Source organism: Gavia stellata, chromosome 5 (assembly GCF_030936135.1).
Source record: "Gavia stellata isolate bGavSte3 chromosome 5, bGavSte3.hap2, whole genome shotgun sequence".
Taxonomy (NCBI): Eukaryota; Metazoa; Chordata; class Aves; order Gaviiformes; family Gaviidae; genus Gavia; species Gavia stellata.
In genome coordinates, this window is record NC_082598.1 from 41388680 (window position 1) to 42542112 (window position 1153433).

The 1153433-nt window shown below is 37.8% G+C and overlaps 5 protein-coding genes across 6 annotated transcripts; 2 read left to right on the top strand and 3 right to left on the bottom strand.

The window, feature by feature from the left end:
• Positions 1-11360: 11360 nt before the first annotated feature.
• Positions 11361-13709, top strand: SCRG1 (stimulator of chondrogenesis 1). The gene is made up of 2 exons (XM_009819855.1): positions 11361-11596; positions 13655-13709. The coding sequence occupies exons 1-2, from the start codon at positions 11361-11363 to the stop codon at positions 13707-13709; spliced, it is 291 nt and encodes a 96-aa protein (XP_009818157.1).
• Positions 13710-17200: 3491 nt separating this feature from the next.
• SAP30 (Sin3A associated protein 30) lies at positions 17201-24211 on the bottom strand. The gene is made up of 4 exons (XM_059817985.1): positions 23900-24211; positions 22309-22431; positions 19577-19675; positions 17201-17540 (listed from the first exon to the last, which is right to left on the bottom strand). The coding sequence occupies exons 1-4, from the start codon at positions 24209-24211 to the stop codon at positions 17418-17420; spliced, it is 657 nt and encodes a 218-aa protein (XP_059673968.1). The 3' UTR covers positions 17201-17417.
• Positions 24212-38361: 14150 nt separating this feature from the next.
• Positions 38362-40548, top strand: HMGB2 (high mobility group box 2). The gene is made up of 5 exons (XM_059817805.1): positions 38362-38384; positions 38878-39048; positions 39195-39340; positions 39423-39597; positions 40087-40548. The coding sequence occupies exons 2-5, from the start codon at positions 38899-38901 to the stop codon at positions 40237-40239; spliced, it is 624 nt and encodes a 207-aa protein (XP_059673788.1). The 5' UTR covers positions 38362-38384; positions 38878-38898; the 3' UTR covers positions 40240-40548.
• An 8738-nt stretch (positions 40549-49286) lies between these two features.
• GALNT7 (polypeptide N-acetylgalactosaminyltransferase 7) lies at positions 49287-123044 on the bottom strand. 2 transcript variants are annotated; one of them, XM_059817650.1, is made up of 12 exons: positions 122919-123044; positions 89883-90340; positions 72815-72981; positions 66773-66903; positions 66432-66511; positions 64012-64194; positions 60792-60909; positions 58750-58872; positions 56464-56682; positions 54177-54275; positions 52724-52852; positions 49287-49984 (listed from the first exon to the last, which is right to left on the bottom strand). In XM_059817650.1, exons 1-12 carry the CDS (start codon positions 123042-123044, stop codon positions 49847-49849), a joined length of 1971 nt encoding a protein of 656 aa, XP_059673633.1. In that variant the 3' UTR covers positions 49287-49846. The 2 variants fall into 2 exon arrangements, with proteins under 2 accessions (XP_059673633.1, XP_059673632.1); XM_059817649.1 differs by lacking the exon at positions 64012-64194 and adding an exon at positions 64363-64545.
• Positions 123045-156058: 33014 nt separating this feature from the next.
• GALNTL6 (polypeptide N-acetylgalactosaminyltransferase like 6) lies at positions 156059-632265 on the bottom strand. Its single transcript, XM_059818036.1, has 12 exons — positions 632128-632265; positions 461676-461784; positions 435436-435574; positions 420011-420177; positions 242093-242278; positions 236271-236454; positions 200231-200348; positions 189984-190091; positions 178086-178307; positions 169675-169791; positions 162262-162411; positions 156059-156226 (listed from the first exon to the last, which is right to left on the bottom strand). The coding sequence occupies exons 1-12, from the start codon at positions 632263-632265 to the stop codon at positions 156059-156061; spliced, it is 1806 nt and encodes a 601-aa protein (XP_059674019.1).
• Between the last annotated feature and the right edge of the window lie 521168 nt (positions 632266-1153433).

Genomic DNA, 1153433 nt, shown 5'->3' on the forward strand with positions numbered 1-1153433 from the left:
GCTAACCATTTTGTATCATCCCTAAAGCTGGTAACATTTGCTATCAGCAGCTATAGGACTCATAAAGACCTGGTACAGATAGCAGCAGTACTGCTCAGGAGCTACAACCCTTTACAGATACAAAACCTTTGTAAATTAATTTGAAGTTACCAAAGGACCATGTAATAGATGTTGAAAGTAACAGTTCCTTTGATGAGAGAGTCTGGACGGACAACTTCGCAAAAATGGGATGAGTACATAAGAACTGTAACCATCACTCTACGTTAGTTATTAGAAAAGCAAATCCTTTCCCTCCCAATAAATATCTAAAATTACCTCATTATTATCTATCCATGAATGAAGAGGTTCTGGTGAGATTTAAAGGCAAAAGTCCTTTCAGCTTTTATATGCCTAAAACTATTTCTGGCAGGTAAAGCAAGAGGAACACCACCACTGTGAGAGGAACTGTGACGAAGTGGATAAGGGTGATTCAGCTTCTATTGCAAGTACTTCAGTTTCCAGAAAGCTTTTGGCAAAAATCCCTCATCAGAGGCTCTTAAGGAAACTAAATTGTCTATTCGTACTTGAAGTTCAGAAACAAATGGTAGCATACACAGTCACTTGCCATGATGCAGGGAGGTTGATGTTCTTGCAGGGCATCTGGGCTGTGACCTGACAAAGAGTGATGTGGACCAATAAGGAGTCTGCAAACAAAAGATTTGCTTTGTCAAACCACAATTACATGAGCTCATTCAAGATGGTGTGCTCAGTACAGGTGACTACAGTTCTGGAGCCTATGCTGAACTGCTAACTGACTTCCATTTGAGCATGGGGCTGAAATCACAGAGTAGCTGAGGTTGGAAGGCACCTCTGGAGACCACCTAGTCCAACTCCCCTGCTCAAGCAGGGCCAGCTATAGCAGGTTGCCCAGGACTGTATTCAACTGGGGGTTTAATATCTCTGAGGAGATCTCCACAGCCTCTGTGAGCACTGTGACCCTCCTCACAGGTAAAAAAAGTTCTTTAGATTTTGAAATGGAATCTCCTGTGTTCCAGCTGGTGCCCATTGCCTCTTGTCCTGCCACTGGGCACCACTGAGTAGAGTCTGGCTCCATCTTTACCCAATCCCCACCAGGTAGTTTTAGATAGATAGACAGATAGACAGAGAGATGAGATCTCCTCTGGTCTTCCCTTCTCCAGGCTGAAGAGTCCCAGCTCTCCCAGACTCTCTTCGTACAGTAGATGTTCCAGTCCCTTAATCACTTTTGTGTCCCTTCACTGGACTCACTCCAGTTTGTCCACATCTCTTTCATCCTAGGTCACACAGACCTGTATCCAGCACTCCAGGTATGCCTCACCAGTGAAGAGCAGAGGGGAAGAATCACCTCCCTCAACTTGCTCGCAACACTCCTCCTAACACAGGCCAGGATACTGTTGGCCTTCTTTGCTGCAAGTGTCCATTGCTGGCTCATGTTCAACTTGGTGCCCACCAGGACCCTCCGGTCCTACTCTCCAAAGCTGCATTCCAACCAGCTGGTCCCCAGCCTATCCTAGTGCGTGGGGTCATTCTTCCCCAGGTGCAGGACTTTGCATTTGCTTTTGCTGAACATCATGGTGTTCCTGACAGCCTATTTCTCCAGGCCCTTTGAGTGGCAGCCTAACCATTAGGTGCACTGTCTCCTTCCTCTGCTCCTATTTCTTTTGCAAGCTTCCTGACATTGCCACCACTTCCCCACTCAATTGTGGGTTGCCATCTCCCTCCCCTGTTGTTCCTTGTTTAAAGCTCTCCTTACCAGGTTGGCCAGCCTGTTGGCAAAGATGCTTTTGCCCCACGCCGTCACACTTGATACTTTCCAGGTCTCTGCTGGCTGTATTGTTGGTGACCACATGGATGAGCAGCAGGGGTAATAGTCTGAGGGCTGGACAAGCCTTTACAGTCTCTCTGCAACACCCCAGATCTGAGCCCCCAGCAAGCACCCTTTTGTAGGGTCAGAGTTACCCTGTAATAGGCAAAAGGCAGCGGTGTGGTCAAAGACTTCAAAAGTCACTGCAGCATCTGTAATGTTTTTAGTGGTGATGATTAAGGAAAACCAAGTCAGACCTTATAATTAACATAAGTTTGGGGTTTTTGTTTTGCTTTTTCATTTTTTTCCTTTAACTACAGAGAAATTAGCATAGGTGAGAGAGGCAAAGGTATCTCTTGGTTTTCCATCGGACCCCTGGCACCAACCAACTCCAGCAGCTGCAGAATGCTCCACACCCTCAAGGCCTGGCACCTTTAAGTATCAACAACTAATTCCTAGCAAAGCATTACAAAAACCCCAAACAAAAACCCATAATGTTCTGAATCAAAAAAGAATCAGACCAGGCATGGACTTCCAGGTATCAGTATCTGTGACGGCTGGTAACTGGGAATAGTTTCCCAGTTTAGAGTAATACTTCCATAACACATTCAGATTCTTTTCCTAGTCTAAGACACCAGACTTTATACATACACACATAAAACATTAACTCATTTGGCCTGTCTGGAATTGATAGTTCATAGCATCAGCAGGTTCTGAATATATGGCGTCCTCTCTGCCTTAATAGAAAAGCAGCAACAGCCTGAGCATGCCAATAGACCATTGATCTGAGGAAATACACTAAAAGATGCCTTTGATTAGACCAGTGCTTTGTGTCGCATATTTTAACCAAGCACAGACTGCAGCCTGCAGAAAAAGTTGAGAAAACTAACAGCAAAACCAGGAAGCCAAAAATCAGAGAGAGAGGAAGCAGAGGGGCTCTGGGACTCCACAGAGAACAGCCTCTGGAAGTAAAGTGGCACCCAGCAATAAAGGCAAGAGACAGAAGAAGTGTTGCAAGAACGACTGTGCCCCCTGATTTCTTCAGAACAATGAACAGTGCTCCAGGAAACTCAGAAAACTCAGGCCAATGCAGGTACAAGGTATAAAGCAAATTACCAGATGCAGGAGTTGCAAAGGCAATTGCGGAGTATCTAAGAGTGCAGACGTTTTCTCAAATCTATCCTCAACAGAACAAAGGGCACAAAATTAAAGTTACATGAAGTAAAAAGCACAAACTTTTGACTGACATTATAGATGTTGAGTGATTGAAAGGGTGACATCAGGGGTGAAATGCGAGTTATATTTGGTTTACACATGTGAATATTTGCAAAATGAGCATATAAGCTTTTTACCTTTGCTTAAAAATCCATTGTGCTGAAGATAGACTCCAAGGCACCCTACCTACTGTAAGCCTGTAACAAACGATGACAGCAGTTAATGTCTTAGCTGTACTGGCACTGTCATTACTACTTTATGCATCCCTACAATACTTCCATTCCTTTACAATCTTCAAGTATAGGTTTTGGATTGCATCATCCGCCAAAATCAGGTTTTCAGGTTCCTTATAGTTCTTCTCATACAAACTCTATGTATTAATGAGCTAGCTGACTCATAGGCTAAGTGGTATCTTTTAAGAAGATTTAATGTGAGTGGAGAAACATCGCTATTTCTCACTGTCAGCCTGCAAAGAGCTGAATGTTGGTATCAAGGATACAATAAGATGCAAATTGATTTTTGTTTACAGAAAAAAAGCTAAACCTTTTTGTTAAACCTGTGTGGCTCACGTTAAAAATGCAAAGCACATTTAGAATGCTGAGTACTTAAAAAAAAATAAAAATCAAAAAGTAAGATTATTTTTCCAGGGCACGTTACACAAATGTAGTCTAGACTAATGCTGTATGTCAGAGGCAGCCACGCTTTTGCAGCTGAATTTCAGTGCTGCCTTTTTTTTCTTATTTCTCACCCTACCAGGGGCCATTCTCCTTTGAAAACTACTTCTCTCCTATTGCTGCTGCTACCTTGTCACTACCCCCTCCTGCCTCCATCTGCCACTGCCTCCTCATGGGCCATCACTTCTTGCTGGCTCCAACAGCTCCAGCCTGAGGATAAAAAAACGCCAAAGCAGCTCTACTTTGCATCTTACCTCTAATATTGCCATACCTCTTCAGCCAGGAACAGGGATACATATACATCGAAAACGGGGACTCTAAATATAAGGAATTGAACGTGATTCATGATTACCGTCTCTACGCAGATGAAGGAGGGTGAAAAAGCAAGATTTCCTTACGGTTCTCCTGCAGCTCCCAGATGCCACGGTGGAGAACAAAAAGCCTCTGCAATTTTCCGTACCCCTCTGTAACGGCTGGCACCCCGCCAGCCTGCACCAGACAGCGGCTGCCGAGCCCGCTGGGGACACGGTGCTGGAGCAAAAAGGCAGGAGGAAACCGAAAATTAAGAAAGGGCCACCAGGGCTGGAGACAGGGAGAGAGGGTCAGCAGAGAAACAGACATCCAGGGCAACGGGTTAGGGCCGAAGTGGAGAAAGGGGAAAGGAGGCAAGATCTGGAAGCACTGCTTTGCACTTTGCTTTCTCCCATTGCAGGCTCCCCTGCCCTTCAATGCATTTTCCTATAAACTACCTCACTTTTCACACCTCAGAGAGTTGCTCCTACAGCAGCCTTCTCCTACCTCCTCTTGGGTTGCATTTCCCTACTGAAATTCCCTAATACTTTTGCTTCCTCCAAATCCCAATTTGCTTCCCAGTCTCTACTCTGAAGCAGCATCATAAGGGAGAAAATTTCCTTCTGTTCTTGAATGTGTTCAGTGACTGAAAACATCACACATGGAGCCATGAAGGGAGAGGGAAAAAAAAATCACCAGCAAAACACCAGCTTTGTTAGAACTGTCTTTTCTCAATATGCAGCAGGACATTTCCTGAAGGACACTAGCCCTCACACACTTCACTTTATAAACAAAACTATCAGTTCAGTGGACTGGTGTCCAAACAGGGCTCTCAAAATGTGTTTTGGAAACACAGATACTCCCTGGAAAACACAAGAGAACTTAAATGGCAGCAAGGGAATAATCCTAATACACTTTTATTACATCTTCTGACAAAACCCTCAAATTACTCATACCAAAATTTATTTGCAATGAACTAAAAAGGCACCCAAATTCCGAGTATCAGCACAATATGGTCCCATTCCCTCCTTCGAGTTTTATCCCTGCTTAGAGCCACTTCCCTGCTGATTTCCAGCAGCACTGGGCTCACAACCTCCTCCCGCGCAGGGCACTGCCCTGGAACGCTGCGTATTCCCAGAGGCATTAGGATAATCTCATTTAAGGCACGGACGGCCGTGGCCAGGATCCGCACCAGAAAAGAATTTCTGTAGAAAAGCAGAGCCAGCACCAGGCGTTTTGTCACCCTGAAAAGGCAAGGATGTCCTGTTCTGACAGCAGCTGCCCGCAGCTACCTCCTCCCTCCCCTTTTAAGTTGCCCTGTCCATAACAGGAGTGGCAAAAACCGTCCTGCCTGACATTTCCAATCTAAATTAGAGGTAGAGGTACAACCATGCATCCTGCTCTCAGCTGTCCCGGCTGCCCATCGCCAGCAGAGAGGGGGAATACCCTGCTGCATGGGCCCATCATGAGTACGTAGGCTCAGTTTCAGGAGGTTTGCTTCTAAGCACCTGTGCCCTTATCTACTCTCCTTGCTGAGGCAGCAGAAGATGGGGCATGCGCCTCTTTCAGGCACCCGAGTTTACTTCTGGTATCTTGGCCTGAATGATAAATCAAACTGAACAAGCACCAAGACATCAAATTGTAAATTGAGGCAGCTGAGCAGAGGCACCTTTTTGTACTTCTAACAAACCTCTGTGCTAGAAGCAGCCCAATAGATAAACGCTCACAAAGCAACAACAGAATCAAAACAACACAGACTAGAGAGTGTAAAGATTACAGCTCAACAGCTACGGTGCAATCATACTTCTCTATCCACATCACAAAACAGATCGAGAATGGCCATAATAGAATGAGGACACACACTTTATCCCCAAGACTATTTTCTCATTAATACATACTACTTCAATTCCATTTAAGAACCTCATTATGTGTTTTTATGATACCAGATCCTTCGATTAGCTATATTAGTCTAAAACAACTTCCTCTGAAATACCGTTCAATGTAATGCTTTACCTCTCGATTAAATCTTTGGTCAGTAAGGAACGCAATGCATGGCATCATTGAGTATGCTGCATTAGCAGTCTGGTTAAAGTAATTACAGGTTTTTTATTATTTCAGTTTCAAAAAACTGAAAGAATCCCCAAGTCAGGAATTAAAGTATTGCATGAGATTGCTGGCAAGGTCTGTTCTTCCCGCCCAATGCAAAATAAGGCATCTGTCATGCAACAACGTTCTTCTGCCTGTGCAATCCCGGTAGTCCACTCCTTCCCGCTCCCCCCAGCCTGCTCGTGCTCCACAGCAAGACACAGTTATTCCACGGGGTGTTTCCTCTTCCCCCATTCTGGATGTTAAGCTTTGCTCTCTGAGGAAACACCTTCTCATCCGATCCTGGATGAACTAACCGTTTCCTGCTGGAAAGGATAGGTTCATTTTTTCCCCCCCAGTCTAGGTTGGCAGTGACTGAAAGAGGTAGTGCTCGAAGCCCATCCTCCGGCCCCTCGCTGGAGAAGAGAGCGTGTCAGTCACAGGCAGAAGTCAGGACAAACAAAGGGCTGTTTGTACAGCATCTCCCGTCAGCCCTCCCTCTTCTCATCCCCGCTAGCTCTCGCTTTCTCTGAGTACATCTGAAAAGATACAGCTGCCAAGAAAGTGAAAGGGAGTGAAGCAGAAGAGAAAGGTATGTCTTGCTCCTGAAATTATCCTCATGCACTTGTTCTGCTGATGCTAGTTACAGAGTACAGAATTAGAAATATATATGGGAACATGCAGGAGAAGATTTGGGAGAGGCAGATACATTGTAGGCAAGAGATGCTATTCAAGACAGATGCATGGATATGATCCAGCTAAAGAGAATTCTTTCACTATCTTGCTCTTTTTCGAAGTTGGATGCTACATATTAACATCTGAAGTCATTAAACATACTGTATTGCCTTCCAGAGCTCAATAATATTGCAAAATCGGAGGACGTGTGTTCACAAAGAATTGCTGTCTTTAAGAAAACTAAATAGGTTTTAATGAGAACTCAATTTCTGGAAAGAATCATGGTATTGATGGTAATTACAAAGCAGTAATTCACTGAATTCATCCTCAGTGGACTAGCTGCTGTCCTCACAATGCACCAACTGTTCAAGCAAAATAGATTGAAGGAATTTTTTTTTAATGGAAAAAACTTCTTCATAATAATATCAGTTATGCAGCTCTTGTGTAATGATTTCTTAGGAATGCACTAATAAACCTATTATGCACTAACACACCTAAATGTTAAATGCCTAGCTCAGCATTTTACAGGTGATCCTGAAATGGAAACTTGACAAAGAAATAAACAATAAAAGACATTTTATTTTGAATAGATATTTTTAGCTCTTGAACTCAGTGCATATTAAGAAGCAAATATATACTAAATTTGCTTCACTTCAAGTGCGACTTACTCACGCAGCACATGCCACTGGACAGACTGGAAAAGATCATATACCAAAAGTGTACCAATTCATGTATTCCTTGTTTTCAACATTAGGCAACTGGACATGCAGCCTGCTTAATAACTTTGAAGGGTATATTTAATGGTTGATAGACCAAATTGTAAATATTTAATGTTTTCCCAAACATGAAGGATCTCTACAGGTGCTGAAATACACATTTTGTGCTGTTTCTCCGTTTTCCCTATTTCTATCCCCTATGTCTAACACCTGAGCTCCTACTAATATCATGTGACCTTTAAAGGGCATCACTTCTCATGAAAGATTGCCCTGTTTTTCTCGGCCAAGAAGGCTGAAACTTGTTTTTTTTCTCTTTGGTCTTTTCTGACCACCTCGGCATCTAGCAGATCCAAAGAGCATATGGTGCCAAATTGCCTGGCAGGATAATTCAAAAACCCTCAGCGGAACGAGCAGGGATAGCACTGATTCCTGACTCACCGTGTTTATTGCCAAGCTAACCATTTTCCTTCACACAAAACTCCAAATTATTTCAAAGCACTTGTTATCCCAGCTGCACTTGGTCTCAAACTTCACTTACACCATGTCAAAGTAACCAAAGTAATTCATTGAAAAGAACTTAGGCAAAAGCAAGGAGTTTGTTTTAAAGATTTTCAGCTGGCTTTACTCCTGCTAGAATCTGAAATTATATAATCTCGATAGAGCAACCTGGTCAGGCTTAGCATGATTGGCATTGCTACCTTTTCAGAAGGTTTTATAAAATAAAGAAATGTAAGAGGGTGCTTGCTAGCAATGAGTCTTTGAGTCACCTTAGTGATTGGATTCGTTCATCACATTTCCCTGATTTGTTTGATGAGAAAAGACTGTTTCTGTGGTATGCAAAAGCAGATAAGGTCTTTGACATGCATTTTGAAATAAATATGCACATACTAGGCTCTGTTCTTTACCTAGGCAATCAGTAACATACTATCATCTGCGCAACCATATGCAGAAAAAGAAGTTGCAGCAGTTTGTCAGAAAAAAACTACTGCATCTGAAAGGTCTGCCGAGTTTATCAGCATCAGTCCTATGCAGGGAGCTGATGACACACTTCAGGTCCTTGGCAGTCTTTCATCTGCAAATAGGGACCATTCTCTCACAGGGAAGGAATAACCTTTTGAAGAAAGGTCTTTTGACCAGAAGTTTCCTTTTGGTTATGATTGGCAAAAAAACAGAGGAAACATTTAAGCAGAAATAAAATTATAATAAAATAAATGGTTTTTTCTGAATAATAACAATGCTGAGCATTGGTAAGATGTGTAACTGACCTGTTAGTGAAGCTGTCTATCCGTAGCTCACCAGCATATTGATTTTGCTAATACTGATTTTGGCAGTTGCCCATACAAACCCTCTCAATGACGCACTACAGCAATAGTCTGCTATATTCCAAGGCAAGTACTGAGTTACCTTAAATTGTAGGTTGCGATTTTTGAATACATAAATTTGACAGTCTATAGAAAATCTGCCCATTTTCAGGACAGAATGAGTTCCTATTAATTTTGAGCAGACAGGCAGCTGGCAACAGATTCAAATGAGCATTACAGCTGAACTCCAGGTAGGGAAAGAATAAAAAAAAATGTACACAAGAGCAAGATATGATGAATGCCTCATCCTCAGGGGAAGAACTCAGAGAATAATCCAATCACAGGAAACAAAGGCATAAACCCCCTGCTTCCTAAATTTCTCTTTCATAGAAATTTTCTTCCATTAAATATTTAGATAATTAAACTCAATTATTTGAACAGAAGAATGTGAAATTGTACTCCTTGACATTGGCATTTATCAAGGTATAGTATAAACAAACTTGTTCTCTTTGAGCGTTAGACTTCTCTTAGCAGAACCCTCACAACTGCAGTGTTTATACTCCTACAAAATAAAACCATTATTATAATAATACAGATTCTTTACTCAAGTCTAAAAAACAACATCAGGCAAAGTTAGAACAATGTTTACTTTATTTGAGAAGTAGTTTTGAGGTCTAAAACTAATAAAGACAGTATGTTATTCAATACTGCACTCTAAGGTAATTAAAAAATAGATCCCCAAGGCTCCATTACTAGTAGTTTATAGGAGTCTCCTTCTCAAAAGTTCACATACAAGTTCATGGAAACTAAAAGGAATCATTCAATGAATTTTGCTTCTATGACAGAAGTTCAAAAATACACAAGAGCTTATTTTCCCCTCTCACTTCAGTCATGTTCTTTAATATACTGGCTGCTTTTTAATACTTTATTTGGCCACTGGGGTTCAAAAAACAAGTTTGCACAAAATCTTATGGAAAAATATAATTGAAGACCATTGAAGTGTCATATTTTACCTCTAATATGAATCCAGATTCCCAGATTTTCTTAGCTAGAGTCTCTGGCATGTCATTCACTGGCTGCAGAAATGGAAGATCAGCAAGATAGCTATGGTGGTGATGTAACTATCCGGGAAAAATTACCACAAAATACAGTAATTTTAAACATTTAATAGCTTATTGTTTGTATTTCCAAGGGTGACCTCAGGAGTTTTACAAAATAACCCAAGTGGTACTATTTATTGTCTTAGTGACTTCCAGCTGGCATGCCTTATTTTTTTTCTTATCTAGTGAATAGCTCTGCCATCTTAACTTGGCATTTGACAGTCTTTGATCAGACGTTGCTTTATTCCTGGTTATTTTTGGGTTAGTCTAGAGCCCTCTATTCTGCAGCCCTGCAAGAAAGACTAGAACCAGGCCGTAATGTTGTAGTGTCCGGGGATCGACTCCGAAGTGCCAACAGGGTGAAGGGCAGCAAAGTCTTCCCTGAGGCTAAGAGGTCCAGTGAGGAGCACTCAGGGAGAGCTCGCCGGGCAGAGCTGACCACTGCTTTAGGTTAGTTTGCAGAGCAGAATTCCTATTTAAAATCAGTAAGGTATCAGACACCTTTCATTCAAACATGAGGAAAGGTAAGAAACCCATTCTCTCTCCTCATACCAATAAAGTCTAGGTTGAAGCATTGTTCAAAATGCTTATTTAAAAGCGAATGCAAGTTCAAGGGTTTTATCCAAAGCTTTGTGGCATGGTCACTCTCTGTGCAAAGCAGCACAGAACAGCAGAGCCAGTGTTAAAGAAGCTCACGCAGACGATGGAAAGCCTAGTCACCAACAGCTGAGTTTTGCAAGGGATAATTTATCCTGTCTCTTAAAAAGCAGCATCAATTAAACCATAATGACCTCCTGTAGCAAGACTCAGCTAAGCAGTTTGCAGTACTAAAAAAAAAATTAAAAAAGAAAAAATTCTCAGCAATGCTGTATCATACCAGAGCCTGCAGCGCAGGAATCGCAGAGAGCGCCGTCCAGGACAGCTCTGCAGAGAACTTCAGCCTCCTTTGCTGTTTAATGCTTCCGTTTCTCGAGCAGTCCATGACGGAGGATTCAATCAGCAGACAGTTTTTCCACAACTTTGATGGGGAAAGATACTATTAATTTTATGTGAGTGACTCATGTTTCGACAGGCAAAATGGCCAGGAAGGCAAGGGAACACACCCAGACATTTTCCCCGGTTTGGTAGCAATCAATACATTCACTTACACCACCGAGAGAACACGGCCAGCTCAAAGCAATTTTCTCAAGGTGAGAGGCCAAAGAAACAACAAAATTGCCAGCAACAGAAGCCTCAATTCACGATGAAAGGATTCCCAAGGCTGCACAGAAAGTAATGAATATCAATTCTGCTGCAATATTATCTACCTCCTGGGAGAAAACACTCTCCAGCACAGAGGCTCAAACCTCCAAAAGTTCACAGGAAAGAAAAGAAAAATGCAAGCCAGAAAGCAAACTGGGGAAAGAGATCTGTTCAACAGCTATACCTGTGTCACGTACCTCATTTCTCTTTAGCACCCTGCTGCAGGAAGCTCCGCAAAAATGAAGATGGTCTCGGCGCTGCTTGTGCTGAGCACCCTCCTGGGTACTCCCGCGGCGCCTCACCCGCGTCCCTCTTGTTACAAGAGGGCCCTCAAAGACCACAACTGTCACAACATCCCTGAAGGCATGGAGAACCTTCGACAAATCGCTGATGGTCTGCAAGATCACTTTTGGGAAGGGAAGGGCTGCGAGGTGATCTGTTACTGCAACTTGAATGAATTGCTCTGCTGTCCAAAGTAAGACCACGCTCATCTCACACACACACAGGCACAGTTCTGTATGACCACCCATTCTATTTCCATCATTTTACAGTTTCCACTGGAGGAATAAGCTATCATTTTAAAGAAATGCATCACTTCAGATGGTTTGAAAGCGTAGCGAGATATAGCCAATTACCTGATATGCTGCCAGTTTTCAGTTTTTGTTTTTCAGGGGCTCACCTAGGACTTGCTTAGCATATTTTGTAAACCTACATGTCCTATTATAGGGGACTTTAGCATTTAAATCACCCAGCTTTTGACTCTTCTGTTTGATCTAAACTAAGTATGAGAACTACATCAAATCCTTATTCACAGCACTTTGCAATGAAGATGTTTTCAGGACCATAAACAAAACCATTAGATTTCTGTCCCAGGGTAAAGAAGCGTATTGCTATTCTAAGGCATACGCACATACGTCAGTTGAATAAATGATTCTGTAAAGACAGCTGTTTAAAGTAGGAAAGCACACAGGGGGAACAGAGGTTCACAAATGCCTGCAAGGGAGCAAAAAGATTTAGCCCAAGAACATCAACACTTCTCTGGCTTGCTGGCACTGCTGACGAAGCTGAAGGGTGAAGTTCTCACTGACCGTGGGGTTTTTGTTGTTTTACAGCAGGAATGCACATCCCAACAAAATTAACATTGAGTTAATAAACACTGCCAGCCCATACTGGTTCGAAGTAATAAAATGGAGTACGGTGTCCAGTTCTGGCCTCCCCGGTTCAAGGACAGGGAGCTGCTGGGGAGGGTACAGCAAAGGGCTACAAAGATGATTAGGGGACTGGAACATCTTTCTTATGAGGAAAGGCTGAGGGACTTGGGTCTTTTTAGCCTGGAGAAGACTGAGGGGGAATCTTATGAATGCTTATAAATCCTGAAGGGGTGGGTGCCAGGAGGATGGGGCCAGTCTTTTTTCAGTGGTGCCCAGTGACAGGACGAGAGGTAACGGGCACAAACTGGATCATAGGAAGTTCCATCTAAAGATGAGGAGGAACTTTACTTTGAGGGTGGCAGAGCACTGGAACAAGCTGCCCAGAGAGGTCGTGGAGTCTCCTCTGGAGGTATTCAAAATTTGCCTTTCCTGTGCAATCTGCTCTCGGTGAACCTGCTCTGGTGGGGGGTTGGACTAGATGATCTCCAGAGGTCCCTTCCAACACCTATCATTCTGTGATTCTGTATTAAGAGGTATTACCTCATTCAGCTTTCCAGCAGTATCTTTTCTTCAGGAAATTTAGATTAAAAATATCAACACCTCAAAACTTATCAATACTTCAGGGCCACTAAAATGTCATTTTTGCTTGCCTATATAATGCCATCACTTTTTATATGTGCTCCTCTTAGCACCCAAGTTTCTCAAGTCCCCTAAAATCTGATAAAAGGCAACTTTTCAGCACTCCGTAGGGGACTAGATTTGAACCAAGTGGGAATGACTTCTAAAGCTAGAAACCTCACATTCAAACTGAGAGCAGGGTTTAAGTAAGTTTTTCATACTTCACTCTCTCTAAAACCAGATATGGTGTCCTCACCCTGAAGCACACTTTGGGTTTCCAGCTTCAACCTCTGAGCTTTAAGCAGCCTAAGAAAGCCTCTTACTTTGATATAAATATGTAAGGAGGCCTTCCTTCAACCATCCTGAAGTACTGAAGACCTACTTTGCAGGTCTGCTTTCAGGACAAATTGCACTAAACAGTATGCGTGCACATGTGGAAACTCTTTTTTTATTTTTCTAAAATTATGCATTTGGTAAGTTTACTTTCTCAAAGCTAAAACACCAGGGTGGAGTCCTGCCACTCTGGTCAGGCAATAAAAGTTTTGCCATCGCTTCCAAACCAGGCCAGCAGAGGTAGAAATACAGTATCTTCATACAGATCTGCAGTTGTATTTGCATTGCTGGAAGGGCATCCCACAAACACACTAATTCCACATATACCCTACCAAAAGCTAACCCCCCCCCCCCAACTGGAAATGAATGTCATGTTAAAGCTCTGATAAAGCAATAATCTAATTATTTAAATATCTGGTAATATCTTTCAGGGATATTTTCTTTGGACCACAGATATCTTTTGTGATTCCCTGCAACAGTCAGTGATGGACATCAAGTCTGCTGGTGAAGACAACAGACATTATTGTACAATCATGTAATAATGCTTTCAAGGGGGAAAAAACAAAACCACCACCAACAAAAAAAAACTTCCTAACCACAAGACAGGGACTCTTTTTACACTAGAAAAACTTCCTTTCTATACCTTCTTGGAATCTCAGATGTGTAAGAAATTCTCCTGTCAGATGTGGTAGCTGCCTTAATTTCCATAATGGTGTAAAAGACTGTATAAGCTCTTAATGCATCCTAATATGCATCCCCCAGCAAAAAGCCTAACTCATGTTACTCAGCACACATTCTCAACTAGTTTTGATGAAGAAACTCCAAGCTTAAGCCTTCATGTGGTTAAGAACGTGAGTCTCGTAGCAACCTACCGCAAGCACAGCTTTCTATTGCTTTACTGCCGCCACACAGTTAATGTTTTAAGCTGAAGCTACTCAGTACCTGGCATTTCTGCAGACAGCCTCCCACATTATATTTAGGCATCTTAAACAAAATACATGCACATACAAAAGGCAAACTTTCATCATTCATATTTGACAATTCCACTGGGAAAAAAAAATGTCAAAACTCACATTATTAGCACTAAAGCACACTTAGGTCTTAATTATTTCTAACCAGTCACCTGCATTAACTATGGAATCTGTAAAACCTTGAATGGTTTAATCTTAACATTGAACTTTTAAAATACTAGAACAATTACAATAGAGTATATCTATTCAGAAAGACATCTGAAGAGGATCAGACTGATGCAAGGTCTGTTAAGGCAACATAAAAATCCACACTCAAGCAGCTTTTTTAATCAAGCCTTGTTTGAAATACATTTATATAAATACAGAATTAAATTAAAATGCTGGATTTTTATTTTTAGGCTAGACTTGTAGGGAAATACCTAGGGAAATGAAGACAAACAGGTATCTCAAAATATTAGAAGTAGCCATCTTAATTTTTAAGAGGTATTGTGATCTAGGCTGTAGATACACAGCCACCTTTCAACACATGCCAATGCTGATTACAGTGCAAGAGAAAAACAGCCAATATTTTATGTCCCTTTGTAAGTTTAAGGAAAGCCACCTGAACGAGCCAGGCTCACAGGCAGTAAGCCTGGCTTATTGCCTTACATATAAAAACTCTTTAGCTATCAAGTCAGTCACATGGAGGGCATGTAGTACTGAAATAGGTATTTCAGGTTTTCCACTTAAAGTGTACTGTTCATCTAATAACCTTAAAATATTACACCATGAAAACTGCCACCCCCGGTTTACCACTTACTTCACATGCAGTATGAAGTACCACAATGACTGTTTTTCTTCCTCTGTTAGTAAACGAGGGTTGGCTAGTGGGGGAGGGGGGGTGATTATACATAGCTAATAATAAATGTTTCAAGTAAATCTGTGTGTACTATTTTTGCCAAGTAACTTTTAGGCTACTGACTGTTAAACAAACAGTTTGTGTCACCAGGCTTTTTAAGCCTGGTTTGTGTAATTATTCCTGAGTCATTTGGGCTTCCTACCAAATCATCAATTAAGGGGAAAAAACAACCCATAAATCTGGCAACCCACAGTCAAAATATCCAAAGTCAATGCTCTGCTAAGAAAACATACGGTATCTGCTCTTGTGCAGAGTCCTCTATAAGCTTCTAGCAGTAATAAGGGCACGTAACTTGTTGTTTGTGCCATCCAGTTTCTACATAAATCATGTTGCATATGCCTGGTATTCACAGCTTTCCAAAGCAGCAGTAGCAAAAAATTTAAGGCAGATACAAATCTGGGTAGTAAATTTAGTAGGTGGTTTTTAGTTACTTTCCTTCCACCACTCCTGGCTAAGGAAAATCCATAATCCACTGGAGAAAAGTTTTGCACCTTTCCACATGCAGCAGGAGAGGGTCACTTAGGCTACTACTTAAAGACTGACTTCCCATAGAAACTTGCTTTTGTTTCTCTCCCCACCTTCCTTCCCTCCCAAAGCTTCTTCTAGAGGTCCTGCCAGGCCTAGGTGAAAACATTCCACCCTGCCACGCACTCTGAGAACAAGCCTTTCTCCTTCAGATGTCCTATCCATGGCCAGGCTCCCTGGCTGTTTCTCCAACTAGCGCTTTGAAGATGACAAGCTCAATTTGTGCAAAGGATATTTAGCAAACAACTTCATAGTCACTATAGTGAAACGGGCACTAAAACATCTCTTCAAAGGAATACCAATTTTAGCTGCCACTAGCTAGGTATCACTAACCATCTTGAACTTAGGCCAACACTACAGAACTTTATTGTGGAAATACGTAAGACACTGCAAGTGAAAGAAATCAGGCCACTGAGAGCTACTGGGAAGCCAGCCAGTTTGAGGTTAGGGTTTATCATCATTCAGCTCCATGCAAGTGTCATGGGTCAAAAAGGCAAAATGGAGCATCTTAGTTGCACTGATGCCAGCAAAGTAGTAGTTTTCAAAAACCTCACAAGATTAACATCGAGCAGATTAGACCATAGAAATACTGCTTTCTCATTTTTCCCAAATTAAGAAGCCACTTTTAAACATCTGATAAGGTTAAGAGTTGCAACAAATACTAACTGAACAAGTTCAAACAGAGAAGGACACAGCTTCAAGATGAGACCTCTTCCCCCTCCACTTTTTCTTCAACCTATGTGCACAGCTTAAAGCAGAAAGAAATCATATTCCATATACCACACATTTAGACTGGCACAATAATTAAAATGACAATACAAGAAGTCATTTATAGTATCATCTTCAACATCAGACTTTACTAAGATACTCAATCAAAAGCAAAAGTTTTGCTGGACATTTTTCTCGTATGTTACTGTAAGTTTTGGTTTTGTTTTTTTTTTTTCCCCTTAAACAGGCCTGAGCAAATGCATGCAATGAAAAAGAAACAGTAGGCCTATTAGAAGGTATCATATTGACCCAGCACAGACTCTGTCTTCCATTCTCCAATTAAGTTCTTAGCCACATTGTATGTAGATGAATGGAAAAAGTCAGCAGCTAAAGGATTTCTTACTGAGTGGAAGGATTTCTCAGCGTAGTAAGCTGCAGCAGTCTTTTCATCCGTACTTATAGCTTTGAAATTCAAGAGCTGCATTTTTTTCCATTTGAACATAGGAGTAGGAATACCTCAGTGCTTGGAAGCACATATCCAAGCAATGACAAGATGAAAAAACAAATCAGAAAAGCCCCAATCAATTCTTGTTTCCAAAGGGGAAAAAGAAAACATTATTCAGCCATTTCTACCCAACTAACAACTGGAACTGTCATTTAAAGCCTTTTACCTTAGGAAAAAGAACCTATTGTCAAGTTTGCTACAGTTTGTTTTTTTTTTTTTTAAGGCATTGCATCATGAGAACTTGAAATACATTCATAAATACATCCTTAGCACACTTTAATTGAAAAATATTTTAATATTATTACATAATTAGTCAAAGCTTAACTATTAGGTACAAGTAACTCACTAAATAAGTTACAGACACACCCACTTGAGCAACAATATCAGCAATATTTATTTAAAATACTTTTGCTGAGGAAATTTGTTTCATAAGAGACGGTTTTCAAACAAATCAGCAAGGTTATGAAAAATAAAACAGAGACAAACTCTCTGGGGAGGAAAAAAGTTACAAAGAAAGCTTTTGCATATCAACAAAAACCCTCAGTCTTTTGATTTGCGGCCTGAGTCTCAGTCCCAACCTTTTCCATCTAATGAACCCCACTATCCATCTTTAGATCTGGTTTGTTCTTTTCATTCTTCACCGAATAGATGAAATATGTTAAGGTGTCCTTTTCGTTCACAGGAATTGTCCTAAAATGGCAGCCAATTATCTATAAAGGAAGAACACAAGGAAATTAAATAACCACTCTTATATGCAGAAATTGAAGATTCAGATTTAAATTAACTACATTAAACAAAGTTTAAAAGCTTGATCAAGCAGCTAAAAAAAAAGAAAGCCTACCTCTTTCAAAAGTCTTTAATAGTCATACAAAAGGTAGACAGAAACCATTTTATTGAGAAATATGAAGCAAAGATAGCAGATCGTACCCTAATTTCCTGAGTAAAAAGGCTAGAAAATTTTCAAGGAAAAAAGGAGTTCTCAAAACAAGCATGGGATTACATCTGTGTAGTTAAAGCTTGACTATAAAGCACGTAATGACTATAGAGTATCAACAGAGCGACAGCACAGAAATGAGACACTCATTACTCAGGGTGGGGTGTGTGTGTATCTGTATCAAGTCACATATAGAAACATCTAAGACAATACAAGAATCTTCAAGAATTATAATTGAACATTCAATTCAGCTCTTCAAAACGGAGCTATCAGTGATGAAAATTCACCATGCTGTAAATACTAAAATACGACAATCTCTAAACAGTTCTCGAGTCACTTTTGTCATTCCGGAAGTCTCTTCCTACGTCAAAATGAACACCAACTTTAAAAGAAAGCACTCAAAATATTAAACCTGCCCAAGCCTATCTCTGGCTTTTTGCCAAATACTTTGGTAAATTAAAATTAGCAAGAGGAAGTGAGAAAAATGGGACTGTTCACTTAACTACCACAGGGTGTAAGTATAAATGTTTAGCCTAATTAGCAAGTTAGAAAGCTTTCCAAACCCCACCCCCAAAAAATCCACAGAGAAACAGTTTGACAGAGTCCTTTAAAGTGGACTTCGAAGTAACAGCCAGAGGAGTGTCTATTGCACATCAGGGCAGGTTACAAGGAATCACATGCACTGTAAATGAAGTTGTGCAGCTGTGGCTCACAAATACCTGCAGGTCAAACAAAGCACATGACAGAAGCTTTGCCTATTCACATCAAGCAGCATAAGAAGCGTAAGCTAGTGCAAATGTCTCATGAGATGTACCTAAAGCAGACCCTTAGAAATGCTAGTTTTGCAGAACAAAAACTGCTTGCAGTCCTGCTAATTCAAGAGCTAGCTGTACCTCAGCTCACATATAAGAAAACAGAAGACTGATTTTAATTTCTTACTCATAGTAACAGCAGGACTATTCTTTTATAGCTCAGCCTTGAGATCTCCCCCACATTTAAGAACCTTGCCTTTAATCCACACAGATTAAGGGAGAGACCAGCAAAATGTCTGAACCAAAGTACAACCGGAGTGTATCACTGCACAAAGGTAAAAACAATAGCTGTATCTCCCTGTTAAGAGAAGATCACCAGTTCTCCCACGTATTTACATCAACATGCTGTAACTGCATCTTTGCAGTGCAGAAGAATTCCTTTAAAATTACAGTCACATGCAGCAAAGATGCTCGCATACAGCTGTACTCGCACACAGCTTCAGCACTTTTAGAAATACTGGTAAGAAAAAAATCTAAATTCATAAAGTTCCATTTTTCTGGTGACAGATCTCAGTGGTTTTAATTAACAGAATTAATTATCAATAGAAGCCTGTTTTTCATGCTTCCATACTTTACATATACAGAAATGCGTATATTTGCAGTAACTAGCTTTTTAAAGCAAAGTCTGAACCTTGCTGCAACTCCACTGCTACCTCTCAGTTTCTAGTTCTTTTCAGCAGACTGATGTGCAGACTATAGATCTGTGATTCTATGATATTCAGGGACACGCGGATCATCTTAGTTCCAACTCAACATTATGTATTTTTAAGCAGTACACACTCCTTTCGGAAGTTAAGAGTTCCTCCTCTGGAAAGAACTTTTACATTTGATTTACTTGGCTCAGGAGCTGTGGCCAATGAAGGAAGCTAGATAAGCAGTTCCCTTTTGTTCTCCTAAAATCCAGATTACATATGCTTTTTATGCAAGGATCACATTGTATAGAAAGCCACATGCCAGAGCAAGATGTATTTTCTATTATGGAACAAACACTCATACGTACTTCAACGAGCTGTGCTTTGTTAAGTCCCGGTCTGGTCTGTAGCTTGAAGTGTCTTTTGTACCTTCGAAGTGTGTTTACTTGTAACTGATATAAATCAACCTAGAAGAAAAGGGGGAGGGGGAGGGGAGGAAAACAATCTAATATAACTGAGAAGGATTCAGTCATTAATAGTTCACCTCTCAAAAATATTTTTGAATCTCACAGATACACAAGCATAGACCATCAGCTCAGCAGATCTCATTTCAACAAACTCCACTCCACACCTTCCAGCAGAAAGGGAAACAGCCCAGCTCAGTTTAAGAGCATTTTATTGTTAGCGAGCACGGCTCTGTCTCCCTTTAGCAGTGGACGATACTGTACTATAATCAGTTCTGGGTTTTTCTTCTTTTGTTTGTTCCCCAGTTCGAGCATGGTAACACAAAGCCAGTAACAACTTTCATATAACATCTGTTAAGATGCTGATTCAAAGGAGGCCCGTATTATTGTGATTTCAGCTATTAAATTTTACACAAGTTGCATGCAAGATATAGCACATCTGCACCGTGAGATAGCGCATACTAGAACCAGGAAAAAGTCTAGAGCGCAAAGTCTTTTTGGCTTGAGGTGAGAGAAGAAAACAGCTGCTCTTGCTCTCCAAACATATCCCTGCTACATAAGCACAATGCAGGAGTTATGTGCACAGGCATAGTTGTCCAAAACTATTTTTCAGTGCGAGCTGACAGTTGAGAGAATTGCACAAGGTCCTCTTAGGGATATAAATACACAACCTTAACCCAGTACTCCCTCAGTTTTGAATCCCATGAACCCTGATCAACAGTCACTTCTCCCAGCAACAGCTTACCCTCCCACCCTTCTTGACAATGTAAGAGAGCTTAATCAGATGACTGAGTGGGAAAGCAAGCTGAGAAAGCAGGCCGAATGAGAAATTCTGCTAGATCAGTTGCAATTACAGTAGTATTCTCCAAACTCACTGCATTAAAGATTGGTTAAGGAATTCACTTCCACTTTAAATTCATTTAGCGGCCTCAACTACAGAATATTTAAACAACAGCTGTCCCGCTGCATACTTGATAACCTGGCCAAACTTGATGTGATGCCACCTTGCGCAATAGAGGATGGGTATCCTTTAGTATTCTGAACTTTACATGGCACAAATTCCACTTCCCAAGTCACAGTGGAGAACCCACACCCTAGAGCATCAAGCAGAGGAGTAGCAGCAGGTTTCCACCAAGTCCCAGAAGCTAACAGTACTGCAGAAGCCTCTTCCCCTCCTGTAGGAATCACTTCTAACGGGTAATAATGGTTATGACTGAGATGGAAACAGGAGGGCCTTACAAGTCTTCAGAGGAAGGATTTTTTTTCTCTCAGTAAACTGGACAGCAATTGAAAATAAAGAAGGTCAAGCGCCAACAGGCATCTAAGGCATACAGTAATCACATGGGATGAACATGCTGCCATTGTCCAAACCGCCAGCTGAAACTCCTCAAAAATACTTCCCAGGCAGGTTTTTTTCCTGCAGTAGTACCATCATAAAAAAGCTTGCTTTCTTGTTCTAGAGTTATCCATCGGTTGTGACATGTTTTATAATCCTTGCATGAGAAAACAAAACAGGCTTGCAGGAGAGCTGTGATGACCACTGTGCCAGAACACTACCTGCAGTCACACAGAACATAAGCTGTAGACAGAACTTTCAAAGATGCAGTCCCACATATTTAACAGACAAACAACACAGCCCAGCATCAAACTACTCCCAATCCCCTAAAATCCTCTTAGCCAGAGCCTTCAGACTGGAGCCACGTGCCATTAGGCAAGGATTCTTGCACACAGTTTCATCACTTATGCTGCTGATATCTGCAGATGCTGACCATAAGGATGCCATTAAATTAACACTTCTGGAGCAATTTCTGAAGAATGCTTTAAAAAAACCCTCTTAAAAGGGATCAGGTAGGCAGGACAGCCTCTGCTCAAAATTAACACACTGAAGAGCACCTGCTAAACCAGGCTGTAGCAGAAATAATACAGAGCACATGGAGGAAAAAGAGCCTTAAGTGCAGTCTCTCCCACTATACTATGAAAAAGGCTTGAAAGTTGCAGTTCACTTCTATAATGGGTGAGGTTTCACTTGTCTGCAGTAGAGAAAACAGGTCGGAAAAGCACCATCCTTCTCCACTCCTTTCTTGCACAGCTCCCCAAACATCTCTTCCCTGAACAAGGGGTAAAACCAAATAGCTACCATCAAACTTTCCTAGTTAGACTAAGGCAATGGAATAACTGCAAGAGGCATCTGCGACCCATTTAGCACAGAAGAAAAGGATCGGAGGGATGGGGCAGTGAAGTGTTTATATCCCAAGCCCTATGTGCAATTCCCTTCAAGTTGTCGACTCCTGCAGAAGACAGTTTGCTGACATGTAGCAAAGCACCATTCTGGAGAGGAAGCACTAAGAAGGAGAAAATTTAAAATAGCAATTTTCTGAGAGAACTAGCAGACACTTAAAAATAATCTAGAGAATGTTTTTCGTTCTACTCTGCACCATTAATACAGAAAATACACCATAAGACTCAGTTAACTTCTGTTATATTAAGAACTGAGTGAATCAGGAACCTTCCCTTTCCTGCATGCCCCCCCCCCAAAAAAGGACAGCTGCAAGGGTGAAAGAGTGGTATCTGTGCAGATTCGGTAGTCACCAAGAACAAGCTTAACACAACAATTAAAATCCCAACTATTTAGCTACCTCTGGAGTGTCGATGTCTTGCACTGGTGAGTCACCATCATCATCGCTGCCTTTCCTCTTTCTTCTGTTTCTCACACTCTGAATTAAGTTTTTGTGGAAGTCACAAATATACAGATGTCTTGCCTAAAAGAGTAATACTGCATCTTTCAATCAAACCCACGTAAGTATCTCCCAGACTTATGACATAAACGCACACACAGAGACAACCCTCCGGCAAGCACAGTCACATTAACTGAATTGAGGAAGCTTTCCTAGCGGATTCTTCTAAATAAAGAACGCGTTACGCTACAGATCACTGCCACCGGCTTGGCCCAGAGGACACCGAAGTGCTGCAATCGACTGATTGAGTAGTAACAGGCTGCAGAGACACAGGAGTGCAACCCTCCCTCCGGCCACTCATCGCAACTCGGGGATGGGGAAGCAAACAAACAAAACCCAAGCTTTTAGTTGTTCTTTGGAGGGCAAAAAGCCGGCTCTTGTTCCCACAGGCTCTCATTGCCCCTCTATATCCCCCTCCCCCTTTGTTTTACTTCTACTACCTAGGCGAGGTCAAGCAACACATGTTTTTTTTCCCCTTTCTTTCTTTTTTAAAAGTTTCCCTTCGTACGGGTCCGCACGCTTTGGGAGAACTCTTCGCCGCGCACCAACCCCGATTTTCAGAGCTGCGTGCTTTAATGGCAACGAAAGCACGGAGCTGCGTTTAGGGACCGCGCCTGCAGGGCGAGGAACCCCCGGGCCGGGGAAAGGGGACGTGGGGGGCCCCTCGGGCACACGAAGCGCCGGCCGAGGCGCTGAGCAGTCGCGCCGGCTGCCGCGCATTTTAGGCTGCTTTGCCCCCCGCGCCGGGAAAACCTCCCGCGGCACCGGCCGAGGGGAAGCACCCCTCCGAAACGCCCGGGCGGCCCCTTCCGCAAAAAGGCGCCCGAAGGCGGCCCGGCAGCCGGCCCTCCGCCGGGGGGGTCCGCTCCCCCTGCCCGGCTGCGCCGAGCCGCGCTGCGCGGCGCCTGATGGCTGCCGAGCGGAAGATCCAGTGGCAAGGGGAGACGTGCAACATCGCAACGCGAGGCGGAGCAGCCGAGCGCTGCCCTCGCCAGGAACAGGCACGAACTGGCGCGCCAGGAGCCATGCAGGCTCCGCTCCGGGGAGGAGGAGCGCTTCCCGGCCGCGCTTCTTCCCCCTCCCGCTACCGGGGGGACACGCAGCCGGTGCCCGCGGCTCCTGAGGGGTGGGAGGGGACCCCAGAAGCAGGCAGGAGGGGCGGGCGCTTGCCCCCGCTCCCTCCCGCAGAGGGAGAGCACTTTCAGGCCGCGCCGCTGCAGCGCCAGCCAAACTCCACCGCGCGACGGAAAAAGGGGGGGAAAGGGGAAACACCACCTCCCGCCGCCAGAAAGAGACCCCTAAACTTCACTAAAAGCCCCCAAGCCAGCCAAGCCATTGGAGCAACCGGCCCGCGCGGAGCGGGGCTGGGGCCGGACGCGCCGCCGCTGCCCGGGCACGCACCGCCGGGACCCGCCGGCCGCTTTTGTCTGCCCGCCCCGCCGGCGGCGGGGGGGCGGCGGTCCCGTGTCTGTCCTCCGCTCCCCGCACTTACGCTCTTGTCCAGCTCGATCTTCACCTTCTTCTGCGAGATGCTCTTCTGGATCCGCTTGCTGAAGCTGGCGTTGCCGGCGGCGCGGCCGCACCGCTCCCCCTCCTCCCGCAGGCAGCACAGCTGCCCGGCCCCGGGGCCGCCCGCACCCCCGGCGCCCGCCGAGCCCGCGGCGGCGGCCGGAGCGAGCCCCGGCGGCGCTGGCGGCGGCGGCACCTCCACGGCGGAGCCCGCATTGCTCACCACCGCGGCGGTGGCGGCGGCGGCGGGGTCCGCCCCGCGCTGGGTCACCTCCTCGGAGGCAAAGCCGTTCATGCCCGGCGCCACCTCCGCAGCCGGCGGGAAGTCCCGGGGAGGGCGGCGGGATCCCGCCCCGCACCAAACTTCCCCGGCGAGACGCCGCGGCCCGGCGGGGCGCTCCCCCGCTCCCTGCCTGCCTCCCCTCAGCGGCGGCACCGGGACGCAAGCCCGCCCTCAAGGGCGGCCAGCCCGCAACGCCGCGGGAAGGACTCTCTCCGCCGGCTGCTGCTGCTCGAGCCCCGCGGCTACCGGAGCGGCGGCGGCGCCCCGCGGGTCGCCCCACTTCCTCCTTCCCCCCCTGTCATGTGGAGACTCTTCAGCTGTTTCCTATGCAACAACAGCAACCTGCCCGCCGCCCCGCCCCGCCCCGCCGCGCATGCCGGCTCCCCCGCCGCGGGGCGCCACGGGAAATGCAGTTCTCGCCCCCGCCGCGCCCTCCGCGGCCGGCGCGGCGGGAGAACTACAGCTCCCGAGGTGCCGCGCGGCGGCGGGAGCGCGGGAGGGGGGCTCGGCGTGCCGCTTTGCGGCGCTGAGGCCGGCGATGCCGTCCCGCGGTGGCGGCGGCGGGAGCCGCTACTCTTGTCCGCTGCGGCGGCGGGGAAGGGCCGCCCTGCGCTGCGCTCCCTTTCCCCCGCCGCCAGGAGGCCGGGCGCGCCGTGCGGGAGCGGCGGCAGCGGCTCAGCCCACTTTTAAAAGGCCCCGTTCGCCCTCCCCCCGCTCCCCGCTTCCCCCCCGTGGCTCCTCCCCGGCGGCGCGGCAGTTGGGATTTGAAAGGCGGCCGTGCGGCGGCGGCCGAGCCCGGCCCTGCCCTGCCGCGGCGGAGGCGGGAAGGCGAGAAACGCGCGGCGCAGAAGGGGGAGGCCGGGCGGCCCCTGAGGGGAGCGCGGGGCGGGCGGCGTCTCCCTCGGGGGCAGAGATCGCCGCTGCCGCTCGCACGGCCAAGCGCGTCAGCGTGCTTCAGCCAAAAAAGGCTCAGGCGCCCGCGCCTGCCCTTCCCCGTCCTCCGGCTGCGCCGCTCGCTCCGGCGGAGGCTGGAGCCGTGGCTTTTTCTGGCCGTGAAGTTTCGGTCTAAGCCCCACGTCTCGGGCGGATTTTCTACGAGTTTTTTTTCCTCCTCCTGCCTTCCGTCTCGGCCTCGTCCCTCCCTGCCTCGCCGCCTCCTTCCTCTTCCCCTCTCTTCCGTCAGCCGTGGCTGGAGCGCGGGTCCCGCCGGTCGGAGCGAGCGAGGGCGGTCTCTGTCCCCGGCGCTCCCGCCCCGCAGGCGGGAGGGAGCCCCCTGCGAGCCGCGGCCCGGCCGCCGCCGTGTCTCTCTGGACCCAGAACACCCGAAGCTCGGTCCTTTGTCCTTTTAAAACACGTGTAACTGGGCGGCAGTCCTGCCTTCCTTTAGTGAAGATCTCCGAAGACAAAGACGACTTGCAGTGCGAGTTTCCAGTTTTGTCATTTAAAAGGACTTGTTGTTAATAAAGGCCACTCTAACAACAAAAAAGACTGAGAATGCTGTATTATTTTCGCTAGTGATGAACCAAGACCTCGCTGTACATGCAACTAGCTAAAATAGATACTGTGAAAATACTTGATAAAAGCAAGTATTTTTAGTTTTGAGACTTTGCAAAACTATGCAGGAGATGCGTTGGCATTAAACCATTTAACAATTGAGCTGTTGACAGCAGACCGGCAGAAGCAGCAAGCTTTGACCTACTATTTTTTTTTCAAGTGCATTCAAAGCGAACGCAATGAAGGGTGAGGTTTTGCTTTCCTTTTGAACTGCTGCAAATAGTCCTTTAAATCTGAGAAACGGCATCCGAGCTGACCGTACTCAAAGCGTAATGATTTAATCACTAAAATATTTGACTGTATCGCTTGCCGTGCGTTTCCAGCTTGCAGAAGGAGGAGAGGAGTAGTGGGGAGGCCGGTGAATGATTCGAGGAGACACAGATCCTGCGTAAGCCAAAGTTCTGCGTGAGCCGGGGAACGCGATTATAGTGCAGTTTTGGTTTGCACTGCAGATGGCTCCTTAATCTGATTGCATAACCTGGTATTAGAGAATAGGGATAGCTCCCACTTCACGCTCCCCACAGTCGCAACTGAATGAAGGATACAGTAACTGAAGCTAAGCTGAACATAAAGTCACAGACAGCAGTTACCTAGAAGGCACGTTTCAGTGATTAGAGAGGGGAATTGGATAAGCCTCAGAAAAAATACCAAACCCCGTTTTGTTATCAGCTGAGCTGAAGACTATGTGGAGTGCCCAGGTTTAATTCCACGCTCTGCTGCTGTTTAATCTCAGGCAACAGATGTTTAACCCACTTTTTGAGTTTCTTGTGATTTCACATTTTCAAAAAAAAAAAAGTAATAATGTTACAATAAAAAAAAAAACCCAAACAGTAACAATGATAACAGGCCTTTAAAGAAGAACATAGGAAACACGAGCTGCGAAAAGTGGGACAAGGGTGAGTTCCAGGAATTCTTCAGTGGAAATCTGGGTCATGAATAGCAATTTCTAGACTCTTAGGCTATGTTTTTTGAGGTCCCTTTTATTTCTTCAGATGGATTTGACCTTACTGTAAGCATAAAATATGTCAATCTGGGTCTGGCTGCTGTGATTTGGTACGGTGGAAAGATCACTTGTGCATCTCAAATATGTTTCTGATCCTCTTTGTACAGTTTGTAAGCAGTTAAAAGCCTGATTATGTTACCCAGCCATGCTTGCCAATATGTTAATTTATAAGCGGAATTTCAAGTAGAGTAGTATCATAGTTTCATGATTAGATCACGATAAGACAATAGTGGGACTGAGAAAGATAGTTCTGCTTCTGCCGTAAGCTGCTCATTTTCACACCTGTGCCCTGTCCTTCTTTGTGCCTGCAAAAGCATTTGCCGTTGGCTGCACGGCAGACTGGATTGGGTTACAACTAGACCAGCAACAAGAAAATCAGTTAAGTTTAACCCTGCTCTGCTTTACCGCTCAGCTGCGTGATGTCCCAGCACACAGGAAGGTCCAGCGTAAGGGCAGGACTGTGTGACTGGTGGTGCAGGGGGATGACCACCTTGTTTTGTATGAACACCTGCTTGCAGTAACAAAGAAATCATGTCAGTTTTAATCTTGCATCATATGTGGGATCAAAAAACACAGAGCTGCAGCTAGGCGGGCTTAGCAGGCAGTATGAAGCTTGCTACAGGATGGATTTGCAAACTTTCACGAAGCTTGGGCCCCATGAAATAAAAAAATCACTCATCGTAGAGTATGTAATCTAAAATTATGATTTTATAACATAAGCCCTAGTAGTGGTTAGTAGAAGTGTTCAGATATAACTAAAGCACATATAGGGAGAGGTTTTAAGTAACCATAAAAACACGCAGTATTGCAACAATATACTGATGAAAGTAAAACTTCAAAAATTAAATCAGTTCAAAGGAAACGGCAGCTCCAATCCAGCAACTCTGTACATGAGACTTCACTAGCACTTGCTGGCCATGCACACAAGCAGAGCTGAATCGTACGGAAGGCAGCCGTAATCTACATCCCTCATGGGTGCCAAACAACACCGCGTGGACGACGTGTAAGTGGCATGCAGAAGGAGCAGGAGCTACAGCATCTTGAAAAGTGTGCCTGAATTCGCAGCTCCAGGCTCTGAAGTCAGTGGGACTCGGTGGCCCCTCCTGGCACTGAGGTGGGCCAGGCAGGTGCAGGTGGGAGCCGAGCAGCTTGTGCCTCTCCGAGATGCCATATGCCCCAGCTCCTGCTAGCTTTTGACTGATGTGTTTTGCAATTTGAGAGAGAAGAGTGATAATCGGACGCATCAGCTTGGATATACTGCAAGCACACTGCAAACGTATTATTAGTAATTAATCTTGGAAAGGAAATGTGGCTTGTAACCGTGTATACATCTTCACATGGTAAGGTTCCACTGGGGATGACTATTCCCTTCCCCAATGGGTACCATTCATCTGAAGTCTAAGTGTGCATTAGTACGCTTGTGTGCAGCACCTGAAATTATTGTTAGCAAATGGAATAATAAGGAAAACTATTGGTATACTATTTTTCACAGGAAACACACATTTTCTTTGGTTTGGATTGTAACTATTTCAATGACAAATAGATTCCTTTAAAACGCGTTAAAAATTCCGCAAATTCCACCACATGCCCCAGTGGTTTTGATAAAGAGCAACTGGCTGTGATAAAGAACAGTGACCAAATCTCTCCTTCCTTATCTTAAACAAGTCCCATTCTTTTTATTGTGCTCTGATTTTCAAATCTCTGATTTTCCCTTCCCACTCCAGCACCAACTAACCGTGCTACTGCCTGTTGCTCTGCCTCCGATTTATTGTCCAAATATGTTAAAGCATAGAGCCCAAAGCACAAGACTATTGGGAGTTACCTACAAACTGTATTTTTTTTTACTTCTTTATATGTTTTACACTAGGGTAGTTAAAATGTAACTTCGGATAGTTAACTGTATGACAAAACTTAATCTCTATTAGCACATATACAGCTTATTGTATATGATTCAAATAATATGGTAAGAGAAAAAAATCATACCTTTAACCAAAATAGTGATATTGGTGGAAAACAGGTATTTCCAGGTCTCCGAGTAATGCAGCTGAAGCCAATGTTCCTTTTTTAAGCGTTCTGCCTTGTACAATGGAAACTAAGGGTCTATGAAAGAGTTTATGTAACACAGGCTTTTATTAAAAGTTTTAAAGCAGTAAACAGGGTCCAAAAATAATGTATTTTAAGAATAATCTAGGTGTTACAGGATTAAAACTGATAAGCCAGTGTACTGTAAAAGCTTTAAATATTTGTAATATGTGCCCCTTAACGGCTTGTGCCAATTCACTTTCGCAATAAGCCATTAGTTACAGGAGGCATCAAAGGACCTTCTGTTAGAAGGCTTCGTTCTTACGTGCAAAAATACAGAAACGGTGGTACAGAAACTTTAGATGTTCTTTGTTGAATGTACGTGACAAATTGTTTGTTGGGGGACTTAAACAATGACGTATGACACCTACTTTTGGTTCATAAAGCAACAGCAAATGCGGCACGAAGGAGATACCTCAAACACCGCAACTGCACAGAAGCAAACAGAGAAGCCAAGCTCCAGCTGTGCACTGGGTTTCACTGGTACCCACTAGCTTTCAACACCCCCTCCTCCTCACAAGCCCCTGTTCAGCAAAGTTGGAAGTGCACATCCATCTGCTTGCTTCAGGGTCACTGATTCACCGATCATTTGTCTGTCCAGGTTGCCTGGAGTAATATTATGTTTCACATTATATTAGATCTCGCAGTCAGAAAGAGACCCAACAAAATCATCATTAGGGCTTTTCTGAAATGTAATGCAACTATCTGGAACATACAGTGAGAAAGTATCACCCCCAGAGGTTTTGTTTAGTAATGCAATACAAATTTAGCGATGACTAATAGGCAGATAGTTGTAGAATATTGCTTAAGAGTTACTTTTTAATCCCTTGAAAAGAAATAAAAAGCTTGCTCAGCTTTTTTTTTGTTAGTAAGAGAAACCCTGTCATATCTTTTCAGCAAATTTTGCTTGTCTCAAATGCACTCTTGATACCACAAAAAGCACTGTATGCTCTTTGCTGTAGTCTTACATTTTGTGAACCACTGTTTTCTGCTTATAGAAATTCAGATTTGACACCGTCTTTAATCACTTGCTTTTTGCTTTGAATAACACATATTACACTATCTTTGCAGGTTTGTCAGAGGATTCTAGAAACTACAGTGCTCCTTTACACCATCACGTCCTCTTCTGATACGGATTCATTTTACAGAAAGGAAAACAGGAAACTTCTGCAGCCCTGAAGCCTCTTCCAGCGCCCTTATCTTTGCAGTACCGTTAAAAGCACCTCTAGGTCTGACTTCGCTCTTGTTGAAGTTAACAGCAAGTTTTAAGTGCCCCTTGGGAGCAGGTGAACACCTTCCCCACCCAAGTACAGAATGCATCGTTTAGAAGGTCTTTAGAAGGTATGTGGATTCTGCCAGCACAACCAAAATAGAGTCCAATACTAATATAGGTATTGTTATAAAAATAAAATGAGTAAAATTACATGTGGGTTTGGGGTTTAACTGTTTTCCTGACTTCCCACAGAGCTCATTCTGGGTAAAAGATACAGGCTTATACTCCAACAAACTCAAGTATAAGGATAGTTTTGAACTGTACTTGGTTTTTGCTGATGTTACTTGACAATAATCCCTTAACTGAGAAATATTATGGGAAAAGGAGCAGATAAAATGTTGTGCAAATTTTTTCACAAATGATGGCCACCAGGCAGAATTTCCTACGTTTGGATAGTAGCTACTGCTATCATTCACTCAATATACAGCAGCTGATCAAAAGCATTGCTTCTTCATTAGATATGGCCATTCATCCTTAATGGTCCTCAAATCTCAACTCCCTTACTTGAAAGATAACGTTAGAGTCTCAGCTTTCATACTGATAAAGCCTCTAGCCTTTACAGTCACAAAGGTAAGTTTGAAATCCGGTCAAGGATGTATCCTAAAGCATAGAACACAAAAAGAGGCGCCCACCCTCCAGTTTCAACATTATGGCTTTTAAACAGCTATAGGTTTAGAAGGTTTTTTTATGCAAGTGTTCAGTTGTTAATATTTATTAACATTATAAACACCACAGATGAGACCCGATTCTATTATTACAGCTATCCACAGGCACTAAACCTGTGGATAAACTTAACCTCTCTCCAGAAGTGACTGCTGGAGTAGGATTTTATATGATTTTACATGAACTTGTAAACTATTTCAGAATTAGGAAAATAATAATACAGATCTTTTACCTCTTACACAACTATAACTTCTTTGATTATCTGTGTTTCTAGTTATATCATGAAAGTCTGTTCCAAAATGAATTACATCTTTACAAAGTAAATTTTTGACTGCTGGAAAAGGAGAATGGGAGTTTTATGCTTTTAATATTTGTACATATTACAATAATTTAACAACATATAAATGCTAATTGTTAGTATAAAATGTAGTGACATAAAAATTGCACAGCATGATCAAGCCTATGAACTGGAGTGTATTCATCAAGATGGTTTCTCTCTTAAAGGTTTACGTTGAAGTTGAGGGTTTATAGGTTTTAAGGATTCTTTTTTTCAGCTTTTAAAAACTGGAAAAGACATGCTTTGGGCTGCACTTTAGTTTCTCGTTAGCTTTGACTAAGCCAGCCTTTCTTTGACACAGAACAACTTCACTTGAGCTTTCCTTGCTTATTTCTTCAAATGCACGACTGTGCTGCTCCCAATTTCTTTTTCATTTGTAGTAGGCGTTTGTGCCTGCCAGTGCTTGGGGAGAGCTTAACTTCACAGATGGTCACAGTGAATTATGAGGATTAATCACAGGCCCAAGGGTTTATTATTGAACTTCCTTAAGATTTTTTTTTTTCCCCCACAAGAGTTGGGGCGGTGGAGTAGAAGCATTAGCTTTTGACTGGTATTATAGACAGACACATTTTCTAGTAGCGTAAGACCTCTGAAACAACCTTCCTTGTTACTGTACAACACTTAACAGTATAGAGTAGGGTATACAATGGGATCCTCTAGAGGAACTATACTTTTATTTCATCAGTTGCTGGAAAATCCCACAGGATCCATGACTAAAAATGAGACTGAAGAATCAACAATTTCAAATTTCCTGAGCATTTTCTTTCTAGTCTCAGATTACCTGTGTATCCTATGATCATTTCTGTGACACATATGAAAGCACTACTTGCCAGAAATAAGAGGAGAAATTAATTATTTTACTATGACAACGTCTACATTGGCAACAGCACAGGATGTACTCCACCTGACCAAAACTTGAGACCCATTTAAGTTTAATGAGACCCATTGAAATTCATTGAAGTTTTTTCGCTACTTGGACCCAAGGCTGATGTGTTTACGAGTACCACAGTGCTTACAAGGAACCAGGCCGTTATCAGCCAAACCCGATTCTCTCTTCTGGCTCTGGGAGACAGGAGGCTACGATTCCTCCTTCCTCTTGCGGCCTGTGGCACACAGCCTTGTCAACTTACCCTATTCTTTCTCTTTCCTAAAAGATTTTAGAGCTGCAATTACATAGGAAACAGCTTCTACTGCCAAGTTCAGCTTGTTTTTAAATTTCTAGCCCTCATGACCACCAAAGAAGAAGGTACCTCAGAAATGGACAAGGTACAAACAACGTTCTGGTTTGTTCTGCAGCCGTTTCAACATTTGTAAGTCACCATGGGTTGACACGTACTTAATTTTGGCAGTGGTGAGCACCAGCGGCTAGCCTGACACAGGCGCTTGGAATGTTTGGGGGATGGACTGTGATTACAGCCTCTTCGGACCTGCTTGCTAGATGTCACACCTCCAGGGCCAGACACAGTCCCACCTTTTGTCTTACTACTTAGAAGAAAAAAAAAATCCTGGACCTACGTTCTCCAATTCCCAAATGACACAACATTTTTATTAGTAATTACATTTTCTTTCTTAAGAGTAAGTCATGTATACCTTTTGGGCAAAGTACCAATGTTTACCAAGGCTGGAAGTGTTTGAGGGGATGGGGACAGAAGGGTAGAAACTTTTTTTTACCCATTTAAACCGATTTCATAGTGTAAATTACAGCTATCCACATTTTAAAGCCCCTCTAAACTGCCTGTGAAACTATCTAATGGATGAACAAAGGCAAATTACTGCTTTCTTCTCATACCTGTAAAAAGGGATTAACGATATAGCAAAATATAAAGGAGGTCTATTAAGATCTCCAAGGAAAAAGTGTTACATGAGTACTGCTTTGAATGTAAATAAGAAAGTAAATGAAAGTGAGGCCTAGGGATAGAGAAGTAAAAAAAAAAAGCATGTTAACCCAATGCAAGTGGCAAAAAGTTCTTGCCAAATTAAGGCTCAAAAAGTTCAGTTAACAATTACTGTGACCAGGAACAGCTGGCGTTCCTAATATTATCTGCATTAGTACCACGAGAGATTTGTTGTATTTATTTCCTATCATATGACTGCTGCAGTTCAGACTCTGCTCCGCAGCTGTCCCGGGTAGTGCCTAATGTAGGCTGCCTTTGTTTTAGGTATTTGGTACACAGCACAAAGTCAAAACAAGTTCCTGAGCCTTCAGACTAAACCAGCCCGGTGTAACACCGCTGCTGTTTGCCTATGAGCTGCTTAACTGGTTATGCAGGCTTTACAATAGCACATATAATAAAACTGTAATGTTTAAAGGGTAAATATATTTCATTTTTATAAAATACACGTTATTTTCATGTTATACAACAACAGAAAAAATGGGAAAAGTTCTAACATATTATCTTAAATGCAAGTCTTTAAGATACTGACCAAAATACCAGTTTTGCAAACTTTTGGGCAGCTGCAGTTACCTATGTTTTTATCAAAGGACAAGGAAAGTAGCTACTTATAACTGGAACACTACAGTAAAATAAGTTTTGTGTTGAATTTAGGTAAGCAGTAGCCTGGGTAGTTCTGGTTTTTGCTTTTTGTCCTAAAGCTCCTACCATATATCTAGTATGAGACGCTCGCATGAAATAGGCCAAAATCCAAAGTTTTTGTCTGTAGACTTTGTAACTCACATTAAAAAGGGGTTTTTAAAGCAGTGTCCTATTTAAATGCTTTTTGTGTCTTGGATTTTAATCTTTTTCTCTAACAAAAATTGCTGATTAAAGCTAAATTTGCTTTTTTTTTCAACATCTTGCATTACTATTAGTGAAGTTAGTTGACATTAAAACCAAGAGCAGCTATAACTCGCTTTCATCATTCATCCAGTAAACACTGACTTCTCAGGTCCATAAGAGAGACCCTTTCAGCAGTAATCAATCAAGAACGATCACTTTCCAGAGTAGAATTTTATTGCCATTAAGGCTACGTTAAGGCATACTCTATACAGGAATTTGGGTAATAGCAGAGTCTCTGGGGAGAAACAGTAGAGCTTCTTCATCCAACTGACTGAATTAAAACTGACAGTGTCACCATATAATACACTTACACCAGAATGAAAGTTTGGGCAGAGTTAAGGTCATGCGACTATAGTTCGCAATTTCCTTGGCTGAACGGTATCTGTTGCAACCGATCCGCTGATGGAAACGTTAATGCAAATAAAAGGTCTTTTTACTTTCTTCCCTTGCTTTGTCCGCACTAACACCAGTACCCTGAAAAGCTGTAGAAGCTGCCCACAGAAGCCAAGAGAGACAGTATGATGTAAAGTACTATCACTCCAATCACACATTTTTGTTGTCTGTGACATACTTTTCTTCAACTCCATGTCTCAGCTCTGCAGCCTGGTCTCATCCGCCTGGTCTTTTCCTTCTATCCAGTGTTTCTAGTCACTGCATTGCTTATCTCTCCTCACACCCAGTTCACTGAAGATGAAGTGAACAATAGCGCCCAAAACTGTAATTGTGGAGCAGATTAGAAACTCAAAAGGGCTCAAAGCCAGGGAGCTATAAAACTTAACAGTCATTTAATGAGCTGAATTATTCAAGCAGAAGTAAGCTTCAAGTCCTGGAGTTTATGCTTCTTCCCCACAACTGTCATCCACATGTGGTTAATAAATTAACCACGCGGACGGACCGAAGTCAATACTGCATAGATCACTGCTTTAGAATAGAGTAACAGTGACTGAATCTCTTGAGACAGAATTTGCGGTTTTGTCTGAAAAGGAACAGTGTGGTGTAATGAAAAAACGGTGACAGCTTATTGTGGAACCAGGCGCAGAGAGAAGCGCTTTTCCAGGCGCGGGGGTGCTGGGAGAAGGCATGGCTTTGGGACTGACAAGTTTCTCACATCGGCATTCTTGCGTGGAGCTTTCAGCATCGGCGCTGCTGTGGAAAGCTTCCAGTATCATGTTCAAGCGTGGAAAATTTTCAATACTGCCTTCCTTGTTGGAGGACAGACAGATGTTGAAGGGTACAACTGTTTGGTTTCTTGTGCTGCCCTATGTTGCATGACATAACCCTCTATGTATACATTTAATTGTACAAAAGCCTTCTTTTTCAGAGAAGAGAATCGAGAAGACTATCTTTAAAAGAACAAAGGACCTAATTTCTTTCTTAAAACATTTGATTAAATCATTTGAAAGGCAGGTCTCATTTTTTCCCATAGCAGTAATTACACTTTCTCACCCTACCTGCTTTTCCACAATTATTTTCTTCATAATCTTAGAGCAGATATGAAAACAGATGCAACAGAGGAAGCCTCACTGCAATTATATCCCATAATTTCCAAAGACTGTTCCAAAGTTTTTTTTTTCCTATGAACTTGATATAGTAATGTTAAAAGGAAGAATAAAAATATGTTAATAATAAACTTATATAAAGCTGCCTTTTGTTTTTGTTCAAGAACTGACAGAGGATGGAATTGGAAGGTAAAATGAGAAAAATTCTTCTCGCCTTTCAACTGTTAAAAATAATTTCTGGTGCCTGTAGCCATCCTTCAGTGACAAACTCCCAGAGGTCATGACTTGCTATTTTAGAAGCACTGACATTGAGAAGACTCTGTTTCCTGAAGACTGGTGGACTACTTCCTTGTTTTCAACTGCATCGGTGAGGATTGAGAAGTAAAACTGATTTTGATGGAGTTAACCTACATATGCATATATACATATATAAAATATATGGCTGTAAACAATGCAGAAAGTAATATGAATTTGTTTTTGTTTGAATGATGTGATATGGAAAGCCCTAGGTAAGTCTGGTGGACAAAGACTGGTTTTACACCAGAGATACCAATGGCTGTACTATGATTCATTCAGTACATGCTAGTATTATAAGGTTCTACCATCTGTTACAAAACTACTTTATTAACTAGAAAACGCTCCACAAGAAACTGTCATATACAGGTGGTTCACCACAAAGTAAGTAACCCATCTGGCAGCTTAATTCACCAAACAAAATACTGCTTTCCAACTAATAGATGAAGTAAAAGCATTTTTGAAGCCTGATGAAAACAACTCCTTGCAAAGCAGCTAGGCCTTCACACAATTCAGTACACAGAAATGAGAACATGAATTTGCTACTGAGATGAAGTAGAATGGTATATAGTAATAAATACTGGAACACAGAATATCCCCTGTGTAAATGTTTATTTTAGAAGATAAGTGTAAGCTTTGTTTGTAGGTTAAACACTATCAAAAGGAATAGCCACAGAAGTTAGCCAATATAAGAATTTGGATAACTGGCTTCTGACAGGCTTTAACACCTGCAAAAGGAATACACATCTCTGCATTACTCTGTTAATTTACCTCCCAAATAACCTCTCTTCAAAGAAGATTTTGACTAACTTTTTTCGGTTTCCATTATGTCTTTTAGGGCTACAGTTTGAGCAAACACATAGAGCTTAAAATGAAATAGGGATGAAGGAGGCATTTACTACTGTATTAGTAAACTGTTCTGCATGAACACATCCTTGTTGGAAGGAAAAAAAAAAAGTGCTTGGAGGACTGGGCCTGGTAAGTGCTTCTTATTCAATGCTTACACTGAGCAGATCTGGAATGGGGCAGACTCTGGAGATCAAGACATTGGTCAATCTCACACCTGCAACTAGTCAATACCCTCAGATAGCTTAGGGCTTCTTGCTGCTGTCTTTTAAAGTTTATTTTTATTACCATTGAGCTCAGTTAATACGATTAAAACTCTACTGAAGGCATGGCATCTTCAGTAAGCAAAGTTAGAGTCTGCTTTTCAGCGCTGCTAGAACTACACCTGAAAAAGCAAGTGTGTTGGAAACTCCTTAGGTTAGCAAGATTTATCTAAACTGATGCTAGCTAGAGAATTGGATTAAAATAACCAGACAGCAGAGAACCAAAATCAGCAGAAGCTGTATCGTGTAGACTAGGGCCAAATCGCAATAGAAGAGACTAAATGGCTGTACAGAAACTTCCGTTTTATCCCCAATCCGAAAGGGCCAGATTCACCACCGGCGGTTCCCTTGAAAGCATGAACTGCAAACCACCGGCGTTACATCTTCCGCCGAGTTCTGCTTCCAGGCTTACTGCTGCGGCTTTCCCTTCACAGGGAGAGCAAAACACGAAGCGAGGCGACACTTTCCCTTCCCAGCCGGCCTGAGCGGAGGCAGCAGCCGTTCCCCCCGGGGACGCCGGCCCCTCTCCCCCCAGGGGTTGCTGCAAGCCGGGCCCAGCGCCTCGGCGGCACCCCGCACCCTGCTCCCGCGGTTTGACCCGGCGCACCCCAGGCCCCGCGGGGAGGGAGCCGGGGGCGGGCGTCGCCCCGGCCGTTACCCCGCGGCGGGTCAGGGCGAGGGCAGGGCCGTCGCGCCGCCCGGCCCCGCAGCCCCCCCAGGAGCGGGCCTCGCTCGGGCGGCGAAACCGAAGTTAAAGCCCAGCGTTACAGCTGGCGGCTGCTGTCCGCCAGGCTCGGGGAGCCGCGGGCCCGCCGCGCCCGACCGGGAGGGAGGGAGGGAGGGCCGCGCTCACCGCCGCGGCCCGCCCCCGGCTGCCCCCCCCCGGACAGGAAGAAGGTAGCGCCCAGGGCGCCGGCTCCCCCCTCCGAGGAGGCCCCACACACTCCGGCAGCCGGGCCGCAGCGGGGCAGCTGCCCCCGGCCGGGCCTTCCGCGGCCGCCGGCAGGAGCTCGTCCCGAGCTGCGGCACCACGCGCTCCCCGGAACCCCGCCCGTCCCCTTCCGCGGCTCCTCTTGTTTTGCCCGCCCCACCATCCTCCTCCCTCCCTTTGTATTTTTAAACCACGCTACAGCATCCCGCTCCGCCCAATCAAAACGCGCACACTCCCCGGCGGCCAATGGCGGGGGTCCCCGCGGTTTTTTAAACCGTCCCTCTCATCCAATCACCGCCCAGCGCTTTTGGTTCCGCCCCCTCCACTATCCTCACCCCAACCGGTTCCAACGAGTATGAGCGCTTAACGACCCCCTCGCGCTCGACCTAGCCGAGGAGCTGCTCGGCCACTGACGTCGGAGCCGCAGCCAGCGAATCCCCGGCGGCCCCGGCCCTGGCGGGCGGGGCCGCAGGCAGTTTGAACTGGCGCGGCGGCCAATCCGCTGCGGCGGGGGGCGGGCCCCCGGGCGCCGCGGGTCAAGTTGCTGTGGCGGGTAGGGCTGTGGAAAACAAGAGGCTGTAAGTGCGCCGCCGGGAAACCATTTAGCAGCAGCAGCGGAGGGAGCAGAGCCCCGCGCCGCCGCCGCCCGCTCCACCCAGCCAGGCAAGGCCCCGCGCACCCCCCGCCGGCGGAGGCCGCAGGGCAGCGGGAGAGCGCGAGGGAGAGCGGGAAGGAGGGGGCGCCGCCGGCAGTCCTGGGCGCGGAGGGAGCGCGGGGCTGCCGGGGCGGGCGGGCGGGCGGCGCGCCCGGGGCTGAAGGGGGGGTTCCCGCCGGGCGGTGGGGCCGGCCGCGCGGGCAGGGCGGCGGCGGCCCCGCCGGGGAGGGCCGGGGCGCGGGCGGCGGCGCCGTGCGGGCCGCCCGCCGCGGGGAGCGGGTGGAGGTGCCTGGCGGCGGCGGGAGGTGCCGCGGGGCGGGCGGGCGGGCGAGGGGCTGCGGCGGGGGAGGGGCCGGCGGCCGCGGGGGGCGTGTTCGGGCGGGAAGGCGCCGGCGGGCGAGAGGCGGGAGAGGCCTGAGGCGCGGCCCCGCCCGGCCGTGGCTCGGCTCCGCGCCGCGGCCCCGCCCTCACGCCTCCTCTCCCCCCCCACCCCCCCGGCAGGGACCCGCCGCCGACCTCGCCATGGGCAAAGGCGACCCCAACAAGCCGCGGGGCAAGATGTCCTCGTACGCCTACTTCGTGCAGACCTGCCGCGAGGAGCACAAGAAGAAGCACCCGGACTCGTCCGTCAACTTCGCCGAGTTCTCGCGGAAGTGCTCGGAGCGGTGGAAGGTGAGCGGGGCCGGGCCGGGCCGTGCTGAGCTGCTGCGGGCTGCTGGGAAAAGATCCCTGCTAGCAGCTGCTGCTCAGACGTTAGTGGGTCACCGGGCGCTTTATCTGATCCAGGCTCTTCTCCTTTCCCCTCCGTGTGTTCGCAGACAATGTCTAGCAAGGAAAAAGGAAAGTTTGAAGAAATGGCTAAAGGAGACAAAGCTCGTTACGACAGGGAGATGAAAAACTATGTTCCTCCCAAAGGCGAGAAGAAGGGAAAGAAAAAGGACCCCAACGCTCCTAAAAGACCACCGTAAGTGTTTCTACGACCAAAAAAAAAAAAAAAGTATTAGGTCAGTCTGACACTTCATTTTAATTGGTGTTTCTCATTTTAGATCTGCGTTCTTCCTTTTCTGTTCTGAACACCGTCCAAAAATCAAAAATGATCATCCTGGCTTGTCTATTGGAGATACAGCAAAGAAATTAGGTGAAATGTGGTCTGAACAGTCGGCCAAAGATAAACAGCCATATGAACAGAAGGCTGCAAAACTAAAGGAGAAATATGAAAAGGTACAGTGAAAGTGATAAAATAATGGTTAAAGTTGTAGAGGTCACTGTAAATGTGCGTGGCTTTTGTTTTGCACCTAAAAGTATATATGGCACATAATTCTAAATGTTTACGTCAACCTTTGTCAGGCTCCAGAATGCATAGAAAGGTGTGGCCTGGGAGGTATCTGGAACCCTTACGGTGAACCTGGATGCCGTTTTTACATGTCTAGAGATTTTAACCAATTAGATGCTTTACTTCCAGAAAACAGGTCAGCTGCTTGGAAAAATACACAGTCATACTCCACAGCACTGCAGTCATGAAATTCTTAAAACTGGATCACGCATTCTCTTGCCAAAAGGTGTAAGCATGAAAGAAGGTCCCAAAGTTGAAAGCCCGCTTTTCCGCACACACTGTGTTTGATTTGCACAGTATAGTATTAAGTTACTAAAGCAGTACAAATTTGTCTTCAGAGTTACATTGCCAGGAGCTAAACGGCATTTTTCTTGCAGGATATTGCAGCATACCGTGCCAAGAGCAAGAGTGATGCAGGAAAAAAGGGCCCAGGTAGGCCTGCAGGATCTAAGAAGAAAGCAGAACCAGAAGAGGAGGAGGAGGAGGAGGAAGATGATGAAGAGGAGGAAGAAGATGAGGATGAGGAATAAACAAATGTCCTGCTGTAAAGATTTATGCTCAAAATCCAATATTTTGCTAAGAATGTGAACTCAAGTGCAGCTCATTGTTAGCTTCAGTATAAAAATCTGTACAGAATTGTGTATAGGTAATGTGGTTCTTTGTAGGGAGACCTCTATTTTTAATGTAAGTAGTAGCGGAGGGCTGCTACAGTTCGGTTTAAAAAAAAAAGGAGAAAAAGTTGTGGAATGTTTCTGCATATTTAATGGTTTTGTTGAAATTCAGTGACTTGATAGCCAGGTGTTTCTTTATAGCTAAGTAAAACAAAGGAGGTAGCTTAATAGCTGATCTTATATTTTGTAGTATATTGCATTGTATTACTTTTTTAACAATTTTGTAATAAAATGTTGTACATGATTATTGTTGTATTTTTAATATTTCTGAGAGGCTGGGTACTCCCAGAATGCTGAAGCCCTGCGCAGCATAGTGCTTTGCATTGTTCTTGGGCTATTGCTGTTCCTGCAAAACTGGCAAGTCTTGAAGTGTTGACTCCTGGAGTTTATACTGGATTTTAAACTTTTTTTTTTGCTCTTTAACCACAATTCTTTTTCTTTCCCACATATACTACCCTTAGTGGTAATTGATGTTTTCCTTATGCAAGCATTTTCTTATGTCACCACCTGAGAGAAAAAAATATCTCTAATTATAAGTACCAAAGTTGCTGATACTCCTGGATTGTTTTTTTCCCCTCCAAACTACTGAAGCAGAGGTCTTAAAGTTTTGTCTTGGTATGTTAGCTGATAAGGAGTGAGTCTTAGGAGCTTCCCCTCCCAGAGCTCAGGGTCACCAGCCTTTTCTGCTGTCCGTATCAGGATAGGAAAGTTGGCTATAACGCAGATGTGGTTAGAGGTATGTCTTCCCAGATGTTCTCTACTCCTTCTCTCTCCCCCTGGCCCCAGTATTAGTGGCTTGTCATAAAATACACAGCTTGCAGAACAGCATGAAAAATGTTGGAATGTTACCTCCATACACGCCAATAGATTCCTGCAGGAAAGAGGCAGCATTTGTAAAGAACATGTGCTCCTGACACGTTCCTGTTTGTGGTGGAAACAGTATCGCCAGTTACACTATTTCTTGGTTTTCAGTTTTTTACTCAACCTTTAGTATATTTAAAAGTCTAGATACCTAACGATATTTGCACGTGGGGAATTGGAGATCCCACAGCTAAACTAATAGCTTGTTCAATTTGTTGAGATAAATACTGGGCAATAGCTTTTATCAGTCTCAGAAAGCCTATCACTGAAAAGCATTTACTGTCTAAAATACTAAGTACTATAAAGGGCAGGCTCCCAGCTCTTCCTTTGTTTTTAAAGTGTCTCCCTATTGTCCATCAACTTCTGAAATAAATTTGCATACAGTCATTGTACATGTGTAAGATACAAAGTGATTTCAACACTGTAATGGTGGCAAATGTCACTGCAGTAGGTCAAAGATAATGTAGCACTTTCTGAAATGAGTCTTGACAAAACCACTTTGTGTATTCCTGAAAGTACAGAAATAAGGTAGTAAGAAATTGCCTTTACAGTAAGCAAGCGATTCAAACATTTTTATATTGAAGTAGGTGCTAAGCTTTGAAGGTCTTAGAAACCCAGTTGTTTTTCCCTCCCTATCCTGCCCCTGAGATACTTAAAGTAGCATCAGAAGGAGTAGCTGCTGTTGTACGTTGGACCTGCCAGAGGTACTCAACACAGGCAGGATCAATAGCTCCATTTTGCAAGCTCAGATTTCGGGAAACCACAGGCATAAACTGGAAGCGAGAGGCAGTTGTTCTTTGTGCAGTACATCCAGTGCTCAAGAACATTTTCTCCTGTAGAGAGTTTGCAATCCTAGAGCACCTTTATCCTTAACTCAAAAATTCTTCCAGCTAGAGGCAATTCCCTGACCTAGCGTGTAGCTGAGATGACAGTGGTCTCATTTTCAGCATATTCTGTTCAGATTTCCTTGCAGAAACTCACCATCGCCTCCTCTCAGTTCTCAGACTCCCTGAACAGAACTGTGATGCTTCGGAAGTCTTTCTGATTAGATTTAAATAATGTTTTGCAGTGGAGCAGTAGCATCAGAGTAAATTGACTAGTTTGATTATTTGAAATGCTTTTTACTTCTGCTCAAGTGCTTTTAAATTGAAACGAAATATAACCCTTCAGGTGTCCTAGAAAGCTGTATGGGTTACAGAATTTTAAATACTGTGTCAGAATAAGAGCATATCTTGAGGTAATTCAGAAGAAAGGAGCTCTTCTAATATTTTCCTCAGTGAGGTAAAATGACTTTTGGGTTCAATTCTGTTTAGCATTAATTGGCTAGTTTAGCTTCAACACAACTTCAACACAACTTCAGCACAAATCAGTGCAGAACTGCCTCATGTGGCCACTGTTGTCCCATGTCCTAACAATGCTCTATGAAAAGCCACCTGTGAGTTACTTTCATTTATGATCTCATTTACAAATATATCCTGACTGCTGGAGCTCTTCATTGCCAAAACAGTCTATTGCACCGCTCTACCAGCCTGATCCACGTCATTACACAGATTGTTTTGTGTGCATGCCACGTTAGCATGAGCTGCAGCAAGCCACGGCAAAGCTCTGCATCAAGCTGATCTATCAACTAAGAATGATGTCATGACTAAAGGTAATTAGTAATTTTTTAAGATAATATTTTGTCTTTTTGATAAGAAGGATGTTGAATATAGATTAAAGGCAAATGGAAAAGAGCATCTGTAAATTAACTACTTTCAAATGAAGCTTTAAAAAATACAGTATGTCAGGTCAGGGCGTTCAGATAGGACTTGTAAGTGATCAAAGTGCAACAGGAATGTTCAGAAAAGGCAAGGCCATAGAAGAAAAGCTAAATTAGTTTTTCACATCCATGTTCAATATGGATAATCTTATGAAATTACTCACTGGAAAGTTTTCACTGGAGGTGAACTGGGAGCTGTGTCTGAAATCAAAACTAAAAGGGACGCCCGAAATGGTTGCAGGCATCAGTGAGACTGCTCACCTTGCGTTAGAGGTCCAGCAAAAAGGCATACCACCCAGTAAAGCAGACAAAAAGAGCACCAAAAATAAGACTCAGGTGGATAAAGAGCTGGTATGGGAGAATAACAAACGTAGGAAAGCAGTCTTTGAACAGTCGAAGTTGTTTCTAAACCAGAAGAAACCTGCACCCTGACAGGCCAGACACAGCAACGAGTGGCAGGGAAAAATAGCATCAGAGCAACGCGAGAAAACACACGGATTAATAACAACTTTCAAACACTTCAGAATCAGGAGCCCTGCCAAGCAGTCCTAGGGGCTATGGAAGGTCAAGATACAGTAGCAATGCCTAGAGAAGATTTCAGGAAAAGAAAGCTTCTCTTTTTTTAACCTTGTAGCGGAGCTTCAGGAAGTTTTCATGACAGAACTTCTTAATGGGGGAGGCATGGCGGAGCATCTGTCTCAAATCCAAGTGTAAAAGGTTTTGAAACAAAATGACAGGACAGATGGTATTCATACAAGAGTTCTAAGGAAATTCAAGGATGAAATGGCTGAACTATGAACCGTACTTTCTATTTTTTCCCTTAAAACTGCCTTAGTGCTAGAGCAATGGAAGGTCACAAATATGACACTAATTTTTAGAAAGCATTCTGTGGAGATACAGGGCACTTCAGACCAGTAATGTCCGTATGGCAAGTTGGTAGGAGCCATAGTACAGCCGAGAGTTGCTGGACAAATGGCTAAATAGGACTTGTGATTTCACAAGAGGAAATCCTGTTCCACAGACCTGTAAATATTCTTCAAAGAAATCCGTGAACGTGAAGGTAAAGGAGATCAGGTAGTTCTGGTCTACTTGAGTTTGGTCTGGTCTACTTCTCATAAAAGAAGTAAGGCGTCATTAAAGGCCTTGCATGAATAAACAGCTGGTTAACAATACAGGAACAAAACAGGAATTAGTCATCAGTTTCACCAGTGGAGGAAAATCACCTATGACATCCCGCAGGTTATTTTTGGAGATGGGGTTAATGGCTAGTGAAGACTGTTTAATATACATGCGTGACTTGGAAAAAAAGCGGTGAATGGTGCTGCAACAAAGACGAGAGCTAACAGCGAAGAACTGCAAAGCCAGCCTGCAGCTTGAAGTGACAGGGTAATAAAACCAGCAGGTGAAATACAGAGTTAATACAAAGTGTGTTAAATGTTAATACGTGCTGCCCCAACACACGTGAAGGGGAAAAAGGAGGCCTAACGTTTATGACGTGGGTAATGAGGGTGGACAATAAACTGCATTACATCAGTCTGGAGGAGATGCTGGAGCTGTAACAGATAATTCTGTGAAGACGTAATAGACGTTTGCTAGAAAAGCAAACTGCATGTCAGGCATTATTAGGTAAAGAGTTAAGAACAAAACAGGTATTTAGTATTTCCTTACTGTCTTCCTAAAGGAATATAAAGTTTCCTTTTTCTTAGATTGACTTAGAACAAAGCCTATTTACAAAGTTGGTCTTGTTTTTCCCAGGCAAAACCTATGGTCAGAAGAACTGTAAATATGCCTCTTCTGGGTTTTTGGTTTTTTTTGTGCGCGTGTTCTCAAAAGGAAAACCTTGATCAGAACAGCTACAGGCCTGGGAACTGACTGCAGGTTATACAGGCTTGAGAACTCAAATAACACAAAAGAAATTGCAAATGGGTGTGGAGAGAAAATCAGAAAAAAAAGGAATAGGAGTTTCATCTTTGATTACCTAATGATCTATTGAACTGTTTTCGTAACTGAATCGCAGGCATCTTGTATATAATGTTGGTACATAATCTAGTACTTACTGCTCAGTGATGGATTATTTACTGTGGTGGTGACTGGCACTGATCCTGCTTCACTTGCCTTACCATCCTTAGCATATATTTATTTTTCTGTTTCTCATTTTGGCTTGTATTTCTTTCCACATCTTGAAATACATAAGTGTTTTGCCAGCAACCCCTGCATTTCCGAAATTGCTGGGCCTCTCGTATGAGCTGTATCACAGCCCTGTCTGCTCTTCCATGATTCCTTTTGAATCCAGTGTCAAGAATACCGTAACGGAGCCCAGATGTCGAGCTCGCTGCTGCATTCTCCAGTGCACACAGCCCTTGAGGGATGCATAACTCTGCTAACTGTAGGATGTGCACAAGACCTACCCAGTCAAAAAGCTGACTGCCTACACAAATTTCTCTTCATCAGTGCAATTAAGTAATTGTCACAGGCCAGCCCCAATTAGTCAGTGAACCTGTACATTGCTCTGACTATCCTGATACCCTGAGATCAACTATCCCCCCTAGCCTCAGTGTTGGAGAGGCTCTTGATGGTCCAGTACTGAATATGGAGTCGACCACCAGAAAAATCTTTAGCCAGCAAATGCAGTGCTCTGCCTGTGAGTTGTATGGCTATTCCCAATGTTTCCTGGTCCAAACATCTATTGGTAAAGTTTGTATACATAAATCAGTTCTTCAGCAGAGCTGAAGGGATGATGTTTGTGTGGACACATCCTTCTAAAAGGCCCTTTGAAAAATGTGCTGTGATGTTATTATTGTCAGTGCTGCTGCCCTGAAGCCAGCTCCTGGCTAGCTGGACTCAGCACTGACCTAGCATTAACTACTCCTTTGGGAATTAAGACCTTTAACAAGCCTTTGTAATTCTCCTATATTGCACTGATTTGTCTCAGCGGAGGAGTGAACTGCAGGGCGAGTGTGCCTCTTCTGAAACTTTTTGCATGATCAGATGTGATGGATGACCAAAGTCTGCCTAGATTCCAACAGCAGTTGGATGCATTCTGGACTATTAAATAGAAAATACCACCTCTAGCTCAGAAAGTGCTTTGAGGTGTGTATTGCCAGAAATAGGGACAGTGTGAGACAAGTATCCTCGTCCCGTCCTTTCACTCTGCCCTGCGCTCTTTGACCACGTTGATCCTAGACCACTGAGGGAGACAGGCTACTGTGCTAGCTGGACCTTTGGTCTGATCTTGCATGTACTTTTTAAGTTCTTATGTTAAGCTCAGTTCTTATCCTAAGTCAAATATTTTTCAACTTTGCCCATCAGAGACAAAGGGTCCTGATATTTCAGGAGCGTGGACTCCATTCCTCTCATAGTCATCGCACAGAAGACAATGGGATACCATAACAGGCAAAAAAAAAAGGCAGGAGGAGTGGTTCCTGTCTCCAGCTGGGAATGGCCCAGTTCAACATTACTTTATCCCCAACAGCTTTAATATCAGTAGTAACCAGACCGCACTCTGCTACAGGGTTACAGAATTGTTTTCCTCAGCGACACCCCACACTATCTTACCTTCACTCCCAGACGGCAGGACAGACAGCTTTCCCTTCTGTGGCCAGGTTGATTGGCTCTGTCTTTAGAGGTTCCTTGGCATCTTCAGGACAGGTAGGACTTCAGGGCATTCCTCAGCGCAATTCAAAGAGCAGTATGACCAGAAGCACTTCCAGACCTTGGTGTGCTTTTTCTCCCGGTCAGCTCTTCCCAAATCTCCCTTCATTATGAACCCAGAAGAATCCTGCAGAAGGCCTCTACTTTCATCCAGTTCTACTTTCATTCATTGTTTCTGCTGCCTGAGAAATAAAAATATGAAAATTGCAATTGTAGCTGCCTGTTGGGCAACCGTGATGGCCTTGAGGACTCTGGCAAGAGGGTGTAGCCACCCTGCAGGCTCAGGCTAGCAAGGCAGCCATGGCCAGGTAGGGCTGGCAGTCTCCTGAGCATACCACAGGATGACACGGTCCTTCCCCAGTGGGATGAGACCCATAGCTGTGTGGAAATGAAGGCACCAGTCTTCACGGCTCTGGCCGTAGCTGTTACCTGTAAGGACTAATGCCGTACCTCTGTGGCTGGCCTAACTCAGAGGACATGCGCCCAACACAGAGAAGCTCCAGAGGACTTCATACTCAAAGATCCACCACTGTTTAATGTCAGGGCTTGTTCAAAGATACTGGCCTACACTATTTTCCTGGGGAAATACTTCCACAAATTTCAAGGGAAAAGGCTGTATTTTGATTCCAATTTCCACTCCAGTGCCTTCAAGTGATTCAGAAAGCCTATTCCAAGCAGGACTTTTTCATCTTCATTTGAAGACTGTGCTTTAACAACTGTCTGGGCGTGCTGCTTTCTTGACTGAAACACACTGCCACCAGCAGCCCTCAAGAGTCAAAACACTACCAGCTAGTCCTGACCTTTGGTTCTACTTTAGAAATCTTTCTCAAGTTCATTTTCTGCTAGTGTATAAAATCTACCTAATTAGACCAGGGCAGGTGATACAAATATCCAAATGTGTCCACGTGGCAACTCTCAGTGGGAATTCCATTTTTCGCTTCACTGGAAAAAAATCTGAGTCCCCACAGATATGACAAAAGGTACCTAGATAAAAAATAAACCACTTTCAATATTTCTAAGTTTGTAACATTGAAGTTGTCCAGATTTACAGATATGGGATTTCTATAGATAATAATCCATTTTTACTCTGTAAAAGTATAGTAAACCCAAAAATTCAAATATTTTATTTACTTCAGCTAAAAAACAAGCAACCCATAAGTAAGATATACACAGGTTTCCCAGATTTATCCCTAATAAATTTTTTAAAGATTTATACAATTTCTACAGAAACATACAGTGTATCAAAATCTGCATAAATCAAATTTATAAAATATGTAGAAATGCATAGTGATATTATCATCAACTTACAAAGCAAGAATATGGGAATTATTTTTTTCCAAGCCTTCTATAGTAGGAAAAGGTCATTACAGCAACAGCTTCTTACGATCTCATGTTTTGTAAGGTTTCAGTCTCACATACAGATTCATATTCACATACAGCATCAGCTTTCAATGAATTGCACAAAATACCCATTTAAAATGCACAACCCGCACAATTTATGTGCCACCGTTCTTTCTCTTATGCATAGTCGTATGATTAAATTAATCTACCCAACACACAAAAATGGAGTCAGTTTTCATACACATGAGGAACAAGTACCAGCACACACCCTTATTTTCCTTTTTTTCCAGTTTCTCCCTTCTTTATTTTCTATTTTTCATAGCTCTGAAAGGACAGATAAGTTTAAGGAAACTAGGAAAGATCCCAAACTAATAGATCAGTGCAGACAGCCCTATAAAGATCAAACTCTGTCACCAAATATGATACATAACCCTTGTTAACATCAATGGAAGCTACATGCAATGCTATTCTAGATTTCAGGGAAGTATTTAGTCGTATTTAATAGTGTGACATGTCATAGGCATAACTCTTATGAAATCAGTACACTGATGTCAACATTTAACAGTCACAAAATCTGGAATAAGGAAGTGAGGATAAGTAATTTCTCCTCCACCTCTCTGTTCGTTCAGAGTAAATATTCATACTCCTAGCAGAGTTCGCATAAACTCCTTTCCAGAACATGTTTAGAAACAACTTCTTCACATTCCATTCTGTACACTATAGCACCAAGTGGTTGTATTTTGTGTTTGTAATCCCTCAGGGAAAGTTTCCAATGACAAAAATAAGAAGAAAATTAGTATAATAAATGCAGTTTTGGGATTTCCATTTCTCTTTTCAAATCTAAATCTGGCATCCGAACTAGTTGACAGATGTCCTTATAAAGAATTACGCAGATGTGTTAAGGAGCTGGATATTTTTTCCTAATTAAAAGTTTTAGTCCACTTCTAAGTGGTTTCCATTTAAAATAACAATATAAATGAAAAATTGGATACTTTCTAAGTTTTACATAATTGTGCAGCTTTATTTCTTTTTTTTTTTAAATTATTTTTGTGTAAGGCATGGTTTAAACAAGCAAGTTAGTGCTTATAAATTCTTAACTGGAATCACGAGGGTGCTTACTTCCATCAAAATGTACCATGTTAGTGCTAAACTCGACACTAAGCTCGTCCTTGCACCGTACACAGCATCCAGTCGAAGTAGAGCAGCCAAACTGTCAATACAAATTTGTCTTCAGTAACGCAATAATTACACGGGGTGGTACAGTTGGTCCCTACCCCTGGTGACAGCTCAGACAAATCCATTGTATAATCTCCAGCAAATGCTTTTCTTGTGAAAGAGAGAAATGAAAGAGGCACTAAATATGTTGAAATTCACCTTCCAAAAAAGCAGCATGACTGTGAGAGAAGGCCACCCTGGCTAATAACCTGTGGCAGTGCTTAGTAAGATGTAAAATTAAATAAAAATATACAACAGGTTGATAATCACCAAGTTCTAGGAAAATCTGGTTACTCCAACCTTTTCAAGTGTGTGTAAAAAAACTGCCTTCAGACCCCTGAGTGTAATCCCAAAGAAGACGACAATGCTTTTAACTATGTTCCTACGAAACATAGCTAACAGCACATTGATTTACCAACATCTTAAAACAAAAAGATGTAAACATCTACAGAGTTTAAGGTAAAGCAGTTTTGTAAACATTAACTGCGGATGATAATGTTATTGTAATAATCACAGTTCATCTACGTCCTTCTTCCAAGCCAGGAGGCTCGCAGCTGTACAAAGTTAATAATTGCAGCAGTGTTCAGGCTATTTTCAGTCCTGTACAAATTAATGTGTCAGTAGGTAGGTTTTGTCTGTCTACACACTAAGGATGTTGTTCATTTCCCATTTTTGCGTTGCTTTACTGGAGTCACACTCTGAAATGAAAACTTGATGGAGGACTTCGGAGCGATCCAAGCACTTCCCTGACGGAATGTGAGTAAATCTGTGCAGATTCTGGAAAACAAAATCATCAGGAACATGTGTTGTTTTCTGAGTTTTTTTAACATTTTCTTCACAACTGTAATATAGCTATTTACAAAAGCAGGCTTCCGGGTCCCAGGACGGATCAGTTCTATACTCATTTTACTATTTGTTAAACCTAGATTTTCACAGCCTTCATATTATGAAATGTTTGCTATGTGTAGGCCCACTTGAAACGCCTTGCATTTCTCTTAGGCAACAAACTGCTAAGAAAATGAGCAAAACTGTGTCTAAAATGCTTCCAGCCTTTTCATCCACACTGTAACCAAAACAAAAGATTATCTCACGAGGACAGCTAACTCACTGGGCAGACGCGAACTGACTTCACTGGGCAGATCCTCCTTCGGTTAGCCCTCACATAAAGCAACTGCCCAACACCAATGTTAACCACACTGGGGGAAAAAAAAAGCAGTAACTTTGCTCCCCGTCTGACTGGTAGAAGGAACAGAAGAAGGTATGAGAGCAAGTCTGGCTTCCAGAGCAAGAGGAGGCTGCCTACGTAAGTGCAGACCTATTGCGCCTAGCACATTCAGGCTGGGACTCGCACGTTTGGCTCCTTCCGCACCCCCCGGGCTGCCATGCCTGAGTCTCACGCATTCGCCCAGCGGCCTGTGGCTTCTCTCCTGCTTGCTGACCCTGCGTGCCAGATGCAGCCCTGGCTCGCTGACCGGCTGCATCTTGCGTGGAGAGCAAGGGAGCAGAAGCAAACCTGCGGCACTGCGGCCGGGCCGGGGCTCCGCAGCTGTGTCCTGTGGACCCAGCACCCATGGGAAGACATGCCCTCCCCGGTATGGGCACCCTCTCCATCACCCCGTCGCTCCGACATGCATGTGCCTGTCCAAATGTTGGTTCAGCTTGACACCTGCTCCTGCTGTGTGGCCAGATATGGGCGTCCTCTACTTGGAGAGGTGAACAGATGCCTGAACAAAAGCAATAAGGAGACCACCGCCAGCCCTGTTCTGGATGTTTGCTTATGGGCACCGAAGCTCTGCTACTGCTCAATGCTCAAGCAGCACAGATGTTACTCTCACCAAACTGGCACACAAATGTTCATCCCAGAAACAACTAACCGACCAACCAGATAAAATCTCCTGGCAGCTTTCACTTACACGAGGCCACAATGTTTTTCAGCAGTTCATAAGCATTTCGTTCCTTATACACTCCTCATTAGAAGAAATGGTCATACCCTTTGTACTGCACAGCAGAGTGTGCCAAATTTCTTCTATCTGCTCAGCTATACACCCTTGGTGGTCCTTTTGCTCTCACCCCCCTTTTTTTTCTTCTTCTGGAAGCCAGTCAGTGTTTTGTTCTACAGCCCAGACCATGCCTACTGGGCTTCCTTATAACTTCTGGTAATAAGCAAACAATTACACAACTTGGTACCACTGTGGAGGAAATGGATCTTCGTGCACAAAAGAAATGCTTAGAGAAGAGCCAAGTCACATGCTGGGACACACTAGAATGGCTGGAGAGTTAACAAGTGCTATATATTATTCCAATATTAAAGCAGAAGTCAGCAGGCACTGGAACACCCCTTATTATTTTTAAATTTCAGGTTTAAAGAATTTTGTCTGTCTATGGCACAAGAAAGCTGGGTGGAAATGGCATTATGGTGCTTGATATTTCCTATCTCTATGCAAATATCAGAAAAAGTGGGGTGGCTTAAAGGACAATAAACAGATTTTGCTGCACTCAACAGTGCATACATCTTTCAGACAAACACAACCCAGATAACCAGCTAATGAATTAATAAATATGCAATATACTAGATAGACTGAAGAAAAATTGACACAGAAGAGTTCCTTAGACACAGAACCTAGTCATGCGTGGCTATATCCAAGGATAACATCACCCTTAGACTACTCAGTCTCATTTTTTAGAAGACAAACAGAAATAAAACCTTAGATGTTTCTTAAAATAACACTTTCAAAACTAGAATTAATAGAGGACTTACAGATGTAGTGACTAAATAGACTGTAGCAGTCCTCACATGTATATCAGCCAACATTCCAAGTCTTTATTAAAAATTCATAGATTTTGCAATAGCATTATAATGGCGCCACACCCACAATTCACCACAGAGCATGATTATTAGAGAATGGCTAATGAACATGAAAAAGAAATACCGAAGAAGGCAAAGACAACAGAAAGAGGCAAAGAGTAACACTATGTTTACCTATTCCTATGTAGGCTTAAAAAGATCTTCTGTCCTTAAACAGAGCAACACTTCCATTTAGACCTCTCAAAATTAGATCTAATATTGACCCTAGCTGCTAAATGCACCTCACCATTTAAGTAATCTTCTCACAGCATCCATTCGATAAAGAAACTTTCTTGATAGAAAGCATACAAGCAGAGAGGGTGATGGCACAAAAAAGCTTTTAGAAACTCTGTCACTAGTAGTGGACATCCTCTTTGCTTCCTCTGAGACAAGCGCTAACTCCCAACACACCTGTGGCAGCACATGTAGCCTTATGAGATTTTCCTTAAAGATTTTGCTACAGAAGACAGCAACTAGAACCACTAGCAAAAGCATCTTTCCCTAGAGGAAGTTTTCCTGGCAAGCATGGATTTCTGAGAATGTGCAATTACTTGGTTCAGTTAACCTTGTCGTAGATCTTTATTTTCAGATACACATAAAGTAATAAAAAAAGGTGCAAAAAACCAGGATGCAAATTATAAATTCTTTTCTGCTATGTATCTGTTGCATACCTTGAAGTATTGCCAATCCTTGTATTCATTCTGATTACAGTGTGTAATCATAATTTTGGATCCATCCGGTCCTTTAGTTAAGCACTGATCATACTGCATGAGTTGATTAGCTTCATTGATTCGGAAGAGCTAACAGAAAAAAAAAAAAAAAAAAAAAGCCATGTTTTTAACAGTTGACTCAAAATAATGAGTATTTTAGAAACACTGAAAATACCAACAAAATTGCACCATTCAAAATATTCTCTGGTGTTAATACACCTATCTTTCAGGAGGGCTCTTTATTTTACATGATGTAACACACTTCTACTACCATGACACTCAATTTTCCAGATAGCCTTCTGAATCCTACAGGAAGGTTAAGAAACTTACACAGCAAATAGGGATCCCTACTTGTGAGACTTCTGAAAGTGTTTGATTAAAACCCTTTGTATGATTTGATGGCCAAACAATCCACTATCTTTCTAAAAGTCTAGTAGCAATTTCTTGATCCTGGACAGTGATTTCACATGAAGACAGTAGAACTTTGGCCTTTTACCCATGGAGGAAATCAAACTAAAGCATGCAGATACAAAAAGATTATACTAGCTACTTCTTATGAAATAATTGTTACAGGGTTTTGAGGGGTAACATATACAGAAAAAGTTTAGGGAACTTCTTCATTAAATATCGAAATAAAAGAGGCATTTCCCTGGGCTACTAAGAGCTAACCCAAATATGATTTTTAAAAGCATCATCCTGCACATGATTTCATGACTGCAGTGACAAAACTTGCCTTCTTCAAGTCTATGTCAGCATAAATAAGGACTTTAAATGCTGAAAAGTTTTCCAACCGAAAAAGGGAGATGTAAATACATTAACAGCATATTTGTGTGGTAGCGTGGGTAGGTTTGTGAAGATACAGGTCAAACACGATAGCAACGTGGCCTGCAACCATCTATTAGCAATTATGTTCTGCCAATTAATTTGTAAATGAAGCATAGACAAATTTGTATTCCATTTCTTGTCTCCTGTGGTGGAAGATGAGTTACTGCACGAAGTGTTTTATACTTCCATTAGAGGAAAAAAACTTTGTGAAATAATTGAGGTGGTAGCTTCCTGAAAGATTAATTATTAAGTGAAGATAAATGATGAATCAGCAGCAATGCTAAGAGCTGCAGTTGTTCTAATGCAGTGATACGGTTGCTTCGAAACACTGTTCTTGCTTCCTCATGTACCTGCTTCACTGAAGAATTTGAATTCAATTCAATTTGCCTTCAATTTTGTACCGTTTGTGTTTGAAATGACATTTTCAGATTCCCATATTTTAGCAATGTCAGTATGCTTATGGAAAATCCCTAACTCCCATTTTTGTAGCTGGCACCTAAGTGACTTTACATACAGGCTTAACAGAAAACTGGCCTGTTATAATCCACTGCAAGCAATTCTCCTTCAGACTTGCCTCCAAGCTCCTTACCTGATTTCCTCCCATTCTGTGGCATGGCCCAAGCTCAACGAAGCCACCATTAGTGTGCCCCATGCTATCGATGCAGTAAGCCGTTTCAAAGCCTCTAATCTGGAAAAGAGGTTTTGCTCTCGAAGTTAGTCTCAAGGAAAAAATAAGCGTGAAGGAGTTCAGAAAATTCCCACTCATCTTTCAAACCAGAAACAGGTATCTGCCAGAGAGGTATGAGACAAACCTGCTATGAAATTTAAATACTGATGTTAACCATTCTGGGAGATGGAGCTTCAAGCTGCCCATGCTAATTTGCAGGTTCTTACGTGAGTTAGAATACACTGATAAAGCTAGAGTTGCAAAGCTCAGTTCCAAATTAATGACACAGGAATGTAGGACTTTCAACTATTTTAATTTATTCAATCTCCTATCAAAGCATGTTCTGTCTCCCAGGTCTTCATAAATAAAGCAGGAGCTCAACTAAGTTGCTCTCACCTTGCGGATGAGAGAAATGTGATGCAGAGGAGTTAAGCACAGCTGTTATCAAACACAGCCAGGCACAGCCCACTGACCCGGCTGCTCAGAAGTACCTTCTGCAGCAGCAATTATATGTTAAAAAAGAAATAAAATTGATGAGGGGCAGGCACAGGAATAAAGAAAAAAAAGTCCTGTCAGAAAGCATATCTGAACTGCTGATTATTCCAGTCCCTTCTCAGAAGGGCCAGCAAACAGCTTTACAAAGACTTTATGACACAAATAACACTCTTCCCAGACTTACTTTTTTGGCAGAGCCTCTTTCTTCTTCGTGACAGTAGAAGAGAGTCTGGAGGACTAAGCTTAGACCTGACTTCCCGAGAGCGTTAGGGAAGATGAACCCCACACTTTCATTCCCGACAGTTTGGAAATGCAATTAGTGCGGCGTTACAAATATGTGGGGAAAAAAATTTCTCAGATGTAGGATAACTGGCAGCCAGTGAAGAAGAGTTGAAGAGAACTTCAGAGAAGTCTCTGAACTTCCGACTTTCCTGTTATTTCACCACAGCCGTTCGCTTTTATCAGGGATGATTTCCCGCAAGGTGGCCATTATTATTTTATTCTCTTCAGATACTTTCACTCACCCCAATGAATAGTAATATATAACATGTGTTCCTAAGCCTTTATGTGGATTCAAAAGGAGGTCTAAGGCTAATGTAGTAATTGATGCTTTGTGCTAGCTTTTAGGTAAGAAATAAAGGTGACATTGTTCACCTGGTCCCTCAGATACAAGACTATTTGTATCCCCTTCCACCATGCACATGCTCTAGATCACTAATTCTTCAGAGAAGTTAGAGATGACACATTCTTAGCCATTGGAAAGAGCATAGATCTGTACTTTCTAATGCTCTTTTGAAGTTACAGAAACGGGTCCATCACATCTTGGGAAAGAAGGTTGTTAAATTTGGTGGGACACAGGATTCCTCCCCTGCTAGTGAGACAGTTTTCTGATTTTGCCTCCATGATCTACAAAAATAAGATTGATAGGAGAGACAAGGCAAGGCTGGAACCAGCTGAAAAAGGCAAAAAACCACCCAAACAAAAGAAACCCCAACTCATTTGAAAGCAGGCAGGAGACCTGCAGTAAGAGCTCCTCAAGCTGTGGGCTAAAAGCCAGAATGAAACAGGCAGGGCTCAGCAAAGTGTCCTCCACCTGCCCGGCAACATGCAGTGTCAACCACAGGAAAATGCCAGATTTGTAACCACATCCTTAATTTAGCACAGTCTTACTCTTACACATTAATGCTGGAGATGACTGTTACAGAATCATATCAATTTATTACATGCAGATAAGGGGGCTGTACTGAGGCTGTAACTGTATATCACAGGCTAGCAAATGTAGGCAGTATGTACTCCACCTGGATTTCATGATCTAACCTCTAGGCCTTCGCAGAAAAAGATTTTCAGCTACTAATCTTTGCCAATACTCCTATGCATACAGGATTCGCACTTTTTTCTTTTAAAGAAAACCTAAATTGCAATTATGGAAAAAAAAAAAAAGCTTTAGACATAACTGAAGACAGGGCTAGAGATAAAATAAACCTTCAAGGAACTATGCAGCTAATTAAAAAAAAAGTCACACCTCTTAAAGTATATATATTTTTTCCCTAGGGTTATATCTCTATAGCTCTCTCGCTAGTATCATATACCTTAGTATAGCAGTAATCAAAGAGCCTGTTCTCAGATTGATGTCAAGTAATAATCGCTTCCTTTTGAATTCCCAATTTAAAAAAAAAAGCTCCTAAAATAAATACAGGTTATGTGCTGTACTTACCTCTCCCCAGTCCACATTTTTAGGTGGTAGTGGATAATATGAAGTTATATCATATGCTATTTCTTCCATAAACCACTTAAAACTTTTGCAGTTGTGATCTTCACGGAATTTTTTCAGCTCAGATATATCTCCGTAGGGTAATGCTTTTGTCTCCGGCCGACTGGCATAAAAATAATCTTTGTATTCGTCCCACCACACTTCTACAACTCTGACATAGTTCTGTGAAGAACAAGGACATTGCTGCTACCTCAAAGCACACACAACAGGTCAGATGTAACTGCGTGTTAATTCCAGAAATTTAAGGATTTCTCCTCTTAAAAAGTGACAGCATGAAATTATTATATAGCACTAGTAATTTGCCACCTTCAGCAGATTATACAAGACACATGTATTATTTTCAAATGACAGTTTAGGACTGAAGCCAGCAAAATAAACGGGCTTACTTAATGAGTGTACAAAGTATTTTTCCAAGTTTAGAGAATGTTTACTTGAAAATACAGACTCTTCAGTTATAGGTGCAATAAAGTGTTGCGATCATTTGCTGTGTACCAGAACTGCAATTCAGAGTTTGTATTAATCTTCTGCAGTTTTAATACAGAGAATGATATGCGTTAGCCCACTAAGGGTGAAAAAATTAAGTCTTAAACGGGTCAGCTATGACACACCAAGGAGATTTTCTTTAGTAAAGTAGTTTATTGTTGCTTGGAGAAGGGGAAAAAATGAATAGCTCGCCTGGTTAACAAGCCTCTCCCTCACATCTTTCTTCTCAGTCTCTTTGAGGGCTCTTATCTCCGTATTACCTAGACATGTTCTAGATGCACACCTTACTTTGTACAATTCTTCTAGCATTAGTGACCCGGTGTTAAAACGGTCTTAACAGATCTGACTAAAGGCACAAATTATTGAGAGTTTTATTTTAATCCACACCCAACATAAATTGAACAAAGCTATAAAAAAGCACAAATACTATAGGGATAGGAGGGTGCCCAGAGAGGGAGAAAGCTATTCCTGCATCCTGCCTTGTACAGAGAAGCAACTTAATATTTAAGAACACTCAGCAGTGTTTTGTTGTATTCAGTAAGCAGACGAGCAGACTCATGTAAGGCGTTTAGATATGCAGTAAATATTTTTGAACAGCTTTTCAGAAGAGTGAAATGGTTTTTGTAATTTCAGACAAGGCAAACAAGCGTCTTGCCTGCACTGAGCAATGAAGCTATCATTTGCTATCCTGTCTCCCATTGCTCTGTCTCTGCTCCCAGCTATGCCCACTTCCCCTAACCCTCCCTTGTCCTAGTGCTTGTTTGATCAAAATGTTGATCAATTCACACTACTAATAGAGGACTTTTTTTTTTTTTTGGGTGCCAGGTTAGTTTTCTACCATTAAGCAAGGCTGGGACTCCCTTTTCAACAGATCCAACTGCTAGCTTGGCCCAAGCCATACTCTGTAACCCTACCAGTAGTCATCGTCACAGGTAATGTCTAGGAAGATGGCTCTGGGATTGGAATTTACAAAGAACTGGGTCTTTGGGAACGGGATTTACCAATGCCAAAACACTGCATAAGAAGAAGCTTAAACCAGGCAATAGGAAACCTTAACAGGAGAGTTGTCTCTCTTCCTGCTGGTAGGTGGGAACTTATATGAAACAGTTTTTCTTGATTCAAGTTATCTCTTCAGATACAGACAGCTGGCTCACTCTTTTCTTGAGATAATGCTTACTTTTAATATCATGGCTCGAGCAACACTTCTGAACCTGCAAGGTGCCTGAGGAGTTACCAACCTTTATGATGAAGTGCAGAACACACCATTTTCCCAGGTGTCATTCACTGCTTCTTAACAAATGCAGCCACAATGGCCTGAGAGATGCTAGATTACAGCACTCACTAACTCAGCCTAGGACCACACCCTATCAAGCCAAAGGAGGATTTCAAACCCATGATCATCAGTCTCCAGGAGTGTGCTGTAGTTACTAGAGTTGTTCATACTTCAGGTGGGCACAGCACAGCAAAGGCTTGGGGTGCCGAGAGTAAGTAACAGGAAACGTGATTTGAACCTCAAAGATGGGGAGGGGTGGAGCAAGAAGATGGGTTCCAGGAACCTCTACTCTTAGTAACAGTGGGATTGGCACAAAGATTTCCTTCCCATAGGGATGACCATCTTAGCTTTAGACACTAAACAGCTTTGGATGAAGCGCTCTCTAAATTGCTATTGACAATTTAAATAGAGTTATCTAAAACTGTTGTTATCTAAATTCAAAAACCATCTTCAAGGTTGCAGCAAAACAGTACCTTTAATGTAGGAGAAGACCCAACATACACAGGGGGTGGATTTCCTTGCCAACCCTGGAGACGATAGATGTGTCCAACACGAGAACAGGGAACAAACAACAGTTTTCCCCCACACTGCCAGATCTACAAGTTAAATCAAAGGTGGAGATATTAATATATATATACACAGCAATTTAAGACGGACAAACAGATAATAAATTATGGAAGAAATGTCAACTACTTTTCTTACTATACCAAATGTGCGATATATTTAAATATTTTTGCTTCAGAGGTAAGCATAAATATAATAGGTCTCTGAAATGAAAGGCTGTATTGAGTACATCTTCAACTCAGCCATGAAATTACTCAACTAAATTACTTTTTAAAAAAAGCTTTTAAAAAAGTTTGCCATCTCACTCCATTGCTATTTTAAAACAAAAGTAATGAATGAGTGCACAAAATCTGGAACTGAGTAATTTTTATTATGACAGAATTATTAATATTTTGATTTTATTAAAGCAATTTCACATACCATCACTAAGATGGGTTTTGGTTAGTTGCCCATCACATTTAAGTTTTTCTTAATAAAGACTAGTAGGAGATAAGGATGTCTTTGGTAACCCATTGTTCCAAGTACAAACAGATTTTTCTTGAACTATAGTAGCTGAAAATAAAAAATGGGTGAAACATATTACCATTCTGAAATCCCTTCCCTCCCACATGTCCTTGGATAATCCATTTATGGGGAAAAGAAAACATACCCAAATCTGAATTTAGCTGCTCATAGTTTTGACAAGTTTGAAATGTAGCATCAAATCCAAGTTCAAGCTAACTTTGGGGATGTTCCAGATCAGTCAAATTCCAGATTAAAAATATAACAGTATTAGGAAAGATAGGCAGAATAGTTTATTTCCTTCATTGCATCATCATATTAATTCTCTTAGGTTTCATCAAAAAACCCTATTAGATATGCAAGGCCATTATATTTGCTATTTAGGAGTCAGCATGCAAGACTGATAAATGTTACTACTTGGTTCTTCTGAAGATTGGTTGTGATCTGCATGAAACCAATTTGGAGATCTCTACATAATCAGCACTTCAATTACAAAACTACTGTACGTAATTTCAATCATGATTTAGCTCTAAGCAAGATGGAGAATTAGAAGGATAAAGACCTTGTATGTGTAACATCCTCAGTAACTCTGAGCAAGTGCACTCAGAGCTTTTCTCAAAATCATGAAGAGCAAGAGTAGCTAGGGGAGCTCTGAACGTTCTTTAGTAAAATTCAGCTACGATTTCACAGATCGCTGCTGAGGATATTAGATGTCTCCACTTTTGCTTGTTAACTGGGTCAGATTCCTGCTGTCTGCCACTTGTGTCATTATGAATACTGAAGATACAAGAAACTAATGATTATCATCGTACGTTTCCCGCTCACTGAAGAGCGTGCATATGCCTCGTAGTGAAAATAAAATCTTCTTCAGTGATTACGAATTATGCAGTTAGTGTTTCAATTATGAAGACTTCTCTTGTAAGGAAGTTCTTGAAATTTTGAAAAGTATATGAGATAATTTTTTACCCATAAAAATGGTAGGGAGGGGGAAACCAGGGCAGATTACTTTCTGTTGCATCGTTATAGCCTTACAGGCATCTATGCATAAACTGAGTGCTACTTATTCTCTATAATCACTTTCATTAGAAACAACATTTTTCTATACTCACCATGAGAGCACTCAGTTCCTCCCCCATCAAATTTGCCAGTTTGTTTTCAGATTAGATATTTAGGGGGTGTGTGCGATCCCAAACCACTAACAAAACCTAGATTACTCAGCACTCAGGTCTCAGCACTCGGCCACCTCTCTTGAACACTTCTGCCCCAAAGCCCACAAGGAAACACTGAGGACATACATCTCTGCCGCAACATGTCCTCACAACAAAACCTACTGGGCTTCATGAAGCAGAGGTGGTGCAAATCAGAGGCAAGTCTGTCTGAACTCCAAACAGAAGTATTTACAGAAAAAAGATCTAACTAAACTGAATTAGTTTTCAATTTTTGGTGTTACCTTGTAAGAAATTTCAAAATTTTCACCACCCCAAATTTGAAGCCCTGGATCATAGAGACCCAGTTCAAAGAAGAAATCGCGTTCAATGGCAAACAATCCACCAGCCATTGCAGGGGACCTGAAATAGGAAGACAGTGTAACTCCTTCTGCCAAAAGTATACGATAACACTTGGAGAAAGCATTAATTAAGGAAGCAATTAACTGTTAACATATAATAAAGATTAGATAAATGGCAATACACTGAAGAATCATAAAGCTTTGTCATCAGCTTCCAACACTTTTCTGAAGTGACATTTGTACAATTTCTATCGAAATCACAGTTTTTATTATGTTGTGGTTGGGTTTTTGTGTTTTGGGTTTTTTTACACTTAATTATACAAAATTTTGGTCGGAATTATCCTTCAGCCAGCCAGCATGCTTCTATTAAAATAAAAAAAGATAAGAATCAGTGTGACAAGACATTTCCCTCTTGAAAGTTGTTCAAGCTTTTGAGACAACAGATGAGACTGCATAGCAGACTTAGGTTTACATTCTGAGAAGCTGCCCCATTGAAACTTACTGTCTATTACACAAGTAACAGAGTTTTTCCAGCTAAATGATACCTTTCTATCTTCTCCCTCTGGCTCTTTTTCTACCACTGCCATATGAAACAGTTTTTATTATACTCAGTGAAATTTTTAAGAGGGCCTGGATCAAGTTGTACAAGGTTTCCATTTTGGTTTAGGTGTTGTTTTTTTTTTAAATGGCTTTGTAAATCCCTCCATGTATGCCAAGGTTCAATTAGCAAGTTTTAATGTGTCAAAAAGATGTTGTGGTTTGGATTAGAGCATTTTTGCAGAATGGCTCTAACTAAAATTCTTTGGTAGCTTGCTCACTCTGAAATAGAGAGTAGGATATGTTAAGCCATTTCCAGTGCACATACCAAGCATTTTTCACCTGAGGATCAATAATATATAAAAACCCTAATGGATACAAGCTGGAGTCCCTACTAAGTTGACAATTTAAAAAAAAAAAAAAAAAGGCTGGTAAGGAAAAAGTGAATTTTCCTGACTTCAGATGATGTGCAGCACTGAGAGGAGGAAGATCCAAGAGTCCAGATTACTCTGGTAAGCCAAGTAAAACACAAGTGAAATATTCCTTCATGACCGAATTACTGAGAGATGGGTCATTCCTAGCATTATTCAGTCTCTTCATTCCATTAGATTTTTAACTTAGCGGTGCTCCTTTTAACAGCAATGATTACGTATCTCCCTTCTGCACATATATGTCCGAAGGAGAACTGCTTAAGAAAAAGTAACCCATAGGGATAACATATACCCTCTCCGCATAGCAGGGGCAGGGCAACAACAAAAACAGAGCTGCTGGGTCTGTCAGCTGAGTTAAGTATAACGGTTATCAGTTTAGTTGCTTTCCAAATCACCTGATCACAAGCTGAGTTACTCCTAAATATCCCCTTCTACTTGTCTGCCTGCTGTATTTTCCTCCAATGCTGCTTTTGTATCACAGGGGCTCAAAGGGTAGGAAGCCAGCAAGCACAGCAGGGAGAAGCACACTGCATAGCACAGCCCTGTGGCTTTCCTGCATTTTTGGTTTTCCTCAGCACCATAAAGACTTGGCAAGTGTAGAGGCCTCAGATGCTGAAGTTTCAGTCTTGGCCTCCAACGTGCCGTCAACTGTGTTAAAGAACACAGTAAAATCTGCATAAGCTCAGTAGTTTATTTTATAGGATACGAAGAGGTAAGCATAATATTTCTGAAAGAAGGATTCAGTCCTGAGGCAATTCTCACATTACAAAAAGTTTGTTTCTGTGCTTTAAGCTGTTAAGGTTTTTTTTTGTTCGTTTGTTTTCTTTTTAAACTAGGCAATCCTGGCTACGGTTTCAGAAAGACTTTTACTTGGTCTTATTTGCCTTGGTATTGCTGCAACAAAATGCATACAGCCTGGAAATAAACAGATGCAGGGAATGTCTCTTTTTAGAAGCAGCATTGTAACTCTGAAAGTATTATTAAAAATAAAGTCATCTTTTAAACCATTCTGAGAACATGTGTTCTGTGTTTCTGGGAACAGTTTAAAGGATTTTAAGACCTGTTTGGATGGTAAACACAGAACACAACAGTGATGTTTGAAATAGTTTATCCCCCTCCAAGCGAATATTAAAGTTCCAATGTGGACAGCCTTGTCAGAAAATGGTATTATTTATACTGTATACAAAACAGATCAAAGCTTCATAACTTCCTTGCATGTGTTGCCATTTTAGCAGAGAACAATCATGAGTGAGGACAGGGAATTACCAACATCAGTTCTTACAATGTTTAAATCATATATACAAGCAAGAGAAGACATTAGATTCTGAAGATGTGAGGATTGCTTTCAAATGTAGTAACACTATTAGTTAAGTGTGAAGGGGAAAGCAATAAAAAACAGCAGAACCACAGTCTCCCAGTCTTGAAAAGCCATCCAGAAACCCTTGTTTCTAAGCTAGGGTTTCTACCCAGTTTCTGTTTGCTGGGAAGAAAACATATCCCCCTACAAAGTATAAGAAAAAAGTGGGACTTCTGTGAAAGTTATTGGAGTTTTCCCAGAAAATAAGGTGGTGTTTTCTTCTTTTTTTTTTTCATGTTATGTGTATTAAATTAAAATCCCCAGACATACTGAGACCTTAGACAATATCTAGCCAAGATTCTTAAACAGTATGCTTCTTTGTCAGATATGATCTATTATGAAGCAAGTGGGAGAAATATGACAAAAGGGATTTTTTGGATGCACATGCATAATCCATGAGCTGTATGCATGCATCAAGCCATGACAGCAGGCTACAGATTTTATGCATTACTGGCTATTATAAATGCTTCCAGCATGCTCATTATTTCAAATCAAATGGTTAAATAAGCACTGTTGTTTCCAACACTACTTTAAAAAAAATACCCTAGCTAAATAAAGTTTTCTCTGGAAACAAAGCCATACAATATTTTATTTTGCCAAACAAAACCCTGTCATTCTAATGTGCATCCTATTAACGACACAAGAGCAGGAATGGAGAGGCAACACAAGGTAACGAAGGTATTTTGAGCAAATAGTTGTGGCAAACAGGTCTGATTAAACAAAGCAGCTGGTGTGGTTAGAAATATGAAGATTTTCAGGCTAGAAGTACATGCAAAAGTTTTAGTGGATCAATATCGACTTCAGAAAAAAAGAAATGGGTAAGTGATTTAGTGATTACCGATACGGTTCAGTTTTTGTCTTTCTGCTTTCCTTCTCTCGCTTGGTCAAGGGAACCCTCTTCCATAGCATACTCCAATCCCACGCTCCTCTAGCAAACCCATCTTCGTCACCACCCCCTTGCGGCACAATCTTATAAGTGTTGCCATCTATGACATCTATAAGCGGCACAGTGCATGTGGTTCTGCAGGGTGGTGGATGGTGGCAGGGAAGATGCGGTTATGTGCAAGGACCCGCGTGGCACACGTGCACCGACCGTAGTTCATGGGAAAAGAGGGGGGAGGGAGGGAAAAACGAAAGGGTTTAGACAATTATTCATTACGATTCACAGTATGTAAACAGCTCTCTTTACCGATAAGGTTCAGTTTTATGTTTTCGTTTGGACTTTTCCTGGTGGCTTAACGGAATTCGTTTCCATAGCAAACTCCAGTCCCAGGCCCCTCTGGCAAAACCATCTTCATCCCCACCTTGTTGTGGCTCAATGGAATAATCATTCCCATCTATGTAATCTATTAGAGGTACAGTACATGTAGTTCTGAAACATTTATAGAAGGGAAAGAAAGAGCAAAATACAGTTTCAGAAAAGTAATCTGTCTAATCTGAAATGTACACCATTAATCATTACTCTCATAGAGCAGTTTATATGAAAAGTCACTTGTAAACATACTAAAAAATGAAGCCTCATTAGAAGAAAAGAAGGGATAGTCCTTTCTTTATGTTGTTTTAAGAGGTTCTGAAAGCAGAAAAGTTAGGTCTGAAATGCTAATACTTCAATTCATTTATCAATACTTTTTTCTTTATGTGTATTTTCTTGACATCGGTCTTCTAATAAAGCACTGCTGGAGGCAACAAGAGGAGCCTTTAGAGGGCTAGGGTTCTCACAGTATTATTATTTCCCATAATTTCTATTCATAGCAGATCTTAGCTGTCAGCAAGTATGATAAGCTCTTAGGTTTTACTAGTGTAAACATGGATTTTCACTATTCTGTCTTATTCAACTGCACTGCAAGTCCAACCTCTCAGGATAAAAAAACGTTACTGGTGCTCCTAGCAGCACTCTTCAGTAGAATTTTTCCTTTTTGATTTGCAATATGCTCCTTATTGTGATCTATCATATAGAATATTCACCAAGGAAAAGACATTATCGTGTTATTCTCCCCAGATTTTCCAAATGAGTTTCATGGTCACCAAACCTGAGGCGCTTCCATCTTTTTAAGTCAAATCCTATGAGATAGAAAAACAAGTGGTGGCGGGGAAGAAATGCTAACGCTGTGCTCTTCTTTAAGGCAGAAGTGGCAGTATGCTGCACCCAGAGGACCGGGGCTTGGAAGAAGGCTGCCAAGCACTGCCCTCGGGCACTGCGCGCCTCGGCACCCCTGGTCCTCCCATAATGCCTGCCTCTGCGGGTAGTGCTGGAGGATGCCTCTAAAGCTGCCAGTTCTCACCTGCCTTTCTCATGTAAAAGAGTAACACACACTCCATGGAAGCACACAAGCATTTACACCTTCTATCTAGTATCCTGGCCCAAATATAGTCTTGCAGCTGAGTTACAGCCTTTAAAACACACAAAAAAAACCTCTTCAAGAAAGTTCTGGTAGTACGACAGGTTAACAAATAGTTTTTATGATTAAGCAGTTATTTTACGGGATTAAAGAGTTTAAACAAGCACATGGTTTCCTAAACACACATACCCCCTGACCACACAAGCTAAGAGCGCGGTAGCACACAGCAGCAACAGCATTTCAACAGCTGGAAGAAATGAAGCCCCTGGGGATCTCCCTGTTCTGTCACCTCTCGCAGATCCCACGCACACAGCGCAGGCACTTCCACCACTGACTCCTAGTAAGCCTCTGGGCTTGCGGCAGTGAGAGGCTCAAGCCCTGGCCTTGGTTTGCTAGAAGCAACGCTCCTAAGTGCTTCAGAGGAAACAAATAAGATCATATTGCAAGACCAAAGATGAGAAAGTTACAAAACTCTTAAGATCACAGGGGCTTTAAATCCCTGTTAAATCAAAACACTTACTGCTACTTTTCCTCTACCCAAAATACTGTTTTCGTTTCGTTATTTTGTTTAATCAGGCTCCTTATTCAGCTAGAACAGAACATTTTTATAACAGTCCTTCAGATCGTTGCAGAAGACAAGAGCTGTCTTCTATTTAATCTATACTAAGCAAAATATGCAGTATGGCTACTGAAATAAACTAACCAGAGATTTACTTGCCTTACTATTTTCCTTCCTCCTTACATAGCTTTTATGCTGGGAAATAATACAATCATCATACAGCAACTATTGACATAATTTGATATAGATGTATTTGATACAGATATAAAACATATTGACTATAGTTTGAAAAGTGAAGATTGTTACTGTGACTTTTTCTTCCTAAGAGGCCAGATGCTGGAAATAAGGGGAGAACATTACCTGTCCTTAGATATAGGAGCTATAAGTGGCGCATACCAATTAATTCCCACCTCACAATGGGCATCAAGGTAAACCAAAACCTTCAAAAGAAAAAAAAAAAGTAATTTCTATCTCTGCAAACGAGATCACGGTGATTTAATTAAGCTTATTTACATTGAAATACTTTTGTATTATAAATAAAAAAATGAAGTTTAAATGAGTAAAATTAATTAATCTCTTTTTAAAACAATATCGATAATACAATACTATGTTTTTACACGTCTATTTGAACACAGAACCACCACCACCTCTCCCACCCAAAAAGAAAAAGAAGACAGACTTGTGTGTGAACTGGCTCCTACCTGTCCAAGTTTAGCCTTCTGGGCTCCAATGCTCCTAGCTTGGATTAAACCTTCTCTCCTCTCGTTTCGAAATACCTTTACAAGGCCGTTCCACTGCTTAATATACTCATCCAGCCTCTCTTTTAAGTGTGCTATCACACAATAAAGAAAAAAATTATTTTGATGAGGTTTAGTAATAAGCAGTTTTGTACTCTTAATACAACCCAAATCCAACTCTACTTAAAAATATCTACAGACATTTAGGATTAAGAGAATCTTTAATTCAACTGCTCGTACTAGCACTCACAAACACTAAACCTGAAGAGATCAAGACTTGCAGCTCTCTGACTTCATGGCACAGGCTTGTCTCTGGCACATCTGAAGAAAAAGCAGCTGAAGTGGTTGCCCACACCACAGGGCAGCTGGGTGGACAATTCCCAGTCACGTCAATATATCACATAGTGGCTTTCAGGTCTTCGCCTGTATTTCAACCAGGCAGAGAAGTTTCTACGCTTCAGCGCATAGTCTTTCCTCATCAGATAATGTCACACGTACTGTTGAAGGCACCACTTGTCAGTTAAACATTTCTCTTCACTCACTTTCTGCCTCACAAAACTTTCTGTCAGTCTATTAAATCTGGAAACCTGAGACAGAAACCCACCATACTCAAATTATTGCCCTCCCTCATCTTGACCTGCTCCCTCTTGGGGCTGGGGTGGTCCTACACTAATCTTTTAATGAAATTAACAATAAGAATAATTGGATGAGACAGAAAACCTTTAGCCACAGGGACCTGGTCAGTAAAGGGACGAGTAACCGCTTAAGAATCAAGATGGGCTATGCTTAAATGGTTACAGATTTGTATTTGCACATTGGTCTTTGCCAAGCTAATCTGGAAACCACATTCCTACCACACAGTTTGAAAAAAGGATCCTTGTGTTGCATAATATTTTTGCACAGATGATTCTGTTAAGAAAACTCACAAAAGCAGAAGGGCTGGCAGTCAGGCGCTCGCTGTTTGAGGCGACTCCGATTTAACTACTGGTGTTCATTTAAAATCTATTTTTGTACTGAAAGGCTCAAAACAATTGCCTACAGCTTCAGTTTCGCTCAGCAAGGAACCAAAATAAGCCACCTAAGCTACAGCTGAGGCATCCATGCGCTGTTTTGCACCAGCGCCGAGGGGCAGCTACATGCCATGCCTGTGCTGATCTAACAGCAGAGGGGACATGCAGAGGTGGAAGGAGAAGGACGGCCCTTTCAGCAGCAAGCAGCCATCTGGAGCTTGCTGCAACTTATGTTTCAGTATGTTTTATATTCTTGCCAAAAGTATTAAAAAAAAATCTAGTTTAAACAAAAGCTACATATAAATAATTGAAATGGAAATGGTGTTTTACGGAAGTGAAGTTTCCAAACTTGAAAATTCAGCAATTCTACCAAAGAACAGTCTTCTGAAACCACTATCTTTCATCCCTCCTCTTCACCTTTATAAAAGAATGTTTCCTCAACTAAAAGTTTTACGTATCCTCTTCTTCTTTCCCACACACATTTACAATTTCTTTTGTAAATCCTTGTGTGCTAGGAAAACTTCAAAGATACATAAATATCAAACTAGAGGAAGAACAATTTTATCACATATGCTGTATAGAATACATACCATGTAATATATATAGAATATATGATATGATAGCTGTGATGTAAGTTTTTATAGGATAAATTCAACAGAGTTAGGAGGTCATACTGAAGTGGTACTAAGAGAATCTTTATACCAAGCTATTATTTATTCTGCAGATTCCAAGTACATGTTACAGAAGGACTGTCAGGAATGTTTTAAAGATTTAAATCCTGAAGTTATTTCCAGCTCTCCCGCCTATGAAGCCAAATGTTTTAGTTATCAAATGTTCAACTATGTAAGGCTCACAGGGAGTTGTAAAATCCTGTCATATTGATGGTGTAAAGCTTTTCTACAGCACAAGTCTCAGGACTTTGCAGTCCATTATCTGAAACCGTGCCAGGGTAAGCAGCAAGTGCTATTTCCCACAGCAAACCTGAATTTTACACCCTTCCCATACTACAAAGACTGCATGACAGTAGTATGTAAAATCCTGATACTTTTACAGTTAGAAATACTATTTAGCCAGCATTAAATTTTGTTCACCTAGAACGTGTAGTATTTATGGTATCTGTCAACAGCCTTACAGCATTCTGTTTTTTGTTCAAAAAAGTGTATTTTACCCTTAAAAATATTGTAACACCAATCTGGTCTTCCCTTCTTTGGATTCTTCTCTCATGTCTCAGTGCACGATTAAAGCATGAATCAATGTTTTTTAAAAAAAAACATCTGATCTCCAAAGGATCTTAGGCATTGCAGATTATGGGGGGAAGGAGGAAAGCTGTTTTCTTTCCTCGACTCATGGATGTCAGTTTGAGAACTAGAAAAATGGTATCACAAGTCCTTCCTAAAGCAGCTGCCTCTGAGTCCCCTGTACTGTAATAATACTAACATGGGGCTCTCAGGTCTAACACAAGCACTGATTAATGCTTCAGTTTCCCCACTGCGAGCACCGTTAACGAGTTAATAAAAATACTGTTACCTGTCTATGCTCATTACTTCCCCTTTGGTTATCGTATGGCATGCTCCATCAGTGGGAAACATAGAGAGCGATAAAGTAAGTAAATGCAGAAGGTAGACAAAGCCTTTAAACGCTACTATGAACACTGGTATTTACCTTGCGCTCACCCTTTACAGGTGCATGGGCTACAAAAGGAAACTTCACCAGCTGAGATATTGACCTCTATGCTTCAGAAAGAAATAAAGCTGATACCTAAATACATAACAAGTAGTTGCTTAAGACCTATATAGACAACTGTAATTGTAGGGAGCTTCAGAAAATCTGGTGTTACGAATTCTCTCATTGCCCTTCCAGAACAGCTGTATCCTCCACACAGCTAGCACTCACAGCAAAATAAACTGTTTCTATCAAGAAACACAAGAAAAGCTGGGAACCCCCCCGCCATGTGCAGCAGTGTGGCCACACTGACACTGCAGTAGAAGCTGCTGCAACACTCTTGGACTCCAACATGCATTAATAAAGAAGTCTCAGTTGAAAATATCAGAACTAGCATCATTCAATTAGCTTGGCTTCATCTTCTTGTTACAGTTCCCTTTGTATTTTGACAAAGGAAAAAATGCCCAAGCAGAATTCAGCACATCTCTCTGTGCACTTCTCCACAGTCAAACCCCGCTGTTTGCAGAAGAGATTAAGAAAGGAAGGGAGAGTGTCGTTCAGCAAAAAGACTGCTCCCAACTGACTTTATACAAAGAATTATAATGAAAAGAACATTTTCCAAGCACTGCAACTGTTCCTCCCTGTAAGACATAACATATATAAGCATCTACGCAGCTGTAACTCCCTTCTGATGAAAGAGGATTTCTCGTAAAGAAGGACAGGCAGGGCTCTTTATAAGCCAGCATTTAGAAGTGTTTGCAACCACTACATTCCATTTTAATGTCCTACCACTGGAGAAGGCAGTGGCTAAGAAATAAGGACAGCCACACTGAGTGTGAGCAAACATCGATCCAGTCCAGCATCTGCGTCCCTCAACATTGGTCTCAAAGAGCATAAAACATTCTTTGCTGGGTGGAAAGGCAGATATAAAGCGTGCAGTCTGGGAGCAGGTGGGGAAGGAGAAAATCCTGTATCTGTGCTGTCAGCACTGCTTTTCTTCTGGCTGGAAGAGCAAAAAGCCACCAGCAGCTCTGCTATGATTAAGAGTGTTTGTGTTTTGCAGCTCTCCTAACAACTGGAGATCTCTTCAGGCGGCTTGGCACGCTCCACAGCCTGTACTAGTTTATGCTTCTCTCTGGGGAGAAAGAAGTGGAGCAAGATTCTACTCTCTCGGCCATTTTTCATCTAGAACGTAATTTGAATTACTGAAATTAAGTTAATTATGTTTACCAAGTAATAGCCTAAAGCAGTTTGAAGAATTATTATAGTGAAACAGTACAGTTGCAGCAAGGTGTTCAGAGCCATTCCAGTCCGTGCTTGTTTTCCAGTCACTCATACATGAGAAAATTGCATCTTGAGCTTGCTTTACTGAATCTTCTGATTCAAGAAAGTTATTTGGGAAAATGAAGTCTGGGAAATAAGGAAACAAGGGTCTGCTGGATGTCCAGGCTAGCTGTATCTGCTAACCATTTGTATATGAGCAGAGAGCATAAGTAAAGTTCCGTATTTCACAACAAATTTCTTGAAAAATACTGCCTTAACAGTCGTCATGTATTGGAAAACTGTAGTACAAGTTGTTATGCCAGACAAACTCATTCCATGAATTACATATACATAGCACAGAGTCAGCTACAACTCATGTGAAACCCAAGTACTGAGTCCAACCATTACTAAAAAATCAGGTAATTTTTCTAGAGACCATCAGTGCCATAGTTATTTTATACAGCTAACTCAGTCCTTGAATAGCTCTGAAGGAAAGCTGTGATCCCAGTGGAAAAGGAAAAAACACAGCACATGTCTGCTGACTGAATTATTAAAATGATATCCCTTAGGAGAGAAGATATTTTTGCTTTATAGCGTGTGTGTCTAAGCCAAATTCTCAAAAACTGTAAAAGGATACAGGAGACTACAACGTAGCATTCAGTATCTTTGTTAGACTAAGCCAGATGTAGTCAAGTTTACAAAACAAGTAACTTCTCTCCTGTAAAAACAAACAGAAAATGATACCTACCTACAGGTATGATGTAAAAATGAACATACAATAATTATTTTTAATAGTGATTTATACTCAAAAAAGACAACCCTGACTATGTGATGAGTTCAGTTTTAAAATTTATAGTGGTATACCTGCAGAAAACAACTCCTCCTGTGAGGCTGGAATTGGGAGAAGCCCAGATCACTTGATAAAACGGAGAGTTTCAGAACAGAGTCATCTGCTTTCCATGCCACTACCCAATTCAGCTATTATAAAAACAAAGAGGAGGGTAAAGCGAATGTATCCTATGCTGCTGACCAGTTCAAACTTGCCCGGGCTCCTAAAAGCCATCATCGTCATTGTCTGGAAGGGACTGTCATCCTGCACACTCGAAGTTATGTTTTTATTTTTGTGTCTACTTTTTTTCTCTGTCAACTTAAATTGAAGAACTATGCTGCAATAAAATCTTGCAGAACGTGCAGTTTTGGTGCACTGTTTTGAAATTTGTTTGAAGTTTTAAACCAGACTGATTTCCTCTACATAAATCATCTTATATCTCTAGCACACCACTTTCAGTTCTTCTGTGTATTCAGCCTCAATTTGCGTTAACACTGAAGATACCACCATTAAAGGAAAAAAGTCAGTGTATGTTTATATTTGTAAGAATCACACGTAAGTACATACATCATGACTATAAACCAAGACCACAATGTATATTACAAAGGAAGAGGAAAATCTCTGGACTTCTGAAAATATTGATATGCAGGACTCAAAGAAAGGCAGAAATTAAAATGCACTTAAATTCTTAAAAGCCCCTCCCCCTAGTAAGAAACAACAACCACCTCAACATGATGTTCAATAAAAAAGGATGTTAAAAATTAAAAAGACAGTGAAAATGAATCAGAATAATTCAATAGCCTTAGATACATTTTTATTATAGTATTAAAAAAAAAAAAGGAATCTGGATTCCTATATGGAATAAAGAAAGAGATTATTCCTAACAGGCTTAACTCAAACTCCTTCAATACTCTTAAAACTAATTGTTTTCACAAGGGCTAAGAGAGGTCCTAGTTATCCCACCTCTCTACTATATACAACTCCACAACTGTGGAAGAGCGCCCACCACAAATCCTGTATTTCAAACAGCTGAATACACATAAAGGATTGCCACCTTTATGAAACCAGTTCATCAGAAAAGACCTTTCCCTTCACTGAAAACTGAAAGGACTGTGAAGAAGCAACTTACTTTTCTTGCAAAGTCAACTCAATCTGTGGCAGGTAATAAATCAAAAGAAAACTATTTTTAAAACAAATGAAGTTTCCTTTTCTACAGGTAGTGTGTTAATATTCCAAGTATACCTTTGTTGCTAAAATCATCAATCAGCACAATTTCTGCCAAGTATTTCCTCGGTGTTCTCTTAATGACACTGTGGACTGTCCTCATGAGTGTGGACCATCCTTCATTATGGAAGACAATGACAACGCTGGAGGTGAGCAGGTTATCATCATAATGCCAGTATTTGCATCTGTGAAAAGATTTGATTTTATTAGTTTTCACATTATGATTTACAAAACTGCTTAACAACATCTTTGTGCAAATGAAATCTTCACTGATGGCTATCCTTCAGATTAAAGAGAAACAGGATATAAAAGGTAATACAGCTTAAGTGGTATGAGAGGTATGAGGCCCAACAGCAGCTTGCTTCCAGCCAGCAAGCCTTTTTAGCTCCTCAGAGACACAGGATGTAGTTGGTGAACGACTGCTGTCTCAACAGGTACATGCTTCTTCCTGCATAGGTGGATGGCATTGCACGGACCCCACTGAGAGACATCCCCACCACCACCACCACCATCACCTTGCTGCTTGCACGGCCAGTAGAACAACGGAAGAAAAGCCCCAAACTGTGGCTGCCAAGATGGGGGTCTTCAAACCATCAGATACCACGATTTAGGATGGACTGTACATTTGGCTCACCTACTTCATAACACACAGTATGACAGTGCTGTTTTTTTTCTAGGCCTCTTTAAATCAGATTTACCTAGCAGAAGGACTGTCTATGAAGTGTCTCTGTTGGCTTTATACAGTCCACATATAGAATCTGCATAATTAGCAGAATCTGCATAACTAACAAAGTTACAAACATTGTTGTGGCAAGGCAATTATAAGTCATTCATTTCCGCCCTTTCACAATAAAATAGATTTAAACATAGTAAGTAAACTTGCTGGAAGTACAGCAGCAGCATGTGAAACGCTCATGTCAGCTATTCTGCATAAAACTATCTCCATTTGCAAAAATTGTCAGAAAAGCATAGTTGCTCATGGGAAAAATGTAATCCCATGGCAGACAAGACGTGATCTTTACTGTTTATTATTCACGGTTAAACTTTGAGGTATAATAAATGTAGCTAGGAAAAAAAAAAAAAAGGTCACCCATTCAGGGTTCTAGCTTGGCATGCCAAGAGAAGCACTTACGTATCCATTTAAAATGTTTTGCATTTCAATTTCACTGTGGACCTGGACTCAGGTCATTTTTCCTGAGGTATTACAGATGATGTAGAAACAAGCAATATGAGTAATTCAGTCCAATATTTATTAATCACATTTATCAACAATGCATTTCATTTACAATTGTAATGTGCATTTCCCCAACTGCATCCCTAAATGACAGTGTTCAGAGTCTCCTTAATTACAACTAGTCCAGGTATTTCCTTACCTGGAAGTTTCCCCACCTGATTACTAGCCCCTTTTCCAACTATAATAATACAATTCCTATCTCCAAACTCAGAGACACAGTACTTTTGATGTCAATGTGCAAAAGACTTCCTTTTTTCATCTTTCAGCAAGTAAAGTCCCTACTAAAGAGAATCTGACTTTTCAAAGACAACTATCATGTATTAAGAATTATTCTTGACAAATGGAAACTTCGAAACTTATGGATGTACAGACTTCCATAGTTATATTTCTCTATATACGAGAAAAAGCTTAAATACACATAAACATTCCTGTATTTGAAAAGAAATTACCTTAATCATCAGAAATCACCAGAGTTTCTGAAACCAAATTAAGTTAAATGCAGAAAGAACTAACATAACAGGTCTACAGGTAGTTAAAGAACATTTCTTTGGCAAAGAAGGACGTATTTCACTTATTGTCAGGGAACAGCATCAGTATGTATTTCTCACCCACCAGAAAAAAAAAAAAAGAAATTGGTAGAAACATACTATTCATTTTGGTCCTGCGAGAAAAGAAAATCACAGAATCAAAACAGCCTACAACCAAGTCTGATCTAATAAGGCATTTCTTCTCTTAGTCAGGCATACTATACGCAACCTCTGAAACAGCACAACCTCTACAAATACGGTTTACTGACTAAAATCCTCCAGCTCAATTGTTTTTATGCCTGAAGTAGCAGCAGCTCATCATATTTATAAGCTACCAATATACTGACTGTTTAAAATGCACGGTTCAGGCCACTGATGCCTGCCTTCCACAGATCCCTCTTAAAAGATTTCAGCTGATTACAGATTGCCATACTTCCATTTGCAGCATAAGCATTTAAGCTGCCGACAACTTATTTAGCTATTTGCAGAGATAAAATGGATATGCTACCTAGGTGTGTTGAGTCAGCTGTGTAAAAGAAAGATTCTCCATCGTGTGTTTAATAACAAATTAATAACAGAACTGGTTGCTTTACACATATATTCACCTGGATTAATGTTGGTGATACAGTTATGTTAAAATGGAGGAAAACAGGATGTTATACGTTCAAAATCAGCATGCCAGCTGAACGCCACTCAAGAGCTCCATGTAAAAGTTAGTGGAAAATAATAGTACCTTTTGCCTCAAAGTATCTGATGCAGGTTGCACTGTGCTGCTGACCTGCGCCTTCAGAAGTTTAGCTGGGAAATTTTTTGCGCTCCAATTAAAAAGACAGACAGCCACGACATTTCAGACTTCCCTCAACAAAAGAAACAAAGCAAACACTGCAAAAAACACTAAAACTTTTGCTTGCTTATTTTGCCCGCTTCCTATAGTGTAGGTGAGTTGTTTTTAGGAACAAAATGGTGAAGAGCAAAAGAATGAAAGTAAGTAACTTAACGTAATTTAAAAAAGCCAAACCTATCAGAAAAGCCCAAATTGAACAACACATCTGTGAGCAATTTATAAGCATTTTTTGATCTGTATTTAAAACATTTTTAAAACATAAACCCAGAGGTCTAGACAGGCTTTTTGCTACATTTCCACCTTAATCTCCTCAAATCTGTCAGCACGTTTTACTTTTCAAACTTGAAAAATCATGTGTTGCTAAATGTGCCATTCGCAAGCCATAAAAGCACTACATTTATACCTCTACTAAGATCATACTTCTAGTTTTTTCCAGAGGCTTTATTTCACTTATTGGACAGCTCACAGACTGACTCATCAAGCCCATAAGCTCCAACAGACTGCAGTAACTTCTATGCACAATCTTGTCTCTCGTCTTGCATTGAGAATTAGAGGTTTGAAACACAGCAGTTGTTTTAGATATATGCAATTAATGCGTATTTTCATCTCTGAGGCAATTTTTCCGAGAAATTAAAACATTGCTCAATTATTTGAGCGACAGAAATCAGGAGCCTCCTTCACATCCTTCCTTCACATTCATTTCCTTCACATCCACAGGGAAGGAAGCGGGGAGAGCCTTTCTTCAGTGGAGCAGCACTGACATCCAGTGGTTGGCAAACCAAATACCAAGTAACCATAAACACACTTTCTTTCGGTTTGAAGCTGAATTTTACAGTACTCATTTCCCTGTAAATTTTAGGCACCAGAACAGCAAAAAGCCTGAAATTCCAGACTTATGCTTCAGTTTTGAAAGACAGGGTCAAGTAGATATGGGTGTCCATGCAAAAGCTATTGAAAACTGGCACGGGACACATTCAGAGTACAAAAGGGTCTGTGACAAAGAGGATTTAACTAAGTTTCAAACCCTAGCTTCATCCCCTGAGCGCTCTGTCCTGCCCACATATGGCAGCACGGTGCCCTTTCAGGTGCAGCCTGCACGCCGGCTGTGGCGATATGCTGTGAACCAAACCCACTCAGAAAATTTATTTTTAATAATTTAAGAGAGGACAATAATTTGTGAGAGGACGGCACATTGCAGCAGATATGCAGGAACGAGAGGGTAGCATCCTTAAGCTAGTCTTGCCTCTAGACACTTCACACCAGTGTCCCTGAGCCCTGTAAAGGGTACGGGGCAAGAAGGAGCAGGCGCGCCCAGAGCTGTGAAGAGCTGGCAACACCTTCCCTGGGCAGCGCTGCAGGGACGGGCAGCGCTGTTTGCTTCCTCCTCAGGGAACTCCTGGGTGAAAGGAAGCAACGCCTTCAGATCAGTCCATGAATAAAAACTTCTTGTTCCCCAATCAGCACTGGTATTGCTGAGCACAAACATGGCCTGACTCATCAATGGAGCGAGAAGAAACCTTTCAAAAGATACAGCAGTGATCTAATGGAGAAACAGAGTGAGTAACGTTTCTTCTATTAGCCTACATACCTAAGATGTGAATGAGTCCTACTCCCTCCCCACCCCTGGGAGGGAAGAGCACTGTCAGAGACCATGCCACACCAATGTCCCTGTCCCTCGATCACGAAGTTGTGCACCTGCTACAGCAGGAGAGGAGCCCTTTTACGGGGGACCCCTCTGCACAAGAAACCGGACATCTGGGCTGGAGCGCCCCTTGGCTTGAGGGAATTTCTGCACTTACAGGTTTGCACCCTATTCATCGTCTTGCTTTCGCTGAAGTTCCCCTGGCCCCACAGAAATGATGGCGGGTGCATGGTCCAAGGACTGGATGACCCTACAGCTTCCCTGTTAGCAACCACCACAGTTGCAGATGTAGGCTCAAATTTCCTCAGGCTAAAAAAAGCCCAGGCTAGAGGCTGCTTCTACTCCAGCCATCAGGCGAAAATCCAAGAAGGGAACAAGGAGAGCACTGTGACAGCAATTTAAGGGTGAGCCCCAATCAGATAGATACTTAGAGGGCAATTTGAGATCTTGAGCAGGCAGAAGTGCTTCTCATATCATCCTGAATTCCTACTCTCCCTAGCATATCGGCACCTAAGCTCCAGAGAAAAGGAAGAGATATTGTGGCTGCAACTGACTCTCCTTCCTAAGACTATCTATCTTCCTCAGGTCAACTATCTAACTAGCACCTGCACTTACCAAAGGCACATCAGTCCCCTCTCTGGATTTTAAGCACTGTACTTTTGCACTCAGACCAAAAGGCAGCAGCACAGATTTCTCTGAGACAGCAGGCAGCTGCCATCGCATTCCTGTAACCGCTCCAGCACCCAACTCCTAAGAAGCTTGAGTCAGTTGTTTCCAGCTGAGAGCCCTGAATCAGTACAAAGCTGAAGGTCTCAATTTAGCATTTATCCTGAAATTGTAACTGACATTAAAAAATGGAATCTCTCTTCTCCACTAGTATAAAACCGTTCACAATTTTAAATTGTATTTTAAGTTTTATGTTTGAAGTGGTATGAGATTCATAGTGATATCAATTATTATCTACTGAGAATTGCTTTTTAGTGCATGCAATTTCTCACTCTTTGAGGGACTCTAGCACTAGTAGAGCCTAAAAATAAGTTAGGAGCTCTGTTTTCATTTGCAGCTTCCTCTTCTAGTAAGCCCTGTTCTTATCTTGTAAGGACACAGTCGTTCAGCAGACAGCATGCTGTTTACATAGCTTAATACTGAATTCAGGGCTGCTTGTTATTTTAAGTAATCAATTTATTACGACTACTGCAGTAAACTGCATCTACCCCCTAAGAAGACAGATGAGAGTTTCTTTCACAAAACACCTTCAACAGTTCGCTCATCTATATGGTTGACACCACCAAGGTCCTGGCTGAGACCGGCTGCTTGATTGCCTGCAGGTCAGAGGGATTATTGCCTAAATCTAGGGTAGACAGAAGCAGATTACAGAACGAGGCATTTTGTTAAGATATGACTAGGTAAATCTAATGTTAATACCGTATTTGTTACCTACGAATCCTTACAGGATATTTTTTACGCATCATTAAAGTTAATACGAAATTAGTCAACTTACAAGACAGGGGTTCTAGAAGAGAAGACAACAGACAACCCAAGGACAGTTTGCTCAGCTGAGTATGTTTTTCCCTTCAGCAGACATCAGCAAAACCTCTACTACACACTACCAAACAGCTCAAACCTATGCTGAAACAGCATTTCGTATTTTTACAATAGCTACAAACTTTGTCTACTTCTACTCCTGAAGTAGCCTGCCAGACTATGTGACTGAATTTTGTCATTAGTGCCCCTGGAAGCACAAGCTACATCTCCTGTCATACCTCTGAAAGTGCCATGATCCAAATTCAGGGCAAGGTCCGTACAGAGACCTAACGTTAGGGCTAATAGGAAAACTAAAAGAGTGAACCTTGCATTTTTTAATTACGGGAATCTTGCCCATAGTATCACTTGCCCAGCACTGAAAAAGTTGAAGGAATAGACACAACAGAACAGGAACAGCTAGGCAGCTAAAATAAATTCCTTTCCCTGCGGAAGGGGAAGCTACCTTACAGAGAGATGGAGCCAAACCCCTCTTCTTTCCTGTTTTGAAGTGGTGTAGTATCTCCCCGCACGCACAGTGACACACCGTGCACTACCGCCAGGAGCAGATGGGACAAGCGGATCACAGGCAGCAGCGTAGGACACTGCTGTGGGTCAGCTCCACGAAAGCGGTTTGTTGCAGTGCACTCCCCTCGCCCCTCTGAAGTGGCTAGCTCTGCGTCCCTAGAAAACACTGGTAAGAAGTTACAAGTCACTGCGCGTGGCAATTCTCGTAATCTCTCCATTGAGGTGGGCACTAGTTTAGGAAGTTGTGGCTTGGTGCATTTGCCTGTATACAACTCAAAAGAATCCAGGCGGTGCATAATTTTGATTTATCCAACACTGTCAGGTTTTACTTAATATAATAAACAAAAGGCTAGAAAGAAGCTTGGGGCAGTGGGCTCAGTCCCAAGGAAATGCTTTATTTTCACCACGCCTTGCTCATCAGACATTAAACCTTGAAGTTCCTGTCCATGCTCAGGTGGACTGAATTACAATTTCTATCATGCAAGTTTATTTAAATGCTCTACCACAGTAAGTTATGGTTTACAGGAACAAGACAGAGCATAAGAAGTTCATTTAATTTTTTAGTTTCGCATTCAGGTTACAACTCATTTGACAGAAAGCTTCCTCCATTTGCCCCAACATTTCTGTGATGCAAGACAGCACCTGGAGGGTTACACAAGCAGCTTCAGGAAACCTCAGGCTTTTCTCTGCCCCCTCCTACAAAGTCAAGGTTTAAGGCAGAATTTAAATGTACTCCAGGTGCTGCGCTATACATTTTTGTTGAGTAAGGGGTCCTGTTCAGAGCTCAGTCTTCTCATTTCAGATGCACACATACAGGTAAGTAAATCCAACTACAGACCACACACCCGGTGCCTCTGTCAACTTCTTTCTACCCTTCAGGTTAACTATTCCTCTGTTGAAACTTAAAATTTGAGATACTAGCAGCCAACACTACAGAGACACAGGATCCATCTTCACTAGTTTTCACTATTGGGACCCGAAACATTAACAGAAAATACTTGTTTTTTGCTTTAAGGCCAATGCCTGGAATTCAGATCTTTCCTGACCACAAGGAGATGCTCTGACAATACATGGCTAATTACAATTTATATGCATTTTTTCCCCCAGGACTCTTGCTAGCAGCAAGGCAGCTGATAACCTGCAGTGGAAAGCCAGCCTTCCTCATTTAGTATGAGCACTATAATTCACCAGATTCTCAATCCCAGCTCTCACTGAGGCGCACAAAGATCTATGCATATGCTATAAAATTAGTTTTCTTGGTTACAGAACAGTTCCAGTGTACTATGTGGCATGTGAATAAAAGATTTTCCCAGGGTACCATATGAAATGAAACCAAGTCCCTAATGCTCCATTTCCAATGACACAGATACCAACAGCAATTACTGAAATATTTTTTCATATAACAGTATCAAATATGTAATTTGCAGAGTACTATAATTAAGGAACTAATCACACTCATGAAGAATGCAGGCTCCACTCCAGAGCTTTTCTATTCAATCTCCTTAACTATGACAAGATCGACTGGACAACCAACTACTTACTGTTTAGAGAACACATTAAATTCATGTTATTTGCCCAGAGTAAAAAGACCATCCATTTCTAGTGAGCAGCCAAGACTCATCTGCCTTATTTCATACCCTAAGTAACTGTTTATAACTAAAGATTTCAGTATTTTTTCAACTCAAGTCCAGCACCAAAAATTTTCTACAGTTTGATATTTTTAATAGCACTTGGACCAACCAAAGGGTCCAAGCTGTCACCATCAAACTATGATAGGAAAAATCTCTTTACTAACAGCTCTGCTTTACTAACACACAGCTCAGCATGTGTGTATTCTTAAAGGGAAGTCAGAAGTCTTTATTTTTGGCAAGAATTCTCTCCTCTGCTTGTACTAAAAATAATTAAAAAATAAAACAAATGCCCTTCAAAACTACATGTATGATTTTTAAAAACAAGCCAATTCTCCTTCCCTTTTGATTTGTTTTATAAAATGTCATGAGCTGCAAAAACAGTTGTCCAAAAATACATTTCTGTACACAAGGAGCATTGTACTCAAGCAAGGAAGAGTTACTTTTTCAGGTTTTTCAACAAAAGCTCATTGCCAGTTGTTCTGCTTGAAGTAAAAAGGTCACCCATGGCAACAGATCCAATTATTCAAGTACGAATTTGTATGGCCCAGGGGGCGTGCCCTGTAACAGCAATAACATCATTAAAAATGAAAAGTCAAACTGGATAATCCACAGAAGGAAAAAAACACTTAAAAGTATTTGTTTTGCCATGATCAGACTGACAGATGTGTGTGGGTGATGCAGCTGAAATTCTGGCTTATGCTAGTGAGCAGACAGCAGTTATCTATCGTCATATTGAAAAAAAAAATCCAGTAAGAGATTGATTTGTCTCATGCCATAAACATTCACAAAGAGTCATGATGCTTCCTCTCCCAGTCAAACTACTCAGGACAAAATTCCTGCAACATTTGCCAGAAGAAGCTGTCAAAAAAAAAAAAAAAATTAGCTTAAATGGAGTCATAAGACTAAAACCCTCTGGGTCAGTAAGAATAATTTGTAAGCAAGTCTTCCATGGGTTGGATAACAACAGCATATCAAGCCTGAGCAAAACATGTTGAGCACTGATCCTTACAGCCAACACAGTTAATTACCCTGGCATGAAATCTTATCAACAGTATGAACACCCCTGGCTTAAAGGCTCTACAGTAATGGAAGTTAGTTAATAGGACAGATAGGGAGTTTCACAGAGCATCACTTACAATATATTTTAAGAGAATGCTTCTTGACTTAAATTTCAACCCGAAGTGAAATAAGCATGACCCAAGCTCAGCAAAATATACCAATGGAAATGGCAGATGTGGAGTGTTCTACTGGGACAGTGAACTTCGTAAAGGAAAACCTGCATTGCTGCTTAGTGTTTTTGAGATAAAAGAAATGACAAAGAGACTACCGCAACTAATGCATTGTAGATACCTATCTTTTAGAAATACTGAATACAGATTCTTTGGAACAACTTGCAGTGCTTTGGTCTTGTATAACCAGGTGCAGCTCTTGAAATGAGCCGTACACCAGACAGCCTCTTCTCTGAGCTCCACGCTTGTAGTCATCAGCGCTTTTGTCCATCAGGCAGTTTTCTCCCCCTTTTTGACTCTTTCATAGAGAAACCATTATTTAAATGATTCCTAACATCTGCCATGAGAAGTTCATGATTTCAGGTGTTACAACTTTACCAAAAAGAGCCCAGGAATGGCTTCTTTGAGGACAACCTCCCCAAAACACAGGAACAGCCCATTCCCACGTGCACTAAGTCAAACAGGCATGGCAGAAAGCCCACCTGGCTCCATCAAGAACTCCCGATGGAGCTCCAATGCAAAAAGGAAGAACAGGGAAGGTAGATGCATAAAACTGTCTACCTAGGAGTACAGAAATATTGCCTGAGCACATGCAGACAGAATTAAAGGCAAAGCTCCAGTGGAGTTGAAATCCGTGAGATGGGAAAGGCAACGAGAAAGGCTTGTAGGCAAAAGGAAGACTAAAGAAAACACGGGTTTACTGCTGAGTGAGATGCAACTTAGTGTCAAAGGACACAGAAAAGACTGAGAAACTCAACACCTGATTTCCCTGTCTCTACTGGCAAGTTTGCTGTCACGTCTCCCAAGTCTCTGCGTCTAGTGGCAAAGTCTGCAGAAGTGAAGGAATATGCACCATTGAGGAAGGATAGCTTGGGGACCACTTCACTGGACACATCACAGCAAATGGGATAAACACAGCACAAGTCCATGGGACTGGATGGGCTGCACCGGAGGGCACTGAGGGAGCTTGTGCGGTCATTGTGAGGTCACGCTCTACCAAGGTCCTGGTGCTTGACAGTGGTTCCTGAGGACTGGCAAAGGCAAATGCTGTGCCGACCTTCAAGAAGGAGGATACAGGGAACTATGGCCAGCCAGCCTAATCTCAGCCCCTGGAAAAATGAGAGAGTATATGCTGCTGGAAGCCATTTCCAAGTGCACAAAGGAGAAGGTGATTGGGAATAGCCTATGTGGTTTTATCCATCATCCTGACCGTGAAAAAGCTTCCAACTCCAAATCAATACCTTCTCCCCCAACAAACCAGCTACTCCCAACAGCCACTAAGAATAAAAAGCATAAGGCTATATCCTGCAAGAATCCATTTAGGATAATGACCTAAAAAGCAAAATGGAGTTTGACCCTTCCTCATCAGGAGGTGGCCAACATACAATGACAACATTTAACAGTGGGATTTGTATTAATATTTTTTTAAACATACTGGGATTATTATACAACACTTTCTGCTTAGCTAGTCATGCAGCAGAACTAATGCCTTCCATGAGAACGTAAGAAAGAACATTTTTTATTGATTTGACATGACAATTAACCACAGATTTCATGCAATTGGACTTCTAAGAGTGATAATCACTTCACTTAGGTCTCTAAACCTATTGAGTTCAAGAACTGCTTTTGCAGCAGGTCTCTTCAGTTAGACTTTTACCACAGCTCCCAAATGCCACAGTGCCTTTGGCCAGCACCGTGCCTCCTTCGCCATTGCTATCTTTAGCTACACCATGGAAAGTAATAAAACAGACTGGAAGCAGCAAAACAGAGGCCTGGCCCAAGGACTCATTCAGCATCTCATACCCTCAGTCATGGGGCTGAGAGGACTTGGACAATTTATTTCTTTACTTTTTCCAGATGGAAAGAGGGGAAAAATAGCTGGATTTACCAAATTTCCAGGCAATGGCAAAAAAAAAAAAAAAAAAAAAAGCGCTTCGGTGCCTGGATGAGAAAATGGTGTAGAGCAGTGTGTTTTGAATTAATTAGTACCTGGTGAAATTTTTGGAATTGACTAACTTTATCCAAGAAGGACTACCTCCTAAAATAAACCAGAACCAGATTACTAGAATTTAAATGTGCCGGGGATCTTCTAGCACGAAGACAAGGGGAAGCCATCGATACAACCACGCAGAAGTACCGGCTGTTCAGGCAGGACTCAGTCAGCACCTGCAACATGTATGGAGGAACTGGGGCACCTGAGAGGACAGAAGACACTGGCAGGAGACTTCCACCGCCTCAGGGGACGCAGTAAATACAAACTGTGCTCCAGAGACTTCCGTTTTGGGCATCACTATTCAGTGTTTCCAGGGGGCAGCACATCAGAGAACCCACAAGAGAAGCAGCACAACGTGGAGCTCCAGCTGAAGACATACCTGTGTAGGAGCCATGCTTTAATTGCAGCCACAATGCACGGAAGTTCTAATGCCAGAAGAAAAGTGTCCTACTAACACCTCCTTTTGAAAAGGGGAACTATAAAGAACTGAGCAGACTTATTGAAAAGATAAACTAAGGGTAAAATGCTTTCAGGTAGCATGGAGCTTTTTCAAAGATACCATATTAGAAGCTGAGTGTGTTTATCATCAATCATAAAAAAAAGCTTAGACAGGAACTAGGAAAGCCAGCATGATTAAAAAAGATGCTGTTAGCAGTAAGACAGACATTATTTAAATGCACAGGGTGTGTCCAAACAAGGAAAACAGAAATGAGCACTAATTCAGACAAACTGAATGTAAATAATACGATAGAGTTTAAAAAAAAAGTTTGAGAAATAGCTTACCAAAGCATAAAAGCTGCTATTGAAATATTTTTTTCAAACAACACAAGTAGGATGCCGGCTATAGAGTCTGTTGGGCTGATAGATGATCAAAATGAAAAGAGACCACTTCAGAAGCAGGAAAGCTAAATTGAGTATTTCTGTTGAACTCTTAGCAGTGACCAGCACCAGATACCCAGGGAAGAGAACAAAAACAGGGCAAGCACGCAGCGATACTTCCCACTGTATGCTCCTATCTTCAGCTACCTAAAGCTTAGGGACTTTGTAATTCAGAGATAATACGTATCTGCATGATAGCTTCTACTGGATTTTTCTGCCATGAATAGCCTAATTGGTTTTTTTCATTTTTTTTTTTTTTAAATAAACACAGTATTTCCAGAAGAATGCAACATAAACTGACAAACTACTGTGGTGTGTAACTATTGCTGACACTAGCCTTGTTATCAAACAAATGGAGGAAAACATGACACCAATTTTTATAAAAGGGCCCTGGGGAGCCAAAGAATTGCAGACCACTAAGTCAGACTTTTGTACTGAAAAGAAGCTAGTAATAAAGAACAAAATTAGTAAACCATAGCCATAGCTTTTGTGGAAGAAAGCCATGCCGCAGAAACATATTATCATCTTTTAAAGGACCCATGTGGACATGAGTGAGTCTGTTAACATAGTAACTGAATTTCCAAAGCCTTTGACAAGTTTCTTTGGTTTCTTTATAAGCAAAGTTCTTCATCAAAGTATGGCAGGGTAAGATGGAAGATTTCTTAGATTAGTAACTGCTTAGGAAACTGGAATGAATAGACAGTTTTTGCACTCAAGGGAGTTTGTGACTGTAGTGGCGTTAAGTATCTGTTAAGTTGTCCACCTCTTCTTCCAGGTCATTATCGAATGATAATAAAAGTTCTTGGTAGTTGCAATCAAAATGACTATAAAAAGCTGCAGAAGAATTCAAGGACACTACCCAGGCAATGAGCTTGCAGGAGAGGTCATGGCAAGTGCAAATTAATGTATACAGAGCGTTAGACCACACTCAGTGAGTTTATTCGGTGAGAGACCCTAAACTTGGCATCACCAGTCAAAAAAAAATCTTGGAGTCTAACATGGATAACTCTGAGCATTTTAGCTCAGAGTTGATGAAAGGGCAAATAGAACAATAGGAATAGTAAGGAAGGAATACAAAACATTTACATAGTAGCTTGATGTAGATACCTCTGATATTCCTATATCACAGGGCAGCAGCGTACATGACAATATCTGGGAGGAGAGGTTAAAGAAACACCATGTTTTTCATCCTGGAAAAAGTCATTGACTCAAGATGTCATTAATTCCAAGAGTATAAATGCATTTAAAAGACAAGTCCATGCACAAAGAAAGATCTATGAAGCATGACAACCCTGCTGCAATTTTTGGCTCAAGTGTCCCAGCCCAGTGATTGCTTGGATGTTTTCTCCCAAGCATATGTTATTAGCCAGACCTAGAGACAAGACTTAAGAAAAATGATCTCTGGCCAGACTCAGTACAGCTTTATTTTTTAAATTTCATTTTATTTTAAAATACTCTGGACAAGTGGCTCATTATGCTGGAAAAACAACTCAGTTCTTGTTCTCCCTAGCAGCAATTCTCTTCAATTACGATTTTTTTTTTGGAAACGACACACCTTGTACCTGACAACATTCATTCTCAAACCTAGGTCCATTTTTTTATTTCCCTAGCATGGTGTGTTTACCTTGAATCCAAGATCATCCAGAAACTTTATCACTCTATTTTTACTTCAGCTCCACCTCTGTGCAGACTCCTGATCACACACACACACACACAAAAAAAATCCAGGGAGCAATCAAATTAATATCCTTCTTCCCTAAAGCTAACATTAGTTTTATCGCAGTTCTGCTAGGAAGCAGGGACAACATGTAAAATTCAATATAAATGACTGCTCTTAAAAGTAAAAGGCTGCCACCTATCAGGATAATAAAAAAAGATCCAAAAATGGTAAAAATCACCAAGTTTTAAGAAAAAGCTTTCTTCCAGTAACTGTACAGAGGTTTTGGACAGGGCCTGCTAAGCCTGCTGTACTACTCTGCAACTAGAAAGAAGGTGGAAAAAAGGTATTGCTCCACCTAAACCCAGCTTATGGTTCCCCTGGCCCTCCTGCAGAGTGCGGAAAAGATGCAGTGAAATGACACCATCTTTGAAATTTTGTACACTGACTTATACGTATCCCCCACAATCTTGATTTTGTTTAACCAAACCTATGACTTGCTGTATACCAACAGAAGTGCTTGGCTTCAGCCTTGAAACAGATCGGTTAAAATCCATGAGGCAAGAGTATGCAGTACTGGCAAAAGGGAAATACTCTGATGGACCTGACAAACAACTTCAACACGCCATCCAACGTTATTTCTCTCTACAGGGCACAGCAAGAGTTAAGGCTTTTTATGACAGCTGAGACTGCTCAGAATCACCAGCAAAGTTCCTACTGAATCAATAAAGGCAGCTGGCAAATCATCTTGGCAATGTGTCCAACTCCAAAGTCAAACCTAAACATAGCAGGATTGAATCCCCCTTTATTGGCATTTCTTCCCTCTTCCCCCTCCAGCACGGACAAGCCCTAAGGCTACGTGGCTTTTAAGTTGTGAGAGACAGTCCTTGCAGCACTATTTCACTCCCACTAGCACTGCCTGGGAAAGCATTTGTCATACTCCACTGAGCAAATCCGACTGCTTAAGGTGATGCTTAAAAATTTTGATGCTTAATGAAGGAGAAGGCTGAGGTGAAATCTACCTGGATTTGAATGTCTATGAATGAATAACCTGGTCTTCACCTGAAAGATCTTCCTCAATTAGCAATGCCAAGGTACCATTAACCAAAAAAAGGTCATTATACTGCACTTCAGCAGGATTAAACTGAATGTTGACCAGCCTTATCAACCAAAATGGCTTCTGGGCTTATTAAACAGATCACTAGGAGGAAAATAAATGGTGCATCCAACAGGCAATCCGCTACCTTTTGCTGCATTTCTTGCCGGTGTCGGAGGACGAGCAGAAAAGTGAGTATGTTGATACCTGAAAGCTACAGCAGTATCAGCCAATCTTACCTTCTTTCCCCTCTCTTCTGCCATTCCCAGGAGACACATGGAAGCTATAAACCTTTAACCTATTTATGGCAATTACAAGCATCCCAAGTATTCAGTACACAAAATATTTGATATAAAGTTGTCTGAAAGATGCCTTTTGTTCACATTGTTTTTTATGCTGTTTTGTTTGCTTACTTAGAATATTAAATAATAAAACCTAACTTTCATCTGAGCTGCTGGCTTTGACCTCCATGGAAGACTTATCTGCAAGTGTGCTTGGAGGAAGCTGTTTCTAAAATTCGTCTTTTCTGCTCTGATCAGTCACACGGCTGTCCCTCCTATTCCTCAAAGTATGAGGAATATTTAATTCTTTTTTCGGTATTTCTATTTATTACTCTCCTTCAGAACAGAAGTAAAGACAAACTCTGAGATTATGCCAAAAATACTTCAGGAAGCTATAGGTGTGGAACTACCTGGCAGATACCTATGCTTTCTGATGCCCTCCACTTTGGGGAAAACCAGAGGGGAGGGAGTACGTGAGCTCTGCTGCCAAAGATATGGTTACTAGCCTGGGCAGAGGCAGCTTGGTCCTACCTTCACATGACACGCTGCCATTTCTGCTTTGCTGTCCTTGCAGAGTGGAGAGCGAGGAGGTGAGCCTGCTTCCACCTCCTTCCACCCATCTCTATGGAAGGCAGGGCTAAAGCGAGCTCTGCTAACATTAACTCCTGGCATCAGCTCCCCTCTGCTCAGTTAATCACAGAACCTGACAAGGAGATGTTTTTTTCTCTGAGAGTTTCCTTAGTCCTGTTGCCTCCTACAAAAGGGGCCCCAGTGGCTGCAAATGCCTCAGCAGAAGAAGCAGCAGCGTCTAGGGAATAACCTCCTAAAAGAAAATGCCGACCTACGCAGGTTACCCAGATCGTTTCTGCCCCTTCAGATAAATATCTTTAGCAGAGGTCCAACTGCTGACTGCAGCAAAGAAAGAAAACTGAAGTGAACCCCAGGACAGCCAACGCTTCCTCGCCACTGGCAGCGGACAGGCACAGTCCTCTCCTCCGACTGCCAGCAAGTGGAAGCCTTTAGGGTCACCCAAGGAACAGGGCACAAAGGAAGGCAAACGCTGTACTCTGTGCACTTCATTCGCTTTCAGTGAGTACACCACCAGGTAGTAAATTCAAGCAGCCACACATGCAGAGCCATGAGTCAGACTGACAGCTGGTCAGTTCTCTCCTACCTCGCAAAATGGAAAAACACCCACTATGAAAGGCCACAACAGAGTCTCAGCAACCAGCCAGTGACCAACCAAACAGATCAAATGCCACAGCTGGAACATACAACCCAGAGGTTGGCACCCAATCCAGGGATAGGCATAGCTCCATTGCTAGGGGTGAGAGGGAAGTGAAAACAGGCAAGTACCTCATTTCATATTTAAATTCATAAACCCTTCCTGCCAAATGCAAAAAAACCCCACAAAAACCAACCAAGAAACCCTATCAATCAATCAATCAGTTTGCTCAGAGACTGTCCTTAGCTGATATTTAACAAGGAGAATTATATCAAATGCAGATTAGCCTGAGAGCAAATTTGGCTCCTGCATAAACCAAAGATCAGAAAAGACTGTGTAAACCTGTTAGTAATCATTGAGCAAATGTTAATAACTTCCCACAATTTCTCCACACCAAAGTAGACACCCTCCCAGCAAGTAAAAAATGTTTTTTCTAAGATTGCTTCCTTCTTTATGACAAATGTGGTGAGAATCTGTTACAAGACTACTCTTCCATCAGCTCCAAACCCCAAACACCAGTACAGCAGATCTATACTTCTGTTAATGCAGGTAATTAAGCAGAGTTGTTTAAAGGCAATCAATATAGATTAAGTGTTCATGAAAGGAATAATTGGAACAGCATTGAGAATAATATATGGAAACATTTTGTATAGTACAGCATTCTTGCCTGTCAGGACAAGAAGCCTTAAGCATTTGACCTAATTACTAATACTATTTTAAGCATTGATTAAGATACATGGAAAGAAAATAATTAAATCCTGTAAAAACAGAACTAAAAGAAAACAAAAAGTTTGCTTACTCTTCTTGACGCAAGTCATTAACGCTCCGATCTAGTGAGATCATATCACTTGCCACCATATTAAACCCAAACTCTTTAATGCTGGCTTGAATGGATTCTTTGTAATCCGGTCCTAAAACATATGGCTTCGCTTCCTCTCCAGGGCCACCAACAACTCCGTGAGGCTCAGGCTCTTTGGGTTCAAAATTACCAAGGACTCCGGGTCGTAAAACAGGATCGTGGTATACAAATGTCTGAGGCTTAAATGTGAGATACTGCCTCTGGATGATGTTTTGCTGTTTGTTATCACCACCACCATGATGGTTTAGTTCATTTTTGGCCTTATTTTTCCTTCGAATGGATTCCAAGTCTACTTCCACACCTTCAACATGAGGCCAAGGTACCACAGGCTTGAACTTCTCGTTTCCTAGTCCATGATCTCCTTTGTTTGGCATGGGTCTGTTGGCTTCCTTGTCATCCTATATATACACACAGAGAAACAGCAGGAGATCATATAAATTTATGACTCTCTATTTATTTAAGTCCAGTACCTTAATGCACTGCGAGCTGGTACTAAATATATGTTAAGCAAGAAGGGAGAAGTCTCTGTCAAGGGGCTGAATGAACACGTTTTACTGAAGCAGCTGGCTGCTGGAGAACATTACCAGCTGGTGCCAACACTTACCTTGGTGAGCAGGTCCCGGAAATGGAGTAATGCCCAAAGCATTCCCGAAGACCAAATGCCCACATAGGACACGTTAACATCAATACAGTTCAGGCTGCACACCAAACCAATGAGCCGGGAGGACCGACAGAGCATTCGAGGAAGGAGAGGGCGGTACGCAGGCAGACGACGCCACAATGTGGAGCACAGCGTCCTTGGGGCCACTCTTGGACAGGGTGTTTCTGAGGCTATGCGTACCGGTTGCTGAGAGCTCCACAGGGTCTCAGTGATTGCCAGATACGGCCTCAGCATGCTCACGGGCTGGGAAAGAGTGCCGTGACTAGGTGTAATCTGGCGTGCACATCAGCGGCAGCCTCCAGCCACATCTAATCCCTACCCTTCACCCCCCACCCCGACTTGCTCCCACCAAGTGTTACTCCCTCTGCTGCAACAGCAGCACTGTTTTTAGAGCCATGAGGTAAGCTGAAGGCACCAGGGACAGCAGGCAAAAATGAGATGCAGCCCTGATCTGATCTGCTGCAGGGCCATGCAGACCCGGGGAAGCAGTGCTGGCGCTGAAGCGAGCTGCCACGGACTGGCACTGGTATCTCCTGCACCCTTGTTTAAAACAACTTCACCATTTTACAGCATTCCCCCCTGCCCGCCTTCCCCGTCTCCCCCCGCCCCAAGAGATTTGAAGTTCTCACTGAGAAGAAAGGCTGGGATTTCGAAAACTGCTCGGCATTTTCAGTGATCAGCGAGGTTAGTGGGGTTAGAACAAGGGTGGGTAATTTTGGAAGAAACTAGACAGAAAGGCTCTGAAGTGTCTGAGCATGAAGTCTCCAGAGTACAACAGCCCCACCCATGAACGCTCCCCAAAACATGCAGTCACTGCTTTTTCCAATACCACTGTCCAAGAGGACAACAGGGAAACATTGCTGAAAGTTCAGATTTCCTGCTAAAATTATCAATTTGTAAACAGGACAGATGTTAGATTGCACTGAAATCTGCAGATAACACCACACACATTTTAGCAACGTCTCACCATCTATTCACAAACACACAATCAAACAGAAAATTGAGATCAAAAGGATGTCACCCATTCAAACCTGCTGAAGGCAGGGATAGCTTCACAGAACAGGTTTCTCAGAGGATCATCCAGTCACACCCCGAAAATCTCCAGTTTCTCTGGAAAACCTGTTCCAGTTGCTTGACCAGTCTCACAGTGAACGTATTTTTCCTCATACCTCAGTAGAAGTTTCTCAACTTTGCATCTTGTGGTGATTGCCTCTTGTCCTTTCAGTTTTCTTTCCTCAGAAGATTTTATTTCCATTTTCTGTGCAAATTCACTTTGGAGAGTGAAAAGATGCAATTAAATTCCCCACTGGACTTTTCTCCAGCCGCATCAAGCCGAGCTCCTCTACCCTTTCCATGACTGTGTCACATGCTGCAGCCCTCTAACCTCCTTAGCAGGTCCTTCCTAGGTCCTCTCCATTTATTAACATCTCTCCTGTGCTGGGCACAGGCTTGGTAATGCTATGTGTTGGGAAACAAACCACATCACTTTGCTTGGTGGCTAAGCTCTTCCTAGTGTAACCCACTACGCAGTTCACCTTTACTGCGGCAAGGGCACACTGCTGACTCATGTCACCACACAACACTTACTACTACATTACAGTATTTTCCTCACATATCATTCTGCATAATAAAACTTCAGAAATCAAGAAAAATCCAGTATAAAATATGTCTGGTTAACAGGATAACAATGGGAGTCAGACTAGCTCCAATTCAAAATAACAGAGTTTATTCAAGAAACTTTCTGACCTCTCTGCTTGTTCTAGTTTCAGCAGGGAAGGCATACAAAATGCAGAAGTGTTAGATCATTCTGTTCTTCCATTGCTGTTTTTTGAGGAACTCAAAAGCCAGCGTGAGAAAGGGAAGGATAAGGGCACTTGAAATGGCGCATTTTGCAAGGTAGAAGGCTGCCATGGATCTAAATAAAGCCGTGAGAGGACTTTTGAAGAGAGTATCATCTCACGCTTACCCTAGAAATCGAAAGGAAGGCTTTGCCACTCAACTGTCAGAACACTGCTGAGCACTCAGCTCTTACCAATTCACATCTAATTCCTGCTCCGAGTGCGGAGGCAGCTATAAAAGCCAACAAAATAGTAGGCATCATCAGGAAGGATGCTTAAAGAGAGCGTCATTTTGACTGGGTAAAATTTTGAGGCATTCACATCTTCAGTAATATTTAGTTCTGGGGTCTCTGCATCTCAAAAGGAGATAGAGAAAATACAGAGTAGGGCAACCAGAATGAAGGAGGAAGTGGACAGGTGCCTTAAGATGAAAGACCAGAAAGGCTGGCCTTTCATTTTAAGACTCCGCAGTTTGGAGATGTGATGGCTGAGGGGTATACAACTGAAGTTTAGAAACTCATGAAGGTGACGAAATTGATATGAGATCAACCAAAAAATGTTCTTTGCATGGTGATGTCCTGGAATATGCTGCACAGGAGGCTGTGGAGAGAGATGGTACCAACAGCCGACCAAGGGATGAGACAATGTGATGGATGACAGGTCCATAAGTGGACTGTAAAAGGACTGGGCAGGGAGGTACCTTCTAAAAACTCTTAATTTAACAGCTATGGATGCTGGAAGAGTCCAAAGGGAAGGGAGCATAGAAAGAAGCCAGGTTTACATGCATGTCCTGCTACCACTCACAGACACCATCCTGGATCACTAGTCTTAATCAGGCAGGAATTTCTTACGCCCCTGGTCTGTATGGAATTAAACATCCTCTCATTCCACTTCTACCACCTAGGAAACAGTTACGAGCTTCCACTTAGCCAGTTCTCTGACTGAAACATAACACTTCTCAAAAGGAATTTATTTTGCTGTCATCAGAAATATGACTTACCTTGTATTACATTTAGCCTCCTTACAACTGTTAGGCACAATGTGCATTACAATGCATTTATTTGCTGTTCCCTTCCAGACACTAAATATATTCCATTTTTGCAGGCCTTGGAAAATATTGGACAGAACACGAAAGAGATACACAAACACACAGACACAGTCATCCACCTCTTTCCTCCTATTTCTGTGTACCTAGGACAAATATAACGGAAGGCATTAGTTGTGGGTTAACCTCTGCAGGCAGCTCAGCACCACACAGCTGCTCTCTCCTCCCTCCCCACCCTGGTCACAAATCTAAAATGCAGGATCATACAGGATGCTATGAAGAAAATTAACTCTGTCTCAGAATTTTATGGGCATTTAAAAAACAAAACAAAACAGAACACTGTTAGTTTGTTTTTTAAGTGCATGGTGCAGTCCACAGCTACTGGAGTTTATTCATTTCTCCAGAGATAATTGAGACAAAGGTTTTCCAGATATTGTCTGGAAAAAAAGCAAAGCCAAACCACAATCACAGAACTATTTTGGTCATCACATAAGCCACAATGCCTTAGGAACTTCCAGTGCTTCTCTTTTATGCATGATGACTTCCCCCATTTTTTTAATTATTTAATGACATATCAAAAATATTTAAATAAATTTTTAATCAGTGTGCCTCAGTAATTAAAAATTTGGCTCAACTAAAAATGTAGCATCAAACTTCCAAGAGAGTCATACAGCAATGACAGTCAAACTGAAAGGCATGCATGTTAAAAAAAAAAACAACTAAAAAAATAAAACCACAACAACCTTTCTTAAGTGGAAAAACAAGACTGTCTTAAAATTATTTGAAAAACTTTGGAAGAGTCCAAATCAATGACAACAAGGTGAAGGGAGGGCTCGGAGGAAGTGAGCATGACATACATCTGAACACTGCACTTCTAGGTTTTCCAAAAATGGGGAAAGAGAAGCAAAAGTCTGCAAATTCTTTCACATCTGAAGACAAACAACAACAAAATCTCATTACATCTTTATAAAGGATACATAGTAAGCTGTTTCCATACAATAATACAGAAAAATGTTTACTCCACAGATCATTGGTTTTTTCCATAGGGCTAATCTTGGATTTCCTGCCAGCTTTTCCAGCTCTAGTTCAGTGCATGCTTCTTCATTTTTTAAATGTTCTTTTCACTCCTTAGGGGATTATGTATGAGCCACTGCAATGGGTGTTTCGGAAACAGTGAGATGATATAAATACAGTCAATCCCTGACTTGTGTAAAAAAGGGAAGTATTTGGTGTCCTTTTTTTTTGCAAATTAGGGTCTTCCTGTTTGCAAAAGAGATGAATGCAATTAAAGGTGTAAGGAACATAAATGTATCCTTTTGGAAACATGTTTCTATATTATATAAAGTAAAAGAAAAAACTGGGAGCGGCCTTCATAGGGCCGCAAGATTCATCAACTGGTAGGAGGGTTGCAGTTGTAGCTGGCAATAAAACTGAAAATGTCAAAGTTGCATAATCTGCTTCTCTTCAGTCAACCAGTTCAAGACTGGCTACTCCCTAAAACTCCCTATGAAATAATGTCTGAAGTACAAATTGATGTTCAAAAAGCAGATTTGCTTAATTTCTAAAATAGAAGATTACCATACTGAAAAAAGTTTGCTAATTCAAAGCAACATCTATAAAAGCAACTTGCTCATCTAGACAACAAACAGTGATACACAAAAAATGAAAAGGGGAATAATTAAGTAGAATCCATTCTCATTATCCAAGGACGCAAAAAGAAATTAAAAACCCTTACACTCTCAAAAGAATAGACATGTTCATACCCAGCTGCTTAAAGACAGATACCTAGTGTTGCAATATTCTGGTGTTCCTCATGAAAAGCTATAAAAACTGATACATTTTAATATTTTAATAACCTAGGAGGCCAATCCCTACATAGTTCTATTTTCTCCAATTCAGCTTTTACCTTTCTTAACCCCTGGCTGCATCTACACCAGTGCCCTTACCATGAAAGGCAAATACAATATATGTTCTTCTACCATAAGGAAGGGTTCAAGGACTTTTAGCTGAGGATGAATCAATAGTTTTCAGAGTTCCCCTGATGCCAAGTTCCTCTTCTGTGCAAAATAGAAGCATTTTGAATAGAGCCTCTGTCACAGATACTCTGACAGAGACCACGCAGCAATCAGTTTAAGTTTGGTACTTCAGCAAGGATTTCAATATATTTAAAGTATTTTGCGTTGTTTGCCTCAACTTAATGCAGCCACACTCCTAGTTTATGGGAGAAAAAAGGGCCACTAGAGAGAAATGATATAGAGGCTAGAATTTTCAATTATTTGAGTAAATAGACGGCAGTTGCTTTAATGTATTCAGTTACCTTGTTAAAAAGAAAAAAAAGGAAGGACTAGAAGCTGATTCACAGATTTCCTTATTGACTAGACTCATGCTGGGAAGATACCAAATTACTTAGTTCTGCAACTATTTTTGTGCCACATGATAGAAAAAGACTCCACAACACTCTTACAACTAAAAAATTGGAAGACTTTTCAGTATACAGGATCAAACACAGACAAAAGGAAAAATCAACACATATAACAATGTATTTGTGAATAGACTTCACTCTAGCTACCCACTAACTTTGGAATAAATAAAATAAACAATGATTCTTACAACACAGTGGGCTGACTGTCAAAGGGAACCCGTAACAGAATCACAGAATCATTAAGGCTGGAAGAGACCTGTAAGATCATCAAGTCCAACCACCAACCCAACACCACCATGCCCACTAAACCATGTCACACAATGCCACGTCCACACGCTCCCTGAACACCTCCAGTGATGGTGACTCCACCACCTCCCTGGGCAGCTTATTCCAGTGTCTCACCACTCTCTCAGTAAAGAAATTTTTCCTAATATCCAGTCTAAACCTCCCTTGGCACAACTTGAGGCCATTTCCTCTTGTCCTGTCACTCGTCACTTGGGAGAAGAGGCCAACACCCACCTCTCTGCAACCCCCTTTCAGGTAGTTGTTGAGAGCGATGAGGTCTCCCCTCAGCCTCCTTCTCTCCAGACTGAACAACCCCAGTTCCCTCAGCCGCTCCTCATCAGACTTGTGCTCCAGACCCCTCACCAGCTTCGTCGCCCTTCTCTGGACACGCTCCAGCACCTCAATGTCCTTCTTGTAGTGAGGGGCCCAAAACTGAACACAGGATTCGAGGTGCGGCCTCACCAGTGCCGAGTACAGGGGCACGATCCCTTCCCTACTCCTGCTGGCCACACTGTTTCTGATACAGGCCAGGATGCTGTTGGCCTTCCTGGCCACCTGGGCACACTGCTGGCTCATATTCAGCCGGGTGTCAATCAACACCCCCAGGTCCTTTTCTGCGGGGCAGCTTTCCAGCCACTCGTCCCCAAGCCTGTAGCGTTGCATGGGGTTGTTGTGACCCAAGTGTAGGACCCGGCACTTGGCCTTGTTGAACCTCATACAATTGGCCTCGGCCCATCGATCCAGCCTGTCCAGATCCCTCTGCAGAGCCTTCCGACCCTCGAGCAGATCAACACTCCCACCCAACTTGGTGTCATCTGCAAACTTGCTGAGGGAGCACTCGATCCCCTCATCCAGATCATCAATAAAGACATTAAACAAGACCGGCCCCAAAACTGAGCCCTGGGGGACTCCGCTTGTGACCGGCCGCCAACTGGATTTCACCCCATTCACCACAACTCTCTGGGCTCGGCCGTCCAGCCAGTTTTTAACCCAGCAAAGAGTGCACCTGTCTAAGCCACGAGTCGCCAGGGCAGTAACATTGCAAACCTTCTACTTTGCGGAATTCGAGATAAGGGTAGTAACTGGGAGAGACAACAGGTAAAACATGGATGGAACACAGCTAGAGAGTGAAGAGTGGAATGATGGTGGGGAACTTCTGTTGTGGTAATTGTGGTGAAGGGACAAGGGGTGGATTGTGTGTAAACTGTCCACTTTCCTTCGGTGGTGTGGTGATGTTATTTTGATTTTGGTGTGGGGAATTCTTCTTTGTTGAGGTAAGTGAAGTTTGTGAAGATTGTGTGATGAATGTGGATTTTAATGATAATTCTTAAGTATGTGATTCACAGAGGTGAGGGGTGGAATGCATTAGGTTTGCACAGCAAGGTTTTAGGGGGGCGGGGCTACAGGGGTGGCTTCTGTGAGAAGCTTCTAGAAGCTTCCCCTGGGTCCGACAGAGCCAATGCCAGCCAGCTCCAAGACAGCCCTGCCGCTGGCCAAGGCCGAGCCCATTAGTGACGGTGGTAGTGCCCCTGGGATAAAACAGTTAAGAAAGGGGAAAAAAACTGCGCAACGGCAGCCAGAGAAGAGAGGAGTGAGAATATGTGAGAGAAACAGCTCTGCAGACACCGAGGTCAGTGAAGAAGGAGGGGGAGGAGGTGCTCCAGGCACGGAGCAGAGATTCCCCTGCAGCCCCTGGTGAAGACCATGGTGAGGCAGGCTCTACCCCTGCAGCCCATGGAGGTCCACGGTGGAGCAGATATCCACCTGCAGCCCCTGGAGGACCCCACACCGGAGCAGGTGGATATGCCCACAGGAGGCTGTGACCCCGTGGGGGACCCACGCTGGAGCAGTCTGTTCCTGAAGGATTGCCCCCCGTGGAAAGGGCCCACACTGGAACAGTTTGTGAAGAACTGCAGCACGTGGGAAGGACTCATGTTGGAGAAGTTCGTGGAGGACTGTCTCCTGTGGGAGGGACCCCACGCTGGAGCAGGGGAAGAGTGTGAGGAGGAAGGAGCAGCAGAGACAACATGTGATGAACTGACCGCAACCCCCATTCCCCATCCCCCTGCGCCGCCCGGGGGGATTAGGTAGAGAAAATCGGGAGTGAAGTTGAGCCTGAGAAGAAGGGAGGGGTAGTGGGAAGGTGTTTTTAAGATTTAGTTTTTATTTCTCATTACCCTACTCTGATTTGATTGGTAATAAATTAAACTAATTTGCCCAAGTTGAGTCTCTTTTGCCCCTGACAGTAACTGGTGAGTGATCCCTGTCCCTATCTCGACCCATGAGCATTTTGTTATATTTTCTCTCCCCTGCCCAGCTGAGAAGGGGGTGTGATAGAGCAGATTGGTGGGCACCTGACGTCCAGCCAAGGTCAACCTGCCACACCTGGTAACTTCCTTATGAGCAATTAGAAGTTCTAGCTACTGCAGGACGAGCAGAGGCGAAAGCAAAACCAAAAGCAAACACAAATGGAAAAACACAGCTTCTCAAACAAGAATAAAGATCTATGGCACAACTGCCATCATTTCAGAAAATAAATAACTTAAAAGCCCTCTGTAATCACTACAATTTTTTGCACAAAAAGGTCTGTTTTAAGCTCCACATGCAGCACTGCCTTCAAGTCATATTTTGTAAAACCTTGCATCAAACAATTTCATCACATGGCAACTGCGCTGACTCAAATTAAGGCAGAAGTTGGACCAGGAGGATTCTTTTGTTGAATATGCGCAGTGGCATTCAAGACACCTGCTCGAAAGGGGCATTCACTGTTGCAGTATCTGTGCAAAACTGGCTCTCTTTTGCTTTGGCTTCTTCTCCCAGTGTATTTCAGAGGCACTCCAAAGGTGATGGAGTGCACACTTATGTGCTTAGTAGCCCCTACTACAGTGAGTGACTTTTAAAACTTGTGTAAACTTAGAACAGAGCATTTATGGGAACTGTAGAAACACAGACAGAAATACAATTTTACACTAAATGATAGCAAACTTCTGAAGTTTAGAAATATATGCTTATGAAAATAACAGATTGCTAAATCACTGTAATTGCATGCTCTGTGCAACCCAAGTGAAAAAAAACATACTGTTGATTGTATTCGTCACCAGTATTTCCAGGAAAATATAAAGTCCGTAAGTTATGTTCCTATGTTCATAGTTGCCCTCAATTTTGACAGATATACTGACAACATGAAAGTCCATTATGCAACCAATGCCATCTCTCCATAGTAGATTTTTGCCCCGTTAAATAGTCTAGGGGAAACAAAATGCACTTATACAAGACCTAAATTATACCTATTAGCGCTAAAACTGTGTTCGTTATGTTATACCAACCTGGAATAAGTTTTGATAGACAGAACTTACTTAACTATGGCTTTGTACCTCAAACACATTACTGTGATGGCATCTCCAAAGAGCAAGTAACAGACAATAACCCCATCGGTCTACTTTTTGGAGTGTTCTACACAAGATTTGGTCAGAAGCTGCTTGCGAGCCACAAAGAAAACTCCCCAAGAAGTTAAAAAAGAACTTGATGATATAAACAAGCAATCATTACATTATATGCATAATTTTTATATATATTCTATTCGTTAAAAAAAATTATCTAACTCTGAAGTGTAACTGAGGTGCAAGGGCCACAAGCAGCTTTGGAGAAATGTGTGTTCAGGAATAGTTTTTTTCTTTCAGTTCCCAAGGAGCTCCTTGAGAGGGAACTGTTTTGCGAGGGATAGATACTCGTAATAAAATTGCTAGTCAGCAGCACTGAGGAAAATCCTTTTTTCCACTCATTCCTTATGTTCTATCTGATAAGGCAGAACAGGACAATCACTAGTATTTGCACTTCTACAGTTACAGAAGTAACTGTAAGTTTTCAATAGATACCAGCAGACCACAGCCATTAATATTGACTCAGCCCATTGGGGGGGGGGGGGGGGGGCGGGAAGTAGCAGCACTATCTTTGAGCCCCAAAATTACCTGAGTTAGAGGAGGCAAAACAACTTAGAGGAGTAAGATCAACAAATCTCTTCTATCTTACGGTTGACATCCCCGAGATCTGAGAGCATTGCTTATGGAAAAGCAAGCAGCATGTTCAAAAATAAAAAGGGCACATAATAAAGGAGAGGAACTGTTTGTAAAAATGTGAATTTGGCAAAAGCTCGATGTTGAGCAAACCTTCGTTTGACAGAATTTAGCATTCAAGTTCTGAGCAACTTGCATTGATTTGTATCACTGATTCCAAAAAATGGTAAAACCAACTTCTTATTACCTAGTAATGAGTCTAAAAACTAATAGTATTCACTAACATCAGAGGTCATCTCTGCTAATGTTTGAGCCTGCAAGTGGAAGAAAGCCACTTGAGAAAGATAATGCTCAGTTTCTCAACTTTATTTTTTAAATGGCTGCAGTTGCTGTAAGAGCTCCCTGGGCAAAAAGACCAACTAGCTCTTCCTGTCTTCTTGGACTTTTGTGAAGATACTGTCTATTTTGTCACAGCAGAAGCATTCATCTAGGACAGCGACTTCAGGCTATTGCTTGCATACTGCCATGGTTTGCAGCCAACATCTCACAAGGTCATTGCATACAAAGTTGTACTAAGCTGTGGAAGCCCTCAGGTAACAAATCATATGGAGATAGCCTCCACCTCCTGTCCTTTCCTTTTTTCTTTGTGGCATATCTTAAATATAAGTAACTCTGATATTCAAATTTCTAATAATGCAAGAATACTTATTTTCAGTTGAAATAACATGATTGCCCAGCTATTTGCCTAGCAGAGAGGGAACACCATAAATCCTGAGTTTTACCTGTTTACCTGCAGAGTACCTCGTTTAAAGATATATATCCACATTTAGATAAGTCAGTATGATACCCATCTAAGCACCCCATTTAAATGAAATGGTTCTGTTGCAATATTAAATTTCCCTTACAAGTTAAAGATGTCTGAGCTAATGATGCTGCTGTCATCCTCTTTGGCCTTGCTGCGCACGTATCACTTAAATTCTTGCAGAGCAATGCAATCCTGCCACAAGTGCTGTTTCGGCTTGTACTGTTTTACCCCCTGCCCTTGCTCCTACACGCCCTTTTCCGATGTCCCTGCTCCCACACAACCTCCTGCTGTAGACCTTCGTGTTCCTCCTCCTGCAGGAGTCTAGATTTTCTATAAATGTAATGGTCACGCTCATATTCATCTGGTCCAGACTGAGTGACTTCCTTTACTTAGCAAGTTTCAGTCACCTTCATGAAGAGGAGAGGAGACCTGGCACCAAGTGCTTCATGCGAGACCCAGTCTGTTATCGGGGAATGCCACTGGCCACCCAAAACTTGCAAACTTCTCTCTGTCTCTCTCACCTTCAGTGAGATTTAAGACTACAAAAAGGACAGTGAAAGCATGGCTCATACCTGACCTATCTCACGTGGTGCTTCCTTAGGAGAGGTGCAGTACTTCTTGAATTCCTGTGCGACAGGCACTTTCACAATTAGACTCCTCTGTCTGACTGAAAGCAAGTAAAAATAAAGACACTGAACAAATTACTGACAAAACCAGCAGTCTTCTGTTGTCCTCATTTTCACTGGCGCTAAGTGTTTGAGGAATATTGAACCAGCTGTTAAACCTTCCAACTTGCTTTCCTTGTTGCCTGAGATTCAACTCATACTCAGCTTTTACAAGTCCCATCCCTCCATTCCTGGTACTGTCACAGTTTATTGTCCCATACTGCCCCTGGTCCCATCTGTAGTTCAACAGTCATGCTGCGTTAAAGAAGTCTTGCCAGAGATCCACTTCACTCAGAGCCTCCAGTTAAGAGATGCCTGAGAACTTTGTGGAGGTAACGACAAGCAATGCACCTCTCCTTGCGGCTCTGGAGAGCACCATGTAATCTGGGAGAGTAACTAAGGAGATCTAAAAAAGAAAGACTCAGATAAACACCCGAATAAACAGATATAGAAATCTCTGCTTAACTTTGTAACTTAAGAGTAATTTTAAAAGCAGGTGAAATAGCCTCTTACCGTTCAGAATACAATCATTTTCAAGTAACACAGGTACTCTTAAACTGAATTACAAATTAAATTACCCAAGGTCATGTTATAGTTTAGTCTCTCCCATGTTCCAGAAATGCAAAGATGTTGGCACTAGTAGCCCGTGCAATTAGAAAAAAAAATATTTGTAGCTGCTTGCTGCAAAATAGAAAAGTTGACAGGACCCTGGATAAGACCGAAGTATGATCCAGAGCCTCCTAGATCCTCTCCTTATAGACAGCACACCAAAGATGAAGGCCTTTAAACTCAGAACAGCAAGAATTGATTACAAGTTTATTACAAATAAAATAATCTACATTTCAAGTAGAAGAACGTAAGTAAAAAGCGATCAAGGGGGACAGAATATAAATAACAGTATAAAAGCAAGTATCTCCCTACACACCGCATCTTTTCAGGTGTATTTTGCTTCTAGACTATGTCCTTGTTAATTAAGTGGCTTTCTCTGTTGCAGCGAAGTACAATTTCTCTGGTCCCCAAGAAACCAGAGACCACACACACTTTCCTTGCCTGCCCAGAAAGCTTGCCTGCACTGATCCTGGCCTGCTCTTCTTAATGGAACATGACACAAATTGAAAAAAGACAAATACTGTACATCATACAAGGTAAGTCATTTTAGGTTAAGTACTTAAGGCTGGTCTAATCAACGACCAGCTCATCCAGAGACTGTGCTTCAACTCTAAGAGTCTGCCATCAACTGCTTTTCAAATGCCCACAAGCTTCCTTCTTTCTCTGCACAACACAAATGTCTATGTACTGCAGCCTATGTTGTCATTAGCATGTATTTAGCATGTATTTAGCATGGTATTTCAACTGCAAACTTCTGTAGAGCATCATCCACAGTAATTAATTCTCAAACAGAGATTGTAGTGACTCGGACATCCAAGCCAGCAAAGAAGCACCTGTTCAGTATGTTTACCCTTGAATGCACCATATGAGTTGCTATACCATAGCATAGATGACACTCCACAGGAATTAAAAAAAACAAATAAATAAATTTGTACAGTGGTTGACTCACTCCATGCTAAATTCAGCCACTTAAAATATTTTATTGCCATTTAGTTGTTCAGAATGCTGTTATGGTAACAGCCAAATCCCATGAAGAGGCCAAAGAGCAAGGAAAGCACCAAGCCCTGGGGCACAGTTATTCTAGCGCGGCAACAGGGAGAAAAACTGTCCCACGTAAGCAAAGCCCACCAGACACTGATCCCTGTCTTTCCAAAGCAAAGTCTAGTTTCTTGCCCAGTCTTGAAAGCAGAGACTCCAAGGACCCAATTACTTTCAGTTTTCCTTTTTTTCCTGAAGCAACTCTCCACCTGAAGTCTTAGGAGATGTCAAGTTGCATCTACTCACAGGAAGGACAATGCTTGTTGCCTAGAAAGTTAAACCTTGTTTCCTCTGAAGAAACTTAATGAAAGTAATTCTTTTTCAATTTCTCAACCTGGAGGCAATCCATGGGGTACCTTGCTGCACGAGAGGTTCAGCAAGGTTCATTTGCTTCCTTAAGCAAACATGTCAACTACTGGCAAATCAGCATAGTAGGTATCACAGGAGGAGCAAAGCAGTAGATGAAGTGATGCATTTCTAAACAGAAAGTGCAACAAACTGGCTTCTAGGGACACAGCCAAGCTCAGAAAAATGTTTAAGCAGATGAAGGCTGTGGGGAGTCTCCAAATGATCAGAACTCTGGCTGGTTTTAATCAATATGATCATAGCTCATTTCTGTAAACATTTGTATTTTGTTCAAATGCAACTTCTGTTCTTTTTATTTCCCTCAAATCTCCAGGTTTGTTTACAGTGTTTTGATTAAGATGGTGCCATTGCTTAACCTATTTTAGGGGGGCAGAAGGTGGAGGTGAAAATTTTTTCCAACTCTTTCTTCTAGACAGAAGCTGAATATCAGGAAATCCCTTTTGAAAAATTAATTGCAGAAACGGAAGGCAGAAATACAAGTTTTTTTCCCCTCTCTCCTCCAAGTGATTAGGAGTACCAGATTTGCACATAGCTATTGATGTCTTGTGAATTTGGTATATGTTGATCCATGTATTTTAACTATCTCTACAGTAGTATTCTACTACTGCCACACACGTGCACATGCTTTCAAGTGCTTGGCAAACAACTCCAATAGTGTTTGCAATCAAATGGGAGACAAAGATAGAAAACAGGCATGAGAATGAATTCTGTATTTCACTGCAATATTGCCATAATCCATAACACTATAATTTCTGTCACTAAGACCTTCCCTCTGGTACTTTCTCATCTCATTGCTGCACTCCGTGATCTTCAGATGCATTGCCTTGTCTTTTGTGCCTTGCAGCTGGTCTCGTCCAGTTCTACACCTACACTCAAGGCATTACTACAATTGCTAAGAACTTTCTTCCACAGCCCTTAACAGTCAGCCATAACAAGCCATCTCTTTCCCATCCCGAAAACCTCTTCTATCTTTTTTCCTGGGAAGTTGTGCCCTCCAAGGTGAAAGGCTCAAAACACAGCATCACTGAAGAGGTTCAGCACAAGTTTTGTTCTCGTCACTAAATTTCAACATTAAGTGAAGCTTGTGACCTTCCTAGTTGAGTCACTGCTCCTTCCACGTGCTGTCTCACTCCAGGAACATCCTTCAATTTATGCATATGTTTGAGCGACATCTTAAAAACAGAACTCATGTTTATTCATATGGACATCAGAGATTCTCAAGGACTTCTAAGATGTCCTCTGTCCAGCTTTATTTCCCTCCATAAAGGAGGGATTATTCTCCTTTTCCTGTGTAGTAGTGTTACACAGTGGACTGTGAGGGCTTTTCATTTTACTAAGACTAAGCCCCTTTTAGGAATGTTCTATGTAGACTGAAGAAAGAAATAGATGAAGCTGTTTCTTTTGGACTTAATAAAAATGTAGGTAATCCAATTTTAAGCTGTAAAGTTAAGAAAGTAAAAAGAAGCAGATGCTTTGAATTTAAAAATAAGAGACCAAAGAGTTACAATTTACAATCCATAGCTTTGCTACTGAAAATATCCAACTTCTGTTATTTCTCCCTCCAGAGAGAAAAAGCCTCAAAAAGAAACAAAAACTACTATCAATCCTCATGTTGTAAGCAGCTGAGGACAGCTTTTCTGGCCCTCCAGGCATCGGCTATGAACACTGCACTGGTTAAAGTCCACAGAGGAACGTCATCCTTATTTCTCAATCATCTGAGACAGATGGATATTTAAAAATCATGCATTTGTTTTATACAACTCAGCAAATAAATGACATTTGCAATACAATAAATCCATCACTGATGGACATGGTTGATCAAGGGATGCAGGTTTCTGTGCTGTATCTTGTCTGCCTCAATTTTTAAAGACACATACATCAATCTCATTTCATATTTCCTACTATTAAGAAGCAAACTGCATGATTAGATTTTCATTTATCTTAAAATATTGTTATCATCCTCACGCTTTAAAACAGCCTATTTCTGTCTCCTTTTTTTAAACTGCATTTCACAATTTGATCACCCTTACCGTTTTGAAAGCTTTCTCAAAGAAACAGCCAGCTGAAGCCAAAAGCTGCATTGTATGAAAACTATGCATACAGTCTAAAACCTGTTTCTGAATATTTCATATGAATTCCCAAAAGATTTCAGAAATTCAGAGTATTTATGTAATTACCTTGTGTACTGCTTGACTAGATAGGTGGGGGAAAATCACTTGTTATGATCAGTTCTGTTCTCTGTCTTATCTTTCCTTGACCCTTCATTCCTGTGTCCTTTCTACATAGGATATTAAAGAAAATCTGTGTGGTATTTGCCAATAAATTAGTTATATTCTACTGAATTGTTGAGGTAAGGTGAGTTATTATCTGTCCTACATAATTAAAAAAAAATATAAATCAACACAATACATGCATTTGAAGCATAAGAAGGAAAAAAGATATGCAACAATACTGAACTACTAAGAACCAATTTATTGCACAGATAAACCAATCTTGGTAAATTGACTACTCTTTCTGTGACAAATACAGCTAGTGACATTACTTGTTTTGCTGCAAAGTAAACACAATGAATATCAAAACCTATTTCATAGCTTTGCTTTAGAAGCCACATCATGTGTGAGCACAGCCAGGTTCTTTGCATCTTTTAGAGAGCCAGCAAGAATACTATAATATAATCCACAAACTTCTTCAAACGGACTCCACTGAACCTGTCTGCTCTCCACTATCCTTCCAGCCTTGCACTTAGCTCTGCCCTCTCCACGTAGTATCTTTTATTTCAACTATGGAAGTCGCCACGCTCATGCTGAGACCGCAAGACCTAGCAGAGAGGCAGAGACGCTGCACCTGGACTTCAAGAAATGGACTGCCTTGACATTTACTTTGTTAGTGCAGATGATCCATGGTGGTGCCAGCAATCCAAACCTGAAGCTAAGACCAAGACTAACATTCAGAACATTACTTTCAAAACCGATTTTGGGAAAGGACATCCTACTGCTTTCTCTTAACAAGGCACCAAGGGTCATCCTCCAGCCCTGAACATCTTCCAAAGGATCTGCCTACATCTGATCATGAAACGAGTTTTCACGTGACCCTTGTGTTTCCAGCTCAGGTACACTCTGGTCAGCATTTCTGGCTACGTGTCCGGAGAAGATGCAAATGAACATCATCCTCCCGTGTGCACCGATTCCTCTGCAATTGGACTGCGGCATTCTACCGTCTAAATTATTTGGTGTACAGCACACAGAAAGAAAGATGCACATGGATCCCTCTTGCTTGCAACAAATGGAAGTCAGTGTTCTCAGCACTGGGTCTAACGACAGGACACCCCCCACCATCCAAACAGCATAGCAAAAGCCATTTGTCTGAAGTACTGTAATCTTTTCAACAAATGTTCACTCCTCATAAACAGTTTTGTTATGAACTCAGAAGTCCTGGCAGTTCAGACTCCCCATGTAAATGACCCGAATGGAATTTTGGTTAAAAATGGATCTCAAAATGATGGCAAGCCTTTCCTCAGGTTATACTCGCCCAATAATGCTGTTCCCAGCTGGAGCGATTTCCACAAGCACTAAGCATGCATGCTCCTGGTAGGCTTTAAATGGAGCTGCTAACAACCACATTTATGAAAACTGTGCCCTTTGCTTACTGCGTCTAACACAGAAAAGATATTAGCAAAGCATATTCATGATCTATCCAGTTCATTAAACGGGTATAAAATTCACTGAATCAAGACCTTAATGCGCTAGCCTTGCACATCAACTTCTAACAAAGACAGTTTTGTTAATGCCTGTCAGAAAACTAATTTCAAAAGCCCTTTGCAGTCCCTGAGAAAGAGAGTCTGTTGTCTCTGACAGAGCAAAATCTGGCCAACAGCTGGAGGAGTCAGTAAGGCGGTTCACACTTATGTCTGGCTGGGGAGAGACAGTGCCTCCCAAGAGGAAGAACTGCAAAAAAAGAAAGATGTCAGTATTTCAATCTTCTATGTGAAAGAGAAGCTACACGCACGAGCCATCAAATACCAGAGAATGATGAACTGACAGATGTACCAGGACAGGACAGTAAACAATATAGGCTTGTATACTGTACATCAAAACAGAATCAGCAAAACAAACCCAAAAATCCACAAGGAAGATACTCTAATCAAAATATGAAAGAAATAAAATCCACTGTGTTTTGCTACCTTTCAATAACCTGCAAGACTATTATATTGAAAATGGTAAGGAAAAGCAATATAGAAGAGCCTTTTCTGTAAGATACAATGCATTCACATGGTTGTCAACCAAGCCAATGTTATTGCTGTCATTAATCAGTCACCTTTTGGGATGACATGCTTTCTTTTTTAAAAGTTCTCGCACAGAAGTGACAAAAGCACAACATAAAAGGTATATGCTCTGTTTAAAACTGTCATATGCAAGTTACCCACTAAACAGTTCCAGTAAACTAAAACAAACAAAAAATCCCCAGCACAAAAAAACAACCAGAAAAACCACTATTTTTTTTCTTAAATTACAATTAAACAATTCTAGAGTTTTAAGTCTTGTGGCAAACTAAAAGTATCAGGGACAGCAATGAAGAGGTGTCAGTGTGGTCTTTGGGGAAATTGATGGAAATACTCCACTGGATATAAAAAAAACTTGCACCATGAGAACAAGCAAGCAGTAGGACAAGTTAGGCAGAGTGGTTGTGCCATCTCCCTCCTTGAAGGTTTTCAAGGCCCAACTGGAAAAAGCCCTGAGCAGCCTGTCTGACCCCATAGTTGACCCTGCTTTGAATAGGAGGTTGGACTAGGGACCTCCTCAGGGCCTTTCCAGCTTGATTTATCCTATGATCCTATGCAAAAAATTTGGATAGCCTTTTTGACTTCATTAAAGCTGGAATTTTTCACTTTGCATTTGACTCAGTCCAATTAAAAAATATGAAAGCTTAAAAATAAGCTACTGTTCAGCTTTCCATTTTTAATAATTTCAACAGAACATGAAAAGCAGAAACTCTGCATCTCTAGCAAAGAGCAGCTGAAAGCCACAAGCAAGAAAAGTCACTTCAGGCATAATATTTTACCTGGAAACAGCATATTTTCCTTTTGTTTAGCATGGTATTTCCAGTTCAATAATTCTTGACAGTATGACACAAATGTGGATTTGTACACAAAGTCAGATTTATATAAAATGTGGCAAAAAAAATAATCACTTGCCTGCTCTTCCTACTGAGTAAAGGGACTCCAGACTGATTTCCCTGTTTTATTTAAAAAGCAAAGTTTGGAAGACTTCTGAATGTCAATACTATGATGCATCACATTGACATTTATCTTCCCAAGATTGCAGTTATACAGTAAAACCTGAAGATGGTATTTTTCATCTCTGCTGCAAGGTGAACTGTGGAATACCAGGAATACGAATACAAGATGCACCTAGCTCTCGCAGAACAAATTAATGAAAACGATATTTTTTTAGCTGCTGCAGACGAGCTGTCTTTACGTTTTGTGTTTTTTTGCCAATTTGTTGTGGATTTAAACCTCTGTCTGATAGGTGCCAGATGTTTGGTGATTTTTCAAGCTGCTGTTCCAAAGTAGGATAGATACATTTCTACAATCTGTTGCCTTCTTTGCTACACATTTTTGCCCTGCCTGTGTGCCAACACAAGCACCTTTACACCCGCACGCTGAACTGGATCAAGCTCTGCAGGCAAGCCAAACAAATTTGGCATCCGTAGGCAGGGTGAACACCAGTGCTGAGCTAGTTCCAAACAGGAGAGTGGTGGTGGTGGTGGAGAAAGGCTGCTGGAAGCAAGTGGTAGCTGAAAAACAGAGGAGAGTGCCCCAGTAGCAACACACAGAGAACACAGCTGCCTCCCCAGGCCATTTAAAACCATTACTTGTACACTGCAGATACAGGAGAGACAAAGGCCCCCCGCAGTCCTGCTCCCCTGGAGCGATTTCTAGCCATCCTCAGAGCCCTCCTGGGGACCTCTATGGGGCACCGGGGAGAAGAAGTACCTGCAGGCTGGCAGGAGAGCAGCTGCCTGGCTCAAGAGTTTATTTCTTTTGTATCTTTAAAACAAAACAACCCAACCAAACAAAAAACCCAACAAAACCAGCGCAAAGTGCCTCTCTCTAAACCTTTCTTCTGCCTTGGAGGAGACCCACTTGCTGAGGAAGTGGAGGCATAAAGGCAGCACACTTACATCCCTCCAGAAATTTAGAGCCAGACACCCTCAGTGCACTAAGAGCACCAGAAAAACAGGCAGGCTTGCCCAGTCGTGTGGTTTTCCGAGTCATCACACCCAGACCCCATCCCAGAAACGTTCCAAATGTTCCTATGGGGACATGTTACAGGGAAAGCCTGTAACAGTAAACAGACTTTATTTCGGGTGGTCTGGGCAATGGCTGCTGTTCCCCTTCCCAGGACACCCCGGGGTGCTCTTCCAGTGTTTCCCATGGTAAATGGTAACACAGGAGCGCTGTTATGCTCTAAACAAAATGGTATTTCTGTTAAATACTCTTAGCAGTGTGAACCTCCCTTTATTCTTCCAAACCAAAATAGAGCTACAAGTAAAGAGAGACTATTTTCCTCTTACTATGGATTAAAGAGATAGCTGCATGGTCTTAAATTCTGGGAGGGGAAGGAAGATGTGCACAACCAGCAGTTGCCCTGCACTAGGTGAAGGAGGGCACTTTTCCCTTTCCAGGAAAGCTCCAAGCCTCAATAGAGTTCTCATTAAAATATATATAAAAATGGTGACTTTTCACAGCATGATGATTTGAACATGTATTTCTAGATCTCCGTTACTACCCTTTCCTTAGAAAATCCACCCAAATGTCAGGCAGAGCTCCCTTCCACAGAAGTATTTTCCCCCTGTTGTATCCAATCATTTATGCCACTACAGCTACATAAGAAAGGGTATTAGGGAATGTGCCAGTCTAGTGCTGGCCACATTTCTGCAGTCTATGGACAAAATAAATCAAAATAAGTAAAGAAACCAAAACTTTAAATGCAAAAATGTATGTAGGGAAAGGAACATCGCAGAGGTTAACATGCATTGGGATAAAACCAGCACTGCTTACAAAACATTAGAGTTACCCTAACTGGTCTTTTTCACACAGTTTAAAGTTTCTTTGGGTCCTACAGCCAATACAGTATAAAAACAGTCAAGAAACATTAAGGTGTGACAAAATTAACAAATGCATGTGGGGGAGCAAATGGACTTCCTACAGGAAAGTTGTTGGGGTTTGGTGTTAGACTATAAATAGATCTCCTAAATACACACTGCCTCAGGGTTGCCATCTGTAAAGCCACAGTGACTTACAGAAAGTCAGCTACATACAACCACACACAGGTCTATTTAATGGGTTCAGCTATAAGACACTGATTCTGTAATGAAACCTTAACTTTCTCATCAGTAAAACTGGGCTTAAAAATAAATGCCCATGCTTTTTAGTAAATACGTAAAAAATATTTTGCTCTGGACTTCGGAAATCTCAGGTCTGAGAATGAAAAAAGGAAGATGATAAAATACAATTATTTCTGACACTCGAAAGCATTCTCACCAATGAACATTTTAAGGCATCAGAGTCAAGATTATTCAGTTAATCTATTAAAATACATTTTTAAATCATCGACCTAAAAAGTATAATGAATCCTGCTTGCAACATTATGCCTTTGGTAACATTAAGAAGTACATTATGGTTGTTAGATAAACCAAATTAATAGATAAAAGTTCTGTCTGTTTCTTAGAAATTAACAGCTGTGAACAGTTCCTAAAAATTAGGATTGCTGGGATTAAACTGCAAACTGTAGTTTGACAAGTTATCAGTACAGAATAAATTCTTTCAAATATTATGCAGGATAAAACCTGTTCAAGCTGCCTCTCCTTTGCAGCAACGCTAACTGGCCAAGTCTATCAGTGAAAACTTGGCTGCTTAAGGTTTAAGGCTGTAAAGACGTCTTTAATCATAGACATGAATTGTAGCGTTTAAAATGAAACTTTTTTTTTCCATAAAAACTTTAGCTTTTTATATCCTGTGACAAACCTGTTAGAAGATAGATTGCCCAAGCTATTACAGAGGATAAAGTCAAGAGAAGTAGTCTGATCACTTATCTTCCTCCCTTACTTCCAGATATCCGTATCATTTACTATCTTACTGCAATGCAAGAAAACTCGTAAGTTGTTGAACAGTGGGTCATGAGAATAAGCCTAATTAACTCTGCAAATTCCCACAAAGAATCAATAAGGAAAAAAAAATGACATGGGGAAAAAAAAGATATAAATTGAGGTATTCATCCTTCAGCTGAGGATGAGATTGGAATAAGAACCTGGAACAACAAAAGATCAATGCACCTCATTACACTAACATGGACTTGTGCTGGCTGCAGTCAACAATCATCATCAAGCCTCCTTCTAAGGATCCAATCATACTTTCATCACCTGATGCAAACATACAGGACTGTTTAAAAAAGTTAATTTTTAAAAGAAAAATATTGTTTCTATACATTAAGATCTGACAATCAGCATTCGCATGCCTTACTGTAAGCCCAGCAGCCTCTCTGTTCTCAGCTTAACAGCAAAAACATAACTAGGTACCTCTGATCACCTGCAGTCCCTGTGTGCATTTCACCACACATATATATTCAAGTCAGCTTGGCTTTAGAAATTATGCCCCCCTGGGAAATATTGCCAGAACAAACACCTCCCAAAGAGGAACGAGGCACCTCTCGCATCTCTCAACCACAAGATCTAGGCATATGGGAGTCAGCGAAAGGAGACGTAGGACAGATGAAGCGTGCTCAAGGACGGCAGATTTCAAAGAATTCTAATTATTTTTAAAGTAGGCCAACCCCCAGGACATATCTATTTCATCCAAAAAAATTAATCCAGCCTGCTCCCTGCCATCCTGTTTTCCCAAGGGCCCTCAGGCATACACAAAGATTAAAGGCATGAACTATCCTAGCAGTCTGCTCCCTTTTATCACAACAGCTTGACAACTCCCCTGTCATCACCAGCCTTAGTAGAAGATAATAACGGGAGCAAAACTTGGTAACTCCCTGAGAGGTGACTGACATGACTATTCATGGAAAAGGCAAGTCTGCTCTCTAATACAGCAACTCTGCATCCTACAGAGACGCCCCCACCTTTTGTTTCTCTATGTGAAATAACGGTGATGGTACCGACACTTTGGATTCCTGCTCACTGCTCCGGATGTGAGCACTCAAGGGTCTCATCATACACTGCCAAAGTTGGGCCAGAGTAACCGTTTGCTCCCGGTTTGACATTGAAGTCTTCTCCCAGTCTTGATTCCAGCGCCATGGATTGCTGCACTCCTTGAGGATGTTTTCTCTGCTGGTGACCCTGAAGGAGGGGCTCATGCTTGGACCTGCTCAAAGAGCTTCACGTCCTCACTGTCAACAAGTCAACACTTCTTGGCCTTCTTTAGCCCAACCTTTCTTTTACTGTTTACATAATTGAAAAATAAGCAAGTCTTCAAGACAAATATTTTAGATTGGTACTGGAAAACACAGAGGAACAGAAGACACAAGGAGTCTTCAACTCTTAGACACTGAGATCACACAAATGCATCCCAGAAACTGATCTGCAGTCTTACTTCAGACACCCAGGGCTGGAATACCTCCACAGAGAGTACTCAAGACCACTTTACACACTCAGTAAATCTCATGCCGTAGGAGTGTCTTACACTGAGTGAAATATCAGCATTTGGAGCTGAGGACCTCCAAAAAGCGATACAAGAGGCAGCAGGAGATTCCGCTCCCTCACCAGCAGGAGCTGAGGCACAAGAAACCCCCACACCATCCTTCTGGACTTGAGAGCTGTTGGCTAAGAACAGTCTGATCAGAGGCAGGTGATATGCTTGTAGACAGTCACTAAAAGGTCATATTCCATCAAAAGAAGCAAACAACAACAAAACCTCCCACCCTTTTCCACCTCTGCAGATTACCGACATTGTTTTTAAGCTAGTCAATAGTGAAGGTCTCAGTTCTGTGCAGGGGGAAGATATTTCATAGAGGGGAGGGAAATAAGGATGGAAAATGTGAAAGAGGTAAGAAAAACACAACATATTCTATAGTTGGTGTTTAAAGCTTCTCAGAGGCTTTGGAATGCTAGAATAACACTGTGGGAGATGGATTAGCAGAGCCAGAGCAGGTGAAGCAGTCTGAGGTGCATGATAAATGCACCATTGACACATGCATGGCTTATGAAAGACATATATTACCAGCCTTGAAGAGTTGCCTTCAAGGCCCCATTTAAGTGAGAGTGTAGCAAATCTTGTTTCAAGACTAAAGCATGCAGAGAACAATTTATTTTCTCTGAAGAACATGTTATCTCAATATTCTTCCTTGGTCTTCCTTCCTGAATAGGAAGAATAGAAAACTGATGACATTACTATCCCAGATACTTTTAAGAGGTGGCTTGTTTTTTTTTTTGTTTTGCTTCAAAATGTTATTACAGATGAGGCATTTCCTACAGCCAACTTAAAACGATAAATACCTCTTTCTTTGACATATCTAGAATTCTTATTAACTAGCTCAAAACAAAGACATTGCTTTAATAGCTCAAATCCATAAAGGCAGAGATTGAGGAATAAAACAGGGTGCTGCTCTTAAAAGAGAAATCTGTTACTACAGGTTAAAACCAAAGCAAGTTTTAATCCTCAAGTTGTGACAAAAATGTTCAAATATGAAAAAAATGTATTCAATTTCATTTAAAATCTTGTATTTTTTCTACACCACACTATTTAACATAATACTCTGCCTCATTTAAAAAAAAATCAACTGTATTCACTCAAGTCAGAACAGTTCTTGCTGAGCCATTTTCACTGCCAATTTTTTAAAAGACAACAGAATAAGAAACTTTGTGGGCTGAGCACCATCTGCTTATAATTTCATTAACAGTTATATTTTGAGACCTTCAACTGTAAAGAAAAAGTTTTCCAAATGTAAACCAGTATGCTGTTTTTACCTTACACCTTCCTACAGTTCCCTCCTGCTGCTCAGGGGTTTACTGCACATCAGTGCCGACTGCTGCTGTTTGCAACTGAGCGTTCCACAAGGAAATCAAAGGAAAATAAGTTGTAGCTTAGGAAAGCCAGAGCAATACTAAAAAACATTACTGGAGCCAGTGATTAGAATGATGGATTCAAGAAGACATGGCAAGACAGAAACTTAAAAGAAATACAGACCACCATAGAGCAGCAAACAATTAGTTTATTATAACAGCGAGGAAAAAAAAACAATTTGTTTTGCAAGTTGCAAGAAAGTATGCTTATGCATGGAGAAGCATGTTTAATTCCTGCTTAATACAATCCTTTTTTAAGCATCATCTCTTCAGTACAAAAAGTAGCCATTTTAGTAATAATGTATGTAGCCCGGTAAGAATAATATTTTTATTCCCACATGGGAAGCCAATGGATTTTCAGCAAATAGGAGTTCTGTGCTATCAAACGCATCCCTAGGAAGGCACCAACCTATTTCAAAGGCAGCTTGCACTAAGCAAAGAATTTGGTTTTTCAAATTTCAGACCTACCAATTCAAATGATATTCCAGTGAGTAAGCAAACATTTCAAAACTGTTTGGTCCCAAGCAGGGGAAACACAGTAAGGATGTTTATTTGAAAACCAAAGGTAGAATACACGTATTAGCCTTCTCCTCTATATCTCTTTACAATTATTAACAACAAAACACCTCTCTTCCACAAAAGCACATACTTTCCCAGTAAGCTCCTTCAAGGAGGAGGCTACAAAGAAGCTGATAAAACCCAATCTAGAAATCTGCTATAAAGCACAACCTTAACCTTTGGTTTAAGTTTACAGAAATCTACCAAGTTTATTTTTTTTCCCCTAAAACCTCTATTAGGTGAAAGGCCAGAATACCCCCAAATCCAAGCCTAAACAGTATCACAGGTTGCGAAGACATGCACGCTGCTGGCTGCTTATTGCTCCCCTTTGTTGGGCCATTCTGGCAACATCTTCCTTACTGAACACGTTACCGTGAAATTGCTATTAGTCATGGGGGGGGAACCTCACTCACCAGAACAGTGTCTCAATCTAGAGCACTGTGGGGCAGAGGTGGACTGCTAAAGGCAGGTTCAAGCAAGATAAATTCCCTTTAATTCACAAAAAGATAAAGAAAACTGATGGAGGAGGTAGCCTTTTAAGCAGCATGTTGCTATTTTTAAACTAATCGTTCACAGTAGACATTTGTTTTCCATACTTACGGAGGAAATCTAGTAATTAGATGTAACTGTTACCCGACTTGGAATCCTTCTCTCAGATTATATGGCCTAGTTTCTGCAAAAGCATCCCCCCCCCACCCCCACCCCCCCAAGGTAGAAGTCAAACCTATTAATGTAACAGCTTATCCTGCCCTATTTCCACTTGGCAGTCTCCCGTAATGCTGATTTAATATCTGACAAAAATAGGACAAAGATACTGTCATTTTTCATTAGGGACTGTCAGCTCAATACAAGCAATTTTAACTCTGCTGAGCATGGGTTAGGGAAGGTGCATGCTGCTCGGCCATGTGGCGAAAAACCCACATATATACTTCTGGATATGACCTGCCTTCTCTCAAGGCTGGCATCCTGATGACCCACTGGGCCTTTTCCAATAACTAAATTTACTAGCACCAGAATTGCTACTATTTCAGCTTTGCCATCATCTCTTAATTCACCACCTTTAAAATCGAGTTAACTATTACCTAGATTTTTATTTTAAAAAGGACTTTATGCTAGTTTTAGTGCCCCATTGTTTGGCCACTAAGCAGCACAAATTACCACTTCTGTTGTGGGTTTTCTTTTTTTTTTTTTTTAAACAAATGACAACCTACCCAACCCATTGTGTTGATCCTTCCTGATTTCTGTTGTCTTACTCACAGTTTCTCCATTAGGTCCTGCAACAGGGGAATAATTTTACCTGTACAGTTCCATAAATGGGCACAATTACTAAGTTTTTCTGCATAATCTCACCTAAGAGAGCAGAGCCACCTTTCATCCTATGCTGGGGATCCTGCCAAAGGCTCCCTGGTTCCTTCTCCTGCAATGTGATTCTTAAAAAGCAAACACCAGCCTTAACTTAAGATCTTTGATTTTTCAGGTGTTACCACAAATGGTAACACTTGGCACTAGAATAGGACAAAGGGAATCTTGTCACAGACATATAAAATGGTGCAAAACTGCTCTCCCTAGAGGAGTAGATATCTACATAATTAATAGGAGTTACTTACCTGACTTATTACGAGGGAACATAATGACAAAAGAGTTCAGGAAAGTTTTAATACAATCTATGTATGTATACATAAATTGTAGGAATTATGTAGGGTGGGTTTTTTCCCCCCATTTCTTCACATTATTCAGGAAACTGCTTTGTGGTCATTTATTCTGCAACATAACTGGAAGCATTTGTCAAAAGATTTCACTTTTAATATGACAGGGATTGGGGTTTTTACACTCTCCCAAGGGTGACAGATTTTTACAAGCTTTTTCAAAGCCAATTTAGATGAAAGCACACATTAAAAAAAATTAGCATTTAATATCTCAAAACATTTTCCCTATTACTGTTGCTAGCAACACTAAAGATTACTGTAATAAACAGAGGGGGAAAAGAAAGCGATGCTTACTTCCAACAGCAGCAATACTTTGGCTATAGCAAACTCACTGCTGCCCTGCGCACAGATTTCAAACAAAACTTGTTGAACGTGAAAAATTTGTCAAGGTGTTAATTTCTGCTGAGTGTCACACAAGAAGTAGTGACTTATTATGCCTCTGACTGTGGAAGGCAGCATGCCTGTGTCTAGCCCTGCACCTGTAGGGAGCTTTTCACACCCGGATGATGAATGATTGCATTGAGCTTTCAGATAATGCCAGAGTGGCAGAACTGATGTGGCGCTCCTTGTGTTAGGTCTCACCCAATTACAGAAAGGGAAACCAGTAAAACAAGTGACAGACGTATAGATAACTAGACAAAGCAACTGAAGAGAGAGAGATTATTTTGCTGTTTGATCCGCTGTTTACCACAATGCATCACGTTTTTACCAAACTCTGACAACTTGAATCCCTTCACTACTGAACACCACTCTCCCTGTTACATCAGATTTATCATCTTATTTCGATTCCTGCCTTTCCTCCAGTAATGACATCAAATTCTTGCATCTCGGTTTCTCTCCTAAGCACATTTGCCATTACTCCTTAAGGAAAAGTGGAGAATTTCCGCTGAGACTTCCACCGCAAAGAATCTAATTTAAACCACAATAACACTTCAAGTTCAGTCTGCAACTTGTCATTAAGTTCTCAGTGACAATCCAGCCAAGGCATAGAGGGTATTAGCGGTCCTTAAAGTGGGGAAGAAGGGGTGTCACCAGAAAGCTAAAAAAATTGTCCAGTCAGCTTTTGTTTCTTTTTTCCCCATAACTCCTCCGCCTCCACATCATAAATTCTCCACCTTCCCATGGCCACATGGGAACTGTAACGTTTAAACTTGGTGGTTGGCGAGGGCCCGCAGCCCTGGCTGCAAGCCCATCATCCGGTTTCCAGAACCAGAGGGACGGGCCAGAATCGCCACCTGCGCCAGTGCCCTTGGCAGAGCCTCCCTTCCCGATCCGAGGGCAACTGCTCCTCCTCGCTACGGCACGGCTGCCGTGACATCTGGCAGCAGGGACAGCTAACTGTCCTGGCAGGGGGATGAGGGTATAAATGTCTAAGGGTGGGAGACTGTGACCTCAAAAGCTCCTGTTAAGTTACAGAGCACCGCGAGCACAGCTGGTGTAGGAGATCTGCACGTTTTTAGGGGTGGTAGGAGGAAGGGGACAGTTGTCCAATTACCTATACACACAAAAAAGGCCCTGGGAACCCAGTCCAGAAAGTCTGAGAACTGTTGATAAACAAACACTCCCTACACAAAAGCCCGTTAAGAACATGTCACTTACAGACACAGAAAATTAAATACCTTCAATACGTGGCAAGGCAAGGCCAGGCCAGCCCATCGGTGGCTCAGGCGCGGTGGCTATGGGCTAGCTAAAGTTGGGAAATACCACAAGTATTGTAATGCTTCAAATCTGAAGCAACAGGTTCCCAGATATGAGGCCAGGCAGCCCGTGCCAAGATTTCGGTAAGTTCTCCTCGCTCCACACAAGAGGGCATAACAGGGAATTTATTTCGTGGGGTTTACAATCTCACCACCGTATTTCTGACTTGTGCAAGGTCAGCCACACGCTTTCAACACATTTTTTACTACCTTCCCAGGCTCCAGAAGGGGATAAGTAACACGCTGGACACTCTTTCTACCTTACTTTCCTGCACATGTACAAATGAATAGGGTCATTCCTCAGCTTCTTGGAGTGCTCCAGTGAAGATCAGAGGAAGTACGAGATCACCGATCATACTGCTACCACATAGGCTATGTGCATGCAAAGTTGTACTTCCAGCTTTGCCTCAGGTAGGCTAAACAGATCTTTAAGAAAAACCCCAAAAAACCACCAACCAAAACCACCAAACTCAACTACACACAACTTTTAAACCTTCTGAATACTAATTTGGTCACGTTACCACCTTGTAATTGGTCAAATTTGGAGAGTTAAAGTTGACCTATACTACATTTACTCCTCCAAATATGCTGTTTTCAACTCTTCAGTAATGAATCTTTCTTTACCGTTTCAGTCCATTGGTTCTGTCTGCTATACTACCCACTTCTTGATGTCACCAGCTTTTAAGGCTGTATCTCCGAGGCTGATCATTAGCGACACATCTCACTTGGGACCAATGAGTACTATAGTTGGGATCCCTACAGCAATCTTCTTACGATGAATAGCCTCACTCATTTTCTGCTAGCTCCAAAACCGTGATCCCTTGATCCAGAGGAGCAGAAGGTACCGGAAAACATCCAAAAGACCCCACAACATGCATATAATAATCAGATCAAAGATTCCACCTAATCTTTTCTCACAGCCATAAACAAGAATGTGCGTGTCCTTGCCTAAATCTTCAGTACCCTTGTAATCCTTGCTATCAGATAGCTTCCATTGGAAACTAAAAGCTCTTTAGGATAAGCATTATTTTACTCTGTTCGGATATTTCTGATAATGCAGATAAAGAAAGACTTAACCTCTCCCTCCGAATCCTGCAAGCAGTTTTTCCTTAAATGGTGTCTTGCAGAAACAAAGCTCCACAGTCAGGCTACCTGGAGAAGGGCTTTGTCTCTCCAACTTCTGAATACGTGTTCAGTGAACATACACATCTGTGGAAGGCTTCTATCAGAAAGAAAGGTCTTATCTCCAACTGCCTGTATTACTGTTATTACCTCTGTGTTCTCTCACTTCCTTCCTAAACAGCCATTTCTCCACTTTCACTTTTTGTCTGAAAAGTCTCTGTACATTAATCATCTTGCCTCTCCAAAAGATCCTCTGAAATCTTTTAAGATCAGCAGAAAAAACATAACACAGTATTTGAAGAGAGAACATTTTTTTAAAGGTACATAGTTATAACACTACTACAAGATCTTCAGTATTACTCTCTATCCCATTCTTTTCTGCTGCTGTAAGCAGGAAAAGATTTAAGGTTATAAACATAAAAAGAACAACACAACAGAACTTTTCATCTTTGCTCCTTTAAAGGCCTCGGTGTTATTAAAAAGTGCCCCAAGGTTACGGTGCAGAGAGGGAAAGGGTACTGCCTGAGGTTAGCTATAAAAAGTTAAATTCTATTTTAAGCTGGTACTGTCTGAGGAGGAATTTTACATTTGTTGGCTAGACCTTTCAGCACAAGCGAAGGGAAGAGGGTGTTGTACGGGAAGAAGAAGAATTATTCTGTTATCTTTAGCTTAACATACTTTCCGGCAGCTAACAACAGAGCAAACACAAGACGTGTATGACTGAACAAAGTACGCACCAGCGCATTTCAGAGAAGCGGTTATGATTAAACTCCTAGTTCCAACATGCCGAAACTGTACCAACACAGCCTGTTTCCAGGTGTAGCAGGCAGCACACCCTGAGACACAAGCCCACCCCACGGGGTCAGCGTTGTCTCGCCCAGCAGGATGCAGGATACGCAGGCCCTCGTCTCCGGATGTATTCCTGGGCTCTGCCAGCTCGCCAGAAATATGTCGGAGCACTGCTAGCAGCGAGCCCGCTCGCTATTGTTTAGTATTCCTCACCTGAGCAGCTTCTGAGGAGGAAAGCAGTCCAAACCGAAACATGAATTTAGTAATAACAATACTGTTTCCCACAAAATGATGAAGCAGCATGTGTTACCCACTCTCATATATACCACAATGGTAAGTAACCAGCTGATCTAGCTAATGAACTAGATACTCTGTTTAGATTTCACCTCTGACAGTGTTTACTTAATATAATTATATTTGTTCCCCACAAAGACTGAATTATTTCCTAGGGTGGCTGTCATGGATATTTCCTCCTCCAGTCAAGGCAGGGCTAATCAAGACAGAATGCTGCTTTATCGGGGGCTGGACTGTAAAAACTCTTCCGACTCCTTTATTGCCACGCACACCAGCTAGAAAAGATTTCCGAATGAGACCTCACATGCAAATGAAGATGGATACAAGGGTTCAGCTCAAAAGTCTCTGAGCAGGCTCGTGAGAAAGGACAGCGTGATTCATTACAGCACCTGAATAAATTGATACAGCATGCACACGGTAGGACTGCAGTATTTCAGTTGTCACCCCAGAATAATCGTCCGAACACAGTCACTGCCCTACACAGCAATGCAACCGTACCTCATTTTTTTTATAGGATGTCACTTTACAGGTCTGTTACCCTTGCCTAAGCTGGAAAAGTAATTTGACTGGTTTTGACACAAAATGTTTACTGCCTGACATTTTCTTGGGAGGTATGCAAATAAAATTCCTGAAGTTTCTTCTGTACACAGAAAAGCCCATGTTGTCTCTAGAACAGTTTACAGAAACTTCACTGCTTAATAAACTGCTATCTCCAAAAGAACCGCTATGGCCTATTATCTCAGCAGCAACTGCCAAGATCCAGCAAACTGTAACAGCTTCAGAAGACAGAGCATCGGCTGAAGGAGTCCAAAGTCATTTCCAGTTTTCAAAAGCAAGAATTCTGTCAGCTCACTTGCCTTCTACAATTACTCAAAGCAGCCCACTGGAGAGGACCAAGATCATCAGTGAACACATCATAACAGATCACTTTTTAAGATAATCCCTGTAAAATGTTATGACTTTACCAAGATTAAAATAATCCTGACTAATCTTACTTGAAGCAGATCCCCTTAAGTCCAGTTACGTTCCACGGCTCTAAAACACCTGGGGAAAATAGGAAAAGCACTTTGACTCCTTCTGAGACCCTGGCATCGGAGAGTCAGATTATTCTCACCTGATGCGACTAATACAAGGTCATGGCAAGGGTCACTCCCCAGATGCGTCTGCCTGACCTCCCGAAGCATTCATTCCTAGGGGTTTCAGCCGAAGCGCTGCCCATCCCGCGCCTCACGGGTTACCCCACGATTTTGGGGTGGGAGATCTGCACCACCTGCACAATCAATCCAACGCCTCCTGCCTTTCCGTGCCTTGTTCTTACATTACCTGATCTGCTGCTTCTCCTTGGCGAGACCTGCCGTTTGGTTAGTAAAACCTCGGGAAGCTGATCGGCGGCAGCGGGGTGAGCGGGAGAGGGGAACACCCGGACCCTTCGTTAAAGCTCTGGGGGAGACCTTTCCAGGGTACTTAGGCGGCTTACACCAGCGCCGTTATCTGAGGGATGAAGAAGCCCCAGAGGAGACTCGGACCTACGTGGTTTGGGTGCCCAGGGCATCGCCGGCGGGGAGGTCCCGGGGAAAGGCCCCGCCGGGGCACTGCCCGCACTACCCCGCCGGCGGCGAACACCGGCGGTGCGCTCCCGCCCCGGCGGGCGGAGGGGCTGCGGCGGCCCCGCGCCGGGTGGGGCGGGGCGGACCGGACACCCGCCGGGCCCGGCCGCCGGGGCCCAGCGGAGCGCGGCGCCCCCGGGCCCCGCCGCGGCCCGGGCAGCCCCACGGCAGCGGCGGGCCACGGCGCGGCGCCGCCCGGGCAGGGACGCCTTATCCGGGGGACGCCCGGGGACGGCCCCGCCGCTCCGCGCTCCCCTCTCGGGCCTGCAGGCGCCACAGGCCGCAGCCCGGGCAGCCGCCCCCCGCCCGCCCGCAGCCGCCGCCGGTCACCTCCCGGGCGGCGGCCCCGCCACCCGCTGCGTCCCGCCCGCCCCGCGCGGCCGCACACTCACCCGCGTCCGTCCCGGGGGAGCCTGGTCCTCGGCGCGGGGCGACAGCGAGGACCAGAGCAGCAGCAGCCCCAAGAAGCTGCCCGCCAGCAGCACGGCGCGCAGCAGGAAGCCCAGCTTCAGCCGCATCCTCCCTCCCTCCCGCCCGCCGCCGCCGCCGCCGCCGCGCACGCAGCGCCCGGCCCCGCGCACCGGAGGGCTTCCGCCCCCCGCCCGGCGCGGCGCGGCCCCGCCGCCGCCTCCTCTCCCCCTCCTCCCCCGGCCGCCGCTGCTCTCCGGCAGCCGCCCGCCTGTGGAGGCTTTCCTGCCGCCGCCGCTGCACGTACAAACTTTCTTTTTTTTTTTTTTTTTTTTTCTTTCTTTTCCCCCCTTTCTCTCTCCCCCCACCCCTTCTCCTCCTCCTTCCCCCCCCTCTCCCCGGTGGGCTCCCCCGCTGCGGGCTGCCGCGCCTGCCTCCCCGCCGGGCGCAGCGGCCGGGGTGATGCGGAGCAGGAAGTGGCCGCCGCGGGAGTCGCCGTTCCACGTGGCCGCCCCGCACCGGGGCGGGGGCGCCTCGCACCGGCCGCCGCTCCGGCCCCGGCCCCGGCCCCGCCGCCGGGCGTGTGCTCCCGCTGCACCTGCTCCAGCCCGGGCTGCGGCTGGGGTTAACCGCGCCTGCACCCCGCCTGGGCAGCGGGAAGGAATGGAAGAGCTCGAGTGGGTTTTTGGCTTTTCTCAGCTGGGTGGGCAACTCTGCTCGGGGCACCGACTTGTAAAAATTAAGGTGCAAACGTTTAACTCCAGTGATTGTCATAGGACTGGGGTAACACAGGCCCATTAATTACTGAGTGCAGCCTGGGCAGAGTAACACTGATGTGTGCTCAGGATAGCCTGCAAAGTCAACAGATTTTTCTTGAGGATAGCAGATTAAGTACCAGATTACAGCGATGTTATCAGCCCTTAGCTGGCGTGTATTTTGTTACTAATTTTCTGCACTAAAAGTTAGGCATCCTATTTCCTCCTTTGAAGGAGTCATGCACACAAACCTGATTATGTGAGCACTCCTCAAAGCGGAGTGATGCAAGAACAATACTTCCAATGTAATGCTTTTGCCCCTCCTGTGTATTCAGTACAATCCGCTTGCTTTGACATTTTTCAGTTTTATTTCTTGTGTGTACTGGGAGGATATCAGATCCAACGATCCTGAACATTAACTTTCAATGATAAGCACGGTAGAAATAAAACAGGATATTACACCCTGAACAGGATCACTTTGGAGGAAAAAAACCCCCACACCTAGGTGACCTTTGTAGTTGGCACACTTAGACACAGAAGTTTTTGTTTGTTCATATAACTTGTATAAGTGCTCTAGCACCATGTGATTCTTTTCCCCCATTCTGTAAGACTGTGGTGTGAGACGTAGACAAATGCGATGTGTGAAGCGTGGGCAACAGCTCTAATCCTTAGGAGTGTTTGCACAGCCCCATGACTTCCGCGGGTCCCCAGAGGTGTTTTCCCCAAAGCCCCCTCCCTGCTTGCGGTTGCAGTAACCACAGAAGCACAACACAAAGGTTTACGTGACTGTTTTCAGGTAGATAACAGCACCTGCACAGGGCTGGGAGGGATTGGGTTTTTTGGCTGGGAGAGGCATAGAGTTGTGCCCGGCTCTGAACAGATCCCTTGGCTCGCTGAGCCCAGTAGGAAAAGGCAGGTTGGGGCTACAAACTGTGAAGCTCTGTAGGCTGGCAAAGAGGTATGGAAATGTTCCCCCCCCAGCTCTCCCTTCACTGCTTTCCGGAGACCTTACTGCAGCAAAAGGTGCTCTTTCCTCCCGTCGTTTATTCTCCTTTTTTGGGATCCCTTTTTGCTGTTCCGGGCTGGTGCTCTGAGCACACTCGAGAAGAGTGAAAAGGAAAAATAAGGTGCCCTTGCCCTGTAGGGAGGGTACTGTGAAACTGGCCGCAGCCGTGTGATGTGATACCGCTCTGGTGCTGCTTGTCAAAGCTGTGAGCGACAGGGACAGAGCCCTCTGCGTGCGAGTCGATGCTGCGTGAATTCACATCGGTGAGGCTGCCCGCCAAAACCTTTTTTTTTTAAATGGGGGCTTGCGTTCTGCAGAAACCCACGGGTGACCGATGGTTACCACAGAGAGCTGCACACTTGAAGGGGACCAGGAGTTTTGTTGTCTTTTGTTGTTAGAAACAGGGAGGTGGTAGAGTCACCCTCCCTGGAGGTATTCAAGGAGCGTGTGGATGTGGCATTGTGGGATGTGGCTTGATGGGCATGGTGCTGTGTGGTGTTGGGTGGGTTGGTTTTTGGTGTGTTGTGGTTTGTTGTTGTTGTGTGGTATGGTGGTTTTTTTTTTTTTTTTTTTTTTTTGGTTGGACTTGATGATCTTACAGGTCTTTTCCAACCTTTGTGATTCTGTGATTCTGTGAAACCAGAGGTCTCGCTGTCGGTGAACTCCCCCGTCAGCTGTCCGAGGACAGGGGCTTCTGCACCGGGCATCTTAAACCCTGCCTTTTCCCGGGAGCGAGAAGTGGTTGATGCCCCCAGGGAGGCAGTGCGGGCCAGTGGACAGGGTGCTGATGCCAGCCGGCCCCTCGCTCCCGGAGCTGCCGTTGCGGGAGGTGGGAGAGGGCACCCTGTTTCTCTGTCACTGCTCCCCCTCCCTGCCCCGCTCCCTCCACAGCAGGCAGCGCCATCCACCTTTTTTTCTCACGCACAGGCCATGCAGCCTGACTCCAGAAGTATCAGGGTAATACTGACCTTGGCAGTAGGTTTTTTTCAGTTTTACCCTCATCAAGGATGAGTTGAACTTTCAAATTCTGCACTCACGCTTTCTCCTGTGTAGTAAAGCACCTAAAAATACCTGCAAAACATATTTTCACTCTTGTTGAATTCGTACTGGCTAAGACAGAAAATTCAAATTAAAGTTGGCTTTGGATTGTCTCCAGTAATATTCAAAACCACTTTTAAAAGTCTTTTACGACCTGGAGAGGGAGAGGGTTAAACATAAATTGTTGCCCCTCTCAGTTGCAAAATACTGTATTAACCATGATGCTTTTACTACCCAGCCAGCACTAAAACAAGACACAATCCTGACTGTTATTAGGGAGTTAATCAACCTCTGTTCGACTGATATTCTGTCATTCAAGCATTTCTAACAGACTGGCAACTGTCATAATGTTAGTATCTATATGTGGACGTGTCTACTGCTTGCTGCACGGAAATCGTATGTTCACTTCTCCATACGCCTCCAAATAAATATCCAATGGTGTTTAAGTCATTACAAAGCCTTGCTGCTCTTGAACCAGAGACCTACGATGACCTGGAGGTGAAGTATCCGATTACCAATCCCCTAAGCCATGCAGTTGCCTTATTGCTGGGGATTTGGGGGATGGTGTCTGGAGCAGGGTCACTAGTAAATATCAAAATCTCATGCAGTTGCTCGCGTTGGAGAAGCGTCAGGATCTGGATATAGCTCTTAACTCTTGTCCTGACTATTTGGCCACAATAAAGCACTCTGCTTGTTCATTAACACAATGTTTGAAAGGAAATTCCTATAGACTATCGAACCTATCAAGACAAAAGTCATGTAGTACGAAGTTCCATAATACAACAAGCTGCTGTAAAGGCTTCGCTGTACATAACCCTCCCCCATTTTGCTCATCTACGGGCTTTTTTCCGACAACACGTAGGTCAGCTTTGTAAAAGCTGCAAGTCAGAGACCAACTTCTCTTCCTGCTAAGTGCAGTGAGCCTAAAACACAAGCGGGTTTTTTTCATGTAAATAGGTTCTTTGAAATTAGCAATAGATTGTAGACTTCAAGCAATTTCACTTTCCTTGGAAGTTTCTAGAATTAACTACCAACACTTCATTTAGTGCAATATTTCACTACATGATATACTCTGGGCTTCATGTAATGGCAAACTTGGTCATGCTTTGATTAAAGAAGAAAGTGCTGGAAAATGCCAGCTGGCAGACAGTAACTTGCTTTCCTAAACTGAATATCCTCAACACGAGCAACACCTCTGCTCCAGTGGAAATGTCCAGCTCCATGCAATCCCTTTTCCCTTTCCTTCTGACCTTCCTTACTCCACTGTCAGCACCTGTCAGATTACTTGCATTTAAGTGGTCGTCTTTGAATGAAGCTTCTGCAGTTTTCCGTGTTGCTAGTTTGGCTCCAAGGCCAGCTGGCCATTGACACTTAGGAAAACTTCTGTAGTGTATTAGCACTATGGCAGATCTACTAGTTCTGCATATTGAAATCCTGGGGTGTCCAGGTGGAATCCAAGACGCTCCTTCCCACCTTTACATCTGAGAAGGTAGAAGCTGAAGGTGTGGCTGGAGAAGCCTGGCCAGATCTACCTTAACTTCTGTTAAACAGGCTCATCCTCCCTTCTGACACTGTCCCCAGCGCTGAGGGATTTGCAGAGACATTCTGGATTCATGAGGTGGTTGCTGCTTGGAATAATCCAGAAAGGCAGAGTTTGGCATACACGAAGATGAAGATAAACTATGCATTGAATATTTACAATCTATGTATATTTAACTTCAGAGTTGATAAAAAGGAACCAAAGTATGGGCTTTTAAGTTCTTCTTAATTTTTGTGGTTGTTTTAAATGTACTTTAATCAAGTAAGTGGCTCTCAGTAATACTTAATACATGCTTTTGCAAATTAGACTGAGCTGTGCTTCATCTTCATTGCTCTGTATTCATGATCTCTAGTCTTTAGTACCATTCTTCCTGCAATTCTCATTTATCCTTCTTTTTTTAAGCCCGAGGTTTAGCAATGCGTGTCCTACCGAAAATGATCCTTCAGTATTTCAGGATTTGAACGGATGCTTTTGGCAGAGTGCAGTTTGCCTCCTTAGCTTTTCCTGTCACTTTTATGAAGAACATGTTATGAAGTTCCTGTCATTCCATTTAGCCCCCATACTCCTGTCATGCCTACTTAGTCGGTTTTCCTCCCACACTATCACCTCTAGCTCCTCTTCTCTTTTCCCACACAACAACAGTAAGCGAGCTCGTTGTTTTGTACTGATTTGGATTCTACCTATGTCCTGAAGACTGGAGTGTAAAAAACCTGTGCATTATTTTTCAGCTGCACTTTCTGGTATTGAGTACCAATCAATGTTTATGTACGATGTTGTATTATTAATACTGCTTTTGTCTAAAGAAATTTAACTTCTTTTGGATTTGCAAGTCCTCAAAATATCCACACTGTGATGAGTGTTGACAATTCTTGACAGATTTAGATCTCGTTAAAGTAGTGGATGGGATGGTCTGCTACGTGGGTGTTTCATTTAAGTTTGAAGAGAATTGGAATGATTCTAAGCATGGTTTTGCCATTTTAAAAGTAAAAGCAAAATAATAGATATTTTAAATGGCTTTTTTTTAGGAACTCTCACCTGTATTTTGAGCCAGATGCAAGTCTAAGTAGTCATATATCTCAGGTCCGCAAAATATCCTTTTCCAAGGTTTTGGAGCACTTTGAACAGAAATTAACTTACATCATTTCCTGAGTCTAGGGAAGAGAAAATTGAAATAGGTTGCTGCAATTTCTGTTATGCTGAAAAAATGAATGGTGTAAACATGCACATTTCAGATGCTGATTTACTTTTAAAAAAAATATTTAAAATACAGTAAATTAGTCGAGTTAATTCGATGAAATTGTCAGCCTGAACAAGATCCACAGTGCATTTGAGGTACAGAATGGAACATTTTACAACTATAAATTAATTAGATTTTCATATTTCTGTGGACATGTACTACTTAGCGATAAACTGTTGATAGTCTGACAAATAACTGGTAACTTGGGTATTATCGATTCAGTATCATACCTGCTGTATCAGCTATAAATCTTCAATAAGTTTGACAGCTTTTTTTTCAGGATATATTCTGTTACGTTGTTCAAAATTAAACAAAACCTAGCCACTGAAGATACTAAACATTTATAAAGCATTGGATAAGTTCAATAAAGTCAACATGTCAAATCTGAACAAGAGAAAGCACGATGAAGCTGCGTAGGCAAGTAAAAAAAGACACTTGGAAGTTGTCACATCGAAAAGCATGGACATGCAACAGTTACTAGTCCCTAAAACAAGTTATCTGTTGTTGTTCCCTAGCTTAGGCACAGGGTAAGTGAGCGAAGTACTGTTTCAGAAAGTGGTGTCTGCCTCATTTTACATAAATACATAAAAGGTAAATTAATAATGACTGGAAAAGTCCAGTCCAGTAGATAGGTTTATGCATTAACATTGAAATAACAGAAACTGAATAACAACACAGAGATAAGTTAGACACTGGTTTTCAAACTGGGGTCCCTGGATGCATGGGGAATGGGGAAGGTGTCTGCAACAGAAAACGACAGCCCGACTATTGCCATTAGTTATTTAAAGTTTGCGATACAGAGACTCCATCACCAATTGATAACTGGAAGTTGAGAGTCTTATTAGCAATGAATCATAAAAGCATTGCTAGACAGCTCTGAGCTTTCTTATTTTTTTGCAGATTTCATGAACTGTATGTAAGTTTGATATTGCAAGTGGTTGAGACCCAACGCCAGGGTGCTGAGCAGCCTCTTTTCTTACCGAGCTGCTATTTGGAGAGAAATTCTTAAACAAGAGATTATTTCTATTATGTATCATCTGACACCAAGTTGTATTGATTAGTAATTCAATGAAATTATTCTGTTATGAAAGGCATGTTTTGTGGGAATTGCTTGTGGAATTGCAGGCAATAGCAGCTGTTGGATCATAACACTGCACGCATTTTTATTGCATGCTTTTTTACTGTATGCATTTTTACTGCACGCATTTTAGTCTTTTACTAAATATGATCATAATGAAATAGATTTCATAAGGGCTTTAGTACAATAGACAGATGCATCATTTTGTGGAAGTTTCTCCCTTTTCTCAGGTCCAAAGTTACATACAGATATCCTTACTCGATATGAATTACACAATTTCCAATTTGTACAGTTTTAGCTCAGGTATCGATATAGATACTTCTTTAAATTTTTTTAAGTGTTTTTTTTTAAGTGTTTTTGTTAAGTGTTTTTCATCCTTTGCCCAAAACTGAAAATTGAAGCAAAAAGACCCAAAAAACCCCCACTTCGGGAAAAAAGTTCCTAGACCTGTCAAAAAGACTTTGAAATAAAGGTGAAGAACTGTAATAAAGTCATCATCTTGGCAAGCTGAACTCCATTGCTTTTTAGTCACCTGTGACAAGTAATAGTGACAATGGCAGGATCTCATCCGTCTTCAAATACTGCGGGTTTCCAGATCTCTCAATTCAGTGCCATTCAACCCCCTTTTTCTAATGTATAACTGCAATGACTTAAAAACTAGTTGGCTGAGTATTCCAATTAAACCAAAAATTCTCTGAAATTCCTAGGTGCATGCAATTAGCAGGAAGCAGATCTCCAGATTGTACTTTTATTTTAATAGTGGCTTAACTAAATCTTTGTTCCAAGTAGTTCGATCAACTCAGGGACATCCTTTAGGTTTATAAGTTAGTTGGAGTTTACAGAGTAAGTGGGAAAAGATTAATTTAGAGTTTTGTCCTTAAAAAAAAAAAAATCAATTTATTTAACTGGTTGCAACTTGAAAAGCAAGCTTATAGCTCAGAAGACTATTCCAATTAACATTATTTCATATTAAACTGAAGGATCATTGATTTATTCTTATTCCCATTCCCTGACCTTTTGAGTAATGAAAGCTGCTCCTGTAAACCTTAGGCCAAAGTGAAGTTGATTCCATTCCTCATTTACTATCAGCAACTTTGACATATTGGAATATAACTGAAAATGAATACAGCATCTGTGTAATTAATAGTTTTTTTTCTTCCCCTGAAATGGTGCTTTGGGACAAAGTAGAATTGATAGGAAAACTTCATATTCTGTTAAAGCATGGTGATCCAGAGCAGGGCTTTTGTAGACTCTTGGCTAACTGCTTGAAAAACCTGGTTGACTTCTTATTAACCTACAAGATACAGGAAGCTGAAACAAGTTTTCCATACATTTTAGATTTAAATAGGCAGACTTATAATATGAATAAAAATTAATGTAATAATTTGCCTCTCCTTCAGGCTTATATCCAAACACTCTCTTCTAACTTGCCCTGCTAAGCCTTTGGTGTCAGGGTTGATTAACAGAGAGGAGGAGACAGAGGCACTGTTCCTCGCAACATTCAGGTCAGCTCTGATGCTCTCTGGCGTGTATCTAGGCCATGTCTAATTAATCCCAGAATATTCCATCACTGCTGGATTACCTCTATCAGCTTCTCCCACGGAAACCTGGCAGCAAAGATTTTTACCTTAGGTGAGGAATTTCCCTTTTCTAAAAGCAAATGGGCGGGTTCTTTTCATAGTCTGACTATGTAATGTTTATGCAACAATTTACAGAGCCCTTAGGATATAAAGTATTTAATAGGGGTGAATACCTTCACTTGAAATTAGTGGAATATTGCCACTGATTTAAATAGAGCCAAGATTTCACCTCCCATTGTTTTTAGGATAAAAGTTACCAGCTATGGCCTTCTCAACTCTAAATTTGATGCTGCTATTCAAAAGAATCACATACTTTTTTCTTTTTCTAAACCAAACATGTATACAAGGTGTTTAATCAAATTAAGACTAGCAAATAGAAGAGAGCTGCAAAATAAATAAGAACATCACCTAAAAGCCTACTGTAGCTCAGGAGAAGATAAGGGGCTGAGTTGTATTTGCGCACTTTTGTAGTCTACAGTCTTCCGAGGTCATTACCAGAGTTACATAAACAGTTTGCAAATACACTCGTCAGCTTGGGGAGGTGCTTAAATCAAGATGAGCTGCCACTGTGGAGCAGTGGATACACAACTGGTGACATATAAAAAATAATCCAGCACACTTACTGAACTAAGGATACACTGCTTTCATGTTCTGTATATCACAATAGTGATGCAAGGGATCACAGTACTAAAAAACCAAAGCATTAATTAGCAATGCTAAATTCATATGCAATTATGCCAGGTGCTGGGTGTCTCAGGAAGTACCAAGTTTGCGTCCTGAGGGCAAAGTATTGTGACTTTTAAAATCAATGCTCTATAAACATGCATTCGTCTAGTATGCACAAAGTCAGATGATTTTTTTTATACCTGATGATCAAGTACTAGAAGACAAGACAACTTATTACTTGCAGAACAAGAAATACCTGTTATTGGAGATCTATTAACACGCACTTAAAACATAGGCCAAGAACAGCACTGACATTTTTTCGGTGGGTGAGGTATGTTTTTTAACCCCACCCTCAGCTTTTCAAATTATGTCCTTACAATCTCCTTTATTTAAACATCAAAAGGATTTTCACTGCATTTGCTACAGCACTGTTGTCAAAACCCTCATTTAAATGCTTCTACTGATACCTTCAGAATTATGTAACATTACAAATGTAAATAAGATTTTCACATACTTGTTTTCCTTTCCTATGTGAGTTGATTACTAAAGCAGGACATGCTATTCATAAATGCCTGATACCAACACATTGAAAAATCCATGTTGAAAAACTTTTTTACTTTTTTAAATTTAATTTGAGAAATAGTCAAATCAGTATCAACCATGACTTTTGCCTCAATTAAGATTTACCTGCCCTTCAAATGTGCGGTCGTGGGTCAGCTGATACCTGCATTAACATGCCTCACAGGTACCTAGTGTGTTTGAGAAGTCTTCTTATGTTTTAGCTCACATTAGAAGCAGGAAAGCAGATTTTCTTACATCTAAGATGAATGCACCTGCAGCGAAGTACATCTGGATGTATCGCATTCCATAGCCAATGCTGTGAAAGTGAACCCACAATAAAATAGTGTCATTTTGGCAGGTAAAAATGCACACAAGCTGGTGATGCGATATTAATAATATTCCAAGTTAGTGAAAGCTGTCACAATTCCCACTGCTTTTCCACTGAGGTCCCCCTTCTGTGATACTGGGCTTCACCATAGGAGAGGGACTTTCATCTTTTCCATCGTGGCCCACATTTCTAGCTGTATCTCGGAGTCCTACAGGCACATGCGGCAACCATGTCCGCTAAGGCAGGCAGGCTCTGCCTGGATCTTGGTCATGCAGCTGAATTCAGAGCTGATGGATGAATTGGATTTGTATGAAAGTTTCTAACCTTAATGGGCTTCCTGATGCTATGCATTAAGTAAGGTACTGCAATAAGTTTGGTGGTGTGGGACAGAGTACAGTTACAGAGAGATTATAGCATATTTTAGGGATGTTACCTCTTCTTGTGCTTTGGTGCTTAGTTTAAACACTGCACAAACTGTGGTTTGGTGGTGGTGGGAGCAATACGAAGACACCAAAATGCTCTCGAAGCTTGTCATTCCCCATCATGTACAACACCCACTAGGCTACTAAATTTTCACCACTTTTTTCTGACCACCCTCTCAAATTCATCAGCCTCAAGTAGCTCAGCAGGTTGTAGACTGTTAGTGGAAGTTACAATTATTGGAGTTATCCATAGTCTTCATGATATCAGCCTGATGAGACAGAGATAGATGGGCACTGGAGAGAGGAGTTATTTCTGTGGATTATACAGGCTCTGAACTTTGAGTGTTATTGCCCTGTACACAGCAGAAAAACACAAAGTTGTTATTCAAAAAGTGTATTAGTCAAGTTACCTTAAAAATTCCCTACATTCAAGAAACTGGATTTTACACTGTTAGGCATAATTTGCCTTGTAATACCTACAGAAGTTAATTAAACAAGTAGTTATTGTTTTGCAATCCAGACAGAGATGCACTATTAACTTAGGCAGGAGTGATCAATAACATGCACTCTCTGAAAGAGTGAGTGCATATAGGACATGTAAAATTCATGCTATTGTCTTAAAAAGAGCTTTTATGTTTTTATGAGTGGCTACACAATTTGAATTGTTATTGAAAAATTAAAGTAGTTCATTGTATGCCTCGCAACGTGCTTCATCTGATAACTGTGTCCTCTCTGAGCATTCAAAGCTTTCACCAAATCCTTTCCTGCTGCTGCCCTTTTGTTAGTCTGTCATTGTTTCCTTGCCCTCAAAAAAAAAAAAAAAAAAAAAGTTTCATACAGTACAAGTTCCTCATAAGGCTCCAACCTTGATACCAGGATTTCCAGTTTCCTTGTCAATTATCTGGGTACAGTTAAATGATTCTCTCCATTCAATTATCCACAATAATCTCCATTATGAAGGCAAGTGGTTCACCCTGCCCCACAGTGCGTGGAGAGGACCAGCGATAGCATCAGCACCTACACTCACTACACAGACTAAGAAAAAGCCAGAGCTTTTTAAAGCTTCTTGTGCCATAACCTTCTCCCTGCTACTTGCAGGTGTGGGAGAAGCTTCTCACAGTGATCAAACAAGCCTCCAGCACTTCAGGGTAATACCAGTCTGCTGCTGCTGAATCCTGAGACCTGGTATAAAAGGCAAAGAATAGGCAGATCCATCTGTAAATGGCTATCATGGTTCAAGAGCTTCTGACGGGCAAGGTCCTCAACAAATACCTGCGCCCTGCCCAAGTTTATGACTTTGAGGTTCCTCACCTCCGCGCAACAGCACATGCCTTCATTACAACAGTCCTTGTATTAAATGTGCCGACACCTGGACTCTGAAGAAGTGGCAGAAATCAAGCTGACAAATTTTCACGTACTTGTCTGAACACACCCAACTTCCCACCAAGTATAAGCTCCAGGGTTCTGGGGATGATCATCCTGATGAGTTTTGTACTGAGGTAGAAAAGATGGTGCTTTTTTTTGTTTCTTTTGACATAATAAAGATCTGGTGTCCGTTGCTGTTTGTCCCAGATCTGCAGCACTGTCCTATCTGACTTTTTAAATAGATCGATCTGTCCAGAAATGCTTAGCAGATGCATCTGGTTTTCTTCGTTCTCCTGTGATGTCATGTTTCAAAACCAATACATTATTTTATATATCCTCCTGACAGTGTTTATTTTTATGACCATGAAACTCGCAGTGCTTGTCTATTCTTCCTCAACATTGACAATGCTCTGAACATGGTACTGGCTCACTGAAACAATGAAAATGAAATAAGAGCCACCTTAGAAATGAGTCTGCTTAACGTCAGGACAGAGATTCCCTTGCCTTCTGGTTTTGAAATTTCAGTATGCAAAGTGCAAAAAGATCCTAGGTGCTCTGCAGCACAGCAAGGGAGTACAAAGTTTCGGTACTGTTGTGCTGACCTGGTTCAGCTCTTTATTCATCTTTCTCTGCTGTCTTTTTGCTTTGTACACTGTCTGTCGTGTATCTTTGTGCCGTGTTTGCTCAGTGCCTAGCGCAGACTAGTCCAGTCTGCCTGCAGGATGGTGCACATACTTACAGTCTCTTAATCCTGGAAGAAGTTAAGACCTCAAGCACACCCCCATGCACATGCAACCTACTTACCTGGGAGTTTCAATACATTTTCCATAGATACAAAAGACCTGCAGGAATTTCACAAGGTGGATCTGTACTAATTAGAGTCAGTATCATTTGCATGCCAGAGCTTTTCTCATCACCTCTGACTGCACCCCACCCCAGTTTTAACATTCAAATCATCCTGCTTCTTTAAGGACACGTTTGAAAATGAGTTTCACACTCACAATCCATCTTTAAAACAGTAATAAATCCTGTGACAATTTTTGTTTTCAATAAACCAGCTTGTGTAGCAAGTCACAGCTTCCATCACTGTTAAGTTGCTTAATTCCCTAATGACCTGCAGCTGTTTGGTACCATTAACTGGGTATTTCATCTCTGAAAATATAAGTACCTTTTGTGCATCAAATACTATATACTACTTTTTCTGATTGTATTTTAATAAGCTTTCATCACTATTTTTACCCAGTAATTCTTAAGGTCCACAGGCCAGATGCTGAATATGTATAAATCATGCAGCTCCAAATACATCAAAGAAACTTTGTCCCAGGATTTGGCTCCTTCCTTCCAGTTTTACCAGACTTTTCTTCAGCTGATCTTGCAAATGCCTTAACCACATCCACTTCCTACTGTACCCCCTCAATCCCTTTCAATTACCTCCTTCTTAACATATAACCCCTCAGTAATTCTTTCCTTTTAAATCCTGTTAAATCCTATTTTTTTCTTCTTCATTTTTTTTTAAATTAGCTAATTGTTAGAAGCATTTGTAACTCTTTGAAATTGTACTTCTGAATGCATTGTGGTATGTTGACTTTAAGGGCTAAAGTTTCTAAGCAGCTTTCAGAATAATGAGATTTGCGTGCACGACTCCCTTGCGCTGCTTTAAAGATTTACCCTCTAGAGTTAAAAGATTTTTAAAAAATCAGTTTCTTTGTGCTGCTGGCTTGTAAACGCTATGCTCAGAGCATGCATCCTTTACAGCACAGTTACTCTTTTCTCTTCCAAGATACTTGCTGTGCTTGGAGAGCTTGTGAACATCTACCCTTAACATGCAACTGTATAACCTAAGGGTGTGTCATCCCTCGCAGCAGCTGGTAACGCTCTGCAGTTTTTGTCCAATTTGCCTCCAGTCTGCACTCAGCATTTGTATGCGTGAAATATTTGCACTAGGCATTCCTTTAACAGGCAACGCATTGTCTTTCTTTGCATGACCAACATTTCCACTGATAAGGGGCAGCAACTTGCAGATATCTTCTGTGAAGTAACTTGTAAATATCTTATGTAAAGTTCCAGTCCAATCCAAAATGGTAGGCTGACATTTTTTCAAGTTAGCAATGCCTAAAATGTTACTCTAAAATGCCTGTTTTTTGCAGGCTGGCTTGGTTGCCACAGTCGTTCCTGACATGTCATAGTCTGTTATACTTTGTATTATTATTTCACATCAAGTTGCATGACGAGTAAGCCTGCCTAGCATCTAATTGTTGCCTGCAGTATGCTTGCCCTGGTAGTTTGGGTTGGGTTTGCAGAGCCTAAGCTTGGATGCCTTTGTTCACTTTCCCACTGATGCTGTAGCACGGGGGTGCCAGCGTGCCACGAGCCTGGCTGGCTGCGTCGAACAGGGTGGGTCGGCTTCGTTGACTGCGCCGGTTGTGTTTGCATTGGCTGAGGTAGCCCCGGCACTCCTCCGTCCACGCCTGCTGCTGTGTGTGCTCTCCCCGGGTGCTGCGGGCTGGCCGTCAATCTGAACCCCAGGTCAGCACTCCCTGCTGCGAACCGGGGCGCAGTCGTGTACTGTTGCTTTTTTTGCCTCCTTCACCTGCCTCCCCCAGCACAACTAAACCGGCTCTCATCCTGCTATGTTCTTCAGAGCTAATCAAAGCATGTGCTGCATCCCAGAAAAGCATATTATTCTACTGCTTCCTCCATATATCATGAGTTCCAAGTTTTTGCCTCATTGGCAGCTTTTTGGTTAACTAGCTGATTCTGTTAATAATGAGCTATGTGAAACATAATTACAAATAACTGGAGAATAAGAATGCTATACAAGTCTCCTGAAAGGGAGGGAGGGAGGGAAAAAAACCCCCAGACTATCTATTACACATACAGGTTTTCACACATGGCTTGACTTGCCCTCCCCTTTCCTCAGGGATTATGGGATAGTAACTTTATGATGACCTTGTTATCATGAAGTTACACACATGCCTGATTCATCATTTGATAACCAAGATACTAAGGCTTGTGCTGGGCCTGTTCTTCACGCTGCCTGAAGCTGTGTAAGTGTATTGGCTTTTCCATAATTAAGACAGCAATACCCACTGATTGGATTTAACTGTTCCCCGAAGAAAGAAATATATTAAACTGTTAGATGCAGACTTCTTAAGGACCCTGGAAAATGTTAGGGTTACAAGAATAACGTGCATTACAGATAGACATGGAAAGCTGAACGACAGGTAGAAAGATAAAGCACAAAGAAAAGTTAAGATTGTTGAGTATTTCCACATGTAAAGGTGTTTAGAAGGCTTCATTCTTATCTGTGCTCTATTTCTTCCTTGTAACAACTATGCTTTTATAATTATTTTTTATATCTTTAACTTCTTGTAATACAATTTTAACACCAAGCATGTGCTGTAGGTATTTTAAAGTATTTTTGTTTTGAAGAAAAAGCTTCCTGCATTCAAAAATCACCTATGTGCTTGGCATGCTCTGGGAGTAGAGGAGGCTGCAGAACCGAGGATGCGGCTGAATCCTCAATACACATTCCCGTCCAGCGCTTGAGTTTATCCTCTTAAAATACAGAGGGTTGGGGGGGAGGTGGGTGGATGTCTTTCTTTGCTTCATTTTGCTGCCCAGTGAGGTTACTTGGCATAGCCTTTTTAGGCGAGGCGAAGGGAAGGAGACCGGAGTCAGGCTTTTGTTCCCTGGCTAGTGCAGCGTTTCAGGTCAGTGAGCCAGGCTGCGCTTGCTGCTCTGCATTCAGCCTCTTCCCTGTGTTAACCCCAGCAGTTTTAATTCACCTTTGGGGGGGAAATTGCTTTTCTTCTCAAAATAGTTATCATCAGACATTCAGTTATAGTTTATACAGGTTTAAGGAAGTGTTACACAAATGCTTTAAGCACGCGAGAGAACTCCTGCAATCATACACAGCCTTAAACATGACAGGGTGCATCAAAAATTGTAATTCGTTAAAAAGCTTTCCAAGCAGAGGATGATCCTGCCCAGACTTCGCAAATGGACCCAACAGTTCCCACAAATTCAGCCTGTCATAAGCAGTAGGACTAAGCTGCCTGACACCCCAGCCCTGGTACTGTAACCAGCACGCCCAAAAAGCAGCGTGTCGTGTTTTACATCCGCTCTGCCAAGCACTGGAGCAGGAGAGTGCAGAAAACAAGCCAAAAGGGAGGATGTTTTTCTCCTTTTGATGCCAGCTCTTGCAGCTCCAGGGCTTTTTCCATAGGTTCTCAGTCCTTGCAGCTTTATGAATAACTTCTAGCCATGACAACTAAAGAAAAACGCAATCTTCCCATCCTCGCTCCCCAAGCCCTATCACCCTCCACTTCCCCCAAAAACCCAATAAGAACTCAAATAGCCCTAAAGTCAATGCAAACACATTAAAAGTATACTTTATGAGGTAAACTGGTGAATTTTGGATGCTTGCCACTGGCAAACCATTTTGTCTTTCCAGCTTCAGAGTTGTGCCTCTTCCTCTTTCTTTAAGGATAGAGCTTCCCGGGCTTTCTAAAGGTCTCTGGTGACCTTTTCTGGACTCAGCTGGCTTTGCCAGCAGGGAGGACTTCTGTTGCTATGGCAGTGGGAGCCAGGGCCCCTGCTCCACTCAAAAGGTTTGGGGAATTTCTTCTGAGGCATCACTGCCACAAGTGAGACAGCAATTAGGTGAAGCCTTCAGGTGTTGTAGGGATATATATGCACGGCCTGGGTTACCTGACATGGCATCCTTTGCTGTAGATAGATAGCTATGTGGTTTATGGAGCAAATTACATTTTTGTGAATTTGGTAACTCAAAAGGTCTGTTTTGGGAGCTCTTCTGTACTTAACTTCACTGTGGCTGAGAGCATGTGTTTCAGCATGGTGGGTGGTGGCATACCCTGCAAGGGGAGTTACAGCAGCCTTCCCACCAGGGAGGTGGGGACCTCCTTCTGTGCCTGCTGTCTCCAGAGCAGACCCCACTCCTCCGGGGAGACCTGGCACCCACACTTGAGTATGTGAGCTGTCCCTTTGTTTCTCTGCCGGGCCAATGCAGTATCTTCTGGCCCTTCCAAAAGCAGCTGGTGTTAACATTTCCTTCCCTGTTAAGCACATCATGTTCCTCAGTTACAAAAGGCAGAAAGAAACCTTAATTATTTCAAACCGTCTAGAAAACACTACCTTTTAGGAAAGCTGCCTGTGCAGGCAACAAGGTCCTCCTTGCCTCAGCTGTTCAGACAAAATAACATTTTTTGTTTGCACAAACCAAACATTACTGTCACTTTTTTGTACGTGTGACACCAAACTATGCAACAGTTTCCTATTCTCATTCTCCACCAGCTCCATCTTGTTGGAGAGAAGCCAAGCCCCAATAAGTACTCTCCTTGTAAACTGTATTTCATTAAGAACTAGCAGACTCCTTGCCCCCAGAACGTGAGCAGCCGCAGATTCACAAACCGCCCAGTATTGCAGAGCCCAAGCACCTTTGCTGGGGTTTGACTTCGCTTATGGGAACGTCTCTATGCAAGTAAGCTCATATTTGGTCCTTGTAGACAGCTATTGCCATTACAATCAATAAAGCTTAGAGAGAGGCACGCAATACAGTTTTGAGACTAGATGCACTCTAACGATGGCAGTACAAAACTCCCTTGCGCCAATTCACTCTGCTCACGCGACACTGCGAGACCAAGGGACTGCGAGGGTCTGCCCGAGGGCTATGTATTAGCTGGGCTCTTCCCATCCTTTCTTACACCCTGGCACTTCCTCCCCTCCTTTGTCATTATCTCTACATGATCTTTGGAAAAATAGATGGTGTGTGGAGGTTTTTTCCTCCAGCTGATCAATGAGATCATGATTTGATTTTTTTTTTTTTTTTTGAGCCAGAGAGAAAGAGAAGGACTAAGATCCATTCTCAGTGAAAATGTTCTTGTTTGGTGAATAGTCTAAGAACACTAAACTAACAAAGGCAAAGAGGTTAGGTTTTCTACCTTGCTTAAAAGCAGAACACTTACAAGCTTATGTTAACCCTCTCCAGAAAAGCGAGTAAAGACTATGATGTATTTAATAAAAAAAAAAACTCAAAAACTTCACGAGAAGCTAAACACGCCTTACATGCCACATGCTATAAAATCTCAGATCTAAATTGCTACTGCTTTTGGAAGAATATAAATTCAAAGCTACAAGCCGGTCAAAATCTAATCTTTTTACTTAAAGAAAATTACTTAGCACACAAATGAAAACCTTAGTTAAAAACAAAAGCTGTAAGCTTTAAATGCATACACATACTAACAAAAAAAGTCTTAAACTGCTGTAAAATTGTCTGCAAATTGCTGCTTTTCTGAGTAAATATTTTGTGAGATTGTTATCTTTTAATCTGAAATGCAAACTGTTTTCTTTACTGATATAACACATGCTTTTTTAAAAAAATGAGCTGCAATATTTGCATATGCCAACCACTGGGCTTAGACACCAAGTAAAGAATATTGTGGCGGGTAAATAATAGAAAAAGATTTAGTCCACTGAGCTTCAAACATGCACTTTAAGAGGGAAATATTTTACTCTAGGTTTACTTTGATGGAAGCAGGGGAACTGAAAATATCATAGACCTTCTTGATGGCTAGACTGTCCTTCATTTCTTCACATGTGCATTGACAATTCTGTCCTGAGAATCACCACAGCTTCAGCCTTTTAAGAGTAAACTAGCTGAAGATTATCTCAGTAATGGGTCAGATGGAAGACTGATGCAATAGAAAGATTTTTTTGCATGGAACAAAAGTTCAGCAACATCCCCTATACCAAAGTGGCTAGTACAAAGGATATGAAATTTCTGGGTTTTGCTTTTCATTTACTGGAAGTTGGAATGTGGTAGCTCCTAAACCAACACATGCTCTTCTAGTACTTTGCATTTGTTAATGTAAAAGCTATGTCAGAAAGAGGGAAGAGGCAGGATGTTGTACTCAAAGCTTTTAACAAAGTACTAAACTTTCTTCTAACTAAACATCAAAAAAAAGTTACATGAGAAATGTTTGCTAACCTGCCACACAGCATCACATTTTGCTAGATATGCTGCCAGGTAATACATATAAAGCTACCTTTTTTCTATCCTGTATCTCGCCTAGGCCACGGCATGTTGCCTATCAGCCTAAGAGACTGCTGGTATTGCCTATACTGCAAAAAAGTGTCTTCTTCCTATCTTAGCAGAAAGGGCAATGAGCACAACAGTGACAAAAATAGCACTGGGCATGCTGACAGCCAGGTGGGATGGGAAACAATGCCATTCTGCCTTTGCTCAGCAAGGCACACATTGCACCATCATCCTTGCCAAGTGGCCAGCGTGCAGATACGGCAGGTTGTAATTTCTTGAGCTAGAGCCTTGAAAAGTGGGTTAGAGCTCCTAAAAGGTCAGGGCCACAGATCTTAGTTTTGTAGTACGCTGTTTAAAAGAAAGAAACTGAAACCAGCAAATGCAGCTTGCCGTGGATTTTTATAGTTCTATGTCCACAGTTATTCAAGCCCTGTGTGCCAGTTGGCTAGTGTCCCTTGTTGGTGACACATTCATAAGTTTTTTAGTAGCAAAAACCATCCGCGTTCTCAGTGGATCACATTGCAATTTTGTCTTCCCACCCAGCCCTATCTCCCCACCCCAGCTGCTATTTCAGAAACAATTAAATAGACAGTTCTTGCTCTCAGGTATAACCAACAACTGCGAATGACTTCATAAGCTCCTTATGGTACTGACACTTGGCTTGCCCACGTCAAATAGTTTAGTCACTGACCTGATCTTGGGTTGGCATGGGCTCCTTTCAGTTGTGTGTCCCAGTGCTTGGAGAGTCAGGGTCGTATCTTCTCAGAAGGCTGCAGATGCAGGTTTCTTGGCATGAAAATGGTGGAGCCACAGCTGGTCACTAATCAGGAGGTACAAACAGGACCCCTGAAGCAAAACAACTCGAAAAAACCTGAGAGTGAATCTGTGAAGACTTTATATACCCTTTGGTATGGTCTGTTGCTGTGTGGGATTGGTGAGGAGCTGGGAGATACGGGATTGTGCAGCTGACAGCAGTTCCTCCCTGACTAAAGGCCCCTGTGCTGGTGGTGCTGCTCGTGCCAGCATGGACCCTCCTGGGTCCACCTGAAGTGTGTGGGGTGGCCTAAGGAGGCGCGTTGGGGGGACGCCCACTGATGACTGGCTTCCTGCTCTCAATTTGGGTCCTGGGAAGCACTGAGGAGATGAGGATCACTACTGTAATCCGGATACAGTGTCCGTCTTCTAGTCTAGTTGAGGCAGCAGCTACCAAGCCAACCTCTTTGGCAATGGGCTGTGAGTTACTAGCTTGCAGGTACCACCACTGGGGTTAGTCTCCTGGCTGTGCTTTCTCAGCTCTTCTCGCTTGTCTGTCTGCCTGCCCGTTGGGAGTTACATTCCTTCTACCTACCTGTCAGTTTTACTTCCCCCTGCCAGAATGAAAGTTTACCCTGGGATTGCCTTAAATTAGAAGCTTATTAGTTCTAAATCAGGAGACACATGTAACTAAGGCAGTGACTAAGGTCACTTAAGAATCACTTAGGCAGATGAAAAGAAAACAAATCCTGATTTCCACCCCACCCCCCCCCCATCTCAAAAACAAAAAGACTCTAACTAGAGTAATCCAAACACAAACACCCCACCAGGCACCCTCTTCTGCTTCCTCTCCCCAAGGCCTCCAGCTGAAAAGGTCACTACAATTCCCCTTCAAAACCAAGGAGCAGACCCTGCTGTTAACCAGGGGTGCACAGATGTGTCTCTCTCCCACACAGCTGGAGCAGTTTGTTGACCAGAGCTCATGGCATTACCAGTTGTGCGAACAGGCGACACACCTCTGACTGGTGCAGGGAATTACCGGTCAGAGAAGCAGGGATGTAAGTGCTACCACTGAGCTAACAGGCAGCTGCTGCACGAGCTGGTGGTGTCACAGGCTTTTCGTGGTGGAAATTCAGGCCATAGCTGGCTGTGCTCTGCAAGCGCTTCCGAATGGCTGCTGCTAATGTGGAGCTGTATCCAAAGGCTGAGATCTTGTAGCTGCCATTGACCTCCTCTGTCGGAGCAGTCTCCCTCTTGCACAAGGAGCTGCCCAGCTGGGAGGATCATGGACTGCCCTCGCCCTTCCCCAGCCATGGGCATCACAGAGGAGGGAGGGAGGTGAGGAGATAGAAGCCAGGCTTGGATGCTGCTCTGCTTCCAGACTGGCAGGAATACGCGTGGCAATATCTCAGCCTCAAAGTAAAAGAAGAGTCAAAGCAGAAACCCACTCAGCCTCCTTGTCCCTTTTCCCATGCTGAAATGCCATGTTCTGAGTTGATAAACGCACACCAGTAACTGCTGCGTAACGCCTGCCCACTGCTTATCTCTGCAACAAGTCACACATTTCAGAATGAGCTGCAGTCCCTTCTCCTTTCTTTTCTCCCCTCTTCAGGTCTCATTACTCTCCTGATGTGTCCTTACCTGCAAAAGCTCTTTAAAACTTTTTCCTTGAAGGTTTGCACCTGATGTTATCAAAGGTAATTAGATAATTGATACACAATTCACATAAGGCTCTCTGGTTTCTTTATACCTTGTGCTTTCCCCAGGCTGTGAACTTTAAGTAATGCAAATGGGAGCATCCTCTGTTGTTTTACTGAGTTTAACTTTAGGCTATGTTAAAACTAATGCCTAATTGTTTTTTATGTATCCAAAGCACTTTATTGTTCTTTTAATAATAATTTTTCTTTGTTCTAATTGTTCCCTTGCCAAGGGTAGTGCCTGTAACATTAACAACTGCAGACTCATTAGGGATTTGATAAAGAGTTTTTGTTACTCATAAAATCCCCCTCGCTTGTATTTTGTTTTGTTGTTGTAATCACCATTTCAGTTTATCGTCATCCTGGAACGGTATTTACCAAGGTGTCCTCAGTGAAACTGCCTGTAAGGAATTAGTCCCAAACAGTTTAGGTGGAAAGTTTAGGTGGAAAATAAGTTTTTCTTTTTTTTGCAGCTGGGGATGCCTTCAGCTTGCATTTGACTACAGCATGCTTTTAAGCTCTCTAGACAAGGAACAGTCACTTATTTTCAGTGCATGCTTATAGTTTTCTTATTTTTGCTACTTTTGACATTCAGAGGTCTTCAGAAGCAATGTTCACTTTGACTATTCCCTCAGAAACCTGCCTGAAGAAATCAAAATCAGATTGTGTCCAGTTAAATCCTACCACAACTCTGTCATATGCAGTGGATGTCAGGGATGAATTTAACCAACTAATTTAGATTAGGAAGTTTTATGGTAGAGGTACAGCATTGAAGAACTGAAGTGTATGGGTATGCAGAAAATTCAGTTATAGGGCTTAAAGTAGAGAGATGCAAATAAAAAAAGAAAAATCAGTCCTTTAAAGATAAATAAAATAATACGTAATAAGCAACTCTTCTTTCCCTAGTCTTTGAAGATGATTGATTGACCCTTGCTGTTCCCCTATATGATTTCTAAATGTCTGCAGTGCAGGTAGATATCTTATCAGTTGTAGATAGAAGAAGAACCAGTGGTGCTGGGAATTTCTAGTGTGGGTTTCTTGGGGTTTTTTTTTTTGGGTGTGGAAGGGGAACAAACAAATCTCTACTTATGTGACTTTTTACTAGAATCAAGTCCTCACTGACTTTTCCTATGCTTCCTTACTTGTCACTTGAGGACTATTATGTATGTGTGACTGTTTTGTACTCACTTCTGTATTTGCTCTTATTTAAGTGGCCATTCGAGATACAATTTCTGATATTGCCAGAGCCAACAGTGCTCTTCATTGGAGAAGATGACTTTGGTTTCTCTTTCTGTGGATATTACACAGCTGGTGTGGCTGGGGGCTGTGGGAACAGCGAGCAGCTGTATGGCCCTGGGCTGCCCTGCAGCTGGTTGGGCTTGTCTGGTCCTTCACCCATTCGACATAGCAGGTTATTTTAGCAGCAGTAGATGTACAACAAATGCTGTAGCTTCTGAGAGGTATTTATTCATTGAGATCATGGTAATTTTTTTTTTTAAATTGTACTTCAGCAATCTTTTACTTTGTATTCCGTCATGTAATACATCCAAATATAAAATAGGACAGGTGTACAATTTTTATTCCATAGTTCAGCTTCTTAATTACAGTCTAGTAATTTACAGGCAGGTGCTTTCTGTAAATCCTTTAAGCATGTCTTGAAAACATTATTTTAATGCATCAGTAAGTTGGTCAAAGCTTCTACAGCTGTTGTTTAATAACATCTAAGCCAACTATCTCAGACTAGTCAGCACAGAAGTGTATGTTTTCATTTTACTTATTATAATAGTATATATTAGTAATTGTAGTCTATTGTATAATACTTCAAATGCACACACCTGAAAATATTTTCCCCATTTTTCAGAAAGCTATATTTCCTCGATTACAATAACCAAAGAATTTCACCTTGATTCCCAGAAAATTAGGCAACTCCGTCTTGTTGATTGAGCTCTACTAGCCGCCTATCAGCCCAGCTCATCACTGGCTGCCTTGCCTACTAGCACATTGGATAGGGATTACAAAAAGTTGTCTCCAGCTCTTCTTGGCCCTTTAAAAATAGTTTATAATAGTTGAATTGCCAGGGAATGTTTTGTCCTGAATATCGTTGAACAGCTAGTGAAGGCTGTAATTCCAGACTCTCAGAAAAGTGAGAGAAACAGATATTTTGCAGGATACCTGCAGGAAAGGGTGTTTATTCACAGAGGTGCCTGGAAAACACTCTGACCATCAGAAAGGCTAGTTGATAAATAGAAGCATCTCAGAGGCTCAGAAGGGACCACAAATTTCTATTTTGCCCCTTAATGCTTGGTAAACCATGCGTGCGTTTATGGGGGCTGGACTGCTGTGAAGCGTTAAATGATGTGCAATGGATCAAATCGTCTGAGGAGCTGGTCAATACTGAGCTACTTTGGCCAACAGAGTTTGAGGTGGAAAACTGTAGGCCAAGCCAGAGTCGGAAAGAATGTGCCCCTTGCAGAACAGCAACCATAGAGAAAGACTCCCCACCCCAAAGATCAGGTTTATATAGTCACAGTGCAGACTTGTATGGAAAACTGGCAGGAGAGCCCTGATGAAGCATCATTATCCTTCCAGGTGTAGATTACCATGCTATGTTTTGATGTAGAGCAGTAGCTGCAATTTGGAGGCTGATATGACAGGAATAAAGGCAAATAATAAACTTTAGGGGGGTTTATTTTTCTTCTATATGAAATCCCTCTTCCTTGGCTGACAATCCTTTTAACAGTGCATTTGTACAGCCTTCATGCTGGTACTCTGATTTCCTAGGAACTCGTTTAGTGAAAGGACAGGGTACAACTTCTATCCATTTGTTCTAGTTACAAATAAATTACTCTGGGGGTGTATAAAAACAAATAGGAAACAAATGAAAGGGTTCTCTGTTAATAGGAAAGAAAAGGTGATGTTTTGCTGCCAACCCTGCGAACACAGCTTTGATAATGAGAATCATGGGGACATCTTTTTATAGGTATTAACTTTGCTGACATATTGGGGAATAAACTGGAGCCCTGTACAGCTGAAAGAAAAAGCTGCTGCATGTTGGACAACCTCTCTCTTTTTGGGGTTTTGCAAAAAAAGCCCCTCTGACTCTCTGCAGCTTGACTAGAGGTTAACCTGTATCATGCATTCATCAGAGATTACACATCCTTTTCAAACTTGAAATAATGCTTTTGGTTAAAGTTGTTATAACCCCTTGGAGGCTTATACAAACCACATTTTAATATAATTCTAACTCAGTTTCTTGTATCTACGTTAGCACAATAAGGATAATCACAAGTTAAAACCTGCTTGCCAAGGTTAAGTTCAGCTGCTTCTAAACATTCATAAGATACTGAACAAGATGCTTCTGTTCTTACATATTCTGCTGCACTGAATTTTGAAGGTGGGTGAGAAAGTAGACCCAAATGCAGTTTCCTCCATCAAAGATATTTCTGTGCTATGAGCTATAACTCTTCCACGGACAAAATCTGTAGTAAGACTGACCCAAAAGGACAGAACATCTCCCTTCTCAGATGCCTCTCTCCTCCTCACCCCTCTGCTAGCACAAGCTGCAGCAAGTGAAGTACCCGAGGCGGAAGGGCTTGTGGCTCTGCCAAGTCAAGATCAAAGCAGTTTTAGTCACTCTTATCTTGAGGAAGGGATCTGCCACAGCAGAAACACCTCTTGGCACAAACCAGAAAGGAGGGAAGAAAGCGGACCAGTATTCTGGCAGAATCTTGCAGAGGGGGATCCAGCAGAAGGGAAGAAACACTAAAAAGGAAAAAGAATAAAGAAAATAACTGAAATGGATAAAAAGAGGTGAATGCTGCAAGGAGTCATGAAGGCAGAGCCACACTGTTCTTTTTTTAAAAGAGCTGTATGTGATGTCTGAAGAGAAACACGCGTTGTCTTGATCCACATGGGGAGTAGGCAGAGCTGCTTTGTACTGATCTGGGTTGACTTTTCCTGGAAAATTTAGCTAAACACTTTTCCTCTTTCAAAAAAGCCTGAGATGCAGATAAATATTAATCTGAAGTGAAACAGTGACCATAATGTTCTGCTTCTACACACTATCCACAAAGTATCCTCAGGAATACACAAACATACCTTTGGTGGAAAACTCTGCTCTGGCTTGGTGTCCAGCAAAGCTTTGCTCTATTTGTGCTGATGCATTTAATGATAAATACATTTCACATTATGCAGTTCTCTTTATTCTAAATTTAAGCCCCTTGCAGGAGGGGGTGGAACTGATTGCCTCTCAATCCCTGAATATTTGTGATGGAAATAAACACGCAAGCCCTGGTATGAAGAGGTATCCAAAATTATCAGTCGCTGAACTTTGTAGGTCATGCTTCGTTCATATCCAGAAATAAACCTGATTCCTGCTTCTTCCCTTTTACCACCTATTTCCTCCTTCCTTTCTCAATTAAAGTGCCCACTCCTAATCTCACCATTTGGCCTTTCACCTCCCCTCAAGCTCATGATTCCTGATCTTCTTAATCTAGGATCATTACCATCAATCACTCCTTTAGGCAAGTGAAACCTTTTTTGACAGAGGGATGCCAGAGACCTACAGATCTTTCAGGCTGATAATACTGTTTTAGTTCTGGTGCCAGTTGGGATTTTTGACTAAACTGTGCCTAGTGGTGTTTTGTGCCAATTAGATGCTCCAAGCTGATCAACAGAAATTTGCTTGGGCTGTGATTCCTTCCAGTTTGAGTCATTTACTGGGAGAGGTGAAGGATTAACTTAATTAAATCAACTAATACTTTGACAAAGCGTTAGGGATACTGCCAAGGTTAATGAGGGCTAAGGTTAATGAGGACCAAGTTTTCCTTTCCTATGTCTTAATGTCTTTTAGATAGTACCACTTACCAGACTGGCCTCATTGCAGTTCCCCTCACATCCCTTACACTGTCCATGATATCCATCTCAATGCCCTATTCATCTGCTTCTCTAAAATGGATCATTGTGACTTTTTCTACATCTTCTGCTGAGTACAAGCTTTCCTGCTGGACCACTTTGCAAGGCTCCTTCTCATCCATATATTCTGTGAAGCTGGGCATCTACCACAGTGGACACACAAAAGAAACAAACGTCTCTTTGTGTATAATTAACTTGCTTGACAGTGCTGTGGACATGACACCTTTAGGTAATCACAAATTCTTACTGTTTTAACCCATGTCCTCTTTGTTCCCCTATTGTCTGCATTGTTTTCATAAGGGCCATTGAAGCATCTACTGCACTACCAGGTCCTGTAAAAAAGACATAAATACTAAGCTAATGGGAACCTTGTAAATAGCTAAGACACTTAAGGCATACCAGACTGCAATGTTTGAATGCAGTTTTTTTGGGAACTGTTCCTAGAAAGTAATTTTTTTTTCCTCGGGCACCATGCTGTCCATCTACTGTGTCAAATGATAGCACACAATTTTCAAAAGTCCTGCCTCAGGAGTAGTACCGCTGATATTAATGATACAAGAATAGAAAGCCACCACACAAAGCAAATGTATTTTCTGGATGCTGCTGTAGCTCTGGAAATGTGATGCATCTTTCTGATCATCTCTAGCTAAACTTTCTCATTGTTTCTTTGTTTTTACACAGGTTTCTTAGACAGTTTTTAGAAGGTTGGGTTTTTTTCCCCTTTGTTTAGCTTTTCTTCAGTCCAGTGCATTTAAAATTATAACAAGGAAATATAACACATGGAAGACAGGGAGGTGATTTGAGACAGCCAGTATGGCTGCACCAAGGGCAAATCCTGCCTGACCAACCTAGTGGCCTTCTATGATGGAGTGACTATATCGGTGGACAAGGGAAGAGCTATGGGTGTCATCTATCTGGACTTCTGTAAAGCCTTTGACATGGTTGCTCACAACATCCTTCTCTCTAAATTGGAGAGATAGGGATTTGATGGGTGGACTGTTCGGTGGATGAGGAATTGGTTGGATGGTTGCATCCAGAGGGCAGTGGTTAATGACTCAATGTCCAGATGAGATGGGTGACAAGTGGTGTCCCCCAGGGGTCCGTATTGGGACCAGTACTGTTTAAAGTCTTCATTAGTGACATAGACAGTGAGATCGAGTGCACCCTCAGCAAGTTTCCAGATGACACCAAGATGAGTGGTGCGGTTGACATGCCTGAGGTACGTGATGCCATCCAGAGGGACCTGGACAAGCTTGAGAAGTAGGCCCACGTGAACCTCATGAGGTTCAACAAGGCCAAGTACAAGGTCCTGCACCTGGGTCAGGGCAACCCCCAGTATCAATGCAGGCTGGGGGATGAAGGGATTGAGAGCAGCCCTGTGGAGAAGGACTTGGGGGTACTGGTGGATGAAAAGCTGGACATGAGCCGGCAATGTGTGCTCGCAGCCCAGAAGGCCAACCGTATCCTGGGCTGCATCAAAAGAAGAGTGGCCAGCAGGTCGAGGGAGGTGATTCTGCTCCTCTGCTCTGCTCTGGTGAGACCCCACCTGGAGTACTGTGTTCAGCTCTGGGGTCCTCAGCACAGGAAAGACATGAACCTGTTGGAGTGGGTCCAGAGGAGGGCCACAAAGATGATCAGAGGGATGGAACACCTCTCCCATGAGGAAAGGCTGAGAGAGTTGGGGTTATTCAGTCTGGAGAAGAGAAGGCTCTGGGGAGACCTTATTGCAGCCTTTCAGTACTTAAAGGGGACCTATAAGAAAGATGAGGACAAGCATTTTAGCAGGGCCTGTTGCAATAGGACAAGGGATAAATGGTTTTAAACTAAAAGAGAGTAGATTTAGACTTGAAATAAGGAAGAAATTTTTTACAATGAGAGTGGTGAAAAACTGCAACAGGTTGCCCAGAGAGGTGGTAGATGCCCCATCCCTGGAAACATTCAAGGTCAGGCTGGATGGGGCTCTGAGCAACCCGATGTAGTTGAAGATGTTCCTGCTCACTACAGGGGGTGTTGGACTAGATGACCTTTCCAACCCAAACTATTCTATAATTCTATGAAATATGAGATTACAGGAGACCTCAGGACAGATTTATGGATTACACATGGTTAAAAAACCCCCTGTTAGCAAGTAACTATACAGATTCACTAAAATTTGATTTTTTCAAGAGTAAAAATCTTAAATAAAGAAAGCACTATGCACTAAAGATTTACTAAACTATATTACTTATTAGTCTAATTTTTTCCAGTCAGTGGATACTATTTTAGAACAAAAAGTTTAGCAAAATCTCTTGGTGCACTAGCCATAATAGCCAGGTATTTTTCCTTGGGGTTTTTGTTGCTAATTTTTTAAAGGCCTTTCAACACTTTCTTTCAGACAGGGCAAGATCCTCAGAATGTTATGTAAAAGCACTCTTGGACCCTTGTGCTCTTTCTAAGAGGGTATGTGGAACAGATTTGGAAGGGGGTTAAACAAATGAATTAATGAACTTTATAATATTAATACCAGCGATAAAAAAGCTACTTCTGATCAGCTGCTTTGTTTTCTAAGGGTTTTGAAATGGTTTCCCTAAGAACCTTGATGGATTAAAACCCCAAAATAAATCCATTATCATATTCTCTTTTTAATGTACATCTTGAGTTCTCTTGAAAAACGCTGGGCTAACAGTATTAAAGATTGATGCTCTTTAAACAGAAAATGGATACACCCCTGGTGCAGCCACATTGAAAGCCTTCCAATACTGCCTTCCTAAAATGCTCCACCCCAATCTGTCTTGTCGCACTCACTCAGGCCCTTGCAGGTTATCAGTAAAAATGCAAACGAATTCTGATTATGATGACTTTTTTTTTTAAACAAAGGTGACATTATAGAGGTGCAACCCATCAAATCAATTTGGTTAAGCTATTTATACATGTTTCTTCTGTGATCTTCTGTGGCATCCGATTTCACTGAGGTCATGGAGACATTGATGCCAGGTAAACTGCCAGTAATCAAAGGTTGTTAAGTGCTTGGCAGCTTCCTTTTAAGCTTAGTCTATTTTTATCATGAGGAAGACCTAGTTCAGCATCTACAGACCATTTATCTGTGAACTGGTAACACCCAGGAAGTATGCATTTTATCATAAAAATATCCATAATGTTGCAGAACCTTCTGTTCTAAAGCAATCTCATTTTTCCGAAATAAGAATGTGCCCAATGAAAAGTGAAGTCTTGTCATACCTCTGCAACAAGGCTGCTCTCCGACGTGTGAAATGCTTTGTTTCCCAGCCCCTCTCTCTCCTTTAAGCCCTCTCCCCCAAGGCTTCTGTTTAGTTTAGATTCTAGAATATACGCAGGGAAACACATGTGATTTTAGAGTTTTAGTTGCACTTGGTGTTTATTCCAGTTTTCCAGTTGCTCTATCCTGTAATAGTGGTTTGATGGCCACAAAAAGGAGTCCATCTTAAATGGAAAAAGTTTAGGGTAGGTGCTGATGAACTCTTAAGAGACAAAGATCTTCATTTCAGGCATGTTGATTAAAGCCCTCTCAGCCATAAAATAATTAATTGAAAAAACCTGAAGCAAGTCATCAGTTGGGGCAGATTAGTATAGCTCCACTGAAATGATGATCCCAGCAGTTAATGGTACCTGTGTCCTAGATTCAAAATATATTCAGAACTACCTGGTATTTTAAAAAAAAAAATTCTGTGAAGAAACTTCATAGTCTTTTGAAGAAATGCATATTAAAGCTAAATGCTCCTGGTGAAATATGAGAGGAAGGTCTGTCCACGCTATCAAGTTGTTCATATATTTGTTGCATGGAAAAGATATGATTGTAGGAAGACTGAAAGAAATTCTGAATGTTAAATTAGTCATGAAATACTGTTATCAGTGGAAAGCTTTGGAGAACACCCAAGCGAGAATTTAATTTAGAGGTAGAGATGATCGTTTATTATTAATAAAACTTTTTGTTGAAGGAGTCCTGTGCTTAGCAAGTCATAACCATTTTGCGAATCCATCATCCCAAAAGTTACAGGAGCGCAGCTCTGAAGCACTCTGTCCCTAGGGCCACCTTATACCCATAGTAGGAGGATTACAGTTGTTTGTGGTGAAGCTGCATGCTAGCTTTGTTTTTGTCTCAGTTTTTAAAAAAGAGAGATTTCCTTAAGCTGAAAACAGTGAGATAACGGTCTTCATCATCAGTCTAATGTGTCCTATCATTTTTTTCTGAGCAGTTATGGTTATACTAAATATTTGAAAGATCAGCCCATGAAGTGAAACCAAACCTCTCTCCTCCACCTACCTCTTTCCACTGGTCACATATACATATGTACGTATATATACACACACACGTGTGTGTGTGTGTGTGTGCATGTGTTTCTATGCCACGCTGTGGCAAGTTCTTACTAAACTTTCCTCAAGATATGGCCCTTCATTTAACCTTTATATTTCCATATTGATCAACAGTTGCTTGCTGTTGACCCACAACAAACTCCAATATATTTTTCTTATATTTTGCCTATAAAATCTGAAAACGTTACATAGATCATATTTTTTCCCCCCCAGAACATCTGAATATTAGTTTTGTGGATTGTTTTCTGACAAGGACTGCTAGAGCTTACAATTAGTGTCCAGCTACGAGTAAGTGAAAGGTTTCCTTTGGCAGTGCAAGATGCTGTGCAATATTACTCAACGGAGGATGCAAAAGGCATAGCAGTTCTTTGCCCCAACAGCAGCCTCGCTCCCATTAGACCTTTCAAAATCAGACCATTGAGATGCAGTCAGACACTGAATGATATAACCCTACCAATCCATGCATAATATAATTTGCTTAGCAGGTTTAGCAATTCTCCTTTCCCTCTCTATTTTGGGCATACAGTGTTGCTTCCAGGACTTTGACAGTTTAGGGCCGGTTACAATCAGCAGCTCGAGGACTGCATTTACATTTTAGGCAGCCATTTTCTTCTCTTTCCAAACCCTCTTTCCTCATGTTCAGGCTGCAAATAAATGATGCTGCGAGCACTGCACCTGGGAAGGCTGACAGTCTGCAGTGCCTGGTTCTGTGTACTGATAGCTAAACAAATCTGAAGTATCCTCATACAGTAACCTTACTGCTTTCGTTCCTGAGTGCACCGCATCTTCAAATTAAATTTAAACAATACCTAAACAAGCTTACTTATTTTAAAATCATAAAATGAGAAGTCTAACTCTACAGACACATTTCTTTCAGATTATTTGAAAGATCTCTTCACTAACTTGCGGCAATTGCTCAATGTATGGATGCATTTCACAATTTTCCAAGTGCATCCTGAATGCTACAGGATCTCATTCCCCTCCTAAAACGTTCCTATGACCTACAATTTTGGGCCTTAATCTACAACTACAAGGCGCTGCCATAAAAAAGCACACAGTTATTGGGACTAGAACCATCCTCTGGATGCAATCAATGCTCTTTGTGCATAAACACAGCTTAAGGAGCAATAAACAAAACACAGTCACCCTACTCCCTCAAAACAGGGTAGATTGCAGATCAGTATTTCAGTTAGTCAGCCACCTCTCCAGCAATCAGAATAAGCAATTTAATTACATATGATATTTTTGGAACCTGAAAGCACTGTTACAGCCACCTCTTAGAGGATGTGATCTATCTGCATTTATGGTGCTTTCATTTGTAAATTCATCTTTCAAGTAAAAGCAGGCCACGTACTTACTTGGTATAAATTTATACTTGCTCTTACCTTGAAAAATCCCAAACCTATCAATTAGGTTCCACACATCAGCATTAACTGATTTCTGCTGAGAAGAAACATAGCCCCCCCCAACAAGTTTTAGAGGCCTCTCATGCCAACAGCTTGAGGGGTCTGAGGGACACCATGGGCCATAATGATCACCGGTGTGACAGAAGCCTGTCTTACCCTGAATTGTACCCGTACCAAAATATCGTAGCATTTAACTTGTTTGCACTTATTGTTTCCTCTGTCATGAGATCTACAATACCATTCATTTCCTAACTCTGGAAAGTTCATGTGATTTCCATCATGTATTTCAAAAACTCCAAAACTGCCCAACTAGTTTCATGTCTATTTTTCTCTCCACTCCTATCCGCCAATGGCACTGCAACATCTCTGCAAGATCTTTTAAGCTGCATTGCAGGGAGTCAACATGCTTTTAGGTGATGGCAGTGTACCAACGTTAATTTGACAAACCTAGTTCAGCCATTATTTCCTACTCTCCTGATAGTTTTTTTTTTTTTCCCCAGCCTATTTTCAATTTAATCTATACTTTGGTAAGGATTCTACCTTTAGAAAAGATAGCAAATCCACAAGCCTTCCATCATGCTACAGCTGCTGCTGTTATATTAGTCACTGAAAAAAATCTCACTTTGTGTGACAATGGGATTTGAATCATAATTGCTAAATATATCATGTATAGAAATTTGATTGCTTTACTTTTTTTTCCTGAAGGGAGGAAATGTGAGGGCAAAACCTTACAGTTTATTTCATGCTTCACTACAGTGTAATTCTAGACCCTAAGATTTCTACCATTCCTATTTTGGTAATGAATGGAATGTAAAAGGGAGGTATTTAAAATTAATCGCAGCAGTTCTGAAGGTTAAACCTGCTTAACCCAACCTTTTATTAAGAGAATGTCAACAGAGCATATATCTTGTCTAGGGAGTGCTGGGACATCATTATTCTTCCACCAGCATGTTTAGTTCTAAAACCTGGGATTTCTTCAGGTTCCTGTAGCCATCATGCACACCATATACCCATCCCAAATCATAGCGTCTGTTCTGAGCTACTCACTACAGCAGGATTTGACCTGAGAAACTCTAGAGTTTTGTTTTACTTTATTAACTTGGAGTACTTTTAAACAGTTTTTAAACAATTTTTTCCCTCGACCAGCAAGGGAATTTTCAGCCTGAAGTTCTCAGCAGCATCCGGTGAGGCTTTTGGCCAAGTTCTTCAGATACTGTACATCCACAAGGACAGCCTGCTGGCTCTTGCTGTGGCATTTTCTTAATCCTCAGAACAGATTTCCTGGATCTAGGAAATTTAATTCCTGACTCCTTCGACCCAGATGCTGGCAAAAATGTAGTCTGCAGTCTGTATGTAATTGGGTGTGTTCTTTTTTTTTTTTTTTCCTTTCTAGGAACTGGCCTTGCTGTTAAATTTTTCTAAAACAGTCATATTAATATGTTCAAAAATCCACTGTTGAGTTTCAGATAAAGGATCGCATCTGTTCATGAAAATCTTCTTCTCGGCTGGGTTGCAATCTATGCAGCTGCTGCTTACCGGATGGAACAAAGTTTTGTCCTACAGAAATGAGAAAAAAAATAGAATTAAGTAGCAAATGCCAAATCATCGGAAGTGTTCTCATTTTACAGAACATGGATTAACACAGCCCTATCTGAAATGATTTTGTGGTTTCTGTGCGCTAACCTTGTGTAATAACCACAGCTATTATTAGGAAGCTGTAGAGAATGGAGTAGTTTTTTTGCTTGGGTTATTATCCTTCACAAAATTGGGGATTCAAGAAAGAATGAGGAGACATCTTCTGGTCTTTAACCAACAACCACATAATATAATGAAAAAATAGAATGTATTTTAATAATCTTTGCATGTCCTGTGCTTCCCTGGAAATGTCTCAACCTGAGAAGTGTGGTGGTTTGTTTTTGTTTTTTTTTTTTTTTTTTTGTTTGGATTTGTTTTTGACAGTTTCTACGTGCTTCTGGGCAGGAGGATCTGTAACAATCTGTCTGGAAAATGGATACTCTTAAACTTGAGGAAGATGTTAAAAAGGAGTTATTAATTGAAGTGGTGTGATGGACAGACAGACCCAGGACTGATGGGTTCTCACCCCTCGAAATGCAGACTTTGCCTATGGCCTCAGTAAGACCAGCCACTGAAATACATTCTTTCTCCTATTAAGAAGAAAATCCTAACACTGTTTTAGCTCCCTGGGGAGATGCTGGGATGATAAACATGAACTAAGTTATTTTAGAAAGGATAATTATGATGATTAGTTTTATTAATTTTTACCTCACAAAACTGGAGCGAATTGCAAATAACCTGTGAATCTTTGGTAAAGCAGAAACTACCCAGATGAACAACCGGTATTTGCGGGTTGGGTAGTTTCAACGTGCTTAGTTTACGTAGGCAAGTGTTAAGAGAAAGGCAGATGTGGGAGTGATTAGATGGTTTGAAAGTTTCCAGGGACTATGCATTTACTGTATCTGCTGAAATAAATTTCAGATTACTCTCTGTAAAATGCATCCAGGCTTTTCCCCTCTGTGCCAAACATGCCCTGCCAGTATTTTAATAGTAATCCAGAATGTGCCTGCTTGCCCAGTTTGTGAGAGAAAAAAAAACACGCTACTTGTCAAATTGCAATTGATTAAAAACTCACAGAAGTGCTCTGGGTGCTGAGCAACACTCATACAGAAACTTCTCTTTAACCAAAAATACCCCATGTTCAAAAAAGAAGTATGAAGACAAAAATAAATATAATGCGATAAACCAATAAGAAATAGGTTTTTCTGTTTTTTTTTTTTTTAAATTTAGGAAAGATGAAATTGGTTGATTTTGGGGGTTGTGAAACACTGGTAAAATACAAAGCCCTGTTTTATATTAACGTATGCAACGTATGCAACAAAGAGCAAAGTCAAAAACATCTCGTGCTCTGGCTGAGGGTGATGGTGTTACATCTGCCTTTCACAAACACTGGTTTTCACATCCAGCATCTGTCCTTCCCTCAAAACAGCTGGTAAACACACGGACACACAAGATTGTAATTCAGAGGGATGCCGTCAAAGCCAGCAAGAGTAGACCAAATGGGTAGAGGCCTTTCTGTCATGCTCCATTTTGCTCTATGAGGCAAGCAGGTAGGATACTTCATCTTGCAAGAAGGGGCTAACGGTACCGTGTACAAAGGGCTGTCGTGTCCTTACTAGGAGGTGGGCCTGCAAGAACTCCCAAGCACCCTACGGGGTGGTACAGGCACCTGTTTGCACCTTGCCAGCTCCTCCTGCCCTTCTGTGAGAGATTGATGGAGTGGTGCTGCCCAAAACCAGGACACAGTGACTGTGCCACAGCCACCCCAATCCCCACAGGTGGAGTGGCCTCAGAGGAAGGTGGCATCTGGTTTTTCTTGCGTCATTGCTGGGCACGAGGATCAGCCAAGCTATTAGGAAGCCAAAGCTGGGATACTAGAAGCTTTAATGGGATAGCTGGTACGGGAAGAAAGGAAACTGCTTCAGTACAAAAAGTGTGCTATGAAAAGCACTCCAGCCTTTCCAAAGAGAGCTGGCAGTCTTTCTTCTCACAGAAATATCCAGGGGATGCAATTTTTGAGTGAAGCATTGTTGGTGCTTTCTTTTAGAAAGGCTGGTTATTAGGAGAGAAGAGCGTCTTTTAAGAGTAGGGACACGGTTACCACTCCGGAAAAACTTTGGCTGACTTAGCCATATATAAAGTCCTATTAATTTATCATCTCAAGCTTACGCTGACCCAAGGTCAAAGCCTGCTGCTCTTATGGATTTCAATGGAAACAGACTCAGGACTTTAAGGGGTAAGAGTTGCGTGCATCCCCGAGAAGAACTTTCCAAGAGAAATCTATAAATTCCTCTTCACACCAATATTAAAAAGCCACAAGAGCTCTTGTGGAGACTTTTCTAACATCTGAAAACAGCAGAGCGATTTTTTTTTTTCTTCCTCATGAAGGCAAGTCTGAAGATTTGCAGACGGAGAAACTTCTCCATAAGATAATGGGCCTCGACATTTCAGGGGGCTGGTAACGAGACACAGAGCCTTTCATTTCTTCTAGGTCACTGCTATAACTATGGCCAAGGTCAATAGCAACTGGAAGTCATTATCAGCTCGTGGCTGCAGTAGTTTATCTGAAATTAGTTGGTGGCCCCAGCGCAATTTCAGCAGGACAGATGTCCATATGATAAAAGCCACTATCACAATGACATGTCTTCTGTTGTCTGAGGAAATAATCTATGTACCTACTGTGTGAAGAGTGAACTTACTCTTACAGATTGTCCCTGAAGCTGTCAGGAGAGTATGAGCAAACCATGCTGTTCTGGGCACAGTTTTTGATGTCGTCAGTCTAGCATCTATCATAATCACTAGGCTCAGGGTAGAATTATAGTATAATGAAATTGATTTTACACAATTGTTTCTTTTTAAAGACCTACTAAATCAAACCCCTCTTGGATACTTGTGTTCTACAAATAGCACTAATGGGAGTAGAGCACATAAATGGAATCATGCTTTATCAGAACCAATGTATTACCTGTCAACCCAGAATGATGCTACATTGAGAACCAGAGGCGTATTCCCTCACTGGGAGGAATGGAAATTTGTAGGCATTGTTGATCTTTGGCTCTGACATGCTTAGGGATCTCAAATAGAGTCAAAGAAATGGCTTTAGCTTGGGAAGCTACTATTCTCCCAAATCTCTAATAATTTCAGGTTATTTACATTTATCTATCTAATTTCTCACATTGCTCCCATAATTGATGGGAGTCCCATTATGGTGTCAGTAAATTTTTCCCAGTATTAAACTCACTTTCTTCTATTTCCAACCCATAGCAGTGTTTATGGTATTACTTGGATTCATTCTACTCCATTGCTGCTTACAGGGATTTCTTAAAGGTATACTTGGCTGTTTTATCATAGACCAATATTTTGGATTGGTCCTAAAAAACCTGATTACTTAATATCACAGACTTACTAGACTTTCAAGTAGTTGCTCAGATATAGTTTAACATGCAGCTGTATATGTGATTAGCAGTATGGGAATAAGAATAGTTTTTTGACACATGTTTATTAGTGGTAGTTTTGGTTTCATTCATCTGAAAAGAATCTAGTTTGCACACTCTGAGACTGCACTGCAATGAGAAACAAAGTGCAGGCAATGGGGATAAGCCAGAAATTTTTTCAGAAGAGTACTCCTTACCCAAAGTAAAATATTAACATATTCTGCTTGTCACTAAAATATTTAAGCTGTTTTTATTCGCCAGTATCTAAATACAGGTTGTTAGGGTTTCTATGGTATAAGAATATGGAATCTTAAAACAGTGCCTGGCTTCAAATTGTATTTGCAGCACTTCACAGCCCTAACTTCTTCTTACCAGTGGCTCGAGGATGCAAATGTTCATGAGAAGAGACTCATCCTTAAAAGAATAAAAACCTCTTGTTTTATAGTTTTATAGGAACAGTATGACAGCAAGGTAAAAAAAGCTTCACATTAAGCATCTTATAAGATACTGACAAACAAGGTCATTTTTCCTAAAACATGGGAATAATTATTGGCAGGATGCATATGTGACCATTAGGAAGCTACAGTGTCTGTAAGTGGTGCAGAGAACAGAACAGAGTTGCTGACCTGCTCTCTGTTTTTAAAAAGAAAGCACTTCTTGCTTAACCAGACTACTACCCTTATTTATTTAGGGTGCAATTTCAGTACTATACAGTCCTCTAGGTAAAGGGCTCTAGTACAGATGCAGTTAAAGCAATATAACACCCTTTTCTTGTACAGTTTTTTTTTTTTTGAGGGGGAAACACTACGAATCGTATTGCCAAGATGCTTGCAAAACTAGATAAGGATTCTATCATTAGGATTTTGGAGGTATAGCTGTACCACCAAAAATCTCTAATGTAAATCTGCCCTGTATCTAATGAAATAGAAAAACAATAAAAAACTACTTACTGTGTAGCCAAACTAAAACTAAGCCTAAATAAAACCATAATTCTATTATTCCAATGCAGTTTCTTAATTTGAAGGTTTATGCAAACTAATCAGCTTGCTGTCAGGTTGGTATTACAGTTAAGAATGTGTCAGTACTTCCATCATAACAAAATTTTGTGAGGTTTCTTGCTGAGATGGAAATACCTGCCTTGCACTGAGAATTTTTATATGAGCCCTGTCAGCCTTCTGGAAATGAAAAATGAAGCTGTGCAGAGGATTTAATAGAAATCACGCTGTGTATTTTTTTCAAATATAATTTTTTTTTAGTTAGCTGCTGTATTCTGTCCAAATCAAAGGTGATGAGCCTTATAGAGGGCAGCTCCAGACCTGCATTTTATCTCAGAACTGGCTACATTAGGCACCAATGAAGTGGTAAAGGTATGGAAGTTTCTTTCTTGCAGCTTGGGTAGGCAAAAAGGTAAATCGGAATGGTTTTGAAGCAAGAAGGCATTATTATAGCATTATAAAGCCAGATATGCTGCAATACAGCCATGACAATTTATGTCCTCTAAATATCTGGCCCATACCTTGTAACTTTGATACAGGTAATACCTCAGTTTCAAAGGGATTGCACTTCTGGAAAATCTTGTGGTGGATCTCCAATTGCAACATAAATAGGGTAAAAAGGCACAGGCTAGTAAGTAGGCACTCAGAAAAAGGGTCGGGGCAAAACTATTTTAAATGGTTCTGGATTAGTTTTCTAATATATATCATTTCAAACTAGAAAGCACTGTTGAGCCTTATCTGGCAAAGTTCTATTCCTGGCAGTGTGGCCTCAGCTTAAGCAAGGTGGTGAGCAAGGCACAGTGGTCACAGAAAAGTGAGAGGAATCCTCAGCACTTCAGAGACATGTACGTCCTTATCCTGCATGGAATAGAGAGTTAGTGAAATTTTTAATCGAGGCAACTTGCTGATTAATGATTTAAAAAACCTACCAACAACAACAACTCAGTAGCACTGCCAGGACTTTTTGCCCTAAATGGGTCTCTGACAGTTTCTAGCTTGACCTCCTGTTTCCAGTGATTTATAAAAATGGGCTGAAACTCAGCAGATCAAAGTAGTGTCTAAGCTGCTTATCTTTAATTTATAAACTCCTGCCTTCTTTGGGCTTACAGCAGTGCTTTTAACGTTGGGTTGGGGTTTTTTTTGAGGGAGATTTTTCTGCCACTTGTAATCTTTAAAGTGTAGTAAAATAATAATATTTAACTCATGAGCAGCATTTCTTGCTGCTGTCACATTGGATGAAAATATTTCCAACAGTGCCTCTGTTAAAATGACACAAGCATCTTGAAGCGCCAGATTGGTAAAACACCTTTTGGGGAACGGATCCAACACAGACACCCTCTGAGCTGAATCAGATCCATTTTCATTTAGATTTGACCTAAATAGCTGAACGCTCAAAAGGAACATACTTTAGAGAGATTACCACAAAATTAAGAACATACTTTAGAGAGATTACCACAAAATTAAATTGGAAGAAGACGAGGTGGATTTTAAAATAAAACTTCTCTGATGGGAAAACACAAGCCTGTGCTAAACTGAATATAGGCTCAAGACAGCCTGAACCTCTGAGATGCCCCAGACTGACTCCAACCTTCCTATAGCTCCAGTGCTGGTTTCCCTTCATCCCGTGACAGTCATACAGTGTGACAGGGCTACTGTGCGAAATGGCGTCGAAGCAGAACTTCCTGGTGTGAAGTGGCTCCCCGGGGCGGATGTCTTCTCTCCAACCAAAGGTGAAGAGCTAGAAAAACAATCAGGCAATATAATGATATATTACTAGTGAAAAACGTTTAAAACCACACACAAAGCTTGATGCATGTTTCCCTACTCCACACATCCCAGCTGCTGGTTAAACGAGATCCTGCCTGTGTGCAATTCAGTGATGCCAACTGCCTTAAAGTGCATCAGTGGTGATGAGGAGTATACCCCAGGAAGGCACAGTCCCTATGGCAGGGAAGAAAACAACCTCTGGCAACACAGTACTGTGGAGAGGAGGGGGGATACGCTGTATTCAAGCCTTTAGTTATCCCGGTTAAAGCAGCACTTCTATGCACTAGGACTACAGCTACCTAGGACTCGGAAAGCCTCTGCTAGTGATGTTCCTCTAGCTCTCATTTGGGTCTGAAGAAGCTACCCAGAGAGATTTTCCCATTACAACATCTTTCCCATGTTTAATGAACAGTTTCCTTCTGTTTATATGGAGTACTGTTAGCATATCCTCTCTTGACTGTCTTTTTTTCCCCAAAACAACATGTTAAATGATCATCTTTCCACTGTGACACCTGCAAGCTACAGGCAGCTTGTTAAAACCCTTTTTCTCACTGCCTGAGAGGAATCGTGGAGGCTCATACTTAATAGAGGAATCCTTCTCAATCAGACTCCAGCTGTCTGAAATGATGCTGTGACACTGCAGCTTTTCAATCATCAGATGAAGGTGACAGGTCTGACAGCACCAAATTTAAAGATGCAGAGTGCATTTTCTTTTTCCATGGACCAATACTTGCAGAAAACAGGTTGCAGGTTGTAAATTGCTACCGAGAAGCTCTGCTGAGAGCTGTGAGGTTTTTTTTTCCTTTTTTTTTTTTTTTTTTTTTTGTTGTCAGTGCTGTTCTTTGGCTTTCTGCATGCCTTTCCATTTTCCATAGTATAAACTGAAACATAACATTGAGAAAGTGAAGCTCTCTTTAAATGAGCTAACTTTGCTAGTGGAAACTGTTTAGCTGTGATGGTTCATGTGGAACTGCAGTCAGGCTTGTTATCTGGAGAAGCAGCTTCCCATACTGTGCTCAGCCTGCCTCCAGCACCGCAGCTACCTCATCTCAGGGTCGTTCTGGTCCTTATCTAGCACCCTGCTCCCTGCAGGGTGTACAATCCCTGATGGAACCAGTACCTACAATTCCAAACTGAAGCTCGGTGTCTTATGGGTCTGATCCTGAATACTTCTGTTGCATTTCCCAGATTTTAACTCTTTCATTATGATAGCTATCTTCTTTCCATGGTCTTCATAAAAGATACAGCTTTTAAAAATAGCCATCTTCAATGTACCATCCTCCAAATCCCACATTTGAGAGGTGTTACAGTTTCTTTCGGCCTTCAGGCACAAAATACAAGCATATATCCAAATATTTTCTTTTTTTTGCTTGTGTATCTCACTGTAAGCCCTTGTTCTCTCTGTTAGCTGCTGTCACTCCCTATTTACTTCTGTATTATAGATTTACTAGACAGCATTTTCTCAGCCTGCCCCTGTGTCCTGCTTATTTCTTCTTTCCCCCAGAGTGCATTTTACATTTATCTGCAGTAAAATGCAGTGCACAGCTTTAACTTCATTTTCAAAACAATGCCTGCTTTTTAAAAGGTTAAGTCTTTTTCAACTCTTCTTCATGTTTCTTGGAAGTAGCATCATGAACTCCCTACAAAGATAAACATATAATTTTTCAAGCAAAGTCAGAAGTAAGATTTGGTACAGAAAAAAGCTATGCTGCCGCTTCTTTAGAAAAAGAGAGCCTGAAATGATTTTCCTTTAAGGAAAAAAAACAACAAAAGCCATTTCCTTTCTCTTACCCTTTACCTTTCTACAGCTAAGTAATAAACCTAGAGCTCAAAGTGATGAATAACAAATATCTAGAGAAATGGTGTGGAACAGTGGTTCTGCGATATTCTTACTCTCATCACTATTACAAGAGAGACATCCTCTTGCAGGACCTTCCTCATCATTTCCAGTGGGTGGTTCTCCAAATTTCTCATTCTGTGCATGACTGGTGAGCTGAGGGGCCAATTCCTGCTGCTCTCTGAACCTCGGCCCAAGGACTACTACCCCACTGAATGCATCGGTATGCCTGAAAGAGCTCAAGCTAGCTTTTAAATCAGATCATACTGATCCAGGGTATCCCTTTGCCCTTTCCACTCCTCTGTGGTTTCTGAAGACTGCCAGGGCCGTGTCCTGTTTGAAAGTCAAGACATGGTAACAGAGAGGGGTTTTTTATTCCCTTCCGCTGAAAACCAGGATTTGTGTAATACTACCTTTCAATGTTTAGACTAGCACAGATTCTCTTTCCTCCTTCTTAGCCTCCTGTTTTGTAAAACAGTTTCATTTTTAAATCAACACGTCTTCTCCCGAGTGATACTATTATAAAATCAACCTTGTTAGGGGCAGGAACTCGGCTTTAGGACTAAGAGAGAGAACAGGAAAAAAATTGATCAGAAAAAAGGTTATACTTCTCTATACACCCAATTAATATTAAGATTTTGTAATTACAGACAAAATTTGAAGGCCTACAGTCCTTCCAGTCTCATCATTCTAAGCTATCCTCCATTATACAGCAAATTCTCTCTAGTTGACACTAGATCTGGCCAATATAAAAATTATCTCTCTGCTGCGTAATGTGGAACAATGCTACATGTTATTAGCTGAAGTCCTGAGTACATAATGCTTTGCTTTGCCACCACCTGTTCCTTTGACCTAAGCTGTTAGGAACCACCTGCGTCGGATTTTACAAGAAATGGACGAACCCTTTTGTACCCCTTTATTCATTCCTGTCTGCTTGTTGGTTTGAAACAAGGCTGCAGCTGAATTTCCAGAGACATTATTAACAAAGAGCAGGCTGGTTCTTCACCTGCAACCTGCAGAGCTGCTGGTCGCTGCTCCCAAGAAACCCTTGGGACCCTCTGTCCCAGCTCAGCAGATGCTCATTCTCCTCTCCACCTTCTCTCATACCACCGAGCCCGTAAAACACGGCCCTGTCCTCTGCATTTGCAACCGAGCAACCGCTCAGCCCTCATGCTTTAGCTTTTAGTGTGGCCTAGCCCTGTCATGCGGTAACTGGGGAAAATACAGCTTTCCAGCTTCATTCATAATTGGCACAGGGCCTGAAAAATGATTGTCTGATACAGCCATTGGTTAGGGACCATCTATAGGACAAAGGCCCTTTTGATACCATTAATGCTTTCCAGCCTGACAACGTTGTTCGATTACTCGCTGCCTGGCTGGGGTCCGTCAGCTGGCATTGTGCTTTGACTACGGCATTAGACTTGAGCAGACATGTGCCCCGCACAAAGATGAAAGGCCACGTTTCAGACGTGCGCTCTGACTTGAACTATACCTCCAAGCAGAGAAGAAAGAGCTGGGCAGGCTGCATGGATGCCTGCTGGGCCGTCTTAGAGGTGATGCCTGTCCACTTACTCCCTGGCCAGGCTGGGGGACTTGAGAGGGTGGATGCCTGTAATTTTCCTTTGCTGCTGGTTGATCAGCCCGGCAGAGAACCAGTTTCCCATGAAGCCAGAAGTTAGCTCTGGGAAGACAGAGGTGGAAGAACGCTGTGCCGTGCCATCCTCCTGCCCCTTTCTTTCCCCTTTGTTTTTTAATTCTGGGGAAGTTTCCAGAAATCACAGTGACACTCATCCTCGCTTCCCGCCCTTCTCCTGTTCACCAGAAAGCCTGCAAGTGCCCCATGAACCTTCTGTCTGCTGTCTGCCCGCCGGGGCTTGTGCAGCCCTGGGTTGGAAGGTCTCCTTCTTCTCCTGGGGGCTGCTATAGGGCTGCACCCCCCAGCACGGCTGCTGAGACTGTCAGCTTTTAATTCCTGCCCTGGTAATGTGACATGAATCAAATGGCACAAAGGATCATATCTCTATCTAGCAGCAGCACTGACACCTGCTGCACTGGTCACATTGAGCTACTACAGTTTGCCACTGAACTCTCTGTAAATTTATACCAGAAGTTACAAAAACAGCTTACTGTCAATCCATGCTATTTGAAATATGATAATGAAATGCTTGATATTTTCATTAATACTGCTAGTTCCTACTGGCATATGTAGAAATCATGTAGGCAACAAACTAAGAAGATACAAGCAATAAAGAGGAGCTCTCGGAGGGTTGGTCGGGTGTGCGGCAGTTCTTCCCAAACACTCTCTAACAAAGTTACTCTTCATAGCTTACTGTGTTGCAAGTAGAAGATCACATCCTTTCTTCTTGGATGTTTGAGTTGTTTGATTAGACTGGGGTCTTACACACACTAGAGGTAACATTCCTGACCAGGCAGCCTTTGGGATTGAGTAAGGAGAGAATGCTGAGAAATTTCCATCAAAATATACCAATCTAACCCACACTTTTTTGGGATTTTTTTCACTTCTATTGACTGTCATGAACATAGTGACAGATTTTGTTTCCCAGTTTGGAAGTTGAGATTTTGCTCTGCAGGTTTCTGGGGAGCTACAGGGCACGGAGGCGTTGGCTACGGCTGGAGTTGTGGAAGCCCAGGTGCTAACACAGTGCTCATGGTCCCTCCACTCTGAGCTGAGGGGAACTTCAGGAAAAAGGGGGAAAAGCATGCTCTCTGGTTTCTGAAAAAAATCCCCCAAGCCCTGCATCACCAAAATGTTTTGACCTTCTAAAATAAAATATTTTCAGAATTTCTTTTCTAGAGGAAAACTGGAAGTTCTTCTCTGGATGAATTATTTGGCACATTCTATCTTATTTCCTATGGGATACAAATCCTGAGTTTCAGCCACCTCTGCTACCTTTTCTGTAATTCTTTCCTTTCTTTCTCAGCTAGTATCTTTATAATCTGTACCTTGCACAAACTCACCCTTGAAATCTATCAGCCAGATGAATGTGTCTTGTAACGGGAGTCTGAAATACTTGAGTTAAATTAGTTTCCTTTTGTTCCTAAATAATCCAGAAACCAATAGCATATTACCACTAATAAATGATGCAAAGAAAAAGTTGCTGAGCAATACAGTAGTAGATGTTATGCCAGGTCCTTATCCGGCAAGGTAAAACACAAAATTATCTTCCTTCCAAAATGTCTGTTTTCTAGCTTTAGAAAATGAAGTTCCGTTCTAGGAGAAAGTGGAATTACATTTGTTTGTTTATTATAATAAATGCCATTATGTTTTCATATATATTCTTTATATCTAGAAAGAAATTATAATTTTATTTATTTATTACCCTAATTGTCTTCTAAAGATTCTCCAACATTTCTCGCATGATTTCTAGGATTTTGATTGACAGGTGGGTAAACGATCGGTAACTACGTTCCCGTCAGCGGGAGGAACGGCCTCCGAATGCAGTGCTGCCTCCTGGGAGAAAAAAAACCCCAGGAAAAACCCCAGCAAGCGAATGGAAGCAAAAGAAAGGGGATTGCTCCGCGGGCGAAGGGGCGCGCTGGCGGCCGCGCCGCCGCCGGCTCCCTCTGCGCTGCGCTTGTCCGCAGCTGCCCCCTGCCGCCCGGCTGCCGCCTCGCCCGCGCCCCGCAGCCGCCGGAGGAGCGCCGCCGCAGCCCCGGGAGGCCGCGGAACTGTTCCGCCAGCTGGGCGAAACGGCTTGGCTCGGGTCCCGGCAGGCCTTTCCCAAAGCAACCCCACCGCTCCGGCGGGGGCGGCCTTCCCTGGCGGTGTTTTCCACCCTGTCCCGCAGCGAGAAGGTACGCGGGGCTCCACAGCAGCCCGGCAGAAAGAGCTCGCGCTGTCCCTGGAGCGCACGTCCAGCACGGCCGGGCTGGAGTCTTCCCGGTTCTGGTTCTGCGACCTGAGGAGCTGGTCGGCTGAACTCCTTTCGTGCTAGCTTAACCCCGTTTATTTTAATGACGTCACTTTTCGTCACTAGTATAGAATGAGACCTTTACGTTGAGTCTGATCCCAAACGCCGCAATGCACTGGGGTAGACCGAAACACGGATTCCTCCCCGTCCTTCTCCCTTCGTGTCCCTTCCCCTTCCTCACAAGAACTTACTCCTTCAAAGGATATTTCAGGTCTCCCTTTTCTCTGCTTTCCCTGCTAATTTTTTTTCTTCTCTCACCTTTTTATCCAGTTTTCTTCCCTCCTTTCTCTCATCTTTGACAGTCTCAGGACTCCTTCCCTTCCTGAGGAGGGTTTGGAGCTCTTCAGGTTTGCAGATTTTAAAGCCGGAGAGCACTGTGATGGTCTAGCCTGGACCATACAACTTTCTTCAATTAATTTTTTGAATTACTGGATGTCTTTTGTAAACGAAACAGGATTATATTCATCTAGTCTTGGCATCCTATCACTGTGCTGTATCTTTGGTAGCTATGTGAAGAAGTCGTCTTTCACCAACTTTCTCTTTCCCATGTTGGCACTTACCTAAATAGCGATCATCCTTCAGCTTCTCCATTTCGTTCACTTGCACCTCTCCCCTTGCATTTCTCAGTATCCTTGGAGAATGATTTCTTGACCTCAGCACTTCAAATACCCCTCAGAACTCCTCTCTCCTGAGCTTTTAAGCTTTTACAAAGTGCCATGTGCGACTGCCAGGTCAATTTTTCTCCTCAGCATTAGGAATTTTTTCTAATCTGGGACCTTCCCCTGTGAAGGGTACATTCACTAAAATTGCTAATAAATGGTTAGGTTGTACTTTTCATCCAGATCCTCTTTGCTCACGGTGGCCAGACCCGTAGCCTGTGTGTCATGATCCCTTTCCTACGGCACTTGCAATGAGCACAAATCAGATCTCTTTTCCTCCATACTCCTGAGAGCTAATATTTTTCTACCTAACCAACCTAGATAAAAGCTTTTTTTGAGTCTTTATCATTCCTTGTCTTTCTGAAATGCTTTCTTTCCGGCTTTTATCCATTTATCTTGCTTATGCCTCATATTCTATTAAAACAGAACTGCTTATAGAGATGAAAGCATAAAAGCAGACAACTACTAGGGCTTTACAAGCCCAGGTGCTATATTTAAAATATTTTCAGGTAACTGAACCAAAATCAACATGTTTTCATGACACAGTGGGGGCACCAAAAAGCTCTTTGGGCATTGCAATTCCTTTTAGAAATGAAGACTAATACACTGACCAGGTAGCGGCTGGAATTTCTGAGGTTATGTTAAAGAGTACGTTGTAAAAGCCATCAAGGTCAGCAATCATTCACAAATTATTTCTACACCCTGCTTTGTCTTAGGAAAAGGAGGAGCCCTCAGAGAAACATTTAGAAACTGGAAAAGAGAAGTAACAATTCTACCCCACTTTGCTCTTTCCACTGATAAAATACCTGTTCGTGTGACCATGTCCGTTCTGAGCCATCCTTTACACAAATGTCTAGCCTCAGCTCAGTCCCCGTGGCTCCGTGTTTACTGTCCACACAGAGGTTGGCTGCCACGTTTCGAATCTGCAAAACCAACCAGCAACATTTCATGTTAAACCAGGCTGCACAATAGAGCTGCCAGCATCAGGGGGTGAGGAGTTTAGCTCTGAAGGGCTTGAGATTGACCATTAGTTACATAAAACTGGTAGGACTTACTTTTTACAGGGTAGAGAGGCACATCCTCAAATGAACTATTCTTTTTGGGAACAGCTTTACAAGCAGCAAAGTTTGAAATGTTCTGCTTAACAAATGAAAGGTAGGTCTGTATGAAATAGTTTAATGCAAAGAAACTAAGAGACAAAAGTCTGAGAAGTTCAAAGCTTGGTCTGACTGCTTCTTCCCTCCTACCAGAGCAAGAGAGGTCAACCCTATTAAGAGGAACTGATTTGCATACGAGTCTCTCACAGGCGATATTTCTTGAAAACTCAGGCACACCCTGTTCCGATGCTTGTTCTTTGACACAATAACAGCATTGTAGGTAAGGTCACACACTAGCACTCAAAGTGCATAAAATTAAAAAGCAGTTACCAAATGTGTACTGAAACTATGCTTATCCATGGAGGTTCCTTGTGCTGTCTGCATGCCTTCTGCAAACAATATGCAGTGTAACTTATTCTTAAAAGGAAAACCTCATTTTTGAGACTGAGGCAATGGAGTAATAACTAATCCGTGACTATCAGTCATACCAGTTACGTACCACTGCTGCCATGTATACTTTTTTGAAAGTCTGGATTGAAAAGGAGTGGGTTGCCCACTGCCACCGAAAAGAGGAAAATCCCAAATTTATTTTGCAAATACACGCACATTTCTCCTTGAATACCTTAGCTGGGCTATTTAAGAATCCTTTAGACACCTCCAGAATGAGGAGGCTTTCTTAAAAAACTTTCCCTGTTAATGAGATACACAGAAACTGAGTAATCAAAGGCCACGCACATGCATGGAGATGTGCACAAATTCTATATGTATAATATATAGAAAGCGGGTGTACATTTTGACATTCTGGCCACTACTTTGATCCTGATTCAACAAAAAGAAAAGCTAGATGCTGGATGGAGATACAGTTGAGTTGACATTTGTATTTTTCCATGGAAAATATTTTAGAAGTCACAGTTGTTGCCGTATTACATTAGATGAATGTAAACATTGCCGCTCTTAAATATTGCATACCTCACACACAGAACCAAAGGATGGAAGACTTTTCAGCATAGCACAAAACACTGCAAGAAGGGGCAATCCTCAGACTTGTAAAACACATGCAAGCGCTACTCTTTTTCTCATTCTGGAGGACTGTAATTGAGTCTATTCACCATGTTCTAATAAAGATTTAGACAGATGGGAAAGTGACAGGAACTGGAGAAAATTTTAAAAACATCACCTTCAGGAAAGGTTTTAGGAGCTGGATTTGCTTAGCCAAGAAAAGAGCAGATTGGGTGAATGATGAGAGCATCAGTTTGAGCGGTTGGCTCCAAGAACCTTTGAGCCTTCACTGGTGCTCAGAGGAGTATTCTTCTAGAACTTGGACAAACCCAGTTCTAGGGTATTTTTTTTCTTATTTTGGTAGAATAACAATTGCTATAGATGAGGCAAAACACTGGCATTTCATACGGACTACCAGATGCAGAAACACAGCATTGAGACCCCCAGTAGAGAGAGTCACGTTAACTGAAAAAAAGGATGAAAGGTAGTTAGGTTTCAACAACCCTGCCTTCATTTTTGTATCACCCAGCGAAAGAGACAGGAAAGAATAATGAAGGGAATAGATTTTAATTTCATATTTTTAAAGTTTCATGTGAAATACCTACTGCACGTATAATTTTTTTGAGAGTGTTCAATCATTTCGCAGTGCACTTAAATCTACATTGTATAAAGAAAGAATACTGGCCTAATACAAAATTAAATGATACATCAGTTCTGTTCTTAGAGCACGTGAGCTAATTAAAATGGAGCTGCTAACAACTGCCATTAATAATTGGGGTATATTTATGTGATTCAGAATTGTAAAATGACAGTGAATACACTCCACGTCCAATGACTGCTTATTGGATTAAAGGGCTTTCATAATTTTGTCTTGATGGCATCGTTCCATCCTGTTCTCAGTCATTTGGACTATGCGGTAAATGGGTTCTATGCATTTCTGGAAAAGGTTTGAGCTGAAGCTACGTTTAGTTCCTTTACTGCTGGAATCTGTCTCCCCCCGTTCTTTATTTCCTCTCCTCTTCCCTCTGTTCCTGAAAGGTTTCCTCGAGTTAGTTTTTCCTCTGTTTTTTTGCAGCTTACATGTTAGCTCATCTTTTTTTTTTGTTTTATCCTTCCTTTCAACTGCAGAGGGGTCATGGTTTGTTTTTCATTTTCTTTTTGTAATACAGGCATCTCATTCAAGTCTGTGCTTTTGTTCTCTGGTGTTTCTGTGTGGCCTTGGCAGTCGCTAGAAATTGAACCGAGCCATCGTGCTGCTGCCAGAACCGCAGGGAATGTTCTGCCGAGCACCAGCACCACACAGCCTGCAAATCCCCTAAGATGCTTTCATGGAAGAAGAAAGGAAAGCAGATGCACAGCAAGGAGGGGCTTTTTTCTCATTTATACATCAATATGCATTTGAACTGCCTTGTCTCCAGTCACTCACACAATGGATTTTGAATTTTTAGGTTATGAGTTACAACTAGAGAAGAAATAGCCAGTACCCTAATACACTCATTTCCAACATTTGTATTTGTGCAATTGTGGAGACTGGGGATGAAGAGGAGATGGATTTTATCACCGATGCAGGTAGGGCACTGAGTTCCTACCTACAAAGCTTATTTGCTCAACCTTAAATGCTATCATTTGTGCACACGGATACGTGTATGGGAAAAGCATGCTTTTGAGGAGTCTGCGTGGACTAACAAGGATGGTTAGAGGTGATCTTAAAGGCTTTTACACAAATTCCGAAAAAAAGCATGGGACGCTATATGTAAGTCATTATGCATATTTAATTCTTGAAATGCCATCCTACCACACATTGCAATGTAGACGCCAAGAAAAACTATGGGCCTTGTAGTCCTTATACAAAGCAGATGAGGTGTAAAAACACAGAGAACACAAACCCTAAGGGGTGTGTTTCCTCTCTCTTCTACGCTGGTGTCCAAGCAAGGACGTACAGGCTTCTGAGTGCTGCACCGACGCTTGGGAACAAAGACATGTCACCTAAGGGGGATTTCTGCTGGTGTAGCCTCTGACTTCTGTGCTTTAAATGAGGTAGCAAGCCATAAGGAGAAATCACTCACTGGGTAAGCCTAGGTATAGTAATCCTTGGGTTTTATGAAAAGCAGTTAACTTACGTTAAAACTACAGCTTGCTTTCTCTAAGTTAGCCAGCCCCTGTTAAAAAGACTTTTCCCAGAGTAGGCCAGGCCTTGAGAAAGAAGTAGCTTAGCTCACTGGCATTGCAATGGGGAAAGAGGAGTGTGATGTAAAATAGGAGCTGCAACACAGGAGGACAAAAGGCCTGAAAGCCTAGACCTTAGGTTTGAGGAAGGCACTCTTACCTCTTGACATTTAAGGCTGCTGATTTGATAGACAGGTATTCAATAAAAAAAAAAGGAAAAAAAAGAGATTTTTGGACACCTGTCAAAAAAGTTAAAAAAAACCACAACTAAAAAATAAATAAATCAGGGGTTCCCAAACAGCGTTTATATATTGCAGAATATATGGTCTCCCAGATAACTTGACCTCTGGTTAAATTAATGTTGGGAGTTTTGTAGAAAGCCAGCAGTTATATGATTTAATAAGCTCCCCATGGGAGAAGCAGATTAAGATGGTCTAGCACTACACTCTCAAAACCATAGTATTTGTCATTAGTATGCAAGCATGGAATGGAAACTGGAAAGCAATGGATGTGTTGATTACCACGATAATCTTCTTGTCAGAAAAGCAACAGTCTTCTGAGGAAAATGAAGGGTCACAGGCCATTGATACAACGTGCTAGCATTAATTTTGAGACTTTTGAACATTTTGGCAGGAGCTGTGTAATGGACACACTAGCATGCTCTATGTTAAATGGAGAAAAAACCAAGACAACCTCCCCTCACACCCCTACACTTTAAAGCAAAGCGAATTTCCCCCTTACTTTTAAGGGAATGTATTTTAGGCTGAAAAAGAAATTACAGAGGGAAATTAAAGCTTCCCAAGGTCCAGCGGTTATATTGATGAATTTTCTTTGATAATTCTAAAACTCTACAACTTTGTTCACAGGGAAATGGGTTCCTGCAAGATTTGCTGTTGAGACAGCGGGTGATGCACTGGCTCCAGCAGCCTTGCCCTGCTGCACTGGAGCCAGGCTGTCACCCAGGGTCACTTCAGCCTTCCTGGGGGCAGATGGGGGCAAATCAGATTTGATACCAGTGCTATGATCTTTGATTTACTTTTAAAAAGTCTTCCTTTTATGCAAATCCTGGGAGCTACCCTGCATGCTCATCACGGCACAAAACCATCTGCGGCAAAAGCAAAGAGTGGGAAAATGTAGCAATCTAAAGACAACTTTATGTTCAATATGGTCATCTGTTAGAACGATGAACGTGGAGATGGTGCTGGGACTATCCTTCCTTAGGGTGCCCCAAGAGAGCAACAAGAGAGGCACCTTGGTGCTATCAGTTTTTATAATACTTTCCATACATCTGATTTAATGCCTCAAATAAGAAAGTGGCTGGAGCTCTTAGAAGACATTAGCAATGTTCATTTATGTTGCTTTTTTTGTTTAAGCAGCACTTAAAGCCAGTTTTAGTGCACTACTTACATTCTCAGATAACCCTAGGGCCATTAATGTCTACAGATCAAATATGGAGAAATGAGCCACCTTTCCTGTCAACTGATACATAGTAATTTTAGAAGTATTTATCCTTTGTGTGAGCCATAAAAAGGGAAAGTCGAAGTTAAAAGAAGTCTAGCACTGCCAAAGACCTCACTGAAGAAAGAGGGGACTGCTATTCAGTGTGGCAGTGATCCTGATGAAAGAATTTGAACAGCCCAGTTGTGCAGCACTTGGTCTGTGCAGGGTGGGGAATAGCTGGTTATATTGCTTTTGTACAACAGATGTGTGACTCTTGGTGGGCTGAGATTGACTCATTAAGGGTATGAGGATGACATTTAAAAAAAGAAAGTAATCAAAAGAAGTTAGTGAGTTGTTAGGCTTTAATCCTTTTCCAAATGTGCTACTTGATTTAACTTCTTGGGTGACATTTTCATGTCAGTGCTGTAAAACAATTCTGTAAAATCCACAAGTTTGGGACTGAGAAAGGAGTATTTTCAGGTTCCACAGCTTAGCACTGCTACAGTGAATGAGACGCTGTGTATTAAACCACTGAATACCAAATTCATGTAGCAGCAAATGAAACCACGCTTAAATATTTTGCTTTTCACTGAGTAAAACAAATTATTTTTTTTCATATCACCTTGACTATAGGACTCATGAAGTCTAAAATAAATGACAATGGCTAACATTATACGATTGATATACTGTAAAATGTGTTTTCAAAGATATTGTTGGAAGCTGTGATATCTGCACAAATATATTCATGCTGGATCACAGCCTGTAGATTCATGAGTACTTCCTAAGAAAACATTTGGTGTCAAAATCTCACCTAATGCAGCTATTGTTTTAACTTCCTTCAACAGGATTTTGAATACACATTACAAATAAATTATTCTATCTTAGAAAGAGAATGGGATGGGTATTGATGTTTTTCAACTGTTAGAGTACTTTCTAATATATTCAGAAAGATAAAAGCACAACCTAATTGAAAACTTTCCTTTTTCCCATGGTGGGAGAGGGAACAGTACAGTTATCTCACCCAGACACAGAACTGACAGTCTCACTAAGCTTAATCTGTCTGGATTCGCTGTTACATTGCTTTACTGCACATATTTCAGATGTTACAAGGCAGAACAGACTATCAAGGGATCGTACACCCTGCCAGCTACAAAGGACAAAAGGCACAAACAAGCAGAAGAGATAAAGCCGTGACAAGTGTAGCGAAGAAGATTGTTTTTTGTTTTTCAAATTTCCTTCTTTTCCATCATGAACAGATTTTGTCAAGAAATGTAAGAGTCAGATTTTAAATAAATGTGCTTGCAAAAAAGAGGAGTTGTGCAGAGGCTGTTTATGAGATGTCTGCTTTCACACCACATGCTTTTCCTAGCTAGATATCAAAATACTGGAGCCAAAAATTGTCAGAGTACCTCATTGTTTATTCTTTCTCAGACTGGCACAGGCAAGCAGATGAAAAGTCTTTCCAAGTGGAAGCAGAGAGGGTACTAAATGACAGTCAGTCTTGGCACAGACTTTTGGTGTGTATAATCAGCAAGGTTTCTAGAGCTGCTTGATTCTTACAAAGCAATAACACACAGTCTGTTTTCCTCTTTCAGCTTCTAATTATGACAGCCATTGACCTTCAAGTTTGTTCAAGTTCCTTGGAAGTGCCAACAAATTAATTAAAACTTCACAGGAATGTGACAGTCTCAGGAAAAAATAGAATAGCAGGGTTGAAACTTCTCTTGCTATTTTAGAGAAAGTACATTTTAGAGGAAACAGAAAGCCTTTGGTCTTCACTTCTTTCCTAAGAACTCAGTAATTGCTTTTAAGGTACAGATTTGATACCAGTGCTATGATCTTTGATTTACTTTTAAAAAGTCTTCCTTTTATGCAAAGATTATATTAATATTGCTGTGAAAATAATGAATACCTGAATGACAATCTCTTCCACTTAGACCCTCTGATTGAATAAAGGATTGTTCAGCTTGCCAGAGGAATTACGCATCCCACGATCACAGTCCTCCAAGGACGCACATGTATACATGTGGAAGATGATGAAGGAAGATCACAGCAGCAGTCACAGCACCCCAGTGCAGCCTGACTTCTACTGATAAACTCGTTACCTCTTGGTATACATTAATCCCATAAAGCGTAGGCAGCAGTATCAAAGATATAAGTAACATTAACAACAAAGGAATTCATTATTGCCAAGAAGTAGCAAACAGTAAGATACATATAAATTGAATTTCCTTTGAACATCTGTAACTGGTAGCTTACTAAGAAGAAGTAAGGACTGCTACTACCACATAAAGTTATTTTTAAAATTTTGCAACAAGGTAGTTTGCTTTTTTAAAAAGAAATCCTGGAGAATAGTAGAGGCACCTATGTTTAGAGATCCCCTGCATGGTCCAGCCTTGGCCACTGGGGATATGCAGAGGTGTGAGGGGTCTTACCAAATGCTTTGGTCGAAGTTTCAACTCCATCCTTTGGTTTCAAATATAAAAGGTAATTGTTTGAGAGCCCCAAGAACATCTCCAGCAAAATCAGAGAAGGCCAGAGCTCACAGTACAGATATTCCTACAGTTTTTAAAAAAGTAGCACAATGCACTGAAAGAGCAAAGCTGCCTTTATAAATCTTAATGAATTGAGAGGAAAAAGCCCTCTGCATGCCACCTTTACATCGAGTGAATCTGCTGTAGTTCCTAGAGGTAAAAGGCCACTGCAATTTTTCAGCGCAGCTATGGAAGTAATTTCCCGTCCCTGCACTTTCTGTGTTTTCATTTCTTCTACACAAAACAAACTGTCAAAGCAAGGTGTGCTATGGCTATGCTCTTCAGAGAGGTCTGAATGCAGAACATCTTTGATCATGGGTGGAGAGTTTCAGCAGGCTGTTTGCTTGCCTCCTCCTCTAAAGTGATGCTCAGATATTGGCTTCTCTTTGGTGATCTCTCCCTCCCCTCATCCCCCAAAGGAAAAATTGCATTTGCCTGCTACTGGTACTCGGTCATGACAGCACCTACAGAACACAGATCTCAAGCGGAGCAAAAACAGCCTTTTTAAAAGAAAAGTATTCTCCAGGCTTTGCTTGTCACCCTTTTACGTGTGAGCAAAACAGAGCAAACCTAACTATCTACATACAATTGTCCTTGTAAGAACAGGAGGAGGTATATAAGTGGATATGCAAAAAAAAAAAGTGTTGACTGCAGACCTCCTTTTCACTAAGGTGATTCTCAGCATCTAAAATCATCTTGTGACATGCAATAATGAGTGCTACATACTCCTTTCCACATTCTTGTCCTCATTGTGCATGCATCTTATGGCCTGTACACACAAAATTGTAATGAATTATGAAAGGGATAGCAATAATTCTAAGATGACGGTTTCTCATTTTAATGGCTAGTCCAGGGATTGTTCCAATCACTGTAAACTCCCTTAATAACACTACTTATCATAGGAGCTAAATCTAGTTTCATAATTTTAATTTCCTGTAATGTAAAATGTTAGACTCATTTAAATTTGACCTAATTCCTCACCTCCCCCCAGGCAGCAGGTGGAGGCTCCACAGGAGGGTAATATTTGGGGACATCCCAAGCCACTGCAGCCATGAACCACTTGAAATCTTTACATTTAAGGTGCTTGCGAAGTTCCTTCTGGGCAGAGATATCACCAGTTGAGAGATGTCTGTACTCAGGCCGTCGCTGGTAAATGTACTCTGCAAACTCATCCATCCATGTCTCTGCCACGCGCTTCAGGTTCTGTGCAGCAGAAAAAAGCAGTCATTAATTTCTTCATGCTTTGAGTGAATGATATTTCTAACAGGCAGAATTAAACAAAAAAAATTCAGTAGTCCACACAACTTTTAAGCTTAGCTGGTCTAATTTCTCAGTCTTAAAACATGGAAAAATACTGTTAAACGTACGCTCTCTTCATTGCAGTGTTGAGCAAACGCTATACAGTATTATGTACTCTGTTTTCCTGCTGACTCTGTAAGATACAGTCTTCTGTCTGTTGAATATCTTATTTTCCTTCATATTCTTGATGCGTCTTCACATGGGTTTTTGATCAAAGATGGATGTTGAACAGAAATTTTCTTTCAGCTGCTCACATCGGTACCTATGTTTTATTCCTGTTAGTTCAGAACCTACTCATGTGCACGAGTGGTTCAAATTATTCCTTCTAATGTGTTTCACTTTGCATTTGAAAGGCATCTGAGTTTTCAACTGTCATCATACTGCTTAGTCACCTAGCAATTCCTACCTAAATTACAGGGTCAGGACTTACATGCACATGTATGGGGGCAAACAGTCATGAGCTTGCTCCACCCCATCCTACAGCTGGTCTTGCAATACCTTTGGACTGGGTGCTTCACTGTGTTGGCGTGCTAGTAAGTCTGTGCAAAAGCATAGCACATAACCCTGAAGCAGAGCTGACCTGAAGCAAAGCAGCTCATGGGATAGGTATGGCAACTTGTGGCTTTCTCCACTCATCCTATAGACATATCTAAGACTATTTCTGTTCCATGAAACCCAGTTATGGCTTATGTCCCACAAAGTTTAGTTCTGTTGGCATTTTACAGGAAACAGAATTACCTCTTTTGTTGCATAAGAATTTATTCAAGTTATAATTAATTAAATTAGCTGACTCAAATTATAAAATAATAAAAAAAAGACTTGTAAGGAAAAATCCTGAATAGGTGAGACTGAAGAGATATATTTTATTGTTATTTAGTGGCATGGAGTCTAAATAGACTAAGGACAAATTTTTCTGTATTTTTGTTTGGTTTTAAAATTCCTCCTGTGACCTAATCCACACAAATTTATATGCAGATGTCGTAGTGGAGTACAGGCTTAGTCTATTCTGCATTTCCACAGCTGCCCAATAACCTCTTATCCCACCAACAAAGCAACATCTCACTGGATGACATTGAGACACAAGGGTGTTCTTATTGCTTTGTTTGTAAAAACAAGATCATCAAGTTTTGTAATATTCTTTTTATAGAACACTAACTGCAAAATGCTGAGATTCACTCTGTAATAAGCTGGAGGACAATATACATCTGATTATCATCAACATAAGGTAATGTTTCTTCTCAGAACATTCTCTGCATCTAAGTAAGCCTGATACGTACTCTGATTTGCTTTCAAGATTCATTTGAAAATTCCTTTCCTGAATTTTATTAATCCACACAAACTAAATGTCTCTGAACTAATAAGGCTTATCTGAATACAAAGACAGCAAGATACAGAAAAAACAAAGTACTTTTAGCTGACACTGCAAGATAAGTTTCTATGTGCTTTCTCTCTGTGAAGCAAATACATTAAAACCTGCAGGGATAAAGCAAGTAAAATTACAGCAGTATAAGAAATCACAACACTTATATCCCTATTAAAAAATAGCCTGTGCCCCACGTAAGGTTGACTTTTGTTCTAATTTCATGAAAACCTAAATTACTTTACAAGAAATTAGAATTCAAGAATACAGGAATTGGGTAGGACAAAGAAAACCAGAACAAATTCAAGAACAACACCTAAATGACAATCCCACCTTTCTGGCAGAAAGTCTGTAACACAGAAATCTCCTGAAAAGTAAAAATACTGTGTGATGAGAGTTTCTAGATGAGGCCAAAACATGATTAAGCACATTAAACTAAGAAGCCAAAATCATGAAAATAGGTGTGATCTTTCTAGCATATTTTCCACTCATAAATGCTATACACCTCATTTACTATAATGCAAATGCAGTTTAAGACTATTCTAGAAAATATCATATTATTTCTTGTAATTGCTTTATCTGATAGTGCTATTTTCATATTTAAAAACCATACTGGAAAAAGAACCATACAGTAAAAGTACAGTATAAAAATTCTCTTACAAAAGAAACATTCAATGTAACTCCAGCAAAGACTTCCCCGTCAATATTAAAAGTAGTCTCTGCTGAAATCTGTTCTTTAATTATTTGGCTAAGTTAAAAGAACCGCATTCTACTTTAGATAATTGTAACTGAATAAAACAGGAGTTCAACAGAAATCTTGATATTATACCTGGTCACTACCTCAAAATTCTCATTCACCAGTCAAAAACTTTGTTTTCCAATGAGTCCTTTATCACGGTTCGGGGGTGGGGGTGTGGGGGTGGGTGTGTGGGGGGGTGTGTGTGTGGGTGTTTGTGTGTAAACCCACCAAAACATTACATTAAAAAAAAAAAGTCCAGTTCTTCCCACTATTCCCCAGGTATCAGGTAAGACACTTGAGAGAAATCTATTTAAAACTTTTTTCCCAATTCTTCCAAGACCATTCTCTCCATCATATGCTAAAAAACTTCCCAAATCTTGCCAGATCCTGTAATTAGCTTATATATTATCCTTAGCATGTTTATACATTGCTATCATAACCTGAACCCGTATGAGGCAGCCCTTTGAATTTCAATATGTTGCCTTTTAGGTTGATAGGTTGATTTGCTAGCTCTAAATCTCCAGACTGTTTATGAACATGACTGCAAGGAACTTTGTGTCCTGGAGTAGTGCATCCGAACACTTTAGTTTTAAAGAGGTTTGTTGACTTCAGTTAGCATGGGTTTCTTATTCTCACTGTGCAAGCTCAGTAATCACCACACTTCCTTTTAACATCAACATGTACAGACTGGTAGTAAAACTTCAAATTGCAGTTAATCCCCATACTTGAATGCAGTCAGGTAAAGCTGCGGTCCTGAAAGCTAGTCTGGTGCAACTTTGCACAATAAAGGCAAACATCATTCACATTCCTATTTAGAACATGCTAACTTAGCACGTTCCTGGAGCAAAAATACAGGCTGTCCAAGATGAGATGAGTGAGCTCTCGTAAGCTGAAGATGCCCCTTCTGTGGCTGTCTAACAGCATGAAAAGTTGCCCTATGTGAAGAACCTTCTAGGACCATAACTCTTCTCTGCAAATTATGTCACTGAGCTGCTGGTCTTTTACTCACCTTATCACAACAGAAAGGTAAAGGAGCACAACCAAAATGAGACTGCTCATCTCTGAACGCTTTAAGGCCTACCGATCAAGTGACTTACCGTAAGGTAAGGATGCGATTGCAAGTCCTTTATGAGTCTCCCAGAGCTGCCCTTCCCACAATCTGGGTGAACGTCTGACATGGTGGAGAAAGGAGGACGGTCACTTCCTCGCTGCCTGAGCCTTAGGCGATGCTAGACACAATCTGAGCATGCCAACGTATTAAGCCTCCCTAGTGGGAATGGTTATGAATAGGTACCAAATCTTGACACAGTCTAGCTGTAAAACAGGTGCTACGCAGTTTGGCTTTGTTAGGACTTTACCATGTGTGTGTATGCTGCCACAGAACTTCCAGGTCAAAGGAGTTTAAGAGCCTACCAGATTAGGTGGCATTTTGTGAATCTCTTATAGCATCATTTAAGCACTCCAGTCTCACAGTGAAGCTAAGCTACAAAGAATTTAGAACAAACAAAATAGGAGTTAGATTTGAATCTTTTTGATTTCTGTCTCTGTTACTCTTTGCATAATCTTCTAAACAAAGCTCCTTTAAATGCCAGTTTCTCAAATAGCATCAAATAGCTTTATCAAAAAGAAGAAACACTTTTGGGATATCTTTGTGGTAGATCACACTTGTTTGGATTCTTCTACTTCGATCTGAACACCTCATCTAAATGCATATGGAAAGGAAAAATGAAACAGGTTTCTACAGCTGAAAACTGCTGTGGCTTAGCTTGGTTGTCAAATTCATTGCAAGGTTACAGATGTCCAGATTGGTTATGCAGGTCTTTCAACAGAAAAAAAGGAAAAATAAAAATTAAATCGGAGCAATTAAATGAAGATCAATTCCATATTAATCAGTTACATGAATTGACACACAATGTAAGGAAGTCACAGGGTCTCTAGATGGACATCTGAGGAGTTTCTCAGGACCTATCCATGACAGACCAATGATAATTTGCTCTCTCTCTTGTCATTTTCAGCAAAAAAATTCTGTACGAAAATATAAATAAGGCCCAATGATACTTCAGTAGATTCGTATTTCTATATGTAAGGTTGTGACAGCTGTCACCAAGAAGCTATGAGATGCATACAAAAGTGATGGCAACCACAGTAAGACTGACTCATCAGCTGTCATCAGATGCCCATGTACGCATTCTTGATATAATTAAGTTTTGTGTCACTGTTACAATTTTACTGTCTGATAAATCCTTTACTGTCGGGCTTACATTTGCACAAGTTTTCTTTAAGTTTGTATGAACTCACAGATTTAAGACTGTGACTTTGTTTTGTGTTTTCACTCAGCAATAGTCTACAAGACAGTAAGTTACAATGTCACTGATACCTGGACTTCAATAAAAGAGTTTAAAACAACTTGACTGGAGAAAGACAAAGATAAATGAGGACTTTGTCCACTTGAAAAAAAGAAATTTTTCATGGACCTTTTTGTTCCTTTCACTTTCTTCAGTGATTGGGGAAGATACATCTCTCTGATCAAATGACTGTCCCTTTTTAAGTGTGTAAGTTCATCTGTCATTTTCAAGAGATGTGCTATTACTCAAATAAACCCAGTGAGAAGAAAGTAGATGCTGTCTGTGAGAATGGGAAAGTGGAGTGAGGCAGGGACAAGTCAAAGGACAGATTCATAAATATTCCCTCTAAGCAAGGTTTAACTAGATTGGTTAGCTAATACGAGAGGGGTAGTTCCACATTTCATAACTGTGGCTGGTGTGCTAGCTTGGAATGACAGCACTGATAAAAGAGCTACCTAGCTGTACGCTATTCTGCATTGTGAGCCTGCACAACTCCATCCTATAGTTGCATCTTTTCCAATTGACATTCTAGATGCAGCAGTTAAACTAATATAAAAATGTAATTTCTGTTTTCAGTTTCTCCAGATGTTTTAAAGCAGATTTTTGTTATCCAGTAGCACTAAAGCACCACAATGGTTTTATTATTTATGCAGGTTTCATTTCACCTGCATAACCTGTTTTTTCCGCTTTTGTGCCTATCTCACTGTTTGCATGAAACCAACCCTGACCCCAAGCCACAGACTACTTTTGTCAATATTAAACTACTACAGGAACATTTGGAACCTGTAATGAGTTCCTGTTGTCCTACATTTAATCTGAATGTTTTCCAGGAAGCTGGATATCACCAACTGGTGTAGTCTTATTTGTCATGGATAGTAATTTCTCTCATCAGCCAGGGCATCAAAAATCACTTTCAATTACACCAATCAAGTATGAATCAACACAGCATGTCTGAGGCCTGACTATTTCAGTTGTGAAATATAAGAGAGGATATGACTGTTTATTTGCTAAAAATAACACAACAGTCTCTGCAACAACTGACATACTCATCTCTTTTCCTTCCTAGTAGAATTCCAGTGGGGTTATTTTCACTCCACCTACATCATCTTCCTAATTTAAATGTTTTTTGTTGTTGGTTTTGTGAAGCACAGTGTTGTAGCTACTTCAAAATAGGTGCCCTGTTTACTTTTGGAAGCAGCTATATTTCATTTGGCTGGAAATAATACAACATACAGTTTACGTAAAATGCATTTAAAAAGCTCATAGGGATCCATCCAGCCAAGACAACTATACTTTATGTTCCTCTGGAATACGGGTAGCATAATGTCACAATAAATCATCACAGAGGAGGAGAACAAAGTATGACTGGAGGAGCTGATCCAACAAGTATGGATTAATATGACAGAGGCAGCAAGGTACAAAACTCTGAAGCACTCACAAGGGGAAAAACGATACCCTCAGTTTCATGCAAAGGTCCTTCCATCAGTGTAGGAACACAAACATTTCTCATTTCTGTGTATTTCTACAGTGAAAGCATGATAAAATATTTCCTGGACACTAATTACAGCTTTGTGATGTTCAGGTCTCAATATCTAAGCTGCCCACATCAGTTAAGTCTAAATGGGGGGTTTCATCCCTTTCCCCTTCTTGCCTAACTCCCTTCTAACTTAGGCAGTGCTAGTGTTTGTCAATCTTTCCTGCTCCTGGGTATCTTATTTTGGTCCTTTACACTAACTGTGTTTAAAACTTAACTGTGTTTCATTCCAGCAATGGTTTGTATTTGTGTAAAAAACCCCAACCAAATAAAGATGTCTGCAGGCATAAAAGAAATGCTTCTCCACAGAAGACAGTATGCTAACTAGGTGACAAAGCTGATGGTGTATATAAATAACTCTTGTGAGAGTTAGCACAGCTGGCAAAGAAGCACGAGACTATTTATTCTCAGCCTGTAGCTTGCAAATACCTAGAACTGAAATTCCACAGATGTCATCTGAAAACAGCCAGGATTTCATTCCCTCTATAAAGCTTTGCATGTCCACCACAAAAAAATTTAAGGTCTACACACTGGAAAAAAGTGAAAAAAGGCCAAAAAACCAGCCCACTGACTAAAGCCTACATCTCTGCTCAGTGGCTGACTTGAGGCCAGCCTGTGGGGCTTGGAGGGCAGGGCTGGGCACGGTCCCCCGTGAGATGCTGCTTGCCCCCAGCTCTGAGGCAGCAGGTCTCTGCAGGCTGGCTGTGGGAGCCGCAGAAAGCAGGGTGACAGTGTAACAACATCTCCACAAATTTGTTGATTACTGCCGTGCTCACTTGACAGACCCATACTCTGTGGGTACATGTAGACCGTAGCCCACCTCTGCAGCTAAGCCTGGAAGAGAGTTTGGGGATTTGATTCCAAATACATTTCTTTAGCCATGTAATTTGGGTTCCAATGCTAGTTTATTGAACAAATCCTGGAAAGCAGTTACCACCACTTTGATGTTGTTGTTGTTCAGAAACATCTAGTTCTCCATCTTTGTATTTTGGATAGCTAAGCTGCCTGTACTGTTGCATTCTTTATCTTAAAAGCAAAACCTCTATTCAGACTGGAGAAAATATGAAAAATTAGCATTTAAAAAAATTATTTTGACTTTCTTGTATTTAAGGATTAGAAGATATTAATTTGAGGTTTTTCTTTGGTAAGTGCTCTGTTTGAGATCCTATTTTAATTAATTTTAGTGATGAATTTATAAATCTGTTAAATGAAAAAATGTTAGAATGGAAACTTAAAACTTGTGTTGTATAATCATCATCATTATCATATATTATAACTATGCTGTTGCAAGAAGGTAACTGTTGCTTGATTCCTAAGTAATTTGCTTATTCTAAGCTGATGTTTCAGCTGCTTACTGTGAGTGCTGAATCAGAACTGATTTTGTGCTACAGTACTTTGTGCTACTGAGGTGATTGCAAAAGTGCCAGCAGTGCTCCCTTAGCAGCATGCCACATCTATCAGTTTGCACTCTGGTCAGGAGAAAACATAGCCATTACCTAACCGATTCTCCTTGTTTCTTTAACTTGCCTGGAAACTGAAAGGAAAATGTTGATGGGCTGCTTTAAGAAAACCCCAAACATTATTTGCAGCTGGGAAAAAAAAAAAAAAAGGTCATAATATTAAAGGAAGCTCTGTCAAAAATGCAAACATGGTCACAGCACCAGATGGTATAGCTGCAGTAATTTTCTTTAAAGATCCCTTTTGAAGCCACAGAAAAAGGCTGAGCAAATGGTTCAGGTGGGAATCTGAACCCACCTTTATCAGCTGAGTTCCTGAATCCAAACTTGTGCAAGTTCCAATTCAGCAACACTGTGTAATGAGGCAAATGTCATCATGCTTGTGCCTGCTGGGTCAGAGGATCACTGTGCTCTGGGATCCCACATCCTGGTGTGCAGGGAAGAATTCAGCTTAAGGTTAGGATTCATCACGCTGCTGGGTTAGCATCCAAACTTGAACTTCAGTGGAATTGCCCTTCCCTTCAGAAAGGGCTAATGCTCTAATGTTCTGTAGTTAATGCTAAAATGCTGTGTTAAATATCTGCAAACGAAAAAAATTTCTGTAGATACATTTTGAAATTCTGAGTTCATCTCCACATGTCCTATGGAACAGGCTTATTTCTTATGGCTTTTATAGAATCATGAATAGAAAAAAAATCCCCCCCAAATAGGAAACTAAAATAATAAACTGGGATATACTTATACCTACAAGAAATTGCTAATAATATTTTAAAGTCTAATTTCATAGGTAACTGGCTAAAAGAAAATGATTTAGCTAGAATTGTTAAAAATGAAGCAACAGTCAAGAATACCACAAAGCAGAAGTTTTTAATAGGGCAACATCTTGCATAGTTTAAGATTTAGGGAGTTGTTCTCTATAAAATTTGTTGTTCTCTCTATGTTCTCTCTAAAACAAAGAGGCAAAATTGGTTATTAGTCACTGCAGTTTTGTGCAGAGGTTGACAGGTTTGGAATGAATGAATAATTATCTGGTGCTTCCACATTATAATGCGGAATCAGTGTTGACATCTGCATGCCCATTAATCTTGCTTTATGTGCAATTACCTGTAAATCGGACACTGACTGCATTTGGCAAGCAGCAACATCTTAAGACATCTCCAGACAAAAATATTCAGCTCTTCTATCTGCATTTGGTTGTCACAGTCTGTTTTGTAAATCTACTATGCATGTTTACAGCTTGCTTTACTTTTGTTCTGTACCACCAAACAGTTTTACTGACAGGGCATTTAATTTTCAATTTATGGGGTATGTGTACGCAGAAAATATGTGTAGGCCTTGCAGGTCTTGAGTGACAGATAAGAAGGTAAGACATATGATAAGAAGGACATAGAAAATTGATGTCACGCTACATACTATTGTGTGGGTACGCTAATGGTTATTTAGTGATGGGGAGGCGGAACAGAGTTTTTGACAAGTCTCTCATTTAATAAAGCATACGTGATCCTCATGCCAGGTCACAGCTCTTTAAAAAGATATCTAGATTGGTCAGGCATTACGCAGCTTGCTGAAACTGCATGTTGAAACTTGCTGCTAAAAGACATAGACAGGTGAAATCCCAAGTGAAGGCAAAATGCTCACTTTAAGCATTATTTGTTAAGGGCAAACATAAGTGGAACCAGCTTGAAAGGAAACCCATGGCATGATTTGGGCTACACCTGAGTTTGTCTAGACATTCTGTCCTCTTCCTAACTCCAGTCGCCATATCCCTTGTGCTGCTGCTGTGGAATAGGGTGGGAAAATCTGTCATTCTTTAACGCAGTATCTGCACAAGGGGAAATTCTCCCTTGATTAATGAAGGGGCTCTCGCAATTGTTTATACAATCACTGTTGGGCTTCCTAGGGCTCATTCCTTTGTGAACTGCATCTCCAGCATCCTCCTTTACATAGCAGAAGATGGAAAAGGATTTAGTAAAAACCTTTGTCGAAACTACTTAGTAGTGAAAAGTACTGCTTTTGGCAGCAGGGATAATACTTCCACATATTCTTGAGTGTGTTATTGATTATACTCTCGAACTAGAGGGAAGTTTTAGATAAAATACTCATAAGGGGTAGGCTATAATCTTTGGTGGATAATGCAAAGATAGCTGAAATATCCAGGCCACTTCTGTGCATACTCCCCTAGTATTATTCTGGCTACCAGCTCCATTTGGGGCAGTTTATTTGGAACCACAAGTGGTCTGTATCAAAGGGATTGACACACTGAAGTTGAATATGCCCTTGCTTTTCCTTTTCTGGTTTGGATGAGAGAAAGAGAATATTTTTAGGCTTAAAAATATACACAATTTGATGGGTCAGGGACCAAACTTTCTTCCTTGGTTGGTTACTGAGATAGCCCCAAACACTAAAATGTACAGAAGATCTTGTGCTCTTGACAGCCTTGATGCAATGTATCCTAGCAGCAATGTTTCAGTTTAGAATATTGTACTGGAAAGAAGCTGGGAACCTGAGATGTCAAATTTTCTTTCAGTGATAAATATATGCAAGAAATTTACCTAGGCATCATGTTTTGGACCCCCACAACGCAGAAGAAACTATCCATTATTTGAACGGGAAGGATAAGACTCACCCTATCAGCTCACTAGGTCTTTACCTGCAAGATATAGGGCAGTCAGTCTGTGCATGGGCAGAGATTTCATTTTATAACTGGGAATTTTTTTTTTTATTATTTCACAAGTGATTCATTGAAATCAAACTAGAATAAATAGTATAGGGAGTCTGCAGGCTGTGGCTACCTGACAGCTCTAAGTACTCACAGTACCTCCATGAAACCTAGTTAAGTGTCGAACTGTACGAGATGCTAACAGTCCAAATAGAAATGATGGTATTTTGCTCCTACAGGTAACACATGAGACAGCATATTTTTTAATGAGATACTTTGTGCTGTAATGGAGAAAAACAGAGACTGAGGTTTGGATTTCTTATTTCAAGTTGTGCGGGATTTTTGCAGGGGATACCACAAACTAAGCAGTTTATTTCAGCCAGTGCAAGAATCTGGATGGGGAAACTGATACTACACAGAGCTATATTGGGGAAAGATTTTCATCTCACAATTTAGTCAATACAGTTTTTGTCACCACCACTACCACCACCACTAATCCCATCACTGTATCATGTGTCTCACTGTCTGCACAGATGCTCTTTTAAGGCAAATCTTTCTCTCTGTCTAGCCAGCTGCCAGGCAGGCAGCACAGGCGGCCTCTTTCCTTTGCTGCAGTTACTATAGCAAGCCTTTTCCTGTGGTGCTGCAACCAAGAATATCTCCTCCTTAAAGCAAGACATTTATTCTTTTATTCACACCACTTTTTCATTATTAAGAAAAAATATGATTCATAAAATATTACCCTATGGCAATATGCAGACTTTAATATTAATGCCATTTTATAAAAAAAAAAATCCTCTGAAACAGAAAAGATTAAACTCAAGCATGAATAAATACTAGTATCTGCCTGGAAGCTACATCTGTGCCCTTTGTCTCCCATCTTTTGACATCCTGTGAACATCTCCAGAAAGTTATAGAACATTTTCTCTTAAGCAAAAAGCCCCTCATGGATATGGATGTGTTCAGTAGTCTTTGAGAAATGTCTAGAGGTCTTGCAATTTCTCACTCACACGGCTCCAAGCTGGCTGTATTCCATACCTACGTTTTACACAATAATTAAGCAGTCACTCAAACCGTTGTTACTCTGTTCTTTTGCCTCAGAAAATGTTCCTTTCGCAAGATTCTGCCTGTTCTGCTGACTGATAAGAAAATGTGCATTCAAATTGGTCCTGCTTGTAGAAACTATGACTGACAACACTGTGCAATTTGAGAACCGTAAGCCTTAGGTTATTCCTAGGTTCTCTTCAATCAGCATGAAACTCGCTTCTGTGCTGAGACGTCCAACCCTGTATTTTTAAGCTTTCATTTTGTTCTTGGCAATCTTTATCTCTGGAAGGCAGCATAACTGTAGCAATTCCACATCTCATTTCAGAAAAATAAAGAAACATTCATTTTCCATTTTAATGGTTTACTGGAAACTAGTTCACAGAGAATGAAGAGACTGATGATGAACGAACATGAAAAACGGTGAGACCCAATTACTGACCCGTGCTAGGCTGGTTCCAGAAGGGACTTTATAAGGGACGTACTTCCTGTAGATATGCCCGACTCGAGAACATGGAACATCAAACATGCCACCTCCGCACATCCACACCTGGAAAGGAGACAGAAAGCAAATGAAAGAATGATTCCTGGAAACAAATGGGGCAAAGAAGGCATTTTATGTAATGGGTGTGTGAAAATGACACATAGTTCTGTACTGACCCCTGCCACAGCCATAGTGGTGGCCTTCTCTGCATGCTGATAGCTGGGATTAGGTAACATGGCAGACTCTCCTATCCGGAATTTCACTGTGCAAAAGCAGAGTATGTTCAAAATAAAATCATAAAACATATTTGGAATATCTACCAATGGTCCTCCTTGCAGGGATATCATTGCGGTTGTTGTCTAAAACATATGGGAAAAATTTCAAAAGAAGGCTATGTGTGTAAAGCAAGACATCAGTCAGAAGCACTTTTTTTTTTTTTCCAAAACACCTGGCTTATATTTTGTTTTGAATAGTGAATACAGAGCTCAAAAACTAAAAGATGCTCTTCATTGTGTAAAGAAGGAGGAACAAAAATCAATTTCCTTCTGATCAAATTTATGTAGGCAGAGAAGGAAGATAATGCCACTACATTTCATCATTAATGCTTTAATACTGAAACAGATGGAACCGTCTGGAATACACAGGTTTGATGCTTCAGGTCTGAGCAACCAAAACTCAGTCAACATTAATGGGAGCTGCAAGTACTTCACGCCTCTAAAAATCAAGCTGTATCCTGACACACAGCAAGTAAGGAATTCTCCACAATTCTTCACCTAGTATGACTTGGTTTTACCAAGTGTATGTGAGAGGAAGGTTGTGTGCCATTTCAGAGAAACTATGACAATCATGCCAGTAACACCTATGGGCGTGATTTTCTATGTTCTGGCACAGAAATGCCAGTCACCAAACTCCAACATGGTTATTAGATGACTTATGTAGCATACTGACAACATTCATAACTTTCTGATTTCAGAAAAAGCGATTTGACATTGCAAATCAGGGAAATTGAAAACAACAACAAAACCACCCCCCAAAATCCCCAGGCAGAACTCTTTAAGTATCCTAAGAACAACCACACAGGAAGAATTGAAAATTAATTTTAAATACCGAGTTAAATAAATTTATAATGCCGAGTGAAAACATCGGTATTATAAAAATTATTTCCTAATCCTGGCAAAACAATTTTTTGTTCCCCGCAAATACTAGATCAGAATGATTGTTATTCCAGGTAAGGGACACTTGTGGCCTCCGCTTTCAGCCTTTAGACTGAAAACAAAAACACCCCTAACCCCCTCCCACCCAATTTAAAAGAAAACCACACCAAAGCTGAGAAAGAGAGAGGGCTTGTCCTTTCGTGTCTCTTTATGTGGACATACATAAAGATGCTTCATGAAACATCTCCATGAACCTGGATGAGAATTTAGGTCCGTGCATTACATACATGAAGGAATTTTATCTGTATTTGATGTGCTCTGGAGCAGAACGGTGTGAAATAAATTTGCGACTGAGGCTAAAGCAGAGCGAACACAGACAACTGAAAGTTTCACCAACAACTTCCACACAGAAAGGAATTAATCCAAAAGTTTATATGCTCTGAATTGAAACAACAGTAACCAGTCCCTTAAAAAAAAGGTGTTGGAAAATATGTGATCACAAATACTTGACGTTCTGCACGAAGCCTGCAGAGAACAATGTGCATCTTTACACTTTACCATACATTTCTCATTCCATCTCTTTTGTCCTGCCCACCAGCTGGCTGTAGCTCCTGGCTTTTTGAAATCACAGGGAAAAAAAAAAAAAATTCCATTCATTTAAAACAATAGTGAAAATGGGCAAGAGTTTGGCCTCTTTCTCTCTGCTTGCCTGTTTGTTTTACAGTGGATATATCTGCCTGGTCCTGGCATTGCGGCTGTAAGCTTGGGACTCAGTTTTAGTAATCTGAACATGCAGATGCTAAACACTGCAATATGGGATAACTCGGTGCTTGAGTGTGACTTAAAGCACTTGCTGAAGGTGGCACACTGGAATTCAGCCCCTGAGACTGACTGTGCTATTCATACCGTGAATGGAGCAAACAGGGGGTTTAGAGTGAAGGCTTGAGTTGCAAAGTGATTTAGGAAGCTCCTTCTTATGGGTTATTTGTGTATTAGCCCTTACAATCCCTTAGCTGTTAGCCATGGCATCCAGCTGACAGCTGGTAATTAAATATTCGAGGATCTACACTGCATTACAGGATAAACCTATGTACACAGTGTAAACGGTTAAGGATGGTTTGAAACCATCGAAGGTAGGGCAAGATGGCATGCTTGGCTTTGTCCTGAAATTCCATGGATACCCATGCGCAGTTGGGTACAGATGAAAGCTACTTGGGAAGCTGCTCTTACAACCTCCCAACACAGATAGTTAACTAAGGCACAGGAGCTCTGGATAGGTGCTTCTGGTGCATGTTAGCATCTCAAAAGAGGAGGCAAATTTTGCTGGTTAGTGGCAGAGGGTAACAAAGGCAGCTGTCCTGGGCATCACTCTGCCAAATGGAAGTATGTACACTGACAGACTCAAGAGTATTTCAGTACCTATTTCTGTTGTGAGGATATCCCCTTTGGTCTCCTAGTGAGCACAGCCCTTCTCAGGGAGGAAATTTACTGGTGGGTCGGGAATAGAGACCCAAATGAATGCTCTGCCTCCATGCCAAAATAGCTCATTAATGCCCAGATCAGTCTTGCAATGCCATGTAGACATGATCATTATTTTATTTTCAAAAACATTTTGTAAAATTTGCTTCTTAAAGAAAACCTTGAAATCCTCACCTGTTTAATCCCATGCCACCTAACTCACTGGAAAACATGTTCATAAACATATTAAAAATCATAAAAATGATACTGTTAAAATAGGTTGGGTAATGCCATAGTTAAAAAAAAAAATGTTATTCACCTTTCTACTGATACTTGGTTTGTATGTTACATCACTTGTACCTTTTTTAGTGGGAACCTCCTCTCTGTGGCTGTCTTCAAACAACTCAGTGCAGCAATGAAAGTGCAGACCTATATTTACTCTTTGTTCTTGTTTTTTAAATTAAGGTGTTATTTCAAAGGCTAGACAAGATATTACGATGATTAATGAAGGTTTCTTAGCCTTTGAAGAGTGGACAGCATAGCAGTTTGACTCAGATGAAGGTCAGCCACAGAACAAATTAAAAAGACAAGAAAGCAGATATAGATATCTATGTAGGCCAGTATTACTTTAACATGGACAATGAGAGCTGAAGTAGACATATATTGCATTTCCTCTAAAGCAGTAGGAAATCAGTAAAAGAAATAAGAAAAGGAGAAAAGGAATTAGAAAAAAAACCTGTCAGATATGCTGAGGCAATAACAAGTGGGAGGAAATAACACTTTGTGGTTAGGCTTATATTTGATAGATAAAAAACTTGAAAATGCTGTGCTGCACCTGAGGTGCGCTGTGCAGGGTAATTGAAATGAATCTTGGGCTGCCTTGGAGGACATTTAGCAGCTGTTCCTGTTTATCTTTTAGCTTCAGAATGATTTTAAAAGCATTTTTTATATTTTCCTGGGAAGATCAGTTCTGGCAACTTTATCTTTAAAATGTGCATTTTTATGTCACCTGAGCTAAATGCAAGAAATTGGAGAATGACGTCTGTGTTAAATATTACAGACCTTCAGTGTACCACGAAAGGGATTCAGGTGGTGTGGGACATTTGGCAAAATGATATCACAACACCGATGCCTCTCTGTTTATCTAAGGAGCAAGCAATGAAACTCTCAAGATCGCTAATGTCTCCTTACAAAAGCAAAGAATCTGGTCTGCAGCTGAGGTATAAAAAACAAAAACAAAACCAAAACAATGCAATTGCAGCTTGGAAAGATCAAAAGAAGAGTAGTTTATGTGTCAACTAGATACTATATCACAATTTATCTTTATACAGTTCCTTCCAACAGAATGTTGCAAAACTCTTTATAGGAATGGTTGAAAGCAAACAGCAAGCATTAATGCAAGCTTTAAAAGAGATTAAGCTGTGGTTATGGGGCTTTGTTCCTGACTGGAGCTTAGATGTCACAGATGCATTTTTTGGCTCTGTTCTACAGCTCTTGTTGGATTTTGGGTGAATCACCCTCTTTTCATATCACTTCTTTGTCTTTAAAATTGAATTCTGCTTGCTCTTGGGGTTTTTTTATCCCCTACCTTATCTATCTAGTTTATGAGCGATCCAGCCCGTGGACTACCTGGAAAACGTAAATTGTGTGCACGCAAGAATGAGAATCCAATACATATGCCATCCTGTAATCATAATTACTGCAGTAAGAGACTCATGATTTTTGAGCAGTGGAGGATGTGTTGCTGTGGAACAGGAACATAAACATACAGCAAATTATGTAAAAGATTGAGGGGGGACTGAATGGATTTTGGATCAGACTTCAAAACTAATTGAGAAATATACTCCTGCTGGGAGTCAGTAACAAGAGAGACAACAGCAAGAGATACTGAAATGGATGCAAAAACTAAACAAACAGTAAACTGGTGGAAGAGGAATATAAAGTATGCCATGCAAAGCTGTCAGTTTGGTGCTCTGCGCATTGTGCAAGAAGTATAGACTACAAACAGGAGAAATGTATTACCACTATGGGGCTGACAAAGTTGTAGGAAATAAGAATATAAAAACTTCATGGGATTTTTCACTCACTCTTCCTGAAATATAAGCCAAAAGAACAGATTTAGCAGTTGTAGAAAAGGAAAAAGAAGAATACTTTCCTCTGAACTTTTTCATGTAGTGAGAATGTTCAGCTAAATGCAAGAAAAAATTGAAAAATAGGATCACTGACTGCAAATCTGCAGTCAATGAGTTCACAAAGAGCAAAACCATTTACTTGTGGTGCAGTGGGATTTCCTGTTAGGGACAGTAAAACCATACCATGTAAACTGGGAATCGAGAACTGTGGATATTTCAACAATACTGACTGGCACCTCTAAAATGTTGAGAAAAGCGGCAATATTCCATGTTTGTCAGTTCTTCATATAGATTTCAACTGCATTGATAGGTGGTAATGCTTCCCCACTCCCTATCTCCTGCCAAGATTGCCAGCAGTGGAGGGAATGAATAATGATTATAATAATGATGATAAAAAAAAAGGGATTAATGAACTTGGAGGTCTGTGTTGGAAAACAGGGGTGAAGAGAATCTGGAAGATGTGTTGGCATGGATAAGGATAAAACAACTCTAGATACAGGTGAATAGCTAGGGTAGCACCATTAGCATTTTTGTTAAGGTATCATTTATGATGCCTAAGGAACGTCCAGTGTAAAAGATCTTCAGCAAACACAGAAAATGAATATCTTTCACTGGTCTACATTTTGGAGATTACTACATAAACTGTGCCTTTCTAACAGATTCAAATTTAGGATTTCCTAAATAGTGGCTTCCCTGGTTACTGAGAAGAGATGCTATTAACCAGGTCAATTCCAGGACTTTGTCAGCTTTCACAAGTCTAGCATATGCTGAACAGTATTGTCAGCAAGATATCATACATATTTTTAATTAAAAAATTGATCCCGAGGTTATACTGCCAAAAAATTAAAATGCTGCACATTATTTCTTATGTAAAAATTAATCTAAGAAACTATTTAATGAAGAGGCCGTATTTTGAGACACAGGTTGTGGCTGCCTCACCATTCATTGAATGCGCATGTGTGTGCTCTCATTTGGAAACAGCAGTTAATCAGCATGGCGTCCAGTGCTACGTTTGCTGCTATCCTCTGCAGCAATGTTTCCAAGCAAGAAAAGAACAAAAGAGAAATATATTGTTTTTTGTAGTGGAAGAAATAAAGGTCAAATGAATTTTTAAGCAGCAATTTTTTTTTTTAACCTGTCTCTCTGTGTTCCTGACAACTCAGCACTCAGAACAGTTATGCCTAAAGTTTGAGGAAGTTTCCTCTCCTGCTCTGGCATAATTCCAAATGTCAAGAAACATTATAAAGTGTACTGTATTTTGGAGAAACTTACTGAATTACACTGCAGTAAATTTAGATTCACTCTGTAGTATCTTTCTTTTTCCATCAAACACCCTTTCCCCCAAACACACACAAACATATATTTTTGTGCACACCACCCACCTTCTGTCCCTGTACAATGAGATAATGCAACCTCCCCCCTGCCAAAAAAATACTTTTGGTTAGGACCGTGCTCTGCACTGAAGCCTGGTGTCTGTCACCCCAGGTCACATCTCGTGAAACAGCTAGAGAGGAACATCAAGATCGACACTTTCCCTCCAAGCCTCCCAGCCTGAGTACCTTTCCTGGATCTGGTTCAACCTCTTCTTACCAGGAACTGCTGCCTGACTCCCAACGCAACCGCTTGTCCTGCTAATCTAATTTTTAATCAGTCCTTGAACTCTGTCTTGAACTCATAAAGCAATATGGCTTTGCTATTATTAGTGATTCCTTTGAGCTTGCACGATGACCCTTGGTCCAGCACCAGACTTCAATACATTGCATGTCTGGGGTTTGCAAAGTGCGGTAGAAGATTACAGTGAGCAGAGCAGAGTAGCTGATATTAAGTTCATTATTAAGAAGCTCATAATTCCTTAAGTCAGAGCACTTTAGACAAACTATTTTATTGAGTCTTGACTAGCACAGATCTAGCCATCACACTTTTCTGAAAGATCCAATTTCTCTAACTCTCTAAGCCCACACTTTGGACTCCTGGCTTCCCACCTGCTTTGTGGCAAACACTCCTGTAACTTGAGTCATGGAGGCGACTGTGAATGTCTCAAGTACAGTAATGCAGAAGCTTCTGGTCGAGAAGATGCTTTTCCTTAACAGGATATTGATTATCAAATGATCTTCTCCCCTTGGTGTGCAAATGTTTCGGTGGGGTGAACTTTCATTCCAACATACAGGAAATCTTTCTCCAAATAAAATTAGGCCAGAGAATAGCAAACATAGGCAGTTTCTTAAACATGACTCCATGTTTGCCACCAGTGAATTTTGACATATAAACACATTTATCAAAAATCTTCCTTAATGTACCTGTAAGCTTACCTTTGCATCAAAACATTAGCAGTCCTAATTAGAGACACATGCCACAGCTTTTCTATTCTATAGTACCTGGACCTACTGTTAAGATGTTAAGCAGAAGGGTTACAGTAGTCTGTCGATCCATGGAGTTTAAAACGCATCACTGACTAAAGGACCAGAAATGATCTGCAAACACTTCTCACTCTCAGCTCACAAAGCAGGGCAACCAGTTCAAGATGAACCAGACCTGACTTCATTTCAGGGAACACGTGACAGCTCTCACTCTGGCACGCACTGTATGATGCACACAATGATAATTACATCAGTGTATTTGAATTAGCCACAAGAATACCCAGTCTGACACTGGGAAGGTTGTCTCATGAGCATGGTCTCTGTTTATATCAGCTAGATTGTTTACTTATTTACCATTATATAGCAGCTTTTGTACAAATGAATCTCAAAGTTAAAAACAAGGTGATACATGAAGAACGTAAAAGGAACACCTTGTCTGTCACTAAGGTTAAAGATCGGCCTGACACAGTCCTCTAAAGACGAGCTTCCCACAATTTTGAGATATTTAAAATCAGCTGCTTTTTATAACTTTTTAATGAAAAACAGTCATGTTTTTACCAAATATTAAGAATTAATGAAGTCAAAAAAGAAATTAGTGAGAACAGCTAAATGTCTGGTATTTAGACATATTCTTGAGGCAGGATACTCCAAATAATTATTCGCCAAGCAAAATACCATTAACGTAAGACATGGCATCAACAAAGGGCACCCATCCTACGACACTTCTACAGGCCATAGATGTGGACACTCTAAGGAAAGGTAAGATGTAGTTTCAGACTGTCTCAGGCAGCCAAGGAAACTGAACTGGTCTGGTTGTCTGGCTTTTTTATTGACTGTGAATAACAAAGAGATGGCAAATCCACCATCTTCCCAAGTTTTGTGAATAAATCACAGAATCATTAAGGCTGGAAAAGACTTGTAAGATCATCAAGTCCAACCATCAACCAACACCATCATGCCCATTAAACCATGTCCCACAATGCCTCGTCCACACATTCCTTGAACACCTCCAGTGATGGTGACTTCACCACCTCCCTGGGCAGCCTGTTCCAGTGTTTCATCACTCTCTCGGTAAAGAAATTTTTCCTAATATCCAGCCTAAACCTACCCTGGCGCAACCTGAGGCCATTTCCTCTTGTCCTGTCGCTAGTAAATTAAACTGTCTGGCTAACGTCCTCATTTAAATAAGTTTTAAGATGACTGAATCTATAGCTACAGTAGAAATTATTGAAGCAGAAACCTTTCCCAAGCTGATATTGGTGTTTCTGATATAATAAAACCCAGTCCTTTCTGTTTCTCCCTCCCACCTCCATGATTTTTCTCCCATTTTTTTGTCATTCCAAACAAAACATCAGTCTTCTTTTTAAAACTTATGTTTGTTAAATTCTTCCAACAGAAAGTTGTTCCTATTTGGCAGTCATTTTTAAAGAGTATTTTTTTCTTCTTTAACACTAATAAGAAATGACAGGGACCCTAAGGTTAGTATACACTAATGAGATGAATCAGGAGAAATGACTGAAGTGAGGCCCAGTGTGACACAGCTGCCTCCAAAAAAATCTATCACTTGAGCAAAACATATTGGGACAGTCTAGTATCTCAACTTCCAGTGCTGTTACCATGGTTTCTATACAAAGACCGGAGAGCATTACAAGTATATTCTTTGTAACGACAAATAAAAGGAATATTTAAAATAGGAGAATAAAATCTTGGGTGACCTATTAGAGAGCGTTGTGACAGCTACAGTGACTACTTACATTTGCCTCTGAAACAACCTAAATAGACAGAAGGTAAATCAATACATTCTAAATATAGGGTTTCCAGCCATTGGGTTTCCCTGCCTTCCTGTTTTATTTTGCTGGGGTATAAAAATGATTCAGAGAAACATGAGAGTAGCACAGTTTAATACAAACCATTTTGCTGTTCTTGATATCTCCTGTAAAGACAGCCTGGCAGTCCAGTGTCGGGTCACACTGTATGTTTCATTCAACAGAATGGCCTCAGTTCTGTTGTTTTAACCACTGTTGAAACTCAGATGCAGCAAGATGTATGATATTACTCATGGCTGACATACTAAATTTATTTACTGAGCTTTACGCTGTTGGAGTTTGGAAGTAGGTTGGAAAGATCCTGAAGCTAAATGTGAATTCTAATTTCAGTTCCAAGCTGTATTGATACATGCTTGACTCAATTCATCTATGTCATGAAATTCTATCACATCATTGAAAATCTTGGCATGTAGAGTACTCATGTCTTTGGGTATACTGGAACATAATAAATTTAATTTTCAAAATTAGACATGTTAGTCTTCATCAAACTAATGCAAATACCTATTTCACATGTGGAAAGTAACAAGACTTTCAACTCGACATGTAAAAGCTAAGTAACTGATTTGAATACACGTGTTGACATAGAGGATATACCATGGCTGGTTGCACATAACCTGAGCACTTGAAAACTCCCCATATATTTTGTCATTACGATTATTCAAATGCAATTAAAAAATCATCTGATTTTGAAAATTTGGCTCATAGCAGCTGAGAGGATCTAGTGATTCACTGCTACTGAAAGGGGTTCTTCTTCCCATGACTTTCTCTTTCCATTTCCACTCATTTCCCTGAGCTGACGCCACGGGAGCCCACCACCAGAGATGATTAAACTTGTTGATCTGGGCCAAAAATTATGCAATTTTCTCTTTTTCTGGATTAGTTATCTCTTTGCTTATTGAGCTGAGCTCAACACTTGAGCATGAAGTAAATGCAGCTTCTGAGAGAAGGTAATTGGAGAAGACTTGACAAAAGGAACAAGGTAGAACTTCATTCTTTGATGGTGGTAAGCTACCGGATTTTCAGAGGGAACTGCACTCAGTGTGATTTTTGTATTGCTTCTAGAGCATATGTTTATGGTCTAGTTCTCTGTGAAATTAGTGGAAATTCCTAAAGGAAAAAAGTATTTTACTAAATTAATTTTAGTTAAAAAAGAAAAGCCATTATGAATGAAAACACCAGGATCACAAAGCATATAAGAAATTAAAACCCAGAGGTGTAAGACTGAGTCTTGTACCAAACAAGTAAGGAAGTATTATATAAGGTGACTTGATGACTTACCTTAAAGGAGATTTCATACTGCTCTCCTCCCCATATTTCTAATCCTGGATCATATCCTCCCAGCTCCCAAAACCATTTCCGGTTAACGGCAAATAGACCTCCAGCCATTACAGGAGACCTGAAGGATGAATAAAACAAACTGTGGATGACAGAAACAACCATGCCATGCTTAAAAAACTGAGAAGATTAGCAATGTACATAGATAAGCAATAATGAAGATGTTTGCACGATGTGTGTGTGTGTGCCTCTGTGTGTGTTTGTGTGAATGTAGGTGGTCTGGCTTCCACAACTGCAAAGCTATGGACGGTGTAGACAATGGGTTCTGTAAACAAATGACATTTACCTGTATTCACCCCAAAATGGACTCTAGATGAGAAATAGGCAATGGGATAGACATGTGGATATAGACCATGGTAGACAGTCATGCACAAACTCCTTCTTTTTTTAAAAAAAAAAAAACCAAATTCTGTTCATTACTAAATAAACTCATATAACAGAAAAAGAAAGGGACTCTGGATACCTGCCAAAGTTTTTAATGTGGTCTCAGTACTCCATGTGAATTAACTCACATTTAAAAGTTAGCAAAACTTTTCAATTCATTTCAGTCTCATAGGTGCTGGCTAGAGAAAGGCAGAAAGGTGACAGCAGATGGCTACAGAGCAGCTGTTGGGAGTTAAACATCTGCTTTTCTACAACAGCATTTAAAACTCCTAAACTTTGTCTCACAGTGGTAAATTAACTCACATGCAAATAATTTGCTATGTTTTCCATGTTTCCATTTATTCCATGAATAATCCTGTGGAATTTACTTGAATTAACTCAGCCTTTTCCACAGACAATACAGACAACAAATGAGATATTTAAAGTTAGAGAATATTCATGAAAAATGCATTTTAAATTTATAAGCAGGAATTTTGTACTGGAAACTTGGAAACTAAGAGGTTTGGTTTTTTTCCCGCTACCAAGAAGACCAGGTTTCTAATGCAGTAAATACATTGACAGCTCTCAGGATTTAATTGTTGCTCACTGATTCCTTGAAGTTGTGGTGGAAGGGGGATAAAAGGGATCTACACTGAACAGTGAGGAAACAACAGGCTGAAGAAAGCCCAATCCGACTGTTCAATTCAATCAATGCAGGTTAACACTTGGATAATGAGTTTTAGAGCAAGAGGCTAGAAGGAACACACTCCTGTTGATGGCTGGTCAGCCAGAGAAAAGACACATAACTCTCCCTACGTAAGAGAGACCTGGATGGTTTCCAGGCAATGCTTCCTTATCAGAGAATAGACATGAAACTGGATCCTGTGCTGTGTGCTTTGTAACACTGCAGCCCCTAGGGGAAAATTAACCCATCTAGGGGCATTTTTATTCTGAATTACCATTGGTGGTTTGTTTGGGGCCATGGAAGCAGATGGTACCATCCCTGAAGAACTGACTGGCAAATAAAAACTTCACCCTTTGCTACTGATTTAGGATCTGGCAGTAAACTCAGGACTGGTAGGTATCACAGGAATCTTTGCATAAGTTAGAAGTTTATTAAAGAGGACATCAAGTTAATGGAACAGCATTCTGCCATTTTTTCTTGGCCTTAACACTTTTTCTATTGCTGTCTTTTATCCAAGCCAGTGGAGAAAATAAAATAGCAAGCAGACAGCTGAGTGGCCTCTGCTACCATTAGGATGCCAGTGAATCCCCACACGCATGAACAATAGAAAAGGATCCTCTCATTTGCATTCACAGTAACACAAAACATTACAGATATTTTACCTTTCACTTCTGGAAGATAGTTTTTAAAATATATATATATTTTAGATTACATCTTATATTAAACTACCCATTTTCATGACTAGGGAGCTCTGGTTTTAACAGACTAATTTTATTTTCCTGTAGAGATTATATTTTTAAAAGTACATAGAAGCTTTGTGAAACAAAGCTGCCATATTCTAACTGGCAAGGCCGTGCACTGTAACATATGCTGAATGCTATTACTTTTTTACTTTTATTGACATTTCATACCTCAAATATTGACTGTTCTTTCCATATATGAATAAATTAAATGGAGATTTTATTAGAAACCTTCCCCTGGGGATTCTGACTACTACAATACATTTCCAATTCCTACTGAAGTAAATCTATTTACAACATGCCCTTTGTGACTCCAGGTTCTAAATAATCAAAACACAATATCCTTTTATAAGGATGGACTTGCATGGAGAATGTTTATAACTAAACCTTTACTAGCAGAAGAAATGAAGTTCCAGAAATCACTGGGGAAATGCAGGATTTCTCTAATTCTCCTAGGTATAATATCTTTCATGACCATTTCTCTTGACATAGTGAATGGCCTATGAAAAAGACAATCCCCGCAAGTGAATCAGATGGAAGATGAAAAAATCAGAGACTTCAAATTGCAAAATAATTGGCAGATACTTACAAATTATAATTTATAACTAATCTGTAGCTTTTTCAAGTGGTAATACTGAGTAAAGAAGCCCTTTGTCATTTAGATGCTAGTTCATGAAAGTTCAGAACATTTATTATAATTAATAAAACTACCAAACAACGACTGTAACAGCAGCAAACTGGTACTTCTTGCGCTTACTTAAAAAAAGAAAGAGAAAAAAGATATTTCATGTGATGTTGCTCCATTCTTTTTTATTCCACAACATGTTCTGACATTTGCTGCTTTGCAGGAAGAGCAATGGAGAGGACAAGCAGGACGGCTTTTTAGTTTTCATTGGAGTGGGAAGTGCAAGAAGCTGTGTGAACCTGACCACTTGGCACAGGATACGTATTCCACTGCATGCCACAAGCAGCTGGTGCTGAACAGACCTTAAATTGTCTCCAAAATATGAAGACAAGAGTCCAGTCCCACAATCATGGCTGATATGAAAAGTCCTTTTGTAGTCAATAGGATCACTCACACAGATAAGAACTGCACTGAGCCCAAAGACGAAGAATTAATCTCTTGTTTAATGGCTTCTCTACAGAAATGTCAAGTACAATGCTGTGTTTGTAGAAGTCATTTTGCATGAAATGTCCTACTCAGACACTTAAACAATCAGACTTGAGCAACTGTAGCATAATATTATGTGAGTAACTACAGTGGGAAGCTGTAAATTAGTCAAAAACTTAAAAGGACAAGGACTTCCAAAACATCACAAAAGGTGGAAAGGCTAAAGTCGCTGACTTTAAAAATAGTTATAAAAAAACTTTCACATGAGAAGTACTGCACAGACTCACTGACTATACATAGAAGAACAATATTGCAAGTAACAGCTGATCCAAAAATGGCCCAAGAGATCATAGATTCCTGTGCTGACATGGAAAGAAAGTTTGATTTAGTAGGAGTGCAAAAAACCCCCACCTCAACAAAATTATTTTTTTGCAAGAAAAGATAAGACTGAGGAAATGGCAGGTAAATGCTTAACATGAAAAGATAGCTTACAGATTAAAGTGCACTAAAAGAAGTGTATCAGTAGCTTAACTGTAGCCAACAGAGAATTTTGTAACTTCTCATAATATACATGCAGGGGAAGAAAAGAGACCATCTATGAATTTTCAATGTAAGAGAAAGAATGATGTGGCCTTAGAAGGAGTGTGAAGTTACTTGCATTAGAAACGAATGTGGTATATTGCAAACAAATGAACTGCATGGCAGAGTTTGGAATCATTACACTGCAAAAGCAATATATACAATGGACCTAAGGGATTTGTGAAGATGTGAAAAGCAAAGAGGAGCTTTGACAGCATGCAGAAAGACTCCTCGGAAATGAAAATGGGAAAGCACCTGTGCTAGATGAAGTGTGCAGCAGGTAGGCTGATGTTGAGACTGGAAGATGCCCAATGTATGACACAACTATTTAGCGACATGTCAGTAGATGAACGTAGGTTTGTGTCATCTATTATTCAACATAAAGAAAATATTACACTGTGCATTGATCATTCTTCAGTTGAGATGCTGCTGTATGCTGGGGTCCTTTGGAAAGGACTGATAGGAATCACCTGCCTGGAGCAGCTGAAATTTGGTCATTACAATCGTATCCAGTGAATGGTATATTGCACTACACTTTGTGTAATCCAGACTGATTAAAGGCTCTGTGTTGAACTACTGAACAGAAATAGATGAATGCCAGAAAGAGGATCCACTTCATACAGGATATGTTAGACAAACTGATCTTCAGTGCCAAACCCAACTGGCACGCAGTATAAAAACTGGGGTAAACGTCAGCCCGCATCAGGAGTCAGCACAGGGTCCTGTTGACCTTGTGGAGTCACGGATGAGATCAACGAGGAGAAAGGGAGCTGCATTGCTGCTGGCACAGTGACAGTCCCAGAAATGACTAGTGACCTACTGAGCACAGCTTTAAGCTGGGCTTGTGCACTTTTTATAGTGAATTTCAACGTCTTGTTAATCAAGGAGAGTGCCCCTCCACCCTAGTGATACCACACGAAGGCACCTCAGACGAGTGAATAAATTAAAGTACTTTGTTTCAGTGGTTACTGCTGCTGGTGCTCTCTGCAGTGGTTCCTTATACTGCACCAAAGCTTCTTAAAGCAAACATCAGAAGCTGACACAAATCCTATATAATAAAAGGTTCTTATAAAACTAAAAATCAAACTCTATGTATGTGTAATGTAAGAGACAGACTTGGTCACTCACATGAAGTAAAGTGAATGCAGAAATAAAAGAAACTGAAATTAAGATGAGTTGACCCAATGGCTGGGAATTGATATGGATTAATAAAATAAATGACAAAAATATGAACTTAAAGGTTGCTCCAGCTAAAGATAAATTGAGGGACAGATACTTTACTGTGCACAGAAAAAGATGGTAATGTAGCTAGAATGAATGTGGATCAGACTTACTGAATTTTTCAAGAAGTAAAATAAAAATTGGAATCTTTTATATATTTAATTCTTTAACCAAATATATTTTAGAATGTATTTTTAAATGTACTGACTTTTTTACATTTAATATTTCTGTAAGGCACTGTTTTCTTTTATCTTTTATCTATTCTAACAACATGAGTAATCTCCATGTTTATAAAATCATCAAAATTTAAAAAGTAAAACCTGTATCTGACATTAGCCTATGGGATATACTTTTTCTTTTTTTCCTCAAGAACAAGTGTCTAGTCTTCTGAACAACTTTTCCCTTTGATGAATTTGTGCCCCTGTCTGTAGCAAATGATCATACAGGTTTTGCAAACCACTGCATCCCTGATGTCCACATCATGATCTCCTTATACAGTCTAGAAACAGTATCTTAAAATATATGGCAGGTCAACTACAGAAAGGGTCTGTCTTCAAGTTGATTTGCTCCCAATAAAATCTGCTTCCACCCCAGCAGTTCATTCACTGTACATTCAAGGCTGTCACCACAGTACACTGTAAATTGCCAGCTGATTTTTTTCCTCTGTTAATGTACGTAACTCTGAAGTCCTAATTATTTACGGTAAGGTGCCCCAGCAATTTTCACAAAGCAAACTGAAGCTACTCTCACACACGTTCGAATTTGCAGAGCTGTATCTCACTGTGCAGACTCCTTCTATTTACCCAGTTGTTTTCAGTAATCTGTAGTCTCTTATTAAACTGTTGTACAATTTTATTGTCACTCTTAAGCAGCTAGGATATTCTTATGTTAATTTTCCTTTGCTGTATCTTTCTAATGAGTTGTTTGCAAAATCCATCATATGTTCATAGATTTACTATAGATGCACACCATCTCCATCATACCTACAACAAATACCTGCATATATGCATGCACATTTCATACGTTTCTGCTCAGTGGCATCCAGTCAACTATTTTACAAGTAATAATTAAATTGTGAGATATCTGTCCCTTAAGAGGCATAGGACTAAAATTTTACCTATGTTTATTTCTGTGCTAAATGTTCTCCTGAGTTTTGTCCCAAAACAATCTCTAAAATATTCAGTATAAAAGAGCACTGACCCATAGGCTACCACAAAAAGACTAACTTTGCAATGATAAATGTCTTGCTTTTTAAGCAGTTCCATTCAAATTCTATTCAATGTTGACAATGAAATCATTCCCTTTTCCAGAGCAGAGCTGCATTCAGATTTAGCAGACTTCCATTATGTTTTAACTTAAAGTAACATCTTTCCTGGACAACCCAAAGCTGTGAAAAGCTACTGTGGCAGAAGAGTGGGTGTGCACCCAACAGCACCCACTAGTGATAGCAGCTGCTTGTGACACGTTATGACAAAGTCACACAAGCTTTTCCTGACTCTCTGCTACTTCCCAGTGCAGAAGGCACTATTATGCATGATGGAGATCAGGGCTAACTTACTTTGACTTTTACTTTTGTAGCCTGCATCTCCACATAATCAACAGTCGCTCTACTAAAATTGCAACAAGGCCTCATTTTGATGCCAAATATGGCAAATTTCTCATGACCAACAGAGTTCAAAAATTTTTGATAAAAATTTGCATTCTTATATAGTGACTATTGTTGGAGATTATGAAAGTGCTACGCAATCATCAGTTAGTTTCATTACATGAAACTTGTGTAAGTGGCATTATACCCATCTCACTCACTTTAAGTTTAAAAGTATATTTTTTTTCGGTGTTTAAGCAAATATTTTTACAAGCATGAAAAAGAAAAAGGCATTAGGCTTAGTTTTTACATAACCTATGAGTTCAAATCATATTAAAATAGACCATTGTGCTGAAACATGTAGCAGCCAAGTGGTATTACTTAAAATTAACTCCCAAGTCTCTACATAATTACATTTCATTTTTTAACTAGACTTCTGTTTGGGAAATGTTAAGATAAAACCCCATTCTTCTCCAATGGACAGCCAGACAGCCAGCTGCAGAGAGTAAGCTACAAAGAAAGCTCTAAAAGCACTTAAGGTTTAGTTTCTAAAAATTCGCACTCTGATTTTATCACATGGCTTCTTTGCATATTTTGCATATTTTTCTTAGCACATTGCTAAACTTCATTGAAAAAAAACATATTGTAAAAGAGTGATGAGCCCTTATGTGTGTAATCATGCTGAGGCCCCATTTAGCCTTCTCTCCCATAATTAGAAAATTAATGAAGCTGTAGAAGAGGTGAGTCAGTTGGGTAGAAATGGAAGACTCTGAAGAGAAGGCTTCCCCTTCTCATAATTACCTCTCGTAATCCAAGGGAAATCTATCTGAATTATGGCTAGAGGAGATCTACAGGTCTCAAACTAAGCAGAAACAAGCATCCTGAACCAAAAAGAAAATGAAAGCTTCTGGAAATGTCCTAGAGGCAAAGGCGTTCAGAGGATAAAACTGAGGAGCAAAACAACAGCTGTAATACTGTGCTGCAAGTCATACATGAGTCCAATACATGAGCAGTCTTAAAAGACTGAGGCCTCAGTACTGTAAAAGAAAGAAAGGGGAGCTGAGAGCAGCGCTTCGGCTAAGCCACATTCATGTCATGAGCAGGCATGGATCTTGGACATGCAGAGTTCAACTGCAGCAAAAACCCCTTCAGCCTATTCGTAGGAAGTGAGTAAGAACTTTTGGGGAAAAACCCCCCAACTTTGAAGCAAAATTGGACACAACTCTGTCTATTTATAGTATCTTTTCATATCCGTGGGTATAATTTCTATTCAGGGTTATCCCTTGAAAATATAATCTTTGAAAATTAAATGTAAAAATAAAGATCAATCTGAGGCAAAGTATTACCAACTGTCCCTAAAATAGGAACTTACTTGAGCCCTCCTGGCTTTTGGTAAGCTTTGCTTTGAAGCATGTCTAAAACTAAACACAAAAAAGATATATATATATATGTGTGTATAATTTTAAAGGACACACCCTTTCTCAACTTGTCTGGACTCTCAACTATACTAGCTTCTGCATTTAAAGTTAACTCAAGGTCAGAATTCAAACAGATAAGTAGTGTTTTCCACAGCCTAAGAATTTCAGAAGTGGAGGAAGTCACCCTATTTCTGTTTCTTGGGAAAATCCAATTATTTTGGTTTTGAAGGCACAATGAACCTCCTACTACCATGTTTTCCCTCTGGGTTATTACAAAACATGTGGCTGGAATTTTAAGGCAACGCCAATACTCTAACTTGAGTGTACATTTTACTTTTAAACAGGAAAAAGCTGTTCAAGCTAACAAGGAAATCCGCGTCTATGGAAAGTAATGCTGAGGTAAATTGACATTTCATTTGAGATTAAACTTCTATTTTCAAATAAGGAACAAAGCTGGCATCATATCTTTAGATTAGCTATCCTGGTTGCATGGTAACTTCATCACCACTGCCCAGGCATTAGGGAATAACAACAGTTCATTAAATCCTACCACTACCTTCAAGGACTTTCTCTCAGAATATATGGGGGCAGTAGCTGAACAGAATTACCATCTAATTACAGTGCTATCTTTCCCTCTTTAGATGTAGAGGTATAAACCATAGAACTATCTTCCTTTCCCAGTGCTTACTTTTGCTTTATTGATTTACTTAAGCCCAGTATAGGATCATAAACGAAGTGTAAACTCAAGGAGAAATTTAAAAATTTCGTTAAAGATGATAAATGATTCCTCTTTAAAACATAGCCACTGGCCCGCACATATGTTCTTTGATAGTTCCTATTTCCAAAATAGTCCTTGCATTCAGACCTTGTCCTCCCAAGAGAGATTCCTAGGGAAATAATGATAACAAATCCAACCAGTTAGCAGTCTGCTGGTAAAAGTTATAGGTGATTACTATAAGTCTATGACTCTGATTTCTCTAACTCTAAAGCATTACGTACTTATTCCAGACTAAAGTAGATTTAAAGGCACCACAGCCCAGAAAAACAGCTGTACATAATGTGTAAAAGTGAATTCACAACTGGGGATTACAAACTGCCCCAGGAACTGCCTTTTTTGCCCTGCTCATGCCTTCCAACAAAACTTCACAGCTGACCAAACCAGCTGGCTCACCGTAGTGTCTGCTCTGCAGGCAGGACCAGCGGGGCTGTGTCCGTCAGGCCTGCCGCGTCTCCTCGGCCATATGCACTCCACGCGGGCTGCTAAAACAGCTGCTTGGGTCTTTTTATGGACGCCAGGTGAGGAAAAGAGGTCATTCTAATAACTGTACTACATGCTACTGTGTACCACCATATGCATATTTGCAACAGTTGGGAAACTTTGAAAAAAAGACAAACAGGGCAGTCGAATTACAATGAGCACCATAAACGCCAAACAAAATGGAAGCCTTTTTTTTTTCTGGCTCTCCTGCAGTATTTCAGACTGAAGCTTTATCTGTGCAACACTGAATGATTTAGGCGGGCAAATGTGAAGAGTTAGTATTGAAGCACTGCAAGGAAAAGGCAACAGCAGTTTCGGTGGGTTTTATTTTTTGTTCACCCCACTGCTCACGTGCCGGATCAGACTGAATAGTTACTGAAGCCACTTCCAGAACATTTCCGAGTTGTGAAGATTTTAAATAAGTACAGTTACAATAACCTGCTCCTGATTTTCTAGCAGTGTCTTTTAAAATACTGCTGCCCAGCACGCTGATGGAATCAGCTTTTCCTCACGGTCCCACAAACTACCCCCAGCAACTCTGATTCAAGCAGACAGAGCCCTCACACTTGGCTAAGTGGATGAGACACACAGTTAATGATATGGTCCTGTGATCTGCCATGGAGCTGAGTATGTGGATACATATTCTTCCTTTCATCAGTTCTTCAGTAGTACTGTCAACAACTGCCCCTACTCTACCCTTATGCGTACACGCTGCTTCAAACTCAGGCAGGAAATGAGGACAAAAGGTAATTTTAATATTTCATTTATATCTGCCTTTGGGGGTTAATGCAGAAGCCTGAAGTGATTACATGCTGACAGGGAGGAAGACTGGAGCCTGTGTAGCCATGCCATTGCTACAAAAAGCAGGTCATCCATTTGCCAGTGGTGAACGATTTCAAGAACGTTATAATTAAGTTATGAGAAAGCAAAAAAAAATGATGCCCGAAGAAGCAAATAGGCAGCCAAAGGTATGCTGGGATCCTGGAAATGTGCTCCTAGATGCATCATTAAATGCTATTTATTAAAGCTCTATAATTTGCTATGTTACCCTATTATGGAGGGTAATGGGGAGGCAGGCACTTATCTACAACAAAATTAGATTTCACCTTCTCTGCACAAAAGGCACAACAATATTTTCTTGTAAAAACTGTGAAAAAGTGAAAGCATTTTTTTCAGAAATGGAACTGACAGAAAAACACTGGAAAGCACTTCACAATGAAGGATGAAGGAGCTGAAAACTGATGAGGTTGAGCACTTCATTGTCCCACGACAGCATCTGCTTTTAATGTGATGTTGTTGTAAAGATGGGCAGGCAGGGCTGTGGAAACCCAGGGAAATGAACCTTCCTATTTTATCATCATAGTAAATCACATTAAAAAAAAAATCTCCATTTGATAATAAAAATAAAATGAAAGTTTGGTCTAGGGATAGCTCTCCACATTTGTATAAGCTCATCCACTCTGTACTAAAAGTGCACGGAAATGTGCCTTAGCACTAATGAGCTAGAAACAGAGTATCTACAATGTGATCTATGGGAGATTAATATTTCTGAGGTTTTCAACAGCAAGGCTATCAGGAATTGCAGAAGATACCCAATAGCTTATTTTATTTTCTCAAAAAAGGAGTTATATCTACTCTTTTGTTTTCAGAATTTGGATGTGAACTGGTTGTTTTCAAAAATAATGTTAGAGTATAGACAGTTTTCATTAACTGTTAGTAAAATGTTCTGATAGCAAGAGTTGCTGACTGCTGTTATGAATGCTCACCTCTGCCAGAAACTCTTTCAGCTATGTGAATATTTTGGCATGCAGCTGAGAGGAAAATGGTCTATTCTAGTTGAAATACCACATTGTTCTTTTATTCTAAATATAAGTGCATATTTATGTAAGTGTCACAAATACACTTATTACACTATTTACTGATAAATGGTCACATCTAGAGGTGAAGCATTAGAAATCTGTATGACTGAATACACAATTCTGCTCCTAACCAATGTGTCCTGCAAACCTGCAGCTGGGTCTTTAGATGGTTTAAGCGTATGAAGAATACATTGCCAATGAAATTATGCTGTTGTACGTGAACTCTAGACCTGATCTTGAAGGCAAATAATGATAATGAATTTGCCATAGAGTTCTGCTAATTTGTACAGGCTGTAGTGCAAAGTATTCTGAACAAACCACATTGATCTCAGAGCTGGAAACAAGAATCCCTATGTAGTGTAACTGCCCATACACAGAATACCTCTATCCAGCGAGACAGCCAGCCTGTCTGCTAGGGGTTGCAGACTAAAATTTTCATATAGCCAGAAGGTGCAAGATATATTTCTGAGAACAGCAAGCTGAAGGGGACCTCTGGGAGTAATTCAAAGGTAGGATAATGGCAGTTCCCCAGAAGTAACCCTGCCTCATGTGGGATAGGGCTGGACTGGGTACACAGCTGGTTTCTGGGTGACTCAGTGATAGAGACTGCAGCTGCCTTGCAGGCTTTCTCCCTCCCAGATCCAGAGGCTCCCACAGCCTAGCTATCCTTGTGCCAGCATCATCCTACTGCCTCTCACATGTCAGCACAAGGATCAGGAGGGGTCACCCTAACCTATACATATCTATAATGAAAATACCACAAGAAAAAATTGAGAACTGAAAACAGTAACATACAAGCCCTGCAACTGCATTAACTCAAATCCCAAGGCTCCTGTCTGTACTCGCTTCCAGGAAATACTATTTGTTCGCATTTATCTAGACTAATAGTACACAGATAAAATAAATGATACGGTTATTTTAAGAAACATCTGAAGAGTTGGAAAAACTTGGGGCAATCAGTCACCCCTGAATAATTTCCAAAAATCTGCTAGTGAAAGCCCTACCACTTCAGAATTAAATTAGAAAGCACGCAAAAGACATATCAAATCCTGAAGTGTCAGGAAGGTAAGCTGGACAGTAATAAGGAGTCTTGCAACTGACCTATAAAGACTTCATTGTTGAGAGTTTAGAAAAAAAACCCCAAACCCACCAAAAACCAACACAAAAAACACAACAGAAAAAGCAAATCCTTAATAACAAGTAATCAGCATAATCTTTGCTAGAAATGGCAGCTACCAGCCCCAATGAAACTGTCATTTCATCTGATCTCCTCCGTCACGGTCACATTCACTGCCACGAACAAATGGGCTTTATATTGTCCAGATGGTTACTGACAGATAGGCTCATTAAGTAGATGATAGTCATAGGATGGAATTGGTAATACTGTTACCATTTTACAGACTACACAAAGAGTGCTCAGTGCTTCTGATCCAACAGGTTTCCTAGCTCCTCATGGAAATACGTGAAATGCAGATTCAAAAAGGATTGTCAGTGGCTGCTTTAAGGCCCTGAGTCTACACTTTGAGGTGTTCCCACTTTTCCCAGCTTCTCGGCCTTGAATGCAGAGCCTGTCCTTGGAAGTGTGAACTGGATCTCAGTAAAAGATCAAGGTGCTGCTGTAACCCACACCCAGTGTCAGTGTATAGATGGGCTTCACACCTCAAATCACCTCTTTTCCTTAGAGAGTCAAACTGCTCCATCTGCCCAGAACCTTCTCACCACGGGACACCACTTCAGCCCTGCTGGCACTTCCATCACCTCTGTTTGTACCGCTCGGTAATCTACCCTTAATCTTTGAGATTATTGTCTGTTATTTAGTGCCAATGGCCAGGGTCAGCACAGATTATGCTAACTGAATAAAAGCTGTATGCTTCTGAAGGATGCAAGTCCTCTGATGAGAGGATTGCTCGTGTCCACACTGTCACTGTAATCTCCTTTCTTTTTGATCTCTTGACCCGAGTCCCCTGACTACCCACTCTGAACCCATCCTAGCTCATTCACCGACTCTCCCCTGGGAAACTGCCATCTCCCCTGAAAGGGGGAAGCTCTCAGGGGATGCTTCTCTCCACAGCTAGTGCAAGCCCGACAGCATGGATCTTAATACCAGGTTTCACCCGCTCCACTTAGGGCGGTCCTTCCTTTACTTTCATAAGTAGAAATACTCCCTGACTACAAGCCAAACAGAAATGGCAATTATGAAGCCATAAGCAGCAGGATAATAAATCTGAATACTTTGCTAATGAATACACTTTCAAACAACTCATCTCCAGCTAGCAGAAGAGAAGAGAGCCCATAGAAACTGTAGGGAAGAACAGTAATTAGGTCAGTCTGACATTTCTTGTCCTACATTTGTGAAAATATTTTCCTGAAAACTTCAGTTGTACAACAACACGTAACTAAGCTTAATACACACAGTAAATTGTTGGCTGTCATTATCAGTAATAAGAGACAAGAGTTATAGTTGCAAGGCAGCTGCTGTAGCATTCAGGCATATTCTGCTGGCAAGAAAATAAAACTAATGAAAGATTTAAAGGAAGAATGTTATGCACGAGCCTTCTCAGACATGCATTAAATACAAATTTCAAAACACAAATAAGTACATTATAAAACACAGAATAGCAGGTCAAAGATTGAAATTATTAGCATTGACAGAATAAACTTCTATAGCTTTCCTTCTGAAGCTATACACAGGATGCTATTCTAAATGCTGTGCTTATAAATAAAATGAAACAGAGCACTGCAAATACCTTCCCCTCATAACTATATTTTAAAAGCAGAACCATGCCTCCACTGTAATTACAGAAGATGCTATTCCATTAACAACTAATATTAGGAGGGAGTGGGAAAGCAAACAAGCCAAAGGGAAAAAATCTGCTTCCAAGTATTGCTAAAAGAACCTCATTCATAACTGAGTTTGCTGTTTAGTGATAAGGCTTAACCTCTCAGTGGAGGCAGAAAAGCAATACAGTCACAACTAAGCCGTGTTCTGGGGTCAGGTGAAGTGGATTCCTGACAATATCTTTCTATCACTTGCAGACGCAGCTATTCCTGGAGGCCAAAACCTGCTCTAGCTGGAAGACAGAATTTCTTGACAAAGAGTAATAGCAAGAAAGAAAGACTGAGTACATTTTCTTAGAAGAAGAATGAGCTTCACAGAGGTCAGCATTTTGTCTTTGTTGCTTCTCTTTCCAGAGCAGGGACAGCAGCTTCAAGCAAATCTGACACAGCATGCTCTGCATTAGTGGTTTTCTTCCTCCATACATCACCCCGTCTGTACCAATACCCTTTAGATAGCTCCCCATTAATCTGGGAGCGGTTCATACACCTGCATTTCCCGAGGAGAAAACTCTGCATAGTCCAACTCCCCATGTAGAAGAAACACACAAAACAACCACCTTCTCCCTGCATCACAGGGGAGGAATTCACCTTGAGACTTGATTTCACTTCCTGTGGGATTTATTAAATCAGAGAGCAACGAAGCAAGAGATGCACCATCTGTTTGGGGTTCAGTTTTTAGAGACGACTGCTATAGGACACAGACTCTCATTACTGACTGTACAGGTGTCATCTGAAGTAATGACTAAGAAGAAAATTAAGAAATAGTGAAAGAAAACTTCCTACTTTTGCTTGTAGAACTTGAGGAGCTCTGAAAGTACATAGTAGACACCAGCAAAAGATCCATGTATGCACTCCTCGTAGTTCTTCAAGATCACTGCATTATTTGCTGTGTGCTAATAATAAAGATGGGTGCCAGGCAAAACTCCAAATGAATAATATCAGCCTCCACAAACTCCTGTTGCCATGAGCAATGATGTCCACATGATAAACACTATGCAACTGAGCCAATATTCCTACAATAGATCTTCACATCTCTGTGGAATAACGAAGTTCACTCCACTGTCAAGTTACATTCAGAGCATGTGTGTATGTATTTCATTATCAAGACAAAAGCCAACAGCCAAGTATTCAGCAAGAAATATATATCATATTCTTGACAAACAGTGTAAGTAATAAAAAGCTCCTGTTTCAGAAAAAAGAATATAGTCAGGAACATTCTTCTTCTTGCATGAAAGATTTTGAGTTTAGTTTTCCAGCTACAGAGTTTTATCAATGAAGCACAGCTAATTTGTACTCTAGGTAGAGATTAATGTAAGATCTTTTAAATATATTTTCTAATAAGGATGCAGCAGACAATCTATTGCAGTAAGTAGCAAAACAAAAAATAATCCATTTTCAGGAAGTGCATGGCTTGTCTGCTGATGTAAGTAATCCTTTCAAATATCAATTATTGCAAAAAGGTATTTGTTTAGAAATTGATACATGGAGGGCTTTCCTCAGTCACCAAACTGTTCTAACTGGGCCTGTCTCCTACAGCCTCAGTGCAATTAGACATCCTGCATTCATGCCAGCCTAGTTAGCTGCTGAAAACACCTTATTTTAAGAAGCATTATTTTTAATTTTAAGACTTAAAATACTGACATAGAGTACCAAACAAATTGTTTTCAGGGCTAATATGCAGGAAGCTACATTTAAAAAAAATCCTCTGAAACACGATTTCACACATGCCTCTAATGCTAACTTTGAATATATTGATTGAATTTTTGCTCAAATTAATTTTCAGTACTATAACTCTTAATCTGTAAAATAAAACATTTTACAGTTAAACATTTCCTCTTATTGTAAGCCTCGCAAACTGACTTTAACACAAAAGGTTTAACTACTATGTTATATTTCCCCCTTAGGAAACAAACACATAAATAAAGTACTTCAGAAGATTAAGAATGCTGCTTCCTACATCTCAGTTACTAAATTAAGCCCCTTGACGGAGCTGAAGAGTTCAACAAATCACTAGGCACTGTTCTTTGTCCATAGAAATGCAGTTTTCATAGCAAAACAAATAGTTGTGCACAAGTAAACCACCACCACTGAAGTTTTATATAGCACTCCTTAAAATATTAAGGGCTGATAAACTGGATTGTCTTCTCCTTGACCACTTCGCACACTGCTTTTGCCTGATGCAAACCTCAGTAAATAAACAAAGGCGGGGACAAAGCTACAACTTTTTGAAAAAATTGCTCCAGTTTGCATGGAGCCAATTAATCACTATCTCCTTTTTAATAACATTTTTCATATCAGAGAACAGATATTACGTCCTCCGTCTCAGTCCGTCCTGTTCTAGATTAAACAACGGAAGTTCAGCTGGAGTCTCCGAATGACTACTGCATGGTTCCCAGGTATGGAGACCAAATCTGGACACAGCATATAGTTACCTGCAGTTTCTCATGATGTAAACACATTGCACAATGAAAATTGAACTTTGCTGTTTATTTAATGTAACTCTCATCCTTTCCTCCCACAGTACTGACTAACTAGCTATTTGCATCATGCTTTAAATTTCTCCTCAGCTGTGGCACTCAATGCTTTTCATTGCCTAATCTCATGTTATTTTTCTCTAATTATTTCTTCAATTTGCCAGAACCAACTTGTATTTTGACCCTGTCTTCCCAATGACTTGTAAGCCCCTGCCAATGCCAGCTTGTCTGGTTTTTAAAAATTTAATAGCTATTTATTGTTCAGATAATTAATGAAGACACTGAACAGAACTAGGATGTGGGCTTCTGCAGAGATATTTGCCCCAGGGACCTGAATCAGTATTTGAGACAATCTCACATTTTATCATCAAACCATTCACATCCTATGCCAGCAATTTCTTCTGAACCTGCTGTGTAATCATCTGATGAAAATGAAAGACGTACCCACATTCTATCAACTTGATGAGAAAGCAACATTAGCAACACCAAAAGCCTCGGAAGGAAGATCACATTTACTGCCTCCCTATTCTTCTGCGTAGCTGAGTTCCTAATATTGCTTAACACATCTAACGTCTTGCTGCTACCAAAGGGGGAGAACTCACTCCCTGCTCACTCCTCTAATCCTCCCCACTGTAGCTTGCAGGTGTCTGGTCTCCTCCCCAAGGAACAGCTTTGTCCTCCTCAAACTGCTTAATTAACTCAAATGCTAGAAAACTAGACATTTTTTCCTGAGTGTGGGTTTTTTCTTTTTTGCCATTTCAGTGAGTTTACATGACTCCTGGAAGTGGGTACTGTAAAGCACAGGAGGCAATGCTAAGTCAGCAGTGTGACAGCCTGCCCCAAAGCAGGAGCATCCTTTCCCCAACCTGGTAGCAGGGAGCTGGTCGTGTTGTCCCCATGTTTCATGGCACCACATCCTCTATCAAAGAAGGAAATTAAAGTTCTATGACAGGGTAAGTTCCTGACAAGCCCATATGAATAATTTTATTATCTTTTACGTAACTGCAAGTGGATTATTTAGTATTATTTCTAATTTTTGATCCACGCTCAAGGAGAGCCTTATTCAAGTCTTTCTGATTAGGTGGTTTATAATAGCCTCCAAACACAGATTAAGTATTCCATAATATCTACTGTCATCCTTTTATTTTCCCTTCTTCCCTCATCCAGAGTCATTCAATAAACCTGCCTCTTGCCTGTCCCAAAATTTCATAGCAAGCATACATAATATTGTATAACACAAAATCCTCCTCCTTCTCACTCTCTAGATCAGATTTGCATATCACTGAGGATATCCCTGCATCTGCCATACCTGACAGAGCACTCCTGGGAGCGTTCTGAATTTTAGGCTACTTCTGAGACCCAGAACAGTATACCCACCCTTTCCAGTTATGCTGCACCCAGCAGTATCATTTGCACCTGCAATGATGCCCCAAATCTTCAGGTTTCTGGGTGCTCGAAATCAGAATTGCAGAATCGCTCCAGTTTTGGAAGAACATGGGGAAGCCACAGCCAGCACAACTTCCATCTCAGACAACTTTTTCCTGGCTCACCTCTTCTGCTTGTTGTTGTTACTATCAGAGTGTGTTGACCCTACCTTTAGGGCAGGAAGGTGTGTCTGCAAGATGCATTCAGACTGATGACATCCAGTATTTCCCTTGGAGAACACCAGCTGGAGTGTCCCTGGAGCCAACTCTGACACCACTCCTGCAGGTAACTAATACTGACAGATGGCTAATTTGGCTTTAAGCCTGTTGCCCAGGATGTTCTACTCAGTAATGAAGCTTACTTCTGATAATGATAAAACATAATAATTCTAACAAAACATTTGGTTTTATACCAGCATTTCTGATTCTTCTCATTTATTTTCCATAATATTGACATTTGCATTCAGAAATCTCAAATTCAAAACATTTTCCTTGTTGCAATCAGCTTCTTTTCAGGCTTATAAAATACTTGCGGTGCACTTTTCTCTGAGTATCTTTGTCACTCAAAATTATTCCATTAATAATATTTTGAAATTTTTCTTCATGGATCAAAAGTTCCGTATTCTGAGCTGTATTTGTTGTGACCAGTCAACCAAGTCACCTGATACGATATTGCTCTCTCCTTGCTTTAGTGTAAATATACAGCTGCCCCTTTGCTTTCCAATAAGACCTGTACACAGAAAGCTGAAATATAATTTCCATGCATTTTTGAGATAATAAAGCTATGTATGCATCAACTGAAGACAAACTGAAAGCAATTTACAGAATCACAGAATCACTAAGGTTGGAAAAGACTTGTAAGATCATCAAGTCCAACCATCAACCAACACCACCATGCCCATTAAACCATGTCTCACAATACCACGTCCACACGTTCTTTGAACACCTCCAGTGATGGTGACTCCACCACCTCCCTGGGCAGGTTATTCCAGTGTCTCACCACTCTCTCAGTGAAGAAATTTTTCCTAATATCCAGCCTGAACCTCCCCTGGCGCAACTTGAGGCCATTTCCTCTTGTCCTGTCACTTGTCACTTGGGAGAAGAGACCAACACCCACCTCTCTGCAACCCCCTTTCAGGTAGTTGTAGAGAGCGATGAGGTCTCCCCTCAGCCTCCTCCTCTCCAGACTGAACAACCCCAGTTCCCTCAGCCGCTCCTCATCAGACTTGTGCTCCAGACCCCTCACCAGCTTCGTCACCCTTCTCTGGACACGCTCCAGCACCTCAATGTCCTTCTTGTAGTGAGGGGCCCAAAACTGAACACAGGATTCGAGGTGCGGCCTCACCAGCACCGAGTACAGGGGCACGATCACCTCCCTGCTCCTGCTGGCCACACTGTTTCTGATACAGGCCAGGATGCTGTTGGCCTTCTTGGCCACCTGGGCACACTGCTGGCTCATCTTCAGCCGGCTGCCAATCAACACCCCCAGGTCCTTTTCTGTGGGGCAGCTTTCCAGCCACTCGTCCCGAAGCCTGTAGTGTTGCATGGGGTTGTTGTGGCCAAAGTGCAGGACCCGGCACTTGCCCTTGTTGAACCTCATACAATTGGCCTCGGCCCAATTTATTTTTGTGTTATTTCCTTAAAGTTATACACGACAGCTAAATGTTCACAAATATTTTAGGAAATGCTTTTTTTTTTTTTCCTGCCAAAGAGCTAATTAACTACTTAATTTCAATTAGTTAAATTACAAAGAAAGTTAATAGCTGGAGAAAATGGGGGAAGAAGGCCTAAGATGTGGTAGCAAAATTTGGCCTCAATAGTCCTCTGTGGACACTTCCGTTTGACTTTAACACTTCAGCACCATAGCGTATTGAGTTTAGTATAAGACAGTTTATAGACAATTGGATGGTTGACAAATTCTTGAGAAATTCAAACGCAGATAGCTGAAAAGAGCATATGCACTACCAGTGACATCCAGCAATAATAAGGAGCACAATCCTTTAAGTCCTGTATTCCTGTGGGAAAGTGCTGGTTCTTTCCTCAAGACCCTAGGTTTAATAATAGTGCAAAATATCAAAATAACCCAAATCCAGAATGTCTAATTCTTTTGTCAAAACAGGAAGGAGATATCTTTGATAATTACAGTCAATTTTGCTCTGTTCCTAGCTTCGCCACATGCCTCTCCGGTAAGTCACTTGTTCCGTGCTTCATCTATTAAATTCAGTATTAGTATCTTTCTACTTCGGTAGGATGCTTTGATAACACATTCACTAAGCTTGTGATGCAAACAAAAGCTTTTAAGAAAGATCTTCTTTAAAAGCTCCTAGTGAAAGGTCAAAGGAACAAAAAGTAATTTCTTTTCATTAAGTGCTCACAGAATTAACAAAATAATTTTCTCATTTCATTTCTTAAAACTTCGTTTCAATTCCAAGTAGTGGTCTTGTCTTTCAGAGACTTTCAAGGGTTTGTTTTAGCCAGCAGCCATCTGACACAAATATCTGTCTTCCAAAGGAAAAACCAAAGTGGATTCACTTGGCACTGACCAAGGGACCAGCAGCAAAGCCTATTTCTCTCACATACATCAGTCACAGCAAAGACAGAGGTTATGTATTCTGCATACCTGATAGTACATTTTGCCATAGATTAGAGATGCATGATAATTGCCAAGAAGAACAATGCTTTTCAAGCTAAACCAGCCTATTCATATTGAAAGGAAACCAACTGGGAATACTTTGCCTTACCATGAGACAAATATTAAAGCACCTAGATACCTAATCAAAAGCTTACCAAGCTCCCAATCCTGAAAAGTTGCTCCTTTTTTTAGCAAAACATAGCTCTAGCAATAAAAGCAGTAGATCAAGTACTAGGTAAATATTATTATCTTGGTGAGAATTAAATTAATTTTAATTTCTAAAAAAGGAAGAAGAACAAGCAAAGCATTTAACACATGGAGGAAGGGACTGTCCTTCCATTTCTCTTAACATTGAGACAGATGTAGGATAGATGACATTTCAGCATTAGTTCAGGTCTATCTGTTTTTACATATCTTGAGAGGTTTACCTTTTGCCCTGTTTTGTACAACAGGAGTTCTGTTATTAACTTGACTGAGACCAGGATATCTTTTCCAGAGTTTCCCAGTCCTGCCTTACAGGGTTCTGTGAACTGCAGTTGGTATTTTAAACTGCTATTCAAGTATTCACAAAGCAATGAATATATAATTGGGACATTTCTTTTTTCCTGTTTTTAACCGTTGCTTAGCTAATTATGCTCCAGAGACACTATCTGACTTAGCAGCAGCAGTGCTGAATAATTCAAAAATAAGGAATATCAAATGTGCAGAAAGGAAAGCTGTCACGAAAATCCCCAGGGGCCTGTTTTAGCTAACATCTGACAGCACATCAGTTACCAGCCCTGCCTCTGGCACTGTGATGAGCTACTTCTGCTCCAGCTATTGTTATCATCTACAGAGTTTTTGAGTCCCAACAAGAGAATCTCCAAAACAGTACATTCTTCAGGCTGAAATACCTAACTTTGAAAAATGGATTAAGGACACCGAAGTTTACTTTTTCAATTACTATCATATCTCTGGAAGGATGTGTATTCTGTTAACATTACTCTTACAGGGACAGAAAACAGAGAGACAAAAAAAAAAAAAAAGGCTCAGAAAGGCAGAATTCTCCAAAGCAAATATTAACAGACTCTGACCTTATGGCTAACACCAAGTTTATTTAAACAGATAGCAAACATACAAGACACCAGAAGTCTCAAGGTGTATTTTGAATATCAAAATGCTAGTCATCCCTGTCATACTTCCAGCTGGCAAAACTAACTTACTTGCTCACTGGTAATATATGCTCATCTGTGATTTTCAGAAATTTCAGAATAATTAACTGCTATAATTCTTCCCTTAAAAATGTGTTGTTTTTTCCATGCTATTACACATGCAATTCACAATAAGAAAATTAAATCACAAAAAGAAAATTAATGTGTTTACTTGAGCTTTTTAATAAAATGCCACCTGTGTTAAGGTAAAGTGATGCTACCAAAGAGTTCAGAGTCAAAACAGCTTTTAACTTAGATTCACATGGATTGTCTTCCCCCTCCCCCACCCAGTAGTTTAAATGTAGAGATATTAAATATTAGTTATATCAGAAAGAATCAAATAACTCAGAACACTCCTCCTCCTAACACACAGGACCTATCCAAAATACTTTTCGCTTCTGCCTCCAGCTTTATGGGAACTACTCCAGTGCCATGTTATTACTATCAATGATGTTGTTGCTAATAAAAAGTAAACAAAAAAGCTATGTTAATTTCAAGCTTCATTAGAAATGGAAGTGAAAAAACATCAACGCTTACTGAGTGAAAATGGACTCAAGTATTGGAAAAGCAAAGTTCAAAGTTCTCAGGGAATCTTTCAAATACATCTCAACTTGCTGCTCTCTCGTACATCTTGTGCCTGTTACCTCATCAGAACCAAGACTGGATCATTTGAACTTTTGCAAGAATAGCTGTTCCAAATATCTGCGATGCGCAATGTCAGAGAGTTCAGGAATGAATGAAACAAGTATCAGATAAGCTTTGGAAAGGTCAAACGCAACTTTAAGATCTATTAGTAAAGATCTTTCCAGCAGATATAGATCAATAGCACTGCTGAGGGTTGCATGCAGTATGATGCTGCATACAAATCTGGCCCACTGTTTTCAAAAAAGGAGAAATGAAACTAAACTTAGAGCTGTGCCAGAACAATCAGAGGAATTATGGATCCGGTATTTTAGGAGAAGAGACTGAAGAAGGCCATTGAAGTGAAGACTGAAACAGGATGTGATTTCTCTTTAGCAACAGACCAGGAGTTATCTGACAGATCAAATATTTCTAACCGACCTGGCTGCTTAGGTGTGTTCAATTAATTTCCAGAAAGACCAGCATTTTCAGAAATCTGAGGCATCACCTCTGCTGCTGTCAAGTTGCAGGAAGCCCTCTAGTCCTGCTGGTGTCGCAGCTTTATGGGTTGAACTCCATGTCTTTCTGCTTCAGTTCTGCTCTCGAGGCATTTTGGATTCTCTGTTACATCCAGAATGTCACAACATGCAAAAATTTACAAATTCATTTAATAAAGTTACATAATTAACTTTCTCTGTCTGAGTCAAATAAAGCCATTCAAACATCAGCTATCTTGAGAACTACAGCTATCATCTCACTAGTTAATTAATATTTCTGCTGGTGCCTATTGTTTACAGATACAGAGCAAAGTGCTTTTCAATCTTCTTTCAGTTATCATCCACATTTCTGGAAAATTTCTTTTCCAGCTGGGTAAGAGGTGTTTTTCTGTTCAGGGCACGCTCCTATTTTGTGTTATTTCTGTACCTATTTGAAGAAATTGCTCAGAGCAAAAAAAAAAAAAAAAATTAGAAGAAACCTACTTCATTTAGCATCTGTATTCTAGCACTGTTTAATATGCACTTCTGTAGAAAAAGATACCTTATTCTAAGAGGCTTATATGACTTTTTTGTAGGTGCACCTGATGAGGCATCTGATCTAAGCTGAGTCTCTGTAAAACTGTGTCTTTGGGAGACTTGTTATTACTCAGGCCAAGCATCAGATTTCTAGTTTCACCATATACTGTACTGTATTTATTCTTTATATGACTACTAGGGAGATTGTGTACTTAATATTCCTCACAATAGTTAGGATTTTACCAGTGTATCTTTAGTAGGAAGCTTTCTGAAGGCAGAAGCTTGCTAATTAAGCAGAAATTAAGTAGAAATGCCCGTCAAAAGATTTTAAGGTGCAGGCAGAGGATGTGACATCAGCTCTCACACGTGAATGCCCCATCATAAAGAACGAGAAAGGACAAAATTAAGGTATAAAAGAACACCCTATCCTGCAATTTTGTGTCTATTTATCCTATGTTCTCCCCTTCTCCCTGGGGAAATGAGGAAGAGGTTGTAGTGTCAACCAGAACAAGACAACAGAAGCATGACAGATTCCATCTGAGCCTGAGAGGAGATGATATCCTGACTTGTGAGGAAAAAAGAGTAGGGGGCAGCTAAGATTCTGAAATATTTTGTAACCACAAAGGACCAAGGGCTACAGCAAAATAAGTTCCAGGATTTGCCCTTTTCACAGCTGTTATCACACTGGAGAGTCATCGTTGTCTACGATCATCAGCTTTTACGAAGAGCATATCTCTTCCTCTATGGTTACCAATGGATGAAATCTATTCTGAAAGAAATTTTCATCATCAGTCCCCTTTGACTTTTTGTTGCTAAATTTCAGCTCCTTCTCTCTGCTAACCTCTAAACTGCTATTGGGATTTTTTTTTTTTTTTTCTGTTGGTTTCCAACACTGATAATCACCCTATGGGTCAGCTCTCTGAGTTCTTTGCTACAACAGAGTTTTCTGTTTCTTTTTTAAAAAATAATTTCTCTAGTAACATCATTCTTGTTATGCTATTAAGCTTTATTGAGTTACATAGGAATAATTTTCTACAGGTCTACTCTGTACTTGGCTCTTGGATGTGCTCATGCATTCCCATGGAAAAGATCTGTAGGTGGGTTTAAATAATTTTTTTTTTTTCTGATTTAAAAATCTTATCATATTTTCGCTATTAAGACCTAAGATAATATGCACAGGTCAACAAGTTTGAAGTCACTGGCTTCATTATATACATAGCCAAATAACTTTGAACAAACTTCCCCTGAAAATCGTGGCCGTAAATGATTTAGTATCATAAGAAAAGCTTTTACAGGCAAAACACTACTTGGATTTCATTTAAACTAACATTTGAATGGGACTTTGCCCCACCAGCCAGTAGGTGGAGATGTAAGTCCAGTAATTACTACAGAAAACAGCCATTTGGCAGTCCTTGATACAGTTGAAGGTTTGTATAATACAATTTAACCGAGGTTAGATTTCTTAATAAGCATTAGATGAGACAGATGAAATCTGTCTGCAGTTAGGGCCCATCTATCAGCCTTCCTTGCCACCGACATTCCTACAGCCTATGGTCAGCTGTGCCTGTGGAGCTTAGAAAACTTTCATATTCAACAAACTATTAACGAAAGTAAAAAGGCAAAAAGTTAAATAGGTGATCAAAAGACATAGTTTCTAATACCTGACCACGTGTTGTCAAGTATTTTAAAAAAGCTTTATCAGTGTTCTGCTATACCACATTAAAAAAACCAAAGCACTATAAAAAAAAAGTAGTCTCAGTCATCCCAATACCCACATTGTGACAAGTTTAGAGTCCCTTTCATGCCTACAGAAATTATGAGCATGCTATTACCTTCCAGAAGATATATGAATGTTCTTAAAGTATTACCACTTCCATTGAGACAGTGACAATAGTGTGTTTTGGTATTAAAAATTTATGAATCTATTAAATTATCATTATAGGTACTCATACTGGAAGTTGGTTGCAATAGCAATAATATCTTGTGATTTATGAAAAATGCAACCATGTCTCAACATCATCCTGCTATAGAATAATAATAATATCCCTATTTAGCAGAAATGAAAATGCAAACAATTACAGTAATATAAGATAAAGTGTAAAAATTAAGGCAATATAGCTGGACATTTATAATAATTTCTTTGTTTTGGTTATGCGCTTGATATAAAGTCAAATGAGAACAACCCGGAAATAACAGGTCCCATATGATTTAGCTATATCAGCTAATTATATATATTGTAACTACAACTAACAAAGGACTATTCTTCTTCCCTGAATGCCCTTTGAACAAGTCAGGAACAAACAAAGATTGTGCTTTGAACAGTTTTGCTGCTTCAACTGTCATTCTGTCAAAAGGAATGACTACAAAATAAATGCGCTAGGCATTAAAACCTACTGCTAAGCAGCGAGCTGGGGACTTGAAACATTTCCTGGGGACTTGAAACATTTCCTGGGGACTGAGAACTTAGGAAGTTTGCTCTACTTCAGTGCCTTCTGGGAGTCTGTTAGAAACCACTACTCTGAGGTCCCCAGAGAGTGGTCTGAAAATGCTGCTACAAACTACTTTCTTGCCCCGCTATTTACCTTTTCCTTGGGTACTCTGAGAGGTCCTTTGCATGTTTGTAATGCTTTGAAAAGGAAAAATGTTGTTACTGTTCTCCCACTGTGCTCCTGGCTTATCACCATCTCTTCCACTCCTAATTCACTGCATGTCCACAGGTCATTTGTACTCATGGGAAAACAGAGTGGTTATTTGCCCTAGCACAAAACAGGCCGGGAAGTTCTGCAGAATCAGCTAAACTTTCTGCTGGAGAACCAGGAGAGCGGAAGGAGCAGGGGTCTCCTCTCTCCTTGCAGACACCTCATTCTCTGTTGAGGGCAAATGGACTTGTGTAATTTAATACCTACAGCACGTCTCCAGCACTGAAAACAAAGCTGACACACCAGCTTAACAACAGAAAACATCAGAGGGGTTGATTTTCCTAATAATTCACTTGAAGAGATAGTTATATGCTGTTTTGCCACAAAGGAAACAGGTATATTTAGAAATGAGCAAAGCTGATATATGAATCTTGTTCCCTAATAAAGGACAGTGTCTTGGCAGTTTATGGAACAACAAATGTCAACTGTTTTGAGCCTCATTTGTTCCTGGTCTCTCAAAAGATATGCATAGCATTTTATAAATAAACTAACACAGCAAGATTTGGAGTGTTTATCATGATTTTCACCTCACAGGTTGCTGGACGAATTTGCCTTTCCCTCTTGACAAAACTTGTCTTCCAGCTAGAATAACGATATTTTGGTTACGTACATGAAACGAAAACACATGCTAGTGTGTCTGGGGATAATTCAAAATATGATCCTGCATGTCTTATTTCTAAGGTCCTCATCATGTCAATACCTATACTGAACTCTCCTAATATTTTAAACAAAATTTGTATTAAACTCTCTTTTTTCTCACTCAAGTCTCAGGTAAAAGATCTGATTCACACAGATAAGTGCGAGGGTTAACAACTGAAGAAATATGGAAGAGACATAATGACTGTCAGAGAGATGCAAAAACTGCTGATAGCCATTACTAAAAAGCAATCACCTATAACCCAACATCAAAATGGAAATTGTCTTGAGAGAGTATCTACAAACATTGTCCTGCATCTCATTCAGTTCAGCGTTGCATTAAAAACCTGCATGGTGCAATTCAGCAACCCTGCTCCATGGAGCTTTAAATAGGGCTTTGTGCGTAACTGTATCAGTTTGGAACATGTGCCCATGAGGTCCTAGATCTTGGTCTCAGGTCTGGAAAAGGACCTGAAGAGCCAGCTGCCATTGTGCTATAAATCTGACGCCATCTAGAGCATGTGGAGGAAGTCTTGTGGACCATTTTATAAACGTTTGCTTGGCAGGAAGCAAGGCTTCAGAATCTGACAAATTTTCCAGGGCAACAGAAGTGGTGTATGCTGCATTTTTGGTTGAGAAAATGGAGGAACCACTGGATGTCTTGTTGGAAAGCCAGAGACTTCACATGTCTTGATTTCTGGCGTGGACCAAACAGAAATTCTTACAATCAGGATTTAAAACAGAGTTTGCCATTTGCATGAACCTCAAATAGAGCTCAAATAACATTGCAATAGGCTGTAAAAACCAGAGGGTTAATCAGAATTCAAAAATCTTAGCAAATGGGAGAAGTGAAGTAAACAAAGGCAAAAAAGATAAAGTTCAAAATATTCATCCACAAAGTATCACACTGATCTAGGGATAATAAAGACAGATCACCTTTTTGGACATGGCACTTCAAATAGATATGAAGACAAATGCCTTGCCTTCAAACATGTAAAATCTGCATTACAAGAGGAGGATGATGAACACTTGGCTAGATACCAGTTCTGCAGAAAATGATGTGGCGGTTACACCACAGCACAAGCCTGGCATGAATCAGCAAGGTGAAGGAAATATGAACAGTAACATAGCCTCAGAGACAGCCAAAGTCACCCGCCTATTCTACTAGGCGATGATAAGGCTTTGGCTGGTGCAGTATCTGCTCTCAGTATGGAAAAAGTCCAGACGAGAGCAAAGAAAATAATCAGAGATCTAGAAAACATGACTTATTGAGAGAGACTGAAAAAACATAAGACTTACTTGAAAATGAACAATGAACTGATCTGACATGAGTCCTCAAGCACTTAAAAGGTCTTCTCCCAGTGTACAGTGTACATAACAAAACACAAAGGGGTAAAAGCTGTGGCAAGAAAGTTTCTGAGCAGATATTATAAGAATAGTACTGAAACATTGGCTATATATAAATTTCTTCCCAGCCCCTTCTTTTCATGCTTCCAGCACACACTGCGTTGGCAGCTTAATTTCTTGAGAGTGGAAGACGGAAAATCTCTTCACCTCAGGGCTAAGGAGGTCCTATGCCAAGATAGCTGGATAGTCAGAATTATTCTGTGTAGACAAAAAACCAGAAGGTATACATTGGCAGGTGAAGATGCTTCTATGCCATGCTTAGTTGATTGCTGCCTCTGAAAAAGAACCATGGGCATTGGAGGGGAAAGGAAGAAAAACATTGTGATACTGTAGAGTATCTGGCAGACCCTGTAGAGTAAGGGGGAAATGGCACACATACACCCCCCCCCAACCCCAACTGCTCATACTGGAGAGATGCTAAAGAGTATTAGTAAACTTGAGCCAACGAGCATGTATGGAACTTGCATCAATGTACAGATTTGGAAGCTGTTTGGCACACTGAGGGGTCTGACAAAATTAGTCATTGGTATTAGTCTTTGTTCTCTCTTCTGTTGGAAGTAACTGTAGCACAGATACGGGCTTTAGACAGCAATAGGTCATTCTTTAAAAAACCCACAACATCAACCAAACAGAAATGGAAGTGGATGCAGATGTCAATCCCAACTTTATGCTGGTAAACACTATAAAATGTAAGAGAAGGGTGTTGGTTTTCTGTTTCCTAGTACCAATAGGTGTCACCAAATTCTGCATGAAGGTTCTAGAGAAAATGGCTTGAAAATATAAAATTAAAAATAGAAATAATTATTTTAAAAGTATGATTTCTTTTTCTTCATGGAAAATTGTTCAGACATGATTTTATAATTTTGAAAGCCAAGTCATCTGTAGCAACAGCATGTTAATAGCGTCAAACAGCTCACCTGTAATCCTTGAGCAACATATCTCTGTTGTCTTCTTGGCCACCATCCCAGTCTTTTTAATGTAAAGAAATATTAATTTCATGTCCAGAAACTACTTAGTTTTCTAATTACTGGTAGTTTTGGTGACCCACTCTATGAATCTGCCCCAGCATATGGGCATATAGACTGTCAAGCTCTAAAGTTAATACTTGTGTGAAGTAGCAGGCTAACAGGTCTAGAAACATTACATTCAAGATGTTTAGATTTTTATGTTAACGATGAAGCTCCAAGTAGGAAAGAAAATTGGAAATACGAGTTTCCACAGAAGCATAGCTACTTTGGCACTGCAGCATCAAATCATTATGAACAAAATTTGTTCCCTTTTGTCTTGGGAGGCATGAGCCACTAGCAACATTCAAGTGAAAAGTTGTGTATCAAACCTGAATCTACCCAATTCAGCTAGTACGTAGGAGTCAACTAATTGCTTGAGTTATTCTTGTGAGGTTATAAAAATTATACCAGCAGCAGCTTTTTATCTTGGATGGGGGGTTTTTTGTTTTGTTTTGTTTTGTATTTTGACAGGTTACATTCTCTGTATAGTTACCTCTTCTGAGCTGGCCTTCAGAGAAAATGTACTGGTTGTACAGAACGTCTACAATGAAATCCGACCAAAGGCAGGAGAAAATGACTGAATAGTCATATCTTCACTCAAAAATGGTGTGTTAGTGTCAGCATTTTTCATTGAAAAAATTCTGAGATTTTCATGGTGCCACAGGTGGACGGCAGTTTGTGAAAGCTATTGTTATCTCCACTATTGTTATCTCCACTAACAGTCTTCTACAGACTATAGCTTGTCAAAACAATAAATCAAGACCTTAAATTACACAAACTCACACTGGTTGGAGACTGCTTCTCTGTAGAATAATGCCTTTGCATCAAACATTCCTGTAGCACAGTTCAAAACAGTAGATTATATTCAGGCTTTAAAAAAATAGACAATAGTTTCTGGTTGTGAAAGGTTTTATGAATATGTTTATAGGCAGAAATCAACCATAAAAGACACAGACTATAAAGCACTGGGAGCTATAGAACAGAAATCATTGTCCAAAGCACTTTCTAAACTTCAGAAATGAACATAAAATTGTAAAAGTACTTGTCAGATTTGAAATGCAGTCTTACCAAAGACTTTCTTTGCACCAACATGTTGTTAGAAGTATATCTAAATACTGAAAGTAAGGAGCTGCAGAAAAAGAGAGTATTTCTGAGAGTATGTCATATTCAAATAAAAAAGCATGCTGACAACAGCTTGCATAATAATATGATTTTACATATGCAAATCAACAGAAAGTGCCATGTAATCTTCCAATCTAACACACGTCTGGCTACATTAAGGTCATACATTACATCCAAGGTTGACAGTCTGTGATGCAAGGGAAGAGAAAAATGTACTGATCACCTAATTTCATCCCTTGAGCATGTCCAAAATTTTACCAAAAAATATATCTGTAAACCATAAATGGGCCTTATTACTGTGAGACCTCAGTGCTATAACCTTTGCCAGACTCACACCCAAAGTAGCCTTGCAACGGTGGGGTGATTCTATTCCTATTTTATAAACGAGAAACTGAGTACAAGAACTGAAAAGTCTCGCAGAGATTACAAAGGTGCTTCTACTTCCTCGGCTAGCCCAGTACTTGCCAAACTATTGTTCTGGTCCTTTGCTAGAATTACATGATTCTCCAGCTTTGTCTCCCTTCAGGGGGGTCTGGAGATGACAGTTCTATATCAGAAGGCAAACAGGCTGTCATAGAAAGGAAACCTCGGAGAGCAAGGAGTGATCATATACCAAAAAACTACTAACTTTCCCAGATAGGTGCCAGAAGTCTTGGCATCCAGTAAGTAGCACAACACTTCTCTCCTTAGTTAGGATTTCCATCTTGACTTGCAATTCAATAGCAATACTGTTAGGTCTCACCCGCACCTTTCCCTCCCTCCTGTATTGTAAAGTAACACCACCACAAAACTGCTCCGAGGAGCTGTGCAGCCCTTTCCTACCCTAATTGATCTGTGCTATATTAGTGATTTTCCCTGTCGATTAGTGGTTTTTACAAACAGTTTTTTGAGTTCAATTGTTGATATTTTGTTGTCTGGTTAAAAATATGGCATGAATGGACACTGATGCCCGCTTTCAGATTGGGCATGTGATAACGTGAACTGATGTAATGTAAGTGCTGCCAGGAAATAAAAAGCAGTCATCCCCAGCAGGCTTGAGCATATCAAACCTCTGCTTTAAACTTCCACAGAGCTTTTAGCCCAGACAGGCTATTAAATCATATAAACTGACATGCTGTATATCACAGTCCATTATAGCAACAAGGTTATCCTATTAGTTTAAGTGGCAATCGCTTGGGTTAGGCAAACTCCTCCAGAGACTACAGTGCTTGCAGCACAGAAAGAAACAGCCACACAAGAGCATGCTCTTCTGTCCCAAACGGGCACGCTCCCAAACCTCTGCCATGACAGAGAATCAAATCATTGAGAGATAATAAGCCAAGATGATCCTTGCCACAAAGGAGGTAAACATCTCCGGTCCTCCCAAGTCCCAGTTTCCCAAGTCATCTCAAATTCTGCTGAATGATCACTGACCCTGGGATCAATACAGTGAGCATCATCATGACATGATGATGATTTCACGATTGTCTGACAATTCCCACAATACAGCAGAACACCGATTTGCTCTGTGTCATTTACACAACCCTGAATGCATCAGAGGAAAATAGCGCAAAGCCCCCTTCAGAATATATTGGTGTAGTTGTACATGAATCACAAGAGAAAAACCACTACAGCCAACTGTTGCGAGCTGCAAGTGTGACGGATCAGTTGAATGCACTATAAAACTTCTGTTGTTCCCGTGGCACATGAAAAAGGGAAATCAACAAGGAGTTCACAGATTTAGTCTCTGGATGGGAAGGCAACATTATTAGGGGTGAAGTCCAATTTCAGTGCCCCTAAGTATTCAATGTATCCTGAAAAACAGCAACACAGATACTTCAGAAAAATAGCTAATCTTAAAGGCTACCTGAGATCCGTTCATGGAATAGTTGTTAAACCTTCCTAAACACTACAATGAGCAAAGACCGATATCTGATAATTCACATAGGAGCTTTGATTGAAAATACATTTTATACGGCTATAGTTTAGTTCAGTGAAACCTATGGGAAACTTGGCATGGCCAGTGACAAACTACACATGAACCACAGAATCACTAAGGTTGGAAAAGACCTGTAAGATCATCAAGTCCAACCATCAACCAACACCACCATGCCCATTAAACCATGTCCCACAATGCCACGTCCACACGTTCCTCGAACACCTCCAGTGAGGATGACTCCACCACCTCCCTGGGCAGCTTATTCCAGTGTCTCACCACTCTCTCAGTAAAGAAATTTTTCCTAGTATCCAGCCTGAACCTCCCCTGGCGCAACTTGAGGCCATTTCCTCTTGTCCTGTCACTTGTCACTTGGGAGAAGAGACCAACACCCACCTCTCTGCAACCCCCTTTCAGGTAGTTGTAGAGAGCGATGAGGTCTCCCCTCAGCCTCCTCTTCTCCAGACTGAACAACCCCAGTTCCCTCAGCCGCTCCTCATCAGACTTGTGCTCCAGACCCCTCACCAGCTTCATTGCCCTTCTCTGGACACGCTCCAGCACCTCAATGTCCTTCTTGTAGTGAGGGGCCCAAAACCGAACACAGTATTCGTGGTGCAGCCTCACCAGAGCCGAGTACAGGGGCACGATCACCTCCCTGCTCCTGCTGGCCACACTGTTTCTGATACAGGCCAGGATGCCATTGGCCTTCTTGGCCACCTGGGCACACTGCTGGCTCAAACCAGCGTCATAAATTTTGTAGATGAATGCAGCCTGATACAAATGCAGTTACAAATTTGTCATGTAAGTCCCAGATTGGTGCTAGTACATCATCTGTACCTGAATTTGACACTGGGCAGGCTGGAAGCTTCTGAGAGTGTTATACCGTCCTAAATTCATAAACATCAAGCCAAATCTTGGTGTAAAGCTACTTGTCATGAACAACTGCAGAGGGCCTGAGAATGGGTGTGGGTCTCAGGAAAAGCTGAGATCTGGAATGAAGCTCCAAGTTGTGTCACAGTGAAGGGTGGAGACGCTGCCTGAGCTGCACTGCAGGTGTATGGACAGTGAAACATGCCCACACTCACACCAGAAATGGATGAGAATGTCTACATTCTTCACGAGGGATTTTCAATGGAAAGACTGTGTCCAGATAGATGTCATCCAACAGGAGAGTGCCTGTCAAATACCAACCATAGTGGAGTACAGTAAAAAAATAAAAAAAAACGGGGAAAAATTAATACCAGAAACACTAGCTCAGCTAGCATTGGAGCTCAGTATGCTCCGTGCTACTGTCACACCAAGAGCCTACCTGACAACACTTTAATTTGTTGTGTCAACAGCTAACACTCTGCTGATGTCTGCTGCAGCAGTATTTTGATCGTGTACAGATGGAAAGCAAACGTATCATTCAGATGATACAATGACTGCTCTTAGGTCTTCTGTAGTTTGATTTGGTTTTATGTACATTATTTCTTAGGTTGATACGACCTTTTCTGCTTAACACACATACTGAGTTGGCATTTTAAGTGAGGGAAAAACCTCATCAGCGCAGTTTTTGGATCACATACCCATTTATTGCTGGTGTTTTACTAAAAATGCTGGCAATTTTCCAGTTCATTAAGGATCAGCTCAGATCTGATGCTGCTGGCAAGAAATAAAGCTACTAGGATACCAATAGTAAAATATTTAACCTAAATAAAAAAACCCAACAACCCTACTGCTTACAAAACAGTAACATAATAATTATGATGCTGGCTGAAGCCATTTCTAGTTTTAGTGTATATACACCTAAAGGAAAACTGTTCTGTCTCTTTAATTCTATAGAAGCTGTCTTGGTCAATTAAGTTACTGATACCTAAAATGGTTTGTAACCTTTACTGTACTTCTTGTAAGCAAGGTATTAAAAGCTCGAGGCGTCAACAGAGAAGGCCCTACAGGAAAAGCAGTACTGACTTTGAATTAGAAAATAATTCCTCCCCTAAGCAAAATTCATGCCGATTATTTAAAACACTTCTATACCCTTGCCATTGTAGTCAGAGGGCACTTTTGAGCAAAGATACTGTCCTAGCTCAGCCTGCCTTCAATCCTGCTGCCATGTGTGGGGCCGGACATGGTGGTTCCAGGTGCAATGCTGCTTTTCCACCTGCAGCATTCTGATGCGCATCCTGTGATCAGGAAAACAAAGGAAGACTCTCACTGATTTGTGTAAGAACTGGGAAGCCTTGAAAACAAAGGAAGACTCTCACTGATTCGTGTAAGAACTGGGAAGCCTTTCTACCTTTCTCGGGAGATGACTACTCAGATTACAAGAGATTTATAGGTTGCATTGTCCTATATGTTTTTTCTTGCAAAGCCATTTATCTGTGCGTCTTACGAGTGCAGGCAGGGCAAGGTGGGTATCAACGGCTGCCATGCTGACTGTAACAACAGTTCATGCAAAACCACTACAACTGTTCTGTACTGCACAAAGCCTTCACCTGTTCTAGAAAGTTTCCTACGTGTACATCCTCTTCAGGCCTCTCTTGTCTTTAAGAGATGCATACTACAAACTGCGAATGTGTGAAATGGCTGATAAGCAGCCCTGTAGCTACACTGGCAGTATATAAGTTTTACTTACACACAAACTTTGAATGCTGAACGAGATTACACGATGTGCTAGGTGACTTTCAGTAAGCAGCAAGAAATGACAAGTGGTCAGAGGACCAGGAAGTCTTGTAGAACAGCGATACAGGCTCTAGCAACTCTGGAGTGTTAGGAGGTTGCACTAAGCTGCATCTATGTTGTGGAGTGGTCATATTGGAGGCTGATGGAAAGTACTTCATCAGCACTTACACCAATGCAGGATGAAGACTGATGGGCCTAGATGGAGATAAGTAAAAAGGAACAAGTGGTATAATGAAAATAAGCCCATCAAATGCTGCAATTACCTACTTGTCCCTGTACAGAGCTGGTCATTCCCTGGATATAGGGGTCAATTTCTGCATGAATCAGATCCATTACTTCAAAATAGTGCAGAGTCTGGGAGAGAGACACAGGTTTTCCTTTTGTTTTGGGGAGGGGAAAATGCTGAGTTTTTAAACTGCCCAAACCTGCAGCATGGAGTTTCAGCCAGTGCTACTGACAGCATCAGAGCAAGCTCTGCTGCCAGCCCTGCTGGGATGCACACTGTGTGAGAGACCTGGAGGCTTTGCCACATTGAACCATGTCTGTCTGTCTGTCCTCTCTCTGCTGATGCAGATTAATCCCAGATGATCCCTACACGAGAAAAAAGAAAAGGAAAAAAAAAAAGGAAAAGGGGGAAGGAAAAGGGGGAAGGAAAAGGGGGAAGGAGAAGGGGGAAGGAGAAGGGGGAAGGAGAAGGGGGAAGGAAAAGGGGGAAGGAAAAGGGGGAAGGAAAAGGGGGAAGGAAAAGGGGGAAGGAAAAGGGGGAAGGAAAAGGGGGAAGGAAAAGGGGGAAGGAAAAGGGGGAAGGAAAAGGGGGAAGGAAAAGGGGGAAGGAAAAGGGGGAAGGAAAAGGGGGAAGGAAAAGGGGGAAGGAAAAGGGGAAAAAGGAAAGGAAAGAGGATCTACCTTTGTGAAGAGTAGAAGATCATTCCTGTGAATGAGCTGATCTATACAATACTGGGATCAGAGGCTGGTTTATCAAAAATTATTTACAAATCAGCTTGACACTGTTCATGTTTGACAGCCCGGTGTTTAAGTTACAGCAATATGTATACAGTAGCAATATCACCAGTCATAAACAAAGCATCTGCTGGCAGAATGTAGACTCAGCTATCGATGCATGTATTGCATCAATCTCCAGCAAAGAAAACATTAAACTAAAGTCTGTTCATGAAGTGCTCTGTGGAATAAATAGAATAACTGTAGTCACATTCACTCATGTCCGATGCCAATACTTTCTCTTAACAACAAGTATGTGCCTGTTTCTTTTATGCACAACCACTGGGCCAGGAAAGACTGGGAAGATTTGTGTTTCCAGGCATAGCTTGTGAATTCTGCAACTTGTTGTCCTGATCTTTTTCCTAGTTTTGTATAAACCTGTATAGAAGCTGTTTGCTTCTACTACCTTTCATTAGTATGAAGTGGCCTACATGGAAATTTCTGGGCTTGGATTCTTCTGCTACAGTTACCTTCTTTGCTTGTTCTGCTTCATGTTCCCACTCTCCCCTTTATCGCTACTTACTCAAAGGGGTCGCTGGGATCAGCTCTCTGGAGCTCTGGAGGAATCGGTATTCTTTTGTAGTACATTTCCCAGTCAAAAGCTCCTCGCATGGCATCCCCCGCCTGAGCCTCGTAGCCAAAGTGATTGTGGTCAATGACATCGATCATAGGACACACGATGGTTTTGTGGTTTAACGCAATCTGGTCTGAAAAATGAAAGTAGAAAATAGGAAACGGCATGTCTAGTCAAGCCATCTATCATATTACTGCAAAGCGAATCCCACAGGTTTTCTGGTGTTTGAAGATTGCTTGCTTTGTTCCCTATGGCCCCCAAATAATTTCATTTTTCAAATCTGTATCAAACCTTTATCTAAAGTGGACTTAATACAGTTGGGCAATGATTAGAAGCATTTACAGTTCTTTAAAGGGAGGCATATCCCTGTGAGACCCACAGGAGTCCAGTCATCTAGATCTCTGTCACTTTGCTAGTCTGAGCTGTCCCCAATCTGTCAGCTACGGAACAAGCCAGCAAGCAAAATGTAAAAATACTCCTTCAGCTGTGGGGAGCGTGTATGGCAAGCTCCTGCGAGAGAGATTTGTGTTCCCAAATGTGAATCTCAGCCCTTGCAACCATTCAGCTGCTGTTCCTGTGGCTCTAGTGTGCATCAGCTTTGAGATCAAATGCTAAAAATTAAAGAAAAACTCCAACACGAGGAGCAAAACAGCTCTTGTGTCCTTTTTTGTACCAATCTTTGAGATATAAAGAAGGCCACACAGTGTTATTGTTACTCACCTGTTTTCTAAAGAAAGGAGTGTTTTTTTTTTTTTTTTTTTTAAATAGAACTGTGAGGCTAAATCAAATTCCTATCTCTAGTATAAGAGCAGGGTGGGCCTGAGTCTTCTTTGGTGAATCCTATTGCTTAATCCCATAGAACTCCTCAGAAAAGAAAGAAAAGTAAAGAAGATACTCCAGCAGCAAGAATTAGGCAGAAGAATAATGGTTTGAAATGAGGAAGTAGAGGGAAAATTTGTAGCTGCGTTGGCATGAAAGGACAGTAGAAAATTGGCTGGAGCAGGTGAAAGGTAAACTTCTAGTACATTAGCATATCTATGAACCCTTAAAAAACCCAAAATCTCAAAATTCCAAGTATAATAAAGCTTTTTCTCCAAATGGCAGCCTAGATTATTTACAAAATGTAATACATTGTAGGGCCTACGTGGAAAAATTCTTTTTTGTTTTTAAGGACTAGATTTCACTGGTGCTTGATAGCTCCCTAAAAAAAAATCAGAGGGCTGCATGTAGAATGAACACTTAGATAGGAAGGCAGGTAATACTGGTGTAATGATTAATAATACAGATTCTGCTTCCTTGCTTCTGAAGGACTGAAATTAAGAAAAAAGATTATGTTAGCAAAACATCTGTAGTTTTCATATTTATTCTCAGTTGTTTAGAGACTGTCCAAATGGCGGAACAATGCTGACTGCTAGTAAGAAATTACTGTGTCTGAAAGTTCAGCAGGTTTTTACATCCTTGTCCTTTAATAGTGAAATAAATTTAAAGCACAGGCTCTCACAAAATTCTAGGAAACTCATTTCAGACATAATGGCTGCATTACCGTTGCTATTGCCAAATATAATTACATTCACTGGTATACTGTGTAAAGTTATCTGTAATCATTATGTAAAGTAATTTTTACATAATCCCTTTCCTGTGATGGTCCTGCTAATAGTTATAGGGCTTAAAATAATCTGTCTCTCATCCTCCCCTTCTAAACTGATTGGAGGACAGAAACCAAATTGGCTGGAGCAGGTGAAAGGTAAACTTCTAGTACATTACCACCTTTCTCTTGATCTTTAAAAGCCGCTGCCTTTAAATAGACTGAAGGATTGGAAAGCTCAAAGTCACATGCAGAGACAGCCAGGAAGAAATTAATTTGAGCAGTGCTCAAACTCAATCCCAGTCTTCCTTCCTATAACTCTGCAAGATTTTTGCAAATAAGATGATGCTTACCTGCCTGTTCTTGTGTGCACCTGCAGAACTTAATTCTCAGCCCCAAAAATGTTTCAGAGATGATGAGGAATCACAGGAAGATCTTGACTTTTGAAGAAACCAGGGAGTTTGTAGTTGTGCACACCAAAAGGCAGAGTGATCAAACTTGCAGCCTCAATGTTTCTTTCAGTATGCCTAAAATAATGAATTTTGCATACATACTTCTTAGGCTCAAATGTAGCCTCAATACAAATTTAGGAAACAGAAAAAAGGGCTGTAGGGCTAGCTTACATTTCACAAGAGTGCTAGTATCATAGCTTTACAGATGTGAACATGCTGCTGCCTTTGCCAGCCACTCTTTATCCCACCTGCTCCTAACGCCAGAGTCTGAAAGTCATAGCTGAAATGATTTACAGTTTCTTTTCTATTGCCTTTGCTCATCATCCTCTCACAAATTCCTACTGGTCTGAAAATTTCCATGCGTTATTTCAATGCATATATGCTGCAGATAAAAGGAAGAACAAACAGATAAGAATCATTGTACATGTAAAAATCTTGCAGATTTGAGGGAGAGCATAGGATCAAGAGGGAACATTGCTCAGAGCTTTCTCCTTAGCAATTTTAAGCAATATATACATACATATTTGAATTCAGCACTTTTACTATCAAGCAGAGTGTGCACGTGACAATAAACAGAAGTTTTTAATATTGGATAAGTCACTATCTCAAAAATGTAGGTTTTATCTTTATGAGAAAGATGCACCCCTTTAATTTCATGTGCTGGTTTTGAATTGGCCTGATTAAAGTAACAATGCCACATCACAAATACTCTTAGTTTCCTACTTAAATACGTGATTACAGATGGTGACAACATTTCAGTGGCTCATCAAATCACCTCTTGTTACCTGAGTTGTCATAAGCACTTGTACTCTCAGTCTCCCCACTGGCAAGTAATGCATCATATAAATGTTGCGGAGATGGACAGCTATAGCTAGCAGGTGTCTTCATAACTTGCGAAGCATGATGTATTCATGGAATAGTTTTAAGTCTTGGTCAGGAAAAAAAAAATCTAAAACAAACCTAGTTCTGGTAGCTTATGGCACTACTGATCTATTGTCCATCACGCCTCTTACTGCTCCCGCAGCAACATCAGCAGAAGGAAAGATGTGCCTGCGTCTTTCAGCTGGTTTGCCACTCAGTTTCTTACCTGCAATAACTGTGACTTCACGCTACACTAGACTCTCAACTACAGCAGCTGGAGCCCAAGTTACATCTTTCCTTCTGCTGACTTTATACTACTGAGGAGTAATAACAAACAGCTGTGTTTGCCAACATTTTTACATGACTACAGCTGCCTGCTCAGTGAACATAAGGCAAAACTCTCTGAGATCTCAGAGTGGCTTATATCAGTTTAGAAACCCATTTAAGCTAAAGAAATAAACTAAATAAAGCTTCAAGAAAATAAAGAAAAGCCGTTTTGTGCCTGTTTTTAAGAAAACAAAACAAAGGACCATAACTGAAAACAACTATGGCTCAGCTCCACAAAGCTATTTAGACACCTAACAAGTACTGAAATAACTCAGTCATCCTTTGGTCTAAAATGTGATAGTCAATTCTGAAAATACAAGCTAGATGCCTAATATAAGCTATTTGCCTAAATAACCATCCTTAGGTGATTGTTCTTGGTTCCCCCCCAACTTGCAAGGTCTGATTTTGCAAAAAAAGAAAAAAAAAAAAAATTGGTTTGGAACAGTGGAAACCACTGCCCCTCTCAGCAAAGACCGACAGTCTTCACTCCAGAGCAGGGCTGAACTGAACTCTTGTTGAAGACTTTTCACTACACATGGCATATACAATCAGAGCTGAAACAGGGCAGCTTCAAAGCAATAAATACCCAATATATCCTCTGTTTTGGTTTCCTTGAATGACATTCAGTCAAATGCAGTGTTGACTGAATCATAAGATAGATCTTTAGATAAATACTTATTATTAGTAGCTAGGTGTCATCCGATTTCAGTATAGTAAATATTTGCCACCTAATGGTTATGAGAAAGTTCTCTCATCCCTTTTGGAAAACAGGGCACAGGGCATCCTTAAACATACTAGCTGTGTATTAATTCTCTATTTGTCCTTCTTCATGTAATGGTCTATTTTTTCTTTCAAAATAAAGCCTATTGATCCTGGGCTCCAGTGTTCCTCAAGATTGAGTTCTAGATCCTCTGGATGGTTAGCTAAGGGTATTTCTACTACATGTGGAACAAGAAAGATCTCATTCCACTTGAGAACTATGGAGAACTGGGACTTGGTCCCTTATGAAGCTTCTCACATCTTTCCAGTTTTCTGGCTTGAGGCTGAGGGTTGTGATCATTAGGTCAATACCCAACTGCAACCTAACTGCAATTATAAATCCTTTGTGACCGTTCTATTTTTTTTTCAGTTTTTATAGGGTGAAGCCCAGCTAGATGTACCTTAATTTCAGACAAAGCAAGAAAAGGAAATGGTTTTGCAACTCACAATTTTCCCATGTATAAGTTAGCAAAACAGAAGGGTTACATCTCATCTGCAGTAACTTAGCAAAAGATTTCATAGGACAAGAGTGAGAATCTTCTTGAGATTTTTTCATTAGTGGCAATGTATTATGCATGGTGGAGCAAAATCAGAAAGCAGAGGAAAGGTGCCTGTAGAATACACCAGAGTGTTTAAGGGCTACTTGTCAGAGCTGCTTGTGGAAGGCTTGTTGAAACTTTTATTTCCCTCTGCTCCTTTATGCCATTTGGTCTTTACATGAAGACACTGGGGTTATTTTTAAAAATGCTGATATTGTGATTAAGGGCAAAATGGTAATAAGAGGATAGACTGTATGTGTAATTTGATATGGAAGCTAGAAAGGATGTAAATTTGGAATTTTGTACTTGATCTTGTTACTGATCTGTACATCTAGTTACTAGTATATACTAATATACTAGTTACCAGTATTTTTTTTTTTTTGTCTCAAGTGATAGTTCATTAGCAGAACAGCATCTCTTCTTGGCTGCAAATGCTTTATCAGCTTGTTGTGTGGCCAAACCAATCCTAGCAACAAAATTTGAGAAACAATAACCGTTAATTGGTGAAACCCTATCCTGTCATGTACTTAGGACATACTCTTTTAATTAATACAGATTTCTTTAATAGTCAACTCTGAAATTTTCTCTGGTTTTGCTAGCAAAAAACCACTCACTTTGCAAAGCACATACACTTTGTACGTAGTCAGGTAGAAAACGGGACATTTGTAGAAAAAGGGACATTGTTTCCTGAAGTGAAATCCTAGACTACAACAATTGATTCTTTCCATTCCTTTGACTAATGGAGCTTTGCCAGCTGCAGCTGGAATCCAGCAAAGCAGTCAATAGCAAATCATTCTTTCGGAGCTTCCTATTGTGAATGCGGTTGTTATTGGATTTAACTCTGAGGACTTGGATACATTTACAGCAAAAGCTGTTTTAATGGAATGTGGAAGACTAGGAAGGAGTACAATACCTGCATAACAAAAGTTTTCAGGTGGATAGTAAGGGCATAGTATAATACTAGATTTAGCAGTGTATTTAGTGGCACTACTAATAAAATAAATCATAACTCTAATAGGCCAAAGTAATACTTCAAAATTTTACCAGTTCTTTAGTCACAAAGAACCATAAAATGGAGCTGCTCGCATTTCTTTGAGTTCTCTTTCATACTGACTCTTCAGATGCTGCAGCACAGCTCCAAACACTTCTATACAGTGTATGTCCTGCTTATTGTGGGACATGGCTTTGATTGCTTAAGCTATGCTGTATGCTATAATTTTAATGGCTGATGAACACTTATACACTTACTAAGCAAGGGAGGCAGCCAATTCACGTTGACTTCGCAATGAGAATCCAGAAATGTCAAGACTTCTCCTCTAGCCAGCGAGGCTCCTAGCAGTCTGGTCCGAATGAGCCCTTCTCGTTTCTTGGTACGTACAATCCTCACTTTGGCAAAACGGACCATGTATTCCTCCAGCTTCTCTTTTAAATGTTCTAGAAAGAAGGGCAAAAAAGGCGTCAGTGGTGTCAGGGCTGGAGGATGCAACAGAAGGACAGGTTGGCACACAACCTGCAAGCAGCTTATCTACTTCCATCTCTTGTTACTTCAAGTCCTCCAAAATCTGCCACAAATCCTCTCTGAGATGGTTCCGAAAGTGCAAATGTTCTCTGTTTTGTCACACAGAGGAAGCCACTAACACTCTGGACCTTTTACTGCAGTTGCTACTGGCAACCTGCCATCCACAATATAATCATGGCCAAAACAACTGCAGGATATTCATCCATCCTCTGGTTCCTGCAGCCCAAGGCCAGATAAACATTCTGGCATGCCGTTTTATAAACGGTGTCCTTTCCAAGTGGGTTTTCTACATCGACTAATTATGAAGAACTATGTGTGGAAAGCAATTTTTAAAAAGCACTAAAGTAGCATGATTAGATTGTTTTTGTAACGGGAAGGGAAACAGACATGAAGGAAGATCTTAATAGTTGGATACCAGCGTGAAGCAAATGGACAGCTGACTTCCTAATAAAATTAAGCTGCAAATGTAGAGCAGTTGATAGATTCTCTTATAAGCATAACCTGGCTCTGTTTCTATCACAAAACAGCACCTTTGGGAACTTTTTTTCTTCTGACTAGAAACACACACAAAGAATCATAAAAAAAACCCCCAACAACAAAAACCACCTTACATTTTTGCCTCTTCCTGAATACATCTACAACAGAAATACTGATCTTTTGTCTTTGACCTCAGCTTGTCAGACTCACTGCTCTGGAAAAATCTGATAATTTCATTCTGCAGGGAAAGAGGAAGAGAAAAGCTTAGTCTCCAATAATTAAAACTGGTGATAAGCCATATTTAGTGATGCTAGAGGCTGTAAGCTAAGTCTCACTGAAATGGGTTTGCCAGGTTATCACCTACTAATTCTTTGGACATGTGTGGTCAGTACAGGCCTCAATCCAGACCTTGCATCACTAGATATTGCAAGAAGTTTGCTAGGGACATTTAGCAGTACCCTCAGGCGTATAAGGCTGACGCATAGATTAAAGACAGTAAGCAAACAAATCATGGTAGAGAGAGTACAGAATCTAATGTTAAAATAAAATCAAGCTCCCCTGAAGTAGAGCTTCCTGCACATTCTCCTTCTTGTCTCTGCTGCTTTCCTTCCTAGCTGACCAATGCACAAGACTTTCCAAATCTATCTGCAAATTACCAGTGTGCCCAGGTGGCCAAGAAGGCCAACGGCATCCTGGCCTGTATCAGAAATAGTGTGGCCAGCAGGAGTAGGGAGGTGATCGTGCCCCTGTACTCGGCACTGGTGAGGCCGCACCTCGAATCCTGTGTTCAGTTTTGGGCCCCTCACTACAAGAAGGACATTGAGGTGCTGGAGCGTGTCCAGAGAAGGGCAATGAAGCTGGTGAGGGGTCTGGAGCACAAGTCTGATGAGGAGCGGCTGAGGGAACTGGGGTTGTTCAGTCTGGAGAAGAGGAGGCTGAGGGGAGACCTCATCGCTCTCTACAACTACCTGAAAGGGGGTTGCAGAGAGGTGGGTGTTGGTCTCTTCCTCCAAGTGACGAGTGACAGGACAAGAGGAAATGGCCTCAAGTTGCGCCAGGGGAGGTTCAGGCTGGATATTAGGAAAAATTTCTTTACTGAGAGAGTGGTGAAACATTGGAACAGGCTGCCCAGGGAGGTGGTGGAGTCACCATCCCTGGAGGTGTTCAAGGAACGTGTGGACGTGGCATTGTGGGACATGGTTTAATGGGCATGGTGGTGTTAGTTGATGGTTGGACTTGATGATCTTACAGGTCTTTTCCAACCCTAGTGAATCTGTGATTAGGAAGCAGATAGAAACATTAGTTTGTAGTTATACATATTTAGTGGGAGAGTACTGCATGGGATGCTTCTCTGCACTGAGGAATCCTGATGTATGCTGACATAGAAGAGGGAACATCAGCCTGAGACCTGGGAACATCAGCATGCAAGGATTACAGAACAGACTAGGGGTTTTGGGAGGGAGAAACGTAATGCTTTGCAGACCTGCTGTGTCAAGAGAGTGGTTTGTGTTCATAGAACTACTTGGGAGAAGTATTAGATGAAGTGAGAAAGGCCAAGTCTGAGACAAAAAAAAAAAAAAAAAGAATGACATTCGGAAAAACATCAAATGTTTTTGTCTTCTACTCTGTGGCTGACTGTAGGATACACAGATTTAAATTCTGAAATATAGTTCATCTATGGTTGGACTTGATGATCTTGAAGGCCCTTTCCAGCCTAAATGATTCTATGACTCTATGACTCTATGAAATAGGAAGAAAAGAGGTATCCCTTTTTTCATCCCATTTTGCTACTTACATACTCAATAAAAACCAGTACAATCCCCCAACAGTCATGATGACAAGAGATGTACTATCTTTGAGTGATGATATTTGTATGACCAACCATATTCACAGGACAAGGGCTGTGTGCCACTCTGACTCATTTTAGGTACCAGCTACAATTCAGGGTCGTGGCTGAACTGAGTTTAAATCAAGTCTTAGATCATTTTGTGCCCACGTGCAAGACTGTCTAAAGCGTATATTTACCAAACTGATTTCCTGTTTTTATGAGCTCTATTGAGGCTATTCCCATAGCGTAGGAATACAGAAGAAGGGAAATAGACCTTAAAAACAAAGATACAAAGACCTTGACGGTAATATAAGGAAGTCTGTTAGGGCTGTCAATCTGCACTTTTTTTCTATGTTGTAAATTGTATCATCTTATAGCCATGAAAAATGAAACAGTTTCAAAGTGACAGGATATTACATATTTCCAAAGCAAATCAAACCTAATCTGTTAGGTACCATAGCTTCTGTTAGAACTGGAATGCAGACACTGGAAATTTCCTGTAGTTCTTTAAGGTCATCTAACCCTTTCCCCTCTGATCTCTTCCACCCACAAGTCTTGCACTGAAGAGTGCATATGAACCCTGCACCAAGAGCAAGACCACATTGCTGCACACTGTACAGACAACTAGTAGGGAGATTCAGGTTACTCAGCCTGAACACAGCTCTCCAACTATGCAATCAAGCACTTAACACCTTGGCTATAGTGCAAATCCTCCATCTTCACCTGCCCACCCTCAGAGATGAGTTTCCTGATGACACACTGGTTGATCAGAGGATCCTACTATGTAGCTCTGAATGTGGCTATAGATCAGATATGATTGCTTTACTATTCCCTGTGAGCTGGTTCTAGGCAGTTTCTCTCTTTGTATGTGAAGGCAGCTACCAAGGAAGCACCTAAACTCTTTGATGGAGAGAAGCAGGAGTCTTACTTGGTCCACCTAAGTTGTTCGTGATGTTGGTAGGCTCTCTGTTGCCTGTATAAAAATTCCAGGCACACCTGAATTGGACCTTCACTAGTTAGGTGTCACAATGGCTAAGGTAAGGCCCTTGCAATAGGCAGTTTGAATATGGCCACCACTGATGTTTAAATGAGTTAATACAAACGCACTCTTTTCATGCATTCTGATTGTTATCACTTGTCTTGGGCCAAATAAATTCAGTGAAATTCAGTCTCATACAAAGGACTTAATTTCATTCACATCTCGCTATGAGCAAATTCTGAAAGCTGAGTGCCTATCTTTTCAGGAAAACACTTCAGGAAGAGATTATGTAAACTATCATATTACGATACATTCCTTTCTGTTCTTATATCAATTGCTAAATAACAAAAGAGCTGAATAATGTAATTTGATTGTCATCAGTTGTATTGGAGCTTGAAGTCCCTGAAATCAATGGTAGTTCATACTGTTCTTTCATTGCTTCAGGTTCCTTGCAAACTCAGGAAAAAAGGCCTCTCAAATTTTAAATATTTAAATTTTTTTTGGCCAGAATAATACCTGAAATTCTGTGGAACAAACAAGACCTTTCTATACCACTTTCCTCCCTTTCTCTCAGATAGCTCTTCACACATTTCAGACAGCATGTCTTCTGATCTGTGAAGAACTTTATTAAAACATTCGGCGCATCTTTTGATGCCAGAACCACATATCCCAAAATTGTTTTCATCTACTCAATTAGTCCCATGATTGAATAATTTTATTATTTTCTCCTTGTCACTCAAAGAACAACTTGCAAAAAAGCAGAAGATACAAACAAAATTTGCATGTCTTGTTCACACAGAATTCTAAATGCATCCCCATTTAGACATATCTGGAAGTAATCAGGAAGAAAACAAAAGTAGTAAGTGTTAATTTTTATAGAACTTAGTTAGACAAGTGACATAAAAAGATCAGGTCTACATACAAATCAAAGTATACGGATTACTAGAGATACATAAGGTATCTAGATTTGTTAAAACAGCTACATATTAGCAATATCCTAACAATAAGTCATGACATAGTCAAACGGATACCAGTAACAATACCTACCATATAATTAGTTTTGAGATTTGGCCAAGACGACAGTTTGGGAATTTATTTGGGAAAAATTCTCAATAACTACAAAAACATCATGAAGTATTTAAGTTCAATGACTAACTCCAATATGCTTGTGAGAATGAAAATATCTTAAAATGGAGGAAAAAAAATCCCTTTTGGATCTATAAGTAATGATTTTTTTAACTTAAATCAATATGAACGTGCTCTCATATTGTATTTTCCCCTGCAATGTCATGTGGCACTATCTGTTTCAAATCTTACCAATATCTAAAAGCATAAATAAACACAGAGTAACAGCCAGAGACAGCAGAACAGTAGTAGTTTTAAAGAAAACTGCAGTATTTTCTACCATTTATGTAAGCAGTAAAAACATATCTTTCGTGTTGAACCACTCATTAAAGCCACTCCTGCATTACTCATCATACTGGTATTATCATAGCTGAGACTCTTTAAAGCAAAACGGCAATTCTGCAGGATCTGGTCAGCAGCTGGCTTTAAAGGCTAGGTACTTAATAAAAGAGCCCGTGTTCGAGCCAGGGGTCATGAAGACATAGATGCTCTGACAAAGACAATACCTGGGAATCTCACAGCTCAAGTATTGCTTAAAACAGACAAGACAAGACTTTAGAATTCTCTGTACGGGAATAATTTTGATTAACAAATGATCTAGATGTTTGCGATTACTAACAAATTTTGATTTTTTTTTTAACTTTGTCTTTTCCCAAAAATACCAAAATAAACTGCCTTTTTTCACAGAACTCCATAAATTTCCTTCACAGAAAACCAAATGATATTTTATTTCCTATAGTACAACTGTACTTTCTCACAGTTCCCAATTATTGTGTTGCTAATATTACTCCAGAAGAAGCATCTCACACACAAAGCCTATATATTGCACATATACATTTAGAAGCAAGTAAACTCAAGTGGCCAAATAAACATGCATCAATCAATGTCAGAGCAAAACTATAATTCTAAAGAAATCCTCTGAAAGAAATGATAATGTGGTAAAATAGAAAGCAACCTGTAATAAAAAGGCCTTTAAATGTCCAGGGGACAATGCATTCTGCCCATTTATTACCAAAGGAAACAGTTCAAGCAAGCTTACCATGACAATAAAACAGGGAGGTAGGGTGGTTTCATTTATATGCTGTAATATTACATAAATTTCACTTTCAGAGTTAGGCATGAAAGAGAAGTCAGTATTTAAATTCTACAGTGAGCTATAAATGGTGAACTTTGGATATGAAGAAGCCAAAGCCCTTGTCACTAGATATGGGGACTAAATGTCTAATTTGTAATTGAAAAGAAAATACATCATTCTTTTCTTCACAATGTTGATCAAATGAATCCATGAATCATATGTTTGATACATGCCAGGCATCTGCCAGGGCAAGAGTTGGCACAGGCAGTGACAAAAAGAATAATGCACAGGCAGGAGGTTTACAGGCTGTCACTGCTATGACAAGTGATGACAAAGGGAAACATTATGTCTCTTCTAGCGATAGTCTGTAAACAAATTCTCCATTGTAATTGCTTTGTGTGGGCCTTCTCTGTCTTCATTTAAAGTCTGGAGAAGTTTTCCTAAAAGAATAGCAGAGACACAATTGCCTGGTCATAGTAATTAAAGATCTACTCAAGCAGAGTACCCAGTTACTTAATTTGGTGCCCAGAAAGAAATTGGAAATCAAGTTTCTGCCTTTATCAGAAAAAAAAAAATAACAGTAGTAAAAAGCAGAACTGCAATTCTTCTCTCCTGTTGGGACACATACAGGGAATATTTCATTATCACACTGGTACCCCCTGGCAACATGTGCTATGTGACAAGCAATGTTCCTCCAAGGCTACTGAGAAGGTGTTAAGAGAGATTTAAAAGATGATGTGAAAGCTGGAGCTGGTCTTCAAGACTTGCTTGACTGCAGTATGGACCATGAAAGAGGAAGGAAAATACAAATAAAATGAAGCCTTTTGTTAAGCATCTCTTCTGGACAGCCAGACAGGATGATCCCAAATCTATGCCTGTAACAGCTTACCCTCTGCACCTCTGTAGCAACTCCAATTTCTGCCCCAAAATACTGACAACCTCTGTTACAGTATTATTGACCTGTAAACTATCAAATAATTAAGAACAGCAAGAGAGCCTGCTAAATGCCCTGATAAACAATCTTAACTAAATCTGTTTCTTTTTAACTTTAATAGATCAAGAAGTATGTAATTTGAGCTATTCTGCCATTCCCAACATGAACCATATAAAAGTAGTTTGAAAAAACCTTACAGTAGTAGAAAACGTATGCTGGCCTCTCCTATGCACAGGCATACAGGATGAAGCAACGTGGCGAAAACCACAGTAGCCTGTGATCTTAGGTCAGTAAAATAATCTACAAGTGACTATTTCTGTTGGTGAAAATTAAAGCAGTCAAATGGCTGTTTTGACATGCAACAGTAATGAGGCCAGCTCAAGAAGATTTTTCTCAATCTTTTTTCTCTCCGGCCAGCAGCAGAGAGCATTGTGTCCAATATGTACAGAAAAACCTGCAAGTATATTTATGCAACATCCATGGCTCTCATTGTGAAAAGGACCTCCATCACTTTATGTCCTTTTCTGCAAGACGGGAGTATCTTCCCAGGTAAAATTAGCAAGGATACCCTCCATTCCTTTCCTGAGGCTTTGAGCATTCCTTTTTCCTGGAACACCTCAGCTTAATCTTTTCATGACTGAAATGCTTCTGTCTAATTTAAGTCTTAAGCTTGACATAAAATACGTAAAGGAAACTTAGTGGCCTACGATTCTTCAGTTGTTATTTGTTTTCTACTGCAATTGACAAAATAGCCCTCTCCAGCGCACTGTCATTATTTTTACTTTCACTGCCTGTATATGCTACCATAAAAGCAAATCAGTCTGAAGAGAGAATACAAGGTGAGCCCATCAATTTAGGTACGTCATCTTTCTTTCCTCCAGTTTCCCTTCAAGTTTCTTAATTGCAGAAGGTTGGTTGGAAATGCTGGTTGGACACAGAAACGTTGGAAAGGCTGTACCAGCTCAGCTGCCGCTTTTTCTAGCCAAGTCAGAGACTCGAAGAAGGACAATTCCCCTGGTTACACCTCAAGGTAAGCTAATCCACTGCCACGCTACCCTTCTGGTGATTAACTTTTTCCTAAAGCCCAAACTGAATCTTCCAAGCTGTATCTTGGGGCTGTTGCCTCTTATTGTATCATCTGCCAGGTCCAGGAAGAATTTGGTTCTGCCATCTCTGCAATTCCAATTCAAGCTGCTGTGTGCAGCTAGTAGATGACCACTTAGCTGCTGCTTTGACAGACTAAACAAGCCCACATTCCTCAGCCTCTTCTCAAAGGTCACACACTTTTGGCCCATGACAGTCTTTCTAGTCCTCTGCTAAACAGACTCCAGCTTTTGTCGTCCTTTTTGAACCGCAGAGCCCAAAACTGGATGCAGAATTACAGGTGTATGCAGCACCATCATCATAAAAAGCATAATTTCATTTTATCTGCTCACTCTCATCCTAGCACACACCAATCCAGTTTGCCTTCCTGGTGATTAAAGGCCACCACTTTCTCCTATTCACCTGATATCCACTATGACCTTTGCAGGTCCTTCATGGTACACCAGCTAGTCAGTTCGCATTTTTACTGGTACATGGGGTTATTCACCTAGGTGCAGAATTTAGCAGTCCTTTTTGAACTTTGTGAGATTTATTTTGCCCAATCCTAGAACTTCTCTGGACTGACACTATACCATTTGACATATCAACCACTTTCTCCACTTTTCACCTTAAGGGTGAAAAGAAACCAACAACTCATGTTGAATGGCACTTCGCAGAACATTTCACTCCCTGGAATAGCTTCACCACTGCAGAAGCATGGCTCATGGAATAAAGTTCAACCAAACTGGGAAGAATTTATTCCCCGTATTGCCTTGGTACCCCTGAACCTCAGGTGACCTGGACAAGCATGCTCAGAGACGTACTGCCCAGTCGGGTGATGAGAAGACAGGCAGAGGAGGTTGCAAAAGCTTTTTTTATGGGCAATTTTTTTAAAACAAAGACTTTACCGTGGTTGGACGTGCTTGCTTTGGCACTTTCTTACACCACTGATTCAACAAATGTAACTGTGGCTACAGCTCAAACATGAATCTGGGTAACTGGATTAGTTATCAGGGAAACTATGATAAGTATACGGTACGATAACAAAGAAATTTACAGCTGCCGTTACAGATTGTTCTCTGGACACAATTATGTAGTACAGGCCTGTCAAAAGGGTGACCTTGCTGCATTAAAATTTGATTCTTTTTAACAGGTCTATGTACTACGCAGGTATTTATACAGTAACTCGTCCCCAAGGGAAGCATGTTGTGAGGTTTCTTCCAGGTTGCAAGGAATGTCATTTTGAAGTGAATCCAGGAAAGCATAACTTTCCTTGAGTTCAATACATTGCTCACAAATGCCATCCCCTTGTTTTCAGAGTCACACTTTTGCGTCCTGACAATATTAATTGTTAAAAATTGTAAACAATGACCTGTCAAGCAAGACTTTTTTGGAACATATTCCTAACACTGCCAACAGCCTTGCAGATTTTGAGACCTGTGTTTACAATGACATTTTCTCTGTTTTGCCTGAAACTATCTTTGACATATTTTTAGTTCTTCCTGCAAAATATATCACTGACTTTTACAGTAGGTGCTGTCTTCAGAGAACAGTTTTCTCTCATACTGCTCTTTTTAACCTCTCAAATGCCAAGGACAGATTGTACTGGAGAACTCGTGAAACACTGCTGCGAGGATGGCACTGACCTTATATTTGCAGAGCGCAGTAATACTGGTCCTTGGGAAGGGGGGAAAATAGAAGTCACAAAAGTCATGTAATTACTTTTTAAGTAGCATCAAATTCTGGTAGAGCTCCCTACACTGAACACTTTTATTTCTGAGTAATTCCACTGACTTTACAACTTGTTGCAAACCTTCGGCTCTACTAACCTAAAGACATTGGAATATGGCCATCTCCTAACAGAGTATTTGAATAACTTGCTGCCTAACTGAAGATGCTACACTTCTGTAGTTCTTGTCCATTCTATGTGCTAACCATCCCAGGTAAATCATCAGGTCCTAAACACAGCTTGTAATTAGTCCTTTTCCTCAAGAGTTCAGTGGGTGCTTTTTCCTAGTGCATGGGTTTGTTCTTGTAAATAAGAGAAGTCCTTGAAATATGCTTTGAAACTGAGTTTTCAAAATAAAAAAGAGAGTTTGGGCAATACCCTAGTCTCCTTGAAGTTTGATATTATGTCAAGAAGTTGCTCTTCTCTTCCAACTTTTGTATCAACATTTGTCTTTTTAAAAATGCCTTCTCTGACATAGGAATTGGAGTTCTGAGGCACCAAGTCTTTATCATGGAGGGATGAATTTGCCTAAGGTCTACATATTGCAGCAGGATAAAACACGAAGATACTCGGTGAGGTTTCTCTAACCTACTGAAAGAGGCCTTAAATTGCTAGTAGTGCAAATGCTAGAACTATGTATGTAGCCGTAAACTTTTAAATATCCTTTATATCTCCTGAATTTTATTTCCTACAACACAGCCCCTGGCATTACTAGACTTTTCACAGCTGGAATGCAGGCATTTATAAGCTTCAAGAACACTTACTGTTGAAGCAAGTATCCAGTTCCTTCTCTTGACTGCTGCATTCCATCACCCAAACATTTTATATTCTTAGTTGTTATTTAAAGATTTTTCTCTTTTTCAACTTTGTCTAGAGTGGAAATACATCCCTTCTTCTGTAACTTTGATACTAAAAAGTCTCTGTCTTTACTAAGCTAGAACTGTAGTTCTCAAAATTGTTTCACTCATTTATTTGCAGAAGTTAGCTGTGTTCTTGGTATAACCTTTGCAGTCATTGCTATGTCAAGGAGTGTAGTGAAAGAAGATGGAGTTAATATTGCTGAAGAGGTTTTTAGAAAGCTGCAGTCTATGGGAATTCTCTGACAACCTATTGGTAAAGAAAAGCAATCTGTTTGAGCCATGTTTTTGAGATTAGGTCAGGCATCTTTATTTTTTTTTCCTTTCATTATTTGCAAGAAGCAGTTTGCTTCCAAAATTAGGTGTATAGAAGTCATATAGTGAAAGAACTAGACTGCTGTTTGGGTTATGTATTTTGTAGCATGAGAATTATCAAAAAGGAAACCATTCTCTGTTCATAGACTAATCTGCTATGATGATGCTCCTCTACATAATGAGGCAAACATTGATGCATAATTAGGCATCTCCTAACATCAGTATGAGCTATTAATCAAACAATAACACCATATTTTTTTCATGGATAGATGATTGGCTTTTCACTTTTTATTTCAAACAAGAAGAAGAACAAATAAATGAACTGCTCCATAAATCAAGCTTTGGAAGAGGAGACATGAAGTTCTTTCTTTTCTTTGTTATCTTTTTTCTCCCTTTGTTTTACACATTGAATCAACCTGTCTTTTCCTGTTTCTCAGCTGTCACAACTGTTCTGCAGTATCAGTGAAGCTCTTCACATCCCCTTTTGTCTGGCAGGTTCCCTCATTAAGGATGTGAATTTAAGAAACAGAAAGACATACTGAATATTAAATGAACAGCTAAGATCCAAAGTTTAAATAAATAAATATGATATTGACTATTAACTAGAAGATCTCATTTTGCTCCTAGCAGCTTTCATATGATGGGAGTGGGATTAGGCTCAGACTACACTCATACATTTCTATATAGCTTATTTTGAACACTTCTCCACCTCCTTCCCTACACCAAACTGCTGCCTGTCTTGCAGTGTCAAAAGACAGAGGATGTGACATAAGATACAATCCAGTATTTTTTACTTTATATGTCACAAAAGTTTACACTAACACGGTCATCTCTGGATACAAGGAACAAGGATGGCATGGACTGTTCTAAATCCCTTTGGAAAGCTCAGCCTTAGGCTCATTCCATCTGCATATGGACAGCCATGTGAGTCCAGATCCAAACACAAGAATTTGCTACTTTTGGCCTTTACTCGTATAAACACAGCCTCTTTAGTGATCTTTTAAAATCTTTCATAAGTAAAGGATTAACGGATTAGCAGATATCAATTGAAAAATAAATCATTGCCATGAACATGTCTTATTGCTCTTGGAAAGTTTAAAGCTATTTCAAAACCACACTGGTCATATCTGCTTTACAGCATTTTACTGATCCTGAAAGATGGACAAAATGCTGTACTTCTGAACACAATCCTCATACCTTTATTACTGTTAAAACTACAGATTAGAGATTAAATAGAGCAAATAACCCTTGTATTTCAGATTTCCTTAACATATGAAAAATAACCTTGTCCAAAACTGCATTTAAACATATAATAGAAATGCTTGAATTTAAGAAATATATGAACAGAAAAACAAAAGATCGTTTCATTTTCACTTTAAAGCGCTTTTTACCTAAAGTATTCAGCAGGCTGTCAATATCTTGGCTGATCCAAGAAACCCCATTGGTCCTGACCAGCACTATATGCATCTTCCCCTCACCATCTTTTTGCTGAACTAGAAGTGTCGTGGTTCACACATAGTGTGTCACTTACACTTCCCCTCAATTTTGTGCTGGTGTGAGGTTTCCCACCTTTAGCAGAGAAAGTCTTAAAAAAAAGGTGTAATAAAAAGAGTGGGAAAGTTGTTGCCATTCACTGCAAAGATTTAATATTTTTAATCAATGTGTCCTCTGCACTCTAAGCTGAAAACCAGCCATGTGAAGATCTACTGTGGTAAGCATGTAAGTGCAATGCAAAAAAAGCAAGGCAGAAAATATTCTCCCTGGGAAAACTCTGTTAGGTGAGTCACATATCAAGATACATACTCTGTTACAGGTAACCTCCTCCAGCTACTCAGAATCACACGGGCAGCCGTCCCTTTCAATAATCAACTCACTAACCTCTATGGCAGCTCCAGCAATGGCTTGCCTGGAAAAAAAACAAGTATTTTTGCATTTTACCTGTAGTTTGACCTATAGAGTTGGTAGTTTTTCCATGGAAATGTTTTAATCACTTCTCTCCATTTTTGTTGGGTTTTGTTTAATTTTTAATAATTTATTCCCCAGGGTTTGTTTTTTCCCCTCTTCTTGTAAGGGCATTGCTTAGGCCCAAGTAAAACAGGTAGAGACCACACAGAATCAGTACAGGTAAAAGCAGGTACAATCAAACAGAGAAACCGTGCCACCAGTGACCCAGATACCAGTTTTGTAACTGTTCTCATTTAGTGGATTTAGTTTCAGAAATGAATAAAAAATTGCAAGAAAAATTAAGTTTTACTCAATTTTCTGATTAACTAAGACATTCCTAGATTCACCTATCATCATCTGGAGTGGCAGATGCTTGTCAGGCTCTGGAAAGTAAACTGTGACAGTGCTTATAGGTCAAGGAACATGCTTAGCTTAGTTTCAAAGCTACCAGAGAGCAAGAGGTCTGAATTCTTTTCTAGTTATGTTTCTGTGTTCATATTCTCTTGGAAGCAGCTGAAAGGAAATAAAAGCAACAGAAAAATAACGCAGGAGTAAATAAAAGTTATAGTGAGCACAGCTGAATATAGGAAAACTATAAAAACCAAAACAGTAGAGAGTACATAAGTAAAAGGTAAAATACAAGTAACTACAATATTCTGAAATGAATATGACTTCTATTCATACCAGGCTGTCATCCTGCTGAAGAAAACGTTGGGCTTTTAGTTCTGCTGCAAAGGGCAGACTGCATTTTTGTAATAAATCTCGTAATTTTGTTCACTTTGTGGCTTGGAGTGAAAGAGAGAACACTCAAAAACTCACAGACAAATGAAGTACAAATAAACCTGATTTCCAAAAGAACAGCTGGAGATTTTCAGAAGAAGGAAATAACATGCTACATGGTTTCTTTCAGTGATACGTGCTTCACTTTATCCAGAGGAAATTCTCCCGAGGATAAGAGACTCCCTTAACAGGAAATTTCCCTTGGTACAAAGGTAATGTTCTCCATTTATTAAGATTACCAGCCAACTCTCTAAAGCAAGAGGTTTACACAAGTCTAAATTTAATTTTCAAGGGAATTAAGGATTGAGGTGCTCATTTACATTGTAGCTCTGTGGACCACTCAGTTTGGCATTGCCAAGTGCTAGCAATAGGCCTCAGTCTTTATAAAAAAAATTAAACAGATCAGGACATAGAGCTTGTTATGCTGTGTCTTGAACTTACTGTATCTTGATTTGCTGCATCTGTAAAAATATATAAGAAACATAGCCCATACCTGCAACTTGCTTAAAGATCTGATGATGATTGTCTAGCTTGCCCTAGCTGTAACACCATGATTACTGGTGTAAATTGGCTGCTGCTTATCCCGTGTTTCTGAGCTTTAGTTACATTGTTTGATTTTTTTCCCATTGCATTTTGTTTAGCTTTGTGTAGTTGCACGGTTCTCTCCCTAAGCGGAAATTATACCATCTACACAGAAGGATTAAAAAACCTAAGTATCTAACCCTGGGAGGAAGAAACCCTCACACTCAACTTCAGGCTTCTGCTGGCAAAGAACTCAAATCAGTGGAGCAATGCATAGGGAGAGTGAGCATAACACCAGAGAAAAGGGTAGATAATAGGATGCTGGCTTACAATTATTTTAATTGCATTATTAATAAGGACAAGGAATAATTAGATAATTTGCAGAAGTGTAAACACAATTTAAATTGGACTAAATTAACTGATTGTGGTATTTTGATTAGGCAATTAAAAAGTTAGATTAAGACTACATTCTAGTTCTTGGATACAAAGGGGTGCTCTTTTGTTTTCCACGACTAAATTGTATACGTAACAGTGCATTTACATTATGCTTTTGGAAGGATCTCACTGAATGCGAGAAAATAGAAAATACTTCAATTTCCTTTCAACATGTCTTAGTGACTTTTCATAAACTCTTGTTTCAACAACCCTACTGTGTGTTTTTCTTTAGCAACTACTCTAGCAAAACTCTGCAGAATACTTTGAAAGTAACCAAGTCAGCAAGGCAGTATTTCATCTATTTGTCAATGTCAACACTGTTTTTACTTTTAAGACCCTTTGCAGCCTCCAAACACCAGAGCTATCTGTTTCACCAGCCAACGATTTACCCTGGGACTTAGGGCTTGTTAGTGTAATGATTCGGTATCTGCCATAAGACTGAGGCAGCTTTACACACACAACCAATAGCTTTACACATCTAGCGAGTTTACGAAAACGGACTTCGTTTTAAACCAAGATCTTCTGAAAAGGACTTTCATATAACACAGAACTAAACAGGGAAAACTTCAGCATATACAGAAGAATGGGATGTAGAATTTATAATGCCATCTCTGTATTTGACGGCTCAGACAGGCACGAGCTTCACTAAAGGTCAGCCAGGTACAATCTCGCCGAGAGCTGCTGTTCACCAGAGCTGCTAAGGTACTGCAGGACCCCAATTCAGTTCCTGTCTTATTTCATTTTTCCTGGGCCTCATTTCTGGGGAGCGTGAAGGACTCAAGCGTCACTACCAAGAGGAGCTTTAAGAACTGCTGGGGAGGCAGGAGAATTTCTGACTCCAATGAGCCAGTGTAGCCTAAGGACTGCAGAAGGTAGCACCAGGTCTTTTAAGACATTGCCCCCAAATAATAATCCAAAACACTCTACCTGTGTGTGTATACACATGAGGACGGGAGGTGTCAGCAGATGGGAAATTCACTCCCTGTGAAGCTCCCGTCTCACTCCGGTGACTGGTTGGACAACAAAAGCAAACGAATTACCATCTCAGGTGGCTAAAGCTGATGTACAAATAATCCTACTCAAACTTATGGCTATTTATTTTATGAAAAGTTCTCTGAACCAAAGTTACCTGCCGGAACCGATAATGGCGAATGTACGCATGAGAGGCCTTATTCTAAGTTGCATCCCTGGAGTCCCTGAATGTAAGCTACACCTTGGGATCCACTCACTGAAGTGAACTAGGTAGCTTATCCAAAACTATTTGCCACGAATTTATCCATGGACACAGGGGAAAACCACACGTGCACTAAAATGTCTTCACAAAAGTAACCTGGAAAATAGCATTGAAGAAACAGATACATAAAACCAGTCAAACCCTTCAGGACACTAAACACTTTGAAAAATAAATTATGTTCACTGAGGAAATAATTCACTAATTAATTAATAAGTTGGATGTTAATACAAGTAAGATTTGGCAAAACAGTAGGAGTCAATTTAATACCATGACTGAGCTTTTCTGAGTATTTCTGCTACACTTTGGTGTCTTCACCAAATTAATTGTCAGGCTGCAGAAACTTTAATCTCTTTTTTTCAATGAAGCCAGGTTTGTTTGTTTGTCCAAGACTTCATCTATGTTTTAAACATATCTGAGTAGAATAACTGTAACTTTGAATCTATTGTATACTTCTGATTAATTTAATTTTATTTTCCCATAGGTTCCACATTTCTTCACACTCTCTCTTCCTGGACAAAAATGGACGTATTGCAAAAAAACGGAGAGGGATTTTTAAAGTCAGTCAATTATGTATTAATACATTTTCACACACTCTACATTATTGCCGTTAGGGCAATGGTTACATGAGATTAAAGAATAAAACTAGACTATGGTCACTGTTTCAGCGAAAAATACAGATGTTACTTGTTATTTTTCATTATTAAAAGCTAAAGTTAATCCCCTTTTCGTATTTCTGAGTGAAAAAGGTGACTGCCTAAGTAAAAATGGAGAATAGTTACTATTGGTAACTTTGTAAACCACTCTTACTTATTCTGCACTAGAATGACATCATGTACTTCATGTCGTGTAAGACTTGCAAAAGTGCCTAAATTAAAAAGACTGCAGGACCAAATTTTTTTTTTAATAAATATTTTATAAGACTCCCGCATGCACTTTTTTTAAACACTGAACAAGTTTTTATGAATGTTCTTATTTTTTCTGAAAACAAACCTAAACTGAATATATGTGTGTTTAAAAAAGTTACCTTGCACTAAATTTCTCCTGGAAAACTTCAGCTAATATAGCAAAGCAGAAATAGCTGTATATAGTCATCTGATCCACAGTATCATTTCTCTCAGATTTTTCTGTTACCAGCCATGACTATTGTATGTAAAGAACAAATTTTTCTTTCTTTCTGTTATACATCTCAGTTTCAAACAATGCAGCATTTGACCCATCAGAAATACAGGGATCCAGGCTTTGCTGGATTTTATTTTTTTCTAAATCACTGTAGTCTATATTTCCTCATTTTTCATGTCATCTAAATGACTTGCCTTCTACCTGGTTGCTGTGTTTTCCTCTTTAATTGCCACATTAACACCTGCTCTTGAATCTGAACTGTCTGCAGGACAATGTAGAGTTGGAAAACTGTGCCTGCTGTTATCACAGATCAGTGCTTACAGGAAGCATGGAATGATACATCCTGCAGTAGCAATTAAATTACTGTCTTGCGGAACTGAAAATTTCCCCCCAAGCATAATCTAGATCCTATAAATGTTCTTGCTGAAGCCAAACTGCAAAGACTGTTTTCAAAAAGACCTCACTGAAAGATGCATGTATTTTTTACTTTGCACAATTCATCCCTGCAAGGCTAACTTATGAATATATGCTTTAGCAACAATTCCTCATGTCAATAACTTCAGACAGCTATGAATTGCACACACCAGGCAGGAAAATTTTTCTACATAATCTAAAATTTTCACCGTTCAGCCATATGTTGCAGAGCATTAGGAAAAGAGATGTCATTTATTTAATCTCTGAAGATCACTTTGTTTCTTTATTGGAAGTGAGAGGAATTAATGGTAGTCAATCAGGTCTTTTAGAAAAGTTTCCTTGCTTACATTTGTAAGTTCTCATTAAATGATATGGCTAAACTAAGAAGAGAAAATCCTTTAATAAGCAATCACCATGTCAGATAAGCTCATCGGTGAGTAATGGCCAGAATGCTAAAGGTCTTCAAGCATTGAATGGTCCTTGATAAAATATGAGAGATAAGTAGTTAAATAATTTTAATAGTCTCATTAATAATGAAAAAGCTTAACAGGTAAAAATATTCTGACCTCACTTTCTGCTATTTTTCTTCAGCAAGTTGATTTGTAAAAGCTAGCTGAAAAATGGATTTGGATACAATTAATGAGCAATATTTATCACTGCATAATGACTTAATGACTAATCCAAGCACCGTAACTCAGATAAGGAGGACAATTGTGAGCAAAACCAGAATTTTGGGTATCGCTATTAATTTAACTGATTGGATTATTATATTACAAATTATCTATGCTTTACAACTATCTTCCTTTGTGAACAAAACGTTTTGGTCATCAGTAGTTACTAAAAATCTCTTGTTCCTTCCACACGCCATCCACTTTGCCATGTGTGGTGCTGAGACTGAAGCAGAGCATCGCAATGGGATGTGGAGACTGAAGTGCTAAGTACGTGGCTGAAGAACAGATGCACAAACACATGTGCTAGAACGTATGTTCACAATGATGATGGGACTGGCAGACAGTAAGGCTTAGCTTATTTCAAATGGCCTAAATGTCAGAAAAAAATGAAGAAAAACCCCAAAGCACCTTTACTAGTGCAGGTGACAACACTTACACATGGACAAAGACATGGACACCAGACAAATGCAGATTGACAGAATACTAGATTACAAGTAGAAATAAAGCTTGCACACTGATGGCTTCAGGCAGATGAAGACAGTGAGGAAGAACCATTGTTATACTCTCTAGCATGTTCAGAAAGGGCTTTGTAATTTTTCAAGTAGGTTTGCAAATGTTACTGGGTAATGTAATTCACTAACACTAATAATATGGAAGCAGCCCATCACTGGCAAAAAATACAGAGAGACTTGATCCATGATCTTGACAAATCTTCTCAAAAAGTAGAATGCTAATCTGTACATCCTAAACAAGGTCTTAGAAGATGCTCTTCATTAGAAGCGATGATTATCACTCCATGACTCACGATGTTCAGAATTTATCATCAGCTTCCAAGCTAATTGCATGTGTTATTGTGATTATTATCAGTCTGATTTACCCTATGAAAACGTTTCTCTGCAACTGTTTACAAATCGTTGAGATACCAACAATTACAGCATATTTTGTTGGCATTCATTCAGTGGTAAAAGCAGGACGAAAGAGAGGTAGAAAAGTAACAGAAGTATTTCCTTTTTCTCTAAGTTGACATAACCAAGTTGTGGTGACCAAAAACTATTCAGCAGGTTTTGAGACAAAGATGAACAAAATGGTACATAGCTACATTTTATATGCCACAGAAAGGATGTTTTTATAGCCTCCAGCATAATAGTGCAATGCCTACAGAGATTCACTCTATTTTTCTTTTCTTTCCTTTTTTTTTTTTCCCCCCAAATACATTCAGTTCCATAGAGAAACATTTCTCTTTCCACATCTGCAAAATGAGACTAGTTTGTGCACTGAACAAGTGGAGTTGATAACTTCAGTCATGATATGGGTCTGGAAACAAAAGATTTAGACACCAGAAGAGAGAGATCTATGATGTTTGAACTGGATATAGGAAAAGAACATGATGATAATGATGAACATACAGGATAGTAATGATGATAATGGTAATGATGTTTATCATGAACATAAATCCTTACACACTCAATAATAATAGCAAAAGCTATTAACCACTTCAGGGAATTTTATATTTATCCTAGCAGCAATCCCTTGCATTATGAGTCAAGATACCAAAACCATATATCCTCCAAAGTTTGAAAAATTTCTTAAGTATCTTGTATATATCATATGTGGCATATACAAAACACATGATGGTGTGAACTAGAAGCTTTAGTAACACATTAGCTTGGGATTCACGGAAAGTCTGATGGTTTTCTCTTGCTAATTTAAACCTTTACACTTTACCACATCACCATATTTGCACTCTGTCCTGTAGATCTCACATTAGTAGCTACACGCTCATTTGTGTGGTAGAACATTACAAATTATGTCCAGCTACACCTAATAATGACTTACCAGGGATGAATGAAATGTTAATTTCTGAGAAAACCAGATTATATTAAGTATTTCCCATTAACACAATACTTGGAAAATGTAGTGTGATCTTGCAGGAGACCAAACTAGTCTCATCTATTTTGAGACAACCATAAAAAGACTTAACGCTGCAGATACTTCTGCTCAATCTTTGCTTTAAGAATCTGGATAGTCTCATTCAGGTAAATGTGACTTTATTGTGTAAAGTTAAAATACTTTTTATAAGCTTGCAGAGTCAGTGCTAAGACTAAGAAAACAGGCAAAATCAAACTCCCAATGTTAAGCTTTCAGAGATGTCGTTAAAATATTCTTACTCAAGTTAGCTGAAGAATTTAACAGTCTACTGCTCAGGCGAGTGATTAGAGAACAGGGTGATAGGCACTTGAGTCAGATATTGATTGAACATCATGAGAAATCAATTCTGAGAAGCTCTTTCAGTATGTCTATACAAAAATTTGTAATTTAAAATATGTAGCATACACACAATGTCAGGAACTATTAATGCTACTCCAAAAGAGCAGAGATCCTGTTTCATTTCTAATATATGAGGAAAGGACTCCTGAGGAGCTGAGAGCAAGTTTCTCCGAGTTCCTACTACCCATTATTTTATGCTAAAGCAGAAGTCCGAAGATAAGAGACACAAAAGACACAAGATAAAACCCAGAAGGGAGAAAGAGAAAGAAAATGGTTAAAGCTGTTGTTGATGGTAGTCTCCTACCTTTTAATTCTCTTCACGTAAATTCTTTTAAACAGCATACAGGTAATTTAGTATTGCCAGTCATGGCAAGAGACTCCTTGATGCTTTAGGAAAATCATGTCTGCATGAGAATTACTAGTATCAGTGTTATGTAGCCGCGACAGTCTGAGATTACAGGGGAAACAAGGGTTTGAAGTACAGATCAAATCTTTCATTAAAGTAGGTGATAAAATGAATATAGCTTTTTTCAATTAGATCATCAGGTCTAATAGAAGATGTTACATAAATAAACCAAGTATTAATAAAAAAGTAATCTCACTTTAAGGAAGTGAGTGGGATGAATTCAGGTTAGCAGTCTGTAATTCAAAGTGATACATGTCCAAGGCATTTAGCAACACATACTTGCAAAAAAACCCCAGAAGTTTCAAAGCATTCAAAATACTGTATTTTTAATTTCTCTGGTAACATAGTCCTGAAATGACCTGTAGAAGAAAATTCATTATTTTTGTATTAAAACAATGTAATACTTTCCTTACACTTTGAAAAAATAGAAAAATAATGAAGACAATTTCAATGCTTGCTGAATCACAATAGCTCAAACGTTTATAGACATGAAAGACTTCATATGAATATTGCTGTAAAGTAATTTAAACAGCGCAGAAAAAATTCAAGGAGTGAATATAGACCTATTAGATGAAATGATCCATTACTACCAATGTTAGCAATGAATGTTCTACCCTTGAGTAAGTTAAAATAAATAGAAACAAACATACAGTAAGAAGAAAAACCAGATGGGCTGGTGATCCAGGTTTATGAATAATCTGCTACAGATATTGGGGTACTATTATTTTACAGGCAAAATAAATATAATGCAAATTTGTTTCAAGGATGGTCAAGGAATTTTTCAGCCATTTAAAGGTTTCTATCAGGTTGAGCAGTATTTTTCCTGTATTATGCATGTCAGGTCTTTTGATTAAGGAAGAGATAGATGAAACGACTGACTGGCATATTGCTATCAGCTTAAGATGAGGCTTACACTATTCCTTGATATGAGCATAAACTATACAATCGCTATTGGATACTGCCAGCTCCCAAAAGAGAACTATCCTCTTGTACTTACACGAACACTGATGTCCCTTCTTCCACACCTTTGAAGCAGTACATCTTAGCTTTCTCTGTACTTGCCATTATAACAGCATTTTCACAGTTACTCTACCTCCCAACTAATTGGAAATAAAAGAAATTCAGCATCTTGCTACATAAACCATGTCTGACATGGACGTTTACACACTTGTTATAGGCTACTAAAATCACTGCTTAAATCCAGTCCTCACAACATATTTCAAAGTAACAAGACAAAATACTAGGAAATAGCAGAATTATAAAAAAAAAGAGAGAAGTTTGCCTCAAAGCTTATAGTAATTAGATCTTATCAGATGTACTTAAAATGCAAATACATTTGAAAATCAAATAAGAGGGTGGCTTTTGGGATTGATTTTGAATGCGTAAAATTTACCCGAGTGTGAAACTGAGTTTTAATCCTCCAGAAATGGACCTCTCAATGAAAACATGAAGTTTCATCAATTTAGTCCAAGGGCCATAATGTTTCATAATTAATGATTTTTCTATAAAACTGTGATATAACAAAAATTCAATCATAACTAAATTCTTGGGAAGGCAGGAAGCCCTGGAATAACGCTGATAATGCCTTTTCTACAGAAATAAATGTTTTTCCTTTGCTTCAGTAGCCATAGTTTCTCTATAGTAATTATTTTGACTGACCTTTAGCAAAGAGTAAACATTTCAAATCTTTTACTCCAGGCACTAACACTCTGGGCTCCCCAGAAAAGCTGAAGGAACTCAGCACCTTTGAAATGTTTTGCCTTTTACTGTAAGACAGTTAAAATTCAAATCAATACTACCTATACTTTGCTGTCATAATTAACGCAGGGTATCTTGGAAGACAATAATCTAAAGTTTGTTTGGTTTCCTATTGAATTTTTATACTATGAATAATTATTTAAAGATCATTAGAAATAACATAGAAAATAAATAATGTTGTTTAAAATAATATAACAAATAATTAAAATTCAAAAGTGAATTGTTTAAAAACCCCCAAAATTTACATTCAGATTTCTAGTGTACTTCAACACAAGCTTTATTAGTCAACTGCATTCAGAAAAAATGAATGCTCCTCTCAAAACACTGGCAGTTCATTAGAAGTATATATTATTAGAACACTTGGGGGTTAGACTATCATGTTTTCTGATGGTCATACTTCTATTACTGAGAGTAGTAATTCCCCTCTTTGCCAGCCACACTAAGTGGAATAAGTTATTATTACTGAGAGTGAAACAACTTGGAAAATATCCTGCACTAAGCTACTTTGGGAGAAGTAACAATAGGAAATGATTTATACATTTAGTAAACAAGTCAGAAGAACTGCAAATACTGAAAATGATCTCCAGGCTGGTCATTTATAATGGAAAAACTTACAAATACTACTTTTTTAGAGGTATTTCAAGTAACACTTTAATTAAACATATTTTTTTAATACACAATTCGTAACAGCCTCTACAAGCCTTTCACAACATTATTTAAGTGTGGGAAATTGTTTGAAATTCTCAAATCTCAGGTGAAGTCATCTCACCAAAGTTAACAGCAAACCTCCTACACATGAAGACAAAGATTTATATCTCCTTATTTACAGTTCAGATCTCTTACATGAACACACCCTGCACTAATTCTTATGGGCTAAGGGGCGATAGGCTTTATGGTGTCCACAGCCATCCCACTAGGTACAGAAGTCAGGATTACAGTTCAGAGATTGATTTTACCTCTTAAGGCTAAGGCTGTAGAATAAAACACACATAAGCTGATATACAAAATAGGATAGTAGTATTCCAAAAAAGATTATGCTTATTATGTATGCAATTGTTTTTATTCTATGGAAATTAGTACTGGCAGCTCTACTCTGTTACTGAGGCACTGTGCTGGGCTCTTCTCACTGAAGCTGCTGCTGAGATCCGGCAGTACATTTCTGAGTTTCTCACTGGGCCCAGGCCAACAAACCTGTCCCATCACACAAAGAAGTAGAAGAATCCACTGGCCTAAAGCTACAAACTCATGGGCCTACTCTGTATGCAGTATAAGGGACTCAAGGTGTTCTCACTGTACATGAGATGTTCTCATGGTACAGAAAGCTAAGCATGTGCATACACACTTGCTGTATCATGCTCTGTGTTCCTCTCTTGCCAGTACTCACACCAATTAGACAGTCTCTTGCCTAGCCTAACAAAATACCAGTAAAAGTTTTTAAAACCATACTTGGGGTTCTCTACAGGGAAGAAAAAAATCATTCCATATATATAACATTTAAAATCATTTTGCCCTCAAACAAATTAATATTTGCCACTTACTTTGGGATCTTAATGAATGAATATATAAATACCATTTCAAGCCAAGTGGCTTTTCCATTTGCTGATTTACTGCGGATTCAAAATCTAAACACAGTGACTTGTCAAAACTGAGCAGCAACACTAATCATAATCTATAAATATGCAGAATATGAATACCTGACTAAAAGTAACTTTTTTTTTTTTTTTACACAACCAATTTGCAATATTTTTTGTTACTAAGCAACAAAAAGAATAAAATTCTTCTATCATCCAAAACACTTGCATTATTGCCCGGGTTGCCTTAATACAACTTTATTATCTCAATTGCTTCACTAGCTGAGCATGTGGAGCAGCAGATTAGGGATAATTAGACAAGGAATGAATGAAACTCCAGTGCAGTCACATCCTGAGAGACAAATGAAGTATTGATTTTGATGATCCTACTAACAGCCATTTAATATGCATAGCTACTAAACATTTGAATTGATATGACTTCACTCTCAATATGTTAAATGTATTCTGGGTTCTGGCTGAGCAAACGATGTTCAGCCTTTATGACACTGCATACCATTCATGGTTATTAAACACAACTAAGCAATGCGGAAAAAGTGTGAAGGTTGAAGGAAAGCTCACCAGAGCAGCTTGAAATTTGTCCTTGTTTCTGAGGCAGGATGGAAGGGAGGAAATGAGGTAAGGTGCCTTTCCAACACGTACACCCACCTGCGGGATGTAGCATTTCTCAAGATGTTTTGTACCATAAATCACATATACGTTACAATATTGGGGAACAAAATAGGGTGCAAGCTAGGGAAAATCGACGTCCCTATCAGAGCATTGTATAACATGATTAATGATTTATGCACCAACAACTGTATATAAAATAGTGTTCTGAGGAAGGTTAAAATTGACTTTCAAAAACGTTTTTTAAATAAGATGAAATTTTGCCTTTGGTCATATCATTACAAATACAGGCAACAGAAACTAGTGAAGTTAACCCAGATTTATGTTCGTGTAACTCAGTGTTACATTTTGTTCTTAAACTGCAGAGGAATTGCTTTTCAGGATTAAAAACTGGTGCTCTCAAGCAGCTTAAGAAATGTTTCACAGCACATTACTCAATAGAGAGGTACAGAGGAGAAAGGGAAGACTACTATGGATAACTGAGAGTACAGACATTATTTTTATCAAAAAATCACAAGAACTCAAATATCCCCAAGATATTAAGGCTAATGCTCATAATTTTATTACTCTTAAATAAAACAGATTAGATTTTCATACACTGTACTCTAACATAAATCTAGATCACACTAAGTCCTGTGGTCAAATAACATCTTTGGATTCAAGCCAGAAGATACAGCAGTATAAATGAGATCATATCCCATTCTCCCAAGTGGTCAAGACCTCATTGCTCATCCAAAAGACTCAAGGGCAAAGACAAGAAAAATAATGTACTGAAAATCAATAGCAGTGCGCCTGGTGCATCCTCATTCTAGTGGACAGACTTCAAGACCTGCTACTGGAGGTTGACCTGGAAGCCTAAAAATACAATGGCTTTTTGAGCTGACGATCGCTCACAAGGTTTATGCGTCTACATGGGAGATTTTGCGTGCGTTAGCTCAGGCCACTCTGCAAACAGATTTGACACTATCCAGCTCCAAAACAGGCACAATTTCTGCACAACTAAATCATGTTTGTTTGGATGTAACACTATGACCGCAATTGCTGCATGGCTTTTGGTTCACACTGGATGGTATCCGGCCTGCCTGAAATACAAGTGTCTTAAGCGTACACCTCAGACTGTTGCAGAGTTCAGGAATATCAGAAGTACTCAGTACTTTACACATTTTAACAAGCTTATAGAATTCTGTATGAGAATGGGCCTCAATTGCCTACCTGCCAAAACAGGAGAGGTCAGCATACTGCATTACTGGCACATTGTGGTCTCTCATCTGGCACTATACCTTTCAACACAAGAAGTTGCTCAGCGCATGTCACGAGTGGGATTTTGGTCCATGACAGAGCAGTAAACTCAAGGCAGCAGAGGTCCTAGGGAAACTTTCTGATACTCCGTCACTACAGATATATTTCAGATTTACTATATGTTCTGCAACAGATTTACCAATCACATAAGGGAGAGAATATGTGCTCCTCCTGTCACCAGCATCCTTAGAAGTAGCAAACTGAAAGCACTGCTAGGGTTTGGGGGTGCAGGGGCTAGCCACAGCTGGAGTGATCGGCTTATTTTGATTCTGATGAGAACAAACCCAGGAAAAGAAGTAGAAAAAAGATGTGAAGCTAGGATTTGATAGGTTAGGGAATGAAGGACTTGCAGAGCAGAAAGCTGAGGACTAGATCCTTTTATACAGAGTGATGGGATGTATGCCACAGATCAGTTGTTTGTGTTGGTGTGAAGAAGGTGCTTAAAATCGTGGGGTTCTTTGTATGTTAGTTTGGATTAGGCTTTTTAGAACTAGGGCAGTACCAGATAAGACTGAACTCAGTCACTAAAACACGCCTCATGTGCGTGAACAACAACCTTGAGTTGTGAACCTAAGAGCCAAGAAGCATGGTTTTAAAAAAGAAACAAAACTTCAAACAGTTCAGCTGCCCTCTGGGTGGTGGAAAAGATCTGGGATTCAGTGCTCCTGACTTCATGCATAGCAGTGAGATGATGATCTTTGCCAGCACTAACTACAAGCTTCAGACTAACACCTTGCATAGCATAAAGTCTTCCCATACATAAAAATACAAATATGAACTGTTGGAAAACATAGACAACAACATTTTGGCTATAAACTAATGTTTTAGCTAATGCTTTAGTCCAATAAATCTAATTCAGTTAGCTTTCAAATCTGTAAACCACACTTAGCTGTAAGTTATATTTATATAGCATTCAAGAAATTCACCAGACTCATGCCAAGAGGCCTTTCAAAGGAAGAAATATTGGCTTATATCCATTTTGATGCTGAGAGTAGTGTTTTTGAAAAAAATTGCAAGTGTTTTAATGCATTGCTTTTATGATAGTGATTTGAATTTTAGAATGATTTAACAGCATAGAAATAATTCTTAAAAAGTACTTACTGAAGAAAAAAATAATTTTGATAGCATAGGTCAAAATATTGTTTGAAAATGAGAGACTCAGTGGTAGGATTAGAAAGTTATATCCATTGCTGTCAGATTAAAGAATACCGAATATACAGTTGCTTCTCAAATATTCCTGTGAACAGCATACACAGTTAATCAGACAAACTACTACCACTTTTAGACAACCGACATAGAGAAAATCTTCAGTCTCAACCTATAACAATAAATATTAAGAGACCCACAAAACCCCTTATAAGAAAATATATGTTCCTCTGTATATATGTTCCACGGACTGCAGTCCTTGGAATCCACCTAAGCATTGCAGCAGCTAAGTAGCCAATAATCCATTTTTCAAGGCCCGCGACACTGTGCATATGGGTGTGCATGTGTGTGAGCCTATACATGCATATATCCAGCTATATGGAAATATCCACTTTGCCTCATATAGGGTAGCTATTTTACACCCTGTTGCCAATATTGCATAAAATATCCATTGAATAAAATACGTAAACAGTCTGTGGAATAAAAACTTCCACTTCCATAGGGAAACTATGCTACATAATGATAATTCACTAACTTCCCCTTCCTCTCACAAGTATATATAACATCATTTTTCCTCCCACATTTACCATACTTTAAAAGAATGGTCTCAGCCTTTCCTATTATTTGTAAGAAAGTACCTAACTCCAGGAAGCAGGTCAGAGCAGTTCTTACCAAAGGCATGCAAACAGGCACTTGTAGCCTGCCCAAGATCATGAAGGGGTGATACACAAATCCCTTGAATCAAAGTTTCCTACCAGAAGCAACTGCCAGTGTGCTGGTTCTTTTGAATGCCACTTAGCAGCAGCAGTCCCTAACTGTGCAGACATGCATATGCATAAACATTACAGTTATTACATGCCTCAATCGGGACAGAGGAAGCACTCTCCAAGCATCTAAAAGGGATACTGACAGTCTTTGTGTCTCCATCTGTCTTCTAGGGCTTTACTCTCAGGAGGGATAATTCAGCCATACAGCACCTTTAAAAAGTATCACACTCGCCCCCAAGAGGTCATATTCTACAATTAGGTGTACCTTATATTTTCATTCTTGTTTGTATGCCCAAAAATGTAGTATTTATTAATGCATTCTGCAGCTACAAGCCAAAGTATCTCTACTAACTTATTCATTGGGCTGGCTTTGTTTCAAGAAACAATTCTGCTGGCTTGGAATACAATACTGTTCAATCATTCATAGCTGCCTTGGCTTTTTAAGACTAGAAGAATTGAACAGATGAAATCATCAGCTATGTGACCACACACAAGAAGGCACTCTTACAGTTCTGTTTTAGTTTACAATGACATTTTTTCGATGTTATCTTACATGGCACTGATTAGACTACATCGTCATAAGAAATAACAGTGCAATACAGAAAACTCTAGTTATTCTAGCAACCTCATTTGCTCTCATTGCTCCATTAAGTCCATGTTCCACACCAGTAATTAAAAGTCTGTCATGGTGTTTTCAACACTTTGAGTTGTAAACATGTTAATAGTTAACTTGGACAACGTTTCTGGTAGCCTCCCTCTCCCCTCCCCCCCCCCCCCCCCCCCCCGTTTTACTGCTTGCTATTTAGCTGCTCTCTAAAATCCTGACTTTTCTGTAACAATAAACTCCATGCTTTTATCAAAAACTTTGTGATGCAAGAGGAACACTGTGGAGGCTACTGAGCGCAGCAGCTCAGGATCTCAGCATAAAGACAACAGCAAGTACTGAGTCAGCTCAGGGTTTATATAAAGTTTTATTTTGCTTGCCATTCTCTTTGGCTCATCCTTTTCATCTGTAATAGACCGCCCTGCAAACAAGAAAGTTACTTTGTGCCATTGATGCAAGACCAGCTATATAGAATAAAAAGAAATAACAAAACGTTAGACAGTTATATAGTACTATTAAACACATTTTCTGGACATGATTCTATTAAAATAGTCCTGCTGATTCTTATCTTCCCCTGCACAACATACAGACACAAAACCGGCTTGAAGTTTCTATGAAAAGAACTGGCTATGCAAATTCCTACAAAAACTAATAGCACAGACATCATAACATGCAAATAAATCCAAATCCAGGAGAAAGTCACCTGCTTTGGCTTACAACTCTTATCTGGAATCTAAACAAATTTTACTGAAGTTCATTAATGGATTGATATGACTCATACAAAGATGATAAACGCCTGAAACCTGATAACTCGTTTTCAATTTTATATTCGCCCTGTAAAAAAACCTCAGACTCTTAAGGTCTGAAAGACTACAACGAAAAAATAATCTATAATAAAGTTTCTCACAACTCCAAGAAGAGTAAATCCCTCTTTTCAGACTACAACACAACACTACTAAAACTGAGTAATAAGCAGATACTCAAGTTCAGCTAGAGAGATTTGAAGTCCCTAACTCAAAAGCCACTTAGGTAGAATGTAAACATTTGCTTGTGCTGCCTGTAATTACCTGATAATTTTAGGGTAAAGGACATCGATGAGTTAGGTGATGGCACAAAAAAAATGCAGAAATGCTGATTATTTAATCTCAGAAGTGAGACAGCAACAGCGCCCAATAGCAAGGAACATCTTAAATTACATCTTAGCTGTTAACCCCATCTCGCGGGTGAAACTGATGCCCAAGTGTGCGAGTGCTCCTCCTCCACTGTGTCATCAAGTCAGACAGATTAATTCACACTGTGCAGATGAAGACACCGTACTGACTTCACAGTCAAGAGGAATGAGAGAGGCATCAGTTACAGCTGGTTCACAGGTACAGGGGCACCTTAAAATCCTGTTCCTTACACACACTTTTGGCCACGTTTACGCTGGTTTTACCCACAATTCATCCACACGGCAATCACAGGAGAGATCAAAGGTAGGAAAGTGTTTGAAACTGTCTGCTGTCCTCCGAAGAGTTTGAGACCTAGTCCCAAGGCCACCATTGTCTGGGAACAGGGTCTTATCCACTGTGGGCACCTAAGTGACTTAGGGAACATTCTCACAGACTTAACCTTCTTCCAAAGTACTTTACATCCATCTAAAGATTTTAATAACCTGAAAACATACATAAACTAGACAAACTGATCATTTACTCTTCAATTTTATTCCAACATGTTAGTATACGTCAGCCTCAGCTTGCAATACTTGATTGCCTAAGAAATAGAAAATACTTTAAATTCTATGTATTTCTGTAGAAGTTTCATATGCCACAAGCTTTACATTATGAAAACAATTTTCTTCCCTTTCAAAAAGTGATGACCCTTATCATAGTGTTGTTAACATGACCTACAAAAAGAGATATGCTGACATTAAGATTTAGGTACAGAGGATCTTCCACTGTGATACTGTTGAAGGTTGAACTTGACACGTTATGAGATATTTGGCTATATATAGCTGTATTAGAAATGTCGTACTGCAACAGGTGTACCACCTTTAGCATGAGTGACAGTACATTATCTTTTTATTAAATATGCCCTACACCTAATTATTTGGCTACAAATGTTTTTATAAACTCTAGAATGACATATTGTTTCATATTTGCAGAGTACATTGCTGGCAAACTTAATTATGACAGAGATAAATTCAGTGTGAAATAGGATATGTATTTTTTACTTTTCTCTTTTTATGTCTGTGCAGGTTTCACTTTGTTTTCATTCTCTTTTTAGTCCTTGAATTTGCATTTCACCTTATTTTTTTATTTCAGCTTTTTTTACAGTATACATTTAATCTACAGCAAAACTGATACCCTCCTCCTTAAAATCATTCTGGTCATGTGTAAGAAGGCATCTCATGCTCCTGCTCCATGCAGTTTTGACACTGAGTAAACAGACAGCTTTTTAAGTTGACCGATTTTTAATCTCATTTCAAAACATATACTCTTCATAAACAAAAATCTGTTACTAAAGTCAAGAGTAAAACAAACAATAGCACAGTAACTGAAGATAGAAAGCACCAAAAAGCTCACAGAGCCATAATCAGTTGAAGCTAATTGACATAGTTATGTAAGTAATTCTTACAATAGAATTGAACCAAGAAAATTTAGTTAACTCACAAAGTGTATCAGTGAGTGGTAGGTGGGAGTGGGGACAAAAGTGGCATGCCAGAGGATTCATAGTGAGAATTTAGGTTTGCAGTATTATTGAAAAACATCGCAACAAGTCACATAGCATCCTGTACCATATCAAGGAGTACTGCAGAAGACTGTTGCCTTTACTTCTGCTGTCACCTTTTTATAAGACTTGCTTCCAAGAATTTTCTGTTTTCCAAGCAGACTTTGTTTCAAGTGGTGGCACTGAAGTAGAAACTAGGTGCTAAAATTCAGTCCAAAAATCACAGTTTTTCCCTCAAAATGATTTTTCCCCCAAAAAAGCTTAAAAAAAAGTTTCACATTAAGGTCACTTTCCTCTAACATGTATTACATCACAAACATTTCTCAAATCAAAGCGGAAATTCAGTGCAAAGCAGTCTGATAAATTTTACAGAAACCTAACCCAAAAAAACCTCCCAAAGACTGACTTGTTAAAGGAATGGGGAAAGGGAAGCATTCTAAGTGCATGCAGTGCTGTGCAATACACACAATCAGTTTTTCTTCTCTCCCCATGTGTCTTTTTTTTTGGGGTATTATCTTTAGCTTGCAAGTTGTGGTTGTGCGAGGATAAAATTGGAGGCTCAGACTGCTGTCAGCTCTGCCCCAGCTAGTTCTATCATATATACAGCTGTTTCCATACTTTCTTGAGCTTTTCATAACAATTCCTTGTTACTTAAAGAGTAAAGACTTTTCACTCTTGTTGCAGTGAACTGAAAGTTTGTGCCTCTATTTTTGCAACTTTGCAGAAATACACAGAGAAAGCCTTAACAGCAGTGCAATATTAAGGGAGAACAATTTCTATTTTCACAGAACATAAAAGAAAGGCTTATTTGTTCTGATTTGTGCTCGAATGAAACAAAGAAATTGCCATTACTGTTTCTGCAGCACACTCGTTTTTAGTTCTTTCTGCTCATTTAGGTCTCAAGGAGAGGTTCAAAAGCAGACAAGGAATCTTCAGAGTAATGTAACACTGAAAGTCCTTCAGTATTCCAAATAAGCTGGATTTATCATTCAGAACTTCAGCACCATTGGATGAAAATCAAGCGAGATCTTGTAAAACCTCATACATCAGAAGATAAATGAACTATACCTCTGGCTGGGAAGGGATTATAGTGATGCAGGAAATTTTTCTTTGGCAATATTTTAAAATATTTTATTCTCCTTAAAATTTAATGTTTCACACCCATATTTTCCCAGATTAATTCTTTCTGGAAAAGGGTTGATAATTCCACAGATGCTAAAGTTGAAAATCATCTTCCCAACAGATACTGGCCTGGGATAGAATAGTGTGCTCGCACCTAGAAAATATTGGATTCAGCATCTAATATGTGCAAGTCCTTTTATAGTTCAATAGATCATAAAAGAAGCAGTGCAAGGGCTATTTGAATGGAAGGATTTATCACTCATAGGCACATCCTGGTAGTGTGAGGGAAAAGTGAAGCACTGGGAAGACCTGACACCAATCACAAAAGCATGTCAGTCAGCATGTCTGACTGTTACCATACTGCCCATTTGCCTTGAAACAACCCAGTAAGGAAGTATCAAAAAGCCCTGGAATAATCTACAGTTTATGATTCTTTTAAATATTGTACTAAGCCTATTGGTCATCTCTCCTAGTGCACTACAGGCTAGGGAGAAACGCTCTCTCAAGTAACATCATTTAGCTAGAAAAAAAGTCATTCTAAAGCAGAACAGCATGCTTCAGAGGAACTGTCTGCTGGACACCATACCTGTAGACCTGACCAATACCCAGTATGTTGTTGGGTCTTAATTTCCATGCTCTCAAAGCATACATTTCAACTCAGGATATGACCAGCATCACTGTATCAAACGTACCAGATAAGCCAGATCTTGGGTAAGGGGAGTAACCTTGAACCACTGCAAGTAAGTGATGGGGGAACTGGAGTTTCCAGGTATGGTTGAACAACAGCAGGCCCACGCCGATTCTGAACAGTCAAACAGACAATTTTCAATTAGACTGCGTGTCTGTTTCTGACAACTCTGAACGACAGGGGCTCAGCCAGCCAGGACACTGAGCCTGGCTCATACAGTGTTACTCTGTTGACCCTATATGCAGTAAATCGTATTTCCAAACTTTGGCATTCCTGTGCCATCATACGCTCATTCATACAGTTGGCATGGTTTGTGCCCAAAACTTAGCAAAACAAGAATATGATAAATACATATAAAACTGTTTGTGACAGCTTGAAAATTGATCTTGCATAGCTTACAAAGATAATAAAAGACATCTGTTTTTTCAAGATCTGTATTCTTTCTAGGTAGAACATTTTTTCAAATGACATTGATAATGCTAAGCACTCCAAGCTTGATATACCGCTCGTACATTAGTGTACCGCAACCACTTTAATATTTGTAATAAACAATTCATTTTATGCTGGGTACCTTTCTACAACAACATATACAGTACGCTTCCAATATAAAGATATTTATGAATTAGTTCTTAGAGCTCCCCATTGCAATCACCAAGAGAACACTTAGATTTTAAGTTTATAATACATTGCAAAGCTACTAAAATTGTGGTGAACCATTAATCTAAGTGGACTTAAAATACTTTGGTCACTAAAGCTTTCTAAATAGCTAACTTGTGCATAGATATCCTCAACTCTAGGAAGTCATTATGTTAGTATATCACTTCCAAAGTAGTTTCCAATAACATCCTATACACCTACTGGCTACTTCACAGAGGAGAAAACCCCAAACTTTATCAAGTCCCATTAATAAATAATGTATTTAAATTTTTCTAATTTTTAAGCATTGCCTGAAAGTCTGCATTTTGCAAGACTTAAAATAAGCTCTTTCATAAAAAAAAATTAAAAAAAATCAAACCACCTCAGGTTGATGAATCACCTGCTGTCATCCAGAGCAAATCCTCTATTAGCAGAATTTGTCTCTCAGTATACACAATAACTAAAGATGTTACATTCCAAAGAGCAAGCCATAGGCTCAGCTTTCAAGAGTCGTAGCTTCATGTTAGAAAGCTTTCAGTAGAAATACAATCTAGCCCCCCTGCCTCCCCCAAACAAACAATAAAAACGTGGAATACTTTTCCAGGGGAAGCTATGAAAGCATTTTATATAAAAGATCAGTCTTAGAAAGAACATAGAAAAATTGTGAGTTTGAAGTCTAGAGAGACTTAGATAATGCTTTTTGACTTCACCCTGTCCTTTGTGCTTGCACTTTAGGTGACTTTAAAAAGATAATAATAAAGAAAGAAGGCATGTGCAATCAACAGATAATATTCAAAACTAAGTGATGATTGTATTATATCATTAAATGGTCTACCACATAAACTGATATTTAATTATTTTAATATATATGATATTATTTATATAATTAGATAATTATGACTATCATGCATATTATTTTTAACACACATTCCTTTCCCAAGCTGATAAACACAGAAGTCCTGTTTGATGGATAAGGGGTTGTAGAACTGACTATTAGTATAAAGATTCAGTAATCTATGACTCCCTTGTCCCTGAACCCTCTTATATTTACTGGGGAAAAAAAAAAAAAAATAAAAAAATCTATCTTCTCTCTCTGGTACTTCTTGGTTTTCCTCTATTTTTTAATAATTTATTCCACTAGAACTAATTAGATTACCGTGTGCATTAAAATAGACATTAGATTTAAAAAGAAAAACAAAATCCAAACAATTCCCTTCCCCATCCCCTGCAACTGGCTTGAAGCACACTTACAACGAAACTCTTCTAGATTCATATGAAACTCTAGATTCATAGAAGCTCTTCATAGATTTATATGACTGTGCTTTTTTACTTCCTTTCTACTCCTTCCTTCCCAAAGCAATAGAACCGGCTTCCTATTGCTATGCTTAAGATAGTCTCTTTTTTTTCTTGAACCCATGAAAGGTGGGATTCTCTCAACACTTACATGACAGCTCTTCCAACATAAATCCAGAGCTATTGTCTGGTCTAATCTGCTAATAGTCTGTATATCAGCTATTTCTACTGGGGTATTTTTGTTCTGTCTTTAAAGAAGAATATCCAAACTTGATTTAAATATTGCCAGGGAGGTGATTCCGGCAGAGTTCTTGTTATGTTCAGTTTCCAGCTGTCGGATTATATCTTTGTTTCACAGATCTAAGGTTCTAGTACCACATTTCTATTTTTGTGTGGACATTTATAGATAACTAAAATTTGCATTCTTAATTTACATAGACTGTACTCCTGTATAATGCATGTTTTTATGGCTTTCCTCTAAACTCTCTCAATTTTTATCACTGTCTTTCCTGAATTACAAACTCCAGAATCAGAGACCCTATTTCAGCAGCTGTGCACTAGGACTGGATATCTAAGTAAGGTACTTCTGCTTTCAGGATTACAAGTCTCTCCCTACTACCCGAGGTGGGATACCTATACAGACATAATTCCTGATGTTTTTTTGTCTAAACTGGTTTTATGAATAAAGATGTCTTCACTTTCCCTAGCCATCTACTCTAACGCTTTATGCCTCCTACAGTGAGAAAGTTTTTGCTAGTCTAATGTTAATAAACCTTGCTGCAGGCAGCTAGGCCCATTTTGTCCTATCCTGTCCACCGTGAATTTGAGATGGTCTTTTCCTCTACAAAGCAGCTTTTTATGTACATGAAGACTTGTCACGTCCTTCAGTGCAGATGTCTAAGACATCTCATGACCTCTTCAGACAATCTCCAGATGTCTGAAACTGCCAAATTCTGGAAGGACTTCTAGCTCAACTCTTGTCTGCCTGTTGTTGCTGACGAGTGGACAACATGCATCAGTGATTTGCTTTGTGCTTGGTCAGCCTAAAAAATCTGTAAAGATTTACAGATTTAAGATTTAAAGGTGTTTCTCTTCCCAGAAGACTGAATAAGAGATTTCACAATTGCTGTAATCTGATCTGACTGAAAACAAAAAGCAAACCTTTCTAAGCCACCAGAGAAAAAAACACAGTTCCAGCTTCTTCCAGTTTACAGCGGAAAAATACCGTAGGCAGCAAATGGTGACTCAGGAGCTGCTGCATGCTCTTTGCATGTGCTCAGTGGGACAGAACAAACCCCTTGGTCTGTAATCTCCTGATTCCTTCCAGTTTTAGCAGACCTCTCATTGGGCAAGTTTCTGTGTTAGAAAACTCTACTTTGCAGACCAGAACAGTGGTCTTCTGTATTCCACATGAACCATTGAGAAAAACCCCAAGTCCTACCTGCCATACACAAGTCCTCAGCGGCTGCTCTGCAGCTGGGGAAGTCGTGCAGGCTTCCTCTGGCACACCTGCTTCCACATCCTTCCATTGAATTTAAATGGGATCTCTCCACATCTGACTGACTGCAAGTGAAAATATCAGGGGCAGGGAAAAGAGCAGCAAGATACTTTGTGCCCGAGAGTGCCATTTCATAATTCTCTCTACGTATAAATATCAAAAGGCATTTTAACTACTATCTTTTAATGCCAGATCCTTATGGATATTTTTTTTTTTTCTTTTGCAGATATGTGCTAAAGACAGCAATCAGATAAAGCTCCTGGTGAGTGTACTCACAGCTCTGTTTATGGGTATGAAAACACACAGTCGCTGTCTTTACAGACAAAATAAGGGATTTCAATATTTATGAGGCTGTGAATATGTGACAGAATTTGTTGTCCTCAGATGCTTCCACACAGCCTCAGGAAAGGAATGAAATCTGATATTCTGCAGTATCTGGCAGCTGCTAGCCAAAGAAAAAAGCATTATCTTCACGTCCCCACTCTCAAGCAGTTTGTTCAGTCTGAAAGAGGAATCACAGAAATAGGAGCTCAACAAGTCTACCAGAAGAATGACTGAACTGCTCTGTGCCTGTCACAGATTGAACAGGTAATGCAGCACATAATCAGCCTTCAGTGTTAATGGAGTCTTGGACTAAAGGAACAAATACCTTAGGAGTTTATTTGCTTTTGTCACGTTAAAACCTGCACTGAGATTATTTTTCTCTTGTTCTACCTAGTATCTTTTGCTTCTTTTTAATATGAGAAATTCACAAGGCATTTCTTTGACCATAAGTGATTCAAGTATAATGCTGGAATATACTAAAAGTAATAGAAGAAAAAATGATTAACAGAGGAGATGAGATTTTCAATTAGACTGATTAATAGAACTGTACCTTTATCCTATCCTATTCAAGCTCCTCTGTGTAGCTTTAATGTTTTCAGATGACTTGATGGTCCATACATGGTTCCTGATACCAGAGATCAGAAGGATGTCACACTACCTCCCTATTTTCCCCCAGTTTTCAAAATATTCTTTCTATAGCCTAAAATCAGGCCTCAGAAAGGAAATGGGATGAAAAGTTAAAAAATGAAATTGTCCTCCTATCAGGGAAGGATGACAAACTTGAGCTATATACGAACATTTAACTAACAAAACTTGAATTTTAGAGCCAGATACTTGTCATTCATTCCCATCACACCTTTCAAATTCATACAGTACATTTTAAGTTAAAGGAGGTTAAATGAGTTGAACTTGAAACAGTACCTTTTACTAATGTGAATCTCATTTTGCATACTGTCTTTTTTTTCTCATCCACTGAAAATTACACATAGTATAACTTCAATTATTTTTTTCTTCATTGTCAGTCATGACCTTTATAAAATAGAAAGAGGTATCGTATGTGGATTTGCTGCAATCTGTCCTGATTTTGCTCTGTTTTTTCCATTAATGATCTGGAAAAGAGCATACCATTTATTAAATAGCATATCAGTTAAGTTTCCACATAACCGGGAGATGAAAAATGCCAAAAGATAGGAGATTAAGGGATTAGAATTCTAAATAATCTGGTCAAACTGGAGACTTGAACTGAAGAAAAGGGATTTCATTCAACAAAGGGAAGCCTCCAACGTTCAGGGACAAATAAGCAGTTGTACAAAGGCTGGATGGGAAACAGTTTCCTTCATCTAGTAGTTCCTCAAAACAGTTCTCTGATTTATAGTAGATCAGAAGCTGAATATGAGTCAATAAGGTCAAGTTACTATGAAAAAGGCAAACATTATGCTGCGAAAAAACATAAACATATAAGACTCATATAAACACAAGTCTTCAAAATAGGGAGAAGAAATCCATAAGCTGCTTTCAGCACTGCCACAATCTGAGGTGAAACGCTATGCCCAGCTTTGGGTACCACTCATTGTAACCAATTTCTGCCAACTGGATTCACTCCAGAAGACAGCAGTGAGAATGATCAGGGGCCTAGAAAACATGAGGAAAGACTGAAGAAATTTGAACTAAAATTGGAAGAGAATGATCTTTCTTTTTACTCATGGCATGTAAGAAAAGAAGTAATGGGTTTAAACTGCAACAGAAGAGATTCAGTATAGAAATGTGAATGAAATGGGAAGTGAGCAGAGGAATAAGCAAGCCTAGGTGAGTCTGGGAGCACCACAATGGCAAGTTAGACCACATCTATCAGCGGGGACAAGCACACAGAGATCCTATCTTGAAGTGGGAGACAGACAAGATGGTTTCATGAGGATACTTCCAATCCTGCTATCCATGACTGGCTATGGGTTAATACCTTAGAGTCTGAGGGAACAGACATACTGCTGTATTTGACTGCAAGGAACCACCACACCACACATATAAAAAGAAACACAGATACCTGTATTTGTTACTGCTACAAAGAGGTCAGCTAACTTCAGTTACCAGTGGAACAGCCGCAATCTTATTAAGTATTAGCGACCCTTCTGGACTAGAAAATTGATTTACAATATATGTGCGTCTGTATATCTGTCTACTGCACCTCACAGTAGTGTGTGCCAGGTTCTGCTTTTGGTTTTGCTGCAGATTCTGTCTTTCAATAAATCATGTGATTTCTGCTGCTTAATTCCTGCTCTTGAAACCTGAACTGTTTCTCTTTAATTCTATTTTATTAAGAGGCTGGGTGAATGCATTGATTAGTAACTGTTGGATGTTTCAACATCATAGAGAAGGGACTGCAGAAAAGCTCATATTCAGCTAAATAAAAGCGGTAGTTCTAGGACCAGAAGAGATGGTTCCTACCGTTTAACAAGACTCTTTGCATAATATAGATCACAGAATTTTACTCAGTGATTTCCTCTTTGACATATAAAATGGTAGGAATGGCCCACTTCCAGGGCAAACTGAACTTGGGTATCAGGATGTCTCACATAAGCATTCTACTATTTTCTTTGGCTTTCACTGTATGCTACTATGCATACGTTCAGAATCCTACTATGACTCTTACGCTATTATGAAGTGAATCTGCATTTGAGTCCATGGCAATGGACTGACAGAACTGACAAATAACAAGGTGGAGCCATGGATGTTAATATGTATTCCTCCCACTAATGCACAGACTATGGCTAGTGTACCTTCTGTTAAGGTTTTTCCCTGATCTTCCCTCTCTGTTTTTTGGTTACCCATGGAATTATTCTGACTCTTATGCTGCAGACATCTGGAATGGGAAACTAGCTCCAGCTGACTGCATAAGAGGAGTGGTTCACAGTCAAGACCAGATCCACATCTGCCCTCACTTCAAAGTTGAAAGCATGGCCTTAGGTAGAGCTTCAGGCACCTGAGGATGTCTGTTGGTTTAGTACGGTACTGCCATGGTGTAAAGGAGCTTAGCCATTAGCAGGTAGGCATAACCAGGTAGCCTATGAAGTGAGGGTCAGTGTGACATAGAGCTCACAGACTGAATCTATACTAATGAAATACTTGCTGCCAAAGTTTGCCCTCAGGCCAGCTGATGATTGGTGACAACCATGCTATCAACCTCTCTGAACCTCCAAAAAATGCACACCAACCCCCAACTTGCATAACAATGATCACTAGGAATAGTCCTAGTCCCTGCTATCTCCCAAACCATGCGTGGAAACTGTTTAGTGTGGTCGATTGGCCCAGGCTAAAGGTGTACCAGGAACCCTTCTGTAAATTTAAAGTGTTTAGCCATCTGGATCACTGAGTTTAAGTATTCATACATGTGCCTGGAACTGTTTAGCTTACAGTTACAGACCTTGCCACATATACTTCGGGGATCACTTTGTAAGACAAATGAAAACAGACCTCTACACCAATATATGGTGTATATGGTTCACCAATCAAGTCTAGATTACATGTAATCAAACTTAGAATTAGTAAATGGAAAATGCTATTAGCTGCACATGCTCCTGTAAAAATCTTCTTTATTGATCTTCTGAATGTATCTACACATTAACAAAAAAAAGAAGTACAATCCATTTATTCCCTTTCTTTTTCAAAATTCTAATATCTTAGGATGAAACTAGTTACAACTTCTTCAGCTATGACATATGTGTACACAATTAGATTGATTTTTTTCCATTAAGGGAGAGTGTAATTACTTTTCCAATAACTACCTATAAAAGTAGACACAATTTTCCCCTCCAAAACAGTAAGAAAAGCAACACTAGTTTTCATCCTCCATAAAAAGACAATACTGCACACATTCTGTACAAAATGGTATAGAAAAAACAATGTATCTTAATATAGTCTGGAAACAGAGCCAACAGCTATTATACATCTTTGTAACTCCAATTTCAGCCCACAGAAATACTGAATATTTAAGAGAGCTTTCATAAACCATGCCAGTGTGTAAATGTTACAATGCTAAGTATTAATGCCTTGTCAGACCACATTCAGGTCCTCCACAGAATTCAGAAGGAGATAAGATGCAAGTGCCTGAGCTTACAACCAGACTACCCATGCAGCTCTTAAGTTTGGAAAACTAGATTCCTGACTAACAGATTTCCTTAGCCCCTCTCGGTTTAGCTGCTACTATAGCATGAACAACACACGGCAGCTGTCTTAATTGCAACAACAGTATTTCTTCTCAAACTCCTGAACATATATCTTGCCACACCTTAGCATGCTGGAGAGGGACGGTGAAGTTAAAAGACAATTCTTCTTGGGATACTTGTGAAAAAAAGATTCAGCACCAGAAGGATTTCACTTGGAATATTTTAGAAGTAAAGACAGACCTCCATTCCATTTTGATTCAACTGACAGAAATAAAAGAAAGGGAACATTAACAGAAGCAATTCAATGTACAAAATTCAACAAATTGATGAAGAAACACTAGTTAAATTAACTTTACATTTCTAGCTAATTAAATGCCTTTTGTACCATTTGTCTCTTCTAAATCCTGCATGTTTTACTACAAGAAATTTACTTTAGTGGTTAGGTGTTTTTTCTAGTGAATGGACCATTACTACACTACCATTTTTAAAGTCATTGCAGGCTCTCAATAAAGTGACACAGTTACAGAATTAATTCCATGAAACCAACCCTAGCTTTCCTGAATGATAGCTGCTGAATATGGCCATATCCCCACAGGTGACAACCTGCAGGCAAAGCCAACAACCTTGGAAAAAGTGTTATTTTCAAACAAGGATGAGGAATGGGAACAAGTCGGACTGTGTGCAAATGATCTGAAGCACTTCTTTAAAATCACTGATATGATAAAACAGGAACGCTTTATCCCATTATTTATCAAGGTATCTTACGCTTGACTACCAGTGTTGTTTCTGTCAAAGTAGTTTTTCATGGGTCCTACAATTGACCACACAGATTGTGCAATCTCCATCACTAGAAATATTCAAAACTGAACTGGACAAGGTTCTGAGCAACCTGCTTTACCTCTGAAGTTGGTCCCTTCCCTTCCCTTCCAACCTCAATTACTTTTTGATTCTTAAAAAAAAAAAGCAAAAGAGAAAGCCTCCAAATCTGGAACATGATTAGTACTTGTGCAGAGTTTGTACATGATTAAGCATTTTTAAGCTTGAGTTATATAGTTGTGACGGGGAACAGCTTAGGCAATCACATTCTTTCAGGTGAGTTAAAACCTTGCTTGTTTTGAAGTCACGGTGATCTTTCCTCTTAACTTTAGCAAGAACTGGTCATGTATGATTAAAACAGGCTGCAACTCTCCTCTTTGTGTATCCAGGGGCCCTCAGATCCATTAAAGGTGTTGTTTCATGAACATTTCAAGCTGGTAGTTCCAAAAGAAGCAATTTGCCCACCCTTTCACCCCACCACTTGATCTTGTTCCTTTTATGCTGGCACAAGCATTTATGCAGCTGTGTTGTAAATCAGATTAGGGAAATCCAGGTCAAAACTGTTTTGTTTAGTTATTTATTTTTAGGCCATTTTGCTTTTATAGGCATTAGTAAATTACTCCTGACAGCGTGGCTGGAAATTAGAGAAGCCGATGATATTTTAGATGAGGAAAGAGAATGCTGTACAGAAAACCAGAAATGTGCCCAAATTAGGCATGAAAGCTGTTAGAGTCAAAAAAGTTAACTAAGATGCCCAAACTTCCTCTCTTTTAGCAGTATTTTCTTCACAGGAAAGTGTAATTAATTCAGTTACCCATTAATGCAATTATTTTATTTACGGAACTTAAAATGTTTTCTCTGCTTAAGGAGTACTATATTTTATAAATTAAATTGTACTAAGCAATTTCCAGAAGGACATATTAATACTTACAAACAACAAAAAAAATTGCTTTACTCTGTCTTAATGATTAAAAATGAAGAACAATTTTTTTCTCTGTGCACAGGTCAGCTTTTCTCTTTTCAAATATTTAGTTAAGCCTGAGGGATAATGCATAATTAGATTGATCTGGGTTGATATTGTAAACTCAAAGTAGTAAGCCCACCTGCCAGTAGTAAGAAACTGGCAAGATACAGTAAGCAGATATGCGATACATACAGTTAGTGAGTTCAGAAAATACTTGCACTTCATTCTGTTTCAGAAAAAAAAATATCTTACAGTTCTAAAGCATTTGAAGAAATTTTGCCAAAGTTCAACTAGTTTTGCCTTCCACACAAAACCAATTAATTTCTTTGCAACCTATAACTGAAAGTGTCCCACGAAAAATAAGTAAAAAAATCTGTAACATGACAACTGAATCCCAGTATTTAATGTCTGGGGTCACGTAATCCATGACATTTTCTTCTGACTAGTGCCTTCAATGCAGTGGCTTTGTAACCAAATGATTTACGTGCATGACTACATGTGGCATACAAAAACTTTTCTTTTTATGGAGGATGGATCTTTGCACCATTGTTTCGAAGCCTTGAAAGCTTATTGTGAATGCCTTCCACAGACTCACTCAAGCCCAGTTTATTTAGTGAACTTCCCTCCAGCATGGTATGATATCAAACTAAATGCTTCCCTAAGTAATCATCAAGTTTACTTTGAGTTAATGGAAAGCTCACGAAAAAACATTTAGAGTGCTGATTACAGACTCCTCTCTGGCATTTGCCTGTGCTCTCTGTGCACCTATCTCACTTAATAAATGTCCCTGAGAGTCTTCAATTAATTATTTGATTATAAAGCCATTTCTATGCACTCACTTTGTTTAATTTAAGTGTATTGGATCATGCCATAATTCTAGTTTTGAATGAACCTGCTGGACTAAGGCTAATTAAACTAACTTCTGGGTCACAACATACACGTTGCCACTAAAAATGATATTTAAAATGGCAAACAGTCTAACATGCTCTTACAGGCTGCAGAAAAAGTTATATGCAGAGTATTACTATTTATCAGAAGAGAGTCAAAGCATGCTGTGCTCTGGTTGCCCAAAAGACAACAGTTCATTGTAATTCATTCTGTGAAAACTGAATGAAAAGTTGGCATACTACAAAAATCAGTATGCTTATGCTTCACGTTGATTTTGCAAAGGTGTAAAGGATTAAACAAGGCCTAGGAACATGCAGACTTAAGCCTGTTGTCTCCATTTTTGTGGTTCTTCCACTGGATTCAACAGGTCCAAGTCAGAATAGAGAATGTCTCCTTGCATTTCTTCCTCTTCCTTTCCAAACCCCAGTCAAAGGGAGCACAGGGGACACAGTAGCTTAAAAACATATATGGTAAAATAGAACTACAGAAAACTAAATCTAACTGAAGTATTTTTTCTCTAAAAAAGTGGAGTTAACAATAGCAACCTTTTAGTTTTAGAGTTACCAGGCCATTCTTGTCAAACGGAGCAGAAAAGCAAGTCAGTTCTGAGTAAGACTCCCCCACACTGAAATGTACAGTCAAACCAATTTTCAGATGAAACATTTCTACTTTCTGACTTAATCATTCATTTCAATTACATGCCACAATTTCACTAAAAGAAAAGTTGAAAAATGTTTAAACAACATCTCAAAACCAAAATGTCTCATTTTGATCAAAATGTTTAATTCAATCCAAACCAGTTATTTTCAGTATTTTAGCTAACAAACATTTTGCCTGAGAAAAAAAGTAATGAAGCAATCTGATATGTTCCTTCTAAAATAATTGCTAATGTTTCAAAAGGATCTACTACATTTTTCTTCCTGAGGCCAAAGAGAATGATGAAGCTCTAAACTGTGATGATACTGAGCAGTGGAGATTTACGGTATTTATACAAACTTTTGTTAAGGGTTATGTAGCTAGAATTTTGATACAACTTGAAAATTGGATACATATTCCACCCCATTTTGTAGGCTTTCATTAAGAAATTTCATGAAGTATTAGAGGGTTTTTTTTGCCATTTGTTTGCTTTCTGTCATAGATTTTTAGTAGGGATTGAAATAGAGCTACATCTGAAATTATATTTGGCACTGTATTTTTCTGTATATTGGTGTCTTTTAGAAAAGTATTTTCTGCCTAAGTAAAAACCTGTTCTTCCAGAGACACATTTTACCATTTCAACCACATTTTTACAGAGCATACACAAAGCCAGCAATCTTCCCCTGACTTCTCCAGCTAAGGGTGTCACATGCAACCATGACTCCTCCTCTGTATTATCTCCCAAGAAATGAGCACAGATCATGGTAGATAATGAACATACTTCTACTGTCCCCAGAGCAACATCTAAACATACGTCAAATTTCTGTAGAACTTTGATAAGCATGAAACAAATATGGTACAAATGTGAATATTGCTGTCAGAAATGTTCTCAAATGGGGATGTAGTAATGCAAGGTGTGGAAAACAGCAGCAGTTATTTCTCCTCTGAAGCACTTAATTTTCTTTATCCTGGAAATACCACGATCTTTCCAAGTTTGTTGCTAAAATAGTTGCTGCACAAACCCCCTTTATGAAAAAATGAAAACTAACATCCCCTCAATTTCTCTTGAGTTGGACTGTGCTATCAATACTTAAAAATCTTCAGCAATGATGTGCAGTGTATTCTACTTGGAAGAAATACAGAAGGCAGGGAGCAGGTCTAATGGCCCTTTCTAACCATTGATCTCTACCTCACTGTTCCTAAATTCTTAGGATCAGAAGCTAGCTCTTAACCAACTCCCAGCCTGTGTCTCACACCAAGTTTCAGGCTCAAGTCCTAGAAACTCCCTAGAGTAAGGAAAAGAAGCGCTAATGGGTTCAGTTTTCAAGTCTGTCTGTCTGTCTGCAGGCAGTCCCTGTCTGCAAAAGTTATTCATCACCATGTTCTTCCTACAACTAATATGCTGCCACTTTTCTCAACCCTAAGCATGAAGAAAATTCCTGTTTTTTCTTTCCTGCAATGCAGTTCCCAGAAACACACAGTATTTCTACCTTGCAATCCTGCAGTGGTCCCAGGAGCTGTTCTGTTCAAACCAGTTTTCTTTTGATCTGACTCAAAAGCATTCTGTTTGCTCCCCTTTAGTCCTCCACACCAACTAAAACTGTTACAGAAGCTTGGAAACCACCCTTAAAAGCCCACAGATTGCAGGGACCTCACCTTGGAAACTAGATGTCAACATGACCACCGGCCTTACTGGACACATGTAACTCAATTTCTTCATGCCTCATTGCTCCATTAGCTTGCTAGTCCCCTTCTGCCTCTATCTCCAAGCCCCTTCTTACTTACTACACATTTTCCTCTTTTTATACATCTATAAACCCAGTATCACATCTTTCAACAGTGAAAAAATTATGAAAACAGCTATTAATAAAAAACAGAGTAAACAGAATTGCCACAGCTAAGTGACAGGTAGGATAGCACTGATTTACAGCATATACAGCAGGGAAAAAAAACCCCACAGATAAATGACATGGTATATCTTTAAAAACTGACACTGTGTACCTAACCAGTGAGAAATACTATGCAGGGGGATGCAATGGGTATTAGACATTCCCCCACACGTGAAGAACAACTGCTTCGCGATGGCAAACACTCTTATAAGAGCAACTGAGATTTTTGTTCTTATTTATTATTTTAGACTGATCTCTCATTTGTGCCGAACAGATTCTCTAGTACTTTCAGTGCAGCGGTAAGAAGCACTTCAGTGACTTAGGAGAATTATCAAGAATTTTTTTGGGTCATGTCTCACATACGATATGTAGTGGTAAACAATAAATATTTTGCCTAATATTACGAGGCATTACTAACCCAATCTGTACCTCTAATCTTTATGCTTGGTGCTACCATCCAAACTTTTAACTCATACAAAACACAATGCTACTGAATCTTGTTGGGTCTTTACAAATCTTATTCTAACAGTGCAGCCAAAAGAGTTGTTTGGTAGTCTCAAAACATTTTAAGGCTGTTGTCGTTATTATAGTTTAATGATACCGCTATGCTGACTCATACATTTTTAACCTCAACATTTCATTAGTGCCACTCTGCTTGCCAGTTTACAGTGTACCAACTTCAATTAATGTCGCTTTAGGACGGTCAGCCTTATGCATTTTAAATCCTGTTGCTACACTGCTGCCTGTCACCTCTTGGCATCTGCTCAAGTACTGAATTACACGTTGGTAACTTTGCAGTGTGACCAGATGAAGGGTCAAGAAACAAACTTCAAGGGTAGCATTTTTACCCCTAAACTATGGCAATTGTTTCAACATTTTTGTCCAACAAGCAAGGACACAGTGATGAAGGGCAAGAAGGACTTCCATGATACAGTGGTAGAAACTACAGAGGTAGTTTCTGTGGAGTATTAATTATGAACAGAATGAAAAATCTTACTCTCTACTAGGTGACAGCATTGCCTGCAGGTAGCTTTACAGCATGTAAATAGCACAACACAGAAATTCAAAAGACGTTTTAATAATCTGTGAAACTCTTACTGATATAAACCAGACAACCTCTGACACTTGTACCAAGTTGTGCTGCTTCTAAATGTATTTCCTGTACTTCATGTTGTGATATGTACCCATGTCCTTGCTCTTGCTTTTAAAACAGTACAACAAATAGGATTTTTTAAATATTTGAGAGTCACTATTACTTGTCTTATGGTGGTCCTAATGACCTAAATGAGGAAACAAGCCAAGGTGGAGTACAGACAAGTGAAAAGGAGAGAGGTCCTTTCTAGATAGCTGTGGGTTTGTGGAAAGATACAATGGAAAGACTGACTGGATGGAGAGAAAGATGGGTGCTACAGGTGAAGGAAAGTAAAATGCAAAAGGAAGGAATGAACACAGAATGTAGTAGTTGCAAGTCGTATAAGATTTCAATGTTTAATACAATATTTTTACAGCCTATTTCAGCTTTGCAGTCCCTCCTTTTTACAGATAGTTTTGCCTTAATTAAAAAGCATCTTGCTCTTGCAACTTAAATCTGTCCTTAGAGCATAACTGCTTGTGATATCATTGAATGCTCTTCAGTGATCTTTTTACTTCTGCATTTTAATTTTTATAATATATTTAATACTATTTTTCGTGGTTTAAAAAAAGATTAAAGTCAGTACATATGTCAGTACTACTTTATTACTTATCTATCTCATTTTTATGTGTAGGGACAGGAAAATAATCCAACCATATTATCAAATTCTCATTGAAAAGAACAATAAAACAAACAAGCTGGTTTTTTCCCCCCTCTCTATTTTTCCTTTCTCTCACTCTACTTTTTTGTTGTTGTTATGTTTTGGTTTTTTTAAAGACTGCCAGTAAGTCAATCCAGATCACTGGGCTAGCCTTGTTTGACATTACTTATAGGAAGTATGACGACAATTTTGACAACGTTTTAATAAGTATCAGGGCTTTTTTAATTGCAGAAGAATACTGCAATGTTGTGAAACCCAAATCTGAAACCCTTTTTGTTGTAAAAGAAAAAAAAATGTATTTCAAGAGATGATGGTAATATTTAAGAGATGGGCAAATTATTAATTCATTTAAAAAGGCCCAAAAATGTGGTATTTAAAAGATGAGTTGATCTTGGGCAGCAAGTTGTACTCTTACCCTCACTCAATACATTTAACATTATAATGCAACGGTGAAGGGAGGTGAGCGGATCAGGAAACAGGGTGACATGGAAAAGATTAGGCAGTAGTGGCTCTAAACAAGCTATAAAAAAAAAAGCTGGTTTTGCTAAGAAGTTGTGGAGCATAACTCGAGAAGTAAAAGGAAGAACAAATTGTTGGGAGAGAAGATGACCTAGTTTCTTCATTGAATGCTTTCATTGAAGTTCAGGAGTGAGGGGAAAAAAAACCAGCAGAGAACCTCCCTCAGCTCATATTACTGAACTTTGTTCATGTACAGACTTCCATTACATATGATGCGACAACTATGTGCATCACTTTAGTTTTCATCATTAAAACTTCTGTTTTTACAATCAAGCCCAGATGCTTGTGGTTTATCTCCCCTCATTGGGGCAAACACTGATTTCACTTTCCCCTGTTTGCTCCTGTATATTCTCACAGACAGCTTCCTCCTGACCAAGTAGAGCTTTTGAGCTGATTAAGCGCTCAGGCTAAATATTAGATCCTTACCTTTTCTGGTAAAAAACAGGTACCCTTCCGTCATCTTTCATCCTCTTGATGATAGATCTTTATTTAAGGTCTTTCCTATGCTAAATCTTTTATATGGAAAAGAGGAAAGTTCTACCATTTTTGCCTAGGATGCCTAAATAATAGCAAAATCAAGAACATTTTTTATTTTTAGAATTATCAAAGATGAGGGTAATTTTGCCCTACTTTATAGACTGCAGAACAAACACAGAGAGGAAATTGACTCGCTTAACATCAGGCAGCAGCTGCACTAAAGTCCAGAAGAAAAATTTTATCCAAAGCCCTCTAGATTTTCACTACTTTCTCATCATCAGACAATAATATCACTAAAAAGGCCCTAGTTCCTCAAAATATTTACTATTTAATATACAATAGGCCATTATTACAGAACTCTAGCAAATAAGCAACAAGGATTTCAAGTATCCAGAATCTGAAAAAAAAGGCTTAAGAATGGTTGTAACAGCAAGGTAAAGCAGTGCCCCAGAAAGCAAGTGAAGTTCTGATATAACATGTTGTGATTATGAAAGGTTTCACTGGAACAGAAAAAACAGAGGATGAAAGAAAGTTTGGCAGAATTATACAGTTATCACTCAAAATAGACAGGAAGGACCATACACATTGTGTGAACTCTGGGGATTTACACAATAATGAAACAATGAACTCAATGCATTGCATTCGGTGAACTACATAACACAAAATATGTATGTTTAGAAATCGTGTAAGAAGTATGTGAGGCAGAGTAGACGCTCCTTGTAAGTGATACAGTGTTAATAAGTAACATGCATATGAATATGTTGAGTTTTGTCCAGAAGCACTACTGAGAAGCTGTTATATTTTTATGTAAAATATAAATCAAAATATAATAAACAAAGATGAAAGTGTCCTTAAGAGGTAACTAGTCCATCCCTCTACTTTGAGGCAAGAGGAACTGTAACTTCATTTTTATGGCAAATACTTATCTCATGTATACTTAAAAGTACTCAGTAGTGGAAATGTCACCAGTGACAGAACATTAGAAGTCATGGTTGATGTCAGTAGACAAAATAATCACCTCTCATTTCAGAAGAAAAGCATGGTGTCATTAAGTACCCATTCTATAGCCTTACATGATGTAGTCAGAAATCACCTGCTCACGCCACTGGGCTGGAAGGCAAGGCTTATTTAGGGTATATCTAGGGACTAGTTCAAGGTTCACTGGATATAATGGATGCACTACAACTTTGGGTCTAAAGAACATAAGTGGCCATGGGGCTTTCAAAGAAGCATGGATCATATTCTTATTGATAAGATAGCCATCCTCAGTCAGACTAAAGGTCCATCTCACTCAATATCCTATTGCTGGCAGACAGACACCGACTTTTAAAACACCACAAAAAGTACACTCAGTTTAATGATTTTTTTAAAGTGCTACTTTTTATAGACTGGGGCTTTTTATATTTTTCTTTAATGAAAAACAAATCAAAGATTGATCTTTTGCACTGGCTTTCTGCCAGGCTAACTTCAGCTGGAGTGTTCCTCAGGAAGGAAAAAGGAGTGGAATCCTACCTCATCTGCCTTTTGTGACAAAACTCTTTCAGGTAGAAACAAGCATAGACTGCAATAGTTTATCTGTTACTTTATCTACTCTACTTTATCGGTTACTAGGCCAAATTTCCTTCTGATATGTTCACTAAGACAGCAATTGCTCTGCAAGTGCTTGCCGTGTCTGCATCCTGTGCTATAACACTTCGATGCAGCAATGCACTCATGTGGGATCCTGGACTAAATGGATAAAACTGAGTAGCTCTAAGACTGGCAGTTATAGGTGAGACATATCTTCTTGTAGGATTATCTTCAAACACCATGAGGAAGGGGCCACACTATCAGCTGATACCACTAACCAGTGCTGCGGGTGGGACAGAGTAAAAGAATAATTATTAGCAAAGGTCAAGAAAGCCTGCAAGGAAGATGAAACTTAGCAGTAAAACAAAAATCAACACAAAGAAACTGACAAAATTTTCAAAGAGAAGCTGCGAGATGCTATTTTGTCAAGTGACAAAAATGAATGCTGGCTTGCTCCCTTCTTTTTTCTTCTGAATCTCCATAAACCTTTATTATTGCAGCTAAGTACAACCTGTTCTCCCTGACTACATCCAGTGTGGCTGAGGGATCCTATCATTATGGAAACATGGGACTACAATATCTGTGGGAACAATGCTGCCTTAGCCAGTACTAGGCAAGTTCAGGGAACAAGCCACAAAGAACTTCAGGCTTTCTAATAGTTTTCGTACAGTAACCTACAGCCAAGATACTGATTCCTTAGAAGGAAGAACATTTTCAATGAATCTGAGTGGAGATGTCTTGACAGAACATCAGTCATCTCCTGATATATTGCCAAAGCGTGATAGCAAATAGTCATGTTACTTTCAAGCATCTTCTATTGATCTTATGGGGATGCTTTATGTCTGTCATGAGTATAGCAACAAGACCTTCCACCCTTACACAGACTTCTCCCCCCTCACCTGGTACCAAAACTAACATATCCAGTTTCTAATTTATCAAGTATCTAACTCCTCTTACTATGTACTAGCTAGAAACATAAAAAACCAAACCCACCCCAGAGTACCAAAATGAAACCTTCAAATGTGCATTTTTTCCATTGAGCTATTATTATCACTTCCATGGATGATTTTATCAAACCCTACAGAAGAATTTAAAAGGCAAAATAGGAAGATTGATTGGTAAACAAGAGCTACCAGCTATGGGCTCATTATTCCTTATGGCCCAATCCCTTTAGAAGACAAATTTCTGGTCTGCTGTGTAGTTTCTGCACCATGGCCCCATGATTAATTACCAGCCGCCACATGCAAAATCCACCATGATGGATTGTCTGGCTGCATCAGCAAAATTACTAACCACAATCACTGACAGACCTTGTTACTGGAGCAACCAACCAGTAGGATTGAGAGGTGAATGAAAATACTCTGTAAAACATGGTAAAGAAATGTAATTAGAAAAAGGAAGACCTATCAAAGCAGTTAGCACAGTCTCTTAGCTATAGGGACCAAGAGATAGCTGATAGCAGAGTGAATAATTCACAACAAATCATTTAGGAAATGCAGCATCTTTAGATGCTGAGTCTGTAGACTCTATAGTATCCAACACTTAGAACTTGCTTAATAGATTCTAAAAATCATGTCACTGTTTCTGATCCTTGATGGAATGAACCATGGTTATAATCATAAAAAGACTTGGAAAGTTTGAAACTTTTACAGTGACCATGGCTTTCTTCTTAAGATGACAAAGAAAAATTGGATTCTGAACTATGATAAATTGTAAAACTGCTAAGCATTGCTTTAAATTTAGGCTGAAGCTCTATTCTTAGAGCTTAAAACTGAAGTCAGCAGGTCAACAGAAGAACACCTATTGATGGGGCTAGACACTACCTACTATTTCACCCTTCAGTAGTCTACAACAAATTCAGTCACATAAAGTAGGATTCTCATAAGTCTGACACCTAAAGGCTGCTTTCAAACTTGTGTTTGCACTCTTTATATGTCTTTAGTGGCCTTCTTGAAGAATTTGAGGAACCTGTTGCCTTCTGACCTGTTGCCTTCTCTTCCTTTACATTGCTTCCTTTGGCAAAGGAATGTAAGTAGAGGCAACAGGCATCTCAAGAAGTAAATAATTTGGTTGTTCAGAAAATGTTACTCCTGTTAAAAACAGACACATATGATGTATGGAAAAGAGAGGCATGGGCACTCTTGGAGCTCTTAATTACAGTGAAATGAGAATGGTGGGGATAGAGAAGAAAAATCCTGCTGCAGGGAAAGCTGTGTATGCATGCTCTTTTGTGATATATTATGATAGACCATGATGGTTGGACTTGATGATCTTAAAGGCCTTTTCCAACCTTAATGATTCTATGACAAGCATAGATTGGCTGGATGCCGCTGAGTCACATGTTGAAACTTAACTGCATGAGAGTGGCAGGCTAAAATTAGACAGGTTTTAAGGAGAAGAAAAAAAAAAAACCAGGATGCCTTCAGGTAGTTTTCTTGTAGCATTAAGGTAAATCTGCACTTAGTTTCAAAGTGGACCTGCCATTCAATGACCCAACTGCTCTCACAAGTGGGTCAATCAGGAATAACAACTAGTAAGTGCTCCCTACTTAGAACATCGTAAGCAATATCTTCAGTACCTATAATTTATTATACTTTTTCACTAATAACTGCAGCTGCAAAATTACAAAATGAGATTACGCATACAGAAATTTGTACTGTCTCCTCTAAGGAATTTAGCTGTAATCTAATTAACTGGGTAAAAAATAAAAAAAAGGGTGTTTCTATTGCTGTTGCTATTTTTAAAACTAAGGGTCTTTTATTGAACAATTTTCCATTTTTATAAAATAAATGATAGCCCTGTTTGATATGGGTGGTGAGTCAGCATGGTAAAGCAGAAAGACAGTGGCAGCTTGCAATTGCTCAGAACTGTTCTGAATATTGCATTGCAAAAAGCATACATCTAATTAATTTTTAATAAGATTACACTGAGAAATTTTACTCAGAAATCCCACCATTTGTTTATCAATATCTACTCAATAGGCATGTCCTCAGCCAAAAAAAAAATTTTAATTACTGTACTAACAGTAAAGATGATGATATTAAATTGTAGAACTCATTATTATTAGGGATCAACAGCCAAGGATTAGGACTTGTAAAAACACTGTAACATAACAAGAGCCCATAGAAAACATCCCAAACTGTAGACAAAGTTAATGCATGAAAGCTTAGCCTATACATGAAAATGAGAAATATATCTGATCATGTCAAATATCACAGGTTTACTAAATATTAGTCAGGATTAGGCAACAGACATTCCATTATGTAAGGACTATATTCCATTAGGTAAGGAAATACGTATTCCCTTATTCCACTACAGTGTTTCTATGGAACTTTCTGACAAGAAGCATTATGCCTTTCATATATGCCAACAAAGCACATTTTAGAACAGCAACTGGTTGTGCAAGTTTTAAGCCAGATGGCTACACTCTGACAGAAACACACCGGTATTTCTGTGAAACAACAAACCTGTGGAATGAGGTCTCTAATTATCAGTCATGGTTCACCTCACAAGAAAGGGTAAAGCTCAGTAATTAAATAAGCTTTTCTTTTCAGATTTGAAACTTCTCCGTTATTAATATATCTTTGATAAAATTTCTCTTGTGTAAGTAATTTGTCATGTGTTTCACCATGGAGATCTTTGACTTTTAGAGGAGGACTGAATTATATGTAATTTTCTATTCCAAGACGGCAGGTTCAAATTCAGTTTCGCTGCCGTCAGGCATTGGAGGACAAATTCCAGGGAAATATGAAAGCACCTTAAAGAAGGGAGTGGGTTGTATGTATGTTTTAACACAAATTCAAACACTCCACAAACCTGTTGATTAAGAGAGAAATCCTATAAACATATTCTCCTAATGATATCCTACCTGTAGCCTTCACTTCATACTGGAAAAAACCTTAATAAATGTGAGACAAGGAAATATTACACCACTTATGACCATTTAATACTATTAATCACAGAAAATTTCTGCAGAAAGGTAAATGGCTTCTAAAATTTATGAAACAGATTTGTGTGTGAACTACCTTGTACTGTAATAAATTGCAGTCTGCTGTTAATAATCAAGATACCCCAAACTGATATCATCATAGCCAAAACTGATTCTTTTATACACATTATGTTATTTATGGGTAATTTCTATTGAAAAACTCCTATCTATAGGCTGTGGATAAAATACTGGCAATGTATGGTTTCAGGTGTTTGGCATGCCATAGAATGTGTGTTCAAGATATAACTACAAGAAATATGGCATACTTTCTTATATAATATTGCTAAAATATTTTATACTACTCTGGTGTATTTGGGAAAGGAAGCAATTTAGGTTTCAAAAAAATATGTACCCAATAGCCTTTTCTTTTTAAGCTTAGACACATGTCAGAGCAACAAATTCACTAGAAATTATTAAATTAAAAATGTTAACATTATTAATATTTCAATTATTGTTACCTGAGTTACTGCTCTAATAACATTTATAACCTAATATGGCCAGATAATTTAGAAAACAACTATTACTATGGAGGAAGATTTGTCTGATTATGTCAAACTACAGAATTTCAAGGAGATTAAGAAAAGCTGTAATTATCTGCGGTATGCCCTAGTACAAAACTGTGCTAACTACACAGAAAAAGAGAAATACCTACGATTTTCATTCCTACATTTAACAACAGCATACAGAGGAAGCCTATATATTTATGCTGATCATCTTTCACTCTCCATTTTTCCACAGATTTCTTCTTTCTTTTTACAAATGGATAAAAATATCTTGTTTTTCTGTGTCCGTAAGATGCTCTAAAACTCTTAATAAATTGTCATATATCCTCTAACTAAAGAATTTTCCATATATAATTTCCCATTAATATTGTACACTAGCGGGGGGAGCTTCCTAATAATATTTCTAGGATAAGTGAAAAGGCCAGAAACAACATTGAAAGATAATTACTTCATTTGCAAACTGCACCAGCTTTCAGTTAAAGACTCTTAGATTCTAGCATAAAGTCAATAAAAATTCCTTCAAGCAGAAGTGTCAAGTAAGTTTTTTTTAACCACTGGTTACATCACCATACACAGCAGAAATGTAAAATGATCTTATCTTAAAAATTATACTCTTACTAAAATTATACCTTAATCCACTTGAAGTATAATATTTAATTTTTGAATCAATTTTTGTATACATTCTAAATTATAGAGTGATGTGGTTGATACTCTAGAGGGAAGGGATGCCGTCCAGAGGGACCTTTACACGCTTGAGAGGTGGGCCTGTGCGAACCTCATGAAGTTCAACAAGGCCAAGTGTAAGATCCTGCACCTGGGTCAGGGCAATCCCAAACATGGATACAGGCTGGATGATGTGCGGATTGAGAGCACTTGCCCTGCAGAGAAGGATTCAGGGATATTGGTGGATGAAAAACTGAGTATCAGCCAGCAATGCGCGCTAGCAGCCCAGAAAGCCAATCGCATCCCGACCTGCATCAAAAGAAGAGTGGCCAGCAGGTCAAGGGAAATGATTCTGCCCCTCTATGCCACTCCAGTGAGATCCCACCTGGAGTACTATGTTCAGCTCTGGGGCCCCCAGCACAAGACAGACATGGACCTGCTCAAGCAGGTCCAGAGAAGGGCCACGAAGATGATCAGGGGGCTGGAGCACCTCCCATATGAGGACAGGCTGAGAGAGTTGGCGTTGTTTTAGCCTAGAGAAGAGAAGGCTCTGGGGAGACCTTCTAGCAGCCTTCCAGTACCTGAAGGGGGCCTACGAGAAAGCTGGAGAGGGACTTTTTACAAGGGCATGTAGTGATAGGACAAGGGGTAATGGTTTTAAGCTGAAAGGGGGTAGATACAGATTAAGAAGAAATTCCTTACTGTGAGGGTGGTGAGGCACTGGAACAGGTTGCCCAGAGAAGCTGTGGATGCCCCAACCCTGGGAGTGTTCAGGACCAGGTTGGACGGGGCTTTGAGCAACCTGATCTGGTGGAAGGTATCCCTGCCTGTGGCAGGGGGGTTGGAACTAGATGAACTCTAGGGTCCCTTCCAACCCAAACCATTCTATGATTCTGTGTGACAAATTATAGTGCCTCAATTATCAGGATGAAATTACAAGTTGAATGGCTAGAATGCTCTACAGGCTTTACCTGAAGTGCCATGACTTTCTACACAGAAAAAGTACATGAATCCAGCACTGACATACAAAGTCTTAAAATAAATTTTTAAGGTAATAGCTTGGAAACCGTGCCTTCATTCAGCCTTAGAAAAGAAACATGTAACATGTTAACTGAATTTCTATTATCTGCTTTTAAAAAAAGGACCTATCCCTGCAACCACCTGGAAACACTTTTCCGTGTAAATCTAGCCAAGAGCAGTTTTAGGAACAAAGTACCTTATGATGGACAGCCCAGACTAAACAAGAGGTTTTAAGGTAGCCGGCAGTTGACTCCAGGGAGAACAGTGGAGGAAGCTGCTGGTTCTTGGGCTGGAAGAGCTGCCCAGCAGTTTTATAACTTCCAACCAAATGTTTAGCTGTGCAAACTATTTTAACAATGACCAGATCTTGTAATTCAGCTGTAAAATGATTACCTAATGATCAGAAATAATTCCCCTTTCAATCATACTAAAAAAAATTCGTAGTTGTGCACTAAAGGAAAGCGTTGTAGGGCTTAGAGTATTTCTTCTCCGTCATTTCAAAGCATGTGTTTTTTTAAATGGTTTAATTTTTTTTTTTTTTGTCATGGCAGATAACATAGATTTGCTCAGAACAGTAAAGCATATGATCCTCTACATTTTCAGCATACCTGGGAATGAAGCCCTGTGGCTTCATTAGTGTGTCCAAATTTTTGAACTTATATGTAAAAGCTGCACACTATGAAATTCCTCCATTTAGTTCAACTAATTACTGGTTTCGTATTACAGAAAGTTGTTTGATTAATACCTTAAAACTAGAAGCATCAGATCTTTTTGAAGTGTGCAGGAAATTAGTGCTGCCTTTTTTTTTTTTTCCTTTTTTTTTCCCCCTCTCATTTGATATTTTATCCAAAGTCAATCTAAGGATAATAAAAAGTGAAAGAAATGTGTCTGTGCGGAGACACTGGAGAGGGAGAATGCATGGGGATGTTGCTTGATTTTAATACGGCTACAGTCATTTATATTCAATGTTTTAATTCATGTGGAGCAACACAACAAATTTTATTTGGAAAATACATCTAAGAGGTTGCAACTTGTTAGAGAGCCACCATGAACAACTGGCTGCTTCTCCTTTTTCCCATCTGCCTGGCACTACAACCATGTTTCAATCTTTTTGCCAGTCATTAAAAGCTCTAATGAAGTTACAGCGGCTTATGCCCCTGATCCTTTCTTCTCTTTTTCATTACTTCCATTGATCCATTAATTTTGTTTATTATCTTTTTTCACAGAAAAAGGAACAGCAGAAATTTGAAGGACAGTGGGTGCCAGATTCCTTTACTGTTGCTGTTAGTGGAGAAGCAGGTCAGCAAATACAAGGATAAAATAAATACTGCTACAGTAAAGCAGCTGGGAGGTAGTTTGTATTTTCTGCTATAGATCCTGAGATTATACTGCCAGCAAAATAATGATTTAAGATATTTGAAGTCTCCAGAGAGAAGAGAAAAAGCCATCCAAGAAATAATTTCCTTCTAAAAAAAAAGGCATAAGGGAAAACACACAACCATGGAACTTATCAATGCTACTGAATTTTTACTGTTCCATTTTGTACTGCTTTCCCAGAAAGGTTTGATACAGTGAAGTCTGAAACAAAAATTGTGAAATAGCTTATAGGGGCTTATTTCACTATGGGGGTAAGTGTGAAAGTGCACATAGCTAAATAGATACAGATTCTTCACCACAAACTTCTTTGAATTTTATGGTCCGCAATATGGATGTCAAATGAAATGAAATGAAAGGATGGCTGCCCAAGAAAGCTTCTAGGAACATGAGTAGCATGCACGGTTGAAAGCAATTTACCAGCTAGCATTTCGTCGACAGTACTGAAGCACTAGACTGAGGAAAGGCTAAGAAACAGCAAGAATAGGAAAAAGTATAGACAAAGGATGGCATGAAAGATGCCCCTCAAGCTCTTCTGCAAGATTGGCAGTGACTGATTTGCGCTGCCACTCTACCATGGGTTTTTTTGGACAATGGAAAAATAACAAAAATCTTCAACAGAGAGCAACCATCTATCCTTACAGAGCCTTTTGATTAAAACTTTGACTTCAAATCTTGTGTATTGAAACCATATTAATAGATTTGTCTTGTGTTTTTACAGTGTTACCAGATGGTAAGAGATAGCGTTGTCAATAAATGGAACAAATGAACACATTGTAGACTTACAATTTTCCCATATCTTTTTAAAAACATTAACTCCAGAGCCTTTCACAATGCGGAACCAAAACCTGAACAGTATATGCCAACAAAGGTGTTGCCATTTTTGTGAAATATAAGATGCTTGTATAGGAATATCACCTGCAAGCATTTTAACCTTTGGCAACTATTAAGTCACACTCCACTTGTGAAGTGCCATAGCCTCAATTCCTGTTCTAAATAATTGCTACTGAGTAAGCTTTCCTATTTTCTACTTGCTAATTATTTCTATTTCTCCTTATTTCTATTTCTTTTATTATATCTGTTTATATATGTATTAATATATTGTTTCAAAGCGTAGAAACATTGCACTCGCCCTTACTGAACAGCATCTCCTTATTAGATTAATTTACTTATTTATCAACATAATTTTTAATGTTAATTTTGTCTCTCCATGTCTTTGCAAGCCCGCCAAGCTTGCTGCTGCCTACAAAAGCACAAGAACCAGGTTTCCCGAGCGTGAAAGCATGAAATTCTTTTTTCTACAACCAAGGAGCAAAACATACTCTAAAAAAATATCTTGCATTACAAAACAATAAAAACAACGAAAACTTTGTAAAAGTATGGACCAACAGAAATATCACTTCAAATATTATATATGTGCACCCTACAGATGAAACTGTCTAACACTAATATCACACTGCCATTTCCGACAGGTACATATCAGTGCTTTCTGGGAAAGAGAGACAGTGTAGACAGAAATCTTCCCTACTTTCTTTTGAAAGATCTTAGTTTTTAAATAAACATAACTTGTCTGAAATGAGCTCTATAGCTCTAGTAACATAGAATATACATTTTAATATTCAATAAACTTATTATAATTTCCTAAGTGAAAGATAAAATATAAAAGAATCATTAGATAACAAGGGCAAATGAGTATGTTTGCTTCCAATTTATTTTTAAAGAGTTCTTAATCCATATTTTATTAGTCTGATTTGGATGGCACTCACAAAAGCAGTTACTCCATATTGTTTCCTTAAAAATACATAAATAAATAAATAAATGTGTTTTATAATTCATAAAAATCTTCCTGTCACTACAAGATAGGGATTCAGGAAAAGAAAATAGAAACTCAGCACTGCCATATTTAAAGTTTGTTTAAAGACATTAGAAGTAATATATATTATAGACAGTTTCTTTCTTTTTACAACATTAGATTGACATTATTATTATATAGCAACCAAATACGTGATAAACAGGACTATTGCAGTTTGCATGGAGTAGATGATAAACATATGGTTAACAGAAGCGATGTGCTTCATAATTAGGTACCACAAAGAGGTATTATGGTAATGCTCTATTTGTGACTTGACCTTCACTTGGCAATGAAGTGATATAAAGAGTTTAATAATCAGTACATTCCATTTCAGCAGTAAGGGGAAAAGATGCGGTAGTAGAAACAGCACAAGCAAGACGCTAAACAAAACAGCTCTCTCTGGTGTAGCAGATGTTTTTCCTGTGGTCCCTAATTTCCAGGCTCTTAAAGGCTCTCAGATTTAGTTTGTACACTTGCATGGGTCAGTGTTCTAGAACCCAGTGTAATAAAAAATAGCCTTTTTTGTCTATGTATGAAAACACAGAAAGAAAAATCTTCCATGTTCAAACAACTTAGATGGAAGTTTAAATAAGTAAGTACATTCAAATGTAAATGCACAGCCACAAATATATGCTTTTATATAGGTATAGTTACATATTATACAATATAATATATATTTATATTCCACATGTAATTATGTAATATACATATACAAGTATGTATATATAATTACACAGAGAATCTGCACTAAAACTAATCAATGGTTACACATATGTAACTATAAAAGGAGGGGTTTAGGGATTTATTCTATTTTTTTTTTTACTGAAAAGACCTGTTTCTTGCCCCACTGATGCTCTCAGACCAGTACAGCTACAGCACTATTAGCTCTGCTTGTAATAAAAGCTATGAAAGCTGCATGCTTTAAATGTAAGTGGAACAGAAAGGCTTTTAAACTCTGCCTGTCTTCAAACTCTCTTATTCAGGTACCAATCTTTAGAGAAGGTTTCAGAGAAGACATTGGGAATTACAGGCTTCAGGCAACAGGTACAGGTAACAAATTATGAGAAGGTATAACCAAAGGACACCTCAGCTGGATAAATACAGAAAAAGTCAGCATGGCTCCTGCAAAAGGAAATCCTGCCCTGCCAAAATTTCAGACTTCGTTGCACAGAGATAAGGGTGGTCTAGCTGATAATAGTCCACATGGTTTTCCATGCAGTTTTTAAGGAATTTAATAAGCCATAGCATAAGATGAAAAACCTGACATGTATAAATATATAGTGACTGAAACATATGGTGTAGAGGGTAAAATTAAATGTTTAGTTCTTACAGGAAATTGCCAGTGAAGTTTTGCCATAGCGTGTACTAGGATCTACACCATTCAATGTATTAAAAAATTACCTGGAAAACAGGGTAAACCACAGGTGACGTTAGTTTGCTGATGGTATGAAGGTTTTTTTAATGCAATAAAGTCAATGGTCAATTGTGAAGAATCACAGAAGAACCTGTAAGAGGAGCCTGGGCAATACTTGGGCCCGATGAACCAGCACCCATCTGCTGCAGCAAAAGTCTGAAAACCACTGTTATGTTATACGTTTGAAAAAGATTGTTTTCTTCTTAAAAAGCTTGTATGAGAAAGCTGTCATTTTTTCTCCTGCAACATTATTTTCTCATAAGTAAATTTAAATGCTCTTTTCACTGAGGTGGCAGTTGGAAAACAGCCCTTTTTCTAAATGAATGGGAGATTTTTCTTCATCACGATTTTGTTCCATGTGATTCTCTATGTATAAAAACAAGAAAAAAACCTAAAAGTGATGGTCACTTAAGTTTATAACAACTTAGATACTCTGTAAAATGTAATCCAGTAATACAACTCTGGGGTGAAAAACAAAGACTTTCCCATATACATTTGATTAAGACCTTAAGGACACTGATTATATTTAATGCTTTATTTTCCCTTTGGTGGCACTCAGAATCGACATTGTTTTTGTAAATCTGCCTGTACAATGACCCAATGTCTGAACAGTTTTAAAGCGTATGACCATAATACCTGAACAAGTCTGGGAAAACTGGTATCAACTGAGTAAAATGCCTACACTAGGCTTTAAATAGTTTCTGGCACATCTTCCTTTACTGATGTGTCTGTGTTTAAGAGAGAGTATGTTGTTTTTGTGTCAGAAACAGCAGATGGAGTTGGAAATAGAAGATTTTGTGAAGTCTGTCAATAAAGGAAACAGTTGTGGTAAACATATATAATTACACTGAATTTCATTTGTACATAGTGAAAATTAAACTAATTTGTTTAGAGGGCAACCAAGACAGTTGCAGAAAGATGGTGTCTCAGTTACAAGTTGTTCTTATTAAAGAAACTCGTCCAGATCTTTAAGTTATAAGCAAGCACATGCTCACCAAGTAATACTGGCTCTGAAAAGATGAAAACCCAGTAAGCTTTACTCTGTTGGTAAACCATTTGATGTAACTGTCAAAGTTTTGCAAATAAAAATGGCGTAAGAAAGGCAAAACTATCTATTCAAACAAGACAAATTCATGCGTGTGGAGGCTAGTAAACAAAAATTATGCATGTTATTAATTAGGAGAATGATACCAATGTTCCAGACTAAAATCCAGTTAGTGCAAACCTGCTACCTGTGTTGGCAGCATTTTTTAGGACAGCAGTAATTTAGAAGCTGAAAAGGATGTTATAATAATGAAATTAAGTCATATTGTATCTCCAGGGACTCACTGCCATCAGAGAAGTGAGAGTTGTGGGTTGGATTTATAAGAAACAGACATTCTTGGTATAGATAATAAAACTAATTGTGAATAGCACAGAAATAAATATAATGAAACTCATTGCTTTCATCTAATGGGGAGCTAAGTAGACAGAAATAGCATCTTGGCTATAAAGCATGCTTAATCTGCACAAACCAATAGACCTGAAGAAGAAAATAGGAACAATAGAAAAAAACCATAAAGCCACTGATAAGCAGACTATAGTGTTACTCATATGTCTACGTGATTTCTGCTTTTCACCATTGCTCGAAATAAATGATCTGCTTGATAAATTTTGGAAGAGCAAGGACTGAGGAGGAAGTGGAGTAGAAAAATATGGAGATCACTAATGGTTAAAACACGTTTTCATTTTCACTCTTTCTACACCACCACAGCATGATCGTCTGTAACAAGAAGCCAATAGCTCCACCTCTGGCATAGATAAATATGTCATAGATATGGCATAGAAAATGGAATGTGAATTGGCTGAATTGTCTTCTGAATGAAATTACGCATATGCAAAATAAAGTCTACGTCATCATCTTCAGAGGAAAAAAAGGACATCATAAAGATGTGTACTTCCCTGTCTTATTCTAAGTCAAAGAATCTGTATGGTGTTTTTAAATACACTAGTTCCTTAGAACTGTCTTTTAAGTTTATTATTCCTTAACATGCATACTACTAGTACATACTTTAACATACTGCTTTTAAACAGTGCAGTATAGCATAAAACTTTATTTATAGGCAAAACAAGGCTCTTACAGGTTATCACTATGATAAAACACAGTTAAATTAAACAGAATCAAGAGAGAAGGTACTTTCCCTCATTCGTAATTTGGAAAGTGGAAATTCCCTTTGGAATACACATTTTTCATAATTTCAGATCACGCCTGACCTCACCTCTTTTGTTTAACGAAGCCTATTAATCAAATACATCCCAGAGGTGGCTAATGATTCTAGTAGAAGCAGAAAGTCAAGGAGAGCACAAATTGATCCATATCACCTACCTTATTAAGTTTACAATGCTGACAATGCTCCCCTAGTTTTACTCAGAATTGCAGCCCATTTGGTTATTTTAAGACTACTGCTTAAGAATTAAAACAATTTGACATACTAACTCCCAAAGGACCAGATGACAGATTTTTGTCTCAGTGCAATATATCGCTTAAAATCTATGTTGTAGGTTCCTTCCTTCAGATACAAAGTTAAGGGGCAGCTGAAGTTACTTTATAAACGTCCCTGAAACACGTAAGCACCCTCATATTGAATGACCGTTGCTGACTGAATGTTATCCGAACATGTTTTTTTTAGAAACAGTGTATATCAACTTTTCCACAGTTTTGTTCTCAGTTTTGCCTTCATTTATTAGATGATGTCACATTCAGTTTTCATTCTTCAAATGTCTAAGCAAGATTTTGTGCTCATATGATCAACGTGTGGAAAAGACATGCTAAAAAGTGCAGCTGAAAAAAACCCACAAAACAGGACATAGCAGTGAACAGCATTTCTGTCCTTCATGGGCCTCATAAAACAACACAAATTTTTCCAAAAAGGCAGAAAATACTTCCCATGCTGCCTTTACACAGCAATCTCAACAACAACAAAATCAGAGATCCATTGCTACAACAGTTACTCATATGGGAAGGATGAGTTTGACCCTATGTTTTACATATCTGATTAAGAGAGTTAGAACATCTTTTGTTGGCATAGATGGGCAAAACCAAACCTACCAACTCAGTACCCTCCCAACACAAACTGTTATGGGAGATGGCAGTTCCAGCTTGGGGCATTGCTGCTTAAAGAATATACTGCTATCCCACAGCAGAAACTTGGAAGAAGGAAGAGGAAACATTGCCTTTCCGTGTCAAGGGATTAATGCCTACGATATCAGAGATATTAATTAACGAGTTAGAGATTAATTAATGAGTTAGAGATTAATGGTGTTGATAGTCACCACACATACTGCATTTTTCCCCTAAAAAAGTATATATTTGAGGAAAAGTTAGACTGTATTTGGAGCAGAAATAGGAGGTGATCTGCTGTTAGAATATATATAGACCATTTTCCTTCCCTTTTTTTTTTTTAAAAAAAACGGGACAACACATTGGTCATACATACAACAAAATCTCCTGATTCAGTAATCTATGTGCATATCTGCTGTTAAGAATTGTGTCATATCTGGTAGAAAGAGGATGCCATGAACATAGAAAAAATAAGGACTCAATAGGTGCTGAAAACCCGATATAGTGAAAAATCCATTATTCATGTTTTAGATAGTAAACAGAAGACTGGAAAGGCAATAAACCAGAAACCTCTAAAATACTGTGATTTTTCAGAAAAGGAAGAAGAAACAGATGACAGAACAATCAGAGATTTACTGTATGCTTTACTGGTTGAGTGGAAAGAAATGATTAACAGAGCACAGAAATGTACAAAGAGGAGAACATGAAAAAGGAGTGAGAATAATATTGTTTAAAGAAAATTACTTTGAAATGATGCCTTTACTTAAATTGAAGACTTGAAAAGTAGTATGAAAGAAAACCTCAAGAACACTATGACTGCACCAAAGCTTAAAGAAAAGTGAGAGAGGAGCTTTGTTCAGATCCCCATTAACCAAAAGCTTTTGATGGCATGGTTAGAATCATCTTCCTAGTTCCCCACTGCTCTAGGGAAGGCACTTAATGTCCTCAATATAGCACATACTCCCATATTTGAGGTGAAAAAACCTACTCTGCTAAATGCTTAGCAGGATAGTTGCAGTTCTACTCACTGCCCTCCCTCTGCTTAACTCAGAAATAGAACTGGAGCATCAGAGGATATTCTTAACCATCTTTCAAAAGCTAAACTAAATGTATTAAACCTTTGTATATAAAATAGTTTTGTTAATGACTGCCACCCGGATGCATTTTTCAGCTAGAAATGCTCACTACAAAACCACTGGTTTGGTTTTTAAATCCAGAAGGACTACATGACAAGGAAGTCTGAAAACTATTGATCAAGCACACAGAAGTCGCCAAAATTCTGAGTGGTGACACATGATAGACCCAAATTTCTCATGATTTTACTGGAAAAAAAAAAGACAATTCCTCTAATTACATCAGTTCTATAAAGACATCTAAAAACTGTTATGACAGAGAAAAAATTGTTGAAATAAAATTTTATCAAATAATCAGATATAACGGACTATGATTTGAAGGATCATCAGGCTCATCTTGAAGATTATAAATTTTATTCTCTCCTGTCTAAGTAATGGAAGAATGAATACCATTAAAGGATTTTTAAAGGGGCAGGTTTCTTTGCCACCTGCTCCCACACCTCCAAGAATGTACAGACTACTTACTCCGACATTCAGAACACAGACATGAAAGAACAGGTCAAATCCAGCGTTCACATAAGGGCTTTGAATTCCCTAGAAATCAAGTACTTTTAAAAGACAACTTAAATTAAAAATTATTTAACAAAAGCTAATCACAAAACAAGAGGTGGAACTTGTGCAGCATCCGAACAGTAGTTCCCGTATCATAAATTTACTCTTTTTATGGGAATGCCATAATCTCCATACTGCAGTGATATAATCTCTCTTTTTTTCATGATACTAGAGAACATATTTTTAGGATATATTTTTATTTTATACATAGGATACTATTTTTGCCATAGAACTGTCTATTTATTGAAGTTTTTTGCTTTATATACTTTTATCTTGTCGCCTTTTGCTCTCCAGATTTTTCCCACAATTGGAGTCACCATCCTTAGAGATATTAAAAAGCTGCTCAACACAGTCTTGGGCAACTGACTCTAGTTGCCCCTACTTGAGCTTGGACAAGATGACCTCCAGAGGTCCCTTCCAACCCCCACCATTCTGTGAGTCTGATGGCTCTGCAGAGCAACCAGGCTGTAAAGGAAGGTAAGCTGATTCAGTCCAGGAACACTTCATGGTGTGAGCCAAAGCACAGTCAAATGGGATGACAGGAAAATTTTCTTTAAAAGCACACACCTGCTTCCAACTTAAACAATATTGAGGTTATTGAAGTGGCACCCACTGCGTCTAAGATACAGAAACAAGACCGAGATTTGGTGAGTCAAGGCTTGTATCTTTCTGGAGTGAATTCCTGATGAGTATGGCACTTTGTATTACCCTGTGAACTGCCTAATTCTCCACCCGCATTGAACAGAGAGCTTTGTAGCCTAAATATAGGAGAAAATTTAGAGGGCCAGGGCAGATAAAACTCAACACTGTGGTCTGAAAATCTAATACTGAATCAAAGCTGGAGTTCACTATCTTTTGTAACTATGTTGACCATGCTTATAACAGGGCTAGGGTGCTCGCCTATCTCAGGACACTGTGAAGAAGAACACAAAGATGACTAGATAATGAGCCAAACTAACAGCTCAAAATAGACTGAAATATATTTTGTCTTCTTAGAGAAAATGACCTAGCTATCAAATTACTTATAGAATAATCTACCTATAGAAGCAATCACCACGCAAGCAATGTTAATCTGCCCTAACATGTTCCAAGTAGACCTTGTTGAAAATCGTTCTTTTCTCCCTCCACCTTTATGAAAGCAAGTTACTCTTCTTACGGTGGGAATGCTTCATCAATAAAAGGCACTGTAATATACCCTCCACTTGAACAGAATGTAGAAAGCATAGGTCAGTCTCCATTAAAGGCTTTTTCTAAGGCCAATACACCTCAGCCAAGAACACTTCATCTTTGGCTCTCACATGCATCATCCTTGGCCTGGTGAGCTGTATTTGTCTCACATGAAACCAACTGGTTTGGAAGGTCATAGACAACGCTGTAGTTGCTGATGTGCTTGGGAACCATAGCTGCTGAACTGACAGAGAGATAGACTTTGCAAAAAGCAGTGGGAGCCCAGTAAGGTGCCATTTGTTTGTGCTGTGTAAGGGCACAGGGACGTCTAAATTATTAGTATTGTTGAAGCAGTGGGTACTCTGGGCTGGTCTGCAAAGTTTGTGTTAGCATTTAAGTAATAGTCTCTGAGCCTGAAGTAAAATCCTACCTACTAAAGGTTTTATTAGGCTTAAAGACCTTAAGAGATATTGAGTGCTTTGACTAGAAAGTGCTAAATGTGTCTATCTTTGTTATCAGTAAAATAAATAAAAATCAATCCTGCAGCAAAGTCAGAGCTGAACAAATTAAGGTATACAAATATTCAAATCATTAAACATTACGATGATTATTCCTATCTCAGTGCCATGTAACCTGCTAAATGGAAACTTGCAAACTAAATAAAATTATCCATTAAAAAATACTTTCCATAATTTTAGGTATTGACATCCAGTTCCTCCAACATGATAATACAGTTCTCTCTATATTACTCAAAGCACAAATAACTCATGTTTAATGAAACTAAAGCAGTACTGGACTATTGGTGATTCCCAAAACTTTCCTCCAGGGAATACTGAAATACAGCATGATTAATGGTTTAAATCAACCCAAGTATAGCGATAACAAGTATTTTAATTTGTGAGAAAATCATATCAGAAGCTATGCTATGGTAATTTGATATAATGACATTTTTAGAATTGAATGAAAAGTATTCAAGCTACAATAAAGACCATTGAGTAGGAATGTGCATAGAACTAAAGTAGTGCCACCCCCAATTAATGTCCCCTGGTAGCAAATCTATCAGTTTTGCAACTAGGATCCAGGAGGATGCAAATGAATAGGGCACTGGCAACATTAATTACATGTGGCAATATTTATATAACTAATATTTTAATTTATGTTACTGAACAACAAAGGTCCATCAGCAATTCAATTTGGAATTTTTACTAAAGCCTGTAACAAAAACCCTAAGCAAATTACGGCATGTGTCATCAGTAAAAGTTCAGAAAATACCATGTAACTAACAGAAACAATTTACATGTCCTCAGCACTACAGGCTGTCTTCATAAAATATTTTAACCTGCTGACAGTGACCAGCTCATCACTACCAAGCAGCAAACACAGCCCTCGCTGTATTACCTGCACCAGCTACGACTATGAACTTCTCTGTGAAATCTAATTGAAGTTATCTGTGTGAAATTTCTCCTGAAGCTGTTTTTTAAAGTTTCACATATTTGCATCTTCTGGATCTCTACTGACAAAAAAAAAAAAAAAAAAAAAAAAAAAAAAAAAAAAAAATCTTCTTACATAGTTTTACTTATGTACCCTTACACTGTGGTCTTTGTTTTTGGAGGGGATGGGGATGCAAAAAGTAAAATCTGTCTGACCCTGAATGCTCAGGGGCTTTATTCTGTAACCTTCACTCATGCTGGTGAGCAATTACTCACAACAATAAAGTCATTCAAATCCACTGGAATTGGTTGCATAAGTGATAGTCAAGACCACTAAGAGTTTAATAATTATATCTTTGGATTTCAATCAATCTTCATTTGTAAAGTTATCCATTTAAAAAAGCCACTGCTCCAACAGCTATATAATAAAGTTATAGATTTTTCTTCCCAATGAGGTAAATTATATTTCCTGTTATAGTAGTGTGACATTTTGATGTTCCAAACACATAAAAGAATTCTGGACCCACAAATGCATATAATCTTGTGAGATCGAATGATCCTTTATCCTCCATCACATTTAGTCAGCAGTAGAGTTTTATGTTATTTTTACAGATCCAAACAAAGGGTTTACACAGCAAAAGGAGAACCTAATAAGGAAGCATATCTAACGAACTACCATTATAAATGAAACGACTGTCAAATATGGATGGAAACTGTACAAGTTTCCTCTAGAAGTAGGGAGATGATTTTTTAATTTTGTTCTTTATGTATAGAAAAAATTAAATGGACCCATGACGGTATTTAATTCCCAAATGCATTCTCATTCACTTTGTCCTCCAGCAAAACCCACTTCATGACACAACTAAAAAAGGTGCTTTTATGTTAATAGGAAAAATTTAGGGGACACAGTGTTTTCTCCTTCCTTCTCCAGCTTCGGTGTGTGCATAAAGATACTATTCCAAGCTCTGAGGAGAGTTTCTCTTTACTACTCGTGATTTTGAAAAGAATCATCGTAGAGAAACACTGTTGATAAAGACTGTGAATTGCCAACACATTCATAGTATTGAACACACCCTGCCCTTGCAAAAATCAACCATGCAGCTCACATGCAGCAAGTGTATGTTGTACAGCTCTGCCCTTACTGCTTAGCACCCAGATCTCCCAGGCAAACAGGTCACTGTGGGCACACCACTTCAGATGACAATAGTTCACAACTTCCTGTAAAAATATGATGATGATGATGTCTGCCATGGAAATCTATTAAGCAGTATCATTATTGGAATGAGACTGGTACTTTTTTACATTATTTTTACTAGAAGGATCACACATCGTATCTATATATGGCAATCTCAGATGTTTGTTCTTCTAACAGAAACATGCATACACTAAACTGTATAAAAATAACACAATATAAAATGATCCTTTAATGTAATAAACTGCTCTTGATGTCATGTTTTTCTTGTTTTTAATCATGAAGTTTAACAACAATTTTAAACATCCAAATCCAACATTGTATGTAGTGGGCATGTTTAGCTCCAAGTATGGAAGACCATTTAATTCCATTCTGAATTTGGCTGCTGGCTGGAAAGGAGTCTAAGCTCCTGAACATGAAATCTCTTAAATCACTGCTATGGTATTGTTTTTTAGTATTGAATTGTAAGACAGCTTTAATCAAGGGAGTTCCAATGCTGGTGAAAAAAGATAATAATAATAATAATAATAACAATAACAACAACAACAGCAGTCACTACCAGCCCCTACCTGACAATGGAGAAAAGATAAGGATAAAGAGTGAGATAATTTTCATGACTGCCATTGAGGAGTAAAGTTTTTTGAAAAATAAATCCATACTTTGGAAAGGTGAAAGCACCATTCAATTTCTTATCATTTCTGCTTTTAACTTGAACAGCATGTATTTCTGATATAGAGCTGTAGGCTTGCTCTGGGAGCTCAATAGCAGCTCAGGCACAAACTGTCATGCTCATTCTAATCTCTAGTCAACCTGTACATTAATGAATTGCTTGGTGGTACAGTCTCAACAAGACTGACACCATCTACTTTTCATTATGTATATCTCATGCATCAATGCATTAAACATCATTCATGATTTTAGATTTCACAAAAGTTAGTATTACATCTCATTGTACGAATATGACCAGAACTTCCCTGAGATGAAATGAGTCTTGTAACTCATCATTCGCCTTTCAGAGGCCTCATTTTAGGACATCTACTGTACATTCAGATTTTAAAGATAAGAAGTCCATTTACTGTGGCTTAAAATTGAAATGTCTACATTTCGCCATTACAGAATCTTTGAGTGTGAAATTGAAAAGTAAATTTTAATATTCTTAGTTAGTGAAGTTCATCCAACAATTTGTTAGATTGCAAAGAATCTTATTTAAAAGCACAGTCCTACAGAGCAAACAGAAAACTAAATTTCCATTGCCTGTCCTTGCCTAAACAGTTGGTATAGATTTCTTTAATTAAAAAGTAATACAAGTGTTAAAGAAGAACATAACAGGCAGCAATATTTGCTGAAACTTTGTCAGATTTCTATATGCAGAAGGATCTGTCCTGAAGGATTGCATCACATCTTCTCCTATACATATGATTATTGTTAAGGTTAAGAACCAGATTAACATCACAAATGAAAACACAAGAAATTCAATGTGAGCACAAAACCCCACTTTTTTAAACTGTGAATTTGGCCAAACACTGGAACAGATTACCCAGAGAGGTTGTGGAGTCTCTATCTGTGGAGATACTCAAAACCTGACTGGACATGGTCCTGGGCAACCTAGTCTAGCTGATCCTGCTTTAGCAGGAGCATTGAATGAGATGATCTCAAGAGGTCCCTTCCACCCTCAACCATTTTGTGATTCTATAATCACAACTTGTCAGTAATAACGGATTATATGAATGAAGGACAAAATCAGTTTTGTGTTAAACGCTTGTTCAAACAAGTCACTCTGCAGGGATCAGGCCCATCAGTGTTGCAGACTCTTTGCAAATTTAGGCAAATATGTCCCCAAACTGTTTCTGTGCAGACTTCTATGACATGTTACTGACCTTTTGCAATCTTTTTCTGGAGGGAAATGAATCTTGATATCAAAGGCTCATGAAACAATAACAGTATGGCTGTTTCTTGGTACACTGTCAACAGCGGGGTTTATAAGCCTGATAAATGTGCGTTCATGCAGAATAGGGAAAAGGCCACATTTGCATTGAAATTCAATTTTTAATTGTCCTTATTCTTTATTGATGCTTGGTGAATTGGATCTATAAAGAACCATTTTTAGGCAGAATGAAATTTGACAAATAGTATAGCTGTGTAAACAATTTCAGTAATTATGGCAGCAATTATTCTCTGTTCTATCTTTTGCTAGCTTTTAAAAGGGGAGAAAGAAAGTGACAAGAGTCCAGTTTTAGAAACCCTGTGGAGATCACAGCATCATGAAAGTCAGAGAAGCCAGATATCAAAAACCTATGCAACACAGGTTTAGCACAATAAGATAAACAATTGCCCCGATCCTGAGTTTCAAAGAGAAAAACCTGTCTTACTCAGAAAAATCAATAGACTCAAATTAATTAAATATGTAGGAAAAAAGCTACCCACACAAAAACTTTAAAATTTGACCATACAAAGTTGTGCAGACAAAATATTATACAACACCTTCTTATTTATACAACTACTAGAAATCATACTGGCATTATTCTCTCTTCAGGCTCTGTTAGGAAAAAAAAAAAAAATCAGTCATTGCTCAGGATGATAATAAGGACACACCAGAAGCTGGAGATTAACTCTTCAGATAAATTTTGTTGTCTTCCGCAGAGGCCTGGTTACACAGCAGGCTTTTTATTCTGAAATTATTGACACTGTTAGCGCAGGGGAAGAGAAAATGCATTCTAGCTGCACTGGCGCTTCCAAGAGTATGATCTCTAAAAAGCACAGGTATACTGTATACGGTATACAAGAGGGATCAGATTATGATTTCTAGACTTAAACCTCATTAATCATCCAGTATCCAAAGTGTAATAACTCTGTCCCAACAGAGCACTATTTGCCAGTTTCTCATTTCACACTAACCACAAGCGGGGCCACTGGGAGTATTGTCATACACTGACTATGGAAAGCAGAGAGTCCCGAGCATGTCAGTGAATTCCACCTCAGAAAAGAAAGTTTTGAAACCAGTTAGAAAGAAGACAAAACAACAACCATCTACTTTAGAAGCTTAAAATACAATGCAGAAGACACACAGAGAAAAATGTAGACAATAAAACAATGAAGTGAATCTTGCAAGGAGAAAAGAAGCCTATGAATTCAGCAAAAAAAAGCAGCTTTAACAGCTGAACAGAGAAAAGTATCTTTATGACTATAAAAGAAAATGTTAATACCCTAGAGAATATGTTATTGATGAGAAGCTAAACTAATTTACAAGTTTCTAGTCCTCCAGCTTTTTGTTTTTCTGAAACTCAGGAGTACTTAGGAAATGCAGAGAAATGAGAAATAATTTCATTATCTGTCCATTAAGAAGGTGCAGAGGGCTGCTAGACACAGAGAATGGTACATCTTACCTAGCCAATCAGACCCGAATAATTCAATTAATTCTTAAACCAAAGCTGAAGCAGTTTTTCTTAGTTTATTTTTCCACTGTTGATAGTCTTGTACAAAACACTGAAAGTTATGTGGCATTGCAAAGAAAGAATGTGTCAAGGTATGTGGCCTTCTGCCCCTTGTTAGATAAGAGCCAGAGTGGAGCACTGTGTTCAAGAGAGTGCAACGCATTTGAAAGTTGTGCTAGGTGAAGCAGAGGTTAAGCTTACTTTCGTGGCTATCAACCCTATCATAGTTTTCCCCTTTAATGTATTCTCAAGGCACAGAAAGGAAGCAAACCGTATGCAAAAGAACGTGGAAACTACAAGCAGGGTTTGACTGCGACTCGGCTCTAGAAGCACCATCGAGCATCAGTCACTGCTACACAAAGCAGACAGAATGTAAAGCTCTGCAGTTTATGGGTAAGACAAAAAGGCAACAAGAGGCTAATCAGGATAAGAGTACACCTAGTCTGACTAATCAAATGATCAGCATCATCACTACAGCAAAGAGAGGTATTTTGCAAGCATTCCAGCCCAGGCTGCTATTTTAGAAGAGATTTACAGGACGAGCAGCTAAAGAGTCAGAGGTGATCCTCCTGCACAGCAGATCCTCACAGAAAGTAATTCTTTGGCCCCTGGCAGGATACACCATCAAATATAACACTTTGCAAACACAGAACTAACTCACCAAGAACTAAAAGGCTCCTAATGTTTAGTGTCAGGCAGCTGACAACTCAGTTGCCTTTGTATATGCTGGGGACTCATTTTTTCCATCTCTAAAATCTAGAGTGCAGCAACCTTGCTCTCACTTCGTGGGCCAAGAGCTTCCTCTGAGAGAGGTACCCGTCACTTGCCCCAGTCAATCCATCAGCAGGAGCCGCTTGTAAAACAGTTCTTACCTCTGCCCTCAGCACGCAACTACACCCCTTCTGCATATATAGCTCAGAGAACAGTTTACTTTTATATGTCAATGTTATTATTAATTACCTGCCTGGATTAGCAATGAAGATGTGCTTAATTAGGCCATACAAGTATGGACTACTGCATGACTAAAATATAATTAATCTCTTAAAACCTTGGAGAGCTGATGTACAGGGTAGTCTAATGGTAGAAAATAAAACTTAATGAAGCACAGTTAAGCATATGAGAATGCTAATATTATCAGAGAATAACAAATATTGTAATATTAAGAACATGAGTCTAATTACTATGATTTTGCATTTTTAATACTGATCAGAAATTTAATCCTAGCCCTTCCCTTTTAACATAAATAACTAGATTTAATTATGTAGCTTTTATTTTGAAGGATGAAGAACTGTGCACCTTTTCATGCCCACATTTTATTTCTTACCATTTCATTACATTTGATCTGTTTACTATGTCACCTTCTCCCTGGCCCTCCAAATCCTACAACATACTGTGAACCAGTTCATTTAAAGACATGATGAACACAATTGTCTTTGTCTCAGATTCTCCCTGGAACATGTTTTGTTTTATTGTTTGCTGGCTAATACCTTGTTGATGATGCACCAGTTTTCAAATCAAGATAGCATTCCTGATGTGTCATTTAAAAAACAGATTTCTTTCACAATTTCTCTGGCAATCAGATACATTGTAAATTTCTAACATATGCATTCTCAAATGTGCAAAACATCAACACAAACCAAGCACTACAAACCCCAAAAGACAAACAAAAGTCAAATTCTCACAGTATTTAAGACTTCCCTAGCCTTTTGAGGTATCTACACCTTGTTTATACCTAAGAACCTCAGTAGCAAAGTACTGAGGTAACACTGCAGCCAGTAATATTTTTAAAATCAGCTAGTTAAGGCTAAAAACCAGTAGAGATGGTTGGTGAGAGCAATAATGTGATATGTATATGTTTTTGCTAGATAGCTGAGTTAAAGGATTAATTAATCACAATAAGAATTGATGGGCTTCTGTGTTTAAAGATTAAGGATGGAACAGTTTGTATGATCAGCAAACATATGAGGAGAAATTGTAGGAAAGATGATGGATGCTAAATATTTGAGATGTCAGCAAGATTTTGTCAGATGCTATAGCCAGCTTACAGCATTCACTTGTGTCCTTGAAAGCCATTTTTGCCATTTGGATGGTACTCAGTACCTGAAGAACTTCACATAATCACTTCCAATGTGCTATAAGGTATTCAGGAAATTATGATCTGTAGAAGAACATGACTACAAACATGGAATGGTTCTAGAAAGGATCAGAAATATATGACCAACCCAAAACAGAGAAAAATTGCAATCTCTTCCTTAAGTATATGATTACTTTTCAAGAGAATTTATCACATGAATGGTGCCAGAAAGTATTAGTAAAATTGATACAACACTGCCTGACCCCAAAATAACAAGGACATCAAGATTCCTTGTAGAGGTGAGTTTGATAAAGAAATTCATATTTTGCTTCTCCTATAGAAGCAACCTGAGAGCGCTCTAGTTAACAAAGGAAATCTACAGAAAAAAAGATGAAGATTTTTTAAGATATTGAGAGAATTAAGTCTCCATGGCAGTGTCCACCAAAACTGAAGTCATCATAGATATTTGGTAAAAGTCTCCTAAAATCGTACAGCAAAATCCAGGGGTTTTGCATCTCACAGAATAATACGCGTTATATGATCATATACTTGTACCGTATTGATTATACTCATATAGAATAGTTGGCTTTGACGGTAGTCCATCAGCACAAAAAAATCTCTATTCACTTGAAAACATGCCTTATGTAGGAAATTCATGTTAAATAATGACTACAAACTGCTAGTATTATAACCAAAAAGGTCCCAATAAACATTCCCTAGAAAATAGAGACATTGGGTTTTTTCCCTTTTACAAATACAGCTTCAGAGATAGATTCCTGAAGAAAAGATGCTGCTAAGCAAGACTCACAACTAGACTGCATTTCAAAAAGGAAAAAGGAAAAGGACCTCAGCACATCTGTCTGATATCACATGAAAAGTGGAGACTGCTTAGACATATAATCATTTCTGTCATTAGCTGATCAATAGCAATCAAGACCTGAGAGTTCCTACTGCTTCTTGAAACTCATGGTGTATATCTGCAATGGGATTTCTGACATAAAAGATAGGCTTGTAAAGGTGCAAGGTTGCCCACGCACAGACATACTGCAGGGAGAGAAATATTTAATCTCAAAATTAAGAAATGTGATCCAGGGCATTAAATCAGTGTTTTGCCTGAGAAAGTCTCAGACAACATGCGAGTCCATCAGCCTGAAAAATCTTCATCTCAGGAGATGACAGCCAGAGCTGAGGAATTTCTTGCCTCTTGAAAATAGCATGTTTTCAAGACACTAAGGCAAGGTACCTTGGGAGAGTCACTGAAAGTTAGTTCATCTATCAGTTATATTTGAAAAGTTACACTGTATTAGTGTTACGGATATTATAATATACTATTGATATGCTGAAGCCTCAATATGAAAATGCTTTCAAAATCCTTCTGAAACTGTTAACTTCATACATATTATGCAAGTTCTGTCAACTAGAACAAAGACCCTGAATTAAATTTGGCTGCTGCCCAATTCCTAGCCTCTGGATGTTGTATCCAAACAACACAGGGGATACCTCTAGCTCTCCTGCAACAGACCGGGCTGACCAGTGGCCATGTACATGATGGATGCAGCTAGCATAAAGCCAATATAATAAACGTGGTCTACTAAGAGCAGACTGAGTACTGAGCTTGGCCCTTGGTGCTATGTTATTAAAAAACTTCGACGAGCAAGCAGAGAATCTATACAGTGAGTTACATTTGCCCCTCAGCAGACATCTAGACCTACTACAATTGGTAAGGTGACTGTGCAAGGCTACAACATGTGTCCTCTTATCCACCTACATGATGACAGTTGAAGTAACTGGAAATTTTTCTCAATGTACTCTCTGAAACTGCTTCTTTATTATAGCAATGAGAGCCAGAACCTTTGGTGATCTGCCAGATGTCAGTATCCTCACAGAAAAACGGAAGGAATAAAAATAAGTATTTTAATATGCTGCATCTGGTCCAAATCTACACCGCATTTCAGAGGACAATGGAATCTCTGAGTGGATTCTTGCTATTAAATGTCAAAGGTTTGCCATGATGATTAGAAAGCTTTTGGAAGAAAAGGCAGAGAAGAACTGTAATGAGGGTCTTCTCAGCAATAGGGATAACACAAGTAAAAATCTGTTTCATAGCTTTGATTTCTATAGTCCACAAGAAACTTTGACTGATCAAGCCATGTAATCCTAAATGACCTATCATAATAGTTACATTCTTTTAGTTTGGAAAAAACCAGCAGTATTTCAGGTAAACAAGCCTTCCCCCTCCCCTTCTCCAAGCACAGCATACTTTGCTTGCTTGCTTGCTTGTTTTCAAATGCATTTATCCCTAGAACAATTGATACACATTTTAAAACAAACCTTTAAGAGTACTACACCAGTGGACCTCAAATATTTAAAAGAAAAAAATATGACACAATGCTAGCCAACTTGTTACCGGAGGTGCATTTCTTATACTGGTTTTCAGTTTGAGTGTCAGGGACTAATCTGAAAGCTGGATCGTTACATGAGTCTCACAGTAGCTGCCAGAACTACTTTAAGGCTCCTCAGTTCAAAGTGCAAAAATGAATTTTCTGTCATGGGGATGAGTCCTAGGTCATTTTTCACAAATAAAAAGGCTTCAGGGAACTAGAAGAGACAGCTTGGATAGTCGGCCTCTGCTCATACTTCCGTAACAGATACTCTTCATCCTTGAAGCTACCTGTTGGAGTCAGCCTGACATGGTCACATTTTCCCACCTTTTTTCCCCATCAACCAGTATTTCTAACAGTCTCACAGAATCACAGAATCACTAAGGTTGGAAAAGACCTGTAAGATCATCAAGTCCAACCTAAAAAAAAAAAAAAAAACAAAACAAAACCAAACCACACACCAAAACCCAACCCACCCAACACCACACAGCACCATATCCATCAAGCCACATCCCACAATGCCACATCCACATGCTCCTTGAATACCTCCAGGGAGGGTGACTCTACCACCTCCCTGGGCAGCCTATTCCAATGTTTCACTACTCTTTCAGTAAAGAACTTTTTCCTAATATCTAGCCTGAACCTCCCCTAGCGCAACTTGAGGCCATTTCCTCTAGTCCTGTCACTAGTCACTTGGGAGGAGAGACCAACACCCACCTCTCTGCAACCTCCTTTCAGGTAGTCTCTTCTAAAGCCATTTTTTTACTTTTCCTCTGCTTTGAGTAGGTTGTGGCTTAACATCACATTGTATTAAATTTTCTGAAGTAAATACAACTACTAGCAAGCCTTCTGGGAAACAATAGTAATAATAATAAAAAAAAATCTATAGAAGCAGGACACAGCAAATCAAATAGGGACTGAAGTTGCAGAAAAGGCCAGTGTTTTACTCAGACAATACACAGAATGGCTGCCTATAAACTATGGGAGTAACTGAATACCATCAACCCAATAGACTTCCTACATTGTCAAGATACCACAAGGAATAACACTATATCCAAAGAATGCAAAACCACTTACAGGAATCTCTTCAGTGAGTTTATCAGAGGGGTTTCTTTTCCACATTCTGAAAATACCCTACTTAGATCAATAGATTAACTCAAAGATCATAAACAGAGGCCCCATATTACTGAAGCAAGTGGAAGTATCTAGGATAAATAAGAGTTTAGTATTACTAATGAACAGATAATACTGAATTACTACAACAAAATACAACACTCTTATTTTACATAATAGACACCAAGTAATTTTACCAGGGATCTTAAAAAGTATCCTTAAAACCTAGTACTGCTAAAACACTTTTCACCTTCTAAGCTCATCAAATATGTTAACTATTTAATATTCACAGTCTCCTCCTGGGAAAAATAAGTACCATTTTCCCCACGTGGTGAAACAAGCAGCAAACTGCTTGTGTTCCCCCCCGCAAGACTACTGATGTAATTCTGTTTGCAGACCACTAGAGGCTCCTATAATAATTAGCTCCCTCAATAAGTATTGCTCTGTTTTCCCTGTATTTTCCATGTTAAGATCTTTATTCTGTCACTTGAAAATTATGATATCAAACGCATGATGGTTTGCTGTAAGCTTAGACATAAGCAACTATGCCAAACTCAAGGCAATTTTTACAATGTGAGTTTCATAAGCAGCCCTGCACATACAATAATTACAAAGTGATGGCCTTTTTTCCTTTGGGGTACCTAACCAAAATGTGCCTTTCAGCTACTCAACTCTTAAATCTTTTAAAGATTTAACTTCTAATTTTAAATAAAAAAAAGATTTTCACAAAATTTTTCAAACTTTGAAAAGTTTGTCAAATGTAAAACTTTTGCATAGGAAGAATTAGAAGAAAACCTTTTCTTTTGTATATTATTCTACCTCCATAAAAACATCTTTTGCTGCCCATTATGAAATGAAACTAAGGGCAGCATTTGAGCAGGCATGACATTTCAGAGGTTCTTGCACATCTAGACTCTTACGTTCTGTGATTCTTGTTGTTTTTGGATAACTTAGCAATATCTATTCCTTGGGGAATTGTAATTAACCATACTTATATACGTCTGATATGAAAAATTGAGCAAATAATTACTATACTCTGGGACATTTGTTCCATTGAGAAATTCCTACTGTGTCACTTCTGGATTTATTACTTTTGAACATTTTATCTCTTAACTTTTATGTATGTCATTAGATTTACAATTCTGGCATTTATCTTGTAAGCTAATTTAGTGGTTATTGACAGCATCTTAAATACTATAGCTGCAGCAGTGTTGCATCATGATCGTGTCTACAGTATAGGTATTACAAGGCATATTTCCTCCCCTCCTGCACAAACACTGAAATTTCAAGTCAAAGTTCCTTGAAATAGTCTCTTGTTCCTTCTGATTCAACATTTACAATGGTTACTGGCAGTAACTGACCTTGAAGGAAGCACGTACCACTGAGACTCATTCTGTTACATCATATAGATTAGACTGGGCCTGGCAAGTTATCTTCAGCATTTTTTTCCCCCCTTCATCTCATTTCTAGCTACTGACGTGTATCTAAAAATACAAAGTCCAGCTTCAAATATGGTTTGAAGATTATTGGCCGCACAAAGTCACTGTTGGTATTAGACCCTTATTAGCCAAGTTTCAATAACAGCAATTCGCTTGATTAAACAGTGCTGTCTTTGAAAAGTTTAGGTGGAAAACCAAACAAGGGCTATGTCACAGGAAATTCAGACTAAATAATCAGTCATCCAAATGCTTAAGTGATTTTGCAGAGTCAGAACACTGAGGGCCAACCTGACTTCCAGATGACTTTGGTTACTCAACATCTGCACTGTAAACATGGGAAGAGGGAGAGAGACAGAAAGGAACAGAGATTTTTGTTTTCTTCATTTCAAGAAAACACTATGAACTTCTCTACTACATAATGAAGTTCCATGCGTTCTTGCACTGAGAAGTATGCTACGCTATTCCCCATCATAGGAAAATCATTGGCCACAAGAACAATGATTTATTTGCACTACTTACTAAAGGACTTAACAGAATAGAATTTATCAGTATTACCATGTTTGTCTGATTCCAGCTTAATTCTTAGCATTCTTAAGCCATGCAAATCAAAAAGGGAAAGAAGTTTATTTGCCTTCCTTCCTGTACGCAGTGTGCAGTTCTTTCTAATACAACATTTTGGGAATCTTCATAACTACCAGGAAAATACAGTCCTTCAAAATGTTTCTGTATTTAAAAAAAAAAAATAATCAGGCAAGGTCTCTGCTTCTTCTTCAGGTAAAAGAGTGTGCCCATCTCAAAAAACTAATAGCTTGTATAATATGAATGAATAAATGCTTCAATATTGAGAGGACATTTCCAATTAACGTACATAACAATTACAAGTACTTTGTCTTACTCATTTTGTATCCCTTGAAAATCATCGACACTGTAAAGGCTTGATCCACCATCTGGGAAGTACTTAAGCATCCTCTTCATTGGAAGCTTTAATTTCAGAAGATTCAGTCTATGGCTCTGGGAAATTCAGATTCTGTATTTCATGAATATTGGGGTAGGATTTAAAAGACGGAACTATTCATTTAAAGACCAAGGCTAACTAATTAGTTACATTAAGACTTGACTTTGAGGCTACCATTAAACCCAAATACAACTCTGACTATTGCATAATTTTTGCTTACCTAGTGTCATTGAAAAACATAAGAAAAATAACAGAAGACTGAAGTGCAAACCAGTAAAGAAAACAGTTGCATACATGTCACTTAAACATTAATTGTGTACTGAGACTGTAATACTTCTTAATGAGTAAGATTAGTTTATGTGGTAAGTAGCCTTAACACTTTTAAAGCGCCTGTGTAACATATGAGTTATGTGAACCAAACAGTATTTCAGTATTTTAAACAACAATAATGTGTCAAACCACAAAATTCGTAGAAGGTGCTAATTAATTAGCACAGAATGCTCAGTAGAAGTGCATATGCACTTACATTTGTAGGACTTTAGGTTACACTAATTTGAACTAATTGCTATGAAATGCAGGAGACTGTAGAGTCACCTCTGTAGCTTCACTTCCTTTCACCAAGGAATTTATTAATATTTTAAAATACTTGGTTTTTATCAAGGGATCTTTATATGAAACAGAGAGCAATATATCATAATATTAAGATATTTTGACTATGAAACCAAAGTAAAAATAAGTAGCAAAGAAAACAATTGAACTGGAACCAAAGATGATATAAATTAAATCTTTTGTAGCTGTTAAAATTTCATAGTACTAAGTATTACGAAATTAGTTTTCAGAATCTGTCTTGCAATGCAATCACCACCTCACCATTACACATTAAAAGTGGTCACTGAAAGGTCCTTTTGGATTATTTGCAAGAGTGGATATTGCATTTGATTCACAATCACAGATTTACAGGTATGACTTTACACAATCCTGTAATCTTCCTGCTATATCTACTAGTTAATAAACAGCAGTTAAAATCCTGGAAACCTGCAGTTATTTTTTTCTTCCAATAATGAAGATGAAAAATGAAAATGAAAGCACAGAAATAATTAGGGCAAAAAAGCACTTAATCTTATTTTTCCTGTATGTGTGGTACAGAAATAATTTAGTACCTATTTTAGAATAAGAAAGAAGGAAAAAATCAGTTTATTTCAAATCTGCTTTCAAGTTTTGTTCATTAAAAAGATTTTTTTATTTTGATATATGATATCCTCTCTTCGCAACAATAGATGCCTCTGAAAAGTTTAGTGGCATCTTTTCATTAGTGAGATGCATTTATAACCAAGACAGTAAATAATGCTAGTCTGACTGCATTTCATGAGAGAAAGTCTGGGTATTAGCCTGTTTGCAAAATCTTTTCATTTACAGTGCACAAATTACAATGTTTTCTTAGATTGGGGGACTGGAACTAGATGATCTTTAAGGTCCCTTCCAACCCAAACCATTCTATGATTAAATACCCAACATCAACTCCCAACCTTTAAAATTCTTAAATGTATGCATTCCTGAGAATTTGGTAGTAATAGCCATAATCTACAGATGCTTAGTAACTCACATCGATGAAACACTCTCCATCTGTGGTGACAACTGAGTGACTGCAGACAAGAGATCTGAAATCCAGCAAGGGGGAGCAAATTCATCCCGAAAAACAGCAGAATCCTTTAAAGAACCCAGCTTCCATTTGAACTACCATAAGAGCCTTTGAAATATTTGCCAATTAGCAATTTCTAAAAGTATTTTCTGATGAAGAGGAGAAGCCGGAATAATTTTAAACTCATGGGTTTATAGCCTTTGATTTAACTGGAGGTGCTAGACATCAGGAGCAGCATGGAAGTGAAAAGAGATCTTACTTTGTCTTATCCTCACCGTACGTGAGGAATTCAAGCAGGGCACATGTTGCCAAGCACAACCTAAGTGATGCAGGTAAAGGAAAGAAGTGATGTAGGATTGGCTTTTCTTCACATGACCATGTATATTCAGCACAGTCAAAAAACCAGAAGGATACGAGAGGAAATTCATAAGTCATATTCTTCTGGTATGTTATTTCTTCTAACTCAGCTAAATCAATTCTTGGGTGTAAAATGTCAACGTGGAAAACTGGGAACTATAGTTTAATTTGCCACTTAATTTCAGGCAATATTTTCACAAGAGGAGAGAGTTGAAGGATCAACACACTTTTTCAGGAAGAAAATTTGAATTTGAATATTCCCTGCAAAAAATTGAAAGCTAACAGAATTGTACCAGGGTTGAATTCCTGATCACATTAATTGTCAGCTGCATGAAGGAAGGGGCAAAGGGACAGCAAGTTTTTGCTTTTGGTTTAGGCATAAGTCAATTAACCATGTTTTTCTTTCCTTCATTAAATTGTGTAATAGTTAATTTTGGATTTTGTACATTACTAGACATCTTTCATCTTAATTTTATTTGTGTTAAGAATGATTTCATGGATACTAAATAACATCAGGACATTCCATGACAGTGGCAATTTGTAAATCCTGGATACTACAGTGCTTTGCATTAAGCAAAACACTAGTACCTATTTTTGTGGAATACTCAGAAAATACCACACTGTTAGCTCCCCTTGATATGATTTAGCTGGCAATTGTAGAGTCTGTGAAGATGCATCTTCAAGGGTCACTGTTAGTCAGGAAAACTTAATACATGGCAGATTGAAGGGGTTCCAAGACAGCTGCTAAAAACTCCTTTAGCTGAATTTAGAGAAATGGAAATTACTCTCCCTGACCAAGTTTATCAACTCTATCAAGGGATCATTATTGGTGGGAAAGCAGCAAGGTACAAATAAAATATCAGAATCATTGTGTTTGTTGCTGTTAGCAATGGCCAGAATTAGCTAATAATGATGTAGCTATTTTTTTCTGTCTTGTATTGAAGTTACAGAAAAGGTTTAATAACATCCTTTAGAGAACAGCTTTTCTCTTTCATCACTCCAAGGAGTCTGGGCATCTGGAATAATATATAGCCACTGTGTATGTTACAATGGTCCAATCTTACATACTTGTAAGCTGAAGAGGAATTTGCTGAACGAGAACCACAGCTAGAGTTAATCCATATGGCCATACTGAATTAAACAGAATGACAGAATGATACTTATTCAAATAAAGCGAGAATTTAATCTGTGATTTAATGTGGGTTAGGATATCAGTACACAACAGAGAGTACTGTTTATGTCTTGCTAGGTCCTGCATGGCAGTACTTCAGCTCACCTTAGAAGCCGAAACAATTTTGCTCAAACTATTCTGCAAGATGCAGAATAAGCTCAAAACCTCAATGTTGACAGTTGATAAAATAATTTTAACCTAAAAATATTCAACAAGAATTAAAAATTATAGAGTTGCTTACACATACACTAGGTGATGCTATATTGGTGCACAGGTTACTAAATACAAATATTAGTTTGATTTAAGGTCTGTTATAAAGATAAAAATGAAGAAGTGTTCAGGATAAGTCAGTCCTCTGGAAATACTGAAGGAGTGCCAAGAGATAATTCTGTAAAGAAAAAGACTGCTTTTAGGTGATAGTTAAAGCATAACAGACATCAAAAGAATGGAGAGGTTTAAAAAGTAACATTCTCTAAACAGAGCAGGGAACTAGAAACCAGGAAAGCAAAGACAGACATACAATTTACTGAGGTTAACTGAAAGCAAGTCTGTTCAGCCAGAAATTACACAGTAGTAAAACCTCTAGGAAAATAAATGTGTGGAGTATTTTTAAATATGTTTTTCCTCTTAAAAGGCCTTGCCTATTGTTAATATAAACACTGTTAATTTCAAAAGGGTCATCTGATTATTACATACCCTAGTGCCCACAGCCAAGAAAAGAACGACAAGCACTGAAGACTGTCAGAACTGCTGAAGAAAAATAATTGCTACATTATGGTACTGTCTCCAATTGAAAATAATACATGAGAAATAGAGATTCATGTCTAAAAACCTCTACAGAAGCATTTAGAGACATGCAGGAGGAGACAAAAGCCAACCCTGTAGCTGGGAAATCTTACATTGCAAGAAATAAAACCTTATAAAAACCCCTAAAACCTAGTACTGGTAAACACTTTCAAAAACTCAAAAATAGCTGCAGATATTTGGGAAGGAAATGTCATTGTTATTGTTATTGTTTTCCATATCAAAATATTTATCAATAAACATTGACCTTTTGATTTCACACAGCACAAGTTGTGACTCCCTATTCTTCTGTATCTTTCAAAATATCCACCCAAGGCTAAAAAAAAAAATCACTGAAGATGGTAACAGAGCAATAAAGGAGCAGCTCAGCTCGAAGTTTTTCAACTAACCTCCAGAGACAGTAAAGTATCTGGTCATTGTCTCAACTGAAGAGAGAACTTGGTAATACTTCCTCATCACATGGTTGTCTAAATAAAGAGGTAACGTGATGTTTTTGTCTGAACACAAATAATGAAAGTCAGAAGGGAGCACAAGTTTAGAATTTCAGGTGGGTTTCTCTCAGTTTTTTGAGACAGCTCATGGGTATTGCTTTAAACCTGGCACAACCACTTTTATCAAGTCCTGTAGCTCTTCGTTGGTATGAAGAATGCATTAGCCAAGGATGATTACAGTAAGTAGTTTGCTATGAAAAATTTAGAAGCCTGACTGAAATATAATAGACTTTCTAAAAATCTATCAAGATCCTGCAGCTCTTCAAATCTACACAGGACTGAAAATTTTGAGTGCCTCTACTGACACCTGAATATAGTTCAGTTTAGCTTGTGCTACAAACTGAAAAAGGCACTCCCATGTGTAATCTTCAGGCCTAACAATATACATTTTTGTTATATACTAGCTTACTTTTTATCAGAGCAAATATTCAGGATTCATCTCCATTTCCCTTCTAAAGTACTGCAAAAAACACTTTAAAAAGCAAGTAATTAGCTCTGTGCTTGTTGCTGTCCAGTCTTTCTATGATTGGTTTGCTTTACTACATTAAAAAAGATAATATGCTCAACTCTACCTTTTATATCTATTTGGCTTATTTGAGGGGGGACATCCATGTGCACTGCACAGAGGTGAAATAATCCTTGTCTTTATAGGGCCAGAGGATTTGTAAGACCGTGAGATTCATTAGCCTTGTTGCACCTGTCTGTCTCATTTTCAGGAGTAAGTCATACCTAGACTGCCGGAGCTGCTATTTAAGTAGTTAGTATGAAAATAAAATATTTTTGACACACTTGGTTTCTTTTGCACATTATTTATGATTACATTGTTCTTTTCTATTATCTCTTCTACTCAGTAAGTAAATACTGGAAAACTATTATTAAAATAAAAACTTTAATATCATGCAATTCACCACTATATAGTTGGAAGAGTGTCATTTTTAGTATCTGAGACTTAGCCTGATTTTAACTCCATAAAAATTTAACTTTGTAAGGTAAAGACCAAAGAAAAAGGCACTTCAAAACACAGTATTTCACAAAATGATCAGAACATTACTAATTTTTACTCTTCTAATCTGCAAACTTATGAGATATATATCAAGGCATTTCTTAGGAACCCATGAGAAAAGAGTCACTGAGGAGAACTGTGGGTAACGGGAACAATAATATCTGCACTCAAAATTCCTTTGCCTTTCAAAAGAAAGATCAAAGGAAAAATTAATCAAAATGAAAACTTTTCTTCTGTTATAAGTAGCATGATCCAGGGCTTCAGTTAGTTAGGTTATTTTCATTTAAGGTTAAGGTAGTTCATGAATACAAAAATTCCATACAGTTATTCTGAACTAATTTAGTTTTTTTAAAAATGTTTTTCTTCCCTGTGATATTACAGAATGTATGCTGCTGACTACTAGCTTTGCAATTAGAATAAAAAATAGTAAGAATAAAAACTTGTCTTATTTTACATTTGTAAATGAATAAGTATATATGAACTGTCATGGAAAACTAATCCTCAAGAAACTTGATTCTTCGCTCAATGCATCATCATGACTGTACAGGTAAGTCAAAGGACAAGGAATTGAAAAATTTTGACCGTTCTTCTGGCTATTTTACAAAATCCCTCTGTTGGGAAAAGACCAAATTCTGTTATTTCACAGGTTATCTACCTTTTAGAAAAAAAATGGTATCATACTAATCCATAGTGGGTCTAATACATTCCAATTAAAAAGCGGTCAGTACATACTGAAGGTGCCTGCTAATTATTTTATACAGAGGAAATCGTGGCTTTATTTACTAATACCATTTCTCAACATTTCCTTGTTAGAAACTGTTTTCAGTATGTCAACCTTACCAAAATTTAATGATCAGTACTGGTTTTCCATGTCGTGAACTTAATGAAGATTTATTTTCATTTTTTTAACATCAGAGTAACTTCAGAAAATGGTTCAACAACTTATGACTAACTAGAAAAAAATACATTGTTTCTTGAGAAAAACAATTCTCAGCATCTTTGCTTTGGGAAAAAAAAAGAAAAAGGAAAAAGATCCTCTTGAGACCCCCAGCTTCACAACAGAATTGAAATTTGACAGATGTGGGTGAGGCTTGTGTCAGAGGTTTCTTTTTTGCCACTCCTATAGCAGTCTTTTCAACGTAGTTTGCTTATGTTCCCTAAAGATGGAGATTTTAGCAGCTATATTCTTTGGAGCTTCCCTTCACACTTTTTACTTGATATTCCCCTGCGAGTGCAGCTTTAGAGAATATTCACAAAATCCCTTCTCAAGACAAGCATTTTACAAATCCAGTCTGTAGCAAGTTACATTGTGCCATTATATAGTTAATAAAACAAAGAACAGTATTTGAATTAACCTGAATAGAAGGTCACAGTTAGGTGATTACAGTGTTAGCTGTGCTAATCCTTGAGAACTTCTAACGTGAAAATTCAAACTGCTAGTAGGACTCAGATGGATCAGGGAGTTTTCAGGGTGCCAGACAGAAGATGCTGCACTTGCCTGATGTATATATATGTGTTCTCCATGCCTTTCATTCACAGGCCATCAACTTCAAAAGGAAGTTAGTGACAGCTACCTATATATGCCTACAGATTTATTGCCCCACTACACATAAAAATGCTCTCTATACACACACACACTTATTCAAGAAAGAAAATGTGAACAGGAGAAGAAAAAGGGGGAACAGAAATAACCTTTCATAATTGTAAGCAGTTGAAAACTAGTTTTGATTACTGTAAGTAAACTTACAGTAAAGATAACACTTCCATTGAAAACCTGCATCTACCTTTACTTCAGATACTGGCAACACAGAAATTAATGTTATATTTAAAGAGTTTTTTCTTATTTTAAACATTCCTTTATAAAATAATAGCATTTAAATTAAATTTAAAACTCTAAGGAACTACTTTCCTTTCTTTCTGCTTTTGCACATGCACATAACAGTACAGTAATACATCTGAGCACTATCAATATAAATTCTTCATAATCATTGCAATTTTTTTCAGATACCAACATAACTGAGAGCATATTAGGCTCACACAGAGGTAAGGGTGAATAACTAGAAAAGATCAGTTACTGAGATTGTTCTGCCAAAGACTACTGTAATTTCATGTAAATATTTACACTGCTATGATGTAAAAAATAAACAATACAGGAGTCATCCTCTTATCAAATCCTTTGTTATCATCATCATCATGTCATTTTGTGACAACACACAGGAACAGATGGGGAAACATATGACATGCATTATCAGATCCCTGTCCTGCTGGTAGCAACCATCCAATTAAGGCATCACTGAAAAATCTTTTCATTTTGCACTTATCTTTTATAAAAGTCTGGAGTCACATTATCAACTATCTTTTCTTTGGAATAAAGAATATACAAATGGGAACTACGCACACATCTGTATGAAATTAAGTCTTCAGCACCAATTGCTGACTATTTGTCTACAAACCACCAAAATCTTTACTTTTACTTTACAAACCACCAAAATTCTTTACTGAAAGGGTTGTCAGGCATTGGAACAGGCTGCCCAGGGAGGCGATTGAGTTACCATCCCTGGAGGTTTTTAAAAGACGTGTGGACGAGGTGCTTAGTGACATGGTTTAGTGGTGGGCTTAGCAGGGTTAGGTTTACGGTTGGACTTGATGATCTTAAAGGTCTTTTCCAACCTAAATGATTCTATGATTCTGTTCTATGATTCTATGAAAATAATCGTGGCTTCACGTATTCCTCACATATATTTTTATTCTACGTATTCTGCACCCTTGGGGGTGTAGAAAATACTACTTAAATTCCTAGGACCTTTATAATATGAGTAACTCTTAAGCATTCCAAATGAATTCATGTGTGTAGCCAATACTGAGTCATATTAGTGAAATTAATAAGCTTAAACTAGGACTTTTTATATTACACTGAATGTGAATTTGCATAATTCATGTTCAGATACTCAGTTGCAATTTGCACTTTGAAAAAATAATAAACAGTAAATTAATCATATAATTTCAGAACAAAAAATGTAAAACTGCAGTTTACAGAAGAAAAGTGCATATTTTAGCAGTACAAAAATACGTGAATTGGCAACTTCAATAAAATTAATTTTTACTAGAGTTAGAAAGACGACAAACTTTTATGAACTGAATTGAGCTGTACATCAGTTACTAAAGCTCAGCAACACTGTACCGTTGAAATGATTTAAACTTTCGGTGAAGCGTGATTTCCACAAAGGATGTAGTATAGTTCAAAAGGTGATGAATGCAGTATTAATTTTGAGGTTACGTTGAAACCATCTATCTATTTCAAAACTCTTCCTCACATTGACTTCACAAGATAGTAGATTCTCAAATTACAAGAGAGAATTAAGCTAGCTGGCATGTATTTGGACCTGTATAATGAAACGCTTTCCTATTCTAACTCTTGTTTAGATCATGCTCACGGACGGACACTTGCAAGAGAGGATAAAAGAATCTTTTGAACACAGATGCATCAGCCAACAGCTGAGATGCTGGCAAAGTAAAGCAGCTCAAGAGACCTCTCTTTTGCATCCCATTCTAAAACCTACTGTCTTTCTCAAAAGAAATAACATCATGGAAAAATTAACTTTTTTTTTTTTTTTTTTTTTTTTAGAGTAAAAGGCCACCATGCCAGAGTCAAGAACACGTAGAAGCCCTTCTGTTAAAAGAGATATTAAAGGTTCATCTTCCCATGGAACTCCAAGAAGCTGCTTTCCACAAGAATAAGGTCTAAACTCATGCCTTTATCTTGGCATAAAAAATGAGTTTATATTTATAGAAATATAAGGTACTATTCTGAGACAGACTTTCTTTGACACACTATTGCCCCACCCCAAACAGAGTGGAGGGCAACATATAATAAATACTACGAAAAAAACCCACCACAAAAACAAAAACCCACCCCACACTTTATGCTGAAATTGGCACACTCATTTTTGTAGCAGAACATACAGAAAAACATAAATGAATTTTTATGTTCAAGCCTTACATTCCTTAACATTTGATCTGATGGAAAGGAAACAGAAAGTCTATCTCAATACTAAGAGTCACCTTGCTGTATTATTAATCTACCTCAGACCACAAGTTCCTAAAACTGCCTTTTCAGCGAGTATTGAAATGCCATTAACCATGAGTACCTTAAGTGAATGGAAATCTAAATCTAATTTTCTAGCAGGCTCCATTTATAGAATAAAATTTACCATGTTACATTAAGTTATGTTATTGCTTTAAAAATTACACCATTCATAAAGAAAAAGTCTTTGGACAATTCATTGCGAGGAGTTTCAGCTATTATGTATTTTCTAGATAGCATCTGACATTACCATATCACTTGGTGCCAAAGCTGTAAAATCAGAGCTAAAGAAAACATTTACAAAAATTATGTTTGCTGTGCCTTCCGGAGAGCGTGTCAGAGCACAGACTAAAGTGCAGCGCTTTCTGTACTCCAACTCTGTGCATCCACATTGCCACCTGCAAAATACCAGCTCATGCAGGTCGAGCACGCCTAGGTGGCCTGAGGACAAGCCTGCCATTGCCAGCCCAGCCACACTACAAGCAGGAGAGACACAGGGTGAGGACACATGGCAATGCATGCTTATTCCTTCTTCTTTAGTGTGCTCCACGGCTCATCCGAATTAGATGTGAGCTTGAGCCTGAGAAGGAACCCTATGCCTACTCAGAAAGTAACCCAGGGAACACCACAATAAAGATTATTAGCTGAGCACCATTAACCACTGTAGTTAAGTAACAGCTCAAAAAGACTGAATGTGAAATGTGAAAATGCAACAGAGGATGCATGCTGGTTTCAAGAAAAATATTTTCAGCCATTCTCACTCCTTTCTAGCAGTTAACATGTCACCAACCATTATCTTTTGTCACTTTCCTTCAGTATAAGGACTGTAATAAGGACTGATACTTACAAAACCAGATTTAAAACCACGTTGAGACAACCCCAGTTTGTCATTATATTATCAGGTATGTTAATGCAATAGGATTCAAACTACAGAAAATAAAGGAATTCTTGTGTCTGAGCCTGTAATCTTAAACCAGTTCAAACTATCTGACTTAGATTAGTGAGGTTGGTTATTTTTAGGAAAAATGGGTGGTTTGGGAAAGAAATAATTTTGTTTGGTTTGAAATATTTTTAATCTAGTGTTGGAATGAAAGGGGATTTAAATCCTCTTTTATTAAACACATATTCCTTTAAGAATCAGAACAGTAGCTTCCAAGCACCTGGTATTTCATGCGTGAAATTTGTAACTTCTCATATAGTGGACACCATCACTTTTCTCCTTTATATTCAAGTAATAACAGCAATTAAATACTGATTCTTGCCAGTACTTTCTGAATTAATGCAATTAAGTGTGAGTCTAAAACTCTAGTGACACAGACACAATACAATTGCCTTGTCATGAAACTGTAATGAATAAAATCAAACAGCAGGAATTCCGCTGGAAACAATGAATAGTAGCAATCTACTTCATCTCATATTACAGTGACTGCTTCATATAATTTCATTTCATTTCTACATAAAATAGAGAATTCTATTGTCTGCTCTGCTGCCATTTCTCTTGATATTTGAAATATATTTAATTATACAAGGTCACATCTGAAGAGATAAAGCTCTCTGGAGAGAAAGAAATTGAACTTTTCCATATCAGATCACTTCTCTCTCCAGAAATGAATTCTTTATTACCCCAAAATTACATGGTATTATCCTGAAATGACATGATATGTCTTATTTCTCATCTAGCACATTCCTGGAATTAGGCTGGAGTATAAAAGAAAACTAATGGTTCTGAGAATTGGCTGCTCCAAAGGCTTCACTCTTTCATTACTCAGTCTTGATAATTGGCAGTCCACAGCAGGAGAAGCAGGAAGAAATATGCCAGTTGCATTTAGAGATGGGAGTTATGGCCTTTTCTTTATGATGTTGCATAAAAAAATTTATGGCAAATTATAACAGCTGTTACAGATGTGTTAAACCTACCAAAGGTCTGTTTGTGCTAAAAGATTTTTTTTTTTCTCCGTATTCTAAATTTAGAGTTCTTCGGTCCTTCAAAGGCCTAAAAAGAGTGTTCACAATGGGGTGGCACAAATGGAAAAAGAGTAATTAATGGGAAGACAAATGTAATTGAAGATAAAAAGAGGTGCAAAAATTTCTGAAACTTCCTTTTTATCCCCATATTGAGTACATTTGAAAAAACAGACACATTTCACAGCTATATATTTTAGTCATGAATGCATTTCATTAAATGTTATACTTTCTGGATTGTATCTAATACCCCCAAAATGTGTAAATATAATAAAACACCTATTCCATTTTTTCTCTAGGATTTTTTTGGATCTACTTACTATGGTTTTATAAGGAAGTAATTATGTTACAAGGGCTTTTATCTTTTTTTTTTTAATGACATCTATTTGAACTACGGAACACCCCACCCCCCCAAATAATAACCTATACGGAATATAATTGCTTATGATTGCTACAGTTTTCCAAATTTATTTGGTCCATTTTCCAATGATAGGGGACAGAAAGTTCCAGAACAGAAAATGTTCTAGAAATACACAAAATATTATCTATACAGATGTATACATACAAATCTTGTAAAGTGGATCCTGGAACCTGCTCTAGTAACTGCTTCTACCAGGTAAATCCACAGTTATAAAAATGACCAGCTTCTCAAAGCTGTTCAAACATAACTTTTCTGTATTACAAAGGCTGTTCAAATCTTAACAGGCATTTTAAATTGAAAAAGACAAGTCAGTTTGTACCTGACTGCCTGAGGGACTTACAAACTCAATTTTCTGGATGAAATCCAGACTTCATCCTGTTTGTACAAGCAAGTGATGAGGAAGCTGTAAAATTTGCATTTTGGAAAGCAGTAAAAGAAAGAGACTGTCTAGAGTTTGCAGTGCCCTGGTGATATATGGTGCATATACTTGTCGTGCTGCCATAGAGAGATTTGGTACCATGGGAGCTACAGAGCTGTTGGGGTTTGATACCATGTATGCTTGTTTTAACTGAGACCATGGTTACCTTCTGCATCTTGATGCTTTTACAGCCTTTTAGGAGGCTTAGGACAAGCTACAGTATCCTTCATAAAGTACTGGTTTTGTTGGTGTTGTTGATAGTTCAACATTTTTATATCTGCTATGGTTTAAAATTACCCATTAAAAAGGAGGAAAAGCTGCAACAAAAATGCATTTGCAGATCCAAGGTGCTACAAACATCGTATTGAAAGTACAAAGGAAATAAGGATCTGCAACTAAAGGGAGAACATTTTTTTCAGCCTGGGCACTAGATTAGAATGCTCTCCTTTCAAATCACTCATGCTTTCCAAAGGTATGCAAAACTGGCAAAATCAAAAGAAAGTTTTATGAAAGCTGTAGCTACAAACTATAAAAGCCCATGTTCTGCCAACTAATTCATAATAGCATGCACCGTCACAGCACAACACTTATATTATTAAAATTTTCTACATTCATTAAACTTTAATTAGACTTTATTTAAACTGTCATTAGACTTTAATAAATAGTTGAAAAACCTGTTTCCATTAATATATTGTTCAAAAAACAGATTCCCCAAGTCTTAAAATAGATCACCAGGGCTACTCTTTGATATGTCTTTGCTACAAAGCTTTCAAGGCATTATGTTGTATATAAGCTTGTGTTCAGATGCTTCATAATTTATTACTGTTTCTTATTTATATTTGTCTGTTTAGCAAAGCCAAGCAAAACAACCAAAGAAAAAAAAAAAGAAAAAAGAAAGGAGATGCAGGGATAATTACAGACTGACTTCTTTGAACAGCATCAAAACTGTTTAGCAAAGCTAAAAAGTTAAAATATATGCAGTCCTAAAATCTGAGAATGTGTAAGAATTATTTTAATTTCCAAGAGTAAACTATGATGCAAGGTAAAGTGAAAACAGTTTCGAAATAGCTTATCTCTTTTTTTAATTTATTTTCTCTTATTACACTGTTGAAGTGTTTCAATGAAAGTAACGATTCTTCACAGAAGAAATGACTTTCAGAAAACCTTATTATCCAAAGGGAAAACAATCCAATTAAAAAATATGAAGACTTTCTATATTATTTTCACAGCAGAAATTATTTTCCTTCCCTTGGCTAACAAATGTCAGAATTAAATGAACAGTTTTGCCATAGAATCTGTAAAGCCAGTCAAAAATATGATCTGAAAGACAAACAGAAAACTCCTGAGTCAAGAACAGTCTTTTTGTTTGTATACAGAACATGTTAATCATAAAACCACAGTATGAACTAAAAAGTAGCAATACATAAATGACAATTGGTCTCAATATTTAAACTTGGCATTGTGGAAATTATGTGGGGTTTTTTAATTTAAAGTTTCAAATTCTCAACAGTTTTCACAACTAATATCAGATGTACACATTAAGATCATATATGGAGAATAAAACTAGAAAAAATACTGATGCAATAATTTATATTTCAATAATTAGAAAGTGATTGTAAAGTCTTATCTAATGTTTCTTTCTAATTTTTCTGCTACTCCTCTAGGGGCTTTCAATACACCATGAGCTCTGCTTCCTTTATGTTCAGTCTAACTCCATTCTCTGGCAAATAGTTTTCGTTTGTATTCTTTGAATTTGTTAAGCCTACACCTCCAGCTGGACTGTTTTCTTGAAGTGTTATTCCTTTGCAGTAGATCCAAGATCAAAGGGAAAAATGACCAAGAAAAGCCAATACTTTTATTTCACAGAAGTGAAATAATGTAAGACATTTCATGGAACTGGAAAGGTATCAGACTCTTGAAGAATAACTTGTCTACGATTCCTGTTGTGACGAAGAACAGGAGAAAGCGGCAATGAAAGACTGAGAAAACACGCTACACATGAACTTTTTTTTTTACCTTTTAAAGAACAGGTTATTTTTTAATTACTTGGATGGTCTAAAATTCTATTTTGGATTATTTAATTAATCTCTCTTTACCAAGAAAGAAGAGGCTCAAAACTGCACCTTGATTAATTTGGAGTAAACCTGCAATAATTTGAGACAAGTCTCCAGATTTCTATTTGTGAGCAGAAGAATTCAGCCCTGAATCATTAAATTTAAGAGTTCTCGTAAAGAATTAATATGACGGTCATTTAACAGTAAATCTTCATCATGATACCTCAGTAACAGTAGGAAAACCAAAAAATGGGTTTCCATTAAACTTAATCCCTTTCACTTTCTTAAAACAGCAGCATCTCTTTTCCCATAAGTATTCCTCTCCATTAAGTATTTACTTACTCATCTCCATTTTGTCCGCTCAGACCATATTTTTAGGAATTATTTTCCTTGGAAAAATAAAGACTAGAGTAACTCTACAGTTGTAACCCAGGGAAAATTTCATTCACTTTGGAGAGGATATAATAAGCACTCTAAGGCAGGGTTACATGCCCAGCTTAACACACCTGTGTGAAAGTTGTTTCTAAACCTGGATTTTATTGTATATTATTCTAATTTTATTTTATTGTAAAAGGAATTTTTAATGTATGTCATTTCTCAGCTTCACTTTTATCTTGAATCAGTTTGGAGTCCTTTGTGGGTTCAGTTAGTCCAGCATCTTCTGGGTGATCGATAGCAAGTAATTTTGAGAGCATATGAGAACAGATGAGTTTACTATTAAATCTTCCCACACCACACTCTGTTTCTACAAGCGTGAACCTCAGAGAGTCCTGATGTGAAGGGTATGCCTACCTATTTATGAACCCTCAATGAATTTTCCTTAATTTTTTCCAGTTTTGCAGATCAATATAATCATTTAGCATCCATAACACTTGTAGCAAAGCAATTTCTTATCTTTGAGCATTCATGCTACTCTTTTACAAATCTATCCCCATTCTGCCATGCCATTTTAGAGATGAAAGCATTGCACACAGGATTCAACTTGTGGATGGATCAGGGGTATATTAATGGCATAACGATGTTTCTGTTTTCTTTACTCAACTCCTTTCCTAATTTGCATTTTTGGCCACTATTTCAGAGACAGCCTTTCAGTCAACATTACCTGCTTTTAGCTATATCTCTAAGTTGGTATCAGCAAGTGAAACTACATTAAGAAGGAAAAAAAAAATCTTAAGATTCCTAAACTATAATGTTGTAACTCAAGGAATTGAGGAAATATGGTCCTTATGGTAAATACTATGGGAGATGAAGGACTACATCAGAATTTCAGACATGCCCTAAAACTCCAGGCACTGTGCATAGAATTAATTTTCATCAGCATAGCTCCATCTTTTAGTCAGCAAAACATCAGAGGGCGTTTTTAAATTGCTATCTTTCTTTGAAGAAGTCACCAACATGAGATGACAAAGAGGATTCATCAGATCTTTGAGTATTGTACAGTGCCAGTTTCTCAGATAACAGTTCTCATTCCCTCCTTCTTGTCTCCCTCCCCTTTGAGAAAGGATTACTTTCCCTTTAAGAAACCTTGGATTTCTGGAATTGTCAGCAAATCTTATACAACTGACATAGTTGAAATTATTTTCCTTGACCACTGCTGATACAGCTCAAGGTGTGACATCGTTCACACCACCCAGACATCAGCAATTGTCTCGTCCTTTCATTCTCCAGTGGCTGAGCTACTACATAGTTTGAGCAAGTATCATAAAGCTCCAGTTGATCTCCAGTTAGTTTTTCTATTAATGAATTTTGCACATCAACCTCTATGAACTTCCAGGATTTAGATGCTTACAGCATTTTCTATAAAAAACCCTGCCTCCTCTTGATGAGCTTTCCTCTCTTAATGAGTAATACAGGCACATACTCATTCATCAGGGCCAGTGCATATACCAGCTCTCCAAATTAAAATCAAAACAAAACACAACACCTTTTCATCTTGCAGGTCTCATACTCCCTGGATATTCTGAAGACAAAGCAGTATTATTCTCTGCATGGCTGCTGACAAAACAGTCTAGTTACTTCCATCAGCATATATTGTGCATTGTGCCTAGTCACCAGAGCTGGAATTAAAAAAGCCCCATAATTTCAGCTTCCATATTTTAAAGTCAGTGAACAAGTCTACCTCAGATACTCTCACTTTCCACCAACAGACCAGGAATTTCTGTAAGGATGACCTTGTAGATAGGAAAGGTTCACACAGCAGTCTAAATTTTCACTCAAAAGGAAATACATTATTTTTGTTTAATGCTCAGCATTTGCTCTAAAGATCCAGTTCATAACACACTCAACTAACTATTCGTTTAAAAGTGCATAACAGACTGGTTAGCCTTTCTCTGGTTGCTCTGAGTGTAAAAGAAAGCTCCTATTAACATCCAACATCAAAAGTATTTCTTGCATATACTCCGTGCAACAAAATCAGAGCACAGTCACATATGTTCAGGTACCTGCAGGGACCAAGCAGCAGGCTGCTATCTCCAGACTGACCTTTCTAAAAGAACACATTATCAGGTGCTATTGCCTCTCACAAGCTTAGAGGGACTGCAGTTCTAAGTGTCTTATGAATGAGTACATTTCTACTGAATCAGAGTTGAAAGGAAGATGGCACAACATTCTTAATACTTCAGTGATTTAACCTATTGATTATAGTTCTAATCACAGTGCATACACACACAGCTACCTTGTATACTAAGTTTTCTTTCTAGTCTATAGACTTAGACCAGACTGTGATATTGGACTAAACAAAACTTATTCACAAAGGCATCCCTTAACACAGTAATATTGCATCTAGAGTTCATACCTGTGTAAGGCTAGAATAACAAGTAAATCAAAAATGAAAGCTGCAAGTCTGTGATATCCTTTTGAATCAACTGGTACAGTGAGATATAGCGTGACCATTGCCACCATTACCAAGAAAAATGAAATGGAGGAAACAACAGCAAAGAGCCTGAAGGAAGAGTGTAGAGGGGGCAGCTCAAAGCTGAAAGTAGTGACTTCCAGTAGAAATGCAGGGGTGTGCACCCCAGGAAAATCCTGCCAGAGACATCCCAGCCTCGATTACCTATTTAAAAAAGTAAGGAAATTCCACATTGAATATCCATGAAAAGGGGAAGGAGGAAAATACTCTGGATGCTAAAAGATCATACTATATCTCTACTATACTGTAGTTAATGCTCCTGGAACCTGACCACTATCAGTAGGACAAGAGTTGGAATTTGTTGAAAGGTATCAGATGGATGCCAAGTAGTAAATGCCTAAGCTTTGCAGCAGAAGCCAGGATCAGCTCACTGGAGTCAAAAAGAACTGCTGCCACACTGTGGTAAACTGTAAAAAAAGGTAATCTCTTTCTCTTTATCAAAGTAGCCTGCAGGATATGTCTGGTCAAAGAGAAGGTTTTTTTCTTTGTGACTAGTCTGCTTTAATATAATGCAAAAAAATATGGAAAGAACTATGCAATTGTTTGGAACCTCACAATTCACCTCCTGGTAAATGGCTGAGCAGTCCCAATGCCAGGTTCATGTAGCAAGGGATGAATCAGACAAAGGAGCTACTTTGCTGGAAAGATGCCAGTTTTTGACTAAACATCTCTTAACAGAACAATCAGCAAGAAAAAAAAAAGTAATGAGGTTAACAGATATTTAAATGAAATACTACATTTTGTAAACATTGCAAGAGTATGGAGTACAATCATATATACACTACATATGGCAGGCGAAACACTTGTTACTTCTTTAAGATGCTAAACCAGCTTTAAAAGTTTAAACAAACTTTAAAAATGTAAAACTGCAGCATATTTTGGAATAGAATTAATTTTGCTGAACATATTTTTCAAGAAACCCTTAATTTAGACTATAGCATAGCAAATGATGCTATGAAAAGCAAAGATGATGATTCTTAATTCTACCTTATACCCATTACAAAAAGATGGAAAAAAATATATATAAAATTGTGATTTTTATATACATACATTCAAACCCAATTATTTTAATCAAAAATTCTTCCAGCAAGCATAACAAAAAAAGAAGTAACATACGCTGTTCTTTTGGAAAAAAAGAAAAGAAAAAAGCTGTCTATTGTGATTAGTAGTTACAGGTTGCCTTTGGCTTTTAAACTTTTATCATTAGAGATTGCTCAAAAGCACTCCTAAAAGACCCAACAACTTTAGAGAGAGATTTGAAAAAGTGATCTGTTTGAAATGTGTACAGATGTGTTGAATTAGATGAGAAATACCAGAGGAAACAAGTTTTTAATATTTCATGAAACTTCCAAAGGAAGTGTCCAGTGCTCAAATTGTAAGGAGATGAAAATCAGAGTCTTGACAGCCCTGCTTATCACTACAGGCTACTAAGAAAGCAAGCTCTCCAGAGGCTGAGACCCAGAACATGAAGCAAGCATCTCTCAACTTACTGGAACACATTGAAGTGTGTTTTCCTCCAAAATAATGATTTGTAAAGATGAATTATTCCGGTATTGATACCTAGTTTTCCCAAATGGGTCCAATACAGAAGTTGTTCAATTTGCAAATCAAGAAATACTTTTTCTCATTTTCAATGCTATAAAGTCAAGAACTGAAATCAAATTACATTTGTTCTTTTTCTACCACTGCTGGAAAAGGTTTTGCTTTTGTAAATTAACTAACAGTTTTATGAGTCAAATACAACTTTACACAAAAGAAAGTTTCTAAGCTGCAATTTTCTGCAAAATGCATTTCAATTATGCAGAAACTGAGAGACAACAAAAGAATCATATTAGACAAATTAGGGTAAAAATTATGTTTAATTGATAATTTGATTCACAAGTGTATCTGATACTAAAATGAATGCGTGAAGTTGCTAGATTTAAAATTGGGCATAGGCAAAGCTTACATCTTTTATATTCAGCTGCTGTGTAAAGTTAGTGTAAGCTAGTTCTCACAGATGGAAAGACATGGAACAGAAAAAGCTGCTAAGATGACATGCTAAACCAGGTATTATTTTGTCTCCCATCCCCAGGAATTGTAATGGCATAGTAAAAGTGTCATCATAAGTAGAAACAAAGGCATGAAAATGAATGTGCTATATCTTTTTTCTTTGTACTTTTATTTTGTTGCATGCATTTCCAGTCCCACATGTAGCTGAATACAGCCCAACAGTCCTTATTGCAAGAGATGTAACTATATTATATCAAAGATTGGAAGGATTCATTCCAGCAGCTTAGGAGAGCTGTGACTGTGATAGGGTGAGCTGTGCCTTTGTGCCTGGAGGGATCAAGCATGCCTTATTACTGACTATTTTTACAGACTTCTCATTTTATGGACTTACTATGCTGAGCCCACAGAGCTTTCATCTTGCCACGAAGATGCTCAGAAGAAAGGTGGCATATTCAGCTGCAACTTCTGAGGCTGACCAATGGATAAGGAAAGGAAACATCTTAGGTACAATCCCCCCTGAGAGGGAATGGTAAGTGCCTGCGTACAGGTGGCCAGAAACAAGCAGCTCCTTCTCCTGTCTTAAGCCAGCACTCTGCACAGAAATTGATGGTGATCGACTTACAGGGACCATTTGCATTGTTTCTATATTCTTTTATAGCATCAATAGAAGCAAAAATGCTTCTAAGCTGTTTATAGCTTTGTAGCAGCATCACTCGAGATTGCAGGCTCAGAAGTTGTGTTATGGAGACAGCATATACCTGAACCACATACCTCTGTGCTCTCAGGGATTTAGATTCAGCTCATCTGCACGTCCTGGGAGGGTATTAGAAGTTACCAAGAGATTCTATTTCCACATAAATCAAGTTTTGATTGTTTGATTTTGAAGTCTTCAGTTTTCTTAGTTAAAAAAAAAGAAAACACAACCCAACAACAAAACAATATGTGCACACCCCAAATTCTCTCCTCACATTGTTTTTTTTCCTCATAGCGAGGGCTATCATAAATGACTTCGCAATGACTTTGTTGATCCTTTCATTTTTCCTGAATCTTAGACATCCTGGCCAGTTCATAATGGCTTCTATAGCTCAACTGTCAATCAATATTGGACACTGAGGACTAACAGCTGAAGAACAGACAGAAAAAAAATTGGAGACTGACCTGTGCTCCTTAAGCTGTATTTGTAACGGAAGCATGAATTTAAAAAGAAAAAACATACTTTTTTTTTTTCCGAGGCGACACCTGGAAGCCTTCTCTCTTTTTTCACCGGTTTTCAATACCCTGCTCCAACACTTACTGTAATTTATTTCCCTTGCTGCTTTGACTATCTCTATGCACTCTGAATCCTTTTTCATTTCTATTGCTGTGACCAGCCAAACCTTTTCCTTGCCTTTTAAACTCACACAGTAAACTTACAGGCACTAAGTTTAGCATCAGCCACTTTTAAGCTTCAAGGTCAATAACCCTCTTGATATTGTTTTCACAAAGAAGCAGTGGCACAGACTATGACCAGATGGAGGATGATTAGGTACCACTAACTCGCACTAAATAGAATATTCATGAATGAAAACGGAGGCTAGAAAGAAAACAGGGAATGGCAGAGAGATGATAAATGACTTTTTCAAACATCATCAGAAATAGACTACCAGCCCTAGACAGCAATGATGCACATGAACAACTCGAGACAATTCAGATAAGGATACAGGTTTTGGAACAGTCAAAGCCCAGGGACTGTTTTAATCTCACTGAACTGCAACTTGAGCTCTCCTGTATTAGCCAGGTTCAGTTTAGCCTGATACTTAGTCCAAGTAGTTACTTTTCTTTCCCTTTACTACATGGGTAGTTTCTCATGCAAAAAAGTAGGATAATTTACATACTTTCAATATAGTTTGATATGTAATCTGGCACAACTACACCCTGATTTTTGTTGTGGCTCTAGCATTCCACTGCATGCCAATAATTATTTAATTAAAATAATATAGCACTTTCTGTTCTCTTGGAGGGTAAGCTGCATTTGTTTTTCTGAAGCTCTGAACATCAGATCGATCAATGTTATTACAACATACAACTTCCACATACATTCTGATCCTTTACTCCCAGGAACATCACTCTACTGCTACCTTTTCCCCTTCAATTTCTATTTCATTTAGCAGATTTTGGTGTCATGAGCAAACCTGCAAATGCTTCAACTGCATATTCGGCTGAATCGTTATGCTGAAGTTGGTAGGAATACTTTCCTTTTGAAGATTACTACCACAATTAAAAATACAAGGGACCAAGCTTTCAGATTTATCCAAAATATCTGGCAGGAAGTTGTAAACTAAAACAAGCATAGCACCAATGTCAATGCTGGTTTTTGGTTTTGTTGTTTGGGGGTTTTGTTTGTTTGGGGTTTTTTTTTTGTTTGGTTTTTTTTGTGGTTTTTTTTTTTTTTTTAGTAAAAGCTACACTTTCATTTGTTTTCTTCCACATAGGTCTCGATAGTGTTCTCCATCTAATGTATTCTTCAGCCCTGAAGTGCCCACTCAGTGAATTTCTGCTTGCATCTGTATTGCAATGAACCAGCAGAAAAGGATCTGTTATAATTAAGCAAAAGACAAATTCTTTCTCAGATACAAGTATCTCCATTCAGATATTTTTATTTCCTTTTCAAATGTGCTTTGCTTTCAAGTAATCTAAAACAGAGGACAATGATTAGGAATTTGAAGGGATATCATGAGTTGAAAGAGGATTTTGAATAGTACTGGATATGGCATTTTGCAATCTGTTTCTAGTTGTAAAAAGCGGAGTGAGTAAACCCAGAGCAAGACACAATGATAGGTGAGATAAAATCTGATTACTGTTTGAGTACTATAATGCTGAACCTGTAAAATGAATAACGCACATATTGAAGATAATTTCCACCGCTTCTTTAAAAGGAAATTTAGTATGCTAGTTCTTGGAGTAATTGAATAAGCCTTACAGTGTTTTGCTAAGGCTTTCAAATAGGTGCGTGCCAAAATTAGGAAAAGCAAGATTCTGAAACGATAAAGGCAAAAAATAAAATCTGAAAAACACAAAATTCATGTAACTAATATACTATGTTTGACTTTGTATGTAAAAGCAAAACGGCTTCATTTTAAATCCTGTGCTGTTATTTCATTTTCAGTTCAACTCCTAAAAGGCTTATTTCCTTCTGATACTGCTCCAGTTGCTCTCTGTTGGAAACTATAGAGTTTATATATTATTCATCCAACTAAAAACCCTCAGGCAGGACCCCTATGGAGCCTCTTCAGTAATTGGTCTCCAGATGCTGGTGATATGCAGCGCTCAAAAAGTCCTTAAACATCATGAGAACTCAATTCCATCTGCTTTTCAAGCTGCATCTGTTTAAAGGAACAACACCGATTGCTCACCCACATTTTCACCCAGCTCCTATAGTACCTAATTATTCAGGAACTCACATGCATTGAACAACAATTTATGTGGCTAACAGAACAGCATAAAAATTTGCAAATGAAATAATCACTGTATTATTTAATAAATATGTGACATAGCTGAGCAATCTATCCACAAAAGCAGTGTACCTTGGCAGCAAAATTATCAATCGCTTTAATGTTTCCAGAATACACATAAGCAGGAGGCTGAGAGTGAAAAGTTGAGCAGGAATCATTCTGTATTAAGATATCCTGGCAAGACGCAGGTATGCACAGTGAAAGTTCATTTGTCATTGGCATTTATACTCTGAAACAATAAAACAATAACAATGTTTAAATCTTACTTCAGTATGAATCCAACATGGGCATTTGTGCAATTCACTGAAACAGGGCCTTGAAGCAGGACTAAAATTATTTTGCTCTACACTTGAATGGTCAGTCTCTGTATTTCCTTGAACCCTCCCAAACTGTAAATAATAAGCATTTTAATACTTCTTTTTCCAAGAACCCCATAATCCAAAATATATTAGTTTTCAGGACATCTCACTCATGAGCATTTTTTAAATGCTGATCATGGAAGTTATTAATGATAAATTAATTTAGATCTGCAAGGGATGCTGACAAATCAATCAGTCATTCATTCAACAGCACTTTGTCCTTTCTGTCTCATTTTGACCTGTGTCCAGGTTTCCTTGCTATAGCCTGTACAGTATCACCATTCTTTTTTTTTTTTTTTTAAGTCTCCCCCAATACCTTCTGTTTCCCTTAGCTGCCATATTGTACATAAACTTGAAAGGCAGCAGTTCAAGGCTGACAAACTAATTAAGTTCACTTAGCCTAGAGTTGCTGTTTGCCATCAAGGTCAGTGAGAAGCAAATGATACAATTTGTACCCTAGTGCCATAAAGGAGGCACATCTAGGTGGTAAAAGAAGAACTACACGACATGGAATCAGATGCTACACACACTAGAAGCAGCAAGGACTAGCAATCATGGTTGATACAGAGACATGCCTCCTCAAGAAGGGTGAAAATGAAAGCTAAAGTGGGTTTGCAATGCGACACATTAACAAGATGAGTATGCTAGGGAATAAAAAGGAGTAAGATAGATAAAACACAACCTAAATTTTATCACAAAATGATGAAAGAGGTTTTGACCTGTGTAACAACAGAAGTCAGGTACAGGTCTTCAGGGTGAGACAGGAGGTTTTCTTCCCAGGGGGAGACAAAAGGACCAACTGCTGCTTACTAATTGCAAGAGCCAGAGTTCTCACCACTATCATGGAGCCAGAAAGAGGCAAAGAAATTTTGGATGTAAAGTTTTGGCCAGCTGTAAGAAGAGCTGTCAAGACAGTATCCTCAGAATAATCATATATGACTAAAAAATAAAATAAAAATTAGGGCAGTAGCTCAGAGAACATATATTACAATGTCACTGTCACTGCCTACAGTAAAGCAACATTGAAACAAACTCATGCGGCAAAGTTCTTGTGGCACTTATTCATGCAAATTCTTACATTTGTAATGAAGATGTTCTCTGAATCTCAGTAGCCAAATGTACAGGAATATATCAGTAGGATGTTCTATACTGCAGAACCAGCCTAACCTAATTTGGAGTTAATATTAGGATGGTCCGCTCCAAAAAAAAAAAATAATTTCGTTTAGACAGCCTTTACCCTTGGTCATAGATGTACTGCTACTTATTTTAGAATTATTACAGCATGTATCTTTATCTGATAATTGTTAAATAACGGGGAGTTGCAAAGCAGAACAGAGATCCACCCTTGTGTAAGACTTTTCTTCATTACTGGTATGTCAACGATAATAACTCAGCTGTTGTAAACTGGTAACACTTCAATGAAATGAATGGAACTGTGCTGATATAAAAAGCTGGTATGATTTTAAGTTGTCACAGCAGCAAGTATTCTATGTAAAGACGGGACAATGGGAACACTAATAAATTCCTGCAGCATTCAGAAGACCAGGAAAATGTGGTGCATCTATTGATGAAATATCCTCAAGGACCGTACCACAGTAAAATTACAAATGATGGCAAATTTCTATGAAAATAGAAACACCATAGTGACTGCTAATGGGAAAAGGCATTTATGACCCTGGTCACCAGCATAACTTCTCCTTAATTTACAATGATAATTAAGTTTTTATAACATCCTTTGGAAAGCCTAAGGTAAGGCTGGCTTCATAGATTATTGAGTTCTATTTACTTTTATTGAATTTCACTTATTTAAATGAATTCTGGCTGTTCGTTTTAATTGCACAACAAGCTACTAAGAATAAGAACCACCTTCAGTCCAGACCCTCTCACTTACTGCAGCCATCTGCTTTTCATTGGAGAGTCCTTCAACCTCACAGTGCCCACCAAAAAAGGCGGAGGTTTCTTTTAGAAGAGATATTACATCTGACAGAGGAAATATGGGTAGAATAAAGCAGCTTATCTGAATACAGAAACACTATAACAGATGGAAAAGGAACCTCGTGGTGTTGTTTTAGAAATAGAAAAATAATTAATGATAGATGCATACTTGCAGAATTAGGAAAATTGAAGAATATACGTTTATGACAAGCAATGTATTCCAAGGCAACACGTGTTGTGTATGCATTTACACCTCCGCCCCTGCCCCGCGCAAATGTGCATACTGAAATAATGTTATGATAATAGGGGAAAGCTCATACAAGCAATTCTTGCAGTACATCCTGAAGCATGCATCCTGAAGTTTTAACATCCTTTCAAGTAATCCCACCAGCAGGTACTTGAAACTTCTGTATAAACCAAACCATTATAAGTAATAAGGGGAGAATAATTTTTTTTTTAACATGAAGATATTTATATACAGTTTTAAACATCACAGATACCTAACAAGAAACTGTAGAAATGCAAGGCTTGCAGTCATTAGTATACGCCTGCCTATGACAGGGTTTATGACCAGCAGAGCCTTGAAAAATTCAAGATAATTAGAAATCAGTATAACAACTAGTTTTGCTACCTTTTCCTTAAATACCTAATATGACACAGCTTTACAGCTGTTACATTACACTAATTTCACCGCCTTACAAAGCTCACAGTTTCTCCTAAAGGCATTTGCACTACAGAGAGGTGTACTTTCCATGAAATGCAAGTGAGAACATGGAACTGTGTTGCTTTTTCCTATTTGTCCCCCTAGCCTTCCTGCCTGTCCTAGCAGAATATCTTACCTATGATAGAGAAGAGGAAACCCACCTCGTGAAGGGTTAAAGAACAGAATCCTCCTTCTCCGAACACTGGAAAAATCTGATTTCTTCTCACAGGTCATCTCAGATCAACATATATGTATACTACTCCTCACCCTTAACAACACTGATCTGGAAGGAATCTTTTGGGCCACAGTTCTTGCTGTCACAGGCAGACTTAAAGTAAGGTCTGGTAAACACAGGCCCTATACAGCAACTAAAATCTTCAACCATATGATAACTGATACCTTTTTTCTTCTACTTTATAAAAACAAGGAAGAATTTTATCTCTTTTTGAATTCCTCTTCCAAGAGAACATACACTCTTCTGAAACTCCTCTTGACAAGTCTCCATTTCAGATCTGGAGAGAACAAATGCATTGCTTTTCTAGCTAAGCTGCGTATTTTTTTGTCAATTCACATTTGGAGGCAACATTCAGCAAAATATAATCCTATATAGATTTATTACCTTAACCATCTTAAAAATGTGTATCGTCATAAGGGATGACAAGATGATGAGAATTCAGTGCCTCCTACTATAAACGGTATTCACCCTTTGACATCTCTGTTCTCACATCTACACATTAACTCTCTTTTCTTAGTAACAGAAATAAATTAATTTAAAGATGCTTAAACTCCATCCAAGCAAAATGAAAATGATACAATTTTTCTGCATAGGTATACAGAAAGACATCTGTCCCTTATACACACAAAGCATATGTGTGTGTCTGTGTCCATGAATGCATTTACCATTTCTAAGAAGTCTCCTTCTCTACATGATTTTTATCACTCTGGAATTCATGATCCAGAGTTTTTACAGGGAGTTAGGTAAAGAATCCTCCGCACCAGTATGACGAAAAAACTGACTACACATAAATTGTAAATACTGTAATCAAATAATTGAGACAAGCAGCATAATGCTCAGAAACACAATATTTGAAGCAATTACAAATTAATATTTGAAGCACCTGATATTTAAAGCATTTTAATGGCATTCCATTAAGTATCTGATGAAGTATATATGGCAAAAAGTATGTATTTTTCGCCTGCTGTTTGTCTTTTGTACTTAAAGCTATGAAACACAACAGTATTATTCATTAAAATTTTAAGATTTGAAATACTCTTTGATGCATTGGATCTCTCTTTTACATACTTTTCTGGATTTTATGGTCCAAAAGGCTATCCACATACTTACTGAGTTTATATTCATGAGGTTATATCAGCAGGTTATATAGCTCTGGACCTGTTTGACACATCACACCTCATACCCGCGATAGGATTTTAAGTTTAAAATACAAAGTTACTATTTGAATGTTTCTCATAAATGGGGTGGCATTCTGTGATTGTTGTACTGCAAGTCTTAAAAATATTTACTATTTGCACTTACTATTACTGTATGCCATCATAACCCATCCATAGCATCTTGAAAAAAAATGAGTTCCATGCTGTAGTTATACTTCATAGGATAAAGAGCAATTTTTTTTCCTTTTATGTTCTCAGCCTAATAATTTTTTAAATATCTCTCCATTGTTACATCAAGACAATGAGAAGCAACATAACATTTTCCTCACCATCTTCTTTTGCACGTACCTTGTAGACCAGGACTAGTTAGGTAATTTCACTACAATGCACTAAATCTTTCACTAAGATGCTCAGCATTCCATAGACATTTAACCTATGCAACCATGCTTAGCATTTAACTGTCATTTTTCTTTACCCTACCATTTAGCCTAAGCTCATGCATAATACTGAAATAGGAAACTACTTTCCCTATTTTCTTTTTGATGATACAAAATTATCCTAGCTAGAGCTTATTGTTTTACTTTAAGTAATAGAAAAAAGTAAACCAAAAAGTATACACATGCTACAATGAAGGAAATTCATAGCTAAAAACATAACCTATCATTTCAGCTGCCTAACTCACGTTTAAAAAACAAATCATGGTAATTTTATTTTACAGGTCAATGGATAAAACAGTCTCTGTTCATCGAAGACCAGTTAAACACATATAAAAAATAATCAGAAAAGCATTCATCTTATTACCAATCTTTGCATGTAAGATTTTTTTTTGTCATTGGCTTTAAGTTTAAGAAAAGGTGCAAATAATTTCTTTCCTATCTTCCTGCCAAAGCTCAAAACACTGTTCCATAATCAAATGGGATTCAGCTGATCAGATTTCAGGGCAATGACAATGAATGACTTTTGGCTCTGGAAGTGTTTTTTTGGAGGTAAATAGCCAAAGAACGAAACAAAATATTTTGGTTGAGATTTGACGTTTTTCATTTTCTATCCCAAATAAAGTCCACAATGTAGGAAAGGCTTTCTTCAAGCATACAAGAAAGTGTAATGAAAAAGAAACACATTTTTTCAGAAATCAGCACTGGAATGAAACCCACTAGGAGTAGACCAGAGTCGTTCTTGTGCTCTCACTCTGCCTTATTGCCACAGGGAGTGGCACAGCCTCAGGAGAGAAAGTAATGGCAGGGCACTGAAACTGGAATAACCCACAGTTTGATGATTAGGAAAACCTCCTAATTAAATAAAAGATGCAGCCTGTAGCACTGTTATACAGAGGAGGAAATCTCTGAAACTTTTCATGAGCATTCAGCTCCCCAAAATAGCAAATTACAAAAACATCACTTAGAGGAGGACTGAAAGAAAGGCATTGCCTGTTGTTCAGCTCATTATCTGTATAAACTAATTACTCGGCAGGAGCCAAACTATAAGAAATTAACTAGAACTAGATGTAGAAGTAGACAAAATCAGAAATTACTTCTGAAATGACTCTCCCAATCGTCTCCACTTACTGTGCTTTGATACACTTTGTGGAACAGGCTTGGAGGAAGCAAACTGGATTGCTTTTGGAAAATATTAAATCAGAAGATGCTCTCCAGAAGCACATTCAATATCCTTTTATTGCTAATGGATGTTCAAGCAATGGGATGAGAATAAAACTAGTCCAAAGTAACTCCCTCTAATAATAACAGTGCAGATTTTGGCTCCTCAGCACCTACTGTTTCCTTCTGCAAAGCCTCTTCCGCTACACCGCATTACTTGCTGCAGGCTCAGATCCCTCCGCTATGTGGGGATTCATTCCAATATCACCACAAACGCACAGCACTGGAGACAGCATCATCAAGAGGAACATCATGGTACAGAGTTTTACAAAAGAGGGTTGCTGAGAAGACCACAGACTTTAAAGTGAGGGTGAAAGTTGCTAGAAAGGAACATTAAATACTTTCCTGAAAAACTAACCTGATGTGGAGGAAAGACACTGTGACAAAAGGGACATAATGTAACTGCTTTAAGGAGATCTTCATGACTCAAGGAGACTTGAATCAAAAAAAGAATAATCATAAGAACAGTAAATTATGTATAGCTACTCAACAAGATTAATCTTAAGGACAGAAGGCCCAGCCCAGCCCACAGCACTTGATGAAACTCACCCTACAGTAACTAAGTAAGCATCTGAAGCAATCTCTACACCATCATTGTAAACTTATGGAGGATGAGCATCCCAGAGGACTGGAAAAGGGCAAACATGGTACCTATTTTTATAAAATGGAAAAACAGTTGAGGATCTGAGAATTTATAGACTAGTTCAAACAGATTCAATCCCCAGAAAAATACTGGAGCAAAAGAAAAAAAAAAGCCAAACCAAAAACAAACATGAAAAAACCATGAGCACCTATTAAAGAACAAGAGGAGAAACCACCACCACAAATTTGTCAATAGAAAAGTATCTCAAACAATTCAGTTGTCTTCTCAAACAGGTTAACTGCCAACAAGATAAGACACTGTAGAGACGCAGCGCATCTTGGCTTTTAGCAAGGTTATTTGACATGATGTGCTAGGACTTTCTTGTAGTGAGCATTGCCTGATATCCACCAGCATTTCAGAACATTAAAGCCTTATGATATACAAGTCAATTCAGTTCTTGTTTTCCCTCTATACAAAGGGACACAGATACAATTTTTTAAAGTCAAAATCAAGCACACAGATTTAGTAACGCAAAATTAAGAATACCGGGACTGGGATTAATTCACAATCAAGGAAGACATGGCACTTAGTCTACAGCTGCTTGTGGGAAAAAGCACCATAAGAATCATAGTTACCAAAGAAAGATTTTAAGACAATTGTGAAGCACAATGCAGGATATCCCAGATCAGACTGACAGATACTGAGATTCTGCAGCAAGGAATTGGCTAGGATAAAGTCTGAATGTGAAAAGAAAGAAAACAGCCATGAGCAAGACTTGTGTTGAGGGTGAAAAAAAGGAGAAAAAAAATACGAAAAGCAGACAGAACCACAAGAAAAACACATTTTGAAGAAGTATTCCATTTCGTATGTCAATATTTTTAAAGGATTACACAGGCCCTTTTAAATAGATGTACACAATCTGGTTAAGAGGCCAGGTTTGTGAGCTGTTTTGGTAAATACAACATAATATCTGGCACAAATGGTAGATACATGTTTGCAAGTACATGTAGAAAATATCAAATAAGCAAACACATCTCTTAAAGCTGACTCACATTAATCCTTATGGATTTGATACTCTTGTAGCACTCACTTTACTAACTTTTGTTTTCACAAATGTTAGGACCCAAGAGCAGATGCAAATGCTTGCAAATTCTGCTAGGCACTGAAATATATTTCATCTCTCCTTCAGTTTCATGAAAGAAAATAGTTATGGTGAAGGCTGGGATACTAGAAATACAGGAAGGAAAAGGCTTGGATTATCACAGAAGAGAACCCACAGAGATAAAAAATTCAGAAAAGCATGCAATAGCTTAGTAGTAAGGAGGGGAGAAGAAAACTTGTAAAAGGAATCAGAACCTCCCCCCAAACACACACAAATACTACAGCAAATCTACTAGAACACATATAAAAGGGCTTTTATGAGAAAAAAATGTGACGATACTGCAATGAGGTATTAAACAAAGCTTGCGGGTCTCCTGCTTTGGTGACAAACCTTACAAGATTTATACTGAGTATTAATGAAGAATAGTTTAGTGATTGGTGGAAAAGAGAAAGGGGCTAAAAAGCTGTTCTCTTTCAGCCTTACGCACACATCAGAAGATGAAGCAGTAAGAAGCTGCAGGCACTTGAAAATGAAACCCACAATCCATTAATAGAAATAGGGGAACGTAACCTCCTCGAGCATTATACCTGTAAAGACAGGAATCCGATGGGAAAGGTGCTGTTGAGAACAGAGCACCTGCTTTCGCAGCAGGCAGTGTTTGTTTCTGATGTTCTGTTCAGACAAAGACGATATAAGGCAATATGGTAATAGACTCTCTGTGGGAGAGTCCTGTGTCTGTTCTGCTTTAGGAGAACACACATGTTCACTCTGGGGAGGAGGCAAAACAGGGAAACAGCAGGACAGGCTGTCAGCTCTGACTCCGGTGGGTCACAGGAGGATCTTCTGCTCAAGAGAACGTATGGTGCTTTCTCATTTTCCGTAACAGAAACTGAAAACAGCCTACCCTTGATGGCCTATGGGAAAATGCAAACTATATGCAATTTAACATGTATGTTTATTTGTGGTTTTCTACTTTTCACTCTCTATTGCTGATTTTTTTTAGATACTCAAGGCTTGCTTTCAGGGAAAAGGAAACAGCAAAAAGCCCCTGGCCTGGCACAGTTCAATGTAGCAGCATGTGTAACTGCACTGAAATCCTTTAACTTAAAGATAGGAGCAAATAAATATTCTTATTTTAGACAGGAAACAGTTCTTATTCTCATCTATAAGTAGCTACTAGTGTTTTTCATTACTGTTTTATGATTTTGCTTGGTACAAACACAGTTACATGCAAATCAGAACTTCATGTTTGTGGGGTTTTTTTTCACCTTCTTTCAATCACTTATGTTAATTTGGAATATTTGAAACAAGATTTGTTGCTTTTTTTTGTAGCTACAAATCTTCTTTTAGTTCCTTTGAAAGGCCTCCTTTCACAGTTGGCATGGGTTTCTAGATTGTTTCCAAAGTTCTTATCCAAAGAAATAGCAGGTGGACTCCATTGTCATGGGATTCTCTTGCACAGAATAGCAGCAGTACAGCATTTCACTTATTTTTTCAGTTTTCAGTTCCTTATGGAGAGAAAGCGTGTGGATAAGAACACTAAAATACGTTACGTAGGATTTTCATGCAATAAGTTGTGCTATTAGCAGTGGTGACTTTCCAAACAGAGGTTTTCTGCTGCCACTTTCTATTTGGCTGTTTTTGAAACTCCTACCACGGAGCAGCCTGCTGAGGGAGGCAGCAAACAAGCACTGCACAAGCACAAAAACCAGAAGACTCACATTTGCACACACTGGAAAACACATTTTTCGCATTTCTTAACAGTTCACCTTTTCTGAGCGTAAGCCTGATTTGCTTCCATCAACTCTCCCCGCTGGTGGCTTTCTTGGGATCCATCCCTACCATGTCCTTACAAGCATCAAGGCAAAGGTAATGAGACAAATGCAATGGATGATGTATCTTTCTAAGGTGGTTTATTTTTTAATTCAAACTAAATTTAATATTTATATTCAAAAGTTTTTGCCTCTTTTATTGACCTCCCTTTTATTTATTTTTGAAGACTGTTCTAAATGCATAACCATGCAGGAAATGTTTCAAAAGCCGAAGGCACCAGTGGTTCCTAAACAACACTGAGAAACTGAAAAACGTAGTAAATTTGATGTTCTTAATTCACAGCAGTAGGCCTTACTCAGGAGCAGTGAGGGTTATCCAACACTTGCAGATATTGAATCTTTTCCTTTGAGTTGCTATAGAATTAACATACCCCCTATACAGCGTGTGACATACGTTTTCACCACTGTAATGTAACACTAGGTACAGATTTCAGTGCTTGGAAGACTTTTGTGGGATTGTTAGTTTCCTCAAATACGAAACTAATGACTGGTGGCTAGTGAAGGCCCCTTTGAAACTCTTCTGAGAAATTGTGAAGTAAACTGCAGCATTCCAGACAAATTCCGTTAACTATAGTTCAACTACAGAAAGTTTACTTAGGCTTTTCAGGAGTGTTTGCCATGCCTAATCCTGCACTATGCTAGACTACTGTTCTTAGACATGACATGAGAACAAATATTTATCAATAAGGAGAAATCATTTAATGTTTACAAAACATTTTTTGCCATCTTTGATCACAGACATATCATCTACGGAAATTAAAATCTTGATTAATTGCATAATTATCTTGGATAGAATAGGGCCAGCAGTTAGTCCTGGTTTATTTTCTCTGAAAGTTTGATCTTTTATACGCTCATTTCATTGTTTGAGTAAAAAGCTAGTCTTAAAATACAACCTAAACCATAGTTAATTCCCGATGTTTGAGATTTACTTAATTTTTATTTTCCTTACTCTTTGATGTATAAGAATGCATTTATTGTTCTTATATTCAAAGACTGAAACATGTCTTCATTAGATTCGTTATCATCTATCGTCTGTCGTAAAATTCCTCAGGAGAAAGGACTCTGTATCCCATTTTCTGTTATGCAGTATGAATTCCTACATGCCAGTATCTTAATTAACATTAGGTTGCTTTCTTGTGTGTGTTAGAATTACTTCAGTAAGAGAGGACAGAAAGGAAATATTAAACTTTGACTGTAAAATCTCTTGAAATAGTGTATTTTTCTGTTAAATCTCAGTGGGTAAAAATCAAGGTAGTTCACTCCAAGTTAATGGAGGATCGGCCTCGATAATTAGAAAAATAATGAAAAAATTCCAATAACTTCTGCTCAGACATGCTCAATAATGAGGCTGGATTCTGCTTTCAGTTGTAATGAACTAAATCCAGATAAACATCAATGATGAATTAATAATAATAAAAAAGATGAGGATACATCACAAGAGGCTTCACTTGGAATAGAGGAAGAGAAAAATTCAAGGCAGGCATGATCAGCAAATTATATGAAAATGAATCCTTATTCCCAACTTTGCTTTAAAACTTCTATGCACTTTCTAGATATTCAGAAAGTCACACCTAGAGTATAAACTTTTATATAAAATTCTAAAAAAAAATTTAAAAAAATTAACAACTATAAACATTTTAGACTGTGATTCTGTATTGGCTAGGCAGAAGAAAGATGCATAGAAAAATGGCACACATTCTCAGAAAAAGAGGATGATCCATTTTATAGCTTGTTTATAGCTGAGATACAAATATTGCTGTAGCTCCACTGACTCACTAGAACTAACAAGTAAATCAAGTTAGGACCTGCTCCTAGAAGCGTTGAATATGTGGACACGTTAGGTCAGAGTTAATCCAGAAATTAAATGATAAAACTCTATCCACTATCTTCCTATAAAAGCCGAAGTAACTGAGGATTCAGTGGTAAGAATTTAGTTCATATTTTAAAAATACTTTAAATGAGTACAGACACGTATATGCACACATATACAAATACACAGACTTGTCAAAATAAAATGCTGACACTCCTCTCACAGGATGCATTCATTGAGTGTTTCTTATTGCTTTGCATATGGAGATGTATACTGCCTTTGGTAATGTATCAGTTTATGCATTGTGTGTAAACATTATTTTCATATAAAGATGTGAATTTGCAGAGGGATGCACTATCTACAGTTTGGTAATAAATTCCACCTTCCACCATTCTACTCTCCCTTATCTGAACTGCACCTATTTTCATCAAATTCTGCACATCAGCAGTAGTACCAACAGAGGGGAGCAAGTCAGAAGGAGGGAATTTGCAGACGTGTTGCTGTGCTCTTTTCCACTACTTTCCCTTCCTTATGTCCTGTCTTAGACTGCACAGACATACAAGCACTGAGATTTCAATTCACAAAGACCTGGTCTTCTGCAAGCACCATAAGTGAGACTGCAAAGCAGAAAAAATTTCCTCTGCATTACTTTTACATCTTCCCCTACCCTTCCACGCAGCCTCTGTATAATTCCAGAGTATCAGAGTAGAATAATTGAACAAGTTAATGCATGAGAAGAAATTGGATTCACAATTGCCTCTAACCTCTTAAGACTCATTCCTAAGTTCATCCCTTTCTTTGTATTAGCACACTCATGCTGCATTGACTATGCCTCACGTTTACTGCAAACAAGCATGGAAGAATGCTCAAATATTGCAGTTTAAATTGAGTGAAATGACAGTACGTATGTGAAAGGAATTCCTCATCTTCTCTCTTTCATATATAACAGATTACATAAACAAAGTAGCTGAAACTGTCAAAAGGCTTTTACAATGGCCCATTTTCCTGTTGAAATGTCATCGTTTTAGTCCTTTAGTCCACCAAATCTAGTTCATTCAGCATAACCTCAGAGATCTACACTGCACTGCAGCCAGGGCAAAGGAACTCACCTCCCAATACCAGATTGTGAATGTGCTAAAGGACCTGATATAGAAACAAAACAACTGTAGGCTTTGTCTAGTGTGACGGATGTGTCAGGTAACATCTGGCCAGTTGTTCTGATCAAACAGAAGAACCACCATGATTCCTGAATCACAAGTTACTTTCCCTTTAGAAGTGTATGCACTATGCAGAACTTAATTAGCGCTTGTATAGCTGTTCACTAGGAACGAAGATACTTCACTGAGGTTATCGTCCGCCTGACAATATTGTCAACATATGTAATTTGATAGATGATGCTGACCCAATGGTTTTCACTGTCAGCTAAATCAGGCTTAGCAGGTGTGAAGGAAATCAAAGCTGAGAAACCAAGAACCTGGTTGCGACCATGCTGGAAAGTTCTCTCCATTCTTCTTGATCTGTGTCCCAGACTCATCACCCAGCAGTCTGACGATGCAAAGAAGTACTGAACAGACTTGGTCACGATAAAGGCATCTGAAAAGCGGCTGAGTGTTGTCAAGAAACTGTACTCCCAGTGATTCAAATTGCTAGACCGGAACCATAAGGCCAAATCCTGCCTGGATGCATCCCAATACCTACCATGGAGCGACAAACCTAACAGGTAACTAACTTAAAGCATCATGAAAGAAGAGATTTACTGGTGACCATTCTTCACATAATCAAAGTTCCAGGATTTTTATCACCTGGTTAAGAGCTATGGATCTACAGATTTCAAAGTTGACATAAATACTTTAACAGTATTTTTCTCCTTATTTAATTGGAAACTTATTTGGGTTAAAACCAAAAGATCTCACTTGAATGATTTTGATTATATTAATTACATTATATGAACTGCATTAATTATTAATTGCATTAGAAGCTAAAAGAGCATTTGTACTGTTTTGCTTTTCTGTGGCACATAGGCTGAATAGTTACCCCAGCAGAAAAAAAAATAATGAAATGGAATCCTAGCTATTAAGGAAAAAAGAACAGCAAATGGTAGGAAGCAAATGAATTTAGAAATAGAAGGGAAAAAATAAACCAAGAGAATTTATTGAGAAGAAGAATTTACTACTTCAATTCATTCTGTTTCACTTTTTTGTGTCTGTTTGAATAGAAAATATTTAGTGATTTATTTTTTCCACAGGGAACCAGAAGCAGTAAAATTGACAAAATGCACAATAATGTTCCACACCCCAAATATCAACTCACCAGATAAAGGAAGAAGAACAGCTTACCTATTCAGACAGTTCCATTAGTCTAGAGATTGTGATAGTGTCATTTCTTCTGGCTGCTTTCACATAAATGATTAAAGAAAGGGTCTTTCACAATTCACCCCGCCCCCCCCCCCCCCCCAAAAAAAAAAAAAAAAAAATCCAAGCCAAAAATGTTTACCAGTGGTGTCATCTGTTCTGCTAACTGTATTAAGAGCTGCAAAGCAGTTTTTGCTCAGGACAGTTCATCAATTATTTTTTTAGCCATTTCTCACTGAACAGGAGTTTCAGTACTGAGCTGCCTCTCACCACCTCAGCATGCCAGCTGAAAGACTCTAGTAAATAAAGTTTTTACAAGTCTTGGATATTAGTCCAATGAGGTAAAATTTCTAACAGCTTTGGAAACATTGCCATGAGTAAGAACAGCATGGTCCTGTTCCTGCCAGCATCGTTACACTGAGAACAGCAGAACCTTTGCTTTGGTCACTAGGAAGTTTGCGTGTTATACATTCAACTACCAACAGATTAATGCTCACAGTGCAAAACTGAGATGCCTGCACATTAAGTCAGTGAACACTTTCCATCCTTACTATGAGATGAGAATAGTTTCCAATTGTTTAGGACACACAGAAGTTAGAATTTAGAACTTTTAACAGGAGGAAAAATCTTTCAAACCACTGTGTGGTTCTCAGTATCTCATATTCCCCTGTGCAGCACAGTTTAACGATTTTAGTGCTTTAAGGATGAAAACACGCTTTACAAGAAGAATAAAGAGGGCTGCACTGAACTGGAAGACTAAATTTACTCAAAGGGTCTGTGGACATCTGCCAGATTATTCTCAGTGATACTCACTGCAATCTTGAAGAACTAAAAAAATATAAATAAATCCCTGTGTATCTCCCAAAAACTAACTGCAACATACTGGCATTTAATATACAGAAATAAATTAGTGAAATGAAAGGTAAATGCAAAAGATAGTGAAAATAGAAATGTCATTACATTTTAAGTATGTTTTTTGAAAAAAAAAATAGTTTCCAAATTACTTTTGCAAAACCATCACTGTGGTAATGGAAAGTGTGTCTTTATGAAAGCACACGAAGCAAAGAAACAGACTTGAAAAATTCTGCCATCTCTGAATAGCAGAAATTCAGAGTCTGAAGGCTGGCCAGCTAATCATTTAGTCATTCTAACCTATTGTTATAAATTACATTGTTCAGACTATTCAAACTGAGCAATGAAAAAAAGACATAAAATGCATATAAAAGTAATAAGTGAAAATTTCTCCTTACTTCAAACATCATTCTGCCTTATTAGTCTCTTACAGAGAAACCAAAAAAAGATGATAAAAGTACTGATGATTATGGTGCATGGACCTACACGCATATCTACAAAAAAAGGGCTCTGATGGACTTTCTAAAAGAAAACTTTTTCAGTATTATCTTAAGCTTCATTCTTTTTCATTACAGTCCTATGCAGTAAGAGAAAAGTGTTTATCTCATACACATCAAAACATTAGAATGTAGGCAAATACAAAAAGCAACCTGCTCCAAACACACATTCTTCTAAGTGCAGCCTGGGACATTTACATAAACTATAAAGCTGCTGATACTCAAGTTTTAAATAGTATTTCAGTTGCTATATTCAAACAAGGAATAAGTACACACAGTACACACCAGGATGGAGTCACACTGATATCTGAGACTGCTCATTCCAAAACCAGATCAGACTTCCATTCAGATGTGGTACTGTGACAAGTTTTTCTGACACAGAGACTCTCTGCAGTCACTCAGACACATGGATCTACCCCTTTGTCATCATGGTGAAAGAAACCAATAAAAGCACAATTACATCAATACACAAAAATGCTCATGAGTGTATATGGCCTTGCAATAAAGCAACGATCCTCAAAAGCAAATTCTCTTTTCCCCACATACATAGGTAACAGAAGATCTCCTCTCCTTCCTCCCTCAAAAAGTATGTTTGTACAGTGCAACAATTTACAGAAATATTGGAATACCACCAAGAATATTGAGGTAATCTGCATTTTAAACAATGTTATGCTCACATTTTAGGATTAGGAGATGTGTAAGCCAGATTTCCCCCCCCCTCCCCCAACCATTGTGCATTCAGTAGTCTGGTATTTTCAGAAAGCAGGTTTTCAAAGTCATTAATTTCTTTAGAAGCAGAACTTGATGGACAGACGAGTATTTTCACTTGCACTACAAGCTGCTTCTCAAAGCAGGAATATATAACTTTTTGTCATCTATAGCTCCATTATTAGTTTCAGTACAATGATTTACACAGAGTTCTAGTGAACAGAGGGAAAAGGAGAAAATGAAGTAACAATGAACCAATTGCTTATATCTTTGATCATTTCCTAGACCTAGAAATCCTTTAAGCACAGGTATAATTTCAGGTACATGAATAGTACTATGACTCCAATGGAAATTGCTCCTGGAAGTGTAAGAGTATAAGGCTTTCTCTAGAATAAAGACTAAAAATCTCAAGCACTAAGCAGACAGTAACAATTTCACACATTTTTTCTCATATACTTTTTATACACTTTATAAATACTTTTTTTAGCTAATGCAAGTCTATGACTGGGATTCTGGAGTTCTGAACTTTAACTTAGAAACACTGCAATGAGGACTGACTAAAATGTCTACTGCCACAAAGATTTATACCAACTGGGGATGTAAGCATCCAAATGAGTGTAAGTAAACAAGACATTAATTTGTGCCTGGCGTAAGAGTAAATTCCCTCCAAGACTGGGAAAAACAAAACAAAACAAAAACCAAACTCCAAACCTTAAAACATTCTTTCAATCTGGAGTGGAACTCATGCTCACATTGGGTTACTGTAGTTAGTCTGAAAATGAAAAACCTGACTGGACATATATACAAGCGGACCAACCTCTCATTTACTCCCCGCTCCTGACTGTTGTGGTGGAGGTCAAAGAAAGTTGCCACACTAACACCATCATCCAGTAAAATAATCTGAGGAATCATTAAAAAGGCACATACATGAAGGAGGGCTAAGAAATTTTAATCTTCAGGAGTTAATATATATTTTAAGTTTATAACAAGTTTAAGATGGACAACTGCTTACATCAAATAAAACGAAACAATCATTTTTTCAAGTTGAATGAAAATTGAATTAAATTCTCATCTTGAGAATTCACCTGTCAGCATTTTAAAATAAAATTCACCTTCAACTTGGTCCCAACAAAAGGACAACAGTGCAATGAATAAAAGCCTTCACATGCTAGTGGACTCTGGTAATTCTTAGAATTCTGGCCATTCAGTGATAATCGAAATGCACTTCACATGGTGAGCAGGCACTGACCCACATCAAGAAATGTGTACTTTTAAAATTTTAATAATGAAAAATTTACAGTTACAATATGACCTCCAAGGCTCCAGAAGTTGCCCTGCATAGAACCTTTATTCTTGCAATTTATTAATTAGTCTGAAATGCATTTAGTATGCTATTACTGACCTCATAAAACTATCATTTACATTTATTAGCTTTAGTAGAACATATTCTTTACAATTAATGGTATATCCTAATACAGTCAAACCAGAACAATAGTTCAGATTTCACCCTTAGGCTCATTACACTGTTAATCTCAAAGATGAAGGATGACAGCAGTTAATTCTTATGTTTTGATGTTCCTTTAATATTTGTCTCCTGAAAAAAAAAAAACCACCTCCCCCAAAATTGAAGGTGTTTTAACAACTACTTGTAGTCTCCTGTTTCTTTACACAGTTATTAAAACTTGAATCAAACCTCAGTTCTTTACTACTGAGCCAATCCTCTGGTTAGTGAATTCTTCACACCCTGCAGAACTGTGCTACACAAAATACTTTTTCCTCAAAAATACTTTTTCCTCAAAATACTATCAGATTTTATTTATTTAATAAACCAATCAATTAGCCAGGGCCGCTTCCTGATTGAAAGTTCTCAAAATCTTACCTTTGACTTAATGGTATTTTGCTACTTTAGGTATCTGCATGAAAGATGTGAACGTATTTTATAATGACAGAAGTTTTAGAAAAAGAGATGCTCTCTCAGCTATGAGCACTGCATATTACTATGTAAGATTGTAGTTTATGTTTTCCTAAAGCCTCTTAAACTATCGTTTCAATGTAGAAAATCTGAGACAAATACAGTAGTCTTTGGCTTGGCAGCAAACAACAACACATTTAAAAAGAAGGGCACAAAAGTCAGTGCTCAAAAACATGTTCAAAAAATATGTTGCTAGGTACAATCATAGACTTTTAAATAAACCCACCATATATTTATTGAATACATTGTGTAAATTACACATGGGGGAAGAGGAATAATGTTAGCATGAGTACAGAAGAAAATTACTTCACTTTGATTTCAGAGATACAGTAAGAGACAGAGGACAGCAGACGGAAGGAAAGAAAACTATCTCCTCTCAAACTATAAAAAGGATGTAATTTGTCAGGGGCAAAAATTAACCAAAGGACTGTTCATATAATAATGTTTAATTTTATATCAAAACAAAAAATATATAATACATAAATATATACATGAAAATAAAATATTGTATAAAACATCTTTCATTAGGTTTCCTTGCAGTGTAATTTTTAAAATCTTTGTTGTTGCTAGTCAAAATTTGGAATGGAAATGATGCAGCTTAGCATGAAGCAATACCCTGTGTTTCCATGCCCTTCAACATACACTCTTACATCTGATAAGCACCTACTGCGGAATGGTTTTTCTCTAAAAGTGGCATGGTAAAAGGAAAATCATAACTTCCAGCCCAGTGCCACTATCCCTAAAAAAGCTGGGAAAATGTTCTTTGAGAACATAATGTTTATGTTACTTTCATTAGGAAACATGACTTGCTACAGTCAGCTACTTTATAGTAGTAAATAACAGTGGACAATTTTCAAAATATAAAAAAAATGGAAAAACATCTGGTAATGATCTTTTGAAAACACTGAGTTGTGAATATCCATATATATTTTTCATCCACTTTATTTGATGTGCTCCTAATATCCAGGCAGGCACCCAAATGAATTTTTGATCTTACGGACCTTGCTTCACAAGCGTAGAATTCGTTTTGGACAGGATGCCAGTTTCAAAAGTACTCTGACAAAAAACATTCAGAAATGATGCTGTACAATTAATGCATCACCACTTGCATTAGATTCTTGGGCATTTTTAGGCAGAGCAAGATATAGTAAATTTATCTATGAAGTCTTGAAAGGTCATGAGATCTTTTATAACAACATTCTTGGATCCTTGAGTCCAGGGCTTGAGCTTTCCCTGCTAGATTTTTTTTCTCACTCCAATTTAAAAAAAACCAAACCAACCAACCTTGATTTTTTTTAAAAAAACCCAACATTTAGACCATGCTCCACATTTAAGAAAAAGGGAAGGGCTGAAGTGGAGGTAGTGATTATACTTCTACCTGTATGTTTTGCGTTCGTATGGTATTTGCGATAAGGTAAAAACTCAGTGTATGCAGTTGAAACTTATTCTGCCTGGTGGCCATGCTACAAGACATGATTTTACTGTCTAGTCTGGGGCAGTAAGGAACAAGATGGAGAGAGCACAGCTCATTTCCATCTAAAAGTAAAATAGCTATGTACGAAATTGTTTCAAATAGAACACCACTGTCCATAAGTATCTATGAATGTATCAGTGAGAGTGCAAGAATATGAGGGAAAATCATTTAGCTGTACCAATGCTTTGAAAGTATTTCTTTGCTGAAGTACTATCGGAGCTGGCAAACAGTGTTTTCTTTTGTGAGAAGTTAGCCTTCCCAGTGGTGGGCAGGTTTTTGATTTAGATCATACATGAAAAGAAAAATGATTGAACCAAAAAGGGTTGGCAGCTATCACCTAAAAATTTCACAGAAGGAACAGGCACACAGAAAAAAAGAAATGTTTCATTCTTACGCAATTTTGTTACTGTGAATAAATAAAATCTTTCTTGATTCATTAAATATATAATCACAATGTTAAGCAATATGCCTATTGATCTTTCACACTGATGTTAATAACACGCTTGGCACAAAGCAGGTTTCCACGCACAGGCTGTCGGTTGCAGCTATTGCTGACAACTGGAGAATTTTACGGTACTCACAAATAACTACAGTAATTAGTTTGACCGTATTTCGCATTTTAAAATCTTTATCAGTCATTTTTGGAAATGCTCTGAGATCTCTGGTACAAATATACATTACAAAGGGAAGAGATCCACTGAACTGTATAGCTTAGCTCTTTCTGTAAGTGCTGGCAGAACTGTATAGAAATCCACAATAAGCACACACTGGGCCGCCTCTCTCATAGTCTCCCCAGATTAACAGGCATGGGGAGGAATTATTTGTAGGAAGATGCAGCTCAAGGACTGTGGCCAAGTGCTCAGCTGTTGAGTTAAGTGCTGTGTTAAGCCAGCAGGGAACCTTCAGTTTCACACGTGAAAGGATGAAAGGACAGTTCTTGTGCCAAACCTAGACCTCAAATTAAGAGTCTGGTGCATCGCTAATTCTATTTGACATGAAACACACTCTCAGAAGGGTTAGAGTGAATAAGTGTATTTAACAGAGCTCTATTTGCTAAAATTTTATTCATAAGAAACTGGAGGGACAGACCCAGTAGAAAAATACATTTTCTTCTTTATTCCCCAAGGACTGGGAAAGAATTGCCAGCATTTAGCACTCGGGGAATTTGATTCAAATGGACCAGTTAGTTCTTAACACATAAGCACAGATCCAAAACCAAGGACACAGAGGTCAGCATGTTGAAACAAAGGTGCATCAAATTTTTAGTTCAGAATCTGGCCCCCTGCTACCAAACCAATTACAGATCATTTGGAAAATACAGTGCTCAGCTAGCACACTAAGGCAATGCTGTAAACCTCTACGCTGACCGACCAGTTAGCTAACAACTAGTGAAACAAGGCATAGCATATCTGAGGAAGTTTTCATTAAATCACTCTGGTAAAGAACTACCAAGCATGGAAGAAATAAAGAAGCACAATACATACTATATTAAATACTGGATACACAAACTTCTATTAAAAAATAGAGAAGTCCCCACTGTTTGAGAAGACCACAACTATTCACTAGTCTAGTATTCTGGAAGTTCTGCTCATTTTCAGATTTGTATTTAGAGAAGTGTCAGTGTAAGTTAGCTAAAATGAAGTTTTCAAATAACACCTCCAAAGTTTGCCTTTACATAATAGTTAATTGTCACGCTGTGCTGGTTTTGGCTGGGATAGAGTTAATTTTCTTCATAGCAGCTAGTGGAGCTAGTAGCTCATGGAGACAACAATTATACTTCACAGAATCACTAAGGTTGGAAAAGACCTGTAAGATCATCAAGTCCAACCATCAACACAACACCACCATGCCCATTAAACCATGTCCCACAGTGCCTCGTCCACATGTTCCTTGAACACCCTCAGGGATGGTGACTCCACCACTTCCCTGGGCAGCTTATTCCAGTGTCTCACCACTCTCACCTCACCTCTTCCTCTCTCTTCACCTCACCACTCTCACCTCTTCCTCCAAGAGGTTTTTTGTGGAGGAAATACAGAACAGCACCCTTGCTGCCTTCTTCTGTGATGTTGTCTCCCTCGTTACAATGACTTCTCAGTATCTTGAACATCCTTGGGTAGTTAAAATACTTCTACTGGTATTTCTTAGAAACATTGCTTCAGTTTTGTCTAAGGTTAACAAGCAATTTAGGAACATGACCCAGGCTCCGCGAGAGTATGGTCACGGGTGGCATGACATGTGGGAGAATATGGGCAGGTATGTAGAGGACTTCTCAGTTCCAATGGTCTGGAACTTCACTCCCGAACAACTACAGGATCCTGATGAAGTGGTAAAATGTTTGAAAAAAAGAAAAAAAATGCTGTGGCTACTCCAAAGAGGCACAACTTACTGTCCTGTGCTGGACGCTGGCCAGTATCTGCCAAACACTGCTCAATATCATGCAGCACGCTCAGGGAGAAGAGAGGGAAAACAAACCAACAGACACTGTGGCTAAACCAGGCACTGTATTGGTCGCCCCTACAACTAAAAAGAAACAGTGGAAGCAGAAGTCAACTCATTTAGTAAGGGATGAAGAAGCTTCTCCTAAGAGGGAGCAGGAGAAAGAATCAGAGGAGGCAGCCTGTTCTGCAGTAGAGCATCCACAAGAACAGGAGGAGGAAGAGACTGAGATAATCAATGAGACAGAAACCACCTGATCCCTATCCCCAAGTAAGCTGCGAGATATGTGAAAAGATTTTAGCCATCAACCAGGTGAGCTAATTCTCAGCTGTTTGCTTTGATGCTGGGATACTGGGGCCAGTAGTCAGGAATTAGAGGGTAAGGAAGCCTGGCAGCTGGGATCCCTTGCTAAGGATGAGGCCATTGAGAAAGGGATTGCAAAAAAGGCAGGAGTCCTCAGTCTTTGGCGGCGACTCCTCTCAAGTGTGAAGTACAGGTATCCCTTCAAGGAAGAACTTGCAAATTCTCAAAGGAAATGGACCAACATTGAGGGGGGCATCCAGTATCTGAGGGAATTAGCTGTGTTGGAGGTGATCTATAATGACCAGGCATCCAAAGACCCTGATGAAATCTGGTGCACACGGTCCATGCGGCGAAAGTTTGTACAAAATGCAGCGACGTCATACACCCACACCCTGGCGATAATGAACTGAACAGACACTGAGGTACCAACTATAGATGAACTGGCCAGACAATTCCAAGAATAGAAAGATAATCTTGCTCCCTCCATGTGTGCTTGTGTCTCAGCTGTGGATAGACACAGACTGACCCAAAACATGCTCGAGCAAGCTGAGAAGGGTAGGTTTTCCTCATACACTCCAACCAAGGCCTCAGCTATTAAGAGTCAGCCTTTTCCTGTTCAAGGGAAAGGGTACTGGTGGTGCACATCACGTGCAACCCTGTGGTTCTTCCTGCATGACCAGGGGGAGGACATGAGGAAGTGGGATGGTCAACCTGCCTGGAGACTAGAAGCTTGGGTGCAGGAACTGCAAGGAAAAACAACAGCCAAAAAGCATCCATCCAGGAAAATTACCACTCCAGTGTCTGTTGGGCAGAGTAGAAGGGCTGACTATGCTTTTGATCCTGATGAAGGGACTTCTGCTTTGCACTTACAAAAATCAAGTAATGAAGACTCAGACCAGGAGTAGAGGAGCCCTGCCTTTGGTCAGGCGGAGGAAAGGGACAATCGGGTTTACTGGACTGTGTGGATTCAATGGCCTGGCACATAAGCTCCACATTAGGTGCCAAAAGGAGTGTCGTGGTTTAACCCCAGCTGGCAACTAAGCACCACACAGCCACTCGCTCACTCCCCCCCTGCCCCAGTGGGATGGGGGAGAGAACTGGGAAAGTAGAAGTGAGAAAGCTCATGGTTTGAGATAAGAACAGTTTAATAAGTGAAATGAAATAAAATAAAATAATAATAAATAATAATAATAATTGTAATGAAAAGGAAAATAACAACAACCACCACCAAAAAACAAACAAGAAAGACAAGTGATGCAAATGAAAACAATTGCTCATCACCCTCTGACCGATGCCCAGCCAGTCCCCAAGCAGCAGTCCCCCAGCCAGCTTTCCCCCTAGTTTATATACTGAGCATGACGTCATATGGTGTGGAATATCCCTTTGGTCAGTTGGGGTCAGCTGTCCCGGCTGTGTCCCCTCCCAACTTCTTGTGCACCCCCAGCCTACTCGCTGGTGGGGTGGTGTGAGAGGCAGAAAAGGCCTTGACTCTGTGTGAGCACTGCTCATCAGTAACGAAAATATCCCTGCTTTATCAACACTGTTTCCAGCACAAATCCAAAACATAGCCCCATACTAGCTGCTATGAAGAAAATTAATTCTATCCCAGCCAAAACCAGCACACACGCACACCATGTGGATGAGAATGTGTATTCTATGTTTTCAGACATCCATAAAACATTTACATCTGAAGGATTCATATGGTAGAAAAAACAGAGATGCTTGAGAAAATCTTGATATTTTAACTGTTGGGCTGTATGTCCAGCTGCTTCTACAATGCAAACCTACAATCAGGGTGGCAGAGTGAGACCTCCTCTATTTGCCCATGGAGTGCAAGACTACCAGTATATAGGATGAAATCTAGTAAAATCAATTCACATAAATAATCAACTAATCCAAGCAGACATATGTAAATTTGTTTGCATTTGAAAGTCTGGCAAAGGAGAAAAATGGAACAAACCAAGATTAATTTTTTTTAATTTTAACTCTAGACTTGCTCCCTGTAGGAACTACTTCCTGCCAAACTTCTAAGCTATCCAAGGTTGGCAGCTTTCTTTGGATGAATCAGCAAAAGGCTGTCATGTAGATCTCATACTTAATGCATTTAGAGAGGCAACTTAGCTTCTGGTTGCAATTTGTTACCAACAGTGAAATATCAGTGATAGCTAAGGCTTCCCAGCCACCAGACTTCTTCTGAAAGTCATTATATAGTTGACTGACATGGCAAAGGGTCAAGCAAATGCTCACCTTTACAGATTTACTACAAGCAAGGAACTATTATACCCTTTTCTCTATGGAATGTTCTTTTGTCCCCTCTCCCCGCAACTCGTCACAAGCCAGTAACTTCTGTCACTTTCTCTTCTGAGCCGTGGCGCCATCCAGCAGACTCTTGAATGCAGAAGAAACCCAAGCTTTTAACTCCACTTGTGCCCTGCTATTTGTGCTATTCTCTAGCCTGGACCTAGAGAGGGCAACACTAATAGAAGCAAAGCCTTCTTCTACCGTAGCAGTACAAGGCAACGCAACCTCACTCTGACTCTGAGCTGCAGTAGTTAGCAGAGGCAGCCTTGAGTGCATCACCATCCTGAGAAGAGGTATAATGCCTTCCTCTGCTTTCTGGCCATTCACTTAATGCATGTGGACTCTCAAGGAAGCTGCTGCAGCACATTAGAAAGACAAGTGCCAGTGCCACAGCAAATGATGAAGAGATGAAGCGATTGACTCCTTCCTACCAGGAAATATTTGGATGATGTCTAGTTATTTATTTATTTCTATTTCTTTCTAAATCTGTGACAGAAAAAGCTCCTTAAAGAATGACCCAAGCTCAGCAAAAGCACTAGGGACATTATACATGCTACAACAGCAACATAAGTGACAAGAGACATTTTAAAGCAGGTTGTGTTAAAAAAAAAAAAAAAGAGTCCCTACCCAAGGCTAAAGATGAAATCACTTCTCAAAGTTAAAATAAGTAAATTTTTTTCCTGAGTCCATAAAGCCTAGTCTGAGAAATATCTAGGCAGGTCTAATGTTTGCTTTCTAACACAGAACTTCTATATTTGATTGTATTCCCCAACATCTTTGAACACTCAGAGAAATTAGTTATTTAAGCTCATCCTACAGAACATCAAAGTCCGGGGAGCTCTGCACGAATAGCATCTATTTTGTTATCTTAGAATACTTTGGGTTATCTAGAGTACTGTCAACTGCTGAAGTACAACTACTTCACAATGTTGTATATAAACAGTTATGCATTACAAAGGAAAGAAGTGGTAATCACAAAAATAAAGTTGTTTCTATTTCCAGGGTCCATTAATACCCACGTAATAAACATGAGGAATTTTAAAGAACATTGACAGATACAGCAAAACAGTAAGAGACTGTTTTTCAACGTCAATGAGCAGCCTGCTGCTACTGCTTATTCTACAGCTGAAAAAAAATCAGAATATATACATCAACAGGAGGAGAATTTGCTACACCTGAAGTGTGCAGCAAAATTCCTTCTTCAAACCAGAAAGGAGGCATATATATGAACACCTAGCTGACAAACTGCTTCCTAATAAAACTATCAGCTCTTGACAATGAGCTCTTGCTGTTTATTTCAAAGCTTAATAAGAGACACCCTGGCATCACAACATGATACTTTCACTTTTCAGCATTGACTTTAAAGAATACTGCTGAGGGAGATATGCTGTGTCTGGAGAAAAAGTGAGCGCGGGCAGATCTGACTACCAAGGCACTCTGGCTACGAAGGCAGGAGGTCAGGTGCTTTCCTCCTCCTACCCAAATGCATGTTACATACGGTGGTCTCACTCCAGGTTTGCTACTGCAGTTGTCAACTCCCTTCCCTTTCCATTTGATGCCTCAGTTGTTCCATCTTTTCTGCGCAAAAAGAAACTCTTTGAGAAGTCCCTAGAATATACTTTTGCCTGATATGTTTTTACCCACTGGAAAATTGTCACTGGAAGATTTACTAGCAACTGCATAGTGTATTTGGGCAAAGGTCAATGAGGCTATGAAATGGTGTGCTAACTGAAGGGCCACTGATAAGTTACTGTTGGAAACAGGCTATTGTAAACATAGATCAAAAGTTAATCTAAACCAAGGGGAGAGCACTCCTTCATGAAATTTAGTCACACAGTGTAATGAGATTAAAAAAACCAAATGAAATTCTTGCTCATCTAGTCCTGTCATTTTCCCAATATGACATATTCCTTATTTAACTGTAGAAAAGAAGTCAGTCATAATTAAATTCAATTTTTCCCTTCACCCACCTAGAGAAAAAAACCCCACATTTTTATTTTCTTGTTCTATAAAAGCATGCTTATGATAGGCAATAGGCAAGTTCTTGCAATTCATTGCTGACTCTAACATGCCAAATAGTATCATTAAATGAAATTGTTTATGAGGAGGCTGAATTTGAAGTTATAGCTGTAAATATAAGCCAGTGACTCCTGCTATGTAATCCATTACAAATCTGCTAGGCAATCAAAATTCAATTAGATTTAATCCACTAATGTTCAATAGACAGGTCAAAATGTTTATACCAAAAACTTAGAAATCACTATCCTTTGTCTACCAATGAAGATACTTATTCAAGGCAGTTATCAAAACCAAGAATCCGTTGTCCAAATTAGACAATTATTTTGACTAATTCAAGTACTCAATTTGACTTCAATTTGAAAATCTGGAAACCCTTTCAATTACTTTTCATTTAGCATCAGCAACATTTCTCATTAGGGTGCTTTATAAATGATGGCTGTTCATTAGTCACTGGTATAATTACAAGTCACATAATGGTTCAAGTTAGATTTGAACAGTGTTATTTTAAGAAAGCTTAAACCTGTGGTGTTAGTCCAGAAGCATTCAATACAACCACAAAGAAAACACTTATGTGGTATGATCTCTCCATCTTCCACATCATGTTTTCAATTGATGTTTAAAAGTGGGAGAAAAAAATGTCTATAAATGTCTGTAAACTGTATGTGAATTTGTTGGTATCAACCAAAAACACTGAAGAAATCTGAAAGCCTCCAAATAAGCATAGCTCACCATGTTCAACAAAGAAAATTTTAAGAGAAACCATTAAAGTTACAGGCAAGCAAAAGAAAAGAAACAGAAAAAACCCTTAGTAAAATAGATATAACTACTTTGAGCTTACACGAGGGAAGGCGATTACTTAGTAGTTGTAAAAAAATAGGCATCCAGGTTTGGAGACAATCTTTCCATTCAGTGCCTGTGAGAACAGATTATGCACAGATCTGTTGCTATATTGCACTGAAGTACTTTAAATAACAAACCCAGAAAACCTGGTCAGTTGTCTACACCGAAGTTCAGACTGGGTCAATACAACAAAGAGTATCCCTGACATATATTGATGCTGTTTCTAAAAAATGATTAAATAGCCTACTAACACAAAAGTATGGGAATAAATAATCTCTCCATATCCCACCTTGCTCTGAAATAAATTTTTTATTAGAATTCACTCCATAAATACGAAAATATTTTTGGTCTTTGTAATGTGACAAACATGGGTGCTGCTCTTGAAAGGGGTTTTCACACAGCCTCAAATTTCAGTCCAGACTGTGCAACTTCCTTCTAGGGTTACTGTTGACTCCTTTCCTTTGCAGAGCCTTGTGACCATGAGTTGCGTAGAGGAAAGAGCTAATATGATGCAGCTTATGTGCAAACAGAGAAACGAGGAAATTGGCAAAATCTAGCAATGTCAGTGATATCGCTCATTACAATAGTGACGCAGTTTATTGGCAGGCTTGCCTCAAGCAGCTGGAAGGCCAGAAATCCAAAAGTACATCTAAAATTTTATAATCTTATATAACACAAGTCCAACACACTGGATTAAGTATATACACGTAAAATAGGAGACTAAATCCCAAGCACATTAGTCCTTTGGATTTACACTCTTTTGTTCTCAATAGAGCCACACACAGCTCTGGTTTGAGAGAATCTGTAGGTCTAATTTGCTATTGTAATTGCACATATAAAATTAGAAACAACCTCTAAGAAGGAAATACTATTAAAAGAGTAACTGGCATAGTCAGGAGACAGTAATGATTTATGGTATGCCAAACTTTTCCAAATTTCCCTTTTTCATTTACGTAAAGCAGATGGTAGCTGTTAACACGTCAACACTCATAACTAAATCAGACTCAATATTAGATCTTGACAAAATTTTAAAAATAATTTGTTTGCTGAGCAATGCATTTTAGAGTCAAATGGTTGCACAGAAATTCATGTTAAATTTAGTAAATTGTTCTGATAAAAATAAAAATTGAAGAAAGAATTTTCATTTAAATATTTTAAATATAACAGTTATCTTGATTTGGAGTTTATTTTTGTAATTTTAAGATTAAAAAGGAGTATTTTCCTTACAGCCAAATTAAATGTTTTATGTAAAGAAGCAAATTTTATGTGATGTTTTACTCATGTTTTCAAGAAAAGAAGAGGTGGTTTCAAGCTGGTTTTCCAGCTCTCTGATTCAGTAAAAAAATCAGCTACAAAATGCAACTTTCCATTTAGCTTTACTCATCATAATAACACTTTCAAAAGAATTCAAGTTGTAAGATTTGAATAAAAGCAAATTATGTATAAAGAAAGTAATTGGCTACTAACAGCCACATAAGAAATTGTTCTCCACTACAAGTAGGCTTAGCTAAAAGTAAACCATCTCTGAGTTCAGGTCTCCATTAAAACAGACCGTTGCATACATACATATATATATATATATGCATGAATGAAAACCAGTAATATCTGCTACATAATTTTTTTTTTGTTGTGCCTCACTTATTTAGCAATCAAAAAATAATTCCACATTCTCTTTAAATCTCTTTGCTGTGTAAGATCAAGTCTCATAATTTTTTTACCATAATGTGAATAAATGTGTGGTAGGAAAGCTGTTTACCTTCTGTCTTTTGATAAATTGGCTACGTTACTGACTCTAAATCCAGTGTTTCTCCAGTAACCAAGGCCATCAGATCCCAAATGATATATGTTTAGGTAATGCACCATGAAGCATTTGCCTGAAGCAGTTCTCAAAATTTTTCAGCAGGATCCTATTAAGCCTCATTAAGGCACCAAGTGGTTATTGCAAGATAAAAGCCTTCCTCACTGAAATCTAATACAGTTGATGCTGATGTTGAATCTCTTAAAATGATCAAAACAGCACTTAAAATGATATCTATTCCTTATCTGTTTTATACTCCAAGAAAATATTACCACAACTTTTAAAAGGGTATAAAATGAGCAAACACTTCCTTTCACCATAGCTTCCAGAAGAATGTCTCATTCTCCCAGCAAGTATCCAAAGAGGATTACAATTTTTCTTCAAATTAACTCGGAAGGGTACTTTCTTTTCCTAACAGCTACATCAATTCTTTCATAAGGTTCATTGTACTGATTAAGCCTGAACACACTTTACAACTACAATCACAGTGTAAATCACAGAAATGTGAAGATGAAGGTTGTTGGAATCTTGTGGACATGAAAAAGCAAAATATAGATGCACAAACACATCATTTTACAAGGACAACTTACAACATTTTACATACTACTCTTTTGATGGTCTTAAAGGAGTGTTTGACACTCTCTGTCATACTATACCTAAACAAATTTAACTACTTTTAATTCCTCTATTTGCAGGTTTTGGACTTTGTAACTTGACCTTTATGCTTTAGTGGAGAGTCAGGAATAACCTTCTAGACTCCATCGAAAGTTTAAACAAATAAAATTCAGCTATATACTACACACTAGGACTGCAGTATATTGTGTGTGTATATATATATTACAAATTTAATTTGTAAATTTATTACCATTTCTCCAAGAGGTATCACAAGAACCTTGATTTTCTAATCAGCTTCCTTTTAATACAACATTTCCATTCAGATCAAAAAATCAAATACTGACCTTTCACAAACGTTTTTGGTGCCAAGAGCCTTTTGTAAATACTTTAGATTATGAATAAATCTAGGGAGCAGGGAAGAAGCCAACAACAATTGTCTTTCAAAAAGCAAGCTCAGCTATGGCTCATGGTGCAATGTCAGAAAAGGTGTACAGGATGAGACCAAGCAACCACTTGATTCAACTATCCTGTCTCCAAAGGCCATTGAGAGATGTCCAGGGAAAAAGTAAAGAAAAAATTAGGGCAAACATACACAATACGTCCCCCAGTGCTCTCCCAGACTCTAACCATTTTTATTAAAGGTACTTTCAGAGCCAACTGGCTTCTATGTATCTCTGAATGATTTTTCCAAGTCTTGCCTTGAACCTGTCTACGCTGTTAGCATACATTGCCTGCTAAATTCTACAGCTGCATGATTTGTGTTTCATTAAAAAATTGCCTTTCCTTTAGTTTACTTAGAAACCAGCTTCTACCAGATTCAACTGATATTCTCTAGCTATTGTACAATATAAATAACATTTATTAAATAACAAGTGCTAAATATATTCCCGTCATGTTCATGTGAGAATGTGCAAGTATGCTTAACTACCAGCAGGCAAACTCAGACTTTGTGATATCTATTTAGCATCAAGATATGCTTATAACAATACATTCGAAAAACAAAAATGCCAAATTATATTTCAGTATATTAAAAAAGGCATACGAAATTAGAGGAATTCAGCTAGAATAAGGCATAGTATAGTAGTTGATCTAAAGGAGGATTCTATGTAAACATGTCAGCTTGAAATGCAACACATACATTAAAAGCTAAAGTTATTTGAACAGTTAAATATTAAAACCAACTGATATGATTTTGAAAATATTCTTAGCATAAAATTAAAAATTCTTGCTGCTGTTAAGAAATGCCTCATCACTTCCTTAAAGTAATGCTGCAGGAAGATAACCCTATGAGGCTGAAGTACAAGTCTGTACCACAATCATAAATCTATGATCACAGGTTTACCACAACAGCTGTTGTACTGCTGTTGCATATCTTGCTTGCTTGGTCAATAAAATCGAAAATGAAGAGTAAAACAAAGAATAAAAAAAAAAAAAGAATGAATCTTAGTAACTCACTTTATACTAGAAAAAGTGTGTATATGTTTATATACATATAATAAAAATACACTATAAATATTTGATTTTCCTTTTGCATTAATATAACTTGTGTAGCTGTGAATTGATATTATTAAATTATCTACCTCCAAAGTGCATAGATATAATTTGACTACTTTTTTTGGCACACTTGACTGCTACATAATTATGAGGGATGTCTGGCCAGCTCCACTGTCCAAGAGAGATGCTACTGAACTGCCAGGGAAACCTGCCATCGAAAGTGAGACAGAATTAAAGTACTTCAGAGCATTCAGTCAAAATATCTGGAAAAAACCCATAATATTCAGTTGCCCCTTTTTTAAAAAAATTGGAAGAAATATATAACTGCTTAAATACACCTAATAAATTATATGCTACAGGTATTTGGCAGTCACAGCTAAAACAATGCAAGTCAATTTGTAAATTATACAACTTTAGGTTTTTTTTAAAGTTTCATTTATGCTTGAAAGTCAGTGAGACAAAAGATCCCCCAATATGGTTTTCCTTTTGAAAAGAAAAACAAACAAACAAAAACCACTATTGCTGCAACACATAAGGATACGAAAAAGGATTGGCAGCTTTTCTAATGCTTTTGGCTTCACTGATGCGTGCAGAGGAATATGTTTTTATTATCTCTCAACAGTTACAACTTAGACCTGAAAGACCAGTGATGCCATCAACTTTTGGAAGACATGGTGTATTTTTTTCTTTGGAAGTAAATTGACTTTTTTCTTTTTTTTTTTATTTAAATAGAGTTAAAAGTTTCGTTGCTGATGACTTCTACTGTATAGTACATAATCTCTGAAGATACATTCTGATGGAAAGTTCATAAAATGCAACTTCTTTGAATGAGAAAGATTTCAGTTATGAAAAATCTCTTTCAAACTGAAGTCAAAATTACACACTGTAGTTTAAGGAAAAAGGAAGTTATTTAAGCAATAGCTCACAAAAACCATATCAGGACTCATTGTCACTAGTTAAAAGGCTGCTAAACCTCCTTGGAAAAACCTGAAAAACATGTGAAAGTTATGCTGATTTGTCACATTTTGTCCATGTCTCTTCTTTGATCTTTATACTTTTAGTACAGATGCTAGTATCTCAGTGAGGTTTTCAAGTACTACTATAAATATATTTTAAAACCTTATTTACTGAAAAAGCATAAAGCTTTTCTCATGAAAACAAAGCCTGTTTCTTCTGAACATTTGAACTGTTATGAACAGTTTCTTCCCTGTTTTATTACAAAATTATTTTCACAGTATCATTTAATAGTACCTGCACAGAAATAGAAGATAATGCTTTCAGGAAGAGAAATTAAATGGAAGGAATTAAGCTTTGCATAGGTGTAACATGCTTCAGAGCAGCCTTATTTTTAGTATTTGTTTTCAAGTATTTCATATAAAAATTATAGAAGGAGAGTTGACACATTCTTAATATTAACTTTAAAGTCCGTACTACAAGTGCATTAGGAAAAATGTAGACATACATTGTAGACATGTGGACATATCTTGTACTTGCAGACCACTATGGATTCTTTCAATCTTTCTTGTACTTTCATGGCAGAAGAAAGGGCAATCATTGTGAAATGATGGCAGTTTACATTCAGCTGAGAGGGGAAAAAAACCCCTTTAGAATTTTGGTAGAAATATACACGCTTTCTTTTTCTTTGTGAAGGTTTGTGAAGACTATAACTGAGTGAAGGAAAAAGTATTTTGCATCATCTTTTGTACTGTTGTTTATACAGTTCACTACTTTTTGCATTTTGTGTACAACCACGCTTTTTTTTCTTTTTTTGTACTCATTGGCAGCTTCAGTTTCACTATAGCTCACATATATGTACACATAGAAGATAGACTTACAGATATCTGACTTACAGATATCTACATACATTTTCTCAAGCCTACTTAGACCCAAGATTTCCTCATCCTATACTTAATAAGTTGAATATTTTTGTTGAAAGGAACAGCAACACATCTGTCCTTGTGAACTGTCTTGTTGAAAAAATGAATTATTTCTTCCAGGTCATTTCTCCAAATAGCCAAGATCTTTTAAAACTGCAATTGTGTAACCAAACCTGCTTAGGTCGCCTCCCAGCTTTTGACAGTCATTAGATTTAACAGGCACATGTTCTATTCCATCTTCGAATAGCAAAAATACATAATGCTATCAGAACCAGAGCACAACCCAATGGATATCCACACATACCTTGCTATTCTGATTAGGAATCACTGAGCATCACACTGTGAGCACAGTTGCACATGCAAGAGTAGTTTCACCTATGAGTTACTAATTTATCTGAACATCATTTATGAGTTTTTAAACTGAAAGTCATATCCTGACATTCTTACCCACCGTGGAAATGATCCATAACTAGAACTCTACAGAAGTGTAGCAACACAAATTGCAAACTCATAGCAGCAACAGCTTCAGAAATATTTAGACCAGGAAAAAGAAAGAAAAATAAAATAGCTTAATCTCATGCAAGGGAAAGTAGCAAACAGAAAGACAGGGTCAACATTCATATCTCTTACAGAAAACATGCATGCTCATTCCATTCCTAAACTCATTTGTTAAGTCTAAATATTGCAACACTATTGAGAGTAAGGAACAATAGCCCTGCCACTAAACATGCTATTGACTTATACTATTTATGTGTTAGGACACATATTTTGAGTGACATGTTTTTCCACACACAACCCTGAATTTCCTGAAAAATTATGTTTGCCAATAATAGCAATTTGGAACTTTAATGTATTGAACACCAACAAATTTCTGGTAACTTGCTGTTTGCTTCCTGTTGCTGTTCTTCCTTCAGATATTCTACTTGTAGCTAAGTTATTCACTACTGGTTCAAGCATTTGCCTTCCTGTTATTACCAGCACATTTACACAGGCAAGCAATTTAATTATTCATCCAAAATTATCCAAATTAAAATTACAGCCAGGAAAGAGGAGTGAAAGAGAAGAAAAGCAGAGATCAGACAGCAAAGAGTTCTGCAAGCTGGCACCAGTTAACATTTCACTTTTTTAAAATATGAACTTGTCTCTTTTTTTTTTTTTGAGTCATCCCTGTCTTAGCATATTGTCCTATCAGACTATGAAGTGCAGATGATCTGTATCCCAATGAAATTTGCATGTGATGAATACATGTTCAGAAATATTCCAGATCTGTAAGACTGATATAATTTTTATGATTTCAATAATCATAACCCAATTTTATTGACTTTGTACATTTGTGAGGAAACTAATTAACTTTTAAATGTAGCATCTCCTTGGGGAAAAAAACATGTGTCAGAGATTGAAAAACATGATGATTCAGAGCTTCCAACCATGATGGAGTGGTAGTGAAATTAATGAAAATGATGACAAACAGCAGCAACATTAAGTGAAATTTGGCTTTAACTCTGATCATGTACTTAAAACACTCTTAAAGTCTACATCTCAATCCTATGAATGACTAGTCCTTTTTAGGAAGGACAAACTTTTTTTCAGAAAAGTCCTAGATTGAAGATTCCACTAAACAGAATGTGGATAGAACCACAGGACAACATACCATCAATACTCTAAAGAAAAAAATATATCAGGTTTAAATATCAGTTTTCATAATTTTTCATTCATTACATATCTAGTAGTATCTAGGTACTCAAAAATGTATTATACTGACACCACATATTACTAAAAATTTAGTTATACATATAAAATAAAAGGCTATTTCCAACTTACACATAAAATCAGTATGAACAAACAGAACAGAAGCACTGTTCCACAAAAATGAATTATCTGAATTTAAATCCTTGAATGATGTGGTACCAACAGTAGAGAGTAATGAAAGATGGCTAACAAAAAAATCAGTTAGACTTACAAAACTTTTTGGGGGGTGGGGCGATGAGGAGTGCCTATTACAGTAACGTATAAGATTGAGCTAATCAAGTCTAAGAATGTGTTATACCAGACACTGTACAGAATAACAAAGAGTCCCTGCCCAGTAATATATGATTTCCTCAGAAAAGAATGGCTATTGAAGATACAAAATATTGTTGCCAAAATATACACAGCAGGTCAGTGGCAAAGGCCACAACTGCCCAAAGATACCCGAATGCAAGCTCAGCACTGTTTGCAAGGACCACTTTTCTTGCACATCAAATACTGCTGCAAGAGACAGTCCACAACAAATCTGCGGTTTATGTTTCTTTTTTGTTTCATCGGCAACTGTGACCTATATGCTGGTCACTGGCCTTCTCTGAAGCAAATCTGCACCAATTCTAGTTGCTGTATTTGAGTAACATAAATCATTGTCATAACTGAGAGCAAATAAAACAATATTTTTTGTATTAATTACTGAGGACAATACCTTAACCCAACTACATACCAATGCAGTTCCTGATATTCTACAGATGGTACAGATTATGCCCTTGCAATTTATAACATTAGTAGTATTGACCATAAAAGCAGATCTTGCAGCACCTGTACAAATACTTTCCAGCTACGAAAAGACAACTTGGGATCAGAGTTCATCAGCATAGTCAAGGCAGAAACTTTCACAAATAATAAATCAGTTCATCCATTTTCATACTGTAAATTTTCACTACTCAAAACGGAACCATTTTGGAAGAGCTATTACATTTTTTTCTGTCCAAAATGAATTTATTTTTATCTTCACTTTCATTCAGATTTATGAGTAAGTTGCATAAGCTGGATTTGAATTATTCTACCAGTCCCATCATTTTGTGAGTTAGGTTATTCTCTTCAGGATAATCAAGTTAGATAAATTAATCCTTTCTTCTGGTACTTCAGCCATGTGAAAACTGCACATATGCAGTGGGGAGTAGTATGATTGTAAGAAAATTATTTATGTTTTCATTAACTTTGTATTATGCCACTGATCTTCTCACAAATCTTATATTCTTGTACAACAGAGGAAAAAAAAAGAAAAAGAAAGAAACTGGAGCTCAGATGTAAGACTGATGGTATAAATGTTGCACAGAGAAATAATCGGTTCAAACTGTTACTATTTAGAGTAAATTCACCCAAGATCATTTCTGGGTAAAAAACATGACTGAATTTTTATTAAGATTCTAAAGAAGGAATTAGTGTGAGATAATTTCTGATAAGTTCTGAAATGACAAAATATGGTTGAAATTATATATAAGGCTGCTCAAACATACTCTATTTCTTCATGTAAGCAAAATTTCCAAATACTAACCATCCACATAATGGGTTTTGGCCTATGTTTAAAAAATACTTGTATTTTTAAGACACAAAATTTCTTCAAAGGCTTTTACATGATGAAAACTCAATGTTTTAATACACCCTGTTAGCAAGTTGGTGCACTGAACTCTGCTGAAAATTACAGCAGATGATACAAGTAATTCCTTGAGAAATGCTAAAACGCAGGCAGACATTTAAAGTAAAAAAAGCGATAACAAAACACAAAGCAGAAAGTTTCACTTTATCAATTAGATGTTTTCCAAAGGTTACAACTTTTCTGAGCTGAATTAAAACTCTAATTAAGCTGGCTGTAATAAAGATGACTAAGCTTCATGACAAATGGCAAATCTGTAACACCCCTTTTCATCTAACCACAATGCCAAAACCCAAAGATGACAATTTGTGGGAGGGCACCCTTTCTGTTTTTATTACCAGTTACCAATTTCTTTGAAAACTTTGAAATCTGTGTCGTGTTATTTAATTTACTAATGCACTCTGGAATTAGATTAATAATAGAAAATTGCTACAGGACTTTTGTATGGTAGTTTTCTGACAAATTCTGTTATTCAAGGTCACTCCGACAATTATATTTTCCTTGTGGGCAGGCACAGGTGCCTACTTTCACTGTTAAGAAAAATCCTCTTTTTCTGTCATATTAGTGTCAACAAGTATCATGAAGTGTAAAGAGATGCTTGGCAAAACTGTCACAATGCGTGACCTTTCTGTAGTTGACATAGCATTTGCAGTATTGCACAAGATTCCCATCTAAAAACATGTTTATTTGGCACCTATTAGAAATGGGCTACATGCCATCTTCACAGATGGCTATAAGTGTTCACCACTAAACTATCATGTAGCTTAAGAAATGTGAGTCAAGGGCAGGGTTTCTTATACGAGGACATTCACATGTCACATTTAAGTTATCTGCTATTGTAATTCTGCTGTTAGCTAAATTAACCTTCAAAGTGTGAAACTAAATTTTGCAGACAGGTAAAGGAATACTTAACTTGTTAGAGTGACCTATGAGGAAAAAACATGAATTCAAGTGCCGTGAGTATTTTCTACATACAGCTCACTTGCCCTCCAAGGGTTTTAAAAGTTAATACTATCCTACTTTACAGGTGAGAAAACAAATTGAATGATATTTCCAAACAGGTAATGCAATCTACTGTGAATCTTGGAACCATAAATCAGGAGATACTGACGCACTATATATTAAGTGTTTACCTCCCGTTCTAGAGGCAGAGATTTGTCTCAGTCTCCAGCAGACTGTCATGCAAATTGGATATTGCAAAGAATTGGGACTTTTCATGTTTCTAACAGCTGCTTGTCAAACCAAGTCTGTTTACAGAAAACAATCCACATTAATACTTCCTGAGACTTTTAAACGTGATTTTCCTAAGGCTCCCATGAACAGAGCTACATGCTGACAGGCACTGAGTAGGATTGGCAAAACGGGAGAACACCCTGCCTAGTTTAGTTATATTAAAATAATGGATCATTTGAATTTACCTGGATATAAAGGACAATTTAATTTCTACAACTAAAAAAATTATGTTCACTAATGGCAAAACATGAAATGAGACATTTTTAAAGTTTATTTTATATAATACTCTATTAGAAGAAGGAAAAGGTAGGTAGGAAAGTATACTGTTTGTAGGAAGAGTTTGCCTATACTGTAAAACTGGATAACAAGGCTTTCAAGCCAGTAATTTGACGTAAGATTCCAAATAACACAATTTTGTAAACAGGACTGAACTTTTTTTTTATTTCAAGAACTGCCTTAAATAAAAAAAAAGAACCAGACTTCCATGCCTTCTCCTGTTACTGATATGTCTAGTGATCTCAAAGACACTGTGACTGTGTTTGTGCCTCCCTGTCCCTATCTGCAGAACTGAGACAGTAATGCTGGCCTCCCCAGTAAAGTACTTCTCACCAGTAGTTTGAAATGCACTGTGTCAGAGTCAAGTATTACAAATGTATCATGAAAAGCACGTGTACACATGTAAAACAGTACTGGGGATCTCTTTGACCAACACCATTGCCAAACAAGAGAAAAACAGAAAATCAGTTTCCATTTCAGCAGCTTGTACCATGCTAGCTACTTAAAAATAAATATTTAGATAACGTTGCACTGAATTCCTGTTGAAAAGAATTGATGTTTGTAAATTTAGAATATGTCTGGCTTAGGAAAAAGGACTTTGCCTATGGTCAATTCATACACTTGACGTAATGGGTGGTTTATTGACTTTGATTCTGGTGATGTTTGATCAAAATTCAAATACTTCTTTAGGATGGTATGAAGTCAGACTTCAAGGCTATACTGAATGACTAGAAGATACTGGAGGATGACTAATATATTAATAAATATTGGCCATTTGACTTTACAACATTTGACAGCAGTTTCCCCATAATTAAGGAATGTGGTACTTTTGCACAGTTAGAAATATCATTTACCATTTTTACATATGCCACCAAACTTTAAGATAACAATCTTCTGACGGGTCGTAACTGATTTTTTGTAATTTCTCCCAGTCTGTTCATGCAGTATTTGTGAACTTATCAAGACTCCGATGTATGAATTTGTAATAATAATGGGCCAATTAACTTACGCAAGTACTTTCTGCTTGGTAACGGGTTCACCCTAATACTCAAAGTCAAAACTTGAGCAGAAATAACAAGCTTCAGATCTGTAATAGTGTGAGCACAACTTTTAGTTTCCCCAGAATCATAGTTTAAGATGCTTTTAAGAACAAAAATCAAGCAATATTTTTAAAGACACTCAATTTTTTATAACTATTTTCATCACTGAACTAATTTAATAGAAAATTCATTGAAAGTATGCTCAAAATATATTTGATATAATTCAGACAGTTTCTTATTGAGGAGCCAGCATTGAAAATCCTGGAATAACAAAAAGCGCATCAGAGTTTAGTCACAATTTCATGTGCTTAAATGAGTATCATCTTTTTAACACTTGAAACCCATTGTACTCCTGGTCACACCAACTACAAGTCCTTGATCCAAATCCTTTAATAAATTGCCATTCAATTTAAGAAAGCAGAACAACAGCACTTCCTAGTTAATATTTTCCTACAAGTACACCATAATTTATGTTGCAATTTATATATCCTGAGAGAAAATGAGAGTTTGACACCTCCTCTGTCTTTTTTTTCCCCTCAGATATTAAGAGAAGAATCTGATATATGAGAGATGTGGACATAACTACATAATTTTATTCCTGTTTCAGAAAAGTAACATATTTATATGTCACTGCTCTAACTGAATTTTTTTTTTTTTTTAAATTTTATCTGAAATTCACGCACAGAACGTCTCACTTGATGGCTTCAAAATTTTTTTGTATGCTTATCTGTTTCCCTTCACTAGTATGTGATTTTCAGCTTTACTTCCTAGCGGGTGAACTGACAGCTCACCCAAAAAGTTTTGAGCCCTTTTGCCCCAAAGTCTATCCTCATGATATGGATAGCATGATACATTTCTGCTATCTGGATAATACTGTAAAAACTTGGGAGTGACTCTACAGAAGAGTGGAAGGAGTTTCTGTGCCCTACTTGAATCCTTGGAGAACTTCATCTCATTGCAGCTGCAATGCAAACTGATCTCAAAAAAGCCTAATTTCCTCCTCTTCCCTCTCCTTTCTTCCCTAGTTTTCACAATTAGTGGAAACTAACCCTAGTTTCCTAAACTGTGAAACTGGATGCTTTCAGAATGCTACTGCTGATCTCAACTGCTTATTTCAGGGATGGTTTTCAGCTGAGACATCGTGGTATGAGTGATGCTTTACCATTTCTGGAATAGCAACAAAGCTTTAATACAACTAGTTATATTCATTATGCAGAAAAAATAACCCCAAATGGTTATCAGGATATCAAAGCTCATGCAACAGGCTTCCTCTCTGAAGTCTATATATGACTTCTATACTTAAAGCTGAAGTAGTCTCCCTCACCTTAGGAAGAAAACATTTCTTAGATAGATTCAAGGCAGCAGTTTGAAGTTTCTACCATGTTCAACCAGAAATTGGCACGAATATAAATAATTTTCCAAGAGGTTGTATGAACATATTTCCATTTACAATTATTATTCATATTCATCTATAATTTGTTCTAGATAGATGAAATCTATGAGCACTCTTTTAGACAGATGAGGATGAGAAACAGCCAGTTGTCAGGCTATTGCCAGTATTTGTGAAAAACGGGGGTGTGTGGAGTAAAATCCAGTCAATGTTCCTTTTGAAGATGGCAACTTGAACTGAGTGAGAAGCTATCAGTACTCCTCTGGTGCTTTTAGTATTCAGTAGCACCAAAAGATGTGCTAATAGCATATTTGCAATATTGCAAGAAGGTCTCAAAGCAAAGCAACCTCTCACATAAAATGAGATTTCCTCTCCTTCAAGGGAGACCAGGACATGGTTTGGATAATGGAACAGGAAAATAAGTGGGTCTTTTAGTGACAAAGTCTTAGATTATTTATTCTAAGGATTTTCAGGTAAGTTTTCAAACTTCAGCACTGATTGAACTGAACTGATGTCAAAGAGCCTGTACTGCATGTTAAAATAACATATGCTTGCCTTAACATAACTGTTCAAACTTTCTCCTCTTGCCATTAATCAGTACCGTCTAAAAACTCAGTTAACAGCTGCCCTCTACCACTTAGGGAGCTGTAGTCCAATGGTTCTATACATGTGATTGTAAAACACTTCATGAGAACGGCTGTGTGAGTGTAATACATTGCTACAAAATACTTGGCTTAATTGGGATATGCCGAACTGAGACTGCCATTTTACTAAGAAGCCCCAGGAAACTGATTCAGCTAACAATACTGAATAGCAGCAAGTGTTACTGAAACAGGACACTATTAGCATGAAATCAGTGTAGTGGGGATGATTTTGGATAGCATTAAGTGGTGTTTAATGAAGTGATAAATAGAAATCAATTTTTAACCCTTATCCTTTATTACAGAAATTGTCAAATGCACAATTAAAGGATAGACACAGAATTGAACACATGTAGGTAACACTCAAGTACAGCTGGCTTCAGAAGACCTCAAACCAAACAGTTCCACAAAAGGATCACAAATGCAAGATGATTTCAGTCAGAATGATTAGCAATCTGTTAACCAAAATGAGACACTCTTCTATCAGTAAAAATTGCTGTCTAAATGAAAGCACTAAACAAGATACCTACTTAATACTTATAAAGACAGCTGTGATTTAATGGTATTGTACAACCTAGAATATGTGGAGTACAAATACATGCATCATGCATGCATACATACCTGTTCATGGGCAAATCTTATCCAAATGTGTAAACTTCTACAATCTACAAAAGTAGAAAGTCATATCTTCTACTTCTTATGCCCCACGTACACTTCAAAAACTCTCCAAAATTACTTCTCATGTTATTTTAAAAAAAAGTAAAATCATTCTCTGACATTGAACATCAGACATAATTAAATTAGCCAAGTATTGCAACACAAAAAATAGTATTAGCATTCCTAGAAGAAATGCCATATTTATCCATAATCTACATTAATACTTTTCAATGCTATTGTTGCCAAAGAAACATGCATGAATAATCAGGCAGCTTACATACGTTCATCATCTCCAGTCAGCTGAGTCACTATGATTTTGGGATAACTGAAGCCTGCTCTGTGGGCCAAATCATTAATCCATCTTGCCATATCATTCCTTTTTTCTTCAGTAGCAAACCAAATCCTAGACAACAGCTTTGTAAAGTACACCCAAGAGGGAATCATAAGCATGGAAATTAAAAGGCTTATAAAATGTAAGCAATAAAAATAGCAAAATAATATATGGTACAGATACAGCATATGGAAACTAGAGTACTGTAATAAGCATTCTGACTTTCAACAATATTTTCATGCTAACTTCTGTGAGATCAAGCTTATCTGGTCTGGTTCACATGAGGGTTTCACAAAGAAAGCTTTTTATTATTTTTTTTTTCCCTATATAATGCCATCTCATCCCACCCAATGATTTTCAAGCAGTTCTTAGAGCTACAGGCTTGTGTTCGAATTTGTTTTACTAACTAAAACCAGATTTTACTGACTTTATAGGGCATCATAAACTTTTATTTGTTGGTTTTTTTTGGGGTGGGGGGTTGTGTGGCTTAGTTTTTTTTGTGTTGTGTTTTTTTTTTTTTAAAAAAAAAAGACAGAAAAAGAGAGAGAGCGCGCAATAGAGAGAGATATCTGTACATATTATTTTCCAGAAACACAAAGAACCCCAGATCCTTTCCTCAGAGGAATCATGATCTAGATTTCATATAGGACAATAACAAAAAGTGATAAATGCAAATACCAAACAGTGCCAATGCTGGTGCTCATGAGAAACCAGACAAAAATTTGTGCAGACACCTCAGGCATCAGCCTATTTTGAGGTGGTTTGCTCCTCTGTTCCATTCTCCCACCCCACCCAAAGGAATAATTTGTTTTGAACTCAGCTTTAAAATTCAGATTAACAGCAATCAAAGTAAGAGAATAATTTATGGAAGATCTATCTCTAACCCAAATCTTGCTTAGGGAGATCAAGAGAAGTAGATGAATGTGTGCTCTTTGAAAGTGTGGGTACGGAGACTAGCCTGCAAATCCAAGATCAAAGGAGAAAGCTGGGAGCCACCTCTAAGTTAGAGACCAGTCTTCATCCGAAGTGCAAACTTCCCCGAATATGACAGGGTTCTGTTAAAATTATTTTGGAGTCAACTGAAATTACTGAACTCCAACCCTGCAGATTAACAGGAAGACCACCCATAACTGAGAAAGAAATACTTCGGTACGGTACAATAACCATTTAGTACTCTACTGACAGTACTCTTCCGTCAGGGTGAAAGGGAGAAGAGAAAGAAATGTAGTTGTCTACAGATTCTCTCTAGAGTAGTATGGCTAACATGCATATTGGGTTAATACACAACCATAGTACCTTTCCCTTCTGTCTGATGTCTAGTCTGAAAACAGGAAGAATAACTTTGGGAAATAATTTTTGATGTGCCTTTGCAACCTCCCCTTCTTACATTCTCCAGAGAACAAAGAAACAATTAAGGAAATATAACAACAACTATGAAATTCTCTACTTCAATATTTTGGATATGTCTCATGAAACATAAAAATACAGTTCCTTTGATAGTCTTACTAGCAGTTATTGGTATATTAATTTTGGAGCAGAAGATCTGTTTAGTGAAACAGATTTTATGTTAGAATATGATGCTAAAATTGAGAGCATCTATAACCTCTTGTTCAGAATGTATACTTCACAAGATTGGGGCAAAACACTTTGTAAATAGTGATTTTTAAAAAACGGTGTTCCCCATGCCTAACAAATGTATAATTAGATGAAATTTGCATGTATTAATTTCCTTTCTGGAATTTCAAAATAACACTGCACATACATGCCTTCTGTTGGAGGCTATGTAAAAATCACAGCCCAGATAGAGTCAATAACTACCAGTGACTACTATATTCTTCCTACTAACTCCTTTATATTCTTTCTTCAAGAATTCACTACTGACCACAAGGTGTTGATCTAGAAATTTGGCCTATCATGACTATCTTCATGCTACGTACAAGCTCCAAGAACAGTCAAAACAAAGGCATCAGAGCAAACAGCCACTTTGAAGCTCGTGGGGGAAAACCCCACTACTTCGTTAAATAGTTAAATATCAAATACTTTTCAAAGAAGCCTGCTTCATATAAGTGCAAGTCCATTGCTGTTGATCTAATGAATACATATTTCTGTATTTGGGGTGGTTGTCCAAATCAGACCATTCATCAAGGGTCACCTGTCACCAAGCAGGATTAGAGAGGAAATAACAAGAGGCTGCAGCTTCATTATTCTGTGTTGCAGGAGAAAGCAAGCAGAATAGAGATATATAGGAAGAAATTTATTCCGTGCTATTGTGCCAAGAGAGAAAGCGTATCAGGCAATTTCATACGAAATCAGTCCCAGCGCACCATTTAATAGATAACAAGCCTTTGTGTAAAATAGCATTCAATCTACTGTGGGTGTCAGGCTTAAAATCGAACAGGCAATTACACACATCTATTCAGAAATAAATTATTCTGATTTCTTGAAAGTACCTATAAGAAAGTATGCTTCACGGAACTCAAAGAAATTAATAAAAACCAAAAAATTAATGGAAACTTCAGAAAAACTAGAGAACTTATCCTGTGCTGTGAATTTGTATAGTGACCAGTTCATCTTTCCACTTGAGTTGGTTGATCTGACAGTAAACATAATTTAGAATTAAATAACAGAACCTGTATCAGGTCATCACCAATTTCAACTTAAGCAGAAAAAAAGTATTAAAATGTAAACATATAAAAATCTTCTAATCAGCACAGGGCTGACACAAACATAATTCTATCAAAAATTCTCTTTTAGCCTTGTGACTGCCAAGACAACCCTTGACTCCATGCAGTGAAGTTACAATAGGAGAAAAGGAATTGCAAAAGGACATAGCAGACCTCCAGTTGTCACTAATGGCGAAGGTTTCTGGTCAAACAACATTTTCAAAGCCTACCTGCCTTGAAGGTTAGGAAGAATGCTTTCCAAGTCATTTTGGGTGTGCTTTTCTAGAAGTGTTATTTAATTCCTTCCAAGAAGAAGTGACAGAAGTGTGGGGTTTTTTGGTTTGTTTGTTTTTTTTAAGTAATAACAATGGAAAGGAGAGAGGTAATCACTGTGGTGTCCCGAAATAGAGAACAGTTGCTGTGCATTGGGCAGAGTTCCACTGTTGCTTTTGTAAATGTACTAATGAGCCATTGTCATACCGCTGCCAACCTGGCATTAGCAGCCCCCATAAATTTACTGCAAGAACACTGCTGTTTGTAATTAGCTCTTCATTACACAATCAGGCTGATTTAGAGAAGCTCTCATATGATTTGCTCTGCAAATGAAGCAATATAATTACACCTCACTTGAAATCAACAAATTAGACTGCTGTTTGCAATTGGCTGTATTATGTGCTGTTAGCATTCCAGCAATTGCAGGCCTGTTGCGGCCTTTAGCACTTAAATAAAGTAAGCATAATTAAAGTACTGAATATTTTTGAATTTGCAAGATCAGCTACATAATAGTCACAATTCTTTGCAATTAAAGAAGGAGCCAAGATTTATGCACCACAAACTCTCCATAAGCTTAAGTCACGATGTTGATAACACCTAACGATACATACAGAAATCAGGTAAAAATTACAGTAAGAAAATAGTCAAAGGGGCCAACATTTGCTTTGTCATGATTTATTTTGCAGTCAGCACTGAAGACTTAAGTCTATTCAGATCAAGCAGAGTACGGAGCTATTAGTTATGTCTTTGTTTTTGCACATCCTTAATAAAAGTAAATGTAACAATCTTTCCTTTTTATATTTTATAAAACATTTCTAAAATGTTTATCTTTTCTGCCTGCATGGTTTAATGTCAATCTCTTGGATGAGTAAGAGCAACAGAGGACTAATTCAACTGTTTGAATGCCACGAAGAAGCTTAAGCGGAAGTTGTTAACCAACAAGAGTTCTTCCCTTACCTGATCACTTGGGGCCAGACTGAAACAGGACACAGGAAAACACAGTGCTGGGTGTACATTCAATCATTTATAATAAAGACATTAACATCAAGAAGTAAAAACATACAACAAATGTTAGAAAGAGAAGACGAGACTGTGCAAAAAACTCCTTGTAGACAGTCTGCTTAGGAAGGACATTCAGGTATAATTACTTGTATTATGCTACTCTAATGGATCAGATAGAAATCTGAATATCTTGAAGATACTATATTGGCTGATACTGTTGTGGCAAACACTATAACAAGTCAAACATCTACTATTATGATCCAGTCTGATGTATTCACAATACTGATGAGTGATAATCAGCTCTTTCACTCTGTTTTGGCAAGACTTTACCAGTTACGCTCCTTCACATAGCAGGGTACTAAATCCTGTGGGTTTGGGATTCTATTGGCTTGCCAGAAGAGATGTCAAGAGGCTAAATACTTAAAGATCATATGCATATAGAACCTACTTGAAAAAAACACCAAAACATATTATAAAGACTGACACTCATTTGAGTTGCTGAGCAGCACTCAACCATTCATTTTTCATTAAGATTAAAGAAAAGACCATGGTAAGTCACCTATCAGTATAACTGGACAGCTCCAGTTCTCTCAATATTTGGCAATCTAGCATCCAACAATACAGTGAAATTTCCTTTGTTATGCTGTTGGGTTACTTTGTTTTGATGGACAGTAAATATGGAGTGACATTTCAGGTCTGATCAGGGAAAAATAGTACTGTGCCACAAATCAAATGATAACCAGGATTGTATCAATGGCTGTGATATGCTAATGGACGTTAGAAAGATTTGTGGCTAGGAAACACTACAAAATCAGCAATGACTTCATTTCCAATGCAATTTATCTAAAGTTCAGGTCAGGACACAATTTCAAAGACTTATTTTTTTGATATCATGAATAAGTGCTATATGTTAGTACACAGTGAAGAAAACTACATGAAGAGAAACAAGTTTTTACTTGATCCCAAGCAATACTCAAGATATGGTTTGAATAATTTAATGCAACTTCCACACAGATTTTTAAATTCCCTATATTCTACATTTTTGCAGAAGATTGAAGTAAGATAGTCAAAGAAGAATTACATAAAAATAAGAAAGTTCAGTAAAAGAATGTGAAGAGGAGCATCTGAAAGGGTAAAAAACACCCCTGAAGCATTGAGGGATTCTTGGTTTTGGTAATCTTTGTTCCGTTTGAAACAAACCACACTTCAGTCTCAAAGCAATAAATATACAACAAATAAAAAAAAAAAAAAGAGTAAGAGAAAGAAGTTTGCCTGGTCAAACAGCAAGGCGTCAAAGCCTGTTTAAAATAAGGTATAGTCTAAATCAAATCTAAATGATTAAAAAACCTCCTGGCTAGAAAATTGAGTGTCCTACCTCAAGAAGGTAGGACAAAAAAAGAAAAAAAAAGATGTTGAGGAACAGCTTGCAAAGGTATATGTGCCTAATAAAAACAATCTGCATAAAAACAATCAGATAGGACAACAGCAGAAATCTCCACAAGTTATGTGGCATCTGCATCCACTGTAGAAGAGTTTGTGGTGTTTTTCACATTACAACTTCTACTTATCACAGAAATGGTGGAAGACCTGTCTCAAAATTAATCATTAGAAGAAGCAGCTGTAAAACAAGTTTATCATACAATCAGTATCAGAATGTCAGAAGCAGAGGCTATTCCACCTGGTGTTTAAGGGAACCCTAGCATGAAATGGCTGAACTGCAACTGCAGCACATAACTCTCACTTAGCATTTTGACACTAGAGAAACAGCAGGTGGCAAATAAAGCCTCAGTATTTAAGAAAAGTGTGTTTGCAGGTTCTGGGAAACTACAGCTCCTAAAGTCTGACACCAGTATCAAGAAAACTGATAGAAAGTGCAAAAAACTACACAATTTAGGAACATATTGATAATACATCATCCTACTGAATCTATGTATTGTTTTTACCAAGCATAAAAAGAGAAAGCAACTGAAATGCTAGGGAGGGAAAATTCCTTTCATAAAAGGATTAATGCCTAGTCACAAGATTAATGGTAGGCAAATTGCTAGTTTTCACATCAGAGGGAAGCCAACACTGGAATTCCAGAGACACCTGTTTAAGGACTGCTTTTCAATGTATTCATATATGATTCAGAAAAGAGTTAATAGTGAAACGACAATTTTTTTCTGACAAAAAGGCTAGTAAAAAAGACTAAATTCTTCCATCAATAACTGGATGGCAGATGAATTTCAATGTGGATAAACAAAATAACTCACATAGGAAAGAAAAGGCTAACTTCAAATATGTGATGGACTGAGTTGACAACTACTGCTATGCAGGAAAAATATTGATTCTAGATATGAATAGACATCTTAGTAGAAATGACAGCTCAATGTTCACTAGTAATCAAAATACAAAACAGAACGCAAAAAAATATAAAACCTCTTTATGCCACTCAAAACAGTTGTGCGCCTGGATCTTTAGTATTATCTACAGCACTCTCTCTGTCATCACCCAAGATGTAGGACAGGTAGAAACAGTGAAAGAAAGAGCAAAAGAGATGGTAGAAAAATATTTCTGAACAAGGAATGATAGGAATGGTAGACAGACTAAGAGTCTTCAGTGGAGAAAAGAGGTGACTGAAGGCAACCCTTATGTGTGAAATCATGAGTAATGGAGGAAAGGTAGAGAGATAACCCTGCTTTTGTTTACTGGGTCTTCTAATACAAGAACCAACAAGTATCAAAGCAAATGCAAGTGAACTAAAAAGGTACTTGTTCTACACTACATGCATTTAAAAACAGAACTCAGTGCCACAAAGCATTGTTCAAAAGAATTACACAAATACATGGAAGGAAAAGCCACCAAGTTCTAAAAAGAAAGAAGTTAGTACTTCTACCTCAAAGAGTTACTAAGTCACTAATTGCTGAAAAGGTGTTTCATGTAGGCATCACTACTTTTTTGACCTGTTCTACTCTTTCCTAAGTATGTGTTATCAGCCTCCTTGGGATAGCATATGGAGCATTGCTCTGACCCTGTACGGTACCTCTTACATTCCACCAGAATTAAGAATTCAACTGTGTCCCAGACATCCAGTACCGCTTTAATGACAAATAACTATGATTTTTGGTCAATGGCATCCAGTCAGCTCAACAGGGAAAACAGAACAAGAAATTGTATGAAGATTGCCGATTTTCTGTGGATATCCGAAAGGGGAGAGTGTAGATTGCTGACCTTGACTGTGTGTAGAAAGACCAATTTTGGAAAAATAATTTACAAAAATTGAGAAGAATACTATAATGATGATGATTACATAAGCTTACATAATATTACACTGGCTGGTGATTATTACATAGTGGTTATTGAGAAACTCTCTATTCTTTTAATGTCATTAGCATTTAGACATTTTATTCTAGATAGTTTTAAAGATAAACATATTACCTTACTGGGTGATTTACACTGTTTAAAAATCAGTATTTGTTTGCTATTTTAGTACGATTGTCGCAAATATAACAGCTGTTGATAAATTCACTTCACTGCAATGAAATAAAGTTGCTATTACATTCCCCAGGCAAAAAGCAAACATTTTAGAACATATTAAAATCCCAATATGAAAGAGAATCAACTTAATACCTATACCTCTGTAAGAGTATGCTTTCTTTAAAGCCCATCTGTAATAATACTGAATTCCTGATGAAACTTGCCTTAAAAAGATCTTAAGCATTTCATATAAGCAATGGGCTACTAAAGGTGTTTTGTAGAAGTACAGTCTAGAGTCTTTCGCAAGCAAACTTTAAGAATTTATTTAGATCAGTAATACACTAGCAGAATATCTGCAGTGGAAAACATTCAGCTGTGATTAGGCAATCCAACCAGACCTCATAGATCTTAAATTTGCATATTTAAGATTTACAAAAGATATAAAAGATTGCAATGAGAGGGCAGAGGGGTGGTTTATTTTGCTTTCAACTAGAACTCAAAGCACGCAGATTAGCAGAGAAGATACAGTACTTTAAAATCCACTAAGAGGAGATAATAGGCTTATTTAATATATACAAAGACATACATAAGCAGTTACATAAATAAAATCATTATGAAGACCAATAAAGATATTACTATTTTCATAACCAAAAAAACTTTTAAAAACAGTAAAAACATTTGTGGAGATACAATCCTAACACGCCTATTTAAAAAGAACAGTTTGCTGCCCACAGATTTGGTTTATGCCTCAATTAGTATGAGGGCAAGTAGAACACAAACGTTGCAAAGTGAACCTGCAGAAGTGAAAAATGTTACAGAGCTAAGAGATATATGAAAAAAGTGTGTATATTGTGTACTTATCAAGAAAATGCTGTCTATGCAAGGATAGGTGCAGAAGTAGTAGGAAAAAATATAAACACACACATAACCTTAAAATAAATTCTGTTTTTACTTTCTACTGTATTCTTTATCAAGTAACAGGGATACTATGTCATAACTGAATTTCATAGCAGCTTTGGTTTTTTATGCAACTGTAGTTCTGTTTTGAAGAAAGCTGCCTGCTTTTTTCCAATTTTTACTTTCTGGGTAAGTTCTCCCAGAAGGTTTAAGTTGGTTTTGTTTTTCAAACATACAGAAGTTTCTCTAAGTTCTTCTGCAAAATGTCACCAATTTGCTACTCTGTTTCTGTTCTTTCTCTCTCCCAATTTCATGTCAGAAATTAAGTAATTCTCTCCCATTTTCTTATCATAAAGAAAGTAATTCACGTTAACCCTTTTGGCTGTCATCTTCACAGTGCAAACAAAACCGTTAACTAGGGAGAGAGGTGGCAGGATGCTTTAACATACACTACTGGCTTTCACCTCCAAAAATTACATTTGACTCATGTTTCATAACTGGAATAAATTTGGTTGCCTGGGTTGTGACAATTAATCCCAGGAAATGACAAGACAAAATGAGCAACATTCACTAATCTAAGGAGTCCAAGAATTAAAGTCTGTACATAGCTAAATGGGGAATTAATTGAAATTAAATGAAGTTTCCAAACCATGATCCAATTCGAACGTAAGTGCTTTAAGAAGTACTGAGACTGCTAACACATCGACATTCACGCTCTAGAAGGAAACTTTAAGAACAGAGTTAGGAGCATGGGGTTAACAGTGCACATTGGCATGAAACAGGAACAGTTAACCTCTTTATATGATCATTTACTACTTGGAATACCATAGTTTTCAGAATATATAGTGTTAGAAAATTTTACAAGCTATTTCCATGGAAAACTATATGCGTTTCCAAGAAGGTACCACCTGTCATACAAAATGAGAAAGGAATTAAAGAATTCATGAACATAAAAGTGTAACTGCCTCACATAATGGGCAAGCTTCATTCAGTCTAAGGCATTCTTTAATATTCAAGCCATTGCTACTAGCTACCTTTAAAAGACACAATTAATATTAATTGTTTGTGAGGCAACCCATTTCTTTACATTTTTTTATGTGCTTTGTAGTAATTCCTACATGCATCAGTTGAGATCAGGACCATGCTAGACATACAGACACCCCTCTCCTCTCCCCCCCCCCCCCACCCCCGAAACCAGTTCGTGCTTCAGAGAGTCTGCAGCTGACTGCAGGATCATACAACAGGATAACACAGTAACTGAAGAAACTCAGCCCTAAAGGGGCCAGTGGCATTCACTACTTTTCTTATTTTACCTTACTGTTGCAGTACTTGCATCTGTTCACTTGCAAGACATTTGTGTGCATCTGAAAACTTTTTGGAGAAGTATTAAAAACATAGTCTCAAGGATAGTTTAGCAGTGTGTTTCTAAAAAAAAAAAAAAAGACATTTCCCTTGTGTCATAATTTCTGCTATTATTGAAAGAATTTTGCTGCTGTTATTAATGGGCAGTTAGGAACTACCTAGAGCATAAAATGTCTCCAAAAATATAAAGTGAATACAGATGCTGTGCTGTAAGTTTCAGTAGACAATTTCTTAAGAAACATTAAAAGCCAAATTTGAGTTAATGCCTAGAATAACGATCACTTCTGAGAGACAAGAGCAATTACGCTTAGCCAAGTCAGAAGGCAGCCAAGACAACTGTGCCCATACAAGTGCTGAATTCAGACTCCTGAGAAGACTACCTAGTTTAATTTCTTCTACATTCCCTGCTTAGATGTCACACAACATCTATGCAAACACATAGAAATTGAAGACTGTCTCTTAAACTGTACCATTATTGCAGAAGTGTTAAGGAACAGATAGGAGTGGAAATGAATAAAACCCGTATTTTATTCAAAAGTCTACTTCTCCTATGTAACTTGGTCAGGTCAGAAGTCCTTAGCATTTCATTTTCACATGTAACACTAACATCATTACAGATTTAATTTAAAAAAAAAAAACACAAAAAACCCCCCAAAAAACAGAATGAGGAGATCCTTGGATAAAAGTACAAAGCTTTAGAAACTGCACAGAGAACACAACCTATTTTCACTTCCTTTCTTAAAAGTTAACAGCAAAAGACTCCAGTGTCTGAAGAGCTAGAAATCAACATTCACCTCACAAGGCAAATGGATTGTTCATGATCATCTGTCTAGCAGCATACTCCAGACGTGTGACCACATTTAATACAGAAATTATACTTGATCTGCAGCGTGCAGGTCTGGTAGGTGCTGGATGGATAAGAAATGCATGTATAGTTTCTTGTTCAGTGTTTAAAATAGCAATACATTGCAAATTAAAGTATACTTTGTACAACATCATATGCTAAATATAATTAATTGTTATGAAAGTATGTGCTTTAAAAGTTAAGATGATGTTTTAAGTAACCGTAATGGTCTAACAGGAAAGTTAAGCACAGATAATGTCAAGAACTTGTTATGCCTTTTTGTCCTTTACTTTTTCATTGTCTTTTCTTGCTTCAGTCATGACCTACAGTCAGCTTAAATCACATCTGACAACCCCACAGAAAGGCTGTAAAAGCAGCAATTAGGAACACTGGAAACACCCAAATAATTTATTGACATCCTGGGAGCAATTTGTGTCTGTTACTGAAAACCGCTAGAGTCCATCACATCACAAGACAGTCCCAGACCAAGGTGTCTCTCAATATTAAGAAAGAAAACCGGGGAAGTGCTGGCAAGGAGGGGAGAAGTGAGCAGAGCCTGTGGCAAAGGCCTGGTTGAGGCATTAGGAAAAAGGGGAGCATTCAGAGTAACTGGTCCCCTTCTTCCTATCACAGATAACTCCTTCCTGTCCATCATTCACATTTTACACTCCGGCTGCAATGCACAACTTCTCAGAAAAAACCCAAGCAGACTTAAACAGATTTCCATAATGAGTGAAGAAACATAGAGACAGTGAAAATTGGTTTTAAGGATCAAGTGCACCAAGTGCAAGTCCTCTCCTTTATTTACTTACTTTATAACATAATTTATGCTATGCTGCTATATTGGTGTATTCACTAATATCCTGAAGTGTCACTCTTTTGTAACATTAACTTTATGGAAAAATTAAACTGATAGTTGAGCAATTTATTCTATTAAAACCAATTTCAGTGCTCAACTACAGTTCTATGACCAAAATAATGTTACCATTTTAACCCTTTGGTCATAAACTACTATTTTAATGATTTATCAAATTCTTTTCAAACCTGACTTTTATGCTGAGGCTAAACATAATCTGAACTTGCAAATCTTTAATATAATGCCAATAAGGTCAGCCAAATTATGGAAGCAACTTGCTCTACACAGCTGCTGACCTTCCACTTCAGTGTAAGGTCAACAAGCCTAACATGATTCACCTCAGTGTTTATCCTGCATTAAACAATTAAGGAAACCCCTTTAGAAGATTATATCACTTCAGTGTGGACAGTTATATTAGTATAAAAGCATTTACACTGTTAACTTTTTTCCAGTACATGATACTTACGTAAGTTGCCCTAACAGCAGTATAGCGACACTCAAGGTACTGTAAACTGCAGGGGATATATAATCCCTAGACGTCTCATTCTGCTGAATGCAGACTTAAGAAAAATGTATGCCCTGCCTTAGTTCCTGCAATGATTTACCTGAAGCATGCCCACAATTTTCTTAAGGTTTGCAACCTCTGCAGAACTGAGATTAAAAACAGAAGCTAAAACTGCAGTGGTCATTAAAACAAAAGGAATGGAGAAATACATGGTCATTCAAGTAATAGCCGTATTCCCAAGACAGCGAGTATTTGACAGTAATAAAACATAGGCATAAGGGGAAGACCCTAACCTTCTCCAACAAATCATGCAAAAACAATTTAAACTTTCCTTATTATTCATTGTTTGTGTTGCGTCATTAGAGTACACCACACTTTACACACATCTGTTTTTCATTGCATCCCACAGCCAACAAACATTTGTCTTACTGTTCAAATGTTGGAGTCATTAACATGTGCTTTAAGGCACTACAAACCAAATGTTTCCAATTGCTGTGTGATAATCTGCTGGCAAGGCAAGAGATCCGATCAGAGCGCTAGGGAACCATGTAGAAGTTTAAAACACAGAACAAGTGTAAATGTATGCAAATCTTGAGGCCCACCTGAGAACGTTCCCACAGCAAATCTCTTTTTCCCTGCTCGTATTATGTTAACAATAAGATGTTAACATAAGATGTTCTGTGCCTGTGGAGTATCACCGAATACCAACAACAGCGATACCCGTTCAGCATGAAGCTTCTCAAATGCATAATCTTATCTGCTGGGTTAGCATTCCAGCTGGCTAGAGGTACTTCTGGGCAAAGTAGTGAATGAGATGCTTTCCCTGGTATGAGACCATTATACAAAGCAACAGGAATTTTAAGGAGGCTAAGTTCATTCTGCACAATTAGATAAGATGATGTTGGTTTCCTTGTTGAAAAATGATTAGAAAAAGACAAAAATAAAGTTTGCTTTGCCAGCATCATAATCTAATTTGCTGCATGATATCAAAATACCAGGCAGTCAAGAAAGGCTTCAGAGTTAAGTATGCTCACAGACATCCAATATCAAGAAAAAGAAATTCAAGACAGATCTTAAAGACAATTTAAAAAGCTGAAAATATGATTAAGGTAAAAAAACCCTCTAAGACATCCTCCAATTAAAAATAAGTTTCCCATACCAGATTGCTCAACCGAAAAGGGATAACTTGAAATATCCAAGGGAAATTCTGAATATCTGTTTCACAGAAATTAATTATATTTGTCTTGTAATTTAATTTTTGCTCAACTCTCGAGCATGAAGTTTTCATTCATATTCATATTCATTCTTATATTTCCTAGACCAGCAAAAGTCACAGTGCTTAGCTATACTGATCAGAGAGGAAAAACAATTTATCAAAAGCACCCATCATTCACCAGCTTTCAGCATAAAATTAGACAGCTTTATATACCAGAAGTCCCACTGATGTAAACAGGAAGAAATAATGTAATCAATGTAAGAATCAATAAGATGTATTTTTCCTCAATTTTTTCTTTCAATACAAAGGTTTTCATCTTGGTTGGTTGTTTTTATTTTCCCCTAAATAAATTTCAGAAGACAGCCACCTAGCACTAAAAACTCAAAGACCACAGAGCAAAAAATCATGATGCTGTATTTGACAACTTTGTATATCCACAGGATATAATTCATATGAATTATAAAGTTAGAATGAAAATGGTAGTTTTCATTAGGAAGATACATAACATGAGAGCAACAATACCATCTTAATGCTTTTTGAAACTCTACTGTCTAGGCGCCATCATATTCAATAGTGTGTCCTACAGGTTGCCCAACACAGAAGGGACAAACATCAGATAGATCCATGTACAGTTGGAAACAAATGTTCCCATTGTAATAATACAAAGATGGCTTATTTCTTCTTGTTTCCCCACAACAAATTTCTGACTTATGTTTCACCTTAAGGTTATTTGCTTTTTGTTATCATCACTTGCATAGATTTTTTTGGTTCAATTTTAGAAGGAAACTGTCTAGATGAATACTATACTCTCCTGGCTAACTCTTAGCTTACTCCTCCTCATACATAATCAATCTACTCTAAGACTTTCCTTGTAAAACAGGCGATATACTAAGGAACAACATGCCTTCTGGGACGAAGATTACATCACTGACGTTTTACCTTAATGCATCGATCACTCTACTTCAATTCCCCTTGACAACTACTAGTCCCCTAAAGCCATGCAGAAAACCAGCAAAGAATGGCATTTTATGTCATCCCAGAGCTACTTCAGTAGACACCCAGAAATGAGATATTGTGCATCTCTGATTTCTCATGGCTTAATCTAAGTATTTTCATTAGCCCCTGCATTTTCTCAGTCTTATGCAAAGAAGGAAAATCAGATTTGCACATCATTATTATCAGCCACATTAAACCATTTCCCTGTGCATTCACTGTGTTTGGTCCGGTCTGGGTGCCAGCCAGCCAACCATCACTTTCATGAGAAATGGCAAGGCAGCTGTTAACTCCTGGTCAGAGATATTGACCTCAGTCCTGAAGCAACTTAGTTCTATTTAAATATGAAAGAAAACACAAAATGCCCATTTCAGCACTTTTCAGCAGTATTTCCTTATGAAGCTGGGTAAAAGCAAGTGTGTGGCTCATAGAAGCCTTAATGTGTCTTTTTCCACACAGTGCATTTCTGTAACTAATTTAAAGGAGAGAATTGGCATGCCACAGAAGAGGCATGCTCATTTTGGCAATTCTAGAATAACTTTTTCTTTCAAAAAATATACATACTAAACATCTTTCTTATTTTATACATTGACAAAACAATAAAAAAGTAATTGAATTCAACAACAATTTCCATAAATCTAATATTACTGGTTTTCCTGTGTAATACATCTAAAAGCAACAGAGTTAAAATAATACATATATTTGGCATCAATCCACAAAGTTGTACTTGAACATTCAATAAGAATCTTTTTAAAGCAAGATACTCTTTGAACGATTTAGAAAACGTCACATAATAGTTTTCACAACATGGCTTTGAATGAAACAGTCAATTAAATAAGCATGCCACTGTCCAACAACTAAAATCGCTCATAGTTCTGGACTTTTTTTTTTTGACTATGCCTCTGATTGGGAATACTATATTTACTAGATTGTTTATATTTACTAATATATTTAATAATACTTAAATAATTCCATTTACACTCACAAATATATTAGAGAGACATATTGTACCAACGAGATTTATATATCACATACTAGACAGAAACACTAGCATAACCTTATCATTCCAAAGTTCTGTCCAGCTATCTAAAGAAGACAGGAAGAATTGCAGTTTTATATTGTATTTGTGTATAAAATGTCATCAGAAAATCTGCTTTTAGCTTTACACGAAATGGGAACTGGATTTTTATGTCTGATTGATACCTGATTAATACTCTGAGAAATTAAGAGAAATACTGCTGATTCATCTTAAAATGCAACCTTATGCAGAGAAATAAAACTAGAAAAAGCAAATGCATCTCAAAGTTTAAAATAATTGTATCAGAACTACGTTTCTGGTCTGACTTGAGGTTTTCCACCAGTTACCCCTTTTGCTGTGATCCCCCTCTGCATTTCCTGTAAAACAGATTCTCATTCTTGTCTCTCAGCTCCCTCCAGATTGTACTGATCACGATCCAGTTCGATACACATTTTCGCAAGAATGACTTCACCACCATCCCTATTCTTTCTCTTCAACTACTGAAACCTGGAATCATTCATCTTTCCTGGGATTTTGTAGCCCATTCCATAGCTATGAAGGGGTTTCAGCTTCAGGGTTTCCCACGATGTTAAAGAACACAGCCTGAAGGAGGAGAGTCAAGACAGGAAACAGAGACACAACTTCTGTTTCTCCTCCACTACTTATCTCTTGTATGCATGTAGGGATGTAAATGCGTTTGCAGGTTTCTGCTAACTCATCTGTATTTACCTTTATATTGCAAGAAAGCATACACATTTAAGTGGCTTTATAGAAACACTCTGCAAGGATGCATTACCAAAAAACCATGTATGCACCTGCGATATGAGTTATAATAGCAAGTTAAAAATTACTTCATACACACTAGTATGCAGTTAGATCACTGTGCCCCGACTTGCCTCACAGCTCATGCTGCTGCTTGTGTAATGCAGGAGTGCCACACGAGTAATGATTTTCACATCACAGAGAGACTGCGAGGCAGATAGTACTTTGGAATAGAAGGTGATTCTACCCTGTGGGCCTAGTTAATAGGCAGCTGAAATAAACCATCATCTGCCTAAAGGAAAACTGATTGCAAAACAAACTGAAAACAAAATGACTATGCCACATTTTTCCAAAGATTTCATAATATAGCACACAATCTTGCAGGGGGTTTGTTTTTTTGGGGGGGTTGGGTTGTGTTGGGTTTTTTTTTTTTGTAATGGTTCTTGGGCATATTGGATTTGACTTTTTCTGACCTAAAGCGTGTTTCTAAAGTTCAATCCAGTATGTGCCACCTTAATTAGATATCCTACAAGAGATACAAGCTGTTTCATCACAGATCTTTTTCTGTCAATGTAGTTGTTTTATACTAGGACAAGCCCATCCGTTCTACTGGTCTTCATGTGAATTCTGAAAGTACCCAAAAAGGGCAAACAAAAACCACTACAGCACAGTGGAATGCAAGTGCTATCCAGAATAGTTTACTATTTAATATTTGCATACAGTTTACAGAATTTCACACCTCTTTAAAGGGCTCCCAAACTCTATCCCACTGAAATAAAGGAAACTTGCTTTTAATTGCATTTTTATAACTACTGTTACTTTACTGTCATTCATAATCAAGTCACAGCATTTAAGAATATATAACATTTGGCAGGTACAGCATAAGTTGCCCACTCCAAGAAGGAAATGAAGTTGAAATAGATAACATTTCAAAAAACCCAAACAAACAAAAAAGGGTGGGGATATGAGAAAAAGGAATGTATTGGGTTTGCGTGGCATTGCTTTGGCAGCAGGGCGGGGCTACAGGGGTGGCTTCTGTGAGAAGCTGCTAGAAGCTTCTCCTATGTCTGATAGAGCCAATGCCAGCCAGCTCCAAGACGGATCTGCCACTGGCTAAGGCTGAGCTAATCAGCAACAGTGGTAGCGCCTCTGTGATAACATATTTAAGAAGGGGGGAAAAACCGGGAAGAGGCAGCCGGAGAAGAGAGGAGTGAGAATATGTGAGAGAAACAACTCTGCAGACACCAAGGTCAGTGAAGAAGGAGGGGGAGGAGAGGCTCCAGGCGCCGGAGCAGAGATTCCCCTGCAGCCCCTGGTGAAGACCATGGTGAGGCAGGCTCTACCCCTGCAGCCCAGGGAGGTCCATGGTGGAGCAGATATCCACCTGCAGCCCCTGGAGGACCCCACGCTGGAGCAGGTGGATGCCCGAAGGAGGCTGTGACCCTGTGGGAAGCCCATGCTGGAGCAGGCTCCTGGCAGGACCTGTGGAGAGAGGAGCCCACGCTGGAACAGGTTTGCTGGCAGGACTTGCAATCGCGCGGGGGACCCACATTGGAGCAGTCTGTTCCTGAAGGACTGCACCCTGTGGAAAGGACATATGCTGGAGCAGTTCGTGAAGAACTGCAGCCCGTGGGAAGAACCCACGCTAGAGAAGTTCGTGGAGAACTGTCTCCTGTGGGAGGGACCCCACACTGGAGCAGGGGAAGAGTGTGAGGAGGAAGGAGTGGCAGAAACAACGTGTGATGAACTGACCGCAACCCCCATTCCCCGTCCCCCTGTGCCGCTTGGGGCGGGAAGAGGTTCGGGAGTGAAGTTGAGCCCGGGAAGAAGGGAGGGGTGGGGGGAAGGTATTGTTTTTTTTAAGATTTGATTTTACTTCTCATTATCCTACTCTGATTTTGATTGGTAATAAATTAAACTAATTTCCCCAAGGCAAGTCTGTTTTGCCCATGATGGTGGTTGGTGAGTGATCTCCCTATGCCCTTATCTCGACCTATGAGCCTTTTCCTCATATTTTCTCTCTCCTGTCCAGCTGAGGAAGGGGAGTGAGTGAGCAGCTGTGTGGTGATTAGTCCGGCTGGGCTTAAACCATGACAAGGAAGAAGAAATTGGCTCACAGATCTTGAAGCTCTAAATTCAGTTAAAGTTACCTCAACTAGCAATACTTACAAGACTCTACAGAAACAATCCATTCAGTTCAAAAGTAATAATCATCAATTACCTTCAAAATTTTATCACCTGTACTACAGGAGTACACATCAAAAAATAAAGGGCTCCAGTGTACTTGGCACCATCAATTTGTTTTACATTTCATGCCCTTACATTTACAGCTGGCATCCAGATTGTCACTCGCTAGTTAAAAGCATGTTTAACATTCTTCCAAAGAAAAAAAAAAACCAAGGAATATGTCAAAAGAGGATATTTAAGGTCCTGCTAATAACATTCTGACTAGATGCACATATTTTAATTTGCCCTGTAGTACACTTAAATGCTGTGTTCATGTATTATTACAGTTTGTAGCACAAAATCTATTTCCTATAATTAATATCAAGCTGCCAGTAGAAAAACAGAAGAAGGAGGTTTGCAGATAAGAAGCAAGCACTTCAATTAGTGTTTTCAAATATAAATTCAGATTATTTTCATTTTTCCATCAATTAGCATAATCTGCCATTGCTTTCTTCAGTTAAAAATTGCAATAGGTAAACCACGCAAAGAAGACCAAGACTAACATCTGTTCTGAATAATTTTGCAGTGCTAAAGGATACTGACTTCAATATCATTACATTTTTTTGCACATACTATCTCTTTCTTTCTACACACCTGGATCTACTTTATGGAACAGATCATGGGACTAAGATCCTTGAGTAATGTTATTCAATTCTCATCTAAATGAATCCGTTGTCCTTGAAACATTTTAAAGCACCATCACTTTCCATTAGAACTGCATAATATATTTTTAAAAATAAGAAACCTTATGAAGTTAGAATATTTACAAAACTGCCTTGTAAGTGAGCATCTTTCTTTTTTGACTAGAAATACTGTACTACAAATACAGAAAATGCTGCAAAAGGCAAAGGGAAGTTGCTCACAGCTGCTCTGTGGAGCTGCAGCAGAAACAACTGCTACACATATACATCAGTGAAAATTAGAAATCTTATGCCTTATTAACTTGCCTTCTCCATCAATACTGATTTTCAATCTGAAGGATGATATATTACGTGGGTTTTAAAAGGGAAGACATATATAATTTAGTTTTTGTCAGAAAGAAAATGTTAATGGTATTTTGGCCTTTAATATTACGGGATACATAGGATGCCCAGAAAGGTTCCCCAGTCTTATAACACACCTTTCTCACCCAGCCATTGTACCGGTTGCATTCTCTACAGGCAATGATAATTAATTAGTTGATTAGAACATTTAGAAATCCTTAAAGAAAAAGCATCAGCAATCAAATCCTATAGTTCTTACAATAAAATACTGGATTGAATAGGCAACCACTTTACTCAGTATAGCCAGAGGACATCAGAAAAATCCATGAGGCATGGGAGGGCTCTCTTCAAAAGACTTCTACACCTTCAAACATCTGAAGACAATTAATTTGTGTCTCTTCTGTGATTAAATGAGGCAGAAATGGAGTAAGACAGCAAACTCATGTCTATCCTGCTAAATCTAAAGCAACAAATTTGCTATTTTGATAGCTGTGCACAAACAGCACTTTTACAAAGAATGTCAACTCTGTTTTCTAAATTAGGTGTGTGTTGCCCTTCAAATGAAAGGGGGGGGGGGAGGGGGGGAGAGAACTTAGCCAGACATCCTCTTCCAGATTTGTTGAGAGATTTCTACCAATTAAAGATTATTAGGTTCCTAATAAAGAATCAACATTTAGCCTGCAAATTAAAATTATGCATTCCCTCCGATTATTTTTTTCAGAGCTAGAAAATATTGTGGAAAAGTACCCTGACCTAGCAGGAAGAGAAATTAGCTCATATATCTTAAAAACCAAAACAACCAACCGACCTGCCCCCTGCCCCCCAACCTACACACCTCTCTGACAATAGCAACACTCACTCAAGCTTCCAAACCCAGAAATCAGTACAGCCTAGAATTTTGCATCCCCGAATGCCATGCACACATTTGCAGTATGTTTTACAGGTGTAATTTGAAGTGTTCTGTCCATCACATAAAAGCCAAATCCCTAACAATTACCTGTTCTAAATGGTTCGGATTTTCCATATTGTGTAGCGTACTCTGGTTTGCCGAGACACTGCAGGAGTCTGGCCTTTCTCAAGCTTGGGTGGTCCAGTCACCTCTCCAGCCAGTAGTATTACCAATAGACTGGAAATATTACCTTAAAATAAGCTTTCCACTATATATTAGTTTTTTACAAACATTTTCACTTTTTTTTTTCTGTTTTGACAGATGCATGCATTTTATTTTGATTATTAGCTTCATTCCAGGTTTAAAGCATTTGTCCTAATGCTTATTTCTTGAATTTGTGCGTGGGAAGGGGAGATATGGGGGTTCCTACAGCAGGTGAACAAAAGCTTGCTAAGTCACTGACCATAAACGAAATCAACAGATTTGTTTGCCTCTGTGTGCTGTCTGTGTCTCAGTGGAATTATGCAGCAGCCTGCAAAGCTGAAAAAACTGAACCGTGTACTCTCATAATGCATAAGCATACAACAGAATAAAAAGGAAAAAAATAAGAAATTTAAAAAAAAAAAATAAATCACTACCCCAGGTAAAAATATTCTATATCTGTAACTTGGGAAGGCAGAGGGGAATGCTTAAAAGCTCGTGGCATGTACCAAGTCATCTTGCTTCTAGCACTCTCTTCTTCACCAAAATCTTCCACTGTATGTGGAACTAACTTTAATTTAGAAAGCCTGATTTGACCCAGTCCTATTAAAATAAATCCTTTATAATTGCTAGATACAAGTTATTAATGTTTTGTTCGCAAATCAGCAACATTTAAAAAACAAACTATGCATGACAGATCCATTAAAGCATTCAGCCGTTTATAAACGTCATAAAATTGCCCATCTGCCTGAAAGATGCATGAGCTCAATTTGGGAAAACAGCACATACAGAAAAGCCCCCAAAGTTGACTGAAATGTCTGGATAGTGATTTCTGAAGGCAACAAAATATTCCTTTTCAAGCTAATCAAAATTATAATTGTATTTTTGTACAAGAAGATTTGTAACTAGACAATTCCATACATCATTAATGCCTCCTGTGAGACATACAAGATGCACAGAGCAATGAACAAACACGCATAAGTACACTTTTGATTTTTGACTGCACAAAATAAAAATCTGCATAAACACATACAACACTAAACAAAATAGATGCTTTCGGCAACAGGGCCTTCATTTATGCAGGATAAATAAATTAAATAAATACAGATGATAGTGGAACTGATTGCCATTAGCCAGGAAAGAATCATCAGAAACAAATGCTGTCAAATTATGTATTGTGTTATCTCAACAGAAAAGCATCGAGATTAAATGAATACAAATGAATTGCAGCTTTCAATAATCGTTGAAAATATTCTATAGAATAGAAAGGCTTTTTTTCATTTGTTTCTTTGGACAGAAATAGAATATACCAGAGCTTTAATGGGAACTGAAATTATTTTCTGTTGTACTCTATGTCTGAAGCAAGGTCAGAATAGCTATTAGAGCTCTTTAAACATTTCCGATTTTGTCAGGGTTACCAAATTAATAGGACAGGACAAACCTTTGTTCCTCACGTATAAAGCTTTGAAGGCATTCTTTTGCTAAACGCATTACAGGATTTTTCTTTCTCTAGGTCATGTTAAGATTTGAAAATTTAACACTCACTAGTAACCCTACCTGTAAGAAACAGTCTAGAGAAGACACCAGCATTTAGTTTAGAAAAAAAAAAATGCATATAGCTAGCAACCAAATCAACATTCTGCCAGCCATCTCCCAGAGAAATTATTAGAAGCTACTATCTACACCTGTATGTCAAGTGTGGTACCACCAAACGAACAGGAAAATAACAGCTCATTTATACTACTGGCAGTATATTTGGAATAATGTTAGTAGATCTCAGGCTTGCCCATGATTTGCAAACTGGAAAAAAAAAAAGAACAAAACAAACCACTAAACATTTATAATACTGTAAAATAATGTAAAAGGTTTTCTGAAGTTATTTAAGATGCGTAAAACATAACTCATGGCACACACAATACTATTGCTTGTTCTTTAAGGATGTTACTATTTTGCTTGGTGATTACAAGCCTACTTGAAAGTCTGCATTCAGGAAGGGGGAAAGGTATTTTGAAAGTCTACTTGGGTGTACTCAAATTTTGCAATTAAGACAACCTTGGCTGTAACAAACTACCATCTTTGGAAGGACTACTAGGATGTTAATTCAAAAGCTTGTCATGCCTTATTAAACTGCATTTAATTTTGAAAACTGAAAGCTGCTAGCCCTTTCTGTGTACAATGAGAAGATAATGAATTATTTAAAGTAAGGATAATGCTGAAATAACAGTCAGGTATGAAAAAGATCATGAATAAATTTCAATCTTAAATTAAAAGAAAGCTTCTAAATAACAGACAACTAATGTTGGCAAGAACCCTTCATGTTGACACTAGGGCAAGACCTAGTTGATTAGACTGTGAAAAATCATACTGTAGATCTCAGGCCTGTATTCCTGACACCTAATAACAAAGAACCCCTCAGAAAAGAAAAATTGATCGACTTAGATGGACTGTTTGCAAGAGGTCCGAAGCAATGGACTTCAGCTGCTATCCCACATCATCTGACCACAGGTTTTCACACTGAATACTGTATTCAGGAGACATTATAATCCAAAGATGTAGAAGTTAATTAACATCTCCATTACACTACTCGCTGAAGTTTCGGAAGTAATATTTTTGAGTACTAGCTAAGAATTGCTAAACGCCAATGAGATTCCCATCATCTAATTCATAGTGTCAACTTTGACATTTAAAAAAAAATTAAAAAGACGAATTTTCTTTAAATTTAAAACACTCAAAGAGGAAGGAATGTAGGAAAATGTGTAAGGACTATGTATTTTCCACTTTTTCAGCTACTAATGTGTATCTTTTCCATAGTTCATTAATTACAATAGCTGAAGAAGGTAACCGTGAGCTAATTGTTCAAGTCTCTTGTCAAGTTGTTTAATGTATCACTGCAATATAATAATGCTTTTTCGAGTGGAAAGTAAACAGCTGATGTTTGAGAGAAAAGCAGACGTAGAAACCAGTGTTTACTCAGGTTTAGAGATTTTTCTTTCCTATTTATGAGATCAAATTTGAGTATTCCACGTGAAAAATTTAAAAATAATTTAATTTCAGCCATAATTCAATTTAACCTTAAAGAAATGCAAATCAAAGCTGAGATGCATATTAGAAAATACAAAAAACACCCCACAAAACTAGAATGGCATTTAATTTACTACATGAATAAATATGCTTCTAGTATTTCAAGATTACTCAGAGGGCATATACTGATTTATTTCAGAATATACTTCAGATATCTCATGAACAACACTCCACACAAGTATGGCATAAATATTTTTAAAAGTAGACACACAGAGGACATAATCTTGCTAAGTACAGGCTGCCCATTGCTACCACCTTTTTACTATCTTAAAAATTCTCTGCACATTCGCGTGAGGAAGGGACGCAGCCTACAGCCATCAGCATCATGCACAGCAAGCATTTCATAGGGTGAGCAAGCCGAAAGAGATTGACCAATACAGAGCTTGTAGAAACACAACCTTCATATTCTGACTCCACAAGTACTCAGAAGTGAAATTGCTTCTCTATTATAACCAATTCAAGGAACTACATGAAAAGTAAAAATTTGTTTTCATATTAATATTGCAGGACTGAAGTTTTCATTTTTACAGCTGAGCTGTATTTGAGTTGCCCGAGTACAGGCAGCGTTGGGATGGGGGGTACTCCTAACTTTCTCCCACAGCAGCCACATTCCCAATCCATTCCATCTAGGTGAAGTGTACAATTCCAGTTATTTGAAGCTCTTCCACCTCTCCCTTTCTCACAGCATGACAATATTGTTTTGCTCCAGCAAATTAAAAGCATTTTGAGATGGGCTGCAGATGCCTTCAAGATGACCATTATTCTGAGTTGAACTCTCCACAACCTCAGGGCAACCCTTTCTTTTCCCATTGGTAAAGCCATTCTGTCAAGTCAGAATGCCTTTAGTAATGAAACTGCTATTGCAAAATACATCACGGAGCTGAAGGCAAAAGCCTGTAATTTCAGAATAAAAACCCCATACCAGAAATCATAATATTAAATAATCAAAATTGAGAATGGACAGCGAAGAGCAGAAAACTTGGTATTATGGATTCAAATCAGTTTATTCCAACCCATGCTTGGATGTCTTTGAAATTGTACTTGTTATTTGTTACACTGACAGTACTTTATTTTGACCAGAAGCAAGTCCAAGTTTAATAAAATTCAAATAACATCTGTGAGTGCATTATAAAGGAAATGAAAGAGGCATTTTATAACTTGATACCCCAAGTATAAAAATGTAAATCCTGTGGTTTAGTTAGATCTCTAGTCAATACTGACATCTTGAAATTGAATTTATTTAATTTTCTGTTTGGCCTTTTACCTTTTTTTTTTTTTTAAAGCTCCTTTTAAGTATAGTGATGTATTGTTTTATCAACTTTGGATAAAGAGACTTAACTTTTAACCCTATATGAGGGCCAGTCTCATAATTTTTCTGACGTAGTGCACATGAGGCAGTAATACACCAACGTGAAGGTCAACATTACCTCAAAATTTTGCTGCGTTAAACTCTGCTCCTGTAAAGGTTTGCTTACCCTATCACTGTTATGAACAGTGCAGCTGAAGTTGCTGGGATCACTCTGGGTTCCAGGATGTTACATTAAGCAGGGGTGAAGCCACCACAATTCTTTAGGGAGTAGAAAACATCTATTTTTACCTTCGTATAATTACTTGACTGTAGCAATAGTTTTCCCAGCTGGCAAGGCTATGTGTTTCAGGTGTAACTATTCAGCATACCTAATAGGTATGTGGATTCACACTTTCTTACAAATAACGTCTATGTAAGTTAGGCCTAGTATTGCAAATACCTGCCAACACCATGGTTAACAAGAGCACGCTTAACTTGACAAGAGTTTTCAAGATAGCAATGTTAGCTGTCAAGTTTACAGCTTTCAAATACCTAGGGTGTCAGCATCTACATTTGGGATGACTTTCGGATGACACCTATTCACTTGCAAGTCCTCTTTCTAGGTATCACATCTACTGCAAGAATCATACTGTAATTGATAGGGTCACCAAGCAGCCTTATTACTAAGAGCTCATTAATCCTTCCCAGGTTAAGAGGCAAAAACCGGGCTGGTCTAACAGATGCAGCATTGCCTCTTGTTCTCAGCAGTCTCCCTTCTGTCCATGGTATAGCACAAGGACAGATACTTCAAGGAGACAAGAATGGTAAACACAGAGTGCTCTTCTGTGGCAAGATGAGTCTGTACGCTTAATCCTTCACAGAAGGCCCATTTTATGTCGCAGGCAAAGATTTCTCCTTGCAAGCCACTTCCAGGTTCCACAGTCTCCAGTTACATTAAAAGATGGCAAGATCTGTCCTAGCACTTTTGGCTGATTGGAAACTTACTGCAGTGGACCACTCCCTACTGATGTAACAATGCTTTTCACCAGAAACTTCTCTGGTAGAGCCGTATTTTGGGTAAACCTGGGTGGGGTGCAGAAGCATAAGCTTGTTTAATTGCTGTTTTCATTACAGTTCCACATAGACACTCACAGTCTTTCCTTAGGAGAAAAAAAAAAAGACCATTTCAGAACTAAATCAAGTACCAAGCCTTATGCAAGGACTTTTATCAGCTTTTATTTTTTTTACCACCTGATGTTTCTTTTTATTAACAATACCCAGCAGTTTGCTTGAGAAAGTTATAACACCACACTCTGATTTTGGTGTTGGTGTAGGAGTAATATTGGTTGTCTCTCAAAGTTCTTGCCAATGCAATACATAAAATATAGTGATGAAAAAGATAATGCAACTCCTCATGCCTTCTATTAGAGTAAGTGTGCTTCAAATTCAATGGTCACTGCTTAGTTTTATTTTCATTCTCAGCTGTTTCAAAATGAAGCGCATCTCTCTAGTCTGTACCAAATGACTAGTGTTCTCCAGAGAACTGTTGTATATTGACATCAGCTTGACTTAAGTGCACTGGCGTAAATATTGATGTACACATACTACAGCACTAACAAATTGTTTTAATCTATAAAGGTAAAATAGAATTAACCTTAACTTTTCAACTGAATTATTTCAGTTTAGTACTCACTTAAGGCAACAGATTTCTGTGCACATTTATCTCATTCCTTTTTAACTCTCAACACTTGTTCAGTCTATCCTACTGGACAACAGGTGATTTCTGAAGTTTTTCCTATTGTATAAACTTCTAACCATAGGACATCTTATGTAGGTAGCAGAAAGTTGCATCAGCACAGCTCTCCTACGATAGATATTTATGCTGTACAACATAATGACAGAGAGACGGTTACGTTAGCATCAGTTGCAAGCAGTCTAGTCTCATAAGCACAGCATTTCTCCCCAGCTCATTAACTTTACTTAGCAGCAGTTGGGCACTTGTAACTTCACTTGGAACCCTCATTTTTAGGATAGTAATTCCTGTAGAAGCAGGGATGCTCCTGCTTCTGCCTTTCTCCTCCCGCTATTTTTTTTACTTTCTGCCACAAAGGGGTATTCTAATCACATAAGCAATGCTCAATATGCTCAATGGCCCATATCATCACAGCACGGAGAACAAAAAACCCAACCAAACCAAAAACCCTCACCAAATACAAACAGTGACTTGTCACAAAATATTGCCGTAAAATTACTTGCACAGAATTATTTTTCTACATTTATAAAAGCTTGTTTCTCAGCTTTCTGAGAAGCCATAGACAGTCAGGCAGCTGTTAACTTGCCATCAAGAGCAATGATGGCCCTCAGCCCCTCCATTCACCACCACTGCTGCCTCCACACATACCATTGATGGCAGCTAGGGCTCCTTTCCTACTTCCATTATGTCAGCCGGTTTGGCTATACACAGCACCAAGAGGCAACCCCAGACACCTTCCCATTAACAATTAATAATGTCCCATTCCTTGTTCTACTGTTTCTCCAGGAAGAGTGCTAATGAGCTGTGTCCATGTACTCCTTTGGATGTGTTCAGCACTGACGTTGTTGGAAGCGTTCTATTTGGTGCCCCAATCCCCACAGGCATATGCTTCTTTGCAACAAACAGCATGTATTTCTTGAGTGGGAGGTTGTGCAATCTGATACTCTTATAGAGCTGCTTTGCTTTTAGCACAAACTCCCTTACCCTATTGTGTGTATGATATCACCAACATCATTTACAGAACTACAGGTCAAAAAATTAAATTTAAATAAAAAAATTTAGAAATAAAAATAAAATAAAATCAGACAACCTCTATATGGCCAAAAAGGGTCTGGCAGGCTATTAGGATAATTGGGCCATAGATCAGATCTTCCTCGATGCTCACACAAAACAAAGCGCATCACTGCCATTGAATGTCACTGACCAACTGAGCCCTGATCAAGTAGTCACAGGTTGGTTCTGCAGACTGACCTGCATGTTATTTATCTGGGCTATTCATAGAACAGACATCTGGTGCAAAGCATATGGTATCTGATGTGGGACAGTACAATACTCTGAAAATCAAATTAGTGGTGCAAAAACCAGAGCTAAGCAAGAGGACAGAGATAGAAGAACATAATAGGTGACAAAATGAGAAGGGACTGGCTCATCAACATGAACAAAAATTTCCCATTTTGTCATTTTCCACCAAAACACCACTTCATTGCCAGTGGCAGAAACTAGTTCTGTCCTGCAAGAAGCTCTTGGCTGCTAAGTTTTCCAATTTCTTTTTTCCTTGGCAAATCTGATTTATTTTTTTTCCAACTAAAACACTGCCCAATAATTGTTACTGCTAATAAATTCATTGTTGGCTGTGGCATTGTTTATTTTTTCTTATAATAGATGCTATACCAAATAGAGAAGTATGGGCTAAAGTAAAAATGCTTGGTAAGTCAATTTTACAATGCATGGGCACACGCTGTGTTAGTAACAGTTCACAGGCCTGACTATGCTAATAAAGTCATTAAAACACAAAGGGAATAATGGTTGATGTACAAACCTATCATGTGTTGGCAACTCACATGAATTGTTTAACTAATTATGCCAATCTACGTTGCCCCAAAGTTTTAGAATGTTAATTAGAATTTTTAGGATTCCTTTGTAAATGCAAGCTGTTCCATAACAGAACCAATGAAAACTTGCTTCCTTTTTAATTTTGTCCTTTCCTCCAAAACTGTTATCCACATTCTGCTTCCTGCCATGTTTTCAGAGATTTCTCTGCCAACAGTCCGTAACTTCAGAGCAAACTATGACAACCATAAACACCCCATCCCCAAAAATAAACCCTCAAACCAACCCCCCCTCACCCTTTCAAAACACCCTTACACAAAAAAAACCCTCCCAGAAAAAAAGCTACTTTCCACAAGGCTCATTTTCCCAGAAACCAGCCTTGCAATACCAGAGGTGCACACCAAGCCACTGCAGAGATACTTAACACAGAGGTATGTTGGTACCTCCAAATAAAGGTGTTCATTTTCCGTGGCAGATGACTCTTACTGAAACTGATAGGTCTTAAATTTACACCCAGTTTGGAATACAGGGCTTGCATGAATTAGGTATTGGAATTGCAACCCAAAATCCATCACAAAGCCTAAAATATTCTGCATACTTTACATATATAATGATATACATGTATATCATTAAACTTTTGTGAAAAAGCTACAGTACTTGGGCCTAGAACCGAGTTATTCAGAAGTCTCTAGTGAAGAACTGACTGCTAAATCAGTTGGGAAGAGTAAAAACATTCTTAAATTTAAGCATCTGCCAGCACACAGCATAGTCAGTTCCCTTATCAACAGCTTTCTAAGGCAAACTAAGTAGAAGTCTAATACTTGCCTCCCTTTTATAGAGCTTGTTAAGTGACAACGTATTTCTTTTATGTGTGGTAAAACTCCTGCAAACTCTAGATTCAGTTCCCTTTCATCTTGCCAGTACACCACCATTTGGCCATTTGTGTTTACAATGTAAATCAAAAATACTATTGTTGTTGAAACAAAGAGAGTAATTTGATCAGTTTTCTCCCTCCCATTCCTTCATCATTTTTAAGTATATAAACTCTCTATAAATTATATTTTGCAACTTTAGGTACCTATATTTAAATCTACATTTCCTTCTGACTGTCACAGATGATTTTCTATATTCACATAGATTTTTATATTAAACTTGTCCATAGCCAAATATTGCACTTCCAGATTACATAACATTTGCTCACCTCCCTCTTAATACCAAGTCTCCAGTCTGCATTATATTGATATTTAAAAAGGTGCAGATGTCCTTTTACTTTTATAACATCTAAATGTCATAATTTGTACTGAATATTATGCACAAACTATCTAAAGTTTTTGGTTTTGATCACAAAAGCCAAAGAAGTGAATATGAATAAAATGAAGACACACAAGTAATTTTGCAGACACCCAGCAAACTGCTGGGTACCCGGCTGTGCAATAAAACATTTTCATCATCTGTTATCAAAAGTTCTTTATGTGCATTTCAGCATTTATATTTGCATTAGTTAAGAGAACAACAGAGCTCCAGCATTTTTATCCATTTTTACACCGCTTTCAAGTTTTACTTTTTCTCATCTACTCTATTTCTAACAAGGTCTGGCTTTTTGTAACAACTTCTTAGACTTTTGTAAAAAGGAAAAGTTTGATTAGTAGAACACCCTAGAGGAAAACATTTGTCATTTAATCACTACTTTTAAAGTAACAGTGCTATTGAAATATCCCATTCTCACTTTCAACTATCTACAGATGACATTTAGGTTCCTACCAGAAAACTCTATAATACAAAGTTGTGGAACAAGCATAGCATACACATTATCACTTAAATAGTATATAACTGATTTAACAAAATAAAGTAATAACCATTTGTCAGCTATTTGACATATGAAGCTTCATGGAGAAATTATACAATGAGAAAAAAGCATGCAGATTTATCACTAATCATTATACTGCTTCAGCACTGCAGTAAACTTTGCTTGCAATGATTCTATCAGTTTTGACAACAAGTGAACACACTTATATTTAATTTTTGATCTAATCTGTCTTCAATGTCTTTCACACTGCTTTACTGCTCTCATCAGTCTAGGAAAAAGCAACTAAAAGGTGAAGGACTAATAACAGTAAACACGACATATATTCAATCACTTTTAAAAAAGATTATTTTATGAACTGGGAGGGCAGGGGGATAGATATAAGTCAGCATTTTTTCAACATAAAATAACCCAACTGGATTACATGTGGCCACTTCACAAAAAAAGAAAAAAGGGCACAAGAAAACATGATATAGCCTTTTCTCAAAACATACAGTACCAAATATGTTCAAGTTCAAGACTGGCAACCATTCAAAAATGCATTTATAATCTTTATATTAATAATACCAAAAACAGATATGTAAAGTCTTCCTAATGGCACAACAGTTCTAGGCCCAGCTCCGTACAAGTCTTAATAGGTTGCTTTCAGATTTTCAAACCAGACACTTTTGTTAAGCATTTCCATGCTATATGAACCACTTCCAGCTGAAAACTGTTCCACTGAAAAGTTAGATAAATTTATACAACTGGATATGAAGATGATTTGGGAAATTTTTATAGTGTTCTAGGAATTAATATTACAGGTAATATTTACTCCCAAAGTACTTCCAGCCAGCAGCAGAACCTAAATTAATGCAGGCAATGAAGAGCAAAGGAAGTTACGACATTCCCTGTTTACTGGCATTAATCCTTTTTCTAATAAATGGGAAATAGATAAGCTTTCTAAAACATTAACACATTTAGAAGTACATCAACAAGTCAGTATGATGTCCATTAAAAAAAACACCACAGTATCACCGTATTGAGCAAGCATAGCCCTCAGTAGCTGCTTTCTCAGTACAAGAAGCATTTTTACTTGTCAGACACCTAATAAAACCAACTTATAGACTTCCCTGTAAGTTGTTTACTACTAGGAAATTGTTAGCCTGCAGAAAAATTGTTGTGCTATTTCACGCTTCTTGTTTTGAAAACTTTGATCCATGGTCTAGATTCTATAAACATAGAATAGCCAGAACTTTACTCACTTTACAATTTCACTTAAATGACATTACAGACAGAGAAGCAGTTCATCAAAGGACATATTGCAACTAAAGCAGCAGATATGAGAGGGTAAGATAGATGTGTGCAGCATTAATCTTTTTAAGCCCTGAAATATCAAGTTAAAAAAAAAATCTTACAGAAGATGATTCCACTGCAGCGCTCTAATAATATTCCTCTCATTCTCCTAGGGGCTTCTCACAATTGTAGGTCAGAAATCTGGTCCTGTAAGTTCCTAGCTGAGACAAAGGTTTTACCTAAAATATTAGCAAAGAGCACAATTCTCTTTTTCACTATCAATCTACTCAGAACAAGGCTCACATCCACACTAGCAACTGATGTTTCAACAGAAACAACCAAAACCACCCAAACGCTAAAAGTCGGAGCTCTTCATGCCTGAAATCCTAAAAGATGTACAGAAATCTGAAAGAAAAACTATTTTCCAGTTCCATATCATTGTTATGAATGAATTTTACCTAAGAAATTGTTAAATTTCATTTAAAGAACTTCAGAGAATTCACTTCTTGTGTTGCTTTCAAGAAGTAATTATGGCAAAGATCATTAAGTGATTGCAGTTTTCTTAATTTTACTGTACATAGGTGATATAAACTTTGATTAACTATTCTAAAGCAGTTTTTCACATTCCACTCAAGAGAGTCTCATTTCTTTGTATGGCTACTTTGTACCAGTATATGAAGCTGTCTAACTCAATAAAATTTCAGGATTAAAATCTAATGAATTGCATCCAAATGGTCAAAGTTAATAGGTTTTCTGAGTAAAAGTGATGCCGAAGAAAAAGCTGTTGAAACACTAAAATTTGAGTATTTCACAAACAGTATACTCTACTGTATTAATAAAGGCCAATGAACAGTTCACAGTCTCTTCTCTTTGAGATGAATTTCAGTATTCATGCAAAGTAAAACAAAAGCCACTTATACGAGTTTATTCCAGCTAACAATCAAACAGTACTTCAAGGCAAGCAGTCCAGCAGGTACAATCTCCTCACTTTTTGCTTCCCTTTAGTTTCTATATAGACCACACTGCATTATAAATTTCAAGCTGAAACAAAATCAGTTGGGCCTTACCTCTGTCACTGAAGTCATCCACAAGAATGATTTCTGCTATCAGGCTGTCTGGAGTGCGGTTGATAATACTGTGTATTGTTCGCAAGAGTGAAGTCCAGCCTTCATTATGAAATGGGATAATTATGCTAGTATTTGGTAGCTTTTCCAAGTACACCTTGTGCTTACAGCTGGAGAGAGAAGAAAATAATTGCATAAGCGTACTGAAAAGTCTGAGTTGGCAAATACCGCCATTCATTTGGGCCATTCACCCATCATGGCTTCTGGCATAAAATCCAACAGTATAATTAAACAGTACTTTCATGTGACAATAGCTAGTTCATTTAAAATATTTATATTGCTTGCAACATACAATAAATCTGAACGACGGCAAAATTTAAGTACACTGGCTGGAACTGGATGCTTTTCCTTCACTGGAAACGTTTTCCTGAAAAATGACAGAGGACATATCTTCTACAACATTATTTTCAGAAAACAAATCCTCTTATCAGAAAGAATTCTGAAACACAATATGAAGCAAAAAGAAATCTGAAATAATCCTTTTTTTGTCCATAGCAGACAAAATTTGTAAAAGCAGTCTACTATACCAAGAGACAAACTCTAGAAAATAATTCAGTGTTATTATCCTGGCTGACCTGTGTTCACGGTATGCAAAACAACAACATCCACAAATACAACTCCAACTTCACATCTAGATATCCAAATTGATTGCTGCTATTAAGTACAGAGATAAAACAACACATGATTCTGAAGATGCAGACTGATATGAGCAAGAAAATATAAACAACCTTTCATTTTTGAAAGAAAAGCACTGCACCTTCAGCATCTTAATTGAACAGGATCTATGTAATATCAGTGCTTAACTTCACTATTTTTAATACTGACTTGTTTACATATTTGAGCAAAAAAACATTCTTTAAAAATAAATAATGGCCCTGTAATTCAGTTTCTCCTAATAGATGAGAATATTTCATGAATAACCTTTAGGTTACTGCAACTGATAGGATCTCATCTTTCATGTTTTGTTGAAAAAGTGGGAAAAGGGACACATTCCTCTGTTGTTAATAGGGACGGCATTTTCAGCTCGGGGGACAAAGTAACTGAATGATTTCTCATTCCCCAAGAGAAAGTCGCACCTGATAAAGGCATCTCTACAAGCAGAAGCATGTCAGCCTTGCAATAAACAAACAAAAGCAACAAAAAAAGGAAAAAAGTTTAGACCTGCCACTTCTAGGTATAAAAAAAGTATAGATATCTTCGCTGCTTTTCAGAAAGAATACTATACATATCAAATACTGCTGTAGGTTACAATGTTGATTTACATATATTTGCAGCTTAGTTTGCATTTCCACTTTATAAATGTCACTTAGAAATCAATATTTACCAATTTATTGTACAGCTACCGCACTGAAGAAATGCTCCAAAGAAATAATAAAAACTTTAGCTACTACAGTTGTATTTGCAAAATATTAACTGTTATGTAGTTGTAAATAAACAATCAAATTTTGGATGTTTTCCTAAAAAATAAGATTTAAATTTCTAATTCAGACATTTCTTCCTAAAATGTGGTGACAATTAATTTAATGACAAGCCATTTGCAAAAATAATACTTTTTGAAACTTCTTAATAAGCAGCTTGCTGGTAGAACATATACGTACACTGTAAAACGGACAGTTGCTTTGCAAGAATGAAGTTCTAGAGAAAACAGTGCTCATTACCTAGTGACAGAAAAGGCTAAGTATATATTCTAACAATTTGGGAGGAAAAAAATCCACTGCAGTGATAGAATTAAGTAAAAATTCTTTTTCTTCTGTAGGAAAAAATACAACAAAGGAAGCCCATTATTAATATATAGCTGTTTCATCTGGCAAATTAAGAAAAACACCTGCCAAAACCACCACCTACTGTTGCCAGCTGTTTGCCAACAGTGAAGCTTCTTGGACTAGAACAAATGCAACTACTATAAATGCATGTAATTCTTATGTTATTCCTGAAAGCATGATTTTTCCTTTAGCATTTTTAACTTCCAGTAAGATTTTAAAACTAGTAAGTTCTCCATAAAACCCCAAGCCAACAAACAAAAACAAAAAATGCCACACAAAACCAAGCAAAAGAACCCCACACATCAGACTACAACTTCTAAAGGCTGAAGGAAAAAAAATAACACCCAAACCACCCAAATACATCAGGATGTTGTTTCTTTTTAAAAATGTCGCCCCTCCTGTATGACAATATACCTTTTGAAAGAGGTTGTACTGAAATTTGCGTATTTGCATGGTCAATATTGTAACCTTAAGCGTATAGAGATGAGGAAGGTCATTGGATTTGGATATTGTCACCAATGGTTTCAGAGTAATTGCATATTCAAAGCAATAAGAAGGAGAAGCAACATCGATGGACCTAGTTCTAAACTATTTTGTTCTTCCTATGGAAGAGATTGCTCTATTAATGCTAAGAGACAGCCATGCTTAGAAGACAGAAGAGGAAAAACACCTTACATTTTCTTAATGTGTCTCTGTCATTCTACTTTGACCTTTAATCCTAATTTATATTTACTTTTACTTTGATAGTCGTTGCAAAGGTAGCTGGCTATATGTGAATTGATTTGCAGCAAGAGCCACAAACCACCAAAATGCCCTTTTCCTACTTTTCTCAAAAAAGCTGGTCATATTCTCAAATTGGTAGAAATGAAACCTTAAATTTCATTATCTTCTATTCTTAAGACAATCTGTTACATTTCAAAGCGGTGGCCTACTTGCCTTTCTTCAGCAAGTTAAATTCTGCTCATTTTTAGTCCCTTGCTCTCTGACATCAGACTCTAACAGAAGATCACTATGTTTTAGATGGCGTAACACAGAAATCCATTTTGTCTGAAGTTCTATTCAGCATTATCTGTAGAAGAGTATAGCTGGCTCTGTGCTGTGATGGGCTGCAGGACAGATCTGACGGATAGCTGTAATGCTCAGGAAAGGCAATAAAGATGCAGTTTGACATCCACTGCTGAGACACTGGATTTACTAAGAGAAAAATGTGCAACATTTGTTCAAAATTCATCAGTGTGCTTCTTTTATATCCCGTATTTTAGAAATGATGCCAAATACCCTAGCTGCCACACACTTCTTGGAAGCACACACATGGCTTCTTGTAAGCCATTGCTAGTCTTCGAAATAACAATCAGGTCTTTCTGCGTAGAGTAAAGAACTAGTTATAATATCACTAGGTCAGAGTGAAGTCCATAGTCATAAACTATTATTATATTTAAATTTATTAATGGTGCCTACAACATAAACCAGTCTAGGTAGATGTATGATTCACATTTTAAGCAGAAAAGATAAGAGTTTTTTATATGCAACAGTTGATGTCAATCAGCATTACTTTATGCTATCGTTTTCATTATCAAATCACAGGGCAACTGATAAAGGCAAATGTATTACTGTAGAGCTTTAGTATCACATCATATTCTGGTTCAGGAATTAAGAAAAACAACAAAAACCATCAGTGGAGAATTGAAAAAAGGGTGCAACTACTAGGTCTTTCAAAATAATTTTTAATACTAAGGTCTTATTTGCTATTTTTAGTTTGTTTCCATCAGGACCAGTTTTTGCCCTAGTGGTATTTTCATCTGGATTAACTTCTAAAATAACTCATGACCATTTGGCAGTAACAAGATTGATTTGAATGCTAAAAGAAGATGAAGACAGGTGATTTGACTCAGACAACTGTTCTGTCCATGGTTTCTAACCACTATGTAATTGTAGGAGTATTTGTATCAGACATGCATGCTGTACTGATATGCCTGTTATCTTTCCTCCTAATAAGTCTGAAGATATAACTAATACACAAGTTACTTCTAAGGATATCTCCTCCACCCCTAAACACACACAGAGTAACTGCTTGCACTCAGTCAGAAAAGACCACACAGAACAAGGGAAAAACCCAGCTTATCATTACTCCATATGGCAAGTTAGCTATTAAACCAAAATAATTTGCTTCTGCAGTATAATCCTACTGCATTTTGGTATTGTTATAAAGGCAAACTGGGAAGTGGAAGTCCATTGTGTTCTGCAGGTGGACTTTTTTTTTTTTTAAATTTAAAGAAAGTCTGTAGTTCAAATTTTTGTGTTTTTACACCATGCACTTGCCCTAAACTTTTAAAAACGCAGAACTTTTCAGACAGAGTTCAGTCAAATAATAACTAGCCTTTTGGTTGTACTTTTCAAAGTGAATAAGTGGCTGCCATCAAAAGAGATTACCTTGGAAAGCTAGGTCATTTATTTCAAAAGTGCAGTATTCAAATGTCTGAATCAACAAGTTGGGAGGGGGTATATTCAAATGCCTGAATCAACAAGTTAGGAGGGGGTGAGAGGGTGAAGAAACAACCATACATATCTAGAACTCATGGCAGGAATACTATTCAAGGGAGAGAACCACCTGATGATTGAAATGAGAAAAGTGCTCCTACTCAGCATAAGCATTTTCTGCTTAACCTTAATAGAATACTACAGATTGACCTTAATAAAGTACTACAGATGCTTTCCTAAAGATGCCTCTTTTCTTGCACTTAAACATCACATACTTAAGTGCAGCATATCAGTACTTATTCGTGGAACAATGCTGAATAATAGGTTCAAGTAGCTAAGGTTATGAGAATGACAATTTCTTCACATAAATGTTATAGATTTCTGCAAACTTATTATTTAATAAAATCTTAAATGTCAGAATAAGTCTGAAAATTATATACAAATGTTTTGGTAGAAATACCTAGGAAGAAAATAACCATGATAAGCAACTGTCATCCTGCTAAGTAAGTAGCTCACACCTGCATTTTCTTATTGAAGTTATTACATTAGCATTCAGAAGAAAGGGAGTTTGAAGAGGAGAACATGCAAGGGGCATTATGCATTTCCCTTGCACAAATCCTCAGAATTATGAAATAACATTAGCAATTTGGACTTTGCCAGAAAAATATTTTATAGACACAAACTCTTGTGTATGTATGTATGAAAAAATTGGCTCCAAATGATGAATTTGCTGATGAATCAGATACAATGACATTTTCAAGATTATTATAATGAATCAAAAGTTATGAACCTTGAATTATGCTTACAAATATCGCTATCCTTGATCAATCTTGTCTTTCTTTCCATGATATTTCAGAACTCAATATCTGATATTTCTTATCAAAGAATAATACTGCATCATTAAATTTGTCCCTTCAAGACTTTCAGATGAGATTTTTAAAAACAGAGGACTTGTCTACCAGGGCATGAACTGTTTCCAAATTAATTTTCAAATCAATAAGTACCTCTTCACTATCTCTGGCCAAAGAATCTCATTCCTCTTTCCCTTCCATTATTAAATACATTACTAAGCACTAATCATACCTATGATTCAAGTATGTTGTTTATTACTGTTTTGAAAAACTGAACTCTGAAAGCTGCACAATACTGTTTGTTATACACACCTACCACAGAGTCACCAGAAAATGGCTACTATGAAATCAAAGTTCTTTACAAAAAGTTAAGGTAGAGTTTCTTTGTAAATAATTTGTGTAGTGAAAAATAATAAATACACATAACTGACAAAGTGGAACTATCTACCAGCTTTGTATTTGGCATGCTGTTCATACAGTTTGTTATCGTAGCTGGGCATCTGGCTCCAGGAATTCAAGGCTTATTCATAAAGATGATACACTGTCACACCCTTTAACTAGCTTTAAAACACTTAACACTGATTTAGTTATTCCTTTGAGATATAGAATTCTTCTGCTGGGTTGAAATAAGAATCAAAACCTAGTTTCTGAATAAAACACTTTTAGAGTCAGTTTCAAAGTTGCAGGGAGACTTTTAGAAGGTTAAACGAATAGTAAGTTTCTCTACTCCTGAAATACTAAGTTGCCTGAGGAAGAAAAAATTGTCATAGAAACACCTGGAAGCTCTTTGCAGCAGGCACTAATAAAATACAACTTGAAAAGAGGACCGCTCATAAAAAGAGAGCTAGTGAAAAGGAGTTACAATTACACTTTATTATTCACTACTGAGCATCCTAAGACTATTATGATTTCATTTTGTAAGTTAGCCTACTCTACCAGGCAGAAATAAAGAAATAGCATCCTTTTATTTCAAGGTATAGGGATAGTTCTGTTTAATTCCCTGATGAGTTTATAAGTAGAAAAAAGAAGTCCTAAACCATCATATTAGCTTCAGAAAAGATGCAGAACTGCAAAATTCTCCAGCTCTACAGCCTCTCTGTTAACAGAAACATGTAGAAATCTACTGCCTCTGTAGAAGAACAAAAGAAAGAAAATGGGCTTCTAAAATGATGACAAAGGAGAGCAGGGTGGGCACCATTTCAGCCACTTTACAGCAACGCCAATTCATAAAAGCAGCAATTTGTTTGACCCTGTGGATATAACAACAATATTTTATGCACATTAAGGGATGCCAATAGCAATGCCTTGGCCAGTTACCAGGTTCTGTGCCTTCTAGACACATCAACAACCTTGTAAGCCACCCTTTCTGATAGATAATAGCATAGGAGAAGTTAAATGTCTTGCAGACATCCTTTTGCTGCATTTAGGAAGCAAGGTAGCAGCCTACGACAGCAGTTACTGAATCATAAAAGTAGCCCACCTCCAATAGTCTCCTCTAACAGGTACTGTCAGAGAAACTTAGAGCAAAATAGAGATTTTCAACCTTCTTTTTCCACTGGCTTTGTCAGCGCATGCTCTCTTAGCTGAGCTGCTTTTTCAGATCTGACTTTTTCTTTCCCTTTATTAAAGGAACTACAGCACCCACCGGGCTCCCAGCTACTGACAAGTCCTCTACAAAGCTACCAGGACAAAACATTTTCCAGTGAAGATTTACATAGTAATTGTCTTAGCGTGTCAAAGTATCCAATTTACAGCAACAAGCTTCAGTCACACTGTGTTTCTGTTCCAATCTGGCCTTGTCAACTGAGCCTGATAAAGTAGTGGTAACTAGTAATTTCTGCTGCCATTTGACAAGGCTGTAAAATTAGCTTGGCTGTGAGCTGACGGAGGAGAAAGTAATCTCTGTTTTCACAGTGGCTCACAGCTGGGAAGCAAGCAGGCATTACTGGTTATGGGCCTCAATAGATGTCACAACACTTTTACCTACTAGAACAAATAAACCTTCTCCAAAACATTATTGCTATTTTCATGAAAAAAACAAAGAGAAAGATTAAGTTGTACAGTAGAAATAGTTTGCATTATTGCTATTAAATGCACTAACAAACAACATGTCTTGGAAACTAAATAGGCAAAGCCCTGTGTTCTCTATGTAGGTTTCCCTCAGCATGGACTTCATCAGAGCTAAGAGAGCTGAATTAGGTGCTTGTTACTTTACGTAAAATTGCATCATTTGTCTGTCATAGAAAATCCCTCCAGCAGCACTGCATGTCATTGAAGAAATCAAAGTCAGTGAGCTTGCTTCACTTCATGCTTCAAACCGAAAGTTTTCTCTAACCAAGGGAAGAACACAAGAGGCAGATAAGCTTTATGATACAAAGAATGTTTATGTTTGCAAAGCTTTGTTTTACGAGATAGTGAGGTATAAAACCATCATCACCCATGGAAAGATCTAACAAAAATTAAAAAAAAACCCAACCAAACAAAAAAACCTGCTTTAACATGCTTTAAGAAACTTATCTACTTACCCATATGTATTAAATCTAGGCTTGGGGAAAAAAATGAATGCCTGTAGTAATTTTACACCATCTCAAAAGCCCTCACAAGCAAGCTTACATCAGCAGGCATCCCAGTGCTATATTTCAACTTGAACCTTGCACTTTATTACCTATGAATTCCAAAATACCAGCAAGCAGCCCAATTTATAATATATACACATACACACACCCCCAAACCACTTTTTTTCCTCTTTTTTTGAGAGAAGATTACAGAAACAGCAATGTACTCAAAATTCACTCATTCACACCAAGCACACTTGTCTGATCGTCTCTCAAAAGGCAGGCAGACCTTAGCATGATCAATGAAAAGCCTCTATTTTGAGTTGAGGTTCATTTTCCTGGTTGAAGGAGAAGAAACAGGATTAAAACCTCGGGCTTTTGTCATCTCAAATTGCATTTTAAGCATGCTACTTCAGGAACAAACCAACCCATGACGTTCCACTACCCTTTAACTTCTGTTTCAGAAATCCTAATTATTCTTTTACCACTTGCCCTTACATTCCAAAGCCATCCCGTAGGCTCCTAGGAACCCTCTGGCATATCAGCCACTCATCCCAGTTTTGTGCCAGTCCTCAGGAACCTCTCCCAGTTGTTGTGATCATTCAAAGATAGTTGAGAGTGGCCTCAGAATGATATCAGTTCCTTCAGCATTCATGGATACTTCCGATCAGGGCCCATGGACTTATTATGTCCAGTTTGCCTAAGTATTTTAAGACATTCCTTCTGTGATCTACCTACATCTCTCCTCCACTCCCTTTCACAGTAATACATGACCAGGCTCACACCTCTCTCTCAACATCATCTCCCATACACAATATATGAGATTAAATAATGAGTGAGATATTACTAGGTCTGACCAGTGTCTCTAACACCAAAATCATGGGGGCAAACGCTGTGAGAGTGCTGCCATCAAGCCTCATGATCAGTAAGTTCTCATGCCTGCTACCACATCTTGTGGCCAGCGCAGCCTTTGGAAAATTAGAGCTTGATAAGGTTATTCATAATCAAACCAGGCAAAATAGAAAGAAGTTGCTTTTTCATTCCAGGCTTGCTGCACATTTGCTGTCCTTATTATATGATGTATAACAACTAATTCTGTTGCCAGTGGGAATGTACCACTGGCACTTGCCATGTTTTGTTAATATTAGAGCTGAAATCTCATTTAGAAGTATCCAGTCTTATGCAAATTCACATTAGATACATGCCTAACTGTATGAAAATATGCTTGGAAAGGAAGCAAGAATGGAGATAAGGAAAAGGAAGGTATACTGAAGCGTTTCATAAAACTATTAAATTAACAGCATATAACATCATCACTTTCACCTGTGAACTGCAAAGGTACAGATCCCCAGAACATTCCACATTTCTCCCAGATCTTAGTGAAGTTGATGTACTTTCCAATTTTAGTATTGTCTTATATGAGAGCTAAAAGTTCTGGCTTTAACCATTGCCAAATGCTAATAGACTTGGCTATCCCAGATGCACAGAACTGGCTGGAGGGTAAATACCCTTCAGTATTCCTGTCCCTATTAAGTTTAGATTTCACAGTTATGTTTACTGCAGCTTGCTATTTTCTCAGCAGCGTGGGAGGCTTTACTGGATTCTAGGTAACATGCAAAGCACCTAACCACACAAGAACTACTGTCCTCCACTTGTATAAACAGCTTTTTCTTTTATCAAATTCTTTTCAGTAAACAGAAACAGACTCATCAGGCTTGGACTCTCCTCACTGGCCTATTAAATACTGCAACCTGTTCCTCACCCATGGACGGAAGGGGAATAATCAATCTTCAGCCACATTTTAGCTGTTGCTGCTATGAAAAAAGACACACAAAGCACCCAGAAGGCACTTGGGAATTATTCCATGTTATTCGTTACTATCAATACATATTGTGCAGAGGAACTGACAGCAGGCACGACAGAGACAGAAGGCCACAAGTTTTCTTGAATAGAAAATATTCCTGATCCTGTTTTGTGGAGCTGCACTTTGAATGAGATGCCCTGAAGCAATTGCAGAGAACAATCTGGTGAGGCTTGGAAATTGGGACATTGCCTATAATGTTTTTGACTGCATGACTTTCCACCTTCACTACATTATTCAGTAACTGCACAAAATGCTTTGAAAAATGGTCAGAGTAATAACCTACAGTTTTCTCACTACCCCAGAATTTTTGTTTAACCAGTTGCTCTGTGGCCAGATGAGGTTAAGGTAATACTAGTAAACAGCAATACAAAGCAATGCACTATGTATACGTCTATAAAAACATTTCTGATTTCCCAAAGTGAATGAGAACTAGAAAGAAACCTTCTACTCTCTTAGTTTCTTTCAATGTATAATGAAAAATTCAATAGAAGATTGACCCAAACAACTAATTATTTCCATGAGCTTTTTTAAATATTGTGAAGTTCAGCATACTTAGATCAAATAATTTTTCTTTTAGTGTCTCGAAGTAGGACAGGACTAAGCCTTTCTTTAAGATTATAAAATGCTGAAGGAATTCATTGGAATCTATCTTGGAGGACGGGATTAAAGCTGGATTTTTACATTTTATTTTTAAGGACAATATACATAGCTTAAATTGTGACAAATGCACTGTATTTATAAAAAGAAAGTAATTAAATACATTCAATGCAATAACTGAAAATTTTTAGATGATTCAGATATGAACTACTGCATAACTATAATATTTATATAACATATCCCTTTCCCATACTAGTCTAGTAATTCTAGTCTTTCTGCAAAGTTAACTAAAACATAACTAAGGATTAACAGTAACTCTGCAACTATTGCAAAGACACAAAAACATACAGCCAAACAAAAACCAAACCCCCCTAAGAAATCCCATTGCGTATTCATTTTAGCTGCTTTTAAAAATACAAGGGACAGCAACAACACTGCATTCAAATATTTTGAGAGAACACCGTTCAGGCATTCTCTCAGCTTCTGTTACTGAAAAGAAGGGAGAGTTGGAGAGTTTCAGTTATGCAGAACAGGTAGAGCAAAATTTGCTTTTTTATTATTAAAAGAAAGAAAATCTCATTAGTGTTCAGGACACAGAAGTTCTCACAGCCTTTAGCTAAATACCCGTAATTCTTTGAATATGAAAATGCATTTCTTCTAAGGCCTGTGAAAAGTTTAATGTGTAAAAAAAACCCGAGCATAGCTCAGACTTCTGAAAAGGAATACTGCTTGGAGTGACAGTGAAGGGCCACCACTTCACACAGCAACAGCAAGACCAGCAGTCAACGGTTAGAAACACTGACTCCAGCCCATACATGCTAAAAAACAGACATCAGAAAAATCAGGTTGGGCATCCTGAATGTGCAATATAAACATTAAGAATTTAATTGCAAAATGCATCTATCTATGCCCATGGAAACCTAAAAAGGATGGGATTTCTTGTGATAGATTATTCAAGCAAGCCAACAAGGATTTGTGTATCTCATCTGTGACTACACAAGTTAAAAACAACAAAAAAAAAAATCTACAAATTGCAGCTAAAAGGAGACCTGTTATTGAAATCAAGCTATACAAACATAACATAACCATGGAAGATGTTAAATGATAATGCTTGCAACTCTGTTGGTATCAGGAATTAACTTGAAATCCTTGATTCAAGAATGAAAAGCTAAAAAAATCAGATGCTCTAGTTTACAAGGACTTAGGATTTTGAAGAAGGATATAACACAAAATTTATATTCACTTTTGAGACTAGATGATTGCAATCATTCCCCCAAGCCTCATTAAAATCACATTTTGAATGCTATTCAAAATGTGAATCAGATTCAGTTTTGTTCAAACAAAACTGGTATGAGTGGCAGAATATTTAATATTGTTGAAAAAATAAGAATTAATGGTAACTGCTATATTAAAAAATTACAAAAAGTAGTATTTGTCTCTACAACAGAAAACAATACTAACAGCATTTTTCCTAGCTTTAGTGGGTTTGTATCCCAGAATACAGAAAGTGGCATGGGGCAAGTGAAAAGAAAAAACAAAAACACTATTCTTGTGGGTTTTGAAATATTTTTCATATTGGTACAGAACTTCTAACTCTTAAATAGTAATTCCATTGCCAACTCTCAATACTACCCAAAACTCATAATGTTGCCTTCCACTTTAGGTGACCAGAACTCACTAAATCAGTCCTGAAATCCCAGTAAACTGAGATGATTAACCTGTTTCAGATTTTCATTTGGAATTAAAGAAAAAAAATATGAAAAAAGATGTTTTGTTTGTTTGTTTTAACTTAAAGCCAGGAGGTGATTGTGGGCAAAGAACAGAGAATTAGCTAATTAACTTGGTGAGAGCATCCACTGTGAGAAGACTTTTGCATGAAAGTGGAACAGATACAAGACATCAAAGAGGACTCAGAAATGGAAAAAAAATATTCTTCAAGTGTATCTGTGAGAGACAGAACTAAAACATGGGAGATATTAGAGGGATGCAATACAAACATATTAAGGACACTGGGAAGCTGTTAAGTCAGCCTTAAAATAGAAGTTAACTGTTTCATTTCTCTAGGGATTTTTACAGCAGACACATTTTAGTGTCTTAAAAAAAGGAAAGAAGCATCAATCGGAATACATCTTGCTGAAGTGCTTTAAATACATCACACTTAAAGGAAAAGAACAAGAATATTACCAAAAAAAAAAAAAAGAAAACCTGAATTTCTCAGCGCTCAATCATCTAAGCATTTGTTTAGTTCCACCCATCTCCCACCTAGAAGATGTATTTTGCAAATCCTGAGCCAAATTTCCAAAGAGACCAAGAAAGAGAAAGTTCATTTTGATTAAAAAGAGCAAGTTTTGGTTATTTGCTATCTTTGCATACTTCCCAAAAAACCAGTCACTTAGAAGTGGGACTTTAAATTTCTTTGGTCTAAGATTTTGGAATAAAACTTTTTTGATGAAGTAATTTCAGAGAAATGTAGAAACTACTATAACTACTCTTTCAATTTAAATACCTTTTGATCCAAATTACAGGATTCACCACTCAGTTTTTGTTATATTTTAAGGCTCACTTTGTGAATTTTCTCTACTGATGGCAATAAAACCATTCTACTTGGTTCTTGAAAACAAATGCTAGACAACATTTTCAAGAAATTAGTCTTCAGTATAGACAAGCCCCTGTGCAAATGTTATACACTACATAGAGACAGAGATCAAAAGCTCGAAGTCTATAATAATAGTATACCCCACAAACATGCAAAAGAAGATAGTTAAAAGCTGAAGGGCAGTTAGAAGCTCCACAAAGCAAAAGTTCTTTATAATACTCAGAAACTGACCAAACTAGGTCTAGCCTGCTATACCTCACCTGAATTACCTAGTCTAATTTTATTTCAGTAAGAACACCCTTTTCTGGCATAGAAGTTATATAGTTTTCTAATGAGTTTCTCTGAAAGCAACCTTATGATGTATGAACTACTTCACATTTCACACATGCTTCTGAAGAGAGGACACATTGCCAAAGATGAAGCACAGTCTGAGACTGGCCTGCATCATATTTAACACACAGCAGCTGAGACATGGGTTTGTTTCTGACAGTAGGTCAGAAAGCATCATTAGACTTCTGTGTGTCCTCGAAGTTCAAGATATAGAATTTGTTTCATTTCAAGGAGTATAGAGCCCAGCTTTGTCACCTTAATCAGTGTATTACTTAGTACGCACGTTTAGCACAAGAACATTTTTTATCTTTACATTTAGAAAGTGATACAGTCAATTAACTAATGGACTACTTGTGTTACAAGTGTTTAACATAAGGAAGGTTAGAAGGACACGACCCAAGTCAGTTCACTCAGGACACTACCAAAACATCAACCATAGAAGACTCCACTGAACACCATAGGAACCTAGCTGAATCGGAACATGAAAATGATGCAGATATATAGGAAACTTGAATCCTTCACTTAGGTGAAAGTCACTAAAGGATTCGTGCAGATGGAAGGGGGGCAGAGAAGGGTTGACGTAGCACTGACTTGTTCCTAATATGTCACTTCTGACAACACATCACTCATGTTGCTTCTGGGGACATGCAGGAAAATGTCATTGACTGTGCAGACAGGAGTGAATGAGAAACAAATTGCCAGAAGACCAACTTAAAAAAACTTGAAGGGAGGATAAACATGTCAGCTTCCTTTTGTATTTAGTAATTGTCCTCTGCAGTTTTGCTAATAGAGAAGGATGCTTCATGAGCATATTTATTATGCCAGCAATGTAATTTAACACAGCTTTGATGCTGTACAGCTGTACATTAGAACTTAAACCTCTTGGAAGCACTCTTTCGATAAATAACTTGAGGTAACTTGCAGATTAGAAGGCAAACAAAGTATTAAAAGATACAGGTTATTAAAAAAATATTTCTTTTGACTTAATTCTATGCAAACAATACTAATATATACAAATTAACAGATAAACAGTGTTTTCTCAAAACAGTGCAACTTAGCAATTAAATAAGAAACAGCTCCAACAAAAGATTATTTTTTGAATTTTTTTTTAGTTAATTCCTCCACTATTAATTATTTTTTAAAATCTTACTATGCAAACATTTATACTGTTCATTCTTTGCAAAGGACAGTTCCACATTTGATGGAACAAGAAGTGCTAGTTGCCATGATATTTTTCTTTCCACCCACCAAGAACTTCTGTCAAGCTCTCAAGTTGTGTTCAGTTCCCTGAAGAATTTCAAACTAATTCACACAGAAAAATTGTATAGGTTAAGAAGTGAGTAGATGTCTTAACCTGAAACATCATATAATAAAGGGAACTGTATCTGAAGGAAAATACAAACCTAGTCATAGAGACAATTAGTTTTGTCACACTCCTGTACCTTTTGCCCATACGCTAATTGCATAACACCCAATTAAAAGAGGGAAAAACACCACAAAGAGGCAAACCAAATCATCCCCCTCTTTAGATCTCAGAATGACTCTAGAGGACCAGAGCCTGAAGCCTAGAAAGGCATACATGCCCTTTCCTGTTACAGATAGAAAGCTTTACTCTTTGTACAAGGGAGCCAAAATTACAGAACATGGAAAGAAAGTTATGTTTGCTGAGAACTGCATGATCATTTTTAGCTCAGTGGTTATTTTCCAGAACAATCTTTATCCTATTTCTCTGTAGGATATTACTGCTATCAAGGAACAATACCATCATTCAACCCCCCCCCTAATTCTGCATGAGCATTTCATCATTGCTTATTCTGTTTTTACGTAACTCTATACTGCGTAAATCAGCTGTAGTAGCAGCACCTGATAAGCTATAGCTATTGGATTGCTTTCACTCTTTACGTAACAAAATTAAGAGAAACATTATGGAAACACTGGTGCAAATGTTTAGCCAAAAGTTTTATGCAACTTGTCACCCTGTCCCCCAGCCCAAAGATCTACAGCTATTACCAAATGAGAACCTGAAAAACTCTGTGAAATGTTATTTATCACTGCCTAACAAATCACTCTCCAGAAACATCATGAAAATCATTCTGTAATTAAAAGAGGCCTTTTATAGTCTTAATGTGTTACTAATAAGATGAGAGGTCAGTTTAAAAGGCAGATAGAGCAAATGATTTAACAACGGTGATAAATTTTCCATTTCATATTTAACGAAATGGTCACTTTTTGTTGGCTGAGGGTTCACGTTTGACTTTCTGGGAAAATAGGTTATTTAGAGATATACAAAGATAAAAACTTAAAATCAAATAGTTCAGGAAACAATTTACGTACTTGGGATGTCGGATGTCTGGCAGGGATCGCTCCAGTGCTATATTGTTGCTAACAAATATGTTGAAGCCATTTTCCCTATAAGCAGAATCATCATGGTCTTCCTCTGTAAGAGGGTACGGCTTTCCATGTTCACCTTTCCCTACAATGAAACAAAACAATTATTTGCCTCAAACTGACAGCACAAAATGGACTACAAAGACAAAAATAAGTTAGTGTACTAATTGAAGTTCAGTCTATCTAGAACATCTCTAAGGAATTTCTTGCAATGTCTTTAGCGACACTCCTGTTACTTCCAATACAAAAATACAAAGTAGATACAAATAATGGGACTCAGAAGTCCCTCTGAATTCACACAATTAATCTAGCTTTCCTTCTTTCCAGAGACACAATCAGCTTAAAGCCATTTATACATAAAAATTTGAATTGTAAATTAAGCTAAATAAGACCTTTTTTCCATCAGAATCAAGCTTTCATAACAAAATTATGAACAAATGGATCATTTCCAGCAATACTCATTTTGATTGATATTAGGAACCTGATTACTCAGCTACTCTACATTTTAGCAGGCAGAGCACCCTCCTGCCCCCTCACCTTTTCCAAAATCAACTTTAACACTGAAGTTTAGGGTGTCCAACTATCCGGAACAAATAGTAAGGCAACCAAATGTTTTGCTCTGGGCGCCTTGAGCACCCTTGCACTCCAAGGGACCAGCCAGATGTACTCAGTACTTCTAATGTCTCAGCACTGCTAATTTAGTTTCAGAAAGTGGTCACTTTGGTTCCCTAAAGAAATCACCTGCCTGTTCCCTGGCAAAGCACAGACTTTCTATTCCAGCTTTTTATTCCCAAGTTAGTTCTCATCATCAATCACTTGGCTTGCTTAGTACCTACCTCAGGCAACTATACCTCTATCTCTTCCAGTCAGAGAGCAGGGAACAAACAAAAACACTTCATAGAAAATCAGAACATAAAAGCCTTCACTTCTTCTCACCTATTTTTATCCTTTGCATTCCTGCAGAGGATGGGCTCTTCAGAGTTTCTGAGCCCTTCATGCCTACTCAGGTTCTCAAGAAGATACACTTTTCTCTACATTTAATTGATCAGCTTATAACCTCTCTATCCCTCTCCATCCAGGTCCACACAAAAGAAAATACCTCCTTTTTCCTGAGCTCTTGTAGAGAAATTAATCAACTTCCCAGCTGGATTTGATAAGTGACCAAGGCCACCTGATCCTCAACTAATCAGGAGCAGCTGCAGGAGGGGATGAAGAGGAAAGCAACAGCGAGCTGAGAGAAATATCTGGGGTATCCTTAAGGCCCACAAGCCTCTGTCAATGTTCTATTTTGTACTGCATGTGCATAAAACATTAAAAACATAGAACATGCAATTAGAGATGCTGTAGTTATTCAATTTTAGATTTTTTTGCAGATAAAATAGCATTTTTTTTCCAAACTTTGTGCATATAATTACAATTTCATTTAAATTTTTAATGAAAATAATTGATGTTACTTACAAAGCAAAAAAGTTAGTTTGTATTATGAAACACTCTTTGTTTATGCTATGTCATTACTAACAGGTATCTTGTAATTTTGATTTTCAAACACCCCCAAATGCACATAACACACCAACACAATACAAAATCTGAGACAAAGATTCTATGTAAATCTTTATGATTTCATACTAAATATGGGGGGAACCATAATAAAGAAGCTGCTGATGAGTCATAGTACTACTCAAAATTCAATAGTACAATTATATCAAATCTGTTTCATAATACAGTAACAGTAAGCTATTGTCATTCAACCCCCAAGACATAGAAATTTTAGCCCCTCTCTTTCAGTACATATTCTAAATAGACCCAAAGTAACTATTTTAATTTGCTTCTAGTAAGAGATTTATCCAGGTAGTTACTAATATAATGGAAATTCCAGAATAAATTACCTCTATGATAAGACATACTATTGCTAATTGATTTTTTTCAATATAATTTTCTGTATATTCCAGCTGTTCACCCTGTATTCAGAAAGGTGGATTGTTTGCTTTGCTTTTCTTAAAGAAGTCCATTTGACTGTTCAGGAGATGAATATTTTTCATACTACTACAGTTTCTTCATATTGTCCCCTGCTAGTGAAACTTAAGTACTTTTAAAATTAAGTCTTCCACTCTTCTTCACTGAATATGGAGCACTATCGCTGTGCGTAAGCCAAAAGAATAGATATTACGGTTGTTATCTAGAGCAACTCGGGAACAGGCTGAACTTTCTCATATTGTGCTGTGGAAGTAATTGACCAATTGCAGTATACAAATTGCTTTTGCACTTACACAGTAAGTTGGGCCATGAGGCGCTAGAAGTTTTGACGCGTAACTCTTTCCTAGCACTATATTAAAATACACACCTAGAGCATTAACAGAGGCTTGCGGGCTTTTATGAATCCAGTGGATATTTCTCCCAGCTTTCTTGTTTGCTTGCTCTCTCACCCTGCAGCTCCTCCTGATTAGAGATCAGGTGGTCATCTACCAGATCCAGCTGAAAGCAGTTGGCTAATTTCTCTAAAAGAGCTCAGGTAAAAAGAGACCATTTCTCTCATTGGCAGGAGAAAATAGAGAGCTTAGAAGATAAGTATTAAAAAAAAAAGTAGTACAACTTTTGGATAATCAGTAGGTCTGAAGGGTTTCCTTTGTACAGAAAATTGCTATGCATGAGTCTCCTCAGCATTACAAGTTATCATAAGCACATTGAAACCCTCTTCTGTCAGTGATTTGCTTTCCTAGATGACTGACGGAAATTGCCATCGCTGCACACTAGTTTGGAGCTGGCCTATCCAAAAGTTTACCTGAAACGCCAGGGTGACAAGGGGAAACTTCACAAGGCAAGAAGAGTAAAATTCTTGTGAAAAAGAGCATGAAGGAGTTTAATGTCCCATTACTGACTACAGAAGCCTACTTTAAACCGATCGATAGACAGACGTAAGTCCTCCTATACTGTTTGTTCTGCCTGAAGGCAAAATAGCAATTCAGAAAGTGCATCAGGGCTATAAAGTATTGTAGGGAAGGAACAGAGGGAGTGGAAAAGCTCAACAGTGAATTTTTGGCCTCTTTGGGTTTAAAGGGGGGCTCACCAAAATGTAATGGATAAAACCAAACCAGCACTAACTCTCTCTGAGGCTGGTTTACAATTGCAGTGTAAATAATCCCAGGAACTAAGGAAAATCAGAAGTTTTAGTTCAGTTACTTGGATTTCGATTTTTCAAGGAGCGGGGAAAGGAGAGGTAAGAACCCAAAAGCATGAGAACAACACATATATTCAACCTCAGCCCAAAAATCCCATCAGAATGCTCCACTGCGTGGGAACCATAACAGCACTGTTTAATTCATACAGTGTTGTCTAACCTTTGCGATTACAAAGTTATTACACTGATTTTTAACTCACTACTCAGTGTAAGCAAGATTTTGAAAATATGCTAGATTTCTTAAAACACTAAGATGGTTTTGGAGTTGACATCTCTACATTGCTTAGTATTATGTTATTGTAAGGGTTTTAATACACCATCTCAAAATGCTTCTCCATAGATACTCAGATAAAAAAAAAGGTAAAGTAAGGTATTATAGCCATCCAGATCAAGTACTGGCTTGGCCAAATATCAGATGCTCAATGAGGCTTTTTTAGCCCCATTCAAGGATGTTACTGTCTCCTAGGAAACAATACACTCTATACCTAGCCATAAAGGTTTTAAGTTTTACGCTTGACAGCTTGTGATAACTGATAGTTCAAAGACACCTCAGTTAAAGCATCTTCTGGTTATATTAAATACAGATACAGCAGAAGGAGAATAAACTCTCTGGTTCAGCAAATGGCATGAAGGGAAAAGGATTAGGGTGAGACAAGAAAATAAAAAACTATTCTGTATATTCAGTATAAATGTGTAATAGCAGAATAATGGCTGTGGATCAGCCATGTTGGTATAGTTGCCAGGTATAATAATTATAAAGAAAACAGGGGTATTGTTGGCAAAATGTATCAGCTGTAAATCAGTTTGAACATGCAACAGAAGAGGAGTTCTGCACTACTTCTGCATGCAATGGATAGGGGACGTTGCTTAAAACTATAAACAACAAAACACATTGCAACAGGTTCTGGTTTCAAGGTCTTGTGGGTTTTGTTTTGAGGGTTTGTTTTTATAATTCAGATGAGCATTATTTATAATTCAGTGGGCATGGTAAAAAAGATTGGCTTTGCCATATAAGTTAAAGGAAGTTAAGCAATTGCTTGACATCTTAACACAGGAAACTAAGTGGATAAAGAACATAAGCCACTCAGTGTTTGTGGGGAAGAACTGCGTACAAATCTGAATTATTTACTGTTTGTACTCACTGCTATTAGTTTATTCAGGCAAGACTTCACAGTCACACCAAGTCAAGACTACAATTCACAAAAATATTTAAGCATACCCTTTAATTCAAGCACTCAAGCATCTTTTAATCCAATAAGATTTGTAATAGGGAATAAGAATTCTCCATGTGCTAAATGCTTTACTAAATAAAAGGAGTTTACTTTAATACACAAACCAACAAATAAGTAAGTCTTCTGACTTACAGTGCATCTCAATATTTTGGATGAGATAATTCTGCCTTTTTAAAAAAAGGGTATTAGGAATTTTGTCTACTAGCCTTAAATATTCCATCCAGAATCTATTACAACGTTGTCTGTGCACATCACATGTAAACTCAGAGCTCATCCTCTCTCATGAAAGTTCTCACGGGAAGAACAGATCTCTAATCTTATTCTAGAGCAGTATTTCAATACAGCACTGAAGTCCCACGGGGGGAGAGTGATTGTATTTCTTAGCACAGGTAGACAGAGGAACACAGATTCAAAATGAATACAGTCACACATCAGCTTCAAAAAAACAAAGTGTAAGAAGTAAAAGGGGAAATAGAGATCATCAGCTGAATAAAAACATTGAGTCAGACATCATCTTCCACCTTCTTGCCACATAAACTTCTACACAATAACCTTTTATGCTCCCTGATATGGAGTCAGAGTGCAACTGGCCAAGTCAGAGGGCAAAACTGTGTTTAAAGCAGTAGGTAGTATCTTTTACATAATTTCTGAATTTTCCTAATGCACAGCTGTATACAAGTTTGCCATCTTGCGCTGTGGAGATGGACTTCATATTATTTTGATCAATAACAGACTATCAATTCAGACTGCCACCACATTCTGCTTTTTTGGGAAGTGAATTTCCATTTGAGTACACAGTAAGGTTCTTCGTTATTTTTCCTTATCCTCACAGACAGGATGGCGCAGTACAGCACATCTGCTAAAATACTGGTTAATTTATCTTGAACAGAGAGGTGATTTGATAAATGCACAAAATAGTATTTCTCTTTTTTTTGGACAGTAAATGTCTCAGCTTCTTCTGGAGTATCTACACTTGGTGGAGTTCTTATCCTATCTGCAAATTTTGTATTTTGAAACCTTTAGAAGACATGTGGGCAAAATTTTTTATATAAAATTAGCTCAAGAGTCAAGTCTAGTACAGATTAGGCTTTGAGAGAAAAGGGGGGAAAGGAAGTTATTTTATCAAATCATTTCCTCCTTTCACACTAGGGAAGGAACTGCTTGCTTTAAACAAATGCCTTTTGTGGTTTTGCAAGTTTATATTAATTTCTAATAAAAAGTGTGAAGATTTTCAGTCAAGAAATGCATGAAGGAATGTTCTTTGCTGACTTTTTATGGTGTGAGAAAATTAAATCTGCACATGCCTCAAACAGGACTATCCAAGTAGTAAAAAATTTGTGTGTGTATATATATGTATGTTATGGCTTTTCAGATAGAAAATAAGAACATTTTTCTAGCTGTAAAATAAGTGAAACAGTGGAATAGACAATCCAGGGAACTGTGGAAGCCATTAACAGTCAAGAAAGGAATGATACCATGCCTCAGAGAGATTATTGATACCACTCTGGTCATATAGTGAGGTTGATCCCAATATTAAATTTCTACGAACTCTATGAAAAATAGAAGGAGGACTGGGGATAAATTGCTGGAATTTTATTCTTCCTCAAAGTCAAAAACACTTGTAGCAGAAACTAAAATATATTTATCAAAGTCTGTTCTACTCTTCCCAAACTTCTCAGAGTATCGCACTAATTACACAACTTCATGTGCTTAATTTATAGGAAAGCCATTTAATTGATTTTACATCAATGGAAATTGGATCAAAAATGCCTATTGGTTCTATTTGTTGCTACTCTATCTGGTAACAGCTTGGAAAGCTTCTGCAGTATTATTTACAATACTTTTAATTATTTATTATGCAACTCTGTCAAGGTCTGAGACAATATAAAAGGCTTTTCCTTAGCATTACAGACACAGCTGTAATCAAATCTTACTTATGCAATTGGGAAAAATAAAAATCCTGTCAAGTAAATCCTGAACAATGTATTTTTAAGCAAGAATAAATAAATTCTTTATAAATAAATAACAAAATTTACTTATTACTGTTTCAATATCAAACTACTACAGAAAACAAATAGTCCAAAATTCTCTCAATTTTTCTGGTAGAAAGTATTCAAATTCCTACTATTTTATTAACCTTTAGGTGCCAGTAGCACATACAGGATTTCTTTCCAAGGACCACATAGTCCTCAGCAAGTGGTATAGAAATGTTATTGGGAGCAAATATGAGGTCTTGTCCTTTAAGGACTGCTACTACAGTAACAGGGTCAGCAGGAGAAATATGAATTAAACTGCCTCGCTCTTCAGGAATGGCTTTATACAAATAACATAGTTTGGGAGAAAAGGTGAGAAAGAGATATAACTTTAAATGTTGTTATTTCACTGCCTGCTTACATCCAGAAGTGAAAAAAACCCCAAACCCCAACAACAACAACAACAAAAAAACAGAGAGAAGAATATGTTCCTTAAAAAACTTAGAAGAGTACATTCATATTGTACTGTAGTTGAATCTTTAGAGTATTGTTTGCTTATCATTCACATGAGATAGAAATGAAAGGAACCTGTTGCTAACACAGAAATGAGATCTATACTTATAGCAGTGATGTGTTCCTCCATCCCTCAACAAAAAGAAATCCCATGCTGGATAGGAAGTAGATAAAGAAAGAGCATTTCCTGGAGTGAAGATAAAAAGGACAAATAGGAACCTCTGAAATGTACTTATTTTACATATTTAGTCTTACTATGTTTGAGAAGCATTTCTGTAAAAAGAAATACATATCAAAGTGAAAACAAATAATTATCAAATTCAGCTTTTTAGTGGCATTAGACACAATTTCCAGATTTCCATAGACTAACCGGGCCTGGGCTGACTCTTAATCTAAGATCATAACTTCTGTGTCAGAATGCAAAGAAAAAGATGGCATGAGATTTTAAGAGTCCATGAAGCTGGAGAAGCTGATTATCAGTAGCCCGAATACACTAAGGGCACAGTAGCACTTCACACACTCTTCCTAAAAGCTGAATCAACAGAAGCTGCTACCAAAGGACACAGTGGTGAGGCAGGGCAGCTAAAAGATAAGAAGAGCAGTAGTGGTGGTGAGCAGAAGAATGAAGCAGCATAGGAAGTGGAGCAAGAAACAGCAACATCTGGCAGAGTGGCAGAAGGCCCAGGTCGCAGCACCAAAGCTCTGGAACTTGAATTGGGCCTTGTTGCATTGCAGGACTCCACAGTTCCCAACAGTAAGGAAGGGTTTCATTCAGGAGTGGGGAACAATCATCTGGCCTAGCTGTTGCCTTGCCAAAGAGGACTGCAAAATTGTTATTGTTATACTTAAGGAATTAGCCCTTATATGTTATTTGATCATTAAATAAAATATTGTTTGCAAGAAGAAAAAATGAGCTCAGTGCTCTTGAGATTAATTCTTGCAGGTATTTAGGCATTTTAGTAGACATCACTTTAAATTTCGACCTGGCCCTTGCTGTTGACAGTTGTGTCCTAGCAGAAAAGGTGCATTATACAGCTAACAGTTGGATCAATCTAACTCTTCTTATGATAACTTTTATATCACTCATTTAATTTTGGTTATTTGAAATCAAGACACTGTGCTTTATCTTAAATATGTGCATTTTCTCAATCAATAATTAATTCCTAAATCTCATAGCCTGTGCTTTATGGAACATTAGTGTAGTGTATTGCTCACCTTTTTCATCCATTAAAAATGCAGCCTCTGAATTTCCAACATATGCATTGTGGAGTAAAAATACAGTGTGTGTGGGGGAAGTCATTGCTTTAAAATACATCATGAGGCTAACCAGTGGCATTGTTGTGTTTCAGCAGAAGGGTGACTGCATATGAGCTCTGAAAAGCAAGTTGTCTGAAGGCTTGAACAAATACTTCACAAAAATAAATAAGAATATTTAAAAAAAAATCTATGGCTTTTAACACTTGCTGCAAGTACTACAATGGCTTGGTGGGCAGAAAGAGTAATTCTACCCCCTTTCCCACTTTAATAAGTCTAGGAAAAAAAAGGAAAAAAAAAAAGACCATACTATTTGGCATGTCCAGTGTATTTAGAATGCCACAGTGTACAATGCAAGATAAGCAGCAACACATGCTGTTTTGATACGAGTTGCTCTATCACTACAGCAGAGCAGCAATATCCTCAGTAGCATTCTGCAGGTTGAGCTGAATCTAATCATAACTGTGTAGCCAAGGGATGCACAGTACATCTTCTGTTTAGTCTAACTACTTATCACCAAATGCCACAGCCACTGAAATGTTTTTTTCATTTAACATTAGAACAGACTGTCTGTAGACCATTAATGAGAGCCAAACACTTGAATGAGCAAGCATGTGAGAAACAGAAGTCAATTATAAAAAAGGCTTCACAGTTTGGTTTAGTACCTGAAAGACCTGCTAGGATAAAAAGGACCTAGTATGAAACAAGATTACCTGAAAAAAAAAAAATCTACTAATACGTGTAAGGTGTTTGTTTCAGTGCTTAAATAAATTAATTCACACAAACTGCATCAAGAATGACATTCTAATAGTCTCTAGTACGAGCGGGTTTTCTATAATTAATGCATATGTCCAAGGTGATCTCTTGGAAAAGCTCAAACTAAAGTACTATGTACTACTAACATGGTATATACAGGAACTAAACAGCTCCACAAAGTTAATGCAAAATCAGAGTCAAGTACGTACAGTTTTAGAAAGCATAGAAATACAAAATGATAGGGTTCTAAGAGCTGTAATTAACACAAGACTTTTCCCTCCCCCTCTTTTTTCTTCATTCTAAGATGCATTATATCCATGTGTCATTTACCACATACCATCACAGGAAAATAAACAGGATGTTCTAAGGAACAAATCTATTAATAGGAGTTCTTTAATTTTTTTAATTGTCTTTTTTTTTTTTTTTCATTAATTCAACCTAAACTAGCTCTAGAAGCTGGCTTTGTGGCTGTTGGACAAAGAAGATGGAATAACCTGTAAAAAGGAATTTAGCTATGTATGAGTCAACAGTGCGCAATAGCGTAGTCACTCTTGCACTAGAAGCACTATACCAAGATGCATATCCTACAGAGAAAGAATACGAGCTGTTGCAGCTCCCAGCAAATTTAGATTTACCCTGTAAGACCCCTACCAGAAAAAAAAATCCATTCTTACATATGGAGATAATAAATATTCACAGTTAAAGTTTGAGGCAGACTCAGGAACAAGAACTATGGCACCTGATTCCCAACACAGTGACTCAGTGACAAGGCCATCCCTCTTCTTTCTGTAAAGCTGAGAAGAGTCTTCATAAGCAGGCAGGGTTTGTACAGTTAGGGCCAAGAAGTTAACTTCGTCAGGTAGTGTATATGTATTTTATTGCTTTTTCAGGTCCACTTGGATCTATACATTATAAAATACAGTACCATATATCTCAGATGATAATTAGTTTGATATGAAACTGAAGCTGAGTATACAGATAATTACCTGGTTTAATAAAAAAATGAGACACCCCCACCCCCACAAATTCAGAGATACTAGAATTATCATCAAGACAAGCAATATAAGCCCAGGGAACTGTACTAACATGTTAAGATATAGCAAGGTGCAGTTATGGCAGATGAACAACTAAAACTCAAGTTATGTCACATTCTTGGGATTGGTCTACCTAAGTCATTCTGCTTTAATTAAAACATAATACATATTTTTCTACTGCACCCAAAGTAACACTTTGAATCTCAGTGCTCTTCTTCTTTTCATGTTTTCTTCTGGCAAATCAGACACATTACTCTTCTGAAAACTGTTTCGATACTACATATACTGCTGCATATATTCACCGCTACCACACTTCCCAGTGACTGCTTTTCCATCTTCTTATATGATACCATTAATGCCGCAATCATTAATATTGCCTTTTATCATTCATTTTGTGGTTTAAAGCACATTCTTCATTTGAAAGAGCCTTACAACTGACTGACATTCTTGTGGTAAGGAAAACTAAACTTAATGCTTGACTTCCTATGAGCACAGCTCTACACAGCCCTTTTCCTCCCTTGCCATTGATTCACCTCTTTCTGCATAAGAGGAGTCTAATTAATGCCAACTATTTTTCAGATCCCTGACACAAATTTGAGTAAATTTCCTGTACTAAAGTAGACTGAACTTTCTAGTCAATTTATGCTGTGGAATCAAACCGAGGCAGATGTGGAGACTCAAAAAATCACCTTCAGACATGAACTGAACAGAGTTTCAACTAATTAGTTTAAAATACTGTCTATTCAAAAGGACAACTCATCAGCTACAGAACACAACTAAATATTTATTCCAAGGCCCACATTTATGCATAATTTAGCAGGAACCTGCATATACCCATGGGGAAGTTTTTCAAAAAAGTTAGTTTGCTGAAAACTGATGTTTGGATTCAACCAAAAGTATTTGCTGAATTTCTTTCATTTTGTTGATATCTAGGTTAAAAGAAGCAAATAAAAAAATATTTTGAAAACCAAACTTTTAAAATTACAGTATCTGTTTTTCTAAATCTTACATAAATGACAAAACTTAACTAACATTATCAAAGGATAGACATCCATTTCGAAAATTCTGTTTGTGAACCAAAACAATACTTTCTCATGTTCATAGACAAGAAAAGGTTTCAAGTATCAACCCAAAAAGTCTTACATGCACACAGCTTTAACTTTCAGGATTATATGAAGCTACTCCCTAAAAATTTCTTTTTCACTGAGAAAAATTAGAAAATGCTAAATTGCATTATGCAGATTCATGATTTATATACGCAACACACAGTAATTCTCAATTATACTTTTTTCTGTATGATCAAAAGCCCCTCAATAAATCCAGTCTTTGAGGAGAAGCATACACACTTCCCTACTGTGGTGGGTTGACCCGGACTGGATGCCAGGTGCCCACCAAAGCCGCTCTGTCACTCCCCTTCCTCAGCTGGGCAGGGGAGAGAAAATATAACGAAAGGCTCATGGATCGAGATAAGGACAGGGAGATCACTCAGCATTACCGTCATGGGCAAAACAGACTCAATTGGGGGAAATTAGTTTCATTTATTAACAATCAAATCACAGTAGGATAATGAGAAATAAAACCAAAACTTTAAAACACCTTCCCCCCATCCCTCCCTTTCTTCCCAGGCTCAACTTCACTCCCAACTTTCTCTACCTCCTTCCCTGCAGTGGCGCAGGGGGACGGGGAATAGGGGTTGTGGTCAGTTCATCACACGTCGTTTCTGCGGCTCCTTCCTCCTCAGGGGGAGGACTCCTCACACTCTACCCCTGCTCCAGTGTGGGGTCCCTCCCACAGGAGACAGTCCTCCACGAACTTCTCCAACATGAGTCCTTCCCACAGGCTATACAGTTCTTCACGAACTGCTCCAGCATGGGTCCTTTCCACGAGGGGCAATCCTTCAGGAACAGACTGCTCCAGCGTGGGTCCCCCACGGGGTCACAATACCTGCCAGCAAACCTGCGGCAGTGTGGGCTCCTCTCTCCACAGGTCCTGCCAGGAGCCTGCTCCAGCGCGGGCTTCCCACAGGTTCTCAGCCTCCTTTGGGCATCCACCTGCTCTGGCGTGGGGTCCTCCACGGGCTGCAGGTGGATATCTGTTCAACCGTGGACCTCCATGGCTGCAGGGTCACAGCCTGCCTCACCATGGTCTTCACCAGGGGCTGCAGGGGAATCTCTGCTCTGGTGCCTGGAGCACCTCCTCCCCCTCTTTCTTCACTGACCTCAGCGTCTGCAGAGTTGTTTCACATATTCTCACTCCTCTCTTCTCCAGCTGCCGTTACACAGTTGCTTTTCCCTTTTCTTAAATATGTTATCACAGAGGCGCTACCACCATTGCTGATGGGCTCAACCTTGGCCAGCGGCGGGTCTGTCTTGGAGCCGGCTGGCATTGGCTCACTTGGACACAGGGGAAGCTTCTAGCAGCTTCTCACAGAAGCCACCCCTGTAGCCCCCACCCCCACCAAAACCTTGTCACACAAACGCAATACGCCTAGCCCTCCATAACCACAGGTAACAGAAGAACAGGACATAAAGCAGAGGTTAAGTTAAATTGTATGCTTTGTTTTAGAAGCTTTACCAGAAATTCCAGCTTTTAATTTGGCAAGTGTATTTGAAACTAGAAAAGCAGAAAGAGATCATAATTCCTCATATTTTCCAGAGGAAAAAAACCCCACTTAGCTTGTCTATTTTGTTGCCATTAATTCATCTCTGCATTCATTTGATATGCTTTAACTTACAGAAAGTATTTCTGCACACATTTAATTTATTTTTTCCTGTACTTTCTTAAATAGTAAACCTACATCTTTAAAGTAGTTAAAAGCCTCACTGTGTATTGTTACAATTGAGAGAAATTATGACAGAGGACTTGGACTGGATTAAGAATTGATGCTCCACATAGAGGAAGACTTTCTGTATAAGGTTACATTTGGCATTTCAAAATGTTTTCAATTTTTGATATTCATTCTAATTACTAAATCTTGGGGGTTTTTTTGTTTTAGTTGTGTTTTCAGAATACATTTTCCAAAATCCATGATGCTTTTGGTAAAATCAGCCTTGTCGCCAACAGAAATCACTAGTAATGAGCTCACTTCCTTCACAATAGATTCATCATCGTGGTCTGTGAAAATGCATGAAATACACTTAAGCTTACTGAAAGAATCTATCCTTCAATATACCTTTAAGAGTCTTTGCTAACAATAAATAAATGGATAAAAAACCATCCCTAACAAGGTACATTCAGGTTTTACACTAAGCAATGAGAAACCTTCCAATCAATTCCTTTCCTTCTTTCTTTTCCCTTTAGTTTTTATCAGTTGACCAAGAAATATTTGAAAACATAAACTGTTCTTCATCTAGGCATTCAGAGAGACAGCTACCCTCAAGTATTATCATTAAAGGACCTTCTCAAAATGAGGATTTAGCTCCTGAACTTAGTTCTTACAACTGTGAGACAAAGCTTCCCTCAAATGATAGGTCTGAACTGAACTATGCCAGCAGGCTAAAACTGTAGCCAAGAATCTATCCTTTTATCTGTACCCTTATTAGCATTTTTGAGATGTGTAATTATTATCTACTAAACAAAACTGATACGAAATGAAAAAAATGTTACTTGAGTATAGGACATTGCCAAGAAATGCTCAGGGTCTCATAACTTCCATGTAAAACTTCAGATTCCTCAGGAAAAAACCATATTAAAACATGGTCTGCATCACAGTTTAATACAAATTTTTTAAAAAAGTATAAACTGGGGGAAAAAAGTCATTTAAATACCATACTGAAGTGTCAGTATGTTAGTAACTTGCTTAACTTACTGATTAACAGTAGCTAATTAAAATGTCAGCCCTCTAGAACTTTAACAGCTCACAGCTTTCACTCTTCGTTCTGAAGCACGTGAAGTTTGGATTTCTTCCTAGTACAGCTGCTTTAGCAAAAGCTGGGAACACAATATATCAAAAAACCAAATAAACTAACAAGTTATTTATTTAGAGACTTCTTTTAATTTTTGCATGACAATATTAAAATTAGATTAGTCTCTCAACTATAAAATTCCTGAAGAGTGACTCGAAGTATTTGATAACCAGAATAGTTTTTCCTTCGAAAGAGCAGGAAAACAGACTTGTGAGGACAAGGGCATCGGCATCTTCTTAGTGTCTTGTCTCTTGTCCTCTGGAGACTATTCCTTCCCCGATTTATAAACCAGTACTCACCGTGCTTCAGGATCAGTCTCACCATTCATACGCCGCCATGGAAGAACAATGCAAGGAGCAACTTAGAAGCATCAGTAGCCTCACAGACATTGACCAAAGTTTCCAAACCACATACATGCTATCCAGCATGTAAAATAGAAGTAACCTGAAAATAGGGTAATCTGAAATTACTTTAGCTATAATTTAAAAATATAAACCTCTTTTCAGAGTAAATTAACTGACAAATACCAAAAGAAAGACTGTCTCCATGGTTTAAGAATACTGATAATGGATTTAAAAATATATCTTGATTATCTTTTTTTAATCTGAGTATTAAAGTTAGTTTGTTTTTCCATTGAATTTCCTGGCAAGTCTTACTATTCACATTTTAACATCACTTGCAGGCCTTTTAGTTAAGATTGCCTAAAAAAAGTTTGTTTCCAGCTTGTAGACAGCAGAACTTTCACGCAGGTTGGCAGAACAAAATGCCACTCCTAGAAATGTGGTTTCTTTTTTTACTTTCTTTTTGTTAGAAGGAGGACAGATTCTCATACCACTCCACTGCAAGCATCAAGGGCGGACAACTTTGTGTCACATAACCACAGCCAAAAGGTAGCTGTGTTCCTTGAGAAGCAGCGATTACAGAGTATCATTTGATGAGCTAGTGTCTCTAAGGCATATTATAGCAAAACAATCATATATCTCTGCCTTTTCATACATATTGATTGGATGTCAGACAAATTGTTTCACCAGTCCAATAGTTTTCCTCTGTCAGCTTGTTTAATGAAAACAGGAAGCAGAAGAAAGAAAAGTCACATTACACATATTTAAGTCATAAACTGCATTGAGATAACTATATTAGACTTTTATACTTGCAAACTTAATTCATACCCTCAAAAGAAAAAAGCTATGACAGGAAAGTAGGGACAATTTGTTTGTTTTTTTAGGAATGACTGTTAAATCCAAACATCTTGTTGGCCTTTTGAAGGCCAAAAGTCTAAAAAATACTCCAAAATTGTGTTGGTGAATTTAACTATGTCCTCTGCTAAACTGCATTTTCCATACATGAAAAAACTAAGTTTACAACATCAATTCAAATAGAAGCACATAGATAGTATCATATAGCAATACGTTATAAATCATCTTTGAAGGACCTTAACAATTGCAATGTTAAGGAAAACAACTGATTAATTTTAAAGTGTAAAGAGCTTTCTAATTTCTTTGGAATGGTGTGCTTGCGATTATCATCATGGTTATTCTAGATGATGAAGTGTGTAACACACAAGGTTACTGACTAGTGTGCAGGTAATATGTGGCACCAGCATACTACGCTGATAGCAAATTCCCTCAAATATTATGTAGATTAGACCAAAAAGAGTCTTGGTCATTCATTTGGCAAACCTTTAAAAGTGAAGCTCCTCTTATGGGTCTTTTGACCTGGATTCAGGTTAAAGGAATGTCTTCCTTAAATCTTTAAAAGAAGTAGTCTTTAACGTTGGTTGACAGCAGCTTATTCCATGTATTAGGCTCAAAAGACAACACAAAACTAGTAAGGAAAAATTCCCTTTTGTCATTGCTTCTGAATTGAAAAGTATGGTCTTGATATGCTATAATTGCTGTCAAGTACTTATTCCAGCTCTTTTGCCACAGTTCAGTCAGGATTCATTTCCCCCTTCTTCTTTGAATTGGGATTTTCACAGCAAAACAAGCAACAACTGGAACCACACAAAAGATACCAATGTTTCTTTGTGCCACTGAGTCAAGCAGTAATTGCCCTGAACTGACAAACTTGATCATTTTTACACCTATCACAACAGAAACCCAACTCAATTTAGATGATCTACAGAGCTCTCCTCCTCCTTCTGCACAAAGGCAGGTCTAGTCTGACAGTCTCTCAGCTGTTTGTTGATTTCAAACTCTCTCAGCAAATAAGTGACATGTTTTAGACTATCCAGATAAAATTCCTTTTCCAGAATTACTACAAAATATATTTATCTTTAAAAAAAAAGAAAACTAGTATCTACAGATGAACTCCTATTAAATTTCACTTAGATAGACCTGAAAAAGTTTAAGCAAAAGGAGAAAGACAACAGGGTGCTAACAGTGCCCAAACCCAAAGCACCTTCCTAGACTGCAAGCGACAAATCAAAAGACAGATTTGAGCTGAGACCTCCTCTCACACACAAAACCTGCCCAAAAAAAAAACCCCAAACCAACCCCAAAACTTCTAAAGTTAAGTTTCCCTTCTTTTTCACTTACTTCCAGGCAGCAACTCTATTAAACCCCCAAGTATTACACATTAAATACATTCACCAACATCAGCATTTCATCACTAATACCGATGTGAATCCACTGACAGATCTTCACCACTGTACAGAAGGGGTAATATACTTGGGACTATCATGAGTTAATTGGCAGATGGCATCTGCTTCTCGGTGTTTTTTTTTAAATTTTATTTTTGCTTTGGCTTGTTTGTTTCTCTCTTTTTTTAAAAAATCGTATGAGCATTAAGATCAACATTGAAATATAAGGGAGAAGGTACTAGAGAGGAAAGTTTGGTCTGTTAAGGATTTGACACCATGCTTTCCCCCACAGATGAAAATATAGAGAAAGATGAAAGACTAGCAACTTCAATAGTTTTTGTAACAGAGCACCTTCTTGAAATCTGGACATTAGTTTCAACCTAGAATATATATCATTGGTCTACAGTGTAGTCATAGACATTTCTTGCTGAGTTACTGGAAATAAAATTTTCTTTCTGCCTGTCATGGCAAAAATCAATGCCAATGCCCAGTACAGAAGGGTACACTGAAGATCATTTCCAGTGCTCTAATTAATATGAATCAAAGGGATGTATTATGAACTCTGTCTCCCCTTCCTTGGACTCTCTGGTAGTCCTTAAAAATTAGCTTACCAATTACATTTAAGTGGTATCACTGATGAGTTTTCAAAGGCGTGGGGGAGGCAGGGAAGAAGAGGGGAAGAATCTAGTTAACTTCAACCCAAAGAAGTGCCTCAAATCTTTGCTGTGAGTACTGGGACCACAGAGTCATCATGCTTTTAAAAGGAAGCTTGACTCTTACAGCCACACATAAACTCCTTTTTACATATAGTTTTAAATGGGAAGAGTTAGTTCTATCATGTGCACAGTTTTCCAACAGAGACAAATGCCATACAGCCACAGCCTTACACTTCCTGGCTTCTTCTGCAGCAGTGTAATATTAGGTTGCAACTTGAGATCCAGTGGGGGTGTGTACTAACACCAAATCACCACTTAAATAATACAGGGAGATGCCATTTCACAATCTGAAGAAGCAAGTTTGTAGTTGTCCAGGGAAAAACTTAAGCACTTGTGAAAAAAAACCAAAACAAACTGTATTTTCTAGATATCAGGGTTTAAACTTCTGGAGAAGGTATCACTGAAAAATCTCTCTTTCCAAATCAATATTTGAGAGTATAATACCCTTATTTTGCTTGGCACCTGGCTCCAAACTGATCTTACTGGTTTCAGTAGGACACCCAGACCATTAAGCTTGAGTAAGAGTGGTAGAATCAGATCATAGTCTAGAATGCTTTATACTTACAGAGCAAATGTGTTTTAATATGTGAAACACTTTATGTAACTGCAGCAGATTGTAACCATCTCTTTGATATTATTTATCCTTTATATGTCGTCTCCTTGACAAGCAATGATTAACATTTCATTTTAGAATTTTTAATCATGTCAGACTTGCATTAAGATAAACCGATAAACATTTTTCCCTTTTACAAAACAATACATTGTAAACTGCATGAAGCATATTAATGATTAATGCTATGAACAATTAGGTTATGACTGTTTATTGAGACACTGGCTACCACTACATTTCCAATTATATCACAAGTTCTCAAATTCTTTCTAAAGGAATTACAAGTTCAGAGGCCTAAATTAAATTTAGTATATTTGTTTAATATATAATGCTGACAGAATCCCCAGTGTATAATCCCATCTGAAATATGGGGTAAGCAAATCAATATTTTAGTATACGCTTCTTTCCCTGCACAACTTAGATTATATTTATCTATATAAGTATCACAAAACTAGTTTTTTCATAACCAATAGGGAATTACATCTAATGTTGCTATTTGTATGATGCTGCCTCATATCTTCTAGATGCACTCTGGCACTAGGCTTTGCTTTGACAAGTTCTTCTGAATTTAATAATGGGCACTGTTCAAAATTATAAGGATTAACAACAGAAGTTTGTGGGAATTTTTTAGAATATAGTGCAGTAGAGTAACTCTTGAACAGAAGTGATGGAAAAAAATTCACCAGTGCACAATTTCTTTAGGTCATATAGAAGTCAAATCTCAGGTGTTCACTACTTTTTATTGCTGTACAAATGCACTCTTGATTCTTTTGCCTCCTTTTAACATTCCACCTCAAGTATACAGTTTCATTCTATTTCCACTTTCATCACAAACATATACATTTCACTTCTTTTTCAATGTCTCTGTTTAGTTTGTTTATAGGACTAATCTGTATGAATGTTTGTTTGTAGAACTACAGAACATACTGTCTGTTTGTTTATAGAACTAATCTTTATGAAATGCCTGCACTGAGGCATGTAAAGGTCAAGATCTTTAAAATCCGCTTCTCCCAGTCAAGATAACATTTTGAAGAAGCAGAAAGGTAAAGACTATACTGAATATAGGAAAGAATTAAAAACCTTCATTCCTTCTGTCCACATAAGGCTTCCACATGCTATTTAAATATACAAATAGGAGGAACAAAGACTGTACAAATGGCTCGATAACTGCTGGGATAACCACTGTGTGATACAGTACATTCTAAAAGTTTTTTCCTCTGAGACCTTATTAGCGGACAGGAGCGAAATGGCTCAACAGTCAAACATCAAAGTATTGACAGCCACATCTTAGAAGTCACTTTATCAATTCCTTAACCAATTTCTTTTGAAGACAATGGTTTTTATGAATTTACATTTAGTGCTATAAACACAGCTCCTTATCTGTTACCATTCTCTCAGAAATTTGCTTTCAATTACACTGAACTTCCAGTGTCCCTCATAGAACATAATCATTTCAGCAAACACATGCAAGCAGTCAATACTGTCTCCAAACCATTATAAAAAAACCAAAACAAACAAACGCACAGTATTTAAAGAACAATCCTTTGAAATGTCCCCTTTCCAAAACTATGTGAAACAGAAATTGAAAACAAAAAAACACTACGGAACTTGCAGTATGCATCTTTCTACTTCAGTTTATAGGCTATTAATTTCATTGATAGAATTGATAAAAAATTCTTCAGAATTTAAACCTTATTTTTTGTTTTCCATCAGTTCTGCTCAGCTGGAAAGTTTCCATTTTTCTATTCCCCCCAGTTCCCCTTTTGCAGTATTTTACAATGGGAAAGCTATCACTTGTAGTTAGAAATAGCTTTTCATAATCAGAAATAGCACCATATTTAAATATTAACATTCAGTCTGTACTTCTTTAAAACCCCAAGAATTACACATTTGAATCCTTCCTCTTATCTGAGAAGGGCTGTAATTCATCATTACTGCTATTACTCATAATTGATGAGCACATACAGCTGAGAATTTCTTGGGGGAAATAGATACAATAACTTTCAGAAATGGAGTAACAATGACATTGACTGATTCTCTAGGACTCTTAGGGTCACTACCGAGGACATAAAGATAGAGGTGGAATCAACAGAATTTCTTCTCATGGATGCTTTTGAATTACTTCCTTAGGCCTTCATGGGTCTCTCCTGTGAATCTCATCCCATCCCTCATGGGAGCATTCAGGGATCTCAGACTCCTAGTTTTGCACAGAAAGCCTGGAAAATCAGTGGCCACTGGTGCCACAACAGTTGCCATGCTCCTGAAATGAACATCTTGATAGACATGCCCTCAGAGCCCTCCCCAGACAACCGAAGGGAAGTAGGGAAATCTCTGATGAAATGCAGAGACTTGCCAAGTTGGTAACTAATAAATGGCAATATCAGGGGCTTCAGCATCCAGGATCTCCATATCCAGAGATGCAGGCAAACTTATATGGCCGTGATACAATCAGTATTGCTGTCGCTGGACTAATATGCATATTGGTAGCTACCCAGGTTATTACTACACAAGCTACATTTACACAGGGTGCACTCACGTCTCTGAACTGCAATGCAAGAATGCTCTTCTGATACACATAAGACATTGTTTACTACTTGCCGAAACAAAAATGATGACAGATATAAGATTTGCATTTGTTTATGGTTCTCATTTTTTTATGCAAATTAAGCATATTCTTCATCAAGGCATGTCATGAGTTGTATTCCCAGAGGAAACTAAATTAATAGAAACAATTCTTAGTTTAAATGCTGATTTCTTGTCAAAAAGATGGCATGACATATCAGCTCCAATAAAGCCAGTTTCTCTTATGACCTTATTCTGTTCCTCTCCCCTCCATTGTAATATCTGATTGACTTAATGGGTTACTTCAGAAAGTGGAAACAAGTAAACGTCTGTTTTTTTCTTCCTAAAGTATCTATCAGAACTGTTCAGTCAAGAAGAGTATTTTGTTTGTTCATTTGTTTTTTAAGGTAAAATTTCGCATTCCTTTTTCTGTATTTCTGTCACTGGTTTTGAGGTAATGACAGAATAATATTCAGAGAAAAATGGAAGTGATTGGGATGATCGAATGAAATAAATTTCATTTCACTATGTCTATTCTTTACTGATGAGCAGTATATTTAATATAAGTCATTAAATGCTCCTTTTTATTTTTGAGTAAATCAGGGCTTGGATAACTGTCAACAAATTGGCTATCTTCCCTGTTCTACCAAGAGTATAGCAATTAGTATCTCTGCAACCCAACAGCACATTCCCTCTATTGGCTTCTTGCATTCATGTATCAAAATTAACAAACTAAAATTCTTAGAACTGTTTTGTGCATTTTCTTTCCACTCAGAGACTGAAAATATTGAAACTGCATTAAAAACTTGTGAAAGAGAAATAAGCTGCACGTAGAACAGCAGATTAATTGATATTAGAGAAGTAGTTCTGGTGCTTTTCCTAGCTCATAATAAAAAAGCAAGACTAAACATCATAGCATACAAAAAAAAACCCAAAACAATTAACCTGTCAAAATCATTCTGTCATAGTGGTCAGAGAACTATGAAGACAGAAATTTTAAATATGGAATACCTACAATGACAATAGGTATAGGATGACATGATCTGGCTACATGAAAGGTTATTTATCAAAGTATCTGAAAAGAGCAAGAAATGCATTTCCCAAACGAACAGCGTATCCAGGTGCATTCGTTACTTTCAATAACAGAAGGAATAGGCATGGGTTAGTCAGTTTATATGTACGTTTAAAATAGCGGTGCTCTTTGGTGAGCCTTTTAAAGAACATAACCCAAAGCACAAAATCCAGCACAAATGTCTTCAATACTGTGTCTCAGTGTGGTTGGGTCTTTTGTTGTTTATGTTGGCATGTTTTGGGTTTTTTTTTAAAGAACAACTTTCAGCAATACAAATAAGTATGGGGAAACTTCTCAAGCATAACAGACTCATCTCTCAATCACCTGGATCAATATCATTCCTCTGTGTCACCTGGCTGCCCTGTGAGTTTCAAAAGTTCTGTACAGGTAAGGTAAGCAACAGAAACACATGAATAACTGATTTCCTATTTTCTAGACAAAGAAAAAAAAATTGGGGTATTTAAAACTAACTCATTTTTAAAAAAACCCTCCTTTTTTTATTTTAAAACAATCAACTCCAAGATAAAGCATCATTTTGAAATAAAAATTGGGATGTCTTAACTGGAAAAAAATCAACGCTAAATGTCATGATAGTTTCAATGTAATGTTCTTTTTCAGCAAAGATCCATACATAATTTCCTTAAGAAAGGTTGGGCATTCCATCTACATTGACTGACTAAATAATACTTCTACCAGTATCATGTAAATTAATTTCTTTTCATATCTATCTAGGACCACTTTAGTCTTTTTATTCATGGCAGCAAATACATCACAAGTAACCGGCAGATACCCAAGTCATTTCATCTTTGCAAGAAATTATCTATCTGGGATGGCCTGAATTATCTGTTTCACTGACGTTGCATTTGACATGCAATTTATTAAACTGTAACCATTTGTGCCGGTATTGGGTCATCATTTCTGGAGATGAATGAATCACTCACATGGCAACTGTCTCTGAAGATCTGTCAGTGGGGAATTTTTAACCCATGTTAACTTCAGTTAACTTCAGAAAATGCAAGTTGATTCTAGAGTTGGGTTGTTTGGTTTTTTTTTTTCCCTAAACCAAAATGACACATGGTTTGAAGTCAGAGAGGAAAATCCAAGCAGACCAGATAATAATTTCCTTTCAGTGGTGGCTGTACTGTAGGTATTCTGTTACACAAGATACAGAGGGACATAGGTGTAGGATCTGATTGCTGTTTTGTGCATCTGTGTAACAGTATCAGTAAGATCATGGCAGTATCTCAGAGAAACCTGTGCATAGCCCACTGGACCTTGCTGTGATAAGCAAAACTGATAGCAGTGCAGTCCCACATCACATGCTAATTTTCAGATTTTTACTAGGGTACAGAAAAAATATGGCTGTTGGACAAATTAGCTGTTAAGAAATTATGACTCTGAAGACTGCTTTGCATTTTCTCCACCAGTAAGAAACAATATCCTACAACATTTTTAAGAGAGACAGAAAGCGTTATCTCTTTCCAAGCAATCAAGTCACAGAGAAAATGAAATACCTGTGAGAAAACTGGAAATTATACTTAAATATTTAGACTTCCAGACTGCTGCCTTAACTACAGGCCATACCACCTGTGATATCTTACATTGGTGTACCTCCTTGAGGGGTTGATTTCTTTCTGTAATGTCATTAGCAGTGGAGTAAATTATATATACACACACACACGCGTGTATAAATCTCTCTCTCTCTCCAGTAAGAATATATTGCTTTTGCATTGAGAATAGAGTAACAATGCACAAGGCCACTAAAAAAAGGTAATCTGATGTCCAAGTCTAGATGTAATCTTACGCACATTTGAAGAGGTTTGCCTGGACTTTGCTACGTGAAACAGCTTCAGATATGCTTCTCCTATTCTTAACATGCAAGATAGGTATTTTCCAAAAGTAAGCACCTCATCCCAAGAAATAACCACCATGAATACATATCACAGGTCTTTAGATTACACGTGTAGCTACTATTTAATGTGTCTTCTGCTGTAAAACTGATATCCTGCAGAGTGGGACTATAAGCTATGAAAGAATGTTAAATAAAAACTATGTGTGGCGCAAGTGCATACCAGACAGACTCAGATCCTCACTGATGGAACAGTGGCAGTAAGCAGCAGCTACGGTGTGACTGCATCTGTACCATCCTTTGTTTTCTCAGGTGGGAAGCCCAGAAGGGTGTTTTCCACTCAAAAGGACTTCAGCAAATAATTTCAGCTAAAGGGAACTGACCTTGGAAGGATCCATACCATAAGCAAATTCCATGTAAGTGAGAAGTTGAAAATGTAGTACCAGTTATTGAAACCTCTGTCTCAGCAAGAGTCTTTGAATATTAATTACGTTTTGGCTACATCCGGAGCTTATACCTGTAAAGCCTTGCCACTCCATGATTCACTTCAGTCCTTCTCAAGAACCATCATCATGCTAACAGAATGTGAAATAATGGTAGAAACACCATAAACATACATTTGAACCTCAAGTGGTCCAACAAAGCCCCAGAAAACCAAAAGTAACATGAGCTCACTTCAGCATTTATATGCAAGATCATTTGTAATTTTAGAGCCAAAAAAGATGAACTAGAACACTTGAAATAAATAGAAATAGTACCATTTTTCTGCATGTCTTGCAAATGGCTTTTCTCTTTAGCTTTACAATAATTGAATGATTTCCTTTGAGGGGAGACCACTCAAATTCAGCAACATCAGTTTTAATCTGGGGGAATAAAAAGGGAAGAAAATATTTGGCCTTGAAACAGAAAAACTAGCCATGGAGAAACTAGCACCTCTCCATAATCAGACTTATGAATTTCACGTTCCCAGTGCTTAGGAAATTGTAAGCTTTACAGACAAACAGCTAAACTGAATTCAGAAAAGACTTCAGTCCTTTTTCTTTCCTGTGTAACAAACATTGACTGCCTTTTCTGAAATGTCCTGAGAAGCCCTTTCACTGGTGTTATTTTCATACCTTCAGATTGATTATTAACTAAAAGTTGATTTCAGCTATATTTTGTTTTGTTATCAGGGACAGAAATTATATAGTATGTCCCAAAAGAGTGCACTGAGATACTCTAGCTTTGCATTTCATTACTATATTGTGATTTTCAAAGAAAAAAATCATTAAAAGTTAATTTAATATAATGAATAATAATGACAGATCGAAGTCATTAAAAAGGATTCCTTAAATGGTCAAACTCAGCAAACACTATCACAAGGAAGCCAATAAAAGCATAAAGAAGTCAGACTATTTTAAGTTAATGTATTATTATTACCAAGAACAGAAGCTTACTGGAAAAAATATTCACATACTAGGGCGTTCTACTACAGTTATAATGTTAGGAGTGGGACTGGGAATTACAGAGCTACATAACATGTTTTGCTAATTTCTTAGTCGACTCCATGCAATGGCTTGCATTACATTGGTAAAGCTATAGCTATCCATGAGAAAATTGTAAGTATTACTGTTTATTTTCCAAAACATATGGGGTCCACATTACGTACTCCGGAATAAAAAGTACATTGCCAAAACACCAGTGCACATCCCTCAAAAGGTCCTTTCTAACCAGATAATGTGATATTCCCTACATATGTGCATGTTTCTACATACATGCTGCTTCTATTTTGTACATTCTCTCTCAGATAGTTGTCATTTTACACTTGGCAATTTGGAACACAATTAACATTGATCTGACAACTCCTAAGATGCCTAGAATAACTTCATCCCCCTCCCCACCTTTTTTCATCCTAAGCACATGTGGGACGGAAGGATAATCTTTTTAGTTAGTGATCAAAAAGATTCAGAAGAGAAAGGGAAAAATGGCTTATAAAATTAACCTACACTTGAAATATTTTACTGGTTCAGACCCCTGCAAAATTAAGTACTTACCAAGTCTTATGAATCTGTCAACTGGCTTCAGTTATAGAGGTATTTTGGTGGAGGTGCTGGCTGTCTTCTGACAATGGGATCAAGACAGCATAATTTATTTTCCAACAGTAGATTGGCCTTCATAAAATAATGACTTTCAGACACTGATTAAGGTGCAATTCAACTGCTGTTTCCCTTCCTTCCTTTTAATTTAATACATCTTATGTTGAACAGTTGTAAATTATATTATAAAAACAAAGATTCAAATCTGAACATGCTCTGATAACAGAAAGAGGAACACAAACCCTTCTTTGCACATATGGTATACAGCACGTGAAGGTACATTAAAATTACATTACTCGCTCTACAGTGTCCTTTAGTGTATCTGCAAATACAATTTACTTCCATTTTCAAATAATTTTAGACTGTCAGAATGAAGTGAAGTAGCTTTAGCAACACTAAAGGATTCACGTTCGACAATGGTAAAAGGGTCAAAGTCTGTTCCTAACACAACCTTGGATGTTCTTGACAGTTATAGGTAGTAGGCTCAGATTTTATCCATTGATTTAAAGACAACTCAGCTTCATTAGTAACATATGTCCCTTTGCAAACTAACACTTATGCTTATATTTGGTCACAGAATAACAACTGATTTCAAACTGAAAAATATTTTGTTAATAATGTTTTTGCCTTTTTCCTTGTACAATCATTATATAGCTATTAGTGTGAAACACATTATTTTTATTTTCACTTGGCTATTTTCAGAGATAAGGTATTTGTGCTTGGTCTGACCCCTCAGGTCAGAACATTATGTACTTCTGACATGCTGCAATCAAAAAAAAAGCTGTTAGGCATGCTTTTTAGCTAACTTAAAAGAAAAAAACCAAACAAATGGAACAGGAATGAATAAACCACTTAAATTTGCTCTGAACTTACGTATACCTGAACGCATAGCATCTTTTTGAATGCTTTCATAATCATGCCAGTCCTTTCTTTTCAAGCCATCAGTCCAGGTAAAGAGCTGTCCATCTCCCAGCCCCAATGGAAGTGTCTGTGAAAACAGTAAACACACAAACAAATAAATATATATATACATATATGGTTTGCATTATTACAGAAGAACACTTAAAATATAGCACAAGCAAATAAAACATTCAGTTTATCCAATGCAAATATTGAAACTTTACTGTGATAATTGAAGCTATTTTTCTAAATAGTGTGAGAAAACCATGAATTTAGTTCTTGACAAACAATTAATCGAAGCATGTCAAACAACTCGTGCTTAACACTTCTCTTTTCAGAAGTGTCCTGCTATGACTGCTTGGCAAGAAGCTCATGGAAGTTAAAGGGACCACTCAAACCGAACAGGTTTCAAAAATGCCTTATCCTTCAACTCATGAAGTACCTTGATTTTTTCCTTAAACTGTCAGTTTTGCAAAACTGGAGTTACAGTTACTCAGCACCTTCCAATGTTCCCCTTAAATTTTGGGGTTTGTTTTGTTTTTGGGGTTTTTTTAATAGCTATTGATGAGTTATTGCTATTCACATATGGCCAGGCTCACTGCATCAGAGGCGCAGAGCAAAGAGACCCTCAAAGCACTTTCAAATCCTGTAGATCTTTCTCCATGGTAAGAGACAAGAGGAAAAAAACAAACAAACCCACCCTCCCAAAAAATACCCCAAAAAATCCCCCATGCAACAAGCAGTTGGTAAGTTGACTTCCCCTTTCCAAACTCCAAATTCTTGGGTAAAGCTAAGAACTGCTTTTCGCTTCTAAGCAAATTTATCTTTCTAGGGCTTTTCTTTTTTCTCATTCTTTCTGCCAAATGCTGGTATTTTATAAAAAATAAAATAGAAAAGTACCATTAGAAGTACATTAGGAGTACACAAAATTTAGATCTGTAGGAAGGTTTCAAATAAAGTCAGCCTTTTTCTAAATGCTTAATTTACAAAAAATGTGGTAAAAGAAGTGGAGAAAATTTTGATAAGTAAAGAGATGATCTACCATATCTGTGCTGAAGAAAGCGAGGAAGCGATTAATTGCTGCTTAGGAGTAACATGAAAATTCTAGTTCTGTTAACTCCAGGTTTGAACCAGAATATTGTCCAGAATGAAGGGCATATATATAATGCATGTTACAAATGTTATCAAAGGGTATGTCAAAACACACTTGAAAAGCAGTTCTGGGGAAGCAACACTTGATCAGCCTTCTACTAGAAAATATTGAAACCCTACAAAAATCTTATGTATATTTAAGAGCGATGCTCTGAACTTCATGTATGAAGTATGTAAACCCAGTGAGCATTGGACTCACCCATCTTCTCTTACTGATTTTACACTACTGGCAGCACAAAACTGGATGATACTCAGTGGCTCTAAGTGAAGCTGTGTCCCAGCATCTTCAGTTAAGGTTTCTAATTTTAGGACAGACAAATGTTTGCCAAGCTACATGATGTGGACCGGGTAGCTAAGACATCCTTAAAACTGGGGTCCGAAGGCTTTCAGAGTTGTAAGGAAGAAGTGAGGAATGCCAGGCATGGCTGGTTACCTTTGAGCAAAGGATGCTAGAAATCCTGGCTGACAAAGATCCATACAGAAAACCTCTGCTTTGGGTCAGCTGATATTTCTGTGAATGTTGGATATTCAGGGCAAGGTGTTGCGAGCTCAGTGTTCTCCAATAAATCCCTGAGTTACTGAGAAAACCCCATCACATTCTGCTAGCATGACCTACGTTTTTTAGTTTTGATATTAAAGGTAACTTATGTTACATATCACCAAAATGCAATCCAGCCTGTGTTTATTCCTCTATTACAACTTTTGCAGACATATTCCAAGAAAACACTCTGTTGTCATGTTTTAATATAATACAAGTCAGAGGTTTACACCTGGAAGAACTGAAGAAGAACTGAAGATATCCTGATAAAACTATTTCATGTTACCAAAATATCTAACCTTTCATGTCCTTGAAATGAACTCATTAATTTCAATAATTCTTGAGTTTAAATAATGCTAATGTTCTAGTAGTAATATTAAATAGCTTGTTTTTTAAAGTCAGAAGCATAAGGTAGAATGCAGGCTGCAATACCGTTAACCCTGATTCTTGAGCCCAAATTCCTAAAATCATTCACTCTGAAGCACTAACTGGCTCTTTAAAAGTCAGGCCCAGACAGAATGGCTTCAATTAAACTTCTATCCCTTGTCAATATGGGTAACAGCTGGTGTGAACCACTGGGTCCCAAAAATTCAAGACTATCAAAACTATCAAAAGCAAAATAAACTTTACTTTTGTGACCCTTTATTCCTGTGCTGGCTTCTTTCCCTAAAAATAGTGATTTAAATGGCAAGTTTGCAGCACACTGAAAGAAAGCCGAGTAGTAGAGTTTACAGCTGGTTTCCTGTTGCCTATTTGCATTTTGATGCCAGTACTCTTAAAAATATTAATTACTTGTAGTTACTTTACCTGATAACATTTACAAGTCTAATGTACCAGGGGGCCCTCTTGCAAGCATAATAAAGTTAAATAAATACATTCACTAAAATTAATCCAGCAAAAGAATAAATATACAACCAAATATCATGTGAAACACTAAAAGCTAACAGAAGTCTTACTGTAGCTCATATTTGGGAAGGGTTACATTGCCCTAAGAGGAAATAGAAAACAAACAAATCCAAAAACAGTGTTGGTTCCATCATAAGTCCCTGTTTAATGACTGAGGGTTTTGTTTGGATTCTTTGGGGTTTTTTTAATAAATCCCTTAACTTTTTCCCATCAAAATACATATTGTTAAGAAAAATCAGTACCATGGTGATTTTTCAGCTTTAACATCCTTTCTGTGTAGGGGGAATTAAATGCAATACCCTCGCAAATAGCTTCCCAAGAGTGATATTCAGACAGCATAATCTCAATGGGGAGTGAACATTGTGGCCCTTAGAGGGACTGGACTTCATGAAATTCACCTTGTGTTCATACTCGAGTTTTATTTCTGCAGTGAGCATGAAATGGGGCTTAGGAAGGGATATAGACTTTCACAGTCAAACTCTGGCAAGAGCAAGAGCTTTGCAGTGAAAATTCTACACCTCTGAAGAAATCAGAACTGCTTTCAGTCCCTCAACTAAATATCTCCCTTGTCAGCAACTGAAGGATTTTTTTTTCTTTTTTGATGTTGCTATATTGCTTAACAAGAGACAAAAGCACTTGAGAAAACTGGTTCCTTCATTTCACTTCTGCCTAAGGGTAAACAAACTGCATTTTAAAAGACCTTAAAACACAGTTTCTGGAAAGTTTTAAAACTGTTAAAAGGCTCCATTGTAAAACTCCATCTAAGTATGCTCATATGCCTCCTTCTTCCAGATGACAATGACTGGAAGAGCCCCCATTCCTAAAGCATCTCCAGCTGGCAAGTAAGCAAAGGAAGGGAAAGAAAACAAAAAGGAAAAATAATTTAATAGTCTTACTCTAGCCTTGTCTTCTTTCTACATACTCTCTACTTTTCTTTCTCAGTTCTCCGTCTTTTTGGATACTTTGATAATTTACACTATTTCGCATCAAACTAGAACAAACTCTGGTTTTGTTATACACAGGCTACTATGACTATCTGGTGTAATGGCTAGATAATAATAACCAAGGTAGTGTTGCTACTTGTAAGTATGCACAAGATAGCCCACAAACCACATCCCAACCTCTACAGTCAATCTCAGAAAGACAAGTTCTGAGTAGGTGAATATGAAGTCACTTCACAAGATGGAACGTGCTAACAGATCCTGATTCTGAATTTTTGCTGAACACATATTTAACCGTAAGCTGATGGGCTAAACTGAAATATAATTAACCACACTGCATAAGTAGAAATGCTAAACAAGGCAACAAAAGAAAATCTTCATTTTAGGGGTAATGTATGAGCAGCCAGACTAAAAATTATTAAATGCATGCTATGAAGTACCTTGTGACTTCAGCACAAAATTGAATTTAGACATTTAAACAAATAATCAAATAACCTTGGGTTCCAGCCCATAAAAGAAAAGTTTATCAAGGATTATTAATCTGTGGCTAAGGAAATTACTGAGCCATAGATCATGGGAGACAAAGTATTCTGGAGAATACATGTTTGTTATTTGCACATTCTGTGTTGTCATATATTTAAATAGCAGCAACACTGCAAGATTGGTGTGAAGTTTTAGTTCTACATGTGCCTCTAACTGCAAGGGCAACAATACTGTTTGGTATACATAAGGGGCTAAGAAACGGGAAGCATGACCAGAGAACATTATGACTCCTTCCAATGTATGCAGTAGGGCTTCTTTCCAGAGGAAACCAAGGTATGAGAAAGGAGAAGGTCCAGGCACCCCCACCCCTCCCAGTACCTCACCCCAACATAGAAGCAATGCTTATATGTATTCTTTAGTGATATATCAATATATAGGAATGAGAAACCAGCATAGCTGATTAGCTAAAACATACTCAGGGTTTTGCCCTCCAAAACATTTCTGTAAGTCACCCACAAATAGTGCAGTCTGGCTCTACAGCCCTCAGCCTCTTGAACTCAAGAACTACTTTTATCATTGCAGCACTATTATAATAGCAAATATCACTCTGCATACAAAGAGCTGGATTTTGACTGGCTGTCAAAAAAATCCTACAACAATTTATCATCTGACCATTTGTTACATGTAGTATGCAGCTGTGAGTTGCACATTTTTTGTGTTTCGGTCCAAAAGGGATTACCCACCTACAGCAACATTACATACAGCATCTGCCTTACTATTTCATTTTCACATTAACCTCAAACCTTTTGGGATGCAAGACTGATACAGTACTACACAGACTCAGAAGATCCTTCTCCTCTAGAGAAGACTCAACATCTGGTTCAATTACAGAGAATATGATAAGCCCAAAAAATAGCACAATTATCAAAAAACTCACAGACTATTACATCCCTCAGAGGGGGAAAAAAGCTTCTCTGCTGTGACATTTGAAAGCTTGAACTCAGAAACAAGTGCCTTCATTGAATAACTCATTTATTTTTAATTTCACTCTGCGGAGGCAGACAATTAGAGGGGACTCAGGCAAAGATGATATATCAATGGAAATGCACCTTTCTAAAAAAAGAAGAGATAATCACAGATTCAGTTTGAGCATGAGGATTTGCTCACTGGCTCTAGGGTTATTTTACTAAACACCAATATACAATCAAATACTGCATTAAAACAACATCATATGCTGATCAGCACAACCATTTCCAATTGTTTAATGAATTTTAGGAAATAATCTTAGCTAGAACATAGGCACTTGTACCTGCTCAGGAAAAGATGCATATGGGAAAGAAACGTGGTAAAGTACTGAGATTAGACATCTTCAGGGATGTTTCAAGAGAAGCATAAAAACAACCACTGTTTGATTCCCTTTTGTTCTTGAAATAAAAAGATTCTGTATAGTGTTTGTAAACAGTGTTGTGCAGAACAGATAATTTACTATTTTTTTCCCATCCTCCTAACACAGATAACTCTCAGGACTCTAAGCCCTGACCAACTACTCTGACCAAACAAGACAATAAGAGAAAAAAAATTAGAACCCACTGACCAATTAAATTAATTCCTTCATCAGAACAAATTTAAGGATCACCTTTTAAAGAGGTGGTATCACTAGACAGAGCACCATATGTTTATTATAAATCCACTGCAATATCACAAGGTGTACATTTCCAAAATTTCTGTTCTGGTGTGGTTACAAGCACAGGAAGACAGACAGTCTCACAAAGCTACTACAACTCAGTTTGAAAGATTTCCCCTTTTTCAGTTGATGCTAAATTTTAGCACGAGACTATCAAAGTAAAATATTAGCACTACTGCACCAAAATTTGAAGTCAAGTGTTCTCGCACTTGCACACACAAGGAACATCCATTCTGGTGTAGTGACTGGCTGAGGGCATTAGGGATGAAAACCAAAATATTACTTCCCCTAAGGACCTGCTTGATATAAGGTAGCCTGATCTATAGAAAAGGTATAAAATCCAAACATCTCATCTCTACGCTTAAGCTCTGTGAACATTGCCTACGTGACTCTCCTTTCCTGTATCTCTTCAATGTTAGACTAAAAAACAAAAAAGGGCTTACATCTGAACTGCCAAATATAACTGAGGTCTGTATATAAGTATTATGCAGAGCGAATAGCTACAATACAGTCCTTAAGCACCTGTGAAGTTCCCATCACCATATAATGAAAGCATCGCACCTAGTAATTTGGATCTACCATGTTTTTTTCTAAGGCTAACAAAAGCAGGCATCCCACAGCCTGAAAATATCAGCTGATAGTTTTGAACCTCCAGGTCTCATGCTTCTCAGGGTCCTTCTCTGGGATGCTGTCCCTTTGGGAGGGGAACAGTGGCTGCAGCAGGTGCAGTGGCAGGCTGTGGGGGGTGGGCAGTGGCCACCCTGCCCACTGGGGCACCCACCGCTCAGTGCTACTCACAGATGGTTCCAGTTGTTCCTGTACCGCTGCTGGCCAGCCGTTGCCTGCCAAAACTGCTGCCTATTGGAGCAGCACTTCAGGGACATGCAAGAGATGCCTGGGGAAAACTGGAGAGATGAGGTAGCCAGAGGGACATTTGAGGGGCCTCATCCTGCAGTGCCACCCTCCCACATACTTCAAATAAACGACTGCTGTAGATCTAGATATACTCATTAGGTTGAAAGACAATGAGAGTGAAGCAAAGGTTGTTCAGTACAATATAGAGAACTACTATTTGCTGTCAAAAGAAGGTGGTAAAGTCTCTAAAGCTCAGAATCTTTCAAAAAGAACGAAAAAAATCAGAATACGTTCAGATATACTTACTACCTTTTACTTTTATTTTTACTTTATTTTAAGTACTTTTAAAACACTTTTAAGAATATGAACCTGAATTGTTTTCTAAACCCTTGACTTGAAGCACTCTAATAGAGAGTTGAGGACATGATGAATTTCTTCATATGTTCAGATTTCTGTGCCATTTATTTGTTATGCCACAGCAAATAAGTGTTCATTGCACTGACATTTACATTAGTAGAAATAATTAGCCCAGCACATAAAAAAAAGGGCAGCACTTGATTTAGTCTGTGACATCTGAATGACTCAAGGTTATTTCATTTTTGAAACACTTATATCAGACTTTCTGTGCTTTTAGTTTCTAGAATATCACGGACAACCCAGCAGTATCATGCCATCAACTCCAAATTAAAGCTGTTAATAATGTTATTTAGAAAATGCCAAGCTCCCCAAGCATTTCATTACTGAGATTTTTATAGACAGGTATAAAAGCTGCTATTACTGCACTATGGTTATATTGTTGAAGTCAAAAAACTGCAGAAAAAAACTGCTAAAACATGAGTTTTAAAAACATCACAATTTCCTATTGATCCAGTGTATGACTGCTTGAGAACTGGGTGAACGAGAACTCTGTCAGAATGCATTTGCATGCTGGAAAGTTGTGATTTATCATGTCAAGTTATGGACAATTACAGGTATTTAATAATATACATTGGTATGAGAAGACTAACAGCTTCTTTAGCACAGATACTGTCTTACATCCATCATTCATGGATTAAGAGCTTGCAGTATGCACTGCCATTCAGGATATAGAATTTTAAACACATGTATTTATTTTACAAGTTATCAGGAAAAGGGTTCATGGATTCCTACTATGTTGACTGTATCAGGTGATACTCTAAGAGATGCTTCGCAACTCTTATGCATGTTGAAACTATACTGAAAAAATTATTTCTTATTTCTTTTAACATCTAACATTTCCAAAACATCCATTATCACCTCAGTGAAAGGACGATGGCAATTTCAGTTGATTTGTTATAAGAACATGCTGGCATCTCTTATTACGATCAACCAGAAGCAACCAGGAAGTTGACATTTGTATTTCCTGACTGCTAAGAATGACAGGCAAAAGTAAGGTAACACAGGCAAAAGTATACTAAACCCCTAAAAGAATACAGTGGAGTGGGACAGAATAACGCCAAGTAGCTATCCTAGGCACATCACAGTATGTCTAAACAGATTTTTTTCTGTATTTCAGTTAGTGTCCATTGCCTTTTGCCCTTTCCCTTGGCACCACTGAGAAAGGTCTGGCTCTGTCTTCTTTACTCCCCGCAGTCAGGTATTTATACCCACTGGTAAAAGGGGTATAAATACTTCATCTTGCTAAGGCTAAACAGACCCAGGTCCCTCAACTTCTTCCCATATGGCAGATGCACTAGTCCCTTCGGATGGGGTGGGGGGGACATTACCAGTTCCACAGACAGAGAATAAAATGCAATGAATTCTGAAGGAGTTTGGACTCTGTATCTGTTGAACCCAAAACACCATGACCAAAGGTGACCTACAAATTCTGGCAGTGAACCTTGGCTTCCTAAATGACACAATTTCAACTGACTGTAGGACAGCAGGTAGGGTCTAGACTGAAGGGATAATAAAAAAAGATTCCTCAGCATGAGCAACTCCCACCCCTTTCTGCCTGCTGGTCTAAGCTGCTGTCAGATTTGCTCAATACGTAAAACATCTAAACCAGTCTTTTCTTAATGTTTTATTTTCACTTGTCTCAATTCGAACTTGGTGAAAAGAAACCAAACTCAACACAAGCACCTATAACAGATCTAAATGAACCAAAGCACATGCTGACAGTGTGCTGCTTCTCCGGGTCTTCTTCAACTTGACTGCTTTGCCAACACAACAGGGTAAGCTTGCAGAAGAGCCTGCATCCATACTTGACTATTCATTTTTGGCAAGTTTAAAAATCATACCTGATGTTGTGTTAATGCTGCATATTTTTAATGACTGCCTCTTTGAGAAGTTATTTTTTACATCAAAAACCATGAAAAGGGTTTGAAGAGACTCAGCAGGATTTTTGCTAGCATGGCTATTGGTTGGGTTTTGAACCAACAAAGGTCTCTGTAAGACCCTTCTTATGAACAATATAAACAATGATTGCGAGTGACTCCTGAAAGAATTTATTGTATGATAATATATTTTTGGGTTTTTTAAACATGTGCCAGACAGTCATAGGAAATTATAAGTATGTTCTTTTATATAAACAGACTTTCTTTTCTTAAAATAAAACAAAAAACCAAACCCAAACCCCCCAAACCAAAACCAAACCTTATGTGCATGGCAAAGAATCAGATTGTTAGTAATTTTGCTAATTTTAAAAATTCAATTAGGAAAAAAAGGAAAAGAAACAGACCTAAATCTATTTATTGTTTGGGGACTGTTTAATTTTTTGCCTATGTGCAATTTGCATTATTGCAAGGATGAATAATAAAGATATGATAGTGCTTATTGTTAATAGACTTTTTAGATTTACACATTTTTCCTCAAATTTAGAATAATGTTTTTAGATTTTCACTATGAAAAGAACCATGCTATTTTTTTATTGGCCGCTGCACCAACTCAAGACAAAAAGTGCTTTTGTAGGATTCAAGTGTCAGGTGTTTTGAGCAGGAAATTGTTTCTCACTTTGAGATATCTGTTCAATGGTGATTAACAATCATATTTTCTTATACTAACTTACATCTAAAGTAATTTGCCTTTGAATTTCTTTTAATAAAAGCACATCCTCTCTTAGGTAATATTTAGAGTACTGAACACATTTTATAAACAGTACAGAATGATCACTACAGTTAGGTAATCACTAATGAGAAAACTTCAACTTATTTGTTGTTGCATGAGACAACAACAATTTCAGAAGCATTTTCTAATTTTTTTTCTCTCCTTTGGTGCACCTTGTACTCATCAAAAATTTAACTTTATTCTTAAGCGTAACATTCTTCAAATCTCTGTGGTACAGCTGATAACAGGTTTCCAGCAAATCTGATACCACTAAGCCTGCAGACCCAGCAATATTAAAAAAAAAAAAAGCTACCATTTATTAGTGGTTTTTTTAAATAACCCAGGCTGAACAATATTTTCAGTAAAAATGGATTTTTTTTTTTTTGCATATTGTGTTGTAAGAGAAACGTTGTAAAAGAAAGGTCAGATGCAGAAACTAACTTTAGCCAAACTTGCTACCTGTTTTAGTGCTAAATAAAAAATTTGCTACAAAAAATTACTTTTGGCAGCAATGAGATAGCATATTCCATATTTTTGACTGCAGCATAAGGTAAAATTTGATTTGGCCTCTCAGAGTATTTGTACAAGTTAATAGCCTTCTACGAGCACAATTTTTAATTGTTACAACGGAAGAGCAGTAGAATTTTTACTGAGGGTTTCCATGAGCTTTAAATTCTAATGTGCATAGATAAATTACCATACTATGAAACAGCCTCTGCATACAGGTGAAATACAGTAAGTTTTTAATTTATACTATTGTCTGAATATTTTTATAAATGGACAAAGGAAAATAGTGTTTTTGAAGTTGTTTGCTGATCCATGCCACAACAGAATTCATGTTCCAAGGGCATTGATTTGCAGAATGCTCAAGCTTTTGGCAATGCACATATGGAGGAGGAAAACACTTTATTGTATTGCTGAGCGTCACATAATGCTAATCTGTTTACAAATACTCCAGACTATCTATATTAAAAAGTAAACTTTTATGCAAAAAAAACCTCCGCAGAAAGTAACACTGTTCCTATTAGGACTCTCTTCCTGCAAAAATATCCATCAGTTCAAGAACTGGTATTAAAACATATCAAATAAATTTGTCATTAATACCCAATTTTGGAATTTGCAGTTTAGGTTACACTGGATTAAAGAAAACAGAACACTGTAATGAACCCACGTTGGAAAAGAATTATTATCTTGCACTTTAAAGAAGACCTTGAATGAAACTAATCCACTCAGATACAAGTGCCAACTCTTATCAGCAGGCTTCTGATGCTGCAGCATATGTATCATTACTCTCGAATTCTTTCCATTGCGTAGTAATTTCCATTGTCTAACGTTTTCAAAGAAACTCCACAGACTGCTGCAGAAAAAAAGCTGACTAAACGTAACCGACAGGTTTGCATTCTTGTTCAGCCTTCTTAAGACAATATGAAGCTGATAAGGAGACCTCTTCCAAGGTCTTTGGAAGCATGACAATTTCTGTGCTTTGTGTAAACTCAGTCTGGGTTTACTAAGGCCAATGGCAGTCTTGCTAGCGATCCCAGCATGATGAAGTTTGGACGTAAAGGAACTAAAATTTTCCATGGTTGTACATGCTCACAAATGATCATGAGAGAAGTCTAATAGTCATCTACTTTTTAGAAAAACAGTTCCTAAGCTATGAGCTACAGACCCTGTTTCACTTCCCTGTGTAAAGTTAGATTACATTTAGATTACATTTTTTTCCAGCCTGCACTATAACCCTTCTTCCTGCTATTAATAAATTGGGTTTAGGTTTTTTTGGGTTGGTTTGGGGTTTTTTTGGTTCTCATCATACTTTCTGAATGTGACTTAACTCCATGCCTGTTCTGTTCTCAAACTCGTTCCCACAATCATTTCCTTTCCTTTCTTCTAAATGTTTTTAAGTCAAGCTATTCCCATACAAATACCTTTCTATAGGTAACTCTCTAAAAGTATGGTAAATTGAGGGAGATTTGAGAAAATAACATTGTTTAGTATACTCCTTTCATGTGAGAAAAAGGTTTTCAATCTCTTACTTTCTACCAACTAAACAATAACACAAGAATATAATGAATACCTTAACATACAAAAGAGACTAGATTTTGTGCTCCTTTAACTGAATCCAGTTAATTGCAAGAACAGGCTGATTAATACTGAAGAAGTTCTGAAGAATCTTAATACTAAGATATTATGGCAGCTCCTGTTGCTTCCCTGTCATGCCCATTTTTGTTGAAACATCAAAAATACATTCACTACTACAGAAAGTTTTAAGCTACTGTATGAAATTCAACAATCAGTCACAGAATCATAAAAATATACCTGGAAGGTCCTTTGAGACATAATCTTGTCCCATCTCAAATCAGGACTGGGTATGCCTAAATCACCTCCCTGAAGTATCTAAGTAATCTGCCCTTGCAGACCTGTAATAGCAGAGATTGCACAATCTCTCAAGGCAATCTACTTCAATACTTCATTATTCTTGCAATTAGAAAACTTCCCCTTTCATCTAACCTGCATTACTTGCCATAATTTAAGCCTTTTATTTCTTTGTTCTTTTCACCAGGGACAGGAATAACATATTTCCTTTCCAGCAGCTACATTTCATGGACACAAAAATAATTCTCTCCTCTAGAATAAATGCTCTTATTTTTTCAACTTCTTCTCAGCTCTTGTTGCTGACCCTGGGAGTATATGAAACTCTGAAAAGAACAGCATTACTTTGTTAGTAATTGGGTAAGACTAAGAACAGCAAGTATAAACTGCTTACTAAAAAACCCCAAACAAACCAACAAGAAACATTAATACTAACTGGACAAAGAACTAAGACAAGTACCTGGAGGTGATAATTGCCTGAAAATAAGAAAGATTAAATTATTTATTGTAACATGCTTTTTCCCTCTCTGACTGACAATAAAATAGCCTAACATACCCATGCTGTGCACTCGTACACTTCATATGTCCAACTCAACCTCACAGTACTTTATGAAGCTGCAGTGAATTCTCTTAATTAAAAGTGGACAAATCACTGAAATGTTTGTAGACAATTAAGACAGTCAAGACAGAATTCTGTCACAAACCTGAAAAGATACTAAAGTTCAATGGGATTCATATACTTAAAATTACCAGACTACTAGCAATGATGATCTAACACGTCTTGTACTTGTCCTGCTTGTGCCTGAATGAATGTTGTTTTTTCCCCTAGCAGTGAGAGCATATTTAAAGAATTCAGACATACACAGAAACTCTTCCTCAGGTGGGAGAAGAGGAACAGGAGTGGAAGGAGGGAAGACTTATGAGATATTTTAATGAACTACTTCAAATTCAAACAATGACCTCATTTTTTTCCTCTGAAGTGAAAACGTTGAAATTGGACAAACAGATTATGTTCTCTGTCTAATGCCATTTAAGCTGACCTTTTCATTTTATGCCAACAGTTTTCAATTACAGAATCAACCACAGTATATTCACTAAACGGAGTATCGTGATTAATTAAATCTAGCCAGAATGTGAATAGCATATTAAAGTAAGGTGAAAGAACAGCTTTGATTGATACACTGATTTTTAATTTCTAATTCCTTGTCTCCCACTCTTTTGGTAGGAATTGAAGGTTACACATCACTGAACAGGGTAAGCTACTGTAACTCAAACGTAGCTTCAAAGATTTGACCTTCACTTTTTCTCAGACTTCTTTTCCCCTGTTGTATATAAACACCAAATTGATAGGTCTGGAGCTATGTGCTCTGTGGAAGGTTTTTAAACATAAAATCCTTATTTAAAAAAAACAAAACATACCAAGACTGACATTAAAAATAATTATCATAGTTCTTTTGGCAGAAGAAGCTATACCCACCTTTGCTACAGACTACTTTTATAGATTTTTGAAAAGGTCTTATTTAAAATGCAAGAGAATAATTCTTTTCCAATGTGGGTTCATTACTTGAGTTAATAAGATGACCTTCAGTCTTTTAAGAACTAGAATCCACCCTGGGTCCAAAGCTAGGTATTTAAATTTGTGTTTACTTATTAATATAAACAGCCTAATTTTCATAGGCACCCACAGCTCCTATTGATGTCAGCACTTAAGTATGAAAATGTTAGTGATAGTTACTGTAGCTAAGCATCTTGTACTTGAGACCCTCCTGTGACGTTGCACTGAGGAATTAACAAAATGACTGTGCTCAAGAGCCATGCAAGTTCTGCAAAAAACATGGCAGACAGAGAAATGGTACTGCACTTTCCATCACCCTCAACCCTGAGAAAAGGTGCTGCAGCATGGTCTTACGGACCGTTTCCATAACCCCCTCCTCTGAGGGCAGGTTTTCCAACAAACTCAAGACAACAGACCTTCCTGCCAGCGCCCCGCTGAGTCACAGCTGCGGTGCCGGTTAACCCTGGCCCTTGCGGAGGCTTTCATCCCAGCAGGCTCATGCCTTTCTGCAGGCTGGCTCTCACCAGTCCTTCTGGCTGAGAACTTAGGAGAGTCTCCATTCTGCCTTTGCTAAGTCTCTATGTATAAAGATAAAACATTCTCATTCCCGCCGTGCTACCTTGGCTGCACTCAGTATCCTTATGTTCCCCAACAGATCTGATATCCAGCTATGCTTCAGTGGCTCTAAGGCAAGCTCCAGGGCTCCCTTAAAGGCCAGTTCTCCCTACAACCAGGACCACTACTGCCATGTAGATACAGAGGAAAAATTATATTACCTCAGCTAGCACCATGAAGTAGCTGTTCTTTAAAAACTGACTTTTTACTGATGACTGTTACAATTACAGGGGTTAATATTATTAGTCCCCTTTTTCTCTTAGCTGGGTATTTCAATACTCAAAAACCCTGAACTTTAAAATGTCTTGGGTCTGGGGAGGAGTCAAAAAGGAAATACATTAAATTGTCAGTTTAATGCGTATTAGAATCCATGGAGACATTAAATTTCACTTTTCATCTATGAATATTAAACATTAATGAGGTCTCAGGTACAAAGACATTAAAGTGAAACATCAGAGAGCTATGACTTAGCTCATATATAGAGAAAGAGAGTTCACAAGGGAAGCTAATAAAGGTAACAACCACAGAACTACCATAAAACCAGAGCATACAATAGATGAAAAAGAGAGATTCAAGTAAACCTGATTTTAAAAGGGCTATTAAGAATGTATACACATTTCAGCAAGCAGAAATTTCATGTAAAACACAAAGAAATGGAAAGTAATTAAGTACATACTCTTATTCATGTATGTATTCCTAACAAAGTAACGTTCAGACTGAGAGCCCACAGACATCTCTTGGGTGACTTGGGAACAACTTGTAGAGGAAGTTGACAAACCTTAAAATGAAGAATTCATAAGAACAAACAAAATCATAGTAATAGCTGCATCCTGATGTCTCTTGTTCCTCCCACATCTCCAGTTCTGGAGAATCCAATGCCTACAGCTATAAACATAATAATTTAAAAAAACCAAACCCACTGTGATTATACAGAAAGATAATAAGGTAATATGCACTATTTGCATCTCAGCATACCCAAAATGTAAGGAAAGAAATATCTAAGGAAGAATAGGAAAGCAAAAGGTCATAGGCCAAGCAAGTGACAGCTTTTTTTCCGTACATTTGTAATTTACTTCTCTTCGTCTACCATTTTATTCATACACACAACCCCTCCCTACAGACATAAAAACAGAGATTCCTTTCCTCCACTCCTGAAGGTAAAAGTTTCTAGTTACAAAATGAAAACCAACCTGGGAGAGATTCAGTATTTGGAGGCCCAGTCTAGCACATTTGACAAATACAGTGAGGCAATATTCAGTACTAAATGTTCCACACGCAAAAACCAAAACTGAAAGTCACAGATCTCCCTAACTGTATATAAAAACTAGAATTGTGTATCCAGGCTATATTTAAAGATGTAATTCTGTAAAATCAGAGTTACTAGCATATGACGTCTAGCACAGCATATTCTTAATGCATATTAACCATTTAACTGGAAAATTTTCACTTTGAAATGTTATATTATCACTCTGGTATACAATGGCTTGGCACACACACACCATACAACAAAATATTAACAGCTAAATAGTAATTTGTAAAATATCTCAGAAATATATTTAAAGATAGATATACAATAAGGTCCTTTTATTATATTACAGTATCTATCACCACATTAACAGTCACCAATGCACGTGGCTTCAGAAGAGAGATACAAGTATCTGTACCCTTAGATCTTGGATAAAGCCATTTGAAGAAGCCCATCACTTACATAAGGTTGATCAGGTCACCAAGAACCTGAAATGAAGCAAACCTCTCACGGTCTTTTACTCCAAGTCATTTTCTGAGCAACCAAATCTGTGCCCCCAGAAACACCTGTGCATAGTCATGTGCATCCTTAAGTTTACAGAGGTGAAGCCTGTTAATCCTCTAATTGCAGGTGAATTATCAAATCCAGTCAGGGTGAAGGAGAAGGAATAAACTGAAGTTATGCTCTTAGCTGTGCTCAGCATGAATGATGTTAACAGAAGTAAAACAAAAGGATGTGGTTTTGTTACTAAATTGAACACCCACACCTCTGCATTCATACTAACTGCAAATTTATTGAACAGAAGATTTCTTTTTTTTTTGATGGAATTTCATAGTGCAAGCAAATCTTATTAAGCTTTTCCCATGGACACGTTTTCAGTGACAGTATCATGAACAGTTGTAATTAAAGTTTTATTCTAGACCCTTCACTATGACAGTGTCTGACATCCCTAGTTAAGAATCGTAAGTCTACTGTGCTCAGCAGCAAAACCTAGTTTTTGCCCAAATGTGTTTAGAATGTAAGCCTAAACAGATGAGCAGAGAAATATAAGCAATGAGACAGTATCATTCAGCACGGAAAATTATATTTTGAGTGCACTATGACCCTAACTAGTACTAAATTCAAGATCTAGTCATCACAACAAAGGATTTTTCTTTTTAATTAAGGAATAGTTATATCATTTCATAGAAGTTTACCTTGTGCTCCTCCCAGGCACCTACACAAAAGGGAGATCAGGGTTTAGGCTGAGTTCCATTGGCTAATGAGAGTTGGTGTTTCAAGACCTAATGAAAGAGCTGGGGTAATCTCCAAACCACTTGGGGATTAAAATCAAGCAGAGAATGCTTCATGTTTTATATTAGGGACAACAGAGTTGCATAGTCAAGGCAGTAGCCTTCTCCTTGTTCTTTGTCAAGTCTAGGGAGAAAGGTACAACAATAATTGAGACGCTGATGTCTGAACAAATATTCAGCGCTATGGATGAACAGGAGAGGATGCATCTCCCTGAAGATACAGAGATAAAACCTTAAGTTTTCGATTTGTCTTCAAACAAGATACCACACACTATCCTTAAAACAGAAGTAACTCTTTAGCTCCCTGATTTTTCTTGTAATTGTTCTGGAAATTTTGTAAGGTAAAATTTTCTTCATACACACCCTTGCATATTAAGCATGCCTGTTGGGTTTTACCCAGTCAACTAGACCCGTGAATTTCTGCCCCCCCAGTACCTCTTTATCTCACTCACACAGGCATGGCAACAATGACACGGGTGGTGACACCAAATTGCACTATCAGTAAAGGCCTCATGTCACTCTGCTCTTCCTGGAGAATATGTGTATGATACAGCCCTTTGACAGGTCTATATTTCACCAATTACCTGTATCAAGTCCATACTGCACACACTAAACCTACGGAAAGTGCATCACATGAGTATTGCAACATCTCCCCCATGATATATCATGACTTGGAGAAGTCCTCCATCACACCTCCTGGGATGCAAACACACACCAGTCATGTGCCCACAGATTCATTTTCATCAGCTGCTCTGTATTCACTAACATTCAGTACTGATTCAGTACCAGTGTAAATCAATACCTGTTATCCATCTATGTTCAGGTATTCATTTATGTCAGATTGTCTGTATTTAGCACCATACGTAAATCATCTAAGAACAGTTTCTTTTAATGTTTCTGCCACCCAATTTCAGTTCGGCATACAATTGTCACTATGAGTGAGAATAGTTCTCCTTAAGCTGACCTGAAGAGGAAATAAGAGCTTCAAGAGAAGTTATAACCTAGTCCTTATACCAGAGGGGGAAAAAGCCCCTTTAGTTATTGTTAACAGTCTCATCTGAGATGAAAAATATCATCGTTTCATCACTAATCTATATTTAATATCAATACCTGTAAAAAGTGAAACTTAAGCAATTCATTCAATAAGCAATTCAACTAAAGCAATTCATTCAACTCAAGACTCATTCAATTTCTGCGGCAACAGGCTGTAACTTCGTTTTCATCCATTAATGTTTTCTACATCTCTTTAAAGGTTAGGAGCGTCCTTTGAATCAGTGCTTGATTAATCACCAGGTGCCTGTAGCTAACGCACATGTGGAAAGGGGAAAATTCACTGCAGAAAAATCTTTTGGAAGAGTTTTACTTGATTTTGTATTTATAGATAGCTTTTTTCTTTTTGCCAATGAATTAATATTATCTGAAAAAATTGTGACTCTCAAAACAGAATTTAGAGAAGCATAATGTAATTACTACGAATGCTATACTAAAAAATTTTTCACAAACTGCATCTTAATTACTAAACTGTAATTTGATAACAAATAATCACCTTACAGTCGTTCTGTTAGCACTTCACAGTTTTTAGAATGAATCTGTATATTAAGAAACTGTGCTATGTAAAGTACTTTCAATACTGAACAATCTTGTCCGGGTCCTGAGTGCCATGCCTCCCCTCTGGGATCTGGCTGCAGGGCCCAGGCCTTACCTGAGCGACTGCCACTGCTGAACCGGGCCCGTCCATGGGTCTGGGACCCAGGCCCCGACCCACAGGCTCCCTCCTCATCCCCGTGGCGCTGCCTGCCCATCCCGGGCTGCGTCTCACCCTGGTTCTCTTCACCAGGCCTGATCCTGACCCTCACCCGTGGGCCGATGGCCTGGCTTGGCCCGGCCACCAGGCTCCTGAGGAGCGGCCTGATCCTCCTGCTGGGCCCTTGCTGATCCCTGGCCAATCCTACACTGAAAATATTCCTCACTTTCCCAAGTTCAAAAGGCCTAAAAAACAGTTTTAAGTATCTTTAAAAAATACAGAGCTCACCAGAAAGCTGGATATAATTTATCTGGATAAAATATAAATCAGTAAGTGGGCCATTATATGATGTGAATGAATACTTAGCATAATAATGATCAAATTAATTGATCATTACATAATGTGAATTAAGACCAGTGTAAAGTCAGCTAAAAAAGTGAACTGTGGCCACACAACCACCACTATGGGACCAGCCTTGTGAACTGGAAACTAAGAAAAGGTCACAACTTAAACAGAGTTTTCCCAGAAAGTTGTTCTTGAGGACTGAGAGCCATCCATCCCCATGGTGATGTGCAATACAGAAAACCAAAACCCAGCACTGTCCATAGCAGACTGTCTGGTCAAGTTGCTTGTTAAATGTTACCTAAGAAATATGCTAAGCCTGGGGTGAAATAAATCTGGGGAACAACAGATGGAGGTCAATTTTCTGTGGCTTGCGATGAACCTAAGCTTACAGTGGCCTAGAGCCTTCTTCAAAGTGCCTCTGGTGAAACCACGCAGCCAGCTGGCTTCTGGACCTGACATGAATCATTTACAAGAAAAACACCATATTGCTAAGGCCATAATGCGCTCAATTAAATTAATGCACCTGAAAACAAATGCCATAAACAGCAGCCTCTTGTTGTAGAAAATATGAGGCTACAGCCATGCAGTACTATCTACTAAAAAGAAAAAGGAAGACCACACATCACAGAATATATTTGCCATAACACATCTCAGTCATAAAAAGGGGAACATAAGGTAAAATAAAACCAACAAGGGAAGGGACAATCATGAAGAAAAATCGTTTGCACTACATGGAAGTCAAATCAGTATTGAAAAAAAAACCTGTCATCTATCAAAAAGGTCTGGATAACGGAGATACTACTAAACAAGGCATTACATGAAAGCACTGACAACTGATGTAATTTGTTGCTTTAAAAAGGGTAATATTCTGACAGGGCGGATTGCAGCTTATTAAGGGTGACACGCTATAACTGCACTAATACATTTATAAGTGCCTGGGACTAATTTCGGGCAAGGGAACATGGCTCTTCATAACTGTGAACCGTTAGAACAAGCTCTGTCACACTTTTTTCCCTTGCCAACTAGCCCACGTACATTTCTGCAGTGTTCACATTCGGAGCACCAATTCCCATCAGGTGTTTTTCATCGAGACATCCTGGTTTGGAGACTAGGAGCTGCATAGCGCAGATGCTGGCCACTCCGTGACAGTTGACCACCATTCATGGCAGAGTTAAAAATTTAGGGTATTACATACAAGAAAAGCAGTACTTGAACAGAGTGTTAATGCAACACAGTCAAATACCAGCTGTCACATTGCGTAATCCAATTTCTCTGTTGTAACATTTGCATTTAACAAACGTGAAAAATATTAGCAAACTCCTTCATACCCGCAAAATACAGTTAACTGACTTCACGACAAAAATTTATGAATATGTTAGCTGTAACACTCCTAACTTTCACTTTTAATCTCAGTAATGTCGAATCCTCAAATTGCCTGCTAAAAAGACTACAGGCATTACTTGTAGCGTGTAGTAGAGCACTGAGCATCACACAAAGTTTCATTACTGCAGTTAATTCACAAGGTTTGAATCATCAGTTGTTACATTTCAATTCAGGTACAGTAAATACACATAAGAGACACAGCGATATTATCTAAGATTGTAAAAATATTCCATCTATAAAACAGTCTTTGCAGACATAGAAATAAAACCTGTAGTTACATTGTTTATCATGTATTGATAACTACTACATCTTGGATGTTTATTAACTGAAAGTAGAGCGAATTATTAAAGTGCCAAAGGTGTTTCCTATACCTTCCTGTTACCTACCATATCAAATACCAGCACTACAAATGCCATATGACAATAATTTAATCACAAATACAGAAGTATTATAGCTACTATACAGTCAAAAATGCATGCAGACAGAAGAAAATCTTCATGGTCTCTACTTTATTCTAAATACCACCTCCTTGTTTCCTGCTTAATCCCCACGGTTCAGCATAATAGACACGTCTGTACACATCTGTATCAAAGTTGTGACCTTCATTTGCCATTATAGCTGCCTTTGGAAAAGTGTGACCTATGTTTCAAGAATGTATTTCAACTGTGAGTAGCTGTCACAGGTAGGCTGCTGACAGGTTATTGGAATGCCTGTCACCTCCTTGGATTGCTTACACAAGTGTCACAGGCAGTGACTTGTCATCTCAACATAAGGACTTCAGCCTTAAAAGAAGGTTTTGCTAAAGAGCATGGCTGAAGTGAAGCTGAGTAGTGGGTGACATAAGAATGGAAAGAAACTTAATAAAGTCTTTCTCTTGGTTAACCACCATTACAAAGAGGATCTGTAGATGCAATAAAGGGCCTGCCTGAAAGAACAGCTGGTCTGAGGAGTGAGGATAGACACAGACAGGAGACCTTGCTGTGTTTTATCACTATTCCTGAAGATCTAAAACTTTCATATGCCCTGGGCCCCTGACCTTTTGCATGTTGTGCAAAGCCCGTGTTCCTTATTTTACTTGGTATGTTGTCCACAAGGCATTATACTACATAATAATTGCTTATGGGCTTGGTGTTGTTGGTGCATATAGAACTGATGGTGGTGACAAATGTTTTAGATCCCATGCAGCCTAGCATCCTAAAATATTGTGCCAGGAGGAAATATATTAGCCCATGTGAATGAAGTAATTGCAGTATGGTGCAGTACCTTTGTATGGGGAAGACCCAGGAGATACCCATATAAGCACAACACCCAGGGTGAAAACGCAGGAAAATGCAAACATAGCCCAGACTACAGTCCCAGTATGCACTGTCCTTATATGTGGTTTTCAGAAACAAATATGGAGGGCGTACTGGAGCTTAATTCAAGCAGTGTCGAAGAATTGTTTTTACATAACATTGTAAAGCATCTTCAAAATTATCTGTATTTTAATTGGGTGGCGTGAAAGCAGTGTTATCTTTAAAATTACTCTTGCCTTTGTGTCTGTCTGCTTTCCTGCAAAGCTGCCACCTAGAATTTTCATCAACTTTTTAAATTTTTCACATAGATACGGTTCTTGGGTAACAACACACTATTTTAAAAAATGCTGGCATACTGTTTGTGTGTCCAGCTACAATTATTACTGAAGATAAGTACCATCACAAAAACCCCCAACATGCTCCAAGTGTCAAAAGACAGTGGTTCCAGAGAATAATGAGTATTTGCTTCTAAAGGAGAGGGAAAAATAGGTCATAATTATGAAAAAATATGCCTCATCCACAAACCTCTAGCATTTCCAGCTTGCAAGCAATCTGGATGACTTAAGCAATGATGCATCAGTTAGCAAAGGCTTTGTCAACTTACAGAGACCCCCAAGTCTCCCTTTCCTGAGGATAACATAAGGTCCTTTGTGTACTACCACCTGCCAGACTGAATATTTTCTGGCAAACAGGTGGATGTAAAGGCATATCATTGCCATACAAGGTTATCCTATGTGTTTATGAAAGCAAAGCATAAACTACATCTATGTTCTACCTATTTGTTTTGTCCATTAATTAGCACTTTCCCACCACAGAAAAATTAAATGGGTTATACTTTGGCATAAAGAATTCAATACCTATTTTATTTATATTATTTTTACATATTCTGAGTTTACTTTTGAAAATTTGCTATTTACAAACTCATTACCATAGATTTCAATTTCAATAATATATGCAATACATTATTTTCACCATTCTCAGAAGAAAAATAAATCCATCTGTACTAAAAAAAAGTGGAAGTTTCATTCCACTGATAAAATAAATGCATTTTTTTCTACAAAAGAAAAAGAAGATATTTCTGTTAATGTTTTAAATTTAATATAATACTTAACCTAAATTCAGAAGATGTAGAAGTTTATCTTAAAATAACTTCATAGCTGTAATAATAAAGCCTAAGTCTTCTCTAGACAGCTGTAGTACTGCAACATAGCTACTGATGATTCATATACTCTTGAAAGTTTTTTTCATGGTTCCTATGTGGCTGCTGTAAGTAGCAAATCTCAATCAAGTCTCATAGCAGACTCTCACAGAATTTGACTTCACCCAAGGGATGAATGTTATATCTGTGATACCATCCATACACTATCCTTATGCATTTGTTTCTACACCTTTTTTAATCTACTCTTGTTTAACAAGCTGAAAAGGATTCTTTTGATCATAAATTTCTCTTAAAATTAATTTCTGCATGGTGAATACTGTGCTTTCTGGGACTGCAAATATTTTTAAAGTCAAATAACAAGAAGTGGACTTTTTATTTTTAGAACGGTTTGTTGACTTTTTTTTCCAGAGCAGATATATAATTAAAAAGCAAAACTAAAGAAAATTATGAGCACACACATAGGTATACATGGCATTTAGGTAGATATTATTAAAACTCAGATCAGTCCAGAAACAGAAAATCTGGTGAGGCCGAATGATGCCTGGTTGAATAGTACTCTGAACTGTATTTTTTGTTACGTGCTGAGTATCCAGTAAATTCACATAGTAGTGCTTGCTATATTATACTGCAGAAAAGTACCCTACTCAAGGAACGTGACTAATCCAGGATGAGGAGCCCACAGCACAACAAAGGACAGCCACTGACTCCATCTGTTCCCTGAAGCAATAAATTTTCTTTGCACAGATGGGATGAGTGGGACTAAGGAGAGAGAGTTGAATTTTCCAGCTGAACTTGTGGAAATAAAGAGAGAGATTACTTTTAAAGGAAGAGGATGGTTTTTACTGACAACACATGTCATGTATTGATGTCATATATTGGAGAAAAAAGGGCAAGGTGCCCTCTCTGCCCAATCCAAATGCTCAGCTTGAACTGTAAGGGTATTTTTTAAGTATCTTTCTCCAAGTGCTTTGAAAATTGGCTATTGCTATAAAGTTCCTCTGCTGTGCCTACACTGTTTGCTCTCTAGCGTATCCACTAATGGATTAAACTTGATGGCTGAGTGTCATCAGATGCTGAGGGAATGTATGCATGAGTGAGCACAGGGTAGACACATAGGAGACCCAAGACACCAATTTCAGAGTTGAAATGCTGCAGTCAGCTTGTTTAAAGGAAGGACATTGGACCAGAGTCCCAAGACTACAGGAGTGGCCAGAAACCCAGAACAGAAACAACTAATGTTTCTCTCTTCAGACTGAGGATTTCAGAACACTTCAGACCAACAGCCCTGTGACCATGTGGTTGTAGGCTAGGCAGTAACATGTATGGACAAGTTTTGAACAATGCATTTCAATTTGCCAGATATTATTGCTGCTTTCCTCACACAGCCTCTGGAACTCTGGTCAAAGTTTGATTTTTATCACTTTTGTCCTTCCTCAAGTCAGGTTATATTTCAACTATGAGAGTAAGTTTTTTAGTTAGAACTGTCCAACACTACCTCAAGTCATATTGTTAAATGCACACTTTCTGTTTGAATTAAACTAGAGTCAGAAGAGTTTACTCATATTTACTTTTTAGATGTGCCAAGCAAATGAGTAAGGAATATGGAGGCTGGGTTTGGAACTTTTTTTTTTTTAAATAGCTTAACCGCTATAATACCACTTCAAGCTGTGACAACCCTAATTAGCAAATCAAATCCTCTCCACCTGCTCTTCCTCTAAATTGTCTTGAACGCCTCTGAGTGTCTAAGGCTTATAGCAGCACAAGTTCCCTGTGCAGATGTCAGGACAACTAAAACTGTGCTCTCACTTGCACAGGATTTGGTAATATGTAAAGACAAAGGGCAGATTTCAGAGGATGTGCACTGAAGCATGATGGTTATTGTCAAAAGGTGTATTTGACATGACCACTGTATTTTTTTCTTAAAACATCTGGTATTTTTAAAAATGGTATTAATTACATAACAGACCTACATTACCCTAATGTAACATTATTTCAGATTGTTGTCTTTATATATCACACATATCTATAATATGCATATGTAATACATATAGTGTATAATAATTATTTTTCAAGTTATGTCTGACCTTTATTTATGATAGAGTAACTTCTTATCATAGAGTAACTTGTTCAATCTTGGCAGATTTTGTTACAGGGGTACATATTAAATTGTAAACTAACAAAAATCTATGTATGATCAATGTTTATGGAACTATAAAATACATGTTCTAGTTCTGGTAGAATAGATTATAGAATCATAGAATATCAGGTTGGGAGAGACCTCAAGGATAATCTGGTCCAACCTTTCTTGGCAAAAGCACGGTCTAGACAAGATGGCCCAGCACCCTGTCCAGTCAAATCTTAAAAGTGTCCAATGCTGGGGAATCTACCACTTCCCTGGGGAGATTATTCCATTGGCTGATTGTTCTCATTGTGAAAAATTTTCATCTTGCGTCCAATTGAAATCTCCCCAGGAGTAATTTGTACCCATTACCCCTCATCTTTTCCATGTGACTCCTTGTAAAAAGGGAGTCTCCATCTTCTTTGTAGCCACCCTTGAAATACTGGAACATGGTGATAAGGTCTCCCCTAAGCCATCTTTTCTCAAGGCTGAACAAACCCAGTTCTCTCAGCGTTTCCTCATATGGCAGGCTTCCCCGCCCTTTGATCATCTTTGTGGCCCTTCTCTGGACACTCTCCAGCCTGTCCACATCTTTTTTGTACAGTGCAGACCAAAACTGAACACAGTATTCCAGGTGTGGTCTGCGCTGAGCAGAATGGGATAATGACTTCTTTATCTCTGCTGATGATGTCCTTGTTGATGCAACCCAGCATCCTGTTGGCCTTCTTTGCTGCAGCAGCTCACTGTTCATTCATATTGATCTTGCTGTCCACCAGGACTGCCAAGTCCCTTTCCACCGGGCTGCTCCCCAGCTGGGTAGATCCCAGCCTGTGCTGCACCCCTGGATTATATCTTCCCAGGTGCAAAACCTTACATTTGTCTTTGCTGAACTTCATAAGGTTCTCGTTAACCCACTCTTGCCAGCCTATCCAGGTCTTCCTGCAGGGTGGCTCTCCCTTCCAAATTGTCTACTTCCCCACTCAGTTCGATATCATTGTCAAACAATGATGCACCACTGCATTTTTAAACTGAAGCACAAGAGCCTTCTTGAGTTATTAAAAAATCTTATACATTGTGACAAGTACATGACCTTTTAAAAATAATAAAGTGTGAATATTGATGATGAAAGTAATGTGTTTTTCAGTGATAGCAAGCAATCATAAATATACTCATCTGACTGTAATCCATATTAATTGCACTACCAGTTTGCATTACATGTCCATATTTCATTTCTGTGTATGTGCTTTTGTCTAAACATACACGCTAAATAACATATTCCTTCATCATGTCATAGAGTTTTAAGTTTAATTTGATATAGTGTAAACAAGGTACAGTGAATGATTATTACAAGTACAGTAAAATTAAAAATATTCACAGACACCTCAAGACAAAGGAAACTCATGCAGCAGAATGCAATTCATTGGACAATCTCAGGGCTCAGAACTGATGGTCTGTCTAGCTCTCAGGCACACCATGATCTAGCAACTAAGTGGGGGACAGAAAAAGTGAGAGGGCACCTTCAGCAATTCCCCACCGGCTCACAAGCATTATTCACACCTGTGGTGCAGTGATAACAGTAGTGAGCATATCAGATTCCAGAGTGGAGTCCAAGTGCAGTGGATGCCCCAGAAAGAAAGGGGGAAAAAAAAGAGGAAGAGAAAAGAATATGCTCTACACATGCTGATAAGTACAGAAGAGGAGAGAACATATGGAAATGTTATTTCCAATTGAGATTTTTCTGTCACTGACGTAGAAACTGCTATGCCTACTCCTGCCATCATCACTAAAAATTCCAACTTGTATGGTGTGAAAATACAGATGACTATGCATGCAGACATGGTGATGAGATGCATGAATAATTATCTTTTTTTTTCTGTTCATTGCCTGAAACAACACAAAAGGAATTCTAGACTGCTTGAAATGAAAAAAACAAACAAAAAAAAAAGACAAAACTAAACCATTTGAGGTCAGAGATGTCAAAATATACCATTTTAACCTTTGAAAAACAATTTTGTTAAGCCCTAATTGTGATGCTATGCAATCAAGCTACTTATGTTGGAATCTGAAAAATAAAACTAAAATGTATTTAGTCAATGGGATTCTAAAGTTGAAACAGTCATTCAAAATGTCTTAATTTAATTCATATGATCCACAGATGAGACTTGGAAATCATGATCTTATCTGAGGTTGACTAAATTTCCATGGACTTATACCTAAGAAGGTAAGTAAGTAACAACAGAAGATAATCATGTCTGGCTGATAGAATTTGACCTGACTGAAACAACCTCTAGTATATTTTAAACCAAAAATCTACCAGCTTCATACACCATAATATTTATATTATTATTTGCATGTATTTCAGTATTAATAACATGCAATAGCAGTTGTAATAAGAACTGTAGATAGAAGAAATGCAGATAGTGAGTGAGTCCTTAGTACCAGAACAGTATCTTTTTTTTTTTAGATGTCATTAACAGATAACTGCAGAATTTCAGAGAATATAAATCCCATTTGCGTTTTTTTTGGTTTAGGTCTTTCAGTCATAATCACTGTACCAAAAACTCAGTGATGTTGAGACTGAAGTGTATGATATACAGTACATCCATGATCCTTTTAAAAAAGTTCCTGAAAGATACAGAACTGAATAGCTGTACAGCAGATAGGTCAGGCTTTCAATAATAAGTTCAGCTGCTTTAGTGACTGTTGAGATAGATTAGACAAGCTCTTTCCACAGGCTTAAAATCATCAAGATATACCATTTTCTTTATCAGAATTCTGCAGATGCCTTATTTCCCTCTCTGATAGCATCACTATACTCTCATGAGAAAATACTTCTACCCTCAGCTGTCACATACCTGAATGATCCACAGCTTTCTATCTAATGCAGATTTTATGTAATGAAAATAAATTATGCCTTTCCATAAGTATCGTGGAGCCTCTACATTTTGAATCTCAGAGCCTTTTGATTTAAATTTTCAGTTGTTTAGTCTCAAGGTGTTTTTTATGATAATTGGGATGTTTTTCACTTCTATCTAAAAACTTTATATTAAAAATTCAGGCTAGTCTCAAAAGTTACATTTGCTGGAACGAAAACAATGAGCACTACCAACTCCAATGCTTCAAGACCTCTATATCAAGAAAGAATTGCCTTGTATTAGTATTATAAATTCATTATAGGTTCTCTCATTAGGCATCTTCTCTGGTCTTTCTAGCCCTGTCTAAGAGTGGATAAGACACTGGTTTAAACTCTTATACTTAATTCCTATTAACATCAGCATACAAGAAGCTTCAGTATATCAAATTGAGAAAAAAAAGACTGAGACAGTGATACCATAAACCTACTGAAAATGGATATTGGACTGGGTTTTCTGTGGGGCACAGGTTTCAACTATTTCCTTAATTGTAAACCTATCATAGGGACTACCGGTGCTATTATTTAGGTCTTTCAAAGTAAGGCTCAACTCTAAAATTTTTCTATGTTCCGGTGTCAGCTTTTTACAATAAATTATAGCTTTTGGATTATAATAAGAGCCCTGCTTGCTTACTTCAATGGCGATAATTATAATTACCACATTTTATTAAGAATACTACTAGCAGGGTCTTATAAGCAATGAAGTATGTATCACTATATTACTTTTTCTGCAGCAATAACAAAATGACTTAAAATCAGTTATTAATGCCTTGATCAACAACTGAGAAGTGGTATAAACATTTCATAACGGTAGACAATATTAAGAAAATAGGATAACATCAGTGTTACAAATGTTTTAGCATTTTTATTGAAGATGATACAACAGGAGGTAAGGGCTGCCCTTGGAGCCTTATTCTGCCTATGACAGAGACATTTGCTTCAAGACTGGGACTTCTGGGCTCTATGGCAATCCTGAAATAAAAGATTAAAACCACAAAATACGACAGGAATTACTTTGCCAATGGCAATCATTTAACTGAGTTTCAGAATCTTAATTTCCTGTATCCACAAAAAAAAGGCATTATTTTCATGGGATTTTCCAAGATACCTTGTCTCATGTTATGAATTTTATTTTGATACATGAGGGCTAGTTATGATCAAAACCCTCTCTGCAAATTACAGTACCCATCTTGTATCAAGCAGCTTGACAGGTAGCAGACATTCCTTGTTTGGGAAACTGTGACAGAAAAATCCAGAGCTTTTGGCACTTAACAGCTTTTCTGTACGGGAATATGTTGCCTACCAGCATGGCCATTAACTCTCAATGTCCATTTACTCAAGAGCTGATGATAGGGAACTGGATAAATTTCAGCAGCATACCTGGGGAAGATACTTGCAACTAGCAAGTCCCAGAGATTTCTGTATCCTAGTTAGCCAAAGAGGCCCATTGCAACAGTTTTTCTCAAGGACCTTTTAGCTCTTCATTCTGCATGGCATTGACTTTCAGGGTCTTTCCAAAGCTCAACAGTTGCAAGAGTTTGTCATGCATTGAGGACATGAAAGAAAAGCCTTATCTTTCCAACAAAATGAACAATCCCTTGAAGAAACTGAAAAGCACCATACCCATTTACAGATCCACAATGACGGAATCACAAATAGAAAATATGAGCTGCAGCTTAACTCATAAAAAAAATAATCTTTCTGGGTAGTCTGTCCTGATCGTTTAAATAATCCTTATTTCACTCCTACACACTATAATTGAAAATCTGGATAACCATATAGCTGGATAAGAGCAGTCAGGAGACAGAGTACTACATGGAGAAGTGGATTAATGTTTCTTACTGTGTTATTATAGACTTGGACTGCAATAATTTACTTCAGCTCTGTGAAGAAAGGCTTATATGTTTTGGCAGGTGTGTATGATTTCTTCCTTCTATCCCAAAAACGCTGTATGCATCACAGTTAGCATATTTTTTATAGGTATGAAGGCAAGTTTGTATTTGCACAAAATGGAATGGCATGGATGTTTGGAATCAAATCACTGTCCTGGATGTTACGGGACTTTGGGGCACACCTTGGACACATACAGTTTAATGATAATTTTATTTTAAAAGGAAGTGGCAGAAGCAATGTTTTTTAACTGTCTGCTTCTACATAGGCCTAAATCAACTTGAGAGAGAAGCTTTATTGGCTGATACACATCAGCAAATAATTAGTCAATAGAAGGTGAGTACAAAACAGGATAGAAATGAAGAAGTGCAACCAATGAGTATAAGAATATGTATATATCACACAGGTAGGAAAAGTATAGGGAGCTTAATCTTCAACTTTACATCACAAAAATCTCTGCAGAAAAATTACAAAATCTCTATTATTTGCTCTTTCTCTTCGAGCACACATATATGATGGAAATAGAAAAATCTTCACATACTGTATATGTTTCGGATACAAACTAAGCAAAATAAATTAACAACTAACATTCAAGGTACCCTCTTTAATATGGTTATCAAACATTTTATCGTGATCATTTTAGAACTTTCTAGTGGGAATAATTAAGGTCCATCTAAGATCTTTGAGGGTCAAGAATTGAAAAAAGAGAGGGGACAGACCAGGGGATGAGGCAAAAAATGTTAACATTGAAGATGAGGAGAAAGATTTAATGGAGGAGCTTCCACTGACCCTTGAAATTCTTCTTCTGCATAGTCCAAAACAATGCAAACAGTTATCTTGTTTGGACAGCACACGTTTGTGGGATCAGCAGCACAGAGTTTAAAAATATCTCATACTTTTCATACACAAGAGAAGAATGACTTTGCTTGTATTTCTGTTAGTCAACCATCTTCCCAAAAGTCTCAGGTTAAGTTGTAATTACCAATGACTTTGATAGAGAATATATTTTAATGAAGTCCCCTCCATCAAATCAAGTATTTATTATGTCTGCATGGAAAAAGCTTATGACTCCTAACGATGTTTTGTATAACTGTTTCTTAAGATACAAAGGTAAGATGAGTACTGCAACGAATACAGCAGAGTTGCCCAAACTAGGATGAATGTATTAGCTGAAGAACACAACAAAGATCTGAATGGCTCCATCACATGCTAAGGAATGAAGTGACAGGTGATAGCGAGCATGTTTGGTTACAGAAGGAGAAGGTTATACATACTATGTGGGGAGCAGGAGAACTCATTCACCGTTTTTTTATGAGGTTTTAAACCTCATTTTTCAAACTCACAAACCCCAAGGTTTTTAATGAATTACCTGGAATGAATGAACTGAATGCAAAATTAGTTTAATTTTTCATACACATTTAGTTTAAAAATCCCCTTCTTCATATGCTTATGTTCCTATCCAAAATAACAATTATCTATGCATAACCTGTCAATTATATTCTTTCACTGCTGTAAGTGTTTAAAAAATGTCACAATTTTATTGTCTAGAATGGTTGGCAGCAGGAAAGCAGTATGAGCTGGTATTTCAGACCCTGGCATGCAAAAATTAACTTTTTAGCTTCTCGGTTGAAGAATCAATAGATGGGGTGGGAGAAGTCACAGAGGTTTGTTCCGGTAAGTTGCCACCGTTATACCTCACATCAGCCTTCATAGTATATATCACTTCATTAGCCTCATACTACATACGGAAAAGGATTTTTTTCTTAACAAATCTCCAAGCAAAATTCTCAGGAAAATCATGCTTATTCACACCCTGTAATTAAGATACTTTGCCATTCCTAGTCTTGATTTGTACTAATTCAAGGGTTTACTAACTCAAGATTTTTGACAGGATCTAATTATTAAAAAAAATAAATCTGTAAAAGTCTTTGAAAAAGCAGAAGAAAAAGCAGAGAAGTTTAGAATCCAAATCAGCTTTGTGTATGCAATTAAACATTGTTAGCAATAAAGTTTTAACTGAATTGTTTCTAAGTGAATTGATTTGTTATAACAAAAAAAAAAAAAAGATAAGGCATCTTTAAAAATTATAGATCTTTGCTTAAAATTAGTAGCATACTTATTTCTAAAAACAAACAAAACCTAGAGACATTATCTAACCTGGTGACCCTGAAACAACCTACTTTATACAGATACAGCACCAGGCAGCATCAAAACATACCTAAATATATTACACCTGCAGCTCTTCTTTCAAACAGATTGACCACAAAAGGTCTTGATCTGACTGTGGAAACTGTCTGCAAAACTGATGTTTCCTGAGGTAAAAAAACCACCAACATTGAAAGTGTGTGAACTGAGCTGAGACCAATCTCATTTCACAAAGGTATTAGTGACTCACTGGAATGCCAAAAAAGCTCTGATCACTAATCATGATGACCTTATTTACACAGATTATTTTAAGGTGATAGATTATATATCCCATTACCATTCTCTTGAGCTATACAATTTCCCCAAATAAATAAATTATGAAGTAAACTAAATCTTTTTCCAAATTATGCCAAGATCTGGCTTCAGTTGTATTTGCTTCACTTTCAAGCCACTGAAAAAAACAAGACTAATCAGAGTAGAGAGAGTAATTCCTTACATTGAATTAGATTCACCTGTGCTCTGAACTGCAAAAGAAAATAAAAGCCATGAATACTGGTTAAGCTGGACAATTAAAAATAAATAAATCAAAATGTGGTGGGTTCTGGGGTTTGTTTTGGGTTTTTTTTTGTTTGGTTTGTTTGTTTGTTTTTTACTACCAAGGAACTTTTTCAGTCCAAAATCTAGCCTTTAAGGTCTGGAAGGGACCTCTGGAGGTCATCTGGCCCAATTCCCCTGCTCAAGCAGGGACACCTACAGCTGGTAGCCCAGGACCATGTCCAGACAGTTTTCCAGTATCTCCAAGGGTGGACATTTCACAGCCTCCCTACGCAACCTGTGCCAGTGCTCATTCATAAAACGGTTATAGTTTTCAAGGCTCAAAAATAATGCAGAAAAAGAGAATCTGTCTAAAACTGTCAACTGCAAACTAAAGCAACATTATTACATTGCCTAATGATTGATGAAGTAATTGAAAATTAGCAGTTTAGCATAATTTATGTTTACAATAGACTCTACATTAAATTAAATAATGCAAAAGGCACCAATTTTGGCCTAATTTTCAATCTGTACAAAATTATTGTCTTCCAAAGACTTATAGCGAACTGACAGAAACAATGAAAAGAAGCAATTCCTGCCTCTTCTATGGAAAAGGAAACATTTTCAATTTTTCTCAGCTAAGAAACAAGACCATACCTGAAACATTTGAAGAAGGTAACCTAAGCACTTGTGATGTCTATGCAGGAAACATATTTATGGTATTGAAGCATTAGCTTCAAGTATTAGGGTAATAATGCTAATGATCACAATGTACACGGTTAAAGCCTCCTCATTAGCAATTAGATTTTTATGAAAATATATTGAGTATCTTCCTTTTTATAAAATAAGGTTCTACGAGTTCAGAAAATGTAACATCTGAAATGTACAAACCTTATCAAGTATGGCTTCCGATACACAACAAATAAAAACTAACAACTTCATCACTTAAACGTGGGGGGAGGGGGCAAGAAGAGGGGAAGTGCCCCAACTCCCACATACCTCTTCATAGCAAAGAAATGTGCACTTTTGCTTCCTGGTGATGGCAGCATGGATTTATCAAGGTACTGCTTACACTCTATCAGGTAAAACTCACAGGAATGAGCATTCCCAAATGAAGAAGAAAGATGAACTTACCCACCCTCTGGATACTATATTTCAAGGAAGTCTAAGGAACCTTATTTGTTAAGCTTGAAATCTGTAGATCAGATGTATCATTGTCAAAGCACTTAGTACATTTAAAGACAATGAATAATTATTATTGATGGACACTGAATTTTGCTAGAACTTACCCCTGAAACTAGGCAAGGAAAAGAGACAGTTTCCTCCTCTGGGAAGTCATAAATACAGACTGATGTTATTTTCTATTTTAAACTATTTTGAGATTCCCATAGGATTAACATTCCAAATAATCAATTTCAAGTGTGTATCTCTACTCCTAAATCAAATGAGAAAACAGACAACTTATGTCTGCCAAATTAAAATTCATGCTAAAAGAGCCACACCTTGTAGCCGTATCTCTGTCATACAAATAAATTTACAGCCTCATCTGCAATCAAATAAGCCATCAGCCAATAAGGTACCATCCACACATTTGAATATATACCTAATATTAATGGTTCCTAACTGCTCCAGAGACAAGGGCAGGACCAGAGGGACTGATGATCAATTTTATGAAGTTAAAATAATTTCTCTTCTATCTCTGTCTTTCCATGTCTACTGTGGTGTTGCTTAGGAGGCAACTTTATTCTGGAACTTAAAACACATTCTTTGATACTGCCCAGAATGCAAATGATCTTCAATGCTTAATGACTATTTTTAAGTCAGATCTTGCAACATGGAGTAAAGGGAATTAATTCGAAATGCCTCCCAAATCTAATCTTCAGCAACACAGGTGAAATCAAAACTCCACAAAATCATCTGCCTCTTTTCTTATCTGTACTTCATCCTGCCTTCACTGCCCTGTTTCCAAAATACCTCACCTATCCCAGTGCCACCATCACCAAATCAAACTGTACAGATTCTCTTCCCACTCCTAACTTCTCTTTGTTCTGCTGCATTTCCTTTGTAAATTCAGTCCTAGCTTCTTTCCCCCATATGCATCTCCTAATCTTACCAGATTTTATGCCCCTTTTTCTCTTTTCCTTTTCCCATGTCCCTTATGACACAGAACTCGTGTGCTACATTTTCAATTCTAAGCTTCCCTCAGCAGACACCATGACATGTTTCTCTCCATCTTGCCCACCTACTAGTCCATAGTATTCTGCTCTGATGCTCCATGGAATGGTTAGGGTTAATGATGCTAAGTGACAAAAAGATCTTGGAAGATCTAGCTACCTAGGAAAAAGTGAAACATTTTCATTGGGAATGCAAAACTTGGCTTTATTAAGTGTCTTAAAACTTGTCCGAATTTGGGCCTATGAAGCAGACAATAAGCATAGATTTGATAAAATCCCCTTCTCCTAAGTAATTTCACCTTCCTGCTTCAAAGTAGGAGGACAGTAAGACTATTTAAAGTAAAATAATATGTATAAATAAGCAAAACATGGTTTTCCCTACTTCAGGTTTCTGAAATACGCACTTTGCCTGAAAATCTCCCTCCAAATATTCAATCTGATGCAGATATCTCACATTAAGAATTCCAACCATTATGCCTTATGCTCAGTAGTGTCATAAACCACTTAAAATTGAAAATTATACTGAGAAATACTGAACAAACTTAATAGACGTTTCATCAGTTCTACTTACAGTAATTGAGTGAAAATTCTACAACATATTAAAGGAAAACTGTTTGAGCTAAATCATGGAAGTCCCTAGATTGCTCTATTACAGTATTAATTGTTAAAGCTCACAAAAGGAACCTCCTGTCAAAAATATTAAAAATCAATTAGAGATTTAAAAGTCTTTGGCACAAGAACTGCAATTATTTTTACAAAGCAGCACGCACTTATGCCATACAAATCACTTGTAATTATCATTTCTTCACTTAACTAATTTTCTGGTTTTAATGATAGGGGAGATTATATAGACAGTTCTTTTTTTAGGTAGTATTTCAAAACTTGAAGTTTATATAAAATAATGTATATTTTTTCTTTAAATCAAACCTATTGCACAATGTACCTCTATTTTTAGGCAAGGCTACAAATTTATGTATATATATCTGACCACGACACTTTTGTGATGTATAAGGAGAACCAGGTGTCTAGGAAAGGAGTTTACTACAGTCAGCACACTGAGCGCCCGGCATTTATGCTGGTCAGTAAGAAAGGCTGACAAGAAAGCTGAGTCCTTTCCCTCCCACAGGCTCAGACAGCTCACTTCTGGCAGAGGAAAGCATTTATCCTCTGATTTGTAACTCTGAAACTTTCAGAAACAGGGTCCTGAGCTTCCTTCTTAAAACTAAGCAGCATCAATTCTTTCAAAACACGTGTGATGGAGTTGCTGTTTTACGTGGTCACTCACTGGTTACAAGGCACACAGGAGAGAACAGAAAGCACAGGTTCAAAACCCCTTCAACTAAAGGGCATCTGAATACTTCCTTTCCACTTTCAGAAGACTGCCACAGCCAGCTCATGATAACAGACTCCGCATTCATCCTCGTAGCCTCGCAGCACACCTCCTTGGCACCACAAGGAATCCCAAGATACTCCCTGGATCACAGCAAACACGTAGGAATTGCCATAGCTCCACAATTAGGGTATTTACTTGGGAGGAGGGAGGACCGAGTTCAAGTCCCTGCTCTAATGAATGTTTGATTTAGAATACTGAAATGTTCATTGTTGTGGAATCTGAAAGCCTGATTCCCATCCCAAAGGGCTGCCTTAATCACTAGGTTACAGAGTTCTTCTCTCTGGCTTAAAAGATATTTAAGTACTTAATTCTAAACAGAACAGCTCCATCATGAAAGTCTCCGGAAGGACTAGCCAAATGGTTAGCATGAAAACCTTAACGTAAATCCCTTAGAAAAGGGAGGAGGTGTGACTCCGGTCTCTCCAATATTTCAGCAAAATATTTTAAGCAAAACCATTTTACACCATCTTTTCTGACAGCTCTTTTCTCATCAGCTCATTTAAGGACATCCTCGGCGTATCACCACGGAATAAGGGACATGAGCATCCATGCTGCATATACATTGTTTTCACAAATAAGGCCAATGATTCAAACAGGTTCCTTGCAGCTCAGCTACTGGTCACGTTTTGTAAGCCATGCAAATGCTGAGAAGCAGCAAATTATCAGCTTATACAGCTATGGAATTTGAAACTAAAAATCCAAAGGAGTTTTCTTCTCAGTACTCGACAGGTGAGGTATGAATACATTGACATTTAAATGTTTGATTTAGATGCCTGCAGGGACTTTTAGGCACCAGCCTCCCTCTTGTAAACTTGTCTTTTAAGCACTTTGAGATTGACAGACAAACAATACTTGCAATAATGAATTTGGAGAGTTTAATAATAATGTCATCAACTAATCTGTTTAAATTACCTGAGTTCTTTCAGCTAACTTGAATTAAAATGTTGCAATTAACTTTCAAAGAAGCAGGATTAGGCCTATTTTCCATTGTTAAAACAAAAAGAACACTTAAATTAAAAATCTAGTAAAGATCTCCAAGAGCCATGAATGTTCCCGCTACATCATTCTGAAAATGGCAATACTTGAAAGAAAGGATGAAAATAATTAGCTAAGTCTATCGTGTCTTATACTGCTTGCATACAATAAACATAAATGCAGTTTTACAAAGTATAAGTAATTGCTTTTTTGTCACAGGTAAGATTTACTAGCTTCCATTTCAACTTGGTGTTATATAATTCATAATGTAACAGCACACCATAAGCAGGTATGCTTCAAATATACAAAACAGGAAAAAACCCACTCCAAACCCAAAAAAACAAACTTCGAAGAAGAAGAAGAACGCAACAAAAGCCACCACCCAAGATGTTCTGACAGAGTTCAGGACAATTTCTGCTTGAGTCAGTGGGCAAACTGCAAAGGTACTGATCCAGCAGCTTCTAATGCTTATTGCTAATGCTCTGCACGCAGAGTTGTAATAGAATTGCTTTACTAATGACGTCCACTATATTCTTCACAGATTTTTAGGAACAAATAGGCTCCCACTGCATTAAAGTGAAATAATCTACTCTTTAGTCTGATATAGGTGGCTGGGTTTTAAGAGTAATAATGTAACTAAAAACTCCTTGCTCCTACAAGAGCACCGTGGTATCCACAAACTGGGATTCAGAGTAATTTTCATCTACAGCTTCCCTAATAAGAGACAATAAATAGCACTCATATATTTTTGGAAGGTTAAACTTTTGACCATGCTAATGACTGTGCTTTTCAAAGGCTTATTCTCTTTTCCTCTATGAGGGAGTGTCATATGCACATTCTCACGCACCCAGGCCCTGATAAAAGTCCCTTTGCTTCAAATGGGGATCTGTGTTCTGTTGTCAAATTACTTTAAAGCAGACTTTATATTATAAAGAAACATAGACAAACATTCCCAATTACTGTTTGTATCTTTGCTTTTATAAATAATTAAGCGTCTCTCTTGTTCAGTACACTCCAAATCACAAAGGCTAAGAAACTGCTGCTCTCAATGATTTGACCCTATCATTAATAGATTGACTGTCCTGGAATAAAAGATCAAGAGAAAAAAGAATTTGTTTCTGAGCAAGCAAATTGTATAGTAAACATAGAAAACCTTTCCTAGTTTAAGAACATTGTAAGAGGCTGATGAGGAATTAAAAGAAAGTGTGTTTTATTGCGTAAATTATTTTACTATTACTTATATTACAAGTAAAGCCCAACTTCATGAAATTTTCAGTTTGGATGCCATGTTTGGAACTCCAAATCCTTACAAAAAATAATCAAACAATTCTGTTGATGGGAAACTTCTTTACAAATTTGTGAGATAGCTGACTGATGAAAGCATTAAGAATAAAACTCCTTCCTGATGTCTTTCACTATTGAAATTCTTTAAGTTTTCACATAATTAAATAACGACCTCTCTAAGTTTGCACTTCTTCACTATGAGAACATACATAAGATTTTTGATGCTATAAGCATTTTCACGGACGTACATGGCAATAAACAGATTAACTAGTCTTCTATTCATGCTCATGATTAATGAGATTTTTGAAGAACAGAGACACCACTAAATGACTTGAAAATTCCTATACAACCTTCTCACCGTGGATTTTATATGCATCTTTGATTTGCATTATATGGTACATATGATCTAACCATGCAGGTTGGAAGTTATAAATGCAAAAACAAATCACAAGGTGTAGGGATTTCATTATAAGAACCTTACTCCCAATATTTGGTGCTCACTGACATCAAGTCACTGAATAGGCATCAGTGTCTTTGGAGATCAGCACACTGAGTTAGACAAGTAAATGGGAATTAGGATCGCTATGTGAGGCAACTATTAATAAACTATGAAAACAAAAATATTCTGTAAGCATGAGATGAGATTTCCTGGAAGGGAAAAATATAAGAAACTATGTGTGAAGTGTGTGGGGTGGAAATCAGTCTTTGCCTGATATATCTAGATATCCTATATAATTACTTTTCTTATATACTTGTTAATCATTTATTCATTATTCATCTTTTTAAAGTAAATAACTATATCACATAGTAAAATGTGAAAATAATCACATACGGTGCAGAAGATAATGTTTTTACATAGATTTAAGCACAATCATCTTAAGGAAAGCAGAGAACTTGTATGAAATTATTATAAGAAATAACTAAAAGTATGACACAATTTAAAGAAATTGGACAGGACACTGAAACGCATTTCATAACTGTGAGGTTAACTAAATCATAATGTAGTTTTCCAAAGGAAGTGATTATATTTTATTAAAATACCAAGGAAGGAAAGGAAGGAAAATGTGGTGGTGTATAGCTACATAATATTCTTCCTCTGCTTGGATTTCTAGGCTACCTCTATACAGACTTTTGCAGAGAGACAGGAACGAACTGCCCAGGCTCACAGAACTGAGCTTTTCCAGATCTTCTACTAGCTAACAGCTCGCAAGCATTCAGTTCATGGGACCAGTCTAGAGCCAGTCCAGACTGACCTCCTCTGGAACACATGTAAAATAGACATTGACGCCTCAGCAGCGGCTATTGTGCTGTCAACGCTATTTGTTGATGTAAACGTAGCCACCGATGGCCACCTATCAAAGCCAAAACTAAAAAATGGCATACATCAGCTTGCATTCTGCACTGTGCAAACACAACCAAATAGTTTTCAGTTATTCTCAGGAGCAAACTCATTTGCATTGGCCTGAACTATTGACAGAGTCAGCTCACATCAATCTGCAAAAGGTTACGTGGATTTTCTGTCAATAGAGTTTGAGCTATTGGCTTTAAAGGCTGCTGGAGCTGCAGAAGTCAGCCAGCTGCAGTGGTCTTTCCCAGTTATGCTGCCTCACAGACAGTCTTCCCTAGCTGTGATGCTGTGGCACGACATGGCGCTTCAGAGACAGTGAACCTAAAGCAGACCAAGCTTCACAGCAGTACAGTCACTCCAGTGCAATGCTCAAGACTGACTGGTAAGCTCAGCTAGCCTCCACATTTCTATGTTATGCAATTTATGGAAACCTTCAATGACAGCTGTGAACACATTCACACTGCAAAACAGTATTACAGCACTTGAAATAAGAAGCTTACTTAAGTTTCATTTTAAATTCAGCATTCATAACAATAAACTTTACCAGACTATAAAGAACAGAATACCCTGAAAAACAAGAATTTCTCATCGTTCCGATATGCTCACCAGCTGCCTATCCCTCACGCTACTTTACTATATTCACATCTATTTCAAAGCAGTTTGGAGGGAATCCAAAGAGCTACCAGATGCTGTTTGCTGTTCCCCAAAGAGAACCACAGATTATATCATAATAACAGACTGCAAATCAGAATTAAGTGATACATCATAAATCCCTTTTCAGGGTTCCATTCTGTGGTTTGAGATTTCTAAATATGATTTTGTATTTTTTAATATCTGCTTATATTTTCTTTTGTTTTCCACAGCTGGTTTCTTTGGCTACCATTCACACTGCCCAAATTGCAGACCGAATATTCTTCCACATATTGACCTTTGCAGCACTGCTTGCTGAGAGCATATTTTAATTTAGATTTCCAATACTGGCACGGAGAAGTGTGTAAGGCTGCTTGCATTCACATTCGTGGAAGGTGCCAATAAGCACACGGGAGATATGACATTAGACGCATCCAGGCCTAGCACAAGTCAAAATGAAGATAATTAATCTCAGTCCCAGCCCAAAAGAGACACTTTTTATAGAGAGTAACGAACATTTCCATCTGATCTATAGGCAGTAGTGTTTTGAGTAGGACAAATTTCTGTATTCTGACCACAACAGTAGAAAATCCTAAGTGGTATGAGATTCATCCACAGATCTACTAACACCACAAAGTAACACTTGGTAATATATTACCAGAAATATTTTTCCATTTATTATATATTTTCTCATCAATGGAGAATTAAAACAGAAATACACTAAAAACCTTCCAAATTCCTGTCTACTTGGAGTTTTTTCCCAAATGATACAGAGGACCCGACTCCTTGAGAGCTCAGATGATCCTCTTGATAGCAATCACATGACCCAAACCGGTCTCTTCTCTCAATATGTATTTCTCCTCAGTATGCTTCCTATGTAAGTATACAGAAACACTGAAATCATATTCAATACCACCATATCCACCAAAAGCATCACACAGTGCTTTTGAAGCAGGCATATTTGAAAAGCATCCAGGATAACCTGTGAAGCTACAGGGTCATTTTGCCTCTCCTCTGAATTAACAGACATAATGTTCCTCATCCCAAAAGGAGAATTTCTTATTTAAAAATTTCAAGACAAGATCTCTTTTGCTGTTTGAATTGTGACACACTGCTCTCCTGAAAATGTGATGCAGGTAGTCAGTGCCACTTTATCATTTCTAGTCTTACTCAGTATCTCTTTTCACAAAAGAAAAGGTACATAATTAGCAAATAGCATGACTTCTGCACCTCACACATCAGGAGGACTGTGATGTTACACTCCCTCCACCATTTTGCATATAAGCTTCTGCAAGGCTGACGCGATAATAACACACTTTCAATTCACCAACAGTAAGAGGAGCACTGAATTCTTTGTACAGTAAAATCACAAATGAAACAAAGGAAAACCATGAATGTATGAAGATTAGTGAAGCCTCACATTTAACTTAAATGTCATGTAATTTTTTTTTTAAATGTTAATACTGGAAGACAATACTTCACAATAGCTGTTCTACCACCCACAGAGTAAATGCAGCTAAATCGGACAAGTACTGAACTTTTTATAAACCAGCCCATTAAGTACTCAAGGAACCCTTGTGCATTTAGGTTACAGCTTTCCTTCCTCTTTCTTTGCGTCGGAGAACGCGTGGAAGACTTACATTTTAATTTACCTGCTAAATGCAAAGCTGACACAACAATAAAAATTAAAAGTAAAGCACAAAAATTCTTTGAAATCACTAATGCCATAATCCGTTCCTTTTCCTCCAACCGCTTAAGCTGTATACCATGTCTATTCTTGCTTTCTCTCCTCCTTCCCAGCCTTTCTAACTAAATTTCTAATTTTGAATCAATTCAAGATGATAATTCCAAAACTGCTTTCCTTTATTATTCTATTTTATTACTATTTTACTGCTATTTTCTACTTCATTATACCCTATCCCCAACATTATGGCTCCACCACCTTCTGTATAAAAACTTTTTGGCCTTCATATTCTAAGTTTTCCATGACACCAAATCTGGCTTCATCCAAGTCTCCAATTAACTCTTGCTGTGAAATCTCCCTAAAAGCTTACTTTTAGTGCTAGTGTTTCACAATACCTTTATATCTTGTTTGGGGGAGACAGGATTGTGGGGGTTCGGGGGTTTTTTTTTTAGGGGGTGGTGTGGTGTGGTTTTTCCATGCTATTATTGTCATTTTACACTTCAACATTGTATACTGCGTTAAAACAAATATGCCCCTTCACCACAAATATTTCCAGTATACTCATTTAAAAAAAAAAAAAAAAATCAAAATAACATTACTGTCAAGAGATTTGAAAGTTATTTAGTTTGCCAATTCAAGTGAAACACACAGATTTCTCTCAAATCCATTAACCCATCTGTCATTTCCAAACTATTAGGATGTGTTTCTTCCAAAATGTTATGTTTTATGATTTGAACTAATGATTCATAAGTAGTTAAATGTCCCTTTTGCATAAGTGCACCATATATTTTTGAAAAACAATGAGTCAGATCTGGGGTTAAACCAGAGGAGTAATACTAATATAATACTAATATATAAAGGGATTAATGATGGGTGACACACTTGTTCTTTATAAAAATTAATGTAAGCTGATCTTTGCTATCTGAAATTTCTATAGGATGCTAGAAAAATCAGAGCACAAATCCTTTTGCTTTAACACAAATGCAATAATATTGTGACAGGAAAAGTCTATGGCAGATCTCTAGCAAAAATAACCCATTAGCTCCTCTGGCTGGTTCCTTTTTTCAGCCTTTTCCTTCAAATACGTGACTATGGCTGCTAGTTGTCATGACATATTATTCATGAGGCATATGTCTTTTGTTAAGCACTGTTCTTTTTATCGATTTTTTGACAGGTTTTATTTACTCTCAGATAATATACTAGAACACTTTACTGGCATTGGTCATGTTAGGACTGTAAATTAAAGCATCTTGATATGGAACTGGAGCTTACTAACTCAAATTATAACCGTTAGAGAATAGGAAAGTTGTGATATTTGATTAATTAGAAAAATAAAACTTTCTGTATTACAAAACATAGCTGACTACTTGTGACAAGACATGCCAAAATAATCATGTCAAAATGATCCATCTGCATGAAGATGAGTATCTCCTCTTAAAACAATGAAGGATAGCACTAAATACATTATTATTAGGCAAGTTTTTGTTTCATTGCTCCCATTACTTCAACTTTGAGCTCATTTACTTAACAGGACATTAAGAACTTGTATTAGCCTATAGATACAAAAGAAGGAAGTTTTATTTAATCTTTTCTGCTTTGTTTAATTACCTACACTGAGAAGCAGAGTAATACAAACCCAGGTGGAGTACTGTGTTAGCTGCTAACATGCAGCTGTATGCAATTATCTTGTGCCATCTGAAAATACTGCTCTACCAGGCTGAGCTAGCTTGAGTATCTCTGCTCTGTTGTGTTACGCAAACCTAAGCAAACATTATTCAACAAGCTTCTCATTTTTCAGAGAATGAATAGGACGTGCTATTAACACATTAAACATCTGTTAGAAATCTCTGCATCAAATCAACATACCAATAATACATCAGTGGAGGCTTTATCTAATTACTTCACTGATACATGACTGTGATATCATATGAATAGCAACAGAAGTGAACACACACAAATTAATATTTAAGGTCTAGTAAAGATAGTATAATCCACATAGAAATCTGTGCCACCATGACATCACTGATGATCCAGGCCAGCTCAATTAAAGGTAGAACAGGTATGCCTAACTAATCTGCTTGTCATACATTCTGACTGCAGTACAGACATACCCACAGCAGTCACAAAAAACTAGGTGGTATTTTAAATGTTTTCATAAAGCTATGCTCCTCCCTCCCCCACTCAAAAAAAACCCAAACCCAAACCTCAAAAAATAGGTAGACTTTTCTAGTAAGTTATTATTGTTACATTTACTTTTTCCTTTTTTTTTTTCTTTTTGAGTCAGGTGGATACAATTAGGCCAGAATTAATTAGATGGAGGAACTGAAGGGATAATAAATCTCTTCACAGTTCTAATGCAATTACTCCAATTTAGGGAACAGTCTAAGCAGAAGGTTGAGCTAGCTCAAATTCAATCTATTTTAGGAGGTCCTACAAGGCCATAAACTGCCTCAATCTCAAGACACTTATTCCGGCTTTTGGAAGCTCAGTACTGCTCAAAAGCTTTTCCTAGCCTGGAAACTGAACTCACTTCAGAGGTTTGCTCGATGAGCTCATGCACTTGGTGTGTGTATATATATGTTCAGCAAACAAACACCTACCAAGCAGAAAATTACCTATAATTATGACATCAATTTAAAGACTTTCCAAAAATATTTAATTTCAATTAATGTAACCATCATGCAATTTTAAGGCAAAGTAACAAAATCCCCACACCAACACTACAGCTTCTGCTAGTTACAAGGCAATAGCTGTGAAACTCCAGAGCCAAGTTCTCTGGCTGTAACTCAGCAGTTGCTTGTTATGGGGTCTCAGGAGAGACACCTTCAGGAAGGTAATATTTATGACTGTGTTGTTACCTCTGCATCTCCTGCACAGACTGTCTTTGAAAGCCAATTCAGGGGGATGGAAGACCCATCAGGCTTTATATCACCCAGGAATTTGTAGATTGATGAGTTCTTTCAGACAGCCTCTTTCAATCTACTTCTGGTCTTCCCCCATGTGTTTAGCCCAACACCTGTGTGAAGCTCTCTTGTGATTTCTTGATGTGAGGCCTGTTTTAATATCTTATATTTTGGTAAATGTTGTTTTAAGCCTTTTTTTGCTGCTCCTCAGCAGGAAGTCTGGAACTATAGAAATAAGAGACCAAAGTGGGCCATTTAGCCTAAAATTACAGAATCTCCCAGATTGCCATAACTAGGTCAATATTTCATACACATTCTGATTTCCTTTTTGGATACCTACCTTAGCATGCTGATAAATAATTAGTAACTATTAACCAAGCTCCTGGCTTATTTAAAGGAGAGAAATAAACTTCTCCAGAGGACAATTCAGAGCCTTAAATTAGGCTTCTGCTCAAGAATTACTCTCTGGAGAAGCCATGTTCTCTCATATACTTTGAAGACATCCTAGGGAGAGTAGTCAGGTAATTTAGCCTGCTAAATTAGACACTAATGTTGTGATATCTTGTCCTAAGTTGGAATATAGTGCAACTCCACTTAAACATTTCAAATGCGAGTTTGTTGTGCTGCCCATCTGCATTAAAATTGTTCTCCAAGGTAAATAAAATTGTATACACATTACCTTTACATGGACATCTTGTTAAACATAATGATTATCATTAATATCTCTTACAGTATTGGTACTTTTTAAATGGCTCGTAGCTCCATAATAATCTCATATATCATGTTTGATGACATGGTCAATGATTCAAATTTTCTTAGGACTGAAAAAAAGATAAAGAACTGAATAAATGTTCTTATTTAATACCCATTTGACTGATTCACAGCTAGTGAGGTTAGCTACAGAATTAAAAGACAGGTAAGGCTATTCTCCAAAAATGAAAAAATACAAGTAGCAAGTTTCTTAAAGCAAAAATGTTAGTAGCTCTTGATCAAAATATCTGAATTTATAGATGATCTGTAATGTCATATAAAAACCCGAACCTCATTTACCTAACCTCAGAGGGGTAGAGGAAAGACAAAGAAAGTAAATGAATAACTGAGTGAGAAAGAAACCACTTGAACAGTCAAAGGCACAAAAACAATTAGCAAAAAAGAGTTGTATGATCAGACCCAAAATATTTCTTATCCACTGCCCATGGCTTCTTGGTAAACTACAAATCCGTAATTTATTAATAATTTTTTTTTAATGATAAAATTTTCTTCAGAAGAGATGTCACCCCAGGATTACACTTTCTCTGTCCCAGACAAAACCAGAACCACTGGCAATAAACTGAAGTCACTTTCTGAGGCCTCACTCCTGCAATGTCAAAAATCAGGAGGGGAGCACAGGTGCAATTACCTCAGAAAATGAGGCTGCCTTTTTGTCCTTGGCCATCTCTATCCCTGCTGCAGCTGTATCATTATTTCTAAAATGGTATGTCAGTTTTTCAATTTACATCCTGATCTTGGCCATAAAGATGTTTCAAAGCCAATCTAAGGATGCATATGATTTATTGCGCTACTGTAATGTAAGTCACATTAAATTAAGTAGTAATATAATTCATTACTTTCTCAAGACTAAATACTCCTTCATATATTATTCTATTGGAAATAACAGGAATAATTGAATCCTTGACATAAACTCCATGAGAAACATGGATATGGGGATTCCGCATCTACATTCCTTACACTTAGCAAACTAGGAACAGACAGAGATCTACTTTTATGATATTTACTTTCTGTGTTGTAGAGTGTGTGAGACATCATATCACCATCAAAGGAGAGCTGTTCCCTTCTCAAATTCTAAAAGAGAAAAAAAAAAAAATCTATAAAATGGTCAGTTAGAAACCAATTATGCACTGATAATGCAATATAATAACATAATGTTTTATTTTTCATTCAGAAAATAAACCAAATATTCTGGAGTTTTTGAGTAGCTTACCATTTGTTCTCCAAGTTCATACTTCATGTTGCAATATTGTAATTGTCAATTAATGGTCCAAGAAAAAAGTATCTGATACAACAAAAATACAGAAATTTGGTCCTCTGCATACTGCCTCATGGTGTTTCACAATACAATGGATTGGTTATTGGCGTAATCTTATGCCATATTCAGTTTTCTATGCCTCAAGCACTGGCTTGCTATCTAGCTGATTTCAACTGGGATATATTGGGTTCTTCCCAGTTGCTTAACCAACTGTTGTAGAAACTCTAAGTTTGCGTTGATAAGGCTGAGAAAAAGATCAAGAATTGAATGCGTGTACTTGTATAGCACTTCCCCGCAGATTCATGCCTAGTGAGGATACCATAGCTGCAGAAGTTAAGTAGCCTTATGATTATGTTAATGGACTTCCATTTCATCCGTAAGAAGTTAAACAACTCTATCTGTTTTTACTGTATTTACAATTGAAATATGTCACTGATTACTAGCAAGAGAGCCCAAATGATACTCTTGAACATACTCAAGAGCTCTCTTACACTGAACTGAAGAGTTGCTGAAGAACAAACTGAGTAACGTGAAACAGGTGGCAACACTGCCATGCATCTAATCCAGCTCAAATTCACAGTGCAGCTGAAGAGAAGAGCACACAGAAGGTTAACACTGATTCAATGTCAAGTGTCAAAGGAGAGTGGTAGCAGGAGCTCTTATCATTCAGCCCACAAAATTACCGCTGCTTGGAACATCTCTGCATGTGATGTGTGGCTGACACCCTCACCCTAGTTAGACTGGCTACTTCATGATGTCAACATCTGCATTGCTTCCTTTCCCCCCTACAGTAAGTGTTTCTATTAATAGGAAGGTTTTGAAAGGCATTATAAGAGATAAAAACTTTTGCAAATCCATACTCTGTACTCTGTCTTACTAAGACACTAAGAACTGCTTGCATAACCAAAAAGATAGCCACAGAAATCAACAACTACTGCTACATTTATGGTAACATACTAGAGGCCTGAACACAAGTGTCGCACAACCATACAAAGTGGCAATCCCTGAATTTCAGTGGCAATCCCTGAATTTCAAAAATAGTACAAAAGAACATGTGAAAAATGCACAGCATTAATGCAAAGGTGATAAAAAGCAAGATTATGTCTTAATCAGTGCTCTGTGAAATCAGAAGGAGGTGGGTTAAGCTAGCATAAGGTGAAATCACAATTTTTTCAAGAAATTAGAAGGAGAAAACATACTCTAAACTTAATTTGTAGTCAAAGATTTACAAAGTGGTTAACATGTTGACTAAAGATATAATATTCCTGGATAAACATGACAATCATTTGACTGAGACTTTATCAAGATACACTTGGAGAAGAAAAGCTCTAAGAGACAAATACAAACCACAGAAAATACTGACTAGGGAACAGTGCTGCAGGAAAAGATATGAGGAATAAAATATAATGTACTGAACACGAACAAAATTACAAAATTAGCACTATATGCTAGAGATTGTACATAGAGAGGCTGTACAGAAAGCTCTAGTGGGGCAATTATTTCTCTTTCTGCTGTAGTGATACAGCTAAACACAGAATACTGTAAATATGCTGCTAATCTGTATAGTCAGTATAGTGGTAGCAAGAATGCAGAACAGTAAAAAGATATTCTGTAATGCAAGAGCAATAAGTGTGATAAAAATTAGATTGCATGCTGCATAAAAAAACAGGCAGGAGAAATGTGTTAATACACACTAGAGGAAAAAATACTATTGAAAAAGTATAGTAACTCTTTATAAATACATAAGGAGAGCTAATGAAAACAATGAAAAGTTATATATAAAGTAGTTACTGTCAGAACATGAAGAAATGGCCCTCGAAGTATGAAAACAAAAATAAGCCTAAACAAATGCAAGCATATTTAGCAAGGCTAATTGGGTTGCTTTGCTGAAAGAAAGGCAACAGGGTCACCATCTTGGAAAGTATTCACAAAAGAACTGGAGAGAGGCAGAGGAGGAGTCTGATGAGTGTTATGCAGAAAGTCATAAATAACTTTGAAACTGTTGGAATGGAGTCATTGAACCAGACTCTCCTTCCAACCCCATCATCCACAAATGCAAGCATTGAATTATGAAGGATGCAAGTATTGAATTATGAAGGATGCAACTATTAAGAAAAAAAGGGTTCTCCAAAGATACGTGAAGTTGTCAGAAATTTAGGGGAAAACAATACATGGAAAAGAACAAAAGAGAGTCTATTATGCAGGGTCAGTCCTGGCTCTACTGAGTACGGTAATATGACAAAATGACAGGCAGTACATGAAGAAAAGAGCATGGTAACATTAATCGTGAAAATGTTCTCATTAACATGAAATAAAGTAACAAGTTATATCTAGAAATAAATGTAAATACCCATGTTGATTCTTTTAATTGAATACTGTAGTATTCACAGGCAAATGTCTGTGCCTATTTAAAGCAAATGAGGCACTGGTTAGGAGGTTAGCCAGACTCTGGATCTGGCCTTAATTCACTTTCTGACACCATCCATCTTTTGACCAGGAGTTTCAGGGTGAAAGTTCAATCCAGGAGGCAGGTGACTAAAAAGGAAAACGGGTTTCTAAATATCTTTGAGGATCTAGTCCCTTCTCTAGCTCTTTTTGCTCCAACTTAAAATTTAAGAATGAGGAAAATGGTGCCATGGAGCCATAGTCACTTCATATTGAGTGTATACACGTTCTTGGGGAAGAGACACAATTTCATATTCATAGACCTTGGCTTGTAACTTTTTAAACAATGCAGAGATCAAATATCATATGCGATGTTCCATGCATCCTGTGACATAATGCTTGATTTCATAGAAACAAGAAAGAAGTCTAAACTGATAAAACAAGAAATTGTGAACTCTATCAAGAACTTTAAGCTGTGTAAGAATGATAAAAAAGAACTTAAACACCACCCATAAAATAAAATAAAAGAAAATTTCTTGTACTGGCCAAGACAGACAAATAACAACAACAACAGAAAAACAACACTCCCCATAGTTTAAATAACTTAAAAACAACTAATGAAAAAACCCCTCTAAAAACTGCTGTGGCATTCAAAGCAATGTTATAGCTAAATATTTAGGAGTCTTCTTAATGTTACATTTACCAACAGTCACAAACATACATCTTAAATTCACTGTAAGAAGTCAGTTCACCAAACAAGACAAGTGGTTTTGGAGTGGATTTATAAGGGAGAAGTGCATGAAATGACTATATTGACAGAGCAGGAATCACAAAGAAAATGCATCTCTCATTCTTAGGAAGGTTATTACAGAATTTTCTGTCATTGCTATTTGACTCTAGCTTAGCAAACTTACAGTATAGTAACTACTTCACTGGTGGAAATAATGCAACCTGTTTTTTTTCAAAAAATTACTTTCACAATCCATGCACCGCAAGCATTTTCTGTAATTCTAAGTCAGGTCACAGAAAGATAATCACTTTATAGTGAAATATGGTATCTATGAAATATTAAGTTTATATCACACCCAGCCTCTAGAACTTCAGCCCATTTCCATACAAAACAGTATTACTCACAATATAACAAACTGAGAGACTGTAATTACTCCTGAAAACATCTTAGAAGCACAGGTAGAAATTTAAATAAGTAATTGCACAGGTAATATTCTTAGTAATAATTGTCTTTTATCTCTCAAGTATTGATTTAACCTTTCAACAGAGAGCTATTCAAGCTAGAATTTAAACTTCTTTGGGAAAGTCAATTTGACTTGTCAAAGAGAATTACAGAAATATCAGGCAAAAATCATGTATACTAAAATAAGTATTTTTATGGTCCTTAAATATCAGAGGTTGAAAATTAATTTTTTAGAACTGTCTTTGTAATGTCAAGTGGTAACTTTAGAATCTGTTTTTTAAAGAGTCCCATTTATACAGTTTCACCAATCTCATCATGGTAATCTAGGTTTTGCTACTATTCCTATTCCTCTCCCAGAGCTTCTCTGCTAGTCACAAAATATCAGAAAGTCCTTAATATTTTGAAAATCTTTCTACTTGGTGGGACAGAAATTCAACACAAAACAAGAGCAAACAATTAAAAAAACGCCTAAGCCTAATAGTGATAATCATACTTCTGTGATTGATTTAATAATAAAACAAGAACAAGAAAAAACCAAGAACATTTGGTATAGAAAAAAAATTATGGTGAGAGTACAAAGGTGATGTTCCAGTTGAAAATGGTATTGTTTCCTTGTGCATTTGGAATAAAGTCCTAGAGAAGACATGGGGACAAAATGGATGCTCTTGGTTCTCACAAATACATTTCTAGATTTCTGTGCTTTCATCAAGGTTCTATTTATTTTGATACTTATTTATTTATACTAATTGATATTTATCTTTTACTCTACTGAGTAATTAATTAATGTTTTTCTTAGTTTTCCAACAAAAATAGAATCTTCTAATGTGTAAGGGTTAATGTTCACATATTTATCCAGGAGAAGTTTTACATTTAGTCATCCAGATTTCAATTGACTGTAAATGTTCTCTCAGTTTTCAGAATTATAATCAATTACTTGTACAATTTTGTCTGTTTTTTTTTAATTAGTCTAATTTGATGTCAACAACACTAAATCTTGCTACCACTTTTCAAGGAATCTTCAAAGTAAGGGTACCAAGGAATTTATTGTGTTGACGAGCTCTGCATCTTCGAGTTCTGCACAAACCAAATAAAAATTAATGTCTCCTTAAATTTTCTAGAAGTCACTTATGTGTGTAACTGAAAAATATACTTTTCCAAACTAACTGAATTTATCTTCCTCTGTTTCCCTTTTATAACTGTCTAAATGCTGATACTATGACAAAGAATGATATTTTATAATCTGTACTTAAAAAGTAAAAAATTTGATAAAACAACTGACTGGGCAGTGATTAAGCTGGAGAAGTATGTGAGAAATATTCAATAAAGCTGAATTCATGCATTTCTTTGGTATATCTAAGTCATTCACATATAATTCATTCTGAAACCCGACATTCCCACAAACCCATCAGATAACTGAATTCACAAACTAGAAATGAAAAAAAAATACCAGTTTTATAAAAAGCAATATTGCTGACCCTACAAATCAAAAGTAATTACCTGCCTCTCTCTTTTCCATCATAAATATGGCAAACAAATATAACTTTCTGGAAAAAAAAAACCCACAAAACAATCCATTTGTATTTCCATTATATTTGAAATACTGTTTCAAATGAATGTTTTTTGTCTTTGTGGATCACAGGCTTTGTCTGATCCTCTCATTAAGCTAAAAACACACATTCCCAAGCGAGTACAGGAAAATGTCTTTCCCTCTCTTCCACTTTAGTCCAGCTCCTTCCTGCAAGCATACAAAATAGTAAAGCATTTCAACGGTAGTACAAGAGCTGCCAGAACCAGAAGTATTATCACTTTGGAGAAATATTCACAAAAGAAGATTTATATTGGAGCAGTGGAACAATAGTTAGCAGAAATTATAGCTCTAGTACAGTTCGTACTGTACCTTGACTTGCTTGCCCCAATGCCTGTTCAAGAGTAAAGAAAGATACAGAACAAACGCTGGCTCTTTATTTCTAAAGATAAACTAAAAGGTGCAAAGAAATACGAAAACAGAATGGAACAGAACAGAATAAAAAGAATAGCTTTTCCTCTGTGCAACAGATAATTTTTGAAAGAAGTTAGGCCTTCTTCAGATTGATACAATTCCTCTGTATACAGCTTTTTTTGAGTAGTGGATATGCCAATGACATGCTGAATGGCTCCATCTAATCATTACAGAGTGTGAGATTTTAAATTATTTAGAGAGATTTTAAAGGAGACAATAGTTTCTGATTTGCTGAAGCACAGAAAGTAAGATAGAAAAGCAATTGTAATAATTACTTTAATACAATAAAGAATACAAAGTTGATTTTGGATTCCTTTTCTTTCTCCTTCTTTTAAAAGATTATTTTTTGAAGAGGATTGTATAAAGGATGAATACTGGAAATTTTAAATGTAGATTTTCTGCCTTCTTTTTCCAACATGATCAGCATTCAAAACAATGAAAGATGAAAACTTGCTCAAAACCTGCACGTCTTCTCTTTGGTTCTGGGCAAGTGAATGAAGGTACAGAGGGGGATACCAAAGACATGATTAATATATTGGCCTTAACTCCTAGCAATGAATGTTGGTAGAGAGCACTATTTCTTACATTCTGTATTTCTATTATGTATGAATATTTTAGTCTTTGTAGTGTCAGATGTCAGTGCCTCCACTTGACACTCACTTAGTGAGGTGTAAAGTATTACATCAAAATGTCGGAAAGACTTTAATTTGGGGTTGAGAGATGAATTGTCCTCTTGCTTCCTCAGACTTCTAAATCTTATGGTCAAGCAAATAGCTCAGCTGTCAGACATGCCCAGGAATTAGTAACAGAGTAGATCATAAATTCCAGCTCTAGTCTAACTTAAAAAAAAAAAATAAATAAAGAAGTAAAAAAAAAAAAAGTGAAGCCCATCAGTGGGATTAATTTACAATAGTACTGACAAATGTTATAGATACATAAATTTCTAAACTATCATGCAATGTAGAAAGTAAATAAAACATATTAGTTTCTGAATTCAAAAGATTACATTCTTCTAATACGGGGGGTTTATTCTGATCAGCAACAAGAACATGTATTTTTTCCTCTTGATGCTTTAACCAGTCTGTTTACCTTTTTTCTTCTATTAAGAGACATCATCTTTACTAACTCCTTTGTACTAATTACACTATATTAATACAATATAACCTAATTCAAAGTAATACATTAAATAATGTGACTGTGTAAGTTAAAGTATTTCTAAATATTTAATATCATAATATCCAGTCTGGAACATTTTCAAAAGGAGTTGCCATTGATGTTACTAGCAGTGAAGCATCTAGCACTCTAGGGGATCTGGGTCTAAATTTTCTAAGTCTGATTGTAAGTCTTCAGAAGAAAAAGCAAGTTATGATTGATAATTTTCTCTTTTAGAATTGGCCATCGGGGGCAAGTGTTCCAATTCAGACTAACGATAGAGTGTAAGGAGATTTCAGTTTTGAAGTTTAATCAAGGAAGAACTTTGAATGAGCTTTTCTCCTGCTGATAAGAGAGAAGGTACCTTACAGGTAAATTTGCTGGGTGAGCAGGACTCACAGGGGACCTGGCTGCATTTCAGATCTTTGACAATTCCTTACCTTGGAGCACTACAAAACCGTACATACAGACTCCCCAAAAAAGGCAATGCTCAGGAGAAAACACATAATGCAAGCCCCACTTCAGGCTTTAAAAGCAGGAAGAATGTTCTTCCTTGTTTTCAGTTTGTGAAAAACACAACGAGGTTGGAATACGAAGGATTACACGTTTTAAATGTAGTACTTCCCTGAGTGTAATGACTTGAGAATGTTGTAAAAAGCATGTAGTAAGAAATGAATAAAATGGAATGCTCCTTAGCGCTAATTATCCTCTAATTTTTAGAATATAATTATAACAAAAAAAGATTATAGTACTCATAATTACATATTTTGTACCCAGAACAAATTTAAACTCAACGCTGCTCCAAAGCTTTTCCATTATTTTCATTAATCTTTTCATATTCATTTCACACTTACACTTATCACACTGAATTGCTTTCTAGCTGTGAGCGGCGTACACTTCAGACACCAGAAAACTCAGGGTTTTTTTTCTCTGTTGAACTAATAATTTAAAAATGTTCATCCAATTTTTCAATATTTTCACATGTTGCGCAGGGCAGCACGGCTCCAATCAAAAATTCAGTAGATAATGAAGAATCTTATGGATGTTTAACCCGAACCTTTAATGTCTAGAGGAGTTGTTTAAAAACCACCCTGCACAAAAGAAGCAGCTTTCTGCATTACTATTTGCAGAATGAAACTTCAGAAATGAAAATCTGAAGTCCGAGCTCCCTGCTCTTACTGTCCGCAGTGTTCACAGACATAGCTTATTGCTGCTCTGCATTAATTGTTTTCCAAGAGGTTGCTTGGAAAACAGGAGCTTGTAAACCTGGCAGAGAAACAAGAGGCTCAGGAGAGTCTTAGCAACAGTCCAAGAGTTGACTGTTACATATTGGATGCTAATATATAAAATATAGATCGTATCTCCGTTTCCAGCTGACAGCAGTAGGTTATGCAGCAGCTGGAGGGCAGGATCAGAGCTCTCCCTTCCAGCAGCAAAGAGGATGAAAGAAGATTACTTTCTGTCATCATAATTCTTTTGGATTTTGACTTTTACCTTCAACATATTCAGAAGTATACTCTTGAGAAAAACAGATGGGGATGAAATTCATTGATAGGGAGCTCTATGACAGTATTTATTGTACCATCATTATCCTAGGCCACAGCTAGCTCACTCGTCACAGCGTGCCATACATTTCCTCACCATACAACCCAGGGAGCAGTAAGGGTGTTGAAGAACAAAAAGGGAAACCACTGCCAGTATGTTCAGGAAGATTGAACTGGCAAGTACTCCTGGGACTGGAACTCAGACCAGGCTGGGAGTCTGAAACCCCAGATTTCAGTCTGCCAGTGAGCTGGTACTTAATTCCGTTGAATATCCCATGATGACCACACACACAGGGTCTAAACACATAATAATATAATATACTGGCTTAGTTAATAAGCCTTGAAAACCTCAAGGGACAATTTTTTGAGAGAGCCAATTGTGCCTTTGAGGAGGTTGGTACAGTGCTGTGGGCCTTAAAACCGCCTGTGGCCTTTGTGTATTTTGATACTGATACAGAGCAATGTTGTAATTATTCCCCACATTGTAGCATTAGTTAACGTAGGTAATGATAACGTAAGTCAATCTTTAAAAAATGAAATTAAGATAAAAGATATGGCGATCCTTTTAAAATATCCCATTTTCTAGCAAGGATTATGCCCATGTGCAAGACCTCATGCGACTGAAAATGCAACAGCTGAGGAAGCAGAAGCTTTGAAACTCTTAACTTGAAAACTGTAGTTTAGATGTCACCGTTTATAATATTCACACAAAATATAGACATCAACTGGTTAAAATTAGCTGGACAGGCCACAGGTAGTTGTCAATGAGAGCAAATAATTGTGTATTATGATAGTTTTATTTTAAAGTACTACGGATGCTTCAAAAACCTTTTGAAACTACTGAAGGGATTTACTTGATTCTCATCATGAGAACTTGAGGTTCATGAGTAAAGTTTTACATAAAGGAATGGAATTATCTGTTACCTCAATGTTTCTTCTAAACCAATCCAATAGATACTATTCCATTAAAAAAAACCCCAACAGAAAAAAAGGAGAATCATTATCTGTTAGTATTCTATTTCTCTGTCTCCTTCCAATCTACTACATTTCAAATTAGTATGACATTTGATTTTTTTTAATCAAATAATTATTCATAGTAGGCAGTGCACAATTGTAAATGGAATTATGAGGAATTCTTGTGGCTAGAATCACTCTCTCAGTGCCAATGGTACAATTTTGTCATATGCTCTCATATCAAGGAAAAACTCTAACTCTATCCCTCTATCCAAACAGACAAACACTTAAATTACTGCACTCCGTTCTGGTCATTTATTTTAAAATATTATATGTACTGCGGAGTTTTCGTTTCAGATAAAATAGTTCTATTATAATTTCAGGGCTTTATGCTTGAGAAAGGCAGAATTGTTTGACAGGCTTCATAAACTCATGGCTTTGAAACAACCAAGTGTTTTACATACAGCTACTGTACTAATGTTGGATTAGGATTTGTTTTTATAAGCAATTATACTACTACTGCATCCCATATACACACCAAAAACTCGGCACAGGTGTCAGTAAATAATATTTCTGCAGGCAGGTATAAAAGACACTCATGGTGCATATCAGCTGTCAGCAGTAATGTGATGCTGTCACAATTCTGCTGCTCTTTTTCATGCTGTGCTCCCTCCTAATGTCTCTGCTAAACCTAATTGAATGTGTCCTGATTTAATTTCATCTGGGTTGCCCTCTATCAGTAACTTTACTGCTTTGTTCAGACTCTCTATTGATCTAAAGGCCTAGATACACAACTGATTTTATACAAGGAGATAAGCTGTAGTGCTGGTTTGGGAGATCATGTGTTCTAGTCCTGACTAGAATAAAGTGTTTGTGAGATGGCAGAGGGAGGTTTTCTACAGCTCCATAAAGAGTTGGATTTGAGTTTTCCAAATTCTTAGCAATTTGGAAAAATTGGACACATGGATTGATAAGGAGCAAAGTCTTTCACATGTGCAAACTGGATGTGTCTAATCCTGAATGCCTTCTTGATTTACATGAGCAGTGATGCTAGGCATGTGCAAATAGAGATAATTACAGAGCAAAAGTTAGACACACACTTTTCCATTCCCCATAGAGCTGAAGGAAGGTGAATCACTTCACTAATAAAATTAAAATTTAACTGTTCAAAATGCTTTTATTTTCTGAAAATATATTATTAATTTTAACAAAAAGAAGGGTAATACTGTATAAAACTTCCTTTACCAAGGAATTTATAAATCAATGAAAAATGTAATTTCCTTTTTTGGTTATAAAACCATTGGGCTAAAATCTACAAATGAAAAAAAAATTCTATCAATTTATTCTTATGAAATCAACATTCAACAACTCATTCTCCATCTCAGCTACTTCCACTAATACATCTTTTTAACACATTTGTTATTTAACCAGTGGTGTGCAGCTTCCTATTGCTGATATAATAAATGTTTACTGTATTTCAATTTTAATGAATGTTTTAGGCCACCGTAATTGTTTAATATATTTCTACACTATATATCCATTGCAATAGAAGACCACAGACTTGTCTGTTTAAACAGACAAGTTTAAACTAATTGAAAGCAAAGTCCAACAACAACAAAAAAAAACCCCAGATTCAAGTGCAGCTGTCTCAGTGAAATTTTTTACCAGAAAATCAATAGAGAGCTGCAGGGGACACAGCAATTGAAGAACAGCAGTTGATCGGTTGGTCAATTAAGTAGCAACAGTGACTAGAAGAGCAAGCAGGCAGGTACCCTTTCCATGCTTAAGCTCAGTGAAATGATGTTGAGAAGCACCATCCCTGGTAAGGTTTTTACAACCATACAAAAACTGTGACTCCTCTGCCCCTCCAAAACTCCCAGAGTACACTTACTATTGGAAATCTTTAAATGATGGCCTGTCTTCTGCCACTTTGGAAACACAACAGGCCCAGACAAAGACTGAGAGACCAAAATATTGGAGATGAATTTAGTATGCACCTTAGTAAAGTCCTGACATTTAATAGCATATCTGATGAGCCAAAGAGAATATTAAAATATTGACCTTTCCATTTAAATCTTCGGCATAAAGACATGATCTGGCCTTTATGATAAATTTCTAAATTACAGTTCTACTCCTAATTTCTTCCTTGCATTATCTCTTTGTTTATTACTTAATTGTTTAACTTCTGCCCTGCTAACAAGTACAGCCACTTAATAATCATGAATAGTCTAGCTGAATTAACTGGAAATACAGAGATACAAACAGCTAAGTAGGTAGGTAGGTACAGTTTTTTTGAGGATTTAGTAGTATACTTATTATTAAACTATCTACAATGTTAGGATACAACTTGAAAGAAAGAAATGAAGTCAGAAACGTTTTCATACGGAAGGAATTAAAAAATAGTCACGCAGGTCTGACAAGAAAGAAGAGATGCTGTAAGACAACGGCTTATTGGATTTTTTTTTTTTTTTCTATTTTCTACTTGCTGATTGCTATGAATTTAATTTGGTCACAACCACATCAAAACTTTTCTGCATGTAGATGACAGGGAGTGTCCTTGCCACAGGGATGATACATTTTCTGTGGTAAGGGGGATATCCCAACAGTTTCTGGAAGATCTGAAATAGCTGGGAAAGACCAATACAAGTTTTTGGGAACTCTGATTAGAAAAGAGAGAAAAACTGGCAGACTGTTTTGGATCACTGTGCCAGAGACCCACAGCAATCAGTGGGCATTGAAAAGCAATGAATAATGAAGGGTGAGCAGGGCCAGAGGAGGCTCTGAATGGAGGGAGGACACGGGAGGGTGGTGCAATGGGGACCAGAGGTGGCTGAGGTGGAGAGAAAGACTGCAGAGCTGGTGAAATAAGTGCCAAGAGATGTGGCTTTGAGGAGTCCATCAAGTTTGAGGACCTCAATAAACGATTGAAATGGTATAGGACTTTACCAACTCACAGTACACATTAACCTGTACCATATCTTTCTAAAAAAGAATAAACATGTATTTCAGAAGTGGGGAAATTACCACGTAAGTGAAGGATATTGTATACAACATGATCATTAATATTTAAAACCCAAATTTAGAATTCAAAGTATTCTGTTGAGTGTTCAGCATAACCTTCTCAAACATCATAAATTGAAAACTAATTATTTTTATGCTGTTCTGCTGAGTTTGCCAACATTAAATTCAACAGATTCCAGGCTAAAAGGAGTTGGCTTGGATTTACAACTTTACTCCACTTCCCAAAGTCCATCTTCGCATCTTCATTGACTTCAGAGCTCCTAACATTTTAGATACTTTCCAAGAACACTTCCTGATGCTGCCAAGGAATATAGAGAAAAAACATGCAAACTACAATCGTTTCTTCTGAATTTGCATTCTCATGTCCATCTAGTTTTAACACTCTCATCGTTACACAAAAGGTCAAAAACTGCCACTGGTGAAGACCATACCTGATGACTTATCTCACTGTAGTGTTAGCACTCCATTTACTAGCATGACTAATTATCTATCCTTGCTTGCTAATATTCCAATTAATACATTTAAACAAATACCTTTTTCTTAATAATATGGAAGGTTAAAAAGACCTGCCTTATGGTATATGTTCCTAATTTTTCACATTACCTTGCATGTTTTATTGTATTACTCTTACCAAAATTAGTACCATATCATATTCTTACTTACATAAACCAATGCCAGAATGACCCAAGAATATCTAAATATGATTTTAATTGCTTGTCATTGAAAAAATAAAATCCCCTTCTTTCATGAGTTGCACTTCACTGGAAAATAAGCTAAAATTTAGGATTTGTTCAAAATACTATAATATCAAACTTGAGCATGTCTATAATGTGGTATTACGAAGATAGACAGAAATTTGATGGAAAATAACAGAGTCATGTGGGAAATGTACATTACTGAAAATGTTACTGTTCTGAGAAACTGCTCTGAAAGAGAGCTTTTTTATAGTTTTGTTTTACAGCTAACTGGTGCAGCCTTTTTTCCCCTCAATTCATGATTATTGTAACTGATTCTAGATACACTTAAATTAGTTTCTAGTTAATTGAAAACGAGCAAAAGTCCAGTGTATTTCGCACTACTTTCATGTCTTTTTAGTGTATATGTCACATCACAGCAGCAAGTGCAATCTTTCCTCTGCGCACTTTCGTGCTGTTTTCTGAACATGTAGTAAGTACTACATGCTCTAAATGGAACCTGCCAGATTATAATTTAAAGTTCAAGAGTTTCCACTGAAGTCCACTACTTTTTTTAACAAAATCACTTGCAAAGTCATGAAAAATACCCGCACTTTACTAAACGTTATTTACAAGAGAAGTAAATAAGACGAATTACATCAAGGACAGCATGTGTGAACAGTATGCAGATTTTCTCATCATGTGTTATCCATAATTTAAATTTAACATCCTTTTTTGAGGAAGAAACAAATTCTTTCTGTTCTTTTATCAGAAACTCAAGGCCAGAGGTGAAATAATCTGTGGCTCAATCAATAAATACAATACAGGGTTTACTGACTGACATCTGGGGAAAGGTGGCTTTACTGATGTAACTGACAGGTTAACGGCAGATTTACTAGCTGTGCAGGATTACAATAAATTTGACTCTAGCTCTGGGCAAATCATGTTACGAAATACTGCCATGTCAAAGAATTTCTCAGAGATGTCCCTGTTGTATAATGGCATGTCACCCGAGAATGTTATATTCTCTAGTGGCCTATTCTTCATCCAGATGATGAAAGAGTCTGATTAGTATTCATAATTTAAAAGAGCCATAGCACTGAAAAATGTCTTGATCATCTCACATCAGACAACAGTAACTACAGAATTCCAATTTTTTTTTGAAGTTTAATATATTACTCTGGAATATAATATATTACTTATGTAACACAATGCTGTGTTATGTGAAAAAGCCAGGGAAATACTTGCCCACTTGGGATCCGAAGATAAATACAGTTACCTCAGTATCTTCATAATCTCCTTGACTTGCCGTCTCTGTATGGCAAAGATGATCTTGAATACTGCTAATACCGATTGACTAAATGCAAATTTTGGTAATCATCAAGTCTAAAAACTTTTAAGGAAAAAAATCAGCTGATATAAATCACTTCAGTTTCAGTGAAAGTTATGGCTTGCTTTCAGCTAATGCCAGGTGGAAGTTAATTCTCTGGTTTCTATCTAAAATATTAATAATCTGAAATGCCACTTCTGCAAAGCTTATGCATATATGATTTTATGAGAACTCTTCCTGAAGTTCATGGAAGTTCATTTGAATTTATATACACATGCACAAAAGTGTTTAGAGAAAGTCCAGAAATAACAATAATTATTGATGAATGGAAACAGTAAGCCAGTTTAGTAACATTTAGTGGCTACCCGCATCGTTATTTATGAATCTTCATGTTCATTTCTTAATAAAAGCAATTAATTCGCTGCTGGCCCTCTTTCTCAGGGTTTAATTATCTGTGGCACTGACCACAATGAATACATACAGTAAAAGTTCTCTTGTGGTGAAATATATGTCTGCAACAAGTCAAATGTCTCTTCAAAAAGTCATTTTTACAGGGAATAAGCATAATTAAAAAAGCAAAACATTTCTAGAAGCTACAAAAACATGTATTAGAATCTTAAGAGTAACTAAAATCCAAATAAATTATTGTGAAGTAACTCAGACAAGCCTGAATTACTATAAGGGCAGATGAATGACGACTGCCACAGATTTCACAGCTGATATAATCAAAAGATCAGATGCTATTGCAGACTTTGCAATTGAAGAGAAAGTTCAGGATCAATTCTCCATCATATGAAGTCTAAACCTTGCGTTCAGAATTCAAGACTTAATTCAGATTCCACACCTTTTCATCGAATACTAAGGAAATTAGGTAAGTATTTCAAACAAGTGTCTAAATGCTTCCCTGACTACAGATGGATTGAAGAAAATATTTATTCATTTTTCTGAAATGGGTCTTGCATGGTTAGCTCTACAGAGCTACTCTCTCGGCTATGTGACTACTCAGTGCAGTAAAATGCTTACTTATCAACAAGAGTATCTCCATTGCTACGGATCTACCATCCCATAGCAACATTTACACAACAGCAAAAGACAAGAAATTATGAAGACGTCTCTATATAATGAATTTACCTTCAGATTTCAGGAACTAATGTGACATGCTCGACTACTACTGTTAGGATGGTATAACAACTGATTTCTGATGATGGAAATTTCATTGTGAATTTAGTGGGAAAAATATTATTGATCAAGAACTAGTAAGAATGTCTCATTTTGCAATTTGCCCGCAGTGTACAGCATCTGGAGTTTACACACAAGATGATTTCATAGAACTTAAGAACTCTACCACAAGTGATATGGGGACCAAATCAGACACTGAATAAAATGCAGAGAAAAAACACCACAATACAGTCAGAGCTGGTGAAATGGAATCACAACCTGGCTTGAAAACAACTTTAAAGTATATATATTTATTTCTTTTTAATGCATTTTTAATTTCTTGTTGAGACCTAAATCTGAAAAAAATCCCTCTGGGTTGCAGTTCAGATACAAAGAAGGAATTCCATTGATTGCAAGAGTTGGAAGTAGTTAACTATTGCTTTGAGCTGGAAGCACAGTGGAACTCATGAAATCCTAAGTGATACAGATCTAAATCCTGTTCATGCTTGAATCTAACATGTTAATTAAAATTAAATTAAGATCTAATTGTAAAAAATAAAAGTCTTTTCATTTTGATTTAATTTTTGATAGAACCAGAGCTTGAATTGCAACAAATCTGTACAGAATTCCAATATGGAATTTTTCACTTCATCAAAAGGTGGTTAAGTTAAACTAATGAGAGACTGTACTCTTTCCCATCTGGCTGTATTGCTTTTTAGTAAAGCAGTATCCGAGACCCTACACTTATGTCATTCTATCTATATAACCATGTAACTCAAGATCCTTTTAAAATATTGTGTGCCAGAACTATAGAGGAAACTTCCTGCCTGTTTTTTTTATACTGTTATTTACAAAATAAATATTTTACTTAAAAGCATGTGACCATTTAATGTGTACCTTAAAGATGCTTAGCTTCTTAGCTTCCTACATTTTTATAGCTAATTTATAACAAGGACCTTTGGTGTGGTCCGAACGACACACTTTCTTTAAAGCACATGTTCACATCCTGATCATGACCTCATTTTTAATGAGTACTGGATAAATCGGTTGATATTATACATGCTTTTTGGGTTTTCATACTGACAGTCTCTTTCTTATTCTTTAAAGTGCATGAGAAGTTATGAAAAGGATAATTCTTATATTCACTCTGTTTCCTCCTCTCAGAACAACACTTTCTGCTGCTACCTTTGATTTTCCTTACAGACTAGTCCAATTACTTTCTGAAGCTTTTGTTACCTTATCCCCTCCTGCTGTTAATAATTCGGTATGAACATGATCCCCACCGGAACCTTTGTTGTTTCAAAACAGTCTGACTTTCTCTTCAGTCTCTTCAAAAATTTGTTTCTTACACAAATAGCTCAGCTGTCTGGAAAGCAGTTGCCTGTAGTTTAGTTTTATATTTGTCTCTTTGATAACATAAATTAATATTCATGCTATTTTAATCATATTTATAATTTTAAGACATTAGTTTCAGTGCTGATCAGGACTTTTTTACCCCCTGGATTCTAGTATTTTTTCCATTAAGGTACTATTCTCATAATTTTAATAAATGAAAATGCGTTTTAAATCAACACAGTCAAGTGTAATGGGAAGAGAACACTCTCACTCAAGAATTATATCCTCTGTAGAAGACAAACGTGGAGATATGTGTTGCATGTTTGTTGCATGTGGCTGAGTATGAAGAAGAAATCACAAGTCAGATTCCTTCTAATTAAGCCATTTTTCTAGCTGATAACTCAAAGCCATCCCAGAAACCCATGAATATTAAAGTGCTGTTCACTAGCACATTTGGCATTTTGAAACTTTGCAAATAGAAGTAATGAAATATGAAAGGACTGCCCCATGTCATTTTGTAGAAAATGTTGCCATTAAGATGATGTATGGGAAAATTCACACCTTCATCTTCTGGGCGTACTATACTATATTTTCTGTATTTGCTTCAAAAGCATTACTAGTGGCTGACATTCTTCTTTCTTTAGCTGAAAGAAATTTATGAAACATATTACAGTCACGATTTTAAATGCCTGTTAATATTGATATATATACTTATCTAAAACAAGTGCATATTTTTATTTATAATGAAATTCTCTGCTGAGAGGCATTCTAATGCACCTCTTTTCCATATCTACTAACAGCAACAAAAAGTCATTAGATTAGTTCTAAAAAAAATCTACAATTTTTTACAATTAAAATCCACCATGGAATACAGCAATAGGAGGGGACTTTTTTACTTTAAAGTTAAAATTCAACCTTTTCTATGTTTCAGTTATCCCATTTGTGATGAGAAAAATTCTCATAGAATTTAAATTGTCATCAGACAACACACTTGCTGTCCTCCAACCAGCAAAGTGTTTCAGAAATACAAGCTTTTCCCCCAAATTTTAAGGATATACAAATCCTAAGAATCAAGTCTGTCTGGGTTATGCACCTAAACCTGTCACCCAATTTATAACGAGTTAAACACAATAATAGGACCTTTAATACAGTTAGCTGATCTATTTACTAGCAAGCAATTCGCTAACGATCTGGGTGTCTGCTTTATCATGCATACATTTTATAGAGTTCAAACACGCTGTCAAATTCACATTTCAATGCATTAAATGCATTTAACGCATGTGCCTGGCCCTGAGAGTGACAAAACCCCACTTGCTGAGGCCTGGTTGCCCATGCCCAGCATGGCCCTGCAGCTTACATAGTCTAGATTTACTTGCTTAAACCTGAAATATTAACAAAGACTGACATTATTCCCTGGCCTCACACACGCCTGGAAGCACCCTGGAAAACACTGATCGATGAAAGTGACCTCAGACCTTGACACCAAGGGCGTGAGAGGAGGCTTCAAAATACCGTGTCAAATCATCGTCACCATCTTTGTGCTACTGTTCGTTACTTTGGATAACTTCATCATTAATTTATTCTCATCTCCAAACTAATGCTTTCATATACGAATAAGAGCTGAGGTGCAACTCGATAGCAATTTTAAAATATGTAAAGCGGAAACATATCTTTGATGAACAGGTCAAGAAGAAATGGCCTTAAACTGCTGCAAGATGCATGGTTAGATAGCAAGAAAAACATTCTAATGAAGCTCTGGAATAGACTACGCACTGTTGCAAGCTCAGTAATTAAGCAGTGAACCCCAGTTTACTTAGACTCCTTAGGAAGAGGGGCTCCTAAGCTAATACTGTGTGAGAAACTAAGATTCACTAATGTTCCTTTGTTTTTCCCCTCAGAAAACCAGCATTCTCACTTTCCATCCAACATTGTGTACGGTCCTCATTACATAACAGGATTCAGAGAAAGCCTGTAACAACTGTAGAACCTAAAATACTGAACAATTGCTAAAATCCAGCTTAAAATACTATCGATATATAAAATCTTTATTATCTCCTTTCAATGTCTGTATTGCAATGTCTCATTTCAGTCCTCTTTCTAGGCCCAAATAAATCTATTTTCCTGATTTTTGGAAAGGTATGGAATCATTTAAATCATGTTTATCCATAAAAGGGTTTAGCAGCTGATCTGGCCAATGCTTAATTGGGTTTTCAGTTTAAAACAGTTTACAGATAAGTAAGATTTCAACTTGTTCAGGGGAAAAAAAATATTTGCTTTCCCTGAAATACCTTAATAGCAGTATCCCAGAGAAATGAGCTTCAGTTTCACACTGACAAAGTGAAAAGAAACTTTCTAAGCTAGCAAAATACAGAAAGTGAAGATACTTTCAAAATGAGGAACTGAACTTGTGTGAGTCACTGCACACAACAATGCTTTCAAACTCAAGTTCTGCCCTGACACAAAGAAAGCAAAGCGCAACTGTGCCTTACCAGCCACTGTACTGCTAAGTACTATTAATATTGTAATACTCTTTTTTCAAAGTTACTTCCAAAGACGAGACACACATTCTCACTTGCAATCCCCATACAGATCCAAGCTGTGAATTTTGCATGACCTAATAAAGTTGGTAATTGTGGCACAAAAATTCTCTAAACTTAATTTGCCATTTACAAGAGTAGACCTTGGTCATATCTTTCTCTGCAAGGTCATATCATTGGTGCATCCTTGTATGCACATCACCTGTGAGTAGTTATGCAATTAATTGTGTTTAGCACATACAGTAAGTTTAAAATCTTTCTGATTTGACACTTACAAAAAGTGCGTTATAAATATCTTTTTGGGAACATTTGCATCCATAACCTGATAACAAGCATTGACTAACAAAAATACCATCTAATTGTGGAACTGATGGCATCCAACAAACCAAGAACAAAGATTGGATAGCAATAATATAAATATAAAGATAAATAAATATATATTTATATTTTATATATATGCAAATATAAATATAAAAGTGTCAGCCATTGGCCATCTGAGCATATTCAACGGGTGCACAAAGGAATGATGTAGCTAGCGCTTGCACTCATTTACCTCTTGAGTCTCCAAACTCAAAGAAACAGAAACACTTACAGTATCATCAGTGGTGATGGCTTTCACCATTTCTCTAGACTTACCTGTAGGAATCAACTCATCTCTGTGGTCCCACCCCATTGTGGAACTTTTTGAAGGAATCTGCTTTCCCTTTGCCAAACAACACACTTGTACTGAGCCTAACTCTGAAGTACCTGAGGCTGAATAAGCAAATACGCATCTTCAGACATATATAAACCAAGCTATCCTTTCATCAGCAACCCGCACATGGCAATGCTCTGTTCCAAGTGGCCATGGCCATGGCCATTGGATGCACCAATTAGGAATTTCCAGTAAATTTCCAGTAAATGGAATTATGGAAATTTACTGGAAATTCCTAATTGGTGCATCCTAGTACAGCATCCAACATTCTCATGCATACCTTCCCTAGGAAAATCCTACCCACCTGCGCAGTGACTTGGGCATGCATCATTAAGGGGCCACACTTTGACCTGTCTCAGAAATTCTTATCTATATTTCTATGTCACTTAAATGATACATTTCTTATGACTGCTGATTATACTTTTTTTCTTTTTCTTCTGGCCTTCATTCAACTAATTAAACCCAACAGAAAGAGAATGATGAACTTTGTGGGAAAGTAATGTTACTACTCAGTTTTCATTTTGTTTTAAAAAAGTATTTTTAGTATTGCCATTTGAGCCTAAAACCCCAAGTTCCTGGCATGTCTGTGAGGTATAAATCAATACATCATTTCATCACTGAGGATTTAATGACGATAAAAAGGCAGTCTAGTATTTGTTTCTTTATCTTACAGATAGCCCCTAAGAGTTTGTGATCACATCCTGTATGCTTCCAAAAATAAATAGCAATAGAAGGCGCAGGAGCAGGCAGTGCCCATGTGCCGTAAGAAGAGCCGGCGGGGAAGATGGCCGGCCTGGCTCAACAAGGAGCTTATGCTGAGGCTTGGGGAAAAAAAGAGAACTTACCACCTCTGGAAAAAGGGGCAGGCAAGTGAAGAAGAGTACAAGGACCTCGTTCGGTCATGCAGGGAGGGAATTAGGAAGGCGAAAGCCCAGCTAGAGGTCAACCTGGCCACGGTCGTGAGGGACAACAAAAAAAGCTTCTATAAATACATTAACAGCAAAAAGAGGGCCAAGGAGGATCTCCATCCTCTACTGGATGCGGCGGGGAACATTGTCACGAAGGATGAGGAAAAGGCTGAGGTACTTAATGCCTTCTTTGCCTCAGTCTTTAACAGCCACACCGGGTATCCTCAGGGTATCCGTCCCCCTGAGCTGGATGACAGGGATGGAGGGCAAAATAGGCTCCCCATGATCCAGGAGGAAGCAGTTAACGACCTGCTATGCCACCTGGACACTCATAAGTCTATGGGGCCTGATGGCATCCACCCAAGGGTGCTGAGGGAGCTGGCGGAGGAGCTTGCCAAGCCGCTCTCCATCATTTATCAACAGTCCTGGTCAACGGGGGAGGTCCCGGACGACTGGAGGCTTGCCAACGTGACGCCCATCTACAAGAAGGGTCGGAAGGAGGATCCGGGGAACTACAGGCCTGTCAGCCTGACCTCGGTGCCGGGGAAGGTTATGGAGAGGCTCATCTTGAGGGCGCTCACGGGACACGTGCAGGTTACCCAAGGGATCAGGCCCAGCCAGCACGGGTTCATGAAAGGCAGGTCCTGCTTGACCAACCTGATCTCCTTCTATGACCAGGTGACCCGCCTAGTGGATGAGGGAAAGGCTGTTGATGTTGTCTACCTGGACTTCAGCAAAGCCTTTGACACTGTTCCCCACAGTATTCTCCTAGAGAAGCTGGCGGCCCGTGGTTTAGACAGGTACACTCTTCGCTGGGTAAAAAACTGGCTGGATGGCCGAGCCCAGAGGGTTGTGGTGAATGGGGTGAAATCCAGCTGGCGGCCGGTCACAAGCGGAGTCCCCCAGGGCTCGGTTTTGGGACCGGTCTTGTTTAATGTCTTCATTGATGATCTGGATGAGGGGATAGAGTGCTCCCTCAGCAAGTTTGCAGACGACACCAAGTTGGGAGGGAGTGTTGATCTGCTTGAGGGTAGGAAGGCTCTGCAGAGGGATCTGGACAGGCTGGATCGATGGGCTGAGGCCAACCGGATGAAGTTCAATAAGGCCAAGTGCCGGGTTCTACACTTCGGCCACAACAACCCCAGGCAACGCTACAGGCTTGGGGATGAGTGGCTGGAAAGTTCCCCCGCAGAAAAGGACCTGGGGGTGTTGATCGACAGCCATCTGAATATGAGCCAGCAGTGTGCCCAGGTGGCCAAGAAGGCCAACGGCATCCTGGCCTGTATCAGAAATGGTGTGGCCAGCAGGAGCAGGGAGGTGATCGTGCCTCTGTACTCGGCTCTGGTGAGGCCGCACCTCGAATACTGTGTTCAGTTTTGGGCCCCTCACTACAAGAAGGACATTGAGGTGCTGGAGCGTGTCCAGAGAAGGGCGACGAAGCTGGTGAGGGGTCTGGAGCACAAGTCTGATGAGGAGCGGCTGAGGGAGCTGGGGTTGTTCAGTCTGGAGAAGAGGAGGCTGAGGGGAGACCTTATCGCTCTCTACAACTACCTGAAAGGGGGTTGCAGAGAGGTGGGTGTTGGTCTCTTCTCCCAAGTGACTAGTGACAGGACTAGAGGAAATGGCCTCAAGTTGCGACAGGGGAGGTTCAGGCTAGACATTAGGAAAAAGTTCTTCACTGAGAGAGTGGTGAAACACTGGAATAGGCTGCCCAGGGAGGTGGTAGAGTCACCCTCCCTGGAGGTATTCAAGGAGCGTGTGGATGTGGCATTGTGGGATGTAGCTTGATGGACATGGTGCTGTGTGGTGTTGGGTGGGTTGTGGCTTGTTATTGTTGTTGTATGGCGTGGGTTTTGTGGTTTTTTTTTGTTGTTGTTGTTTTTTTTTTTTTTTTTTTTTTTTTTTTTTTCCCCCCAGGTTGGACTCGATGATCTTACAGGTCTTTTCCAACCGTACTGATTCTGTGATTCTGTGAGAAGAAAGAGCTGCTTAAATACGCAGGGAGCTTTCAGATGACATAGCTTGCATGCATTGGAATAAAGGACCCTGAAGATACTTTTGTGAATAAAGACACTAATATTTATCAAACCCTTATTCCTTAAATAGTACATTGATTTTAAGCTGATGTATTCTAAAAGCACGAAGTTACAGGCCTACTGTAAATGCAGACAGGAAAAACATCCCTTTTTCTGTAGCCTGTACAAAATGACTCCTGCCCTTTTGGCTTGATAAAATGATCTGCAATAAATACTTCTCATGTTCCTATATCTTTAATAATTCACTTTGAAAAGCCAACAACAGCTGTAGGCACAGTGTATTATGATTAATGGCAGAAGCAGTGGCCTTTGTGTAACAAAGCTGTACTGGTTCTAGAAGTTTTCAAGGTCACAATTTCATCCAGAAAAGTTCTACTTATGTTAAATATTCTTTAAATATGACCAAATTTTCATGTGTATTACCTTACAGGAAGGATGATGTAAAACGTATACCATGAAGCTTCAGATTAATAAAATTCACATGCACTTCAAGAAAAACTGTAGCGGGAAGGTACAGTTTTTGTCACCCCTCTCTCATTATATGGTAGAAGTACAAAACACAACTCAGATAATTTTGCCACGTTATCATTGTTTCGCTACAATAATGTTCTCCACATAAGGCTGAAGCTAGATAAACTACCTTTAGCATGGTCTGTTAAGAAAATGAAATAGTGATAAAAAAAATCATGCTATGAAACTTCAGATATCATTATAAAGAAAGCCTCATTTTCCACGCTGCCTTTACAAATAGCTATACCAGAAGAGAATGACAGCTTTTGATGTGAAAGTTTTGCTCTTAGCCTTTCTAATACCTGAGAGATTTATCACTGGGAAATTGCCACCACTTACATGCTGAAACATTCATCACACAGTGTGAAGGATAATTATCACCAAACTTTCCACTATAAATATATGTTCCTGTTGCTTTATGTTCCTATATTTTTCTTAATAGTCACTGCCATACATTAAAACAATTTACTACACTTAACAGGATGTCTTCAAAATCTTAAAGAAGACAATAAAATTTCATACAATATTATACCCTTGCAGAGAGCATGTGCTAAAATACTTTACAAAAATCAAAGTTTATAGCAGTGGTAAAAAGAATATAAAGTAAAGTAGAAGACCATGTAACAAACAAAATCCCTTCTTTCACATAGTAAGATGATGGATAAAAATATGAATACACATATATAGCTAAGTTTAAGCTTAAAACAGAACGAAAACTGTTCAAAATAAAAGGAGCTTCATGCAAACTCCATTAGAAGTGATGGAAAATGTTAATGAGTGAGGAAATGACATCAAAAATTACTAAAATTTTAACGGTTCTTATTTCCAAAGAACATATTAGAGTTGTTCTGTTAATCCCTGCCTCATAGAATCACCCAATTTTATGAAAAATCTACCTTTCATTTAGCTAAATATATCTATAATTTCTCGAAGAAGAAAAAAAAAATGGTGCAAAACTGTGACCCATGGAAACCTAAAAGTTTTAAAACCAACTGTGTGTTTGGACGTGGCTTAAAAGAGAACACATGACTTTCACAGCCTCAGGAAACCGTGAGGAAAGGATGCTCAGAGTCACACACATCAAAGTTACAAACAGCAAAAAATAATGCAAATTTAAGTAAGCTGCAGACAAAAGAGGATTTACAACTTCATTTGGGACTACTAAACTTGTTTGGGGGGGAAAAAAAAAAAAAGAATTTTCATGGCATTTAAGCAGTATAATACACAAACTGCCTCAGAATAAGAGGGAGTGAAGCAGGAAATGGGGCAGAGGCAGGACTGCATGTCCTGCTAGTGTAAATACTACACTAGCTGGTACTTATGGAGGGACAGCATTAGGCTAGTTTGCCCAAATAAATCTTTGTCTATTTAATTTAGGGTAAATCAGGAAACTTACATAAGCCTCTGCTTGGAAAGACTATTAGTAAATCACCAATACTTTTGTCAATAGATGTATGACATACACCAATATGAAAATTGTTTTCTTCCAATGACAAAAATAAATTATTTCTATGTTTTGCTTGCAGTACTGTTATGGGTCTAGATGACAGAGAAACTAGTCAAGGTCATTCATAGTCAGCAGAACTGCTAAGTAAATTGCAGTCTTTGGTGTTACTGATGCCTCTGCCAGGAGAACCTACCCCAATTTCCGATGTTTGTGGAATTCAGGGTGCAAGAATTAACATAAATCTAACAGAAACAAAAAATAAAATGCATTAAAAAAAGTGCCCGTAAAAAGATATTTACAACCAAACAAAAAGAAAGAAACAACCAGCAAACCACCACTATAAAAATCTCCTATGACACTGTAAAAAGATATTTTTCAAGTTTAACACAGCCAGAGGCGTGTTTAAGCAACTTAGAGACACAGGGTCTAGACAGAAAAAAACCTCCTCCCATTTCAAGTATCTAAGACTATGATAGAATTAAAGTTAAAAAAATCATAAAAGAAAAACTAATTTTGTACTCTTACAGTAAGATCAGCTTTAAGCTTAAGATTTCAGTCAAGATGAAAATGTGGAATCACAAAATCATGACACAAAATCATGACATTTAGAGGCAGAAAAAAAATGAAGGGGATAAATGCACATTTTAAAGCAGTATAAATAAACTGCAGCTAGCAGAACCAAGCCCAGCTCATGACCTGGTCTATTAAATCATGCAGTACATCATTTTGGATTAGTGCAGAAAACTGCAAGATGCAGTCCTTGTCTTATAGTTGAGTGTTATAAAATAAATTATGAAACAGCACATAATGACAGGGTGCAATATAAAGGTCTACAAGTGAAATAAAAATGGACATGTAACAGCTGACTATGATTGCTTAAGAGAAACAAGACGTTTAAAAGTGTTCAAGGGTGAGCATATCCAGAAGACACATTGATAGACAAGAGAACGTAAAATGTTCCAAAGCACATGACAACCAATTTAATCACATTTCAAGTATACTTTAGTACATTAGAAGTGCATATACTGTGAACAAGATTTAGTTAAGACATCAAATTGTAATAGCAACTGACTTGAAGTACCAAATCTACCATGGCATAGGTATCTTACTTATATACTCTATAGTACAACTACTGAGTGCACTGTGTATGTACGTACAGTGACTGTAATTCAGCCCTTCACATAAATTTTACACTCCTATTGACTTTTGTTTAAAAGAAAACTCATTAGCTCTCTGGCTGTATATTCTGATATCTGTTGTATTTTATATACAAATGCAGTGTAAGAAGGGAAAGCTCTGAATGTTAAGCTTGCTTTCATGGATTGAAGGATGGAGGCCCCTAGTCCCCAAAGACTCATTCAGTAATATTTCAATTTGTTCACAGTAAATATTTAATGTGACCTTCAATACGTCAGTGACTAAGATACCACATTATGCTTCTTCCCCATTTGTAACAGTCTAAACTAAAAAGTCAGTTTCAGGAATAACTTTCATATAAAAAAATACCTAACACTGCTCAAATTATTCATTTTCTAGTGTAAGTCCTCACAGATACCAGTCAGTGCTTTTAGAGCTGTATAAAAATAGTTCAAGCTTGTTTTGCAATATAAATCTGAAAAAAAAAAAAATCAGTGCTTCCTTGTGTCAGCAAAGGGAGTTGTAAAACTGACATTGTGTAAACTGCATTCTTTCTACTTAATAAAACACGCTACATGTGGAGCGATGGGAAGGGACAGAGTTCCTTTGCATACAGGAGCTGTGCAGAAAGACTGCATACTTCTGCCACCTTCAACAGATACAGGGGAAGATGCTGCACTAAACTTGATGGTCTATTTGTATTACTGATTCAATGCTTTTTCCAAATAATTTAATAACTGTTACAATGGGTCCATGTAGCCTAATATTCTAGCAGTGACCACGGCCGAGAGCAGAACCTTCATACTGGTTTCACTGGTATGAAAGGACACTTAAAGATAATCCTGAGCCTTAGTTTACCAAATGTTCTTTTTTCCCCCCACATGAATGTTGATCAACAGGGTCTATTAGAAATATCTCAACATATGCACATGAAGGAAGATTCCCTGAAATTTACTCAAGGGAAATGCATAAAGATTGCTCAAAGTTTTGCAATACAATTCATAGTGGCAAATACCCATGTTAACTAGCTGCTATTAGCTTGGATGCCCCATTTCTGCTTGATATGCTTGTGCTTGTCCTAGTGCCAAGTGATACCTAGGAAATTATTAAGACCAAGTTACCAAGCTCCTCTCTTCCCATCCATGACAACAGTGATCATGCTGATAACCTTCTGTTATCAGAAACTTGTACTACAGCAATGGGAAAATACATGTTCATCATCAGAGATGCTTGTGTGCGCCAGGGCAGAATGCAGAGGCAGAAAGGGTGGTAATTACTTCTTTCATAGTAGGTCTCCCATTATCTTAACTATGTCGGCAGCAAGACAGAACTACCAATATACTATCTTGCTTTATATTCTATATTTTTCTCCCCCATTTGCTTTACACAAGATGTGAAAGTATTCAAGGAATATTAAGTTTCTTTTCACATTCAGTAATTTTTTTGACCTTTACTAGCAGAAATACGGGGAGATGGAAGTGCAAGAGGAAGTTTTACAACTCTGCAGAAGTTTAAAAAAAGTATTTTATTTTAAACTAAAACCCAAACAAAAACATAGTAGCTGACTAATGTATATTGCTTAAACAGTACAATATTCTATTTAAAATTAATCTAATGGCATTAAAAAAAACCCCAACATAAAATCTCGATGACTGAACTGAGTGTTAACAGTATCTTGCAGATCCAAAATCTTAGTCTGGGAAAACATAAGTTCCCATAGACAAGAGACAGAACTCAGTCAAGGACCTCTTGTATATAAGGAAAGGAAAAACCACAGCAGCAAAGACATTTGGAAAAGAATTAACATAAACCAGTAATTCTCTCCCAGTCTGCTTTCTCATCAGAGGAAAATGAAAGAAAATGGACAAGGACTGTAAATGAGTAAAAGAAAAATAGCCCTCAGATAACAGCTAAAAATTTGAGGAGACAATAAAAATAGCCTGAGTGCCTTTCTGCCAGAAAACACCTCTATATTAAAGCATAAGGATAACACCAGCAGTAAAAAACTTTCATAAAATAAAAGGAACACCACTGTTCTTATCTCATGGGATATGCAGTCATTAAGATAATTTGATAATCTATATTTAAAACACCTAGAATAAAGGTTTCACTAGATCAATATTTCATTGGCATTTTAATTAAATAATTGGTCTAAATTCTAAACTGGGAAGCAAAATTATGATCTTACTTAAAAAGAATAACTGAGGTCATCAAAGGACTTTTAATTAAACTGTTAACTGATTTTTCTTTAATTCTTTAGGATGATTGATGGCCGCACACTTAGTTGCTGAGTTTGTTAATTACCATCATGAGTCAATTCCATGCAGTGCACTTCGGTACAGCTGCTCTAGTTATCTTCCTATTAAAAAAAAGAAAAATTTTCATAGTTTTGCTACACCATTTAGCATTACTCATACATGCTTCCTGATGCAGTTCACTTTTAAAAAATTGGCACGGTAGATCAATCATTTCCATTGGATGTAGTTTACAGAATTAATCTGCTAGTGCATTAGTAGCCCAATCATGTTTTCCAGCAAATCTTGCTCCAATTGGCTTAATAATCTTTCATATGATTGTCAGAAAGAATGTTCATTGCATTTTTTGAAAATTATGCAAGACAATCTACCTTAAACTTCCTTTAACAGTTGGTCTAGAAATGGCAATTTTTTTGGCATGTTCTCTAGCTTCATTTACAGAGTTCTGTAATCTCCTGACAACAGACCTTCTGTGATTATGCACTGAATAAAGACCTGGAGAAATGACAGCTTGGTTTCACACCTAACTACTGCTATCTGTCCTTAGTTTGTTGACAGTGTAATTCCTATTACCACCAGCAGTGCAAAAACAGTGTAACTGTTTCACCTTCTGTGAACGTAAGCTCTGGATTTAAACTTTTTACTTTGGGTTGAGATAAGCAATTATTGCAGCCCATAACACTTAAAAAAAAAAAGAATTAATATCTGCTTTTTTTCTTAAACAAATTCTACATTCATGAGAATATTGCTAGCAAGACCTGAGCTTCCATGAAGCCTTTCTAAATGTGTATCTAAACAATTTACCAGCAGTAGACTTTCATGCATTTATAAAGTAAATTAAAAAAAAAAACAACAAGCAAATGACTAGTCCAAGGTTTACTGAAGCAACTGTCTCAGCAAATTTCAGTAGCTCACTAAAAAGAACATCATTTCACCATCTCATCACCAGCAGGGATGGTAGAGCATGACAATTCATATTTTTAAACTATAGTAATAGAAAATTTGCAAATAGTGTACGGAGAACAGCACATCTAGCCTACCACCTTACCAGTAAGTTCTTTTACCACTGTATACTCACGAGTTTAATAAAAATTACAAGATCCCCTTTATTATTTCACTTATAATTAATATGCCAGGGATAAATCTTTGCTCCTCACCAACATGCAGGAAACACTATGTTGTCAGAAGAAATGTGTCTGCTAAGCCACAAATCAAAAAAAAAAAAATGCAGTGATAAATTTAGATCTGAAAAAATACAATAGGGACACAGTTTAAAAAAAAGAAGAGAAAAAAACAAACAACAAATCCACAGATAAATGCATAGGAAGCTTATTTTCTACAGATTTCATTTTTACCACAATTACTTTCTTATTGATTTCTTTGGTGTTTTTTGCTGAAATGTAGAAAGCTTCAGTTCTCTTATTGAGTGATTATTAACACTCTGATGAAGTCCAGTGTTTTACTTGACTCCCCATTTGTTCAGAACTGGAAGGCAGAGTTAGGAATAGAAAAGCATACAGCGAGTAATTTTTTTCAGTTTATCCACTATGTTTGAGTAGATGAATGGTTAGTTAGCACCTGTCTCTACTTTGGACTTAATTTGTGTATTAAGGTTTGCTAAACCAAAATGCTTGAATGAGGTGGAGTTTTAAATCAGGCATTCCATCTGTAGCATGTGTAATTCTAGGTTTTGTTTAATAAATAGAAATGTTTTCTGTTGTTCCAGCATATCCAAGAAATTTTGAGATCAGGAATAAATTGATAAAAAAGAACAGTTCCGGAAAGGAAGAAAACTGAGAAAATTCAGGACAGTAAGTGATGCAAGCAAAAGGTTTTATTCCTTTTGAACTTCGACCTGAACATGAGTATCTGCACAGCTTTATTGCTTCATGTGGGCAGTATCACAGCTTACAGGCAGAAGTTAGGAAATCATGTAGGGCACCTAGAAACAAGGCAAATACCATATTGGGTTTGGCACAGAAACGCCACAATCCTTCAGGTGGTTGTGGGTTTTTTCCTTCCAGTTCTTTCTTTTTTCATCTACTTGTCTTTGTGTTACCCAAACACTTATACAAAATCCTAACATCTACCACCTGAGGAGACTTTTAACCACAAACTGTGAATTGTAGGGTTTTTTTCTCTGTTTGCATTCCTGCTAAGCCAGGGGCGGCAATTAACCCTTACAAGCTGTTTTACAACATGGGCCATGTCTTCCTGTTTTATACCATATTGTCAGCACTCAACAAATTATCCTAATAGCCACGTTTATCATCATTGCAGTGTGCAATTCAGACACACACCAAGTTTTGGCCCTTCAAGTGCAAAATACGACTCCGGGTATTTTCACTGCTATTTATAAAATTTATATTTTATTTAATATCAACAGGGTAAAATTGGATAGGTGGAATCATGAGATGAAAATCCTTATACTTTCATAACGATCAAAAAGAAATAGAAAATTATGAAGACCACTGCAGGTGAAAGTTGAGGGAAGTAATGCCTGGGAAGGATGCAACTGAATTAGTCTATTTTGCCTACAGAATTAAATTTAAAAGACAGTGTCGCACTCCAGGATCTGATCCCAATGCTCTCTAGTTTGTCTTTCCTATTTTAATTCAATAAGCAATTTATTTGTGGTATATTGTGGGACTATCATTATACAACATATCAGTAAAGATATTCCACATGAAGAATCCATATTTCTAGATTCTGGTGTCAAGATTATTTAGGGTTTTCTGTTAGTGAAACACTGTCCTTGACAAAAGTATTCTTGCCTCCAAGTAATTGCAAAATGAAATGTCATTTATTTCTGTCAAAAGAAGGAAAAGGAAAAGTATCAAGAAACTCCTCTTGCTAAATACCCCTTGCACACCATCTATGGTTATGCACCCTGTACTCAGGTCATCTGTTCAAATTAAAGAAACTGCCTTCACAGTAAGAAACCTGCATAGATTGTCAGTTGTTCTAGTTCATTACGTGTTAGCAAATGTGAAGCACCAAAGCCAATTCTGACATCTATGTATAATGAATTCATTACAATGTCTGGCACATTTAGCTTTGGGAGAAAAAGCAAAGGACAATAAAAAGGAACAATACAGATTAGGCTTTTATTAAGAACATTTGTTGAAAGGATAGTAACTGGAATAAATTCTCAAAAGCATATTTCAGTCTTTTCTGAATTTTTTCTCATGTTTTTAGTAGTTTATTACATAATTTGTTGTTTTAGTTTTAAGATATACATATATAATATTTATAGAAAAGTGAATTAAATGAAATATGTGCTTATCATCAAACCAACAGTCATAGAGCTTTCCATTTAACAGATTATACGACTTCTGATTTGCCTGGATTTCAGGAAACAATGATTACTTGAGGATCCCCACTACAATACAAAGATACACTTTTTCATATAAAGTATTACAAGGAAATACAAGTGTTCAAATTAGATAAAAGCTTTATTTGGGGATAATTTATAACGTAAGACTAGGTTTTTTTTAACTGTTTCCTGTATTTACTCTCCAGATGGAACATTTTTTAAATATTCAGAATTTTAATTACTATATTTTCAACAAACTAGCGTTTTTAAAAATATATAATCTCCAAAGACCATATCAATTTGAAGTGGCAACAGTCAGAAAAAGAAGCTTTGCCAGTCCTACAGATAAGCTACACATTTGTTCTTTCTATCAATGCTATTTAGTTGGCCTTATATAAGTACATACATACAAGTCATAATAAAGTTCTATTATGGATCATCAAAAAAGATAGTATGGGTGAGAGTTTCTTTTGAAATTATTAAACAGAACCATCCAAAATGCTAGACTTAGTGTGAATGGGAAGCTGCAGTTACCCAGGCATGTGATAAGGGTCACAACTGAAAACAGCTGCCCAACACATTCTTGGAATGTGTTGGGAACCACCTTTAAAAAATGAGGTGGGCAATTAATTAACAAACTCTTTTATGTATGGACTGTGGGAAACATACCTGAAAACTCATTGCACATGGTTCCTTATCAAATAAGACAGCATGTGATTTAGTGCTTTCATTTATGACTCATTACATTTGCAGGCAATGTTAAGTTTTAGGGGAGCAAACGCTTTGTGATCCAACAGAAGAATACAAAATATTTTTAAACATATCAAGAAAATTAATTAGATGGGCTATTAGATCAGTAAGGGCAAGTGCAAGATTTTGGGAGCATCCACTCTTCAAAAAACAAGATGGGAGAAGGATTACCTTGGCAGTAGTGAGTAACCTCCTATGCTATGCTGTATACAACATGGACCAATATTTCTTCTTGAGAGCTGAGTCCCTGAACTGATATGCCATATATGATATAACAGGAAGTATTAAAAGCAACTGACCCTTGCTGCTTCTGGCAGGGGCCGCCTTGCAGAGTATCTTTGCCTGGAGCATTCCAAGTCTCTCAGCACTTGTGCTAGGCTGATGTGCAGCACACACCACCACCAGTTACACCCCTCCTCTTCAAACCCCCTTGCACAGGCAGCTTTTTTGATTTTCTAATATAGCCATCTCTATGCCGCAGTATCAGAGTGCCTGTCCCCACGGGGGTTGCTTGCCTTTCTGACACAGGAACCTCACACCCTCCCTCTCCCTCCCCACACTCCCAAAGAGCACCATGGGCAGCCGGTCAACCCCTAACCAAAACCTGTCATGGCCACTGGAGCGCTACCCACATGCATCAGCGTTACAACCGCAACTACCCTAATTAAAATTTATAGGCAATGGGGTTAATGATGCAGCTCTGCAAGAGGATGGAGCCATTACTTGATTTTTGATTACTCAGTCTTTCAATCCTCCCAATAACAACACTAAAAAAAAACCAAAACGCATGGGTGGGGGGGAGATGTATGACTGTATATCATTCCTTAATGAGATTATTTAACTGTATTTATTTTTTTTTATTGAAGACCAAGGTGTCTCTCAGCTTGAAGAATACACTAATAACAGATTTTTAATCATTTTAGCTCAACTCCTGACACTATAATTAAAGTCAAAAAAGCCCTAACTGAACAAACTGGCATTATCGTCCTGTACTTAGTGTATATCTCTGCACAAGAAAGGAGGAAAGGCATACCTCTGTACACATGCAGAGCCTACAGAAGTAAGAAAACATCAAATTTCACATGTCTAAGATTCAAAAAGCGCCCTGACAGCTTTCTGCTTTTTTGTCATTTTGCCTCTAGCCTGGGGTAGATTGTAAAACTCCTCTGACTAAACTTGTGGTCTAGGTCACTGAGCTTCAGTGTGTTTATTGCGCTGAGATGACTGCAAACGTTCTCTACTTTGGGAACGGACCTGACAGTCTGTTAATGAAATAAACTAAAACGTTAATTCTAAAAGAAAAAAACACCTGTTTCAGTCAAACCAAGCAACAAAAAAAAAGAGTGCATATTTTTCCATTTTCTACAGCTCTATCAAACAGAAATTTAATCAGGTGATAAAAGGTTAACAAAATCCCTACAGAAAAACTACAGTCACTGACTAATTGATTTTCACTTTTGTTTAACTATATCATTTTGATAGGCTTTTACCCCACGGTAAAGCCAAAACGATGCTGCTGTTCCTAACATTACAGTTGATCAATCTGCTGTGTTTCTGAGGGGGAATCCTGTAAGCCTTCTCCTTTCGGCACATCCATCAGGCAGACAAAACAAAAGGTAAACCTGGCAAACACTGCCTGCTGAAGGCAAGCATTAATCTTAATATCTGGCTGTAATTAGGAACAAGATGTACGAACAGACAAAAAGCAATAAATAACTTTAAACCAGAAATGTGATAAGATTTAAAGTCAAAGACTGAACTTGGGTTTAATCTAGCTTAGTCACTTTGCTGGTATTCCTCTTTGTAGCAGTATTTAAGTTGAAATAATTGTAGAACAATTAATATCTAGAGCTTTAATGTTTTGGATGACCAGCTACTGAGAAATCAGCTCAGGTTTTCACAGGCTCCAGTGCATGTTGACCCTGCTCATTCACTAAGCCATCTCTGGACCTTCAAGGTCCATCCACCACTTACAAAGGTCCAGACTAACCTCTGAAATTCCTGTTTGGGAATCCTGCTGACCATGCCAGGTTCCTCTCTTACCATTCCTTCCCACAGCCTTGCTTACGACGAAGACTTCCACTACATTTAAAATAGTTCCTATGCATAAATATCTTATTCACTACCACTTCCAGAATCAAATGGACCATTGCTAAACATCTTGAAAACTTCCCTGGGTATACAAGGCAGCATATAAAGAACTGCACACAGGAAAAAAGCAAAACTGATCAGAATATTTACTCACATCCCGTAAGTAGAGACCTTTGTTAAAAGGTGACCGCGTGACAGGAACTGGCAAGCGTAAGACACCATGAGATTCACTAAAAACCAACTGGATACTTTCAGAGAACTTTTTAGGATCAATAAAATACCAATTGAAAAAAGTTTCTTCCTGATTTAAAAAACAAAAAAAAATCCTCCAGAAATTGATGAAAGTCTGAAGCCTGATAGGGTGGTTAGCAAATGTAGCTGGCAATTAGGGGGGGGGGGGGGGGAAGTAATGACAACAAAAATGTATGAAAGGCAGAAAATCAAGTCTAAATAGACACTCTTTGAAAAGCTCTGAGAGAAGCACGTTTTAATCCAAAAGCAAAGACAAACAATCCTATGTCCCTATATTTTTATTTTTTTCAAGTTAAACAACTGAAATAGTGGTTATCTGAAGTCTTTCTGTTTACTGTACATGAGCAACTATTGTCAGAAATGTTTCAAACCAGAAGATTTCACCTCTGTTCTTGGTAGTTGAAGATGTGACCAAATAATGTGGTGTTGAATTCTCCGGTTGATCCAGCTGAACATATTTTACCTTCTTTCTGCTCTCACTTAATTATCATCATATATCTGGTACAATAAAAAGAATAAATTGAGCTCAAAAAATGCCAGTTCCTATATGATATGAAACACTGGCAATTGGCAGGGGCTGGCTAGGTAGGTATTCGTAGCTCCATGCAGAGTTAAAGACACAAAACTGCTGCCAAAACAAACAGTAATGTTCTATGCTGTTTCCTAGATATAATGGAAATGGGGATTAATGCTTTTTCTTTTAGTCCATTCCTATTGATCAAGAAGAAAAAGAGAGAGAAAGCAATTTTCATCTGGCATTTGTCAGTGATAGACCAGCATAAGCACCAGTTTGAAAGATTTACCCCAGTGTGACTACTACAATGCTTTCAAATCACCGTGTCCAGGTTTTCTTCAATCAAAAAGCAAAGGATGACTTCATTCCAAAACATGGAAGTCCGTTCCCTATCTGGCAGATAATAAATAGCATTAGTAGCATATAAAGGCTTCCCAGATTTACCATGTTCAGTGTTTAATTCAAAAATCAATTTCCTGAAAGCACATTGCCCTAAGACAAAGTATTTAATTGTGATATATGTTTTTGAAACACCAATGACCACATTCTGTTGCCAGCTAATGGAATCAAGATGGCATAAGTGAAAACAGAATTTGTCATTACATTTCAATGCTATTCTAGAAAAGAAAATTAACCTAAGAAAAAGCTTAATTAAAACATATATTATAAGGTCACTGTTAAGAGAAAAACCCCTTCTTTTGACAGTATGCTGTAGGTTAGCTACAAACATTAATCAGGTTTTAGAGTTTAAAAACAAATCTCTCTCATACATTCCCAATACAGTTGCAGACAGTTATTACAAAACAGTTGTGAGCACAGCTTATGTAAAAGTTCAAAATTTTTTCCAACTCGCAAGGCTTCAGACTTAACTGACTTCTAGTGTATAAGCAATTCTATAACCTACATGAAAGCCTTCCTAACAAATTCATGAATAAACTCCTTTAACCATTACCACAAAGTAACAAGAGACATACAACATTTTTATTGTTGTTTGTTTGTTTTCCTAGCAAAAATGTCAGCATAGACAGAATTACAGAAAAAACAAAGCACACTGTTTAAAAAATATATTTATTTAATATGGCTTCTTTATTGATTTTTAAATAAATGTAATATAAAGAGAATGTCAACAAAACAATTCAGCTACTGCTTATGCTATGAAAAAACAGGAGAGCATAATTAAACGCTGTCAGCTGCGGCACACTCCAACAACAGAACCACAATTTACATCTATTCTTTAAAAGAACTCAAGTAATGAAAGCAAAGCATAACAGAGATGGTTCTTTTTCTTTGGGCAATGCAGTAATAATGTCAAATGCAATGGCTGTCATAGAAAGATAAGAATACTAAAGCATACATCCTCTTTTAAATATATATTTTTTTAAAGTACAGGCAGTCAAAGATTTTCAGTTTCACAGTCATTTTCCACACTTGTCATAGATGTAAATCTATTTATGTCAGCTGAGATGTTACAGATCTCCACAATCTAAGACGACCAAAATTGGGGCAGATAACTTTCTTAATACTGAAATCTGTCCCTAATCAACAAACTCCAGATTTAAAAACTCCCAGAATCTCAGATCTGCTTCAACACCTTTTAACAATTCAGAGACTTATTCAATCCTTGCTTATCTAAACAAAGCTCCCACTTTCTGGTCTCACTATTGTTAAAGATTTTACAGGAATGCTGTAATCTTTGAAACCCAAACTCCATGCTAATCCACCATCTTAAATACATACTTAAGAAACATCAAAGTAATGACACATCAGTGTATAACTTCTTAAATACAAACATCTCTCTAAGGAAATAGTGAGTTAGAGCAGATTCACACACTTAAAAGAAAGATCCCAATTCCGCATGAAATTGGGATCTCAGAGTTGAATGGACACACGACAATTTTCAGGACTGGAGCATATTGGGTATACTGAAGATTTCTTGGGGTAACTCAACCCCAGAAAAAAGCTGACAAATAATGGCATGGTAAAGCTATTATATCAAAAATGAGCAGGAGAAATAATTAGAAATCAGTGTTCTTCAGCAAGGTATCAGCTTACCTAAAAGTGAGGTTTAACAGAATTATTCTAAGAGAGAACTTACAAACAAAAAAATCATACACCATTAATTGGCAGCCAGCTCACGGCCTTCTATTGGATAGCTATCTGAAAAATGAATTGCAATGCAAATTTGCTTTCAGACTGGGGATGTCATGTAAAAAGCTACAAGACAAAAACTTACACTCAAAACATCTTCTTTAAGAAGGTGTTTAAGAAGATACTTTGTCATAACTCTTAGTCATAATTTTCAATTACTTAATAGGTACACTTATACTCACACATGATAATGGATTTTTAAACTGACTTTTTTTTCCTTCCAACACCAATGAAGTTGTTATCTTTCAAAGAAAGAAAGGAATCCTAGTTTTTCTTCCTTCTACCATTTCCTCCTGCATACACTTACAGCATGACTGCTGTGTCTGTCCTTTCATAAATCTCATGGAATTAAAAAGAAAACCCCAAAACCAGCTGCCAAAACCCTCTGTAGGAAAGAAAACTAGGGATTTTGTTCAGGAACTAATTAAATTGGTAGGTTATCAGACTCCCTGAGAGCTCAAAAATACAGTGCTCCACCAAGGAGAATGCTCTTTTACAGAGACTAAAACTTCTTTATAGGATTCCTTTCATTTAAGGCTCTAAGGATAAAGGAGTAAAAATAATAAAATATAACAAAAAACCACAACACCTTAAGGCTGCTGACCACACAAAGAACTGACTATTTAGTGTTATCACAGCTTTTCTTGTCCAAGCCTTGAGATACTATTTTTGTGAAATGCACTGGTTATTTATTTGGATAAGATGTGGTTAAGAATACAGTTTCAACACTTTGAAAGAAGCATCTACTGCATTTAAATACTATAAAAAAAGTTTTTCTTTTTTAAGATAAGTATGATGAAAACCAAAGCAGGGAAATACAAATCAGTGAATTTGCCTGAAAGATACTAGAATACTGCAATCCTTTCCTTCTTAAGGAAATTTATCTTGAGCATCGCTTCAGCCCTTGTAAATGTAAGATGATATAATCCACCTGAATTAAACGTGCTTCCTGTAAAGAATGGATGCAAATCTAAATGGGAAGCTGTGCACCCGCACTGCCATGGCCATCATGTGCTGTGCCGTGAGAACTCTGTTTGTCTATGTCATGGACAAGTAAATTTTCCGTAAATATAAAGTCCAAATAAGTTAGGAGTTGCTATTTCCTGAACTCATAAACATAAGTTTACATCCAGAATTGAGTACTTCTTCCCATAAAGGGTAACCTACTGCAACAAAACAACGTTCTGAGCACTGGGAAAACAGATTAGCAGATGTTACAGATCAGCAGGAAAGGTTCTTGACACTCGTTTGGGATTTATTGCATTTATGTTCAGTGGAGTACTCTTAGCAAAGTCACTCTCAGCAGGGGAAGAGAAATGCTTGCTATGATGGACAAATACAGTTTTTCAAGTGAAGTGGAGCTAAAAGTGACCACGTGCTTAGGGACACAGGCAAGCATCACAATTATCTTCAAAAGAGCATGTATTACCTGCAGCCTGGAAAGAAAAACTCTTTTCATCCATTCTAAACCACTGAAAATTATTTTGTGACTTCCCATGAGACAGAACACCTTGGACACAGGAGGAGGAAGATACACTATTTCAACTTGCTTATGCAATGCTGATGACTACAGAAATTTTCTTGCCACTTCAGTACGTAGAGTGTCAGGCATCATGGATCAATATAGTCAGTAAGGAGTAGTGCAAGGAGTAGTTTTTATCACACAGAAAACTAACAGCAGCTGTATAGGATGCAGAACTGCTTAATCATAGCCAAACTGAATAGAGAAATACAGCAAAAGCTCCATCACTTGGATCCTTATATGAAAAAAAATAAAAATCTCTAAAATAACACAGAATTCAGAAAATATTTCCTATCATTCAGAAAGGCATGAAAACCAAAAATGTTTGCCTATAACTAAGTTTATTCTGCCCATACAGTGATGCTCTTCTAGCGAACTATTTACATTTTAACATAAATAACATTTCCTCATTTTACTAATGAAATGAAAAGAACATTAGTTGGGTGGTGCTGTTTGCACATTGAAAGCTACAGAAATTTAAACAGTAATCACAATAAGCTAACTGCAACAAGTGCTTCCCTTACCAGTAATTCTATTACATGCTACATGGAATAAAATATACATACCGTACTAATCAAAAATTATATTTGTATTTTACAGGTGGGAGAAAAATGCTGCATGTAAAAATCCTTCGATGTACCTATTTTTACCTAAGCAAAAGCATTTTTACCTAAGCTACTTCTCCCATGTTTTTTAAAAATGTTTTTACACTTACTTAAGAACCATAATAGTTAAACATTTAGTGATTAGTGTTAATAATAATGACTTAAAATTGGTATTCTACATATGGAAAGAGAATATAGAGCTAATTGGTTTTGGTTACGTAATGCAGGATTTTTTCCTCAGAGGTGAAAAAACCAAAGCTGCATTTAATTCAAAATGAAAACCAGGTATCCACAGCTCCAAGAGACACTAAAAATTGATTCTTTTGCCAAATGGTCAAACCTACAGGACCTAAAGGAAAATGGTCAAATGACAGTGTCACTCGTACATTACTAAGAATATTCTAAAAAATATAATCTCATCTTTTGTTTGAAGAAATATGCTTATACATACAACTGTGTGGAAGACCAGCACTTTACTTTGTCATTGATAAGCAGCAAATAGGAATCTGATGTGGAAAATTTCTTCTTGGGATATGAATCTCATGCTCGTTCCCAACTTGAGGTCATTTGTTTACTGTAATGTCAAAGATGCACATCTTTCAGAGATACAAGAAAAGACAGTCCTGCTTTTAAGGACAGACAAAAAAATCAGGAACAGCAACAATAAACAGATGCTCCATTACATGAATATAACCGGAATTCATGGAAGATCTCTGTCCCTATCTATGCGTAGGCAACAAAGATGTTGTTTACAGGCTAAAAAGAAGTGCCAAAGGTGACAAGATCAGAGGCAGTCAAAGAAAACACCGTGGCAAAGCAAAGATGGAATTCATAGGACACTGTTTTGGACTGGAAAAACACACACGTGTGTAGATATTTATGAATGTTCATCTATAAACTACAATTATGCACATGCACAGGTAGATAGATGCTCAGAGAATCTGAAGTACAGCAGATGGGGTCCAATGAACATATTCAAGCAAAAAATATGATCCCATCAGTGAACAAGAATTTAGAATGTACATTCTCTGTATTCAAATAAAATCAATACTCACTTGAGAAGCCAAAGAGGACTGTGCTTCTGTGATGAATGAATAGACATTCCCCTTCAGCAAAGTATGAGAATTACAAGAGAATGAAGAGGCTGAATAGCTGACTTCACCAGTGCTGGGTAAGCACTGAATTGGAAAGAAAGGTGACAAATACGTCTAGAAAAGAAGCCTGACATGGGTAATGATAAATATGGGCAGGTGGTATCAAATCAAGGTAACAGTCAAACAACAAAGAATAATTAGTTTGAATTATTTTTATCTTCGCAGTATGCAATGCTGAGTGAGCAGCCATTTCAGAAATGTAATTCCAGTAACACAAGCTCCATGGTTGAAGACTGAGACGGGAATGTGTGTGCTATTACATTACCCAAGATATCAGTGTGGAACATAAATTTATAGGAAACAGATCATTGCCAGGACTAAAATCAGACAGTCTTTTCAGTATGGTACATAGAGGTGAACATCACCAGAGAAGGAGCAGCAAGACATATTTGATGCCCCTGTACAGATACTGTCTCAGAAATCAATAAACTGAGTCACATAAGCACTTCTATCAACTGAGGACACCTCTACAGGACTGCTGTGACCAAGGAGATGCATCATACTCGCAAATATAGTAAATTTATCTCCCTACAGCATGTGCAGACCATACAACTACTGTGCTATTTTGTTAGTGGAATAGCAAACTTTACTATTTACCACATAGGCATTCTGATTTTTGAGACCCACAGGAAAATGCGATGGATCCTAGATAAGCTCCTGACAAAGTGCTCGCTCCTCAGGAAAGCAGAGTCTCTACAACCTGTTCTTGTTCAAGGGACTGCAATGATCAGCTCTACCCATTTCAGTAAAAATTTGGATAGCCCATCTTGAAAAACAGATATATCCAGAACTTGACTTTACACCTCTTCAATTTTGGCAACTGGATCATTGCAGATGAAAAGATAATTAATCAATTAGTTGCTGAGACATATAGACTGTATTTCACAATATAGTGATACGACACTTTATATGGTATTTGTAAAAGGGAGTAAATAGGACCAGGAGACTAAAATATTTAACTGCTGGGGAAGAAAAGCTAAAGCTCCGTTTTCCATTTCAGAACTTTAACTCCTTTTTAATGCATCAAATGTCACTGAATATCATCTATGCATTTACTGAATCCCACTTTGTTTTTAAAGCCCCTTCAAACTTCTGAGAGGCTGACACATGAAAAGATGGAGAAGGAATCACACATTTAAAGCAACCCACCCAACAGGCATAACAAGCAGCAACAACACTACAATTAGAGCAACAGACTTGCTGCTGGTTTCAAATGTGTATGCCTTCAGCAAGGTCCTTAGTGCTGCAGGTTTATATTACCATTCTGAAACAGAAGTGCTGATGACACACGAAGTTTTAAGCATAAAATGCACTGATCTCCTCTGGAGGTAGAGTACATGGTATTGATCTTAGCACTCCTGATATAGACAGCAAGCTGTGACTGATAAAAAGCATTGTTCTTAAATGCTCTTGAGGGGACTAGGAAAGTAGATGCAAGGTGACAGAAAGTAGACGGGATTGAGAGCTGCGGGTATATTTCAAGGTAGTTGGCTCAATAATTAGAAAACAATTTTGAACAGCATTCTCTGATTCTTGCCTCATTCACTTGCTTCTAACAGGCAAAAGCATGCAATTACCTAGATACCCATTAGAAAATTTAATCTCTTAAAGTATGCATCACTGAACACTCAGTTTCCACTGGCTGTCAAAAAAACTCTGTGTTTAAATGTGAAAACAGGTTATTTCCCCCCAGCAGCCAGCTGGGGGATAGAGAGGTCACTGGACTTTTTGCCATCATGCGATTATACATAATAAATGCTTGGTAATCCAAAATGGACTCTAAGCATCAGCTGCTTTTGCTGGAGCCTCACAGATGTAACTCATTAGTGGTGGGTAAGCCATTCTGCACTAGAAGAGAATTCAGCTAACTCAGCTGATGCTGTATTATAGTGTTAAACTGTGCTAGAATAAACAAACAATAAAATATAATGCATCACTAGATGTAACTAAATACACAAAACCAGAAACTACTCAACACCCTGGTATCATTTTTACACATGTAGTCTAGGGTAGAATAATGTTGAGCCAAAGAACACAGTATTTAATTGATCATGGATCAGGCTACCCAAGGGTAAGGATAACTGGTTTCTTTTGCATGCCCCACCCTTCAGTCCTTTTATTTGGAGGGGGAGAGAGGGAAGATTTGTGTTGTTTCTGGAGGAAGGAATCTAGCACGCGTTGCATCATAGACATAAGTTAATTTATGCATAACAAAAAGATGTGAAAAAATAAAAGCAAATACTTGTTGCTGTTCTTTCAACATAAAAAAAGCTCTTTGAGACATATCACCTTATGTTCAAGAGATTCCCACTCCTCAAGCTCTTTAAAAATCATTGATGCCAAATATACTCAGAAGTTTGGGAAAATTAACCGAACATGTTCTTTTCTTCTGATAATATAGAGAAGAGAAAATAGTAAATTCTGCTACCTGCTACCTGCATAGTTTCATATTCCTAATAACTCGAGAGAACATAATTTTTAGGAGGAAGGCATTATTTGATTTTTCAGATCATTGATTTGTCTCATTCAAAACTTCCACAGATTCTTACAGTTTTTTTATTCACAAAAGGCATTACCAAAAAAATTTCAGTGTTATTGATGTATGACAAGCCAGCAGACAAACTCATTTTCAATACACAATAGATTATCCAAATACCAACATTCATCAGACCTCTTGAAAGACATGGTCTCAGTTTTAAAAATGTTCAAAGAAAATATCATCATCTGAGTCTTCTAGCAGTCAGGTGGTAGATGAAGTTAAACCATGTTGTAGAGAATTGAAAATGTAAGACATAAGTTTAGATTTTCCTTTTCCTTACAAGCTTACCTGTAAATCTTTATAGGAACATATGAGTATTCTCAGCTTGCAAACTAAATACAGGTGTATGCATAAACATGGAAGACAACATAACACTCCATTTGTGCTTTACATTTAAATTAAAGCACAACGATTAAAACTAGCATTTTGGGGAATAAAGTTTATGCAATCAGAGGGCACAATCTTTAAAGTTGGTACAGCATGGTATATGTTTAGAACTGCACAATAAATGTTACCTCTGTTTACCTCTTTACAGTATCTTAGCATCATGTTGTTTACGCTACACTATTTTCACAAAAAGAACCCCCCAAGATAAGTGTATCCTATAAGTGTGTATTTAGAAGCCTATCCACTGGCAAGATACAGAGATTGAATGTATTTATGAGGAAAGATTAAATCATCAGAAAAGTCAGCAAGAGTGCTTATGTGCTTAAAATCACACAAGTTTATACAGTGTGGTGGCCTGAGGTCTTGAGGCACAGACACTAAATGAACAATTCTCATCGATTATGTCACTAACATTGATTTACAACATTGTCCTCCTCTTGACCACCACAATCATATAATTCACCAAAAACAACAGAAGAAAATTATATAAATGGTAATTACTTTTTACAGATTGAAAGCAACTCAAAGAACAGAGATGAAATCCCCCATCTCTCAAACATTTAGAGCCCCACATTAGAAGTGCTCTGAACCTCATCTACACCACCACAGAAACCTGCTGTCTAGATGAGACAGCTGGGTTTTAACTGAAGCACAAAATGACATGATGATGCATAGAAGTAACAACATTGCTTGTTTTATATATGACCATTGGTTTTCTGTATTACAGGGATCTTTCAGACAAAATCACAGAATCACTAAGGTTGGAAAAGACCTGTAAGACCATCAAGTCCAACCATCAACCCAACACCACCATGTCCACTAAACCATGTCCTGCAATGCCACGTCCACACGTTCCTTGAACACCTACACGTTCCTTGAACACGGACAGGGAAGGAGCAAATACTTTACATCTTCCTTTCTCTATACCCAGAGGTTTATGAACCACAAATCATCTTCTGGGTGGGTCAGACAATTTTTGGACTGTTTCAACACATGCCTCTTACAAAGTACTCCCTCAGCACACTGGCTAGAAATGCTTGCTGATACTGCTTCTCAGGCTTAACCTCCTGTGTTCCTTCAACACCTCACAACACCCCTACAGAAACAACCAACCAACTCCATGGCCTGCTCTGAAGCAGCTTCATTCAACTTGATACAAGAATGGCTGACACTTTATAAAGTTGTAGTTTACAAAGGGATTTTTTGTATTCTTAGGTTTGACAGAACTATTAATAAAGTCCCTTTGCACAGATGAGCTGTACTGAAGGAAAACCCTAAGGCTTACCAAGGTCTCAAATCCAATCTGGTAGATTTTGCCTCAAAACCTTCCCCAAAAGCAATGACCCATGTAGTAATGGAAACGCGTAAGTTTCAGATATAGATCTTATTTTGCCAGCAGCTGGGGTGAGATGATACTTAATAATCACATTTTGGATACTAGCCTTGGTAATCAAGCTCTAAATGCCCAGGCAGGAAGGTCCAGATATAGAGATACATATATACTTTTCCCCTGTCCATTTCACATTTTTTGCCTTTGTTTAGTTACAAGAAGATGAGCAGAATACCAGAAGGCACCCTTTATTCTTAGCATGAATAACACATGTTCGAGATTCTTTACATGTCTTTTACAGGGTTAGATGCACCTGAAAGCCCTACAATCCATCTATATAACCCTAAGGGGCAAATTTGGACTTTTGCTGTGATTTTGACCATCAAGATTTTTCTTCTTCACCTGATGGTTAAAGGCCGCGAGACTGTGCAAAGGCTTGAACAATATAATTAAGAAAGATAAACAGTGTGATAACGTTTGGCAGGCATGTCTGGAGATGCACACACCTGGTAATGACATTTAAAGGTCTTTCAATGCCTCTGAAAACATGTGCATCAAGGAAGAAAGTCCATTGACTTACTCTAACTTTGCTGGATGACAGGAAATATTCTAGTGTTCTGGTTCTGCTACTCAAATACACACTTCAAACACTTGATAATGTGCTCAATATTTAGGTATCAAAAACGGCACAAAAATACTTCAGTCTTGGTGTTTTAATTTTTTTCTTTTTTTAATAATAATGTTTGCAGTTGTTCTGTAAAAAGAATCACCTAGGGACGCATAACTGGGAAACTACTGTATATCATATAAAAAAGTTTCTCTAGGAAGATTATGGATCATCCTCCCAAGCATGATGCGTTTGAGTCAGTTTTCGTATATATAAAAGTTATCAACAATACAGATTTTCATGCCATAAATCTCAAAAAAATGAATAAAATGCTTTGTAATCTTGAGGTTTTTATTATTATGCAAATGATTTATCTATTTACTTTATTAATAAAACATCATTTTACTACAAAGAGACACATTTTGCACTTCTGTTTTTGAGCTATTTTTAAATTAGGTTAGATTTGACAAGGGACTCTTTGTGGTAATTAAGATTTGAACAGGTGTCAGCATTCATAAGGGACTCAAATGAGGTGTAGGGAGATAAATGTACTCTTTTAGCTGTGCTGGCACACCAGGCATCATTGACAGGAGAAGACAGCATGGCTTCAGCAGTTCTTTTCTTAGGAGAGCTTCTGGAAAATTGTCCAGTAACTCAAGTTTTCTGATACTATTCAGTCATTTTGTATGATATTTCAGACTGTCTTATACTTAAAATAAATTACTGTTCTATCAATATTTATGACATTATAGAATTTGATCGATACCTTATAATTGCATAACTCTTAAAACAGAAATTATCTTTTGTGCTATTGATCATCACTTTAAAAAATATTCTATACCTAGATTTTCTTATTCTGTCTGTTACTATAGGTTGCATAAGTACTTAATGCTGTGAGCAACAACTTTCAGAAATTACAGGCTAAATTCACCTACAGGTCTGAGTCCTGGCCGAGAGTTTTAAATTCAGTTCAGAGAAACTAGTATTTACATTGTGTGAACTAAACTGGAATAAGAAGTACATAAATTCACCATTAGCCACCAAAGATGAATAAAAATGAGTTGATTACTTTATTTGCAGTCACTTGTTTAACCTGTATCTACACTGGTAAATAAAACTGGTCAGACACCATTCTCCGCCCCCGAAACTAACTGATAGACCATGTGCCAAACTCTCCAAGCCCTCAAATCAGTGCAGCCACTTCCAAACAAATTTGTGAGTGGTGACGAGCCATGCGAAGCCCTGAATTTTGTTGATGCACTATTTAAGAGAGTAGTAGTAGGCATAAGCAGCACCACGTTCTTTACATTGCTCACTGTATAGCACTATGCTGAACAGGGTGCTAGTGCTCTGAGCCACACCTTGGCCCTATTTCTTTACTTATAAGTCATAATAATATACATGTTTTCCCTGTCTCACATCATAAATAAATAAAATTTTTACTAAATTCTTAATTGGTTTCTCCATTGCTGAGCTTTTTCCCAAGGTCACCTCAATAGAGTTTGGATTGAGTCAGAGAAGAAACAGTATAAGAAGCTCTCCCGATAATGAAGGTTGGTTGTTTTTTAAAAATCTCTTGCAGAGAAAACACTATCTTGTTCTCTTTTTGTTCCATCTCTCATGACATATTTCACAGTCACATTCCTCTAGTACCATATTAAGAACCTCTTTCAATTAGAATATTTTCATGTCTCATTACAAACTCAGAGAGAAGATCCATGAATTTGACCCATAATAGTTTATGCAAATATATTTCAACCTATCAAGCATTCATTATACTTTTAAAATAGAAAAATAACAGATTAACATACAATAACAAATTGCCACATTACCATGCAAAAACTGTCATGTGTCTAAGCAACAACCTCTCTGCAAACTAAAACAATTTATACTCAGAATATAAGTCAAGAAGGGTACTATTAAAAGGCTTCAGCCGTTTAAAGTAGTTGTTGGAACTTTTCCTGTCTTATACAGAAATTATGGTATGCAGATTAGATTATAGGCACTATTAAGTAAAGCTTCATGACTCCATGCAATTTCTGAAAATAGAAAGCAAGCTGAAATAATATTCACTAAAGAGTCTTTAAAAGAACAGAAATTTGTAGGGAAAAAAAGGAATTTCACACAGCATTTCAAATTATTATTGAGCACTAGTTAAAAATATTGCTTCTTCTCAATGAAGATGATAACTGGTTCCTACGCACTTTTTTACTTTAATGGGCAGTAAGGCATCTGTTAACTTAAAGCGTTAAGAATGTGACAAATTTCGGAAACACTGTAATCTGCCTAAAAATCTTCCAGACTACTAAGTACCTGAAACATGACCAGACTGTTCTGGATCAAAACACTCAGAAAGATACATCCTGGCATTATGTCTCAAAATAACTTGCAAAAAATATCACAACATGCAAGCTGGATGCGCTGACATTTTCTACTCTTATAAGCAACCTAGGACCCTATGAGAAAAGAGAAGACTATAGGCAAAAACTCTATAAGTGAAATGAAAAAACCCACCCTGTTCTGGAGTAATAGTATACAAAATAGGTGAAGTCTAAAATTGCATCTGGAAAATGACACAAAAATAAAATCCACATCACATTCCTTTGCAACAGTTTACAACCACTAGTGGTTGCATAATGTGTACGAAGATGTTGACAGAAACCCCACTGCGCTATGGGCAACGCTATGGGCATATAATACAAAGTACTTGAGAAATATTCCTGAGAAAGAAACACAAATAGGACTAAAATCTAACCCACCAAAAAAACCCCCGCAGAAACAACAACCAAAAAACAGCTCATGTATTGCAAGCCACACAAACTGCAGCAAGTGAGAGAAGTCTAGGCACTGCCTAAACTTGGAAGAAGTTGCAAAAAATGGCAGTATGTCATCCATTTTGCAAGTTTTTGCAAGGATTAAAAAGTGAATGTGAAACCACAGCACAGCAGGCGCAGCACTGCCAAAAAGGATAAGAAAAGTAACATTAGTTCAATTAAGTTCTTCATAGGAGGACTGGACAAATATTGCAACATCAGCTTACCGGTGTGAATAGAGATGAGGGGTTCATTTGTTTCAAGTTTGACAGTGACACAGAGTCCCATGTGTGCCAGGAGCAGTAATACTAACCATGAGTGAATAGCCATGGGCAAGCTGTTAAGAACTGGCTCCGAGTTACTACTGAGTATGGTAAAAAGCAGGAAAACACTTTAAGTGACAGATCAGAATTCAACTAAGCAACAATTATTTTGAATTATTCTGTCACATCAAGAAAAAAAATATTCTTTTTTTAAAGTGATTATTACTGCTAAACAGTAGTTCAGCTGAAATAGATGAAAATCCAGTATCACAGCACATTTGGGCTCCGTTTTAGGGTCTACAAGTTACTCACTTTGAAGCCTAGGTCTCCAGTCCCGACAGAAAACTGAAATAAATTCAAAGGAAAATTTTAAGTTGTTCTAAATCTGTGCAACTTAACTTCGTTGTCCTAGTTACAGAGGACAAAAAGCTCAAATATTCAACTGGAAAAAAACCCTGAAAACTTCAAAATAAAAATACCCCTCACACACAATGGGCATGTTGGGGTTTTTCCTTACTTATAGCTGTGATGTAGAGTATCACACATTGCTATGCCACATCATGAAACCAGCTCACCTGTAGACACTCAGCACAGCATTCTTTATTTGGGTGATTTAGATAAACTAGCAGCTCATTATCAAATTGAAATACACCTTATACAAAAGATATTATACAGCTAAATTTTGACAAAACTTGAGAGAATAACTGGCAAATCTGTGCAGTTCTGTAGTGAGTGCTGTAATACATGTACAGTTTTTTCTCAACCATTTCCAGTGGATTATCACTCACAATATTGGATGTGGACTCCCAACAGATTATTGCTATAACATCTGTTTCCTCAGCGTTCATTTCACTGCCCTTTTGCTAGGTTATTATTCTACCAATTACTTTATTTTCAGCAAGGTAAAGAACTGTTTTAGATAATTCTTGTTTCTCTGGCCACCATTATACACAGACAACTTATCTCACGTGGCAAAGGCGATATTTATATGCATTTATACCTTTTTATTCTGTCACCGTCACAGTTCAATTCATGCATCAGGATTTCCATTTTGTAGCATTTGGGTTGGCATAAACTGCAAGCACACTCTATCTCATGCTAATCCTCTTGTCTTGCTTCCTCCCTGTGTTTTACTCTGTTACATTATTTTATTTACTGCTAATTACTACTGATTTCCCTCCTGCTCTTCTTCCAAGCCTCCTCAACTATCAGATATTATGCATAGTATTGTAGCTTCTTTTGAAGAGGAAAAAGGGAAAAAAAAATATAACCAACCCCACTACTTCTGCATCAGTATTTAAAGCACGTGTATTCAAAATGTCAAGACATCTGGTAATCTCAAGATATATTTAGTGCAGAGTTTCATTTTGTCATATGGTATCATGTTAACCAGATATACAAACCTACTTTCTGCATTATCCAGACTATGCACACATACACAAAAAAAAAAAAAACCAGGAACCATAACAATCAGAATTCCTACCTCCTCCAGGTCTTGAAACATGAATAAAATAATTTAAAATGATAATTTTAAAAAAATAATACAAGATAAAAGAGTTCTTTCTGCTTTGTTTCCCCTCTTGCCACCGGTTTAGTGTAACACTTTGGAAAATTCTTTTAACTCAATCCTGTGATTTTGAAGAAGTCTGCTAACCTCAGTGAATTTGTTGCACACAAAATGTTACTACTGTAACATCTCTCAGAAATAAAGAAACTTCCCTTAATTTTGGGGAAGCATCTTGGATCTTCTCATCATTCCCGAACACAGTGTGATCCTCTGTGACCTCAAGATTTCTGTTCAGTGCCTGAATTTCTGTACACATCACAGTGATGTGAACCTGGAGATTTCCAGGATCACCATGAGCTGTATTTTCTGACTCATCAGGTAGTACCTAGGATCCTGAAGCAATATCCATACAGTGTGGGCTGGAAGGAGCTTCTTCCCGGGTTACAACTTCACTGTATCCCTCTGTACATCCCCTGGTAGCGTTTGACCCAATATAGCCTATCTCATACAATGAGAAACAAAAAGTGGAAAGCTCTGTATGAAGACCTGAGTACACTGCAGAGAAGTTAATTAAGTTAAAGGATTTCCAGCTGGTAATGATTTATGTATTTGATATAGTTTGCTGAGACTCGTATAACATTTGTTGAAGTACGCCAAAAAACAAAAGTTAGGAAGACAGCAAATACTCTTAGTAGTGAAAAATGCTGAACTAGAATAATAGCACTAAAAAGAGTTTGTGATTTTAATTATGTGACATGACTTTCCTTATTAAAAAATCAGAAAATCACTATCTGTGTGACTTTTCCACATTAACAACAACTATATGATGGCTCCAGATATTCCAGAATAAGCAATATTGTTATGAATTAAAAGATTAAAGATGATTCTCACAAACTCTGGCAAACACAGAAAATTTCTCTGCTTTGTTCTTTTGCATGTAAGGCACAGTGCTTCACCCTTTCTCTTGCTATAACCACCTGAATGAGTTAGGAAACCTGCCTTAATCTGCTATCTAGCCTATAGCACAGAGTCTGTCTATATTTTTGGCTGAATGGGGCACTAAGTGATTAAGATGCCAGACCATCTGCATGTAAAACACTCTCTCACAAACACATCATATAGGAAAATTATTTTTTCTGATTTACATACTCATGGTATTCAGAATAATAATTTAAAAGATACATTTCCAAATATAGCCACTAAATGGTCTTTTCTATGAAGCTGTCCTTAGCAGTAGAACACCAGATAAAGCAGAGATGCAGTGAAACAGGAAGTACACCTGCTTTACATTATATGCATGTTTGCTGCTAACGAGTAGTAATGAGCTACAGAAATTGTAAGCTTAGGGATATGGCCTTAGTAACACTGGTTTACAGGCTTCTATTTACCCATCAAAGCAAAGATACAGCATGGAGACAGCAGAGAACTATGCTGAGCCCCTCAGATGGAGAGAGATGAAGAGATTTTAGAAAAATGATTGTATCACTATACAAGATACATCTAGAAGATATATAGAAAATGCTTTCTTGTTACAGGATGATGACAATCTACAGTTTTCAATTATTCACAGCATTACTTTAGCGTCAATGAGAAGGAGACATTAATGTTTGATTATGTTAAAGGAGTTCATTCCTGCTGACAAATCTAACTATAAGCCTGACAATTCGTTATTTACATTCTATTAAAGTGTTTGCTTTTTTTAAAGAGCATTTCTTTACCATTCACACTCTTTTACATCCTGTGTTGTGGCTGTAGGGTTTTGTTGTAATGACTGGTTATAATCACTGGCTTTTTACACCCAATAATATAACAACCATATAGCCCCAACTGAGTTCATATATTATTTTAACAACGTGGCATCAGGACCATGGAAGACACTTGAAAAGTCACACAGAGAACATACATGACATACATTTTTGCAGATTAGCTCTGAGAGCCTATTTGTCCTCAACAAACTATTGCAGATTGGAATTATTATATTAGTATTGGTGTAATTCATGGGAGACACTGATGGAATAGAAGACCTCACTGCAGAATTTATCTAGAATTGTCAAGTCATAATGTTGGTTCTTGGCCTTGTTAGGCAAATACATTGCCAGCAGACAAAAACCTCTATAAAGAGGATATGCAGTACCATCTCTATTAAACATTACCCCATGTATATTTTATGTAGCACCATAAAACAATTGATTACATAACTTCTAAACAAAATCACAAACTTAAAGGACTCATAAGGGTAAATTTCATCTACCAGAAAAGCACGTCAGGTGGCATTCCATGTAATGGTGTATAGTAAGTATCGACTTGAACAAAGTTGTATTTCACAAATATATTTGGATTCTTAAAAGTCAAGTAGTATGGAAAGAATAGGCCAAAATGCTTTAACAGTTTTTCAAAATTTCTTAAAGAAACTTACTTGTCATGGTATAAAATCAAAAGTATTCTTGTGGAAGATAATTATTAAAGATGGGAAACCAAAGAGAAGAACCTATGGTCATTTCTACAATATGCACTATTTACAAGTTTTACAATATCTTTCTTGAGCTCTGTATTTTTCAGTATGTTCAAGAAATTATATGAAAGAGAGAATGAATAATGTTATATCAAAGTTTAGCAACGGTTTGAAATTATTGAGAATAATGAAAAGTAAAGCTAAATGGAAAAGACATGCAAGTTGATAAAATGAGAAACGAACCTGAGTGTTGATAATAAAGTCACTTATGATAATTTTTATGATAAGTTGTAAATTTGTTATTAACTCTTAGGAAAAAACAGAAATTGGAATCTCTTTTCAGTAGAATCCAAAAGGATAACAAAATTCTGGAATTATTATAAAGGAATAGAGAATAAATTATTAGGCCATTCACTATACAACTCTGTGGTGGTTGAGCACCCTGAGTATTGAACAATGTTCACCCTATCTCAAAAACATACAATTAAACTAAAGTTAAGCTAAAAACCTTGTACAAAGAAAGGCAACAAAGGTGATCAAAGCTATGAAAAGCTTCCAAGAACAGCTCCAAGGCTCTTCAGCTTAGTGGGCTATGGAAATCATGAATGGTGTAAAGAAGTTGGATGAGGAAACATTACTTATTGTTTCTCATAATGCAAGCTGTAAGAGGGCACCCTTAAAACTAATAAAAAAAAACCCCCACAAATACTTTCTCAGACTTCACATGAACTGTGAAATCCATTATATTTTGTAGATTCAAAGCGTTTCTGGAAATCTCGGAAGAAAGACCATTGAGCAGACATTTATGAATGAACATTGCAGTTAAAGGACTTCTCAGTAAAGAAGGTGAATATTATTTCCTTTTTGTCCCTGAGCTAAAGACCAGGATGGTGCCCGTTCTTAAAAGGTTTATTTTGGAAGAAGGATTCCTAGGAAGGCCCTCTTCCAAGATGTGCCGTACATCAAAGGCAGTTTATATTCCAACCAGCCAATGTAGGATGCTGTGGAAGCCAGATATATTAAAGTGTTATTAAAGATCAGATAGTGGTAAAAAAACATTAGAAGGCAGAAATCATATGTTTTGTAGAAACTTCTGTTTTTCCAGATATTCTAAAGAACAAAAGCAAAGCTTTCAGGTTACAGAAGGTAACTACAGGGCTAAAAATTTCCTCCAGATGCAACATTCCCACACATGAAATTTGACTATACCTTCTACTTTCTAGTGTTTCTACCAGATTTTTTTTTTTTTAATGAAAGATGAACAATTTCTCATAAAAATTTCTCTTACTTTTATTATGGGCATCTTAATGTATAGAGGATTAAAGACGATCTACATAAAGCAGTGAAGTGAGCAGAAGTAAATGCAGAGAAACCTCAGGATTCAATTGGAAATAGAAAGGTTAATCGAAAAGAAAAGAAAAGAAAAGAAAAGAAAAGAAAAGAAAAGAAAAGAAAAGAAAAGAAAAGAAAAGAAAAGAAAAGAAAAGAAAAGAAAAGAAAAGAAAAGAAAAGAAAAGAAAAGAAAAGAAAAGAAAAGAAAAGAAAAAAGAAAAGAAAAGAAAAGAAAAGAAAATCCCATAAATCAAGTGAATTTATCCCTTCATGGTAGTAATTCTTCACTTTTGGGGGGGGGGGAAGCCAACACATTTATCACTACATTTTGTAAATAAGAAGTCAACTGTAAATCATCAATGACATCTTGTATGGCACATTTTAGTTAGGAGCACAACTGAGTAACTGCGACTTTGCTGCCATTCAGAGTTTGCTAAAACTGAATTAAAAAAAAAAAAGTACTTGGGCTATGATAAAGAAATTATGAAAACCCTGAAAATTTCTATCTCCAAAGCGAACATTGCTTTGACAACGGATTAATTCAAGCTACCAAGTAACCAATTCTGTTTGACAACATTTTGAAATAGCGGTAGATTTTAACCATAACAACAATGGCATTAAATAAGCTGTCTCTGAAAGAGAAAATTGTGACCTCCAGCCTTGCATACTTCCATTAGTAAAAGAAATCTGCAAACTGCAGCCTCTACAGCAGGACTTGACACTGATGTGGAGACATCTGCTCCACTGTACCTCTGCCAACAAAACACAACAGCAAGGAAGCATTTAGAGTTGTTTCATTTGTAAAAGAAAAAGGAAAACCATCAGTTTACTGTAAAGACTTTCAAATACATCCAGGAAATCAGTCCATTCTTAATTATATCTATTCTGTCAGCTAAAAAATAGAGTAAAAATATCCTTAGAATTGGCAGAGTATTCCTCATTTTGCAATACTAGTACACAAGTGTACAGCAGCTAAATGATTTAGGATATGATAGATGACATACAGTTATAGGATTTACAAAGGTCTGTAAGAAAGAACATACTGTAAGATAACATGAACAAACCTTGAAATCTTGATTCAGAAATCACAATCTGTTTTTGAAAGGACAGTGATAACAATCTGCTTTATCTATGTTATCTTCATTATATATTTTTAAAGACATTACGCCACTTTAGATCTCAAAAAACTTTCCCTATAATATAAATAATGGTAATATAGAATACATATATATATGACTTCTGTCTATGAAATGCCAATGATATTAAAACACAGTGTGCTTATCTTTGAAGAAAACACATTTCTGTAAGAAATAGATACGACTTTCAAATATCCAAGTCCACGGAAGAAGTAAAAAAATCACTTACAGAATAAATCTTCTGAGCAAATCTTAACTTCCTGAAACTGTTCACAGCTAGAGTGAACAGAGAAGTCCAAGGATCCTTCGTGCCTATAACCTAAAGACTTGCGGGGCTTCTGAGCACCCTAACTCCTAAGATCTAAGGACTAACCTTACGTTACAGGCCTGCGTTCCTATTTCCTTTTATCACCTGGCACAGTGACCAGTTTAGCAAAGGGTGTAAGCAAACCCTCAATTTTATTTAAGCATAAAATTATTCTTAAATCTCTGTTTGAAAAGAAGGAGGTGCTTGGATAGCCCACTGAACCTGGGATAGTATCAAGTGCCATTGAAATGGCAGACTTCACCTGAAAAGCAAGCATTCACACCAACTCAGGCACTTGGGGAACGATGGTCTCTTCACACAGCAGTTTTGGCACTAGCAGCAACTCACAAAAAAAACAAGAAAAACCTTCAAACTGAAAAGCAGTTTACAGAGAAGTCAAACCAGTTTCTTCTGCAAGTGTGGAACAGAAGAACATTGCTGCTCCAGAGACACATTTTCCAATTAGTTATGCTCGCAAATTGGATAACTGCTCCCTAGATGCAAAGGAAAGTGTACACACACAACCGTCTGCATGCTTTAGATCATTGCCATTACTACATCCAGGTAAGTACATTTAGAAATTGAGCGTGTTTTAAAAAATGTGCATTCTGAAATGAATTGTCTTGTGTATTCTTTCATGCAAATGAAAAACTCATGCATACTCATACTCATGGTCTTAGCAAATTTAAATGAATGAGCATCTTCTAAAACTATTTTCTTCAAAGAAAAAAAACTCTGTATGTTTCCAAACTTCTTAAAGAGTCTAACAAGTGCTAATATACCATACATTTTCTGACCTCAGTCATAATTTTTCCATACTTCAATACTGAAGCCACTGGCATATACAAATGACTATATGCTACTTACTTTAGTTTCGAATTGAAGAGTTCTGTCAGAACAAATAAAAATACTTAACCAAAAGTTTTATTTCATAAAACAAGTACCACAGGCTGACTCAAAGCAACATTTACTTTTTTGTTTATGTCTCCTACTGGTTCAAAGGAAATAAACAAAATATCTTTCCCATTTACTGTCACTTTCACAGGAAATTATTTTTCATTTTTAACCTTGCTTTCCTTGTAATGCCTTCACAAACAAGATGAGAAAAAAGAAATACTCTTTTATTATTTCTTCCCCATGGAGAAACGTCTCTCCCCAGCTTCACAAAAAAGCCCACCAAATAAAGACAAAACTAAACAAAGAAAACTCAACAACTGCCCCCCCCCCCCCCCTAAAAAGAAAGAACAGCGGTACTCTTAAAAATGGATACAAATGACAATGCTCAAGTCTGGCTACATAGTTTCACAGAGATTTCAGACATGTTGGTTTTTAATTGTTCACTAGGTTTCTGCATTTGTACTGGCCATGTCTAGAGCAAAACCTCTACAAACACTAAGAATGGCTGGAGCGTTGGTTTTGATTTAGTATAAAAGGACCTATACTATAATCCTATCGAGCTGTGTTGTAGTAACAGCCAGCACCAATAAAAATAGAAATAAATCATAACTTTGATTTGGACCTTTCTCTGCCGTACAAAAGAACTGAGTTTTATCTTGACATTGAAATACAAACCTTCTGGGAGATAGTAGGAAGCTGTGTGGTGAAAGCTCTACCTCCTCCAGTAGCAACAGTGTGGGTCAGCTAGGAGAGACTGGTACTGACTCTGCTGTCAGCTAGAAGAGACTGGTATGCACAAAAAGAGGGGAGGAGGGAAAACAGGAGTAGTCTTTTTGTCATTTCTGGAGACCTTTCCATGGCATAAGTGCTGCCACAACCCAAATGGCCCTACTTTTAAAAGAGCTAAGCCTTCATCTTGAAAAGAGGGATGTTCCTCACGGCATTTGGTTCATCAGAAAGAACCAGAGCTTAGATACCCAACTGGCAGCCACAAAGGCAAACAAAGGTCAAGAATGAAAATCAACAGGAATCAGATGAGGAAACCTGGTTTGCAGCCACAAATTGATGCTAACAATGAAAAATACCCTTATTTGTCATTTGGAAACCACATACCACAGGATCCTGGGGGGTGGGTGTGTGGAATGAGGGAAACTGATTTCATTTGCCTTCACAAACAATATTGAAACATTTACAAGAAAGCATTTTCAGTTATTCAGTAGCTAGGTACACAGGCTCCTCTGCAGTTTTAGGCACTCGGAGATAATATTTTTCTCAGTTATTGGTAAGAGTACGCCTGCAATGTAGCCTTTGTTCTGTTAATGACAACTGAATTTCTAGACACGTCACATGAAAAAGGCAGCACTCTTGAGACAATTTACTAATGTGAGAATAAAACTGTCAGATTGAAGTCAATAAAATTTTTAAAGAGTATTCACACTTCATATCCAGTGATTTCACGAGACACAATGTGCAGCAGACACTAATGCTTAGGTAATCAATACAGAATTATGAGACTGGTATTTTTTCTTTTATGGATATCTTTGTAATCAGTTCCCTGGCATTCTACCCAGTGCTCTGCACAATACTTTACAGGAAAGACTCTTTACAGAGCGATTAAAGGAAAATACACCTTATTTATGCAACTCTGGAAAATTGTTCTTGTGGAGAACTGCCAGGTTGCACGGGGGAAAAACATTTAAAACAAAATGTCACATCTTTGGTGTTGACAATAGGAAAGAGAGGGATTAGTGACCAGCTCACTAGTTTTTCAAAAGTTGTGCAAAGTTTTTCTTTTAATTTGGCAAATTTATGCAAAAAATTTGGTGTAGCTTAAATACAGGTTGAAATCTGCACCTGTTGTGGTTTATACAACATTTACAAGATTCTTCACTTTAATGTTTGTAGAGTGTGCAGATGGCACTGTATTTTGGAGGTTACTTGTTCCTAAATCACTTTCTAAAGAATACATAAGACATTTATGAATACACACACTTACACTTTCTTTTAACTCCAAGCTGGGATTTGTTAACACAGCTCAGCATCACATAGGAGTCTTGTTCCTTTCTCTATCCTGTCTGCCAGATGAGATCATACCCAAGATGAAAGTAGATTTTTTTACTATGTAGGGACTTACAGTTGCTATAATGACTCTGCTTCATCTTGTGCAACCTGTTTTGCAATAAAGAACTAATGCTAGTGATAAAAAGACACTGTCATCTGTGATTTGGAAACCAGAAAAATACAAGGTCTTAGGGAAAAGAAAAAAGAATAGTAATTTGGATCCTCGAAGATTATGGTCTTTGTCAAATGCATAGCATTTCACCAGGAATAACAATAGATTTGAAGCTTGATTTTCTTTTTTCAATAAATTAGTTCCACAATAATAATTCAAGGAATCTCCTGAGTAGAGAAAGACATGTTATAGTCTAGGACATATATGTGCGGAACAACATAGCTTTTATACGTAAGGATTAAAAAAAAAAATTAGAGTAAATTTTTACATATCTCTACACCAAGTACTACTCTTATAACTACTTTTTATTGATGAACTGTACATTAAAATATTCCAACATCCCACATTAAAATACTGACAGTCACAGACAGTGAACAAAACTAAGACAGCTTAATATGTAAGTCTGACACTTAAAGTCAGACTGGCACTAAGAGAACAGCAATCCAATGTCATGTAGCTGGCTGGTAATGCCATAAGCACTTCTATAGCATTCTTGGAAGCAGTCTGGGAAGGTGTAAGGTACGACAGTCAAGCAATACATTTAGGGTAGTAATCTAGATAACTTCTTTCACCAGAGCAAAAGTGGAATCCATCCACAGAATCAGGTGCGCACCTGCAACCATGCGTGTATGCACAGAAAACCTGACCAGGACAGCAGATGCCTCTGCTGCTTGTGACTACTGGGAAGTCGAACGGATCAATCACAGCTAATCAGTAACAGGGTGCTTCTTAATTCATAGGGTATTAAGAGAGAACTGCTTTAGTTTTGTGACATCAAAGTTTTTAATTTTGCATTCTTAAATGGAAAACAAGACACATTTCACGCGGGGAGGGTGGTTCTGAATTACAACAGCTCTTGATATTGGTTTCCCTCTTTAAACTGATTATAGTGTGGTATGCTTTGTATTTGATCATAGATTAACAGCGTAGAGACGCATGGGGGTGGAGGGAAGAGCGAGCACTAACCATTCATAAAATACAAAGTACAGCTCCATGTTTTAAAGAATACAACTTAAGTTACACAAACAACAAACTTGCTTCCAAAAACTTTATACAATTATAAATGCAACCTCAACAATTTACAGACATTCCATGAAAAAATTAGTAATTTTTTAAATTAAAATTAAAATTATTAAATTAAATTAAATCCTACCTCAGTATCAATAATATCTTTAGTAACTATAGTGAACATCTCTGATTAAATTAAATATTTCTTGTGTAAGAAGCTCGAAGTATGTTACAGTTTCAGAACATAATGGCTTTTAATACCTATAGGATTTTTTATGTTCGGGCAGACACTTCAAAATCTATTCATAGATGTAACACATTCATTGATTTATTGCTGTAGGTAAATAAATTTCTTAAAAGCTATTCCTTCAAAAATACAAAGAAAATTTCCCGCAGTGAATATACATAAATCATGTCAGTATACATGTTTATAATACACAGTATTTTCTCTACACAAGCCTTTCTTCTCAGGATTTTGACATTTACTTGGTTAATGATTGGTAGATAAGGGGAAAAAAAGGCAGCTGCAGGAAAAGAAACATATTGAGAGGATATATATTTGCATATGCAGTTACAAAAGAACAAAAAGGTACTTAGCCTAAGGTGTTCTGCACAACTTCTATTCTGATACAGTCCATTTTGATAACAGTTCTACATCCATCTGTTTTATTACTACTAAACATGGCACGTTCATTTATATGAAACAGTCTGGTGGAGCTGCCTGAGACCAAAAAACCCAACAAAACCTCTAAATCACTGTAAGCCACATCCTCAACTGTTTTGCTTCAATGATGCAAAATCCTTCTACAGAGGGAGGTTGATCTTGCAACTGTTCTTTGTTCAAATTCTCACCAACTACAAAGGAAGTTTACTGCATGGAGAAATCACAGTGAAAATGACAGAAATTTCTGACCTAGTTAGGTAGAAGTTTTGAGATACAACAAAAGAACAGGCAGAGGAAGAGAGTATCATTTATTCCAGCTTGTCAAAATGGTTTCATTAAATTTTTGGTTATGCAAAGTAATGAAAGAAAGTTTGGGAGTGTTAAGGTAAAAGGAGATGCCTAATTCTTCCCTGTTCTTCTCAGAATAATGTTTGCAATCACTATACCAATATTATTGTATTTTTCACAGTATGTATGTAGCATTTATTTGTATCACATTTGCAATTATATACGCACAAAACCACAGAGAATTATATTCTAAAGAAGACACAAGTTGCATAGTATATATCATCTACTGTATATTGTACGGTTTTGTTTTGTTTTTTTTTCTTTTACTTCATTGCTTTTTCTTTGAGCTTAGGAACGACAGGACTGTGAAATGTTGACCTACCCAATTGTCACTGAAAGTTGGAGCAGTAAAAAAAGAAAAATAATTAGTTCTTTTTTTCTTAGGAAAGATAAACCAGTTTCAGTCAACTATTAACTCAAACTTTGAATCTACAAGTAATAGAGACCGAAGTGGTAGGGAAATGGAAAAGGGAAAAGAAAGAAAAAAGCAAGCAAGACAGACAATAAATCTATAGCTCTCTTTTTTCTGCAGGGCTGCTACTTTTGGGGGGGTTGAACAACACTAGCAAAACCAAACAACAACAAAAAACTATGCCTTACATTATAACATTACTGTTTACCAGAATTATAGGCTTGGCTCTGTGAAAGTATCAGTGAAGCGAACAGAGAAAGCACTGCAGTTAGAGGTGCAAGAATTAAGGGGGAATTAATGTGTATATGTACACATAAAATATATAATGAGCATATATTCCATAAAATAACTTAGGTTCTCAGTGAATAAACTATGAAAATGTAGCTATACAAATTCTGCAGAGAGTAAATTACAGAAAAGTCTCATTAATTCTTCCTGAACTGTTTGTGAACGCACACGTTCTTTCAAGGAGAAGAAATAATATCATGACTTAGCTAACCAACAGGGAATGAGCTAAAATTGAAGCTCGTATTGAAAATATAAAACGTTTTTATTTAAAATACAATCATTGAATATATTCAGTTGTGCCATACGTTTATTTAGCGTTCTGTTTTCCCTTTGAAAAGACATAGTAATCATCCGTATTGTTGACATCTGTCCTGGAAGTACTTTGAAGATAAGGGGAGAGATACTTTGCTCCCTTATCACCAGTATGGATCACAGCCTCTTATCATAAAAATCTCTGTGTCATTTTATAATGAGCTTTTCTGGTCTCCTTGGGGAGCCAACAGTCCTCAAATGTGCAATAATCAAACTATTGCACATTATATAGCCTATACCCCTCATCTTTCTCTGTACTTACTCTTGTGTTCACAATTATGATGTGATGGGGACTACAGAGCTATGGAACCATATACCTCACTAATACTTAAGTATTACTGTAATAAACATGATGAATTTAATTATTTTAAAATATCTATTCTTTATTACACAACAGACTTAAGAAACATTAAATCATATTTCACGTATTACCTTTATCTATCTCATATTACTAAAATAGTCCTGAAATCTTATTTATTTTTAATAATAATTTCATTTTCTCCAGACTTTCATGAGTATTAACTCATAAATAGTACCAAAAAATTCTCCATGACCATTCTGCCTCCAAAGCATTTCCCTGTCTTTGAAGAGTACAACTCTTGTACAACGGGAGACCTTCATACAAACGAGACATCTCATCTACCAGCTGTTTCCCATCCAGGACAGATTTTGCCTTTGAAAGGTTTTAGCAGGCCTGCTGGCTTTAGGCTGCCTCATTCAGCTGCTATCCATTGATCAGAAACCTTCCCAGGGCACTCTCTACCTGCTACTAGTTATTGTGGGGTTGCCACACCAAAAGAAACTCAAATCCTCTTGTAAAAGCTCCAATTATGAGAGTCTTAGCCGGAGCTTCTTTATGAATGCTGTCACCAGCTGAGAGCACAGAGCATGCATCTTTTTGTGAAATAAACTCACTAAAACAACAACAACAGACATGAATTTCAAATTCCGTATTTGTTTCTGGTTTGTTTTTTTTTTTAACTCTAAGCTTAGCCAGTGACTTTGATGAGAGAGATCATATCTTACATGCAAGCCGATGAAGAAAGACTCGCCTTATTTGATTACTTGTATGGATTTCATCTGCATTATGATGGGTCTAGTAGAAGAGAAAGCGACTGGAAGATCCAAGTGAAAACACCAAATGTCTAGATTGTAACTGTTCATTCTGTTCAGAAAAACACTTATGTAAATCTTACGAAGACTAGAAAACTATCTTCAGAGCAAACAAAAGTCTCTATTTAGTGATAATAGCAGCTGCTGATTCATAGTGATTGTCTTTCTGCAGCAGATTGGTTTGGAAACAAGTATTCAATAGCAAAATAAAAGCATATGACTGATTTTTCAGCTCTATTCACTGAGGATGTATTAATGTTCCTTTATCATTAGGCATACTATGAGGCAAAGATAATGCATTATAATAGCAGAAAAGATAACTGGAGATTAATAAAGTACACTTATCATTCACTTTCCATTTATAATTAATCATCCAACTGTATTAACAAAGCTTAATTTTTCCATCTTGCTATACCGTTAGTATTGAAGTATAAGGAAAACAAGATTTAAGTTTGAAGAAGTTAGGTCCAAAGAGAGATTAAGCAATTTCTAAGTAATACAGCATTTTAAGCCTATGTTTTAAAACTATTCAAATTTATTCATATTATCTGTCTTTGCTTCCTTGATGTCAATTCACTACGTCTCTCTTTCGTTATTAACCATGATATAATTTCTGTAGTCTTGTCCTTCTCTGATCTTATAGCAAAGATTACAGAGAGACTGGGCATAAAACTCCCTTTTATTTCTATTTGAGTAACAAAGATCTTTACTGGGGATTTTCAGGAAAAAGCCCCCATGCACCTTTGGAAGGTAAGGCATATTTCCCTGCTAGTCCTTTATGAACCCACATGTAACCTCCTTGTAGTATCCACTACACATACACCTAGAATTACACATTATTGCTTGTACAAAATACAGTAACTCATTTTTGTAAGCACTTTATTTTCCCACTTTAGCAGAGAAACATTCTGTAAGGTGGAGTGGAAATGAAACGGTTTTCTAATTTTATTACTACTCTTTTTAGAGCTCTATATTCTTAAAAATAACTGGGTATGAAAGCCTTTTCATTCAGGGGAATCTCTGGGACAGATTCTGGCATACTTTGTCACAGTTGCTAGATGATAGCAAAAGACATTTCCCTCATTTCAGTGGTCTAAATGCAGATTAAGGCAGTATAAAAAAAAAGTATTTTTTCCTTCCACCTGTATTCAGTCAAGAAACAACTGTTTCTATCCACTACAACATAAAGAGAAATTAAATACTAGCATAGGACTGATTTCTGCTTGGCTCTTCTATAAAGAAGCCAGAGGAGATGCAGGGGAATATTCCATTTTTCCATTGTTCCTTTTTCATTTCTCAGGTGATGTGAGACATCACCATCATTTCTCTTTCAAAGGTAATTCAATATCCTCATTTCCACTAACTGAGCCTGTGGAAAAGGACTAGATAAACTACTGAAATGAAGGGACAGACACAGAGAATCTACTGGAAAAAAAATGATACTGCTTGGAGTACGCTTTGTTCTACAAGAGTATGGAGAGGGGAAAAAAGCAGAAATGATGAGTCTACCTCCAACTCAGTTGGCACAATCATTTCTTCTTTCTAGCTGGTTCAGTCTCTAAACTTTCTTCCTGCAAAATTCTGAACTCAAGAAAAGGGTTCTGAGAAAGATGCTACTTTTTGCAGCTGAACTGCCTCCTTCATGCAATGTGAAGTGAGATCAAAGCAAAGGTGGAACCTTTCTCGCTTTTCCAGAGCATCCTGTGAAAGTTAACAAAAACAGCAGCTAGTGTAATATCTCAGGGGGGACAGAAAAAAGAAAGAAAAAAAGAAAAAAAAAAAGGAAAAAGAAAAAGTTATGTGAGCCATCTAGACCAAAGTTAAATACTAAACCATTTTCATGATAAATAACACAGTCCAAGAAGTTAGCAAAAACTGTTACCCATTTCAATTAAAATTAAATTTTAATTGACAATTAAGTAAAAGAGATGCAGAAAAGTGTGTCTATTCTGTGCTTTCATTTTTTAGCATAAAAACTGTCATGGGTAAAATAATAATACTAAAAAGGGATCCCATTGCAATTAAACATTGAATTTAACAGGAGTTTGCAACTAGTATGATGTTCTTTTATTCTACACTGCTCCATTCTACATAACTTTATCCATCAGGGCTAAAGTCTTTTTTTTCATTTTTCCCATGAGACATGACAGAATTCTATTCAACAAAACTTTTTTGAAGGTGTGTTTTTTCCCCTAAATAGTTTTCTCCTGGCGCAAAAGTGAAAGACTGTAAACTCCTTTCAAAAGATCACTAGAAGTTAAAATATAAAACAGAATAACAACACCTCTCCTCTGTTATTTTCAAGAGGGAATTCACAGGCACAACAACTCAAAATGAATATACTTCTTAAGCAGGTTATCACAAACTTCTCCACAAAAAAAAAAATACATAATGGAATTATGAAAGTGATATGTGGATAGACCAGATATCCCAAGTTTCCCTATTAAATGTGCTTCGTCTGTTTTGGGCACGGCTTCTGTATTCTCTCAGTGTTGTCTATTTATTTACCAAAAAAAAGTCACATAAGACTGGATGAAAGCAGAATTTTCCCTACTTACTAGAAGTTCAGCACTGAGCTATTTAAACAAAACCCAAAACTTCAGGATGAAAACCTCTCTTTTAAGAACTGCAGACACTAATGCATTTTTCAAGGGTGAAATTTACTTGTATATGGAACACCAGTTAAAGGACACAAACACCAATCTGTACATGCTATGAATCTCATTTTATCTTGAGGACAAAAGCTCAGGTCCAGATAGTCTGAATTCTATTTATGCTCCTGAGACCTTCAGTTCTGGAGACTTACAGGCAGTCAATAAAGAAACTAAGATGAAGCGGGGACCGGGGTGGAATTTAGGTCGTCTGGATTTACACTTAAAATGCCAGTTTTGCAAGCTGCTGTGAGTCACCTTGATGACATTGAGAGCTCTGACTGAACAGAACTAGCCCAAGGACAAGGCTGTTTCAGCAACATGTAGACAAGTGATCTACCAGAGAAATGAAATTTTCCCTAATCAAACACTTTGCATTAATCTATGGAGAGAAAACACTTGACTGTGTGGTGAAGTTACTTTCAACACACCGCTTGCCTCTCTTCACCATCAATACCTCTTAAAGATTACTCAATGACATAGCCATACAATAGCTAAAAAATGCCCAACAATCTACCACACAATTTGCATATGGTTTTGAAGGCAATTATACTAATTTTTTTAAGTCTCCAATTTTAATATAATTTATATAATACACTTTTAAGGTCAAGGATTATGCCACAATGTTTCATCAAACTCATTTAAATTTTTTTTTTTTTATTTGCACAATACAATTCCAGTAATTGCAAACTGTAAAAAAGAATATAAATTAAAACAACTAAGACTTATCCCATAATATTTTTTCTATGCTAAAATACACTTAAAACAAAGGGATTCATTCCCAGAATTTTTCATAGCTAGGAAATTATATGAACCTAACTCATTCCATTTAAATGACTTACAAAAAAATACCAATCTGTGGAATTATGTCCAGTTCCCTTTCCCCACTGGATTAACACGCATTTAATCAAACACAGACACTACACAAAGGCAACTCGCAGATGCATATTCACATAGATGGGCAAGAGAGCTCAGTAGTGGTCAGAAAAGGCTAGATAAGGCAGACAGGAGCTTGGGTTTTTCTTGGTAACTGTGAGGCTTCAAAAGAGAGTTGGCCTCAGCTCAGCTGTGCTTCAAAAGGAAAAGCAGTGAGGCACAATCTCCTTTGAAGCTACAAATCACCTTAACAGAACTGGGTCAGCATGATGTTCCTCTGAATCCCCCCCCCGCCCCCGCCCTCCCCCAAGCACTTGGAAAGCTAGAAGGGAGGTCTTTAATTCCTATTTGGCCCCTTCCAACCAGATGAAAGAAACTACCTGAAGTAATCCTGAAATATCTTATTTTTTGTCACATTCTTCTAGAGATGTAACAGTATAACTTCATCAGGCTTGGGAGTTCTCTTCAGCAAGTCATTATACAAGTCAGGAAGAGATCCTGACCTTTCAATCCTATGTTCCCTCATATTTTCCATCTGTGAATTAGAAAGTCAAGTTTTAAAATGAAGAGAAAGAACTACTTCTGAAGTCAGAAATGGCCACAATTTCTACTCTTTTCAGAAACATAGTGATACAGTTGTTCAGCTCCAGGGAATACCACCTGAGGATACACAGTACAATCACAGATACGCTAAGTCAAGCACAAGCTATTCCCCTGCTCAATACCCCTCAGAGATGACATTTAAATTTAAAAGACTGTAAAATCCAAAAAACCTTCTAGTGACTGTCAATTCTGACTAGAATCTCATTTTTTTAAGGATACACATCTTTTGTGTAGTACAGTGATGCTGATCAGAGTTATCAGATGACTAATGAAATCATGTCAAATGCACAATTTAAATAAAATTAACTAGAGAGCCTAACTTTATAAAAAGATTAACTATTTATGAATGAGTATGAGAAATTCCAATCCAGATTTATCAGTTCCACAATCAGTCCCCAGTGAACTTACTAATGGGGATGGGGGGTGGAGAAAAAAACCCACCCCAATCTATTACCCACCTGTTTCTTTTTCTTTTCTCTGATGTCTGGATAGGCCCAAAAAACTAGCCTATGCCTGCCCTCCAGTTTTTTTTACACCCCACCCCACAGGCAAATTACGGTTTGTTACATTCTCCTCTTTCACTGTTATGCTGATGACAGTAAGCTGTATCACTCTCATGATCGTTTCCTTTCAAATATATTCCTGGTTCTATACAATTCAAATATCTGTGCCCATTAATTCTTTATGTGTTAATGCTTGGCATACATTAAAAAAAACCTATGCATAAACCTTCCAAAAGACTGTTTTGTTATGCTTTTTTTGTTACGCAATCTACCTGGATATAAAGTTCCCCATAAATTTAGAGACAGCATGAGAAACATTTTCCTCTTATGGGAAAAGTCTTTACTTATCAGAAATATTCAGTGTCCTGGATTGCCAACTAATCCTTGGAGGCATAAAGCAACCCATTCAACTATATTGTGCCATGATTGAAGACTGAAAAAGTTGAGAATTCTGTTTTGAAAGGAAAAGTTCGCAACAAGCCGTCTCAATTTTCCTTTGATATTCTACAAATACCAGCTCATTTGTGCAACAGAGGAGCGTTTTGCTCACAATACAAAAACCATATGCAACTACTCAAATGGTTTGAAGTCAGAACTGCCATATGCAATCCTCTTTTTTTCACCTCAGAAATTTGTCCAGAGTAAAGAAGAGAAAACAACAACTTACAGAGTAAGAAGAGAAAACCACAACTTATAGAAGCATAAGCACAGGACTAGTCATGTGCTAACAGTGAGTCCAACATATCCACGATGACTATACTGTGCAGTAAAACTGACACCTGCATTTGAATGCAGCACCATCACAACTCCTTAGATTTGCCAGGCTCAACCTGCAAACCCAGACCACACTGAATTAGCCACTATGTGCCAACACACTCGCAATAAGCCAGAAGCATCAGGCTCACCGTACAAATGCCACACCAATTAGAAATGTGAGAATCCTATGCTGTATCAAGAAAGACATGAAAGCCAAAGGGCACAGCTGGGATTAAAGCAGACTCACACTTCACCAGAGCAAATTTCCACCCTGTTTGTTAAGTAGTTCAAGGAGTAGAAGCTCCATCCCTGTTTGCTCCTCAGTTTTCATCTCACATTATTTCATCTAAATTTAAGTTCTTGGACAGTCCTGCATCAAGTACCAAATTTGTTGTATTTGTTGGATCCACTGGCAACGGATCATTGGCAATACTCCTATAGAAGTCAGTGAGATAAAGTGAAGACTGTTTATCGGGACTCCCCAAATTTAAATATAGTCTTAAAAATACAATCTCATGTCATCCTCACAGAAGAGAGAAGTTATCAGAGAGCATTTCATTAAGCAGATAGTGTGTGACTAGTGACTAGAGGCACTGTGTCTGCTGAAAACAAAAAGCTGTACAAACATAATTCAAAACAGCAGAAAACATTAATTCTTTATACAGAAACTCTGAGTTCATCCCCTCACTTACAAACGCCTATAATGGCCCCCTTGCTCGAAAACTGACAGTGTGCAATAGCCCAGCCTCCTGCTAACAGAAAACATTCATCATACATAGTTGTGCTCAACCCAAATAATGAAGAGTGCCACACCGCCTCCTGTATCGACACTCAATTTCTCCAGTCACAGAGAGCTTTTAAGCAATAGGTTTGTGACCCTTTGCTACACTACCTAGTAGGTAATCTGGCACTTCAGATCTTTGGATTTCTTTGTTTCAGGAGCCTCCACTAAACTATGTCCATGTTGCTATTATGCTACCAGACAACAATGTTATTCTCTTTGACTTCACTGGAACTGCAGTCTGAACATGCAAAACTTAGTCCGGGCCTGAGAATCTTTTTTTTCCATTAATTTTTATTTATTCTTTATCCACCAGGCAATAGAACAGGTAACAACTACAGCTGTATCAGCTAAATGTAAGGAGCAATTTAGTACCAGTATCAAATCAACATTTAAATTATTTCAGGAGCTAGAATCTTTGTAATAATCATAAAATGTATATTAAAACAAAATGTAAAATGGAAAGTGTATCATATAATAAAATGTGTAATTACTGTAATTCAGAAATTCTATCATTTTGACTGCCATATTTTCTTATGCTGGGTATCTGTTATATTGAATTACCTTTTTATGAAAATATACTATCAACCATACTGCGTGTGTGTAGTGCAGAGATGTGACAGATCACTAAGAAAAGAATTTACTTCTATGGTATATGAATGTATGTGACTATCATATGTTATACCTGCACTAAATAGCATGCGTACATACATACATCTCGTACACAATTATTTACACATATCCCTATTACAAATAACTAAAATGGCCCCTTTTTCTGACCCGATAATTATTACCACTGAAAATTAAGAGAACTGCACATGAGAAATAAGCATCTGAACACAGAACAAAATACCCTTCTCTATTTGATGTCTCTGTCTAGTGAAGATTTTGCCACTTATGCAACCAAATCTCAGGTTTAATGTAAAGTACTGTCAATTAAGATTGAACACAATATCCTATAACTGGAAATGAAAAACAACATAGGTAATGCCCTCATTATATTTTAGCGCTCATTTGGCAATCCTGCTTCTTAAATAAGGAATCTTGTACACCTGCATATAAGATATCAGACACAACAATCTTGTCCTAGTGAAAAAAGTTGGCAGCAGTATGAAACCTTTATCACAGTTATTTTTCTGCTTATTCAATATAAAAACAATTAGAGATGTTATAATCTCGTTTCTCTGTTGTTTTCTCAAAAATAGGCACATTTGGAAACTCTCCAATTTTAAAGTTGTTCTGTTTGCAATATTCCTTTAAAACAATGGGACTGGGCGATACTCAAGTTTAAGCAGAGGCTAAGATAAACCAAACTTACAAGAAGGAGAGTCAGTGCTCTGGAAGAATAGCTCTTCCAAGTGGCATTTAAGGCTTCTACGAAATTCATTGCAAGAACCCAGCAATTTGAGAAAATTAAAAATGGAAGAAATAAATGGCTGTAAAGAAACATTTTAGCAATAACTGGTAATCAACTGATGGAATTCATAATTTAAATTTTCACGCTGCAGATCGCATGGCACAGTTTTACACAGTTAGCTAGTAGAGAATGATGAGATCTTTTAACATACTTTATTAACCATTTATTAACAAGATCTGCAAACTTCAGACACGATTTCAGATTTGCACAGCTTTCATTACTTATGAACTACGAAACCAACTCAATCTTTCAATAAATTTTGAGAAGATAAAAATAAATGTATAATATTTATATAAAAGCTAATAAATTTATATTTAGTTATAAAATACATTCATATTTATATATTTCTAAAATCTTAATGTAAATGTTTTCGTGCTGCTGTGTAACAGCCGGAAACCATCCAGAACAACAGGCTTCATTTATATTAAAGATGCACAAAGACTAAAAAAGGTTGATCTAACAAGAATGATACACACACTTCCTTGAAGGTAACTATTTTATTTAGTTTTTTTTAAATTTATTTAGCCTATCCTGGGAAAGCAGGGTGAAATGTGGCCCTATAAAATTGTGGGAACAGTGACACTAACAATACTTTCTATGTACTTCCAAGTTCTTTAGAATTATGAAAAAAAGTATCTTTCAGAAAAGGTATCACTTAAAATGGTAAATCCTACTGGATTACGCAAGACCTTGTTTTCCACTGTTCAGATCCCTATAGGAGTTAGGTTCCCAAGTTAAATTTAAAACTCAAGATTTAGTTCTCTAAGGATGTGGAACTTATGTGTTTAAACCACCTCCGAATAAGGGATGTAAGTTACTTCCATTTAAGCACAGGTAGCCTTTTTAAAAAGTAACCTTCTTGTACCTAAAAGCAATAGCTTAATGCAATGCCTGCTCTTAATTCCCATTTTAGAAGAGATTAGAAAACACCAAATATTTTTACCCTTGAAAGTACATACAGAAATATATGCATAAATAGAATAGGGTGATTCATAAAAACTTTTGAAAAACTTTCCCTGAGTTGTGCTTTTCCAGCCAATAATTTATAATATAAAAGAAGCATTATGAATGATTTTAAAGCCTACATTTGAAAGGACTGTAAAGATTCATACTTTATACATGAAACTGTCCCTGGTATTTCAGTGCTGATGTTCTTGATGCTTCAGTCATTTTAGGAAGACAGCTGACATGCATACGCATCAGTTTACAACAAAAATGTTAAAGTCCATTAAAGTTACCCCATAAAAATGACAGATCTAAGAAATGACAAGAACAACTCTATCCTATGTCAGGAGAGGGGGTAATTTTCTTGAGATTAAAATTTGTTTTAACATATACAGTGTATTCTATTTGAAAAGAGGATTTTAACTGCAGTACTAGGCATTCACAAATAATTAGATATACTTTTTCCACACCATATTTTTTCCACTAAATTGAATTAGAAAATGTATTAAGACATTAATTCAATATAATTTCAATTAACTGAACTAATGAAATAATTAAACAATGGTTTAAAACAGTGGAGCAATGACTTCCAAAGTTTACTCTTGAACACTATAAGGTTGTGATGGTACTTTCTTCTTAGAGGTCTGCCTTTTGCACTTTATATTTACACAGCATGGTCATGAAACAAACGTCTTTGAGGACTCGAAATACCTCTCCGCTGAAGGTTGCTACCTACAGAGTGAACAGCTGCGCGCATCCATCTGGGTAACCACTGGCCGTTTGGCAGGCAGACACACTGTAACATCAGAGAAATCGGGCTGACACTGAAAAGTTTATGAGAAGTTGGCTTTATAGTTCTAAAATTTTACTAGGTAACTGTGGTGTGTATGAGGTTTCTTTTTAAATCATACTCAAGCTAGTAACATCTCCAGAGTAGATTTGCTTTTGTCTAGACAAAATTGCCTTATGCCACCAATTGCTTTCTCCGATTAGATCAGATTTTACTATGGTACTTGAGTACCAAAAAACCTTTACCAGACTTTTCATAATCACTTTTTTCTTTCTTTTTAAGTACACCTATACCAGGGAAATTTTGCTATCTATCCATATTTTAGTATAGTTAGAGTCTGAGTGTGGACAGTGTATCACTATGCAAAATATGTTTATATTATGCTTTCCTCTCTATCCTGAAAATACGCCAATGATTATTTCCTGTCTTTCACTGTTGGCAGGGTAAATTCCTTAAGATACACAGACAGGAACTCCATTCATGGAAAACATCCATCACACTCAGTGGGACTCAGTAAGTGTTTCCACTATCACAGATTTTGTGCAATGGTGTGCTCTCCAGCTACCTTGGAAGATATATACAGTATATGCGTCCTGCCACAAAATGACCGGTTATAGTCATGATGCCTCATGCAGTTATTCGCAGCTGTGCCTGAAACAGTGCTTGCTTTCCTTAAGGTCAGATGATCATGGTCATGTGTCTGGGGAAGACTTTGGTCTTCGCTCTTCCCACTCAGTAGAGGTTTACACAGAAATGGTCTTGAAATATCAGAATTAGAGCTAAATGACCTGATGAGTCCAAATGACACCATAAAGAAGCAGAGTAGATGCAGTTTCAAACCCAGAAGCAGTAAGCAGTTGCTCTGAAACATCATTACTACTCTGTAATCATCATTACTGATGTCAGTTGTGGTACTTGGGCAGTATCAACTTAAGTATCTCTGACATTTTAGGTGGGTTGCTGAGGTAAATAATTCTTATGTTAATCAGGTAAGACATTGAACTTGTTCAAGCTGTAATGCTCCTGTGCTACAGATTTGCCCTTATCTCCAGGCTAAAATGAAAACATTGGAGGAGGATTGTGGCATTTTACAAATAACACGAAAAGGGTTTTGTTTTCATTGCAATACAGAGCAAATACAATTTTGGATCCTTCTCAGCTGCAGCAATGGTGCAATGCTCATCTCTGGACCATGGAAGGAGCTGCTTTCAGAATCTTAATGGTAGGTAAAATTATGGGGGGGTTATCTTTTTTTTTTTTTTTAAACTTAAAATTTCTCAGGCCTCATTTTCTCAAAAGCCTAACACATTGTCTCACCTTGAAATCACCTGGTTAAAAACCTTTGCTTAAAGGTAAGTAGATTTTAAAATGCTTTATCAGATATGAATCTCGAAGAGCTCCTGCTTCCAAATGGCACACACAAGGACCAGTTGTATACTAGTGGATGTCATTGGGATTTTGTTCAAATGAAAAAGTATGCCCATCTATAGAAGCTTATTAGGAAAGAAATATGTACTGTTACTAGTCCAAGTCTCTGCAGCTATTAATATTAAGAGAAGTTAAAGATCTAGCATTCATAATTATGACGACAAATATGAACTACTTTAAAACACTACATTTGCCGAAACTTTTCAGGTGTTCTTCACTGCTTTTAATGATTGCTTTAGCTACAGCTTCTAATTTAAAAGTCCCCCTTTGAAGTATTCAGGAAAGAGCAGAGGCTTCCATTACAATTTGGTTGAAGACAAATTGCTGATGACTAGAAGATAAGCAGTGTGTTGCACTTCTTAGCCCTTAATGCACAGAAAACATACTTTTTCAAATATAAAATGCAGTATTTAATTAACAAATTTAGATAAGCCCAAAATGTGGAATGTACTTCAATACTGCTGGAGATCACTGTACTGATAGTGTTGCATTAGCGTGCATAGTTAATGTCTTCACAGCATGCAAAACTCTTACACTCCTCTGGGATACAGATTACCGTTTACAGAGATTTTATCCTCCCCCCTCCGTCCAAACATGAAGGTTATATATTTAGTTTTTATTGAAAGCACCGTGGAATTGTGTCTCTGCTGATTTTCTCTAAAAATCTATAAAATGTTAGCCACTAGAAATAAGGAAACCAATTCTTATTAGGATTCCCATCCAGATCTCTCACTGACCCTCAAGTCAAATTAGAAGTTTCAAGACATTCTTGATCAAATTTATGGATTACAGTTTCAGAACTGTATTCCTTTACTATAAACATGTAGGCTATTGTCCAGCTTGGGATTTTTATTCGTTTGTTATTGCAATCTGTGCAATAAAAAAAGCAGCATTACAGGTATCTCTAATTCAAACAATGTAGAGTTCATTCTCACAGAACTGCTACGGTATCTGTAGGCAGAAAAAAGCACATGCTTGTGTGCCTGCATATGAATGAGCCTTCTAAAAGAGGTATAGAAAGCACAGCCCATTTCAAATGGAAAAATATACTTTCACTTTAAAAAAAAATAAAATGAAGTAACCTTTACTTACTGAATAGGCCTCAGCCAAGTATTTCCACTCAGGGTGGGAGGTGGTGGGGGGTGGAGAATAGGGAAATAACGTGGCAAAAATACCTAAATATTACGTGTTAGCTTATAACCTTTCAATATTTGTATCTTTGCTAATGATAGTTTCATTACACCAGGTACCTGTCTTCCTCAGTTGTCTCTTCTTTCAGAGAGTAGAAGGACATGACCACAAAAAGATCAAGAGAGAAAGGCAGAATGCTATGAATTGCACAAAACTGCAGGGATGATATTCAAAATAACACTGTTGAGGCATCCCAGCTGATGTCTTCATAAAACCCAGAACTAAACCCTTACTCAATGTCCTTAAGAGCAGCAAATGCAGCCCCAATTAGAAGTCCTACATCTGTGGCAATTGTAAGCTAACACTTTCTTTTGCAATTCTCTCCCCTTCAGAACTCATTAATGCACTGCCGTTACTCCTCTCCTGCAGATCATCTTTTATTATCACAGCAGCCAAAATAACTGCCTTATCTGCAAAGTCTTTTTTTTTTTATTTCTTCTTCTGACTTTCTTTTTTATATACTTCTACAGTTTACAAGATTTTACTATGAGTACCGTAGATTGATTCACTTCTAAGTGTCTATAAAGAACATACTTATTTCCTCACTGGAGTTTCAAATTAATCCAGATTACAAATTACAAATGCATTAATCTGCTTGCTTCTTTCTTTCCTCTGTTTACTGTCAGACCTAATCCTTCTTAGGATAAGTTAAATCACTCTAAAGGCTCCAGAGACTATATTGCTTAGCTACTGACTATAAAAATGACAAAATTGCATGAAGAGTTCTTCATGTAGACATACAAAATTTTGTGTTTATGCCGGACCTTCTATTTGAATGTTTTCACCTGTAAATTTATTTTGTTTTTTTCTTTTTCTAAGAAAGGAGAAATCCTCTTTCCAGCCTGAAAGTTCTGCATATTTCACTGACCTTTTTTTATGTCCCTACTTTGTTTACTGAGTCTTCTAGACATAGCATCTTTTAACACACAGTGTCACTGGTTAATGTGAGAAAACATCTCATTGGCTTTGCTTTCAGTGTAGAAGGATTCACACAAGAGATTCCAGTGCTACAAATACACATGCTCTAAGTCCAACAACTCTCCAGCATTTACGTCTTTGGAAGGCAGTAGTCAGCATCACATAATGGCATTCATGCTAATAATTTTCAAGTAGGTGTATCAAAAATTATATTGCAACAGCAGATAAATCATTAAAGAAGGTGCTACTGAAAGACCAAACATTGCAGAATTTCTTCTCCTAAGAAGATTCACAATAAACTGTTCAGTGTGTCCTTAAGCAGTTTCTGAAGTCCTTCTGAGTTTTAAAATAGAATGCTTTTTCCATTATATAAACTGCACCAATAAACATTTTTGCTCATGGACAGGGTGTCAAACATCAATTTTTGCAAACATTCATTTGAATTCTGCGCCCCCCCCCCCCCCCAGTTTTTGCATTTTCTGTCAGATTTGTGGAATCTAACAGCAATTTTCCTTGAACTCAGCTACCATGATAAATTATTGAAGAGACAGTTTCTCAACACATTAGAATTAATTCTGAAATCAGTAAAATTACAGCACTTTATACCACTTAAAATCTGGTACAGGTGTTTTAAGTGTTTACCTGCAATTTTGTATGTCTTTGGAAGATTATTTTTTTTTAAATTGAAAGTGAATAGCATAAAATTGTTAAGGCTGTCATATTTTTTTAAATAGCTGGAGCACACAACTCTGCAACCAAACTACAACTAGTAGATCATTGGAGTAAATTAAAAAACTAAGAATTCAAGATCAGATAGTTTTATGATGTGCTTCCTATTACCACTTATTTCTCTCTCTCAGCTAACATAAAATGCATTTATAAACAAAATAATTACTAGACTTAGAAATACCAAACATTAATATCTATCACAGATATCCTACACATTAAATGTTTCTATCTTTTGGGTTTCAGTTCCACAACAGCTAGTACCATCCCTGACTCATTCCTCCTCTCTGGCATCAAATATTATGGACTCTTTTGGTTGGGATGTTATGCTCAGTGCTGAACAATATTTAATACATAAATACAAAATCTACCATGGTTTTCCCTGGAAAGATAAATGGAGAAAAGGGAAATGGAGAAAGGGGGATGAAAAAGGGAATGAAAGACTGCAGTTACTTCTCTTAATATAAACTGGCAAATGCCCAAAGTACCACTCTGAGATTTCAGATACACTATTATGATCTAACAAAACAATAAATTTTCTACAATTAGAAAGAATGCAGGTAAAAAAGCATGATTTTGACTGCATGACAAATGTAATTGTAAGCTTAAGTCTCAAAAATACACAATATTGCTCTTTCACACACACAAATACTTGTAGTTAGTTGTTGTTCATAACAATACTTGTAACAGTGCAGTTAGTGTATTTAGTCTGTATTTTAACACACATAAATAGAAACAAGCCAAGCAATCCTGAGAGAAAACTGCTTTACCTTCCTCTTCCTTCTTTGTCCATGTCCTGTGATGAAGGTCCTGTAACCTCCTTTGTAGCAGAAAACTCAAAGGCACTGTGATTTTCTTTCTTTCACGCTCTTTATCAGCCCCAGGCACCTTGGGCTTTCCATTGGCAATAAACATGTTTTCTTTCCTTTAGAAGGATTATTTCCTGCTATTGCCACATCACCTTTCTCCTGAAGTCTCCTGCCTTACCACTTTTACTTTTCTTCCCTTCCCACTGCCTCTTTTCTGTTTCTAATCCACCCTAATTGCACCAGAAAAAGAGTTTAAACTCAAAATAAATCACGGTAGGTAAACAGATTATTTTGTGTATAAACCTGTAAACTGCACACAGTCTTATGGAAAGTAGGAAGCCCAGCTCCAAGCAGTTAATTCTTACTAAATGCTACACAGTTTTCAGATCTTTAGAGAAAGGCAGGAATAAAGGGATGGAGACACCAGTTTCTACCTCCAGCTAGTTAGTTTAAACTAGATTCTCTTTTAATATTTCTTAGATTCTGTTTTTATTAGTACAGAGTTAAATGTAAGGTCCACCAGTATCTCTGTCTCCCTGTCACACACAAAAAAGAGAAACAAATCAGTCCCTCCTCTCAGCATGGTTTGCCAGCAGCTCCTCTATTCAATACTTAAGACACACTACAAGATTTTCCTTTTCTCTCTATTTATTGCTATCCGTATTCTCCTTTTTCAAATGTTCTGGTATTAGCACTGTAAAGATATCATCAGGTACCCTGAGAAAACAAAATACATTCAGGCAATGTCCCTTATATAATCTAGCTTACATTGGACAGTAACATAGACATATTTCATGCATAAATCAATAGCACAATACAATCACTCTAGACAGAGGTTTTCTGTAATGCTGACCTATGCCATGGAGAGAAATAAAGAGGGGCACAAGTCAAGATGAGTGCATGTTAGCAAGGAGAACACAGTACAAATAACCCTATCTCATTAAGTGAAGCCCAGAAAATCCAAAAGTCTGGCTACCTTTCCAGTCACATCTACAAAAATAAGCAATATCAAACTTGGCTCCTATGCTCTCAACAGTATTTCACAGCTTTTGAAAGGAGGCCTTATGTACTTTTTTCTTCATACAAAATATATCTTTCTAATATCAAAATTGGGAAAGAACAGGCATTGGTCCACCCAGCTTTTCAGTATGAAGCTCTGTCTTTACAAAACTGACCACACACCTGGATTTATACCTCTATTACTTTAATTGAATCACCCAGAAAAAAGGTACCGAAGGAGCACTGTTCCATTTATTTTAAATATCTTTTCAGTGTATTACATCGTCAACATCCAAAGAAGAATCCTATGAGAATTCAAAGGAGGAGGAAAAAAACAAACCAAAAAAGGCCCAAAAAACCTTTTGAAAATTAGTAACTTCCAAGAGTTACAAAATGTCCAGAAGATTAAAGTTCTTCATGTTGGACAGGTCACAGAAGTGTTTTCCTTCTTCACTGTGACTGAGTGCATAGCTCTCCTAATAAAGACATATGAGTATATAATAAACACCACTTTCTCCAGTCTTACCACTGTTCTGCTCCCTGACGTTTACGCAGGCAAGACCAAAGATGACTGAACTTACAGCTCTGAAGTCAGTCCTGTTATTGACTTCACTGACAGCAGGAGCAGGAACAGAAGGAAAATTCACATTATGATGTTTTCATTTCTGGCTGACAGTGTTCTGGAACAGACAACACCAAGGTACACCTTGCCTTATGCGTGCAAAGTAGTCAAGCCATCATCCTGAGAAATCAGGAAACCAAAGTGCTACATCTGAGCTTTACCAAAACCATCATCTTGCCTTCTTACTGCCATACTTTTTCTGGTGTCCAAGACATTTGTCTAAGAAGACCTTGTTTAATAAGTCCCAGCTAAGAATTTGTATTTAGGGCTGAATTAATACTCCCTGGGGAAAAGAAGCCATGTAATTTGTTCCAGATTCAGTCAATTTGTTTCAGGTTCTTTGAGGAGACTTTACTAAGGTGTTAAGGCTACAGCAGATGAATGAGAACAGGAGTAACCCCTCATGAAGAAAAAGTTCTTGGAAATACCATTGAGCACTAGACCTGTCTGCTTATTGTCTATGTTTTGTATAACAACAGCTGGTACTTGAGCCCAAGTCATGGTGATGCCAAAGGACTTTGTGATATAAAGGATTACACTTTTTGCCAAAACTGACATCATTTGCTCAGACTCTGATTTGAAAAATGGTGGGGAAACTAGCTTTTGTAAACGGTGAAAAATACTTCTTTCCTTGCAGGCTCTTGAGAGGTTATGACCTTAGAGTAAGCAGGTCACAGCATGACCTGCAGAGCTCATACTTACTGGTTTATAGCTGATGTTGTGTATTTGTGTATGAATATCCACTTTGATAATTTACTGTGAAAGGCAGTAAATGTGCTTAGAATGCAGAATTAGTGTCACCTTTTTTAACTTGTCTGCAACTGTTTGGATGAGATTGATTTGTTGTCAGTTTTTCATTGTCTTTCTTCAAGAGGATCTAAAGGGAGCTGGGGAGAAAAATCCCTGTACCACAGGGTACTTTCCCCCCCTTCATGAAGTGAAATCAAGATTACCTACAGAAAAGCAAGCAACCAAAACACATACCTGCCTTGTTTTCAGGAAACTCACCCGAATATGGCAGAATGTAATTCACATAGCAGACATAAGCCAAGACAATACAAAGGCAGAAACCCCATTTTATCCCATCTTAAAAGAGTTTCTACCCACGGGCTTTTCAGTACCTCCCCCAGTAGTGCCAGTCAGGAATTGACACTTTCCAAATTTTGTTATGCAACATTTTGGCTACACAGAAAAGTACATTGCCAATTCACTGACAGTATATACACTTCATAAGGTCTGTAATTTTTCTATGATCTGGCAAACCATTAAAATATGCTGGGGTCATACCATCTTACCTAAGGACTGTTTATATGTAATCATAATAATGCTATTATTTTCTTCAGCGAGACATACTCCCTTGTATAAAAGACTACTGCTGAACACACTCCAAGGCCCCCACCAATGCTTAACGTGTTACCTATATACACACACAATACTTCCTCTCTACAATACCAGCTCTTTCCAAATGATAATTTTCTTGCAGCACAAGATGAAAAAAAGTAAGACCCAATTAAATCATAATATATTTTTCTTCTACATTTCCAGCACCAAGTATTTGTAAAAGAAAACGTTTTGCTGATTTTAAGGACTGTGAAAGTTTGTGTTTTGACAAAACAGTCATGGCTGGACTTTTAATTTTTTATGGTATTTTTTCCTCCTTGCATTGTCCTTTAGCTACAGGCAGCTAAAGAGCAATGAAGAACTGAGCTGTTAGTCAGTGAACTACTGAATACCATCCCCTTGCACAGATGTCTTCCTGAAGATCTTGCACCTCCAGCAACTATTTGACTGAGGAACATGTCCATAAAATGTTTAATTAATTTAATTCAATTAATCAACAACTGAATTTGCCCCCTTATAATTTTTTTTTTTTTTTTAATGTGAGGGAAGAACTATGGATTAAAGGATTGGATGTTACGAATATCTCACAATAATGGAAGTTCTTTGCTGCTGCAGGAATGGTCTTTGCTTAACCACCTCTAGTGACTGCAACTACCAAGTCATCCCATGGACCGAAAGAACACTTCTCACATCACCAGGACACCAAGAAGTTCATTCAGCTACTTCTAGTTACTGGAGCAGAGCAAGTACAGATGGAACAAATCAGTAAATCTCACTCCATTACTGTTGGTATAGTTTCCCTAGAAACAGCTAACTATAGCTATTGAGGAGAATGAATGACTCATTTAGCTCATTGTATAAGAATTTTTTCCTCATTCTCCCCTCAACAAAAATCTCACCAGCATTATAGTTTCACACTTATTTTCTATAATGTTATTGTACTCATTGGAAAGATGATAAGACAAGAAAAAATGGAAGCATCCAAAACCAACAGTGAATGATATCCTGAAACAGTAATGTAGTGAATATTTGATATTACTGATGACATTTAAGGGACTGTATTTTTTCTAAATCCAATGGTAATATGTTTCACCTAACCTACCTTTGGCGAGTTTCATTTAGCAACATTTAACCCGACTTCTTCATGGTTTTCACATTCTGACATTCCAAAGCTCCCAGTTTTAGACAATGACTAATATAAAATAAGCAGATTCATCTTCCCGTCTTACTACAACAAGAAAAAAACCTTAAGGTATTAAACTAAGTTTTATTTTATAAAAGCGCCAAGTTATCAATCACTGTGTCTCACCCAACTATTCTTTCTGTCTAGAAAGTTTTGCTATTGTATTGCTTAACATTTTAGAAAACAAACAAAAAATATGAATCATTGTTTCAGTACCAGGCAGCAGCTATCTTTCAATCCTTGCTAACACATGGGAAATGAATTCGTTCTTTACTGAAAGCACTATCTTACTCCACTGGGGCTGTTTGTCAGTTCCTCCAGAGTGACACTAAATCAAGTTGCAAAGCACTGTAATGTAAATCACAGCCTAATTTACTTGTCAGTGTGTTGTGACACTTGGTTAAAAATGCTTTTTAATTGCAAGGATAAATTATACATTAACAATTCTCAGTGGCAGTTTCAATACTACATCAGATTATTTCACTCTAGAGAAAGGAGCTGAACAACAACTGCCACAAGCTGTGACAGAATATTTTTAAATCATTGGGTTGTCCAGATTTACGGTGTTGGTATTGTTGCGATGATGAGTTCTGTCCCCCACAAAAACAAAAGACATAATCAGTCTTTTATATTCAGTAACTCATACAGAAAAAGTACTCTCTTTTCTTGAACCTTTCAGATCACTCCAGCTTCTCGCTTGCGAATTATTAGTCAGACTCCCTAAAGTAATATGAACGGGTTCTCAGTCATGCTGAAAAATAAGCCTCTCTCCCTTCTATAATCCAGGATGGGAAAATGATTGAAGATAGAGCAAACTATGTTTAAAAAAAAGAAAAAAAAAAAGAAGTTGAGTAATTTTTAGTGATTTTGAACATCTCCACCTCTGGGATTGCAATTCTCTCTACACAAGCAAGTTTTTGTCTGTTGGAAGCTGGACTGGATCCGGCACCTCCTGCAGCTAGTAGCCAGCAAACAATGACCAGTACTGAACTTGAGCTCATGACCTACAGGTAAAAGGCTCCACAACGTAATTACTAGTATTAGACCAGAACAAACCACTTTGCAGAATTTAAAAGTCAACCCTATGATTCACCTGTATAATGTGTTTTGTATCTGTTATTCCGCAGTTACACATTTCTCATAGTTCACCATACTAGTGTAGTATACTAGTATACCCACTACAGCCTACTATAGTGTAGGTTGCTCTAATAGCTGGAGCTGGCCCCACACAATCTGCTGCTCTGCAATCCAGGGCTTGATGTAAACAGGAAACTGCCAACCACAACTCAGAAAACATGAGCTAAGGATATTCTGTCAGTAAGGTGCAACACAGATGTATTACGGAGATTATGCAAACGTGACACTATCAATGATGAGATATGAAATTACACATTCATTTTAACACCAAGGAAGAGTTTTTCTGGGGTGGTTTTTTTTTGGTTTAGATCTTCCGATTCTATTGAGCTGATGGTCACCTCAACTTTGACAGTCTCAACCCTCAAGGGCAAAGCAAACAGACTCAAGAGAGCTCACCTGGGAAGGGAGCCAGAATCAAAAGGGGGACCTGCCCCCTCCCGCATTTGGGATCTTGTCCTTTTGTTAGGCATTTGATCTTGCAGACAACTGCCACCCCTTGGCCTGCACCACCTGCTGCAAGGTGCTTGCCGGGTGTTACTTTCCCAGGCCACAACAGCTGCCTCATCCTGTTGCTTGGCTAATTTTCTTAAAACAAAACGATTTTTTTTTCCCAGATCTCCAGGCTGCCCTTTTCATTGCCCATCAGTGGGCCGTGGTGGCTGTGGGACCTCTGCTTGCACCCTGTGCCCACGCTTTCAAGGCCGTTACCTTAGGCCTCAAGCCCTACCCTTAGGCCGTACAACATCATCGCAGCACCCAGCACCACCACCCTGCCTGCACAGCAAGTCCTCATAATTAGTTGATAATGAGCCTAATAATAGGCCAGGATTGGGCCCCAGACTGTTAACATAATGCCTGTTCACATGAGCCACAGTGAGCTTAAAGTTATTAGCAATGACAATATTGTTTTTACTGGGTACAAAAACGCTTCAACCTTTATAGCATACAAGTATTCGTATGTTTAGGATCAAGTAGGTCTCTGCTTGAGTTGCAAGATGAAAGGCAGCCCCTGCTGAAGTACCAGAGGTAGAGCAGTGCCTGTTGCTACTGCAAGAAGTACCCTGGCAGTTACTTACAGCTCCTCAGGAGGCCCCGAGCCTCCCCCACGGCGCAATGCCCTCACCTTAACTAAGTTTCCATGTCTGCTGCCAGAGCTGTTGCGTAGTGGCTGTAATCAGCTCCCCTTTCCATGCAAAACAAAAACATCCTGCTTCGGAGGCTTTCTGGCACCGTAGAAGCGACCTGAAACTTGTACTAGGTATCCTTCCGTATAATATAGATGGAAATATTTTAATGAGGTATCTCTATCAGAATGGCATTGCGAGCTTCAGAAAATATGCACAGAGCCCAAGCTGAATGTTTTATCATAAAAACAACTTAGACTATTTCTTATAAATTAATTTCTGTGATTTAAGCTGCTAGCAAGCTGCCCTCCTCTTTTCTGACTTTTTGTGAATGACACTGAATAGATTTCAAAATCAGGAGGCAGATTTCCTATAATAATTAGGTATCTAAACAGCATGTAGGAGCTTAGATAACTTCTTAAAAAGTACATAACCATCACTGAAATATGTAAGTGCTGACACCTAATTCACTAATTGCATCCTGAAACACAGTTGGTTGGTATTAGGTGGTAAATTATTGTTCCTGGCATGCATAGTAAATTATTAAAATTCCCCTTCTGAATATTTATGCAAAGTCTGCAACCCCCTATGCATAAGAGACCTGTATTATCACACAGAGTAACTTGGCACTTTCAAAGAAACCTAACATAATTACATCAAAACAAATCAGAAATGAAAGAAAGTACAACCGCGTGAGGGGCTGACACCCTGAACTTTCACAAAACTGTGGCATTAGAAGCATCCAGCATATTACAATACCAAGCTCCAAAATACTGATTTAGAAAGTCTTTTAAAAACACAACTCTTGTTTGCATTTTTAATTATGTTGTCCAGCTAAAATCTTTAATATTAAACAGATTAGCCCTTGAGCATTTCTGTGGCATCTCTACTTTTTGGAGTATATTTTGAGTGTGCCTTCAATACAATTTAGTATTTTGTAGGGTAGAAACAGCAAAGGAACGCCCAAGACACTGATTCCAGCTGCCTACTACTGCAAAAACTGCTTAATCTACTTCATAAACTGGTCAAACATAGTCTTCAGTGATTCTTTACCCCTTTATTACTGCTCTGACAGGCTATTTCTGCATGATTTTTACGTTTAAGGACAGCCTTCACATTTCCAACTTGATGTATTCCTGACCAGTTTGTAATTTTTTTGACTATTTTCTGCAGTTGTGCTATATGTTTGAAGGTGGTTTTGGTTTTGTTTTGGGTTTTTTTTTTTTCTGATTAGCAAAACACAAGAGGATCTTCTAATCTCCTCCTGCGTGCTCCATCTCCCCTCTGACTACCCAAGAGCCCTCTCCGCACATGTGTTTACATTAATCATTCAGGAAGAGGTGGGACCAGGGTATAGTACTGCCAGAATGTGTGGGGTTGTGCTAGCTTCACTTTCTCTTTCCCCATAAAATTAGTCATGCATGTCTTTTTCGTGCTGAATCACATTAGTAGATTGCAATTATTTAATGATCTGATAAGACTAGGTGTTTTTATTCAACTGTCACTTCCAGGTGATGAGCTCCCTTTTTAGAGAAGACATTCTTAAGCTCTAGATAATACACCTTATGTATTTTTGTATAATGTGATTTCATTTCAATTCCTAGCCCCTTATTTCAAGAAAATTCAGTTCTTAGTAGTGATGCACTGTCCCAGCTTTGCAATGAAATTATTAGTATGGCTTATCAGTATCATGAGTAGAAAATTTGTGCATGTAATTTCCAGATGTACTTCCACATTATCAATTTTGCAAACAGCTCTGATTGCAATGTACAGATGCTAATAGAGCTTGTGTTGCATGACTAAAAGAAAAAAAATGTTGAAAATTAGAAAAAAATTTGTAGAAACCAGATAACTGTCCCTCCCCACAACAATTCTGAAGTCGACAACAAAATTTACAGTATAATCAGAATATACTATAGATGAGTTCTGTACAGAAGTCAAATCTCTTAATACCAATTTGACAGTATTAAAGGAGTTTGTAAATGGTTGTATATCCGTATCGATAATGGCTTCACAGCCCTTTATAATGAAACACAGATAGATAAAATTTAAATTAAAAAGTATTATAATAACGTAATCTTATTGGTAATTTTCAAAATGCTTTTCAAGTAACTGATTTTTTTTTAACCCCTCAGGCAAAATTTCAGGTTGATGTAGTAGAAAGTGGAAAATTTAATTTTTTTTTTCTTACAAGTGGTTTTGAATTAAACCCAAGTATTTTAGATCACCAAACAACCTGAAACATTTTGTTTGAAGACACAGCAACTTCAATCTCTTCCTTGCAAGTCTGGCAGTATTGCCAGATGCCATATTCCATTAGCTGATGCTTTAAACTCACTTTTTGGAATTCTCTCTATTTTGCATAGAAAAAGTATAATTTTTCCCCAATATGAAATTTGTGGAAGGTTTTTAAAGTACTTTGTTAAGTATTGTTTACAAGCTGCTGCCACTTTCTTTTTCTTCCCCTCTTCAATTTTTTTTTTAAATCTTTGAAAGCTTCATTTCTCAAGGGCATATGTAAAATGCTGTATACAGTAATTCTGGTGTTCTAGTAAGAATTTATAACACAGCTTTCCATCTTTTCTTGAAAACATCTATTTCTGCATATATCTGGATACATTATATACAGATATATTCTGATAATTGTAGGTTTGCAAAATGCAGACCATGTAATTTGGGTAAAATACTGTAGTTAGACTGATGCAACTGAATTTAATATGAGAGAGAGAGAGAAATAGATATCCTTAACATGTATATGTATGTTAAGAAACATAGCTAAAGTATTTTAATTTGATGCCTAAAGTGCCTAAATACTTTTTTTATTCTGAAGTGGTCATTATATTCAGAATTCCCACCAAAAATGTTTTACTTGTTCAGTACAGAGAATCAGCTTAAACTGTTCTTATTCCTGGCTGCTGAAATGCCATATTTACAGAAGGTAATTGTGTTGATGTACTTTTAAAAACTAAGGAGTTTCTCAGCCAGTGTAAATTCTTATAGCTCCATTGGCTTGAAATTACAAACTACAAGTTACAGTAACTGAAGATCAGTAACAGCATGTGTTCTTTGCCTTTTGATCCTTAACCTCAACCAAAATTCTTCTGCCATTAGCGATGTACCCGTAGTTCAACTTTTCTTTCTTTATGTTGCTAAAACTCACAAATTTGAAATTTTCTAAAAATTTAATTTTCCAGAATTGACAGCCATTATCACAGAGAATGTTAATATTGGCCTCCTTGAACTGTACAGCCAGTGCCTGCTGGCCTTGAATGAATGCTGCCTGAGTTGAGATTTGCAGTTCTCAACACAAAGAGAACTTCTCTCTCTGTTTTCGGGTGCATTGATTCATATGACCTACCATTAAAACAGCAGAGTTCTGCAAGGACCCGCCTGACACCAAAGCAAAGGGGAGTCCTTTCTACCCATGATGCCAAGAGGTCATGAGGATCCTAAGATCAACTATATCTGAATACCTGAGTGCTCCTCTAAGCCATCCAGCTCCTCCCAGCATTTTCCTCTGACAAGTACCTGGTTATGATTTAGAGTGAGAAAAGAATAATTACTCCAGACCTGCTGTGAAAAGCCAAAGAGTAGAATGGGAAGGTGGCAAAACCTCGAGCTGTCTTGACTGATGCTAATGATGTTTGTGTTACCAGCATTTGTCATGTCCTACTGCATCAGCTCTGTCGTATTGTACACTCATAACTTACACAGAATGTGAGTTTTAAGGACTGACTGCTTTGAATAGACAGTGACAAAGATTAATAATGTACAAAAAACTATTAGCAGGAAATATGGGTTTAGTGATTGCCTAGCTTAGTAAATTTTAAAGTTTAGAACTGGCCTGATAAGTCAGTCTTCTTAACACTCCCATCACAGCAATCTCTGATTCTATGACAAATATCAGCTAAGGCATTATAGTCCAACCCGGCCTTGAACACTTCCAGGGTTGGGGCATCCACAACTTCTCTGGGCAACCTGTTCCAGTGCCTCACCACCCTCATGGTGAAGAATTTCTTCCTTATATCTAATCTAATCTACTCTCTTTCAGTTTAAAGCCATTACCCCTCGACCTATCGCTACATGCCCTTGTAAAAAGTCCCCCTCCAGCTTTCTTGTAGACCCCCTTCAGGTACTGGAAGGCTGCTATAAGGTCTCCTCGGAGCCTTCTCTTCTCCAGGCTGAACAACCCCAAGTCTCTCAGCCTGTCTTCATAAGAGGGGTGCTCCAGCCCCCTGATCATCTTCGTGGTCCTCCTCTGGACTCGCTCCAACAGGTCCATGTCTTTCTTATGTTGGGGGCCCCAGAGCTGAACGCAGTACTCCAAGAACCGCTCATGAGAGCGGAGTAGAGGGGGAGAATTGCATCCCTCGACCTGCTGGTCACACTTCCTTTGATGCAGCCCAGGATACGCTTGGCTTTCAGGGCTGCAAGCACACATAGATGGCTCATGTTGAGCTTCTCGTCAACCAACACCCCAAATCCTTCTCCTCAGGGATGCTCTCACTCCATTCTCTGCCCAGCCTGTATTTGTGCTTGGGATTGCCCTGACCCACGTGCAGGACCTTGCACTTGGCCTTGTTGAACTTCATGAGGTTCGCATGGGTCCACTTCTCAAACCTGTCAAGGTCCCTCTGGATGGTATCCCTTCCCTCCAGCATGTTGACCACACCACACAGCTTGGTGTCATCGGCAAGCTTGCTGAGGGTACACTTAATCCCACTGTCCATGTCGCCGACAAAGATGTTAAACAGCGCCAGTCCCAATACCGACCCCTGAGGAACACCACTCGTCACTGGTCTCCACTTGGACATCAAGCCATTGACCACAACTCTTTGAGTGCGACCATCCAGCCAATTCCTTATCTACCGAGTGGTCCATCTATCAAATCCATGTCTTTCCAATTTAGAGATAAAGATGTCGTGCAGGACAATGTCAAATGTTTTGCACAAGTCCAGGTAGGTGATGTCAGTTGCTCTTCCCTTATCCACCAACGCTGTGACCCCATCATAGAAGGCCACTAAATATGCCAAGCACGATTTGCCCTCAGTGTTGGCTGACCAATCACCTCCTTGTTTTCCATGTGCCTTAGCATAGTTTCCAGGAGGATCTGCTCCATGATCTTGCCAGGCACAGAGGTGAGACTGTAGTTCCCCGGGTCTTCCTTTTTTCCTTTTTTAAAAATGGGGGTTATGTTTCCCCTTTTCCAGTCAGTGGGAATTTCACTGGACTGCCACAACTTCTCAAATATGATGGATAGTGGCTTAGCAACTTCATCTGCCAGTTCCCTCAGGACCCACGGATGCATCTCATCAGGTCCCATGGACCTGTGCACCTTCAGGTTCCTTAGATGGTCTCGAACCTGATTTTCTCCTACAGTGGGCAGTTATATATATATACATACATATCCCCATATATATATAGACAGAGATACAGATATACACATATATATACACACAGACACACACTCTTAAACTCAGTTATGCCAGTCTATTAATTACAGTATTTTACCCAAACTCCATGATTTGCATTTTTGCCTACCAGAAATTGTCAGTGCACTGACATGTTCTCTTCAGCTACTGGCCAGAATGACAAATCATATGTGCTAGGGAAAAATGAAGTATGTACTAGAGACAGTGCTCAGCAGATATCCAAGAATGCAATCAGAATGCCAAGAATTATTAGAAAGGTAAAAAAAGAACATCGCTGTGCTGCTGTGTAAGTCAAGGTGTATCTACATTTTGAGGGACGCATGAAATTTTGGTCCTTCCTAATTTAAGAAGCTTTAGTAGCGCTGGGAATGGATGATCACAAGTACAAAACCTGTCTTCTTACGAGGCAAGATTAAATACAGTGGGACTCTCCAGGATGGGAAGATGATGACTCAGGAGAAAACAGGACAGATGTCTGAAAAATCTCTAAAAATCATTAATGAGATGGAGAACAAGATGGGTAATGATTATTCACTATATATTTTAAAACTCTCTTCAATTTTTACTTTTTCAGTTACTAGCAAACTGAAAAAGAACCCCATTCTCTACAAAGCCCTCAATACAGCAAATTTCAGTAAAATAAGATTAACCTCACCAACTGAGAGACAGAGAGAGAACAGAAAAGGCATCCCACTGTCACATGGCAAACAAGGATCCAGAGTGAAAGTGGCTTTAAAAAGCAGAAATTAAGATCAGGTTTATATAACAAAAAGGCAAGCACAAGAAATAATGACAGTACTGGCCAGAGACAGTGTATTTTTCTGATCAGGATGGTCACAATCAATTTATAAGGGAACGGTATCATCACGTGCCTAATTTGTGCTGCCCTAAATACCCCTCCCAGTAGTTCCAGAGCACCCCGGAGAGAAAAGCATGGACAGTAGGAAGAAGAGTAGCTGTAACAAGGTCAGACCACACAGAGGGAACCAGAAGCAAAGAAATGACCCAAGAACAACGAGGAGCAAGACAGAAACAGCATTTGCAATGTCACTTCAGCTCACAGAGAAGGAAATTATGGTTTCGGGGGCAGGAGGAGGAAGAGAGAGACAACAGTGGTTCAGATTGAGTAGAAGGGAAAACAAAGTTGCCTAAGGGGAGGGAAATAAGAGACAATTTCCCCATGATTCAGAGAAATCCCTCAGAAACACTGAAATTGGTAAAACACATAAGGGCATGGAAGCAGGAGATAAGTTCAGTAAAAGAGACAAGGAGGCCCTGAGCTGTCAGGCACAGGGGACTGGGGAGAACAGGGAAGGAAAACAAAGAAGGGAAAAAAAAAAAGAAACAGAAAAAAAAATCACAATTTTATTGTAAATGCTTTATTTAAGCTGGAGGCGGAGGTGGGATGAATCAGAGCTCTCTTGAAAGAAATAACCTTAAACCCAGCCTTCCCACAGCTTTGGTTATCATAGGGAGAACCAGGAGAAAGAAGGAAATCAAATGAGAAGTAAATTTGAAAAAGAAGTAGCACAGCAGGTGTGCAAACCCTCACACAGGATCACTGCAAAATACATGAAATGAAAGTATAGTCTTTAATCTATTCATTGTTATCTTGCAGTAATGACCAGCAATACCTATGTTTCCTTCCTGGCCAAGTTCCTTTCTATTAATTGTTCATCTGTCTTTCTTTTTCTTTTCAAATCTCTCCTTCCAATCCAAACACTACATATTTCAAACAGGCACACAGCCTTAACTTCAGTTCTTAATTAGAAAACACAATTATTCTGCCTCATCCCTAAATGAACAGGAACACCTATTAGTCAGATGATCAGGTTTAGACAGGTTAATTAAATCTGTTTAAATACACCTCACCCTTTACACTACAGTAAGAAAAAAAGTCATATTTCTGAGTCACAGGAGTTAAATGAGTTCATTAGTCAGGCTTTGAGTCAAATTCTCACTTGATGTATAATAGCACAGGTCCGTTGAAGTCAATGGTGCTGCTACCATCTACATGATCAAGGAACTGACTCATTATTCTACCCTAACTGCATTTGCATCTCCAAATTAAAGCGCATTATTCTATTGTCAGTGATCAAAATTACCATTCTCCAGCAGGTGAGGGCCACCACACCAGTGATGAGCTCTTAAACAGTGATGTAGAATCACAGCAAAGAAAATCCCAAGGGTCCAGTTAACACAATTTAAAAATTACTTTGTAGTGCCAGGATGATTCCAAGCAATAGAGCAGAGTTAAAGACTTGGTCCACAATGTTGATTAATTTCAGGGAAAAAGGTTCTGTTTAAAAAGTAATGTGCAGTGACAGCATATTGATAGCAATGCAAAATGCATTCATTGCTGTCATATTTAAAACAGGAGAAACCTGCAAAAAGTGTCAAAACCCACTGCAAATTTAACCCACTCAATACACTGTTCATTTAATGAAATACTTCTATACAAATAATTATTGCCTTTCAACAGAAGTGCGCTTATGGACTAACTCAAGCTTTTGCAGTTTAGAAAAAGAGTTTGTTTTATTTGAAATGGGTTTTGTGTATCACCAAGTGCCTGCAGAAAGGCAATCCACAACTTGCTCATTATTCAAGTTGGCTTTGATATTTCATACCTTATTTAAATAACCTTGGTTGGTCTGCGTGTGCGTAACTTCAGATGTTTCCCTTGGCTGGCACACCATCACACATGGTCCAAACAGCTTCGTGGATAACATCAGGCACAGACCCTGCCTTCTACCAGTTTTGCACGGTTGGTGGCATGCTGCAGATTAATGCCCCTTAACCCCTCCCCTCCATGTCACCTCGACTAGCCGGTGCGGTGTAACGGGGAGGGCACAAGGCACGCACCCCCTCTGTGTTTCCCCAGGAGCTGGCCAACGGCCTTTCCTAAGTTATTCAGTCAGCACGTTCTCACCAAAGCTGGGTTCCTGACAGCTGACTTTCTGCTTGTAAAACACACTTTCTATCTTCAGTACAGCCCATAGCTATAGGATTGACGTGGGCTTGCACTGAAACATTGTCGGCACAACTATTTCCACTAGGAGAGTGTAGAAAATTATCCACAGAAATATACCATCCTTCCTCCTTTCCCATACCCTCAAAACTAGCATCACGGCGCTACCAAACTCTTTGGTGCAGACTGACAAAACAGTGCTCCGGCTGATTTGGCTCCTGTCATTCAGAAGGCGAACTTGAACCCGCCAAACGAGAGTTCCTCTCAGCGTGTGCTGCGTTTCCAGCAGAGCGCTGCCGCCGGGCACCCCCGGCGCGGCTGCCTTAGAGACAGATCTGTCCTGCACACGACTCCACCTCTCCCGCAGCTTGCAAACATCACTCTTTTCACTCCTAAATGAAGCCAAAATTATGTTAACCTTCCGTTAACCATGTAATACCTTGAATTGTTTCTCTTTCAGTGTACAAAATTGAAGTACAGAAGGAAAAAAAAGACTAATACTTAAAAATCTCCGTGATTACACGATCTGTCAGACACCGACCAGATTAATTCATTCCCAGCTAAACACTAGAAGCCCAGACTATTAGTTCTAGGATTCAACACTGGCGAGTCATTTTGTTAAAACATGGATAGATACAAAAAAGAACAGGAGGGATTGTTGAAAGGGTGCAGGGATCCATCTGTGCAGATCCTATGAAACTCATTTCTTTTCTCACAAACTCAGCAGAACATCACCAATGAAAGTTAATCTAAAGTGGTTTAGATTTTTTTCTAGAGCCAACTGTGAAGTCCTCTGAACAGTTTTTTTAAAATGCCTTTTTCCCCCTTCCCAATATGTTTGCAACAGGAAACAATTTTTTATTTTGAGGCAAGCACATCATATTAAAACATGGCCGAGAGAGGAAAAATTAAACATTCAGCAATAAAGCAATAAAAAATTTGTATAAATGATATAAACTGATAATTGATTTTAATCAGTTAATCATTATAATCAGCATTATTTTAACTCCAGTTATTTTCCAAAGTATATATTAACCCAGAACTATAAATGCAACAATGAGTCTGCAACCTCATAAAGATAATCAGTAAAACCCTCAAAATCTACAATATAGGATAAGTAAACTGTAGCTCGCCTGGGTTAATTTCGAATTGCCCTGCTGAGACCTTTCCCAAATGCTTTTCATGTTTCATGGAGCTTTAATGACCAGTGAGCCAAGCTCAGCAAACAGACCTTGAGTTCAGAAATTTGGGCTAGATTGAAGGGAGGGAGAGGCAGACCTCTTGATTGCTTTTTTATTATTATTCTTATTATTTTAAACTCTGAGGAAATGTAAAACAAATTGGCTCTGAACAGTTGTGTGGGAACTGACTTTCAAGAAGGTTTATGGGTCTTTATACTCCTTTTGACCAATCTTTCATTCAAGTCACAGATTCAGCATAAGAAGTCCTTTAGACTGATTGTAAGGAAACAAACACATGCATATAGTTAAGTGTTTGTACAGAGCAACTGAATTCCCATTTTCAATAGGAATTGATGCATATATTTCTGAGAGCAAAGTCAAAGGAGTAGAAGATGAGTAGCTGTGATGCTGACCACTCTTTCTGCCACTGTAGTATGCCACCACATAAAAAAAAATTATCTTTGAAATATTACTATAATTAAATATTCCATGATAGAAAGACATGGAATACACTGAAATACTCTTACAAATAAGTTAATGTTTTAAATCAACAGAAGAACTGCTAGACAAAATACTTTTTGTGTCTCAATCTTAATTAATGTAGAGTTGCTAATATAGCTGATGCTAAATTCTCCAAGTACTACATGGTAATAATAACACTAATAATATAAAAACAGAGGTTAAAGGAACTTTAGTTAAAAGATACAAAAAGCATTTGAATCTTGTGTGCTAAATAATGGTGTACCTTTCTTTAAAGGTGCCAAGTTCATTACAAAATTAGAAAAGACCACACAGAAAAACAAGTACAGAAAATCACTAAGGATACGCAGAACTTTAGTTACTAACTCCAGCTGCATAAATTCTGACTTTATATTCAAACATGAAGTTATAAAGTAAGTGAAACTAATGTGTAGGTTTTTTTATTTAATATCATACCCAGTTCAACAAGCATTGACTTATTTTTTTATATGAGAATCCAGTACAAAAAGCTGCTTTGGAAATGCAGAATTATGTGAGAAAATACATTCAAAAAAAAGTAAGTGTAGGTCTCAGACTTTTCTCAGGATTATTTTGATTAATTTATTGTCTTGCATTGCACGGTGATACAAAAAGCCTAAAATAATGAGGTTTCTGTATCCTTCACACTATTTCTAGTCGATCAGCAATACTGACAGAGTGAATTCACTTAGGTTTCCGGAAATATTTGAATTTTTTTTCAGATTTCTACAAGCCATGGACTTGCATACAGCTCAGAAGCTCTACCCTCCAAAGCAGAAATAGATTATTGTATTTTGTTCTAGCTCTATGTGAAAGCAGGCCTATGGGATCATATATTTTTTTTCTTTTTTTAAAAAACAAGGAGTATATCTGGCTGTAGACACAGAAATGGCATTCCTTCCCTGCCTTTTTTTTTTTTTTTTTGCAAACTACCAACGTGGTAGGGACAAAAATGAAAATCTACCCAAAGGTTCATCTACCTATGTCTGCTCTCAGCAATCACCTCCCCTTCTGTGCTCTTTCAACAACTTTGTTTCCCTCCCACTCTTCTCCACCAGAGAGGTTTCTTTATCAGGTAGGGTTTTTTTCATTTAACATTCATTTGTGAATTCCACTTAATCCAACTCGCTATTTTGTTTTCTTTCCACTTCAATACCTGAATAACCTCTTACTTCTGCACAGATGGGTGTAGACGGACTACTGCCACAAAAAGGTGACAGACACCAGAAGTGAAAACTCATGAAGTAGCCAAATCTATCTGAAAGCAAAAGGCACAATACCCCAATCTGGCAAGAGCCTGTCATAGCCTGTAGGAGAGAAGAAAATACCAGCTGCTGTCTTCCAAAAGGTAACACTATGAGTAACATCACAGGGTTCGTCTATCTAGTCAGATGCTACAAGAAGAAAGCATGATTACAATCCTCCCATATCATCCTTACAAGAGGATTAAAAAAAAATGAAAGTAACACTATTGCAATCTGAACCCAAACTATTTGAATTCAATATCTGAATTTACCAAAGTCCTCAAATTTGATAAAATCCTTGGGTGTTCAGTCTACACATTAGTTATGGTCTCTGTGAAAGAAACATTTACTTTTAATAGCTCTGGTTTTCTTAGCACACAGTGCAACCAGACAATCTGTCCACGTATTAGATTATGGCATAAAGATGGAGCATCAGTTAAGATTGTGTGTACCTCCACACCATGTTTATTTTGTTACAAAAACAAACATGTGACATTATGCTTAGATGAGACTGGATTTTATTTATTTTAAAAGTATATGAACTTCCACGTGAGCAAAAGCAAAGGCCTGTCTTAAAAAGGTTTGCCACTACAGGTGTAAGCAAGTGAAGATTTATCTGGCACCGACCCACAGCAACAAACAAAAAATATTTTAAGTTGCTTTATTTTCTATAAAAAAGAAAAAATTCTAGTCAAGAATGAATAATAAGAGCATGATGTGTACTGTGAGTTAAGATTCATACCTTCTGAACCAGGTGCAAAGCAGATGTGAAACACTGCTGTTCTGTTTTGATAGCATTTTATTCCCTATTTAAAAACACACAGGTGACAACACAGGGTTTAAAAACCAAACTAAAACAAAACCCAAACACCACACAGGAAAATTGGTCCCTTATGTTTAAAATGCGGATTAAACCAAAAATGAAACAACAACAAAATAATCCCAAAAAACCCACAGCACAACGATATTGTCCTTTAGTCCTTGAAAAATAAGTAGAGAACTTTCAATAATGTAAAATCACTTTGAAAACAGAACTTGGAAGCACTAAAAAGACCCCAAAATCAATCATCTTCTCTGCAATACACTTACCTCCATTTGCTGGATGAATCTCATATTTCATTGTTTTACATTATTTTCCAAACAACTGCATTGCTTTATGGCATGTTATTCAGATGCGGAGCAGAAAATAGTAAACTTAAACAGTAAGCTTGATGAGACATTAGCTTTCCGTGCTAGGTCTGAAACTTTATTTCAGCATATATATTTGTAGAAATTATGACACTTTAAGGTTATTCCTTCAAGTACTACCAAAATAGTTATGTAAAATATACGAATCATGCTATTCCATTCCCGAAAATGTTCATGTTGTAGGTTAATGATTTAAGCATAGCAACTGAAGCACAGGGCACTGGCGAGAGATTAATTTGCCTCTGAGGGGAGTAGGCAGCCTCAGCTACAGTCAAGAGCCTTGCAGTTCCGCAGGTGGTCACCATTCCCAAACAGCCTCGCTCACTCTTTTCTTCATCTAAAAATGAAGAAGAAACACACAAAATTTTGATGGCAAGCTGTGGGGCTTTTTCCAGACACTGTGCCTCCAAGCTTCTTAGGAAGGAAAGGACCTTGCATTTTAGAACCAGTCAAACTTCTTGAATCATACTGCACACTGCAAATGAATCCTTTACAAATTTACAGTTTGTGTCTTCTGTCGTCACGAAAAAAAAATTATGAATCAAATCTTCTTTGAAAAGCAGCAGAACAAATAGAAGCCTTTAAAATATTTTGGACAGAGATTTCAGGACCTGTGACTATATTTGAGTTAGTTTTTTTACTCTATTGTGAAAATCTGATCACCCAGATACATTTTTCAATTGTCTTCTTCACAAAATTTTAATCGTAGAGTCAAATAGTGCTGGACATTTGCTATTGATTCAACATTTTATCCCCTCTCTCATTTCTTCATCGCTTGCAGAAAACCATGGTAAATTTTTATATCTATTCTCAGTGAAAAATTCATCCTCCAAGACCAATGCTATGCATGTAAAGAAGAATTGGAGATCCAGTATGTTTTAGGGAGCAGAGGAAAGCAAGCGAGGGATGAGTAAACAGAACTTCTTGTTCTTGGTTGCTTGGTGAATCACAGGAATAACCCCCTGACAGATGACCAGGCTGATGGTCTAGAGTATTCACATATTTGCAGTACCACACATACAAAAGCGGAATGGGAGCTTGCCCAGGAGAATTCTGCTGAGAGCAACAGTATTGAAGTCCACAGTCATGACTCTTCATGTAGACACGTCTACTTCAAAGTAGACATTTTGCCAGCTAGAGATTTCTGTGGAAGCAGTCTGAAAACACTGGCATTGTACCTGTGTAGCCTGCTGCTGAAATTTTCCTTCCGTACCACATTTTTTTGAACACCCATTTTTAAAATAGATCTATTTTTAACAGATTTTTAGCATTTCTTTTTGATGAAATTTAGTTCTAAGAATCTCTAATTGGGGGAATGGGATGGGGACAGGACACATATCTCTGAACCTCTTGGGTTTACTTACATTTGCTATATTATCTTTACAACTCTGTTGATTTACCATTGAACCCACTGCAGCTCATTGCTTTCACTGCCCTCTCATAATTTATTCTGCATGCTTATTACTCCTTTGAACTGTCTTTTTCATTCTGCAAAAACTAATTGCATGACCATGTAGACTTGGCTGTATAGGTCTGTGCTCTTGGCAAGACACCATTCAGCATTATTGCCATTTCTCCTCCCTTTAAAAAAACCCTCAGAAAACAAGAAGCTTCATGGTGGATCTATTAGCAAGAAGATAAAATTACTCATTTTTTCCCCAGCATAATTGGAGATGTCTAAGACCAGTGTTCTTCTGGTTACTGATGATTCTTGATACTTCACTCACGTGATACTTTACTAAAGATTCTTTGAATCGCTGTGCAAAACTGCAACTGAAATTTCAGGCTTTTACACAGCACTCTCCTTACCATCACAGGTCTTGGTTTGCCTTGATTCCCTTTAGCTAGCAGAATAATTCTGGCACTCCCCAGATGGCACTTCACATGTAGCAGCACACGCACATTCAGACCCTGGAGTCTAAAGGACTTTACTTGTTCACCCTCTCCAGCGCACGTCTACCCTCACTCTCCACAGATAGAATCAGAGAATCATAGAATCATTTACGTTGGAAAAGACCCTTAAGATCATGGAGCTTCTCCTAGGAAGACAGGCTGAGAGACTTGGGGTTGGTTGTTCAGCCTGGAGAAGAGAAGGCTCCGAGGAGACCTTATAGCAGCCTTCCAGTACCTGAATGGGGCCTACAAGAAAGCTGGAGAAGGACTTTTTACAAGGGCATGTAGTGACAGGACAAGGCGTAATGGTTTTAAACTGAAAGAGGGTAGATTAGATTAGATATAAGGAAGAAATTCTTCACCATGAGGGTGGTGAGGCACTGGAACAGGTTGCCCAGAGAAGTTGTGGATGCCCCAACCCTGGAAGTGTTCAAGGCCAGGTTGGATGGGGCTTTGAGCAGGTGTCCCTGCCCATGGCAGGGGGATTGGAACTAGATGATCTTTAAGGTCCCTTCCAACCCAAACCATTCTATGATTCTATGATGATTAACCTAACCCTGCCAAGTCTTCCACTAAACCATGTCCCTAAGCGCCACATCTACACATCTTAAATACCTCCAGAGATGGAGACTCAACCACTTCCCTGGGCAGCCTGTTCCAATGCTTGACAACCCTTTCAGTGAAGAAGTCTTTCCCAATATTGAATCTAAACCTCCCCTGGCACAACTTGAGGCCGTTTCCTCTTGTCCTATCACTTGTTACTTGGGAAAAGAGACCAGCATCCACCTCGCTACAACTACCTTTCAGGTAGTTATAAGGTCTCCCCTCAGCCTCCTTTTCTCCAAACTAAACAAGCCTAGTTCCCTCAGCCGCTCCTCATAAGACTTGTTCTCTAGACCCTTCACCAGCTTCATTACTCTTCTTTAGACGCGCTCCAGCACGTCAGTATCTTTCTTGCAGTCAGGGGCCCAAAACTGAACTGAGTATTCGAAGTGCAGTCTCACCAGTGCCCTTCTAATTTTCTCCCTGTATAACCTCACAACAATCTCCATACGGTTCAAGTCACCCAGGCTTTAGGGGTCATCAAGGTCCAGTGACAAGACCTTGCACCTGCTCCAAGGGAAGCAAACCCACAGAAACAAGAAGCAGTAAATTCTACATAGTTCAGACAACATCTCATCTTGGAGAAGCAGTGTTATTTCCTGGTAGCATTGAGAATAGCTGAGTTATAGCACTAGATATTCTTAAGTGCCCTACACCATCACGCTCTTTCACTTTTTAAGGGGTGTTACACATACAAAATACAGACCTCCGAGGTTTAAAGAATTCTTCTAGTCCTAAAAACATCAGCTTTCATTTTCATAGAACAACTCTGGACATACAAATAGTTCAACTTGTCTTCCTTTAACATGGGTGCCTATTGACTTTAGGGAATAATTTTTATTTGCACCTTTAAAACGTGTCTATAAAAAAAATAGAAGTCCTATACTGATACAAATTTGTCTAATAACTTGACATCAGAATCCAGCTTTTCCCTGTCCCTTGTAAACATTTCAGATATTTCTAACCTAATAAACCACATTTTTCCAGTTGCTGAGCTTCAATGTTAGTGACAGATGTAGACACTAAAAAAGCCCCAAACCCCAAGTTAATTATCCCCGATAAGACTTATCAGAGCAGCACATGAGTTCTGCCAGTTGTCATGTCACCAGAAAAAAAATGCACACCATTGCAAATTTTCCATCTCAACTGCTGCATCCTTAAATCAACCGAAAACCCCACAACTGTTTAAAATTTACATACTCTTTAATGATAAAAAAAAGCATTGCCATTAGAGTTGTCTGCATATGACTTCTGGTTTTACATATTCTGGTTCAAGTTAGTCTTCTTCGCTACAGCTGTGTGCCTCTGTTAGCAGCAGTGAGGATTACACAGATGCAACAAAGACCCTAAATTTGGCTAATGATGCTACTCTGCTGGCAGACACACTAGACTACCACAGAGACTGACTAATCTTCAACTAACTTAACAATTACTAAATTTATTATTTTTCTAAACCATGATGAGGGGATTTGACACGCCCATTTTGTTAACAGATTAGTCTAAAAAAACTAACAAAATACACTGCAGAAAGAGAACGAACCAGGAACTCTGACACGAGATGTCTCAGTAGAATGCAGTGAAGGTGTTTTAAGACAGGCTTTGTTGATAACCTGTCTTCACAAAACCCTGTAAAGAAGCTGATTTTTTTGTTGCCAAGTAAGCTAAGAGATGTGATACTGTATTTCCAGAACTCATGCTAAATAGGCTGACCTCATCTGCAGGCTTCCTTCATTCAGAAATCCACCTACCTCTCAACTACTCAGCAGCTAATCCAGTTGCATTAAACCTCTTACTCCAAGCACAGTGTGGAAGTTGCCCAGTATCCCCCATTTCTTCAACCAGTTAGGCGCTGTGGATACTGACCATACTCGAAAGTTAAGCCACTTGAGAGACAGACACCGAAATAACATCATTTTCCTAGATGGTAACCAACAAGTGCTGAATTCTCTTCAGGTGTATCTTCAGCAGGGAGTAAGGGGAGTGTTCTTGTCTTAAAATCGCCTGAGAATTGGTAGTTTCTTTCCTCAGAGATGAAAACTGACCCTTAGCTCCCTTCAGGCAAAGGGGGGAATTGAACCTGAGTCTACATATGCTCTCATCAGTATGTTAATGTCTGAGAATAAAACGCTGAAGAAAGAAACACCATCACTGCATCTCCTTTACAGAAAGGATGTTAAAATATGGCTCCAGGATCACTGTTGATGAACGCTGTCTACATCTCCCCTCAGCTTGGCTTCTTAAGAAGGACGCAGTGAAGGAATCACATTTTGAGCAGCATTTTTTCCCAGCTGTTTCCATGCAGGCCCATTCCCCCTGGTCACAGGGGGAGCTTATGCTTATGCAGGTCACAAGTAAGCTTATGATCGAGACACTGAATCAGGGTCAATCAGGCTTCTGGAACACTTTGCGGTTGTCCTAAGTGTTGAAAAGCTCAGCACTTCTAACATCAGGCCTCTTTTCAGACCTAAGCCTTAAGTTGATCAAGTCAAAGCACAAACTCACAAATTCCAAAGGTAGATTTCTATGACTTTAGCAGAGTTGAGACACTACCCTAGGGCTCCAAGCTGGTTAAAACCCATAAACAGGTTTCTAAGCTGACTTCTGTATCATGAAGTCCCAAGACAAGTCCTAGACTGGAAATTCAACATGAGAAATAATGAGAATACTCTATTCAGTGTCCCTACTTATCTGCTGAGATTTTGGGGGCATTAAAAAAAAAAAAAGAGCATAAGCAAAATCACATTTTCCTGACATGGTTCTTCTAGTAAGTCTTCTACAGAGAAGCCCATGTGTTCTCTACTTATTCCAGGGGAATTAACATGTGTGGTATTACAGTAATCAATGTATCCTTCTATCAGGTTACTTACAGCAAGTTTTATAGAGCTTGGATACAGAATAAAATAAGAAAATAGAGAAAGAGAGAGAAAAAGAAATCTAGACAGACCATTCCAAGGAAATTAGAGACTTGACCTGCCTAAAAAAAATTTACGGTTTAATACAGTCAGAAGGGGGAAGGGAAGAGCCAGGAGGACAGACCCACTACTTTTTCCATTAAAGCATCATTTTGCAACACATTTCCTTCTCTTAGCAGTTATGAACATAGTTTTTCAAGGCATGTTTTTAAACTGTTAGCAAATTTCTGACAACAGTCTAAAATTACCCTGTCCAAAGTCAGGAAACTTCACAGACAGCAATTCTTTCTGAATATTGCACTGAATCATCGTTACTTTTTCATTGACAAATTTCATGTTGTTAATAGGTGTTAATCCCAACTTCATCAGTATGCAGAGTGCCTTCTATTGTGTGGATGCTGATTACAGGTAATTTGGCAGCTGTTATAATGTGTTAGCTGCTTCAGCAATATAGAATATATAATGACAGCTTTACTTTCTGAATTTTTATTTAGTCATGAATCTCTTCCTCCCTACAAACATTCAGTTCAGTTAAAAGCAAGTCATGATGCTCTGGTATTAATGGGACAAAGGAGAAGCATGGTGTGTTTTACAAGTAAATAGGATGATGTAGTCTGGGGTCACCTGACCAAAAGTCAGTCCTGAGGGCTGAAATTAGGGGTTTCCAAAGGTGGTTTGAAGTCACAGCCCCTGGAAACCACAATCCTGTAGTCCATTTGATGTTAACTGTACGAGATAAACCCACAAGGTACCTAAAAGGAGAAAGAAGGCCCCTGCAATAACTAGTATTTTATTCCTGCAAAGTAACTAGGAATTGAAACATGGAGGAGGACAAAGAAAACAAAGCAAACAAGAAAGTGTGTGGCTTTCCCTGAATCTGCTTACCAATTTGCAAAATATAGGAAATATGTGGTTTTACAGCTTGTCTGGTTAAACCATATACTTCTCCTGTGTATTCAAATATGTTCCAATGGGAACTAGTTGTATTTTAGCTTTGGTCTATGCTAAAACCAAAATAATTTGTCATTTTCTTATTGGTTTATATCACATTCATTAAGAAAGGAATTGAAACATAGTCCAACTCATTTATTCTAACCATTTAGCTCTGAAAGGATTTGCCTTTCCAATCGCATGATTATAGAACACGTTAGTTTCGTACAAGCTCTGTACATGAGCAGGACATTGAGTAGCCAATTAGGTCAATCTCGGGGCAAAAAAGTAAACTAAATGAAACTAGTTTGCTTTTTCAGCACTTCAAAACAAATTATTAAAATAAGCATGAGGTGCTGAAGGTCGCACTTAAAAATGTCATTACATTCTTGATAAAAGTTGCACAGGTTTTCAATCTGTGTGCCTTAGAGCAATCTGTGATTCTCCTTATGCTTTTTTTTTCCCTGCCAAAGTCAAAATTATTTGAAAGATATTTTTCATGAGACAGGCCCTTACTATAACAGAAAAATGCAATGTCTTGCTTCTGTAAATTTAAGTTCTGTTTGAAAGCATTATTGCTTTCCTCAAGTTGAACAGCAGGTTTAAAGAGAACAATAGTCTCTAAAAATAAACATAATATATAACAGTCTCTCAGGCAATGTCAAATGCAATGGAAAAAGAGTGATGAGAGTTCTCCAACATGAGTTTTAATGAACCTTTTTTCTCTTGTGTCAGTGCAAGTATCATTTATTTTTAAAGCAATCGCTCACAGCTTTCTGTTAGAATGATGGCCTCTTGACTGATTTTGTTGAAGTGCAGAACAATAAGGAATAATAATATTCCCAAGCTGGAAGTCAGTAATGAACAAAATTTGAAGTCAGCTAAAATGAAGTACTGTATGAACTTAGCTGTAAAGTATATGGGATATAAGTCTTCAAACTACAGGACATAAGCCAACCACTAACTGACAAGGATTAGGAGGAAATTATTTTCCTTGTGGGCATGTTAGTCCATAATCATCCATCACAGGAACACAAAAAAAAAAAAAATCTCCTCTGTAACATCTCTTACTCGCCAGGGCTGGAGAGGGGCTGATGAAACTGATATAAAAACAGATTTATCCAACACAGAAGTTCATATTTTGTAAACACACTGTGCTTATTCATTGCACATAAAGTGAAAAAGGCAAATAGTTACAACAAAAACTAATAATTACAAACAAAAGGCAAATAGTTACAAACAAAAGCTAACCAACATTTATTAAAAAATGTTTACATAGTAAAATTAAGTAGCTGTAATTTCTACCTAGTTCCTAATAATGCCCAGATTTTTAAAGTGACTCTTTATAAAAAGTGGGGAACTTTCCTTGGGAAACCACTGCTTCAGAGGAATTCTAAGACACAGGCACATTGCTAAGCTATCTGAAGAAGCTCAGTCAGACCGGGTACCATCAGAGGACATAAGTAAGAAACAGAAGTACACTAGGCCCACTACAGCATCTTTCCTAATTGCAAAATCCTTGTGCTCTAGATATGATCCACCACTATTAAATGCCTTGTCTTTTTACAATTCCCTGATGACTGCATGTATAATTGATTACCATATCATAGAAGGTGTTTGAAATTAGCTGCTTTTACAGGAACAAGACTGATTCACGGCTTATAACAGCTCAGGGCTTGCTCTAAAAAAAGTGATAAAATGATGGAATTGTGCCCACGAATATGTAAAGTGAAGCCCCCATACTGACAAAATACACTTGAAGAGATCACTCAAGGCAGAGACATCCAACAAAGTCTGTAGCGACAACAAATTTTTCTGGTGCATATGAAAAACTCCCATGCATTGCTCTATTACGGTTTCAAGCAGCATCTTAACTGTATACAATTCACTGACTGGAAAGAAAACCTAATCATATACGTGATCTTTCTATATAGGTTATGACATCACAAGCTCACTGGCTGCTGGAGTGAGGGCTGGCATCATCCTATGGAATTTGACTAGGAGAGGGAAGCCGTTAGGTGACAACAGGACAGTGGTTGTTCCTCAGACTAGATCTTTTTTCCCCCATTTCAGCTAAGAGTGCATGAACTGAATCAGAAAAATTCCAAGACAGACAGAAAGAAAAGCCAAATTAGGAGCTGCTGAAGCTTTGCCTTGAAAAATATGAGCCTGGTAAACTATCAGAGCTGCTGAAAGCTGATATACTACAGCCAGATTCCTCATCCTTTCTCCCACCTATTATTACTCTGCAGAAAGACACCACAAGTAAATTTGGTGGCAAAGTTCAAATGATAGTTTTTTTTTTTTTCCATATCTATTTGGCTGCTTAGAAGGAAGAGGGAAATGAGGGAAATGGACAGTTTTCCATAACAGAACCAGTTCAGATTGATTGCTTGGGGAACCTTGAAGATTTAGTGTAAGACTGAAAAATACTTAAGTGTGTCACTAACCTGGGTGAAAAACCTCTCTAACTTTTCTGTCAGACAAATTTCTTCATTTTCCTCTCAAGAAGGAATAGTGCAAGAATGACACCATGCAGTTGGAGGTGTAAGACAATCACAGCTATCTTATTCTACGAAAAAAGGCACCTAAGTAGCCAGCTCCCTGCAGCATCTACCAGCGAGCAAAAAGCCTTCAAGAAGCCATTGTAAGGTAAAGCTGAGCAGTAACATCAGTCACACAATAATTATTAGTCATCTGGTTCTTATGTATCACTCTCATAATCTGCAGTTGAAAACTGCTTTCCAGAGGAAGTTTTCCTAGCTGCATCTTAAACATAAGGGAAGCTAATCACAGAGAGACTAAGTTGATAAGCTAGACATTGCAGAGGGACTGAGGAGTCATGAACAGAGCCTCAGTCGCCTCGGGACAGGCCAGTACTTGGTCATTCACACCACTTCCCAGCAAGAAATGGATTTGATATTTGGAAAAAGGCACGTGTCTTATGCCAGCTTAGCTTCTTAGGAAGAATATTCCTTACTCTCATTTCAATACATTTAAACAAATGAAATTATCTCCAGATACTGCATGTCAGTTTTTAATCATCCTGCAATGCAGTTATGCTTTTCCAATACAGTCTTCTACTATTAATTTTTATGCAAAATAACCATGAGCAAATATAGCACGGTAAGGTGTTGGCAAGCCTTGATCCTGTAAAATCTCTATTTCAATTTTCTGTTACACAATTGTCTGTTGCTGCATTTTCTAACCTTTGAAATAAGCAGGGCTTTTCATACTAGATCATATTTTCCTTTGAGAATGAATGCAATACGAACACAGTAATTGGTTTGTTTCTACCTGTAGGCTATCTAGTCACAATGTGAGAGAGTTTGGGTTTTTTTTAATATATACACTAAAAAAGCCTACTGCTATAAAAATTTCTGCTTTTTCTATCTCTTTGAAAGTCTAAATCATGCTTGTTTATAGTTCAAATCAAATTCATAAACCAACAAGAGTTCACGCAAATTTTGTTTGGAAAAAGAAAAAACAAATCACATCCCTGAAAGCAGGTGGAAGAAAGGCTGCTGTTCAGATACATAAAAATCTCCTCCATGCATGAGTTACAGTGAATATCATTTCTGAATTATATTTAGAACTCATTAATTAAACCACATGCTAACTACTGATCTTTATTTCATTAAGAAGATCCATCCCTTTTTAAGCTTATCTTGGATTTACTTTCAAAATTGATTTATTTTTTTCAAAGTTATTTATTTATTATTTCTAATACATTTTTATGTTTTGTCTTCTCTTTCAAATTGGAAGCTTTTGGGTTCACACTTTTCATTCTGTTTGCTTATAAAGTGCCAAATAAATTGTTGGCATTTAACATTAACTATGTCAGAGTGAAAACATTGTATGCAGGACTGTTAGCAACCATCAGCTCAAAACTACAGTTTTTTTAAGTCTTCATAAATATGGCTTTATGGAGTAAAAGCCTTTCAAAAACAGTTATATACTGTTAGATTAATGCTACTTGATCTTATTTTTAAACCTATAAGAGCTGATGATTTTGTAAGCTATTATTAGGTTAACTGCCATACTAACTGATTTCTTTCATCCACAGAAAAGACTCAAGGTCATCAGTGGTTCAAACGTCTCCCTCAGCCACTGCTTTGAAATATCACTTGTAGAGATGAGAAAAGGGTTTGGGGTCAAGGCCTTCCAAGCCTTGGCCTCCTGACAGATTTTCTTCAGATGACTGTGATGTTGTCTAGGGTTTGGTAATAGCTATTATTGCTAGGGTACTTCATTGTGTACACCAGTTTTCAAAACGTATTTTGAAAACAGCGGGGAGAATGAAGATTTGAGAGGTTGCTTGGAGCACAAAACAGGACATGAAAGAACGTACAAAGGTTGATGCTGGAAACATGTCAAAAGAAACTGCCTGACAGATGGCAACCTAGAAAGGAAGGACTCTATGGTAAGGTTCAGATATGAAAGAGGAAGTCAGTCCAGATGGTGACTGACAGCACTGATTACAAAACTCAGTTCCCATTGAAGGCAATGGGAGCTTTACTCCAGTAACGAGGATGATGGCTGTGAACGCTATTTTTTTGAAAATCCCATTGTTTTGCTATGAAATACTCATCAAGCACTTGCGTAATTCTAAAACTCAAGCCCTGACACCTGGTCAACAGTATAGTTGATAGTATCACACTGCAACTTGTATATACAAGGTAGGACTATACAGCAGGTGTGTATTTAGGAAAGAGAGAAATAAAACAAATTTCTACATCATACGTAAAAGTGCAGTGCAGGGGCAGCTTTTAGCAATTAAGCATGCATTGCTCTGGGGAGACCTTACTGCAGCTTTTCTATATATAAAGGGGGCTTATAAGAAAGATGGAGAGAGACTTTTTACCAAGGCCTGTAGTGTCAGGACAAGGGGCAACAGTTTTAAACTGAAAGAGAGTAGATTCAGATCAGACATAAGGAAGAAATTTTTTTAAGATGAGGGTATTGACACACTGAAACAAGCTGCCCAGAGAAGGTGTAGATGCCCCATCACTGGAACAAGGCATTAGGCAATCTAATCTAGTGAAAGGTGTCTCTGCCCATGGCAGCGGGGTTGGACTAGATGATCTTTAAGGTCCCTTACAGCCCAACCCATTCTATGATTCTAAAACTAAATTCCAGGAGGGTTCTCTGAAAACACCTTTTCCATCTTAGATGTACTACTTCGCATTAGCAACTTCACATTATGCTATTCACTTAAAAAAAAAAAGGGGGGGGGGAGGGGAGAGAGATGAGCTTTTATCTTCACCAGTTACTGTCAGCAAACTTGTAAGTGGTGTTCTGGTAAGCACCTGGCAAATGCTCAGCCTATAGAATCCTAATGAATATGGTTTCCTGTAAGTAACCTCTACTGAGGCAGGGGGGAAAGAAAAGATTCTTTCTTTATTCTTAGCCGGTTAAGATACACATTCCTGTGGCAGATTCTAGTCATACTGAAATACGAAATACAGCCCTGATATTAGGCAAAGTTCAATACCAGGAAAATGGGAACCATTTGGAAATAGCAAAACATCACATTCATATCTATACGTACTCGAGAGTTCAAGTTACAGAGGAATGAACGTACAGTTCTGCAGATATTCCACAAAGTAATTTAAATATTTTAAGGCCATAATCTCCTCTTTATATGCAATGTGTCAACATAGGCAAATATTTCCCTTCAGTATTAAAAAAAAAAAACAACAAAAAACTGAAAAGGAAACCACAATGCCCCCAAGCTGTTCCACGTATACTGACACAATACCACGATCTCAGGCTTAAAATGTTCCTTATGACACTCTACGATATTCAACATGTCCCTGTTTTATCATAGGGAAGAAAAACTTAAACTATTCAGGAGAGAGAAAAAGAGAAAATTTTGCATAAAGATTAAAAGCAAACTAAGCATGCAGAAGACTCTGGGATCCTATTGCTAGCACCTAGTACAGGATGGAGATGATGGGGATCAGTACCCATATAAGCATAAATTAAAGTTTAGAATCTTGAAATTGTGTCTTTAGTCTCCCTCAAATACTAACTCATGCACCAAGACATGCATTTATAATGAGAAAATGCACATTGTTACAGCTACACTTAGTCTAAGGTATGTGCTTTCTCTGTGCACCACACCTCAAATTCATTGTGGAGCTGCAACACTGAACCTGTCTGGCATTTATTATTCTTTCTGGTTTACCAGAACGCTCTCCAGCATCCAGTAACTGATTCATAATCTCCTCCTGTTCCACAACTTGATTTCCGATCAGCAGCTACTATGGATGACTGACTGACACTTTATTAGTTTAAGAATGACTTTTTATAAAAAAAGTCATATAAAAAGGTCCATCTAGCCAACTATCTGTTTCTGACAGTGATCAACATCAAATCCTACAGACAGATATAAATACATGGCAAACAACCAACTTCACTTCCCTACAGCACCCTTCCAGCCTCCAGCAACTGGTAGTTCAAGGACTTTGCAAGCCAGAGGTGCTGTCTTTTGCCCTAACGGATTTTTCTTCCATGAATGTATTCAATTGTTTCTTGAAGCCATGTAAGCATTTAATATCCACAATCCCTGGTTCAGAAAGCTCCACAGCTTAATAACCTATTGTATGAAGACCTGTACCTCTCATTTGTTTTGAACCTGGTATAGTATTTAATTTGATGCTATTATTGCTATTGAAAGAGAAAGTGAATAACGTGATCCCTGCATATCTTTTCCATGTTACTCTCTTCTCAGATATCTCTATCGTATTCTCAGTCTTCTCATCAGTCACTCAACAATGAAGCCTTTACTTAATTCAGTCACCCAAGATAGGTATCTTTTCCACCCCATCTGTGATGATTACGATTGCACAAGAATTGCATACAGTATTTGAGAGTACACAATGAATTTGCACAGTAGTCATAACAATATTATCCTCTTTGAAATGAAAGCTAACATTTTCATAAAACTAATATAACCACCAAGAACTGCTTCCTGAGTAGCAATTACTATGTCAAAAGTTATTGCTGTATATGTAAAACTAGGATTATTTACTTCCTCATATACTTTATTTTATATTTATCCACATTTTACTTCAGAGGGCTAGACAAAGACAGAAGATTATGTGGAGAGATATTCAGCTATAACAGTAAAATTCTGCCTGTATCCTACCCCAAATTTCCCATTTTTTTATTTTCTCTCTCTTCCATTACAGAAACTCTGCCCATTATAATGAAACTTCCAAACACTGGCTATTGATCCCACAGATCATTTGTTTATGCCCCTGTTTCCTAGGCATGGATCATCTTAGTTTTCAAGCACCTTGGAAGTACCTCAGACTAATAACAAACCCAAAACATAAAAGGGTTTTTATTTTCCTTCCCATGATTCTTCTGAGGCATTTGAAATTAATAATTCTGGTCTCATTTTACATTTTGTTTCTCCTCTTAAGTGGCTTGATGTTAAAGATCTCTGCTGATCTCTTGAGCATCTCAGTCACTGCCAAATCACTGTTCTCCTACACAAGGTAGGAGTCTTAATTTTAAACGCTGGTTTTACCCCTCTTAGATAGTTAATAGACCTGTAAATTAGTTGAAAACAGTGCTCTGGGGAGGTGTATATTCTGTTTATTTTAAGCAAATTCCTACAAGTTCTGTGTAGCTGCACTTTCAGGCCATGACTGGAGCCAGTTTTCAGCTCCTCTTCCAGAAGACCAATTTAGCAAAAAACCTACACCCACAGCCTAAAGTTACTGGTGAAACTTAATGAGTTACTCAAGCTCCCAAAGCACTGCCAAACCTGTGAAGTCCAATGTCTTTGATGGGTCATCGATGCCAGTTTTATTGAGATGAGACTACATTACTAAATTTTGTTAATGAGCTAGTTTTTGTTTGTTTGTTTTTAAATTTGCAGCATAAGCTGCCCATAATGGTAGAATTTGGTGGAGAAACTGCAGTACATCTTTGCACAGAAAAGCAGAGATGCATTTGGGATGTGAAAAACCCCACATCCCTGCATTTTGAAAACTATGCAATAAGCCCGTGTTCCAGCTCAATTCTAAAGCAGAACACAGCAAGTAACACTTTCCACCTATAAAAGGGAAAAGAAATATAAAGTTACCTGTGCGATAATGAAGGACATAAATTTTACAAGAAAAAATTAAATGCACTGCTTTTACAAATAAAGTTTTGGGAAATAATCTGTATATTACAGAAATCTCCCACCCTGCACCACAAATAGCAGTGATCTCCCGCTCATGTTCCAAAGCTGGGGGTAAAACACACTTCCTTCTTACGATTTTCAGCCTGGTGTACCTCACAGACCACCTTAACAGCTACATCACTTCACATCTAAACGCTGCTGACACCACGCTTTGCTCAGCCATGGTAAACATGATTCAGTGAGGCCACCCCAAGTCCCGCATCAGCACATTGCCAGGCATCAATGCTGTTCATGTCCGCAGTGCCATGGGGAAACTGAGGCCCTCCTCTCCACATGCCTTGGACATCCTCTGCAAGTCTGTCTCCGGCTACGGACATCAAAAACACCGAGAAGTGTGGAGAAGCAAAGTAAGGCAGCCACACTAAGAACCTCCCCTTGATTTTGGTAGGAGCTCAAAGAGCATCACCAACCTACACTTTCCACACCAAAACATCCTGAACTATTTAGTCCTTCCAGCCTTCAGGTTGCAAAGGAAGAGAGAGATTGTTTTGTCCAAGTACAGGTGTAGTAGCACAGGTCTATTAAACTGCGGGGATACAGAAGGGGTGAGTGCACTGTCACCTAACATGCCGTTAAGCAGCACTTGCACCTCACTAACTTTTCCCTTTATATCAAAAGACAAGCCCGCTTTCTCAGAGCACTAGTACAAAAAGGCGACCACATGTACAACAGAAGAAAACAAGCTTATAGAGTCTCCTCTTGAGAAGGACCCTCCGTTTGCTACGTAAAAATATGATGCATGCTTTATTCACACATTTTCAATTCACTACAACATTAAAAGTCCACAGGTCATGTTTGTACGATGCAGTTCACATAAAACTAAGAGCTTACTGTAATCAAAATAAAATATTCCTCACTGGCACTACTTCAATAATTGACCTAACCTGGGTCATTTTAAAACAGTTTAAAATGCATCATTAATCCAGGATATTCCAAAGGAGCTTTACTAATATGCCATAATAAATTAGAATAAAAGAGAAGCAAGGTTGCGGTTAGCATGCATTAAAAAAATAATATGATAACAATACATGCCAGAGATACAAATTAGAGCAACATGAAAGAGAAAGCATAGGAAACACAATAACAACATGACTTAGAAGTTCCAGGAATGTAGTTGATGGAATATATTTTCCTTGTTCTTCTCCTGGCTGTACATTTTCCTTTCCTCCATGTTTCCTTCTTGTCACTTCTACCCTAATGCTCCGGCAGCTTCTCGCTCTCAGTTATCATTAAAAAAAGAGTAGCTGGTCTCTCTAACAACCACATCAGTAAATCGGAGGTTAATCTGCAATATGAAGGTGGTTACTAAATGGAAGAGAAGGTCAGTCGTTTGATTATTTTAGGTCACACATGTCAGAAGAAAAGCAGGTTAGCAAAGTATATTGTAAAAACGGCAGCCTTGGGCAAGTATTTTTTGAACAAACTTGTGTATGGTCTCCTAAAGAAATGTATATGAGAGTCTAAAGAGTAGAAAAGATAGGAAATAATCAAGGGCATAAATGAAGCGAACCAACATCTTTATTGCCTACGTATTTCAAGACTTAGAAGTAGAGAGGGGAAAAAAAGTTCAGTAGATTGTGTGAAGTTATCAGTGTTCAAAAACCGAACATAAAGCCAGCCCACATACAATCTGTGCATAAAGAGGGAGGGGAGACAAAAGCAAACCAAAACCCCACATTTATTAAAAAAAAAACCCTGGAAAATGCCAAAGAGACTGTAGATTGTACTGAATTTATACTCATAAACATATGCTTTCCCATGTATTCGCATGATGTCTTTCACAAAATCGTTCCATTCCTCGTAAGATTGTTACGGCATGTTACATTAAGAAAAAGAAACTCCCTCTCCCTGTAGGAAGCAAAGATGGTCTCCTCACCTCCTCCTGCCCATAAACAAACATACACATGCTTGTACATATATGCGTGTATATACATAAAAAAAGGAAAAACTCAAAGCCCACGCTAATAACCATTTCTGAAGAATCTAGTCTACTAACAATTTCTCTAAAATGCATTGAAGAGTCTCAATTCACTGAATTTTAGTTTTAAACTCAATTCAGTAAGATTTTTACTCTCATAAGTCATAGAATGAATGTTACTACAACACAAGAAAAAGGCAAGTTTTTTTCCAAGACCTCTGTCTTAAGGGGTTACAACAAGCACAGGCAATAAATACACGTGTCCTAGGCTTCATCTCCTGTGTTCATTTGTCATGCACATCCATTCCAGATGCAGAAGCAGGTTGCTGCTTAGCATGATGCCATCTCCATTTCCCTTCTCCCAATACAAAATACAATTTTTCTTCATTGCTCCTGAAGGAGACATCTGTTGTGCGTCTTGAGCATTTGAAGAAAAATTTCTCTCACTTGTTCATATTGAAGCTGCTTCAATGAAAACACCTTTATCTTCAGTGACTGCACTATTACTCTATGTGGGGTCAGCATATGAACTGCCGCACCTGGAAGTTCTGAGTAGTAATTTGCTGAGATACCACCTCAGTTTTATAAAAAGTAAGTCTCACGTTAATAACAACTCTTTGTCAAGCAGTTTCCCTCTATGCTTTGTGTATGGATGGCTTAAACAATGTCTCGGCATCTTTACTGCTCTTGGTGCATCCTCTCTTCATGAAGCAAGGAGACAGTGAAGATGGGGAAAGATCACATAAGGTAGTGGACTGGGTTTCCAGTCAGATGTATTTCCCATCCCTCTGCAGCTTTGCTGCTTTCCCTGAAGGAGCTCCAGAAGTTCCCTGCCCTCCTCTGCAGCCCTTCCTGCACACCTGGCATGTCTTCTTGCAGTGCTCAAGATGCCGGCTTTCAATTTGTTTTTTAAATTCCATTAGTATATATAGGCAGTTGGTGGAGGTAGACGCAATTTCACTTTCATATTGGCAAGCAATAGGCTAATATACATGTTCTGGCTGGGCTTGCATTGGGTTTGTATCTCTTAAATGGATTACTTTAGGGAAAATGGAGAGATAAAACCACTCTTCTCTCAGACCTCTATATAGATGAAAAAGTAATATAGATCAAAATAAAAATCTGACCATCATTAGGAGGAGTGTCTCCATATACTTGAAGAAATTCCCACTGCTTCACCATCATTGGGAATTATGTCAAGGATTCATTTCGGCCCTTATGCTGAAAAAGATTTAATCTGATGTGAAACACAGGTTAAATATACTGCAGGAATATTTTGCTGTGAGGCTTTTGCATGTAATTTTTGAGTCTTCTGCTAATTTTTAGAGCCATTCCAAGTACTTTTTATGTCCATGTATGCTATGTTTTTAACGATTTTGTAACTTTAGTGGAGAATTTGTAACTTAATGTCGTAAAAGTTCTGGATTTACATTTTTATACTGGTGTTATAATTGCAAAATTTGATCAGCAATTTCACTGTCACTTTAGTTTATGTTGAGCAATTCTGGAAAAACAACATCCGTTCAAGCCTGTCATTCATTTTGTATCCATATCAAATGTAACTTAAAATGTAGTCATTTATCAGAGCCTGAAAAATAGCAATATATTACTTGTAGGATGGCATTAATGTGTCTTTTTCATGCATTCCCCATGCTGATGTGAAACTACCACTCTGTAGGAAAAGCAATCTAAAAATTTCCAAGACTGAAGCAATCCAATATAATAATTTACCCAGCAATCAAATGAAATATCAAAAAGAAGATGAAACGTGTTTTTCAAAAAAAACCCAAACAACCAAACACAAAGAAGAGAATGAGGCAAGAGACAGAGGTGTGCTGCTATGTTGAAAATAAGAGGGCTTTCCCCATTGAAGGGCCACAGTAGGTATTTTGCCTCTCATATAAAAAAGATTCTATATAAAAAAGTGAATTATTGCATTAAAACATGTATTACATTGTGCGCAAGACAGATGATCCAGAGCCGGTGAACCACTGAAGGATACTAGTTCAGCAAAAGATTTGGTACAATTGCAGTCTCTTCTCAAGTTACCTACCTCTGGCTAACTAGTGCTGCATCTGCGCAGGCTTTGCCAGGGACTGGCAAAATTTTGCCAAGGGTATAGTTAATCTGTGCAGAAGAGATATTTCAGTTGCCAATATCTGTTGGAGCTAACTCTTGGTGGGGGGGGAAATATGTCAAACCTCCCAAGTACACGTGCACTCGTTTGACTTTGCCTTCTCCGACACAACCATGTAAAAGCAAAGCGTCAGTGGTGTTACCCAAATATTGCATTACAAGCACAACTTTTATCCCAGGTATTGGATGACAGAACAGAAAGACAAACTGCTAGTGACAGACAATTGCCTTCTCTAATGCAAAATTGCGAGATTTTAATCACAGTGAGGCAAAAACATGTGAGATGAAATACTTATCTCACACTACAGTAGGAATACATGTGCAGGGCCTGCATTTCCCAGACATTGGCTCTGAGCAGAGACACAGGGAGCCCTTGCTCTTCCCCATCTTCATCTATAAACAGAACTTGTCACAGGCTGGCTATAAAATGTTCTTGTTTGTCCTAAATATTTGTCTGCATTCTCCTAGTACTTAATTTATAGAAAACTATTTTCAGAGAGAAACAATAAGTAAACAGGCTAAAATTTTCTAAATAAACTCATCTGTTATTCTAAGTACAAGTACAAAAAAATTATGCTTCTTTAAGCAAATGAGCACCCTAAGTTAGCCTGATAAATCTACGCTTACACACTTCACTGAGCAACCCGATTTCTAAAGCACACTGTGTTAACACTGGCGTCCTGACCAAATTCTAGTTCAGATAATTACTCTGCCTAGCGAAATCTCTTAGCAGTATTGCATCCTGTCATAAACCACCGTATAGCACAGAAGTAAACTGTTAAATTGCCATTGCATCTTAAGCACAGAATCAATGGTTTATTGCTGATTGATGAAACATTTAAGTTGTATGGGCCAGATTTTCTAGTCTACTATGTCCAATTTGCACTGTAAATTGGGCATTAAAAAACTCAAACAACTGATGAAGTGTAGGAAACTGCACTGGACATGGTAACTCTTAGCTGGCACAAACCTGACAGAAGTTTCAGGGCACTGCATCTTCACAGCACTGCCAGATGTCACCAATCTCCAAACTCCTTGTTGTTGCAGCTCTCTTGGAGGTTACTGCTCACATGGCTCTGAAGAAGATGTGCAAATCTTCTTCAACTGCTTCAGGGAAAACTCTGGCAGATAGGCTTAAACTGTTGTGGAGGTGGTTTCTGATGATCCAGTGAAGCATCTGTCAAATGCCGTTATGTCCTGTCACCAGAGATTTGGCTGAAAAGTTCAGGCATTGGATGGTAACCAACAGCTGGAGGTGTCGGGGAGGAAAGGGATGCTGTAATTATCTGTTAAATCCACAAGTGGCTAGATGAAAGCCTCTTAATTCAGCTAGTGACTGCTTCCTAAAGTGAGGGCAGAGGTCCTCAATAAACAGGATCTGACCAGGAGAAAGAGGGGATAGGAAATTCCTTCAAATAAGATCTGCCAAGAGATCTTAAAATGGCAGCGTAAGATAACATAGTCCCTGTGAAACACTACCTTAAACAGGAACATGCGAGTTCTGTCCCTTCAGAGTACAAACATCCAGAAGAGAGTGGATATTGTAGCCTATATATTTCTATGTTAGCTGCACATACGTCTCATCATTTTACTCCTACAATTCTCTTAATATATTGCTATTAGTTTGGCAATTAAATAGCTGACTTGAATCAGCAGGTGTTTGCATGGACTTGGAGTCGTATCATCTTCTCTATGAAGAAAGATGTGCAAAAATTATGGAAATGAAGGTGAAGATTTTGAAAGAGAAGCATGAAATCCTGTTAAATTCCTGCAATAGATTTTCTTCCTCTCCTTTACCTCTTGAGCAAACCTCCTCAAGTAGGTCTCTTCTATAGCATTTTTTCATAAAAAAGAGGGAAAGGATTTCTCTGTTGAAGACATAATTTGAGAAAGATTACCCAGCCAAGCCCATCACCCAGTGAAACTCCGCCAAACATGACAATTGTCAAACCAGTTTGAAACCAATGAATCTCAACAGAGCTTCACCTTAAAAACCAGTTTACACCAGAATTCTTGGGAAGGAGTTGGTTCAGCAGGTTGACATCTCCTAATAAAGCCTTTTCACATTTTAAAAAAAAAACATTAAAAACCTGGGACTGGTACTTCTTTCAGTCAGCGTAATTTGGTCTCTTGACAGTGAGGAACATTTACGATAGATGTAGGATTTTTAGCTTGGGATTCCTAAGCTGCATTGTATTTAACTTGTCAACCTCTCAGTTAATTTTTTTCAGCCTTATTTAAAGTAACCAAACACGTCTGCTCCTGGCCCGGATCCATCGAAATAGTTAACATACACTCAGTTTTGCTGAAGTCAGTTGCTATAAATGTGTGCATCAGCTATCGCTAGACAAAGACCATAAGTTACCTGTCTGAGCATTAAAAAAAAAAAAAGCAAGCTGAATTGTTCTTCCTTCTATATGTGAACAGACACCTGCCTACACACATGGTTGCATCTCCCCTGAACGGCACACGCAGCGGCACAGTGCAGTCTGGCTCCCAACCAGGATGCACCTATGGTACCGCTGCAGTTCCCCGGACCCAAATGCGAGAGCTGCATTCCCTGCACAGGGAGATGAGGAAGTTTAGGAAAGAAGTGAGCATCATGTCCCAGTGAGGGGACAAAACACAGCTTGGGTATGCCTCCCTAATCAGTGAGTAATCTTGCATCCCACTGCTTCGATAATACCATGGAGTCCCCCTCATCGCAGTGGCCTTTCTGCAAGTCCAAATGTTGGCATGCACAGAGGTGTTTTGACCTTATATTTTGATTTGGATTAATCTGAAATGACTGTGCTTACAAAAAAGAAAGGTAACTACACACGATAATATTAGCTGAAATGCATTACAAATGCCAAATTAAATGGAAAGAAAACTAAATATAGAAACGAGTCCATTTTATCCTGTAAGATATACTCTGTTTAGTAACGTTCCTGAAAATTGATAGGTATTAAATTAACCACAGGAGGGCTCCCTCTGGTATACTGAATACAACAGAAACGTACTGTTAATTGCCAAAAATAATATTGTATCTTAAAAGTAACAAAGGTTTTAGACCTCAAACAATATTTTCCTCAGTAGGCTCCAATATATACAGGGAAATAAAATTATACATGAACAATTCAGATAAAGAAGTGAATTACAGAAGTTAAATACTTAAATATCAAATGCAGATGGCCAATGCACTGCATTTTAAGACACTAAGCTCTGTTTTGCCATGCCATGTATAAGGGCTCTTGGAGCTGACACACCGGCACAGCAATGAACAGGGCTGTAGAATAAAAGAGAACTGAACACACCAGGTCACAGATGCTGCTCTGGGGAGAGAAATGAGGACTTACTTGGAACAGCACATGCATAGAAACTGAGCATAGAAAGTGATCAGTATTTTTTACTGTCAGCCATGCACTCTCCCAAAATAGTAGAAATTTAATGTCAGCAATAGTCAAGCAGCTACTTTTGCAGATTTGGGCCTGTTTGTCACTCTATACTTTATTTACTCCTCTGTTCAAGAGAAACAAAACTGTCCCACCTCACAAGTCTTTGGTGAAAGCAAAGGTAAGTAACTGACACAGTGGAACTAAACATGTCCCCGCAGAAAAGGACCTGGGGGTGTTGGTTGACACCCGGCTGAATATGAGCCAGCAGTGTGCCCAGGTGGCCAAGGCGGCCAACGTCATCCTGGCCTGTATCAGAAATGGTGTGGCCAGCAGGAGCAGGGAGGTGATCGTGCCCCTGTACTCGGCTCTGGTGAGGCCGCACCTCGAATCCTGTGTTCAGTTTTGGGCCCCTCACTACAAGAAGGACATTGAGGTGCTGGAGCGTGTCCAGAGAAGGGCGACGAAGCTGGTGAGGGGTCTGGAGCACAAGTCTGATGAGGAGCGGCTGAGGGAACTGGGGTTGTTCAGTCTGGAGAAGAGGAGGCTGAGGGGAGACCTTATCGCTCTCTACAATTACCTGAAAGGGGGTTGCAGAGAGGTGGGTGTTGGTCTCTTCTCCCAAGTGACGAGTGACAGGACAAGAGGAAATGGCCTCAAGTTGCACCAGGGGAGGTTCAGGCTGGATATTAGGAAAAATTTCTTTACTGAGAGAGTGGTGAAGCATTGGAACAGGCTGCCCAGGGAGGTGGTGGAGTCACCATCACTGGAGGTGTTCAAGGAACATGTGGACGTGGCACTGCGGGACATGGTTTAATAGGCATGGTGGTGTTTGTTGGTTGATGGTTGGACTTGATGATCTTACAGGTCTCTTCCAACCTTAGTGATTCTGTGATTCTATGTTAAGTAACTGACAGTGTCTGACAGTGCAATTAAAGGAAATAGGTGTCTGTTTGTGTCCTAACCAAACCATACTTAGTACAAGATTTTGTAGCTGTTGAAATCAACTGGAAAAGCAAGGGAAATACAGCTAAGGGGGGGGGGGGGGGGGGGGAAGTTCACTTTCAATATGCAGCTTTTATGCAGCTCCAGAAACAGAATTCACCAACCCAAGCTTTGTACTTCACAGGCATCAATAGTGAGTAAACAGAGTTAACTGTCCTGGAACAATTATGATTATCAGAACCTGCATACTAAACAGTAGGAAACATTGCACTTCGGGGTAAATTTAAATTTTCACCTTCCATGGACTTTAGAAAGTAATGACTGTTTGCAAGACAGATTTCAGGCTGAAATCGCTTCCTGGAGTCAGGAGCCAATGTTAGTACTTCCCCAGCCACCAGGCTTGGAAGGTGGATTTTGTGCCTGTTTGCCAACTACAATACAGGCTCAGGATCTGTAAGAGCTAAGTTCTCCTTATTCTGAGGAGTTCATTTAAATCTGTGCCTCACATATCCCAAGAGAAAGACCTAATCATGGGGCTAACCAGACAGAAATACAGAATTCACAGAACAAGGGAAAGAGAGCGTGACTATCCCATGGAACAATGCTTTCCCCCCCCACAGCATGGCTGTGTTTTGGTCTTTGCTCTGGGCACCGTGCATGCACCAAAATAAAAAGGGCCAATGCCATTGAGAGCTCCTCCCACAGAAATGTCTAAATCTGGAAGTTAAAGTAGCATGCCCCACTGCGCCAAAGCACTAGTGAAACGAAGCCAAAAATCTACCTTCTTTCCTTACTCTACACATCATAAAGTGTTTCAGTAATACACCTATGAGTAAGTATTACAGACCATCTGTGACTAAGAGATGCTGCTGTTCAAGCCAATTTTAAGTGAGGAAATTTGACACCGGGAAGCAGGGAGATGGCAACTGAATGAAAAAAGAAGCAAATGAAGTTGAAATGCATTAGGGGTTACCTCACTAGACTGCCCTCCTGTCAGCCAACCACAATGGCATCCCATAAAACCAGAAAGAAACATCTCTCACAACACTTTTCACCAAATACCTGTATTACTGACAGCTGCTGCAAGAAATTTGCTTCTTTTACATGAAGTTATTTTTCATATATTGAAAGCATATAAACAGACAAGGATAAAGCCTTACTGTAGCCAAATAAAGTAGCACTAACTTTAGATAGCATCAGATACCCAGGTTTGGACTAGGATTACATCCTACTGGTTGTACTGCATTGTTGTTTTTCCTCCACAGAAAACAAAACTGAAATTAAAAAGTTTTATCAACATAACTTATTATCCCAACACCCCGGCCTTGGGATTTTGTCAAAAGAAAAGATCAGACAGGATACTTATATCACATACATAATATTTCAGTGACCAAAAAAAGACGAAGTTAAACTAACTGTAAAACTGTAATCAAAACTCAAGGACACCATAATGTGTTGTTAAGGAATTTATAAGACTTTTTTTTCAAGAGGCAATAAAAATACCCTATTCGATTTCCCTTATTCCCATAGTACAGCAAGGAAGACTGACTTAAAAAGAATTAAACCAGAAATTGATTATTTTTTTTCCGCACATGTACTGATTTATTGTCAAACTGTATTTTATGGAGAGCTTGTTGCTCCATGTAACCCTGAACCTTAATATCTGTAATATCTGTACCTTTACCCTTGAAGTTCCACTTGTGATAAAACAAAAGTAAAAGTAAATAACTATCAAAATATAAAAACCAAGTCTATTATGTTGACAAGTGAAAATAGGAAGGAAAATATGATAGGTTAAAAAAAGTAAGTTTGTATGAAACACTTAGAGGTTAATAATGCTTATAGAAGTAACGTACAGTGATCAAAATCATTAACGCTGTCTGAAATCAGGGTTGTCAATATCATTTTCTCATCTTTTAATCTTTCCTAAAGAAGAAAAGAAGAGGTTCTCTGCTCAGAAACAGAATTTGCACAATGACAAAAAAATACTCACATGTATCTTATTGCAGCACTATTTTAAAGAATAAAAAAGTCAACTTATTTTGTCACATTAGAATTTCTAGGTAGCACTAAAGAGCACAAGTGCCCTCTTCTACACACTAGGAATGACACAGTCCCCAAGGGACACTGTTTTACACATTGATTGAAAATTTTTGCATTGCAGACTGCTTTTGCAGCTTCTCTGCTTATTGCTGTCAGGATATCAATGCCTCCTCCATCAGCCTGTTATCCCTCCTTCGCTCCAGTGCTGTGGCAAGACGCTTCAGTAGTGGGAGAGGCTGCCACAGCCCTCATTGACAGGGAAGTTCAGGGATGTCTGCTTTAGCAATGCATTGGAAAGTTTAATTTTCAACTAGTCAGAAAATCAGGATTTCACCATGCCACCTCCTCAAAAAACCCTCAAGATCAGTAACATTAATTTAGTTGCTATTAAAACAAGATGGCATGTTTATAAGCATTACTGTCAAGGTTAGAATACCACCAGACACACATTTTACCCATGAGGGCAAAGCCAGTTCAGCCTATGGCTAAGTCATTGACAGCTCTGCCCCTCTTCCACAGTCAGAACATACCATGGCAGCCTGACTGTACATCACTGTCTCATGTGCTGACTCTATATACATACCTATGTAACCTAACACAACTTCAGAATATATAAGAAAAGTCTGCCGCAGTTTCAGTAGGAGTGACCTTTAAACTTGTGTTAAGTCACACTACGAACTGAGTAACTGAACACCTCAAGAGCAAAGAATGACTGCACTTGAGTGTTGAAATTCTTGCACCTCCTACTAACTTAAGGGGGGGGGGGAAGTTATATCTCTACTGTACTATTTCACTATTCTAATGTAGTCTGTTCTAGTATGACCTCATTCCTAGCGTAGTCTCAAAGAAATACACTGACCATCTTCTTACAATTTCCTTTATATGTAGAAGGGTTGAACTCAAAACTTGTATTTCAACCCTTGTTCCCTGTATGCATTTTGGGTTATAACATGCACATCAAAAAACACAAGGACCGTAACTGCATTACTCACCCCTACTCCAACCTGCTATCCTCACTGGGTAATGACATTGCCAACATGACTTCAATTCCGACAGTGATAGTGGAATTACATTAGAGTCAGCTGTAAGGTTCAAAGTTTCATTGCTCATTTTTATTGTTTTCCCATTAAACAGTCCCATTACTGCTCAGTTAGTATTCGGGCAGGGAGAAAAAAAAGGAAAAAAAAAAGGAAGCTAGTAAAAAGCCCCTTTCAGAAAACCTAGGATTTAAAATTTGCTGGGGTCTCCATTAGCAAGTCTCACTAGACCTTCATGTATGCTCAGCTGCTGATCCTCAAGGTTTTCTTCCACCGTTTTATCCAGAACTTTTTTTTTTTAAAAAAGTTATTTCCCTTTGAGTGCTATCCAGTCATACTCTACTTAGGGTGCAGTCTTGAACATGAGAAATTTCATCTTATGTCAAGGCATGTATCTTTTAAAGAGCTATGTAACAAACATGGACATCATTATTTGCATTGAACACCTTAGTTTTCCTAAATCACAAAGTAAATTAGAAACTGCAAAGATTACAGTATGCCCCCGGTAAACTAACAGCAGACTCTTATGATCATGTATAAGTTTCCTTCAGCAGAAATTACTTCCAAATGAAATCTAGCACCTGACACCTACTGCATTTGAAAACCCTTAGAAAGATAAAGTAAGCTTCAAATTAAGAAGCTATCCCTAACTTTCTCCTGAAGTAATAAAGTATCTTCCATTCAGCATATTTCATTAACGAAAGTTATGATACTTTGGAGAAATAACTTCTGTAATGGATAGCTATGTTAACAAAGAATCAAATATGTTATTGTTCAATTGAAACCGTTGACTTAAATACATTTAGTATATGGAAAGTGCATTATATACATGGGTGATGACCCTTGAAATTAAGACTACTAATACACTAAAATGATCCATGATGCTGTCTAATACACACTAACACAAAGGCTATGCAAGTAGTAAACAAGCTAAAAGATCAAACAATCCCATAATTTCTTACTAATGACTAATGAAATATTTATATTATATTTAAATTACACTGACAATTACAGTGTAGGAGCATAGCACTGTTAAACAGAACAAGCATAAGCTTTGGTAAATCGCAGGCAGGCTTTTAAAGCACTGCATTACAACAACTCCCTAAAACTAAACTTCACTTAATGCAGGTCATACTGTGATTTATGAGCCATACATAAACCCAGTGGCTTGAAGAATAACTTAAGAAAAAAACAAGCTTATGTCAACCGCTGTTATTAATAACGGTGATTGAGGAGATTTAAATATTTCCAGTTTACGAAGTTCGTTGTGACATCAATCTGACAAGCAGTTACACACAGCGTAGTTGTACCAGGTCACATTAGTAACATTCGGAAGAGAAAAAGACCACCAGCCACTTCTGACGAGTTTTCAACAGAAAGGAAGAGGAAACAAAAAAACTAGGCGGTTAGCTACCTAGATGGATCCCGAGCAATTTTAGCGGACATAGAGCCACACATCAGTTCAAGAAGTATTACAGCGAGGCAGACAAATAAAAGTTGCGGTAAAAACTCCACCTCCCGTAATGAAAATCAGAGAGCAGCATCACCCTTGGCTAACCAAGGAAGCGTGCAAAATCCCACGTCCTCCTAATTTCACAGCCAGCTTCTGTGACTGCTCGCCCAGACCCTGCCCGGGAAAAGCCAAGCCGGCAGGCTCGTTTGTTCGCCCACAACTTTCTCTCTCCAGCAGGGAGGCAGGACAAGCACACGGGCTGCCGCTCTCCGCTCCGCACCGCGCCGGCGGCCGCCGCTCCCCGGACACCTCCGCGGGCGCCGGGCCCCACGCAGCCCCGGAGGGACGCGCGCCGGGGCCGCGCCCCGAGAAGCGGCTGCCCGCCGCCCGCCCGGCGCGGCGGGACACCGCGGAGGGGCGCGGAACACCGCGGCGCAGCGCTCCCGGGCGGCTTCGCACCTACCTGCGGCTCCGCGGGCTCGGCGGGCTTCACCAGGTGCTTTTCCTTGTAGAGAGACCAGAGGCCGACGTCGGGCAGAAAAATCAGAGCCGCGGTGAAGAGCAGCGTCATTTGCAGAAACCTCTTCTGTTTCCTCTTCATGGCCAAAGCCGGGCTGCTCTGGTGACGACGGCGGCAGCGGCAGCTACCCCAGCACCGCGGGGCCAGGTTCTCACCTCCCCGCTGTCCCTCGGAGGGGCCCGGCGCGGCGGAGAAACTTCGCTGCCCGCCTCACGACCGACGGCCCCGTGCCCGGGCGGGGCCGCCCCCCGCGGCCGCGGCTGTGGGGCCGGAGCTGGCGACCGCTCCCCCCGCCCCGGCGCGGCGCTGCGCGGCGGCGCCGCTCTCGGGGGAGCTCATGGATCCACCTGCGCACGGAGCGGCAAACAGCTCAACGCACAGCCGGGGGGGGGGAGAGCAAAAAAAAAAAAGGAGGGGTAAAAACCCGACAACCCCAGTCCAGTAAACAGCGTCGGCCCGAGAAAGCGCCCCCTCCTCCCGGCTGCGGGGCGCCGCGGGACCGCTAGCGCTGCGCGGAGCCCCCGCGGCTCGCCGCGCCCACCCGCCTCACGTTCCCCTGCCTGCCCGGGCCCGGGGCGGGGGGGCGCGGCATCATGAGCTCATCACGCGCAATTTGCTAAGCACGAGTTTAAATACGAAAAGCACAAGAGGAGCGCAGAGGCCGGCGCCGCGGCACAGCGCGCCCCTCCGCGCCGGGAAGGCGGGCAAGGAGGGGGCGGCCCCCGCGCCCCCCGCGCGCCGGCCGGGTCGGGCCGGGGGCGGGCAGCGCCGGGCCCGCCCCGCCCCGCCCCGCCGCGCCCCCTCATCCCGGCCGCCCCATCTGTGCTATCCGCCGGCTCCGTGCCTTTCCGCGCTGGCGGGCGAGGCAGTCAGCGGAGCCCCGCGGGGGCGGCCCCCGGCGCGGGGACCGCGGGCCGGAGCCGGGCGGAGCCGCCGCCGCCGCCAGCGCCGCTACTACTACTATTGCTGCTGCTGCTGCCGCGCACTGGGAACGGGGCTTGCAGTTCCCGTTCCGGTCCGTCCTCTACGGCGCTGCGTGAAACGCGGGGGGAACCGCACTGAGAGCCCGCGGGCGGCTCCCTGCCCGGGGGTCCGGCCCGCTGCGCCAGGCAGTGCCGGGGCGCTCACCTGCCGGGGGCTCCCCGGGCCCCCCCCGCAGCGCCGCCTTCCCCGCGCCCAGCCGGCCGTCAGCCCAAGCAGCCCCTGCCTACCCCGCACCGCGGGGCCTGGGGTCGCCCCCGCTTCGGGAGCAGCACCGAGGGAAGGAGATGTTCAAAGCGACGTCGCTCCGATTGTCGGCCCTATCCTGCTTGCTGCATCACACCCGTTTGGGCTTCTGGTCTGAGTTCAGCTGCTGGCTCTGACTAGGCAGTGCAATTACCCTTTCTTCTCAAACTAACTCCTCTCAGCAAAACAGGAGGACACTTAAGTTAAGCTTACTAGGACCTAGTGCCCTTTCAGCCTCTCCACATAAAACAGTGGGAAAATGTCTACCAGACTTGTAATGTTAATGTGTCTAGGATGACTACTGGAAAATAAAGGTGTATCTAACTTCCTTTTTTTCTGCCCTGCATATAAAAAGCTCTCACTTCAACTACAGTCCATACTTCTATCAGTGGCTAAAACGTTTCTAATGTCTAGGTCTAAATCCTGCAGTGAGAACCCTCTTTCTGTAACTAAAGTGCATTTCTACAAATGGTGAGAAGTAGTCCTGTCCTTTTTCATAACTGAGATCGATCTTGTCCATCCACAGAACTGTCTTGTGCAGAAGGGATTTCCTACACATGCATAAAATAGTAAAAGAGGCAGTTAAAGCTTATTTTTAGGAGAGTAGCTGGAGATAAAGGAAAGCTTGTGGGAGGAACAGAAGAACTGAATGCTGAAGGTGGGGTGGGAGGAAACAGCATAATGCTCTTCACGTAAAAGTAGGACTGGAAGGGACCTTGTGAGGTCAGCTCCTCCATGGCTCTGCCCCAAGGCACGATCAGCTCCATCTATGTCATTGCTGACAAGTGTTTGTCTAACCCGTTCTGAAGTCCTCCAGCGATAGCACCACTACAGCCTCCTCAGGCAATCTGTTCCGACTTGCAGTTACAAACTTTTCCTTAATGTTTAACCTGAATCTTCCTTGCTGTGATTTCAGAGTATTACATGAGCCACCAAAGAGACAGCAAGCAGAGTATTCCCCTCAGTCATTACATAGTTAAAGCCCACTTCCAGATACTGTTCCATAGGCACTCCAGGACATGTCAAAAGCTGATGTCTCTTACTGCTTTCATCAGGACTGTCTTCAACTGATTTATATCTTTCTGGAAGTGCAATGTCCAAAGCCGGACGTAATATGCTACTTGGGACCTTCTAAGTGTTTATAAGAAAAGAAAGATAACTGTGCATGTGTCACAGTGTATATACTCTTTCCACGCTTCCATGTGGAATGCAAGCTTTGGTTGTAACAGCAGTAGGCTGTTAACTAATGACAATTTGTGATACAATTTAAGCTCTGGTTGGTTTCTTTTCCCTTGAATCAACTACCACCTAATTCATTGTTCGTATTTCTATTTCCATGGCTGAATACTTCTCCCCTTTGCACTGTCTCTATTGAATATCATCATTTTTTTTCCAGAATATTTATCCAGTTTGTCAAAACCACTCTGAATTCAAGCCTATCTTCCTCTGTCATATACAAACTTAATAAACAATTTCTATTCTGTAATCCAGACTGTTAGCAAGAACTTTAACGTGTCCAGATGCAGGACAGATCCTTGCAAAGCTCTGCAAAATGTATCCTCCCACATTTGAGAGTGAGCTGTTGATACCTCCTTGTAGTTTCCAGACAATTTTGCACTCACCCTGATAGTTACAAGACCTATGTAAACTAGTCTTGCTTAGAAGAGTGTCATGTGCAAGGCTTTGCTCTATTGTCTTAGTAACAAAGGATATACTTCATTATTTTCTTTTCACCCCTGCCAGGCTATACGGTTGTCATGGAAGATCAGCAAAACGGCTATGCAAGCAGTTACAACTTTTTGATTGTTGCAGCTCACCAAGAAGGTATTCGGTTTGACCAAGTTTAAAAATTTTGGGTTTGTATTCAAGAGCTGAATCCACCAAAATATTAGAAGTATTCACAAAATGGAAGAGCACTGATCTTGTCAGAAATTCCACTTACTTTTTTAGCTTGTCATCCAGGGTTAGGAAACTTACCCAGCATATAGAAGATTTTGATTCAGCTGCCTTTTTGTCTGAAGGGAGTCAGCCCTGGTGTTCTTCCACTCAGTGTGAGAAGCATAATAGCTAGAACCATCCTAAGTACAGAAATGATTGCTATGAGATCATATAATAATTGTATAGAAAAAGTAGGGCTACTGGCAGGAAAGGTTTAGGAGATGTTGCATACTGAAATTCCACAGCATGCTGGTTAAGTCCCTCTCCGGAGGTTGAAGAGAATGCAGACATTCATTCTCAGCAGATGAAATTCAATTTAATTTCCTGAATCCTGAGAATGCTTATGTAGCAGGGCTTATAGTCCACAACTGGCAAATTCAGGTCTGCTTTGTAAAGAATAAAGGCATATTTTTTAGCAAATAATTTTTTCACACAATCATAAGCCACCTAGCCCTAATAAGAATTGCTGAATTTTTAAGGTACTAAAGTAGTTTAAAGGAAGGAAAAGGAAAAAAAAAAAAAAAAAACAAACCCCTCACTGTTCTGTGAGTTAAAAGCTGCAAACACACATCAAGGCATTTGGCAATAATGTACACTTGCCATAGAAGAACTTGTAGTAGACCTGCAGAATGTACGGTTTCTTCAGTGGGAGTACATTCAAACCTTGAGGTATTTGCTGTTTGAAATCTGAAGCCATATATGAAAAGGAATGAAAGAGGTGCGTTCTGAAACTGTGCCCACCTTGGCACCACTATTTAGTGTATTGGCGACATATTTTCATTTCCGCTACCAAAATGTCCTCCTAAGTCAAAAGTTCCACCAAGACTTCTGATATGACCTAGGACAGAAAATCAGAGTAGAGTGTAAAACACCCTGGTAGGAACGAGAGCTACCCAGAGAGATGACTCCAAGAAACTGTTCAGCCACACATTTCAAACCTAGAAGCTGAACTCAGACAGCCTGTGAGGTACATTTTTTGAGATCACAGCTTTAAGTACAGAATTAGTCAAAAGATACTCCAGCTCATGGCTAATCAATACTCTTCATGAAGAAAAGCCACTACAGTGCACGTATTGCAGGAACCAAACTCTGCACTCACATGAAAGATAAAGTACCCACCTTCATGTTCATTGTTGCAAACATCAGAGGTTGATGTGCTCTAAACAGAGAATGAATCTAGTGAAATGATGATTAACCGTCTGTAATATTGCCATATAAAAGACTGAATAAATGTAGTGGAATGAGAGCTTGCTTTGATTACAGTATTTACCTCCTGGTAACTCAGAGACAACACGTAGTGTTGCAAACCACTCTCAAAGGCAGGAAGAGGGGCAAAGGGGTCTGTTCTTCTACTAGTATAACCCACACCTGAAACGCAGTTGCAAACAATTGGCGATTCCGGTATCTAGGGGACTGACATGCTTTTATCATGGCTGGTTTTCATCCTCAGACCTTCGAGGATCCCTCACAGCACCTCACACCCTCTCTCTGTATCACTTGTCTTAAGATTGACCAAAACCTCAAGGGAAAGGCATGACACTAGTAGCATACTGGAAACAGAAATGGAAATTCAATGTGATAGGAAAGTACTCTCTTACAGAAGTTCAAAATCCAAGATCCTCTAAATTCCCACAGAGAACGTATATTTTCAGTGTATTCTGCAGAGAAAAGTTTCAACATAATCACCTCAAAAACTGAAATGCTTGTTTATATATAGACTCTGGCTATAAATAACAATACATGTAACATTTTTTTTATTGTCCTTCTGTTTGCAAGTCATTTTGGCCTCCCCTGTCTCCAATTTTGTCATCAAGTCTCAAAATCATCACCACATATTTGTATTGCTGTTAACCGTGGAAATATCTTTTGTAAATCTCATTTGTTGGGTTTTTCTTAGAATCAAACTCTTGTTCTCAAAGTTAACTGAGAATTTCAGCTGAAAGGGAAAGCTAGGAGCGCTGCTACTCATATAGGAAATACAGAAATTTGGTCCCCAGAGAGAAACTCAAGATAAGTTCCTTTTGTCAAGACTTTTCGCTCCTGACTTGTATTTTTAAGTTATTAGGTTTGGCAATATTGCATAGAGCCAGCAAATTTACTTGAGAAGTACACTACAAACATTTATTAACATTTAAGTAGTTATAAATCTGAAGACATCTTCTTTTTAGCCGGTGGAGATTTTCTAGTCATAGCACACTTAAAGGTCCATTACCTTAAATAAAAAGTTTAATAGCAATGAAAAGAACTAAATTATATGAAAGGATTATTGGGGAAGTCCCCCCCAAAATCTTTGGCATGTAGAAAATAATGTAATTCCTATTCCAGAATTATAAAGTTTGGTTTAAATTCCAAAGAAAAACTATTGCTCCAGTAAAAGTCACATAGAACTTAAATGAGTAATGCTAACGCCACGAATTATTTCCACTTTCAAATCTTTATTCTGTTTGACTAGCTGGATGATGGATGATTGCTTCTTCATTGTTGCTGTGCCACTACAAGCTCAAGAAAGCAAACAAAAATGCTGATGGATCAGACTTTTTGCCAGTTACCTCACAAGCTGCAGATTCACTTCTGCACAAAAGAAATCACTGAAATGTAAGGGTAATCAGAAAAGTTTATTTTGGGAGAGAAAATCAGTACAATGTCAAATATTTCTAAATAGCTCAGTAATCATAAAACACTGATGTCAGGAAAAATAGTTTCTCATTCTTCCTTTCACAAAACTCCACAGTAATTTGGACCTAAATATGGTGCAGGAACATGGCATTTGCAGGAAGTTGGATGAAAAAAAGTTATCTTCTTTTAGATCATCTTTTTGAACAAACAGAAGCAATATATTAGCTTTACAAGAACAGAACAAACTCAGCTCTGTTAGCTAGGAAGAGCATTCAGCTTTTTTGAAGATCAACCCTTCTTTTAGGTCTTCTCTCTGCCCCCTTTTCAGAAAGCTCACTATATATTTTCCAAGTGTCTAGTAAGGCCTTACACCAACATTACTCTTTTCACACCCAAAAGTTTACTTTGCCTGATTATACACAGGGCCTTCACACTCTCATCACACAACCTGATCCAGGTTGGATCTCAAATAACATCATATTACTGGAAATAAAGCAGTACATTCTGCAAAGCTTCCTTAACATGATTGAAAGTCTCATCTCACCAAATTTGTAAAATGTGCAGAATATATCAGAAGGTAGCAGATGTCACCTTCAGTTCTGATTTCTCACTAGAAGCATTGCCAACAAACTTCGGAGACGTCTACACTGATAAATAGGACAGGAGGATGGGCTAGAGGGAGCTCCACATTGCTTAGCTGCTCATTTGCCTCCAGTTTTGTTTTGGGCTGCTCCCCCAAGATTAAGCCCAGGCCCAGCACTGGGAATCGTTTATTTCGGTTAACTATATAAAAGGATGAACGAATGAGATGGCACCAGGTTGTACCTCTGTTATCCTCCATGCACCCCCAGCTGAGCACCACATGCCCCAAACCCTCGCCATGCCTTCCTGTCATTCTCTGGGGTACGTTACACATCCTTGAGGTCTGAAGAAAGTCGCTTTAGTGGCTTGCACAGAGACCTCATGTCACCTCCAGCATTGTAATGGCCTGCATCTTTTTCTCTCCCCATTGTGTCAGAGATCAAGATACCAGCCTGAAAAGTGAGCAAACTAAAATGTTGGTTTGCAACTAACAGTTCAATGCTAATAACGTGTCATATTTGCCTAACTCACCGACAGTTGACTATTAATTTCTGTGAAGTATACCTAGGACAACGAATGCTAGATAAATACTTTCTTCACATTTGAAGATGAGGAAACTGTCAAAGAGAATTTAAATGAAGATCATAATGCTGACAGCTCCAGTTCCATCAGTGCAAATTTCTGGTATAAATATATACAAAACCATGAAGCAAGTAAGAAGCAGCACATTTATGCTACATTATTGCACTGAATTGCATTGTGTACTATAGAAAGGCATCATAGATGCCATAGAAGGCAAGACGATGGGTTTATGTATTCCAGGTGCAACCCAGCAATTACATAACCTGGATTCTAATGACTATGTATTGCTCCATCATTAAGGACAAAATGTCATTTTATTTAAAATTATGATCCCCAAATCCAGTGATTTCTGATGAGATGCGTGAATGTGATTTGCAATATTGATTCCACCATATCCAAGTAGGAAAATAAATGCTGAAAGAAACAAGGCTCAAGATAAATACTTCATATTAGAAAGTATTTTTGTAAGGGGTATTAGTAAGGAGTTTTTTCTGCTTTTTAATGATTAACATATTTCACATTTTACATCTAAATGTTGAAGACTAGAGATAAGCCAACCAAAGGTAAAACATAAAGGACTCAAATGCCACTCAGAAAAATGCTTATAAAATAACCAATATTTACTGTCAGGTTGATCTACAGTCTTACCAAATATTTCGTATTTTCCATGGAAGTTGTTATCCACATGTCAAAATAGCCATCATGGGAACTGGAAGATTTTGTTGTCTGTTACAATTCAGATATCACAAGTTGTCTTTTCAGTCTCAGACTTCATTCGGGCTCATAGGATATTGAACAGAAGTAGGACTCAGAATACATTAAAGGATCAAACATAACAAATGCAGACATCACTGAATATTATGAAGGAAATGAAGATAAAACTAACCAGAGTTTCATCAAAAGCTTATTGAAAATTTTGAACTAAACCCTATAATTTTGATGAGTTTCATATTGGCACAAAGGTGAGAAAATAAAGTATTAAAGGCCGTTGTATGTAAAAAAATGTTACATCAATCTAAGTGGCTCTGAATGTAAAAAGCTGAAGATTTTTTTTTTTATTTGTTTTTTTTTTTTTCTTCTTCCCCCCTCCTCCCCCCCCAAATAAAAGACAAGCTAATAACTACCAGGAAACTGAGGGCAAGGACAATTTTAACATGTGTGGACATCTCCATGAGCACATACTTATTCCTTTTATGAATATTTGTGAGAGTTATCAATTTCTGGTGTTAAAATATCCACAAATCCATTGTTTTGAAACACCCAGTTACTGTGTGTTTCTAAATCTTGTTTTGCCTCCAAATAGTCAGAAGCAGCACCAGGTGCTAGAACTGCAGTAACTTAACTGGAGAGCTGATAGTCCTTAGACAACGCTGAAATGTACCTGGGGAAAGCCAATAACATCCTCTGCTGCTGTAATGTGAATCAATAAGCATTCTGTCCTGTCCTTTCACTTCAGAGTTAGAGCTCTTGACCACATGTATCTGGCTTGAAGTTGTTCCTTAAAGTGAGAACAAGAACAGCTTCATTTTAGCTACAGCAATGCAGGGTAAATGAGAGGTGAATCAGGCTACAAGCAATAAAAGAGTACTTGTTCGTGTCACTTGACAAACTTATTTTTTAAAAAAAGCTAACATTCTGAAACAGAAATTTTGTTCCATGGTAATGCCTAATCTTAGCAAGTGTAGCATAGCATTTTTTCCCCCTAATTATTTAGAGGAAACGTTTTTTATAACTAGGATATAGAGGGCCTTCCACACCTTGGGGAGCTAATTTTAGTCACTTAATACAATATCAAAAGGATCATTCCATGTTCAAGGATAAAAAATAGCTAAGAATAGAGCCAAATGGATTTTCAAAAAGCTTTCATCACTGAAGTTAATGACAAATTTAAGAATAGCTAATGTTAAGAGCTCTTTATGAAGTGATTAATGAAGTCTGTCAAGTAGTAAATCCCAAATTCTCTAGAACATTTTCCAGGTACATGCATCTGCAATTTTATATATACTAAAGGAGGGAGAAAAAAATGAGGAAAAAGCTTTCTGCTGTAATTATAGATTCTGCTCAAAAAAAAATCAGAATTTGCATTGATGTGGAAGCAAATGAATTGGTTAAAAACTAAACAACAACAACAACAACAAACCCGTAAAAAAAGTAAAACATGATCACTGTAAGGTAGCTTTTAAAATTTGAAAGAGCAAAAAACCCTAGGATCTTTTTAAACAAAATTCAAAGAAAGTGCTCTATTTCAAAATATGTGAGGGCTTTTGTTTAGCCCCAAATTAATTTTCTTTTCAGTTTTTCCTTTTGGCCATCAGAAAGGTCATCAGCCTCCTTCTCTGCCCATCTGTGTTCCCCCCCCCCCATGCTTAAGTGAGCAGTGTTTTTCACTTACATCCTTCCTATGCTTTAAATGATCTCACATTGAGGACATTGGCACATCATGAATGTAGATGTATAATAATAGAGCTGATTGCTCTGGTACAGGTTCCCGAGCTGAAGAGCATACAACGGACATGTGAAAAAGTATCATACAAAGCACTTATCAAGATAAAGAGTCACTACAGTTTGAACACTTCAGCAATAGGTAGGGATTTTGAAGTTTCTTACAAAATCTTAAAGCTCATGTTCCCAAGCTATCACACCTGATTTAAATGCTTTCCAGTCTTTGGGAAGACACCAGAGCAGCTGGTTGGTATTAGCAGTATTAAGCCTAATTTAGAGGTTCTAAGCTTTCCAAGACCATGTCTTCTAAGGGCAGGACTGAAGGCAGTATCAGCATAAATATGTAGAACTTAAAATATCATGACATCTCAGGCTACTTCACAACGAAATGCCTCTTTTCAGATTACTTTATGTATAAGAACAAGTTATATTGTCATCTCTTCTTTCTTTCAGGTCTCATACCATGGCATTTTGCTAGCAGAGAACTTCCTTGCCAAGATAGCGGTCCTCATCTGTCATTCACTCTTCATGTTTCTCAATGGAGTTAAAAAGCCTGACAGTTTCCATGAATAACAATGACACATACTGTTACACCATATGAAGAGGCACAAATTTTATTGGTGAAAAAGGGGGAAAAAACCCCACAGCATTTAAAGAGTTTTCTGAGCAGAGTTTATGTCGGGTTTTGAGTGACGATGGAACTGCCATTGTGTGGGGGTCAATCACCGTGCTTATATCTGTTATCACGTAATTGCTGACTTAGATCACTGCAGCTAAGGACCTGACTTCACTGTGAACACAAACCTGTTTTGCAAACAACACCCCATGCTTTTACGAGAAAGATTGTTCTGTATTTTGCAATAGCCCTTGCTTAGCTGGGGTTCTAACAGCTTTTAATACAGAGTTATTGACCACATTTATGCGTCTGCACTTAAAAAGCTGCTTAAGCATACTTGTTTGAACACCTTCTTGACAAGTATCCTAAACTCATAGCAGGGAAGCATGTTTTGGAGGAGATGCTCACAAGCAGCATGTAGAAAACGTGCTTTTACTGGTATGAGTGATTTTCATGGTAGGTTTAGCAAACATAATTGCATAAATATAGTTATAGAGGCACATCTATACTACCTAATTTTCAGAAAGATTGCACCTATCTATTTGGTAATAGGCTTTGTCACTGAACACAACAATGGGAAAAAATTCACAAGAAGGGAAAGGGCCTCAGCCAAGCTTACCTAGTTTAGATGATTAATAACGAAGCACTACGTCAGTCTTTGGTCAGCCTCATGTCAGTCAAAACATAATTCCTAGCACAAGCTAATTCAAATTTCAGCCTGAAAAATTGCCTCTGGTCTCTTGAGGTTCTGTGCAGAGAAAAAAGTTAAGCCATATCCCATATTAAATATTATTATGAAAGAAAAGGGATGCCGTCTGCATATAGACCTGTATTTAGAAGCATTTTTTGTTATTGGCATGAGTTATTTGGTATTTTGTTTTTCCTTCATCTCCATTCTTGAACTTCTGACTGTACTCAATCAAGCTGACTGAGAAATATGCTTATGTCTTTAGGGGTATGCACTATTTCAGATTATAATTTAGATATATGTTCCTTTTTTTTTAATAAATCTATCTTCACTGTGTAAAATTCAGCTCTTGTAGAGGCTGGTCAAGCATCAGTCTTGGGGAAAAATGCTGTTGAATATTATGTTAGTGGTCTTGGCACAAAAGTAGGATATGCTAATGACATTTTGAGAGTCATCAGCAATAAAGGAGAAGATTAGAATGTTATACAGGAAGAGATAGATGACCTTGAGGGCTAGAACAATAAAAGTGAAACTGAGTATAGTATAGCATGGGACATGATCATATATAAAATGTCCACAAAAAAAAAAATCATGAAAATTTGGAATGAAATTTTAGCTAGTAGACTAAAATTCCATCAAGTATTAGGAGAAAGCAACTTAATTTGTTTTAAAAGGATTTTACTAACTTTATGATTAGGAAAATACATTGTGGCTACATGAAGTAGCAGAGACCTCGCCTGACAGATCCAGGGGTCCCTTCCAGCCTGAGGGTCTCGACTGACTTTTTTAATCTGTTTGACTAATGCTGCTCCTCCCTCCTTTCTTAATGAGTGTTATGAAGAAGTCTCAAACTCCCCAAATTGTGTATTGCCCTGCTACTCAAAGGCCAGGAGCATTGTCTTACCTAGGTTACCAAATGCCTAGTTCTTTCAAAAATTAGTATTTCAAAACTAGATCCTTTTGAAAATGCTTACAATTCAAACTGCTGGTGGCTTAGCCTCTTTGACAAGTCAGCTGCTAAAGGAAAAGAAGAGAAGATGAAGCAGGCAAAGTACAGAAAGAGAAGTATTGTTTCTGTCCAACTGAAACCTTATTGAAACCAAGCTGAAATTGGGTCAGAGTGCCTTTTAAGGGAAACAATAAAGCTGCTTCTATGTACTGGGTCAACCGCTATGTACTGAGTCACACAAGCCTACAATTTCTTCTCCAGCTGATTCAGAGCAAAGGTCCAAAAATGGAAGACAAAATAGATCTTAAGATTTTGTTTGTTTGTTTGCTTATTTTTGAAGGGAGCAAGCTGCGTAACCCCAGAAGATAATTTCCAATATTACTAACACACCTGAGTAGTTTTGGTCCATGTGACTGTATAAGGACATTGACGATAAATTGAAAAATGTCAAAGTTCCTCAGTATATGTCATGAGAAATTCAAACATATGAAAATTTTACTTTTGGGGGTAATCCACCCCATAAAGTTCCTGGCTTACCAAAGTCTCAAATGCTGCTTTTTCCAGCTGCTGTGTCAGGCATTTTGTATGGCCAAACCTCCACAGAAGTTCAGCAGAATTTTACATGCCACTAAGTTTCAGAAAATTATGCATCAATGAGCCTACTTTATAGAGAGGGTGACTGAAGTAAGGCGGAATTAGACTTTGCACACATTTATTTTATTAATATGGCACAGTCACAGAATGCTTAAAATTCTGAAAAATGAAAATTCATAAAGTGACTCTTAAATAAGTTGCCAATATTTTGCAACAGAAGGATCTACTTCAAAATATGGTGACCCTAGGCAGGCTTGGTTAGTCACCCTCCTTGGTTAGTTCACACACGGCAATCTGTATCAAATAGAAGGATTGACGGATCTTCCCAATACACAGAAAGCGCGTCCTAAAACTAATAATTGCCATTGACGGGATGCCGTTCAGAGGGACCTGGGCAAGCTCGAGCAGTGGGTCCATGTGAACCTCATGATGTTCAACAAGGCCAAGTGCAAGGTTGGAATGCTAAGAGATGAATATTATATGACATGTCAGGATTTGTGATAATTTTGTTATATTTCAAACTGCATTGGGTTTATTTTTTAAATTTTTTTTTTCTTACAGGCATGTGAAGAAGGAGTTATCCCCTTTGTGGAAGACAACAATAGAATTTAAAAGCCGAAGTGAAATGACACAGTATGAAACATGAAATAAATGGTGTATAACAGTTTTCAAGATAGAAACAACATTGAAAAATTTCAGCAAAGCAGACTGAAGTTCTGCAGTTTTGAGATATGTACCGAGATGGTTCAGCAAGAAAGCACATTTTTATGACTACCAAACATTCATAAGCATGGGATAATGATGATGAAGTTAAAGAACTTCAGAAAGTTAAAGAGTTGTTTGATGAACAGGAATGCACTAAAACAGCTTCTTCACTGAGACTTTAAAAGAATTTTTTTTCATCATGTTTGTGTTTCTAAATTAAGTCTCAAAAATGCATTAACTTGCAAACTATAATTATTACTTTTGATAGCCTAGCAATCTTTCTACTATTCCTAACTATTTCTTCATAAAACATCATGTGCTTTTAAAACGGCTTACGACTGTCTGAAGTTATACTACAAATAGGTAGGTTAGAGATAGCAATATAAAGACATTTAAGTTTAGGATTCAAGTCATATGATGAGTGTCAACAGTGCAGCTGCAGTTACAATTGGTAGCTCCATGGTGGAGCCAAAAGCATGAGCTTTACACTTATTGCTGAGACAGAATCAGAAACGTAATGTAAGTGTGAGAGCATCCAGCTTCCTACAGGAATGCTTTGTCCTGGCATATCCTACAAAACAGTGATTTCTTAAACCTAGCTGCAATTGAAGAAGTGTTTCAAGAAGTCTTTTTCATTAACTGAAAATAGCTAGTTGTTTATGTGGAATGCCAGTCATTAAATTTCATTGCTGCTGAATGTGGATTATATCATAGGTATACCAGAGCAAGGGAGACATTCCCATTTCAGAAAGGAAATCATACAAACAAAGCCATTCCACAAAGATTTCAGACTATAGTCAAGTGTCCTGGGAACAGTCAGCATCTTTGATTTTAGATATATGCTTTTATATGCCAATGAAAGGTATCATTCAGTGTAAAGCATCTTAACTGAGATGAAGTGTGTAAATCATTCCTTTATTGAAGTATCATTCCAAAATTAGCTTCATAAAGCAAAGACTATTCTTCCCTATTCACAAACATATTTTAAAATACAAACCGCCATATACGTCAGTTTTCAGTGAAGCCTTAATCTCATTTCCAAAACGGAAAGCTGTTTTGCTCTGTAAAATTATTATTTTTTAAGCATTATAAATTTTAATGTTCAGATATACATTAAAGTAATATGAGTAAAAAATAATGATGTAAAATAAGAGCAATTCTAGGTTATTTTGTACTAGCTATGTATTGCTCTTTCATAAAAAAAAAATGCCTCAAAACTGAAGTTGTGAGTGAAGCTCAATGCTGCTCCCCATGTTCTGTCAAGCTAGATTATTCTTAGAAGGAGAATGGGTGCTTCTTAATGCATCTTTTGTCACACTGGGGATACCCGAAAGAAAAAAAACCTGCCAGTTTAAAACTGCTTGTGAATTTGTGGAAACAGATTTCAAATGCCAAGTTATTACTCTGGATGAACCACTGTCACAGACAGTCCAGCCTTCTTGATGCAGGCATAGGTTGACAGTGTCCTAAACCAATTGAGAGCTATACCTTTGAGAGAGAGGGGGCTTCTTGTTGCCTGTGGCAGTACAATTTTATGGGTTTGTGAACCTTCACTTTGAAACCTTTTAAAAATCACGTTATCAGAAGAAGTCACTTATGTCTAATTACAGTGGGTTAATTTTTGTCCTAAAGCAAGCAAAGAGCACTCTGAGTTAAGGATCCCAGATTTCAGTTCCTAGTTACAGCTGAAGAAGATTCTTTTGATGTTGCCCATGTTTTGCCTGGCTAATGTAAAGAATTAACAGCATCCTCCCAGGTTCCTACAGCGTCTTCACTGGTAACCAACACACTAGGGATGAAATTTCTTCCACATATAAGCACGGTAACAGGATGTCACTTCTGCAAATTTCTGGAAATATAATTTTCAGGGCTGTGCCCTTTAAAAATACTTATAAAGGCAAATGAGCTACAAAAATGTGTTAAATGTTCATTTGTATATATGAAAGTCATTTAGTATATTAAAAATTAGGGGGAATATCAAATTTTAGGTTGCATCTATCTCCAACTGGCATGCCCATCCTGTACTCATTTTGGAAGTGGTACTTGCTATTCAGAGGTAGATATAAAATATCAACAGAGTACATCTTCATACATGACTGTTGGCCTATCATACTCAATTCACCTCCACTCATTTGAACATGGGCGAAAACTAGCTATTGAAATATACATTGCAAGTTAGTAGTGAATTTCTGTTTGTCTTAGAGTTAGAGGTTAAGTAAGCTCTGAAGTAAGAATCAATCTTGAGAAGTACTGTTTGAACTAAAAGACACCTTTCTAATTTGTAAGTTCTTCAGTGAAGAGATGTTTCTACTTACACGGTATTTCAGAGACTGGAGAAAAGGAGCTGGAAGCACTACTGCAGCTAAGGTGAGAGTGAGGGCTCTCAGTACTAAGTACAAGATATTGAGCCAATTGCCTGGAGCAAAAGTAAAAATGCAACGGTAAATTGCATGGAGTTATAAAATTATAATCTGCCTCTAATGACACACTTTGCTGTCAGAGACCTACTTCAAAAACTGAAGACTGCAGGATATTGTCAAAGTTCTGGAGCTATTCTTGCAGCACAGTTTGTGAGTGCTGTAGGCATACTACTATTTGCATAGCTGTTACAAAGTGAAAGATTTGTTTTTGCAAAATAGTGTACAACATCCCTATAAGGGAGGAGGCTAGACAACGAGAACAGACTGCATCTTCAGTGATGATGATAATGAGCTAACGATCTCAGAGACTGGCTGGACATCACAGTGGCTGTTGCATTACCAACAGGGAGGAAAAGGGTGCTGACATGACAACTGTCATGCAAACTCCTACTGAGCATGTTGCAAACAAGTTCAGCTGAGCTGTCAAGGAATATAAAACTGCTTATATAACCAATACCAGTTGTTTTGCTAAGGAAAAGAATTGTTATGACTCATGAGAAGAGCAAAGGAGTTGCCTGAAACATGGCAGAACAAGTTAGATTGTTGCAATGTTAAAAAGTCACCAATAAGCTGCTTACCAAGAAGGTAAAAAAAAAAAAAGGAACAAAAAAGAAAAAATATGGAAGGAGTCAGTCTGTGCTAGACAAATACTGTAATGACTAAATTAAAAAAAAACATATTTAGGAAACTGTAGTAATTAAGAAAGATCATACAAATATTTGAAAACATTTATTTAAAAAAATATAACTGGGACAACATAATTCTTAAGTATTTTTCTAAATTGCATAAAGAAAACCTAGATTTTGGGCAACAGTTTGGTTAAAGCACGTAGGATACCAAATAGTAGACTAATAGCAATGCTAAATGAAGAAAACTTCCAGGCTCAAAAGACACTGCTTTTAATTGCAATTCTAATTTAATTTGGATGTCATTATGTTGAATAAAGGTTAATCAATAACAGAACTAGACATTGTTTTGGAACCTACAGACGAACAGCAATAATGCAGCTGCCCACTGATTTCTCCATAAGGAAAAAGAAAGTAGTCCCAGCTACTAAGAATTGTGTTAGTACATGAATTTCCAAAGGAGTGATTTTCCCCAAAGTGAAGGCCATCATAAGCAAAACAGGTTAGAAAACAATGTTTAAAGAGAAAGATGTCAAAAGAAATTTAGAAATTCTTTAAAAATAAGATGGCTACTAGAAAGCAAGAATCATGCAGTAACAATTCTGTCATCAAGACAAGAATTACATTGAAAAGTGCATCCTGGTTCAGGGCACTGTGTGGACAGTACTTAACAGTACAAAAAACCAGCAAGAAGGAAATAGAAAATAAATAAATATAAACTTAAAACTTACAGGATATAGAAATCCAATAAAGAAAGTTAAAGGCATTTTGGAAAATGCATAATAGAATGGGCCTACAGAAAGTTAGAAGATTTAAGCATTACCAGGTCAGATGTTTTGGTGGGTAATTAGATTTTTCTTCTGATGGACATAGCAAAGTAACTCCTTATGGTGAGAGACCTTGCAGGCTGATTTTTTCCCTCTGCTACCACCACCAGTAGTGGTAATTTGAGTAGTGCCTAAGTACCTTCACAGGGAGAAAACACTGCATGACACTTAAAAAAGACAAGATTAAGAAAAAGGCATTGAAAGTCTAAAATCACACAAACTCATATGAGAAAATGCATGCATTTTCAGCAATGAGTAGGATTAACTATTGCAATGCCTTATTAATAGGATGGGTAGACTCACCTGATGTTTTTCTGGAAGACATGCTTGATCCAGGAATATTTTTGGATTCAGTACAGGGCACCTTGGCAAAAGATAAGGACTGGTAACTATAGAGGTCAGGCTAAATGCTCCAGTAATACCTACATTCAATGAAACTTTGAATAATACCATTGCAATAGCCTCTTCTCATGTCTTGCTTACTAGAGGAGACAAATCCCTGGCTGTACGCCCTGGGTCTGCTTCATGTTGTTAATCACTTTGTAATTTCCCTTAGAGAATATATTGACTAAATAGCCTCAGTCTCAGAATGTTCCTTTTCACCTTTATACCTCTCTGAAGCATCTGTAGCATTTCTCTGTGCTGGGAAAAGAAAATAACTTTACTTCTTTTAATATTTCAATGTTCCCAGTGTCTTAGTTTTCTCAAACCTGAAGTAGCAGACCGATCCTTTGGAGAGAAACTCCAAATTTGTAGAAGACATTTAAAATCCTTCCTCCATAGTAACTGGGAAGCTTCTCTCCAGAAGTTTTCAGTTCTTTGCAATTCTTTTTCTTTCTTCAGCTCTAAGAACACTTCAGAAAAAGTTATCTCTATGAAAAATAAATTAATTCAAAAATGAAGTTTCCTTTTCCTTACATACGTTTCTGCACTAAGTGCCTCAGCAGCCCTTTTAGTTTGATTAGTCTGAATGAAAAAAAAAAAAAAAGTTTATTTTTATGCAGTTTTATACATGCTGTTGAGTATAGAAAAAGGCAGGAAACCAAATAATATTAAAAAATCACAGTTTGTGTCTAAAATGACATTTCTGTCTGGAAAAATACCATGTCATAAGCTGATAATGCTGAAATTAAATTAAAGGATAATTCTTGGTAAAAAAGCCTCAGGCAGCAATGAAATACTTTGCTGATAATCTGGTGTGAAGCTGGGACAAACCAGTCCCAATTTAAGAAAGCCATGATGATGGAGGAATCTAATGGGTCACCTGCATTAATACATTTTTCAACTTCAAAGCGCATGCTTTGATGGTCTTTCCCAATGTGGAAGCTGTACCAAAATTTTATACACAATGAATCAAGGCAGAAAAGAAATTAAAGTGGAAATTGCAACAATGGTACAGGTAATAATAATTCTTCCTTATTACATATTTCCTATTATAAATGTATGTATTAAGACTGGTATCCAGGCCTGATTGGGACTCTTAGGAACTGTGACCACTAAGGGTACCCACAGAAAAGATCACATCACATCACAGTGTATCCAAACTGCCTCCTTCTACTGCCAGGACTGTAAAAAAAGCTGTGGTGTCTGGCTTACTGGCATTCCCTTTGTCAGTTAAACAAAGGAATAACCTATAAAATTATGTAAAGCAAATACAAATGTATGCTAGTTACTACTTTATGCAAGATATAGAATTTCTTTCTATCTAGTGCTTTGAGGCACAAAGCATTTATTTGATTTTTCTTTGGACTTCGCTCAAATTTAAACTCTCCTTCAGGGCTATCAGATGAGCTGCCCAGAAGCAGCTCAATGGAGCTGGAAATATAGCAGGTGCTGAATGGATGCTCTCCCTTGCCAGTAGCTGTAGCATGTAGCAAACTTGCCTTTATTGGCTTCTAAGGCAGTGAATCTGCCCTAGTTTTTCACCACAGCCTCAGGCATGCTGCTGATCATTTAGATTTAAGCTTATTGGAAGTTGTAAATGCATCTCGCTGCAGCTACCTGTAACTTTTCAAAAAGGTGTAACTGGCAAGTCAACTCAGAAATCTGCCTCAAACTTTATCTCAATAAATTGCATTTAATCTGTCTACTGTTTGATACAAAAGATCTTCTTTGTTAAAAACACATCTGCAGACTTTGGAGCAGAATGTGGACAAATGATCGATCAGACTCAGCAGTTGCTTGCAAAAAAGTATTGATTTTCTGTAGATAACAAAGCATCTAAACATTTAGGGTATATTACCATTTTACATAACCTTAGAAAATAAGGTACTACAGCTTTAGTGTTCCAGCAAAGAAATTTACTCCGTGGCTGTTAAGATATTTCTCTCAAAGTATTTTGGTTTTCATCCTTTCTCAGAGTGTTCTAGAGATAGATAATTATATTTCTTTGTGAGGGAGACAGATAAACTAGATACTGTAAAATGCATCCAGTTACTCTCTTTTTGTTTTACATACATGGAACTTTAAAATTTTTATAGATAGTAATATTTTCTAATGGCCATTCCTGTTTGCCCTATATATATGCGGTCCACTACAAGTATGAAGTAAAAACTTCCCTCAAATTACCTTAAACATGATTGTATTTGCTCTCAGTGGAAAACCAAGCAAAACCAAAAAACTCCCAGCAACTAATTCTTAAAACCGCCTATGCATTTACACATATCTGGAAAAATAATCCAAAGGATGACCAAGATAAATACTTGGAATTTAAAAACTGCAGACTTGACCTAAATTGCTGTGTGATTTGCTGTTAAAAGTGTTGATTTGGGAAATATTTGGTGTAGATGTGAACAGCTTAACGTATGATGGTACATGTATCTAATTTTCAGGATTGATAGGATTATTCCTGTGAGTAAGCTTTAATTATAACTAAGTATCATAAAATTTATCCATAACCTGGATGGATTCTTTCAGAGCACTGGGAAACGAAGAAAAGCAAAAGGAAGATACCACACCAGTAAAATAAGAGATCAAATTAGTCCAATACTGAAAGATTCAACCACTTTTACACAGTCTAGTCTAGCATTTAGGAAAGAAAATATTGAGTATTCGTAAGTCATGGGCTCAACAAATTTTGAACAAGTTTTAACTTTTTTACTTACTTTACTTGTAGGAATACTTTTAGTAGTGGAATTTACATTCCTTTAATTCCGTAACTTCATGTGCCAGTGCACTGGTGTGCCTAAGGGAGCATCTGAAATATAAAACTGGTAAAGACCAGATAGGCTTCAGAAGCAAGCTTAGTCCATCTTACTGACAGAGGTCATTTCCATTAATATCATATCTTAATAACTGTGCCCTCAGAGTAGCACAGAGCCTTGCACATTAGCTTTTCTCATGAACCCTAGGATTGAAAGTTGTTTATAAAAAGGATAAAAGCATGACACATGGTTATAAAAAGGCATATTGCATGTATTAAGATTGATCTTTTACTTCAGTACAAATACTTCTAAAACATCCCTATTCCTTTAGGCTGAAGGTGAGGAAGAATTATATCTTGAAGCCAAAATTCACAATAAAAACTATTATTTAATATTTCTAGAGCAGCTCCCTCTGGTGGATAATGATTATCAAGAACAGTATATGAAGGATTAGACACCATCAACTCTTACTGCTCTGCTCTTGACCAACGTAAATAGGATTATGCATGTCTGAAAATCCCAGTGCTCCTGATCCCACGGCTGTTCAGCTGTAATGTAATGTCTACCATCTTATATGTTCTAGAACTCAGTTAAAAGGCATTAGCTGGTCCATGCCCATGACCATCTCCCACATCTACAGAGTACACTACACTTTATGATTAACTAATACATTTTTGCTTGCAAATAAAAATGTAGTTTCCCCATCAGATTCAGCATAACAGAGGAAATTATCAAAATCCAGATTTTTAAAAACTAAAGCATGGTATATTAAATCAGTGCATTTCACAGCTGAAGGAGGTCAAGGGAGCCTCCACTGTCAGTTACTATGCGATACCTAGCTAGGTCTTAGTTATCTAGTTCCTTTGATTATCTACTCTTACCCTAAGGATCATCACTGTGATTTTTACTGCTGTAGTAGTCTATATTGTGCAAGGCTTATTAATTGTGAGAACTACCTTCTATCCCTTTTTCTTGCTTAGGAAAGGCACAAATGGCTGAGGATAGGAAATGTATTTCTCCTTTGTCCCTTACCTAGCTCCTTCCCACGGGCCAGTTCTTCACAAACTGAGGATTCTCCTGCTGTGAATTTCCAAGCTTTATAATTTTTTTTTTGGTGCTAATTAATCTGTAAAAATAGTACAGACCATGAGCTGTTTGACCTTTCCAGACCTTGAAATTATTTCTACATCAAGAACGAAAAATTATTCTGCTTAACTATGTGAATACAAATTTCAGAAGAAACAAAAAAAGAGAGTTCCAATTTACATGAAAAATCTGAATGTTACTGCAACTAGATATAAACAACGTTATAAAAGCTTTTTTAGTCTGCTGTTAGCTGCTGCTGAGCAAGTGTCAGACTAGTTCCACTGTCATCTAGGGCAGCACTTAAAAGCACAGAAAACATAACTGGGAAAAGGTGGCTGAGAGGTTGAGATGTATCACTGACTAAGCAGTGAGATTCCTACATCATTCATAAGGAGTGTTTTCCTTTATCAAATTATGATTGCCTATCACAGGGACATGAGAAAACCATTACCAACAAACTAAATGAACCTTGAAGAGTTGGAGGAGCACTGAGACAGAAAACGACAAATAAGCACTAGGATACGCAGTCACACTGACTGTCTGACACCAGTCAGAGAGGGGCGTTCTGTCTTAGACAGGGGCTTCTCCATCCCCAATAGATCTGGAAGTGGACTGGACATTTGGGCTGAATGGGATATCCTCTCCCCCAGGCATTTACCTTGCTGACAGAGGTTTGATAGTCTGTGAAAGCAGTCACAAAGTGCAAGACCAAATGCCCAATCAAACCGTAAATCCTGTTGTATCCTTGTCACACCTTGCCACACAGGTCCACTCTATCCCTTTAGAGAAGACAAACGATAGCACTGTGCACAGATTTCAAAAGAAGGGGATGCCATAGTTTTAGAGAGTGGTAGAATACCTTTTTCTGTTTGCATCTCTTTTTGACATTGTTTGCTTCTTTGGAACACCGTACATTGAAACACTGTTTTCTTAGAAAACATTTATTGTAATGTGGATAGCTTTATCTGCTGCAGCCCCATAATCTCATCCCTGAATAATAATAGTCAACTTGGAACTCATCATTGCATACATAAAATGCTAATATTTTCCTCCTATTACTTTACATTACTATTATACATTACATACTATTATTTTCATAGCCATTTTATCACTCAGTCACTCCGTGTTTTTTTTTTGTCCTTTTGTAATTACTCACAGTTGGTCCTTTTCTTTACTACACTCCCATAATTTTGGTTTAACAGCAAACCATTTACTCTCACTTATTGAACTCCCTTTCCAGGGTATTTAAGAATACATTAATCAACGTGGGTTCAAACAGAGATACCGGTGGAACTCCAGTGTTGACCTCCTTCCACAGAAAACCCACTGTTTATTTCTAGCTAGTAAATAGATATTTTAACAATTAAGAACATAGAAATAACACTGGTGTTTATAGCAGTTAAGCACCCTCTATGAGAAGAAAATTTCACCATATTTCTCAAGATTTTCACACAAGTATCAGCAAGTTATAATTTTAAGTGTTAACCCATAGCATACATCTCTGTAGGCTGTACCTACTCTGTAGTTTGTATCTTTTATATTTCAGAATAAAAAAAACCAACCCTAAACAGCCTCCAGGGAGGGAACTTGTGTTTTGCTTCCGTGATTGTTAAAAATTATTTAATAATCACAATTCATTTTAGTTATCTCTATTGACTGTGAGGAACAGTTAAGTACAATTGAATATTAGTCCAGAAAATACTTATGTGTTTAACTTGCATTAATAATTCCAACGACTTCATCTGGTTCCTGTTGTGGTACTGAAAGCCAAATGGGCTCATCAGGCATGTGATTAAAGATGCATATCTGGCTTTCAGTCCCACAACAGGAACCAAATGAAGGAATTTTGATTATTAATGTAAATTAAGTATTACACTATAGTGGCACTGCTAAGGTGAGTAAAGATTAAACTAGTTGTAAAATCAGGAAAGGAATAATTTCTACACCTTAAGCTTTAGCTTAGCTTTAACATAAAGAAAGTTTTTGAAAAGAAAGGGAAATAAAACAATGAGTGATCCTGAGTAACAAAAGCAGATTTCTATGTGAAAATTGACACATCTGTTTTATTTTGCTCATGGAAGAGTGACAGAAATTGTGGAGAAAAACAGTAAGATAGTGGAGAATGAATGCATGGAGAATGAATAAGAGCACAGCATGCCAGTTCTAAGAGAAATGTTTCATTCTATCTAGCGTTATAGTTGGAAGTCCTCATTTCTTCTATATTTTTATATTTGTAGGGAATGTTGCTATTTTGAGAATTATTGAGAATCTTTGCCTTAGCTCTGATCTTGCAAAATAGGTCAAGACACTTTGGAATCTCAAATCCTTCTGTATGTCAAAACCTAGAATAGACCCATCTGTTCCAGCTTTCACCTGTTTAAATTCTTGTACTTCAGTTAGCTTTTGTTACAATGTCTTGTAAAACTTGCAATCAAAACATACTTTGAGTATGCCCAGCTTGTTTCATATTGAACCTAGGTGTTTGAGCAATTATTTCACTAGACTATCATCAGGCATACATGGGAGAAATATTTTCCATTCCTTGTAATTATGTGGCAATGATGTTAAGCATGAATATCTTCCTACTGTTTTCCAAAAACATTTCTCTCGTGAACACTGAAGCAATTTTTGAATAAGGAGATGATCACTTGCTTGTCCCCTGACATCTATAATACTGTCTAAATGGCAACTTTTGAATCAAGGACTGTGATAACCAAGTCTTGTCTGTAAACCATCTTTACTATCAATGCTTCCAATAATGGATATTTTCAAACAAGACAACTTCACTCATAAACTAGGAAAAAAATACTACTTTTGCTGTAATATGAAATTAAAGGAATATGATTCATTTAAAGCAGTTACTTATTTATTCTGCTTTGCAGCAAATCACTTGGGAGCATTTGCAGCTTTCAATTTGCCAGGGTTTTGCTCTTCTACAAATCAAATTAGTAACCAAATCTCTTGTTAGGCAGAATTCTAGGGAAACTGGAGTTCATGGGCAGTTAAGCAGAGATGCCCTAAGCTTTTGTTTCTGCTGGGGTCTTGCTAACAAGATGCCAACATAGGACAAGAGTGCCTAAGGCCTCTGATGTGACACAAGTGAAAGTTACTGAGGCTACAAACCTCACTGAGCATCCAAACACTGCGCTTTACAAGCATGTTTGAATCTCAGCCATGCAGTTTTAATCTTTTAACTGTTTCTTGTTTTGCAGCTGTGCTAAAATACCAGCAACACCAAAATTGTTCTTTGATATGGATCATAAAGCACCCCTACTGGTCTTTCCATATTAAGAGACTGTCAGCATTTCTGAACATAAAACTTGTTTTTTCTCTCTCACAATGATCCTGTAAATTCTTTGTAATTCACTGTAAACCTTTGAGTAGTCATCAATGACTAAGGCTGACTAGTATACACAGGAGCTATAATATCTGACACTAGCTTTACAAGGGACCACTTCTCTAAGTGGACCCAGCCTGGCTGTATTCTGTGGAGGGATGGAATTATGGTATGCATACGTTACATAGTAGCATTACTTTTAGTGTAGCATCAAGAGTGTTCTGAGGTAGAAGTACATCAACATGAAACAAAACCTTCAAAGTAACCACTCCACTTCTTCAGAGTTCTCACAGAAAGGTTTTTTTTTTTTTTTTTTTTTTTTTTTTTTTAACATATAAACCATGAATTTATGCTGTGAGGTAAATCAGAACAAGATGATACAATTTCCTTTTCTTCCCTGTTCCATTATGCCATGCTATTCCCCAGACTTCAACCATTCAGTCTAGGATTGTGGGCCAGAGAGGGAGAATGTATTATCTGAACTGCTAGAGAGACATCTTTTTCTTGCAGTCTTGGATATCTGGGCTACGGGGATTAGATGCTGAAGACCTTTCTCCACCTGAGGCATTAGGAGATTTTCCCAGAGTGAATGAATGCAACTGCTGTAGATCTCAGCTGACTTCTGCAGAGTTGCACTCACTGAGATACAGCAAAAACCTTTAACATGACACAGTCTGTTTCCTTTTATGGATTGTTAAAAGTAATTTACAGATTATGTGGATAGGTAATTCACAGCTATCAGTTTAGCATTTCATTTACAATGACATTTGTATGAAGTGCCATGGGTATGTTTGCCATTTCAGAGAAGGAATACTAGAGTTAAGTACACATATAGTGCGTAGTGAGTGCACAGTCTCAGCACAATAGAGACATACCTTAGTAATTTGGGAAAATACTTATTTCTTCCATTTATCTTGAAGCCTTGTCACATCAAATTATAAAATCCACCTGAACCAAGTGACAAAAGCCTAAATTAAAGCACAATTTCTAGCTCTTCTTTCTCCACATGAAAGCAATTTGCTATTCTGCAGTTTTGGGGGAAAGGGGGGCTTTTGAGAGTTGTTGTTTGGGTCTTGTGTAACCTAGTAATCATTAAGTTATACAATTTTCTCCGTTATTCTCTGTAGGCAGCTTTATTTCACTTTTCTAGAACTCCACAGTTCCTCTGTGTGCTATCTCTATATCTGGTCTTTGGAGAAATTTGCTTTGATCTTTAAACATCTCTTGATATCAGCTTCTTCAGCGTATGGAAGACCATTCTTCCTTCCCTGTTTAAAAACTGCTTTCTTTCCATTCCTTATCTGTGGACTAGATTTCCCATGGCCCTTTTGAAATTAACATTCCCAAAGTAATTCTGGGATCCATTTTAATAGTAAATACAGTTCACTGTATATGAGTAAATGAGAAGTTTGATTGATCTATTTTTAGGTCAGAAGAAAGGCTCAATTAAACTGATTAATGGATATCTTGTTCCAAGAGTCATCAATAAAACCATAAATGAAAACATAATCCACAGTGGATAAATGTCAGATGGTATATAATGCAAAGTATAGGTTTTTTATATCATATATGACTGCTGCTTGAATCCACTCATTGCAGAACTCACAAAAAGAGAAAAAAATATAATACTGATTTAGTTCTGAACAAGGGCAGTATTTGGTTCAAAATACCTCAATCAAATAGGGACTTTGTAACAGTGACCTATATCCTTATAGAAGAAAAGAAATACAGTATTAACTATTCATAACACTATCGATTACCTTCAGTTAGGACCGGTATATAAAAATGTGAAGCTTGTAAAAAAAGGAAATGAAAAATAGCAGCTGAAAGGGTAAAATACACATGGAAAATAGCTGAAGACACTGCACTAGTAAATCAGAATAAAAATAACATCACACCAAAAGCACATCTAAAAGGCCCCCTCTCTGAAAAAAGGGCCATTTTTTTTATGGGATGTACCATAATTAAATGAAACAGGAGGCTCTTACAGCAAAGATGCATTAAAGACATGGAATTAGGAGTAAATCAGACCAGGAAAAGCATTACCTTTCATAACATAAATGTGAAACCGTTAATGATGCAAGACAAAGAAAAGATCTGAGGAACATAAATACCCAAAAGCTATGACTAATTTTACAGACTTATTGTAAGCATGGAATCTGGCAAACAGCTGTATGGCCTTGTAATCCTGTGCCAAAGAGCTGCAATTTCAGGGTTATTAGATCCTGTAGATACAGAAAGGATGTTGGGGAAAGAAAAAGCCATCACAGAAAATTTGAGCATCCCAATGCCTTGATGTTCATGGCAGAGAAGCCTAAGGAACGCTGATACCACAGCCTTTCTTTATAGGAGATAAGGCTGAGGAATCGTTTCAGTTAGACATGCTAATAGATAATTTTTAAAAAAATCAATAGATTGAATATTAATACATCACACAGTTCATGTGATATTTGCTCGATATTTCAACGTGAAATTGCCAACACATAAAGCATGTTAGTTATCCTTTAAATCAGGTTTACTGCCAGAGGAAACGAAGATTGCTGGTGGAATTCCAGCTTCCTAGAGAAGTCTAGATTATTCTGCAACAATATGTAAGGAAAATTAATAAATTCCGTAATACAGACTTGAAATAGTACTTTGCAAAAGAACTAGAGATAGAGAAAAGGGTGATCAGGCTAACCATTGAGTGGCTTCTATGTAACTTATATGTAGCTATATATTATCCAGATTGCAAAAGGGATGGCTCAGAGAGATTATGGTAGAGCGATATAGCCCTATGAAGGTTCTGAATTAAGTGAAAAAAAATTCTAGTCACTTTTTCCTACCAAAACACCTGAATTAGGTTACACAGGCTTAAATTATCAAAAGATTTATAACAAGCAAAAGACAATAACAATTGTAAAATTACACAACTTTACCATGGTGTTTAGCAGTAGACAAAATGGTTTAAGAAATAATTAAAGAAGTAATAAAAGAAAACCCATCAAAGGCTAGCATATATAATGTGGGAGAAAATAGTATAATAAAATATAAATTATTGATTTTTTTAAAAACTTGGAGGAAATATTAAAGGATCATACATCTACTCTACCTTTATTTTCAATATGCTTTCCCTATGCACCTGTGACTGGCCACCGTCAGAGATGGGATACAGCAGTGATGGATTGTTGCTCTGATCAGTAGGATCATTCCAATGCAACTGCTATTGCTATATATCTAATGCTGTAGCACTTTGGCAGAAGAGGATTCTAAGGCAATCAAATCATGTTCAGATAAACCAGGATGGTTAAATGTTCATATCGTATACTTGTAGCTGAATTTTGAAGTTGCAAAGTGTTTGTCAATAACAGAAATAATTCAGTTATCATTTTTAATAAATCTAGTTATGGCTATGATTTTTAAAAGTTGGGAAGTGGTTTTTTTTGGGGGGGAGGGTGTTGGGTTTTTTTAAACAAGACAACTACTATGCACATCATTTAAATTCAGATGTTTGCATTTATTTTATCATACTACATATTAAAATCTAGAATAGTGCAAACAAATTGGGCAAAATCTGAGGGAGAGATATTATAACATTCAGACAAGGTACAGGGTTCATGGCATAGTTACTCTATAATATCATTCAGATATGAATTTGCACATGATAATCATTATTTGTTTTGACATTTGCCAGTGCCATGCCTGACTGTTACTTACTTAGAAAGCTAGTTTTATGTCATTTTTATTGTCATCATGTATTTCTTCTGACATTCCTTTGCCTTCAGACAGTCTTGATGTTATATATTTGAGTATTATAATCATAGAGCATTCAAACTGTATTTGAAACACCCTGCAATATTATATGATGGTATGTGTGTATATGATTATCAAAATTTACTTTTAAATGAGACATTTTATGAATTCTTTAATATTAATGGCATTATCTGCCCTTTAAAATCTATTATAAATTTGGGTTCACTTATGTGTGAGTACATGTTCATATGTGTATAAACATTTGTGTGTACACATGCATATATGAGAGATCTATGTGTAGCTTGACCAAAAAAAAAAGTAATACAAATAGAATGTGACACTTCCTCAAGTCTTTTGAATGTTTAACGGAGTTGAATCTAACATAGAACTCTATAGGGAAAAGAAACGTCTTCCCTTATGTTCAGTGAGCGGACTTCTAGAATTGACAGCTGGTATAGAGCTGTTGCATAAACATCTAATTAAATAGGTGCAACCGTCCTATCCAGCAACTACTGTCCCAGACACATGGAACTGAAGAGGCCCTCACACCAGTGCAGAGCCAGAGGAAGCCTGGCCAGTCACCCACTGTACGGAGGGTTATGCTGCTCCCCTCTGCTCCACTCTCCCCTTTTCTGTCACTCATGCCTTCATTCAAAATTTCGGTATTTATCTGAAGTAACTGCTGCAATGTTAAAGCAGAAGAGTTTGAAGGAGCATGGGGAGACAGCAGGTGTCTCAAATTCTGTATAATTGCATTAAAAAGCACAAAGGAAGACAATCACATACTAGACGTTGTTTGCTATGAGATACATTCTTTAACTGCTTATACGCTTGCTCGAGCAGGACTTGAGGAGTGTAGTGAGGTCAGATGAAACTTACCAAAGGCCTTACTATGCTACCATAAATCACAAAGTTGTACAGAAAAGTTTTGGTCTTGTATCTTTCTTTAAAAATATTGCTCCTGACCTTTACACACAAAAGCCTAAATTCTCCTTTCAGAAATACATGCGCAAGAAAAAACATAAGACTGAAAAGAAATATTTTCTGTAATGTGCTGTTACCACAACAACTCTATATGACATCTATACTTAAAGTTGCAACCAATACTTCTAATACTTATCTGTGTCCCTTCCTTCAAAGGGAAAAGAAATATTTTTTATTTAGGTGAGAAAGCTGCAGAACTTTTTCTCTTTAAATATCTTAAGTTCTTCATAGCAGCAGACATACACTCAGGCAGTTTTTAAAAACATACAATAGATTATAAAAACTCTTTTTGTGTGTGGCATTTTGTCTGAATGCCATGACACCCCATTGGAAAAATCACATACCTTCTAAAAATGTCGCAATGCAAATGTATTACCTCTGCAATGGAGACTGCTGCCCTTTAAGAAAACAGTTTTCTTCCTTTGGTAATATTTTGAGCCATGTCCTGCTGCTGTTCCTTTCATCCTGCTTTATCTTACTTTCTTGATGACCTCCTGTAGAGGCATGCTTTCCTTCTCATTGACTCATGCAGCGTGGAGCATGTCAGGCTCTTCAGAGTTTCTTAAATATTTGGTTGAAGGTCAGTCCTGCCATCTAGGAGAGAACAAACACATAGGTTTATGCTGTGCTGCACTTGTAGAAGCTTGGAATGAAAAAAAACCCCAAACCCCACTTTCTCAGTATGATGGTATTAATTTGTAACCCTGGGATGCTATAACCTGTGCTGCTGGAGGCTTGCCAACAGTAACAGCTTGATGCTCAGGCATGCATATTTCACTTACTTTACAAACCAGTAGAAAGCAAAGATGCAGACAAGTCATACGAGAAGGAAAGATTCATTTTTTTCTTCTGCTGACACTGTGTAATTGAATTACGGGCAGTTGTTTGGTGTGAAGCCTTGATCCCATTGAACAACGGCAAAACTTCTGTTGTTATCACTTCATCTGGGGAAATTCATGTGGAGCTTTTTGGAATAAATCATGGAGACTTAGAGTCCTGGAGAAGCAAATGCTCTCCTTTGGTTCTCTTCCTCTTTATGCCAAAAGTCAGCAAGTGGGTGAAAAACACTACTTTAGGCAGGTATTTTGAGATCCAGAAATAAACTTGGCAGGACTTCAGTGCCACTATTTACCTAGAACAAATATTTATCCATGTGCACACAACAGACTCATTATTTGCTTAGAAATACACTTTAGAATGTTTTCAAAGACAACTTAGAAAATTTGACAAAGCTATGGTATAACCTTTGGATAGCTTCAAACAACTGCAGTGTTAAAAAGAAAATAAGGTGCTTTGCTTTCACACATGGAATTTTCCCTCCAAGATTAGTTCCTAAACCAGAAACATTTAACTTTGCATTAGAGAAATATTTGGCACATGATGCTTCAGTGAACCTCCAATAATAGGAAACCAAGAAGTCTAACTTCCTAAAAGCACAAGAGGACTCTATTTCATAACCTATGAAGAGATAGCAAGACTATGACAGTAAAACTGAAGCTTTTTTTTTGGGTATTTCATAGATTTCTAAAATATTTTCCTTACATATTTTGCCCCACATACTGAATATTCAGCCTTTATGCACAAGAATTGGTGCTAATGATCACAAAAAGTGGTAGCAAATATAATTAAGAACATCATCTTTTCTAAACATTTTTTCTGCAAAACATGTAACAACCACAGAACACACATTGCCAAAGTCTGGCAAATAGTTTCTTGACCACAATGGGAAGGGTCTCTATAAACTCCCATTTTTAAAGTGATTCTGGAAGTCACTCTTATTTGAGCTATGAAAGTCTTAATTGCATGTCATAACAGCATTTACTGTTTTACAAGTACTGGCATGCTGTACTTGTGTTCTTTGTTTTGTGCAAATCACTCTTCGAGGCTTTTCTACCCTCTTTTGATTTTCTTAGGTCCTGCAGGCAAATACATTTTTCATTTTATTCAAATAATAAAGTGTTTTTAGTGATTTCTCAGGCTCATAAGCCCCTGTTACCATAGCATGTGAGACCTTTCTTTATGATCTTACAATATATGAAGATCAGCATAGCAATAAGGTAGGGAAAAGTTCTTATTTTCTACATGGAAAACAGAGAAACCACACTGCTACAGCATGAAAGAAAGAAGCGCTGCACTGGCTTTTCAGTTTTCAAAGCTTGCTTTCTGTGATGAGTTTTCCAATGGTATATTTCCACTTCTGCAGCAAGGTGCATAGATGGAGCTTGTGGTTGTTTGTCTAAGCAAGAAGACATGTTATTAGAAGCATATTATGTGTAAAAATACATTTTGATTCAGTTTAGATTAGTTTCTACCTTAATCTCAATTATATATGCAACAAGTACATTTATTAATCTAATAAGTATTCTTTGGCTGTAATTTAAATAACAAAAGACAACTTAATTGCTTTAAGAAATTTACTGTTACTGTATTTTCTGTGACTTATCAGGCGAATATTATGTACATCAATCACTGTTTTAGTGTTGAAAAAAATTGCAATTACAGGAATAACTCACATTTTAATAATGCTAAATGCTGTTTCACTGTGTAAGAGTCCGTTGTCAAGATGCATAATATTCAGATTTCCTTTCACTTAATAGCAGAGCCAATGAAGAGAAAAAAAAGAGATATAACTTTAGTACCGTCATATTTTCATTTCTGTTAAATATCACACTGAGTATGGTTCACATTTATCAATTTGAGTGTGCAGCAGTTATAGGCTATGCTTTTGTGTATGTAATTTCTTTTATTAATTTTCCCACAAATCAAATTATATGAGAAGAAAAAGGGGAAGTAAAGATAATAGTTTCATAAATATCTTAAGGGCAAATCATAAATTGCATCACGAATCATTGCTATATTGTCCTTTGTCTTTCAGCTGGAGAAAGAGGAATCAGAAATTCTCATATAACTTTACTTTTCCTCTTATAATAAATCATACCATGATTTAAATGGTTTCAGCCTTCTTTCTGTACGCTTCCTTGCTGCTTTACACAGATACTAAAAATTAAGGCTTTTTTTTTTTGTGAAAGCAGGTGCATATATTTCAAAAGCACATGCAATCACAAAAGCATTCACAAAACCGAATTCTTGTCTTTAAGAAGCAGTCATCCTTCCTTTGACAATTAAAATATTCATTTGGATTTGCAAATGTTTCTTTTTTGTTTTCAGTTTCCCACGTTGCCTCTGACCTGGTTCCCCTTTTCCTTTCAAAATACCACGAACAGGTCTTCTTACTGATGTAACTCAGAGAATCTTACAACATAATGTAGGCTGTGCCCCCTGAGTAAGAAGGGGCTGTTCTGGCAGCTGGGCACCACAGAGGTTGGGAGGGGAGTGAGGTGAAAAGCTGCACCATGCAGTGCTGGCATATGATACTGAAGCTCAGTGGGGGTGGTATGTGGTCAGGAACAGCAACCGTTTTAGCCTCAGAAGCTGCATACCCAAGCTCTAGTCTGGCTGAGATGTACGTCACATCCCTTAGGAGCCTAAGAGAAGCGGTTGCATGAATGTCCCAGGAAAGAGGTATACCTAACCCCAGGGGTTTCCTCAGCAATTACCCACTCCCTTCACTGGTCAGTGAAGTCAGCCTGCACAGTTCCTCCTGGTTTACTTACTCCTCTATTTGGGGATCTGGATTAGCTTTGCACAAGCTAACCCCACCCAGCAGTGGTGACCTAACCCCAGAAAGACCCATACTGTGAATTGCTCAATTGCTGAATCTTCTCCAGCTATGTGTTTACATACCACCTCTGTATGTTAAGATCCAAAGACCGTATCAGCAGCTATGCTTTGGGCATCTTCAGCTAGGGACTATCCAGTGAGACCTTAAGCCTGATTATGAAAAGAGGTTGAGAAGAATGAGCTTGCCAGATGTCATGTTTCATAGCTTTTTAAATGTAGGTAACAAGTCTAATGTCAGAAAGGAGGGCCGTCATACACTTCTGAGCAGCATTACCCAATGTCTTTTCACTTCAGACTGTGCTGGGAAACTACTGGTATAAGATAAATTAATTTCATCTTGCCTGCTTTGTCAATCAGTGTAAGAAGATATTAAATCACAATAGAAAAGACATTGTAATACAGTGATTATTCTCCTGGGATACCCTAAAGCATGAAGAGCAGCCAAGAGTTTTATATAGTACAGGACAGTAATTATCTCATGACAAGTATGCTCCCTGGAGATCACTTTAGAGCTATTTTAAAGATATTGTGGAGAAAAGCAGGTATATAATGTTGTACTAGAAGAAGACAAAGATGGCACTTTACAGTCACAAAAATGAGCTTTAGCTGACTGTGAGGTACACACTGATTAATTTAAAACGTTAACAGCCAGTTGAACATCTCTTCAGTTGAAGCATATTTATAACAGAGTGTAACAACCAGTTAATCATACTTTGTAGCTGTAGCACAAAAAAAGAAGTTGGAAAACACCACTCTTCTTTTTTCAGTTATTTAGCTTGATATAAAGCGCTTCCTTTGTTGTTTTGCCTCTTAAATGTACTTTAAAAAAATGCAAGACCATTCTTCCATTTTTTTAAAAACCACAGCATTTGACACAAATGTGAAATATTGCTAAAGAAGGAGTGTTGAAGCTATGGTTTGAGTTCTGGGGAATGTCAGCAACTGACCTAAATTGAAATCAGTTTACAACTCCTGCAGTAAGATATGCAACAACTTTGCCATATGCTTCATTCCCTTCTTGCAATACACAGTTGCTTACATAGTTCTAACACTTGACTATTTTAATATCCCTGGAAAATTGCATATGGTTAGTGTTTCTCCTCTTCTTTTCACACAAGGACAACAACTAAAGCATTTTTTCTTTAGCCTAAAAATTTTCCTTGCACCCAATATACTTGATTTGTTTCTATCATCACAAACTATGTATGTCATAAAGACAGCATGTGTGCTTGAGTGTGTGTGCTTGTGTGTGTGTAGGAATTTTTTCCCTGAACTGTCTATGCTTTTCTTGAAAATGGGACCTTCATGAAGTACATGGAAAATTGAATTGCGGCATGCATAAGTATTTGCTTACAAATCTCTGTGTAAAAAAAAATTAAATCTTTAAAAATTACCATGATAGTTGAAAAAACAGCAAATTAATTCAATTATAAAAGACAAGTATTGATAGTGCTAAATAGACTTTAAAAGTAAATTCTATAACTTGATGTTTAGAAAAATATTACCGCAAAATACAGCCACGTCTGCAGATTTAAGAGACGATATTATCCTTATTTTTATCAAGAATCATATGGAGACAGGGTTAGTAGCAAACATCTGTGGATGCAATACGCACTCCTCATGTGTCATAAAGTCAAGGGGATCAAAAAACTACACTGCTACAATATTGATTACTCTTTTGCTTAGAATGGAAATGGAAAAATGGGAATAACATATTTACTTTTTTTTGTAATGTCCCCCTAGGGCATATGCTGATATTGAAACAGGACAGGAAAAAAAAAGGCAACATGATTTTGAGGATACTATTTACAAATAGGTATTATGAAGTGCCAGTCTATTTGTATTTCCCTCTTTTTCCCTAACCAATCTCACTAAGATATAACAATGGAAAGGAAAGGCATTACCCCATTGTCAGTATTCTTGTCACATTCTTTATTAAAGGACTAAAAATTATATTCATTTTTAAAGAGCTCGAGGACTCCGTAACAGAAATAGAAGACCTCTCACAAAGCAAGAAGAGGAGTCAGAAATTCATGCAGAAAAAGGTGAAATTCATTTTTGGAAAAGGGCCGGCACATTGTCCATGTCCCATTTAGTTTTTAACTTGACAACTTCATTGACTCTCATGCAATCCTGTGCCCAATGTCTGCTCCCAGGATAGATTTGACACAGGATAATGGAATATAGAACAAAGGCTAAAGAAAGCATTAAGACCTGTAGTATTTACAGGATATATATGAAGTATTTTCTGCCTAGACATAAGCAAATTTTGAAGCAGCATCAGTAGATGCAGCTAGGGGTTAAGGATCCAAGTGAACCACCAGTGGTTTTTTTTTATTTCCTAAACTTAACTGAAGAGGAGGGACTTGCTGTGCCCTGTGCTATTCTCTTAACACTTATTATTCCCTCTTTAGTATTCTCTTCCTCAGCTCTCCAGTACAACACATCAGGCATTATACCCGATCTCCCTTACAACATGTCCCCTGTGTCTTTGCAAAATAAAGGTCTGCTTACAAAAGGCTAAAGATCAGCTCCAATAGACGACTCAGGATCACCAGAGTTTCAACTGCTATACAGTTTAACCTTTAGTTAAAGACCAGTCTGTGAGAAGAGGTATTACTGGTTTGTTTGGGTTTTTTTTCCAAATCCCCTGGGTAGTTTCTGAAGACAAATTCTACTGTTCATGTGTAAGTAGAAAGTAAAAACCAGAAAATGCTAGTTTTAGGAAACAGAATATTTTCTAACAGAATTGGAGCTATTTAGCAAGCAGCACAAAAATGGTTTTCATATTAATGAAACTGGTATGTTCACAACCCATGTATTTTAATTTTTTTTTTTTTTTAACTGAGTGGGATGAAGCTTTTAAAAGCCTCTTAGATATACCAGTGATGGTGTTTCATTTTACCACTGTTGGCAATTATCTATTTACACTAACATAACAAATGTGGCGCCCCCAGCAGAAAGCCAAAGGTTGATGAGAAACAGAATGAAAAAGCACCTAAATGTTAGACTAGTCAGCAAGATTTTCAAGTTTGTTAAAATTAATACAAGCTATCATTAAAGTACTCTGCAGTTCAGTGCTTCATAAATAGAAAAACCAAAGCAGTAATGCTTTTTGTACCTTTCAGCTTGATTTTTATGTTGTTTTATCTTCCTTTAACAAATCAGGATACAGAATGGCTCATAAAGTTTCCAGTATAGACCAGCAGTATAATAATTCTCTACATGCATCCTGAGCCACTTACAACTTGAATGCATCCGGAATGATTGAAAAATATATTCTAATTACAGAAAACAGAACAACCAAGAACAAAGAATTCTCTCTCTCAGTGCTCTGGGGTGAAGATGGGTACCTCTTCAACACGTTGCCTGCATCATTCACTGACCCAGTTGTTTCAGAGGAAAATAAAAAAGCTTCTTCCACTTCTGTCTGCTGAGTCCTACATGTCCTGAAGAGCAGTAGGGTTCCTTCCAATTGGTGGCTGTGGTTTTCTAAAATGAAATAAAATATAAAAGTACATCTTTATAATTTATGTACCAAAAAGCATGAAAAAGTGCTTCAGACTGAGTACTGAGGCTGCTTCAGAAAATGACACAGTGGGAGAATCCGTGCCAATTAATTTCAAATTTTGCAATATTCATTCAAAACAAATGAGTGCATTACTTACCATATAATCTTATCAGAACAGATGATGCTAATGCTTTAAGTCACTCACAACCTCGACCACTTGCAGTGAACCTTTCCAGGTGTGTTAAACAATTAAAAGCCTTGGGAATATGAAAATGGGTGAAAGAGTTCTTTGGTAGAACATTGAGTTATTCAAACATTTCTTAATAAAAGTTCTATGCAGGAAGGCATACATCTCTTACTCAGATACCTATAGTACAATCACACATGATATTGCACTAATAAATATTTGACTCTTGAATGACAATAATAGGTAAAAATAACATGGAAAATTAAGTGAGATTAAACATCTGGCTGCAATGTCAGCAGAAGTCATAAACTGTGTCTTCTTCAGTGACTCAAGGGTTTAACAGACAATGAAATATATATAAAAACCTGAAAGCATATAGTTGTAAAAAGGACCATAGTATTTTTAATTTTCACATAATGTTTGTAATATTTAGTGTCCAGATATTAGGACTTTTTTTATTAATGAAAGGTGCCACATTCTAGAACAAAGCAAGGAAGATGGGTTTTTTTCCTGAAGTGCTAGAAGAAAGAATATCATCACCTTTTTTGTACGTAAAATGAAATATTTACAAGGAGAAAATGCATCGGGATCAATCCAAAATGAAATTTTTCAGCTGCAGTCTGAGAACTCCTGTGCAAGTCAAAAGGATTTCTCTGCTCAGGAGCTGCAAGACTAGGCCATTAATTTTATTGTGTTAATGGATGATTTCAAAGCCACTGCTTCTAATGAGTGTAAATTAAAATAAGTATTCTTTCTTTTCTTTCAGGTATGAAAGGTATGTTAGAGGAACTGCAAGCATGAATTGAAAAGTCAGCTTATCTCTACCTGCATTTTACAAGGTTGCAACAGATAAAACTATCTAATATTTCTCTTTTTGTGGAGAAACATCAACAGGTATCATTATCCAGAGCTTTTCTAAGTTCGATCTTTCTCTGCTTTTCCATTTCTACAAGAGGCATTTTCCCACATGCTTCATGCATGTATTTTCATCACTGTAAATATTCAGAGGGTATCTGGAAACAGACTTAATCTCAGAAAAGCAGAGGTGTCAGAGTAATCAAAGTCCAGAGAAGTGTTCCCTGTTGGTAGATGATTCATCCTAAAGTGGTCAGTGACACAAAATTTGTACCACCTTTTGCTCAGCAGTGTGTTAAAAGGTTATGCTGTAACCATTCATCAAGGAGGAAATGGACAAATTCATGAAATAGTCACAAAATGGAATATAAATTTAATAAGAGAGTATGAAAACTGTGAGAGATTCAGCAATTCTGCTAACATATTCCTATAAAGATTTATACCTCTCTGACCACAAGCATGCCTGAGAATCAGGGGCATGACCTGCAAGAAAAAGTCCTGCCTCCATGGTTGAAGATGAGGGTAGGACCGGTGAGTTTATCTTGTTACTCAGTTTGGGTTTATTTGTATGGAATTCTTTCTTCTCCAACCTGTAGAACAAAGATAAGTAGCAGAAGGAAAGCTATGAGGTACAAAGGTTAACAGTGAAACAAAAAAATAATGAAGAATAAAGTATGCTATTTTCATTATAATGAAGTCCATTTGGTTTCAGCTTTAGAAGGAAGTTATTTTAGGCTCTCTAGTGATGCAAAGGTCTAACAGACAATGAAATATATATAAAAAACTAAAAGCAAATATGTGTAAAAAGGGCCGTAATATTTCTCTCATCAATATGCTTTAATCTTGGCCAGGATTCTGGAAAGGATTCATAATTTAAATTTAATGGCACATTGGCTTATAACCCCCCTGAATTTTGCTTTGGTATAAGTAATTCTAAAAACCCCCAATCACTCCAAGTTTTCTGATTTTGTATCAAAATGGAACTGGAAGCCTCCAGTTGACCTCAAACCGTCTCATCAATGGTTTCTTGGGGTCTGCTCTCCACATCACTGCTGCCTACTACTCCCTGACACCCAGTCTGGGGAATGGCCTCCTGCCACCCAAGTCCCACCCCAAACCAGGAGTGCCCATCTCCCGTACAAGCAGAACAACGGGAAAACCTTGGCTAGACAATGGTCCCAGGCCTGTCCCTCTGACTGCTGTTCAGCCACAGTCCCTGAAAAACTCTACTTTTGTTTTGACAGGGTGCCAAAGCTGGTATGAAAAAACGCCCTGGTTATGGTCTGAAGGTTAAAGAAGCTGGAGCATTTCTTCCAGTCCAGTAATACCAAACACCTTGTGGAGGTGAACACAATGGCTGACAGCAGTTTCTGTGGAGTGCCATCACATCGAACTGTGAGGCACTGGCTTTATTTGCAAATCTTGTGAATTTGTAAGAATGCCACAGGGAAAAATCCTTCCCCTGTGGTGCATCTCCAACACCCTCTTCTCAGGAGCTTTAAAACCTAGGCTTTATTTTCTTTTCTCATTAATTTTTGAATAGCGGAGTAGGCATGGAGAATTCTGTTTGTCTACCTTGTTACTGCCCAATAAATGAAATTCAGAGATAGAATGTCATAGAGCCCAAACCCCCCGAACAACAGTGTTGCAATCTGTCTCCTTTCTTCTGGGAAGGTGGGGTTATCTGTGAATAAAGACCTCATATCCCCAGTAGCGATTAGTTCCACAAAATTTTTTTTTCAGTGTTTTGCTGAATTTGAGTATGTTGTAAACTTAGGACAAAATCCTGCCTCAACTTCATCTGACATCAATATAGTTTTAATGAATCTGACCCTCTAATTCTCAGCTCTCAAAACCACCAGCACTGGTGTAATGAACTGACACATTGTTTAGCATACATTTTTAAAATCTCATTTAATTTTATAGTAGATTTTTTGTCTTAAAACCTTACAATTTTATTAAGCAATTAAACTGTGTTCTCAGTCAGGGGGAAGAAATGCTCATAAAATAGCAATAAGCTAAGCAGTAATTTCTAGACAGAAGTTGCATTTTTATTTCCTCCATCATGATAGGAACAAGTATTTGTTTTGTAAAATAAGATGCAGAGTCTTCTAAAAAGCTGAAAATCACAATTGATTCCCCCCCCCCCCCCTTTTTTTTTTTTTTTAACTTAAGTGAGATTAAGTTTAGAGTGCTTGGAATAACAAACTGCTTCTGCTATACTGGCCTTAGTAAATCCATCAGTCAAATGAAATGAGGAATAGTTGGTGGGATCTTTTTCTACAACCATTTTGCTGACTGATAGCTGCTTTCAAAGTATCACATATTGAATTTGTTTCCAGAAAGCACCTCTGCTTTAACATGAACATTTTAAAAGTAACCTTGTTGCTGCCAACAGATTAGTGAAATCCTGTATCTGTTGTAAACAGTTCTGATTTTTAAGAAAGATGACTGGAGACCTCTTTGTGATGGTGGAATGAGTACCAGTGAATTCTAAAGATGATGTTTAAACGTGTAAAACATCATTTACAATACCTAAGTATGTCTTTAAGTATAATAATCACGAAATTAGGTTTTAACAAACAGGAATTTGAAAGACATTGCTATTTGTAAGACAATATCAATGTTTTCTATTTCACTTATCAACTCCATTATTAAGTTGCTCTGGTAGATTCTGAAGTATGTTTCTATTTACCATGAGTAAGGAAGGAAAAATGTACACTTAAAATAATTACACAAAACTTCCAATATGTATTTAGCTTGAAGGAAATATTAAACCAGAAAACTCTACACTGCTAATCTATGGAGAAGTACTCCTTTCTTTTTCCACTACTAATTAAATGTCATTGGAAGAATAAAAGAATTCAGCAATGTGTCTTCTAGAAAACACCTTTTAAAAATATCTCTATATTATGAATACCTGCCTACTTAGTCACTTTCACATTCAGTCAACATGAATACCTTAAAAATAATTTGGATAGTGACACCATAGCTTAATCTGCACATTAAATATTAAAACACTAAATTATAAAAGTTACAGAGCCTCATAAAAAGGAAAAATAAGCTGCTCTGCTCTTCATCCACGTAGCGGCACAGTAGACAGAAGCATATGACAAGTTAAGACTCAATAACAACAAACAGATTTATGAACATGCTTAAAAATTGGCTAAGGCCTGAATGCTAACAGACATGTGCTTCAGTATCCAGAAGAATCCTGGCACCAATAGCATAATAATAATAGTAGGCCAAACTATTTAATCTTTATGTAGATGTTAAGTAAATGAATTATTATTTTAATAATGCAAGTGTTGATAGGATGATAATCTTATTCCTTTCTAAAATAAAAATCTTACTGATTTCAGTCCCTGTCCAAAAAGCAAAGGCACATGAAGCTGCTGCACCACTTGAAAGACATACTTACAAAGAAATACAATCGTTCTTCTGAAGCGTGATGAGCAGAAGTGACAAGGAGGTGCTTTTATTCATTATTACACTCTAGTTTACAACAGATTGAAAACTTTTCCACTACCTAAACAGTTTCTATCAGTGGATACTGATTTTATTAAAATCAAAACTTATCAGCAAAATTTGTCAGCATCACTGACATTTAGGAAAAAAGTTCTCAAGAATTTTCTTTGTGGTAAAATGGTGTCCTTAATTTTGAGTATTACATTCAATCATGAAATCAAAATATTTTACTATACTGTACTCAAAAGGAGCATAACGTAGTTGCAACAATTCAACTGTTTGACGTGTTCCAATAAGTTCAAAACTAAGCACTTAAATCTCAAAACCAGTTTGTTTCCAGAATATACTAAAAATACTATGCAATAATAGTTTTGGAAGGATATAATTTCTAAGATATTTTTGCTGCATGTTCCAATTTAGAAAGAAAAATAATTTCAGAATAATTATACTTATTTCTGATGAAACAGTCCTTCCAAATTTTGACCAGTCTTGGCTGGAGTCATGCTCCAGTTCATGCTTCATTTCTTTTACCGTGCACTGTACTGTACTGCACTGTGTGGAAAACTGAAGAGTTATAACACTGAACTCTAATGGCTCTTAGATCAATAAAGTACTATGACATGCTGTACTCCCAGGTGAAAGGAAAATTGAGCTGGCAATTGACATCTCAGATCTGCCAGTTCCTTACATTCACAGAGACATTATTATTTTGTCTGGTTGAAAGCAATATTCTAATATAACCAAAGGTCAGGGTTGAGTAATAAATCTGAAGCTAGAGTCAGTTTATCATAATACTGCCATGTAAAAGTCACAATGTGTAAGTAAAGGTCAATTTTAGCAAGTCATATTCAAGTGTTTTTCCTTTGGGCTATGGTAAAAAAACCCCACACATCCGTGTTACGCGATAAGTAAATACTGAAAAGTACAGCAATCACTAAATATCATATTACAAATTATTTTATCTAATTTTAATCCTGCTATGTATCAGATTCTTAGAGACTGAAGTACCATTCCAGTCTGGTCTTTCAATTTCTCAGCATATCACCAAGTTAACCCTGCACTACATTCTCCTCAACTAATAAACTGAAAGATTATTAGCTCATTGTACAGATATTTTTGTGGACTTCCAAAGTTTCATTACTTTTTATGGTCCACTGAAGGCATTGTGGAACTATCATAGCTTTTAGGAAGATCTTCACTTTGTAGGCAAGCTTCTAGACGTTAAACAATGTTATGTGAATCAGCCTGCCTTGCTCCAATTCTTTCTTGTAGACTTTTAAACTAATGTCAGCAAAGACTAATGATCTGAAAGCGCTGAAATAGCTGGAAATACAAAAGCATTCATATGCCATTCCTCCTTAGGACTACAGATTTCAGCTGAAAACCTGTTCCACGACTCGGGCATTGCTATCCAAACCTACAGTCTTGAGAGAAAAACAACATAAATTTGGGAGTTGTTTTATGGTGAAAAATAGTGCAAGTCTTACTGTTTTAATATTGCAACTTGCTGAGAACTCAAAATAATGTCCCATAACAAGCAGTAGTACAATATAACCTCACGCTGTATAATATGATGCAATTGAATCATTGTAGTTGCTGGGTCAAGAAGCTACACTATGAATTCAGGAAGTATGCAAGATCTGTGAGTAATTGGTGCGTAAAGTACTAATGTAAACATGGCTGAATAAAAAAAAAAAACACAAACCAGAAAAAAAACCCCAAACCAAAAGCCTTGTAAGGCACAGATGATAGTCAATGTCCATTAAATTGGCCTTAAGTTTCCAGACAGAAACTGTAATCTAGCAGTGAGTCATGGAGGGAATATACCTTCCCCAGGGAGTAGCAACCATGCAGTGTAATTTTCTGGACTTCTTACTAATTATGTTTATTATCAGAGGTCCACTGAGATTTCCAGCTTCTGTAGACATTTATATCACAATTACAATTATAAGAGCCTTTATGAATGTTTCCCAAATATTACTACTATTTATCAGCTTTCCTCCTTCCCACTTCCTATGCCTTACCAGAGTGTTTACTATAGAGATGCTAGACACCAACAAGAACTCAATTCGTGAAGACTGTCCACTCTAATCTGTTATTTCGGGAGTAGAAGAGGCCATGGAAAATTTATTTCTTTATCATGGCACACTTCTTCACAGAGAAGAAATCTCCAGAACTCTGCCTTTTCATTTTCCTTAACATAACCATAGCAGTATTTTCTCTTATTCCTGGTCTAATCAGATACGATAACCTTTACACTATTTGTAATTACTTAACTGGAGCTGCCTACAGTTACCATGATCCCTAATTTTTTAGTGTGACATCCATTAGGGGCACTCATAAAAACCAGAAATAGTAAATACCATCTGTTGTCTTTACTTCCCTCCCCACCATCAGATGTTTGTACACATGGATAAGCCTGAGCCTTCTTTTCTCTGGGCTGAACAGTCCCAGCTCTCTCAGCCTTTCCTCATATGAAAGGTGTTCCAAATCCTTAATCATCTTTGTGGCTCTTTGCTGGACCGGTTTCAGTATGTCCATGTCTGCCCTGCAGTGAGGAGCCCAGACCCAGGCACAGCACTCTGGATGTGTCTTACCAGTGCTGAGTAGAGGGGAGAAGAATCCCCTATGTTTAGAATATTATCATTTTACCCATAAGAAGTAAGAAAATGTTTTTTAAAAGGAAGTTTGTTGTTTATATCATTCTGATATCTTTATATTAGTGCATAACATACTATTTTGCAATTCTTGGCAGTTTACTCAAGATACATTATTAAAGAACTATTGCTTAGAAAGATGCTAGTTCCTTTTGGAATTTCTGGAACGAGCTAAATTCTTTCTCTGCGTGTTTATCAACCTCAAATTTCTAGTCACTACAATTTGCTTAGAGTACTTTATCTCCCATGATATCTGTGTGCTTTACTTGCTGCATCCTGGTTTTGCACATGACACTTCCCCCCACCCTTCTTTTTCCCCACATTCATGTGCTACTCTGAAATCTATTACACAAACTAAATATTTTTCACAATGTTAGAATTAATTATTTTTTAATCACTAAAATAGTCTCAGAGATGAATAACCACTAAAAGAAAAAAAGATTAATACAAGAAGTTTTATAACAAGTTGTTACAAACATTTCAACATCTCTTGGATGGAATATGTTAAACTTACTCATACCATAACACACCATATTTGTACTCCTTTACAATTCCTTTACTATTCCTGGTTTCAGACATAATCAGGGCAAATTTAGGTATATTCCTAGTGTTAGGGGTGAAAAATAAAGCATTAATGGGGAAATAAACCCATCTCCCACACTAACAAAACAAAATACAAAGATAAAGAAAAGTTATGGTTGCCCTTGATGGTCTCTGGTGCATTTGTGTTGTGTATTAGTCATGATGAAACTAGAAACAGCTATTCAGACAGCTCTGAATATGCTGTGCAGTAATCTTGGATTTTATGGCTATGTGTTGGTTACAGTTACATACTATTTTGAATATAATGGCTTAGCTCTAGCTTATTGCCATGCTAACCACTGCAGGCTCCATTACCTTGCAAGAACCCATCATAAATGCTGCCATTTGCCATAGCCTTCCTTTTGTGATACTGTTCCTAATTCTTCGAGTCAACAATTATATCACTGTTCTTCATAATTCGACCTCTATCTTACCTGATAATATGCCTTTTATTCCAACTAGATCAAGCTAACTTCAGTCTTGCTTTTGTTCTATTTTGTTGTAGGCTCCATAACTAAATAGCTTTTGGTTCATACTGTGATAGAACTTAACTAGAATGCCAAATTTTACATTTCTTTTAAGTGTAGGGCGCTGAACAGGTTAAATGTAGGAATGTAGGCTTCTTAATTATGTATGATAGTGCTTAGCAGAACCATTAATCTTTTAAAAATAACACACTTGTGCTTCAGAAGGCACTGAATGGGTTGTTGGCTCTGCTGTTTTCTAAACATAAAACATGAGCAGCAATGCAAATGCACAATCACTGTTGTGGGGGAACTTTGGAACAATATGGGCTTCAAGCTTTCTTATTTGTGAGCAAGACTCAGCTACTACTGCTGAAGAGCATGAAATTGAGCTGTCATTACTTACTCATTATATTTTATTGTGCTAAGAATCATTAAGAATCAAGGATGTGAGAGTCATGAGAAATGGGGAGTTTATTTGTATCAAGTTCTTAGTGTTATGCTTCTCTGTCCAATTTAGGATTATTCACATTGCTTCAAAATTATTCAAGAATATTTTATTATTATGAAATCTTCCTTATGTGTCAACACCACAAAGGTAACTCTCATCCTATTCCCTTCTTACAATGACCCCACCTCTGAAGTATCCCTTCAAAACTACAAACTAATTTATCTCTGATTCTTAACAAGAATTTTAAGACTTGTCACCTTTTCCAAATATCCTCTGCCTTCAGAAATCAATGGCAAGCTCATGTTATTTGAGATTAGCCCCTTAAAGTGTTGCTTTGAATGACTGAAGGTCTTCTATACAACCATTAAGCATTTAGCAGTTCTCCTCCATCATTTTGGCTTCAGATAATCTTTATTTAGCCACCTATGGGCACTGTTACACGGGAAACAGAATTTCTTAAGTTCCACAAGGTGATTCTTGAAGTGTTTGTTTTAAGTTTTAAGGCATCTAAGCCTGGATAGACATCTTTTATTATAAACAACAATTTTTCTTAGTAAGTTAATAAAATACCACATAATGTAGACTTGTAGATACACTGCTTCCTTGTGAAAAAGGATAAACTTGACCGTATTGTGCACTAATTAATATTGGCATAAGAAAGAGTAACTAAAGTGACTTAACTGAAGTTATTTGGATTTATTGGGAAATTTACAAAAGTAGAATTAGAGTTTAATTTAATCTAGCATTCAGGGATGATATTTTTAAGAACAGGAGAAAAGACCAATCTCACAGTATCTTGGCTAATGAATTATATATGCCATTAATGTAATTTGAATTCAACAAGATAAAAAGAAATGGACGTATATGGTCCAGAGGCAGACACGTAACATTTAAGTTATTTTCATGGGTTTTTTGAGATTAACTGTTCTCCAAAACATTTACAAGTAGTTTGAACTTCTACAAGCAATTTGAACAGTAATACTTCTATTCGACCTTAAAAATCTTTGTTGAAGTGGGCATAAAAGGACTCCAAGTTGGATCTATGCTTCACGAAGGACTGCTTCTGGCTTGGTTTATTTGTTTTCATATTAGCAGAACAACTGTGACAGTGATAGGAACAACTGTTCCAGTTGGACTGCCATAAGACTCTGATCAGACAACTGATGGATGATGTGTTTTATTATTTACTACAGTCCTGTGTTTTTATTTCTAAAATATCATTAATGTGAACTATGGTCTACCTACTACCCCTAATTTGTCCTTGGTGATGGGGATGCTATAATGTGCAAGTGCTCAAACTATTAGTTTAATATTGCAGACAGGTTTTGCAGAGAACTGCAGCAGAATGTGTGCACACTTAGGTAAATATTTCATTTCAGAACATGTAAAAAGATCTATGGTATCTAAATTCATAAAAATTGATAGTTTATCTAAGTTGCATGAAGCTTCTCTCTGACTAGGGAAGGTATTGGTAGATATTTTACTACCTGACCTCCTGGGTGACAAAAGCTGTATGCTGTTATTATAGCTCCATATGATTATTGTTAATTGGTAAAAAAAACCCAGCTGTAAAACTGTGGTTCTCTCTCATGGAAGCAAAACATCCACAGGGAAAGCAGACACATGATGCTCTGAATTTCCAGTTAGCCTCACCTATGCTAACATTAAAGAAAGTCCTGAAAATGACAGTCCTAGAGATTGCTAAATTTTGAATGAAAAGTGGCATATGCTCAGCTTAACTAGGTTTCAGATTAATAGAACTGCAGTTTAGCACACACAATTGTTTCCATGATGTTAAAACCTGAGACTTCAATACCCTCCAGCAGAAAATACTAAGAACTGAAGGAGAAATCAGCATAATGTTCATTTGACTCAATCATATGTAGTTTTGCCACCAGAGCTCCAAGACCCTCACAACTGTAATGTTTTCTAATGTGATGGGATATTTGTCCTCTTCCGCAGATCACGTGAATGAGTGGTAGGTCTTTGTGTAGAGCTAGGAATCAGCTATTGCCTTCACACTACTGATCCTAATACCGAGGTTCAAACAGTAATGGACCATGTTTTTAAATTCAGAAGTCTAAGTGGAACTTTAGGGGGCTAAATTTAGTGCCCTGGGTCATGAGTTCCAATACCACTGAAAGGTAAAACATCATTTTTGTAACTTCATAATTTAGAACTCATTTTAGGTGTAACCACTTGGTTTTATTTGTAGAAAAAAATCCCATAATTAACTATAAAGCCCAACATGGTTGCATATCTTTCCTTCACACTTAAAAGAACATAGTGAATGGTTAATTGTACAGCCTCACTGATAAGTAGGTTTTTCATGAAAGCCTTGTGAATGGGCATGATAAGAGAACAAAACAAGACCCTGAAAATTCCTTGACTGTATTTAGAAAGTGCATAACATAAAGCAAAAACAACAAAAAAATTAGTTCTCCAAACTGACCCTGAAAATACAAGCTAATTCTTAATGCACCTATTTGACAAGTACTGCATGACTGTTCTGGCAGGCTTACAGAATGCTTACAAATGAAAAAGGGGCTGCAGCTGGAAAGAAAGCTCATTAATTAGCATTTTCAGTATCTCAGATGCAAAGGACAACATAGACTTGCAAACAGCATTACTATGGTATCTCTAGTGCAAAACAAGATGCAGGAAGAGAAACAGGAAATGTAGAAGATTCATTCTATACAAACCTTGTTAAGGAAATAAATAGATAACCATGCATGAATATCAAGCCCATCTTCTTTCTCTCATAAATGTTCACTTTGCCTATTAAGCCCTCAGTCCCCACGTTCCCCAAGACCCTCTAACATTAAAATTTAGGAGTTGTGTATTTAAGGAAATGGCCACAGTATAGCATTTTCCCTAACCCATGCTCCAGGCACCTTTATTAGTAGCTGAATGACATCTAGTTTTATACAGTGCAGCCACATTGCTCTAACCTGAGTGCAGGCTGACTCACAGATCTTACTGGCCTTTGCAAATACAGTACTGGGACCCTGAAAGGGTCCCAGATTTTCTGTATGACATTGATCATTTAACGTTACTTCAAGGACAGAAGAAATATACACTGGCAGACTTTGGCTGGGTATACCTCTGCCTGGCTTCTGCAAGTAGAAGTGCTTTTTGGCTCCTTCACCCAAATTTTCCCCTACAGCATCGTAAGCACAGTCTTGTGTTCCAACAGCTTGTGCACAAGACATAATTGGGAGTAAAACACAGTTCTATACAGACTTAATCTCAGTATCAGATTTTGATTTCATAGAGGTGACTATTTTTCCCAGAATTTATGATATGCTAAGATAAAGGGAAACCAGAGTTAAATCCAAATTATTTTTTGTTGTTGTAAGAATTCCCTCATTGTTTCTAATAACAAAAGTGAAATATTTCCGGAGATGAGTTACTGTCACTGAATATGATCCTGGCCCTTTCAAGGCATAAAAATATTTCACTGATATTCACTAAATTCACTTTGTTGAATTTAGTATACCCTTTAAACCAGACATTAAACCAAATACTTAATACCTTTCTTATGTAATAACAACTTATGAGAAATTAGAATAACAACTGTTGAACTTTTGCTCTCAATATGCAGGAGATAAATTTTTACATTATTAAAACAAACACCTATCAGTGTAATCGCTTCAGCGTCTTTATGTTGTGACCATAAATTTGCAAATGCAGTACTGCTCCTGCAGTTTATCTATGGTAATATATAGAAATAAAACATTATATAGACACTGATAGTGTATGTGCATTATGAATTGCTAGATACATATAACCAATAATATGTTATGCGCACATACTATCACTGTCTATACAGTAGATACAATCTTACAGAGATAATAGGAATAAAAATGGTCTCAAGCCTACTTGAAAGTTAGCACTCTTTCTCCTAAAGACCAATTACATGGTGTCAGACTAGACAGTAATAAGAAATGAGATAATGATGGTAAGATGAAAATGAAAAATAGTGAAAGACAGTACTAAAAGTCATTCTGGAGTTTTATTGGCGCAGTTGCTGAAAGTGTGAATATTTTTTAAAAGGCTGTACAATATGAAAAAAATCAACAACATGCCAAATGTGTGAACAGAAAATAACTGAATATAATTTGGAAATTCTTCATAACTTTTGGGTCTTCTTTCTAGAAAATGAAGACAGTCGTGTAGATTTTGCAATTACAACATTAAAATGCATTCAAAGATGACCTCTGGCATTCTTAGCATTGTTACATGCATAAGTCAATACATTCATAATTAGGGAAATGTAAAATTGCTCCAATGAAGAGTGTCTGATTAGTGATTGTAGTCTTCTATACAACGTCCAATAAAAAAAGTTGTGTATGAACTAGAGATAATTAACCTAGTTTAGTGGCTTCATTATAGAGGATATAGCTTTGGCTATGCTGAGGTGGAAAGTGTCATCTAAAATGACGCTCAGTATCAGAAAACTTCAACATTGAGATACTGCACTTGTTAAACACCTTTTTACATTAGGACAAAGATATTCTACAGTCTCTATGTGATATCACAGAGAAAATTTACCAACACTTATTACAACTGCAGAAACAATATTGCTAACACTAGGAAAGAAGACATCTGAATCAGGACTTGGCTGGAGTTTTCCAATAGTCCAAAATTGCAAGCATTAAAATCCTCTCAAATTCCATCTTATAACGCAGTTGAATTACACTGTCTTCTAAAGAGGTTTTGAATCTTAAAAAGTTTCTTACATATGCCCTAGTTATAAAAAAAAGTCACTTTTGTTCAGCCTGCTTAAGAGCCACAAAACACATTCTTCCAGTAAATCCCCCAAAGAGCTCCGTTTGATGTTCTTAAATTTTGCCTTGTGTGTTTTAAAGGATGGGACTCGCAACATGAAGAACTGGTAGCAATTACTTGGTTTTGGAACAGTCATGATGCCATTGCTAAACCCCCTCATACAGAGCCACTGCACTAAAGCGTCACTTACAAAATGGGGAAAAACGTTCATTTCTCCACTACGCATCTCTCACCTCCCAGGACAGCACCTTCAAAACACATGGCCCTCAGGCAGGACATACCAGTGGGGAAAAGATGATTCTAACAATAGCTATCAGAAATACAATCAGACCTCATGAAATTAAAATACCTAACTTGCATTATCAATCTCCTAACCCGATTTTCTTTTTAACAAACATTAGAATACTGATAGAGACCGATGTTTATGCATAAGTTTTTTAAAATACCTTGCGTAAGAATAGCATCTCTCTGAAAACTTCAATTCTACTGTTTCAGGTGGTTTGTTTGTTTGTTTTTAAAGAAACAGCTTGCTATAGAGAGCCTAACTTTTAACTGCTTTGATTCATTTGCTAAGCCTCTCTTTAGAATACAGTACTGGGGATGGGCTGTCTTCTATCCTTGAAGACCCAGAGGAAGAGCTGGGAACAAGCTTCTCATTATACAGCAAAAATAAGATGAAATTTCACAATAGGAAAAAAATAGGAAACTGCAAAGAGAGAAGAAATAAACAGAAGCTGGTAGAAAAATATAATATCCTTACAACATATTGTTTGGGTCTAGAAAAATTAATGATTGTACAGAAAAGTTAGACATTACTCTCAAAACCCACATAAGGCTGCATAAGAAAGGGCAAACTTATTTTATAAATGATGTATTATGTGCAATAATATATAGTCTATTATTTATATATTTATTATATTGACATATTATAATTTTACTATACTTATGTATATATTTGTTGTTTGAAACAGAAGATATTTCCTAAAAACCTGCATTTTTTTCTGATGCTCATCTCACATATATAATAGAAATGATCAGCTTTCAAGTAACTAACACCCTTCTAAACGTAAGAAGAGAAACATGCAAGAAGCAAAAATAAGCTCTTAAAAATCTTTACCTTTTCTACTTTTCATAAGCCAACAATTTAAGGGAGTAAAAAAAAAAATAGTTTTGTAGGGGGGTAGAAAAGAACCTCACAATATAAGTATATAAGATTTCAGTTATTTCTGAGGAGAAGCATTTTGATTTTTTCTGAATAAAAACCAAACCACATTTTTAAAAAATTATCCCTTGCATATATTGTCCTATGAAACTATGAAATACTTTCCAGAAATTATTTTTAAATAACTTTGATTTTGAAGGTCAAGATGCTTATGAAAATATCCTGTGTGCAAAAAATACTGTGTTTCATAATAAAAGAATATTACCATAGCAACAATTCAAGTTGTTATGGTAACTGTGCTGTAAAAAGGGTAAGAGCTTAGAAAATGTTTAGGTATTTTTCCCCTGCAGAATTTTTATATAAAGTTTTTCTATTAAAATTCTTTAGAAGTAATTCAGAGGATAAAATATAAAACAAAAGAACTACAAAGATTTAGATGGAGTCATCATTAGTGTTCTGAAATGTAAACACCTATTATGTTTACACTCTTTGTATGTTAATGGATATGAAACATTTGTATACTCTGAAAGAAAGGGAGAACAAGCTCAGAGAGACATCCTATTAGTCAGTTTCCCATTTCATTAAAATTTTAAAATTTGCCAAAAAAAAAAAAAGAAGAAGAAAATCAGTCACATTCAGGCAATTTGAATATCGATTTGATTAACAGCATTATTTAGGGCTCATCAGAATTAGCAACACAGTTGAATTGTGTTGTTCTGCAGGTTAAATGCAGCTGTTGTGTACACACAGGAGACAACTGTAGGTATCTGGGACAAAGGGAGTTAACATCTGCCTAATGCAGTTATGGTTTCACAGATTGACGATGTTTGCCCACACAGAGCCCGGGGGTGGAACCATACCTGTAGGGGCTACCAGTAAAGGATGGAAGTGGAGACTAGCAGGCTCTAGCAGGATGAGAGGGGGAAGTCATGGACTTCTTGACCATACAGGCAGAAGACTCAGAGCAGTAATACGCTTTCCCAAGTAGCCTTGTCCTTTGTCATTGTCTCAACAAAGAGAGCATGGTTGGAAGACAACACATTGATGCTTTTGAGTCACTGACCGCTTCCTCGTCCTAACCGGATCTCTTGTGCTGCTGATCAATGTGAAACAGGCCGTATTAGTGTTGAATATGTAGTACTCTGCCAGAAACAGCAACTCCGTTCCTTACTCTGTTGGTTCTCAGCAATGGTTCGATTGTTTTCAAGCTTCCCAGGAAATAATTTCCATGCTGAGAGTCAATCTGCTAAATACCAGGTGAAAACAAAACATACTTATGAAACGGCAGCAATAAAACCTCCTGTGAGTGTCGAGAAAAGGACAGAGAAATAGTAGAAATACCTAGAATAGTATACCTCTGTTTTACATACTGGAGATATTCAACTGATGGACACCGATTTTGACATCAGATCATACCCAATTCTGACCAATACTATGATGAAATCAATCTGGGGGACTTTCAGCATGGGGGAAGTTAATCAAGAGAGGGAAGTGCAATAGAATTTTTTCTAAAGATTTGCATTATGCTTTTCTCTCTGTTATTTTATTATTCTATTGATGATTAAAAAAATGAGCTTTCTAATTTCATTTCTAATACAAACATTCTTGAGAAACAAGGAATCACTTAATTGTTGGACTATGGATGAGATCCAGGATATTTTCATACAGGTAACTTATATAGGGAAAAAAAACCTACTTCAGAAAACAGAGTTTTCGATCATTAAGAGTCCAAAAACTGGGCCTGAGGTGTATTTGCAAATCTGGAGAAAGCTATAAACATGTACTCTGGCACCTCATCCAAATTTAAAGCAATTATGGATTGAATGCACTCTTTAACCTTAGCTCAATGAAGAAGCATCTCCATTTGGAGCTAAATAGAGAATACCATGAGATGACAGAGTTTATTAAATAGTTCTCTGTATTTAGTACACTTTTCAAAGTATCACCCAGTAAAGTCTATGAAGTATGCCTCACGCTACACTAGACACCCCCACTGGCAGGTCATCAGGAAACAGAAAAAGCTCTTTTAATTTGGGGAAAGTATCAGAATAACAGACAGCAAACATATACTTTCTGGACACACAAAGAGAGGTTTTAGTGAACATGGAAATTCCAGTGTTGATGCATCTACAATGGGTGCTGCCAATGGGAAGTAATCTGAATCCCACCACTTGGAAAACTTGAGTCATTTAGAACTAGAAAAAACCTAAAACTGACAGCATATTATGAAGTTTTTTTGGTTGTTGTGTTGTGGTTTTTTTTGTTGTTGGTTGTGGTTTGTTTTTTTTTTTTTTTTTTTTTTTTTTTTTTTTTTTTTACACAAAACAAGTTACAAGTTTTGTGTGAACAAATGACAACTAAAAAAAAAAATCTACCGCAGTATGTCTTTTCTGTCTCTCCTATTCATGATTCTATGCAGCTGCTATTTTAAGTGTTTAAACAGTAAACTGTATTTAAACATGAAAAAGTAAAATAATTATTCTGTGTGTAAAACCCATTTTAGAGAGGAGTGGGAAGTGTCGTATAATCTCAGCTACTGTGGGTTTCACCGTACGTGGCAAGAAATACTGCTATCTATAAAACCTAGAGAAATACTTCGTAATTAATACTATAACTAATTAATTTTACTTTTATGCTTGTGAAGTGTTTGCAGGTAGGAATGTCGGCAGATACAAAAGCTTATCATTCTACTTACAGTCTTCTCTAAACTAGAATAGTCCCAGAAAACAAGTATCTGTTATTACTAAATTAATTTTTTGAAAAATTGAGTAGAATATTTGGAGAGCAGTAAGAACACCACTAATGCATGGAAAAATAAGTGCATTCTGCATTCATTGATTTAAATTTTCTCTGTTTTAATTCCAGAATATTCCTGCAGATAAACTTGCCATATACATCGAACTTACCGGAACAGTTTCAGAGAGGAAACAACTCTCAACTGGCCCAGAATGGCATAGTTAATGCCCTTACAACATCATTCTCTCTTCCAAGATGGCTGTATTAATCATTCCTTTACTGTGGTGAAGCTGTCCCAGTGTAGATGATGCTTTTAAGACCATTTGTCATAATCCAAGACTCATTCACCTCTGTGGAAAATATTTGGGTATCTGGTAAAGAGACTTAAAACAAAAAAGGTAAGTTATGAGAGTACAATGCTGTGGAACAGCATATATTCTCTTGTGTGATACAGAAACTGCAAATGTTTTGTCTAGGAAGAATCCTGTCAATAGTCATTACAGTACTGTTTCCTACATTAGCAGAAACACAAAATTAAACGCAGGGGTTTTCCTGGACTCATAGCCATTCCTTTTTTTGGTTGTTTATTGGCCAAATTTAATAAAATTACTGCCAAAAAAGGCATATGGAATGATATCCTAAAATAGCGATTCAAGTATTAACGTAATTTTTCTATTAGTAAAAGTGGTAAATTATACTTCTGTAAATTTTTACTCATTGCTTTCTGAGAATGTTCTTTACATTGTATATTTTAATCTCCCATCCACTAGGCCATTGTAATGTGTTCTGTAAGTTGCATATTCCACTGATTAAAATTCACTATATTTGAATCAAGTCACAGTTATGACATAGCTCTCCGGATGCAATTGTATTTATTTGTGAATAAGGCAATATCCCCGACTACGTGCGTATCAAAAGCTTCCTATTTAAAGAAAAAAAAGAGGTTGGATCTAAGATTATACTTAATTTTCTTCAGCCAATGAAATAATCTATGAACTACTCCACTATGTGCTGCAACTAAATATTCAGATTATTTAGAATCTCTATTATTCCCTTCCTGGTCTATTTTTATGTATACACAGAATACTTCGGCTCAAAAATGCAAATATATGCAGTGCTATTTTACTGTTCTGAAACCTCTGTTTATATATTCCAAGCTAGCTGGAACTTTTTCAAGAGTCTTCATTATCTTAGACATTTTGAGAATATTTTGAAAGCTTGAATAAATTGCCTAACCACAAAATGCCTAGGGCAGCTAGGCAGAGTCTGAAGACTTAGTGAATTGAGTGACTCTTAAATTAGACATTTGCATGGTTATTTTTAATTAATCGCCATATAAAATGTAATTAGCATGCACCACTTATCATTTGAATAGCAGTTGGCAATTTTTTTTATTTTGTAAATTCTTCTTACAGCACACAGTTCAGGAGGAGAGGGGGAATCCCAGAGGCTGATGTCAGGAATAATCAGGGGTGATTTAGTTGGCTGTTGCTCGGGATATAACACGTAGTTCATTTCACTCTCTACTGGTCAGGATTTTTTAACTTAGAAATATACAACTGTCCATGCTCGTCATCTCTCCTGTCATTTTGGAGCAGCAATGTTCCCGATAAAGAAATAACTGTAAGACTTGCACAGAACCTCATTCTCAAGTGCTGTGTGGTTACTCTGTGATGATGACTTTAAAGGCAGCAGGACATAGCACAGGTGCAGGGCCCCCAGTGGCTTCAATGAACATGTGTTTGTGCTGGTATGAATGAAAATTCCTAATACTGCTTTAAAGTGGATTGAAGAACACACAAGAAGAGCTGTAAGGCAGGTAGCATCCCTAGAGGAACACTGGGAAGCCAATTTCTTCCTGTCTGGAGGCAGCCAGCTCTTAGCCGGGATTCAAAGGTACAAAGACTTCCTAACAAACAGGAGTTGATATCAAAAGCTGCTGCACACCCCCAGCATCTCCAAAGACTGCAGTTCTCACCACCACAGTGCCCAGAGCTGGTAAGGACATACAGAATCATACAGATGCACTTTCCAACACCACACAAAGAACAGTATCTGTGTTTACTTGGACAAGCCCATTCCCTACAGTTATATGAGATCGTAGGTCCTGCCACACACTGAGTGTCTGGACTCATTAACATCAGTTCCTGATGACATGTCTCAAAAAGACACATCATATTTGTTCTGGAACTAGTAAATGTTTGGAATAAAGCAAACCAATTTCTGACAGACTGTGTTCCCATTCTAACTACCTCTGTAGACATACAGACAAGGCAAGGCTTTGCATTTACAGGCTCAGTCTTAAACTCTGACCAAGACAGATAACTGCAACAGAACAAAGTGAAAAATGTCATGGGGTTCTGCTTTCTTCCAGTTAAGTACCCAAATCTGCTAAAGCTGTCGCAGGCACTAATTTTTAAGTTGGTCATGTTTCCAGAAGAACAACTACAGCAAATGGACTCAAATTAAAAAAGCAGGCTAAGCTGACAGCATCCCCCTGCACTGAGGACATTCACCCCTGTGAGTGACACAGCAGCATATGGACTACATTCTTCATGCCATGCATCACCACACAGCGTGTGCTGCACTCAGGAGGGTGGTCCTGAAATTTCATTTGAATTTTATCTTTAGAAAAGATTTGAAAAATCACCTGATTTGTGGATGAGTTAACAGAATCATACAGAATCAGTAAGGTTGGAAAAGACCTGTAAGATCATCAAGTCCAACCACCAACCCAACACCACCATGCCCATTAAACCATGTCACACAATGCCTCGTCCACATGTTCCTTGAACACCTCCAGTGAGGGTGACTCCACCACTTCCCTGGGCAGCTTATTCCAGTGTCTCACCACTCTCTCAGTAAAGAAATTTTTCCTAATATCCAGCCTGAACCTCCCCTGGCGCAACTTGAGGCCATTTCCTCTTGTCCTGTCACTCGTCACTTGGGAGAAGAGACCAACACCCACCTCTCTGCAACCCCCTTTCAGGTAGTTGTAGAGAGCGATAAGGTCTCCCCTCAGCCTCCTCTTCTCCAGACTGAACAACCCCAGTTCCCTCAGCCGCTCCTCATCAGACTTGTGCTCCAGAGCCCTCACCAGCTTCGTCGCCCTTCTTCCGACACTCTCCAGCACCTCAATGTCTTTCTTGTAGTGAGGGGCCCAAAACTGAACACAGTATTCGAGGTGCGGCCTCACCAGAGCCGAGTACAGAGGCACGATCACCTCCCTGCTCCTGCTGGCCACACTGTTTCTGATACAGGCCAGGATGCTGTTGGCCTTCTTGGCCACCTGGGCACACTGCTGGCTCATATTCAGCCGGCTGTCGACCAACACCCCCAGGTCCTTTTCTGCAGGGCAGCTTTCCAGCCACTCGTCCCCAAGCCTGTAGCGTTGCCTGGGGTTGTTGTGACCAAAGTGCAGGACCCGGCACTTGGCCTTATTAAACCTCATACAATTGGCCTCGGCCCATCGATCCAGCCCGTACTACTACATTGCATTTGAACACTGGCCAAATTCTAGAAATAAACTGAAAAGGCTTTCTGGAAGACTTTTTAAACCCAACTTTCACTTTTCCTTAAGACAAAGGCTGTGAGACTGTGAGATGGGTGGGGAGAAAGAAAGAAAAGTCTGGTTCTACTGTTCTTCATTGCACCTGAGGAATATAGAACTATTACTCTTTTGGGTTTATACCACTCCTACCTAAGGTTTAGTAGCCTGATTTAAAATAAGATTTCAGCATCTGAAGCACAGCTTAGACAGAAGATAGCCACTTAAGTTAGAATTTATAGTTCTGAAAATCCCTGCTCATCTACCTCAGCACACTTAAAACACTTCAAATTGTCACTGTTGTCTCTACCTTTTTATCCTAACAGTTTCTCAAGTGCTGAAAGTTTTTTTTTTCCTGTGTATTTCCACAAACACCTCAGTACTGACAGAGCTGAGCAGACAGACCATACATCTCCCACCTAAACCTAATATCATACCAGAAGCTGGTGTGGTGTTTTTTTTTTTTTATTTTTCTGTGATTCTTACTGCTTGAAAATGTTCATAGAATACCTTCAGAATAAAGCTATGCATAAAGTCATACTAGTGGCCTCTTAATTCTTTTAAACATTGTATGGGAAAATATTATAAACTCATTTTATGTGGTAACTCAGTTGTTAGAGCATGTAAAAAGAGAACACGTACAACTATGAAAAAAAAAAACAACTTACCTACGAAGAGAAGCACCAGGTGCCAAGGCTATTTATATATTTTCATGAAACATTAACTGTGTAAGACATGTAAAATACCACAGACTAGACTTCCCGAGGTAATGAAGTACCATTGACGTCACAGAAGTGTAACTACTGAATCATTTGGTCCTCCTCCCTCCCCTTTTCCCCCACGTTTCTTTTTAAAGAAGTGTCAACACATCTCTCCACACCTGAGCTCCAAAGCAGACAAAATTAAAGCACTGAGCCTCTGGTAGGTGGGTCATCTATGCTCTGGAGAGGAAATGGATTTAAAATACATCTCTACACTGAACAGTTCCTATCAGGTTTTGGATTCCCCTCAGGAGATCAATCTCTTAAAAGCAAGGCACTAGCAGTATTTTGAAGCAATACATAACTCTCTTTTTTGAATTAGCCTCAGTTCTTTAAAAATGTTTTGTTACACTCACAGCCATACAAATTAAAAATGAAATCCCTCCATAACAATATCCACCTAAATAGAATAAAGCAGTAGTCTGTCCTTGAAAACCTCTTGCTCCTAATCAACCTTTAGCAGGATTTTCCCCAGGAGACCCACCTACACAAAGCAGCACAGTCCAAGCAGGAGAGAATGACTAATGCCTCACCCAGAAGCTGCTGTCAAGAAATGGGGTCTCTGATCCTACACCCTTCCAGCTGGTCATTGTTTCAGACTAATCTTTTCCTCTTCCTTTTTTCTGCCCAGTAGGGCATGTTTTCCAATTTTTTTTCCTAGCAAATGCTCCTTAGCTTTTCCCAAGCTGGACATTAGAGAGTACAGTGTAAATATTATTCTAATGAAAATGTCGTTTTTTTACTGTCTCAGTAGCTGGTAATAAAACTTGTTTCCCTGTTGAGACCTTTTTAACACACTATTTGTTTTAAACTGCATCTATGCTTGTAAACAGCTTAGATTGCTGTAAATTGATCCACCTGACATCCTTCTTTCTGGTGTGGATAGTCAGGATAAAGAGAAGGCCAGGTTAATTACAAAGAAGATGTGTTAATTAGGTAATTAACACATCATGCTTCTCTGTAGCAGGTAGAAAGGAGGAGGAAGACAACTGGGGAATTGAGTGAAGTTATAGTAGAGATTGGTTTATGAAGGACAGAGAGCAGAGACTAGCTCTGATGAGACACCACAGCTGGGTGTAATGCACTCTGTCAAATGCCAAATTTCTAGTAAACTGCATGAATTAGCTCAGACATTCATCATCTTCTTGTGAATGCAAGGAGTGGAAGCCATGCTAACTTAGTCAAGAGTTTACCTAAGTTTCTACAAACCTGGATGAGTCTGGTCCCTTCTTGAACTGTATAGCAGAAGACCTCCCTGGGGTCTACATAGAACAAGGTACTACTTGAAATCCTCACTGTCTACTTCTTACAGTGGGCAGGAATGTTGGAAAGGTATTATCCTTAAAGAAATTCAATTAATCACACCCAGGGAGATGGATGCTATTACTGGCATCAAGGAGCTCTAGCTTGTGCTTATTTTTGCTTTTATTACAGTTTAGTAAGGACATGTATCACATATATCATGAGTTTTTTCTCTGAGTACAAAATCAGTTTGGACCCAACGTACAAGAAATGCAGCTTTTACCTGACTATCAGTTTGACCTGTACCTGCCAAACAATCCATGAGCTGCTGCAGTTTCAAGCTCACACTCCCTAAACCAACCAAGATACCAGGACAACTCTAACCAGCATAAAAAAACAATGTTTACATAGAATTAAGGTTTTTAGGGTGCTTGTTGGAACTGTCACATAAGTTTTAATTTTACGTCTTTCTTTTCCAGGCAGAGAAGACAACAACAGTTTGCAGAACTCTGCTGTGTAGTTCCAAATATTTGTAACCTACCCACTGACTGAATTTATTAATGCCCTTTAACCTCTGAAATGCATAACCTCCAAGTGCTGTCTGTCACTCAACTGCTGTCAAGAGATGCACAATCATTTTCAGGCAATGTTATGAGGGTCTCGGCTGTCTTACAAGGCATGCTATACTTCTGTTCAGAAACACTGACCTTTTCTGAAATAGGGAGGGAAAACAAAAGCTGCATGTTAAAATCTCCTCTCTAAAATGATACTGTGTATGGTTTGTCTTTTTTTGTAATTCATCCACCCTTTCTTTGCCAGTCTTCCATGTGAATGACACGAGCTTCAACACAATGTTTTTTCCCTATTTTAGTACTGACTTGGATTGTCAATTTAGAAGTGACAGCTTTGTGTCGTACCTCTACAAAAAATTTCCGTCATAGATAGGTATTGTATCATTTTGATAAAGCAATAGTGATTTCAGGGATTTTTTTTTTCTTCTCCAGTCTTGAGTCTTTACATGTCTGTAATTTCTCAATTCCTCTAACATCAGCATCTGTTACAGTCATTGACATTCCCAGTTACTCATAAAAATTTCTGTAAGCATTGAAACATGTTTCCCTGCTGTTATCCTGTAAATTAGCAATGTTAAATTCAATTTAGTCTGATTCTACAACTTTGTCTAATCTTCAATCCTTTTTCACTCTTAAGTTGTGACGGTAGAACTAAATGATTAAGATCACGCTTATCTGCAAGCCATGTAATCTCGTGCCCACTAAACTTCATTCTCAGTTTATTGCTCCATTCTGAGTTTTACTTATGAAACCACTACTAGGGCAGAATTTGGGAGGTCTCAGCACAAGCCTGACCCTGTCAGAATGATGCCTTACCTGTAAAATAAATTTCTGAAATCTAAAAATGTTTCATTTCTATGTGCAGTGTCATACTTCTCAAACTTCTATAGCATGTGTTTATAGTTGGTCTCTTTTGTTTGACTTACTTAAATAAAAATGTTAAGAACATCTAGTGTTTCAAAAATCACTGTTGGTTTCTTTGCGTTAAGTAACATACTCTTCACCTGTGCATATTTTTTGAAGATATGCTGTAGTTTATGTTATTTCTTCACTGTTTCTTTAGTTTTAGCTCTGGTGGATTTTTTTCCTTATTTTCTTCTTTCACTTAAGTTATTTTCTTTAGTGTCTTCATACTGCTATTTCTGTGTCATGCTCAGGAATCACTGTTTATCTTCTTTATTTCAGCAAAGTAGTTCCAATGCCTCTATAAAAATTAACACAGATTTATACAAAGCTCCTTTTCAGATATCAAATCTTTGAAGCTAAAGCTATCAGAGAATCAGTTTTCTATTTCACAACTCTAAGCAAGGTCATTGTTCTAGACCTATAGACAACTAAAATAAAGTTATTGTTGTTACTAGATTGATGGGGTGTAAATTTGCGGTTGTGCTTTAAAAAAGTGTATGTACTTGCACCCTAATTTCCCTACACAAAAATATTGAATGGTAAACTCAGCAACAGGATTAATTATCCTTCCATTTTGGACTTGATGAGTATTACCTTCATTTAGCTGTTTAAAATTTACATCTACTTTTCTAGTTTTAGGTCTAGTTTATTTCTAGTTTTCATGATCATGCTTTTTGTGGGATAAAAACTATGGCTCATCTTCAAGACTGTTTAGCAGCTCCAGAAAAAATTAAATCCAGATTATTCACCACCTCATTACTATCTGAATGCCTACTTAGTGCAAAGAAACAGCAACCTGCTACTTACTGTTTTGCTTTACAGTTTTTAGATTTGACTATCTAACTACATGATATTGTTTGTCAGCCTAATTTTAAGTTTTCACTGACTTCATTATTGATGACAGAGACAACATACAGATTTGGAAGTAAAGCCTCCAAGCTCTATCAGTTGAGTAACACTCAGTTAATCACACTAGATAAAGAACAATTGCTTTATGTAAATTATGCCAAAAAATCCCAGCATTGTGATTGTATCATGATCTATTAATACTGCAAATGTTATTTAAGCTACATGCATGTTAAGCATTCATTCAGCAGGAGACAGTGTATCATTTGTTAATCCAAATGATTATGAGCACCAAATATTTCAACAGAAACCTAGCAAAAAAGCAACAGAAGAAAGCTGAAAGGAGATGAGAAGAAGCAACAGCAGAAAGGAAAAATTGCAAAGGACAGAAAAGAGGTCATATGAGAGCAGAAATAAGTGGAAGCAATCAAGGAATGGCATTTTGTAAAAGATCCCAGGTGAAACAAAATTGGTCCGAGTTGTCATATCTAGCTGACATTCTTTTCTCTGTAATAAGTACTGTACCAATTTTTTTTTGCTGCATTTGCTGATTAGTAGAGGCTCAAAATTCTTCCAAAGAATAGATGAGTTTTAAAAATGAGATACAGTCTTAATTGTAGGCTTTATGAAGTAGATGGGAAGAGCTGAATCCACATCCAACCTCAGGAGACACATATTAACTAGAGAAAATATGAGAAATAATATCTGAAATGGAGAACAGTTTGCAAGAACAGAAAGCAGGTGAAAGAAGCTAGGGAAAACTGGCATCAGTGTTGTTCAGTGCTTTTAGGAATTGGCTTTCAAATTGGATTTTCAGTTTCTTTTAGAATAGTCTTTAAAATTTTGTTTATATCTGGCAGAAAGACAGGCTACATTTAAAATAGTATTGAACCATTTTCTTACTTTTTACTAAAGCAGCATTGACATCATGAGATCCGACACAATCCGGCTTCACAATGGTTAGCTGATGTTTTCTGTGTTTACACAGAGGCTCAGGTTCTTTTGGAAGATTCTTTTGCAACATCTTTTGCCACCATAGATTTCCGTGAAACATGATAAAAACCTAGAAAAAGCTGAGCCATGAACGTGCTGTGAAATATGTCCTTTAAGCTGTGATGCCTGAGAATTGTTTGCCCCACATCTGAAGCGTGTCTCTGTTAGGCAAAGCTGGTGATCCTGTGCAGAACGTTCCCTTCTGTGCTTCAAACTCAACACTTGCAAATAGGTCTGCTTTTTGACAGTTCAGTGATGCTAACGTTTCTGCTTTCTCTAGCCTCATTGAACAGAGATGACATAACGGATTTTGTTCAGGCTTGTACAAATGATAGTGCACACAGAAAAGTGAACGCCATGTCCTAGATTTTGAGAGGTTTGTTTAGCTTGTCTCAGCTCATTTGTGATGTACGTTTTCTGCAATAAACAGGCATCGGTTGGATCACCATGAAATAGTGGAAAATAAGCTCTTGTTGATGCTTCTGTGGAAGAGCATACCGTTTGACAGGTATTTGAAATTTGGCTTAATAAAAGCATTTAATGCGACATGTAATTGCCAAACTAAGAATAGCAAAACCCCAAGTTAACTGCTGGTGTAATCTGTACTGACTTCTTAACAGGTGGATTTATAGACACTTTCCATTACCATCCAGTGAAAAGGGGTAATAGTGCACTAATCATCGGCTGACATTTCAGTTCTACCTAAGGGTATAATTTTGTCATGATAAAACTGCAGGGGAATTACAGAAATGGTCATAAATCAGTGTCTAATATCTTGTATATTAGAAAAGTAGTACATAAACTCAGATTAAACACAAACATCCTAACATACCAGCACTTACTTTTCACTCAAATATGTATGTTCTTCTAAGATAGTTTTCATAGTTTTCCCCATCATATTATTATATTGTAACTAAAAAAAAAAAAAAGAAAAGGAATATTCAATAAGTATGTTTGAAGGGTAATAAAGACAGATCAAATAAAACTTTCAAAGCCACCAGGTAGATGGTAGCTCAAAACCATCATTCACAGCAACATGAATTCTGTATATAAATCACATAAAACCATCTGGAAAAAAAAATATCAAAGTATAAATGATAATTATTCTCTTGATGAGATGATACTGTTTGCCATACAATATTACACTAATTTCATCTTATCTAATACAAAAGCAAATATTTGTAATGAACTCTGTTTTTTTTTTAATTATAATAAGTGGCTGCTTTGCATCTGGAGACTTAAAGCCTTTCAGGACCCCTGTCAGTGCTGTCATTAGCGATCACACAGATCCCCAGATTAGTTTGGGATGGTAGTAATTTAGGAAACTCTGATTTTTAGAGTTTCCATTTTTGATTTGACCGTTCAAAGGTTTCCAAGTCTGAGATTTCAAAAAACAAATATAAATAAATCAAGCCATTCCTTCTTCCCTTTGGAGAGTGTATAAAACATGTTTATCTCCTGGGAAGAGTATGAAAGGATATATGAAGCTAAGAAAAAACCTCAGTGATTAGTTATTTCCCACAGGTTTCCAACAGTATTTTGCAAAACTACGAAGAACCATTCCCCTAGGAGTCTTTGCTACCCTAGTCAGTCATGTTTAATTCTCCAAATTTGTGCTAATTTTAATTCCTTCAATGAATACTGAAATGCATGTTTTCAGAGAATGAGAAAAGGTATTTGGAAGTATTAATGGCTAGGAAGTGAGTTAAGAAAGAAATAATTAAAATATTCAGCTTTTCAGTATTAACAGAGATGGGTGTTTTAAAAATTTGTGCAACACAGTTGTCGTAATGTAAATATATTTGTATTTGGTATTATTATGCTAATATATCAGAAGTAATCTTCACTCTATTAACAGAACTGTAATAACAGTGAAGGTCTTTTAGCCTGGCCTCTGTTCTAGAATTATCTATTTTCTAACAGTAAACTAAATATCTCTATTAGAAAACTAATGTAGCTGAATTTAGAGTTTATAACAATTTTTAGCGCTTTGTGATTGTTTTCTTCTCCTCAAGGTATGCATTGCAGTTTTGTGCTATTGAGCACAACACTAAGCACTGGGATTTTTCAAAGGCATCTCTAAACTTCACTTTCCAAAACGAAATCTTCCTAACAGGATTTCTGATGCTAGTGTAAGTGACCAGCCCAAGAAGACACGTGAATAATTTTGACCTTAGGGATACAGTACCTAAACTAGGTGGGAGTGAAATATAGAGGAAAACATCGAGTGGGCACAGTCAAGACTATCCTCACTGGACAGGTGGTATGTGTGGGGGGCATGCCTCAGGCTCCGGCTCCCCTGGGTGTCCCCACTGAAAGTGGTGTCACACTTAGAGACTGCTTTCTCACAGCAAGCAGAGTACCATAAGGTGGAGGTGGAGCTGCTGATGTGCTGCCACCAGGAGGAGCTGGGACACAGCTGAGAAGTCACCTGCACCAGAGAGCCTGTAGGCTGGGCATGGTTTTCCTCCCGCTCACAGGTGGCTAACTTGGGCTGAGAGAGGTTCTTCCTCCACTCAAAACCCTGAAATAGGATGCTTAAGTCAGGCTTCAGTGTTAGATAAGGAATTTAGAAAAATCACCCGTATTCCAAAACCCAAGAGCCTTTAGGAGTTAAGCTTCCCTTATCCTGCGCTCTCTCTACAAAGATGCTCTTGGGTGCGGGGATACATGTGTTTACATGTATATACATCCAACTTTGCTGGCAGATTGGAGTGAAAATACGGAGCTGGGGCTTAAGCTCAGGCCCTAACCTGGAATTAGCTATGTCCTAACATAAGCTGGACCTGGATTTACGTAAAGAAAGGTTGGCTTTAGCTGAAGTCTTCATAGCATACATATGTAAAAGAAATAAAGACACAACCCTGTACGAGACATACTGACTAGTTGTATTACAGCAGATGATGAACGGAGTTGGTTCATTTGTGAGTGCTCCCAGTGGCTGCCTCTGAATTTTTTCCAGAAAAGCATTACGTAGTCTCCTGTATCCTTACTTGAACTTAATGTTGTCTCTGCCTTGAAAGATTTACTGACATCTGCAGTTTATTCCATTTCCAATGAGTCTGCAGTTTGTGGTGACACGAACCCTGTCAGCTTCTAAGAAACACGTTTGGTAAGAAGTCAGCTGGCTTATTGCAAAGGTTTTGCTAACAGAGATTCCCACCCCCCCCCTCCCGCCCTGTTTTGCTGATTGTTTTATTCTAGCATAGGATAGATGATTTGGGGATTGTTCTTGAAGATGGTAAATTCAGCAGCAGATCTATTCTTACGATCTGTTTGAGCTCTGCCTGCGTTCTGGTCAGCTGTGATTTCCATAGCTGAACTGATAGTAACTTTTCACTTATGCGACCTGCTCTTCACTGTTGTGTTTTAAAGGGCTGCTTATAATACTGTGGGAATACCTAACTGTGAAACCTGTTCATTTATTTAAAAAAAAAAAAAATCTAAATGACATTTTACTCCATTTCTTTTTTTCTGTCTGAAGTAGATACACTTCAGCTTAGTCAGAGAACTGGGCTCAGGTCCCCCATAGAATTGATGGCAGAGTTGCTCAATTTTTGCATAATTAACACTTCACAGAAAACTGATTTTCCAAACAGGAGACTTCTGTTATAGTCTATAAAGTTGTGGACTCCTGAGCTGTGCATAGAGACCGACTGACAACAAGCTGACTTGTCTAAGTTAGTTTTCCTAGCATTCTTAAGAAGGAGTTTAAAGACTATAGTTCGAACATCATTACATAGGACATTTCACTTAATTTGATTCAATAAATAGAGTAGAACGCCATGTTAAAAGGACAAGTGATAGAGTGAAAGGCAGGATTTTATGCGCTTCCATTATTTTCAAATCTGCTAGAAGAGTGATGAAAATGACTTTTCTGTAATAATTCAAGCCTAACATAAAAACAAGTGACTTCAAATTTTGATAAAAAGACACAAGTAACCAGTATGAACACCATTTTATAAATAAATGGTTTCCTGTATTTCTTACAGTGTTGCACTAAAATAACCTGAATGGGAACACTATTTATTACATACTGGACATGTGGACTGGCAATATAGTTATTGTAGGATGTCCCCTTTAATTGTTTTTTATCTCATTATTTGAGACATGAAAACAAAGATTTGCTTGGCAAGACATCCCTATTATCTCTGAAAATCACACAAAGATGAATGAAGAATATAAAAAAGTCTGATTTTTATTTCATGAGGCTAATTATGTGCTTAGCTTACTCTGTGAATGATAGATGATTTGTTAAAAAAGAATCAACCATCATTTAAGAGCAAAATGTAATTATTTGAGAAAAAACGTTCCAAATTCCAGACAGAATTTGCTGTCTGATTTTTTCAACCTATTTAATATAAGCAGAGGTGCTTCCTCCCCTGAAAAAGCTTTCATCAAATATATTATATAACAGAACTACAGGGATGTACATGTTTCTGAATAAAATTCCAAGATAGATACAATATTAAGACAGCTTTAATAGAAGTCCCATTTTCAATAGTTATCAGAGTAAAATGAGCAATTTCAACATTTTGCTTTCATGACCCAGTAATTATTACCCAAATTTAGTGCTCAGCTATCAATATCAAAGAATGTTAACTGCACAGAATTAATTTTATACAAATACCTCATCTACTTTATTTGAAAATCTTTCACTGTCTTTTAAAGATGATATTTGTTTAAAATTCATTTTAAAATATAGACACAGTCCTCATTTTCAAAGTAAAATTAAAAGAAAGTAACAATAAGAAAAAAATATATTGCCACTGCTGTACTGTATGTTAGAGACAACATTCAGCTCAGTCAGGCAACATTAGAAAAGTATCAAGCCCAAACATCTTAAAAATGAGATACTACTTTTTTTTTTTTTTAATTGCGCTAAATTGCTTACATTGGATTTCTTTACATTTTGTGCCTTTCTCTTAGCAGTATCTGAAACCAAAGGAAAATGCCAGTTTTCCATGCAATTTTCCCCCATGAATTTAAACTTATTTCAGAATTAGAAACTATTGTTTGAATTTAGGAAAGTTACTGAGGAATTCTTCCAAGTTTTGATTATGTGTTGGTCCTTCAAATAATGGAAATACCCGCTAAAATATTCATGGGTTTCTAAACTGAAGGTCCACCCTGAAACATGACTGTAGAAAAGCACTGTCACTAGAACTCCTGGGTAGTGTCACATCACTACCTTTTAAGGAGAGACTAATATTAACTCTAACTGTATTCTAAACATGGTAGACACTGTAAGCATGCTGTAAATTGCAGATAACTGCTGATGGTTCTCATTCAGGAAACATCTGAAAAACACCTTGCTACAGAAATTAAGTTATCTCTCTGTTTTTCAAAAGGTCGACATCTAACACATGGAATTTGCAACAGTAATTAAAAATGAAGAAATGTCATTCTTGTGTGGTTTTTAAGTTACATTTTCCATCAAGTTAGTTTTAGCCTTCTGAATGTATTTATGAGATTACGGTTTTAAAACAGATCATGTGGAGGAAGATTCTAGTCTTCTTTGTGTAGCAGAGTATCATACGCCACAGGTTTTTTGCAGTAATACAAGATCAATAGCAGAGTAAAGCGCTAGCTATTTTATTAGAATTTGACCCTTTCTCTGCTGCTCAGTGGGTTTAATGTAGAATTACTGAAAATCAATAAGTGTGGAGAAAAATTTTATTTTTTTTTACAACCACCGTGAGTGATGATAAGTAGATTTTTATGAGCAAAAGAAGCAGTAGTCTACAGAGAGACCTTGTTCTCTCCTGACTGATTCACAGCGCTTGCTGTCAAGTGTCGGTTCTTTAATCTTAGTAAATGACAATTTTTGGAAGATACTTTGCCTTAACATGGTATTACCCAACTAACAAAAAGCATGAGGCCATTCAGTCATGACTGGCCAATAAAAGACAATGTTTAGAATAAATTTTCAGACATATCCAAAACTTCCCATGTACTCACCACATCCTGGCTATACTAAATTTACCTGTATTTTTCATGACCTGTATAATGTCAATAAAAACAATGTGTTTATTTTAATGTCACACTGAAAAATGGAGTTAGAAATTATATAAGTAGATATATATTATCAGGATGAATTCTAAAGAAATTCAGGATTGTAGTGTGATCTATGGAGAGCTGCAGACTCAATATTTTTTTCTAGAATTCCTCCTCTCTCTTAAAATCATCACAAATGGCCGCGAAGGAGCTGATGATAAAACATACTTGTGGTAACGCTGCTTCTCACATGATCGATTACTGAGGCTTAGAAATTGACAGAGATGTATGAGAAAGGAACAGCCACATATTTTTACACACTGGAATTGAAGTTTTAAACCTCAACTACAAGATACTCTTAACTAAGTCATCAGCCCACATTCCATGAATCCTCCGTGAGAAAAGGAGAGGAACGAACACCTCTTCACAAAGACGTCCACACTAAGCAAACCATGTGCAACCTTTCCTTGGGGAGAAAACTGTTGGGCAAGTGATTCCATTGCCTTTGTAAGTTCTGCAAAAAATGTACTAGAAATTTGATTTTCAGCCCCCAAATATTTGGCTGCATGTGCCAAACTTTTATCACTGCAGTATAACAAAACTTATTTGAATTAATCTTAGATTGTTATTACAGCAAATGACCCCATGCCAGGTCAATGCAAATAAGAAAAAACCTTCGGTGGTCTTAACATAGAAAACTATAAAATATGTCAAATGGATGTCTCTCAAGTGTGTGATAAAAATGCATCTTCACTGCCTCCAGCAGTATTGTATCTGACCTCAGAGCATTAGAGAAGAGAGACCATATTGAACACTTTCATTTCCACATAAAATGCTGATCATGATAGTTCAGACATGCCAGATGGCAGTAGTAGTGATAAATGGTGTTGATGCCTCAGGAGAAATGAGCTAGTAAAGTTATATTATGTTCAGTTGGGGTTTTAAACATATAATATAGTTAAAACTGTTATTCTCCCACAAAATCATACACCTCATATTTTAGTGCCGTGTCATATATGAGGAAAAAAATTCCTGCCATCCTGTGCTACTATGAAAAGCAGATTTTCCAAGTCACAAAGAAACATCCCTATACACAGTGTATATATGATTCTTTTATGTATATATGATTCTTTTATGTATATATTTGTATGTATGAAATGAGGAACCACCTGCATAGGAAAATCCAACAAAGTTATGTTGCCTTTATTCCTTATGTAGGTATAGCAATAGATAGCTGGAAACAGGGAAATAATAACACAGTGCTAGATTAGATAAAACTTACCTCACATTTGTAACAGGTCCTTCCTTTCTTTCTAAAATTATTTAGGATTTCTGAGCTAAAGGACATCAGGTGTAACAGGAGGCACAAGGCCATCTTTAATTCTGAGCTTGATCTGGCTAACGGTTTAACTGCAACTAAAAGACATTTTAAGAAATTTTACTGATCTAGACATAATTTGTATCTTTTCCAAAGAGGCAACTCTATGGGATTTTCCCTTTCAGTGTCTGGGGATTTTAGAGGAAGGCGGCAGATACTCTGTACCCTGTAAGCAGAAGTCAGTCTGTTCCCACAAAATCTAAGGACTCAGAAGGCTGGAGGTAAGTTGCAAAAACATCCTGTCCTCTAGTTCGAGAGTTAGATCACTTTACTAGTGATATGTCTGCATTCATTCCTTTTTACTAGATTGTCTCCACCAGCGACATTCTCTCGATCTTCCACCATACAAGGAAGCATCAGAGAAAAGAAAGGAAGTTAAAAACTGCAGAGTTGTTAGGAGACTTATTTTTCAGTTCATTTTAGAGTAATGGTCAGAAACCCCTTTTCCTGAAAATCACCTTTTCCTTTTGTTCACGCCTGGAGCTACTCTTTCTTTTTTTGTGTCTGGGTTAATAATGTGCTACAAAAGCATACAACAAATTTGTTCTTGGAGAGGAGGCGGAGTGCTTACAAGGGAGACTTTTATATCCAAGTCAGTGAGGACCAACTGCACCTTACTAGAAATTAGAGTGTTGTTGATGGAAAGGAGAAACCACACCCAGCAAATATATAGTGTTAGTAATACCATACATACTCGCTATACATACTAAAGAAAAAAGAAAATAAGGGATGTTACAACCTGTATTGTCTGTAAATCCTTGAAGGACAGAGGGGCAACAGAAACACTGATTTGTCATACTTTTTTGTGTATATTACTCAAACTCTTTGTCCTTTGGCAACTTGGAATTTAATTTCCTTTGTCTAACTTTTCTTATTTAATTTTATTAATTAGAAGGCAGCCAAATTTAGAAGAAGAAATATTACAGAGGTATATAAGAAATAAGACAGTGGAAAAGTCTATCATGCAAAGATTAATTTGTCCAATTTCAAGATGTATATTGCAATATTTTATAGCTGACAGGTGATCATGGGCAGATGGTCATTATAATTTATCACAGCAGGAAGCGGTTAAAATGACAATATGGGCAGGTATAAAATTATATGAAGGAGAAGTTATAGAAGATAATTTTGAAACTCTAGCAACTTGTCCTTTTAAAGTTTCAATCACCGAAAGAACATAATCCAAAATCTAATTATAATTTTAAAAGACAGAGATGGAAAAAAAATAGCCTGTTGAGGGGGGAAAAAATTATGCAGGCAAATTTCCATCGTTACTTCCTCCTATTCATCAAAATTTATGCTTTGCTACACAGGAATTGTGGAAAAGTTTTTTGCCTCACCTTTTTTATTTTGAATTTATTGACTGACATTCCAAGAAACAGAGAATGGGTGTCCAATCCCAATTTATGCCTTTGAAAATCTCTCTCTCTCTCTCTCCACTTTTGCAACCCTATCATTTATAAACAGCAGCCACATGTTATTTTTAAGTGGAAAAGGAATGTTCTTTGGCACTTATCAGCCTTGAGTGAAGTTTTATAGCAGTCTTATAAATCTCTCAATAGCAGGGTTTATAATGAAATTGCTTCAAGTACTCTGACTCTAGTCTGCTAGCTGGCACACTAGACATTACTGAATGGATCCTCGTTATAAACTAACAAAAGCAGCTTGAAATTTTTCTTCCCTATTGCTGCTAGCACTGCTTGTTGCTTTTGCAGTTCTAAGGTCCATAAGTTTGGATATTACGGGCTTTTCTTTAGGTTTTTTCTGGGATCCATTACAAGACTAGGACCTTAAGATTGTAAGCTCTCGGGGGTAGGATTGTATTGTACTATAGGGTGCAAGGTCTACCACAGAGGAACCATTGATCAAATGCGTTCTATAGATGCTGTTGCAATAGAAATACTAACAGATGGTTAAAGTGTGGTATCCATTTTACACTTTATGATATGCAGGGTGAGCAGGGGTATTAAGATCTTTCTGAGAGATTCTTCTAGGTGGTTTTTTTCCCTGCCTTTCAAAACTGAAAAGATCTCTCCTAAAGGGGGGAGATTCACAGAAGGCTAGTGGAAAAGCTGCTTCTGGTAGGAGCAGTTTAATAGTGAAATACTGAAAGTAAGGAAAACGTAGAACAAATGTTCTAACCTTTCTTTTTGTTTATTGGCAGAATTTTTAAATCGCCTTCAAGATCTGCAACTTTGAAGCTAAACTAACCAATTAAGTAGGTGATACTGGATCTCAGCCAACCAGTATGTTATAAGCAAATACTCTTTTTAATAATTTGTTTATACTTTAGCATTCCCACAAAACCCATATAATCAGTACAGAGGTCTTTCCAATCGTCACTGAAATCAAAGTGAGATAAACTGAGCGATGAGTACTGGCCACGTTATAAAGAATTTCCTTAAGTTCAAGCATATCTTGGTCTCTATCTCTGGCTACGAAAAGGACTAGTCTCACAGCAAAGCACAGTTCACTATTAAGAAAGCTACAATCCAATCATATTTAGCTGAGCTTCCAAATTAGCCTGCTAGAAGAGACCGTTACGTGCTTTGTATGCAGAAATACAAAACATAACCTTTTGAATTTTAAAAAAACTTGTGTCAAGACCATACAGTTTTAAGTTAAAAAGATATTACTAACTTACATGCACCTTAAATCAAACCTTTTTTCACACATATATTGGTGTTTCTTTGCATTTCTACTCAGGTGGCAGCCAGTGAGTACTGCTGAGATTCACACTAACCAGCACCTCTGACATAAAAAACACATGAAAGACAAGAATTCATGTGGATCCCTGTGGAAATATCCAGCCAGGTGGGAACACTCAGCCAGGTCAGGGAAGTTGGCTGAAGTTGAAAAGAGAAGCAAGTCCATCTGTGTTTAAAATGGATTCCAAAACACAGTCACAGCATTTTTAAATTCCTGTTACTTGAATAGTTTCACTGAATCCTTCTAAAAGCATAATTGAGTTCCTGGAACCCAGAATGTCATCATGATGTTTAATACTGACTGGGTAAAATTTATTTGAGTACAGATCTGGAGAAACTTCTCTAATACCTTATAATAAGCACCCTATTGAGAAAATAAATGAAATCTCTACATTAGTCTCCACTTCACGGGGAAAAATTCTGGCTTCTGCTGAAGCCAATGGCAAACCTTTTTTCTTTCAATGAAGCAAGTACCTCACCATTGAGATAAAATAAAGAGTGACTTTGCAAACCCTTAAGCAAGGATTAAGTAAATTTTGAGTCCTTTATCATCTTTGCACAGTGGGTGGATTTAGACTTTTTTCATCTGTTTTCTGAAAACCCCATGTTTCATGCACTAATAACGACATATAGTAGGAGTATAAATATTTTTTAAAATTCTAATTGTTGAGCAAGGTGGAAATGCATCTTTTCTCATTTTTTTTTATTGTTTCATTATAGTACAGAGCAAAGGAAGCTTTTAAAAATAATTTTAACTCAGTTGTTAAACATTATTAAGAATGTGTCTTTAAAAAAGTGAACTTTTTGTCACTTGTATCATTTACATACTCACAAAGTCTAATTATAAATACACCACGAAACATAAAATGCCATGCGAAATAAGCAAGAGAAATTGATTTCATGTATTTTTAATATCTTTTACCCACCACTGTTCTGGTTCCACAAAATAAAAAAAGGAAAACATTTTCAGCTTTGTTCGTCCAATTATAGTGTATTGCAAAAGCATAATTACTGTTCAGAAACCTCCGATGTTGTCTACAAGAAACTGAATGTTACTTATAACAATATAGACTTGTAGCCATGTAGGAGGTCTTGGCTTATTCACATGTTGTTATGAATAACAGGTTTTTTAATTGACTACCTAGGACTATGGTCTTGCTATGCAGGCATTGAAAATCATGGATATCTAGTCCAGAGGCAGAAGATACCTGGATACAGATTCATGAACTTAAATAAAATTCCTGTTAAAATTCGATTCTACTGTTTTATCAATACTATCTGCTTATATTTAAAGTACTTCAGAGAACAACATCAAACGCTATTATCTGAGAAAGATGATTAAGTAGTTTCTTATGTTCATGCATGACTGTCACATCCATATGTATAGGTTTAATACATTTCCTCCTGTTGTTTTCATGCATTATTGAACTGAACAAAATTCAATAAAACACAGACTCCATAGTTCACCTGTCAACATCAACTATAGTTGGCACAGGCTTTTTCAACTAATACACCTGAATGTAGTCCCTCTTGCATTTCTTGAGTCAACTTATTGCACACCCGTTTACCTGAATAGACCAAAAATTTTAAACGTGAAAAACATGAAATTTACAGGTGTTTGGAAATTTGGTATCTATTGCTCACAAGACCTAATGGCCTGAATTAAATCCTGCTGCATCTGTGCACTCCCATCTGCTCAGTGCAGTACTCTTTCCTTTCTGCCTTGCAAGCCGCCATGAGAAAGTATTTTCTGGTCTTACTGTCTTAAATAAGGAAGGAAAACGAGGGATCATGGAGTGCAGAACTAAGTAGGTTAATGAGTAAACTGAACAGCAAAGAATCCCCCCAAAAGTCTCATGTCTATTCTCTTAGAAGACACATGGTGGCCCCAGGCTGAATCATCTTTATTAGTGAAGTGATACTATCAGAAAGCCTGTGCAAATCTCAAAAGCCAGAATCAGACTATCAGGACTGAAACATGGAAAGCACATCAAGGACTGCAACTGCTTAAACACTTATTTTCAAAAATCTGGGTTTGTGTCACTGAATAACTTTGCTGTTTGATTAAAGATGATGTCAATAAAAAATGCCAAGAAGCAAATTCTGAGTGCCAAGAGTTTTTCCATGTAGTCATACTAGAAAATGACAGTATTGTCACGATCATTTTAGGAGTTCAGAGGAGGCTAAAGACAATCCAGCTGTGTGGTCCCACACAGTATTGCACAATGATCAGCCTCTCCTTTTAAGATACGGTATACCTTGCAAAATTACATGCAGATGTGGAGAAACAAGAAAGGAAAATGCCTACTTACCCTTATATCCTACACCCTTATACCTTATGAAATAAATAAAACACGACCTGTAAGCTGCTATGAGCAACTGATAAGTTTTTTTAATGGCATGGTGTAAAAGTATAATAGATAGCAACATATATTTTAATATGAAATGTAAAAAACCACAATCTGTAGCACTGGGCTTTTTTTTTTTATAGCTTCACTAGCTAGTTAGCCTGTTTTCTCTTGCTGCCTTTTGTGCAGAAAAGATATGCCTGCACTGATTGCTTGGGGATTTAATGTTTCCAGTTTAGCAAGGAGAAATGTGATTGTGAGCCCCACTGCAGGTATTTAAATGCCCGATCGAAACGTTCAACAATAGATGTAATTAAGCAGGCTCTAATTTTACTTATGTGATTCAACATAAAGAGAGGAGCTCCATTACTTAAGTGTTTACGTCATTCCTGGATAAATGACCTTAATTTATTGTAATTTCCAGTTGGAAGATTACCAAATTGGTTTTGAACTTAAGTAGCCCTGTGGGTGCACAGTCATTTACTGCCAGATTACATGAAGTACACTGATTACTTCCAATTATAAAAGACTTATTTTTCTTAATAAATAAGTTTACCTTTATTACTAAATAAATACTACAGTTAAACTTTTCTAACTATTAGAATCATCTTGCATTCTGGCAGTTATCTTTCACCAAACAATTAATCAAAGTATCTTTACAAATGGAAATACAAGTTACATAGTGTATATATAAAGGCATCATTTTTTGTATCACATGAATATAACCAAAAGATAGAGGTTTGGGTGACTGAGCTGAATTTTACACAGGACAACTAGGTTTATGCAACTATTCTTAAGAGAAATTTTGCAAAATGTTTAATATTAGTATGCTAACAAAAATTAGGTTTTATAACTCACGTGACCATAATAAACACAGTCCAACTGACACTCCAATCCACCAGCCACTGTTTCGCAGTTCACGTTTTCATTACAATTTTCCAACTTCAGTAGAACGTCCTAGTTACAGACAGCTATTGTATAAAGACAAGCTATTATACACAAGGAAAAGGCCAAAAAGAGTTTAAAATTACAGTGAACAAGCAACAGTGGTTCAAATAAGAGCTCTATTTCAGATCAAAGCCAGTGGATAGTTTCACAAAATACAAAAATGAAAACATCAACAAACATACTAATGGAGGATCTCAGCAAGATAGGTACATGTACTAAGTAAATAGCAAGTGTGTTCAGATCAGGGACATTTTAAGGCCACAATCACTAATCATAAGTCTTAGGAATGCCTTAGGATGCCAAATCTGAGACCTTTAATAAGTCAGTCAATGTCATATATAAAGCCTCACAAATAAACTTAATCAAAGTGCAAAATGTATTTCTATTCTCTTTACGTTACCTCCTCTTCTCATTTCTCTGGAAAGCTTTACGGGTGATCACCATTCTTTTTCTGGAAGAAGACTGGGCGACATACATTTGAGACCTGATGAAAAACTTTATTTTTCACCTGCATTTCCCTGTGAAAGAACTTTCACTGTCAGCAAATATCTTCACTTCTCACTTTGTTACACTAGATTCAGGGTTTTCAGAGTACAACTGCTTGATCCACCCTACAGAGATTGTACAGTAAACACTTTTTAGGAGCACCTGATAAAACACAATATTGGTCAGGGCCCCCATGAAGAGTTTGTACCAGAGAGAGCCCCAAAACAACAAAGAATTACGTACAGGAGAAAGGAGGGTTGTGGGTGCACGTGTGCATGTCTGTGTGTTTATAGGGAGGAAGCCTTTTCCCAGGGAATTTTAATTGGATGCATTTCCTTCTCTCCTTTCTTTCCATTTCTTTATTAAAATATGGACTTGCCAATGTCTCATATATTTTTCATAATGAACAGGGTTAGGAAATTAGAAATCCAGAAGCAATGCCTGGAAAGGGTTCTTTAACATTCAGATAGGATTCCTGCTCAAATTGGAGCATTTGTCATGCTTACTGTGGTGATATCATAATCTGTGCACAAAATCACAAAATCTCATTCAGGGATGAGTGCAGCACACTCCTGCTGAACTAAACATGGTTCAAAGCCAGATTAAAAGTCCTTTGTGGCCTGAATACCTATTACGTTTCTTGTCACTTCTCTGTGTTTTTATATAAAATACCTACAAGAAATTCATATTTGTCACAAATAATCACATCCTTATCCATCACTGGAGCAAACCCCAGATTAAAGCAGTATGGGTTCTTTCCTTGTGTATACAAAAGGAAAGATTAAATGTTCCTTAGGATTGTTTCCTTCTTCCACTGATAATGGGATTTACTTATTTTTTATTGAGTTACCGGAAGCGTCCGTGCTGAAAGAGTTATTTCCCTTTCTGAAAAAATCTGATGTCTGAATAACATTCTTTACTTGTTTAGTATTTTAGAAATATTACACTGTTTAAAAAATTTTACAAAAACTGAATACAGTCAAATAACTTGATTCTCAGATATTAATTTGGGATCTAAAATGTGCTGAATATTTGTACGAAAACTCCAGGATCTCCAGTGCTTCCTAGCCATCTGTAGACTTCATCTTCCTTCTTCAGTACCGAAACCACAACTTTTTTCACCATTTTCAGAATATCAAATATATATGAGGCGCTACCAACAATGGGGCTCAGAGTAAAATTCTGAGTGAGGTGGAGTTGTGCTTGCCTAGGTACCATCAACTTGGATGCCTTAAAAACACTCTGAAAAGATAGGTGACAGTAAAGTCTGGAACAAAAGCAGACACAGGTTAGGAAGAATCACAGAAGGAAGCTTAATCTGTGTGCTACTCATGAGTTCTCAGAGCACAGAACCAAATCATCTGGGACTAAAAGCTTACATAAAGGATTGAAAACATCTTTCATGTCCGTAGGCAGACGCTGAACTGGTCAAGCTCTGGAATTCCTTTTTCCCAAGAGCTGCATGATCTTGGATTCTCCTTGAGGCACTTCCATGAGAACACACATATCACTCGCTGCATTTTCTGGGGAAAATGGTTGTCTGACTGTCAGAAGCATTTTCTGAGTCTGTGTGTTACAGCAATTGCTTTCCTGTTCCAAAGAAAGAGAAGAAAAGCAGAAGCTCTAGTTCATCAAAACTGACTCCTCTGACTTCCAGTAGACAAATATACCTCACTTCAGCCTTTCGCAGCTGATAACCAACCATTGCCTGGTTTTCAAGTAATGTCAGTTAAATTCGCATGACTGCCCAGATGCCAGTCTGCTAAATAGCGTCCTCTAAAAAAGTAAAATGACTAGTCATGACTACTTCAACTTTCTGAAACAAGCCATCTTCCACAAAACCAGGTGTTTACCACAGAGCATTTTTAGGTGTACCCATCTGCCAAAATCCGCTCTTCTGAGAAAGGTAATATGAGATAACTATCTGTGTCTATGTGCTGATTCTCATTGGTGATATTTTAAATAAGAGTTTAATCAGTGCACATGTACACAGCAGTCAGTATGGCAGTGTTATTGTGAAAATAATAGCATGCCTTTTTCAGTAAAACTACAGGTATAATAGTGAACCATTTGTATTTCAGTAGCTGGCAGTTCAAATGCTCCTGTCTTCATTTCACAGTCTAAACCACCTAGTACAATTCTTTTCTGTGTTAATTTCTGGATTCAAATCAGCAATTAAAGGATCACTTTTATCAATACAGGACCCAAAACCTGAACACAATGCTGTGGCAGTGCTGATGTTCATACTGCGTGTAGTTTCCTAGGATCCTGTCTGATCATACCCTGGGGACAGAAGAGGGTATGTGACGTGCAAGAGGGTCTCAGAAGGGTTTGCACATCAGGCACATCATACCCTCAGGCATCTTAGCACATGGGGGCTCAGTACTAGGAAGCATCATCCTTTATAGCTCAAATTGTAATGCAAGGCATCATGAGATAATCCAGTCTTACCTGAAAGCAAATAAAAAAATAAATACATTTCACTCAGCACTACCTGAATACTTCAAGTACGAGTGTTTGAGACAACTAGATAGCAAGCAAAGGGAAAGGCAAGCTTTCTGAAAGTTTTCTTTCCACAGAGGGGAAAAAAAAAAATGGAGAGAGAAACTTTCGTGTGCGTTGTGTACAGAGCTGAAAAAGAAGAGTAAGAAGCCAGAAGCTGTTTGGAAGATTTTTCTCAGACACTCTGGGGAAAACTTCAAAGAATCCTGCAGAAAAAAAGGCTTACATTTTTGCTGAAAAAACCTCACCCCAAAAACCCAAACCAAAAAATAAACTTCAACCTCCCCAGCACCTGAAGTTTAACAGGACAGTAGAAACACTGTAGTACTCCTGAAATATTGAAGAAAGTTTTTACTTAGAAGACAAATGAAATAGGAGAGGAAAAGGATATTTTAGGACTGAGCCCAGACAAGAAATAAATTCTCCAAAAGAAATGAACCCAGGGAAGAAATGCATATGAATGCAGATCTAAGCTGTGGTATATCAACCAGGAAATTATATCAGGCAAACTTATATATGTAACCATTGCTGTAAGAAACATCATACCCAGAAGCAGCCTGTGACCTCCTCATTCCTCATGTTCTTTTCAAGCCAGCTGTGGGTGCAAAGACATACAGTCTCAATACTGATCCTAAGGCATCCCCTAACCTGTTACTATTAGCCATCTAGGTAGAGGCCATTTGTATTCATAACTTGAACTCTGCCAGAAAGGATAGTCATAATCTAGCCTAAAATATTCCTTGCCCATACTGAAAGGATTTGATGAATGTTTGCAAATGCTTCAAGCACTGTTTTATTGTAAGATTAAATGCCTCTTATTTGGATGCTTACTCTTTTTGGGAGTCATATCTGCTCACACTTAACAAAATTATTCCTGTCAAGTCCAAGAGTTCCATTTTCTGCTGGACTTGTTTGATCTCATCACCACCTCCTAAGCAACCTGCATTTCTTTGTGTTTTCACTTGCTGCAAAAACTAATTTTCAAAATTACTTCCTTATACATAACTATTCATTAGGATTTCTGAATCACTTACAGTAATCGACATTTTAGGAATAAAAGTATTTACTTATTAGAGAGGCATTTATTAGCACCCTATGCAGTAGTAAACAATTATAAAATTCATCATAATGTAACTTCATAAAGCATCCAGAACACTCTCTGTAAGTGATGTTGTCTCAGGCATTTAAAAAAATTGGTGTCTCTGAAACCCACATAAACACTCCTTCTAATCAGTGGGTCTTGGCTTTGGCCTGAAGTTAAATGCAAATGGAAATACCTCTTAACAAGAAAGAAAAGCACAACAAGAAAAAAAGAAAAAAAGCTCTTACGGATAACGAGGAAGAAAAAAATAAAAATTATTTCATTTCACAAGGTTCTCATCTGTTCCTCAAACACATATATGTATACAAAAATGGGTGAAAAAAAATATAAAAAAAATCCATCCTTCTTTGAAACAAAAAAGCTCATGAACAACTGTTGTTGCTGTGCTTAGAGACCATTTGCTCATTTCTCGTCTCTCATCTATAGAGGGAACTGGCTCCATGTACTTATTGGAATAGCCTTTACCTCACTCCTGCACAAACAAGAAATCAGTGGCAAGGCCATGAACCTCGGACCCTTGTCCTGTTTAATGCTTTGAAATCTCTTAGAGATCCAGCTTGGAGCAGTGCCTACCTGTCCTTTTTTGTGACTGTTGGACTGGAGTTAGATCAGTGCTTTGCTAACTCTGTTAAGAAGTCTCTGGAGTGGAAATTTTGAGTAATAAAGAATTGTTATTGTTCTTGAACCACTATTTTCACCAATATTCATTTCATCATGACGGACAGCACATTGTTACTAGTGAGGAGACTTCAGGGTTGAATCATACTTAGAAGTTTGGGATTAACAGTAATTATGGCAGAAATAGAAAATTTAGCTAGAAAATTTAACTAGAGTCTCATGACAAACACAAAATTTGAATCTGTACTTCACCCATTTATAAAGCTTCAGAGTATTTGGAATCAACATTTCAGTTCAGGACCATCTCTATTTTAGCCACCAATTTGCATAAATATATGTAATAAAGTTGGATACAATTGTAAATAGATAAAAAACTCTGTGTTGTTCTGATAATTCTAATGGCCACGCTCTATGGATGTTATTGAAAATTGAAAATATGAACAGTAACAAAAAATGTGTCCCTATAGTATCTGGGAACCTTTCTAAAAGCTGGTAGGTGTGCACAAAATGATTGATCCTTTCTCAAAGGTGTCCTTGAGTACTGAATGTAGGAAGCAGGAAAAGTGGATACATTATGTCATCTGAATACATTGCACACAGTGCTGAAGTGATAAGAGCATCCTTGGATTGCAGCAAATTACAATATTGTGCTAAAGCAAATGCGGGTCTAACAAGAAAAGCTACAGCTACATGCCTTTTCAAAACTTCTAAACATTTCATTGACCTTATTTTTCCCATTAGCCTAGCAATAAGCTCTCTTACTGGATGTGTACTGCTTGACACACAACCTTTGGTGTAACTCTAAATTTCTTCTTCTTCATTTAAAGTTAGTATTTCCCGTAAACTACACATCAAAAGTCTCCAAGGATGGACACTTAGAGCAGAATAGGTGAATATTTGTTACAGTAATTTGTTGTCCAGATGAATGTTGATCATGTAACAACTTAATTTCCATTTGGTGCAAGAGGCATGGATACTACAAATAACCTGGAAGGGTTTCAATACCAAATCCAATCTGTTACTGGAGATCTAGGAGAACTAGAGCAGAGCAGAAATATTGTGAGGCCAACGCCATCCAGAAGATACAGCTTTCTAGAAGGCAGCATATCTAAAAACTGCTGAAGCACATGGTACTAAAAGGAATGAAAAGTGCGTGCAGTTTCCTGTATTTCAAATTTTATCATTTGATGAAATATTGTATAGGAGTTTTTAATGTCCTGTAATACTACTAGCAGGATTTTCTAATTATCAGTAGACCTTAAATCTATCTCTGGACAGGGTAAACATTCTTTTTCTATGAACAAGTTCACATTTAATTAGTTTATTGCATATGTTCACTTTGTTTTTCTGTATAATTAATCCTGTACTTTTTTTCATATCAGGACATTCCAGTGTTAAGCTGCTATTTATAAGAAGTCTGAATTTTGTCTTGATTTAGTTCCCTCCATTTATATGTGCACTCCATATTAAAAAATAATATGGTCATTTCAGTTTTTGTTCTAATTTCTGGCACAACTCCAAAATAACAATTTATAAAACACTAAATGAATTACACATTTTGAAGTCAGGTAGATGACACTAAGAAAATACAATTATGTACACTAAATGTCCATTTGCTCACATAAAAAACCCTTTACATCATTCATCACTACTGGAAATGCCTCTTCCAGTGAAAAATCCTGCCCTTACTTGAAGCCAGTGGTAGATTTCAGTGTGTGAAGAATTAGCAATTTCTGAGAGGCAGTTCTCCACCTCCTGCACAAGAGTGATGCTGAAGGTCATGTTTGAAATTTCTTAGCACAGTTGCACACACACTTGGGTTCACTACGTAAATCCTCTACAAAGCTAACAGAACAAGACTTAGCATTTTGCATTGACAAATTCAGTGTGAGTTTTTCCAATTCACCTTCTACAAAATACTTTCACTCTAATTCAGAAGTTGGTCTGATAGTATGTTACCAAAGTTTCTGTATATTTTTCTTTTTTTTTTTCTTTCTTTTCTTTTTTCTTTTTTTAAGACAGTATGGCAAGCATGTTAAAAGGGATGAACAGGACTTCTGTGGCATGTTCAGGTGGAAAAGAGAGACAAGAGGCTCAGATATACTAAGCCAGATCTCAGAATGTGTAGTTCCTACATTTCGTGCTGTATTTGCAACAACATGCAAAAATAATTACTGGGTGTTTTCCTGGCTCAACTGAAGTCAATGAAAGTTTTGCCCTCAAATATGCTGGAATCAGAACCCTTATTCATCGCATTATTATTCTAGATCTCACACTCAGCACAAAGCAGGCATTTAAAATAACATCACCGAACTTCATACCAGAATCTGATGACTTCATGAACACTGGACAGCTGTGATTCATGTTTCTGCTCTGGCTTCTGCAGCTTCAGTTTCAACCACGTTGACTTTCAGTGTGTGAAGATCCTTCAGTTGCCTTTGTTTATTCTGTATGTGACAAACCCCAAGGTTCTTAAAGCTTAATCTAAAATCTGAATTCAATAGCCTTCACAGTTCCTTAATTTTCTCAAAATTATAATTATGAATATTAGACATAAATGTATAGGGAGCTGCCATCTAAGAACTATCATTTATATTTACTTGAATTTATTTTCTTGCTCACAACAAAATGTAAGATAACCACCAGTTATTCTTAATGCCACATTTACAAAACCTCTCTTGCACACTGCCAGTGAAGCCTGTGGTTAAGTCAGCCTGTTGTACACCAGTGATCAGTTCCTTCTGTCATTCTGAAACACTTTTTTAATGTTGAAAGCAGATAATTTGAATTTACAAATGGTAAAATCTCTGAAGTTTGAATAGGCTTAGATCTGCTCCTCCCAGATGGATTCTTCACTGGCTTAGAAAGAATTTTTGTGATTCTGAATCATAAATCACAGTCTTGTTCAAAGTAGACCTACTATTTTGGGGGAGTACAATTAACACTCTGACTGACATGCTAATAGATGGTTTTACATGTTGTCTCCATTGTCCACTATTTAAGATAAGGCAACTCACACTGAGATTTTTTTTTTGTTCTCAGTAGATTATAAATAAACCCAGAATGAATGTGAATGCTAAAAGGAAACTGCTTGTACCATTTACGTTTGAAATGCAGAAGTAAACACATGGAATTTACATTTTAGCAAACCTTCACTAGAATCATTTTTATCAGCATTGAAGTATTCTGAAAAGCAAGAAGTCTGATAGTGAATGCCTGACATTAATATAATCAAACCTTATTTAATTAAGTAATTTTGTAATACATTTAAATAAACCCAACAGAAAACTCTATGCTTAATCTTATTGTAATTTAGAGCTTGAATTCCTGTCCTGATGTGGTATAAAACTTGGACAGAGGAGTGGGCAGGTACATTCAAAAGCACAGGAAAAAGGAAATTTCTTTGCCTTGCCTGAGTAATCTGTGGTGGCTGCTATAATCCAACGGACAGGCAATTATCCAATTCTTGTCATGAGCAGAGACGAGGAAGACCTTTGAAGCTTATTAAGATGGTTCATTCCTCTGCATGCTGGTGCACCAAGAAGACAACACATTAGGTGCAGATTTACTATGGAAGATGAAGGCAAAGACAACAGCAGCCTCATGGTGAGTTCTGCCTAGTGTGGAGCATCCCTCCACCTGTGTGGTGTGGTGTGATTTCAATGCCTCAGCCCTCCCGCTCCTGCCTCTCCCCACTCCCAATTCTCACCTTTCATACTTGGTATATAACATTTGAAAATTTCTGGTCTTCCTTTCCTTGGCCAGGATCTCCCCAGCTGCAACCAAAACAAGCAGTTATTTTCCTCCACTTAGACCAAACTGTACTTTGATATCTAAAGAAAATAAGGATAGATAATCTTTAATAAACATGGAAGAAAACTGTGCCTTTGTATTGCACGGCTGTCAAGCCACTCACAGACAACAGGAAAGATGCACTGGTCAAAGATACATATGTCTAAGGTTTATCTGAAAATGATAACTCTGGCCAACTTGCAATCAGGTTTTTGGAAGAGATATCCATACTTCTGTAACTAAATAATTATTAAAATTTATTTTAGATTAGATGGGAGAACTACTCTTACCTGATACGAGAGTCCTCAGGTTTATACATTACAGGAACATGGAGGGTGAGATACATGTATTATTTCTTTATTAGTTTTTAAATTCCCTGCTAGATTTACCAAAGGGTTTCACTGTTGCTAGCACTGACACTAATTTCACTAAATATTCTTCCAGTGCAAAGCTACATGATAAGCAACTTATTTGCAGTAACTCACAGATCTCTATTACAACTGTCAGGTGCTGCTGAAATTATAGCAACACCAGACAAAGAAGTTGCCAGAAGTATTTGAATCTGGTATTTTAACTCCTAATACATAAGATGTATCGCCAACACTTTGAGCCTACCACGGCATGAATTTTTGATCGCTTAAAAAGAATTTTGACTATTAGTCTTATTCCACTATAGATGATAGAGTGAGCAATTCAAATTCTCTGTTGAATTGTTCCAAGTTGTTTGGCCTTCAGCCAGAAATGACAGCAGCCCTTTGATTTGCACATCCCTTTACCCATCTGCCATAAAAGACACAGTTTTAGAAACCTTGAAAGTCATCTTTCTTCTGAGCATCCAAGCAGCCATAATAGGACAGAGGGTATCATCACTACACCAGTGAGCAGCTGAAGCTATTACACAGTGCCTTGTGTTTGCCTGTTGAAATATAAGATAGTTAATGTGACATAACTTTTTGTAATACAGCCATGCTATACATCAGTTGGAGTTTGAATCAGCTAGGCGAGGTGGAAAATGAGTACCTTGGGGCTCAGATTTAGGGAGAATAAATTTCATCACATTATCTTAACATTTCTCACAGTCTAGGCATCCTAGAAGGATGAGGTATATTAATAAACAAACTAAACATTTGGATGGGATATCATATGATTCAAGACAGGAGTATTTACTATTCTAACTGATTCCCATTCCCTTTCTGCCCCTATTCTTCCCTATTCCCTCAAAAAATCCCAACCAACCAACCAACCCACCAATCAAAAACCTGAAAAAAACCCAAAAAAACCCCAACCATAAAGCTCAGAATCACAGGAAATTACGAAAGAAGAGACAAGAACTGTATTGCTGAGTAAGATCAAATTTAAGTGTCTCCAAGTTTCCCTGTTGCAGGTGCACACTGCCAGACAATTCCTGGCATTAGGAATCATGACAGAGGGTAAGGGATAACTGGATCAGGTGTAAGTAAGAAAGGGGAAAATATCAAATATTTACAGAAGTATGGTGGCTGAGAGTTGGATGCTTACATATTACTGAAGTTACCTTGCAATACTTGTCAATCAGCAATCACACTGCATTAAAGTGCAACACGGGTCTAATTTATTAACTGTTTGAGTTCTGACTGACCTGTGTGTGGCATAAAATTAATCTTTGCAAAACCCCCAAAACTTGTTACAACGACCTATTTCAAGAGTTACCACAATGTACCCAAAATAGAATTTTTCTGTAATTGAAACACTTACTATATGTTCTGAGCATTTGTGTTGTAATTATGAAGGTTGAGGCATGCTCACATAAACCTTCTTGCATGTATAACCTCTGAAAAAATGACAGGAGTAAAAAGGCTTGCAACATACCAGTAAGACTGACTGATACAAGCAAACATATTATTCTTGGATTTTTCTCTGCTATTCTGAACTTCAATTTTTGACATTACTAAATAACATTAATTTGTTTGGATATGAATGAATCACCTGTAACCTAATTATTGGCATTTTTCTTAGGTTACATAACAAAAATAGGTGGAGTTTTTGTTGACAGACTGTTTAATGAATGTAATAATGTGAAAAAAACCCCGAATACAGAAAACACTTTCTGTGCTCTGTGCTGTCCATATCTGGCTACAGTACTCACAGACTTGTTGCTAAAAGTGATGAGGTGGTTCTAGGAAACACTGCAGTGATCAAACACGTTAGGTGTTGTGATATTGTTCTTCTAAATATACTACTAAACTACAGACCATATACTAATACGAAAAGATTACTACACTGAAGATTCTTTTTTGGTTATAACATTGTATTTGTGTACTGCTAAATAATAATAAAAAATTCCCTGTGTGTGTTCCATTCCCATCTAAGTCCTGTCTGAAAGGATAAAGGAAAACATTTTTTTAAACTAATTTTCTGATTAAGCTCTGGAAAAGATTTCTGCAGAAGCTACATTTATCTGCTATAATGTTATAGATATTTGTTTTATGGTTCTTGAGTTCCTCTGGACTATCAAGTTATATAAATAAGTTGCATTTTTTTTCCAAGTGATCACTGCTAGCTGTTGTTCCTGTATGACATAATGTTTTTACAATGATATAATTTCAACGTTTAATGTATTTTCAAAAAAAAATTAGTTATATGAATATATGCAATTGAATGCAAAATTAACAGAGCAAAGTATAATCTATTTTCTCATCTTTATTTTTGAGCATTTTTTTGTTAAAAAAAAGACCAAAAACCAAAACAAGGTAGCTATAATATAATCTTGAACAGTACTTTTTCTTTCAAAAGCAAGTTTTTTTACAAAAGCAAAAAGCAGAAAAACAGTCACTTACTTGACTTGTTACTAGATCCTCAAAGACCTTTCCAACCCCAGCCTAATAATCTTGAAGCTTCTCTCCTTGTAGCCAATAACTGAAAAGAAACAGAGCTGCTTATCTTTGTATTTATTATACTAGTATAATCAAAGTGAGTTATTTGCTATTTAAGGTTTGTCGTTGTTAAACTTGAATGATAGCATAAACAGAATGGAAGTTTTTATAAAAAGTGAAATTTGGGCAAAACTCTGAAGCTTGCCTTTCCCAAAGAGTTCTGAATAGCTACATTTTGGCATAATTTACTGATTTAAAAATTATTTTTAAGAAGTGGAGCTAAAAAAGTTTGAATTACTTCAATAGTTCCATTTGATGATTGAGAAGTTAATTTTGGTATACAAAAATCACAATGAAAAATGATGACATCTAATGATATTGGCGTTTTCACTAAGAATTAGAAAAATGTATACAGACATGGCAATTTTCTTAAAAATAGAAAAAACCCTGCATTTTGAAAAATAACAATTTTCATTGGAAAAAAAAAAATCCTGTGTAAATTTTTGACTGACTATAGTCACTTTTTAAAATAGAACCCTTCAAAATGCTCTATTTTGTTGGTGGAAAAAACAGAAAAATCACTTATGTATGTCAGAAAGTTTAAGTTAAAAATACGTCTCAAAAATAATCACAGATAATTCTAGACTCAGGGGTTTTTTAAGAACTTTTATGGTATTTAGAGGCTTCTTATGGACACCTAGTAGTGGACAAGCAGTTTTACTAATCTGCCAGTTAGAAAAAAAGAATCATCTCTGTCATAAAATGAAAAGTCTAGATAGGCCTATTCTAACACTTGCAAAATTCAGCGTGTGTGGTGTTAGCATATATTGACAGGAGGATTATATCTTGACTCTGTATACATTTGGATCCAGATATAACCAAATAACATGGCTGCTCTTTTGCCTGATCCGCAGAGCCGGGGAGATTAATATCTATGAACAAAAGGGCTGCCAGCAGCGTTGAACACTGAAGTCAGCAGACCATGAACCTGATGCACACAAATGCTCCATACCATTTGCATGTTTTCTTGTCTGTTCACCTCTGCTGATACTATGAAATACTACTATGAACTTCCAACGGACAGCAGTATTTTATACTTGATTGCTTAAACCAATTAAGATAATTTGTTGTGTGCTGAGCTTCAAGTGCTTGGTTATCACAAAATTCAGAAAACCCCTACCTTTTCTCTTACGGAATAGACACCATTCATACCTCACCTATTAGAAGCTGTATGTAATGATGTCAGTGTCATAAAAGTCTACAGATGCACTGTTATTTCCAGGCTATGCAACAGTTGGTGGGGTTTTTATTCTTCTTTTATCTTCTTAGGAACCTACCAGCAGCATCAGACAGAAAATACAGACAAATGGTGATTGTTGTGCAGCGTGAAGCTTGCTAACAGTCATCACAAGAAGTCCAAAGGCCATGTATTAAATTACCGATAATGCTTTTGTAGCACCTTCTTTAAGTGAGAAGGTTCCTGATTCCAAGAACAGGCTCATTCCAAGTGTTTACTGGAACATCGTGTCAGAAATGCTCTGCACCCTTTTTTCTCTGCATCATGCCCCAGGGGAGCTAATGCTACAATCATCTTTAGAGATCTTACCCATTTGCTGGTGAGTTTGCTCTTTAAAACAGTGAGAAAGATGGTCATTTCTTTCTATCATTCCAAGAAAATTCAAGGCGATGACGGTTAAGACTTTAAAATAAATTTGACAAACATACATATACAGTGATGACTGCTTTCCTGAAATGAGCCTATATTTTTTAGAAAAATGACAATATAAAATTCTATTTGACACATACGATAATAACATAAGATATAAAGATAAATTATCTTTCCCACAGTATGCAATATATCTCAAAGTGCAGTAAATTTCAATAAATAGCAACATATCTGTATACATTCTTTTTTTCCAGTATGTGATGAGATGCTATATTTTTTCAACTAGGTTCAATTTTCTCTAGGTTGCTACCAATAAATTGATCAAATAAACATCTATGCTGTAAATAAAATAGTGAAACTGTATTCACTGTTGTTTTCTGATGGAAAAAATTTTTTTTTACTTTCATTTCCCAACCCCCAGATCAGTGTGCAATACAATACTTAGGCTGTCAGTACAAAATCAGTGAAGTAGGTTTTAGACAGTTTTCAGTGTAATCTCAGATCTAAGATACACTTTTTGTTAGTCTTTATGCAGGTTTTGGATGACTGAATTAATTGTATTGGTTAAATATGAACAATATTACTTAAACATGACCTCTCTTCCTGAAACTGTAAACAAAACTCAGCTTGTTTCAACATTAAACTAAACAATAACAGTGTGTTGTATTTACCATGTAAGGCCATCTTTAATGTTTATACAGCATCTATTATAATGAGGCTCCAATCCTGACTGGGGCCTCTAAATGCTACTCAAGAGAAAAAAAGGAATAATGACTATATTAATTTTCTTTTTAGTAATCCATGGACCCAGTAATTCAGCCAGAACAGCTGGCATTCTTACTTCACTTATCAGCAAAAACTGAATAAGCAGACTGTTATAATGAGATCTCATGATATTAAAACATCATTAAAGTTATGGCAGTTACTATTATGGGTATGCTGTAAAATAAAACATTTCAAAAAGAAATTATGAACTAAACAATTCTCTGTAAGATTACAGGACAAAGTACTTTCTGTGATACATAGATCAAGTAATAGTTATTTTACTCTGAGGCTAGGAATCGTTCTGCCATAAAGGGCACCTTAGGCAACTTTGAAGACTCCACAGCTTTTGTCATCTCTTTTTCCTTTTCCACACACTAAGGTTACGGACCACTTGCCTATGCAAGACCAAGGCAAATTTTCCTCGCTTTTATGCCTGGGATATGAATAGCCAGTATGACTTTACCACACTGCTACAGTAACTGGGGAACATTGTGGCCTCGGTATATCATCATACAGTCTTTAGTATGCTTAGAAGGGCTCTCTAGTTGTTTGCTATTTCATCCTAGAATACAAACATTACTTTGTGCACTACAGTAAAAAATCATTTTCCCCCATCATTTCTGTATTTTATGCTTCTGCTGTTCCTTCTCTTCTATAAAATACAAAATATAAGTGCTACTTTTCCTGAGTTGCTAAACATACTGATCAAATCATGAGGAGTTTTAATATCAAACATTCTCTGTGTATTTCTATCTGATTTCTCAGAAAACCCTTTGTAGGCTTGTTGTTCCTCTCATTTTTAGTGAGAAGATTTTTGTATCCAGAATTCTTTCCTCTCTGTGTTAAAAGGCCTGGGAGGTAGCTGCCTTCAGACAGCAAGCAGATGGTTTTCTGTCAGCCTGCATTTTTTTTCTCCTCTTCCTAACTGGTCATCAAAGGCCAAGCAATGCCCAAATGGAACATTACTGTTAACACAACCTAAATATTTCAAGTGCAGTAAACAAGATAGCGTTGAATACTAAATCAGTACTATTTTTCCCATAGTCAAACTTCTCCACTGTTCCCCAAAGAGACCATATGACTTGTATGACTGCCTCTTCAGTTTTGCCTGGAAATACTTGTTAAGTTCCAAATTATGACATTAACATATACACACAGAGAAACAGAAAATTAAAAGTGCTGAAAGGGGAAAAAGAAGTTTCTTGATGAACAATACTTTCTTCCAATGACCTCAACAATGCTTCATAGTATAATGCCCTCAACATCTACATTAAAGCCTCCTCATCCTTCATCTAGTCATGAATTAGACTGAAGGTCATGATTTAACCATGTGACAGGGTAACTGGGAGGCAGGAAATTTTACAGGAAGAACAAATAGGCAGGCTGATATTTTCTAGAATTGCCATAGTATAATTTCCAGAAATTTCCTCTCAAGCATAGAGAAAGAGAATGCATTTGTGACTAAATTTAGGGCTTCAGCCACATGACAAAAGGAGCCTTAGAACTATAAGAAAGGTTAGATTATTTTTTCCATCTTTAATTGCTCTCTCTTCAGGTTAATCCAGCATTTCAGTAGGTTGCTGGATATACCAACTACTTCTTGATGATACAAGAATGATAACTGGCTACATAACAAGAATGATAGCCGAATACATAAGATTAAAGATCTGTCTAGCAGACAAGAAAGTTGGTATCTTACTAGACCTTATACAGGACAAGCTATGAACAGTTTTTTCTACCTCTTAAACCCCCATGTCCTCCTTCCTATAGAAATATGGTCTCCATAATGATAGAAACATTTTATGTTCCTACAGATTTGGCTATTCCATTATATTTCATTTTACAATTATACTACAAAACTATACTTTATATATTATATTTACAAACAATACCTTTCTGATCATATGTCTATCATGTAATTCTTGCTGAACCATGACTGTAGGGAATGAAATAGGGTTTTTCTTTACCTTAAACCATAGAATCTCTGTAATAAAAACTAAGCACCAATTTTCTCAAAAGAACCTTGGATATACAGGAGCCATGAAAGCTCCAGAGCACCTGATGCCTCTTTTTAAGCATAATCTGTATTTTGGAATATAACCCTGGGTCTTACCTTTTGTTCATGCCCAACAGGTGGATATCAGGTCTGGGTAGAAGTGCTGCAGTACGTATCCTGGGACACAGCATTACACCAAAGAAAATACGGAACAACAGTATTTGCTGCCACTAGACACATATAATCATTCAGCAACTGGAAAGGATTCCGGGTTCTGCTTGTACCCACTTTCAAGGTAGGAACGAATACTGGCAAATACAGCAATTCTGCAATTTTGGGTTTATTAAGTAAGAACATGTCAGTAGCTTTACAATCCAGAGCTGGTCAAGGTATTAGAGTCTTACTTTATTGTTTTGTCAAAAAGTGAATAGAGTACACTTCTTATTGTAAACATTGGGAGCAAAACAGCTGTAGGAAAATCTCCTTCCTCCTTTCAACTTGGTTGGAAGTTTTGGCTGTATAAAACCAGAGAACTCTCCCTCTCTACCTTTAATATTTTAATATTTAAGTATGCAAAATATATTTTTATTCTTCAGTGTCAAGCTTTCTGTAAAACTTCAGAAGATTTAGAGCACACACACCAAAACCACTGCTTACTACACTGACCAGCACTGTCTCCTGGCCTTCCACTTCCTCTGTGCATACATCTCTACCTTGCCTGTCCTATGGAGCTTTCTTCTGTTCTGTGTTTATGAAGTGCCCCCCTATGCTCCAGCGTCCTATGCCAGTAAAAATAAACAACAATATGGAAACTACGACGAGGCCCACTGCTATCTCACAGCACTGGGAGTTAAATCCTGGGTGAGCTGGCATTAGTAAAACATTTGTGTCTTGTTGATGACAGAATAGAACCTAATTACTTTTTTCTTTTAACACCAGAGAATGGATAAATAGAAGGTAAAATGTCTATAAGAAACAATTTGAAGAAAGACCAGTAAGAGCATCATTATGAACTAGAAATATTTATATAAAAAATACTTTCCATGTTGTGAAGTTTAACTTGTACACATAAAACTAAATTCTGCTAAATTCTCCAAAATCATGCAGCTAGTCTCACTAAATAAAGTCAGACTATAAAAAAAACTAAGAGACCATACATATAAGCAAAGCTTTTCAGGATTAAAACTACTAACTTGCATAGCCCTTTTAACCTGCACCATCAGCACCAACAGATTAATAATGATTCTTTTTAGTTGGCTTCTCTGGCCCTTATCTGAAATCCAATACGTTTTTCCATGGCCATAATAGAATCAACTGATGAAGAAGTCACAGGAAAGTCCTGTTAGGTTCTTCCTGGTGTTTTGAAGGACAGATTTTATCACAGAAATTCTGTTCAGATGACTGAATGGCATCTATTCCCTGGTCTCACCCAAGGCAGAAGCTGACTACTAATGCTCTGTGAGCCTTGTTTCATGATCATTAATTTGACACAGTACTCCTCTGAGTTCTATTCCAATTCAAAACTTTTACTAGGGAAGTTTGTGCTCAGTGAAGTGGGGATCATAGTTAATTTTAGATTATTTATATTATATCCATTGAGAAACATATTAATAGCATTAGTATGGTTCAGTCATGATTTTTCTTTTCCAGAAGCAGATTCTGTTCCATTTTGAAGAGGTTTAATAAAAATTAGACTGACACATTTATACAAGGAGCATTGAATGTCACAGCATCCCTGATTAAACGTTTAGGGTGGCATGTCAAATTCTTGGCAAAGTCTAAAATCGCTCCAATTTTCCAGAAGGGATTGGCATATACATAAAGTCACCATTTATCACAAAGCTACTGAGCTGCATTTTTAATGAAAAAGAAATCATTTACTGTGGTCATTCCACACTGTGTATATTCACATAGTATTTAAATAAAGACTAAATTTTAAGGTGAACTGTAAATTGATTGATTGACAAAAGTGTAAGTCCTAGAATCCAACTTAGCATTAAATTTAATGTGCTAATCCTATAAAATCAAGATCTCAGAAACATAAAGACAACTTACCATTTATAGATCCAGGAACCAACGATCAAAATATCTTTCATACATTTTTCTTTATGATGATGTCAGGCAAAATAGCGACAACCAGAATAGAGGTAGTGTAATTTCTTCCATTCAACCCTTGATGTTACCAATAACCTTCCACATCTTTTTTGCTCATGGGCTCATGTTTTTACATGAAAAAAAATCAGAAATCAGCTTTTGAAAAAATAGACAAGTAAAAGTAAAAACATTCACAATATTTTAAAAGAAGATCTTCATAATATTTAATCCCACAATCAGTGAAGTGAATTGACTACAAAAACAAGTAGTTGGCAGAGAACTAGTCATCACTAAATCAAAATACAGCAATTGTTGGACAGTGTTTCTGGTTCAAACAAATAGTCAGGCAATTTAGGCAGGTAAGGTGTACCTTTTTCACTCTTGCCATTATTCATTGTCTTTAGCAATAGAAGTAACTCTTTTTATATAGGCTGAAGATTTGGTAAAGTTTTCTTACTTATCCATTTAGATACACCACCAAGCAACAAAAATGATCAATCTCCCTTTGAGGCAGAGAGAATAAGAGTATGTACAGACACTGAGGGCTGTAAAAACGTATTCTTGAAGATACTTTGGAGAGTGAAACTATATACTAGCATCTTTCAATAACATATGGTCAGGTTTTCTCACTAATGGCATGAATTCATAATTACCACTTCTCTGAATAATATTTAAATTTCACTATTGTACATGAAAAGTAATATGCAACATAACCCTTCTACAGCATCAAAGTGATCAGTTTTCTTATTTAGACCTGCAGGTGGTATTTCTCTTTTGGGCACAGTCACATAAGAAAACAGACACTTGAATAAATTCGTTGAGCTCAAAGTTATATTCAAATCTTATTCTGCATGTACGCTACTGTTCATACTAGTTACACTTTGGCTTCAAAACACAGTGACTGCTTTACTTAAGGTTACACCATTAATGATTACAATTCCTTAATTTATGGGATTTATAAAAACAGTGCTTTGGAAGACAGCAGTAGAGTATACAGGCATATCCTCTTGCATGCATCTTGATGGTTCTGATGCATTCTGCACTTCAAAATTATGTATCTTCCAACTATTTTTTCACCATTCAATTGCATATTAGCTCAGTATTAGTCTCACTTTATTTATGCCTGAATCATGAAGATATGTAAACAATCTCCTTCACATACAGCTTTCTGTCTTTAGTTTTAGTATAGTCAGAGCATATCTAGAGCCATACTATGACATGGTTTTGCCTAGATTATATAAAGGGACAACAAAGATTGCCTAGATTATATAAAAGTAACAATAAAACACATCCATCATTTTTACACTGAATGAAGCATCAGAAATGCACTTCAGGTTATCACAAGTTCAGTGGAAGATACCTAGACAACAGAGTGCATTCATTGCACAGACTAGCTGATCTGTAGGAGGAAAGCCCTCTGTAACACTCCAGGATCTAAGTTTCCAGCTTGTTCCTGGCAATTCCCAGAGAAGATAGCATCTCTTCATTTGCTTGAACATTTTCCTAGTAGAACATAGATATTTCTGCTAATGTAGAACAGTCTTAGGCATGTTTATCATGAATAAATATCACAGATAAGTTTTGAACATCTCATATTTCACTTTAGTTTTGAGAATACACTTATGTGAGTTAATAAGAGGAGACTTGTATAAACCAAAAGAAGAAATTGAAATAATATTTGAAACTCACTTAAAACAATGATATCTGTCCTGTGGACTTTATTGGGTTCCAGAGCTGATGCTTCAGCTATTAATGCAGGAACTGATCTCAGAAAACCATCCCATTCATTTCCCTTGTTCTCCCTTCTATCTGTCACCTTTTGTTCCTTTTCTTCTGTAGTGCATGCTGTTCGTGTCACCTATAAATGCATGGTGCAAAGCCAAGATGCTGGTAAGATGCATTTGTTCCACTGCTAACCATCTCAAAGGAAGGACTTTTTATTATCACAAAAGACTCAAAATAATAATAATAATGAAAATTTCCCAGTTAGTTCAAATGGCCTGTTCTGCTTTAAATACTTTGGGGACTATGGGAATGTCTGTACATACTTTGCAGACACAGCTTAGAAATGTAGTTTCAATGGAGAGAAAAAGTTTCCTTCTAAAGGAGTTTCCAGTGTTAGCTGAAGCAATTTTTTAATGGAGCTTGAAATCTGTTTTGTGGAATACTGACAGGGCTGTGGCAAACTGAATTTGTCCTATACAAAAGAGAAAAAGTAAAATTTTCTTCCACCTAGAGTCACATTGATGTCAGTCTTCAAAGAACTCTCTTGTCTTTGTGGTTGATATTTCTCTATCTGGAAAGCTGTCAGTTAGGAGGTTTAGGATAGGACTCAGGCAGACTTCTGTTTAGAGTTGACCATCCAAGAAGAGAAGGGAAATAAGGACAAACAACAGTGAAAAAGAACACGCAAATTTTTTTGCTAAATTAAATGGTCGAAGAGGTGAAGTGGTAATACTGATAATCTATAGAGCTGGAAGATAAATCCTTTCCTCACTCAGGTACCATAAGCTATTACAAATATAATTCAGATCACCCCTTTCCAAGAGACTGTTATTGCAGTTTAGTTTCCTTTTGACAGCAAATGCTAAATCCCTAACTGATGCAGGCCGTGTTAATTGTGTAATGCCACAGTGACTCTAGGTTTGATCTGCAGCACACCAAAGCAGTTATAACTACTGGTAGCCATGTATTGTAATACAGAAGTAGGAATCATCCCCAGCTATACACTATACAACTTGCAGTGTTACCTGATGACTCTGATGGTGCAGATCTAACAGCGCAGCTGTCTCTTCTTCCTTCCTACCAGTCTTCCAGAGGTATTCCTAATGGAAAGTGAGCAGGGTAGCCCTACTTGCCTTATTTCTCTCACAAGAGCAATTTGACATCTAAGGGGGGGAAAAAAGGTGTAAATTAAAGAAAAAATACAAAACCACCCCAGTGTAAATGCACCAAGTCCGTAGGCTGGGGATCTGCACTGCATATACCAATCACAGGATATTAATACATGCATTCCTTTGAGCTGTTGGGGTGTCTCTTAAGAAATGCATCCCAGGTGTTTCATGTTCCCTGCTTGTCTCTAAGGTTTAGGTCGGTAAGATGTCAGATCCAGTCACAGGGTCTCCCCACTTACTGAACTATTCCTGTGCTTCATATAAGTCAGGTCTTCATGAAGCATTAAAGAAGATACAGACTAACTGGGACTGAGTGATCCCATTGAGAACAGTGGAGTAAAATTCTTAAAGAATGCAGGTTAAATGTGAAGCAAACTCACACAAATGTTTCAACTGAAAGTTTTGGTGTTTGTTCAACAGTAGACTTCTATAATTGAATTTTTAAGGTCAAAACTAACAGCAATATTTACAATTCCCCTAGAAAGGAAATCTCAAATTTTGACACACTCTAAACTCATATTTGCAAATTTGATGTTTATTAGATTAATGTCCTTTCAAGCAAACTGAAAACAGACCTTTTACTTCCTAAATATTTTACCATCGCTCCCCAAGAAATGTCTGTTGTCAAAACTTAAGAGACTCCTATCAGCTATTTAATCCTGCTTGTAATTTCCCTCCCCACAATTTCATGTTATAGTATATATAGAAGAATGAGGCTCTCTAGTGCAATGTACCAGACAAAGAAATGATGGCTAATGCAGTTGTTCCACCATATAAATGTTTCCAGTAATTTATTCATCAAAAGTAGGAAGCATGTTTAATTATATTATTGTACAGCTGCTACAGGAATATTTTATCCATCAGAAATGATGCACACAATGATGGCTTAGTAAAGTTAAATACTATAAAAAAGAAAGTTCATGAATTTTCATTTTCTCTTTTAAAAAGACTGCAGTAGAAAAACCCAAAATCTATGCTATGAAATAATTCATTTTTCAGCTTTATTAATTCAGTTTATGAATTACATGCATGAATACTGATGCTTTGCAGAGCACACCATATCTAAGACTAGCCATTTCAAGGGTGAAGATGGGAGCGATTTCATTTATTAGATTTCTCCTGTTTCCTTTAATATCTCTTTTGGTAGGAAGGATCATTTAGGCTTTGTTTCAGATCAGGGCTTTTAACTCTTAGTCTTCATTACTGATGAAAACAGCATATTCATTTAATATACTATAGAATAATTCATGCCTGAAAGAGTAAAGTAAAAGGAAGAAAGAAAAGCAAGCCTCCCTATTAAAAAGGGACATTAGTAATTTCTCTCTGTCATTTTTTTGGCAGCTGATGTTCTATGTTTTGTAAATCATTACATCTAAAACAGCTGAAGCTATAAAACTAATGTAGCAGGTCAGGGAAAACAACCAAAACAGGGTCAGAGAATCTGAACCCATGTTACCAATTCAGTCAGTCTTGTGTCACATCACTTACTCTTCATTTTAGCATGCTAACTTATCACTGCTAATAAGAAATACTATCCTCTACATGCTTTCAGAGACCTTTACTTCAGAAATATAAGAACTGGAAGTTTTGGAAACAAAAGGACTAAGGCGTTTTCTCAAAGCAAGTATTTTTAGAAAGACTTTGTAATAAGAGGATATAATAGAATGACTATTCACGTCACAGGAAGCAAGAAGAGTAGCAATGAAAAACAAACCAGCTATGTGAAGCAAGAGAAGATAAAGGACAAGAGGCAGTTATTAGTTTAGACATGTGAGGCGAGACCCTTTATTAAAAAACGCGGCAAAGGGCTTGAATTTGATTCTGCAAGCGATATGAAGGCAAAAAACCCAGAGTTGAACAGAAAGAGATAAGTGTGGGAGAAAAAGACATATCAGGTATTCAAGTTTTAGCTACAGAGGAAGAAGGGACAAATTGTCCACAAGGATATGAACAGAAAGGAGGAAAGGATGTATTTTGATGGTAAAATGGAAAGAAGCCTTACTGAGCTGCAAAAGAGAATAGAGTGGATTAGCCAGAGCAAAGAAAACAATGAAGCTCATGAATAAAAAATACTACTCATTGATCTAGTCCTACTGTACACCTTTTGTCATCTTTCAACCACAACATCAGAACTGTAGCTGTGTGACTTTCAAATGCAAAAACATTACCATTGATTTCTTGAATTTGCACCAGCATGTATTGAAAAAGGTGCTGCTCACACTGTCTTTAAAGCAGTTTACAGAACAGAAACTTAACATTTTCTATCATAGCAACTAAGGACTGACATATGCAATAAAATTTTTATGGAATGGTCTCCATCTCACTGGCACAAAAATAGTATTTAATAAAGATATATTCATTTCTCCAAACTTACAGAATATTTATCTACAAACCTCAGAACCAAATACAAATATTTCTTGAGCAGTCTTATCATGTGTCTCTGTGATTCATTGATTTTGTTTGTAATGCATTGCCCAGTCTTAAACTCAATACAGAATGAAAGGAAAATGCCACCCTAAAGGTCAAACACCCAAACTAAAAAAAAGATTTTTAGAGATAGAGTATTTTATAGCTTTACTTTAAATAAACATAGCAAGGTATTTCTAGAAAGGTCCAAGTTTCTGAGCTTTCCAAAAAAGTCAGTTCTCATACACAGAAAAGGAGATGTCTTGTAAATTCCCACTATTTAATTTTAGGCAAGTAAGAAAGGAAGTTTGGGGAAACACCTTAATATTTTCCTACAAATACCAAAAGATGACAGCATTATAAGCAATGCAGAGACTTAAAGCTTCAGAAGTCTTACTAGTCTCCATGGGTATTTACTGTGCAAAAGAAAAACAGTATTAAGTAGATAATGATACATGGTAGAATTTAATAATGAATAATAAATTTTCTTGGAAATTTTATATCTTTAAAAAAGATATAAATCCTTATTAAATTTTAGAGCATAATTAAAAAGGAAAAATAAGGAAGCTTTGCACTTCTCTGGAAAGTTCTAAGGGATTTATTTATCAAGTTATGAAAACATAACATTAGATTAGGAAAGAGTCTTCCAAAAGCATAACAACATTAGAATATGATTTCTTAAAAGCTGGACTAATATAATCATCAAAGTACTACATTCCCAGCTGCATCTTCTTCCTGGAAGCTAAATCTATAAGCATACTTGATAGACATTTCCTTATACAGTTTGTGTCCTATTAGTCTGTTATGCAATCAACATACTTCTTTACCTTTTATTCAGTGATACAAAAACCTTCCCGCTTTCTGTCAACGTATCTTTGCACACAAGAATAATGAAGTTAAGAGTTTTCGTGTCTGGTTAGCTATGACCAGCTACTACATAGTGACAGCTCTTTTCTCGAACACAGAAATCAAAACCAGAAACACTTTTGTTCATTTTGGTGTACATCTATATATGTGTGTGTGCACCATATACATATATGTGTGTGTATACACCAAAGCATGTATTCATGCATATAAATGCACATATACACATCTTCACTCAAAGGAACAGTGGAGAACTTAATTGAATGATCAAAGTTTCAAATAAATAGATGAAAGAGATTAGCATTTGTGAGATGGGGCCTCCAACAACCCATCTGCTGAGACAGGTATAAAGAAACTTGACTGACCAATTGCCTTAACAATATTATAAAAACTACATCAAAGAACTGAACTGATGGACAAAGTCCTTTGGAATAAAAAGCAACAATTACAAATGTCATTTCAGCAAAGCTCTTTCTAACTGTATCCTATAGAGAATGATAAATATCTGTTCTGATGAAAAATTTTGTAAAAATTATTTTGTGGTTTCATTATGGGCTTTGTTCAAAGTGATAGGTTTTCAGCTCACTTCAGGGGTTTCAGACCACAGTGTATTTTGCTGAAAGAGGAGATGCAAAAAACTCCTTTTTTAACTTCTGTTATTGAATATTAGAACTGTGGAACTGTGAGTATTACCTTTGGTGTTTCCTAGTATTTTTTTTAAGGCAATGTTTTTAATTATCTATAATTTTGACAAAATAGAATCATTAAGACTGACATTTTCCATGCAAGATTACTTCAATCTGTTTTGTCTTGATTTTAGCAAAAAAAGTTTAGAGAAAGTATGTTGTTCCCTACCACAGTGTATTTTGCTGAAAGAGGAGATGCAAAAAACTCCTTTTTTAACTTCTGTTATTGAATATTAGAACTGTGGAACTGTGAGTATTACCTTTGGTGTTTCCTAGTATTTTTTTTAAGGCAATGTTTTTAATTATCTATAATTTTGACAAAATAGAATCATTAAGACTGACATTTTCCATGCAAGATTACTTCAATCTGTTTTGTCTTGATTTTAGCAAAAAAAGTTTAGAGAAAGTATGTTGTTCCCTAATATTGAGAGAAATTCTTATTGATGATTGATTCTTGTCAACTATCAATTGGAAAGCTGTAGAAGTTCTGTGCTTTCAAAGCAAGCAGCTAAAACATAGCAGGGAATGTTCTTATAGGAAGCACGAGCCACCCATGTCTGTGGAAGTCTGCCCAAATTATATGCTTTTAAAAATACAAACTTCATGTGCTTACAAAAGACAGCTTTTCTGTAACTGATAAATTTCATTTGTACTAAGAATGCTTCAGACTGAGGCCACCAGGTATTTTCCTGGCAGCATATGAGGACCATGTAAGATCTAAGTCTGCTTTTTAACACTGATAATAGGATCCTGTCTCCTCAGTCTCCATTCTTTCTTCTTCCTTCCTTTCCCAACCTCTGATTCCCTAGAATAAACCTGGGATTATAACAACACCACAAAAACAGTCTCAGAATTAAAACAGCTGAATGAAAACCCATAGAACTAAATCATATTCTTTCCCTAGCTACTAAATTCCTATGTGCTAATGAACAAGCCATTTAAAATAGACTTTTCATGGATGGCCATTAAGTATGGACACATAATTAGTGATCACCTGATTTTTGACCTATGATCCTGATATGGAGGCATACTCCATAGTATGTCTCCATATTAGCAGAACAGTAATATCTGCAACAGAAGTCAGCAGGAGCTTTGCTTTAAACTACTGTACCATTGAGCTATTTGTCATGCTAAATAGTTGAGAAAGCAGGTCATGGATAGCTCAGTTTGTCAACCAAACTGAATGGTATTTTGACCTTAATCTCCATGTATAACAGTATATGACACTATGTCACCTTCTCGTCTTGCAAGGAGATCTGAAAATAAGTATTTTTGAAACAAATAAAGCAGAAATGTTTGCCATAGAAAAGCAAGAAAAGACATTGTTGGAAATCCTGGAGTTGGAATAGGTTCACAGAATCACAGAATTATTAAGGTTGGAAAAGACCTGTAAGATCATCAAGTCCAACCACCAACCCAACACCACCATGCCCACTAAACCATGTCCCACAATGCCACGTCCATATGTTCCTCGAACACCTCCAGTGAGGGTGACTCCACCACCTCCCTGGGCAGCCCGTTCCAATGCTTCACCACTCTCTCAGTAAAGAAATATCCAGCCTGAACCTCCCCTGGCGCAACTTGAGGCCATTTCCTCTCGTTCTATTACTAGTCACTTGGGAGAAGAGACCAACACCCACCTCTCTGCAACCCCCTTTCAGGTAATTGTAGAGAGCGATGAGGTCTCCCCTCAGCCTCCTCTTCTCCAGACTGAACAACCCCAGCTCCCTCAGCCGCTCCTCATCAGACTTGTGCTCTAGACCCCTCACCAGCTTCGTCATCCTTCTCTGGACACGCTCCAGCACCTCAATGTCCTTCTTGTAGCGAGGGGCACAAAACTGAACACAGGATTTGAGGTGCGGCCTCACCAGAGCCGAGTACAGGGGCACGATCACCTCCCTACTCCTGCTGGCCACACTGTTTCTGATACAGGCCAGGATGCCGTTGGCCTTCTTGGCCACCTGGGCACACTGCTGGCTCATATTCAGCCGGCTGTCGATCAACACGCCCAGGTCCTTTTCTGCGGGGCAGCTTTCCAGCCACTCGTCCCCCAGCCTGTAGCATTGCCTGGGGTTGTTGTGGCCAAAGTGCAGGACCCGGCACTTGGCCTTGTTGAACCTCATACAATTGGCCTCGGCCCATCGATCCAGCCTGTCCAGATCCCTCTGCAGAGCCTTCCTAGCCTAGGTTGATACAACACAAATGGAAGTAGAGAAAAGCAAAAAGAAATTCACAAGTTCATCTGCTGAATCCAATCCCATTTTAAGCCTTTGAATCTCTTCATGAAAAGCAAATTAAAAAAAAATATGCCCTGGGCATTTTTATAATGTGAAGGTGGATTGAATGGTTATCAATCTAGATGGTATTTCCTTCCTGAAGTTCACAACTTATGTATGATGCGTCAATGAACAAACAAAAAGACAGAAATAAATATCCCAATCCAAGTCTCTCCTCTAGGATGGAATTTTCTAGTATATAGAAAGAGAACTGACTTTTATTCTTCTACCTGCTCTCCAGAGCGTAATAGCTGGAAGACCTTTGATCTTTATTTAACTGCTGCTTATTCTCCCATATTTTAACATAGTATAAATGACTGACTCAAATATGGGACTTTTGTTAACTTTGTTAACTAATATTGTTTATTCCTATGGTGGTTAGAAATTCAGCAGATTCAATATGTCACTTAATACTACATTTTCTTTCCTGCAGTAATGAAGGTGAATTAAATATGTTTTTTCCTCTGTAGTAATTCTGCTCATCTTTTAAATCTAGGCTCAGAGAAAGTTTTGTGCATATCTGTCACTATAAACAGCTTTTCTTCTCTTCAAAAGAGAACAGAAACAGACAGGTTCTCTTAATTTTGTTTCTCCTGTTGCTTTTACCTTCTCTTGCTGCTATACTCATAATTGCCATCATGATACCCAAGATCCTTTTCTTCAGGTAGCTGGGAAATACAGACTGCCATTAAATGTTATTCATGACTCAACATTACTGAGTTAACTGTAAAGTTACCCTCTGCTTTTCAGCTGGAAGCTTTTGGAACTGCAGGAATCTGAGCAGGATCATTCTTCTTGCTCACTGCTTTGAGCTTCAAGCTTCAAAAATCTCCAGACTCAACGTGAAGTTTGGTTAAAACCAACAATTGTTGCCCATTCTTGTCAACAAATCTAAGCTATTAATTCTTTTCCAAGGCTTTTAAGAAAGCAGATTAATCGAAACTTAAATCAGCAAGGAAATCTCAGATTACTTGAAGTAGATAAAATACTGCATTTCAAAAGAATGATTAAGAAACACTCCAGTCAAGGCAGATAATAGCATTTCTGTGATGTGTGCAGACCACTATTCTGTGCTCATACTGTGAATTTGCTTCAAAAATGGACGTATAAAAGGAAAATACATAATTGACAAAGCTGCAAGTCAAAATTGATCAGGTCATTATCTCAGAAACCCAAAGGAGAGCTTAATTAGATATGAATTATCCAATAATTGTGAGTATCTCTGATGTACATTTGTTTGGACACCTATTACTAAGGGTCCCTATCACTGTTCTAACCTTACAGCTAAATTGAAGAACATCCCCCTTGAGTCCCTTGGCTTCCAGCTACCTACATATTATATTCAAATTCTTAGCTGTTAATGTGAATGTCAATAGAGCTGAGTTCATTGTACAATTTTTCTGGCAAATTTTTAGTGGTTGTATTTCTTGTTTTCAAATATGTTTGGGTTGAATAAGTTTGACCCTACATCTTTAGGTGCCTTGCAGTCTCAGGTACCCACTCCTGTCTGTTATTATTTTGGCTAATACCAATACCTTTTCATTCTGACACCAGACAAAAAGCTTGGCTCTTTCTATGTCTATGCTAAATATTCCTAGGCATAGCAAAGTTTCACCTTCCTTTTAGCTTTTCACTAACACTTCTCTGTCTGACATAAAATCTAACTTCAAATCTAGAGTACCGTAAAATTTCAACACAGTAGATATCAATAGAAAAACATAAAACATGCAGAATAGCTTTTGTATAGTCAGCTAATACATTTCTTCCTGTTAGGCTCTGAATTTACCTTATCCAGGATCCAAATATTTCAGTAGAAGGAAGAACTCACAAGTTATCCTTCTAGGAAGAGTAAGCAATACATGGAAGCTATGTATTTAGATAAAAAAGTTACTTGGATAACTAAAGGTAGAAATCTACCCCCATATTTATGGTACATATCTAAATAAATGCCTGATTTTCAGCATTCAAAATTGCTACGTGGGGAAAATATGCTTGTGCTACTTACTATCAAATCACAGATTTGTGAACAAAACGGAATGTTTGAAAACATTAAATGCAGTATTTTTTTCTACAGGTACTGAGAAATATCCTTCAATTTTTCTCAAAAGACATATTTATGAACAGATAGACAAGCACTTGTCACTATAGCAGGTGGGTGTAAAAGAACTTTCAGGGTCTCTTACAAGAATCAATTTCTCCGTTTCTGATTTTACATATATCTTAGACTGAAATTTTAGCCTCTTTTTCATCTTCAGGACAGTTACTGTATTGTAATGAAGTAATTACCTCAGACAGTGCTTGAACAGAAACCTTCTTATGGTATGTGTAGCACACTGCGGACAGGCATATCAAATGCCTCTGTTAGACTGGTGACTTATATTCTACTGCACTGAAAATTAAAAGGAGAAAAAGTGAGGCTGAAAAGAAAAAAGTGGATAGTTTCCCTTAAACTTAGATGAGATGTTATGAAGAAATAATCAAGCTGGAACTTATTTGAACTTCTCTGTCTAAATCAATACAGGAGTAGTCTGTCTCTGCAGTGATAAGACAGGAAGATTCAGCCTTTCTATTGACCTCAAGGCAGAAGTCACAGGTTGAAGTGTAATCAAAAATTATCTCCTAGCTCTTTCCCCCCCCCCCCCCCCCCCAGAGATGAAGCTTCAATCGATGGTCTCAGAGCATCAGATTATCTGTCAGACAGAGAAAAGCTGTCTCAAGCAGCAAGGACCTCTAATCAAATATTGACAGATGAGATGTTCTGGGTGATAAAAACAGATTTAAAATCCAAAGTGACATTTTTTGATTAGAATCATAGCCTAACTGTTCAAATCACGATGTGAGATAAATGATACGGTCTAAGCCTTCCAATCAATTTATTACCTTTCCTAAATATAATGAATATGAGTTTCCTACTTAAGCCAAGGTCAAACCCCCACAAATTAACCTAAATTTCTTCATATTTTTCTCTAGATTGATAAAAATACATCTGTTCATGAAAAAAACAACTTCTACTTGATTTGAAAAAGTTGTAAGTTTGAAAGATACATAGAGAGAATAGAAAATACTGGTAAAAATGGTCATAATCTACAACATTTAACTAGTATACCATTCTAACTGAACCCATGGTAACAGTGTAGTATTTAACAGCTCACCTAAAGAGATTCCTATAACTAGAAAATATCGATCAGCTTCAAAACTCAGTTAAAACTCTACTTAAATTAATGCAGTAAATTACACTGTCCATAGGAGTACCTTAGGTAGCACAGAAGAAACCACAACTTAAACCAGGAGAAACCTGCCACCAACTGACCACTAAAAAATTCAACAAAAATGAAAAGAATTCTATCTACTCGGAATTAAATAGCTTTAATATAAATCCAGCTTGAACTGATGGGCACACAATTCATGGGGTCTAGCATAAGCCTACTAACAGATGCTATTGGTGGAGGAAAAAAGGGAGAAGCATGTCTTCAAACAGATCACCCTTTATAACTTTGGTATTGAACCAAAAGGGTTTAAATAAATGTAAAAATGTTGCCTTTAACATGGAAATGATGACCTTGATGCTTCTTTGTTAGAAGAGCATTTTAACCTGTGTATTGTTCGATTTCCTAAAAGCATAGGACACTTTAAAGGTTAAAAAAAAAAAAAAAAAAGAAGGCAAAAAGTCAAATACATAATTGTTCCCATATTTGGTGTTGGGTTCCTGAAGACCACAGCCACTCTCAAATGGGAGTTAATAAAATCTGCTGTAGTGTGGGAATCAAGGAGAGAGCAAGAAGGAAGATGCGAGGCTATCATTTTTGTACAGGTGCATCACGTATGTGCACACAGTGTATCAGCCCAGGAAACATCCTTCCCAGCAGGACAATGGCAAGCAATCATCGTCCAAATGATGCAACATCAGCCAAGGTTAACATGAAGCAGTATATCAGAAAAAGAGTGAGTGTTGAAGAAAGGAGGTAGCTTATGCTTGGAATGGAGACATGGTCAACTGTGTGGTGCAGAGAACCCAAACAGTGTAATAAGTGGAAGATGTATGATAGACATGCAGTAACGACAACCAGTTGGGAGGTGTATGACACAACATACATCTCACAATATCTTGCTTGCTATTTGATGTACATATTAAATACTGGTATACTGGAGAACTGAGAAATGCATAGGCTTTTGTGACTGAGTTTATCAGTATTGCTAGAAGAAAGGAGAGTAACAAAAGGGAATTTCAGGGTAAGACAAACGAACAAGGAAGCTGTGCTCTGGAGTCATGGGACAAAAGTCAATGTAGATCAGTATCTTGAGGCCATACTTATCTGACCAATACTAAGACTAAAATACAACTGATTCAGTACAGCTATTATAAAACATTTTGGTTTTATAGGGTGAATGTATTATAGAACACATGGAAACTTAAAGTAGAACTTCATTTTGGATTGATGAAGTATTATCAAAGCATTGTGGTCATGTAATCTAATTCACATGAGAAAATACAATAGTAGACTAACTTTTCTTTTAACTGTAAAAATGGTATGCAAAATAGACATCTACATTTTCATGCAATGAGGTGCTAACTCAAACTCAGTATCTGTTAACCTAGAATATGTTAGAATAAACTTGACCTTTTCAATTTTATAAAACAAAAAAGGTTTCGTATAAACATTGTGCAAGCAATCAACAAATTCAATGTTCTGAGCAATTATTAGATAGTTTAAATCAAATGTATATTCCCATTACATGTGTATAAAAATATATAAAAATTGAGGTCACAACTACATAAACAAAAATTTAATTGAAAGATTCATTCATTTATTAGAGCACAATAAAAAGAGTATAATGAAAATCATCAAAGCTAAACTACTAATAATAACAACAACAATAATAATCCTATTACAGGACACTAGGGCAGTACCAGCATTTAACAATTCTCAGGAGAAATATATTCTCCTCTCCAGCCTCCTTACAACATCCAAATAAAAACCTTACCGAGAGAAAGAAAGCTTTCTAACACCAGCACAGTAGACAATTCCCTATATTTTCACTATCATTCTTCAAGAAGAGATTTTTTTAAGAGTATCAGAATAATTCTGGCAAGGCATGACTTGCAATTTATTGCATATCCAAAATTGAACTAAAAAATCTGGCCTGTGACTTCTCTCTTGCAATACTCATGAAGATTTTATCTGCTTTGCCTGTTTGTAGGCTTTGTTGTTACAAGACCCTCATGCTCCTTATAAGCAAAAAACACCATTAATTGAGTCTCACAGCATCCGTTTTAAGCAGAAAAATGACATCCAGTTTACAGATAGGGAATTTCATGAGTTCACCGAAGTCAAATCAAGGTCATATGTAGTCAGCTGTAGAACTGCCACTGAATTCAAGATTAATCTCAAACTACAATAACGCTCACGTTAAATTGAGAGGAGACAAATTTTGCTTCAGTCTCCAGATTCGCAGTGATGGGCACTAACTTCTAGCTACAATGTTTTTGAATTAACACTGGCTTGATCTTTTTTTTCCCTTGGATTGTTGATTGCCAACACTGCTCAGTTTGAGACATAAACCAGTGAATGCAAAGGATTTAAGAGAAAAAATTAGTAACACAGTGGTTAAACTAAACTACTGTGACTCTCATCAGAGCAATTCCACAGTGTAGTTGCTCTGACAACTGCATCCACTGCACAGAGATTTATTTCACTACTTTTCATCTGTATCACACCCAGACTTATTTTGGGATTTTTCTACAGTATAAACTAGTTTAGATTAAGAGCAAGTGAGGCAGAGGCCTGTCACTTGGATGTTTTTTTTCTATCCAGGGTTCAAAAGGACTAGTGTTACAGAAACAAATGGTTTAAACACTTTGGAGCCATAAATGATATATTTTCTAAATCTTTTTAATCCAATGAAGAAACATGCTAATTTTCAGACTTCTGTTATGCATGCATTACATCATGTGAGTATGCAAAGGTATTTTTGCAGATCTCTCCTCTGGTCTTTTTCTAGCTAGTCTACAACCAGTAAAGAAATAAAGATCAAGTTACAGTGGAAAGAAGGGAGTTGTTTTTGTTTGTTTAAAATTGTACTTAAAACATGCACTGTAAACATGCACTTGTTTTTTCCTGCATGAACATTTAGACAGATATACAGTGAAAGTTTTCTTTCTAATATACATGTTCTGATAAAGATTCTTGCTAAGCACCCATAGGTCATCTCCCCCACAATACCTTTTCTGGAAGATTAATGGAAGTGATGCAGATAATTTCCATGTTCTTTCAAGCTTTCTTTCTTTTTCAGACCAATTATCCCCAAAGCATTTGGTTAATCATTAGATACCTACTCTGACTCTCTCTACAAAGCAATGAACTGTCAAATAAACTGCATAATTACTATTTCCTGATCTTAGTGCTGTTACTCTGTAGTTCCAATTTTGATAGTTTTCCTTTAACACATAACATTTACAGTCTAAGGTACATAATTCATAAAATAAGATATCGTATAAGCAGGAATGTGCTTTATCTTCACCTGAAAGCATATACATTTTTTTCACATACATTCAAATTCCAAAGTAATTTCTATCACTGACTTCAATTCACTCAGCAGTTTTGATACTTTACTCAAAATTTGCATTTATTAAGAGATACTAGCAATCACATTTCTCCAGAATTATTTTGTATTTCTTCCCAAAGTACATATGTTATCTGTTTATTTAGCGGGGTGCATTTACTAAGGCTTGTATCTTCAGGTAAATGCTAAAAATGTGAATTCCTCCACTGTGTAGAAATTGTCCATACACTGAGCAAAACTCAGATTTTATGTATGGAGAGTTTTGTAAGGTTTTAAATTATAAGCACAGTTTAGAATGCTCTTTAGTAATATCCCCACACAGGCAGGTTTATTTAGTCCCAAAACAACACTGTGTTCACTGTCTCCCAGCCTCACTTTATTACTGGACCATGCAGAGCAGTAAGCTCCAGTGTTTCATTATGCTGACTTGCATTATACACTTTGGCTTCTCACCACACAGTGTACACAGGTGATGACAGCCAAGTTTGACACCTGTCCTAACACTGGATGACTATCCTCTGCTTATTGACGTTACCCGTATCCTCACCAGTGGGTTTCAAGCTGGAAGGCAGTGGTTAGACACTTGCTTGTATTCCCATTTAAATAAGTGAGCACACTAAAACCTAGGCTCCTTTGTGTGGATGGTGAGATTGGGGTGAGTTACAACTCAAGTAAAGTGTCCAGTTAATTGTGCCGTGAAAACACGCCACTAAATATCAGTATCAATTTGAAAGCCACTTGCAAACACTAGCTGAATTTTTCTCACTGCAGCTAAAGGAACTAGAGCTGTTTAACTTAGATACTGACAGCAGATTGGAATAAGGTAAACAAACAGAAAGAGGTTTTTAGCTTTTTTTAAAAAACAAACAAAACAAAACAACCTTTTCATGCCTTCACGTCTTCCAATCAAAAAATTGATTAAGGTGTTATTTAAATTGACATAGATAAATAGTGAAAAATATTGCAAGGACATTTACTTAATTAAAAATGAGGCTTATTTTATAAACCAGACTTCAAGTCAGCTTAAGTGAATTCAAAACAATTGGAATCGGTGTATTTCCTGTATTTATATAAGGCTGTGGATGCATCTGAAAAGCTCAAGTATGACATATGACCTGATATAGCTATTGGCCATATTATTTCAAGAAATATTAAGCAGAACACTCCATTAGCCATTATGAAATGATCTGTTAAGGAAAAAAAAGTGGTGCCATATGACTGACGACCGTACCTTTCAAGAAGACTTGGAGATAATTATTTATGTATTTTCAGTGGGCAACACAAATACTTACAATATCTTTGGTGTCAGTTTAGCAATTTCATACTTCATACAGAAGTCATTTGCAAGTAACAACAAACATCTGAATGGTGACACAGGCATGATTTAAATTTTCACGAGTTAGTACAGCTCTTGGGTTAAATTTTTCCTTGTGTAAGCAAAGCTAGACAATGGTACTACTTTCGTAAGCAACTTAAATTCTCTTTCCTTACACTAGCAACCAAATTGTTTCTTCTTTTTTTTTTCCTTTTTTTTTTTTTAAGAATAATGTTAAGATGACAGAAGTCAAAAGTAAGTTTAACAAAGGCAATAACAAAACTAAGTTATCCCATAGTTTTTTTAACATTTGAAATGGCATTCTCACAAATACAGCATGTATCAAAACACCAGGGTATCCAGAGCTCTGATTGGCTTACAATGATTTATTACAAGCAATAATTCTGCATTCCTAGCAGTTGCTGGGGCAAGGCCATGCCTGAGGCCTGTGCACATACATATTGGAATTAATGGAGCAGCAGCTCATGCTGCTGTGAACAGCTGGGGGTGCTTAACTTGTTTTTCTCCACAGAAATTTTGGATTTCATTTGCTTCTGGCAACTATGGAATGCAATAAAAGAGAGCATGGTGAATGAAGAGAAATGGACCTATGTAAAGCAGGAAAATCTGGACAACAAAATACGCTGGTCATCAAAATATGCTCCTCTGATGATGTAGATAATTTATTTTTATATTTTACACTGTTTTACCTGTTCTCACCTCCCCCTAAATGCTTTATTTTATGTCAGTAAGATTAAAGATAGCTGCAGGCATGTCTGCAAAATACACTGGGCAGCATGATACAGACCTTCAACCTCTTGCTGATCAAGTCTGCCTCAAAACCAGAAGGAAAAAAAAGGGCTTTTAGCTGGGACGTGTTGCTAATATAGTCCTATTGTTACTGTACCTGTGCTATTTATTATCTCCAGGGCTCTTAAAAAATGGCACTGCACTAGACTGTGAGGATATGCCACCCCTGGTTTGCACCTCCTCTGGAATCTCTTTTCTCCTGAAGCCACTGTTGTACTTAAATTGTACTCAGAACAGAAATTTATTTGGGATAGTTACTGTGCACAGCTCTACAGCTCCAGCATGTTCTTAAGGCAACTGGTGTGTTCTCACTTTTTAAGTTCTTAGCAAAATAAAATAAAAAAGAAAAGAAGAAGCAGTAAATGTAAAACAGTGCACTTGAGAACAGATTTTACTAGCACTGCATCCAATTGCTGCAGAACATGCAAACAGTTCTGAGCTGCTTTTGGGGAGCATTCATTAGGATCAGAAAGAGAGAGCCAGAGATGGGTGTTTCAGCAGCTGAAGAGAGGCTGAAGGGCAGCTGCAGGAACTGGAATATATGTGATGCAGCTGCCTAATTCTCTATGGAATGTCCATTTTCTCATGAATATTCCTTTATTCACTGCATCTCCTCCAAAGGGGTTGGCAACGCCACATCACAGGATCCTATCTAGTACTCTTCAGGGTCTAACTTGCTATTGCTTTTTAAGTCAGCTGAAGCTCTGAAATGATTGCTTATTGTTGGGGCATGTTTTGAATGCTCTCCTGTCTTCCTTAGGCTATTCAAATGAAGGCAGCAGCTGCATTTTGCCATTCAGAGTCATTTATGCCTAAAGGCTCATGTTCCCTGTCAAAAGCTGGAACCAGTGATTGTATATGATTTTTATTCTTCAGTTTAATCATACGTCACCAATATGTTTTCATAGCATTTTCCATCTAGTAATGACTTCATTGATCCATTCTTCAGTCTTTCATCTTTCCATGCACCTAAGCACATTGTAACAAACTTCAACTGATCATTTTGTACCTTAAATTGCACATAAATATATATTATAGAGCTATTCAATAATCACTCAATATCAACAGGCTTACTATACAAGGGCCCAAGACAGAGCCAGGCATCCTTAACTGTCACTGGAAAAATCACAGCTAAAAATGAACAGAACTAGGTTGCTACCATCTGCTTGCTCTGCTTCCCATTACAGAATCAAAATGAAAAGCAAAGAAAGAAACGAAAAAAATTAAGAAAACATGAAAGAAGAATGAGCTTATGACCACAACTGCAAACAGTAAAAAAAAATCTTCCTTCCTTTTTTCTTAATAAGAATATTAATTCAAGTGCAGTGATTTTAACCTTTAAATTTACTTTTTCTAAACATATTGTTTGACAATTAAGAACTGCATGCTCTTACATTCTAGACATCCTCATCAAGACAAACTATAACATCTAAATATACTTACTTTCCTCTGATAGACTGTCCTCTTTTTCTCTGATGGTTTTCCAAAGAATCAAAGATATTGTATTGAAATGAAAGCTTCTACCGCATCCATGCTTTCACAGTTTCTATCACATTTATCACATTCTACTGCTACACAGCCCACAGTGCTGGATTTCTAATATTGCTAATACCACTTCCATAGCAACACACTAAGATATCATAAACTTGGCATTATGGCTTTATTCCTAGATTAGGTCTAAGGAGGAGCTGATTTCAAAAGGCAGCTCTTATTAAAACATACATATACATAATAATCAAAAGTAATTGCCAGTGGGATACAGATAACGGCTTTCAGAGTACTGTAAATCAGTCTCGGAAAAAAGTTGTCCCTCTTCAAATCTGACCAAGAACAAAGAATTTGTTTTGTTAGTGATGTTTAGAACATATTTCCCCAGCCATCCTTGAAGACAGTAGCATATAATCACAGGTATTCCATTTCTAAGAAAGATAACATTACTTGTGTTTTTCGCATGCTGGATTCAGTCCGTTAGACATTGGATTCAATGTGGTGTAAAATGAGGGCAAAATTTGGGTCCATCCTTTGAGTTGCAAATGTAAAGAATCCACAAAGAACAGAATGAATGAATGAATGAGAAGGAATTCAACTTGAAAAACGGGCGAGATGATTTTATTAATAAATCTTTTTAGTTTTACTCACAAAATATAATACATTAAGTAGAACACATATCATTTTGGTCAGCATTCTGTCATATCTTATGAGATATAGTGACTAAGGGCAAATGGGCTCCACTTGTTACTTCCTGGCTGGAATCCTAAGTAAAATTGTAAAAGGAGGATAATGCAAGCAACCATTCACTGGCTGTACTGCCACATGCTTTGCAAATGGCTGAAAGTCTCAGAAATAAAAGATGTTGTTTTAAGACTAACTAAATCTGCATTAGTTTTACTCTGTACACTTTTCATTGGCCGCAGTTGTGATCACAGAGGAAAATACTTCTCCTCTATTGGTTTCAACACAGGCTTTTGCTGGGGTTCATCAGGAAAAGAGAATGTCCACATCTCTCCATTATGAAGCAGCGTGTGGAAAAAGAAGAACTATTGTCTATTTCTAAGGCATTCAAGAAGGTTCCTCTTCCAGCTCTAGATTAAAAGGGAAGGTTCTGCAAGGATGAATTCAAGGTCAAAAAACAGAAAAAAGAATGAGCAGCTTTCAGCAGAGAACACTTCAGGATCGGTGCTAGTACCTACTTTGTTCAATATATTCACAACTTGTCTGGGAAGGTGAAGAATGAAGTTTCACAATATAAGGTTTTTTAGGATAGTGAGAATAGGAGCCAACTGTGAACAATTTCAGGAAAAAAAAAAGACTGAGCAATTGTACCATAAAATGGCAGATAAAATTAGGTGTAGCAAGATAGCTGTACAGTGATGCATATGGAAAGAAAGAGTCTGAATTTCACATACAAAACAATGGACTCCATGCTTTCTCAGGAGCAGTGTATTGGGGTTTTCACTACATCAGTTCAAAGCCCTGTAGCAGTGAAAAAAATGAATTGAATGCAAGACACAATAAGGAAAAGAACAAAATAAAAAATATTGTCATGCTGTTATGGAAATGCATGATGCACTGGTGTCTTGAATAATGTATGCAGCTGGATTACAACTCAGTAAGTTTATGGAAGAACTGGGAAAAGTCAAGAGAAAAGCAACTAATATGACTTAAGTCTGGGATTCTTCAGTCTGGAAAAGAGAGAATTGAAAGGAAAAAAGATGGGCATTTATATACTATAAAAAAGCTAAGAGGGGTAAGAGGAAAACAATAATTAACAGTCTTTTCCAAGAAGTATGGAAGATCAAATTAAACCAGAATTCAAATGGAAAACATGTGGTTTGTTCATTTGGGTTTTTTAACCATATGGTCAGGTGATTAATTAATCTATGGAACTTCTTGCTGCAAGATGTAGATACCAAAATCTTATGTGGGTTAAAAAAACCCCACAATTGAACAATGTAAGGGCTTTTAAAAAGCTGAGAAAATAGCTTTGCCTAATGTCTGCCTGAGACACAAATTGTTGTGGGCTGGAAGAAGTATGCTCGGGAGTTCAGGATAGCCTCCTGCCTTTGCCAGGACATCCTCTTCTCATCTCTGCCAGAGGTGGAATGCTTATTGATTAACCATTTATTAAAATGTGACATATAACTTTTTTAACAGTTAGAAACCTTCAGTTTAATATCTGAAGTGTATTGGACAGACTAGTGATTTGAAACTCACTGAAACAAAGTACAATCTAGAAAATGTCCCGGAAAAGGGAATTTCCACTTATACGTGGTATTGGTTTGGATTAGTGTTTTATGTGAGGAAAAAAAAAGTGGTTCTTCTTTCCTAGTGTTCCTTGAAAATAAATATTTTTGCATGAAAAAGTGAGAACATGAATTAATAAGCAGGATGAAAAATTTCTTTTTTTCAGTCCCTTATTTTTGTTTCCTCTAAGCTCTTTGTGATATTTGGTTTTTTGCTTTTCTGTGTGTATAATTTCATATGTCTGTTCTAATTTAAACATGCCTTTACGTACATGAAAATCTTTGAGTGGTATAGTAAAAGTGATCTTTCTTTGAATTTCAAATGCTACATGAGAAACACTTTATAGTTCACTTCATTACATTTTACACATTTAGAAGTATTGTAAATGTGACAGACCGGTTTGAAACACCGTTTCCTGCTGAACAGTATTGTTGCTTGGGAAAAGTACAAGTGCATATTCATGTTCTTTTTTCTTTTCAAAATGAAATCTTAAAAGATTTTTTCTGTCTGCACATTCACAAACGCATGGATTAACTTGTATCTGCAACTAAAAGTATGAAAGCATTCTGACTAGATGACAAAGAAACACCTCTGGGGCTAACTTCATTCTCCATTGAGACACTATGCCTGGTCTTGGATGATGAAGTTCAAGGAAGCTCTCCTTTTACTTGCTTGGGAAGAGATCAAGTTCTAAACCTGATGTACACTGAGTACACCAATTTACCCAACCGCTTCAGAATCACGTCACTCTAATTTAAGAACAAGATGATGTTCTTAAATATGACATAATTCCAGAATTAGAAAATGAATCAGCAAAGACACTCAGGAAGGTGTTGCACACCCAAAACTGACACCGAATGCTCAAAGGCTTGTCACTAGTTACTGGTTCCAACCGGAACTCAGTAAAATCACACTTGTTGGCATTAATTCAGCAGAAGTGAAAAAATACCAGTTATGTAACTTTGGTTTTGTGGTTCATTCACCAGAACAAATGGCTTGTAATGGACTGTAGTAATTTTGAGATAATACTGTGACTGTACTTATGCTATCTTCTTCATTTACTATGATGTCAATGCTATTCTAAAATATGTGAGTTTTTCTTAAAACCGAGCAAAAAAGGAGGAAAATCACTTCATGTACTTCTTCAGTTCTTCTAGTTCACACTCAGTACAGCTCTTTTCCTGCTTAAGATGTCAAATACTGGCTTTAGTTTGACACAACTCCTTAAGCATATTTTGAGTAGTTTCGTGGACAAAACTGTTTTACTTTTGCAGATAAAAACATGGTTTTGCTATATAGCTGAGAGCAATTTTGAAAACAAAGTGATTTGTGCTAAATAAATTTGCATGGCTCTCACACATGCACCTTCAAATGCACAAAAATAGGACTCTCCCTCCTGAATTTCACACAATTCTATTAGCTGTTGTCTCTTGTCCTCCACTAGAAGTTAGCTACTACAGGATCGTAACAGGCTCAGCGCCACACAAATTACCATTCTGTATTACCATTAAAAACATTGTTTTCTCACCAAAAATAGTTTAACACAATGCAGAAAGTAAGTTAGAAACATTTTTTTTTTTAACTTTCTTAAAAGAATATGTATTCTCAGTGACATTTACACAGTAAACCATGATATGGTCTTTTTCTTTTCCATTAATCTTTACTGGTTATTTGCTGATTGTGCTATATCCAAGTGATAAAAGTCTGTTTCCTGCATTAACTTGCATTATTTCACCTAAAATGGTCATGACACTCCTTTGCTTAGCAGTTGAAAAGTCCACTACAATAACTCATTTATCGTGGCATTTGTCACTGGTACCAAGACAGTGTTGTAAAAGCTGGTGCATTTTCCAGCTCTCCTTTTTCCTGAAGAGGCGATTTCCCCCGTCAAATAGCTCAATACCTATTTCCCCTTAGTAACAAAATGAATGAGAAGACAGGTGAGTAGCTGAAATAAAACATCCTGCAGATGAAGAATACCCTGACAGAACAGCTTATTTAAAAACCACAAGCAGATTTCAAAGCATTGGCTTTAAAAATAGACCCAAACAGGATGAATGAGATAAATATTTCAACCCCTGCAATTTATATTTGTTTTAAATATTTTGACATAGTTTTCAGTTCAGAATGATTTTTCTCTATTTCTATGATAATGGAAATTGTGATGAAATACTTTATCTACCTTAGTGAGAAGGCTCATCTTGTCTGATTGGCTTTTGATAAATAGCAGGAGCACAGACTGGAAAAAATTGAAATAACTAATAGATAAACTTACTTATAGCTGGAACCTGGTATGAATCTCGAAACTAGAAACTCTTATTGATATAGTTGTCAAAAGATCAGGTCATAGAAAAAGTTTCTCCAGTTTTCTTTTACTCAGAACAATCATTTTTCAATATCTCATAAAAAAATTTTGGCACGTTAAGATAGTCATCCCATACATCCAAATCCCAAGCCCAAATTCCAATGATATTTTCTAAGTTAGGTACAGAGTGAACAGCTGAAGAGAAACTGCTCCTCTAGATGAATCTAAACTTAAAAGTTATTCTCTTCCTAATATTGGGTTATGAAAGATGTGTCTTACCATGTAGGATAAAAATCTCTTTCAGATACACCTATTGCAGTCAATAAAGTACTTTTGCATATTGCTGACATCGTAATACATTTTAGAGGTAGCATATCTCACATTCCTATGTGTGATATGCATGCCTTAAAATGCCTATGGTTTAGTTTTCTTCAGTGGTTTGCATTTTTGTAATAAATACATTATTTCTACTTAGCATATTTAATGTGCTGTTTAACTATTACAGAAACTACAACAATAAGACTGTAACTAAGCCCATTTAGTGGTAAAAAAAAGTATCTGTTGATGAATACAAGAAAGCATGGAATGAAGATAATAAAAAAGAAAACAGCCAGCATGCTTCATGACTACTCACTTTTTTCTTCTTTTTTTAACTGAGGTCCACTTTCCAATATCAAGGTCCACTCTGTACTGGATCTGCATGTGGAGAGAACTGATAGCGTGCTAAAATGAAAGAAGCCAGCAACTGGGGATGCTTATCATAGATGAAAGAGTTGCACTCATGCTGCCATTCTCCAAGCCTGACTGGCCTGTCCCCACAATATCTGGGAACACTGAGGGCTCATTTTCCAAACAGATATGACGAAGCAAGTAAAATTCAAATTATTTACCTTATTTTCTAAAATATTTGATACTAGTATCTGTATACCTTGTCAGAAATAGAATATTAAATATGGTAATTTTTTTTTAATTAGAGTAAGTCATAAGTACAAAGTAACTGCTCTGTCTACAATACTACATAGTATGTTAACATGTTGTTATCCAAACATGGTTCTGGTGGGGTTTTCAAAACAATTTTGCACCAGTCTGTGCTACCTCTGCCTTCATTACTGACCCACATGAAACAGATGTGGCCCAGAGCAGAATAATTTTGGAAATTCTATGATTAGTCTGAAAAAATAATAGAGAAGTCTTTGTAATGAAGGTTGTCTTTTCCTAAACACAGGGATACATATGTAGAAAACTTCAGTTTTGATACGAATTATATTTTTAGTTGTAAAAATGCACAGACTGTTCAATTTTCATTACAAATTCTTATATTGTCGACATGAATTAAGCCCAAAGTTATATAGGGAAACTGTGGTAAATGAACTTGCAATACATCTTTTGGAAGAACCCCACCAACAGGATAAAAATAAAAGTCATTAAAGTAAATTGCTGACATTATATTAATAAATAACATAAGCACTGAAGACATAATAAAAATGGCTTTAATACAAAAATTATATCCGCTGCTCTTCTCAAGTAATTTTCTAAGTTTTTAATATAGATACATAAACAAAAGAAACAAAATTCAGGGCTATATATAATATATGGCACATGACTGGATATATATCTTTGATGTGATAATACCTTTGTTTTCAGCTTCATTCATTCATCTCCCTGATGAAAAATTCTGGATGCTGTAATTTACAATCTGACAAGAAGATTCATGGATTAAACTAGATTTGTGGAGGTTGCCTGTCTCTTGCCTCTTTAGCATAAAAAATTTATTCTCGTGAAAAAACTTTGTGGCTACTTCACAATTAGTCATAGCTGGTTATCTTCTACACAGAAAAGACACTGTGTTCTTTGTACTACATTCAGAATTTTATTAAATGTCACTAGTTGGAACAGCAAAGGCATACTTAACTGTGAAATATTTACTAGTGTTTTTTGTGGGTTGTTTTTTTTGTTTGTTTGGGGGTTTTTTTGTTTTGTTTTGTTTTTTTTTAATAGCTGGAATGTACTAACCTCTTTAAGATTTAAAGTCCGTGACCTATAGGGCCACTCCAGAATTTACAGGAAAAAGAGTTACCTATTACTTACGTGATACAGCATGCCTTTGTGAAACAAGTCATCATTCTTGCTTCATCATTTGTTAGTACTTCTGTGCATTAAGGACAGTAATGACATGAGAAAAGCAGAAGGAATAAGAAAAGGAGGATTCTCTAGCCCCAACACGCAAAACCTTTGATTAACTCCCATATACATTTTCATGTGTCATTGAATTTCTTTGCTTAGAAAACTAAAGTAATAAAATACTAAAGAAGAGGCTATGCTCGTTGTACTTTTCATTTGGGCAGAAACAATTTGCAATGAATGCTCGCCAGAACACACATTCTTGTAAAATCCCTTTACCAGTTTGGCAAGGTAAATTGGTTCACAATGTTAATATCAGAGAACCACCAGGGCATTGGTAGCTCTACATAAAACAAAATGTTAAAAGGAGGGACTTCAGACATTGCAAAGCACGAGTTACAAATCTGCGTGGCTATGATTCAGTTCAGTAAATACCATGCAGATCTATGTTTAGAAATGGGAATATTTACCATGAGATTTCCCTAAGTGAAACTAAAAGCTATATAAACGATGTTTCCTACTGAGAGTTTCAGCAATATGCGCACGAATATGCAGTTAGTGCCCGGTAAAAATAGAAAGATTTTGCCACAAAACACAGTATACATTTTTCTACCAGAAGAATGTTCCCTGCCACAGAAAAAAGAAATGAGCTAGTGAAAATAAACCCATAAATTAATGCTAAAATTTCAAATATAAAGCATTTAGCTCAGTATAATACAACAAAAAATTGCCAACAACAAAATTATTTGTATTAGTGCTATACAAGTTCTTAAACAAATATTTAAAGAAGTTGAAGTGTTCCCTTCTGACCCAAAATTTTAGCCAAAAATACCATGTGTTCTAGAGAATATGAAGGTAAGAATATGAATTTTTTGAAAATGACTTCATGTTTGTCAATGAGTGATTGTGAAGAATAAAGTACAAAGCTCAGAGATGTAGTAACACAACCACTTTCTTCATGATGAATTGATTATTGATGTGCTTGAAATCTTCCTGATCAGCGATGTGGAATCCTAATTTAGAATTATTCTAGATAGAATAATTCTAAATTCTATCTCTCCGAACTACAGTGGATACTGACATTTTTGGGTTATTGGATCTGGTTCCAACATAAATAAATTAGGCTTAAAAAAAGTTTTGTATTTAAATTGGATTTGATTCAACTTAATGATCCTGGGAATTCTGAGGCAGTGGTGACAACACAGTGGTAATATACGGCCTCAATACATGTATGCTCATTTGTATATTCATACAGAAAAATACAGGTTCTATAAAGTACATTAATACGGAAATTTTAATCATATAACAAATCCTGTATATCTGCTTGTCCACTCATGTTCAATGTTAGGACGATGGAAGGTCTTTTAGGCTATCGCATACCCTGTTTTATCACCCATGAACAATTGCAGGAGAAGTTTTGTGAGATACCTGATTAAATGCCTGTATATTTCTCCTTCTTTCCCTTTTCAAGTATCTTCTTGATATAGATCATAATACCTATTTCCCTACCTATTTCTCTGTCAAATATGTCCTTCCTCTAGAACTAGAGAAGACTTGGCTCTGTTTTATTCTTGAATGACATGCCATCAATGTTACTTGCACGGTCCCGATTTAATAAGTGGGGTCACATCAAGTACATTATATCCCCCAGGCAGCAAAAATTTAACAGCTCCATAAATGTGTCAAGATGACAAAAACCTCATAAAGTTGATATAAATTTAATATGAATGACCACTATTCTAGATTTTCCCGCAGGTATCAGTAAAATGACTTTTTTTTTTTTCTTTATTTTATTAACAGCTTCCTGAGTAACAACACAGAAGCACACTTAAATTATAGTACAGTGCATTCCAATTTATTTTTGAAAGCATTTTAAATAAATTGATATCCATATCCTGTAAAAAATGCTGTTGGCAGCCTTCTTTGTTTTGTTCAGTAACTGAGGTATCAATTTAAAATAATCAGAGTAATTTTTGCACAGGATATGGGTAAAAAAGTAAGACTATTTAATAATTGAAAACAATAATAAAAAATGTTATATCTTTCACAGCTTCAATATTGCCTATTCAACCCCCCCAAAAAGAAAAGAAAAATTTAAACCAGTAAATGAAAGGAGTATTACAGAAAAACGCTCATAAAATTTAAAGGTAGAATTGAATTCCAAAGTCCTTGGTATTCACAGAAAATGTTTAAGTGACAAAGACACAAGGCTGGTTACTTTCTACATTTCTGTTGAAGTTCCTGTCATGAATTTTATGGATTACAGCTAAAAGGGAAATGGGATAGCCTGAAAACACTATAGAAAATGAGGTGTCTGAATAACAGTGCAAGAAGTTCCTTATTAAAATCAAGAAATAGTATGGTATGCAGCACTTCCTTCAGTTCCATATCAACTCATAGACTAAATAAAAAACATGATAAAAAGGTACTCATATTCACTTTTTGTCTGTGTCTGTCTTCTTTTTCTTGAATTATGCCCTATGTTGTGAAGAATTGGGACACCAGTAAAGAATTTTACTATTTTTGTTCTCTCAGTATTTTATTTCTAGAATCAAGACAATCAAATAACATCATCATGCCCAGAATAAGCTGTGATCTTCATGAAACTTTAACCTAATAAACAAGAAGTTATATCAATTACGTCATGACTAATCAATCTTAGGGGACCAATTGCTCTTATTTCATGTCTGAAAATACAGAACTGTACAATGGTGCAATTTTTATCCAAAATTTCTGAGCATGGTAAATTTCAATCCTCCTCAAAACAGGACTCTATACACTTGATGAAACCCTGACTGCATGAATCAAGGACCTAGATTCCCTTTGATTTCAGTGTAACCAGGATTTTACCTGCCCTCTTTTTTAGTCCAATTTTAATTTTTCTTTTGATGATGTTTAATTAGTATTTAAACTTTTTTTAAGCTTCCTTTGCCTGTCCAATCAATAGGATCGACACAATCCACAAAAACTGTAATTCTGCATTTGATGGATCAACGAAAAGAATCTTGTTATGCGAGTTATCTGTATACAAACCCTTATTTCATACCAAAATGTTTAAAATAGGAATCATTTTTTTAAATTGCCTAAGATTGCAGATGCCATTGAATTCCATTAATATACCCATTAACACAGTTTGCTAAATATCATTGTTGTTACATTAACCATTTTTTGCTGCCAGATAAAACTAAAAAAAGTTCCAATTTGTACAATAGAACATTTGCTGTTCATAGTAAGAACACTATCAGGTTTCTCAGAGAAAAATAATGGATAGTTCGCAGAGGATTATTTGAGTCTTGACAAAACTGTTAACAGGAAAGGAATTCAAGTAGGGCATATTGCTTTGAATTAATAGCATCCATATGAACTGTAAAAGAAGTAGAAGGGAAAGTTCCTGCTGCGCCTGTTTCAAACTAGCTCCTGGAACACTCACATTTCTGAGAGCTGTCTGTCTTTCCTGAATCAGTGTCTTCCACTGTAGGTGAGCTCTCAGCTGTCAGCCACTCATTAGCTAGGTTTTATTGTATGGATTGAAGAAGCTAATCCATGTTTATTTGTCATTGCAATGGCTTATGATTAGAAAGTTACTGTATACCTTCTCAATGGCAGTAAATACTTTAGATTTTTATAGATAACGTGACTGCTTGCAGTCCTGCAAATACACCTTTATGCATATACAAAACGTTATGTGTGTGTTATTTGAATTACTCTCAGTAACTAAAGTGAAGTTATTAACTCCAATTAATATGTGAAATTAACTAAATATGGACTATATTATCCTAATTATAGTAATATTTTTCTAAGGTTCATAATTACAGTAAAATTACATAAAGCCATGGTTTACCCTCTACAAAACTTAATCTAGACTCCAACAAATTCATTAAGGTCCTCCATAAGCTCCGAAAGGCATTCAGCTTAGCAGGAAATAGTACTGTCACATAACTCAGGATTGACTTGGGTCCTGACACAGGAGATTATCTTGAATAAGTACTGAGAACTAAATCATGTATCTAGTCATTATGAATATCTCATTTAAATAATTGGAGAAAAATGCCTAATACTAAACTAAATACTAAATAATTACTTCATGCTAGTCATCTAAATAAAAATGGTAGGAATAAAAATGCAGCAGAAAGCAGTATTTGATTTTTTTTAAATAAGATTCTGAATTCTACCCATCGCAGAAAGGAGAAAATCTAAACTAATCTCTAATGACATTTTAAATAATTTTCAATACTGTTCCTTTGCAGTCTTTGTCATTTGCCTGCTTGTTTTTAAACCTTCAGCCTCTCAATTTCTTTCCTGAGTATGCTCTTATTATAACATATGTAAGCAATCCCTCTTCAATTACAGTAATACATTTAAAAGAACTGGTGAAATAAAATGCTCCCAGTTTTAGCATCTAAAGAGGTAACAAAAGGTAGGGGGTATTACAACATGAGTGACAATTTCAAGAGATTCTTCCAAGTAGGTAGAAGGATAGAATTAAACTCAATATTTGCATCTCTTAAGCTGGCCACATTAGATGGTGTATAAACTCAATATCTGAATGCTAAATTACCCTGCAACAGCAATAAAATACCAAGAATTACATATGCAATGGTAATGGGCACAATCCAAAACAGGTTTAAATGTAAGATTCCATTTTAAAGGACAGGAAACATTTTTCCTGGCATATTCAAGTATGTGGCTAGGATTTTTGGAATCTACTGATACTCGTTTCTTGTTAACTATATACTGCAGGTGGTTAAGCAGCCTCTCAACCAACCTGTACCCCTGCACCTTTAAGTCAGCAAAACAAATAAATATAAATGGCTCATGTTCAAGTCACATAAAAAAACTGCTGGACTAGTCACTCAAGTTCATTCAGCTCCTGTAAGCACCTCCTACTCCAAATCCCTGGAATTCAGTTGTCCTCTAGCTCCTCATTGGTTGGGAGTCCCTCCCAAGGTTTTTATTAAAAGTGTTAGCAGGACTGTAGTGTACATGTGTTTTCTTCATTTCCCTAAACACACCATCCAAGGACAACACAAGGAATACTATAAAAAGGACAAAGTCAAGCTTGCATATGAAAACCGATGCTGATATGAGTGTTCACCTGATAAATAAACCAGTCTACGTTAAGCGTGTGTGCTTATCAGCTCTTCAGAGAGTAGTAGCCTACTTCAGTCTAAAGAAGCCTATTCCAGGCTGGTTCCACTGACTTACTGCAAAGACCGTGAAGCTCAATTTAATAATGCAGTCCAGCCAGCTAGGCTTTCCTAAGATATATAATAGTTATTCTCAGAAGACAACTTAAAGATAATGAAGTGAGACTAGAAGAGGTACTTTCAGTGGAGTTTCCTTACTCCTGACTCTAAACTTAAATGCAAGAATTTATGGAATTTGGCCCGTATGGCCAGTACTCTTATTGCCATATTTTTGTCAGAAGTGCATGAAAATTCAAACTATCAGCAATAAAATCAAGAATGAAAATGAGTAACTTAATTTTTATTTAGACCAGATGTTTTCCTAAATTATTGTTAATACACTGATGGGAATATTTAATCACTGTGTCACAGCAAGTGAAATGAAAGAAGGTAAAAAATTTTAAATAATAACAAGAAGAAAGCAATGCAAGATACAAGCTGGGAGACAATGACTAAAGAAGCATGTGAAAGACAATTGAACTACTTATAACATTTGATTTATAATTCTCCATAGCAGTGTATTGAGCTATTTCATCAGGAAATTTTAATTCATTCATGAAGAGACATGTCAAAAATAAAGGGCAAGTAAAAAAAAAATACATACAAGAACATTAAAACAAGTCTGGTTGGATTTTCATATTTTGTAAGAGGTTAAAAAAAAGAGAATGGCAACTGAAGAGCTTTTTGTGTTTTGCATGAGCTGAGAATATGAAAAGTGAAAAACAATTACTTGCATACATTGATTGACTAATAAGGATAAAAGAGTGATGCAACATTGCTAACATTTAAATACAGTACAGTAAAGACATATGCAGTTTCTAACAAATGAATTAATGAAATATGTTAACTTAGTTTGTAGAACCAAACTCCTCAAGCTGGATAATTTCCAACTTCATTCACATATCTAAACTTTTTTTTCAGGGTCTGAATCCAAAACTCCATTTCTGAGTTGGACACCTCTATATCTTGTAACAAACTCACAATTTTTAATCAGGTTCTCTTTTTCCAAAGCATTGTTTGAGTTTTACAAGTTAATTACTAGTAGTGAATTAAATTCCAATCACATTCAATTAAACTTACCTGCTCTGTTAAGCCTACCAGATGGCCCTCAGCACTTGGCTTGGAATGAGTTACAGCCCATGCTGCTTGTAGACCAGCAGGAGCTAGGAGAAATAGAAGAAATAGAATGATACTGTGCAGGGTGAGGGGGAGCTAGAGGTATTGCAGCAGCAATGGAAGGAGAAAGGACACAGAGCTGCAGGAAACCAGAACTTACCAGCTTTTGTGACCAGGGAGCAGCTTTTCAGCCACTGAAGTTCCTAAGCTGGTATCCTGATCTTGTCAATAAGCTAGGCAGGAGGAGGATTTTTTTTAAAAAGAAAAACAAAATAAAGCCAGACACTATGCAAATGTATCGAGAAGTGAAGTATCCGTTTCATTTAAAAGGTATTCACCAGTAATGTTAAATCCTAAAGAACTCCCTTCACCTGCATTCACGATGCATAAATTCAGTTTGCCTGAGCCTCGAAAAAAGAGTAGGTAGAAGGCAAAACCACTAATTCTAAACATCTTCCTTGCCATGATTAAAAAATCCCTAGCTCTCACTAGGGCAGAGAACAATTTCTTTTCTAACATGGATGCAAAAGTTTGATATTCAATAAAAATTGGGCAAACTTTCACAAGCTGAATTTCCTGTCCCGTAGCATTCATCAGAGTAACTACACACTCTTGAGCTTAGTTATTACTGGTCTCTATTAATATAAGAGAGATGAGGGTAAGTATAAGTAACAGTAATAATAGTAGAACACAATGATAGTGGATGATAATACTAACATTTTTCAAACACGTATATACTGCAAGAAGGAAAACAAACAAAAAAAGTCAAATCAGTAGGTTTCCGTTACAATTTGAAGAGTAGGGGCAATGTAAGAACTAGCAATGATTCTGTTCATATTTTAAGTCATAAAATCTTCGTTTTCCAGTACAAAGTACAACAGAAAGTTTTTTGTCTGTCTTCAGTCTATTTTCCTCTTTCCTTGAATAGGATACAAAGTAAGGTCTGCACATTCTGTTATTAAGACAATCTCAGCTATACCTCCTTTCATCTACAAATACACCAGTTAATCCACACTAATCAATACAATTGATTACATCTATGTTAAACTGATGTGAACTGAATAAAATGAATGCCATGCCTTGTACTAAGGGAAAAGTGCAGACACAGTAAGTTTCAAAAATACTTTAGACTGTATTTGCAAAAATAAAACCTATGCAGTGTTAACAATTGTATTTTAAAAAAAAAAACCAAAAACTAGAGCCATTTCAACATTAAGAAAATTGCATATCTGTTTTTATTATTGTTACAGTGCTTGAAATAGTAGGACACGTGCTATACCACACAGCTGTTGCAAAGCTTTCTCTTTTAGTGAACATTTTTCTTTTGGTAGGTAACTAAATAATTATGTAACCCAAAGAGACTAACTAATGTTTGCTCTGTTGTTTTTGACTTTCTGCATAGTTTAACACTCACACCGCAGAGGCCCAAAATACCATGAGACACCAAAGAGGAACTATTTTAGGCCGGTATTTAATTGACTGGAGCTCAGAAACTAATTAACAGATTTGCATGAGACTTCACAGAAAAATCAAGCCTTAATGAAAGATTGTTTACCTGAAAAATAGGGGAAGGCATTTTTTCACATGAAACAAGGAAAATGAGTTTCTACTTAAGTGTAAGAGAAAATGGAAACTCCTACATCTGTACAGAGGTCAGTTCTATTCAACAATAACACTTAACATAATTAAGCCAAACTATACAGGCAAAAATATATTCAATAATTGCAATTAATTAATTATACATAATTATGTATATGAAACAAGAAATGTGGCATTCTGCGTACACAAACTCTGTGATCCACAGGACTGCTCTGTTTTCCACCTTAGTGTCCAGGATCAAACTCAGTTCTAACTTCAGCTTAATAACGTCAGTTTAAAAAAAACACCAACTTTGAATTCCAGCTGTGACACTTGAAGTTTATATTGGAATTCATACACATGTATGTATGATGCATGTTCATCTATTTGAAATCAGCAAGGACATTTTTCACAGTAACATCTAGATTTTTACTCCATATATAGAAAGGCTGTATATTTCTTTGAATTTGTTTCCTCTTTGATCTGACAGATTCTCAGTTTTCCTCAATCTTCTGTGGCACAAACACCTATCTGCTAGCAGTTCTCATGTGCAAGTACTTTACCAAACATGAATGCTATGGAGAGTGCAAAAAAGCTACTCAAAGCTCACTCGACCACCATTTGTAAATGTTCACTTCAGCTACTTCTCAAATGGTAGCGTGCCTAGAAATAATTGATAGGTACATATGTTAGATATGGGGAGTGTAAAAATTATCAGCTCCATGTCTGGATTATTTTAAAAGCTTACCAAGGAAGCAGTCAATTATTAAAAAATGTAGAACCTCTTTTAAGCACTAAGAAAAAGGTTGCAAAGAACTTTAAGGCCAATAGGAATTTAAAGCAAAGAAATAAGGAAATAATTTGTGGAAGAGGAAAGGAGCCTTTGGAAATAAATGTTTATTGTACCCCCTGAATTAATGATACAAGAAGCAGCACCCACATGTACAAGTATTCTCCACTGGAAGAAAAGGATATAAGATTAAGAAGGAAATTAAATGTGTAGCTGATGATAACTATGACTATTCAATAAAAGCCTTAATAAAATGTGGTTTTTTTTCATTTGTCAGTGACCCATATCTGCTTGTTTTTATTTTTATTAAGTATGATTGTGATGTTGACAATCCTGTAAGAAGACAAGAGCAAGCAGCAAAACCTTTAATGTAATTTAAAGATTACTAGTATTAAATTTGATTTGAAAATCTATAGCTAGGGAAATGACTTGAAATGATAGTAGAGTACAGTTAGGACTTTCAAATATGATAAACTCAAATATTCTTTCTACTAATCTTCCAAATGAAAGAGAAGTGTTATCACTGGTATTTGAAATGAATTAACAGAGAGAATTTTTACTGCTGAAAAATATTTTTGACTTTTCACTGTAATTTTTTTCCCATTTCCATTTTATTTCAGTATACTATTACATTTATATTACACTACAATTATACGGAAATATAAGGAAAAATGCAGCAAGGAAGCAAGCTGAAATGCTATTGTAAAGCACTGATTCTGTTCAAAACCAAGAACTCATACTAATTTTTTTATTAGTTTTATTACAAATAAAACCACTACAGAATGGATCACATGTAAACTCTGGATTCCTCAGTCTTTTTTTTTTTTTTAAATAGATTTGTTTCACAGTATTATTTGGAAATTATAAATGCATAGATGCTATACAATAACCTCAAGATATTCAAATGATGTTTCCAAGAAATTTAAATTATGTTTGGAAAAAAATCTTTCAATATTTTCATCAGATATTCTGCTTGAAAATAAACTAGAATTTAACAGATACACATAGAGAACCATCACAGGTGACTTTATGAATGTACTGCATTTATGAAGAGTCATTACTTCCTTCACTGAGTTTTATGTCTGCAAAGTTTAGTATCTTGGTGACCACAAGAATTTGGCAGGCAGTGCTATTGTTTGAACATTCCTATATGTTCAATGTATCTCATTCGCATTTCCACCAAAACGTTCTATGAGTGGTTACACAAGAACCCATTTCAAGCATCTATATAATTCTACCAGATCATGTCACAAGGCATCAAAGGAAGTGAAGAGACTCTTGCCCAGAGCATACAGTAATATTTGCAATAAGCACAAAACAAAAGTCCCCAGCAGCAACTTGAATTGCAGACAATACGTACACTTTCCATTTGGGAGCAAAATTTTAAGCCCAGATTGTGATTGGCACCTGTACCAGAAAACAGTATATGGACAAACATTTAAGGAGTCAGTCTCCTCTTCCTCTTTCCTGATTAGAAAACAGCCACAACGTCTGCAAAGGAAATTCCCCTGTGAAAGTACTCCCTTCAAGTTAGAGTACTTAAGGAAAATGGGGTCTCTTTTTCCACTGTAACTGATGGTCAGTTTTCCATATTATAATTTGTTACAGTATGAAAATAAGCCAGCCTCTTATTAAAATCTCTATAGTGTGCATGTTTTTTTGCACAGTGAACACCTTTGTTTCAAGAAAAAGCAAGGAAGAATAATTCTTAAAACTTCCATCCTCCAGAAAAAAGGTACAAGATTCAGGAAAACAGTCCATCACAAAGACTGACCAAAACTTTGGCAGTTCTAACTACATTAGCTATCTAGTATGAGGTGTTTCCTCTTACTATTCATCACAGGTCTCCTCTTCATCAAAATTACAAACCTTCTAGCATTTTTTCAACACTAAATTCTGAAAGTGCTTTTATGAATTTTAATTAATCTTCGACATAAATAATCCAAGGCAGGCAGGTATTATTCTTAATTTACAAATGAGAGAGACAGCATACAGAGAAGTGGCCTTGCACAAGTTTGTATAGAAAAAAATCTGAACAGAAGCCAGTTTTACATCTCAGGGGTTTCTTTCATAGCCTACCAGCCATACTTCATCTTTTCATTTCTTGCTTATGTTCTCCAAACTCAGTAGCTGCTTGTGTTGACCTATTTGCAAAACCCCAATCAATTTCTGAGTGAGCTGACACAGACCTTACTACTTCATGCTCAGTAAAAGTTGGTCAGCCTGTATTTCCACCTCATCCCTCCAAAGAGGTAAATATTTCTTTTCCTAATAATTTCTACAGATCCCCTGAGCGTGCGCGTTAAGGAAAAGATCAAATTGTACTTTCTGCTAACTGCTAAAGCCATTTTTCTCTGCTGGGTCTTACCCATGCAACCTGTTGGTGCATGCTGCTTTCTGAACAACTGAGTTCAGGAATTGTTCCAATATGCCTAATGTGTTATCTTGCTGAAACAAGATCAGTTTTGATTTTTTAATTCTTCAGTGAAAGCTTCATAGGCACGTCAGTAGCTTTTAAGCTAATTTTGAGACAAGAATACATTTCCCCTTCTAACGTAATGGTCTGTTGGGCACTTCCTGTTTTAGCAGTCAGTACGCTCTTCAGAATTACATTCTGCGTAGTGACACTCACCCACCTTGGCTTCTGCCTCCTCTATGTTTTCACATATAACCCTGTTTCTGAAAAACTGAGATTTAAATACGCGCTAATAGCACAAGTTGGGAAAATTTTATTCCTATGCAAATTCCACCAAATCCTGAGATATATTTCAGTTACATTAGTCCTAAAGTTGGATTCATGACCATTCTGTTACCCAATTTTTGAAACTCCTTTCTTCTATCAGCACTAGAGCCAAGTGATCTTTTTTCAATGTTTTTTTTTTTTTTTTCCTGATAGATATCTATGACTAACCCACATTTTTCAGGTAGCATCAGCAAAATATTCATCAAAAAGACACGAGGACCATCCTCAAATCCGCCAGAAGACTGCTTGGTGAAGAGAGGTGATGAGAACAAACACATTGTAAAAAAAAAGAGAAAGAAATTACACTTGCTGCTCTTTCTGATCAACAAGACTTTCCTCTCCTCCTTTCTTGCATACAGAATATCTTCCCCATTTCCCCTACCACCTTCTCAATGCTGGTAAATAGGGAACAAACAATGATCCTGAAAGAGAGCACCTGTGTTATCAGAACCAATGACCCAGAACCAAACTAATGTTACAGTTCAAAAAGTGTTTAGCCAAAGTCTACCTCAGAGGCTATAAAATTCCATTATAATAATTCCATTCCAGCACACTGGAACAACCCTCTTATACAAAGGACAAAAAAAGGGGAAAAAAAATCCCCTAAATGAGTATGTGGCAATCCTGCTGCCATTACTACAAGGAGGAGTAACTCGCATATTTCCAATACTCAGCATAATCTTCTTGTGCTTGTGCTATAAGTGTGGACATTATTGCATTCTCTGCTCTAACAATGTGCTGTTTATCAACAATTGTCACTTGAGCCCTTTAGGATGCATCACACTGGACGATCTTCTCCAGGCTTTGGAACTCATGTGCAGAAATGTATGCATGTATATAGGCAATGCTTTAACTTAAGCCTTCTATAAATCAAGCCATTTTTTTCTTGCCTTTGCAAAAGTCAAGTAGTGCTGATTTTGGTTTTGTGTTTTACTGGAAAACATGAAAATAAGTTGTCTTTGAAAGGCAACTCTTTGTGAACAAGGTAGCTTATACAATTACAGTGTTACTTACCTAACCCAAGATGAAATGGTAGTAAGGTGTGTAAAGTGAGAAAGATGACAATGGAAGCAGTGTCAGGCAAATAAGCTAAACACACTTATTATAGACCCCTCAATCTAAAAGTTTCTCAAGCACCTTCCAAATGGGAAGCATATATAACTCATCAAAACCTTTAAGATGACTCAGTCCATATTTAAACAAACAAACAAAAAAAAAAATCAAGAAAATATTTTTCTTACCTTTGTCAGAGTATCTGTCTTCATCAGGTATTGTATTTTAAAACCTACAGCAGGTGATAGTGTTCAGTTCAATTCTCTAATTAATTTCCTTAAGCATCCTGATAATATTAATTCTCAGTATAACAGTTTAAAATATTAGTCTATAACCCAATTCTAATTTCAACATGCCATCACCAGTACAGGGAAAGTAAAAGCGGACTGCTGAAGGCCTCTTTGGGCATACCTGCACAAGGTATTTTGTCATTCTGCCCAGACCAGAGAAGTCTGCAACACGTAGCTGTTGTAATTCAGGGTGACCTCAATCACTACACTAAGTTATTCCCCACTAGTGTAAAAATTAGATGCTCTGTTCCCATCTTCATGTCATAACTAACACCTATTAATATTATACCAGTTTGAAAAATTCCATTGATTCCCATAGGAAAAGTATGGACATTAACATTCTTGTCAATGAGATTATTGGATTTTCAATCTACTAAATACTGAAAGAAATCTCAAGCAAATTGGTTTTGCCTCAGGTATGTATTCTGGTCATGGAGGTCAATAGGGTTTTTTATGACTCGCATTTGATTACTGCAATACATCTTGAATATACAGCAAAATGAAAAAAAAAAGTTACTCAAACATCCAGTAACACATCACATACATCTAAATATCACTTTCGGGCGTTCAGGATTTACGTCATATTTTAAGACACTGAAGTAATCTACTAATATGTTTTTTCTACAGGCAATAGCGTAACTACAATCTTCATAGATATACCCAAGCTAGTCTAAAATTAGCTGACTCTTGTACTGCTACCATTGTTGCCATAGCAGCCTAGAGATCAGTATTTATTACCAATGCCCTGACATGGTTTTGGAGCCACAAGGAGCCTCATGCACACAAACTGTATGTAAGCCAAGTATTTTGAAGCTAGGGTTGGCTATGTCACATATTTAAATGCAATATTATCACTCCTAAATAGTTTCAGATCACTCCTAACTGAATTCCTGTCTGGATTCAGTAGTTCTCACAGTGACGTGGCATACTGACTGATTTTATAAACTATACTGAATAGCAGAAGATCATTATTTTACCCTGAGTTTTCATACAAAATTTTTAGTCCCCACTCTGCCATTTTTCTTCTTTTCTAGGCTGATTGTTACTATAAAAAAAGGCATAGTTTGTAGTCTAAACGTACTCCTCCGAACACAAAAAGTTTTATTGATTTAAGCACAAGTAAAAGTAGTAGAACTGAGCTACATTAATTCTAATATTATAGATAAATAGCTGAGTCTGGCAGTAGTAGACCAAGGAAGCAGAACTATTTAATTTTTATTAGTTATTTATTTTGATTTCCCAGTTTCCAAGAGTCAATACTCTTGGGATAACTTGGTTCGCTTTGCCTAGAAACTCTAAGAACCTTATCAGTAACCAATACTGCATTACAAGAAGTCTCCAATCATAAGCCCTTGGTAGAAATAGGGTTTTTATTTTTTTGGTTTCATTCCACATCAGGAAACTCCAATAGAACATTGTTGAATAAAGAGAGATGAAATAAAATCTGTAAAAGCGCTTTCTTTTTTTTAATATTCTTAGTAATATGAAATCAGGAATACAGAAGTAAGATTTAAAATACTTGCTGACAATATCAGTAAATACCTAATGCTGCCATTCAAACTTCAAATGCCAGTTTGGGACAAAACACTGCAGATAATCTTCAGTAAGCAGAGAGAGTAAGATGAATTTCTGATATAGCAATTAAAGGGCATTTCCCTGAAGTAGTAACTGCTGTCTCTTCACCCCTTAACCCCGAAATTACTGCTATTGTCTAGTCAACATGGTAGCAATAAAGCTTTATAAACTTTTTAAGCATATGGCAGGAATAATAAATATTAAAGAGTATGAAAACTACATCTACCACATCTCCGAATGCATCTCTGAGTCTCAAACAGGTCTAGCAAGACGTTTAGAAACCTGAAGTTACCTGAAAGATTTACAGATTCTTGACGAATAAATTTGCACATCATAGGATTCCCCAAGGAAGCTTAAAACTTGCTCCCACGTTTTTCCTTGCAGATCTATTTCCTCTGAATTTTAATCTGAAATACAGTCACCTCCCCCTGAAAAGAAACAGTACTTTGATTTCCTATCTAGCAATAGAGCTCTTCACACAAAGGAACTACCCTTCACACGGCAAGTGAAAAACCTAGTAGAATTGCAGAGGCAAAAATTGATGTGGAGAAGAAAAAAAACCAAAAGAATTTGTCCTTTTATATCAAGAGTTTCCTCCTCTATCACAGACAAAAGAATGGACTATGGTAAAACCCAAGATGCCGTATAAGACAAAAGCTTTTCCCTGTGCCCTCTGGTGTCTAACTGTGCTAGAGGTTAAAGAAATGATGCAAACACATCACAAACACAAAAAAATAATAGAGATCCTGAAGAAGTCTGGCACTTTGAAAATATAAAAAGCCTGTTTGAAACACTTATTAGCTCAAAAATAAATTGTGATTTCTTTTTCCTTTTATAAAATTTGGTTTTAAAGTTTTAAGTTACTCTAAATATTTCATTGATATGATATGAAATACCTTACTTGCTTTATCACTCTTTCATTTCCTGTTTTCCCGAGGGTAGGGTATCTTCTCTCATATGTAGCAATAATCATTCATTTCTATCAGGTATTCCATCAGATATTCATTCATTCCTGTGGCCTTATCATAGTATTAATCATCTGGCTTCCTTTGCTGTGGTTTAAAAGAGTTCTCTGACACGTTTTTATTGTGTTTTCATTCACATGTCTTTGGATTAGATGAACATTTATTTTAATAAATCCCAATTTGAGTCAGGTAACAGCATTTTGATTCAATATTTTTATTTATGGCTATTACTAAATAATAGACAATAATTAATGTGATAATAGTAATAACTAATGTCAATAACCATAACAGTGATTATTGAACTAGGCAAAAAATCTAATGCAAAATAAGACCAATATTAAGCATGTGGGTGGATATCTCCTTTAGACTCTCTACTGAACACTTGACTTCTATTTCTTAAAGAAAGCCTTTACACAATGAATACCTTACACAAATCAACAATGTTGAACCGGTTAGAAATAGGAATCAAAGATGAGCACAATCATTGTTGCCAGACTAGGTTTGGATTTGAGGTCTTTTAGTTTTAACTGTGTGTTCCTCGCTTCCCATGAAAAGGAAATTTTTGGGCTTTTAAGCAGCAGGAAATACATTCCTTTTGCTGTATATAGCACCATCCTTCTTCTTTCTGTCAAACTGCAGCACCAAATCTCCCTCACTTGACAAATGTTTTCCTTTAGGGGAAAAGGAAGGACTAGAATATATACAGGGTTTTTTTCTATAAGGCATCAACTTTTTTTTGTGGATACTTTCTTATGATTTATTTTGAATACAGATAATACATGAGAGTTTGATTCAGAGATTTTTTTAGGAATACAACATAGAGAAGCCAGTAAGTCTTGCTACAACATATATAGTGGTTGTAGTACCACAATATACTCCAACAATCTATAGCAGTAATAGTCTGGGGTGGTTTGCCCTTTATATCAGTGTAATTTTGTTTTGGTGAGGATGAAATGGAAGAGTCAAAAAGGCTAAACAAAGATGCTCAACTTCCCGACAGCTTTTCAAGGATGCTGACATTCTCCATCTCTTTCTTTAAATCAGGCTTACTATTTACAGGATGACTGTATACTTTATATGTACTGTGAGAACCAATAAAATGCAGTTTATTATTTCATATTATATATTTTTAAAACAGAAACATCAGTAAAGTTGGAAAAGAGACGGAGTTCTAATACACTCACTAGCATAAGATACCTGGCCAGTCTGTCAAGTATCAACTTCTGGGTAATTACAGGGATAGCGTTTAGTGCCCTTCATGACCTTATCGTGTTCCATCTTCCTCAATATGCAGCAAACACCTGGACTATTGACATTTTGAGTTGCGTGACAAGGAGCAGCAAGAGTGTGGCTGCTGCAAGAGGGAAAAGAAGCCAGGAGCCAAAGACCACTGTAGCACAGACAGTGCCGTCATCCACAAGGTCACAGTCCCACAGCATCTGAACAGCCCCAGACAAGATAAGGTCCAGTGTCTATTCAGAGAGTTCAGTCACAAACAGCAGGAGATGGCCAAAACCGGGACTGAAGACAAAGCAACCTAGAGTGTAGACTATGGTTCATCCAGGAACATCAGTCAGCAAGCTGGGTCAGCTCTAACAGAGCTCAGACAAGACCTAGGTGCCCAGGAGATAAATGGAGATCCTGGAAGATGGGTAGGTGGATGCCCCAGGTGAAGCTGGTCAAGATAGTTAAGATGTAGTAGCACACTCAAGGCCCTGACACTATGGCAGACACTCAGTTGTGGCAATACCATTGCCCAAAGTATCAAGAGGCTTCATTTGTGTTTGCATACATTAATTTGTATGACAGCAGTAACCCTGAGGTGGATTTTAAGGTGACAAAAAGTGTCTTCATTCCAAGGTTATGGGGACAGCAGTAATATGAAGAAAACTGGTGAAGAGCCTTTTAATAAGAGTTTTATTTTTATGGAAGCAGATCTCTAAAATTGTGTCTATAAAGAGAGTTTTGGTAATTTTTCCAGCTCCATTTCTAATGCAGTTCCTCCAGTGAAGTGGTTAGCCCAGCAATACAGACAGTGTGTAGCATCTCACTAGACTAATGCCTGTGACATCGGATGTCTGTGAGATTTAAGCTAGTCTAGTATAGGATTCTATCTTTCATGTCAGCCTGAGAACTTGAACAGTATATGAGCACAGTAAATATGAAAAGATACATGTGCAGCTGCCCCTGTGGTGCTTAGGTGACCAGAAGTAATGCTTCTTGCATCTTGTCATTTTATATATAGATTTTTATTAATTTAGATGTGCTTATACAACCTTATGCACCCATCAGAAACAGGGCTTCTCATTTGAAGCCTAAGGAACTGATGAGATTAACACAATTCTAGGTGCCTATTACACGTGGTTACCTTCCTTTTTTGAACCTGAGCAGTAGCTGTGTTTTGCCATCTAGTCAATCATATTCATTTACGATTCATTTGCAGATTTCTAAAAAAAATGACTGCTGACACTGTCACTAAAGGTTTTGGTTGTTTTGGTTTTGTTTTTTTCTTTGTCTAATAAGCATGTGTTGTTAAGCGGAGGAAAGCAATAGAAAATTTGGAAACGGGAGCACTGGAAAAACTCAAGGCTAACCAATTACAGGATCTAGTAAGGCAGTTTTCAGGAGGTTTCATCTTGATTGAAGTTGCTGTCTGAGTGGCAGCTGACATCAGAATAAGGTATTCTGTCAACTGATCGTCTTGCCTTGGGTTCAGAAGGGAACCAACGGCTAAAAGCTTTCTGTGAAGAAGGGAATATTTTCCATGTGCAGTTTTACGTGCTTTCCTGGTAAAGATTATTGACAATCCTGGTGCAGGTGAAACTACCATATCAAATATTTGCAATGATGACTGAGGTCTCAACAGTAGAGATTTTGTAGCCTTCCTTACCTTCCCTGACACATACTGAGGATGCAGACAAGACCCCAAGGTAATGAATTTTCAGACTGCCTTCAAATGATTTCAGATGTTGTTGAGCAATATTCACCCAAGTGAAAGATTCTGTTCAGCTCCCCTTCAATTGAAAACACACACAGTGTTCTGCTCTGCTAGTTCCCAGGTTCCAGCTACTTGCTTTCCTGGTTTAACACTGGCAACACCTCTGGCTGATTGAGGAAATAGATGTTCATATTAAACATTTGGAACAAACATTAGGATCCCCTGAGAGTCGTATTGGAGGCTGAATGGAAGGTAGAACACCCTGTTTCAAGTAAGATCATGTATTTATTTTTCTTCTGCCTCACAAACTCCAGCCTAATTTTACTCAGGCATAAATGGAGTAAAAGCAAAAGGTGAAGTTCCTTGCTTCAACTGAACTTTTTAGTAGGCAAGCTTCTCTAAGAAAACATACCTCAAACAAAGCATACAAAGGCTTAATTTTTACTAGGGTCAGACTAGAGAGAAGAAAACAACACAGTAAGAGATTTTGCTGCCTGACAAAATGGACTTGTACCTGCAGAATAAAAATAGGCTGACTACTGTGCAGACAGCTCAGACATGCCAGTTTGGTCAGCGTGATGCACCCAAAGCCACTCAGCCAAACAGCAGGGAACTCATGAATTTTCACTTCCTTCCTGAAGTGCCCATCTCGGCGCAACTATTAAGTATATTTCAACCATAATCTCACCATTAACTATCCACCTACTCACCACCACCTACAGGTTTACATGTGAAATGCATGTGAACTAAATATAACGTTGCACTTCGCAAGCAGAACTGATTCTGTCAGCTTACGTTTCCAACACAGGGAATTTCCCAGTGTTGTTCTACATGGGCCTAATTCTAAACGTGTGCTAGCAGAAATGAATATATGGTGAAAGAATAATAATGCTCTAAATATTCAATAAACCTTTAAATCATATAGCAACAGAAAGCTCTAACTTACACTTTGAGTACCATATTATTTAAACACTTCAGAAGTAGTCACCTCAATGTAAATGTCTAAATTTTCACATTCTGTGAAATTCTGTGTTGTTTATGTTTTCTGGGTTTAAATGTTGATCTCATGGGAGCATATCACAGGAGCAATTTCTCCCTGAGCTCCTGGATGTAATAGATTTTACTGTCAGTGAGATCTTACGCAAGTTTTATCATGCTCTTGGAGAAGCAAATTCTGATCTTTTTTGGCAAACAAAACAGTCTCAGATCCACCTATACACCTGCCTGGCTGTCTGGGAGAGACTGGAACACTGAAAATGACACACTTACATATAGAAATTTACATTAAAGGTGCTAAACAGAGCATCCAAATCACAAATAGAGATCACCTCTCCCTCCACCAAACTCACTAGTTTCCACTCCTCTGTACAGCTAGCACTGCTTTTTCTCCATTTTCCCCTTCTCCATTTCTTTTCTCCTTCTCCAACTTCTATCGCCTTCTGACCCAGCTTTTGTCTCCCCAGTCTTCCAAAGCCACAGCCTACTCCTTTCTCTCTAACTGAAAGTCATTTGAGGCATATGATTTTCTGCTGCCTCAGTTATTAGCAGAGGAGAAACAGACTTCTGTCCTCCTTCCAGCTGCACTCTTACCTGGCTTCTCTGTGGAAACAGAGCATTGTCTTGTCTGCAGTGGGAGCTGCAAGAGAACTAAGAGCAGTCGCTCCCTGCCAACAATAGAGCACCTCAAAGCTTTTAGCTGCCAGGCTAAGCACATAGGATTTTTCAAAAGTTTTTGGCTTAGACACGTTTGAGTAGATTCCACACAAGCCAAAAGGCACTTCCTCACAGAAACCATTTCCCTGTCAAGTTTCAAATTCTCACTATAAAAACACAGATGCTATAATTATACTGCATATAACAATAGGAAATAATGTAGTAATAATAAAATACATATTGTGTATAAAATATGAAATAATAAACAGAGCCTTGGAATTTTTTCCCTTACTGTTGCAACACAAGATATTTGCAACCTGGCCGTCCTTTCATACCTAGATGAGCCATGTAGGGTTAAATGTTTATAAAATAGTTAACTTCAGGGTAGGTGCATGACATGGAAGACATCAGCCCAAATGTTTATCATTTGGCAAAGATACAAGAGACAAAAACTCCACTGTCTTATTACAGAAGATTAATGCTAATGGTGAATTGCAGAGCCCACCCTTCCAGTAACACTGCAGTGGCTTTTATTCCTTGTAATCATTCCTAATTTACTTTAAAGGTTTGGGAAATATTTATGCGTGAATTTCTGTCATGTTGGCTGCTACTCATCAGCAAGTGTCAAAAGACCACACAGAGGTTATATTTGTAACTATGATTTCACCTGTCATAATGTGAAGCTACTAGCCAGATGAGGGTCCTCATTCTCGGGAGCTGTATGTACAAAATTATCCTTAAACCACTTATAATAATTAATTAATAAATTACTGTAAAATTATTATTTTATAATTGTATTAAATTTTATTATCTGACTGATATTATTTGAAGGATAAGATGGCAAGCAGTATACGGAATAATGAGGAATTGGATGCAATAAAAATACAGTCCGCCCACAAAGTGTCATCACTTGACTGTAAACTGATTTCATATATGACATGAGCAATAACATTTTAAAAATGTTAGTTTTTTCTGTAAGTAAAAGTAACGTATCTGATATGTCAGATAATTATGTAATTATGTCACTAATTATTTGTAACTGTCATATAAGAAACCAATCTAAGCTGTGATTTAACAAAGGGGACAGATCATTTCCTGTGGAGATTCCTGCTGTGGACATGGAGAAAGGTGAAGAGATGATGAAGGAACAGCAAGAAAACAGTTGTAAAACGGAGAGTTTGGAAGTATAAAGGAACACAATAAGGAACAGGAGAGGGAATGTCAAAGAAATTATACATTAGGAGATAAATAAATCAATTACTTTGAAGTTGAGAATTAATGTTACAAAGTTGATATGATAGAGAAAGTGAACTGGCAAAGGGACTGAAAGGGGTGATGAAAGAAAGTTCCCATAAATAGTAGGTACTCTGAAGAACTGCTGAGTGATGGGGAAGCACAGAGAACAAAAACAGATATCAAAAAGCAAGCACATAACCCCCCTTGCACTGTATGTTCATACTAAATGGAAACTGTATTTCAAAACATGCTGGCAATTGCCTTGAAAATGTATGCATAACATATCCTCAGAACATCTTTGTATGTGCCTATAAATGTACTGGTTTAATACCTGTCCTGTAAATAAAGGGTTATAAACCCTCTCTATAGATAATTATGATAGTAACCCTCCCTGCACATATCTGAAATCTCAGACTACACTTACTCTTATCATTCTCATTAACTGAACCTAAACATAGCCAGTAAGAGGTGAGGGCATTTCACAGAATAAGTTTTCCATAACGTATTTTATACTGTACATAAAATTAGTGGCCTGAATTCTGAGTAGGAGTATCCTTATGAAGGCTAAAGAGATAGGATTTTTCTTTCAACATCAATCATACCTAATGCTGTAAACAATTTAAAGACAAATGTTTCTGTTTTGTCCCTGTAGAAGTACTGAAAATAATGTGAGTCACTATCTGAAACTGTAAGATTTTTCAGTAGAACTTGTATAAGGCTAGTGGAATCACTCTCTCTGAGGAGTGAAGTGGAAAAACTACATACAATTCTGGTAAGTTTAACATAGTGAAGCTAGCAACCAAACATGGCTAATTTAAGTAGCTAGATATCATGGAAATAACTACAAAGTGTGGCTGTAGGGGATCTAGGAAGACAATTTACACCATTTCCCTGCCCCAAGCAAGATCAGTAATACATAAAACATTTCTTGTAGATGTACAGCTTATAAACTTCTACTGTTGTCCAAAATTTATTCCAGTGCGTCATTGTCCAGAGTATCAGAAAGTTTTCTTTTCTTGATGTTAAAAATCTGACTTTTTTTCACATAAATCTTTTCCTCATTGATGATTTTTCTCAACTAATCTTCTCATTCACATCCTAGTTCCCAACTCAGTTTTCTTCTTTTTGGGGCTAAACAACCCTAGTATGTTGAGAATATTTTTTCTCTTCTGATATTGGCAATGTTAATGTATTCTATGTTCCTTTACCTCTCTTATGGAAATGTCATAAGACAGGAAAGCAGACTTACTGGAGTCAAGGGATAAAACTTCTGCTGCATCTTTCCTATTTACAAGATCCTCTACTTTGACACAGGAAAAAAAAATTAGGTTGGTGCACAAGACTTTTTCTTGGTGAACTGATGTTAGACCTATCATCTTTTCTTTCAGGTATATGAATAGTTCAACAGTTGATTACTGCTCCAGTACTTTTCTAGGAAGGTAAACTGGCTGTCATGTCTTTCTTGTTTATCTTTTTAAGGACAGACACTAGTTTTTCATTTTTCTAAAATCGTCTATGTTTTTCAATTCCCAGTAATAATTCAAGATTCTGAGGTTACCTGAGCAGGTCCTTTGAGAGCCATAGAGTAATTTTAATGAAATAGTCACTGTGAAAGCTTTTAAATGAACTGCAGCTGTTATTTTTCAATAGTTTTTTCTTCATACTGATTGGTAAATCTACTCCTTCCTTAGTCTCTCTTAGCACTAAGTGGAAGAATCTCACTTATGCAATATTTTCTTGTTTCCCTTTATAACCTTTTGCCAAAAGTATCTCATTTTCTATGCTGATACTTCACATTTTGTGCCTGGGTTTTTATGCTATTTTTAATGTCCTTAATAGTTTGTTGTATTTTCCACATTATGTACATACCCTTTAGCTTGAGATCACTGAAGATTTCATTACATTATCAAATTAATCTCTACTTATATTTTCTAGTCTTTCTCCATCCCAGGATAAATGCATGCATATCTTTAACTTAGTCTGTTTAAGGAGATGGAAGTGCTGTGAACTTCCTTTCTACTTAAACTTGCTTCCTATCACATTTTCCTGCCAGTTCTCCTAATTTGTTTAAGCCTACTTTCTTGAACTTTATTTCCTTATTTTGTAGGGTTTTTTCTTTTCTAAGGACTGTAAACCTTCTCTTTTCACAGTCATTCTCAGCCAGGCTTTTTGCTACTTTCACATTTTCTGCTGTTCCTCCACAATATTTAGAATTACATATCTAATTTTCTTTTTAGTTTCCCTTTTTTCCCTCTGTTTACAAAATATACTGGAAATTCTGTGCCTTGTTCTATCTATTTTCTAAAAAGCTTTTACTACCATTGTCTGTACAGTTCAAAATTTTGCCTTTTTTTTTCCTTCCAGAAAAAGTCTTGTTTCCCCAAAAATTAAATCTTAACTGGTGGTTCATAGCTGATTTGACCATTTTATCCTTACCCAGAAAACGTGTGTCACCTCTTTATGGATATACTTGCCATGCAAAGAAATACATTCTCTCATTTTCCCTCCTTGCAGATGTTTCTGGAGCAAATTATAAACACTAATATTCTAATCATATGAATTATCCCACTGAGTGTCTCATATGCCAACTGAGTAACTGTTGTGATCATTAATTAAAATTTCAGCTCTTCCTGTTTATTTCCTTTACTTCTCAAATTAGTGCAGAAACAATTAAAATATTTGGTGGATTGACATACTACTATTCTACTTGTCCTTCTTATGACCTTCTTAAAATCAGCCCTAAACTCAATTTTTACGTCCTTTTCCTAGTCATTATTGTTTATACATATCTATGAATACTTGCAATCCCTTTTGATCCTAGTTTAAAGATTTTGTCATTACTGAGCGAACAAGACTGTGTGTCAAAATATTGTTCACAACAGCAATACCATATTTTAAGGATCAATGTTTATAAAGAAATTACTACATGTCACAGAACTACTCTACTGCTCAAAATAAATTAAAAATCAGGTTACTGTATTGTTTCTTCCTCTCTCCTACCCATGCACATGCAAGTACAAATGCAGAATGTCCAGTCCAAAGCAGAAAAAAGATTTCCTCTCCAACTTTCTCTCATATTTCATCACTCATATCCATGAAGAGTTCAATACAAAACTGTAAGTAAACTATTAATTCTGGAAGCTTTCCTGTATAAGCATCTCTTAATTCTTAGGAATTAAGTCTTAGGAATTTCCTCCACTTACAACACAATGAGCAGTTATCCTGTCACTGAACATATCAGCTTGGACTGAATTCAACTTAACTACGTTACTGTGCATGTTGTTAGGTCTCAAGTAAGCACCTGGCAACTTTTTTAAGTGGCAGGCTGCTACTAGTGAAGCTAAGAACTTGTAAACACATTCCTCTATGAGGAAAGTGAGAAAATCAACAGTAAAAGCAGACAGAAAGGCCTGGGTGTGAGAATATTTAAATAAGACCAGCTGGAGCCATCCCAGTTCAACACTGCATACAGGCCGCCCAGACTTTGTGCCATGGCATGGCACAGTTCCTGTCCCAACACAGGGCAGATTTCATCACGGTGAAAAAAAAAAGATAAAGATTTAAACCTAAGGTTCCAATTAGAAATTAAAATGCTGCATAAACAGACCCAGGGAGCCCAAGAAAAATGCAGAGTACTCTTTGGGGTGACCGATAGTAATAAGTGATACTGAAAGAATTACCATACATCAAGAATTACTATTAGATTAATACACTGTTTCATAAGCACTATCACAAAAATGCTAATAACAGATTGTAATTTCAGATATACTTTCAGTAAAAAGCTATTTCTTAGCAAAAAGCTCTGCCCTGTATTTCTTCATGCATGCCTTCAAACATCAAACGTTAGGTGGCAGCTGGCCATTTCATTCCATTTGTTCCAAAAAGCAAAGCTTTCAATGACTGTCTCCACCTAACATCAAGTACATCAATTACTCATTCATGACCTTTGGTAATACTTCTGCAATTCTAAGGATTTTTAACCAGAATAATAAAAAGCAACCATATGAGAGTTTGTCCTTTAGGCAACAAGTGCTGTCACCGCAGTCACCTTCGAGATGAACTGAGTTGACTCTAATTCAACCAATTCTAAATTTTGCCTTCTCTCTCACATATGCGTTACAGTGTTCCCTCCACATACTTCTGAAATTTATCATAAGCTATTGCGGTTCTCAGGTTTATTAATAAATATGAAGTAGAATCAAAGCACTCTGCTCTTCAGCAAATTCCAGGGCCACCTGATGGCTCCAGTGTCTTCAGTGCTCTCTACCTGCATTCAATGTGAAGGAAAGCAGCTATAAGAATGAATTTACACAGCATTTGCTGTTACTGCTATAACTGCCGACCACAGAAAAAGTGATGTTCTAAAACAAGAAGAAAATATTCTAAACAGCATCCATCTCCTATCTTATAGCAAATTATACAGTAAAACAATATGCTACGTTTAGCACTGGTAATTAGAGTTGCGAGAATGAAACCAAAATTACTTAGTCTTCCATTACCATAGTTTTTAAAAATTGAATATTGACTTAAGAAGAGAAAATGTTAATCAGTGCTGAAAACAAATCAATGTTGGCACTTTTGTAATTTCGCTAGAGCCTATGTACTGAAAACTAAGCAGAAGGCAGGGTAGGAGTTGGAAGTTATTCTGCATAGAACATTCTGGGACAAAATATGCTATTTAAATAAATCCAATGTTTATTATTGGGCATTTATTATAATCAAATTATTAAAAATAATTTTAAAGGTACTTAAATATAATTCAATATAAAGCACAATGACATATAAATTCAATTATTAGATTATTATTAATATTTTAGTACTTACTTTAACACTTTAAAAGTTATTTTTTTATACTTTAAAAATACTAATTTATTATTAACCTTCAGCTCCTAAGGCAAGATCAACACACAAGAATTTCCAGAGTTACTTTTTTTTTTTTTCTTTAAAAATGTATGCCACAGCTTCTGATGTTTTAATTGCACTGTTTGGGATAGCCTGCATTTAAAGGATGACATCAGGGCTGAGCATTTCCAGTCTATGTGAAAACTGAAAGAGATTACTTGTTGAAAAGAAAAGCCCAAAACCACAATTACATTCTCTATAAGCAACTCTTTGTTCAACTCACAGTTTCTGGATGTTAGTGACCAGCCACAACAGCATCTCTTTTATTGTATCTTGAAGTGTCAAACATTTCTTTAATACCTGTTCATCATAATTACCTGTTCTGTGCATCTCATCTGAATTCAGCCAGAGACTAATTCTGCAAGGTGTTGAATTCCTTGAAAAAAATGCTTTGCGTCCTCAGATATTAAGGGCTGAGAGTCCTTAATACACGGAAGAATTAGGCCCAAATTCAAATCTCATTTCATTATCAACCCCACAGTTTCTGAGCCTCTTTACATAGGCTGTAATGGCTACTGTGTTAGTCAAGGCTGTTTTTCCCACAGCAGTTTTGAGAATTGGAGCTGGAAGACAGAAAACAACAGTATTTTAGAGGGAGAGAACAACCTGCTGTGAAGATGCAAAGATGCCCTTTAACCTCCAGTAATAAACACACATACTTTTCTTACTGAGCTTGTGCCTGGTATCATCAATCCCCAGACTGTGTCTGTGCTAATCTTCACGGAAGATGCCTGGAAGGTCACACAAAACACCATTTCCTTCTGTGGAGAGATGCCATCATTCTCAATGTTCTCAGCACTGCCAAGTGTTTGATCTATAAACCTATATTTACGGCAACAGTTCACACTCATACTGAAAATCTGCAAACCATTTTGCCAAGCAGTCTTCAGTATATTAATTTGCAACACAGTTGGCAGAGCATATAGCAAACAGAATGGTCATCCAGTTTCCTTCAAAGTTTGCTTCACAGAGGATGAGCATGCTGTTTGCTTTATCTCTGAAAGCTTGTATAAATGTGTACTTTATAAGGTGATGACATTTTACTCTGTTCCCAGGATTAAAAATAAAAATACAAAAGAAAGGAATGGCAATTGTTTTCTGTCATTATCTGCAGAATTTTCCAACAGAAGAGCAGAGGGGTTTGTTCTCTTTTAATATTGTCCATTTTCCAGTTTCTAAAGCAAGCTTATTTCTCAATCACAGCACTAACAGCTCTGAAATTTATGGCTAAACAAGAGGGCAGTGGTGGTGGATGGATGCTGAGCAAGCTGGTGGGGCTGCACTACATCCAGCTCCTCCAGAACTAGGCTCCCACCCTCATTACATGGGGTGGTGTAGGTGGTACTGGCTTAATACTGTTCACAGACTGGAAGCTGGTCCTTCGGTATGTTCCCTACATCAGTGGCAAGTTTAAAACTGAAGACTAAGCTTCCCTCTAATGGAAATTTATTGCTGGATAGAGTGCTTTGGAGCCTTCCGTCTGCTGAGACCCTGCTTTGAGATGAACTTGAAATGCCCCATACAGATTCTGCAACAGGTCATGGTGTTCCTCTCTCTCCCATGAACGATTGTGACCACTTGGTTGTGAACAAATTTAACTTCACTGACCAGCCTGCCTATTACTCTTCCTCTGACTAAAATTTTAAAAATTGTGGACTTAGCAGAGTTAGGTTTATGGTTGGACTTGATGATCTTAAAGGTCTTTTCCAACCTAAATGATTCTATGATTCAAGAATTCTGCAAAATCAGTACAAATTGTTTAAAGCGAATGTTTTGAGGAATATCCTTCAAGGAGTATTTTCACAAGAACACACTAATACAAAATTTAGCTTAAGATATGGAATGGGTAAATATTTATTGCAACATCCTGTCTGGATTCTCCACCTTCCTCTGCTTCCATCTTCCTCTGAATATGTGGTGATCCTAGCTAGGTCTTTAATCAAACAAGTATTTGATCTTTTGACAGTATTAACTAAGAGGATAGCAAGCCTAAAGTTTACATAGGAAGTCCTTGAACTAGTCAGCCCAAAACTAACGAACAAGCCTGAAAGGACTCCAGGAAATTTAGAGCATTTGGGCAGCAGACCAAGGAGATGAGGGATGTAGAAAAATATTCTCAGCTGTGAAACAAAAGCCTCACAAGTAGAAGTGAAAATTAAAGAATAAACTGAGATGACAGGGTCCAGGTTACTGAGGACTGCAAGTGGGGTGAAACAAAGCCTGGAAATCACTGAAGACCGCTGAGTTTAGAGTCAAGGAACTGAAAACTGTAAACAGTTACTTCTGGCATTTGTTAGGAGTGCCACAGTAAGTCAGCTTCCAGAGAAAGGGCAGAAGGATAGCAGGCAGAGGTTGCTAGATTAGGAAGCCCTATTAACTGCGCGTTGCCATTATGTCAGTGAATGGATTGACAGTTCTTCTACAGGAATTAAACTGGAATCAGTTTCTAACGTGATGGGTTTAATGCTGTCTTCGTCATAATCACAGACAGGGGAAACCACATCAAACCGCATGCAGATTTATTTCTGGGAATATCAAGACTTTCTAGTGCTCTTCATTCTTCTGAATAATAAAAGAAATTTACTCATTTGCATGGAGGTGTTCATCATAACCTTGTATTTTTAGTCCGCGGTAAGGTATAGCGTGGTAAGTTCAGGGAAAGGAGACAGGAAAGGAATATCATTTAAATAACTTGAAAAATACTGCAGTCAATAAATTATACTTTTGTTCTTCCCTAGTGAATTTCTCATACCTTGGCATGCTTGACAAATATGCATTAGTTTAAAATTCCAATTTGTAAAACTGGCAGGTTGAAAAAAATTCTAAAACATGCTTGTTTACTTGGGTTGAAAGCTTGAGCTGAATGTCCCACATTCTCAGCAGACGTGACTTTTGGATGAAGGCTGAACTCTGACCTTGTCATATAATGTCTGCTGAAATCAGTGAAATATGCATTTACTACCAAGCAAAGAAATCAGTTCAGACATAGCATTCTTATCAGATGTTGGCATTAAAATAGCTGCATCAAATCTCAAATATCCACTCTATTTTTATCTGCCTCATGTTGTCCTTGACACTTCTGAAGCTGAATCCAGCTGAGATCACTGGATCTAAAAATGCTTGGTTTTCTTCAAAAGCTGTATGTCCCCTTGCAGATCCTCTCTGAGTTATATGAGGTAGAGAAGATACATTCCCCACTTTTGCTGAAGCAGTAGAAAATACAATAGAAGAAGGATGAACATAGACTATATTTAGTTTAGCAAGTAGCATGGCACAATGGGAGTGAAATTTGTACAGTGAATCAATCACTGCAGAGGACCAGCAGTCCGTGTTATATGTATTTGAAAGGGTTATAGCTGACTAGCTCCAGTTTGATCCTGTGAGCTAATGTCCGTTAGGGGTTACTGCTCGTTAGTTGCGCTCTTACAGGACAGCACCCCTTACCAGTTCAGGTTCATCAGGAAAGAATTGAGTTAGAGCACTCTGAAAATACTCTAAGGCAAGCCAAAGCACAATTGTAAAGAGACTCCTTATCTAATGCAGAACACTAAAGCGGACACACTTATAGTTGCCCTAGACACTGTTGCTTAAGATGCCCCTGACAAATCATATGCTATTCCTGAAATTCACAAGAGCAGCACATGATAGCAGGAGGACGTTAGGGCATCTGGGCAACAAAATAACCCCCAAAACAGTGGGATAATCCATTGATGGGACAGTCTCATGCTGGAAAAAAGCCCCTGTGAGATCACACTATTCGTGGTTGCACAGAGAACTTCCTGGAATACGAATCTAAAACCTCCAGAAGTTGAAACCATTCAAAACAACTATATTACACAGCCATGCTTATAGGCAAAGTTTCTTCACAGTTGTAGAATTACAATTAGGTTTTTTCCTCCGTTTCTGAATAAAAGGAAATGGAATAAATACAGTGTAATTTTTTCTTTGAATGTGAGTATTTATTACCTTTTGTATTTGAATGGCATGTAGCAGATGGAGGTCTTATTCTGAGTGCAGTTTAGGGTACAGTGTTCTGCTCATTTTGCTTCAGAAATTTTTTGCCTTCTATCATTCCAGTGAGCTCTGGATTTTGGGGTGCTTTTCTTTTGCCTTTTTTTTTTTTTTTGGTTTGGTTTGGCCTGATGTTTTCCTTTTGTTTTTTTCCCTGTTTGCAGAATCTGAGGCCTCACTATATGCTGTGGGATTTATGACTATTAAAGAAGTCGGTTATCACTGAAATGATAGAAACCTTGACTGGAAAAACTATTGACAAAAATTGACCTATAAAAGCCATGCTGATCCCACCTCGTAAAATCAAAGCTCATTATTCATACTGATTTAATTTGAAGAATCTAACTTCCCTTATCACAGAGATAAAAACAAGATACTCTGAAAAATCAATAATCTACACAAATTAATCAATATTTATTTTCACGTGGGAAGACAACTTAGAAAAACCAGAAACACTTCTGGATAATTTATTAGTAGTACCAGTCCTACTCCCCCCCACAATGCACTTCACTTAAGCTGTTTCTGGGAGGCTGATTATACCCTGGCTTATTTATAGCAAGGATGGTAAACAGGTTTGGGGTAAACCATCAGGAGAAGGAGGAAAAAAAAACCAAACCTGAATAAAATCATTAGCAAAAATTAAAAAAAAAAAAAAAAGCAAGTTCAGTAATAATGACTAAGAACACTTTTAGTAAAACAGTAGATGGCCTTTACATATTATTGATGTTTACCTCTTTGCTAACAGTATGAAGTATAGAAAAATGTTATTTTGATGTTGATGAGATTTCTGGAAGGTTTCTGCAACACCAATAGGTAAAAGTTACTTCCATATAAGCCAACCTGTGAGCAAACAGGCTGTGTGTGACTACATCAGGAGATAGTGTGGTAGCATGGAGGTAGCATGGATTAGATCTGGAGAAAAAAACACCTCAGGTCAAGGACCTGATATCTACATTGTAAGAATTTCAGTGTGTTTTATTCTGGCATAGCTCTAGTCTGATGTCAACAGATTGAATAACCATTAGCGTTCAGATCACATCATGCATGCTCCTACAGCATGTTTTCTCTTTTACTTTTCATGTAAAGAAAATCCACCTTGTGTACTGTAGGATCACTATGCAATATACCAGGCTGGCAAATGAGGGTGATCAGAATATTTACTTCAAAAGCACATTTCTGATCTGAGGTAAAATATTAGCACAGATGAATCCATAGACTCAAGAAAGTGGTTTAAGTTGTTTTATACCCTGACTGACAGCCTGGATACCTTATACAAATACCACTTGGTCTCATTCAGGTATATCATACCTTGACTCATCAAGGTCAGATCAATGGACATGCTTTTTTAAAAATACTGAATCATCTTTCAGCATCCTTTGTTAGGAGACTTCTGATCAAATGCTGCAGACTAACTTTAGATAGATAAGAATCTGGGTTTCTGGATCTATTTTGTTACACTCATTCAGTGGATTACTCTATGAAAAAACAAATGTACCTAAACCTATATTAATTGTGTTCAGTATCACAAACTGTTATAAGATTTGGTGCATTTTTGTAACATATTTTAGAGATATATCCTCCACATTAAATAAACCAACCTGAAAAAGAAATAGGAAGGCACAATAACTAGAAGAACCAACTATTTTACAAATTTACCATTTAATAAATCTAGGAACTGTTTTGTTTTTTGTTTTTTGGGGTTTTTTTTGGAGTGATATAAAATAATTTCTGACTAAGCAAATAAAGTAACACAGAAAATACTTTATACAAAGCATTTTTTTTTCATTATCTGTAGCTACAAGCATGTTGATAACATCTATCTCTTTCACAATTCCGTTCTTTTCTCTCTGTCTCTTCCTCCTCATCCTTATCCATTAATTCAGTGCTTGAAGAAGCTATAAAAGCTGGGACACTCTTCAGATAGAAAGAGAAATTTCCACTGAGCAGAGTGAACTCAGCCAGCCCATATGGTTATGTCCACTGGACAAGATTAGCAGCTAGCAGAGTTCTGAACAGCCCTCAAGCTGCTGTGATTTATATTTTAGGCAGGGAAGATCCAGACACAGCATCTGTTTGGTATTAAAGCTGTACACAGAAACTTCCTTTGGGCTGAATGAAGTTCATTCAGACCTTAAAGTTCATAATTGTTCATCACAAAACAGCTGAACATTTTAAGATATCCTTCTTTTTAAGATATCCTTCTTTGACAGAAATCAGCATGGTCCACTAGACTACCTGAAAGGAGGTTGTAGAGCGGCGAGTCATAGTCCCAGATGAAAAGAACATAGACACAAAAATAAAGTATGCACCAGGGATAAGTTCTGCATTGATAAAAAAAGAGACTAGAAAGAAGATTTTGTTCCTGTGAATGAAAACTGAGTATGACCCAGCTGTTTTGGTTGGCTCACTTTCCAAAGTATGCATTTATCTATAGAGTACCTAGGAAAATAACTTTCAATCACGTATACATATTTTAGGTCCATATATCCAAAATTCAAGTGAAGTGGTCAACAGTGGGAGGTGGTTAACAGTGTTGCCATTTAAGCCAATAGCTCAGAAAAACAAGTGCGGAAGGATCACCGTTGTGGCAGCTTGTCTGGCAGCTCATTCATTACTAGGTCATACCCTGTGTGGTATACCCAGTTTCTGCAAAGAGAAAACCCTCTAATTATATGACAACAAAAATGGTAGAAAATCTTTGCAAAGCTGGTAAGAAACTCAGTTTTGCTATGCTTGTAGTGCTCCACTCTCCTTGCTGATAAGTGAAGAGACTTCCAAGCAAATACCATGTAACATACATATCTCTAATTCCCATTTTTTTCTGATAACATGTTTAGCTTGTCTTATCTGCCAGCTACACATCATTATTATTTGAGAGAAATGCTGATTTTTTGCAAAAAAAAACAAGACAAGATTTCAGAGGATGGCATTTAGTCATTGAACATCATTCCATAGCATGTCATGCCTCAGCATGCAGGGGTTATTTTTTTTTTAAAGATATTTTTCATTTTGCATTCATACATAAATGAAGATTTCTTTCCCCTATAGACACAGAGGAGCATTTCCAATCAGAATATTATTTTTTTTTTATTTGTTCAAGAAAGGTACATGCTGTCATTAATAATCTGATTTTCTTTTTCTTTGGCAGGTACAATTCTGAGATGCCTAAAATGTTGTCATGTCTGAAAAAATAATCACTGAAAGGTGTTTATTCTTCATAATTTGGAAAGTTTACTAAAATGTCCTATAAATCATCTATTTTAAGAGTTCAAACTTTATTTATTGTAATGTGTCATTTTGCATCTGTGTTTTATTACTTCCTGTATAGTATAGAGCATCAGTCTGATATTTGAAAGACTTTATGACTCTGTATTACTGTAGGTATTATTTTAAAAGAATTTATTAAATATTATTGTTCAGCTTATGTCCTCAGATATCTACTGTACATTGGCAGAAAAGTGGATTTGTTTTTACATGATCACAAATTTAACTTTATTAAAATTCAATAGTAGCAATTAAATCTTTTAGAAACCTCTTATCTTACCACAGCAATTTCGGAGTCAAACACCAAAAATTAGGAGAAGGTAGAATTCAGGTAGCCCTCTGTATGCATACAATTTGTAGTAGAAACCTCATTGATGTTATCTGAAATAATTTTGTCCACAGGATCCTGAAGGGTAAATGAACTACTATTCATCAGATCCTGAGATGCCATCTTAATCCCTTCTAACTCCTTTACCTGGCTCTGCCACTCCTACAATTCACCATCACATACAGAAGTCTCCGCAGATCTTATGACACTTTCCAATCTCCTACCCTTTCCTCCTGCCTCTGCTGAATACCATTAATTCAACCCCTCACTTGCTGCAGTATCCTTTATAAACAGCAGCTGCCTGTGAAAGCTGTAGCATAAAAGGTCTGGGAAAACTGCTATTAGGAGATTTCTCCCAGCTCCTCTACTTCGCTTTAAACAGGCAACTCTTTTACACATTTATGAAGTGCATAATCCCGTCAGTTAATCAACATTGTAAAACCAATGGCTGTTTCCATTCTTTAGATTGTGTTTAAGCATCAAGAATAGCTACACCATTTCTCTTCATCACACTCCTTTTTGGTTGTGCTTGACACAGTAAAAAGCAGAAAGCTTCCCAGATGTTTGAAGAACGGAGCATTATCCACATTCAACTGCTGTACACAAATCAGTTCAAGCCTTGTGCTTCAGACTTCCTGCTCATCTTTCAGCAGCATTCAAGTGTAAACGAACCTCTTTTTAATGTTATTGACGCATAATGCATATGCGTTCTCTCTTCAACTACTATCCCTGGAGAATATCTGTTCATTTCTTCTCTCTGGAAAAGTCGTCTTTAACTTTCATGCACCTTGGAAAGCATATACAACTCTGAAAGGTGCGTGGAAAGCACATGCACCTCTGATCTCCACCTCCTTGAGGGCAAGTATCCAGAATGATGATGGATTCTGTTACTAAAGACATTAAATTAACTCCTTCTACTTTGATCATCTGCACAGTATGTGACCCCAGTTCTGACCACAGCAAAATGATTGCTCAAGCTGTCTTCTCCTCAGCCTACCCAGTTAGTTTTGTTCTTCAGTACCTATTCTCGTCCCTACTCTAGCCTTCTTTTAGCCATGCCTCCAGTCCTGACTTCGTTTAGTTTTGCTATTTTGGACCCAGCTAATATCCTAACCATCTTAATGCAGATCACAATGAATTGCTCTTCATTTTTTTGAGTGACATTTTACTTATTCATCTACTGTAGAGAAAGAATGCTAGCACAGTGAATTCAGCCTTACACCTGCCATGACACTAAAATGTCTCACCAATTTCTTCAGATGTCTAAATACAGGTGTATTCCTTTTCTGTCCAAAACTGCAAGGACAGAGAGAGCAGTAGTAGCAAAGCCAGTGAGAGAGAGGATACAACCACTGAAGACGACACAGTACAACCAGGTGGGAAGGCTAACGCCGCAACCTTTACAAGTGCGCTAAACATAAATCTACACCTTGACACTGGCGGGTCCACAATGCTGATAAAGGAGGAGAATGAGAAAAAAAAATATTAGATATGGATCGAGATCCAACAGAATTAAACATTTCCCACAAAAACATGTTTGAAGGTGGAGTAAAGAAAAATTATCTCCAATTACTGCAGGAATAGAACTGCTCAGAACTCAGGTTTTTACTCCCTTTTAATTCTAAACATTAATATAAATAAAAACAACCTGTACATAAGTTGGCACTACACTTGGTTAATTTCCACTTCTTTGTCATGGTTATAACAGATGAAAAAGATGCAGTTGAAAAGGCAGACATTCTCCTGGGGCCGAGTAGCATCCTTAAGTATGGTATACCATAACTCTTATTTGAAATAACCTGTCAATTTCTTAGAAAAGAGAATTTAATAATAATAAGACAAAATACACAAAAAGCATAAGGGAAAGGAATGGCTCCCTCTTCCAGCAGCTAAAACTTTCAGGTCTATTTCTCTTCCAAACAATCACTGGTTTTCCTATTTTCTGGGCAAATAGCCTACACAATAGTTTGTTTCATGAAACACATCATGACAGACCTTCCCCTGAATCAGACTGGCCACAGCTGTATTCCCTGAGGAGTAAGACCTTGTCTGTGTTTAAGAGGTGTAATAATTGGGCCTGCAGAAAATTTAAGAGGAGTGTCATCTGGTTGCTAGATTCTGCTAGGGCTTAAGCAATGCTGGAACTACTTTCCTTGCATCTGAAGAGAGGTATTTAAACTAATCAAGAAGGCATCTAAATACTTTAAAATTGCCCTGAGCCATGGCATCAATGAGTTTAGGATTTTTGAATAACAATGTTGGACTTAAATACCTAAAACAGACTTTAAAGCACCTAAATCCTTTAGCTCTAGCTTTCAATCGCACCCATTGCCAATGAAATTTAGATAAAGTCAGTCCAACTCTGTAGAGCCGAATAAATACCTTTGAAAATAAGGACCTATGCAACTTTTTAATAAGCAATAAATATGCAGTTGAGTACATATACGGTGCTCCTTTTCTAATATTAAATATATTAATATGTTCAGCATTTCACCGACTTCACTGGTCTGGCTGGGTCTGACCATTTTTAAGTGGAATGCTTTATTTCATTCATTCATCCTTCTATCAACACAGGTTTGATTTAAAAACAATCAAAACCAGAAAAATAGTGCATGTGGAAGGGAAGTTTGCATACGACAAATGGTGTTTCTATTAATTTCTTTGCAATGCTGCAAACTAAATTATTTGAGCTTGTTATTACACATACCAGCTTAATTCAGTCCATGCACCATTTAGACCACATCTTCCCTTTGCATGATCACAAATGGGAAAGTATTTATTTGCACAGTAAATATATGGGCATACCCAGTCCAAAACAGAATGGCCAGGCCCTTCACACAATGCATTGACCTAGAAATGCACCAGAAACTTCCCCAAAAGGAAATTCCACCGTTTGGAAGTGATACCTATCAAAGTTAATGTGTGTCATCATTACCTTTCCTACGTAGTCTGCAGATTTAGTAAGGACAATGATGTGTATGTATCCTCCGTCATTGTTCCTTTCCCATTTACAGAGTAGTTTTGACAGAATTTATAAGAAAGGTCAAATTATGTCCCCGAATGGAGTCCAGGTTGTTTTCATTATCTCTGTTCATATATGCAGTGGAGAAGATTTAGGACTCAACTATTTTCCTCCTTGATGACAGTATAAGTCGCAAGAGCAATGGAAAAGGTATGAGCAGCAGTAATTGAGGAAAGATAATTATTCCAGGATCTGTCTCAGACTCACAAGCTGGATAATATTCACATTGATTCTCATAATGTTTTATTTCATCTTTTTGCTCCTGATGAGTTTAGCAGGGGATAAAATAAAGCCAGCTCAACAAATTGACACACTAGTCTGATTCCTTTATATTCAAAGGTGTTACTTGGAGAAGTTAATGTTGAATCTCAGAAACAGCATTCCATGTCTGATGTTCATCTGCTGAAGCTCCCATTTACATCTTTATAGTTCAGTTGCAAAATGCCACGCCAAAAATTCTTACTTTTGATTTAATCATTCTGTACAATAGTGCTGCTGAAGAAGAAAAACTGAATTTAAATTAATACAGTAAAAGCTGAAGCTACTTCAATTCACTAATCAAAATAAATTACATGAAAGAAAAGGCTACAGATCAAACTCTCAAACTCTACAGATCAAATTTACCAGGGGAGCCCTTGGAATGACATGATATTGACGGCTAACATGGACCAGATCCTGAAAAAAAGTCTTGTGAAACAGCAAAAGAAGACATTGGTAAAATATGAGGTCACAGTTCTCATGCCTTCTAAGGACCATCTAATGGTCCTTGGCAAAGTAGTAGTCTGCTATTAATAAACTGCTTCCAGATAAGATATCCTGAAATTTTACCTGTGCCTTTTGGAGTGAAATGCTAAGTCTCAGTTCATTTTCTAAGAATGAACAAACCGTACCCAAAGAAGAAAATTTAAGATGACTGTGAGAAAGAAAATCTCCTCCTGATCAGATCTGGTCTAGGCTCCCAAGGAAACTGACAGAAACTCTATCTTTTTTTGCTGTTTAAAACTAGCCTAATAAAGCAACAGTAAATGTTCTCTAGGAAACAAACCCACAGTTACACATGTGACCTGATGCAACTTTCTCATCAAACAAAAAAGTGAGTTGTTTGTAATTGCAATTATTGTCTCCATTAACAAATGCTACAATTCCTTGTGTAGTCCAGCAGACAGACAAAAACATCAAAAAATTATTAAACAAGACACTGTCATCAATCATTATGCAAAGTAATTGAGAGCAATTTACTTATCTTCATAAAAGGAATAGAAAAAATGCAGTGAAAATGAAGGCAGACAACAAGGGTAGTAAACACTTAAAGAACTGAATAAAGCAGGGAGTTCATTAAATATGGCACTACAACAAGCTGACACCTGAGCTTTACAGTGACGTTTAACTTTATTTTAATATTATCTTCAAGAGGTTCTCTGAGGAAAAAATATCTTTCCGAAATTTTTAAGCTTCCCAATCCATGTACTGTGTTCCAACTTCTAGTCCTTTGCTCTTTTTACTGTGGCTATTCTTCCTTTTTTGAGTTCTGTTCTTATATATTTCACCCCAGGTTTGTCCAGTGATGATCTCTGGATTAACTGAGACTACAGTTTAGATTACAGAATAGTTTCAAGTGACCAAAAACCATAGTCAAAGGGATACAAATCAGGAAGAAAAAGCCAAGGTATTTTCTACTGCTCCCTCTCCACCCCTACCATTGACAGGCTGCCAAGTATGAGGCGCACGTTCAACAGAAGACCTCATTTGGTAATTTTACCATGAAATATGTTCATTAGCAGAAGCTGCCCAAAGGTGTATTGTTCGAAATGAAAATAACAAGAGACACCAAAGGAATCACCAATTTGCTGCTAATGCAGAAGCTAGGAATTTGTTCAGTGCTTTGGCAGTTGCAGGAAAAAGTATCTGAGCCCAAATCACAGAAACAGACACACTCAGATGTTGTTCTGACTTCTGAATATGACTATTTTAGTCACTTAATACAGACTATTCATGTTTTTCTCATTGTATTAGCAAGTGCAATTTCTTTTGCTCCTTTTTTCACAATTCTGCCCAAACCCCCCACCTATTCTCTCCTCTCTTTCATATCTTCAGGTATTTTTCATGGTGGTGCAGCAGCTGTCAGACTTGGGGAGTTAGAGTGAAAGATGCCAAAAAACTAGAACTACCGGGAGACCCACTTCTTTGTGAAAAGGATATCGTCCTTCCCAGCATGGAGAACAGTGAGCTCCCAAAGGGTATAGCACTTCACAAGTTTGGCTTAAAATGATTTTAACCCTGACTCAGCGTGCTCTCCTTTAACAGCCCTTGTTACTCATACAAGAAGTGAAATATTAGATTTACAGGAGAGAAATGCTACACACATTCCCATTTTATGGAATTATATCTTTTTAATCAAAGTACAGTTATAAAATGTTAGCATGTTTCATTTTCACAGGCTTTATGAAATACACATTTATTTTAATGCCTGAACCTTTCAGTTACTTTCATATGCTGTGTTAGGTAATGTAAATTTGTATCAATCTCATTGCTAGTTCTTTCATGTATCTCCCTAGAGACTATGCAAAACTCCCTGTGAAGGAAGACTAGTTTTGGCTGCTAAAAAGCATTAGTCCTCTTTACTTTTGCAGGATGGCTGTAGTAAGGAAAACACTTTGTACTCGTGTTCTCATCTTAATTAAGATTATACCTTCATTTGTTTGCATTTCACTTCAGCAACTATTCAGTGCTAAAAATCCTTATAAATAAGTATTTTATACACATACACTCTTCTTCTTGAAACTTATAATGCCAGTAAAGATGAATGTCAGCAGTCAACATTTCAGTCATGAGCAACAGATGAAGTAGATTTCAATGCTTATTCTTCAGACAAAAAAAGAGACAATAAATCTAATTTATGAAGCATCACCTGCAGTGTAGTCAAATATTTATGTCCAATGTTTTGCTTACCTGAGTTTTACAGAAGGATATTATATGACTGATGTAATGGTTTAAATAACCTTTGGATTTTCAATTCCATAAAAACTCATTCTGTCTCTACATATATAAATTACATAAATTTATGATGAATCCATGGGACAAGAAGCTTTTCATGTCACTCCACTCATAATTACAACTAATTAAAATGTGCCAAAGAAAGGATAGAAATTTATCACTGCTCATTAAACCTGTAAAGACTGTGTTAATTAGATGTCAGACTCAGTAATTCACATAAATGTTTGCTGCCAGTCTAAATTTAGTGAAAAAATAAACGCATTTATACCCACTGCTGCAAGAAAGGACATAGGTATTGTTGAATTAAAAGGGTTAAAAGCTTTCTATACCACAAATCTCATTCTTTACCCATATGCTTTTTATCTTGAAAACACTGTGCATGAATTGTCTGTTGCTATTTTTTTCCCCAAAGCTTAAATACCCATTTGTTGAAAGGGAAAGCTAATGCCACACCATAATTTTTGTAACATTGTATTTTCAAATATTGCTTACATGCATTACTGGACATTAATTTGCAAGAGTTAATTAAAAATCAATATTTACTAGCAGTTATCACACTATTGCATCATCTATGTTCTTACTCAAGAACCTTATATTTATATTGTTTTATCACGCACAGCAACCAGGAACTGGTTCCACTGTGTTCCCCAAAATTTATAACCAAAGTCTCCAATGCTTCAGCTGAGTCTTCTCACAGGACATCTCATAGAGTTCAAACAATTTTAGTATGAGACACTGTATACATCAATTAATTTGAAAGTGAGTCATCAATTCAAGACATAATTCATAAGTCAGAATGTGGTAATATAAATGGTGTTCTTTGCAGATTAGCTGCATGTACAGGTTCTAATTACAACTTCACTAGACTCTTCCTAGGGCCTTTCATCATAGAGAAGAGGAATGTATGGTAGTACCAACAGAGAATTTTCACTTGTGTATTTATAAGGGAGAAAAAAAGAAAAAGTGCTGAGGTCTCTGGAATACCAATATCGTAAAGCTGTTATATTTCAAATGGAGAGTAACGTGTAAGTTGTTGTACATTTTAATCATTGAAGTCCCAAATTGTATTGATGTTTTCTAAGCTTTATTCATTGAAATCCCTACAAACAGGCATTAATAAAAAACAAGAGACTTAGTCTGTGGAAGGAGTCAGGAATTTGTTTGCCTGTATTTACTGCTTTGAAACCTGACTCAGAGTGCTATCACACAATTCTGACTACCGCCACTGCTTTAGGCTCTAGGATAGGTTTTATGCCTAGCCTACACAATACTTGTGAGTTAGCCCTACATTTTCCATAATGCCTTCCATCTACTTAGCTTCAATTTAAGTATTTGTCTTAAAGGCAATTTAGTCTCTGCTTATGTTTTTTTTCTCCTACTGTGAGTTAGGCACATAATACAGAAGAAATGAGATCCCATCATTCTCATCTGAATAGCTCAACTGCCTCAATGGGGCTGTTTAGATAAGCAGATCAGGACCTAGTTATCTTGGTTAACCCCAAGCCTTCATAAAGCAAGGGAGCTATATGAAAAATCCTATTAGCTACAGGCATTCACTTATACTCTATTCAATTAATACCTTTGGTGAGACATGTTGCTGGAGGACGTAGGTGGGCAAAACGTTCATGGTGATATTTGATTAATTAACAACACTTCAGCTGAAGCATTTTTATGCTCTGGGTTTGGATGCACAGGAAGTGTCAGGACCGAGCTTGTTTCCACAAAAATTATGGGAAAACAAATCCCCACATGGTCCATCTCTCCTACAGATATTACAGAAGAAATTCTAAATATCTTGCTAAATATTTTTTCAGGAGAAGTTACTATCTAAATAACCACATTCCAAACAAATGCCAAGGAAAAAAAAAGAATACTTTTTATCTGCTGGAAGACATTTTTGCAGTAAGAGAGGAGAACATGTTCATGGAAAACTTGCTGTACAGAAGCCCTATAATGAAATTGTCTTGAAATTTTCTCTGAAGGCTGTCTTCATTAGACTTCCTAAGATTTTGCTTCTGAGTCAAACAGCCAGTGCATAACACAACCAAACTTAAGAGAATAACTATACAGTCAACAAGCGTAATAAAGGAACAGATTATTTACTAATCATTCAGTCCTCACTTAAAAGATCAGAGAAAAATAACGAAGAGAAAAAGAAGGAAGCATATCAGACAATCAGAAGAGGGGTATTTTCAGGAGTTTTAGCTGGTTACAGAATGTGTTTCTTCTAAATTTACGTCTGCTGCTTTAGCTTACTGTGGCCTCAGTGCTGTAATTGGATTCACATGGACAATCATCTCTATCTGTGAGTCTGCAAGGGCTCCTGGGGCAAGTGCCTATTGAGCAGAGGCAATAGTAGTCCCCTCCAAAAGCTAGTAGGTTCAGCTTCTAAAATTTTAGATGCTCTATTACTGTTTTCAAAGAACAGTTGCATTACTGCCTTGCTTCTATTATATAGGCCTATATGAAGACAACAGGGACTAATAATTTGGCTGTAGAAATAACATTCGCCTAAAAAACCCCACATTAAGCAGCTCCCTACTGTCCCACCTCTCATAACTCAAACCCTCACTAAATTATGTTAGGATATCCAAGAAAAGCAAAACCTTATTTGCTGGAAAAGTCAACACTTTTCCCCAGGACAAAAAAGTGACAATGTAGCCAGCAGTTACCAAAATAAATAAATATCCCTGTTGCCTTCTGTGAAGTTTTACAAAGAATGACTTGAAGAATGAGAATTCGACATCTAACAATAATAAGAAATAGCGTTTGCTCTTTACATAGATCTAGCCTACACTTGCTCCAGATTCCACATGCTGGGTATTTACAAAGGGGACACCAGCTACCGTCTTATCCAGTGCAAAGGCTATGATTGCAACAATTCAGTATATTACTGGGGAAGAGCCTAAAGGACTACTATACTGTCCTGATTTTATTTAAACCTGTATGAAAACTTTAGATGAAATCCAGAGAGACAGACAAACCCCAAGGCACACATAATTGAGTCACTGCCTTCTTGCTAATCTGATAAAATAGACACCAGTTTCTCTTGCTTATGGATATATTTCTTTATTTACCATCTTCAGTTCCTTTGACTTGAGTCCGAAGAACTAGCTGGCAGAACAGTAACTATTCAGGATCAAAACTGTAAATATCACTGATTAATATATTTAGAAAGCAACATCCTACTTTGAAAACATCCAGCAGAGATGCATTATTTAGAGTGCTAGGAGTAACAACAAACACCAATGTGGCCAGCTGTATTAGCCTCCCCTATTGTAGGTCTTGCCATGGTCTGGTTTGTTTTGGTTTGGTTTTTTTGGGCTGGGAGGTAGGGATTTTTTTTATTGTTGTTTGCTAAGTCCATTCATTGGCATTCCTTTCATATTTTCTTCTGGCTAAGGGTCTAATTAATACCCCATCCCAAATGCAGCTGATTTCCACCTCCTTCCACTCTGAACTCCCCACTCAAGCAATAAATCCAAAATATTGTGGGTTACTTGCAATGACAAACAATTGCCATTTTTAAACAAAAAAAATACACATAAAACTGTGAAGTAATGGTGCTACCAGGTTTAAATAACACATTTATTCTGCCCCCTCCTGAAAGCCTAATATTCTTTCTTTACTTATTTCTTCCCATCCTTTCCTCAATCATTTAAACAACTCTGTGACCCACAACTCCTCTACTAAATCTGTGCTGTGACAGTGACAGATGCTTTTTTTGAGTTGATTTTAGCTGATTGGGTGTAAGAGGCAAAGCACCCACAGATGTCAGCTGCTGTTCTATCAGACTTCTTGAGACAATCAGATAAATTTGGAACAGACAGTGAAAATTACTGCAAGAATACATTTAGAACAAGGTTAGAAATAGTACAAAACTATTATTTTGGATGTGAACGCATGAGGTTCCTTCACAACAGTGACAAAATCACATCACCAGTCAGATAGACAGACAGCTCTCATTCTGTCATGGTCTCAGCATTTTTAAATTAAATGACTGTTTATACCAGTAACTGAACCTCATTAACATTGCTACACTGTGAAAATCAATGAAAGTAGCCTTTGGTTTAACGATCACCACTCAGAGCTCATGAGAGCTGACAAAAGTGTTAGCCAGACAGACCTTCCTTCCAGTGCTTGACTGTGCAGAGACACTGGTGAAGATACAGATGATTTCTCAGGGAGTTTGCTCTCAAATGCCATTTTTGTAATGGAAGTGTAAAACAACAGCAGTAAGATTCTTTCTGATGCTTTCCTTTATACATTAACCGCACAGAATTTTAGAGTCTGTGTCAATTTGTTATGTAATGTAAAGTTATAGCTTTTTTTTTGTGTAACTAATCCTCTACCAACTGATGCTACAGTATTGCAAGTATCATAACCACATAAAGTATGTGGACCTTGTAAAAATTTATCACAGTAACATTAATAGTACATGCCATCCTGGCCAACATGAGCACTGGAAAACAAAACAAAATAAAAATGTGCCATAAGAGCAGAATAAAATGCCAGTGTTGACACACGCACTTTACCCAGAAAAGGCAGACTAAAAAGAAAGTAAATAATAAAAGAGATATATGAATAATTTTATGACTAAATTGTTTAAAGATCTGTGAGATACTCTGATATTCTAAAGTATTTTATAAAATTATATGTAGTAAGCTAAATACAGGATGACACAGTCCCGCACACGTATCAACCATTATGGAGTCAAAGATAAATAGTGTAAATGGTTATCTGCTCTAGCCCAATACAGGTGGGAGAAAAGGAGTGTCCCAAACAAAGATAATTCTATAGAGGGAGGGGAGACAAGATGGCGGGGCAATCCAACATAAAAGGAGAAGTGGGTGATGCAAACATGCATGGGAGATTAAAATGCCAAGGGCACAGAACACTGGAGATTTTTTTCTTGACAGTGAACCAGAAAAGACTGCAAGGAACTGACTGCTAGTGAGCTCCCTTTTTCAAAGGGGAAACAGGAGGAGACATTCCTGGCAAAAGACTTTAATCTTGAAAGGCAATTGATCCGAATCCCAAAGACAGCTTCCTGGAGGCATGGCTTTGTCTAGACCTCTGTACTTCTCTTACTCAAATTGCAGGGTGCTTGTTTTTAAATCTTCAGCAAACTCTGAATGTTATATAGTTCAGATACCGCATGTCACTGAAATGATGATCTGTAAACTGGCGTACACTGGAGATGTGGGGAAAAGCTTTTGTGCAAGCAGCTTGCAAATACTTCGGTGAACAGATGCAGCAAGGAATCATCACTCACAGCTCAGAACAACCGGATTGCTAAACATCACGAAACAGTAGCAGATTAGAAAATCAAATATATACTAGAGGAGTGAAGGATAAAAAGAAGTTGGCAATTAAAAAAAAAACCAGGATATATAAAAGTATTGGAAATTTTTCCTCAAATACTTTGCCTTTGCATAACATTTTTCAATTTTTTTGCCAGTCTCTCTCCCTTTTCTTTCAAAAGTCTTTAAATCCTCTAAGTTGGTGGAATTTGAGAAAAAATTTGATTTTCAGTTTTTTTGTCTTTTTTAGTCAACAGTGTCAAAGTAGCGAAAAATATTTTTAAAAGCTTACCCTTTTAACAAAAGTACTTTCCTTCAGGAAAATCTTCCTGATACTTCTTGCTTGCAACTGTTTGTGGTCTCTTGGCTTTTTAATTTAGTACTTTACTACACAGGCAAGCAAGGAGAACTAGGATCACCTTGCTCAGCCTTCCTGTAAAAGAATGTGTCATGATCTTTAATACGACACTTTTTGTAACACTGCTTCTATATGCAAAAACATGCCCTGTATCTTGTGAGGAAAAAGATTTTTTTGTTCTTTTTTAACTGAAGTAAGACATTCCAGCCAACCCCAGCCAACCCAACATGCACAGCATGTACTCCCACTAAAAAGAATGGGAGGGAAGCACTAATAAAATGTGAGATTAAAAAAAATAAACAAGTAAAATAAACAAGTATAACTAAAAACAAGCTCTGGTCCTGGAAAGCAAGAAATGTGCAGATGTTGCTTCAAACCTTAAAACTTTTTATAATATTACATTATATGTATAATCCTTTGTTTTGCTTAGTAAGAACAATAAATTTTCATTATCTCATGAGAATACTTGAAGTTTATAAAGTGATTTTTCATTATTGTCTTCCCAGTTGAAAGATTTAAGTACAAAGCCATTTTCAGTTAATACTTGCTTGTACTTACATGCTTCAACTAATGCAAGATAGTAGACTATATTAAAAAAACAAAACCACAACACACACTACAAGAAGTCAGTGTAACAGTATGTAGAAAATATACATTACATATCCAGATATAGATACGATGCTCTGTATATCCGTCTATGACTTAACACATGGAAAGTTCCAGCAGAATTTCTGGAATCAGCCTGTGCCTGTATCAGGTGTCCTTACACTGGGGCTCAGGTCAGATGCCCACACGTGAACCTAGGGTCATTTTCTATTCAATTCTTCATCATTCCATCTCGTTACTGTTAGTTCCTCAGTATGGAACGGCAAGTCCCTGGTGAGGTTCCTATGGTTATTGTTTCTAACTTAACAATCCTAACTTATTTATCTATTAATTAAATTTAACCTTTTCTATGTAATCATATTTTGATTAAAAAAAACAGAATATTTACAACAAGGTGACCCTTAGAAACAATAACCATAAGAACCTCACCAGGGACTCGCCGTTCCATACTGAGGAACTAACAGTAACGAGATGGAATGATGAAGAATTGAATAGAAAATTTTTGTTTGAGTCCTGTGACAGTGTGACCTGATATGTACCAGTGATGCTGCTTGAAAAATCCCCTTACCCTCCCCCATCTTGATATGAATATCAAGAATGCCAATCGATAGATATTAATAGAAATAACCATTGATTATTGATAGGCATGGAAATTGACAGAAAATTATAAGCTAGAAAGTGATTATTAAAAGATTAAAATTTTATATATATATATTTTCTGTATATAGGGTAACTAGGTATGAGCTACCCCGATTAAATCATAAACTAGCTATGAACAATGTAGCATTGTGAAGAGGTAGAATTTGCTTGTCAAGAGAATGATAAATTGTAGGCCTGGTCAGTAAACCAGGGAAAACTTAAGAAGATTCCAAGAATGGGATTTTGCAACCAACCTGAGCATGCGCAAAGGTTGGGTTCAACTAAAGGACACCATGAGGAAGACTATGGACGACCACCTGTGTACCTGAAGGCGCATGCGTCACGAGCATTTACATATATTAATGAGTTCTCGGAAATCGTATGAATATGTTAATTGTTTCTTGGAAAATATGATGAATATGTATACTTTGATTGTATATAACTTTGGTAGCGGAGAAGCTAGGCACACACACTAGGTGGAGCGATCCCCTGTGCATCCAGCGCTGCAATAAAGAAGTGCCTGCTCACCTACATACATTGTGTAGATGAGTTTTTATATTACAGATTTGTAACAACCTGAGGTGTTAAATGATATCCTGCCTGCTTTCTCAAAGCCTTTTCCATAAAGTTATTGGTCACCCATAACTGAAGCGTCATAGATTCCAACCCCATGCAGATGTTTCTGGAGCCATGAAGACTGGCTCCCACCAAGTTTTGTCTGGAAATCATGGCCGCATGGTCTGTAGAGAGTATGCAGTACTACAAGGAAGCACGGTCTAATTTGTGTGTGCTGAGTGGTTGCTCTCCGCATGCAGCGTATGGAGCACTATTGGGATGTAGCAGATTTAATGGGTTCAAGCTTTGCAAACATAATCTAACTACATGCACAGGCAGTTCATCTGATGCTTTTTAAAATAAACCACCCTACCGAACGTGGCTTTACTAGACATGGCCATATTTCCAGATAAGGCGTATCCTGGCTAGCGTCATAAAGTCTATTGAGGCTACCAGATATACCAAAGTCCCAGAAAAATGTATATCTTTCAAGTACCTCCAGACAACCTTTCTAGGCAGAAAAAAGAGAGAACATCCACAACAACTGTGTAACACAGCCCAGATACCAGGGGTCAGAGAAATGGCGTGGGAAGCCATTTTATTTAGGTGTGTTTTTCTGAGTCCCTGTTAAAACCAGAAAATGCAGCTGAACCTTCTTCCAAAACCACATCTCTTCTAGAAACAGATTCTTTATGATGAAAAGATTAAGCTTTACCTCACTGAAATAGCGACACTTGTGCTTAAGGCTACAATCAAATACCAAATGCTACTGTGCACTAAAGATTAGAAACACCCTGCAAGAAAGATGAAGACTGAAGATATTTATTAGAGGTCAAGAAGCAGAAAGAGGATTTCATAGTTTTTTTTTTTTTAAAGTACAGGATATCTTGCCTCTAAGATCTGTTTGATTCTGTCTGACACGGCCCTACACCTTCACAAAATGTTCTGCCTTTATTACATTCTACTGCTTATGAAGTAAATATCAACAGGGAGCCTAGAAATTGTATAAAAACTGACTGGACACACTAGTATTACCCGTACCTGTTTTACATTGCATAAAACTGTAGCTAGCATTCCTGTCTTTCACTTAGAAGAGAAAAATATGCCAAGACCTACAAAATTCTAAAGCTATGCTCTTTGTCATTTATCATAAACGAAGGCCAATAAATATTTATACATACTTGAAAGCTATTTGGTTTTTTGAGCCTCCTGCAGTACAATCTCACTTTGCAACTGAATCATGGAGTGTAAATATTTAACAAATACTCGAAATGAATAAAACAGTCTGGGAAAATATTGTTTGTATTTCCTAAGAAAAAGAGGTCAAATTTGAATTGTTGGATTTTTTTTCTTCTATGTACAACTTTCACAAATGCTTTCTACTTTTCTACTAATATTTCGAAATAACAATGCTTCTTTTTTTTTCCAAGTTGTATGGTTTCTTTCCCTTATTGTTGTCTTTGCATACAAAAAGTGCTTTTAGCAAAACAGTAATTACTAGTAAATGGTATACAGTTAAAGCCAAGTCATAAAATACAGAGTTGTAGACTTTCATAAAACATGCATTTTCATAACATTCTGGCCTCCGTTCAGCCTTTTTGTTTACACAGTAAGTGTATATAACATGCTTTCACAATCAAGTGGACTGAAAATATTTCATTATTATATAAAAAAAATAGTTCAACTATTTTTTCTCTAAACCACTTCAAAAACTATATTGAGAATATTCTACAAGTTAGGTATCATCATTAACAATTGTTCAATTATTTCAAGCCTACGGTACAAAAATATCCTTTGAAAAATCCTACCTATCCAAGATTATATGTATGATAAAATGTAAAACCAAAAAGCTTGTTGTCCTTTCAATATGCATTAACAAAAGCTGAGAGAAATATGCCATTTCTAAATCAAATCTGAAGCAAGAGTACAACTGCATTGTTTCTTTACTCCTAATAACTTGTTTGTATGACTACTCATATCAGGAAAACATTAACATTAAAATTTAATACTATGGCTATAATAACAAGCCTTTAGATTTGCAAAAACTGTATGTGTGTTTCATTGAATGATTAAAATTATGCTAGCACAGTGAAAAAAGCAATTGTATACTTAATAGTAATAGAAAATATGCCTTTCTGAAGTAGGGGTTTATTTTCCACAGTTGGTAGTCTGCTTTGGTTTTCTGACTAAGAAAACATGTATACACAAGTTAAGAGATGTCATAATCTACTTATAAACAAAGGTATTGTGCTAAATCAGGCCCGAGATTAGGTTGGATCTGTGTTATACAGGTTATTTATCACTTTCACTGATTTATTAAAAAGTAACCTTGAAGAGTGTGAGATCCTGAAGAGCCAGATCTGGCTGTGTTCCAATATAAATTCTCATATCTATATGGATAAGAACAAAATCCATGGTATGAGCCAAAATACACAGGTAACCCGAACACCATTCCAATAAAAAAGTTAGGCAACAGCCATCTTCATATTATTTTGTCTACTAGGGAGTTGCATTTTATTTTCCGTGACTTTATTTGGAGTAAAATTTTTCACGTACACATCCTTGAAAAAATCTGAGGCACTGAGCAGTTGGAAAAATGGAACCCAGGTGAACAACCCAGACATGAGAAAAAAGACAGGACTTTCTGCATGACCCTGGAAGCTCAAAGAGCTTACATTTTGGATAAAATGTTAACGCATGCGTAACTCTGCTCTGGCAGATTTGAGTCATATAGATCGTCTTTTTCTTTTTTTCTTTAAGTGGAACCTTGAGAATGCTTTGGTTTAAAAACTAACAACAACGTGCTATTTTAAATTACCCCCAGAAGGATAACAGGCTATTCAGTTTAAACCTTACGTTAAGTAGCTGGCTATTTTCCAATGTTTCTCATTACACAGGATCCAAACCCACCTATGGATGCACAGACAAAATGATATCCTTATGGATTGTTATTCAAGCTGATGTGCTCAATGCTGCTAACAAAGACGAAATGTCAGACCTAAATAATGTGTACATTCTGGGGCTTTCTCCACTGAACAATTTATCTTGATTTCTGAACGGATCATCTTCCCCAAGAAATAAAAAAACACCACACCTCAACTGTTCCATGAATTAAGAAATGAAGGCTATTTGCATCAGTAGCAATTAAGCCTAACCTTGATTAAATAATATTATTCCCGGAACAGATACTGCTGAATGGCATCTTTATAGGATAACTGGGAAGATAATACAACTTCATTATAGAGAAAAATCTGTATAATGAAATTACTTATTATTACTTTCTAACAGGTGTACACTTATCAGGACAGGTGGGCAACAATCCTGCAAAAATCTAATTTGTGCTTTCACTAAGAAAATGAAAAATTTTCATTACTCCTAGCATCAGGCTGAAGATACAAAGTCTCACCATGCCAAACAGATGACTAAGCAGCCACCATTTATCTTAATTAAAGTTCATCTTAATCAAGGTACTGTCTGTGAGATACAATACTACTTAAAACTAAGATTGTTAGCATAGTTGCATGGTTCCCAGAGGGAACATCTATCAGTGATGACAAGAACTACAACTTAGTCCTGCTAAGAAGGTAAAGAAAGAAAACAAAGCAAAGCAACAATTAATGAAAGCAAACATAGCTAGTCTCTTATCTGTTGCTTAAATCAAAGACCAACTACAATACAGTGCAAAGTAAATTTTGTCCTCAGTAATACTCATACTGTATATTTTCTTCAAAAGCAAGTGCCTTTCCCAAATATGTATTACTAATTTAAATGGAATTACTGCTGAATTCCTCAAAACAAAGATCAGAATTTAATCCATCCTGAAGATTTTGGTAAAACTGGTATTTTTAAATTATTTTTTAAAATTTCTTCTATATTCATATAGACACATTCTCTAGAGAAAACCCCACCCTACATTAAAATAAGTAGGAAGTTAGGTCATACTGGAAGAGACCACATTTCACTTCTTTTTAGAAAGCTCTCTCTTTCATCTTCTCCATTTTGAATCTATAAATGACCTGTCTGTAACTTCAGGACTTACGAATCCTGTACTGAGAAAAAGGTTGTTAGATGATCAGTTGATCCTTTTTCAGAAGGATGAAAAACAGCTTTATTTATTCAAGAAATGTTTCAGAACATCAGCTGCATTTTAAGGCAGTAACAGGCAAGGAAAAATTATTATTTTCTATTCTAACTTAAATTGTATTTTTGCCTTCATTCCAGAAACCAATTTAAACTGTTGTAGAGCTGCAAATATATCCTTTTCAATGAACTGGATAACTCAGCCCATAGAGAAGTGCCCTTCTTGGCTGCATGAGTAATCATTAAAGGGGTGCAATGGCTACAGTGTGTATACAATGTACATTCTTCAGTACTGTTCCTCTAAGTAGCTTATCTTTCCAAACTCAGGAAAAATGAAGAAGGGGTGTCAGAGATGCATTTTTCCTAGGGATAGCAATAGTTGGTAATTCACCAATGAAGAGCTCATCAGAGCTCACCATCAGTCAGAGCCTGACTGATTTCCAGAGTTAAAAATAAAATAAGCTGAGGAGGAGACTAAAGTGAAGTTCCACAAAGGTTAAAACTCCAAAAGAAAAAGAAAATAAGATAATCAGCCCAACACTAAGTATCTGTAAGCAGCAGATGTCAATAGAAAGATGACAATCAAAAAGTACCTGCATCTCCAACAGAATGTTTGGGTGCTCTCAGTGGGTTTTAATTTTTCCATTAATTAAGAACTGGAAGTCAATCATAAAACTATTACAAAAATGTAAGCAGCATCACACACTCTGCAAAGGTGAAGGAGCAGAAATGAAAGGAAATTGGTACAAAAAGTGGACATTATTTTCCACAAATAAACAAAGAAAAGGAAAGCAACAGTCCTGCATTTGGAGAAGCAACAGTCCTGCATTTGGAGAAGACTAACATGAAAGGCTAATAGGAGCTTATATTGTGGTTACGGTTGAGAATTTTTAAAAAAACCTAACAAACCAAACAAAAAAGGCAGGCAGACAGATTAGTGGTGTGCGCACAATTACCCTGGACAAGACAATCAGAGTTTAACCAGAAAAGGAACTTTCTTCCAGAAACCAAGCTCTGGGCCTGAGCAAAGTTTATAAAAACAGTGCTCTGGTACCACAAACATTACTGGAAATGCAAAATGCTGAAATGAAAGGAGACCTAAAGCTGAAACACATACACAGTACAAAGATGGATTAAAATCAACCTGTGCAGCTACACCTGTTGGGATAAGAAGTGTAAGCTTGCTCTGAAAGTTGGCCTGTGGCCTCCTGTCAATACTAGAGTGTAGGGCTCTCCATTTTCTCTGCAATTTGCACTATATTCTTGGCCTGGGGCTAGAAAAGCAGGCAAAGAATCATCACGTAAATTTACCCTAAGTGAGCCTATTTTCTTTCCAAAACTGTCCCTCTTTGAACGATGCACATGCCTGAATTTACGTTTAAAGTTTTTTGTATTTACTCAGATTTGGTCCCTGATTTCCAGAAAGCAGCTAACAGACACAGTAATGATCACTTCAGCATTACAAGAAGTAGCAGTCATTATTATTTCCTGTTACTTCCAGCACAGAGACACTGCTGCAGACGTAAAACCAGCTCAGCGTTAATTTGAGAGCAGCTAAGGATTATTTCTAAACCAGTCACATTCCTGTACTACTTTTTTTTTTTCTTTTTTTTCTTTTTCTTTCATTCGGACTTCACAGACACAGTAGTGAAACTAGTGCCTCCCATTGACTTGGCTGCTGTTTTAAAGCTTTGGAAAGAAAAGAAAGAAAGGAGAGCAGCCACCGCCAATTAAGGACCAGAAGAGAGATATCAATACTCATTTTATAGCACTAGAAAAATTAATACAGGGATTACTATTTCCTGGGCTTTTGTTTCAAGAAGAAAAGAGAAAGACTCAAAGGACTGCATATATCAGGATAAATGTCTATACTGACCTGACCTGTGACCATAGCTTTTTTCTGTGGGTCTGCATAATGAGAGCAGAGGTATTTTTTTAATATATACAAGAATCCTCAAAACTGACAGAAATTACACTGCTAATTACAATAGAATTAGTCAAATGAAAGGGGTAAAAAGAGGTCATATTTTGTTACTGATTTATGAGGCAAACCCCAAATTCACAGAATTATGAGCTGTAACATGAAAGTCACATCAGCAAATTAATAGTATTATATTGGGGCAAAATTTTCAGCAAACCTTCTGAATTAGCTATGCCAAGGACGAGACTACATAGACACTTTTCTGCCCTTCATTATATATTTAAGTAAATCACTACTTTTTGCCACACTTGGTTGATTCACATATTAAAAAACACATCACCAGTTTTCCCCCATGAATTCTTAAAGGTTATTGTGTCCAATGAAAACATTCTTTCAGAATTTAAATAAATGTAGTAGCAGTAGTAATTTAAAATTATCTTCTTTAAACTTGGAAAAAAAAAAATTACTTGAAGCTAGCCAAGTAGTTTAACTTTATCTCATCAAACTAGAGTGAGGAAGTGAGCCTGTGGATATAACTCAATAATCCTGAGGCTTCAGGAAGTTGGCAGAACCTGGATATTGCATGGGAAAGGCATGCTTGGTGTTCAGCTCTGTGACGTGTGTTTAATTTTTACATCAGGTAAGCGCTGTTATTACTATGGGGAAATATAATAAGAGTTTACAAGTTACGTGACCTGTAATTCTTCTGAGGTCCCCACAAATATTGAAATAGAGCCAGATTTCAGCTTTTTTAGTGTTGCAGCTGTTGCAGACTAACCAGTGGTACACTAATTTCAGCTACTTTCCCCACAGAGGAGATCTTCCTTTCTGTTATTCAATTTGACTCTTACTACCTTGTCAGTAACACTGAACTTTTATATGTAGTCTGTTGGCTGCACAGGGGCTCGTGAAGAATTTGGAGCTAGAAGCTAAGCATTTTTTTCATGTTTAACAAAGGGATCACTATGCAGTAATAGCAATACAAATCATTATATCTAAAAGTAAGAGTTTATCAGGCGTATTCAGCAAGCCCTTGCCTCCTTTAGATTAACTTTACCCTGCAGTGAGTTTTACACCCATTGAACTATTGGCTGGTCCTTCATCCTTAGCAGCCTAGATCAGAGGTGGTAATCTGGACTAGTGAATAGGATTTCTCTCCTGTTTCTGGGTACTCTGTGCTGTTCTGCCAATGTAAAGCAGTTCTAAGGCAACAGCACCTAAGCTTTGCTTTGCAAGGTAGAGACTGGTAGGTGGCAAAATATCACCCTATCAGTGATAACCAATTTGCTGGATTAAAGAGCAGTGGAAGGATAATGGAGTCAGCAATTCCTAGAAACTGTTTTTTGCAATCAATCTCTCTGCTGACTGGAGAACAAAAGAGGCCTGATATCTTTAACACACTTCCATACACGTATGTTTTTCTTTAAGGATCTATGCATATGCAAATACACAAACATGTACAAAACACACAAAAATCCCAAAGTGCTCAGAAGCCAGAATTAAAAATTCAGTTTTCTCAGTACTAGAATTTAAATTTCATCATCAAAATACGCAATGTCTACTAAATTTATTATCTCTTGTTAAAACAGAGAGCAATCAGGCTTGCATGGCAGGTTCTCTTCTGGATAAAACTGTAGCTTATGCTTTCATTTCCTTCTCAAATTTATTTTAATAGGTAAGAAGTCTCTAACTCCACCTCCGTATTTTTTGCCATTTTTCCAGCAGCAGAAGCGAGCCATACAGAGAAGCAAATTCTAACCTTGTCTCTAAGCTCTGCCTTTCATTCACCAGCCTTCAACAAATCCATTAATCCTTGCCCCCACTTTCCTTGTATCAAAAGCAATGTTGGAATTGCTCACAATTCTTACCACAGAAAGGCTTTAATTAGACATCCTCTCTAAGTGCTAGAATAATTTTTTTTATTGTATAGAAAAGATAACATACCAACCAGTGATCAAAATTTAAAATAACTGTACTCAGGCCTTTGCCCAAGCTGCAGCTCAAGCAGTATAAAAGTGCTGTAGAGAAGCTCTGGTTGGGTTTCACAGGTACTTTTCTGTAAAAAGGTGAAATATTTGGTGTTGTGCAGCTGGCTTAAAATTGTCAATTCCAAGGGCTAAAAATCATTACTGTTTCTACAAAATTAAACAAGTAAACAGAAAAAAGCAAACTAAAACTCAGAGCACCTCCCTTTTGGCTTTTGAAAGCTCTCTTTGTGTTACAGCTTAGCCTGTTCGTGAACTCCAAAAAATGTACTCACTGCCTTTAGTCCAGTGTTACTTCATATTTTTAAACTTTTACATGCAACATGCTAAGGCTGAGCTTTCTTTTAACATATAATTGAATGCCAAGACTTTTTGTACAGCATCATTTCAGAGCCTGGAATACAATAAATTTTAAAATTAGTATTGCTGAAATTTGCACACCACCTAGCCAAAGTGGATCTATGCCAGCTTGCAACACTTTATGTAGGAAATGTTTCAAAACCCCTTGGAGTCATGACTGCAGTACCACAGTGCCCTGGGGGTAACATGGCAATTGCAGACTTAGGCAGCTACAGGGTATAGAGCTGAACTCAAATATCAGGAAACATAAAATAGTATCCAGGCAGCTGTGACTGAACTTCAGCTACAGTGTCACAATTTTTTACCAGAGATTTGGGCAATATGGTGGAGTTTCTTAGCATCTTCCACTTGCTTGAGTATTTTACATAATATATTTTAATTCTTAAGACACAGAAAGGCAGCAATGCCTCTGATTAAAGAAATCGGGGAGCTTATGTGGATGAAAAACAAAGAGAATACATCTAGAAATGGATCTGACATGCAACTGTGCAAAACCTGAAATCAAGTTTAAAAATTCTATACAAAAAATGCTCTACCTTGAAAATACAGCAGAAAATGAGCATGAATCTATTATTATAATAATTGAAGTGATAGATAGAAGTTATTGTGAACCATAATGCATTAAAAAAGAAGCAATAAAACATAAGCAGATGATAAAAATGCAATTACAGCCAAACTTTTTGAAAAAGATTATTCAATGTTATGAAAGGGCATGGTAATATTTTTAAGCTTTTTTTTTTTTTTTTTATACATTTCAGGAATCTTTAATGTCTTTTCTTCCAAAATGAACAGTGAACTATTTAATCCTAGTTATTAAAATGTATCTAAAATAACTTCTACTTTGAAGGTTTCCTATTTTTATATACATAGTAGATGGCATACCTAAGAATTAAAAAAAAAAAAACCAAACCCAATGTGTTAGATCAGATAAATTTGGAAAGTCTGTGCTTTGTACATGGAATAACAAATCTTTGATCACTGAAAACTAACACTTAGTGAATTAATATATTCTGTGTTTCTGCCTATTAATTTCACTGAATGTTGAGTTTCCTCCAGAAAGAACATGAGGATGGGCTTCGTTAGTTTGCCCCCTGTTACTTGGATCAGGCCTTGCCAGGCAACAACAGGTACGTCCCAGTGGAAGAGCCAAGAGGAAATCCAGGGCTAAAAGTCTGACTGCCAAACTTCACAGTTCAAAGACAGTGTGGATTAGGCTTACAGCTGCTAATCTTCCATTTCAAATGTAGTCAAACTTGACCAAAACCTGAATCATTATTTAGAATATTATCTTCTGGAAGTAGAGAGCAGGAAAGTTGCCCGTTTTAAAACAGTTTGAAAAGATTAAAGATGAAATCTTATCTTAAAGCATGTGAAACCATTTAAAAAATAAGAAAAAATGAAAACTTTATTTAATTCAATCTGATTATAGTTTACTAATTATCTACAGATGTTTTCTTGCATGACTTAGATTCATAAGTATGCCTCCTTAAGAAATACTTGGAGCATTGTCTCATTACAATATGAATACAATAGAAGTCTTTCTCAGTCGTTTATAATAAATGGCATAATGAGTATATCAAAGCTCAGTGTAGGACAGTATGCTACGTCTGTCAAGATAAGATTGTGTAGACCAGAAAGAAACTCTGTTATAATCAAAAGTATCACTAGACTATGAAATCAAACAGCCGACAGGTAGGCAGTAAAAAACCCTCCATTTGTTGCAGATATTGATCTATTTTACACCTATCAGCTCTACTCTAATGTTACTGCTTTGCCAACAGAAGGCCCAGACTGGCAGAAGATGGAGCTGCTGGAAACTTTCCACTTTTGGGAGTGGAAAAATGGCAAAAGCACCATGTCAATCCAGATCACATGTAGTAGATACAGCTAAGTGAACAAACATGGTTTCTAACAGGCCTGTGGCCAGGGGAAACCAGAGACCTAGGGAACCCTAATCACCCTCTTACCAAACCCGTGTCTCTGCTGAGTCTATCATAAACTGGATGAGCTATAAAATACAGCCCATCATGCTCTATTCACAATTTTGAAATCTTATTGAAAGCTTATTTTGTTTTGGAGTTCTTTAGGAAAGTGTATATTTTAGATTAAGATGTAGATAGCTGTTGCAAATTTGGTAAGTTAACCCACCTGAAAGTTAAAGTTGATTTTATAAAGAGGAAAAAGGAGAGGAGAAAGAAAAGAGGATAAGAAAGGACTCATAAGTTTAAAAAAAATTTGTGACTTCAGGCCAGTGAAAAGATCCACTTCAACAATATTGACTCTACTCAGTGTACTGTGCTGGGAACATAAAAATGACAACTGGGTGTTTACAGATTTATTTCTTACTGAAAATAAGCAGCATCCTTAGCTTTCAGACTCAATCTAACTTCTGACTGTTCATGGGACTATTTCTGTCTGCTCATCCTTTCCCTACTGCCCATCTCATAAATTTTGATATTTGGTTCATTTCAATAAATTTTGAAAGGAGGCAGCGGAGGGCAAGACTAGAAACCACAAGCTGCTTACAACGTATTTCATAAAGGCGTAGAGAAGGCTTAATTTTGTGTTGCCCAGAAGGAAAGAGTGTGATCTAAGCTCACATTATCTATTCTCCTGACCTTTTAGTTAGCCAGTCATAAAATACATAGCTAGTTAGACTACGTGTATTTTGAACCTAGCCACAGCGCTCACTGCCACTTACCATGACAGTACTTAAGTAGTAAGAGAAGGAAGTGAGGGCATGATAACAGCATTTAAAGAAGCTGAAAGGAGCTGGAAAAGTAACATTATGGGAGAAGGAGAGGTTTGTGAGAGATGGAGTCAAGTTTGCTGCAGTAGGTGTACATAGAGACAAAGGACAAAGTATCGAAAACTTGGTTTAAGCAGAATACTGTACAGATCGATGGCAACAATATGGTATCTACACCAGCTTCCCTTTGGAATTTTTCCAGCTCACCTTAATGTAGAAAGATTTATATCTTCAACAGAAAATGAGAGAAATATTAGTTTCCTCTAAAATATACCATAAATTCTGCTGATCTTGCAAAAGTCATACCATACAAAATAGTCATTCACCACCTCTGATTTTCTTTAGGCTTAACATTCTTCATCCACACCTAGTCACACAGGATTAGAAGTAAGATTTCTGTATCTTTATCAAGAGAGGGAGTTTGCTGTGAAGCTCCCATCTTCTGTCTACCCCTAGAGTGGCACATCTGCCATTTTATGATATTTCCTTCCATTTGTGCCACGATAGATTCAGGTTGAAATCCAGAACAAGATGCAGTCATTGTGACTTGCCCTTAAAAGTCAGATGCTTAATAGAGCTGATTACCAGCAGACAAGACTGACAGAAAGAAATGTATATTTTCATACAAATGAAATGAATGTGAAGGTGTCCAGCAATAACCATCACTCACCTAATAAGATGTAAATTAAATTCCCTGCAACATACTCTGTGAAAGCAGAAAGCTTAATATACATTGCTTTCCCTTCTTTTCCCTTGTACATGTGCCACAGATGGCAAAGTTACTTTTACACTAATATAGTTAATGTCCTCAGGAGCATCCTCAGGCACCGAAGCTATCTTGGCTTTTTCTGTAAACTCCCTTGTGCTCTAAGGGGAGGCAACTATGTCTAAACTGCTTTTTGGAAGCAGTCCCTGACATGCACACCCCCAAATGGCACCTGTAAACCATCTGCAAGCCTGTGGGTCAAAACCGAGGCAAAACTGTTCCAACAATTTATCAACATGACAATCCAGTTCCAGTGTGTGGAACATTTCAATGTTTAATTTCCTCTTGTTTATGTAGCCTAAATTTTAAACAACCTGGCTTAGGTCCACATTCTCCTACAAAGATACGTTTAATTCCCAAGCTGTTATGTTCAACAGTTAAACAAATACCTTGAGAAATACCTTAAATAAGCAAATTTGATGATGGCAGAAATGTCGCAAATCCATTTTAAGTAAAAATCAATATACAAAGAAGAAATCTTTCATGTTGTCCTTTCATTCCCTTGGATTGGCTTAGACTGATGCTCTATAATTTCATGAGAATAGATTTCTTTAACTGGGGCTCTCCACTGTAGGGCTCATCCTACTGATGGTATTGTGCTGTTTAATGCTCTTCCCACAGCATCACAGGAGAAATACCTGTCGTGACATGGGAGGCAAGAGCAGTCTTTCATGCCTCACTGCACTGTGTCAGAATGAAAAAATACTGAGTAGCACATCTACGCTCCCAGTGGCAAGGATGGAAAATACATAAGTATTTTACTGAATAATAATATGCAAGGACAACAAGCTTTGAATATATAGGAAAATATGCAGCACTATTCATAGCAAAAGTAGTGGTCTTTGCGAATATGAATTTTCAAAATAGCTACAGGTAAAAGAGGCTGTAAGATGTTACCTTCATTATAGAAGCTTATTGATAAACAGCCACTCTTGAATACATTGTTGTATTGAAGTTACGAAACAATTTCAAGATCAGACACTGTGTTGACAAGTGCCAGTTTAACTTTTGTAATTCAGTACAGAAAGTTCAGGAAATTAATAGTATCTTCATTAAATCTAATTTTCCTCTATCTGGTTATCCTCCTAGCTTTAGACAGTTGGAGCATCAAAGAGATAGTAAGGGTTAAAAATTGTGCAGGACTTCAACTAGAGCTTTTGGTAATTAAGAAACTGATTTCCCATTCAATAGAAGAAAAAGAAGACTGATTGGGTGTTTTCCCCACTGTGATTAGGAAAATGAAACAAACTAAAAATATTCATGAATTATTATTCCATATAAAAATAATGTTTTGGGGGTTTCAGAAAGCTTCTATTTCAAATCATTTTAATATACAATAAACAGAAAGTCATTTTACCCTAAAAAAAATAAAAAGGTTTATTTTCAAAAGAGGAAAATGTTCAAGATCTTAGAAGAAAAATCAATTTCAGTAATTTTACATATTTTTCAGTAAAAAACCCCTTATTTATCAAAGACTGTCAGTATATAGCTTCTAAGTTATCAATATTGTTAATGTATGCTGTATCATGTACATGATGCTATGTATCAATAAAGCAGTGAAATGCATATTTCATGGATATATAAATATGAAGAAAAACTTTTATCTTTTTACATAATCTGATAAATAGTACAAAAAGACAAAATATGTGATTTCATCGATGGATGCAAGAAACTGCCTAAGAATACAATATGCAATGAAAGTGAGCAGTGCTTACAAATATACAATTTCCATCTCCCACAAATATTAACACTCTCAAGCCAAAGTGATATCATACACACAATACTACTCAAATTTTCTAGATAATGCTGTAGGAAAGTATCCTAATTAGGGAACAGTATATCCCACCACCAGGAAACTTCTAAGACTAGTTAGTCTTGTGACACTCCCCAAGTGTGCAAACTTTTATATCTTTATTGCTAGTGGTATTGGCTTACCTCTATACAAATTCATTACACAAACTCTTTTTTTTCCTAGGAAATAGATATTCGCTTCATTAAGCACAAATTCTATTCATTCTTACTCAAGGTGTGGAACAATTCCTAACTGATATCAATCAAATTAATTCAGTGTGCAAAGTGGAACAATCTGCTTTTTCATGATTTTGGCAAAGCCTAAATCAATCTTCTTTGGCACAACCAATCTTGTCACTGATTTAAGATTTTCCAGGGTGTCTTATACTTGCATCTTCTTATGTTTCCTAAACATTAGAAATAATAATATAGATTTTCCTTTCTGTTGTGCACAGTGCAAGACATACAGCAGATCAGGGGCTTCCACCAACTACTTACATGTTTAAGTTGGTATTTGTGAATTTGTTTTCCCATTTTACCAATCTCAACCCTGCAACAATCTATTTTTAGAGGAAGCCACATAATATCATACAGCTCTTTGATATGCATCACATTAGCCACCAGGCTATACATAAGGAATACATACTAGATCTGAGTGCTTCTACTTTCTTTGGTATAGAAGAATATGCCACATAGGGGTAAAGCATGCAACAATTTACATTATCTAACACCCCCCCCCCCCCCCCCCCCAAAAAAAAAAAAACTCCCAAAAAACCAAAACCCAAAATCAGAGTTAAGTTTAAAAATCTGCAGATGATCCTATGCCTTCACATCTGCAAGTGCAGCATTTTGGGTGATAAAGTTGCGATCACAGCTTAACATTACATACAAATTCCGACTTGGTGACCCTTGCGCACACTGCATTTAGTGTCTACTTCATGCTATCTAATAAATGTGAAAAAGAAAAAAAAAAATCAAACCTGAAGGCAAAAGGAGAAATACTGAAGAATATCTTCATTTCATTTCAATAGATACAGAAGGAAGAGAAACGAAATTATTTTTAAATACATTCAAACCTGCCAAAACATAATTTTATCATAACTATGAAGAATACATTACAGAATCATGGCTTTAAAAAAAAATAAAAATCCACAATTGAGGTCATCAAATTTTTAGCTTTTAAAGTATTAAAGCAGATACTTTGCATGCATGCAGTTATTGAACTCTGCTTTCATTTGACTCCAAGAAAAAACCTAAATTCTAAGACTGTTTTGAAAAATAGAACTGTGTCAAAGCATCCAGTCTGTATAAAAAAACCTTCAGATTTGTGCTTACCATACTCTTACTATTTTGTTTGTTTCTATTGATGTAACCAGGTAGTCCACAATGGATTTCAGAAACATTCCTGTAGAATTTTGAGAGCTTTCTACGCCCACAGTACATTTCCACTTTACCAAAAATTATGCCTTTATGGTTAAACATCTAATCAAATATGTTTGAGATGGTTTCTAGGAATTTTCTAGTAAGATGTCATTCTACAAACATTTTATATGCAACACCTATATTCCATGAGATTTGCAAATGTATCTGCTTTCCTTACTGACAGCAAACTAACTATAACTACAGCTAGCAATGCAGAGACTCTATTCTACCTATCATATCATCAACAGAATCATCAACCAAGTTCTGACTGCAGAATCTTTTATCACCAGCAATGATGATAGATACAACTGTGATGCAGCATTAGCCTCAGATCCTTGCTGAATTTGATAAGCGAGAAAAACCCCTGCAGATCTGAAATCTGAGAAAAAAAATTGTGACATTATTCAGTTTTCCCTACATACTGCTAAAATAGAAACTTCATAGACAGAAATCATAAAATGATGCTATTGCAAGTCAACACAGAATTCAAGACAATTCCAAAGCTGACATAAAAAAAAAAAAATCAGTAAAATTAATTTAGAACTTCTATTTACTAAGTTAGGCATCCTATGTGTGATTTCTGTTACAAGGCGTATAGAAGTGTAAGTTAATGCAAATCCTTCAGAAATCAGTATTGATTCAGTGATCTTTCTTGCCGTGAAACCTTTTTGACACCAGCTCAGATTTCCTTCTCACATCAAGAAGTATGAATACTGGAACCTCGAATATACTGTATCTACTGAACACAATCTGACATATTGCCATTGATTTTGAAATGGTCATGTCAATGCCACCTTCTCTAGTTTAACATGAGATTTATAGAAGCCAGAGTTCTGCAGCATGAGTTATGCCATTAAATCAGTTGAAAGATAGCAAGACACTCAATATTGAGAGGTTTTTATTGTCTGGGAATGGCTTAAACACCTTAACAAGAATTTGAGGCCAATGGTAGCAGTTATATCAACCGAAGTCATGAACATATCCACTCTCCTGAAAGAGCATGGTCAAGAGAATCCCAAATTACTGTTATATGGCTGTGCCCTTGAAATACTTTATAAACTTAAGTTTAAATATGCACTAGTATGACTGTATTACTTTCAGGGCCCAGACTGATATTTCCCTGTTGCGCCATGCTGTGTGTAATAGTATGCTATAGACCTAGGTCTCTACCTTATGCCCAAGGCAGAACAGTACTAATTCTCTAAGACTAGAAGTACTTTCAATCAGGTTTATGTTCCCAAATGCTTATGTTGCTATGCAAAATGAAACACAGGTGCTTCTGAAATTTTTCCTCCACCCTTTTGAACCGTGATTTCGAGTGCCTCAGAATCAGACGTAACACAAATAAATAACTCTCTGCTTATTCTAGTTTACAATAGCTACCCACTACAAAAATATTAATCACTTTCAGAAGCATTCCAGAAGCCTAGCTTTAATATTTATGTCTTTTGGGGATCAGCATGTAGACCCCTCGCTTTGTTTTTGACTCATAACTATAGCTTCTTGTTGGCATTGTGAATCAAAGCATTCTCCTTGTTCATTTGTTACGGTTTTTTGGCTGTTCCTAATAAAAATATGGTCCTTCTCTGCAGTAATAAATTGATCATAATCACACTCTATCTACCCAATGTAACCTGAAAGTGACCTTTACCCCCAGCTTTCAGGACCCGATTAATCTTTTGCTTCCCTTTTATATTCAGCGATCCTATTTCACAAAGGCAAGAACTACTGTTTCTTTATTATTGGATGGCTCCTTTCCTACAGATAGAAAGACATAGAGAAAAGATTCCTCTGTCCCCATAAACATATAATTACTGAAAGAATCCCAGAACACACTGAGAAATCCTCCAAGATATACAAAACAGTATATCAGGAAAATCAGTAGTGTGTATGAGGTGCATATCAACCACAGCAAGATGGAAATTCTTCACGTACTGTAAGTCTTTTAGTCTTATTAGTATCATCTATTTTAGGATAAAAAGGGAAGACTAAAGAATTGTGTAAGGTCTTTGTCATCTGTACTTGTTCTGCAAAGCACAGAGAGGAGCTTGACTCTGACAATGAAATAAGCAGTTCAAAATATACCTTGTTAGAAGTGTATAGGGAAGGAGACATAACCACTTAGTCAAAAGGATTGCAACCATGTGGTTAAAGAAAAACAATCAGTCCTGCAGCAGCAAATAATAAATATAATTTCCCAAAATTGTTTCCCAGTAAGCTGCCCCCCGCCCTTCTCTCTTCAGAGTTCCTTGAGGGCCTCAAAAGCTGCCTTGATGAAAAACTGTGTCAAAGCTGATATGCTAATACACCAGCTTGGATAAAATACTTCCCCCGCCCCAGAAAAAAAAAAAAAAGGTGTTACCAAAAACGTTTGTGTAGTTGTGCTCAAAAAAAAAGTTCATGCCAGTTAAGTATGCAAGACCTAAGATGTTAATCCAAGGAAGAGTATAATCATTATGTACATTTACAGCAAATCAGAAAAAAGTGTGTATAACTGACGACTTTCACTGACAGATGGACATGCTACCATGCAAGAAGGCAGGAGTTTCAAGAAATTTAGTCTGTTGTATGATTCCACATATGCTTGAGCCTAAACTTAGACTAAGCTAACATGCACTGTTTATATTTGCAGCCTCAATCAAAGCATATTACTGAGGCTAGAAGCCTACAATAGTTCAAAAAACAACTGGACAGACAGATGAAGCACAGTCACAAACAGAAAGAAACTACCTTTGGTTCAATAACAGTTGAGCTACAAATCACTGGATGTTGGGAGAGTAATGTAGGGCAGGATCATTACCTATTTGTTCTGATCTTGCACATTTCCCTATGCATCTGCTATTAGCCAAAGGATACAGGCTGGATAATGATTTGTCTGACTTGGAACTGTTGATCTTATGTTATTATTTTCTGAAGTTTGCTTCCTGAAAGCTCAGCCATAAGTCAAGTCCTTAGGCACTATGTATGTTATTCTTTGAATAGAAACTGTTCCAGAAAATACGGTCTGGAAGCCAGAAAATCCACAGAACTTCAGAATTTAAAGCATTCACAGCACATGTTCACTGTTCAACTCTTCTTCTGATTCCATAGGTATTAATACCAAACATTAGAGAGTGTTCTATGCTAAGATTGGAAATGTTATATAATGCCCAGGCTATAGACATGGCTATGTTAGGAAGAAAGGAAAATTACTCAGTGTGTGAGTTGCTTTTTGATGTCGCTTTAGCTTTTGCCTGGAGAACCTAACATTGGTTATAACTATAGGAAAGGAAAGCATTCCTTATTCTGTACTATATAAATGATTTTGAGAGGAGGAACCTAAGAATTCAAATGACAGTACCTTAGAATAGCAAACCTGAATATTTGACAGGCTCTAGCTAGATGCTTGAAGCTACAAGGAATGATATAATCAAATTCATAGAAGCAGCTAGAAGAATATACTGAAGGAATCACTGGGGTTCCTCCAGATGTGGCAGAAAACCATTGGTAAAGGTGTGTTCCATAGACTGGAATCAGAGTTATACAGCAAAAATAAAACAACCAGCCAAACACTAAACCAAATATAAAAGATTATAAATTTGACAGCAGAAACCTATAGTAAAATGCTATAATAAGCATTCTTCAGTCAAGAAGACAAACCCCTAGGGATTATGGAATATTGGTACTGTGGCAAAGGCAGTCAGGAAAAGGTATTAAATAACAAATGGAGACTGACAAAAAGAACCATTTTCCCACCTATGCAGAAGTCATCCGTGACATTTGACAGAACCAAGAACTCACTTCCAGAAGGTTCAAGAAAACAAACAAAAACCCCAAATGTGTTCACTTCCCGTTCTAAGACTAAAGTTGTATTTTGTAATTTTCCATCACGTCCTTTCGGTACATATTTTTTGAGGACAGAAATCTTTTTTCCTCCTTTTCTCCCCATGCAAAGCTACTTAAGCACTTTTCACTGAAATTGACAAAAATCCTGTGGGGAAGAAAATGACATTTTCTGTCAGTTCCTGAACACTGCAAAAGGTAAATATCATTAGTGAGACTGTGGAAGGAAATGCTGCACACAGTGGAAATATCTTTCAGAAAAATAAACTGAATGTCATATTTATTAATAAAATGATGTCTCTTAAAGGAGACAAGAAATGCATTAAGTTCCTGAAAGTTTTCAAAAAGTGTTCACTTACACCCTGCTTTGCTAAAGCATTAAAACCTCACTTAGTTTTCAGACTTGCTGACAAATACAATAATCTCACAGTGTTCCCTGCACTAATGCCTCAGTCACAGATTTTTTGATTGCTTCAGCTGACATTTTGAATAAACTTTCTTCTAAAGTGCTTCTTTTTAAAAAGGAGGAAAGGCAAACTTGTTGACGTGATGTGAAACGACAGAGATATAAAAAAAACTGTCTGCGTATGGTTGCTCTTGACCTGTCACGGGGGCACTGCATAGGATTGCAGCATGTAAATCTGCTTGGTGGCATGACAGCCCAGTTGCAACATTACACTTTATAGACAAACACAAATGTAATTGAGTATGCACGATCAAAAGGTAGCAGCAATTTGAAACCAAGCATTTACACAAAAACCATACTACATCATCATGCTACAGAAGTGTTATACTTTGAAACTTGTGTCAGAAACACAACAACAGGAATGTTTAAAGCAGAACACAACAGGAGTGAACTTGGAGGAGTCAGTCAGCAGCCTGCCATATTCTAATCTCAGCTAAACCAAGTTAGATACAGAGTAACAGCTGTTTTGACTAATTTTCTCTAGATTCCCACAAAACTATCATGTCTCAGTTACTCTGCATGGGACTTACACAGTTGATCCTGGTGTCATGCTCATGTGTAGTCCAACCTGTATGGAGCCTCTCTCTGCTTCATAATCCTACATATTCAAGGCATACAGTATGTTCTGTTCTCGAGACCAGTTGTTTCTGAGGCGTAGGATTTTCATAGGAATAAGGGGGATAAATACTATCTAAAAAACCATATCTTGAAGTGGCATAATACAGCCCTGCATACTTAAAATATTCCTATAGTAATAAAAATAACATATAACAATTTATGAAAATTTTTAATGGAATCAGAAAAACAATCTCCAGATTTCATATAGCATATCCTCCTTAATTTATTTGCTCTTTACTTTCACTTGCTATGAGGTTAACATAAAGGTACATTCTTAGTTTTGGACACCATGCTTTCATACTATTTCTTTTGACTCTGTCCTTTACTTTTCTGCTCATTTTTCCCTGATGCTTTTTCTTAGAAGACACAAAGAAACAGAGAGCTTGAGCAGACAATTCCCTAACCCCTCTCTCCTTTGCTATAACAGTCACTAGGAAATTGTTTTACATGTGACATAGTTCTTGTTCATCTCTGTGTGTTGGGGAGGGGGCATTAGGTACTGATGTCTACAGTTTGATCTGTTAAACACAAGAGCATTCAACGCTAGCGTAAAAGAGAAGATACAATGCTCACTTGCTTCAGTAAATTTAGCATTAAGCTGTGATAATGATGTTCCTAAGACATTAGAATGGAATAGAGATGGGGGAGCAGGGCATTTACACTGGATAAAATTATCCAAACAAAATTCACATAGCCCCTAAATATTATTACTCCTCTTTCAAAAATAGTATAGACTATTCAGTATCTCTAAATTATCAGGGTCTAACTACATCGGTTCATTTCTTGCTCACAAGGAAACACAATATACTGAAATAATAGTACTATCTCTTCAGACATCACTTTTCCTCAGATGTTTCTCATCCAAGAGCCAACTGCGGCCAGTGTGAATGGATGGCAGCATTCAGTGAAATGCTACTGCTGAAGGGACTTAGCAACTTGCTCTTTTTATCTATATTTTATTTTGATATAGGACATAAAAACAAAGGTATTATATATTTAAAGAATTAGAAAGACAACCTTCAGATACACTGAGTCAGAAGGTCTCTAACAATACCTAGTGGAATTCATTTGTGCTTTCAATTTCACCAGAATGCAGTGTAAACAACCATAGGAACCACACAGCCAACTTTTAAATTAAATCCTTCAATGAATAATTTATATTTTCAAACAAGGATTAGAAGTTCCATTCAATTGCAGAGTTTCAGGGGTGGCTTTAATAATTTACATGCTTTCCAAAGGTGAATAAAATGCCCTCCTGAACAAATATCAAAACAATCCAAATATTTTCTTTGTTAAAACCACACTGTGATTGACTACGGAAAGGGCTGCTATTGTAAAGTTGAATGCATGTGCTGTGGGAGATAGGCAATAATTTTAAAAACAGAAGTTTCTGTGTGCAATTTCTACCACGTACCAAAGGGAATAAGGAAAAATAAAATACAATATCAACAGCAAAATCTGCTTATAATATAATTTTTGTCCTTTACTGAAAGTCTTGGAATTATACTGTATTTTTTTGTGAGGGAGACCACACTGTTCTTTCCCAGCAACTGGAAAAGATCTCCAGGCCAAATGTTCTCACTATTACCAGGGCCATCTCTGACCTTGCAAGAAATCAAATATACAAGATAAACACCCTGCAAAGTACTGTCACCTGGCTACAAGGAACACACACTAGCTTTAGATGACCTGTTTAAACTATAGCTGCCTGACTGGAGTTTTTGTAGATAAACCAGCTCCCTTTGCTGTAATTCACAGCATCTGTTCTTTGCAGTCCTAACAAATGTTATTCCAACATCTTTATCCTGAACATGTGTATCCTCTGGAAAAGAGCAAGGAATAATGTGCCTGAGGAAATAGAGTCCACTGCTCTGGAAAACTCTGTGCAATCACAGCACAAGTGATCTATATCTTAAATGCTCAGACAGCATTAAGGTAAAATTTAATGCAGGACAAACGTCCTGTACTGCAGACATAGTTCATAAATTAATTACACATTCTGCATTGATTTTCACTTCCTTATGAAGAAATAGTACAGAAGATGGCTGCTTCCTTCAAACATAGAATAACACAGTCATTAGACCATTTGCAAAGAAATATTCTGGACCAGACAATGGTTTGCAATTTTGGTAACCAGCACAACAGGTTTAAGAATGGTCAACATTCCTAATTAATCTCTGCTCACTGTCGTACTGACACTAGTTAGATATGCGTATGTCATCTGAAGCAATATATGAAAGAAAAATATTTTTCAATGAAACAACATACTTTATCATATATGCATTATAACAGGAAAAAATAACTGCAGAGGAAAAAAAATAATAAAAAATCATGTGATGGTAAAGATCAAAATGACCCAAAGCCCAAACTCCAGTCAAAGGAAGACTGCTGGTAAAAATTTTGAGGCCAAACAATAGTCATTTCCAATTTGACTCTAAACAGACAAGAAAGATGAAGTGTAATTTTACAAACACAAAAATAAAAGGTGGAAAAATTAAGTTGCCCAGGACAGTACCAGTAAGTGAGCACAGATCTACTGAGTCTTAGTCTGGTTCTTCATAAACAAGATGGTCTATCCTGACCTAAATGACCCTGCTATAACTCAGGAAAGATTCTATTCACCTCTGTGGAATACTCAGGCATAAAGACACTGCCTTCCAGAAAAGTAACTAGCATAAAGCTGTCCTGCTGCATTATCTTCAAATTCGGAATGCAATGCTCAAGTGAAAAAGTAAGTCGTTGGGGGTTCAGTTCAATAGTGTGATGGAACACCAAGTCTAGCAGAAGAGATACATGCATGTCTTTTAAAGACCATGCTTGATCTTTCTAGGGTTCAAATCTGTCAGCATACCTACTGATAATTAGCTTGGGAGAGTCTGTCATTTTAGGCTGGGATGGGGAGGGAAAAGAATCAGAGAATAGTTTGGGTTGGAAGGGACCTTTAACGGTCATCTAGTCCAACTCCCCCTGCAATTAGCAGGAACATCTTCAAATAGATCAGATTGCTCAGAGCCCTGTACAGCCTGACCCTGAATGTTTCCAGGGATTGGGCATCTACCGTGTCTCTGGGCAACCTGTTCCAGTGTTTCACCACCCTCATCGTAAGAGAGAGATGATTTTGAAACTTGTTTTATTGCCTGTGGACAGATATACTTTAGTTTCACCAAAGAATTAAGGCCACAGTCGTCCTATTATTTCACTGTCTTTCAATTTTGCCTGACTGTTTTTCAAACAAGACTTCAAGAGAGTCCTTGCTAAATTAGCTGCCAGATTCTTACTGAACTAAGTCATTCTGAAACGCTGTAGGCACCTGCAATTTTGCTTAGGCATCTAAATAGTCTGAGGACTCAGTACTGCTGTGTACTGAGGCACTTTACTCCCACTCATCTTTATCAAGCTGTAACAAATTTTATAATAAACAGAGGCAAAAACATAATTCTTATATCCCCACACATAGCTTTGCCCCAACCCTAGAATGATGAATCAGCATTATGAGCACTGATGAAGATGTTCAAGAGTGAAGATCAGGAAAACAAAAATCCTGCAGAGAGCGCATACGCACCAACTGACACAGGCAAATAAGGAAATTCCAAACATCTCCACATCAAGAAGGTGTTTAATAATGATTGATAGGTAGAGTGTTTTTTACCACTTCATAATGGTGACTTCCCCTTCCTTGATTTCACTTTATCCAGTCTCACCAATGTGTCCATTAAAATTTCCTCCTGAAGAGCAATATTTTTTTATACAAAAAGGTGTCTGCACCAATGCCAAGAAACTTAATTACAGCAGGATCAAAAATTTCAGTTATAGACAGGAAAGAAAATAAAAATCCTCCACAGAAGAATTGTTGGACATTTCATTTTGTATGAGTGTATGCAACTTACAGACTTCCTCAAATGAGGCTATGTCCTTATTCACTGTCCTTTTTTGCCAAGTCGTCCTGTTTTATTCAATACTCTATGGATCAGGCCACACTGTTCTGCCCACTATGTTAGCATCCTATCTTGTGATGGGGAATTAGCAGATAGCTGCTTTTTTTGTACGCTCTCCCTTTTCCATCTCCTGTCAAGTCCCTGGTCTATTAATTACATGTTTATGAAGACAGCTTAAGTAATACCTTAGCATTTCTATTCAGAGCAACATATTTATTACTACACGGGTTGCAACACATCATGATCAACTGCAGTTTCTAAGATGCAATGGAGGGTATCCTCTACTAATCCTGAAATCTTGAGGAAGTTTCCTGTTCTACTAATTCCTGTTGTGAATTAGTAGAACACCATCCAACTCAGTGGAACAATAGTAATTTACATCTACTGAAGAGATATTAAATATTTATTATGGAAAAAAAACAAACTGCAAACCTGTTTTTTGTTTCTTTTTCAATTTGGGTAGCAGAGTCCATTGCTTCTTAAAATTATCAAGAAATCTTAGCATTCCATGGTCTAATCATGATATACTTCTGGCTGACAAGAATTCTTAAACCATAGCAATATTCTGTGAGAACAGTGATATTACAGTGGTTTTCAAGTGAATGAGAAGGAACAAGCTGTTTTCAGAAGTAATATATTCATTGATGTAAAAATGATAGATGAGGGTCATCAGACTGAGAGCAGACAGATTGCTTAATACTCTTTCAGGATCCTCTGCTATGTGTGTAAGGCATAGTACCAGCACAAAGTCGTCCAACTACAGTAATTTCATCATGGAAAAATCTGACTGCTGTCTTGAAAATAGCAAAACAGGAGGGAGATAAAGCTCAAAAGCTTCCACCCAGTCCAAAATTTTGTTGAAAAACTTAATTAAACATATCCTACTGGACTACAATTATTTTGAGCAGTCGATCTCCTGTCTGGATTGTTTCCAGCTTAATATATATGGCATCCGCTTAAGTAAAAACCTCCTATTTGTCAAAGAAAAGTATTCCTGTTTCATGTTATAAGACTTTTTATTATTATTTTTAATAGAATAACATCACCAGCTTTTTAAAAACTCTATTAATATACATAGGCTTTTAAAAGAAAATGGAGGGGGAAACCCATCCATGCAAAGGTCATTCGCTCCAGGGAAAGCTACAGAAAATTGTAGAAGATAAAATATCCTTCCAAGAATATTCTCATAAGGGGTTTCTCCAACTTTTCCCTCAGCTTTGAGCTGTGGACAAGCACAGGTGAGGCTCTAGTGGGAGAAAGCGTACATTGTCTCAGCTTAAAAGACAGGCTGAGCTCTAGAAGAAACCCTGCAAAGAAAATTCACCATCTTTATTGAATGGTGATATTAAAAAGAGAATTTCAAATTTATGTTTGTATATGTAATGCCATTTTTATTTCTAAAATATTATTCTGAGCCAATCAGAAAAAAAATACACAACAGGATCCATTTGTCAGATTTTATCTAATGGATACACATGAAAAACTGCTCACAGACAAATTACAACTAATAAATCAAACAAAACTGTAAATTAATCGTTTTGAGTTACAGGCAACTGCTCCACCATTCAAGCTGTTGAAGGTTATCACGTATAAATCCTTATGCCCACAAGGACACGGAAGGCATTTATTCTGGGACTGGGCAAGTACCAAGCATGTGACCCTGAGAATTTGCAACAGAGAGATAATAGCAGCACTGAACATTTCTCCATCTGTGAAGAATTGTCAACAAACAAGGAAGGAAGTGGGTAAGCAAGGGAGATGCGCTTGTTAGTCTCAAATTTACCAAGGAAGCGAAGACTCTAGTGACCTAGCATTGCTGAAACCATCCACTTCCTTTCTTCTTGTATTTCTCTTGCCTTAATTCTTTTTTCAGGAGATTAATGAACATTAGGCTAAATACTGCCATAAGATGCATGGATGTACAAGGAAGAAAACAGTACATGAAGTTACAGAAGAGGTAACAGATGCAGAAGAAGGTACTTGGAGAAGGTACTTAGAGTAGATACCTTTGGGGCTGGTCTTGTTTAATATCTTTATCGATGATCTGGACAAGGGAATTGAGTGCTCCCCTCAGTAAGTTTGCAGATGACACCAAGTTATGTGTGACTGTTGATCTGCTCAAGGGTAGGAAGGCTCTGCAGAGGGATCTGGACAGGCTGGATCGATGGGCCCAGGCCAATTGTATGAGGTTTAATAAGGCCAAGTGCCGAGTCCTGCACTTGGGTTACAACAACCCCATGCAATGCTACAGCCTGAGGGAAGAATAGCTGGAAAGCTGCCCTGCAGAAAAGGACCTGGGGGTGTTCATCAACAGCCAGCTGAAGATGAGCCAGCAGTGTGCCCAGGTGGCCAAGAAGGCCAATGGCATCCTGGCCTGTATCAGAAACAGTGTGGCCAGCAGGAGCAGGGAGGTGATCGTGCCCCTGTACTCGGCGCTGGTGAGGCCGCACCTCGAATCCTGTGTTCAGTTTTGGGCCCCTCACTACAAGAAGGACATTGAGGTGCTGGAGCGTGTCCAGAGAAGGGCGATGAAGCTGGTGAGGGGTCTGGAGCACAAGTCTGATGAGGAGCGGCTGAGGGAGCTGGGGTTGTTCGGTCTGGAGAAGAGGCGGCTGAGGGGAGACCTCATCGCTCTCTACAACTACCTGAAAGGGGGTTGCAGAGAGGTGGGTGTTGGTCTCTTCTCCCAAGTGACTAGTGACAGGACAAGAGGAAATGGCCTCAAGTTGCGCCAGGGGAGGTTCAGGCTGGATATTAGGAAAAATTTCTTTACTGAGAGAGTGGTGAGACACTGGAACAGGCTGCCCAGGGAGGTGGTGGAGTCATCCTCACTGGAGGTGTTCAAGGAACGTGTGGACGAGGCATTGTGGGACATGGTTTAATGGACATGGTGGTGTTGGGTTGGTGGTTGGACTTGATGATCTTACAGGTCTTTTCCAACCTTATTGATTCTGTAATTCTGTAATACCAGAGCACATTGGCAGCTGTAATTAAGTCCTGTAGCATACCACTACAGGCATAGTCACTATAGCACAATTAGTTGTCCTTAACAGACAGTAAAGCAGTGACAATGCTAGCCAGCAAAGAATGAACAGAGCATTAGCCTAAAGCTGGATATCAGATACAGTCATCACTTACTCACCATAGCCAGTGCAGCCAGATGAGGGGCAAGATCTTCAGCACTTCCTATTAAAATGCACAAACTTGTGTCAGTTTATTCAAGTTCTGTTGAATGCTTTCTGCCTGCAAGTGTCTGTTTCTGAAGCTTACATCATCTTTTCTTCCCTGTATTTTAATCAATGTTTGGCTTTTTTTCCAAGAGAAGAAAAAGAATACTTAGGACATTCTCTATCTTCAGCTTGTGTCAAAGCCATATAAAAGAAGAGCTGGAATAAGAATTAAACCCAAGCACTCAAGCTCTAAGAGGAAATTCAGTCTACCTTGTATATAACAGACATTAAAATCAACTTGAAGAGCAGGAATAATCAACATACCTGCTTATGATGGAGTTTGTTTCACTTTCATTCACCATCAGTTTTCAAATGCAAATGCTTACAGTAAAGTACCTGAATACTGGAAGGCAACATTTGGAAATATAAAGCAACTTTGTGCGCCTTAGTGGAGCTAAGAACTTCCAAATTTGATCGCACTTGACAATTTAATGGAAAAAATATAGAAGTCAATTTGAAAAGCAGAAAATGTATAAAAGATGTATCTGAACCAGGGATTTCCGCCCCCCCGAGTGCTATTTTGAGGACCATGGTGGCATTCAGAATTTTCCATAAAACATTTATGAAACGCTTTTGTTTCCAGACTTTGTTAAATGCCAAATTCCCCAAAGCCTGTACTGCTACTGATCTCAATTATTCATCATTATAATAACCATGCAAGACAATTCAGTAAAAATTACAGAATCTGGTCCTTGTGGTTTAGTGATAAGTGCAATTTTTATCTCAAGCTAATTTACATGAAAACAATTTACAAACAAATATATTACACATATCATCAAGTATTCAGCAGTCAAATGCATGTTATGACCCCTCTTAAGGGCTACCATCATTACAAGCTGAGGCTGCTCCACTGCAAAAATAATTTGACAACGTCCTAAGAACATGGCAAACACCTCATTGCTTATCTTGCCTGTTACAATGAGAATTCTTAACGGAAACATCCCAGGCTGTCATGAAAAGGAAAAAAGCAGAACTAATTCTCCTTTGAGATATACATTAGAAGACAAAAACAGGAAAAAACACTGCTGAAGAACTACTAACATTTGATTCGCATTAACATATATGACCAACAGAAACACAGTCACACTACATTGACATAAGCCACGAGATCCTGGTGTTCCACAGCTAACCATACAAACGCTGGAGACATGGCCATCAGTTTGGTTCTTTATACTCCTTTTAAATGAAATTCAATAATGTAAATGAAAAAGTGTTTGCCAGCTGGTACATTTTAAGGGTATCGTATATAGGCACGGGTTGATCGTGCAAGAAGTTCATAAGGAAAAATTCCTTTGCAGCATTGCTGTGCTCTTACTGCTTCACTGAGGTGAAATGAAAGGGAAATCTTCTCTGTAAATTTTAATTTACCACAAACTGTCTGGAATCTTTAATCTTATGGCAACCCAGATCTCTCCCAGGCCCTCATCTTACATTAACCTCATCAGCTTTTACCAGTGTTTCAAATATCTTAACTTTCAGAAACCCTGAGACAAGATTAGTGATAAGAATCTTCCAATAAAGCATTTCATCTGTCAGAAAATGTGTTATCAAATGTTCCTGCTGAGGAATAAATGTAAAGACCACTGTTCCCACTTACAGCATTGCCCCAAGACCCCAGAAGTTCTAACATCACTTGAAGCAAAAAAGCACTCTATATTTCCCACTCACTAAATCTTATGATCCCTTTTGATCTCCCAGGGAGGGCAAGTCACCAATTTCAGGCCATTTATCTGAAAATAAAATTGTATGTTGCTGACTTGCTTATTATCTGTACATTTTCTCCCCTAAGTCAATCACTCTGGAAGTACTTATTTCTCTTGACAGCCACTTTTGGAAAGGCATTTGACATCAACATGCATCTGAAATCCTCTAGGCAAAGGCTAATGTAATAAGTAAAATTCATGGATCAAGGAAGGAAACATATGTGCCAACTACGTTGTACACTGGTTGCTCTAGAGATCAAATCTCTTTGATATTCAACTGGTATAATGGAAATGTAACTCAATGAAGCTACACATGATTTAAACCAGAGCATGAGAGAGTCCCAAAGGGTAAGAAAAATAAGAAATAATTCCAGCTAGTTAAAAATATATTATTCTCCATGGAAAATTGCTTGCCTCTTTTTTTTTTTTTTTAGTTTTATTACTAATCATGAAAATCCAGCACAGAACTCTGCTTTCTTACACCAAAGGTTACTACTAATGTTAGCAGTTGGCTCTAACTGGTGTTTTTGATTGTGGACTGATTCTTTATTACTCTGCAAAATTCTATGATCCAAAGCCTGTACTATTTAGGCAATACAAATTCACTTTTTTATCTGACGTTTTGAAACTCACTTGAGTTTACCTGAATAAAGCTTAAGAACAGACTTCAGGATTGTACTTATGGATTGTGTGCTCCTTTTTTTAAAAAAAAAAGTAAAGCATAGAAAAGTTTCAATACAAATATAGCTATTAAAAAATTATTGAAAAAAACCTTCTCAAATATTTTTTTCCAGCCCTAAGAGTTAACTTACATTTGCTTTTTAAAAATGTGAAGGAAGCAATCACAAACTCAAGGCAAATCCTAGATTTAATATAGCTTTATTTGTACAATTGCTAATGACTTTTATAACAATGCTGCATTGACCTGCTAGTCTTCATTTTATATATATATATATATATATAGCAATAATTGCCAAACTTTGCCTCTTTACCATAACCCTGTACCACTGATATTTAATCCCTGGATATAGCAATTGTAATGAAAGCAGACAAATAAGAGCACCAAGCTCTTCTGGCCAGAAACTGCCTGGGTAGAGAGCTAAGCCCTGGCATGCTAAACACTGATGAACAAACTACATACATCTGCACTATTTAAAACTTCTGCTTACCCTGGAGACAAAAGTGCTGCTAGGCTCCTTACAGCATGTTCTCAGCAACTTACTGGATTTGTTCCAAATTGTTCCAGTTAATCACTGTACAAATCAAACCAGATTTTTGAAACTGACAGCTGTACGTAAGCAATAAACTAAAAGAAACAGTAGAAATGAGAATAAATAAGTGACCTCCATGCATATACTATTCCTTTAGTCCTGCCATAAGTTGAATTTAAATATTTGTAGTAGATAAGAGCACAGCGGTGGCTGTATCTGGCCCCCAGAAATACCATCTTGGGCATCCTTGCCCTAGCTCAACTTGCAATAGGATGTCCTCGGGTCTGATAATGCAATATTATTGCTAGCTGGGAATAGTTTCAGCATTATTGTACAGAAGCAAGATATGGAACTTTTGAAATGTGTTGTTTTCCTGTGAATTACCTTCAAAGACTTCAAAGTTATTTTTCTAAGCAACAGTGAATGCCGAAGACCCAGTTTTAGCAGTAACTCTATGGTAACATGCCTGCAGCCAGGTGCAACATGCAAAAACAGTTCTGTGACATAGCATATTTTTCTTTCAAATTTTCAAACTCTTATTGTAAGGGTTGACATGAGACAGGTATTACCACAGTTTTGTTGTGAATAACTGATCATGTTTTTATCAAAGTTCTCTTAAGAAAAGCTAAACATTTTCTGAGAGCATAGTCAAATTTACCTGAGCTGTCCCCTCAAGTTGTGAAAAATAAATGTTTCTCAAAAAGTGTACTCTGCAAAAGACAATAGAGTAGCACTACACAGTTGTTGTTTTTTTTTTTAATAACCAAACTGCTGCCATATTATACTTAAAGAATTGTTCTATTTTATTCCCAAGGCTGGTATACATTCACTTAGCTGATACACCGATGACTCTATTGTGCAATATGGTTATGTTCTAGAATTTAAAAGCTACAAGTCTAGGGAGATGAAAGTTTCTTACCATAGGTGGACTGCACAGATGGACTTCAACAGAAGTGTAAATATTTTACCAGTTTGGGTTTGGTGTTGTCTCACTTTCCATTCCCAAGTGTGCTGTGGGAAAAGGAGGCTACAGCAGCTCAGAAGTGGTACAATCTCCAGGCTAGGCTATACATTACCTTAAAGAACTTCCAAATGGAAGGGCAGAAGGCACTGTTGATAACTTCCATCTAGCCTACAGCACAATGTCAGAACTGTGTTTTCTGTTGCAAATCTACGTCCTTGAGAATAAAATCACTGATGCACAGAAATGATAACATATACAGGGATGAAAATGCTAAACATGGAGTTCACAAAGGAAATGCAATTTTTTTCCAAGGTCTGCCTAGAGAAATACAATCTCGCACTTTTTTCAGAATGGGGCATTGGCAAAGCCCCACCACAAGAGGGTTCAACCTGAACGACTAATGCAGCATTCTAGGAAAACGGCTAGCTAGTGAGCTGGAGTATGGATATGATATTGTAAGTGTTTGCTATAGTGGTGGGATGAATACTAGCAGACAATAAAACACTGGAGTCAACATTTGTTTAAGAGGAGATGAAAAATTTGAGTATGCAAAAGATAGCTAAAAAACTGTTTTGTGTAGTAATTTAAATAAGTTTGCTCTACCTCTCAGGAAGATTATTGAGAGATTACTTTAGTTATAGTATTTATAAGGCTCCACAGGGAAAAAAAACAGCAGAAAAAAAAAAAGTTCTTTAAAAAAAAAAAAGTATAGGAAACAGGAACTAATGGCTGGATGTTAAAATTGGAAAAAAATAAATGGAAATGGTATGACGTTGTGTCAGAGGAATTTCAGACTGGACGTTAGAAACAGATTCTTCACTGAGAGGGTGCTTGGTCACTGGAACAGGCTCCCCAGGGAAGTGGTCATGGCACCAAGCCTGTCAGAATTCAAGGAGCATCTAGACAATGCTCTTAGTCATATGATTTTTTTTTTAGGTAGTCTTGCAAGGAGCAGGGAGTTGGACTCAATGATCCTTATGGGTCCCTTCCAACTCAAGATATTAATGATTCTTATGAAATCAGGCAGGTATTTTTTATAAGGATTATTAGATTCTGGAATGAAATGTTGTTGGCAGCGGTATAATCAGTCCTCTCTGTCCTGTGGTTTAGATCAGACACATCTGCAGAGACATTCTGAATGACATAAAATTAGTCAACAAAAAAATGTCAGCATGAAGACGGAGTTATGCAGTGATTCTGCCAGCTTTAAGAGGTCTGTATTTTTAAAAAATATTTGACTCACAATAATGTAATTTTTATGTACTCATAGCTCAGAGACTAAACAATTTTTAAAATTTCTCCTCTCAGGTTTATAGATGACATGACTCTTCTCTCGTTTTATTACTTTCTGTATCTCAGCACAATCAGCAGAAAATTCATCACTTGTGTTCTGGACTGTCTTGGTTTTCAAATGGTTCAAAATAACAAGAAAGATAGAGGGTATTTTATGATACTGTTTTAAAGGAAATTAATTCTTTCAACCCACATTCTCAGCTACAAAGTTAGTGTGTATCAATTTTATATGATTGCTATCAGTTGGTTATAAAAAGGAAGAACATACAAATGAAATCAGGTAACAACAGAAATTTGTGTTACTATTTATTTATATAAGATCAATAGCATGTTCAATTTTGCAGCAGCTCTGAGCATATGGAAGAACAGTAATCATTTATGCCTTCGAGGGAACAGGCTATGCTAAAAATCACTGAAACCAGAGATTGACCTATCTTGTTTAAGTTAATCCATTTCTCAAAAATGTTCATTTCTTTCAAAATGTGGGGGAGAAGCTGCCAATCCTTCTCATTCTTGCTTTGTAGGTCAGGGATTAGAATAGTGGTTTAGAGAGTGGTTTAATTCCTTCTTCTTCCTTACTGACTGTCACAGCTCCTCACTCCTGGAAGCTTCCTTAACCACACTACCCATTAATCTGCAGTAACACATGCAGTCCTTTCCACTGAAATTATTCAAGTCTCTGTGGGAGGCCTGAGGATTATCAGAATCACAGCAAGTACAGAAGACTACAAAAGTCTGACCATCTCCTCTGCTGGTTCATCAGACATGCGTGGGTGGATGGGAGGTCCGAGGCATCAGAGACAATTTACTTATTAAGCCCTGTTCAGAAATTAATTCCTGAAGAGTACTCTTCTCCAAGACAGTATGCTACCTGCCACAAAGTTTACTGTTATCTTTTGAGACAGACAACTGTTCTCAAATTTCTCTCAAGAGTTTTTCCACACATTCCACTTAAGGCATACAACAATACTGTTGATAACAGCTCCATATGTATGGAGGTAGCCTACCTGATTGACTCAGTAGATATCCAGCGTTATCTCAAAATGTAATTGTTTTGCACTGTTGGGCTCATCAAGGCTAACAGAGAGAACTAAATGTTGAATTGGGATCCCTAAGCTAAAAAAACATCCCTAGCACAGTACCAGGGCTCATGTAATCAAATACAAACACAAGGTGAAAACTATGCAGTAGGTCTGAGAATCCTATCCTATGTTAATGATGTGATTCTTCAACATAATGATATGAGAATCTTAAGGCAACTCCCACCTGGTGGAAGAAGAAAGGCCTAAAAAAGGGAATACTGGCTATTAAGGGATGCAGAAGGATACTAATTTCTCTTTTGTATATGTCCTCCCCACTCTTTTCCACCCTAATTGTAATGGCAATTAAAGGAACAATTTGCTAGAAGATTTTCAATTTGGCATCAATAGAGTACTTACAGTCTATTCCCATGGGTAGACTCACCATTCTTTACCTACCGCACTAGTATGCATAAGACTATAATAAAAAGACTAATGTACACTGTTACTGTTTTTAAACTGATTGTTCTAGAAGAATTAGATCAAATCCTGACTTTTTACAGTTATCTGTATTTGGGCTTTTATATAATACAATCAGAATTTTGCCTGGTGTTCAACATGTGACATTGATTTCAACTTGAAAGAACCTTTTTTCTCTCATAAAAAAATGAGAGTTCTAAAAACGTGTTTCTGAAGGTATAAATACTTTTCTTTCTCCCCCCGCCCCGTGCCCTTCCCCCCTATTTGAATAGCAATCTATACTGATTAGCATTTATGCTGTGGTGGAATCTTTAGAGTGCCAGGTCCCTATTATTTTGTCACACAAAAATTATACTTTTCAGCACTACTGTTCTCCTTACAAAGTTCTTTATTTTTTCTACTTTTTTTTCTTAAGAAAATACCAACCCTTTTCTCAGAATTCCTGTTTCTTAGAATACCAATGAAGAGTATTAAAACTATAGAGAAAACAGAACACATTTTAAAAATGGTTCCCTTGGTGCTGATGTCCTTGCTACCACTTCTAACTTAGACTGGTTAAATTTCATACTGCACTCTCCACTGAAGTTTGTTTTTTTTAATTTTTTCTTGGTTTTTTAAACTTTAATAATGTATAAGTATTATGCCAAATCTGGAAATCACCTTGAAGACAATAGGGAAAATGGTTGCAAGTGAATTGTCATACATAGACTATGGGGAGAGAGACCACCTGCAAGAGAAAAACTGTAATGGAGAGGTGATACAATAGTACATATTTCTCATATAGTCATGATACATATGGTTTTTTCCCCAATATTATATACTTATGTCAGTTTGTGTTTTATAAAGCACGTGTGCCTATACACCAATACATGCACTCTACACCAGACCAACCTTAGTTCTACTCATATAGTAGGCAAAGAAGGTACTTCAAAGTCAGCAGAGGGGTATCAGATTAATTTGAGCTATATTTTGAGTAGCTATTCATTTTAACCTGACTGTTGAGAGAGAAGACGACACAGTTACTGGAAATAAACTAAAAACTAAGGAAGGTAGAAGTCACTCAAAAATGGTGTTAACGGCTGTTCGATTTTCACACGGTGAAATATTTGAGACTTCACTGAAACTTAACAAAAATGTAAGAGATTGTGCATTTCCCTTTCACAAGTGTAACTTTTACTCTTAACCTCCTTTATTTGAAATCTAACACATACTGGTTTTCAGAAGCCATGTATGTGCATGTTTGCAGAAGAGAGACAGATGTGAAAAGTTAGTTTCTAAAAGAATCGGGGATTGGGCTGATGGAACAAAAACCCAACACATTGCTTCCCAGGTCTATAAAACTCACAAGTTAAATGTCTGCTTAGAGTAGCCAGAGTCGACCCCAACCTGCTCTAAACTCTCACTTACATTCATTCACAGACTTTAAATAACTTTTTTCCCCAAAGGAACACTTACACGTGTTCCCAAACAATAATTGATTACTAACTGAATGACATCTCAAGTGACTTTCATACCAGACTTCTGCCTGCACACAATGCAACAAAATAGCATCTACCACCTTCATCATTTCTACTTAGTTCATCTCAGTCTTTTCAGTGAGTGTCCAACAATGATGCATTTGTATATACTTTTCCACAAGCCAGATCATTTTTAGTACAAACTCTGAGGAAGAAGATCAGTGTCTAATACTTAATTACCAACATACTCTCCAGTGACCAGTGCTGATTACTGACATTTCAGTCCACACAACCCCCAATTTAGAACTGGTCCAAGACTAGTCACAACTGGTTATCTCACTAGGAAAGGACATACCTAAACACTGCATAAACTATATGTTCTAAATCACTTGGCCCTTATGTCCCATAGCATTACTCAGTTTCTTTCCTAAGCTTCAAATATTTCCTTTCCTAAAATTCTTTTACACATTTTCCATAAAGCTTTTATCATTTTTACCATTATTCATTAAATAGAAACAAGTATAGCTATCAGACTAGTATGGTAGTCACACACTTCTTCACTGAGCACATGAATTTATTGACCATTGAGAGTGTATCTAGTTTTTTTTAGTCTTGTAGTATTTGAGTATTCTTACTCAGACCTGATGCTCTATCCTGCGGTTGTTTCACTAGTCATCCATTGTGAATATTTCCTTTTAATTTTTTAATAACAGAGGAAATTATGGTAATGTGGAAAAGTTCATATAAACAAAGGAAAAACTGAAAATTAGTATTAATGTTATAGTACATTTGTGTATATTTTTCTTTACATAGATTTGTGTTCTTCAAGAAGGTATGGGCACATAATAACGTGAATATTTTTTACCATTTCAGGAGAGTACTAATACAGATGCTGACACATATTTTTAAGTATTCACACAGCATTAACAACCGGTAATTTCTACTGACTAAAGAGCTTTAAAGGCAGTGTTCTTGTGTCTCAGAGGAAGGGAAGATAACATCTTAAATAAAACTTCAAAACCCTTTAACTTTATGACTTCAAACGATTAATGTGAGGACTCGTCAGTTACCTTTTTGCTTGAGAGACAACTGAGACCCATGCAACCATTTCAGCAGAAAACTTCCACATGTAAACAACTGATTTCAAGAGAAACAGACATTATTTTGCCATGAAAAAAATTGGACTCTCTTACACTCTTTCTAAAGTTAACAATATAAAAAGGTAGGATTTCTATTGTCTACTCCTATCCTACATAAGCATATTTAGGAATGGCTGGAGCTAACATTTTTGAAATACCAGAAACCTGACTAACTCATTGCCTGCTGAACACATTGGTATCGTGCACATAGTTCTGACCAGCAAGTCATCCAAGTGACTAAGACGACTCTTTTCTTCACTTGTCTCCTACCTCTTTAGCAAGCAAAGCTTTTCAGACCTTTGTTTCTATTAATGAAGAAGTATCTTTCATAAACAATAGAAGAAATGGATCAGGAGCAGGACAGTCATCCATAAAGTAAATTGTTCAAAAAGCCTTTTGAAAACTGACTTAGGTACAAAGAAATTAATGTTTTGTTGGACAGATTACCTTCTGCCTGCCATTTCTCTTTCTGTTTGTTTCCACTTCTAAACAATCAGCATACTAATAAATGCAATCACAAATGTACTATGAGGCTGAAGTTCCATTTTCTGCATATAGCATGTACCTTTATACATCCTCGTCATTTTAGCATGTATTTTACGGAGTGTATTTAAGGTAACCTGAGTAAAGGAAGGCAAAATGAGATAACAAAATCTGCAGCACAACTGCTGAAGTCAATCTCACCTAGGAAAAATTTTAAGAAATTAAGATTTATACATAATCAGAGCTTTCAAAGTGAGCTGAAACAACTTAGATGCAAGTGTAACTGCGGATAGCTCATTAAAACATCACTTCAGCGCACAACAGTCAGAAACCAAAGAAGGTGTCAGGTTGTGTAAGAGATCAGAATAATACTAAACACATTAAAATGCCATTATATAAATGAATGAAATTGAAACTCTTTGAAAATTCTGTTCAGCTTGATTACCCGATAGCTAAATGGTAAGAACAGAAATAAAAGAGTTCCAAAGATGGTCAGTGAGTCTGATTAGAGCGTGGACAGGGTGGGGGCAGTGCTGCCAGTGTGTGCTGCTGCCCATCTATGTTCTGCTGCCCCATCCTGGGGTAGCATGGGAGCCGCTGGTGCAGGGCAGGCTGGAAGCACCTGCCTTCTGGCAGCAGGAGAAAGGCTCCTGCTCCACCTGCAGAGCTGCAGCTCCAGGTGTATTTAGTGCCCTGGGCAGTGATGAGAACCAGGGACCAGCTTAGCCCAAACCTTATAGCCACACAACAGGAAAAAGGTGAGTGATGCAGATGATCAACAAACAGATTAGAACATATATTCTGTTGGATCTATTACTCACAAACGAGGACTGCTGGATGATATAAAGGTCAAGGGCAGCCTTGACTTCAGTGACCACAAGACTGTGAAGTTTAAGATCCTAAGAATAGTGAGCAAGATTAACAACAGAATTACAAACCTAGACTTGAAAAGAGCAGATTTAGATTTGCAGAAAGCTGACTAGCACTGATGAACATGGAGCTCCTGACTTGACCTTAAACACAAAAAGGAAGTATACAGAAGGTGAAAACAGGTTCAGGCTACTTGGGAGGAATAAGACGACACTGCCCACATGTAGGAAAAAGACAAAGCTCAGAGGGATTGGAAACTATCAAAAGAGGTAAAGGGTAATAAGAATGGTTCTTCTAAGTTCCCCAGTAGCAAAAGGCAGGCTAAGATGAGTGTGGGCTTATTTCTCTGTGGGGCAGAAAGTCTAATGACAAGAAAAGGCTGAGATATTCACTGCTGCCTTTGCCCCAGTTTTCACTGGTAAAGCTTGTTTTCAGGCATCGTGGGTCCAACAAGCAGAGTCTGTAGGAGTGAAGCAGTACCAAAAGTAGAAGAAAAAAGAGTTATGGATCACTTAACCCTCTTGGACATATAGAGGTCTATGGGATTGAGGTTTATGGAATTGGTTGCGTCACTGCGATGCTGCTGTCTGTCATCATGGCAATCATTGGAGGTTCCTGGCGGCTGGAAAAAGGCAGATGCCCTGTCCATCTTCAAAAAGAGCAAGAAGGAAGATTCAGAGACTTACACGTTGGTCAGCCTCACCTTATTCCTTGGGAAGGTTATGGAGCAAATACTCTCAGAAGCTGTTTCTTAAAACAAGAGACAAGAGGTTGATTTGGAGCAGTGAGAATGGTTTACCAAGGGCAAATCATGCCTGCCTAACTTCATTGCTTTCTAAGATGAGGTGAATGGCACTGTAGCCAAGAAGGGGGCAGTGGATGCCCCCTTGATTTTTATCAAGGCCTTTGATACAGCCTCCCATAGTACCTTTATAACTAAAATTGGTGAGATATGGGCTGGATAAATATATAAGTTAGGGGGAAAATTAGCTGGACTGCCAGGCTCAAAAGAGAGTTGTTATCAGTGATTCAAAGCTCAGATTGCATCCAGTAACTAGTGGGGTTTCTCAGGGATGAGTACTGGGACCAGTGGTGTTTACTGTCTTCATCAACCACGACAGTGGGATGTCAGATTTACAGACACCACTAAAAATCAGGAGAGCAATCAGTATGCTGAAAGGTAAGGTTGCTGTTCAGAGGGACCTAGGAAAGTCAGATAAACGAGCTGACCAGGACCTCATGAAATTTGACAAGAGCAATTGTGAAGTTCTGCACCTGGGTTGGAATAACCTGATGTAATGCATGCAGGGGCTGACTGTGTGGGAAGCAGCCCTTTCTAGAGAAAATGAGATTGGGGGGGGTGTCCTGGTGAACAAGCTGAATGTAGAGCCAGCGGAGACCCAGGGGAGTGATCCTTCCCCTCTGTTTGTCACTTGTGAGACAGCATCTGGAGTGGCGTGTCCAGTTTGGTGCTTTCCAGTACAAAATGGGTATTGACATACTGGAGTGAGTCCAGCAGAGGACCTGTCAGATGAATATGATGTGCAAGGAGAGACTGAGAGAACTGGGTCTGTTCAGCTTGGAAAAGAGAAGGCTCAGAGGGAACCTCATTGCTGTCTACAGCTACCTGATAGGAAAATACACAGAGGATGGAGTTAGGCTCTTCTCAGAGGTGCATGGTGATAAATAAAGAGACAACATATGCAAGTTGAAATGTTTTACCTTGAGAGTTGGTTAACTACTGGAACAGGTGCCCAGAGAGACTGTGGGATCTCTGTCCTTGGAGGTGTTCCAGACTTGACTCAACATGCCCCTGAGCAAATTCATCTAATTAGACTTGTTTTGAGCAGTTGGTTGGACTAGATGATCTCTGGAGGTTTCTTCTGACCTAAATTATGATTCTATACCTTCCCAGAAAGGGTTGCAATCACTGACTTACTACTAATGAGACCAAATCCCAACATGTAATGAGTTCTACACCTTTTCTTTCTCAGTCTTTAAAGGTAATAGTTGGTAGGTATGCAAAAGAAACCTGGCAAATTGCCAAACCATAGTGTACAAACAGCACTTTCCACTTTGCCCAGCTCATGGGCCTTGATAAAAGACGGCAGCCAGAAGTAAATTATGGTCTAGAAAATGAAACAGAATTTCAGTTTGGCTTCCAGCTTTGGTTCTCCAATTATGTCTCATTAGCTGACTAAAAATTATGGACATAATACCTTTAAATACTCAAAAGTTTTGTAGCCTATGTGTTTCTTACACTCTGAGCTGTACTTTTTTATTTCCTGCCTTTGCCTGACAATGAAGTAAATACATTTTGATATACTTACAAAGTTTCGGGTTTTTTTCTTTGTTGTTTTAACCCCATCAACTCTCTACATACACATGGGTCACTTACATATAAGTGTGTTAAAGCACACAGCAAGATGACAGCTGCCAGAATTCTAAGTAGAGCTTTCATTTTCATTACCAGTAAGCAAACTCTTCCATGGGTCTGTTATTAAGGTCAGTCTGATCCAATAACCTACAACTTCCTTGGATAGAATAACTTCTATATTGCTTTTTGTCTTTTAACTGAGTATGTACCAACAGAAAAATCAAGGTGACTGTACATGGTTACAGATCAGGAACAAAACAACCAACAGCAGATACATTATTATGTATGTCTTTGTTAAACTGATATTAAGATTTTTGTTGTTCTTTTTTTTTTCTCACAAGCATTATTTAATTTGAATTAGTGTTCACCTACATTCATCCAATCCACCTCGAAGATCAGAATCTGACTGTCTTTTAACCTTTAAAAACCTCATGGTTTTGTAAAACTGAGTAAGAATACTGAAAGCTCTCCCTTCCTTTCCTAGCCCTAGATGTGCATGTAAGCACTCAGATCCCACTGGGAAAAATTCTTCATTAAGAAAAATGCAGTCATCAAAGAGCTTTTCCACTCTTTTGCCAGCACTGAAATTGAAAAGTGAAAAGACTGAACAGAAAACAAAGAGGGAGTGATGGTCATAACCTTTCATTCTCAAAATTGCTTTCCTTTAGTGTTTCCTATTGTGAATACAGTGATATCCAAAACATTTATAATCTAAAGCAATTTTAACAATATTCATTTATAATAGTTAATAAAAACTAAACAGCCATTGCTGCACAAAGTCCTCTGGGTTGTCTATACCTTTCTACAGAGCTGGAAACCATTCCGTCCAACATTATGCTCAACTCCAATTCTGACAGAAATCACATGGAAATTGTTTATCCATTTAACCCTTGTTTTCAAAACTCATCTGATTAGAGCTAAATTAGGTAGCAGTACGTACAATGACCGGAAATTTTTGAGGAAACTACTGTATTAACTGAATACAGCACCAGCTGAATATAAGACCACCACCACACGTAGATAGATTTTAACACTTCTGTTTAGTTGCAGCACAGTTGTCTTATCCCATTACAGTTTACCGGAACCATGTACGAGCTAAGGGAGCTTTTTTGGTGCTCAGGCAATTCTGTGCTGATCTTGGGGAAGGATTCTGGTTTTTCTTTTTCCCCTGCCAACGTGGCAACTGCTTACTGCATCCCCTTCTGCAAAGAGGAAATCCCATTCTCACTCCTCTTCCTTTCAATACATTCCCCCACCTCAAATTTTAATGATGATATCTACATTCCATTTCTGATTGAGGTCCGTAAGAAATAACTAACTTCAGACACTTTTCTATATGCAACTCCAGGAACATCACGTACTGGGAAGTGTAATTATGCTAGAAATCCTTCAGTTCAGTAAAATGACTTTTAAAAGTAGCTCCAGTAATCTCTGACGCATCTGCTGCTACCTCCTTCTCTATACAGCTTAACATCAGCCTAGAGACCTGCCTTTCCCTGTCCCATCATCTGCTGAGGCTCTGACCAGGCAGACCCCCAGCTCCTTGCATGAAAGGGAAAAAGTTCTGTTAGCCCCTGTCAGCTGCACTCCTGGGCTGCTCCTTCCAATCTAGCCAATATTTGGTTGGAAACCTATCTGCTCTAGAGGGTTATGTTTCACAGGGAAGTCAAACGTGAAACAACACAGCACCATGCTTCCTAGTGACTCCCAAATTCCCTTTTATCCCTGCAGAACCAATCTTTAGGGCATACATGTGCATTGCCTGCACTCCAAGCCAGCACTGTTTCCCATCAGGGGGCTCTCTCAGCGTAGTTTGCCATCTTCAAACACAGAACCTTTAGATTAGCAATGGCTCACACCTCACTGCTTTGGAGGCTGCGTGACGAAAGAATGGAGTTTAGAACGAATATTCTTGCACACTGTACAAATGAGATCAGTCGGCCACATCTTTCAGTCAGAGAGGGAAGTTCAATCTTTGAAGTTATGAACTAAACTAGGACTGGATTTTCTGCTGTAAACCAGTCCAATCTGTATTAAAAATGGTCACAAGCATTTCACATGTTATTACCTGCACTGGTCTAGATGTGACCATCCCCTAAACTGAGTATATAATCTGATTTTTCTGGTCTGATGTTTTTAATCTTCTAATATTTTATGGCACTAATACATGAAAATATATCTGAAAACAGGGACAGCCATGGGTTAAATGGCCACTTTGTATAATTAAGTGAATTATATATCATTTGTAGTGATACACAATCCATTCAGAACCATTTATGCTGTCCTTTAGGTAGCATTTGATACACAGAACAATACCTTATTACTGAGCTTTTCCGTTGTTGTATCTTTGTGTTCCTGATGTTAGGTCAACTTGTGTCAAACAGCAAAGTGTGAAAGCCCCTATCTAAATGTAGGATAGTAATCCAAAAAATTCAATGCCATGTCAGTGCCAAAAAAGGAACTGTACAGCCTCAGAGAGGGAGAAGCTGAGAAATATGCAGTAATAGTACGAGCACACACACAAAAAGTATTCCAATAATTATTTGAAGTAAATGTAGCAATAAACAAGTACAAAAATGAAAGGAATACTAAATTAATTTGTGCTTTGTTGCTGATGACCATGAATATTTTCTCTACTAAGAAAGTCCCTTAGTCTCTTTTTAAATTACATTCATACATGTATGAAAATATAATCTGATATAACTTTTTTATAGTACTAAGTATAGCAAATCCACCGTGGAATTAAGTATTATTATTGTTCTAAAACGATATTTCAAATACCTTTGCTTTCTTTACTGACTAGCAGGTTTACAGGAATTTTCTAATTGAACAAATTGTAGCAGAAATTAAAAAAAGCCCATTTCACAGTTTTTTCTTGGTAATTTCAGATTACCAAGAGCTTGACAGGAAGAATGATCCATGAAGAATTAGTAAGTTCTTTTAGAGTATCAACATTTCTATCATGTTATTCGTTTAAGAACATTTTGATTCCTGAAAAGAGAGGATAGACAAATAAGAACAAGTCGATACTACAGTCTAGTTTGATATATAAGCATACCACTCTGGTTTAATCCTTCATGTTAACAGCACACCAATTCCATTTCTATGCTTCTATTTCTTTACTTTCCTGATATTAATTTCATGCCTAAGTTCCTAAATGTCCTTAAATTCATCAGTCTCTTAAAATGAGTAGCTGGAAAAAGACATTCAGGTGTAGGAGTAAAAATTTTTAAAAAGTAAGATTCAAGGGACCAAATACATTTTTGAAAATTAGATATTCCTTCAGATGGTGATATCTGACAGCTAAGAGTAGGTCTAAATATTGATCTGTGTTAAGCTGCTTTCAGAAAGGTCACAATTTCAAAGTTATTTTTCTACGTTTCCTGTGATGGTCCCATTGCAGCTGAACAAATCTATTTTCTTTAAGGACATAGCACTTGATTTGGTGCTTTTAAATTCATTACAATTTATCACCAACATTTCCCTCCAACTTAAATGGACTTTCTCAGCAGGATATCCTATCCAAATCATAGCGTTCTAGATTACTCTGTCTGAGCAATCACTGTGTCTCCTAAATCACTCAATAAAATTAAACTGGGAATAATTCTGACCTGTTCTATATATTTAGAGGAAAGAGCACCGCAGTGCTAAAAGTTCCCAAAGTAACCAAAACCACACTCTATCTTATTCTTGCCTCAATTATTTTCTAAAGTATACATATCTGAGTGCTTAAAAAATATATATATATATTTTGTTTCGGGAAGGAAGTCCTTCCTACTCCTCCTTGTCATTTCCCTTCAGGATGACCTCTATCCAAATCCTCTCTAAATGTAATCTGTATTACACCAAAAACTGACCAATTATAGTAAAAGACAGCTCCCACTTCTGAGGATCTTCTAGTTTTGCAGCCACTTAGGCAAAAGTTTTTTTCCTGAAGGTGAACAATTTGAAAAAGGACTTAGTATGAGAATTCTGATACTTGCCAAGATAGCAATATACAAAATTAATTTCTCTGCAAGTGCTGGTTGTGAAGAAAACAACAAAAAAACCCTGTTCCTAAAACCTGACTCCCTCCCAAGTCCAGCTGGAGATGTGGGGAGTACAAGGTATTCTAGCTACACACTTTTTTTTATTCCAGACTTCTCAAATTCCTCTAGGCACAGATAGGAATAGTGTACAGGCAGTTAAGACTCTTATGGAAGTCTTTAATTATATGGAATACAAGTCTTTTTATACAGAATAGTGTTAATTTTCTTTCTTGCATAACTTCAGATTTTCTATTTCGCTATTGACAGACCACCAAAAAATGATGCTGTTTAGTTTGGGAAGACACTTGAAGCCAATCAACAGGAAAATTCTTGCGGAATGAACTTAAAGTCTAATTGTTGAAGGAAATTGTTTTCTTGAGGGACTAGGAGAAGCCAAGACTTCAAATAAAATATATTGGTAGATTCCTAATAGAAAAATCAAACACTACCAGAGCAAGCATCCCACCACTCCTCAGACAGTTACAAGCGAATGAAAAACTTGCTCATGCTTGTGTCACTAGTTCTCAAAAAAGCTGAGGGGTACAGTCATCCATTGAAAAAGCAGGTCAGCATATTTCTTAATTTAGTATGAAGAGATAACAGTGTATTACAGACTTCTGATATAACATCTGAGGTTTGCTTAGAAGGAATCTTTAAATGAAAGAAAAAGTAGGAATTAAAATGGCAAGGTGAAAGCTGAAAAGATAAGAGAACACAGCAGTATATCCACGACAAATAATTTTAATATGAAGTGATACTCTAAACAGAATCAAAATAAAGTTAATATTTTTTTTTGCAAAGCAATAAACTTTTTATTGTTATTAATTTCTTGTGCTAGTAGAGAAACAGAATCATAGAATTCTCAATAAAGTGCAATTCCTTTCATAATTTTTCTGATGTTTAAAGACTATAACAGTGATTTCTTCCTCTGGAAATTCTAATGACCCCAAATGCTCCATTTTTGTTGAATTTGGTGATGGTCAAACTCTACACTAATAAATCTTAATTGTCTTCTCTTCAAAGAGTGTCTTTTTAGAAAACAAGAAAAACACATGCACGGACACAGCATAGCTGATATAAATGTAATTAGTAATAACGTTACCGAGTGTGAAAGCAAAAGAACATATTAGATAAAGTCTATTCTAAAGTGCAGATTGTACAAAAGAGCAATGGTTCATCACAACTGACTAATGTCATGTGTATGTGACATATGAAGAAGCTGTCTTCTCCACGTCTGACTAATGCATAGAAGAAAAAGTTCATTTCAATTTCAAATACCTTTAACTGCTCCCTGGAAATTTTAATTCCCATTTGGCCATCTCTCAGTCAGATAATTCTATAAGACCTGACAATTTGGGTGATGAGGGAGAAGGAAGCAGCTAGTGATACTGACAGTAAGCAAGGCCAACAGACATATTTCTTTTCATATGGTAATCATTCAGTCCCAGCTGCCTTATTTCTCTGTTCTTGTTCACCTGTTTAATATTATTTGTCTGTTATGTTTGGTATCTTTTGTGTTATTTTTTACATCAGTACTCTCGCCCCGTTTTATTTTCCAGTCTCTTGAGCATACTTTTAGGCTTTTCCAAGGAGTTCTTAATTTACCCTCCCTCACTTCTAGATCTGTTTGAATGGTTAATGCATTTGTCACAATCATTTTTTGTGGTTTTGTTTTCTGTGTTTTTCTTACTGTAGTTCTGGACAGTATTTGAGATAAAGTTTATAGAACAAGTAAAGTAGCCAAATCTGCTTTGCACTGTAATTTTAATCTAGTTAAGTGTAAAATTACATCTAGAGTAAAGCCAAAGGGGGGAAATGAAGATACTGGGTTTCAGAATAACAGAGTTTAGGGGAAAAAAAATTCAGCAGGTTCAGCGCAATTGAGTGTAATAAAATAGCAGAGAGGAAACAGCAGAGAGAAACTGAAACGTGTATAATGAGATTAAAGTGTGCCCAAAGGATATGGAATGCATAACATACAGCAATAAAATGAGGAGTTTAAAAAGCCAATATGGCCACAGGAGGGAAGATAGGGAAAAAAACCCACCCCAAATAGTAAGAAAAAGCACTACAGCTGGAGCCTCACTGAAATTACATATGAAAAGGTTTATGTGGTCATCTTGACCCACAGGTTTTGATAATATTTAAAACACCAAGTACAGAGAAAGATTAGAAGGAATACAATGAGAATCTGTGAATATTAAAACTAATTAAAAAACAATCCTACAGTGTAAGACAGCTCTACTGAAAATAGAATAAGCGAAACTATTTCAAGGGACTGATGCAAGAAATTGGGAGGACCTTTATTTTTCGTGCCTACACATACTCCTACTGCCCTTTAAACAACAGGAGCTGAGAAATTACAGAGACATTCTGGCCAAAGGCATACAATGCAGGAGGCCTTGGTTTTGAATTAGAATTAAAAAAATATTTTATTCTGTGAACAACAGTAATTTCTGACATTTGAAAAAATACCTTTTTTTAAAAATTCTGATTTGGATTGAGGTAGGTAAGCACAGATTTTGAGTGTATTTTTACAAGAGGGAAAATCTCAGTTAGGATATTTAATTTTAATGTTGTAGATTTAAAGAAGTGGCAATGTTCAAATATTTCATTCATTATTTGAACAGAGAGAAAATGTTTTGATTTTAATTTCCTCAACACAAAACATTACTTTCTCCATAATAACCCATTGCATTGTGGAGAAAGTTATACGTTTCATCTGCACTGCCCGATGGGCCAGTCGTTTTGTAGGTATTATGTGGTTGAGGAAAGCAATTTTCTTCTTTTAAGGGAGCTACAGTACTCAGGGAGACCAGCAAATAGCATAGCAAATCTTGCTCTCCACCAACTCTTACAAAGACTGACATTTCAAATAAGTTTTGAAACCACATTTTCCCAGACCTTACAAATATCTCTTTCTAATGAATTATTTTTATTTGCCCAAAAGCTAGCAGAAATCAGCAAAATTTATTTTTATTTCACTTATGGAAAATCAAAGATTTTTCTGGGAAAAAAGTAAGAATTTCAATTTTATTGAAATGCGTTTTCTGTTTTAAATCAATTCCAAAACATCAACTTCACAAACACTATCACAGTTTAAAAAAAAATAAATTAAAAAAATCTGTGGTTTCCATCTGAAAACTACACAGAACATTCTGTCCATTACACTATCATTGCCTTCCTTTCAGTTTCTTTCTCTTCCTCCCCACCTTACTCTGTCTGCATTTAAGTCCAAGTTCTTCTACTGCATGACTGACTCACACAGATATTCTTACCACACAAATTAAAGGCCTATTTTTTGCTACCACTTGAGCCAGTAGCCTTTATAAGTAAGGGAGGTAGGTTCCTGCAAAAGGTAGTTCAGAAAAAGTTGTGATCCTTCTGTGAATCACCTTCTGAGAACTTTATTGTTTATCAGTTTAGAGGGAGCCTAAGGAGACTAGCTGAATAAATCAGATTCATGAAGTTGAGCAGGTTAACAATGTTTTATTTTCCTTATGCAGCCACCCCTCAGAACAGCAGCTTTTCAGTAAACTTCCAGGGACAAATATTTTATGCTAGAAGAGATACACCGAGTCACTAATTTAGCTGTGAGTTCTGTATGAAAATAAGTTTAGACATGATTTAGTAATTTGCTTCAAATAATAAAACAAGAACTTTTCAGACAGAATAATAAAAATCAAGCACTGAATAAAGCAATTGGTATTGAAAAAACCTTGCTTTTAGCAGGATCCTAATTTGGATATGTTTTCCTGACTGACCACTGACAGAATAAGCCTGCTGAGCTAACTGACCTAATACGGAAGCTAAGAAGGAAAAATTCACAACGAAATCAGAGCATGAGAAACAAATATTTAAATAGTTTGAGAGTTACATTTCATGTGTCATTTCGATGTACCATTTATTTCTGAAGATAATTTATCACTGTTGCAACCAGCATGAAATTTTACAAGTAGATCTATACCTCTCCAAATTCATGAAACAATACTTTTGATGTTCTTGTACACTAAAGCAATGCAGAGAATTGCATAGTTCCTGCCACTGTTTTTTGGCACTGTAGCACTGTTGGCTAGAATGGAAACTGGCCCTTAGCTACCTAGAACTATCATTCAGAATACCTCAGAGGTAGGTTCAACAAAATAAATAATGAAAATTTCCCCATGGAGAAAAATAGGGATTTCTCGCAATTTAAAAATAAATTAGAAATAAGATTTTAGCAACACAGATCTGGAAAGGGGGGCAGTTGACAAAGAGAAAACAAGCTAAACTAAATTTTTATATGTTAGATTCAAACCAATTTTATTTCAGATGTACTGTTAATTCTCATGTTTATGTCTGTTACTTACCATTACTCAAATGAAACTTAGTTAACTAAACACAGTTTTAAAGAAAGGCCTTTTACTGGACAAATTGCCTAGCAATGAAGAGCCTCAGCATGAACACAAGACAAGCATGGCATAGCTGTCCTCTTTTTCCTATGGACTCATGTTATTTTAGAAATTGGTTTTTATCTTCAGTACCTGGAGTATATATACTCCATTCATATACATATGAATCCTAGAATGTTTGTATTATGGCTAGTACATCCCTTATTATCATGATCTCTTGTAAAAGTCTAGGAAAAGGCTAGCCTAAAGGCTTTCTATACTTTTCCTTCTGGATATTTTAAGAATACTTGATACACTTTATATTTTGTGTCCAGTAAAAATAGTCATTTTAATACTGGACAAATATGCCATGTCTTTCATTCCAAAAACCCAGTCCTTTAAACTCACATTCTCATTCCAGTTCTGGCTTGAGGATCCATCCTTATATACTACTCAGAATAATTCCCTAAGGATCATGCTTTGTGTTAGAGTATTTAAATAATACTTTTTAGCATTAAACTCTAAATCTATATTTATTGTCCTCTGACAAAGTTGAAAACCAAACACTTCCAAAATATGTTTTGTTTTTAGAGCAGAGTGAGTTTCCACTATAAATGTAAAACTTTGCCTATTGACAAATATCCACAAGCATGGTAGAAAAATTAGCAGTAGAGAAATATGGATGTGTATAACATACACAGTTATTATTTTGATGTCAAATGAAGTGATACACCTTTTTAATTAGTTTAAGAAGTAGAGTCCAATTCTTTTCTCAGTACACAAATATAAAATTACATGCAATTCCACACCAAAATGAGTAGCTGTAGATCAGGACTCTTGAATCCTTAACTATTTAATCTATGAGTATTTAAAACCTTATTGTGTAAAGACTCTCAGCTTTCTTTTTACAATGTTTTGAAAGTAGTTTAATACGCTTATTCAGATTAACGAGTCAAATCAAATATTTTTTCCATGCTTACATACATTAAACTAAAAATATCCCATATATTCATATTTCAGTTCCTATTTTTTGCTTTACTCAGTAAAATTCACTCATTGAACAGACTTTTGAGCCATTGTCTTTTATCTTCTGACAACAGAGCGTGTTATGTTCTTATGTAGTGTCCACAACGTACACTACAGCAAAAACATTTTATAGATTTTTACAGAGTAAAGGGAGGAGGGGAAATCTTAAGACATATTTGGCATTACAGTCTTGAAGATACTGCACATTACCTCTCAAGGTTTGTATGCCATTTAGTCAATGAGCCAAAACCAGAAGTGTTAGCTATTGGCATGACTTTAGCTGATAAACTGTATTTATTATTTTTGAAGATATTTGTATCTGTAGATATGGTGTATATATAAATATTTATATTTTATGTATATATAAACACATAAATTTTATGTCATATTTTTTATTAAAATTTTTTATCTTTATAAAAGTAATTTTCACTGACAAGCATCTTATTGGTAAGAATTGTGTCTTTATATAAACACTAATCCATGTAATAACAAGCATAAATGGTTATAATGCAGTATGTTGCATATAGCAAGAGTACCTTTTGACCACTAAATTAGGACTAAAGTTTCTGCTCGATGTTAAACCAAGGAGCACATGAAATCCACTTGTAATGTATTACAAGGCAGCTAGTGCAGTATCTATATTTTCCAAACAGCATAATTCTCCCCTCATTTTAACAGATGTGTTCTTAACAATCTCGCACATTATTACCAGTTTTAACAAAAAACATTAAAAGATAACTGTTCTTGAACCCGGCATAGGAAGTTCAGATCACAAGGGTTGGACTCCATCTGAATATGCAGTGCACTCTGGAACAGAGAGTCTTTGGCTGATTGAAATTCATTTCACCTTTGTGGTGCAGAAAAGCTGTCAAGCATCGTCAATTAAATTGTTAACATATTTAGGGACAAGACCCCAGACTGGCCAGATGTTTGAAGTGGACCAAACAAGACATTTTTGTTATGGTGAGCACCCCAAAAAGACAAGGTTCTTCACTGAGGAAAAAATCAGCTTCTATCACACTACAAAACTTCCTGCATCTAAAAAAAGATAAAATAAATTTTTGAAAAGTAACTAGGAAGGAGAGTACAGAAAACACAGGTTTTCAAAAATATCTCTCTCCCTCTCCCCTTCCCCTCACTAATGTCCTGAAAAATCCTAGAAGAGCCTATTAACCATCTGTCTGAACTGGGCCTGAGTTCCAACTTTCTGTTCTATTGGGTAAAGTAAGCTATTGCTGAGTCCAATGCAGAGCACAAGGATGACTGTCTTCAACTATGATTAGGACAGATTTATCCACTGTATGTTTTGTAGATAGTTCAGTACTCAAACTATAAATGCCTTTTTCCTCATAACTTGATTGGAGCAGATATTTTCTTAATAGTGGTTTTTCACTTGCTTCAAGGAGAATCACAGAATCACTAAGGTTGGAAAAGACCTGTAAGATCATCAAGTCCAACCATCAACACAACACCATTATTTCCATTAAATCATGTCCCACAATGCCATGTCTACACGTTCCTTGAACACCTCCAGTGATGGTGACTCCACCACCTCCCTGGGCAGCCTGTTCCAATGCTTCACCACTCTCTCAGTAAAGACATTTTTCCTAATATCCAGCCTGAACCTCCCCTGGCACAACTTGAGGCCATTTCCTCTTGTCCTGTCACTCGTCACTTGGGAGAAGAGACCAACACCCACCTCTCTGCAACCCCCTTTCAGGTAGTTGTAGAGAGCGATGAGGTCTCCCCTCAGCCTCCTCTTCTCCAGACTGAACAACTCCAGCTCCCTCAGCTGCTCCTCATCAGACTTGTGCTCCAGACCCCTCACCAGCTTCGTCGCCCTTCTCTGGACACGCTCCAGCACCTCAATGTCCTTCTTGTAGTGAGGGGCCCAAAACCGAACACAGGATTCGAGGTGCGGCCTCACCAGAGCCGAGTACAGGGGCACGATCACCTCCCTACTCCTGCTGGCCACACTGTTTCTGATACAAGCCAGGATGCCGTTGGCCTTCTTGGCCACCTGGGCACACTGCTGGCTCATCTTCAGCCGGCTGTCGATCAACACCCCCAGGTCCTTTTCTGCGGGGCAGCTTTCCAGCCACTCGTCCCCAAGCCTGTAGCGTTGCATGGGGTTGTTGTGACCCAAGTGCAGGACCCGGCACTTGGCCTTGTTGAACCTCATCCCATTGGCCTGGGCCCATCGATCCAGCCTGTCCAGATCCCTCTGCAGAGCCTTCCTACCCTCGAGCAGATCAGCACTCCCACATAACTTGGTGCCATCTGCAAACTTGCTGAGGGAGCACTCAATCCCCTCGTCCAGAGCATCAATAAATATATTAAACAGGACCGGCCCCAAAACTGAGCCCTAGGGGACTCCGCAAAGAATTAATACAAAGGGAATTCTGTCCTATCACTTATGGCTGTCACCAGAGTTCCTCTCCAACCTCCTAATTTCACAGCTAAAACTCTTTTTAGACATCTAGGCATAGATTTCTATGAAGCAGAATAATTGAAAGTGAGTTTTAAGAAAATGACCGCTTGCTTTGTTTTCCTCCTTTTATGCTGCCAAGTAGGCCATCAGACCGGCAAGCCAATGAGTATTGTTTTTCTTGCCTACCAGAGACCAGTGTTATTTTCTTTACTTAGTTCTTCAACTAGTTGATCATCTGGGATTTTGTATCATAAAGGAGCAGAGAGAGACAGTGTGAGCTGAGAATTGTCCATTTTAAAGGAGGAATGAGAAGGCGGGTAGCTAAGTGATAAAATGCATCTCTTACCTATTGCACACTGGCAGATAGCATTCAGAGAACAATTTACCATAGCAGAAGAGAGCAACGAGCAAAGAAAAGATTCAAAAGTCAGTCTCTTACGTAAGATACCCATACTAACCCTATTTAATACTAACCCAATCTAAAACATGTTATTTTAGTGAACAAAACAGTGTGGTAAATCAAATACATGAGTAATAATACAAAAAAGCAGTTACCATAAGCATTGCCTCTTTTAAGTAAGTAACATCAGCAGTTAGATTATCTTTCAGTCCTTATCCTTGTACATACCTGCCTATCATTAATGGAAGTACAAACACTTTTTAACACCAAGCATCCAACTTTTGATCCGACTCAGTGGCTGCCCCTTCATTTATAGCATCAGGATACAGTGGGAACCTTCCACTCTTTTGGAAGCAGTTATAGTGTGTACATGTTTTTGCCTTTAAAGCCCATAGGCTATTTTCATACACCCAGAAACTTTCCTGGTAAACATGTTGAGGCATTTGAACAGTATTAAGTCGGTGGAATGTCACCTTCCTACAAGTTTTGGGCTGTGTTCAGAATTGGAACAAAACTCTGTCACCGGGAGTGCTGACCAAAGCATTCATCAATTCATGTCCTAAGGTGACACCAGATGACTATTAGAATATTCTGATATTATGCTGAGTATTTGGCACTAACTTTACTAACTTCTCCTTTACATAAATCTTTAGAGGCACAGTGCTAACTACACAGAATGCAGGTATTCATCATGCAAGTAAGAGCGGTGGTAGCAGATTTATAAAGTCAATACTATCCCTTCTAGTTTTTGCTTTGATACTCTTCAGAGAAGGCACTTGTATGGAAAGGTAGGCATCTATGTAACCATTAAAAACTGTAAGTCTGAATTAAACTTTGGCAAATCATAAAGCACATTTTGGCTCAAACTACATACCAGAGAAAGGGGGTCATCTGAAGTGCCCGTACACAAAGGCATGTAGATAAGGGAAAAAAATGAGAGGGACTGGAAGTCTGTGAGCAGTTGCAGAGTTGTAGTATCTTTAGAATTACAGAGATGCAACACCATAGCACATGTAACAGGAGTGCTGTGTTAGATGGATACAGACATTTCAGGGAAAAAAAGCAGGGAAACCAAGGCAGCAATATAAAGTGGTATTAGCAATCCAAGACATTTTTGACTTGCGTTGGACACTATTTTTGATACATGCCAGCTGGATGAGCCAATAGTAGATGCAGCAGCACACCTCTCCTCTTTGTGAAAAGGCGAAACTGGCTGAGAATTGGTAGTGCAAGGCAGCCTTGAGTGCCATAACCATGAGAGGGTAGAGTTTAAGAGACTGTGGAAGTGAGGAAGGCAAGCAGTAGTATCAGGACTCTGGGCTTCAGAAGAACACACTGGTTTGTTTAGGGAACTGATAGGATCCCTAAAGATCAAAAGAGTGAAGAAGAGATGATTGATCTTCAAGGTCAACCATATGAGTAGACCTTTTTTTTATTGTTTTGTTCTTCCCTTGTATGTTGTCAAGGCACAGTGAGACCCGGGCACATGCTGCTGTTTACTGTAGATCTGAATGTGCAGCTGTCTGTGCAAATGAGCATCAAAGAAAATTAAGCAATGCTTTAAATCCTTCTAACCCTTAAAGTAGGGGCCTAAACCTAAGTCTTAACTACAAAGAGCCATAATCCAGAGTCTGGAATGCTCTATGGTAAAACTAAGTACAGAAAGCTAAACTGGTCTTGTTTCAGAAGCAAATATTCCCCCCTGCTTATCTAGGGACTAGCATGATTGTGTAGAATGAAAGGAAGTTAAAGCAGGTATCTGTTGTCTTCTGTCAGGGGAGACTTTGGAGATACAAGACTCATACAGCTTTTGCATCAAGAAGTGATGTTGTAGATAGACTCACTTCAGGAATATTAACTGCATCCATCCCTGCAGGCCAGAGTAGGCAGAGTTACAGCTCCTCTGTGGGCCCTGAAAACACTGAGGAATAGAGTTGCTCCCTGTAAAGAAGTCTGAAATCACTCCTGTTCACATTCAGGAACATTAGAAGGTAATTTAGCTGGTATATAGGGACTTCAGCTAACAAAGTCCAGAATATAGCTTCTGTTTAGTTGCACCTCATTCTGAAGGACTCTAAGTGACTGCTGGAGCCTTAAGCCTTCTCCTGTGCCAAATATTTCTGTGAAAGTCAGTATTCTTAAAGCACATAAGGAAATGACAGTAGGTTTTGAAGGTTTTTCCACAAGTTCCTTGGAAAGAAAACAAACAAACAAAACCCTGGAGAAGTTCTCTGGGAATGTTTGAATTTTATTTTGTTATTAACACAGGATGAGATTATTCAAGGTCAAACATGCCCCTACTCCATGACTCGCCCAGGATCTGGGAGCTGTCAGAGCTGCCTGGGTGTTTACCCTGATGGAGAGCCTAGACATACTGGAGGCAATAGGAGAAGTTTGCCCAAAGCACAGAAATTATTGTTCAATCATATTATTCCCTTACTACCAAGTCTTTCATTAGTTCAGTGAAAATCTGGTATAGAAAGAAATATACTCAGAAACCATTCTCACTATTATTGTGTAAGTTTAAAAGTCATGAGTGTTACTGTGACCCGTTCCCCCCAAAAAGGGAGCTACGGTCTTATGCTCCCACAAAATAAAAACTTTTTGGAAACACGAACTATGAAAAAAAAGAAGAAATTTTTGAATGTCTCTTAATAAAGAAAATGATGATAAAAACAAAAAATTAGTTGATGCCATAGTAACCTTTAGGATTTTTTAATACTGTCAAGTCACATATGGTCTTTTTCCATTTCACTCAGTTCTGCTTCTGGGTTGACAGAGCTTCACTTCTACATCTGTCAGAGGTATTGCTACTGCAAGCTTATCTAGAAGGTACTATACCATATTCCAGTTGCCTGTCTTACACATTGAATTCATGTTGCCTTAAGCACAACATAAAGCTGTTCACTGACTAGCAAAGAATAAAAAACCCCTTTTTACTTGATCCTCACTTATTAGCATCACAACCTCAACTTTTGGTTTTGTGTTCTCCAATTCAGAAACCAAACTACATTGGTGTCCATATGCTTGTGTAAGTTCTGCACAAGAATTTGGAAGCATTGAGAGATACAAGAGAAAGCTTGTGAGATAGGGAATTATATTGCTTCCACTTTATCCACAAACAAGAGATTCATCACTCAAGATTTATGCTGTTTGACTAAGGTCTGATAGCAGGTGTGAGGCAAATGTGAAAAAAGGCACCAGAAGTCCGAAATTATTCTTTTCCAAGAATTATTTTGTTGCAGCTTAATTTATTGCCTGAAAATGTTCATGCTAGAATGGAGCGTGAACCAAAACCTAAGCTCAAATCCTCTTAAAGAACTCATTGAGAGCCCATGACTTCGTCCTCATTACCTAATTAATGATCCTCAATGGGGAGTGGCAAGTCATCTCCTAGTTTACATCCAGTTGATTTCATTTTTTACAGGTAACTTTTTTCAGAAAAGATGTCAGACTGCAGGGAGTAGCAGGTATTTGATTATTATTTATTCTTTACTAATGCACAGCACTGTTGATTCTTTGTTCAAGTCCCTCCTCCCCTTTCCTTCTGAGTCCACAGATAACTTGCTCCATTTAGTTTTCATAACAGCATATGACTCATTATCCAACACATACACTAGGACATTAGAAAGAAAGCAACAATCTTTGATGGCAATACATCAACCAAAGTACTTTTCTGCTGTCGTTTAAGCAAATGACAAGGGAATAGAACTTCCAAGTCTTTTGCAAAACTCTAAACTAAAATATTTATTTCTTAATTACAAAGGAAAAAGAAACTAGAACAAAGGCCCATTGTAGCTGAAAGGGCTTTTCTCCTTATTCCATAATTAAGAAATTAATGAAACATAGATGAATTAGGGTGTATGAAAAAAGAGTAAGGAGGCATTTGGGCAAAGATGAGAAATAGAAGGGGGAGACGGAGGGTGTTTCATATGGCATCTGGCTGGCATCAAGAAGGATGTTCGTCAAATACTGTTGCCTGGTTTACTTCATGCACATGCCTTAGAGCTCTAAGTCACCTTTCAATGAATCCATTCATTTGAAAGTTGATCACAATAATCTCTTCTACTTTCAAAGTTTACTTTTATGTATCTGACAAAAACGGGTCCTTGAAAAAAATTTTTTTTCTAAATTCTTAGATTTCTTGAATTACTCAAGTTCCTCTAGCTAGCTCTCTGGAAAGAAAACATCATGTTTCCTTAAGAGTCATTGCATTTGATTTATGTAAAATTTTTTTAAGCATTTTCCCATATATTCATAAGCAAATTTAAGCCTAAGAAATGTAATGATTTTTAATGGTAGGAAAAATCTTGTTTTGTTTACAACAAAGAGATGTGAAGATGACCCTGAAATTGTGAACTACTTCATGCTAAGACTACCTAACCTTCCATGTTAACCATGTCTCCTATATCAGACAATTTTATTTTTCTGAGCAAGCCATAACAATTTTGTAACTTCTTTTAACCACCATCATGCATTGGCTTACAAAGCTTCCTAGATAGTTCTGGTAAATAATGAGGGCCTGAACAACAGGATATACATTGCAAGAGCCAACACAGGAGTTCATGAAGTTTCTCCCAGCCCTCATATCTAGGAAAGATTCCTAAAATTCTACAAACCCAATTCTGAACAGACTAAGATCGTCAGTTGCATAAATGTAGTGATCTAGTAGTATTTGAGATGCCTGGTTGTATCTGAAACATCTGCATGTAGCTGGAAGATCAAACACAGAGTCTATGGAAAACTCATCCTGAAGTAGCAGCACGAGATGAGGTAATCTCATACAGCTAGACAGCTATAATGGGAACCGATATACTTAACGGATGTACAAGCATGCTAGGTGCCTGTATGTAGAGAGCTAATTTTAGGTGTCTTAATCCCAAATACACAATGAATAGATGGCCAACAGATTTATTGCATAAATCAATGAATAAAGAATTTCACCACCTGAGTCCAGAACAGTAATTTGTAAGTTCAAGAGGGAAGTGTCAGATGTAGAAGTACAACTTGGTCTTGCAGTTCATACGAGAACTCTTACGATCTGTGAAGTAGTTCAACAGTAGCTGGAACAAGACTGCTGCTATTACTGAAGGCAGACTGAAGAAGACATGAACAGCAGTATGCAAGACCATTACCAAAAATAAACTAAAAAGGCAAGACATACACATGTAAGGTTTGGAACTTGTTCAATGTCACAACAAACAGCTTGTTAACAGAAAAATTGGAAGATGGGAAAAGGTGAAATTCTGTTGGAGCATCAGGATAGCATTGGGAAGAAGCATGGAACTAGTACAGATATGCTTTCTTGTTTCTGAGGAAGAAGGAGGTGTGGTGTACTTTTAAAGACTAGTTGTTCAGAAGTCCGTAAGATGTTAGCTTTGTATAATTTGCCAGCAGAATGACAGGTGAAGCATTTGCTTTAAACTTGTACAAGGAAATGTACTTTGGAAGGAACAATTTAACCTAATTGTACACAGATAGGTTGATAACTAATTCAGGGCCTTTTCACAAGAGAGATTAAAAAGTCCATGTGGACACTACAAAGTGGCTGCTTAGCCTGAATAAAATGAAATAAATCTTGAGACCAACACTGAAAGTTATCAACAACATCTGAAATAAACATTCCAACAGAAGCCAGCCTATAAACTCACTTTCTTTTTAGGTAAGTCCATGCTAGTTTGCGTCGCAAAGAAAAAACCCTACTCCGAGACTCAAGGATGAAATTGCACAGTCCTGTATCTCTATGTTGGAGAACAGTTTTTGCCACTGCAGATGCAAATTGTTTTCTGTCCATCTGACAGGAAGGAAAGGATTAAGTCTACCCAAATCATAATTTTGTGTCATGTCTCTATGGACTACTTTTCTTTGGTTTCTTCTCATAATTTTTTGTGCAAATGCATAGCACCAAAGTAGACAAAGTTACTGTACATTGGAGTTTGTGGCAATGGGATTTTTGTACTGGCCAATGTATGTAAACCTGTCCAGAAACAAGGTTTTGAAAGAATTACTGGAATGATTTCTCTTTTTTGTTTTATGATTTATGGGGAAAGTTAAATTGTCTTATTACTAGGAACTAAACAACTGTGAATTTGCTAGGCATACAGCAGTTTAGTTTACATAATTTTGTTTAGTTTAAAATTGTTATCTTGTGCTAAACCAGGGTTGGGTTTACCATTCCATCAGGCTTTCTGCAGAATACAAAGATGATTTCTGAACTGGAAGACAAGGGGGAAGGAGAGGTGTGATATTTTCATTTCCCTGGAGCCATGCAATCATGTTCAGTTATAAATCTGTTGTCACTTCCACTGATCAATAACTCTTAGCAATAAGCACCACTAGCCACCAGCTTGACACTGATGAATGGTATAACCAAGAATGGGAGAAATCTCCTGATAATGGCATCTAGACTCAAAGAAGTCATCCATCCTCCTCTTTCTTTCTCCCATCCTTTATTCCAAGGAGTTACTGCTCTAAATGGGTACCACTCCCTTTTTCCTCAAGTTATGTTTAGTACTAACTTTGCTTTAGTGCTGTCTTACACACATGCATCTTCCTATGCAACTCACTAATTGATCCATCCCTCCATAGCAATTTCTGAAACATAAGCAAGAGCTTTAAGTATATAAGTACTTCTGTTTCCCCACAAAGAAGTTCAGAAGCTAGAAACAAGAGAAACCTTCATTATACAGCAAAGTTAGTTTTCCATGGATAAAGAGCCAAGCAATCCTCAAGGCTAGCTGTTGAACAATTTATTTTATTAATGCCTGGGAGAAGAGTCTCAGATTTCTACACATATATATATTTGCCTATATACTTATTTTATCTATTTAATTTAGAGTAGCTTTGATGTTAGGTTCCCAAGCCCATGTAAGCAACATAGTTCACTGTTGGTAGCATCAATTTAAGCCAGTATGACTAAGACAGTAGAGTCAAGCTTCCACATTTATGCAATGATGATGGTATCTATTTATCTACCACATTGTAAAATAAGGATTTTTCTTGAATTTGTCTTCAGTTTTAAAGCTAATACACTTATTCTTAACTCTCATTCTTCTGGATTTTACAAAATTGCTTCACAGGAAGAATTGAGGCACCCTGACAGGGGAAAATATTCGTTCTGTACAATTTCACCTAGAACAAAACTTAAATTCTTTTTTCATTTATTCAAATGGTTGTAAGCCATGAATTAAATAATACAGCATTTTCATGGAATTTGCAGAATTTAATGTTAATCTCTGGTTTTGTTTGAATGAAGACATATTTTTCTATTCAAACGCAATTTTGTGCAAACAAATGTCTTCTGTATCTTAAAGATTCAGGTCAGGTCTCTAAATCTGAAGGCCCTATTCCTATCTGTGAAAAAAATATTAATATGGAACACACTTCTATGCTCTAACTATGGTTTGGTGGTTTTTTTTCTTATTATTTGATCTTAATAGCATTCTTTTTGAAAAGCATAGAATCATTTTTAGATTTTTTTAATGAAGTTAGTTAAAAATAAAAAGCTGCAAAAGACATTGATGTACAAACAAATTTTTCTTCAACTCCAACAGATGGGGAAACTCTATTCTCCAGATCATGCCTTACAAGGAAGACAAAACACAAACATGTTGCATTGGTTTGGGACAAAGTAATACTACAAGTGTTTTAAGGGAACAGTATCTGTAATCCTTTCACTGTTCACTTCCTAAAAATTTGAGTCATCCATTTCATGCCATCTCATCTAACATTGCAATGCTACCCTTCAATTTATCTTCCATTTGGTGGACACACAGGAAACATTCTCAGTGACAGCCTCCGAGATTTCCTTTGATTATTGTTGTGCTCAAGTGTTCCTCTAAAGAAGAATTATTGCAGTCCCAAATGGCTCTTACAGGAAAGGGTTAAATGCATTATATAGGACAAGTCATGTCACAATATCCTGTTATTATGGCTAACACCTGCATAAGTCACACTTCGAGAAAGGGCACAACCTAATAAAGCATACCATCAGATTTAAAAAGCACAATCATGCCCTAGATAAGCTTACCTAATTTTAACAGAGCAGTACATATCTTAGTGTCCTTAGGAAAGATACCAAGCAACCCTTAGAGTCTTCAGCTATATACCATTCATAGACAGATTGTTTTACAGCCAATCTACATTTTGTATTAAACTGCTTGGCTCTGCATTCCAGTCCTCTTACCGCTTTGGTCTGTGTTGCATCTTCACCACACATACTCTCTGTACAGAATTCTATCTGAAGCCAAAGTACTGACTGCCCAATTAGTAGCTGCACTGTGGATTACAAAAAAAAGTTCTAAATTTGTACTGTACATCTGCAGCAGTATTGTTCCTTTCTTCTCTTGTTTGCTGCTTTGAGGATAACAGTAGCTTTATTGGCAGCTTGCAGCATTGTCAAGAGGCAAGAAAACATCACAGTAGTAAAGATCTTCTGTTAAAAACACAGCAAAAATCCCACACAAATACTAGAAAGGTGCATTTTCTCAGCTTTTACCCTAATTACAAATAAAAGCACAACACCTGTGCTATCTAGTAACAATATAATCTAGTCACTGTCATATTGCTCTTTCTCACATGATCACTAACTTTGCTAGTCAAATGACAAGCTCAGATTTAGATTTATTTAAATACTATTTTGCCAACAGTATATGGTATGGTCTTACAACAGAAATCAAACTGAATTCCACTTTTATTGTTCATTTCTCCTTCTGGAAAGAACAGCAATTAAATAATCAATAGGCCTGATTCTTTTTTTACTGCATAGACATAGAAATATGGCAGAAAACGCAAATTATTTCCTGTATTGCTTTTACCAGAATAAAGAGGTGTTCTCTTTATGTAACATTGTCACACTCAGAATGTTATTTTTTAATCACTTCTCAAACATCAACTTTTTTGATTTACCTAGGCTAGAACAGAATTGTTTGGGAATATTGTCCATTTGCTAGGAACTTGTCTTTTTTTTTTTTTTGAGTCACACTTATTTTTATGACCATTCATTAGCAGTAGGTTCTTCCCCCTCTCCATCTCAAGCATGTGTTATACCTGCTGGCATTACAGCTTTCTCTTTTAACTTATTCAATCTAAGAATAGTTTACAGCAAGTATGCAAATAACTAGCTAATGGTGCACTTATTAGTGGCTTCCGTAATGCATGTTCAATTTAATAATCTTTTATGAATCAGTCAGCTGCAGATCATCTACGAACTGCAGATCTAATGCAGCTGAGGCAACAAGCTAGAGGAACTAATGAGTAAATCCTTAGGAGAAAAAACAAGCTTAATATTTCTACAGTGTGACAGAGAAATTTTAAATCAGAAGAATTTGAAAGTGGTTACCATCTGACAGTCTGTGTGAAACAAATAAAACCTCTGCCAGGTTACCCATGCACTGTTGTTCTCACTTCTTCCACCACACAGAACAGCTTCACATCATCTAACCCAAAGCAAGATATTTAACGGTATCTTTAATCAGAGACCAAAACGGACAAAACTAGGGTTGGTTTTTTTTTTTTAATATGTTCAAACAATTCCTCCCTGGGAGTGATTAGCTAAGTGTTCGCACTTCATGTTGCATTGAACCATATCTCATCAACACCAATCCATTCAGTTCAGTGAGCTCCAAGAGTTACCTCTTTAGACACTCCTCCTTCCGTCCTGCTCCAATTTACCACAAGAAGTTTTAGTTCAGGTCAATAACAAGGAACTACTATGCGATGCTACCAATAGGCAAGCAGTAAGGCTAGCTTTTATTTCAAGGATCTAATTTTCATTTTTGCTGAAAGGACTCCAAGCCCTACCATTCACTTGTTATTTCTTCATTTTGCTCTTCTAACCTCATTTTCATTTATCTTAGTAGTTTATAGTTTGGACACTACCTATCATTTCACTTCAAACTTACAAGATCAACTGGACAAAAATCATGCATGCCGTCTCATAAGGATTTATATTTCACATTAAAGAATTATTTCCTTTTAGCTGGGGTCACAGCTACCTGCCTCTCTTTTCCACTATACTAGTTAACCACAAAGATTAGACCCCTCAGGGGCAGCCACCTGCACATTCACTTCAAGAAAAACAAATGGAAATTGTCCTGTCATTTTTGAGCACAGCATATTTATCTACCAGATATTTAGGAAAAAAAGACAACTGATTCAAGGGCATGGCAGTATAATGTGCTTTTTTTGGTAGAAACGTATATACTTTACAATAAAATACTAGTAGCGTTTTAAGTAAGCATAGGTAGAATCCTCAGATATTCCATTGTCAGTGCTTGTTCTAAACTTTAAGATGAGAGAAAAAGAATATAGGATGAATAAAACAAGAAAAAAGTTGAGATTAATAAGATAAAAGTTATCCTGAACCTGAACTGAAACACTGTACTTTTTTTTTTTACAGCGACAGAGTTTCTTCCTTCATCTTCTTTCTTTCCAGCCAGGATTGAAATCAGAAGTCCTAGAGCACTATGAGACAGACTATGGCGCTCAGAAAGGGAATGTCTGCTCCAGTACTTAAGCTTCATGGATCATGTCTAGTTTGGCTTAGCAGTTCTACTGTCATGGTTAGAGATTTAGGAATATTCTCTTTTTTATTTGAGTGATTTTGGTATTGATTAAGCTCTCTTTCAACCTCCCTTCAAAGTCTGAAATGCAATTTTACTGAACCTTCATTTCTTCCCATCCAGAGATAAATTGCAAAAGGAACCACAGTCACACTAACACACATAAATGAATGCCATCTTGCTACAGCGCAGCTAAATGTAGTTATTGTAAAAAGACGTTTTATGTACACACACTTTATCTGAAGTGAAGGAAAACTAATAATACAGACTAACTACTTATTTATAAAGAGAAAAATTGTGTCCAAGTCGGTGTTCCCTTTCCCTGTGGGTTCCTTTTGAGTTTCGAAATGGATTATTCCATTAGGGGAGAAAAAAAAAATTTAAAAACCACATTGCAAATATTTCCTGAACAGGAAAATACTGCTACTAATAGAGTAATAAAGTTACCACAGAGCTAAGTTTTTCCTTTTTCCACCGATCTTTCAGCCATCATTACAGCACCAGGTCTCAGGAGAATAAAAGGAATGAGCCAAATAGAAAGACTTTCATTTTTACTTATTCTTTTGTTATGCTTTTCTACATCAACACCTCTAAAAGCTCTCTTATCTTTCTAGTCCCATTTGGGATTTTCTTCCTATTTCATAAGTCATGGCAGCACACAAATGGGATCTTTGAGAAGTGAACACCTATTCTGGCACTTGCTCACAAGCAGACAGAAATCTTAAACATGGAGCCAAAACCAACAGAGCTAGTCCATTATTTCTTTCAAATAGTCTAGCAATAAAGACTTCCAGTTTGACTGAGAGCTTAAACCAGGCTACCTAATATTAATAATATCTGCTGGTTTTAGGATATTTTTAAATATTAGAAGCAGCTAATTTGATTTTATTAATTATACAACATCATGTAAAATTATGATAATGGACTTCTTATACTGTACTGAAACAAAAATATTTAGTTGCACATTAAAAATTAAAATTCACAAAAAGCATTAAAATACATATTAAGGTCATTTTGTAATAGCCTTTCTTCTACCTTAAGGTTTCCTCTGAAGAGGGGAATCTTATGCTTAACAGTTTACATATATTAAAAGTGCATTCAAAATAAATCAGTCATGGAAAATCAGTTGTTTTGAAAAACTACGGTGTAAATCATAAGAAAAGCAGAAGAATAAAATCCATGTTCACCATTAAAAAGTAAATTAAATGCACAGCACACATTAAGTTCATGACACTTAACTGGCTTGGGTCTTTGAAAACTTTCACCAAGCTCAAACTGTGGAATTACTTTAAAATGCTCTCCTAGACATAGGCTGACAAGAATAAATTTATAATGGAGGAAAAAGACAGACAGAAAATAGGTAGGCCAAATAATGTCATAGGAGAAGATTCATTAATGGACATTTTAACTTCTACCTATGCAAGTCAAAGCAATGCCTGGTGCAATGTTGCAAGATCAATCTCTAGCTAGAGAATAACAGTAGAAGCCATAGGTGCTTTTCAGGACTTTGGCTAACACAGCAGTATGTGTTAGCTCCCCACATCTCTCAGGTGAGTAACTCTATAGATAGCAGAACCTGTAGTCTCATACAAGAAAGCCCATATTCTTCTGCTTTGCTTATATTGCCTTATTCCTCCAGCAAGCATTCTAGAAATATTCCTGAAGGCTGCCTTTTTCTGCACTCATTTATTATTATTTTTCTTAAAGAAGAGTTTATTCATTTCTCTTGCATACATATTTAAGTCAGAGCATACAAACCGCATTGTTATATAGACATTTCATCAGAGGGAGGAATAATACTAACAGAAATCGGGTCTATGGTATTTCTAGTTCTAGGAAAACAGAACACAATTTAATGTCATGGTATTCAACTAGCTCACTCCACCTCAAACCTCCTGACCAAGGTATGGAATAACATTGGAAAAGGTTCTGAGATGGACTGTAACAATGACTACGGGGACATACAACTAAATAAGTTAAGTCACCTCAGACTAGAAACAGTTGAGGAGATACATGGTAGATTCCTATTCCTAAAAATCAGAGAGAAATCACTTGTTCCCTGGGTTTTTTTTCCAATACAAGAATTAAGGGCCACCAAGTTAAAGGAGATGACAAGTTTCAAACAGGCAAAAGCCAGTTCTTCATGCTACAGATAGTAAACTTGTAGGACCTGCTGCCAGAGGATATTGTGACTAATAAATGTCTACGAAGGTTCAAGGAGACACTTGACAAATATTATGATGACAAATGTGCTAAGGGTTATCAAATGCACAAATATGTGTATGTCTCTGTAAGGCCCCCAAAGTTGAAATATCTGGACGCTGGGAAATTATTACTTTTTTCTCACTTTTTTATAGACATTTCCTTACACCTGCTGACCAAGGCAGCATACAGCACTAGTCCAGGCTTTTGTTGTGGCATGGAGAACCATCCTTTGACTGCTGTAGTCAAACACTTTTTTTTTTTAATAATGAAAATATTTACGTTCTTTCTAGAAGCTCTGTATTCTGAATGACAAATGCTTTAGGGAGTGTTGACAGATGTTTACAAGATATTTCCATCCCTAGGTCTATGGTTTCCAGGAGCATACTATAGTTCTGAGAACCATCAGACTGAAACAGATCCAGACTGCTTAGGAGGCCCCAGCACACCTCCTGGACAAGACCTTTCATATTCTACACCCATCATAAACAAACAGGCAGATACAAGAGTGTTTTTGTTAAAAAAGCTTGATCTCCTTTTGCTCTCCCCTCTTTGCTCACTTATTTTTAATCATATCTTCACTTTATTCAATTTCTCTCTTCTTCCCATATGTTACCCTCTTTTCTTCTATTTTTTCATCTTTGCCATATTAAAAAGTTCCTCAGCTCTTCCTCTGTCTGCAGGGACAAGGAAAGGTTTCCAATAAAACAGCTAGTGATAGAACAAGAACACGGGTCCTGGGCAGATTTTACTCTTCAGACAGTGTTTAACAGTTTATTACATCTGCAGAGAATGATTTGGACAGAAAACCGGAAAATCTACTAGAACACCAGTGCAATTGTAAATAGATGGCATTAAGAAACATATACACTTACCCAGCCTAATGTAATTTAAAAAAATAAATCAAACACAGCTATTGTTCTGAGGAAAACCTCTGAGGCAACTAGATCAGCTTCACCACCTCTTATTATTGTAATGAATTTGATGCTGCATACTGGATTTTGAGTGGAAATTCCAGACTAGGGATCACCTACACTTACATTCTATTCTGCTTTACTGTATTCACTCAAGTTATGCAAAGTGAAAAGGAGGACAAAACCTGCTCTTTAGACTGGAATAATGCTGCCTCTTAAAACTAAGCATCTTTGAACATTTGGAGCTTTCAGTTTACAAGCAGTAAAGCTGTAAATACAGTATCACAACTGAGTAATCTTTAAGTAAATTATTCCAAGTTGTGGTCCCCTCATTTTTATATTTTTTTTTAATTGGAATGCATAGATTTTTGTACCTAAGCACTCTCACATTGGTCAAATAAGAGACTAAATGTCTGAAATAACATAATTTTAAAGAGTTTAAGAATTATCAGAAAGTACTTCAGGTTGGATTTACAGTACCCACAGCATGGTAAACTAACAATGTCAGGTAAGTTTTTCAAAACTGTTTGAACATTTGGAAGTTTCAGGCCTGTTGATGTAATCCCTCTCCCAGGACTTGATTGTCACGCAAGTATAAAACAAGTAGAAAAAGGCTGAGTTCATTTTTATAGATCACTATTGACTGAAACCTTATTTCTAGGCTCTCAGAGATCTGGAAAATGTAAAGCAAAGCTTTTTGTTGTTCCATGTCACAGCTCTACTGCCAAGCGCAGGCAGGATAACCACCAGCTCCTCTTCTGGTAACCTCTCAGCACCTCAAAGTCAGACCAGAACCACCATAGTCATTGGAGTTCAAGGTTGAATGCTTGAGTTCCTCTTTCCCCTGAAACCAGGGGATGGTTCTTCAGGGCAGCTAATACCTAAACTCTAGGAAGTGGTCACACTGACACTAATTCACCATTTATCTGCTTAACCACAATTTTTAAAGATAATAATTCTCTTGTAATTTTTTAATATTGGGGAATTAAAGCTACATTTAGTTTGTTTGTGAACACACAGCTTTTAGTACCTAGCACAGAAATTATGGTGACAAAGTAAGAAATAATATTTACTGCTAGCCAAATACAAGCAGGGAGCCATTTTATGATACCAGTTAGAAGTTTGTCTATTATCAGGCAAAGAAGCCATGCTGTGAACTCAAAATCAACCTTTCCTCAGCCATTCCTAAGTTTCACAAAGTGCAGCACCTAGGCATCCATTACCTAATTATCTATGCAAGCAATTATACACAGTCATGGCCCATAACATCAATTAATCAATTGCAGAGTAGACTGGATATGTAACTAGAGAAAACCCAAAGTAAAAATAAGATTATCGGGACAGAGGGTATAGCTCTGATGCCTGATCTTGTACAAAATATAATTATAGGAAAAATCCCATATTTCAGAGTGGGAACTGTTAAATGTTCAGATAAGTCTTGCTGCCAATAGTAATAATGGCAATGACAAGAAGTGCAAAGATGACAGTGAATCAGTGCAAAAATATATGCATGTTCGCCTTTTTGTTGTATTTTTGGCCTCTTCCCTACCTTATCTTTTTATATGAGGATTTCAAAGTACTGAATATAAAATCTATAACCCTCCTTCAATCCAACCTGGAAAAGTGAATTAGTTTGTTAGCAGGAAACTTCTCACTAATCATGGTGTTGGCATGAAATCATGCTTTCTAATTCCATTTCTAAAACCATGTCACACTTTCCCACCTTCCTCTAGTCTTTTACGCAGTGTTCTGGTGCATTAGCATTTATTTCTCTAGCTTTTTCATCTGTATTCTCAGTGTCTCAGGAGGGTAATATTCATTTTCCCTGGACAGTCAGACAGGGAATAACGCTGGAAAAAGCAACATTTCTGTGTGCATTTTTCTTACTGTGACACTCAAATGACATGAGCACCTTGATACAGGATCAGATGTACTTGCTGTTTAATATAAGTGTTAGAAGTTGGATGATTAGTAACAAGAGAAAGAAGGCATATTATTTATCATGCAAATGGATACATCAGTAATATCTCAATTACCATACAAAGATGAGGAAAAATGCTGTGACTCTAATGTCATTTAAAAAACATTCCAATTCCATATTGTTTGTGTTTATGACACTGTATTCATCAGTAGTTTGTCAAGTCAGTTTACAGACAGACCATATTTAAAAGGTTACTTTTTAATAGATTTCATTGAAACAAACACAAATTTTCCTGGTACCTCTAAGTACGTCTGCAGTCCGATTATTTCATCTTTTCCACCTTTCAGATGCAATTCTACTAAATTGTATTGAAATATAAGTAGTTTAGAATATCTGCCTCATATTTTATAAAATGTACTGATTATGAACTAGTATATCCACCAGTATTAGAACCCCGTGAAGTCAGGGTGAATGCTGACTGTTGACTTTTGGCAGTAAGAAGCCATACCTAGGAAGCCTGGCTTTCCATTATTAGATCAGAACAGCAATCTACACTCTAAATGAACTTTAAATAAAACTTGACCTTAGCACTATGCAGCTTACAGGCTTTGGAGGTTAAAACACATTTTCAAGTAGCTCCTTAATTAAAGCAGGTATAAAAAAGGAGAAAGTCCAGACTCAGCACTCCACGGGTAGGTCAGGCTACTTCATGTAGCAAATGTAAATATTAATTCCAAATCTAAGCACAGTCTCTTACTCAAGCATCCTACCCAAATTAGGTAGCCTCCACATACTAGATTCCACAACTTGGCTCCTTAAACATCTCACTTTTCCATAGACAAAAGTTACAAGTCTCACAAGGGTTCAGTACTATGCTTGAAAAGCAAACACACACACAAAAAGCACACAGTTTCTAAAAATAACATTAAAGTTTAAAGACCCTATTAACTTGAAGCATTTCATGCCTAAGGCCAAATATAACTTTAAAAAAAAAACCAACAACAAAATCAAAACACACACACACAACACACCACCACCCCCACAGGAAAAAACCCACAAAACCCAAACTTATTGTCTATGCAGAACTGCTCATAACAACATTTACATACCTGGCTGAAATTGCTAAAAGCTTGGTTCATTACTTCTCTCTTCTCTTGGTTCTACGTTATTCCCCTCATGCCATTGTTTTTCTGAAACTGTATATCTTTGTATACTTACCAGTTTTTCTGAACCTCTTTTTCTAGTCACGTATCAAATACTGTGCTCCCCCTATTTCTCTTTTTTCAGTCCCTGGACACACTATGACCATATTCCATCTTCTCTTTCCCCTTTACTGAAATCTAAACCTTGGGCTCAACAGATATTAATGTCTTCAAATTCATGCTTTTTTTTTCCTTAATCTCTCATTTCTCTTTGATTTTTCATGAAATGTTAAGGAAGCATATTAATGGAGTTCAAGAGCTCAGGCTAACAAGCAGTTATGAACAATTCATAACTGCTCTTCCTGAAGACAACCATAAAAGGTTTTCATCAGATTTTCAGTTTTGTAAGTGCCTGAGGATAGTAAAGGACAGTGAAGACAGCTATAAAGGGAATTAAATGCATTCACTAGTATTTTAATGTTTCTGTCTGCTAATTCATTTCATCCAAGGGGTAAAGATGTTTCAAAACCATTGCCTTTTAAACTGTCTTCCATACATTGTGTAAGAAAGATGCACCATGGAAGCACAAATTTCTTCCTGTGTGTCCTAACACCCCCTTTAGGCATGTACTTATTATGGCTTTTATTGTCTATTTGGAAAACATCTAATCTTGAAGAGCTGGTAACAGCCTTTAGAAAAAGACTACAGCAAGAAGTCAAGATCCAGCTTCTTATACAGCCCACTTACAACACAAAGCAGTGATGCCTTGAAGTTTCTTACACACAAAGTTGGGTCCCACACTAAATTCACTTTTAAAAGTAAAAACCGATTTTAAAAAAATCCTTTTAAAAAGCTTCTATTTTGTATTCTCTGGGTTGTTTTGCTTTTTATGTATTCAAGACTTCTGACAACTTTTAAAACATAATAATTTCATCTATATTAAAAGTTGATATAGCTAGTTTTCTCAGCGCACAGTGTCAGCTGATTTACATAACACAGAACACAACAGGAACAAGGTATTCATAATAAAAAAGGAAATTTATAAAAATGCCGAAGTAAAAGTTGTCCCTTAAATATTGTTTATCGGTTTAGCTGTGTCAGCCTATGGTCCAAATAGGTGCAATTCCTACCTTCTGTTGCTGGCAGAATGAATCAAAGAGTCTTGGAACTTAGATTAATACAGGTAAATCTCATCAGGGACAAATTCCTGTTAACTGAGTAAAATTTAGCCTGGAATGAAAGGGTCACACTGTCTTCTTAATTAGCCATTTCTTGAGAGCAGTAAGCATACATAACATTCAATAAGCCTGATGTCTCCAAAAAATGATTAAAAGTGCAATTATGCTACAGAACAAAAGCATTTTATTAAATACAAATCAGTTGAATTTTATCAATAATGAGGCTTCCACCTTCATTAAACTCTTAATACTATCACAAACACAGGTGTAAGTACTTTCTCATTCATTTTGCCTTTCATTAACAATATTACATTATATGAAACAGCAAGGGAAAGGAGAGGAAAAAAAATTCAAAAAAATATCAGCCACCATCTTTTCACTCAATTGAAGTGATGAGGAAGGACAGACTGTTTATCTTAATTAAGATGTTCATCTGAATCAAATTCCTGGCTCCTTAAAGTAATACCAAGGTTCTTCAACTTGAAGAAAAAATTCTTTGTTTTCTTAAGTGATACAGGCAAGTGATAGGAGACAATTATGTATTTGATTAGCCATATAATCCTTGACATACAGTTCTTAGACTCAGCTAAGACCGAGAGAAAAAAGTGTCAAAGAAAATCCAAACAAACAACAAACAAGGGATGAAGAAAATGGCATGTTGATACTACAAAAGTTTTGGAACTAACCCCAAGGTGGGAGATTAAGTCAGATGCATAAAGCAAAGCCAAAGCAGACATACTGTCATTCTGAAAGCAGTGAAGTATCATGTTCAGCAATAAGCACAAAAGATCTTGACTCAGTGGAGACATTGGAAGGTATCTAGCCCAAAGCAATCCTTATTCTGCAGTGTAGGAGCTCCCACAGATGTAAAGAGACATGTATGTATGGGAACTGGGGAGGGGGGGAACAGAGCCTTGGACCTCAGACTTGATCAGTCCTGCAGCCACATCCTGGCTGATGACCAAGCTGAAGAGCAACCATGTGTTTGAGAACTCACTAGAGAAAGAAAACTCTTTCTTCAGAATGCAAAATTTTTTAAAAGTGAAAAGGCTGCAGTGGTCAGGATTTCCCTGCCTTATTAAGATCCAAGTAATTTCCAGTGATGTGTTGATAAAAAAAAATATCAGGGTTTTTCTCCAAGTTCTTCTGGCTCTTTCTGATAGAGGGTTATGGGGACAGAACCTCACTTGCCTTACTAGAGTCTAATGATTTTAGTACTGGCCTAGGATACAAGAGAGAAGTCAGTGCTCTTCATCCCAATAGTGGCTGAAGCAGGGAGTTCCTGACTTTCCCACATCTCATGCCTTTTGTATCAGTTTAAAAGAAATTAATCACAACATACTTCTCTGTTTCTCTAGAAGTGCTCAAAGAAGTGTTTCCTCTACAACACTTTGTTTTTAAAAAAGCAAAACATCTGGTCAAGTAGAGCCTTGCATGTTAGTATCTTCAGATATCTTCGTAGATGCCTTTTGGGACAAGCTGGAGTCTGGCCTCTGTATTTTACCATGTTGTCAAACACTGCTTGTTATCTTCAGCCTAGCCTCAGAGGATTAAACTTGTGAATTAGTCCAACCCCTTACCTACCCTTTGGCCACTTTAGAATAGTAGGCTTAAGAAACACAACATTAAAATATATCATTAATCTTGTATCATTAATCCTTACTGAAAAATAAAAAGGAAGCAAGTTCTTCAGCACTGCATTCTTTTCTGTAATGGGGTAGGAAATGAGTAGAAACAGGGTCAGGGTATTACATACAACCTATAGGATTTGTTTATGCTCATTTTGGCTTAAGATAAGTTGCTGCTCTTACTGATGCCTCAGTTGCATGTCTTCATCACATGCATTCAAGCTGTACTAGTACCAATACCTCTGTAGCCTTTTAATAGCTAAGAGAATTCATATTCTCTTGTAGCCTTTAAGCTCTGGAAATTGGCTATTTTATTCAGTCTCATGCTTTTAATGTAGTAGTTTAGAGTCAGACCCCAGAGAGAGCATTTTGGAACGCTGTTATATCTTTATCATTGCCATTTTTGGCCTTCTGTTACAATGGCAACCATACAGAGAGATCAAAATGAAGTTAGGTATTCAAGCCAGTGTGTGAAATGATATCCAGAAGTCCCAGGTATGGCCAAAATGATCCCTTTGCTCTTCATTGTCTTCTTGCTCTTTTACTATCAATTGAAAGAACTCATTTTTCCATTGTGCATGCCGTTTCCCACATCACAGTAAGAATGATACTGAAATTAATATTGTACATGGAATATTTATGATACTTTTGTAATCTAAAGAAATTCTGAAGTAATTTGATAACTACTGTGAAGCAACAGCTGAGCTTGCTGGCAACCCCTGAAAAGGCAAAGTATCATATTTTATAAATCATACTGTGTACTGTACTAAACCAAATCAGTTTCTTTATCCGTAGTCTGAAAAAGAAGGAACAAAAGATTCAAATGCACTCTGCCTCTGGGCTATCTAAACATAGTCTTTAAGTGTGAGCTCTTAAAACAATAAATATTTTCCATTAATTTGTCTGCAAGATCCCACTTTTCTCTCCAGGTTCCAAAAAAGAAATCAAAATGAAGACTAACAAGCTAAGAAAGAACACAGAGAGATCTGAAAGAATGCAGAGAGATCCAAAGAAAATCGGAGAGAAGGAATCAACATCAACACACTGGAACCAGAGTTCCAAGGAGTGCGAACATTTCACAAAAAGGAAATAGTTGTTTTTCATTATAAAGTTTCTGTTGTACCGCATAACACAGTGGTTAAAATTCAAAGCAGCTCAGACTGTATTTGTTCCAATGTACTTGTCAGTTGTATTTCTTGGGTATGTAATTTACTTGACAGGCACAGTTTAAATGCTTTAAAATAAACCATTGTACCAAGAGCAGATGCAGTCTAGTAACACAGCTTTAAGTTTTACTAGGCTTTTAAATGCAACCAATTTGTTAGGGTGAAATCTTTAGAAATGACCCCCAAAACCTGTGAGTGGAAGAAACAATTTGGATTGCCTTTTTTCCCCCTCATTGAACCACTCAAACCTTTTGCATTATTCATATGCAGAGCCTCCTGTAATATATTTTCTGTATTGTAGACTACTTGCCCTGCTACTGTAGCACCTATAGCTAATGTAACACATGGATGAGCACTGATGAAAACCAGAGTCAGCCAAAGATTCTGCTAAATACTACAAAAATCGAAAGGGATTAAAACATTACACTGTCCTTCCATACCTGCCTATTCCATCCACCATTTCTTCTTGTACATTAGGTAGCCTTGGGGTTTGGGGTTTTTTTAGCAAGTTACTTTAGATCTAACACTGTATCTTTCAAACACTGTGATGAAGGTTGCCTGGCTTAGGCACAAGTTGTATAAATACATTCTTAAAAAAAGTTGGCAAGTCAGCACTAGGCAAACATGAGCTTAATTCCTCTAAACACTAATTCAGCTACATAGCCTTAAATTTTGTTCCATGCATTATCAGTCTACTAATCTCATGTTGAAAATGGCAAATCCCATTCCACAATTGAAATATTTCAACAGGATGAGTTATATGAAACAGTTGATGATTGAAATAAGCATATTATAATATGTTCATTATGGAACCGCAAATGCCAAATAGAAAGGGAAAATACAGTCAATGCACCAAAACAAAAATTTTCTATAGCAATTTTATTATCTCACAGCAGAGATGCACAAGCAATGAGGTTAAACTTCATCCTATTAAACTTTATAAGTTTGGATACCAAGTGGACAAAAAGACTGCAGTATTGATTAAATCTTAGATTTCTATAACATATACTCCACACTCTAAAATGTATGTCTGTTTCCTTCTCTTTCTTGACTTGTTGAGAAAGGTTTTGTAGTTCCTTTCTGTTTCTATTTCAGTTGAGTTGACTTAGTGAATTGCCAATGTTACCTATTCCTCTTATGTTGATTAAGAGCTTCGATTGATTAACCACTCAATTTTAATGATAGATGAAGTTGTGGGGTTTTGGATTTTTTTTTATTTTTAACATTAGAACCTCAATACTTATACACAAACTTTCTTAAAAGCCTATGTAAGGCCTAAAACCCTAAACTAAACAGGAATAACATGAAACAAATCAACATAATCATGTACCAAGGAATAAATTATGAGGAAAAAGTCAGCTATTAATTTGTAACACAAATACACGTAAGCAATACAGAAATGAACAAACAAAACTGATTATATTCAAAGGTTTCTGGTTTCTTGTGGAGCAGTCTCTGGACTAAAGTAGAAGACCTCAGAGCTAGACCTTGGGTGGAGAACATGAACATGTTGGCCAGTTCCCAACTGTCATTCAAATGAGACTTGGGTGTTCTGCATAACCTTTTTGTATTTTATGGAAACACTGCTGTAGGACCAACTTAAACCTGTAAATTCAGCAGTTACAGAGTAAGTAGTACACAGTTTCATGTATATGTTGAAAATATTGAGAAGGAAGAAATCATGGCACAGGGAGAAGGAGACGATGGTATTGTAAACTAACTAAGGTTTAATGCAAAGTCCTGATCTTAGTATAGAAGTGTTTGATTTTAAGTGTACTTTCTTATGCTAAAAGTTGTCAAACCTATTATAAACTCTAGTCTTAAGTCAGATGAGTTAAGCACTCTTTGCCAAATCAATCAATCCTTCAACCCACAAGCTGTAGAAATCATCTGGAAATGAGGAAGAAAGGGCACTGTTGTCTGGCAGACATCTACAACTAAGCATGGGCACAAACCAAACTGTACTACAGTCTCTCTGTCCTTGCCTCCAGAAGCTGGCCAGAGCAACACAGAACTGACAAAACCCCATAGTTTGCTGCTTAGACCTAAGAATGACAACTTGAATACAAAAACATGCTAGGTTTTGCAAGGCAATAAACCCCCACAAAGATGAAGTGGAAAATTCTGCTAGCAAGGAAAGCTGTGTGCATGTGATGGGGAAGTCATAGTACTTAGAATTCTAATATTTACATTGGCCAAATAAGATACAACATACATGGCCAAGGACAGTAGTCACCAAGAACTGAGCATAAGCCATCCCTTTCATGTACAGCAAGGGGTGACCAATGTTGAATGGAAAAGTAAATACACTGAATTTAAAGAAACTCTTTCCATTGGCTTCCACAGCCTTTAGATCAGGACCAGATCAAGGAAAATTAAGACCGTTTGGGAGATGAAGCAACAACTACAGTTATTTTAATGGAGTTCTCTGTGCAATGCAAGTCTGGATTAATTGCTCCCAATAGTACTTTTGACTGTGTTTTTGGTAAAAAATTATTTTCAAACAAATGTCTTATTCATCAACTTCTAGTGTAAACATTAATCTGCAGAATTTAAAACTGGAATTGACATCTTGTCTAAGAAAATAAAATCAAGGGAATAGTAAATTTCTGCATCCATTTTGTGGAATAATGTACCATTTCCAAGAACATCCTGTGAAACCCAAAATTCCTTATCCCAGTGGAGAGCATTCTGGTGTCTTTACTGAGGTTAGTAAACACACCAACATACAGGAATGAACTCCTTATTTCCAGTTAAGTGTACAAAATCCTGGATGAAATTTAACCCTCTGAACTCATGATCATACTGAGCCAGTGATTTAACGAACCCTAATACTGGCCCTAACGCCTAACAAATGCAGTACTAGGTGCTCATACTTTTGCTGATCCAGTCTAGCAAGTCTTTCTAATATTAAAGAGGTACCAGGGTGCAAATGTGTGTTATACATTGTACCTCACACTTTTTCTTGCCTTGCCACGCCTCATGCATCCCTATCTGAAGATCTTTGTAATTTCTTAGTAATCTCAACATTGTCACCCATTCTTTTCTCATGTTAAGTTACAACAGCTACTTTTTAAATAACAGACATGTTAAAACTTGAATATTTAAAACTAGTAACAGGTACAGAAGAATTGTTGCTTTTCCGGCACACACTTGAAAAGGATGTTTTAGTGAAACCTATAGTGCTTTATAGGAGGCATAATAAACCTGAAAACAATCACATCACAGTCTCAAACCAGAAACAGATTAAATAGCTGGTACTTGGTACCTTCTTTTTTTTCCTTCTTTTTCTGGAGATGATGGTGGTGTACAAGAGCTAAGCTATGTATCATTCACCTAATGGAAAAAGAAGCCACATTTCTGTCTTGGGCAGATACAAAAGTTTTCAAATGAACATGGTACACAGCTTTTTCAAGAACTCACTATTATATTCTCATTCATTCCTCCTCTTTAGGAGTATGTAGGTCTAAGCAGGTCTTTAAATAAGAAATAATCAGGTATCTAAAAAAAGATACATGAAGGAACCACAGAAAGAGTCAATAAATACTTTATTTGAGGGAATTATAATTTTAATTTCTTACCAGATTTCAAATGTCTACAGAACTGATATACCAAAAAGATTTGTTAAAAGGTACTAGCAAGATATATGCATGCCTGTGCATTCACTCTTTGCAGCAGCACTGCTCTTTGACTTATCAGGGTATGTCACAATGAAGCAAAATGCAGGGATTCCCCCAAACTACTACCAGGCATAGGAAGACTTGACTTTCATCTAGTAGTAGTCTGAAGTACTGATGTGTACTTTCAAAAATATTTCTAGGCTTTTAAATTAAGATATACGTTTATATCTATGTATCTCTGTTAGACATCTATATACGGTCTATCTGTACAGATATTTAGCACTTTGTCAGAGGACTTGAAGGCAACCAAACTAAAATTGACAGTTAAAGTCAAAGAACATTAGTGAGAAAAACATTGCTAGATTCTGAATTCACTGCTGCGCATTTAGTTAGCTTAGAAAATTCTGTAGTTTGCAATCTTGAGAGAGCACATCTCCTAGTCCACTCCTTCAGCATTGCAAGTTCCAAAAACACTATCTGTAATCTCAAGGGAATGAGACATTTAGGACTCTGACATCAATTTCAGATCTGATAAAGCCTAAACTTGATCTTAACAGTCTTTTATAACATAATCTAAGAGGGTACCAGTTTGTGTGTTTCGAGCTCCCCTTCCTTCCCCCAACATCCCACTCCACCCCCACTTCAGAGAAAGGCATTGGTTTGTGGCACCATCGGCTGGAGAGCAAGTGTTCTACCCATCTTCAAATAAATTTAGAAATCCTGTAATATGTTTCTGTTTCCTGCTCATCTCTTCCTCTCAAGGAAGAAGTTCAGTCAAAAAACCCCTAAACAGTTCAAAATATGAATTAGAGGGGTTGCTCTCTCACAGTTCATCAAACCAATCAAGTACTGAAGATCATGTACCTATGATTGATAATAAGATTTTTAACAAGCAGGGAAATGAATAATTCATTTTCAATGTGATCTCTGGACTGGCATCCCTTGGTTCTTCTCAAATTCACTACTTCAGAAGAATTACCCTGAAGAGACTCCACATGACACAAAGATTCCTTTGTACTTGTCAGAGTCAAGGTGGCCTCTCATCAACAGTATGGTTTCAGGTTGATTTTCTTTCTCCTTTTCAGAGTCCATTTCCCTCCTCTGAATACTGATTAGTACAGATATCTGATGTGTTCCTTTCTATGACTTTCAGTCTTTCTATTTTAGCCGAGTCAAACAAATTCAACTTTGTGAAGACAGTGACTGAAAACTGTTTGAGGGAGCAATATGTGAGATATCTAAGAATAAAGGGATTGTCTATTCCCCCAATGCAATCTTACTGCACTGTCCCTCAAAATTGGTGTGAATAAGGTGCATTTCCTTCCTTCTCTGGAACATTTTTTTTTTATGAACTGCGATAGTTGACAAGAACAACCTGATATTGAAGTTTTTATTATTAATCTCTTATCATTGCAATAGAAGTGGAAAGCATGGTCAAAATAATATATCATAGAGGGTAAATTATAGACATGAAATTAAATACTTTTTAAAGTGAAGCTCTTGGATATCAAGACACAGTGACATCTCAAAATATGCTCTCGACATGTTTCTGTATTGTTCTTGTGTGATCACCAATTTGTTTTCTCCACAAGAAATCTACTTTGACTAGTATTTCTTCTGCTCATTTTTAGAAAAAATCTGATATTGACCTCATACCTTATTTTCAGAACACTAACAAGGTCTTCTAAGAATCCAGAATTATGTGCTTTCTTATTAGCTGTGCAGTGTTTAGTGCTTATCACTATCAGAATGATAATACTTAGAAGATGAGAGGCTGTGTTACCTGTATTTTCTATTTGGGACAAGAAGTAGTAAGATTAGAGGCCAGAAAATCAGGAGAAAAAACAGGCTTGTTTTTAGCACCCCATTATGTGCAAAAGCATTCCAATATCCCTATCACATGGCCCAACACAAGGAGGGAAGGAACACAGACTTTTTTTGCCTTAGGCATGTATTTGAGTGATTTGACTAGCATATCAAAGGAAGTCCATGGCAGAAAAGATTTAACCAAGGAAGTACGCATCTCTCCTGGAAAGAGTCTTAATAACACTCTTATAAAGAAAAACAAACTGGGAATGCTCTTAAATTTTGGGAAAAGTGGGCTTTAAGAAGTTAACGTTAAGAAGTTAAGTGAGAGATGGCTTTATGTTTAATAGGCATTAGCATGTCTGACTGGGGAAGAGAGTCAGGATTTTTTTGTAAAACGGGCAGCTTCATTACTGAGCTCTTGTCAGGATCAGAAAGAGCCTACCCTGAAAAACTAGCTACTGAAGGTGAACAAACCAAGCTTCATTGGTATTTTTATATATTAGGCAGGATTTCAAGACTGGTTTTGATTATTGAACAAGTACAAGCCCACACTAAAGCAAGACAGAACCCACATTAGTTGAACCTTTTAAGGACAGCTTCGAGCAAGTAACAGTATAAACAAAAATACCATTACTCCCACACACATTTCGTATAAGACCTTGGAATGAAAATAGTTAAGATATTACCCAAGCAGGTGTTCCTTATGCTGTAAATCACTATATAAATTGATAACACATCTTAATACAAAGCTGAACGTTTCCAGAAGTAAAGTAAGATCAGGTTCCCTCTACAAGTACAAAATTAAGCATAAATATTTTCAGAGATTTTCAATTCTCTCAACAGAAAAGAAACTTCAGTTCTGATATAGTCCAATTATTGCAAGTTATCTGACTAAAGAACAATTCATACAGGCAATTACTTCTATCTCAAAATCTAATGGTACGTAGGATTAGCAATACGATACTGAATTCAAAATATCCTTCACTCTGATAACTCCCATCCATTTCTTTATTTATGTAAGAAAGAGAGGAAAATAAATAAGGAGAGCACAGAGGAAGTAGGGGATTATTTCAAACATAATAAAACAACATAAGGGAAGTATAAATAAATGTATCAGATACACAGAACTCACCTCTAAAGAGTTACATACAGTTACACACAGAAAAGTGTGACTATTGCAGGAATCTAGGTCTCCCAAGGAGTAGCAAAAGTGTAATTCTGCTATTTCTTGTTCTTTTCTGCACAAAATGAACACTCCCCTCTACCCCTAACAGACAATTCTGTGGTGGTGGCAGTGAAGTGAGAAGCAGGATCTGCAAGTTCTCCTTCAGTATTCTTTACCACATACTAGATTTTTCTAATTTTTTTTTTAAAAAAGCCTACTAAGTTGCATGAAGATTAAAATAAAAGTCCACAAACTTTTCAAAATACCTTGTATAAACTATATACATATAGTAGCAATTTGAACATATGTGCATTTATTTCTCCCACAGTACTTCTTGGAAAAGTGATCAAAAGAAATTGATTCAGATTTGTAATTTTCGCAGAAGCCTTCCATGTAACAGCACAAAATAAACTGTCCAGAACCTTCTACACATCTTCAACTAGCACATCTCTTCTCTGAGTCGAAACACCTACCAACCTCTGAAATGCAATAGGTTAGACAGTATATGTTCCTCTAGTCCCTAAACAGCTACAAACCTATTTCCACATCAGTAAATTCAGTGGGAGCTTTCTTGCTGACAGAAAAAATTCAAATCAGGATGCTAGCAGGCACACTGTAGGCTACAGTGTAACTCTAGGCACAGTTGAGAGATACAGAGTATATTAGCTACATCTATTACTATCCAGGAGATATTAATACCAAGAGGTCTTCCCCCCTCCCACAGACCTATTCACAGAATAGTGGAGGTAGGAAGGCATCTCTGAAGATCATCTAGTCCAACCCCCTGCTCAAAGCAGGGTCCACCTAGAATAGGTTATGCTGTGTATCCCCTTTCTAATCGAACATGTTCCTTTGCTACAGCAGACGACCACATGGCTAATAAATCACTTAAATACTGTTATGTACATTGTACCAGTGTGAAGTAGATAGAATCTAACATGACAGGTACTACACAAGGATAAGAAACTTAAGTCCTAACTTAAGTGAGATATAATGAATGTCATTAAGTTTATAAGAAATGCTTTTTCTTCCTGTCATGTCATGGTTTAGTCCCAGCCAGCAACTAAGCACCACACAACCACTTGCCCACTCCCCCCAGGTGGGATGGGGGAGAGAATCAGAAGAGTAAAAGTGAAAGTGAGAAAACACATGCATTGAGATAAAGACAGCTTAATAGGTAAAGCAAAAGCTGTGCAGGCAAGCAAAGCAAAACAAGGAATTCATTCACCACTTCCCATTGGCAGGCAGGTGTTCAGCCATCTCCAGGAAAACAGGGCTCCATCACACATAACAGTTACTCAGGAAGAGAAATGCCATCACTCCAGATGTCCCCCCCCCTTGTTCCCCCAGCTTTATATACTGAGCAAGACCTCATAGGGTATGGAATATTCCTTTGGTCAGTTGGGGTCAGCCGTCCCGGCTGTGTCCCCTCCCAGCTTCTTGTGCACCCCCAGCCTATTCACTGGTGGGGTGGGGTGAGAGGCAGAAAAGGCCTTGACTCTGTGTGAGCACTGCTCAGCAGTAACTAAAACATCCCTGCTTTATCAACACTGTTTTCAGCATAGGTCCAAAACATAGCCCCATACTAACTACTATGAAGAAAATAAACTCTACCCCAGCCAAAAGCAGCACATGTTGTAAGATATCTCCTACACGATTTACAGTTTCCAAACTTGTAATTTTAGCCAACAAAAATTAAATACTATAATTCTTTTTCCTGTTACTTTAGAAAGCTAATGAAATAAAACTTGGGTGGGGAGGAAGGTGACAGCAGGAGATATATATATGGAAATATTAAGAATTATTAGTAAAAGCTATATGGAAAAAACCTTGTGATAAAGTTTGAAGTGGGCTGAAAAGGACAAGCAAAAGAACACAGGCTTCAGAAAAGAAAGGTGTTTTTTTGTTCTCTGTGCCCTGACCAGGGAAGAATACTGATCAAAATTAATGGAAACATCCATGAGATTCCCCTCCGTGGATTTTCAAAAAGAGGGAACAGATCTGATCTACATCTAGGTAAATAGAGGAGGAAGTCAGAGAAGAGTTTCCTTCAGAGTACAGTACGAGGAATGCATCTATACAACAAATATCATGATGGGCAGGACACTCTTCCAGAAGAAAACAAAACCATCACAGGGGAAATGGAGTCACTGAAGCAAAAACTGCTGGAAGATAAAATTGAGGTGATGGCACACCAGCTTTTTCCTTCCCCTCCAGTTAGAAAGAAGAAAATTCATGGAGGCTGTTCTTGTAAAGAAAAAGTCTCAAAATAGAACATATGCGAGGTTTTGTTGTAACACTGAACAATGTTAGCAGTTTTAATAGGTTTGAGTGTGTATATATAGACACACAAAAATAATTTTAGCTTTGAGGGAAAAAATCTACCAGAAAGAAATATTTTTTCTTTATTCCAGATGGTCTGAGAAAACAATTATTGCTCTTCCTTAAACAAATTAACTAAACCTTCATCAACAACAAAAGTATTAACTGACTTTTTTGATCTCTCCTCAGACAGTTTAGATTTAGTCTAAGATGATGCAATTCTTATCAAGCCTGATTTTTTTTGGCAATTTGTGGAACATTAACAGCAGAAGAGAAATAATTTCATAACAAAGTAATAAGTACATTTAAGAATGTCATATTCAGAAGAACAAACCAAGAAGTTCACTGCTTTGTATTAGGAAAACATAAACAAGATGGAACCATGAAGAAAGGAGAGACAGCTTTAACAAAACAACCACAGCTGAGATCAGTTCTCCACTGACTTGCATCTTTTGTAATCAGGGATTTTTACTACAATAGAGCAGCGGTTTTCTCCTGTTCTCCCTTCCTGCCTCTGCACAGGTATAGATTACTAAAGCAGGCAAAGAGCACTGGTAAATCAAGTTCAGCAGAAATCCAGACATATTTGCATCTGAATGGAATTATTACAGCTTCTCTTTGCAATTGCTTTCAAAAAGAGTATCAGTGCTGAAGAAAAAGCACTCCCATCATTGAGGTATATCAGAACTCTGCTACTTTCTCAGTGTCACTGGGATGGCGTGAATTTCAAAGTTGCTTTGAGAAGTCTGTGAGAGTTGCTTGAAGATGGCCTTTGAAATCAAACCCAGGATTCACTTTTTAGCATTTAGTTTTTGCACCTTACAAACACTAAGTACGAAAATAGTAAATGCACTGCTCTGAACATGCACTTTTTTTTAAAGTACCTTAAAAACCACAACTCTGCATAATGTTTTTTACCACTTTTATTCTGAGTCACCTTTTAGTGCTCCCAAGGTAGCTGGGGCTGTCTTATGACCTTTGTTCAATGTTGTTTCCATCATTGTTGAGAGAGAGTAGATGAGCAGTCACTAAGTAGTCAAAGCTTTGAGAAGAATGAATATTAACAGCATAGGTTAGGGAAGAACCTCCCTCAGAGTTTTCTAACATGTTTTCTGACAAATAAGCAATAGTGTATACACTGCATGCAGTTATACCATGGTAAATCAAGAACGACTCCACTACAAAGGACAGGGGATCTTTGAATTCATATAGCTAATAGTCGAGTTTCACCAAATAAAATTCATTCATGTGTGTATTTTTCATAGGATGGGAAATAATATCTTCTACTGGCAAAATATAAACAGTTTCTATGTTTTCATATCTTTTAACTTATTTATTTATTAATTACTAAATTGTAATTATACTCTAGGAAAAGTATAGAGTTATGTCTGATTGATCCAGCATAGGGTTAGGATAGCCAAGGCTGATCTGGAGTTAAATCTGGCAAGGGATGCAAAGGGCAACAAGAAAGGATTCTACAGATACATAACAGCAAAAGAAAGAGCATGGAAAACTCTGAGGTACACAATGCCTTATTTGCCTGCGTCTACTAGTAAAACCAGCCTTCAGGAATCTAGGCCCCCAAAACTAGAGGGAAAGTCCGGAACAAGGAAAACTTGCCCTCAGTGGAGGAGGACCAGGTTAGGAAGCACTTAAACAGTACGTACACAAGTGCATGGGACCTGACGGATTGCACCTGCAAGGGCTGAGGAAGCAGTTCATATCTTTGCAAGGCCACTCTCAATTATCTTTGAACATCATGGTGATTGGGCAAATATCACTCCTATCTTCAAGAAGGGTAAGGAAGATCTGAGAAACCAGAGACCAATTAGCTTCACCTTGATCCCTGGGAAGGTGATGGAGAAAATCCTTCTGGAAAGCATTTCCAAATACATGAAGGACAAGAAGGTGATTGGAAGTAGTCAGCATGGATTTATGAAGGGGAAATAATACTTAACCAACCTAACAGCCTTCTGTAACGAGGTGACTACCTTGATGGATGAGGGGAAAGCAGTGGGCATTGTTTACCTTGACTTTAGTAAAGTCTTTGACACTGTGTCTATAATTACTTTACAGGACAAGCTGACAAAGTCCAGTTGGAGGCAAGTCACTAGCAGTATACTCCAGGGGTCAATAGTGGGGCCAATGCTGTTTAACCTTTTCATTAGTGACCTGGACAACAGGGCAGAGTGCCCCCACAGCCAGTTCACTGATGATCCTAAACTGGGAGGAGTGAGTGATATCCCAGATGGTTATACTGCCATTCAGAGAAGTCTGCCTCAACAGACTGGAGAGCTGGACGGAGAAGAACCTTATGCAGTTCAACAAGGGGAAATGCACCAGCACACAGTGGGGGCTGACCAGTTGGAGAGCAGCTTTACTTAGAACCTTGTGGTCCTGGCGAACAACAAGCTGACTGTGAGCCATGAATGCACCCTCATGGCAAGGAAGGCCAACAGTATCCTGGGATGCATTAAGACAACCTTTTCCAACAGGGCAAGAAATGTGAACCTGTCTCTCTACTCATCATTGCTGAGGCCACATCTGGAGTACCAGGTCCAGTTTTGGGCTCCCCAGTTCAAGACAGACACAGATTTACTGAGTGGGTCCAGCACAGGGCCACAAAGGTAATTAAGGAATTGAATTATCTTTCACATGAGGAGAGGCTGAGAAAGATGAGACTGTTTAACCTAGAGAAATGAAGGCTCAGGAGCATCTGACCCATGCATGTAAATACATGCATGAGAGGGAATGAAGAGGATGTAACCAGACTTTCTCAGCAGTGCCCATTGACAGGACAAGAGGCACAAATTAAAACACATTAAATTCAATCTGAACCAGTGGGCAGGTGGTCAAACACAGGAACAGGTTGCCCAAAAAGGTTGTGGTCTCCATCTTTGGAGATATTCAAAACTCAACTGGACACAGTCCTGGGCAACCTGCTATAGCTGACCTTGCTTGAACAGGGGGGTTTGAAGATATGATCTCCAGAGGCCCCTTCCAACCTCAAGCATTCTGTGATTCTGAACAAAGACCTCATTTAAAATGTTATACTGTATGATCCTTTATGTTACAGGAACAATATTTATGGACTAAAAGCATTTGCTTCTGTTAATGTAATTTATCCTCTTAGCAGAAAAAGATATGCGAAAACATTGTGCATGGAGTCATTTGAAAAACTTAGTACCAATTTGTTTTCATTCTAGGTATTCTGAAAAAGTGACATTTAATGGCTCTCTAACTCTTGATTATTTAATCACTTAAGCATTAAAAGGTTTTATTTGTTGCATTGATCTTTACTAGTCAGTAAAAGAATCCTTTCTGTCAGTAGAAAAAAATATTTATAAGGCTTTTAGGGTGCAAATTGGAGGTTAAAAAGGAAGATGCATTTTATTAGAATCTTAATATTTAACTTACGTAAACTAGAAACTGCAAGAACAGAAAGGTGAATGATTCTGAGGTAACTACTGGACGTAACACACCCTCAGTGCCACTGAAAAGTGAATACAGGATGCTCAAGGAACTTCGCTGCAGACCTCAGTTAACCTGTAAGACACTACTATCGGATACTTATTGAGATAAGTCCCCAAAAAGCAGTAACACTCAAAAAAGAGTTAAAGATTTTTACGTATAGTGAAAACATCTATAGCTGCAAGTTAAAATAAACACTTATAATAGAAACGTCCTTGAAAGGGAACATTACCTGTAGGGGACAAAGGAGCAAGTACATCCTTGAGCGCGTAATTATATAATTTCCAGTATCAAATGGATTCATTTTTCCCAAAACACTGTTACCAGTTATTACATTATTCTGAAGATGGATAGTCCTACACTCATAGTGGCTTATTCCTCTAATTGATAGGATTCATCTGGATTTACAGCTACAAGAGGGAAATAGTTTGTCTGGTACAGAGAACAGAACTATACATATGGATTTACTAATTTATGTAACCAAAAAGGCTTATAAGTGTCAGTTTAACATAGTTGTAGCAGCAGCAGCTTTTCTTCCAGTATCAGTCCTCTGAGTTATCATGCAAACATATCACACGTTAGTACAAAACAAAATCTGAGGTCTTTGTTAACTGTAACAGTTAACACTAGTATGTTTACATTTGCACTTAGAGATGTCTGATCTAAAATACGAAACAAAGATCCAAAAGTTAGAAGCTTAAACATAACGTTTTCTCTCAAGTCTTCCTATACCAATAATGTAGAAAATAAGGCATGGGTAAGTGCATATTAAACATTTTTTTTTTTTTAGTTTCCCCTTTATGTCTTCAGATGGAATCAACCAAAACAGTCAGAGCCTATGCAAACATATTTTATTAAAGGGAATCCAGCAAGCTACGCTTATCAGCAATATCAAAACACTTCATGGAAGGTAATCAGTGTGAAGTTATTGCAGGGCACTGGCTAGGACAGGCTGGACTTGCTAGTCAGTTCTGAAGGAGGGATTCCTGCATAGAAAAAAAATCTAGGATTTTCAGCTAGAAAGTATTGGGCAACTTTGATTCAAAGAAACATTCAAAAGCATTCTTTTCATTCTACAGGGGAACAAAAACTAGTGCTAAGACCTTTAATGTAACATGGACACACTTACTGTCCTCAGTGAGGCACACAAAAACCAAAGCCTGGAGAAGTTTGAACTCTTTCTTCCCACATCCTTCTCCATCTCTGGGTCTGAAAGGGGGATGAGTGGATCCCTTACAGGAAAACACTGATAATGTTATCTCATTTGAAGCATGTTTAAAATAAAAAACCCACAAAAAGTTCACTTATGAAGAACAAAGTAACTATAAACATAGAAAATTAAAGATGATTACAGGTCATCACAGTAAATGGATTTGAGTAGCTACTATAGGAACATATGACCAGCTTTATCTAATAGCAGAGAAATGTTAGTAAAATGAGATATTTTTTTTCCTTGAAGTCTGCTGTAAATAAGCAGCAGCACTCCCACAGCTGAGAGAAGAATTGAGCATGAATTATTTATACTGTCTGGAATAGATTTACATTCTTTCAGACATTCTGTGAGTTTTGCAGTCAAGATGCAATCCTTCAATAATTCAGATGTCATTGGAAAAGAATAAGAATTCTTGTTTGGAAACATCATAGTAAACAAGTTTTAAGTGTTGAAAATATACAGTGCAAGGACAAAACAAAGTTATTGTTTAGTTGGCATTTGAATTGTTTATATTATTAGGTTGACTATGAGCTACAAAATAAAGGGTGTTAAAACTATGTTTTCCTGTGGAAAAGCAGGATGCACCAGAAACATTTATGTTTATAAGTGACAGATAGAGATGTTCTGAAGGTAAGTGTTAATACTGAAAGAGAGAGAATAAAACTAAGGAACATCACTGAATTTATGCAGATCATCATTTAGATTTTAATTCTGACAAGTTCAAGAGACTTGTTTGAAGTTAGATGTTGGTTTTTAAAGCTCAGGAAGGTTAAGTATTAAACGGTAAATGTAAATACTGAGTATAAAATAATTTACAGGTTTTTATCCAATAAGTAGTAATAATTTTTGCCATTTTGGTAATTCTGATCATACTTTCTTATTTCCGGTAATTCTTTATTTTCCCTCAACAAGTATGGCTACAGCCAGAACTTTGAGGTAGAATTGTACCATATTTTCCTTAAGAGGAGCTTATTAAACTAGTCTAGGCATTTTCAGTCTCTAAAGATGACTCACCATTTTACAGAAATAGTGACCAGGGTACAACATATTTCTAAACAAAGAATGTGAGAATTCATTGATGAAGCAGATAAAAATGTCCTCTCCACCCAGTATTGCATAGGACCCTTTCTTCCAGTTTTATTTTCTAGTGTGGAAACTTCTAGTGGCTTTCTTGGTTGAATTGAGTCCTTTTGAATCCTTATGTATACTTCTTTTCTTCTACCCCATAGCAGCTTAGCTTTAGGTCTGCCCAGAAGCCCGTTTCTCTGCCTGCACAGCTCCTGCAGCTCCCTGCTTGCTTGGCCCCTCCTCGCTGCGTGCTCAAATCCACGCTTTGGGAGTTTCTCCCACCTGACCACCCTCAGCTAAGGGCCTTCCTCCAAGAAACCCAGAGTGAAACTAGGAAAAAAGCAAAAGCAGCAGCACTCCTTCTGAAGGTACAGTTACTACTTTTAAATAATAATAAAAAAGCACAGTACATACATAGTAGCCTGTTGAAGAAACAAACTAGTCATCTATTTGCCACACAGACATGTACTTCCATAATCACATTTAGTGGCAATTGACCTCTATATATTTTGTAGTCTTTATTATTTAAAAGCCAGCATATGTATACATCCCTACATATAGCAATGGGAACTTTGGCAAGAAACAGGTTGCACTGCTCCACAGGAAGAGGACTAGTCTAACCAGGCATTACCCTCCATCCTCCCTTCCAGTTAGCAGGACTGGGGCCTTTGTGATGAACCCAGCATACAAACGGATCATTGCTGAAATGATGGCCAAGATGATATTTTTCCCTTGCAAAAGCACAGGATAGAAGAGGAAAGTTGGCCCTATGTTTTTGTTCCATTTATACTTAACCTAAATGAGATCCATGTCTCCCCCACTCTTGTTCCTCATTTAGGTGGCTGATGCTGTAAAAAGTCTCCAGTCTGAGTGGTAATGAAGCACTTCCAAGTGGGAGACACACAGTGGGCACATTATGGTGGCTGTTTTCGCCTCTGCCTCAGGCATCATTAACAGGAGTGGACATCTGCTGGGTTCCAGAAGTAGTAATTCTTAAAAGTGCCTGTCTCTCACAAGACTACAGGACATCTAAGGGGCTTTTAGTGAGTTTCAGCTGACAGCACCAGTTGCAGCAGGGTGTTTTATCCTATTAGAAACCTTTGACTTCTGTTCTGCTGTACTGTTAAGAGGTGGGAAGAGAATCCAATCCAAAACTAGCCTGCAAACAGAGCTGGTAAAAACTCAGCCTCCAAGCAATGAGTTCCTCCCCATGCATACATTCACAAACAAAGAGGAGAAAATATGGTCAATTCCTCGCCTGAACTGGTAGTCATGCCCATTTACCTCAGCTGAGAATATGTTTCAGTAAGTCCTGAGCTAAAGGACTCAAGAGTGCAACAGAGAGCTGAAAGTACAGACAAGTGGATTAAAATGCAGCATTGAAAAGCAGCCACCTCTGGTGTTCGATGGTTTTCTTTGAGTTATCTTTCTGCCCCTGCACACCAGGGTCCTTTTAGTTTCACATGTGTTAACACATGGATTTGAATCTATTTTTTTCTCCTAGAATAAACTGGCTTCCACTGATGTAACTATGATAAGAGCAAATCTATACAGCATGTAGAAATTTCACCCAATAGTTGGGACTTTTTTCCCTTTACTGAATAAAAGTGAATTGAAATATGGTAAAATAAATTACCACACTGTCCTCAGTTATATGGAGTGCTAAATAGGAACATTAACTGAATACTGACAGCATGAGCAAATACTATATGGTGTCACAACAGTTTCTGCAGCACAGTAGTGGAGATATACATGCTAATAATATCTTAAGACACTTGTAACCTCCTGCTGATGTGGCAGATTTGATGACCAGATGTGGAGAGCAGTTATTAGGAAACCATGCTTTAAGATGGAAATCGCAGTAAAGGACCTCTGCTTTTCTTTAGGAAAAATTGGGGTTAAAAGTCTGAAGAAAACAAAAAAAATTAATGAAAGGGCACACACATAACTACTCCAAGACAGAGGAAGAAATGATTTCACAAGTTTTTTCAGAAGCAGCAGTTTCTTTCAATACCAAAAGTTTCTTGAGGAAAAAATGATGCGGTCTGAGCAACACGTGCAGTGTTTCTGTGCTTCACTGTCTGCTCTTATGTCAATATATCCCACTCCTCTAAACATATATACTTCAATGTAGTCAATTACCTAAAAGCGTCTTCCTGCATCAGGAATGCCATCTGGATTTTGCTTAAAATATTGGGCCCAAGAGTGCACTGCATGACATTCTTTAAAACAACCTCCCATTTAGACTTAGCAAAAATCTGAAGTGCTTCAACCTTTTCACCTCCTCTGGCTGAGGATAATTCTAGGTTGTTTCTGACATGTTGGACTACGATCTTAAAGGTCTTTTCCAACCAAAATGATTTTATGTTTGTTTTGCCAAAATCTTCAAATTTTTTTGATTTAAAGTAATTTTTCCCCTAAGCAGACAGGTTTAGAAAAAAAATTAAAAAATAAACCAGTAATTATCTGAAACTATTTTCTGGATTAGGCACCTCTCCCCAAATATAAGCTTTGAAGATGAAGTAGTCAGTGTTTGGCATCTGTACTTCCTAAAAAAATATTGGCAGACATTTTATTTCTATCTTTGCTGCTGTTATTTGTGACTTTGCTTTCATTATTTCTGTGTGTGCAAGATGTTTGCATAAAGGATAGAACCACGTTGATAACCCAAAAAATAATTTGGATAATTGGTAAGTGGGTAAAAGGTTTCCAGATTTAGCATTGCTGACACTTATATCCTTTGCAATAAATTAATGCTGGTTACTTCCAGGTCCAATTTCATAAAAGGATAGGCACAATCTCATCCGTTTTTATTTCCCCTAAAGAATGAGAGTATGAAGGAAGTGGGGGAAAGAGAAAGACATGTAACAGAAGGTAATAATGAAAATCAAGACTGAGAGCTTGGGCTTTGTCAGTAAATTCACTGGCTAATTAAAAGACTCTAATTAAATAGAAAAAGTTTTCAGGTCTTGGTATACCCCCAAGTGCGTCATTTTTATTGATGAACTATAAGGTAAGGCCTATTAGATTTTTGGAAGCAGAGCATTTGAAGGGTTCTTCAAAATGCTAAAACACACAGTAAATAACTGAGTGTTGCAAGTGCAAACGTAAGCATTTCTGTAGCACTTGCTGTAAGTACATGTCTATGTGTTGACAAAAGAATTCATATTCTTGATCAAAGGCCTTACCAAGGCTCTCTAGGCAGTTATTTTATTTTCAACAAAATTTTCTAATGAGAAGCATTTTTGTAGTTCTTATTTTTTGTCATGTGGGATATTTGCATGGAAACAAGTTCTTTTCCTTAGAAGCTTATTCTTTACCTGGAGCCATAATATTTCCACTGAAAAATTACAATGACGTCACAGAGGCAAATCAAAAGATGATATTCTGTTTAGAAACTGTTGATGCTTACAGAGCTGTTTAAATAATGGGGGACAGCAGGTATCCCCATGATTAGTTCAGAATGGAGATTCTCATGTACTACCAGCCTTTAAAATAAAGAACAACTTGGAAAGAGGTCCAAACCCTCCCCTTCCAATTTAAATCTTCGCCTTCTCTCCACATTTAATGGCAAATCCCACTCAGTTTTCCTTTTTACTTGTATGCTGGACCAAAAAACACTTTCCATTTCAGTCTATCTTAACCACCATCTAGGAAGCAATATTAATCACAACCACCTAGGAGGTAACATTAATCACAAGGAAACATGCTACTTCACTGGACATTGTTCTGGTTGCAATTAAGGACTCTATCCCATCTCTTCTTTCTAAACTTGTCCCTGAAGTGTTAGAATTCTTTTCTTTGCTAGGTATACACACCTTACCTACAGTGTTATCCACTGTATAACCTCTGTAATTCCTACCCATTTATCAGGCAGTAAAGCATATCAGCTCCCTTTAACCATGTTGCTGCAAATAGCCTTCCCATATGGCTTCAACACCTTTCTGTAAAGGCAGCACAGACTGCAGCAGCTATTGACCATTTCTTCAAGGTTAATCAAGAGAATCACCGAGTGGTGAGCAAAGAGCAACATACACCCATTACTACCATGTAAATTAGTCCAAAGACTGAGACCAAACAGTAATAGTCATAAAAAATAGCATAAAGGCAAATCACAAAGGGACAAGGAAAACAAAATAATACTGCTCGTCTTTTGAAATCCCATGGCTTTAAAACTGTTTATGAAAGGGCCATTAGAATCAGGAGGAATTTGCTTAAAGTCAGATGGTTTCATAATTTATTTTATTTTTAGTCTCTCCAAAACAGCAGAGAACAGTTGCAGTAGCTATGTTTAAGAGGGCTAGGATAAGAACTAGTGGATAAAGGAGAGAGAAGCTGGTGAAAACTGCTACATCAGTAAGATTGCAATGATATATTTTTAGAACAAAGGCGGCTGAAAGAACTATGCATACAACCTCCATAGTGCAAGAGTTTTTGCCTAGGTCAGAAGAAGAAAGCAAACTTCAGAATTTAAGTAGGCATTGTAGAATCACTGAGGTTTGAATTATAACCTGTACTTCTGTTCCAGAAAAGTAGCACCATGAGGTTCTAAGTAAGAGTTCCATTTATGAACAAACCTAGAGGATCTAGTCATGTTCTTTTAAACTTGGTACACCACAACACCAGGCTAATAAAGGCATCTTGAAGGTAGTAAACAGAACAATTTGCTAAGTACAGCAAAAATTTAGAACTAAGCTTATTTCAGAGTCTACTGATTTGTTTAAATCAAAGATGTGTCCCGGCATAATAATAACCCCAAAACCAAATCATATCCATAGGATACTGGAATATTCAAATGAGGTTATTCCTACAGCCATCTGGAAATATGAGAAGTAAACAGAATCTTAGCAGGATAACCTTATGGAAAAATATGTATTTTCTTCTGAAAGAGAGTATAGTCCTCAAGATTACACTTTTTTCCCTCCCTACATTCTTACAACAAACCAGCAGACAATTAAAAAAAGGAAAATCAATCAAGATTTGGAATTGAACATCATCTGTTCCCTGAAGCCAGTGTATTTAAAATGTAACAGCTTACTTTTGTAGTGAATTGATCTTAATAAACAAAATGACAATCAAACCAAAAGTTTAAAGCATTGGTACCTCTGAACACCTTCTCCAATATAGCAAACCTATATTCAGCCTTCTTTCATGAATGATAGTAGTCCCTGTGTCATCTAGATGTGTTACTTTTATCTTCCTTCTAACAAGAATGCAGAAAAGTATGATACCTTAGCTTTATGGAGGACTACATCCATATACAAAGGGAAAAATACACTAAATCAACATTATAAGAGAGGGCAGTGAAACCATCACCTTAGCGTTTCTCACTGTACTGCAGGTTGTGAGAGGTGGATAATCAAGAACTAAAAGGGACCCAAGTGCCATTTGCTACACTGCAGGGAAGTTTGCAGGCAGCATAAGATAAACTGCTCTAGACATAGGTCATCTTTAAAGTTTATAGAGCACTTTCCTTGTGAATGATCCCAGAGTGAGTCATGAATGTTATAAACAAATTACACTAACATTACATAGTGGCTTGTACTTGCCAGAACTACCAATAAAAGAAATTCAGTATGCAAATGATACATACCGCATTTTCTTGGCTAAGAATTTTGCTTTCATAGACTGAAAAATTACTTTGCAAAAACCTAACTGGCCTAAATTTAATCATTTCCTACCATCTGAAATAAAAGTTAGCATTAGTCTAAAGAAGTCCCTGGCTCCTGGCCAAAAGTCACTGTTTCTTTCCTTCCTATCCTTCAGAAGATTGTTGTGTAGTTTAATCACTACATACAAACTTTGAATTACTAGTCTCAACACCCTAGTTATTCATAATGGAATTGTCAGCCAGTTACAACAAGCAAGTTGGGTTTTGTGTTTTGGTTGTTCATTTGGGTTTGGTTTTTCATCCCTAGAGAGTTCTTATTCCACTGTTTCATCATTCAGACTTCATTATGCAACCTGAAGAAGTGACCACATAAGTTGCATCAACTTCTAGTACAGGACTGTCAGATGGATGCACGAGAAAAATATTAACTTGGTGGGGTGAGTGAAGGAAGTGGGATAGTGTGTAAGGCACACTTCATGAGAAATGCTTTTTCTTTCTACCCCCACTTTTCTGAAAATAAATAAATTCTACAGTCTTAGAATCGCACTACTGGGTTCTGACCACAAGCAAAGAAGCAGCTGTAGTCCAGGTTCAGCGTACACTCATGTAAATTTCTACTGTCTTCTTTCACACATGCCTAGAAACCCAGCCATGAAAATTGAAGCAGTGTTCCGACTCATCCAATTTCCTAATGGGTAGGTGGTTCAATGAGTCAGTCTGTATTTTCAAAGACAGACCAACAAACCTGGCAAGTGATTATTCAAGCTAATAGGGTTTGTATTTTTATAGCCATCACGTATTCGGTGCCTTTATGTCTAGCTACATCTGTTATCCTTTTCATATCCCTACTAAAGCTCTGATCCAAGAGCCTTTGAAGACCACTTTACTGTTTACAGGCATGTGTCCATGTTCATTAATGAAATTTGACATTTCCTAAAATAAAAGCAGCTCCATCAATTTCATGTTGCAACTCAGATATCATGCTCTCACTAAAACAGATATGTGTTATTGAAAGAGACATCACTGTCACAAGAAAATTCATTGTTAGGAGAACTACTGTCAGAGAATAAAGTTTTGAATTTAAATCACATGTCTAGCATACTTGCATAGTTTAGTGTGCAATCATACAACAGAAGGGAAAATCCATGTTTCAGATGTTCTGCTATAATACCATTCCTATCAGATGTATAAAAGAAACTCCCTTGCTCAGCAGACTTTAGATTATACCAAGGTAGTATTAAATGCTCTTGTCCAAAAAGGGGTGAAAGTCAGTTTTAGCACATTTTGGTCAATTATAGTCCTTTGAGCTTATTTTTGCTTAGAGAGAAAAAAAAAATTAAAATTAAAAAACAGGTACAGAGGGAAGGAAAAAAAAAAAGAAGTTTCTGTTATTGCTTTTTGCTGTGAAATTACAGAACGTGCATTTCAACTTGTGGATAGTTTAACACAATTTAATTGTGGAGTAATTTTACCTCTTTCCTTATGGAAGTTTTGGGCTTTCATGTACTATAACAAAAGCATCTTGCATAGCATTTCCATGCTCCTGGCCATTCAGAGTTCAGTCATAATTTGGAAAAAAGATTCAGTGGTTTTATGTATTTTCCCAGCATTTCTGTTTCACAACAGATCTCAACTAGTTCCCTTGAAATCATCAGTCTAAATGGGCAATAAGGAATGTCAAAGACAGGGGAAGGAACTTGATACAAAACCATCCATGTTTGTAATTCCTCTGCCTGCAGTGCACTCTTTAGTAAGTTTTCATCCGTATGAGGACAGAATTGAAACACTTTTTTTTTAAACCATGACTAAAATAGAAAGCAAAACTGGTCCATGCACATGAAATATTTTGAATTATTACTACCTTAGATTGTTATTTCCCTACAGAAAACCTGTCCCCTCATTAGCACAAAACAAAACCAAGCAAATAAAAAAACCCTCTGTACTCCATGTTCTATAATACTCAAAGCCTAAGCAAAAGAGACTGTTTCTTAAAATTTCCATTGCAAATAAGTTTATTCAACATCTGCTATTATATTTTCTTCATAATATTTCAGTGAAATCCAGGAACTACCACCTGCTATGAGGCACACTCTTCTCCAAGTGCAGCAGTGTTTTATCATCTTAGAATTAGAGGATATGCACATATTAAAAGAAGTCTAGTACTAATGTCAAACAAAATATGCATTGCTCAAAACAACTCATGATATTATAAGTATTTGGCTTTCTGATTGCTTGGAATAAAAAGAGAAATGGGAAAACCATTTTTTCAAATGAAGCACAAATACTTCTGGGTTTATTTTGCTAGTTAGTATCACTCACAAAAAAGGGAACCTCTCCCAATTAATATAGTAAATATATCTGGAGATTATACTTCCCAAAATACTAATTAGTTGTACGAGATAGCAATGCCAACAGCAACATTTTCCGACTTTAAAAGATTTTAACTCTAACAGCATGTTATCCTATGCAATCACGTATTACTTCTGCCCACAGATCCAGACACAGAAAAGATATAGAAATTCATTTGAAAAATCAACAACTGAACAAAAGTATTTCTATGCCCAATCTGAAATTAATCACTTGTACTTGTCATAAGAGCCTAAACTGTTAGTACAACTACTAGGAAAACTACCTGAAGGACAAGTTATCTAAAGTTATACCTCCAGCAAGAAAATAAAGTGATCTAAGATCAACACACAGGTAGCAGATCAAAATAAGGGGCAAAACACATAGAGGGAGGGAACAAGGTCTATTTCTGAAGAACAAGTTATAACCACCAAAAGCAAAAGAAATACATTTGAAATGGTAGCTAAATTCTGTACTCAACAGGAGCACTCTTAAAACATTCAATTGTTACTTAACCAAATTGCACCAGAAGCTTCCCCACTAAAATATATTCCCATCCTTGGGGAAAAATGCTAAACTCAAAGTTTGTGATTATTTTAATGTAGACTACAAGAGTAATCCTTAAAATCAATGCTAATTCAAGTACATACTTCCTCCATTTCAGATGCCTATGGCAACAAAAGCAAACAGCTGGCAGGCCCTATGAAAACATTCCCAAAAACAACCAGTTTTTATGCAATGAATATAAAAATAAATATGCAAGCATTCACTAAATCAACATAAGACGATTTAAAAAGCAGAGTTTAAAAAAAAAAAAGCAGTCCATACAAGGCAACAAATACACAAACATGTACTAAATGAAACAGTAAATACCTCTTGTTTCTATTTCCTACCTTCCTTGAGCATTTTGAGGGTGTAGTCCAAAGTTCTCCTGAGCATGTTCTCTGTGATTTCTTCTCCAAACCACAAAGGCACTCCCACTAATTTTAAACCACTCTCTGGTTCCTAATCTGGTTTTTTTCTTCCCTTAAAGTAAAACAAAAAAAACATTGCTAAGTACATTAAGTAACTCATAAATGATTTTAAACTCCCTTTAAGTTACCAAAACTTAAACAATAAAATATCAAAACTTCAACTAAAAAAAACCACACCCCACCACTTAACATTTAACATTGGATACACAAGATAGTTCCTTAGATGCAACACAAAGTTTAAGGAGCGTATTAGTATCCTACCAAGTACAACAAATCTGTCCCTTCACCTCCCTAGGTCTTACCCCACCAAAAAGGCAGAAGGAGATAGGAAGCCCTTCTTATTTACATAGGCACATGAATCTAATTATGTTCAAATACCATTACCTGAAAAAGTGCAAAATGGTTTCAGTAAGAAAAAAGACACTTTAAGCAGTGGGCAACTGAAAAAAGCTGTGCAAATTCTCAAATGCTTTATGGTTGCTGTAACAGTGCTAAGGTTTACCTGACCCCTGACAGCTGAAATCCATATGAGGCCATCAGAAGTCATCAGGACAGCTGGTCAGCAAGGAGGATGCTAGGCTGGTGCTAATAATCCAGAGATCAATGGATCACTCTTTTAAGACCTGGGGAATTGCTTTATAACACCACCAATCTGTCAGATAAAGGCCCTGAAAGTTTATTTGTTTAATTTTAACAAGGATCGAGAAACTGGCCTATACTGTCTTTTCTTAAGTATTTTAGGATACTTCAGTAAAAACTGAATTTATTCTTAGTTGCACCAATTCCCTTTCATTTCTATCTTTCTAATAACCCCAAAAGGATGATCTTACAGGTCTTTTCCAACCGTAGTGATTCTGTGAGATCTTGAAGCGAAATTTGGTAAAACAGGATAAGCAACGAATGTACTTTACCTCTATGAATTAGATTGCTAAACTGTTTCAGGTGCTCTTCTCCAAGAGTGTCAGATTAACAGTGAGGAAATCAGATGCATTATCTATTTAGGGTATTTTGAATCCACTTTGTATAATGGTATTTGAACACTAGAAGACTAAAAGTAGCATTGATCATGCCCTAAATAACAGTGTTCTGAGTTTTCTATGGAGCTCAGTGGGTGGGTTTTTAAGGCCTTATTTCTCTACTGGCCATGTCACAGTTTTACCCTGTAAACCACAGGCTATTGCTAAAAAAGTCATTATCAGAAGAAGGACTTTCTGTGATACGATAAGCTATGATATTCACACCTTTCCTGTATGAACATATCCATCAAATCACAAGCATTGCAGCACAGAAAGGCATATGATGATATTAACGAGTTGCAGCTTCTTTAAAAAAACTCCTCATTTTTCCCTCTCCCCCACCAAGTGCCTAACAAAGTAATTAAGAGTGGAAGAAAAGACGATACGGAAATCAGTCTATCCAAGCATCTGAAAAAAAAAATAAGGTTTTGAAAAGGAGAATGAGCCAAAACAAAATAAATTTTGTAAAAAGTAAGAATGAATTTTAATCTGCAGGTTCATTCTAACAAAGGTTGGTGATTTTAAACAAGTCCCCTGGGCAGGCTCAGCAAGCTGATACAGCTTATTGACTAGTTCAAGAATCAGGTCATTAATATAGTCAGTCAAGGTCTACCTCTAAAAGTGTGGTATGACAGTGGAGCAGCATACTGTTGTACACGGACAGGTGACAAGTGATAACATATGAAATAGTCAAATCTAATGGTTAAACAGGATAAAAAGCACAGTTGGTACAAACTGCATACCTGAAGTGGAGCTTACCTGACAGTTATAATGCCATTCCCTGCTGCATGTAGAAAAAGCAGGATCCAACAGCAGCATTACACTCTTTTTCTCTGAAAGAGTTCCCCAAATAATTCCTCTTTTGAATGGCCAAACTTTTCCAAACTTTTTGTCGAGCAGAAACCAAATTTGCATGGAACTTACTGTGGGGAAGTGGTTTGGTTCAAAGCATCTGTCAGGAAAAGGACGCATTTGTACAAACTAAATAGTATGACAGAGGGAATTCAATTCTTGTGGGATACAGTAATAGTTATTCTTTTACAATACGCCTGAAAATGTAGAAGTGTTATGTCTGTTAGCTTTATAAACAATAAACTTCATCTCTCCAGGACAGGAAACAGAAAGAGCATATAATGGATAATTTTTGTATTACTGTGAATAGGACATTTGTCTTAATAAAATAGAGGCGTGCAACTGAGATGTTTTGACTCTGGTAGTTATTTAAATAAAGGCTGTCCTCACCTTTGTGTGCAAAAGCAATTTCCACAGCAAAATAAAATGGCCTATGGATAAACAACAAGAAGATCTACGTACCCTGAGAGTAATAAAACAGGCATGTGATGGTTTTTCTTTTGCATGTGCTGACCTATTCATATAAGTACCTGTAAATCCATTGTGATAGCTGAAAATGTGTCAACCACACAGCTTATTCATTATAAACCAACAGATAAATAACTAAACAGATAATGCTATCTGCCATCTCTTTTTTAAGCAAGCCAAATCTCAGGATATTTTAAGAACAGGACGTTTATGTTGGTCTCCTTAGAAATTAATATACAGACACAGAAACTCATGCTTCTAGAGTAGTACATAAAGAACACAACAGTGATATATTTTTTGCACATGATTTTGAGAAAGGAGGATGTAAACTGCAGTGAAGTGGATCTTTGTTCAAGCTGATGTACAGCTGCTTGGATTTGAAATCTTTGTAACACCCTGCTTGATGTAAAGAGAAAAAATGGTCTAGCTGAAGGTTTTTTTCATGCTTTTGGGGTATATAGCTATGCAGATTGCTTAAAAATCTTAAAAATACCCTTTTTCTAATATAGATACATTAATTAGAAATGACAGTATGTCTCTCCTTAAAAGCAGGCTCATGTTAATGACCTGTTCCTCTGTTTTCTGCTTTTTTGGGGAACGGAGGTTAATACAAGAGCAGTTTCTCCAGCAGTAACAGCACAAGGCTCTTTGAAACATTTTAAATGTAGCTGATAATCAAGGACAGGAAAAAATTCCGTGGATAAAAGAAAAACTTGAATCTCATAATGTTACTGTAATATTTATTTTGTCCTTTGGTCATGTTCAATGCATAACAATCAAATCTGTAAGGATCTGACAATGAAAGTGAGAAGGCTTGTGTTCTTTCCTGATGATGTCTCTTTCTGCTGGTGGTAACTATCTCAAAACCATAGCATGACCTATGAAAGTCCTGGTTTTTTATTTGCATTGTGGCCAGTATGCAGATGCCTGCTTGTATTTAGTCTCAGAGTCTAATCCATAAGCATTTGAAGAGTTTAGTGACCTTAACAATCAATAGTGTCTTTAATATGAAGTGTCACCAGCCCATCATCTCTCCTGTCCTTTTGGGGTGAGTTTTATTCAGGTGGGAAGGAATTGTTTTCCTCCATAGATGTCAGAAACTTCAGCTTTCTCTCTGTCTCTCAGTCTCCTTCTCATTGTATATACACATAAACGTAATAGGATTTCAAACCCAGGAGAACATTTCTCACAAAACTCCAGCCTTTGAGGGAGTTCTTCCACCGAAGTCTCATTATATGATCTGAAAGCAATAAAAATACAACCTGAAGTGAAAAGCAGACCCAGAAAACACTTTCATTCTGGATCTTCATGCACACATTTGTGGGGGCAGGAGAGGAGACATGGAGAATTGGTTACATAACACAGGAGCATTTGGGAGCATCCAGAAATAACAGAAACAGTGAGAAAAACATAGAACAATGAATCTTAAAATTCACAAAACCAGTAGCTTCCATGGACTAATGGAGATCTTTATGAAGTAAAAAAAAAAAAAAGCTAACTGGGAAGAATTAGTTTTTTGTGATATAGAAGAAGTGACTGCTTTTAATGGAAATTTACACAGAAATGCTAAAAAAAAAAAAAAAGTCACACATGCATCCTAGCATATACTATGCAAAAATTAACCTCAGAAAACACTATCTCTTTTTCATAGCATTCTTAAGATTCCTCAGTGGGCAATCTGTTCTCTAAAACTACAGTGAACTACTCCACAGCACCACTTGTCAGCTGTGCTGGCTATGTGAGAGAACAGCAAAATGACCTAATTTCAAAGAATGGAAAACAACACACATCTGAGAATAATTCCAGTAATTTGCAAAGGCCTGGAGTTTCTCCTACTTGACCTGCACACAGGTGCAAACCATAAGATATTACCTCAAATCCAGTGGACTAGCTGAAGAATACAGCTAAGCCTATACTAGCAAAACAACCATAGACCTTTGTTTAAGAAAACAGCTGTGGTATATGTTTACTGCAGAAAACACGTGAATGACACCAAAGGAAACCATAGTTTCACTCTGACTTTTAAAGAACAGAATGCTAAAATCAAGCATAGCTGGTCTACTCATGCTCAGGAAATGCAAAACCTGAGGAAGAAAATCCATAATCAGGGGAATAGAAGCATTTTAGAGAAGAATTCAAACTTAAGTTCACACCTTCACTCTGATAAGATAACACCAGGAAGTAACATCTTAGCAGGAAGATGTATTTATGTATTTAAGCTAAAAAACAAGTTCATAACAAAAATGCTACTAGTTTAATCACAGTAAGACCTGAGTTTCTTACTCTTTATTGCCTGTAGGTTTTCTTTTCCTGCCTTCTGTTTCTGGTATCTCATAGGCTTGTACATCTCTTTTTTCAGAATTAATAGAAATTATATTTACTTTTAGGGTAATTGTTTATTCATTTTTCCTCTGCAACATTGTCCATTTCTCCTATGATGTATGATGTGTTTATCCACATTAGTGGTGTATTTTGTCCAGGATACATACACTCTGTCTGCATTTGAACATAACTTGGTGATGTCAACCACAGCAACTCTTTCATCTTCCCCTAAATGCTCACAGATGTCCTTGGCTTAGATTCTATGCATTTTTTTATGGATGCTGATTTTGATCTTTTAGTATTGTTACAGTATTACGCAGTCTCTTTGTCATGTTGAAAGTGTGATAGTCTTGTTCATCGTCAATACATTTCAATTCATGCTAGATGATATTCTTCACTGAAATTCAGCTGTGTGATTTGAAAGTAACCTTATATCAGTTCAAAGATCACTGAAGTCAACAGGGAGGTTCCTGTTCATTCCAGTGAATTTTGTTTCAGGCTGTTCACTGGCCCAAATACTCTTCATTCATCAGACCAACACATGAGAAAAGATGCAGGAGTATTTTTAGCTAGAAAGAGACTAAGCTGAAAAATCTGCTCCATTCAGTTACAGAGTTTATTGATCACTGTAAACAGGAATGAGCTTCAGATTTAACCTTAAAGCCTCAGGTGTTTCATGCAAAAATAAACAGGAACACATTTTTGTTAAACCAGTCTCAAAACAACCAGGTATATTTTCTTATCACTTTACTAGATATACATAGACACAACCTACAGCTTCCCCAGTGAACCTCAGGTTTACATAAAAGGCAACTTGTTTTTTCACTGTTTATGTTCTAGACACACACTTCCCTGTAACTCCGAGGGAGAATCCAAGCACACGAAAGATGTGAAGGATACGCTTCATTAACACCTTACTATCATCGTTTTGCTTACTGGACTTTATTACGTTCAGCTATTTTCAAGACACCTGGAAAAATATTTCAAGATATAAATATTTTTGTTACTTAGTGCCTTTTTATATCACCTCTTTACCTGTAGATCTGGCAGCACCTTGAATGATGTGTTCATTTGCATCTTATCTAATGCTTGGATGGGTGATGGCCTGTTTTGTTGTGTTGAAATACTACGAAAGCGATTTGTGAGAGCAATGCATTTTTGCAGTTTTAAGAAAAATCTGTGTTCACCTTCATTCTCAAAAAGGGAGACAAAATTGCCACCATAAAATAATTAACTTAATATCTACTTTCCCAAGATACTAAGAATAGCAATGGTCAGAAGTTAGGAAATTAAATGGTTAAAAGTTTTAGAGTAAAGATCTTAGGTATGCTGAGCACAAGGCATAATTTTAGGGTAAGCAGTGAGCAATCTAGGCCCTCCTTCTACTGATCATTCCTCCACTGTCCCAGAAGGAAATGTTCTCTATGTTCCTTTATCTTTAAAGACAAGCTTTAAATAGCAAAGTTTTCAAGACACATGCCTAATGGAGAACAACAGGAACAGAGAAAACTGTCCTTATCTTTGTATCAGTCTTTTGTCATTGAATAATCATGGATTTTAACTACTTTCAGGTACACAAAGACAGGTGAAAAAATGCATGCGTGCAATGTTATTCCAAAGGAATTATTCATTTTTCTGAGCTGTTCATGTACAGATGTGCAGCAATAACACTGACATGCTTTGAGCTGTTTTCTTTTACAAGATTAAAAACAAAAAGAGTAAAAATGGACTCAAATTACCAACTGTGCATCTGCAAAATTTAAAAGAGTAGCTCTGTGAGACAGAAAAAAGAGATAGCTGGGGACTACGCTGGAGTCTGACCCCCGTTAACAGAAAAACAAGGTACCATTACTATGGCAACCAGCTTTGCTTACAGGTGGAGGTAGTTGACATTTTTTCCTCTCTCTGTAATCTCCCTATAGGCTGTGTAAGAACTCAGGAAAATACATCTTTTCTGGAGGTACAGATTTTTGTTTCAAAAACAGATGGATGAATTTTATCCATCGCGCAGCACTGTTATCCCCAAATGGGAACGCAGGAAGTACAAAACGTCCACCTGCACGGCTGGCAGGATGCTCCCTGATTCGGAGGACTTGCATTCGTTTGTATCGACTGTGAATTTCAGCCAATCTCTGGTGTTATTGCAAATCAGAGGATATACACTGAATCACTAAGCTTACATTAATTTCTTCCTGTCATGTCTTTTAAAAGCTTCCTTTCAGTATGGAATAGGCCATAACTCCTCTTTTTTCGCCCCCCTGCACTTCATGAAAGGGACTCAATACCACTGAAATAGTTGATAAACACTTCGCTGCAACATACACGCATGCACAGGCACGCATCTATCTATTCTTCTTTTCTTGGATGTAGTTAAATGCTCTATGATTTATATTGGCATTATCATTCTGAAAATGGGCTTATTGGCTTCTTAGTAAGAATGACTTGCTTTATTATGGAAGTTACTAGTATGTAATTTATTAACTTCTCGTACTTAAATGCATTCACATCCCAGAGAGCAAGCTTGGCAAATGACATAAATTTTCACAGAAAAGAGAAGACCCTGCAATATAGCTATATTTTTGAACACAGTCAGCTTTTGGTATTGAGTAAAGCAGATTTCAAGTGTAAATGCTGGTTTGGCACTTATACAAGGGCTAATGACCTTCAGTTTCCCTATATTTAACATATACACATTTCCTCAAAGCAGTTTCATTGTTCAGTACAAAATGTCTTCTGCATGATGCAGGCTAAAGATTGGGAAAACAGTGGTTTAAGTTTTCATTAATAATATAACACTTCAGTTAACTACTATGTTTTTCAGAAAGTCACATGTAACAAAAATAACAGTTTTCCAAGGAAAAATCATCTTAACCTTCGCAGTAGTAGTCACCGCCAAATGAAATTGAAAATTGTCTCTGTGAACAACATTTTTTAATTTGGTGTCAAATGCAAGAGTAGGTTTTTCTTTATTAACAATTCTATTAGCATTTAAGTATTTTAGATGCATAAGAATTCTAAATGTAAGACTTAATTCCTTTGTTCTTTAGTTCATCCAGGATGCTAGACAGCTTAATATAAAGTGGTAATCTGCAGGGTTTTCTCCATTGTTTTTCATTTGGCGATTCTTCTTTTATAAGGGTCATAAAGGCAACAGTCTGTAAAATCTGTTTCAGGTTTTCTTGCTCAGTTGTACTAATCTTGGTGTCTTTTTATAAGAGGCTGGTGTCTTTCTTTTTTCAATTAGAATTCTCTGAATGATTCTTCATGATGTGGAAAGTCTTCATCTCTTCAAGGAATCTGATTCAGTTAACCCAAAGTGACCTCAATTTTGTACACAATAGAAATAATTTGTTTTCTTTACCTCTACCTTTTAACACAGTCATGCTTAGATGATCTTTTCTGGTAACCTCAGTAAGAACTTAAAAAGGATTTAGGTAAAACATTATAGGAACAGAAAAGCTAATTGAAATTTCAATAAAAAATTAATTGCCACATCCCACTACAATAAAGAGGTCAAATCATCCTCTTCCGCTCATAGTGCACATTGTCAGAAATACACTGATGCAGAAAAAAGACCAGTAACGGTACCAGCGATGTTGTATTCATTTGCAATTGGGAGGAGAGCAAAACAAAACATTTATTAACCCTGTTCTCATCACAGCACAGTGAGCATACTCAGAGGGATAGGAAATGTCCACATGTATGCTGTCAAGTTTACAGTATTGTGCATACACTTATATAGTCATATAAAATGTAATTCTGGGATGCTTCTGATTATGAATTTCTATCAACTAAGTCACGAATGCTCTGGAAAACTCCCTGGAAGTTCTTCCTGTATTTCCACAGCTTTTAGACACACTGTGATCAGTCCTTTCTTCCTGTTTGTGGTTTCTCCTACTAAAATAAATGTTTGTTCACCGCAGAGGATCCTTTTGGGAATATCTTCACACTGCTTATTGTTTTTCCTAACCCAAACTAATCCCAAACCCATGGTAGCTTCATACCCTTGACACACTTAGATCTTTCCCATGTTTCCTCCCCACCAGCCTGGCACTGTTGGCTGTTGCTGTCAGGATTTCTGATGGACATCATTGATATATTTTTCATATCTAGCATATCTAGCTGGATGGAAATCCAGCATGATCTGTCCATAATACTAATGGTCTACTTCTACTACAACATGAATGTAAAACATCCATGTCACATTTCCCATAGCTGGATCAGTTACCTTTTTATTTTGTGCTAATAATAGAGTCCTATTTTTCATGCTTGCTTAATCTTCTTACAATACATGGAGGAACAGCTGTGTAATCAGTAATTTTTCACCCAAGGATAGAACTTCTCCTGGATGTTTTACTTAATCACATCAAATTTGCTGATGGCAGACAAAGTTTTTGTGCAAAAGATTTTGTTAAGGTCTTTTCTATCCAATTTTGATTTCTGGATAGAAATACAAGAAGTATATTAATACATTTTCCCAAAATGCTCTTTTTTCTTCCCTTGCCTTCCCTCATTTCAAAAAAACTTGAAGACAGACCTTTTCACCTCAGTCTATATTGCAAAACAGCATGGAGCACTGAAAAGGCAATGGCTCTCGCTGCATTCCTTTATGTTTAGGGAAAAAGTATTTAGAACATTTTTTTTAAAGAAAAAAAAAGTTTGAATCAAACTCAGCATTGGTTTCTCTTCCTAATTTGAACAAAGTGCAAATTCAGATAGCCTTCAGTTATTTTAAGTGTTATCTTAAGCCCCCATATCTTCCACAGCTAATAAACCCATTTCAAGGAAAGAGATGTGGAATTAAACTTAGACTTTAACTACCCTGTCCCAGGAAGAAAACCTGCCTACTGTATGTAGAGCATGTTAATATCATTACCAACCTAGAAGAAAGAAGTTAATAGATTTCTAGATACTGAGTGTATGAATACTAGGCCATTGCTGATTCCAGCGGGAGCGGCAGGAGAACAAGGCAGAAAATCATACTTAAAATTTCAAACTCGGAGAGTCAGAGAAGCAATGAATAAACCATGTTGGGGAAGATAAAGAAAGTGAGGAAACTAGAAGGGATATATTAGAAGACTTTCTTTAATCGTATCATTAAAGAACTTAAATCTGGTTATGATCACAGCATGACATGAATCAAGAATGGCTTTAATAAAGTCAGTGTTATACTACACTGTTTCGAATTTGTCTAAGGCAAAATTGTGTCCTAAGCATATATCATCTAGGGCTACAGAAAAATAATAATCTGTGTTTTGATTTATCATGTAGCCAGGGATGGCTGGTGACTATCCAGTTGTAAGCATTATTGCAAGGAATGTTATTCACCACTCAGGATACGGTGAGATGATTCACTTTTCTTCTGACTGATCACAATTAGAAAGCCAAAGAAGTTTTAAACAATTGCTTTATTTATACTTACTACACATTCTTCAGAACTGTCCCAGGTGTCTTAAAGACTATATGTATAAAGCCACATTATAGGTAAGGGGACAAAGTGAGAATATGAAATAGATTTCCAGTCTCTTTCTATTAATAACCTAACCATTTTTTGCAAGTATCTCTGCCAGTTCAATGGAACAGTAGCATAATACACTATCAAGTGCAATAAATGGTATTTGCTGACATGAACATTTTAATTATGCATTACAGAAATGTAGTCGATTTTGGAGGCTCTTTATACTTGTATCCTCAATTCATAATTATTTCAACAGTTCCATATGTCATAGCTTGATCAATTGAAGGGCACAGGAAGCCCTTACGTATACATTACAAAGATACAGTATCTGTAATAAAAATGCAGCACACAGCAATCTTCCTCACTGCTACTTGCAATATAGTTTAGCCTGTGATACTAGAACTGGCGCTACGTACCTAGTGATAATGGCAGGCCTTGCCATCATTCCCTTGCAAGGACTAGCCAAACATAATGACCAAGAAATAAAACTATAAGCTGTCTGGAAGCGTCAATGGACTTCAGCTGATGATACCAAACTAGGAGGTGCTGTTGACTCTCTTGAGGGACAGGAGGCCTTGCAGAGGGGTCTAGATAGATTGGAGCATTGGTCTGTGATCAGTGGGATGAAATTTAACAAGGCCAAATGCCGGATTCTGTAGGACAGAGTAAAGCCGGGCACAAGTGTAAATCAGGAGAGGAGTGGCTGGAGAGCAGCCCTGCAGAAAGGATCTGGGGGTGCTGGTCAACAGCAGGCTCAATGTGAGTCAGCAGCGTGCCCTGGCAGCCGAGAGGGCAAACCGCATCCTGGGGTGCCTCAAACACAGCATAACCAGCCGGTCAAAAGAGGTGATTATCCCCTGTATTTAGCATTGGTGCAGCCTCACTGTGTGCAGTTCTGGGCCCCGCAATTTAGGAAGGATGCGAAGGTCCTTGAATGTGTCCAGAGGAGGGCAACAAAGCTGGTGAAAGGGCTGGAAGGCATGTCCTATGAGGAGCTGCTACGGACTCTGGGTTTGTCTAGTTTGGAGAGGAGGCTGAGGGGTGACCTCATTGCGCTCTACAGCTTCCTGAGGAGGGGAAGTGGAGAGGGAGGTGCTGAGCTCTTCAGCACCTGGTATCCAGTGATAGGATGTGTGGGAATGGTTCAAAGCTGTGTCAGAGGAGGTTTAGGCTTGACACTAGGAAGCATTTCTTTACCGAGCGGGTGGTCAAACACTGGAACAGGTTTGCTGGAGAGGTGGCCGATGCCCCAAGCCTGTCAGTGTTTATGAGGCATTTGAACAATGCCCTCACCAACATGCTTCAACTTTTGTTCAGCCCTGAATTGGTCAAGCAGTTGGACTAGATCATCATCATAGGCCCCTTCCAACTGAAATAGTCTGGTCTATTCTATTCTAAATACTTCAGAAAAGCTGTGCCTGCACTGAAATAATTTCCTCATTAGCAGAGGACTTTGGTTTCCACAAAGGGACCCAGCAATCAGCAATATTTTCCACAGCCACACAGACAAAAGGTCCTTCCATCTTGACTGTTCAACTCCCAGTTGCCAAACTGGCATCATGTGTAGCACAAGTGAGCTTTGACTACTTAATTTGCAGGTCCTTCTGTAGCAAAGAGAAAAATTATCATTGCTCAGGCAGAACATGTTTAACATTAAAAGGGATGCAGGAGAGGTAATCTGCCACTCAAATCACCTTTCACTAGAGCTGTGAAGGGCTCTGGAGCATAAACATGAGTTTGCCAGTTTGAATTTGAGTTGGCAGCAGCACAGCAGCGACAGAAAGTAGACTGAGAGCAGAAGGTCAAGTGTGAGGAGTAGATCTAGGAGGTGTCAGTTCAGGGGTGGTATTTAGGAATAGCATCTGTAAATGGGACCAGATGAGGTGGCCTGAGGACAATCTGTAGGAGACAGAGGAAGGAGAATGAATCTCGGAGCTCTAATGGAAACTGAAAGTAGATAGAAGCTGAAAAGAAGTGCTGCTTTGATTATAAGAATAGAAAGGAAGCTAGCAGGATATACAATACTAGTCTAGATAAGAGAGAAGGGACTGACAGATTATAGGATTTCAGAGAAAGACTAAGGTTATGAAGCCTAAGAAATATTCCCAACATTGTACTGCTATCTTCGTGTATACTGACACAATTTCTTAGGAGGAAAAATGAAGTCTGTTTAAAAGAAAATTGAAAAATCATAATGGAATATAGCTTTTCCAATTAAATTACTATTTATAGAGAAAAAAAAAACACCAAAAAGCCCATCTTTGCATGGCCCTTCCTCTCCTCAGTCAAGACCAACTTGAAATGGCCCAGCATATTGTACATCAGATCCCTGATAACATATGACATTTTACTAGCAACATTTAGCATGTGTAACCATATAACTCATTAACAGAATTAATGTAAACTTCATTGTCTCACACTGGAACTAGGATTCTGCATTGCCTTTCCAGGTCAGTGTTGCAAAAGAAAGGATATTCCCTCAAGCTTTCTCTCACCAATCAGTGGACCTTGAACTTTTTTGTCCAAACTGGGATTTTCCACAAAAGAAGTCATATCCCTGACATTATATGTGAGCCCTTTAATTAGGGTATTCTCCCAGAAGATAGAGGATGTGGATTTGGACCCTTCTCTGAAAAAGGAGGTATTATATTTGTCACCCCATTATCTGGGCAAATGTGCTAACTACCAAGTTATTGTGGGAGACTAAAACCACCTTCGGGAAGGGACAAGCTGAAATTAAGTTTTGAAAGAAATCACCCAAGAAAGAAATGCAACTTGTGAATCCTAAGTGAAGAGTATGCATAGTCTTGAATAAGGTTCACAAACCTCGGGGAAGAGAAGAATGAAAGATATATCCATGTAGTCTGTGTTTTTCATCTCCCTCTAAATGAGGCAGCCCTGTACAGTAATGTACAAAGCTGTTTTCAGTCCAACACAAGACATCTGGGCTTTGTTGTTGTTGTATTTTAAATTGCAATGTAACATCAACACAAAAATCCAATCAAACAAAACAGAAAGTAAATTCTGTATTATTTTTTAAACTGGTTCTTCAGAGTGTCAACAGTTACTGTGATTTCAGCTCATCTGTTAGATCTAGGAGGTCTTCCTTCCTACTTTTTACCTGAAAATGTTGGACCAGAACTCAATAACAAAAAAAGGGATAGTGAAATGTTTCTTATTTCCAGCATGCACGTAAACATTTTGCTTATTTGTTCCATTAGAAACACTGATAGAAGTTAACAGTTCCAGGTGCTTTGGTAGACTGTTCTTAGAATTATTAACATGGAAAAGAGAATGAAGCCACACACTGAAGGGAAAATGAAACAGTCCACTAAGTATTGTGACCCAGGGTTGGAGGTTTTTTCATCTGGAAAAAATACTACTTCACCCTCATCATGGAGCTTTTACCTTCTGTCCTTTCAGTTCACTGACATCTTGATACGGAAGACCTATAGCAGGAACTAAAAATAAAATGCATGGTTATTTATTTGAATCAGCGGAACTTTTGTCCTATAACCAATACAGGAGGAAAAAAAAAAAGTATATTGCATTGCATTCAGAAGGCATTTGATGGAAAGCAATGCCAAATTTAAAATCTCTTCTATTTATCAGTATCAAAATAGTATATTATATACTTAACCCCATGATTACTGTCTTGGACAGTCATAGAAAAATATCAGGACTATTATTTTTAATGAAAGAACTGTTAACAAACATCACTCTTACTGAAAGGATAAAATAAACTACAGCACTGTATATAAATATCCAGTAATGACTAAGTCTTAACAGGCTTTGTTAAGCATTGAGATGCTCATAAAACTTCTTGCAAATCACTTTGATTCGGTTACCAGAATGAAACTATTCTTTTTTAAAAATAGAATTTTTCAACTTTGCCTGGAGGCCAGGGAGACAAGAGAGACATATGAAATCAAAGCCTAGCAAATTCATGTTGCTATTAAATTATGTTCTGATTTCATCACAAATAATCTCTCTATTCTTCTTAAAATCTCATCCTTAACATCTTTGGCATTGTAGAAGTTATTAAAACTTTTCAAGTATAAGGAAATGTAGGGCACTGCCTTGTAGAGCTGATTTCATTTTGCTGCAAAGCTATTTCACTTTTTTTTTTTCTTTTTTTAAACTTTACCCCAGTATCTTAGTCTGTTCTGCAAGAACGAGATCCCAGAAGATGTTTTCATATTGCTCCTTGGCAGTGTTTTTAACAGTCAAGTTATTCATCCTGCAATGGATTACAACTATCTTGCAGTTATTGTTCTATTTTTGGTCTTTTTTTTTTTCATGGTGAGACTCTAAGGAAAGGAGGAGAAGAATAAAAAATGGTAAAACAGTATTTGAATATGTCAGAAAGAGTAATGTAAGGCACCAAATGTACTGGGGCAACTATGGAAGAGCATTCATGTGCAGTTGTAACAGAGTTTTAGGACAGAGTTCAAATACAAGCCAAGCTCTACCCCAAAACCATGTTTCCCTGGCAGAAGAAGCAACACTATATACGGAAGACGAGCTGGAGCATAAGCCATCACATAAACAGAATTAATGATCCAGACTCAGATGGAAGCAATCCAAGTTCAAATTTCATTAAGACCCAAAGTAAGGTGATAGAAAAGACACACCACAGGAAATTTAACGATACTGTTTGCATAGCAATGTGTTACTCAACATTATCAGAGGATTCAGTATGTACCTCCTGGGAGATGTCCCTTATAGACAGAGATATAACATAAATTTGAACATATTAAAGATCACCCCACCTTCCAGACCTGATCTTGAGGGAATTATTAAATTTTATTCTGGAGAAGAAGACCTTAAGAGACTCTCTTATTGAAAGGCCCTATGTAGGAAAGCACATATGCAGGAAGGAGGGCACAATCTAAGCATTTTGGGTGTACAGCTGCAAATACAAATCCCACCAATAAGAGTCTGAACAAGACAGTTTTGACCAAACTTGATTTATGTACAGATCCTTATATTTCTCAAAAAAAGGATAATCAAGCTTACTTTAAGTTAACTGGCAAGCTGCCACTAAAGAACACCACAGAAAAACAAGTTGAGGGAAAAAATGTGTCCTTCCCCAGCTAAATATTTTCTTCCTGTCATAACTGCACAAAAAGAACAGAGGTTGTTTCTGGTTTGACATTGACTGACACGTTTGCAGTTATGTATGGGGAGTAAAAGTCCTACTTACTCTCCTTTTCTGCTCTTCTTCCATCCCCCAACATCTGCCCTTAAACTTCTTGCCATTAACTGTAGGTTACCTTCAAATTCTTTGTACTCTGCAGTTCCTTGAAAAAAAAAAAAAAAATCAGTATGAGGAAAAAAGGAATGGCATTCAATTGGCACCTAAGAAATCACCTTTAAATTCCCCACCTCAGCCTGCAAGTAAAGCAAAGGTCTATCTCTGTTTCTTGTCCTGTTGTCTTCCATCACATTGTGCTTCCTCCCTCTGGTTTTGTCCCTTTCACATCCTGCCTTTGTTTGGTTCCTCTCCCCAGCTCTTAGGGTGGCACAAGCTCCTGCTCCCCATTAAACAGATGCCTAGTCTTCTCTCTTGAAAAAATTGCTCCAAATAGCTATTATCCTAGAGAGTAATACGTTTTCTCTGTAACCTGACACTGACTTTTCCCTGTACACACAGAAAGTCACTGACATCTCCTGCATCTTTCTAAGAAATTTTGTCTGTCTTTTGGCCTGGAAGCTTCCCAGGGTAAATGCCTCTATTTGTGTTTCATTTGTTACTAATCTGCTTATCCTTAAATTATGAATTATCTGGAAGTTTTTCATTCCCACATGCTTCAACGTCTATAGGTAGAAGTATTTGCCAGTAAAACAAAAATGCACTTAAAAAATGGTTAGTTAGCAGACAAAATTGAAATTTTTATATTTAGAGCTTGTCTTTGCTTTGCTCTATGCAAGTAGACAGCAGTAGCCACCAAACAGCATTGAACAGCACTGACTGTAAAGCACTGTGCTTTACACTGACTAGAGAAATTTTTTCACTCATCATTTAGATCTTTCTCAGGTAGAAGAAATCAGTATAACTGGCACTAACCTTCCAGATAAAACAAAAAGTAAATAAAAGCACTGTGTGTTTACATGTGTGTACATATATATACAAGGGTACATGGATAAGAGGTATCCAGGTACACTAATTGTTCAGTTGTTACTTCTTAAATGCATAGAAGCAGCAGAGGCAGTAATATTTAAGGCTGGTTTTGAGTCTTAATACAGAAATTCAGTCAGCTGGTTCTTTAGTTACAGGGGGTGCTTGCTCCCTTCTAAAAAGTCCTTTCAAGAACTGTTTGGAAAACAGTTAAGGCTTTTCCATTTTAAGAAAAGTCAGGTCAATGGCACATAATTTACTGACACTATGACTTTGATAAATAATGGAAAAAACATTTTTTAAATATTAAGGAGAAATTTCTGAACGCAGATGTTTTTTCACAATGAAGTGTGTTTAATAAAGTAATTATGAAATAAGCTCAAAAATAAGAACAGTTCTGAAAATACTCTAATACAAAATAAAAAAGTTAAATTCCAAAAAGAAGCATTGTAAATTGTCAAAATATTTCAAATTACTTTGAAAAAAGGTTTTAAAGCTTTCTGTTCGTGACATGATCCAAGAAAACGTCTATCATGATTTTTCCCTTTGCAAATGGATTTATTCTACCTTACAAAAAGTTATCCATGTCTTGCCATTCTCTTCTACAGGACAAAGGAGAAGAAAACAAAAAATCATCTCTAAAATGCATCAAATCCAAACCTCAGGATATGCTGGCTGATGCTGTTGCACAGCACCTTGCATGCATTAGTGCTATTGCCTTAGCAGTGCTGAGGCCCCGCTGTTTGCAACTCTGGAGCCTCTCTCCTCAGCTGCTGTAGCAGTCGCTTCTCAGCGCCTTTGTGGCAGTGTTTTTCTCTTGTGTTCCCATGCTGTTGTTCTTGTGCTGTTGGTCCCATGATCTTCCACCTGCAAAACCCTGGTGTTCTTGTTGTGGCAGTTCTCGTGGGAAGCATATACCACTGGTGGGACATTGCTCTTCTTTCCTTTGCTTTCCCTTACCTCCTGTTTTCTGGGGTTTTTTTGTATGAGAGAAAGCTAAACACAGTGCAAAACAAGGTAGATAACAACCATTGAAATACTTTGTGAATACTGTCCAATAATACCTGCATACAGGAACTTAACAAATAAACAGGATGCTGTGTTTGCACCTGGTTAGCATAATCCAATCAGTGCTAACAGCCTCATAAGCAAAACAAGCTGTAGGGAGTTTGAGCAAGTCCCAGTATAAAGCATATAGTACTAGGGAGAAAGCATGGCAAAAAAATCACGATCATCACCTTCATCACTCTTCACTTTCACTGTTTCCATGTGCTGTACTGGAGAGTGCCCCCAGAGGCTGATCACTGGGGAGAGTTTTCCCTTTCCCTTCTCTCTCTTTCTGCTTTGCTTTAATCCTACCTCAAAGCTACATTTCACTGTTCCAACATATGCCATCAGCTGCAGATCCCACAATGAAATTCTCATGTGAACCTGCCTCAGTATCCTTTGCGAAACAATAATATTGACAAATAGATACTATAGTCTTTATTTGGTTTGGGCATTTTACTTTGAGCATTTTTTATCAGCCTAATCTGAAATAAGACAGTAATAATAGCAATGTGTCATTGCTTTACCTGTCTGCACATAAGTTGACTATAAACTCAAATATTTTCAATGTGATTTGGCTTCCAAGCAGTATGAGGCTTCTTCTTTTAGCTGCCCCCTGCCATCTGCTAGCTGCCATGACAATCATTTTGATATGTTTCTGGTTTCCTTATGATAACAGAAGAAGCTGAGCTTACCCTAAGGCACAAGCCTGCCTTTGAAGCAGCAATCCATGCTGGAGTCCATCCATCCATCCATACACACATGCACACACTCCAGTACATTAGTGATTGCCAGTTTAAAAGCATGATATAATAAAATCAGTTCCCTTTTCCCTAATAGGGTGTACTTTATATAGCATTAAACAATATTTAATGATGAATTAGCTTACCAGAAATTTCAATTTCAGGAGTGGGGTGAGGGGGTCTTTTCTTTTTTTTTTCTGTCTAGCATTGTCAAGTTGCAGATGTCACTGTTGTAACATCTGTGGTCTGTGCATCATGTGTCATGCCTAAAAATCTCCAGTTAACAGACAGTATGACATTTTGCAACTGCTGAGTTGATCTGATGCACTAATAATACAATGAGCTTTGGATTTCTTTTGGTGCCAGATATTTTCTAAACCATCTCAGTTAAATCCATGACATGAAAAAAATTAAGATGCCAGTTGAGAGTAGGAAACAGACATGACTTACCACTATATTCAGCATAGGCATGCTGATTATCATACCTTCTTCCTCTGATTTTGCTACCACTTTGTAGTCTGCTACTGATACTGATACGCTCCAGCTTTCATAAACATCCCCAAACTTTTACACCACCTGGGTGTAATATTGCTAGACATTTATTACCACAACAGCTGTTTACTCGTTTTTTATTCTTATTCTATCAGAGTGAGAGAGGAACTCATATATGTCAGGCCTATAGTCACTTCCTCTTAAAAAAAGGGAAAAAAAAAAAGAAAAAAGAAAAAAGGAAAAAAGTAAAAAAGAAAAAAATTAAATGAAAAAAATTTAAAAAAAAAGAAGGAAAAAAAAGGCGAAAAAAAGAAAAAAAAAAAGAGAAGTTGTACGTGAGCTTGGCAAGAAAGCCAATACAATAAAACTTCATGTTTTCTGTGGTTCAATTTCAATTCATTATTCCAATTTAGCTAGATCAGAATTACAGAAGTGTCCCTTTTTTAAGTGCCAAACTTTCAAAAGAGGATTCAAATCTTACCATAAAATGTTCATGAACAATGGTGCCTCTTTACTCTTTTTACATTTCCTTGAATTTATTTTCTTACTTTGCTTTTACATTAGTCTTACTGCTTTTGCACATAACCCTCCCTTCCCTTAGATTTTAAATCCATTTAAAGATTTTTGTAATGTCTTGTATGGATTTCTGAAGAAATACTGACGTGAGTTTTGATGCCATCTACTTGTTAGAATAAGAAATGCATTAAACAATAAAACATGAGTAGACAAAAGACAGAAAAAATGTAAAAAAGGTTAATGTAGAGAGTTTCCAGGAAAGCATGGGGGTCTGAAAATGGCAGTGGCCTTTTTATAAGAGGAAGTCACTATTTCCATCATTGCCTTAGTTTCTAACATTTGTGTCTGTTTCAAGTTTGTCATTTCTCAAGGACTTTGTTTATATATATGTAAGTAGTAAAGAAATTTTATTCCTGCATCAAAGCATCATAAGCTAGGAACAAATATTGAAATATTTGCTGACTTACTCGTTCCAATTTCAGTCTCTGCTACTGCTTGCTACCCAGTCCACATTTCCAGTATCCATTATGCATTGATCAATCCACCAAATTGTGCAACAGTCCACACACAAACTAATTTTGCATTTAAATTACAAAACAGGAAGAAATCTGCCTGGTAGCTGACTAACTAGCATTCGTAAAACATTTGTGATCCACACACATTTTCACAGACTTCACATTGGCGACTGACACCATGAGAGTAACAACAACACAAACCAAGAAAGCAGGATGAGAGTGAATGACAAGTTTATTTTGCCATAATTTAGTTTGCTCAATGTTGAAGTTTTCCATACAGGCAAATTCTGAGCAGGCAGAAGTCTAAACACTGATAGCAAATTTACATTGTTCATTTCAAACACCTATTTTGATGATTGTTTTCATCTTCATGTCCATTTAATTTCTTATACATCTACTCCAAGAAGTCAAACTAACCTTTAAACTTTAAAATATTGAAAATTTAAGCACAAACCAAATACAAATACCAAACACATTAATAAACCCACCTAACATTGAAGCGACTCCCAAGACAATCAACAGCTTCTCCTGAGCCAAAACTTTCTTTGTTTTTTCTTTCCAAATGATAAGGGTTTTAACATCTCTTTGAATTTAAACTAAAATTTTCCTCGTACAAAACCTATGCTAATATTTACTACTACTGCTAATACTACTGAAACCAATATTGAACCAACCTAGAGTTCTCAAGAAAAAGGTTATATATGCAGACCTTATACAAGAGTGTCAATAAAGGAGAAACAAATTAATAGATACATGAAAAATTTAAAAATTTATATTCTTTCAATTTTTCTTTCTCTTATCAAACTCTTTTTTTGTCATAAGCATGCAATTATGAAATAAATATGACATCTAAAGCTGTAAGAGCTTCCATTCCTCTTTTCTGGCAAACCCCCAGATTTTGGCCTCTAAGTGAAAGATCCCTTTAACTATTGTAGTTTTTGGATCCATTCCTGTGCATTTGAATGGCCTGTTTCTTTGTCTGGAAGAATATAGCCTCTGAATCACAGGCAAAAATTACTTGATTTCAATGCAGCACTGAAGCTAAACAGCCAGCAGTCTCACCAGGTATGAGCAATGCTCTTTTTCATCAGGAAGAAGTGTAGTAGAAAAGTTGAGCCACCATAAAAATCAGACATAAAACACATTACAGAATGCCACCTAATTTTTGTTATGTTAAGGCTTGCAATTTTATGTATTGCTTACTCATTATTCCTAGTATGTTTTTAAGTACATCAGACTAACTCAATCAGAAATGGTTCCAGCTTACTGATAAGACATCTGTAAAAATTCATTAAGAAATAAATTGGTATATCTATGTGTAATATCTTCAAGATTCATTAGGATGATTAGAAGTTAAAAATACAAAGACAACCATTAAAGTGAAAACTGCAGCATTAGTCCATGTCTCTACAGTCTGAGGAAAAGTTTAATAGTGAACTACTGACTAATAAAATGTGTTTCCCCACCATTTACTCCCATGCTTGCTAAAATGCGCGTGACCGACAAAGGCTGACACTCCTTGTTTTTAACAGTACTCCAAATCCTAAAATTAAGCCTTAAGACTATTTGAAACAAAATAAAACTCTTAGGCCAGTGTGGTGGTTTAACCCCAGCTGGCAACCAAGCACCACACAGCCTCTCATTCACTCCCCCCAGGTGGGATGGGGGAGAGAATCGGAAGAGTAGAAGTGAGAAAACTCGTGGGTTGAGATAAAGACGGTTTAACAGGTAAAGCAAAAGTCGCGCAGGCAAGCAAAGCAAAACAAGGAAATCGTTCACTACTTCCCATCGGCAGGCAGGTGTTCAGCCATCTCGAGGAAAGCAGGGCTCCATCACACGTAACGGTTGCTTGGGAAGACAAACGGCATTACTCTGAATGTCCCCCCCTTCCTTCTTCTTCCCCCAGCTTTACAGGCTGAGCATGACATCATATGGTATGGAATATCCCTTTGGTCAGTTGGGGTCAGCCGTCCTGGCTGTGTCCCCTCCCAACTTCTTGTGCACCCCCAACCTACTCGCTGGTGGGACAGTGTGAGAGGCAGAAAAGGCCTTGACTCTGTGTGAGCACTGCTCAGCAATAGCTAAAACATCTCTGAATTATCAACACTGTTTTCAGCACAAATCCAAAACACAGCCCCATACTAGCTACTGTGAAGAAAATTAACTCTATCCCAGCCAAAACCAGCACAGCCAGGAACAGACCTTACCTCTGTGTTGCTAAACGAGGTCACCAGCCACTATTTTGGTATTACTACTACTCACAACTCTAATGGAGAGGCGCTCCTGGTAGAGGTCCAGCATCCTTTTCAGGAAAATCTGATTAGTTAAACTTCAAAATGCTTTCACCAGGATTTAATGAATTTGTTTCTAACTGATCTGATATGATCCTCTCCTTCAAAGGACCTTTGGAACAGTAACGTCTGGCATGTAGAACCACTCTATACTCTTAAGAGGTTTTTTAGGCCTTAAGATGTTAGATAGTGTAGGACTGAACTAAGAATAGATAGATATAAGTGGTTTAATCAACACAACTAATGGAGCTCTAAGCAACATGGCCCTATTTTGACAGTCATTATGCTAAGCTGGGCTAACAAGAATAACCTACTCTGTAAAAAGCATTGGAAATAAAATATATCAGAGTGTTACACGAGCCATGATTATTTAATAACAGTATTCAAAAAACTAGCTTAACTGCAGATAGGTGTTTCTGTTTCTGTTCATTACACAAAGACAAGTTAGTTTAAATAGGTGAAAAAATAAAACAGGAACTTCAGACCATGACAGTGTTTCTCCTGTACTGCACATAGTACTCACGGAAGTACACTGAAACATCTCTAAAATGTAGGTAGTTGAGAAAGATTTTTTCACAAAGATGACCCAATTGTTAGTGATTTGTGATGTATTTTTTAAAAGGCAGAAAGGTAGCCATATAAAAACCCAGTTGTTTCCAAACAATATCAGTCTACCATCTAAGAAAATCACTTTCTGAAGCTTCCATTATAAATGAGGGGGTTTGTTTGGTTTTTGTGTTTTTGTAAGATGTAAATGTATCAGTGTCAAACAGCACATAAACATTACATGGACACCAACACAATGAGCAGCTTTGCTCTTTATAAGCATCGGTGCTGCTTCCATTTCTCTCCAGCATTTCTCCTGAAGATTTTATTCAGTTAAAAGCTTGTATCAAAACATTATCAGGTTCATCAGATGTTGAAATGTGAGGGATCAAAGAGGAGAATGTGACCAGATCTTAAACTCTTTAAAAAATCCCACACCCTAAGACAATCAAAAACTGGTATTTCAGAAAACCTCATGTGCTTTTTCTTATGAGTAAGGAGTGAATGCCTGACAGGTGCATGGCACATACCATATATTTACAGCTTCTCTCCAGTCTGGGACATACAGTAGGTAATTAGTAATTCTGGGGCAAATCTTTAGAGATTTTAAGCATCTGCTAATTAGCCCAAGAGCTGTTAACAGCTGTAGGCATTATAAAGTCTCAGCACATCCATACAACATTGAATGAAAAGGAGTCCTGCAGTTTATCATTTTATTGTCATGTGTCATTTTATAGTTTAGTATTTTCGTGCTTATTCTTGTACTTTTTGTTGATTATTTTATGTATCATTTTATTTTTATTTTAACTCTTCAACCAAATATTCAATCATTTCAAAAAACTCACATCCATAGAAAAAAGGGAGGAAAGTAATAATATGAAACATGATCAGGATGCTGACAGGCAGATCCCCATCAACTCTGTCATCTTTATCTCTATACAAGGTCTCAGCTACTCCATTACTAAAAGCTATACACCATAACTTTGGGGGATTTTCTACTGCAGATAATACTTGAGAAGAACATTCCTAAAAAGGAGTACCTAAGTAAATAAATAAGGAACATCTTAGTCACCCATCAGATCTCAGCCCACATACTGAGATTACTGACTTGTGTGGCCATCTGATAACTTCTGCAAAGCCCGTTCTATACATAAACAAGATCCTCTGGGAAACACCATTCTACCTATCATTTGACTTGTAGGAAATATGTTGACTATGAAATGTTTATATAATTTTGTCTAATTTTATTAGCATTTCCCTAATATGTCTACTTGTTTGTTTTATTGATAAAGCTTCAAACAGGAACTACCTTTAAGCATTTGATAAAATTCTATTCACATAGGAAGTTTGCAGAAAATGTCATGCAATAAGATCAGTCCATTTTTAAAAGTCTAATTAAAGACATCAGAAAGAAATTACCTAAGGGTAGGAAGAGCAGTTAATGGATGTTTCTTGTCAGAAGTTGTGAAATGTGTTTTACCAAAGGGATTAAACATATCCATTGAATCCATCATGTCATACAAACGTTCATTATTTGCCAGTTCAACCTATGAGAAGGAGAAATATTTCCCCATTTCTCGTAGTTATGAAGCTGCTACTCCTGTCATGACACATAATCAGGAGCCCCTGAGAAGCCAATTTTATGTATCCCTAAAGTCCATACGTTAGCCTCCTCTTTGCTCACCTCCAGCCTTCCTAGGAAATCTCTCGGACTTCCTTGTTACCCCAGCAAGGAAAACAGGATGAAGAGCCCTTCTTGGTGGTGAGGTGCTGTGGTCATTGTGCTGCACATGCCTGCCATGTTATGCCAGGAGCCTCAAGATGACTTGGTCCTCTGACCAAGGAAGGCACTAAACCACTTATTATTCATGACTTGTCTTATCATGAGCACTTCAAACGGAGGGCACTGTGTAAAAAAGGTGGGTTTGCTACTATCACATTTTGAAAGTAAAGAACTACTCAAGGCTTGCTTCCAAAAAAGACTTCAGGTCTGTATGTGCTAAACACAGATAGCTCCTCACTTAAAGTCCTGAGTCACTTGCTTACACTGAAGAGTAAGTTTTGCATAATATATAATAATTGTATTGTCATAGTGGCTGCTCCTCTTCATCTGTCAGGGTTTGGGGTTCATCCTGAGGTGCTTTCCTCTGCTTGCACATGGCATAGGATGCCTGGCCGGGTTCTGGGTTGAGATCTAGGAGACAGAGCCCTGCGCGCTTCCCATCCTAATATTGTTGCTATCAGCACCAGTTTCCTCATTTGACTCCAAGAGCGTTTCGTGGTTGCCTATCGCAACAGGACTGCACTCAGAAGTGGTGGGATGGTGAGCCCCTCAGAAAATAGCTTGGTGGGATGAAACAGGAGGACCCATAAAGGATCTCATGGGGCTCCTGGCTTCTCCCACTGTGAGCAGCGAGATACGAGAACGGTGGAGGCCAAGCTCACGTACCCATTGTGGGATAGCAAAGCAGCACTGAGCACTGTGTGTTTCATGACTTTTGAGGTTGTCAAGACAATTCTGGATAAATATGACCTCATTTAAAGCTAAAGCAGAAATGGAAATTCCACAAAATGGCAACACTAAGGTGATAATAATTTAAGTATTTAAATAATAATCTGAGTCTCATGAGAAAACTTCATGTTTAATTTTATGCATGATGTGGAGACTAAGTTTATTACTGGGTATCTATTAATCTTTCTGCGAGATTTGTTAATATTTTTTCAATGCCCAGTGGACAATGATAAATCATTGCAATTAAGATTGGGCTAAATTAATTTTGTGGCTTCATTTTACGTCTGTTCTATCTCACTTGTTTTTGATGATCAGCTTTTAAATTTAGGGTGTTGGCAGCGAATAGGTAATCTCACAGCACAGCTAGAAATCCTGTATAATTACATATTGCTTTTAATGTCGTTTGCAATATGTAAATTCACTATGTTTGATTTCTGCTGCCTGCTCCTTACGGAGTCAGCCTCTCTTGCTGGCTGATTCATCCCAAAAGCTACCTGCAGGCATGGCAGAGACTCCGAAAACTTCAGGACACTAATTTACAGCTGGTCTCTAGGAATCATCAGCATCCAAGGAATACTAACCAACAGCCAGTAATTCAGGGAGACCTGATCATCCATACTGGCCACGATGTTACTCCTGAATATGTTTCTAGTCTCTTCCAGGGACTGGATTCATGCAGTCATGTCCCTTCCTAGAGTTCAAATCAACATTGAGGCTTTGCAGCCAGTGGCAATGGTAACTTCAGTCTACAGCTGATTAAAGGGCATCATGGCAGTGTTACCTGCCCAAAGACCTGAATACAAATCTTTTAATCGGCACCTTGTATATTGAAATGTGCATTTTCTTACAGTTTTTAGACGCTGCTGGCTCTCTTCTCCAGCACGCGCATACTACAATCCGACCTATGCATCCACCTTCAAAGGCACCACTCACACTTCAGAGACTGTCCCAGAATTTCATGAAAGTCTGCTTATCTGTTTACACTTTGATTGTTTTTTGATGGACTACAGAAAGCCATTAATCAGCCATGATCTATCTGCTTACCAGCTCCCGCTAATAGTCTGTCAAGTGTAAGAATTAGACACTGTCTTTTTCAAGCCTGCATTACACCACTTCTCTAGTTAAAATCCCTGTTTCTTATTTGCTTTTAGGCTATTGAAAAAAAAAACTACAATGAAGGCAAGCCTAGTTTTGTTTTGCCTGTTGTTCTAACGCATATGCAAAAGCTCTCCAGGTTTGCAAAAGCTGGCATTGGCAGGTCATCTCCTGACAGAGCTCATCAAGACAGCTTGCTTCACCTGAGAATAAAAAACAAAAACCAGCCTCTGCCTATTTCCTTATTTTGCATCTCTTTTTCCTATTCATTTATTTTTGTATTGCATCTTCTTAATAATTCCAAGCAGTAGATACGTATCAGCAAAGAATATATATCATTGGGAATTACAAGCAAATATTCCCAAGCAACATTACAAGAGAAAAATAGTCCAAGGTAAGAATAATACATTACATATTTGGAACACATTATTTGTGATCCATTCTCTTTGCAATACACCATGCTTTGTTTGTGTATAATAACACCTGCTGGTTGATATATAACACTCCCAAACTAGAAACAATTTTACACCCCAAATAGTATTAAACTTAAAATAAAAAGAAAAAAAAAAATCAAGTAAATCAGTCTTGCTTAAGGTCCATTACCACCAAATCCTTCCTCTCTTGATGGTTAGAAACAAAACACTCTCTCCGAATCTCTCCTCAGTGAAGTCTTTAGTGAACTTTCAATACACATGGGGTCAAAATCTTGCACAGCTATTGCTGATGTTCTGATGTGGATGTTGCACATCTACAGAGCAATAAGACCAATAAATGAGTTTTAGAAAAGGCTGACAACTTAAATCCTGAAAAAGCAAGCCTGGGCATAAAATGACATGGAAAAGTGGGATTTTTTCAGATTCTGAAGTGTTTCACATTCTTTTCAGATTGCCCATTAACAATTTTTAAAAGGGTGTGTGACTAAACTCATGCATATCAGTATCAGCAGGGAGCCCAGAACCAAGTGGGGTGGATGGGCAAAATTGATGAGTGGTTGTACATATGTTATAGTCTTTTGAAGACTAAATATGATAAATGAGTAAAAATATGCTAAATAATACATGGGCCAACGTATGGCTTAGTGATTTTGTACCTTCCGGTGTATGTGTGTTTATGTGTGTGCATACATACACATATTTGCTGCTATGTTAGTTTTGCTCATATAGGCAATAGTATCTTGAGAGCTTATTAGTAGCGGGTTAAGTGCTTTTGCCTTCCTAAATGTCACAATTTGATATTTAATAAATGCCAAGAAATCTCACCAGATGTCAAGTGTGCTGTTGGCTGACTTTGCACTGGCTCTTTAACACATAACCCTTACTCTGTGGTAACTTTATCCTTGTCTAACCAATATGCCATCTATTTTTGATAAATTAAGAGAATAGTAAAACATCAGAAATGAGTGACATGTTTAGACCACTCCAGGACTAAGCAATGGGTTACTACTTTACTGAAAAATGGTCTACTGACTGAGAAAGCTTAAATTCTTGACTAAATCAGCTGGCTACTTAAAGATAAACTACCCTAAGATGGAGTTCTTATAAAATTTTAGGGCTAACTTCTCAGTAATATGTGCCTTCAATCTAAATCAAATTTCTGCACCAAACAGTGACTATGTTGAAGTATAGGACCTAAAGAGCTAAACTTTGTCCATTAGTAGTCTTACTATTTAAACAGAAATGCAGTAGGAGATCTCAGGTATGCTCTTGCAAAAAAAAAAAAAAAGAAAAACAACTGAGTGCCAGTACAGGCAATTTTATGTGAATATCCAATTTAAATGAGTAGAATATGATTCTCATTACATTTTCATTAACTGGAAGCTTTGGTCTTACCTAGTAGAATAGTAAAGTACCAGAGATGGGCCAGATTACTCATGGAAAGGTTATTAGTATTTACAGTTCTGAAGAACCTCTTTCTGATGATCTAGCCTAGTGGATCATACAAGCAAAAGCCTGCAAAATGGGTAATTTGGCTTGCAACTATCTGTGCAACCATAACAAACATTAATATTTAGAGTTCATCAATTCATGTGGTTATGTCATATAGTTATAAACAGTTTTAGGAGTTGACAAGAGTTCATTTTTTCAAAATCACGAAATAATTGTGTAACAACAATCATAAAAAGCAAATCTAGTAAATATTACATAACATTTTAGTATATAATAGGCTTTGATTTGTTTTTTTTCTGTTAGGTATCTAAAAGAAATACATAGCCTAAGAAGTGAGAAGAAGATTGATTAATCACTCTGGTTTATTTATTATTGAGCAAGAAACCATTTCCATTTGCATCTTAGTTAGAAAAAAGGATGTATTTGCTTAGATTACTCCAAGGAAATCTCAGCTCACTCAAGGCAATTACATTTATATTTGTTTAAATTATGTGAACATTAAAAATGCTGCTTTACTTGGCAGTTTTGTAAAATAACATGTAACAGATGCTTCAGAACTGATTGTTCTGTTTATTTGAAGGAAATAAATATATTTTTATTTCATGTATTTACAAGCATGCACGAACACAGAAGGTATATTCTGTGATTGTTTCCTCATACATTTCTCAAGTTGTCTAGGTTACATCAGAGCTGATAGAATGATTATTTTTTTTCTTTTAATTGCTACTTCTGTTACAGTACGGAGAAGATTCCTGAAAACCAATCTTGGCCTGGAACTTGCAGTGAGAAGGGTTTGGACTTTTTCCATGTCTTCTCTGAGGATTTTCTCACTGAATGTGCTCTTGTATTGAAGTTCATATTCAAAATCTGGTGGGGTAGTTTCCATTTTGACCACTTACATGTGTCAGATATTGCTACTGGCCAAATACTGGTGACAGAAGCACTTAAAAACAGTTGGGAGTTTCCACATTTAGAATCTTTGCCAGCAATTGTGATCCATATTTTTCTATCTAATAACATTGGGACAACTCTTCCTTCCTTGGCTACGGTTCCTTACTTCAAGGGAAATTTATTAACAAACATTCATCTTTTACATCTCTTCTGCATAGCTTAGCTGTATCTCCTCATTTATATTTATTACCTGCTTTATTTACACAAGGTGAAGTATTGTGATCCTGGTGTCCCCTCCTAGAATACTAATTGCTTCCTGTATTTTAGGCACTTATGCTTTTGAGTATCTGACTTAAAATAACTGAGAAAAAAGGGGGTTTTGTTTGCTTGCTGCTTCACCATTTACAGGAGGATGCTCTGTGTTGAGCTGAGGCAAAAGAGTAAGGTCATTCACACTCCAAGGTGACTCTTCCTTCTGTGGAGGCAGAAAAGAAGCCGGAAGAGGAAAAGACGTGGAAAATCTTCTCCTGCAGTCTGTGGAGATTGATTAACCCAATGACAGAGAGTCATAATTTATGATAATCTGAGTGCAAACAGAAGGTGATTTATGAATGTCATGCTATTATCCTTATTTTTCTTCATTATTATAGAGAATGATATTAACCGCTCCCATCAGCAGGGTTAAATCTTACCACTTATACACCCATACCACTGCAAGTTCTAATAACTTTTCTCTTATTCCCACTTCAGATAGGCATTTCTCATTAAATATTAAATTGTTTTATTCTACCAGTGAAATGACCATTTATATAGCTGACCCACACTTTTGACACATTTTAAAACTATACAATCAATGAATAACAAATCTAGAAACATTATTTTATACCACTGTAAAATTTAACCAACCAAATAGAAGTTCATTTCAAATGAGTGTTTCTTTCACTAGTTTGCTTACAGACACATTGCACTGCTTTCCTTCTACCATCCCTAGTGAAAATTAATTAATTTGGAAGTATATCCTCCAATAGAGGCTATTGGAACTAGGAGACCTTGTTCCATGAATAATAATAATTCTATGTAGGAATTTTTTTTTCCCCAACAGATTCCTATCACACAGAACGAAGAGCCCTTGTTTAAGCGCATCCAGAATGGTTACTTACATAGGGCATAGAAAGAAAGTAGAACTGACTTCAAAAGAAAGCCTTCCTCTACTTTCCTAGGTTTGGATGACTAGGGAAAAGGGATGGCATCCACTACTAGACTACTAGGTTACAAGGAGAGATATACTACATGCCTCTCTGATGACTTTGTACTGATATATGCTGATTCACTGTGAGAATTTTAATTGCATGAGTTGACAAAATTTGAAATTATGAGGAATAATAGCAGAAGCTGCTTTTCAAAACGTATCTGGAACCCTTGCACTTCCTCCCATGGGGTTTTCTTTCTAACGTCTCTACAGACCCTGGGCATGTTTGTCATAGTAATTTACTCTTTATATTTCAGCATTACATGTAGCCTTTAATTAATACTCTTGGGTATTAATTTGGCTCCACAGGGTGTGCCTGGACCCCAGATCTCCTACATGGGAGGAGTGAGAAGAGGAATTCTCTCCCACATGGAACAACTTGAACTACGAGAGGAATACGGAAATTGCATGCAATTTTTTCCTTGCATCAGAAACTTCCTGGTGTTTTCCATGGAGAGGATCTACGTGAATCAGTATCTCCTTTTCACTCTCCCTTTATACCAGATAATCGCCTTTTTTCAAGGTCAAAAGTGATGTCAGATTCCCTAGGCAAGTTTCCATTCCTTCTTTGGAAGAAGAACTGCGACAGCATGGGCTGAGGTAGCTTTGTGGTTACTGGTGCTGCAATGAGAATGGGCTAGGTGGTGACGGGATGGATGCAGAATGGCTGTTACCAAAGGCAGCAGGCTGTCATGAGACAGCAGCCAGAGAAGCCTTTCCTGCTATGTTGGTGGTAGGCTGACAATGAATGAATAATATGGACACAAGCTGTCAAGACGGGTGCAAAAAGACAGGGTACTCATTAAATAAAGTAATGGTGATACTGATAGCACCCTGCAGTGAGTCACCATATAGATGAATGACCAGACATGGGGCCTGACAGATGGTGAATGATGCTCATATAATTGAAAAGTACATTTGAAGCCTGCTGAGAATGTTCCAGCAGCAATTTTATGATTCCATGCAGTTTTGAGGAACAATGAATGATTGGGTTTTTTCATAAATTTCACATTTGCTTTTGCATTTTTCACATGAATATTATAGCTATCACTGTGTGTAATTTGCAGTTGTTACTTCTTTCTAAAATAAATTTCATATTCTGTAAAAGGAACTAGCAATTGCATTTTTTGGAAATTTCAGCACTACGTTCTGCAAAAATATAAATCTTTGCAGTGATCATAGTTCTAAACATAACATCAAAATAAATTAAAATAAATTTAAATTAGTGCTGCAATTCTCAAAAGATAACTCATTGTCTGTTTCCCTCAAACATTCTGTCAACTATTTAAAAAATAAAGCCAGAAGAGCCAGAGCATTTACTAATCAACAACAAGAGAAATTATACTATCCATTTTGGTTAGGGCAGTTGAACAAATCAATATCACTTTATCAAAGATGCTTGTATCTAACTGCCTTCTAGATTAAATGTATTATAAATATTAAAACGCTTGCTTAAATAAACTCTTAAAATTATACTTCAGCTTTTTCCCCTAAGAAATTTTTTATGCAACTACAGTATGCAAGCAAAAATGCGTATAACGGAATCAGAAGGGATTTGATGTGAACAAAGAAATAGAAAATGGTTCATAATATTTCAGAGTGATGGAGGACTTTTAAAGAAACAATCAATATGCTTTCAATACATGAGCAGAGAAAGAGAACCTAGCATTCAGCTTGTAATGGAGGACTTACGTAAGGATAACGCAGTGCCCAGGGTCAGAACAACTTACTGAGAGCTGTTTTTACTTGGGTAGTTTGCATTTTTTTGTAACTATCATGTCTCATTTATTCTTGGATCTTCAGTCTGTGCCGACCTGATCTATCTGCCAAGAGTCCTTCTGTTGTTTTACATGAGTTTTGGAACTACCGTGTTTATTCCCTTTCACATTCAGCAGGAAAAATGTCCCTGAAATATTTCAGAACTGGCACTCTTCCTCTTCCCAATTCGTTCATTTACACAGCGGTTTTTCTAATTAATAGTTTAGCATGCTCAAAACCTATAGGTGTTTTTTGTAAGACTGGTTTAGAAAACATCTGACTTGACCATGTAAATAAAAAAGTTTCAAGTTTTAGATAACTTTCATACTCTCTTTTTGCTGTTGATTATATCTGTCCATCCTTGCCTAGTGAGAGGTGGATTTTGCTGTCTCCAGGATTTACTTAGTTACCATACCTGCTTGCGAATTTCCAGATAATATTGCATAAATCTTACAGGCCAGACTTCACTAAGTATGGAATAACTACAGTATCAGAAAAATCACTTTAAATTGTATGTTTTTCAAAAACCACTGAGTTGGAAGTACAGTCACCTGAGGGTCAGGCCCTGGCAAAGGCGGTCAGGACTTTCCTCCTTGTGAGAAAAGGAGAGAGCAGAAATAAAAAAAATAAAATAAATAAAAACCCAACCAAACCCCAAAAGTTTAAACAGTATAATACAGTAGGAAAGCACATTTTAAAATTATTTGTGATTTTTATGGTGGTGTTTTGATCAAACTGAGTGGATTGCAGTGATAAACAAGAATAGAAACCTAAAGAGAAAAAGCTTTATATAGGGCAGATTGTGCTTCCAGCAGATATCTGAAAGGGATATCTGATTTATAACCAGAGTTCTATATCTTAGCAAGCAGTAAAATAGGATTCAATTCAATTCTATATTTGGAAACTGAGTAAGAAATGAATGATGAGGAGATGTATTAGCAGGCATCTGGTACAAGAAATAAACATCCACATGTGTAGCCATTCAGAGAGTGTACACACATTTCTGTCCATGCATCTGAGAAACAGAGTATGTGGAAATGCACAGGGATACAGTTGTGCTAATGAGAGAAACCCATTCATCATCAGATAAGCAAGTGCACCAAAGGACTTATGTGAAATAGGGTTATTGATATTTGAGGTGTCTGCTTACTTGCCTCAGTCACATCATGCCAATTTGTCCTCTGTGATGGGATGACAATCGTTTTAGGAATGAAAAAAACCACAATTAAAGAACAGTAAATGTCAGACAGGACAATGTATTCTCTACAGATTTCTGGTGAGCAATGATTTATGGTTGATAATTCATGAACGTACAATAATTAATGAATATTTTGTGATTTGAAAATATCTGTCCAAATTGTCATAAATAACCATATAAATTGTACTGAACCGAATTCAGTGTTTCTTTTCTGGAAAGAAGTAAAAGGAAGATAGCTATTTGGTGAGTTTGTGGATTATTTCCTACTACTCTATCAGCTATGCTTGGGAAGAACAGCAAATGAGGAAAAGCAATGCAATACGTAATGATGTAAATAACAAATGCACCTGGCTGGTGGATGACAAATGCAGATAAATGTAGACTAATGAGTTTGGATCAAAAAAAGAGACAGTGTATAGCTGCTAAATGGAAAATGAACATCGGAGCATTGACCTAAAAAGAGATTTGGGAACTATTATATACAAATCCTTAAACTCTGTAGCCCATTAGGTGGCTAAACTGAGAAATATAAATAAGACACTGGGATGAAGCTGAAAGTGCACAGTATAAATCAAAGTAGAAACTTATTTTAGTTAATGAAGCTTCATTCACAACACTAAATACACTAATTATCAGTAAAAGGCAGGACTCCAAATCAACCCCTAGGCGGCACAACCTTTAAAGATGGGAGAGAACAATTAGGTTTCTGAATCTGTACTTAGATCAAAGGGCAAGAGACTTAATATAAAGTGTGATGAGAACTTGGCAGCTTCCATTCAAGTAAGCTCAGATGCCTAATCCTATACTCTATACAGACAACGTGCGCAAATATATGAAGTTTCCCAATCTTTCCAGGTAGAGATCCAGATTTTATGGTGAAGTAGTTTAGTGCAGATTTGGAGTAATCAACATGGCTACACTTTGCATGAAATTGCAGCAGATTTCTAAAGGTGACTGTGGGCAAGGAAAAGTGTTCAGATATTACTGTTGTTATACAGTGTTGCACATCACCTCAAATTGGTCTTCAACATAACTGCCCATCAGTCTTCTATGTGAGTTGTTTTACATGTGCATTTGTAAATTTATGTATGCATACACACAGTACATGCTATACTATATAAAAATATATGCATATACTATATTATATAAAAAATTGGTGAGTTTAGAATAATGATTTTGCTGAAAGCTGTTCCTTTTTTCAATGTATATATTCACCAAATATTCTCAGCAAACTATTTTCATAACAGAGCTGTTTGTGAGCACAAACTAACTACTTTTGACATGTAACTGGCCTTTGATATGTTTTCTCTCTAATGTTTTAATATCTTAAACTTTCTTAACAAAATGAATAACAAGTGAGGAAAATACCAGGGTTTTGTTATGAACAACTAGAAAGTTAATGTTATTTCCTTTTTATTTCACTCAATAAGCTCTTACATTACAAACTTGTCAGAACTTCCATAAATATTACTATTAAGAAAAAGAAACCAAAGTATTGTAAAGAGTGCCTTCCTCCTTAAGTACCTCACAAAACCAAACCTTTCTCCCTGGACTGGAGGTCAGAGAACTTAACGGGAAATACAGTGAGGACTTTCAGCCAGAAAATTCCTGAACACCACCTCACAGGTAACAGTAACCATTAGTCTCACAAATACAACTTTACCCAAGATCAATCCGAAGAGGAATTTCTCCAGCTGAACCAATCCCTGCTCTCTGCATAATTTTTTCCCAAAGTGACTCACTCCTAAATTCCCAGGTCCAACATGTATCTTACCTTTTCCCCTCCGCAGGATTCTCTTCAAAGAGTGGGGGTGCATTCACCGAGCTGCCGCTACCTCTCACTTTTGAACTCTGTATTCTACTTCATCAGCCACCTCACTTATACTCTTTGAATCTCTTATCTGAGAAGATACGGTTTTCACTTAACCACCTTGCTTTCTCCCACCAGGCTGGGTATGTGAAATAATCTGCTTGAAGAAGATCTGCAGCTTTTTCAATGAAGCAACACTTCTGAGTTCACTGAACTTCTGTTTTGATTAATATAATTGGCTAACATTTTGCTTCATCTCCCAAAAGAACTCATTTTCTTAAAGTAGCCAGAGTCCACATCTCTCATTTTGTATGGCCATGATAGAAATGTTAATTTCTTCTTACACGCGAAAAAAAATATTTGCCTGTCAAGTTGCAAGTCCTCATTCAGGAACTGGAGGCTTCCAGCATGCAATGGTTCCATATAAGAGTAAAGCAGGAGATATGTAATTAACATGGATGCTATTGAGAACGCTAGTGAGAGGGAGCAGGATATTGTCTAGATGAAAATTACTATTTTAAAAACCAAGATAGATTTTAAATATTTTTATGTCATCATAAAAGTTTGCCAAATTGATAGAACTCCATTTACATCTGCATGTAATCAATGTAAAAGTTGTGTGTGTGTGTATATATATGCATATCCTAAATTACCAGATAATATCCTCTAACATAGAATCAGCTTCAATTCCCATCCATCTATAGATGTCACAGTATATTAATCATTGAGATTGAAAATACCTATCATATCTTTAATGGGACATCTGGCATAATAGACAGGCTGGCGAATTTTCATTCAGTCACTGAGGCCTCAGCAAATTACGTTTGAAGCTTTGGATTTTGAAAGTACTTTTGTTTAAATGCAGCCCTTTTTGGTAATGATTATATGTTAAAGCATAAAAAGGAGTGACTTTATAGTTCCAATAGGGAAGTGAAGTACACTATGTGGAAACATTAAAAGTATTCATCTTTAAATGTCACTCAACTACAAAGCTCGACAATTACACAGGCTAGCCCAAACAGCAATGTAGGGAGCAATACAAAATCCTCACATTGGACAGATTTTGAAAGGCAGCTGGGGACCACAAAACCGCATTGCAACTATTGTCTGACTTCCACCACACGGTAACTGGAAAGCTCTCTGGGACAGTAAAAAAAAGTTTAAAATACGATGTATTTGTTCAAACAGCTATGAGTTCAGAAAAGCAGGGATGGTAGACTGCTCCTCCAAATTGTACACATCTTTACAAATCCACAGTCACTTTGAGGAAAAAGATAAAGCTTTACAAGGACATCTGCAGAAAATGTTTGTGTAGTTACTTACCGTGTATGCTTCAACTGACCAAGCAAAATTCTTTATACACATCCTTAGCTTTACACTTGAATGAACCATCAATTGACTTCTATTGACTTTACTTATATAGCTGAAGTTACGAATACACACTTATGCTTTCCTGAATTCTTTATTCAAGTCCTCTTCCTTATCATAAGCTTCTGTATGTAAGTGCCATTTTTTAAAATTGGATTAAAAACAGGCAACTAATGTAGCAAAGCAGCAGCCTCATCAAGATAACTGCCATTATTATCAATGGAGAAATTATTTCTCCCATATTTCATACAAATGTCTCCTTGAGTAGCAATATTCCATGTTCATGAATTATTGAGATTTAATGTGAGTTCTGCTATTGATTTCAGCAGGGGAAGACCCATGGTGAGAAAGGAAAACAAAAAGGAGTAGAGTGTTCTGTAGGTATTGACCAAATTTCATGCTGAAATCATTGAGTTTATATGTGGTATAAAGCCAATACATAATTTAGACTGTATAATTTTGAGTAATTAGAAGTACCCAGACTTGCATGGTATCAGTCTTCTATTGATTTTGTCATTGCCTTACGACGTGTGTTTTAATGGCAATTATATTTTCTGGCAACCTTTTTTTTTCACTCTCAGCATCTAAATTGTTGCTTCTTGATTAGTCAACAGGAAAACTCAATACTCTATACATTGCACTTCTAAGCTTTAATTCAATTACCATCTGTGAACTAATCAAACATTGATCTAGCTGTGTCAGTAAGTAGAAGGCAATTTTTTTTTATACTGCTATCTTTCCTTGTCATTAAAGGTTACATTTTAGTTCATTCACCACAAGACTAAATCTTTACTGTAGCTGAAAAAAAAAAAATCTCCTTTCAACTTTAATTTCATTTAATTAGAAACTCATAAGACCTTTTACATCCTTTTGCCTATTTTCTGCCATTCATGCTCTGCTAGTGCAGGAGTATTTCCTACACAATAGTCCAAAGTACTTTTTCCAGTGTGATTTTAATAGACTGAAACAACAAGAACAATTCCTTTTTCCTTGTTGTCAGAAATTACCTTCCATCATTTCAGTTCTATTGGCATAGACTTCCTCCTCACTTAATAGCGGTTCTGTCCACTCAACTAAGGCAAAGGGTTCTACCTTTTTTTAAATGAGTAAATCCCTAGTAAGGTAATTTTTTTCTCTTCTGTGATCTTCCCCGTCACTGATTATAGCAATTGTGCTTGCTATGTGTTTGTTGCTAAGTGTCAAATAATTGTATCTTAAAAACAGCTACTCACAATTTTGAGAAAAGGTGGGGTTAAACTTATTTACTGTCTCTGTGGAAGCAATTACCAAAAGGTAACTCCACTATTTTTGTTACCTTTGCCCAGCCCTAGGGCTATCATGGTTGAAACAAGTAAAATAATCAAAATGATCAACATTATCACTATTACTATTATTATATTAAAAAAGAGAAAATTTAAACAAAATAGACAACAGAAAACAAAATTGTAAGGCTCTTTCATACCTTGGATTAAAAGACTTTTAAAAACACTGGAGCGCCTGCCCTGGGGTGGGACCTAACTATCTTGCCTCCCATATAAATGATCACTAATGATAGAGCTAAAGTAAGAAATAAATACGTAAACATTCTTTATGTTAGTTAACTCTGCCTTACACAGACTGGATAAGAATATCTTATAACAGGACTAGGGGCTGTAACCTATAAATAATTCAAAACAAATATAATAGTTAAGTCAGTTGAAAAGACATGTAAGAAGTTGCCTTGAAACACGCAAATCATTGAACAGCAAGAACCCTGAATCCAAATCAAATGGCCCTTTTCCTTATTTTTCACCAAATCTTAGCTTATGCCTCCTCTCTGAGCACACATGATCACTGAACTTGGTGCTTTACGGGAACTGGTTTCTGTATTATACTACAGCTTCAGTATCCATGTCAGCTTTATCTAGATGTTTTAAAATTAGTCTTTTGGAGTGATTTAAACTTTTTTCTCAAAATTCTGGGTACCTTTTAAATAGGAGCTGTATTTTCTTCCTGTACTCATTTCATTTTCTGTGTAAGCTTTTACATTCTATTTGGGTTTAATAAGTGCTTTTTTTCTTTTATTTCAAGAAACAAACTATTGGATTCTTATACAAATTGTCTGTACTTTTGAAACAGTATTAGCATCCTCTGGAAAGAGCACTCTGGATTTGCTGTGCTTGGAAGGAATTTGCTTAAGCGTTGCCAGGTAATTACTTTCTCCAGTTGGTATCAATATTCTTATACTAATAACTAGTTGTATTATCAAATGACCTCAATATATTTTTCATAAATCATGTAATATAAATCTACAAAGAGTATTAAGAAATTATTACATGAAGGTTATATAAAGATACACAGCATTTACAACACATCTTAAAAGGCTCTTGTCGTCTTAGCCATAAAGAAGAACCAAGATTTGTTATACTGAGAGGAAATATGAGTCAAATAAAAGCTAATCAATGGTTTTACTATATTCTATTATTGAAAATACTTTTCTATGAATCAGAGGTCTTTACCTGTGAAAGGAATAGAAACAAGTTCTTTTTGTAGCAGTGTTGACAACTCTAATTAGGATCTCAATTCCATTATGTTTGCTTTTTCCTCAGTAGAATACCCTTGTTCTGCACTAAGGATATTTCAAAATCAATCTCAACCTCAGTTTTTAAGCTAAAAATAATTCCAATATTCCAATTCAAATACTCCCAAATGGTCCAGTTTCTGAGGAGACACTCTTTATTAGATGACTTCTGAGTTTTTGTGTATTTATGACTTGCAATTACAGAAAAATACTAGTAATCAATACTTATTCTTCAACAGAACATAAAATAAATTGAGAACTAAAGTGACATATAAATTATGGAAATCTGCATTTCAGGGTCTGCACACAGTCTGGTGTTTTAGGATCTTGAATTATACCTTCTCTGACATTGCTTTAGCCGTATACTGGGACTCCAGAAACCCACTGGCATTCTCTAAACTAGCAAAGTATTACAATAACATAAACAGCTGAAACACAAAAATCTACAACACTGTATCTGAGTATAACTTCCAGATAGTAAGAGTATACAAGTCTATGTCTCTTTTAAACATTAAAAAGACTCAGAGAAGATTGCAATGACCTCATTTCACAATAAATACTAGCCTTTTTATTAAAAATATATTTTCATACTTCAAAATAGCCCTGTGATGTGAAATTCTGAATATCTTAAAAAAATGGAGATTTCAGTACCTTTCTGGGTCACCTTGTTCCGTACTTCACCACTCTCATAATGAAAAATATTTTTCTTATGTAAAAGTACAAATTTTTCTTGCTACATTTTGTGACTGTGATCTCTATTTATTTCAGTGTACTCCTCTTAAAAGCCTGGTCCTGGCTCTTCCTTAGCTCCTAAGTAGTGGAAGACATCAATTAGCTTTCCTTTCAGACTCTTTTTCCAGGCCACACAAAGCCCTGTGTAGAACCAAGTAGCCCAAAACTGAACATGATAGGCTGGGTGCAACCTAAAGAAAACGAAGGAGAAGGGAATATTCATGGCACTTCACCTGCTGGCTACTGTCTTGCTAATACAGCACAGCCAAGGTTAGCATTCCTCCACCCCAAGGGAGCATTGCTGACTCATTTTTGAGATGTTATTCTACATTTTACACCTTCATCCCCAAAAAACCCTGGCTGAAGTAGTCTGTAGGATAAAGGGAGCAGAAGAGTACACTTAGACAGGAGGAGTTACTAAGCTCAAAGGTTAGTGCATGCTTAAATGCTGTTTTGAATGGGACTGGATTTAAACATTGGTATACATGTCTTCCTGAGCAGGTATCCCGAAGCATTAATAGTCAAGGCAGGTTCAATTAAATAATAACTTCGCTGACCCTTTTTTCAAAAGAACTGAGCATATTTCCAGTTATTATACTAGAAAAAAGTTTTGTGAACTTTTTTTTCCCTATTTAAGTAGGTGATACAATTCAGTACACGGTTTCTACTCACAGGTCTGTTGGACTAGCTATGTGATTGGAGTCGAGTGGCACTGCCACTGACCAGAGCTGCATCCTGCATTTGCTGCTCAGGAAAATCCCATTGAAGTCAGTGGTGCAGAATGAAGCCCAGCATGATCATTTCACTACACAATTTTTTATATATTTCAAAGCAATTCCTGTAGAATTTGCAGTCAGGGGATATAGCTCTCTGTGTTAGTTTTCTCAGTTAGGACTTGCTTTCAATTCTTATTTGTTTTATATTTCTGTGGCATCAGCAAAAATTGCACAAATCAACATCATGTAAGTCATTTAATGACTTTTCCAGAGCATACAATGGTGCTCTTTTATTTTATTTTATTTTTTTGGCTAATATGATCAATTACTCCAGTCCCTGTTGACTCACTGGGTAATGTTGTCTTTAGTTCTTGGGCTTTAAATTTTAATACCCAATGCTGACCTCTGTGCTTAGTTGGTTCTTCATAAAGGACATTTTGTGGGATAAATTCACAGACTTCCTTTCGTCCCAGATACAAACAATGACATTGTTCCTGTTGTAATTTTTGTAATAGTGCAGCACAATCACCTCCTGCCAGGCAGCTTATACAAATTACTACAAACATAATGGTAAATGTTATTTTAGCACTTGTTTTGGACTCCAACATAGAACCATATTACATATTTTATTAGTTCATTTACCACCTACTAAGTTATATTATTAGCTAATTCATTGAACATGATATGTGTTAGGTAGATTTGGCTACCACTTTAAAGTGACTCTTCTCTGAGTCTGGTTTGTGCTTTTGTGAATCCACAGAAGTCAGTTCGTCTGTGATTTTATAAATGAGAAATAAACCTCAGAGATGTAGGAAAGCATAAAATCAAAGGGTGGGATCTGCCTCTGTCCCTCTCACACACAATACCTTATAATAATAAGTAATTGATTTCTCATTGCCATTGTTCAATAGTTCTGATTCACAGCCCATTAAGGTTAATGGAAGCAAAAGACCCATGAGTGAAACCTGAACTTCATTTAAGTCCTTGTTAACACTCACGCTGACTCTATGGGATTGGGATTGCAGTAAGTCTCAAAGTGGCAGAATCTAACTCAGGCAAATCACTTTGGTCTTGTATTTTGGTGGGACACATGACCTGAAATTCCCAAGTTCTGTTGAAAGTCCTCATCATAAAGGAAACATCAACTAGGACTTTTAATAGCCTAGGCTACTAAGCATTAATTGTAAAGCCTTGTGTTTGTGTAAGCCTGCTTCAGTTCAGGTTGTTAGCGATAACCAAGTCATGCATGCTACTGTTTAATACACAGGTGTTTTAGGGACTGTCATCTCTGATTGCTGGTCCTGTCTTAATAAAGTCTGAGCTCGCACTATTAAAGAGGATCACATATTTTTATGTCATATGAAAAGAATTTGTAGGGTAGGTTTTTTTGCTATATCTTAGATAAAGTAAGTTTTTATAATTCCATATAGCTTTTCTCATGATATCTGGCAAGTATGTTTTTAATAGCAGCCTTGGACTCTTTGAAGAGTAGCAGTGTGATCCACAAACACATCAGACACTTCCATGGCACTAAACAGGCTTAAGAAATCCCCTGAGAATCTTAATACTATTAAGAATGAGCAGCAAATAGACATGGTGACTGATCTGAGAATGGAAAATGAGGAGCATTAGTTAGGGTAGGAAAGAAAAAAAAAAGTATCAGAGAGAGAAAGGCTGCAATAGCCACCATCAAGCAGAAATGTTCTGCAGTTTTACATTAAGAGGTGAAGACATTGCCATGTCATAAGGGGGAGGCAGCTTAATGAATGACATGAAGTCAAAAATAACAGAAAAGAATAAATATAACTAAAAGTCCAAATAAAATGAAAGCAACATGCTGAGGAACCAAACTGTGACAAAGTCCCACAGTAGCTAGAAAGAGGGGAATTTGTTGATAAAATGGGAAGAGAAGCTGAAGATGTGGTAAATAAAAAGCAGTGACAACATAACAAAAAAAGAGGGATCGTGCCTCTGAATGCATGAAGTGCTTTTCACTGCAGGCAGAAACTAAGGAATGAAGAAGTAAAAGAATAGGAATCACATTTAGATCAGGGCCAGAAGGGAAGAAATGTGCAAACAGACAAAATTGGTAGGAAATACAAGAATGGACTAAAAGGAGCAAGAGGTGGAACCCACCAATATTTCTCCCATGGTTTAGAGAAAGAGATAAATCCTTTTATGCCCTGCGTGATTACAGTACCGTGCGGTAATGTCCTGACTCACATCTTAAAATAAATGCAATTTCTATAATTGCCTACTATCATGGCCATGTAGCTGTGCATTAGAAAATTACAAAGTGAAAATTAGAGGGAGACATACAATATTTTATCTGCTGGCCATAATCTTAACTTGTATTTCTCACTGAGGAGGGTATATCTATGGCTACTGGAGTTTTCAGTGCCGTCCAGCTAAACAATATTACAAAAACATCTGCGCAACATGGTGGTCAAAATGCCATTCTTGCTAGAGTTATACCTATGTAGACAAAGCTGTATAAATGAAAGAAAAAAGCACAGTGTTGATAAAGCTGTGAAAGTGTAATATCTGGTTTGCGTTCCCATTTTTTTATGTCTCTGCTTGCAAAAGGACCCCAAAGCTTTGAAGCAGATCTGCCTAGATATTTTCTTGGTAGAAAGCAAAGGGGTTTTTTTAAAAGAACATTGTAGGTGTAACAATAATATATATACATAAATATATATATATATATAAAAAATCTTTTGCCCACTTCTTGCAGATGAGACCTTGCCTTGGTGTCAGGATACTTAATGCCAAAACCCCTCCTGGCTCTAGGAAGTGTCTTTGTCAGTGTGGAGCTGGAAGGGCCATCTGTACCCTGCTCCCAGCAGCCTCCCAGCCTTGCTAGCTCCCAGCTCCTACCTGTCATCACTCGCTCTCCTGCTTGTCACAAACACCAGTTACTATACTTCCCTTCACAGGCCTGCCCAGCTGCTCCCCTCCTGCCAGAAGGTCCCACCTAACCCAATCACTCCTGTTTTTGAAGTAATGAGACATAAAAACCAAAACTGACAAAAGCAAAGAAATCCTGGCTATCATTCTGTCTCTCACTAGTGTGTCTGAGCACAACCCATTTGGAGGACTGAAACTAAGCTTAGGAACTTCAGGTAAACTCCTGTGGGACACAGCAGCATCCTTTTCTCTTTCAAACACAAAGAATTAACAGTTCTTTAGTATTTTCACCTCTCCTATGAGTTTAGCAAAGGGTTGGTGGAAAGCAGATGTTCTGTGGAGATTATTTTTGTCTAATAACAATCTTAAGCAATATTTAAGGGAAACAATAGGAGCTAACCCTAGAGCACACCCACTTACACTCAAAGGGTGGCCAGTTGTAGTCAGTGGAATAAAATCTGCTTCCAAAGCTGTGTCATAATGTGGTGGACAGCTTCTCAGAATAATGTGGCTGTTGTGGCTATCCTGCACATTAGGATTTTAACAAGTCAGTATGACAGAGGGACACACTCAGGAGTTTCATCTGCAAGCCAGACTCCTGTATTTCCAATATTGCCCCAAGAACCCGAAGTCTTGCCAGCTGTGCTGCTCAGAAATTCTCAGTAGTGAGTTTCTGCAGCCTCCAGCAAAGGCTGTGGCGATGGAGAAAACCAAATTCTTCATGGCGGATGTTCAATGGAACCACTTGGAATTATGAAAAAGGTCTGGACTAACCTTTCCTTAATTAGCAGCTTATATTTAATATCAGTCATAGTAATAGTACAGTCATTATATCAGAGTAACCTGATGGTTACTCCGATGGTTTTTGTTCATCTAGCAGCATTCCACACTTCCCACTGACTTTTTTTCTCACCAAACTGGGTCAGGGACTGAGGTGTGTACTTCCAAGGTTTCTCCATGCAAAAGAATTCATTCCTCCATTTTACTACTATCTTCCTGTTTGTTTTGTGGGACACAGCAGAGTGTATTAGCACGACCGGTTATCCTATCAGTGCCAAGAAAGCTTTACTTTTCTCTTTGGCCTCTCCTCAGCATGTAGTCAAGGCCAATTGCCTTTTTCCCTCGTCACTTTTTCTACAGAGATGAAGTGAAGCCTTACTGACACACACAGGGTGGCAGTGTGATCACCGAAATAGCTTGAATCTATTGGTACAGGCATGATTAAGCTTTTCTCCTGTCATTTCCCTTAATGCATGCCAATTTGGCCTTGTCAGCCATTTTATTGAGTCTGACAGAGCTTTCATCCAAATAACATCTCCAGGAACAATCCAAAAGCACTATGAGTAGAGCTGGGCTGGAAATACTTTTCCTGTACTGAGAGCTTCTTTTGTTCAATTAAAAAAATTAAGCATTCTCCATTACTGAATTGTAAAATCAGCTTCAAATTTTAGAAGTGGTCAGAATGTCCACAGTAGAGTAAAAATAATAAAAAAAGTTTTAAAAAAAGTGAGTATCAATTAGTCATCTAGTCTGAAAAAGGAGCATATATTTCCTCTAACTCTTTCACGTGAAAAAAGAAAACCATTGGGTTTCTGGCCAAATTGATCAGAACTGTACACCTTCCTTTTACAACAGCCCATCCCTGACCATTTTCTCTGCAGCACAGCACAATATGTCTGTGAAGTATTTTTGCCATATGGTTAACTGATCTTCAATGCATTCTGCTGGCTGTCACTTTATTAAACATATAACTTGATTGCTATACCGTCAGGCAAAGTATCTTCAAGTTTATCCCTTCATTCCTCTTCATCAAAGCTTTTTATTTAGAGAGAAAATTAAAAGTAAGGAAAACCACCAAAAAGACTAGCTGTGAAGAATGAGATTATTTTTTGGATCAGTTTTCCTGATGTTTAACATTTCATAGCCAATCTCCAAAAACTTTGTCCTTCTGCTGTTCATTTGCAAGTGGCTTCAGTTAACTGGAAGACTCTACAATTTACTTGCCCATTCATCCAAATACTTTCCTACTGTGAAGGACTCCCTTGAGAGTCTGGGATATCAAGCATCATCAAATCCTGGCTTACATTCCTTCCAGAGGGGAAATGCCCTTAGTCCTTTTTTTTTTTTTTTAATTTAATTCCAATAGTATTAGTAAGGGTGATGAAAAATCTTCAGATTCTCTCATATTGGGATCTCATATTGCCATAAATAATCTCTTTCCTCTTTTCTGTATAAAAATGAGATGATATTGAAAGGTTAAGGACCCTGCCTGAAGTTGATCACTGTTTCCTAATGCTTTCTTGTTACAATTTGTCTTGCAGCTTGGGGCATAGGCTGAAGACTTGCAGAGGCATTCAAGTGTCTGGACCTCTTGCACTGCATAATGAAACTAAAGATACATTTTGGGCTTAAAGACTTCCTCTATTTGAAAGAGAAAGAAAAGCAGCTCGTGGATCAGAAAGTGACCCCTTCAGAGAATAAAACGTGTTGGATGGTAGATATCTTTTCTGTTTCTTTTTAAATTTTCCAGGGTGAATCTTGAGCAACTCTGGATCTAGCCTTTCCAAGCCACCCCTGGGATTTTGAATGAAATACAGAGGGCAATGAATAGGTATCTGAGATGGAGAATTAGTCATAACTGAGTCCATTGCGGAGGACTAGCAAGAAGAGAAAACAGTTGAAGAAAAATGAGTGTTTCCATGCAGACTGTGAAACATTTACTCATAATAGCATACATTTACTTAATTCTGTAATCCCTGTGACATTCTTGGGAATAAATAAGGCTGAAAATGCTGACAGCATGTCCTCCCTTTTGTGCTTATGGATAAGCAGACATATTATGCTTACTACGCTTGCAAAGGAAATAAAATGCAGAAAAGTGCAGGAATGATCCCTCCTATTTTTAACTTAGAAAGGAAGATAATGTAACAAGCTTAATTTGGAAAGAAGCCTGAAGTTTTTAATCTTTTGCTCAGTGTCATACACATGGCTCTTGCTAGAAAGATAACTTTGAATATCTGAATCTTTTAATTATCTTTAATTAAGCTACAACTACAGTAAAACACACTGTACTTTCCAGGCTGTTTTTTATAAAGTGACAATCAAGTCCAACAAGCCAGAGCAAGTATTGATGTGCCTTCCAAAACTGAATGGCAGACACTGTATTTAACCTTGTGTCCGGTTCTTCAGTATACTTTGCCAGCTGAGCTTTCTAATAGGAAAACCTGAACAATATTTTTTTTGGCTGGTACCATCTGTGAGTTATAGATCTAATTGTGTTACTCTCTCTTTCCTGGGCTAAGTATTCTTGCAATTTTTGCATTCTCCCACTCCTTTAACAAGCCTGAACTACATGAAAACATATTTGACCAGATTTAAGTATTTGTGATCCTTCTTTCCAAAAGCTTGTGGCCAAAGTAAAACAAAGTATTATTTATGCTTCAATAAAAACAGAATGCTTAGTGGGGAAAAAAGGACTGTGAAACAAGCAATGTACACATCTGTCTTGCCATTCCCAGTGGTTACCTCAGCAAGACTAGATAAGGTTTTTTTCCTGTCAATGTTGCAAGGCATGTCTACAGAGTAGATGATTTAAGCACAATGCTACTGCTGGAAAGTAAGATAAGAAAGCATCTGTGCTGGTTTGACAATAAGCCAGCTGGGGTCCAAAGGATTACAGCTGTACACAAACAGAAAAACAGACATGCTGGTAAAGTCCTCCCAGCAGAGTTCATAAACATGGGGCTACCACATGCAGCCATGATTAAACTGCACTCTGCCCCAAAGCTGTCACATCCATGAGGCAACACACAGCACTGTGCATTACACCTGGCAGATATATGCACCAATTACCCACCTCTTCGGAGAGTGTCCTCCCTTCTAAATTCACTATAGTTCCTTCGGTGACTTTTTTTGCTGCTTGTGACCTTGTATCTTACCACATCTTAAGCACTTTACTGAGGGATTTTCCATGAAAATATTTAAGCCACACTAAATACACTCCTACAGCAAACAGCCATTCTACAGGTGGCACCCATTACATCACTACAGATCCAGATCTTCTCGCCACCTACTGCCTTAGCTCTCCTGTATGGGCAATAGATAATATCCAATGACTCACTGCCTTTTTCATATCTCGGAGACAGAGCTGGCTGCCCATAGATTAAAATGGACCATGCACCCTAAAGAGCCTTCTCTGAGGGTTTCTGTCATCTGGGACCTGGCACCTGCAGAAGTTCCGCATAGCAGTCTTTTTTTTTCATCCAAGACACCATTACTAATGAAGAAAACTGTAAGTCCTGTTTCTGCCTTTAGAGAAATATCAACAGTCAATTCTATAGATTAAAAACTGCTTCCACTGAGGTAGCTTCACTGCTAGCATAGTTTTAAACTACACTATGGCTAATAAAGAAGGAAATACGCATATCTAATTACTCTGCCATCTAGATACTCTTACTGTGCCTGCTAGCTAATTTGCTACAAAACGCTAAAGGGATTGTAACAAAATAGGGTTACACTAAATTTTCCAGGCAGACAAGGGTTTTTGGGAGGATGAAAGGAAAAAGAATTTCTTTAGTTTTGATCAAATTTGCAAAGCTTTGATTCTGTAATGGATATGCAATAAAGCAGATATTGTGTGTAGCATAAATTCAAGAGAGATTAATGGTCACTTTAACCTTTTGAAAAGTGATAAAGTAGATCTATCCTTTTGCAATTGGTGTGATATAGTAATAAAAACATAGTAAAATAGACCAGAATTCATGTCTTTTTTCTTTTTTCAATGGTGTGACCATCAAATAAACAAGTAAAATAATCAACAAAGATTTACAGCGTGAACAAATGCATATACTAAAACCTTACTTGACATTTCATCCAAGCAGTGTAGAAGCACAATTAGAAAGATTATAATAAGACGTTCTAAAATTTTTTCAATGCTTGAAAATTGTTCGAAAACTAATTTCAGCATTAGAAACATTGTTACCATTCCCTTTAACAAAATACAGAGAAGCAACCCAATCAATCTCTTGGAAGGTACTAAATTGAGAAACATTTTTTGCCATGTTAGTAATAGCCTTTCATGTTTGGCACTGTCTACATAAAATGAAAGAAATTGACCAGAAACAAAAAGAAAAAACATGGTCATGAATATTTTTGTTTACCACAATTGTCATAGAAATTCATGCTTAGCTGCAGTGTTGACGTCATGATCTTGTAAAATTGTCCTTTCTTTTTAGACAAATATCATGATTTCTGACAGCTTGAAAACATCAATTTTTTTTGTTGTTGTAAGGACCTTGGAGAAAAAGAAAATTCTTCAAATGCTGTACATAAATCAGACTCCTTGAAAAAAATCATGCCAGCACAATACCTGAAACTCATAAAAGTCACCTCATCAAGATCTCTGTCAAACAAATGAGAAGACAGAAAAAGAGAAGAGGAAAAGAATTTACATGTCACTGAAGTCATGTGTGCATTGCTACCTATCATGAATAATGTCTCTGTGAGACAGACTGAAAAACAGCCCAGCCAGGAGACCAGCCGTGTGATCTGTGCACCTTCACCTGCTTCACCCACACCCCTTATTCATACTCATTTCCACTGGACTGGACATTTTCAAGCAAGGGAACTCCAACTCCTTCTGGTAGCCAAATTCTTGAGGACCACATAGAATGGACCAACTTGGGAACAAAAAGTCTGCAAAGCCACGAGAATGCAAGTTATACACTGTGCCTGGGAGATGTTTCACTGAACTTTAGATGGCGGAAAGTCAATGCCCAGTTCACGCTGTTCATCTCAGCTCTTCTACACAAATGAAAGACATAAGCACATAGAAAAGGTGATTCACCACTTCGTAAGTGTTGAATCAGCCTTTTGCATCAAGTCCTATCCTAACTGTCAATAAACAGGAATGCATGTGAAGGACATTCAATGGTGATTTTAGGAAGTATAGCAACAAAAATTGTTGCTTATTCACAAAAATAGCATGAAGTCTTATGGCTGATATTTATATCCTCTTCCCCAAGTGATAACTAAATTAAATAATACAGAGTTCAAGACAGCAATGGTACTGTATGATATGCAGAACATACTTTAATCAATCTATTAACAACGAACAGGATGTCTTGAAACTGAAATCTTAAAGGCAAAATGAAAACCAGTTCACCAAAAAGAGTGTTTACAGTGTAATATATGTGGATTGCTGAAATTAACATGACAGTGTTTTGTGTGCATTTGTTTTAAACAAATACTAGTGCTTTAAAATGAATGAAAAATTGTAATGCAAAACCCTGTGCTTGCTCCTTTTTCTTGCTCTAAGAAAAGCTCTTTGCAAATTTCCAAAAGTTCCGACATGTATCTTTTACCTATTTTACAGAATAATCTAAAGTGTCTTCTGTGCATTAGTATTGAACATTATTCTACCATGATTTTCTTGCAGCTAAGTCAGTGGAAAGACAGACCAGAGTGAAATGTAACTCTTTCTGAGAATATCACAGATAAAAAGGTAACAATTTTTCATATAAAATATTGTATGTAAAACATTGTAAATATTTCCTAGCTGTTGGAATAAATTTATGTATTATATATTATATATTCATATTCATATGTGTATATTCCTTACACAGCTAATGAATAGCAATTTGTTAAATATTGCTTTAAAAATCATTATCACAACAAGTTGTGTGTACCTCATATTCTGTAAAAAAGTTAAGGATGTAGTATATTGGGTGCATTCAGTTTATGTTAGCTATCTGATTAATTTTACTATTTTTAATTAAATTATCTCTAAATTAAAACAGTTCACAAGTTTTAGCCCTCTTCCACTGAGACAATGTCTGCCCCTAACTCTAGTTTTAACTGGATAATTACACACACAATGTAACACTTTCATTTTCTCAGTGATTATTCAGGTGGTTGAAAAGCTAAGTCGCTCCTTAGAAGCAAGGGAGAAAAGAATAAATTAACACCATGAGAATAGGGTCAATGGCAATCACAAGAAATTTAGCAAATTTAGGAAAGGCTTGTCAGGAATAAAACCCAAAAATACAGGATGGCTTCGCTTCAAGCAGAATCTTTGGCAGGTATGTAATGCATGCAGAAAATCGTAAGTCTGACAAAACTAGCAATGGCCTAAAAATGGCACAGGGAGTAACAACATAATTCCTGTGCTCATGGGCTTCAGAAGAGTCTTACCCTTGGAGGCATCCAGTTGACAATCTTCTGTCATAGATGAATGAAAATTTTATATAATTCTCTGAAGAAAAACACCGTATTGAAAATTTTCATGAAGTCTCCACGGTAGCTAACTTCCCACCAAGACTTTTTAACTGATACTGACATTTTAAAGTCTTTTAGAAGACTTTATGACTACCTGAAGCAAACACCTGCTGTCTAATTCCAGTAGCATACATTATAGGCAACACTTAAGTATCTGAAACAGATCAGGGAAATAATTTAGCTGCTGCATAAAATATAAGGTAGAGATTTCTTCGTGCACTGAGCACAATTTGTCAGAAATGCAATGCCCTTCTGTTCCTCTGTAATAAGGCCTTTCACAAGTTTGTGCATTTCATGTTGCAGATGGAGAAGGACAGACAAGAAGGTGGGACCTCTAACATGGCAATAACCAACTTTTTGTCCTAAAAAGACCACAGAAAAGATGACAGAGACAGACAAGAGACACACTCACATTAACCACTGTGAAAAACAGTGTACTTTTAAGTACTTCTTTCAGTGATAATTGTATTTGGTAGTTACATTATTAATACCATACATTATATGGCTACTGATTAATAAGAATACTTGGCTCTCTCAAGTAAGATCACTAAAGTGTAAAAAAAGTGTCGCAAACATTCACACTGCATTAACCCCTCTGGGTGCTGTCCAAATTCATTCTGTTTAACTAATACGCCTAGGATTATTTCAATTACATGAAACCATCTTAATTGTCAGTGTGTGAGAGTTCACGGGTATTAGATTTTTTTCTGCACAACTTACAGTTGGTGAATTAGTTGGTGAAGAGATCAGGAATCCTGGTGAATGAAAGGAGTTTTATCTACCTACACTATCATTCTCATTTAAAAATACATAAACCCGATCATTTGATCATCCCCGTATCTTGAGCCAATGACTTAGATTGTGATCTGTTATACAAACGAGTGGAACACTTCATAAGACTAACAGGATTAGGAAAAAAAAATAGGATGTGAAGAAAAAGGTGCAAATAATGTACTCAGGACCAAAGGAAAAGTTGAAGACAAAGAGTTTATCAGAATGCAAACTTGCTGTACAGAAATATCTAAGTTAAAGAAGTTTTGTAAGATGTAGCATTAGATTTGAGACAAATTGTAGAGAATGAAATAGTTTCTGCAGGTCTCCAAGAAACAAGAAAATTGCTACAAAAGCCAGTGAGCTTAAAGATCTGTGGGGCTATTGGACATTGCTAGCATATCTCCTGGAGCGTCTGTATTATACCGAGAGTTTGTTTCCTGGCATCTGCATGGTGAACCTTATCTCCCTGCTCTCCCCATGGTTGCCTAATCCTCTTCTCTTATCCATAAGCTGGAACAGAAGGCAAAGAGCAGAAGCTAATGCTGTTATGAACATTATAAGCTTCCTCTCTTATTTCCACTGGGTATCCCAAAAAACCTGCCCTCTTTCCCTCTACACATCGCATTTTATACCTTCACTGCCCAACTGCCCAGTATTTGGGGATGTTTAGGTCTTCTTTGCTGTCCCTTGGATCACAAAAAACAGGGAGCATACAGTGAACACTGCAAACAGTTTATCAACTATTTTGAGAAATATTTAGAAATATGATGAGTGGATAGGGTTTCTATATTGCCAAGAAACATTTAGAGCAAGAGCTAGGAGATGTGGGGACAGGTATAGAAGTAGGAGTTTGTTAAGGATTTGGAGAGGTTGGGGAGGTGGAAGAATAGGGACTCTGAAGCAAACAGAGAGGAAGGGAGGGCAAAGAAGAAAGAGAAATTAACTATCAAGTAATTGCATGGCCAGGTATATTTTTATCAGCCAGTTCTACTAAAATATTCCAAATATGCCTGAATAACATTCAAAGGCCTCAGTTCTAACAAAGAACTTGAATAACAGAAAGCCAAAAAAGGCTATATAAGTGAAATAGAGCTGACATTTACCACTGATGTATTTAGCTGCTTTTATGTTAATACTTTTTTGAAAAACTGTTATGCATATGAATGCACCTTTATATTTTTGAATAATGTTCCTTTTAAATAATTACCATCTGTTTTGTGAAATTTCTCACCCATCCCTTCTTTTTTTAATATAAAAGTCAAGTGTTTATAAATCAGGTGGGTTTTTACCAAGTGTACCACTCCCTGTCTGTAAAGTGAGATGAGAGCTTGATGTTTATGTGGTTAAACACAATTTGTGCTTCCTGCCTTTGAGGTGCAGCCATAGATCATATTGTGTTATTTGTCTTGCTTACTCTAGCTTTTTGTGATGAATTATTAAAATACGTCTGGAAGCATGGAGCCTTTTAGAAGAAGGGTCTTACTGGAGAGTAGAACAGTTAAAAGCACTGAGATAAAACAAGCAACCCTGTCACCAGCAGATGCAAGTAATACTGCAGAGAGGAAAAAGACCATTTCATCGGTCAAATTCTGCTTACAGCCATGCTAGCGAAACCTTGTTGACTTCAGTGAATACAGTAGGCTGCTTAAATTCATCAGCTAATTAGAAAATAGTATAGTGACTATCCAAAGGTCAAACTGCCACATGAAGCATGTAAATATAATTTACATTGTTAATATACCTGCAGGTAGACTGTAAGATGACTGAAACAAGAGACGTGTAGGAAAAAAAAATAGGAAAAAAAGAGGGGGGGGGGGGGGGAAGACACTAGAGGTTGTTATACTAGTAAAGCCTGGTTTCTTGTAAACGTGTAACTCCTGGCTAGATTGTCTTCCATCCAGATCTCCTTCTGTAATTGGAGTCTTCATACAGTTTCTTTTTCATCTCAATAGATGTAAACTATTACAGGAATTTTATCTCAGGGGAAGTACTTGAATAGTCCTGTCATACTGTTGGGTGAAAGTACGCCTGGCTTTTAAAGTAATCAGGAAAGAATTTCTCTGCCAAGTATTGCTACCTCTAAGTATATAATATTCTCATTTTAAACTTTTTTCATTTAGCTACAACTAATTTTGGCAAAACTTAAACTAATAACATCAAAATTTTGCAAGCCATATGTCCCAGATTAAACTTTTTAGACAACTGTCAGGCAAAAAAGGCTCAATCATTTCTAAGAATGAAGTCAGAAAGAATTATGGTTTTATGTCCTGTTAAACTCTTAGACCAACTTCACACAGAAGTCCCAAAGTCTGCAGCAGAACGTGAAACTTGAAAAGAGGACTGACTGGAGTCAGAGATCTGCCTTTTCCAGATTTCCTAAAGATCTTCCTATATTATAAATCTATAAAAATTAAGTTTGTACATGCGGAAGTAATGTTTGTATATGGGTCAGAATGTAGCAGTTAAATTCTGCAAAGACTTGCCTTCCCTGACTATATTCCTGTACTGTGCAGGGCATGCACTACTATTGCATAATAATTCACTATATTCCTTGTACTCCATGAGGAAGTTAAAGATTGGGTTCTACTAAGGGAAGGGAGATACTTTTTCTCTCCTAGATTCTCCAAGTCGCTTCTGGACTCCAGCTGCTAGGGGATAATTTGATGACTATCCATAATGATAACATGACTAGAGAGGAAGAACTGAGGCAGGAGTCAGAGCATGAAGGAGCAAATCACAAAGGGATTAGGAAATGATATGCAGGTGTCAGCAAGACATAAATGTTTCGAGGCTGTGAGTTTAACAGTTGAGAAAAGTCAGACTGACAGTTATCTTTGTACCTTAGCCCTGCATAAGGATTAACTATGCGATCCCATTCCACTCTGAGAGAATCCCCTCCTATCAGAGCATATGATGAATGATCTCCAAGATCTATGTAGATGCATTTGTCTGTAACACCCTATAGTAAAAAAGGGTATTAACAAAGGCTTGGTATTACCTTTTAAAGGTGAGGATTGTTGGATGCTGTGCTGAAAAAATGGATTTTCACCTGGCTTCTTCTCTCCGGCAATCCAGTAGTTTTAAAGCATGCTCTTGACAGGCAGCAAGACCTTCTGTGTTCCTCTTTTCTGGGAACCTTACTTGAAATCTGAAGGTCTGAGCTGTTAAGAGACAATTCACAGTTGCAGCTGTAGTCAGTGGGAGCTGTAGTTTTCTTCTCCCTTTCCAGGGTATAAATCACATACCTCACTCAGAGGACTTTGGCAATATAAATTCATCAAATCTTGCTTGTGAAGCACTCAGGTGCTATACTGCTGAGAAACCCAGAAAAGGTTATGAGGGAATTAATATTTTGTATTTAGAGCAAGATATGGATGATTTATAAGTCAAAACCTCAAACCACACATTTCAAGATGAAACCAAACTAAAAGAGTGACTGGCTTTCCCTTTTTTCATTTAGAGAGTCCTGTTCAACTGATATCCTGAATAATAAAGCAAAGATTCTAGAAGAAAAAAAAAGTGACGATAATTAAAAGGTATATTGCACTTAACACAATGAAGCTGAAGTAATTATGACACATGCTAATTTTGGGGTGCCTTGCTTTGCTAATTTTTATTCTTCCTGCACACACTGAAGGTTTTTGAAAACTTTAAGGTAACACTGAAGTAAACTAAAATTAGTAGGAAAGATTACAGTACAAAGCTGAAATCTGCAGCACTCTTGACTTTACTTCTCTTTCTTGCACTTAATAGACATACCCATAAAGTAAAAAAATAACAATAAACCAAAAATCAGTGGCAATGAAACCTCAGTTTTTGTCCCTTTTCCAAAGATCGCCTATGTATTTTAAAAAAACAGCCATATGGTTAAAGATGTGAAACAGAAGAATCTCCTTTCTCTTGGGTGCATTTCATAACAGCAAAGGGAAAGGAGAAGAGGAAATGTCAAAACTGAGTGTTGACCACTACTGCATTTTGCAGGGAACTCAGTTCTGCATAGGTCTGAGACGCACACTCAGGTGTTTTTCCTGAATGAGTCATTGGGAGACTTTAGTAGACAAAATTTTCTTAAGTCCAAATGGTCCTAAACGTGAGTTGGATGTGAAGACAGACATCACTGTCAACATGCAAGGCATTTTTCTTTGAGGTTGACATTAGGGTCCATTCACAGTTTAGATCTCTTTTGGATTTGGCAATAGCTCAGCAAGGTTTTCAGGACCACAATTTTGGATTTAACTGATTGAGTGCTGTTCAAACGGCAATTTCAAGATCTGCAATCTTTTCTGCAGTCTAGCCCAAGAAACCTTTTTCCATTCAAATGCTCCACAGACCTGATAAAATGACAAAAGCCACCAAATCTTGAGTGTGAGTCATAGCACGGCATGTAGAAATGCAGAAGGAAGAATACCAGGACAGACTTCTCTTTAGAAAAAATTTTAGGAAGTCTTCAAAATGTAACAAACCCCCCTGCCCTCCTTTTCAATAACAGAATGCGAATAGAAGAAGAATTTTTGGTGGTAGTACCTTAAGTCTCCTCTCTGCTTGTTCCCATGTGAATGGCACCTTCTGTGATGTGCAGGCATGTAGTGTGTTACATAGATTTCCAGTTTGGTGACTCATATACATGTGTCTTCTGTCAAAGATAATAGGAAAACTGGACAACGAATTCTTCAGAAACTGTGTTAACACCTTACTACACAGCCATACATACTACAGATTTTACATACATTGAGGCAGCTGTATTAAAATATTTAATCACTTATTAATTCATAAATGTTTTCTAAGTGCCTCTTTATAACACCAGCTTATGAGGTGTGCAGCTGTAGCTTGTTTGCAATGCAAAAGTAAAGAGAAAAGGGACAGGCAAATGAAATGCATGCAGGTGTACAAGAAAGAGACAATAACACATTGTTTCCATTATGGCTTTCAGAATCTATACAGGAACTCAGAGGTGCTCTTGCTAAACTGATGTTCCACAAGTGAAATGCCCTGGAAACCCATAAATGCATTGCAAATTTTGCAGTAAATTAGAGGCAAGTCACTTAGCATAGACATTTAGTTTAATTAATTAGCTAAATTCTACAATTTGTAAATACAGACAAAAATTCTAGGCATAATTCTTCCATGAGGTTCACTGCAAAAATACTAATAATGGAAGCTAAGCAATTAGTCTCCCCATTGACTATATTGTATGCAAGTCTTCATGTGTACAGAGATATATGGTAATGCTATTTCTATGGAGCTAAGCTTCAACACTTAAATACTGTTGGCTAATATATGTTCACTGCTATTAAGATATTCCTCAAAAATGTGTTTTGAATATCAGTCTAAAACTTATTAGCACTCTACAGCGATTGTAAACAGATCACATCTCAAAGCAAGTATTAGTAATAGTGCCCAATACCCTAAATTCACTGCAGTGTTTTTAGCAATAGTATTTGTTAGCAAGCAAGCTCGTGTAAGAAAGTTGTGTGAATGGAGCACTTCATCACTTTGATGATAGAGATCTGCGGGATTACCTTTGCTAAACTGGGAAAGTATCAATCGGCCAAAGAGACCCATCTGCCAGCAGAATATCTACATATTTAAAAAGGTGAATCTGTCCTTGATTTAGTCAGTTTTGACACTGCTTTTTTGCTTGAAAGAATTAGAGGCAAAATAAATTGGAGGAAAAGAAAAGGAGCAGAAGAAAAGTGGATCTGAGTGGATTGTACAAAAAATACATACTCTAACAGGTGTGCTCTCTGAGGAGGACAGACCAAGATACAGGATAAGTAAGTAGGATCTCATAAGAAAATCAGGCCAGGATCCCCACCTGAGGGGAGAGACTACTATCATTTCATCTTGATTAACTACTTTAAACTTGGCTTCTTTTCCTTCCTTGGTGGTGTTTTTACAGACATTTGTAACTATGCTGTCTGTGCTGGGGCATGTAAATGAACACTTTACATTGCACCTTTCCGTAGCTCAAACTCCTACAGATAATTTCAAGATGATGATTTCCTCATCCAAACTTACTGAGAGACTAAAAATAGCAGTCCTAGAGCCCAGTACCACAGCTTTCTGGCATAAAGGTCCAGCATACCAAAGAATCAAAGACGACTAAGGTGTTTTTTCGTGGAAAGTCTACTGGATTATATCTGATATCAAAGGGAACAGGAAAGAAGTGGGGTCAGTCACTGTCACACAAGATTTCTATGGTTAAATGTTTGAACCCTGAAGGTTCAAAGGAAGTTTTGTGGAGAACTACCTACCTTAAAACAAACCTTTTCTGAATGTTTTTTTTTGTGTTAATATTTACAGAAAGATAACCTGGAGCTCTTGGTTTAGCTTGTGTTTGTCAAGGTAAGGAGAGATTTCAACTTTTCAGGTTTTCTTTTTTCTACCCTGCTTTGTAACAGGCAAAAATGCATTCAAACAAGCAACGTGTAATTCAGTCACTTTCTGTAAAAGATCAGTTTGATGACATTTACATGACTGAGTGAATAATTATTTGTTTTCATGTTTCTGTTGAACATTAGAGGACATGAATACAGCAAAGCTATAAAGTTAGTCTCTCTTGCCTGCCATGAAAATGTTTCCGTTTAAAAGACTAACAATTATCTGATCACTTTCTATATACTTCTAACACTTGGAATAGTTAAATTATACTTTTGAATTAATAAATGCATAATTTTATACATTATTAGTTACACTTCTACAGTCTTTATTATTTGTATAAAAGATGCCACTGGAAGGGGTTTGGGGTGTTTTTGTTTTTGTTTTCTGCATTGTTAAAGATAAAATTCAAATTGTTACTATTTTTCATCAGCCAATAACATGATCCTGACCTTGCTGGAAGCAGAAATCCTTCTTCTGGAATTCCATAACCATTCTTTCAGTATTATTCCCTCTGGATGTTGTTACGTCTCAGCGTACTTTATTTGTAAGCACTTGGACCTACAACACAGAATATTATAAAGAAAAAGTAACTGGTAAATCCCACCGGGTAGTCTTTTTTTCTTCTTTTCCTTTTCCTTCAAAGGACAGATTGCATCGAAGAAAATCTCTTCGCATTTCTACGTTACATGTCTGTATTTTCATTTTCTAATTTGAAAAAAAATGACCATAACTCTTCTGACTGCAGAAAACAAGTGAACAATCTGGGCAAATATTCCCAGATATACTGTGGGTATATTTTTCATGGAAAGGTCATGGCCCTCCCAAGAGGAAAAAAGTAATAAGGGGACTGAGCCAACCATGTTAATGAAAAGAGACTTACAGAATATAGTTGTCCTACCAAGCAGTAAGCTTAGTTGCTATACAAGTTGTGTGTAAACATATTTCTTTCCGAAAACTAGAAAAGACAAATAGGATTACCTCTGCAAGCAATTGATCTGGATTCTATTAAACCAGTTATGATGAAAGACCACTTTTTTTTATTTTCTTATTAAGGACTAGCACCTGGCTCTACTGTGTCTTCATTCGATGGCTTCTGCAACCCTACCACAATGTAAGTGCTTCTACCCAAGTAGAATAAGGATTGGTGGCATCTTCATTGGCTTGTGAAACAGGAAACAGCTCAGCTTTTAAAGAAAGTTCAGGTCCCATTTCCTGACAGAACCACAGTTAAATTTGTGCCGGTGTTTTGTCCAGCTCTGATGGGATATTTCATTGCTGAGTTTGCTGAGGCAGCCGCAGTCAATAGATAAATGTTATTAAAAACTTCATTGGTTGAAATACATAGAGGCTCAGAGTAAAGACTCATCCAGGAGGAAGGGTCTTCAGCCTACCTACCCTCCCCAAAACAACCCCTTTTTCCTACATGCAATTCCAACTGCATTAATCCCTATGCACTAATCTTCTCCAGAGCTCAGATAAAAGTTCAGTGCTGAGATGCTCCTAACCAGTGATACCATGCCTCTAAGGATGCAGTGAGAAAACTGGAGAAATTAACCACTCCAGCTAAATTGCCCCTCACACATGGAAATACCTCCACATTTTCAAATGTTAAGTCAGTTCATGTTTAAATATTCTCTATACTTCAGAATGAAAAAGCAAAGGACAATAAACCAGCAACTTTGGAAATCAGCACAATCAACAGTAATGGTCTCTCAGAGGACTTTCATAATGGAAAAATCCTGGTCACTCTCCTACTACTTTGAGCAACTGTCAGGGTAATCATAATGGTGGTTATACGGCGATCATACTTCACCATGCAGGCTTGAAGGACTCCAGGTGTTGTTGGTTTCTGGAGAGCTTTTCCAGCACAAACGAGCACAGGTCTGCTGGTAGCTAAGTAATCCCCTGCCAGGAAGCAACAGCTGCTGTAGCCTCAATAGCCTGAGAAAAGCGGTCTGTGCAGCTCCATCATGATTTGACTGCTTATCACTTGCAGTAAGCCCTCAGAGGAAACAGCGACACACAAGATCCCAAACCTACAACTCAAAGAGGAGTCTCTCCCCTTCCACTGTCTCAGCCCGAGGCTCTTTGACACTATCCTAGTATAGGGAGGCACTGTTATGAATAATCCTTACTTGCTAAGAATAACCCTTAATAGGAATGGTAGACAACTGTCTCTGTCAATACAATTTCCAGCAAATAGTATATTTGACTCAGCTTCAAATCACTTCAAACCATGTAAGAACATGTTTGTAAATAAGGCCTTCAGATCCAGTTGCTTCTCTCTGCTTGCCTACAGATGCCATCAGGAGTATCCTGCAAAGAATTTCTTACCCCTTTGTAAATATACTGATTTTGTTATTTTATTGTTACACCATGGAGATACACTTATGCATGAGTCTCAATAAATTAATGACATAAACTTTGCTAAGCATAGGATAACCTCAAATAGCAAAAAAGTTTTCTTCATCCTTAAGTCCTACTGTTAAACACACTGCCAAATAATTTTAATTTTAAATCTCTAGTCCTCCTTTCTTAAATCTGTGTTGTTCCTTGATCTGTATTCACAAAGGAAGTGTTTCTTCAGAAATGTATGTGTCAGTTAGACATACTTCAGAACAACAAGCATGTCAATGCACTTCTACCTTTATGGAATCTCTCAACAGAAAAGTCTACAAAGGCCTTTTGTATCATCTTGCTCAAGCATTCGTATCCAAGACATTCCATAATTCATTAATGGCTCAAATTATAAAGAATACATGAACAGAACTGAAAAACAGGTAAGCAGCTTGTCCTTTTCTCCTTTCAGGTCTCCCTCTCCAGAAAAAAAGAAAAAAAAAAAAAACAAAACAAACAAAACAAACCCAACAACAACAACAAAAAAACCCAAAACCACAAAGCAAAAAATTCCCAACAAACACAAAACAAAAGAATCAAACCCCAGAAAGCAATCTTAAGAAGGACACAAGCGTTAGGGATTCACAAGACCATTTTTCATTCAGTTTCATATTCACTGGGAAGCTCCCAGCTTGAAGTTGGGTATCAAACATGAGCCTTTCCAAAGCAAATTCTCTTCACTTTTGCTTTAGACTCGAAGGTGTAGGGTGGGAGTACATTATACGTAGGTTTGTGTTGTAATCTAGCACCTCTGGTCAAACAGCTAATTTTTATTGGTCAGGAATGGGAAAAAGCAATCTGACTTAGTGGGTTGAGCAAAACAGCATGTACTTCTTGCAATGACAGGACCAAATATCATACAATATTTGAATATTTGTTACTGCTAGGGCTGAAATACTGGTATTCAAGTTTCTAAATAACTTCCTTACCCACTGATAGGCACTCAGGACTCATTTTCTTCATGACCTCTCTTACCTGGTGAGTATTTCAGCATTTTTACAGATATTAAATGTTTCATTCAACCTGAAATAGCATCTAAAAAATTGCTTTTGCCAGAAAAACACTGAAAAAATTTTTCTATGCGCATGCATGTACATGTATGTATATTTCTTCAAATAAATAGCTGAGCCAAAAAGCTGAGCCAACCTTTACGTAGTGGGATTTAAAACCTTTTACTAAATAAATCCTGCCTGCTGGAGAATTTTGACTGAAGATTTACTGGTGCTAAGCCACATGCCAAAGTTTACAACCATATGCCCCATTGATTTCAATAGAATATCCTCGCCTCTCACAGGAAACTGTCCAATACAGACAAGTAACAAGAGGCATGTCATATCTGTAACATATGGCTGAACTATCAATATTACAAATAGATTTGTATGCTGGACATTAGTTTGAAACTGCTGTCTTGCTCAGCTTAAAAACAGACATCATCAGAGAACTGCTGACATTGCACATTGAAGGGAATAAAAGCATAATATGTCACTGCCAAAAAAGTCCTCACAGTCTTCTGGGTACATTTATGGGGGGGTGATCCAGTCCATAACCCATTCTGTGTGAAAAGATGCAAGTTCAGTGGAAATCAAAATAAGTAATTTTAAAACATTTCACTACAGTTATAAATGAAATCTAGATCCCGTACAAGAATGATGTGTGGTTCAGAATTCCATCTTCTGATGCAATACATCCATCACAGCTTAAGAAATTTCCCTGCTTGATCACAGTAGAAATTCTTTCTTTTTCATTATTGCTGACTTTTTTCCCCATTCCATTAAGAAAGCTTAATTCCAGCTTGGGCCATTTGATTTTTTTCTTAGTATCTTTAAACCTCAGTTGTAATTGAATCAACAGAAGTACTATCTAATCATGTTGTTCTGCTATTTATGAAGCTTTATAAATCTCTCTGCAAGTAAATTAGTGTCATATCAAACTGCTGAGCTTGAATTTTGCTGGCAGAGACAGATGTAGGGCACTTTCCTTTAGCACAGAATGGCAGATCCTGTTTTAAAAATAATTCCTCCCCCTTCTCCCCCAAACTACATAATCTAGTGCATTCAGGAGTAGGACTCTGTTATGTGGGTCAACCACAACTAAGATGAAGCCATCTAAGCTGCAGCTTTCACAAAGTATATGTCACCTATTCATTCTAACATATTCATTACTGCCGATTAAAAACGGTAGCATTTTAACTCCTACTAACAAAATTATACTAAATTTTATTGTTTTTCACCAAAAAAGCCCCTTTATTTACTTTTGACAAAAAGCAGCTTCAGTGAAAGAACATTTAGTGATGCCATAATAACAGCAAATCAAAATCTTTAAGTATGGGCTGCACTATATAAATGTGCAATCCCAGTTTACAAAGATAATTTTGCAGTCTCAGTTGAGACAACTAAATCTAATTTTGGTCCCTGAAGAAAAATAATATTATTAATTTGCCCCACTGAAAATATTTAGCAAAATGATGTTAATTCACTTGTCTTCTCACAACTTGCTGACACTTATTTGCCTGTCATGCATTTGGTTATCAACATCCAACTCATGTCTATTGACTTTAAGAATTGTTGACTTAATGTAATTTGATTTTATATGTCAAAACCTTTTACATCAGCTTTCAGACTGTATTTCATTTAGTATATATCATCAAGATATATAAAAAAATGCTTCAAAGGGAGACAAAGGATAAAGATTATATTTATCTGGAAAAGGTACATTGTATAATTTAATAATTATGAAATAGTTTACATCTCCAATTTTTTTTAACAATTCTGAAAGTTATATGAGACCTATATGACTGACCTTTTCAATGAGATTTTGCATAGCAGAAGAAAAATAAAGAAAATAAAATCCATTTTCACATACCAGATTTGTAGAATAAGTAAATCACAGGAGTGAACGTCAAAGAAACAGGTTAATTTACTGCACTTAAGGATGTGATGCTACACACACACAAAGAAACACACTTTACAGCATGGCCAACCTCTTCAAACAAGACTATGCCTACAGGTAGCCTCTGTATTAAAGCTGCTGATCACATACCAAAAGTAACAATGAGAAATCAACAACTCTGGACAGCAGGCCACTCTTATTTAAACAGTTAAAAGCATATTATGCGAGTAATGCTAAAGAAAATGAGTTTGAAACATTGTCTTTATCCATTTCTACATGAATAATACATACGTCTACTCCTAATTAGCTCTTTAAACTTGCAATTTACACATAAGAATTAAATATTGGCTGCCCAAATCCCTCCAGACTAAATCCTAGGACATTCATTTTTATGTGGGGTATGCAGTCAGACAAGTCTAAAATAATATACTCTTAGCCATGAAATACACACACAGAGCCACCCCAAGTTACTTTCATACATGTTAAATTCAGGTGGCTATTGTGGGAAAAGCCCAAGCTCCAATGGACTGGACTTGCAAAGAAATAAAAATTTTAGGTTTAGGTTTGGTTTTAGTTTTGAGTGTCTTTTATTTTGCTTTGTTTTTTAAATGTCTGCTAACATTCTGGTATGTTTTGAGCTGTTTGTCTATATATCAAGCGATAAAAGCACTACAGTCACTTCTGAAAATACTTCACTAGCCTTTATATGGTTTGTATTTCTAATGACTTTTCATTATTCGTGCTGTAGTAATAGGCCAGTGTTGCTCTACCTGGCTTGAAAATGCTGCTGTTTTACAGGATACCTGAGAATTATTCAGAGTAGTCAGCTCCCCAACATTAAACTTTTTGATGAAAGCTGAGCATCTTTCAATGTATGACCAAGACTGAGTAGTCCAAGTAGTCAGAACAAGAATATTTATGACTATTTCAAAATAGGAGCTAGAGAAGAAAGATAATTTTAAGAGACTAGATTAGCAGTGTTGCACAGAGTCCAGTAAATCCTGATTAAATCCCTTCTGGTAGAAGAAAAACCTCTGTTAAGAATACTTTGAATGAGTCTTAAATTCTAATAGAAAGATTACCATTTCTTTCCAGAACACAGTGTAAAACTCAAGCCCATATCTGAATAAATTACAGATAAATCTGTCTGAGGCCTGGAGTTCTCTTGACAAGGCTTACTAATAAATAAAATGCTTCTTTTGCTCCAATAATGATATTTACACAAGAAAATTATTTTAAGTGGTGTACTATGCTAATCAATCACAATAATAGTCCAAATATTTTCTTTCAAGTAATTCCTGTTGACAATAAATCTTCTCCTAGCATTTATCTTCTGGTGTGCTGTATATTCCATTTATTTCTTCTATGTAACTCAAAAAATATTAAGAAATACCAGTTATTCCAGAGGAAAATTTATCTTTTCAAACACATCTTTTTATATATACACTAGTATTTATACATGTCTTTACAGACTTTTTTTTAGTTAATAGGATTTTTTTTTTTTTTTAATGGTGTACCATCATCTCTTCTCATCATCAAGCACTTTACTAACATAGTACTGGATATCTAAGTTCTCCAATTGTTACACTGATAATTCCATGCTCCACATCCTAATGTGGTGGATATTTGGAGCATGGAGGGAGATAACAAATTCATTTATGTGTACTAATCTTAAATTGTTTTATAGCTAATCTCAGCTTTTTTTTAATCTCAGTTAAAGCTATTGCTTTAACAAAGCACCCTGGTATGTATTTCCTTCATTCTGAGCTTGACTGGGCTATCACAGGAGAGAATTAATGAAAATCTTGCCATTGATTTAAGTAGAAACAGAGCCAGGCTTCACATATTTGAAATTAAGCAAAAAATGTCTCAAAACATTCCTAATTGCACCCTGGAGAAAACTGCAACTAAAATCTATAGGCAAAGAATTCTGCTTTATATTCCAATCATTAATGTTATGTTGATTAACAAAAAATAAAATAGAAAATGTTTGAATCTTGCTACAATAAACTTCAGCATTTCAATTACTTCCCTTCTATTTAAGTGTATTTATGTGGAAGATGCATAATAGGTACGTTTGTTATTGTTCTGCTTGATACTGGTGTGTTACTCTCCTCCTAGATCCCTGAGGAGGATTTCAAGTTTTCAGGTAACAAGCTTCACCCCCCTGTGTCTGCCACCCACCTCAGCTGGTGGGAGGTAATTTTATATGCTACATTTACCCTAACGATAATGAATTCTTAATACTATGAAAATCTATTCTATTTAGGGTAGAGGGCAACGATATGTGAAACCAATCCATTAAATGTTTATAATTCTATAAAGCAAAACTATTCCTTCAAAGTACAGGTCCTAAAACATATTGTTTTTTAAAAACACACACTCCTGTTCGTCCTGCCTGTAAAAGGGAATGGCCCTGCTCAAAAGCCTTCAGTTGCGTTAGTCCTGCAGGCAAAGACATGATTTCAAAAATAACCCTGAGCAAAGAATTTTTATCACAAGAAGTTTTCTCTTGAAAACAGAATCACATAATCACTACGGTTGGAAAAGACCTGTAAGATCATCAAGTCCAACCGCCAACCCAACACCACCATGCCCACTAAACTATGTCCCACAGTGCCACATCCACACGTTCCTCGAACACCTCCAGTGAGGGTGACTCCACCACTTCCCTGGGCAGCCTGTTCCAATGCTTCACCACTCTCTCAGTAAAGAAATTTTTCCTAATATCCAGTCTAAACCTCCCCTGGCGCAACTTGAGGCCATTTCCTCTTGTCCTGTCACTCGTCACTTGGGAGAAGAGACCAACACCCACCTCTCTGCAACCCCCTTTCAGGTAGTTGTAGAGAACGATTGGGTCTGTAATGATTTGGGTACTTCTGAGGCACTACACCCAAAGACCACCTTTTATACTAAGGCCATCAAATCCAAAGAAGGAGGAAAGAATACTATAGGTTTCCATACACTCAGGGCAAACATACACTCATACGCAGTGGAACCAGCCCTCCCACTCAGAAACCCAACGTGGCTTCACTAACAATCGGGAAAGCCAACAGTAAAATACGCAAGCTGCCTGACCATCCTAAGCACTACAGTCACCAATAGCGAGAAATGGATTGCTAAGAGCAGTTGTGGAAAAGCTGATCATCCAAAAGTACAAAATAATATAAATAAAGGAGAAAAAATGAGGAGTACAGCTAATGTGAGAGATTAGGAATGAAGATAACTAAGCAGGGCACCTAGCAACAAAGCTGCAGATGACCTGAGCTACTGGAAATGACGTGTAACCAGCACGATTAATATAGCTAGCGGAGGGCCAGCAATAAAAAGAGGCATACCGAAGTTCAGTAATGACCCTGCTGAAGTCTTTTCCTCCAGGACCAGAACAGTAACTGTATCACACTGAGGCAAAAGCCTGGGGAATTAAATAATCTCTTCATAGCAATCTGCCTGTTAGCTGGACTCTTCTCAGATTGTGCAAGTGGAGAACAGAGTGGGGAGTTGAAGGGGAGCAGCGGTTGCCTTTTCCAGCAAGTCCTGTAAGCCTAAGGAGCAGGATGGTCGGGCCACTCGCTAGAGTACTTTGCATGCTAACGGGGAAGGAGACAGGTGGGAAATGAGCTGTCCTTTCATATTTCAGAGACTACTTTGTTGAGTAATTATTCAATTAATTCCATAATCATACTAGAATGCTCAGGTATTTTATAAAACACATAAGGTCAGTATATCTCTTCGTGTCTACTTGCTCAGCTTGTTGCGTAAGAGTGGGAAAGCATTGCTCTGTGAGACTGTAGTATCAGACCCTTTCTCAAGTTTCTGGATGGGTTGTATGATAGCAGTTACTCAGGTGTTGATGCTGCCAGTCAGTGCCAGGAGTAGCCACACACCAAAGTGCCTTCTGCTAGAGCGTGTTGTTCATCTAAAATAAGATGGTTGTGGAAGCCAGGAGACGCTGTGACACAGTGCAGGCTCACCTAACGTGCTAGGACAGCTATGCTGCTTCTGGTACCCAGCCTGCTACATGGCACAGCTTCCTTTTCCTCAAATGTTTTACCCAAAAGAAGGGTCACAGTGCAAACTAAATAAAAACTGGTGATTCCCTTCGGAAAAACAGGAAATGACGTGAAATTGGCAAGCAACACACAAAGTTTTGTTCCATAAGGTAGTGTATATTAAGTTTTGCCTACTTATCAGGCCACATCATGACAAGCACAGCTGCTAATTTGCAGTACATATTGACTTAATGGAAAATTGCAAACATCCACCATCTTTCCAGATTTGCTTTGCGTCACTTAATATTTTTGAAAGCCAAGATTTTACGAACAAATAAAAGAATATGGCACTAAAACTTTATAACCTGGCTTGAATGTGAAATAACAAACAAATAACAGACTGAGCATAAGGGACTGGGGCATTTTGAGTTTTAGACTGCTGTTTACAACAATGAAAACAGAAAAAAGAGAGTAACATACTTTCCAATGAATTGTGTGTCTGGAGCTTCTAGCATTGCAGAACATTAAAAACAGCACTTTATCTTGCATTTTACTCATATTGACACAAATCTGTGTTCACATACTACCTTATTCTTCATTCTCCTTTCTCATTCTCTACTACAAAATTTACATTCAATATGCCTAAACAAAATTACTGTCCTTTCAGTTTAATTTTATTATATCAAACCTTCATTATTTATTTGGTTACGGAAGTTTTATTTTACAACATTTCTTTCAACTGCAACTGCTGAAATATTCCCTGAAATCTGAATTTCCTCTGACTCTAATTCTTCCTTTTAAGAAGTAGACATTCCTTAATATTTTCCATTCTTATTTACCTAGTTTTCAAACGTGTTGAACTTGCACTTTTTGGGTTATTGAAAATAATCCCAGCATACTCAATCTGCAATTTACTCAACTGAAAAATGTGTTCCACCATTTTAAATCTGATTAATAAATTGAAAGTAAAGTGGTAATCCTAAATCAGTTCTGTATATAACCTCATGGGTATATACAGTAACACCTTTCTGAAAACAGATATTATGTGCAAAACTAGGAACAGACTAACTCACTGTAAATTGTTCTTTTTGTTGCCACTGGTGCCATTTATTGTTAAAAAATTAAGCCTGCAGTAGAACTGTTCAAGAAATGTAATTTAAATGTCTCTCACTTGCAGATGAAACAGACTTTAAATCACATTTGCATAAAGTTATGGGGTGTTCAGCAGTTGCAAGGGGCTGTGAATGTTAGATTATCACGGTTCTTCAAAGAAGCACTGATCAGAGCCTCCCAAGTAATTTATCTGTGCCCTGCTGATTCCAGGAGCTACCGACTTAATATGCAACTTCTCTTGCATATTCATATGCCAAGATATACAAGAGTGTCTCTAAGCCAGAGTAACCCACCCTTGTCTGTACTCAAGGCATCAGTCAACAGTTTAGACAGTATCTTTTATCTTAAACTCGTTCTATTCTCTTGCTGCATAGAAGAGACTATAGTCACCTTCCTACTTACAATGGAAGGTGCATTTGGGGCTTGGTTCCTTTCCCTTACACCCGTATGTAAATGTTACTCTGTTATACTAAAAATCACCTCTCTCAGTTAATCCTTTTTTTCAATAAACTATAAAACTCTTGCCTCTCCCTTTGAAAACTACTTGCTGTTCCTCAAAGAGGGATGTTTCTTTCACTGAAGTTTGGGGGTTTTTTTAATCAACCTATACATTAAAATGTGCATAACTACACAAGCTGCTTCTGCATAGCTTATTATTGCAGCCCAAACATAACAGCAATCTACTGGGAAAACAAGTGGAGGCTAACTGATCCCTGCAATCTTTTTCTTAGGTAAAGTGTAAGGGTTAAAAAAACCAAAAGGAAATGGGCACATGATGGGGAAGATACATGCAAATTCAAATATTACTGACTTATTTTAAGATTTATAGATAATTGTGATTAAACAAATAGCCCTACAGTAACAATGACCGCATACAACCGTTAACCCGGTTTTACTTAAAAAGGATGCACTTATATAATTCCAAAGATGACAAATGGATCAGGTTGGATTCCCTCTTCATTTTACCTCAGCAAGGTCTGGATTAAAGCAGCATTATCCCAGGAATCTCCAACAACCTCAGTGGCAACGATCCAAAAGCAGAGTCTGACCTACAACTGCTCAAGTCTGCATACCGCAATCTCCAGCATCTTCTCAGAAAGCCAGTGTTGTCTTTCAGACTCGCAATGCACAAGTGACTTTGAAATTTACTGTAGGTATTTCCACTCATACTTCAAATACAGTGGAGAAATACCAAGTTGTTGCTAGATGTTTTAATGCTGATGTAGAAATTAGTTTAACGCTTCCCAATTCTGTCAAAATGTTTCAGGAAGAAACTACTGCTGAGTGACAAATCCATTGACGCCGTCACACACACTGAAAGTGAAATCTGTAAAACTTTGCTGTCCTTCAGCAGTTTGTAGGTGAAGATTGCTAATCTTGAAAATTTAAAGTACTCTATTTGATGGAGTGAACTGAGTAGATACAGAACTGCCTCCTGACAGCTTCCTACCTTAGCAGAGTTTAAAGCACATTTATAATCTGTAGCATCCACACTTGCAGAGCCCTCTATTTTGTCTCAGACAATCTCTTATCTCAAAGCATTTCAAAGTTTAACTGACTAACAATAGTCTTATGGAGCTCAGAATTCACTGTGAGTGTAAGGAAGTGAACACACTCATCGCTTTTTTCAATGTGGAAATGCCAAGCCAAAATCAACTGTCAGTGCAACTCCACTGACTTCCAGGCATGTATTTGATACACTAAAATGCCAGCGTGGAGCTATCTTTAAGTTCTCTTGTGATTTTTAAAGGTTTAGTTGTTAATATACTTACTAAAATTTTCTTACTTTTTTCCCCATGAGCCATATCATATGCCAAGGCTCTCAAAGCATGACTACTTTATGAAAACAATCATATAGAAAGTTAACATTACATCAACTTCTTGAAGCAAAAATTACTTTCAGGCTCAAGATTTCCCTTGCTACGGTTCTAGGGAGAAGATGCTCCTAATTAATAACTTTTGCACTACCAGTAGGCAGGGTACATCAATATAGAGAAACTAGACTTGCCTTGCCAAAGTGACCAGATGTCATAGAGATGGGATATCGCTGAACATTGTATCCACTCTTTAACCTGGCAGCCACATAAAAAATGAAAGCCAGTTTAGTCACTTATATGGTCTCAAGCAGCATGATTCTGCAGTCCATATGACTATTTAAATAAGTGCAAAGGTGGCACAGAGCAAAGGAAAAGGAGGTTATAAAATCAGACTGGCAATATTTTTGCACTTTGCACTTACAGTTATCACTGTAAGAATTTGCGCATACAGCAAAGCCCTAGTTTTAACTTGGTCTGCTTATTAAGTGCTTCCAGAGGCAGATTCTTGGACAGGATGAGCTTCTAATATTCCTTTGCATCTTTGCATTATTCCTATTTCATTTGAAATACCACAAAATAGTACTTTATAGCACAGTTTTAGGTGTTGCTTATAATGCTCCAATACTTTCCTTGACAATGACTGCTGTTGTTCCCTTTGTGTAAGAAATTAACATTTTATTTGTGTGCTCAACATATATTTGTATTGTTTAAATACAAAGCAGTAGTAAATAGCAGAACATACCTGAACAGCAAACACTGTCTAGGGAGGACAGACACTTGCAAGCTGCTAGCAGAAGTAAACAATGAAATTGAAGAAGAAAAGCAAGCCAAGCAAAGAATACCTGCAAAGGGAGGATAAAACTGTTGTCAAACAAGTTACAGTACTGAAAATACACAGAAAACAATTTCATACAATATTTCGAAGTTAATCGCTCACATGTTTCTATCAGCACAGTACTGACAGTAGATCTATATTTTTATTAACCAGTTATCATAGAAAACAATGGGAAAAGTTGTTCTTGAGAAAAAATGTAGAGCAAAATGTAAGTTTTATGTGAGACCATGAGTACCAGTATCCAGCTGCTTAAATTAATGCATAACCATGACCTCATATGATCCCTTACAAAAAATAAGAAAAAATTACTGTATTTGAAATGTAATAAAAAAATAATTTGTGGTAATAGATACTTCTTTTCAGCTTATGGATCAATCATTTTGAATGTTTCAATGAGCATTCAATATTTTAAATTCTCCTTTGATTTATAAACCTAGGGCCCCAAAATCATGGGGTATTTATTTTCCGTTACATGACTGGTTGTCTATGATTTCTAAAAAAAGCAAAGAATGTCCTCAGCTCAGAACCATTCACGCTGTTGTCATATCTGTCATAACATCTAATAAAAGCAGGGTAGCTTCACTAAATAAATAGTTAGACTAAGCAAACAGTTTCCAAGAACAAGACACCACTGCCAGTGCTTTGGGAAGATTCATTGAATATACCCCTGGATGCTCTCTCAATCCATTGCTCCCACTTGTTCCCAGACACCCAGGGCTGTCTGGCTTGTCCCTTTTCTGATGGACCTGGATCCAAAGTACACAGTTACTACCCCTGATGATGCTGTAGCCATAACTGTTTCAGTGCAAGAGAAGAACTTAAGGACACTTCACAGAAACCTTAAAGAAAGGCCAAAAGTTTTGTCAAAAAATTAGCTGAAAACAAGATAAGGATCTCACCTATGGAATTAAACTGATACCTTCAGAATATGTTACAGTAAAATGCCTTTAATTATTCTAACTATGTGGCAGTGTCTTTTGACTTGCAGATGAATTACTTCTTTTCCTGTAGCTGGAGTTATATATTGGCATACCCAGAGTTTTGCTGGAAGTGAGGGTACTGAAAAATGACCTATGTGACATTTTCAGTAGGAAACTCATTTATATACTTCAGGGTCCTGGAGATAAAACCTCACATTCTGAGGTGATGAACAATATATTTGATTTAATTCAATCTTCTTAAGGAAATGAATAAAAAAAAAAAAAGAAATTAACTCCAGACAAGAGAGAGACTGAAGGTAGTTAGGGTGAAAAATACGTAGAGTGGACTGAAGTGAATGATGTGTAATCATGAATACAATGGAAAATAAAAGCAAAGTATAAAGTTTGAATATATAGCATTGCAGAAATAGCAACCACAGAGCTTGAATTTTGACAAAAGGGACTGTAGTCTGTGCAGATGCCTTTCCTGATTTTTATTAAATTAACTTTTTGTACAGTGATATCGCTATAAAAATTGCAAAAGGAACTGTGTTGAGAACATTACAAATATGATTTTGAAAGTTGCGAGAGCTCAACATGATATTAAATGTCAGAACTCCAACACGATTTTTCTTCCCGATTATACTATTGCTCTCTTAAAGGAAGAGGAAAGCTTCTTCTCTTGTAAAACAGCAATTATAGTCTACTGGACTATCTTGTTCTGCATCATACCCTGCTGGGCAGAATGCAGAATATACTAGTCAATCACATGTCACTTTAACCCTAGAGGAAACTTCTGTCTTTATGAATCAAAGGATTAGTGAAGCTGGTAAGGACATCGAGAAACAGACAGACGTGAGGGGCAAAATGCAATTCTCAGTAGGCATAATCCGCTCTTGACTCAGAACTTGAATTTGAGCTTTCAGTCCTTTCAATGAATAACATATATTTGATAAGTTTATTACATTGTCAGCTTTTGTGCTGCATACTTTCTTTCATGGACATTTTTTCTTGTTTTGAAAAATCTATAAGGATAGATAACATAGGATGAATAGGATGAGATATGATGACTAAAGACTATAGATTTTGAATAAAGCATATATTTAGATGTTTTAATTCGATTAATACTTGCATCACTCTATAAATGACAAGGCATTTTGAAGATATTAAATAAGACAAATGTGTTTCTCAGGACTCAGATTCTAAAATGCAAGATTTAGAACAAAATTGTAAATGTTTCTGCCTGTTTTTCTGATTATAAAATCCCATTGAGCCCTTAAACTTTGAGCTGACTTTCGTCAAAATATTTTTTCTTTTTATTTAGATCAGTCAGAATAAAGATACATATTTTTCAGTCTTCCGTCCTTTATCCATTTCCTAGTTCTTTTTCATATTCCAATTAGCAATGAATGCTTATATTTCACCCACTTTCCAATTCAGAAGTTATCACATCTTTCTTGTTCATAACTAACCTCAACCGTAAATCAACGCTGAAGTGTTAGTTTAAAGTAGCTGAGACTCACTGGCCAGAAATGCAGGCAAAGCTTCTACCTCCGGCCATGAATGTGACGTTGCAATAAGCAGAGAATCATAGTAGCTCCATGCCATCAGGCATGGACAGTCACCTTAATATTGCCAGTCACACCTATAAGCCACATCCTTTTTAATTAGGATTTAATTCATGCTAAAGCTCTGTTAATCTTATATTTACATTTTACCCTACTACCTAAAAAATGTCACTTTTTGCTAAAAATTAAACAAATCTCTGCTTTTTCTATCTTATTTCTCTTGGAGAGCAGTTTATTAACCTTTCCCTTTTTATTAGCAGTCATCTTTCACGTTATGATCTTTCCATCATCTAGCTTTCATTTTTTTACCCAACACAGTTACAAACAATTATCTATACCTTGTTATTAGAAAAGGAGTTTGTGCTTTATTCCCACCATAAATTCTCTCTCCTTCTCTCACATGCACACATAGATACATACATAAACACGTGAATAAGATGTGAACAAGGTTAGGGATGTGAGATGCATACAGTACGTTTTTAGGCTCCGTTATGGAGGATTCCTATGGAATTACACAGATGAGCTCCGGGAGATTTTATAGTCTTCCTTTGAAATCTATAAGAAACAATAAGCTACTCATTAGGGAATTCCAAAACATAACCACTATCAAAGTACACAGAGTGATTCAGGAACTAAAACCAGGAATGGATCATCAAGCCCACACAATCAAGTACTGCCCCAAAAGGTCCACAGACTGTTTCTCACTCACAAGAAAACCCTGTGTCAAATTTTAGACACAAAACTACAATTTATAAAAGTAAAGGAGTGGGAGAGACAGAGCATCACAAGGGTCCCAGGTTTCTCAAACTGTTATTATTTTCTATTACATTTTAAAGGATTTCCCTCAAGGCTTTGTACACACTGAAAAATAATTTTTGTTTTTTTGTTTTTTGGGGGTTTTTTTTAGTATTTCATTGTATTCCAAGCACATAAGGTTTTAGTCTGGCTGTCTTCATAACATGTTTTTCAAACTTTCTCTCTGCATTTTCTTGAGCATTTGAAATATAACCATAGTTATAATTGTAAATTCCTTTCTCTAGCCATGTTCAGGCAGTTCCTCAGCAAGAGCAATGGAGGAAAGTTGTCTGGCTATCAAGAGACGAAGGTGCTACAGCAGCCCAGCTGGATACAAGAGCTGTAGCAAGGTGTGACAGGGTTGACAAAGGTCTGCAGGGTGTGCAACACTTGAAAGCTCTTGCATCAGCGCTAAGGAACAGGAAGGGAGACTATTGGAGGTGTGGGAGGTGGATAGCACATCTGCAGTGAAGAAAAATAAAACAAAGAGTGGAGAAATATGCAGTTAAAGAGGGGAAGAAAGTGCATTAGATAGGAAGAAGGTTAAATCTGCAAAAGGAAACAAAAATAGGAAGGAAGAACACAATATAAAAAGAGCCAACAAAACTGGGGAATCTGTACATTGCAAATAATTTTCCATCAACTAAGTTGCATTCCTAAAGACAGCATTAGAAACTTTGATTTGGACAAGTTAGGAATAATACCTTTTGGATGAGATCTTCATAGTGTGTCATACTTTGCTAGATATGTAAATTGAAGAACCAAATGAGATCCCTTACAGGTTCACCCTGTTGTTGCTTATCTTCATAACTGTTTTGATAGCAGAAAACTAGTTAGTTTCATTAATTTGAAGTACTGCAAAGGAATGAAAACTTGAGATATAATTTCTTAAACAGCTACAAACTTTAGTTACACACAAATTAAACACTGCAAAAAATAAAAGCTACTAACTGAAAAACAAAATACTGTGACTGATAAACTGGTAGTGTTAATTTTGTACTCTGAAGTTCAGCGGGAAAGTTAGACTTTCCAAATGTGAAGTCCCTCATTTTGTTGCATGTTGGATAGAAAAAAATATTCAGACAGAAGAAACAAGAGTTACTTATCCATCCATGACAACAGCAGTGTGTTAAGTTAATTTTAGTATTTGTCAAAAGAATGAAGATAGGATGGCACCATTTTCCAAAGCTGACGGTCTGAAAGCTACTGCTGGATCTCCCTGGCTGATCACCCAAGACACAAACACACTCTAAAAATACTTTATCTAATATAAGTGTACCTTAAAGAACAGACTGCAACAACTTACACCATAGATTGTAAAAAGAAATACGCACTCATGTGGCTGTGCTTTATGCATTACTGGAAGGATGAATGTACTACAGTGATGTAAATTAAACCAAGTACATTATAACAAGAACAAAACAGAGTAGAATATTCCACACAGTTCTGTTGTCCACAGAGTAATTGTTGTAGCAAACTGAGGATTTTGTACTGGTGACTTTTCCCCTTAGCTCCATCTGATATTAAAAAGTTATATGTTGTTTTATTTATTTTAGTACTCAATTATAATTGCATAAGGAGTGATCTCAGCTGGTACCAGAGTTCATCTTCCTACTAAGATAGGACCTACATTACAAAAGCTTTTGAAAACCGCTTTTGCCAACAGTATGTAATACTATGGCAAGAATAAGACTCAAAGACTACTGGCACACCATTCTATCTGTAGGTTGCTGTAACCTATAGGCAACTACAAGGTGTTCTTTGGAAAATCATATTTTCACAGAAAGACCGTTGACAAATGTAAGAGCTTATGTTTGCTTAAGCCTTTTCCTATGGTAATTACCTGTAAAAACTTACTTTTAAAGAGGTTTGCTGACAAAATATTGAATACAGAGACTCTAAACTTCTTCCTAGTCAGTGCTGTCTTTAGATTGAGATACACATTTTCCTGTTTCCATCAGTGAAAGTGATGAGCAGTGAAAAATAAAGTAGATTTAACATTGCTGAGATGCTATTCTATAGTTGATCATGCTCAGATAATGTATACCAGGGAGAAAGACTCAGATTAGAGAGAGATTTATATTTCTCTCCTGACTGCCCCCCAGGATTAGGTACAGTAGACAAAAAGCGATGAAATTCTATCAATTACAGAAAACTCCATAAAGCAACCTTATTCATACAGAAAGGGTATTTTCAAGGAATCATAACTTTGTTTTCTAACATATGAACTGAAATGAATAGGTATAATAATACTCTGGACCTTGCTGAGATAGATTGTCTAACTTTTCTCATTTGAATTTTATCTATCACATAAATATTGACCATTTTAATATATGAATTCATTATAATGTTTCTTAACAACTGTATTTCTAGATCCTGGACTATGCTGCACAAAGTCTTATCTGTTTGTAAATAGTAATGAGATATTTTGCAATCTATTCTTTAGAATACTTCAGGTTGGACAGGTTTCTCAAAGCTTATCTCTGATACAAGGTTTGTCAAGGGGACTTGAGCTAGTTTAGGGGATTTCTGAGAATTCCTTCCAAAATACTTTGTTTCCCACCAAGTCTTAAAGTTACCAGCAGAAATGCCAGCTGAAAGATGACAGCAGAGCTGAAATGCAAATTTCTTTCACTAAACTGCTTGCTTAAAGGGCCAGCCTGCAGAGAAGTTAAAAACACAACGTATAAAGCTTTTGTGAAAAAGAACTGGAATTGGCCATATTGATCAGCTGTATTGATGTAGAGCTGTTTATTTGGGTTCACGTAGGTCATGTCACCTACATTCTCTTTTTTATGTTACATATTTTAATAAATGTTAGTAGAAACATATGAACAAGTTACTGAGTAAACACAGCAGTGCCTTTGCACTCAGATAAATTATAAGTTCTTATAGTCCAAATAGATTTAGCTAGCTTAGATGAAAGAATATAAAAAGTAAATGCAAAGGATATAGAAGGGATTCTCGCTTCCATTAAAAGACTCCAGGAAACTGATTCTCCCCCAAAATAAAATGAATTAGTTGAACTGCATGCTGAAGTGAACCATCAAAAAGGCCAGTTCACTCATCCTTATCTAAAGAGACTTGTTTGCAAGTGTTTGAATCTCTGGTGAACAGCCTGATGCAGTACTAATCAAAAGGTGCATGGCTTTCTTAGATGTGAAAGATGGAGTTTGTGCTGAAACTGTCTGGTATTCATTTCATCCTCAAACTGTCAGTAATAGATTGCCACCAGCCAGTAAAAAGTTCACCATAAAGAATTATATGTCCTTTCTGTCCTTGGTCACAGTTACTGTGTTATCTACACTAGGCAATTTTCTCATATGTTCTTCCGAAGGTCATTCAAAACTCTTTTACTTGGCAAGATGATGGGGATCTAAAAATATTATGATCTCCAGGCGTTTAGCTTTAGTTAAATTTCCCAGTGTTCAAAATAAGATGAAAGTCAACAAGAAAGGTTAAATTCAAACAATCCAGTGCTTATAATTTACATCATATGAAACCAGAGCCCAATTTTGTAATTTTGTCAGGTGCTTAAGCTGTCATATTTAATAAAAGTACCAAGGATACTCAATATATACCAGCCCCTCCTAGAATATCCGTGCTTTTTTTATATATAATTCTGACTTAAATGCACATACAAGTTTATACCTTCTAGCTTAATTTTTCAGTATCAGAAAAAGGAAATAGCCTGGAAAGTTGAGTGTTCATACTTCATCTCTAAAAATATGCCCTCATTATGTACAAATCATAATACTTCTGAAGTATACACAGTAACCTTGGAAAATTACATATGGAAAAAAACCCTCCTGGAATATTTGTAGAAAAAGCCCTCAAGCTGTGCAAGGTTTAGGAGAGGCTTGGTGAGGTTTTTGGGGATTAGGTTTGAATTTTTTGTCGGTTTAACAGCCGTCAGTTTTCTATTCAGTCATTACTTTTTTTTACAATATTTCAAATGACCCCTTGATAACTCAACACATATATTCCCCCACTTGCACAGAAACAGCTTACGCTCAGCTTCCTTTTGAGTGCACATGATTTTTGAGAGTAACAGCTGCGTACACAAGTTCCAGACTTACAGATTTACTACCTCTGATAGTGCTAGCATAACAAAATACCATAGGGAAGGGATTCTTAAGAAGACATGCTTCAGCTAACAAGGACTAAATGGAAACGAGAAGGAAGGATTTGCATTTTTCCAGAGTCATCTGCTTTTTTTTTTTTTTAAAATGTTTGGCTATGAATGCGCTTCTGAAAGGAGGGTCTTAAGAAGATGAGCGATTTGGGTAGCTTATACCTGGCACGTAAAATGTGAAGAAATGAGAGAGAAGATAAAAAGCCAATACTAGAAGTAAAACGTTTGTCGGATATAGCGTGTGTAGCTAGTACTCAGCTATCAACAACTATCATAAACCCATCCTCTAATTTGGACCCTTGGGTTGCTGTTAGTCTTTAATCTTCTGTTAATAAATGTCTGAAACTTGCCTGACTGGAGTTTTTAGGGTATTACTGGTCTATAAGTGAGCTGGTTAGTTGCAGGCCAAAGTTTACTATCTATCTAATAGTCCCTCATAAACCAGAAAACCTAGTAACCTCCTAAAGCTTGTCAGTTAAAAGGAATACAGTTTGAAGCACTACCTTTCATGAAGCTTGAGAGCACTGAAGCCTTACTTTCTATGATGAAAATTGTGCTTGGGCAGGGAACAGAGGACTGCCCAGCCTCTGCCATTTCAAGATGGACAAGTGGAGAGACCAGGCTATCCAATGTGGTCATGAAATTACTACTGGCAGAAAAAAGGAAGACCCCTGCAGTTTTTGATCAATTTATAATTCCTCTGGCAATATCAGATGAAGACACAGTCCTATTAAATATCACTGTCATGAAACTGAATGCTGTCATATTTCTGCCAGAATTGTCACAGTGCTGACACAGAAGCAGCATTGTAGTTTAAAATTTTCAGCACGAACTATTTTAAGGAATTCAGTTTTCAGTTTTACTTAGGTTTACAGCTGAATTTTTAAATAGTGCATAGCATAAAACATGCCTGGAAGTACTTCCTTTTCTCAGTCAATTCACTATAAGTTAAGAAACAAAGGAAGAGTTAAGAAACAGGAAAACTCCCAAATACAGTCATGTTGCAGCTATCTGTGGTTGGATTTCTGAGTTATGTAGTACTAGGTCCCACTTTCTCAAGCAAGATATCAAGTTGAAGAACACCCTTCCTAGACAAAATACACTCAGCTCTGACCAAAGCAGGTCGAAAAAATGAGGTGATAGTGTGCAACAGGAAGGAAAAAGAAACCTGATAACTGAGCATCATCCTTACCCAGTTCCCACTCTCCCACTCTTTGTTCTTCACATGTCTGTGAAGGCAAAAGGTTCTGCTCAAATTAATTGCTAAGCCAATGCAGCCTGATCCTTTCAAGTATTGACAAAATAAATCTGTCGCAGCAGCCCCCCAATGTCTTTCATGTATTCTGTCCCACTAAAATGACCATAATGAGCCATAGAATCATCATATTCAGACAGCATTACCATAGCTCACTTTATTTAGGGACAGGCTGTGAAAATAATGGGCAGAATCCTCTGTCTGCATCTCATCCAGCCGCCTACCGCCTCACTGAGCCAAGTGACTGTGAGCGTATTCTCCTGAGTGCCAGTCTTTCCACAGATTCTTAACGTTTTTCTATTCTCAATTCAAAGTCTTAATTCTCCAATTGATCCATTGATAAGATTTTCAGCTACTCTGTGACAGTCATTTCAATGAAGCCTTTAGCTCTGCGATCCATGATACAGTATGACTTTTAGTTAGAAATCAGGATTAGGCATAATAATAAAAAGCAACAACAAAGTGGTCTTCTCCCTTAAGGGGATGTGAAGCATTATGGTTCTTCCTAAGGAAGTTAAGCTAAATCATATCATAGGCGAAAATTTTGGCAAAAGTGTAGAGCTATAAAAATGAAGGGATTTGTGTAAACTGTCAAGTATGCATTAGCACAGGAAGACTGTAACAAAATGCCAAAATTCCCAGAAAAAAAAGTAAATGTAATATTTTTGAGGGATATATTTAAAAGAGGAAGAGAACAAAAGAAACCCAAACTGTTTTGAAAAAGAAATATTATGACTATTTTTTTGGTTTAGTGTAGATGAAAACAAAAGACTTCAATTTTTTTTTTAAGACTATAACCATAAAAAAATTATTTGTTTAAAGAAGTACGTTCAAGCACTTCGCATAGTTAAGCAAGGTGTCAGTGAACCAAAAGTATAAGGAAACTGAACAACGCTTCCTTCTTCAAGTCTAGCTTCACAATGCTTAATAGCAAAGACTATCAGTTATTTGCTGAAATATTTCACAGGAAGACTAAAGTTAGTTCAGGGAAAAAGAAAAGATATTAAATTAATTTTCTCAGATATGATTGTGAAAAAATTGTATTAATTCATTCTTGCCTATTTTCTTTTGTCTCTACTTCAGCTGTATATATGAGATAACTAAGAGAATAAATAAGAGAATTGGTAGTGTGTGCAATGAATTTTAACTATCTAATTCCCACTAATATAATGAGGAAAACAATAGATCTCAAACCCTGATCTTTGAAGTATAAGAATCATTGAGGCCATAAATGGTTTGTGGGTGGTCCCTCAAAGGGTATTAAACAGTTTCACACAAAAGCTTCAAATTTAAAAACATTGAGTATGTAAATTTATGGCAATTTGAAGGCCTACTAGTTTCAAGAAGAATTCCATCTACAAGCAGTCATCTAAAAGAAGTCCCATAATTTTTCCAGAAGGAAAGGCTCCTTCTCTGCATTTTCTAGATGACTGATGTCTGCCTTTCTACAAACATCAACAGTATAGACTAGAGTGGGAAATAACTGGTGAGAGTATAACCACGTAGTAATACAGGGTGGAAGAACAACTTTTTTTTCCACTACGTACTCTCATGATGGCTTTCTAAGCATTCTCCCTGAAACAAAAGGCCATCATTTATGAGCTTATGTTCAACACGTAGACCTTCAATATTCCATTAAGTTCTCACAAGCTTCTCCCAGAGGTGGAAAACGAATCTTTCATGAGGGGTTCTTCCTGAGGGCTTTTATAATGATTAAAACCACCATTTGTTTTCAGTCTTATTCTCCAAGCTAAGCCACAGTTATTTTTTGAGTGTATTTGGTTAAAGCTATTAGTATTCAAGTATGGACATGGCCACTATCTGAACCTTCATTATACTCTCCATACCTCCACCCTTCAAACAAAACCACAGTGTTTGTTAAGCTTTAATCAGCTGCATTTCACACCGTTCGCCTGAGACACGAGAGGAATGATGAAGTGTATTAGCACTTTGTAATAAAATAAAGATGATCAAAACCAGAAATACAATCAATATAAACATGTTATACATTAGTTTTGTTTCAAAAGAAGACAAAGTGAATTGAAGCACTATTTCAGGCAAACAATCTACATTGTCATCTACATGGGGAAAGATATCCCAGTGTCCAAAAGGCAGAGTCAGCAATAAGCCAAGCAAGAAACCTTGAGGGGACACTGAGTTGAAGAGATGAGTGTTTTGGACTTTAAGATTAGAGTAACTATTCAGCAGTAAGGGGAGAAAGTGTAGGGAACAACTAGTGCAGTTGTTCATATGGAGAAAGAGGTATGTTAGATTAAATCTAATAACTAATGAGCAGAACCTTCATAATTCTGATTAAATTATGCAAGCTTATACTTCTAAAATAAAATAATGGCCTATTTCAGGTTACTGTGTACTTCCATTTGAACTGAAATTAGTAAGAAGCATGAGCACCTTTAAAAGAAAAAAATTCAGTCTATTTTTATGTCATTATCTGAAAATGTATGCATCTCTGAGAAAATGAGCTTTCAATCCCATATTCAATCTTTTGATAACTACTTATTATGTATTTCATGACGACAATGCCTCTATACTTTAGCATCTGAACTACGCTGAAGTGCCCTCAAATACCTGCAGCAAGAAACATTTAAACTAGTTTACAAATTGTTCATTTGCTAGCACATACAATTAGATGAAATACATTCACAAAAACTCATTAAGGTATGATTTTTAATTGGGTTTCCAGTACTTATTGTTTCAAAACTCAGACTAACTTCAATTTTAGGTTTTAACTTCTATATAGAGAAATACAGATTCATAGAAAGGAACAACTACCATTTAAATTAATCCTCCCCTCTTCCCATTTCAAAAGACAATGCGATATAGGCATGACTGAAAGTTTACACTGTTTTTTTTTTAAATCTATGAATCAGTTTATCTTTTGTTTGATGAAGGATGCTCAATGAGTGAAAAATTCCTCAACACAGTATCCCAGATGTATTCTTAGAAATTCTGAGGATCTTAACTCTGATATTACTTATATCAATGCAAGTCACAAACACAACATCTAGAGCTAATAAAACCATACTAAGGAAAAGTATAATTAGCTCCACAGAATTCACGTGAACTATACAAACATTGATTGTGTCCTGTAAGTCTTTTTTTTTTTTTTTCTTATTTACCATAGTGAGATGAGCTGACTTGCTCCTACATTTGGCGGACCTTAATGTGACAAGAGAATCTAAATGATTGGCTTTGTAGAAGTACCCCAAGGAATACACAAGGAACACAGAGCAGAGGTGCTCTTACTAGGAAGATGACTTACAGAACAGAATCACAGAATCACTAAGGTTGGAAAAGACCTGTAAGATCATCAAGTCCAACCATCAACTAACACCACCATGCCCACTAAACCATGTCCCACAATGCCTCGTCCACACGTTCTTTGAACACCTCCAGTGAGGATGACTCCACCACTTCCCTGGGCAGCTTATTCCAATGTCTCACCACTCTCTCAGTAAAGAAATTTTTCCTAATATCCAGCCTGAACTTCCCCTGGTGCAACTTGAGGCCATTTCCTCTAGTCCTGTCACTTGTCACTTGGGAGAAGAGGCCAACACCCACCTCTCTGCAACCCCCTTTCAGGTAATTGGAGAGAGCGATGAGGTCTCCCCTCAGCCTCCTCTTCTCCAGACTGAACAACCCCAGTTCCCTCAGCCGCTCCTCATAAGACTCATAAGCCGCTCCAGACCCCTCACCAGCTTTCTTGCCCTTCTCTGGACACGCTCCAGCACCTCAGTGTCCTTCTTGTAGTGAGGGGCCCAAAACTGAACACAGGATTCCAGGTGCAGCCTCACCAGCACCGAATATAGAGGCACGATCACCTCCCTGCTCCTGCTGGCCACACTGTTTCTGATACAGGCCAGGATGCCATTGGCCTTCTTGGCCACCTGGGCACACTGCTGGCTCATCTTCAGCTGGCTGTCGACCAACACCCCCAGGTCCTTTTCCGCCAGGCAGCTTTCCAGCCACTTGTCCCCAAGCCTATAGCGTTGCATGGGGTTGTTGTAACCCAAGTGCAGGACCCGGCACTTGGCCTTGTTGAACCTCATACAATTGGCCTCAGGCCATCGATCCAGCCTGTCCAGATCCCTCTGCAGAGCCTTCCTGCCCTCAAGCAGATCAACACTCCCTCCCAACTTGGTGTCGTCTGCAAACTTGCTGAGGGAGCACTCAATCCCCTCATCCAGATCATCGATAAATGTATCAAACAAGACCGGTCCCAAAACCGAGCCCTGGGGGACTCCGCTTGTGACCGGCCACCAACCGGATTTCACTCCATTCACCACAACTCTCTGGGCTCAGCCATCCAGCCAGTTTTTTACCCAGCGAAGAGTGCACCTGTCTAAGCCACGATTCGCCAGCTTCTCCAGGAGAATACTGTGCGAGACAGTGTGGAAGGCTTTACTAAAGTCCAGGTAGACAACATCAACAGCCTTTTCCTCGTCCACTAGACAGGTCACCTGGTCACAGAAGGAGATCAGGTTGGTCAAGAAGGACCTGCCTTTCATGAATCCATGCTGGCTGGGCCTGATCGCTTGGTTGTCCTGCACATGCCCTGTGAGCGACCTCAGGATGAACCTCTCCATAATCTTCCCCAGCACCGAGGTCAGGCTGACAGGCCTGTAGTTCCCCGGATCCTCCTTCCGGCCCTTCTTGTAGATGTCAAGCCTCCAGTTGTCCGGGACCTCCCCCGTTGACCAGGACTGTTGATAAATGATGGAGGCGGCTTGGCACGCTCCTCCACCAGCTCCCTTAGCGCCCTTGGGTGGATGCCATCAAGCCCCATAGACTTGTGAGTTTCCAGGTGGCATAGCAGGTCGTTAACTGCTTCCTCCTGGATTACGGGGAGTTTATTTTGCTATCCATCCTTGTCTTCCAGCTCAGGGAGTTGAATAACCTGAGGATACCTGGTGTGGCTGTTAAAGACTGAGGCAAAGAAGGCATTAAGTACCTCAGCCTTTTCCTCATCCTTTGTGATGATATTCCCCCCTGCATCCAGTAAAGGATTGAGATTCTCCTTGGCTCTCCTTTTGTTGTTAATGTATTTATAGAAGCATTTTTTATCCCTTACAACCGTGGCCAGATTGAGTTCTAGCTGGGTTTTTGCCTTTCTAATTCCCTCTCTGCATGACCTAATGAGGTCCTTGTATTCTTCTTCACTTGCCTGTCCCTTCTTCCAAAGGTGATAAACTCTCTTTTTTTTCCTGAGTCTCAGCAAAAGCTCCTTGTTCAGCCAGGCTTTTCTTACAGCACATGGGCACTGCCTGCTCCTGCGCCTTCAAGATTTCCTTCTTGAAGAAGGCCCAGCCTTCCTGGACGCCTTTGCCCTTCAGGACTGTCTCCCAAGGGACCCTCTCAACCAGTGTCCTGAACAGGTCGAAGTCTGCCCTCTGGAAGTCCATAGTAGTGGTATTGCTGACCCCCCTCCTTACTTGGCCATGAATTGAGAATTCTATCATGTCATGGTCGCTAAGCCCAAGATGGCCTCCGACCTTCACTTCTCCCACCAGACGCTCTCTGTTTGTAAACAGCAGGTCAAGCAGGGCACCTTCCCTGTTAGGCTCCCTTACCAGCTGCGTCAGGACGTTATCTTCCACACACTCCAGGAACCTCCAGGACTGTTTCCTCTCTGCTGTGTTATATTTCCTGCAGACATCCAGTAAGTTGAAGTCCCCCACAAGAGCAAGGGCTTGCGACTGTGAGACTTCTGCCAGTCGCTTGTAGAACGCTTCATCGGCTTCTTCATCCTGGTTGGGTGGTCTATAACAGACCCCCAGCAGGATATCCGCCTTGTTAGCCTTCCCCCTCATCCTTACCCATAAGCATTCAACCTTGTCGTCACAATCGTTGAGCTCTATACAATCAAAACACTCCCTAACATACAGAACCACCCCACTGCCTCTCCTTCCTTGCCTATCCCTCCTGAAGAGCTTATAGCCCTCCATCGCAGCACTCCAGTCATGCGAGTCATCCCACCATGTTCCTGTGATGGCGACTCCATCATAGCTGTCCTAATGCACAACGGCTTCCAGCTCCTCCTGTTTGCTGCCCATGCTGCGTGCGTTGGAGTAGATGCACTTGAGCTGGGCTATCGATTTCGCCCCCAACATCGGCATGCCAGCCCTAGGCTCAACTCTAGGTAGCCTGGTTTCATACCCTTTGCCCTTCAAATCTAGTTTAAAGGCCTCTCTATGAGGCTCGCCAACTCATGAGCGAGAATCCTTTTCCCCCTCGACGATAGTTGAACTCTGTCTGCAGCCAGCAGGCCCGGTGCCGTGTAGACCGCCCCATGGTCAAAACCCAAAATTCCTCCGATGGCACCAGCCTCTGAGCCAGGCGTTGACCAGGTTCGCTTTCCTGTTCCTTTCAGCGTTCCTCCCTGACACTGAAGGGATTGAGGAAAGCGCTACCTGTGATCCCGATCCCTCAACCAGTCTCCCTAGTGCTCTGAAGTACTTCTTGATTACTTTTAGGCTTCTTTTCTCAACCTCATGGCTGCCAACCTGCAAAACCAACAGCGGATAGTAATCAGTGGGCCATGCCAGACTAGGGAGTTTCCTAGTAACCTCTCTCACCCGGGCCCCAGGGAGGCGGCAGACTTCCCTGTGGGTTGGGTCTGGTCGGCACATTGGGCCCTCTGTTCCCCTCAGGAGGGAATCACCTACAACAATTACCCTCCTTTTTGTCTTAGTAGAGGTGGTTGTGATGCGTGGGGCCGACTGTCTCGCCCTAGGCAGCCCCCTGGAAGGACTATCATCCATATCCTCGTTATCCTGGCCCTCAAGTTCCAGAGCCCCATATCTCTTGTGTAGGGGCAGCTGGGAAGGTGAGGGAGGCCGGGAGGGGATTCGCCTGCTGCCCCAAGCAGGGACCTGTTTCCAAAGTGCAAAGTACTTCTGCTGCTGTTGACTGGAAAAGTTCAGGGAGACCAAAAAGCATCTTATCAAACCCCAATCACAAATAGTTTGTCTACACAAACTGGAACAAAAAAAAAATCAAATGCACCATGTTCCTTAACTACAGTTATTTCTGAATAACCATAAAATTTTCTGATTTAAAAAAAACCCAAACAACACTAAAAAAAAACAACCACAGAGTATCTTACTTAGCTTTAATAAGAGAAGAAAATATTTATTATGCAGAGGCCCAACTTGCTAATTAAAACCATAATTAAATGTTTTGCAAAGTCTGTAAAATTGCTGCTAGAAAACTAGCAACTTCTTCTCAGAGCTAAGGTAATGTCAATGAAAATCAAGAGAAACCACACATTTTAGTGGTATAGGGAATACTAACTGAATATTTAAAACCAAAAACCAAGTAATGAAACAGCATGGCTCATCTTACTATGTAACTCCACACACTGTAGGAATTAATGTGTTATTGGATTTTATTATAACAGACATTTATTCAAATAACCCATGGGTATCTTTTCAAAGAAGATGCCTCCTATCCCAGTATAAATAATTACAAATAATTTATTATGAGTCAATGGAACAATAATCTCTTTAGTTCATTCTACTTGTAACTTCACTTACTTTAAAAGTGCAAAGAAAGGATTTAAATTTATCATTGCTCATTAAACCTGCAAAAGGCTGTGTTAATTGGATGTCACCCTTTCTAATTCACTTACATGTTTGCTGACAATGAAGACCATATGATTTAAGAGCAACTGATTCTAAAAACATTATTTACTGTCTTCACTGAAGTTCATAGTCTGAAGCTGAAACAAGGGTGTTAAGGACTATCCCTTAGAAAGGAAAAGGATGAAAGAAACACAATCGTTCTAAATTAAGAACTGGGAAAAAAATTGAAAGTGTAAATCATACATTAATATCCTTAGTATTTTTAAAGTCGTAATTCAGCATCAACACAAGTAAGGGTCATACATTATTTTGGTAAATCTCACTGTTACCACAAAGAAAAATCACACTGGAAGCTAACGTTCTTTTTGACAAACTGAACACACCATTTTGCGTCAGTGAAGTACGTGCCAACTCATGCCTACCTAAAGCATCACAGTTTAACCCAACTACTCATAAGGAAAGAAAAAGATCTGAATTTTGAAAACCATACTGAAAGCAAGGGAGTGGTTGAAAAACTATCATATACTGTAATAATCAGTGATTAAAAGAAGATGCATATACATATACACACACAAGGCAAAATGTAAAGTTCATTTAATAATTAGTAGATTACTTCAGAGCCATGGATAATGGGAAATATTACCAGTAAAGTATATAACAATCAGTTTAGAATTATTTTGAGAACTGGACATGATAGTGCAGTATGAAGTTTTAAAAAAAACCTGAAAAGCACCATTAGGTGTCAAAAAGATTGTTTAAAGCAAGTTTAAAACATGAAGGAGAAACAATGATAGGAGGGAGATGTCTGTCATGCTGTTAAAGAAGCAAGACTCAGATTTTCCTGAAATTGTCTTAAAACCCAGAACCACTCTCCAGAACAAAGCTAACTGTCAAAAATCACACCACAAAAATGACTCATGGTTTAAAGCTACACTAACTTCTCTGTACATTAGCACTGCAGTTGATAAGATCCACTTTCTATCTGCGTGCCCTTGGCAGGGGGTAAAACCAGCAGTTCCTCAGAATTTGCTTGCACAGACATGGCAAACCATGTACTTCAAGTTGCTCATGTCCTAAGCGTCATTAACGCTCAGTTGAAGACTTTGGATGACGTTATTAAACAGGAATAGTTCAATCACTGTTTTCTTTCACATTCACTTAGATTTAATCTGTAATACTATATCTACTATGTCTGAAATAAACAGTAACATGGCCAATAATCCTTTGGCTACCTGAATTTCTGTAAGAAAAATATAAGCTTCCTTTCCACTCACTCCCCCTGCCAAGTGTCATCTTTTTTGTTGCTTTAGAGAGTAAACAGAACACATGATTAATACAGTTATAATTGCTTTATTTCCTATCTGATCACTAAGAGAAGAAAGGGAAGACATCAGAATAAGCATAAAATTTTGTACAATTCAACTCAGTCTGGGTTACACAAATGAAAGTAGCCAAATTTTGCTATGGTCCCCAGACCATAGCACTTTTTCCTATTTCTGCATATTCCTTTAAGGACTTGTTCTTCACACTCAGAAAAATACTAAACACATAGACACAATTATTAATTGTGAAAATAATATCACAATTCAAGTGACCCTAAATGAAAATAATGTATTCCTAGAGAAAAAGTGCCTTTTAGAAAGTATTCTTTATGACACTTGTCATGGACCACTTGGTATGAAAAGCAACAGGTTTTTTCCATCTGTAATTATACAGCTATTTTGTAATGAGCATATTATGTCCAATTATTGATCTGAGATGTTAGAAGCTCTACCAACTAAATCAAACTATTTCTCATTCATTTTTGAAACAAAATCGTTGGCAATATTAGTGATATGTTCATTTTAGACAGCCCTGTGTTACAGAAATCATGCAAAACTCATCTTAATCTAAGATGTGCTGGGAACCTGACCAGAACATCTTCGATCATTCAGCTGAAAAAGAGTGTGGCCAATGAAAGAATAGTTTCCAGTGGGAGATGGATATTCAGAGATTATCCTGTATGCACGGCACTACAAAACAATAGTCTATCACAGGCAGCTGGGATATGATGTGAGTGCATTGTAATTGTCTGCAGATCTGTGAGTGACAGCTGGCTGAATCAAGTGGAAAGATAGAAATAGTATATTCTATTTGGGGGTAAAGGGAATACAATAAAAGTAGAAGTGTAATTTTTTGCAGCTGCAAAGCCTTTTTGACAGCAATTCGCTTCAAATCACTTTCAAGTCATGGATGAATACGACAGTCAACGTCATTAAAATAATTTACTAGTCATCGGGAATAATAAATGAATAGAAAAATTTACTATTCACACACATCTATTGCTAATGTAGACACCTAAAACATGCGGTTAGAGACAGCACTCTTCATGCTAACATGTCAGATGTGATACTGAAATCCACTCCTTAGACAAGAAATAGTACTGGAAAGAGCAGTGACTGGAATAACTTCAATGGTATTTCTCAACCATCTGCCAATGAATTTCTTCAACACACTGCTCCTAAAATAATCTTTAGAATTATTAAATGAGGTCGTGTATTAACTTGATGCACCACAAGCATGATATGAAAGAACGTAGACCTTCATGCACAGGGACAACCTGTCTATTGAAAGAAAATACCTGTAGAAAAAGGCATAAATCCAATTTTTGGCCTTCCAAGGACATTTAAGAGAGGGCTGCTGATGTCTCAGAATACTCCTTAATCTGTTTTAACAAATTAATAGAGCATTCATTTTATACAGGAACAAAGCTATAGTCAGAGACCAATGGCTGTGGCTGAAGTACCGCTGCAGCGTAGTATTTATTTCCCTCCTGTCACAATGGCTCCTTCATACTGATGTGCACAGGGCTGATCTTTGGTAGCAGCCTATAAACCCGTCCAGCCCATGGGACACTTGAATCCAGGCTGTTGCATTTTTCTGGGGGAAAAAGCAACGGACCGCTGGAGAAGCAAATGCTGCGGGACAGTTGCATGGCTCTGTGAGGCTGGTCACAGACCCTCTCACAGCCTCTGCTTGGCTGTTTTGCCAGCACCAGCAGCCCACCTCTATGCTGGACAACAACATGGGTAACCACAGGCTGTAGAAATCCACTCTTGTGCTTTACCCACTCTGGATTTAAAACTCCATCTGACAAGATAACTGAGATTACCATAAGAGGATCAGCTTATCCCCAGTCCAACGAAGAAAATAAAGTTGCATGACAATATCCACATATGTTTAAAAATAAAATCTGGCTAGATACAGTGCTGATCAGCTATGTTATAAACCCTCTATACCGACAGTAAAATCAGCAAGGATTTAAGGCTGGTAAAGAATCATTAGCATGCATCACAATGGGCTTAAAACATTCAGGAATTCAAAGCCTACAGTCTTCATTCACACTTTACACAGATCATTGCAAAAACCAGTCATTTAATTCAAAGGATGGCTGATTTAATAAAGGAAATATTAAAAGTTTTCAGGGACCTCTGGATTTCATTCTAACTCCTCAAAGGCTTTTTTGTGTTCAAGAGGAAGAAATTATTGGCTGTGTCACTTTCTCATTGTCTTTTGTTTAAAATTGAACTTTATTTAATTGATTGTCTTAAGTGGAACTTGAATTTAAAAATAAGCAAGCCAAAGAACAACTAAGACATTATGCCTACTTTGTAAATCTATCTCAATTTCAAAACACATACTTTGAGTATCTTGATCTCCAATGGAATCTTGCCGGCCTATACTCCGAATATAAAGTGGAGATTTGATCCCACATTTAAGTTATTAGATGTACTTCTGATTATTCTAGGATCACAAGGGCATTGTGAAGCCCTAACACAGGAAGAGTACTGCTTCCACTGAGAAAACTGTTTATGCTATTTTAATTGCAGAAACCCTTATTCTGGCTCCGTATTTTAGATTTCTCGGTTTATTCTGCACTTAGAGCAAACATAAAGTTTCTTCATATCTAAAAAATGCACTGTCATTCCCTTCAAAATTACAGTACAGAATGACTTTTTATGAACTGACAAAAGAAAAAATCTATTTGTTAATTTACAAGTGTAAAAAATCTTAAAATAGCCTTTTTAACACACTAGATTTAAAAATAGTATCTTCTGCTTACATAAAAATTAGCAGAGCAGTGATCACTAAGTGTATTTGGTTTTGTACACCATTTGCAATATAGGGTGGGGCGAGGCAAATAACTTTTTAAAGATCATACCTAACACTTCAGAAATTTCTCATGAAGTAGAGGCAAGAGAGTAAAGTTCTCAGTTACATAAACTCCAAGAGAATTGCATTGTTCTTAAGTGGCTTTAATCTCCCTTTCCTCAAAATAATACTAAGAGCACAATGAACCTATATATATGGACACCATGAACATGCACCCATAGGTTGTATAGGCTCATTGTGCTCTTAGTGCAACCTCCCCTTTTCTCCTTCCTCCTCAGATTACTGACAGCTGAGAAGACCAACATTTTTCCTGAGCACAATTAGTATTCACCTACCAGGAACTAGGGGAAAAGATGACAGGTTTTGCTAGTGCTGTCCTACTGCCCTCACACACATGAGAGCAATAGCTTATGAGAGAATTGGGAAGAACAGCAGTTCTTCCTGAAGCTTTTTGAAGGAGATTTAATATTCCCACTCAAGGAGAAACTTTAGAAATATTATAATAAAAATAGCAATGCTAGTCCTACATTTAAGAATTATCAGCTACTACTCTTTTTAAGACTTCATAATACCTTTTCATAATAATTTTTTCACAGCATTAACAAAGCTAAAATACGTCTTAAAGCAGTTTTTATGTTGTGGTTGTTTTTAGCTTCTTAGTTCCACGTGCCCTTGTTGCATACATTTGAAATCCTTTTAAATGTCAATCTTTGTGGAAATTTGGGAGGCAACACGCATAGCATTTTCTATTATGACAATACAAATAATTTTCTGGTATTTTGAATACTGAATTAGTGCTATTGAGCTACAGCTCAGTCTTAATATGCTGCAATCCTAACAAAAATATCTTCTGAAAATGTATTCATTCTCTTGTGAAAACTCCAACTTCCATGCATGAAGTGCTAGTTAAATACACATTTCAGAAGAGGTAATGAATTTATTCAAATAAATGAAACACTATATTCACTCAGCTTTATTTATAATTATAAGAATTTATTTCTTCTACATAACTTACCTAGTTATAGTCCCAATATGGCAACACAAAGGCAAAAAAAAAAATCTTTGCCGTTTTGGGAATGGATAGTTTTTTTGGAAATGGAAATAAATTCTGATTTTATGAACCATATAAAATGTTTATAATCTCACAAATACAGCTGCCAATATCAGTCTTTTTTCCTATAAGTCATCCCAAGGAAGTAATGATAATGAGTGAAACAATAAGAAAAAAACGCAGTCTTCAATAATTTTGCCCAATTAGTTGTCAAATATAAACCAATGTCAGTGTCTATTTTTTCACCTCCAAAAAAAAAGAAAAACACATTAGATTTTTTTGTGTCAGTTCATATTTAAGAAGCACGAAAACAGGTCTGAAATAATTGTAACTTTTTTTTTTTTTTACATTATTAACAAGCAATTGAAGTGAAAAACAGACTTTGCTATCCATTACAGTGGTCACTGTGCTTATAGTAATAAAATAAAAAAGTAATGTTACTTCTGTATGTATAAATGAAGATGTAGCACAGTTCTTTTTAGAGATGCTAAGTGAGTTTGAAGATGAACTAAAAATTCAGAGGGGAATACTAAAGACTATTTAGTGACTGCTCAAGGTTTTACTGTTGTTTTTAATACAAACCCCAAACCAGATCACACCTAGCCAGGAAAAAATACTGGCTTTTCTCCTCTCATTAAAAGCCAGTATTCACCATGAAATTACGTTTTGTCTTGCAAGTAAATCAGGTCACTCATTTTTAAATTCTCACGCTTTATTACCAATTGGAAATCTTCAGTGTTTTAGAGATTTGCCACAGTACTTTTAATAAATGTCAGTTGATGGGATTATAATGAGAAATAGAGAAAATAAAAATCTTACATTATAAAAATAAAAAAGAACAGTTTAAGAATCAAAGGCTAACTTATTCTGATTGGAAAGCTATGCCTGTTTGCAAATTCCAAACACAGAAAACTACAAAATGAAAACATGTTTGGTTCATTATCTTGATAAATTCATCTAGAACACTTAAAAGTATCTGATACCTAAATCAAAATTAAAATATCAATTGGCTTGGAAAGAAAATTGTGGAGATTGGGACAGATATTGCTATAATTAACAGCACAGTTTTCTATTAAAGAAATCTGTGACTGTGTACACAAGATAAATGTAAAATTCCATATAAGACTGATTTTATCTGAATAACAGAAACCCAGCTTAGAGGCCAACATCACAGATTCAGACTCTTGATACCTGCTATCTTTATTTCACAATTAGTGTAGACAAAGGAAAGGTACACGACTAATTAAGTAAATGTGCTCAAATCCTCCTCTTCTGTATACTAATTTAATTGATTAAAGCATTCCTATGAGCACAAGATACAGGATCACAATGCTTTTAGATACTTATTTGATATTACATCTGGCCACCACAGGCTTTGCCTTAAACTTCATAAACGTCAGAAACCCTGTGATACACAAGACAATTAAGCATTGAGTCATTTGTCATACGTAGACATGGAGTGTCATCTGAGATGCTCCAAGATACCATAGCCAACCTCCCCCTGTCAACTTTGAAGTCAACAGCTCTCCTACAGGTCCTACATTATATCTGCCAGCTACATCTGGATGTCCTAGAGCATCTCAGATGGCACTAGACACCTCTGTGCTGGCAAGAGAACAAAAGCATGTGTTATTGCTTGCAAGAAGCATGACGCCTTCCTGCTCCATTAATACATCGAATATAAATGCTGCCTGAATACTGCTCAGCACCTTTGAGGGGGTTCTCAGTTCCTCAGACCAAGATCAGGTCTCAGAGAATAAGCAGGTATAATGATTCACATCATTTCCCCTTCAATTTCTATTTCATATTCATACAATAAATATGAGACTGACTTACGGTGCTGTCATGACCTTTAAATAACTGACAGAGAGGGTCTCTAGTGATATGGAAGCATACACTGAGGAAAGGTGAATCTCACAGTAGAGACTGAGGAGCATAGGATGGTGTCCTCACCTTTCTCTTTTGTCAGCAAGCCTACGAGTCATGAACTATCTGAGCAAGCTACCAGATGTGTGTCAGCAATCTTAGGAAGGAACGAGCATGAGTGCCCATGGCCCCAGAGGATGTCTTGCTCCTCTTTGGAGTCACCAACTCAGATGAGCACCACAGTTTCAGAGAGACCTTGCAAGAGCTGGTCATCAATTCCAGCTTCTCCAATACTTCAAGTATCACCTTGAACCGGGCCTCATGTAAAAATGTCAGAGTTATTCATATGCTGAAAAAACAAACATGGGGCTACTCCTCATCCTCTGTGACAAGAGGTCAATTGTCTCCATTGGTGGTTTGTGAAACGCACTCTGAGAGTGAAGCAGCTTAAGACTGCATACTGTCAGATACAAAGAGCATTGATCTCATTAAATGTTAGTTCCAACTGAGACAATACAAGCTAGATGAGAGCATACGGTGAACTTCATATTGTATCTGTTTAACACACAGACAGAAGTACATTCAATGCTTTGAATTTGAGTTCTCTCTCCTTGCTGCAGGGAAGAAGGACCATGATGTCTCAGCAGGAATTACAGTTGAGCATCCCAAGACTATCAGTTGTGTATGAATGTTCAAAGGTGAACTGTAAGCCTTAATGATGAAAACTCATTCTTCATTCATCATCCAAGACCAGCAGGACCACGGACAAAGCAAATGGGTACATTCAGGGTACATAGCAAAGCCCCTTCCCCTCCAAATGCATTTTTCATCCTTTATCATGTGCATGTGGCTAGGTGATCAGGACTGCTCAACTTTCTTCAGACTACACAGTGGGTGTAGTGGCAAAGATGACAAATGTAATGGAGAAATTAATAGACACACATGGAAGAAGTCATTAATGCTGTACATCACATGGTTCACAGAGTTTGCAGTCAAAGCAAAGTCCCAATTTTAAGCTGTACTATTTGCTGCAGCTTAATGTGCATTTCCCACAGCAGCTGAACATTTTCTTTGTTCCAGCATCCTCTAAAGACAGAATACCTCAAGCTATTACTGTCAGGTGCTATTCTTATGTCCACTATTCTAACAGGTTTTGAGCTCTCCAAACACTGAATGTAACTCACAGCTTGTTATACAACACTAAGTATTGCATTAGTTCTCTGAAGTACACCCAGAACAAAGCAATTTAAAAGTTTGTTTAAAAATATTGTATATTCACTACTCAGTTTCTGGCCGGTTTGGAGACAAATATGATCTGCTGTGATTGAGCAGAAAAGACTTTTATAACTGTATTGAACCTTAAGAGCAAAACTTTGGTTCCTTCAAGAAGCTGCATCTAATCAGATGTCATAGAAATTTCTCAGACTGATTTTTTTTCCCAATCCCAATATTTTCTGTTTTGAAGAATGAAAATTTCATATACAGTTTCTCAAAAAATGTCCAATAAAGAGCTACCAAGCTTCACAACCAGCCAGGAACTAAAGAGATCTTGCTCCTAACTCCTACTTCTGTGTAACTTCTTCTTTTAGCTTTTGACAGAGGAATCAATGGAATTACATCTGGTTTAAAAGCAAGCATCACTTGAGAGAATACCTACAAGATAACACTGCCTCAATACTGTTATTCACTATTCGCAATACATTAGTACCACAGGATCCTACTGTAGTACTACAGTTAGATGTGCATCATTACTATTTTTTAATAGTGACTTCCAAAGTGACCAAACCCCCCATTTTTTGCTAATTTTAAGTTCCTTATCTTCTGTGTGAGCCCACACAAGTGTTTCTCACGTACAGCCCAGAGACTGCCAATGTGCCTACCCTGGAAGATCTGACAATGTACTAAGCCAAAGGATATGTGAAAACCCGAAATGGCTTTTGGAGGATTTTAATGTACAGAAGAGGAGTGTTTCACATGGATGGTGGATTTAGTTGCCTTTAAAGAGCAGCGTAGACAGAAACTATCAATGAGAACAGAGGATAACATCTGCACTGGAGAGTAACCCCTAAATAAGGCAGAAAGAAGGTCAAAGAAGGAAGGAAGCCAAGACAAGACAAAAGGTGACAAACCAGATCACTGGAGATCTGCAAATGGAGCCCAAATACCCTGGCTTTAAACATTCTAGGTCATGTCACTTCTAAGTCAATGAACAGATAAACCAATTTTAGTGGTTTCAGCATTTTGAATAATTAATTTAAGGAACCAGAACATAAAATCCATTTTCCCTAAGTAGAAATGTCACATAAGAAGTGTCCTACTCTTTCCTCACAATTAGGTCACTGAAATATGCTGTGGCTTAAGAACCTGACGTTCTTTCCCCTACTAATTGAGAATGGGAACACCTTTCAGACATAAGTATCCAGATTCAGATATACTTCTTCTATTTAAAACATAAATTAAATCTAAATGCTATTCTATAAATGGACTATTTTCTCAGAGTTGCTACCTGAATCCTCCTATAACATGATTTATCACCTAATACCTTTGTATATGTCATATTATGATTTGTTACTAAAATAAAAATGACTATCATCTCTGCATCAATAACCCTCTAAGAGCCATAGTTTTTCAGCCCTTAGAAATGACAGGTTTATCAATCAATATTTTGCTCACTAATACATATCCTTTATTCACTACTTTTTCAAAGCAAATATTGTAGGCGTCCATAGTTCTTGCAAAGATTTATTAGTTTATCTTTCATAGGCTGTTTCTGGTATGATTAGTTTTGGTGTGGATGAGGATTAAATAGCAAACATATTTGTCCAAATATCTTTACAGAGCCAATCATCTATCTCAAAGTATAGAGCAGCTTACATTATTTATATGTTAATAGTCAGGGTCACACTGCCAACACATTTCTAAGTTCCTGCTCTCTAAAAGAAAAAAAAAAAATTGAAGCATTAAATAATTCAGATATCATTGAAGAGAAATTGGAAGACTTGTTGGGCAAATACCAAAGTAATCTAAAGCTGGTGTGTGTAGAAGACATACTGTGCAATGACATGAGCAGAGTTATTATTTTGGGAACACTTCTGCTTGCACTGCAAAGTTTAATAGACCACTGACTGTGAAATGAGATGTCTTCCACTTATGTTTTTCTTCCTTTCATTTTTTTGTAATGCTGAACCTTCCTCTAATGAATAACTTTTATTAATTATTGCTTTACTTTACTAGCCCCCCCAAGTGCAATTAAACAAAATTAATACAAATTCAAAGAGATATATGTGTTCAAGCCAAGTGGAAAAACAACAGACAAAGTTTGGTGAGAACAAATTGTTCAAGAGCCATGTACTTAACAAGCAGTGCATGCTTACTTGTAATACAGCATGGTATAGTCCAAAAGACAGTATTTAAAGTCTCAAAAAAGGCCAAGAGGGAGGACAGGAATACTGTAAGACAACAGCTTTTGTTGTCAAAAGAGATAATTTTGTATGTCTTTCATGGCATCCTTATTAGCTGTAAGTTTAATTTCCTTTACGGCGAAGAGGGGAAAAAAAAGAAAAGAAAGCAAGCAATTGTTTTATAACAGCTCCCAGCATTATGCTGAGCCTGACCTCTCCCTCAAGATAAGATACTCTCATCTTCCATCACATGCCATTTGGAACTGTCCACGGGTTACTTTGCCTTCACTGCAACCTATCACTACACTCCCTGGTAAAGAGTCCCTCTCCATTTTTTCCTGTAGGCCCCCTTTAAGTACTGGAAGGCTGCAGCAAGGTTTCCCCGGAGTCTTCTCTTCTCCAGGCTGAACAACCCCAACTCTTTCAGCCTGTCCTCATACGGGAGGTACTCCAGCCCCCGATCATCTTCGTGGCCCTCCACTGGACCCACTCGAGCAGGTCTGTGTCTTTCGTATGCTTTCCTATACCTTAATGTTCTCCTTCCCTGAACGATCCGATCACCAATTCCAAGACCAAAGGCACTTAGAGGCCAACTTAGTTATTGGCTCATGCCAATACAAGGCCTAACTTTTAGATTCTCTACTGTTCATTGAGGTTCACAAGCCTAAGGAAAGAACATGATATCCTCACTGCATAGAAAAGTTTAGGTACTATTAATACGAGTCACAAAACAGCATGATGAATGGCTTACTGCTTAAGAGACCACCAGTACTGATGAGATTCATAGCCCTCAAAAACAAAAAACCTAAACAAAAAACCACACTCACATTTGAAGGGATAATTCTTTCTTCTCCAGACACATTTCTTCTCAGGACTCACACCCAGGAACTATATATAAGTAAATAACATTATTTTTGTAAAAAGGTGGAGGAATTGGGACATATCCTGTCCTCCTAATACTCTTATTCTGTATACCCATGTACAGAATTTTTCCTGCAGTATGTGGGATGCCAAGATTCAAACTCTTCTTCTACTTTTCTGGATTTAAACCAAAAATTATTTTTGTAGAAAATTACTCTAAACCTTGGATTAAAGGGGAACCTGGACTCACACATTTCTCAGTTCTTCTGTTGAAGGTGTTGCCTATGCAAACATGCCACAAGTTTTCACCAGCCCTGCACAGCAGGCCAAAGAGATAAGTACACCTCCCCTTTTGAGTCAGTCTGTCTTTTTTGCTTCTCAGGCTCTAAGTCCACAGTTCAGCACAAGATGACCTTCTAAGTGTAAAGGGAAATAGCCAGCTCTCATAACCCCTGAAAGTTTCCTTGAGACACTAACAGAAAGGCCAGCTGGTGATCTTCAGTGTCATGGGTTCAATGAACTGTACACTTCAGAAAATCTCTTCACCAAAATGGATGGTTTTCTGCTCCTAATGCTGACCATGTGAGAAAAGAAAATGTTAGAGGTCCTGTCTCACCAGTTTTGTAACACAACTGCTTGGTTTGGCAGTCTCTAGCCTTTCAAAAAGCTTCAAAAATATCCCTCCCATGTTTCCTCTCCAATAATAAATCAGGCAATAATAAATTGTCCAGAATCTTTTAAATCACAGTACTAACTCAAAAAAAGGCTAAGTTAAAGAAATAAGATCCCCAGAGTGAAGCAAGTGTCATTTTAAAACGAAGTAACCATGGTTAGAATTCTCTTTCTTAATGTAGCCCGCTATGGGGGACTAAAATAATAATAGATACTTACATCATTTCTCAAGAAGCCTTAATAACTCCTTTGTTTGCAGCAGCTCTTTGAAAACCATGCAGCATAAAAGAGAATAATAATGAATCTTTGCTTTGAAATAGTACTTCTTACCAGCACAACTCAAAGCATTTTATGAAATAACTAGTATCAGTATCATTCAGATGAGTAACACACAAAAGGAATTTCTAGCCTGAGGACATGGGTCACACTCAACACCAAATTCAATAGGCCACACTGGTCTGAAAATAAATTATTTCAGGTCTTTTCTTTGTCATGACATTCTTTCAGTCACAGCTGACAACTCTTCAAGCTATTGTGCTCCTTCTCTGATATGTGGAACTGGTGGAAATTTCAGATGCATGCTAAAATAATAGCTGTTAATATGAGAGTCAAACTCAAATGGAGAAACAATGAATAGTAGATGGGTATTAGAATAGTAAAGGAGAGAAATGAAAGTGAGGTACTTGTTTCCCCAGAAGAGCCTCAGATCTGGGCTCGGTTCATCTTCTCAGCAGATCCCATATGATGGGAGGAAAAAATGTATCATAAAGGATTCATATATATGCACAGGTTAACACATTGTACTTTTCACCTAATAAAAGAAACATATGAGGAGAGAGCACTTCAGATACCTCTTACTCCATATTTATGTCTAACCTTCAGGAATAGAAGCTTAGTGCTGTATTCAGTTGGCAGCTAAGTTCACAAAGCTGTGTTAATGCATGGTCTGACAGTGCTAAGAATATCACAGAATCACTAAGGTTGGAAAAGATCTGCAAGATCATCAAGTCCAACCATCAACTCAACACCACCATGCCCACTAAACCATGTCCCGCAGTGCCACGTCTACACGTTTTTTGAACACATATGACCCTGAGCTTTTTCACTACAGCTTTTTCTGAATAAGATCTAATCTCCCTTTCCATAGCTGGCTCCCAGGTTTTACACTGAATTTGTTACTTCAGTTTGGGGCCATCTCCCTGTTATTCCAGATACTGCAAGTCCCAAAATCTTGAGCTACTGTGGGGAGAAGAAAAACCCATTTTTTTCCCTCAGACTTACCATGCAATTACGTCTGGCCATCATCTGTCTGTTTCCAATAAGTACTTCAAGCCTGATGGTAGCACCTCTTCCCACTAGTCTATTTAAATTGAAGCTGCATGCCTGAAAAGGAAAAGTTTTAATCATTTGTGAAGGTATTGATTAATGTAAGTGCCACCAGCCATCTCACCAACCTAACTGAAGTGTTTCCAGTCACTCCTATTCTGTCTCACATTCCAGTAAAATTAAAAACAAAACAAAACAACTTTAAAAAGCCTTTCCTCCTCCTCTGCCACATCCTTTTTTTCCCTGTGAGGGGAGGCAAAGACTTCATTGAGGATCTTTAATCTTTGAGGATTAAAAGTGTGAACATAGACGTTTACAAACCAGGTTTCACAGGTTTGACTTGTACCACCTGTGAACTTCAGCATCCTTACCATCAGTTGGTAGTATCAGCCAGCATAATAACCCCTGAGACCTTTACCCTCTCCTTGTTCTCTCTGCTCGCAAGCTACTGACTGACCATTTTCCTATACAAAAGCATTAAAATAAGAGATTTGCACATACTTAGGGAGATTTTTGCCATCCGACATTCAGCCCAGAACTTGGTCCCAAATAAGCCCTGTATCAGCTTTAGGACTAGACTAGCAACAGTTAGAGTTCTCCCTATTCATTGTATAATACTTCCAATCTATTTTATCAGTCTAAAAATGTATTGTCTTTCCAACAGCAATGAAAATAAATGAAGAACCTCCAAAATTATGCACAACAGCATGCAAAGAAGAGCCACACGTTCCCTCTGAGCAGTAAAGAGTTTTCAGCATTGCTGTAAGACAGATCAAGTAGCAGTTTTCATAAAATTAATCAGTATTTAATATGATGGAAAACCATGTTGACAAATCTGTGCTCTAAAATAGTAGAATCACTTAAGAGTAAATTTGTAACTCTGATTTTAAATCAAAGAGCTAATCAGCTAACTTTAAATCTACAGAAAGGTAGATAGAAGGTTGGAGAAAGATTAAGGCTGTATTCTAATTTGGTATGGCTTTCCTTATGCTCTCTATGAATTTCCAATAGTACTGCATATAGTAAAGCCTGTAACAACTGTTCATAAATTATGAAGTACTTAAAATCAAAAGTATATGTATTAGAAGTCTAATATCCTTTCTGGTCTTTGGTCATAATGATGTTTTCATTGCATCACCATTTCCTAGATTTATTTTTCTTTTTAATAAGGAACATGTCACTTTCTCTGTAGCATATGTACTGAAATAAAGAGAAAGAAGAACAGTTCTGCTATTTATGGACCTAACCCTTACAGGAGCAACACAAAGTGCATTAGACTTACCTTCTCATGTAAGAACCATCCCTATGACTATGAACAGCACATTGTGTGAATGAAACAAGGATTGAAATTTTGAAGGAGCTGCTAGTATCAATAGGGTACAGAAGAGCATTGATTTACAGTCTCAGAAAGGAGGGGATAAAATGCAGATTGCTTCCTGAATGCTTCCCAGTGTCTGGCCAAAAAGGAAAGTGATAGCACAGGAGAAGGTAGCCCACATTCCAGAAACAGGGTGATTGCTACCATATAATTGCTAATGAATCAGACAAAAATCTGTGAGAAATGGAGAAACTGCTACATAGTTAAGGATTCTGGCTAAGACAGTAACCACCGTTTTAACATACATTTTTTGACAACCGATTTAAGCAAGAAAAAAATCAAAACAGATTGCACATCTTCTAAAAGGAAAAAAAACTAGCTATAAATACCTTCTTTTGGTTGGTGATTATTGCCCCTCTACAGTTTAAAAAGTGAAATGAAGTCTTCTTCATCAAGTCACTTGTTTCATATACATCAACAGATGCAAAAGATCATTTAGGGGTGTGAGGAAGTCTAGATCATGTTCGAAAGCTCATGCATACAACATTTATTACTCCCTTGATGTTATTTGCCACAGCATATGACTAATCCAAGAGTTACCTAAGCTTGCACATCAATTTTTCCATTTTCCATCCATGAATGCAACCAGTCTGTATGGTAAATTACACATCAATTGGTCAGGGAACATGCTAAGAAGAGACTACAAGAAGATATAAATTACCCTTTGCTCTAATTTGTACTTATGCTGTCTAACAGCGTTTTGCTGCACTGCATAAATTATATCAGCTTTAACTCATTCAGTAACAGCAACTGATGTAGTAACATTAAGCACTATGCAGGAGGATTAATGTGTTAATATTTCATGAAAACATGTGGTTAATTAGTAATTTATTGCTTTGGTGTTTTTTTTTTTGTTTCACCTCTGTGTGCAGGCTGGGCACCATGCTCACTGCCACGTGGCACAGCTAGAGTGATACTGGGTACTGTGATGGTTTCGATGTGTATAAGGTAGCTAGACCAAGCTCTGATGTGAATGTCCTCTAATCACAAGTAGCAATACACACACACGTATATGGACTACAGATGGATATAAAATTTAAGCACCATAAAGGGTATCAGCTATATAAAGCTGCCACTCTCTTTTTTACATACAACTGACTACATTCTCATTCACTAAATTGCTCCCTGATGCTTGCTCTCATAGGAAAAGCCAAAACATCCCCAAACTATCATTACAGAACTCACCTGTTACCCCAGCCCTGGCAGAAATTACTGACTGTGCATGTCAAAGATGCTGGGCAGAAACGACAACCCTTTCCTTAGCTGTGTTTGAACACAGTTCAGTCACTTCGCTAAAGAGTAACTGAGCACAGGTGCTTCAGCAAAGAGAAGCTTGGAGCTGCAGTGAGGTCCATAAACCAGGAGTACCTGAGAGTTATTCAGGATTCTCTATTACTGTGCAGTAACACAGTCCTTTACACGGAACCCTGAATTCACTCAAGAATATGCTTCCTCTCTAAAACAGTCCTCTGGTTTTCTTTGTAAGATGTTTTCACTTGCTTATTCAGGCACTGTGTAAATGTGAGATCTCCATTAAAGCCATTATAAACAACACTTTTAGCCTGATTCCATTAATGAGTTCTGCATTCACGTAAAGGATTTCTAAACAGTAGTGTTTTATCAGGAAGAATAGAAAAGTGATTGCTGCAATGGTGCTACAATGCAGCATTAAAAAAGGCCAGTGAAGTTTTTCCCCAAAGTTAAACCCTTAAAAAACCAAACTACAACAAAGGGCATTTCTATGTTCGTGCATGTGTGTGTATTTGTATGCAAGGGTAGCAGTAGGAAATATTCTCAGGCACTGAAATATACATATCTAGCATGCATAAATTAATGTTATAGAGGTTTTGTGTACATTCCAGGAATGATAGAAGCAAGAAAGATGACAGTAATATGTTTTATTTGATTAGTATTGGCATAAAAACTTCATGTTACCATTTGTTTCCTTTATGAAACTCAAGACTTAAATGGAAATCTCTCTAACAATATGTTTACACACAAGGAAAGTAAATAGTTAATTTAGCACTAAAATAACAATTACAATAAAAATTATAAGAAAATTTCTTTTACTTTGAAATGTCAATTGCAGTAAGAACACTTGTAGGGGAAAATATTCCAAAAAAGGAAAATATGCTGTCTGATGAAATGCATTATTTTAATCTCATCTGTTTATGCAAGATGCTTAAAAAGTTATACTTGGAAGAGAAATATACTGAAAACATTATTCTATTCATTTTTTTCCTACTGTATGTACCATTAGGACATGTGGATACGCATTAGATGATTTTAAGTACAACTAACATTTCATATATAATTTTTATTAAATGACGTATAGAATATTAAATGCAACATGGAATAAATACATTCAAGTATGTTTACAACAGTCATTCACTATGTCCTATTTGGTTTATACTACAGGGTTTGGGTTTTGCCACTAATATTTGACTAATAATTGCTTCCTTGTACCCTAAAGCACATATCCTTCAGGGATTATAATGCATGCTAATAAAAAGGAAGCCTTAGGGGAAATACAACCAAGTTCCAACAACTGAAAGAAATATTTGTTCAAATGAGTTTACACCATTTTTCTTCCTCCCCTCTCCCTTTTTAGAAAGCTGATAAGCAGACTTGTGAAGCAGGCTTTTCCTCCAAGTATCTTCTGAAAAATGACCTTAAGTAGCACATTAATATTCATAGCTCTGACATTCAATATTCAATAGTCTATATCCCTGCTTCCTTTTCAAAAGCAAGACGTAGACCCTTGCTATCCTGTATAACACCTTGAAAGCACAATAACCTCACTTCACTTGCATGCCATCACTTCACGTAACCACTGAAGTTTGTTTACTGACACTTCTCTTCTATACACTGGGCAGCCTGTCGACCTGGCAACTCACCTTTCCAAAGACTGCAAAAATTCACCCACCACATCAAGAAAAAGCTGGCATCCAATACATTCACTGTTATTCAGATAAAAGAGACACTCTTTTCCCCAGCATGTTACTGTACTTCCTTGATCTGCAGTCTGGAAGTGTTACATGCTCTTCTTGCACATTATTTTAAAGTGTTTCCTCCCTCCTGCCTTGAAGCAATTCTGTTTGTCTTGCATGAAGTATTTTTTTCATGCGAGTTTGGCCTTATCAAGAGAGCTCAAGAGGTTCAGTAGAAATTTCCCTCCCCTCTTTCACACATGAAAGTGTAAATAAAAATGCTTTAAAAAGTATACATACTAAAAAGAAATTCTCAGACTTTGGTCACATAATGTATACCTCTACATTGTTGTTAACGAGAGTTATCATGGAAAAAAGAGAAGGGTCATATTTTTAGCCAATTAGCATCTGACAGATAACACTAGGAATTCAGTTTGCAGCCCTAAATTGTAGGAAATAAAGTGCTTTGGACATCAACGTCTCTGAAATAGGCCTCAAAGCAAAGTTAATTTTTAAGCACTGTTGAATCAGATGCTGATAGAGAACACAAAGCATGCCAGACATTGTATTTATTATTCTAATCAAGCTACTGTCCAGACAAAAAGCCTGGATAGTAAACGAGTTTTATAGTTTAGAAATTCTACTGAAAAAATAATATAATACTTCCTGTTACTCAGTGTATTTTAAATTCCTTTCAGTTTTTCTTGCTAATACATACAGGACCCAGAATCAACAAATTCTTTCTATAGGTTGGATAATTTATTTTCCCCTGGAAAAGCTGAGAAATGACAGGAAGCACTTAGAGTATTGACCTATATTACTCACTTAAATAATGCACCCTAAAAATAATACCACGTCAGATGCTTTTCTACATAGAATTATTCTAAAATAGTGCCCTCAGCTAAGAAAGGGGGGCAGGGCGGTGGGCAGGAGAACATCAAAACCTCAAGCATTTCCGTTTTGAGAGAGTAATTAGTTTACAGGATACTATCAATAGTCACAAATTCATTACATGGGCCTCACATGCTAAAAAAACCCCACGCAAAACATAATTACTATCCAAAATTAATTTGAGTTATTCAGTATATCAGGCTCAGATACAAACTCTGATTTATATATCATATCTTAATGATATTTCACCTACCAGGATGAAAAGTTAATGAAATTATTTTCTCTGGGATCAGAAGCAGTATTTTCATTAGGAACTCAATACTTTTCTATTTTCTAATTACACAAATGGTCTGATAAAGTCCCTTCAGGTTAAATCCCTCCCGGAGCCTAAATTTTCTCATTGAACAGTATTAAGTGGGTCTGAATGATAACTTCTGGTTAATCTCTCAATTGGTTTTACTCTTCTATACAAAGCAAAACCAAAACAAGATAAAAGTTTGCATGTGCCATTAAAAGAGTTCCAAGGAACACAGGCATACGAATCATTTGCTAACTCAGCTAGTCCATTTTCCACTTTCTCAGGCCTCTCCCTTCCTTTTAGAGTTAGTCAATAAACTATCTTCAGCTAGAATATTATTCCTGCAAAACAGAAATCTTAAAACTTTGAGCATCTATGATAAAACTAATTGCATGTCACAATACCTGAAAATGCAATTTTCAGGACCTCTCAGCTTGTTTTCCTAACATAAAGAAACAATTTCCATCCACTCTTATTCCTAACCATATTTTGAAGAAATACATGATCTGTCTACAGCTCAGCCCTGCCATTGTGTTTGAGCATCACAGGGTGTTATTTTATAGCAGGAGTTAAGGGCATGTGTTCATTAATGGTCAATGGTTTATTTGAATTGAGCAACACTTTTCAGTAAGATATACATCGCAAAAATATCATCCTTACTTCACTCAGCTCATCTCTCAAGGGAGAAGCCATTCTCAGGGAGAGTTCAGAAGTATCTCCTTAGCAGCTTATGCTCAGGACATAGGCATGAGGCTTGATGAGTACATTTAAACCAAAACTATGGATGTTGTAAATATTAAATTGTTGCAGACATAATCCCCTATTCTATGGGGCTGTCAATACTCCATCTCACATCTTGACTTAGAAGCTAATAGTGTTCTGTTATGGCCTTGATACTGTTCTGCACCTGGGAGGAACCACCCATATCTTTTTCCAGAAGCTAAGCAGTATAGAGACTGAGGAAAATAGGTTAAACTCTCCATTCATGCTAAATTTCCTTACTACCCATTCAGTCAAAGTGCCTTTAGGGGACTGAATATTCTTGAAAGTCAACTGGATGCTTTGACTGTAATATTATTTAGGAAACAGTTTATTTCTCTGCAATAGCAGGTTACAGATTTAAGAACCAACCCCATAATTCCAATCATAATTCTGACCAAAACAAAGCATGAGAGGAAGTATGTGAAAAAAAAAAAAAAATAAAGTCACAGTTTAGTATACTTTACTAGAAAAATCATATACTTTCTGAACACTTATGAAGAAAACAAACACCCTAGGATGAGACAAGAAAGAAAAGCAAAGGCTTAGTCAAGAATATACATTGCATCTTAAACACACAGTGAACTTAAACAGGCTGCTGTATCAACTTCTGCAAGTTCCATGAATTTCATATGCTTTCCATTGCTAAACAAAATAACAGCACCAAAGAATATATGCTGGTAAGGTGTATGCAGGCTACAGGTAAAACATTTTGCCTCAACCTTTGCAGTGCTAACTGGTGGCTATAGGATCTCCTGCTGTTGATCTATGTGATCAACATAGTGACAAGAATAATGTTAGAGTATATGGGCAACCTGATATGCACCTAGATTATTAAAACATTTAAATAATCCCCCCTTCCTATAAAGTAGGGAAAGGTCTTCTCAAAAGCCCTACCACCTATTTGGATAACACTCATTTATGAAAGCAAAGGGCAAATGAATGACACATTTAGTTTATCAGCGGCCTGACTGAAGCAAATCTCTGCATCACCTGGGCTGTGGTCAGTACTGGGCACTGAAAGCTCAAGAATGTGATAAAAGAATCAAAGAGAAGTAGTTCTTGCACAGCAAATAGGGATGAAGTCCACTGATGTTGAAGGTTGCATTGTCATTTTCCATATTCGAGTATTTTATGGTCAAAGGTCTTCTGTCTCCAAGACTTTTGAAATGGCAAGTTTCACTTCCATTAAACTCTTTGAAAAAATTGAGTATTAATAGTTCCACTAAATTATGTTAAGAGTGAATGCAGATATCAAAACACTAAAAAAGAAATATATAAAAATATTTTTACTCATGATTTTCAACTTCTGGAATTAAATGGCTGAATTTGTTTCCTTAAAACACATATTTTCATTGTACAGAGTGTATTACATATAGTGGTAAACGTCTATATACCGCCCTTAAGTCCTTTCCTTCTTTGCCAATTCCATTAAACTGTTCAAGGAAATATGCAACATAAGCAAGATACATTAAGTTTCACCTTGCCAGGCAAAGCCCTCACTCACAGGTATAGATGTGTAGGTTGAAAGGAAAAAACAGGATTGTCTCAGCACTATTCCTTATCTTATGCAGCCAGAGCTACAGTTAAGATGATTTTGGAAGTATTTTTGCTCAGGAAAAAAAGATTAGTCTGAAATGGACTTCATGGATTACTGTAGGTTTGATTTCTCTTTACTGAGCTGCTCTGCAAAATGCAACAACATAATATGCCTCAGGTTTGCATATCATGATGAGCCGCATAAGGGGTTTTCTTTAAATAGTTCTTTCTTCAAGGGGACAAAACTGAGGTTGGGTAATGCTTGAGCACCTGCTGCTTCTGCCATAGTCAATAACTGCAGGTGTCAGTGTGGTACTAGCAATAGCAGCTGCAGGTTTCTCTATAAGAAGCCACAAATGAGGCAAAACAGAACAAGTCAAAGCCAAAAGTTAGCTAAAGCTTCTATGTGCCTCTAGTGATAGCACAAGGTCTCAAAAAGACATAGAAGTTTGTTTGGAGAATCAGTAGTCTGAAAGCATGAGATGTTATGGGTGTTAAGCTGCCAGGCTGTTTTAGCAAGAGCGTAGCCCACCAGTCAAGGTAAGTGATTCTTCCCCTCTGTTCAGCACTTGTGAGGATACAGAGGAGACAGAGCCAGATTCTTCTGGAAGGTGCATGGTAGTAGGACAAGGGGCAATGGTCACAAGCTGAAACACATACTAGGTTTCCCAGAGAGGTTATGGAATCTCCATCTTTGTCAAAACTACACAACAGAGCCCTGAGAAGGGTGATCTGATGAGACCTGTGTTGGACTAGATGACCTCCAGAGGTTCCTTCCAACCTAAATTATGATTCTGTGCAATGTACTAGCAAAAAGCATAAAGACACATCAATGAGAATGGTGAAGCAAATCGTTGCCTAGTAAAGGGAAACACAAGAGAAAGCAAAGATGGTTGATTGGGAACATGGGAATACAGACATATTATCAAAGATTATGTTGAACAAGACAACATAATGTGAAACTAAGAAAGAATGACAGTTACCACCAAAACAAGAATGGTATTAACAAACAGTTCAAAGATAGTGTTTGTTGACTAGAAGTATAGTTAACACTGTTTTAGTGGCCAATATGGAGAAAATAAAGTAGCCGATGTTAGCAGAAAAACATGGTTCAAAACTGTCTTCTGTCAGAGCCTTTCTAGAGTTTTTGAATGTACTTTCTGCTCAGCATGCAGAAGTCCCTACTATTACACTTCGGTAGTGTTGCTGAAATAAGAAGGTTTATTGTTTATAACCATCCTGTGACCAAGTGATGCTACAAGTTTGACACTTTACTGCTAAAAATGTATTTTATATTCATTAGCACCTTTCCTTTAAACTTCTGTTTTTTCATACAATTATTCACATTTTTAAATTTGGGGCCAAAATAGGTCATTTTAAAATCCTGATGTTTCAAAATATTTGACATACATTTACAGAATTTCTTATTTTTTTCTTCTTTTGCCATTAAGCACAATAGAAGGACCACTCTGTAGGGATACTTGTTTCACTTTAATTTTATCTTTCTTTTTGCACCTTATTTTTTTGTCCGTCTGTACCTCTTTATAACTTATTCAGCTTCTTCAAATGAAAATAGTAACATCAGTCTAACAAAAATAATTAAAGGGAAAAGAAAATCAAGGAGGAAGAAGAAAGAATTAACCACGATTAAAAAAAGAGATGTTTCTAAAGCATTTTTCATGTGTGTATAATTGGTTTTTAAAAAGTTCTAATTTTTAACATTTTCCTATACCATTTCTAATTCAGCTTCCTAAGAGAACAGCTTTTACTGTCATGCTGTAAGTTTGTCTATTTATCCCTCCTGCACAGTAAGTTTTGGATCTATAAGCAAATTTCAGCCGTATTTGAAAAAAAGCACTTAGGGGTAGTTTCCTACAACAGCTATGCAGAACATACGGATCCACGGCCACATGAAGCTGGAGGGCCTCGGCTTCTGAGAAGCTAAGATGCAGTGTATTCTGCTAAGGGCAGTCAAAGGGCAGCAGCCAGCTTGCCTGTCAGCACACTCACATAAAGTAGCGAAGGGCCACTTAATTTATTGCCTGCCAGCAACAGAAACTGAAGAGCTGGGGAACAAGGTCCTGGACTGGCCCCTGGTTTGAGAGTGAAATTTTGCTTCCTCAACTGTCGCTTATGAGCCTAAGTACTCAAAATATATGCAAGTTGAACAGCTGTGGTTTAGCTCTTTTGTATGAACAGAAATCACTATTAGTAGGCTGTCTGTCTTCCAAACTCTGGGGAGAAAAATCACAAAAATGTCCCTTCATAACCAGAATGTCTGCAGTCGTATCGTTCCTTAAGTTATGTACCTTGAATCTTCACGTTCCATGGACATATCAAACTGTGTTTACATTATGCAGCAGCACTGCGAATGTACATCCTTTACAATTTACTGTAGGGCTTTAACAGTGTTATCAGAAAATTTAAGTCTGCCTGAATTTCAGTTAGACCATATCTGCTTCTGCAAACGTTATTACTAGGATGCGAAAGATTATGCAATCAAGCCCATTATAATTACATTGGAGAACAATAGCACTCTGCAATTTCAATGCCAATAGCATTTCAAAAGCATCCATAATAAATTTCTAGACGTAATCCAACTGATTTCCTGTCTTTGAAATAGGATTTTCTTCTTTTCTGAAAGTGAAAAACCTATTTCCATTCCCAAGGTTCAAAGCTGTATTTTTAATGTAATTTGTTTTGTTAGTATAATTAAATCAATAACTATCTCTCAATAAATGCATTAACAATGTGAAATGAGAGATTCATTAACATTTTAATCCCCAATTATGTTCTCCCAGCCACCAATTTTTTTCCCCTTCTAAAGCATCTATGAGGAAAACATATTCAATTGCATTTTAAAACGCCTTGAGGGCTGGCATAAGTACTGGAGATACTATTGACAAAAGCGGAACCTTTCTGTTCCACCACTTATTTTGAAATCCTGTTTATTAAGTGACTCCAGTCCTACCACATTAATTACTTGTTAATTCTAGTCTTCTTTTGGCTCCCTCCCCACTCCCATCTTTCTGAATTCTGGTCATCATGGGCCAACTATTTGCCCACATGAGGAGGCTTACATACAGAGGATCAGGAAAAAAACCCCTTCAATCACAACGACTTCCAGAGAGTTTCAGAGACATATGTTTTCCAATTTGCAAGGAGCATTCTGCTTTTTGCAGCCACAGGTGTGGTGTAGCGTACTAAAATCCCTGAAGTAAAAATACATATAACTTTTCCACAGAGAAAAGTCTGAAAGAATCAACCAGACTTATCCAAGAACTTCAAAAAACAAAAGGCAAGTATGAAGACCTTCGATTTTCTGAAGTCTCATGTTGTCCAGGCATGATTTATAAGTTCAAAATGGACAGCATAAGCAATATTGTCTACAAGGAGAAATCTTTCTTTTACAGAGAATGCACTGAAACTTTCTGCCAACTATCCCATATAAGTTCATCCTCAATATTGATCTAGGAAAACATAATAGTTCTTATTCTACTGAATGCACTGGTTCTGCTAATATTGACTTTTTAATTATTTCTGTCTAAATAATTAAAACAAAATCTTCATTATTTGTTACTACTACTAACACTAAAATCCTCTTTTAAGCTACCAAGCTCTATACAGAGATCATTTCTACTGGCAAATCACTCTGATACTCAAAGCACTTCGTTCAAAATTTTACATCAATTTTTGATGCACTTACATTGGATTGTTTTATGACTTGTTTTGCAGTCTACAAACTGCTGCAATAAAGATGAAAAGGATCATTAGGATCACTGGGCATCACAACGGAACAGTTCCATGATGTATCAGTGTACTGATCTCAAAAAGGTCTCTTTTTCAAATAAACAACAAAGAAAAATATCTGTGTTCCCTTTTATAGATTATTAGTGAAAATAAAAAATATTTCTCCAGCAATTTCCACAATTTTAACTGTCCTGACTTTAAAATGATCAAAGAATATTCAGAACAAAAGTCCCATGACTGAAACTCCAAAGTGCCTTTGGATGTCTGCCCAGCTTCCTGGCTCTGCACTTCTGTGCTGCTTTAGATGGTTCAAAATACTAAAAGGAGTTGAGCATATGTGCTGGTTTTGGCTGGGACAGAGTTAATTTTCTTCATAATAGCTAGTATGGGGCTGTGTTTTGGACTTGTGCTGAAAACGGTGTTCATAGTACAGGGATGTTTTCGTTACTGCTGAGCAGGGCTCACACAGAGTCAAGGCCTTTTCTGCCTCTCACCCCACCCCACCAGCGAGCAGGCTGGGGGTGCACAAGAAGTTGGGAGGGGACACAGCCGGGACAGCTGACCCCAACTGACCAAAGGGATATTCCATACCATATGAGGTCATGCTCAGCATATAAACTAGGGGGAAAGCTGTTTGGGAGACCACTGCTTGAGGACAGGCTGGGCATCGGTCAGAGAGTGGTGAGCAATTGTTTTCACTTGCATCACTTGTCTTTCTTGTTTGCTTTTTGGTTGTTGTTATTATTTTCCTTTTCATTACAATTTTTATTATTATTATCGTTATTATGATTTTATTTTATTTCATTTCATTTATTAAACTGTTCTTATCTCAACCCACGAGCTTTCTCACCTTTACTTTTCCAATTCTCTCCCCCATCCCCCTGGGGGCGGAGTGGGGGGGGAGTGAGCGAGCGGCTTAGTTGCCAGCTGGGGTTAAACCATGACAGCATGCTAAGGAACCCCTTTTCAATGATAATTATTTCTGATAATTTTAAATATTAAGAAATAAATAGAGACAGTATATTTCAATCTTTTTAAGGCTGCTTGCAGCATGCTTGAAGTTTTCATTTAGTTAACACAGAAATCCAATTTCCATGATAGGGAGTTTTACTCTGAGCCATTGCCTCTCTTTTAGTAATCTGTACACTTTCACATTTACTTTGCAATATGCAGATAAAGAACCCTCTCTCTTTTTTCTCTCCCTCCCAGATATGTGCCATCCAACTACAGCTTATCACCATTATCATATATATTTTGGTGAGATACAGAGACCGTAGTCATCAATGAGGTTCTTACCATGTTAGTCACTCTGCAACCATGGAGAAATATTTTACATAAGCACTAGAACTGGTCAAACTCAGAATAACTTTTAATAAGTAATTTATTCATGAATTTTCACAACCCTTCTGAAAGTCAGGAGAGGTATTGAAACATCAGAGTAATAGAAAGTTTTCACTTTGCCTTGACTCAACATTTATGTGACACACTCCTACATTTCCACAAAATTGTATAGGAACTGTATAATGCTGTTCATCACATGAGTCTCTTCTATGGGACAAACCCACAATGTGCTGGTTCTCCTGATGTATCCCACAGGTACCAAAGAGCAGACCATAGTGAAATGTGGAAGCAATCCTGTGAGAAATGTTACCAGTAGGAAAGAATGGGGTATTCTCCTTGATACCATGAGGTATCATGGGAGCTCTTTAAGCACCAGCTAATCTCAGAATGACAAAAAATGCCAGTTTCTTAGTAAGCCATAGAGCTATTTAAGTTTTTGTCCACCTAGTTCCACGCAAAATCTTATTACTTCCATTTCTAACAGCATAAAATTAACAAATCTATTACTTTTCTTGCAGAAAAGTATATCTCCAAGCACTTAATAATTTGTTGAAAAATATTTTGAAGGCAACAAGACTTATGAGTAAATGTATACTCTGGGACTGTTTTATTTTAATAAATAAAAGGGGGAGGGCTTCTTTGTATAAATTGCAATGATACTGAATGCAGGCAGCAACATATTCTCGTTTCAAATTACTCTGTTATTCAAAGCTATTTATGGGCTTCAATTTGAGTGCATTCACACACTAAGCACATCAAAATTGTAAGATTTTCTGCAATATAAATAATTCTACATAGGGTCTTACCAACTGTTTACATTAAAGATAAATGTTTCTCTTAATTTGCAACACACTTTAGAGCACTGGATTAAAACCATGTCCAGTTCATGTCTATCTACAACCTACCCCAATTCACCTTTCTAATTTCTAACAGCTACTGTAATAGATTATGTGTTATATCATGTTCCTAACCTCTATTATTTTCAGCTGTTCAGTTGGGCATTGTCATCAATATTTACTTTTTAATTCAACTTCATGATTTGAGTGAGTTTCTTAGTCTGTACCCTTCATTTTACTTCTGAAAGCAAAAGGTATAAAAGGGATTTTAGGAAGGGATTAAAGTATTTAATCTTCCAGAGAGTGCTAAAGGTTATTTATTACCTTAACTCATGTGAAACTCAAACATCTAGAAATCTCTCGCCATGTCCCAAAGCACTAGTAGTGGCAGTAGGCAAAATTAAAAACCACCCAAAACTACCACAGAACATTTTATATCAAACCATATGAGATGTAATGTCAAATATCTCATCTAATATGTATTCCACATCTGTAACAAACTTAACTAAAGTGGCAATAAAATCCAAAGACCTTTCAACATAGAACCTGACACAGAAGCCAGTGCTAGGACTGCAAAAAACATTTTCTTCAAAATCCTATACACAGTGCATTACTATTACAATGTATCTTTGTCTTTTTTTCAGATAACGTATGAAATTTTTACTATCTAGAGAGCAGAATTGATAGGAAAAAATCATGTTGTGGTTTACTGGTTTGGCAGTGCTTGTCCTGCATGCCTGTTATCTTCTCCACATTTTCTATTTTATTTGAAATTCATTCTTAGGAGTTATAGTACAGTTATTCTTTCAGGAACTGTACTGCAACACAGTTCTTGTGAATATCAAGAACTACACACTGAAATTAATTTTGTACATTCAGTTGTGGCAATTCAGCACAAGTCTTTGCTTAACAACATTATTTCCTCTCCTGCCAAGGAATTTGTTCTCTTTGTGCCTATTCAACAATAGCTACTGGAAGTAGAACTAGTAGCAAAATTCTGAAAAATAGGCTGCTTAGCTGAAATCAGAGCATTTAATAAAACTGGATTATGTTGTAATTTAATGTCAAAATAAAACTAGAAAATAAAACTCTGACAAGATGCGAGCAGGAAAAAATGTTCCATCTTTTCATTTTCAAATCATTCTTTGTTCAAAGTCTCCAATTTCTGTAATAGTGTAATAAGAAGTCTAAATTTGAACACACAACAGTTTGATTTTATAAAGAAAATACAATTTGATTAACCTATCTTTAAAAAAAAATTGCAACAAATTTAAAAATGTTAGGGCTTGTTCATTGGGGGGGAAACCAAACCAAAACAAATTTTATTGACTTCAAGTCCTTGCAAAACTTCTCTTCTCTTCATATATTTAACCTGTTCTGCAGATACTCAGCTAAAGAAATAATGTTAGGACAGAATTCAATCAGTACCTTGAGAAGTGAGTGAAAGGAAAAGAAATAGAGTGGAAATGTCAGACAACTCGAGGAAGATCAACTAACATGAGAAACCATTTTCGCAACAAAAGCTAGAGTGAGGTGAGTTGTGCAAGACTGAAGTGTCATACATCACTGTAGCTTAGCTTTTATTGTTTGAAGGCAGAACCATCTTGATTTCTGGTAAGTATCTCTGCTCTAGTCTCTCCAAATGCCCTCTCCATGTCCCAGGGAAACAGAATTCTCATTTCAGACACCAGCATCATCTTCTTCAATCTGATCCATAAATGCCTTGGTCAAACTTGTTGGAATAAACCAAGCTTTTTGAGTCATCCTGGACATGTTTAGAAACTAATGAGGGAAATGACAGTACACAGACTTGAATGCAAACATGGCTTTTGGATTTACATAATGGTCCAAGAAAAAATGGAGGTTGAAAAAAGAAAGATTTTTTAAACAGTTATTGAAAAATAGGAAAAAGTAAAGAATTGAAACATTCACATAACATCGGAATTGTATTGAAAACTGTATTACTAACCTAAACCTGAATTAACTCCTTCTTCTACAAGCACAAGGAAGTTCGCCTGCCAAGGTTATCTCTATTCCTTTATTTCCCACCGTTTTTAAAGCAGTGGATGAAACTCAGCCACATATTTCAAACCTCCATGGGTAAGAAGGTGAGATATGCTCTGACAAATAGCATACATATAGCTCTAGCATTTACAGATTGGAAAACATGTGCTGGACATAGCTGAAAACAGGACTTGTACTGGAGTAAGACTGACTCCACAACTTCTTGAGGTCCCTTTTAGCCCTGTTTTTCTGTTATTAAGTACAGTCATGCAGAACATGCATAATTTTCACAAAACTTTCTTATATGAGACTCATTATGGCTCTTTTGGGGGGCTGTAGCTGCTGAAAGGGTTCGAGGTAGTGATGTGTAAGTTCTCAGTTATGCACAGAGTAGGCTTGCTCCATGTAACAAATGCAGTAATTAACTCCAGACTTTGATTTCTATACCCCTGCCACAGTGCTGTAGGGGCTCCCCAGGGGCATCAGGGCAGGGTCTGGCAGTCACAGCCAGAGACCATCCCACTGCCCCAGCCAGGAGCAGGGCAGCTGGGGAGCAGCCCCATCCCAAGGCATAAGGCAGCTCCCTGGGGACAGGGATGGGCTGAGGCTGGGCCGGGAAGTCAGCCTGCAGGACTGCGGGGAGCTGGAGACTGGCACCGTTGCAGTGTTGCTGGGACAGGGGGCTGAAATAGGGTCCTGGGTCCTGGGCAGGGGCGGGGAGGTCCCAGGGGGTGGGTAGGGACAGTCAGGACTGTTGGTGCCCTCAGAGACATGACAACCCCTACTAAAGCAAGAACTACAAGATAGCTTAGCTTTGAGAATGCATTACATTTCTTTATTTATAAGCATCCTAAATATCTGCAGTATCACCAGATGCTTTTTTTTATAGGTCTTTGTTACCCTTAGACTGTTTGGTTTTCCTTCACTGCAGAGCCAGCTGGATGTCAGTCCCCTTTTCAGCCTCTGTCTTAATTCTGCCTATGTCCTTGTTTGGTCTTTTTCTCTTTCCCCTTGCAAATCCCTCCTTACAAACTCGGATAAAGAGCTGCATGGAGGAAGCCACTGGCTGTGAACAAGATGTTGTTTTGATGTTACATGTTATTTAGAAACAGCATTGCATGCAGACACGTACTAATCCTAACATCCTACATCTCTTCTCCTAGAGAAACAGAATAATAAAAAGTGGAGATGAAAGAAATCCTGAGAGATTACCCAGTCCATTTCTGCATCCCAATATGTAATCTGAGACACTCAAACCATCTTAGCCATGTAATTTCTTTCCCTAATGTTTCAGGTTTTTTCCTCTTTCTCATCAATTATACACTCATCTCCATAATCAAGGCTTCTAGGTGGAAAACATCCTACATCATGGCACATGACACATCTTAGCTTTGCAGGCCAGAGGGTCATTAGTCACATACCTCTTCATACTTCAGGAGAGAAGACAGGGATATTATCTGTCCATATGGTTCCACTCTACTCTCGGGTAAAGCGTCTATGTGCTGCACCGTACATAGATAGATTGCAACCTGTTCATAGGAGTATAAAGAAAGCTGAAAGTTCAAAGACAGATGTGAAACTATACGAGCTCTCAATAACAAAAAGAAAAAATTTTGCTGAGAGTCGTCAGATTCATACATCATACATCAACAAATAAAGTCCAAATCTTAAGCCTGTTGTCTGTATCTCTGTAAATCTCAGATAACCAACCTTTAACACACCACTGTGCAAGGATTTCTTGTAACAGGTGAGGTGCTCAAGAGAACATAAGATATTCCACCAACTGTATCTGGTACTTGAACATGTGAAGCACAAAAAGGCTGTCACAAAACAACCAAGGAGTCTTCCAGAGGAATTCTGAGACATTTGAATAGCAATCATCTAAGGGGGAATCTCGTTTCTTCTGAAGTTTCAGTCTTAAAGTGCAAGAGCACAGTGGGAATCAGACAAGACACATTGGAAGACTATTTCAAAATACTCCTGAAGACCTAATAGTGGTAGATTCAGAGTCTGCTAAAAGACTAGTGTATTTTCAGAGTGGAGAGCTGCCAAGGTGTTTGTCACTCACTTCATCGTGTCAGATGATAACTGCTCACATGAGCCAAGGTACGCACCTGTTTAAATGCCTGTAGAATCACAGCTTTAAATTATAAAAATGCAACTAAATATCAGCAAAATTGAATTTATTTTGCTGATAATTAACTTGACATTTCTTCCAGCATGGAAAGAAGAATGCCGGTCTTGCAGTAAAGGCAGCAGTCTCAGTCACTTGGGTTTTATCATTAAACAGAATACAGACTTCCCATGGGATCTCTGCTTAAGATTCATAAATCTTGTGGAAAAAAAACAGCTGCAGGACTCTCTCATTAAATTCATATATATTCCTTTTTTATAACCTCTTTTGTTTAATGCCTAAGAAAAGACAGATTGAAGTTATGCAGTTCATGTAGCAGGACATTACCTACACTATAGTCTAATGCATCTCACCAAATCCTAAAGTTTTGTTGCCTATCATCCCTCATTTTATGCTTAGATTGGAAATTCTTTGACGGGAGATCATTATTTGGTTTTGCTTGTATAGTGTGTAGAAGGGTGGAATTCTAGTCCATGATAGGTTCTTCTATATGCCAGGCAATGGCAAATAATGAAAGTAATAATATCTGATTTACTGTGGAGATCTCTCTCAAGTAATTTTCTCCATATAATTCTTACTCAGTAGCACAATGCTCTTTGGCTTCTGAACACTAGAATATGTTTTGTATTTTATTTTAAATATACTTTATTCGGAAATTAGTTATTTAATGCTTGTATACAACCTTGAACAGCAAAACACAATGGAAATCCTAAGTATTATTCGTAGTCTTTTATCATAATATTTTATGGTCTTGTTCTAAATTCTGTAAAGACTTGCACAATGCCAAGACACTAAATTTGGTCTTGGCTGTTTCTATATACTATCTGAGCTTAGTAGGATGTAGCTAAATCCATGAGTGCAAATATTAATATTTTCTCAAAGACTTCAGATAAAAAACAAATCAGAAAAAGAAGGTATCTGGGGACACCACTCCCATGCAACCCTCAGACAAGGGCTGCTGCTGTCTATGATCCAAAGCCTAGTTTGGGGAAGTATAGCTGTGTGACCTTTGATCAGACTGCTGAGAAAACTGCTGAGATGACCAAAAGGAAGTGAACCAAAAGCCATGTGAGGTAAGAAGCGTAAAACACAGAAAAAAATTTAAGTGTGGATGTGGGGATAGCTAGCAGCATGAGGACTCAAGAGGAAAAATACTGACATTAAAAGGTTTAAAATGCTGAAAAAAATGGGGAACCAGAAAATGACAACTCAGCAACATCAAGGATCAGCTCAATCTAAGGAGTAAAGATGGTTGACCCCTCCTCACCTGACTTAAAACTGCCTAAGCAGCAAGTGCTTGTCAGATGTCTCAGATTGGTGAGCATATAATGCTCGATCTGGTAATATTAACCCTTACCTACTAGATCACTAATCCTAGCTATCCACAGTGTGCTTACCAATAAATATTGCTCTGTACTCTTCAGCTGTGTAAATTCTGTGCTTCGTGCTCACAGTAAAAAGAGCAAAAGGAGTAAAAGTTGCCAAAGTGAATGTGTTGGTTTTGGCTGGGATAGAGTTAACTTTCTTCATAGTAGCTAGTATGGGGCTGAGTTTTGGATTTGTGCTGGAAACAGTGTTGATAACACAGGGATGTTTTAGTTATTGCTGAGCAGTACTCACACAGAGTCAAGGCATTTTCTGCCTCTCACACCACCCCACCAGCGAGTAGGCTGGGGGTGCACAAGAAGCTGGGAGGAGACACAGCCGGGACGGCTGACCCCAACTGACCAAAGGGATATTCCATACCATATGAGGTCCTGCTCAGCCTGTAAAGCTGGGGGAAGAAGAAGGAAGGGGGGGACATTCGGAGTAATGCCGTTTGTCTTCCCAAGCAACCATTACGGGTGATGGAGCCCTGCTTTCCTGCAGATAGCTGAGCACCTGCCTGCCGACGGGAAGTGGTGAATGAATTCCTTGCTTTGCTTCCTTGCACAGCTTTTGCTTTACCTATTAAACTGTCTTTATCTCAACTGATGAGTTTTCTCACTTTTACTCTTCCGATTCTCTCCCCCATCCCACCTGGGGGGAGTGAGCAAGCGGCTGTGTGGTGCTTAGTTGCCAGCTGGGGTTAAACCATGACAATGAATCAGAGAATGAGGGTTACAAATGCATTTAATTTTAAAAATAAAAGAAAAAAAAAAGGGTTCCTTAGAATTAGGAAAAAAAAAAAGTGAATGATGGTTGCAGTAACATAAGCCTCTAACGTCCTGAAAGCATTTTGATACACAGCATATGGCCAGGAGCCCTTATATCTACACTGAAGTGATTATTATGAAATATGCAGTCTCCTGGATTCATTGTGCTAGTATACATTCCATATAGAATCCATACATAGAATGTTTTGCCTGCAAAAATTATGTGAACATAAACTTGACATATGAATGGGTAAGAAGAAATAGGCTTTTCATATTAGAAAAAAATAACATGGTTGCAATCAAACTCGAAGTGTGGCCTGCACAGTACCAGGTGGAAGTTTTGCAATCAGCTTCAGCCGTAATGCCTAAATTGCCCTTGACATGCCTAAATTCAGGCTTAAAATTACCAAGGCAAGTGATCTGCATCAGCAATATCCATCCTGTAAGCTGCCTTTGCCCCCAGGCTCAAGACACTAGAACACACTGTACAAGACAGTTCCTCTAATGTGCCATGCACAACAGCACAGTATAAAGTGCACTCCTTGACTAACTCCTGTGCCCCGCTGCCACCGCAAGACTCTCCAAACACATCCTTTTAGAGGGGGCTCCTTCTCATCATTATAGTGTCTGTGCTAAACTTGTTTGCACGAGCTTTCTACCAGCTGTTGGTCTGAGAGTAAGTGATCAGAAGCCCTTCATCAGAGAAGACCTCAGGCCTATTTCTCTCTCTGCACTGAGACCAAGTGCAACAATAGTCTCTCATGGCTTCCTGGCATAGGAAGGCACTGCATACATTCCAGCTAAGGGGTTGTCTATCTTTTAGTACATTTTACTGGAGACAAGAGAAAAGTGAGAATTATGTTCCTGCCTTTTGTGCAGTGTCACCTGTGAAATCTGCAACACGGGCACATAATGTTTAAAATTCTGTTCTAGCTCCCAAGAGGGCAGCCTCTACTCCCTGGATTCTGGCTATTTCACTCGGACTAGTGTGGAAAAATGCATCACCATGTCACAGAAATAGGCATCGTCATCCGGCACATCTTCCATCCCAATACATTAATGTCAAAGATGATGCTGATCACTCCCCAGCTGGCTGCCAAAAGGTGGTGTTCACCTTCTAATCCACTGCCGGCTGAAGGCATCTGTTCAAACTTTCAGTATCACTGCATTCATGCTGACATCATTAAGCTTGCTGGCCTCCCTGCTTTCAGCCTGACCAGCTGAGAGTTTACACCACAGGTAAGGTGTCTACTTCAGCCATTGCTGGCCTCCAACCTTCACTGACTTTTCAAGCAGGTCCTGAGATCCTGCACAGGGGCAGTGACGTGCATACTTAGCTAGCTAATTGCACTGTAGTGAATTTTACATTATCACCTGGACACCAGACTTTTGACAGAAGTATCTCATATTTTTCTCTAAGGTCATAAATTTCCCAGGGACTCCAATAAGCTCGTCCACCACAGCTGAGGTGTCTCGTCCTTCCCTGGTTTTCAGCTGATGGATGAGGAAGTACAATCTGAGATGCTGGGGTGGTCCAGCGTCAGCACAAGTTGTGGTCTGTAAGGGCAGAGTGGAAGTTTGAGACAGTCTTCTGCCATCCACACCAGTTTGAAGCTGGTTTTGTCATCCAATTTATTCCAGTTATAGCTCATAGGAAGTACTAAACAATTTGTCTGCCTTTTTGGTGCTTAGACCTTTATCTAATCTATGTCACTTGAATAAGCCCACAGTGGGCACACAATTTTCCAACAGATAATGTTCTGAAATTAATTTGCTGAATACGAAGGGGAGTAAGACAGTCTCATACAAACTTCCGCACAATTTTTCTAAATTATACATAACATATGGATTCAGAAACCACACATTTTTTTGTCTCCTGATAGGACAGCACAGATGTATACATCCCTTTACTCAGAGAGCTAAAAGCAAATGTTTCATCTAATCAAGAGAACTGTTTGCATGCCTAAGTAATATACATTGTGAGCAATGGATGTAAAACTGGCCACATATAAATATCTAATATTTACAAACTACCAGCATTCCGACACTGTCTCTAGCAGAGCTGGCACTTCCAAGCAGTTTTCATGTGCTAAAATATCTGGGTTAATACAATGAGAGAAAAGAACATCGAGGTTCAAAATTCACAGTGGCCCATTCTCAGCACCGCCGCAAATGTTTACACTCCCAGCATCTCATACATATGCAAAAAAATTCAGAATTAAAGCACTGCAAAATGCTTTCCTTGCAGTTGTTTAAATTGCTGCAGACTTTCTGAAGAGAGTCCAACATACACAAAAAGTGCTGGAGAAATATGGACTGGACTTACTCATAGGTAAAACCTATCTCAATATGCATGGGGGAAAAAATAAGTTCTCTAAAGAACAGAAGCCATTCATAATTAATATATTTTAAATTACATCATCATCTTTGGCAGTATTAATTATGAACCATAATATATAATTATAGAAATCAGTTGGCACTAATGTATCTATAAGAGGAAGCAGATGTTTTAGGATTAATACCTTCCACAAATGTTTACTTTTTATCAAAAATAAAACTAAGTTTCCAGCTCACAAACATTTTGATATATCGTGTAGCTCTTGGTTTCCAAAGATGTGAAATACACTGTACATCCACAATACATATCTAATCTATGTTAATTAATTAAATCAATCAGAAATTGGGCCAAACACAGCAATACTATATAACAAAGCAATTACTTTTGTACCTTTCTCACCTTTAAAAAGGAAAAAAGAATTTGTAGTTATTTTACTGCTAAACATGAAGGAGTCAGTAGCATCATTGACTCCTGCTTGCAATAAACCATCAGACTGTTACAAAACAATTAAAATAGTGCTGGTAGTCAAAGAAGATAAGATTTCCAAGGATACCCTAATCATCAGAGTACTCTCTGGCATTAGAAATGGCAACAAGATTAAATTAAAAATATTAACCACTTTGGGGGGTTTGACATGATCTCAGTGACTTTAAAATTGTAACTTTAAAAAAAACATATCTCCCCCAGATACGTCCACATCAATAGCTAGTGCTGTACTCTCACAAAGGTGTTTTAAAACCTTTTGCATTATGAACTTTTTTTTGTGTAAATGGCAGTGCTGTTCTGGAGAGCAATTTCTAGCATGTACCTAAGTGTTTTCCTGAGTAGAGATGAACTGATACAGATGTTCAGGTTATATAAATAAAAGAAAGGAAGACAGAAAACCTTTACGTTCATTTGGGGGGACAGAATAATAACTGCCACTAACCAGAATGCTCAAAAACATGGGAAAAACTCACAGCATGTCCCTGAACTTTCAAACTGGTAAAACAGAGGTTGCTCTTTAACATAGCTAGAACTGGAAAATGTTTTTCTCCTTGAAATGTATTAAGGTTCTAGAGGGTCTGATGAACTCTGATTTACTCTTTAGATAAGAAATGCTACAACTAAGTAACCGAGGGAGGAAGCGGATAAATATTATACGTTGTGTGCCTTCTGAAAACTGGTATCTGTTACCATTCAGTACCACCATATGTGACGGCTGTCCTGTTTCAAGGTGTAGGTAGGGAAAGGCAGATGCCTCAGATGACAGAGCTCTGGAAATGCAGATGGCTGCCTTTTGCTGCCATTGCTGGATGCTCCAGCGTGGGGAGCTGCGCAGCACTGTTCCTCACAGAAGCAGAAACTTCTCCTTCCACATCCTTGCTTTGGGAGGGAAACAGCAGTAGGGAAGCTTGGTCCCATCCCTTCTCATGGAAGAAGCATCCCAAAGCCTGGCTCCATCCTTCACCTCAGGGAGAGACATTCAGTGTTTTCTGTGTGGCAGACTTGCCTAGAGCCATCTCCAAGTAGGTGGATCTCTTCCAGTGGACTGATTTCTGACCTCTGTGAGTTAGAAACAGATAATGGGACTGTTGAAGCTGGGTGTTAGGAAGGGGAATAGAGTATCTAAACTGGACGAAAGATAACCTCAAATCAAATTTGTAGCTCGTGCAAGAAAGGCATAACTAAATTTAGTGAAGCCCTATCAATTTACATCATCCTAGAATAAGGCTTTTTGTACATCCAATAAAGATGAACAGAGTAATTTCCAAAGCTTTCCATCTTTGTTCAGTTGCTGTCAAGTTTCCAGAGTTTTTTTCAAAATGATGCACTGCTTACCTTTTAATTAGTAGTAAAATCTATTTTAATAGATTTTCATTCAACCAGTTTTTTAAACGGGTGAAACAGAAGTCAGGATCTTGTTAAGCAGAATGGTAAGCAGATCTAATGCACTTTATTTATCAGACCCTACTTTCTAGCCCACAAGATAACCCTGAATCTTCTGATCAAGCCAAACTTTTCAAGGTGAAACAGCTGGAGCTTCAAAGACCCTCCACAGATAGATCCCTCCCATCTGCCATCAGCCTGCTCTCCAGTTAGATAGGCAACCCCTCTTCATTTGCAAGCCTGCAGGCATTTTGACTGTGACAGTATTTGGTAAGTCTTTAAGAAACCAGCTGGGACTCCAGAAATGGAACACATTAATTCCTAGCACATTTGCACATGCAATTACTCTACATTACTCTAAATGTAAAAGAGTCAAAGGCTTTTGACATTCCATCTCCCCTGACTCAAAGCCTTAGGCAGATAATGTTTTGTTGTAAAATAAAAAGAGCACCTTACTGGAGAAGTAGAGCGGTTGTAACATGAAACAAACTTTTCTTGTTCTTTGAAAATTACAGCGACACTTATTTTGCCACATCATGCAAAAGGAGTGAAAGGAACACAAAACAAGATGGACCCCCCCACCCTTTCAGCAGGAAGAAGGAGCTCTATCTCGACATGGATGGGAAATGAAAGCAACTCTGCCCAAGCTTTCTTTTTCACTTGACTCTGAGGATAGTGACATGGGGGAGGCCAAAAAAGAAAATAACTGAACTGACAGACTCTCCAGCTTGCTTGTCTCTATGTTATAAGTTTTCAGACATAGAATCAGCTGTGACTGGCCTCCAAACTCACAGTATTAGATGGAGAAAAACACAAAGACATCATTTATTGTGCTAGAACTAGTGGCAGTTTTCAAGGCATTGCACCAGTAGCAAGAAGGCTGGAAGTAGGCAAAAGATTGTTAGGGGACACAGATGGGACAGCTGACCCAAACTGGTGAAAGGGATATTCCATACAACATATTGTCATGCTCAGTGGTAAAACTGGGGTAGCAGAAGAAGAAGGGGACAGGTGGGTTGGCTTTCAAAGGTGTTTCTGTTCTAAAAAAATTGTCATTGCTTCAAGAATACAATTCTTTCTTGGAAAAGATGTTCAAAGTGCTCCTACAAAGACCTCATTGCAGGATTTATTCCAAGTACTTTCACCTCTCTCTCTCATTGCACAGAAGAGAAACATAGGAACACTAGCAGTGTGACAGAATTTTTAATATGTAACTTGCTTCCAGTTATTAACACATTTTCCTAACATTTTAAAATAATGTCAGACCTATATCAGTTATTATAAGATCCATTTCTTCCTATAAATAGTGTTAAACAGCTGACTCCCATTTAAACCTTCGAAAAAAATTTGCTGGTGTCTTAAAAATACTATATCAAGGAGAAAACGGCAAAGAAGAAACCAGCACTAGTTACCGCCTAGTGTTCCACAGGCCGCAGCTTCATTAAATAATGTAGCAAATAAGAATCTCCTTGTTTACAGGAAATTACTTGTCCTCTTATTAGGATTTTTTTAAGTTAGAAGTGAAATTGGGATAGGTAATTGACATGTATTCATATATTTATACAAATAATTTTCTATTCATCAATGGATCAATAAAAACCATTTAAGCACATGATTTATTGTGTGTGTGATTTACTACCTAGTCGTCATTCATAGCATAAATATCTACCATGACCTAGAATCTCACTGATATTTGTTAAACATAATGTTTGCATAACAGTAGATGTGGTTAAATTTTATTTCAATTTGCTGCGAATTAAAGTGGAAGATTTGTCATAACTTTATGTTCTTGCTTTGCCCCAAGCTTTTCCTTCTTCTCTTTTCAAGTTAGCAAAATTTCTGCCCAAAAGCTATCTGCTCTTGCAAGTTCCCCAATTATGAGCTGTAAGAATTTTCCAGACTATGCCCTGTAAAATGAGATAAAGTTTACACGGCAGAAATAGCCTAGAAGAGAAAGTCCAGCTATCCCAGACTAAACTATTTTCCCGTGCTTCAGCCAGTTATTCTTATGTAGAAGACTGAATGCACTGAAGTCTGGATTTTCACCGCTGTCCAATTGACTTAACAAAAGCTATCCTGACCAATTTGCACTGCTGATCCGACTTTACAAATTCACTCTGAGTTTTTTTCCTGATTGTCCGAAGGAGGTCAAGGGTTTTTTTGCAACACCACCCACCTTTCCCACACTCGCCAAGATAAAGGCAAAAAAGCATATTGTCTATGGCCTGTAAAATCCACATTCTCCCTTTTTATTGGCTGTATGCCTTTTCACTGCTACCTGATGCCATCATTCATAGGGGAGTCCTCTGATAAAAACCCTGACATCACATAAGCTTCATCATGCAAGAAAATAGCCAACAAGTTAAAATCACTATAAATACGTAGATAATTAAATGCATTAAGCTCCTTTTCCAAAATAAGTAATAATCAAGCCAGTACTGAACACCCATTTTTGCAATAAAAATATGTACTTTCCCTGATTTAAAAAAAAGATCTAAATGTATAATGGAAAGATTCAGAAGTAGGAAAAAGCAGAATTAGGAAAGAGGGTCACAAGCTTTTACTTTCTTCAAACAAAATTTAGGTAATTTTAGTGAGTTTACTCATATTTTCCTTGCACTCTGCCCTGAGAAGCAGTGCGCACAACTTAAATTGCTTCCTGCAATATTTGCTTATGTAAAGAAATATGAGCTTCTTTCCTTAAACTTTCAATGGGATTTCTATCATGTTGAGTTTTGTTTTGCTGCTGTTTCTTGTTTTCCCCTCATGCAAAATGAACAATTGGTTGCTGAAAATATAATTGTTTTCAACTGTGCAATTCTACACATGAAAAGACCATGACAAAGTTTTCAAAAAGCTTTGTCTGTACTAGAAAGGCAGCAATGCTGCCTAAGAAATAAGCCAAATGTAAACAAACTCTTCATGATAATTTGACAAGACTATGTTATCAATTTCAATACATACAGCAATACCATCTACTCCTCTAAAAATTCTTAATCTAAATGCATCTTATTTTGATAGTCATAATGTTTACTTACTACATTTTTCTAGTGCTTACTATTTATAGGACTCAAGGGCAAGTACAGAAAAGGGCTAGCCAAAAACAAGTCTTGCTTTTAGGAGAATCTTAACTTTCCCATAATTTTGGGGGTTTTTTTAGTTATCTTTAAAAATGCAGCTCAGACCTCCTTCCTGCTTTGGTCATTTCCATGTTAGCTGCCCACTGTTACGTATCAGCATGCCCAGACACAGAAGCATTGGAGTGACTGACAGGAGCCACTACTCTCGAAAACATTGATTCAAGAAAGCAGGGAGTTGCAAGGCAGGTCCAGATGGAAAGAGAAGTGTTGAAAAAGAAAATTGATAAATATTCAGATTTTCATTGTTTGTGATGCTTGAAAAGATACATACTATCTTTTTGTTACTAGCTAAATCTCTGCAAAAAGACAGTAACAAGTAGGTCAAAAATGCCCTTAAATCTATCTCCAGTTTACCATCAGATATTTGGGGTTTTTTTAAACTCTGTCTGAAAAAGATTTAGTGCTCTGACAGTCTTATTAGACACTCAGTGTTCATGAATCAGGCAAGAACTACAGAACAGGGAAATGGAGCTTAGTATCTTAAACTATTCCATCTACGTCTGCCACAATTCATACACTTCTGTATAACTGATTTTCAGCCTGAAATTAGAAGGATTTCCAAACCTTCTTCACCTTGACTTACTTGTTACCAAAGTTAATAGCAAATTTCTCATTGATTTTAATAGCTGCAGGTTTAACTCCATGCAAACTGCTGAAAAATACACTCTTCTTTCTGAAGGAAAAGTATTCATTTATGAGAACTGTACTGTAAATAAAATACCTGATGTGAATCAAATAATTTAATTTGACATATTGACATCATTGCTGTGAAAATAAATAATTCTGGGCTTGCTTATGTATTTTTTATTGAATCCTTTACTTTGATTTTAATGGCTGGATCCTTCTTCCTAGTGAAATCAACAGGAATTTTGGCTGAGTTAATGTTTCAATGACATCGATTACAGCTTAGTCAGCAAACATATATGTCCCAAGATCCTTTTAAAATATAATTGTAAGGACTCAAGATCTTGGGTTAAGGACAACAAAATCACAATGAAAAACAGGAATGCTCGGTTAATAGCATCAATTAAACAGTAAAGAAAATAGTTAACCATAACTTCCCAAGAGCAGGAATCATTACATGTGAGTATACACACATTTGGCAAAAAAAGTGCTTCACAAAATTCAGCTTTAATCCATATAGACAATCCAGTATAACATGGTGCGCATTTAGTTTCTTTGTACATTCATTTAATTCCTCTTACTGTAAATTTACTCTTTTAAAAATAAATTCAGTTGAGATACCACCTGGTTTTGTCACGTTCTAGTGAAACACTGGTAAAGTTCATATATGCTAAATAAGCAGGCTTTTCTTGCCTCCTGCTTCAGCCTTCCCTCCTTCCCTAAAGATTTTTTTAATCTTTATTCATATTCTGTACATCCTCAAAGTGCTTTGCTTTACTGCTCCAGCAACTTCACAGACAAAACTGACAAAGCAGACACTTTAGTGATTTATTTGACAACAAATTCTTATCTATGCGGATTCCATGAGAAACCAAATCCTAGTCCTGAACATCCTTGAACTGAGAGGAAGTTTGGCTGCAACGTTCTCCCAGTATGACTTTGAAGAATACTACTGGGGGAAAAAATGTGTTTCCTTTATTTAACTGCATTATTTATTAGCTTTACAAGTCTATTCTAAAATTTTCCAATGCTCAGTCATACAATCTTACTGTCTTAAAACATCCTGCAGTATTTCAACAGCATAAATAATAAAGTCATTAAGGCACACTTGCTATATCTTGATCAAGAACTCTCCTTCTCTCCTTTGATCCCTACCAAAACAGTCCATTATCCAGAAAAGGCTGCAATAATACAGTGGGAAATCAGAGCTCATACACCTGACCTGCTTCTGCCAATTCAAGGCCAGAAACAGAGTATGCCCACACTGCCCAGGGAATCAGGATGTAGAGATGCTCGTGCTGGCAGCGTGCAAGCTGGTGGTCTCACCTGGAAGTTGTTTAGGGTGATCAGTGCGATGTCATGCTCACCCTGCTCTTCCAGTCTGAGAGAAGTACACAGGTACCAACTGAGTCTCATGCAAGCCCCTTTGCTCATGCTCTTCCACTCTGTTTAGCTCAATCTGGTTGGAACAGGGGTTTACTGGAGTACTAGAAGGTTATAAAGTCAGCCTATTTTGTGGACTAAGCTGAAAGAAGAGCTGAATTAGCTTACCTCCAAATGCTCTCAGCATTCACTGAGACAAGAAGCTCCCCTCAAGTAGAGAGTCAGGCTTATGACTTTGCTTTCATTTAGGCAGAATAAGGAATTGACTCTCTCTTCCATTTCCCAGGTAGGTACCTTTACTCCCAGTTTACTAGTTATTCTGTAATAGCTCGCTATCTATGCTTTTGTTCACAGAAGCTTTCTCATCAAAACATGTAGACTTCTATGAAGCAGTTTTGATATAACGGAGTTGCATCATGGCTTCTAGCATATAGCCTCAGAACATTTGTACAGGGTAGGTAAAGCATGGTATGACATAAATATCAACATAAAACTCACCAACCAGCCACTGGAATTGTGAAAACTCATCATAATTCTGAGCACTCAGCACTGGCAAGACCAATCCTCTGCAGAGACCATGGGAAAAGCCCCTGCTCATTTGTTGCTTATGGTTTACACAGCAGTTATGGAGCAAAGCCAGGAAAAATGGCAATTATACATTGTGAGGAAAACTATTTTCAACCTGAAAAGTGAAATACAAGAACACTTTTGAAGAATAAAACACAACCATTGGGTAAGCAAATGGTTCCTATGTCAAATATATATATTAGTATAGTAATGGTATTGGTCTTATGTTATAATAATTTAAATGAATTATCAATAAATTTAAAATTGTCTCATAGATTTGCACTTTACTGATTTTAAACACATACAGTTTTACATCAAATATATATGCTTATTGATATATATTGAGTATATATAGACTATATTTGGATGTATTTCAATATCTAAGCTATCAAGCCATTTATATGATAGAGATATTAAAAACAAGCAAAAGCATTATTTGATAGTAAGAGCGTGAATAAACTACAAAAAATTATTTCAATCAAGCATTTCTTTAATGTTTTTATTGCATTTGTTTCAAGTAACACTTCTGATAAGTGAGCTGTCAGTAATAGCTGAGGTTAGACTTCTAACTCTGCTGATGCAACAAACACTTAATCATGAGGTTTCAATTAACAGTAGGTATGCCATTGCACTAGAGGTGTGCAGATTCAGAAACAGTCAGCAAGCAAGACATAGGAGACCTACTACAGAAATAGGTAGTAGCAGGCAGCTGCCTGTGGGGATGCTGAAAGCACTGTTGGAAGCACAAACGCTAATAAGCCTACAGAGAAAGCAAAGCATAACAAAACCAATGAAAATATCAATTATCTGGACAAACTTTCTCCTTTCCCTCTTCCTATCTACACACACACATACACACACACTCAGTAGGGGATGGACAACAGTATCTCATTATCAGCATCTAAAGACAGACTACAATGCAATTTTTCTTTCTGGCATCTGGAATGTATTTCAGATAGCACACTGACCACCACAGTCCATTAGCATATCTAATTAAGTGTAAAACTAATATCAGAACCCAGGAGAGCTTTTTTTTTTTTTCAAAAACTTGGACAGAATTTTACCAGTTTAAAATTTCCAAACTGAAACTTAGTATTTAAAAAATTATGCAAGTTTGTTATGCAGTTTGGTAAAACAGTAACTCAGTAATACATACTCTATTTCCTCCTCAAATACATTCATTGTTTTTGCATTTTGTCCCAGATATTTAAGAAAAACTAGCAGTTGTAGCAAAAAAGATCAAAAACTAGGGAGGGGGGAAAGGATGGGGGTGGGAGTTAAGACTTGGTTTGGTTACTTTGTTTCCAATTTTGCTTATCTCATTAGATGACAGTGTGAGAACATATCACAGTTCCCCTGAAGTAAAATATGTTCCAGAAATGGGAATTCAGCATCTTTCAGTCTCAGGGTTTTGAGAAGACCAGCTGTTCTGCATTATTTACAGGAAATCCAGGCTCAGACCTTTAGCAGTTGTAATAAAACTCTTGAACCTCTTGTTAATAGCAAAGGTTAAATACCTTAACTCTCATTAGTAAAAATTAATCTTAATCCGTCATTGGCCAGCTCAGCAGATAATCAGATTCTGATGATGTAATTCTGCAGTAGAGGACTACATAGGCACCTTCATTTTTGTTATGTTGTTTTTAAATACAAGGTAATTCAGTACTAGGTATTTATTGCAGAAAAACTGTTTAGTAGAAATAAAAGTTAAAACATACTAAGACAGTTCTAGGAATATACTTCAACATAAACAAATATCAAAAATAGTATACAATGAATTTATCTCCTGACCTCTTAGGGAAAGATGACAAGCTTATTCCAGAGACCATGGTCCTTTTAAATTAGAGAAAAGTTATATTAATCTTTCGTACTACATGCTAGTCTCAGCCTTCTGTTCTTTGAGTCACCTGCGTGACTATACCATCAAACTCCATGCCCAGTGAGCTGTCAGATCACCCATGCACCAACAGGTTTCAGATGGAGCCACTGAAATCAGTATGAAGACTCTCAACAAGGAAAAGAGCATTTTGTGAAGTGACAAGGCAGAGAGACAGGGTAATCAGAACAGCAGATCCATAAGAGGACCCATAAGCCCTGCAAACGATTTGAGGAAGATATCAATAGCCTATCTACTACATTTTCTTTCTCAATGGAAAAATGTGAACTACAAAAGTTCTGTCAAAGTTTAAAGGAGTACATGCACAAGAAGAAAGTGAAAATGCATGAATCTGAGTTGCAATTTGCAAAAACATGTGAAGCACAGATTGAGACACATCTACAAATAATTAGTCTGTACCATGGTTCCCCTTCTTTGTTTCCCTTTCCAGTCTTATGTTCCTTTTCTGTACTTCTTGCCCTATTTTCAGTGAAAGACTTCACTTAGGATTCTCAGATCACTATTTCATAGTTGGAATTTCATACATGGAGCACTACATACTGTTCAGAGGTGCAGAGAGGTCCCCCAAAATTGCTCTTCATTTTGTGAGACTATTTCAGTGGTGTTTAGGTCACCAAGTGGCCATTAAACTATGTTTTTCAATATGCTTCCTAGTGGATTCAGTCCATGATTAATTCATGTATCTGGTCAATTCCCATGGAAACATATGAGACATAAAGCTTCACTTTAACTGGGATATACATTTCTTATCTCTGCTTTAATATATGCTTTGTTACTGACTGAGGGTGAAATAACATATTAAAGTGACTGCCTTATACATCACAGATACAGCTTAAAATTGTTTCATATTCTCACAAGCATAAAAGTGTTACTCCGCATGTACAAAGTACGAATGGAGCGCTATCTTTTTATACATTGGTGTGGTCAGAGACAGTCTCTGTCTTGATGCTATGTATGTCCAAGATGAACAGTAAAGTGTGGTCATCAACCTGATTAGAACCTATTTGTAAAATAGGAAGTTACCTAATATTGATGATTTGCTAATAGGCCCAAATCATGTAAGGAAATCAGGCAAACTGCCAGTTAGCCCAAGCAAACATAATCCCACCCAAAAAATTGGTTTTGGCTAAGCAGCAATTTCCTCTGGAAAAATATTCCATTGCAAAAACTTGTTTGCAAAATACATACAGAAATATAGAAGGCACTTCATTTATCATGCTCTGTTATTAAACACTGCCAACTATGTGTTCAAGACTGTGAATCAGAACTCTTTCAATCCCTTCTTCTTTACCAAAACGTAATGTACAAAATTAGCATGGGGATAAACAGTTTGTGTATCAGTTTTCCATCCTTGCAATCAGGTTATATTTTCACCTGAAAAGCTACAAATTTACATTATTTAATGAAAGTGTTGATTCCAATGGAAACTGTCAGTTGCAGCAGCTGGAGCTCTGAGAGCAATGCAAGACTGGCAACTAGAAGCTGAGATTTCTTTTATTGTTGTTTGTTACATAGTCTCAGTCAACAACCAGCAAAATCAACTTCAAACACACAGTCATTCTAGTAACATAAGAAAAACAACAAGAAATAGTCAAACAGAGTAATTGCACTTTTTTTTCTTCCCCACTCATTTTTAGAGAATATTTTTAACAACAAATAACACTACAGGTATGAAAAGTTTGAAGACAGCTGCCTGCCAAACTTAGAAAAAGATTGTTGCCATTGAATTGTTTATTTACAAAGAACAAACTTCAACAATTCATAAAAACTGTGGGCTAGGATTGGGTTTGGGGATTGCTTTGTTTTGTTTTGTTTGTATGATAGACCAGGCCTGGTAGACCCTGAAACAGACATGTCAAAGAATTCATGCAGCAAGTTTTCTCTGCAATTTCCTTCCCTTTGGGTTAGAAACTATTTTTATAAATATGGTATGGTATTTTACTGAGCTTCCAGTGTAAAATAATCTTCTGATGGCAACTGCTGAGGAATGCTGAGGTGCTTGACTTACAACTTCTGTTCCCGTAACTCTGCAAGATTTAGGATAAGATTTAGGTGGACTTAATGTCTGCAGTTTGTACTTCATCAAATTGTATTGTTCTGTCCAGGTAGACCATTACATAATTGTAACTACGAAAATGGAACAGAGCAAGTAACATGAGAAAAGAACATCCAGACAAGGGAGCAATAGTAAGATATTTGGTCTAGCTTCTTCTTTTTATCAGAGCAAGGACTGACCCCTTTTGGCCCCAAAAGGCCAATCTAAGCAGCTTTTTGACAAAAAAGTGCCTTTACACTTCCCCAATTTTTGAAAAGTATTAATTTGCAAAAAATAATTTTCATTGATTAACACTATTAACACAATGATTAACCACTATTTTCTTTGAATCATCACATTTCTAATATATTCTGTATGCTCTTTGATATACCATTTTACAGCATTGTTTCAACCTACATACAGCTTTTACATTCTATTTATTTTCCCTTCTTATGGTTCCATGATAATAATTCTCAGGCAGTCTTTTTTGGATTAACAGTGTTATTTCTTATTTGGAACTGGCAGAAAACTTAATGCAATTAATGACACTAGGAAAATTATAGTTATCATCAAACCAGAATTCTGTAGAAAAGTTTGAATTCAGATTTTGGAAGGATAGTATTTTATTTTGGCTAGTCAAACTACAGGGCTAGTAAAACCATGATATAAAAACAGTCAAAAGGGAAAGTGTTACAGGTTATCAGTCACCAGGTTACCCTGAATTTTACTACATTTTAGTGATTTACTCTATCTAGTAATGCCTATACTATCTAAATGTTAAATCCACGCCACAGACTTTCAAGGAGTGCCTCGCTAACTTCTAAAGTTCGCTGCAACATCTTTGTGAATCACTGATACGCCAATACAGATTTAGATACATTCTTTAAATTATTTTATGACATCTGCACAGCAAAAGAAACCAACTCCTCTTGAAAATCTTTGGAAATTAGGTACATAGCATAGATTTTCAAAACTACTAATTGCCAGACACAGAAATCTAACTTTTGGCTATAATCAAAGCAATGTTTAATGCTCTTTAACATTCATAGTCCCATTTTAAATTTAAATTTAATTTTTTCGTCAGGATAAATGGTGCCTGAGAGTTGAATTAAAAAATGTGATGTAAATATAGCAATATATGAAATACAGGATTTACAATTTAATTAGAAATACTCTGGACTTTTAGAGTGAGCAAGTTCAGATCAGTTTTATTTACCTAGAGGGAAAATACAAGGATTTATTAATACATGTTTTTACAGATAATTTACAAGCCAGAGGGCAGGAAAATGTAAAATTCAGAAATATACAAACAAGCCTTAAACTGCAAAAAAATGTTATGGAAATTTCCAAAACTCTCTGCAGATAAGCGCATATTTTCAGTAGACGTATTTTGGCAATATCTACAGAAATGTTCTAAGGGCAGAGTTAACAAAGAATTTCTTTGTAGTTATCAGTACAAAGCTGCTCTGATTAAATGAATATAAATTTGGAGCAGATGACCAGTTGCCACTAATCTTTACTAAAGCCCATGGAAAACTGTGATAACAAAGTTTATGTATTATTCTAGACAGAGCTAGTTTCAGCGATTTAAATCTGAGTAAAAAGCAAGCTTTCTGCTTGTGTAATTCAACAGTTCAGACACACATTAATACTAATCGTATTTATACAGACAGGTGGCTTCAGTCTATGTGCATTGAAACACTATGTGAAGTCCATTTTCAGGCTCTTTTGACTTGTGTGTCAAATCTCACATTGTGAAAGAATGAGGACCGATGTGTAATACACCTGTACTAGATTTCCAAAGCAGGCAATTTTCGTGATGAGTGTTCCCTAGCTATATGCTCCAAACTGTGTGTTCCCTTTCCATCCAAGCTATGACAGGTTGAAACCGAGCATTTTAAAGTTTTAGCTAAAGGACTTTAATCTTTATCAAAAAGCTGTCTAAGCCTTAGTTTAATTAATACAGACATTACAATCATAACAAAATGGTTTGCTATCTAAATGTTCAGCAGTTTTTGCAGAAGATGATCCTATTTCGTTCCTTCCCCTCTCTGTAATAATACTATGCCACAGAAACAGGTAGACATCATAAATCTGCTACAGCATATTCAGTACATTTCTTAAACTTGAATATAGAAATTATACAATTCTTTATGAGCAATGTGGTTTTTTTTTTCTTGATTCAAAATCAAACAACACTGTTCAATAAATTGGTTACTGCAGTTTGCCACCACTCACATATGTAACAGTTGCAAGAAAAAAACGTCAGGAATTTTGTGCATCAGCTATTTCTTCCTTGCTGATATATACTGAAATGCATCTAAAAAAAATTAGGAAAAAAGTGATTGGGACCTAATTTGTAAGCAGAGTTGATGTGATGTATTCCAAACATTTCCAGTTCACTGTAAATGCAATATCAAGCTATTCTGCACTTGTTTGCAGTGTCCATTTGTCTAATATCATATGTAGAAGAAACCATAGTATTTTCAAAGATACAGGAGACTTTTGGTGATTAATATTATGGTTCACGTTGCTGTGTTAAAGATTTGTGCTGTTTCAGTGGACGAAGTTGTTAACATTCCCTGACCTTGAAGGTAAACTCTGCGGAAGCAGATTAATGTCTATACTGAGAATTTCATTCACAGCTTCTACCTGGAGAAGAACATCTAAAATAATGTGCTGCAATACTGAGGGTACTGCGAAAATTGAGCTCCTTCTGCAAGGAAGGATTAAGTTCTGCAGTACAATTTCAGAATTGTCATAAAGAAGGAGAATATTTTTTAAACCCTGATTTATTTCTTCTTAATCTTTCAGGGTTACAATTTTAAGACATGAATGAAATAAATGCAAACCAGCGATGATTCATCTTTAATAGCAAAACAGCTTATCCACTTGGCGTGTTTCATAGACACCTTTTGCTCTGCTAGCTGAGATCAGCACATCTTAACTTCCTAGTATTGAAAAGAGAATTATTTTCCTCCAAAAATATATGTCCTATAATTTACAGGAGAATGAAAATGGTTACAAGTTATGAAAAGCTTATTTAAGGAGAAAATATTTTGGAAAAATATTTTGTTTAAAGCCAAGCTACTAATCAATTACTTCCAGGGGAGACCAATAGGGAGTTATTTTGAAAGCTACTACTTTGCAAAAGCCTGCTGAGCTGCATTGCAAGAATTACACAGATGTACTAACATTGCACATACCTTGGAAAAGAAAGACCTAATTTTGAGAGTATCCTGCAATAAGAAGTCTCCTAGGCAGCTGAAAAGCTAAAACACAGCTAGAGCTGACTACAAAGAAAACAGTAACATCTTTAAAGCTGCAGTCAGGAATGAATATTGTTTTAGGACATCAGTTTATGCTCGTTCACTTCTTCATATTCAAGACATCTGTGAAACTCACTCTGCATCAGTTTCCCAGTATGTAACTAAAACAAGATGACCTCATGGTTAAACTAGACAAACATTCAAGTGCTGAACAAATAATCTACTCTCTGTCTATTAGTGTCGCATGTGAATATAGCTGCGCATAGACTAGCATATAAAGATCCCAGTAAGAGTGTTATCCCCACTTCTCTTGGGAAATTATTTTGGATCCAAATATAGCTTAGTAACTTATGAACAGGAATTTTCTCGTGATAGCGGACCTACATTTCACCTTTTCCTTAATTTCATCCTGTTAACTCTAGCTGTACCACTGTGTTTATTCTAAAGGATTCTTATTCCTTATTGTCGCTACCCTTCAAATATTTATGGATTATTTTCATTCTTACCAGAACGATTGTGTGAAGGCCAATTTGCCTTCAAAGTATGCAAGGTCAGGAAACGTCAGCTGCATCATGATGTCACGGAGCTACACCAGCATTGTTTGGAGCTGGTTGGATTTCTAGGCAGAAGGTCTCATTATTGATCCACTTTTTAATAGTTTAATCAATTACTCAGCTAGCACAGCATAAAAATATTCCCCTGCCCTTTCTAAATTTCTACATTTAAATGTTCTATTTTTGGTGTTTGGGGGTTTGGGGGGGGAATGTGTGGCTATAACTCTCATTTGATATGTAATATTAATGGACTTTTTTTCTGGTTTATAATGGATGTCTCTCATGCATTTTAATAGACTTTTAATGGCTATAAAGGAACAGCTAAGCTGCTTGCAGGAAAAACAACCCACATGGCACATCAAGTGAGATTTGTGGTCCTTTTCACCTCTGCTTCCAGATTGCTGTTACACTAAATGTTGTGAGTGATGAGTGAGTTGTGAAGAACATCAGCAGAAAAGCCTTTCTACATGTGAGTTTCTCAGAAATACTTACTCAAGAATAGTTTTTTCCAGAACAGCAGTCCCTGAATAATTCATCTGTGAATACTCTCGTTCCAGGATAAAAGTGCCACATCTGGTTTAGCATGATCCATTTTGAAAACAGCTTGAGATAAACCATTGTGGCAATTCTGTAGCTTATAAACACAGTTATTCTAGGATAATTATTCAAATCCTTTCATAACTTTAATCCAAGTTATCCATCAAGAGAAAATAAGCCTTAAGTAACTGAAATACTCCAAATATGCACAGAACAGAACAGTAACAAATCCAGAGATCATCGAGTGAGAAAAGCAGAATGAGCATCACAGTAGCTATTCACTCTTCAACCAACTTAGTCTAACTACAGGAAGGAAGCACACATGAGAGAAAATTGAGGAGTATCAAATCCATCTTGTGAGTAATTGGAAAAACACTGGAAAACTTAGAAAATATAAGTAAAGGAATACTGAAGTAAACAGTACCACAATTTAAAAAGGGAAATGCATGCTGTACTTATATATAATATTTTAGTTGTTAGAGCACTAACCAAGAAAGGTGAGATTTCAACCTTACTTCTTCCCTTCAGGATATCTTTAACCATCGTGTTAACTGACTGAACCACCTAGGGAAGCAGTGCCTGCTTTTCAATTTCTTCCTCTGCCCTTAAGGGTCTAAGTGTAAACCTTTCACATCGGTTATGCTGTGCAGAAGCCCTGAAGTCTCCCACCCAACAGGAGAGTGGGCAACCTGTGGGCACAGATCTTCTCGCGACCTGTGCATCAGTGCATGAACTTCAAGACACTGAGGACTCATTTACTCCAGCAGAAAGCAATAAAACTTGTGGGTAACTTGCAATCTTCAATACTTTTTTGGCACAGAAACACATCTGGTTTTCTGCATTTTAGATTCATCACACAGAAAGAACCAGTGCCTTTACCTCCCCTTCATTGTCCTGCTTCCCTGTCTGCTCCCTGTGATGCTGCTATCATTGCTCAAACTGAATATTCATGTGGGTATGAGCCTCTTCAGTTCCATTTTGTTTCTCTGACTGATTATGTTTTCCCTATGTGACATGTTAACTTAAGTTCAGAAACATGGAGCTGCTGTTCCAATGTTACATTGCTTTTATTTAAACAAAATAGCTTCCTTAATTTAAAAAAAAAAAAAAAAAAGGCTTTTTTGGGAGCTCACTGTGGTAGGTGGTTTCCTCTGGGCACTGCTTTTGAGTATCCCCTGATAGAAGAACCAGTCCAGCTCAGCAGCCAAAGACAGGACTTGGGCTGTCCTCAAGCCATTGGGGATGGCAGGCTGTAGAGAAGGAGCAGCTTTTTGCAGGGAGGTGGGGAAGGTGTTGGTGAGCAGAACCTGATCCCTAGGGGAACCTGAACCATGCATGAAACTGCAAAACTGGGACATTGCTGGGGGACTGCTGCTTAACCTTCACTGCCTTCCACTCCTAAGCCATGTCTGAAAGGGAAGCGGTTTGAAAATAGATCAGGGTGATAAAAAAGCACCCTCAGTCAGGAGTGGATCCCTTAAGATTTGGGGCTTTTTCAAGATCACTTCAAAACAGTACAGTTTGGAGGAGACAATGTTGGGGGTTTATTTCAGATAAATTCGTGTCTTGAGAAGGTTCTCAATGTCATTCTGATTATAGGGGATGTGACAATCTCTTTGTGTTTAACTCAAACGCAGCTCATGCAGGAGTCAGGCTTTTCAACTCTAGTATGAATCCAAAATACCTTTGCAGTCTTTTTATTGCTGTAACCACAAAGTCTGCTGAGCTGTGAGGCAGTGCACATAGACTAAAAGCTCTCTAACAACCAGTATAAAGTACAGTATAAACAATGTAAAAGCAATATAAATGATATAAATAATACGCATGAACACTACAAAGCACACTACTAGAAGAAGAAAGCAAATAAACAGTTATTTGTAAATCTGATGAAAGATAGGAAAGCAACACGCATGCAATATGTAATAAGAAAACTTTGTGCATGTGTGTGCCTCTGTGAATGAACAGTTGACGTGCACTGGGCAACTGAATATTTGCAACACAAGGTTTGCACTCCCTGCCCATCTGTCTGCAAGGGCTTGATCTGTATTATGAGAAACGGCTTTTGAAAGCAGTTTTCCAAAGATGCGCAAGCTGGATTCTTGTAATGTGCAAAGCATGGGAAGGGGTCTTTACTGAAATCTTTGGAGAAAAGCTCAGATCCAAGATATAGTGGCACAACCTCTGTGCCCTTCTCATGAAATGTGAAATTACTTTGATAACAGGAGTGGAAAGCAGTTTCTTTTCAACAAGACAGTGCTATGGAAACAAGTTTGAAGGTGTTTGTCAGGAAAAAATTCTAGCAGAAAGAAAAGCTGTTTGATTTTTAAAAGAAAGGTTTGAAACAGCTCATCATGTGTTTGAGGCACAGAGCAGATTCAAAACTCCCAGGCCTCTGGGTGTGAGAGATGTACAGTTCACCATGCTGAACTGATGAAATGCTATGCCTGATTTCCAAGTGACGGGTCTCTCAGCAGCTCTTTGGTTATGGGCCCAAAGTGGTTTTGGTTTGGAGAAACAAATAAGGTTGCATCCTTCAAGGATCCGAAACAGTAACTGAAAAGGATGGTAGGACTGAGCTGGGAACAATGGTCTGGCATAGATACCTTGCATGGCCTGATAGAAATTAAACCCGTTGTCTAAAATTGAAGGGGCTTTTAATATAAGACAATTGTTGCAAGCAGGGACGTAAAATTTTTTTATTCCCTTCTGGTGAGAAGGTATGATTTGTGGTTTATGGGAGCCAAATGCTGAGCTGGTAACCTGTAGGAAAGCTCTGGTAGAGGCCTTGTAAAACTTTCTATTGCTTGTATTTTTTTCTTGGGAGTGACATATCTATTATAGGAGCTGTTTTTGTGGAGGAGTAGGAGACAACAGTAGTGCAAAATAGCAACAATTAAGTGGGGGCAGGTGGGAAACCACAGCAGAGCTTATGGGGCCCTACCACTCCTATAGAAGAGGGTTAACTTCAAAGCCATACTGGTAAATTAAATCCTGGAAAAAGTGCCACAGGAAACTGGAAACCAGGCTCCTCCTGGCAGCAGGTAGGTTCGAGCGGGGCTGAGGTCTGGCTCCATGGGTCTGGGCAGGGATCAGGGGCCTGGCAGCAGCCCAGCAAAAGCCTGGCAGACCAGGAGTCGCCAGCTTCAGGGTGGCAGGGCGAGCACCCGGCTGGGCCAGCTCCTCACGGCTCTTCCTGTGTCACTGCAGCTCTCCAGGGCCTGCAGGTTGCTGAAGGTCCCCTCCCCTTGTAGTGGGGGTAAATGGCAAAGTTTCGGTCGCAAGGGGTGGGGGGGGTGCATGCAGGGGGAGCCCCAGTGGGAGAAGGTAGGGGCTGCCCCTAACCGGCAGCATCCGGTTCCAGCCGGTTCCCCAAGGGACAGGGCACAGCTGAGCCAAAGGGGGCAGCCTGTGGCGCCTCTGAACAATCAGAGTTGGTGGTGCCACTGTGGAAAGCTATTTAAGCGCGGGCGGCCGAGGCGAGGGCGGCCGAGGCGGAGGGCGGCCGAGGCGAGGAACGGCCAGGGCAGGTCGGCCGCACTATGTGGCGGGGCTGGCACTGGCAACCCTGGGGGCTGGCTGCAGCCGCTGAGGATCCATGCCAGAGTGGAGGACATGAGCAAGAAGGACGGAGCAGGGAAGAGTGTGAAGGAAGGAGCAGTCACAGGCCTTTATTTTGGCCACATTGTGGTGCACCAAAAGCCTAGATCTAAACACCAAGAAGATACAATGCCTTAAACGCACTTCCAGCAGACTGGGTCTCGCTCACCTGTGGTAACGGCACCCCATCCCTCCAACCTTTCCACCATGAACTAAAGACTAAATGGCAAAATAAACAAAGCAGCTGTCAGGTTTACAGTCTGCTTAGGGGCTTGGAGGGCTTTATTATGCATTACCTAAGTATTAATCAAGAAGTCAGATACTACCTCTTTTGTGTCTCTGGTACTAAAACTGAAAGACAATAGAAGCCAAAAGAAATATAATCTAAAGCAACAGTATTTAAGTTTAAATACATTAAAATGCTAGTATCCTAAACATGTTCACTGATGACAGGAGAGCTAGGCTTATAGCCCAAAGCTGAACACTTTTTCTTGCCTCGTCAGCACAACATGAGGTACTTTACTACAAAGTCCTGCATACACTATTCAAAAATTCAGGCAGCCTGATAAAATGCAGATAAAAAGCTCATACTTGCCCTTCTCCTCATCTCTGACTTCATTTTCTGTAGCAATAGTTGCTAATCTGCAGCTACAAATATTTTTCAAAAAAGATAAATAAATTGTGAAATCCAGCAGTTCTGACCTGACAAATCCTTTTAAAGTCAGTTAATTTGTGAACTTCCATGTGCTTTTATTACTCTGATGTGGATTTTTTTTTTTAGTATTTAAAAGCTGTTGCTGACAGGTATTTATTGCTGCCATCATCCACTCTTAACATTTAGACTGTAAAAATTGACTCTAGCCTGCCAACCATTAAGCAGCAATAATTATGTCTGAAGTTGTGAAAGTGAAGTGTGACAGCCATTTCATACCTAGTGCTTTAACAGGTCTTATAACCTCCTGAATTACTTTTATTCTCTACTTTCCATGCACCAGTCAAAAAGATAAGTGTGTTTAGGGAGAAGAGTACAGTTTGTATATGACAAAGAAAAGTGAAATTTTATTGCTCTGTTGTTGTGAAAAACTATTATCATGCATCAGGGGGATGTTAAGGTCCCAATTTACAGAAAAATCTTGGGTTTTCATCTGTGAATACACCAGTAATCAACATTTTTTCATTAGATGTATTTGCATTGCCAAACAAGATCTTGCTACTGCAACTAAGCAAGAATTAACAGAGTTTCTATGCAGGTAAAAAGTTATACACTAATGGAAAGACTTTTCTGAACTGCAAGTATCTACTAGCCACATGATTTTGATCACAAGACCAATATAAATACATCGCACAAGTTTTCTATAATATAAAGTGTGCACCTCAAGCACTTAAGGTGCCTTTCAGAACTGGCATATTTATTAAATTGTAAAACCTCTTTGGGTCTGCTTGTAGCTTGTCAATGCTTGTTCATGTTCTAGTGGTAACACTCTTGTGGTACATATTTCTCATTTATTTTGTTTCTGGGCACTAGAAAGAAGGAGGGAAATAGTGCCTCAGACTTTCATTTGTTATGTTAGCTTGGGCCTATTGGACTATGAAACACTCCTTCAGGTAAAATTCCTGGCAGATACCTCCCAAGAACTGCAGCAAGATCCCCTCCTACAGCAGCACTATAAATCAGGCAATTATTAACAGCTGTTATACAGTGTGCAGCCATACAATTAAATTCCCTTTCCCAAGTTAAACGGTCAAAAACTCATCAGTATAGAAGTATTAAAAGAATTCAAATATTAACAGTATGCTGCAAATTATTATGCATAACCCAGACACATTTTCAGCTTGTTTGGTTTTAAATTATCTCAGACTAATACAGTTTATTTAGAATGACTGACTCATAATGGGAGCTTTTCTTGACATTTAAAATTCACTTTGTTTTTAATGAATGAAATTATTTTCATAACTTGACATGTCTTGTAAAGTTCTGTGTTGACCTAGTCATATATATGCATCTTGTTTACATTTCAAAAATTAAATGGCACAGAATGCCAGGAATATTATATGCACGTAAACGCAAATTTGGGTTGCCTGTTTATGTGGATGGCACCTTGACATATAACTGAAAGTCGTCTTAGAGACTACTTCTGTTAGTGGAAAAAATTCACAGTGCTTCAGCAACAAGGAACTGATGACTGAAACACATCTGGTAAAAAATATAAACATGATGTCCATAATTTAGTACTCAGGAACAGCAAGAGAAGGCGGCAAGATTTTTCTCACTAATTCTACAGGAAAATCCTTCAAACTGGAGTGTCCTACATTTTAGTAGAGAATCTGCCCCTCTAAATTATGGAGATGTCATCCTCACAGAGTCATATGTGTTTGCCAGGAAAAAAAATTGTCGTATTACTGAATTAGTCTAGCCACCCATACCAGACATTATCCTCTGAAGACTATGTACGAAGCAGGAAAATTGCACTACACTTATCTTTTCATCTACTCATATAATTTCTCAGTTATTCAGAAGACCACTCACTGAAAATTCTCCTTGCCTAGGAGAAAAAGTCAAAGTCTAGGTACTACTTAAATGTCATTTAACTATTAGAGCAGGTTCCAGAACAACTTTAACTATTCAATGGAAGAAAGCCAAGGACCAAAACAGTTTGGTAACTTATATTTGAAACAAATGTAAGTGTATGACATTTTTAATCGGAAGAAAGAAGAAATATCTTAACAAAGTCTTCCTGACAATGATTTTGAGGTTTAATCAGACATGGAGAAAACAAAAAAAGAACTGAACAGTTGTGACTTTTGAAAGGTTGCAGCACCTTTATAAACGGCATTATGATGCGAGCTATCAATAGGCAAAGAGAAGTAACACCAAGACTGGAACAAGGAGTAAATGCTAAGAACAAAGCCAGTAAGATAAGGCTGAATGAATTAATTTATCAAACCTTTCTTAGAAAAGTCAAGTTGAGAGAAGTTTGACATGTTCAAGACTAATTGCAGCAATCAACAGGCACATGACAGATTACTTCAAGCTGAAGTCAAGCCGCTATATATATATTTATCATTTATTCTCTCATCTTCTTTAAAATTCAATATTGAGTGATACTCTCCAGAATACCATATTATTTGGTTTCGTAAAACTGATCTGAGCAAGAGTCTACAGTTTTCTTTGGTTTTCCTTGGGTTGAAAACCATCTTTAAATACTTTTACTTTTCTAAGGAACATTTCTGTTCTAAAAGGATGGATTATGTGTATGAAAATAGATTACTTTTTGACATACTGCCTCAATATCAAGTTCCAGGAACAATAACGTGAAAAGTTCCTACAAATAGCACAGGTCTATATTTGAGGAAAAGACAAATCTAGATTTCTCTTTCCTCACTATGTGGGGATGGGAGGGGAATATTTGTAAAACACCTGTGAACTTGGGAGAAAGCTACAGAGGTGTACAAATTCATGCACTTTATTGTGGACATGAATTTAGCTAAGTTCACAACACAACCTTCTGGTGAGCCAGATATTCTCATCAGAGGCTGTCAGACCTAGCAATAAGCAGTGTCTGTTCCAGGAAAAGGTTGAACCAACTGGTACGCTTGGCAGGCACAGTAGCAAGCATATTTGTGTTAAAGGAACTAAATCTTTTTTACTAGTCCTAATGTTCTTTATCTTTGCTCTAATAATTCTTACCACTTTCATGTCATTTGATACTGTGAGGCTCCTCAGAATTTTTACTGTGATATTCCTATATATAGAACTTCTTATATGCAGATTTTATATTTCCCCCTACCATTTCACAGAAGCTACCTTGGAATTTTAATGCCAACCAGTGGTTTTGCTTTTGATACAATATATACCTAAGCTTGAGTCTTGAAGTCAGTTTTACTCTAAAAAATGTGAGTGGTAGTAAATGTGAAAGAGGAGGAGAAAGTGGTAAAAATAATTTTGTTTAAACAGAGAAACTCATGAATTCTACTAACAGTTAATGGATGGGAAACAGTGAAACTGAAATATTGAAGTAAAGACAAAACTAAGAGGATAATAAGAACAGAAAGGAATTAAGATAAGTTACTCTAATAGAAAAGGTAAAAAAAACCCTAACCTTACTATAAAGAATTTGAATTATTTGAAAAGTATGTCTGGTTTCAGAAGATGTGTATAAATCAAGTGGATGTATGGGTTCTAAATGATCTGCATCTATATGCACTATACAGGAAAAGACTGAATAAGTGAATTGTAAAAAGGTAAGGTAATGTCTACGTTAAGGGCTATATAAGCTACTACAGGATGAAGAATTTACTCCAGTCTAATCAGTGTGGGTTTCACTGTTGGAGTAAAAATGAGTAAGATAAAAAGAAAGACAATGTTGTAGCCTGTGCTAATCATAGAAATATAAAGGTTATGAATAACTAATACAGGGGGAAATGAGAAATGGAATACAGAAGAGAGGCCTTAATGGTCGTTGTAGTTTAACCCCAGCCAGCAGCTAAGCACCACACAGCTGCTCACTCACTTCCCCCCGTGGTGGGATGGGGGAGAAAATCAGAAGAGTAAAACTGAGAAAACGCGTGCATTGAGATAAAGACAGTTTAGTAGGTAAAGAAAAAGCCATGCACACAAGCAAAGCAAAACAAGGAATTCGTTCACTACTTCCCATTGGCAGGCAGGTGTTCAGCCATCTCCAGGAAAGCAGGGCTCCATCACACATAACGGTTACTTGGGAAGACAAATGGCATCACTCCGGATGTCCCGCCACTTCCTTCTTCTTCCCCCAGCTTTACAGGCTGAGCATGACATCATATGGTATGGAATATCCCTTTGGTCAGTTGGGGTCAGCTGTCCCGGCTGTGTCCCCTCCCAGCTTCTTGTGCACCCCCAGCCTACTCGCTGGTGGGGCAGCATGAGAAACAGAAAAGGCCTTGACTCTGTGTGAGCCCTGCTCAGCAATAACTAAAACATCCCTGTGTTATCAACACTGTTTCCAGCACAAATCCAAAACACAGCCCCATACTAGCTATTATGAAGTAAATTAACTCTATCCCAGCCAAAACCAGCACAATGGTGAAATGAAAAACGTCTCAAAATGAAGGCGTGAATCTTTGTAACTGAAAAAGAATACTAATGTAGCTACATTGAACATTTACATTATTTACAGCATCTTAGACCTCCTGAGTGATTTTGTCTTGCACTTGAGGTTCCAGTGCAGAAGTACACGAGCCAAACTTCCCCTCCAAGTTCTGAACAGCATACAGTGTACACGTGCTGTATCCTGAACATCACCTCCTACTATGACATCCAAGAGAGCGGGCAGTTTAGACATTCTCATTCTTGAAAGAACGATGTAATAGGGATGAAACAGTGTGACAGCAATAGAAAAGGTTAAAAAGCATCAACGAAAGGAATTAAATGATTCATTTACCTGTGACAGAGGAGGACTAGATTAAAATTTCTAGTCATTTGTTCTTATCCCAGCAGACTGCTGAGGAGGCAGGCAAGAAGGTTACAGAAAACAGAAATTTAATTTCTGGAATGACTGGGCCATACAGGAGTGATTCCATTTGCAATGTGGAAGCCCACTTCACTGTGTGAGGTTATGATCTCAACCTTTCCTTTTTACACTGGGAAGAGATAGCATGATTCATGACTGGCAAGAAGCATCTATTTTCAAACATCCCACCATAAGCACACCCACAAAAGCTGGCAGTAGAATCACAGGAAATAATCCAGCAGAATTACGCTTTCATGTGGAAGGGAAATGGAGGTCAGCTGCCCACAACTTGAGTTTTATTAATGCATGCAGCATCGTATCAGACATCTGAATTCTGCAATCAAAATCAATATTCTGTTGCAGTTTTTTTACTGCCTACATCCAACAAGCTAATATTTCTTTTTCCACTTCTATGCTATTCTTCATTTGCTTATTGAAGTATAGTGCCTGTAGAAATTTTCATTCCACTCTTACTTCTAGAAGATTGGTATCCCAGGTAGTCTGTTTTATGAAGCAATTTCTGTTACAAAAATGTGTAACAACTTTTAGCTTTCAGTCTTTGTATTGGAAATCATGTTATGTTGTATTTTTTAATGATGTTAGAAGACTTTTGTATTCAATACATAAGTTTCTTTAAGTATTGCTCTCTTCTTGATGCCCTTGTAAACAATATCATCTTTCTTTAATTTTCCCATATACTGAGCTACAATTGCTTTTTGGTAGTTTCTCAATATTTCAGTACTTTATTTCAGCACTTTTCATGGAATTCATTTTTAGGAATCTATCTAGTAATAAGTGTGTCAAATAGGCATAGAGGCAAATAACCATTGTAGCAGAACTCCAGATTCTTCTATCACTACGTTTTCCTCATGTTAAAACTATATAGCACTTTCTACGCTTATTTAAAATGCAATTTGCATAATGTCCTTGTCTTCTTTTTTATCATTTTGTAGCATATTTGGTCTGCTCTACAGCAGTTTATTGAATAAATTTTAGAGGTCGATTTTATTTTCATGACCAGTGGTATTTTCCTCAATAACTACTGTACATGGTTTACATTCTCAGTTCAGTTGCATGAATGGTTTGAACTCTGTGCAAATTTCTGTTCATTTTCCCTTCCAAGTTTATTGATGATACACCTGCCCACTGAATTCAGTTAAACTTACTTTGAAGTTTTTCTTATTTCATGTACACATCTCTGCCACTCAAACTACTACCAAATTTCTGCAGTAATACATAGGTTCTTCTAAATCCTGCTTTATCTCAGCTACAAGATTGGCTCATTCTTTTCCTAGACTACAGCTAATTTCAAACTAAAAATGCCTTTTCCTGATAATTCCATTTCCAGCCATGGTAGGGAATCTTCGGTGAGAAAATGATAGTGAGAAAGAAACTAAAATATAGATCAGTATAATGTGACCATGAGAACTGAAGAGAAGCAACAGTGTAAGAAAGGTGGTAAATTGTCAAAACTGTGCATAATTCTATAAAGCTCTGAGTAAAAAGGACTTAGTATAAGTATTTTTACAGAAAGACGGAGGGAGTTGACTCAACAGAAAACTATCTGTGGTGTGGCAAGCAAAATCATGAATGGTAGAGATACATCTGGTATCAGAAAATTAAAAATAATAAAAAAAAAAATCCAGTATACATTGAAAAGAACAACAGAGGAACTACAAATGCCATTTAATGCTTTCAAAGCACAGTAATACTGTGCTACAGTGCATCCAGCATATCAATAACGAAGACTGAGTTACCAAAGAAACAAGCATATGTTATATAGAGAGTATTCCACAGCAGGTCACTTTATGAATAAACTAGGAATTTGCCATGAATCTACAGCATAAAAAATGATAGAAAACATACTCTACATATTCATGAAATAGTATCTCTAGTACTACCCCAAGATGAGACATCTGCAAATTCATCCCAGAAACTGTTTATGAAGAAGTAATAGCTCCTCTAGACAGTCTTTAGACTTCAAAAGTAGCAGAAAAAGTACTAAAACTCATATTTGCAAAGAAGCTTTTCCAAGCTATTAATAAGACACTAGCACTAATAAAGGACTTAAAAACATCAATGAACATTACATTCTGCTTCCTTTCCCTTGCTAAAGGACATGAATATGTAACACAGAAATTGGACGATACTTAACACTAGTGACATTAATTGTTGCACCAGACTATTTGGTATCTCAGAGTTCCAGAATAATTTGCAAACATTAATTTGGCCATGCAACACACTTCTGAAGTAAGTGCTATTAGTATTTACTTCTATGAATGGTACAAAAGACTCACAGAAGGCAGCTGACTTTTCCAAAACTCAGCAGTCAGCCAGCATAATTAGTAACAGATACATCGTTCTCTAACTAAATAGGGAGCATTAAACCTCCCTTTTTGCTAACATAATACTAATCTTGAGATACTAAATGGAATAAAACCATTCAGTAAGTTAAGTCAATATAGCTACAAGCAAGACATTTAGATCCATAACACCCAATGAGCAAAGTATTTATGAGGATTCAGGAGAAACCTCTTTAGACTGCAGTCAGGTTCAAGACTATATGACAAAACAAATTTAAGTAAACCCAAACGTAAAATAATTATGAGGAGCTAATGAGATTCTCACATGTGTAAAAAGACAAAGCAGATGGATGATCAGGACAACTGAGCAACTCTATAAAGACACTGATAATACAGTCCAACAAGCAGCTTAAGCCAGTCATTGCCATTTCTCCTTTCCTCACCTTCACACCATTTGCCCACCTGCTCCAGCTTCCCCACCATCAGCCTGGGCCAATGCCTGGTAAATCAGACAGTGGAACTGATCCAGCTTTATTATTTAGTGAAACATAAAACTTCATACATTCCAAACATAGAAGAGTGCGGATGGGAGTTGACATGGTTTCTTTTCAGTTGGACCAACTCTTTTGTCCAGTTCACTGTTCAAGCTTACCAGTGCTCTCACCTGGACTACACAGGTGCAGAAATGAAAAACCTGATTAGACAGAACCACATCAAGTGTGTCACTGTGGCCTCTCACCCCCTATGCCTGCTGGCTTTTGGTCCTATGCATTGAGAAAAGTTAGAACCACAATCAAGTCCACTTGGGCCACTCTAACAGCACAAAGCGCATCTTCATCCTCGAGCAAACACCCTGGAGTGTACCCATGCCACTTTGAGGTGGCTGGTAGCAACATCCCCAGCCCTGAGTGGGACATGTAAGCTATGCAAGTGTATGACTGGGTACAGTTACGCTGCTCTGATTGACCTGCCTACATTAACTGTGAGGCCATTAAGAGGAAATGCTGATGACTGGTGTTCATATTACATCTCACATTACTATGGGATTTGGGTTCTTTATGTGGGGATCAAATCTCTGAACCCCTCAAAAAGAATCAAGCAGAACTTATCTAAGCACAGATAGTAACAGTAAGAAAGTAAGAAACCCTCTTATAATGTACATCACTTCAGTCATCATCAGGCATCCTAAGTCCCTTTTTGCCCTTAGCAAGTACCTTGAGGCTAGAGAATCGTAGGATGAATTCCTATGTGGGAGAAAAAGTGGTAGAAACTTCCCAGACAGAAACAGTTGCTTATGGCTTTACCTTTGCAAGACCTGTACAAGGCCCTTGAAGTTGAAAAAGCAGAAATGTACATCTTGAAACATCTAACCATCACCTAAAAATTAGATCCTAAATATTGCTAAAGTGAACTCTGGGGCCAAGCCAGTGTTGAAAAGTATCACAGAGCTGGAACTACAAACTTGTTTCCATTTGTTAGCACAACCATAAACATGATCCACTGTGGTATACTGCAGAACATGATGATCAGCAAAACTAGATCATTTTGGATACTTTGTAAAATTAATACAAAATAACACTGCTACCTACACACACCGCCTTGCAATAGCTACAGCTTAGCTTAGGAACAGAACTTCTGAAATAAATTATCTGAGACAGTAAATCACACAGGTAAATTGTGTCTGAGTTATTTCTGTATTATTTCAAATAGTTAAGACAGTCACACAGAAGTGCAGTTATTTGCAATAGTGTCCAGAAATCATTCTGAAAAGCAGTGATTTAAAAAGCAGAGCTCTCACATGTGCTTTTGTTATGAACGTAATAATGTCCTCCATATGCGACAGACCTCTAAACCGGGGAGAGAGAAAGGACAAAGGTCAGGAACAATAATAAGGAAAATTGTAATTGTGCACAAAACGTGTAAGGAAATTGTTATGATAGCTACATGCACTGTACCTCTAATAGTTCATTACAGTCAACAGCTTATTAAGGTAGAGAAAAATTAATTACTCATACAATATGGCCATGGAAATATGTCACAAAGCAGAAAGCTGGGTCACACTGTGAGTGCCTTTACTTCTACCTGCACCAGCTGTGGCCTGTACTACTTTCCCACAAGGTAAAGGTCCTTGAAAATGTACAGAAGGTAAGCACTTAAAAACCTGTATTCAGTCTTCAGAAGTATAGTCAGAAACCTCCGTCCAGGGGTGCTGCAGCTGATTAGCACCTTCAGAAAGAAACCCAGCAACTCACCAGCTGCTCACTCAACCTGTTAACCCTTTTGCCTTGCTTCAAATATTGCCATAATTATTTTAGACATATAGTCAAGTGTAGACAGATGCATAACCAGCTCTGATTTAATTTATTTAATTATCTCACGCATGTGTATAATCTGTAATTTAAATCAATAAACATTTATTAAGCAGGTTGTCTACTGAGTCACAGATGCTCTTGCTGCAGTTCATTACGCTGACTCATGTTCCAGAGTGCCCGGTGCATGCTGGAAGGATAAGGTACTGCAAAGTAAGTGATAAATGTCTAATGCCTCTGGCCCTCCAAGGAAAAAAAGGAAGTATTACAGTGCTTGAAACTTAAGTTTAGCAGTATTACTAAACAGTGGGACTGAAACTCCAAGACCGAGTCCTATCATGTTTGATATTAGTTGAAACAGCATCTAGAGCAAAAAAATCAGCAGTGCAAGACCAAAAACACTTCACAACAACATCCACAAAACCTCAGAAAATTGAGGTAATGCCCTGAAACTGTAAATGCACCTCTACGTTGGTAATCAATGACAGGTTTGGCAACATAGAAATGTCATATACAAACTTCAGACAACTCACAGAATAGTTCATCGTAGTCACAGATCACATTGATCACATTAAACCTAATGACTTAACTTTGAGATGACTGCTTTTACAAATACAAAGGAAACGAACATTATACTCAGACTAAATAGGGTATTTAAATTTCCTGTAATGACTAAAAGCAGATGGGAGAGCAGTAAAATGAATTAGAAACAAGCCCAGTAGATCGTAGATGAAAAAAAAGTTGTTATGTCCAAGTCCATTTTTTAAATAGCAGCTAATAATCATATTGATTGAAGTGATTGAGAGTATCAGAAAAACAAATATCTTCCATTGCATATGAATCAGAGTGTCTGTGAAAGTACTTAGGGAGAGTTCAAAACAAACTGTATTTAAATAAAATTTGGAGGGAACGAAAATTCCTCAGGGGCAGCAGATATCCCTTGGGGCCACAACACACACAATTGGTTATGTTGCTATTTGACAGGAAGTGGATGTTCTAGATCACAGAATCACTAAGTTTGGAAAAGACCCGTAAGATCATCAAGTCCAACCATCAACTAACACCACCATGCCCATTAAACCATGTCCCACAATGCCTCATCCACATGTTCCTTGAGCACCTCCAGTGATGGTGACTCCACCACTTCCCTGGGCAGCTTATTCCAGTGTCCAGGCCATACATTTTTTCAGAAATAGATGGACAAGCTTTGCCTACAACATAGCAGTTAATCTCTAGGAAATAAGGAGCTTTCCAGAGTCCCTTGTGCTTCTGTCCAGCTGGTATTCTTGGTAAACCTTACAGAGTTAAAAAAGATATTCAACTGCAAATTATTTGGATAACTATTTATGACTCCCTGAAATCACTAAAACAGAAAAATGGCCAGTTAAACTGGTCAGAAGATAAAAGTGCATCCACCATACAGAGGCCAACACTTAACACTCCTACGCAATACTAGTTTTCTTCCACTGAAAACCGTGCTCCTCAGATTAAGCTCTGCATCAATAGGCAAGGCTCAGAACTCGCAGACTGAGGTCCTGCAGTGAGAATTTCACACGGAGAAATGGCAGAAATTAGCTGTTGCTGAAAAGGTGCAATAGTACTGACAGTAGCAGGCCTGAAGGAATTACCTGAACCTTTACCCTAGCTGAGTAAGGGGATGGAGCCCCAGAAGAGGACCTATCCCCGCTTCTTCCCAAGACCAGCCAACAGAGCATGTCCCAGGACTCTGCACTTCTGACAGGTGAGTTTGGCAGATGGGGAGCAGGAAAAATGACATGGAGCAGGTTTTGCTAGACAGTCACCCCTTGAGCTCAAACCAATTCAAAGACTACTTCAAGTTCCCAGGCTAAGCACTTTCTTTCCCCTTGGATATAAAATATTGCTATTTTTTCCCCCATCGCTCCTTTCCTCTCTCAGTGTGCTCAGGTTTTTATTTTTCTTTCGTAAGTAGGGTTCTTCTAAGTGGGGAAGCAGTACCTACTAAAAGTGCTGTCAGAGCTCACTCTCAGGAGACATTTGAATTGGTGGTGGGTTACAGATGAAAAAAACCATACACAAATCAGAGTAACATATTTCCGCAGAGAAAATACTGAGGTCCTTTTATACTTAAATCTAAAATGCTACATTTCAACAACACAATGCATGTGACAAACACAAAGCTTCACAAATTTAAATAGCATGATGTAATGATGAATAAAAGTATCATCTGGCCCTTGAGGATCCCCCATTAGTCCATTCTTTTTGCATATTTAAATTGCATTCAACCATCCAGCTAAGTTATTGTACTCAAGTGTATCATGAAGTATAGTTTGTGCAGTGTCATTAATGTATAATGAACACAAGAAATTATTCTTTGCACAGATCCTAAACAAACAGAGAAATAAAATATTCTCCTGCCACTATACAAATGTTTCTTAACTGTTCATTTCAACAGCTGCAGTGCTTCAGTGGAAGACGCTAAGAATTTGAAATTTAACAATTTACCAGTCCTCTGTCACAGCAGTGCCTTCAGGTAATCTGGTGGGGCAATGAGGGACACACAGTCTCCATCTTGAAGACTGCTAGTTTGCCTACAAAGAGAAGCTGTATTGCACACTGATCTGTGTGAAATACACAGTGCACTCAATATGTTGTGAGAATTCCCCACTGCAAACAATTCTAGTTTAATCTAAGCAAGATTACATACTCTTTTATTGAAAAGCATGGAAAGAGCATATCTACACCATTTAGCGGCACACAGCACAGACAGCCTGCAGCTACCTCCAACAAAGCTGGTACACCCACATTACATTATGAAGAGCTATTAACCAGATCAATCTAAAAGGAGTATAGCTACATCAACTTCATTGCAGTGCAGCTCTGACATAACCGTCGATTCTTCAACTGTCAATTTCTGAAGCTAGCATGGGCACTTCTGCACTGTGTATTGTGGGCACATGCTCTAAAATTGTCTATGCAAGGAGTTAGCATAAAGAGAGTACTTAGAACAAATTACATAGATGAATATACAGTTTGCTTGCAGCAATTCCCCTTTGTAGGCAAGTCCTGTTATTCCACCGGGTATGCTTAAATCCTGATTTGGATTAAACAGCCATGAAATTGAATGCGGGAATCTGAAAAGCTGGTATCACCAACAAACAGTAATGTAGTATGGACAAAGAACTGAGAGATTTTAGCATTTTTCAAGCTTTGGAGGAGTTTGGGGGTTGTTTCCTCTCCTTCCCCACTCAAATAAAACCAGTCACACACAGTAACAGGCTATCAGCTTTTAAGCGTAGGTTCCTTTGCTATCTAAGTCTACTTCATGTAGCTTAAGAAGTCAATTCCAAGTGAAGACAGTGCGTTAATAAAAGCTTTTTGAGAATTCCACATTTTCTTCAACTTCATTGTCTGAGCACAACTCTGAAGCAGGAGACAGAGCCTAGAAGCTGTCTAGGTGTTGGGAAGAACATAAATTGTAATTTACGAAGTACTTTATGCAACAGGTAAAGACACAGTAACAAGCATGAATTCTCACAGCAACATAGCCAAGAGAAATCTGTTAAACCTCTTGGAACATATGCTACTGATTGAATCAAAGTAAACAACAGTATCAACAAATATCTTTAAAAGTTAAGTGGGAACTTGAGAAGAAACCAAGACCAAATTCAAGCATTTGCATTTCATTCAAAAACTCTGCTCATTCATTCTTTTTTATCTGAACAATAAGATAACTAAAGTGTCTCATAACATTTATCAATATCTTATTGATAAAGAAGATACACGAGTTATACATCTCTTCAGACTTAACATCATTCTACAGTCAGACTGAGTGTAGTTTATTTATGTGCTGTGGAAAGAAAAACTGGTAAGTTCCCTTAGCTGCAACATGAATATACTTTGTAAGAGGTTTATGCAGTCTTCGCAAGGGCAGTCATAGCAGAGCATGGACCCAAATGTTGAAAGGTGCTCAGAATATGGAATTCTGGCTTTATCATATTAAATATGAAACTCCAGTGGAATTCACTGACATGAAGCAACCCCTGTTTCTGAAGGGCACTGATTTTTCCAAGGCCTCCGAGTCTACAATTCTGGTCCAGAAGAGAACCAAAGCCACCTGAGCACAGCTCTCACGAACAGTGGTTAACCCATAGGGTTAACCCACAACACAGATCTCATGAAGTTTCAGTTTCTAAAAAACAGCATCCTTGAGAGTGTTTGGGAATTCCCACCTCTCTTTTTTTCCCCTATCCATTCTAACAGAGATGATGATTGTAGTTTGAATAGCCCACTTAAAACTGGAAGCAGTAATACCTATCCACATATTCTTCACTTAATTTCAAGAAAAAAGTACTGAGTACAAATAACAATTTCTCACCACCACTCCCTCTCATTTCCTTTGGGTTGAAAACACACAAAAAGTGTATACAATTTCCATCGAGAATTCAAATTACCCTTAGCACTTTACAGCATTTTCCATTTAAGCAAGAACACACTTATGTTAAAAAGAGAAAAGCATGCAGCAACACAGAGTAGGAGAGAGGTAGGGAGTGGAGAATAAGACAGGGAAAGGAGTGTCAAACATGCTATGTTATTTTTATAGACTTTCAGCACAAGAGGTTACTTGGGCTTTGTCAATATTACTGCATGGAGAGAACCAAAGTTCACAGCTGAGCACTTAGCTTGGTATAGCTGACCAAGAAAAGTTAATAAAATGTGCCACAAAGGCAGTTGTTTCATTCGCAAAATTCAAGTTTGTCCATCTAATTAGAACTCCGTTCATGCAGCAATAAACTGGTGCTGAGCATTCCAAGACCAACACACCCTAAACTCCCATAAAGTGCTTAATATGATCAATGCAACCTTAAAACCAATAGTAAGAGGTTTCTGTGTCAGGAGCTAGTGGAAAAAGTCTTGAGGTTACAAGCACAAAATGCCCCTATTTAATTCATCCCATATTCAGGAAACCAGATTCTATAAATCAAGTGACATCAATGAAGTACATCCAATTTCTCTTTATAACTGAAACAAGCCTGAATGCTGAACCTCTCAGATCAACAAATGATAATCATAATACTGCCTATAACACTTTCTATTTCATGTTACAACCTCTGAGAAGCAAATCCCATCACGGTGAATGCCAGCAATACAGGAACCTTGAGATCGCAACTAAAGAGGTCTGAGCCCAAAGAGAAATGATTGCAAGCTTGTTCTATTTGGTTTAAGCATGGTTCACTATTAAAGTAGAACATTATATCTGTCCCTACAAATTCAGTAGCACATCTATAAAATTAATGGCTCAAATAGCAGCCAAGGGATCTTGAAGAGAAAAAGCATAATCCAGAAGAAGACACTGCATTACATCTCATAAAAGTAACGTTAACCTTCAATACCAAATACCTAATCTGCTCTTTCACTTCCTTTCTGAGAAAATAAATACATAATAGTAAACAAGAACAAACAATACTAGAAGATAAATACACCAAAGTGGAATCTGAACTGAGCAAGGACTTAATGTTGAACTTCAGAGGTTTTAATCAAGAAAAAGGTCTTCCTAGAGCAGGGTTTCCTTTCCCATGGTGCAATATTTACACAGGATTGAAGTTGTTCAGGTGACCTTGGTTACCACAAGGCTATGTAGACCTGTCACTTGAAGCAAAATGTTATTACCTTTGGGGACTGGAGTAATTACAATCAATTTGCTGTGTTGATTGGCTAGTGACCTCTTCTTCAACTTCTTAATTTACAATACAGAGAAAGCTCCAAATGAAGTGAGTGAAGGCCCGTAAAGTGATCTGACATTCTAAGAAATACAGCCACATCAATGCTGAAAACTTCATTTAATATCCATTTGAATGTTTAGAGGCCCTGCTAATTCCCTCTTTTGCTTTCACCTATTGTGACCCTTTAGGAGACCAAGCTTCAGTGTCACCTAAGAGTGAATAATGTTACTAACTTTAGCCATTTAGAGCTACGCATATGAGGACCAAGAACTAATTTCAAAGTTAAACTGTTCTCTGCTGGTGGTCTCACACCATTCTGTACCACTGTCATTTCATTGATTTATGTGTAGTGACTGCTGTTTGACAGCTAGCTTCATATAGTAGTAACAAAAATTACCTTCTCATTGATAATGTATTTTAAAAACAAAGCTGCAAATAAACTCTGGAAGTTGCAAATACTTATGCTTGATTTATTACTTAACCATATCTGGCAAAATAAACTTCCTCTCTAATGATTGCTGTGTTCTAGATTCTTGTTTGAATCCTTTTCAGAAAGAAATCTGTATTTGAGCTGACAATTTCCATGTCAGTTTTGAGTCAACTGCAAATTACCCTAGCTGAATTACGTAAACCACTGAAAACAGACTTTAAAGCAAACTTCAATCCTTAACTCTGGCAATGCTGCTGAGTTTAACTGTAATTACGGCTACACCAGCACATCATTTACAATCCCCTAATGCCCTGTGTCTATTGCTATCAACAAATTATGGATTACTGACCCAGCTGGTTGCTGTCAAATATATATTGTTTGTCTAGTGTTCAGACTAATAGCCTGTAAACAACTGACTGGAATTATGTCATGTCAATACAACACCTATAGGAATAAGAGGAAAATGAGCACAAATAAGAAAAACTAAAGTGAAAGGTATGCAGAGATGATCTCAGCAATTTTTTCATCTTGTGTTATGAAGTTAGCTATATTTGAATCAAGACCAGAGAATCTGGAAGGTGAGTAATGCTTAACGTACTCTTTTATAGCAAATAGAGATGGGACACAAAATGTTCTTTGGTCCAGGAGATAAAGGCAACTTCATTTCGCTTTATATTTGTAAATATTTTTTTCAGTCTGTTGCTTGGTAGCTTCTGCTGGAGTTGAAGCAGGAGTTGCAGCTACTTAAAGCAGGAAAATCAGCTTTATGGAATTGTGATTAATCGATGCAGTCCAGTGACACAATCACAGGAACAAAAAATACCTAGATGTCATGCCAATAACTATTTCTGATAGTAAGTTACATAATAAAGAAAAAAACCCACTTCTTTATTTGAAGTTGTCTAAGACTTGAACATCTTCTGTTGCAGATTTCTCTACATTTCTTACTGTATTTTGGGAAATGCTTTACACTCAATTTTGTATTTAAAGAATTTCCTTGTTTGTTTTTTTCTCTCCAGTTTTGGAGTTACAGAAATCCACAGAAGGCTGCATGTGCAGTGATAATTTTGGGAATCATTAAAACTGTGCAAATTGTACACCAGTATTCTCTCGAACTCACAAGCAGAATGACTAAAAAGAGGATTCTCTGAGAAATCATACAGAAGCAGGGTTTTATGCACAGAAGAATATGATCTATATACCCACTGAAATGATGTGCAAAGTCTACCCATATCCTTTTGGGGTATTTATGGTGGTCCCATTGAAGTGGCTGGACCACATGTTCTCATCTCCATGCAGAATTTAACCTTTCTGTTTTATATAATGTTCCTGCTCTATATGAGAAATTATAAAATTGCAGGTAAATATCCAGCTGAGAGAAGAAAGAATATAGATAAACTAACAGTACAGCGTATCCAGAATTGTAAAATAGACTTTAGCTCAGGATGTACTTAAGCTACTAAACCCAGAAATTGAATGAACATGCCAGGGGAAGTATCACTGTTGTTGCTTTCTTTTCCTAAGCATTTGCTACAAACACAGGATGTCAGGCTAGATGAACACCTGGTCTGACCAAAGACCACCAATCTTAGGTTCTTATTAGTAGGTATAGTCATTCCAGATAGTGTCACTGATTACAAACATCCATCAAAGACATACTGAGAATTAACCAACATGCCTAGGACATAGGCACAAATCCTCAGTGTATCTGAACTGCTGTAACTTTCTTGCTGGCAAAATTGCTATGTTGATTTATATCTTGCCCTACAGATCTGTTTGACCACGTCTATCATGCTATTATGACAGCGTTTAATAAATAATCAACAGGGTGGAGTACCAACCTATTAAAATGGAAGCGCAACCTTTAATTTCAGGGGGAAAACTGTTTGCAATGCATAATGAAGTCTGAAAATAAATTTCTAATTTAAAACCCTACTTTTCTAGTGTCTTCTCATATTTATAGACATGTCTTCAGAGCCCATTTAGTAAGTTCTTTTACCTACACAGTATCATTTTTTTTCCACTATTACTTCTTGCTTCTGCATTAATGCTGCCAGTTCTGGTAACAAAATGTTCTTTGAAATCATATTTCTTTAAAGCAAGAAAATTGTTTGAAAATAAAGAACTTCCCAAAAACATTCTCTACGGAAATTTTGAGAAATCAATTTTCAAGAGAATATTTACAAGCCTCTTAACTAAGCAAGGAGCATACTAGGACAAAGAATGCTTATAGATTTTTTTTAAAGTCTTTTGTAAAGTGATTTTCGGAACATACAATGGCATAGGATAATAGAGAGCATGTTGCAGGAAACATCTTTTTGTTTTGTGTTTGTAGAGCACAAAGCACAATAGGATCTTAGACAACAAGAGCTTCTAGGACACGACAGATTGTGTATAAAAAGCAGTATTATGCAGTGTATATTTAAGTATATATTTTTTCACTAGATCTTTTTAAAATGTCTTTACAATTTCTTCTTAATTTGAAACTGTTTTTCTGTTGTTTCCTTGTTTACACCTGGAGGAGAAACTGCTGAAGATGGGTGTGTAAAATACTGGTTTACTCCTTGGGAAGAATGATTTGTCAAGATGTAGTAACAGCAAGTGGCATACAAGAGCTGTGCAAAGGAGCCCATGTCTTGACAGAATTGACAGAAGCAATATGTAGGCTGCTAGAGAGATAAGAGATTGCAGCTGTTCTAAACGCTGGCATGATGTTGTAAGCTCATCATCTACTGCATGGATCAGCTTCTTCGGGTTTACAGGTGTACAATTTAGGATTTAATAAATTTGGCTAAGAACAATCAAAAGCTCATTATCTATATAACCCTACAGAAAAAATAACTGCCCAAATAATTCCCATGTAGAATTCTGTAAGCTGATGATGTGTTGCCACTTTCTTAACCACAAGAGCACAAAAGAAGAAAGGATGGTTAATTTCTAAGGTATACAGTGACTTTTGAAATGTACTGTGTCCCAGCTTGGTAGCTATTTAAAGAATTTCACAACTACTGTCACAATTCCCATAACAAGGAAAGAATATGACAAGAGAGGCGTTTCTCTTATTGCTACCCACATCCTATGAAAAAAATCATACAGATTGTCAGACTTGACCTTACAGCAGTGAAAAAGAACTATTTATTACCTCCTTGGAAATGCTGACATTGTTTTTACAGGGGCTGTGCCCCCTCCAGCACTGGCTAGTAGTGGTATTTGGTAAATTCTTAGCCCAACAAAGGACAAAATGGTGTCACATGTGAAATGGCACTGCCCAGATGGAAAAACTGTGTGCAGATCCTACTGAAATACCTTGCTATAGTCTGGGCCCTAGACTTCATTTTAAAATTAGTTATCAACATATATGAAACAGAAACATGCAGCTCCTCGCTGGAGCTTGACTGATATATGACACAGTAGCAACTAGCTGTTTTGCATTTCTGAGTAATTCCAGTTTTATCTTGTAAGGAAGCTCTTGGAAGAGAGGTAATAAAAATAGTGAGGAAAATGAACACAGGAAATAAAGAGAGAGAATTGACCTCGTAAGGACAGAGTACTTGGAGCAGTAATTCACCTGAAGGGAAGTAACTAGCTGGTTGTCAGTGAACAATTTGCTTTCATTGATCTCTTAGTTAAATATTGAAGACATTTGCCTGTAGGGTTCAATGAATGACAATAAATTCCCTAATCACCCCACTTTTTGTGCCTGCACATGTAAATCAACCTGTGTCGAAAGAGGAAAACTGCAAAGGTCTTAAAGAATGCTCTACCACTGTCAGCTGTGTCTTCTAATTGCCCATGTCATGTACTTCCCACAACAGTACCCCTTCTTTTCTAGTCTGATCTTTATTTTTTTTATAAAACAGTATTAAATGTTTACATTTAATACCCTCGAATACTGTGTTCAGTTTTGGGCCCCTCACTACAAGAAGGACATTGAGGTGCTGGAGCGTGTCCAGAGAAGGGCGATGAAGCTGGTGAGGGGTCTGGAGCACAAGTCTGATGAGGAGCGGCTGAGGGAACTGGGGTTGTTCAGTCTGGAGAAGAGGAGGCTGAGGGGAGACCTCATCGCTCTCTACAACTACCTGAAAGGGGGTTGCAGAGAGGTGGGTGTTGGTCTCTTCTCCCAAGTGATAGGAGAAGAGGAAATGGCCTCAAGTTGTGCCAAGGGAGGTTTAGACTGGATATTAGGAAAAATTTCTTTACTGAGAGAGTGGTGAAACACTGGAACAAGCTGCCCAGGGAAGTGGTGGAGTCACCATCCCTGGAGGTGTTCAAGGAACGTCTGGATGAGGCATTGTGGGACATGGTTTAATGGGCATGGTGGTGTTGTGTTGATGGTTGGACTTGATGATCTTACAGGTCTTTTCCAACCTTAGTGATTCTGTAAATATTGCCAAATACACGTATCGGAAGATGAACATGTGCTTCATGTGTTTTACCACCTGTCACAACTATCTCAAATTCAACCAAAGTTTTCCAGCTGTATTCTATAAAATACTAAGGCTATGGGTTAAGAAACATTCTATGTAGTTATATGGTCATATAACATGGACATGTTACAGCACACATTACAGCAAACAGCTTGTTGAATTCCAGTGTTCTGTCTTGACAGACATTTTCTAAGAAAAAAAATCTTTCTACATAAGATATAACTAAAAATTGATTGCTCTTGTTACATTTTTGACTCATAAAATTCAGCTGCTTTTTCTCCTCACTGAATTATCTGTGAATCAGTTAAGCATGTTCGAGCCACAGACTCATGTTAGAAGTGCATTTACCCAATATCCTATTCAACAGTGGCCAAAAGTGAATGCTTGAGAAGTCATGGAACAAAATAAGTAGATTTGCAAAGCAACCTCACAGCTTCTGATCACTTTCATTCATGGACTTACTAAGACAGATATGGTTAATTTGTATTTAGCAATCTCCAAGGATAACTGGGCTCATTTTAACTCCATGTGGCTCTTTGCCTCTCCATATCTTGTGGCAAAGAACTCTACTGCTTGACTATAAACTAATCCCCTCCTCAGTCCAATTCCGCTATTCCGAGCCCACCTTCTGCTGTCTTCATGTGATGTCCCTTACTTTTCATAAAAAATGAAGTTCTTATAAGATGTTCCTCATTATTTCCCAGGTAGTTTGCATGAATATGTTAGTGGTTATTTTTGAATTATTCATCAACACATTTAAATGATGTCGTGGTTTAACCCCAGCCAGCAGCTAAGCACCACACAGCCGCTCACTCACTTCCCCGCCCCCCCTGGGATGGGGGAGAGAATCAGAAGAGTAAAAGTGAGAAAACGCGTGCATTGAGATAAAGACAGTTTAGTAGGTAAAGAAAAAGCCGCTCACACAAGCAAAGCAAAACAAGGGATTCATTCACTGCTTCCAGTCGGCAGGCAGGTGTTCAGCCATCTCCAGGAAAGCAGGGCTCCATCACACATAACGGTTACTTGGGAAGACAAACGGCATCACTCCAAATGCCCACCCCCCCCCCCCCCCCCCCTTTCCTTCTTCTTCCCCCAGCTTTCTATGCCGAGCATGACATCATAGGGTATGGAATATTCCTTTGGTCAGTTGGGGTCAGCCGTCCCGGCTGTGTCCTCTCCCAACTTCTTGCGCACCCCCAGCCTACTCACTGGTGGGGTGGGGTGAGAGGCAGAAAAGGCCTTGACTCTGTGTGAGCACTGCTCAGCAGTAACTAAAACATCCCTGTGTTATCAACACTGTTTGCAGCACAAATCCAATACATGGCCCCATACTAGCTACTATGAAGAACATTAACTCCACCCCAGCCAAAACCAATACAAACGATTATTACATTCATAGCACCAGTTTAGGAGGTTCTTAAGGTCTGCCTCTCTGAAGAAAGCCCACAGCTCACAGTTGTCATGAGGTTTCATGTTCCTTGGTCTGCCAGTAGCAGCAGTTTTCAATGCCTGCCACTTATACACATAACAAAGCAGAGAAGGGGATGTTTCCAAAAGGCAACACCGCAAACAATCTAGAATTTAAAAGCCAAGCTGTATTCCTGCCTTCTCAGCCATCACACCGCCTGGTTTTGCTGGCCAATTTGTACTTTCAATCAAATCTGGGCAATCCATGCCTGCTTTAAAGAATGCCAAATAAGTAATATCTTTCAAGTCTTACTGACAGCAATGTAAAAATTGTACAAAATAATTTGAAACCTTAATGGAGCAAGGTTACCTCACAGACTTTCAATCCATTTGTGCCTGATTTCCGTAGAAGTCCTTGTGACTGAAAGGAAATTTCCCCTTGAGAAAACTGAAGGAGAGGTCTTAATTCAGATATATGTGCTCCATGAACTTTTGCTTATTAAAGACACATTTAGCAATTACAGAGACATTAACCTCTGAAAAGTATATTATCTTGCAAACTAAAGCCCCCTTTGTTTTCAGAAACTGCAGTCTTCTACTTGCCTTCCTCACTTCCCTCAGGATCTTGAATGCCACTACAGGCTTCCACTGATGATCACCTCCTTGACCAATTTTTCTTTGTCAGTGAATAGCAGATCCAAGAGATCCAAGGTTGCTACACTCACTTCCTCACATTAATAGGGTAGTCTGTAAAAAGACACCCATCAACATGTCACCGTTAATTGCCTCTCCCTGATTCTGCTCCACAGGGCCCTATTTGTCATTCCATAGAAAAGCTCTATACATTCAGTCTGCTGCTTCATGGAAAAGGTATGCCTCCCTTCTCATCTCCCCAGCCTGTCTTCCCTAAAGAGCCTGTCTCCATGCATCACAGAAGGCCAGTCATCCAAGCCATCCCACTGTATCTCAGTTACTCCAACGGTGTCACACTTCAGTGTCTGCACAGGGAGCTCTAACTCCTGCTTGTTTCCCAGGCAAGTGTGCTTTCATCTACAAGCACTTGAAGTGAGCCCCATTTCAGCCTCTTACCTTTCCTGAGGGCTCCCTCACTTCCATCTCCTTGCTTCACACACTTACCACCCTGACTGCCATTCCTGCACTTAGATACAAGCACCATCCCCCAGCATGAATTATTAGAACAATTTTTAATTATCCTGCAAATTTACTAGTGTTAATGGAACACATATTGAGAAAACAGAACATACTTGATTTGTATAAAATTATATCATCTGCTCCAATCTTTTCCTTCCTTGAATGGATTGCAAACATAGAGATAACTGCTTCTCTGGACAGGAGGATAAGAATATACATACTGTCATGGTCAAAACTGACTAAATTCTTAAACTCTTTGCTGAATCGAGTTTGGAAGGATTTCTTTGAAGATGCAGCAGTTAGGCACTTAGATCCCAATTAATTTCAATGCCTGTGGGCAGAAGAACTTGTCTCTATGTGTACTTGTGCTAATTTTCACTATAAACTTATAATGGTGAAAGTTTTGTGTGACCATGCTTATGTCCATATCCAGGGGGTTAAAATCATACACACTGCACTTATAAAGTGCTAAATAGGCCAAGGCTATCTCTTACACCAATTTACATTGTCCAATAAATAATATAGATCTCTTCAGGCAAACAAGTGTGCTGGGAACACTCCCTAAATGAATAAGGCTCAGGATCCTTATTTCTTTTATTGATGCTAAGAATTTATATCCATTTGACTTAAATGTCCATAAAAAAAGCTGCAGCAATTTATTACGTTAGTGTAAAATCACACCAGATAAATTGAGGTAGTTGTGTATGCCAATAGAATGAAATCTTTATTTATGTTATACTTTAAAATGAAAATAAACTATTTGCCAAAAGTGTCTAATATCCTATGACTTTTTATAGCAAAAAGAATTACATTTTAACTACCTTTCTCTTCACTGTCTCTCCATTCTTCCAACTCACTTTGTCATTGTCAGGCCACAGTTAACAGGCCTGTGAGTTCCTCCCATGGAGAGAGGGAACTCTGGTTAAATTATGCAAAAATTTGTATACAAAAAGTTAAGCGTTAACAATTTTGCTTCTAACATAACAAAAAGCTTCAAAACACTCAAAGTTCATTATTTACTGCTATTTTAGATTCAGAAAAACAAGTATTTAATCAAAGGACACCTGAAGTACAAAATCTTGTCTTAGTTTATTGTCCTCTACCCATGAACTGCAGGTAAATAGAAGAGATCTGTGCTTGGGGAGCACAAGGTTTATGGATGACAGGCACTCAAGAAAGTATTTAATAATGCAGGCAATATCATCTTGCTAGAAAAAGTGCTCTGGAATTATGCCTTTTCAGACAAAATTAATGGCTTAGTTCAAGCATACTCAGCCTAACAATTAATCAGTGGAAGTTCTGTGAAAGACTGTCAAAGGAAATGGTGGAGGTGAAACACTTCAGGGATTTACCATACTCTTAATTTCTAGAAAGCAGCAGGTTGGTATACTAATCACATGCCTGCAGGCTTGAAGCCAGAAGTTCATATGGTTCTGAATACATTTTATTACTATCATCAACAAAAAGTAGAGTATATTCATTAATAGAGCTGGTTTCCCATTTGCTACAGAGGCATTACAGCTGATGTATGATAATGCAACAGTAATTTTGATTTAAGTTAACAGAACTATTTTAGTATGACTGTATGTTACAGTTATTCACATATGGCCCACATGAGGAATTATTTTTCATGATCTCATCATCACAAAGAAAATGTGTGGAATATTAACACCAGAGTGATAAACAAGCGTAAAATAGCTAATCGTGCAAGTACTTGAGAACAGTGTTAAAGAGTTCATTGACACTGGATGCAGTGAGAGCAAAATATTGCTACCTGAAAGTACTAATTCCTATTTAACTTTTACATCTGTTTTTCATGCATGGCCTGAGTTAATTGAAGATTGCCTCCCCAAATAATAAAATCCCATTGACTTCACTGGGGTCTGGATCATATTCTTCATTCTTTGCATTTATTTAAACACAAAAAATTTCCTTCATAGTCTGACAGTGTAACAGGAATTACAGTGATTGAAAACTGAACTTGTTCAGTGTATCTGTGGGCATCAACTGAATACAGAAATAGCAAGTAACTTACTGAAGTTCACAAGAAGACTCTTGAGGAACATGAAAGCTCTAAACAGTTGTCTGCTGAACGCTTCTATCTCCAGTGTGTTTGCTTAGAAATAGAAGCAATTTCAACACACAGAGAAAAAGGTAAATCCATTTCCAAAAAATGTAAGAAAGCTTGGACTGAGATTTGATGCAAAGATTTGTATCAGTGCAAGCTTAACCTGACCAAGTCTAGTTTGCCACATCCAACATGTTCATCCGCATCAGGAAGTTACATTTACCCTAACTTTTCTGAAATAATTTCTTGCCATTTGGAAAAGCTCAACTATTGCCTTGAGGCTGTATTAAAAGGGATGAGCTTTATCCTAAATTAACCTTTTATAACTTTGCCGAGACTTTTACAGGAATAAGGCCCTCAAAAGCAAACAGCAGATGTTGCTTTACAAAGTCAGTTTGCATATATACCACACTTTCACCCAACAGTCAAAAAATACAGCTCCTTACAGCAACATTCTACATAAAAATGATAGAATCCATCAAGATTCTGCTAAAATGAGTGTTTCACATAATAAATATCTGAACAGAGGCCATCACAGATTAGATTTAAGTCTCACAAGATTGCTCTATCACTTCCAAAAGACTTATGGTACATCGGTGAAGCTAAAGCACTTCTAAATCATGACTACGTATTTTTCCTGCTTCAGTTAGGCTACTTATTTATTTGTTTGTTAACAGAAAGCTCTTCTGCAGCCATCGTGCCAGTATTTTTTTCATTTGTCAGTGCAAACAGCATAACTTTTTCTTCTTTTTTTTTAATGTCAGTAGACCCACATGTAAGACAGCATCACATCACACCCAACAATGTTTGGGTAGTATTGCTATCGGACACTTCTTTACCCAGAGAAAATGAATATACATATGGACAGAGATGCAGAATAGAAAAATACCACAATATCAAGCCAAAAGTATTTTCAGTTCAGAAAAAAGTGTTAGATTTCCAATCAAATGGAACTGTGTAAGCACTATCTTTAATATAATGATATATACTAAGCACTCTGATTCAAACCCACACATAAAAAGGTAAACAAAATGACAACAGCAGTGTTGCGCCTAGAACTGCAATTAAGCAAAAATAGCAAAACCAGGTAATATGGTATGTACCAAACACAGCAGTCCACCAGGGCCTTATATTCTCCTTATCTGGAGAGTAAAAATCATGATGAAAAGCAGACAGTTCTTCAGCTCACGCTTACTGGCAAAAGCTAAATATCCAGGCATCAATACTAGACATACACTTAGTTACTCTTTGATTTAGTCATAGTCACAGAAATGTATGCCTAGTTGAAATCATTGCTTGACTTTTGATGTACAGCATGTGCCTTGAGTCCAGATAATAAAGACAATGTTTAACTAGGTCTCCTCTGCATTCTACATTTACTTCAGGAAGCAGGTAACCCTCAACATTTAACATCAACATTTATGAACAATATATATCAAACTTATGTGGCTGTAAGGGCACTCAGGTGAAAAGAAACATTAGTCTAATAAAAAAAAAAGTATTTGCTTATTTAAGTAATTTCGGTAGCAAGCTTGGGAGTAATGAGGGTGAAAGGGAGAAACTAGCTGATCCCAGAGCACCTTCCACTTTGCTGTATGCTCCTCTCCTTTCTTTTTCACATGCAATTCTCTTTTCCCCATCCTTGCTTATTGGAAGTGGATTGACAGCAGAGAACTAGGTCATATCATGAAATCAAACAGCAGGAATAATTATGATGGACACACTTGCATGAAGCAGGATAAAGGCAATTTGATAAGGAGTGATTCAATTCTCACTGTAACATAAGCTTACCAGTAACTTTTACAGGGGTTGGACTGAAACCTAGACATGAGGAAGAAGCATGTATCGCCTTCCATTCTAGAGGAGTGGCTGAGTAAACTGAGATGCTACAAGTAGAAGATTCACATAGTAAAAATCCTTTGTATTTCTTGGGAAAGCCAGAAGAAAAGATCAGCAGCTGAGTTGGAGCAGAGAAGAATTTGGGTAGTAAGATAGACTGATGATAAAAAAGAAGAGTATATATGTTCTTTGCTATAAATTTAAAGTAATTTAAAAAGAATTTAATCCTTCACTGATTGTCTCTGTTACCATTAAAAAGACAAATAAACTTCCTGTTGTCTGTAGTGTTTCCTGGCTACTAATTCCCATGAGAAAGCACCCAGAGAGTTTAGTACTTCTTACACTGTGTATAAAATTAACCAGAATACAGTAAGCTCTAGCTACATAATAAAAAAGGATGTTTGGCCTTGAAATGGCCTGATCTATGACTGTCATAGGCAAAAGTGGCTGTTGGCACTGATATTAAGATTTTTTTAATACGTCACTCAGGATAAGTTGTTTAAAGAATGATTGCTCTGTCTACTTCGGTCACATTTAAATGCCAGATTGGGGCTGTCAGACGTGACTGGATTTATCAATGAGGCAGAAGGATATGGAGGAAATTAAAAGGTTGCAAAATAAATTATTTGGGAAGTTAATTATAAACAATATAATCTCTATATGCAAATATTAAATGTGTTTATTTAATTAAATCACTGCCGATTTTAAAAGTTCTTTCTGGCTTCTTTGACATGTCATCCCATCAGACTGTTTCTTGGGGATATAATTTAGTTAAATGATTAAATGAATGCTGTTATATATATTAGCCATTCTCAGCTTTAAGCATATGAAAGTGCTTTGTCAGTATTCTAACCAGGGACTGATCTAATTGTGAAAGGTTATATTGGGGAAGAAGAAAAGAGACATTAGCTAAAAAAGCAGTATCATAAAGTTATTCTCACTCGCGTTTTGAAGGTCGTTTTTATGTTGCACGCATAATACTGTTGAGTCAGTCAGACCCATTTAGAAGTTTCTCTTTCACTGGCTTAGAAGCCTCAGCTTCTAAATTCGGCCACTGGCTTGAACTCGGTCATCATTCAGAGAGAAAGAACGCAGAATAATTTTTACTTACTAATTTTAGAAAAGAGCAGGGATGAATAATCCACTGTCGTCACTTGACAGAAGTAATGACAAGTAATGATTTTAGCCATGTGTTTTAGACACTGTCCTTTAGCATCACTTCCTATCATCCTAACTCAGCCCACATTTTGTAATAGATTAGGTGAAATAACATAAATCCCTACACAATTTATAAGTTTCCATGCCTCTTCTTTCCAATGGACAAACAGCATCGGCCCAACAAGCTATGGCATCCACAGACTATTCACCACCACAAGGCAAGCTACTAACATAGAGCTGCACAGCTGAAAAGGCAAGACCTCACATAGCTCTGCAAGCTCCCTGCCTTTGCTCCTCGGGGGCAGTTTTTCACTTTTGCGGCATACCAGACAACCACTGCCAGGAGAGACCTATTTATGATTTACATACTCACAGCATGAGCCTAAACCTCAATGCAGTGTTAACTTTCAGCGTCGTATTTTGATAGCCAAAAACTGACACATAATGAAGTGTTGCTCTTCAATGGCCTGTCATTGTTACTGCACCTGGTTCACTATTTTAATTCCTTGGGCTCCTGGGTTCACTCACGCATGGATTTGCAGATTATTCCAGCCAAGGCATCCCCTGGCTAGTACTTCTTAGTTTCTGACAATGTGCCTAGATGGTTGTACTCAAGATAATACACAGTTAAGCCCTTATATTTCATTACTCTTTCAAGTCAACTTTACAACAAGAAAAGAAAAAAAGAACCTTTTAATGAGCAACTAACTTTATGTCATAGTATAACAACTTTATTTTTTCAGAGTATGGCAATGCCTAAGGTAGTTATTTTTCTTGAGATCTTTAGCTTCACTCATGTAAGCAGTAAGATTGCAGCAGCACCGTAAAGACAGAGTAAGATACATATTAAAAACAACAACAAAAACCAGTAAGTTGGTAATCATAAAGGAAGCAACTCTGCAGATTCAAAGTTATGCTGCTATAGTTGCTAGTACAAAAGGGTCTCCAAGATAAACTTCTTTTCTCCAATACCTCCAACAGCTTTCCAGAACAGTCATCAACAAGCAGACAGTTTCCATGATGGTTCTAGTACTGAAGATTTCTTTCCCTAAGTGTCAATAAAACCCTTCACTTGTCTTTAAGAGAGCTGGCTGATAAATAGATTGAAAACTTATTTTTTGAAATGGGTAATTAAACTTGTATACTTCAAATACCTTTAAATGCATGAGGTTTTTACGTACTTTCAAAACAGGACTTTTCATAAGGGGTATTTAACTTGGAGAGTACACTTTGCTACATTTAAAAAACACACTCACATTTTCATATCAGAGATACAACTGCTAAGTGTATTCCTTGGTGAGGAGAAAAGATCTCTGCTTCTCAGCTAATCCTGTTATTTACACTAGCTTAAAAAGGATCCCAAGGAAGCTATATCTAATATAAATGAAAATCTGGACCAAGCATAATGGCTGTAAAACCAACACAGCAAAATTCTACTTTCTGATAGTTAATGTCCTTACAAAAGGACTTCTAGTGAACCACATATGTAGTAAGACCATGTAACATGTATAGTATAGACCCACATAAAGTAAGAACATGTCTCAATTGCTATCAGAAATGTAACTGCAGCAGCAGAGGCAGGCCCACAAGAGCCAACATGGTGACAGCAGGGCTGACAGCATCCCCGGCTGCAGACTTAATTCCTCGCTGCCTCTTACTCTGTGGAGCATCACACAGTGAAGATCTGGCCATTGCTCAGAGACACTCTAGACCAGCGCTCTGAGGTGATCACATTTCATTAAGAGACCTTTCCTTTACGACAACAGGAACACCATCATGATTAAAGTGAAATTTAGTGTCTTGTCATTTAGCCTGTGAGTAAAGATGACTGTAATTAGTATTGACGTACAGATTTTTCAGTAAGCAAATATGTCTAATATGACGAGTATGCAAATTTTTTTCTTTTTTTTTTCCCATATCACTAAAAATTGCAGCTTCTTTCTGAAATAAAAAAATCGTCCACAGAGAAACTATTTTCATTATTTTAGTGTCATTCATTATTTTAGTGTCTTCGTCTCCAAGTAAATATGTGAAATTAGGAACAATAATTTATGCAAGAGTTGCTGCTGAGAAAAACCATATCATGACTGCAATCAGAGTAAGTTACATTACAAGCTCCCCTTGTCTGCTAGAAGAACTTAAGAATCTCTGCTTTCATTTGTCTTTGCATTAAAGCACCTACATTGTCAGGCAAACATATCAAAAACAGTATGCAGAGACCACCACAATTCAGACAGCTCCTTTAGTGTGTCTTACTCCCAGCTACCATGTCCATGCTTTTTGGCTTACTTATTCAGTATTTACTATCTTATTTCACTCCATCAAACAACAGTTGTAATTTTTTTCTATGATCAGTGCTTTCTGATTTATATTCTCTATTTCCAGCTTGTCCACATCTGAGAGAGATTAAGTCAATGGATGAGGTGGAGATAGAAAAGCTTTTATGCAAAACTGAAAATTTAAGGCTTTCTAGGAAATGGTAAAGCAAGAGGGTTTCATGGCTCTGGCACTGGATCAGGTATTTTTGCGTTTCTTGTCATCACTAGTAATCTAGTCTTCTAGAATCATTTTCTACTAGATTGGAATGAGGAAACTTTACTTTTCTCCTAATATACCTCCCCGGCCCTGATTCCTTGTATTCTTTTCCAGTGTGCATCCCTCCTGCTCATCATGTCCCCCTTCCTCTAAAGACTGCCTGCATTCCAAATGTGAGAAGTGCCTCTTCATGTATTGCTTTTGGTACCAATTATTTTTACACTGACATTTCCCCCAAGGATTGTTTTATGCCCATGATTTACTCAACCCTAAAATTACCATTGCAAAGCACAAAACTACAGGAGGTCGTTAAAAACAATCACTTGTGTTCTATGCATGCACAGGACCTTAGAAGGAGGAAAGAGACTGAGCCCTAAAAAACGCAATAGCAAACAGCCAGCTAAATAAAACGTAGCATCATCACTTTAGGATTCATGTAATCACTGGTGTTTCTCTTTGAACCTGAGCTGAGAAGCTCTTGTTTCCCTATTTACTTCCTTTTTAAACATTCAAACAGCAAAGGGACTTTTTGACCATTCAGGACATGTCATGTAATGTTTATTTGGCATTACTAATTAATCTATGTCTCCTACAAGAAAGGATTCAGAAGAGTTTGCTGTCACTAACACGTTAAATGAATTGACAGGAGAGAGCACTCCAGATCCTCAGTGCTGATCATTTTTGTCCCTGACGAAAAGATCACTATTAGCAGTGATGGTGATTTTTGTCCTCACTTGAAAATAAATGAGATCATCAACACATAACCAGTTTACAACTAGACTTGCACTATTATCAGATCCCATCCCAAAACTGAAACAGAAGTAAAAGGCTTTTTCTCCCATCTGCAGCCCACTTAGCTGTCCACTCTTTCTCTAATGAACTTCCTTCTTAGCAGTATTGTGCACCACAGATTACAGGCTGCAATTTGCATCATAATAATCCTTTTAAAAAAACAATCCGTTTAATGCATTTCCCCTGCTTCAAGTTACACAAAGATGTAACAAATGGTGTTTATGAAGAATAGATGGAACTGGAACAAACTCTTTTTCAATTTAGAATTTAATTGTAGAAGGCCAATTATAAAACTTTAATTTCCTCTATCATCTGTCTTGAATATTTATCTTATCTAGCAGTTATTTTATTCATAATGGAAACCTTTGATGGCTTTTTTGTTATGCTATTCTGAGCCACAGATAATGCACACTACACTGGATTAAATTTGTATGGAAAATAGGCCATGCTGGCTTATGTCTGAAATTAGATGCAGCTAACTTAATTTTGCTGACATCTAAAAGAAAGGAAGCTTTGTTAAAAAAAAAAATAAAAGAAGAAGAAATAAATTAACTTTAAAATCTCATAAAATATTTCACTTGGTATTGTATCTGTCTAAAGTATGAAATCTACAGGAGCTTAAACAGCAATTTACTGGAAATCGGAACAGGACACCTGGGGTGTCCTGATTAAGACTGCACATATCGAGTATTTAATAATGATGTAAACTTAAGAGTGTTTAGTGTAGTTCAGAAAGCTACTTTTTTAAAGCTGGCTCGCATTTATCCATAGATACAAACTTCAATGCACTGAAACAATCTCAAACATTAAATATTTCAGTCTTCAAAAAAGAAAGAAGGACGTGGGGTAGATAAGCACAGATTCCCAATTACAAGGTTATTCCAGTAAAACAGATTTGCTGCAAGATAAAATAGAGGATGTACATACAGCAGGGCAAAGAAGCCCTCTTTTAATTACTGTGAATAAAGCAAAGCAATCACCGCCATTTGCACTTCAAAAGCATAACATTTTCACAAAATTGGAAGGGTTATAGATTGTGTAATATTGAGATTATTATTTGCAGAAAAAAATATATCAAAAGATCCAAACCTCTACACTTAATATGATTTTAGCTTAGTCATTACTAATCTCTCATTTTCAGTCAGTTCAAGTTATTTGGTGGACTCTTAATATTGGCATGCTAGGCACATTTTCTGGAAGGCATATTTTGACATTTCCATTCTGTTCCCTCACATTTTTTCCTCTTTTAATATACACTTTCAGGTTTAACTCCAACAACACTTACATTTGTACCAGTCATGATATACAACTACAAATATGTTAAAAACGAGAATCTGGGGGGAAGGAACCATACTCCCTTCTTTCTCCCTCTCCTTGGTTTAGGTGGAGAGAGGAATAACGTGGAGAGCCACCCAAAAGCAGGACCTGCAGGATTCACACACCAGGATCCCAGCTTCTGGTCACTTCAGGATGTTAGTGCTTTTCCACAGCTCTTTTTGCTCCTGTAGTTTCTCTTCACCTCAGCCATTGCAATGCCAGAAAAAGTCTTTCAGCACTGTTTGTGATAAAGATGAGTATTGATGGAAATGGGAGGAGGAAGGAGACGAAGGAAAAAAATATGTTTGGCATAAGACACTGGCACCATCTTTCTCTCCCTTCGTGTAGCTGAACAAATCTGAAATTCTGTGATTGAAGCAGTAATGTTATGAGTTCAAAAAACTGGATTCTTCTAACAATTCACAAAATGAAAGTAAAGGCTCTGCCAAGTGCCCGAAGAATTCAATCAGACCTCCTACTGAACTACATCTGTCAGCTTTTAGATCATAATAAGACAAGGTAAGGCCTTTATGATACTGCCACGTGTAACACACCTTCACACATGTTAAACAAGAAAGACAAGGTGCGTAAATGCATGCATCACATCCAAGCGGAATTAAATGTTTCATGCCACCACATCGTCACTATGATTCCTTCATTTCTCTAGGTTTCCCGTTCTTGCCTTGTTTGTTGTCTGGGTCTAAAGTTGGGCTTTGTTGTGGTGGGTAACCCTGAAAACATTAAAAGATCTCTTCTAACTGTTGGGCTGAGGAAGCAGTTTCCATCCATACTCTCTGGGCTCGGCCATCCAGACAGTTTTTTACCCAGTGAAGAGTGTACCTGTCTAAACCACGGGCCGCCAGCTTCTCCAGGAGAATACTGTGGGGAACAGTGTCAAAGACTCCTCCGCCAGCTCCCTCAGCACCCTTGGGTGGATGCCATCAGGCCCCATAGACTTATGGGTGTCCAGGTGGCATAGCAGGTCGTTAACTGCTTCCTCCTGGATCATGGGGAGCCTATTTTGCTCTCCATCCCTGTCATCCAGCTCAGGGAGATGGATACCCTGAGGATACCTGGTGTGGCTGTTAAAGACTGAGGCAAAGAAGGCATTAAGTACCTCAGCCTTTTCCTCATCCTTTGTGACAATGTTCCCAGAGGCGGTACCACTGTCACTGATGGGCTCGGCCTTTGCCAGTGGCAGATCCATCTTGGAGCCAGCTGGCATGGGCTCTATTGGACATAGTGGAAGTTTCTAGCAGCTTCTCACAGAAGCCACCCCGCTACGAAAACCTTACCACGCAAACCCAATACATAGAAGTAGCAGAGATCTGAAACATGGACTGGGTGACAGTCACAAGGACTCAATAGTACTTGTGTTCACCAGCACTATAACCCAGAGCAAATACAGGTAAAATAGGTTTATGAACTCCTCATACAGTTAGCGTGGAATTTACCCATGTTCCTGCTTGGAAAAAGAAACACATGATGTTGTCTACGTTTCTGATTATCTCTCAACATAAGGAGCTACTACTTGCTTTTTTGCCTTCCTCCCCCCACCCCGATTTCTGTAAAAACTGAACACTAAGCACTATACTTAAAAGAAAAAAAGTTATCTGCAGAAGTACATGTCACTGCGGGGGAAAAAAGTAAGAAAAAGCATTCCCCAGCTTGGTACACGGGGACCTGCAGAGTTTCAGAGAAGGCATCCAGAATCTTCATTCTCCACCTGGTAAGTCCTCAGTACAACGGGACCCATTCCACTTAGTCCAGGTGTGTTTGAAAGAGTTCTGTCAGTGCTCATTATTTTGCTTCTCTGAATGCACAGGTCAGGTAAGTCTGCTACAATGACAGTTGATGAGGCTATTCACTAACCCAGTGGAAGTCTTCCCATTGATTTCTAATGATGATGGATTGACTCATTAGCCTGTTTAGCTTTAGACAGTCACCTGCAAAGTGACAGCTGTTACACTAACCGCGTAAATACAAAACACGCTAACAGTTTTGTTTAAACCTGAAATATTATATCACATTGACAGCACTGAATTTGCATGTTGAACAACTGATCGGTAGCACTTCAACAGTGCATGTTTATTTGTTGTCCTTACCTTGGAATGAAAATTAGAGTGAAAATTGATTTTATTCATAGGCAGAGAAAGCTGCCTATGGACAGGGCTTAACTGACAGGCTTGCTGGGAGGAATGAAGAGAACAGAATTTTCTGCTTTTTTGTATGTTAATGGTTCCTTGCTATTTTGGTGCTCTCTCTGTGGCACAATCTTCTAGCAGGCCTCACGGTCAGACTATGCTATACGCATCTTTCGCATTGCTATAAGATGTCCATTCCCCAGGGCAGGCTAATGGACCTCGAATTTGTTCATCTGCACAGCAAAGCAGAGCCCAGAACAGCATGGGTGAAGAACACTTGGGTGGAATCTACCGCAAGGAAGATCATCAAATCACAGTTGCCGTTTGCACAGCAACTGCACCAGCACTCACTCTGTGCTGAGAGAAGGTGAAAAAATTGACAGGTGTGTCCATTATTGCCCAGAATAGACACTGCCACACCAGTGCAACTTGGCATAGCTGTCCTTAATGTTGAGGTGAACATTCACTGAATGACTGAACATTCAGAATAGTCCCTTAGCGTAGCCAACCCTGGAATGAGGGCCCAGAACCCTTCTCCTCATTGGGGTCTGCCCCAATGCCACGGGAAGAAGCTAAGGCAGCCCGAGGGCCCATCCTCTGGGCTACCACCACACTCCTGATTGCTGGAACTCATCTCGGAGCAACAGCTGAAGTCAATTTTCTTCCTACTTGTGCCATCAGGGAGAAGAAATCATGGTTACGCCTGGGTCAGAGGTTTTTTGACACAAGGCAGCATACACAGTCTGGGTAGAAGGAGTATTTGTCAGCTCCTCAACTCACAGCATCTAATGGCAACTGCAGTATACAAAGCAGAAGGTGCCAAGGGTACTTCCAGGTAAGAAAGAGAAGTATCTGCCAGCAAGGTGCCCCCCACGGTTTGGCACAAACATTATCAAACGCAGCGTGCACATGTTTCTAAAAGGGTAACCCTGGCAGACATCCTTTCATGGCTGCATGTGCTCACACAGTATGACCAGCTTCTCCCTGAGGCAGAGCGCACACCACCAAGGTGCCACTCTTCCCTCCAGCACACCTTCCCACACACCCCTGGAAGCAGCAAGTGCAGGCAGCAGAACCAGCTTTTATTGGGGTGGCAAAGCACCATCTCACACAAACCCCTGCTGCAACCACCCTGTTCACACATCCCATGCTGCCCCCAGCCTACAGCCATAGCATGGACCCCCAAGCTACCTCAACAGCATGAGGCCCTGAATTTGTAATGTATTTAGTATAAAAAGGTATTAGATAAATACCACCGTAGTGTGAAACAATTAACATCTCCTTGTAGCTCATATATTTACAATATTAAGTATCCTCTTGTATTATCAGTGATTTCATAGTACCAACAGACTTATTTGTATTTACATAGACAGAATGAGCAGGAAATATTAATAAATGGTTAAAATAACACACAACAGACAAGTAAAGCAGGGCCATATTTGTCACTATGGCACAGGTTGGTTGCCTGTGCAGAGCTTGGAATTTTAACATGCTTTTTTAAAATTATATACTCTATATGTTTATTAAATATATATATTTATGGAGAAGATAAAGTGTTAAACAGAATTCCAATAATCAGATTAGAAATAACAGTTATCTAATCCATGGGAGGGATTAATTTTTTTGTTCTTGTGTCTCATGACAACTGAATTAAAACTGGATTAAATTCTGAAAGCTGATCACTTTTGGCTTCCCCCATTTTTTAATTTCTTTGTTCAGAGCTATATTTGTGGACCTGTTTTTTTAAGATCTTTTACAGTCATTTTTCCAAACTACCTCCTGATATCATAAAGACTATCACTGGCCAAGCTGTCACAGGCTGACCTAATTTAGTCCCTTGCCCAAAGACAGATTCAATTATATCTATGTCACCCCTTAAAGATGCAACCTGCTCCTAAAGATCTCCAGTGCTGGAGAAGAGTCTATTTTAACTCTTCACTTGATAAAGGGTTTTGCTATCATCTGATCATCCCTGTGAAGTGCAAATCCACTACTTGGTATATGCACCACAAATTAGAGAACAGATTACCTACTATTTCTTTGTCACAATCCTGTAAGCACCTGAAGACTTAAAGGCCTCCACCTGTTTCCTCTTCTTTTCACTAGAGTACATCCCACCCCACATTTAGTCTTTGCAGGCCAGTGATGTCTTCCCAAACTCTGATCATTTTTACTGCTCTCCTCCTCTCAGCTCTCCCTAATCAGTCCATCTCTTTCACAGAGCTCAGACCAAAACGGGATACCACCTCCATGTAGCTAAAACCTCACCTACGTGCAGCCCCCCCAACTGTTTGCTGTTGGTTCATGCTTACTTCTGATTCATAACTTCCAGACCATTTTCAAGATAGCTGCCAAGAAATGGTCCTGTATTTCTTGTTTTCCATGAAACAGATTCAGATGGAAGGTGTAGTTTGAAATAAGAGTACTTACTTTGTAATAATGCAGTAGGCAAGTATCTTCTCCCTCACTAATCCAATACACCTATACATATACACTTTCCAATTTTTCTGTTAGTGCCCCACTGAGCACATTCTTTTCCTTTCAGACACGTCTTATTTTAGAAGAATGTTTAGACTTTGGATTTACAATTGGCAATTCAAATGTAGAATTTTCAGTCTATCTGCTCCACTGACTATTTCAGAGGACAATATTGTCTCAAAAATATCTTCATGATGTATTCGCTAGGCTTCACATCCATGTATAAAAAACCATATTCAAAAAAAGTCATATAGCCATACAGTTCAGTAAAATTTAATTCACTTCAGATGAACTTCACGTGTTAGAAGCAAGACTACTCAAAGAAGCTTTACTGGCTTGGACTTTCCTTATGAAAATCTCCTACTCTTTTGAGACCAGATCTAGTAGTATGTAGAGACTTGTATTTCTGATGGCCTCTATTTTGTGAATCCAGCAGCTATACAGTGTAAAAATATCCTTTTCTGATTTGATACTAGCCCTAGAAACTGCACTTACATTTATATTCTTTTGCGCATATTTTCTGGTACTGCTGGCACTAACCCAGTATTTGTTCAAGATCTGATGAGAATCCTGCAATATAAAATACTTCTTTCAGGCATAAGAATGTGGCACTGAAAAAGTAAGCTATTTGTGTAGATAACTGGACTGGATACGATAAACTTTATGCCATTAAAACTGTAACAATCAAATTTAAAATACCTGGTTTCAGTATAACTTTTTATGCTAAAGCCATCATTTATGCTTATGGATGAGTGGTGGTAATATATTGATACCACAGTAGTAGTTGCAATTCTAAGCATATATAATAGCAGCCATTATCAAAACAATTAAATGTGGTACATGTGTGTAAAATTGCAGTATGCACAGCAGTAAGCTTGGCTCCCAATTCCGGTTGCTACAGTTCCTTCCTCAGTCTCTGCCTCCGAAGAGCTGGGCACTGCCCTCTGCACAGGTCCTTCACTCCAGCCATCGGATGGGCAAGACTGTAGTCAGGTCTTGCTTGTCCCTTCCCTTCTCCAGAGTGGCAGTGCCAGAACAAAGCTGCTGGGCTGAAGCAGCACGCGATCCGTGTGTCCCAGAAAACAGGGATCCCAGTCCCCAGTCACTGCCTACATCACTAATGAACATTGCACTGGTGGGGAACAGGAGTCTACTGAAAATGAAGAGGCTCTCATTCATGGCTCTCCTCACTCCCAAAAAACCCCAATTCACTAATTCTGTCCAAAAGATTGAAAAGTGTACAATACGTGCTATTGATAGCTATCTTTTTATTTAGTATCAGCATTTTGAATAACTTAAATGTTTTCCATCATTGTATGAATCCCTTAAAAGGTAGTTAGTACTCACATTTAATCATGATAACCTTTGTTGATTATGATTCACAAAAATCACTGGACTGACAGGTTTAATGGGCTATCAGTGTATTTTAAAAGTAATTTAAAAGCTAAGTCAGAAGATTCTGCATGAGGAAATTATCTCCTCTGAATGTATGCGCAAAACACTGATCATTTAGATTGCACGATCACAGTTTTTCAAGTGAGCCTCCACCTTACTCAGTATACAGGTCATCTAACATCACAGTCAGTTTTAAAAGACAAAGTATGAAATGAATTGTTCGGGTTCAAAAAATACTCATTGAATTTTCAGAACATGGTATTTCGGTATGCTGCAGAAACAGGGTCAGAAAAGAAATGTCCTTAGTTTCTCTTTCAACTGGCTTTTCGTTATGCAAAACCAGTTTCCACCTAATTAAATAGCTTTTTTAAAGTTCCTAATTTATTAAACTGCTGAGTCCTTGAGCCACAGGAAGGTTTCCCACCTCCTTTTTCAGACTCTGCCCTCCTATGTTACTTTTAAGTTATTTATAAATACATTTCTCCTGCAGCCTCTACCAGCAGGGCACCTTCACATGTTGGAATTTAATGAGGCTCAGGCACAAGTCATGAGTCCCTGAAGAAAAGTATTACCTGATCCACTTCGTTTATTTCTACCAATAATCATACCATTACCTACAGCTTCTGTTTTTAATTAGTGGTATCTAATGGTTAACACTAGCCAATTTGCATCCAATTATGTCCCCTGAAAAATTAGAAGTGGATGAAAAGGCTGAATGCAATTAATCATTCTGCAATGTGAATTTGCTTAAATGTCAAGGATGAATATATTGTGCTTTCCTAAATAAGATTTCATTGAAAACATACACTGTCTGGTTATGAAGCAAAAGCATGACGCTTCCCATGACAGTAAGAAATCTGGATATTAAACACTACACAATTACCAAATACATTCACAATATCCTTTTAATAACAATGAAAAAAATTACGTGACTGGTATCTAACTACACTCTGGGTTCACATGCTACAGAAACAATTAAAAACAATAAGCAAGATAACATTTTATGACACAGACAGAAGCTTAACGTTGTCTGAGACAAAGTTTGGGCTTAGTATGTGGTCTTTAGAATATAATTGCCTCATTTTTTCTTTCATTCTTAAGTAGTTTAGCTTTAGAAAACATTCTGTTCCAGCTTCAAAGCAGACATGCAGTGCTACTTAGTTATGGGATTTTTTGGACCACCATAACATCTTTAAGAAAACTTACAAATCATAGGAAACATTTACTTAAAAAAACCAAAATAACCAACAAAAAAACCCCCACCACTAAACACACACCATAAACCAAAACTTATTTAAACAGTGTCTTCAGCTTTTCCCCAATTTTCAGAGACCAAACTTGATCAGTCAGTATCACAGATGATGGCAACAGGGTGCTTTTCACGAAGAGCTGCTCCTTCTCATACCCCCCATCTCTCTGATAAACTCTGAAGAGATCTCATATAAATATAGAAATACTAAATACCATGGGTGAGAGTATTTTTTTCCTCCATGATGGCGAAATTATTTTGTCCCTAGGATAAGTTAGAGATCATTACAATAACTTGACAACTATTTTAAAGGTTAGTACTTGTATAGCAACTTGCAGCTATAAAACAGAGCAGCAGCCCTCTAAGCTTAACTTACAAAACTAGATTTATTACACTACATTAATTCATTCCTTCATCCCAATTTTTTAAAATTAAAGCACCATTGAACATATTGTGAAGATGTTTAAAATACAGTTAAGTTGATAGAAAACTTCTGGAAGAAGAAATCTTTTGGAAGAAGATAACAATGAAAACAGGGTTTAAGACAAGTGAAGATTCTAAATAACATTTTATATATCTTTTCTGATTTTTAGCAGGCAAAAAGCCAAGCTACTGACTTGCACAACCATACTTTTGCCCCAAAATACCAAAAAAAGTAGGCATCGAATAAAGTATCTATTTCAGTGGTACACAAACTAATAGTTTCTACGTGCATTCCTCACCTTTTTCATATCTCCTCTCTAGTTCTTCCTCTGCTTCAAACAATTTTTACAGTTCTTAGCCTTACTGTCAGGAGTTTCGTGTTCTTCTTCATAAAACCTGGGGCATTACTTTCTTCTCTTTATTGCTGTAGTCTTCCATGCCACTTTCTGTTTAGGACACAGGTCAATTTTTAACCTATCAATATTTTGTACTGCACTTTGGGAAAATGGGCAGACTTTAGAGGGGAGGAAAGATTATGCTGCAGACGTTAACTCGTTGGTTGTTTCCTCATGCTTGGAAGTATTGTTAAATTTTATTTGGCAAAAAATGTTTTCCTTTAAAATGTTAAATTATTTTTAGCTAGGTTCTTGTATTCATTACACCAGACATTCCACAAATAATTTGGTTTTGAGATACCTGGTGCTTGTCATCTCTGCTCCCACTCCAGGTGAAGTCATCAAAAAAGCTCCAAGATGCTATTTTAAGAAGTGTGGCTTGCCAGGACAAGTGCTTTGGTTTTGAACATGATATTCATTTACAGAAGATGTACTCAAAAACAATGCAACAATACTTCAATTCTGATCATCTGCAAGGAGCCCAAAAGGTTAGAAATAAGATGTAAAAAATACAATGCATTCAATTTTTTCCCCTTGGGATCATCAAGTTTCAATTAGGGTGGACTCATTATCATATAGCATTGGGTTACACTTCATGAAACAACCCGTAATGACCACCAGCAGACTTACCGTTTCAGGCATAACAGACTATCAGGTTTTTTAGCAGGAAAGTTTTTATGCTGTCTCCCTAAAGCTGTATGAATTCTTAGTGTCCTAGATACTGTAATACTAGCATTAAAAAAAACTTTCAAAAAAACCCTCTGTGCCTTTAGCTAGTTATTTCTTGATGAATTTAACACCTGCATACTTGTCTAACCCAACCAATTGCCTGAGACTAGTCATGCTTTTTGACGTCCAGTGGCCTAACGGAAGTTGAATATGTGAACCCATTTAATTTCCCTATTCACCACCATTTAGGAAAATAAGCAAATAAGTCTACCAAAAATGCATTTTATGATCAAAGGTAGATGGTATTGCAGTATAATGGCAAAATCTGTGACAAACTAATGAATTTGAAAGATTGCAAGTAAAGTATATACTACCAGGAAATAAATGCCACCAACCTCATAGGTATAAAAAAAAAAAATAATCACACTCCATACCCATTTGGAAACAGTCCAAGTTCTTTGGGGCTTGTGATATAAGTGGGGAAAACAGTCCCAACATATCTCTTTCATTGTTAGCATTATGGTTTATACACTACCCGCAGTCTTTGATCTTCATGCGTATTTAGTCCAGTGACTAGCTTTGACCATGATGACATCATAATGAACACAAAGCATGAGAACATTTTGACTCTCTGACAGAGGTGAAAGACCCAAAGACTGAAGGTGTGACTTCAAACAGTACGACGGAGTGTTACTGTAAGGCACGTCGTACTTATGTCCCTGCATTCCTTTTCCAGTCCTACAATTCCGCATTTCAGCAGTCTCTCAAACACAATCTTGTTGGGGCCTACTGTCAATATAACCAGTCCGGCCTTATTTGAAATACTTATCTTTCCTCTGACACTCTCCCTACTGTATATATTCTCTCATTTCTGATAACATCATCGTCCTTCGGGCCACGTGAGTGCACGCATCTTTGACACATCCCTGACCCACTCTCCTCAGACATCCAGGAACACGAACAACCAAGTACTTGGTATGTATCCAAAACTCACATTTTTACTGCCAAAACTTACTTTATACAAGTTTGACTCTCTATTAACTTATGTCCATAGAATTCAAACTAACCAGTTTCCACAGTGCTGTTTTCCCCAGTTCCCACTGTTTTAAGTGCCACTCCATTTGCATTCACACCATTGCTCCCTTTTTCCAGGTAAATAAAGTTCAAAACTTGTTCTCTTGTTTTCAAGGCTTTTCCTAATTCAGCATATTTGCTCTCTCCTATTGCACTGTACACTGTGACAAAATATTTAATGATCTCTGTTACTTACTTGCCCATTTGGTCCAAAACTCTTATGCCTTTTCCACGCAGAAACAACAGTTTCTTCTTTGCAATGGACCTTCATGGTTTTACCATGGTGCTAACAAGTTAGCCATACAAGATGATACAGCAAAATCAACTGCAGCACAGCAAAAGCAGTGGTTTAACTCTTTCCTGCACCATTGCCTTTTGGCTTTTTTGTAGCTGATGAATACAGAGTCAAGAGGGAATGAGGTGACAATCAATTCACTTGAGTGGACAAGAACGTTCTCCTCTGCTAGTCACTCACACTGATTTCCATAAACTTCCTTCCTTGTCTTTCACCGACATGTTCACTGCTTATTTAGATAAGCTTGTTATACAACTGTCTTAAACTTCTGATACTTAGAAAAGTAGGAGACTTAGTCCTATAAAACGCTCTAAGTATGTGCAGACAAACCAGCTACAAGAAGTTAAATTAGGATATAATTTTACCATACAGCATTGACAAACCAGAATCACCTATGTGCACATAGTATCAGAAACAAATTTATACCACCCTCAGTTTGGCCTGCGATAGATTGCATACATGCCCATCCCCTCAATAATAACTTTTGTAAAATAGTACATGGAAATGAATTAGACATTCAGGAAGGATTGCACCCTCTTCTTTCTTTTCAGAACATAAATTTCTGCTTGTAATTAAATTATAAGTCAAAACACACATATTAAATGAAATATCTGGATTGTCTGGATTATTTGCAAGAGAAGGATTTAAATATTTAAGTCTTACTTAATCAGTAGAACGAGGTCTCTAATCAGCCTTCCTCTAAGGAGAAAGTTCATGAAAGGAGCCATACGGCAAGCCATTTGTGCTGCAGACGCTTTTACTAGGCATTCTCAACAACCGATGGGCCAAACAAGTAAGCAATCCGTGGTATGTCAGGCTCACTTAAGTGCAGTGAGTTTCCGTACTAAAAAAAAAAGAGATTTCTTTATTTCATGTTGCCACGGAAGATTTTAATATGGCCATGCAGTTGTGAGTATCTCCCACATTTTGGACTGGTCCTTTCACTCTTTAAAACCTTTTATTAGGCCCTGAAACTAAAATGTGGGCCTCAACCACATCCATATCAACAGCTGATGTGAGGAGCAGTGAACTGGGGGGGTGAGTGATGTCCCAGTAACTTTTTTAGCAAATTTTTTAAAAATACACCAAACGGGTTCATCTATATTCCTAAAAATCTCAAATCACCTACAGTGAGAGTTAGACTATTGATTTTTCATGAGTATTTGATGTCAAGAAGAAATTGCCTAGAATAAAAATTAAGCATGAGGAGTCAGCATACCCAGGATTATAAACCCATTTAAGTCACTTGATCACTATGACCTTGTCTGTGGTAGGAAAATTAATACTGATAATTCAGTATCAGGGGAAGCATTAGGTTAGACAAAGCCAAGGCAGTGTTGCTACTGAGAGGGCAAGCTTCCTCGAGCTACTTTAAACAAACCCAGCTCTTTCTGCTCTTACTGTCTTTGCTCATTTTATGAAGAATTTGACTGCAAACTCCTAACTCCCACACTGCAGCTGTGCACAGCTTTTGTGCACAAGCAGTAATGAAATAGCCCAGAACCAACACAAGGTTGCATATACTTCTTTGTTTTGTAAAGTAAGAAGCAGGGGACATGGGGCAGATGTCACCCACCCTCAAAGGTGCAGAATAGCTGAAACCAAAGGAATAGAAAGCAGTAATATACTGCTGATATAAGCCAACACTGAGGTACTGGCCTCCAAGGTAGAAAGTAAATGGGGGAAGGATTGTGTTGGGGAGGTGTGTTTTGGGGTCAGTGCTTCCTGAGGCTATTTATGAGGAGCACAGTGTTCCACTTGCTTGGGGCTGCATTTGAAGTCAAGATCTAGCCTGTAGGCAGCAAGGACTGGCTCTCCATACATAAATGTACTTTCTTAACAGCATATCAGGTTACTATGACATTGTTTATAGAGCCAAATGGGGCTGTGGACTGGGTATCCTTTGGAGATCAAGTACCCAAAAGTGGGAGTCAGCAGCAGAGCAGAGAACAGACCCTGCAAATCCAGCCTTTCCTCTCAGCTCTGCCCTGGGCACTGCCATGTGCCTCTCCTCCCCAGCACCCCAAAATGGAGCAGACAAGCAGAGGGTAGGGATGTCAATCAGAATGTCTTAGCCTGCAAATGAAAAAATTTAAGATGAAAGAAATCTGTAACGGTTGTCTTTATTATTAACTAAAAATAACACAGAAGATTACTGTATATGAGCACTCCAGAGACAGAGATCAGCTGAACCCTGGGTATTCCCTTGGCACTGACAAAACAGACGCACAATTGAGCAGAGTCTGTGATGATGTTTGCAAATGACATAAAACACCCAGTTAATTAAGCTTTCTACTCTAATGTGAAATCAGAGGAAGTCTATTCATTGACCTAAATGTTGTTCTCCTTTTTGTTCTTTTACTATCTTAGGAATTATGAATTCTAATAACCTGATGACTTAAAGCCACATTTTACTGAACTTCCCACCCACAATATTGCCATGGATCCTCAAATTGATAGATCTTGAAATGACACGTTAAAGGCTTTCTCTACAAGATACAGTGTTAGAGAAAGCCTCTGGCCTATACAGGAATACTCAGAATTGCATTTACAGAGCACACATCTGTGATTTGATGGTTTTCTATGCCATGCTTAAGTGCCTAAAAAGGCAAGTAGGCACAATTTTGGTGATGCTGGCATTTTCGAAGCTGCGACCAAACATACCTTGGTACAGCTATTTCTCCCTATCAGCATCCTCAAGTTACCCTAAATACTGCTCGTACCATGCACAGGGATCATAACCAGAAATTACAACCTTCAAACCACCTCCTCTCTTTGTCCTCAGCAGCCTGTTGGTCCCTGAGTACTTCAGTAGCATTTTACTGTATGGGGATGCACCTATCCCACTCATGAGCCTGACAGTACAGTTTCCCATATGGCATCCTTAAAGCAGACCCAACTCGGGCATATGGACCAAGCACAGCAAGTGAGTGGGAGTATGTTCCAGTCAGTTAAGCTCACCCACTTCTCTCCAATCTACTGACTTAGCCAAAATACCAGTTATTGGGACAAATCTCTGTTTTGTATAACTCAATTTAAGATAGTGCTCCCATACCATAGTCTTCCTAAAAGTGGGCTTAACCAACTGAAGCTCTTAAGATTTACCTTTACAGATCCACATATTACCCCAGTAATTATTTCAGTTATTTTCCACAATCTCCCAAGAAATCTGAATAGCATGCTGATCTCCATGCTCAGGGCCTGATTCACATTATGCTCAATTTCAGTGCAGCCTCTCTAATTATACCAGGGACCATTTCAGTCCAGGTTTACTCAGTAGTCTTAAAGCCACTTAGCTGAGCCATTAATTCTCTTGATTTATCACCAGCCTTTTGATTGACTTCAGATGCTTCTCATTCCCTTCTAGCAACCACTGTACAAAGGTTTTCTATGTTCCACTTATTGTACGTACAGGCACTGCATGGATTTTTTTTTTATTCTGTTGTGCCTTTGCCATAACTAAACGCTGTGGAAAAGTTAGATTGCTTGAATGTGCAAGAGTGCTGCTCACATGTCTCCCTTCCCTCCCTCAAACTTTCCACTGCATATACAGCAGCCAGGCCTGAAATTTTCAGATAGAAACATACATCACAGTCTTATCTATAAACAAACATTATATTCTAAGCGGAAAACGAAAATATTCACCCAGCCTCCTCCAGTGGTTCTGCTCATGAGTGTTTCCTCGAAAGATCATTTCCCATTTATTTCTTCCTTCCGGATACAGCCTTTTAGCAGTTGGTTTGACTTCTCCATTATTCATGTCGGCATTTTTGACCTTACAAACTTTCAATGAAACACTTTAGCCAACATCTTACAAGTAACACCCACACACCCCCAAATAAATTGCATACTTTCCAACTATTAACTTGGTCACTCCACCCCAAAACTCATTTCATTAAAAATTGAAAATGTTTATTTTCGGTGAAGCCGTGGTGGCAATCAGGATCTTTAACAGATGACTCTAGACTTTATGTAACTGCATACAGCTAAAAGGCTTATCCAAACTTTACTTCTCTCCTATACTACTGACCTATTTTAATGGTGACCTACAGAGTAACACAACTGAGTAGACCACAGAGGATTTACATTATCAGCCCTTGTGGCTTGAATATTTGCTCAGATCTTATCAGAAAACAGTTTGGCAGTGTTCATGTTCAAATGTTAGATTATGCAGACATTTCCAGTGCTCTGGTGTGGTAGCCTCATAGGGAGGCAAAGCCCACCTCTCATACTTCAGCAAAACTGCATCACCCCAGGAGCTTTTACACACATCCTGTGTAGCTTCTGGTACACTGTTGTACTGTTGAGCTTCTGGGGGGCAAATTATCAGTAAATTCAATGGACACTGAGGCTTTACATAAGAACAAGTAAGCCAGATATATTTTGCTTGCAAAGACCTACACATGCAGACACCTACGGGAAAAGATTATCTGTACACACATAGACCAACCTCCATCCCCTGTACATAGGAGTGTTTTTGCTGTCTTAGTTCTACAGCTATCATGAAGAGTTGCCTACCAGGCTGTAACTGTACTCAGTGGTTAACTCTTCTCCCTACTCTTAGACAACTGTACAGAAGAGAATTCAATATTTTCAGTAAGACAAGAAGGAAGAAACTTAAGCCAGTTCTACGTTCCTGTCTCTTCTTCCCACTTACACATGTATACAGGCATCACAGCCAAGGATTATCACACATTGCAAGGTTAGCTGTAATGAAGGAAAAGTAGTCTGTGGTATTCCTAATTCTGTCCCAGGGTGCTTCCATTAGCTGCCAAGTTAGGAAAAATGAAGATGCAGGAATTGAGCTGAGGGCCTTTTTCCTCTTGTATCCACTTTTAGAAGAATAAACCAGGAAACCCAGCAGGACGTGGGGTGCTAACAGGATGGAATTGAAATAAAAGTCCAGTCCTGAAACTGTGAACCATTACACAATTGACATTTAGCCAAGATCAGGACAAACATGCATGTCAGATCTTATTTAAACACATAAATAACTTAAAATGGAATGAATTAATTTCTTCCAGATGTCTTGTCATTTATTTTCAAGTTTCATTTTATGCACTGTCCTGAAGTTCAACAAGTCTACAAGTGAGCAAAGGTTAGCAGGTTGAATTTACAGGGGTTGGGGGGGTGGGGTTGGAGGGTAACTGTGGGAAAGCATGTAAAATTTCAATAGAAAACAAAGTTTTTAAGGTGTTACCTACTCAAATGCACATACCTCAAGGTGCCTAGGAATTGAAATTCTTCAGGAGAAAAGGCACTTTGACCTTCTGAATACACTGCTTGCCTTTCATACACAAGAAAAGAATATTTTATAGTCTTATGCACTCCCCCACCCTTTTTCTTTGTGCCAGAGTAAGTAAAAAAATGGAGAAACAAAGAACAAAGTAAAATATATTACTTCAAACTAATTCAGAGAAACCTGGAAAGCTGTCAGGAATAACAGTTTAGGGGCTCAGAGAAGCGCTGAAGTCGGGGTGGGGGGGGACGGGAAGGGGGGAATGCAAGCAACCAACATTAATTTGTGCACTGCAGTGACCTTGTGAATGTTGTGAAATCTTTTATGCACAGTCCCAAACAGAATTTTTGCCTCGTGATTTTTTCACCTGAGCGCCGGTCAGGTTTAGAGGGGAGGAGAGACTTGGGGTTTGATAAACGAAGATCTGAATTTAGCTTGCCATACACCGAAACCAATTAAATCTGGTTGAGTGGCTCAAGAGACATTTTTCGTTTTCTGCTGAATAATCAGAAAGTATTAATAGTACTTTGAGAAAAAAAATATGGAAAAAGTGTGCTCAAGGGAAAGAGAAAATTTTGAATTGATGGAAGTTTAAATGAAGTGAGTGGTTTCAAGGAACTTGAAAAAAATCACAATGCAGTATCTCTCCAATACTGCTAGCCTGTATATAAGGGACTTTTTTCTAAAACAATGCTTTATAAAAGAGAAAACAAATGCAAAAATTTAACAGAATTAGAAGCCAGGATAAGAATACCCTTCTTACAGACAGGTGTCATTGGGATCCTAAATGTTAAGCTCTATGAAGCAGAGACTACCTTTGCTTTAGTTCTATGTATATCAAACAATGAGTCCCTAAATCCACCTGCTGAAGCTGCATAAATAATTAATAATTGATGAAGAAATAAATTATTCCATAAAGCAACTTGCTTCCTTCAAGCCAGATATACATAGAAAGCTTGGAGTTCAAGTTTAACCTTGTAACAGCTTGAAGAAACATTAACTTTTGACTATTCAAAGCACAGCATTACAATATTGAGCGTGCTGCAAAAAATGCCAACAAAACCAGCTCTCAAAAGCACACCCTCTTACTGTGTTGAGAGACCAAAGAATTTTAAAGGAAAAAAGGACTAGTATGCAATATTCCATAAGGCCTCAGACCTTTACTTACACGCCAAAATAAGACAGAGGGATAAGAATAATGTTTCAAAAAGCAGACAATGAAAAGGAAAGATATGATCCTTCCGTTTACCAATATGATGCAGGACAGTGAAATATTTGTACTCCTCCAGCCCAGAGCTTTTACTCACCACCATGCATTTTATGATGACAGGCATGTTTCAGCTGGTGCAATCTGCTGATTAACAAACAGGTGGAAATCCACCAACATGACATTGCACTGCAGGAAAAGATCCATAAGCTTCCCGACTCATTCAGCCTAGCAGCAGTATTAGACACTTCTAAGACAACTTACACCTCACAGCAAAAGTTGCAAAAGATTTTCAGCTGAGCTATGACTACTTCATGGCAGATCATACCTCTAAGAAAAGAGCAGGTCTGGGAGAGTTCATTAGGGCTTGGTTACGCTTTAAGTTACATGACCAGTTTTTGCCAACATAACCAAAAGCTAATTGATAACTGCTGTCATTGTAGCAACGATAAGAAAGCTGACTAAACTTTTTCCATTTTTCAAGTAGATTTTGCAGCCTGCACTGGTCTCCACTGCACTTCATTCAAGCAGTACATCACTGCCCAGCAAGAGCTTGGTACTCCTGTGCAAGCTTCACTCATAAAGCAGGCATTCACTACAGGTAGGCATATCCAACCACTCCTGGCATTCCTCCAAAGCATATACACAGCATATGACTTTTGTGCATTTGAAGCAGCAAAGGGAGAGACTTCTTTTTAAGTAAACTTTGTATAGAAAGCTTGGTGTAGGAAGTCCGAAAGTTGCAGTGACCTTAAAAAAGCAGCAATTGCAAAATACACCCTTGAAAGGAGCTTTGCAAAAAAATGCCAATAAAAACTATTTTGTATAAGTAGAAATACAGTATTTAAATCTATATACTGTATTTACTGCAAGTTTAATTTTTAAAACGGTCCAAGTCCACTCATACTTGAAGTCAATACCATTTTATAGGTTATACATTGGTTGCAGCAGTATATAGGCAGTGAATGTTTTGCAATAGGCTATTCATTGTAACTTCAAAACAATGCAACATTCTCATACACTTAAAACATCTTTTTCAAAACATGTCTGAAGTATCTGAATAACGTGGCTTTTTGTAACTTAACTGTCATTTTTAACAGCAATCATTTACTTGTTCTGCTCCTTGTTTTTTATTATGCCTATCTCACTTCCAGCTTTATCCATACAAAGAGTAGAACTAAGTATCTCGGGTCTTTGCTAGATAGCAGAGTTGAGACGTGATGATGTAAAGAGAATGCAAATATTTCCAAGTTGCGTCCAAATGAAGATACAGGGAAAACCTTTACTTCTCGTCTGAACAACCTAACAGTTCTTTAACTTCACCAAGCTGACTACTTCCTACCTTAAGCACTAGCTCTCTTACTTACTAAATGCTCTCCTATAAATTCAAGCATTTTCAGTAAAATGATAATAAGGAATTATCTGAAGTTAATCAGAAAGATTCTATAAATTAATTATGTGTCAAATAACCCATATCTTCCAAACAATGCTGACGCCAAAAAAGCCTGTTCCCTCTGTTAAATACAGATTTCTAAGTCTTTTCCTAACCAGTCTAACTTTTCTATCAATAACTTGGCTAACTTTTTCAAACTCATTCTTTTTTGCATTTTAAATCCTTGCAAGGAAATAACTACCAACTGCAACCACTTGTTTCATGCTACAGTCCTTCAGCAGAACCACAGTAAAAACATACACTATCAGAGAGCCCACGATTAAGTGTAGCAGGAAAAACCTACAGCTGTCCTCCATGTACTTCATGTGATAAAAGAAAAGATGGTCTGAACAGTGTCCAAATTCAACATCTATTTATTCCAAATGCTAGCTCAGAGAAATAGACTGTTTCTGCCTCTCAATCTGCACAGATCCCCTTGCCATCAACTCCAGACCCCTGCCTTTGCTTTTCCTGTCCCTTCTCCACTGTACCTTGTCCTCCCATCGGGATCTCATTGCTTGCTCTCTACTCACACGCTTCTGGGACACTACATTAAAGGAGAACGCTCTTATCCTTCCTGGGGGCATTTCATGGAGCAAACAGGCAGCCCCAAAGCAGGAACAACTTTGTTTTCCTGCCAGACCTCCACAAAACAAGTCAGTGGGTTCTTAAAAAAAAAAACACACCACACCCTCCTTATTTCACAAATATGCAGTCTTTCACAGATCATTCCAGCCTGTTTCGTGTTTATAGGACTCCTAATGTGACACTGTTTTCACAGCCAAGAAAAGGAGATAAAATTTCTCATACATGTCCTCTAAGAAATAAGGTCAGAAAGTAAAAGGAAATAAAAAAGCGTCATGGGTCAAAATAATTCTTGTCAAGGCTTGCTATTTTCATTGAAGAGTCTCTTTTCCTGACTGACCCAGCTTCTTTCCTCTTCCAGCCTCTGCATGATGGGAGAGGACTTGTTAACATTCCCAGGAGCTGTTTAAACTACTGTTATGGATAACTGCTATTGCTGGCCAACTGTGAGGTTCATTTCAAGAAGACTTGGGAGCACAATTATTCTTACTTCATTTAGACTGGATTGTCATTTCAACTACTCTCCTAGGTGCTTTATGACCATACAACTTCACAGTAGCCAGAAAAGGGAGTCCTTTTTCAGATGAACTGTTTCCATCTAGAAACTGCAGTTATAATCGCAAAAAGCTATGGCAGTACTTCTTCAGCTGGAAAAATTCAACACCGTCAGAAATATTTCAGATTTTAGTATTTCAGAATTTGCTTGAGTTGAGACATAAAAAGTCCTATTGACAACATCAATGGCTTTTTTCCAAATTGAATAAAGCATCTCTGTAGACACACATATCTTCTTTCTGCTCACAGAAGAAACAGAGGAAAAAAAAATATTTATTCCAACAATTGGAATAAATAATTATTTATTTTGTTTATGTTTCATCTAGGTTTATGTTTTATTTTGTTTATGTTTCATCTAGGACAACACTTTTGTATTCATGAACTATATAAACTCATTTTTCCATGCCCTTAATCATGTGATTAGCCTTTTGCAATACAATCTTGTAAAAACTGAATTTCTCCAATTCCTGATACACAACTTCTTACATAAAAATTAATAAAAAAAGAATTATGCAAGCAGAATTTCAGCAAAATGCTACACAGAGGTCCAAGGTCCTGTAATTCAGATTCTTATAAAGATGCACACAGTGTAATTTATTATTGAGTACAGGGATAAAGAACACATTTTCTTCTCACCTGATAACAATTAAAGGAAATAGCATTGTGCTAAATTTACCATTAACACAAATAATTATCCAATTTTAAAAAGTGTCTCCTCATTTACCAGTTTACAGTATTTTTTTATTCCTTTAGGTATGTTTACATTTTATAACTGTAAAATATTCTACCCTTTTCCTGCTTACTAGCTGCTTTGACAGATAACATTTGCAAGAACTATGTATGTACTTGGTGAGTACCAGGTTAAGGATTATAATTTTCTTCTTGCATTTAATACAGATTGATCATTCCCAAATACACCTGACATTTTAGAATAAGCATTTATTGCAAGCAGCAAAGAACCAAGAGGGAACACTCCAGATCTAACTTGAAATCCAAGCTCAGGCATTCAATTCAATATGTGACCTCGGGCAACAGACTTGACCTCCTTCTGGTTCAGTCAATTCAGCTGGCTAAGAGCAGGAAATCATTGAAAACCAGATGCTGCATCTAAAAGCAGATCTTCCCCAGGTAAATAAATTACAAAAGAGCCACAGGGATGGAAGAATACAGTGTTTCTTATTGTAAGAATCAGGAAGGCATATGGATGTAAATTGGAAATAAGCAAGAGGGCTTTCAGCCTCAAGCTTTACTTTGATATTTCAAAACCAGCATTTGTAGTGCTGTAAAGATACTAAGATTTTTGTGATGTAACTAGACTGCAAGGTTAGACTATCTTTACTCAAATGTATTCAGATCGTGTAGCCAAGGATGTTTCTTTTATTTTGCCCAAATTACTGTTCACAGACATGTGAAGTATTAATACCAACACCTGATTACATCTGTAATACTGTAGGATAATGTCCAAAATTCAACTTCTAAGGACTTTAGGAACTATTGTAAACGGAGGCCACGGTTATTCTGGAATAACTAGGAGAGTGTGGGTCTCTCCTTCCTGTAAAGAGGAGAATGCTTGCAACTTCCTAGCATCTCTTCCTCTTTCCCTGCATCCAGCTCACATCAAGCCACTTCAGACTACGGCTGTGGTTGCTAGAGTTACGAGCGCAAAGTCCACATAGGTTTCAGAACAGAAGCTACATATCACAACCTGTTCCACCAACATAAAACAGAAAAGAAAGAGGAAAGGTTTATATTTGGTTCAATTTTCCCACATCTTGGAGAATGGCTGCTATTACTCATCCAGGTCTCTAAACACTTTAGAGCAAACTGTTAGCACACACAGTCAACTTCTGATCTGACCTTTGGACAAATACAATTGAAAATATTAATGGAGAAGACACAATCCTGTGGCTTGGTTAGGTCATTGATAAACAGGCTGGAGGAAAGAAGAATCTGATTTGTTAAGTGTGGCTTCGGAAAGGTATTAAAATGTACAGGAGAGTTTCCCACAATGTTAAATAACTGACAGTAGAGAAGGTTCTGACTATGGTGATGATACAGCAGGACACGGGAATATCTTGATCTCCCTCTAGACAACTATTGACACCACATTCATCACAAAGATCGAAAGACGTTTGCCAAAAAAGTGAAAGAATTTATATCTACCAGCAGCCTGGGTATCAAGAATTAAAAACTTGTTTATAATCTTTAACTTTTACAGGAATGTAAATAGCATATTATTACATTCCATAAGCATTTTATATAATCCTATAAACATTTCAATGTGTTCTTGGTTGATTTCTCTGACATGAAACTGTCCTGACATAAGCAATAGGTTAAAAGCATACAGGTAACACATGTACCTTTTTTTATAGATTATTTTGGTAGAAAAAGTCTTCATGAATAGATTTGTTCATTTATGCCTACCTAACAAAATATCAACTATTTATAGTGAAACACTTAACTAAGGCAGGTGGGAAGGACAGGCTTTCAGGGTAAATTACCAGCACCTGGAAAATAAATTGCTAGAAATCAACAAACCAGTATTTTTTTGTACAGAAATTTAAGACAAAAAATAACCAGTCTCAATAGTTGTAACATTTGAACTGGGAACCCAAAGGTAGACTCGTCTTCTGATTCTCATCCCTTCCACAATTCAGAAAAGGTTCTGTACCACACAAACCAATGGTCATGCTTTCCTAGAGCTAAAACAACTATCAGGTTCAGTAAGCATGCAATTTCTCACAGGAGCCATGAAATAGCTACACACTACAAAGAATGAGCCTGAGCAGGCAAGTTCTGTTACATCTGTTCACTCCGTATCACTCTCTTGTCCAAAAACTATACACAAGTAGGAATAATTTTTTTGCCTTTATGATCAAATGTCTTGGGAATTGTATTGTTTTCAAACGCAGGCGCGTCTGTGCATATGGGTGTGTACATGTGCATCCATACATACATGTATTTTAAGTAAGAGAGGAAAAAATACTGCAGCAAAGGTAATACATTCAGTCTGAGGACATCTGGGTGCAATACTGATTCTGACACAAACTTACTAGGCCACACTGAACAAATTCTCTGGTTTAGATTAATACCTACACATAAAATTTTGCTATGTACTGTTATCACTTCGCCTGGAAATCTAAATTCTCTATCAGATACTTTCTCTTTGCCACTGTATGTATAAGGAAGAAACACAGAAGGATACTGACCTAATTTGAAATAGCTGATAAAAGGGTTACCATAAAATAATTCTAATCAGTGTTGACACGTAGAGAAAGGACTACAAAAAAGTTTCAGAACAAAAAAAAATCACCTCTCCTTTAGTGGAAAAAAATGGAGGGGAAAAAATGGAGTTTGCTTCTTATAAATAGATACAAAATGTTAGAACAACTCCTCTTTTCCTGTAATCAAGATTGCAGATAATACAAACTGTTATCTTTCTATATCAGATAATTTAGTAATGCCATTAACTGTTTAGTTTTCCCTTTAAATATCAGTCCTTGTAGAGAAGGTCAATACAAGCTTTTAACATGACACTAGAAATAAATGACAAATTTAATTCAGGCTTGCATCATCCCACTTCCTGGAAGTGCTTGATTTCCTGAACTCAATTAAGAAAAGGCAGCATACCAGGAAAATAAGTGTTTTTACTATACACCCCTTTGCAGCAAGGTCCAGAAAATTTAGGCACCATGAATATGAATCCTTGGAGCATTTCTATGTAAGTATTGAGCACTCCGAAACTCCATGTCAGGCATGCGGGCTCCCTATACAGTGTACAGAAACAGGCATCCTAAAATAGGATCCAAATAGCCAGTACAAAAAACATGAAATAAAAAAAAGTAAGAATACCTTCACTCCCTTACTTCTGATTTGGTGCATTACTTCTTGCCTACCAGGCAGTTCCTTCCTCCACTTAAGGAGTCCCAAACCTAGTATTTGTTTCCTGAAGTCCATCTCCTACGCTCGGTCATTCAGGGATTAAGCAAAGGGATATCATGTGTCATTTGAGAAATAAGGGCAGCTCCTTCCATTTCTGTACTGAGATCAGAACTTTGTTTTGGTCAAAACCCATACAACCTTCCCCGGCAGAGTGCACTACCTGCTAGGTTGGGAGCTATTCCGGAACTATGAAGCCTCGCTAAATCTTTGAGGTGAAAAAGCCTGCAGAAGCTTTATATAGATGCAACATATGGGAGTGGGATCGCTTTTGTCTGCCAAAATGTAAAATGAGTTATTGAATGACGGGGTGTTAATTCATTTTTCATTAACTCATTTTTCTTTTGCCTTAATTCTGCAGCTATATTGTCACAACTTATGGCTGTTCATGGATTTAATAAACCTAAAAGCACAATCACAAGATGAGCAAGTAATAGTTACAAGGGATCAGGAACAAGCAGCCACCACTTAATGAGGACTGTAAGTAATAAAAGCTTTGATTTGCATTAAGAATTTCCAGTCGTCTTGAGATATTCCAAGAAAGGAAAGATGTATGCTAGAATGTTCTCACAAACAAAAGAGAAGTGAAGTTATCACTGAAGCTCCTATTCAGATTTTGTCCTTCCAGGGTTCCAGTCAGTAACTGAGTTTAGGGTTTCCAGGATAACACTTTTGGAGTTAGGTATCTACATTTCACCATTTCCTCCTAAAATAATCCCTCTTTTTTTCTTTACCTGGCACTCAGAAAAAAAAAAAAATTAGATGTGATTCCCATTCTTCCTCTTTTCCCTGATGTCTTCAAATCAGTCATGAGGAACCCTGTTCAAAGGGAAGCCACCAACTGAAGTCTCCCCAGGGTTGTACTGCCCAAGACATTTGAAAAGATGCAAGAACTCCCATTTGTCACTGAAGCATAACGACCACAAGTACTTTTAAGTCCTGAAAGGTCTTTGAAATAGCTTTACAATTTAGTGAACATGGTAAGATGTTCCAGCTTTCAATTCCCACAAAACAGCTGGAAGAACTGAGACTTGGGCACTCCCAAGTCTAAGAAAAAAGATCTGAAAACAGTGTTTGGAAAAAAGTCTGAATGTGATAGCTGGGTCCTGTAAGTAAATATATAGCAGTGATGTACATGCAACAGTCTCAGGGCTTCATGGGAAGAATGCAACAGGCCAAAAATCAAAAGTAGGATCTTTTGAATGCCAAGAGAATTGTGTTGAATTTAGGCCATATGCAAGTCATAAATGGCTGTATTCAAAACGGATTTTAGAAAAGAAGGTTGAACAGAGGGAGAGAAAAATTAACACAGAATTGAGAAAAGCAACAGGAGTCTTAAATGAAAACTGGGGCATTTAACATATCTAAGGAAAAAATCAAATACTAATTGGACAATAGTGATAACAAGAACAATCACAGTGATTTAACAATATTGTATTGCTTCAAAAAATGATGTCAAATTATATTCAAAGAATGAGTTCAGACAAGAGACAATAACTGACCATTAAAAATGACCTCCAAATTGTTTCCAATTATTTCCTAATGTCAACAAACCACTAACTGAACTATATGAAATGACATTGCCTTAACACCCAGTTAACAGTTTGCTTCAACAACCATAAATACTGCACTATCTTTGTATCAGATAATTAGTGGCAACTGTAAGATCTGTAACAAGCTGCACATTAAGGTTGGCTTAAAGTTAGTTCTTATTAAGCAATGGGGATACATTCATACAGCAAGTCATTTTGCAAGATAAGAGATGAACTCACTAAACATTTTTATTCAATATAACTGCTGAAAGACTGACAAAACAAAGGACTCATCTACAAGAATATTCAACAATATTATCTAGAATATTCTGTATTTCTGCAACACATGATGTCCTGGTTCTGAAGAGGATCCGGATGACATATTTGCACTCCCAAGCCAACTTTGAGATCTGTGCACAGAAAGGCTTGGAAATCATTCAAACAGTATGTAGAATATTAAGAAAAGCCCAAATTCCCAACATACAGAAAGTGGTACTTGTCTATGAAATCCAACAAGACACAATAACTAAAACTTGCTGAGAATCTGCTCCTCAAAATTATATATCATGGCATTCACGGAAGAGCAAAGCTCCTTCCCATCTCAAGTTTATTTAAGAAACAATTCCGCAGTAAGTATTTGTGAACAAGGCAAAGCATCAATTATTGGTCATCGACAGAAAAGAAAGAATAGCCCCATTACATGCCTTATCAGTTTAGGTAATGGTTGAACGGAGGCACCAACTCGGTTTTCGGTCTCAGAGAATGAACCGCTTATGCACATCCAACAAACATCTTTGAAAGCAAGTAAACATAAGACGTATATAAACTTTGGGAGAATAAGTACTTTTCAATCTTCCTCTGCATTCTTTCTTCCTTCCTCAATGCAGGTACTTTTTAAAATCTTAGTGATGGGAACAATACATGTTCTTCCTCTGCGTGACAGAGTACATTCTTCTCAACAATATCAGCTGAGAAGAGATCCAACCATCAATTAATAACATCAGTAACCCTTTTAAAAATCAAAGCTGCTTTTCCAATCTACTACTAAATTTTCATAATGTAATTTTCATATTTTCATTTTCCATCCAGCTCTGCTACTTATACCACCTTAACTGGTGTGCAGGATTAGATCGTCTTGTAGATGGGTGTTATGGTTGAAACTGCCCACCCGGCCACTCTGAATCCTCATATGTAAGAATAAAGTTATATGGCTAAAACACAATTCAGACCCTGACTGGACTCTTTTTAGAGCCAGTTTCAATTGTCTTCAAAATGTTAAGGGTATCTACTTCCTGACATTGACCATATCTTCAACTGTAAGCACATTATTCTTTTCAAAGACATTGAACAGACTATTTAGGACCACTGAAGCACAAGACTCTCAAATACTCTAGTTGGAATTCAGGAGTTTTTTTGAGAGAATTGGTGTTTAAAGTCTTGCAAAAAGAGGTATATGACAAAAGGAAGCAACTGCTTCCTATCTCCAATCTAAACCAGATTATGTAGGCAACAGAAATGTCTGACAAAATCATCCTGGTGCACCAGGGCTCTCATCCATCACAGAATTGTCTCCCACTATTTCTGTTCATGCTTGCTAATCTACTTATTCATACTAAGGATTCATCAGTTATAAAAATCCAAATCAAATATCTTGTCTACATCCTAGGAACAATTACAGAATCCCAGAATCACTGAGCTTGGAAGGGTCAAGCTGGAGATCATAGAATATCTCAGGTTGGAAGGGACCCATAAGGATTATCAAGTCCAACTCCCTGCTTCTCACAGGATTACCTAAAACTAAACCATATGACTAAGAGCATCACCCAGACACTCCTTGAACTCTGACAGTCTTGGTGCTCTGACCACTTCCCTGGGGAGCCTGTTCCAGTGACCAAGCACCCTCTCAGTGAAGAACCTTTTCCTAATGTCCAGTCTGAACTTCCCCTGACACAGCTTCATACCATTATGATCACCTACTCACCTACTCTAACACCACCTGCTCAAATCACCACGGTCATCCACAGCAGGCTGCTCAGGACTGTGTACAGTTGTGTTTTGAATATCTCCAAGGATGGAGTCTACACCAGCTGTCTGGGCAACTTGCTCCAATGTTTGATCACCTTCACAGTAAAAAAAAAAGTTTTTTCTTACAAATTTTCTGTATTTTGGTTTGTGCCCATTGTCTCTTGTCCTGTCACCAGGCACCACTGAGAAGAGCCTGGCTGCACCTTCTTTACACCCTCCATTCAGGTATTTATACACATTGATAATATTCCCCTGAGCCATCCTCTTCCCAGGGATTGAGGTGAGGCCATGCATATATGGTATTTTACAAATAAAGTAGATATTTTAATTAGGAAGCTTATCTTTCAGAAATGTACAAGAATAACACTGAGAAAATTGTTAGCAAAATTGTTGCAATTCAAGGTAATTTCATTTATAATCAACTATAAGCTCAACATTGTATGAAACTGGAATTGCACTGGCATCTTGATCAACAGGATCCAAGAAATGGCAGTGAAGAAAATGCCATTTAAATTCTGGCAAAGTTCATGCCAATATCAAGAGTAGAGCCTGCTTCTATTATAAGAGACACTGATTCTGTCAGCATCAAAGCATAACAAAGAACGTATGAATTTCAAGACCTTTAATAAAACAATGACCACTGAAAATCCTTACACTTCAGTCTTTGGTTAGCCCAGCAAATAAATAGCAATTTCCCAAATACTGTGTTGTCCTTGTGGGTTGGGAAAATAGTAATGACCACAGGTAAGACACTCCCAAGCACAGATTAAGCCAACTTATTGTTTTCCACTGGCATCCAAAATATCTTAGATCAACAGAAGACATGTGATGAGTGTATATATATTCAAGTCTAAGCCAGGAAACAGAAATTACTCTGACATCTTGTAATATAGCTCCCAAGAAGGTACAGAACTGACTCAAACCTGCCTGGACTAGGATGCACTTTGGGTACCTGACCTCTCCACAGCAAAGAGTTCTTCCTAGTCAATACAGCATAATCCCTGTGAAGGCTCATCCTACTCCCATCAGGGACTGGCCAGAACTGAAGGCCCAAAGACACCAGAAAGCTACTTTTGTACTCTGCTTTCCCCTCGAAACTATAACTATAAAGCCAATTCAACACAATATTTCAACAATTACAGCTAACTTTTACTTCTGCAGGCTGATGTGGCAAAAACCATCCCCATGAAGCATGCAGTACACAACCACGAGAGGATTCTCAGACTGCACGAGAACATTACCTACTACTGGAAATTAGTTTTAATGAATCTTTGAGAGAATTCATCTGTGAAGAAATAGTTCTAGTTTATATTTTATACTCATTCTAGTTAGGACTCCAGGTAGAGCCAGTATCCTTGTTTCCACTGAGCATGCTGAAGTCAAAGGCATAAGTGGAATCCCTCTCATTTACTATGTATTAGTGCTAATACATTTTTCAACATTAATCCTTCAGTAAATGAAACATTGATAGGCTGGGACACTAATGGGATACATTAATTGCAAGTAGTGTAAGAAAAGAGGATTACTAAAAGGCATGCTGGAAACAGAAAACGAGATTAAAAATGGCATTTTGGCTAAAGTTCTTCAGATTACTAAAAAATACAAGATGATTAGTCAAGGAGAAACTAGAAAGCCCATAAATGAAAAACGCTGAGGGTCAAGGAGAATCTGAGAAAAAGGATTTATGACTAAAAGTGGAAGACAATAAAGCTAGAAACAAAACCAGCATTTTAAGGGGGGGGGGGGGGGGGGAGGGAATTATGGTATTTCAAATACAACAAAGCCATATTCTTCAGAGGAGAGGAGAGCAAAGCTAATGCCCAGACCCTGCAGACGTTGAAGCACATGAATGATTGTGCTAACTTTAGTAATCACATGGTTATAGCTAAATACTTAACTCCCTAAAAACACAGCCCAAGCAGACCAGTTGTGAAGGAGGCACCAATATCTTCCATCAGACAATGAGAAAAAGACTGACCAGCCTTTGCACCGTAAGAAGATTACTGCAGTCTGTGTGTGTGCAAGCAAAGGAATCAAGTCAGAGTAGTGAGGTAAATTTTACAATGTGATCAGTACTGGAATAATGTATCTTACAGTATTAAAGTTCGTAAATTAGAAAGGGTTCAGAGATGATCCACAAGGAACAATTCCAGTACCAAAAAGCAGACATTACAGAAGATGTCAGGAGAACAAGCAAAAAGTTAGTTAAAGAAAAACTAAATAAAAAGTGGAGGGAAACTTTGACAGCAAACTCTACAACACAATAGGAAAAAAAAAAAAACTATCACCAGACCCAGCCATCCAGGAATTTAAAAGCAAAGACTTTTAGGATAGTTTCCTAAACAAACAGTTGATTTTTCTGTCATTGGCAAATCTAAAATTAATATTGGACATTTTTGAAAGTAATATTACCTAAGACACACCAGGGGGAATGCAATTCCTGTGTATCCTGTTATAAAGTCAGAGTAATCATCCTTTTTCTATAACCTACCCAGGAAGAATGATCGTGGGTACACCAAAACCCCAGAGGAAAAATGACAAACACACACAACTCCCTTTAATTTCAGTAATTACAATCCATGAACTGCATCAAGAATTTTCCCTAGTTGGTAGTTCCTCAGTACTGCAGTTATATAGTTGATAACACCACCCACCCCCCGCAAAAAAAAAAGTTTTTGATATTTTTGTATCACAGCTGATCCAAGAAAACATTCTATACATTGAATTGCAACTTGAAGAAAAGGAAAGCTAAAAGAGAGAACAGAAGGCATTTGGTCTCAACTGGTCTACCACTCCTAACTGCATACTGGAGTAATAAGTGTGAAAGGTAGAAAGGATGCAGAGGGAAGGATGTGCACAGGTGACTAGGATAACATTTACTCTGGTACCATAGTATTGAAAATTCATGCAGGAATTTGGTGATAAAAAGTGTATATAGGTGTGTATATGTATGCATACAGTAAGCTCTGAACAGACATTAAGACACTATCTGGTTCCTTCTGCCTTTTAATAGCCTTGAAAACCAGGGAGGACAGCAGTGCTGAGAGGAACCTTTCCACTGTATAGACTGAAAGGAGTGAACTTAGAGCATTCAGCCAATTTTCTCTCAAAAATCATCATCCAAAATACAATTCTGCCATAGTTGCACTCCAGATCACAATATTTAGCTTGAAAATATACTCATATCTTGTGTCAGAAGGACCTACAGAAAATTTCATTTCTATTGAAAATTTCCATCCATCCACTGTGTGAATTAACTGCATATTTAGACGTTTAGAATTCAGCATTCAGACAACTCAGATATGAAATTTCATATCTATGTTCTCCCTAGTGCAGTGAAAGAAAAATAACCAAAAATAACTTCCACAGAAAAGGGCAAAAGAAGCTGCACTGGCATATATTGCCAATAGCAGATGTAAGAACAGCTACTTTCATTCTCTCAGAAGTACTGAGATTTAGACTGCAGCCTACACAGTAACAGCTAGACTGTCCTGCTAGCTCACAGTACGACTGATTATCTACCTGAACAAGAGAGACATGCTTGCTCATTCCTCCTTGTTAATCCATGCTGTCAGGGAGAGAGGAAAGTTAGGACAGGGCAAATTTGGCATGCAGTGACTAGCAGGATTAACACAGCAAAAGCAAACATATATAATCAGTGCAGTGTAGACTCACCTAGCTGAAAGCTTGAATGAACCCGTGTTTTCAATACATCTAAGACAACTCACAGAGATCAGTTAAAAATAATTTGAAAAACAGAAGGAAGAATGTCCATATATGTTGTATGACATAAAGAGAATTGCCTACTACAGCATTTCTGCTGGACTACTGGCAATATCTACCACCAAACCACAAAGATAATTAAAACAATGGAACGTTTTTTGCACTGTTTTAGTTAACTTCTTCATCTACTCCAAGCAAAATTCTTCTTTCAAATCTCCACGACTATCAGCCTGTATTTAGGAAGAAGTTTTGCACTAGTTATATTGGAATAAGCCATTAAACGATTTTATTACTGTGTATTGAGGAACTTAGATGACCCTGCTTAAAAAAAAAAGGGGTTAGATTTATTTCTATTGCAGCAAGTATAGGAGCTGGGGGGAGGAAAAACCATGTTGAGATTTTTTTTTTTTTTCCCAATACTTTGATTGTAATACCTGAGACAGGAGGTAGGCAATACTGGATTTAGTGAGGAAAGCCCTATAGAATTCAGTGAAGCACTTCACTTCACACCGGCTGAGAGTCTGACCTCTCCGCTGGAGACTGTACAAGACAGACCAAGTCTGCCCTGCAACAAACCCGAATATTTCTCAGCAACCAAACTGTATTTTAAAACACTCAAATTTCAGATTTTGCTACCACCAAAAAAAAACTTAGTAAGGCTTATGGTTTGGTTTGTTGCTTTTTTCCCCCCAAAAAAACCCCCAAACCCAAAAAAAACCAAAACACACCAATGAAAAAACTGCCGATGAAAAGTAAGAGACTAAGGTGAGTGCAATGTTTTCCTAATCTGAGCAGACAAGCAAGGAGTAGGTCTTCAGGGAGATCCTCAAAGCTACCCCAGACATCACTACAACTGAATTGTAAACTCTGCTTCAGAAAACGTGCTGGAGATTTTTTAAATGATACAACGTGAAATGCAAAACAACAGGGACTAGCAGGTGATAGCTCTGGAGAGTTTTCATCCTCTTTATAGATTCCAGTACTGCTGCACATTCCAGGCAAGGAGAAGCCTACAAATCCTGGCTGCTTTATCCCAGTACAAGGAAACTGTTAATCCGAGTTTACCTGTGGAGCTATCGATGCAACTAAAAGCCATATCTGTATTCCTTTTTGTTATAGCATTTCCTAATGAATTATGTACATTTCTCACATACCACATCTTTGACATATTCTGGTACATATGTCTGTATTTTTTCCATCACTAATTCACTTTTTTAAAGAAGAAGAAACATGACCCTTACGCTTTTCTTTTTATCTCATGGATCATCTGGAGAACTCACTGAAGAACACAGCAAAATGTAACACAGAAATATCTTTGCCAGGAAATTAAAGCTTGCACAGCATGGAAAAAATAAAAATAAGAAAGTATCACTTGGCTGCAAAGATCACAGCTGAGGAAAGAGTAATTTAAAGGAACAGGTTATTTCTATTTACAGACCAAATATAAGCAACTAGATGGAACCTGAAATCAGTTATTCATCTTTCACTTTTTTTTAAGCAGAACAAAAATCCCAGTTAAGGCATTATATCTGCTGTTTTAACCACAGGACACAGCTATTTATAGAAAACTGAAGTGTTGTAATATAGATTTATACAGTAATAAGAGTATATAAAGCAAACGTTATGAGTACCACACACTATTTTAAGCACTAGATACATCTGAAACCTTGATATCTGGGAACGCAGACTAGTATGTAGAAAACAGCATCCTTAGTCCTCAATCCTATAGACTTCCACGCAGTTGGACACCTGCATCCCACAGATTAATTTGCAGCACAAGCAGCTTATTGCATAATATGCTGTTATGAGCTATGCTATTGAGAAAGCCTAATGGAGTCAAAGGCATTGTAAGCTCACCAGTTGGTCTGGCAATTTCTGTTACAATCTTTAAAATAAAATACTTTCAATGGTATTTAAAATTTCATATTTTCCTATCAAATACAACTGTTCTTCATCTAAAAAAAGATTTTAGATTTACTGAGAGTGAATGGAAAAGTAAACACTAGAAAGAGGAAGTACAGGACAGGGCCTGGCCTTTCTTGCTCTCAGTGCAGGCTTTTATCCCCGTTAGAAAGAGGTAAGGCTTTTGAACTGACAGCTGACCTTTTTTCCCCAGAAAGATAAAACAATTTTTCTAGTCAGAAAATTGGAAAATTCAGAGAAATCGAAATGCTATCACCTCAGCTGAAATGCTCATCACTAAGACGCTCTGCAAAAGAAGATCAACCCTTAGCTAGTTAAATATCAGCCAGAAATTAATTTGTTCCATTCATTTTAGACCTAAGTTCTGGTGTACTGATATTCTCTGTCGCTCCTCTGAAGGATTTGGAATAACCAAACTCATTGTGAGCATCATCTGTTACCTGAGTTTAAAAGTTGTCATAGTTACAGAGAAAGCTGGATATTTGTACTTCCAGTCTGTGACAAGCCTGGGATTCTGTGTTTTCATTTTTTTTAAGAACTATATAGCGCTTCTCCTGGCAGAGGAGCCGTGGGATTACAATTACCTCTTTTATTAAATTCCACATGCAAGGCAGTTCCACCCAGCGTTACAGTGCAAGCGACACTAACTCAACCCTCTCCAAAAACACAGTGTTTTTATTTACCCATTAAGCAACAAGTTATCAGGACTGCTTGCAGAGTTTTCTCACACTTTCTAATCCCATGAACGCAAGTAACTTCCATCATTTTAAAGGAGAAGCAGCATAACTTGATAGCCATGTAATTATTCTCTCTCCCTCAGGTGGTCTTCACTTGCTTGCCTGCCTTTGCTCACTCAGAGACTTTTATGTGAAGATAAGGATCCTCTTTGATCTCCAGCTATCCCCTTGGGTGAATAAGACATTCTTTTCTCTGTGGAACCACCCTGGTAATTTTGTTCCAATTGATGGTGCAACTACAGTCTCCTCAAGAAACTTTATCTTTGTTATTTTTTTCTTACTCAAAACTTGCACTGGGGTACGTTTTATCTTATTATTTCAAGGTTACAGAAAATAAATTCAGATTAAACCTATACAGATGGAAAGTGACATATTTGTGTACGGAAATATTCTTTCAGACACTGGTATCTTAACAGTGCAACTCTTCATACAGGCAAAAGAGATAGCACACACAGTGTGGGTGAGAGTGTGTGTATGTGTTTTGGTTTTCAGATATATGCATGCCTAAAGTGTCTTACTGAGTTTCCTAAAAGAACTAATATTCAACCTTATTATTTAATTCTCCAGATAAATAAAACTTTTCCAAGTGTTTTATGAAAAAAAACCACAAAATAAACCATAACATTCAGAAAAACATTTTCATCATGAGTCCTTTGCCCAGTTCCACTCCCAAGACAAATACCATTTAGCACATACCTAATTGTTTTCAAGGCATTCAGTGCATTTCAAATTATTTCCTTCACTCTAAGTCTTTATCTGTAATCACTGGTGTTCTATCACAGACTGAAAGCGTAATACTAAAAATAAAGATAAAAGTAGCCTGACAGCTGCACAAAGAACTAATTAGGAACCTCTTTACATTTACTTTAAACGACATAATTGATGTAGAAATGTATGAATCAGATAGTATCTTCCTAATATCCTCACAACATTTTCAAAGTCATTGACTGTCACATTTATTTCAGATCATTCAAGAGGTGTCATTTTCCGCACTCCCTTTTTTTAAAAATCTATTTTCAGGGCCACAGTTCAGTTTAATAATTCATTAGCAGCTCCTTGGAACTGACGCCTGGTGAGACTTGTGACTGCCGATTTGCAACTGTTTGGGTTTTTTTCGTTTTTGTAAATAATTGCTGTTTCTATTCATTTCAAACACCACCATCTTACCTTTGGACCTCTTCAAATCATTAGCCACATCAAGCACTTGACATGTGTATACCTGTTTATTTTAAAATACCATGTTTATTTTAACCCTTTTATAACATACTTTTTACAATTCTCTAAACAGCCACTCGCACTGGTGCTACCTTTAAAAACCTGGTCAGTAACACCAGCTTTGCAGTTTTGTTTTGACTTTAACTCATTTTGACTAACTCAGGTTTTGTTTTCCTCTGTGTTCTTGAAAAATTCAAAGGAACACCACAGAGCCTAGCAGAAATTAATTGGATTACCTCAGCAAGAAAGAGAATTCCCCTGTGTCCCTAAGAAAATATTTTGTAGGTCTAGAGAAAAGTTCCCATAAATAGAGGACAACCTCCAAACAGTTGCTTGGTGTACTGTAAAAGAACCTACTCAGCTGTATAAGAAAAAACCCACCAGACTTCAGTCTTATTTAAAAGGTGATCTAACCACATTAGACTCAAAGAACTTTCAGTCTTTGCACAAATATTTGCATTTTCTAATCCTAAAGAGGATTCCTTTCCCTGTTGCAGCACAAAACCCTCAAAAGTTCGCAATTTTCAGCCAAAGCAACACAATCACCTAAGCGAGCTACCACACCATCCTACTATCCTATCCTGTCCCGCTCAGTACAGCTAGACTCAATCCTAGCTAGTTTCACGAGAGTATCCCTCTGGTTTTGTCACCTCTGGAACTGCAGTACAGTCATAGCATAGTAAGTATCACTGACTACATCATATTTTACATCAATCAAAGTAAAAAGAGAAAAGTCTGTAGTAGCTTCCTTCTGAATACTTTCTCTTCCTCCTATAATCCCAGGAATTCTTGGTTGGGAGAGAGAGAAAAAGGTTGGTCAACAGGGAGACTCTTTTTAAGATGACAGATTCATCTTTTAGATGACTGAATCTAAGATAGTTTTAGAAAGCACTTGTAACTGCTAATGATAAAAGGTTTTGACATGACTGGCCCACTGTTCCCATAGGACATACCCCATTCCATACCCCCCAGCACATCAAGATCGTCTAGTATTTTAACTTACTTGAGATAATAGGATGTTACGACTTTAAAGGGAGATATTGTCAAGGAATACAGGAATACTGCAAGACTTAATTATGCCCTTACAATGTTTTAAATGCATTTAATGGGCTATATAGGCTGGATCCAAAAATTAAGGTACTCTATGAAAAGACTCCTATTGACACAAAAGGTGCTCTGAAGCAATTATTCAGTTACTTGAAATTCTTTTTCTATTTGCAAAGCCATTCAGCAGATCTGTCACTTGCAAACTGTCAGCTTGCTGGGCAAGGAGCAAGAGATCAGAATTAATATATTTTTATAAAATTACATAGTCACACAGGAAACAGACAGGCATGATCGCTGCTATGAAAGACATCCAATAAAAGAGTTTTGATAACTTTGCAAGCCAGTTGGCATGAATGGACCATGGAAATCTGGCAGCAGAAGAAATAGGACTCAGATTAATTAAGAAACCACAAAGTTATAAAACCAAGAGAAAGCAAGCAGGCACACATTCAGTAGCCAAGGTCAAAATTGTAAAATAAGAAATCTGCAAGTATGAGCAGACAGAAGTTCTTTCTGTTTTTTGCATAAAAGAGCAAAAATTTAAAAAAAGCATTTTTAAATATACGGCTGTGCTGCCAGACACTTTCAGCTAAATAACTTCACAAGAACATTTTATTAAGTTTGCAAGATATAACTGTCAGAAGTATCCTTCCCCACTCTAACTACATGTTGACCAAATGCCTTATTAACTGAATAGCAGTACTGTCATTGTATCGCATTATACTAATGATTTCATTAAGTGTCAATATGCAACTTTGAGGTAGCCGGGGGGAGGGTGTTCTCTGTAAATCTGAAACCATTCAGCAGCTGGGAGAAACCAAAAATTCTATTTCATGAAGACAACCTGAGGAGGCCTTTTGGCAAGCTTCAATTTTTCTCCCAATGTCAGGTAATCCGATTATAACATTCAGCTGCAAGCTGTTTTGATTGAACTAGAAGCCTGATTTAATCTGCTACAAATGGCAAATTACCCCTTTATCTATCCTTGTACTCCATGTAGTACAAAGTACTACATTTCACATTATCCTTGGAAGTTTAAGTAGAAGCGAACAAAAGTCCGAAGAGAATTTTCTCCCAGTATATCAACCAACAGCGCATAGATATCTAAAAGCCAGGTCTGTGAAACTGCCCAGCAGCTGCCATTTATGCACCCAGGAACACCACCTCATTGTCAAGCATGCCTTAGGCTCCCTCTCCTTGCTTAAAAGGGTTGCTGATAACTTCATATTTACTTTAGTTAACCTGTCAAAGGGCAGCCAATAATGGCAGATTATTTATGCACTGTTTTCCTGAAACAGGCAAAAGGACTTTTTTTTTTTTTTTCTTTTGGCTAGCATATCTCTATTTCATTAAAGCCCTTGTGGCTGCTTTGTGTCTTTGTTGGGCATCCCAGCTTCGTTCTACTTCCTCTATAAAAAGGAAGGCAGACAGAGAATAGATGTCCAGTTACGCAAGCAGATCTCAATCATAAGTCAGAAAGAAAAATTATGAAAATAAATATGACCTCATGTAATTCAGCCATTACAAGAAAATCTCTGAGTTTACTTTTGTAAATGGCAGTTTGGTGGCTGAATCCATTCTTCAATGACTCCAACAGATAATACGGAAACCGTTGTAAACTAATGGCCATTTGGAGGCACATCATGATGATGAGCACATCAGCGCTAGACTCTGTAGCACTGTTATATGCAGTGAAGTGCTAAATAATCTCCTGCCAAGGTAAAGAAACAAATCTAAGAATACTACTAAGGTCAACTGCTGCACTGATATTTAGAATAAGATGTTAGACAGAAAAGTAAAGAAATTAGGAAAAACACGGAACAACATTCACAGCAGCACAGGTGGTACATTCACAGCAGCAAGAATCAAGTCTTAGGTGTTATTAGCAGACATTACTGCCAATTACTTCTGCAAGTATACCTCTTTATTTAAGATACTCTCTTTATTACATGGCCTAGAAAGGAGACCAAAACATGTCCTATTGTCAAAAGCCTCATACTTTTCCTTTCAAGGAAAGATCCAAGAAATAGTGCAATGATATGCACACAACACACCACCTGAAGTTCTTTCCAACAGTTAAGATACATTATCAAAAGCATCTTGATGTACTAAGCATATAAATCTAGACCAGTAGAGCAATTACAGCTTCAATAACTTCAAATATCAAGAACATGAGGTTCCAAAATCTCACTAAGAACATTTGAAACATCCCATAATAAGATGTTGTTATAAAATTTAATTCCAAATTTTATTTAGTTTTCCATAGTGATTGCTTAGACACTTATATAGGAAAAAATACTCTGGTTTAAGCATAAGAAATATCAAGAAATAGACAATATATTTAATAGGAAAAAAAATAAATAACTTTGAACTAAACTCAATTTATTTTCAGATATCAAGTATTGCCAGCGATTTCAGTGAGACTATTCATCTCTCTAGATTTAACCAGATATCTTGTTCCTTACAGAAGCTGGATATTAGTTACTGTCTCTTTTCTCACAAGAATGGAGGAAAGAAAATATGCTGTAGTACATAGTCAAAACAGGAGCGGATATCATCTCTGACACGACTTGACTTTGTTTTCAAGTTGAGTACATTTTAGGTTGACTGTATGCTTCTAATGCTGAGTTTGTCTCAATCATTATATTTGAAAGTACAAATTGTAGACTGTTAATAGAAGCAGGAGAACAGTATTTTATCATCCTTTTAGAACGCTAACTGTAATTTCCAAATAAAGACTGCAAGTTGCAATCGCAATAATACAGGTTCTCCTGTTACCAGTTACTCCCAACTAGGAGCTCACACTGCAGAGTAAATCGCTAGATTGTTAAAATCTCTTCTGTGTAGTTCCATTAAATAACTGAAATGTTTTTCCAGTGCCTCTTTTAACCAAACCTCTCAAATTTTTCACACATCCATATATACAGAGTACAATTACCACACTGACAAGATCATAAAAAATAACTAAGTAATAAGGACACTGAATTAAAGTCTTGATTTGCTTTCAAGATTTTTTTAGAGACAAAGTATTTTAAAAGCATAGCAGATCACTCTCATTAATACAGATAATGATGCGGAGAATTTGGTTTACTCTTTACAGATGTAAAATATCCCACATCATATCATACTCAAGTAAGAAGAAAATCCTTTATAGAAATTATAAGAAATGTCCAAGAGAAGGCTGTAAGGTGGTTATCACTTCATATAGAATTATGTGGAGAAAAAGATCTGTTACTGGGGGTAGATGATGTATTTAGCATTTGCTGACAAGGATACAAAAAATAGTAAACGCAAGCTGGAGTTAAACTGAGTTAAGACTGCAAAAAGTGGACACTTTCCAAATGAAAAGTGAAAATGAATAAACAATGAAACAGCTTATCTCAAATGGTGGATTTACCAATTTAAAAGAAGAATGAATTCTTCCCCCCCGCCCCGCCGAAGAGTTGTGCTCGGATCCAGCTTTCCTAGGGTAGCCTTTGGCCTGCTTGGGCAAGAAATCTCTATTTCAGTCTCTGTGCTAATACTGTCATGTCCCTTTGGATAACAGGTTGTTCATTTTACCCAAAATGGTCATGACCTTCTAGGTTGTTAAGACAATAATTATAACAAACACTTTATAAAGTAGAAGAATGAAGTTATTTTCTGACCTCTCTCCTCCTCAGTAAATAACTTCTGCTAAAGGACTGTTGTGAGTATAACCTTCTCCCCACAAGCATAAGAGACTGACCACAACTGGGTCAAGGATACTGAAGCAATTAGCTGACTGAAATAGCTTTCCTCTCTCTGACTGGATGGTGTTCCTGCTCATATATTAACATATAAGACCACAGGAAGGAATTCCCCCCTTCCCACTTCGCTCTCTTCTACTGTACAAGAATAGTAGTGCTTTGAAGAGAGGTGCCTTTAGCACTCCTTGGGCTTCCTCAGATCCCAAGTCTCAATAACATATTAGCATCACTAACAACATCCCATTAGCTCATTATGGATTGCCATTGCTAGATCCAAAGTTGTACAGTTTTTTAGTTTACCGGAGCCAGGTTTGGCATGAAATGAACAGTTCTTGTCTGTTAGCTGAAACATTCTTGGCAAACACGGGATTATTCCTCCAACCAAACCAAGGTAAAGACGTCTGTATTTCTAAAGCTAGGCAGAGTAAATTCCAGCACCCAAATGGGCTTGCTGAGTACACTCAGATGGGTACTCAGTAACTCCAGAAATCAAGCCAATTACGCTACACATTTTCACTTTTGGTAAATTAGGCACCTAATTTTAGATGCTCAGCCTTGAAATGTTTCTTCCCTTTCCCTCACCATCCTCCCAGGTCTGCTGACAATGGCTTGGTTTGTTTTGAAAACCATTCCTACAACCACTAAGTGTCAGAGAAGTTTCTTTTTGATAGTCATACAACAGAGTAGAGCAACATTTCAAACCCAATGTCAAAGCACATATCAACACATGGGCCTTCTGCCCTGCTTGGCTGCCATGGGAACACAATTCTTTTAAAGGTGGATTTGAGTCAATGATTTCATCACATGAGGGGACACATTCTCAGCTAAAAACCACCATGCTGATTTATATCACTAAGAAAGCTGACTCTCAGCGTGAAACTATAAATAACTTCTTAATTATTAAGACTTCTGCCATGATTAGCAGTAATTTGACTTTTTATTGTGAGCCTCATAAGAAAATATGACTGCTAAAAGAGGAACCCCATTTGCAGCAGATGATGTAGGGAAGTCAGCTCATGTGCAACACTACACCCATGCAAATCATTCTTTGTTCCTAGAGACATACACTAAGTTTGCAATGAAAATCAAACTCCTAAGATGAGGAAAGCAAGAGCATGTTATTGCCTCTAGAAATGAATGCTAAAGAATTACCAATTATCTTCCACTGCCAGGTCTCACCATTTCATAAGAAAAAGGCCACAGCAGAAAAAATTCAACATCATTCCTGACACTATTCAGATTTGTCCTGTTCTCCTTGTGTAAGTTGCTACTACACTAGCAGTTTTAAGAGGCATTATACTCCCTGTTCTCACAGAATACTTTCAGTATTACTTTGGTCTTCATAGCAGAACAGGTGTTGAATGGACTCAACAGGCTAACATCATCCTTTAGAAATGTCTTAGTACTGCTAAAGAGAGATGGAAGACAAAACAATCATACTGGTTTTCTAGAATACAGATATAAAATTAAAAGCATCTAAAGCTAAAAGTTTTCTCAACAAGTTAGACCTTTGTTAACCACAGAAGTTAAAGGAAAACAGTATGTTCCTCTCATGTGTTTGGATTTTTAAAATACTTTAAGAGGGCTTTTATTTCTTCTTTTATTTTTTTAAAGTTTTTTGATTACTGCAGATCTCCCTGACAGAGGCAAGAAGCAAAGAAAGATTAGTCACATGCTGCAGCCAGAAGAACTAAAATTTATTTAGAGAAAAATTTCAAAGGCATAAATACATTGGATACCTAACATTTTAAAATTTCCTATTGTGGCAGATACCCAACACTTCATCTAGTTCTAAAGATATGTAAACAATGACAAAATGGTTCCTTTCAGAATCTAATTTAAATTTTAAATAGTTGTATACCACAAATGACTAAAGACACATCACAAGCATCTGAATACCTGAGAATGTCACACAAGTTAAAATTGCTTCATTTTATCAAAAACTTGGGGATGGTCAAATAAAATACATCAGATACTGGATTCAATCAGTCTATCTCATAGGAAAGTTTACTTTTTTACCTTAGTAGAATAGAGTAGAACTTTATTCTTGCAAGTCAGGATGCAATCACCGAAATACCTGGAACTGTATTTAAGTGGTTGGCATTGGATAGTTCTTATAAGGTATATTTTTGCCTGCAACTATTTTTTTCTATGCTTTTGTACCTGCAATATCAGAAACCCAGTCCCACAAGGTTTATTCCAAAGTAAGATCCAGCTGTGCAGAGCCCGTTAGCTGAAATGTTCACACTAAACCTGTTATATCAGCGTATTCAAATCAGTCTACAAGAGATGCATCAAGATGAACAGTACAACCTATTTAGCCTGGGCTGCCACACTTACCTGGAGGCAGCCTACCTAGTCAGGCAGCATAACAAAGTCAGCTGAGCTCCTTCAGCTCCACCTGTTCCATAGAGGACAGGTTCAGGCTGTACTTTGTGCTTGCAGTTTTATTTGCTGTACTAACAGCAATCCCTAAAGCACTAAGGAAATAAAATCCCAGGATTAAAACAAAGTGTGTGTTTAAAAGCTTTGCTCAGTGCAGATCATAACGATTAGTATCTTTTAGGTCCCTTCTGGCAGTACTGGAGTGAAAAAAAGGCTGTAGGATCAACCTCCTTCAGAGTTCTAATGTATCACTGTAATCTTCATTTTATAGAGCTGATTTTACTTTATACAGTTCATAGGCAGCTACCTAAACTCTTCTGATGTTCTTATCTTTATCAATGTGGGAGAAAGGTACCATTTAAGTGATAATAATCATTACGTATACTTCTCTATTTAAATACTACATACAGGACAAAATGCAATGAACCTCTCTTCAGACTTTAAATCACAGAATCACTAAGGTTGGAAAAGACCTGTAAGATCATCAGGTCCAACCATCAACACAACACCACCATGTCCATTAAACCATGTCCCACAATGCCTCGTCCACACGTTCCTTGAACACCTCCAAGTGAGGATGACTCCACCACCTCCCTGGGCAGCCTGTTCCAATGCTTCACCACTCTCTCAGTAAAGAAATTTTTCCTAATATCCAGCCTGAACCTCCCCTGGTGCAACTTGAGGCCATTTCCTCTTGTCCTGTCACTAGTCACTTGGGAGAAGAGACCAACACCCACCTCTCTGCAACCCCCTTTCAGGTAGTTGTAGAGAGCGATAAGGTCTCCCCTCAGCCTCCTCTTCTCCAGACTGAACAACCCCAGTTCCCTCAGCCGCTCCTCATGAGACTTGTGCTCCAGACCCCTCACCAGCTTTGCTGCCCTTCTCTAGACACGCTCCAGCACCTCAATGTCTTTCTTGTAGTGAGGGGCCCAACACTGAACACAGTATTTGAGGTGCGGCTTCACCAGCACCGAGTACAGGGGCACGATCACCTCCCTGCTCCTGCTGGCCACACTGTTTCTGATACAGGCCAGGATGACGTTGGCCTTCTTGGCTTATGAAAACCATCACCAGGCCATTACAATAGCCAGCTTTATTTAAATGTGAAGGTAAAGCTGCAGTGGAGGGGCACTAACTTGCTTAAAACATGTCCAGTCTGTCAGTTCTGCCGGCAGGAACTCAAAATAGTGCATAGTTTAACCCAAATACTCGCAGCAGCATAATGTTCGTTTACCACGTTCTAGCTTCAGTAAGTGGACTGTAACTCAGACTTCTGTTGCTTTTATCCACATCCAACAGCAAGCACGAACTTTGAAAGGAAAGTAACTAGCACGTAGGATTAACTGTAATCATTTTACGGTGTCAAAGCTAGTTACTCCCCTGATTTCTGGAGTCATATACTACACTAGTTTTAACAGCTTTATCTTCCATTCACATCAATAGCTCCCAGAAGGTTAAAAAAAGACTACACAAAATTGCAATTTTAAGAACTGCAAAAGAAGTTAATTCAGATGGAAAGATAAACGTTTACCATATGTGTTCTCAAACTCATCACTAAAGACTGTTTTTATTGCAATACACATGTTCATTGCAATACAATTTTCCTTGTATACAGCCTGTACACAGAAGGGGAAAAAAGTGACAAAGGAACTTAAAACATCTGGGATACAACTGTATATACACAGATACCTCATTTCTAGAATTAAGATAAGCAAGAAAAAAGGCAAAATTGCTATTGTCATAATTTGCTGCTTCAAGGCAAATTTAAAAAAAACATTTTGAAATTTAATGTGTTCTGATCAAGTGATTTTTCCATTTCATTTCCTTGAAATGACACTGTAGACCTCTGCCATGATGATGAATGCCTTTTAAGTATTAGGGTAAGTATCTCAATGGCTATGTGCAGACAAATGTCTGGCTGTATAACTAGTTTAGCTTATGCAACTGTGTGCACTCAGTAAAGAGCTATTTCTGGAAATTGGGCCATTAGGTTGCATTTTGTCTTTTTGTGACATGGTCAGTAACCAAGCCTGCAAGTACTTGCTTCCTCATGTAGACTGCAATTATCCAGTCTTTACCTACACTGGTTTTTTTGCATTTTCACTCTCCATTTCTAATTTCTCCAGGCTCTGATATAGCAGACTGTGTCCCAAGGGTGAATTCCCTCAGAACTGTGTTTTCCTTTAAGACTCCTGCACGCAATGAGAAGCAGCAGTTGCAGTAATATTAACTAAAAAACACATGAGCAGAATGGTGAGAAGTTTAAAAATCTTATGTTAGATTCACATTAGCATTTTAACACCATCTTTAGTAACTGCCTCTTAGCAAAGAGAAATGTACAGGAAATTTAATAGGTAAAAAAGTTTAATCAATTTAGTCCTAGAATTTGATCACGGTTTTAAGGTTTTGCACAAGTAAGTTACATTTGGCACTTCAGTGGGATGGCAGCTTATTCAGTTCTAAATGTGATTTCCCTGCTCCTAGAGTATCATTTATCTGTTTTCTAAAAAAAATGGATTGGGCTGTGATTGCAATAGTATGAAAGATATAACTAACATCCATAAAAGTCAACTGTAAACATAGACTACATCCATTTTGCTTATATTAACCCAAAAAGTAAATGCAGAAGTACCCTTCAGGAGAGGTTAAATCCAGTACAAATTGTCAAAAGCAAGAGAACTGTAATCACAGTTGACATTCATTCTTCAGCTCAGCCCTAAGGCTGTGGCTATCATAGCACATCCAACATACATTACACCAGGTTCTCAGCACCTTGTAAAACTCAGTCACAATAGGCTGCTTTCAGAGCCGATTATCAAAGAAAGATTGAATTTTCTTACTACTTCTAACATTTCTCCAGAACAAGACTTCCTATCCAGTCTTTTATTGTTTACATTATTAATCCATTTATTTTGTGGTGGCATAAAGCAATAAACAGATGTGACTCTCCTACTTTTAAGATCTGATTTTATTTTTTAATGAACATCCATGAAGGCCTTGTACATTCATTTTCAGGTACAAAACTAGCAGGCTCATTTATAGAGTTGGACTCTGGCTCTGTGGAACAGTAGCAAGACTTCAATACACAGAAAGTCTACAGCAAAGATGGAAACAGAACAAATCCTCCATTAACTCACAACATTTACTGTAACAGCCTGCTTTACCTCCCCTTCCATTTTCCTCTTTGAGTGTAACATTATGAATAATTAGGCAGACACCAAGTTTACAGATAGCACTGTTACTATAATTCTTTTATCTAACAATGGGCAAGCATTTTCCTAGAGGCTTCTTCCTTCAATCCAGCAGATTCTGTTAAAATCCGTTACTTTACTCACACAAAGCTTATCGAAGGAACACTAGCTGCCCCTAGCTGCATGGAGTAGCAGCACAATTTTACAGCAATTGCATATGATCAATCACATACAAAATTTCCAGTACTGTATAATATATAAAAGAACACAGGATTACAGGATTACTTTTACAACAGCAGACCTTTCTTAGTGGAGTTCTATAAAGCATATTTCTTTTTAACCAACAGATTGTAATAGGACTTTGGAGCCCTTGAGAACTATCAGGCAAGTCACAGTCAATTATTTCGGTTTATGGGAAAAACTACCATGGAATGGCTTATTTATTTTGTTTAGGGCCTATTGCTCTGGCAGAGTAGGCATACTGTGTCACATGTGCTCACTGGAGCCCACAGCTTCAAACTTTCACCTGGCTCTCCAAACAGCTGTAAGAACATTCCCACAATGATAGAAAAAAAATCATGTTTGTTCTAAATATGATTCAGAATGGAAAGGGACACTTAGTTTGGAACCTGGGCTGCCTTCACCTTTCCAGTGCACCTGTATGTACGTTTGGCATACGTACAAATGCCAAAGACTTGGAGTGTGCAACACCTGACACACGAGAGTTCACAAATCCTTAAAAACAGTGGGGTTTTGGGTTTAAGTTGCTCTTTGTTCCTGTCCCTTACTCTTATGTGGCAAAGTTAGGTCACAGTAATTTTAAACACTGTAAGCATGGAAATATGGGCTTTTTTTCATCTAAGTCATTCATCCAGTAAGCAAAGTGGTTTGTGACTTTTCATTAACGATTACAAGAGACATCAAATAAGACTCAGGCAGAGGGTCAGAAAAGACAACAGAAGAACATGAGACGCAAGCAAATACATTCTGAAACGTAACACGTATGAGATCTTTGACACTCTCAGCCTTATACTCACACTAACCATGTATTCTCTGCTCAGTCACACACATCATTATGAGGATGAATCTGATCTGCACTGACAACATCCTTAACCTGCCAGTCACTGGGCTCACTCCTGCACTTAAGAGGGTAAAAGAAGAACACATGAGAAGTGATGAGTAAGGAAATAAAACAGAACAGAGCATAAAGCTTTTAAGTGCTCCTTAAAACACATCAACTTTGTAATTTATGGAAAAGAAGTATTTGCTTTCATCTAGAAGATGACAGCCAGTAAGATGAGAATGCAACATTTAAGGCATAGAGGACTGCCCATACCAGGCTTACCAAAAAGCTGTCCTCGTAGCTGTAACAACCACCTTAAGGATCAACAGAGTGGAAGACAAAGGATGAAGAGAGCATTTGTTTGATCCTTTGCCTTTCCTGGGTGGTGTAAGTCTGGGTGTACCCCACACTACATGAAATGCAGCTGTACGTTTGTTCAGACTTAGAGCAGCTCCATTGACGGGTCAAATTTCACTCAGTCACCACCCTTGCACAAATTTAGCCGGACAAACATTAAAGCAACTTTTAATATTACTTGGTTCCCTACATTTTCAAGGCCTCATATAAACTTCTTTCTTCATGTGGTTCTACACAGCAGTACATGCTCCACGATAAGCCTATAAAAGGCCATACTTTACCACTGAGTTTCCTTCAAAAATTGAAGACAAAAGTTTTAGTTTAATCTCCGTATATAAAGAGATGCACTCAGAGCAGTACCATTTTTTATGTAGAAGATATTAATCTCATTTTTATCTTCACCAATAAAAATGAAATAAGAAAATAAAATTTTGAAGGTCTTTAGATAACGATGTTCCTACTGTGATACTCATTTATGAAACTATCATCCTGTAGTTTTAAAAAGCTGCTTTTTTTTGCTAGCAAATCATGTCATTTCTGAACTCTACACTTTTTTGTCTTCCATTTTTTTCTTATATGTATAGAGAGAGGGGTGCAGATTTACATTTAAAAAAACCCAACAGAAACTTGATTACATAGTTTATGAAACTATAAAAATCCAGTGAGACTCCAGAACTATTTAATGATGCTTTACACAGACTGCCACCAAGTTAAACATCCGCACGTATATAGCAAGGACCATCAAAGGTAAGAGAAAATCCCTACTCCAGATCTGGTATTTATCCCTATAAGAAGAAATGTTAGCTAGTAACGTTCCAGATTGTTTTTCAAGTTCTCCTCTTTGTGCCATGGAAACGTTCACTTTTGGGAAGAACGGGGTAGTATAGTGGAGTGGTTTTTATGGTTATGTTTCAGATTCTTTGAAAAGAAGCCACTTAAGAAATTTGCTCTCTACCTCACTCTTAAATCAGTCAGGCCTCGGAATGGTAATGTTGTTAGAGGTTTCCAAGAAAAAAAGAGGAAAAAAAAAAAGGGGAAAAAAAGAGACACTCCTAATATAACCTTCACTCCACTCTTCTTCAGTCTTGCAAAGCATTTGCTGTAATTTGAGGAAGGTGGAAAGTTAAGATCAGAATAGGAAAATTTTTGTTTAAAAAAATGAATCGTCATGCTAGAAATTGGTCAAATACAAAAAAGTACATCTCAAAGACATATCTTTTCTTACAAACTAAGAAACAGTTCAAAATGCTTTAGAGCTTAAGTGGAACATATGTGTAGGAAGGGTGAACAAGTTTGATTCAATTTCATAGCTTCTGAAGCCAACAAAATGTCTCCCAGAACCTAATTTTGAGATTGTCCCACAATGAAAAGTTGTTAACTGGTATTACTCTTCTTTCCAGTTACCAGACTTACTGGATACTAACTAGTGAAAAATACAGAGCACAGGTAAGTAGCGTCAATGGTACCGTGTATGCTGTCAAGGCAGAGTGAAAGAGCTTTAGACCTGAGCAAATCCTCCTGAAAACACTTGACTGAGTTTTGCCTTGAAAAGAAAACCCTCATTGAACTGAGCTTTGTTCAGGTTAGGATTTTCACATAGGTTTTACTGTTAAGACATTACAATTCACCCACAGTGACCCAGGATATTTGCATTAGTGTGATAAAACCAACTGCTGTTAAATACTTCTTTTCACGTAAATTTGTTTAGTTGCCTAAATTCTGATAACAAAGGGTCTCAGTTTTTGCTTTTACTGCCTGACACCTAGGGGATATGAAAAGAGTTTATCAGACTAAGCACTTTACACAGATTGTAATTGGGAGTAACGGTAAAAGGGGTAGGCTTTCCTACTTTTTTTCCCAGACATAAACTGACTGTTAAGTCTAGTTTACTGAGCAGCTCGCCATACCAATAAATGAGTGGGGAAAGGCTACAAAGAGCTGTAGAAACAATCCAGGACAGAGGCCTGCACTGCTGAAGGAGAAAGATATAAGAAACAATAAAATATGGTCTAGCTTCAGTGCCGTTGGGAGAGGAGATGCTGTCCTGGAGAGAGTTTGAAAGTAATCACAAGGCTCAAATGACTAGGCAGGTCAGAAAATAAACATACCATTTTGATGAAAAGGTTTCAAGGCTGAGAATTTTATTTTGTTCTATATGAGAACAAAACAGACATTTTTCAAGAAGTTTCACATAAAGTTAAGGAGAGACCTAGCCAAAAGCAGCAATCAGTGTTTGGTCACTCACCTGGATCCAGATTTCCCATATCTTAACACCTTTTTCTCCCTAACTGGGAGCAAGCATATAGATCAGGGTCACCAACATCCCTGATTAATACCAGCATTATTAAGCCCTTTGTGATGACAGAAGTTCCACCAGAAATTCCCCTGATATTTTCTATTTTGAATTCACTTTCTGATAGCTTTCACAATGCCATAGTACCATCATGCTGCATCTCTGACACATTTAGTTTCACTTCATGTTAGAAAAAATGAGAGATCATTTGAAAGGACCAGTACTCTGTGTCTTGTACACATCATGGAAAGAGGAAATCAGTTGGTAGCTTAAAAAATACAATAAAGGCATAAACTCTACTTATTTCTTAAAGATTAAATAACAGGTCTAAATGCAACATACTGCCCTCCATCCCCCATACTTCTGCCCCATTATATTTAAGTACAAAAGGCTTTATGACAGAAGATAACCTTTTTCTGCTATTCCTTGACCAGGAGTTATATATGTTCCTACTGCTAAACGTATCATAAAAGAAGATATGAAGGTAGTTCTATCTTCCTTGCATATAGATTTCCTCATAATCTCTCTTGGACTGAACTGAACAATTTGTTATGCTTTGGTATTATAGATTTTCTGAATAATTAAAGTAAAGAGAAGCTTCTTTAAGTGTGAAATACAGCAAACATGATTTAAAAATTACATTCCGCAATTTCCCTTTTGAAAATAAGATCTGGTTTTCCATCTATCTGCTACACACATCGGTGAATGTTATTCACATTCTGAAACCATGAAGAACATAACATTAGTGTTTCATCACTGATCCCTGTAGAGTCAATCACATGCAGTAAAACCTGATTGACTTCAATAGTCAGATATGGCCAACGTCAATGGACTTTCACCAGGATAAACCTGATAAAGCATCTTTGTTCTGCAAAAATTGAAATGCAGCTGCACAGAACCAGAGTTAGTTTACTATCTAAAAAATATGCCCAAGTAGACAAATATTTTAGTTAATGGACTAACATTAATTGAGAAATAAATTAGTCATGATACACACTTGCAATCAACCTACATGCATAAAACATTGGGAATATTTTGAATAATCAAAACAACCATGTCTGTTTAATAGCTTACTTTTTCTAATTAAAGGAATCTACCATGAAAAGGGAAGAGAGCAAGAAAATATTGTTCTTGTGTACTGTAATATTTAGTGCTCTGCTAGGTCCTCCATTTTTTAAATGCATAGCCACACAATCTCTTGAAATATCTGCAGCGGTTTGTTTCATAAGCATATTCCTGAAGCCAATGCAAAATAAGGCAGGGGGAGGGAGTTGTTAGGTCTTTAAAAAAAATCCAACAAAGAACTAGGTTTATATACTGGTCCTACAACCTCAGCCTATCTACCATAATCAGGCAAAAGAAATGCTATCACTTCAGACTCATCTTTTACTATATAAATACTCTCTGAGAATTTGAGAACATTTCTAACAGCGACCATATGAACAGTGCAATTATTAAGCCATATTAGGAGTAATATGTGCACATGAGATACCCATCTAGGGAGATGGCTCTCAGGTTTAATGTCAGTTTATTATTTTAAAGAATACTAATTTGCATTTTTAATACCCATTCTTGCAATTTTAGTCTTCTTTTCACTGAAGAAGTCGCTTATCTCTTTGGATGTTCCCTCCTTTCCAAAGTCAATATTACCACAGCCTTAAGGCATCGATGTTCATCCGAGTTGGATAAAGACCACTCAGGTATGCCTTTGCATGCTGTAATTACACCTCTCACTGCAATGCAGGCACAGATACGAAATAAGCAAAATGAACATGCTCCCTACACAACTTGCCTCTAGCTTTTCTCTCCCTAGGAAGTATTTTGATTTATTCTCCTCCTAATTGCAACTCAAAACTACTCTTCTTGCAATTCTCACGCAAAGGTCGAACGTAATGTAATTTTACATCTGCTGCAAGCAGTCCTGTATATCCAACAGTTCATTTGTTCAGTCATCCAGAAAGATTTCAGCCATATTCAGTCTTATCTAGACCGCAGTCCCCTTCACCATACCAGAGACACACACACTTTCATTACATGAGCTGGCACAGAGCACACAGTGGCATTTCTGAACCTGTACAATATTCAGAGTCAGCCAATGAATATGTGGGGCAAATAACATGCAGCATACGAGTTTTCTCAGAGAGTGTTCAACATGAGTACCCACCTTTATAATTTATTAATGCTAGAATTTGGGGGGAAGGAGAAGGGTGTTTGCTCTGTTGCCCTTGTCTCTGCTCATTACAAACCTGAAAGCTGTTGCCAGGTTGGTGGGATTCTTTGCATACAAACATGATAACACAAATTATGAATGTAGGCATCTGTTTGAGGAGAAATATGTAATTTTCCCACTGGCCATAATCACAACTCCATCCGTGTTTAACGCACTTCTGCAAGCTGTTGTATATTCAAGTGAGACTTATTTTTCATTATTAAATAGATCTATGGCCATACACCCTAGGTTATGTACACTTCCGCAAAAACTTTTATGCACACAAGTGCAAACTTTCACAGGTATATCTCTCCAGCTTGCTTTCGTCACAGAAGGGGATTTTATAGCTGACAGTTAACCTGCTTGAAAGAAGAAATTTTCTGTAGCAAGTGTCACCAACTTACTCTTACACGGCTTTGATCACCACTCATGGTAATAAAAACAAAGATGCAAATCTTCCGATTGCCACACCTCCAATTTCAGACAATGAGGAATGGATTGTTCTAGTTAACAAACAAACAAGCAATTGGCAGCAAGTTTCAAGACTAATTAATCAAGCAGTTCGGCAGGAGCAGCAATGGGATGTCTCCTCTCTGTCCTTTGCTCTAGCCGCAGAAAAGCAAGCCGCAAAAAAATTACCTCCAATTGCTCTGAGAAATTCATTAACTTTTTGTGCAGCTTTTATCTTTACACCATGGAAACACTGACAATGCAACTAAACTTTACAAAGTGAAGAAAAACAATGATGATCTAGTTCCAAAGCAAGTAAGTGCCAGAATTTGAAATTGGTCTAATCTGCACCTGTAACACACTCTAAATATGATTTAATTGCCCATTTATTTTTTTCCCTTTATTGCGCAAACTGCCATTTGTTCAATATATTCCCTGTTTTCCAGAATGAATAAAGATGATTTTCCATCTGCTGCAGTGGTCCTCTGAGACAGGGGAGGTAAGTGAGTGTGCATAAACACCTGTCTGACCAACCGAAGGAGAAGGAATTCCTCTCTTGCTATGGAAAACCCAAAAATGCACCACCAGAGACAAAGCCCAGAAGCCAATACTTTTGCAGGCTCTTGGCAGTAAACTCAGTCACCTTCAATCTCCACAGCACCAGCCTTGTTTCTTGCAATTCTTTACATAATCAATTACTGGCAATAAGAAACACTGGGGAAACACAGGGTGACATTTGAAGAATATTTTAAGTTGCAACGTCAAGAATTAATTTCCCAAGAGGATTAAGAATAGCAGCACAGTTTTAAGGAGAAATTATCCACTAGGGCTAAAGATGGTTGGTTTTCTTAGTTTTTCTGATTTTTTTTTCTTATGAAAGTTTACTCTTTGATGAATCCTTGGTTAAAATCGATTTACTGTGTAAAGACAGACAAATGGCTCAACAGCAGTGATTATGGGGCATGCAGATCTGACTAACATGTTATTAACCCACAGATTTATTAGTCTGATTTGGAAGCCCATCTACTTCCTCAGAGTGAACAGTTTAATTACCAGTCCAGGACTGCCTGATTCTTGATTTTCTTTTTAAAGCAATGCTGCCCCCATCTGGGACTACAACCTGGAATCTACTAGTGCTTACATTTCAGGTAGGATGGAGTAAGTGCTGTATTAACTGTATTGATAAAGTTACTAAAAATATATCTTCCAGTATAGCATACTTGAAAAATGCTTCGTGGCTCAAAAAGATTTTAATTCAAGATTTAGAGAAGTGCTTAAACCCAGTGATCTGAAAATCAAGATTTTTCTTACTGGATACATACACACTGATTAAGTGTAAGGTAAATGTACTTTGGAGTGTATTACTGATATGTGATGCTAAATATTTTTAATTCCAAATTTTATTGGAAGAGGATTCTTTCAACAGAATTCTTCTATAAGATAATACCAGAAGCCAGTAAAAAAGCACAGAAAGTAATGACGTTTGATAAAGTATATAGAATTTTGAGATATAATCAATACAAAAACATATCTTTGTTGATTTTTTTGTGATCTGTATTACTATAATACACCAAACTTAATCAATGCATCAATCAAGTCATTATGGTCTACAGAGTTGAGCATTATTCTCCTGTGCAGGCCAAATGAAATTAAATCATCTTTATTTTTTTAGATTCAGTATATGAGCAAGACTCATGAATAGCTGGCATGAATGTTCACTAAACATTTCAAACATGAATTTATCAATTCATAACATACCTTAATATATGGATCATGATGTTGCATATGAACCTACATGCTTAGTCCTATTTATGCCTTTTTTTTTTTCCCCTTGCCTCAGCTTAAGGGCCATATATGTTATCAACAAAGCCACAACAAGTATCTGTAGAACATGGTAGAAGAATCCCAGATTGGAGTTTTTAAATGGTCTCTGTACTGAAATCACATTGAAGGTCTGTTATGTTACACCTCAAAATTTCACGAGCCAGTACGTAAGGTTTCACAGAATGTAGAACAGGAGAACAAATCCAATGCAGCCTTCACCAAGTCATATCAACTCGAGCTCTTCAGTACCTACACGACTGTATTGCAGAAAATACATCTCCCTGGCTTTTCCACAGAAAAATGGTTTCTTTTATTTGATCTGCATTCACCAGAACAACCATTCACTGCTAGAGGAAACCTGGCCATGTGAAGCATTATCTTTTACATTAGCCTTCCTCTTACTGCATCTAGGGATACAAACCCTTCCCCCCTCCACTGAAGTGCTACTAACTAAATACATTACAGGACAGAGGGAGGCCGTCGGAGAGCTGATCACACCTACCCTATTCCACAGGGCAGACAAACCTTGGGGTGCTCTCCTACACCACTTGGGCACCAAGCCTTCATGTTGCCTGAGCGATGCAAACATGTCAGATCACATACTGAACAACCTGTCCCACTGCCTGCTCTGGAGCAAACAAACATTCAGTTTCACATGTACATTTACAGTTGGACTTAATGTTCTCAAAGGTCTTCTCCAACCTAAACGATTCTAAGATTCTATGTATGAATAGCATACATGATTTGACTGAGGTCTGCATCTTTCCTGTGGCTATACCTGTTCAAAGAAGTATACTTACTGTATGCATTAAGTTGCAAGGTGGTAAGAACTCACCAGTGCATCGTTTGAAATAAGTCATTTATGAGTTGAACAAATATTTAACTACCTACAGTGGGCACATTCAAGGATGGGATTAATTGCTGCAGGGGTTGTATACCGCCTGAAGGGCAGTACAGAAAATAAGGAACAAGAGATACAAAACCATAGCTGTCTTTTGTGAAGCGCATATGGTGCTCTTCTCTCACTTGCACGAAAGATTTTGCCTGATACTGCCACAGTCCAGGTTATCCCAAATAACTGCAGATAAGCAAAATATTCCTTTACATTGATACCTCAGGTAAACACAGATTTTTGAGGCCATCCTTCAGCTACCTTTTTCCACAACATGAAAAACATTGCCTACCTTTGACATACATGTGATATCTCCCTTGTGATACAGTTAAAGCTTAGCCTGAGAACAGTCTATCAATACCCATGGATAAAACTACCAATTTTTTTTTATAAAACAAGACAGCAGAATACTGCATCCTGAATATTTTGTACTGTGACTAAACCATTGTTAGAACAGATTTCTTTTGGACGTCATGAAAACCTAGCTTTTCATTGCAGTACAAGTTCATTTTTGTTATATTCTAAAATCTACATGAATTTTATGGCTTTTTCACTAATACTATGATAAATATTTGGTACTGCATTATAAAATAGCAAACAAATGATAATTTTACCTTCTGCTCTGTGCTGCTATAATTACTTCCCTTAGGAGTACAACCTAGCCTTTTGTCACTTTGATTGCACTGTTATTCTCAAACAGAGGCAGCAGAACAGCTAAAGGAGATGGATGCATATGTAAAAAGCTTTTAATCACAGGCATGAACATACCTAAAGAAGCAGTATGATTCTTCTTCCAAATAAGATGTCTGGGGCTTCAAATCAGATATTCTTAAATTTTCTAAACTACTGAATAAGAAAATCTGAGTTCTGGTTCAAACCCCCCCCCCCCCCCCCCCAAACCCCCAAATAAACTAGAATTGCAAGCATCAAAGAACCAGCACCAATGCAGTAACAGAACTGGGAAAAGCTGTCATCCATTATATACAAAGTATATTTACCCCTTGCTGTTATCACTGTGGGGTCAAATTTACTGTAGAATATGGATAAAATGTAATAGCATCAATGACTTTTTCACTTCTTGCCATTCCTCCTTTCCACAGTCCAATTTACTGTAATGACCATTATGACCATTAGTGCTTATCTATACTACTTAACTCTGCTTTGAAGGGGGGTGTGGGGAGAGGGGACACACACTTCAGGATGATGGAAGTTAGCAAAGTAATTATTCCCACCTTTAACCTCTCCCCGCTTTAAGATACCAGAGATCACAAAAAAACCCAGTGCAGGACTGTAGGAATAAAGAGAAAAACTATCAAAACAAATCCACTTTACATCAAGTGTCAACCTTCATAATTTAATTTCAATCATTTTCTTTAATCACAGGGTCATTTTCTAAACAAGATGTAAAAAACTAAAACACATAGCACATATTTAGCATCATTATAAAGTATTTGGGAGATAAAGAGATTCATTTGCAGGGAGTTTATAAAAGATATCTCTAGAGATAAGCTGTATTTTTCCCTGTAAGAAAGATTTGTCTTCTTGCATTATTTGAATTCTAGACATGATACAGATTTTTGTATGTAACCATGGATTTCAAATTATACAAAGAACAAAGGCTTGAAAACACCATGTAATGAATAAATTAGCCAGTTAAACATCGTATGGCATGAACTGAGAAACGGTACGCATTAATCTAATCAGGAACTGTAATGTTACACATCCACAAGACCAGGATTTGGCATTTCCTGGCTTCTGAATCCTTAACTGAGCAAACTTAACATTATTTTAAAGCCAGCTGTGCTGTTAACACATTAATGAGCAAAGATCTGACCTAAGTAGTTTTTCACCCTTTCACTGAAAATTTGGCTCATTGACTTCTTGTTTTAATACAATATAATTACTGCTTACAGGAGGGTCTAGTAGATAAGAGATCAATTTGTTTAAAGTCCATGGCAATACTGCCACTCATCTCTGTAGACAGAATTTCATCTTGAGTATGACAAATATTTTCAACAATTCTTAATAAATAAAAAATAAATCTGAAGAAGAAACTGAGTACTATAATTATATTTAATTAAATCAACTAAGTTTATTTCAATCAATAAATTAAATATAATTAAATCAACTAATCTCCACAAAAGCCAAAAATACCAGCACTTGGAATCTCAGAATACTGATGTTTTATGACCTTTTGGGGGAGGTCAGAGGGGGACAGCCTTTGGCATTCTGGTTGCTACTCTAGTTCAGTTTCCCAGAAGACAAGCATTTATAGCTAATTACAAACCTCAACCATATTTGCATATCACTTTTCTTAAAACATCCTTTCAAACACTTCTTACATGATGAAATTCACCTTTTATTTTCAGCTTGAACTGAATACTATCAATGTAATGTGCACTTACAAGATACGTACTTTTATGACAATGACTTGGCCATTTCTGTTTTTACAGGTCACTGAATTAGAAGCGTGATGAAAGGATCTGACTGGATCATTGCTAATGAAAATAAGTTATCGTCTGATGTGAATCAGCAGGTAAGGACATTCTCCATTATCTGTCATATCCATTGTCCCAAAGGGAGCGAACCATCACTTCGCATTCCTTTTCCCTGGAGAGAGGCATTCTGTTACATTCATGGCTGCACAACAAGATCATACATACAGAGGTTTAAATACATTTAAACAGAGTCCTTGAGATTTCTACTCTTTAAATTCATCTTCTAATACTTTTCCTCCACTGAACAATAGAACATGATTATTAACGTTACTTCATAGGAGTTCTCACTGAATACACCACTGCCTTTTCAGAACAACAAAACTTCTCTACAATTTTTTCCAACAGCCTAAACTGCAGTAATACGTGCTTAAAGAACAGCTTTCAACACGTAAAAACATACTAAGCAATTTAGCAGCCTCTATAAAATAAATTTATCATAGTTCAGAATTTGTGGGGTAATCCATTTTTCCTGCTGTGCCACCACAATGAGATGGAAAGTGCCAGGTTTCCTTTTGACAAGTTAGCATTCCGTTTTCAAAAAAATCCAAAAGTGATAATGGTAAAGATATGAAAAGCTTCAGATGCTAAATATCTATGTAGATTTTTAAAGTGCCTCAATGTAGAAAATACCAAATAAAAAGTTGATCATGATATGCTCCTCATCAGAATCCATAAGTTTGCCCCCAAAAAGCCATAAAATAGAAAGTTACACTTCTGCTGAATTACATGTATCTGCAGTTGCAGGATTCTGCATTCATGTATCCTAGTACTGTACAAAAAGCGTTTGATGAGCCAGATTCAGAACTACATTATTACATTATCATGCCAGAGGATCAAGGAAACAGCGGTGTAAAATTCAAGATCCCTTGGCTTCTCCTCATGCACCAGGACAAATTTGATTCCAAACTGGAGGCTTTGAAATGTTTGAAGTGAGCAGCTAAAAACATATCCCAAACTACACAGCTTAAAACTTCTCCCCTACAAATTAACTTGCTGTTTGTCCTTGAGTGGAGTAATTCACAGGCCAAATTAATCTGAGTCCAAAACAGCCTTCCGGTCCCATCCGTGGAACTGCCATGATAATTAACAGTAATGAAGAGAGGTCTAGCCACAAGGAGGAAAGAGATTTCACATGTCTCTTGATAATTTGCGTCTATCTACCTTGTTTACAGGAGCAGAAACAGTTAGCTGATTTAGAACTAGCAGGTGCAGCAAAAAAAAAAATATTTTTTTTTTGAAACAGAAAAACAAAGTATGGAAGAAAAGCCATGACATTTGACATCTTACATTTTAAAAGCACTTCATTGATATGTAAGAGAAAATACAGATGAGAAAAGAACATATCCAATTAGCACTGTAATATTAGATACCAGCCTTACAAATAACATCCTGCAGTATTTTAGGTGAAGGCAATCAAGGAAAACACTCAGTATGAGCTCGTAGCTATGATTTTTATATAATTTTATTGGGTACATAAAACAAAATTACTTTTAAAAAGGCAACACATGAGAAGCAGGGAAGTGTCTTCATCTGTCAGGCTCTAACTCTAACCTAGCTGTAATCACTCCCTTGAAAGAAAGAAAAAGTCTTGATAAAACAACATGTAAATCAAAGTTGTCAGTCAGTCAGTGATAGGACTGTCCATGTGAAAGGATGTATCTTGGCAGTTTTAGTCTGTGTTGTTTTGCTCAGCCCTTCATACTGGTGTTACTTGGTTGCTCCATCAATAAGCTCCTTCAGGTTGCTGAAATTCCAGATAACTCCTCTGTAACATCTCCAGTTGTGAAAAGTCCCTAACATGTCTTAACCTACCTAGTGGCCTCAGGTTCAGCTAAGTAGGTCATGTCAACCCTCACTGTAGCATATGATTGGGTTGGTGCTTCTTCTATTGTAACAGAAGTGACCACACAATCAAGAACTTGATACCGTGTTTTCTAAGAAGCAGTGTTTCTGCTGACAGCACCACACACTAGAACAGTCCCTGGATGCTCTGCATTTTGGTAGGGCAAGTTCTAAGGATCAAACAGATCTATTACGAGCACTTATCACATTTAGTATTCAGTGCAGAATTTATGGATCAAATCACATGTTTAGGAGTGGCACTCTGACACATTATTTCTGGACTGTGGAAATAACAGCCATATGAAGGACCATAGAGTAATTATGTTATAGGATGCACAAACACTTCAGTTTTAGACTGAGGCCTTTACCTTTCCTTAAGCATGTAATAATATTCTTTGTCAGACACCAAATCATGCTAAATATCAGTTTTACCCTTTGCTTAATGGCATGATTTACCTCCTTTGTGAGTATCTGGCCTGTCCTACAATATTTCCATACTTTCACTTAGTTTGGCTTTTTTCTCTACACTTTATCTACAGCAGTTCCCATTATTCTTTGATAGCTTGTCTTCCTGAGGTTTTTTTTTGAGCGTGTTTTCAGCCCTAGAATACATAATTTCATTTCATGATGCGATCCCATCTAGCTCACAGACATATTTAGTAAGCATGTTTCCCTGCTGCACAAGCTAAGACACAAACACCAGTCTATGTTCAATGTGACTGGGTCATATATCCTTTATTGTAACTTCAGTTACAGTGTATTGGTTTCTGCATGACTGGGCAAATTTCTAAGTTTCATTTGTGTTCAAAGTGATAATTTAGTCACTAGATAGAAACGTCTATGGAAGACTTCTCACAATTACTTTCCTCTGCTGCACAAAATATATTTTGCTTCTCCTCAGGTATTTTCCATTCTTACTTTGAGGCTTCGGCACACCTCTCTCAATTCTCACAAATATCTGTCCAAAAACGGACACAGATTAAGACAGGGTTTTCTTCCACAATTTGTGAAGTCTTCTGTGTTATTTCTTACAAGCTTCTTTTGATTAAAGTATAAGGTCCTTCTTAGGTTCAAGGATAACATTGTTCTATTTTTCTTCCAAGTTTACAGCCTGATCTCAACTCTGCAGCAGGAAAATTCTCATTGCTTTTTCCACATTGCACCAGGATGTTCTGGCAGTCTTTTCTTACCATGGTGCTCCATTTTAACATGGTTTCAATTAGGGGTTCCACCAGCCTAAAAAAAAATGTGTGCTTAAGTCTCAAATCTTTCAAAACAGTTCCAAATATTATCCAACTTCTTTCTCTTTGAAATCCATCTCATAAAACTACTTCCACAAAGCACAGCATCACTCCCCTTTATTTACCACAGTGTGATAACTGGATTGCATGTCATTCTGCTATTAAATAAATCAATTTCTGTAACTTCACTGACTTGAGATTACTTTTATCCTTGATCCCTCTCCAACTGTCTGCCATGATTTTTGATTAAGATACTCCAAAGTTTGTTATTCCATTCTCTTTCCCACCTACCACTATTTCTACTTCCAACCCTGATAATTGTTAAAGAAAACTCAGAGTCAGAACTGATACCAAAGAGGAGCCTTTACTCCACCTCCAGGGAAGCTAACATTCAGAAAGAAAATCAGAGGAGAAATTCATGTCTCTAGCCCTGCAGCTGCTACTGTTTCAATCCAGAATGTTCCTTGCCAGTCAATACATACATAAATACCACTTTCAAATAAGCTTCCTTCAAAGTAAAGTCAGCCAGCCAGGAAGGCTAAAAAATCTGGTACATCTTTTGGGCCCCATTCCAACGCTACTCACTAGCACTGCTTATGCAGCATGAAGGAATGAATATAGCTGATTTGCCTCTCAGCAGATCTTATCCAGCTGAGGAGAGGCTTTCTGCTGGCACAAATTCCCCCACCCCACTTTGCTAGGGCCCATGCAATTGCCACCATCACACCTCCTGCAATTATACAATTCAATTTTCTTACTGAAGCTCAACAACCAGCTCCTTGAACGATATGCAATGCAAGTTTCCTGTACTTCTTTTTAAGGCTATTGCCTCCAAGTTGCTCACAAGAAAAAGCAGGAACATTATTTTTTGCTGACTCTTCACTCTAAGAGGGGATGTTAAGCAGTAGGTCCATTTTACACAATGCTTTTCAACAGACCGTTGCAGCTTTTCAGCGTAGAGCTGCACTTCAAATGTAGGTCAACAGAAGGTAAGACTGCACAGGAGGATCACTGCTAAGAAATGAAAGCAGAATAGATATTATTCATCAGGATTTCTGAATTCTAGGTAACTGTAAATATGATGTGAAATTATAGAAAATAATGAAAGGAGCATTAAAAGGTTGTGGACTTTCAGCAATAGAAATACTTATACAGGAATATCTCACCATTAAAATACCTATTCTATTAAAATGTGTAGCAGCTAATATTTTTTTAATCCTTTTTAATAGTCTACTATCATTCAAACACCTTTTTTGCTGATCTCAGAGAGCTTAGTTTATCCTGTAGAACAGCAGCACAGAAGAGGCAGTCTGCTCTAGGAAATGTTAAAAATATTGTCCCTTTCCCTAAGAAAAATTGCAAAATGAGAAGGATTCTCATTAGCTTCCACCTACAGACAGGTGATAGAAGTTAACCTGGATATTCTACTTCTGTTTAATTATTTAAGCTAAGAAATCCAGTGTTTCTTAACCTACTAGGCACAGAATCATTCAAAACAGTGCTAAAAGTTACATACTTAAAGGGACAGCATGTGATATAGCTCTACAACAGCAAAACAACTCTGACATGTTTCTGGACACCCACACGTTTTACTGCTACACTGGGGACACGCAGCTAAGCAAATGCTGCTTATGGTTAATGACTTAATGATACTGGCTCATATCCTGGACTTCAGGCTCACTGAGTAACTCCAAATATCACTATACATCAGATTTCTGTGTGTTCTAAGGAGACAACACTACCTTTTTCCCAAAATTGTTTTGTTTTTCCAATTGAATGCTATAATCTGAGCAAGTAAAACCTCTTATTATGTATCTGCAATAATACAAAGTTAAAAATCACATGGATTTCCTACCTCTGAATGACACAAAGAAATATATTGTACTGGTTTAAGTACATTCTATTAAGTTCAAGTTCTCTTCCTTGTTTTATTGCACTCACCCATACTGATGTGCTCCCCGTCAGGTATAACATGGCTAAGCCAGAACCATCAGAAAACAGCCTTGGCAGGGCTTTAAAGGGGGTGTCTAGGCCACATCCTTGACCTAAACCAGGATCAAGATGCATCCCAAGATGCACGTCTAACCTCTTACATCCCCTAAGGGTCCAGAGCTTCCACAGACAGCCTATCCCTTTGCTTCACAGCTTACAACCAGAAAGCTCATCCTGTTTACATTAAATTCTCCTCACTGCAGTACAAGTCACAATGAGGAAAAACAGAGTGGGATGTTAAATGGTAGATATATTGGACAAAGCTCTAAGCATGAGCACTTAGCTGAGAATTTCCCACCTAACTCAATAGGAAAACTTCATTTTATGTCATCTAAGCAGTCTTAGGGTCCATAGTCACTGCATGCAAATCATATACTCAACATGCTTTACTCCTACTGCAGATTTATAGGCTTCTTGTATACTTGCCAGCCTGCACTTGCCTGGCTAAAACAAATCCAAAAATAAAAAAAAGGATTAAGATAATTCATTCCTGAGAACTTACTAAAGGAAATAACTAGAATTGTTCAATAGTGAAGCGGTAATGTAAGTTTATGGTCCAGAGAGACCCTCTTATGAGTTCAGCTATGAACTCATTCAGCACATTGTTCAAAGTGAAAACAGGTCATGAAAAGAAATTCTTCATTTAGAAGTTTTTACCAGAGCAGCTCAGAATCAGAATGTGTCTACTCAGACTCCAAATGCTGCTGGGCAGATGCAGGGAGAGACATCCTGTCTCAGTGTTCCTGGAAAGCAGACTGTTGCCAACTGGAAGGTTTTTCCATGTGAGGAGGAACAAACACTTAATTAAATACAGAAGGCATTTGTAGCTTTCCTTCAGGAATAACTAATTTAAATCACCATGGACAGTGAGAACTGGCAGTCCAAGGAGAACTTAAGCTACAGAATTTTAGCAAAAAAAGAAATTGATACACAGCCAGAATTTGGATTTTGCCTCAAAAAAAAAGTAGCTAACATTGATTCTGGCAGTTTTAAGTGCTTTAAGTGCTTTATAGTAAAGTCAGTTAAATTCTTCAAGTGCCAGACATTTGTGTACACAGTTGTTGGTAGTATTTTTTGTTGTTTTTAAAGCAGAATCAGATTTACCAGTATTTCCAGCTCAGTTCTTGTACAAGCTGTACGGCAACCGGGCTTACAGGGTGGAAACATAAAACCACCTACAACTTTGTATCTAGAAGCTTTAATCCACACAAAGCCAAAAATCAATTTTTAATTAGTGAAATAGCTTGAGAAATCATGTTCTTATACCATGTTTGTGAGCCTGTGGTAGTTAATAGCAAAACTACCATTGGCTTTAAAGCAAATAGGGTTGAACTTGGCATCCTCAGGCCCTTTCCCAACTATTTTCTCTAAGGCTGGGTCTCAATAAGCATGAACTGAATGTGGTTTTTAGTCATGTTTACTCAACTGAATAGGTGTCATATATGATATGATTTAAAAGCTCTATTTAGGAACAAACTAGAAAATCTAAAGCCTTGTTACCTGACCACACTGAAGAAGAGACTGTTTAATCATATTAAGTTCATTCAACTGAGCTAAAGATTGAAGGACAGACTCCTATTTGCCTATGAAGATACACCCTAACTGTTTAACAGTGGCATGTCTTGTTAATTCACTGGAAGAGAAAGTGAAAGAAAACACAGCACAGAAAGCTATGACTTACAGACTGTACCCAGAAAACTATTCTAGTCTGCTATACAGTTTTTTTAATCAGCATTTCACAGTGCACAGCAAAACACAAGTTGTAATGAATAAGGGAGTCTATGGACTATTTATAATTTTGTTTCAAGACTGAACTTCCTGCACTTTTAAAACTACAAACCTTACTCCAGTCACAGAGTTAGTGGACTGCCTTTATACCTCCATTTTGGATCAGGCATTGAAAGAGTAGCAATATGACAAAAAGTAACATAATAAGATACAAATAAGAAGTAATGTAGTAAAATTATTAGTAATTGTGGTGGTGCATTCCTTCCCCCTCTCCCCTGGACTGCTCTACGATCTCAGAAATTCCAGCTGGAATTCCCTGGCCTTTGTGCAATAAGTTGGGCAGTTAAGCGTCCCTTGACCGTACCAGCAACTCTTGCATGGTTAAAGCAGGGAACAGCACTGACTGTACCAGGCACTCGTGTTACCTGACTGAGGCGGGTAATGAGAGCAAGAAGAATGGGATGATTCCCTGAGAGCCTTGGAGCACTTGTTACCAGGATCATAACCCAAGTGGAAGACCACCATGGTTACTGAAATTCCATTTTTTTCCTAATGACTAAAGCCAATCATCTTGCAAACCTATAAACAGCAGTCCCAAGCGTGGCCCTTTGAGCTCTCCTGGACTGCAGCGCGCTGTGACCAGCATCTCCCTCTGAGTGGGACACCTCTCAGTTTCACAAACTCTCCAGTTTGTGAAATTTTAGAGCACCACGCTGAGCTGGTGATGAGACCTGGGCTAAAACCTTGTCCTCCTCAAGGCTCAACCCTGGCCTGCTGAGAAATGCTGAGACATTTGAAGTGAGTATTTTCACGGAACTTGAGGGGAATTTTTAACAGGTATACCTTTGTGTGTATATGTATACACATCTGTGTGCATGCATGTGTGAATCGATCTGTAATCAAGTTATTCTTGTGATTAGCTCACTTTGTAAATCTTAAAGTAATCCATGATTAAGTGTTGCTAAAATCTTATGATTTACCTCAAACTGTGAATGAACCTTAAATTGCTGCTAAATACACATAATCCTTTAGATAGAACCCGTTGACCAAGTCTGAGACGAAGACTGGGCCGAGCCACACCCAGACTGCTCTCCGAGAAGGAGTTTAGAAAGCAAGGGGGTCTACTCTGAAGCTCATGACTCAGCAGAATGATTTCTTTATTCCCTGTACCCTCTCTTTTCCTTTAGACACAAACCATTGACCAAGTCTGAGACTAAGTCTGGATTCAGCTGCACATAGACTCCTCTCTGAGAAGTTTAGAAAGCAAGGGGGTCCATTCTAAACCTCATGACTCAATGGGAGGGTCTTCTCTACTTCTTACCCCTTTTGTTTCTCCGCTCTCTCTCTGTATAAAATCGTTCTGATTTCATTTTGATTTGATTTTCCTGTCTATGTTTTAGTAAATAATAGAGTGAACCTTGCCATCAAAGTCGCATTTTATAAATGTCTATTAAAATTGCTTTTGCCAATATCCTTGACAGTGATTCTTTAAATGGTCTAAACCACTCATTCATAATAGTAATACATCCCAGCAGGTAGCTAAGACTCAATGTTCTTCTATTTACAGTTAAATACCCAGCAATTTTAGCAGGAAAGGCTACCTGACTTGGAGGAGAAACTACATATAAGAAAAAATCTTCTAGGGAATAAATATTCTAGGTAATTCAGATCAAATAAAAATAAAAAATGGTGAAGAAGCATACACAGGATCCTATTGTTTTTCTAGATCTAGCATGTGTCCTCTACCAGTTGTACTTGTTTGGAATATCTTTTTGCAGAAAGACAGAAATACCTATCTTCAACTTTTTCTAGTCCACTAAGTACACAAAACAGTAAGCAAAAGCTCTGGAAAACAGCATGCTTCAGTAACTGAGACATCGCAAGGAAAGGATCAGCACTGGTCCTAGAAGCCTGGGCAACATCAGTTTCCCTACTGATGTAGGGAGCAGAGTACATGGAAGGTGAGTGTTCAGGTCAAAAATGAGATAATGCTGGAACATACCTAAACTACAGTACCAAGCCCACATATATATGGATGCGAAACACAAGAGCCTGATGAGAATTTTGTCTGTTCACCCATCCAGTATGGAGACATGGATATAATGCAAATAAACCTTTATCAGGGGGAAAAAAAAAACCACCACACTAACATTCAAGTTCAAGACTACCGAATACCTTTGGTGAAAAAACCAAACCAGATCCACTTCATTTAAACAGACATTGAGGTTAAAGTTCAAGTGGAAAAGACAAAACTCACTGAAAACCAGAGAAAATAATCTCTCCTTTATTTCTGTGACTGAAATTTAAGGACACACCTTTAGAAAGCAGGAATGAGAAAAAGACTGTACAAAAATTGCAGAACTACAAAAAGGAGAAGTTATGCAACTATTCCAAAACAATCATCATGGGAGTTTTGGTTTGTTTTGGATTTGGGGTTTGCAGTTTTTTTGGGGGGCGGGGGGGTGGTTTTGGGGCTTTTTTTGTTTGCTTGGTTGTTGTTGTTTTGGTTTTTGGGTTTGGTTTTTTTTGTTTTTTGTTTTTTTTTTTTTTTTTTTTTTTTTTACAAAAAAGCCCTCTGAAGTACCTAAGCAATCGTTACCATCGAAGACATAATACTGGGGACACTAAATGGACTATGGATTTAATCCTGTATCAGAAAATCCTGCCCTCTATCTTTCCTCTTTCTCCAATAGCTTTTAGAGAAAAATGGGAACAAGTCCATAGAGGATTAATGTCACCATTAGGGTTATTTTCTCCACTTATAACTATCAGGGTAAAAAAAGAGGGGGGTCAAGAGAAAAGAAAGAACTGGCTTCTTCCCATCCCCCTTTCCAATCTCAAAGAAGAGAAATTGTATCAAGTAACTGAAAATCTTTCAAAAAAGACATTCTGGCTCTTGAACTGAAGGGACACAACTCTTTTCCCTAGAGTCAAGAAGGACTGTGGTCAAGGCACACAGTGAGAGTTGAGCCGCCTAAGGCTTTATCCCCAGAATAACTACAGACATTTGTGTACTGATGCCAAGGCAATTATTTCATCTATCCATTTCTATTTATAATTCAAGCCATTCAATAGAGTCTGCTACAGGGAAGTGTCAAGTCCTGTGTTAAAACAATGAACTTGCAGCAGTTGAAGAGTTAGCATGAGAGATGTGGGCTGGGGTTTAGAAGGTACATAAAAAACCAGAAAGGATAATTTAACTCTCCCTAAGAAAACACATATCATTCTACTGCAGTCAAAACAGCAAACAGCAGAACTATTTAAATTAAGCAAAGAGCAGAACTATTTAAATTAGTTATGTAAAAAAAGGTATTTGTTCATCCTGCCTTGGTTCAAAGTAACAAAAACTTAAAAAAACCAAAACCAAACCATTTTTATGTGGGCTTTTGTACAAGGATGCATTTAATTTTGTTTTATCAGAATGACAAGGCAATGCTGCAGTTAGACTGGTTACACCAATGCCTAAAAGGAGTCAGTTTATTACATTAACTGTTCTAATACTGAATCAATGGATCCTACAAGACATACCATAGGATGATTTCTCTCTGTTTTTATACATCTGAACAGAAAATGTGTCAACTCATATACAACCAGTACAATGGTCTCCACCTTTGTTTGTGATAAGCATGCACTGTTTGATAGCACAGAAATATTTGTGGTCCATCATCACTCACTGCAAGGAAAACAAACAGTCTTCCAGATGTTAGCACTTCCTTATAATCCACTGGTCACAACTGATGCTGCTTCAAGAGAAACAGTTACAGAAGCTTGACATCACAGAGCATCATACAGTGATTGCTATTAAATGATACAGATAAATTATCTCTTATTTTCATACTCAAAAGATGAGAATAAAACAGAGGTGAGAAATTGATTCTTGTGCCAGGAGAGAGAAGAGGCAATTCAGAAGACAGTGATAGGTCATACATGCCCACTTCTGGAGACTGGTTTTCCTCAGAGCCCTCGCTATACAAACAGGCCTGTAAGCCTAACAGTGTTCTAGAGTATATATTTTAATCACACTTAACATTATTTAGCATGGCAGATTAAGACAGGAGGAGAGATGCAAAGCTATGAAAATGTGTACCAACATCACTGAAAATAATTATATGTTCCCAAGCTTTAACGTGACAGTTCCTATTGTTATTAGCAGTTGTTTAAAGAATGCTGCATTTTATAGTTCAGTCTATCCCATATTACATTCTTCCTAAAGCATATGATATTCTTAAGGTAAGAAGTCACTGTCCTTAAGCTTTAAATCTGGGTTTCTAAGTTACATACTTAGCAGTTCAGTTCCTCCTTGGGATCTGTGTCTCTTCAATAATATTAAACCCAAGGAAATTGTTTTCCTTTATGAACTTTAAAAGTTAAATATTTGAATTGAAGTAGTTAAGACTGCATATGTTACACAGGCTGTGTACACTATGCAATTCATCAGCATGAAAGCTGTTTTATTTCCACAGCTTTAAAGATTGCTGACTCCATCATCTCCTTTTCTATTGCTAGTTAAATAACCTCCAGTGCTGTATCTGTAAAAGATACAGTAGTGCTGTACTGGATGAAGAAAACTTAAGAGATGTTCCCTTCAAAATTAGCTGAAGATGCATGAAGTAAACAATTTTTTTAAAAAATCTATAAATAGACATCAGGCTAATAGTTATTACATTCAATAATTTAGCATGATATGCATGACAGCTTCAACCTCCAAAATAATTTAGCGCCTTGAGCTGAGATTAAATGCAGAACATTAATTTTTCCCTCCGGTTGTCAAGCCAACCAAGAGGCCCGTCAAATCCATTTAAATAAAGCCTGCATCATGTAATAATATTAAAGGGAATAAAATATTAATATGGGTCTGTGATAGAACATTGGACAAAATTGCTGCAGTAAGGCAGTTTTAATTTACTACACCAACAATCTGTCTTTATGCTGAAAGCAGGATTTAAAGGTCCAAAGGAATACATATTTGAGTTTATATGATATGCTTATTTATAAAATGTTACTTATTTTCAGTCACTGAGAATATTTAGCATTATTATGTAGAAAAAAAAAGATGGTTCCCAATTTAATCCTACTGATGCAGAAAAAAATAAAATATTGAACCAAAGCTCCCCCCACATAAGCAGATGTTATTTCAGTGATAGCAGTATGACTGTATCCATTGATTGCCAGTAATGAATTTTCTTCCTTCAGCTGGAGGATGATAAATGTCATGCAAAACTTCAATATTTCGTAATATAAAAATGGATTGAAAGGGTAGGTAGACTCACAGACCAAAGACAAACAACTCTAAATATTTAGGCTACAGATGCTTTATCAGAACCAGCAGGATTTGTGTTGTCAGTATAGAACTATTTAGAAAAAGAAAAGAATAGTAAAATGGAACAAATTAAAACAAGTCTGTGCAGTTTCCTGTCAAAAACAGAAACTTGAAACCTGCAGACTTAAACATGTCTAATTGGCATGGTAAACAGGACTGGTCATATTTAGAGACAATATCACATACATACAGAATATATTCAATGTTGCATTCTTTAACTCCATCGCAGTTACCCTTTTTTATTTTTTAAATTTTCCAGATCATTTACTTTTCTAAATAAAGCTGGGATCTCAACAATTTAATAATTTAAAAATTTTAAAAATCTTAAAAATTTATGCCATGTCAGCTAAATTCAGAAACAATCCTGCACATTGCAGTTTGCAAAATCATTGCTGGTAACTGTAAAAAACTGGATCAAGGCCCATGTTCCTATTTAAGAACAGTTTTCTTTTTATTAGCAGTAAATATTTTTTATTGCAGTGCTGTTCATATGATGATGTGCCTCTGTATAACGCAAAATCTTGTTTCCTAGAAGAACTGAAAGATTAAACAGTAAAGCCCTGATCTTAAAGCACTTAACTGCAAATGCAGGGCTGCGCTGAGGTCAGGGTAATCACACACATGTGCATAATTACAACACTGTCACACAACTATGACAAAAACATGGAACTCGCAACAATGGAAGACCTACAAAAAAAACCAGCAAGAGGGCAAATGAAAAAAGTTAACTATACAAAGAGTACTTCATATAAAACATGGAGAGGCTCTGCATTAGCTCTAAAGAAAGCAGCACAGAGCAGAACATGCAAAGCAGGTAAGGGAAAAGGTTTAGATTTACCAGTGCAGAGTGAGCACAAGAGGATGTCTGGGTGGGCTTGGAACTGTATTTGTGGCAGGGCTCCAAGTTATCTCCCAAACACGATGAAGTTTCTTGTACAAAGCCTGTCCATCAAGCCTAGTCAAGTTTGTTAGTTACATTAACTGAAAATTAGTAACTTTAAGAGACTAAAACATTGGGCTGTCTAGTACTCCTTAAACAACAGGCTTTCAATGCAAGCTCCTTCACTCTTAACATTACAGGTTCTGAACTGATAGATGAGACAGCTCAGGGTAAGCTGAACAACTTGACAAATTCTTAGTGGGCATGCCTAAATGGCTGCTGTAGAATGTTCCCAATGAGTATCTCACTAGATATATCATAGCCTGTATCTGTTCTCATACCAGCTTTTTTTTTTAGTGCTCATCCATACTGTTCAGAACATGTGGCATTCATATGCCATATCCATGCCACAAACCCTTTCCACACACAGGAAGAATGTAAGGTAAGTGGCTCATTATGAGCAAGGGAAAATAGATTATTTATGTCTGAGCTGATAGTTTTGATCCAAATTTTAATTTCTACCAAATGAGGTCTAGACTATACTAACCTTAGTGCTACAAGACCAAAGCAGTTACAATTTTGACTCCATGTTCCTCTACTGAAAGAAAGGCTTGGCACTATTACATTTTGGAAAGTATTGGCCTGCTAGAAAGCCACCCCCTTCCTACTGTTTTCATGGCAGGGAGAGGGTATAGGTCATAATTTACTGAGAATCCTCCCTGAATTTACAAAATAGCATTCCAGCAGAAGACACACTGCTGCTTATAGAGTGAAACTAAATAACCTGAATCCATTTTTCAAAGCAATTGTAGTTCCCATTTGGAAGACCAGAACCACAAGTTGCAACACACAGCACTTTGGCTGTACGGAGCATGGAATCAGCAAACTGCAGTAAGTCATCTGGTGGATGATTATGGGTTTAGTCTCAAAGTTTAGCGAATTCTTGACTTTACGTTTTTTATAACTCCTGGAGTACTCAGACTTGCAACACTTACAGAAGATACAGAATTATTTTTCTACACCTTCTTTTGGAAGATGTGAAATAGGTCTTGGCTTGCTTTATATAACCTGGATGATTTCCATGCATTTTAGTTTATCTATTCAGGTATGACACCAGGTTCATCATTAGGGCACCTCCACACATTCGTAGTACTGTTGACATGTTGCTATTCCTTTTTTTCTTAGAGGTAAGACAGGAGCACACATTTAGAATTTCTTTTTATTATACACTGAAAAAATAATTTTAAAGAGAAGTGAGTTTTATACTAGGATACCGAAAGTAGTAAATCTGCAGCTGTCCAAAACCATGTCAGCACGAAAACACATCATCTGTCCTCTTAAGAGATTTGATGTTTTTGTCGTGATCTACTGCACAATTTTATGTCAGTTGGATACCACAGCAAAGGAGTGCCTCCTTGGACACATTGCTGCTAGGTGCTTTGAAGAAAAGAATCAGAACCTCGAATATGACCTCATGTCAGAGGCGTACCTAGGACAATATCTTCAGGCAAAGAGCTCACATCATTATACGGCACCAAAGGAAACAGCTACTGCAATTCAAACAGCTGAAACTTTTCTGAGCATACCTGGAAGCAGCAGCCACCCTAAAGCATGACAGATTATCATTACCCTTTCTTCTATTCTTCTCTTCAGTATGAAATTAAATCCCAAGAGACCTGGAAGTGACAAAGCAAAGACCAACTTCAATTGTAGTAGCTGGGAGCCACATCGCTTGGATTCATGTAAGGCCAGCACAGCTCATCTGTCCATCCTGTGGAGGGGATGAGCAGGAAATCAGAAAATTCCTCTATTCTGAAGGCAGAAAGTAATAGCTTTGTCTGTAACTAATTAGTATCGTCAGATGTAAATAGTCCCTACCCTTTAATTTACCCCATACATGCGACCCTAGGCTAAGGAAACAACAAAACACAGGTGAACATAGTAAGACACTCCTGTGTCTAACAATGTAAATGAACCACTCTGGGTCATTTTTATAATTTTTTACTATTTAATTGTCATAGAACATCAAGTTTTATTAAATACTGCTCAGGTTACTGGAGCAAGATGCCTGTTTTGGAGAAGTGGCAGGATCTGAGACGGAAGCACTGAAGAACAAGAATGGCAATAATGGAGAGAAGTGGACACAAGTGAACCAGAACAGCACTCCACATGTGGAAACATGTCTTGCTTCCAGCTAATCCTCCATTTTTCTGACAACAAATAATGATCTAAACTGAACATCCACACTGAACTACTTAAGGCTGGCTGACACACACCTACTGATCAGTTTCTAAACATGTCCCTTAAGCCCCGATTCACCAAACAGTTTCAATATCTGCATGGTATTAAACAAGGAATTATTCCAATAGCTGAAGTCATACATATTAAACATCTTTGGAAAAGGTCAGCAACAGGTGTCAAATTATTCTAGCTGTCACAATTTCACAATGCCACCAATACAAAACTAGAATCAATTGCTTGATCCTCAAATCAGTACTTTCCCCAGATGAAATTAGAAAGAATTACAGCATACATGACAGTAAAACTTAGGATGGCTAACCACCCCTTGTCCCTAAAATGGAAGGGAACATCTATCAAGTACAGGGACTTTTAGACCACTGAGCCCTTTCAATGTTTATTTTAGTGCAGCAGAAAAGCTCTACTTACTCCACACTTCAGAAAAACTCAAGATCTACTGTTACCCAACACTAAGCTTCACATACATAGATACCACTTAAAATATTTCCGTAATAGAACTAAGTTACTATTGTAAACTTTGAGAACACACACACTTGGAGGAACATAACTTCAGATATTTTGAATCAGTCCTGCTCTTGAGTTTTTCAGTAAGACACCTGTTGAACCAAATACACTTCCCTGAACACACCCTGATGTTACATGTTCTTATAGTCCAGGCAATCACACTGTTATGAGACATGCAGTCTTGGGCAGGAGACAGATGCTGCCTTATGCTAATTTATTAATTGATTAGACTACTCTGAAGCATTAGGACTTTTGGTTCTCATTACCAAATGGAAAAAATTGCTTTGCTTCAATTTCTGTACAAGCAGTAGTAGAAAAGAGAAATGGTGCACTTTCAGACTTCCCCTAGGTAACAGCACTTCACTTAGATAAAAAAGGAGTAAGTTTTCTACAAAACTTTTGTGATGTATCTCTATCTTAGGTACAGATTTCTTAAGTTCAGTGTTACTGAGCCCAGCAATTTTGTCCTCAAAACTATATTAAATATGACAGACTGGATATCATATATGTGGATAACTTCAGTCATTCCCATTGCTCACTACTTGCAAATGATTGGGACCACCTACTAAGAGAGATTCCACTCTGTAGACTCTGTACATAACTTTTTCAGTTCACACAACATTTTCACTTTCCTGTCTTGTCTTCCTTTCTGTGCTTTTTTTAATGAGACATTAATACACTTTGGCTAAAGTACGCAGTAAATGAAACCCAGACTTTTAAGTGTTTTATACACCTTCAGAATACTGCACGCTCATTTGGTGGCTGTGGAAAAGCAGTGCTGCTCTGTTTGACTCCCTTAAAACAGCAGACTCTTCTAAGTAAAGACTGACAATCTCTGAATTGCTTTCCTGACAAAAAAGGCCTGGTTTCATCTAACATTCTGCTTTCTGTGCAAATGCAGAAGATCTTCCCTTTCATTTTGCTTTTTTTTTTTTTTAAACCAGTTAGCCCATTCATCTTTGCTTGCAAAACAATCAAAATCAGGAAAGGTGTTTTTTCTGTTGCAACTGAGTTAAGGGGAATGATTATACCACCTTGTGAATATTGTAAGTAATCAACTTGCCTTACAACTAAACAGAGACCAAACAGAAATGTGTTACAAAAGTGGGCGCAATGAAGTATGGCCTCTGATCTATATATGGTGGCCAAGGGGACTCTGTCACACTAGTTTCATAGCCAGCAACTCCTTAAGGCATAAAAACAGGCTCAAGACCCTGCCCTAAATCTTTTTAAAATGAAGGAAAGCTGATAGTAGATAATGAGAAAATGTCCCATAACATGTCTTGCATTGGTGTTTAATGCAGGAAGTGCAGTGCAAGGTTCTGCTTCACATCTTACGTAGCCGGTTTTGACCCCCCATCAAACCACAGGGTCACACATCAAATGTGACTGTTACAATCTTTAAACTACCCTATGGTAGGGGATTTGGCCAAAATACATTCAGAGTTCAAGAATCCTCCTTCAGAGAACCTCAGGCTTCAGTTTGAGCTATAGTAGTGCAAGGCCTGAGGGGCTGAATCGGCCCTCTAGACATGACTGACAGCAGAAACACAAGAACCTACAGGGTAAGATGGCAGCCGAGCAACAGCACCTCTGCTGGTTTTGGCTGGGGTAGAGTTAATTTTCTTCGTAGCAGCTAGTATGGAGCTGAGTTTTGGATTTGTGCTGGAAACAGTGTTGATAAAGCAGGGATGTTTTAGTTACTGCTGAGCAGTGCTCACACAGAGTCAAGGCCTTTTCTGCCTCTCACCCCACCCCACCAGTGAGTAGGCTGGGGGTGCACAAGGAGTTGGGAGGGGACACAGCCGGGACGGCTGACCCCAACTGACCAAAGGGATATTCCATACCATATGATGCCATGCTCAGCATATAAAGCTGGGGGAAGAAGAAGGAAGGGGGGGTGTTCAGAGTGATGCCATTTGTCTTCCCAATTAACCGTTATGTGTGATGGAGCCCTGCTTTCCTGGAGATGGCTGAACACCTGCCTGCCGATGGGAAGTAGTGAACGAATTCCTTGTTTTGCTTTGCTTGCCTGCGCGGCTTTTGCTTTACCTACTAAACTGTCTTTATCTCAATGCATGTGTTTTCTCACTTCTACTCTTCTGATTCTCTCCCCCATCCCACCTGGGGGGAGTGAGCAAGTGGCTGTGAGGTGCTTGGTTGCCAGCTGGGGTTAAACCACAACAGCACCCAACTGTGGGGAAACAGTCAGAGGATTCACTCAAAACCACTCTCTCTCCCCAAACAAAACTGATATCGTAGTACAGTCTGCCACAACTAGCTCCCAAATTTTCTGACCTTTCCATTTTTACCAATCTATAAAATGGGGGTATTCATTCTGCCAACCTGTGAGGGAATATTAATTAATGCTTGTGACACTATGGAAGTGGGAGACAAACAACCCTAAAAAGACATTTCTCGTACCCATGGATACAGGGGCATTTCCTGCATTCTCACAGTTCTTCCTTTCATTAAGAAAACTATGAAGCTGCAGTACTTTGCTATAAGTATGACTGTTTCTATCAGTTACAATTTTAATAGCAACTCTGACAGTTATAGCTCTTCTAAAAACATGACTCGCCTTTTTTTATTTTTCTCCCTAAAGAAGCCCATCTTGGCCATAAAACAAACAAGTGCACAGAAACTAATGACAGCTGTTTCTTATATAGATTTGTATCTCATGTCTGATTGGTATTTTTAACTGCATTATAATGAAGCAAGGCAAGGTTTATAGAGGGGTAATACCTTATTTGATCAACTGACACCACTGAAAGAGCAACAGAGTTTTAAGCACACAAGCCTTTTTCAGATCCCCACAATTCTAAAAAGTATAAGCTCACCCCTTATTAGACAGTAAAGAATCCAATGAGAAAAGCATGCTTTACTGGGGATTACATCCTCTGACTTCTAATCCAGCACATTATCTAAAAATTTTAGGTCATTACTAATAATTTCCCTTCGAGAATTCTGTGGTAACCAATATGGCTGAGTTGACACTGCAAACCCTCAGTTCCCTAGAACATAAAAGGATGTTTTTTCTGCTTAGCTACTTTTCATGAAATTTGAAGGCAATCATTATCTGCTAGCTCCTCACCCCGTCAAACAATTCAGTCAAAATTCCAGTTACTTTAGGACTGCAGGTCAAAGAAAATCCCATACAATACCCAGACAGACAGGAAAAAGCACTCAAGACTGGATTTATTACCACTAATTTAAGTCAAAATTGTTACTGCTTATAACACTTCCAAGTCAATTGTGCAATTAGAATATGTATCTAAGCATACAGAATATCACATCTCAAATTACCATTCAGATACTACAAGCATGTAAAAAACCCAATCTGCAGTGTAATGCAGTTTGTTCAGAAAATAGTAACTAAAATCAGTAGTAAACTTCGGAATACTATAATTGTATAGACAGTTGAGTCTGATTCTGTGCTGTTAAATCAGCAAACAAAATTTCTTTTTTTTTCTGGTTGAGTAAGGACTGCAGGATTCAGTTCTTCGCCACCTGAAGTGGCATTTTGAAAAATGATGTTAGTTTGGTTTGCAACCTCAGCTGACATAGGGAAAATGCTAAGATGAATTGCTAACACTTCTTCATGAGCTCTGAACAGGATGATGCAATATGCTGAAACATCCCAAACAAGGGGAAGTGGCACAGGAGCAAACAAACAGCAAAAGCAGCCCCTGTAGTCCCTGAGTGATCAACTGCCTGCTCTGATAAAATGTGCAAACCCTTTCAGTGCCAGGTGATTATTTACTTTAGAAACTAAATCCAAAACTTAAGGCAGACTCTGTTCAAGAGTATTATCTTCTTTACTGCAGTCTATGAGAATAGGTATGTCTGCAAAGCACAACACTAGATAGATGAGGAAGCTGCAGCATGATCATTCAAGGACAAAAGTATGTGACAGATTTCAACCTGATTTCCAGTGCTGCCAGATGGATCAAGCAAACAACAGCAAATGGGTAGATTTCTCCTTAGAACACCTAAGTTTAGGGAAGGGAGCTGGAAAATGAATTTATTTCCCATTATCTTTTCATGATGTAGATTTAACTATCATCAGTAGACACTGGGACAAACATAACAATCCTCCTGCCAGATCACAAACAAGGAGAATGGTCTTGAAAGAACCAAAGGGTGCCAACAGAGGATGAAACAATGAATAAAGGCAAAAATACCAATGAACATGAGTTGATATTTAGGGTTGAAAGAAAAACAGAAGCTCTGGCACAGAACAAGTCTGTATATACTGAAGGCAGACAACAATTTAGATTTACAGAGAACTTTGACTGGCAGGAAGCCAAAAAGCAACATCATTGTTCATCCAATATCCACTTTTAGTGGTCATCTTAGGTGCACTTTCACCTAATCATGGTAAATGAAAAAAATTTTCTCCAAGTTTTCCACACAGGACTGGAAATCTTAGAACTAAGCCATGATACATACTTCCTAAAAATGTTCCAAATTTAAGTTTTGTCCTTACGTGCAGTGGAACCTGTATTGTCTGCGTTTTCCCAGCACTTTAACCAACCTTCAGTGAATACAGGACTTATCCTTGCCTCACTTGTTTCACACAAATTAAACAAACAATTCAGAATTCAATTTGCTGTTGGGTCTTAAACAAAATGAAAACAAACAAAAAGAAAACAGAGTAAGGCATTATTAATTATGTGAAATATGAGCTGCAGCTCTTGGATTTATACTTCAGCTATAAAAACAAATTGCTGTATTATTATTATAGTAAGTATTCTTCTGCCACTAGATAGGAATTTATGTATCTCCTCGTGCATTGAAATAGGACCACATTGTACCTCCAGTGGTCTCACAAAAATTCCAAATTATGGACAAGAATCCAGTCAGGCAAAGAGGCCTTCATTATTCAGGGTCTCACTTAACCCCTTCCTACAATACATCTTACACAATCCCAAAGCAAAACATTGTGACAATGTAAACAGGGTTTTTCCTGTCATCACAGGAAAGAAGGTAATCAAGAAAGCAAGCAAGACTACAAAAGGGATGAGTGGAAAATAGCTTTCTGGCCTTTCACATGTGTATCAGGACTACAGACATCTCACGTAACTTTTTAATGCCACGTTTCAAGTTGACAACAGTAACTAACAGAAATTAGGTCTCCTCTCCACATCAGATGGATTCAAGCAGATCAGTAGACAGGTACCTCAAATCCTCATAAAATGTTTCAATTGAATGAACTGGTAAATGAGTACAGGCTGAAGCAGCTCCAGTAATTGATGAAAAGCTCATACAAAACCTACCAGGCCTCAAACAGTCTAAGTGTAACACATCACTATTGCTACCAGGCAACTCTTGTGTTGGTTTTGGCTGGGATAGAGTTAATTTTCTTCATCATAGCTAGTATGGGGCTGAGTTTTGGATTTGTGCTGGAAACAGTGTTGATAACACAGGGATGTTTTAGCTATTGCTGAGCAGGGCTCACACAGAGTCAAGGCCTTTTTTGCCTCTCACACCGTCCCACCAGTGAGTAGGCTGGGGGTGCACAAGAAGTTGGGAGGGGACACAGCCAGGACAGCTGACCCCAACTGACTAAAGGGATATTCCATAGCATATGATGTCATGCTCAGCATATAAACTAGGGGGAAAGCTGCTTGGGAGACCACTGCTTGAGGACAGGCTGGGCATTGGTCAGAGGATGGTGAGCAACTGTTTTCATTTGCATCACTTGTCTTTCTTGGGTTTTATTTCTTTTTTTGTTATTTTCCTTTTCATTACAATTTATTCTTATCATCATTATTATTTTATCTATTAAACTGTTCTTATCTCAACCCACGAGCTTTCTCACTTCTACTCTTCTGATTCTCTCCCCCATCCCACTGGGGCAGGGTGGGGAGTGAGCGAGCAGCTGTGTGGTGCTTAGTTGCCAGCTGGGGTTAAACCACATCTGTCTAAATCAATACAAATAGGGAGCTGGGCTCCACGGCACACCAAATATCCTACTTTATCATACAGATGGCAGATCTTGCCAGAAAGGCTTCTCAGTTTCCTTGCTCAGAAAAGTATTCCCACATCCACAAGTTTCAGATGCATTCTCTAATAAGGTATTGTCCCCTTAATCCCACAAACCAGAAAGTTCCAACTAATGGACCTACATTCACAACCCTGCCCTTATATTTTACTTTATTGCCTAGCCACCATGCACATTTGCCACTTCACTACTACTCTCCCTTACATTATCCTTATTTCCATTGCCTTAATACAAATGCAGTGTTAATCATTAGAGATTACTTCCCCCGCTCCTTAATAGTACACTGTCCCACACAGTAAAGGGTCTTCCAGCTTTTCTAGTGCTGCTCCTTTCCTGTCCACTTCACTTCCCTAAAAGTGAACAAAAGCATTGTAAAGCCGCTTTGTTAACTGAAAACACAATCCTTCTACAATCGCTATGAGGTGGCCTTGCCCATCATCTCTCAAGCATTTTCAGGATATAGCTTTACAAAGCAAGCATTACTTGAGTGTTGTGCGTACCCCAGCTGGGAGAACTGGCTGGCTGGTCAAGCTGTTTCAGATTTTGCCCAGTCAGTACTGTATCAGGAGACTGGATAGCCTAAGACTGGTTTTTTTTCCCCAATCCCTCAATCTAACCAATCCTAGATTAACAACTCAGCTGGGCTTCTGCTATCTGGCTTCGCAGTGCTTCACTCCTCCTGAAAGCCCAGAGCACAAGAGAAAGGCATAGAGAGATGCGAGAACTGCAGTGGTAAATGAAGGGAACTGAGGCTTACAAACAGAACAGAATCAGCTGTCAGTGACAACAGTGGATGCACATTATTTATCTTCATCACCTACAAACTCTCAGAGCCCATCTGCTGGAAATGTTGCAGTGGGCCCAAGTAGCAAACTGGATCCAGATCCAAACTTCCCAGTACCATTCATCTATCCAGAAGACTTCAGTCTTTAGACCATGCTTTAAGATGATTAGTGTTTCTGAAGTCCTTTCCTTCTACAAAGGACACCCACATTGATCAAAAAGAAATTCACCTCTCTTGGTCTGAATGCAACATGAAACATACCATTCAGAATGTCAACCACTGATACAGCTCCACAGCTCCGCTTCTAACACCATCAAAAACATTTGTTTTTCATTGGGTGTAGTTTTAAAGAGCTAGTAATGACTGGATTCCCTATTCTCATTAACAGGTTTGTACAACTAATTCTAAATCTGTACATGACCTGGAAGAATATATTTAAACTCAATGATACACAGAAAACCTTTCTTGCCAGAAAATGGGGCTCGGGCACAGGGTGAATACATTGTGTTTTTACACCAATGAGATATAGGGCTAGCTGAGGTCCACCTCCTTGGGAAGCACAATCCCAAAGTGTCACTTTTATCTGTTTATTACAATGCAACTTCACCTGCCAAAGAAACAGGCCAGAAGAGAGATGCTTATAATCAGGTCAATGATCAGAACCAAAAAGGGTCAGAAGCACAAAGGGTGAAATCCTCTCTGTTAAAGGAGATAAGAGGAATATCTGCATGAAGAGTCTTCAGTATTAATTTTAGAAAGACACACCTAAGGACCGAGATTGTCCAGGAGATGGTATCTCAGCTCTGGAGAACCACGAGAGACAGCCTAGGAGCAGCTTGATTTGGCAGCCAGCTAGCTGAACCAAATAGAAGGAATACTTCAGAGTTAATCCTGAGTCACAGGCAGCTTCTAGACAAAATATTTTTAGTGCTCAGAATCTATTCCAACACATAGTGACTGAGAAGAGCTTTGCAAAGCACTACAGAGTGGCATGCAAGCCCCCAACAGTCCAGCCCAGAGGAAGGGGAGATCTTGAAGAGGTGCCACATTTACAGGATCTGACGCCCCAGGGAAGGTTGTCACTGTTCAATGGTAACCCTGCACTGTAAAGATCAGAGAAAGACATCTTTCAGTGACAGAAACACATCAGTCTCCTTTTGCACTGAGCAGCAGAGTGAGAAAAGGGATTAAGGAATAGGATTAAATTGCAACATCAATATTTAAAATAAAGCACACCTCTGCTTCCTCTGGACATTGTATCTCTCAATTAGCAAGCTATGAATGAGACACCAGTTGAAAGTGAACTATCCTATGACAGCAAAGATACAGAGCCACAAATGCAAGTTCTATGACAGAAGTCATAGAAAAGTAAGGATAAATCATTTAATCAGTTCTCTGCTACAGCTTCCTTACTTGAAAGGACCGATGAGGTGAAAATCCATTCTTCAGAGGTATGGAGCATCTCTGGGACCAAAAAGAGCTGAGGACAACATAGATTGCAATTAGCTTCAGATGTTACCATCTCTGTAGAAGATTTAATTTATGCCCATATTGAAAATGGTTACATTGTTCTGGTATAGGAGTACAATTCTGAACCTTTAAGGTATGGGGTTTTTTTTCTTTAAAAAAAATAAAAAGTATCTCTGTAATGGAACTTCTGAGCATCAGAATGACTTTTGCCATTTCTCAAAGCTGCATGATAACAAAAGGTCACAGGCTGGCTCCAGTTCCCTTGTATTTAGCAAAATAATGTGGTTCAGAACAGAAAGGCTCAACTTAAAGGTCACAACAAATTCTATTTTTCTCTGTATTATACAAAATATTTCCTTAGAGTCATATTTGATCCTACAACAGAGCAGGTTTCAAAATGATCCTAGGTAACACATTGTACATGCCATTTTCTAAACACTATCACTTTTTCCTTTTTTTTTGGGGGGTGGGAGGTGGGGTGGGGGAGGTGGGGTAGCCACGACACAATGGGACAGGACACAGGGGGAGGCAAAACTTAGTAACTCAAAAAAAATACTGATGGAAAAGTACCAGAACACTTAAGGATAAATGCTACAGCAAACTGAATTAATCCAGCCTGAACCTCCCCTGGTGCAACTTGAGGCCATTTCCTCTTGTCCTGTCACTCATCACTTGGGAGAAGAGACCAACACCCACCTCTCTGCAACCCCCTTTCAGGTAATTGGAGAGAGCAATGAGGTCTCCCCTCAGCCTCCTCTTCTCCAGACTGAACAACCCCAGTTCCCTCAGCTGCTCCTCATGAGACTTGTGCTCCAGACCCCTCACCAGCTTCGTCGCCCTTCTCTGGACACGCTCCAGCACCTCAATGTCCTTCTTGTAGTGAAGGGCCCAAAACTGAACACAGGATTCGAGGTGCGGCCTCACCAGAGCCGAGTACAGGGGCACGATCACCTCCCTACTCCTGCTGGCCACACTGTTTCTGATACAAGCCAGGATGCTGTTGGCCTTCTTGGCCACCTGGGCACACTGCTGGCTCATCTTCAGCCGGCTGTCAATCAACAACCCCAGGTCCTTTTCTGCAGGGCAGCTTTCCAGCCACTCGTCCCCAAGCCTGTAGTGTTGCATGGGGTTGTTGTGACCCAAGTGCAGGACCCGGCACTTGGCCTTGTTAAACCTCATACAATTGGCCTGGGTCCATTGATCCAGCCTGTCCAGATCCCTCTGCAGAGCCTTCCTACCCTCAAGCTGATCAACACTCCAACCCAGCTTGGTGTCATCTGCAAGTTTCCTAGTGCTTTTGAAAAGGCTGCCACCCACAGAAGGCTGTAACAATGCAACTTAGTGAATATAAGGGGTGCAGCTAGATTTTAGAGAAGGAAATGGATGGAGAAGCTCTCTGAATCCTCCCACTTTACAGACATCCTGTGAAGTTCATCTTTTTGCTTCTGTTTACTTCCCCAACTTTCAGATACATTATAAAACACTAAATAAAGCAAAAGAGATGATATGTAGGATATATGCAAGATCTGTCATCTTCATTTGTGTAGAGGCTTCTTCTTCCTCTCATCCTTTAAAATAAATCTGTTTGACATGATTGTGACCCCTTCTTTGCGGTGGGTGCAGGGGAAGTCTCCAACCACAACCACCTTGATACTAGGTACTCTGTGAAAAAATAGCATATATCTAACACAAGTATATGCACATGTGTCACCAGAAAGATCCATATCACAGAGTGATAAAAACAGCAAAGAGGCACATTAAGAAGATTCTGATACAGCAGTGCAAAGGTGCTTTTTTTTTCCCATGTCTGGTAAAGATAAAACACCTCTTACTAAGCAATGACCTTTACAAGCAGTGACCTTATATACAAAATATTTCAGGGCAATTTTAATCAGCAGGATAACTGAAAGTTTATACAGCAAAAAGCCTGTAAGTCAAGGATGTAGTTTTACTGCAGAAGAATCAAAGTGTATGTCTGAATAGTCCCCTTTCTTATCCAAATTAAAAAAACAACTGTAGCTCTTGCTATGGATATGTAAGATTATAAACTTAACACCAAAGAGTGAGAGCACTGATGCATAGCACTACTGCATGTAGAAGCCTGCAAAACAAGAGCTACATGACCAGCCTGTAACTGAACAAGAACGTAGACTTCATTTTTATTTTTTATCTTTAATATGTATAGTAGCCAGCATCTAACCTAAAGTTATCTTGGAATAAGTGTAAATTGTATAAAAGAAATCAAGCTTAGCTCCATATAAGACATTTTAGCTTGCCTGGGTTTTTGTTTCCAATTTGTTTGAAGGAAACTATTACTGATGCCAGAAAAAGCATCTGGTATTCCCACTTTAAAGGTGAGAAATAAATAACATTAAAGCTTTTCTTTGAATCTTTTACAAGCTTCATTTTATGGGCATCAATAGTTCTTATTCAAAAAGAAATCTTCCAGTAGTAACCTGACTAGAAATAGGTGTGACTACAAATTTGGACATATTTATCCCTTTCTAACTGAATTAGTAGCCAATGTTATCAAATGTACATAAATTTTTGCTTACTTGAAGATTTTAAGAAATCAAGAGCAATTACTACACTTGCTATCAACTAATCTTTTTTCCCCATC

What these genes read in the sequence shown, in the direction of transcription:
- GALNT7 (XM_059817650.1), bottom strand. Translation starts at nt 123,044, where the DNA reads ATGCGGCTGAAGCTGGGCTTCCTGCTGCGCGCCGTGCTGCTGGCGGGC. An exon ending in AGAAGGCTAAACTTGGACAG is followed by an intron (nt 66,512 to 66,772) that starts GTAGGAGCCAGT and finishes TTTCTTTTGAAG; the next exon opens with GTTTTGGTTTACCTTGATGC. An exon ending in GGTCTTCTCCTACATTAAAG is followed by an intron (nt 56,683 to 58,749) that starts GTACTGTTTTGC and finishes TGTTCTTCACAG; the next exon opens with AACTATGTCAGAGTTGTAGA.
- GALNTL6 (XM_059818036.1), bottom strand. Translation starts at nt 632,265, where the DNA reads ATGAAGAGGAAACAGAAGAGGTTTCTGCAAATGACGCTGCTCTTCACC. An exon ending in AAAAGATGCTATGCGTTCAG is followed by an intron (nt 435,575 to 461,675) that starts GTATACGTAAGT and finishes GTTTCATTGTAG; the next exon opens with GGAAAGGTGAACATGGAAAG. An exon ending in AGTATGAAATCTCCTTTAAG is followed by an intron (nt 190,092 to 200,230) that starts GTAAGTCATCAA and finishes TCTCCTTTCCAG; the next exon opens with GTGTGGATGTGCGGAGGTGG.
- HMGB2 (XM_059817805.1), top strand. Translation starts at nt 38,899, where the DNA reads ATGGGCAAAGGCGACCCCAACAAGCCGCGGGGCAAGATGTCCTCGTAC. An exon ending in AACGCTCCTAAAAGACCACC is followed by an intron (nt 39,341 to 39,422) that starts GTAAGTGTTTCT and finishes TTCTCATTTTAG; the next exon opens with ATCTGCGTTCTTCCTTTTCT. An exon ending in TAAAGGAGAAATATGAAAAG is followed by an intron (nt 39,598 to 40,086) that starts GTACAGTGAAAG and finishes TTTTTCTTGCAG; the next exon opens with GATATTGCAGCATACCGTGC.
- SCRG1 (XM_009819855.1), top strand. Translation starts at nt 11,361, where the DNA reads ATGAAGATGGTCTCGGCGCTGCTTGTGCTGAGCACCCTCCTGGGTACT. An exon ending in GAATTGCTCTGCTGTCCAAA is followed by an intron (nt 11,597 to 13,654) that starts GTAAGACCACGC and finishes AATATCTTTCAG; the next exon opens with GGATATTTTCTTTGGACCAC.
- SAP30 (XM_059817985.1), bottom strand. Translation starts at nt 24,211, where the DNA reads ATGAACGGCTTTGCCTCCGAGGAGGTGACCCAGCGCGGGGCGGACCCC. An exon ending in AGATCGAGCTGGACAAGAGC is followed by an intron (nt 22,432 to 23,899) that starts GTAAGTGCGGGG and finishes TTACTCTTTTAG; the next exon opens with GCAAGACATCTGTATATTTG. An exon ending in ACAAAGCACAGCTCGTTGAA is followed by an intron (nt 17,541 to 19,576) that starts GTACGTATGAGT and finishes CTTCCTTTATAG; the next exon opens with ATAATTGGCTGCCATTTTAG.